This window comes from Pochonia chlamydosporia, chromosome 1 (assembly GCF_001653235.2).
Source record: "Pochonia chlamydosporia 170 chromosome 1, whole genome shotgun sequence".
Lineage (NCBI taxonomy): Eukaryota > Fungi > Ascomycota > Sordariomycetes > Hypocreales > Clavicipitaceae > Pochonia > Pochonia chlamydosporia.
In genome coordinates this window covers 2,477,078-3,552,801 of record NC_035790.1, presented here as the reverse complement: position 1 = coordinate 3,552,801, position 1,075,724 = coordinate 2,477,078, and the positions used below count along the sequence as shown (strand labels likewise).

Sequence of the window (1,075,724 nt, the reverse complement as noted above, 5' to 3'; positions counted from 1 at the left end):
GAGAAGTAAGACTCAGTATCCATCACCCCGGGTGGTAGCGGAGCTTCGTGATGACTACACCAAGCTCAACAAGGACGCCTTGGACGAGCACGACGCCGCCGCCGAGGCACAACAAAGGATCCCCAGTTGGGAGGCTCCATTTATGGCTCGCTACGAGGGTCAGGGTCGGATTCTCCCCGTCCTCCAAGCGTTAGATTACGAAGCAGACCCGTTGATTGACCACACCGGTATCGTACGAGTGCTTGAGCGAGGCCGGCCCGTAGCTCTAACTCGAACATACCCCTATCTCCCTCGAACGAAATCCGACGCCGAACAAACCGGCGAGCAAAAGGCCAGCTCCAAAGGAAGCAGCACAGACTCCAAAAGACCAAAAAGGCAACGCACGGAATCGGTGTCGAAGTTGTCAACCATATTTGCGGGTACGACACGTCCCAAAGGCAACCCCAGCGACAAGACCAACACTACGCCAATATCATCGTCACTCGACGATGAAGATCCTCGACCGCCAACCCCAAAGTACGAGGAGTACGAACAGGCACCTCCTTCTCCATGGTCTCAGTCACCAGCTCCGTCACCCGCTGTACGAGCTGATCCCAAGGAAAACCCTTTCTTCACTGATGCGATGGTGGATGAGGATTCTTTCAATCCTGGCTCACCTCCAGTCAGCTATACAGGAATGCGTCCACCGGAAGCAATCGGTGTCGACAACTCTTGGACAGTCCTACACATACCTCTAACCCATGTGCTCCTCTCCAAGCCATCGCGGACATTTAAACTCGATGCGACTGCCCTCGAACAAAAATCGCAACTGCGAAGCAAGGACGACTCCTCACCCAACCGCCATGGACCATCCGAAGCAGACCGAGTCTCCCCAGAACAAGAAAAGGGAAACCGATCTGCCCCCATTGCTGTTCTCTCCATTCTCAGTCCCATAATACCATATCCGTCCAACTTGAGGCACTCTTTAGAAAATCTGGCACCGCACATGGCTACCTCATTTTCACTTTGCCGTCATTACAGCAACCTGGAAACTGAACTGGCTGGTATTCAGCGTCGACGTCCTCCCACGGCAGGATTTGGTGCCGTTGCTCCGTTTGGAAGCCATGTAGAAGGTGGCCCGTTCCTGGCTGCTGGACAACCACCAGCGCAAAACTCTCTCGGTGGAAGCATTACTAGCCCTAGCGACTACTCGGCCATCTCGAAGAGTACGACAGCATCTCCCATGGCAACTCCTGGATGGGAACATGGCTCCCTTAGCCATCTCATGGACCGGAGACAACCTCTGGGTAGCCCTTCCGCAGGCTCTCAAGCGGTAGAGAGCTACTTCGCGACCAAGCAAAAGTTGGCGCCCAAGGAGACGGCGACGCCTGCGGCTCAACGGTCACGAACGACTTCCAAGGACAACTCCCCTGGCGAGAAGAGGCACTCGTTTCTCTCTGGTGTTCGATTTGGCAATGAGGCATGTAGCCCCGAGCAAATCATGGAAAGAAGCTATTTTGAATCTGAAGACAGCACCGGGACGAAAACCCAGAAGGAAACCACTTTAAATACTGGACATGATGGCGGAGCTTCTGACCCAGCAAGCGACGTCCCTCTCACCAGGCCGGGTGGCAGTGTGGACGACCGAGGCAGAGCGGACCCCAGCCAACCTCAACATGGTCATACTGTACTTCATAGCTATGGGGCTGACTTTGCATCCACTTTCCAGTCCCTGCCTCCGAGCTCTAGTCTGTCATCCAGATTGCCAACAACTCCCGCCGCACCACCGCGGAGCGGTTCATTGACTTCCATGGCGGGGGATATGCCACCGCCATCCGATAGATTGAAGGGGCTTATATTAGACTCGCTACCTGCCCACGTCTTCGTCTCTTTACCTCAGACCGGGGAAACGGTTTGGGTCAATAGTCGCTTCTTGTCGTACCGTGGGCAAACTGTGGCAGACTTGTCCGCTGACCCATGGGGAAGCATTCATCCGGATGACCGAGAGGGCTATCTCAAAGCTTGGGGCCATTCGCTTCGAACGGGCGAGCAATTCTCTAGGTCTGTTCGTATCAAGAGGTTCGATGGTGCATACCGGTGGTTCTATGCTCGCGCCGTGGCTTCAAAGGACAAGCGGGGGGTCATCATGCAGTTTCTAGGGTCGTACATGGATATTCATGATCAGCATATTGCCGAGCTAAAAGCCGCTCGACAAGCGGAAATTGAGGCATCGGAAGCAAAGCATCGGCTACTTGCCAATCTAATTCCACAAATTATCTTCACAGCCACAGAAGATGACGGTATCACTTTCGCCAATGACCAATGGCTATCATATACCGGACAGAGCTTCGAGGATTCGCTGGGCCTTGGATTTATGGACTATGTGCACCCTGATGATTTGGCAAGATGCCGAATTCCAATTGAGCGAGGAGTCAAACTTTCAAATGCGCAATCCCCACCAGATGAAAAGGGCCACAGCGGAGCATCATCGGCAGGAACACAAACCACACCAACTGCGCGAAATGTCAGCCAGACCTTGCAACAGCCGGCTGTTGGAAAGTCGGGGCTACGGAGCGTCCAACCTGCGCTTTCCAGGGCCAGCAGCTCCGGCAGCGAGTCTATCTACTCGCTCCCATCTGCCGAGCTCACAGAGTTGGCGAGGAAGGGCATCATCAAGGTGACTACAGATACAAGCGGTAGACTGTCGTACACCACAGAAGTTCGACTTCGGTCAAAGACTGGCGAGTACAGGTGGCATCTCATTCGTTGTGTCGAAATCGATACACTCGATTTTGGACAGGGTGCTAGCTCTTATTTCGGATCTGCAACCGATATCAATGACCACAAGCTCCTCGAGGCAAAACTCAAGGAAGCCATGGAGTCCAAAGGTCGATTTTTGAGCAACATGTCTCACGAAATTAGGACACCGCTAATTGGCATTTCGGGCATGGTGAGCTTTTTGCAGGATACGACATTGAACGAGGAGCAGCGAGACTACACCAACACAATCCAGACCAGCGCCAACAGCTTGATTATGATCATCAACGATATTTTGGACTTATCAAAGGTCGATGCTGGTATGATGAAGCTGAAATACGAATGGTTCCATACTCGGTCTCTAATCGAGGACGTGAACGAACTTGTCTCTACAATGGCCATCGCTAAACGCCTCGAGTTGAACTATCTCGTCGAGGCGGATGTACCTGCATGGGTGAAGGGTGACAAGGTTCGGATTCGGCAGGTGCTGCTTAATGTCATTGGAAACGCTATCAAGTTCACGGCCGAGGGTGAGGTGTTTAGTCGATGCAGGGTGTACACGGAAGACGACCCTGCGGTTCGCAGTGACAATGAAATTATGCTCCAGTTCGCCATCACGGATACCGGCAGAGGCTTTTCAAAGGAAGAGGCAGAATTGATCTTTAAGCCATTTAGTCAAATCGATGGAAGCAGTACCAGGCAACACGGCGGAAGTGGACTTGGCTTGGTCATTTCGCGACAGCTCGTTGAACTTCATGGAGGCAAAATGGAAGGCACCGCGGTTCCTGGTCATGGGTCAACCTTTACTTTTACTGCACGGTTTACATTGCCTTCACCAGAGGACCATCCGAATATTCCTGTCAGCCCAGGATCCACAGCCTCTACGGGATCAAGACAAGGATCGTCTGAGAACGTCAACCGATCGACCAAGGGACTGTCTGTGGTAGAACAATTGCGCAGTAGTCCCCAAGAAGGAATCAACCCGAAAGGAAAGGAAGCCAATCCGAGCCCCGTCTCGCCCAGTCAGCGTGTCAGCCCGGAAGCATCGTCAAGTCGTGCATCGAGACATCATACGGGCTCTTCCCCAAATACATCTGTCAATGCTGGGCTGGCTCGATTCAGCGAGGCTGCCAAAGCCAGTGGACAGGATCTCTCCCAGATGAAACTGGAGATGCCTTCGGACAGAGCTTCGCCATCACGAACATCGACTCCAGAGGCCAATGCTCCTCGACCAACAAGCGACTTGCGTCCACCTCTGTACTCGATCTTAATTATCTGTGCACAGCACCACAGCCGTGAAGCGACTGCGCAGCACATCGAAATGACGCTGCCCAAGGATGTCCCTCATCAAATCACAGCTATCGCATCCATCGAGGACGCGGAACCATTCCTTGGCGGTGAGGATCCCATCCGATTTACGCACATCGTTCTTAACTTGGCTTCAGCCGAGGCAATCATCAACGTCATGGATGAAATCACAAAGTCGCAGAAAATTGAAGGAACAACCATTGTGATTCTCTGCGACTCTGTGCAACGACAGGCTGTTCAGAAATTGGCCGCCGATACAAAGCACGAGCGTTTCCTGTCGGAAAATCTCGTGACGTTTATATACAAGCCGGTCAAGCCGTCGAGATTTGCTGTCATTTTCGACCCTGATAAAGTGCGAGATCTTAGTACTGATAGAAACCGATCCACTGCGCAGCAAATGGTTGAAAATCAAAAGGCCAGTTACCAAGAGATTGAGAAGCGCATGGGTAACAAGGGGTACAGAGTACTGCTTGTGGAAGACAACCCTGTGAACCAGAAGGTGTTGAACAAGTATCTGAAGAAGATTGGAGTCGAAGTTGAGGTTGCCATCGATGGTGTAGAGTGTACGGAAATTGTTTTGTCCAAGCCGCATAGCTACTACTCCCTGATTCTTGTAAGTTGATTTATCAGGCGGAACAAATGGCACCAGGTAAAGATTGTAGCTAACATATGACTCTAGTGCGACCTACACATGCCGCGAAAAGACGGCTACCAAGCGTGTCGCGAGATACGAGAGTGGGAGAAGGCATCGAATTTGCCTAAGCTGCCAATTATTGCACTGTCAGCTAATGTAATGTCTGACGTGCAAGAAAAGTGTGTGGCAGCGGGATTCAGCGACTACGTGACAAAACCCGTCGACTTTATCGATCTGAGTAGAGCCATGGCCAAATTCTTCTAGGACTGCAGAAGCGGCGTCGTGACGCTCAAGCCTAGTTTATTCTACTTCGTTCACATATATTTTCATCCAGCATTTTTTTCTCTTTGGTCTCTAGAGGAATGATTGGCAAATTACTGGCACGACTGGTGTATCATACAGCGGGGAGCACTCAACAGATGGAGGATGAGTTGCCATTCCTCGGCACGGCGCTTTTACCCAGGGACGAAGCGAAGCGAGCGAAGCCTCAACACCGTGAACTGTACTATGTAAGGGGAGCCTAGTTTTCACCAAATGAAAACATGAACAGGAATGAGTCCTGTTAAAACAGATACCATGGCCCTCATGAAGAGACGAAGTTTTCTTTCCGAGCAAGCATAAAGGTCAATTGTGTTGAACCAGGGTTGTGTGCTATACAGAGGATGTTTGATATCCCCTCATGAATGGGTACTGACTGGGACGGCACGCAACGAAGAACATGGGTGCATTGTAATGAAAAAGATGGGGAATATCTTTGTTTGCATCCCGTTATTGATGGATTTTTTTTCATTTTTTTTTTCTTTTTCATGTGCCTGGTTTCGGGGCTCAATGTGTTTCTTTATATTACGTCTTTAAATCGAGCGCATTGCCTTTGCGAAGGGTATGGAGCGGCGCAATGAGGGCTCTTGTTTGGGATTGAGTAGACAGACGTCGCTGGTAGGCGGCCGGAAGAATTGATTCATGCATGCATCTTGGGACTGGACTTGGTGACAATTGTGTGGCTGTTGCAGGTATTCGTGTATGAACTTTGGCATCTAAATGACGGTTCATGAGTCTCAGCTGGTAATTCAACTTGTGAAGTAAGGGTGACGGTCAACGTCAGGGTAGTCATATTCAATCTAAATGTTCCGTTCGCTTTTACCCAACGCCAAATACATGCAATGCTACATCCATCCACCTAGTAAACGCTCCCCCGGATACTACGATCCTCTTCCTCAGCTTTATCCAAATCCTCGACATCCGAATCACCCCGTGGCGGCACGTCCCCCAAACGATTCACATACGCGCGTTTTGCGCCGTCGCCCGTGTCGCCATTCCGCCCACCATGGCCCTTGGACCGTATAGAAAGATGGTGCCGCCTACGAGCCTCAGCCGACGAGGCGTCAGAGTCGGATTCCGCGAGCGACGCATGCCCCGAGTACGTGCCGCCAAAGTCGCGACCGACGTGTAAATGCGGGGATTTGAGATTGCGCGCACGATCCTCGGCCGTGATGAACGAGGGTGTCCCGTCGGGAGAGGAGATGATGTCGTCTAGGCTTTGGGTCTTTTCGAGCGGCGCCCCGACGACCTGGTCGCTGTGTTCGTGTTCGTCGTCGCCGTCGCCTATGCTGACGTTGGACTTGTGCCGGTGTCGTCGGGCGGAGAGCGTGCCGTTGGAGCAGCTGAGTTCGTTGTCCTTTTGGCGGAGGGCCTCGAGGTCGTGCCGCTTCTTGTAGTGGTTTGTGTGGTTGCAGCCGTTGGGGCAGCCGCCCCAGCGGCGGGTGACGACAAAGGTGCGCGAGCGGTCGAGTTTGTGTTCGTCTTTTTCGGTGGTGGTGGTGGTGATGCTGGTGCTGCTGGGGTTGCTGGCGAGGGCTCGTTCTCGTCGTAGTTCGGACCAGGTGCGGAGTTTGGTTTCGAGGAGGAATTTGCCGTTTTCTTGGTGCCGCATGATGAGGAATTCGCAGTGGTCGACGTTGCGGAGGTCTTCGAAGTATTCGACCGTGAAGTGGTACCATTTCATGAGGAAGACGCGGGACATGAGACCGTGGGTGACTGTCAAGTGTTGGCTTTTCGTCTTTGGAAGGTGGTTTGTATGAGGGGAGACGGAAGGGACATACCTAGGATGCAAACGCTGGCGAAGTCGTCCTCGCCGAATTGCCGCCACAGACTCTCGTTGAAGCCGCTCACTCGGTCGTAGGCGTCGGCTGCGCTCTCGCCATTGGGGATCCGGTAGAAGAAGTGGCCGTAGTCGGCGCGCTCCTGCCACATGCGTTCCATTTCGGCGCTACATGGCTGGAAGTTGCCGAAATCTTGCTCGCGCAGCCGCGGCTCCTCGTAGACTTTGATGTTGGAGCGGCGAAAGGGCGAGGGCTCAGGGTCGTCGGAGGTGAGGGTTGCGAGGAGACCCTCTGTGGTTTCGCGGGTGCGGCGGTAGGGCGACGTGAAGACTTGGAGGGTGTCGTCTGGGCGGAGGAGGTTGCGGAGGCGGCGGCCTGCTTCGTGGGCTTGGGACCATCCTTCTGGTGTGAGTTTTACTCTGTGATCTGGGACGGTTTGGTGTATCTCGCGGTTTTCTGGGCAATTAGTGTCTGATGCATGGTGGGGATGGTGAATGGTGAGGGACGTACTGTTTCCTTCGGATTGGCCGTGCCGAATGAGTATGATTAACCTTGGCTTGGTCATTGTGGTGGTTGTTTTGTCTCTTTTTGTTGGAGTTTTTGTGACGAGAAAGTTGGGCAGAGTGTGAGGTTCCGGGATATCTTCTTACGGTGGCGGGGCAAAGTGAAACAGAGTTGCAAAGTTGGCAAAGCAGAGTGACGGGTATCTTGGACGCTACAAGAGATATACAAAGACGGCAAAAAAGAGACGAGAGTGTGCAAAGAAAGTGTTTTTTGAAGTTCTGCCCAAGACGGGGCAAACTGGTCGATTATAAATGTTGAGTACAGTACTCCGTAAGGCTGCAGGCGTTGTGAATGTCTGAAGCCATGATTCGACATTGGGTGCATGTGGGGCGAATCGGACAAACGGGCCACTCACATGCGGCATCACAGGAACCAGGAATCTGGGGAGACTCTTGAGGCGCTTGGGGTCGCAGTGGCGGCTCTGTGCCGAGGAAATGGAGGAACCAGACACTGAAAAGAGCCAGGACTAGCCGCTGCATTCAGCCAGACTCGGACCTGATTTGATGCCTTGTTCTTGCAGGAGCGACTAGTTGACAGCTTATGTTCAATGTTGTCTCTTCTCGCCATCACCAACACATGGTTGCATTCAATACTCGTACGATGCTCACCAATACGCCACGGCATTCCCATCCCAACTGTTGAACTGGCTCTGGGAGTAGCCAACTGAGAAAGTATTTGATTCTTCCACATCAGATGTTGTGGTTCGGCTTGCAGACATGGAGCATGAAGCTCATGCCATGTCAGCACGAAGAACATTGAAGTCGAGTCAAACTGATACAGGGAGGCGCCTGGTTTGATGCTGACTCCTGACAGCTCGGCTAGCGAACTGGGGAACAAGGCAAGTGTGCCCAGGACTCCAGATGTCCAGATGTCCATATGCATGTCCAGTAGTGACTCGTCAGGGTCCAAAGTCCAGAGTCCAGGGACATCGGACATCAGACATCGGACCAGATGCTGGCTCCTTCTGCTGGTGTGATCTGTGGTCTGCTCTGGTGGGTCCATGTCATGCGGTCAATTGATGTCTTGTCGTCAAGGCGCGGATATCCGTGGGCATTTGGAAGTCAACTTCATGCAAACTTGACTTTATTGCGGGTGTCGACATCTCATGTGAAATTAAAGGCCAATGTGCTCTGCACTCGGTCTGATGCGTCCACAGACACTACTCGACGGTCTGAGCATCCCTTGCCGAGCAGCTCCACGTCTCGACTCTCGAGGCAGGCAACGCCAGCAACTTTTGGAAGGCAGCCGACCAGCCGCTCGTCTGCCCATATCAGGCGTCGCTCTTTCCCATCTCCGTGACAATTCCATGTCTCGCCCGCTGCCTGTCCTTTTGTCAGTCTGGTCGCGATCCTTCAATGTTCTTTCCCTCATAAACCTCGCCAAATACCCCACAAGTAGAAAGTAATAAGCGAGCACGTACTTCCCAGTTGCATAAGTTCTCGTCCTCGTCGTGTTCAACTTGACTGTCTTCTCTTCTCTTTCTCTCTACATGCACATTGTCAGTGCGTCGATTTCAACGGAGCCGCTCATCACTGACGATCAAGAAGGTCAGGTTGGGTGCTGAGATTGTCAGGCTGCAGGCTTTTGCGTGAGGTGACTAACACCTGGCATGATCAGTAGGCTTGGTAAGTGCCCGGCACAATTTTTGATTTCTTGTTTTGTGTCCCTGGTATTACACTACCTCCAGGTGACGCGCCCTTGGTCTTCTTCTTCTTCTCTTTTCATTGCATTCGGGGGCTTGTCCGTCGATGCGAAGAAGAAAACTCACCTCCCTGTCTGATAGCTCGTCGCTTTCCCATCCTCGCACATCATTTTCGGCTGGTGATTCTGGGAATCGCGGCGGATACCATTTCTCTAGAGATCGTAGGGAGCGTCCGGAACGTGTTGAATGAACAGTGTTTTCTTGTCATGAAGCCATCGTGGAGGAGGATTTCACAGCTGCTGTTGGGAAGAGGAGGGGCCTCCATGGAACGGGAAACTCAATCTTGATGGGGGGAACGAGGGGTTTTATAGGACTGAAGCTGTTAAGTTTGTATCTAGGTTTTAATCTACCTAGTAGGTATTGGCATGCCTTGTTATCCACTGCTTTGCGCTTCTTGGGATGTAGATGGGCTCCGATTGAGCTTGGTTCGTAGCTGCTTCATGACCAGGACTCCAGGAGCCTAGTAGATGCAGTCACGCAAATCTTAGATAAGTAAACTTTGCGCGTATAGAGGATAAGCACAAGTTGAAAGTCAACATCCTGTAAAACAAACTTCTGCCAAGGCAAGTCTCAATATAGTTCTACGGCACTGAATTGTCCGTCTAGACTTTATGTCCCATGTGAGCAGCAAAGTCAGTCAGTCTGAAGTGCAATTGTCTTTGTATTTTCTATGTTTGCAAGCAATTAGACCTCATTATCATTTATCTAACGCATTGGTGTCAGTACACTTCCCGTGACGTAGCCATGCTACCGAGTTGCATCTGACACTTGACGTCAATCCACAGCCGAGGCGGCTTACACCATCGTCTGATGTGCTGTTTGTCGGTGGTGCAGCCGCTGTGGAGGCGATACATGCAGAGCAGTCTGCGATATGGGGGCCACCAGCATTTCTGTCACGTTTATGTGCTTCTATTCCTGGCTGGATCTTATCTGGCGGATTACCGCACCATCTGCTTGGCCTTGATGGCATCTACGCCAACATGGTGTGGCTGTTCAACTTGATCTGCTGGTGGGGCCCGCTTTGCCAACATCCAACTTCAATCCAGGCACCACTCACCTCAAAACTTTCCAGCTTCATCAAACAAACACTTGCGACAGCAATCTTGCCATAACGGCCATTATCGACCTGCATCACCATTAATCGAGTCGCTCTCTTCACCCTTCACTTGCACCCAATTCTCCCGACGCACCGTCTATTGCGACACTTTCGCATCCAACCGGTCCCTTATCCCACCAACAGCCATCGCACCGCCGCCTACATCCTCCCAAAACCACACACAGTCGCGTCGCAAACCCTCCCATCACAATGTCCGCCCCGGGCCCCGAATCAATCCCAACATCCGCAGACCCTCGCTCCCACCGTCCCACCAAGAAGCGCGCCCTAACACCCACATCCTCCCAAGCCGCCTCCCTAACCGCGCTCTTCGCCAAACCCGACCAAAACATCCCGCTGGCCTCGTCGTCGGGCCCGAGACACCACCACATCCCCGAGATATACACCAACGTGCAGGGGTCCTCTGCGGGCGCCGGCTCCGGCGAGTTCCACGTGTACAAGGCGTCCCGGCGGCGCGAGTACGAGCGCCTCAAGGAGATGGACGATTCGTTGAGGCGCGAGAAGGAGCAGGATGAGTTTGAGAAGGGGCGCGTGGAGAGGGCGCGCAGGGACGAGGAGAAGACGAGGAGGAATAGGGAGAGGAGGGAGAAGATGAAGGCGAGGAAGGCGAAGAAGGGGAAGGGTACGGGGGTTGCTGAGCGGACGGATGGGGAGGCTGGTAGGGAGGGGAGGGGGGAGGAGAAGGGTTGTGAGGAGAAGGCTGAGGAGGGGCATGCTGGGCTTATAATTCATGATGATGATTGATTTGGGATTGGGCATTGGGGATTGCATAGCGTTGATTTGATACCCATAGACATGATACTAGAAATCTACCTGTGCTTACTGTGTAGCCTATTGATATGGTGAAACGGGCTTAGACACTGCGCAGCAAGATAGAATCAAGACATCACACACACATCTGGATCGTGATTTTGAAAACCGTCTACCAAGCCGAGGGAGTCGTCTCCTCTCAAGCTACCCGTACACCTTGAATTTTTGTAGTCTATGGCTGATTAAACCTCTTGCCTGCCTGCAGTCATTGGTACAGGGGTATGCTCATCGCAACAGCACAACAGGCACTAATCCCCCTCCGATACTTCGTTATCCATTTCCATTTATTCACAAATCTTCCACGTGTATCTTCCTCGTGTCTTAGCTTAGTCGTCACCTCCGCCAACGCCAGGAGCGCCACCACCCATTTGTGCCTTCTTGGCACTGCAAATGTCATCGACCCTCAACAACAAGCAGGCAGCCTAAAGATATAGTTAGCATCTCGTGTGACTTCATCTACCTAAAATACAATCGCAGCATACCTCAATAGCAGTCTTCAGACTTTGCAGCTTGATAGCCTCAGGTTCCCATACGCCGTACTCCTTCATGTCGACAATCGTTCCAGAGTCACCATTGACACCCCATGAGCTCTTGCCCTCGGCCTGCTTGGCGCGCAGGTCGGTCAGGACACGGACTGGACTCTTGCCGGCGTTCTGGACCAAAGTTCGGGGAATAACCTCAAGGGCATCAGCAACAGCCTTGTATGGCCACTGCTGAACACCTTCAATACCCTTGGCGAGTTGTGCTAGTCTGACGGAAACAGCCATTTCTGTGGCACCTCCACCAGGGGACAGCCGAGGGTGGAACATGACATTGCGGGCAACACCCATGGCGTCCTGCAAATTGCGCTCAATCTCGTTGAGAACATCCTTTGAGGGACCGCGCAACAGGACTGTGCAAGCCTTGGGGTCCTTGCACTTGGTAAGGAATGTGAAGTACTCGTCGCCAATCTTCTCAATCTCGAACAGACCGCATCGGGTACCGACGTCGGAATCCTGAAGGTCATCAACTCTGTTGACAATGGTGGCACCTGTAGCACGCGCTATTCTGTTGTTGTCGGTTTTGCGGACTCGTCGCAGAGCTGTGATGTTGGCCTTCATGAAGTAGTGCTGAGCAAGGTCTGATACGCCCTTTTCGGTAATAACAAGATCAGGCTTGACGGCAATGATTGCTTCGCACATGGACTTGACCTGCTCCTCCTCGATCTGCAAAATTCGGTTCCAGTCCTCCTCTTTGGTAATCTCAATGTTGGTCTGCGATTCTCCCTTCTTGTACTCCAGAGGGCAATCCAGCAGCACAATTCGGGGGTTCTCAATACGTCGACGCATCTTGGGGTGTGTGATATCCTTGTTAAGCATCAGGCCGTCGAGGACTCTGCTGTCCTCAATCTCACCACCGGGAACTTTCTCAATACGGGCATATCGCTTGATGTCAACCTCGGTCTTGCCATTACCAGCCTCCCAGGTGACAGTTCGCACAGCCTTGAGAGCAAGATCGCACATCTGGTCCATCCATCGGGATACAAATTTCGTGCCGATGGAAGAGGAGATGAGCTGGTTCATAGCCTTGTCGTCGTCGATGTCGATGGGTGTAGAGATTTCGTCGATGATCTTGATAGCGTCCTCAAGGGCGCGCTTAAAGGCGGAGATAATGACGACGGGGTGGATATTGCGTTCGAGCTGGGGAAGAGCCTGTGCTAGAATTTCTCCGGCTGGGCAACCAATGTTAGGAGCGGTGTGTTTCGATGTGGCAGGCATCCGGGGCGGCCAGCAATGATCATGATGCAGATGAAAACACGCTTCACTGCTTACCTAGAATAATGACGGTGGTAGTGCCATCGCCAACTTCCTCGTCTTGTGTCCGGCTGAGCTCAATCATGCTCTTGGCCGCGGGGTGCGACACCTCAATCTCTCGCAGGATAGCATGTCCATCATTGGTCAGGACAATACCGCCCATAGGATCGAGGAGCATCTTGAGCATAGCCTTGGGACCGAGACACGATCGAATGATGTCGGCAACACTATTAAAATACGAATCAAGCTTTAGCCGGCTGTACAGGGTCGCGGTCGTCGAACCAGGCGGTGATGGGGAGTTCAGGCAACATACGTCTTTGCAGCAGCAATATTGGACAATTGAGCTTTTCTTCCGGTATGTCTCTCACCACTATTGGTGTCTGCAGAGATTCAAGTCAGTACGGCATGTCGACGATTATCAGGTCCCTGCAGCTTCAGGCTTGAAGGACCGGCGCAAGACGGGGGCAAAAATGAAGGACCGCAAACTCACTCATAACCAGCACCGGAGCTTGCATGATGGGCAACGTTTGACTCGAGTGAAGCTGCAAAACAAAAGGACACCAAACCGAGGGATGAGAGAAGAGAAAAAAGAGGACGAGAAGTTTGATGCACCACGACCGAGCAGCTCAGGAAAGAAAACAAGGAGATGCTGGAGGGGATCCTGGAGCGGGTGGGATGGGATGGCAGAGTAAAAGGCAGAAGCAAAGGCGGGAGAGGAGGGGCCAAGCCAAGCGCGCACACAAAAATGTTCCCACGATAACCAGTTGGATGTGCACCAGGTAGGGATTTTGGCGGGGAGCACAAGCACCAGAGGTCTGGTCAGGTCGGGCAAGCACCCTTTGGAAAGCGGTGGACAGCACCTGCCGTGAGTGGAATGGACGGTGTTGATTGGCCCGTCACCTTTCCGGCCAAAGATTCTGCCTTCAAAGCGGCGTGTCTCCAGCTTTTTTTATGGGCTTTTGGAACTGCGCCAGACCGAACCCAGCGAGGTTCCAGGTCGGCTTGGTGTCCGCACAGCACCGGCTCAGCGGCTCAGCGGAAGCTACAGTGCATAACAGCGCCAACTTTAGACTGCCTCAGCTATCAAACCCAATTATCAGGGGCCTGCGCTGGCAATTTGGCATCTCGGCCCTTGCAGAATGTCAAGGCACCAGACTAGATGCCCACCGCGGCTCCGCTTAAAAGCGCCATTTCGGACCAATCACGGCGACTTGGAGCTCAACAAACCTTCAAATCTCTTTGCACAGATCGTAAACTTTGCCATGGACGCAGATGGACGTCAATGGAGCCAGCGCCAATTCTCGCCATTTGATGTCTGGTCTGGTCTGGTCTGGTCTTGTGCCCGCGTGATCTGCTTGAACTTGCTAGTGGGCCCCGTTTACCCCAACCAACTGCACATTGTACAGTAATTGACTCTAATCTAGATGTGTCAAGTCTGGTTCTTGTTGCGTCGCCATGCCCTTCGGAGCTTGTCACGATATTGTTGCTCCTATTGTTACTCCGTCCAGAACTCCGAGGCTGAGCCATACCCGTCCGTCATGAGTCGTGATTGACAATAGTCGTCAACCCCGGACCCGTTTGTGTCCTGGTCTTTCTTTTTTGGCCGCATGATGCTGTACCCCGGATTATGATTCCCATGCTTTACTTTTCGCCTTGTCCTGGTCTATGTGCTGTAAACTGCCGAAGGTTGACTTCGGCACAATACAACAACTCGGCCAACTTGGCATTCGGACATCGGAATCCGAATACTCCAAATATTCCCTCCAGACATTCCCAAAGAGGTTGATGCCCGATCAGCTGGTTACAATATGCACGTCGGACTCTGACATGCAGGAATGTCTTACTGTATCGTAAGAATGCTTGATGTAGCATTGCAATGTCGGTACAATGGCGTGTCGTCAAACCCCCGATTTCCCAGTCCGCAACGGAGGTCAAGTGAGTCAAGAGACGGTCAAACTCATGCACAGAAATCGGTCGCAGATGCAGCATTATGAAAAGAAAAAAAAAAAGTTAAAAAAATTCATTCTGTTGAATCAAATTGCGGCCGCTGCCCTGTCATAAGTTCAATCGAGTAATTATGTAACTACCCCGTAGCCAGCCTGCATGATTCCATACATACATATGTAAGCAACTGACGTCCACCTGCAAATGTTGCATCCATCATCATCACACTTTCAGCCAAGCACACTTACTTCAATCGTAGACTGTCCACAACTCCGCGAGCGACTCTCCTGCTTGCCAACATGGCAGCCCAGCTGGACTTCGTCAGCCGCAGCTTGCACATCATGCACAAAGCTGGTGTGCATCTTCCCCAGCAAAGCATCGAGTAATCTCCCGAGGCGCGAGCTCTAGGAACCCGTGCTGTTTAGGTGCAGATATTCCCCGTGCCACGACGACTTTCGGTGGAATCGGCCAACACCATCAAACAGTGACCGCCAACGACGAACTTTACCTCATTGCCCCCGTTCCTCCATCTAGGCACCATACTTCAAGGGAAACTTGTCATGTCCCCGTTCCCGAGTTGACTCATCAAGCGGGGGAATGTCCTCCCATCCCTCGCCAGGCTCAGACTCAATCTCAACAATACAAGCTGACTCTGCCATTGCGTCCTGCACTTCCTTCCACTTCAAGCATTCCTCCTTGTATCTCTCCCCAACATTTGACCACGAGCCATCTTTGGGGTTGTAGTCAAGATATTCAAAAAACGTCCCCAGCGTGAGGAACTCGTTTGACCCAAGCCAGTGTAGCCCCCTTTTCTTCTCCGACCACTCAAAGCTCGGAACTACGTCTCTGGTACGTGTATACCGTAGCGAAGTGCAGAGGCTCAGTGGCTCATGGCCAGAACCGCCAGCTGGACCTCCAGGTGAAGGTGCCCAAACATCCTTCAACTTCACAACTTGGCTGCGTGGTATGGAAATGACCAGTCCGGACTGCGGGCCAAAAATGAGTTCTCCGGATCTCTTATACATCCAGAGCGGCTTTATGATATGTACCAAGTGCCAGGGCTGTGGGACCGTACTTGAGTGACCGGACCTACATGAAGAGTCAGTCGCTGGGGGAGCCATCATGTCGGTTTCGTAAACAGCGATGAAGCCCTTGCGATCGTCATTCTTCACAGTCATGATGACCTCTGCTTCAGAATCCATACTGTTTGGCTGGTTTGCGGGGTCGATCTTCTTGAAGGTGATTGATTTAACGAGCAGGCGTGTACATCCCCGTTGATGTTTCGCCATTTCCAGACATTCTCCGACGTTACCGGGCTCAAGCAACTCTTGAAGACGCTCAGTGGCACAGTGTCTAGTCATTCCAAGTTAGCCATCATACTCTCAACGACGGTACGAGGGTTGGAATCCATACGCAGATCCTGAATGCCTGGCAAATCGCAATCCCTGAGCCTCGTCCAACTCTTCCATCGAATCGTCAATTTCATTAGTGGGCAAACCACCATCAACCATGTATCGAGCATAAGCAAGCTCATATTCACGATCAAGGTGCATTCCAGCCAGACGGTCACAAACTTTCTGCATGCCAGCCACAGTGGTCATGTTCCCATTTGGAAACTGTTCTGAACCCTCGATGCCGGTTGTTGCTAGGTTCCTAAAAGCAAGAAACTCCTGCTCCTTCTGGAAGCCTGCTTGTATCCCTGCGTGCAGTATCTCTCGAACCCTTCTTGGCCCTCCTACTTGCGAACCCGGTTTTCTGATGAGGCTGCTGGTTTGTGAGCCGGTTGCGCTGCTCCTGGAGCGACTTTCACCGGGCCTGCCTGTGTGGTCGGTCGGGTTTCTTGGAACTGCGCGAGACCCTCGGCCAGGACCAGCTCGAGATTCTCCCCGGGATTCCGGCTCGTCTGTATTAACGTCAGGGTAACGACGATGTGGAACTCCACCGCGCTTTACTGTATAACGATGGCAACCCATGGCGGTTTGTTAGGGCTGAATAGCGAAGTAAGTCTTTGAGCGTTCAACTAGAGTGAGGGTCGTAGGGCACAAAGGCTTCATTCCGTGTGAAAAATAACAATACAAGGAAAAGTTACGCTTCGCGCTTTTTCGAAAGTAGAAAGAAAGAAAAGTGTAACCAGCTCTCGGGTGTGCGGTGGCCTTTGGAGAGGTTAAACACTTGCAGAGTGAACGAACAGTGAACTCACGCTGGTGAGTTTCAATAGTCCCGCAGAACCGGCCACGAAATGACCAGGCGTGAGTAGTTCAACATCGTTACTTTCTTTATTGGCCTGCATCTTGCCTCACTTGCTTGTTCACGAGTTGTTCGGACGCCTATTATTATGCATCGGCATGATTGTATTGACACGTCAAGTATCTACTCTCCATCTGTGTCACACTTCTGTACACACTGTACTCAATGTCAGCTTGATACTGGTAATTGTATTGAGTAGACTTACTTTTCCCGCACCTCCAGGTGGCGAACCCGGACGAGTTCGACAGACGAGGTCCTCGCAACACCCGTATTGAGGAGCAACTCCAGCATTACAATGTTCACCTTCCTTCTTGCAAGAATCTTGTTGGATACGTGGATTCACACACTACAGAAAATATTAGACTTTAAAGTGGGAGCTATGTAGAGAAGACTTACTTTTCCTGCTGCTCCGGGCGGTGAGTTGGGCGGAACTTGGCAGACAAAGCCCTCGCAGCAGCCGTATTGTGGCGCGACTCCGGCATTGCATTGTTCATTTTCCTTCTTGCAGGTGCTTTGAGCAGTGGCCACGGCTGCAATGCTGGCGAGGGCGAGGGCTTGGAAAATCTTCATGGCGATGGTGTCGAGTAGTTGCTGTTGGGGAGGTGTTTGTGCCTGGTTAGGCTGGTATTCTGGAGTTGTTGTTGCCCTCTCGGTGTGTTTGTAATTTCTCCCTTATTTACTTTTATTATGTGAGTTCATTTTCCATGGGAGGAGAAGCAAGCAAGGCGTGTAAGAGACATTACTCCAGTTTGCAATCTTGTGATTGGAGAAGCCTCAGAGTGACGGTATCCGAGACATTATCAAGGGAGTTGGTGTCGGGCAAAATCTGGCAGATATTACTCTGTGTAGTGGGATTCAACTCATAGCTCAAATGGAGATCGCCGAGTCGCAATACAAGATTTGTCGTTGCTACAGACCAACCGGGCGCGTGTTGGATGTTGTAAGAGTTTGTTGTTGCACGAGGAGTCAGGACTCAGGACTATGCCCACAGCACCAGATGTGACGAGGTGCGGCGCTATTCTAGAATCTTAGTATTACGGTTATTATGCAAGAGCCCTTATATTGATGAATTGGCTTTGTAACTTGCCCTCATCTAAGCCATGGTTGCATAATCCTTGAAGAAGCTGTCTAACTAGTAAACGGAGTTGTGCTCAGAGTTGATTCGACTACTGAGCCAGAAACTTTGGTGTTTTAAGTCTAATTCGGCTAACAACAAGGCTCTAATTCAACCTTTTGTTAAATGATAGCTGATTATGCTGCAGCTTGTGGCTAAAAGTACTAAAGTGTTTTTTTTTAACATATTTGGGTGCAGATTAGCACCACACTTCACAATATCTAATAGTGCATTGCATGAGTAGTGAATCCCTAGCTGGTGAAACAAGTTTAACTGCAACTACACATTTATAATAATGAACCAAGTTAGATTCCCAGTAGAAAGTCATAGCTTGTGACAACTTCAAATGTAAGTCCTTCCATCTAGCTTACAAAGTTCCCTAGCTCTCGGTCATCCAAACGTGGCGCATTTGTCATGAAACCAACGCCTTATCAAATCACCACCTCAGCTTTCATTGGTACCTCAACCTCATCCATCTGCCACGAAGCTCTCAAAGCAACGAGCTTATCTCTGCCTGCCGCGTGCGGGGACACTTCAAATGCAACTCTTACCTCCCTTTGATTCGCCATGGCACTCATTCCATGAATGAGCACAAAGCCACATTCAAGTCGCAGCTCAATTCCAGAGCGGGCAGCCCTGTAAGTGGAGAATTGACTTTCCAACGGCGTCGATAGCTCTGCAGCCCCAAGCCGAATCTGATCAAGGCACCATTCTAGATGTCTGTGAAGCCGTGATTATTCCCAGTTTCTGGCGGCATCACTTAAAAATGTCGGAAGCTCCGGAATTTTCTATATCCCGGAAATATGGCTGGCATGGAGGTAGAAATGCCGGGAAGTTGCTCATCACGACGTTCAGCTTCCTATGAACGACGATGAAACTCATCAAGACCCAACCATGGCGCACATATTTCGCGACACGACAATCGGCATCCTCATCCGATGGGCATCGAGGGGTTCCCTCCTCAAGTACCCTGAGGAAAAGGGAGATTTCCAATGTCCCATGTGCTACAACCCCCCTATGACAGAGTCAACACCAGCTCCTAGCCATCACGAAGACACACACGATGAGACAGACACACACCCCGAAAATGAAGCACACATTGACAGACCGGCAACGCCCTCCACCGAGGTCGACTCCTCAGACGATGAACTAGAGACGGGGGAGCTCTCGAAAATCATGTCCCGGCCACAGATGTCGCACGTTGAAACGAGAGCTTCCCTCGCACAAGCATACTCCGACGCAATTCTCCAAGAGAGTGTACGTCAAACACACACCATCATCCAGCCCAAGACGAAGAACGGCGTCATCCTAGTAGACTGGTACCATACCGACGACCAGGAGAACCCGCAAAACTGGTCGTCAGGGCGAAAAACGCTGGTCGTCCTCCAGATATACATGTACACTCTAGCCGTGTACATTGGTTCCGCCATCATCACCCCCTCCCAGCCGTATATCGAGGAGCAATTCCACGTCACGCCGGAAGTCGCATCACTAGGCCTGTCTCTCTACGTGCTTGGCTACGGAGTCGGCGCGCTGGTCTTCTCCCCGTTATCTGAGATTCCGGCCATTGGCAGAAATCCACCGTACATTATCACGTTTGGTATCTTCATCGCGCTTTCGATTGGGGTCGCTGTTGTGAACCACTTTCCGTGGTTGATTGTGCTACGTTTTCTGCAGGGGTTCTTTGGTTCGCCGTGCTTGGCTACTGGTGGTGCGAGTCTTGGGGATGTGTTTAATTTAATGCAGTTGCCGTATGCGCTTACCGGCTGGGCTGCTTTCGCAACAGCAGGTACTGAGTCCGATACAAATGCGTATAGAAAGGTGCTAACATAAATAGGTCCTGCGCTGGGTCCCCTAATATCCGGGTTCTCTGTCCCAGCGACAAACTGGCACTGGTCTTTATGGGAGATAGTCTGGCTCGCTGGCCCCGTGTTCGTCTTCATGGTGATATTCATGCCCGAGACATCTACTCCTACGATTTTGCAAAAACGTGCCCGTCGTCTTCGTCGACTTACAGGAAAAGATGTCCTCCGCTCTCAATCCGAGATAGACCAGGCGAATCTCAAAGTCAGTGAGGTAGTTGTGCAGAGTCTCTGGCGCCCCCTGCAAATCAACCTCCTCGACCCGTCCGTCCTCTTCACCAGCCTCTACATCGGTCTGATGTACGGCATCTTCTACTCCTTCTTCGAAGTCTTTCCCTTCGTGTACGCCACTGGTCTTCCAGGTCGAGCTTCTCCCACTGACGGCTACGGCATGAACGCCGGCGAAATCGGCCTCATCTTCCTCTCCATCAGCGTTGGCGTTTCCATATCTATAGTTCTATACGCCACATATCTTAGGAAAGTGTTTGAGCCTAGTATTCGGACACAAGGGCTGGGCGAGCCGGAGCGCCGCCTGGTTCCCGGACTGCCAGCCAGTTTCCTCGTGCCGATTGGGTTGTTCGTCTTTGGCTGGACGGGGAACTCGAGTCCCGATATTCCGTGGATTGTGCCGACCATTGGTATAACGATTATCGTGATTGGCATATTCATCGAGTTTCAGGTCGTGTTTATCTATCTGGCGCTGAGTTATCCGCAGTATAGCGCGAGCTTGTTTGCGGCGAATGACTTTGTGAGGAGTTCGTTGGGATGTGCGGCTATTCATTTTTCGCGTCCGCTGTTTATCAATTTGGGGGTTGGGAAGGGTGTGAGTTTGTTGGCTGGGCTGAGCTGTGGAGGTGTCATTGGGATATTTGTGCTGTGGTATTTTGGGATGGCGTTGCGGAAGAGGAGTCGGTTTGCGGCCAAGTAACACGTCAATCAGCTTGTTCGAGTACCTAGGGATTTGGATACGATTTTGGGAATCTATTACAAGAGGTAGAGTAAAGCTCGTGCCGGATTGCTGGCTGTTCGAGGTCAACAGTGCCGAAACAGAACCTCATATACGAATGGACTTGGACGGAGGACACCTTTTATTATTGCAGCTGAGTAAGCTTGCGATAAAACAGCACTTCAACTCATTTATCCTCATTCTTGTGCATCATGTCTAATAGTTTATCCTCATCATCGACTTCCTCGCCAATCGCAACCGACGGCCCAGGTCGACGAAAAAACATGCCCTCAAACTCCTGGGGATAATAGCCAGCATACTCCCAGTCAATAATAGCATTGACCTTGAACGTCACAGGATCGACAATGACATTATGCGCCGATAAATCGTTATGACAGAACACAAGGTCCTTTGACTCCCTCACTTTCATCTTCCACTCCGGACGAGGGGAGCGTCTCATAATTCGATACGGCGGAACGACCTAACACATATCAGTATTGAAAAGTAACTCAGAGATCAAGACGTACAAGTCCAGACGGTCCACCCCAAGTATCAGACGTCAAGTTCCTCAAAATCTGGAGATGACCCTCCAATTCCGCCTCAACAGTCTTGCGCTGCTCCTCTTCCAAACTAGCCAAATCCACGCCCTCAATATACTCCATCACCAAATAAACCGCCTCGTCATCCTCAAAGCAGCAGTGCAATTTTGGAACATGAATATCCGTTTTGTCCGCGATAAAGCGCAGCGTAGCAGCTTCGTTCAAGATGCGCTCACGGCTGAAGCGAGGGATAACTAATGTGCCATTGAAGGGACTGTGCTGCCATTCGGAGGGTCGGAGGCTACGCCTGATGAAGGTGTTGTCGACGTGGTAGTATTTACGTTCGGCGGTGATGGCGAAGCAGTCCTTTTCGCGGCGGGCATTGAGCATGTGGTTTGTGACGGGGGGCATGGCTTTGTGCGAGAAATGAAGAGTGTTTGAGTCTTGGGCTAAAATTCACGCCGTGAATACTCCCACCATTTTTCAACTTTTTGATGGCAAGTGGTGATAGACTCGGAGTGTTGAGGCCTCGAATTTGAAGGTGGTGTTATTCACCACTGCGACAAGGATGCCCCTGCACGCCGACACTTATATGCCCATCTTCTTCAAAGTCACTTTACATAATTGATAATATATTATTTCATTTTCTGGTGGCTTGGCCATTTTTGGAGGATATGTACAGTCTATGGCCAAACGTATTTGCCCAAATCCAAATGTTCATCAACACATCTCAATATACCCTGGCACACTTTGCTATATGCGGTATCTCTTATCTGGGCGAAAAGTTGAGAGGCTGTTTGTCTATTATGGGCACGTCTGGTACGTCAAAACTCTTGCCAGTGTGAATGCCATCAATTGAATGCTTTGATGCAGGCATGTTGCATCAGCTATTTGAGTCTAGCCAGCCATAACTCGTAACTCGTAACAACACCAGACTTGACCAATAATTACCAGCTTGATGGCTATATGTACTGCCGCCCCGCAAGACCATGAATGAATCTGAGCTGAGTTGACCCATGTCAACATTTGCAGTCTCTCTCTTATCTTCTGCGCCAGACACATGAAGCAATTAACTTGAGTGCATGAACATGCCGACACCTCAATAATCCATCTTTGGACGAAAAGGTTACTCTCCCTCAACTTTCGCCTCCCTGTCTATCTAGTGAGTCCGACCATGGCGTTTGATCAGGATGTCCCAGCATCCGAAATGTCCTCCCTCTGCTCCGCATGCCATGGACTCCTACTAGACGACGAAACAATCTTTCAAAGCGGAGTTGTCGAAAAAATATGGGAAGACAATACCGCCCTGCTGTTTCGGTGCCTCGATTTGGGTTTGAAAGACGGGTATATCTCCTCAACTTTTCGGCCCAGCGCAGTGTCTCGTATATCCCATGAGAAGGAGCAGTTCTTTAAGCATATACCCCTGAAGTATTCGAGGGTAGACACGTTTCCAGATTTTCCGGAATTGACGAAATCATCGGACGATGGTTGCGCATTTTGCCGTCTGCTGCTTGAGCAGATCAAGCTAACGTTGGGGACTGTAACTATAAATCCACGCTCCTCCAATGCCGTGTTGAGGGATAATGAGAATCCGTTACGTCAATATTGCCAAACGGAGGATACATTAAGCGTCACCACACTTGACAATGAGCATACTCCAAAAGGCACTTCTTCAGCAACAAGCTCGTTAGGGGACTCACACGCCGGGTTGTGGGCAGACTTTGCCGAGAATGAAGCAGTTCAAATCAGTTTTGTCTACTTCTTAAAGCAGTATCAAAGTGAAGATAGTCCATGGGCTACGAACGTGACGCACACACCATGGGACACGGTCGGCCTTGCGAGACTGTCGGCCAAGGTTTCCAAACAGGGTCAACATAACATGCTCTATAAGTCGGGCTGTCTTGACGGGGAAGGCCCTTTGGAGTTAGACGAAGACCCATTTGACTTCTCAGAAACGCATATCAACTTCTCCGTCAAGATTGATAACGAATGTAAGCTACCTTGAATTATACTCGGGGCATGCCACTAACACCTACTAGTCACCAAGGTGGGCAAATACTTGCAAATTTACGAGTTTCCCATTGAATCCTTTGCGTTCAGCGCCACAAATAGAGTCAGGGTCCAAACCTGGCTTCGTCAATGTCAACGATCTGACGATGATGTCTGCGGCTCAAACGCTCCAAGCCGCCATCATAGCAAGCACTCCGCACCCACGAGACTTCTAAACGTCGGTGAGCCGGGAAACTTCGACGGTATTTTTTTACAAGTTCCCGCGGAAGGCCTGGATATCAACGACGACTCCTTCGAGTACATAGCTCTGTCTTACCGCTGGGGCGGAAAGTTACCATTAACTACGACGTCAGAGAATCTAGCTCAATGGAAGGTAAACATTCCTTTCGAGAGGCTCCCTCCTCTGTTCCAAGATGCCGTTCGTGTTACGTGGCTCCTTGGCAAGAAATACCTCTGGATAGACGCCCTTTGCATCATCCAAGGAGACACCGACGACTGGTGTCGTGAATCGGCCAAGATGTCAAACCTATTCACCGATGCGTTCTGCACCATCGCTGCAACCGCATCAAATTCTCCGGAAGAGCCTTTCCTACAGTACAGAACAGTCTCGGCGTCTTCTTCACGTGTAAAGCTTCCATTTCAATCAACTCGGAATCCAGATGTCCAAGGCACATATATCATAGAGCCGCAGCCCAGTCCCCAGAACCACGTTCTACAAGAAATTGAGTCATCCCCCTGGGCAGATCGAGGATGGACCTTTCAGGAGCAGCAGCTCTCGAGGAGACTCCTCGTGTTTGGAAAGGAGAGAATGCATTTCCACTGCGAGTCGTACAGCTTACGTGAAGATTGTCTAGTCTCCTTCCGCCGCCAACTTCCTCAGACGCTTGTTTTTCGTCCACCTCAGGGCGACGAATGTATGAGACCTCGACACCAATACCAGCAATGGTACTGCGCTGTTGAGGAGTACAGTCGGCGGAAGCTGACGTACTTTCATGACCGGTTGCCTTCCGTGCAGGGAATTGCTCAGGCTATGTATCGGGGTCTCCAGCTCCGCAATATAGAGGATACGTATGTAGCTGGTCTTTGGCGCAATGATTTACTCGTTGGTCTGGCCTGGAAAGCTGTACCAGGGCAGGCGAGCGAAGAGCAAGGGGGTTCGCAGAGATACGTCGCTCCAACTTGGTCTTGGGCGTCGTACAACGGGCCGGTGGTTTTTGACAGAGCTTGTTTCGAAGAATACCGTTTCTGTGAGGTTGAGGGCTGCAGTATAATTCGTGACCCTGGTGCAGATGCTTTTGGTCTCGTGTCGGGTGCTTCTCTGGCGCTGAAGGGCCTCGTGTACCGTTGCGAGTCTCCTTCTCAGTTGGACATATCGACCATGTGTAAGGGAACAGGTGAAAGTCGGGGGGACACTACTTTCAGAAGTGTACTTCGATTTAACCCTGGTGTTAACTTGGACGGGGAAAAGCGGTACTCTGGTACCTTGAGCCTCCAGGATAAAAGGTTCTGTTTGCTGGCATTGTTTAGTGACTTGTCGTTCGACAGGAAGACTATGTACTATGGTCTGGTTCTTCAGGTGGCTTCGGTTGAGGGTGAAGACGTGTGGGTGCGGGTAGGTGTGTTTGTGAGCGATGGGATTGATACTAGAAAATGCGATAATCCGGGTATGTATCTCGAGAGTCAGGGCTGGACATCAGAGACGTTGATCCTTGTGTGAGTGACTGGTTTCTATGGGGTGCGGGCTGTATGATGTAGGTTTATGTCACCTTTTTGGAAGTTCGGCTTACGACGAGAATTTAGATGAATATAACTTCCCTTTACACGGTGAGGTGCTTACACTTGTTGGGCAGACTCGAAGGATTATCCCACTAACCAGAGCTAGTTAAGAAGACGATCGCTGACACTCTTATTACCGGCGCAATGCAACCTTTTGTACTCGGATTCCACTCAAAGCTGCTGGTGATGCTGACCAACAAAACTACATATATGCAGCCAACCCCTCACTGTATACTCTGAGCCCTCTCATCTTTCTTCCATCTCTACCTTTAATCTTTATCTATCTTCACCATAATGCCCACAAACACAGCCACAGAAGACACAGAAGGCGCGCAGTATCTGAAGCAGCCCCAATTCCACAAAAGGTTCACGCTTCCCGCAACAGCAGACCATGACGCCCTGGAAGTAGGATACTCAGACCTTGGCTGCCAGCCAACGGCGGAAACTGCGCCACCTGTCGTACTCTTCATGCCGGGCATGTTTGCGTCTCGTTTCTACGGCGCCTTGATGGGCGTCGTGGGCGAAAGAATGGGCGTCCGCGTCTTGACTGTCGATCGGCGAGTCCTGCCCTCTAATGTCTTGAGCCTGTGCTGCGGATTTCTAACGACAACAGGTCACGGAATTTAGACCCGGAATAGGCTACTCAACTGATGTGAAGCTTACGAAGAGAGTCAGTATCTGGGTCGAGCTCGTACCACAGCTGCTGGCACACCTTGGCATCCAGCATGTCTCGTTGATTTCGTACAGCGCGGGAGTTATATACCTACTTAACACACTATATAGTTACCGAGACGTTCTTTCGCCGACTAGGCCGTATGCCGCTATACTAGGTACGTAATCACCGCTCCATAAACAGGGAAGCCTGTATTGACAGGTTTCAGCACCCTGGGTAGACGTCAAACACTCGGGGGTCAAGATGTTGCAAGCCGCACAGCTAGTACCCAACATTGCTTTTGGTTCTTTGAACAGCCTCATCAAGGCCATGGCTACAATCGTGCCAGCCGTCGGCTCCAGCGTTGGGTTTGTCGGGAAATGGCTGTCGGAGAGCACACCAGCATCAGAGTCACGATCCGAAATGTCACAGAACCGCCTCCATTGGCAGAAGACATACGGCGTCTCCAACGACTTTCTCGACACGATCCTGGATGCGTCGCTGGAGGCCATGTACGCCGAGAACACGGCCGGTTCGAACAGCGAGGTGAGGCAGTGTCTCAAGAAGGAAGGGGACGGCACCTGGGGGGTGTGCGAAGATTTTGAAGTCTTTGTGCGTGAGTTGGCGGCACGGGAAAGAAGTCGTGGGCTGGGGCCGAAGATAAGGGTGAAGATGCTTTTTGCAGATGACGACCCTATGATTGGGGCGGTGGGCAGGCGGTACATGGAGTCGTGTTGGGATTGTGAGGGCAAGTTTGGGGATGTCCTGGAGTTTACTTCGGCGGGTGTTGAGGGTGCTGATCATAATAGTATTGTGACGTTGGTGGCAGTGTTGGAGGAGATACTTGGAGATGTGGTGAGTGGCGATGATGCGGCAACGAGTTAACTGCCTTGCTGAAGAGAAGAGGGATAACATGTTGATAACTTTTGGATGTGTGAGGGAGGTGTAAGACCATGACGAAACAGACGAGTCTACTGATTGTATGTTGAGCACGCAAAACATGGTACGATGGCTACATCCACGGACATATACATGTTGGCCAATTTGGATTGCTTGAACAGCAAGTGGTGGTATGGTGTGATGGAAATACGCAGACCAGATCGTTCGACACTTGGACTTTTGCAGAGACGACATATAAACTTGCGGCATCAAGTCAGGGGGAAGCATGTCCAATCTTCCTTGAAAGCCAGTTCGTGATAGACTCAGGAAATTGAAGCCTCAAAATATCGACGAGACAAGATTCTACAACGTAGAGTCAAGCATATATCGAATCTATCCGGCTTCACCGACAACATATTCCCAAAGATGCCCAATTGTCTCATTTGCCGTTACCATGGCTAGTTCGACAAGATTATGTATTAGGTGGTCGTTTGATGGCTGGTGTGCTGCACGAGGATGAGGACGGGTTGTCGATGCGAGGCCAAGGCATCTCTCGCATATTGGCAGGTGTGCTTTACCAATGTCTGATTTTAACTTGCTGACAAAACTGCAATCTCTTTGAGGCCTGGCTACTCATTTTTCTGCCTTTCAAAGTATTTGGTCGAATTCTCGTTGCCTCACATTACGGCTGGCTGTGTGAGCATGTGAATGATGCCAGGGACTCGAGAGACGCAACCTCAAAGGCAAAACGCCCTGCCACTAGCCCACGGTCGTTTACCATGATGATTAGATTGTACTGGTGCAGTTTCCCTATTTTCAATACTTTGTTGGTTTTGAAGTTGAAGGTTATCGGATTCTGACCGTGTCTGCATGTGGGTGGTTGCAAGACGCGTCTGGTCTCCCACTCCAACCGTTGCAACGACCACAACTCGCGTGCTTTGTTTGGTTTAGTGGGGCAACAGCTTGTCTGCACCGGACTTGACTCTTCAACACCAGTTGACCCTTTGCGCCAACTCCAACAACGGCCCATCTGCAAGCTATAAACCATGGCAATGCCCTTTTAATGGTTTCGATATCAAGTCTCTCCCCAACGCAGCGTGTTTCTCCGCCACGCTAACACTTCACCGCCGATGCCGCCATGTCCCGTCTGTCAATAGCAACCAAGTCACGCCTCCCATCCTCTCTTCGCGTCGAATCCTCCAACACAGCCGTCATCAAAACCATCAGTCGGCTCTCCCGCGAAGCCCTGATCTTGCTGGCCCTCGATTGGCTCGACGGGCAATCATTGGCCTACACCGCGCCCTATCTGTCTCCCCCGAGAGCCGACGATGACGACACACCCGACGACTCAGCGGATCTCTATCCGCCATGCAAGTCGGTCGAGGAACTGCACGATCTCTACTCGGACCTGCAACAACAAAAAGGCTCTAAGCGCGACGTGGTCAGCCGCATACTAGAGGGTGACTGGCGCCATGGGTTGACGCTGTATCAGCTCGCCATGATCGACTTTGCCTACCTGGACGAGCATCCGACCTCTCAGAAATGGACCGCCTACAAGATCCAACCCTTACACCTACCTACGAAAGGAGCCGATGATGAAGTTCTCAAGGTGGACGAGAAGAGTCTCAACTTGCCGAGATTTCATCCCTCTACGTTTCTGCAGAGTCTACAGGAACAGGTCCTCCCCGATATTAAAGCACACTACCACTTCTCGAGACCGAAGAAGTTTCCCTTATTACTCCTGCGCATTTTTGTAATTGAGTCACCGTATAACACCGACCTAGCCCTTTCCGGCCCAACGGGAAATGGAAACACCACCAACTTCAGTTCCTCGCGCACCATATACTTGGCTTTCCCGGACGGTTCGCCAGCATTGTACATAACCAGAGCCCAAGCAACCGGTCCCATTAGCCACGGAGAATCAAAAAGCTTACACGGCCTCATAGCAAACGGTGTCCCACAGGCGCTGTCCCGGCCTCGGGAGCGATATACACTCAAACCAACAAGTCTGGTGAGCAGGAATCTGGAAGCTCTCCTAGACAAGAGAGGACCAGGAAGGAGTAACGCCGCAGGAGGTGGATGGAGTATTTATGCAAACGAAAAGGACAAGAAGTCGCCTCTGGACACAGTTCTCCCAACCCCACCGCTGTCCAGGGAATCGTCATCCAACGCAGAGACGGCTCAAAAGCGCTCAAGACCCCTATCACAACATGAACGGGCAGCGAAAAGGGCCAAGACCGTGGCCAAAGCACGGTTTGGCAACTCGGGCATTGTGTCTGACGGCAAGGGTATTGAGCGCTTCGAAATCATCATGCAGGACCCGTATCCCACTATAGACGGGCTGTTTGTCCAAGACTCGGAAGATGAAGATGACAGGATGAATCGGCAGACGGAGAGACGGAAAAGCAAAATCGACACGGCGCTACGGCAAGCCTTGGGCGATAATGAAGAAGATATTGAGGACGATACAGACCCTACGCGATGGACGCCCATAATACGAATAAACTTTCAGGGGCCACATGTTTTCGCGGGAATACGACAACTAGTCGAGGCGGGAATAGTAGATGGAGAGCGTATGCCAGGCTGGATGACGGGTGAAGACGGAGTCACGACTGGCGTTGTAAAAAACGGCTTGATACGGGGTCACAAGGGGTCTGGGTTATGATGCAATGGGCGGAGTTGTTGATATATTTCTGGGTATAGTGGTGTATTTAAGTCTTCTTCTATCGTTGATACCCCCCCATGCGCATGCCATCACGGCACCATGTATATACGTCAAACTTCTAAATCGTCTCTTCTAGTCCAAACACGTGAATGGTATTCCTCCAAGCCGCTTCGCAGACCTCTTCGACACTCACGCCCTTGACCGCAGCGATGACCTGAGCAACGCGCTCTATTGTGCACGGCTCATTTCTGCCCTTGACCATGGCCCCTTCTTCCCACTTTTCCTTCTTGACCACTTTAAATCTATCCGGTACTTCAGGTTCCTTCTTTTGATTCTTTTGCTTCTTGGGCTGTGTCTGCTTTTGTGCCGGCGCAGCATCCGGCGTCGCTCCATTCTGAATAGGTGTCTGTGCCTCTTCCTTCTTCTGTATCAAGTACTTGTACCCCTCGTGGCTGGGGCGGACTTCACACCACGGCCCGTCCGTCTCAATCATCAGTCTGTCCAGGCGAACCGCCTTGACAACCTCACAATTCTCCGACGTCTTGAAACTACACCCATTGATGCCAATGTACAGTCCCAGGTCCATCAGCTCATTCATCTCCTCCATCGTCCCCGTGAAGCTATGCACCACGCCCCCCCTCTCCAGCTTCTCCAACTTATCCCCAAACGCACCCTTCAAAAGGGCTACAAAGTCACCGTGTGCGGCTCTCGAGTGCAGAAACAGCGGTAACTGCGGCTGCAGCGAAGCCGCAACCTTGAGCTGCGCCTCAAACGAATGCCGTTGAATAACACGATTGCAGTAGTTCAAACGGTCGTAGTCGAGGCCGAATTCCCCCATCGCCACCATGTACGGATGACTAGCGGATCTCGCCTCCGCCACAAGAGTAGTAAATCTTGAGATGGCGTCTGCTGATCGTGCTGGATCAGGGAGATGCTGTTCCGACATGGGTGCGTAGGGGTCCTTTTCACACGGGGTAGAGTGTTCGGATTGCTTCTTCTTGAGGTCTGCGGCGCCGAATATAGCGCTGCTGCATGGGTGGATGCCGACTGTTGCGTAGCATGTTCCCGCTAGGGGGTGTTAGATGGGTTGTGAAGACGGAGGGGGGTACGCACGGTATTCTTCTGCTAGTTTTAGGGCGTCGTGGGAGCTTTTGAAGTCTGAGCCTGTGATGATGAGTTTCGTGCATCCTACTTGGTTGGCGCGGTGGATGACGCCTGCGAGGTCGTCGGGGTGTTTTTGGTGGCCGTGGTATCTGCCTCTGAAGATGGGGTCGGATAGATTGGTGCCAATCTTGTTGGAGGTTAGTATACGGTGTATTTGGGGGTGTGAGATGGTGGGTGTTTTATGTAGGTTGTGGTGACTTACATCGACGTATCTGGGCTTGTAGGTGCCGTTGGGGATCGTCCCCGAAACTTGAGCAGCCATTGTGGCAAAACGTATGAAATGACGTGATTGTCTGTTAGGAAAGGGAACTATATTTTGAAGTCGTCTCAAAATCATTGAGAAGGGGTTTTAAGCCCTATTCGGTAGCCTCGTCTGTGGTTGAGTCACAGTGAAGAGTCACGACAATTTCTTGATACACAATGCTCATTGGGTCTTCAAAAGTCGATGAGAGACTCAGTCGGCCACTTCTCACTCTGGCCAAGGCGTGCCTGGCAGCTAACTAGACTCGTTCGGAGCATGGTGGGGGCCCTGAAAAGCTGCAGTCACCTGACTTGGCGGGATTTTGGAGGCCAAAAAATGCCCATTAATAATAGGCAATTCACGTGACTCCGCGCCAACGAGAGCCCGTAAAGAGGCTACATGGGCAGGGGTGCGCGCTCATGCACAGTGCCCCGCGAAAGTGGATTCGTGAACAAACAAAACCATCAAATTTCAAACGTTCTGGTCCGAGCCGAAAGCACCGCAGCTCCGAAATTTGCAACTGGAACTCGGATCAACATCTCGTCAATAATTACTGCGTCCATCTTTTGATCCATCGACGGCGTAACTAGGGAAACGAGGGGGCTCATTCACGCCGTGATTGGCACAGAAATCGCCCTTGTTTCGGGCGACTTGGCTGAAGCTGACATTGAAGGCAGCCGTCAGGTCCAGTGCGTGCAGAGCAGTGCGAAACAGTGGGGCTCGGTTTAATGGGCTCCATGTCCAGGTTCACGGCCGTTGTTGTCGCGCTAGCTGCGTAACGCGTGCTCTGCAAAAACACGCGCCGCACTTAAGAAGGCTTTCCACGTCCTTCTGCTCACTTTACGCATCTCTTTCTCTCGACTTTTCTCTACACAAACCAACCTGTGGGTAGTCGACGACATTTTCTTGTTCCAAATCTTCTCTGCTCTTGTGGATTGTGGCAGCTGCTTGTGCTCTGGTAGACACGTGCAGTTAACTTTGCTTTTATACCCCTTTGCATTCACATTGTTGCCCGCCACCCTTGGGGCCTCGTCAACATGTTCGTCAGAAAGCGCGGTACGTATTATTCTTCCTTTGCGTTGCCAATTGATACCTCCCAAAGAATCACTGGGCTAATTTGTTTGCAGATGGTCGCCAAGAGCGCGTCCAATTCGACAAGATCACTGCTCGTGTCTCCAGGTTGTGTTATGGCCTGGATACCGAGCATGTTGATCCTGTTGCCATCACCCAGAAGGTTATCTCTGGTGTCTATGGTGGTGTGACCACTGTCCAACTAGACGATCTTGTAAGCAACCAGACTTCAACTCTACCTGACGAAAGACTTTGCACTAACGCACATTGCAGGCCGCTGAAACCGCTGCGTACATGACCGTCACCCACCCCGACTACGCCATCTTGGCAGCTCGTATCGCCGTTTCCAACTTGCACAAGCAGACCAAGAAGCAATGGTCTTCTGTTGTCAGCGATCTGTACCACTACGTCAACCCCAAGAACGATCGTGCCTCGCCCATGATCTCCAAAGACACATACGAGTGTGTAATGAAACACAAAGAGGAGCTCGACTCTGCCATTGTCTACGACAGAGACTTCAACTATCAGTACTTTGGCTTCAAGACCTTGGAGCGGTCATATCTCCTCAAGCTCAATGGCAAGATTGTCGAGCGACCCCAGCACATGATTATGCGTGTTGCTGTTGGTATCTGGGGAGACAACATTGAGCGTGTCATCGAAACCTACAATCTCATGTCCAGCAAATTCTTCACCCACGCCTCTCCCACACTCTTCAATGCTGGTACTCCCCAGGCTCAGCTCTCTTCTTGTTTCCTGGTCGACATGAAGGACGACAGCATTGAGGGCATCTACGACACTCTCAAGACCTGTGCCATGATCTCCAAGATGGCTGGTGGTATTGGTCTCAACGTCCACCGCATCCGTGCCACTGGTTCCTATATTGCTGGTACCAACGGTACCTCGAACGGTGTCATCCCCATGCTGCGTGTCTTCAACAACACCGCCAGATATGTTGACCAGGGTGGCAACAAGCGTCCTGGTGCTTTTGCGATCTACCTGGAGCCCTGGCACGCCGATGTCTTTGAGTTCCTTGATTTGAGAAAGAACCACGGCAAGGAGGAAGTCCGTGCTCGTGATCTTTTCCTTGCCCTCTGGATCCCTGATCTGTTCATGAAGCGTGTCGAGAAGAACGGTGACTGGACCCTCATGTGCCCCAATGAATGCCCTGGCCTTGCCGACTGCTACGGCGAGGAATTCGAGGCTTTGTACGAAAAGTATGAACGTGAGGGTAAGGGCCGCAAGACTATCCGCGCCCAGAAGCTCTGGTACTCTATCCTCGAAGCTCAAACTGAGACTGGCAACCCTTTCATGCTATACAAGGATGCCTGCAACAGGAAGAGCAACCAGAAGAACCTGGGTACCATCCGCAGCTCAAACCTTTGCACTGAGATTATCGAGTACTCTGCTCCTGATGAGGTCGCTGTGTGCAACCTGGCATCTCTTGCTCTGCCAGCTTTTGTTGACTACAATGAGGGTCGATATGACTTTAAGAAACTTCACGAAGTCACTCAAGTTGTCGTTCGCAATCTCAACAAGATTATTGATGTCAACCACTACCCTGTCGTGGAAGCTCGCAACAGCAACATGCGCCATCGACCTATTGGTGTAGGTGTCCAGGGTCTTGCCGATGCTTTCCTTGCTCTTCGTATGCCCTTCGAGTCTCCTGAGGCTCGTGAGTTGAACAAGCAGATCTTCGAGACCGTCTATCACGCAGCTTTGACTGCCTCAGTCCAGCTGGCCAAGGAGCAAGGTCCTTACTCTACCTTCAAGGGATCTCCTGCCTCTGAGGGCATTCTTCAGTTCGATATGTGGAACGTCAAGCCCAGCGACCTTTGGGAGTGGGACAGCCTCAAGGAGCAGGTCAAGGAGCACGGTATCCGCAACTCGTTGCTCTTGGCCCCTATGCCCACTGCCAGCACATCTCAGATCCTGGGTAACAACGAGTGCTTCGAGCCTTACACTTCCAACATTTACCAGCGACGTGTCTTGGCCGGTGAGTTCCAGGTCGTCAACCCCTGGTTGTTGAAGGACCTCGTCGACATGGGTCTTTGGTCTGATGCCATGAAGAACCGAATCATTGCTGAGAATGGTTCCATTCAAAACATCCCCAACATCCCCGCCGACATCAAGGCTCTCTATAAGACTGTCTGGGAGATTTCTCAACGCCAGGTTGTCCAGATGGCTGCCGACCGCGGCGCCTTCATTGACCAGTCTCAGTCTCTCAACATTCACATGAAGGACCCTTCCATGGGCAAGATTACCAGCATGCACTTTGCCGGCTGGAAGCTGGGTCTCAAGACTGGCATGTACTACCTGCGTACGCAGGCTGCTGCCGCTCCTATCCAGTTTACCGTTGACCAGGAGGCCCTCAAGATTGCCGATGCCAACGTTGGCAAGGAGAGACTTCCCAAGAAGCGAACTGCTCCTGCAGGCACTAGCTTCATGACTTCCGTGACCGCTGTTCCTCGTTCCGCCCACCTCAAGGCCGAGGAGGGAAACAAGTCTGTCAGCTCCAACGGCATCCCTACTCCTAGCACCACTCCCCCACCAGCGGCTGCCTCTCGGCCCATTGCTTCACCCAGCAAGCCTGCCATCATGAAGGCGGATGTCGATGATGGCGACAGCCCCAAGGTCCTGCCCACAGAGCCTGCAGACGGCGTCCAAGACGAGGAGCTGACTGAACCCGGTACGAAGCGTGCTGGTCAGTCTGAAGATGGTGACGACAGCGGCGATCGTGAGCGGGATATCTACTCTGAGGCTGTTCTGGCTTGTAAGTGTCTAGTCAAAAGACAGTCGAACCGTATAACAACTTTGCTAACTGTATGATAACAGGCAGCATTGAGAACCCCGAAGCCTGCGTCATGTGCAGTGGTTAAATTGATGATTAAAGAAACATGTGTTCCCTCAAGGGATGAGTGTATTACGAATTGTTGACGAGTTGGGAATAACGGGACGGATAGGCTGATATCGGATAATACTTGTTTTGTTGTTTTTCCTGGGCATCACGTCGATTGGTTTATAAAGGAGTGCAAGCGTGCTCTTTACTTTTTGCACACAGTCACGGGGAAAGATATTATGTATAGTTGAAAGTCATGGGTTCTCGTTAGGGTCTGCATTTGATTTTATTTTAACTTGATCATTGTTTGTATCATTTTTAGAGAGACGGCTCGAGGCGCGTTTCTAGATATATCAGTGTTGCGCCAATAATGAATTTTACGAAAATGATGTTGTCGAGAATGGTTATGCTGTGTTACCGCGAGGACATGCGTATCATGTTTACACGTAGAATCGTGTCGTGCAGTGAGCTGATCTGCTAGCTGGTCTGTATTACATCACACCAAGACAAACGCGAGACAAACGTCATGGGATAAAAGTACATGTACCAGGGAGGAAGGAGGTGAGACACGGCGAGCGGAGTAACAGCAAATAAATTGGATACGAGACATGTCCTCCGTACACAAACAGTGTGTACGACCTGACGTTGCGAGGGCTCGCTTACTTGTCATACGTGGTGTGGTAATGGGGGTTTCTGCAGTCTTCGATGGAATAGATGAGCTTGCAATTCAGATGGCTTCATGAAGCTGTCGCGGCAAAAAGCTTCCGAATGGAGATACCCGATATCGTTTGAAAGGCGGTGGGCTTGCATGGTGGCTGGGATGAAGACGATGACGTCGTCGATGTGGCCGTGTTATTAGTGCCTACGGCGTTGCCTGGGTTTTGGCAGGTGAGGCTGGTTGGAAGCTAGATTGACTGCCTGTTTGGCCTGCTAGAGTCGGGAATATTCTTGCTCAAGTTCGAGTTGAGATTGAGGCTTGGGTCGGGTCATGCATGTGCTGCACGACGGGATGGCATTGGGCGGCTGGCGGGCCGCTGGATGCACGGGTGCATGAGGTTGGTTTGGTACTTTGGTCGTTGGTACCGGTTTGAGGCTGGTGATGCTGGTGAAATCGTGTCGATGCTACGTGGCTGTCAATTCACGGCGTTTGTGCTGTGTTGTCGAGTGACATGGAGGTGTTTGCAGGCGTTGCGTGGTGGTGCCGAGAAATTGGTTGCGGCCGCCGGTTTGCCTTGATACACGCACAGGAAACAGGGCATGGATAGGAAGCGACATGGAGCTTCTCGGTGTTGTTGCCGAATAGTGGTTGCTGTCCAGGATAAAGGCGAGGATATGGATGCGGCAGGCACCGTTGATATGTCGACATGAACCTTGAAGTCTTGACGATTCTGGAATACAAGCCCACGACGCAGGTGGTAAGTTGACATTTGAATGCATAGGGCTGGTGTTGAAGACCGCGCAAGACCAGTTGTCATGGCAGCAAGCTCGTGTCCTTTGGTATCAAGGCGCTCGTGGCCATGCTACATGTACGGCCTTGTTGACGACACCCGTCATCGCAATTGAGCTCTTCATCACTTGGCTCCGTTTTGGCCCGGTGCCATGTCAAGGATATTCAGCTCTTTACCAAGGCCAGTAAATGCCCAGGTTACGACTTTGGACTGCGTTCAAAATGCAGATAATGCACCAGAAGCTGATGAAATGGCTAGAGTTGATGGTTCAATGTTGGGTGAATCCCCCAGTCACCAGTCAGTGCCCAACTGTGGAGGAGCTGATTCCCAGAAACACCAGACCTGAATGACTCCTGCAAGAAGGCCTCCACCGGCTGACACTAGCGATGGAAGTGGCCATTGCGTTCCAGCTCGACATGGGGTCAATAGACGGTAGACCCTGGTTCGGTTCATGAGCTACCGACATCTGGGTGAGGCTGGTGCGTCTCCTCCCCTGGCTTGAGCTCCGCGAGCTCAACAGTATCGTTGACGAAAGAGGACCTTCCATGGCTGACGGATTGGTGGCAATTAGTACAGGAGCCTGATAATTGATGACTGGAACAGATGGGCCAATGTCAGTAGTATCATTGATCGTCGTGAGCACCAAGCCGTGAAGTCCAGCATTTGCGCCGGATGTAGCTGTTCGAGACAAGAATTAAACCAAGTGGCCCAGCCCACAATCACAATGAAAAGCTCAAACTTTGTCCATGATCCATTGGCCAATAAGAATTGCTGGTCTTTGCTATAGTTTTGTTTTGCTGCCACAGACGTGGTTCAGAGAGGGCTCCCCCCTGGCCTCTGGGGTTGTTCAGATTGGATGAGATCAATATGCACTGTGTCTGGGTCTGGAGGGTTGTGTCGATCGGCTCGAAGCCCAGGCGCCTGGCGGGGGCCAATTTCGACACCCATCCATTTGCTGTCTGGCTTGGTCATAGAAATGCGAACAGAGTCTCTTGATGAAAATGCACCGGAACCCGACATGGCAAGACCAACGCTCATTTCTTTGTTGATTTTGCCATGAATATGATAAACGTCGGTCAGTCTCGAGAACGGGACGTCGCCAAGGCAGCCACAGAACAGCGGGTACAATGTGTCCTCAAGCAAATCAAGGTGAATAACCAGACGAATTCTCATAAAGCCATGATGGTGAGAGGCGGTTAGCGGTGCTGTCAGTCATCTTGCCAGCCACCTCCCCGCGCCTGCTTCAATATTTACAGTCCAACAGCCCATTGCAGTGGTATTTAGTAGTACGGTCACTCTGCAAATGCAGCGTCGATCATCTGCTGTGGCGTGCAGCAATGGCCGGTCTTCATCGACGGTGGGACCATGATCAAACATTTCGCTTGTCGTACGGTAGTAGCGCTATAGCCAACCCAGCGCATCTACCAGCTTGATCATCATGATCATCGAGTCCTAGACATCCCCTACAGAAGTCATGCTCCTTTGGGTCTGGTTCTGCCCGAATCTCCATTCTCGTTTCCTCAAGCGCGGATTATCATCCAGCGTCTAGCAGCCGTACCTCGCACAGGTGGTCTCTCTGTTATGGTGTGAGGGGACTTTATTTTCATTCTGATCTCGTTCGGCGTGAATCGCTGGTTTTAAACACTGAAAACAGTTCATCATATGTGACAGTCAGTATTTCTTACGGCTCTTGTCAGATGCCAGGCAAACCCTGCTCGGGCACTGTGAGCGTCTTGGCTAAAATGGATGTTGGATTTGATTCAATATTCCCAACGGCACCTGAGCGCTATCAGTCTCTTCGTTTGTGATAATGGCCCAGAAGTTACAACTTTTACAAGTCACCCTCTTCAAGAGCCTGAATCTGAACTTTCTTTTCTGCGAATCAGGGCCTAGATGTGTCTTCAGTATGTCTTCTCTTGTAAGCAAGGTCTAGATGTAGACAGCTTTCGGCCGTGTGGTGCATTGGCGCGTAGGGGCATATACATGCGCGGTAGTTGCGGTCGAGATCTTCTGGGACATAACGGAGGTTAGGTTTAATTCCTATCAGCGCTATTAGGAATATTAACTATGTTCGTTGTAGTTTTTGGTCACTGTGACACCGTGGTAAATGCAGTTGAGCCTCCCAAGGAACGATTCGTGTGTGGCTATTGTGGCGTAGCAAGAAGCTTTCAAATGTTCCCTTTGCGGGGGATAATTACCTAGGTAGTAAGTCTGGTGAGATGAGCCATTTTGATTTGGGTCTGGTTGGTCCCAAAAGATGTCAAACTTGCATCAATAAGGGAGGTCGATGTGTATCACAGCTGAACCAGGCTGCGAAGAGGCGCGCTGGGGAAAACAAGCTAGCTGTGGATGGATGATCCACCAGATTGCCCACAATCGATCGAGGCTTGGCATCATCTTACTGAGTGTGCAATGACTTCACACCTCATTTCCCGTGCGGAACCAGTCTTGCCAGTTTAGTGACCGTCGACACCCAGGTGCTTCCACTTGTGTGCCCTGCGTCTGCCGTGTCTTGCTTCCCTGCGCCAGATGAAATTGCGTCCTCGTGGTCCAACTCCGTCTAGTATCCCATCTGGGCATTGACTCTGCTCGAAATATGAATGACAGAGTTATTGTTGTTGGTTGATGTGGTGGATGGCGACCAGAGCGTGGAGGCAAGTGGCAGTCTTGACAGGAGTCGATAGGACCAGGATTCTCCGTTTGGAGTACGTAGCAAACGACCTGTGTCTGAAACCGCGAATCTCGCGGGCGATGAAATGATGTGCCCATGCTCTTCAAGGGATAACCGCACAGTCGGTACAGGCATCGTGGGGAAGACTTCGCTGCTTTCCCGGCTCCTCGCCCTGCACAATCAACTTGCCCCATGAAAAAATAAAATAGGCAAGACACCGGGCTCTGACGCGCTGGCGGTAGGTAAACAGTGGCTAATTTAGGGATGGGCCGGCCAATTCGTAATTGGGTATCTGCTTGATTTGACTTCGAAATTCAAACGTTGGTTTCGAACGATTCGCCGCAAGTGACGTAAGACAACAATCAAGGGAATAACTTCGTCGGCGGTTCTCGCGGTGTCTCCTCAACCTAGGAGTCGTGAACATACTCCTGGTCACTCGGCGACGCCAAACTTGGGATAAGAGGGGCCCGTTCGCTACTGTGCACGATGCACTTTTCTGATTGCGGGAGTCGTTGGCCCGAACTTTGGAAACTCAAGTGTCAAGTCCGTATCTGGTGGTACGTGCTACCCGATCACCAAACATGCAGCTGGAGGCGAGGATCCGGGTCCAAGCTGTTGAGCTTGCGGTCAATTGCCTGTCCCGTTTGCCACTGATACCCACGGGAGACGTAATTAGCTCTTGTAACCAACTGTATCGTATCATGAACACCTTCGTGATGTGGATTTCCTCCGATCTTGTGGATTGTCAAGGCTCTCGTCCTCATAGGCAGTTGGGATTGTCTCGTTCCCTAAATAATACTTGTTTGATCTTGCGACCAACTCGCCCTGGCATTCTGGATGAAGTCATGGGCGTGGATGTGTGTGACAGTGATTGAGAAGCGTATGTGGCGGTGGGGTCCCGATTGAAGCTAGCTGAGATGGCTCGAGAGAGTTGGGCCTAGGGCCAGGACCAGGGCCAGGCCTGACCAGACCTTGACCCCCAAGCAAGCAAACTCCAACATTTCAACTGACTTCTGGTGGAAAGTTACCGGGATCTAGATCGGTACATACGCCGTCGGTACCTGGCCATTCAATGTGGCCCCACCCACTTTGCGCCAGCCAGCTGCACCAGGTATTGCCTTGAGTTGCCAGCTCCATGTCATGTCGGGTCCATGTTCGTCGAGTCGAGCTGGGCTGGGACGGTGTAAGCGGTCTGGCCTGCCCGGTGGCTCCCTTCTAATACAACCCAGGGAGATGATGATGAAAGAATGGAGGTCGAGGTCGAGCTGTCTGGTGTCTGGTGTCTGGTGTCTGGTTTCTGGTGCCAGCGACAAGGTCGGGTACTCCGTCCCCCAATTGGGAGCTTGCTGGACCTTGGAAAGATGACTAGACTGGAGTTGCTCGGTCAAAGTAGCTCCAGATGTCGAGCAGGTGGCACACAGCTGCCGGCCATCTGTTCCTGCCTGCCGTCTCTCCCGTCAACTGGTGCTTGCTTTTCACAGCTAGAATCATTTAATCACACTTGAGCACCCTCGTCCACATCATAAAGCCGCTTCTCGCCCTCCTCCGTTCCGACCTTGCTTTCTTCTTTTCTTCCTCACTCCTCTCTGATCTCGCTTCGTTCTTCAGCCTCAAGCACTACCTTGTCAACGAGACTCATCTCTCTCCAAGTCTACTATCAACGGGTAAGCCAATACGTTCCAAAACTTCTCTCGTCTTCCTGATCTCTTCTGCCCTACCTTGGGACCCATTCCTCACGTTGCTATTGCCCTCTTGTCGCAATTGGCATGATCCATTTCCTGCTTTTCTCCCTGGCCTCAATCAACGGTCCCCGTGCAAGGAATCACCAGGCCATGAAAGGACGACATCGATCTGAGCCAGCATGATCATGTACTCAGCAAGGACCGAAGGGTTTCTCGCACACCTGGTGCTTCTCGTCAAGATGTCCCCAATGTGTCTGCTCACGGTGCAGAGTCGTCGCTCATGGCCTGCTTCTGAAATGCTTTGCACATGATACATTTGGACCGACATCATCAGCTTAGATGGCGGGACAAGTTTGTCTCTGGGAATTCAGTGGTTTGGCGTCAACATCTCAGTCATTCGCACCCACTATAAACGACCACCCACGACAAGCACGTTGTGGAATGCCAATGACGTTTGCACGTCGGAATCATCATGACACATTGTTTTACCATGGTATAAGTAGCTGATAGCTAATAAAGCGGCCAGTTCTCCAGTCAAAAACCATTCCAACACCGCAAAGATGAAGTCCGCAGTCGTCATTCTCTCTCTTGCCGCAGCTGCTGTTGCTCAAGATGTTGCCGCCCTTGCTCAATGTGGTGTAAGTCTTCGTCCCTACGTTATTATGACTACCAACGGCTAACTCAACCATCACAGCAAACCTGCGCCAATAACATGATGGCCGCTGGTAAGGCTCAGGAGCTCGGCTGCAAGCAGAGCGACTTGAAGTGCCTCTGCGCCAACCCTAACTTCATGTACGGTCTCCGTGACTGTTCACACGCCATCTGCAGCCAACAGGATGCCAACAAGGTCGTCGAGTATGGCATGCAAGTTTGCAAGGGCGCCGGTGTCGAGGTTACTGGTGGAAACGGCGGAAGCGGTGGCGCTAGCCAGACTGGTGGCAACGGTGGTTCGTCTCAGACCGGTGGTAACAGCGGTGCTACTCACACTGGTGATGGTGGCAGCGGCGCTCATGTCACCACCATCTACAGCACGGCCACTGGCACGGATGGCAAGGTCGTTACCACTCCGGTTGCTACCTCTACCATTACCGGAGGCAGCGGTGGTTCTGGCGGCTCGGTTGTTACCTACACCACCAACGGCTCTCAAGTCGTTACGACTCTCTCCACTATGATGAGCAATCCCACTGGCACCGAGAGCTCTGGTGCTACCCAGACCGGCTCTGGCTCTGAGACTTCCACTGGAGGCTCTGGCACTGAAACTGGTGGCTCCGGTTCTACTCAGACTACTGGAGGTTCTGGTTCTCAGACTACTGGAAGCGGCGGTGCTACCACTACCACAAGCAAGGGCCTTGCTGTAAGTTGATGCAATGCGGTTGTCTTGATGCCTACTTAAAGCTAACTGTCGTAACCAGGCCCAGATGACTGCCGCCCCTGGCATCCTTGCCGCCGCCGGTCTTGCTGCTCTCCTCATCTAAGACGGAAATCTGTTCAGTCAACCTTTTTTGATGTTCTACGTTGCACATTTTTGATACATAATACCCGTTTATACTTGATGCTCAAGCCATGTCACAATCTCTGTTAGCGCGGCACATGTTCCCTAATTGATCTTGTCAAAAGGATTGGACTGGCAACGAGTTATCTTAGGGTCGGTTACCAAGGGGTTAATGAGGCATATGGTTTATCTGTCCCTTTTATAATGTTGATGATGAATTGAGCAGGTTGAGGTGAAATCTGGTTTGCAACGTGTTTTATGAAGAAAAGAAAATTCGGTATAAAAGAGGTCTCGTCAGGGCGTGGTTACTTCTGTGACCCCGGAATTGTGGCTAGCCTGTGGCGGTTTTCATGATACCCCGGCAATCTGGCCTAGTTCTCCAGGGGTCTGGCATTCTTGCTCTCCTTAAGATACTACATTAATCAATAATTTTTTGGAATTACAACTTTGGGCTTCGCTTAAATGATGAATCATGTTGTGGTGCAAGTGTAGGGACGTCTCATTTACAAGAAACATGATAGCTATGATTGTGTGAGATTGCTTCCCGAGGGTTCAGCAATGCTGATCACAGTCTAAGTTGGAGAGTTGGGACAAAACACTTGAACTCGTATTCATAACATTGAATGGCTAATCTAGTGTACAGAATTCATTATACATTTTTATGAGCCCATCAGCTCAAACTCATAACGTCAAGGCGGTATGCCCCGTCATTTCTTCCATGGCATGTTCCGATTCAGCGTCAACCCATCATGGGCTTTCCAATCTCGCTTTTCCAATCCTTTGCTCTTTCAAAGCCATTGGAAAAGGTCTGGTAGTCGTACAGTGCCTGGTATACGCCCTCTTTTGAATTGAGGACAAATGGGCCATATTGTACGACTTGTTGGTCAAGAGGGGTACCAGCAATAATGACTATCAAACAAGTTAGTATAAATGCTCTCCCAGTTACGGGTCGAGTTGCAGTGAAATAGGGTACGTACCAAGCCGGGTATCCTTTGTCGCATCAGCATCAGTCTCGACGTGAACCACATCGCCGTCTTGCTCAAATACAACATTGTGGAACTGTTCAATTTTTGTGCGGTCGTCACCTTTACCGTACCAAGCACTTCCCTCGAGGACATACGAGAATGCGTTCCAGCCCTTGGGCAACGGCTGCGTGACCTTGGCTCCTGGACGAAGAATCACGTCCAAGATCCATACGGGCGTGTAAGCCAGATCCTTGACCGAATCGATGCCATGACTTTGGCCGGAAATAACCTTTATCGTCGCCTTGCCGTCATCCACATCCACAGTTGGAATCTCGTTGGCGCGGAGGTCCCGATACCGCGGCTCGCAAGACTTGAGCTTCTCGGGAAGATCGACCCATAATTGCAGCCCGACATTTGGCTTCCCGTCCTCCGTCTTGCGCGGCATCTCTGCGTGTACGATTCCTCGCCCCGCCGTCATGAACTGCAGATCACCGGGGTACAATGTGCCCTTGTTGCCCGCAAAGTCCTCATGGTCGGTGGCCCCCTCGAGCAGGTATGTGATCGTTTCCTGGCCCCTGTGCGGGTGGTCTGGGAATCCTGCGCCGGGAGATACGGAGAAATGGTCCAGCATGAGGAAGGGGGAGAAGTTGCGCAGCTGGGGTGTTCCGATGGATCTGCGGACGCGGGCGCCTGCGCCTTCGGATTGTTCCACGGCAAGGAAGGCCTTGCGGATGGCGCGGGGGACGGACATTTCTGTTGTGAGGAGGTGTGTAGAAGGTGGTGTATAGAACGGTTGCGTTTGTGGTGTTGGTTTGGAGATTTTTATGAGGTTGGTGTATTTGATGAGTGTGGATATGAGGGCGATGATTATTGTGGTGATGATGGTGTCCCGGAAATACTTCATCGGTTTGGAGGTGGGAGTGGCGTGGGTAATTTATAGATGGTTGATTGGGGTTTAGGTCATTGTAGTTGGATCCAGAAGGTGAGAGAATTTGATGTTGACTTTGGATTAATGATGGGATTTATGATGCTTAAGAATGGGCGGATGTAATACGATTACTCCCCTCTTCTTTTTTTGAGCTTCGTTCGCAGGGCAGCTTGGGAAGCTCTGTAATGCTTACCATATTGGCGTAACTGGTGTTGAGGCACGTCATTGGAGCGGGAGGGACAATTGGGTGGTTGTGATTGGTTGGTGTGATTCTGCGGCATTAGTAACTTTTACATCAGCATCTGAGCAGCTTGTCAAGCTGTGTAAGTGGTGACTGAGCTGAGAGAGAATGAGTGAAGAACAGGTGGGAAAGTGGGGCGGGTACGTACCGATGCTGCTGCGACCTGAATAACCAGCAAACTTTCTGATGTTGTCTGGTCGTGACGAATCGAGATGGAGGATACTGGCGATGCGCAATGAACCTGGTTCGTCTACACATATCGATTGCGTGCTATGATTTACTTTGCATACATAATTTTGCCTTGGGGTCATATTGGAGGGCGGCACTGTAGTTGTAGTGGCAGCAAGCTAGCATTTGTTCACAGCTTGTTCGCACAAAGGAGAAATTGATGTGACATCCTAAATTTGCAGGTGGATTAAGCCCGTCGAGGTAACACCCGCGACACAGGCAAACTAGAATGCATTTACTCCTGCATTACATTCTACTATATGGTGAATATATCTCGCGCGGAGGACTCATGGCGAAAGTCTTCGTTTCAATACGGCTACGCAGGTGGTATAGGGTATTCACGAAATGATGGAAATCGAATCAGGCAGAAACAGAAACATGTTGCAGCATCACGATTGTGCATATGTGTTCAAAAATGCGGATGAAGGATTAAGTACTGTAAAAATTAAGAAATACATGTTTCAAAGCTCAAAGTGTCGCAACCTGCGTTTCTTGATTCCAAGGTACCTAATTTGTGTCGACGCACTCTTTGCTAGATGCGATGCGTATGATCAGGCGGCGACATTTCTCCGTATCGCCAAGCAAACTCGACATTCTGCCAGGATGTCCATAATCCATGCGCCTGGTCCATGCAAAATAATACGGAACCCGAATTCCCGGATCGGAGACCGGGTCTGTTGCGGCGCAGGGCCCAAAAAAGAATGATGGATTGCGGCCAGGGAAGTGGATTGCTTTCACATGTGAATTGAGTGAGTGGCATGTGCGGATGATTTTTTTTGGTTGCTCAGACAAGTGAGACATTCCATGGGACGAGTCACAACTCACAAGACGAGTCCATGGTCAAGGGCAAAAGACACATGACAATTTAGTAAAGTAGTCTATTAAAGTGTTTTCCATTTGTTATTCTTTCGCTCTTTTTGTAAAAAATCATTAGCGGCCGTTCCAAAACAAAAAAAAGGATGACATGTCCCTATGCTAAGCAATCCATCCTTTTCTATGCCCCTCGTTTGCTTTGCAAAGAAAGGAATGTATGTTTTTTTGTACCCAGTCGAGTAATACATTTCATCATTGTATAAAAAGCAAGACCGAGTGTACTTTGTAGTTCTGGAAGAAGTGACTGGAACCTTGCACTTGCACAAACTCTCAATGTGTATCGCCACGCAACCTGAGTGGAGCTGCAAATGTAAGATTTCGAAGAAGAAAACAAAGGAGAAATGAGTTGATACAAAAAATGCAAATAGCTATGCCCAGCAATTCCGAGGTATAATGATTCCACCGCCAAATTGTGCATGGCTGCCCCGTCGCAACATCCCCCTGACGGACATTACGACGGTACAGCTAGCAACATTCAAAAAACGCCAACATGAACAAGATACAAATTTTACCCGCCCAAGTAGAAATTAAGGTCAACCCAATACATACAACAGTAGAAGTGGTCGTTTAAGTGCTCCGAATGGTGTAGTTGTTTCGTGTATGTGATTTGTGGAAGAGTCGTTTACTGGTTGACCTTCTCCTTGACAGCGGTGGTAGCCTCAGCCTTCTTGGCGGCCAGAAGGCTGCTCAGCCAGCCCAGAGTCTCATTGCTAACAACGAAGGCAGTAGAGACGACAGCCTTGCCCTGGCCGACCAGGCCCTTCTGCTCAATCTTCTTGGCTTCGCTGGCGTAGACCTCGAAGACATGGTCGCGACCCTCGATGCCCTTGTTGTAAGGCAACAGGATTAGGCTGCGAGTGTCGTTGTACAGGTCGCTGGTGGGCTTCTTGACGATGGGGAAGCGCTCGTCGATGCGGTCGAGAGTCTTGTCGCCCAGGGAATCGGCACGAGCGACATAGGGCGAAACATACTCGTAGGGCTTTGCGAACCAAGGAAGGACGGGAGCAGCGAAGGTCTGATAGGCGGAGTCACCGAGCTTGATGGAGCGCTGAGCGTACTCGTTGGACTTGACGGTGTGGATGCCGTCGCTAATCAGGGGATAGTTGAGGAGGTGCTACATAGACCACATTTGTTAGCATCGCCATGACAAGAGAGGTGGTGGAGTGCGTCACATGGAGTGCGTCACATACCTGGAGGAAAGCAGAGTTGGGACGGGGCGAAACATCGCCGTTGACCTGAGGGACAGTCATCGCGGATGAGTTGGGTGCTGTGATGGCGGCGCTGTAGATGATAGGGGCGAAGGTGAGAAAGTGAGGCTCGTTCAACGAACAGCGGCTTGAATATTCGATTTGAAGGAGATGATGGAAGAAAGAAGGGTTCAACTCTTCTGGTAGGAAGGGGACAGTCGATGGTTAAAAAGGACTGGTTTCGATTGGAAACGCCACCCACTTGAAACTGACGTGGGCCAGGACACTTATCAGAAGCCGGTGCCAGACCTCTACACACACCACAGAGGTCTCATGCACAATCCGTCGTCCGGTGGCCAGAGCGAGGAATTGTCTGCACAAGAAAACCTGGCGTTGGGCTGAGTGAGGTGAGGGTGGTGCGGCGAACATGTGAAAGTGACCCAGACAAGGCAAGCAAGCTGCAGATGCTAGCTCTGGTCTCGAGAACAGCCAAAGAAAAGGAAGGAGCGACCTGGACATGGGGCAGGCGGCAGACAAGGCAGGACCAGGGTGTGGCAGCAAATGTGGGCCCAAGCCAAAGGCGGGTCTCCTCTTTTCCCTCAAGTTGATTCTGTTCTTGTCGACAAAAACACCAAGTTTATCAAGCGGCTCGATGTGTTGCCAACGCCACATATCCACCTCAGCAACCCTTGACTAACAGTTACGGTCCTGTACAGCACTGTAAATCCTGGGCTGCCCACGACTCTCGACTGCAATTGCTCCGGATGAGCTACGCGCTGGTTGCCGCATGCTATCGTCGCCCGCTGGGTGATCCAGACCGGCTTTCAGGTCCACGACACAATTGGCCATTACTTCTTCAGCCACTCTGGCCCCTCCCACCGTGCCATACCAGACTTGGCCAGTTGCACCTCTGATGGCTCACCAGTGTTGGTGATGCTCTGGGCTTGGTTCGTACTACGCAGACGTGGTGGTTGTCTGGTTTGGCATGTGAAAATCCTCCCTGTTGTTGAGATACATCCCTGACCAACCGCCACAGCACGCCGTATCAGCAACGTGCTTGCGTGGAAAAGTTCCCACCGATGCGGTCTAATTACACCATTGGCAAACGCCCCACGGAGTTCTACGGAATGCACTGTTATTAGGATTGCCTGCATGCTAGGTCCACGACCTTTTTTTTATCACCAGCCTGTCGATTCACGCATGCGTGGAGTTTGAGGAAGAGAGCTACCTGCCGCGGCGGGGCAATCAATTGACTTCATTTGGATTTCCATCATTCGGAATCACAAGCAATTGACAGCTTTTTCCCACAAACGAAGCCATGACTGACATGCAATTCCACGCAGAAGCATATGACAACTAGGACAAGACAAAAAAATTAATGTACCAAGTCATCATGACGATATGGATAGAGCCAACATTCAAGCCAACTCTCTGCGTCGGGCGGCTTGCAGCCAGGCCACCATCAAGGTTTGGCCGGTATCAACATGCGGCGGCAGGCTTATCGACGATGTCTCCGTGGGATCCGCCTCAATCAGCCTGCCTTGTCGTTTCGTCTGGGACGATTAAGCTCGCAATCAGTGGTAAGATGAGTTGGCTGGTAGCCACATATTAAGATGTGATCCACGGTCATGATTGTGTGTGTTTTGCCCATGCAATTGGAATACGACCTAGCCATTGGTTAAGTGGGATCTTGATCCGGCCACCCTTTCTGAAGTCATCCTGAGGAGCCCTTGCTGTTGTTTGCCATTGTACGGCTATTCTGTCATGCAATGCAAAGGAATTGAGAACTGCTGTCGAACTTATTGTGGTCTTGGCTACGGAAGCCCATGGTGGTGTGAGCAACAAACATCCTGGAGTCGACAATCCTTCACCGAGGCGCATGCGGGCGTTGGGATTGTTGAGCGCGCATTGTGCTTCAACGGCCAGACATGTTAGAGGTACAATGTGTTGCCGTCTCAAAAGCCGACCATCACAAGTTGTCGGTCCGGGAGTGGATCAGCATTTCCCAAGGCGTCTTATCAGAATCTCCTGCTCTGGCTGCAGATAGGAACAGCAATGCACCCACCCGTGAAACGCTTGCGCCTTTATCTGCGGCTGGTATGGCTTATCGATGGAGGGGACACTGCCACCTATCTCCTTCCCAGTATGAGTATGTTTGTCCACGCGGTGAACCAAAATATTCTCTGCAGTGACATTTGCATGACCGGTTTCAGTATAAGCTATCTGCCTGACACCTCAAGCACAGCACCCAAGCAAATGAGAGAATGAGCGAATGGATTGCGATAAGCCATAAGAAGTTGCGGGAGGAAGGGAAAGAAAGTAACTTTTTTGGCTGGAGTCTGCAACATCTTCTCTGGAGCACAAAGCATGTGTTATTATTCGCAACTAGATGATGCAAATTGGGGCGGTGACTTGAGGCGTGTCGCAATCTGGCGCAATGATGATGCATGATAATTGCTGACCAACACCTCACATCAAACCACACATGAGACGACAACGGCATCACGAAAAGTAGCCGGTTGGCTGTTAAAGCCAAGTTGCATTGATTCGAGCAAGCGAGATTCGCTGGCCACTGGTTTCTTGTTCGTGAAGGTGAATTGATTACTTAGGTAGGTCAGCCACGGCTCCTTCATATTACTTCGGAATAGACACGATAATCTAACCACTTCTTTTTGATTGATTAAAATGGCGTCGGCACCACCAATTGGCCAAGGCAGTAGAATGAAGCGCCAAGTGCCACAATTCAATTTCTATGTGAGCTAGTGAGCCCTGGCGTGTTCGTCCATCGGCTCTACCGCCTCAAGAAACGCGCCTTGTTTAAAAACAAAAAGACCTTGTGTTGACTGCCGCGGCTAGTCAAAGCACTCGGTCATAAGGGGAGAGGAGAAGCCCCCTTCGCTTGGAGAAGCACATAGATGCTCCTATGACATTGCTAACTAAGTACAGTATAAAAAATGCAAAGCAAAGTAGGTGTGCTCAACAAGCCTCGGGTTTCTGTTTACCTACACCTGTATCAAGATCAGATTTTAGAACATTTCTATATATTCTTCCTCGGTCGGCAATGGGTATGCCAAGGATGGGTGGCAAAAAAGAAAAATGCCCCCAAACGAAATCGAACACCTACTTTTGAGCCTGGTCCCTTTTCTTGGCTTGTGCTTTGTCTTCTTGCCAATGGGAATCATGTTCCGCAGGTTCATGATACCCCCTTGACCGGCATCATGAGCCTGCGTTTCCGATGAGAGATGGTGGCGGCCACATGAGGAAGGGAATGGGCAGAGTCTCTCAACACATGTACTCCATGCAGGGCAGCACCTGGGAGCTTTCAGAATGATCAGCAACATACACAACGTCCCTGGTCTTGACTTCCTGGTCAGGTCGGGCCGTCCGATCCACAAGCCAGACCCTGATGATGCCCCCACCAGCCGCTTTCACATGTCAGATCCCAAGTCCTCAACTTGGAAAATTGCTGATTTTTGGAACCTGCCAAGCTGAATGACGCAAGAAGAAAATTGCCACTGATTCAGGAACAGCATCACGAGAAGCAGGAGCCCATTAGCAGCCTACGCTACACCTCGTATGGTAAAGTCATTGGAACACCACGACAGAGAAAAAAGCTTCTGTTCCGAGGCTCACAGGACTGACGAACCGGGAACACAGGCGTCATTTGCCACTGGTCAATGTCCTTGTGTGTGTTACAACCCAGCTCGGAAATTGCTTTGGATTGCAAGACGCAACTGTGGTGTAGCTCGATTGACAGGAAAGACAACGCAAATCTGCAGACAGGATGGCTGCCAATGCTCAAATGATGGAAAGCTGGCATGGGGTTCGTGCTAATGCCTATTTTGTTCGCCATGGCTTAGGAGTGTTGTGATATTGGTTATGGCTGGACTGGACTGGATTGAAGGGTTCCCACCGGAAACTACTGAACCCAAGCCGAAGGCAGAATCCTGCAAGTGCAGTTCCAGATAATTGACGTTTGGCTCCGCCGTCCAGGTAATTGGACTCCTACGTTGCAGAGAGAGCATCGTCCTTTTCATAAAGTTGCCCCCAGCGCGGGTGTCTACCATTTGACAATATTTCGCAGCATTTAATGACGAAACTGTACAAAGGTACAAGCTGTATGGGATGACTTCAATGCGTCCTTGATGCATCCAGGTATGGTCTGGATTAACAGAGTGGCTGATAACACCTCCGGCACTGCCTACACAACAGGGGGCAAACATGTGAACATGGCAGACATCTGTCGTCCACATTTACAACATTCATCTCCCAGCCTAGCAACTCACGCCTGGCTGGCACCTTGCAAGGTATTCTAACCGCTTTGGAACGACGCCGCATCCTGGAAGAGAAGTCACAAAGACGAACACACATGTCGGCTCGACAGAGTCTCGGAGCCGGTGAAAGTGGAACCTCGGATAGCTTCTCGTCATCTTCGCCCTGCAAGGTGCCGTGTCTTGACCTATTTTACAGCATGTCAGGCGAATGGAGGCTGAGGAGTTTGACACCTCGATTCGAAGTTTGCTGCTGATACAAGTCCGGGGTACATCCCTACAGTGACCCTGACAATTTACAAGCGCGGGCTTCACAATGACGATGAAAAAGAGATAGCAGACACGTGTTAACCGAGAGTATCACATTCAAAACCCCAATTGAACGACGTACATAGGCTTTAGCTTTTGGCCACTCCCCTATGCAAACTCTGTTTGATCCGTCTGGGGTATCCGCCATGATCTTTGCGACGATTTACTTGGGAAAACGAGGCGACTGGTTCGCCCTTTGTAAGTCACAACCAACAAAACGTGCCTTTTCCTCCGATATGTATAATGTAGTGCCTCAACCACCCCCTCTCAGAATTGTAGACACGGCACAGCGGCTCTGAGTGGCGGGTTTGGTCCCTGCGTGTTGTAATACGTGAACCGGCTCGCTTGGAAGTGGCTGCATAAAAACCGGCGCCTTCAGCAAACGCACATATCCAGGAGGCGTGTGCAGAAAGTGTAAGCAAGGCACATGAAATTCTGATGGTGTTTCATCTCCGGCTTGGACGATCCCGTTGGGCCGCGGGCGGAGTCGGATGAATTATGGTGGTGAGATGGCATGCCTTGCCGTTTCACTTGGAAGTTCAGATGAACTTGAATGTTGATTTGAGATTGCGCTAGTATACTAGCTGGATCTCAGGGTGGTGGTATGGTTCATCGTGGTTCTCATTGTGGCAAGGTGTTGCCTTGGGACGTTGACCGTGATGGACGATCCTGGATGGAATCAGGATTCTTGGACTAGATGTCCTGCTGTTCCTGTCACTTTCTCTAGTGAATCCTGACAGTTGGAACCCTTCCGCAGTAATACTTGCAAACCGAACCATGGATGCGAAGCGCCACGAGCACTGCGTCTCCTCGGTCAATGATTCACGTACAGCTCTGAACAGCTCATATTACCTTCCGCCATGTACAGAATTGGCTCCCCGATGAATCACCAACCCACTACACCAACTTGAGAGCCGAACCCCTCGATACGTAGGTCATGCACATCCCATCCCATTCGGGACTCTACTACAGGAGCGATACCGATATGCAACCAAAGCGCCAATGAGACGTTCATACACTGTCACGATAGCGCTGCGAACCAAAACAGGCGATGAGATTGTCCTTGGATGCTGCAGGCCTCCGGGGAGGTTTCTGATACCCCGCAAGTCGGCTGGATAGCGGCTATGATGTGATTGAGTGTTTGATTTGTGAGAGTTAGCCCGGGGGTGTTTGTGGTGCAGCTGGAAGGGGTGTAGCATGAGTATCATGAAGGGCTCGTAGCGACGGCAGGACAAGGGCTGTACCTGGTTCTATGTACAAGTGTATTAGATGGGTCGAACTGTGCTTGCTTTGTGGTGTAGTAGTTTCGGGTGCTTCCTGGTACAAGGACAACTCTGGCTTTGATGTTCCCAATATGTGATGCTTGGGAGACCTTGATACTTGGGTATTGGGGCAGCCGTCGTGAATGGCTGCGAACTTGCACGTTTAGACTATAATTGAGAAAGCTACTTATGATTGCCATATATTCACTTGCAATGTGCGGTACGTTGAGTGGTATGGGAGTTTGATGCCATGATAACTCCATCTCCTTCGCTATGCAGTCCAACAGCACGGTTCATGTAATCGAGGATAATTGCGACGACATCACTCTCCATTAATCTGTACCAACTCATGCAGCATAGTCACTATACATTCTAACCGAACTAGTTGATTGGGCTATATTACTAGAGTTCTCTCACCACAATGGTCAGTCCCTTGCAAACATCACAAGGTCAACCACAACACCCAAACCACAGATCAACCTCCCATACCAACAGCCTCAACCACCAACTCCCTCAAACTCCTCCTCTGCACACTCAAACCCCCATCCCCATCAAACTCCATCCCATCTTTCAAATCCCCAGCTCCCCCACCATTAAACGCCCCAATCTGTACCCCCACAAACGCAGCACCGACCAAATCCCCCATCTTAAGAAGCTCATCCCTCCGCTCAACAAGCTCCCCCGAAGACACACCCACCCTCTCAACCTCCTCTCCCATAACATCCTCATACATACGCGCAATCTCCCCCATCGTGGTCCTCACCTCCGCCACACAAACCCTCCTATTCCTCGTCCTCTCCTCATCCATCTTCAAAACCGCCACAATCGCCTCCGCCAGAAACCCCATCGAACAACCCGTGAAGTACTCCTCCCCGCCATCAATCAGCGTCACCCCCCGATTCTTCGGGTCAAACAGCCCAAAGTCCCCGCGTAGCCAGCCGTCGATAAACGCTGAAGGCACAATGGTAGTGTAGCTCGTGGGGCCGTCCTGCGCGAGGGCCGCGAACGTCCGGGCAGTTACAACGGCAGACGCCGGCTGCGGCCAGTGCTTCGGGTCGGAGAGGAGGGATACGGCGTCCGGGTGCAGGACGTCGAGGGTGTATTCGGAGGGGAAGATGCGGCGCACGCGGGCTTCCTGCGCGGCGAGCAGGAGCTTCAGGTCGATGTCTTTGGAGGATGTGCCGGAGAGGAGGGAGATGATGGCGTCGGCGCCGGTGATGGCTTTGACGAGGGAGGAGTGGTCGTTGTAGTTGATGGGGATGACTTTTGCGCCGGGGATGGAGGACGGTGGGTTGGTGGTGTTGGCGCGGGTGAGGATGGTGATGGTGAAGGTTGGGTTGCGGAGGAGGGCGGGGATGAGGTGGTTGGCTATGAGGCCGGATGAGCCGGCGATGATGAGGTTTGTGAAGGGCATGTTGGATTGTGTTTGGAGTGAGGTGCTATGTTGGAGTGATGAGATGGTGTTGGATGTTGACTGGTGGGGGTTTATAACCTTTTGGCTGGGTAGCATGGAGCATCATGAGGGCGACTGCGATTTGTAAACATTATACTAAGAAACTTACTAATTAACTTCTTCTAAACTAGACTTGGGACCTGCAAGAATGCTTCCGTGGACTCATGTAGTTGTGGTCGTGATGCTTACAAGAGTTGTTGCAACTATTTCCGACGCTAACAGACCCACCACCCACCAATCAGCTTACACGATTCAACAACAACTCAACTTCACCACTCCCCTATATATTAAATTATCTGCTCTTCCGTCCTTCCACCTCAAAGCAATCATCTTCATCTCATTCAAACCATGTCCCCCAAAGTCGCCATCATCTTCGGCTACGGCCCCAACGTCGGCACCGCCATCGCCAACACCCTCACCCAAAAAGGCTACACCATCGCCACCGTCTCCCGCACAACCAAAAACCACGACACCACAAAGCCCTACCTCTCCATCCAAGCAGACCTCTCAGACCCAACTTCCATCCAGCCCATCTTCTCCAAGGTCATACACCAACTAGGCCCTCCCAGCGTGGTCATCTACAACGGTAAATCTCCTATCTTCCTCCTCAACAACACTAACAACTGCAGCATCCGCCAACACAACCACCCAATCCCAAACGCTGCAAGACCAAATCTCATCCTTCCAGTCCGACAACAACGTAAACATCATATCGGCCCATATCGCCGCCCACCTCGCCATACAGTCCTTCGCGGCCCTCCCCGGCGCAGCAAACACGTTCATATACACCGGGAATAAGCTGAACTTGATGGTCGCGCGGCCATTGCTAAGTCACGGCGTTGGAAAGGCAGGCGCCGCGCATTTGATGCATTATCTGGCGGAGCAGTATAAGCACAAGGGGTACAGGTACGTTGATTGGGGGGGTTTGTTGGGCGGGTGCTGATTTATGTAGGTTTTACTATGCGGACGAGAGGAGGGATGATGGGAGCCCGGTGTATGGGGATATTGATGGGGGTGCTCATGGGGAGTTTTATCGGGAGTTGGTGGATGGGGAGGGGGGGCCTTGGCTGGCGACGTTTGTGAAGGGGAGGGGGTATGTTAGTTTTGAGGAGGGGATTGTGAATGAGGCGGTTGTTATGAAGTGAGTAGGTGCTGGATGTATGATGTGCGATGGGGGAGTGTAGAGTTTGTTGATAGAGGTGCCTTATGGTTGAGCATGGAGCTTTCTGGTTCAGCTTGGATTATGACGGGTGCTGCTTGGCGGTTGGAATGGAACTGCTGCGGTGAGATGTGTTGCTCATGATATCGGCAGCGTCAAGAGGAGAAGATGCCAGCACCGTTGGTTGTGCTTTTGTTACTTGGAGTGTTTGACTTGAGTATTTGTGGGTTATCTCGTTAACTCAGCTCCAGTAGATGATCTTAATGCTATAGCGGAGCAGTAAATAGAGCAATTGCAGAGAATGAGTTGTTACTGTAGACCAAGTAGTCTCATGTTGGTATTGAGCCATCTTGTCATGTAGTTTACAAAGTAAATGTGAGTTGATATGCCATGAAACGTGTGTCGTCAGTCATACCATTCATAAACTACACAGTGTATACCACAGTACAGCTAATTAACAATACCTCATCCATCAAACTGACCCGTAGCCAGCTATCATATCAATCAAGCCTGCCTTACACAAAACACCAATCTTCCATCTCATACAAAGCCATCACACAGCAGCCCATCATACCCTACACTAGCCCATCAAGGCAGCAACGCACAAATGCCAGTGTCATCCAGCCAACAAACTCATCACCAGCACGGACACAAACACCTACCTCACATCAATCCTCCACCGGGGACAATCTTCAGTCCGACTCACAGTCACAGACACAGTCACAGTCCGATGAATATCAAAAATCACAAACGCCCCAACTGAAACACATCGTCGGCGCAGCCACCAAACGCACCCCACAAAGGCAAAGCCACCGGACATGCCTACAACATACATACATACTTGCTACATAGACCAACATCCAAGCCAAGCCAAAACGCCGTACGCCCAGCGCAGCAACTGGTCTGTCCGCACAAAATGACGCAGTGAAAAAAAAAATTGCAGAAAAACACCGAAATTGTGCTTACGCTGACAAAACGATGGCTCATCACGAGGAGCTGTGCGGCAAAGGGATATTTTCGCCTATTTGCCAGGCTTCACGATACGAAAGGAGTGGCATTGGTTCAGCGAGACAGTCGATTGTGGTCTGGACTTGTCATGGAAGCCCACCATGTCATTATGCAGGTTCTGGGAATTTGAATGCTGCCTAGTGAATTGGCGGGATGGCCAGCTGAAGTACGTGTATGTACGGGCATTTATTAATTCCCGGGGCAATGGGAGAATAAACACAAACGCTTGTGCAGTATGTGCAAGGAGCACTAGTTGTGACTATTGCATTTGTCTCTCCACCAAATGGCTATGGCAATGGCAATGGCAATGGCACCCATATGAGACTGGAGGGACGGGAGGAACGGCTCGATCCTCGCTTGTGGATACAAAACGGACGGGCTTTTTTAGCAGACGGTGGACAGGACTGGACTAGGCTCAGCTCGAGTGTTGTGTGTCTGACATGATTGTCCGGCATTGGATGTTTTGTCAATTGAGTTGAGTCGAGTCGAGTCCAATCCATTGGGAATCTGTTGCTCCGAATTAGCTTTGTCAAAAGAAACCATGGCCGGAGTAGGCTCCGTATTTTGCATCTCGAACGTCGCCTCACAATGCCAACTTGCCGCCATCGCCATCCAACGCCTTGTACGGAGCACACAGGGAGAACAAATTGCATGTACAGGGCAGTTACATGCATAAAATGAATCAAAACACACAAGACATCCCAGACACGCCCGTCAGACGCCCTCCCAGCCCAGGCGTTGCAGCCTCCTGGTTGCTTTCTCCCAGCCATCGTCTCGTGCAGACGGATGGGATGGGGATGGCATGCTGTGAGACGCCAGCGCTATTTTACTCTTACCCCTAGGTCGTGCTCTTGCGCCCGCAACCAGACGACCCCGGGCTTCAAACTGTCTGGTCGAGTCCACCTCCACACTGGGGAATCAATTCTTGCCAGTCATAGAAACAGGGATCGTGTAGGAGAACCTGCAGTGGCATCCCAATTTTGCGAAAATGCGGAGCGGCCACCAAATCAAATCAATCGGCGGCAGAATCAACCAGTGGAGGGTCCGGATGCCAGCAGTTCGTAACACGAGTCCAACCAGACCTCCATGTTTGTTTGATATTATTTCCCCTCTCTCGTCTTGTCTGGTGGAGAGCATGCTGGAGCCCGCCCACGGCATGGCATGGCATGGGCTCTAGCATGGAGGAGGGGGAGAGTGGAAAAAGACATGGAGGGTTAAATGATCCATTGCCACGCTTTCCAGCGTCTAAAAATGCGGGGAACAAGTTCGACTTTATGATCTATCACTTCCCAACATGACATGCTGCAATGTGAGAGTTGACAAGAGTCTGGTGCTTGGCATGGCATACCACGGCATGGCACGGCATGGTATGGTATTGCAATGGTTGAATGGCGCTTGGCGTCATCCTCGAGCTGGCAGAGTCGACATTGACTAACGGCCAAGACTGCCAATCTACCAGCCTTTCCAACTTAAGCTTGGCTTCTCGTGGTGTTGCAGGCTATTTTGGCAAATCGTCCTGGGGCAGATGATGCTGCCTGCGTCTCGTCTCAACCAGCCGAAATGCACTTGTCCTTGTCGACAGGGTCCCTTGCCTCATTGCCGAGTTGCATTCGTCTTCTTTTTTTTTTTTTGGAGATTGCACATGAAGAGAAAAAGTACCATGCTCCGTACAGGCAGAGTACACGGTTGCGCATGTACGTGCGGGCTGCCACCGACCGAGCCATCACCAGGGTTATTCAGGAGACCCGGCTGCCCCAGAAAGATCGTCGTTCGCACAGACAGGGAGGTCAAATCGGCAGCCACCTATGCACTGCTGTGACTTGAATAACTTGGTAGTCTGGACAGGGGGGTGAAATAAAATAAGGAGACTTCATGCAGCGCCGTCCTCTCAGGTTGCTCATGAGCTGGGGTAAAAGAGGCACAATGCCTTTATGACAAGACTTGGGTTGATTGAGCTCGAGACCTTGGCACATCACGGTATCACAACATACTGACGTGCTCCGTGAAGACACCTCCTGATTTTGACATTAGCCAGAGAGCGAGGTTCGACTTGAAATGAGAACTCACTTGCACAGCACAGCACAGCACAGCACAGCAGAGCAGAGCATCCCCATCCAATCCAATCCAATCCAGACCATTGGCTTTGAAATGAGTGCATCGACGGCCGCGTTCATGACCTTGTACGACTCAATCTTTGGCGCAATGCATGGTCATACCACTCGAAAACAAGGCAGAAAGTCAATCTGCTGTTTCTGTTCATCATCTCTCGGACGGCAGAGTCTACCGAACAACAACACTCGCAACCACCAATCAAACCCCGGCATGCCGTAAAGCAGAAAACCATTGACAGATACTCCGTACATAAATAAATAAATAAATAAATAGTGGCCTGACCATCCACGATGTTGGCTAATTGACCAATGTTGAAGACGTTATGCAAGGCACAAGCTAGTTACGCCGGCAAAGGCAGAAAAAAGAAACGTGAACACGCTCGAAACAAGATTGACGCCTCCTGATAATTTGCCTAGTCTGCAATTCTTGCGGCAGAAGGAGGTCGACATACAGTACGGATTGCAGGACAGGCTAAAAAACGTTGTGGCATTTTTCTTCAGGGTGATTACCGTAATTTGTTGTCTTGGACATCTGCGAACCTGGCGAACTGGCTCAGTCGCCAAAGGCAAGACAGGCAAGGCAGCCTTGGAAGCGACCGCTTAACGAGGCAACCACACAGCATCAATTTCGCCTACCAGACCCATGTATGCAGGCTTTTGTGCCTTCTGGTGACGGCGGTAGGTAGTCCGTATTCTGCACGGAGTACGGAGTATCAGAGGCATCGTTTTCTGAGGCTGGTACCGGCGCTGGCTCGCGACTTTGCACCCTGTGTGTGCATGGTGCGTGCCAAGTACAATTATTCACAACTGCACTGTATCGAATGTAGAAATGTGCAATACCTGCCGCCTCGTCCATCTGCCCAGATTATGAAACTGAAAATTTCTCGCCATTGTATGCGGAGCTCATTGTGGTTTGGTCGGTGCCACTGCGCAGAGTGAAACAAAAGAACAACGTAGTACAATATATCCGCTCAACCTACCGAGTACCATGGACCGTTACCTGTGTCTTTGTTGTTGATGGAGCACAAATTCATGGTCATCTCTGGGGACTGCAAGTTACCGAGGAACTTTCCCTCGGTCAGCCCGACTGAATCTGGAGTCGGACAGATCATCGTGATACTCGGGCCAACATTCGCGCCTTTTTTTTTTTTCACGAGAGGCAAACCCCCCCTCGATGCATCTGTTGATCCGAGCCGAAGGGCCACCGTCTTTCATATTCGCTTCCCTTCCGGTGAATCGTCTGCTTTCGATTTTTTGATCCCTTTTTCCTCTGTGCGGCGTTGTCTCGCGCTCGAGCCAAGGTCGGACTTCGGACGGTTGACCTAGCTTGGGCAAGCGCTTGGCTAGGCAAATCGGTGGTTTTGCTCGTACATCTCCCACTACCGTGCAGCCTTGAACCCTGATCCCAGACACATCTTGACATGCCAGTTTGTGACGACCAAGAAGGCTTTAATTTGTGCTCGTTTTGTGCGTCTTCTAACCGCTTCGTCCAGCCGTTGCTCCTGAATGATACCAGGGGGGACTCCCACCCGTCGTTGCACTGGATGGAGTCAGTCCTTTGCTGTGACGTGTGCATGGTGGACGAACTAGCCACGGACGGCTTCTGGGGAAAGCTGCGGAGCTAGTCTGGGGTTTCAATGTTCTTTGTGGGACGAGGTGTCTGGTTAGCTGTCAATTTCAGCCTGTTGCTAATATTACCTTGCGCTATTCCGTACAGTACAGGGGCTTCTCCCTAACTTCGATCCCACGTCTCCATCAGACAGAGTTTGCAGACCCTCTCACCACCAGGGGAAGCAAAGGAGCATCTCTTGGCAATCGGTGTCTGTGATGGTGATCGAGTAAAATTTTGTGTCTCCCTTCAGTGGAGTTCTCGGGGTACGGCAGCACGGTTAGCAAAACGAGACAAACACCACAATGAAAAATTTTCAAAAATTAAAAACATTGAAAAGAAAAATTTTCTCAGCAAGGGTCGTGGGAAAATAATCATAATAATACCATCGTATCTCCGAAAACTGGGACTCTGACATTTCATTGCCAAGACATGATGCCCGGAAACATGGCAAGCCGAAACCAGCCGCAGCTATCCATCAAGGCCATTAGACAGTTTGGTCATTCTGGGAGGTCTCGCCCAAGACACGGCGGACGTGAATGATGTCTTATTAAAGTTTTATGCACCGTTGTGCGTTCCTGCATTCTACTCCATAACGTGTGCAATCCACAATGCGAGAGTGAGTAGAGAGGTTGACTGGCCGATGAGTTCCTCATTGTCAAACGGTTGCAAACCAGGTAGTTCTTGGACCTTGTGTTTTGAAACGGGAGTCTGCATGCACGGTACGGTAGGTCCCGTAAATGGCACAGTCTTTTTGATGAGCAAACAGCTTCCATGGATCCTGATCAAATCGTCATTCTCAATAAACCCACCACATGGAGACATTAAAAGCCATAGATGAGCCGTGAATGCCGTGCATTGTATTCTTTTCTTTTGTCCGCTCACGAATGACGTGATACACGCTGGTCAGCATTAGCGCTGATGTTGAACTTGACACACTCTGGACGCTGATCACATAAATTGATTGCGCTGTAGAGGATTAGCAATCCAGTCTCAGGCTTCGATGCAAGGCTGAAGCTGGACAACCGCGTGTCCACTCTCACCTGATTGGAGTGCCTGTTGAGCAGCACGGAATGCAAAATCTCACACTGGCAACTTCCACCCCTCCCCCCGGTCAGCAACGAGGCTGGCTAGTAACCAGAACCCTAATGGGCGTTGAGTTAACACATGATGCTGCCATATTTAGTACGACACCGGAATGGACAAGGCTCGGCTCACGCTCAGGCTGTACTTTTCAATGTTTTATTTGTATCAGCCTCGGGCTGCCGACACTGCCGTGGAAATCAGAGACTTTGATGATGCTCCGACACCCTAGTGATGGTTGAAGGTTTCAACCACCACCACTTCCCGGAAGTCTCGGTCTGTGGTCCTCACCTGAGCTGTGAGCCTCGCCCCATGACCTAGGTGAGTGAGGCTATGAATTGGAGGAACTGTTGCAGTGGCTCCCTCATTTCGGCTCATGATTTGCTCTATTCTTGGGTGTCGCCAATCATCTGAGCAAGGCCGACGTTGGAGAAAAATTGTTACTGCGCCGTCAAAAGCCATCCGAACACTGCAGGTGAGCATTCCACAAAGCTGGGACTAATATGTGGTCTGTTGGTCCTCAATAAACAAGCTCGTCCAATGAAAGGCATATCGCCAGTCGCTTTTGGAGTCGCAACCAACTAAGAACTTTCAAAGTCCCAGGAGGCGCCTCATCTCGCCGCCCGGCTTGCAACCATCTTGAAAGGCTGGTTGTCTGCTGTCAGCCAATCCGATAGCTGCCTCGGCCATTCCGTTCATCTGGGTACGATGCTTGGTCGCAAAAGCATCGGGCGTCGGCTCGTGGCTTGTGACATGCGGTCCCAAAGGAGACGATTCTTTGACGAGAAAATTCTTCGGTTGGTTCGTTACACAAAGCAAACGAATCCTTTTGTGTGTGATGATGTGGTGCATGTCCGTGGTCCTTGGCAGGGTGTCGCATCTCGTGCTTGGTGCTGCTGCAACACAACATGAACGCCGGGCTTTTTCGAGTCGGCCCATCAGCGGCCCCGAATGAAACCCTATCGCAGTTGTGGCGGTCGTGAGAGTTGTTTTGTTTGACGTGCGATGTTCACGATGAAGACATTTGATTCCATGTGCAAACTATCGATGCAGCATTAGCATCAGTGTCTCGTATCAAGCACGATGCTGGGAGATTGGTTCTCCAGGATAAGCAGAGGAGCGCATGCAGGGGTGTGGCAGCCTCCCGTTCTGGGAAGCTCGGACCAGACCTCCCTCCTCAGCCTTGTCAGATTGATCTTTTCTGGTGCAATAGTGGCAGGCGCCAAGTTTGCAAGCTGAAATCGAAACGATTGCGCAAAAATTAATCAGTGAGTGAGTGTTGTGGAATGGTTTGCTCAAGAGAAACAAGAGCTCCAGCAAAACAAAACAAACAAGACGTTGACCCGTCTGGTTCAGTCTGCTTCAATGTTGAGTCGAGTCGATCTCCGTACGTCCACAAGCCAAATGTCTGCCGGTTGATGATCTGAGCTTTGTCAGCCATGGTCAACCGCCACCCAAGTTGTTTTAGGCACTGCCCTGTCCTGTCAGCAACGATGCCAAAACGTCAATGGTGTCTTGTCTCTTGATTAGTACATAGCAACAAGCGACTGGAGGCGCCAAATGCCCTCCTGAGATAACAAAATGATGTTCAGTGGCTGCTTTCGAACCAGCAGATCTCACTCAAGCCTGTCCAGCACAGGGTATCCCCTGCTTGACCTTGCTTGCGACATCCAACATGGCTGGGACTCGACGATTGATGTCAATCTGGTGTGAAGATGCCATGCCCCACATGCGACATGCCCTTGACCCATCTCGTCTTCTGCTTTTGGGTCCCATGTCAGCTCAATGAAGAAGCCCCCTTTTCTGTCTGGTTGAATTTGATTGATATCAGTGGGAATCGGGTGCTTTCTGGTCAGTAGCCAAACAAGAGATCCCCGAAGAAAAAGTTGAAAAGTAGAGGAAATCGACAAGCTAAAAGTCCACCTGGCTTCGCGCCAGTTCCCTGCAGGTGTCTGGTCTGGCCTGGTCGCAGTTGTGTCGAGTCTGGTGCAATACAGTCAAGTACATGCGTGCAGACTGGCGCTGGATTGAGTGCCGTCTATCCCTTGCAACGGCAGGTGTCCATGTCTGGTGTGGTATGGGTGGCACTGTGGTCAATCCTGTCCCAAATCGATTGCTGGCAACCAGTTGAGTTAGAATGCTCTGGCCATGTCCACCAGATGTCACCACCCAAGATTTTCCAGTCCATGTCTGGTGTTTTGAATTTTCCTAACCGCTCCTGCCTGTCTTGCCTTCCCCTCCGCGCAATCCCATCCAACAGGGGACCCTAACCCAGCATCATGATTGGCCACTTGTTGACCTCAGACAACGATGATGAACACTGGACAACGCATTTGAGTCTTCAAGGTCCATCTCTGAATTTCCATCACTGGCCAGCATGCTCTGGTCCTTGCTAGCTCTCTTCTTTGCCGTTTAGTGGAGTGTGAGGTACCAACCACAATCTCGGTAACAAACAGCCCGACAACACCGATATGGCAATCATGGCTTGCTGAACAGTCTTTTTGGGCGATATATTGGCACACTAATTGGCCCAGGAGCTGAAAATATCCATTGCCACAATGTATGGCTTCCCCCAACGAGACAAAACCGTCGACTTTTCGATACTTCAGGTATAGCTACCAAGGTAGCTGACGGCACTATGCTGCTACCCTGCATGAGGTGCAGGTGTGTGTTCATGTCCTGCTGTGACTTACTTCTTAGCCCCACTGAGGGTTTCCCGCTCAGCCCACGCGTCGCCGTCGATAGTTGGGAATAGCAACTCAGGAATAGCGTGTACTTTAATCTGGCATGTTTTGCTTCCTGTCAAAATTTGAAAGAAGAAAACATGAATCTGAATCAAAAATACATGCCGTCTATCCATGTCAGCAGGGGAAAAAGAAACCATCCCTACAGGTACGTGCAGTATGAGGGCACGCCTCGGTAGTTCAGAGATTCGATATATTGCGTCCATCCTTTCTGCCACACACTCATCGAGGAGATGATTGACATGCGCAATTCCGTGACCAACCAACCAATGGCCAAATCTACCAAGATTTGCAAGATTTGCACCTCCGGCTGCTCCCACGGCCGAAAGAGAGGATGGTGGGAGCAATCATCGTCGGAGGGGATTGCAAGTGTGGTCAGGTGGCGGCTAGTGAACTGGAGGGCGAACTTTGCATTTGCGAGATGGCGTCTTTGATTTGCCTCATCAAACGAAGAGGTGTGGACCAAGGTGGCCTAGTGTATGCAGTGGCAGCCACACCACGGCCTGGACCACCATGGGGTACCCGTTGTGGGTTACGGCAAAGACAAGTTTGGGGAAAGACTGGTGTGGCTGGATATCAACGCAGATACAGGAAAGGGTCAGGACCAAGTCAAATCAAGTAAGATCCCCAAGAGCCAATTCAGGTGGTGACATGCGAACAGTGGCATTCCAAAATGATGGCATGGCAAAAAATCTCGTGTCTAGCTCGAAGTGCTCAGAACACATGATGACATGGAAGAAGCATACCATCCGGTTTGTGCATGGCAGGGGCCAGGCCAAGACGCAAGAGAACCCTTTCTTTTTCCTTCATCTGTTTTGTTTTGTGTTGGCGGCTTTCGTTGGCGCCGTCGCAGCGATCAGAATTCCAGAACGTGCGTGATGCTGGATGGGAAGGTCTCAAATGATACACCTCGAACAGCCCCAAATAGCCCTGGTTGTGCCAGTCCGAAGCCATTGGTCTCAGAATCTGAGCGAGAAATCGGGATAAACCGCGTGTTTGCAAAAGTGAAGCAGCCACGGGTAGATCGCGGAAAAGAGCGATGATGTAAGAGCATGTCACCGAGACTCCCTTGATGGATGTGATGTCTCCCATTTCCTTTTTCTTCCCCGGTATAGTGAGAATAGAGAATGAGGATGAACATATCATCGTGTGTGGGGCCAAGGAAACACGCCGCATCTTGCGATGATGGCGAAGTGGCCATTCGGCTCACTGGATGGATTAGCCCGCGAGGTAGGATTGCAGGACGGCACCCATCAATCAACGACCAATAACGACATGCAGGAAGAAAGCGCCTGCTGCAGGTGCAATAGGACGGTGGTGTCACATTGCATGCGAGTACTGGATGATGAACTTGCCCTCTCTCGGAACTCATCGCCAGCTCCACAGCCAGCCACACAGCCAGCGGTTCCTGATAAAGTCATGGCTCCTGGTTGCTTGGCGGGTCTCATGGATGTACCCGTAACCGAATGTGAGCCTTTGGATGAATGCAGATGGCCAGACGGAGACCTGAGATACTTGCTGCTGGACGGCACGAACAACTGCAAGTCTGAGGGCTTGGTATATGTTTTTTTTTTTTGGTATTTGCATCTCGCCAGGGACCTGGCATCAAACTGGCCTAGAACATGTAGCAACATTGATTAATGTCTAGCTTGAATCGCCTGCATAGCTGCAGTTGGACATCGTGGCATGGCCGGATTCCACGTCTTTTGTTGCATGGCCATTCTGGCGAGGGCTCCTCACATGATCGATCCTACTGAGGGTCTTTGCTGGAGACGCAGTCAGTGTGAATTGGCATAACCAAAAGAGCCAAGCTCTCTGTGCACGTTTGTTTGACTTTGTACTTATTGACGAACTTACCACGCCGGACATGATGGTGATGCCCAAAGCGAGGAGCAAACAGGTGGCATGATATCAAGGTGCCGAGCATTTCTGATAAACGACCTGTGTCTGCAAGACTCTGATTCGGGGCAAATATGGTCTTTGTGATTAGCACAAAGCAGGACTGCCACCCAAGCATCCACCATGAGGCAATCACGCTGTTTCGATAATCGTCCAACCGTCATGCCACGCATCGTCGCTTCAAGCGGGGCGTAGGGTATAAAAAAACAGCCAGCACGAGGCCATTGGTGGTTTCTGGTCAATACTTTTGGTCTTGTCAAGTTGTCATGGTTCTCGTTCCGCACTCATTCAGGAGCCAAGCAGACAAGCGAAAAATTTGTGGAGAGCGGGAGACTAAAAGTTGCCGTTCGCCAGGTTTGCCAGGGTATGAGGGACCAGCAAGCCAGGTCGTAGACAAGGGCAGATGCGCCAAACTAAAATAAGACTAGCGCATCGTGAAGGGATAGACGCCGCTAACCAAAGCGGGGTGAGGATGCACTTGACACTGGACAACAGGCTGCTTTCTTGCGTGGGTGCCTCAGGACGTCCTTTGCTGCCTTGAGCAAGTTGGAAGGAGATGTCTGGTGTCTTGGATTTCGACTCAATGTCGTTGTGCCCATGGACAGTTGTAGGGTCTTGAGCATTCCAAGGGGGCTGATCAACCGTTGTCTCGGGACATGAAAGAAAAAAACATAGTCAAGTCGCAAGGAGAATGCATCTCCGAGGGTTGAGGCGTGAGGCTACGAGACGCCGCACTTGTGCCGCTGGACAACGTTGAATACCTAGGTAGGTACTCCGTAGTTTGCTTTGTAAAACGGCACTCGGACAGTATTCTACGCACCTAGATGTGTCAATAGTTCATGTACCAGCCAGAACCCATGTTTCAAGGCATGGCAGATGCCCTTTTTTTTACCAGGCCAGAGGAAGGCGAAACATGCAGTGGGAAAGAGGTCCACCAGCGATTGACTCCTTCTCCATATCCAAGTTCTTTGCTACCAGACCTCACCCTTTGTGCAGACAAGCTGCATGGCAGACCCGAAGTGTGCATAGCGAGACGACGAGCCATCGACGGCCACTATTGACAGACAAGTTCACAAATAATTGATACTGTACCTGGTGGCCAGATCAAAAATAGTGGACGAGAAACATGCAAGACAATTGGCAGTGGCTTCGGGCCAAACAAGAAAAAAAAGTCGAACTCGAGCTGACCAGTGTTACTCACCTGCCGATGTCGCTATGAGCTCATTGCTAGCTTTGTTCTCGTGACAGCATGGCGACTCGCCAACTGGGGCAGCTTCTGGGACCCGACACCTTTACAGGCACTGCACAACATTGAACGGAAGCACTTTGAGTCACCTCACCCTGGGGCCGGGATGGCATCATACCATCATGACAGTCGTTCGCCATTGCGTTCTCCTCTCTTGCCTCAGGATAAGAGAATACTACCACGGCCCTGGCGAACCATCCAGTTCGGGGCTTGTAGGAACCAGAAAAAAAAAATCTCACAAATCACACGCGCAAGGCAATGGTGCGACTTGGCCACCAATTGTTAACTAGTCCCATGTATCAACCAGGTGCACGAATTCTCGGCAGCGCCTTTCATAGTTCGCCTGTCAGCCATTATGGACTGCCTGACTGGATTGGACGGGTTCGAGCAGAAGGCAAATGGCACTGGAAATACGCACCGTCAAGGTCGACGGTGGATGGTGTCCACGCACGCCTTGACACCCTGTGAGTGACACACGCCAGACATTTGTCCATTTGTTCCACATTTTGTGTGTGGGCATAAAAGCACAAGGACAGAAAAATTGCACAAAAAAAAACCTTGACGGTCGCAACAGAGAGTGTCATCAACGGCTCACACCACTGACTACAGGTCACTAGCCGGTGGCGTCCCCACATCGGGCCCGTCACGCCCGTCCTCAGGCGCAGGCGCAGGCTCAACAAGCCACCACCAGCAGACAGGCAGAGAGAGTGGACTGGAGACCAAGGTTGGACATGGGCCAGTTTGACTGGACATGGAGGCAAAAGGCGAGGATGGCGAGGACGGCGACTACTCTGATGCATCTGCTGCACTGACCACAAGCAGAATTGCTCACACCACCTCGAACACACCCTTGACACCCCAGCAATTGTGCAGCTTGGAGCTTCCAGACAGTACTGTACTATCGCCGCAGGCATGAAGGTGGGACCCCGCTGGCCAAAAATCCTTGCTGATTCTCTCGTTCACCCCGGCCATCACCCATTCCCTCCCAGTCGTTTTTTTTCGCTGGTCCTGTTGTGAGCGAAGCTGGTGGGCTAGGCTGCAGGACCAAGTTGAATTGTGCAGCGTACCAAACGCCAAACTGGATGTACCCTTCTTTACAACGGTCATAGGCAGGTACCCAGATTCAAGAAGGCGCTAAGTCAGTCAGAGGGCTGGCGCTGTCTCGCAACAGGTGGTCATCCTGTGTGGGCCATGATGGGCCTCGCCATTGTTGAATGGTCACCACGGTTCTCGCGGCCATGCCACATACTGTAGGAACGCCAGACCAGACTTGACACCACTGGGCTAACCAGACCTGCACTCTTCGCTTCACCCACTGGCCTGTGCGCCAGTGCGCTCAGGTCTGCTGCTCTGCCTGGTGGTCAATTCCATGAACCGCACACCCCCCTTGGCCCTTTTGGCCCGCCCGGAGCATAACTTTTGACCCACCCCCCTTGGACATGGACTTGGACATGGACTTCGAGCACACCACGTCTGGCACCACGCACGCCAGTCTGCCGCTCAGCGCCCATGTCCATCAAATTGATCCATGTCTCGCCCTCCCACCAGGCTGTGTGTCCCTCTTCCACTCTGGTTCCCAAGCCGCACCTCACGCACCTAAACTCTTCCATACATATACTTACATATCCTGCCCTCATCCTCTTCAACGCTCCTCCTCCCCATCTTGCATCAACTTTTCTTCTTCCCTTCCTCGCCTCACTTTCCACTACTTTTTTTTTCTTCTCCCTTCCTCGTCCCATTCTCTCAACTCCATCCTCACTGCCGTCGACTATCCTGAAACCCTCGGTTTGACAGGCAATCAGCGTAACTGGCACTCCACTCTTGCAACAATACCAAACCCACCACTTCAGCCCGTCCCGCTTTCGCTCGACTTGACTCACGATCTCGCCATACGCTCCCCACAACAGCTAACAAAGCTGACCCCTGGTCTGATACACCTTTGTTGCCTGTAACAGTCATACGTTGAGCTCGCCGACTTTCATAAAAGGACGTTGGGAACCTTTTCGGACAACCAGACCTCTCTCGTGTGCAAACTTCCAACCATCACCAACCCCAAACCACAGGCTCATAACCCATTCGCTGCAATGGCTTTCAACCTCTGGGCACATCAGTTCTGCCTCGCCTGTGACAAACAAGTCCAGGTTGATGGTGCAGCTTACTGCTCTGAATCTTGCAGACTGGCTGATCAGGAGAAGACTTCGACACCCAGCTCGCAAGCAAGCTCACCAGGCTTTGCTCCTGCAGGCTATCCTTGGTCGTCGCCTTCACCCTCTCTGCCACCTCGATCGTCCTCTTCGCGGCCAAAGTTTTATCTTTCTCCGGCGTACGACTTTAGCAACGCCCAGCCGTACGGCACTGCCTCTGGCCGAAGCCTCTCCCTGAGCAGCAACTACACCGCTTCTGCAACCGATCAGTCAACACCTACAATTGCTCGAAACCTTACGCCGTCGAGTTCACACAGCAGCCTCTGCTCCATGCAGAGCACGTCGACAACTGGCGAGTCCAATCACCTGTCAGACAATGCGAAGCAAGAGCTGAAAGCGTACGCCATCTCGTTTGAGCACGTCAGACTGCAACGACGAAGGTCGTACTGAACTTGATACCCCCTACCGACCGAACCTTTCTTCACCACCTCGACTCTCTTGACTCCTTTTGAAAAAACAAAATTATTTAACTTGACGACTCTGATACCACGACACTCAACTCAATCAAACTTACGCCGCACGACTTTGGTTGGCCCACACCGGCCTACCTGGGCGCACACACCTATAAACATGCATACCATCTTTGCTCTCAAATATCATTTCCTTTCGTCAATCATCTGTTGTATCAAGACGGCATTACACGGAGCGATGCATATCGACCACTAAAAACCTGTTTCTGTACTTTTTTTTTTTAACCCCTTTTCTTATTTGTTTTCGTTTTTACTCATCTCGCTTTTGTCAACACTGGGAAGACGGTACAAGGGGGCCGATGCGAGGTGTTCTGTATCACACACATTAGGCTGGAGTTGGTGTCACAAACTGTTTACTACTATTAGCATGGCATGGGAGCAACCGGACTTGGAATTGGGGAATATTATGATGCTCGGGATATGCAAAGTCGGCCGACCAGGGACAAAAATGGTTTGGCACAGGCGGGAATTGGCTTTTTGTTACAAAGAATGCAATGGCGCAACGGAGGGCCCCAGATGGGCGGCAGAGCGTCGAGTTGGGAAACTGGCAGCAACACATGTCCCAGACATGGAGGTTGCAAGCCCAGATAGATTATGGCAAGACTGGATGGATAGCTACAAGCATGAACCAGCCTACGTGAGGCTGCTTGAATCAATACTACCACTGTCCCGTCGCATCCAAAACATCATGGCGCCTTCTCTGCCTCTCGCACAGTGACCTGTTTAAGACTATGACTAGGACAACACCTGGCAACCATGGCGAACGTTGGGTGACACATGGGAGCATGACGGGACGGGACCTATGGGTAGGAAGCTTACACACGGCCTGGAGGGGCAAAACTCCATATTGACTCCATACATACAACTATCATACCAGCCCATACTATACCATACCAATTACCCAGTCACCATGTAATTCCACATCAAAAACCCGCGCACCACTACTCCGTACACCACTACCATCTAAGATCAACCCCAACGCCAAAGTATATCCAATTTGCCACTACAACCAACTCCAACCTCAACCCTCGCAACAACTTCCCGTCCCCAAAGCAAAGCCTCCGCTATCCGAACCAGCCCGCCCTCCCCCCCCACGGACCGAACTCCATACAATTCATGGTGTTGTGGTTCCCGAAATTTGCCCCCCCTCCAGCCACACACACGTTTAAGCGAACGCAGGAACCGGGGAAATCTTGGAGAATTAAGTTGGTGGCTCACGGTCTGGACTTGAGGCAGCAAAATTTTCTTTGACATGATGGGTATGGGGGCGGGCGTGTCCGTTGCGGCTAGTGAGGATTTAAGGTTAGTGGTTTTGTGAGGGTGGCGAATTGGGCGGGTTTGTTCTCTGTTTTGTGGCTCGATTGGGACTGGAGGATACGTGGAGGAAGCGGAGGGTCAATGGGTGGAGATGGTGCTGAGATGGTGCTTGGTGTTTTCGCAGACTACAGTACTGGTAAATTTGAAGGGACGGGACCCTTGAGGGGGAAACTGAACAAAAAACCGGCGTCAATTGAAAAACTTTTTTTTTTCGCAGGGAAACTTTTCTAAAATTAATGCAGGGTTCTGGGCATGTAAGGGCGACGAGGGCCATGTCTCGCAGTGGAATGCGTGGATGAGCTTTTGTTTTAGGCGCGGGACTGGCTGCGGGAAGATTGTCACTGTACGGAGCATGCACGCATGTATCTGAGTGTGAATGTGTACACTTGCGGGTGGGTAATCCTGGGCCAGGCTGTTACTCTTGATGTTTTGTTTAGTTCATGCCTTGGATATAACTGGCTGAACAGGACGGGCAGACGACGCACCACCCAGCGAGTAGAATTCCACGGGACAAGCTTATCAATGGGCTGGGCGCTAGACATGGCATGACAATTTGAGCCCATCTACGCCAGCTACGCAGCATTTCAAAAGCACCTTTTGCATTTTTGCAGAGCTGGGATACTGAGCGCCAGAGTTTGGGATTTTGATAGCAATCTCACGGTTGTTTCTGGTTCCATATTTTTGGGGCATGATCAGCGGCTCTTCCCGCCTGGGCACACGACACGGAAATGCAGCCCAGTCTTCCGATCCTGCAAATCGCGTTGCTATAAAAATTTTTGCACATGCATTGCACGGCTTTTGTTTTTCTGTCGCAATCCCTTGGCTGCCAGGTGTTCCTTATTTATTGGTACGTCCGTATTTTGGCACGTAGGAGTGACGTGCTGCAACGTGAATGAGCACTTGTCAGCCGCATGGAGCAGAAGACACCACCTGCACTCGTGTATTTCACCTTGACTACAGTGAAAAACTGCAAATAACGGAGGACTTGATGTTTAATGTTACTTGCAACTGGTATGACGGGCTGGAATTTGTGCCGTCGAGCAAAAAGTGGAGAGGTGCGTCGAATCCAGAAGGATTGATTTCCTGGCTCAACAAATCTGCGGATCGAATTACCACGAGGGAAGGGGAGAAAAAAAAAAGAAAAGTTTTCTTTGGGCTCATGGCACATGCAAGGATGGAGTAAGAAGCATTCCTTCCGTGCTGGTTAGGAAGCTAGTTGAGGCGTGTTTGGTGTTGTCAATTGGTGACATGGACATGGACGGTCATTTCAGCCACCGGATGACGCCGAGTGGCTGTTGCAACTATTGCTCTGGTGCAAACTGGCCGGTCTTGAACCAAGCAATTGACGTCCTCAGACAAGGCAAAGATAGAGCTAACTTCAATGCTAGCTTACAGCTACGCTGTCTGTGATGAAAAATTTCTCGCCCAATCTCCCTACAATGCCAATGACGTCGCACCAGACATGGACGCTTCCAGCTCATCTACCTGCCACGACCAACTCCAAACAATTGAAGAAAATTTTTTCGCCGTCCATTCTTTTCCAGCAAACATTTCGGGGCTTGCAACATCAGACCATCCGTGATGTGATTTTCCTCGCTTTCCCGTCCTAGAGCTCGGGCTTCCGATTTTCTTTGCTTTTGCTGAACGGTCTCAGACGTTCCAATGTTCAGTCATTTCCATGTACACGCCCCTCCCTGGCATAAAGTCGCCCCATTACTGCGAGTAAAACGTGGTCCATCGAACAACATCGTTCCATGTGTTTCTTTTCTTGCAAACCAGCCTTGTACCTCTTGGGCCGAGAAATCGGGTCAATCATCGTAGGCTGTAACAACATCTCGGCACACGCCCTCGTGCGAGGCACAAAAAAAAAGCAATATTGGTACAGTATCGACGGCTTCGGCACGCCAGGGCAATAAGGCTGGGACCAAGTGTCATCCTCTGTGTACTGGACGCATCTGAGGTACGGCGTAGGTCTACTCGGTACCGACAGCATATTCCCGTCCGTTTCAACCCGACGCATCTCCGTAACAACCGGAACTCTGCAAATCAGGGCACCGTCTGGCTGCAAGGTGACGTTTGTGGTATTGCGTAGGCGCATTTGTTGGAGTGTCAGTCTTGAGAGGCATTAACAGACACTGCCGCCGAGAACCCAAATGCCGTGATGCCTACCGATTCACTGTCCAGCCCGCCGAGCCATGCATTCCATATCAACTTGAGTGCATCAATGTCGACGTTTCGCAGTTCCGCAACCACCACTACCAACCTCTGCGATTCGTCCACGAATAACGGCATAAGCCAGCACGAGCCTTGGGCGGGCAAACAAGCCTTTTGATCCGCTGTCAGACCCGCCCGTTTCAAGTCTCCATGTACCGTTAATGCCGCGTTGCTGATCCATTTGCCATGGCATCGACTGACCCGTTTACTGCGACTGTATTCGTACCGTTTTGAGAAACCCAAAAAAAGTGGACCTTTGTATCGTGATTCGTGTGCCTGTCCTCCTTCGCTTCATCATGTATTCAAACGAAGCCCAACGACATGTGCCTAACCCGCCATCTCCGTAACCTCATCTACCTGTGAACACCTCTTCTCCAATCGTCTTTGAGCGTCACGTAATTTTGACGTTGGTGGTGCCACATGGATGGCGGCCATCTCTCCATTCCAACCGCCTCTACATGGAAGCATCTAGTTCGCCAATCGTTACAGAAAGATTGGCGTCCGTCGCATAACGTGAAACAATGGAAGTGTATCCCATTGGGCGTCTGTTGGTGTATCTTGAGTGCTTTTGAGATGCCGTGTTTGCGGGGTCTGTTTGCTGGAATGCATGTGTCTTCGTTATTTTCGGCTTGCCGTTCGGGCTGTAGAGTAGACTGGACTGGTGACTGAGGTTTTGATGAGCGGGAGATTTGCAAGCGTGCTGGTGGCGTTTGCGAAGCAATTGAGCGTTACATTCTCCGGTCCTTGCTCCGTGACGAAGTTGTTGTGCGTTGATGCTAGTTCATGTGTTATACGTGCACGCCATGATGGTGGTTGGTGCCCAATTGCTTGCTTCGCGGACGAGGTTTCCTATTTGGTAGAACATGATAGTACAGGTGACACAAAGATGCATTCGACTCAAGTATACCTGATAATTCATTGTGTGCAAGCATTCCTGTTTATCGAGGCATTCATAGTGAATGCTTGGAGAGGTAATCCTCTGTGTGTAGCCTACCGACACAATTTTCCCACACTTGTCAACTTGCCGTGATTGGAACGGCGACGCAAATGACGAAAAGACATTCTGCCCAAGTATCAACGAGAGTATGAGCTTTGACTCTTTTCTTTTTAATAGCTGCCGGGTTGACTGTCAGGTAACGTGGTTCATCTTGTTCGTTTCTGGAATGTTGCACGCCCGCTGAAGCACTGTCGAGTCAGATACCGAGGATCAATGTCTAAACCAAAGAGTCGACTTTCGAAACGTTGGCGGTTGGATATGACACATTTGGCCTTCTTACCGTTTTGAGATTCTAGAATGAGAACGGGGGGAGTATAGACTGTTGTCGATTGGAATGTCGGTGACATTGGACCTTCAACCGGCTTGCTACATGTGTAAGTGTGCACTCTCGCAGAAATTCCTGTCTCAGCGGGTTTTTTTATGTCAATTGGCGGCTGTCATCGTTTCATCCTCCTATCAATCAGGTCATTAATCACACATCAGCAGAGTAGTAACAACCTACTCAGGCCAAAGGTAGCTCACCAGACTTCATCTCCCGAGGTCCAACGCCGCCACGACAGTACTCGCGGAGTAGTGCATCATCTATTCTCGGCGTGTTGCTTCAGTGCTGCTCGTCACCATCCCATTTGAGTAGCAGACATGGACATGCTTGGCTGGGACTCGGATTCAGTTGGCTTGTTCAAAGACGGCGGTCTACGATATCAAAGAAGATCAAGCATGTGAAAGTGTAGATATCACCAATCACCGAGACGTAACATGGTCTTCCATTTGCTAATCGATCCCTAGATGAAATCTATCCCGCTTTGGATCATGCATGCCGCTCAGTTCCTTCGCGATATTCTGGCTCGCATACGGCCATTAAGCGACCTTCTTCAACTCGACGTCGCTGATATTGTGTGAGCAAGCAATCGTGCAACAGGGAGGTTCTCCAGGACAGCAATCCGACTTACAAGATGAGGGACGAGTTGGGAGGAATATGGCCAGGGAAGCCGCTGTGACGCAGGCCGTCAGCAGAAAGACAAAAATGTGAGCCAGAGAGATGAGGCGGGCAAGCTTACCGGGCACCGTAGCCGTAGTCAGGAGAAATATCGAGAGTGGCCTTCTCTCCAACCTTCATCTGGGTGACACCCTCATCCCAGCCTTTCCAATGCGTTATAAATTTGCTACCAATAAGGAATCGCAACGTTGACATAACATACCCTTGATAACCTGGCCAACGCCAATCTTGACAACAAAGTCACCACGGCCGACGGAAGAGTCGAACCTTTGACAAGCGTAATTTTGTTAGCTGCCTGGTTGGTTATACATTGACCGAGTTGGTCAAGGACACAGACGTACTTGTTGCCCTTCTTGTTAGGCTTAGACTCATCCTTGAGCCAGCCAGTGTACTCAATGGTGACAGTCTGGCCGTTGGTGGGCTGAGCGCCGGAGCCCTCTTGGAGAGTGGTCTTGGTAACACCCATGATGGCGGATAATTCGATTGACGTGAAAAGAGAAAGGTTTTGGTGGTAAAAGGAGCTTGATGAAGAGAGAAGTAGGAAGAAGGATTGAGTTTAGCTCTTTGACAGCTGGGAGCTCGAGTATGGTGGGGTAGAGGGGCTCAAGCTGAGGGGCACAAGGAACTTTGACTTTGGGCCAATGAAAGCGGCTGTTTGTACAGCCAACGGGGCCATACGTCACCGTTCGTGGATGACATTGGTGGGAGGGCAACAACAGAAGGAAATGGAAGGGAAGGAGCTGGATTGATCCTGGCGCAAACGTCTCAATCAACAAAGGAGAGTTGAGTCGCAATGTTGGATGAACTCTCTCTGTAGCCACGGCGGAATTGAAGTTGGCAGAGTGTCTGGTTTGCGACGAGCCTCCATGTCCCATTGACATGTGTTGACCTGACGCGACCGAGTGGGCTTTGCTCACGATGCAGCTGTGTCCCTGAGGCTAGCCAATTAATTCTTCACCAACAAAGGGCCAGCATAGGACACAAAATCGGGAACAGGCATAGGGATTACGGACCAGCCAATTTCCTCCAAAAGAACTCCAGTGCTACAAGACAACACCCATCCGATTTGCGGCATTTCACCAACAGCGTTGAGCACTGAGAAGACACTGCCTTTCTCACCCTGGATGTTCTCAATGGGTACATGCACTGGCCAATTGCAGCTCGTCGTTTACGATGACCACAGGCAACCAAACCAACACAACATCTTCTGGCACCGTCAGCACTAAAATGACAACGCAAGACGCTGCCTCAATTTAACAGAGCTCTAAACTCACCCAATATAAGAATAAAGAGTCCGTAGCCACCGCCAATTCATTCCTGCCAATGTCTGCGTATACCAATATCAGTAGAAATTCATCCTTGCTATGACAACGAAACCATCCGATGCACCATGGGCCGACGAGCCCTTCCGTCTTATTGCTACGCCGTCCAAACGACTAGAAGTACACGTTTTCCTTATAACCAGAGATACTCCAACAGACAAGCTCGTTCGGCCAATTATCTAACATGAATCTCAGAATTCGCTCGGCCACGTTCACTGCGCCACTGAAATGGCACATGCACACAATGTCATTCTCAGAGGTCTTAATTCCATTCTTCAACAAGCGCCCTATATCCCCGCTGAACACAAAAAAGACGTCAAAGATCTGCTCTTTTACACGCAGTCGTGGGTGAAAATGGTCAATCATCACCACTGGGTAGAGGAAAGGTTCATATTTCCCGAGCTGGAGAAGTCCACTGGTAAGCAGGGCATAATGGACACTCCGAAGCACCAACACGGGCTGTTCCACAGTGGGATAGAGAAACTCCTCGCGTACACGGAACATGCATCAAGTAATCTTGAAACTTACCGCTGGGACGGAGAGGGCGGCATGAAAGAGATCATTGACTCGTTTAGCCAACACCTGGTCGATCATCTCTACGCTGAGATTGACACCTTTCTTGGGCTAGGAGACATGGACATAGACGGAGCTGTGTTGAAGGAGACGTGGGGGGAAGCAGAGAAGATTGCACAGCAAAATGGTAATCTTGCCATGCTGGTAAGTGACTAGGCATCATCTCCTCGGCTGGTGTAACTGACCCGGCCTAGTATGATGTCTTTCCTACGGTGCTGGGCTGCGCCGACAAGACTTACGAAGGTGGCCATGAGTTTCCTCCATTGCCATGGATTCTACCTTATGTAGTCAAGTATTGGTTTGCCGCTGGTAATGGGGCATGGCGATTCAACCCGTGCGACTGGTGGGGGAGGCCGCAGCCGCTGAAGTTTGGTCCTTCTTGATGTCGACGTGGTTGCGAAGTTGACGACACCAATAATTGACACTACAGTAGGACAAAAACAATAAGAGGAAAACAAATTAAAGATATGATTGTGCGTCGTTCTGGTTCACCACAGTTAGAATTGCCGGTGAGATATTATGGATAGTTGGAATCAAAGCCGCTACGTATGCACGACTTGACTTGACATGGACCAACAACAGCCGAGCTTTCCAACATTTCTCAACGTGTTCAACTACTCAAACCGTCCCAAATCATGCTGATACACGCTCCTCATAAGCCTCACCGTATGCTTCGGCATCCACGCCTAAATCGAGGCAAGAGGGACTCTCCTGGACTTATCTTTTGAACAAGCCAGTATGACCTCGGCAACTCCATATTGGCTTCATATCCACCGGTCGCTTGACATTAGCCAAGAAGAATACCTCATCTCTCACAAGTGCCACCTTCCAGTCAACCATGTCTCTCGCCTCGTGTTCTACAGCCGACCCTCAAATTCATTGCAGAAATACTCTCTTGCAGCCGCTTATCGTGATACAACATTGAGTGTGGCCAGGATCGTACAACACGTTGTGTATGTCTGCTATCGTCAGTATGCGTAGAAAGTGAGCTGCTGGAAATGAGCGGCTTACCGAAGTCACCTTGCATCAATGTCTGACATGGCTCTGCTTCGGAGACCTTTTGCTTCGGTTGATCCGCAAAGAGCCACGTAAATAATCAGTCTTGGATGTGCCTCTCCATCCTGAGAAGAGGTGTCCTTCTTGATGGGCTGCAATATTGCCAGATGTTGACACTTGTATGAAGAAGAAACTCCATCTTTTTGAAGCCTCTCCTTGAGGAGTCTTGTTAAGTGGAGTGACATTCTAGAAAAGTACTCATCACGACCAAATCGTCCATTTACACCAAAAAGCAACGATGCCAATGAATCCAGTTATGGAGGACAGACGCACAAGTTACAAAGCATCTGATCTATTGAGTACCCGCAGCTCACCGAAAGCTTTTGGGTGCCATACCAGCCCGAAAATCACGTTGATCACGTCTAATGGATAAAATTCATACCAATTAAAATATCATTAAATATCATTACATCTCCCCACGCGCCGAACCGTAGGCAGTGCTTCGTCAACAGTGCCCCATAGTCACACAGAAACCCGTCAGATCAAACCCCCCTTTCCCGGCCAACGATGGTATTCCGCAAGCGCTATCAACACAAAGATTTGTACACCCTCTTCCACAACGGCCACTTTTGGCGTTTTTCTTGGTAATCCGTATGCATATTATACAACCTTGAGAAGCTTCGTCCCGTATCAAGATCCATGTCCCGGATGCTCACAATCTTGGTCCTAAACCACAACTTGTGGCCAATATAGAAGACAAGAATGATGGGCACAGCCATAATATTTAGCATCACGTTCTTGGCTATACTCGCGGCTGTGTCCGGCGCAGCACCAGGAGTCTGAATAGGCGAAATAGCAATCCAAATCTGCGTGACGACAACCAGGATATTGCCACCTAGTCCAATATAGGAGCCGATAATGCCGGCTTGAGACCGGAAAGGCAGCTGGGTCAGATTATTACCGGCTTTTGCCCACGCACGTCGAAATTGGATATGGCACAGACAAATGCTGCCCCATGTGAACAGGCTCGACAAGCCAGAGATAGCGAGGAGCCAGCCGAAGATTTCGTCGTGAGCATGCAGCTCAGCCAGGTAGGATAAGAGTCCGATGCCGGCCGCCACAAGCACAGAGATTAGTGGTCGACCCTTGAAATCCACGTACGACAGGATCTTTGGCGCATGCGATTGCTCCGCCAGGGCAGCCAGGGTTCGTGAGGATCCAAAAACTGCGGAATTTCCAACACTCAAGACACTTATCAAAACCACGGCGTTCATCACGCTCGGAAGGATCGTAGACCCGGCGCTTTCAACGGCAATAACAAACGGACTGGCAGAGGCGTCAACGGAACTTTGGCCAGCGACCAGGCGAGGCTCGTTGTACGGGACGAGAAGACCGATGAGAAGCAGCGAGACGATGTAGAAGATGGCGATTCTCCAAAAGACCTGCTTGATCGCGCTGGGGAGCGACTTGCGCGGGTTTTCTGTCTCCGCGGCCGCAAGACCTACTAATTCTGTTCCGGCAAATGAAAAGGACGAGATGACGAGAACGCTGCAGAACCCTTTGAACCCGTGGTTAGTTAGGCCGGGATCTTGCCAGTATTGGCCGCCGATGTAGCCGCCATGAGGAGGACCGCCGATGTTGATGACGGCGCCGAGAAGACTGCTCAGATGGGGATGCGTTAGTTGCAGGTGATTGATAGGGTGGTGATTTTGGTCGTTGTAGGACTTACATGAACCCGACGATAGCGGTCACCTTTACTATGGAGAAGAGGAACTCGGCCTCGCCATATCCTTTGATTCCGAATAGATTGATGATGATGATAGCGAGGAGGAAGATGGTGATGAAGATGGATTTGCTGAGGTCGTTGTTCCAGTATTGGACTGTTAATGCGCCAGCGATAATTTCGAGTGGCAGTGTGAATAGCCATTGGAGAGCGTAACTGCAAGGGGTACATTAGCATCTTGATATTTCTCTAATGCCAAGCTGATAGAGTAGCGAAACGTACTTCCATCCTATGGCGAAGCCCCATGACGGATCTAAGAATCGTGTCGATAGCGCAGAGAATGCACCCGCAACAGGAAACGTGACAACCAACTCCCCCAGACTCTGCATCGTGCAATATTGGAGAATTCCCGTGAATATATAAGCAAGCAGTAAAGGCAACGGTCCGCTCTGGTACAGCGCAATTCCAGAAGTGACGAATAAACCGGTCCCTAGTCCACGAGTTAGATCAAAGCGACTCCAAATCACTCCCAAAAGTGCTGAGCAAAGAACACACCAATGGAACCACCTATCGCAATCATTTGCAAATGGCGACCCTTTAAATGCCGATGAAGACCCGTGTTGGCGGTCCTGATATTCGCAGCGTCCAAGTCGTAGAACCGATCCCCAGCCGGCTGAGGAAAGCTATTGTAGCCATGATGCTGGGAGATTGGACCGCCGTCAACGCGACGGAAACTGTCCAGAAAGCGGGACGCCAGCGATTTGTGCGACGACTTTGTCGGTCGGGGAGTCGACGAAATTGTGTAGGATGTGGTGGTGGTGAATTGGTTCTGGTTCTGGTTCTGGTTTCGGGATTTGTTGACGGCCAGCTCGTTCATCTCGTAGACCTCAAAGTCTTGGGTGTAGACGATGCCATTTTTCATGGCTTTTGGCTTCTTTGGCTCGTGGGCGGCCATTATGCCTCCGTTCCACGGGGTTTGGTGTCTTGTTGATTCATGGAGTGGGAGGGAAAAAGGGACAACTTTGTCGAGGTTTTTACACAGTCGCGACTCAGGAGGGTTAGCTAGACTACATGTGATTATTGGCACGAAAAGATTGGCAGCCAGCCATGAAACCACCAGTTTTGGACAAGAGTTTGGTACTGTACGTGACTACGGAGTAGATAACCAACTATTAACTCAACCAGTTGGCCTCATTCTTGGCTTGGCCGAGACAGGCTCTCGTCAGCAGCCACAATCTTCCGCTGCGGCGCAGACGTCTCACACGAGACAGGAGGCAGGAGACAGGAGGCACGACTCCAAACTCTGGATAATTCACACATCGTCGGAGGCACATCTCCCGGCAGAGCAGACAAGGCACACACACACACGCACACAGACACGCCAAGTTTGATTTCCAGAACATTGAACCGTTCTAACCTGCAACCCGCCCGCCGCCACCGCAATCACCGCAATGCCATTTGATGACATGCTTGCTTGGTGCAAGTGGCTTTTCCCTCGCTCAGGGTCTCGGCCACGACAAGACCAGACTTTTGGCTTTCTCAAGATTTGCCGATGGACCTTGAAAGCCAATAGGGCCGCTTAGTTGGGACCCCGTCGCCCAGATAAGTTGGAGGGCAACACTGAAAGTTGAATGCATTGCGACTATACGCAGGGGCACGGGGCACGCATCATTGGCATCCCAAATTCAGCCATATCCGGACACGAGCTAGATAAATGTAGGAAACGCTCCTATTCTCTTCCGTACGAAGCCGTCCTTTGCACCAACTCGTCAGCAACCCTGACAGGGTACATGGACCACGAAGATGCTAAATCACGCCAAGAGGCCAATCATGCTGAGCTTTTATCCCTCAACCTGGTTGTTTGCTCCCAATATTTCAGCAGCCAAGATATGCAAAGTGATGGAGGCTAGCCAGCCATGGGAGGAAGAGCAAGCCACCGGGCCACATGGCAATTATTGGAGATGGCCCGAGAGAAGCCAACCTACTTGGCGATAGTTTGGTCTGGTGGTTGCGCATCAACCCAGTTGACATGATATGAATGCAAATCGCGCACACGATCAACGGGGTCAAACTACAGAGGACACTAATCGAAACCATCAATTCAATTCCCCCTACTATTGGCTACGCTATCGGAGAAAAGACGGCCAAATATAGCACCGTTGCACTCTGTTTCATCATTTCGGAATCTCTCATGCCGGTAGCCAGTTGTCTGACACAGGCAGGAGAAAGATCAAAAGGATTCTTGGATGAAGGGTTAGGGTTAGGGTTAGCGAAGACCTCTTCCATTTTCTCCCCTGTATTTCACACGCCGACTGACAAAACTGATCCGACTTTTATTTCTGCTGCAGAAGGCTGCGCATTTGAGACATGCAAAAAGTCTAGGACATTGAACCTTGTTACGACGGTCAAATATCCGGATGATGGCTTGGGTACCAGGCAGGCATTCACCAAGAAGTTACGAGATGGACCACGGATCCATAGATTATATTGACGCCACTTAAACACCGTCACCGGTTTTGGAAAGCTGTGTCGACAGCAAGCTGAGCGCCCAACTTATTGCCACATGAAACGAACGGTTCATCAATGGCTACACGAATCAGTGAGCCAAAGCCGAGCCAATACGCCAGAGACAGTGAGCCCCAAGTTCAGAACAGGATGCCTCTATGGCGGCTCGTGTCAGTGCTGTCCTTCTCTGCCTGGTGTAGCCCAGCATCAGAGAGCAACGGCAGGGAATGGCGTTTCTGTAGGGAGCGACATGTCAAATGTGATGATACCAAACCAACATGCAGCAGATGTAAAGTCGTCTAGCACGCATGTAGGAGAGACGGATCCATTCTAGGCGAGGCCAGCCTCACCTGTCCGCCAAGTAGAACAAACCCTGAAATCCGGTCCCTGTGTGGAATTGTCCCTCTGTAGAGGAGCAAATGCCAAGAAGGATCTGTTTTCCACCTTCCATACGTGTACCATCCCACAGATCGCCACCGATTTTGACAGCAACTATTACTGGACTATACTCGACTGTACTCACGTTGTGAAGAATATTCCAGACTATGTTACGATGGTATCATGGTAGCGACCTAAGATATTAGAAACACGTAGATGTGTTCCGCTCGTAGCATTTCCTACCCGACTTATACGCTCTCTCAACGCCATATGCCCAATCTTAGTCTTTCTCGCACGCAAAGTATAACAACAGCAATCTCATGGCCTAACACCTGAGAGACGCCATGGAAACAACGATTCTCTCCCGGGCACTGATATCCACCCACTCCTTACCTGAAATAAATCTTTGACAAAAACGGCCGCACCAGCCCCCAAACATACTGCAAACCAAGTCCAGCCTGTTCAGTCCCCAAGGGAATGATGACAGATCCATCGCGCTGGAGGTACCGATCCATCTTGTACCTCGAAGAAGTGAGAGTCCATTCAATGAGGCCCGTAACAAAGTGGCAATGACTGTCAATAACTGCCGTCAAATCCTTGAGCAGCACCTCATCATGTTGTGCTTTTCGCTTCAGTCCTTCGGCAGCCTTCTCAAACGACTTCATCGAGTCGTCCAGCATCTCCAGGAGCCGGTTGACAGCCCCATCAAGGCTTCTAGTCTTGCTCTCATTCAGAAGAACAACCACATAATTCTGGAACGTGTTGCATTTCTGCATCAAAAAATGTTAGCGAACTGCGTTAGGACATAGATCACGGCCAGTGTGCCTACGATTTCCTTGGGAGCAGAGTACAAATCGTTAATAATTAAACACAACAACGTTGACTCCCGGCCGAGGATCTTGAGCTCCGCCGAGTTTCGTACCCAGTCGGGCAGCCTGACGCCGTTCATATACCTACAGAACTTAGTATTGGATACTAAAATCCCACTACGAGAACTTACTCGGCACATCCAGCGACAGGAGCTACACCAGCCGTTCCCATCCTCATGGCATGGTACTCCTTCGGGGTTGGTAGTACCTTGGCTAGCTGCCGGTCGTGCTCTACCCCAACTTGGGTTATGTAGCTTTTCAGACCCTTGTAGGTTCGCAGACGTTCGGCTATGCAGTCGAGGTTAGTCGATGCCGTGCAGGGTACGCAGGGTGGTTACTAACCTTTATCCGTTGTGCGCAGTCCATCGCCAAACTTTTCGAATATCTGCATGTACCGATAGGGGTGGCTCCTGGGCAAGCTGTTGCCTAAGCCCATATTTCCCTTGATGTACTTGAGTGATTTCTCGCAGTATTCCCGTCCGAGGTTCTGGTCCTTGGCTGTGGCTGTCACACCAAGGTCGATTTCGTCGTCCCAGATAAACACCCAAGCGAGGTACGCGGCTGCTACGTTTAGCTTTGTCCACTCTGCGTTGGGATACCACCTGCTGAAAGCATTAGCGAGATACATGGCGAGAGTTCTGAACGAAAAGGGTCTTACAAGGCAGCCAAATGCCCCATGTCGCTTCTTTCCGCATTGTCTAGCATCTCCAAATCATCGGTAACGCTGTCATATTTTAGTAATCCTACAGTTACCATGTGCTCTGTACTCACCCTTGAATCATCCTGTCCACTTCAACCCTGAGGTCTCCCAAGCGAGCATTGACGCCCTGTGGCCATGACTTGAACTTTGAACGGAGGTCTGGCACACGCAGCTTTTGTCCAGCAAGTTCCTTAGCTAAGCTGTCCATGTTGAAGATGATCTGATGAGGTGTATGCTCGGTGATACGAGTTACGACTGAAGGTTGCTGAAATCGACACAACCACACGATGATACTATGTGGAAGTATCAAAGTGCAAGTAGAAAGGAGTTATTTAAATATCGTATACGATCAGAGTACCACGGTTAAGGTGCTCATGTATAGCAACCAACTGGACGTAACTGTAATGCTCCAGTCAACATTCAAAAAGTAGCTGATTCTACTGTACAGCGAAAGCAAAAGAGAGTCTTATATTTCTTAATCCAAAACTGTGAACCAAGTATTACCCGCATCGGAGCCATAGTGATCTGGTATGCAGGCATCTTCACAGGCGACCTTGCCCAGACCGCGCCCCCTGTTCAGAACAGCACTGAACACCCCACGGATACAATCGCCACGGACCTGTGGAACTTTTCAGATCGGCCTGATTAGATTATCTCCATGCCTGAAATTGACTTAAATCAAGATAAAAACATTGATGCTTGTACAATAGTATTGTTGGCGCGGGCCAAGACACGATCACCATTGTTGGTCCGGGGGAGGCTGAACACGTACGGCGACTGATGGTCTCGAATGCGGTCCGGGGTTCAAACTCTTCATACTTGCAGCGGCAACCAGCAAGATACGATGGTGTTAATGTTCACTATCTAATTAATACAACGAAAGAACAACGTGGAGTGTGGCTAAACCGGACAGCGATATTGGGGACTCGACTGAAACACCTGCCGATTGAATTGACGAGATCGAGCACACAATCTTATACGGAAGCATGATATTGTCGTTCCAATTCGACGGCAAATGCGCTTATGCGGCGCCGTAATACTTCTTCCCGAAACATTGGACGACACAGACCACAGTTGGCAACGAGGCCTGTGTGGGATCAAGCCAAATCCGGACGGATATGGATCTGTGAATGGGTTCGGCGCTTGCTGTTGTGATGGATGAAAGAGGCTCAGTGAAGGAGGTTATCTCATTTATAGAATATTCAGGCTTTCATCCTCTTGCAAGGTTTCATCTCCATATCACCCAACAGCATCAAGTACACCAATATCCCTACACAATCCCTCTCGTGCAAGCAGGATGCAACTAATCTCAAGCGGTAGCATCTTGCTGCCTATTTTACTCATTGCAGTAAGAATTTTTCAACCCGTTCCTTAGGTCGTCACTAAATTTCGACCAGATTTGCGTCTATTCTATCAGCAAAATCATCTACAACATCTTCCTTCATCCCCTCCGCGAGTACCCAGGTCCACTCCTATGCAAGGCCATAGAATATTACCGAATCTCTCGGTTCATGAGCGGCAGACTTCCGCACTGGCTCGAAGACCTCCATAAAATTTACGGTCCAGTGGTGCGAATCGCGCCCAACGAGCTCTCATTCATCCATCTCGAAGCCTGGAAAGACATCTACTCACAGATAAAATGTGAAAAAAGCACAGCACCCGAATTCCACAAGTACGACAAGTTCTATGGCTTCATGGGACCCAAGATGGAGGACAATATCCTCAACGCGGGTTACGACGAGCATGTATATCTTCGGCAGCATCTGGCCCCTTGCTTTGCCACCAAGAGGCTAGAAGCTCGAGAGCCCGTCCTGAGGAAATACACCGATCTGCTAATCTACAGACTGAGAGAGGAGTTCAAAAACGGGACGACGAGCTTAAACCTACGTGACTGGTTTACATACTTTACGTTTGACGTCATTGGTCATCTTGGTTTTGGCTCTGACTTTGGATGTCTTCGCACCTCCAGGTACCACCCTTGGGTCGGAGCCCTGACCAAAAACCTGAAAGAGTATCGATGGATCCAGTTCTTGATGTACATGGGACTGGATAAGCTAGTCCACCTCATTACGAATAGCACCTTTTTGAGGGCTAAGATGATGCATGAGAATTTGACAATGGAGATGCTCAAACGCAGCTTGGAGGATCCGGACATGACTAGAGATACGACTGGGCTACTTGATGCGCTTACTAGCTTGAAGTAGCCCGCTTTGGTAAGGAAAAATCACCCAGTGTATCTTCTTTGTTACCTTTCAGAGCAAAGTGGCTAATATGGTTCATGGAGCTTCGAAAGACTTCACAGCAACATGGCCCTGATCATCATCGCCGGTTCTGAGACCAATGCAACTCTCTTGGTCAGCATTGCCTCTATCCTCGCCGAGCACCCTGAAATACAACAAAAAGTAGCCGAAGAAGTACGGTCAACGTTCACCAATGAAGATGAACTCACCGCCTCATCCGTCAACAAGCTGACCTACCTGCGAGCCTGCATCAACGAAGCAATGAGATTGTTCCCGCCCGCTGCAATTGGCGGACCGAGAGTTGTCTCCAAAGGCGGAGCTACAATCGCCGGCCACTTTGTGCCTGAAAATGTATAAAGCCTTCATCCATCCTAACATCAAAATATGAAGCATACTGACATTGACTTAGACAATCGTGGCTGTTGCTCAATGGGCAGCATACCACTCAGCCGAGCGCTTTGCCAAGCCTCATGAGTATCGCCCTGAACGTTGGCTCAAAGAACATCCATTCGAAGGCGATAATCTTGAAGTCTTTCAGCCCTTTGGATTCGGTAACAGAGATTGTATAGCCAGAAAGTAAGTTGTACGCCGTGCTCATTTAAAGAACTCAGCTGACTGAAGGCATAGCTTGGCACACGTTGAGTCGAGACTTGTGCTGGCAAAGATTATCTGGAACTTTAACATTCGTGTCTACGCTAGACATGAGAAGTGGAGAGAGGAGCAGAAGTCGTACGTCCTTTGGGATAAGAAGGACTTCTTTTGCAACACTGGAGCCTGTTCGGTAGAGGGTCAGGTTTTCTATCTTGAGGCCTGGGGCGGGCGGTGGAGCGAAAGTCTGATGTGCAGGAGCAAAACGTTGGCGGAATATAGCACGATATGAAAGTTATGCGACAGAAGAAAAAGATTAGACAGTCAACTTGGCTTACTGATGCTCGTGTACTTGAACGGACCAAACTAATCCTCATTTGGGTCAACTTTTGTTCATACAATCAAGTTCGTTGATGTAACGCCGCTACCACACCATCTACCAACTTTCATCTCATCAGCACCAACGGCTTCAACGTTCTAAATAGACAGAGTTCATAGCTCACAGACAGGCATGTAGCTGAGACATCCTCCGCAGAGGCAATGCAAACATCACTGTCTGGTTCGGGCCTGGCACGCCTATCATATAACCATTGATAGCAAGCTAAAAGACAAACAAACAGCAAACAACATCAAACTACAAACGTCAACGCACGTCCAACTCCCCCAAGCTTACTCCAATACACCCTCACCGCGAAAACCACGCTACTCCAACTCCAAAAGCTGTCTCTGCAACCTCTTCACCGCCCTCTGCGACATCTTAACCTTGGTCTCATAATCCGCAACACGCAAATTCACAAGCTCCTCCAGCTGTATCTTCACGCTCTCCTTGAGCACCACCCCCTCCGACTTCAACAGGTCCACCACCTCCCCATACAAATCCACCTCCTCCTCACTGTCCACCTGACGACCCCGTCCCTTCCTCGGCGTAGGAGACGTCTCCCGATCGAACGAGATGGCAGCAAGCCGGCTCTCCAGCTTGGAGCTACCGGTCTGCGGCGTGGGCAGCTCAGTCCGCCTCACAGACTGTGGTGTCTGTGGGACGGTCGAGCCACGTTCATAGCGCTGCCGCTCCGAAGGCTCGTTTCGCTCCCAGAGGAAGAACTTGCATTGCACGTTGCGGGGGCGAGGACACCGGATGACTGTTTATCGTGAGATGATGTGAGATGTGTAGGGAGGATGACATACACCTGTCTCCGTAGGAGCCTTCCTTCTTGGAGTCGTACCATTTTGCTGGTTCACCGCAGTGGCAGTACCATTGCTTGTCTGTGTATCGGGCCATGTTGTCGATTGAGTATGATGAATGAATGAATGAATGAATGAATGAATAAATGAATGAATGAATAAATGAATGGAAAGAGGGTTTGAAGGGCAAATTCTCTATTTATATTGAATAGTTGCATCTAGCGGCACACACAGGTTGGTCGAATCGTCTCACATTAGGACCAAGGCATATTCGTCAATCACGACACTTGCGTCTGAAAGTAGGTCTATTCAATGCGACCTCTGCATACTTCGCAATCTCCATTTCGTGCGCGGTTAACTCCCTGTTCTGTTTTCTCAGCCTTCTATGCAAATACTATTCAGCTGTCAGGGGCGCCAGGGCATTGCCGTCTTGGCGACATCACTGCCATTGGGCCGTGTAGGCGAGGAACGCAAACTCGGGGGCTGATTGATTAGGCTCTCATGATATGCCTGTGAGATCGGCGGGTAAAATGGTGGTTTTCGGAGAGAGAGAGAGACCGGAATTTTGGGGGTGGCTGGATATCGTTGGATTGGTTGGCTGAGGTGGTGTATTTTTTGCGTTGGGTAAATATACTTACTGGTGAGGCTGTTGATCGCAACTTGTACCTGAAACCAATTGTTGATAATGGCATCGGCGACGAAACGATATGGTACATACTCTCTTAATAGCGGATTCCTTTGCGGTCGCCAAGTGTACATTGTCACAAGGCCGGTTGAAGTCGTTCAGAATGAAGAAATTTGCATTGAAACTATATCGCTCCTTTTCTTTGTAGATTCTATTTAAACAATTTATGCGTATTTTATTTCAGAGTTACCAATTCCTCGGCACTGGTTGGGTGAATGGCAACACAGCTATCAAAGTCTGCCTTTGTGGCACCCATCTTGATGGCAACTCCGAATCCTTGCAACATTTCAGCACTGCCCTGGCCCATGATATGCAGGCCAACAACCTTTTCATCAGGACCAGTGACAATCAGTTTGTAGTTGGTCGGGCCCTTCTCTTCAGGGTCCATCATGGCGTAGTACATGGCAGTGAAGTTGGTCTTGTAGACCTTGATGTTGTCCTTGCCGTATTTCTCAATAGCCTGGGGCTCAGAGAGACCAATGCTGCCTACTTCGGGGTGTGCAAACACAACAGACGGGATATTGCTGTAATCCAGCTTCCGAGTCGAAAATTCGGCGGGCCCAAACAATCGCTGGGCCAGTCTGCGGCCAGCCGCAATGGCGACGGGCGTCAGCTCAACTTCTCCACTGACATCACCCAGGGCATAGATGTTGTCGACGGTGCTGTTTTGGTACTCGTCGACCTGAACGTGGCCATTCTTGGTCAGCTTGACGCCGGCCTCCTCCAGGCCGATATCCTTGGTCATGGGAGTTCGTCCAACGGCCCAGATGAGATGGTCGACACCTGAAACAGAGCTCTCATTGCCTTGACCGTCCTTGTAGGTCACTTTGAGCTTGCCATCCGCACCCTTTTCGATCTTGGTGGCTTGTGACTCCTTGTGCAGATTAACTCCCAGTCTCTCATATTCATTGGTGACGCTCTCTTGAATCATAGGGTCAAAGTGTCGCAAGAACGTCTTGCCGCGGATGAAGAGATGGGTTTCGGTACCAAGGGCGTTGAACATGCCGGCAAACTCAACGGCAATGTAACCGGCGCCAATGATGGCCACCTTCTTCGGCTGCTTGTCGATGTCAAAGAATCCATCGCTATTAATACCCAGTTCGGCACCGGGAATCTGAGGAGGGGAGCTAGGGCGCCCACCGACAGCGACCAAGATCTTTTTGGCGTTGACAAGAACCTTGCTCCCGTCATCTAGTGTGACCTCAACTTGGTTCTTAGACAGCAGACGACCCCAGCCGTGCAAGTATTCGACCTTGTCATTCACGAGGTTTCGCTCATAAATTCCATTCAGGCGCTTGATGTAGGCATCACGTTTCGTCTTGAAGGTGGTCCAGTCGAACGGAGCGGTTTCCTGGACAGAGAAACCATATGACTTTGCTTCGTGCAGAGTCTCGGCGATGGCAGCAGCGTTGTAGGTAACCTTTTTGGGAACACATCTTTGAATCATCAAAGAAGAAAGTCAGAAATCACTTCAAAAGTCAAAAATGGATGTTGACGGGTACATCAGGAGCACCAACTTACCCAACATTCACACAAGTACCTCCGAGGCGTGCGGCTTCAACGACCATGGCCTTTGCGCCAAACTTGGCGCTGGCAAAACGAGCCGAGCCAAGACCACCACTACCTCCACCAAGAACAAGATAATCGGTTTCTTTCGTAATGGGAGCCATTGTTGCAGCAGTTGTTGAAAGATGGCGGGACAAAGAAGCTATACGATGCGGGGCAGCTCTTGAGGTGCGGGACAAGAGGGCGAGTGGTTGCATGGACAACAAGGGTCGGGTGCGTGATTCTGGAACCAAAGTCAGAAAGTCAGAACGAGGACGCCTCCCTTTTATGTCAATGGATGCACGAACCGATTGGAGTAGATTTGAATTTCTAGGGATGGTGGGGGATTAGACGGCAATGACGTCTTTTTACCCGTCGTGCAGCTATTTGAGTTGAACTGTGTACCCAAGTAGCATGAAATCTGCGAGCTTGGCCGGAGAGTCCGATCTAGCGCCGGATTGGGGGATTGGAGGGAAAGAGAGAGTTTCGCGAAGGAAGGAAGCGCTGAGTAATCTGTAGTGAGCAATGCGGTGCAGTCTTGGTGATCGAAATGGGCGTATGGCGATTGAGCAAAGGGCTGAAGAGGGTGCAATGGCGACGGCGGCGTGGGGATGTATTGGGTCTGGTCTTTTTGGGCTAGATGGAATACTTCATGCATGGAGGGTTGATGATTTCAAATGATGTTGCGGCTGGACGATGCCAAATCATTCGCAATTGCGACATGGACATGGATGAACATGGAGAGGTCCAGCCAATGAATGGCCGAGTCTGATCGAGCTTGCCGAGCTTCGGCCCCACCGACGTCGCGGACCTTCGTCTTCTTTTGACTGACGAAGACAAATTCCTCGCGGTTGACTTGAGCACGGAGAATATCAACTTTCCGTTCATGCAAGATTGGCTTGGATGTTTGACAGACTTGCAGATATTCAAATACTCGGCATAATTCGGCATCGGCTATAATTTGCATCTTGCAAATCGTTTGGCCTGCGAACCCATCAGACCGAGTCGGGCCTTGCCGAGTGTTCCGCGGCAAACGGGCCTACCACATTTATGGTGCATTGTGCGGGAAAACGGGAGCAAGTTAGGATTATACATGCTGGTTATATTGGACTCATCGTCCCTTTTCCGGTCTATGCAAAGTGTGTAATCCAAACGCACTCTATAGCATCGATCAAGAATTCTAAACACATCGAGTGTAACAGCCCCCAAGGATGAGACACTCCATGCCGGTATGACGACATCAAAGTACCAATATGAGAGCTAGCAAGCGCGTAGACGAAATTCGCTTGGCCGCTGTAATTACGGATTACTGGTCTTTGAATTATATTCCTACTCGACATAGTCTTCACGCACGAAGATGTCTCATGAGGCGCATCAAGTCACAAAAGTTGGCTACACGGAGTGACATGACCCCAGATGCAAAGAGAACAGCCACGTTCCTGAGCTTGGACACCAGCCACACTTCTTGGTCGACGCCACGCTTCCCCCAACCGCTCGTCTTCATGACAGCCACCGAATCACAGCTCTCCGCCGACCTCCAGCCCCCCAAACCTAGGCCAGGCTGATCACAAACTCCCAATGCCAACCCAATTGCCAGTGTTGGTCTGGTCTGGTCCAACTCCAAGTTTGCCTTTAAACCCATCGTAGCGCTTCGACGCAACGGCCGTTCAACCTTGTTTGGCGCTTGTTATTTGCCGTTATCGCCCTCGACCTCGACAAGTCAGGAGCGCTGAGAGGTTGCCAGTTGTACTGTGACCAATCTCCCCAACTCGGTGACGACGACACCCAACAGCTCCTCCAACTTCTCCTCCTCCACCTCCAACCCCATCTCCGACTCGAAGCTCTCCTGAGCATCTTCTATGCATCACAATGTCTGCTGACGCCGGCGCTGATTCTGGTATGTTTGCACAGCTGCCGTGTGCATCTGATGCCCTAGTCTCTGTCCCAACGACTCACGTTAACGTTTATGCCGGCAGCTGCGCCACCGAACCTCAACCTCTCCCCCGAGGAGAAGAGGGTTTATGGTCAACTCTTCCGCCAAGCAGACACTGAAAGTGTTGGTGTCGTTACTGGTGAAGTGGCCGTCAAGTTTTTTGAGAAGACGAGGCTCGATTCTCGTGTTTTGGGAGAAGTTGGTTGCCTACTTCCCTCGCCTATCCGTCGCATCCGACTAACAGCTGTCTTTCTCAGATATGGCAAATTGCAGACAATGAGAACCGCGGGTTCCTTACGCCAGCAGGCTTTGGCATCGTTCTTCGTTTGATCGGACATGCTCAAGCCGGACGAGAGCCAACCGCCGAAATAGCTCTTCAACAGGGACCGATCCCTCGATTCGATGGCTTGTGGCCGCCGCCCTCCTTGGGTTCTCCCACCTCCTCGAGCCCAGCACCCTTGCAGGCGCAAAGCAGCGGTGGACCTGTACGAATTCCGCCTCTAACACCCGACAAGGTGGCACAATACACTGGACTTTTTGAGCGACAGCCTTTGCAAGCTGGCAAACTGCCTGGTGAACAGGCCAGAAACATCTTCGACAAGTCTGGTTTGCCCAACGAGATACTAGGAAGAATTTGGGCCCTGGCAGATACCGAGCAGCGAGGGTCCCTTGTGCTGCCCGAATTTGTCATTGCCATGCATCTGCTCACATCTATGAAGACTGGCACTCTGCGATCACTGCCCACTGTGCTTCCACCCGCCCTGTACGAAGTTGCCACCAGCCGCGGCGCTGCTCCTCGTCAGTCCCCCAGCAATACCGGCATGGGACCGATACCTAGACAATTGAGTGGTTCCGCTCAGATGCGAACTGGCAGTCCTCTTGGACGACCGCCAGTTGGACCTCAAGCGGGAGGTGACTGGGCGGTATCCGCCTCAGACAAGGCCAAGTTTGACCAAATTTACGCTACTATTGATAAAACAAACAAGGGTTACATCACTGGTGAGGAGGCGGTTCCGTTCTTTAGCCAGTCCAACCTCTCTGAAGAGGCTTTGGCTCAAATCTGGGATCTTGCCGACTTCAACAGTCAGGGCCAGCTGACCCGAGAAGGCTTTGCCGTTGCCATGTACCTCATCCGACAGCAGCGGAGCGGGACTGGCGGTTCGCTCCCCAGTGCGCTGCCTGCTAACTTGATTCCCCCGAGCGTACGCAATCAGCGACAACCTCCCCCTTTCCCGGCTCCCGTGGCACGGGTGGCGCCTCCGCAGCCCAAATCTGCACTGGATGACTTGTTTGGTCTTGAATCAACCCCTAGCCCTGCTCCGGCGCCAACGCAAACCACAATGTCCACAGGGGGCTCGAATTCCAACGATCCATTCGCCGGTGGTTCCGCGATTCTGCCGCCGTCCTCCCCTGTTCGTTCTACCAATACTGGTACCACATTCAAGCCTTTTGTACCTTCTTCAAGCTTTGGCAGGGGCCTTGCCGGGCCATCGCAAGGAGACATGCCCAAACAGACGGAAGATCTTCTGGAAGACAATGACCCAGAAGCCAGCAAGAACATCACCGGTGAGACTACAGAGTTGGCCAATCTCTCCAGCCAGATTGGGACTCTCTCAAAGCAGATGCAGGATGTGCAGAACAAGCGAACCACGACACAAGGCGAGCTTAATCAGACAAATTCCCAGAAGCAAAACTTCGAGCAACGGCTCGCACAATTGCGTGCCTTGTATGAGAAGGAAGCCGAGGACACGCGCTCTCTGGAGGAGCAGCTGAGAAAATCTCGAGCCGAGACACAAAAACTTCAGTCTGATTGCATGACTCTTGAGGGAACATTGAGGGACGTTCAATCTCAGCACCAGCAACTCGGAACAGCTCTGCAAGCAGATCAACAGGAAAATGCAAGTTTGAGGGAACGAATCCGTGTTGTCAATGGCGAAATTGCTAAGCTTAAGCCGCAAATTGAGAAGCTCAAGTCGGACAGTCGCCAGCAGAAGGGTCTAGTTGCCATTAATAAGAAGCAGTTGGTGACAACAGAAGGAGAGCGAGACAAGCTCAAGAATGAAGCTGAGGAACTGACCAAGGGAAATGAGGAAGCTGCTAGAGCGGTCGATAGCAGCTCTCCAACATCGGCCACTGCTCAGATTGCTAGTCCAGCGTTGTCGACCGCCAGTGGTAATAACCCTTTCTTCAAGCGGACTGCAAGCACCGACATCATGGGTGCATTTGCATCGCCTCCCGCAAGATCTTACACCGACAAATCATTCGACGATGTTTTTGGGCCGTCCTTTGGGGCTGGGAGCAACACAAGCACACCTCCTCCACCTGCCTTCCAACAGCAGCAACACACTGGAACATCTGCCGCCAGCGGAGCATCCTTTCACACCGGACGATCAAGTCCAAACACCAGCCGACAGGGTACTCTAAACATGGAGCCTCCTGCGCCGCCTGCATCGAGACAAATCAGCTCCAGCTTCCTGCCCTTCCCGGATACTACTGAGTCCCTCTCTTCGTCTCGTCAGGTCTCGCCACCTGCTTCGCGAGCCGACGGCCCCTCTGCCGGTAGCACCGGAGAATCCACGGCCGAGGAAGGTGAAAAGAGCGAGACGCCCGGAGCAACTCCCGTTGCTGCGGGTGTTCCCGCCGTATCGGTTGATGAGGCTGCATCCAAGGCGAAAGGTGAGGATGCCGCGGCGGCGGGCCCAAAGCCCGACCCCTTTGGTGGCACTGATCAAGCCAAGGCCAAGGCAGATTTCGACAACGCATTTGCTGCGTTCACTGCATCCGGCAAGGGCAAGGCTACTGGTGAATCGGATGCTAATAAGTCCACCGACGCCTTCAACACTGAGTTTCCTCCCATTTCTGAGCTAGAGCGAGACGAGGACGAATCCGAATCAGAGAGCGAACGAGGCGGGTTCGACGATGACTTCACTGCAGCGTCGCCCGCAAACAAGGGTATCAACGCAAAGGAGACACAAGCTGCCGAGACCAAAAAGACGGAGGAAACCTCCCCAAGCGCTGCACCGCAAGTTCCCGCAAAGGAACCTGTCGAAGATGCCAGCAAGAGGTAAGTGTATCAATAGCACATTCTGCACCTTTATGGACTTGTTCTGATTTTTGCCTTCATTTTTTAGCTCTGAGCAGCCGTCATCACCTGCCACAGTCACCGGCACTTCTCAGCCCACGCTGACTGCGGATGACATTTTTGGGGCTGCCGCTCCCGGACCGGTTCCCCCAAAGACGACTGGAAAAGGCGTGTTTGACGACCTGGACGACGATTTCGAGGGTCTAGAAGACGCCAAGGAAGGGTCTGCTGACGATGATTTCGCCAACATATCTCGGGATGATTTCAATCCCGTTTTTGACAGCAGCCCACCAGCCAGCCAGGCCAAGAGTGAGTCAACGGCGTTTGGCAATGAAAGTACGTTCGACTTTGTGTCTCACAGCTCTGCAGCCGGTAGCACTACCCAGCAGAAGACTGCTGACTCTCACGACTGGGACGCCATTTTTGCCGGTCTGGACTCGCCTAATAACATCACTCCTCCTGGCGGCGCTGGGGAAGGGAGTGCGGATAAGCAAGGCGAGCGTCCAGGACCTCCGGGTCGTGCTCTTACCGAGCAAGGAGAGCACGATGATCCAATCTTGAAGAGCCTCACCAGCATGGGCTATTCTCGTTCAGATGCGGTGGCGGCTCTAGAAAAGTATGACTACAATTTGGAAAAGGTATGATTTTGTATGAATCTCATGGTCATTCTACGCGCTAACAGTTCATCAGGCCGCCAATTATCTTGCAAGCAAGTCATAGAAGCCACAAGCTTGTACAGCATTAGCAAGGCTCGGCGGTTTTGTCCCATGAAGAAATGGGTTCTATTGAGTACAGCGTGTGAAGTGGACAGTAAACTGCCTGAGTGGCCGCTCTATGATGTTTTTCTCTCTTCTTTTTTGCTTAAGCGACAAATTGCTTAATACGAGGTGGATCGTAAGTACTTGGAGATGGATGGATACGATGAATATCTTAGTAGTTAGTTATCTGGACTTGGACATGTTCCGTTCCCATGGACATGACGTGTCCGTTGTACGTTAGACAAACGCATTTCCTAGAACCAGCATTCTTGTTATAGTAGTTTCGGTCTCGTCCACTGTCATAAAGTGTATTCATCTTTACTGATCGTACACGGAGCATGTCTCTATGTCTCTGACTACCTAGGCATCTATAACACCTACTTCACCTTACTCATAATTGTCTCCGGCCCCCTCACAACCTCCATCTGCGCGGCCCTCGCCTTCACCGCATTCAACATGCTCCTCTCAAAGTCATCCCTCGACCGCAGCACAGCCTCCACCCAGGAAATCTGCAAGTCCCAATACGCGGCCTTGAAGGAAGCGAACTGATCCGCCACAGCATCCTTATCACAGCTGAGAAGACCCAAAAACGGCTCTGTAACCCTCCACGTCTGCTTGATGGAGTTACCTACATCCGGATTCGGCAAACTACTAAAGTACTCAAAGGCGGTGGAGATATCGTTGAAGAGCTTATCGCGAAAGGGGTCCGCGCGACGAAACTTGGCGCCCTTGTTGCGCACGGACGACAAGTACCGGACGAGGAGCTCGTCTGCAAAGATCTCGATGAAGATGTCGACGAGGGAGTGGTGCAGGACCTGTCGGTAGTCGGCGACGTATTCCTCAAAGGTGACGACCATTTGCTTCATGGCGGTGTTGGCGTACCATTTTGGGGTGAAGAAGTCGGGCATGACGGCCTTGAAGTCGATTGCGAAGATGAGCTGGGCGAACTTGGTGATGCACCAGGTCGAGAAGTCGAGGTACTGGTCGCGCAGGGCGCTGAGCTCCGCGTCCCCGCGCTCGAGGTACTGCGGCGTGACGTGGGGTTCGAAGGCGGCGCGGAAGGAGGACAGGTAGCCGAGGCGGGATTCCTCTTCGTTGTCGTCGATGCAGGCGATTTGGTCGTTGGCTGTGGCGACGAGCCAGTCCTGGAGGGCCTGGAAGCCTTCTAGCTCGGGGACCTTGCCGGTCTCGTAGCGGGATGCCTCGTCGTCGAGCATGCGCTGCCAGTTCTGCTGGCGGGTGCGCAGGCGGAGGAACATGGCGTCGATGACGCCCTCCATCACGTCGGAGCGTTTGGAGTTGGCGCCCGTGTCGATTTGCTCGCGGAGCATGCGCCAGAGCGCGATGAGGTTCTTGGTGCGGAAGTAGCCGTACTCGTCTTGGTCGAGGTTGGAGCCCTCGACGTTGCGCTCGGCAAAGTCTCGCTTTTCTTGCGCAAAGATGCGCTCGATCCATTCGTCGAGCAGCCTGATGATGAGTTGGCGGAAGTCGCGGACCAGTTCGGTCTCGCGGTTGTCAATGACGTGGGGGGTGAGGTCTTCTTGGTTGTAGCCCAGCTTGGCCATCTTTTTGTAGTATTTCTCGGGGAAGCTGATGATTTCCAGTCGGTGGCCGGACGTGCTCTCCGGGTCGTCGACCATGCCGACGAGCCAGTCGTGCATGAGCTGGTGGTAGATGTCGGCGTATGTCTTGCCAATCTTCCATCTCTTGGGCATGAGCGGCGTCATACCAACGCGCACGGCGTTCAGGTCGTTGAAGTACCACTTCATGATCTTGTCAAGCTTCGTGGCGTCCTCGAGAAAGTCGATGCGTGATCCGTCAAATTGTTGTTCGGCACTGATCTTGATGGCCTCGATGAACTTTTCCTTGTAGCCGCGGACTTTCTTGGCGCCATCGGTGATGCTCTGGAATCGCGCTGCCATTTCCTCGTGGTCCTTGAGGGCTTCTTGTAGCGCCAACACTCGCTGGTCGCTCTTCTCCTCGGCTTCTATAACTACAGCAAATCGAACAATGAGGCCATTGTTCTCATTGACAACAAGATTGATCAGGTTCATGGCCAAAAGACCAACATGGGTATCAAACTTGTCAATCATGTCGTCCAGCTTCGCAAAGTAGTCCTCCAACGTGGTTTCCAGCCCCGGGTCTTCCGCCCTCTGAATTTGCTCCATGGCGTCGTCTCGTATGTTTCTCAGCTGCGTCAGCTCAATGTGGGACGGCAGCAAGTTGGGCATATTTTCGTTGTCCTCCTCGTCTGCCTTCAGCATTCTGTCCACGATGGCCAGCCGATCGTCAAAGGTCTCCAGGTCGCGCCTCATGGTTTCGACAGCGACAAAGTTCCTGTGCGCTTGAGACACCAGGTTGATGCTGGCAAAGTCTTTGATCATGGTTTGCGATTCGGAGCACAGGCGGTCAATCTTCATCATCTCTTCCTTGATCAGCTGGACGGTCTTTTGGCCGTCGCTCAACCCCGTCATGCCCGATTGAGTGGTTTCGAGCTGCTCGCGGAGTCCATTTCGTAGCTGGCCGTCCACGGCTCCCTTTTTTCGCGAGAATTCCTGCTTCAGCGCGGGGATCTTGTCGAGGTCATCTGCGTGCCGGAGCAGCTCGGACAGCTTGGGCACAGGGCCGTCATCCATCGTGGGTGGGTTGGACTTGGCTTTATGCAATCATATTACAAGAGGAGCTGCGGCGTAAAGTATATGGCCCAGCAATGTTATTTTGTCGCAGATTGGGTGCGAGCCGTCGGGCTGTCGTCAAAGAGGGGGTTTTCGTTAAGTGGTATGTTGTTGATGCGCTGGCCAGGAGGTTGCTTGTTGTTGCGTCTCTCCTCTAGCCAGCAAGCATCTCGCTCGGAACCTTACCTTGGGTGGGGCACGTGTCTGAGCACCAAGGGCCAAGACTTAAATCTGCGAGCAAGCAAACTTCAAAATGTCAAGAACCATCTTCTCCTACTAAATACGCCAATAAGAGGGCAATATTTTATATATTTTAAGGGCCATTATTTGGTGAGTTATGAAATCCAGTCGCTATTCAATGCACATGCTCCCTATTCTACATCCCACCTATGCTGGGTATCATACATGCCGTCCATCTCTCACTCGTCACCACAACCGGCTACATCAGTCAGACTCACTATCAGATCCAGAGCTACTCGTCTCGTCATCATCATCCTCTTCGTCGTCCTCTTCCCCAAAACTCTGCTCATCAATAACCTCACCAGCCTCCAAACCGACCCCCTTAAGGCCCTGGTCCTCGTCCATCCCCTGCTCTGCATCCTCACCACTTCCAATCTCCCCATCTTCGCGATCATTTCCGCCGTGTTTCCTGCGTTTTGCCGAACCCTGCATCTTCTTATTTGCCGGTCCATCCTTTCGCTTCGTTCCGTGTGTTTGTGTAGGAACCGTGTCCTTGGGTCCCAATACAAAGCCTTCAGGAAGCTCCTCCCCAGCTTTGAGGACATATATCGTAGGAAACTCCAATACTCGAGTATTAGCCAAAATACTGCGAAGACAGTCCCCCGACTCCAAGGCCGTTACTTGCGTAGGCATATCGGACCTAGTCTGAGCTCCGGCCAGAAAGAATTGAAACTGTCGCCGTTGAACTGCTTCCTTTTCCGCAGGCCAATCCTCAATACATCCGCCCGAAAAGAACGCCCATCTCCCATCGCCAACGTCCTGAATACAATCAAATCCGAAATTCCATCTTGAATCAACCGAATTCTGCGCCTCCCCAGGCCGTAGGTTCCTCACTTGTTTCCGTGGTCCCGCGCCTGTGCGTACCTTTTCCGCCAACATCCTAGGATACGCCTCGAAAAGAGGAACGTCATCCATAACCTTGCTCAGCGATCTCGACGTCTTGGTCGTCGCATCCCCATCCCCAAAAACAAGCCACTCAACCTGCCAGTTGACCCTCCCCGTCCTCTTGTTCAGGGTAGTAAGGTTGTCCTTCTGCCGCGCCATTCCCAACGGCGCACAAACAATTTGCACGTTGAGCTTCTTCAGCCTCAGGGCCAGTCCCTTCTCAAAGGTCCTCCCCTTGGCCTCCCTCAGAACCCTAGTGACCAAGACTTTTCTTTTCCGCCCATCGCGCCCCATCTTCCAACGAACTTGTTGCATCGTCAGCGGCCGTAGCTCTTCCTGCTGCAGCAGTCCCTTTTCCTCGATTAGGAGCTTCTCGGAGCGTTCGACAGATACCTCGATGCCATGAAGGAAGTTGTAGTCGTGGTCGACGCCGGCAGCGGTGCGGAGCTTCGATCGTGGGACGTAGGTTGTGGGATCGCGTTGGCCGCTGCATTCGGACCAGGCCTTGTGCTTTGTGGTGCATGGGAGGGAACACGTTTGGATGCGGCATCGGGGACATTTGTATTTAGGTGGTGAAACGTGACATATTGAACAGAGGGATGTGAGGAGAGGGTCGGCCATTGTCGTGGGTGTTGGCGGTGTTGATGTTGGTGGTAGGTAAAGTGAGGAAGCAAATGGTTAAAGACGTCACTCTGTTCATGGAGAGCTTTTTTTTTGGTCTGTTCTCGGCACCACGAGCTCCGCGCCCATCTGTGACAAACAGCACAGCACAGCACAGCACAGTGCGTGCATGCATGGGATGGATCAAATAGATTGAACTTAAAATTTTTGATGGATCCCGTCCCGCCACCCCTGTCAACGGCGACTACCATCAACAGGAGGATGGGGACGATTCCAAACTTTCGTGTGCTTGGCGCCATGTCTCAACTGAATCTTGCATTGGCCACGCCGTCGTACATGACGACGTCTCAGATATATCACAGGGATCAGTTGAATCATAATGAAAATACTATTCGTAATAATTTCTTGACATCTCGCTCAGCAGCCTATCTTCATCATACATGGCATCAACCCAACATTTCGTTCATATTGAGCCTGACATGCATTTGTCGTGGCCAAGCAAGTGCCTCCGGCTATTTAGAAAGTAATTGCGAAAAATTTCAGACTGAAAACAGCTAGGAAAATCAGACATTTGCGGCAGATAACGCCAAAGAAAGACCAAAATTTTGCGACAGCCATCCAGAACCTCCACAAGCAAAAAAAAAAATATATGAAATGATCAATATCCACACGGTCGTGTCGTAGGTATGAGCTGAGAAAAATAAGCGGAAAAGTTATGTGTAGCAGGTAATACACAAGCGGATATCGATGGATCGCCTTATCAACAGTCGTCCAGGCCAAAAAGAAAAAGTAAAATGAAAATAAAAAGGGCGATAATGAACACACGTGTGAACACTATTGGCAGAAGTTTGCCTGTCGTAGGCTTCATTGCTCCCATTATTCCTGAGGAGCTCACTCTTGATTCTCTGGGTTCTACCCACTCTCCTCGTCAAATCATTCCATACAAATCCTGTAACTTTTTTTTATCGAGTGCCAGTGCCACCGAGGGCGCTGATTCTGGCACCAGATGGTCGGTGCAAGAGGGACTCGGCGTGCTTAGCTACAACGCCGTTCTCGTTGGACGCCGCACCGCCTTCGCTGCGGTGCTCCTCAAAGTCCTCTTCGTCATCCTCGACGATCTTGGTGGGGATCTCATCCTTCAGACTGTACTGCTGACTAGATCGCTCGGGTGTGGTTGTGGCCGAAGCAAATGACATGGCAGTACTGCTGCGGTTGGGGATCAGATCCGGGGTAGGGGGAATGCTGGATGTGCGTCCAGGCTGAAGGCGTCTCTCCTCGCCATTGTCTGACGTCGCCACAGAGCGGTCGTCGTTGCCATCTTCACTCTGGGCGTTGGAGAGGCCACTGTGACGTCGACTTGATCGGTACTCAGCGTCGTGAGCCAGCTGCAAGCTCTCCACGGCAGCCTGGCATTGGTCGGCAATATTGCGCACGATGTGGGCAATTGCGTCCGTCTTGTCCTTGAGGTGGCGGTCAGCGACATCAGCAAAGCTGGCGGCCGAGATTCGCTTGCTGCTGCGCTTGGACTTGAGTTGGCTGGCTACATCATCACCAGAGGCGGCGTCAGAGCTTTCCTGCTCATCGCTGTCAAAGCCGGCTTCAATCTCAGCAGCCAGCTCATCAGGCTTGGTGAGGGAGTGAATGAGATGCTCCATGTGATGGCTCTGCCCGCCAATCAAGCTCTGCAGGTGCATCACCACACGACGAGCCTCATCGCGCTGTCGCACGAGGGTGACGTTGGTATGGCTGAGCTGAGCAAGCTCCTTCTTGTTTCTCTTCCTCTCGCGCTCAAGTTCTTCGGCAATCTCCTGCTGAAGAACCAGAGCCTCGAGAGCATCGTCACGCTGCTTCTCGGTGCCCGTGAGGCGAACCGACATACGAGCGTTGTCATCCTTTTGTTGGTCAATGAGACCAGTAAGACGACGATTCTCTCTCTTATGAGTCTCGATCTTGACTTTGAGATCCTGGGTCTCTTTGGTGAGCTGCTCAGCAAAGGCTTGGAATTTGAGGAATTGCTGCTTCCAGCTTTCGAGTTCCTCGACAAGGTAGTTATTTCTCTTGTTGACCTTGCTGAGTTCCGTGTCCATGCGGCCCTTGAGGTTGATGAAGTCCTGCCAGGCCTCAAGAGCGTCACGGGAGTACTGGTTCCGCTCACGAACAATCTCATTCAGGTGTCTCATCGAGACCTTGGTCATAAGAGGCTTCTTGACGGAGCCGCCAAACACGGCCTTAATACCGGTATTGCGACCCATCTTCTCACAAACGTGGTCCATGACCGCCATAACCGGGTCTTGATTCCACCACTCGGGGTCCTGGATAGACTCGACCTCGCCACGCATGACAATAATCTGGCCGGCGGGGACCAGTTTACCACCACCATAGGCAGATCGCAGATGGTGAGGAACGCCAGCAGGAGTAACATCGCCATTGAGAGCTTGTGTGAGGCGAGTGACAAATTTGTTGCGCTGGCCAGGCGTAAGAGCAGTTGGCGGGCTCGAAGTGAGAACAAAGTTTCGGTCAAGGTCAACAACCAGGGCATCGGTAGGCGCTGTGAAGAGAGATCGGCATTCAGCAGTGACACCGAGGATGTAGGGACCGGGTTCCTGGACAAGTTCCTGCGCGTGGCGGGCGTGCACAACGGGTACGTAAAGACCGCTCCACTCATAAACTCGAACACAGTATCGAACGGTTTCGGCAGCAATGGTGAGCATAGCGGCATAGTGGCTCACAAAGATGATTCGTCGTGTAGGAGAAATAGCTGCCTCAATGACGCCAACAATGTTGGGGATGGACAAGCAGTTGAAAAGCGGCCACATGGAAAAGTTCTGGAATCCCGTTGGAGAAGACGGAAACTGGTAGCAGAGAGCATAATCCTTCATATCAATGCGAACCAAGTCGTTCAATCTGGGAGCAGGGAAGCTCAGAATTCGCGAGACCTCCTCAGCATGGAACAGGTTGGTAGCCTTGTTCCAGTGAATCCACATGCCACGTAGATAGTCACCAAGAAGGTTGTACAGGGGATATCGAGAGAGAAAAGACAGGCAATAAGGGATCCAGTAGGTCTCATCCGGGTTGTCATAAAAGTCGGACTCGGTTCTCTTGCGCAGATCGCGAATGGTTTCGGCCCTCTTCTCGTCGGCTCGAGACCAGACGCGAAGACAGATGCCGTACAAGGTGTGAGAAGAGTCTTGTTGAAGCACAAAAGCATGGTGGACGCAATGTGGTTGGCTTCTGCCAGTGCAAATCTCAACATCATGGGGAAAGCAAGCCTGTAGAATTGTGTTAGATAACTTGGCGATGACATTAGAGATTTCCGTGGCCTGTTACAAACTTACCCTCATAGCCGCATGAAGTGCTCGGGCAATTTCATTGTCCTGTTCAAGTCGAGGGCTGCTGCCCAAAATCTCGGGAAGCCAGAACTGCCCAACGGCACCCTTCATGTGGCCAATCTTGCCCTGAGTTGGAGCAGGAGCCTTGACCCATTGCGAAGGCTCGCGACCAACGCCGCAGACCATGTAGGCATGTGTAAGCGTCTTGGGAGTTCGCTGCTGCGGCTTTACATTCAGAGTCGAAGGAATCGGCTGCGTGATGCGAGAGTGCAGCGAGGAAGTACGGCTGGGAATAAGCATATCGGCACCGGCCTGGTCGCGCGTGCTGGGCCGGCCATCACGGTCACCAGTCCGAGGACGGGTAAAGGACGAATGGGTATTCAGCGATGGAGCCATTGTGAGCGATTCAAGCCAATGGCTATCGTAGTCGAGTGTGTTGTCTAATAACGAATTCTGCCTTGAACAAATCGTATATCTCGCTCGACGTGGGGAGGAAACCGGCAGCGCTCAACGAGCCATTCGAGAGCTGGTGATGTCGGGAAGGTTTGTCGTATGTTGAACTTGGCCGAGATCAACCCGCAAGGAAACAAGAGCGCAGAGCAAGAATGATAAACGAACAAAGAACAGTCCGGATCAGCGAGCGGTCTCGATGGACTCTTTCAGAGCCGATGAGGGTGAAGGAAGACAGACACACAGGGCTGGCGAGACACAGAGACAGAACAGAAACTAGAAGAAAGAAACCGGGAGGTGCGTGTCTGAGATTTGGGGGGAACCATCTGGACATGGGAGCTGTGAGCTAAAGCAAAGCGCGGACATCTGAAGTTCGAGTGTGGACGGGACTGGAGCCCACCAGACTCCTGCTCATTGCCCATTGCTCATTACCAACTGCACAATGGTCTTTGCTCTCGCAGACCAGTGGCGAAGAAAGGGTCTGGACATGGTGGACGCAGTAGTTGAGCACAGAGCCTGAGGCTGCAGGACGAGACAAGGATGCACAGAAGCCCACAGCTTGGTGAGCCAGGAGCAGGGTTGAGCGAGCGAGAGTTGAGGTTGGGCATGGGCGTGGGCATGGGGCATGGGAGGGGATCCCGTCAGGGGAAAGTGGGAAGACGAAGCGCCACTTTAGGAGCTGGGGCTTTTTGGCGTCGAAAAGGAGGTGCTGAGTCCTGCACTTGTCTGCACCTGTCTGCACCTGTCCTGCAAGTGCCTGAGAGCTCCATTCGGAACCGTCAACCCAGCTCGCCTCACATCCGCGCAGGTGTACCGGGATACCCGCAATCTGCAGTCCCGCCCACAGCAAAGTGAAGTCTCCAATACTCCGTTTCAGATTCTGAAAACTTGGGCAAGAAGAATCAACTGGACTTGACCCATTTGATCCAGACCACGCCTTTCCCAGCCTGTCCTTCTCCTTGCCCTTTTCAATATTGAAACTTCAATGTTGCCCATCACACCCGCCACCTTCAGCAGCCACACGTCTGGTCTGGTCAAGTCCTCTCGGCCATTTCGTGCCCGACTGTCTTCCTTTTGTTGCAGGATGTTTTGTCTCTCGCGCACGCCGGCGCTGGGTAGACGGATCGCCCTACAACAACCAGCTTGCCAGACAACCAGACAACTTTGGAACCTACAACAAAGAATAGCTTGAGCTGGTGGCACAAGTCTGCACCCACCTGTTGGCAAACGCATGGGCCCCCCGGATGCACCCATTTTCCACGGCCACTTTGACCAATCCATGACCATGTCGACCCATCCAAGACTCCAACCCAGGAAATTGTCTCTGCCGGAACAAGCACTCTGAAGAGCGATAGCGTCTGACAACCAGGGAGGGAAGGGAGAAACAAGCCCGAAGCTCAGTGAAAGAAGAAAATTAAGCCAGGGGACTGGGCGATGCTCACGTTCAGCCTCCGCTGCCCCCGTCTGGCAACCCTTTTTTTGGGTGGCAATGACAAAAGCAAAGTTGGGTCGACATCACTCGCCAGACGCGGTTCAGAAAAAGAAAGCACCATGCTCTGTACGTCAATAAAAGAAAGAAAAAAAAAAAGGACGAAGCCATCTTTTCCAGACTCAGCACTCTGGTGACGCAAGGGAGGAGTTCTGAAGTGTGCGCCTTCAACTCGGACAGGCGAGGATACCCTTCATCTCCGCATCGTAAGTTACTGACTGGCCAAGCTACAGTCAGAGCTCTTGTTGCCAGAAATTGCTGTCCACAGAGGAGTGATCTACCTGACGCACCTGATAGTGCTCATTGGTCAACAACGACGCAATGGCCAACTTCTTCAGTCATCCTGCTGATATGATGGATTGCTATGAATGTCATTGCGCTTCATCTAATACCTTGTATTTCTCTTCCCTCGGTTTATCGCCAGCTCATTTTACAACGTCTCCACCAAGAATAGGTGTTGATCGCATTGTTCTCTCTACTGAGAAGGCACTGCGGCTCAATGAGTTTGTTTGATAGAAATTGATGAGTTACTCATCACGTCGGTACCTTGGCACATTTGAGGAGGACGAAGCACTAGATCTTCTACTTCCGTTTGTTCACAGACAACACAAATTGTGGTGGATATTCAAGCAGTGGTACATCGTGCTAATGATCATCAATAATCAGCCAAAAAAGACCCCCTAGCACATGTCGCAAGGTACCGGTCAACATTCGAGAAGTTTGACGTTTTGACAGTCCATCAAATCAACATGACATTTTCACTGTGCACGGTCGCGGTTTCATGGCTATGTGTCTCGATCGCACTCAACTCGCATTGTGGTGGCTCAGTTGAAGCTTATCAGTCATTTTGGCGTGAGGCGCTCGCTTTCGTCCAACTCATGAGAATGTTCGGCCAGTGAGCCAGTGGTACTCACACCGAGGCGGACATGACGATTCTGCAGAGTTTTGTTCGGAGTACTGCCACCCCTAAGCCATTGCGAGCTCTTCTGATCTGACATTTCGATTTAGGACCGTAGTAACACCCTCTGATAGCCGGTAACTCCATTAAAACTATCAACTCGCGGTAGATGGAAGACGGTGCGGGCAAGGGCTTCCGGTGTTAGGTCTGGATGCACCATGCAGATCACTGGTTCTGGTGATGATGTGCCTGGATGCAAGCCGGATGCAACACGATTGGCCCAACGAGGCCGTTGCATAAGATTTCCAAGGCAAACGAAACCCATCACTTCTTTCTTTGTTCTCTTTCTTTTATCGCCAATTTCGGTAACGTCAACGGACGTCAACACATTCTGTCCACCCCAATTGAAGGTTCTTGAGATGCTGGTCAATAGCATTTCCAGCTCTCCTTACTCAATCCATGGAACGTAAGCTACGACGCAGCCAGGTAGTGAATGAGATTACGACCATATCAACATCGGCTCATGCGAGCATTATGACTCCTCAGGTCTCGTGTTGGCATTCTGGCCGGGTCTTGTTGATTGCTTCTTTGGTTTCGACCTCGTCCTCACTCTTGTCACCATCTCGTCTTTGCCTCTTTCCCCAGACCCTGGCAGAATCAATTGATGGCCCACATGAGACCACATGCAGGGGTGGCCAGGAACGTGGTGGATCTGGGCCGGCCCTCTTTACCCAGCGGTCCATGGATTGTCTCTAACTTACCATTTCCCCCAGCAAAGCCGGTGCTACTCGAACGAAAATCCATCATTAGCTCATAGCTAGTTTCGCCAGACTCCATTGCTGACCTGTTGGTTCGGGCTACTTTCATCAGAGGAACGGCCCAATTCGCTTCCTAGAATGACTATGGATGAGATGTATTTCTGTCATCCATTTCTGGATGGCGCGGCCCCGCGCGTGCTTTCAGCCAGTTTACTGCGTATTGCTTCAACAATCATGGAATCCATGAGCAACCAACCAGCTGAGCATATGAGACGTCATCCACCAGTCATAAGATCCTCACTCACACTTTTTTGACAAATTAGGTCGGATCAGTCTGGTGCAACATGTTTACCACGCCAATCAGTTTGGAAACGGAAGGGGCCAGCGAACGCCACCTTTGTCGGACATTGGTAACTGCAATGACCCTTTCTTGCAGGATGCTCCGAACGCACAGAACACACAGGGCGGGAGCTCCTCGTTCGGGTTTGTTATTGTTTTATTTTTGCATTTTAACCTCCAGTTGCAGATTCTTCACGACAACGGTAGGCACAGACACGAGAACTACTCCGTACCTATTGTTGCTTATTCTTGCTTGAGTGCGTAGCCAGTAAGACTTTCTGGCGCCGTCATGTTCTCCCTTTTCGCAGGACTGGTTAGTAGCACAGGAAGGGTCTTTCTGTCTGTCTTATTTTAGAGACATCAGGCATAGTTGCTGATTCGACAGTTTGGTGCCACTCTCCGGCAATCAAACCGACAGCCAAGGAGAGACAGCATGCTTTTGAAACATGTGTCGATCCCCGCCTCCGCTGCTTAATGTTGGACGCAGCTGGTTCACGGACTTTGCCTTTCTATTTTTTTTGGTAAGCAACCCATTCAACCTAGCTGGGTGACTGTCAGGTTGTTGATGCTGAGCTTCTCGTGAGTGTTCTGCACAGCACTCAGGACCGCATGATCCTGCAAGGGGGCACACACCGGGCTTTTGGCAATATGAGGTAAATCCTGAACATTGTTTGGCCAAAATAAGCCTGTGCGCTTATTACCTGTCATATATCTATCGTCTGTGTCCCCGTAATACGACAGTGAACATCAACCCACTTTAGAAGAACGAGATCAAGAGTGGCTCGGTTGAGAAAGCTGGCTAACCCATGGCCTTGGGCGAGCAGAGGATCGTCCCGGGAATTAGGTCTGGGGCAGACTGGTGGTCCAGGCACAAATCCGACGTTGCACCCAAAGAATCAGGCGTAGCAGGCTTCCTCGCGATTTGGTATTCGCGTTGCACCGAAAAGGTCTGGTGGTCCCGTCAAATGGAAGAAACATGACGGCTCTCTTCTGATAACGAGAGCGTCATCACGGTGCTTTGACCGCGCACTGGTCCGCCATTAGTGTCAATTTCAGGTCTTCTGCGTATTCCGTAGATACTGGCGTTCGCATCGCGCAAACAGAAGATTTTCTACCGGTGTTTATGGATGCCTTGTGCATGAGACAGCATCCTTTCCGTACCGCCGGTGCAGCAAGTACATGGTGCAACGCGCCGTCATATTTGGACTTGCAAGAAGATCTTTGCCGGCGGATTTATAAAATTTATGCAATCCTTTGTAAGTCGTGCTTTGCTCGTACCAATGGCCATTACTAATGACAAAGGCGGCGCGGGCTTTTCAAGCAATCTGACACTTATATTGGGCATTTTGCACTACCCGCGGGTGGAACGCTGTGTGTCGTTGCACCTTGTGTGAGGAGTACATTTGGGGCTCGTTCGGTGCAGAGTGATGTTACATGTGCCTGAATTGAGATACGAGAGGTGGACCAATTAATCAATCTGACATTATGGAGTACGAGGCGCAGATTTGTTGTCTTGATGGCTGCAATCGGAAAACCACGCGTCTTCGTAATGTAGATGTAGGGTAGGATTTGCTTCTTTGCCCAAGTGAATCTCAACGATATTGAGATACAGATACTCTTTCTCGTGATTAAGCTGTCTCATGCATTCTATTTATCGATTGTTGAGAATAAAATATGACATTTAATCCGGTTTACCCCCAAGTTGTCGTGCAGTCTTTGAATACCTTCTTAAAGGTAGGTAGGTTGTCACCCTGAAGAAATCAATCATTCAAATTAGTCAGCGATGCCTAGGAGATTCATACTCAATGCTTCACCATCGGGCTTACCAGATTCTATCTAGCATATTACCAGACAGCCTCGTCCCATCTCACATACCGCATTACCACCTGCTGTCAGCGCCCAAGAGGTCAGGAGGTATTGTGCAAGAATGATGTAGTACCAACCCTGGCGAGTGCTTCACAGCCAGCATCTCTAATCCATCACAATGGGAGTCAAGGGCTGTTGGACATGCAGAGGTCAGAAACCCCTATCATAAATTGAAAATTCGGAAGCTTATTACCTCCGTGCAGCTCGAAAGGTTCGATGTGACATGCATCAACCTATCTGCCACAACTGCATCAAGTCCAGGCAGCTTTGTCGTGGTTATGGCGTCCAATTGTCCTGGCCACGCGAGGGTGACAACAGGCGAGCGATCGTACATCACTTTTCTAAGCCCCTGCCCGTTAAGTCCCGAATATTCCGAGCAAGAAAGGCAGTGTTTTTGAACACGTCCTCGTGGGATGTGTCCCTCTCTCAGGTTCTGCAGGAACAACAGAGTATCGGTAAGGATGATCTGCGCAATCAGCAACGCCTCGCTGACCTAGTAGATGACTATCTGCACGCGATGCGTGTACCGCACCTGCCGTACCTTTCGTCGTCGTTTCTCTCGAGGAGCAATGCTCGGCTGCTAGATTACTGTATGTGACCTGCGACACTCACAATGCATGCATCTGACCTTTTGTAGTCAATGAGTTTAGATGGCGAATCTTGGCGCCGATTATTGACGAGGAATTGGCACAGTTCGTCATGAAAGTTGCATTGTTTGACCCGTCTTCGTCAAATGTAGCACTCCAAGGGGTGCTGACGCTGTCTTCTTTGCAACTTCAGGGGCACTCACAGAGTCTGATGTACCAGTCGCGCCTTGTCTCCATGCTACAGGGGAATATATTGAGACTGGACAGAGAGAGCGTACTGCAGAATCTGATTGCAACAATGTTGCTGTATCAATACGAGGTATGTGTTGCGGCATACCGGTTGGTGAAGACGCTCACAGAACAAAAGGTTACAAATATGCCGTCAACAGGGCAACAGTGGAGTTTCTACCTGTGTGGCGCAAAAAAGATCATTCATGCTGCCGCCGTCACTGCAAAATTGCATCAAAATGACACGGCGATTGTGATGGATTGGATTTACTATCATGAGGTCATGTCCGAGTTCAGCATAAGGCATTGGCTTGAAGCAGATGCTGTGGACAATTTCTGCAAGGGTCCGCTGGCGCATCGGCCTGAGGACATGCCCGTAGCATATCAGGTAAGTTTCTCGCTGGAATCAAAGTATACAACTTGCTCATCTTATAGTCGACTGCCAGTGTTACATGCCCCATTGACGTCCTCGACTTAATCCGGAATGTTTGCAAGCGCCCGTCCCCTGGGGATGCAGCCATAAAGTACACCGACGCCGAGATAAAATGTATCCAAGCTCTCCAAGCAAACATTTACGGTGCCATTGGCGACTACGGCCCCTTTACCGACACGTTGGGTTCCCTGCCCCGCCAAAAGGCGCTGGCACATCTCTATCGCTGCGCGGCGTTGATTTATGTTAATCGCGTCGTGTTTAACTTGTCTCCGTTGTCGTTCTCTCACAAACGATTAATACGAGAAGGTATTTTGCTGCTGCGGAAACTAGGTTCTTGCGAGAGTGCATGGCCATTGTTTATAATAGCCTGTGAAGCAAGCGAGGATGAGCAAAGAATGCAGATATGGGATCTTTTGACAGAAACGGGTAGCGGAACACAGCGCAGGGGGACTCATGTTCCGCTGATTACGGGGATGATCGAAAGGATCTGGAAGCAGAATGATTTAAATGATGGCGAGGTTGGGTATATCAAGACTCTGGATGCAGTGGTCTCCATGGCAGAGTCTTTGCCTCTATTTGCTTAGTGCAAGGGCCCGTTACGGATGTAATTGCAAGATTGCCACCAAGATGCTTGATATTGTATCAAGTCCGACAGTGGACGATGTTAACTTGACCGTGGCCGAGAAAGTTCGAGAGGTGCGCCGTACCCTCAACTTGCTGAAAGTCGCTTTGCTGAGATATTGCAGCCTTGACAACGCCCGGATTGAACGTTGTATCTGCAATCCTTCAAAAACCAATGCAAATGCTTGCCCTTCATTGTCGTTGGTAACGCTGGCCATTTGTCACATGCACAGCTGACCGAGTCGCCCGTCCCAACAAGACGCTATTCAGCCCTATTGAAGACTACAATGTTTGGCCCTTATTGTCAAGACAAACTGCCTTGTAAAAGCGATGTAAACCTTCGGTTGGACCCAGAACATCGAAACTACAGACCTGTCTCGCCGCAAACATGGCCTTGTTTGCTATGCTATTTACATCAAGGCTCCCACGACAGCTACTTTGTGTCTCAGAGGCCGAATCTTCTTTAGCTGTAAAAAGGTATATAACCCGCTCGGAATTACGTACATGATGAGTATCGCCATCGCACATACAGAATATCGAAACACTCGCCTCATACACCTTGATCAACAGAACTTAACCTTCACAGCGAAAAAATGCTTCCCACCTGCCTCATCTCTTTCATCCTCGCAGCCGCCGCCATGGCCGCCCCTTTACTCCACGACAACGACATCATCATACGGGAGTCCATTGCGTCGAAACCATTGACAACTTCTACAACTGGGCCTTGCGCTTCTAAAAGATGGCAGACGCGGGAGGGAGCGCGACAAACCGCTGCGACGCGAAACCCATGACGCCAAAATTGAACTGAACTAGAGACTTGACATCTGTTGATTCATGACTTGGGTCTGATTGGTTATCAGGGATGGGCGTGAGAAGCGCATATGTTGTGGTGAAGGATGGTGTGCATGTGGTGAACATGACCCGATGGTGTTCCACATGCAATGTCTTGGGTGTAAATGATGTACGACTAGACTTTGGCTGGGGAATGAGAGCCAATGCTATGAGGCTATGAATTGCAGATCTAATATATTAGATTGCTATTTATTTATACTTGAGATGTACGGTAGTAGTATGCGAAAGAATTTTGTATGTTCAGCTAGACTTGTGATGGTAATGTATCGAAGAGCCCATGACATAGGAAACAGATCCTAGTTCAAATATTATCAGTTTAAATGAAAACGTCAGCGTTAGTATGGAAGGAACTTTTCGGGTCTGATTAGTGCCTATTTGTGCTGCAGGGCATTGCACATCTTGACTCTTACTAATGAGTGCTCTCAATCAACAGAGAAATGTATGAGACGCAACCTGCTCTGACAGCCAAAATGCGCCGCTTAATGAATGCCTTTTCTTCTGAATCCAAGCCAATGTGAGGTCTTGCCGTACATTCTGATACCACGGCTCTCTCAAAGACTTACCATTGGCTTATTCAACACTCGCGGCGGAAAGCCTTGTCGGAATTTGCATCCGGTTCCGGCTTACATCCCGCTCGGGAGGCGTGTTGTTCTGACTCACGTTTCGTCATCACGGTACATGACTTTAGGTTTCACGAGAATATTAGGAATGTCAAGTTGCGAGAGAAAACATCAAGCCCCATCGTCATAAAAGTGTCTCGCAACCTACTATACTGGCTATGTTGGCCAGAGCCATAGATACTTACTTGTACGCCCAGTGTTGATATTCGTCGCATATCAATGTCTAAATCCCAATACATGCATCCAAATCACGTAGAGCCCAGAATATGCCACTTCACAGTCTTCACAGATGTCCACTCATCCAACGCCTCCTTACCCATATCACGCCCAAAGCCACTCTCCTTGACACCCCCAAACGGCGTATTCGCATGCACAGCACCCCAATTATTCACAGTAACCTGTCCAGCTTCCATCGCCTCCGCAACCCGATACGCTCTGTTCAAGTCATTAGTGAAGACTGCCGCGCTGAGCCCAAAGGCGGTGTCGTTGGCCCTCCTCACAACTTCCTCCTCGGCTATGAATGGCGCAATGCAGGCAAGTGGCCCAAATACTTCTTCTTTCATGATTCGAGCATCATCCGAAACGTCCGCGAAAGCCGTATTGGCAACAAAATGTCCATCGCTGGGGAACGGCTCACCCCCAGCAATGAGCTTCGCCCCGGAGCTCTTACCAAGGTCGATGTAAGAGAGGATCTTGTCCCGCTGCGCGCGGTTGATCACAGGGCCTTTGGTCGTCTCAGCGATGAGAGGGTCGCCATGCACAGCCTCGCTAACCCGCTTGGAGAACTCCTGTATGAATTTGTCGTAGATGGTGTCCTGGACGTATATCCGGCTTCCGGCAATGCAAACCTGGCCGTTGTTGACGGTGATGCCCATGGTTGTCCAGAAGAGGGCGTTCTCCCAGTCCGCATCGTCAAACACAATGGAAGCTCCCTTTCCACCTAGCTCGAGCGTGACTCTTTTCAAATTCGTTCGTGCTGATGTGGCTAGGATTTGTCTGCCAACGCCGGGGCTACCTGTGAAGGAGATCTTTCTTATACTTGTGTGAGCGGAAAGCGCGGCGCCAGCAACACCACCTAGCCCGCATACGATGTTGACGACACCAGGCGGAATCCCGGCTTCGGCTATGAGTTGCCCGAGCTTTTGGCCGTACAAAGGACACATTTCTGGTGTTTTGATGATGATTGTGTTGCCGGCGGCAAGAGCTGGTGCCAGCTTCCAGATGGTTATCATCCTACCATTCGTGTAAGTCACATTGCTTCATGACAGGATGGGTGATGCATACAATGGCGCATTCCACGGTATAATGGCGGCGCATACGCCAATGGGTTCTCGTCTGGTATATGCCATGCCTCCCGGGATGGTTAATGTTAGTCCGTCTACCTTGTCTGCCCATCCTGCAAAGTATTTCAAGTTCTCTAGGGCTTGTGGTATGTTCATGCCCATGGAGTCTCGGTACAAGATGCCAGCGTCAATGGCCTCGAGGGACGCGATGATGGATGCATCTCTCTCAATCAGGTCTGCCAATTTGAGAAGCAGAGCGCGTCGGAAACTAGGACTCTCTCGTTTCCACGATGAAAAGGCTAGTGTTGAGCTTTGAACGGCGCGGTCAATATCTTCGTTCTGTGCTGCCGACACTGTTGCGAGGTTGCTGCATGTGAGGGGGTTCTCTATATTTATGGTGGAGTTGGCGCTGGCTGGAATGAATTTGTTGTCTATGAAGAGACCAGTTGGTACTGCAATTTTGATTAGTATTGTACTGACTTGTTGTTTTGACCAGAAAACGTGCCTGTGATGGAGATGCCACCGACACCAGTGAGAGTGACTTCAGCCATGATGATAGTGGTTCAGGATACGTTATGCTCCGAGACTATTAGAAGAAATACGACGAGTGGCTACATGGTAATTGAAGTAATGCTCACACATCCATTTAAGTTTTATTCTACTTTCTGGGCTCGGAAACTCGGGACATGCAAACATGAGCTTGGAAGGCGAGACTCGGCATCTTGTGTAAGTTCGGAATTGGAGCCGCATTTCCGACATCTGGGCATGATGCTTTTCCTTGCACAACCAATCCCCACTAGTGGTACACTGTTGTTCAAGAAGAATACGGAATATTTCGACTGATTACATCCGCGGCGCCTCATTGCATGGGTTATTTTCGCTTATCGCTGAGATGAAGTTTGATGAAGTGACGGGTAAGTGGGGCGAGCATCTTGCAACCACATTCAATGTTGAACCTCATCAATGCATCCATCCAGGTCAGGACACACAAGACATCAAACGTACGTCCTGGATTCTGCTTGTGCAATTACGTCGAAGACTCGCAATCTTACGACATCGTACTCACCTTTCCTTGCAATTCAGCTGCGTATGGCGTCATTTCTTCGGCGGTTAGCTTTGCCTGGTCGGACATGGCAGCCTCTTAGCTTCTCCAACCCCAACTTCACGCGAATCCCATCAACAGAGAAGATAGAGGAGGAGCTCTTCCCCGACTACATTGCATCGCGTTACTATCCGGCTCGTATTGGAGAAGTCCTCAGAGATCAATATCAGATTGTTGGCAAGCTTGGATTCGGAGCGAGTTCCACGGTTTGGTTGGCACGCGACTTGCTGTAAGATATTCTTCATTCTGTCCACAACTGAAATTGCCATCCAACTGACGGCACACGAAGAGGTCGTCGGCATGTAGCACTGAAGCTATTCATAAATGCAAAGTCTCTAGGCGGGCAGCTGGATCACGAACTCACAATGTACAAGCGAATTTCGGCATCGTCCCCAAAGCATCCCGGTCGCGGTGCTGTTAGAGAACTTCTCGACTCCTTTGACGTTGCTGGCCCAGATGGATGCCATCGGTGCTTGGTTCATCCTCCGCTGTGGGAGAGCGTATTGACTTTTCTTCGCCGCAACCCAGTGATGAGACTGCCTGCACCTGTTCTCGTCTTTGTCCTTCGCCGCCTCTTTCTTGCTTTGGACTTTTTGCATAGCGAATGCCGGATTATCCACACAGGTGCGTATCAAGGTTGGAACGAAGGCTGTGGCCCTTGCAGCCGCTAGGAACGTTGCTAAACTATTGCCGGGTAGATATAAAAGCCGATAATATCATGTTTGGTGTCAATGACGACTCAGTGTTTAGTGCATTCGAGGGGCAGGAGCTGCGCGACCCGTCTCCGCGAAAGGAGGTGGACGGTAGAGTCGTTTATACGTCACGCGAGCTCCAAATGCCCAAGAATTGGGGCGCTCCCGTACTTTGTGATTTTGGCTCGGCCGTTGCCGGAGATGTAGAGCATTTTGAAGATGTACAGCCTGATATATACAGAGCACCTGAAGTCATCTTGGAGGCACCGTGGTCATATGAAGTCGACATATGGAACACCGGTTGCATGGTAAGCCTTCCAACCTAGCGTGGAGTCTTTCAAATTCGAGAGCTGATTTGTCTGCGTGGTGTCTCCTCAGATCTGGGATCTCTTTGAAGGTCAACACTTGTTTACGGGTTTCGACCCAGAGCATCAGACCTACCGGAGCAGGGCGCATCTTGCTGAGATAACTGGCTTGCTTGGACAGCCTTCACAGGCGCTTCTCCGTGCGGGAAGGTCGAGCCATAAGTTCTTCACGGAGAAAGGTAGGTCATCGCGCCTGAAATTGGACCAAGAGCCTCCCTGTCCTTGCTGACAGAGATCCGCCTATTCCACAGGAGATTTGCGTGCAGATATTCCCCTCCCTGATAGCATATCGCTGGAGGAGAAAGAGACTAGTCTGGAAGGTGAGAGTCGAGAGAAGTTTCTCGCCATGATGCGCAAAATACTCCAATGGGAACCTTCGAGGCGTTCCTCAGCAAAGGCGCTCGCTGATGATGAGTGGATAATGGGGAACATGTAAAAAGAGGCGCCCAAACCATAATGTTTCCAAACATCTAGAAACCCTTGTTTATCAGAGCCGTTTCCATTTCAGTATGCTATAGCCCGTTTGTAATTGTCTTTGTATTTTGACTGGCGGTGCTAATAATTTCATAGCGTAAAGGTCTGAACCTGCAACGCTACTCGAGTTACACTAAAATACATCGCCCAGACTCTCTTTTCCGCAGCCAAACGTCAGCTCCAGAGCATTTCCAGCATCCGGAAAGTTTACAGACTACCTGTATTGTCCACCCCTTCTACGACTCGACTTGACCGCGTCGTTTCTCCGTGGGAAGAAAGTCAACTTTCCACTATTCACCTCCGAGACAATTCGGCTTACTGTCTCTCCCCTATACAATCCGACCCTGTCCTTACCATAGAACTTCTCGATTGCAGCATCTACATCAATCTCGTCGTCCCGCGAAATCCGCAAACGCAGCAATCTCCTCTGATCGCCACCACAGCTATAGCCCTTTGCAACGCTCGCACGAACTGTATCACGCAACACTGTCGTAAAGTTCTTCGCGCCAGGGATAGCCGTCAGCCCCATTTCTTGGAGGAAAGTAGGAAACTCGTCAATTTTCTGTAAGCGCCGTACTTCAGATGCCAACTTTGCTGCGGCGCCTGGAGGCGGCCCGCCATGACGAGTGAATAGCTCATTGCGAATTTCGACGAGGGATTTCCCAGAATCGGTGCTCGATGAAGGACGTGCGGTGCGGCGGAATAGTTCCGAAAACATCAACAGCCGGTACGATGTTCGACTCCCCTGAAATGTCTTCTTGAGCCGATAATACGATATGTCGTCGTCTTCCAAGAACCCCAGCTCTGCGAAGCCGGCGCCCTTGCCGTCCAGCAGCCAGACGACGTTCCGGGTGATGGTTTCGGTGATGATTGCCTTCCTGAGCGCAACGGTAACCTCCACGTCGCTGATGTGCAAGGCAGTGAGGAGATGGCCAAGGTTAGGTACGTGGTCCTTGCTTCGCTTGCCGTCCATAAAGGAGGTGATCATCCTGTTCGCCTCTTCTACAACGGCCTTGCCACCAGGTCCTGTTGCGAGACAGAGGAGTAGATGATACAAGTGAAAGTACGATTCGATGGCCTTTTCAGACGCATGCCGAAGGGTACTCTTGCGGGCAAAATATTGACCCTCCTTGTTCCTCTGGCTACTTCTCGGGGCTTGTCCTTCCACATCCAGGTTTAGACGTACAACAATGTCGGTCATAAAGGCGAATACGACCTTCACCTTGGGTATATTGTTGGGGAGATTCATTCTTTCTGCAAGTTGAGTGAGAGACCTCATGATGTGTGGGTGAACCTGCCGCCAGTGTGGATATGAAATGGGCAACGGGAGCCAGTTCTGAAAGGGAATGCCGTGGACTGATTCCCGAATTTTAAGCTGATGGAATGCCCTTCCGGAAATCAAGTCGAATTCGGATTGCAGTGTGCCGCCCCTGACGACGGAAACACCAATACCAAGCAGTAGCCGTCTATACGTTTCCTTCAAAACAAAGCATTGCAGATCGCGGCTGCGCACCAAGTCGTATGTCTGAACAAGAGTTTCAACCCGTGGCCAGGCCTGTGAAAAGGACATGAGGTCTTCGAAATCGAGGTGATCCAAGGTCTCCAGCAGTAGTTCGTCTGGAAGCCCAGCGATATATGCGGCTGATGATGTTCGCGGAGATTGTGTAGGCAAGCTAACCTCCGTTAGAGCTGCAGCCCTTTGCCTCGCCCTTTGTCTTTTTCTACTCCGTCTGCTCTGAGGCTGGTCCTCAGTCGTAGCGGTATCACGAGTGCTGTCGAACTTGCAATCAGGACATTGAAAGCGGCACTCCTGTTCCCCTACATTACCATGCTTGAAGTCTTTAAGGTCGACGGACCAGCCGCCACCAGTTTGTTCTATGCTGTCGCTGCCAAAGAAACTGAGCAGCTGGATACATATCCCTTTGAGTGTATAGGCAGGCGTATAGCCCTCACTGGTGTTGAGAATAGACGCGCAGATATAGTTGCCAAATACATTCGGATGATGAATTCGGGTCTGTATGGTCACCCACGGCGCCGAAAGCGGATAATTATCATTCAGATGAACCGTCAGATGTAAGCGGCGATATCCTTCGGGGCTGAGGATAAGACACGCTTTGGTCAGGTCAACGAGGTGCAGCTTGATATTGGCGTACGGCTTCTCCTGGAGTTCTGCAATGTCGCGCAGGAGTCTCCGCCGTGTGGCCAACGTAAACGGCGGTTCGGAAGCCATTCTACCCGGAAATGAATGTCTGAACTTCAATGTTCTCGCAGCTTGCCAACTGCGTCGTTCTGAATAAGTTGGTGATGGTGGTGGGCCGCTGCTGGGCAATCGGGCACAGAGCGAACCAAAGACATGGTCAAGGTAGCATGAGACTGATGCATTTATACATCTCTTTGAATTATAACGTACGCTGTATTCTGGTGGTTATTACATTTTGTCCTGTTTTTGGCCATCTGACTGTTCGGAGCCAACCGTGGCTGAGTCCACGTATCTCGATGGCTGCCGGTGAGTCACGGCCGTTGCGGGTAGCCACTCCTGTGTGAAATGTATTAATGTTAAATTGATATTGCAGTAATTTTAGGACGCTGCAGGGGCCAATGATGTGATATCGAGGATTTTTGGTATTGAGCGACACTTGTTTGTTTGCCTCCTGATTTGGTCGAGGGTTGTCAAATTGAGGTGGTTGGGTCACAGTTTGTAGGCCATCACACACCATATTTGGAACTTATTTAACAAGAAATGCGTAAGCCACAGTAATGAGCGACAACCTGCGAACCGCATGTGGTCGTGTTAATGTAGCCGAAGGACGCATACGAACATCAATTGGCGCAATCTTACGGTCGCGTACCACGCTTCTCAACAGACTATGGGGTGGGAATATCTCCCCCATAGGCCAGTGGCCACGAGTGCCTCTTTGACTCTTCACATTTAATGAGTTCGTATTAGTAAGCATACACGACATGCATAGCCGACTTATAAAGGCGGATTTAGCTTCAGGGCATGGTCACATCGTCATCATTCAATTCATGTCAACGCAGACACGCTCAATGCCAACTATCACCTATATAGCACTCTGTTTCAACCCCGTAACGTCAACAGACTCACCTGAGAGCCCAGTGCCTTATAGGACACACGCTTCGCCTCACGTCGTAAACTTTCCCACCTACTCCGCAGCCTTCTTGTGCCTACCAAAAATTAGCAACCATTCCAACGTTCTAAACAGGGTACATACTTGGAAACAACTCTCTCAATGCCATCCAACCCCATGCGCAGCACGTCCATTCTTGGGCCGTACGAGAAACGCACAAAGTGGTGGCACGGACTGTCAAACAAGTCTCGACGTCGCGAGGGGTTGAGGTCGAAGAAGATGCCGGGCACGACAATGACCTTTTCTTCCAGACAGGCCTGGAAGAAGTTGAGGCCATCAGCGATACTTGCGGGGAGGCCATCGAGGTTGAGCCACCTATTTCTGTTAGCTGCTTCATGTGGTGGCAAGTGAGTATTACCATGGACATGGACATACAAGTAAAAGGTTGAATCGGGCACGTATTTAATGACGAAGCCCATTTCGCGTAGGCGACGGACAACGTAGTCTCGCTTGTCCTATTGCCAGTTAGTTGGATGTCTACATGAGATGATGGATCACTTACACGAAAGTGGCGCTGCAAGTGGACCATTTCGTTCTGGACAAGAGTTGGCTCCAGCATGGGGATAGCGGCATCTTGGAAGGCGTGGCAGGCACCGCCATCCAAATAACTACCACAGGAGCCGATGCTAAATGATGTCAGTTTTCTGTTAAGGCGATGAAATTCAGCCATATACGTACGCGGCAATGTACTCTGAAGAAATGAGACGTCAGCAACTCCTCACACTCCACGGCAAGCAGTCATATCATACCCTTGGGTCCCAGGATCCATGCAATTCGCCATCCAGGCAATCGGAATCGCTTCGTAAGACCATCGATAATAAGAACATCATCTTCATCAACATCTTCGACGTTTTCGGCGGCAGAAATAGTAGTTCCGTCGCAGTTACTAGTGTAGTTGTAGCCAGAGTAAAACTCATCGCTGATCAAGGTGGCTCGGCCACGGCAAATGTCCTGAATCTCGGCCAACTCAGGGTTGGCAACGACTCGGCCGGTAGGGTTTCGGGGATTTGAGGTGAGGATGACAGAGGTACCACGGGCGATTTCCTCTGCAATCTTGTCCGGGTGGATATGATAGCCATCTTCCTCAGACAGAGGGACGGGAATAGCTGCAAACTAGGTGGCTGTTAGCGAAATTCTTCTGGTATTCTCGTTTACCACACCAGTGTAATGGCGCACGTACATTCTTGAACAAACTTAACATTTCGTTATACGCCGTATAGTCGGGCAAAAAGAAACTCAAGTACGAATTGCCCAATACGGCGGCAATTCGAATCAAACCCGCTCGACCTCCAGGCACAATGGCCACATTCTCCCAGGTATACTGGCTATCCTTTCCCTTGCGATGCATCTCATTGTACAGCTTGGCCACTGCCTCTCTCAGCGGTCGAATGCCAGCGGTAGGACCGTACTCTCTCGCAGCGACGGAAATATCAATCGTCGTAGGACGCTGAAAGCAGCCGGCAATGTCATCCTCCACCTCGGGTGCTCCCTGGCCCAAATTGGCCCAGGAGTCGGGATCCTCGAAGAAGCCAAGCTCGGCAGCCCGCTCAGTACACCAAATTACACCAGTGGAAGCTCTGCTGGCATCGAGACCAGCATGGGGAAGATGGCCCTCGTGGGCGTTGCGAAACTGGCGGTGAACTTTGGATTGAACCTCTGTGTCGGCGGTCAGCAAGCTGCCTCAAACGTAACTTTTAAGTTTTGTTCCGCTTCTTGATCCCCTTGTTCCTGAGCTTGTCGATGCTTTTGGGAGTGAAGATGCGGGGGAGGGGTTCACTTGTGCGAGCCCAGCCGTCGCAAGCTTACACCAAGTCCTTCATTGCCTTGCCAAGACTACAAAAAGCGCCAATGTCGTCAAGCTCATCACGAATGTGTGGCGCTGGAAAAGAAGACAGTTCAAAATCCAAGGGCAAGCTCACCATTTGCGCCAGGCTCAGCGTTGCTGAATCGGCGAGCTCTGGGTTTCGGAGCGCCAGTGTGGCGGTTGAACGAAAACTTACGCCCGCTGAACATGCTGACAGGCGTTGGCGTGTGGTCCTACGTGAGTAGTGTGAAGCGAATCAATAAAGCAAGGCGGCGGCGCCTGCAGAGGAAGTATTCCAAGGAGGTCAAATTTAGGAGAAGTGGACGTGGGCAGAAGAAGACGAGCAAGAAACGTTCAAGGTCAAGGTGAAGAACCAAAAAAAACCTGCCGCAAGAGCTTTCGGAGAGCAAGTGGAGAGCTCAGGCGCGGCTTCGGGCAGTTATAAGTGGACTTGGGGCCATATGGTCACTGGAATGGCCTCAAGTACTCATTAGGGCCCCTCCCATACTTGTATGTCTACAGTCAAGTCAAGTCTCCATATCCTTGCAGGCGGGGGAGGGTGGCCTCTTGCGGCGAGTGGCTGTTGGTAATTTAGTCCAAGATGGACGAAGCTGCTTTCCTGTGCTTGTAGTTGACACGAAGACAACAATGGGGCGCCTAGCTTCACCTTGTTCGTGAATGGGGGCGGGAACAAGGCTGTGGGCGAGGGACTGGAGATGGACATGGAGGATTCGCGATGTGCGATGTGCATGTATGGCTTGGTTCGGTGACGGCCGTGGGCTAGGTCGGTTTGGACAAAATAGTGATGCGGCGTGTCCGATGTTGCCTGGCCAGGATTCCTGATATTAACTGAGACCAGATTGCTTATATCGTGCAGGCAATGACATATCGCGAAGCAAACGGTCAAGTCATATTATTTTGTGACATGGCATGACAGGCGCTGCTTCAACTACCGACGGCGTCAGCGTTGGGACAGTCGTTAAACGAGACAATGGAGTCAATGGCTCTTGCCTCTCTGTGAGACACCGCCCGGAACTCGGCACAAGACGTCACCGTTTGTCGTTTCCAGTCAATTGAGCAGCTGTCTACGGAGTACCAGACAGCTGCAAGCTTTTTGATGAATGACAACTTCAAAACTTCTACTTGGTATCTGCATTCTCGCTTGATCCATCAAACGCAAACAACTTCCACAGACAGAGTCCATAAACAAGCGGTGTCGCAATATCCCTCTCGTTGCATCAATGCCGTTTCTTGAATCAAGTCCCTGTCAGCTTGTCCCCTTTCCCACATCGCCGATCCACCACACCCAACATCGGCAGTATTAGCCTGAAGAGCCCAGTGCCAGTTGGGGTCCATCCAAGCTGCAGGGATCCAAAAACAGACCTGGCCTTCAAATCGCACCCGTCTTTGTCCTGTCGGTGAGCTGGCATTCTTCCACCATGTCCGCCTATTCATTTTCGTGGCCGGTAATAACTCGTTTCGTGTTATACGTCCTGTGAAACAGCGCTGCATCTACTCTTGTGGAGTACAGAATAAAGTACCTCGCTTTCTGTGCATGCCAAGTGCACTTGTCAAGGCAAGTTGACGCATATCATCGGCAGCCATTTCCCGCTGTTTCACAAATTTCTGATGTACATGGTATTTGTGCGACGGTGCACGCGGCGGGCGGCATGGCTTACTTTGTGATATGAATCAATGAGCTGTCATACAAGTTGGACAGGAAGGCTGAGCACTCATGCGATTGTTGTTCTACGAAGTACGCAGTGCAGTCTGAGAGATTTCTGTGCGGCTGCAATTACGCTGGGACTGAACACCACCGTTCTCAGGGTTTGATATCTCCGAACAAGTCAGAATCTCGATCACATTCCCAACGTGAAGCTGGTTTCAATGTCCCAGCTCGTCACCAAGGTGAACAAACAAGGGTCCAGCTCACCAGCGGGAAGAAGTGGATCCATCGAACCTCACCTCATCCCTCACGAAAAACTCCCCCAACACCACAAGCCCTCCGTACAACACATCATCAATCATCATCACACTCAGTCATCCCGCATAGCCGCACTCTCAGCCCAAGCAGTGTAACCCACCCCACAAGGCAACCGAATCACCCTCCAGCCTCAACCCCCAAACAACAGGCATGCTCGTATTCTCACGACTCAGACCACCAATCTCACAACTCCGAGCCATGGCCTCCATCAACACCAACCACACCTCACGAACCTTCTACTCATCTACATCATCGCCCAAAGACGCTGACACACCCGAATCATCGAGCTCTACGTCCACAAACCCCAGTGATAGAGCTCTACCTGCCCCGGGAGAATCAGCTACAACTCTGGATGTTTCTGGCGGCGGCACAACCATCAAGCTAGACCATCTGGGCCCTCTTGTTGTGAATGTAGATGGAACTATGTCCCGCATCACGAATTGGTCTCAGATGGCGGACATTGAGAAGGAGAATACGTTGAGGATTTTGGGGAGGCGGAATAAGCAGCGGTTGGAGGCGGTGAAGAAGGCCAAGGAGAATGAGTGAGGCGACAGGTTATGCTGTGTATGGTTGGGTTTGTTGTTCAATACGGGTTCAGCGGTTTGCATATAGATTTATCGTAGAGGTAGAGCACGGCAGTTATGGGCATGGCCGGGAATATAAGCATTACAGATCCCCAAGTTGACACTATACGGTAATGTAATGCATGCTAAGCACGTTTATCAAAATTGTTTCCACAGCCCAACACGCCAATTGCAAAACATACGAACACCTCATAGGTATCAAACTTTAACGTATTCAATTGATATCTAGCCGCCCACTTCTATATGCATCGTCATATATAGATAGATCATCCCCATACACCAGACACGCTTCCCCATTGTCCTAAATCGTAGCAAACCGGCCACCCAGGTTCTTTTACAAAAGCAACTAACGCCACAAAACCATTGAAGAACGCCTCACCGGCGCGATCGTTTGCGCGCACCCATACATGTCATCATATTATCATCCACCTCGACAGCTAAGGAAAGATCCGGTTTCTACGTCACCGCTCCTCCTTGATAGCTTCTGTGGTAGATGACTCGGCGGTCTTGGACTTTTCGCTGGCATGCTTGGTGAACTCTTTCCACAGAGCAGTGATGTCGTCGCTGCCTTCGTTCTTCTCGACAAGCAGGTTCTTCAGCCACTTGTTCTCGGTTTCCAACTGGGCAACCTTGTTCTCAAGCGATGTGACCTTTTCCGTCATTTCCTTTGCGGACTTCTCCAGAGCCTGCTCTCGCTGCTTCTTCTTGATACGGAAGCGGGCGCTAGCGGCAGTGTTTCGCCGCCGCTTGTCCTCCTCTGCAGCTACTCGAGAAGCACCTTCAAAGTCCATCTGCTGGGGGACTGGGGTAGGGGCGGCAACCATGGCCTCTGGCTTTCGCTTATCACCAGCCCGGGCATTGCCTTGACGGAATTGAGGCTGTTGATGGGGAATCTGAACCTGGTGATTAGGCTGGAGGGGCTGGTATCCCTGCGCAGCATCTGGGAAGGCGTTCATAGGTGGGGCAGCACCATAGGCGTTGTTGAAGTCCGTGAAGTTGAAGTCACCTATTGTGGGATGACGGGTCAGCCGGGTTCTTGAACAAGGGGAGACATGACGTTGAGTGTAGTTTAAATGATAAAAGTAAAGTCCACGGCAGTGCCATTTCTGGCGGGCGCAATTGACATCCTTAACAGGCAGGCAGATCTGCACCAAGACCCGGCCAGTGATGGCGGTCGTGGTGCGCATGTCAGCCCGGTGGCATCTGCGAGCGGACATCACGAGGAATTGCACCATCGATGACAAATGGTCTTCGAGAGGCAACCCCCCATAATGCCCCACATCTGCTACATGAACCACCCCAGAGTCCACGCCAGGTAAACTCGGGGAGGGAAACAGTGCAGGAAAACGAGAAAAGACTGGTTGGAATAGCGGCGGGGATTGACGGAGAAAGACCGCGTGCATATTGTGTGATTTGTACATTGGGAAGTTTGGTGTTCTTTTGTCTTGGTAGCCCCGCCCCGGGGTTCCCAAGGACGACAAGAAGAGCATCATACAGTCCCAATGAAACAAGGATACAGACGTGATGGGCATCAAACGGCACAAAGATAAAATTATGACTTACCAGACATAAAGTCCAGGTTGGGCATATCGCCAATTGTGGTCTGGGCAGGGGTAACGTCGCCAGACGCAGTTGAGCTGTGTCGGGTCGCATTATCGACATCCACCTTGACAGGCTGCGCCTGGAAGTCGGTGTTCTGGCCGGAGTCGAAATCAAAGAACTGAGTGTTGGTGAAGAGGGCAAGATCGTCTTCCATATTGAAAGCGTCCTCGGTAGGACCGGTTGTATCCTGAGGACTGATGGTGTTCAGGTCGCGAAGGTATTGCGACACGTTTGGGCCGTGTCTACCGTTGTATGTCGACATTATGGCGTGATGCTTGCTGAGGGTAGGCTACCAGAATGTGCTTGTTTCGAATTTGGGGAAGCCAGGTATAAAGCAACTCCGTATGCGTGATGCTGGTGATTCCGGATGGATGATTTCGTTGCGCTGATTTAATGACGCTCTTTCGGATTTTCGACAAGTGGCAAAAATGAACGTCGACGTGCGGTGGCCTGTGAAGGAGTGGTGACAGGCGTGCAAGTCAGGACGTCGTGATTTCGCTCGATGGAAGTCGACTCGATAATCTAACCTGATGTCGTGCAAATATCGTAGTTCGCAGCGACAAGAGCAGGTTCGTGGATGATTGCGGTTACAAGTTTGGAGGAGGAGAATACCGGGCCGGTGGATTATGAGTCGTGCGAGAATGTCTGGACAGTGGTGTGGCCGATGCACCAGCCGAGGGGCAGCCGAAGGACTCCACGCAGAGCGTCAATAACGCCTTGAACAATACTTGACCAGCTGCTCCAGTCTCTGCTCCAGTCCACTGCTCCAGTCTTCAAGTCAAGTTCTGTTCCGGTTCAATCAATTGATCAACCCACCCACACCAGAGTCAAGTCACGCAGCCGCAATTCACGCAGAGACAGTACCAGTCCCACCCAGGAAAGTCCATCCGCAGAATTGGCTGGGAGCACAGAGCCTGATTAGCAATCACGAAACCAGGCAGCCCCAGACCCCCACCGAACTACCCACGTGCAGCCAATAAACATGATGCTTTGCATGATCACTGCCATTCAGACCCAAGATGAAGCGCCACTTTACCTTATCTTTGCAAATTTCTATGACACTCTTCCATGAAAGCGCCTTGGTCCAGCCTTTTGGTCCAGCCCTTGAACCGCCGTGCAGGCAAACATGGTTACATTACACCTGGGTGATGCGGCCACCATTTCCGGAGTACCTCTTACGGAGCAGCTCGGGGTTCTGCGGGATTGAAGGCTCTCTGTGCCCATTGTTCATGACGCCTGGATCGGCATTTCCACATTTTCCCAGTCCTTTGCCCTACCTTGCCTACCTAGGTACGTACTCGTACTACCAAGATCCAGCATCTACCGTTAAAATATAGTCAAGCGTCACCAACATCTCTGACATCATGACCGTTGCGTATTAGTCGCACCATAGAGACAACCAGCAGGTAATTCATCCAACTGCTTCAGAGCAACATCATCAATTGCCTCTCTCAAAGTTTACCGGCAATTCACCGGAGCAAATTGTCCCAAAACAGCATCCCGCTCTGAACCTCATTCTGATTGGCCAAATCTGCTCAGATTGGACCCTGCATGGCCGAGCGAGGCACCAGGCATAACGTGTGCTGCCCCGCGAGCTGAAGGATGCCATCACGCAAACACACGTGAAAGTCAGAGTCCAATAACGTCGTACAGAAATCACGCCAGACGAGACATGCACCAAAATTAATCACAGCTGTGACGATAGCCGAATATAATGCATCAATCTCGACATGGGTTCTCCTGAAGCGATCTGCGGCAATCTCTAATTGCAACTTTGGTCACGTTTGGCTTGGCCCATGGGTTAAGCTTCTTTTGGGACGAGCTGCATGCAGGTGTGTCATAAACACATCGAGGCAATCCTTTGTAAGATTGAGACTTACACAAGGTGTGGCTGTTGCTTACCGGGTTTACTGCTGCATGTTGGTTCATGCAGGCAAGAATGCGATCCGGATACCCTCACCTAAGGACTATTGCCTAGTCTGAGATTGTCCTCATGGCTGAGCTATGTTCGCTTTGTCTCGGCGTAATGTTGCTTAGTACATCGCATCATGTTGTCTTGTTGCTATGTCTGCTTAAACCTGCTTGTTTTGGCGATAGGAGTAGTTTTCTTTGCCCAAATGTCTCCTACAAAGTGTCTAGACCTTCCCCTGTTCCAAGAACGCACAAGCCCGTGGCCAGCTGATTCTTAAAAAGCATGCTCGACTTGAATTCATCCAGAAAGCAAGTTAGAGTGATTTGCTCAACCCCTGAAAGTGTGCGGCATCTGGCGGCTGACATGATTGTTTATTCTCGGCAATTAGGGCTACCGACTCTGGCCCTATGGCGTGATTGCTCGTCATTTCAAATTCTCCGCATGGCAGCAGCATGCTCCGTATCTTGAGATTATGCTGCAGAAACAAGCAGATCCACCTGAATTCTTCCAGGTCGTAATTTGATTCTGGATCAGTTTCCTAAATGTTCAAGTCTGCTTATCGAGAAGCTCGATATCCACGCGCCGCCAGGCTAGTTTGATGAAAGCCCCTGAGAGCAAATCCGGTCGACTTACGAGTGATATTGCCGTGGAGCGTTAATTCCCCTATTGATCTTCGGACGAGCTCTGCATTGTACCGCCGTCCTTTGAAACTTGCGAGAAATCGTACGCGAAGCCTCCGTTAGAAGCTCCCTCTCCGATTCCACCAGCGGAACCTTCGATGTAATACACCCGGGCTTACCGTATAAACAGTAAGGTGAAATTTAGACTACCCTAAGCTAGCCGTAGTTTGTCCAAGGAAGCCGAGTAGTTGGCCGCAAACATATTCTCATAACTATACCTGTTGGCCAGCACTGGGGCTGGGGGCCTCGAGTTCTAAAGTCTCTGCCGGTGCGATAGAGAGCTGAAAATTAATTACGTAAACCTAAGTTGTCCTCTTATTATTGTAACTTGACTTTTAATGCTTCCACCTGTACGAATGTTATAACGCCCCCAAGCTGTGCCTCTGCATCAACAAAGCATCTGATCAACTGCGTCGATGTTAAAATCTTGCAGTGCTAGATAGATACGAAAGCCTGTTGTGGGTATATTTAGCACATCTGTCTTGAGACTGACAAGTAACATGTCGATTGAGCCCTGGGTCTCTCTCATAACTGCTGCTAAATCACTATACTCGCTTTACAAGATCCAAGATCCACCGATTGTACGGAGGTGTAGTTGACGACGGTCTTTACAAGGCATATTAGAAAGTCAAGACACGTCAAAGTAGACATAATACCCAAATTTATTTGCTCCAAACACAAAAACAAAACCCTAGGTTTATCAAGTAACATGACAGGCTGCGCCTAGAAAACATTGTTGGCAGACTGTAAGAGCAAGCTATTTCCAACAGAAGGGAAGAGTACTCAGCACATATTGGTCATGTGTGCTCTAGTTATACCGCGGACTAGAGTATCTACATATTCTGCTTGATGAAATCAATGTAGTTGCCCACTCGAGCGTAGACACCAGGGAAGCCGGGTCGAGCACATCCATGTCCCCACGAGACAACACCAGTCAAAGCCCCAGTAGCCGCGTCAATCAACGGGCCACCACTGTCTCCCTGGCAAGAGTCTTTGCCGCCCTGTGGAAGACCGGCGCAGACCATATTGTCAGTCAACCCAGGGTATGAAGTCCGGCAGGTCGGACGGTCCACGATAGGAACCGACACCTTCTGCAGCGTCGCGGAAGCGGGCCCGAATTCCCGCATACTTCCCCTAATTCAATGGTAAGCAAGATGTGATTAGAGGTGATCAATCGTCAATAAACGTTGCTTGGGAAATACTCACCACCCAGCAACGGTTGCTGTAGAGCCCGCTTGCGGATCAGAACCTTGCTGCGAAAGTGTGGCATATTTGATCGCCGAGCTTTCCGGAATTGGAGTTTGCAGCTTCCAAATGGCAATATCATTGTCAGCATTGCTTGGGTTATAGGCAGGGTGGACTATCATAGAGGCAACGTTGACTAAAGTACCGCCAGAGCCCCAGGTCTACATGTTTTTTTCTCTTTTAGCACAAAAAGCACCTTTATTTTTTCGGCCAGTGTTGACCTCTCAAGATAGTGTGTTACATACCAGCGTCCCGGCCCGGACTTGATCAGTGGGATCGCTAGTGCAATGGGCTGCCGTGAGGACAGTGTTGGCGTTCAACAAGGTGCCGCCACAGTTCTGGCGACCGTTTCGTAATATGGAAACGATGTAGGGAAACTCGCCAGCCCTTGCGGCTTCTCCGCCTACGATCCAAAGGTCGTTGCTGTCTTTGGTTGGAAGGGCGACAGCCGTTGGGACTGTGGTCATTGCCAGGGCGGCCACGAGAGCAGTTTTTGGTGCCATTTTGAGTATATGAGCTGGTTTTGTGCGCGGATGGTATTGAAGATGATGTTGAAGATGAGAGTGACGAGCTATTATCTTGGAGGGAAATGGTTGTATTTATATTCCATGATATCTTGTCTGTTGAATTTGAAATCGTGTCAATAGATACAAGTGACCACATCTATTGGCTCCAAGAAGGTGTTGTATTTGTGATAAATTATATGCACTACTACCTGCCTCTTCTATCGGCATAGAACATTCTACCACATCCCGCTCTGAGATAGTTCATTGCGAAGAAACGGCCCTCAGTTTAAAACATGGATAGCTGCAACCAGAATTGCCTTGTTGTGACAAGGGCAGTGTCCTGGGCTTGGAATCAATATACTCTATTCAGATATAATCTCTTTTGGTATCAAAGGTCCTTGGTTCTGTTCAATCTAGCTGGCCCTGAGGATCCTTATTTATACCCAACCTTCCGGTTCTGCCTTAGGCTCTGATTCTGACCTCGTGATGCTGTTGTGTAACCATCTCCTTTGTGGTCATCCTGTGTAACCAATATCAAGAGGGACTCAAAGGCTCTCGGACCATCCCGTCCCGTGTGACACTTGTGGAACCTCTTACTCTCTTTGTGAATGATGACTTTATCCAAGTGGCAATAGACCTTCTCGAACCTGGTACCGGCAACCTATCAGAGTCAAAAGCAAACTATTCTTGGTGAATGTAGCTAAAAATAGGGCAAAAATAAGGAAGAAGAACAAGAGCTAACATGAGGTACAACGACTAGTCAAGAGAGCACTTTAGGAATACAGTGGTAGAGCATGCTGTCAAAGAGTAGTGCAATCTGATCTGTGTAGTTTGATTTTGCAGCCCATGACCACCGATGATGAGTTTCGGGGCTCATCCCCAGTCTTGGCACATCAAAACAGGCAGGTTGAAGAGCTGTGGACAAACAATTGCACGACTCATTCGCACCTCCTTCCAAAATGAACCAATCGAAGTCACTTCCCCAATTTCAGGCTTGTACAAAATAGACGACTATTATGGGGATGAGGCTATTCGGGATCGACTCCTTCTGGACTTGGACGAGAGCCAGCGCGAAGCGGGCTCGGCAGTCACAGAGTGAGAATCTGCGACCAGGGCAACTGTCATCGCTCGGCCTTGTTCATTTAAACCTGGAAAGTTGCCAGACCCTTTTTGGAAAGATTAAGGTTTTGAGAACAGTCTCAATACAAAGGACGTCGTTAAGGCAATTGATTTGCTTACATGGACATTCCCGACTAAGGCAACTGGACGTATGCGGATCTATATTGGTATACAGGGATCGCTGGGGAGAGAATTTCACACGTCCCCGAATTGGGAGTTGGTTACCTCGTTGTAAATTCGCATGGGGCAGTAATATACTATTCCAATACTACGTCACACCTTGCACAATGGAGCAGTGGCAAGGAGTACAATGATCCAAAGGTGGGGGTTTTGTGAGCCAAGAAGTTATCTACAACTATTACATTATCTTTCAGTAATACTACAGGGATTTTGTAGCTTTCTTCTTGTCACGAGCAGCATTACCTATAATCATACAGAACAGTTATCTGTCTCATAAGCCTTTGTGCAAGGACTTCTTATCTCTAAGGCTGCTAGTCCTTTAAGCCTGTCTGTATTGACGTACACTCGTGAGGCGTTAGTAAATCTCGCGATCTCTTAGTACTTTAACCTTACCTATACCCCACCGGAATCCAGTTTCTGGGACACCACAGTTAGTTGGAACAAAATCTATCGTAGCTTACATGGTCTTAGTATCCTCGTTTCGTCGGTATGGTGAGCAAAGCCATTATGCTAAAGACGAAATGACCTTGCTTGAGATGCTATACCATAGAAAATGACCTATATTCAAAATCAAAAGTGCATCCTTATCCACAATCACGCTATTGCGCGTTTGAATTTGGTACCTGCCGATTCCATACCCCGCGTTTGCGGAGTAGAAACTCGGGGTTGTGGCTAGAGTATCGAATCTTGGGTTCTCGTATTTTTTGACCATGATTTCTCCACCACGATGGTGAAGCTTGGGCCTTGGCAGCAAGGCTCCTTCTCTATTCATGACTTTTTGTTGCCAACCGCATCTGAATACCAGCCATACATCGCTGAAGAGCGACGTCACCGGACGGGCGGGAGAATCTCCATGTGTCAACGGAATAAAACCTGTACTATCTCTCTGCATCAGCGGAGCGTTCCCTTTTGCTGAATGACCTAGCGGTCATTTTCTTTGATAGTTATGAGCCCGGTTTGCGAGCCCTACTGCGCATCTTAAGGTTGCAAGTTTGAGCCCTCTGCACGGAGCGTCTATCACAGAGCTTTTCCATCAGCCACAAAGGCACCCACACACATATAAAAACCACAGAGCCACCTACCGCCAGCTTTCCACAAAGGGAAGGTCACTACCAAACACCTAGGATGCAGCTTATCTGAGAGCCATCTAAGCTGGGGGGGGGGGGGTGTGTCAACGGAATATAACCTGTACTATATCTCTGCATCAGCGGAGCGTTCCCTTTTGCTGAATGACCTAGCGGTTATTTTCTTTGATACCATGTCATACCCCAAGGAAGACTTGATATTGAGTTGTACACGTTAATTTCTAGTCCAGTAGCTCCCGCATTGTTCTTTTAAACGACTTTTTCCAAGCTCATATATCTGTCATATATCTGGATTGTCCCCTCATAAAATATATTGTATCTTAGCCTGCACGAAGTGAAGTATCAGCCTTCGGCATCTGTTTGCCCAGTGTCATTGTTTCAGATAGTCGGGTCGGTACGGAGATACGGATTTATTCGACGTCAGTTCTGTGAACCTCGACCAGCCTATTTGTATTGTAAGAGACCATCAGGGTATTCCTTGGCACAGGTACCCCTGCCTCACCAACATTCTCCTCGGTAAAAACCCCTGCAGTGCTTGTGGTTTTGCAATACACAAAGTCCATTTCGGCGCTGGTCGGCATACACTGCTTATGAGCTCCAATCTGTGAAGTGAACACATTGGTATTCGTAACAGGAGATACACTGCAACCAGTAAGGTACAGCGTTGTACTTTTATGTTTATCCTGACACCCTTCTTCGGAACATCCGAATTGTGCAGTCACCGGATCATTGTCGGTCATACATATTGCCACCACCAGTCTTCCCCCCCCCCCCCCCTTCATAGTGACTGCACAGAGGAGCCAATGGACTTCGTATATGTTGTCACTGAGCCGGGAACCGAAAAGACGTAAACTAATTGAGATTTATTTGCGCACTGCGATTTACAGTTAGGCTGGATGACTCTTCGAGAACATACTCGGTTTGTGTCGGCAGTCACAGCGAATTACACAATGGCCCTTTGTATACAAGCAGTGATAGAATAAAGTGTCCGATGTCACAATACTGTGACGTCTGGTCTGTTACTAATACTGAACTTTTCCTTTCTTTTATTCAGGGACTCATTAATAAGCTAGGGTCGCACCCTGTCTTGATTATTGTAAGACTAGATGGAGAGTTTGGCCTTCGCTTGTACACTCAAAGCCCATTATTTCACACAGTGAACACTTTGGACGATGGCAGTTGCACTACTAACCCAACACGAGGGTCACCAAGTAATACCTTCTAGAGTTGTTGCCCATATCTGGGAAACGAACTCGGGACTTGCTTATACGACACATACTACACGCCAGAGCTATCCCATGGCGGTTATTACCGTTACCGCTCTAGCCATTCCCATCCTGATGACCATGATCATGTGCTCTCGAATGGTTTCAATCTAGCTATGTATTCTATTCTAGAAGAAGGGCAATGTGAAGTGGCCAGAGTTATGTTTGGCCGCCGTTAGACTTCATATAAATCGTTCCAGAAAAGGATGTCATTCAAAAGATCTTCAGACAGATCAAGCGCTGCGAAGCTCTCCCGCCGGGGGGTTCGAATCTTGACATGCACCTGAGCAGCTGTCTTCCACCCAAAGTAGCCTGCCATCTCCCAGTCAACAAGCCCAACGATCTTGTCATTGTTCACAATACAATTCGACAGAGTAAAGTCGTTATGCATACATGAGAGATCTGGATCAACATTATCTTCCCCAAAGAGAGTATCGTACTCGAGCTTCTGGATGCCTCGATGTGCTTGAGGATCCACATCTTCAATGATATAGGAGCGTGAAGTGCTTGAGGAAGGAGGTTTGACCTTGCTCAAGCTTCGCAAGATATTGCGTGCTTCATCTTTGAATAGCTGTTTTTGTGCCGCGGAAATATATTGCCATGCGATGTTGAGGCCGACACCAGCAATCCTCTCCTGCACCAAGACCTCCCTGCCATTGATCTTGCTTGCAAAGTAGATGCTTGGAACTTTGACATCTTTTAACACGGTTCTTGCCAGGGCAGTTGCCTGCACTTCATTTGCATCTGCGTAGGAGAAGTCTCGACTTGCGCGTTTGCCTTCAAGCCGAGGGTGGAGATGGCTTGACTTGATGATGACGCTACCGAGGGCAAATACATCTCGAGCCCCCTCTAAGCCCTCATATATTCTATTGGAAGAATTGCAGAGGTCAAGCACAGAGGTCCAGTACTTGAGCGAATCTTCTGAGACCGAGTTGGCGTGCTTGGGGTCCGGCTGGAAGTCGTCTGAAGCAGGAAAGTATCGACCATAAAGTGGAATGTCAGAGTATCGGTCACTGGCTGGTATTTTTGCCGGGTTGGTTTCGTATGGGTTCATGTTGAAGGCTGGTTGACGCACTATGCGGGATTGAAGGCTAAAGTGAGGGGACATGATACATCACGCATAGTCAATCCTGCCGTTGGTGACCGCCTCGTGCCTGAAATATTGTCGACGGAATATAACTTATACCATATCTCTGCATTGGCGGAGCGTTCCCGTTTGCTGGAATGACCGTTGGGTCATTTTCTTTGATACTCTCTCAAGCAGCAACACTCATTCATTCCTTGTGGCTGAATTTTCCAATCCCTCAGTCACTTAACAATTTCTAAATCGCGATGGCAAAGCTATATTAAGGACGCACTTGCGCCAATGTTCAGTTGACTACTAAGCAACCAGGAGTCAACTCAAGCATGAAGATATACTAAACTAGTGACCAAATGCAAGAGGGTGATGCCATAGTGGACACTCGTTAGATCCGGGCCATTCCTCCACGGCATTTTACACTCTGATTTTATTGACCCTGACTTGAGTTAGTTTGGATAAATCGCAGCCAACACTAATATCGAGCTTTGCCCGTGAGAAGATTGTAGTGTCTCAGACAGGAATCAAATTGACCAAGTCTTCCCTTCAAATACCCACAACAAATCCTCGGTTTTCACGTTCCGCTTAACAGCGGCGCAAAGACGTGACCAAGCGAGTTCCATATCTGTCCACTTACTGACATGAAATCTAGATCGCTGGTGTTCTTTCTGCCGAGTTTGTTTGCATGGCGATTGGGCTCACATACATCAGTCACAACTACACGTGGTATGACGCCCAGATAGCGCAGCTCTGTTCCAAGTAACCTTGGTAAGAAATCATCACCCACCAAGATATGTGCAATTATCAGCCCATTCAATCCATCTCACACAATACATCTCAAGCAACCTTTAAATGACATGTGGTCAAGCTCCATAAACAACGCAAAGCTTAAATCGACCTCATTGGCGATTTATCCCGAATCGGCGCCCAGAGGGTGGAGCCTCCATAGAGCCATCTGATCGAACCACGAAAATTTTCCCACAACATTGAACCTCACTCACCTATCAGCCATATAACACCTCAGCTCGCCGCATCAATTGAACCAGAATACACACCCAATCGCACACCCTCACCATGGCAAACCAAACAGCTGCGAGTGGCAAGTCGCCATTCGACAGCTACCAGACGTCTCTCACGACGCGGTACTGCAGCCCCGCCATGTCCAAGCTTTTCAGCCAGCGATCTCGGCACTCGACCTGGCGCAAGCTGTGGCTCGGCCTCGCAGAGAGCGAGAAGGAGCTTGGCATCGATACCGTTACCAATGAGGCCCTGGAGCAGATGAAGGCTCATCTTGAGGTTACGGATGAGGACTTTGAGGTTGCGCGTGTGGAGGAGAAGCGTCGGAGACATGTATGCATCCCCTGCTGCTTGACTTTGCTTTTACTGACGAGCTATTCTAGGATGTCATGGCCGTAAGCCTTACCACTAGTCATATATTTTCTCTAAACAATCTCAACTAAGATTAATAGCATGTCCACGCTTTCGGCAATGTTGCCCCTGCCGCAGCCGGCGTCATCCACTACGGTATGAACTACACATCTCTCATCACCTAATGCCATTCTCACACATACAGGCGCAACGAGTTGCTTCGTAACCGACAACACGGAACTGATCCTCATGCGTGACGCTCTCCAACTCCTAGCCAAGAAGCTCGCCAAAGTCATTTCCAATCTCTCCTCCTTCGCCCTCAAATGGAAATGTACGTAGCCCTTATCCCCATTTCCCTCCCATCCATCTAACCCAGTCAGCCGAGCCCACCCTCGCCTACACTCACCTCCAAGCCGCACAACTCATCACCGTCGGCAAGCGAGCCGCCCAGTGGGCACAGGACCTGATGCTCGACCTCCACAGCATCGAGCAGGTCATCAGCGAGCTCAAGTTCCGCGGCGCCCAGGGAACCACCGGCACGCAGGCGTCCTTCCTCGAGATCTTCCAGGGCGACTCTGCCAAGTGCGACAAGCTGAACGACCTGCTGTGCGGCAAGTTTGGCTTCCCGGGGTGCTATGACGTGTCTACGCAGACGTACACGCGCAAGGTGGACCTGATTATTGCGAATGCCGTCGCGGGGATTGGATCGTCGGCGCAGAAGATTACGGGTGATATTCGCCATCTGGCGCACTGGAAGGAGATTGAGGAGCCGTTTGACAGCTCGCAGATTGGATCGTCTGCCATGGTTCGTACGCCTACTGCCTTGTTTTCCCTATACTAACAAGTTCACAGGCTTATAAGCGAAACCCAGTACGTTACCATCAATCTACATGTATCTTTAGTCTGCCATACTAACCATCTAGATGCGTTCCGAGCGCGTCTACTCACTCTCCCGAGAACTTCTCAGCAAACCCAGCTCTTTCCAGGCCACACACGCCGATCAATGGAGTTTGTCCGCCCATCCCCTCAAAAAACACCATTCTAACCATCACAGTGGAACGCACGCTCGACGACTCTGCCGTCCGCCGCATCGACATCCCAGGTCCGTATTTCTCCCCAAATAACCCCTCCCTTTGACTAACAACCGTAGAAACGATGCTCCTCGCCGACGCCATCCTGATTGGTCTCGACAACATCACCGACGGCCTGGTCGTGTACCCCAAGCGCATCGCAGCACACGTCCAGTCCGAGCTGCCCTTCATGGTCACCGAGACCATCATCATGCGGCTAGTCGCGCACGGAGAGTCGCGACAGGAGGCGCACGAGCAGATCCGCGTTCTGTCCCACGAGGCGGGGAGCGTGGTGAAGAACGAGGGCAAGCCGAATGATTTGGTGGAGCGCATTCGAAACAATGACTTTTTCAAGCCTATCTGGGGGGATCTGGATGGCATGCTCAAGGCTGAGCTGTAAGTGGTCCCGTGTTGAACTCTGAGATACGTGACTAATGCTGGTGTAGGTATACTGGTCGTAGTGCGGAGATTGTGGACAAGTACTGCGGTCCTGGGGGGCCGGTTGAGAAGGCGATGGCGCCGTATGCGGATTACATTAAGGGTGTTGCGACTGCTGAGCTTGATGTTTAGGTATTTGTATTCAAGACGTTGACTGCGGTTTGCCATTCGCGTTGTGACTTGATGTTTAATCTGGTCGCTCTAGTGTCGCTTCTTCCAAGAGTTGATGATCAGTCGTTTAGTCTCAGTTCATCCAGTATCGCATGACGTTCGAGTCGAGGTGCATTTAACCCGGATACACAGCCATACCAGTTCAGCGGTAGCGCCTATATTCAGCTCATAAACCAGCTTCCTCAACACTCAGCCCAGGCCGATTCCAAGGCACCCGCAACCAAGACCCTTTAAACTCGAAATACCGCACACCAAACAATCATACAACTTACATCACAAACCAAGACATCACTGCACATTACACATCACTGACATCAATAACATCGCAGCACCAAAAGTCTCATCAAACCAGCGTTAATATTCAGATGCGCCGCATCAACGATGAATGAGCCTAGCTAAGTCTATAAAGTTTCGTAACGAACGAAGTTATCAACACCACGCCGTTGACCAAGGGAAAAAGAAAATGTATATACGGTGTGAAAGAAAAAGAACACCCCCAACACCGGCCGTTTGTTCGCACAGTACACACAAGCCAGGCTTAGAACTTGCCAGTCATGCAGTAGGGGCTGTTGTTGGCAGGGTTGACCTGGCAAGTAGTTCCGGAACCGCACTCCGTGCCGCGCTACTCCTCGTTAGCAATTGAGTCTAAAGTGAATGGGAGTGAAAAACTTACAATCCAGGCGCCGGCACCGCCGCAGACCTGCCAGGCCTTTCCATCGGAGGTGCAGCCGTAAGAACCGGGCGTGCAGGTGCCGTTGCCGCCGGTGGGAGGAGCACCGGTAGGAGGAGCCTCAGGAGTCTGCGAGGGCACAGAGACGGGGACAGACTGCGTAACTTCGACAGGCACATTCGTAGGCTTGGTCTGGCCGTTGTTCACGCCGCCGGGCTTCTTGGTGGGAGTCGGGTTAGAGGCATCGGGGGACTGGGAAGACGCAGTGGGCTTAGGGCTTCCGTTTCCTCCGTTTCCGCCGTTGCCTCCATTTCCAGACGAGGGCACAGGAGCAGGCGAGTTGCCAGCCTTGCCGCAGTTCTGACCGGTAGGAGGACCCGTCTTCTTAGACGTCATGGAGACATCTGGCCCGGGATCAGGGAACATGACATCCGTTCCCTCAGTAGTGCCACACCCGTTGCCGACATTCGCAACAAACATATCCGGACGGCTCTGGATAGACGCCGTGCTGCCGCGCTTCTTCTTGCCCGCGCCGCCGATAGTAACAACCGCGCAGTTCATGTACATCTCCCGATTACCAACCTGGTTGAACCAGGACCACGCAAAGATGGCATCACCGGCAGGCGTGTCCGACGGCACCGTAAAGTCGAGCTGCGAGGTTCCCGCCGCGGGACAGTTTCCGATCCACGAGTGGACAACCTTCCAGGTCTTGCCGTTGTCGAAGGAGAAGGAGGCCTGGCAGCTACCGCCGTTGTGGTTCGCGCCGCCGGTGATGGTGATCTGCTGCTGCTGGCCGGGGGTCCAGCTGGCGACGGACTTGCCAGCGGGGGTGCCCACGTCCTTGAGGTAGCCTTTGCAGGGGAAGTTGGAGCCGCTGGCTTCGAGGGGGGAAGTGTACGAGTAGTCGATGTTGCTGCCGCTGTTGGGGTTGCTCTTGTGTCGCAGGGGAGGAGGGTTGGTCATGTCCATGTGGGCGGTGGTGAGGCCGGCGGCCGAGAGGACGGAGAGAGCGGTTGCGAATGCCTTCATTTTGAGAAATGATGGATGGTACAGAGAAACTTGTAAATGGTACAGAGAGGGTAAAGTGCAAAAAAAATTGTTCACGATCAACGTGAATTCAAGGTGAAATTGTCAAGGAAGGACTGTAAGTGAGCCGGTAAGGAATGACGACTCTAGAGTCAAGAAAGAAAGAAAGGTCAACGAAGTGAAGGTTGATGAGGATGAGATGGATGGGATGGGAATGGGATGAGTGGCATCGTGGTGTACTTATATCTTCTTGGGTCGTCTGTCCTTTTTCGTTTTAGGTGAGTTGACCGAACTGTCGGCCGCGATTCATGATTTGGCCGACGAGGAGGGAGCAGTCCCGCGGTCTGTGGTCTGTACTCAACTCCAAGGATGGCATGGGATGGCATGGGATGGCATGGGATGGCATGGATGGTATGGATGGTATGGATGGTACTGTATGGATGGGATGATTCATTCTTGGCCCGTAGGACGGCGTCGGCCGGTCGGAGTGAACATTGAAAGCAGAAAAGTTTGGTAGAGCAGATCCCCTTAATTGCCTCATCCAGTGTGTATTATTGGCCTAGCAAGAAGTCATTGTTTCCTTTTTGGAGGGGGGCCGCGGTCGTGAGTGGTTCTGCGGTAGCCGCCAGGAGGGAACAAGTTGGTCGTGTGGATTCTCGACATGGAGTCTTGACATGGAGTTCCGTCCATCTTGACAGTCGGTCTTGACAGTCGGTCTTGACAGTCGACATGGTGGTCAAGGTTGGCGTCTCACCCTGGCGATGGGGGGCGACCAACCAGCCAAGACCAGACATGAATGGATGTCGAAGTTGTTCTGTTCCTGAATAACAGGGTCAATCCACTTTGGGGTTCTTTGGGGGTATTGCAGTTGAACGAGGACCGACTTGGCATTCACCTTTCTCCCTCTCCTTGTCGGGGTACGACCATGCATCGCCATCCACATCCAAGCGATTGGATCCCTCGCCAGCCACTTCGACACCTTCGGTTGGTTTTGCTTGTCGCCGCATCCACCAGTCGTCTTGGTGCCAGGGGTGATGAGCGACAGGGCTGCATCCCCCTCTATGCCCCGTGATAGGACGAGACTGAATAACCATGAAATGCATTGATGCACAAAGATTGCCTGCGATGGGGTGGCGGCGGATCTCTCCCTGCATTTTGGTGTGCATTTTGCTGCGGGGCCAAAAGGACAAGAATTGGTTGGACAAGGAGACGCCACTTTTGTGGCCACTTTCGTGCTTGCTTTGAAACCCACGGGGCCGACTTAGTTTGAATCTGAAACCCAATACTGCCTGCATGTCGATCTAGTCATAGGCATAGGGGCATGGTTGTTGATGCCAGCAATAAGACGTGAACATAAGTTACGTCAATCGAATGCCCACTTGGACTACTTTAGACGAAACGATCCCCCTTGAAGAACTATGCCAACAGCGGGCAGTGTTATTGACGGACGGCCAAGGGCCAGGATAAGGGGTACATTTAAGCTACGTTACATGATATGGCCAAATGGCTGTGCAAGACGAAAACTTGTTGGTAGGCGGTCGTCTTGGGGGCTAGGTATCGTGAGCATGGTCATGGATGTGTATGGCAGCTAGCCGAGTTCCAGATTCAGTTCAACATCTGCTTCTTTTGCCCATCTGGCGTGCATTCCGTGCCCAATTTAGAGCCGTGATGCTACCCATGATGCTTGCTTCCTTGATGCTGCACCGGAGATGAACGACTGGTCCTCATGGCATCAAGTTGGACACACATCTAATACGCTGACATCCAACAGTTCAAACTCATCATTCTATCACTGGAAGTCACTGGGTATGTTTAGAAACCTATCCCTCAGACAAGTCATGCTTCCTGACCTTTGAGCCAAGAATCAACACGTGTATCACATTAAGTTGCCCTCCCACCAACATGTTCATCGGGGATAACTCGTCGTAAACATTACGCGTAGATCAGGCACGCGGCCCGAGGGGCTCTGCTGACGTGCAGGCATCAAGGGTTCAATCGATATGAAGGCTGTCATTCAGCATGAAATGTCATGCGAGCGTATTCCCCCTCAAAGTGGCAGTGTGACAGTAGTCAGATACGCGTGCTTGCCACAGATGAGGAGAGGCAACTATATTCACAGCTTAGCCGAGATTTGCGCAAAAAGAGCCATCTTACATGTTCGAATGGAAATATTTTTGCAGCGGCCAATATTCTCCGTCTGGTGTCTCAGAATGTGGTTGTTTCTTTTGAACGGATGGAAACAAATGGCGTGCAGGGCGATCAGACAGCCACCGTTTGTTTGTGGAGGGCATCTGATTCGAGTGCGGTATGAATAGAAGAGATGGCAGACAATAGTCCAGTATTCATGAGAAGCAAGATTCAGCGCTTCTCGCACACTCAGCTGAGTCAAGACACTGCTTGCCTCGATGTTGTGACGGCTGTACTGTATATGGGTCATCTGGTTTCTCGTAGATATCCACGACTACAACAATAGCAAGGCGCCATTCATGATTCAAGACAAGATATCCCGCCAAAGTTGCCGGCCAGAAAAGTCCCTGCCTGGCTTAGGACAGCACGACCGATTGAGTTTGCCGAAATCTCCTCACAAGCGTGGTGGCTTTACCACCCCGATTCGCGAGACTACCACATGTGTACCAACGCCATTGACCTTCATATTCCATGTTTCCGGATCGTCAGCATGCGATACAAATACCCCTGAGATGCAGTGGCCACTGACGAAAAGGCGCTATGGTAACGCCATGGCCGCCACTTGAGACACAGACGTGAGGCTTGTTGGGTCGTTGGACCTGTGGCGTCCTTTCAATCGGCTTGTGTGAGTCGGTTTCGAAACACGCCCAGCTGGTGGTGTACTGGCTGGATTCGACTTCAAGCCGTGATGGCAGCGAATAGTATTGACGGTATACGGAGACCGAATGCCGTCGCGCCTCCAGATTCCTTCTTATTGTTCACAAGTTTCACTCTCGGTCTGGGCAATGCGAGGCGTGAAATGCTGTGCCTGCAGCGAATGCACGTACCTGCATGTGTTCAAACCGCCACGACGAAATGGAGTACTCCATGGCTTATGGTCGATGTCATCAGAACTGTTTTCACCAACCCTAACCCGCCTGTTCTCCATGTCAGTCTGTACATCAGAAGCCGACCGATATGCGCTGTGGAACTCAAACTCGTGGCCACATGGTTTGCCGCCCAGATGTCCACGTGAGGCCAAGTATATGGTATTATATACCATCATTCTCTAGACTAGCCCGGAAAGGAATAAAAACAAGGGAAAAGAAAGCGGTAAAACGTATTTTCTAAATTCTAGATGCAGAGCACAATCTTTCAGACCGAGTCAATTGTACCTCCCTGGCCTTCCCTTTCCGGCCATCACAGATCTTGGCATCCCGTTTCCACCACAAGAATGTCACTGAATGTCAGCGCATCTAGAACAGACAAATCCCTTAGTATCGGTTAAATCGTTGTATTTCCCGCTTTTCTAAATTCGGGTAGACAATACAATTAATCTATTCTCCGTGAATGACTCATATATAGCTATATGTCGATGGGCCGGAAGCCGAGTCAGTAGCGATAAATGTCCGTAGATGCAGATATTAACTCGAATCGACACTCTACCCACTTACACTGATTCGTGAATATCTTCACAAGCCTTGAGTAGCCGCAAACTCGGGGTGCGGAGAAATAAACTCCACGTCTAGACACCTACATAGCAATTGGATCAGACCACCTAACTGCATCCAGTGAAATGGGCTCAAGTCAAGTAGGAAAACATTGACTATCCTAAGCTAAAAGTTTTCAAGCCGCGAAACTGCAACTCTCACGTCAATTTCTGCCTAGGTTAAGTTACCAGTATAAGATAAGCATAGTAAATGGGCAAGCAGCTGGTCTTCGGAAAACAATCCTGATGATAATACACCTACGAGGAAGGGGTATGGTACACCTCGCCGCAACTTAGCAATATCAATGAATCAATGGACCACCCGTGGAGTACTAGAAATAAGAAAAATTATAAACATTAAAACTGACATGCTGCCAGCAAAAACGGGGTGATAGCACTCCGTCGGACTGATGTGACATTGCATGGTAATTTACCACATGCGCACGCATGTAACACCTGAGATGGAGGTAGGTAAATGAGTCAATAGGTCTTATAACTCAAACCCAAGGCGTATGACAACCGACATATCCCATTCTGATAACCCGTATTTTTAATAGGCAACGCAATGTTGTCACGAGACGTGTGTCCGCTCATTGCCTGTTGGAAATTAATATTAGCCACTCTTCCATAGTCCAATTGAAGAGATGAAGGGCTATTTACACTTTGCCTCGGATGTTGTCGGCTTTGTTCGGGAACTTTCCTTTTAAAAACGCAGTCTTTGGCTATTTTCTGGCGTCTGGAGTCAAGGTTCTCTAGGATTTCTAGAAAGGCGCCGCATGTTTGAGCTCTGCCACCATGCTCCATTTGGGATTGCGACAAATCCTTATATAGTCGATCGCTCTGGTGGCTCAGCTGGCTCCTAAAGTGGGAATCACAGAAAGTCTTAGAAAGGAGACCTACTGCTGAAACATGATTCATCATTTATCATCTACATCACACTTAAACTTGAGGTGTGTTGAATGTAGCCGTTAGAAATTGCACAATCCGTAGGGCTATATTTCTGGGTAGAAAGGTCCCAGGCCGCCTAACATGCCAACAGCGTCTCTAGCGAATGTATGAGGAGGTTTAAAGTATGTTGTGTGAGATGACAGGTTTGGTGAAAGAGCTGAATACCTTGGTGACCTGAGCAGCTCTTGATAAAAGTCTCAAAGTTCCTGATATATTCATAGTCGATTATTGTTTTAAAAGCTGGAGTAACTTCGAGGGCCAAGTTCCGTCTCTGCAAAAAAGGTAAGGATGTATTTCAGGGTGATTTTGCGAGTTGTTTTGACTGAGGTTATTGATCAACACAGATCAGACGAATTGGGCCGCTCCGTTGACCATACATCTGCTTCAGACTGATGATATTAACATACCGTCCGTCATTTCCGTCCAGGAGAACTCTTTCGGTCGACGTCGTGACTAGAAGACTGTTCATATGAGTTTGGAGACACCCGGGCGAGGTTGGCTTACTTCCAACACTAGCAAACTATCTGCAGCGAGGAAGGTAGTCTTTCCCACCTTCACAGGCTAACAGCATTGTAGGATCTGTAGCAAACTCGTGTGACTGAGTTACTCTCGCTCCTGTTTCGAGTTCTGATGTCCGTTTCGTCGCATCATCACCGGGTTCGTGCAAATGCTTTCACACCGTCCTTGATTTGTACTGATGGCTTCTGAGAGTTCCCAATTTGGCGCAAGAGTGGCCGAGTTACCGTTTAGGATCATTTGCAGCGCACTCATTGGTCCACGCTCTCAGAATGTCTGCTAGCTTATCGTGACAAAGTGGGGTGCCAGATCGTCAACGACTCCTCTTCTGGTCAAATATCAATGCTCCCCGTTTCAACAGTCATCACCGCGAGATCGGATTGCATGTAAAGCGGGACACCAGCAGTATTGACTGCAGAATTGGAAGTAGTACAAGAGGAGAACCGTTACTAGTGCTGGGAACAGAGGAGACACCTGGTGTTATTCACCAACTCCCGATCGACTTCATTGCAGAACCCCTCACCAGTGCCGACCTCGTCTCAGTGAACCTATCCCGCTTTCTCAACGAACTTTTGCTCGCCATCTTGGCCGAGAACAGATAGTGATCCGCTGCATCGTACAAGAGTCACATGATGTCAAATAGCGAGAGAACTAAGCCCCCACGGCCACTCAATCGCTTGGAGCAAAGAAAGCTGCAAGATCGAACGAGAGCTCTTTATGGCGATTCACCACCGCCTCAACGACATGCCGCCCCATATCCCGAAGGCGAGATCATCTATCACTGCAACGATAAATATGCCGTGCGACACGGCGATGCTGTCACGAAATATACAATAAACCCTCACGGCATGGGTGCGAACGACCATCCCAACGAAGCGCAAGTGCTGCGCTTCATTAAGGCACATACTACGATTCCCGTACCTGAAGTCATCAGCAGCGATTGGGACCGCATTACCATGACATACGTTGAAGGTCAGACACTGAAACAGGCATGGCCGGAGCTTACACCTGACCAGCGCTCAAATATCATGGCCCAGCTTCGCGACTATATCGCCCAAATGCGTGCCCTTGGTGGCATCCATCTCGGCCGCCTTGATGGGCAGGGTGTTGTGGTTCCCTGCATCATGACGCGCTCTGGCGGACCGTTTGGCACCATGACCGAGCTTCATGAGTGGCTTGTTCGGCCGCCGATGCGGTTACCAACGCAGTCGATGTATTGGCACCAGATTACGACCCAGCTTGGTGCTGATTATCCCATTGTGTTTACGCATGGTGACATTGCCGCACGAAACATTTTAATATCTGAGGGCCGTATCGTTGCTCTTTTGGACTGGGAATATGCAGGATGGTACCCAGAGTATTGGGAATATGTTTTTGCACTGCGAGGGATGGACAATATTGATTGGGAAACACTGGGCCAGCATCTTCCGTCTCTCTTCACTAAACGCTATGATTTCGAATATATCCTTCTGGAATTCATTCTCAGGCTTTCCTGATTTATCACTGGATTTCTACTTGAAACAAGTTTTTAGGTGGCCAACCTGTTGGTCGCCATCGGGTTGTCGGCTTTTGATATACTTTTCATAACTTGCATAGGCGTATAGTGAACACGTCTATGACGCTCACAGTCATTGAATAGTATCAGCCTGAATCACCCCCTTTTGTGCCTGGAATTGAGCACAGAGGTTAGTGGCGCCTAGTCTGGTCTCACTAGCACGATTGGAACTAAATTTGCTGGCACCGTGCCTTGTCATGGTATCCTCTCCTCAGCAGGTTCTCATTCTAGCTGAGACGACGACTGTGTTGCTCGTTATGGCTTCACGGTACACTCCGATTGGTCTGTGGGATTCCACCCACTTGCAATTTTGAGGCTCATGTCGATTGTTCTTGGAGTGCCTGAGCAGTGGTTCTGTGCTTCTTCTCCATAATGTAGCTACTACAAGCGTACAAGAACATTACTGCAAGGTAATTTGGCTAGGAAAAGAGAACTCTTTGCTAATGCAGAGAGATAGTCTAAGCTATATTCCGTCAGCAACAAGGGCTGCGATGGCAGGACTTAAAGCACTAGTTTATACCTACTCCTGAGCTCTTGGGTCATTAAAATTCCTTAGTTTGATCCAAGTCTAACCGTTCTTTGTGCCTAAAGGAATACTTAGTCTAATTTCCTGTCCTGTACTCCATAATCTGCTCTTTGTTCTATTCCTAGCGTTCTATGATGCCAAGTCGTGTAACCCTTGTGACTGGCTTTGTTGACAGAGCCGCACAGCAGCACCAAACACTAGTTGGCGTGACAAGGCAAGTTTACTCAGAATGTAAAAGCATACGAGAAAATGAGAACAAATTTACAACTATATTTGACTGAAAAATGTGATTATCAACCTTGTAGTGTTCAAAAAATGTTTCAAGCGTGAACAGGTATTCTCCCACGGGTCATTGTCCACTACTTTCGTATTTACTGAAGCTGCAATGATTAATACACCGTTTGTTTCAAGGATGTTTTGCGGCTGTGTAACCTGAACCTGCACACACACCATCTGAAGACAAACACAACACATTAAACCTTGGCTGCCAGCAAGGCTAGTTCACAAAATTCGTCGTGTGTTCACTGCATCTCATCGATCACAGCCCCGTTTTCTCAAAACATAAAAAGGTCACAACGCACCACTACGTTTACCGGAGAATTTACCCATCACATCACACACATCTTTCCTGCACAAACTCAGCACAAGTACTTCCCACCCCACGAGAAGGAGAAACAACCATGTCTTTCTTTCAAGACCTGAAAGCTAGGGTTCTCCGAACGCCCTCACCCCAACCAGGGAGCCGAGCACCAAGCCGATCAACTTCCCCTATGCCGTGGAACCGTTCGTCTTCAAATAAGGCGGAGCAGTCTGAAAAAGCTCCAGACTATCCATCTGAGAAAGGTGCCGGTGGTTCTTGTAAGGCCATCCCCGTAACTGAGAGACTTAATTTCATGAAACTTACCTGACGTAATCAGCTGCATTTAACTCTACGCCTGAAGACTCCCCGCCTCCATACACACCAACTGCCACTACTGCACCACCTGCAGTGACTGTCACAGAGCCGCCCAGGGAATTCTCGGACAATGACCGTTATGCGAACCTGTCAAATTTTGATACTGTTTTTCTCATCGATGATTCTACTTCTATGAGTTGGTCAGACAGAGCCGACGGTGTCACGCGTCAAGAAGAAGCACGTGAAGCTCTCGGGGCAATCGCAGAAGTTGTCGTCAAGTACGATGGCACCGGTATTGATATGCACTTTTTGAATCACCGGGCCACTAAGCAGGGGGAAAACGGCGAAATGGTTCTTACATCAGAACCAGGCAAAGCACCCGGCGGCTACTACAACATAAAGAGTGCGAAAGAGGTCGACGAGATCTTTACAAAGGTCATTGCTCGCGGCTTAACTCCGACAGGGAGCCGCCTAGAAGACATCTTCAGACCGTACAGAAAGGAAATGGCGGACGCCGAGGAGAGCAAAAAGAGATCCATACGCGACGTCCAACCTATGAATTTGATTATCATTACTGACGGGGACGCTACTGATTACCCCGGGACAGTGATACTCCAGATCGTGAGACAGCTTGAAGATCTTGACGCTCCATCTTTTCAGTTCGGGATTCAATTTTTCCAGATTGGATCGGACACGAAGGCAACAGAGGCTCTGAATGCACTCGATAATGAGCTGAAACATGGAAAGGAGTGTCCTCGAGACATAGTCGATACGACGCCCTGCCAGTGGGATGAGAGCGGACACGTCAAGCAACTTACCAGTGAGGCGATTCTCAAAGTCGTTCTCGGAGCTGTGGACAAACGAATCGACGAAATGAAGCTTGACAGCAAAAAATGAGACGTCAAGGAATGCAAGTTCGGTGCCGACTTTGGTCGGTGGAAAGAAAGGCAGGGAGTACTTGGAGGATGTCAAACTGTACAATAGCGTATTCATTGCATTTCAATGTTAGGTCGAGTTTTAGCAAGCGACCCCGTTATGCTACCACAGTGTATGTGCTTGTTGTGCCTATAATTGTCAAAATGTTTGTCACTGGATGCTTGTGTCTAGTTTTGTCCGCTTTCGGGGAACCTTTCGTGTCGTAGCTGACGATTAAAAACAATGGCATACACGCTGTTAGAGCGACAAAGTTATTTAAAGCAAAACCTCAGCCATCGATGGTTTTGAACAGATTGATTGTGTACCTTCCAAGATGAAGAATGGCGACTCTCTCAAATTACCCCAAATCTACGCATCGAGCACGGTTCGAAAAGAATGGCTCATCGACGACGGTGAGTTGAGCAAAGAAGACCAGATACGAGAGTATTCGTCTGGAAGCTGGAAAGCATCGCCGCTAGTTAAGAGTCGGATTGTTCACGCTGGATGCTCGTGTTATTAGTGTAATTGCGGTTAGCTGAACAATGCGACATATGGCTCAGACCGTGACCAAGGTTCAAAACAGTACGCGCATCGTGGTGTACGCTAGGCGGTGATCTAGTTCAAACACAAAGCGAAGATTCGACCATGTGGAAGGTTTTCTTTTTGCCGTGGATGTTACCCGGAAGCGAGCAATTTCGCCACATTGTGCCAACAGCAAAGAATACAGGAGACGTTGAGTTTTGCCATTGTCAAATTGTCAAAAGCGCCAGACGTCTAGAGAATATGCCTGTCATGGAGCCTTGACCCACTTTGTGACATCAATCAATGTTAGTTTGCTCCAATTGTGGCGGAGAAGATGGCTGTGTTGCCGCTTAGGGTTAGTTGGTGCATTCTCATTGGTCCGAATCGTGGGCTGACTGCCACTTGGGGCTGGGGTAAATACTCGCCTCAGACTCGGCCCCTTTATGGGAGACACAACATCACAAGGCAAATTACGGTCCGAAAGTGTAAATAAGTGTAGTTGCTGTAAGAGCAGTAGATATAAAAGAATAACAAACAACTAAATCCGTACGTGTATCAAAAACAAGTAATTCTCTCAAGAGACAAGAATAGATTATTCACAACTCTTCACAGAGCTACATCACCAGCATTCAATTTCATTCCATTTGACAAGACCGCAACTCAAGCAAAAGCCATGCCCACATTTTCCAATGTCAGAGACAAACTGTTCCGGAAATCCTCAGGTCGCTCTGAAAAGCAGCCATCTCCTTCTCGGGACATTACTCACACCAACCCATACACCAGCGGTAATCGTAAGTCAACCATGAACACAAAACCCCAGAAACATCACTAACCCAATATCAGCAACATTACTAGTATCATCATATGACGATGCTCCTCCCGAGTACACTCCTTCCCCAACCACCACACCACAACACCCAGCCTCAATCCCCAGAGAAATATCCGACAATGACCGCTACGCAAATCTCGGAAACTTCGACACAATCCTGCTCATCGACGACTCCGGCTCCATGGCCGGCAGTCTCTGGAAAGAAGCAGAAGCAGCTCTAAAGTCTATCGCCGAAATCATCACCAAATACGACGAGGACGGCATCGACATATACTTCCTGAACCACAAGTCCAAAAACGAGTCCGGCAAAAGCCACAAACTCAACGGCGGGTACTACAACGTGACTAGCCAACGAAAAGTTGAGCAAATATTCAGCTCTGTACGCCCTCGCGGCGCTACACCCACAGGAATGAGACTCGAGGATATACTGCGGCCGTACAGAAAACAATTACGGACGGCTAATGACGTGTCTGACGTAAAGCCCATTAACTTGATTGTTATTACGGACGGGGAACCAACCGATAATCCTAGACAGGCAATCGTCCCGGCGGCAAGGGAGTTGGAGCAACTTTACGCGCCGTCGTATCAAATTGGTATTCAGTTCTTTCAGATTGGTTCATCTAAGGATGCGACACGGGCTCTGAGGGAATTAGATGATGGGCTGAAGGAGGAGGGGATAAGGGATATTGTTGATACGACGCCTTGTCAGTGGGCGGATGAGCGGGCGGGAAGGGTGTCGGCTCTTACTGGTGATGCGATTCTTAAGGCTGTACTTGGTGCTGTTGATAAGAGGATTGACAGTATGGAGATTGGACGCAGGAGATAATTTGGTGTGTGAGTGGGTGTGCCAAAGGCAGCTTCGGAAGAAAAGGGCTGTTAAATGAGGCAGTTGATAGAGCGGGGTTTCGTGGTATATATTTCAAGATTCAACAAGATTGTACAAACATCTACTTGCTTTAATTCTTAAAGCCTTTGCTGCCCATTATTTTCGGTCTGTGGTGTTAGTTTAATAGCAAATAAGCACAATACGAAGTCTGCGTTTGTTAATAGTATCATCCTTCGATGATTTCCATATGCTACTTTTGGCTTCATATTTCATATCTAGGTTTTGTGGTGCTGCTATTTCCGAAATACATGTTCATCACTCACCGTGATCCAACTATTTCCACCACTTGTACCGAAATATACGAGCTCGCATCCAAGACATCCAAGACCTAACCTCCACCAACCACTGACGACGAGTCTCAAAGAGCAACCAAACAAGAGCCAAAATAGAAAACAACAACGGAGTCAGATAAAAACAAGCCCACCACTGTTCGGGGCCGATCCTCACGCCCTCCAGGTCAAACACGCCCTCCTCCAACACTTTCGGGCCGTCATCATCTTGTCCCGAACCCCAATACGTGCCGATTCCCATGGCGCTGGCCACCCACAAAGCCATCTCCAAGTCATTGCATTGTCCCTGGCACTCACCCCAATTATATCGTGCCGCGAGGAGTGTTTCCAGGTAGCCGTCTTTGTGACTTCGCTCCTGAAGAAGTTGCAATGACGCGGCAGCGCCAGCAACCAAGGCTGTGGATGTCGATACCGAAGAAACCGTGATGTTCCCTTTGCAGGGCGAGGTTTTTGACTTGTCAGCCGTGACCACGAAGTGGAAGTTGTAGTTCATATTCTTCAGATATTTTCGAGGGTACCGCAGTAGCTTGAGACGCCGAATCGCAATCGATGGCTGGATATTGACAGAGCAGGTAATCGCGAGATGGCCGCTCTTTTCCTTACCTGCTCCAATAACAGTCTTCTCCAGCTCGTCGGCATGACTTCCTGTAGCTCCGATGACAATCGTAGAAGTACCTTCTTGTGGTCCGGCACAGATACCGGCGACTGTCGCACCTGAACTCGATTCCTCTGCGCGGGAGTAGGTTGAAGTTGCTGTGCATCCATTTGAGGACACGATCAAGTTCTTCCCAGACTGGGTGACGTTTCCGGATTGGCGACAAGACACTGGATTGGTAGCAAGTACTGGAAGACAGATTGACACAGACTCTAGCTCTGACCAGAATCCCGTCGGTTGGTTGTAAGTTCGCAGACCAAAGGCTCCTGCGAAGGCCTCATACGGCACCTCGTACGGTACCCCCATGGCGGTGATGTTGACTGGAACACCTCCCATGCTATACACAAGATCTCTATCCTCTCCTATGGAAAAGGCATTGCTTTGGGAAAGAAAGGGGAGGACTTTCTGTAGTTCACATTCGGCCGTGGCGTTCAGTCCAATGGCAGACCCATTGCCCAACTTCCATACCAGCCCTTCGACAGAACCGACACCACCATCTGTGAAACAAGAGCCCTGGCCCTCCGCTGAGTATCTGGTGTGATTTGGAAAGAACCATGTAGAGATATCGTGCTCGAACGGATGCATTGACGGCGTCACAACCAATATGAACGACGCCGATACGATGCTCACAATGAGAAACCCTACAGTAATGTGCAAGTACCTGAACGTATCATATAGTGATGCGATACCGACAACAGCGCTGTTCTTCTCGGGCATGCGACTGATAGTCGGCCCAGCCTGTATCTTCTTCAGGTATACGATTCGCAGCGTCGAGGTTGCAGGCACGGATATGAGCAGTGAAACTAGACCAGCTAACACTGCGAATAGAAACTGGTACCTTGGTTCAAGGGAGCCTTCTCCTGGTTGTCGAATAGCAATAGGAATGCACCTAGATACAACCAAGATGCTGAAAAACGCCAACTGAACAAAAAGAGAGCCAAAGGCTCTAACTGCAAAGGTTTGGGGCAAGCTGATGCAAACAGACTTTGTGGGCGACTCATCGGTGGGACTTTCAGAGCTACCAGGTCCATCATCTCTTCTGGGAAGCACGATAGAGGGCTCTGAACTCGGCATGGTTGGTAAGCTGCTTCAGAAAGGTGTATGTTGCGTATCCAAAGAGCTTGCTGAAGAGCTGATCAGGCACGATCAGGAATGCCCATTAGCACGAGAACTAAGCTAGTCTAGTCAGAGGTTTGTCTCCTTTTTGTGCCTGACGGCAAGGCAAGTTGATGTTCTAATAGCATGGCTGTTTCTCTGTAACGCTGGTAACGGAAAAGATAAATGAGGGCGTATGTAGTACGGCAGAACTGCCGGCTGCTTCCCCGACAGGTTGCCTCACGAACTAGAACGGAGGTGAGTAGTCAGTTGTGCTGCATGGTAATAAACGGGCGCCTAACCAACTAACTTTAGAATACACCAATAGTCACTCCCGTGTAACCGGAGCACAACTAAGTAGACGTTGAGGTTCGAGGTCACGAGGCGAACCACGGCAGCATACATATCGCCTGCATACTGCCGTGCTTACAGCCAATATTAAATGCCTACCTAGGCATTTACTGTATGTTACCACACCTCCCGCTTCACCCGTTCTTTCCCAGCTTGGCTGTTGCTTTAAGGAAGTTACATGCCGTTCAGGTGTCACGACACACCAGCCTGGTTGGCATGAACAGCGTGACACCACGCCGTCCATCCTAAAATAGGGTCTCCAAAAAGCTACGGTGGTAGGTTGTGCTTCGACATTACGCACGCGTTGATTCGTAGACGGATATGATGATCCTACTGTGGCTAACAACAAATTTCATATGTACTCAAACATCGGCCAGGTCTTGTACGTTGTGAGTTATGACTTCCCTTATCGGTTACTGACGGTCTTTGACTCTTTGACTCGGCCGGAACTACTCAAGCCACTTGATTGAGATCCGGAAGTCAACGAGCAGTCATTGTAACAAGGCAAGACCACAGAAGATAGTGCGTCCGAAACTTCGGTTGAGTGCAAAAGGAGCGGTCCCTCTTTAAACAACACAACCATACCCAGAATCTCAGCGTAATAGAGTTGAACTTTACTCAGCCTTGCGGAACCTCACTTACACGGGAATCGAATGTCGTATGCAGAAGCAACCGGATCTTTCTCAATATTTCACTACCAACCGATATAATCCCATCCCAGCCTCCATTACCAACCCACCAAGCACATCACCAATCCTCCCACCCTCACCATCCATAAAATCCATAATCCTCCGCCCATGCATCTTATGTATCCATCCATCCCCATCCCGCCCAAAACACACCTACTGCATACAATAAACATCCGCCAACGCAACCGAATGCGCCGAGATATTACTCCCCGTATCATTCCGACACGTAATAACCGGCGTCGTCACCAGCGCCACCCGCCAATGCTTCGCCTGCAACTCCGTCGGATCCAAGGCCGGCCAAATCGGCAACATGGACTGACTCGAAAACCTGGTCCCCACCTCCGGAAACCGAAAGTCAAAGGTAAGTCGCGACGAGAGAATCTTGGAGGACAAATCCCACGCCAGTTCAGCGACCTGCTCGAGATCGCGATACGCTTCCGCCGGGTTCGTAAGACGGTTGAGAAGAGGCTGGATGGTGCCTAGTAGGGAGGCGGTTATCTCATCGACTTTGTCTTTGTGAAAGGCTGGGGACTCGGTCTTGTTGATCGAGTCGAGGATGTAGGCTTGGCGGTCGAGAAGGGGTTGGCGCTGAGCAGACGGTTGACCTATATTGTTAGAATGGATGAAGTTTGTGGTGTGCGAGAACGTACCTTGGGTTTTTTCGAGGTCTTTTTCTAGATCGAGGAGCGCATAGGTGTAGTCGTTGTCGGAGCCGACCCATGCGTTGGGCACCCAGACTCTGTTGACGACGTAGTCGATTATAACGCGCGTTACGAGACAGCACTTGGGGTTGTTTTCTCGAAGATGAATGTCCAAGTATGAGGAGGCTTCTTTAGCGGAGAGAGGGTGATATGTCGCCAGGAGGACGGGCCATAGGGACGTGGTGCTCATTTTCATGGCCATTGCTGGATCAGGAATATTAGCATGGCGCTCGACGAATGCGCGGATCATGGCGTAAAAGTCCATGATGGATTCATTCCACGCTGCCACACTCTGATCGGTCATATGGATCAGCGGACCAGAGAAGTTGTTCCGATGGACGATTGCGTTTCCCGCAGATGATGGCGCACTCCCGAATTCAGCGTGATTCAAGTCCAGGAACCGTCCGTTTCGAGAGCGTGAAGTCGGCGTCTGGGGATAATATTCATGCTGGTGGTGACCAAATGCCGTTCCAGGACGCACAGGAACATTCTCCGGCATAGAGTAGGACGGCTGGAACTCAGCTGCAGTCGGTCTGTATCGCGAAGGAGCATGGTACGCCTTCCTGGTAGGCGGACGACTAAACGACCCGGCATTAGAATAAAACGGATTACTACCCTGAGCAACTCGCGCCTGTGAAGAAGTCCACGAAGCAGAGCCCTGGTACCGACGTTCATGAGAAAACGCAGACTGCCCGCGAGGCGGTCCAGCTTGAAGGGGCCCAAACTTGGGCGGCGCAACAGAAGAAGGTCTGAAGACGGAGGGCGGACGAGGCGGTGGTGCCATGTCACCATATGGACGGACATCTACTTCTCCGAGCTGTCTCACGTCCATGAAGCTTTCTCGAGCAGCTCGTGGCTTGATAGACATGATGGTTTTGTGAGCAGCATGGTTGTCCTGCACCGAGTCAGCCAACGTCTCAATAGCACGCGCCACGGACTGCGGATCAGGATGCTTCATGACCCAGAGTGAGCGCCGATTATTCACTTGGTCCTCCAGATGGCGAATCGTATCCTCGAGTCCCTTTACTTCATTAGCTTTCATCCATGTATATCGTGAGAAACGCACCTTGATCATTCCATCACGAACAACACCATCTTCTCCATGCTTCAAGGTCGCCTTCTCCTTCACCTTTTTAAAATCCACAGAAAGCTCATGCAAATCACTCATCACCTTCTTGACATCATTCTCCGCCTGTTCGCGCTTTTTCCTCTCCGCATCAACTTCACCGCGCAGATCACGAATCATCTGCGCCTTGTCGTCCGTCTCTGCCTTCATCAAGCTGGACTCAAGGCTCATACGAGACATCGCCTGGTCGGTATCCTCCTGATCGAGAGTGAGGTTCATCAGCGCGTCGACAAGCTGACTGGTCTCTTGGCTGATGATCTGCCCGACCTCCTGAAGCTGTGCGATGATCTCGGCGGATTCATTGGACGAAACGCCAGGCATGCGGCGAAGGGAGTGCTGAATCTTGACGAGGATTTCCTGCGTGAAGCGGGACTTTTCAAATGCTGGCTATCTTTCCCATTACTACTATTCACAGGAGAGGGTGCTTGGGTACTTACATGATTATGCGACAATTGTCGAATTCGTTCTGCGCGAGCCGCTCCCGCGAGGGGCGTGGAAAAGTCCACGGAGAGCATGTTTCCTTGAGGAGCCGAAGGCACAACGTCGAGCTGTCTCTTGAGAAGCGCAACGACGGGGTCTGCAGGGTCGCACACAGACTTTTCCTCTGAATCTGTCATTCTGGGCGCCTGTTCTGGAGACAGGCTAGAAGGATGCTGTGAATCCCGGGGCTAGCGATGTGAAGATAAAGAAGAGTAATGATGGCTTTCGTGGAGTTTATATCAGTCGAAAGGATGAATAGGTGGCCCAGCTATTGTCTCAGCCCAGCACTGTTTGCCCGGTCAGCGCGCCCATCGTAAATAGAAAGAGAATAGCGATGAAAGAAGTACAGAGACATACATGAGTGTTGTCAAAATACCCCAAGTGAATATGTAAACGGCACAATCATCAGTGAAGGTCTCCAAATGCCGCAGAAACGAAACAGCACCACAGACTCGTAAGAGAGCCTAGTAGATACACAAGTCAGCCTCAATCCCTAAAATGTACAGGCGTGTTCCAGAATAAACACAGGTGTAATGCCAAAGAAACTCACCAGAAAGAACAAAGTCGCAACCCAAATTATCCCGGCGACAGCCTCACGAAGGAGCAAAAGTATAGTGGGAGAAGAAGAGAGGGATGCACATATGAGACGAATATGACAAACAGGTGTCGGTACTCCGTGGTTGGCAAATGGCAGCGGCTCATTTTCATCCGGAGTTGACACAAATGTGAGCGGAATGTGAACAGACACGTTCAGGAGTTTGAGGATGCAGCGCGCACAACACACAGACAGATGGGTTCAAATTTCAGCCTGTCAAGACAGATTCCTTGCATTTTTCTAGCGTGTGCCCAGATAATTATGGGTAAGCGAGCGTAGCTGTGAAGATGAGAGTAACGGAGCACAGAGTGGTGTCTCTCGATAGAATGTTCATTGCAATTTGTATACCTACACATACCTAGGTACCTTAGGCTGCAGAGTTTCCACACTTCACACGTCGAATTGAAACAATTTGAGCCCAGAGCACTGGATGTGGTAGTTCCCAGCCACTCTCATACGTCGCATTGCAAAGCATCGCTCCAGTCCTGTGAAATCACCACCGTCAGTCACGTCTTGTCTCGGTCCATTGTCAGATTATAAGGTTATTTATATTTTAATCAAGGCAGAATACCCGAGGCTACAACACCAAAACTACCATAAAACACACAAAACACAGGCAATCCTCCTCGGCAATGTCGTCAACGATCTAGTGCATGTGTGCAAACATTAGAGCAGGGGAAAGCAGGACCACGTCACCAGGAACCGCAAGGGTTGACCGTTGGGTGGCTTCGTATGGGACGCATGGCAAAGTGCCGTCAAAGAGAACCTGCAACATCGTCTAGCTTAGTGTTCTTCATCAAGGCATGGGTGCGGTAAGGTCGAAACTTTTCTGCGAGTCGGGTAAAGAAAAGAGCGCCCTCAACTGTATCCTGGAAAATCTGGAGAGGGGATCGGGTTGAAAATCGTAGCAGGCGGATAACACATATTATGTGCTAGTAGACTCAGTCTCAGTAATAGTTCTGCAGTTGATATTGGTTTTACAATTTTTCACTAACCTGCTGAGTACCTAAATAGTGTGAGGACAGATGGCCAGCCATGTTAGCTTAAATGGCTCTGGTGCGGGAGAAGAGACTGCTATAGACAGCATCGACAACCGGAGATGCATTAATCATCCTTCCGCCGAAATATCTCCCGTTTAGGCCTTTGATTGCATTTTCACCGCCTTGGACTTTGTCGAACTTGAGATAAACGTCACCCTTGGAGTTAGGATCGACAGCAATGTGAACGACATGTCCATACTGCCTCTCGGCTTCTGATCGGATGTCATCTTCGAGTTCTTTGACCCAATCATCACCTTCTTCCCTATACACGAGTCAATAATTAGACATGTTGTCTCAGTCAAAATGGGGGTGTGTGAAGTACTTACTCTTCAGGGTCGAACATGTTGTGCAGAACTACACAGCGACTAGCCATGTTGACGTTGACAGGAAGTGGCTTCGCTTCAGTCTTGGGTTTCACAACGGCCTGGTCTTCTCTTCCATTAGGTATCTCGTCGGTTCTGGCAAGTTTTCTCATCAATGCATCGCGACTGTAATTATTAAAGTTTACTCCTGCGACATCGGTGTCGTCGAGGGCGCTGGCGCCGCCGGCTTTGTCGCTGTCTCGGCCGCCGGCTCTGTCAAACGTGGAAGACTGGCCACCGCGGCCTCCTGCTCCTGAGAACGCAGAGCCCTGGAAGTTGTTCTGTCCTGAAAACCTATGCATCAAGTTGGCCGTGCTCTCAGGGGTAAACTTATCGTTGCCCAGACCGACTCGGATAGGTCGGCCTGCAAGGTCAAAGCCGTTCATCTTTTCCAAAGCCTCGCGAGCCTGGGTTGCATCACGGAATCTGGAGTCCATGGTTAGTTTTCTGCCTTCAGATGACACAATACAACATGCATCAGAACACAACTTACTGAACAAACCCGTATCCACGGCTGCGACCATTGTCGTCCTTCTGAAGCTGGACATATTCGAGTTCACCGAATGGTTCAAAGACGGCTTGCAGGTCCTGTTCCGTGACATTGAAGTGAATATTACCAACGTATAGGCGATGAAACGGAATAGAGTTCGGGTGTCCACTGGACGCTTCGGTGTTGCGAGCTTGTCGATTCTTCTCAGCTTCTGTGAGCTTGACAATAATAGGAATACCTGCCAATGGCTTTCCAGTGAGCTGAAGTGCCTTTTGAACCGTTTCTTCGTCCTTGAATTCAACGTAACCAACTCTGTCGATGGAATGTTAGCCGAATATAACGATTAGCTGCGGGAAAACAGTGCTTACCCCTTGGATCGTCCACTGATTCTGTCCTTGACAATCTGAGCCTCGTTTACTGGACCGGCATTCTCTTCGAAGAATCGTTTTAGCTTGTCACTTCGCAAACGAGCAGCAAGCTGCTGAACGAAAACGGTTCGGCTGTCCCGCTCGTCTTCATTCAACTTGGGTGAACGAGACCGTTTGCCCGGGGATTGATCTCGTCCTCGACCCTGGTCTCGGCGGTCAGAGCGCTCGCGGCGGTCCCTACGATCTCGGTCATCTCGAGGGCGATAACGCCGACGAGGGGATCTTGAGCGGGAGCGGGATCGCCCGCGTCGTCCACGATAGTAATCACCGTCCCTGTGTCGGCGTGAGTTGTACCGGTCTCTATCCCGGCTTTCGCTGCGGCGTCTACTGCGGTGGCTTCCAGTATCACTCCGTGGGGTGGTTTCGCCAGGAGTGCCCTTACGATGTCTTGTAGGAGAATCTCGACGATCACGTCGACGGCGATCATTGTCAGCGTCTCTGCCACGATCGCGGCTATCATCGCGGCTCTTGGAGCCTTCGCGCTCAGATCCGTTCTGAGCGCGACCATTCCGGTCGCTTCTGGAAGAGTCATCGATCTGAGTATTGGAATTTGGCTGTGCTGCACTTTGAGCTGTGGCCTCCAAGAGGGCCTCGACATCCAAGCCCGACATGATGACCTACTCTCCTGTTTCTGCAAACTCCGGGAATGATGCACTATCTGTATAGGTACAACGCTGTCAAATTTCGGTCTCTCTGTTGAAATTCAGGTAAATCTCAGTGCTCCGTACCCTGCGAATAGGCGTGCCAGGCTGCCATGAGTTGTTTCTGTCGAGACACAGAAATTGAAGTCGGGCAGGGAAGTGGAGGCACTGGGAAAAGGTGGAACATGTAGAGGTCACGTGATGCGTGAAACCGGACTGGTCTTGCCGTGGCTTTCGGCACTCTCCACGCGACACTGCCGAAATGAAGGGGTCAGTGCGCCCCTTTGCAGACAAACTGTCAATATTTGGATAGAGAAGTCTGGAGTTTCAAGAGTCAAGGGAAAATTAAGGGGAGAATTGTATTAAGATAGTTTTGTAGTGTCCAAGAGCTGGCTATCAGGCCACCAATTTATAACATCAAATAAATACAGACCGTCTCCACGTTCATCGTCGATTGCACCTACCAAGCGGCGCATTTCTCAACCTTTTTATGTCGTGCGCCACCAGTGGCAATTATTAGTTATTACTATCGTCAACTTATGCATGAACTATCCAAGGCCGTTAACTCCATGCCAATCCAGGCCATGAGGTAAATTATGTGAGCAAATATACAGGGACGCTGTGGTCTCTAGAGGTGTTTTGTTCCTCGCAATCAAATCAAGGCACTTATGTCGTCTTGATGGGAGTTTGAAGCTCCGTGCCAAAGATCTGATCCCAGAACTTGCTGGTGACGCCGAAGCCGAGTTCATAGTCGAGGAAGTGGTGTGCGAGATGATACTTCTTCAGCTGCTTGTACCACAAAGGTAGGTTCTCGTGGTGCAAGAAGTAGTGCGTCAGGTCGTAGCAAATGTACCCGAAGATGCCACCACAGTAGACTGCGGTAGCAGCATACCAATTGTAGCTGAAGATGGTGTGTGCCAGTTTCCAAAATGGCGAGGCCAGCACGACAAACAGCGTAGGAGGCATGACCAATCTGTACTTGTCCATGGGAAGATAGTGGTGGATTCCATGAAGCAAAAAGTGCAGAGTAATGAATACGCGGTTATCAGGGAGGTAACTATATCGGTTGTTAGCAATCAGTCGTAAAGAAGGGGTCTTCATTCGGCAAATCATACCCATCTAGATGGAAGAGGAATCGGTGTAGACAGTATTCCACAAAGGTCCAGAAGAAGACGCCAAAGACCCAATATGCCGCAACAACCATCGGGTTCTGGAGCCCCTGATTGGCAAGATAGACACCGTAGGCAACAAAAGGGAGCCACAGCGTAGGTACCATCCACCATGGAGTCTTGGTGAGCGGTTCTAAGAAGTTACCAAATAAAGGCGCCGATGCACCACCTCTGTAATGTCGAGGTCGATGGACCTGGTCCAAATAGAACTCCTTGCTGAAGCCGCCGTTCCAAACCTGCATGAACAGAGGCTTGCCCAGGTCCAAAAACTTGTGCTTCTTGAAATCTTGAGTATAGTCGGTATCCTTGCTCAGGTCTTCTTCGCAGGACATGCCGGTTCGGGGATGGACGTAGGTAGGATCTTGGGACTTGACAGTTCCATTTCCGTTGGCAGGCTTTGCGGACCCATTTGCGGCAGCTGACTTTTCATTCACGACAAAACCGACAAGAGAATCATCAAGAACTTCGTAGGCAGCCTCCGAGTGGTGATGTGAGGTGGGGTCCTTGAGGATTTCTTCAACATCTTTGCCAGCATACTCGACAATCAAGCTTCCGCCACCAGGGTGGTCATCAACGAAGTCGGTCACGTCGTACACCTTGGATCCAATAGTGACATAGCAAGAAGAGGCCGAGTTGTGCGCCTCTACCTCTGCGCGAGTAAATGTAGGTAGCGTCCTGGCCGGCATGTTGATGTTTGGTGTCTGGTCGGCTGGACCGGTCGGGAGGAACGGAGTCGGAGGTTGTTCAATGCGGCAGGGAGAGTGTTTTGTAGGTGAACGGTTGCGCCGACGACAGCGACAGGTTCCAAGGGGTCGTGGCTCAATCTTTTCTTGGTGATTTCAACAAACTGGCGTGCGCGGGTTATAAGCACAAATGAAGACGGGCCATAGGGTGCAGGGCACAAGAGAATCAAAGCAGGCGAGAGATGAGGATGTTTAGGCACTTGAATGGGAGGAGGCGAGTGGGAAGATTTTATTTGATAAGGCGCGCTGGGACGTCTCGTTTTGTCTTAGTGGTGTCGCGGCCCCTAAAAATGACTGAGTTGACAGGACAGACAGAACCAGACTGACGGACTCTAGGAGCGAGCGGATGCCGAGGGGCCAAAGTGGCGTTACTCTGGGTCGATTCCAGCGCTTTCAATTTGAGTAGGCTATCAGTCATCAATGGAAAGCCGGACAATCTCCACTTTCCGGCTCGTATGTACATGCCATTATGAGAGTGCAACAGCCCACTGGAGCTGGAAGTGTGGCTGGTGATGAATAAGGGGAAATTTGTTGGTGGGAGCTTGCAAAGTCCTTGCATGACTTTGTGGCTAGGGTATCCGAGCCGGCCGAGGAGAGACCAGGTCTGGCATCTGTGCCCGAAATTCATTTGTTCAAATACAATTTTTTTCCTGCAGCTTTATATTTCACGGGGAGCTGCAACCCCTGGAAAAAGCTAAACTAACATCATGCAAATAAATGCAAATTGCCTCAGGCGTTCAACAGCTGAGATGCGGCTTTTGACCCGGGGGCCTCCCACATCCAAGTTGATGAGTTGGTCCGAGTTTCTTTGCCCTCAAATGCACCAGCCTGCACACCAGCCCTACGAACCTGGAATCCCAGAGTCTCATTCTGGCTGGTCGCACCACATATTGATCCCGATCAAATCTGAATCTGCACAATCTTTGGCAGCATATACTAGCACATGCTAAGAACACGGCGACGCCCCTTTATATTGTCGTATATATGGAGTCCATGCAGGGCGAAACGTCGGGCCGTCCCTCTCAACACTTTTGTGTCGCTCCATCTATTATTGGTGCATATCGGAGAATTGAGTGATTGCCCTTGGCGTGGTCTCTGACACGGAAAAGACGCACATGCCTAATTGAATCAAAACCGTCTAGATACTCTCCGAAGGACAAAGCAGTGATCATGTCTACACACCTTGTACGTCATCAATCAACACTGAAGCACATGTATCCATGTTTCAACTCCAGGCGGCCTCACACTTTGCAAACAAAGCTCACAGCCCCAACGCGTAAGGAAGCACTGAGCTGTTGTTGGCGCAGCCACTCGTCAGCTTTGTTCGCCATGGCGGGTCCAACTGTCAGACCAGGAGACAGCACTTGCAAGACCACAAGCTTGTGTCTGGTGGCTTCGAACCAGATTCATGTGTCTCGCTGTTTGATGCGGGGCTGAAAATAGCAATAGCCAGCTTGAGCCGCTACTGTGGTCTGGTAGTTGCTGTGGACATCTGGAGCAAAGCTCATAAGAGACAAGTCCCAGTAACGCCAGTTCGTCCCTCCAGCCATCACTTATCAACATTGATCCCTACCATTTCACGGAAGACTGCAATCTCGACTGCAATCCTTCTGCACCGTCTCGAATCCATCCCGCTTTGCAGTAACCATCCATTGCAACACATATTCTGCTATAGTACCTTTACCGCGAAACTGCCCGAGTCCGGCTCAGCTCAAGTGCTACGTCATGGCATCTCTTCCTCTGCCGCGGGGCACATGGCTCCTAGTTCTCGGCATTTGCTTGGTGATGCTTCCTGGCAAGGCCGCTGCCTTTGGAGCTGGAAACATCCCATCTATAGCGCAGGTATGCGTAACATTGCTCGAGCTTCAATAACCAATCACTAACACACTCGACTAGGTTGAAGGACACAACTGGCGTCATGGAGGTTCGCGTACTCCAAAATCCCCCCACCAAAAAGAGCAGCATCTGATTCTTCATAGATATCGAGGACATGCTCACCAGCCTCACCTTCTTGCACGGCAGCAAATGGACATCCATGTTGATTAAACGGACCTACTTTGGCAATTGGCTGCGCGACTACTCCCAAGCCGTCGACGTCGGCAGTCTCAAGGGCGTCAATGCCGCAACCATTCGCATTCTCGTGAGTGCCAGCCGTCGCACACGACAGGGACGCGCAAGACACAATCAGATATTAACGAGCACAGGTCTGGGTCCTCTCATTCATGGCCTTCGGCTACGCCACCGAGGAATTCGAAGTAACAGAAGAACGCCTCGGCTGCTACCGCCCTGAAGAACATATCGACAACCCCCTAGGATATGCTGATGGCCTCGACGCCCGCAAATTTGACCCCCGCCTCCGCGGGCCAGTCGAACCTGTTGAAACGGAAATCGACATGAAGACGGGCATGAAGAACTACATTGCCAACGAGACAGGGCAATGGGCCACCAGCGCGGGATACATCCGCTTCAGCTTCGCCCGCAGCATACACTTTGGCCGGTTGTACACGAGCGGTCAGCACGGCAAAGGCAAGGACGAGAATCTCTGCGAAGCCCTCCGCTGTCTTGGCCAAGCCCTCCATTGCCTGGAGGACTTTGGTGCTCACAGCAACTACTGCGAGCTGGCGCTCCGCGAACTCGGCTACTCCAACGTGTTTCCTCACTGCGGAACGCAAACTGAGATCAACGTCCACGGCAAGAGAATCTACCCCATCGTCACGGGCACCTTTGGCGCCGTCGACTTTCTGCACTCCGTCATCGGCGAAGCGAACGACCACTTCACCCAATCTGAAGTCGACGAGGTTGATGTCGCGCTGAAGAATGCTGAAGGCGCAAGAAGCGGCTCCGTCGCCACTGGTGATCGCGGACTCTTCGACGGCTCCGGTCCAACGGACTTCATTTCCTTGCTGTCCAAGCTCCCCGACGTAGGAGGCAGCTTCGCATCTGAAGCCCAAGAACTGAAAGCCGCGTCAGAAGCCCAAGAGCGAGAGAACCAGCGCGCCAGAGCCGACAACGTCAACATCGTCCCCGGCATGAGCCCCGATTTCGATCCCGTCAAGACGGCGAAGCGCATCTACCCGATCCTCGTGTTCAGAGACAAGATTGTCAAGGCCATCAGCCGTGGCATTGCCAAAGTCCCCGGCCTAGAGAAGCTTCTCGAGCACATCAGCGAGACCCTAACAGCCTTTGTTCTCGGCCTGCTCGCCCCCTTTATCCGCCCCATCATCAACTCCGTCACCAAAGTCCTCAAGGACGGTTCATCCGGCGTTATTAGCGCCAGCTCCAAGTCCCAGCTCGAGCCGTGGGAAAACGACCGATGCTCAGACCCAACACACTCCATGCTCTCCAAAGACCACTTCACCAATGTCCTCAACTCGTGTGCCGGCCGCGTCGCCACCACTATCCTCCAATATGCCGTTCCGTAAGTTTCCCCTCATAAATTCCTCGCAGGCTGGCTAACTGGACACTCAGCCGCGTCCTCTTCGCCTGGGAAAACCCCAACGTCCCTGTAAACGAAGTGGTCGATGACGTCCTCCGCTCATTCCACCATCCCGCTCTGCGCAACGAAAACATCGAAATCCAAGCCGAGATGTACAATACAGTCAGGAAGTGGGCGGATGAGCACCCCCGTCGCCACGAACTCAACAACATCCTCTCCTCAGCATCAGTCAAGGCAGGCAAGAACCACGTCCTCAAGCAAGGTACCAAGGCCAGCGGTGGTCATTCCCACGGCGCGTTCGACACCCTCAGCCAACTAGGCCATGGTAAAGTGGCAGGTTCACTGTGGTCGCAGGTCCGTACTCGCGATTTGGACTCCCTGTCTGGAAATGACGGTGATCAAGCGTCCAATTATGTATCCAGCTCGCCTGCTCCGCAGACAAGTAAAATGCCCACGCCACCTTCGTACTCATCAACCAGCGGAGAAGCAGCTTCGTATATGAATGAGGCGAATACTTTCCAGGCTGGGTATAATGCTCCGCCTCCGCCGGGACAGTACTACGAGAGTTATGGACAGCAACCACCTCCAGGAGGTCCGCAGGGATATCCAGGACCAGGACCTCAAGGCTATGGGCCGCCGCAGGGACAGTGGCAACAACCTCCCCAGGGGTATGGCGGGCAAGGATACGGTCCTCCTCAGGGAGGATATCCGTATGGTCAGGGACAAGGCCAGGGACAACCACCTTCTTGGAATCAGTATTCCGGCCAGGGACGGTATTAGAAGTATTAGATCTCAAACACAATTTAAAGGTAAGCCAAAGTCAAAATGAGGAATGTGGAATGAGGAATATGGATGAATTTCGTTGTAGGTAGAGCAAACTCGCAAGTATTTACCATCTATGTCAAACGTCGCTACAAAACTCCACGCAATGCAGGTGACCATACGCTCCATTCATGAAATTCACCTCTTCCCCCTCCTCGGATCCTGCGCCTCCGCCTTTCTAATATCCCTAATCTCCTTGGTGCCCATGCTACCTAGTCCGCCCTCAGAGCGTCTCTCCCACCCTCCCAGCCTAACAACCTGACATGTCGCGTTATCGCCGTCCTTAGAAACCTCAGTCGCATACTCGACCACATTTCTTGCGCCTTCTTCCGGTGTTCTTGCCTCCTTGACAACATCCACAATCTCTTGGTCGCTGAGGGTTCCGGAAACGCCATCACTCATGAGGACCAGGAAGGAGTACTGCGCGGGGCCCATTTCAACGCGCGTGATTTCCGGTTCGGCAGATACGCCTATGCGCTTGGACTTGATGTCCCCAAAGGCGCGGGAGTTTGCGAGCCCAGCGATACGTTCTTCGCCGAAGGAGTCGCCTGAGACCATGGATCCAGCGGGGGCATAGCGACGAAGACGACGGCTTTCAGTTGGCGTGGAAGGATGGTGGTCTGATGTTAGGGGGAGGGGGAGGCCGGTGGCCGTTTCGCAGAGCAGGATGCGGGAGTCGCCTACGTGGGCGGCTACGAGGGTGGAATTTGCGGCCGGATGCCAGAAGGGTGCTGTGGTGGGCGTGGATATGAGTGCCACGGAGGCGGTTGAGCCGCCTTTGAAGCGAGTAGAGCCGCCGATGCCGTGGCCAGAGGGCGTTGCGTGAGGCGCGCCGAGGATCTCGTCGTCGTTGAGAGGCATGTCTGAGTCGTCGGGGTCTGCTTTGCGCGCTTGCGCAGACACAAAGTCTAGGTCGGCGCGGAGAAACGCGTACGCAAGACTGGACTCGACGGTGATGGAGGCCGTTTTGCTGGCGTCGCTTGAGATGTCGAAGTGCTCGGGGTTGAAGCGGCGGAAGTAGCCGCCTATGGTGGTGCCGTAGGCTTTGACGAGCTCGCGTTCTAGTTGGATTGCCTTTTCCACGTTTTGCGACTCGGCTGGTGGTGATTCGGCGCTTGCCAGGGCCACTCCGTGATTGGGACGGTCGACAAATCCCCGGTTATCTCGGTTGGGGACCTCCATGTCTTTTTGCACTTCTTTTGCTGACTTCATTTCTATTGAGTCCAGGGCGCGTCGTCGTGATATGGGCTTCTCGCCGGCTGAGGGGTTTTGTTGATCTCGTCCTGGTTTGCTTTTGCGGAGGCTGCTCTGCAGGCCGAATTCAATGGCGGCTTCCTCGACATACCCGTGTAGTTCGTCTCGCAAAAAGTGAGAGCATTGTGTGCCGCCGTGACCGTCAAAGACTCCAAAGTAGAATATCTGAGGATCCCCCAGCACACTGTCTGCCGGAGTTGCTTCGCCCGGCTTCTGCCTCACGCTCATGGGACCCCTCTTGGCGAAGGCGGGTATGTCCACTGTACCAGCTTGGTCTGTGTCCTCATTGTACGGCCTGCTGCCTCTGGCTGTTGCAGAGCCAAAATGGTGTTTTGCCCTCCGCAGCGGTATTCGTACAACGGTCAAGTCTCGACTTTGCATATTGGGGATTGAGACAGCCGGGGAGGATCCCGGGCTTGGTGTATGAGGGGTCGACGCATCGCGGGGCAGCTTGTGGCCTGGGCCGATTGTGCGATGCGAGTCGGGGTGAAGCGACGAGGAGGGTAGATGCGTGACAAAATACGTGTGGAAGTATTGTCGTAGCTGCTGTTCTGGATATCGTGGCACAGGAACGCTGTCGTAGCTCGTCACCAGCGGAGAGACGCCTCGACGTGCAGCGCAAGTCTGTCGGGAGCTGCCACGGCCGCGAGCTCTGGATGCCGACGATAAGGGCCGCCGAGGCTCTGACCAGGTGTGTTTCAATCGCAAGCAAATAGAATCTTCTAGCGACTTGGCCCTCGCGGTAGAAGTAGAACCTGCTGCGAGAAGAGACGCGGATGCCGCGGGTACGGTGAAGCTCTCAGCAGTGGCCAAATGAACTGCGGCTCTGGACGCCGAGCATCGCGCCGCTTGTCCCAACGTCGCCATTGAAGGGGAGAAGTGATGCCGTAGAGCGGAATTGAAGGTGAACAAGCATCAACTCCCCCTAGGTAACCGAACACAAGATAGCCCGCTGCGATCTACAGCCATGGACCTGCGATGGACGAAAGGGGTCCTGTTCGTGGTTGTGCAAAATGCTGCTCTGGGGCCGAAGGAACCTAGCGGGAGTCGGCGGATGTTCAGGTCCCAGAGTCAACGTTCCTGGCTGTCTGAGGGGTGCAAATTTAGGCAGCGTCCAGGTTATGACGTCGTTTCAAAGTGCCACAAATTTCAATTGCCGCTATGGATTTGTCGGTATGCGTCTGAATCAAAAGAGGATTTTTATCGGTTGAGGGCCATGTGTGGGAAGCCGAAACACTGCATGTACTATTCAAGATTGAAAGAGGAGTCAAGTCGCGGTAACAAAATCTCGGGTCGACCTTGATTGAGTTTGTTGGGTGGATTCACATTGGATGTCTGAGCTGACCTGACCTGACCTGGTCTGTGAACAAAACATTGAACCGACCAGAGACCAGACCAGTTGACCCCTGGTTTTTCTGCACTGCAGCTGCCCAACGTGGCAGGTGTCTCACCAGACTGGACCAGACTCATCAGTCAAGTGTCCATCACTTGACCCCACCAGGCACCAATTTGAATTGGACCAAGACCACACCACACCGGACGTCGACTACGACATGATCTCGCTGCTCGGGATGGGCATTCAATACCAAAGTTTGTTCAGCGAGATGGACAATCGAAAACCCCAAGTGCCTCGAAGCCGCATCTTGTCCATCTGGCGGCCCGCTTGCCGTGGCGTCGTGTCCTGAAGAGCCTCACAACCCGGTTCGACCTGGCATTCAATATGCAGGGCGTTATATGGAGTTGGCCAACGTGGCTTGAACACCAGCGCAAAACGGCATGGCTGTATATTATACCCTGGACGATGACGATCAACATGTTCGATGACTCTTTAATTGTTACTCTCCGTTTCAAATCTAGATGCTGCGCAGCCCGGAAAGTACCTCGATATGAAACGTCACCTTCTCTGGCATTATAATGTTGAAGACATATTCCGCAATCTGGCAACAACATGTTGTCTGTCAAGTTTGGACACGTTGAGCATCACAGAAGGCTGTGTAAGTTATACATTGTAGGGCAACTATTTAAGCAGACAAATATCTACAGCAGTATTACCAAACCTTTCCATTCCAGACCATTTGCAGCCTCACGACTTTTGTTCTTGCTTTGCCGTCCACGTTTACTAAAATGGCTATTCTCAACTACATCAACTATGCGTCGGCCACAGCCGCCATTGTTGCTACCATCATCGTCAGAGTTCTTTACCATGGCATATCCTTCAAACCAACTCGAGAGTCTTTCCTCCTCAAGAAACTCGTCAGGCCCGTTTGCCGGGGCCAGCTCCTCCTCCGCCAATACCTATTCTGGCCTACCGTATATCTCGCCAGGGTTCTCTATGCGTTCCAAAGGCAAGATCCGCTCCTTCGCATCTTTAAGCTAGATCCCGTCACCGTTGTCTGCATATCAGACACACACAATACATACCCCGAAGTGCCAGACGGATACGTCCTAGTCCACGCCGGTGATTTAAGCAAATCCGGTACCTTTGAGCAGATCCAGGAAACCCTCACGTGGTTGAATTCCCTGCCGCACGAGCACAAAATTGTCGTTGCGGGTAACCACGACATACTACTCGACCCTACTCTTGACATCCAAAATCCCAACATTGACGCCGAATCACTGCGTGCAAAGCTGAATTGGGGCAATATCATATACCTTCAGGATACGGCAACTGACATTACCTGCTCCAACGGCCGCAAGCTCAAGATTTACGGAAGCCCCAAGTCCAAAGACTTTGGAAGCCCAAACCAGGCCTTTCAGTATCCTGCATCCCAAGATGTGTGGCATAGAAGTATCCCCTCCAGAGCTGACATTTTGGTCACGCACTGTCCACCTCGGGCTCATCTGGACATACTAAGTGTAGGGTGCAATTATCTGCTCAAGGAGCTTTGGAGGGCCCGGCCGAGACTGCACGTGTTCGGCCATTGCCATGACGGCCACGGTACTCAACAGCTCCCGTTTGATGATTTTCAAAATAATTATGAGCAGATCGTTATCAATAATGGCGGAATCAGAAGATTGCTTTGGATGTTCGAGGACCTTGTCCGCTCGTGGCGGAAGCACCAGCCAGGACCACCTCTGCCGTGGACGCACTTGGTGAATGCGGCTTCCGCTGATGGCTTTTTTCATAAACGCAAGCCGGTTATCAAGGTTGTGATATGAAAACACTCGGCTTCGTTACATCTACAAATGCTGCAACCCTGGTGGTCTGTCTCTGTGGCTATCTATCATTCCAGTTGGTCGAGGTGGAGACAAAAGACGACAATTGCCGTTGAGGAAGGGGGATGTGTAATTTTGTCCGGGTTGTTTGGTAGCTTTGGAAGGGGATGCTGGCTTGAAGGGAGGCTATAACTCTGATGCGATATTCTATAGGGTTAACTTAGAATCGTCTACAAATTGAAGCTGGTTTACTTCATCCTCGCATCACACTGTTCCCTACCCTACAAGTTGAGATCTGATGTGCCGATTCTTGCAGCAGTGCCACCAAAGCTTGCTTTTCTTTTTAAAAGTATTTTGTAAAGCGAAAGCTGTGTATTCTTGAAGCGAATTAATTGGAAATTAGGCAACCAATGTCAACACCGTTACCCAGTAGACATGCAATATATGAAAGCTGCCTGCAGTTGATTAAATGCACATGGACCCACTTCCACCACGTTTGTGTCTCTCTGTTCCTCTCAACATCCGCCAATGGCCAACGAGCACGCGACTTGCCACTCAACCAATCTCAACTTCTCATGTCACTCAAAATATAAAACTCATCACATACAACCCCCTACATCACTGATATGCACTCATCTCTCCCCTAACAAACATCGATGCCATCTCCAACCCCAAAATGGGCGAGTCTGCACCCTCCGCAGACGGCGAATCCTCCGATGGCCCCCCAAAACCGAGCAAGCCCCATCCTCACACCGATGTCATCAACATCATCCCAACCGGAGACATCATCCTCTCCGTAACATTCGAAACATCTCCCGAGATACTCAAGAAAACTCGTAAAGCATCTTTACCAGCGTCCCGCAGCACCAGCCTCCCCAATGGCACTTCCACGCCCCCGCAGGTGTTGAAGCCCAAAGTCACCATTGCGTACCGTGTACAGCTAGACATGCTCAAGAAGCACTCCAAGTACTTTTCGAATCTTCTCACGAACCCGCAGTTCAGGGAGGCGAAGCTTATTGCTGCAGCTCACGCGGACTTGGCATCCATGAAGATGAAACCATCTCAGGCTGAGCCCATGCAGTTGCCTCGCATCAAAATCACGGATGACGACGAGGCCACTCAGTCTGCGGGTAGGGAACTTGTCTTTGAGGATATGCTGCGAATTATTCACCACGTGCCCATTAAGACTACACGGGTGATCATGTCGTATGTCACGACGCTGGCTTTACTTGCCGATAGATTCGACTGTGCGGCACCTGTGTCCAAGGCCCTGGTGGACATGAAATTCAAGTGGCCATTGACCAATACACGCCCATACATGGATGAGTTAGGACGGGTTACGGAGACGGAGAAAGTGCTTCGGCAAAAGATTCTCGTGGCGTGGTTGCTCGAACAGCCCATGCGTTTGCACCAAGCGACTAGGGAACTGGTCATTCGGGGCTCACGACTCTGGAGCGCATACGGCCAAGAGGAAGACCTGCAAGGCGCATGGTGGAATCTCCCAGAAGGAATTGAAGGTAATTTTCCCACTCTCTATATTGGTTTCACAACTAACAGTACCGTAGAAGAACTGCAGTACCGCCGGGAATGCATCCTAAACACAGTATCTTCCATCCAGCAGCACTTTCTAAACCTCTATTCCTCACGCGACCGCCAATGTAAACTGGGGTACGACTCCAGCACCGCATGCGACTCCTTCCAATTCGGACAGATGCTCAAATTTCTCATGTCAAAGGATCTTCTCTTCTTAGTAGACTTTGCACCTACTTCCGTGGACAATATACCAGACACTTCAATGATAGATATAGACGAGCTGCTGGGGACGTTGAAGCAGTGCCCTAATTACCAGGTTGATAAGCACCATATGAATTGTGGGTTGAGGATACGCATTGAGCCTATATTGGATTATGTGCGGGCCATGGTTGGGGCGGGCGTGGTGGCGATTCCGCTGGCAGACTGGAAGAGGAGGAGGGGAGATGTGTCGTGGATGGGTGGACTGCGCGATTTGAAGAACGGTACGGCAAGAGAGGAAGATGAGGATAGAAAGGCGTTTGCTTTTACGAGGGCGTTGGCGAATGATCAGAGATTACGGTATGAAGGAGCTATGTATGCGGATAAAATGGCCAGGAAGCTTTTTACTTCAGATACGTGGGACTGGACACCCGAGGCTTGATGGAGAGAGATGTTGAAACTATATCTTGAATTTTGGCAACTTCTGGTATCAAATTTTGCTAGATTTGGATAGAACCACGCTCTATGTCCTCATTATTCGTCTTCCTTTGCAACCTTTTATGACTGGATTTGATTGTGATGGAGGTTGTTTACGCCGTGGTAGTCTTCTCTGTCACATTGGTAGTTTTCTCAGCGGCACCACCCTGCTGGCTGGAACTGCCACTGCGGCTGTCCTCCTGAGCAACTGAATGTTTGGGCTTCATGAACGGCCAGTGACCCTTGGTCTCCTTGAATCGCATGAGGATGAATCCGGCCATGACAAAGATCCAGTAGACGTTGTATGAGATGACGGACCCGTAGGTCGCAGAGTTTTGCCAGCCGAGAATGGCGTTGAAGACTCCCCAGCCGCCGTCGCTGGTGGAAGTTGGTGAGCAGCACTGGAAATAGGTCAGTTCCTGAGTTTTCTGCTACGTGAGGATAGAATCTTACATTCACATGCCAGACACTCTTGTCGATGTCGTAAGATCCTGGGCCGTTGCCAGTTTCTGATGCATCGCCACCAATGGCATTATTCCACTTTTGCGCCTCGAGGTGCCAAACACCACGGGAGAAGAGGCCTGCCGCAACGAGATACAAGAGGCACGTTGAAGCGACGAGGAATATTTGCAACTTGGCAGAAGAGCCACCCCTAGGCACATGTTAGGGCGAGTACCAAAACATTGGTTGTGAGTAAACTTACTTGTAGAGAATCCAGCCAATGATGCCGCCAACAAGAAGTCCTACAACGACAGGCAGGGGCACGGCATATGCGGGTGCTGAAAAGGTCACACCGGCCACAAACACAACGGCCTCAATGCCCTCACGAAGAACTGTGATGAACGGCAACACGAACATGGAGTACTTCTCGAGCCAGTGGGCAATCCAACCCTTGGAGCCAGCCTTGATGGGCGACTCTATGGCCTTGGCGAGCTTGACACGCCACTTTTCTTGCATCTTGCCGATTCTGAGAAGAGCGCCACCCATGACGGTGATGATGACGGCGGCGAAGAGACAAAACGCGCCTTCGTAGTAGTTCTCATTGTTGTCCCAAGAATTGGATCCAACGGTGTAGAACACGCCAATCAGTGCTGCGGCGACAACCATGCAGAGGAAGAAACCGGCAGCAACACCCAGCCATACCTATGAGAGTCAATATTAAGCTTGAATATAAGGTGAGGTGTTAAAACTTACCTGGCGCCGTAAGGTTTTGTAAGTCTTTGCATCCCGCTCTGGTCCATCAAGGGTTTGCTTCAAGAATGCTAGCAAGACGGAGACAATGATGACCGTTTCCAACGTCTCTCGAAAGACGACGAGGAATATCGGCACAGAAAAAACGTCCTTAGCCATGTTGGAGGAAACGCCGAGTTGAGAAGGAAGTCAACTTTGGCCGAAAAGTTGGTTGTGCTTTGGGGAGATCAGATAAAAAGGATGGCCAGGAATATGTCGGCAACCAACAAGTTTACCTGAGCCGAAGCACCAGGGTTGTGAGCTGTGACAGGGTGAGAGCCGATCTTCGCAACTGCACCGGTGCGGAACTTCGCAGGGTACGTTTACTAGCCAAACGCCGAGACTGCCAAGCGGGCCAAGCGATTGCCAAGAGGCTCAAGTTGGGGGAATGGGTCTCGTTTTGTCAGAAAATTCGGATCTGATAACAACCAGACGACCTGAATAAATTATCGGCATATGGAACCACCTGATTGATTAGACAAGCGAAATCAACTCGAACCCTGGCTTCAGACAAACCCCTCCCTACATCAGGTCGTTCCACCTTGGATGAAGGACCGTCGGTTAGGAAAATCTTGTTCAGCTCCTCCGTTCTTGTCGGTTAGCGCGCCAGCCACACGGCAAAAGGATGCCGACGAAATGGGGACCAAAGTTTGGAAATATTGGGAGCGCCAGGGGGCTGAAATATCGCAAGTTGAGTGGGAAGAGTTGAAGAAAATTGTGTTGGACGAAAAAGTTGAGAGCCACCCGTAGACGGTCGAGCAGGGCCGTTGCCAACAGAGGATGACCTGGCGGTCGAATGTCTTGTTCAAGAAGGTGGAGAGACTCAGACACCATCAATGTAACCAAACGGTTGTACTGAAGAAACGAACTGAAGATGCTGCGATGCATGAGATTTGCCGCCATTGACAAGCTTGATTGGAGAAGCACAAGCTGCTTACCGACCATCGTCCCTCGAAGTGGGGATAGAGAGGGATCAGAGACATTCGATTTGCAGGGTATCTCTAAGAATTGACCCGAGTCGGAACAATGATTCCCATTCTTGAGCTCAATGTGACCCAGTCACCTCGACCCGTCTGCAGACCTGTACCGGCGCATCATAAGATATTCCCGTAACTTACCCAGGAAATTTTCATGTCAATCCGCAAGTACGAGGTAAACATCTCGGACCCCGATGTAGACAACGAATTTTTGCTTCACCCTTGTCCTCCATCATCATATCAATTTGGCAAGTCCATGCCCAAACTTCGCTAGATCAGCCACCGCACCATTGATCCGCTTATCAGATGGGTCGTCGAATTTTCAGCTAAAGTTATCAATCAATCAATCACAATCAATCAGCCCAAGGGCCAGGGCTAAAGCGAGTTTTCTCCGTCAGGTGAGGCACCACCCCTCTCTGTTTGGCGTTGCACGTTGCGCCACGCCCAATCAAGAACCCAATTGTGCGCCAACAGCGGGAAGAGCAGACAGTTTGACTGTGTCGTCCTCGAAGAAGGAGGGTTGGGCCGTCGGCTGCAGCGCAAATGCGGCCGTTGGTAGTGTGTAGTTTCGAGAGGTCGCTGCTGTTGGTTGAAAGAAAACATCCAGGAAAACGTCGGTCGTTTCTTGGGAATCCACACATGTTGTGGAGAAGTACAAGTTCTAGCCCTTGTCAGAATCCGTGTACTTGGTGATCCAACAAGAAACGACGGTCCGGCTTCGCTTCTGTGCATCCCGGCTGGTTCCATGCGGTCTGATCTAATCAGTTGAGAAACGGGCCAGGGTCATCTTATCCATCTGAAGAGGGTTGAAGAGTTCCGCACTGACTTGAGGCTGGGCGAGAAGAAACTGGCTAACAACCATATGACTGCAGCCAGGGTCCTCGCTTCATCGAGCCTTTCCTTCCCTTCTTGCCACTTGCACGCTTTTGAGCAAGCTTGTAAACGGATTTCTGCAGGTGCGCTTGTTTCTTAAGTGAGGAAGGTGCGACTCGGGCTCGTCCATTGTCACCCATCCCCTCCAACGCAAAGGCACTCAGTTGCGAGAGTATTTTGAGCAGGTTTTTCGAACTTCACACTTGGTAACTTTCTTCAACTACCAGCTTGGCAAGCCCTGGATCTCGATGGCGGGTCTTGGGCGATTGGCTGCCGTCTTGGCTGCGTCAGCGAGCTTGGCATCCGCAGCGACAATCAATCATGATTTCAACGTCAGTTGGGTCCGAGCCAATCCTGACGGAGCGTTTGAGCGACCAGTTATCGGCATCAATGGAAAATGGCCGATTCCCAGAATTGAGTGCAACGTTGGCGACCGCATTGTTATCAACGTAAACAACCAGCTCGGAAACCAGTCGACTTCACTCCACTTCCACGGCCTGTTCCAAAATGGAACCAACAACATGGACGGCCCATCAGGCGTCACTCAATGCTCAATCCCACCTGGCAATTCATTCACATATAACTTCACTGTACGATTCATAGCCCCGCAAGGTTTTGAAAGTGTAGAGAGAGTGCTGGCTAACATGATGCTCAGGTCAACCAACCTGGCACGTACTGGTATCACTCTCACAACGATGGCCAGTACCCTGACGGACTGCGTGGCCCTGTTATCGTCCATGATCCCGAGTTTCCGTACAAGAAAGAAGTTGATGAGGAAATTGTTCTAACACTATCGGACTGGTACCATGATGAGATTGCAACGCTCATTCCTCAGTTTCTGAGCAAGACCAACCCAACCGGTGCAGAACCAGTCCCAAATGCGGCCCTCATGAACGATACTCAAAACATAACCGTCTCTGTCCAGCCCGGTAAGACGTACATGTTCCGAGTTGTCAATATTGGAGCCTTTGCCGGCCAATACCTATGGATCGAAGGCCACAAGATACGCATCGTCGAGGTAGACGGAGTATACACAAAGGATGCAGAAGCTGAAATGGTATATATCGCCGCCGCTCAGAGAGTGAGCTTTCTTTTGACAACCAAAAACGAAACATCCGCAAATTACCCCATTGTCGCAAGCATGGATACGGTAAGAACTTCTTTCGCCTCCGTTTCTCCTTAGGGAGATGTCTCCATACGAACTGACGCGGAATATTTCAGACTCTCTTCGACACATTACCTCCTGAACTCAACTACAATTCCACTGGCTGGCTCACCTACGACAAGTCCAAAGACTATCCAGCCGCTGCTCTTGTCGATGAGCTAAATGCCTTTGATGACATAACCCTCGAAGCCTACGATGGCATGGAACTCCTCCCAGAGCCCGATCGCACCGTCGAACTCGACGTAATCATGGACAACCTTGGCAACGGCGCAAACTACGCCTTCTTCAACAACATCACCTACACATACCCCAAGGTTCCCACACTATACACCGCCCTCAGTGCCGGCGACAAGGCCACCGATCCCAGAGTATACGGTGAATACACGCACCCCTTCGTCCTAAAGAAGAATGAAATCGTCCAGATCGTCGTCAACAATCTCGACAGCGGTCGCCACCCGTTCCATCTCCACGGCCACAACTTCCAAGCCGTCTACCGCTCCAACGAGTCAGCCGGCACTTTTGAGGACGAGGGTGGCGCGACGGGGAAGACCTTCCCCAAGGTTCCTATGCGCCGCGACACCATGGTCATCTGGCCCAACGGCAACATGGTTTTGCGATTCAAAGCCGACAACCCAGGTATATTCCCTCCTATCTCATGTCCTTGCCAACCATATTAACATGAATAGGAATCTGGTTGTTCCACTGCCATATTGAATGGCACGTCGTATCCGGTCTCATCGCCACATTCGTCGAAGCACCCACCGAGCTGCAAAAGACGCTCTCCATCCCCCCTACTCACCTCCAAGCCTGTAAATCTTCCAACATCCTCCCCGAGGGCAACGCAGCCGGCAACACCGTCGACTTCCTCGACCTCACCGGCGAGAATAAAGCCCCCGCACCTCTACCAGCAGGGTAAGCACCCTTCCCATCACCTCCTAACCCAATTCACTACTAACCATATCAGATTCACCACACGAGGCATCGTAGCCCTGGTGTTCAGCTGCATAACTGGCATTCTGGGCATCTGCGTCGTAGCATGGTACGGCTTCTCCCAGCCCATTGAGGAAGCACCCCGGGCCGTAACAAGCATCATCCGCGACGCAGACATGTCGGAGTCTGATAACGCCCAAAATGTAACTTCTGGTACGAGCACCGCCAGAGAAACTACCTAGTGTGAGCACAAGTGCCATGATTGGAAAAGTTTATGGATAAATGAGGATGATTTTTAGTAATTGTTGGATGGATTGATTTATTGCGTTTGTATAGCAAGATATCCACGAATACATTTTGTTGCACATTCCATGCCATTCCATTCCACTCCATTAATGCTCATGCCGTGCCGTAAGCAATATGATCGAAAGGTCCGTAGAACGGCCCAAATGGCCAAGCCAAATTCGCTTCTTCAGAGGAGAAAAAGAAGAAAAGGTAAAAGTAAAAGTAAAAGCGAAGGACTTTCCCAGTAATTAAGCTAAACAGAATCAATAACCTTTTGAATTTTTCGCACCAAGTCCAATATTAACCTGCCCAAGAAATAGATCCCATGCAAGATACCAGTGCCTCACATGGACCAAAGGGCTATATTGGTTGCCTCGCCTCCTCACCAAACTCATTCATAGCTTTGAATAGCTGTAAATGATGCAAATGGCCAGCCCGCCCGATGCCTATGGCCCGCCAGCCTCCTCGATTCCCTAGACGCCAATCCATGCAGTTAAAATGTTGGTGAGGCACGCTCTATCGTGTCACCGTAGCGAAAGTTGTGTTGTGTGGTGTTGGCACGCTATCCATCCCGTCGAAGGAGATGCACCGCGTCCAAAGTAAAGAAAATATAATGGCTTCAAGTCCCCTCATCATCCTGCAACCCTGACCGGGGCGATACTGGCCGTCAAGACCAGTCAAAGCTTATAGGCCGCCTATCTATACACCGGAGTAATTCGGCCGTCGTCGACGCCTGCGTCAGGTCATATCCATCCCCGCGTAGTCGAAATTTACAACGCCTTAGCCTTGTTTTTGCGCGGAAGGCCGTTCTTCTTGCGCATCTTGACATCAACTTCGGCAAGCCACTGGCCGGCGTTGTACAACTGGACTCCGTTGATGGCTTGCTTGACAACCATAAAAGGGAGGCTGATGCCAGCAATAGCCCAGGGGACGAGGGAGTCCATCTTGTTGGCTCGAGCAATTTCCAATGCAGAGGCACTGAACGGATCGGGGAACATCTGTCGGAGCAGCGACGTATTAACCGGAGCACCTGGATTGATGTAGCCACCACTTGTCTCTTCGACACTCTTGATCAGGTGGGGAGACAGCCAAGGCGAAGAAAAGGCCAGCAGATAGAGACCGATGAAGAAGAGCTCGTTGAGGGCGCACAGGGTGAACAGGACGGTCTAGATACATGGAAAATTAGCTTTTAATCCCCAACATGACATTTCCTTGTGCTGATTCCACCTTACCTTGTTGGTGTAATACAAGTTCAGTAGCCAATTCTGGCTCTTGTCGATGTTCTTGTGGCTCGAGTCGGAGCCGCCAACCACAAGAGTGGCATACATGTGCATATAGTGGCTGGAGAAATCCAAGGCAATCAAGCCCTGGAACAAAATCGACCATCGCGGGAAAGCGGATGACAAGAAGACGAGCAGGCAGGAGGTGGTGCAGCGGTCGGTAACCATGTCGAGCACCGCGCCGAAGCGAGTGGACTGTTCGAAAATTCGAGCGGCATAGCCATCAAATGCGTCAAGCAGGCAGGATACAGCGTACAGGACGGAGCAGGTTCGAGGGTGGACAGGCATATAGTATAACGAGGCAATGGCGAGAATGATACGGATGTAGCCTAGAGATAAGCATGGCTAATTAGCAAAGACGACACAGAGCGCGGGACAGGATGCCCCAAGATGCTCCAGGATGCTGCGCACCGATGATATTGGGCCAGAAGAGGAAGATATTCTCAACTTCCTCAGATTCCGCGACTTCCGGCGTGTGGTGAGCAGAACCATTGCCATTCATGGTGACTTGTTGCTGATCGTCGTCGGACGAAGCTGCAGCTGCGGCAGCTTCGCGCAGCTTGGCGGACTTCCTTCGGGTCTGACGGGTAGACATTTTGTTGGACGTGCAATTGCTGTAAATTGCAGAACGGGACGAATCTCTTTGTTGGACGAGAAATAGGGACGTCCGGAATCCCACACAATTAGGGCTGATGGACGCGACGACAAAGAGTCCGTGCAGCAGGGTTTTTGCAGTCGTTCGATGTCGACAAGGAGCGATGGCGTTGCGCGCGACCGAAGGGGCCGAAGGGGGTCCGGGGGATGACGACGCAAGACAAAAAAAAGTTGCGCTCCCAGGAAAAAGGAGTTGGAGAAAGCTGAGAAACGGTGCAGCTTTGAAGATGGAGATTATAGAGGTGAGGAACAAATTAAAAGCAGTTGGGAAGGAGCGGATGAGAAGGAAGAGAATCGGAGTAGGGCCAGAATGCGATAAGGAGAGGCGTGGCGGAAGGTAATTTACAAGCAAGTAGGTCAAGTGGGTTGATTTGAAGGCAAAGCCAAAAAGCAGAGAGTCAAAGTTGAGCTGATGATGACAGCCGCCGCCTCGTCACTTCTCCTGGGTCCAGTCTAAATGTCCGCTCCGATCCAATCCAGTCTAGTCGCGCCACGAGTCTCTGACCATTTGAGCTCCAGGTCAACAATGGTCTGGTCTGATCTGGTCTGATCTGGTCTCATTGCTTCAATTGTCTGTGACCCGTGGACCAAGGTGGAAGTAGCCAGACATGGACTCGTTTCCCAGTGTTATATCCTCTGACATCCGGATCTCGGACAATTCTCGAGTTGCTTGGCGTCGCTATTTACAGGTTGCACGTCCTCAAGTATGTCACCGAAGTGGCCGGCCCTTCAAACTTCTCACGTCTCTTATTTCCGCGACTCCTTTTTAGGCTGCACATTCACTTTTTGGCACGCGTACCGAGGCTGGTGCTGTTTTAGGGAGAGACCAGTTGATGCATCTCACCATCATGGCCATCTTGATTGGCCATTCGCAAGCTTGGCCGTGGACCCTTCAATTCGCAGCGCAAACTATTCTGGGTTAAACTAGCGATTTTGTGCCTTTCGCCCAAGAGAAAAGACCAACTGAAGTGGATGAGGGGGCGGGCTTACTTCCGATGCGCATATCTCTCTCTACCTTCCGTCTAGTTTGGTGTTTGGACGCTCTGATAATCCCATGCCTCCCAAGGACAAAGCATGATACAGGATAAGGCGCATTCAAGATGCACATGCAGTTCTCCTGAGGGAACCAGTATCATGAATGCTCCATAGAATTTACGCAACACTTTTTTTGTCCCTTGTGAATACCGCACCTCTGGAGCTGGCAGTTGACCCCTGGGAGTGTCTCACCCGACATATGGATATCCGCTTCACCAGAAGTAAAGTGCATGCATGGCGCTCAGTCGCGTCCACATTCAGCATCCATTCCTGTGCGCCAGAGCAAACGAAGAACATGAGAGGCCGCGTCTTCTTCAAGGCAAGTGAGGCACTGCCAACTCAAAGCTGGCACATGCACCAAACGCATAGATTGCGTTCGAGCTACCGAGGTGCTTGAGATGGTTGCGAGGAAGAAAAAGAATCGAGACTCTTGACAAGCAGACCATGAGCATTGATGACAACTGTCATATGCACCATTTGTGATAGCTCTAACCCCATCACCGCATAAGCGGATTCGACATCCTGTGGAGTATTGGCCCGTCTGTATCTGTATCTTTATCTGCCCGCAGACCTTTGTGCAAGTGCCACAGACAGGCAGATGATAACAAGTGGGTTGGCGCAAGTTTGGTCAAGTTGGACCTCACGGACTCTCGTCAAGTTCACGAGTGGCAAGGCCTGCGCCTCCGTTTCAGCCCAGAACCTGAGGGTTGACATTTCGATAACCAACAACAGGAAATAATCTGCAAGACAAGAATTAGATTTGCTGAATCGGGGCAGCTTCAGAGGCACGAGTTGCGTAAGATCGATCATCATCCACTGCAACGAACCAACAACAGAGACATCTCGCTGACTGTACCGTTTCCCGGCTTCCCCCAATAGACTTACCGGTGGTGCAATCGTGTCACGTTGCAAGCTTGCAACAATGCCAGCGTGCTTGTGAAATATAGTACATGTACCCAAATGACAAGTCAGTATACTGTTTTTGCACGAGGTATCCTCCGACAGCTTCTTCATGAGACCCAGATGGCGACGGCCGAGACCGCATATGCAATGCAGACAGGGCAGGAGCGAACCAGTTGACATGAGATCATGCCAGACAAGTAAGGCATCAATGGCCCAACCTAAATTTTGAGACTCCATGTCTTTTTTCCCTTCAACAATCTGCCATCAAGTTCCACGATGGCGAGAATGGCAACTTGACAAAAATGCCGGTATGTAACCCAGCATGCAACAATCCATCGCCACCAAATCGTCCATTTGAAGAATGCCGGTTCTCGCTCCTCTCACCTTGTCCATGTCTACTTAGGACCAGACATACAATGGGCTGGCCCCTGACAATGAGTGGCCCGTGCCGCCTGTCATCTCCACCCCCAAAGTCAGTGCGCAGCGCCTCGTTCTTAGGGCGGCGAGCCTCGCTGTCGGGGGTCAACTGGTCTGTGTGATCGTCGCACCGTGCATTCGGCTTGTGCAGGCAGACATGGACTCTGGAGACTACTGCGCAAGAGGATCGCGACGATAACTTAGCCAGTGCTCATCATGGAGTGGCTCTGAGAGTAAATCCGGGGAAGTGCACTGTAGGTGACGATTGCTTATGTTCGGAGCCGTATAACGGCTCACAATTACTGTATGAGGAGATACAATTTGCACTCAGATACTTGAGCACATTCCCATTTATCCCCTTCGTCCAAGGAAATGCTGGAGAGTGCGCCATTGAGTTTTATAAAACATACCTTTCTTGATGGCATGCCTTGGCTAGCGCTTGCAAAATGGAGACGGAGCTTCAGTCTCCGCGATGGCTGTTCATTCAAGATCAAGTTGACATCTCCGGAGATGGTGGCTCTTCCGTCGCTGTTCTTGGCTAACTGCAACATTGATGTACACATACCCAGGATTTACCTCGACTGCCGCCAATACTTGCGTAGCCATCTCCTCTATTGATTGCCATGGCCGGGCCTTTTGGTACGATTTTCGAACCCGGAGATTGAAGCCTGAAGCCTGCTCTAAGAGCCGTCTCGACGAGTGCGCTACACCATTCAAGATAGCTTTCGTAACACTCACGATGGGCAAACCCGTAAATAATGTAGTCTTGCTTGGTATTTTTTAAACAATTTCCAGAAATCTTTAAGATAAAAGACTACAACACATTACACATTAACTCCAAATATAAGTATAGAGTCATCGAGTCTTCTCATTCCAACGTCCATGACGACACCGCACAGCCTGAACACATCCATCATCACGACAACAAACTCAAAATGCTCAACCTCACCCTCCTATCTACCCTAACAGTCCTCCCGGCATCCGCCACAGCCACCCCCATCGCCGACACAACCCAGACACCACCCCCAGCCATTGCCCAGCTCGCCCAAGAACCCCCTCGGAAGCCGAACGTCAAAGACAGAGAATGCAACTGGCGAGGCGCAATCTCTTTCTTCAACGGCTGCAACAGGAACCTCCACGTCTGGCGCCAAGACTCCTCCGTCGACTAGGCAGCCATCGTATCTGGCAATACCTCATGGAGTGAGCCTCTGCGCAAGGACTGGCGGTCAGGTTTCATCTCGTAGGTTTTCTCAAGATGCGCTCGCGCTGCTGTACTCTGGGAAATGAGTGGGCGTGTTCTCATACTATGTCGACCTCATCCACAGACGCCTTACAGTATCGTTTCACAGCTTTTTTGGCCTTTGGCCTAAGAAAGGGGACGGCTCTCCCATGGCTGTGGACATGAACTTTCCTTGCAAGTAGGCCAGTGTGAAGACGGTCAAGCATTCTGATGGGTCAGTCCAGCATGTTGAGTGCGAGTTGCGCAATGAAGAAATTTCTTTTGGTACCGGCAGTGGTATTGGTGGCTGTGATGCTTAAGAGTGTGCCATTACAAGACAGATCAAAAAAGCTACAGTATTCCGGCAATGATATTGCGTCCCCTTCTCGTTTTTGAGGTTTAGCTTGAGGAGATGCTGCTGGCTACGGCGCGGATGTAACTTTGAAGAGAATTTCTTCCAACCGACTGATCTTAATGAAATTTTGGTTCTGTTATGCCCTTCGTTTTCTTGGATGAAGTATTCGGAAAATATTCACGGGAATGCTTTGGCTACACATGCGACCTATACTGAACAACATTTATGATTCTGTGCACCTTGGTGAAGTATCAGCCCGACTTGCAAGTTAAGGCTCGTTAGTTATAAGTCACCAACGTACAATATATGCCAGGGATGCTGTCTTATTCGACGACAGACTCGCAACTTGTCGCCATGCATTATGAACTGTAGCGTAAGCACTTACATGAGCGGGTATTTCCGTGTACATGATTGTAAGAAACGGAACATTGAGCCGGTTGGTCCGCAGCAAATCTGATTTCAACCGTGGACAGACATTGCATGGCTTGCGTGTCCACGTCTCAGTACACACCCTCGTTATCAATATGTACATGTATGTACATCTCGATCTCCTAGACGCACAGCCGGACAAGGGTGGGAGTGACAACGCACAACGGGTGAAGGCTAACGCTGTAAATGGGGGATTGGTGCAGATGCAGGAAGTGTAGAGGGGAAAACTGCGCAGCAGGTTCGGTCCAGCTTGATCACAAGCTTGATGTCGAGGAGCTCAAGATCGACCGGACACAGTAAGAACGGGGAGCAGACCCCAAAGGGCAATTGGTCCACAAAGAAGATGCCAAAGTTCCCTACAACAATACGGTCATCTCAATGGACAACGTTGGAGGAAGAGAGTTAAATGCCTCGCCAGCATATGGGATGCAGGTACCATTGCTAGTTTCTTTCATTTTGCCAAAGCATTGCAACGTCGGATACTCCGAATTAAACCAACAGCCACATAGCCCCCATCCCGTCGACAGTCTTTGCGACAAAGGGACCCTGCTTACACGGCATTATCCACGAACCCTTTTCGGCGTCGACGAACAGTGCTTCTCTTGTTGCGCAGTGCAAAAGAGGTGCAGTTCGAACCCATCACGTCGTGTGGCTGCAGGTCAGGCACATTAGTGTCTTTATCTCCATTGGTCTGGGAGTTCTGGAGGCTTGGGAATCTTCAACCGGGAGGATGTTGTTGGAAGTGTGCACGGCGACAACTTGTGCTATAAAATGGAGCCTAGAGTATTATACCTCAGACAGGAGAGGGCCTGGCCAGGGGTGGACCGGGGGGAGGGCGACGGCAACGGCACTAAGAGTTGCCCTGCACGGGAAATGTGGACAGAGTGCAAGGTTGGTGACGAGAAGGTCGTAGTCGCTCCTTGACGGTTTCGATGTTGGGTTGGACGGAACTGGCTCGGGACGCCTCACCAGCCATGGTGTCCGCTGGCGGAACTCCCATCAACTTGATCTCCACCCGGGCATTGCTCTATTGCCGTTCGGGCCTAATTGGGACCAACGAGGAGCTGCTCAAGTGGCCAAATGCTGTATTCGACTTGACTGTTTGGAGGCCGGGCAGCGGATCTCTGGAAACCGCAAAACTGCAAACCATTACTGTAAAATCGGCGGCCTGGACAGTACGGAGTCAAGCTCCGTGTGATTGACAGAACGACAGGCAATCTCTCGGTTGAACCGTCGGGGGAGGCGCATCGGAGACATGGCTGGAGCCCTGACCATTTGATGATCCCAACGACGGTCCTGAGACTTTAATGTTGGAACAGCGTTGCTATCATGTTATGATTGGAGGTTGTTGACAACAGTGCCGGTGTCGAGATAGGCAAAGCTAGCCCGTAGACAAGTTTGATTCTTCAACGGTGTCGATTGGGTTGACCGAGTCCAACCTGCCAATTTTGGTGACGTAGCAATTCAATGCAAAACAGCGTCGATTGACTTTGGGACACGCCCTCTGACAGCTAGTTTGTAATTTGCAGGGAAAGAGCTCAAAGAAACTTGGAGCAGAGAAGGTGGATGCCATTGCTGAGCCTGTGGTGGATGAGGGCTTTGCTGTTCGATGCCTGTGGTCCTCTGGCTAACATGCAGTTGATTCTTTCTTGTTGGTCATGTCTGGCTGGTCTAAATTGTCAGGTTGTGCGAATACACTAAGGACATGCTCACCCCTCCTCCTCTACGACAATAACAAAAAACATGGACTCATCTGATGTTTGGTCTCGCTCCTTCCTCAGTCCTTTCCTGGTATTAGTCGCTCCTGCCACTCTTGACAGCAATGAAGCGAACCCCTCGACCAGGTCATCCCACATTTGGTTTTTGGCTTGCAGGTCGAAGTGGCAGGCTTCAATGTTCCTTCACCCAACTCGCAATTTTGGCGCCACATCGTACCGGAAACTCACGTAGCATTCAAAAAGTACTTATTACAGTACCTTGATCAATCATACATGTCCAGTACTTTATGTTTGCACATTTGATGCTTGCAGGGGTTAGTTCTCGCAACAGGACTCCATGGCAGGGTTCAGCGTTGGTCGGTAGTGCCAAGTGTGATTACCAGGCTGTTCTCGGATGTCACTCATCATTCCCGTTCTGCGAACAAATTTGGGTTGACATGACTGGACAAAGCAAGCTGGGAAACAGGAAACTGGAACTGGAATTACTACCCAGTTTGCCAGACTGCCAGATCAAGTCTGGTAGGCTCCAGCTTCCAGTCAATCTACACCCTGCAATGTTCGGCCTCCACACGCCTCCACACAACCTCGACTCCACGCCTCAGATTTCACCAGACGCCTCATGCTTCATGCCTCATGCCTCACGCCGCACACCTCTCCTCTCCTCAATCTCCAACCTGCGTGCCAACCCACAGCACACATTGGCACAACGCCGCCACACCACTCATAGCTTGCGGTTTGCAGGGTCCAAGTTTTTGACCAGGGCCACCCATCGACCTCAAAATTCTTTCTGGCGCCAGGTGCGACCAGTGGCATTTGCAGTTGGCCCATCTGCTTGATCGACTCCATGTCTGCAGTCTGGTGCTTTGTCGTCGTGGCCGCAACTCGGCCCATCTACCACTTTACCATTAGACTATTGTGGCCAGTGCCAGTCTTTTTTTGTTTTTTTTTTTCTCTCTCTTTCGTTGGTCTGGTCTGGTCTGGGGCTTTAAAACCGCAGCCTTGCCCTTGTGCCACACGCTTCGTTCTAGTTCCAACTCAAGTCTCTCGCTATCAGTCTTGGTCTTGACTCTTGAACGCCTCGCGCTCCGTGCATTCGAATCTCGCCTCGGCCGCCGCTTGGACTGAATCGCCTGAACGGGGGCCCGAAAATCGCTTCCCTCCTCCTTACCCGGCGACAATCACACTCAACCCGCCCCCCCGGAGCTGCATACATCCTACCAGACAGCACTTGGCAAACGCAGAGTCGTCTTGTCACAGCTATCCCGTACCTGTTTCTGATCCCTGCCTTGTTGGCGGCAGCATCAGCAGCATCTTGTCCACTTGGCGAGCCCAGTCCCACGGCTCCAACCCGGCTCCAGGGCTCCAACAGAGTACTGCGAGAACCACTTGGGCTCAACCACCCCTGCCATTTCTTTTCAACTTTGCTTTGCCATTTTTTGATCGCTCCTCTTTTTTTCTTCCTGCCTTTTGTGCTTTCACGGAATTCCTCCTTCTTGTCGGAGGCTTATCAGCTCTTTCTTTGCCCGTGGTACGGTACAACCTTGCCAGTTGGTGCTGGATAGTTTTTTTCGCCTTCATCATTCGATTCAGTCCTTGGCACTGCGACTTCGGTGGCCACTCGTCTCAACACCACCGGCGCCCACTCTTAATACTAGAGTAGCCTCATCTCTACCGTACTTGTCGATTCTCTTCCTTCAAATTCTTGATCACGTTGGGCTACCCTGCGAAATAATCAACATCTTCAATTTTTATTTTCGAATTGTTCAGGGCAAAACGACTGGCAATTTGGCCCCCCCGTGTTTTGAGATTGCCACAGCTGTCGATAAGGTTCAGCCTCATCTCACCTCGCGTGCGTACCTACCAACAGCAAATCTTAGCAACAGCCCTTGGAACTCAGATTCACGGTTTGTGACGTCGTCAACATGACACAACATCCAACTCTCAAGGCAACCTATGCCTCTAGAGGCCAGTCGGCTACTCATCCCCTCAACGCCTATCTTTTTAAGCTCATGGATCTGAAAGCCTCCAACCTCTGCCTGAGTGCTGATGTCACGACTGCCCGAGAGTTGCTCTATTTTGCCGAAAAGATTGGCCCGTCCATTGTGGTTCTCAAGACACATTATGACATGGTCTCTGGCTGGGACTTCCACCCTCAGACGGGCACTGGCGCTAAGTTGGCTTCTCTGGCCCGTCGTCACGGATTCTTGATTTTTGAAGACCGCAAGTTTGGCGACATTGGGAATACTGTGGAGATGCAGTACATTGGCGGCTCAGCCCGAATCATTGAGTGGGCGCACATTGTTAATGTCAACATGGTACCTGGCAAGGCCTCGGTAGCATCACTATCGAACGCTGCCACTCGTTGGTTCGAAAGATATCCCTATGAAGTCAGGACATCTGTTTCTGTGGGCACTCCGACTGCAGAGGAGTTTGAAGACAACGACACAGGCTCCAGTGGCCGCGGTGACGGCAACGGCGGGTCGCCCAGGCGGACAGACGATGGTCGAAAGGGAAGCATTGTCTCAGTGACTACGGTTACGCAACAATACGAGCCCGTAAACTCGCCTCGGCTGACAAAATCCATGGCTGGTGGCGACGAGGTGTTGTTTGCCGGAATCGAGGAGGCCCCCATGACTCGCGGCCTACTCATTCTGGCACAAATGTCTTCAGCCGGCAACTTTATGAACAAGGAGTACACACAAGCTTGCGTGGAAGCCGCGAGGGAACATAAAGACTTTGTTATGGGATTTGTTTCTCAGGAGGCGCTCAACACGCAACCCGACGACCAGTTCATCCACATGACGCCAGGATGCCAGCTTCCGCCCGAAGACGAGGACCAGAACGGCACAGTCCAAGGCGACGGCAAGGGCCAGCAGTACAACACACCACAAAAGATAATTGGTATCGCTGGGGCAGATATTGTTATCGTTGGTCGCGGTATTTTGAAGGCAGGCGATCCTGAAGGCGAGGCAGAGCGATATCGCTCGGCAGCCTGGAAAGCATACACGGAAAGAGTTCGTTAAACACTGCAACAGGAGGGATAGGCTTCCCAGAAGCCACACTGGCGTACAAAAGGGAAATGTCTTTTGGTTATCATTCTACATACGTTTACTTCTTGCAGGTCCCTCTCGTCTGCCACTGCGGGACAATTGGGTTTCACATTGGAGACGAGGTGGATTCTGATGCTAGCAGCTTATTACATATTCTTTTTTGTTTCGGTTGGACAAAACCCCTATGACGGGTTTAGAGGGAAAAGGTTGGCAAAACAAGAAATGGGCTGATTGGATATGGACACGGAGAAATCTTGATTGGGGTATTGGGAGGACGCGCTCGGAAATCTTAGCATCATGTTTTACGGAGCTTATCTTTTTTTCGTTTTCTCTCCTTTTTTTTTTTTTTTTTGGAAAACTTTTTAAACAGCATTTCCGGGAGATGAATTCATCTACATCCTATACCTACCTATAACAGAGCCAGCGTCAATTGCATTTCTTCAAAGCTAGTTTGGTCTGCCGATGCAGTCGGAAATTTTACATGGGTCATGTCATGGCACCACCTCGGCGTCTCTCCACATTTTCAGAATAGACTTGTGTCTCGTCGAAAAAAGGTGTGTCGTGTGGTATTCCGTGGCCGCGTTCGTGATAGTCCCCACACCCACTAGAGGTCAACGCTTAGGTAAAGGTTTGAGGGGCAGATTGGGAGACATTTGTTTGGCTCCCGACGATCCAGGGATCGATGGATGATGGCTTGGATGGGTAGGGGTCAGAGGTGTGTGTGGTCCGTGTCCAGTGATGAATAATGACTGTCCGAGGCGAAACGCTGGTCAAGGTCTGGTGCTGTCAAGATTGGTACTGCACTGACCAGACTGCATGCATGTGTGGTCCATGTCTGTCTGTCTACCTGGTCTCAACTTGTCAAGTCAGTCTCTCCGGAGCCGCTCACTAACTCCGGCCCCACAAACCGGAGGTCTCCAGTCAAGCTGGATTGACGATACACGACAGTTGAGCCGTCAAATGTCAGCTTAACTCAATCTTGGCTTCAGATGCCCCGTGAGGAGCTCAAGACATGGGCTATCATCAGAACAGCTTGTCGAAAAGACCATGATTTGGTACCAGCTGTTGAGCGACCTCGGAACTAATTTGAGTCAAATTCGCATGGGCCGTCAGATAGCTGAGCGACTCCTCCTCAAGCAGTATCACTGATCTTCAAACGCTCAGCGTGCCCCAGAGCAAGGAGACAGTCATTCTGCATCATGGGCGATTTAAGAGCTGAGAGAAAAGAGCCCGGGCAGCCGAAGAAGGCGCCTCCCAAGAAGAGGAGAAGGATTGTCGTGTCATGTACGGAATGTCACAGGAGAAAACAAAAAGTGAGTCTGATGCCCCCTACTCACCTCTCACCGGCATCATCTCATCTCACCACCAAACATCGCTCATCTCACCCATCACATCATACGATACTATGACACTGACATGGCTGTAACCAGTGCGACCGCGGACTCCCCTGCGCAAACTGCCGCTCCAGAAACCGCGAATCATTCTGTTCGTATGATCCCAGTGCTCCAGCTCCTACATCCACCACCAACAGCAGCAACAACCACAACTTCACGAAAGTATCCCCGCCCACCCACTCCTCTCCTATCTCATCATCCTCATCACCGCGAAAAATGACAGAACCCCTGTCCACCATGGCCGCAACATGGGGCTACGGCCAAACCGGCGCCTCGACAATCTCTTTTCTCAAAAAGATCGAAATGGCCCCGTCCACCGAAGACCAAGCCTCCCTGTCAAGCCTATCTTCTACACATGGCTCCCGCGCAGACTCCTTCGCCATTCGGGAGAAGTATAAAGGTCTTATTCGACAGCTTCCCGCCAAGGTGTTCTCTGATAAGCTGGTCGACATGTTTATGCGCGAATTCAACTGGCAGTATTATTTTGTCGACCCCGACATTTTCTACGCTCAACTCCAGGAATGGAATAACTTGCCATTTAGCATATTTTCCACCGAAGGTCCACAGGGAATCTCACAAGACCTGAGGGTCTTCCCCGCTGTGCTGTTTCAAATGATTGCTACAGCGTTGCTGATTCTGCCAGATGAGGAAGAGGAGGAATTTGCCATGTTGAAGTATGCGGCTAATATGACGTTTGAGGACTTGGCTTGTGATTATAGTGCCAGCGGGGAAGACATTGTTATGCTATTTGGGAAGAAGGGACTGAGTGTAACGACTGTTCAGGCCGAGTTTCTGAGGGCTTCGTTTTTGAAGTTTACGGCTAATGTGACTGAATCGGTGAGTTTCTTTTCTTTTGGACGGCTCTGCCTCGATCTGAGCGGAAGATTGACCACTTGTTGCAGTGGCACATGGTTGGTATAGCCATTAGAGACGCTCAAGAGTTGGGCATGCACCGCGATAGTCTCGATCCCAAGCCTGCAGATACGAGTGTAGAAAGGGCCCTTGAAAACCAGTGGCTCATCGAGAGACGGCGCAAGCTATACATGGTTCTTGCAATCTGGTATGTCGCCGACTGCCCCTGTATACTAAGAACACAACAGCTCACGGCCCAGGGACATCAACATGTGTCTCATTCTAGGCCGCCCCGGGACAATCGACTGGCGTCACGGCTCTCCTTCCCTCCCAATCGACGCCCCAGAACCGACAGATCGCTCGAAAACTCCCATCGTTCTCCGTAATCCCGAAAAGGATCCTCCTACTCCTCTGACGCGCTCGCTGTGGCTGCACCAGCTTTCTTCTCCGCTACGAGACATCCAAGATCTCGAGCAAGATGGCCCCTATCCGAAAGACTTTTCCAAAATTGACAAATTACACCAAAAGATTATGAGCCTCCACGACTCGACGCCTGGGATATTCCGAGTGGAAAATCCAGATACAAGATGGGACGAGGATCCAAACGTGGCGCCGTGGATCCAAGTGTCACGATATTACTTCAACCTGCTTCATGGTTTCAGTCTCATGGCACTACATAGATCGTATGTATTCCACCGAAAGAAGAGCAGAGTTGAGGCACTGCAAGCGAGTTTGTCGATGCTCGAAATGCAGAGATTGATGTTTGAAGGGCTCTCAGCTACATCTTGGAGGAAGTAAGTCTTTGCAACCCCTGCGGTCAAAAGAATTTTAAATCATGTTGACAACAACAGCTTCATGCTCTTCTTTGGAACATTCGATGCCATCGTCCTCATCGCATCAATATACATCCTCTTTCCGCACGACCACCCTGAGCACAAACAGCTAGCAGTGCAACACATCCACTGGGCCATCGAGCGCTTCGCAACCATGCAGGCGCGCAGCCCGCTCGCCAAATCCGCACAAGGCGTCCTTCGCGCCATTCTGGGCAAGTTCACAAGGGCACTCTCTAATTCCGCGTCCCCAGCCAAAGATTCGGAGACGCCCTCCTCCACGCGGGGCCCGTCAGAAACTACACCGGCCAGTGTGGTCGGGAGGCGGGAAATCAGCCAAGCGAGTAGTCTGACAACGGACGAATATGGAAAGGACAGTGCTTCCAATGGCCATGGGTTTGAGAGCGCAAGTACGGGACTGGCCATGACTGGGGAGACGTGGCTTTCGCCGAGTGAATGGGCGTTTGCTCCGGATGGTCTGTCGAACATCATGCCGACATTTGCAACGTCAGATTTGATATTCAATGACCTCACGGCGGTGCAGGACCGGATGGACATGATGGAGGTGCCGGGGATGGGAGTTGGAGGGTTGGATTGGCAATTCGGAGGGGATATTGGGGAAGGCACACTTTGGCAGGTGTTGAATCAGTTCCAGCCTAGATGAGGGTTGTACATGGGCAGCTAGCGCTTGGTTTGGGTCATGTTGGAGATTTGAAAGGCATGTATGCGGTGTTGAGGGCTCGCAGGCTGGCGGCATCGATAGGACTATGTTGCATCGTCGGTGAGGCAGATTATCGACATCCCTTGAATCGTCTCGCAATACAGATGGAGGCGCCAATCCGTTTATCTGCACGCAATCCAGGCAGTACTACACCTAACCATCATTCCAAATCGGTCGGGTGGCTATGCTGCCTGTGATCGAGGCAGACACATGTTCTGAACTCAAAGACTGGCTGCCCATGTTGCACCGCATCACAAGAGCTATTTAAAAGTCAAGTCCCATCACGTCGATGCATGGTCAAGGTCGCGCCGGGCGGTACTCCGTAGACACGAAGCGGACAGGCAACATTGAACTGTTTGCAATGCACGGCATAAATAGTACTGTTGCATACAGATACAAATACAGATGCATCAACGGCGCCAAAGCGATCGCTACTACGCTCAAATCACCAGACCAGTCCCTTCTGGTTGTCCTGCAAGTGAACAAACATAGAAGCTCAACAGCATTACCACCCACACAAAATCGTCAGAAACAGTTCAACCAAACCCAACAGGCGTCAAAGACCCCGGTCAAGAAACGCATGATTGGACAAGGTACAACAAGGCTCGGATCGCTCGAAACACAAGAAGTCACCTCACATTGCATGCAAAGGCACATACAATATTAATACCTAGGTAAAGGGGGGAAGCACGGAACAAAGGAGTTTGGCCGTTGGTTACGACGAAGGCATTATGTAAATGGGGGTGATTGGTCCGTTGGAGGCGCTGGATATGTGTTCCGTGCCCTGTGGCGCGTAGCGTGGACGGGGGACAAGATGAATATTGGGAGATGCAGATCCGGGCGGTGATGGGGTGGGAGGCACGGGATTTCGATTGGATGGCGTGGGCGGCTGGAGGGGGATGTGGTTGTGCGTTTCAGAGTGTTGGTGATTGTTTGGCAGTGAATGATCTCGAGGGGAATGAGGGAAACATTGAAGGTGAATGAGTTGAAAGTTGCGAGTGAGTATGAAACAGCAGAAAGGCAGTTGACGAAATGCAAGAGTGAAGTCTGGTCTGGTGTAGATTAATCTCCACAAGCACATGGATATTGGTATTGATGCCAAAAAGGGATTGACGGGACTGGAGACATTTGCGACAGACTCTCAGGACAAAGACAAGACAAGGCAAGACAAGACAAGACTGGGGCATCATCGATGGAGATGCTGGCCGCCACACAACATTCAAGCACTTACGGTCTAGTCGAATGCACCCAGCCGCTAGGCCCCCAGAAAACGCAAGGATCTCCCGCCAACCGCTTATCACTTATCACACCCAAAAAAAAACAAAAAAAAAATTGGCCATCAAATTTTCGGCAAAACGCAATTTATTTCCTCAATATTTGACAACCCTTGCTTTTACTGTACAATGCCAATGTTCGTTCCAAAAATAAAACCTTACTCGTCACATTAACCCTTGATTTTTCTCGCGTGTTCAGCAACCCCCATCACCCCCCCTTTCCCCCGTGCTTGAACAAGGCTGCAGAACAAACACTGCTTCTTCAAGGTACCATCTGCAACTCCCGGCCCTTGTTTCTCCCCCGGTTTGACCAAACTCTTTTCAACGGACCAGGCTTCAGGTAGCACGAGTTTTGGATTTCGCTTTCCAAAGGCGGTCTGCGTTTATATATACTTGGCTTCGCCCAAAGACTGGGATACGAATTTCCAGCCCTACAAAAAATTTCGGCATGTCCACTTTGGATAGAAAGCATATGTCTGACAAGATGCCACTGAGCTCTAACCTGTACGACTTTGTGCAGCGGTTTCAGGAGATCCAGCAGCAGAGGGATACCTCAGATCTGTTAATTAGGGTGGGTTTCCTGTGATGTCAGGTTTAAGAGTCAGGGTGCTAATGGTCTTAGGATGTGCTCCTGTACTGCGATCAACTCGAGGCGGCGATGCGATTCCAGAACCAGAAACTGTTAGATGAGCTGCAGGAGTGCAAGCGCGAGAAGAGTCGGTTGGAGGGACAGGTGCAGCGTGGTGAGACGAGTGTGGAGTGGCTTACCATGGAGAATGAAGAGATGAGGGTATGATGGGCACTTTTGACATATATGTGGAAGTGCTAAAGGTTTACAGAGTCGGAATGCGTATATTCTCGTCATGATTGATGGGGACGGCTTGCTGGTATGGTTCACTGACCTGTTGGTGATGATGATTTTGCTAATGCAGAATAGTTTCGCGATCAATGGATTAGACAAGGCGTTGAGGGTGGGAAGAAGGCTGCTCGAGCTTTGAGAGATGCCATCACCGCGCAGTGCGGCGCGCAAGCAGACGTTGAAATTGTTACGAAAATCGTTGCCAACTTTGGTGGCCTTGCTAAGTCCCTGGGTCGTGATGTATCCGACCTAAAGGACTTTGCATTGGGATTCACACAGGGAAAAGCAACGTTTGACTTTATCGACGTCGGACACGGCAAGGACCATATATCATCAAAAATAAAGGGTATGCCCCCCATCATCCCTATCATCCAAAAACATTGACTCACCACCGCAGAAAACATCACCTTCCATCTCAACAACTACAACTGCCGCCACATCCTCCTCGGCATCTCCCACGACGCCTCCTACGCCCCCTTCCTCACGTCCACCACCCAAGACGACTTCTCCCGCCAGCGCATCACCATCATCGAAGGCACGCCCACGGCCCCCGAACTCCTCGCCACGAACATCCCCACCATCGACCTGGCAAACGACCTCTTCCGTAACGAAAAGAGCACGCCCGCGTGGCCGCTCGCCGCCTGGGCAGCAGGCCCCCGTACCTCCAGCCCAGCCACTAGTATCGGATCGGCCAGCACGCCAGGCCGCTCTTCGCTGTCCTACGCAAACGCAGCGAGCGGCAGTCCTCCTCCGCAGATCAGCCTCCCCCTTACTGCGAGAACCGGCGCGAGCGCGGGACGCACCACCAAGATACAGATTCCTCCCCAGCAGCCGGATTGGAACCCCGGGCCGAGGGGGCTGGACGACCCTATTACAGTTAGTGTGTCTGCGATGGAGAGCATCAAGAAGCGCAAGGAGTCGGATAAGTTGTGTAATAATCATTTTCTGAGGGGCCCCTGCACAAAGGGGGATTCGTGCTTTTTCGTGCATGATTATAAGCCCAGCGTGGAGGAGATCAATGCGATTGCTGTGCTGGCGAGGCAGAATCCGTGTACGAGTGGGCAGGACTGCGAGTCGGATGAGTGTATTTACGGGCACCATGTGAGTTTTGGTCCTTGGCTTCTTTCTCGGGGTTGGCTGTTGGGCGTGCTAACTTGTGGTAGTGTCCTAGTATCCGGGATAATGTTTGTGTTCATCCGTTTTGCAAGTTTCCAGAGGAGGCGCATCCGCCGGGGACCAAGTTTAAGAATCCGAGCATAAAGGCGAATTGAATATTATATATGAAATAGGGAATAGGGATAAGGGTATTGGTACATGATGTTATGAGCGATGCTTGGAGATTGTGCTATATCAGCGTTTGGGAACTTGTTAGCTAGTGTGAGGAACACTTTTACGTACTTTTTGTCCGCTGATTGTGACTGCATGTCCACCCAAACCAACAATAGGGACTATCATGTACCCAATATTTACAACTTCACATTCAACTCATACATGTTCAACTCGTTCAGCACACCAACACATCTACACACCCCCCTCGCCCACCCTCCTCACCCGCATCTTCATCCCCCCCCTAGGCTTCGCCTCCAACCCCAACTCCTGAAAAACAGCATCCCCAAACACAAGATCCAGATCCGTATGCGCACACCTCGCCCTCTCATTCGCCTCAACCACACACTCAAACACAAAGTCCCGTACCGTCATGACCAAAATAATCTTGAGCTCATTCACCGCGAGATTCTGGCCCAAACACGCACGCAGTCCCCTCCCAAACGTGCGGAAATACGACTTCGGTATGTCCCCCAGCCAGCGCTCGGGCTTAAACGCCGTAGGATCGGGGAAGTACTCCTCGTTGTAGTGCACGTCGTGGCCGTTGAGCACGATGCCCAGGTCATTGTCGATGGGGAGGTCGCGGCCCTGGAAGGGGAGTGTTGCGCCGGTAGAGGCGCCGCGGACGCCGAAACCGACGGGGAAGAGGCGCAGAGCTTCTTTGATGACGGCTTCGGTGTAGGGGAGGGATTGGAGCTTTTCGGGGGATGTGAGGAGCGTGGAGATGGTGAGGGGGTGGGTTTGCAGGAGGGAGGTGTGTTCTTCGCGGAGGGTTTGGACGACGTTGGGGTGTTTCGAGAGGAGCATGTATATGAACTGGGTTGTTAGTTGGGATTTTATACGATGAGGGTGAGACGTACGCATAGGCTGTCTGTTGTTGTGCCTTGGCCGCCGATGAGAAGCGCCTTGATACTGAAAATAGTTAGTATTCGCATCCTCTGAAAGACGAGGGAAACTCACTTTGTTACTAGCATGGCTTCATCTTCTGCAGACAGCTCACTCTTATGTAGCGCCAGCCCCAGCCCACTGGCCACTTTCTCACGCAGCATCAAATCCAAAATACTATCCGGGTCGTTCTTCCTCGGCACGACGCCCTCGCTCTTCAACAGCGCAAACCGCTCCCTTACCTGCGCCCTTATACTGGGATCCAACCGTCCCAGCACCTGTCTCCTCTTCCACCACAACCGCACCCTCGCCACGGGATTAAACTGCACAGAGATATCTGTAGCCCCATCCGCCAGTCTTATCATCTCACGCAGATCGCGGAGCCACACACTCCCCGTCGTCTGCGCATACAGCCGCACATTAAACACCACACGGGCAATCACATCAAACGTCAGCTTGGAACCTAACTCCTCCATGGAGAAGACCTCCCCCGTGTTTGACAGATTATCGAGCGCTTCCCGAAATAGTTGACATTCTTGGACGACGACGCCCGTCAGGCTCCGGATGTGGGACCACGAAAAGGCCGGGACCATGGCGCGGTGGAGGTCTTTCCATATGGCGCCGTTGGCCGTGGCGATGGTGTTGCGGCCCGTGATGGGGGCGAGGAAGTCGTCGCTGAGTTGGTGCTGCGGGAGGGGTTTCGCCACGGTGACTTGTTCGAGGAGGGAAGGGTCAGAGAGGACGACTTGCGAGGGCGCGATGGGCCACAGGTCCAGGTAGTAGAGGGAGGGGAGGTTGTATCTGCGTGAGAGTTCGGTGAGGTAGGCTTGCGGGTGGTTGTTGGGGGGGAAGAGGGCGGATATGCTGCCCATGATGGGGAGGTGGCCCCATATGAAGGAGTGAGGAGGGCCAGGCTGAAGATATGTTAGTTAAGTATGAATGATGAGGGAGGTTATGAGAGTGATGGGGGGGTGAGGGTTAACCAGGTCTTTGAAGAAGCGGCGCTGTCGATATAGACGGATGGAGAATTGGAAGACGAGGAGGAGAGTCACGGTTAATGCGATTGTCGTTATGGGCCAGTTGGCCATGACGGCGGGGAGGAATTGAGCCTCCATTGGTTATGATGGAGGTGAGAGCTGAGGATGGTGAGATGAAGTGAAGATGAAGCGCGTCATGGCTATATATGTGTATTGTTTATTGAGTGGCTTGATGTAAGTGCTGACGCTGGCTGTCCATGTCAGTAAGCACAGCCGCACGATATCCATTGAGCCAGACATTTTGACCGGAATGTCAGCATGAACTTAGCCTGCGCATTGTGAAGCTTGGCATGAAGAACGTTGTATCTGATTGTTGGCTTTGGCTGTAAATGTGGGAAATTACCGAGGGTCTGGGGTGTTTCGTTACAAAATGAGCTGAGAATCATCCATAACATGCTTCAATCGTATTTCCAGAGCTGTTACGCATATAAGATGAACGAGTATCCTGCAGTAGATTTCTGGTCGTGTCATCTCAATTCCCAAACTAGACTAGCGCCAACGCCCAGCCAGCTCCGTCCACAACCCCACCAAACCCCACCATTCTTCCACCCAAACCTTGAATCAAAATCCAAGCTCGCAAACCTCAACACCAACCTCACCTCATCACCAGCAAACCTCCAAAATGTCTCACCCGCGAGTCGAAGAAGTCTCCGACAGCGACCCCGACGTCGCCTCCGACCCGGAAGAAGGCGACATCGACGACTTTATGGACTCAGACATCCTACGACGCATCCCCGAGCCACAATCCCAACCGCAAGCCAGATCCGCACCCTCAGTCCCCTCCGCCAACATCCTCAATCCCGCCGCCAACCTCCCCAACCAAACGCTCGCCCACGACGCCGACCGCTCCGCCTACTCCTCCTTCCAGTGCCTGTACCCCATCTACTTTGACGCGAGCCGCACCCTCTCCCAGGGCCGGCGCGTGCCGTCCTCCCTCGCCGTGCGCAACCCGCTCGCGCGCGAGATCGCAAACGCCTGCTCCCGCCTGCGTCTCCCCACGCTTCTCGAGCCGGAGAAGACGCACCCCAAGGACTGGGCGAATCCGGGCCGCGTAAAGGTCGGGCTGAAGAAGACGCCCAACAACCCCTCGGGCATCAAGAGCAAGCACCACCTGTACATCCTGATCGCGAAGCACTTGCAGGAGAATCCGACGACGGAGAACTCAGCGGGGCTGAGGGTCCGGATGGGCGGGCAGGTGCAGCCGCCGGAGGGGAAGCCGTATCCTAAACCTGCGGTGCCGAGGGGGTGGAAGATGGGCGAGTATTTGCCGTATTTGAGTCCCGCGATGACGGGGGGCGGCGTGTCGGAGAATTTGTTCAAGGATATGATGAAGGAGATGCAGAGCGGGGGGGATCCCATGTCTGCGTTGATGGCGGGTGCTGCTGGACAAGGGGATGAGGGGAGTGCGGGCGGCAATGGGGGGAAGAAGAAGAAGGATAAGAAGGGGAAGGGGAGGGCATGATTTGGTCTGTCGAGACGGGATGAATGGGTATTTGATGGGTTTGTGGGATATTTCATGAGATGCGGCGTGGGTAACGACATACATTAAGCATGAGGATGATAAGAAATGAAAACGGTTGTGCGTGTTGTGCAGAGATGGCACATGGAGGTCACGCACATGGCCTATTGCACCAGTTTGGGGTGGTTGAGACGGTACGGTTGACAATCGAGGATTTCGATACCATATGTGGTTCACAGAAAGCATGGGTTCCGGCTAGAATCCGAACAGAGGCCATATCAATGGCATCACAATTCAAGTTATTCCAACTACAATATTAGCCTCAATATCTTGACCTCTCGATGCATTCGCAACGCTACTGTTGTTCCAGGGCAAAGATACCAACGTTCCAGGAAGCAACTAAATAGAGGTCATATTTATATTGATGACATTACAATTTAAGACATTCCGGTTATATCACTCCCCTAAATATGTTGTCCTCACCGCGCATTCACAAAGCTACCAACGGCACTCCAACACTCTATCCAACAAGTAAACATCCTCCAATACCTTCACACTTAAACCAACAGTAAGCCACCACTCGTCATAACATACTCCAACCGCAGCCGCATTCAACTCCACCAACCTATTAAACAGCCTCAGTCCTACCATCAGTCTCCCATAAAACCGCCTTATTCCCAGACATCCCAAAACTCAATGCACAGCTCCTATATAACCCCTTACGAGTCATGACCCCTCTCAGCTCTCAAGCTCAAGGCGAAACTTTATACACCCAATTAACTTCAGCCTCGTCCCTCCTCAGCCGGAATGTTCGAGCGGCATCTTCGGATGTTTGTCAGCAAAGTTCAGCCACGTGGTTTGGGTTTCGAGAAGACGCTGAACTCAATCTCTGTTTTCCCCACCGTCTTACTCGGGGACCCGGTAGACCAGCCTTACCGGAGAATTAGCGGGTGTTCTATGGAATTGGGTTTATACCGTTGTATGTTATTTTTATGGGATTTGTTTGTGTTGACTTTGATGGTATCTTGGGCGGTTTTATGCCTGACATGGTAGTGCTTGTTAGAGTGCATTGGCATAGACGTGATCTGAAACAGCTTGTGAGTTTGCCCAGTATGGTTACATCGTGTGGTTAGAGTGCATTGTGCCCGGCGGTAGTTAGATTTATTGCTGTATTTTATCTTGTTAGTGATATTTGTTTGCATAGGTTTGATGGTAACTTGGGCGGTTGATGCATGATGCGGTAGTGTATGTTAGAGTCCATTAGTATACACAAGTAAGACTGCGTGTAAGTTTGTCCATCACGGTTACATTTTCTGATCAGAGTGCATTACACGCGACGGTAATACTAACCAGGTCATGTTTACAAGTTTATACAACGTGTAAGTAGCTTGCACTAATATATTTATATCTCAACCTCAGATAAGCGCCCAGTATGGTTATTCGAATACGAGTCATTAGTTATGGCGGCCCCCGCTTGCGCATATAAAGTAGTTTACAAACAAACTTACTTGCCTCTTTAGTAGCAACTCTGAGTGTTAAGTCTGCAGCAAGTCGAGGTACATCTTACCATTGCAGCTCTGCATATCTGATATCAGGATTAGCCCTTCGCCTGTTGTAACGAACTCTTCATGAACGTATAACTTGGACAATGCACAGTATACATACTCTGCATGCCCAATTGAGTTTTCAGAGCAAGCAGTACCTGACGTCTATATAAAGTTTGCAGATAGTGTTAGAAACGGAAACTATGCGGATAGTTTCGGTCCACGCCGCGCGGAGAGTTCGCGACTAGTCTATGTAGACCGCCGTCGACCGACGACTACGTATGCGCATAGGACTAAGTAACAGCATAACTAATGGTGTTATTCTTCGTTATCTATTCAAATTTAAAACTCCAGTTTATTAACAACAGACTGTTTCTCGGCCAAGCGAGTAGAATCTTTCGTGAACGCCATTTCTTTCACAACAATTCCATCACTACAGATAGCAATACATCTCTCAAGTTGACTACTATTCTTCGCAAGCTACATATTCCGATTCATAGCTCCAATTCGTTGACAATCCTATTCCACAGCTAGGAGAGTAAACACTTCTAGAAACGCCATTCCATGAAAGCACCTCCACCGCATCAACCACCAATACATCTCTCAAGCTGACTACTAACCGTCACAAGCTATGTACTCCAATTCATAGATACAGCATCAAGAACAAATTCTTCAAGCCACGGCAGCAAACCCCTGCATAAACATACTCCGTCACACTTCCATCACAGCACCTACAAACATATCTCAAGATAACCACCAATCTTCTCAACCCCAGCCACCGTCAGAGTAATCCATAGCCACACAACCAACCACCTACCTACCAAATAACCCAATACCCAAACGATGCACTCCCTTCAACCTAATGCCCAGCAACACACCCACCAGCTTCAGCCATAAACCCCGCATCAAATCCATAACCACGCAATATATCTCAACTTAATCATACCGCAAGAAGCACAGATCCCCGAATACCCCGTAGTTCATAACACACCGCTCTCGCCTAACGACCAAAGGATATAAAAAGATTCACGATGCCTCGGCAACAATAGTCCCAGCCACGAAATAGATGGTTCGTGCAAGGACGCCCAGGTGCTCCGGGTTGTGTGGCTGCATATGGGCTTTTGTGGCTTTATGAGCATCACAAAGAGTCCTGAGAGATTTGTTGACCCAACCATGTTATGATCAACCCGACATATTCCTTCACTATATCATGTCACTTCAACGGCATATACAGATGGAGACGATGAATGCATTACTGTATGATAAATGGTGGACTATGTCCTATATACTATATTCAATCCTCCCATCGCCTCGGCCCTTCTAGTCGCCTCGGCTTGAGTGTGGACTCTCAATCTTACAAAATGCACCAGACTTTATTGCGCCCATTGCCTGCCATCCCCATATTAGGCTTGCAGTTTGACAAGCTGGGGGATGCCTTGGCCATTGCGCCCAATCCTGAATCCGTGCCGCCAATGAACGCCATGTCTGAGAAAATGACGAGTACAAAAGCAAAGGCCCGTCCTGCGTCGGGACCTAACCATGGTGGACTAACAAAACGCAAAAATAAAAAAGAAAATGAGCAACACAAAGCTTAACAATGATGACGGTACTAAAAAAAAACAATAACAAACAACCCCTCCCAAGAAACGATGCAAATAAACGGAACTCTTATGCAGACGCCAAAGCAATTGCTCCCGCTATTCTCAATTCCCACAGTCTACTCTTGAACTCCATCCCTTGAGACCAAAAAGAAAGGTTCTCAACCTTGCCATATAAAAGTAGGAAAGAAAGAAAAAAAGTGTATCGCGTATATAGTTTGTCGGCTCCGATTCGGTTTCTTTTTACCTCCTCAGATTCCTAAAGTTTCCAAATTATTAAAGTCGGTAGAGCCCAGGAGTAACTTGATGCTTGATGATAAAGATTTTGTTGTGTCGGGCGTTTAAATTAAATTCTTGTTGGCGCCGATTGGCGCCAGAGTAATCGAACCAGTGTCTTGACCAGGTCGGACCCCTAAGGGCGCTAAAAGCCGCAACATTCTTGGACAAAGACCCTCGCTGCAGGAGTGTTGATAGTGAATCACTGTGTGATTCAGACTTGTCCAGGAGTGTCCACAGTCATGTCCTCGAGTTCGCCGAGATATGCCAGCTGGGCCCACACGCGCCAATGCAAAACACCGAGATGAGCCAGGCGAGTCGCCATGTCTTCCAGTCCTCCCTCGTCTTGTCCATCACGCAAGGATGAATCCGAGTCTCGACATTGAAGCAGACTGCTGCCATTGGGCAGTCGTCCACCAGTAGCAACAGTAAAGAGCGAAACACCAGAGAGGGCCTTGAATTCGCGCACTCGGCCCGCCAGTGCCGTCATTAGCCTGCTGTGGAAGGCCTGCTCGACCTCTCTGTAGATTTGCGAATCGACTCGGCACACATTGTCGGTCAGCTTTTCCTCAAAGGTAGACAGAAGCTCTGACGGAGCATTGGTGAACCGGAAAATTTGAAGAGCCATGGCAGAAGCCATTGTTTGCCAACGGCTAGACTGTCTGGATGAAGCAGGCGCGGACTGTAAGAGTGCAACCAGCGAGTTGTACACATTCTTTGCCTTGGTTCTTGATTCGCAATTCTCGGGCGCTACATACGACGGTATGATAAGAGACGAGCGAGGGGAAGATGATGCCGAGCTAGAATTGCTGAGGACAAGGCTAGATGGCCTTGAGTTCGCCAAAGGCGTGTTAAAGTTAAACTCTGAACTCGGTGTTGTTGAGGCATTAAAGGTATCCTCATCAAGAGGCAGGCTATTGCGACCAAGCATTTTGGAGCTGTAGCGTGCCACCCTCTCAAGGTCCTCGTACATGCGCATGCAAATATCCAAGTTGATAGCGTCAACCATGTCAGATCGCAACTTGACGATCCGTTCCTCGTCAAACAAGAAAGTGCTGGGTACCCTCTTCTCTCCGGATGACGGTAGGACCAATCGGGATAGCGCCTCAAAGAACACGCCCATCTCGCCAAAACTATGCGTCGTGTTGCCGAGGCTGGCAGAGTAGCTTTGATCAGCGTCTCGATACCATTCCCGCGCTCCGCTAATATCCACCTTCCGGGATTGAATCTTCTTGAGGAAGAACTTCTGTTCAAAGTGCGTCGTGTCCTCAATCAGCACTGGCCGCAGGCACCGAATTTGATGGTTGGCCACATCCAGTTTCATGGCCTCCAGCACACTGAGCAAGCTGCGCATTCCCGTGACGAGTTGATCCAGATCGGAGTCTCGGTTGCCAACGCTAAGTTGCGAGTACATCGTATCAACCCAATCGTCTCGCATTGGTGCGCAGTGAGACTTGAGAACCTGCGAAAGCCAGAGAGCCAACTTTTCCAAATCCGCAACGCCTTTGTGGAACTGCTGCATCAGGAGCTCGATATTGAGCCCCTCGTCTAGATATTGACGGTCACGTTGCGGGACCAGTGTCTGAATGATTTCCTTGACCGCCTTGAGTAGCAGGGGGAGTGTCCAGTCGTCAGACTCCCCATGTTTAGCATAGAAGCCAGGCCTGTCGGTGATGAACTGAGTTAATTCCTCTTTCAAGGTTCGCCAAAATTGATTGGCCCTTTCCTGCTTCTTCCGGCCCTTTTCTCCATCCAAGTTTGGTCTGAAATGTAGCTCCGGGTCGAAGTTGATATCATGCCGCAGTTTGGGATTGTGTATTATTTTTGACACATCCAACTCACTCAGAGTGGATTTAGTAACTGGCGGTTCAACTGGGAGGTGCTGTTGGTGAGAGCTCCGCGTTGAATGGCGTGTCACTACTGGCTCTGGTGTTGGTGTTGTCGATGTTGAGTTGCTGGAGGGGTTCCTTGACAGAGCCGTGGCTGCAGGCGTCGAGGAGCGTAAGGCTGGGTCACACCGCCGTGGCGACTCCTGTGATGATGACTGAGTCTTGCTTGGGCTTTGGGCCTCGTCTTGTGGCGCTTGTTGCATCTGAACATCGGTGTCTTGTATTTGCTCAGATTCACTATTTGGCCTAGGGGCTGATGTAGAGAGGTTTCGGCGTGACCTCTCCACAGGACCACCAGTATCTTGTTCCGGTACCATATTGTGAGGTTACGAGGTTGGAGCGACGCCGGCAGTAATAAGGGAAGTTGTAGTGTTTAGTAAAGTGGCGGCAAGCGTTTTGGTTTCTCCGCAGAAGTTGAGCGAGGATTGTCTGTAGTCTTTAAGGCAGGCCTGCTTAGGGGGGGAAATAGTCAAGCGTTCTCGTAGGCAAAGGTTCGGCTTTCTTTCTCTTTCTCCCTTTTCTCGCTTTCTTTCGTTCCTTCTTTGTTTGTCGGGTTTTCTCTCTTGGTACTTTCCTCCTACAACTGCAAGACTATAGTGTTAGCAGAAAGGAACTCCTTATCCGGACAAGCAGGCCAAGTGCGAAGAGCGAGGTGAAACAACAGAGCCAGGTCACGAGCCACGGACAGTTGCAGACTCAGGTCGCCTATTCGAGGGCGAGCTGCAGCAACGCCGAGCTCAAGACTGGTGGTGAAAAAGGCGATCGGCAGAAGGGGGGTTGCGTTTAGCCTGCACACATGAATGCATAACCATGCAGGAGCAGAATAGATGAACTAGGCTATTGTGCTTACATCGAGGTTCAGTACGAGTCGTTTGAGGGTCGGTCGAAAAGCGGTTTGTCGATGTCTTACTTCGGTTGCCGCCGACAATGGGAAAAATAGCTGGGAGGTATTGCGTATCGGATATTCTGTGAGGCTCTATATTTCGGTTCCTTCAAAATTTGTGTTCCGTTTTTTATTTGTCCAAACCACAAACAAAGGCGGCAAACAAGCTATTGTGTCGATGTTGGGTGCCGTTGGAAGGGAGGCTCCGGATGTCGCCCAAAGAGGGAATCAGAGTGGATTAGGCGGTGGTAGAACGGCAAAATTGAATGTCCTCGAGGCCAGGACCAAGCAGATAACTTTATAATGAGAGTCTGAATTGGAAATACCAATGTAAAAGATTAAAACGAGAAAACAAAAATGTCCTGAGCTGTGTACGGCAGTAGGTGGGAAGGAGGGAAGGAGGTAGAAAGGAAAGAAGTCAAAAGAAACCAGACACTCGGGGGAAGGAATGGACCAAAAGTGTTTCTTACGGAAGGAGCGAGAGGACAAGGGACTTGCATGGAGGGAGGCAATGGCGCCGGGGACAAAAAAAAAAGTGACTTCACGAAAAGGAGGGCCGGGACTTTGGCAAGGGGACCAAAGGTGATCAGTGGCCACCAGTGTGCTTCACACAACGGCAAAGGGAGTGGGAGTGGGATGGGAAAGGGAGTGGGAATTGCCAGGCCTAGCATGGCATGGCATGGCATGGCATGGGCATGGACTAGCAGCCATCAGACATGTTCGCGGAAGTACCTCGAGACCGAGCGCATACCCGTACTTTACATGGCATCAAATTGTGTGTGGGAGGATGGAGCAGGTACCAGACCCAAGCGGACATGGACACAGTAAGGGGAGGGAGTGAGTACCTAGGGAGGAGGTAAAGTGAGAACTCATTACGGAGTGCGGAACAGTGCACAAAGACCATGTGTGGGTGGTGGCCTGGGTTCGGACGCTCACTGGAATGACTAGCGCAGGGCAAACCGCCACCGGCCACGGGTGCATTTGGACTTGACCAGACCTGACTTGACTTGACTTGACTTGACTTGACTTTATGGGGACCGGGGACCAGGGCTGGCTGCGACTGGACCAGACTGGAGGGAGGAGAACGGAGCACCTTGGTATGGGTACTTGAGTACTTGAGGCGCCATGAGGGCGACCTCAGTCTCAAGCCAAGTGCTGGTACGAGTAATGTCTGGTGTGTGGTGTCTGGCCTGGCCTGGAGTCAGCAAAGCCAAATTGACCAGACTCAACGGGGGGGCTATGTGTGGGAGTACATGCACAAAGCCTGCACATGCGCCTGCACCAGACCTGCACCATCAGGCTTGCTCCAGGCGTTGCAGCCCAGTTGGTGCCATTCAGAGTGAAGTTATTAGTCGTGCTAGCCTGGTCTGGTGCGGTGTGCCAGCTTGCCTGCGAGTGTGCGACTGGTGCCCTCAAGCCCATGTCTCCAACATCGCATTACTACTAGCTGAACATTGGGAGCGTCATGTATGTCTGGTCTCAACTGGCTCATGCGGGCTCCTTCTTCAGGTCGAGTTTGGTCCCATTTGATTTGATCCGGTTGCTTCTGCTGCACCCAGTGGATGCCCCAGTGGGTTGCCAGTGGGTGCCAGTGGGCACTGGGTGTCGACGCCAGGCGCAGCGCTAGGCGTCTGGTGCGCTTGCATTGCTCCAATGCAACTGCATAGCTGGTGAAAACATCCCAGTGCCAGTCAATCATCATTTTGTTCTTTCCATCGCCACAGGACAGAGTCCCGGACCAGTGGTCGCAGACAGTAGGTTGTGCAGCATTGGCCGTGGTCGTAACATCCGCCATGGCGGGCCTAACGCTGCCTTGGTATCCAAAGGGTGTCTGGTCGTGTCGGGTCTGGTCCAGTTTGGTTTTGAAAATTTGTAATACGTAGCTGCTGCCGGACCGGTGCATCGTTGCCGTACATTGCAGCACCTCGCTATCCGATATTAAAGACCGCTGGATCGGGTAAGTACGTACTATTCACGATAGATCAAGAGTCCATCCGTCAACATCAGACCCCGTCCCAACGGTCTACGTTGAAGCCACGGATTGAAGTCACACCGGGAACAAACCCACCCAAACTTGGTGGCGCGCCGGCGGCGGCAGCGGTGGGCACCAACAACATTGGGTCTTGGCTGCCCTGTGGCTGGGACTCATTACTTTATTCATGACTCTCCTCTGTGTGCAGTCTGGTGCAGTACTCCGTACGTATTGCCGAGTCCGCCATTCAACATTGCCATTCCGCTCAAGAGCCCGTCTGGTTGCCCTCTGCACGTTCTTGGCGCACAAGGTGCATGGGTCGAATTGACGTTTCTCAGGCTTGGTCCAGCCCCTACTCAAGTGCCTACCTAGGTAGGTATGCAATGTTTTGTCCTTTGCCACAACGATTTGCCCAACGACACCTGACGGGCTGCCTCGGCACCAATTGAGCAGCGTATCGCGATTTTGATAGGTTTCATAACTTCATCATTGGGCCGTGACAAGTGTGAACACGGATGAGATTTTGGCCGTGGGAAGAAGGGGGGCAACAACTGCCACCATTTGCTGTGTTCTGCAACGTCAAGTGATCAATTGATGAGAGATCAACCCTGCCATGCCCCCGTCTCCTACATGTATACATATTGTATGTACATACTTGTGTCCATCGCATGGGTCCTAGCCTGCTTCCGATGCGATGGGGACATTTGAATGCGCTCGAACAGGGGGGTGCGAGTTGGCTTGGGTGGACCTTGGGCTTCCCATTGCTTCCACCTCTGGAGTGTCCCAGAATGTGAGCATTATTATTAGTCGAGGGGACGACGGCTTGGTGCCTTGGCCCGTGGCACTGGGACACGGAGAGTGCCATCGGGGGATATTACACAACAAAGCCCAACAACTTTTTTGTGCCTGTGCCTGCGGCCATGCTCAGCATCTTGCTTTCCAAATTGGGTACTGTAACGGAAAGAAGGGTTTCACACAGACAGCCGGTCGTTCCTGAACCTTCATGGCATCACCGACGGAGCTCCGCATACCGCAGTCCAATGTCTTCGCATAGACACTCTCGGCTCCGACATTGATTCAAATATTAACGCCAAAGAAACTTGTGCCGTAGCCCCTGCCACGATCTTTGCACTTTTCACACTCTTGCTTCTCACCAATGTTCGAATCTCTAAAACATCCCCCTGGCCCCAACTAGGCTCGCTGCAATCTCACCATGCAGACAGAGCCGCTAGGCGTATTCATTTCCGGGGCGTGTTGGCCCTTGCCAGGTACCGGCCCCGGTCCCCCGGGCCCCGGAAGCCCGGTACTTCATCAAAAAGTAGAAGATTGTCTTCGTCATGAAGGGTTAGTGACTCCAAAGGCTTTCGCCGTGTGCTGAAACAGACGCTCCGGCGGGTGACTGGCCGCACATCGCCTAGTCTTGTTCCACCTTTTGATCGAATCGCCCGTGGTGATAAAATATCTAATCCACAGATTAGAATCGACGACAGCTGAGCCTGCTTCCCTTGTCAACCAAGCGCCAAACGGGATGTGGTGGCGGTTGTCGTCGTAGGTGGCTAAGGCACGTCAACGCCGACTTGCTTAATAAAGGGCAGTGACGGTTTGAGAGCACCCACTTGAGTACCATGTATCCACAACTTGTGGCGGACTCTCCGATGCCGCCACCAAAAAAAAAAAAACCAAACCGACGGCACTGCCATTCTGGCAACTTACTGCGTGCTGATGCTTGCACGATATCGCGGAGTCGAAGAGAAGGGAACGATGACCCTGGAGCCTTTGCGTCCAAGGCCCCTTCCTGTCTTCAGATACGTCCATGATTAGGCTGCAGCTTTAGGTAGTATTCAACCAGTTTGGTTGGTCGGGGTTTGTTTTGTTTTGCTTGGATTTGCCTACAAATGCTGTACCACGCTTTTGTAGCCTTCCGCGCAGGAGTTGTCGGCGATCATTGACAGGACTTGAACAGTTTGTGCGAGAATGTGGCCGACCATGGAAAGTTAGTGAGGTGAGACTCTGGCATTTGCATCAAGTTGGAAATGTGACCTGTTTGAGAACCATTTTGGCCCTTGCATGTCTCTGGTCCAGGTCAGGGGTGGTGAGGTGGTGACTGTTTGTGTGTGGGCGGCGTGGAGTGTCCAGGATTCAAGTGCCAGTGCCAGTGCCAGTTCCTGTTCCAGTTCCAGTTCCTCTTTGATTGATGTCAAACTCGGTGGTGCAATGTCGTTGGATAACCCGCTGGCTTGGTTGCGATGGTGTGACCTAATTGGCCGTGGCGACTTAATCTCAAAAGAGCTAAACCAAAAAGTCGTCTTCAAACGCAGGGCATGAACTTTCGAAATTTGGGTGGCCACCTCAAAGTCAACTGGATTTGGGGTCTGAGTCCAGCTGTTGATGTTCACCAGTCTTGCTGCGGGTGAGTAATTAGCCCATACCGCACGGAGCAGATTGTCGACACATTGTATGCACGCCATACCACCATCCCGACCGCCCTTGGTTTCGAGGGCTCAGAAAAGAAATATGGTTGCAGAATCACAAGTCAAAGTTGTATTAACGCGGGACTTGTTAATTTGGATTGACGCGGGCAGGCTGCGTCGTGTGTTGTGTCGTGTGCCTCAACAGCACAATGCTGACATGCAGCGTGGTGATTCCTCCTTGTCGGTCCGTTGACCCCCATCTGGTACGTACGTGTTTTTGAACCTGCGGGCTAAATTTGTCGTCGAACAAAAATGACGCCGTCTGAATGTCAGACCTGCTGAGCACTAACTTATGCTCCGTACCTAGGCATGTAACGCACACTACCCTGTCCATACATCTGTCCCAGGCACAAATCGTGTCGGTCTGCTGATGAGGATGATGACCTCTGTTGGGCCAAGCGGCCGATTACAACGGCGTTCGTCCATAACCTGTAGGTACCAAGATAGTTAGGGCCGAGTTTGATCATGAGGTAGCTGCCGCACAGGTTTGTCGTCATCCGGGAATGAGCCCGACCAGTAGACGAACAGCAGATCTAAGTTGTTGAATGTAAATTCGGCATGGGTAGAAAATGTGCCAGCGCTGCCATATTCATGGCGATCGTCAATGTCTATCTACCTCCGTGTTGATGCCTGACACTACTTGCTCCTGCCGTGGTAGGAGTATTCAGTGTCGTAGTGGAGAAGGAGCGGTCGCCCAGAATATCCAGGTTTGGCTTGAGTTGACACAATTATGGAAGGAGGCACGATGAACACTTTCCCGCCAATGATGAACTTGGTCTGGTCAACTGGTGTCTAGTGGCAGTCACCTGGTCTGACTCGCTCCCCGCGTCAGCGTTGTAACGGGCGTGCAGCAGCCTCTCAGCCTGGTATCCTCTTCTCCGTCGCCATAACGTTTGGAAACTGTCTGGTGGGCTGAACCTTCAAACAACTTCCAAGTTGAGAACGCAGCACAACGCTTTTGTCAAATTGCAACAACCCGCCCCCTCATTATCGCGAGACTGTGGTTCCATTATTCTTGGGCCTTGCTCGTACTCGGCCATTCCTTTGTTCGGCCAGGAAGGCCAGCTGCCTCTCGCCCTCGTTGCTGTGCGATATGTCCAGCATGGAAGCTTGGACAGTCCATCCAGACTCCATGATGGCCAGACCTGACCGCATGGCGCGACATCCGACATTGCCCCCAAGGTCTTTGGCCTCGTCAAATGTTCTCAGCTGCTTAGGTCACAACGCAAAGCCCTCAGTGCTCGAAGCAGCCAGTAACCATCCGAATTGGGTATTTCCACGGGCTGGCCACACCAACTTGTCCACACCATCGTCCTCATGCCTGCAGCCAGACTAGTGTGCGGCGCTGAACTCGGGACAGGGGCGCCACACTGGCTGGCCTCACAACATTTATGCTCTTCCCACCCTGGGGCAGATCTGCCATTTCGGTTATATTCATTGGACACATTTGGCCCGGACGTCGGTGGGACCCTGCCGACCATGTTACCTGACTGGGCCTCCCGCACTGCTGGGACTGGGCAGGCCGCGGAACAGGGATGTCTGCGTCAATATGCGTTCAGATGCTGGTTCCCCGACTCAAGGGTCATGCGGTTGGTTGCCAGCCTGCCACAGTGGCACCACGGTCTTGAGATTGGATCGGTTGGCTGGATTAGAATGGTTGGCTTCGCTTCATCCAGCTTTGCTCGTCGCACGAATTGCTCTGTCCAGTTGTTGCTCACGGCAACTACAAGGCAACAGTTTTTGCCGCCGTAGCTTTCGCTTCAGGGTGATGGTTGATTAACTGCAGGGAAATATTGAAGGACATAGACGAAGCCAGGGTCTGCTCGGGATGTAGCTGGTCTCTTTATGGCACCTTCCTTCGCCAACCAACAACCAAGTTTGCAACAATAACAATCCTCATCGGCCTCGTGAGGCAACCATGATGGTCGACGGTATTATTTGAAATCACAGTCAAATCAATAGGCCCAGCTTTGCCGCCAAGCGATGGCTATACGATTGTGCAATATACTACGTAATTGGTTTTCGTTCTCGAGCAAAGACACTGGTTGAATTCGTTCACAACTCGATAGATCTTAGCGAGAGCCGGAGCCTGTTTGCCGAGGCCAAGTTTGGTAACCAAATGTGGCGGACATATGCGTGGGGTCACCATGAGTAATGGGATGTTCGCAAACGACCTCTTGCGTTGGGTCTGCCTCAAGAGAGAGGTACCGTCACCATAAGCCTGGTGGCGTCGAGGAAATGAAATGATGCAAGAGCATTGTCAAATGAGTGAGTGGTCTTTTCCTAAATGCCGCCTAGAGAGAAACGAGTTCACAAGCCTCCAGTTCATATGTCCACATATAATTGTCAATTTGCCATAGATAACCCTTTACGATTTACGGAGTAAGGTGTGCCGCTTTACAACACACACATGGCGCTTACTGGCAGCTGAAAACTCTTGCAAAGGTTTCCGTTCTTGGTCGACTTGTTGCCATCACCGTCAGCTGAGGCGTCTTGCTTCCCCCTTCGCCAAATACGACAGAACCGGGGAGCCGACGGGATGAACAAACCTAGCGCAAAATGTGCGTACTCACACAGGGTCCTCATACATCAACCATACACAGGGTTATTCATGCAGTACATCATCTACTGACCTCGTGTTTTAGGCTCAAGGGGGGTTTTTGTTCCTGAAGTGCTATCCCTGACCGGCCAAGGGTGTTTTGTCGGATGTCCCACTCATGGTCGCGGACGTTTGATCCTAGCCCATACAACGATCATCTTTCCAATTCATTGGGGTTGCTTTGAAAAGTAGAATCATCTTCCAAGACTTATTTAGTCTTACTCCTCCATAAAAACAACATCTCAGAGGTTCATGTCAAAGTCAAAGTCCTTCTTAATCGGTCGATGCACATAGATGAAGTGGCTAGAGCACCCCTTGCAGCATCATAGTGTTCGTATTCAGGAGGCATTTCGCGGCCTAACTGTTGGCCCATGCGATCACACAGCTTGTCCTGATGCAAAGATTGCTGGATACTATGCGGAAGACCAGTGGCGCTGCGTCTTACGCCTGTTTGATTTGAATTTATGGCATTGACTCAAACTTCTGGAACAGCCCAAGAATATTTGGTGTTGTCAATTTGTCAATTGGTGCGGTCACGACTACAAGGGGAACCCGAAATATCCACCCTTCTGCTGATGATCTGCGTCGCATTTGACGATGTTTCATTACATGCGGACTTCAGTTTCTCCAGGGGACTGGCATTGCATCGATTCCAGCTCTGTTGTGAGGCTGAAGTCTGACAAAGTCATCGGATGAGTCTGGTTGTTTGCGAATGGGTTGGCCATCCTATCTTAGCCACTGCCGTGCAACGGGGCATGGCGTGGTACTTTAGAGCAGGGCAGAAGTATTGTTCTGGCGTATGGAATACAAGAGGGGCGCGTCTATGATCCAGGGTGTTCAGGATAAGAAGGATTCCGATATATTGACCGAGTCTAAGAGAAACGCTTGGTGGAATGAAAAGATCTACTATTTTGGGCAGGGTTGTCACACAGCAGCCTATTTTCAGTACACCGCACTAGCAACATGCGGTCATCAATGCGCAGAAAGTTGCCCCGAATGTTGGCAACCCATGCGTTCAACGCCGCCGCCGCCAGTCAGCACGATTACACTTGAACTGATTGTTGAGAAAGAAAGCCGCCTTGGTCGGTGGGGGGAAACGGTGGTCCAATTTTGGCGTGGAACATTGACGGATTGTCTTGAGATCAGTTGGTCCAGGCAACCAGACCAGTGTCAATAAAGACTCAAGTAAACAAGACGTCTGGTACTCCAGCTGCCCGGACGGACGGCTCAAGCAGAAAACAAAAACAAGCATTACATGGGCAAATATTGCGATAGGCTGTTGCCAATACTGGGCACCAGAACCCTCGACCTCACCAACCTCGCTTACCCTTCAATTGAAGTCAGAGAATACTGAAACACGAAGACAACTTGTCATACCATCTGGGTACTTGAACCTGCCCTCCCACTTATCAGGGGCACTGGGTCTTTTTGTCAATCTTCTGGAGTTCCGGAAAAGCGCCCTGGCATTGCAAAACTACCAACCACACTGGTCCCTGCAAGTGTCGCCACTAACAACTGCTTTCTTGAACAAAGAAGCAAAGACCAGGGTTGCAGGGCTGGCCACTCTGAAGCAGATATTACGGCTGATTGCGGCAAGGTCAGCCTGCCTAATAATAAGCCAGCATAGCATAAATCCATCGGCCATATATGTCTATTTGGGACATTAAATTTGTCTTCCCGGCTGAGCATGACCATCGAGGACATGGTCGATGCGTACTCGGTCCAAGAGCAACCCAGACTGTTCGGAATTCTCAGAGTCTTCTTGTGTGACCTCAACCCTAGCCAAAAGAACACTTGGCAGTCAGTCAGTCAGTCAGTCAGTAAATTGATTGCTACATGACATGAGCCTCATCATTTGCACCAGACTCAAATCAAAAGAAGCCAGGGCCACTCTCGCCACGTTTTTTGCGGTCCCCAACTGGGGGCCGGCCCGGACGTCTCACGTGGCGCACAAAATTGATCTATCCTGTGGAAGTCTCAACTCAACTGGTGTATGTCAAGTTATCCAAGTTGGGGTCCAGTCCAGTCCAGTCCGGTTCAATGTTTGGTCTGGTCTCATTGGACTCGCCTAATCGTGGCCCCGGAAGCGTCGATAGATGGAGTTTGCAGTAATCATTATTATTGCACGGAGTAGACCCGACCCAGCCTTTTCTAAACGATATCCCCAAAATTTCCACCATAAGCCAGCCACCCAGTCAGCTTCGGTCACCTCCCGCATTCGTCCAAGTCATCACATGGATGCAACAACCTGCCCAGTTACGGAGCACTCAGATGTGCAATAAACGAGCGGTATGACATGGAGCGGAACTCTTGTGCAATTTAGGCGGATTCTTACGGAGTACATATTGTCCGTACATACGGTATCACTGTTGCCCTTGGCGGTGTTGGGCTTCCGTGCTGGCCGCCCCAGCGTGGTAACATTCCGGAAGAGCAAACCCTAAGTTGTTGTTTTTTTTTCGACCCATAGTTCTCGTGTCGATGCTATGTGGTGTCCCCAGAAGGCCAAAGCACAGATGCGACGGAGCTGCTAATTTGCGTGAGTTTTCCACCATGAGCCTCCTTATTGCGACGTTGCTCCGCAGTCAGGAGCCTCGGTTCCATGCGAAACGAATTCTAGAAGCCAGGTGAACCGTGGCCATGGATCTCTGGATCTCAGTAGTGCCAATCCAGGGGCTGAGGCAAGCGCGTGCTATTTCCATATGATCTTGCCCAAGAATGAAATGCACACGGAGCAGGGTTCGTGTCGGGCATGTCCCATTTTGTCATGACCTTGTTTGCGAATGGCAGAAATTGAAACTCTAGTCATCTGGAAACATATTTTTTCCCGTGCTTCTAATGAAGGGGTCTCTGTATCGGTACTTTGTGCGTTTGCGAGTCGTGTTATGGAGCACAGTCTGCACATGCGTCATTCTTGCGGCTCGACGGCAGCGACAATCTAATCGGTCAAAGACTGGACTTTTGACAATGCTCTTGGCTATCGGACAAGCCGACCGTCTCCGGACCCTTGGGTTTTACGGAGTCGAGGTCCACGGACTAGTCGGCAGAGAGTCAAACATATTACCCACCGAGGTGGTCATCAGATTTACGATTCCGGGGCGTGACTCGATAGGCGCAACTTGTAATTGGATGTGACGACACTTTCGTGCACGTTCAGCTGGACAGGGCGATGCGCTACTGACATCCTCAGAGTGACATTCACGACAACCCAAAAGTTAGTTAGCCATGTCGATTTTTTGTCCTGGGAGCTGATTTCGTTATTATTACTGTTCTGGTCTTGCTGGGGTGGTCCGGAGTGACCTCCGTTACCCTAGACCATCTACGAAAACGGTACGTTGTCGAACAGCCCGCAATCAATGTCCTAAATAAGGTTTGAAATATCAAAAGCAACAAAATACACCCAGAAAGTCAGTATCACGCCGCAATCCTGCCACATTTCAAATGACGAAACATCATCGTCACGACTGCTACCACCCTCAGGTCTGGTAAAGGCAAACGGAACAAGAGGCGTAGTTCTCCCCAACAGTGTTGCATCTTCTTCCATCAAGTCCTGTGCGTTATTCAACCTCCGCCGTAGCCGTAACGAAGCTGCTCGCATTCGGACCGTTCGATTCAGTCCATGGTAGGACTACACTGGCCGGCGATAGTTGTCGTTTATTTGCGTTTTGTTTGCTTTCGTGCGATACGCGCCGACGTAATATATCCCGCATTCGCCAAACTCCTAACCGGTGATACACTTCCGCCGAAATAGACGGCCCGTATGTTATGTCTTAGTGCATGTGTGTATGTATGTGGTAAACAAGTAATCTAGTTCATGAGAATGGAGGCCTAGAAACTGTCAGCTGGAATTCTGACTGTTGAGTTTTGGGGCATCGCCACAAAGCATGAAGCTACACTCACAGCCATGAGGACACAGCATATGCTTATGTACGGACTGAGCCGTTCCCCTATTCTCGCGCATTTCCAAAAGATACCCATAACACTATGTCCGTCAGTTTTGGTTCCCATGACATCGAATTGCGGATCAGTGGTGGAGTTTGGAGGCGCTCGCATACCCGTTCTTGTTGCGGTCCATGATTCCGGGCGTGAAGTGGTGGACATATGCGCTCGTGCAAATCAGGAGGAGGAGGACGAGGAGGAGGGATCGGAAGTTGAAGAGGGCAGACTGGCTGCATGTTAGATTTGTGCACCGGTAGAATGTAGGGTGGATAGATTACCATGATTACTGCGTTTGATGGAGGAAATAAAGAAGTGAGATGGAGTTGATTGTGCGCAGTTGCGCTGGTTGCAAGGCTGCGATGCTATGCGATGCGATATTGAATTTGAATGTTGGCCTCTCAGCCTTGGTCTTGGTGCCGGCAGCACCACGTAGCTCTACTCCGTACCAGGTGCTAGAGTGGGGAGGAGCAAAGATTCGCCGAGCCGCGACGCGGGAAACTGAGGTCCACGTCCAACCTCTACAATCACAAGCTCACGCACTTGCACTTCAACATTTACGTATTTTTCCTTGAAGCTCCATTGCAGTATCACATCGGCAGAAGCAATCACTACTCAAGCGTCCCGACACCTACCTTTCCAATCCCCCTCAACGCATCGATTCGTACATCACCAACCCAGCAAAGCAATCAACCACAACCACCACCTCCATCATGGAACCACGAGCACGCGCCGGCAAAAATGTCGGCAAGATGAACTTTTCCCACAACGAGCGTACGCTTTGCCCCATTTCCCGCCATTCGAGCTCATCCTAACTAACACGCACCCAGTCGCTCAACTCCTCTACGCACACGGCGACGTGAAGAACCCCCTCCCCGAAACGATCCGCGTCCTGGACGAAATCCTCACAGACTTCATGCAATCCATCGCCTTTGAAGCCACCCGCGCGGCGCACTACTCGGGCCGCCAGAAGATCAAGTACGAGGACTTTGAGTTTGCGTTTCGCAAGAACCCTGCATTTTTGGGGAAGGTGCAGGAGGTGTTTGAGAAGCAGAGGGAGATTAAGAAGGCGCGTGAGATTCTGAGGGATGGGGAGGACGAGATCATGAAGGATGCGGCGGATGAGGAGAAGAGGAGGGAGAAGGATGGGAAGGGTGGTGGGAGTGGGAGTAAGGAGGAGGAGTTGGGGGAGGCGGATGATGATGCGGAGGCGGAGATGGATGCTTTGGGGAAGAAGAGGTGATTTTATTTACGTTGGACAGATGAGCATTGATGGTTTGCATGGATGGCGTTTGGTATTTGGTTTTGGGGTATGGGTATGGATATTGCGGTTGGAGTTTGGGCATTGCTGGATGGGTTAGATGGCGTTTATGATACCAGAATTGATGATTCCCAGGGATACAATGCTTTGCGGATGGCTCGATGTGGTTTGTCGCTGCTGGGAGGTTCTGTGATGTTATTTCATGGTATTTTTGTTTTAATCCAGTGCAGTATCAAACACACATCACATCCATCACTTCTCCAGATCCATCGGCAGTCATCCAACATGAAGTGGATTAGCAATCGCAACCCCTGCCTCCAGCCTGCCGGAGCCCCGCCTCCGAAGCCGACCGACTCGACAACCACATTTTCCATGCGATATCGGGCTCCAACCTGCAACCCCCAGCCACTTACAACCTGATTCCATGCAACTAACAACCAACAGGCGTTCCCTACAGCCAATCCGTGGACACATTATCCAAACTGGCAATGACAAACTCGACGGACTATTCCCGCCATCCCCCTCCGACTCTTGCGGAGGCGTTTATACCGAACCAGTTCCCTGCTCGAACATGAAGACTACCACTCGCCTCTACTCCACACCGCAGAGATGATTTGTAGGAGTGCCCTTGTCAATCCCCATGTTGGGCTTTTGTGTTATGGTGACTGTATTCTGACTGTTAGGCCAAGACGGAAGCGGTTGAATTGGAAGCACAAGGTGCATAGAGTTTCCAACTCCCATCCTTCTTGTTTCCTCCCAACCTCATGACACATCCATGGCATCAAAAGAGTTTTCGGTTTGGAAAAGTATATCCGGCAATTCATTCTCTTAGTTTTGTCCCGTTGAAAGTTTACTCGGCCGTGTTTAAAACATTGATTTGTAACCCCGCCCTATAAATGGGGCAAAAACCGAGAACTCCCAATGCCTCCTCCATATGAAGATACAGACGTCCGGACAGGACGAGCCACAGGAACGAAAAGCCCGGAACAAACAGCATTACAGCATGAATTCCAAATGCTATCACCAGGAGCAGGAGCAGGAGCAGGAGCAGGAGCAGGCCGGGGCGATAAATCACAAGCCGCAGAGGCAGAGACCCTTCGCAGTCTATCTCTGAGTCCGGCTCTCCGCGGCCGACTATCACCCATTCCACATGGACCGTATCATCCCCCCGGGGTTGTACATCTCACGACGGGGAAGAAACCATCCGTCCTGAAGAGGTTTTGGATCTCGAATAAACCAGCTATCCTTGTGGCTCTGTCACAGCTGTTCGGTGCGACTATGAATCTCAGCGCCCGGTTCCTCGAGCTGGAAGGCGAGGGCATGCATCCCGTGCAGATGCTCCTCCTGCGACAGGGCGTCACATCTCTCTGCTGTCTGGCGTACATGTGGTGGATGAGCATACCGGACTTCCCGTTCGGCAAGAGAGAAATACGATGGCTTCTCCTTGCGCGCGGGTGCACTGGCTTCTTCGGCATCTTTGGCATGTGGTGGTCCATGATGTATCTCCCCCTCGCGGACGCAACCGTCATCACGTTTCTCGCCCCCGGCGTCGCAGGCTTCGTGTGCTATTTCCTCCTCAAGCAGCCCTTCACACGCCTCGAGCAGCTAGCAACCCTAGTAGCCCTCCTGGGCGTCGTTCTCATCGCCCAGCCCGCCGCTCTATTCGCCAAATCTCAACCTCCCGCCGACAAGAAGAATTCCAGCACCGAGTCCAGATCCCTCCCCGGGGCAGACCACGTAACCACGCCCCAGGAACGCCTTGTCGCCGTTGGCGTAGCCTTCCTGGGTGTTCTCGGCGCAGCAGGCGCATTCACCACCCTTCGCGCCATTGGAAAACGAGCCCATCCCCTTATTTCGGTAAACGTATTCGCCATGATCTGCACCGTCATATGCGTAGCGGCGCTGGGTCTCGGTCCCGCCTTGGACATTGGACAGCCGTCTCTGCGCTGGATCCCACCGACCAGTCTGAAGCAGTGGCTGCTGTTGATGTCCCTGGGCGGACTGGGCTTCATCATGCAGTATCTCCTGACGGCGGGGCTGGCAGCGGATAAGACGAACAAGGCGAACTCCATGATTTACACGCACATGCTGTTTGCTGCGAGCTTTGACCGCTGGATATTCGGGCATCGTATGGGGTTGATGAGTTTTGCGGGCTGTACGCTTATACTTGGGAGTGCGGCGGGCGTGATTTTTATGAAGAAGGCTGCGCCGGTGCAGAAGGTGGAGGATGTGGAAACGCAGATGCAGAGTAATTTGGTGGGTGAGGCGGAGGGGTCGCCTATGTTGGTGGGTGTTGGGGGGTATACGGAGAGTGTGAATCTGGAGAGGATTAGATAGATGGTGGTGGGATAGGTATAGAATGATAGATGTGGGAGTGGTAGTAAAATACATGATGTTGATATGAAGACTGTGTGTGTGAGTTGTGACTGGTGTATTGTGAAGCTTCAACATTTATGTAGTTGACGGTGCTATATCATAATGAGTTGACTCGAGGGATACTCCTTGATAGTGTATTGGCGTTTATGTTTAGGATTCATGTTGGCTATCTGCCCGAGCTTAATGATACGCACACATACACGTGTGATTGCCGTTTCTGGACCAGAGTGTAGTTGCTTCTCGAAAACAAGTGGTAGAGATAGTCCTCTGAGGTTAAGTACGTAAAGACTGGCTCCGACTTGTAGGTGCAACTGAGTCTTGTGCTAAGTGTTGTTGGACTGTACAGGCAGCTTGAGTTACAGTAATGCTTCTTTCTTAAGAAAAAATTGCATAAGTTAGTTAACTCGTATTTAGCTATGGGTTGTCTGGGTTTATGAGAAGTGTATATAATGCCATATTAATTGCAACCGCACGCAAGCATCGGCATTTCTCATTTCTCCCTCATGCCCAGAATATGAAATGGCTTGTGGGACAGCAACAATGAGAGGGATCATGGCAATCGTGTTCTGGACTTGATGCATTGTCAATGTAGATACACAGAGTATCAAGAAGCTAAGATGTTGGGCATAGTGAAAGGACGGGTATGCTTTGTTGTGCTTCAGAAAAACTTGCAGTGCCCGTCGTTTTATATAGTTCAGTCAACTTTCGATTTTCCAAACGCGACGCACTTACACGAAAGTCTTCATACAACGAACAACATTGAAATGGGCCGTGCAAGCGGGCAGGCCAGACTTCTCATAAGTTGGACACTTGCAACGACGCCTACTCTCAAACAACACACTATACCATCACTCCATTGACGACCACTCCCATGACTGAAACTTTTCCTCACTTGAAATTCTTCACTTGACTGTGGCCGCAAATAATCATCATATGTCTAGCGATGCTCATATATGCAGCCAGACCCGCCCGGATATTATCCATAGTTCAGGCCACTGCCAAGAGTCCCAAGACCCAGCTCAAGCCTCATCCAGCATCACCTTTCTTCCCGCATTTCTGTGCTGCAAATGCGGTTTCTCGGTATTTATTTCGTTCTCAAGCCTCCCTGCTTGGATATTCAACAAAAGTACATCCTGCTAACAAACACTGTTGGCTTCCTGACTCAACATGGCAATCAGCATCAACCTGCTCACTGCGACAGCCTCAGAGCTCCAAGCTAAGCTTGCCAGCAACTCCGTCACCAGTCGGCAGCTCGTCAGACTCTACCTGGACCAGATAGTCCAGTACAATGGATACCTGAAAGCTGTTATTGCGGTGGCGCCGGACGAACTTCTTGACGAAGCGGCGGCAAAGTTGGATGAAGAGCGTACTAATGGCCGCGTCCGCGGCCCGCTTCATGGCATTCCAATCCTCGTCAAGGTTCATTTACCGCTCTAGATTATTTAGCTTGTAGATTTTCAATTCTCATGTGTATTTGCAGGATAATATCGCCACGTCTCCGGATATGGGACTGCCAACTACTTGTGGCAGCCTCGCCCTTGTAGGCTCAAATCCAAGGAAGAATGCTTGGATCATTGAACGGGTAAGTTAAGCCACGATTGTAGGCATGACCAGAATGATGCTAAACTCCCTGGAGCTTATAGCCGCCGGCGCCATAATTCTTGGCAAGGCAAACTTATCTGTAAGCCTTTGTGTAGCCCGACTGCCATTTCTCACTCTAACAATTTTTCAGGAGTGGTCTTGGTACCGGTTCGTCCTTCTTTCCAGCAGCAAACCACACCGCTGAACACACAAAGGTCCAATTTTGCCGATTCGGGGTGGTCTGCTGTTGGGGGACAGACACAATCCGCATATGTTCGAGGCGGCTTCCACCATGGCGTCGACAGTACCGGTGGCCACAGCGTAGTCATTCGCCTTCCCATGCACTCGAAGTATTTTGTCTGATCAATCTTGCAGAACCCTGGTGGCTCTTCATCCGGTTCTGCTGTTGCAGTGAGCGCTGGAATGGCGCCATTTTCCATCGGTACTGAAACCATGGGCTCGCTCATTATGCCGAGCGACAGAGCTGCGCTTTATACCATCAAACCCACACTTAAGATCGTCCCACAGGATGGTATTATCCCCGTGACGCTCGAGGCAGATTCGGCTGGCCCTATGACCAAATCTGTGCTCGATCTGGCCAATCTTCTGGATGTGCTTGTGGACTCGAGCCAGTCGACTGTGCCGGATGGTGGTTATAAGAGCGCAGTGACTGGGTCTTGGAGAGATATCCGAATCGGCTACTTGGAACCCAAACAGTGGTTTTTTCCGAGGAAGAACCTGAAGGACCAGAAGGATGCTACGGATCAAATGGTATAAGCCCCTACTACCTAGACATGATTTGACTACAGTGCTTATGACGATTTAGCTGCGGGACTGGAAGTCAGCCTACGGGAAACTCAAGTCTGTTGTAAAAGTGATGAAGCCAGTGAAACTTCTGTCAGTGGATGAGGCTTCAGAGGGCGGAAAGATGGATATCTGGGATGCTTTTCGTGGGCGCCCTTTCTCACAACCCGAGCATTGTGACTGCTACTAACTCTTGCTCAGATACAACTTTCAAGGGTCTCCTGGAGGACTATCTTCAGAACATTGACAACTGCCAGGTCCGAACACTCGAAGACCTAATCGAGTTCAACAAAGAGCATGCGTCAAAGGAACTCCCTCCAAGTGAGTTTACAAGTCCTGGATAGCTCCGAATAAAACTCATTTTCTCCTATCAGGTGCGAACAACCAAGCCGGTCTCATCAGAGCCCTCCACGCAACCATGGAGCCGGAGCAATATCGCAAGCTCATAGCCTCCGCTCGCGATCGTTGTGGCAAGAGAGGCATTGACAAGGTCCTCGAAGAGAATGGCGTTGATATTATTCTTGGGCCTGGCGATGGGCCATTGTACATTATTGCCGGTACAGCAGGTCAGTGGCAGAAATGTTGACTTGACACGGGTCTGTGAAGACAGGCCCTGACACTCCGCATTCTAACAAGCGCTCACTCTAGGATACCCGGTCGCGTCGTTACCTCTCGGTTATTTGGATTTCAATGGAAGGGCATTCGGGATGCAGATCACGACGAGAGCACACCAGGAAGCACTTCTGATTCGGGCCCAAAGCGCATGGGAAGCTACCTTTCCGCAGCGTCAGCCGCCAAGGTTAGATGAGATAATTCAATCTCGTAGCTCGACGATACCGGGCATGGCCTAAATGGCCTACGAAACTTTCATCGTTGCATCGCACCTGGTCTAGATCTTTTATTCGCGCCTCGTGAGAGTGTGACAGAGGACTAGACCTTCAAGTTGCCGTATTGGGGTGGATGAGATAACATGCCTTTCGAGTCGAGAACAAGAGTTGGAGACGTTGAAATTTGTGGAGACATATTCCCATGTCGTCACATTTAAAGACTCAGAACCTGAGGATGCTGTTTACTATTGGTGGACTTTACGAACCTGTATATGGACTGAAATACTGCAATCACACCCACTGACTAATATTGTTAATCGTAACTGTAATTTCTTTCACAAAACCTTAAATCCTACTGGAAAGTGTCGAAAACTGGTATCCCTCGTGAACGACCGAGCCCTACAGGGTAGGTGACAGACACAAAGGAATCACGTGACGCAAAAAGCTGCAATTGTTTGTCGCGACGCCTCAACCAGGGAGCTCCAACTGGCAGAAAAAGAATCGTATCGCGAAATTTGTAAAGATACACGCTGACGAATTGGCGACCACCTAATCTTTTTGCGCGGTCCCGGAGCACGAAATAACGGTTTTACAGCTTACTTGATACGGGATACGAGCACAGGGCCATTTTCTTCACAAAACAAATCCACGACAAAACGACTGCACCTGGCAACGGCATCGCCAAACCGCCAAAATGGTCCAGATCAGCGAGGTCAAAGGCAACAAGCGGGATAACCGCACGGCAGCACACACACACATCAAGGGCCTTGGATTGAAGGCTGATGGACACGCGGAGAAGAATGCAGCTGGGTTTGTGGGCCAAGTTCCTGCCCGCGAGGTACTGATGAGCTCCCGTTTCCCATCACGACTTTTTTTTCTGGCGATATAATGGTTTGCTAACGTTTACTTTTACGCAATCAATAGTCATGCGGTGTTGTCGTCGACTTAATTCGAGCTCACAAAATGGCCGGTCGAGGCGTCCTTTTGGCCGGCGGCCCAGGGACGGGAAAGACGGCACTCGCGCTCGCCATCAGCCAAGAGCTGGGAACCAAGATCCCATTCTGCCCGATTGTCGGCAGCGAAATCTACTCGACGGAGGTGAAGAAGACGGAGGTGCTGATGGAGAACTTCCGAAGAGCCATCGGCCTCAAGGTCCGGGAGACGAAGGAGGTCTACGAGGGCGAGGTGACGGAGCTGACGCCCGAGGAGGCAGAGAACCCGCTGGGGGGCTACGGCAAGACCATCAGCACGCTGCTCATCGGACTCAAGAGCGCCAAGGGCCAGAAGAAGCTGCGCCTCGATCCCAGCATCTACGAGGCGATTCAGAAGGAGAGGGTCACGGTCGGGGACGTCATCTACATTGAGGCCAACACGGGCGCCTGCAAGAGGGTGGGCAGGTCGGACGCGTACGCGACCGAGTTCGACCTCGAGGCCGAGGAGTACGTGCCCATCCCAAAGGGCGAGGTGCACAAGAAGAAGGAAATCGTGCAGGACGTGACGCTGCATGATTTGGATGTTGCCAACGCGAGACCGCAGGGCGGTCAGGACATCATGAGCATGATGGGCCAGCTGATGAAGCCTAAGATGACGGAGATTACGGAGAAGCTGCGCGCTGAGATTAACAAAGTTGTCAGCAAGTACATTGATCAAGGTGTGGCCGAACTCGTCCCGGGCGTCTTGTTCATTGATGAAGTAAGTTATTTCATGTCTCCAGCTGTGCCGCGGTCAAGATTCTTGTTCTTCCTTTCACGGACGGGGGATGGGCTAAGCAATTCTCCTCCATTCTCTTGTTAATTCCCATGTTTCACTATTCTGGAACATGCCCAAGGGCGGGAGGGGGGCCAACCCAGCACCAGGGAAAGAAAGAAGACAGAATTTCACGCAACAATCCTTTCCCCCCTCCACACATTGACAAATGTTGATTAACCATTTTATGCATAGGCACACATGCTTGACGTAGAGTGCTTCACCTATCTCAACCGAGCTCTGGAATCGCCGATTGCCCCCATTGTGGTACTGGCGTCAAATCGCGGAATGTGCACAATAAGAGGCACTGACGACATTGTCGCTGCCCACGGCATTCCAACCGACTTTCTCGCACGCCTGCTCATCATCCCCACTGCCCCTTATCAGGCCGACGAGATCAAGCAGATTGTGCGGATACGAGCCTCCACCGAAGGCGTGGCCATCACGGATGCGGCTATCGACAAGATTTCAGACCATGGCGTGCGAATTAGTCTGCGGTATTGCTTGCAGCTGCTGACACCAGCGAGGTATGTACTTGGACTTGAATTTTTTTCCTTTTTTCTTCTCGCCTTTTCTACCTTTGGTAGCCCAACCCCTGCTTGGGGCCTCATCTTCCTGATTTTTATTGCTTCCCATTCATCCATCCGACCTAGTGACCTTGGTTACGTGGAGACTGGGTAGTTCAGTTCATAGAATTTATTCCTCCTGCCTTGGAGGGCTAAAAGTCTGTCTGAGACACTGTCGCTGACGAACCGACACAACAGCATTCTTGCAAAGGCAAACGGCCGCTCCCAGATTGATGTCCAGGACGTCAGCGAGTGCGAGGACCTTTTCCTCGACGCTCGTCGTAGTGCTTCGCTATTGAGCAGCGAGGCTGGACGTGGCTACATCTCGTAGTGTATCATTTTTTGTGGGATTTCCGTTTTATTTAATTTTTGAGTTGCATCCAATAGCCGCTGCTCATTACCGTGTTGCCTAGTTTTTAGAGGGGAAAGTCAAAACGAACTGGTTTTTTAACGTTTGTGTTTATTACTGGAGATGGAACAGACGGCGCCGGGGGACAAGGCATGTTTTGGCTCTTTTTTTTTTTTGTTGTCACTTTTCCTCCCCTCCTGAGCACTTACTATCGTGCCGGTCTTTGTACAGCTTTTTTTTTACAGGTAGCAAAGAGGAGACTTAGAAGATGTTCTACGTATTCGAGAGAGAGAGAGAGGGAGAGAAGAGGGGATTGTGACATCAAGGCAACAAACGTGGACGTCTTGTTCTGGGTAGACGGCTTTGGCCCAGGTACAAGACACAAGACACAAGACAAGAATCAAATGTTGCGAGACCTCCAAGGGCGCCTCTTTCGTGAATTGTGACGCACGGTCTTCTAGCTTCGTCTTGAGTAATGGCACTGCAGCATCATTCTTCTGCGAGGCATCGTCCACCACGTCGCCTGCGAGCCCGAGACATCCAGGGACTGTGGAAAACTGGTCCGTCCACTGCCGCCGCCGTCTTGGCAGGCCTCCCTCCCCCATAGTACTAGAGCGCCGGAGCACCAGACACACCACATACGCGCCTACGCATCACCATCACACCATCTTTCGCGCAGCCGCAGTCTTCCAATCTTCCACGGGGACACCCGGGGAGGCTACGCACACACTTGCAGAGTTTGATCGTCAAAGATGGGCGCAGATTCAGCGTCACGTGCAGGAGGACGCTGAGCCGTGTTCGGATGACCCGTCGTCTTTTGTCTCAGGCATTGGACATTCCAGACGCCAGCCGACTTACATTCCTGCGGGGGTAGGCTTGGCCATTGTCGTCCTTGGGCGAGGTTGGGGCGGGTACGGATGTGAAGGTGGTCTTCATGTTCAGGAAGCCACACGGAGGCAAATACTAGTGGACTCTTTGCAGTGCTGATGATCGCCTGGCTCGACAGAATGAGAGTCAGATCCTATGGGCAGGCTGGACGGCCGTGCTGAGCCATGAAGGATGCTAGTGCCTGCCCCCAATGGAACCGAAGTGGCCGGAAGAAAGCAAATAAGGGCGTTGGCACTATTGATCATGCTGAGAAGATGTTTGGAAGCCGTTGAAACGTCCCCTGGTGCCTATCCGTTACCGGAAGTTAGGTAGAATCTTAAAGGCAGAGTAAGGACGATGAAGTGCCGAGAGCTCCAAGCGGAGAGAGTTTGTCGTTTCCTGGAGATACATTTCCTCGCCGGACAAAGGAATAAGCTCTGCCTGGAGCCCGATCTGGACAGGCGATCGAAACCTTCTGGCAGAACTGGGGCTGGCTGCCAAACCCACATTGGTGGTCTCCCGAGACATGTACGAGTTCCCACTGGCTTAGAATGCGAAGCAGTCGAGCCAGATAATGGCGGCCACCAGCCAGCCAGCCATGAGCTTATCCAAAGGCGGGTTGTCGGCGAGCCAGTTCTCATTGTCAAACGTGGTAGAGCTGACACTCGTCCAGAGGGTGAGAATACCAGCGAGCATGCTCGCTGGCAACAGCCTTTCCCACCATTCCCAATTTTTTCTTGTACTTGCGCCCGTCCTCATTCTTTATTATCCCTAGCCGTCCGGGCTTTGTTTCTGGTCTGTTTTCTCATGTTTCCTGCTTTCTCCTCCGAGAGTTACATCACGACCCCCAAAAAATCTCACGGGTTGGGGTATGGTATAAGCCTGGGACGTGACTGGGTGAGCATCCTTGCCACCTTCTGTTTCTCACCGTTGTTTGGCCCCCCGACTGCCACACCATGACCCAAGTACTACCCTTGGCCACTCGAGACATGGAAACCGTGAGTGCTTCTTTTCATCCTCACATGAGCCTTGAGAAGCCTTTGAGGAGCAGCGGAGGCTTCAACCTGACAACAGACGGGAGACAGTCCCCTAGCCCCTTCAGATCGGGTTCGGGGAGGAAGAGAGCGTCAACTATCAACATTGCAAATGCCAACCACGGCATGTTTGAGCCGCTCAACATCAGCTCCTCTGGTCAAGATGGCTCTCGCGATATAATATGTCTGTGTACTCCAGCACCCAAGATACCCAGACCAAGAAATGGTGAGTCGGAACGCGCAAGCTGTTAGCTTGCCATGAATGTCCGCCCCCCTCCAGCTCCACCACTCTGGGAGACTTGGTATCCCTATCCAAAAGCATCATCCCACGATACATCTCGTGGAGGAGTCTTGTCTTTGACATCTTTGCATCCCCGCACTGAAGCTTATGATGACCAGCTGACTCGTGTTTTGTCTCAGCGTTCATTTTATATCGCCAGCACCATCAGTCCCAAGTTACTGCCGAGAATCCAAAGCTTTCAAATCCTGAAATATCCAAAATCATCGGAGATAAGTGGAAACACGAAAGCGAGGATGTCAAGGAGAACTGGAAGAAGCTTGCAGAGGAAGAGAAGCAACGTCACCAGCATCAGTATCCGAACTATCGATACCAGCCTCGAAGGGGGGCTAAGAACCAGAGCAACTGGGCAAGCACATCGCCGACAGATGAACATGGCCGATGTCCAAAGTGTCATGGCCGTTCTATTTCGACTCCGAGGACACCCTCAACACCATACTTGACATCACCAGCGGGAAGCTTCACACTGGGGTCTCAACCCCAATCAGGCATGAGGCGGATGGACTCTGGTGCCTTGTCTCGTCGATCGAGCTTTGAGCAATCTCCGACCAGTGGGCTGCCGTTTCATCACCAGCTGCCACCCGTTAGAGATGTGGAAAAGAGCGAACCGAGCTCCCCGGAGATTAAACGGCGACGTGCGAACGGTGCTGGCGGATACCATGCGATTGCTGGAACACATGGAGCGTACACAACCAGACCACCACCACCAGACTTGAGACGCACGCCGCCGGATGGTGCAGCCGGTTTGATGAGGCATTACGCCGCAACGACTCTGCCAGACTTGGCCAGCCTTCCAAGGTCCCAGAGCGGTCCCATGCCACCACCTCTCCGGCCGCCCGGGTCCTCTTCGTGGTCACTGGACAAAGAATCCTTAAACCGCCGACACAGTGGGTTTGACGAGTCTCTTCGCTTGCCGCCTCTCCAAACGTCAATTCCTCCCTCGCCGTCGAAGTCACCAGCTGTGGATAGTAGGCATGTGGGCATCCCGTCAACGAGATTAAATGTCTCACCTGCGACGGAGCCACATTCGACAAGTTTAGAGACAATGGCGACAAAGGAGCCAAGTTTGACTCAAAGATTAAACATTCTGTCGAGTATCACTTCACCGTTGCCTTCTGCAGGTCGGCACGGTCCGCGTGGTGACAAACGAGGAGCGTTTATTGCTGTTGAAGGGAAAGCTAACCAAAGTCTTCTCGCTGAGGTTGGCAGATCTATAGAGAAGGCAATAGTGGCCGGTGGAGATGTTGCTCTCAAAGTTTGGTCAGCCGAATCTGACGAGCATGAAGGTGTTTCAGTAAAGACTCCTGCCAGGGTCGGAAAAGGCGACGATGTTGACGCGGATCATGTGCTCTCATCATACTTCGAGACCATTCTTTCTTGGCGGCAAAAGTCGAAACAGATTTCCCATCACATCTCAGGTGGTTGTAATGAATGGAATGCGCAGGACCAGAACCAGGAAAAGGACGCAAAGGTTGCGCAAGCTTTATCGACCGAAGCATGCACCCCTCCCGAAGATGATAGAGGGCCTGCCGTTGCACCCAAAACGCCAGTTGCCTTGGTAAAGGGTGGCTTTAGTCTGACCATCGCCGACAAATATGCCTCTGCCATGACCAGCTCGGACAAATACACACTTGTGGATCATTGGAAATGGATCGCCAGCCTTTGGCGCGGAATCCCAAATCCTGATTTGGCTGTGTATGTGGAAGAATGTGCGGAAGACGACGGGACCAAACCAGGCATACTGGATAGCTCAAAGGACAACGGATTGATTGTCGTCAGAGTACCAGTAGGGAAAGGCTTGGATGAAGCAACTGAGCGGAGGATGGCATTTGAGGTGATGGAATGGGTGAGAGAGGGAACCTTTCGGCATTAATGAAAGCCAGAGGCGAGGGCTTGGAAACAGGATCCATTTGGATGTATGGAACGTGGTCGCCGAACGAAGTTGTCATTTCAAGGACAGAAAAGACATCCCATGGCAGTTCCATGAGGAAAGACGCGGCGTATTGAAGACTAGAACGACCTGGCTGTGCCAGATCGATGATAAAAATTTAGAAAGAAGATGGCTTTGCTGTGAAAGCACCAAGGTTTTCTCCTCACCTTGGAAAGGCCACACCGGATAAGATTAGTTTTTGTAATTGAGTGCTCAATTTGGGGTAATTCGTGCAACTACTTGTGCCATTTGGCGAACTGCGAATGCAGGCACAAAGTCCATGAGAGTTTGTGTGCTGTATGAGAGTTGTCGAAAGTGTCCATGGCCAGTCGAATCGGAGTTTGTGAGGCGGAATTGCGTGCCAAGTTTACAACACAATGATTGATTGAGAGATCAGATGGATTGTGTGACCCAGACAGGAAAGTTGACTGGTTGTGGTTTCAGATGTTGATAACCAGACGCACCAAGCAGGCACGGCCCCACAGTACCAGGAACCGTGCTGGAGCCTCACATCTGAGGCAGCAGGCATCAACCTGGGGCCCGCTGGCCAATAAGTCCAGCGGGTTGGCTCAAGGTCACATGTAACCAGACAGTGAATGTTGGGGCCACTAAGTTACTGCCGTGTCCAAGTTGGGTCTTGGGGCTTGCAGCCACTAAACAATGCTCTCTGTGGCGCGTCTACAGCTTATAAACGCGTCGAGACTGCTCTGTGCTCGCCTTGGGTTTGGTTTACTTTTGTCTTGGAAACTCGTGTGGGCTTCATCCACCTTCGACCCCTGACGACATTCATCTCGACACTATCAGCTTCAGAGCATCACCGCCACCCCGAATCCCTCTCCGCGACTGCGGCACCACGATGATCCTACGTTCATTGTTTCATTCATAATGCCGGACTTCAAGCCTGGCCAGATAGTTCAGCTCAGCGATGGCCGTAAGGCCACCGTTCGGTTTGCTGGCCAGACCAACTTCCAGGTTGGAGAGTGGGTTGGTGTTGAGCTCGAAGACAAGAGTGGAAAAAATGATGGCAGCGTCCAAGGAGTCAGGTACTTTGATTGTCCTATGGGATATGGTATGTTCGTCAAACCGATGATGGCAACAATCGTTTCACAACCTCCGAGCTCCAAACCTACCTCTCGCAAACCAGCCCGCCCCAGCAGCTTCAATCCGGCAGCAACAAAGGCGGCCCCTAGCGGCGACGTTGCCCTCGCTAAGAGGAGGAGTCTGAATGCTCCAAGCCCCAGCCCGGTGCCAAAATCTCGCCCTACCAGTCTCGTGAGGTCTCCGGCGAAATCCCCAACGAAACAGCTCAGCGCTGCCTCAAGCACTTCTGCTTCTCGAACTGGTACCCCATCAAATGCCAGAGTTCCGTCAGCGTCAGCAGTTGGAGCAGCTAGAAACAGGACGTCTGTCGGCGGACAGAGAACCTCAATGGGGCCGCCAGCTGTTCCTGCCTCACGTACGACACGAGTATCGTCCATCTCATCTGTAGCATCCCGCACCGGTGCAGCTCATACCCGATCTGTGAGCGGAGTTCGGCCTCCAGGATCTATGCGCCCACTTGCACGACCAGACTCGGGACGGACGCCATCTGTGGATTCTCAGGCCGGGCGTGACAGTGGCTCAGCCGATGATACTGGGCCAGCTTCTCCCTTGAAGAGCGATGGGGAGATACTGTCACCACAGCCGACGAGTCCAGCTACGGGAAGAGCAAAAGCACTCGAGAGAATTGCGGCAGAAACGTCCCCAGGGGCGTCATCTAGTCCTCCGCCTACAAAACGCGCAGCCCCAACCACCACGGCCAGCCGATCTACCCCTAATGCCGCCCTGAACCGCGAAAACGAAGACCTGAAAGCGAAACTGAAAGTTCTTGAACGTAAACGACTCCAAGATCGAGATAAGCTACTTCAAATAGATAGGATTCAAGGCGAACGAGACAAGTTTGAGGGTATTATTCAGAAGCTTCAACAAAAGTATCAACCCCAACAGCAAGAGAATTCTGAGCTACGAAATCAACTCAAGGAAGCGGAATCCAGATTTATTTCTATTGAAAAAGAGCAGGCCGACCTCGAGGCCGAGCTTGAATTGTCTGTTGTAAATCGACAAATCGCCGAGTTGGATCTTGAGGAGTCCCAAGCGCAACTGGAGGCACTGAAGCTGAAATCAGAGGAACTGGAGCTCAAAGTAGAACTGCTGGAAGCTGAGAACGCAGATTTCAGCAAGGGAATGACGCCTGAAGAACGCGCCAGCGCTGGCTGGATGCAGATGGAAAGTACGAATGAACGCCTACGTGAGGCCTTGATACGACTGCGTGACATAACGCAGGATCAGGAGAAGGAATTGCGCGATCAGATTGCTGGACTTGAAGACGACGTCAAGGAATTCGCGAGAATCCGAGATGAACATGACTTGACAAAAGAGAAACTGGTCCAGTCAGAAGATGCCGTTTTGGAACTTAAAGAGCGACTTGGAGATGTTTTTGAATTCGAGAACATGATTGAAGAATTGACGAATAAGAACCAAAACCTGTCTAACCACATAGACGAACTTGATGATGAGATTCTCGGGCTCAAGGAGCTGAATCAGGACGGCGATGAGCTGATCGTCATCCACGAGCTGGACAAGAAGGATATGCAAATGGATTTGGATTTCAAGGACAGTGTCATCATGGAGCAAGCACGAAGAGCAGGACAACAACAATCGCAGATCGACGACATGTCTCACACAATTTCACGATTTCGCGAACTTGTGGAAAGCTTGCAAGCCGACTTGGATGATATGCGAGCTTCACAAGCCGTGACCGAAGGCGAATCTGAGAAGTTGAACGACCGGTCACGAGCCATGATGGATTTGAACATGAAGCTCCAGATTTCGGTTGCAAAGGCACAAGTCAAAACTGTTGATTTGGAGCTGCGGCGCCTGGATGCCCAAGAAGCAGAGCAGCACCTCGAAATCGTCAAGCTCTTCCTACCAGACTCATATAGGGAAGATCAGGATTCGGTCCTCGCTCTACTGCGTTTCCGAAGACTGGCTTTCAAGGCGAATCTTGTGAATGGACTGATCAAAGAGCGCATCAATGGGCAGCCTCATCCAGGTCATGAGGACGATGTACTTGCCGGATGCGACGCCGTTGACAAGCTGGTGTGGGTGGCAGCAGTGTGTGATCGATTCGTCAATGATATTAGTCACTGCACCACTGAACAGTTCTCAGCATACCAGAACTCCTTGCTTGAGCTTGAACCTGTTGAACGAGCGCTAAATGGTTGGATCGACGGTCTCCGTCGCGACGATCTCAAGGAAAAGAAGTGCGCCGAAGAACTGCAGCGAACAATCGCTCTCATGTCTCACTTGGCAGAGGTGCATATTTCAAATGGCTTGCCCAGTTTCGCAGACGAAGTATACATGTCATCGCTGGTTGTGCAGAGCCATCTCGACTCGGCCGTTATATCTCTCAGCATAATAAAGGGCATGATTCAGCGCGCAATTCCGGAGGAAGAGGAGGACGAGATGTGCCAGCTCTTTGCAAAGAAGTTGGACACCGTCATTACGCAAACAAGAAGTACAAAGGTCGTGGCTGGAAAGGCTGTGCGCGCCTTGGAAGACTTAAAGACACGGTCGCTCTCATTGCTTCCTGACACGAAGTCAGTGTTTGAAGACTGCGAACAAAGCAGTCGCGAGCTGACGAACTTGGCCCGATCCATTGGCAACCAGGTACACTTGTTGCTCACGCAAGATGAAGGACGAACAGATCCGTTCACATACGGCGAAATTCAAAACGCTATTCACCAAGCTGTTCTGGATGCTACATCAGCCTCAGAAACTGACACCTTTTCTGCGTACCTTACCAAGCTGCGTATTGTTACTGGACAAATCAGTGACGTGGCTGCCTTGGCAACAGATCTCGACCAGACCGAGGAATTTGAAGTCCATGCTGCCCCATGGAAGCTGCGGTCTCAAGAGCTAAAAGCTCTCAAGACCGTGCCTGTTGATGCTGAAGAGGAACTACGACGCCTTAAGGAGGAACACAATGAAGCTCGCAGAACAATTGCCCTCAGGGATGAGCACATTAGCACTGTTGTTCTCAAGATTGAAACCCTGGAGTCGCGCATGCGTGATGCACAGGCCAATATCGAACGCATCGGCAGTCTTCAGAAAGAGCTTGAGGCATCGGGTGAACAAGTCGCCAATCTCAAAGAGGATATTGAGAAGCAGGACCGAGAACTCAAGAGCCTCGAATCCGAGCGAGACAAGTGGAAGAAGATTGCCAGCGACAGCCGGGCCTATGCCGACGGTGCAGATGCGGCTGGAATGAAGGCAGGACAAGAGCGGGCTGTCGCAACTGCACGTGAGATGGACGCACTGAAGAAGGACATTGAGGGCCTGCAATCTGCAGTCCGATACCTGCGAGAAGACAACCGCCGAGCGCGAATGACGGAGCAGCAGAACCACGACTGGTTGGCAGAGCCACTCAAGCAACCCTCAACGGCAGCGGAGCAGCGCAAGGCGCTCGTGGTGGCAGAAGGAAAAGATGTTCTAGGCGAGCTTGTGAGAATGGCCACCACAGCCAAGGTCTTTGACTTTTCTACATTGCCCAAGGACAAGCTCGCGTGGAAGCCAGCGAAATCAACTCCACAATACCATGCTGCCAAGCAGATGGAGGACTTTGCCGCCTGGAACGCCTGGCAAGACTCTGTGCTTAAGAAATCTTCCATGCTGCGTACGACTGACGCCGTCAGGACTCGTCTACAAAATCCAGCAGCACAGCTGCAAATTAGACTTCCTGGCTCGGATGGCAAGATGAAGACTGGGTCGGGAATAGGTCGGGCGGTTCAAATTGTCGGGTCTCGTGAGTGGGAAGCCCTACAGAGCAGGAGGATTGCCATCTGAGCACTGGCCTGCCTGGAACTGGAGCGGGGACGGACTGTCCTGTGAATTTTTGTATCTAGATACCCCGTGGTTCTCTGTCTGAAGGTGGATAGAGTTTCATGTTGTACATGTGTTTGTGTGGTGTAGCTGCGCATGCTTCTTGTATCTATTTGTGCTACATAGCGAGCAATCCTTATGGAGTATAGTGCCATTATTGAAGTGCTGGTATACCTGGTATTACAGCTCTGTCCATTGTATCCAGATGACCAGTACGTTTCAACAATCCCCATACCTTAGCCTATTCCATCTAGAGGAACCCTACATCAATGCTTCGAAATAGTAACACCTCTACAACATACACTCTTCACTAGCTTTAAAGTATAGCATAACACACACAGCACCAAAGTAGCAAGCACACCGTCCCATGTGAAATCGACAAGCAAAACGCAAATGCAAAGCCCAAGGGAGTATATTGTCCTACCCTCTATACCTAAGTACCCAATCCTACATCCAGAATACTCCCCGCCCCTTGCCCGTCCACTGTCCGCCTGTCCCCAAATAAAACACCGGTCCTCCTCCATGCTCAAAAGATGCAATGCTATGTACAAAGTAAAGTCTATGTATCCATAAAGTAACAGCCAATTCTTTTGTATCCAATTAAGAATATGGGTATGCAAAAAAGTAAAAATTGTGAAAGCCCAGAGTTGATGGGATAAGACATCTACCGTGGACTTAGGGGACTTTTGCCGGGTCCCAAACTGCGCTTCAGTTTGCTGAGCTCCTCTTCTAGCTTGCGGCATCTGAGGCGTTCCTCCTGTAAATTGGTTAGTGTTGTCTTTGGATGTATGGTTGTGTGGTGCTTACCTTTAGATCGTCTTGGAACTTCTTGCGCTCTTCTCTCATGGTCGCTCTGAAGCGCTCGCTGAGCATTGACGCACCGGCTCCGGGTCTGGAACCATCGCCGTGAATCTTGAGTCGCTCGCCGTCTAGGTCCTCTTGTAGTTTGGCCATCTTCCCGCGCGTGTTGTGTAGTTCTCCTTCAAGGCTGGCCTTTGCCTTTTCTGCCTCGCTCAAGGATTCTTCCAGCTGGGACTTGTCCTTTTCTGAAGCAATGGATAGGTTGGTGACCTTTTGGAGCTCATCTGTCATACCGGTGAGTTCCGTCCTCAGTCGCTCGATGTCGTTCTTGAGCCTCTTAATCTCGTTTTCAAGCTTCTCTATCTTGGCGCTCTCTTTGACGGCTGCAAGATCGGCCGCGCGTTCTGCACGGGTTCCATAAGCACCGTCCAGTTCCGCCTTGGCCACCGTGAGATCAAGCTTGAGATCAACCATTTCTGATTCCAAGTCGTCCACTTTCTTCTTGGCGTCGTCCAGCTCCCTCACCTTGACCGCCAGCTCCTGCTGCAGGCCCCTACTCGTTTCCTCTGCCTCCTTCTTGCTTTGCGTGATGTCATCAATGCGGGCATTGAGAGCGGCCAGCTGGCCCTCGGTTCCCTTGCTTCCTGACTCTGCGGCAGCCAAGCTGCTTTGAGCAGCCTTGAGGCTCTTCTCCAGTTGGGTAATCTTGGCATTGCGATCTTCAATCTCAAGTTTGGCGGCTCCGCTAGCGTCGGCGGCGTTTCGTGCATCCTCCAAGTCGGCCATGGTGTCTGACAGCATCTTTTGAGCGTCCATGGCGTCCTTTTCGGCACGACTCAAAAGCTGTCGGCTCTTTTCGAGCTCCTCCTGTTTTCTCGACAGTTCTTCGTCCTTTTCGGCGTCGGACTTGTTGTTGAGCTCCCGCTGCTGCTTAATTTGCCGCTTGAGCACATACTTCTGATCTCTCAGAGTAATGGCTTGTGTGTGCATCCACCGTACTCTGTCTGAGAATGAGTCCAGAGAGTAGGGCTCATCCGTGTCGAATCCCTCGTCGTCAGACATTTCCACATCGTTTTCGGGCAGGCCCTTGTCGATTCGGCTTCTCTTCCGGTCGTCCTGGCGCTGTTTGGCTTCCGCGAAACCTCTTTGCATTGTGTCCCAGAGACTAGTCAGAACAGGGCCGGACTCGTCTATTGCTTTGGTGGAGGAATTGGCACGAGCCAGCTGAGAGTCGACAGATCGAATAGAGTCCTCGAGGTATGCCATTTGTCCGTTGACATCAGAGTCTGACGGCAGAGGTGTTGGCGTGTAGTGAGGATCTGACATCATGAGGAGATCTCGCAGCTGAAGGTTCATTGCCTCAAGACGCTCTCCCATCTGGCTGCCACCATTGAAAGACTCCTGCTCGGCCTGCACGGCAACCAAGCCGCTCTCCAGATACTCAACCTGACTTTTGAGCAAATCCGCCAGCTTGATTTCGGGGGTCGCAGACATGCGCGGTGGGTCATCGTACGCTCGATTTACCTCTGGATTAAATCGAACAATGGTGTCACGAAGCGAAACGTTGAGGCCTTGTAGTTTCTTCAAAAGCCCATCCGTTTGTGAACGCAGATGCGTATTCTCCTCTCGCATACGGTCCAATTCCACTCGAAGTTGATTCTGCTCACGGATCGGGGACTTCAGAGGAATCTCAATCGCGTTCTTTCTGGATCGATCCATTCCGTCCAAGTGATAGCCGCCGGCTTCGTCAAAGTATGCGTCGTCGCCAATTTGGTCCAGGCTATTTCTGCTGTGGGAGTAGGTATATAGGCTCTCAGGGCTGCCAGGAATACCGTTGACGGGTTGTCCATTCAGCGGCGCAGTCTTCCTCCTGCTCGCCTTGTGCGTTAATTGGAGGATAGCTGCGGTGTGCTCGACGATTTTCCGATGTGGTACAAGAAGTCGTTTTTCCAGGTCCAGCAGTTCCGAAGCCAGCTCATCGCACTTGCGCTCCAGTTCGATCCTCTCGCGCTCAGCTTCCTGGTCGCGCCGTTGGTCATCTTGGCCAGGGCCTTTGAGCCGGGCCATGGATGCTGCAGCATCTCGATACTTGGACTGGATGGCGAGGTTCGATCTCGTAGATTCTACGCGCTGGGTGAGAAGCGCTGCCTGCTTCTTCAGCTCGTCCACTTCCTCCTGGGACAGAATTTCGTATCCCTTGCTGTCTGAAAGAGCCGTCTCGGTGAGCAAGTGGATTTGAATGGGATCTTTCAGATCGACTCGCGCCGAGCGTGGCGTTGAGTTCGGGTCGGTTGTCTGCAACGTGTTAGGTCCACAATCTCCTGGAAGTCCCCCCCCCGGGCCAGTTCTTGGTCTGGTATTGCGCCGGACGTGGGTTTCCTTACTTGATTTCGACGCGACGCATCTTGCGCGAGCCCATTGATGTTGCCATCTTCTCTATAAGCGTCCGATTTATCATTGATGCTCGAGTCCGGAGGTGTCAAGTTGGAGGCCCCGTAGTCATATGGGGATCTACCCGTCGGGTAGCCGTTCATAGTATTAATCGTATGGTTTTAATCCTCCAGTTCGTCGACAGTCATTAGCACATTAAAGGACAAGAACAAAGAAAAGAGCGGCGGCCAGATTGCAAAACAGAGCAACCAGTCGCTCAGACCGCCATAGAGTCCTTATCCGGTTGGTTTGCAAGGTACAAGTAGGACCGAACAGAAATAAAGTGTATTGAGTCTCGTGCGTTATGTCGGTAGCAAGTCGCGTTATCTGTCTCGGGCGGGAGAGTCAAAAACAGATGGGTGTCGCAGAGCAAATATCGGTAGGCCGAGGAGCGCAGTATGTGTCAGCAAATATGTAGGTTCAAGCAGAGTCGTAAAGCCGAGCCAAAAGTTGCGATCGTGCTAATTTCAGGGACGATAGGTGTGTCGAGGAAAAGCGAAGGATGGCAGGAAAGGACCGTGAGACCATGAACCAGGGCTGGGAGGTTGGACATGGAAATGGACGTGGACTTGGGAACCACGAGCTGGAAAAGGAGGTCCCATGTCCAGCTTCACTCTGTGATCAATATGTGAAAGTGGCACTGGGTCCAAAGTGGTGTCCAGATTTGGGCAGATTGGGGGAATGGGAAGCCACGCGATAGGTGGGGAGCGGTTGGAAGTGGGGCGCAGCCTCCACAATCAAGCTCGGCGTCACTGGGGGCGCTGGGGCGCAGACTGCGGGCTGGCGCAGCCGCTCAGGAACTGCCATCTTAGTGGACGCATCCCCTGTGGCCGGCATCCAGTGCACTGAGAGCTGCAGTGTCCAGCTATCCGGCCCAGTCCGGTGTGGTCATTCTCCAGGTCTCCTGCCAGGCACCAGACATCCAGTCCTGCACACTCTTGCCTCCAGATGTCAAGCCAAGTCTGGTCTCACGTTCCACCACTGCGTGGCTATGAATTCTTGCCGGACACGCCGTTTCACAAATGCAGCAATTTCATTACCAGTTGCATCCTTGACGGCAAAAGCATCGAGCCCAAAAGGAATTCTGAACCTCAGACTACCTCACTCCGTGAATCTGACGACAAAACTTGCCCGAACTTCGGCAGGATGGCCACACCATGCACCACTCGTGTGCCCACCGAAACCTTGACCCGTGCCGCCCGTTTTTAGCTTCAATATCGACATGGAGCCCATAAACCATTGAGCCAGGTGTGCCTAGGAATGCACCATTCTGACAACCTATTTGTGCAATTGCCATCTCGTCCTTTCTCATCAGCACTGCCGTCAAGTCCAGGAACAATCCCGTCGTGGCCAGTTCCGCCTTTGTCATGCCCATTCTAGGGGGTCCATTGCCAAGACCAATCAAGCAAACACGTTTTCGTCTGATAAACACACCGATAGGCATTGCCATATAAAAAGCAATGTTGGCCGGGATCCGTCGTCCGGAATACGCCTTAAGGAGCAGACAATGCCAGCGTCCGATGAGGCATTTGGGCACGAGCTGTTATCCCTTCCGCTGGAACCCAGCAAACCTCTCGTTGCTGACGACCTTCTCCAGCTCAGCGTGCAACGATGAAAATTTTCGTGCTAATTTCCCGGCATTTCGGATCACAGCCTTTTAATTAATTCATCTGATCACCCCGAATGGACAGCCACAGAGGCTGGGATCCATGCCCAACGACAAGGGGAGGCCACTAAACTTGGCCAACAAGAACCCTGTATGGTGCCGATCCTTTGAAACCGTCCCTGCGGCTTTCGTTTGTCTGTTCAAACCAACTGCTGGCAAAGGTTGTCAGGATAACAAAATATCGGCTTGTTGTTGTGTCAAATTGTGATTTCGTCATGGTGAGATCAGCCACCGACTCGTCAAGGCGGTCCTCGGGGGCATTGGAGGGAGTGCAGATGAGTGATCACGCCTCTCGCCAATGGTCGATTGCCGACTGCGGGCAATCTGATGCAGAACATGACCCGCCTCCAGACGAAGCAGCCATGTATCTCCGAATGATGCAAACGCTCGCCAATTAAGTTATGAACCAGCTACGGGTATCTAATTTACATTCACAATGCCTCTCGGAACTGATCAACAATCTGCTGCCCCATCGTTCGTCTTCGTTCAGCCTGCTGACCACCCGCATCCTGAACACCCGACGACACACCTGTAGGTGGACCGTTCTCCCCTTCCAACCGTCTTCGCAAACCTTCAAACTCGGCACTACGTCTGTGAGAGCGGAGTCCCACCATCCAGCCTGGCAGTCGCCACGTCACAAAGGAGGCCGGTATCAAACCCCCTCGCCAAGCATTGCCCACCGCCCAGCCAACAAAGGCGCCTAACACCGAGCCGGGCCACTGTAATAAGGATAGATGCAGAGCAATGGCGTATTGGTATGATTTATCCGACAAGGTCACACCGGACGAGTCGTTTGTTTGGGTGTTTTGTGACGTTGCCACTCGGTATTTGTACACATGAGGCACCATGGCGTGGTATTGGGCGAGAATGGCAAAGACGATGGGAGTCGGGCCCGCGGGCATGTAGTTGAAATATCCCGCTGACAATGGTCGTAACACAACTAGTATCAGGGGAGGGATGACGGCGGTGAAGAGAGACGACACGACGAGGAATGACTGACGAACTGTTAGCCTCTGTGGAAACAAACTTATTTGCGTAGTGGTGGTGAATCTGGTGATGCACTCACGGCGTATTTCCTCGACCCCCACATGCGTTCAACAACTCGTAGGTTGTATAATGACATGGCTGCAAACAGCACTTCGGTCGAGTTTGTATAACATAGTTGATAGGCTAGTAGTCTCCAAAACTGTTTATACTTCCACAGATGGGTGTCGATGGAGATGTAGAAGTAGTGCTTGACATCGAGCATGCTGGCACCTATGGAGGCCGAAACGAGCCCGAGGACCAACAGCCTGGTGACTGGGGCATTTGTAAATGTCATTGTGAGGTGAAATTGTCGCTGCCGGCTGCTGTTTGTTTCTATCGTCGCATTCTATGAGCTTTCCTTGCTCGCGTGAAGCCGTCTCAGGATAGCCAGTCGAACCGGGGCCGGGCGGCCAGGTAGATGGAGGCGGTATCTAGTTGATAGGGTCTGTTTTCAGGGGAACAATAATAACAAACATTTGGATGGCAAGAACAAAAAATATAATGGTACACTGCTTGCTTCTCGTTGCAATGTCGTCTCTCGTGGAGTTGCTGCGTGGCTTGACTATCGACAGCGGGACGGATGGACATGTGGTATGACGAGCGTCACGTGTCACCCGAAAGCGGGTTACTGCTTGCTGGGCTGCTCAAAGTTACTGCAAGCTTCGGGCGGTAATCAAGGTTGGACAATGCAGGAAATAGGAAGCAAATTTAGTACTAATAATCCAGACGACAGAACGTGCATGCTGTCAGAAATTGCGAGTTATTTGCCATACGCAAGTTACCATGGTTCCTACGTGTTGGATGTGTCCGTTTGCCGTGTTCCATTCTGTCAAACGTGTTGTGGCTCAATTGATGGTGCATGTATGCAGTGCTCCTGCCAGTTTAGGTTCAATGTTCTTGCTTTCCTGGGCACTTTGGTCGGGTCAATTTGGTGTCTACGCTGGTGCATTGTAATAGAAGGCCGCACGGCAGCCGTGTGGCCTAGTCTGGTCTGGCCGGTCTGGTCGGCCTGGTCAGGTCATTTTGGTTGAAACTCCAATCGGCAAAGAGCCGTAGCGACTCTCTCCAAAATCAATTGATTGAAACCAAATCTCGCTCGCACAGCTCATCAGCACCTCCACAATCACCTTTCCACCTACACTACGTTTACGACAATCAATACCTTGTATCGCAGTAATCCTTCCTTGCCTGTCGTGGCTCTGTATGGCACGAAATCTATAGCCGGCACACTCCTCAATCGCACGCGTGTGCGGCAAAGAATTTACTTTGCCCATCTCGACCCTGGCATCAAATGCACCAAGCTTGAGGACCTAATCTGGGGTAGAGGAACCAGCTCCAGTGGACCAGCTATTTTTACTACTATCCAGCCAGAACTAGGCTTGACCAGACTCGACTAGACTTAACCACACTTGATGTGAGTCGAAACATTCCGCAACTCCACATCCAAGCCCCAGACATCCACATGCAACCACCATAGGGGCATTTCAACATTGAACCTTACTAAACTCTGCAAACTCAGACAGCCAGAATAACTTTTTCTCTCACGTTTCATCACGGGACCAGCCTAAATTACCTATATCATTGATTTCATATCCGGCCAGACTGTTTCACTACTTGGAACCCAGCCTTTCGTTCAACTTGACGAATTTGATGTCTGCACTCTCCAACGGCCAATCTGCTCCACTGCCAGTTACACAGCTCGAGTATCGCATCACGGTTACCTAAAGGTAACACCAGTTTGCTGGCCCAACCCCAGTGTCATTGAATTGCATTCATCGTTTGTACACGGCTCAACGTTGTGCGAGGCGTTGCGACAGTGGCCCGAAGGAGGTGCCCGCGCAAAGATATTGCTGGGCCACGCATCGAAAGGGGACAACAAGTCTCTTAGAGACCATCCGAACGCCTTCCCGAGGACAATTACTATGCCTTTGGCCAATGTTGGCTCCATTGTCCTGCATCACATCGTCTTTCTTACCCACCTTGTCTATATTAACCTCGCCTTCACCCATGCCGAGCCTAGCCTGCTTGTCGTCCTCTACTTCATCTCGAAGCTTTTAGCTCGAAGACCAGAGGACTTGGATCCGGCAACATGGCCTCCAACCACGCCCAAGTGGTGAGAAGCGGCAGCAGAACCACACACCCAAGCTCTTCTGAATACAGCCGTGAGTCATCTAATGAAGAAGACCAAGCCCGCCCTTTTGCCTCGCTTTCGCCCACACCGACGCATGCTATTCAGCAGACTCAAGGTGCGCCCTCGCCTATGCTGTCGCTTGCTTCAGGCCCTTCCGATGTTGCTGCCACTCCCCCCGGAGTTTCCTTTACTACGGATGTTTCGCCAACAAACCAACTCAGTATAGATGCTGTGGCAAACAAGGCCGAGAAATTGCGTCCCCGAGGCACGGTGACTCTCAAGGATCGTGTCGCATGCTACCAATGGACCTATTTTACAATGGTATGGCGCAAGCAAGCACCGGTTATACGGTCTTGCTGACCAACTACATAGACTATGGCTACCGGTGGTATGGCCAACGTACTCCATTCTGGTGAGAAATGCTTTTTTAAAACTTCACCATGATGTGGAAGCTAAACGAGAAAACAGCGTACTATCAAGCGGGTTGGATCGTCGCAGTCGGCATCTTCTTTTGTCTCTTAAACATCGTTCTCTTCCTCATGAATTGTATTTTGATCTCTGTACGCTTCTATATACGTCCTGGAAGTTTCATAAATTCATTCACCGACCAAGTCGAGTCACTTTTTATACCAGCATTTGTAAGCTAGATGCATCCCCAATTGAACAATTCTTACTCATGCAGTGTAGTTTGTCTCGTGAGCATTCTCATTTCGGAAACATTCACCAGAACTAACAAGAGCAGCATCGCCATAATTTTAATAAACATATGCCAATATGGAGTTCGTACATGTGGTGATTGGCTGCTGCAAGTTCTGGATGTCATGTTTTGGGTCTATATTAGTTTAGGTGCTGTAGCCAGCGCTGGTTTGTACCTCATCCTCTGGACGACTCTGTAAGCCATCCTGGTGCCGGCCCACGCAATACAATTTACTGACACCATGATAGAGAACTTCCCATTCACATGATGACACCAACATGGGTGTTCCCAGCATACCCGCTCCTTTTGTCGGGCCCCTTTGCCGCCAATCTCATTGCCGCTTCCGAGGTATCTGGATACCACCATTCGATCAACAGGACGGCCATCGCCATTTGCGCGGCAACAACACAAGGCACCGGGTGTCTGATTGCGTTTATGATTTCCGCAGCCTTTATATACCGCCTCATGACGCAGAAGCTCCCACGAGACATGCAACGGCCCGGTGTGGTATGTTAGCAATCCATACGATAAGGTCACATGCTAAATCATTCAGTTTATATCTATTGGACCATTTGGATTCACCGCCGCCAGCATTGGTATGATGCTCCCCCGTCAAGGCATGTTTGCTGTTTGCACTAACCTCCCGTAGCACTACTCGGAAGCCACGCAAGGGAAATCATCCCCAGCCAGTTCCTCGATACCCCTATTGCAGCCGACGTGATTCGAGTTGTGTCACTACTCGTGGCACTCTGGCTGTGGGGTCTGTCACTCTGGTTCTTCCTCGTGTCCGTAGGATCTCTCTGGAAGTATACCCGCCGGCAGCACAAGATGCCCTTCCAAATGACGTGGTGGTCGTTTGTGTTTCCAAACACAGGCTTGGTATGAACTGTTGTCACATATCTAGTAACTTGTTCTAATACATCGCAGGTCGTTGCCACGGAGGTCATGGGCGACAATTTCAAGAGCCAAGGCCTCCACATATTCGGGGCCATCATGACAATCATCCTCATCGTAGTTTGGGTGGGTGTCTTTGTCAAGATGCTTTATTGTCTACGGACCAGGAAGTTGCTGTGGCCAGAGGACCAAGTCTAGTCTACAAAGTCTGAGAGTCAGCCGCCTTCCCGTCCAAATACATCATTGTTGCAATCGGGACTGGTCTTTGGCGTTTGATGTGGAAGTACCTCCCACTACAACACACGAATTGCGAACACTTAAAGCATTATCTGTAATTCTTATTTCGTCCCAACTCCACCCGTTACCTAAGATAAAATACAAGACTCGCTCTAGTATCGTTTTTGATTCTCAATATTACACGCTAGCTGTTATGCCAAATGCAACCAACACTACTACTCTAGCAAATCTGAACACGCTCAAATCTACAGCTTAAAGCTTAGGCTTAGGCTCGGCCGTTTCGGCAGTAGCATCCAGATTTATCGTAACTTCGCCAGTCTTGGCGCCATTTCCAAAGAATATAACCTGGACAGTCAAGTCATCCCTACAAAATATTAGAAGCCGAAAATTGAAGCATGAAAAAGAACTGTAAACATACCGGTATCTCCTGGAAAACGGCGAAGGAAGAGTAAGCAACGCCCTCACTTGCTCATCGTTATTTCCACCCAACGCATTCCGAACCAAGTGCGTAGCGACATTCTTATCCTTGACGGTAAAACGGTCCTTTGCATCGGGATTCAGACCCCATTGCTGGACGCGGATGGGCGTGCGTTGACCATCTGTGCCATCTGTCTTGGATTGTTCCACGGGAAGCGGTTTATTCTGGGAGCCAAAGATCTTGGACCATGCGGCTTCGAATTGTGAAGTAGATGAGGTGGATGATGAGGCTTGGCTTTCGATCCACTGCCCTACGAGGCCTACTACTTCTTCGTTTGTGAGCATTTCCCAGAGTCCATCTGTTGCGAGGACGAGAAAGTCGCCCTTTTCGGGGTTGACCTTTGTGGTTGTGACGATGGGCTCAGCGGTAACGTAAGGCGGTGTCTTGAGCAACGGAGAGGGAGAGCGGCCGAAGAATGAGGCGCGGAGTTTGCCTGCCACGTCGCGGGACCATTTGTAGACGGCGTCGCCAAAGGCACGGGTTGGTTCGAGGCCGCCTAGGACACGACCGTTGCGGATGACACCATCTTCGCCAGGGTGTTCTTTGCGCATGCGAGCTGCTTCGTTGGAGTTGCCGCCAGTTTGGTCTTCGGAGAGAGCGGTGGCGGTCCATTTGCCTGATTCTGAGCGGCGGCCGAGGACGGCGCGAGAGTCGCCTGTGCAGGCAATGCGGAGGAGATTGCTGCGGGTGTCGTAGAAGGAGAGGAGGGCGCAGGAACCAGAGAGGGCAGGTTGGAGGAGCTCGGCGGCGACAGCTTTGGAGCTGGCTTTGAATACTTTTTCGACGCTCTTATGGACGATTTCGTGGTCAAGGCGGTTGAAGCCGGTTTTGATGGCGGTGTCAATGGCTTCGTCTGTCGGCGGGCTGCTTTTGGCAGACTTGTAGGTTTCATTAAGCTCGCGAGCGACGTAGCTGATTAGGCTTTCGCGAAGGGTTGCTGATGTTGTCCAGCCGCTGGGACGTGTTAGCAAGTATGGAGTATGTAGGAATGGGAGGAACTCACGAGTGCCCGTCGAATACGCCCCAGAACATCCAGTCGTTGCTTGCTCCGTCTGCTCCGGCAGAACGACTAGGAACTTCGACAATCTTCTCGGCATGGTCGTCCTCGATGGGATCATTACTAGGTAGCTGGACCAAGTCATATCTCGTTACGCCTTGTCCTCTGTTGACGGAAAAGGACTGCTCCAGCGTCCTCAACTTTTCGGTGGCCTGTTCCGAGGTCAACATTTCGACGATTCGGCGGCCGTCGGCCGTTGGCTTTAGAATAGGCCCTTCTCCCACAATGGTGCCCTGCCTCAGCTCGTCTGCGCCGACTACCAGTACGGTCCTGGTGGGCAGGGCATCACTCGTGCCCTGGGAAGATGTGAAGCTGCGGGCGACAGACTGTCCGCCAGGAACACCGTTGGTCGAGTTATACGAGTACCAGGCGCCGTATCCGACGACGATGCTGGAGACGAGCGCGACTGGCAGACGACGAAAGTACATGGAGGACCTTAGAGTTTCATTACCGACGGGATGACGATTGGCGTTGAGACTGGCAGCGGAGAAGAGAGCTCGGCGAGATGTTCGTTGGGCGCGGGACAGGTTACGGACGGCGCTGAAATACGTCGATGTTGTCCGGAACGCTCTGAGGGCTGCGCGGTGCATCTGGGCGGCTTGGGGGCAGGCGAGGATTCGGCGGTTGGGGACCTTTCGCCAAGTCAAAAGGTTGGAAGAGGCGTAGATGCCAAGAACCTTGCGATGTTCTTGGGTGTGTCGAAAGTGTCCGATAGCGTCGAGCGACTTGCGACTGAAACTGCCCAGCCGAATATTGTAGCGACGTTGCCCCTCGAGGAGGATGAGGATGAGGTTGTGAAGGACGGAGGAAGTGGTGTCTGTTGTAGGGCGGAGGTGGAGTTGGTCGGTGGTGTTTGGTGTTTGGTGTTTGGTGGTTGAGGCTCGTGGAGGAGCTTCTAAATCCAGCTAGTTACCTTGAGCTGGCGGATGGGGAGGGTGGTCGTGTGGAGCTTGTCGGGATCGACATGGATGCAAATCAATGCCGATCAATTGATATTTATTGACACCTATGGTGATTTGATACCTAGGTAGTTTGTGGTCACACAGGCGAGTCTGGTATGTTGTAAGCAGTAAGCAGTTGGAGTTGAACAAAGTGTACAGAGTACTCGGTAGGCAGGGGCTCAATCTTGGTTGCTCTTTCCCATTCCCTGTGTTTGGTGGAGATCTCTGGTCTTCTAGTGCCAAGTTTGGCATCCTCTGGCACATGCCCTGTGCCAGACTCTACACGTTCAATCATAACTTCTTCCTCACACAAAAGACGGATATTCTGCACCCCCTTGTCTTATGTTTCAATCATTACGTTCCAACTCGTCTTAATACCCATGCCTCAAACACGATTCAAAGCCAAGAATTCATGGGGTATCAAGATCGTTTTTGTGTGACCAGACCGCATGCGATACAGCGATACATGCATGCCATGCCACAGACGAAAGCCTCGGTATCTACCACCTCTTTCTTTGCATACCAATAGCAATGATACGAGAATAAAGCGGCATGTGCTCTTAGACCGAGCTTCAATCCCACCAGCATCCAACAGCGTGTTGCGCTTTCCACCCCCTTCCTCCGCACTCATGCCTTTTCAAATCATTGACTACCTCAAGCGCAAATGGCGCCGCTGGCGTTGGAAAATGTATTTTCGCGCTACACCCCTAGAGCTACGATATTCGGTCAAGGTCCTCTCTCAAGTCAGCGAACACCCATTTCTAAAACTTCTGGGACTGTTTCTGAGATACCCTCGTCACTTCCCATGCCAGTTACCACCAACACCACAGCACATCATGGCCTACGCACCGGAGGCATGCATGGATGAAAAACACCCTGAGCTTTGGCAACTTCGCCTCCTTCCCATTTTCCGGTGGCGTGATACCATGCAAAGCTCATTCTATCGGCCCTACGAAGCGTTTTGTGCCCACGACGAGCCGCTGATTGGCTACGAGACAGAATATTTTTGGAAGAAACAACCCAAATGGAATCCCACTCTTCTCCGGGACCCTCGCGAGGACGGGTGTACGAATGCCGAGCAGCTTGCTGTCCTTGCGTCGTTGGCTGAAGCACTTATTGAGTCCTTCAACTGGCGACTATCTTGGGGCTTGCGACGGGATAGACCTCCAGTTGAGGATGAGAATCGCGGCCGTTTCGACGAATTCTCTGTGCCGGCCTGGACAGAAGATGTTCCTAGGCTCGAGGAAAGGTTGCTCCTGCACAAACACCGTGACCCAAATGACAGTAGGTCGGATCCAGATTTCCAAAAGCGGAATGTACAGGCTATTACAGGGTCTTTGACAACCGTTTGAACGGGCTCTATCACTCTCTATACCTACCTAGGTACCTACAATGGGGGTCAAAAGTATCTGAACCATTGAAACCTATCTCATATCAGGTTGTATTCCAAAGCATATTCAGGTCAATGATGTGTTAGTGCATCCTTAGATCAGGCAAATACTCTTTACCACAGACTGCATCTATTCCCAACCCCCATTGACCACTCATATGGAAATATCCGCAACTTTCGTAACAGACGTCTCATCCCACGCCATTTCTCCAATTCCTCAGGTATCGTGCTCCTGAATAATCCCAAGGATGTAGCTTGAATTCCAGCGGCGCGAACTCCTTAACAGCTGTCAGGCATTATAATCCGAGCCCAGTTGCTCACCAACCATGTCATACCATCATGTCTTGCAGACTCTTGTCAAGCATCTTTATCCTCACAGGCAATATAAAGCTTGAGATCCGTCAGAGTTGTGCCCCAGTAATCACTCCGCCAGCACCCCCTGGCATGTGCCAAACTTGCAGCTGAAACAAATCCCCTACAGTTTATTTAACGAACGACGGCCGATCCTGGTCATTATGCATATTGAGAGGATCGTGTGGAACGTACTTAAATGCAGGTCTAAGTACAGCATGAGACGCTCAATTGACGCAGATTCATTTGCGCTCACATGCCCAGCCAAATCCAGTAACACGGTACGAATATACTTTCAAGCTATAAACCGACATGGACCAATTGCATCTGGAGCATATAACCAACCTATTCAAACAATAGAAAAGCCCACTAACAGTAAATTATTTACAAAATTGATTCTTAAATCACACATCAAATATGCCGATGGCAATGCTGTCCGCTACCCCAGACTCCAAGCCCATCACATGCAATACCCACAAATCCAACCACAACCCAAACTCCCTCCACCAAACTCACTCAGTCACTCAGTCACTCAGTCACCACCACAGTCACACCTCATCTCATCTCATCACAAATCCCATCCCCCAAACCAACCCTCAAAATGGCGACCCCCTCAACAGACCACATCCGCTCCCTCCAAGACGAAACCTCCATCTACAAAGCCTTCGACACATACCCCTGGAAAAAAGACACAACCTTCCTCGTACGCAACCCCCCTTCCACCCCAAACCCAAACTAACCCATCCAGTCCGGCCTCTCCGCCATCCTCGGCCCTCCCACCAGCACATCCGGCTCCCCATCAGACATGGCCATCCACGCCCGCATATTCTACTACGCTCAGCGCATAGGCGTCCAAATCGACTTTGCCAAATACACAGACTGGCTGGCCAGAAACCCCAGTCACAAACCGCCCCAGGTCCTACCCGAGGAATACCAAACTTCGACTGAAGAGCCCCTCCTCCCCTGGCAACAAGCCGCTCCCAAGGCTGACCTCTACGTTGATCGCAAGGCCGCGGCGGATGAGAATGCATCTGGCGATCAGCCCAGTTATCCGATGGGCTTTGCCGAGATGCTCAAGTTGTTGCAGGAGGGGAAACCTATTCCGGGTATAAGACAGATCCCCAATACCATTGCCCGAGATCCCGTACGCATATACCATTCCTTATTGCAACAGCCGTGAAATATGCTTGCTAACAATCTTCTTCAGTCTGTAAAGCCCGTCGGCTCCAGGGCAGCTCCCAAGAAACCCTGGGAAAAGGACACTCCTCAGGTGGCTCCAGAACTCAGCCTTCCAAAGGCTCTTGACACCGACTTCCCCCCGCTTGACGCCGACCCGGCTGAAGCGTCATCATCAACAGAACCTGTGGCTTCATGAGCCATCGCAAGCTGTCCAATTTTGTTTGTCTTCATTTTTCATCATGCATGGTGATGAGGCGTTTTTGCTCTGGGGCTTGTATTGACCGGGCCGTCACGGCCACAATTGTAGCGACGGACCCGAGTTGGAAACGTTAGGTTTTATTTTGAAGTTGTGGAGTAGTCATGGCGTGAGGGCATTGTGTATTTACGAAGAAGCGTCAACTTGAAAAGGTCATACTATAATATAAAGGCGTCATTCCCAAGTTTATGCCACAACCTCGTCACATCACTTGCGAGTCTCATAAAGCAAAATTCTTATATTATGCAAAGGCGATAATGACTTCAAGATCAGACTACACACACAAGGTATAATTAACGATATGCCCCTGCAAATCGCGGCGCGGGTCCAATGCGACTCCCCATGCTGGGTCCAACACCAGGTCCAGGCCGAGTGGTGACGGCGTGGTTGGTGCAGAGCATGCCAACTCGGGATCCAAACTTGGAGCCTCGAAGGGAAACCATATGCTTTCGGATGTGGGCCGCCACCATTTCACGATGCTGAGGTGAAGCATTGTTGAGAATCCACTGCACCAGATAGTTGCCATATTGGTCACTCGCAATGTCAATCAACGGGATTCTAGTCCTGTCCAGGCGGCCCTCACAAACACGGTCCAGGTAACGACCCAGGAACTCACTAGATCCAATCTTCAAACACTTCTCCACGACCTTGGAAGCAAACTGATCGGTGCTGTACTCAGCGGCGTACCGAATGACGTGGTCGACCGCCCTTCCACGGTCAGGCGGTGCGCCGTGTTCGCAGATGTGCTGGATGCACCAGTTTCCGAACTGGCCATGCGCAACAATATCAATGTTGGCGAGAACTTCCTCGATGCAAGGGCGCTACAAAACAAGTCAGACACACGTCAAGGGGCAACAGCAATTCCACCAACTGCCGAAAAGAGAGAGAACTGACCTTGTCTTCCTCCAAACAATTCTCAAAGATATTCTGAACAACCAAGCTGCCAGTTTCGCCCAAAGCTACTTCGTGCCACATGCCGCGCAAAGCTTCATTAACGTATTTCATAATTTGCGGTGGAGATTCAGTCCATCGAAGCTCAAAGAGCTTCTGCCATACATGGCAAGCATATCGATGTATAACTGTTTCGGGGATGCGGCGCAGAAGCTCGTGGACCATGATTGCCTTGTACTCCTCAGGTACCGAGTCGAATGCCTTTTGGACCACATGGCATCCAAAGGGGTCCATGGACAAATTGAGAGTGTTACCACGGATGGCTTGTGCAATCTTAATCACCTGCTCAGGAGTTCCGTGCTCAAAGCATCTCTGAACTAAAAAGTTGCCAAATCTGTTTACCATCAGAGGGTAAGCCTGGGCAACAATGGCCTCGACGATATCGTATTTCTGGTCTGGAGTGCCAACTTTTAACTTTTGCTGTAAGAATATGGAAGCTTGCTGATCATTATTGCACACAATCTTGTCGACTATGTATTTCCAATTGCATGTCACATTACGGTCGAGAAGACGCCGATAGTTGAGAGGTTCAGTTGGGGGTAAGTAGGTCGGGCCTTCGGTAGGGAGACCCTGAGGCGAGAATTAGCATGTGGTACCACATGAGTTAGATCTGAGATTAGGCGCTCACCTCGTTCTTCCAGTGCGTCTTGGATGTAAATTCAGACGCATGGGGCGACAGTGTCGTTCCTGGTGGCTGCTGTTGCTGATATCCAGGATAAGCCGCGAGGCCAATGGCACCAAGCCCAGGAGGTGGGTGCATATTTCCAGACGGCATTGGTCCGCCCATTGCTTCGAACGGAGTTGTAGGTCCATTTGACTGATTGTATCCAGCGTTGCTGAAGTGGTGAGAGTTAGTGACTCTATGGTCATACCGATTCGGCCGACGACTGGCTGATTGGCGCATGACGAGGTCTGGATCTGGGCTCAGGCGATCCCCACGGTAGCTATCCATCAACTGGTATGAAGAGCTTGAATCAGTGAAACTGTGGTTGAAGCCTCGCCCTCCCAGCCATGTGCCGGGCTGTGGTTCGACGGCTTCTCCCTGAATAACGCCACCAGGAAAAGATGCCTTGGTCGTCCCCCAAATGCCCCGGGCTCGGGTAAAATTTGTGGTTGATAAGGCATCACTAGTATCTGACTGGTCATCATCAGTGTTAACCCAGGCACTATCATGCACAGCTGTGCCGATACCAATACCACGAATGGTGTTGATGCCTTGTAGATCTGCTTCACCCTTCATTCCACGGGTGGCCAACTCCTGGTCCAGTTTGGATATCTTGCTTTGAGCTTGTGCTAGCTGAAGTTTGAGACGGAGGACTTCATCCGAGTCGGGGCGAGTTTCGTCCAGAGTAGCACTAGCTGGGCGAGTGCTTGGTGCTGTTGAGGAGAAGCCATCCGTCGCTGGCGTAATGGGAAGTGAATTGCTAGAAGATGTGTGCCCAGGAAGTCGTTGACACATGTTTCCATCGTCGTCCCCAGATTTGAGAGCCTCATTTTGTTGATTGAGCACGGCTTGCTGCTCTGACAGCCTTGCCAAGAGCTTGTCCATCGGATAAGAGTCGGTCATTTTGGATCCTTCGGTTGTCGGCTGTTATGATCGACTGTGTCAGCATGAATCCAGTATGGATGTTGTTGTTATTTGATTCACTGACCTTGGGTCCTGCTTGATTGACCAGCTTCGAAGTGGCCAGCACGTGAATATTCTTCTGCCCTGAGGGAAAAGATGGGCTGTCCTACAGGCAGTATCAGCAAGCTGTGAAGGTTGGTTGGGTGAGTGGGATGCACAGGACGAAAATTAGCACAACCAAGATTATGAGAGGAGAGAGATAAAAGAGAAACAAAATAAATAGTATTTACACTGGCTTGACTCACCGAGGATGGCCGATCATTTCCCGCCCTCATGGGCTCTTCCTGGGAAGAGAGGCCAGGAATACTGCCAGTTCGTTGAGGGGGTGAGCCTCGAGATTCGGAAGTGACCATGTTTTGGGCGAGCGTGATGCAGTGGCAACGCAGGAAAGTATCGAAAAGAGATAAATAACAAACGACTGTGCCTATTTGCAAGAGACACAGGCAATAAAGATTATGAAGATTTCACTCAAAAAAACAGACCTGTTAGATCGCAGACAGAGAGGACGTGGGAAAACCAAGACAGTGGCACGAAGAAATCAGAAGAGATGGAGAATGGAGGAAGAGAGGAAGAAAAAACAAAAAGATGGTGCGATGAAAAACGGCTGCAGTATATGCTAAATTGACGGCAGGACCGCAATTACGACCTGACAAAGGAAAAGGAAAGTGCCGACGGGTGCAGAGATGGTTTGGCAATGTACGAAATGCAGATTAGACGAAACGGCGAAATATATGGCAGGAAACGAGAACCCAGCGAGTGTCGTCTCCGGAGAGAGTGGGTAAAGTAGAGAGAAGAATGGAGTAGAGAGAAAGTCTGGTCTGGTCTGGTGGAAGGGGAAGATGAAGGACGACAACGAAGCGAGGCGACTTGGCTGGTCTGGGACTGGTTGATTGAGTAGACCCAGCAGAGACGAACCGAGCCAGACCAGATCAGACTTGACGGACGAATCTTAAGCAGCCGCTCACACCTGGCAAGCTGCCAGTCAAGTGGCAGGTGCTTGGGCGACTTCGTCAAGGCTGCATGGATCAACAGGCACATGCCACGCAAGGACACGCTGAAATCATACCAACTTAGAAATCCATCGAGTAAAGTGAATCATGGTGCATTCAACTTGCACCTGAAATGCTGGAACAGGTGAATTGATCCGAGAGGCATACTTCACTCTACCGCGATCCTCACCACACCCACTTAGTATCAAACGTCGATCGTCCCCTTGGAGGCCGTTTGTCACATTTGTTCTTCAGCAGTCACCACTTCGACGCCATCCCTGGTGTCACTTTGCCACCCCGTTTGGTATCCTTGTTTCAATTCCTTTGATTGAAGATGTATGGGTAGTTCGTACAGTATATATACACACTCTGTGCGGGAGGAGTTGCCTAACCGCGATGTTACGGATCCCTCACGCCGTCTAATTGACATGAATATCTCGCCGACTTTATTTGCGGATCGAAATCGGTGTCTGGTTGCTGAAAGTTCAATCTCACACCGTCGCTTTCAACAGCAATATTGCATTGCATTATCGTCTCCTGCCTGGTTTCTCGGCTGGTTACATTGTTAGCACGTCATCTCGTCCTCACTCAATTCCTATACATACTTGGGGGGCCGTTTTTCTTCTTCGGCGCGCTCTTTCCGCGTTGCTTCAACCTAGAGATAGCCAGTCAGTACCTTGGACAATTCCGTTGGGGGGGGGCCGCCTTTTGCGCAACGTACTCTTCAATGTATTCGAATCGATCTTCTTCGGCATCATCCCACGTTGCTAGAACTGGTCCAAACTCCCGTTTCACATCCTTAATCGTAGCGACTTTTCTCGGGTAGTATGCCGCAACGGCCGGGCCTTTTAATCGCTGGCGCAAGACTTTGTTGCCCATGCGCACGCCGTCGGGGTTATATGTCGTGGCGAAGACTTGGCATTGCGCCTGTCGAGAGTTAGCCTGACAATAGCAATTGGGCTGACTATGATCGTACCTTCATCAAGTCCAATAACCTAGCTCGTGGCACACTCATCTTGGCATGCTTGTGGTTGCTGATGTTGGTGTTCAACTTTTTTGAGACCAGGCCGGACTGAAGCGGAATGGATGACAAGCAAGGAGCTTTGCGTGGCTTGCAAGCACGGACCCACTAATTGCTTAATTTGTTCAATATGTTGCTTCCACCACGATAGCCTTCAGATGCCAGACTGCGAGACGTGCAGATTTTTTAGATAAAAAGTAGTTCAATAATTGGATAAAACTATGTCATTAATTACCACATTTATGCTACAATTCAACCTATGCGTCTCGAATAAGCAACCAGTAAGATGAGCAAGCGCAACGCATCAAAATGATACACGTGATTGACAAACCACTGATTGGCTCCTTCATCCGAGGTGGGGCGACCGGAGTGTTGTCTGGCTGGGTAAGCTGTTGAGCATTGAAGTCTTCATTTTCAACTCAATGTATTCATAGATCAAGATATGTCGAAAAGAGCTGCGACCAGCGATCCTTGTCAGGATGTCAAAAGGAAAAGACAATCTCCTCCAGAAAGTAATAATGAAACGCCAAAATTCGACACGTTGGGTCAAATCCCAACGATGTTTACATTAACACCTTGGGTTTCAACCGAGATACCTTCAAGTCTCCCTCCCATCCCCAAAATATTTAACCAAGGGCTTGAAGACACCGTATTCCGGCATCCGGGTATCAGTGGCTCGAACCCTAGCTATGAACGTCTCGAATGGCTAGGCGATGCTTACTTGGAATTAATGGCTTCGAGCCTGATATACCAGACGTTTCCAACCACGCCATCAGGGAGGTGTTCTCAGCTGCGAGAAATATTGGTTCGAAATACAACCCTCGCGCAATATTTTCGCGAATATGGCTTAGAGTCTAAAGCACAGCTACCACCTGACCTGAAGAAGGAAGTCTTACATGGACGAGGGAAGTCAAAGGATAAAGATATCATCAAGGTCCAAGCCGACATGTTTGAAGCATACGTCGCAGCTGCCATTGTTTCTGACCCCAAAAGTGGGCTTGCCAACACAGCATCTTGGCTCAAATCACTCTGGGCGAGAACAATCAAGGATCACATCATGAACAACGAAACACGAACCAAGGCTAGTGGGGAAGCCGGTTTTGAGTCGCAAAATGGTGCGGCGAGCGCCATCTCGAAAACAAACTTCACCTCCAAAGAGGCTTTACGAAACGAAATTGGAGCAAAAGGGATTCTCATCCGCTACGAAGATATGCCAGGGATAGGCAAGGACAAGGACATTGGAATGCCGCTGTATACCGTAGGTGTATACTTGGATGGATGGGGTGAGATGAACAAGCTTCTCGCAACTGGAACAGCTCTGAAGAAGAAAGAGGCTGCCCAAAAAGCTGCACAAAGGGCATTAGAAAACAAGAAACTTCTCAAGCCGTACAAGGCAAAGAAGATTGCTTTTCTAGAAGCCGCCAAGGCCGCCGAAGAATCCAGCCCGACATCTTGACCAGAGGGATAATTTCGCTTTTTTACCATGCTTTTCACTTCACGAGATACCAGTACTTTCATCATAGAGTTTAGATGTACATTGTTATACGATTTTTGACAAATCTCAGTTGCGATGCCCTCAACATGGCCGAAACACTTCTCTATCCCCAATAACGAGCAATGAGGCTAGAGCATTCAAAATTTCCGATCTTAGCCGCACGACTGTGACTTGAGATGTTTGAGGAATTGGCGCAGTCAATACACATCCTTCGGGCGCATAAGGCTGCAGTGTACAGATGCTCTCTGTGGGAAAACGTTATGGTCTTCATGCATTGCCAGGGCCCTCTGGATCAGCTGGGGCTGAAGATCCTGGCAACAACCGCACCCCAGGAACAAGCTAACATGCTCATGGCACATAAGCCCACCTTATTCCCTGAAATACAAAATGTCGAAGTTTGTGAACCTTGACGTTGATGATCTTGGATATTGTGGCTCATGATGGCAGACCTCTCAGTGGGGGAAGTGTCCGGTCTCATTGCAGCGGGCGTCTTTCTTTGTAAGTCTCTCACATTTCGTGAAATCTATACACTCCCTAATTTGTTTTGACAGTACAGGTTCTACTTCCCCTATTAGTTCCACTCATACTCATCGCATTTATAACAAATCGAAACTCAGTAGTTTCTTGGTTGGTCAACATTCGCCTTGCCCGCTCTATGCCACAATCTAACTCTGGGGTCTAGGTCTGTTCTCGGCCGATTTTTACACTCTTCATTATGGCCGGGTATTCTAAATACAGACACTGCTGCTCGCCAAGGAGTCCCACGACGCGTCAATTATCTGATGTGGTTTCAAACATTGGCTCTAGCATTAACCTCCTTGGCCTCCATTATGACACCATTGGGATTGTACGATGTTGTTGAGCCACTAGGATCTGTTAACCTCGAACAATTCCGCTTTATCAATGACACTTCGGCATTTGGCTACGGGACGCCGCCCCGGAGTGCAGCGCCATTTACGAGATCATGCGGAAATGCGGCTTGTCCTGGTTTGACGATGAATCAGACTTGCACACAAAAGGGGCTTGCTCAAGTTTGCAACAACACCATCATCGATCGAAGCATACCTTCTCCACTTGTGAATCTGTTTCGTGACGGAGCAAAGCAGTTTGCGAAGCCAGTCTCCAGCGTTTTTGATATTCAGTGGAGGGCCTACTTGAATGCCACAGACAGTTTTAGCCCAGTAGGATGGTACATTAAATCAGCATACCGTCAAATTTCCATGCTCATCCCAGAGTCGAAAGTCCACGTCGTGGAAGGACTCATTGTCGACACAGAAGCCGGCGGCATAGGCTTTCGCCGCCATTCCGTGCCGGGACCCTTGCACGAATATGGCAGCGAGTGGACCGAAGACATATTATTTATCGAACCGGAGACGAAATGCGTCGATATGAACGTCACGTTTGACTTTACACTTAGACTGGACGATGGTAGTGCACAGCCACAAGTCAAGAGCCTAGCATTGATAGATCACGGTGGATTTTCGAATTTATCGCGAACGATGCCTAGCCCTGGAATTTATCCCAATGGCCAGAGTGAACTGGACATTCGAGAAAAGGCATACTATGCTGCTTGGATGTCGAATTTTCTTACTATGGCATTTTTCAATCTGACCGATCGAAACCCCAAGAACTTTACCAGGAATGATGCAAAACTTGGCTTGATCTCTCAGACAAACTCAACACAAGTAAATCAAACATCTGCCGATGACAGGAGTAATATATTCGCTATTGAGTATCAGTCTTTACGGAGCTCAAGCACCTTTGGCGAGTATCTCGCAGACTTGCCAGCAACCCCGTCCGAACGAAACAAGACAGTCAAAGGCAACCCATTTGCCGTTAGCAAAAGGGACTTTTACTCAGTCGGTACGGTTATCGCCGTGCTATCGCATGAATTCATTTGTAGCTAACATACATAGCCCTTTCCTGCACGGGAGTCACACCCAACGACTTGCCAAACATGAACAGCACTCTTGTCGGATGTGGCCTCCTTTATGGAGCCGCCCGACGTACCGACAATGGCTCGAATCTCATCCCGGATCCAGACTCCAAGTGGACCATTCCGATATACAGCTGTGCAAGTGCATTCCGTGCCGTAGTCAAAACCGTCCGGTTCCGATACAATGGAACCAACTTGGATGGCCTGCAAGTAACCCAGCTCAAGCCCAAGAGCTACGCCAACGCAGCAAGTCTTCCCCAGTGGGCTGTCGAGAACATCGGAGACATGGCCATCAACGATATTCAGCCTCTATGGGGAATAATCGGCACAGGTAATGCAAGTGTACCAGACGACTTGAAATCAAATGTATCGACACTCACACACGAGAGCCTGTTCCTGCCAGGGATGTCAAACGTGTATTCACTGACGGAGAACTCTTTCTCACAAAGTGCAACCAAAATCGGCCAGTACCTGCCAGGAATCAACTTCTACACCCAGGCCGTGTTTAATGCGTATAACATTGCCCGGCCAGGTCGGACGGGGTATTCTGGGTTTGGGGACTACTCTGGTCGGACGGCTCTAGCGTTGTATAGGAAGTGGATGGAGTTGTCTACCTCTGCGTCAAGTGCTGCCAACATCATCAACTTGGTCTGGACAGATGTTGCGGCCAACACTGTTGTGGGCACGAAAGGATGGGTTTCTGATGATGCTCTTCAGAAACGTGGTACGGAATCCGGCGGCGACAGAGTACCCGTTATCGTTTACCACAAACGAGTTCAGTACAAGATTCCTTTTGCCATCCCTGCCTTTATAGTCATTGCGGTGATGGTGGCCCTCTTTGCTTCTACTGTCAGCCTGTCTATCATGGGGAAGACAGGAACTGGTAAGCTACGACGGTTTCTGGACACAATGTCTACAGGCAGGACTATTGGCATATTCCTGTGGCCGGAGTCCACCGACCTCAGGACTGATGCGTGGGTGAAAACAGTAGGGAAGAGGAAAGTTGCGGCTTCTAGGGAGGGTGTGTTTACGCCGGATGATTTCAGCTCTGAACGGGAACAGAATGGCAGTGACGGCAGCCGAGATCAAAGGTCGACTGAGAAGTCAACCATAGCTGTTCAGCAAGGGCTCTTGGACAAAACCGCACGCGACTAAAGCCGTCACTTATCGAGTAAATAAGAACGAAGTTATGAATCCATAGTAAATTGTGGGATATGTCCCGCGTCTATCCCAAAACCATCATCGCCACAACCATCACAACACCCAAGCCCTCCACCGTCACTATATTCCCCTCTCCAGTCTTGGTACTAGTTTGAGCAGACCCCGTCTGCGTCTGCGTCTGCGTCGCCACAAAGCTCGTAGTCGCCCTATCCGTATTCTGCGCCGTCAAAGGATTTGTCGGCGAAGCACTCTACTCCCTATCAGTCCCAAACCCTCACAACGCGACCCGAAATACTCACAAAAAGATCACAGCAATCCTTGCCATAGCACACCGACCCATCAGTACAACAAAATTGCACCCTAGGATTATAGCACTGCTGCTTAGGGTACTCTCCCGAACACCAATGCAGCGCCGCATGACCCTTCTGACAGCACTCTTCGCCCGACTCCGACGGCGAGCACGTCCAGCTTGAGGCCTTTGGCCCAGATCCAGAAGTGGTAGCTGACGGCGGCGGGGACGGAACACCACTCGATCCTATTTTGCCAGGACCGCCCTGAAAAAGTCAGATTAGGTCATGGATGTGGGATGTTCAACGTACAGCGTTTACGCAACAGCTCGTATCTTTGCCAACGCAGACATCTACATTTGTTAGCTGGGTTGCTGAAAAGGGTAGGCGTATGTACTGTATCCTTTGCAGCACTGCTCGTGCTTGGATGGGTTGAAGCACCCGTATGTGTCGCAGATGATGTTTCCTGCGCCGAAGCACTCTGCGCAAGTGCTACCTACGTGGCAGTCGTCGCTTCGTACTTCGAGACCGAGTGTGATGTTGGAGTCCAGTCTTGGTAGGAGCTTTTGGTATGCCGCTGTTAGATGTGCGGAAAGGAGAAACAGTGTTAATCGCATGGTTACTGAGAGAGTAACGGATCAATCTGGGAGCAGGAAGGAGGTGATGATTTACGATTTTGAAGGGCATTTGACTATTCCCGTGTTGTTGTTGTCTGCAGGGCTGCAAGAATGTTAAGTTGGTTTGGCATAACGCTTACACGGGATCCATCTTGCTGTGATTGTTTGGCTTGGGCAGTTCAGCTTCTCAGCCGCTTGCAGGGCTAGCTGTGATGTTGGCTTGGCACTCAAAGTATGCAAGCATTCATATGTGAAGTTTTTGGGCAAGTTATCCGGCGATTGAGCTGTATATCCTCGAGGCGATGCTGGGGTTGAGCAGGGCCGTTGCACTGTTGGTCGCGGTCACGATGTGGTAAATTGGTGAAAATACTTTGCGACGAATCAAATGCATGGCAGAGGTTTACTTTGTTAGGAGTTAGAGTCTTTGTGTTGATAAGAGGTAAGTATTATCGGACTATGAGATTAAAATGTGCGCGTGCTTGTATTTGGTTAATTGGACTTGAGGCCTGCTGGAGCCAGTTGTGTCCCAAAAGGGACGATGTGGCACACGACAGCTGTTGCATCATGCAGCCATCCCGCCCATTCGTCGCTTGAGTACTCAGATGGCAGACTGATATTGAGATTATATATGTCATCGGAACTTTCCAGCTCGCCAGAGAGCAATGTAGCAGCTGCGTTCTGCGACACCGGGGTATCTGGTACCAAGATCACGTAGTTTAGTCCAATGCGAAACATCTGTGGCGACATAAATGTCAGGTGAATTCGCAACTACCGTTGTCCGGCTCCGACGACGGGATAATGGGTACAAGCCGTGTTAAACCCGTCATATTGAGCGGCAATGGTGTTGCTTTGTTACGTCCACTTTCTGCGCCAGGAATGCATTCCAAATTGCCCATTCACATGTCAATGCTCATGTTAAAATTTCCAATTTTGGTGCATTTCCCGCAAACAAACAACCACCAGACCGCCAGTTCCGCATAAGCCGATAACAAGGGTCATCCATATATTAATAAATTTAAGAAGCATTTAGTTCTCATGCGAATACAATGCGTATCCCTTCTTTGTCCCATACAACAGACGGAAGTCCGGGGAACGGACCAATTAGACGTTGGACGTCGCCGAATTAGGACCCATTGACACCATCTCTTGCCTCGGTCGGCAGGAGTGAGTGGGCTGCACCTGCCCGTCTGCTTGTGCTCTTGTGCCCAAGTCTGTGCAGAGTGCCAACATTGAACCCACCTGCTCGTGTGGTGGCGGTCCCAGGGGCCTCGGTTGACTGGTACTGGCTTGGCTCGACTTGGCTTGATGACATGGAGTCAAGTCTGGACTATCACGCTTAGCCTGGCCCAACCTCAATGACCAGCAACAACATCATAACCATCGCGATTGACGTATTTCGGGGGCCTTTTTTCTCTCCGCATTTTATTTTCTCCACTGGCACACGCGACAGTGTTGAATACATACCCGTTGCAGCTTGGAGGAGCTTGCTGCTGCGACAATCTGTCACTGCCAACGTCACGGCTTGCTCGCTTTCCGGTGCCGCCTTATCTGTTATTCACCACTGTCGATATCGGCGCGTTTTCTTGGTGGTTTCACGACACCTCCCATCGTGATATCAGACATTCATCTGCATCTGTCTATTTATAGCTGGACTGCTCGTCTACATACGGAAATTATAGATATCCCGGTGCAGCAGACGCTGCACCAATCTCGTCATCATGGCTGACTCGGTCGGTATGTCGGATTCCTACTTGTCAACTGCTAGGCACGTAGACCTCAGTCCCATTGAAACGCTAATCACGAGGCCTTGCTCCCACTAGATCGAGTATTCGTCCATGCTCTCAACACAGTCAAAAAGATTCCCAAGACCGGCGCATCACGGCCGCCGCCGTCCGATCGACTCCGGCTATATGGCCTCTACAAGCAAGCAATGGAGGGAGATGTCGATGGTGTCATGGAACAGCCCACAGCAGGACCATTCCTCACGTCGGAAGAACTGCACAGAGAAAGAGATAAATGGGACGCTTGGAACTCGCAAAAAGGTCTGAGCCGAACGGAAGCCAAGCGGAGATATGTGGAGGCTCTCATCGAGACCATGTATCGATATGCCAATACAACGTACGTCCAAACATATCACTCTCATCCGCAGAGAAACTAATAACAGCGGCAACAGTGACGCCATTGAGCTCGTTACGGAATTAGAATTCGTATGGAACCAAATAAAGCACAACTCTCCGAGCTCGACCGATTCATCCCCGAAGGCAGCCGGGTCAAGTAAGGCACCTCGCACATTCCAACAACCATTAAGTGGCAGCGAAGGTCCTATGAAGATCTTGAGCCCAATGAGTGAGCAAGACGAAGCCGAGTTGCGGTCCCAACGCCTGATGGATCTTGACGATGCCATGGAAGAGAGCAGAGAACAGAAATCGTCAAGGTGGCAGAAGAAGGTGGAACGAGCCGTGACAAAGCTATCAGCTGAGGTTGCGGCCTTGAGGGAACAGATAACAACTGGCCGAGAGTGGCGATCGAAGAAGGAACGAAGCTTTCCAACGTGGTTTGGTTGGATTCTCTGGGTCTTCTTGAAGCATCTGATAGCGGATTTCGTCATTCTTGCCATCATCTTGATTTGGATGCGGAGACGCAAGGACAGACGACTGGAGGATTTGGTTCGCTCTGCACTCAAACTTGTGCGAGAATACGTGCGAAAGGTCTTGCCGGCGAGGTGATTGCAACTGGTTGTTCGATAAAGACTATCAGCGCCGGCCAGGACATTCATGGTGTTGCAATATCACATACATGAGGCCAGCCTGCGCGACTACCATTTGGCGGTACGCACGCCGGCTATGCACTTCGCCAAAGCACATATCTGGAATAACACGCCGGGAGACTTCACAGGATCTCCAGGTTATGCGCGTCAGGCACCAGTCTGCACATGTCCACCACTCGCTTGGACATTGGCATACAAACGAAGCATTTCACAGACGGTTCAGCGCATACCAGAGTCTTCTCTAGCCTTCTGCGCCAAGCTGCTATATAGTAAGAGGTGGGACATTTCCTCTGTTGATAGACGATTAACGACGCATTTGTACGCTTAAATGGGAGGTATTGTGCTATCAGTCGTTCAAGACACCATATACTTGAGATAGAGCAAAATCCAGCGCCTTGCGCAAATTAATACTAAACTTGAATGTTTTGTATCAGCCAAATACCGCGGATGTGCAAAATTAATGTCAACCCAGTCTCGCACGTGCTGCTGTGACACCTTCGCACATTCACACCTTCCACAACTCCCAACAGCTGCGTAACCTGCAATTTCAACCAATCGACCAAACAAAAATTTCAGTCCCTCTTCCGCATTCTCACCTTCACCCATCAACTTCAACTTAACCACCAAAAATGCCCCCTCCAAACCAAACACCAAAACCAGCAAACCTCCAAAATGAAATCCCACCCCTGACAACCCTCCTCCCCGCGATATTCGTCCCCATCCCCCCCTCCTTCTTCACCTACAAGCCCGCCACCACAACGACCGCCCAAATTCGCGACTCTATAGCCGCGCTGGACACGCACGCCGCGCAAGTACGGGCCAATATCCTCGCCTTATCAAAACAGGAGTGCAGACGGATCGCTCGCGACGCAGAGATCCAGGAGATGAGGATGGATAGTCCGCCACGAGTGCAAGGGGGCATGAGCGACGCGGATAGGGCGCTTCTGCTGGCGAATTTGCAGGCGCCGAGGGAGAGGCCGAGTAGGGAGTTGCCGAGTGCGCCTGATTTCTCGGAGTGGGTGGTTAGGAGTCCCGCGGAGTGGAGGGATAGGGAGATATTGAGGACGGTGGCGAGGACGATGGTCGAGTTGAGGGGGTATGGGGAGCATGTTAAGCGGACGAGGGATGTTTATGAGGAGGCGCTGGAGAGGGAGATGCGGAAGGAGTCGGGGAGTGAAGGTGATGGGAGTCGTAGGTAGAGGTAGAGTTATTGGTTTGGGGATGAGGTTAGAGGATCGAGATCAGTGGCTACATCACGAAGCACGTACGGACGACTACTGTTGATATGGTAATTATTTACCCTGCTACTCTATTCCGCCGTCATATATGTACAACCGACACCTCCCTCCTACGCTGACAAATGGAATCTTTTATTTTGGTACAGCCGACAGAGTCTTCTTACGCTCCATAAGCAACCTGGCCCATGGGCCGATCCTCCTCCATGCCAGGGGCCATAAAGTTTGTTCTGGGGTCTCCGGTAGCTTTGGCAGCAGAGCAGCGTGCCATGGTTGGTGAACTGAGGAGTGGTTAGCAAATTGGAACCGTGATCAAGCTGGTGTGCAGAACCTACCTTCTAGAGATGACGTCTGTGAAATAAAAGTTGTCAATGACCTTCTTCAAAGGCTCGCCTGTAGCCTTTGATCCCTTGTTTTGGTCCACTAGCTGAACCTTGCTAAGCTGTCGAAGAGCAACGGGCTCAACAACGTCGTATGCAGCCAGAGCAGGTGAAATCTCAATCATGCGGTCGCGAACAGCGGCGAGGTCGTCGTAAGGCAGAGGGACGCCCAAGAACTCACTGGCAGCGCGGAGAATCTTCCAGTCCGTGCGGGACGCGCCGGGCAGTGAGGTGGCAGCGCGGGTAGTTTGAACGCGACCCTCAGTGTTGATGTAAGTACCAGCCTTCTCAGTGTAAGCAGCGCCGGGGAGAACAACGTCGGCAATCTGAGCACCTCGGTCACCGTGGTGGCCCTGGTAGACGACAAAGGCGTCCTTGGGGATATCGGCCTCGTTGAACTCGTCGGCACCCAGCAACCAGACGAACTTGGGCTTGCTCTGGGCAACTTCGGCAGAGGGAGTGGTGAAGCCAACCTCGAAAGCGCCGGCTCTTGAGGCCTCTCTCTGCAGAACATTATAACCATCCCACTCCGGGGTGGTGAAGTTCGCAGCGTTCTTCTCGACAAAGGCACCAACAGTCTCGTAGAAAGCCTTGGCATCAGCATGGTCAGTGACGCCAGAGCCGACGATAATCATGGGTCTCTTGGCAGCCTGCAGTTTCTTTCCAAAGGGGCCAGTGAGAGCCTTCTTGAGGGCGGCGTGGTCGGCTCCAAGGTGCTCAAACTCAAAGGTAGAGTCCCAAGTCTCGCCGACAACGCCAATCTCAAGATCAGATCGCAGCCACTGTTTACGGATACGGGCATTCAAGACGGCAGCCTCATGTCGAGGGTTGCTGCCGACAATCAGGATGCAATCAGCCTCCTCAATGCCCCAGATGCGAGAGTTGAACAGATAGTTGGATCGAACGTCGATACCGTGAGCAATGGGCTGGCTACCAGTGGGAGTGTCCAAGGCGAGGTTCTCGGATCCGAGCTTGTTGGCCATATCTTTGGCAACAACAAGAGCCTCAACCTCGGTCAGGGCTCCAGAAATAATCTTGAACTCATTGCCTTGAGGCCTCTTGGCCTCCCAGGCCTTGGCGACCTCGGTGAGAGCTTCCTCCCAATCAGCAGCCTCGAACTTGCCCTCGCGGCGAATCAAGGGCATGGTCAGGCGCTGGGTCTTGAGACCATCACAGGCGAATCGAGACTTGTCGTTGATCCACTCCTCGTTCACGTCATCGTTGAGACGGGGAAGAACACGCATAACTTCAAGGCCACGAGAGTCGACACGGATGTTGGAGCCAAGGCCATCAAGGACGTCGATAGACTCAGTATGCTTCAGTTCCCAAGGACGAGCACGGAAGGCGTAGGGCTTGGAGGTCAGGGCGCCGACAGGGCAAAGATCGATGACATTGCCGGACAATTCGGAATCCAGGTTCTTCTCGAGGTAAGTACCGATCTGCAGGTCGTTGCCGCGGCCGGTGGAACCCAGCTCAGGAGCACCAGCAATATCGTTGGCGAAGCGGACACATCGAGTGCAGTGGATGCATCGGTTCATCGAGGTCTTGATCAAAGGTCCGATATTCTTGTCCTCGACGGCACGCTTGCCGCCAACCTCGTGAAATCGTCCACGGTCGGCTCCGTATCGCATAGACTGGTCCTGAAGATCACACTCGCCTCCCTGGTCGCAAATGGGGCAGTCGAGCGGGTGGTTGGCGAGCAAGAATTCCATGACACCCTCTCGGGCCTTGTGAGTGATGGGTGAGTTGGTCTTGACAACCATACCGGGCTGCACTGGCCAAGCACATGAAGCCACGGGCTTAGGGGCCTTTTCGACCTCTACCAGGCACATTCGGCAGTTTCCGGCAATCATGAGTTTCCTGTCAACAGTTATTAGGGTCTCGAGTTCGTGATCGGATAAGCATAGGGGAGGTCGTACTCATGGTAGCAATATCTGTTCAATTGTTAGCAAGCTTCCGGGCCCAAGCAACCGTCTGCGGGGATACCACATACCTGGGGATTGTAACGCCCGCTTTCTCGCAAGCTTGGATCAGGGCAGAGCCGGCTGGAAACTCAGGGTCAGCAACAATTGGCACCAAAACTGTTCAAACCTCGCTTCGCACCTTCAATTGAAACCTTCTTTCCATCTGGAACGGCGTTAGCACACGTACGGCCCTCAATGGCAGGGAGGACAAAAGCTGCTCACCAACTGTCAATTCAACCTCTGCTTGGCGTCTCGGGGTGGTCGCGAAGGTCCGCGAGGCGTTGGCGGTCCGCCTGCCTGTCCGCCAAGCCGAACGTGCCAGAGACTGTCGGAGCATCGTGTCGCCTTGACGGAATAAAGGGGATGGACGATGCAAGTCGTTGCGGCGAAATAAAGGCTCAGTCGTTGACGTCTGGAAGAGAACTGGCCGAGTGGAAGCATTAGCAATGATCCACCAAACACCGATTAATTTACATGCGCGCTGATTGGCCAGTCGCCCTGCAGAAAAGTGCCTGAGGCCACAACCCGCTAATGCACCCACCATAAACCTCACCCGAATTTTTGCAGAGCTGGAAGCTCCCTCTTTTTCCTTTCACCAATAATTGTACACGAGCACACTTTATTGTAGGTGAGCTTGCGCTTCGTGTCTGCACCAGCGGACGCGTTGCTTTCAGTCGAGTCTTCCTCTATCTTGTGCTCCAGAGAAATTTCTATTACGCCGATTATGGAAGCATGTGAGAGCTTAATCTCAATGAACGATGCCTCTTACCGCCGGTCGTTACATTTCATCATGACTATCAACGTAGCAATTCCAGTACACGTGGATTTAAATGCGGTGCACAAGGCGCCTTGACGCCAATTCGAGTATCATTGGTGTCGTGCGACACGCTCGTCTATGAGCTACAGCTACACTGCATGAGTCTGCCTGTCCGAGGGACATCGCCAACCCATCTTTGTTCCTCCTCAGCGTCGCCTTTATATGTACCATGATCAAATGTCTTACCATCCCACTCATCCTCAAACGGGTTAAGAGCCATGTGCATGATACGGTTCAGCACATCTCGCTCTCCCTCCTTCTCAACTCGTCGGATTACCTCGTCTAGAATCCATCCTCTAGGGACGAAGTTTGGGTTGACAAGCTTCATGGCCTGCATTCTCTCCTGATCTTTTTCATCTGGGACTTGGTCCCCGTCTTTCCAATCCTCGACCAAGCGAGCGTGCCACTTCTCCAACCACTGAGCAATCTGGTCCCGTGCCTCATCCTCGCCCACTGTGCTGGGTGGTCCCTCATGATGGAAGAAGACGCTGGCCTTCTCTCTCCTACCTTCTGGGGTGGAAATTTCTCCCAACTTGATACTGCTCAGGCGGCGGAAAAAGTGGTTAAAGTCGAGCTCCAATGCTTCCAACGTGTCCAGAGCTGGGCTGAACAACCCATCAAAATCAGTAGACTTGAGTTCCCGCAAGCCCAGTCTCAGCGTCATTAGCCTCTTGTATTCGCTCAGGAATACTTCCTTAAACTCGTCCCCGGTCTGCATGATGAGCTTCTCTGCTCGCGATATGATTTCATCCTGCTGGTCTTCCTTGACTCCCTGCGACATAAATACGTCATCGTCAGCAAGCCCTGCTGCCCCCATCAGCTCTCCCACTGCTTCTCCAAATCGTACAAGGTTCCACCAAATAATGGTAGGTTGGTTTCTATAACTATATCGTAGCATATGATCATCATGATTCGGTGTATACGATGGGTCGAAATTATCCATGAACGCAAACGGTCCAAAGTCGATCGAGAGGCCATAAACAGACGTATTATCAGTGTTCTGCAAATTGTCAGCTTTCCACCCAGAAGATATAGCCGGCCAAACCCAACTTACCAGGACACCATTCATAAACCCATATGTCTGCCAAGCAGCCACAGTCTTTGCGCTACGGCGCGCAATCTCACGATAGAGTCTCGTGAATCTATTCTCGGCTGTCTCAGACGGTCCTTGCAATTCCTTCTCCCCTACTCCGCGCTTTGGAGCCGGTGAATTTTCAGGCTTTTCAGGGTCCTCCAATCTTGCGGGTAGATTTTCCCAGCCGCCAAACACATCCTCAGCAATATATGTAGCCAGCTTCCTTATCAAATCGCGATCGCCGCGCGCACGCAGAATATCAAAGTTGCCCAGCCGCAGCCACGACTCGGCGAATCGCAGAACAATTGCCCCTGGTTCTATGCTCTCACGCAAAACCTTTGAATCTGGGAGCAGTGTGAGGGATAGTGCTCTGGTGGACGGTATTTTCAGTGCGTTGAGAGCCTCGGATACGACAAACTCTCGAATACTTGACCGTAGCACCGCCTTGCCGTCTGCAAATCGAGAGTATGGCGTTAACCCAGCCCCCTTTAACTGTAGTTCATACTGCTTCCCAGTGTCCGGGTTCTTCGATTCGAACAAGGATATGGCTCGCCCATCGCCAAGTTGTCCAGCCCACTGACCAAACTGAAAGCCTCCGTAGCACTGAGCCCAGGGATATCCGCCTTCCAGCTTCTCCTCATCCCACCCGTACAACTTATTGCCCGCAACAAACTGTCGAAAATTGTCGGTCTTTTCCTCCCCCGCCTTGATACCAATGTCGCGAAGCGCTGCAGGACTCACGGCCAGCAACTCCGGATCTTTCTGTTCCTCCGGCCGCACCCATGTGTACAGCGCACCGCGAACTTGCCTGGGCAGGATGCGATCCCGTGGTGTTTTATGCGAGTCGGCTGGCGTTGGGAAGAAGGAGTCTGGGGGCAGCGATTCGGTAAAGTGCCATGATTTGGGGAGGTCTTGAAGCGTGGTGCCTGATGCGGCCGTGGAGTGGTTTGCGGTTATGGTCATGATGGGTGCTCGGAGTCGAGGGACAGCTCTGCGGAGAGCTGTGCGGTATAGCATCAACGGCGGTTTGGCTTGGTGTCGTGGGTGTGAGTGAAGCTTGTGACGAGCTTGTTTAGCTTGTGTTTGGGTTATGGGACATTTTCCACGGGTAGTGTGTGTTGTTGGTGAGTTGGTGGTTGACGTCAATTCGACGGAGTTGACTCGGATTGATAACATCATTCGAACCCCACATGGCGGGCATCCGGGTATGGGATGGCTGTTGTCGGCTATTCATGATGTTCGTCATGCGATTTTTGTGTCAACGAAATGTGAAATTGTTTTGTTTGGCTTGTTTGAAATGAGTGTATTGAAAGGTAGTCTTAATTGTAGTTGAGATCATACTTGTCTATATGTGGTTGCCGTTTCAGCGCCATGCGACTAGAATCCCAGCGCTTGAAGCCGTTCCTGAGCTGTCCTTGAAGTGACCCGTGCCACTTCAAATGCTACCCTGATTCTGATTTGTAGTTTCACATTTGCAACAGGGTCGACAGTATATTTGATGTTGGGAGGTAAATTTGGCAGCATTTTCTTCTAATTGTGATGAGTAATGGTCCCCATTAACAGAGCATCAAGTCCGCTTTTCGTCTGGTCACTTGTTGGTTCATACTAGAAACATTTAGAGGCGATAATGACCGACTGCTTACTCTGCATATAATACATGCTAATCCGTCACCCGACTTACATGATATAATGCAGTTCATTCAACTCTTGATTCGGAACAACACCCCGTGGTTCATACCAAGAACGCACTGAATCGTATTTGTAATTCCACACATCCGAAGCTTAATTCCGGTTTCCGATGATCGCACCTTCCCATTAGCGCCGGCCTCCACTGTAGCGGGGAGGGCGTCGGTATCGCAATGCAAACCAATGCTTGGCTCATTCAGCCAAACTTCTCTTCTTCCTTATTTAAAAAGCCTGATTGGTTCTTCAGAGTTCTCCAAATATCTCATTTCATTCACAGCTCTTCAGAAACATGTCCTCGAATTCAGCTTCCAAGGGCTCGTTCCCACCAACCCTAAAGCTCAACGATGGCAATGAGATCCCAGTGGTAAGTTAACTCGTAGTCACCAATGGCCATAAATCACGCAGAATCGAAAGTCGTACTGATGAAATCGTAGTTTGGCTATGGTCTCGGAACGGCCAATTACAAGACCACAGAGGGCTACGACAAGACAGTCGTTGATCTCACAAAGATGGCTATTGACGTTGGATATCGCCACCTCGACGGCGCAGAAGGTTCGCGTCCCAAAGCACAAGACTACGAAAACTCATACTCACCAAAATAGTATACGGAAACGAAGAGGAGCTAGGAGAAGCCATTAAAGCATCCGGCATACCAAGAGACCAACTCTTCGTAACTACCAAAGCCCACGGGGAGAAGCAAAAGCCAACCCTCGAGGCGTTTGACCTGTCCCTCAAGAAGCTGGGCCTCGACTACGTAGACCTCTACCTCATCCACGCTCCGTGGTTTGCCAACTCGGATGAGGACCTGCAGGCAAAGTGGACTGATCTGGAAGCCATCAAGGCTTCTGGCAGGGCTAAGTCCATCGGAGTGTCTAACTTTCTGCAGGAGCATCTGGAGGCTATTCTGAAGACGGCCAAGATTCCACCTGCGATTAATCAGATTGAGTATCATCCGTATCTCCAGCACGGCGATTTGGTGAAATTTCACAAGAAGAATAACATTGCTATTGCGTGCTATGGGCCGTTGGTCCCGTTGACGAGGGCTAAGGGCGGCCCTGTTGATGCGGTGTGGTCGGAGCTGGCGAAGAAGTATGACGTTTCGGAGTCTGAGATTGGGTTGAGGTGGATCTTGGATCAGGGCATGGTTGCGCTTTCGACGAGTTCGAATAGGGGGCGACTGGAGAATTATCTGGCAAGGTTGCCTGGTTTTAAGCTTACGGACGAGGAAGTCGCTCGGATTGCGGAGGTTGGCAAGCAGAAGCATTTCCGGGCGTTTTGGAGGAAAAAGTTTGATGAGGATGACAGGCGATAAAGGGGAATTGCGTATGACGCAGAAGTAGTTGCAGTGGACATGAATAAATGTAAATTACTCTCCGAAAGCCAGATTGAACTCGTGACGCTGCCACCCCGTATATGCAAGTACGTCCCTCCCAAACGTATCATACAACCACCGACTTTACAACTCGTCATCAGAATCTGAATCATTCGTAACAGCAGGTTTCTTCCTCTGAAATGGCAAAGCCCTCGGCGGCGGCGGCGCATCCTGCTTCTTCGGTGGAGGAGCCTCTTTTGTAGATTCACCCTGCGGCCCACCCATATCCTCATCCTCATCGTCCTCATCATCACTTGCCACGGAAGCAGTCACTTCCGTCGTATTCCCCGCATCCGAATCATCACGCTCCTCCTTAATAGCCACGTCTTCATCCTCAACAGGCGACTCATCCACAGCCTTTGCTTTCCTCTTGGGCGGCTTCTTCCTCCCGGTTGTCGCGGGCCTCTCCACCCCATCCATTTCCTCTGCGTCCTTCTCAGGCGGAGCATTGGCGGAAAATTCCGTAATAATCTTTTGCTGTTCCCGAATCTTGACTTTCTTCTCATTCAGAAGATCCCTAAACTTTTGAAGTAACACCACCTCATCTTCCTGCTTGGCAGCAACCAGCTCATCCAACTGAGCTTTTAGCTCCTCTACAGAAGACCGCAACTCGTCTACTTGAGAGGCTGATTCGGATGACGATGCTTTGGCTTTGGTGACGGCGTCGACGGAAGTTGCGCACCAGTCAAACAACTCGATGGCTTCGTCTGCGTCATGGTTTAGGGTAATGGCGCCGAGGCGTTGCTAGGAGTGTTAGGTGAGATGACGGTGGTGGATGGGGAAACATACAGTTATTCCCTGGACTTGTTTTCGGATAGTAAGTGATATTGACGATTCGCTTTGTACGCTTGCTGAAGCTTGAATATCGGGGAGGGGTTGCTGATCGAAGATGGATTGGAGGATAGTTTGCCATTCTTCCTCGGAGACGGAACAGTTTTTGACGCGGAGGGATGCGACACGGTCATGTCTCACTGAATGGGTTAGTTTGAATGTTCGATTGACGTGGGAGTAAGAGAATGGTGAAGGGGAGGAAATTCACGACTCACATGAGCAGACGTAGGGAGCTTCCCCTTCTGTTCCTACTAGCTTTAGGTCGAGTGGTTTTGAGCCCTTTGGCGAAACTTGAACGAGGACGAAAGACGACTCATTGTCATTTACGGGGAATTTAAGAACCCGTTTAGAAGTCATTGTGATGTGTGAGTTCAAGTTGCAACTTCGAGACGATGTCGACGTGAGATGTTGCCTTTGAGTTTCATGGCACGTGGCTTGGTGGGACTGGCGACGGTTGGTATTTGTACCTGCCTGTGCAGTCATGCATGGTGCAGCCTGCCGATTTTAGCGCCTGCAGCCTAAACTTGACTTCCTCCACAAGACGACTAGACTTGACATCAATTGAATCGTTGACAGCCGTGAATCAACGCTGAATAGTTCATTGAAATGACCTTGTATTTAGTCTCTATCCCGACACCACGCATGCTGTGACATTTACAGTCCTCGCTTCTCTCACTCTCATTCACCAACCTACACATCATGACTCCCCGTTCCTGGCATCCGACGCCCTCAACACTCTCTGAGTAACCTGCACATCAGGAGACAGCCTCTTCAACGCAGACCCAAGTTCCTCAGCAGCCCGACCCAAAGACTCATCCGAAAGCGGCTCTAAAGCATCCAGAATAAACAACACCCGCGTAGTCTCATCCGTCAACGCCGTCCGCGGACCCTGCCGCCAATTCCACCGCCGACAAGTAATTCCCGTATCATCACACCAAATAGGTTCCCCAGCCGCCGCACACTCAACCTGTGCCTCACCCCCGGAAAATGTACGAAACTCTTCGGACCCAGTAGCACGTGTCAGAAACGGCGCCCCATCATACTTGTCGAGGTCTTCGCCGCCCAGCGGAACCTGGTGCTTGACCGAGATGGCGTTGTAGATGTCCGTCAGGCGATTCACACGGGGTAAACCACCTGCTGCGCGACGAGTCAACGCCTCTAGACTGTTGCGTGTTTTCTGTGGTTTCGCCCCAAAGGCTTTGTATGCGTCTCGCCATGCGGCGATGTGTGGGACTTCGGTGACGGGGTATTTGGACAGTATGTCTTTGACCGATGCTTCGGCGTCTTGTAAGAGGGTTTCGCTGGTGTTGTCGCTGGGGCCGGGGGGGATGCCTTCGACCACCATTAGGAGGGCGCGGTAGTCGGGGCGTAGTTTGTAGATCTCTGGGGATATGTGTGCTGCTTGGAGCAGGTTTTTGGCGAGGCTGGTGCTGCCCATTTTGGTGATGAGATATGTGAGAATGTTGGCGATGAGATGTTTGAGAATGTTGGTGGTTTGAGGGTGAGATACAAACTCGACTACTGAGTTGAGGAGCCAACTTATTTAAGGATGGAGTCGTGAGAGCAAGTCTTTTTTCACTGACAGAACTAGGTTGGTGCATCGACTCCAAGATATCTATCAGACTCTTTCCTTTTCCATGGCAACAATTTTAACCATTACATTCTGGATCGATGGCAGGTAAACGCCTTGGCGTTGACACAAGGCGTGTTGTACCGCGAAAAGTGGATACACCGGATCGACATCCGATCTTCATGCAAAAAGGAACGGGTTTGGAACACGGCGTATTTTACACACCAGGCGCCACAAGGTACCGTACTTCTTCACGCAGATATGATTTACAGACAGAGAACTTGTTCTATAACCCATAGAACACCTCAAGACCTGCCGTTTCGCATTCGACGGCTTAGATCCGTGTCTCCCTATCAGAGCCTGAATAAGACAACATTAACTGGTCCTATGCTGAGGTTCACGCACTCTCGAAGCACAAAATTCGTCACAACACAATCTGGGCACAGTACTTTGCTTTCACAATATCATAATCATCTTGCAGCAAAGAATAGACTATATTGAGTGGCAGACTACATTACTCTAGAGATATGAGATCCGATCCCCCAAGTCCTTTAACCAACTTTCCGTATCCCCGACCTTCTCGTAAGGCCCGGGCGCCATTTTGATATCGACATCTTTCACTCAGGTGGTTTATTTTCGGCCAAGCGAGCGCGTTCACCCCTCTTACTGCAACTCCACACACTCGACCTAGATATCATCTGTTAACATAGCTCTCATCAACATTAACAACGTAAAGGTTCGCAACGATGACTCACTTCACCTCGCCATCAACGTCGCTTTTCTCTAGAAGCAGCAACAAATGATCTTCCTCCTTCCACCTCCTTCCGCAATCACAGAAATGCTGGCTACGCTTGTAAAACACGTCTGCCTTTGATCTCTTTACGTCCACCCTTATGACCTCAATCTCTTCCCCGAACTCCTCCTTCATCCCATCCTGTAGCACAGGCAAGGCCATGGTGTTTATTTGACGTTTTTTTCAGCCCAAACCAATGCGGATCCAGGTGCTTTTCGACCCTAAGCGAGTAGACGTGCTCCCCTGGTCCTGTATGGTCCCCATAGCAGCCCCCATGGCAAATATAGAGCGGTATGGGGCGAAGTCTAAAGCTGGTTAAAAGGAAGGCAGAAGTGGTTTGCGGCAATGGCGCAGTATGAAGGTGATGTTTGACGGTTGGTAAGAAGAGATGAAAAGTAGTTTTTGGTAAGCAAGGCGAGTCTTGACAATGGTGGCGACGAAACTACCCTTCGAGACTGTAGACGGAGGACGATGGCAGTTTATATAGACGGTTTCTTACCTGGTAGCTTGTTCATGCGGATGGCAAATGACAATGTCAGTAAAGCGAACTCAAATGTAGCACTTGATAAACTACAAAGCAATGTACAGAAGCTATCACTGGCAGGTCGCGGCTACCCTCTGAACTCTACACGTTCTTGGCGTACGACATGTACTTGCGCTGAACCGTACTAGGCACTCTTAAGAAACAACATTATGTCACAACACAGTGTGGGACGAGTTCTGCGGTTTAAAAACATCATATTATCTTCTACCAAGAATAAATCTTTTGAGTGGTGTGCCACACGGCCCAGCAAGATGTAAACCCTATTCCCATTCAGGGTTCAATGGATACTGCATGCCCAAGGTTGTAGTCCAAACATATGGACAAAGGCCCTCGGAATTCGACATTTTTGCCCTAAGAATAGCTTGTTAGCAAGCTCCTCGTCAATAGCATTTTAAAAAGACGTTGCCAGCGAAATGGTCACTCACCCTATGTCTCCATCCTCCTTGGTGTAGATAGAAGCATCCCAATGTGGTACCTGCTGTGAATTGTCCGATAAGACGTGGGCCATGGTAATCACTATCAGGCTAGAGTCCTGGGAACGAGCCCCCTCCCATTTTATGCGCCCACTATGTTGGCGAGGCTCCCCGAGGCTTTCATATCTCTTCCGTACAAAATCCGGAGTGATGATGTCTTCGAGGTCCATGCCCATCTTGATCCGTAACTCGCGGCGTTCACGCTTCCCCTCCTCTATCATCGCTCCGATAAACTCGACCAACAGACTATACAAGGCGTCAGTCACTTTGGTCTTTAAAGAGGACATGTTTGTTTGAGTTAGAGGTGGTGGAGCGCAAGCTGCGGCTATGTTTGAGTGAGGCAACGAAGCGTGAAATGTGATTTGCAACAAGAACGACTTGGCAATGTTGATGGGGACATCCAGATTGCAGAGGAATCGTTGCCTTATATAGACCTTTTTACCTGGTGGCTTGTTCATGCAGATAGCAACTCCCAATGTACGTAAAGTGAACCTGGATGTAACACTTGACGCACTATGTAGCAAGTACAGTTCATAACAATCCTTCGGAAGAACTCAACGGTCTCTACGCCTTAAACGCTAGGCACTTGTGCTAAACTGTAATAGACACCATTCAAGCACAAAATTGTATTGTGATATAACCTGGGATAAGTTTTGCGGTTTAAAATAGTATACTATGCTCTACCAATAATAAATTTTCTACATAGTTTGCTATACAACTTTGCCAGATGAGAAATCCGAGACCGAATAATTCTTCCAACGAATCCTCCGTTCCTCCCGAAGCTCGCATTCCGGAAGAACCGGGGTACTCGTTAAGCGAGTCTTGATGCTCCCGTCTTTAGTCCATTTACTAAGGTAAAGTAAATTCTCATCCTGTACGTATGACCTGAAAAGTCTCTTGTTAGCAACCCTCTCTTTAACAGCATTTGGCAATGATATTGCATGCACAATGATCACTCACACTACTTCTTCATTCTTGATGAATATATTAATCCTCCAAACCTTCTCTACCGGTGGATCGTACTTCGGCTGTGTGGGGTTGTACTCAACGGGGATTTGTATCTCCTCGCCGTCAACAACGGGTGTTCCAAAATTCATGCCTTTTGGTATAAGCCCAGTATCCCTGAGCGTCTGGCAACCCTTTTCAACGAATTCTAGGGAAACAACGTCTTTGGCAGTCTTGTCTGCTGCTAGGATCCTTATGGCGTAAGGCCCCTTCAGTTCCGAATCACTGTGCCAATAGCAAATCGTTTTCAGTTGCAACCAGAGAGCAGTGTGGGAATCCTCTAATAGGACGTGGTCCTCCATGCTTGCTCGAGTCGAATGTGGTAAAAGGCGCGATGTGGCGAGGTTTGAGGAAGATGGCAAGGTGTGAGTGTGCTTTGCACAAGAAGGACTTAAAACTAACAAGGTTAATAGCGAAAATCCATTTGTAAACTGAGAAACGGCCAGTTTATATAGAGCTTTCTACCTGGCGGCTTGTTCATGTAGATAGCAACTCACAGTGTAGGGAAAATGAACTTGGATGTAACACTTAACACACTACGTAGCAAGTGTATAGAGTTTTTCCCTAACAGTTTGCAAATATCCTCTGAAAGAACTGTACGGGTTCCATGTGTTCTACGCATGTATGCTATGTACTTGCGCTGTACTGTACTGGGACTCTTAAGGGCAATACGAGGTTACAGCACAGTCTGGGACAAGTCTAGGGGGTTTAAAATATTATATTATCTTCTGCTCAGACTAGGTCTATTAAATTGTGTACTGTAAAACCTAATAAGACGTGAACTAGACCCGTATAGTGTTCTTTCCACCTTTTAGTTCTTCTTCAAAGCCTGACATTGTGGAAGAACCTAGGTACTCATGCAATCTTAAGTATGCCGTGATGTTTATCCCAACTACTATGGAGATTGCCATAAATATCGTACACGTATGACCTAAAATGTCTCCTATTAGCATCTCGCTCATCAGCAGCATTTGGCAACAACATTGCACGCAAAATGGTCACTCACAGCACGTCTCCAGAGTCCTGGATCAAGAGATCAATCGTCCAAGCCGACGCTGCCACTGGTGTCGGCCTCCCAATCGCGTAGTCAAGAGTAATATTTATCTCGTCGCCGTAATAACCAGGTGTTCCTAGTACCAGGTTCCTCGTTGAGCTGAGCTCATTACCGTGGAGAACCCAGATACACTCTCCCACAAATGCCAGGGAAACAATGGCCACGGCATTCTGATCTGCCATGATCCTAATGGAGTAGGGCATATTTTCTTCCGATTTCTCCTGCCGGTCGCAAAATACGTGCAATTGAGTTACAAGGGCGCAACGCAATTGCTCCCAGGTGCCTTGGTGACCCATGTTTTACTTGAAAACGAACGTGTAAAACAGCGCGTCGTGAAGAAGTTTAAGGGAGGCAACAAAGTGTGAATGTAATCTGCAACAAGAAAGACTTGGATTAACAATGTTGATCAGAAAAATCTAAATTATAGGCTGAGGAACGGCCAGTTTATATAGAGCATCCTACCCAGTGGATTGTTTATGCGGATAATAACAAATAATATAGTTGAAGGTGAACTTGGATGTAGCACTTGATAAACTACAAAGCAGGTGTTTGAAGCTCTCCATGACAGGTCGCAAACATCCTCTGAATGAACTCTACGGGATCTACGCCTTTATACGTTCCGTACTCTCGTTGAACTGGTTAGGCACCCTGAAGCACAATCTGGTACAAGATCTGCGGTTTAAAAATATCATATTGTCTTCTACTGAGGACTAGGTCTACCAAATAGTATGCTATACAACCCAGCAAGATGTAAACCAAATCTAATCAATCTTTCACCGATTCTCCGCTCCCGTGCAGTAGCAGGCATATTGGAAGGACCTGGCTAATTATCCTCTACGCCTAGTTGCTGAATTATTCCAATGATGGCGTGCAAAGAACCCCCTGGAAAGTCACCTGTTAGCAATCCTCTCATCAACCAGACAACATTCGACAATAACGTTGCAGACAAAAGAGTCACTCACCGCACATCTCCAGATTCTAAGACCCGGAGTTCAATATCCCAAGTATTCCAATTGTCCTCGATCGGCCCGGGGGCACCCTGTTGCTTATATTGGATGATCACAACTATCTTCGCGCCATTTTTACTAGGTTCGTGAAACACAACGCCTTCTGGAACGTGGCCAGCACTGCGGAGTTCAGTGTAGCACTCTGATACAAAATCCGCAGTGACTGTGTGTTTGGCGACGTCAGTTGCTGTGATCGTCAAGACATGGCAGCTGTCAGGCCCAGAATCCTGCATGGCGAGGAAGAATCGTTTCAACATCTTCTTGTAGGTAACCCTCAGGTCGCCGGCCGTTCCGTGGACTGAGACCATGGCTGCTCGGGTCAGAGGTGGTGAATTGCAAGTTGAGACGAGGTTTGTCGAAGTCGAAGCAGTGTGAAGCTGTTTAGCGACAAGTAAGGCGTACTTGGATAATGCCGGCAAGGTAACTACCAGGCAAGATTATAGACTGAGGAATAGCCAGTTTATATAGATCTTCTTACCTGGCGGCTTGTTGATGTGGATGGCGAATGACGACGTAGTTGCATTGAATTAAAATCTAGCTCTCAATAAACTACAATATAAGTGTAAAGAAACTATTGCTAACACTCTGAACTATTGCTAACACTCTGAACTATTGCTAACACTCTGCGGATGTATTCTGCAAACCTTCTGCGTTTTCTGGTGCTTACGCCATGTATTTGTGCTGAACCGTGGTTGTCCTTGTCAGTTGGCCAACAGCCATGGTGGCTTGGGGTTACAAAGGTCAGATATGTAGTTCGCCCGCTCTGCTATCACCAAATGAACATCCCTCCCTCCCTCCGTCACTGTCTACGGGCGTACATGACCGTGTTCCCATTGTTCAGTCATCAACCTTGTGAACATGGAGCTGAACTTCGGTACTTCTATTTCAGGACCCGAAAACTAACCAGACTATTTCTGTACACAATAAATGCAACAACACGCAAGTGTAGCACTCGGCACGTACAATTTCCCGCTTCGTCTCGCCATCCTACAAGACGATGCGTTCTTTAACACTTCAAACCGGCAACTTTCCCGGATCCTGAGCAAACCAACTCAAGGATCCAACTATAATGGCTCGTGGAGCAAATCAGTTGTTTTACGCAGTTTGGTATGTGGCGGACTCTAACTTTGTTGTCTCCATACCTATACCACAGTCGTTCGACATTATTTCTTGGCGCGAAATCGTATCAGCTAACCTATGTTCAACATTTTTGGATGACCTGGAATGCCTCCGAATATAACTGTCTCCTATTATTTAACCTTTGTGACGGGCGAAATCGCCGTTTATATGTAAAGGATCATTGTTTTGTTTCGTTTTATAGCCAATACTGGGTGATGGGCCGGTCATCCTCTTCGCGTTCATTGTCGCAAACTATCAACAAACTCGATCATACTGATGCTACCGTCCTTGTGTAGAAAGCTCTCCTTGCTCCTGGACTGGTGGATGGGCTTGCCAGCGGCAGGGAGTTCTGTCGAGGCCCATACCGCTCATACCTCCAAGTTCGTTTGCGTCGGGCTTTATGCTTGCGCTGCCGCTTGGCGAGCCATACGTACAAATAACGTTGCTACAGCGCCTACCACTTACATGTGGGTTGTTGGGGTCCTTGCGCCTCCTTTTGCATATTCGTGCTAAGAAGGGTAGAGAAGCTGTCATGTTCTACAAAGGTCAGAAAAGGGTCTGGTGGATAGTTATGCGTGTGCAGCTTGGAGGAATCGCATACACCAACGTTGAATTCGATGGTGCCCCAGAGGACCAGCATGGTAGAATTGCCATCGCCATATGAGATGCGTCCGAGCTGGACGTACCGCATAATGGAGCAGATGGTAGTGAAAAGTCCCAGCAAGAAGAGGCCAATAATACCAACCTTTTTCCTCGTAGGAATGTTAAGCTTGACAAGGATCGGGATGGGTAGCATAACAACTAAGATATCAGAGACGATGGTGATGATGGAGTAACCGACACCGGCGCTCGAGACGTTTAGGCATGTTGGATGCTCCATGTCGCCCTCAACAGGGAGCGACCACGAAAAGCTAACGGGCTTGCATGCAAATACAAGGGCCAACGAGCTGCCAAGATGGCCGATGAAGATGACGACAATGGTGAACCATGCGGTGATCTCGTAGGTACGTTGGTCAGTGTCTTGGATCAGGCGTAAGTAGCTATGGAGCAGAGAAATCTTGAAGAAGCCGACACCGAGTTGGTAGATGGGTCGACCAGCGAAGTTGGCCTGTTTGAAGGCGAGGGCGTCCGATGGCACTGTTGAGCGCAGCTTAAGCGGCTATCCGAGACCGTACTCTGTCTGCACAACGGCGAGAGTCGAGTAGACGAGGCCGAAGACGACGGCGAGCATGGCCATGTAGTCGTTAGCCCCGAGACCGTGGCCGCGGAAGCTGACCCATATTCGGAGGGAAACGATGATGAGGGACATCATGGAGAGAACGGCCCAGATTGCAACGATTGATCTCCATTGCGATATGGCATCGACAGCTGGTGTGGCATTAGAGACCCAAGTCATGATGACGACTTGGACAGCTAACCTCTGGGAGAGGGAGAGAGAGCTCAGTATTGGCAGCAAAGGTAGAATGAGAGATACATACATGCTGTGATGCCAAATCTCAACCAGAGGGAACATTTGACCGAACCGCAGAGGACCATAAGTCCATAAAAGTCGACTGGTTGCAAGATAAAGTACCTACTTAAGCAGATAGTCAGTGACACCTACAGGCGACTGATATTGACATTGATGAATGTGCGCCTTCCCCCCTTTGGATACCGAGGTTTTTGGGTGAAGGGTGCTGAAATCCGAGATACATTTGATGGCGCTTCTCCTCACATTCGCAGGTGCAGATACTCCGTCGTTCCTTTTGCTGTTGATAGGCATTTGATCCTTTCACAACTTAGTCATGCCCGGGAACCTAGCCTGTTTTCAACCGTCTAGCATGATTTGCTAGCCAGAGCGGCACATGTGCAGGGGGAGCTTCTACCCTGATTCATGTCAGGACTCAGGAGGTATGCTCCACGAGACGGAGATTCCCATGAGGCTTCACAGAAGAGTCGAGAACCACCCCCTCAACCTCTCACAAATGACAGGCCGTGGTGGCGTAGTAACATTGCTATCAAATCTGATGGATTGGCAGGAGAGCTTCCAGTGCAACTGAAACAGCGCTGAACGTTGAGACTTGATTCTTATTACGTTGTGGCCATGTGTTGGATTCACGAATCGCGATGCCTCACTTCGTTCACGGTAGTGATCATTGAATCCTTTCACTCATAAGCCAATGTGTTGGACTTACACTCTTGCCTGGCTCACGTCAGGTGTAATTAGAATCATTGCAGTATTCATTCACAAATTGATGATGCTATTATTCTTCTTCGTTCTTTCATTGATTCCCTGTGAGCTGCAAGTCATTTGCTACCAGACCAGATGCTTCGTGGAATTGTCCGGAAATGCATTGCCGCCACAGGCTGGGAGCCAGAGAAACGGGACCGTGCTGTTTCTTTCCTTATCTCTTGGCTGCCTACAATCACCAGGCAATAGCCGTTGATGCTACTTGGTACGTGACCTACAAGACCTTTTGTTTATGGCTCATTCCATTTGGGCCATCATACTTTGCGTAGCACACGCACCCTTTGGGCAATTGGCTGCTCGAGTTCACGTCTCCCATTCCGACATCATGAATGCAGCCCACGACTGACTCGTCAGGAGTCTTGGGGAAAGTAAATCGCACGCTAGCTGAAGCAAATCATGTCAGGCTACATGGAATAAACTGGTGTTGCTATGCTGAGGCGATGTCTGTTCCCAGAGTTCTAGACCAGACCTTCTGCACATCGCAGCCCTACAGGTGGAGGACTCACTTGCAGCCACAAGGTTAAGTGCTCCTAGATCAGGCATATACAATTTGATGCATCCTTCGCATATGCAACCTTGAAATCAATGGAAAACTCGCTAAGAGGCTGTGTGAATATTGTTCTCGCGAGACTACTCAAGTGACGTCCCTCCCAACTGATTGATCATGTCGCCTAATTTCTTCTTCCGGGGATCGTCTGCCATGCTCGTGATATCCACCGGCCACTCCATCTGAACTTGCTTCAGACCAAAAGTCTGCCTCTCCTCCAAGGTTTCCAGTCTGGCAACCTGTCCGAGCATCTCCAAATCCTCCTGACGCATCTTTGCCTGTACGAGCTGAAAGACGAGCTTGCCCAAGAAGAAATTCTGTCCTTGCTCATAGATGCCTTTGGCGAATAGAATGATACTAGAGCGCAATGCAGAAACGTCTTTAGAAGCGGCATCGTCTTCTAGGCTGTCGATGGAACTCAAGCACATTTCCATGAGCACAGAAACCAGATAGGTGTCTAGCCACTCGAATCCGTGTCGCAGGTAGTAAGCCCGCAAAAGAGTTTCCAAACTTGCCATGGCATTGGCAAGGATCTGCTGCGGCGGCTGACCGAAAAGGTTAGCCATGGCGACTTGATGTTCCGAGCCTGATTCACCAAGTATGCTTGGACTTCGAAGTAGTCTGGTAATGATCTGGAAGTAGTGCATACTAAATAATGATCTTGTCAGAGTACGGTGGTTATTGCATTTGTGGAATGTCCCTTGAAGGTCAAGATTTCACGCATTCGGAGATTAGAGATGTCACTTACTGAACCTTTAGGTGGGCCGGTAATACAGCTCTTCGAGGGCAAAGTGATGCCGGCAAGCTGTCGTACCAGCCCTTAAACCTGAAATAGAAGTTGGCAACAGCTACAGCCGACAACTGCGCCGTTGGGGGTGTGCCAGCAAACAAAGATTTGGCCAATTCGTTCAGGATTAGAGCGAACTCAGCCCTTGCCTTGAAGACATCTCCCGAAGCGCTGGGACAGAGTGTTCTGCTCAGTGGGTATTTGAGCCATATTTCTCCGAACCATCGTGAATCTTGCTCGGGGTCCGGCAACGGCACTTCGGGCGGTTCCATGGCGACTGGCGGCCGGAAGTAGTGAAAACACATAAGACTTATACCTCAATTATTAGTCCAGCCTTCCACGGAAGCCGTCTACGCATGTAGACAGTCAGAGATGTGCAACTTACCTCTGCCAACTGAAGAGAGCCCATGCCGTGTAGTCTCGTGCGTGCTGTAGCCTAAGGTCTTTCACAACAGCCGCCTGCTTAAACAGACCAATTCTATTGGCAAGATCACATGCCTGTGCCATATACGCGATCCCGATCTTATCTGCGCCGGATCCACTGTAGACAATGTTTATGACGAGAGCAGCTTGAAGGGTAGTGAGCTTGTCCAGGCCCTGTTCATACTCCCAAAGTCTCCTGGCTTCTGCGAGAAAGCGGTAGCCGAGAATTTGCGGGTTCCAAAACTCAGTGCGGTCAGAAAGGCCACGATAATAGTTCTAATATGGCAGGGCTCAACGGTCAGCGCATCAGGGACGAAGGCGGGTGCGGTGCAACAACAGTAGATTAACAGTAGATACCCACACAAGACGAGGCCAACACGGCGTTGACGAGGAGAGGGGAGCATAGCTCATGGTTCATTTTGGACATGTCTTCAAGAAAACCATCCTTTTGGAAGGCAGTCCACCAGTCATGGTCTTGCAGGAAGTAGGCACTGAGCAGTCTTGTCATTAGAACATCGTCGGAGCAGACGGTTGTCCACTTTGAGGGCACAACAGCACTAAGCTGTGCGTCGACGATCTCGGCCGCGTGATATGGCTTCAAATACGGTGTATAATATTCGGCTACTTCGGCGCTCGGTTGCCTCCGAGCAAAGGGCACACCAGATATCGCCTCTTGGGGAGGGGGGGCAACGGGGGGAGCCCATTCGTAAATCAGCGAATCCAAGTACATGTTCGAGGACGAGATGAGATAGGGAGGCATATTCGAGGAGAATGGGAATTCGTAGCGATATCTCGTCTCGGGCACGAGAGACGACTGGAGCAGCAGGTCACCATGTTCGATCTGACGGGCGATATCGTCTACATTTTCGCCCCGTCGAATCTTTCGGATGATGGCCGCTACATCACCCTCGGGTCTGGATCGGAGGGCATCGTACACATGCTCATACGGAGTTCTGTGGTTTCGGATCTCTTCAAACTTTCGCTTGACTGCTTTTGCGTGCGTCTCGTCAACGTCCCTGTCGTACTCGCATCTCGTATGTCGCTTGATACAGGTTGAGCATACGGGGCGTTCACCACTACACTGAGACGACAGGGTGCTGTTAGCTGCCAAGGTGAAGCTGCGAACGTGCCTATCCGGCCCAGCAGATCAGAGCCACATCAAAGTCTGGTTCCTCTTACTCGAGCTTTGCGTTTTCGACACGCTCCGCAGGCCGTGGTGACGGAGAGTCGCTTCACTACTTGAATTGCAGAGCGAATAGGTCCTGCTGAGCCTGGCTCCGCATCCGCAGCACTTGGTTCTGGTTCTCTAGCAGGAAGCAACGAGCGGAAGCCTGACGAGGCAGCGTGTGAATCCTGCGCCATGCCTGTGCATGGCCCGCATCCGCATACGATAGTTAAATCGACGATGATCGAACTTTCGATTCACCCGGTTGAAGGAAGGCTCCCTTCAAAGGCGATTTCATCTCTTCGAACAGACTGGTATGACGTTCGGGCTGTTTCCAAGTGGCCAATCAAGACCCAAGGTCACCGGACCGATGGTGATGCAGGCCAATCAGCAACGCGCAAGCTGTGAATCCAATATTGGGTAACGGGGAGTAAAAGAAAGTTTCCGACCTCGAAACAACACGCAAAAGCCCAACTTCTGTCATATTTCACCTAGATCATCAATCCACCATTTCTAATCCCAAGAAACCAAATCATACCACCCCATCCCATCCCACCAGTATCCAGGCAATCCGCAGCCAAAGTCCATCAACACCCACCACCTACCCCTCGTCACCTCAGACATCGTTCTTGCGTATGAAATCCATACGCGGAAAGGGCTGGCCTGATGTTTGTGAGCCTCGACACTTCGTGCTGAACGGTCTTATCCATTCCGATGTGGCCGCGGCCAAATTTGCTTTTCTTTTCCGAAGTTGTCTACAATAGCTGCCCTACAGCGCTTTATTAGCCATTTGATCGATTCCCCATCAAACTTGTGAGTCAAGAGCTTCACAAAAGGTGCCATAATCCTAACTTACCGCGTCAAGCCGTCACGATCGCTCGCTATGATCCTCAAAAGCTCCGAATTACGCAAAGCACTGTAACACTCATCTTCCGTATTGAAGTGTGCAGAAAATGTGCCATCCTCCCTCTCAACAGTCCTAATTACGGGATGCGAAGATAGCAGTGTAAATAACCGCGACGAAGCATTCCCGTCTTGATCTCCATTCCTCCAGTCGGTCACAACCGCCTCTGGCAGCGACAACTTAAGGTAGAACCTTCCCCCTGCCTCATCCATGGCGAGTTAATTCAGATACCGTGGTCAAAGTTCGGTGCGCGTGTTGTAGCTGATGAAATTGGCTGCGTCAGCGGCCTTGGTGGTGTCGCATATTTCACTGTTTGGTTACACAGGAGGCGACGAGGCAGGATATATACGAGACCCTCCTGGAAAAAAGGCGTCCTTCTTGTGCTACTTGAACATGCAGCGATGTGCCCCGCGAAGAGGTTCAAGGCATGTTCACGTGGTATCGAGAAGCTGAAAGCGCTTTGAACACAGAAAGGGGGCGCCGTTCTTTGCACATTGAAGTGTCGAGATGGTACTCTTTCAGGTTCCCGTTCTGGAGTCGCGTCGGTCTGGTGTGGCAAGGCGGCCACCCTCAGTCTCTTCGAAATCGTTTTGAGCCGACATGGCCAATTTCTATGTTCCGGACATGGTGAAAGCGTCGCCCGTGTTTGCAATCCTGCCGTCACGGGAAGTGCCTCGCAGTCGCGACGAGGTCAGCCGCAGTGGCCAATTCGTCGAACAGAGCCCGAAACTTCGACAACTCAAAGACGGTTTGGCAGGGGAGAATGTTCAGGGCCTTCCGCGTCGTTGGTGGACCGAATTCCTCACGTCCACCGCCTGGTGGCGAGGGCTGGTCGAATCGTCATCTCCGTAGCATTTGGTCAATATGCCCGCACAGACACCGCAGCCTGATGGTTCTCCTGAGAAGTTTTGGCCCCAGAAACTTGAGATGCTCTGTTGTCTCGTTTTTCGGGGGCCTACGGAAACGTTTTCAAAAGCTGATGATGTGGCGGTTGTTGAAAACGCCTCGGGCTGCAGCTGAACAGTAACAGTCGGCATGAAGAAGGAGCGTCATTGTCAAAGGAAACAAAAGATGACTTTCGGGCCAAGTTGAAAGATGGCAGGAGATGATGTTTGATTCAAAAAGTGGTGGAGAAGCAGGTTATTACACCTTCTGCACTCACCCTCACTAAACTCATCCGCATGGAGAAGCAGCCAATCATAGCAAATGGAGGGCCCTCCGAACTCAACACAAACAAACACATGTATGAGTATGGATACAAGGCATGGCCGCGAGATCGTGTAGCCAATCAACATTGCGGTTTGCTACTTTTGGCAAAGTCTTCGACAGGGCTCCTCCCATTTCGACACACATTTCGACGACGGAGAGTAATGCCTTTAGCGGTATCAGCTCACTCCTCAAGAGGGCAGAGTCTCTTTGACGTTTTCTCTCAAGGGGAAACTAGGAGTCCTGTTACTGCTATCATTTCCTATCACCAGACTGATGTACACACGCATCGAATCTGACCTGTTGACAAGCCCCTCTTTCAGCTACTGCCACATCACTTACACCGGATTATGACTGCAAATGGAACAGCGATATGTCCCATTGCGTCCATCGGCCCCTACTCCCAGACGAGGGGACGAGTCTTTGGATACAGAATATGTGAAACTCAAAAGACGTCGTGCCAGTGTAACCATTGCTTGCAATGCTTGCCGACGGAAGAAAGTTCGAGTATGCATCACAGAAGACTACACAGAAACAACCTCCCCCCTCCCTTCCCTGGCTCCCCTGTTCAGGGTAACTCTTGGACATGGACTGACAAGACCGGGTAGTGTGATGGCCGACGTCCTGTATGCTCCAACTGTGACGGCCAAGTCACGCAATGTGCGTATCGAGACGATGTGCCTCTGTCCCAGGAGTCGAAGAGCCTTGTGATTGAGATGATTCGTCTTTTCAGCAGCATGCCATCAGCCGAGGTCGTCGCTCAAATCTTGCAAGAGCTGAAGGATGAAATTGACGCCTCAATAATACTGACTACCTTAAGATCCCGAACAGAAATCCCTTCACGGTCGATGGGCAGTTCCGCCACCACCACGGAAACCAGCAGCGACGCCAGCAAAGTGCCACAGGAACTGGAGACGCAACCTTCCGGAGCATCCAACAGCAGCGGTGCCTTTCAAACTGGTGATGACTCGCCTTGCTTCAAGCATCTTCGATCCTGGGGAGCATGTGTACCAAGCCGCAGTGATAAGGATGCGCTCATGGAGACGGCGGAGGTAGTGCCAACCTTGTCAACCATCCTGTCGTTTCCACCGCTGCCACTCGATGCATACACTTCCCAGTCGCAAACGGACGCGTGGACGCGAACGGGTTGGACAAAGGCCCATATTCTATACCTGTTCGACGTCTTGTTCACGTGGGATATTCTCCCCGTCTGCCTGTTGAGCAAGGACTTGTTTCTCCGAGACTACGACAGCGGCGAAGCGGAATACTGCTCTTCGGCCTTGGTGCATGCGACCCTTGCTCTGGCATCTCGAATGATCAATGAACTTGACAATGTCGATGTCCTCCCATCTGAGTGGCTTGGAAGCACCTTCTTCTTCAAAGAATGCCAAGCGGCTATGCAGGACAAGTCGTGGGAGAACAGCCTCCCAAACATCCAGGCCCTAGGCATGCTCGCTCTATACCAAGTACGCTGTGGGAGAGAAAAAGAAGCATGGGACTGTGCCGTGGCATTTGCCTCCGGTATTGCTGATCTTTGTGGGATAGCGTCTCAGTCTGATGGTGAACACGAGGCACAGTACATGAATGCCTGCACTACAACGTACTGTGGTGCAGTGACGCTGGTTCGGTACGTCGTGATTCTGCCTGCCGCCTTTTGCTACATGTAACCAAATACTAATTGTGGTTACAGTGTATTGCAACTGGCAACCGGGCTGCTCTTTGAGTCCCCAGACCTCCCAATAATCCCAGGATCGCTGGACCTTGATCAGTCACTGTGCAGCACCGGTGACACAAACCAAGGAAACAGCAGCCCCAAACTAAGTATGTGAACAACAAAAAGAAAGAACTCGAACCTAAAATTTATCCGTTCATCGCCATCCCCAGCGACGACTGACAAACTCTTGATCGTAGACATGTACGGCTTGCAGCCGAATGACGCCCAGGCCATCGCAACCCGGATATTCCAACTAACTGAATGGGTCTACATACTGATACGTACAACTCAGACAGCCGAACAAGTGGCATCGGCTGACTTGATAGCAACCTATGCCAAGTGCCTTGACTGGTACAACAGCTCGTTTGCCATGATCCATGCAAAGGGGAACAGGAGCCCCTTTGCGATATTCATGCAGTATGTCTACGGATAAACGTATTGGTCAGCGAGACTGTGCAAACTAACTGGGTAAACAGCATGTTCTACCACTTTTGTCTCCTGTGCATGTTTAGGAGCTTCCTAGGCGTGGTTCTAGAGGGCTCCTCCATTCGACCGCGCGATCTGTGCATGCAGTCCGCCCAGTCTATATTGGCGCTGGCTCAATCGTACGATGACATGTTTACTCTCCGGCAGGTTCCTGGGCTGATGCCCTATCTGATTTGCACAGCGGGCCTGTTTAGTCTCGCCATTGAAGATGTTGGCCTGGGTATGGACCTGGTCCATCTGCGCGTAGGCCACAACGCCTCGCAGCTCCAGCGTTCTCAGCCTGGTGAATCTTCATCTAGTGAAGGGCAAAAGGAGGTTCTGGATGTTCCTCCGCACGTCAAGATGTCTGCGGCGTCCCACGCGCGCTTACTACTCGTTAAACTGAGGTCGACCTATCCTGCTGCGGCGGTGGCGGAGAGGATGTTGCAGGAGGTGATGCTTGCTAGGGATGTGCCGAGCGAGTTGTAGTCTGCTTTTTTAGATGAGAGTTGCATAGCATTATTAGCGGTGAAGGCTAGAGTTCAGAGGCATTGGTTGGCAGGGTTAGAAGGCGGGTTTAAGGCATTCTGCATGTCCAGATGTAGGTAGAGGAGTTATAGGATGTCAAAAGTATTCTACGCTTCAAACGTGCCATCTACGACGCATGAAACCTACGTCACAATATGTCACCATACTGGGTGTGGGCAATGATATGTGGCCAGACAAGATATATTGTTGAAAAGTATCTGTCGCTTTAAATTAAACTTGTTACAATCCAGTGTAATAGTCCCTCGTGCGTGTTAACATGCCAATCTCATGCGCCTGCTTTGCCAACGAAGCCGCGTTGCAATAACACAATCTGCTGAAAACCAACATGAAAGGAAACCGAATCACCACCACCACTAGCAATGAGCATCTCACTCATCGCATCGCCATCTGACGGCATCAGGGTCTAAGCAGCCGCTTTCCTGCCCGCGTCACCCCCATCATCGTGAGCAGATCCCTCACTATTCTCAGATGCGTCACCCGATTCGCCACCGCTAGAGTCGTTTGAGTTCTCAGATTCATCGCCTTCCTCGCTACCAATATTACCAGGTACTGGTTCCAAGTGCGCTTGCAACTAGACTTTACTATTCATCTTTTGTTCACTGCGGCAAGTAATTAGAAGAGGCTCATCACGTCGACCACCGGCGGGGATAAACTTACCAAAAATTGTACTTTTCTCTCAGTTCCTTGTAGCGGTCGGTCTGACTGAACTGATCCCAGACGTCGGAGCGCACGTCTACCGCTAGGTCTGGGATACGACGAGCGAAGGTGAGTCTAGCTGAAACGTCCTCTCCACCTACAGTCCTCTTTAACAGGAGGGATTCGTGGATAGCGCCGACGACTTCTCTTTGGAAATTTTCTTGGATTTCTTTTTCTTGTAAACGTTCTTTGGTGTCTTTCTTGCTTGAGGGCAACGTTAAACGCATCATGACTGGCTGCTTCAGAAGGACTGCATCGCCGGTGAGCTGCACACCTTTTGAAGGCAGCTCAGCTTTCGGTGGTTGCTCAGGTACGTCGGCCATGGTGAGTGACGGAGATTTTGAGTGGTCCTGGGAAAATGAAGGGGGTTGAAGAATTCGTGAGAGTGATGAGGACAAAAAAAATGGTAGCAGCTTGGGAGGCATCCCAGACTTATATACCTTTCCAGCACCAGCATGACGAACGAGGCCTCGTAATTTACTCCATGAATAGAAGTTGCTTTCCAAACGATTCTCAACTTGAAGGAATGCAGTTCAATCATAATCATACCGTTGACTCAGTCGCAGATGCACGTTTCCAGCAACAGGTACTGAACAGCTCTCATTTGTCGTCGATCTCACAAGCGGTGTTGAAATGCAGGGGAATTCTGTTCAGCCCATTCATAGAAACCTCGCTGGTTCTACAATTACGTAGTACGCTACACGACGAGTTCATGCATCTTAACGGCCAAGTTTGTAGCAAATTCCATCATTTTTCAAGACGAGGTACGGAAATACATGTCAAACAGCCAAGTTCGCCTGGACAGATGACTCAATTCATAACGAGTGAACCCTATATTGAACAACCACCTACAGATTATCAAGCTCATCTACCTACGCAACTCTACGTAGTTCAAACCACAGAAGCCATCTATGTACCTCCAGGTTTACGCACGTTCACTTACCAACACGCCATAGCAAGGCACTCATGACGAAAAGCTAATCATCACCGAACCACAAAGACGCCAAACTTGACTTCACACGATGCCCAAGATTCGCCAGAAATAACGTGCAAACCTGCATATCCAACTCACGAGTCGCTCGACTGACCACCTGCAAATCACACACCGGGCTGTATCTACTCAGTCCAAGCAGCGCACTCGGGTTAAGTTCCCTATCGAACTTGACGTAGTGTAGCGGAAATTCAGGGTGTGTCACGAGTGGCGTCCTGAACATGAGCCAGAGAGTGACGCATCCGCCCATATACTTTTCGGCAAGAGCTCGCTCCTCAGGCGGTGAAGGACAATTATAGGTGCGGAACTCGTTGTGGTTCCTACGGTGGGCTAGGAGCTCGCGTTCCGGACGGATTCCATACATGGGTGTCGCGTGGTCCGTCTTTTCTATGGTCCAAGACTCTTTGTCTGCTTTGAATACCTTCAGGGAGGGCATCGTGTCCTGCCATCGAGTGAGAATGTCGCACCAGCGGAGGCAGAATGCGTGGTCCGTCTCACCCGGCACCTGGTAGTCGTGGACCTCTGCTTCGGGGCGTGGGTAGCCATGGTTGGATATTATGATCTCCTTGCCATCGGCATCTAATCCTAGGTTTGTTGTCGACGTGTCCATTGGTGGTGGGTATGCTGCGCAGGCTAGGATGGGACAGTTGTCGAGATAGAGCTCCTCTAGCCCGCCGTTCCTATTGTTCTTGCCCAGATTTGCAATCCAGTCGATTTGCCACACGTGACTGAAGACGTATTTCCCCAGAGCCAGGACTTTCAGGTTGGGAATTCCGGAGCCAGATTCGCCGGTGGGATTCACGAGCCGGAAATCCATCTTGGGATGCCAGCCCCAATAGCCAGCACCGTAGAGTGAAAGGACCCTCAGGTGTTGTGCCAGGCCAGGAGACAGCCAGGTTGTCGGCAGGCTTTCATACATATTTTGCCTGTCTCTATAGTGTATAGCGGGATCGGTCACTGTTATGTTCCGTCCCGTGGTAATAAGGAGCTTTAGATCCCTCAGGTTACCAGAATTAATGACATTCTGGAACGCGGCCGACTTTGTCAGCCGAGTGTCATCATAGTCCGCCAGATTCGCTATCGTGAGAGTGTGTATGGGGATTGGGCCGTCGACGAAAGCATCGTCGTCAGACACATGGTAATCACTGGTCAGTATGCCCCCGTGAATTCGCAAATCCGAGTCTATTTTCTGCTGCTCTTTGGCAGACCACGTCCCATCAAGGCACCGAAACACGGTGTCTAAAACGCTGTACCGAAAGACGGTAGATTCTTCCAAGGCGTACGTGGATGTTGAACGCCCAGGCTTTGCGCAGTGTGGGCTGAACCGTAGATGCAGTGTATGCAAGTTGCGAAAGAAGCGCAGACAAGGCAAGTGTTTCGCGAAGCGTGTCAGCAAGAGGTAAGGGTGATAGACATGATCGACGAAGCGGCCACCGACCCAAGTATCGCAGGTAGCTTCTCGGACATGATCTCGCAAGCTTGGTGACAAAGCGATGTTCATGAAGTGGCCATCCATGACACGGATCGCCTCCAAGCGAACATGTCGGAATACGAATGACGTTGCCACGGGAGTCATGTCACGGCAAACCAGCCGACAGGCAAGGAAGTCTTCTTGTTGTAGGATGTCGAAGGAGAGCATGTAATGGAGGACGTCGTCGGGAAGCTGCGGCTTCTGCCTGTCTACAGCTTCTCCCATCTCAACGGTGGAAGCCATGGCGAGGGCTATAAGGTGTGTCTGGATGAAGATGTTTAGAAATTATTGCCACAAAAGAAAGAAGAACATGAACAAAGATAAATATATCCCTAATTATGGCCACGTGGACTCTTACTTTATACCTTATATCTAACCTTGTATCATTCTAAGCGTGGGTGGTTGGGGGATAGTTCTGTAAGTCCGCACCGCCTGTTATTTGAGTTTACGCTGTTTCAAAACAAACTTTGGCAGTGCAGAAGGACCAAGAATCTAAGCATGACAAGGGCAAACGATGATCAGATCAGTCGTGCTTGCCTAGCTGCTTCGGAGCGAGAGCTGCGCCTTTACCATCCAAGACTGGTAAGGAGCACAGCTAATTCGGTGCATCGTCACACTCTGTGATTGCACCATGCACAATAAAGACATCGAAAATCCACAGGCAATTCGTGATACGGCATTCAGGGTCTTTTTGTAGAGGCGCCAAGGCAATACTAGACGGAGTAGTTCCAACATGGCCTGGACGGCTACCAGATTGGACGTGGGAACAATGAGAGAACGAGTCATGGGTGCTGCAAATCTCTAGTCAGCCTGAACAAGACTCTACGATACAAAAGACAAAAGTAAGCACAAGCACATAGAATGTCTCCCTGCAAAAAAAGCGAAAACTCAATGCACATATAAGCAACGCAGAGTGAGAGGGATGTTTCAATCTTCCATCTCTAATAGACGTTCGACCCACGGAGGAGTGAAGAGCAGAACGCATATGCTGAAATGGGGGGTAACAGTTTCAACGTGAACCAACAAAGAGTCAAACCGAAATGGTTCAATGCATCATTATCATCACCTGTTCCGAGTCTGTATACAAATAGCCACCCATCTGCCCGGTGGTATCATAACCCCAACGCCATTGCGCCGAATCATATGCGGTTTGTCAGTGTCATCATTTCAAGTTCATGTTCGCCCTAACCCCTGGCGTTAGGTTCGGTTCTGTCAATGTTTCTGGTTTGGCATAATGCAGAGAGCCTTACTGGTCCAGCCCCAAGTAGTCTGCCGCAGCCAAAAGCTCCAGACACAACTCTACAGGAATGTCCATGTCAGGGACATCATCGCTATTCCGGTAACGGTACCAGTAGTGGAAGTACTCGACCACTTTGTCGAGAACCATGCCACTATGTTCAGGAAGTAAAGAAACGTATTAGCTGCCGGCTCGCGACAAAAGCAGCAGAAACCACAGGGGAGGGCAAGGGCGGCAGCCAGAATGGTTATGCATCCGGTGACAGTCAGTTCAAGTGTAGTGAACAATCAACCAGCCCGGCCAGCTAAGAAGCGGCGTTCTGTCATGGATAGATGAACATGTTGTTGCATCTTGATTGCTCTGTCTTCATCCTACCGGCCACAGTTGGACGTCGAGAATAGCGCATCAACCAACCAACCAGCCAGCATGCCATGAGCTTACCTCATTTCTTGAAAGACACAGCGTGCATCTTTAGCCTCGGCAAACTGGCCTGCGCCTGTTGTGAGTTGAATTGAACTCGGGTGGTGGTTGGGAATTGCATTCACGCACTTCTCACATCCAGCATGCCCTTGATGATCGGGCTCACCATGGCAGCTTCGCGCAAAACGACAAACTCGAATCCATCGCCAGATATGAGAGTGACGTATTTGCTTGGAGACTGCAGCATGGCCATGGTGAATTGGTGGCGCGTTCACAGACTGTTGTGACGCTGGAGGTTGTGCATCTGGAGGATGAGAAGGAGGAAAAAAGAATGAATTTGGTGTCGTGAAGATTTGTTCTGCACAAGCGATAGATAAAAGTGGGTCTCTGTAGGAACCAACCATCGCTCTGCTTTTGGAGCCAACCAACTTACTCTGTGCTTCGATCTGGTGAAATCGCAACCCTCGGACAATCTTGAGTGAAAGAAGATAATAAAATCATGAAGAAATGACATCGTGTAGGGAAATTTGAAACTTGAATGACAACCCAATGTATCTTAGTTTGGAAGCTTGGCTTGGACTACAGACGGATGCAATAGCTTCCTTCTAACTGAAACCAACCATTGCCAGGACATGGTTATGCCTTTGCTGCTTTGATATATCAGAAACCCATGGAAAAATAAATTCGCTTCGAAAGAAAATACCCGTTTCGAAACATGTCATTCTCGCCCTCCCCACATGGTTTTCGTTATTGGGGTCACAAGATTTGCATGCATAAACGGCCTTGGGTGATCAAGCTTATGAAAACTTGGACAGGTCTGGTCCTACTGCTGAAGGCTTATGTACAATGTACTATGTGCAAATACAGAATGTAGACAACTCTGTTCCTCCGAGAGCAATGCTGTTGTGCTGTTTGAGTAACACGTTCATTTGTTATCTGGATCCACCGTGCCAAGTGTTGGAAATCTATGTTTAGCACAAGATCACAATCAGCACGGCTTAGCTCCATTTTCAAAGGCAATCCATCCATTGTCCCTCAGCAAAAGGGAAACAATGTTTGATATGGCAAAGTACCCACATAGCGAGCAATTTACCATGAGCAGGGTGATGTGCTCGTACATACGGAGTACATACTTCGCACTTCCTCCGGTGACGCACCTCGACTGGAGGGTGGTGCCCCACTTTTCTTGCGAACACCATCCAAGCTCCAGACCCTCCCACAGCCCGCTGCGGTCCAATTGGTCACTGGCTCTCGGTTGCCCGGTCAACATGTTTACCAGTCCGGTTTCGACTTGTCCACTTCAACATCCATCAAAGCTCACCCGTCGTCCCGCCCTTTGCCCAGCTTGAGCCAGACAAGACAACGGCGAAGAAGCACGAGACTCCAAGTGCCATCCATCCGTCCACTACACCATTTTGCACCTTTAACTTTCCTCCTCTTCGACATATTCAGCACCACTAGGGAGATATCAACATTGTCATCTTCATCTCCCAATCGAGAAGCAGAAACATATCTTGACCGAAACATCCCTTGACACAGACCACATTCCTTGCGTCTCGGCAGCTGGCAAGCAACGTGCGGACGACTGCCATTGTGCGGAAGCGGGTTCCATCTGAAGAGTCTTCTTCTTTGCGACAAACGACGTTTCCTTTCGTCTCCTCTTTAAGTTGCACACAATTCTTCACACCGGCATGGCTTCGCAATACCGCAATTCATACTACGCACCAGCCAGCCATGAGCAGCCGCGACGTCAACAACGCACGCGCTCCAGCGACGGAACTGTCAGCACAACAGTGAGCTCATCATCTGGTCGGGAGTCTGCAGCAACCCACATGACGGACGTGCCCTCGTACTCGAAAAAGATTGTGGTGGTCGGCGATGGCGGCTGCGGCAAGACCTGTTTGCTCATCAGCTACAGCCAAGGCTATTTCCCAGAGGTAGGACGAACCGCGCATCGACACATTGTGGCTCGACAGGCTAACCACGTTTGCAGAAATATGTCCCGACTGTCTTTGAAAACTACATTACTTACCCCACGCATGGTCCTACCGGAAAGACAGTCGAGTTGGCATTGTGGGATACTGCTGGCCAAGAGGAATACGACCGTCTGCGCCCTCTGTCTTATCCCGAGACTGATTTGATCTTTGTTTGTTTCGCCATTGACTGTCCCAACTCACTGGACAATGTTTTGGACAAGGTACGTTTCCACAACTTTTAGGGGGGGTTGTGCTGTTTCTCATGCTGACAATATGCAGTGGTACCCTGAAGTCCTTCACTTCTGCCCTTACACGCCACTCATCCTCGTTGGCCTCAAGTCAGATCTGCGTTACAAAAAGACCTGCATCGACATGCTCAAGACGCAGGGCCTGACGCCAGTCACCACCGAACAGGGACTCGCAGTGTCCGAGAAGATGGGCGCTCAGTACATGGAGTGCAGCAGCAAGGAGATGCTTGGCGTCGACGAGATCTTTGAACGCGCCATTCTCACAGTTGTTGCCAATGACAGGAGGAACCAAGACGCCATGCCCACCAGTTCTCGCACCGACAAGGCCCTGCCAATTCCGGGGATGAAGCCTCCGAAGAAGAAGAAGAGACGATGCCAGCTCCTCTAACTGCCTCCAAGAACCAACTTTTCGTCTTGGAGAGCCCAGTCAACCAATAAGGACTGGCTTGTCGCATACAGAATTGTAATGACCACGCATGAGATCTCTCCGACCGCTTCTACACGTTTTTTTATTTATTACGATTGCACTTATTACGAACAACCATGGACACACTCTGCCTCAGAGAGGAATGGAATAACACGGTCCATGGAAGGACAGGTATCCTTGGCTTGAACTGTGTTTGCATTCTCTCGAGGATTTGGTACATATTACGTCGGAAGTGGCGTGAAGGTGACCCGAGTGGAATGGAGGAATATGACGGGTGAAATGAGGGAGATTGTGGGAGTCGTGGGAAATACGTATACTCGATAGGGATGGGATGTGAATTTTGTTTCCATGGTATAGTTGCATTTACTGTGTTTGCTTTCATTTGTACGATGGCCTGTTGAGTCTGGGTTGGGTAGGGAATAACAAAAAATTCTTCTATCTTGTGTCGTGATTCGTGACTGTGTAACCGTGACCTTCCTATTCGCCTGTAGTAATATCTCTCTCGTAGCTGTTGCTCGTGTCATTCATTTTGTTCGCCTTGTTCTTCCTGTTCTGCTTTGTCGCCTTGTTGTTTCGACTCATCCTTTGCCATGACATTTTCGAATTGCGACCATAGCGCTTCTACGGAGGAGAATTCATTGCCGACCTGTTTGGTTAGCGTGCTTCTTGTCGGGGACTACATAGGACGTACTTCTATGACGGACTCGAGGGAACGGTTTAGCTTATTGATGTTTGCGAGGACGTGTTCGAAGCTCTGGTCCATTAGCTTTCTCTTCAGCTCCCAAATCATGTTGTGGGATGGCACCAACCATTGCGATATCGCTTATGAGTGCTTCGCGCTGCTGTTCAAAGTAGGTCTTCTCGCGAAGGTCCATCTCGGACGTACGCTGGCGCTTAGCCATTGTGTTTCCGGGTGAGGTTGTTGTCGCGTTGTTGCGCGTGGTGTGTGGGGTTGAGGATTGGAGTTTGGAGGTCTCTGGTGGAGACGAAGCGTCACTGTGGTTCAACATGCATCACAGGCTAGGACATACTTGATGGGAACGGAAAGTAATGCACATCGTCAATGTGTCCATTAAGCAACGAATTAAGTGGTCTCATCCGAGCCAGATGCATTTATATACAGATACATAACCCACTCGTACAGTGAATGATTTTTCTTGTCCAAGTTGCGTATAATCTTCGACTTTCAAAACCCGCCATGCAAATAACATCCCTGAAATACAAGCAAGGGTTTCTCTTTTTTCTACCATTGTGAGAGGAGCATTATACATCTTGACCCAACGCCGGCCCCCAAAGATTCACGTATTTTTTTCGCCATAGTAGTACATGGCATGCGTTTTATCCACAGCCGCATGCCTGGATTTATAATGTGTTTCCCCAGAGGGAGGATTATGAGGAGTGAGGAGTGTAGACATGGTTTAAGCGTTCTTGACGACGCCGACCTTGGCGGCTCGCAGGACACGGCCGTTGAGCTTGAAGCCCTTTTGCTGGACGTGGAAGACGAGGTTGTTCTCCTTGTCGGGTTGGGGGGCCATAAAGGTGGCCTCGTGCTCGTTGGGGTTGAACTTTTCGCCTTCCGGGTTTAGCCGCTCGAGGCCGTGCTTGGCGAGGGTCTGCATGAGGATGCTTTCCGTCATTTTGAGGCCGTCGTAGAGGTTGATGAGGTCCTTGGAGGCTTCGTCCTTGGAGGTGAGCTTCTCTGAGGGGACTGTGATGAGGGCGCGGTCCAGGTTGTCGACGCTCTCGACTAGGTCTTTGGCGAATTTTTGGATGGCGAATTCTCGGGCTGTCTTGACTTCGCGCTGCGTGCGGTCTTGGAGATTGCGGAAATCGGCAACAGTGCGCATGCACTTGTCCTATTTTCATTGTTAATTGGATGTTGAAACGGGATATAAAATATCCAGAGAACCACAAACCTTCCAGTCCCGAGCTTCGGCATCCTTAGCCTCCAAGGACTTCTTCAGCTCAGCGACAGCATCCGTCTCACCCGCACCCTCCTTGGCCTCAGTTTCGGCCTTCTCGCCCTCAGCAGGCGCCTCCTTGGCATCGCTATACCACCGAGCGACGGTCGGCTGAGCAGCTCTTATTGACCACGCAGCAGGGGCGTTGTTCTGGAATTGGGTTCGCAGCAAAGGCTGGTTAGCTCCAAGGCGAGGAGCAGAGCGCAGAGCTCTGGAGGAGGTAGTGAGGGCTTGGCGCAACATTGTGAGAGGTGGTATGGTAGTTGTGCGAAGGGACGGAGAGTTCAATTGTAAATGCGCAGGTAATTGAGGGTATCGCGTGAGCTGGAAATGTCTTCGGGACGAATGGCTCTGAAATTTCAATGCCGGATAACGGAGGCAAAAGGGATGCGGCGTGGCGGATCAACTCCGGACCGTCCGCCAAGGCAGGCACCAGCCGCAGCACTGGAGCTGCTTTGATGCGCTTTGGTGGCTGGTGCTGCATTTGGGCAAGTCAAAGGACTGGCGGCTGTTGGCACTGCGACACGCGCTCTGTGGCAACCTGGCGGCTGTCAGAGCTCCATTCGATTCGATATCCAATCCAGCATTGAACCTCACATCATCCACATCACCGCTTCACATCAATCCACAACCACCACCAACGACGCTCGCTTCTCCGTCTCTAGCGAGCATTACCAACCGCCCTCGCCTTTATCAAGCTCTGTAACCCTCTCAGGCAGACGTCCATACCCACACCGTTCCCAGAATGGCGGCCGCCGACTCGAGCCGGCTCCAAGAAGCCCAGAAGCTTGCCAAAACCGACCCTCGAAAGGCTGAGGCCATCTACAAAGAAATCACCTCCAAGGCGCCCGCTGCCACATCCGATGCTGCCACTCGCGAGTATGAGTCGGCCCTCATCAGCTTGGGAGAGCTGTACCGAGACGAAAAGTCAGTCCCCATCAAACTGTCATGCGCACGCACAGCAGGATAAAACACTATGTGACAATCAGCTTTGGAATTGGCGCTAATGCGTATACTCAGGAAAACACAAGAATTGGTCGACCTTGTTCGCGAGAGCCGTTCAGTATTTTCGTCCTTTGCAAAGGCGAAATCATCAAAGCTTGGTAAGTCGAAGCTCAAGCTGACAAACCGTACGACCAAAGTTCCATTCTAACCTCACATAGTCCGACAATTACTTGACCTCTTCAAAGAAATCCCCAACAGCACCGACATCGAAGTACACATCACAAAGGACTGCATCGAATGGGCCACTGCCGAGCGCCGCGCCTTCCAGCGCCAGGACCTCGAAGTCCGCCTCGTCGCCCTCTACATGATCAAACAGTCCTACTACGATGCCCTCACCCTCATCAACAGCCTCCTCCGAGAGCTGAAGCGCCTCGATGACAAGCTGCGCCTGGTGGAAGTCCAACTCCTCGAATCAAGGGTGTACCACGCGCTCGGCAACATCCCCAAGGCCCGTGCCGCCCTCACCACAGCGCGAACAAGCGCCGCGAGCGTCTACACCCCGCCCTTGCTACAGGCCAATCTCGACATGCAGAGCGGCATGCTGCACGCCGAAGACAAGGACTTCAACACCGCATTCTCCTACTTCATTGAGGCGCTGGATGGGTACCACAGTCTGGACGAGAGCCCCAAGGCCCAAGCCGCCCTGCAGTACATGCTCCTCTGCAAGATCATGCTCAACCTCGCCGACGACGTGAACCAGCTCATGTCCTCCAAGCAAGCGGTCAAGTACGCCGGCAAGAACCTGGAGGCCATGAAGGCTATTGCCCGCGCACACTCCAACCGCTCCTTGGAAGAATACGAGCGCGCTCTGTCGGCGTACCGCTACGAACTCGGCAGCGACGCCTTTATTCGCAACCATCTGCGCCGATTGTACGACGCCATGTTGGAGCAGAATCTCATCAAGGTCATTGAGCCGTTTTCCCGCGTGGAGATTGACCACATTGCCAAGATGGTTGGTCTGGACACCCAGCAAGTGGAGCGAAAGTTGTCGCAGATGATTTTGGACAAGGTCATTATCGGTGTCTTGGATCAGGGTGCGGGCTGTCTCATCATCTACGATGAGACGCAGCGCGATGAATCGTACGATGCGGCGCTGGCAACGATTGAGAAGCTGAGCAACGTGGTGGATGTGCTGTATACAAACCAGGCTTCCATGCTGGAGTAACACGGGTCCCATAGAGTCTTGTATTGTAATATGTCACGGTAGATTAGGCGTTCAAGAAGGCTTGACCCTGTCATTGTCACAGGGGACGGTGATATACTCTCTAAAACGCGCAATGTGATCCAAGTTCCTATTTTGGTATTCTAGGATCTGAAAAAAAAAAGGTATCTTGTAAATCTCAACCATGGTGGTATCATGAATGACGTCCCTTCCGCCAAACGCCGTGCCGTCCCAATCCAAAGGACCTAAAATAAAAACCATCATGCGTCAACCAGAACCAAACAGAAAAGAAAACCAATCATCATCATAATCATCAATGAAACATGACCCTTCGTTCGACCACCTCCCTCGCTTGCGTTCGTCTCTCCTCGCCTAAAATAAGGGCAAACAACCTCTTCACCAAAGCACCTTCATCCCAGCCCCCTACTTCGCCCTTAAATGCATCTACGACGTCTATATGCCATCTTTCGAGCGTCATCGCCTCACCGTGGCTCTTAACCGTTTTGCCGAGATACTGTTCCGCTCTGTGGGCGTAATTTACGGGATATGGTGATGAGCGACGATACTGTAGCAGTTCATCGAGGAGCAGCCAGTGCTGGCGGGACCAGATAGTTTGTGACAGAGGTTCAGGGGGAGGCGGCTTGGTGAGTGGTGGTGCGTCTTCCATGGAGATGTCGTCTATGGAGGCGTTCTCTTTGTCATCTTGCACATTGGGTAGAGTTGTGGAAGGGGCAGCAAAGAAATCCTGTGAGAGGATGGAGTTGGAGTGTGAGGAGCGCTGGTCGTGACGCGCCTTTGCTTGTTCGGCGGGTGAGAGGACCGAGCTTGTGAATTCGACCACGCGGCCAGGCGTATGGGGTTTGAGAGGCGAGCGAAGGCTGGATTTTGTGGGAGATGCGTTCTTGGGCGGTAAGGGCCGGAGAAGAGGACGCTGGAAGTCGGAAGACGCTTCGCTTGCGTTGGAGGTTTGCTGTGTCCACCTGTGGATGTCCGCATGCGAGAGCTGCATCCGGGGAGGTGTGACGGCCGCAGACGGGTTGGAAGAAGGCTGGAAGAAAGAGTTGCTTGCTTGTCTGGGCCGGGGAGTGAAATTCTGCTTCTGGGAGACAGCCGGCATCAGGATTTGCTCGGGCGTAGCTGGCGAAGAGGATCTTTCCGCGGGGGGATCAAGCTGCTTTTGAGGCGTGGGTGCTTCTTCCGGCGATGCTTCCTTCTGTTGCTGAGGAGCAGAAGGCTGTCTACGCCGGACCGGCGAGAATAAGCTGCTCCTGTTGCTGCTGTCAGGTCGAAATTCCTTCTGAGGAATTTGTGGAAACATGGAACTCGTTGGGACCACTGGAGGGGCCTGTGCAGCCATGGCCATAGACGGAACTCCCATTTGAGCTGCGGGCTGTGTTTTTGCTGGCATAAGCTTCTGGGCCAACATGCCTGGAATCGTTGCGGGAGACGAGAAGAATGACGAAAGGTCGAGTTTGCTCGCCTTGGCTGCAGATTCTGGAGCGTTGGAAACATTCTTGGCTGCGGCTTCTTCCTTTTGACTCTGAGCAAGCCGAGAGTATTCGTCAGGCGAGCTTGCTTGAGGCGGTTGGTCGGGCATCACGCTTGGCTCTTCCGTAAGATGAGATAGATCTGGTACTGCCTGAGAAATCATTCGCGAAATCGCAGGCCGATGAACACTCCGCTTGGTCCACGGGCTTGGGATCGCTCCACGGCGGTTATTGCTGGTTGCTACACGCTTGCCAAAGGGTTGTTGCCGAACAGATCTCGGCGTTTCCCGCTGTGCTTCCAGTTCCCAAATGTCGGTATCATCATCTCGAGCATCCTGCTCCGGATCCTGCTCCGGCTCTTTTGATACCACTGGCGAAGGCTCGCGAGGAGGTTCAGGTACCGGCTTCTCAACCGCGGTGTTGGTGTCAGCGGTTGCAACAGTTCCAGGCCGCCCGACACCAACGTCTGGCAACCCTGCCGCCTCTCGGAGAGAGTTGTCACCTCGCAGGCTCGGACTAATCGGTCCCTCTCTCTCAACCCAACTTAATGCCCCATCGCTCGGGGGTGTAATGTGCATAGAGCTGGCCGGAGAGTGTCTTGATGGCGATCTATGTCTTTCCACGGAAGGCTCCTTGCTGCGACGAACCGGACTCAAGAAACTAGGATACCTCACGGCTCCCGAACCAGACCCAGGACCCTCGTGCTGCGCAGGGCTGTCCATTTTCGCGCTAGTCGGAGCAGCACTACGAGCTTGAAGAGGGCTCCTGCTCATTCGACGACTCGTCTGGCTGTCTCGCGAGCCACTCCAAGAATCTTTGCTGCCGGATCTTCTAAACGGACTACCCAACTGCTTCTCTCGCCCTTCGGGGGATGGCGGGTCCGAAGTGATGCTTTGGAGAACCCGCCCCGCCCGAATTATTGTGGAAAGGTGCGGACGTAACGTCTTGTCGAGCAGTGCCTCGTGTTGAAGCGACAGAGGTTCTTGGACCGGTGACGAGATTTGGTGCGGAGGAGTTGCATCCAGTGATGGTCGACTGGCTCCGGCGGTCAGCGCTTCATGCTGAGAATCCTGGACAAAGAGGCTCTCCTCTGGGTCCTCCTCATGTTCCATTTCCTCATCCTCCGGTTCTTCTTGCAGCTGCTCAGCTTCTTGGGGCAGCTCAACTGTGATACGAGGAACATTCTGGGTCTGTTCAGGAGACCTAGGCGACGACCGAAGTCGCGAAGGAGGCCTTGATCCATGAGTTGACTTTTCGGCAGTATCGTCTGCTATTTGGAAATCGACCTGGGGAGGAGTATGATCCGGAGTCGGTAGACGCGTTGGGTCAGATGGAGCAGTTGTGCTGGCAACAGATGCTGCTGCTGCATTATTGTCACCCAAGACTTCCTCCTCCTCTCCCTCCTGGTCCATTTCTTCGTCCAGGTAGTTCTCATCGTCTTCGGGCATCTGGGTTGGGACGACAAGATCCTCTTCCATGTCGTCCTCCTCATCTGCCTCTTGGTCCATGTCTTCTTCGTCCAGATAATTTTCATCTTGTTCGGGCAGCTGGGTTGGGACAATAAGATCATCTTGCATATCGTCCTCTTGCTCCGTTTCAGGTTCCTCTAATTCCTCTTCACTATCATCTCCATCTTGTTGCCGCGCACCAGTCATTTGCTCCGTCTCTGCCACTTCTTGTCCTAGATCCGATTCAGATGGCTCAATGTCATTCATATCCTCGTCGTCTTCTTCGTAGCCATCCTCCTGCTCTTGGTCGTAGTTCACTTCCAAAGGCACAGCTTGTTGTGGCTCTGGATGCTGTACCGGCTCTTGTAGGGACTCTTGCACCGGTTCTAGCTCGGACTCGGACTCGGACTCCTGTTCAAGAAGCGCTTCTTCCTCGTCCTCTTCTTGGACTCCTTCGTCTTCTTGCTCCTCGTCTTGAATCACACGTAGTTTGTGATTCTCATCCTCCCCTGCGGAATCGTCTCCAATCTCCTCCAAGCTACCTTCTGCTTCGAGTCCTTTCGCATCTTCGCCATGGAGCTCATCTGATTCTTCAGCCTCGTCATCTTCAAATTCCATCATCTGCTGAGGAAGCTCGGGGTATCGAATATCTTGCTCTTCATCCGCCGCAGAAGCGTCTACCTGTTCTTCCACTTCTTCAACAAGCTCATTATCTTGATGCAACTCTTCGTCAGTCATCTCATCGCCATTCTCGTCAATCATTTCCACTTGATCTACTTCATCATCCAAGTCATCGTAAGTGATACTGACTTGTGGCCGTCGAGGGGTGGCTGCGGCAAGCACGGCTTCCGGGATCTCAGAAAAGGAGTCTTCATACGAGTTGGAAACATCTTGCTCTGCAATGTCTTCATTTCGAAGATGGCGATCAGCAGCAGGTAATGACTGGGGTTCAGCATCTCGCATTTGTTGCGCAATGGCGGACTCTCCTGTCTGCCACGCATTCTGCTTCAAAACACGATGCCTCAGCGGTGAAGAATTGGTAATCTTTCGAGGACTACGTGACCAACTCGGGCTCGGCCGATGCGGTGATGATGATTGGCGAATTGGTGTTGTCTCTCGTTCGACGGCAGGCTCCTCGGCCACTTCTTCCTCAGCCGGTTCAATGGCATCTACCGCATCATCGTCTTCGTGGGAAACCTCTGCCTCTGCCTCTTGTCGAAGAGACTCCAAGGTATTGTTGATAAGCATACTCGTCTCTTCGCCCAACTCGTCATGCACAATCGGATGCACAGAGCTGTTGAAATCGGCTTGTAGCGAGGGTATTGAGTCCATAAATATCATACTAAAGTCTTCTCCCTGAGCTATCGTATCATAGGCAGCCGGTCCAGTAGTTGTAGTAGGCTCCTCATCCCCAAGCGGTTCATCAATCGAAGATCGGTCACTGGCAGCTGCTCCAAGTTCTCCATAGCCGTAGTCACCGTAATCACCCGCTTGAGAGGTCTCGACGTCGGGATCCGGTTGCTGTTCCGTAAACGTGGTCGGCGGAAACCGAGGTGACGATTCTGGAATGACATCTCTCCGCGCCTGAGTTGCGGCGCGTGGGGTGGCCTCATTCGACATGTTTCCTATCCAAATATCCGAATCAGGCTCTGCAACCGCTCCCGCTGGCGTATAATTAGGTGACGGAGACGACGGCGCGACAGAGGCCACAGCGGGGACAGTATCCGGCGCGTCGCTGGATTCATCATCTGTCGAATCTGAGGGTGCCTTGACAAGATCTACCTCATCTTCACTTGTCACTGGCGGCAACTGTGTTGTGTCTAGATTGATGTCGCCAACTTCGTCTGCGAGTTCGAGCAATTCATCGGGCGCCAATGCCTGTCGCCTACGCCTGCCTCTTCTCACTGTTGATGCTCGGGGAGTGTTGTCGGCTGCAGCTTCGCTCGAAATCACTGGCGTGGGGCCTGCGCTCGGAGTTTTACGTGGTCGCAAATTACGTCGTCGCGGTGTCGGCGTGGCCTGCACGCTTGCCGCCTCACTGGCTTCTGATGAAGGCTCCTCGCCATCTACGCTTGTCGTTGTTCGCGGGCGACGAGGTGTTCTCCTGACAGGAGTTGCTGCACGCCTTTTGGTGCCTGCGCTCGGCATGGGCGTTCCATTCGACTTGCGTTGTCGGCCGCGCGGTTTTGGCGTTGTCGCGTCGCCGCCTTCTTCCTCTATCGATTCTCGTAGTGGTATAGTTGTGGTGGTAGTTTGTCCTCTTAATCGCCGCGCAGGTGTTGACGACGTGGTAACTGGCTGTTGAAATAGCTTGCGCTTGGCGTTACTCCCAACAGGATTTTGTTGTTCCTGTGCTTCCGTCTCGACCGTGACCAGCAGGCGCTGTGGCGAGGTTCGATCGCCAACCTGTAACTCGAACATTTGCTTTCTAGGCGAACTGCCGAGCGCCAGAAATCTTTGCGACGATTGACTCCGCGTGACACGGCGGGTTACTGAGGAGGGGGGCAACGAGGCAAGCTCTGCCCTCGTCGAATCGTTGAGAGGATCCGGCGATGACATGATGAGGCAGGCGCTTGGCCAATGTGATGACTTCTCGACCGTTCCGCCGGGACGGCAAGATTGTTGTTTTGATTCTGACTCAGATTTTGAATTGGACAATTAGCGGCTGAGTCGATCGCGGTGCTGTGAAGGCTGCGCGTGGAATGCATGCCCAACAATTGATGAACGACTGACGTGGAGCGTGGCTCAAGTCGTGAATGGACTGTCTCGCGGCGTGAACGGTGACCTTGCCCAATTTTGTTTACTTCAATCCCTGTCGGGACTAGCGGCAGTCAGGGTCCCGCCAAGTCCTTCAGCGTCCGCAATTATGGTTCTTCCGGGCGAGCTCTGGAACTCTGCGACCAGACGTGCTGTCATACCCACTTGCCCAGTCACATGCGTCGCAACAAAACCTGACGGGCTTGTCACAGGCATCTGCCGGGGCAAGCAGCGACCCACCTGGCACTCTGCACAGCGCCTTCCTCAGTGACTACGGCAGCCCGCGGCCTACACAATTCACCAGACGCCAGACTTCATACGGGAGGCTACGGAACCATGACTTCATTTCGGCCCCCCACAGTGAGAAGGTGGGCCCGGGGTTGCTCTTACCTTGCTCAACGTTCAATGCGCTCCTGCCCTTCGGCATCAACCCACCATACACTACCTCGGCTCGTCATTACCAGGGGGCCGTTGAAAGACATCGATTTCACCTTCAGATCTTTGACTTAAACCTCCCTGCTGGCACTCGGAGACCGTTACTTCTTTTAATTCCATTTTTGTAATATAATTCTCCGGGCTCTTCTTCCTCTGACTGATTCTTCCTTTGCTGCCCCAACCTCAGCTCACCAGACTTCAATTTACAATGGCTGCCAAAGCTCCGATCCCTCAGAATGACAATGTTGCCCACGCGCTCGCCGGCGCTGGCGGTGGCATCTTGTCCATGGTGTTGACGTATGAGAACTACCCATTCATTTACTGATTGATTCCACGCGCCGCTGCTTATATTGACTTCCGCCTCTTTCAGCTATCCTCTCATCACCCTTTCCACCCGCGCTCAGGTTGAGTCCAAGAAGGCCGAGAGCAAATTCATTGATGCCGTCCAGAAGATCATCGCCCGCGAGGGTATTCCCGGCCTGTATTCAGGCATCAACTCGGCGCTTTTTGGCATCAGCGTCACCAACTTCGTCTACTACTACTGGTATGAGTGGACCAAGGCGTTCTTTGAGAAGGCCGCCGCCACGGCTGGCCGAGCCAACAAGAAGCTCACCACGATTGAGTCCATGATTGCCGGTGCTATTGCTGGCTCCGCCACCGTCATCATCACCAACCCCATCTGGGTTGTCAACACTCGCGTCACCACGCGCCAGCAGAACAGCGAGGCTGACCTTGAGGCCGGCAAACCTGCTAAGAAGCCCACCACCATGGGCACCCTGGCGGCCCTTCTCAAGAATGAGGGACCCCAGGCTCTCTTCTCGGGCGTTCTTCCCGCGTTGGTCCTGGTCATCAACCCCATTCTCCAGTACACGCTCTTCGAGCAGATGAAGAACTACGTCGAGAAGAGGAGAAAGGTGACTCCTACCGTCGCCTTTTTCCTCGGCGCTCTCGGCAAGCTCTTTGCCACGTCGGTGACCTACCCTTACATCACCGTCAAGAGCCAGATGCACGTTGCTGGCAGCCACAGCAGCAAGAAGGAGGGTATGACGGAGGCTCTGCGACGAGTCATCCGCGAGGAGGGATACGCCGGTCTCTACAAGGGTATGTGATTATGTTTTGATGTGCATGTCGCGGAAGTAACTAACATGAATAATTAGGCATCGGCCCCAAGGTCACTCAGAGCGTCTTGACAGCCGCTTTGCTGTTTGCCTTCAAGGATGTCCTCTATGAGCAGACTGTGCGTCTCCGCCAAGGTCGCAAGGCATAAATTGCCCGTACTGCCAATGTCTAGCCAATACATGCAAGGCCATGACCTGATAAGAGTGGTCAAGCGTGTATTGCCAGCTAGCTATCGATCACAAACGATGGAAACAAAAGTATGTGAGGCAAAGTGTCGCCATCATTGGTGTATTTATGCATGACGAGGGAATATTGGAAATGTGAGATGATGTGAAAACAAATTGCATCAAATCGGAAAGGAGATGGATGCTCAGGGATTGTGATACCAGGACGGTCTGTACCACCAGAATTATAGACAGATTCATTATCAATTTACTCATTATTAAAAAAGATATCTGGCTTCCCCAAAATGCCTGGTTACCCATTTACGACCGTGATGTTGAAGCTATCGTCGGAACAATCCACCACTCGTGATAGGACTTATCTGGCGTGGGTACCTCGGCCGAAACACCTATGCCGTCAGTATTACTACCCTCCCATGTCTTGCCCTGCATCAACCGCTGTAGCTTTGTAATGGCCAGTCCCGTAGCTATACACGCCTTCAGAGCCCCCTTTGCTGACAGAGTCCACCCCTCATGCGAGCCCACCGAGAAACTCTCCTCCGCCGAGTATCGACTCAGTGCTTCAAATCCTCTCTTTGCACTTGCGGCGGCGCGTTCAGCATACTCGAGCAATTCCTCCGTACTAGTATCCGGCTGTGTTGTGCCCGCCATGAATTCTTCAAAGCTAGGTAGCGCGGGGAGACCAATAGATGCGAATGGGCGCATGCGCAATTCATATCGTAGCTGGTCGTTGCTATATGGTCTTTGGGGCGGCTTGATGATTGCGTGGCGATTCAAAACTGTGTACACACAGCTGAGGGCGTCGGAGAGCTCCCACGTAACAGCTGCATGAAGCATAGATAGCCTCGTAGAGGTGAGGGAGCGTTGCAGCTGCGCTTCATGGCTAGGGTCGATGGTGGGTGCGGATCGAGCGACGGTTGCGCGACGCACGACGAATGTCTTGATTCTCTCGGCGTGCTGGAGGCGTGATTTTGCCAGGTAGTTTAGGTACCAGTACATGCCGGCCAGTTCGTCCTTCTGATAGACCTCCAGTTCGAACCCTAATTGGACGATGGCCTCCATCTGTCGCAGCTTATAGAGATATGTCCATGATGACAAGGGAAGGGAGTACGTCTCCATTGAGCTGAGGCCCAGTGCTGATCGCTGCAGTACTGGTTGCTCTTTGGTTTTGATCTGTATGATCTGGTCAATGTCTTCGGCGTCGGCCTGCAGATTCTCCCAGTCACGGATTAAGTGGCATAGTGTGCGACGGACACGACATCTGTTTTGGCAAGCTGTTCGGAGAATATCGAGGAAAGGTTGGGCAGCTCGCTGACGGAAGAGCTCCATTTGTTGAGACATGACGAAACGGGGATCATGAACGGCTTCGATCTCGTCATTGCCCCGATCGAGGAGGGGGTTTGCGGGCAGGGTGATGATGGAGAAATCGTCGTCGAGGAGTTGGCGGATGGACATGGAGCCGAGGATCTCCATGTCGTTGAATAGGAACGTTTGGAGAAGGGTGCGAACGTAGACCATTGGCTGAGGCTTCTTTGATTGAAAAGTTTGTACAAACGTCTGATGGTGTCAGAGCAGGTTGAGAAGATAGGAGACAGGGCCATTTGTACCTGGAGGCATTGAGAGTCGGTGTATTTCGAAACACCAATGACTTCTAGACCATCTTTAAACAGCCGTAATAGATGGCCAAACGCAACATCAAATTTCATCTGGACAATCGGCCGTGGTGGCATCGTACTAGCCAGTTTCCGTTGTAACTTGGTGCTGAATGCATCCTCGACCGGTTTTCCTAAGGCATGGGTGGAGGCAATTTCGGGTAGCAGATTAATAGCCTCTTCCCAAGATGCCCTCGCCTTTGGAGGATCTTTCATATACTGTGGCGATTCAGTAGCATCCAAGAAGACACGACGCAGCTCCAGGCGGCTGATAAGAGCTTGGGCAATGTCGTCAGATATTGAGCCCTTGAGTGACAAGACAGTCTCTTTTGCTTTAGCCAGGACATCTTGAACGTCCCTAGTAGGGAATTTGGTCAATAATGTACGGTTATATGTATTTGGCACGAAATCTTCCTCCTGGTAGCGCAGTCAGTACAGGGGTCACTACATCCGCAAAGAAGGACACACCTCATAAAAGTGCTCAGACTTGATGCGTTCATTCACATGCCCACATGCTTTGAGCATGCCCAAGCAGTAGGCCCCAAGGATGTCGAGCATAGGCTCTTGATCTGCGCCATTGCTGCCATTTCTCACGAATCTTGCCTGTTGGATACTACCAGGCTCGGGCATCAAGAGGGCTTCCACATATACGCTGGTGAATATGGTTTGCGACAAGGGATAACCCAGGTGCCAGGACATCTGCAATAGTCAGCACACCGCTCGTCCTGGCCGACTGCAAATTACTTGCCTCATGACACATCAGCTGGTCCATGATGCCGAGCACGTCTTCAGGAGCCAACGGCCGCGACACGTCATACAACATCTCAAATTCTTCGCCTGGCTGAACACAACCGCTATCCATTTTCGGATCCATGATCTGCGTCAACGATTAGTCACGGGTAAAGCACGTATGAAACATGATTAGTTCTTACCTCCAGCGCGGCGACAGAGTCAAAGAGCGTAAAGAAGCCATCTTTGACCAGCTCACCAGGTTCCAAGGCTGCAACAGCAACGGATTAGTCACAAGCAGGACATGACTTCCACGACAAAATCACATACTGTTGACGGCTTCTGCAAACTGATTTGTTATGTCAATAGCAATGATACCCGCGCTTTTGACGCTGGGCGGCGGCAGAGGTGGTTCATCGCCATAGCCGCCTAATGATAGCCGGGAGATTTCTGCATGTGCGATTAGATAGGTGAGTCTGATGAGTGTTTTGCAAAGGTGGAAAATATACCATTTTCTGCACCGATTCCAGGATCGGCCATGTCTATTACATTAAGATCAGTTTGACGGCATACGTGGCATTTCGTTACGTTATGCGATATCGGTGTAGACAAAGAAACCGATGTTGGGAACTCGTTGGCCAGTCATTCGCATGAGGTCTTTGGTTCAGAAAGTGGATGGGGCGAGGGGCTCCATTTACGTGACACCAAGCTCGCTCCAGAGCTGTGTCTCAACAACTCACAACCATTTCACCATTGCTTTGTCAAAAGATGTTTAATTTCTGAGAGATCAGATTTTCTCGGGCATGAGATGGGCATGACATTTAGGAGGGCGTTGATTCACTGGTTGTTTGCGCCATTTGATGTCTTGTCGTAAGGTCCCTCACCTGGGCCAACAAAACCGCGCAACGTGCAAACGACAGATACGAAATATTTGCCATGTCGGATTGATGTAGTCTAGCAATCGGTATGATACAGCGGCGCTATGCCTTTCGCGAGGAGCTCTAAACACGCATTCGTGCCCTTCCAACAACCGATGGCCCCTATTAACCGCCCCCATCTGCGTGCTCCCTCCTCACAAGTTCGCTATCCTTCCATCTCGTCGGTATGCAGAAATTTAAGAAGAGGCGGTCTCGGCCATGGCGGCAGCGTTGGCGGCACCAAGGTCCTTGTTTTCGCCCTGCTTGCCGCTCTGTTGCGGTGATTTCCAAGTTAGTATCCTGCTGCAATTCCCTCGGCTTCGATTGAGGTCGCAAATCACACGTACCGACCACTTAGCGAAACGAAGTTCGGACTCGCCGCGTCGCTCAGCAACGATTCTCTTATCCTCCTTGAGGCTGCGGCGGACAGCTCGGGCCGCGATGGCCAGGTAGCGGTTGTAGCTATTGAGGGCTCAATGTTAGCTTCTCTCAATCTCCGGCCAGCGTCTCGAGAGTTTGATGCGGTCGCAATCGGCGCGTTGACGGGTGCATCAGGTATAAAAAGGGTCAATTGACATACGTCAAGCCAGCGGCTTTCCAGGCAGCAGTCATTTTGGCGGTGTTGAGGAGGTGAGGTTGATCGGGTGTGTTGATCGGTGACTGGTGACTGAAGCCGAATCTTTGCCAGAATTCATCACGGCCGGGAGTATCCGGCCTCAGGCATCAGGTGATTCTTGATCACGTGATATTAATCCTCTCTGCAGCTGAGCAGCCTCCAGCCTCAGTGAGCGAGCCACTTTCTCCAGTCCCCACCTGCACACCAAATCCCAACCCGCATATTTCGATGTGCAAGTCCAGCCACTCAGCCAACGGCTCAACCAGTCCATCTTCGGAAAAGCACGACTGACGCTAGGAAACCTTGAAGAGGTGAGCTGCATCGTAGCACGGCTTGCACAGCATCTGGACAAGATGAACACCAATGGCGGCAGTTGGAAGCTGGCCATTGATTGGGCAGCAGATAAGCATTCTCCTCTGCAAGCAGGGACTGAGCTAAATGCAGTCAAATAGTTTCCTTTTCTTCATCAAGACCTCTTCCCAACTTCAAACCAACTCTGTAGCTTCACCCGTGTATTGGCATTATCAGAGAAGCTTTCAAGCCCGTGATAACACGTCCCATGTCCTCCACACCAGGCACGCGGCGTAGGCCACCCCAAGAATTCACCCTCCCCTCGGGCAAAAAGGTTATCGCTGCATCCTCAGAAGCTATACCTTCGCTTCGCCAGCAATACTCCCAAGGCAATGACGATGTCGAGATTGTAATCCAAGGTTCAGCCGAACACACCAACTACCTCAAGCAAAGCCGCCAACACCATGAAAGCCGTCGTGCACAGCTAAAGGAGCGACACGGCGCCGCATTTGATGAATGGGAACATGTCCAGAACCAACTAAACAGTGTGTCTGCCCAATTGTCGCGTATATCAACAAGCTCGTCTGGCCTGCATGGGAACTATAGCAAGTTTGGCTACAATGCAGGTGTGAGAACGTACGATGACGGCGAGCAGGATGAGGGCAATGCACCAGGAGGAGGGGGGAATGCAAATGAGACGCATCATGAGGGATATCGACAGGCGTCAACGATCAAGTTGGCCAAGCGACCTGTTGTGAGGCAGTGGTTTCATGGGAATGTCTTGTGGAGAGGGTCGGAGCAGACTGAGATTATGGCTGTCGAGCTCTTCTTTGATCTTCTCTATGGTAAGCTGCCCGTTACTTGATTGGAGCCAAGACAACTAACACATGACAGTTGGTATTATTCACAGCAATGGCGAGCACATGTCGGAAGAGCCGAATGGCGAGGAACTGCTGCGTTTCGCCGTGACATTCATCATGTCATGGAAAATTTGGACTGACATCACCATGGCACTCAGCTGGTTTGAAACCGACGACGTGATAACCAGACTAGAGATTCTATTTGAAATCGCCTGCCTATTGGCGTATGTTTCTCCCAGCCCCCAACTTGCCCAATCCAAATGATTAACAGAACTAGCTTCACCACCAATATGACGAATTGCTTCGTCGACGATCCAGCACACAACACCTACACCCAACTCGTATCCTTCTACCTCGCCGCACGGCTTCTCTTCGCAGCCCACTACGCCGTAGTCGCCTACCTGGTCCCCATGATCCGCGGCGTCATGCTCACATCCATTATCACCATCCTCGTCCCATCAGCACTCTGGATAGCCAGCATCCACGTCGACATGCCCGGCCGTCTAGGCTTCATCTGGCCCGCCCTCGCGCTTGACATGTACGGATCAGGAATCTTCACCGGACTGTTCCGCTACGCCCGCAGCGCCGGCGCAGATACATCCATGGGCAAAAAGCTAAACAAGCTGTTCGAGTTCTTCCCCGCCATGAACATCGAGCACAAAGTCGAGCGGATGAATGCCTTTGTGTCCCTAGTCCTGGGCTACTCCGTCGTAGGAATCTTATTCCAGTCCAACGGCGGCTACAACGTCAATGCCTTCCTAGGCAAGGCTGTTCTGGGACTCATGCAGGCCTTCTTCTTCAACTGGATCTACTTTGACGTAGACGCCAGCACAATCAACGTTCACGCCATTCGCCATTCCGCCAACGGAGGTACGTAAACCCCCCTTTTACAACCCAGCTCATCACTAACATCCCTCAGCAATCCTCTGGCAGTTCGCTCACCTCCCCTTCATAATGGGCTACATAGTAGCCACGTCCGCCCTCTCCACGCTCGTCCTAGCCCTCGACGTGCCCAACACGGAGCGCGACCAGCTCCTCCCGCCGTACTCGGAACGCGCAGAAGACCATTTGAGCAGCGGCGTCCGTTTCTTCTACTGCCAGGGTCTCGCTGTTGCGCTTCTCTCCATGGCCGCCATCTCCCTGAGCCATTCGCACCGCACGCCGCATGCGATGCGCCTCTCCAAGACAGTCCGCCTGATCAACCGCGTGCTCGTCTGCATCATCATGTTCCTGCTCCCCATGGCGACGCACGTGAATAGCCTGTCGCTCATTTCCATCACGCTCGGCCTGACGTCGTATGTGTTGATTGTTGAACTGTGGGGGAAGTCTTGCAAGGATGAGAGTTTCTTTCCTGGGAGGCGTGATGAGTCCAAGATGCGGGCTATGGCGGATGCGAAGAGGGCGGAGGCAAGGGGCGTGGATAATCCTAATCCGGGGCAGGTTGGTGCTGATAGAATGCCTGTTGATCAGAGTGATAAGACTGCGTTTTGAGCATGACAGGGTGGGTTATAAAAATTGTAGTGTTCAATGTTGGTCTTCAGGTGCAGCATTATTTGACTCTGATGTCATATAGATGGATGGATTTTTCATTTTTTTTTTTTTCTGCTCACCATGCCTCGACTATTTTTCATGTATTGAAAACATCACCGGTATCAGACAAGTAAAGTCATGGTTCAACAGAACGTTCCTATCCATCTCCTCATTATGACGGCGCCTGTAAACCGCCTCAATATCGAATCTCGGCAAAGTCCCAATAAAGAATCAAGTTCAAGCACCATTTAACACCTTCAAGCCTTATCTATTGACAAACATGATCACCAGTCAGTAAAGGCAAGGGGCTACCCTACAACACCATCGCCCCATCGAGTTTATGGACCCCTCGGCGACAAATATAAATAAATGAAAAATCTCACAAACTATTTTGCCACTTGAACAAATTCTCTACTCACACCGTGTAGGTCTATCTGTGCCGGTGGTACCCAGTACAACTCTGGTCGTAGCGAGATATATGTCATAAATCGTACTTAAGTAGACACCCTACCCCTCACAGCATATAAATTGCTTGGCAGGTCCCATCTGCCTCCGTCGGAGCCAACTTTGACCTTTTGCACACAGCTGACACTAAATCGTCCCTATTATATATTAATATTGCCAGCACCACTTTTCTAAGTACAGCAAGTCCTATGCCTGGGTCATTGCGATAGTCTATAGGGTACGCGTACATGGAACACTCGCGCTGAATGTGGAAGGGTATCTACTTGAAGTTGCTGGTGACGAGGAGCCAATGTCGGTAGGGTTTCTAGCCAGTTGCAATCTAGACGGTCGCTAGATGCATCTTTCAGAGATAAAGTACCATCTAGTTCTCGTATAGCAATCGACTCTAATGCCAAATGCCACATGATCCCCACTAATATTCTGGGCAACGGGGTATCCAGGACGGGATATTGCTGATCGAAACAAATCGCAGGTAGGTCAAGTGTTGTCTACCCAGCCAACAAGAGGACTTCACTCAGTTTCCTGTACCTTTTACACGCCGAGGCTGAATTCACCTCTTTTACCTTGTCCGTCTTTGGGCTCTAGGTGCAGCTGCTTTACTATAAATAAAACTTACAGGTCAGAACGGCCCGTATAAGGACAGCTGCAGTTGCACTTGAAGGGTGCTCAGGGCTGAAAGCGGCGTGGGATGAATTGGTCGAGAGCTGCAGTGTGGTTACATTGACCATCGAGATGGGACGTCGCCTTCGATTTCATGGACTTCAGATACCAGGAAAAGAACGGTTGAATGTTAAGTGTGACAGAACGGAAATTGCCGCGCCAAGACATTGAACCAGGACATTACTAAGAAATGGGGTAGAAAAGAAAACTAGTCGAGGTGGCGGCACTTGAAAGGGTTGGCCGATTTGAGAAGCATACCACAACAAAGACTCACCATCGACGAGATTCCCACCAATATACCCTTGCGGAGCAACCCCGATGCCCTCAAAACGGGCAATTTAGCCAGCTTCATCCTGGCAATTTCACCGAGACTATTGACGCGAGATAGGACTGTAACGAAAATAGCCTGGTGTGGTTGAGTGGCAAGCAGTTTTTGGCAAAGTTGGCCGTTCCAAGCTGGTGACAACAAAGAGCAGGCTTTGTATTCCTATTGGCAGGGTGTCATTCGATTCTGCATGAGTCTGATCCCTTTTCCGTGTATGAGCCGCACCCAAATTTAGCTCTGTCATCTGCCGCAGCCGAAGAGTTGCATCGCGAACCAGTTCCGCTCCAGAGGAAGACTATCAATATCAAAGGACTCCTGACCAGCCAAGACTCAACGGCGGAAAGCAAATCGGAGCCAAGCGAAGTTCCACCCAATAGCTGGCAAGGACAGCCGAAGCTCCTGTCTCTATTTTGTATTATGGACATGTCAAAAGACCTGGCCGAGCGAGGGGGTTAGGCTAAAAAGGCTGTAGGGCTGCTCGTATCTCGTCTGGGTTCCGCGTGCAATCAAGCTGCAAGTGGACAAGCCTGCCATATGAGGGGGGCAGAAGCAAAGACCAACAGGGTCAGGTTTGGGTTTGGGACCTTGGCGTGCATGGCAAAAGTCAAGTATGCCTTGTCTGGATAAGACTATGGTGAGACCCCAGCAAGCTCGTGGGCCATCTGCGATGCTGACGGAACCGCGGACAACTGAAACGGTAGCATTTCGGAGATTGTCAGATAGTATTTTGAGGCCAAACTGCCCCCAACAACGGGTCTGAGCAGTCGGATTGGAGTGGCATTTGCCGTGGCTGGAGTTCGGGTGCACGGTCCGGTGATGGGTGTTCAGCTTTTCGGAACCTTTGTTTCGGTCAGGTACTGCATTCTGCGTCGATAGGCTCTTTTTTGCCAATAAGCTGTCGATCCGTTCAACCTTGGCCATTGCTAATGACAAGTCGACACGGGGTTGTTGACGACTGGTCTTGGCAATGGCCAAAAGCAATGAGCACATCCTTTGAGACTCGTCGTCTAGATTCTCTGTTTATGGGTGCGGGAACGTACCAAATTAGAAATCAGGGCCGGAAGATGGCCTAGGACTGGGTCCTAGCCAAGGAGATGAAGATGTACCGAAAGTTGGGGTATCATTGCTCCGTGCTCCGGCTGTTGTCGAAGCAAGGCAGTGGCCAGATTGAGATGGGTCTGGTCTGGTTGGATTGGAGGTTTGTCAGACGGCTTATTACTTTGAACCACAAGGGCGACGGGTTGGGGACGAGAATGTCCGGAATAGAATGAATGCTGTAGATTGCCTAAGATGAAACTCGTTCTTGCTTTTGACTTGCAGGCATTTCGGGATGTCAACACCACCTCTGTTGTCAAGTACTATTTTAAAAGTGACCAACCAGTCAAAGATGCAAGCTTGGTTCTGATGCAGCCACGCGATGGCCTATCACTATTCACGCCTTGCGGTGACATGGGGATGGATGATGCAGTCTGGCGAGGACCGACCGGTTCAGTCCGGCGCGATGACCGTCCGCCCACAACCCGAAAGTTCATTCGATGCCAAGTACTCCGTATAAGAGGAATGTGGTTGCTTGGCGTCGAAGACGAGATGGACAATCAAGACATGTGCGGTCTGTGTGCTGGTCGGAATTTCAAGTGTCTGGGCTGGGACCAGGACTGGGAGGCTGCCGTGAAGCCGGTCAAGTCACAGCCACGCGGGTTCACGTCATGGATCAAATCGAGTTCACACAAAAATGCACTAATCAAGACAAGCTTTCGGTGGGAAGGTGCTAGTACCAGGACTGAGTGCATGGGTCGAGGCAACTGCAAGTCTGTGCTGGTCAACGCTCGTTCAAAAGTGCGGGTGTCCAGATGTCGAGTCAACTGTCAAGTCAACTGATCCAGGCCAACTGCTGGGTGGATGTCAGTGGCTGCTACTTAAAACTAACGCTGGCCGTGAGTCCCCGTTCAGAGGCTCTTTGGGTCTGTCAGTGGGTTTGGTGGCGCTAGGTTGCCACTTGGGGGCAGTTGAGCCTTGCGCCCCTCATCGTTGGGCTGAACCGTCTGGTCTTATCAAGGTCCAGTCTCCACCAGACTACATGTATCCTCTCCAGTCTTCAACTGAGCGCCAAAACGCCAAGCGTGTGGTGCTCCAAAGACACAGAGAATGTTCCAGTCTGGTCCCAGTGGGAGCTCCAAATCTCCAGTCCTTCAAGATTAGCACTGGACCTGGCCCTATTCGACCTGCCGGCGCAAAACAAAGCACCAGAATTTAATGGGGCTCCTGCTGACAGCCAATGGCTACTCACACCCTTGAATGGGCTCCGCGGTGCCACGAGGCCCCGGCCTATCAATCGCCCGGTTCAGCCCTTTTCTTACTGTCAACCATCCCATAGCCGTGATGCATGACCCCAAAGGGTATCGACTGACAGGCTTCATCTTCGCTCAATCTGCCCCTTCTGACTGCCATTTGAAGCTTGAATCCATCTGAACCCACCCATCTTTGCCATCAATTTAAGCCTTGCGCCTCTGGTTACGTCTCTCCACGTGACGTCGCGGCACAATTTATCCCAAAACTGTCTAGCCCTGTGATGTGTGTCTGGTGTGATGCGCCGGCGACGGACTTGATTGTTTCTGTGTTTTCTTTGGCATTTGCCTCCATGTCCAGTCCCCTTGCGCCATCTGAATCCTCTCTGCACCCTGTCTGCATCTTACATGTATTGTGCACTCTGCCACGCCAGAACCTAGACAGTCCTAGACAGGTCCTGGAGCTAAGCCTGGCTTCGTCCGGCAGCCTCCTTTTGATTTGACTCAAATCGGCGTGCCTCATTTCAATGGCGCATACCCCCCCACCTGCCTTACCTGCCCGGCCTTGCCTCGTCTTGCTACATCTATTCTCCTTCTCACCCACGTCACGATTTGACACAACTTGACTTCCTTCAAAGTGACTCTCTCCCCTTCTAATAGTCGTTCCCGAATCCAATCCAGTCAGATTACCACTTTCAATCCTTAGATCGCATCTCAATCTCAACGACTTAGTAGCCATCATGGATCACCTCCAACATTTCTCGCCGGGTATACTCGCCTACCCAGACCCTTCCGAATTCGACTACTCGACCTTCCTCCAGCAAGCCGAAGAGATTCCCTTCCACAACCCGTCGCACAGCGCTTCAGCTGGAACCATTTCAGAATCATCTCCCGGTCAAGCGACGCCACCTAGTTCAGATGGACGAAGCACGTCCGGCGCTACAGACATGTCGCTTGCACGGCGACAATCTACGCAGAAGCAGAGGCTGGAGCGCAGAGGACACACCAAGAGCAGACGCGGATGCTACAACTGCAAGAGGAGGCGCATCAAGGTAAGCATGAGCTACCAAGCCTGAAGCGCGCGACCAAGTATCTTAGAATCAAAATCTTAACCCGTCTTATAGTGCCAGGAGACTCGCCCTGCTTGCGGTCATTGCGTCAAGACTGGCTTGAAGTGCGAATACCCCTCCATGCCTCAGATCACCCACCAGGTACGAACACTGTCGATGGATTACAATCGCAGGATGCCCAAATCCCATATCGCACTTGGCGTAAAAAGCTAATTATTTTTATCGCGACAGCCTCACCATCAGATTCCTCTTTTCAGTTTACAAGACATGCGATTCTTCCAGCACTTCCTCACCCAGTGTTACCCCCACCACCCGCTAAAGCAGGAGGAGATTTGGACCCATGAGATCCCATGCATCGCCCATAATGTACGTGGCAGCCGTTTCACCTGCTCTCTCGCGCCCGCATAATATTAATCTTTTGGATTAGCATGAATTCTTAATGCACGCCATCTTGGGCTTCGCCGCATCGGAGCTTGTCCCCACCGATAGCTCCTTTGTCCAAGCAGCGATGAACCACCGCATCAAAGCTATCAAGGCCATCAAGAAGCGACTTTCCGAATCTGCGCGCGCGCAAACTAGTTACGAAGAAGCCAACGCCCTGGTTGCGACTTGTTTTGCCTTGACCTTTCAGTCTGTTAGTCTGGAGGACGGTCTAGCAGAGTACATGACCTTCATCCGAGGTATTCTCATTGTGGGAATGCAAATGATGTTCAAGGGCATAAAACCAATCTTCGAGCAATTATTTGAAGATCGACAAGATGAAATGATGGAACCGTATCTCCGGGACTTGCCACTGATTCAGCGAGGTTGGGCCGACGCCGCCATTGAAGCCATCTCCAACCTCCGACCATTGTGTGTTGAATCCGTCGAAATTGAGTATTACGAACAGCTTCTTGGCATCGCGGAGAAGCTCAATGTGAATTCATTTGACGGTGAGTAGCTTTGCCCGTATTTAGCACAAATACATGACTCTAACGGACGTCTCAAGCATACAAATCCAACGGCAGACAATACGCTTGGTGGATGATGTTACCACACAGCACTTTCCAGCAACTCATCAATCTCAACCGACAGAGCATGATTCTCCTACACGCGCATTGGATTGCGCTGTCGCAGATCATGGCCTTCATCACGGAGCGCGAGTATGATGTTCGCGACAAGCGGCCGAGTTCAAATACAACCGACCATGGACCCGCACCGGGCTTTGTCAAATGGTTAAAATTTCTCAACGCAAGAGTAGACTATGAGCATCAAATGTATAACCAGTGGCCGCTGTGGGTAGAGGCACAACTGGATAAAGACGTTACGTTTTTTGGGAGGCGACTCTGATTATCACATACAATGGCTGGCAACTAAGAGTATTGGATGACAAACAGCATTTGGAAATTGGCTAACTTTGCGCAAAATTGAACATCTTTGTAATTATATTAGTTCTATGGCCTGTCTATACAATTCGAAACTTATTTCTTCTAAGCCCTCGTCTTTCTATCCTCTACTTGGCGCTGGACGTCCCCATTGCCAGGTCTTCGGTTTGCGCAAAGCAACTCGCCAAAGGCTCGTCCATCTCGTCAACGTCATCATCTGGCAAAACTATTCCGCCCCTAGTCACCACCAGGCAGCAATATTCTGTCCACCATGATCGCTTCGCCCAGCAAATAGCAGCTACAGCTCGACTGACACAATATTGCATGGCCACAGCTCGCCCCCCTCACCAATAGCACGCCTCCCGTTGCCCTCAACGGGCCACAGCCCCAACTTCCTTCCATCGAAGCTTCCAATCTGTCAAAGCTTCCCTTCCCCTCGTGGGCCATGTCACACAGCACAGCCACCCAGCCCTGTGACGCCTTGCGATGCACCTCACACTCATTCCCTCAACGTCGGAACAAACTTGTGGAGCAGCGGTACTCGGTTGGTCTTGTGATTGGGTCATCGGAGCCCACCCCTGTCCTTCGTATTTACCGTATCGAACTGCTTGAAGGTTATGGTGCCCGCTTTTCAGAGGGGGATGGCCAACCAGAGAGGCGGGGCGGATGTGCCGTTGTGGCGGTACCTGATGAATTTGGGAATCGAGGAAAACCGTATTTCGCGTTTTTGGAAATTGTGGGTCGCTTTGATGATGCGTGGGCTTGGGAATGATGCGATGCATGCGAGATTGGGTTTGGGGGAGATATAAGAGGGTGGTTTTGGACGGGAGTGATATCTTGGAAGAAGAAGAGTATCAAGATAAATCAGACAAGAATTACATTGAAGACATCTTTGGATATCATCTTTGTAAGAACTACACTTTACTTGTTACCCATCTGCAACACCATACACTTACACTTACAAGTTACAACCACACATTTGATATCACCGAGCATCACCACTTACACCAACACTCACACTTGATATAAAACCCACCACACAAACACCACAATGGCCACCGCCCAGATTCTCGACAGCAAAACCAACATGCGGCAACCCAGCATCCCCGACATTTTACCCCCAGAGTACGCTCAAGGCGACTACGTCGAGCTCACCACCATCTCCACCAGAACATCACAAGAATCCCTCCCCAGCTACGACAACGCCATCACCCCAGCAGACAGCTCGTCCTCCCAACTCGCAACCTCCGCCGCCCTAGCCACCACAGGACTCCAATCAACACACACGTACCAAATAGAAACCAAGGGCCACCCTCTCATCGCCCTCCCGCTCGCCCCTCGCCCCGAACCCATCGGCATCTTCGCCGTCCTTCCCAACGGCGAACTCGGCGCCCTGACCTACCAATCCCTCCGTCACGCCCGCTGCTCCGGCAACAGCGTCCTCGTCCGCGCCGACGACGACTTCGCCGAAGAGCCCCTCTCCTCAACAGCCTACCGCTTCGGGCCCGGCCGCCCACCCAAGATCCAACTCCAAGGCGAGGTCAGCCACGAGGAGGAGTTCGAAGTCACCGGCAAGGGAATCCATACGCGCGCGCAAAACATCCGCACCCACCTCGGCACCTTTCAGTGGCGGTACGCGAGTCGCCAGGAGAGAAGGGCCATCGGCGCGAGCAGCCTACTCGTGTGCGACCAGGTCACCAGCGTGGCGTTGCTGGGCGGCAAGCAGGGCGAGAAGAGGAGGCGGGTTGCGCAGCTGGTGAGGAGCGAGGAGCTGAGGACGAAGGGGACGTCTGGGTCGACGGCGGGGAATGGCGGGCGGCTGGTGATGGATCTGAGGGAGTGGGAGGGGAGGAAGAGCGATGTGAAGGCGATGGAGGTGCTGGTGCTGACGGGGTGTGTTATGATGTTGAAGAAGGAGGTTGATCGGAGGAGGGCGGCGCAGTTTATGGTCATGGCTGGTGCGGCTGGTGGTGGTCCTTAGATGGGGTGTGTGCTTTGGTGAGGATTGTGTTTCTTTTGTTTTTAGCTTATAGATTTGCTTTATAATGAGATTGACATACTTGACACGTTTGTGTTGGTTTGATGTGAATGCTGGTTGATGTAGTGTGGCGTGTAGACTGGACGAGTTTTTCACTTTAGCTTACAAAGTGATCGGTGACCAAGACGACAGAACGGAGCGGAAAGTGGCACGAATAGACTCAGGAACGTATTCTGTGGACTGATAGTCAACAAGGCAGCCTTTAGATAGATGTGAAAAGTATGGAAGTATGATTTCTTTGCACACCATCTTGCCACGAATCTAGAATCCCACCAGTTCTTGTATCATTAGCTTCTGTGTTTTAACAAGCCAATGAATCTTGATAATATTGCACTTGGGGCTTGTCCCTTTGTAAATTTTGATCCCGTGGTAGTTTGAAAATGGCTCTATCATTGAGAGCTGACTTGTCTGTGTTGTTGATGGCACCCATTGTCGTTTGACAGAAAGACACCCTCCGTTCATCATGCAATGAAGTGCCGGAAACTTCGCACATGAAGAGTCGGGCATTTCGAGTACATAAAGCGTTGATATTGGCGCCGTGTGAGGATAGCTGCGAGAGAAGGGGGTCGGAAATAGTGGCCGGCAGCAGACAGAACCGACTGTAGAAGAGTTTGAGAGACTCCTGCAATACAGGTCGAGCCTACGAAGAATGCCTTGATGTGATTGACAATTTTCGTTTCGTCCTCAGGTGTAAGTAAAGCATTCGATGACTTGACTGCGGTCACGTAGAATAGAAATGATAGAGCACTGCGGAAGCAAGTGCCCGAGACTCTCAGTCTGCATGCTGACGAGTCTTGATTTGCGTCTGGTCTTTGTGGTGAAATTTCGGGACCCTTCGAGCGAAAGACGAAAAGATCTACAAGTTTCTGCTCATGGCAGAACGAGACAAATGGCGACCAAAGTGCTAGGTTTGTGTCTTGGGCTTCAGAGCTCCCTAGACTTGTAGTTCAGAAGTGATCTTTCGGTTGAACGTACGATATCTACCAGTCACATCTTGTGCCAACATGTGCTACGACCCTGGCTCGTTGTATGGCTGAAAGTTTGATCGTTCCCAATCCTCGTTATTGGTTTGCCATTGCTCAATCTCTTTTATGTACCTGACTCCAGATATGTGAAGTTGGGAATTACACGGATTGGAGTCCTTGTCAAGGCGGCAGTTTTCTCTCCAGGTTAGGGTTACCCCGTGTATTAGTCAAGACCGGAAATGGCATGCATCAGAGCAGAAGACACGTTGAGGGCATTACAATGTCATGCTGACTGGCTTTTATGTTCTCAGTGTTCCCTTGAAGCCCAACGATTAGAAACCTTGGTTCACCTGCCATGTCCCCTTCGTGTGAGCTTAGGAATCAGCACACAGTGGCCAGTAATTGGCATAAACTATGCCCAAGGAGCACAGAAAGCCAGCCATAGCCTTCAAACACTCTGCACTCAAGGCATCGGTTGCCATTCGGTCTCTTATCAGCCGGCCGCTCACAACCACAACCTGATGACCCAGCATGAACAGCAACTCTGACCAGATTGGTCACTCTACAGCAAACGACAAGCATATTGACAGCGAGTCGTGAAATCACATAGCTCAGCTGATCAGAAAGGGATCTCAACGAAAAATTGCTGCGAATAGTATGATGGTTTTAGACATTTCCTGCAGGCATGTACATGATGTCACAATCTCGGCACACTCCACTAAATGGACAAGAGGTTTAAAACAGAAAGCACAAAGCGGGGGAAATTGGAAATGCTTTTGTGACTCTGTTGGTTTATGGCGCAGTTTCTGAAATGCTGTGCACGTATCCGGGGGAGGACTTGCTGGATCAGCCATTCTCGCCCCAATACAAGAAGCCTGTATGTGTCACCACTGCCATTTATTACTCTAGCGTTGGATTGTTTTCAACGAGGTTTACGTAGAAGCGGCTTCTATGATCTAGTGATCATGAACACTCTACAAACTTGAATGCAAATGTTGACCTAGCAGGAGGACTGATATCATAAGGCTGGTCGACAAGGCAGATACTAGCTGTTCAATTGGACTCACCCTCATATTACACTTACTCACCTGGTCATGCCATAATATAATCCTAATTTCGTTCATCACTTCTATTCACAAGGAACTCAACACAGCATCACATCTGCTCGTGGAGGATGAGCGAGAAAGCAGAGGAGAAATAAATACAACGATCTCGTCATAATATTCTCGATTAGTGTGACTTTGTGAATAACATTCCAAGTGGAAATCTATCGTTATAAAGGCTTGCGATTGCTGGCTTGTTTGCATCTTATTTGTCACCACATGTGCATACTCAAAAGCGAGATGTGTGAAGTTGAGCAGGTGGATATTTCACTTGTCATCCCGAGTGTCAGAGTACTGATGTTGCGGTGTTCATCGGTATCCAGGCTATTCACAGCCCAACATACTCACCCGTCCGTGATACTTGCAACGGTTGTATCGTAAGGCTGACATATTGCCAAGTAGATTTCGACACCTCGACACCCATCTGGTAATTATGTAGGCTGAGTTTCAGTCAGCATCATACATGTCGCAAACAATGGCGGAGCAAGCAGCCTGAGTGAAGCCGCAAACAATGCAAATCCAACTGAGCCCAATTCACAATCTCACAAATCTCATCGCCAACAACACATTCACCCGAAAAAAATGCATCGCAGCCCAACCTCATAGACTTATTCACTTTGTCTCTGGAGGCGCACCTCAGAAACATCCGCCACGTTTCGCCATTCTGCACACAATATCCCCAATCACCTCATGACCACTCACCACCTCATCCTTCACCCGACCGGCCAAACACCATTCATCAACTATTCCATCGCAAAATACCAAGTATTCAATCAACACCTCACAATCCATCACTATTCACATCCTCCGCAAACACAAAAAGCCCACACGCGCCGTCCCGATCCCAATCCCTACACGTAATTTCCCAAAGCCCCTCATCCCACGAGGACGACGCATCCCCCTCTGCTGCCGTCCATCCGATCGTCTCACTAGCAGGGCATCCCGGTGAAACCACCACGATGGGCAAGCGAAATTACACCCGCCGCCAACGGACATGGGTTGTACCACGGGTTGCGACTCTGCGACAAAAGATATAATTAAAGGTCTGGACCCCATCACCACCGCTCACCAATGGTCGCGACATCTTGGACTGGCAATACACTGCCACGGAAAGAGAGTCCCGCGGGTGAGTGAGGTCAGCGGTTGGTGATACGGCATTGCGACGCCGCTGGTTCTTGGCATTTGGGGCATGTTTTGCTGTAATTTTGGGATGACTGGGATTTTTGTTTAGGGGCGGATGAGATGAGCTTTGGAGTGCCCTGTGCAACGGGTTGGGCAGCATGGACGTTGATGACGACGAGAGGTAGGCGCCGTGGAATATGTGGGCATGTATTTGCCGCCGTGTTTATTATCACGGGGTATGGAATGAAACATGACACGCAAGCACCAATTTGCGCTTTTAGGCAGAATCGTCTGCCAAGATGGTAGAAAATTTGAGGCCATCTTGGCGTTGCTGGCGAGCTGAGAAACAGCAAACAAATGGCTTGGTTGACCGCTGGGCATGGTTTGACACCTTCTCCTCGTAAAATGAGGCGCGATGGGCCAAGTGGCGATAATTCACCTTGCACTGGGGGCTGACACTGACATGACTCCATGTTTGCTTTTCCAAGCAAAGTAAAGAGCGTCAATTGTTTGAGACGCATATTACGCTCGTGTCACTACGGGCTCATAAGCTGCATTGACATTGTCACCTTGTTTCCGTTCATCACCTCACCGGAGACCGGCGAGACATCAGATGGTGCCCGACTTGATGAAACACGGCGCCTGGAAACATATGCATTAAGACATCTTCCTCGGCCGGACGTGATGATGGCGTTTCAGTTTCACCGTGCTGCACTTTTCTGATGATCCTTTATGCTTCCGAACTTCAGATGAACAAGTGGCGTGAACAAACCGAGCCAGTCGCATATTCTCTCGTCACCGAGGTCAAGCAACAAAGTGGTGATAGCAAGTCCACTAGTCGGAAGGCTTTGTTTCCCGCCACAAAGCACCGGCTTGATACTGTACAGTAGTGTTGAAACCAAACCAGACATTTGAACACATTGCCAACAGCACATGCGCACACTGCACAGTACAGTACAGTACAGTATAACCGTGCAACATACCACAGCAAGAGGACAGTGACCGCTTGGGTTCCATTTTAGCCCTCGCTCCCACATGCAACCCCACAAAGCTTCACGCCTCGCTCGTAGCTAATTGAGAAAACAACTTCAGGACCTTCCCAAGTTGTGCGACTCTTCTGTTGCGGTATTTTTAAGTTTTGCACAAGCAATGGAAATGTTCCCACATGCTCAAGTGGAGGGCCAAAGAATAGTCTTTCTTGTGCATCCTTGGGCAAGGCCACACAGTGGACAGGATTTTTCTGACACGATTCGATTCGCACGCAGGTGGGTTCCTGAACTGTCCACGAACAGGGCATGGACTTGGGAAGAATGCTGCCAATGCCTGTCGACAAAGTATAGTCCTTCAAACCCAGTGCCAATTTACTCCGTAGAAACCAAACAATAGTTATCTGAACCTTGTCGAAGACGGAAACGGCGGGACGTTGTGCTGGCCGCGACCGAGAGTATAAACGGGCTGAGCAGGCCACGCAATTCCTCTTTTTTGGCTCCTGCAATTGCCTCGAAAAGTTGGCATGGTTGCATACCACTACTGTAGGTACGGAGCACAGCGGGCCACTATCAGACAGGGGCGGACACGAGCGCGATGGAGCGATGGAGCGATGGCTGGGAGATGGGCCGAGAGATGTTTCTTTGAATGCCAAGGAGGAGAGTGAGATGGGGACACGACAAGATGCCTGCTTGCTTGCTGGATATGGTCACCGGCGGAAACAGCAGCAAATGCGGTCTGGTGGATGAAGGTGGAACGGTGACCGAGCAGCAAAAAGTCGTGCCCGCTTTGCCCACTCGGACTCAGAGGCACATCGTTTCAAGTTGTCTTGGTGGATGGCTGGCTTTGGCGGCGATTGGTCGCCATCAAGGGAATCTTGGGAAGGAGCAGCGGTTGTTGAAGCCGCCTGGGGCTCTCCGTCCCTGAACAGGGGCCCCTGCATCCACTCAATGCGCAGCATGCTGAGTTGTGCCTGCTTAGTGCGCCCGACACCTGGATGGGGTCGATGGATGCAGGTCCAGCCAACCAAACTCCTGTTCCTGGAACCATTGACCAATTGGATCAGGACCATGAGAGGAATTGTCCGCCAAAAGCAGATCCGGGCACGATTGCGACTTCCATGTTTATGCTCCTTGCAGGCGCTCTGGAAGGACCCGGAAACCATCCCTTCCCTGTCCATCCAACTTCTACACACATTTTGCCTAATAGACCTCAAGGATAACCCTTGATGGAGGATCCAGACATGTTGGACAAGGATTTGAAAAGCTTGACGGTGGGCTCTTCTGGATCTCGTCCGGCATGTAACTGGAACAAAGAGATATCTTCGCAAGTCTAGAAGCCCTTTGCGTGGAGCACGATGCGCGGTGCAGTACAAGCGACTCCGTAGTGATTGGGAAAGTTGGAAGCAACCAGACTTTGACATCTTCAGCTTTTCGCCTGGCCCGTTTTGATGCACAAGCGGAAGCAATGCAAGACGTTGCAGGTTTTCTTATCCGTCCAACCGTCCAGGCACGGCGCACAGCTTGGGCTTCAAGCTGGTCCAAGTTCCTTCTCTTTTATGGGGCATTTCCATGGCAGGACCAGCTCTTGGCTGCGCATCCAATGTTTGCGCGCGAGGTCATGACCAGAAGAAGCCTGGGATTTATTTTATTTTTTTGAGTGTTTTTGTTTCTTCTTTCAGCCACCGTCAAGGTTCGACCTCCAAGGAATTCAACCCAAATGTCGGAATACTCCGTACAGAGCCCAGACGCCCAGATACTTGGCGAGGCCCAGCCTGCTCGAGTCACCGTCGTACGTGTCAAAGTACATAATGCACTATTGCTATTCGTGCAGCCGAAGCTCGTGTTACGTTGGTCAAGCCGTCGACGGCATAGAACCCGAGCAAGGTACCATGTTGGGACGATGGCTCTGCGCCAGGCCGGATAAGCCTGCAGACCAACACGCTTCAGGCCACTTGAAGATGCAATCCCTGCCTGGCCTCATTCATCCTTGACCTGGCTTGTCATCACCACTCCCTGGTAGCGAACATCGGCCTTAGCTAACGTGCCGCCCATCCATCGTCCTTGGCCTGCCGAAAAGAAGACTGCACATGGGTGGAAAAAGACAAGAAGGGAACGTCTGTGCTCCTCAAAGACGAATGTGAACACTACCAAATTGACTATGTGTTTTTGTACTCGATTTGTATCAACCACTGAGCCTCGTGTTGTCATACGCAAGCACCTGCGGAGGGCGGGGACAACGACGGTGAGGAGAGACTTGACACTCTCGAGTTCGGAACAGTTCCTTGAGTTGGCATATGTTGCAGAGCAAAGTCACCCGCTCAATGCATCCATTCTTCAGTCTGAAAGAGAGCAATGCCGCCGCCAGGTTCGACAGGTGTCCGGTCTGTTTTGTCAAGCTGTGATTCAAATATTGGGCTTTGCTTTGGCCACAGGATACACAGCAGAGGTCCATTGAACACAGCTGCTCCGTGCCATTACGACATGGTGATGGCAACCTTACATGTGATGTCTGTTTGTGACAACCACCAGTGAGCGCTTGGTCTGTCTTTTCTGAGCATGATATACCGATTACGACGCCATGTGCTTCAAACAAATCCATCTGTTCACGGGCAGATCAGAACTGCTACCACGAGTCTGGTTCATCCCGACTCGTGAATGTGGGCCGCTGGACAGTTCTTTGCCAGACAGATGGTTGCTTCGCCGAGCGGGGCTGGATGAAGAGGACGGAACATACTTGACTGTACCAGGCAGCATGTATTCGACGGGGACGCAAGAGGACCGCATTCCGCTGAATTGGCGTGCTGCTTATCATGTGCTCCCCGTGATTTGTTGCCAAGATGATATTTTGGGTATCTGTGCTTGATGCTTCAAAGGCCTGTTGAATGCTGTGCACCAGACACTACGATGTTTATTATTGACTGCACTGTTGAACTGAATGAATTGGAGGCATTCCATGTCCAACTTTAGAGCAATGTTAGCGCTCGAACCCGTACACTGCTGCCGGTATAGTGGACTCGTCTCCACTGGGCTTGCTGAACCTTGGTGCCTCCCCCACCCGTGCAGGCGCTTGCACAGTGACTGGCCTCCTTCTGGCTCAGTTTCCCCCTGTGGCCCTTTGACTGCGACCCATGCTGAGGCACCTGGGCGCTACTACTGCTTCACCATCTATCGTGCGGTGGATCTAGGTACCAATTCAGGTACCGCCATTCATTGGGAAACGCCCCTTGACTGTTCACCCTCCCAGTCTGACCACTCAGCAGTCACAGTCACTTGCACAGTGTTCCTGTTCCCACTCCCTGTTCACCTCTCTCCTTTGCTTCACACCCCTCTTCAGACATCTGCCAGTTCACAGTGCATCTATTTTCCCTCCCCGAACTCGTTCTATTTCTACCCTCGTTCACCTCACTTTGTTTCGTGTTTCCAACCTTCATTCTCTTCACCTACTTTACGTTCACTTCCCGCAATTCGCAACGCTTCCGTTGTCCTTCCTTTCTACTTCTTCAAGCACACTAACAACAAGGTCGCTAGCCTCGACCACGTTTGGTTCTGCAAATACAGCTCTTCCCTTTTGCTGCCTTTTGCACACCAACTTGCCCTTCCTTCACAGAGAGCGTCTTTGAAAGATTGCCTCACGATTTTACTCTCCTTCAACGGCCGTGCCGAAGAAAAATATCTGTTGCGTTTGTGTTACATCTGCCGATCTTATCAAAAGAAACGAAACACTTGAAAAACTTCAGCTTGACTTCCTAAGAACAAAAGCATCATATCAAACCAAGAACAACAGCATTACCTTGCAAGTACAGCTTTCCGGTATATTCAACAGCCTTCACCATGTACACCAACAAGATTGCTGCCCTGGTTGGCGCCATCGCCGCCATCGAACAGGCTTCCGCCTTGAGCTTGCACCGACACGAGCACAAGCTGCAGAAGAAGGCTGAAGCCGTTGTATGGGAAACCGTTTTCGAGACCATCTACGTTACCGCGGGAGCCCCTGCTCCTGAACCTACCGTCAAGGCTGATGCCGGCACCGTCACTTCTCAGCAAGTCGTTGTCGTCACTCCTCCAGCTCAGGTCAAGCCTCCCGTTGTCCAGGCTGTGAATGTTCCCACCAAGATCGTCACCTCTGTCAAGCCTGCTCCTACATATGGCTCTGGCTCTGGCTCCGGCTCCGGTTCCGGTTCCGGGTCAAAGAACGGCCCCGGCTTCTCTGGAAAGCGTGGCCTCGCTTACAACGACCCTTTGCTCGCCAACCTCTTCGGAGGCTCTTGCAAGAAGGGCGAATGCACCTGGGCTTACAACTGGGCTGACTCTGCCAGCGGCCTAGACTCCAAGTACAGCTTCATCCCTACCCTCTGGGGCAACAAGCAAGATTTCCTCAGCCGCTGGGGCTCCTCGTGCAGCAAGGGCGACGGTGCCAAGGCCGTCTTCGCCTTCAACGAGCCCGACAATGCTGGCCAAGCTGCCATGGCCCCTGGTGACGCCGCGGACCTCTTCGTCAAGTACATGAACCCTTGCTCCGGAAAGACTATTGTCGGTGCCCCCTCGGTCAGCAACAGCAACCTGGACAACGAAGGTCTCAAATGGCTCCAGGACTTTGTCAGCCAGTGCAAGGGCAAGGGCTGCAAATATGACTTCTGCAACGTCCATTGGTACTCTCCCGCTAGTGCCATCGACACCCTCTTCTCGCACCTCGAGGAGGCTCACAAGATCTGCGACGGCAAGCCCATCTGGCTGACTGAGTTTGCCCCCACCGGCTCCCCTAGCGAGATCGACGAGTTCATGAAGAAGGCCATTCCCAAGCTCGACTCCCTCGACTACCTCACTGCCTACTCGTACTTCATGGTCAAGCCCGACAGCTTGCTATCTGGTGCCAACGCCCTGAGCTCCCTGGGCAACATTTACGCCTCCGCCTAAATGGAGTGATGAAACGACTTTTCTTTCCAATTTCTCACCTTCACTTCCTGTACACTCGCTAGGGGATACCCACTTCTTTTGCAGGATCATTTTTTCTTCTTTTTCACTTCACTTCATTTCATTCACTCGGCTAGGGATTCGGACATGGACAGGGACACGGTAACCGTCAAACGGAAGGCATGGGAATCATGGGCAAATAAATGGGGGGCAACCATGGCGCAAAAAAGAAAACGTAACATTCTCTGTATATATTGGACCGACTAGTTGGGCTGTCTTACTGGGTTGTACTCGGTGCTACAGACTCAACGAAATATAGGTCGCGGGACAAAAACATTTTTCCAGTTTTCACCGATTGCTCGTTCGCTCGTTACACATTGGAGCTTGGTAGGGAATTCGGAGTCAGGAGGCATACATAGACTATGAGCCATGACAATTGATGCCCTTTATCTTTACTTTTGTGTGTGTCTATGTCTCATACCTCATACAAGGTGCCGTGCTTGCCGAGCCGTGCTTGTCTTGGCTTGTACGGGAATATCATGTTTCACTACAACCATGGTGTCTTATAGATGACACTAGTTCGCATTCTGGATAGTCACCTTAGTGTCCAATCATACTGGGCTTATATTGAAAATCGGTATTCAAGACAAGAGTATCAAAACCAAAAACTAGGTAGTTGTATCCAAGCCTACTCCTACTCAAGACCAACACGACCCCCCATCACCTGGGATGATATGGGACGAAGCTGCCCCGCCGTGATGCTCACTCTAGAGCCATATGCTTCTTGTCTATCATCGTCAAAGTCTGCACAGCCCTCCTCCGCCGCGTGGTACTCACGGCCCTTGGGTATTCCTATCGCGCGACCCTGAAACTCAGCCACGCCCCCGCGCTTGGTCTCCCGTTCGATTGTGGTCGTGATGATGACGCCCCCGGATGGTGTTCTGTCAGCGTACCGGTCTATTTCGCTTTGTGTGGAGGACCGGGCCGTGGGCACCAACGAGATGTCAAGGGGTGTTGATGTTGAGGATTGGGCGGCACCTGGTGTTAGTGCTCTGGTTGAGTCGTGGCCGTTTCCGGTCCCGGTGCCGTGTCCATTGGCTTCTCTTGCGTTTGCGCCGCCGCTGGTCGAGGAGGCGCTTGATGTGCCTGCGTTGTCTTTGGATGTGACCCATTGGATGACGGCAGCGGAAAAGAGGACTGTTGGGGTTTGGTTATGATAGCCGCCGAGGGGCACTGGGAAAACTTACTGTCACAGTTGCAACTCATCAAGCATACCCATCCTGGTTCTCCATCAAGTGACATTAAAACAGAAAGGTTGCTGTCAGAATTGGCATCAACAAGTAGTTCATGAGAGCGAGAATGTTTTCGTGAGACACATACATCATACTGCTGAGCAGGGTGCAAACTGCACCGCAAAACGTCCTGAAAGCAATAGTTCGAAGTCGCATATTTGCGTGCGTCCGCGGCATATTCTTGTATGAGTAAAGCTCTATTTGCATGTTAGTTAGGTTTGTAACGGCAACCGCAAGCACAACTTACTTCGCAGGGGAATGAGGAAAATGATTGTCAAGTAGACATTGACCACCGTGTCAAAGGAAATCAGTGGGATCATGGCAAAGCTCTTCATGCCAATAATACACTCCCCATCTTGAAGCCTGGCGATACGACTAGAGGACGGCAATGTCAGCCTCAGATAGCCTCTCCCAGTGGTGCAACATACAAGACAAAGTTGAGAATCACCACCACTAAATACACACCAAGCATGCCTACAGAGTTGAACATGTACAGTCTCGAGCTAACTCTCTTCTTTGGCGTGCAGCGAATAATGTGCTGTGTCATGGTCAGTCTTCTGCAAGTGTTCTCTGCAATCTAGTCATATCGCCTACCGCCTTTTCCACCAGAAACAAGTATATAAACTTCCAAATTGTCAGCTCCTATACGACCCCTCGTCCATATATCGGTGGTTCTCACAATCTAACTCGCACTTTAGATGTGTTGACGCAAAAATGAAATCAAATGCACAAACCTTGGTGGTGACATAACAAACGAGACAAATCAATATAGCACTATCGCACGTCCTAAGACTCGAATTCACACCAATAGAATGCTGCAGCATCGCCGACGCGAAAACAAAAACGTAAGAGTCGGTGTATATCGCAAAGACCACTATCCCAGTCAGCGCGAACATCTACTCACCCCGTGTCGTGTCAAACTCACACCACACCACGATGGGCACCCGACTCCAACTCCGGATAACCAAACTTCTCTGCGCTATTGTCCATGTCACAAAGGCTGTCTCTTACAGGCCACCAGGGGTTACATACTCAGGAACAACGTCAGCACGCTCGTTGACAACAGCGAAACCATCATGGCCAAGACCCTTCCTGCAGCAGGAACAACCTCTGAGCTCGGCGGCATCGTGTCCATAGCCATGGTGCAAATGGCACAAAACCTCCTTCATTAATATTTACGACAGAGTATTCGAGCGAGCAAAACGTCCAAGAACAAAAACAAAGGAAAATAGTAGCGGTCGGGAAGGGGACGGCGCAATAATCGTGGCCGTCTCGGTCGGTGATAGTCAACGTATAGGATTGGCAACGGAAGCGGATTGAAGCCGCTAGGGCAGGCACAGCGTGTCCCAGCGATCGTGGCCGATCTATTGCACAGGGATAGTCGATTTGTTCGCGGTGGGAGCATAGAGATGAGGATTAGATTGAATCTGATACCGGATCTGTGGTGCAGTTGTTGGAGGACTGGAAACAAGCTGGGATGGACCTTCTTAATACAGGCGTTCATGGAGCTGGCAAGAGCGCCATGTTGGATCTGCAAGACATTGGCTGTTCGTCACGATAGTCGGAAGCACTTGTGGCGTTGTACAGTGGCTGGATGTCTGATATGTTTATTGTTTATTTATAGGGCGTCTGGGTTGACCATGTACTTGAGCAATCTGACAAATCGTACATGTGAGATGGGCGCAACTCGGTGACGGGACCGAAGGACGACTTGCGGCAAGGGGACTCGACTAAGGCAGCGCAGTCGAGCAATATACGCATTCTGATCAATGTATGCCTTAGCCTAGCACATACTATCTAATACCAGCATCTTTAAACACCGACAAACCACCGATATGCAAAACATCGACGCCACTCGCCAGCCAAGAGCATCCCAATACCCTCAGCTGATCAAGGATTATGCCACGACGAACACGTAACACAGCTCGTAGCTGTTCGTGACACCCAAAGACGCAAAGCATCCAATGCTTATCCCGGACGTAGTCGTCTATTGTCACCATACAGGGCTAGTCTGTCCTCAAAAGACCTCTCTGGACAGCTCTCTTGGCACATATAGAGCCCATGGGTACAGGCATCGCGAAGATCAAGTCTTGGTCAAGACACAACAGCAGCATGTATATTCATCTCAGAAACTAACATGATAAGAGACCCATTCCTAAACTGAAACTGCTCTAAATAAAACGCCTCGCAATGCGTACCTGTTTCTTGTGCATAGTGAACCGAACCAAATAAAATAGTCCTAAACGCCGTGGTAATACCAGTCCGAACCTAGCCAGGTTCTATCCTCATTCATAGTAGCGCGTTCGTTACGCGCTTGGCACCATGTCATTCTTTCCCATGTTCCCGTCATTCATCAAAATGTATACAATGCGATTCGGTCACTGCGAAGTCGCAAGTTATCGTCTGGTTTCGTTGCACCATCAATCACTGGTTTCCGGGTTGTGATCTCGTTCGGATACGGAACTTGTCCTTTAGTTTATCTGTCAGACGAGCATGTGGCCTCTCCACGGCTTCTGCCTCTGGAGCTGCTGGTCCTTGGGTCTCGTGATTCGTGGACTGAGCTCGCATCTGTCGAAGAGCGGCTATCCGCTCTTCAACACCCGCCTGCCGCAGTCTGTTAACATCCAGCAGTCGGCTGAGTCTGTTGCCATGCGTTGCGTGAGAGCTGTCGCCATCTCCTCCATCCAAGACCAAGGGTGGAGCGAGGTTTTCTTCCGGTCTGGTCGAAGAGCCTTCTTTGGAAGCTTGCCGACGGAGGTCCAGTCGACTAGAGATAGTTAGCATCACATTGCGCTTCAGTACCTCATCACAAGAGTCTACTCACCATAAGGGACATGTTCCAGATACATTAACCAGCCAAGGATCGACACAATGTGGATGAAACTGATGATTGCAAGGCAACACTCTCACATCTTCACCAACCGTAAAGTCCTCTGTGCAGATGGAACAACCCAGGTGCTCCTGGCCATCCCCGTTTTCAACATCACCAGAAGCCGCGTCAGGCGCCTGTGAGCTCCGCTTCGAAGGTGGCTGCTCAACGCTATCCCTCCTCTCTGCCAGGGCGGCGGCAGCAGCGGCGGCTGTTTTAGCTTCCGGTGGTTCACTCGGGTTCGTATCCGCCACGGCTCTCTGGGCCGCTGCTTCATGTCCATCCGCCGCAGTGCTGTCAAGCTCGAGTTCGGGGTCAGGCTTTGCGGGCTCCCGATTTCCAAACTTTACAATGGGAATCGTGTCCAACACAGCACGAGCCAGGCCCTTGGCTCTGCTTTGGCGCCCCAGGCCTCCGTGTCGTCCCCGCGGTCCGTATCTCTCGGGATACCGATGCGCTCGAATAGCACCGGTGGCAATGATGATCAAAAAGAGCAGGGTGATTATACCCGTAATACTGTAGAGGATGCTCATGGCAACAGCCGAGTTGTTTCCTCCTCCGTTATCACCCGATCCAGAATTGCCATTATTGTTCTGTCCAGTCTTTCCGGATATCAAGGCGTCGACATTCGCGGCTGGCTGGCTGCCGTTCAAAATGGACAAAACCTGTCCCGCCTCGCCAGAATCAGCCATGGACAAGATGCTCGTATAAGGTAGCGGACCGTCTTCTTGAATCAGACAGATATTCCCATCGAGCGTGTACAGAACAATAGCTTTCAGAGATGCCTTCATAAGTCTGGCAAGCATCTTGTCGGGGTCTAGAAATCCGTCCGAAGCAGGCTTGTCGCAAGATAGGAAGGCAATGGTCCCATTACCAGACACGTTGTTGTACGAAGAAACATTGGCCGCCTGGAGATGACCACCGATGCTGATAGTCTAGGTGGAAGAAGAAAAAAGAAAGTCAGTTAGCAGTGAATTCCGTCCATTTCAAGCAAACGAGGCTTCTTACTCCGCGGACCTCGCCGGTTCCATTCAGTCCCAGACTGGCCGTCAAGGGAATCACAGTGAACTTGACGGGACTCAAACCCCGTGGCTGCGAGGTAAGCTGCAGCTCCAGGGCGTTTGGCCGCGCCCAATCCGGAACTTCCTTGTTGGCGGACGTGAAGACAGCGATGTCATCTTGCGCGGAGACCAGCGATGCCAGAACCACGACGAGCAGTATGGACCAAAGCCTGCCTCCGAGGCTGGCTAGTAAGCCGGCCATGACTGCGTATGCAGTCGGCAGATGGTATGCAGGTCGTAACCAGACTTGGACTGCGATGCTGCAGCAAGTTGAGATGCAAGATGCTAGGTATCTGTCGCAAAGGCAGCGGTCGGCCGGGAGTCTCGGACGACTCGGGATTCGAGGCTGATGACCTAACCTGGAGATGCAGATGGGCGTTGGGGAAATCGGCAGTTACTCAATGGTGGCGGGGTTGACGACCCGGTCATCCGTCATCGGTCATTGGGATCAATTCGAGCGAAGCGACATTGGGGTCGTCAATGTCGAAATGCAAGATGCTGACTGTAAATTGGATGCGGTGATGGGCGGAGATTGGGGTTTATGTTGAGCCATTAGATCGACCCTTTGGCCGATGGATGAGGAACTAAGGAACCGGCGGCGCCGTCGGCAGCCGACATGGAAGCAAACTCACAACGGTGGAGATGGCCGAAGGATGAAGTGACCAGAACCAGATCAGGCAAGACCAGGCAAGACATCCAATGGACCGGACGGACATGGACACAAACAAATACGGGCACCAGCATCAATTAACTTTCTGCAGCAAACCGCTTCAACTGCTACTGAGCTAGTATCAACGGCTTTTGACCGATGGCTGCGTACCAAGAAACGACGGAGTTGGACTGCACTGCATGCCTCAGGCTGGCTCTTTGCTTGTAATAGTCTGCGTCACACCTTCATATCATCTCTTACCTCAGACCTCATCCTCTGTCCAGACCATCAGCATCTTCACCTCGCATGCCCGTGGCGAGAACCGACTCGTGCATGCATGCGCTTGCATGAGTTTCGCATCATGCTGCTCCGGACAAACTCCTGCTGGAGCTGCATTTCGAACCAACAGTTCCTACGAGACAAGTTGAGACATGCTCACCAGCGCCCGCAGCGAAATAAGCCAAACCGCTGGCCATTGTCATTCAATGTTCATACCAGACGCCTTGCAGTTTGACGGCCGCTGTACACTACTTGACAGTATTGTGAAGGGCAACCTGATGCAATCAAGTCATTCACTGCTTGACTGGTCACAAACACTTCAATGTTCCATGCCTTTTCACTGCCGTCGCCGCTGACCCTGCTCATTCACAGCCTCCAGCTTCTAAAGTTCTCAACACCAACAAGGATACTGCATTATTCCCCGGCAACATCTCACATCAACCCATTTACCCCAAGTACAACACAGTCCTAGTCAGTAAAACAGAAACGGGGTAAACCACAGATACTGACTCCTTCTCAAACACAACAACCCCCCACAAACCCTTCATCACACATACATATCCCCATCGCCGCCACACGTAAAACACCCAGATGACAAGTTCATCGCTGAAACCAACGCCAGATCCAAAAGTCTGCATCAACCGACCATGACACGAACCGCATAATAATCCCATCTCTCCTTTAATCGCCGCCATCTTTCCCTCGTCCTCCGGAACGTCCTTCAGCCTCCATCTCCCAGGGGGTCTTCCGTCGCATGCTGTGCCGCAAATCCCACCCGTTGGAAACGCAGTTATTCCTTCGCTGTCAGCTCCATTTTGCCAGGCTGTTCATTTTGGAGGCCGTCCGCCGGGCGTGCCATTGAGCTGACAAGCCACCTCGCAAGTGAAAGTGGGAAGTGCGAAGTGCGAAGTGGGATTTATTTCGTTTTTGTTTTTTGGGGCCGCTGTTTTTCTCACATTCCCACTCCCAACCCCCAGTTCGAGATGGGACGAAGCTGCCACATACTTGATACAACACGCCTCCTGCAGGACTTGGGCTGCGCATGGCGGACAATAGTTCCATAGCGCGGGGGCCGTTTTATATTTCAGCCACGCGTCGTTTGCTGCCCGCCCCTATTGAACGATCGTACGGAGTAAAGTATACTGTAATGTTACCAAGTCATTCAGGACCGGTATTCCCGGCCGAATGGGACGGATGGGACACCTGCGGCTGGAACTGTGCGTTGTAGTTTCAATAGATGGTGTTGAAGCCTCCAAGGCTTGTGAACCGCCACAGCGAAACTAGCAGCCGTGCTCAAGCCTGACGACCCGTCCTCCACACCTCATTGTGTAGAATACCCTACACTCATATATACGTTTCCTTTTCTTTCCTTTTTTCCTCGCCCCAGTCATCCACTCTCAAACACCATCTCGGTTTTTCGTTTTTTTTTTTAATATATTGTCTGATACTTCACGGAGTATTATGGAACTGATGGGGCGGTTTGGCGATGGGAATCTGGAGCCTGGAACCTTCCTCTTGAATCGCTTCCTCGCCACCGTGGACCGTCCTTTGAGTCGTCACATCCAACGCCAAACGCATCCATGTGTTAAAAAGCACACTCTGCCAAAAGGGGTCGTTTCCTTTCAGGTTGCCATAGAGCAACGACCTGCTTGTAGTCACCTCTGCAGGCCATGTCCAACGTGAGCATGCTTACTTGAAATGTGCTCCCGACCTGCGCCACATCACTGTAGACTCCGTTGGACGGTCTGAAACAGCTTCTCTAACCATAAGTGATGACCGGAAGAAGCGCATGCCGAGCAATAGCTCTTGCAAATACCACAAGAGAATGCCCTTCCAACTGTAACAATCTAGCTTCGCGTCTCAAATTCACTCGAGAATCTGCGTTCTCAACTCCGGGACAGGCTTGGCATGGATGATCGGTTACCACACCACACCACTGTCAGTACTCACTTTTGGACTGGATCGACGCCTCGTCCATGGTCCGTGGATGTGTAGAATAGTGACCTGTTCATGTTTGACGCACTGTTTGTAGCGTAGCCTGGATGAGAGGTGAGTTGTGAGTCTGCCAGCCGTAGTGCGTGGCAGTCAAGTTTTCAGCCAGAACAAGCACCGTGCCACGATTTCGCGCCGAGTTGGTTGTGCGGAAACCATATATATCCCTTCCACGTGTGAAAGATAATAAAACGTCTATTTCAAATTCGAATGGCGCATACTAAGACGGGAAACCGTGATTCATTGTGCTTAGAGCTTGTGGTTCCATGCCCAATGCCCTACCGTTTGATGAATTGATGCTAGCATTGTGTACTGACTTGCGAGCCATCGTTTAATTCGAAGACTTGCTGGCCTTTTGCTGTCGGCTAGATTTCCTCCATGTCTTCGAGGTCATCCATAGGCGGATATTCCCCTACCTCCACTCGCTCTGGACGCACAAACACACCATGCTTCATAGTCGATGGCTCTCCCCAGTACCTGGCGCCGTCGATACTGCCGTCGTTTTTTCCAACTGGCTCATCTAAGTGAACACCCACCCACTGTCCAATACCGTTGGGAATCTGCTTTACCTCTCCAACATATTTTACCACCCCTCGCCTCGTGTCCTCACCGCCGATGCGGCACCTCCTACCGACTTGAATGCCACGTTGGCGCACCTCCTGTTCCAGGGCTTCCAGCCTGGCTTGCTCGTGGCTTGGGGCGTTGGGGTCGAAGCGACCAAGCTTCTGGGCCTTTTTCCATGCCAACACCGAGTCGTTCTTCTTTTCGTACTCCTCCTCGGGCATCACATACTTGTCGACCCCAGATGTGTCGGTGTAGTTGGGCCTCGCGCCGGGTGGTCGGGTATCCGCCACCTGTCAAATGAGAACCAGGCATGTCAGCAAGCCATTTTCCATGTTTCGCTTTGTTCCGCTTTGGGTGTCTTTCTCTTTGCCAAGGTGCTTCTCAAACACAGAGCTGGGCAGCAAATGGCTTATATCCTCTGGATGATACCGTAGATTTGCAAGGGGACGCCAACGTCAAGGGAAGAAAACATGTGCCAGATCAAGGAACTCTGAGCAGGGACAAAACAAGTTTTGACATGACAAAGACGAGGACAACCAGATACTGCCACAATAACCCACAATAATCGCCAAACCAGGCAGAATCTGTTGCCATTGTCCCACACACTGATTTTCATCACAGAAAAGAGTGCGGTTGAGACATCCTTGTCACACATTTAAGAAGTAGAAACAATATTGAAATGTAGAATATGGCGAGAGAGAGAGAGAGAGAGAGAGAGAGCAAAGACGAAAGAAGCACAGCAAAACATAAGAAACAAACGAAACGAGGAATTTGAACAAGAATTGAGTGATATGGCTCAGCCAATCTTCTCTTGCCTCTCATCATCCTCAGGAACGCGACTCTTCCGCATACACGCCGGCGCCCTGGTCCTTGAATCCGTTGTCTCACGAACAAATGAAAGTTGTAACCAAACTTACGTGCAGCTCGGCATACGGTGCCAAGGGAAAGCTGGACAACCTGGTGTTGTCCTCATCTGCCGCCTCAAGGAGGACGGCATCTGACCCTCCTGAAGTCTTGAGACTAAGCTTCTGTGCCGACGGGGGCACGCCTGTGATGGGCTCAAGTTTTGCTTTGAGGGTGGCGATTGACCATGAAGGCGTGATGCGCCGCTCAGACGCAGCGTTCTCTGAAATTACCTGCAGCGGTACATCGGCCATCTTTTCTATTGTTTGATCTTTATGTAACAGATCGGCTCTGATCTAGCTTTAGTCTGGTGAGAGCTGATGTTTTGTGTTTTCTTTTGGGGACCAGTTCCGCTCTGCACTGTAGCCCCTCTTCGAGATATTGATTTGCCTGTGTCAGAGACTCGAATGCTGGGAGCTGGAAATGGTCAATACTTGCTTGTTCTCTTTGGAAGACGGCTGGCGGCAAGGCGGCAAGACAGCAGCAACAACAACGGGCGGAGACGCTGTCTGAGGTCAAACTTTTGGACACATCTTGCATGTACGTACGGGTAGAAGCTCAGAGACAAGCACAGAACCCTGACTGTCGTATCTGGAGTGAATGACTTTTAGTGTGTCTCAGAAAACAGGTGGGGCTGGTTGGAGCTGTCTTGTCTTGCTGGTGGAACAAACAGAGCCTTATTACCTGCTTCTTGCTGGCACACGGGGTTGACCAAGCATCCAGTCCACCACCGTTGGAGAGCTGGCTCATGCAAAAAGCTTTCAAACTGGGGTCAAGATCAAGAAATAGTCTGGCGGCCAAAATTGAACATTGAAGCTTGCCCAAGAGAATGCAGTGGCATGTTTTTGTTTCAATGGCAAAACGCCGGTTCTTTACGGATCTAGCCAAGTTGTTGGGAAGGGGAAGGAGCTCTCTGGCACCGTGACGCCACATCTGGTCTGGTTCCTTCCAGTTGACCTTGACATTACATTGAAGCTACCTGCCTAGGTACTGTACCTACCTGCGTACCTAGGGCAGGTGATGGCTTCAAGTACACTATTACCACCTGCCAGTCCAATCTCGCACCAAGTGGAAGGGCAAGAACGAGCCAGACCAGACATTTGAATGCGGCACGGAAGATATCCATCGCAATCACCAGTTTAAGGTTGACCAGACCTTTATTAGTCATATTGGCCGGGCAAGGTCGATGTTTTGCTTCCTTGTGTCCCGTACCATTTCAACACACAACACCACCATCCGCCAAAGCCTCAACGGCTGGCCGCCTCATTTGCAGCGGCAGGCGGGGAATACTGCATGTTTGCCAAACAACAGCGGTTCCTCCAACGACATCTCGTCTTCTACCTCCCACCTGTTTGCCACCAAAAGCCAGGACCACATCTTGTCCTCTGGACCCTGACTGACCAGACCCTGTGAAGACAGCTGTGGGCCAGGGTCTGACCAACATGGCAAACCTGCGGTTCAAAGACAACGACCAAGCGCTCTCCGTAATGAGGCCGTCAGCCACCAGATGATGTTCACATTGAATGCTGGGAGTCCGGGTCCCTTGCGCCTGGCGGGCCGCTTGCCTACTACATGGGTACCTCCAGTACGGAGTACTCCGTATGTAGCTGGCATATTGAATTGTATTTGATGCTGGTATGTTCAGAACTCGGTTCCCGCACTGCATTGCCCCCTGGCTTTCAATGCCAGATCAGCTCACGGCCCTCAAGTTAACCCAACCCCTTCTCCACCCAGCGCGAGAGCACAGAGACGGAGCTTGAAACTGTTATGCCTAAACAAGACAAAAAGTCCTTGCCCTTGGTTCGTTTCGAAGTTTTCTGTCGGCTAATTAATGCCATTTCATCAGCCAGATAGTCCTTGGACATCCATGCCAAGCAGCAACCCACATTCTCGGGTTAGTTGCTGACAGATGGGCGGACAAGGATCTTGACGCAGAACACAGCAAATTCAGCTACCAGAGCAGCCTAGCTTCACACTTGAAGCAGTAACCCCCGATTCAATGCTGCCCTATCTCAATCTTGTCGGCATTTGCCGTATCATTCCCGGCTGCCTTCCGAAGGAGTCCAATAAATGCTCGGCACCCAATCGATCAGCGGCATGGTTGAGCCCAGAGATGCAAAACCTCGACTCTGGATCTTAGAATGTGGATATATTCAACCAAAAAAGCAGTACTCCGTACAAGGGGTTCAAATTAATGAATATCATTACTCTATACTCGTTACAAAAGTACATGTTAGCATGCAAATGCTTGATGAAAATGTTGCAGGTCGACCCTAAAGCGCGAATATCATCCTGCTGCTGGACGAATACCATTAATGGGGCTGGACCGCTTTGTTCAGCAACATGGCCCATCGAATCTGGAGCAGCCACTGGGCCAGCAGATTTTGTGCATTACAATATCCAGCATGGTGATCCACCAACTGGCACCGCACTATCCCAGCAAGGAATCGGTCAAGGTTGAGTTCTTTCTGAGCGGGACTCGCTTCCTTGCCCCGGAGTGGCTTGGTCTGGGCATCCTTCTGTCCAGCAGAAATCGCGGCAGTGACGGACTGGCCTGGTCAAACTACCAATCTTGACGTTTGTTCACGGACGTCCGTGTGCCCAGCAGCGTGACACCAGAACACCGGTTCCCTGGCGACGGGTCTCATTTACACGGATCCCCGGCTCGAAGAAGAAAGTAGGGACCGAGACTTATAATTCGGTCATGGCTGACGGCCACCCAATTATGATGGAAGGGGATGATCCTTCGTCACTGAGCCTTATTAGGACCGTTAAGCTCGTGCTTTTTCTTGGGGGCTGATTCCCCCTTCCTTGCCAACCAAATCTTTCAAATGATCCAGTTGGCTAGCCGTCAAATTACTTATGGGCTGCAATCAGAACGCCTGGGATTGCTTTTTCTTCATATCCGTACAGACTGCTTCAGAACAAAATGGTTTATCAAGCTTTTGTAACGAGGGGGTCCCTGGTCTTACCGCGTACGAAGATCCCAGTCTCGACAAGAAGCAATGATGAAGCGAAACTTCGGAAACAGCCTTGTTGGCCCTGATAGTTTGATGCGGCATGCTGGGGTCCCGCTGGTGCATTTGGCAATGGTTCAAGACACTCACCGCCACACAGATGTCGATGTGGCCCAAGTTTTGTGCGAAGGGATGCCCAATCGATGGTTGCGTGGCATGCGTTGTCTTGGGGCACCATTGAAAATGCAACTGTTTGTGCAGCGGCCTCCACGCCAAGGAACATGAACGACCGCCTGTTTTATGGCCACCATCTCAGCCACGGACGTCAGGCTGTTTGGGCGGTGAGGTGAAGAGAATCCCCAAGCAAATTCACCGGCTTTTTGTGTTCCACGTTCTTCTGCGAGGACGCCGAGTTAATAGTTTGACACCACGACTTCGTCTCAGTCGATACGTCGTCGGAAAATTATGGCATTCTGGAGCCAGAAATGTGTCCAAAGATGGGTGCTCAGCTGTCATGGCCACAAAGCCAAATGGAATTTGTGGCTGATTAACGCTTGCAGCGTTGAAGTTGCTGCGATAGGCAATGTGGCAATCTGAATCGAGGTTTGAAGCCCTGTTCCGAGTACACCTGTGCGGGACGGGTACAAACTTTAGAATTTGTCATGATTACGGATATGAAGCAGTCCATAAGATGCTTCATAATCGTGGGAGTGAGCGTCGGATCACCGTGGTGGCGGTGGTGAGTGCTCAATTGTTGTCTGAAGAACGTTGCAGCTTTCTTCCAGTCCAAGCGTCATGGCTCCTTCCTCTTCTCAGGATGAACCTGGCTCGAGCGTTCCTGCCAACGTGCATGTGTTCCCTTCCCTTTGGGCTCACTTGCTTGATTTTTAAAACGCCACAACCCCTCCTGATGGAGCACCACGACAGGGCATCCCCTTTGTTGTCACCATGCGGCTTGGTGGCTGTGTGGTGGACCGACTTCGTTCATGACAGGGGAGGAAAATGTCTGTACTCCGTACATACGGAGCATTTGAGGTGATGCACATTTTCTCCTGCACGACTCACCAGGCACTTGTGTAGAGGTTGAAGATGAAGAGTTCTGTCGACGGCATAACACACGAGGTGGATGAGACAACAGCGCAGAAGGGAAGTTTTATTTGGAGACGACCATGGGCCAATGCTGCCCTTGATAGAGCTTTCCTGTCCCTTGGTGTGGAGTTCCTCGACAGATATCCATTCAAATGTTCGTCTATCACCCAACCCGAATTTCAAGGGCCAATTCTGCGGGTGCATTTTCATCCTCATATCATCTCACCAGCGGTCAAAGGTAGTGGAGCCCTCAGAAATCACCATGGCTGGAGCTGATCGGAGTGGTGGCTTGTGACAAGAAAAGCTTGCGGTGATGAACGGTTGATCATGGTTCGCAGTCTATCAACGAACGGTTCGAAACAGCCCTGGTCCTGACGTGGACGGCCAGGACACCAACGATGCACCCACCTTCATGACAGCCCAAAGTTTGAGCCAACTCAACATTGACCGCCAATTCAGACACTGGTCTAGTGACAAGTCGGGGATGTTTCCGGGGAGCGCGGCGTAATGCGCGTCAAGAGGTGTGAGCAATCTCGCCCGTTGTTCGGTTCGGGCCTTGGAGGCGCTCGGCCAAGTCACCTGGTATTAGTGTGAGCTGTGTCACCAACTTGCACAGTGACGAAAAGGTTGTGTCGGTGATGGGATGGACACTTGGCTCAATGTTTGCTGAGGTTGCCAGTTGGCTTTCTTGAGATGGGTGGCCTGACGACAAGCGGCCGGGTCAGCCTCATCCGGAAACACAGTTGGTCGAGGCATGGCACAGACACCGGCCAAAATTCTGACGCTCTGACAATATGTGGTATAATCGGATCTTTGGTGAAAACTGGAACAGTGTTGCACCTCGCCTCTTTCCGACACTACAGACACACGCATTTGTTGTTACGCCCCTTCCCCTACTTCTGGGGTTACGAAATTTCATTTCTGGGATGCACTACAGGTGAATGACTTACATATGTATGTCCGCAGAAAGCCCCCGTGCTCCATACAAACCGATGAGCCAAGATGCAGTTAGTGGGTGCTATGCGTCTCGCGTGACTGAGCATGCATTATGTAGGTGACTGCAGCCAGGCGGGTCAGATCTTCAACAGCAACAGTGCTACCTAAACACCACCAACGGAACTTGTTACTGACAATGCTCGTTAGTATGGTAAGTTAGGCGGTCACCTCTCAACCACGTCCCGGATCGCATCGAGCGTCGCATCGCATCGAATCGGAGGCTGCTGCGTCACCACTGTGGTGGGAAGACCTTCAGATGCTGGCAGACTCAGGATCTTGGGAAAACCCCACCTCCATCCAACTGGTGGGTGAAAGTAAACCCGTTGCTCTATCCCACAAACCGATCTTACCGGCTCCTATTTCCTGCAGGACTCTCCGGCAACAATCATAGGGGATGTCAAGCACAAATAGCTTCATCGACATTTTCTGAGGTGGAGAAGCATCAAGAACCTCCCAGCACACCGTATTGGCGAAGTTTAATTGGTTCGCATAATGGAGCGGACCGAAGAAGCGGAAAGCTCTGATCACAGAACCCCCTTCAGCAATCCATGCAGCTTGACGCGATGTCAAATGAACTACAAAGTTTGTGACAATGCAAATCAGGTTCGAAACTCGAGCCCCCTGGCTTGAAAAGGCAATGCGAGCAGCTCCCCCCTGCCTGAGGACATTGAGCACTGAGGCAGGGCTCAACATCGCGCCGACTTCTCTGGTCAATCTAGCTTGCTTGCAGTGCTGCAACCCCCAAGACTCAGCACTGTTTGTCGGCGGCTTTCCAATAAGTGACGTCTATGGGATGCCGGCACGCCCCCTTTTCAGGCAAAAACCCTCAGGCCCCCTGTGTAGTTATAATCAAATGAATGGCAAACGGGATGGGCAAGACACACGCCACACATCCGGCATCTAATAAGCAGTTGTGCTGGCATGCATGACTTCGTGGCCATGCGCTGTCCAACAAGCAACAAGCTAACTCCTGGCCTTGCCCCATGGGTTCAGCGCGAGCCCCAGATGCAAAGAGAAGATTGACGCTAGGAGATGAGGGGCCTGCCTTGCAACAGGATGTGAAGATCAGCTGCCCACAGCCCATGGAATTGCAGTGGGACAGTCTGCAGGCGAGAGAGAGCTGGGAAGGAAGCGACAAACAGGAGAAGAGGCACCAAGGAGTCCAACTGCGAGCAATTTGAAGTGAGCGGACACAAATATCTTCCGATAGCGAGTGCCTACACATGGTCAAACCAGAGAATACAGACAATTGTACTGTTAGGGAAAAGAGGGAAGGGGGTGCCTGTAGATAAACCGGGAGCTTCGCGGAGCTCGTCGGGCGAGGTAGGGTATGAAATGTAGGTACCCAACGGGCTTGCACGAGTGAGCGGGCGAATGAAGCAAACGAACTCATACAGTTTGCACACCGCATCAGAGTTGGCAAGGCACAAGGCTCTGGAAGAGGAAAGAATAGGAGCAGTGGAGCTGTGTGGTATGCATTACTCTGCTCGACATTCATGCAGCGGCAACCACGACGACGATGCGAAACTCGAGCCCTTGGGAAGATATTAGTTAGCCATCGGACCTCGGCCACTAGGCTATCAGACATCACACACCACGGCAGGCATGGGAAGTTGACGAGGCTAGTTCTAATCTCATGCTGCTCGGTCGTGCGTCCAGGTCGCGCCAGGGGGCGGGGGATTTTCAGCAACCAAGTTCGCCAAAAGACGGGTTCGAAGAAGAAATTCCAACTGCAGGTGTGTTGTGTGTGAAGCGCATACGGTGCGGGCGTGGAGATGCAGACGCTGCCGGCTCGTGGATGTTGAGGTTGGGGGTTTGATGGTCGTCTGTTGTCTGGTGTGATGTTTACGGGGGGTGTCAAATTCGAAGCACTCTGATGCCATGGATGACAGGTAAGATAACATCATCTGTTGCACATACGTGGTTCATCGATCCAGGTTGGAAAAAGGTCGGTGGTTGACGGTCTACGCCACGGCCGTGACTGGCGGTGATGCCGCTCAGCCATCCAACCGCCGTGCCGAGAGCCACCGCCATGGCGAAGTCCAGGCTCAACACAACCCAATTTGCTCCAACCTTTTATCATCCTTTGAGGAGAAAAGGGGCTCAGATCACTGCATAGACGTTGGGGACAATGTTCAGAGAGGTTGACAGTAAACCTCGAGGCCGGCGAATTTATCCAATGCGCCACGACGACCCTGGCACTTCATGGCATGTCCTCGGGTTGAGTCCTGCATCCCCGGGGAATTCTGAAGCCTTGGGTTTCCAGAAGATTCACACCAACTCCCGTCGCGTTTCTGTGACGTGTGTGGAATATACCAGCCAGCTTGTCGGTTCCCAGAACACCAACACCTCCTTGGGCAAGGTCCCTGCCAGGCATCAGGGAGATGGACCAAGGCACGGAATGCGTCTACTTTTGGAACGCATGACAGAACCCACATTTGGATGAGATGATTTATGTACGGAGTTATCTGAAGTCGCACTGTCATTGCGGGAACTCGGACCTTGAGGCGTGGAATCGAGTAAGTAAGGCAGTGGCCGAGAGAGACCTGAGAACGAGGCTACAATTGTTGCTTGTTGCTGTACCCAACTTCGGCTGCATGTCACGAGTTTGCGTGTAATGTCTTGGCCGATATGCTTGACATGATGGGAAATGTCATGTCCATGCCCGTTGGGCCCGCAAACATTGTCGAACTGGTGTTGGCAAATTGTGAACGGGTCAAGCGTGTGAACCATCAGCTTAGTTTAGTTCTGACTGTATTGTAATGCAAGTCAAGGCAAATCATGGGAAATCATGGCAAATCATAGCAAGCATAGCCTAGCCTAGCTGTGGGCCGACATTTGCGCTCGCTCACGCCGTGCGCCTAGCACCAGAGATCACTCTTGACTTCATAATACATGGTATAGTTCGGTCGGTCAACACACCGCTAGCTTGTGCTGCCACTTTGGGCCGGCCAGATGCAAATGATTGAGCCAGGCTAGCTTTTGTGTACTGTCTGGTACTTTACTCCAGGAATACTGCCCTCAAAGACGGAGAGAAAAAGAAGATGGGGCATCACGGACCGCCGAATGGATTTGTTCGACCTTGACAAACTCCAGGTCGAAAACGTGTTTGTGCAGTATTGTATTTCACTGCATTCAGCGCATGTCAAGCCGGAGGTGTGAGGACTTGATGGGATATACGCATTGCACATGAGATTTGCACAGAGTGTTACGGGCTCATGCAGAAACTCATGACCCATGTTCTCCGTTGTCGTGGTGCTGGCACTGGCCTCGTTGTTGATGCCGTTGCCGTTGCCGTTGTTGCTGCATCAAGTCTGAACTTGTGAGTGCGTGTAAGAGACAGAGACAGCATGATGAGCGTCAGTTACTTGTCGTCCCCAAAGCTCTGGTCTGGCCGATTCTGTCTGGTGAAAAAGGGCATCTACCATGGCCCAGGTCCTGGCCAGGAGCATGTCCAGGACCACGTCCACGTCCACGACCACACCCACATCCACATCCGCGTCCACAATGCCCCAGACTCAAATGCCTGCATCTTGTGTTTGCTCGAGGCACCCCTCTCTTATTCTGACCTCATTCGATGGCCCACGCCCCCTCCCTTTCTCCAGCCCACGCTCCGGATGTCTGGTATGGCTGATGGCTGATGGCTGATGGGCAGCTTCAGGGAATCCCTGGCTAGCGGGCTTGACACGGCCATGCATGGCTTCCCATTGACGTCCAGATTTCTTTGGTGTCCCGTTGCTCATGCACAGTCGAGCTAGGTAGCCCTATATGTCGTCGTTCGGAAGCCAGTTATAGCCAGGACCTCGGGACATGGTAAATACATGGCTGAGAAGAGCGAGAGCACCTGCACCGTGCTCTTGGTGCACATAACCAGGCACGACTTGCGGGAGCAGCCAGTTACCACCTGAATGCTTGTGGCAGTGAGAGGTGAGGTGTGGTGTGAATGTGGCCCTGGTTGTTGTGGTTTTGTTTGTTTCCGTTTCCGCTTCCCGTTGTTGCGTCGTTACATTGTTGCGAAGCTTCTCCTGCTCCTTCTCCTGCTCCTTCTCCTGCTCCTACTCCTACTCCTGTTCCTGTTCCTGTTGGTGCATCATCGTTGTGGTCGTGTTGGTGTATCATGCTGGTACTGGGTGCTGGCTGGAGCTGGCTGGAGCTGATCCTGATGCTGATGTTGATGATTTTGGCGTTGCCAACAACGGAAGGAGCCGGACCAACGCAGCTGCCACCTCGCGGCTGTTTCGCCTCAGTCTTCGTTTTGCTTGATTTCTGAACAAACTGTGAACCGAATCTGACATTTTGCACTTGAATTTGAAACTTCTCGCCATCTTCCTTTATATGTATGCTTTCTGTTCCTGCGACGTCCGCTGCCTGGCTGGTTACCATACGACACGACACGACACCAAACCAAACCAAACAACACCAGACCATACCAGACCATTGGCCAGACATCCCTACAAGCCGTCTCGAAAATCTTGCACATTCGATGTTGACTCTTGCGCATGCCGCAGAGTGTCAAGTACCATCGTTGTACTCAAGTACTCGCCGACTTTGCGCAGTCTGGTCTGGTACTTTGCAATACAAATCTGGTCTACTGGGCAATTGGAATAATCACATACAAACATCGAAGGACGGCATCCGAGAAATGAATGGCCAATATCGAATCAGGTTCTCGTTCTCATTGACCCCAACAAGCCAAGGCCCATGCCATGCCATGCCATGCCATGCCATCGACACACCCAGTCACCCAGTCTCTTGGACCGCCTTCTTTGCTTTTGCCATTTTTTCCCCCTGGACCCCTGTCCCCGACCCTCTTTGGGGACCATTTCTTCCCATCTCCAAACTGAACCAGCAAGCTCCCGGCCGCAGGCCCGCCTCGTCCCTGCAACCCCCCTTGTCGTGCTTGATGCCTCATCCGACATGACTGACGTCTGTTTTGCTGTTGCTTCTTGTTTCCACTTGGCGACCTTTGCCCAAAACCAGCCAGTCCTCTTTTCCCTGCCTGGGTTCTACTTACATACATATGTACTTGCATCCCTTCACCTACACATTTGACAACACAGGACTTATTAGATGCCGCTATTTGCTCAGTACCTACCTAACCAGACTTTACCTTGCTTGACAGCTCAGCTCAGCTCAACTCAGCCCGGTACAGTACCTTACCAGACGGCACTCCATGTCGGAACCTGAGAAGTATTCTACCTAATCCTGCAACTTTTACTTCTTTCTTCTTTGTTCCATCTCAGCCTGGCGCTTTAATATTGTGGAATCAACTCAGCCGTCCTGCCTTGGCTGCTCCGGACCTGGCTACCGACCCAAGGTATACCTGACCTTACCAACTTCGATCCGTTGACCTCTTGGTCTTTGCTGGCCCGTCTACTGGCGTCTGGTTTGCCTCATCTACGCTCATCTCCGCCCCATTGGTGGATGTCACACCCCAGCATAACCAATCATAGTGGTAAAAGCCATTTATAAACACAATTGACAAGGAGTCGTTGTGTGCTTGACTATCTATCCCGAGACACTTCGTCCGTCTGCGGTTCCTTTCCTTTCTTCCTCTCCTTCTTCCTATACTTCAGCCAGCTTCCCACCCCCAATCATCTTCATACATACATACCTAAATACATACATACATACTCACTCACTCACTCACTCGGCCGGGCCTCAAACCCACATGTTCGAAGCAACAACACCACAACTGCCACCGCCATTTGCTGGGATACCTTCGGTCCAAACCGCTGTCAACGTTTAGCAGCAACCTCAGACTGGCATTCCTCGATAAAGAGTCCGTTCTTGGCCATCTCACTCTTTGCAACATTTCGACGACATTTGGTTCTCCTTCATACAACCTGTTTCATAGCACCATCACAATACACTGTCAACTCCAAGTTTGTCTCGTGTACCGGAGAAGTTAGGGCGCAGCAAGAACTACTTCTCTAACGTCTGAAATCTCACCAAAAATCAGGATCGGATTGGGGACCGGCGACTCTGGCTCTTCAACGACTGCTCTCCTTCTAACCTGATTTCCCGCTACACATTGATGCAGCTTGTTTCCCACTCCCCTGTGTGCTGGTACACTGCATTCGCTTGAGTGACTCGATCCGCCTCAAAGAGACCGTTTTTCTTCAATCCCAAGTCATTGTGAAAGCCCAACGGGTGACGCCTGTCAGGCAGTCAGCAAAGAAAAGCTGGCCCAACTCAAGAGCCAGCCTTTGCTCTGCCTCCCGCGGGCAGAGCCACCGTTCGGCGTCATTAACCACGGCGATATCGGTTTCATACGCGGACACCAAGCCTCTGTAAACGGACATTGTGCCGCTACAAGAGGCAGCACGACCATCAACGTGGATATATCCTCTTTACTAAAGTCTTCCGACTCAAATGAGTCCCAAGGCTACGTTCAACAGCAGCACCTACGCGACCCGGTACCACCACCGCATTCAAATCCGTCGTTAACTGCTCATGGGCAACCACCACCTCCGCCGCCACCAGTAGCAGTACCGGGAGCAGTACCTCCTCCACGACCTGTAGGCTCCCTATCAGTGCCTGGATCTCGACGTAGCATGCCCCCTCAAAGTTCAGATCAGCCCGTCAAGAAGCAGAGCAAGTGGTCACCTGAGGAAGATGCCCTGATCATCGAGCTGAGAGGGAGTGGCATGAAGTGGGAAGATGTGTCGAAGCGTTTACCTGGGAGGAGTGCTATAAGCTGTCGGCTTCACTACCAAAATTACCTCGAGAGACGCAGCGAATGGGACGAAGAGCGCAAAAACAAGCTGGCAAGGTTGTATGAGAGGTAAGCCATTTCCATACTCCCACTTGATTGTCCCTATTTCTTCTCAATATTTGTCTTGATATTGGCCACCACCGCCAGTTGCAACCACACGCCCAAGTCATTGACCAATAACTAAACTGAACTTCTCCATAGATTCAAGTCAGAGATGTGGGCAAAAGTAGCAGAGGAGCTTGCTGTTCCATGGAGGGCAGCAGAAGCAATGCATTGGCAGCTTGGAGAAGCAGATATGGCTCGAAGGGCTGGAGTGGTTCCCTTTTCCCTGGCGGCAGTCAATGTTGAGAGCGGCCATCGTATCGCACCACCGCGAGCCAATATTCACTTCCAACCACCCGACACGGTAAGCCGACACATGACGCCGCCATCCCCGCGAGCGATATACGCACGAAATCCTCCACCACCGCCGCCGCCAGTCTCAGCAATGACTGTTGCTGGCCAAATGCCACGAGGCGAAAATGTCGGTGCGCCACCAGTGCCTCCTCCCCTGGCAGGGACCGGACCCATACATGGATCTGTGACTGAACAGCACGGCGAGTTTTATTACAGCCCCGGACCTGTTGGCCCTGGCCCTGGCCTTGCCCCAATTCAACATCAAGGACAGCCACGGAACCCTGGACCTTTACCCAGCCTTGCCGAACTTACAACTGGTGTCAGTCCCTATGCACCGCAACTCGAGAGACCACATTCTGGCCACATGACTCCAGTTCCAAAGCACGGGATGTCGATCCAGACGCCTCCAGGTTATCAGCAACACATTGATTCGACAAGAGTGAAGCGAAGGGCGAGTCCGGAAATGATGCAGCGAGAGGGAAGCCACCGACGGCGGTTAGGGTGATGATGTCTGGCGTCTTATGCCTCTTTGCTTAAAGTTTTCTTTTGTTCATTGTTAAGACACTTTTTGGGTTTAAATCACGGGACAAAAAGTCTATTCAAATAAATAGAGGGAAAGCGAGGTTTTATGGGATACTTTTCGAAAAATGTTCGAAGCGAGCGACTATGCATCTTGGAGCGGCAAATATCTGTTACGACACCATTCAACCATATAACTTATGTTTTTTCTTTTGGGTCTCGGTCACGATACCACCGAGTTTGCATCGGACTGCCTTGTCTCTGAATCAGAGAGGGGCAGTAAAAGATCGGGAGATGGGGGCTATCATGAATGGGAATTCTACGAGCGTCGGTGACGGTACTGGTACATTTGTTGGTTCAAGGGATAATAATGGGCCGGAAGGGGCCCAGGCTAATAATTGTTGGTTTATGAAGTGTACGTATAGAGTCATGGTTTGGACAAGACAAAAAGGCATTCTATAGAGCCATATGGCAGTAATTCGCATACTTTACAGGATAAGAATCGGATGGTGGGTTTCCCACAGTGGATTTGTGGCTTTGGCACTATTGCACTATTCTGGGCAGTGTCTTTTTTGGAGTCAATTCAATTGAAACATGTTACTTTGAGACACGGGGCAAAGGAGCAACAGGCACGGCATGAATGCCCAATGTCACGTACGAACCGTTGGCGCCATTACATATTGGGCTCTAGCCTTGTCTGACCAGACGGGCGCGGCCGGCGAGTTTCTGCATGTAGCCGCAGAAATCCAGTCACTATAGCGTCATGCTTTTGGCATCGACAAGGGTTTCTGTCTCTCTTTGCCAAAAGTCTTTTTCAATTTTTCTAGTTCTCCTTTTCCGCAATTGATTTGTTTACGTGTCTTTGATTTTTGACTTTGCTGCTTCTGCACCGGCTAGCTATCCGGTGATATTTTCAGCTTAGCGTTCCCGTCGTTTCCGTCGTACTTATGCAAGCCCATTCCGTTGCGTGTTTATATTCGGAGTTGGGAATTGGTAACTCTTGCGTCAACGTTTCGATAGTTGTAGTGGGTATCAACACTTTTATTGTCTTAAACTTGCTGCCCGTCAAGAGGCAACTCCTACCATGTTTTCTTGCTAACTTGCTAATTTATCGACACACCTCGCCTTGGTGTTTCTCCTTTCAGCCAGTTGTCCTCAACTGTCAACCACGCAACGTAACGCAACGTAGTACAACCCTCAACCTCACAACTCTCAACTCGTCATCCAACATCAACAGACTCACCTCCTCCTGAATATCACCCACCAATTATCCCTCTCGTAGCCACCCCTGCAAACCTCGCCACCAGCCTCAACAACATCCTCCTCCAACTCCCCCTCCCTGAACAAGTGATAGTACCGCTGGTACGTCTCATCCGGCGCGCCGCCCTTCTTCCTCATCACCCACGGCACCAGCGTGTCCTGCTCCGAGTTCTCGTCCCACCCCCTCCTGCTGTCTTGCTGCTCCAGCGCCCACACGTACACCAGCGCCTGTCCGTCGTCGGCCAAACACCCCATCATCTCGGCCAGTGCCTCCCGCCGCCGCTGCCTCGTGGAGAGGTGGTGTATCACGGCGATGCAGATGATGAAGTCTACTGATTTGGCGCGGTACGGCAGCGCCAGCCCGTCGGCGACGAGGACCTCCCCGTTGCGTTCGGACCTGGCGAGCTGGACGAGCGACGGGGAGCGGTCGGAGGCGAGCACGTGCAGGGTTGGGTTGACGGGGATGTATTTGCCGTTGCCGCAGCCTATGTCTAGGCCGATGGCGCCGGGGGGCAGGGACGTGAGGAACTGGGTTATGAAGGGCCATGGTTTGTGGCGGGTTGCGCTGAAATGGGGGGCTATTGCTTCGTAGACGGCGTGGACGTGGGTGTCCTCGTAGGATGAGGCGTCTGATGTCATGTTTTGTGATGTTTCTGGGTTTGTGAAGTGGATTGTGGGTGAAGGGCAGGGGGGTTGGTTTGTTGCCTCTTTGGTGCAGAGGGCGAGCGTGTGAGTGTCAGTGAGAGACAGAGTGTGTGCGCGTTAGGCTGGGATTGTTGTCTCGGGGAGTTTTTTTTGGTGGTTATGTCCTGGTGATGTGGTTTTTGGTGACTTTGTTGAGTTTGTGGCGGCGGGTGTGAGTGTGTGAAAGGTGAGGGTTTGTTCCAAGGCTGGGCTTTTGTTGGTTTTGCGAGGTGAAATGAGATGGCGTTGAGCTGAGGGACACGTCTTTGCAGGGCTGGTAGGGGGCTAATTTACACTGTAGGTTTTCTGGTTCAATATATTGGAATTATTTTTATTATTTTGTTTTACGCCTTTCTCGATAGCTTGAACTGCGCTGCCCCGCAAGTATGCGCCCCGTCCTCACAACGTTGACGGATGACGTTGAATTTCCCCGACGCATCACGTGCTGAGCCAAGTGCCTTCCCTATCCACTTCGCCTTGGCCATTTTATCGATACAAGGCCGTACAACACGACGATATGATGAGTTCCCAACGATGGGGCATCAACATGTAAATGCAATTAATTGCCTCGGCATACACGAGCTGTCACAGACTTTCCCCAAGTATTCTGCCAGGGAGCGTGATGTGAAAATCTGCAATGTGATAGCCCTAAAGCAATGGGTCCTGGTTGCCGCTGACACAAGCTTCCATTTCTTCTAGAAGTAGAAGGTCTTGGTTCGCTCACATGTCTGGTGTTTTTCGAAACCACACACCCCCCCCCCCCCCCCCCCCCCCCCCCCTGACATGGTAAGAACCAGGCCATATTTTGCTTCCCCCCAGTCCCCTTTTTTGGTCTGAAAACGCCCACTTGCAACGGAACTTCCAGAACAAAAACAGTCCGTGGAGCTCAGACCACAGCGCCCAAGACATTAATAACAGGTTTCTAGTTCATGAGGTTTGAAGGCTGAATTGGGAACCAGGGGACAGGCACCCTGGTAACGAACCGCCGGTGGGAGAGGGCTTGACACATGGCCTGGAACGGGCATGGCATGGATCAATTTTGGGCATCCTTGTCCGTTGTTTTGTGAGGTCAGAGACGTTCATGCGGCTGGGTTGGTGGTTTTTTGCGCCCTGAAGGGGAAGAAAACATGGGGGTGCGGGTTGACGGCGCAGTGAGACTGTGACGAGGGCTGCATAAATTTTTTCAATACGAGATGCAGCATGTCTCGGAGTAATTGGGTGATGTGACATGGTATTTTTTGATTGTCAGAACTGGTATTACATTTATGGGAGTGGTAGGCAGTTGGACGGATTATCTATAGATTTTTGGAGATGATTTTTGCCGCATGTGGTGTTTATTGTAAGAAACCACCAGATTTGTAGTAACACATGAAAACACTGGCATCACTCCCCCTTACTTACTGGATTCTTCATCATTCGTCAGCGGCGTAACGACCCATGATCTGCGGTACAGATCGTCCGCTAAGCCCTCCGTCCAGGTACCTGCATGAACTGCCAAATTGGCTCGGGCTGGCCGAAATGAGTAGTTTGTGGCATCCAAGACAGGCGCGCGTGTGAAAAGAAGCCTGGCAGGGCCTGAACTAACGGCCGTTATTTTTGTGTTATTTCAAGTTCACATCAAACCCCTTCCGGGATGAACAAGTCCTAACTACACGCCCTCCCCCTGGTGTGCGGTGAATCGGTCCTCTCTTGGCGCCCAACAGGTTTATTGTCCCTGACTCTTATTAACTCTTTTGATCAACACAAGCCTCCTGGTTTTCCATGCGTACATACGTACAGACATACAAATGGATGCAACTACTTGTTCCCCGTGTTCAGCGGGCTCTTCGCGTCAAAGACATCCGTGGTAATCAACTCGGGATACTCGACGCCGCCCTGCCGCAGCGCCTCCTCCATCGTCTCCATAATCACGACGCTCTCGTCCCAGGGCAGCGTGCCGCTCTGCTTCTTGCCGTCGCGCAGGCACCGCGCGCACTCGTCCGCCTCCCAGAACATGCCGTGGCCCCAGTTCCCGCGGGCCGGGTCCGTCGGGATGGGACACTCCACGACCTCGACTTTCCCGTCGCCCTGCTTCCTGATGACGCTGTAGGAGAGCGGGCGGAAGGCCGGGTGCTGCACCTGGATCTCGCCCTTGGAGCCCTGGATGCGGATCGCGGGCGCGGCGGTCGTCGTGCCGTGCGGGCTGGTGCCCACGAGGATGGACGTGGTGGCCACGCCGATGGACTTGTTGTTGGGGAACTGGCAGATGATGCTGGTGTTTTCGTCGGCGCCGGTGCGGTACTTGTTGATGGCGGCGAGGACCCGCGGCGGCTCCTTTGTGGGTGATGGCTGGATGTGGTAGAGCGTTTGGAAGACCCATGTGAGGGCGTAGATGCCGAGATCGAGGAGCGCGCCGCCTGCGAGGTCCTTGTTGACCATACGGTGCGTGTCGGGGAAGTTGACGATGCCGTCTGTCCGGGGGGTGTTTTCGTTGAAGGAGAGATCGGCTGGTGTTGTTAGTTTGTGTCCTGTTTTACATAGTGATGCTTGTCTGCAGTGTCAAGTATGGTGATGTGATAAAACTCACCTAGTGTTCTGTAGACGGTTCCAATCTCCCCGCTGGTAATCAGCTCGCGAATCTTGATACTCAGGGGAAAGTATCTCGTCCACACGGCCTCCATGAAGAACAGATTCTTCTCCTTAGCCTTGGCCACCAGCTTCTTGGCCTGGCTGGCCGTCACGGTGAGCGCCTTCTCGCAGAGCACATTCTTGCCCGCTTCCAGCGCCAGCATGGCATTCTGGAAATGGTGACTGTGGGGGGTAGCCACGTAGATGATGTCGACGTCCGGATCGGCCACGAGCTCCCCGTACGAGCCGTACGTCTTGGCGGTAGACGGGCCGTCAATCTTCTTGATGAATTCGGCGGCGCGGTCGGCAGACGTGGAAGATGAGACGGCTACGATTTGGTGCTTCACATCGTGGACGGAGCGGGTGGCCGGGTCGGTGAGCAGGTCTTTGCAGAATGCTGGTCAAGTTAGCTTTTGTGAATGGTGAGGAGAATGTGTTGCCGTACTCTCTGCGATGCCGCCGGTGGCCATGATGCCCCATTTGATGGTGTATGGAGTGGATGCCATTTTGTGTTTGATGTTTCTGTTGCGTTGGTTTGGCTTGGATGTGTTGACGAGGTTGAGTTTATATGACTGTGAGATTGACCTGACTTGTTTATTTCTAATGAGATGCTCTCTTCCCCGAATGAGTAACAACCTTGAATGCTATAGCCGCCCCAATCACTAGTCTTTAATGGAGTTGCGAGGTCAAGCTACGTTGGAGAGATGGCGGGGCTCGTTTGGCTCAATGGTGACATCAAGAAGTGCTTGCTTGGCTTGGTGTGGGCAATATTGATGCGGAGAGATGCTCATTCGCCGATCTACGCCAAGCTTAGAAATCATCGAGCTTCCTTTATTTTGCCAAAATGACGGCAATTAGTTCCAGTTTTCTGATCGATACACGTTCTTCCGTCTCGGCAATTGAGATTTCCATTCAGGCAGTGGATAAATCTTCAGCTTGGGAATTCTTCAACGAGACGAGTGAAGTGAGGGGTGGTGTGGTGGGGTAACATGCCGAAAAGCGGGAGCTGGAGCCAGCTGGATGGGTCGACGTCATTTTCCACTTCAACGTTACCTCGTAATTCCTCTCAATATTTGCTGAAGACGTCCGTGGGGCGGTGGGAAATATCCAATGGGAATTGTTTCCGTGCCACAGAGTAGAAATGTATTTAATTCCTTTGTTCGGTTCTTGCTATCGTAAAATTTGCTGTGATTGTGGTCGTCGATAAATGGAGCTTGAACTCAGCTTGAGCTTTCAGCAGAACGACGCGTACTGGTATAGTGAAGGGCAAAAGTATTTAAAACCGTCTAAGATATTATATATCTCGTCATTTATTTGGGCAAACTTGGCTATATTTCTATATGCTTAACTATTTCTGTGTACCTATGTATTACCTATGTATCTTCGCTGTATTTAGGTATATATGCACTTGTCTGGGGCAAATACTTCAATGTCTGACCACGGTATGACGTGCAGCTTCGTCCAATCATGTTTGGCTTTGCACCACTTCACCACACCCATATTGCTCCTGCCTGAGCATATCGCAATCCAATCTTCTCACCATCTCAAACCTCCCACTCGTGTTCGCTCTATCTCAGCACCGCATCGCCATGGCCCAGGTTGGCATCGGATCTCAGGCGTCTCGCCTCGCCAAGGACTTAACATTGACCGGCCAGTCTGCCACCACAATCCCCAAGCTGGTCTACGGCACCGCTTGGAAGAAGGAAAGAACAGCAGATCTCGTGTATGGCGCTCTGAAAGCTGGCTTCCGCGGTATAGACACGGCTGCACAGCCCAAGCATTACGATGAACTGGGTGTAGCTACAGGTGTGAAGCGCGCCATCGCTGACGGAATCATCAAGCGCCGCGATCTCTTTGTATGATTCACAGCACTTCCCTGCCAGAGAAAGGTATCATTCCCCAACTGACTAGATAACAATAGATTCAAACCAAGTTCACTGCCCCCGGAGGTCAAAACCACATCACTCCATATGACCTGCAGGCTCCTCTAGAAGACAAGGTTCACCAGTCGATCCGCTCATCGCTCAAAAATTTCGCCATCGAAGGCCAAGATTCATACCTCGATAGTGTGGTTCTTCACTCCCCAATGGACACGATTCAGGATACAATGACAGTTTGGAAAGCCCTCGAGTCCTATCACCCGCACACCATCCGCAACATTGGCATATCCAACACCACCCTCTCGGTACTCGAGGCTCTTTACACCAACATGACTATTAAGCCATCAGTAGTGCAAAACCGTTTTCATGACGGAACAGCGTACGAGATAAAGCTGCGTGCCTATTGTAGGGACAAGAACATCGTCTTTCAGTCGTTTTGGACCTTAAGTGCCAACCCAGCCCTTGTGAAGAGCGAGCCTGTGAAGCGAGTTGCGCAAGAGGCTGGTGTTGGAATTGCAGCAGCCTATTATGCATTAGTTATCGGACTGGAGGGTCTTGTGATTCTAGATGGAACGACAAAAGAAACGCATATGCGCGAAGACCTGGAAGGCTTGGAGAAGGTTGGTGCATGGTCTGAAGGCGCTGGCGCATCCCCCTGGGCGTCTTCACTAGATGCTTTTAAAAGGTTGATTCGTGAGGAATAAGGTTCTTTGTAGGAAGACAAAGAAGAAGGATGGTGCGGACTCTGCAAGGCACCTGCAAGCTGTAAAGTTACTTCTAAGTTGCGTGCCTAGTGGGTGCGTCAGAGTATATTCACGGCAAGTGCGCTTTGCAAGCAGACCAAACTATATAGGTTCAACATTTCGCCGCCTCCACAGGTAGACCGCTGTCATCTACATCACCCAATATTAGGAGATATCCGAATATATTCTTGAAAACACACATTCTGTTGTCGGTCAGAGGCCGGTTTCGTCTATAGTCCTTACCATGGCAGGGCGTCGCGGCGCAAAGATGGAAGACGGCGATACGACCAAAGGCAGAATTTTCGCTGTGGACTCTGATCTGCCGCATAGCAAGTACGAGACCCGATCTAGTATGTTCCCTTATTCTGTCTTATATCTTTACCTACTTGAGCTTTGCTAATACATGTGACAGCGGTTAGGCAAATGCTGGCACGGTTCGATGTCATGGACGCACTGAACGCACAGCAAGCACCACCAGCTGGCCGGCGACCGCAGACGCGCCAGAAGACAGCAGAAGAGTTACAAGAAAAAGAAGAGCCCAAAGTTGACACACAAAGTAGTTCCTCGTCGGGGGAAGACGAAGATACTCTGACGTCGGCGGATATATTGCAAGACATCCGGCGACATTGCTCTCCCTCGACGACAACAGACCCTGCACCGTCAAGTTCCCAGGTGACGACAGCGAGACCTTCAACTCCAGCTCCTTGGCTAAAAGCCTCCCCAAACCACCAAATTTCGACAAGGCAGCCGAACGAGAAAACAGGACTGCCGTCGCCATCATCAGTGTGGGATGAGCTCGATGACCTAAAACGGCGAGGGTCTTCCCCTGATAACCCTTTCGTGCCGCTAACTCCAGCTTTGTCCTCCGACGAGCCTAAGAGCACAACTATGGTAGCCCAAAAGCTGGAGAAGTCTTCTGGGAAGAGAAAGGCGCGCGCCGACGTTTCTGCGGAACATAAGATGCTGCTGGGTCCATTTGAGAAACAGCTCGACCGGCCAACCCGGGAAGAGATGAGGGCTGAGGCGTTGGCTCTTGAGAGAGAACAGGGTGATCTAGGACCATTGGACAAGATGAATATTTGGTTGAAACGAAGCACTCTTATGAAGCGGCCATCCTGGATGCAGCTTGAAGAGGCGAACGCATCGATCCACGCAATGCGTAACGAGTCACTCGACCCGGCGCAAGTAAAACTTCGTCAAGAACAGGAGGACGAGGCAGCGCGACAAAAGGAAAAGCGACGGATGGCCAATAAAGTCCGCTATGGCCTCTTACAGAACACACAAAAGGAGGAGTAAAACGACCAAACTCAGCACGCTTTGGGGTCGTCTGCCCGAACCACGATAGACTTCTGCTTCATCTCATACAATTGTATAATCCTGCATAACGGAGGCCAGAGGTAATTATCCCGCATGCTGTGGACGGTCTGTGTAGCGCTTATATGATGGATCTTTGTAACGCCTTGGAGTTGGAGAAAAACGCGATAGGTCTAATGCTTTATATGTCTTTGGCAAAGGTATTGGCAACAATAAATGGGAAACAAGCAGTAGCCTCCATATACACCTGCAGTATCATTAGCACATTGGAGTACAAGAGTCAATAACAAATTGCATCCGCATACCTTGACGTTGTCTGCGTCCATTTTGATCTTACCCCAGGAAACAGCCTCGTCTGGTCTAGCACCAGCATCGCTCCCGTCAAACTCTTGCGCCGTATTAATGTAAACGGCGCTCTCTGCGCCATTCCTCATCAAACACGCATTGGCAATGTGATGCTTCACAACACCGCCGCCCAAGATGATCATGCCCACCCTCTTAGCGCGCACCGAAATGGTGTTTATTCTGCGTATATCCTCCACAATATCAATCTTCAACTGCAGCGGCGACGCCTTAAACGTATGAAAGTACAGCATATCCCCCAAACTGCCGTCCGTCAAGGCCGGACAAAACACAGGGATGTCATTCTTCCACGCCCAGTAGTACACGGATCGCTCGTCGTTGATCTCCCTGCCCAGCCTGTGAATCACCTTGGACGGCGTCCAGTTGATCTCCTCGTCGGTGCCCTTGCTGGCCTCCTGCTCCTCGAGCATCTTGTCCAGGATGGGCACGACCCAGTCCTCGAAGGCACAGTAGTTGGCGTTGGGGACGACGAGGTTGCCGATGCGGTTGAGGCCCTTTTTGCGGAGGTCCGCGCCGGGCGAGGAGAAGGAGCCCATGTATGTGGTTCCGAGGCATTTAATGAAGTCTTCCTCTATGCCGCCGGCGGTGGTGACGATGGCGGAGACGTGCTTGTGCTCGACGAGCCAGCGGAGGGTGCCGCGGAGGCCGGAGGAGATGAGGTTGGAGGTGTAGCCTAGGAAGATGGTTGTCTTGTCGTTTGTTTCTGGGTCTTGCCATTGTCTCTTGGGGGAAGTTAGTTTGCGAGGTGTGGTATGTTATGTGTTGTTGTGTGTTATGTATTGCTCTGTGGTGTGGTGTTGTTGTGTTGTAAAGGGTCAGTACTTGCCATGTCGTTTATGATGCGGATAGCTTCAGCCATGCTTGATGCTTGAAACCCCATGTGTCGCATGCCGAGGTATAGGTCTTCTGCGGTGATGGGCCGCTTGAGCTTGTTGAAGTCGAGCTCTTCCACTGGCTGGGCGTCTGCGGGCATTTCTTCAGATTTCATGAGCACGGCGTCGGTGGCCCCCGAGGGCGGCGCATCTTGAGCCATGATGGCGCTTGGGCGGGCGGATTGGGTGATGAAAGTGTGAATGATGGCTGTCTATCTCACGGTGTATGAGACTTTGCTTGAATGTTTTATATGAGTGAGTGAGGTTATGATGAAATTTGAAAGTCTCCACAATTACTCAACTTGGATGGGTCTGGTGCATGTGTGGTGTTGAATTTTCTTGCGTGTCCTAGGGGACCTGGGGGGATGGAATTTGCGGGGCTTTGTGATGAATAAACAGTTGGGGTCAAACTTATTCAAACTACCTGCTAGTAAAAGTAGTTGCGTATCGCGTTATATATTGAGATATATTGAAATGTGCCAGTGTATACTTGGATGTTGGCTACTTTTCACCACGGATTGCAGCGGGTAAGTGTGCTGCGGCGGGAACATCAGTGTCAAGGTGAAGGCGACGGTTGGAGACCGCATATGTGACGAAGTATAAATTTTGTTGCCGAACCGTTGTAAGACAGCACGAGGTTAAAACGGTCCATGTACATTGTATACGTGCAGGTTGGACATGAAGCCTCTTTTAAGATTGGCACGCAAATGTGGTGGTGCTAATTGGACCCTTGGAATCAATGCACGCGGATCGAGATGAGGTCGATTGTCGACGGATTGTGCAACCGCACCAGACAGTTGCAACGGTTGTGAACGGTGAGGTATGTGAGTACATGGTGTCTGGTCGCATTGCTTATGGATGCAAGCAACGGTTGATGAAATTTGATGCTCTACAAGTTGCATGTCTGCTCTACTCGTATTTACATGATACAATGATAAAATGCATGAGAGAGATGGAATCGTCAGATTCGGTTCGCTTCAACGGGCATGGTTCACTGTTGTGGCCAAGAATAGACTAGCGTCAGGCGGCAGTTTCGTTCAATTTGCCCAAGCGCCACGCGATCGCTGTAATGCAGCAAGACCAGACGAGACCAGACCAGAATGGACCAGTCAAGTTGACCCAAACAGGCCAGACAAGGACCAGTTGACATGACCACTCAAAATGCTCAACTTTGAAGGGCTGATGGGGATGAGGAACCTGGGCTGGGGCATCTTGAACTCTTCATCACCTTGCCGTCTGCACGCCCGTTTTGACCCTTTGCAACGCCCTCACGCCTCACCAGCAAATTGCAACACACCAGACACACACCAGACGTTCCTTTCCACTACAGCACATTCCATCTTGCGTCCTTTTCTGCTTCCAGTCCCAGACACGCGCTCATTGTCCCTGCTGGTCCGTGTCGCCGGCCCCCAGACACCAGACCAAAACTCAAACCCCAAGCCGACTGGAGGCTCCGAGGTCCAACATTGAAGGGGGTCATCGAAAGGTGCAAGTGGGCAGCAAGTCAAGTGGTTGGCTGAGGTCTCGCCATCTGCGTCTGTGTCTGTGTCTGTGTCTGTGTCTGTGTCTGTGTCTGTGTCTGTGTCTGTGTCTGTGTCTGTGTCTGTGTCTGCCATCCCCGACCAGATCAGACCAGACGATACAGGCCTCGACTGGACCGGCCTCGACTGCATTGCACTGCAGTTGCACCTCACGCAACCACAACCACATCCGCATCCGAGCCCCAGCAATTCATTAGCCACCACCATCAGCCTTTGCACCCGGATGCCATCGTACTCGCCTGCGCGCCGAGAATATCGGGCTGTTTGCCCGTGAACGCGACAAATGTATGTGTGTGTTTGTTTTCTTGATAACACTTCCCGTCCGTGTGCATGTGGCCCGCCCCGGGTTTTTAGTGTGCGATTTTGACTTTGCGCGCGTGCATGTCCCGCCAAAGTCTGCTCCAAGGGCCGACCATCACCCAAAGCTCATGGTGAAATGCTAATCATATTTCGCTCCCCAGGGCGTCCAGGTACTCTAGGTACGATCCGGACCGTCGGTCAAGATCGCCGAGAGACAGATCTCCAGACCGCTTCGACAGGTCCTCTCAGTATGGGGACAATGATCGTCGTCGATCCTCGGCAGAAGGCAGGTCAAATTCGTCTGGATTTCCACCTAACCGCGATGGATTCGGCGACTCATTACGGAGAGAACCCCCCAGGGGCCCCAAGGCTCTTGTCGACGCCCCGAGCGGTCCTAGAGGAGGTGGCTTCGTGGGCGACTTTCGCGGTCGAGGACGAGGCAGGGGCAGACCTTGGCCCTCGCGAGACGAAAGCAGAGATCGTGGGAGGGATCGCGACATAGATTACCGGGACCGCTATCGCGATGAGCGCAGTCGGGAGCGCGACCGTGATCGTGACCGCGAACGAGACCGGGACCGGGACCGGGAGAGAGATCGAGATTGGAGGGAATCGCGAGACTTCAGGGCCCGTCGCTCACCGCCTGGGCGTGGACGAACACCACCACGAGATTTTCGCGATAGAGACAGAGACGGCCCCCCACCAGATGCCGATAGATCTCGTCGGGGGTCTAGGGACGGCGGTCCTCCGTCTGCTGGCTCATCAAATTCAGACCCGCCGTTTGGCATGCCGCCATTCGGACGCGGTGGTGGGTTTATGCGTGGTGGGCGAGGGAGAGGAAGAGGTGACTGGCAACCCGACCGAGGACGTCCGGCACGAACACCTTACGATGATCGCGGCGACCGCTATCCCCGAAGTCGATCTCAGGAGGCTCGATGGGGTCGGGATCGGGATGACCGTGACCGTGGAGATAGATATCCACCAGATGCCGACATCATCAGGCGCGATCCCCGAGATGACCGCGAACGAAACGACCGTGATTTAATTCGCCCGAAGAAGGAAGGCCGACCGTCGATATCTCAAGAGCCGTCCACCCAAGGTCGAGACGTTTCTCCGCCTCCCGTTGCACCTTCAGCACCGGCATTCGGAACCGTTCCCAGTCGCACCGGGGGCGATGGTGCACCGGCGACCACAGCGACGACAACAACAAGTAATAGTGGCAAACTTCCTCCCTCAGCTCCGCGTGTTTTGTCTGATCGACCTGGTTCTGCTGGGAATGCTGCGCCAATGGACTCTTCGGCCACTGCGAGCGGTCCGATAAGGGCGGGAAGCCATGACAGTCCTTCTATTCCTGTGGGACCTCGAGCGCAGCAGCAAAGGCCTTCAAGCAAACAATGGATCAACCCGGATCTGAAGAAAGCTCCAGTGTCCCCCAAGATGATGAGGGCTCAGACATTCACACAATCAAGCTCGAACGCGCGACGGGAGAGTCGGGAAGCTGATCTCCTGCAACCGGACCAAAAGAGGCCTCGTAGTAGTGACTCTGACGCTGGCCCTCGCGAAGCCAGCTTCGACAATAGGGCCAGATCGAATCACAGTGCCGAGCCTGGCGAGATTACGGTCAAGTCTGAATCAGAGATATACTCGCCGCCAGCCGCAACTAGGGAGTCTGAATCTAAACATCCCGCCAAGGAGGACTATCCTACCACTGCTAATGGTACCGCGGCGAAGCACGAACCAGCTATCAAACGAGCTCGAAAACGTCCTGCGGTTGGTGTTGTGCGATTCGCGCTGCCCCCAAAGATTGCCCCGAGAGACCAAGATTCGGAGTCGGATGATGACGAGGATATGGCCGATTACTTTGATATGGAAATTGAAAAAACTGAAGCAGAACTCAGCAAGTTGCCCAAACCAAGTTTACCTACGGAAGTCCTCACACGATTTGCTGCTTTATCACATGGATCTATGGCACGAATATTAAACGAGAGCGAAGGTTTGAGGGACATTCTTGGCCCAGTTCCCGAGACACTTGATGTCGAAATGACCAAAGATCAAGATGTAACTGCACCAGTCAAGGATACAGATGCCGCGGGGGGGTCTAACGAGGGCGCCAAAGAACCTACGAAGGCGAAGTCTGAAGAAGCTCCCAAAACAGATGTCGTCGACTCGATGCCCGGTCCTGCAGCGAAAGTTGAAGAAATGGACATTGACCCTCCTCGAGCAGTATCCATGCCCGCCAGCGATGTTCAGTCAAAGGAAGCCAGCGCCAGCAAGCCATCTTCTCGCCCGGTATCCCGATCTGGTGCCTCAACGTCCGGTGCCTCCATTATTGCTCGCGACGGCGTGAAGCAACCGTCACAGCCGCCCGAATCGATTCCAGAAACCACCGAGATTGGCTCAAAGCCGCCCAGCACGCCATCGCAGATACCTGATGAAGACGACGAAACCGAATCCGAGGACGAGGCCTATTTGGACGTGGAGACAGTCCGTCGGTTCATGACAACGCCGCCTATCGACAGCTTGCCCGATTACAGTTGTGATTCTTGGGTCAAGGACAAGGACTTGCTGGCGACGTTTGACACAGAGCCTGTGATTGATGCATATGTCACGGAACACTTGGACAAGATTCATCTGCAGGAATCCACTGGGCAACAGCAGGCACGCCAAGCTTACGCGGACAATTATCTCCAGTATCTCGATTTCACCCTTTCCAACGACCCAGCTGCGGTGAAGAGCAGAGACAAGTTTTCCGTGGCAATTCCCATGATTGAACCTGTAGGCACAGTCACCCCGGAGCCCAAACCAGAAGGCCGCAGCACCGGCAGGAGGTTTGCCTCGGAGCGAGATTTGGAGCGGGTATTGCAGGCATCTATGCGGGAGGATGAAGAGAGAAAGGAGCGTGAGTTGCGGGCTCAAAAGGAGAAATACCGCAGCGAGAAGGAAGCAGTTATTCCTGAGATGCACTGGGATGCCGAAGAGAGGGCAAAGGCTCAATACACTGATCGATCTGGCTACACGCCTCAGGATCGCTTGGTCGCAGCTTGGCACGTCCTGCCACCCATCAACAACTTCACCGAGGAAGAAAACGAGCTATTTGAGAAGCGCTATCTGGAGAACCCGAAACAGTGGGGCAAGATTGCAGAGGTTATACCGCACCGTGACTTTGGCACTTGCATTCAATACTACTATCTAATGAAGAAGGACCTCAACTTGAAAGAGAAGCTCAAGAAGCAGCCTAAGCGGCGAAAGAAGGGCGGACGAGGCAAACAGAGATCGAGTGCTTTGGTTTCCGAACTTGGAAATGGCGATGAAGGAAACGAGGAGAATCAAGAGACTGGCGAGAACGGAGAGCGACGGAGACCACGCCGAGCTGCTGCCCCTACGTGGGGATTCGAGCAGCCGGCGACAGACAGCGAGAATGCTACACCAGCTGGGACTCCCGGACGACGGGGCGCTTCGGCAGCAGCTCGAGGAGAGCAGGGCGAAAAGGTGGACGGCAGAAGAGGTCGCAGACGTGCCAAGGACAAGGACAAAGACAAGGATAAAGACAAGGACAAGGACGCAAAGGCATCCAGGGCCAACCAATCCCTGTCCGTCACGCCTGGAGGTGGTTCTGGAAAGGGCAGGTCTCGGTCGAGTTCCAGGGTGCCAACTGATATTCCATCAGCGGCGGCGGCAGCAGCAGCAGCAGCAGCAGCAGGAGCAGTATTACCGGTGCCCCCGGAAGCCGGTCGCGTGCTGTCGGCTGGATTCGAGCAGAATGTGCCTCCTGGCATCCATCCGCCGTTCCCTATCCAGCAGCAGCAGCAACAGCAACAGCAACAACAGCAGGCGGCTGTTCCAGGCATGGAACGGGTCAAGGCAATGCCTCCATCTTCCATTTCAGAGGTCATGGCAGCTCCCTCGCTGCGGCCAGAACCACCTCCACCACCTCAGCCTGCCATGACGACGTTCAATGTTGCGCAGCCGCAGAACGAGCGCAAGGCTCCGGCGCAAGCCTCGAGTTACTGGAGTGTTTCTGAATCTAATGACTTCCCGCTCTTGTTAAGATCGTTTGGCTCTGACTGGACTGCAATTGCAGCTCACATGGGGTCCAAGACAGCAGTAATGGTAAGTTTTTGGACGGATGGATGGATGATGGATGGATCCCACACATGCAAGCACGTGTCGGGTGAAATGTTTTGTGTTTTTTTCGTGCGCGCGTTGATATACATTTTATATATTTGGTATGTGGTACAAAGGCTAACAACTCGGGCCCCCTCCGGCCACGCCCGCATACAGGTCAAGAATTACTTTATCCGTCAAAAGGACCAGGGCAAACCCGAATGGGAGACGATTGTGCAAGAATCCGATGGCAAGCGGGCCAGAGGAGAGAAGCGGCCCGATCCACCACAGCCCACAACTGGTGGACGAGGCAGGAGATATGACACCTCGTCTGCAGTTGGCTCGACCAGGCCATTGGCTGTGGCACCGGGCATGGAAATGCACAACGAGCCAGCCCAACCGAAGATGGAACCGGCAAGCCAACCTCCTCGATCCCAACCGTACTCTGGCTACGGTGTACCCATTGCCCAAGCGCCGACGACTCAGCAGCAGCAACAGCAGCAGCAGCAGCAGCAGCATCACCAACAACCTCCTCCTCCTCCGCCTCCACCGCAGCAGCAGCAGCTGGCCCAACCCGGACCCGGTCAACAGCAGCAGCCTCCTCTGGCTATTCAGCAGCACGCCGTGCCTCAGCCTGCTTCACAGGCAATGTCGCCTGGCCCCCGTCCAGCATTGCGTGCGCCCGTCCAAGCCTTTGGCTTCCCCGAGCAACAACAGCAACAACAACAGCAGCAGCAGCAGCAACGAGAGCGTGACGTTGCACAAGGCCACCAGCGGGTGCCGTTGCCACCCAAAGGCGGTGCCAACCAGGTTCCCGAACTTCGAGACCAGCGACCGTTGGCTGCCGCTCAGCCAATGCAACCAGCACATCCTGACTCCATGCTCGAGCGACAACAAAGAGAACGAGAACGCGAGCGCGAGCGTGAACGCGACCGGGACCGAGAAATGGCCGCCAGGCAAGCCGAACAACGACAGTCGATGCGGATGAACCCCGAGGCAGAGCTGGCGCAGCAGCGTCATTACGAACAACAGCAGCAGCAGCAGCAGCAGCAGCAGCACCATCAACAGCACCAACAACAGCAAGCGTATGGCCATCGACACCAGTCCAGCATTGGCCAGGGACCCCGAGGCGAACCATTGTCGCTGTCACGGCCGCCATCGCAGGAACCTTCTCGCTCTGTTGCCGGACAAGCATATCCACCGCCGATGCATCAGCAGCCGCCACCAGGTCACGCCGTTCGAGGCATCATGGATCATCCGTCTGCTGTGCAGTCTCCCCCTCTAGGCCCATCGTCTCGTCCAATGTCCTCCATGCAACAGCGGCCACCTCCAGGCCAGGCTCAGGAGCCGTATGGTCACGCACCGCCAGCGACTGCGGCCCCAAATGCATCGAGACCGCCGCCGCCGCCCGAACCTCGCAAGACTTCCAACATCATGTCTCTGTTAAACGACGATCCGCCACCGGCGTCGAAACGTGTCAGCGAGGTATCCAATGCACCGTCTGGCCCGTCGGCAACGCCTCCGCCCCAAGGAATGGGGAGACCACCACCTCCAGGACCTGCACCTCCTTCGCAGATGCGTCGCGAGCCAGAACCACAGTATTCTCCCTACGGACGAGCATCTGGTGGTGCTTCGGCCATGCCATCTCTAAAGCCCACATACGGAGGCTCGCCAAGTCAACCTCCTCTCATGGATGCTCCACGGTCTGGCATGAGAATGGCCAATGAGCCCATGCCTTCCGAGAGAGATCCTTACTACCGTGGGCACGCGCCGTATCAGCCCGGCCACCAGAGCGGAAACAACTCTCCTCAGACATCACATCGATACCCTCCCGCTCAGCAGCCGCAGCCACAATACCCCCCTCAAGGCGGCTATCCAACCTCGTACGGCCCGGGTTCACAGCCCCCTCCTCACGCCGCGTCTCCTCCCCCATACGGCGGCCACGGAGCCCCGTCTAGATCGCGAGAAGTTCCTCCCTCCGGCCGAGATAATGCCTGGCCACAGCAGGCTGCCGCAGCCAACGCGTGGCCAACTCAGCCGTCGAAATCATCCCAGGGCCCTCCACCCCAACAGCAATGGGCACCACCACACCCTTCATCGACACCGAAACCATCTACTCCTGCTCAGGCATGGGCGTCTGCCCCTCCCCCTCAGCACGTGGGCATGAGGGACGAGCGCGGTGCTCCGGTATACGCTGCCAGTTCGCAGCCACCCCAACACTCCATGCAAAGTCGATACCCACCACCAGGATCCCGTGCCCCGGAACCGGTGCCCTCGCCGGCACAGGGCTACGCTCGATACGCATCGACACCTGGTCCTGGGGTAAGAGATCCCAGAGAACCACCCCGTAGCTACACGCCGGGCTACGATGCTCGCGGTCCACCACCCGGAACGGGGTATCCTGCACCCGATCCAAGGGAGATGCAGATGCGGGATGCCAGGGACCCAAGAGATCCTAGAGACCCGAGAGACGTCATGGGTAGGGGGTTACGGCCGCACGAGTACGAGAGGCATCCCGATCAGTATAGGCGGTGAGATTGATTTGACTTGACTTTGATTTGATTTCATGTTGCGATATGTGTTGATAGTTTTTGTTCTTTCTTTTGTTCATGATGTGGGAAAATGATGTAAATGTAGTGGCGTCGGTAGTTTGGGATTTTGTATAGGTACAGTGAGGTTGAATAGGATGGGATTTGTGCATCTGCTGTGTCATGAAGTGTCTGATTTATGTTGTAGTCTGTAGATTCGTACTATCTACCTTTGCTCGTGGACAGTACGAAAGCATGTTTGATATACATCTACATCTACACCTTTGTCTCCCTCACCTGTCACTGTGAATCTTCGTACCCATCTCCATCTCCATCTCCCCTTCATCAATCAACCTCACCAGTCTCTCCATCTCACCCACATCCCCATTAACCTCCTCCCACCCCACGCCCACCACCTCCCCCACCTTCTCTATCCACCCCTTCAACTCATCCTCCCACACCCTCATCTTCTCAACTTCACCACTCAACCTTTGCTCATACTCGTCCTGACACGCCTCTACATACATGTCTGCAGTGTCTTGTGTCTGCACGCGCCGTCTGAGAATGCGGCCCGCGTGTCTGGTGATACTGTCTAGTGTTGCGTGCAGCATGGATAGTCGTACTTGTAGCCGGGTTTTGGTGCTGATGAGATGCGCGATGGTTGGGGACTGGGAGCGTCAGTCGTATGTAGACGTTTGTGATGGGGGACATACCAGTGGAAGAGGGTCTTTTGAAAGAGATGCACTGCTGGGGTGGTTGGGTAGTTTGTCCTGCCAGTTGAGGATTCGGTGGTGTTTGTCTGGTTTTGTTAGAGATGCGGCGTTGAGGTGGGAGACTTGCCTGTGGAGATGGATGAGGTTGAATCGTCGGTCAAGTCAATCTCATCTGCGGTGTGGAAGGACGTCCGTCTATGGGGGTGAGGCTGTGGAATTTGGGAACAGCCAGTCGTCCAGAGGCGGTACGTATCCGGCGATTTTCGACCATCTTCACCTGCCATCTGCATTCAGTTTATTTCTTCCAAAACTTGTAAATACTCACATGTATGTTTGTCGTAAACATCAGCAAAGATATCTGGTGTGAAATATCTCACACTACAGTCGTTCGTGAGGTCCGATACTCCCCATTTAGGCAAGTCACACCAATTCATAGCTTCATAACTCGGACGACATATCGAGAAGAATGCCGCTTTCTCTTTGTCATCGGAGGTATTTAGATCCCGCGATTCTAATTTTCTGAGCAGTAAGACACAGTCGCTGTCTGGTCTGCATTGGCTGTGATGCCGCTTCAGCCAGGTGTAAAGGGGTGTTTGTTCTGCATTACATCCGCACATGGTATTGTATGCAAAGAGGATGGAGTTTGTGAATTTCCAGTCTCGGAGTTTGCATCTGTGAGTGTCGTTGCAGGTTTGGTGTGCGCTGATTTGGACTTGTGTGGTATGGTGATGAGAGTTGCGATGTTGGAGGCTGCTGGGCTTTCGGGAATTCTCTTCGTCGGCTACCTGTCTTGACGCGTTTGAATGAACGTTTTCTCGCTTAAAAGTGTCTTGTGGCTCAATCTCAAGGTATGATGCCGGCACGACCTGCACATTCTGCACATTTACGGATCGTTGGGGCCCATGCTTGATAATGGCATTATCACCCGGCGACAGTGATACATCTATACTGTCAGTGTTTTGGTGTATTCTTCAGAGTCAGGCATACCTGAAGTGTCGCTCTGCACGGAGCACGATGTGAAGAAGGTGTCATCCGAGGCTATAATGTTAGTCGTCGTCAAACAATGGTAAGAAGACGCACTTTCTTGCTTTGAGGGCTCTTGTTCTTGCGCCATGGTTATATTTCCCCATTCATCGACTGATTGCCGCAGCACCGTTTGCCTCGTCGACGGTAGGAAAGCGAATCGTGTAAGAAGTTGCGAATAGAGACGCGTGCGGCGGCCCAAGATTGGGAGAGCATGGTTGTGTTACTGATTGGAAAGAAATTGAATGGTAGTGAGTTGATATATGACGTTTATCAGATTGGCAAGGTGCAGTGAAGGGAGTTGGTTTGTTTGTTTACTTACAAATGGTAGAACCGGGCGACGAGCAGCTGATGGATTTGTTGGCGGCTGGCGGCTGGCATTGGCGGCTGGCAGGTGATGTTGGAATTTCACACCAGACATAGGTGAATTGAGTTTGTAAATATCACAAATACAATGAGCGTAGTTATGTCCATCTACGTATTGGGGATGCACATCAATGGTGCTGTCATTATGATGGTCACTCAATACAAGTGTATCACGATCATTCGAGTCTCTACGACTGAGGCATTAGTTTCTTATAAAACTCAAACTATCCTCTGCATTTGTCGTAACGCATGACTCGGTGCGTGAGCTGCAGTCGGATGGAACTCGATTGTAAGTCTACCATGGCAAACATCTCAGTATTCAAAAGCAAGGCAACCTGGCTGCATTCGTGCAAAGCCCAATCAACGCCTTTCACCATTTTACCGCAAGGCAAACTGCGACACGAAAATAAGCAAATTTCGTACAAATCAGCCGTGTCAACCTTGTTACCATTTCCTAATTCGGATGTCGTGACAGCCTCACGCATAGCCCCCCGCATACGAGTAATACGAGGCAGTGCCATACTTATACTAACCATCCGCACTCTTAATCTCGTCTCTCCAATTTCCTTTCAAATACCATACTCAAACTATTCCTTCTTTTAAATACAGCGCAAAATGCCCTACGCAGCAGGAGAAGTCATCCTCAAAGCTTACGTCATAGACGGCCACGACGCCCCAAACCGCTGCGAAACATGTGATAAGGCGCTTCCGACGGAGGATGATCGGCGCAAGCACATGAAGAAGACGAACCATCACAAGTGTCCTCTTTGCGATGAGTACGTGCCTATTGGGGGGTATTACGGGCACTGCTGCGCGAAGCATGGGCATGAGAGGTGGAATGATCACCAAGTTAGTTGGCAGGATAAGATGGACCTTGAAGAGGCGCAGCCTTGGGTGACTGAGTCTCGGCTGTGAGGGTATTTGTGAAAGACATGCGGATGGGTTGAAGATCTGGATTGTGCTTGTGGGTGGCGTTGGGAGATGAAAGCTTGAAGAGTGCAGGCAAGAGGTCCTGGGCTTGGGCGTGAAGGTTGGACGCGGAAGATTTTAAGTAGACTGTCTTGAATACGGTTTGGGCTACAAGGTTCATTTACAATAACTGAGTTATAAGTTGTTGACCTCGTTTACATATCCAAAAGAACATCAACCAGAGAACGCGTTCAAAGAATACATCTAAACCAAAGGCGTGAGTCTCTCAACGGTCATTTCACATAGATTGAGAGTTGGCAGAAAAACTCATAAGGCGCCTTTCTGTGACCTGGTGTTCATAAGCAGAGCGTCTTGCACCACTCGCACCAGCACAATCATCACTCATTAACATAAGAGGAGCAAGAGCAACCAATGCAACACAACGCACCTTAAATCTCGAGGGCAAGGTCCCCCCAGCATAAGACAGCTTCCCCTTTTAGGTTGCTCACAGCTCTACGGACATCCCTCACTCAAGCCACTTGCCAGACCTTTTTGCTAGCAAATGTACTACTTGCCACACCTCTGCTTGCCACACCTCTGCTTGCCACACCTTTTTGTGTGTAAATCTACTAGATGCTATGCTCTTACTTGCCACGCTCTTTTGTGTGTAGATTTACTAGATGCCACACCTCTGCTTGCCACGCTCTTTTGGTAGCAAATATACTACTTGCTACGCTCCTAATTGCCACGCTCTTTTATATGTAGATTTACTAGATGCCACGCTTCTAATTGCCACGCTCTTTTATGTGTAGATTTACCAGATGCTATACTTCTGCTTGCCACACTATTTTGCTAGCAAATCTACCACTTGCCACGCTTCTGCTTGCTACGCTCTTTTGTGTGTAAATCTACTACTTGCCACACTCCTGCTTGCCACACCTTTTTGCTTGCGGATTTACCACAAAGCGAACCGCAATCCAACTTACCCACTATGAAGACCGCTTCATAGATATACATAAAGCGTCCCAGCGAAATGTTGATTCCAAGCTTCTTGGCACTCAAAAGGGTAGCTGATCCCAAGGCAACCCCTGAGGAGGGCGCCTCTCCAAGTCTGCTTAGGCGAGGAATGGCTTCCAATTGGCTTGCCTTCGGTACAAACTCTCATCTGTTCTGGATGCCTCGTCTTGTAAGGTGACGTCTTCGATGCTTATAGATACTTCTGTGCCCAGCGCGGCATCGCCTTTGTCGAGGAATTCCGTGGCCGTGAGTCCCTTGACCAACGGTTTGTTCATGTTCATCTGGGGGAGGCTCTGTGGCCTGCCGTGCATCTGCATTCTCTTCGCCGGGGCTGGACCCTTGATCCGGATTGAATGTCTCTTCTTCGTCGAAGGAATCTGGTGAGCGTCTTGTGCCTTGCCTGGCATCTTGAGCAAGGCTACGCAAGTCCTTATACCTCTAGCTCTGGCCCTGGCCCCTTGATCGCTTCGGGCCTGCCATCATGCTCCTGATCCATATCCATGTCCATGGGTGAGTCTCTCCCCATGCGCCTTTGGCTGCGAGAGAACATTCGTAGCTCATGAAGCGTCGAGCGTTCGTGCAAAGCCACTACCTCAGCTTGCTTAGGGAACGATAGCTGTGACAAACTCCACCGTGTGGCTGCCTCTATGAACTCCGTGTTCATAAACCTGGGGAACCCACGGCAGGTGAACGTATCAAGGGCTCCGATGATGTTGTTTAGGTCCCTGAGCTGAACATGGTACATGCCGCCGTCACCCTCGACCTCAGCCATCTCTGGGCGTTTGATCCTCTGCGCAAGCCAGTCAAGAAAGGCTAGAAGGGTCGGCACAACGTCACCCCCACTGATACCTTGCACACACTGAGCCAGTGTCGCGCTGATAGGCTCAGTCTGAGGACAAGCAACGCGCTCTCTTAGAGCTTCTATTTCAGGAATATTCCGGGCGGTTAGGGCCATTACCCATGGTCGCCTGTCGTCGGTACGGCAGATAACAGCACACTGAATAGCAGTGGCTAGAAATGATGGGTTCCCCTGCCAGAGGGGGTGGCATACCAAGGTAGATATGGCATTGCTGGCTCCTTGGGTGGGAGCAACGAGCTGGGCAACAATTTTCTCCACTTGTCCAAGACTATTATCGGGTTCGGGACTGTCATCGTGTTTGGGGCTTATAGAACCCTGAAATATAAGCTTGTATCTTGGTGACACGAGGGCACAAGGCGAACAATGCATTGTGTTGTAGCATGCCGTCCAAAGCTTAGCCATAAACTTGACCCGAGAAGTACTTCGAAGGTCGTCATGTAGCTGTGACATCTCCCATGCGTTACGCAGTGATGCTTCATCTTCTCTCGTCCAAAGCTCATCAAATATTGGCCTTGGAGGGCCAACAAGGCGCTCAACGGTCCCAATGTCGTCGTCGCCTTCATCCATTGGTGCACTGTGTTTCTTGAGAAACTCTCTGCTTGAAGCAATAGCTTCGTCAAAAAATTCACCTGCCTTGTCTTTGGCTTTCTGCAGCCTTTGAGACATCTTTAAAGGTCCGGGCATTTTGAAATCTCGTCGATAAAATGGGTGGTGCTAGGCAACTAGGAATAGAATGAAAGAAATCAAATGGGGAGAATAAGAGGAACATTGAGAAAGGAGGAACGATAAGCAGGCACCAGGCAGTATAAAAATTAAAGCGACGGGCCTGACAGCTGTCACCAGCCGACTGACAATTGGCAGCTGCAACTTGACCAGACAAGAGCAGCTCAGAGCAGCTTGAGACCAGCACGACACTTCATGTTGACGGACAATTCCAACTTGAGGCGGTTTGGCGTGTTCAGTGCTGGCACAAGAGCCTGTGTATCTATAGCAACTTGGTCTTCTACGTTGCCCAAGTTCAAGGGCGTACCTTGCAAGAGTCGTTATGAGGCTGAGGGCAAGGAAAATGCTGTCTCTACCAACGGAGCCGCCATCGTTCATGTGACATGGAGATTACCGCACGACAGTCACTGTACACACAGAAGTTAGGTTTAAACCTCGGGAGATAATTTACATGTAAACAGCTTCCTCTTTCGAGTCCTCACAGCTTGCCACGGACCTCCCTCACGCACCGCGAACCAACACATCAAGACGGTTACACAAGACCAGCCACACAGCGAACCGCAATCTAACTTACCCACCAGGTAAAGACCACTCCGTAGATATACATAAAGCGTCCCCCGCGAAATGTTGGTTCCAGACTTCTTCAGCTTTTCAGCTGGGGCCTGGTTGCTCTCCCGCCCTTGGTGTCCGCAGCGGCACTTTGACGTCGTCGGCCGAAACTCGCCTCCATCACGGTTAGGGGTACGATATGGCGAAACTAGAGGCCTGGGTCCTTTTCCTCGTCGTCCACGGCATAGCTGCCAGGGGTATCGACGACATTGACCCTTGCATTCGCAGCTGCTACCTCGATATAATAAGCAAAACCTTTGGGTGTACGGGCAGCCCTAACCGAGTCGCATCATGTGGTTGTGAGGGCGTGGAGCGGCACTTCTTCAACTCTCCTCTTACGGAATGTACTGAGAAGAACTGCGGCGTTGGGCTTGACAACCTTCCCAAGGCTTTGACTTCTGAGAGTAGTTGTAAGGAGTCTTTTGCGGAGGATCGTTCGTCAATCAGTAGCTCTCCGACGGTGGCGATTATGCCGCAGCCAACTTTGACCAGCTCAACCAGCTTAAGCTCAAGTACGAGCAATATTCCATTGCGTTTTGATCCAGCTTGTGATGAGTTTCCAACGGTATTCTAATCAGTCTTTAGCCCGTGTAGTCGAAACTACAAGTAGTTGGTCGGTCAGTACGTCTCGCGTTACGGTCAGTACTTCAGTTAGCAGCACATCTCGCACCAATGTTGAACGCAGTACGCAGTCTTCCGTTTCGATCAGCACGCAAACCAGTGCTCTGACAAGTACATCGACTAGTACTCCGTCTACAACCGTCTCAACAAGCAATGTACAAACTAGCGAGTCAAACAGTCTATCGAGCAGTCCTTCTGTTAGCACTGTAAATAACATGGATGTTACTCCTACGAGCAACCCATCGCCAGGTAGCTCAGGTGGTCCAACTTTGTCACCGGCTGTGCCCGCGGCTATTGTCGTCGCCATTGCGGTGTTGATCGGCATATTCATACTCGTGATATGGTGGTATCGGCGGCACCGGTGCAAAGTGATATCGCCGGAAAGCAATGATACATCAACGCCAGAGATGAAGGACATCAAGCCAGTTCTTCGGAAATCCCACGAACTACTTGGTGAGTATTTGTCTGTCGATGTACTGAAGGCGAAGGCTGACAAGAGATAGGCTCGACGTTGATGCCTCGAGAAATGGAGTCAAATAGCCGACAGGAGCTTCAGGCTACAGAGCAGAATGGAGGTATTGTTGAGATGGATTCAGAAGCTCCGCGAGCCAACGCAGAAATAGTCCCGGAACCAAGTCAATCGGATTCACCCGGTGCGTCACGAACACCTTCACCCGAGAACGGAGGCAGCTAGGAGTCAATTGGGGTAGTATAACTAGGCCAGGGGGTGGGGAGAGAATAGAAACAACTTCTATGGAGAAAGAACAGTGCGCAACATCGGAAGGTGCCAATTTGCTGGCAGTTGCTCATGTGAACGGCAGGTCGACGTACGTTGACTTCCGAGGCCAAGAGAGAAAGCAAGCATATTGAAAGATGAGATTTGTTCATACTAAGGTATCCTCAGATACTGCACTCCCTGAGATTTGTTCCATTCCTCTTCATACCACACTCATAATGTGTGTCTGGATGAGACTTATAAGCAAAATAGACCGAGAAGCCTTCACATACGACCACAGCCGCATGCAAAATCTGGATCCCGTCCGATCTCCGAGCGATAATCATGCGAGCGCCGGATTAGTAGTTGGGTCGGTGACGACCAGCGAATACCTGGTGTTGTATGTTTTTTAATTTTTGGTCTTTTTGGCGATTTTAGTCCCTTATATCGTCGCTAGTGCGCCGGCTATATTTTGTGTGATCCGACTGTGGACCGTGCCGAGAGACCGCCCCGCTTGGCGGCTGCACCTCAAACCATCCATTAACCATCACGTGATCCCTTTCAACGTCGAAATTTTGGGACGATGGGAACATTGTAACTCAAGCCAGTAACGCATACATATTGTCCAATTTAATATTCCGTTTTTATCGCCACATTCCTCAGTATGGCAGGGACGGATTCGCCATGTCGGATCCTAGTCATGGCCTCTGGCTTCGGCTCCAACTTCCAGGCTCTCATAGACGCAACATCCACAGATGCCCTCAAAAATAGCCGCATCATTTCTCTCATCACCAACCGAAAAAACGCACACGCAACTGCCCGAGCAGACAAAGCAGGTATGTTTTCCCACCATACACATGCATTAAACACAAAACTTATCCAAAACAGGCATCCCCTGGGAATACTTCAACCTAGTCAGCGGCGGGTTCTTGCAAAAGGGAGAAACAGACCAGCAGAAAGTAACAGAGGGCCGGCAAAGATACGACGCGGCATTAGCAGCGAAGATTCTATCACCGGGCAAGGAATTGCCGGAGCTGATTGTCCTCGCTGGCTGGATGCATGTCTTCTCAAAAGCTTTCCTGGAACCTATTGAGAAGGCGGGCGTGCGGATAATCAACCTCCATCCGGCACTACCTGGTAAGTTTTGTCAGAGGATGGCTATAGGTATGGCTACTTACGTTGCATAGGGGAGTTTGATGGAGCTGGGGCGATTGAGCGCGCTTTTGAGGAGTTGAAGGCTGGAAGAATAACGCGCACTGGTATTATGGCGCACTATGTGATTGCGGAGGTGGATAGGGGGACGCCTATTCTGGTGAAGGAGATTGAGTGGAATGGAGAGGAGTTGGAAGAGTTGAAGGAGAGGATACATTCTCATGAGCATAAGTTGATTGTGGATGCGACGGCCAAGGTGGCCAGGGAGATTGTGGAGGGAAGGGGGAAAGGAAGCGAGAGGTCACAAAATCCGTGAGCTAGGTAAATGATGCAAAATAATGGTTATGAGATTCATGTACCTCTACGGCTTGGGGTGGTGGTGGTGTTGGTGTGATATGAGTTTATACCGGGAGGCTTTCTTCCTGGTAGCACCAACGAACAAAGCTTACGTGTCTGAGGTGCACACAAGGCACAAGTCCTTCCGATGGTTGGATAGATCGTCAGCCATACGAGCACTGCTTCACAGTAGCGTTCCATCATCTGACGACGGTGTGGACAGGAGTCAGATTCGTCATAACCTCAGGCATGGAGGCTTCGAATTCGACAACGACTGAACCACTCAATTCGGCTAGCTAACACGCGGCTCTTAGTCTGCTCGATCACGACACTGGGATCCCACGGAATTGGCTTCCCGAGACAACCTTTGCATTCTGAATTTCAAAATATCGACGCTCAATAAAACAAACTTTGTCGCACAAGAGATCCGGCTGGCAAGACGGAACAAGTTCCAAACGGGATGTCGGCCATCTCACATCTAGCACCTGGCCCCATGAAATATCTCCCTAGCACCAACACCAGCACCAGCACCAACACCAGCACACTCAACTCTTTTCAAAATAACAGCACACGTTGATAATGAAACAAGCACGCAATCTGCTAGTCAGCCTCCAAAACTCCACGACTAGTCAACGCACTCCCCACCACGTGAGAAATCCTTGAATCCAGAGACTCTGCAAGCAGTGCCGCTGGGTCGATTATCCGGAGAGTTCTTGTCGCCATCATCGCAGTCCGGGGAGCCAGACTTCCCACTGACCTTGCAGGCCGTCCCGAGCGGCCTGTTGTCCGGCTTCGTTGCCTTGGTAGCCTTATTGCTGTCAAAGCAAGCAAACCCACCAACACCGCCCTTACGACCACCGAATTTGCAGAGAGTTCCGACTTTCCTGTTATCCGGGGAATTTTCATCGCCGTCCTCACATTCCAAGGCGCCTGTAAATCCGACCTTTCCACTGACCTTGCAGTCAGTTCCGGGGGGCCTAACGTCGGTCGTCGGAAGCTTTGTAGTGTGCATTAGCATGCGAAGTTGATTGAGTGCGTGGCTATTATCTTACTTGACGGGGTTCCAGGTTGAAGTTTGGCGAAGGGGCTGCGATGCCGACTCCGGCCACGGCGAAGACAAAGAATGTGGAGTACTTCATTTTGTTTGGTGGTAATGTTGCTGATTTTGGAGCCAGGGTTGGTGCAGAGGCTTCAGGGCTGATATGATGAAATTGGAATGTTGAGTCTTATTCTTCTCCGATGTGGGTAGAGAAGAGAAAAGAGGTTATTCATGTGGTGTAAGCTGAGATATATATAATGAAGTGGAATTGAAACTCTGTTGCTAAAAGTACTTTATTCATAGCCATGCTGCGTAAAGCAAGTTGTTTCGCGTAAAGTCGCTGCGGTCAGTTGCATTGCCAGAGAGGCTAGAGTCATTTTGCCAGGGAAATAAAAGATCGTCTCCTTGAAAGGTGGAAAAGCAAGCTGGTCCTCTTTCAGGCAGCGTACATTCGGGTTAAACGCCAAGGACACCAGTTTCATACTTGGGTGACTGACTCGTGAATTCTGTAATTCATGCCTCATCGCAGGGTTCTTGACTATTGGACGCAACGAGCCGGTTCTCCCGCTAAGCCTTGGGCTTGGCGATGGTAGCAGGGCTGACGAGCAAGAATCGTTTCCGTCATGCTAGATTCGCTTGTTAGTCATGTTATACGCTAGGAATGTGCTGGGTGTACAAGCGTTATGCGCACCCACGATACCACCAAGATCAAATAACTCCGTGGACATATCCTGACTTTCCTGAGCCGTATATATCGTCCGCAAATTGTGAAACAAAGGACGCGCCGCACAGGTTGCCGGGCGGTGTTGACTGAATGGTTGGCTGGTATAGAGACAGGCCGCTCCATCTCCCCAGGATTTATCGCATCTTGGGAAGACGTCGTGGTTATGGACCGTAGTGGACTTGCCTGGTATTGCGTTTCAGTTTCAACCGAAATGTTTATACAGCTTCACAACACCCTCGTACAATGGTGAAAGGCAGCGAGTGGCATCGCCAGTTTAGCCTGTCTCATCAAAGGCATCGGCACTTCAAGATCCCAGACTCTGTGACAGTTGCTGTAACTTCTCGTCGTTTTCCGTCTCGTCTACAACCTTCTGCATCACCGCAGCGCGCTCCTCATCCTTATGCTGTACAATCTCCTCGCGGCTCGGTGGCAAGCTTTCATTATGCAAGTCAGCCTTTCTAGCATCGTCAAAGGAATGAATAGCGGTTTGTATTTCCTCGGCACCGAGCATCAGCGTACCCGCAGGCAGTCGACCGCCAGACGCAGTCTTAAGCTCGCTGACTTTCTCTGCATCTTCGCGTAGAACGCGGAACACGCGAGACATTCGTCCAATGGCCAAAATTTTATTCTTAATGGCCTTGCGTTTGAACTCTATCGAGTCGGGATCGTCGAGGCTAACAGAAACGAGCGGCGACACTGACCTCAGGGAAGCAGGTGAAGGAGTCTCGTCCTTCAGTTCCTCCTCTGAGCAAGTGTTCAGAATGGCCATTAACATATCCGTCATCTTCTCACCCACAAACGGCAGCGACCATGAAAACGCGTCCATAAAGTTAGCCAACCGAAACGGGTGCGGCACGCAGTTAAACTGGCGAATGTTTAAAACATTGTCCCCGTACTTGAGGATAGCAGCCTTATTGTTATAGTAGTCAATATAGTTGGGTGCTGAGAAAATAGTTATAAGACTAGGGAAACCAGTGGCTTGGGTTTTGCGATACATTCTATACCCGGCATCCTGGGCCTCGTGGGCGCGAATAATGCTGAGCAAGTTATTCCTTTTGAGAAAAGCGCAGGCAGCAGGATACGAGAAACTATACGAACAGCCGCGGACACGGTTGTGGAGGAAGTAATCGTTCGTCTTTTCCTGGCCGAAGTCTTGGACGGGGTCAGCCCACAGAACGTCACACATGAGGCCCTGTGTTGGCGGCTCTCTAAACCGATCGATCTTATGTTTGAGTCCACGTTAGCATGGTATATGTGCAGTCAGATGAGACGGGGCAGGACAAGGCACACACGTTTCTCAAGTCATCAAGGGTGTGGAGTTGGGGACTAAGACCACCATGAATACACAAGAATTGCTGGTTCATGACGGCCGCCAAAGGTAAGCTGCAGAATGATTCCATGCATGCTTCGTAGACGGCTTCGGAGTATTTATGTCTGCACTCCAGCTTAAAAGTGAAATAGTCGGTCAATTGACGGCATTCGTGGTTGCCGCGGAGGAGCCAGATCGACTTAGGGTAACAGATCTTGAGCGACCATAGATACAGAACACACTCGATACTAAAATAACCACGATCAACGTAGTCGCCAAGGAATAGGTAGCGAGTCTGGTCTGGATCGCCGCCGACCTCGAAGAGCCTTAGTAGGTCGTAGTATTGGCCGTGGACGTCACCACACACGGTGACAGGGGCTTCTATTTCGAGAAGGGTAGGCTCAGCGTGTAACACCTCGGTACCTTTCCGCAGGATGAAGAGAGCCTGCTCTTCAGTCAAGCGGCCCTCGTGATAAAGGTGCTGCCTGAGGAAATTGATATCTGGCTTGGACTTGGACTTGTCGGAGTAGAATTGCTCCTCCGTGGGAGTGAATATGGCGGGGGCCTGGACGTCTGGGTTGAATTTGGGTTAGGATAGGCAAAACAATTGTTGATTAGTGCTTTTATGTCACTCACCCTTGCAGACTCGCTCCATGGTGCTAACTGTGGTGCCATCCTCCATGGTATAGATTGTCAAGTCGATGTCTGGGGCCTTCTTCTTTCTACGGAGGGCGCGAATGGTGTTGTCCACTGGCTGGTGACGCCGGTCCTCGAAGGCGGAGTCCATGGCCGCGATTGTAAGAGAATAGGATCAAGAGTATTCAAGAATCTATCATAAGAGCCAGAAGTTGGATCAATTACTTTTTGATCACTAAGACGACCTGATGCAGACCAAATCACAAGAGAATGATACATAGGGAGCGGGAGGCCCTGGCTAACTTGAACATTGAACAACAGGCTGTTGTGCCTGAGGCTCCCACATGCGGTTTGGGCATGCATCTGCAGGCTGGGCTGTTGCCTAGTTTTAGCGTTGATGTTCCCATTGTGCGTTTACCAGCCCTGACAAGAATGGGGGTGCTTGTGGTATTTGATGGAAGTCGGGAATGTCTTCTCTAGATGGATTTATGAAATGTTTGAGATACCCAGACGACCCGTGCGCCGTGTTTATGAGGCTATCTGTGGCTGTGCAATGCTGGCTGGGGCTTCAATGTTGGGGCTCTCTACAGAGTACGGAGTACTTGACAGTGTGAGGTAAAAGATACCTAGGTAATTGACACCAAGTCATCTCAACATATTTTGGAATAGGACGCGGTATACGATGCCTTTTACTTGTTGAAAACTTTCGACCCCCGACTGTAGTTGAAGTATCGCACCGAAGAGTTGGCCGGCTGTGGTTGGCAAGGACACCAGACTATCAATAGTTAATCTTGGCGGAACCTGATATATGTAGCTGGTGGCGCTATCCCAAACCCGCAAAGCTCGGGCTGCCAGCGTAAGAAGACTGTGTTGAGCCTCTCACGATGGAAAAGAGAGGTGTCGTGACTCTGTGTTGGCTTTTTATTAAAGTTGGGATTGTACAGTAGTTGAGCAGCTAATAATATTCATGCTGGAATCTGATCAATGTCAAACATTGAACACTAGTTCCGGTGGCCCACTGCGTGCCGAGCCGCCCTAGACCTGAAGTGCTGGCTTTAGCGCCCGGCCGACCTGAATCTGCAGCTAGCAACCTCAACTTTCATGTTCCAACCAGACATTCATGTGAACATAAATGTTTCAACGCTGTCCATCGTCTCCTTAGGCGCCGCTCACGACTTCGCACTGCCATGCCATAAACGGCACGTAACTTGCGTTTGGTTAATGTCTCATCCTACTCTTTTACTTGCTGCCGTCTATGAGTTGATGACAGGCCTAAGATTCTGCGCTGATTATGTCTCACCGGTTAGAATGAGTCGACCTTCCTGAAGCATCCATGTAAATCGGCGTCCTTAATGTGGCAGCTGAGAAACTAGGGCTGTCCGTCGAGAGATCTTGGCGACGCTTACTCTGGGCTTTCTAGTGCACTCTGAACGTCCCCTCCCCTGTCGATTTGACGAATGATGGAGAGTTGAACCGTTCATCACGAAGCACATCTCGACAGTGGACTCGGCAGGGCTCGATAACTTGTGCCTGCTCCAACCAGCGAGGGCACAGCAGCCGCAGGTAATCCCAGGGTTCGCCTAGCTGAATCATAGGTTAGAAAGGCCTTGCTGTGTTTGAAGGATTCTGGTCGTGGTTGAAGTGTAGCTAGCGTACTTTCAAGTCAAGACCTTGTAGAACCGGAAATACCATTCACGTTGATGCAGCCCACCAGAGGCACAGAAGCTTGGACCGTTGTATTTGATACAGCCGAAGGATTTTCAGCACAAAGTGCGTACCCCAGCGGGAAAAGGAGAGCGTCCTCGATAACTTCGAGTGGCTGCATGGCCATGGACTCTCATAGCCTGGGGATGAGGATGTGAGGGAATCCGACCTTGACTGCCCAAGGGCAAACTCGAAAAAATTGGCTGGGTGACTGGCAGCTTTGGCAGGGTCCGAATTATTACATGTATCAAGTTCTTCCTGCAAGACTACTCCGTGCAACAAGGCTATTTCAACCAACAGCAGCTGAGGATTTGGCGCCCGGGTCACTTGGGTGTGTTGCACAACCGGCCATTGGGCCTTGAATTGCCCTGTCAGCCTCAGGAGTCAGGAATAAGGATGATTGCCATCCACCATCCCAAAGAAACAGTGCGACTTGTCCTCCTCTTTCTCTCCTCCTCACCTTGACCTCATTATTCCATCCGCACGTCTACTGCAGTGTATTCCACAGTACACGAGCATGTGAAGCATCCTCCTGGGGTCCTTTACATCAAAGCAAATATTGCAGGCCATGCTTCAAGTACAGACCTGTGTACGCAATCACTGGGTACGCTGATGTTTCACATCTCACAGACATGACGGCGATCAAAGAGGATGTCTTTGGAAGTACTGGATGAATGGCCTCCATATTCTCATCCAACTTCTACTCGAAAGGCCAAGCAAGATGACGAGGAATTCTCAGCCATGAAGAGAGGTGTCGTATGGCTGCCCGCTCTCCCCGAGGCATCGATATTGAGTTGATCTCTTTCCGGACATGACGGCGAAGTTGCGGGCAACAAAGCTCAAGAAGCAACTGTTCTTTCCTATCCGAGCCACGTTGATATCAGAAATCACCCGAGGCACACCGAAAACACAACATCCCTGAGGTTTATGCCCATACGCTCCCATCATGGAACCGCTCCAGACGACCAAGGACACGGGGTGCAGCGCCACGAGCATATTGAAGCGGAAGTTGCCTCTCCACATCTAACGAAGATCAGATACAACATAGTTGCCTCCAGCGACTTACTAGTACATAGGGGCTTTGCCACGCCAGCCCCTTTTAGAATCGTCTGGCTTGGTTGAACAATCTGCCGGTGGTCCGGCTCCCTTGTCTGAGGCCAAATCAAATAGATTATACCCTCCTTTACGGTCTGCCGCTGTAAACTACCAGACGGTAATGTGGCGTTAGAAACTCAGGACACCGGCCCCGGCGCTGCACAAGGAAATTGCCCGGTCGACATAATCAGGTCACCCCCCACCATTACTAGAGGCGTGACTGACGAGGCTGTTGTTCCGCAACCAAGCTCTTCTGCAAAGGGGCATATGAACCGGCCATCCCCAGTCTTGTGAATTGGCGCGACGTTATGGCTGAGTATTGTATGAGAAGACGCCTCTGACTGGCTGCTGAATGTCTCGATACAAGCAAACTTGTTGGCATACGTGCAAGGGAACAACTGCGGGATGAAAGACTAGCACACGGCAAAAGCACGGTGAAGAGTCCCTACCATGATCCCCTGTTCCGGGAAGACTGCGTGTCCTCCAACGTCGATTTTTAGTCGAGTTCTGTCGTACAACGATGACTACTAGCCACTGTCCGGCAGCCCAAGGTTCTTGGCGATGAGAATAGTACGAGGGGCAAGACCACCTAGCTAAAGGGCTAGGGAGATGCCTGTTAATTTGGTAATGTTGGTTGCGTTTTCTCTTGGCAAACGCGTGCACTGTGACGGGCACAATATATGAGCAGGTAGGCTTCGCCGTGGTATAGAGTGTATGTAATAGAACAACTAAAGCTAAGGAGGGAAGAAGAAACGAGGTACAGGCGGGTGCAATCGCCTCCTTTTACACCCATGTGATGCCCATTCACTGATCCCCTGCTTGCAATAGTGAATGTATGTTGCAGTGACCGTTTGTTGTGAATGTTGCCCTTGAATGCATGCAGTGATCGCAGTCGGTGAATGTCGGGGTGGTCACATGAGGCGGAACGTGACATGAATTAGCATTGCTATGATTGGTCGGTGCGGGGCTATAATAAGTCCGCGCCCCACAACGAAATTCGAGGGTACTAATCATCTGAAAGTCAATATTTGATAGTCCATCTTCTCGAGATTTTGAGTCATCCATGACAAAGGACGAGTTGGAATCATTAACACCATCTTCCAACTGCCATGGCTGTGCTTGTATGTTGCTCTACCAACCACCAATTCTCGATTTCATCCTGCTTTCATCGAAAACCTGCAACAACATTTCTAACTGAGTTTCATTAGCGGAGGGCGATCTGGCTCAATGCCTCCGTCCTTGCGACACGACAGGCTCGTGCCTCGATTACTCGCTCGCGATTGTTGCCGGGATCTGTGACTCCGTTCCGTAGCTATGTCTCGACCTGTCCCCGACGGCAACAGGCCCAGCAATCACAATTCGACACCAGCTCCAACACCCCTAGCCTCCAGTCCTCCTTGGACTCTGCCGCTCGAACGAACCCACAGACACTTACCGAGAAGATTGTACAACTTCACGCAGATGGCCTCGGCCAAGGCAGGAGAGTCAGATCTGGGGACTATGTGATACTGCGGTTAGTCTAGCCCTGATCCGCCCACTGGACAATCGAGCTAACATCAGTTTGTTGCCAGACCTCACAAGAGTATGACCCACGACAACTCGTTCCCTGTAATTACTAAGTAAGCAGTTGGCTCGTCGTTGTAATAAGACACGAATTAATCTGTCTAGATTCATGGAAATGGGCGCCATCTCGGTCAGCGATAATCGCCAGGTTGTCATGGCGTAAGCTACCTCTTTCTCGCTTGGACCTTGGTATACATGTTTTTTGTCTAACGATCCCAGACTTGATCACGATGTGCAGAACGAATCTGAACAGAACCTGCGCAAATACCGTCTAATCGAGGAGTTCGCCAACAAGCATAGCATAGATTTCTGTATGCTCCCCGCGCCGAGGCGCAACTTGCCGAAGCAATCAGCTGACTTGGGGCAGATCCTGCTAAGACTGGAATTGGCCACCAAATAATGATCGAAGAAGGTTATGCATGGCCAGGAACACTTACAGGTATGTTGCTTGCATTCTTGCAGAAAAAAAAAGAAAGGAAAAAAAACCGTTTTCTTGCTGGCCACTCACACACTGGATAGTTGCCAGTGACAGCCATTCGACCATCTACGGAGGCATCGGCTGTCTGGGCACCGCCATTGTCCGCTCGGATGCAGCGAGTATTCTTGCGACCTCGACCATATTCTGGCAAGTCCCGCCGATTGCAAAAGTCACATTAACAGGCGTCTTGCCACCCGGCGTCACAGGCAAAGATGTCATCATTGCACTCTGCACCTTCCTCAAGTCCGATGTGCTCAACATGTGCGTCGAGTTCACGGGGTCTGAGCAGACTCTTGCAAGCATATCCGTTTCGGAAAGATTAACTATTGCGAATATGGCTTGCGAATGGGGGGCGCTATCAGGTTTGTGTCCTTTCTGGGCCGCGACTTTGCTGAGTAACTCACGTTGACTAGGACTCTTCCCCGTCGACAACACGCTTGTTTCCTGGTACCGTGCCAGAGCATCAGCCGCAGCAATCACTGATAGCCCTACTAAGTCTCGTCTAAATCATAAACGGATTGATGAGCTTCTAGAAAACTCTCCCGTAGCTGATCCTGGTGCTGTGTACGCGAAAGAATTTTATCTGAATCTGTAAGCAAGAGACGCACTTGTGTCGCTCACGCCCATTATTCTAACATAGCGCAGATCTACTCTTTCACCCTTCGTTGCCGGACCCAACTCGGTCAATGTCGCAAACCCTGTTGCGATGCTCGAGACTAAGAACATTGCTATTGACAAAGCCTATCTCTTGAGTTGCACCAATGGCAGGAGCACGGACTTTGCAGCTGCTGCTCGTGTCTTCCGCGAGGCTGGTACCGATGGCAAACCTGCCAAGATCCACCCCCGGGTCAAGCTCTATCTTGCGCCAGCGTCTATCGCCGAACAACGAATGTCGGAGGAAGCTGGTGACTGGCAGGTTCTTGTTCAATCTGGGGCCGAGCTTCTTCCCGCCGGCTGTGCTACTTGCATTGGCTTGGGCCGTGTGAGTATTCGAGACCCTCTGTTTATAATTAGATCTCAATGTTAATCGTTCGCTCAGGGCTTGCTGGAAGAAGGTGAGGTGGGCATATCGGCAAGCAACAGATCCTACAAAGGACGAATGGGTATTTCCGCTGAGCTTTTACTCCTGTTTGAAGTGGCACTGACTCGTTGGTTTAGGCAGCCCCAAGGCATTGTGTTATCTCGCCAGCCCCGAGGTGGTTGCCGCTAGTGCTATCAAAGGCGAGATCGCTTCCCCTGGGTGGTACTTGAAGCCTGATGGCGTTGAGAAGGTTATTGTTGGCGAGGGCACCGGTGATTTTGTAGCTGATAAGGCTCGTTCTACTGGAGATGCTTTTGAAAAGCTCATTGGCGAGATGGAGAGCATGATCAGCGCCGCTGAAGGCACCGCCGAGGCAACAGCAAGCCCAACGGCTACTGGAGACGAGGTCTTGACGGATGTTCTACCAGGCTTCCCCGAGAAAATCGAGGGCGAGATTGTTTTCTGTAAGCCATTGGTCAGTGCTCGCAAGATGAGTTGTTCGCTAACCGCAACAGGCGACAACGATAGCATCAATACTGATGGTATCTATCCCGGACGCTATACATACCAGGATGGCATGACGACAGAGCAAATGGCCGAGGTGTGCATGGAGAACTACGATACTAATTTCCGCAATATTATTCGACCAAATGATGTACTGGTAGCCGGGTATACTTTCGGCTCTGGGTCGTCTAGGGAACAGGCTGCTACTTCTATCCTGGCTAACAAGATTCCTCTCGTTGTTGCCGGCAGCTTTAGCTCCATCTTTAGCCGCAATAGTAAGCACCCTTGGCAATATGTTATTTCACTATGAGACACTAATTTATGGAATAATACAGGTATTAACAATGCCCTTCTTGGGCTTGAAATGCCAAAACTGGTCGAGCGGCTTCGTGAAGCGTATAAGAATGATGCAGAGAAGCCTCTGACTCGTCGAACGGGCTGGAAGCTGCTGTGGGATGTCCGCCGGTCTCAGGTTACTATTACGGAGCAGGATGGCACCTCCTGGGTGCAAAAGGTGGGCGAGATGCCTCCCAATGTCCAGGAAATCATCGCCAAGGGAGGCATTGTGAAGTGGGTGCAGTCTACTCTCCAGTCTTGAGTGGGAAGTTCGGAGCTTTGGAGTCCATTATATCCGAGACACGGCGCCCGCTTGCCAGCGATGTGGTGTCTACACGGCCGCCCTTTTTTTTTTCTGTGCGGCGGCATCACGAGCCCGGTTCGGTAAAGCTTCAACAGTCTGTTGTCGGTGCTTCTCATCGAGCGTTAGACCAGCCTGAGGTGATCCGGTGGAAGGAGGGTCATATGTGAGGACATTTGGCGACGGCCTGTGCTGTTCATTGTCCTTGGCCGTTAAAACAATGCCAGCCCCCGTCCGCTCTCCCAGAGTCATAAGGGGCAGATTAGTAGTTGGGTCGGTGACGACCAGCGAACATCGGCTGTTGTAAAGTAGAACTATTTCATCGCCAAGAGGAATACTAGACGAGAATAGTTGTGTGCTTTAACTTGTGTATTCTCTTTCTGTAGGAGTGGTGGTTCAAGTTGTTCTGGCGTGCATATGTGGCTTAGAGGAGCTCAGGTACGCTCCATTGTCCTACTCCGTACATCCAACTACATCAAACTCGTTTGATCGCCCACGCATCATCAAATGGAATTGACTGTTCCTTCAGGCCACAACAACTTGAAGTCGAACATCTGCCACCATGAATGAAGCCTCAGCTATTTGTGAGCCAACACAAACCAAGGCTGCTCCGAACCGTCTCAATCTTACACAGTCCCCGCGCCCTCCAGAGCCCTCTGCTCCATCTGGATCTGCTGCAACGAGACGGGACGAATAACCTCTCCCGAAAGCATCAGGCATTGAATTGCATCACCGTGAGACACGATGGCAGCTTCATCCAGCCATTCCTCAGCCACATCAAGTCTCCAACCGTCCTGCTGATGTACGACGGCTTCCCAAGCCCGGAGTACAGATGGCTCCATGGTCAACTTCCACGTGCCTCTCCAAGAAATCACGGCTTTCTGCATCCGTCGAAACGCCTGGTACTTGAAGAGCGCCGCCAACCCCTTTCTCCCGTTCCAAATCTCCATCGTTGCCAGCCGTGGCATCTTCATGGCCGCCTTCGCCGCGGCCCGAAGCAGAACCCCAATATAGGTCGCCTCCTCTTCGTCAGGCACGAGTAATTCTGAAGTGAGCACAAGCGATGTTAGGTTTGGCCACGCCCAAGAGGGTTCCGCGTCGAAAAAATGAGCGGCATCTACCAGGAAGGATGCTGCGAGGTGCTCAAGCTCAAGGCTGGCGAAGGCCATCATCCTGCTGACAGACCGGCTTGGCCTGCGATGAGCATCGCACTGCATCCAGTCAAAGGGCCAACCGTGGGATACCTGCAGGGTGACCGGGTACTGCTGATTAAAGTTTTCAAAGACGACAAGTCTCTTGAGATTCGTGTTGCGTTTTCGGAGAGAGTCGAAGAGAACTCGTAAATCTGTGACGGATGAGAAGTGTCAGACAGCAGACATCAAGCGAAGCACTCCAGGTCTGCGACAATTCAATGCATCAATACAATGTCAACTGGGTACTCACCCAGGTCTGTGTACATCTGCACGGCGCCCCATTCCCTCCAGGGCTCGTAATGGAGCTGCTGTAGTCTGGGGAAACGGGCAATCATGCAGGCAAGCGACTGCGGCTTCCATCTCCTGCGGTTCTGCTGCCGGAGAAGGAGACTGGTTACCGCCGGGACCGATGGCAGCTGATTCCACCATTCGAGCTCCACCTCTTGACTTTCAAACGGTCCCTCGTCCATGATATCGTGGAAAATTTTATAGAAGGCCCTTGGAGGCGGAGCGGAGTGTCGAAAACCAGCAACCCAGCCATGTTGAGGATCATGGTGGACCTGTTTTGCCGTGGTGGTCTGCTCTATCCCACCGGCACGGCAACGTCGTCTATCAGAAGGGGAATAATCAGGCAGAAAGGTCAGGTACTTGAACCAATGTTCCGAGTCACTGGGCGAGTGGATACTAATATCAAGTGTTAGATCGCGGCGGCCGTGTTCCCAGGTGCTGAGAACAGAGAATAAAGTCTCGAAAGAAGCGGTGATGGGACAGTGGTCCGTATCGGTGATGATGAGGGCCTTTATCCTTTCGTCGGTCGTTAAATAGAAAGGCGCGCACGTGGAGCAATCGTAGTTATCAAGTTCCAGGCAGAACCAGATGTAGCCGACAAGAGCCCGGTTGCGATGAATCATGGAGCCGAAATCAACAGTGCGCGATGGTGTCAGCTTGATTCGTGCAAAGTTGTACGGCTCGAGTTCTATTTGCCACTCTCGAGAGACCGTGGCCAGATGACTCAGTGGACAGCCGTCTTGGGCTAGGGCTTCATAGATGAGAAGCCGGATTTCTGCTGGCAGGCTAGCCCATGTTGAGTCCCATTGCTTATTGCTAGATGATTTTGAACACATTGTGTGATGTTATGGGCCGGGAGTGGTGATGATTTCGAGTAATGTGTATGTACTAGTGCCGGGTTGGAATAGGCGTCAGGTTGGAAATTCAACGGGTGAGTGATCTTGTGGCATTATTGCAACAAGAATGAAATTTAGCGACATGGATGGGCCGGATGAAAGAGATGGGCCGGGTTTATATAAAACTGTCTACATGTTCGATTCTAACATGAAGTTTCTACGTATAGTTTCTTAGCTAGTCCGCCGGCGAAATTGTCAAGTAGTGCGGTGATTCTCTTTAAGGTTACATGATAGATATTGTGGTTAACCTGGCTACATGTAGTGCTGAACTTACGTGGCAAGCTTCAATGTCGAGCGAGTTTGAGTCTGGTCAAGGTTTAATGTTGATGCTGTATCTGTATTGACAACCTACAGTGAGACTTTAAAAGTTTGTCAAATCTCCAATTTAACAGAGTTTGAGGGCCCTAAGACAGAAGCATAATTAATGTACCGCTAGTTGTATAGACTAGGAGGCAAAGTATGTGTATGCTTTTTTGTATGCATTGTTCCCGGTGTAAGTGGCGGGTTCAATTTAGTTGAGCTGGTTGTGGCTTAGTGGCTTGGAAGACTGCAGGTACAGAGACATGGGATTACTGAATTAACTCTTTTCGCCATCTAGATGCTATGCATGCATGGATGTGACCCCAGTGTGGTGGCAAGCAACCGGGGCTGAACTATTCAGGCTATGCTGTTGTGTTCATCGCGGAACCAGTCCAGGCGTGACAAGATGCATGTGGCCAATTCCGAAAGATTAGAACAGATGATAGGCACAAGAATATACAGTAGCACTGTTCGCATACCATGGCTTCCATAACCCCAACATTGAAATATTTACAATATTCACCAACCCCATCCCACAAGTCCACCACTCAAACGTGTCCCATTGAAACACCCGCAATACCATTCCAGCTCCCCGCCTCTCAAACTCGCACCTCTCAAACACCCACACCCACAACAAATACCTCCAAAGTCTGCATCCTTTCCACCTCCATAAGCCTCAACTCATGGAAACAGAAATCTCGAGTCCCAAAACCCAACTAGTACGGCCCGTCGATGCACGCATACGCCGCCGCACCAATGTTCCCCCACCCTGCCGAATCGACATGTCGACTCCCATTATCATTGTCATTGCAGTGGAGAGCGCATCCCGCATCCGTAAAAAGACGGAAATTATACGGCCCAGTGGACTTGACCGACACGAGGCTCGTCTGAAAGAAGCTCGGCAGCTGGCAGCATTCTTGGTATGGGCAAGTAAATGATTGGCAGGTGCCTTGAAAGTTGGCCCTCGTGCAGCCATACACGGTCATGCCAGACTGGGCATGAACCATGAGACATAGGGAGAGCAGCAAAAGCGCTGTCTTGAAAATGTTGGAAATCATGGTGGATAATTGATGGAGTATTTGATACTGTAGTGAGTTGTGTCGATCATTTTGCAACGCAAGAGAAGCTCTCTTCTTTATATGTTTCCTGACGTTGCATCTTGTCTTGGAGTCGGACGAAAGATAACCCAGTACGAAATACGTACGGCTACATCTTCTCAGCCAGCGTCAAATTTGTGCCTGTCAGCATTACAGAGCTGTGGCCGTGTGGACGGTGAATCTACGCTCCGATTTGCACCTTGGCACAGGCTACAATGGGTCAGATCGTCGTGTGCTTCACTTGTTCTGCGTGCGATCTGCAGCAAGGCAGACCAGTCCAGCCCAGAGCGACATTCAGCTGCGGCAGTTCAAGGCTGCTCAAGTAGTCTGGTTGCTATTTTTGGCCGGCAGTGACGCAACCTAAATTTCTGGTTGGGCAAGGCTTTAATTTGTCTGGGACCAGTTAAATCGGGCAGATGCGCCTCCATTCCAGCTGACCGGCAATTGAGGGAGTTGCGAAAATAAAGGGTATTTGCTCACAATATTTTTAGGTGCTATACACATTTCAATTCGAGTCTGGAATACTAGTTGGCTCTCATGTACTGAATCCTAGGTAGGTGCTGCTTCTTTCTCGTGGCTAGCTGCATGTGCTGCGAGACTACACACGTACGCAAATGGTCGCATGGAAGCCAGTCTACTTGAGTCCCTAGGTATTATCTCAGCACCGCCAGAGGAGCCCAACTGTGACAACTCGTCTTTGTTCAAACATAAATACACAACCGACGTGCCCCGCGTAGCTGCGTAGGCTGCCAAAAATGCCTCCGCCACAGCACCCCGTACTCCCCGTATTCCAGCATCAAGGTCAACGGGCAGATCAACCCTATTCTTACCATCCAATCGACCCCCAATCAGCCCCCAATATCTTGGCCTAATACATCAAATGCATACAACTAAGCATAAACGGAATCTTCATCGCCCCGCGAGTGAATGGTCATGATTCTTCAACATCTACCAAACCCCAGCGCCAAAATTGCCTTATACTGTATTACGTACATCCCACCTCCATGCCGCCCTCTTCAAGCTACTGCAGTCAGTACTTTGTAGAACAATGCAAATCCCTCCAGCTAATAACACAGCGTAACTTTTACACAGCCCACATTTACTTCTTCGCCTTTCCTCTACCTTTCCCTTTACTCTTAGGTTTGTCGTCGTCGTCATCATCACCTGCCGCTTTGGCTGCCTTCTTGGCAGGCTTCTTCTTGGGCTGTTTAATATACTTGTCCTTCTTGAGATCAATCTCATCATCGTCAACGTCCGGCGCTTCAGCCGCTTGTCCGTCGTCTTCCTCTTCGATTGCCTCCTCCAAGTCAGGCGCATCCTTTGTCTGCTTCTTGGGAGCAACGACACTGCTAGCCTTCATAAACGGAACCGGGTGGTTCATCGAGTTATACCTAGTTAAACATGTCAGATACTACTACTTCCCAACATCATAAAACGTCCAACTTACGTTCTGGTGAAAGCCGCCTTGGTCTTGGTTTCAATGGAAACCTTTTCCTCATTCATCGGTCCAACACCAAGCTCCTGGATGGCGTCGAAATCCTCTCTCGTGAGGAAATAGCTGTCCATGAGCTCAATCACCTCAGGTACCGCATCATTGCCTTCGCTTTCCAGCCGGTTCACAAGTTGCTTCCACAGAACAGGCAAGTACTGCTGCCGCACTTCGTTGTGATCGCCAGAAGACTTGAGACGCATGTGCGAGTGAATTTCGCGGATATATCTCCCCAGTTTGCCCTGCTTGCTATAGTTGCCCAGCCAGGATGTAAAGTTTGAGCCGATGAGCTGCCCAGAGATGAAACTTGCCGGGCGGACTGTGCTGAATATCGCGTGAGTAGGCATCAGGCTCCAGTGCTGTTGCGGTCCGTGAATCATGCGATCAACGAGATCACCGTCGCTGATACTCTCCGCTGCCTGGTCGAAAAGCTCAAGGGCTTTCAGCTTTTCTTCTCGCTTGTTATATCCCTTCCCATTCAACATCATCGGTTTGGTCCGTAAATAGTTCTCTTGGATCATGAGGAAGCTGAATTCGTGATCGTTGAAATACAGCTCAATCTTATCATTCAGAGTAGCCTTGCTCGCTGGTGCAAAGAGGCCGCCTCCAAGCATCTTTTGGCAAATATCCCAAGGCTTCAGCACCACATGCTTCTCCCAGGCTTTCGTCATGGCTTTGCCCTGATCGTAGTTCATCGTCGTTTGGTCGAGTTTCGCCGTCGAAATCATGTTGATAATCTGTCGAATATCCTTGTTGCTGCCCTCAATCAAGGCGTCGACAACTGGTGGAGGCAGCCTGAGGCCCTCGCGATGGCAAATGGTCATAATCCGCGATCGCACTTGATCAACCGTAGGTCGGTTGAATCTTATGTCGAAAGCGACGTGGTCAAATGGCTTCATCTTGGGCAGTCGACGTTCGTTGCAAATGAGAATCAACGGAACTTCTGTCTTCTTGCAAAACTTGGCCAGGGCACCAACACCACCGCGGTCACCAGCAGACATGCCATCCACCTCGTCCATGACGAGAACAATCTTCTTCTTTGCCGCATCAACCGATTTTCCATCGCCTGCAAAGTATCCCAACAGTGACGTGTTGTTCATGACATCGCTCACGCCGTTCTCGACCAACTTCTTGCTCCTCACATCACTTGCGTTGCTCTCCAGTACATCATAGCCTTCCAACTTGGCTGCCAGGTGAGCGGCCGTAGTTTTACCAATTCCAGGTGGCCCAGAAATGATAATGGCTCGCTCTCCGCCTAAACCATCTGCTCCTCGACGCTGAAAGTTGTACTTTTTAGCCTTGGGCCAATTCCGAAGCCAAGCTTGAATCTTTTCCACCTGTGCTTTGTTGCCACAAATGTGACTCAGCTGAGTCGGGGCATACTTTGATGTGAGGAGTTGGGCGGCTTGAGCGGGAAGAGGTTGAGATGATGGTGCAACGCCTCGAGCACTGGCGGCTTTCTGAGCCGTCTTGGCAGCTTCTGCTTTGCGTTTCTTCTCCTCTGCTTCCATTTCCGCAATCTGCTGCTTCACCTTGTCCTCTTCGGCCTTTTTCTTCTCCTGAGCCTTCTGTGCTCCTTTGCCGGTACCACCATAGGCGGGCAGCTTCCGAATCAGATCAAAGAGGCCATTTTCGTCAATCGTCTTGATGCCATGGGACTTAATTTTGGCTAGTTTGCTAGGCCCGGCGTCATCACCGAGAACAACAAAACTAGTCTTGCTGCTGGGCTGGCCAGTCACTTTCCCTCCATAGCGCTTGACGAGTGCTTGGGCTTCGTCTCGCCCTATCGTCTGCAAGACACCCGTGAAGACAAACGACAATCCAGAGAGGCACTCCTCCGCACCATCTGGGATGTCGGCGGTGCCCATGGGTTGGGCTGATGCATTCCCACCTCCAGCAGCCGCCTTTCTCCAATCAAACTTGGCATTGGGGTCCTTCGGGGGAGGTGTCGGGGGTCTGACAGTGGCCACGCTATCCAGGATGTCTTGGATTTGCGCATCTTCAGGTTCGTCTGCCTTTTTCGCTCGGGGTGCACGAGGTTTCGCCGCGGTTGGCTTCTTCCGAGGCAGCTCTTCCTCTTCCTCCTCATCTGACTCTTGCACAGGGGACTTGCGCTTCCTACTAGCTGTGGAAGCGGCGCGATTGCCCCCTTGGGTGACTGTGTCTGGTACAGCTTGGCCGCGAGAGGCGACCCGTTTGGCCCTTGGCAGCACCTCTTCTTCGGACTCTTCGTCAGCGTAGTCGTCATTTTTGCGCTTGCTTCGACCCTTGGCATCGGCGGCGAAAATGTCGTCCCCGTCTTCCTCCGCGTCATCCATATATGCGTCGTCATCGTCATCAAGATGGTGTTTCTTGTAAGAGGTGGTCGGCTTCTTTTTCGGTGGTGAACCATTTTGTACCACTGGCTCTGATTTGGGGACTGGTTGTTTGTTTCGTGGACTGGATCTCACGGGCATTTCATCCTTTACTTGTGCTTTCGAACTTGCCTTTTTTGGTGTCGAATTCTTGGGGTCTGTAGTCTTCTTGGATGAAGCAAAGTAGTCGTCCGCGGATATAGCAACTCCTTGAGGTTCCGAAGTACTGCAACAAGGTCAATTTCATGAGAAAAAAGAAGCACCTCAGCACATAAACGTACGTCTTTTTCTTCTTGGGTGCCGCCTTTACGGCCGGCTTGGTTTCCCTGGGTCCAAGTTAGTGGCATGTCAAGCATGGGCCAACGTTCGGTGACCTACACAGCTTCCTCTTCATCGCTATCCTCGACAACTTTTCGGCTTTCTGTACCCAGTGTTAGATGTAAAACCGTCAAGTGCAATTGGGGGCAGTCTCACTTGATCGCTTCCCTTTCAGTGTATCTTCACTCTTGGGTGGTGCTGGTTTAGGAGCCGCACCACCCTTTGCGGTAAAGAAGGATCGAATATCAGGCATATCGCGGTGCGACGGAATGAGAAAAAATTGCCAATGTCGACCAAAGCTCAACCAAATGGCATAAGCACCCTTCTTATGGTCATTGGGCAGTGCTGCCTTGCGAATGAGCGCCGTGATGTCCAGGCAGTCGATTGAGAAGCAGCATGGAAATTGTCCAGTGACGTGCACAATTGCTCCACTAGCGGACGCGCGAAGCTGACGCGAAGTGCGTGACCTCTGCTTAATTGGCAAAGCTCCTTCCTCGCTCGCAGTGGGGGCCTGAAATTTCTGGCCACAACCAATGGCCGCCTAAACTCAGTCGCACGGCCCAGAAAGATTTTGGAGCTCTGGTGCAGTGAGACCGCGACGGAGAAAGCAGGTGGACAACGTCTGTCCACAACCAATTCCAACAATGGCGGCTGCCAACTCATCATCGTTTCTCAATGCCTTCCAAGGGCTGAGAATTTGCGCCTCGGCGCCCCTGCGGCAGATTCGAGCCCCTATTGCACGGCAATCATGGACCCTCGAAGCTGCCAAACGACTCCAAAACGTTCGACCCTTTTCCACCACACCCGCCGTCTTTGGAACATGGCTGGAACCAAGTTTAAACAGAAAGAAGAAGATGGCCAAGGGCCGGCCGCGAGTGGCTACCGGAGGGTCGACAAAGGGCACCACTGTCATTTGGGGGGATTACGGCCTGCGAATGATTGACCATCACCGAAGAATCAGCGCAAAGCAATTGAAGATGGCAGAGGACACAATCAAGGTTCGACTCCGTGGCGAAAAGTATCGATTATACAAGAGGAAGTGCTGCAATGTTGGTGTGTACGTCAGCGGTAACGAGGTAAGCAGAAAATATTAATGCTCCACGAAGCACTGGTGTTCTAACGGTGTTGCAGATGCGTATGGGTAAGGGTAAAGGTTCCTTTGACCACTGGGCGACCAGAATGGCCGTGAGCCAAGTTCTTTTCGAGATCAAGGGGCGAATTCACGAGCAAATTGTGAGGGATGCGTTCCGTCTGGCTGGAAACAAGCTGCCTGGTAAGTATCCATGCTTGCAATATACTCCGCTGTCCCTAATTACATGCACACGGCTAACAGCATGCAGGCCAGTGGGAATTTGTCAAGAAGGGCGATGCACCGATGGTTGGAATAACAAAACTGGATGGAGTCACTTTAGAGGAATTGAAGCGGCCGAGGAGAGAAATCGCGCCTGCAGAGCTTCTCCAGGCTTCGTCCCCTACACCCGTCACCGAAGCCGGCAGCACATCTGAGGCTGCTCGTTCGCCATGAAGTCTAGCACGATACAACCATAGCATTGTATAACACCGATGAGACATGTAATATAGAATTGTATATAGGTTGAACGATATTGTTCCGACCAAGTGGACTGCAGTCTGTCATGTATCCTGCAATGTGTCACATGTTTCCCAAGTATTTAAGAAATGAACATCCACGAAATACGCATCTAACTACTTACTTGCAGATGGATTACCCGCCTAAGTTTAAAATTAGGTGCAATCTATGAATGTGATACTTGACACAATTCTTTCAGACGGCAATCATGTCCAGGCCACACGGTCACAGTAGACCCCTGTCGGTACGTACCTCCACCACAACCACTTGCATCCCACCAACCTGCACTTAACGCGCCAACGCGTCTTCCACCTCGACAAGCTTCACTCCCAATCCACACATCACCCATTGCCGCACACCAACCGCAACAATGGCCCTCATAGTCGACAAGCATCGACCGCGATCACTCGACGCTCTCACATACCACCCAGAGCTATCAGATCGTCTCCAATCATTGGTAGGAACCCTTTCTGCCTCCTCCGCCAAACCCATCCCGAAAACCATCTACTCACACTCCCCAGGCACAAAGCGGTGACTTCCCCCATCTCCTCGTCTACGGCCCTTCAGGCGCCGGCAAAAAGACCCGAATCGTCGCCACCCTCAAAGAACTATACGGCCCGGGCGTAGAGAAGATCAAAATCGACTCCCGTGTCTTCCAAACCACCAGCAACCGTAAGCTCGAATTCAACATTGTCGCATCAGTATACCACCTCGAAATCACACCCTCCGACGTAGGCAACTATGACAGAGTCGTCGTGCAAGATCTCCTCAAGGAGGTCGCGCAAACACAACAGGTAGACCAGTCGGCGAGGCAGCGGTTCAAAGTCGTCGTTATCAATGAGGCGGACCAACTCACGCGGGATGCGCAGGCGGCGCTCCGTCGAACAATGGAGAAGTACTCCCCCAACTTGCGGCTCATTCTTCTCGCCAACTCGACGGCGAATATCATCGCGCCGATTCGGTCGAGAACCCTGCTCGTGAGGGTGGCGGCGCCTACGCACCAGGAGATTTGCGATGTGTTGGCTGTGTCGGCTAAGAAGGAGGGATGGGAGGTGGTCAAGGGGTTGCATGAGAGGATCGCGGTGGAGAGTGGGAGGAATCTGAGGAGAGCGCTGTTGATGTACGAGGCTGTTCATGCGCAAAAGTAGGTCTTCTTGGATGTACTGCTTTTATCGAGAGTTCTTGCTAACTGGTGGGAACAGTGAGAAAGTGTCGGAAAATACGCCCATTCCTCCAGCAGATTGGGAGGCTTTGATCGGACAGATTGCCAAGGAAATCATGGATGAACACACTCCTGCTCAGATTCTGCAGGTCCGCGCCAAGTTCTACGATTTACTGACGCATTGTATCCCGCCGACGACGATTCTCAAAACCCTCACGTTCAAGCTACTCACGCTGATTGACGATGGTCTCAAGGGCGAAGTGATTCAGTGGTCGGCGTTTTACGAGCATCGCATCAAGACGGGGACAAAGGTGATTTTCCATCTGGAGGCGTTTGTGGCCAAATTTATGCGTATTCTTGAAATGTATCTCATGAGTATGGAGATGTGATGCTATCATGGGGTTTAGCTGGCGTTTGGGGGCATTTAATGAAAATAAAATGTTTGATATTGTTCCAATGCGGGTGGCATGTCTTGTCTTGTTTATGTTATAGCTATGCTGGGGATGCTCATGAATTGGCTGGTATTGTCCTGGCTGAAGGCGGTTTCGGGAAATTCCAAGTGTAACATTGATTACAACAAGGTTAGTAAACTGCTTACAGAGCTCGTTGTGAAGTTCTCGGGGTTCTTCATACCCACCCGAACCATGTTTAGCTCCACGTCAAGTACATCGAGACCAGTTTGTACGATGTGGTTTGCTGTGTTTGTATGCACAAGTCCCCCCCCCCCCCCCCCCCCCCCGCGGGGCTGGAACCGCATAAGCATTAACATTCTGCTCTAACCGTCCTACCAAGAAGACTATTCATGCAAGTATGTTCCTAGGGTTGTCGATTCGAGCTAGACTGGAATACCCGTGTCTAACAACGATTAAATCCGATATCTGGGGAGCGGTCGCTTCGCCCAGGGGTTGTGGGTAAATTGGCAGCGGAGGACTCGGATGCCTGTTAAACAAACCCTTTATCCGGCCCAACGGATGTAAAATATTATTGCATGTGCCAATGCCCTGTCTCGAAATTTCAGTCCACTGCTGTTATCAACAACAATTATTTGATACATATGTTGAAATTGCGGTGCAGGTCTATTACATAAGGTTGAGGTTAAAGGCCAGATTAGGTTGGGCGACTCAATCGGCTGGTCACGGCACTTCCACGACCCATCAGCAAAGACAACTGGTTAGTACCGGCAATCCAGGTGTACTCATCAGGTCGGAAATGTCCAGCATCAGTGGCGTGGAGCAGGTGATGACAAGATCGGCATTTTCAGTGTCATATAGGGCAGAAGTGGCGACAATGGTGATGAAGGTGTGTCAGTTTAGAATGCGGGGGTTCCAGCAAGTGCCATTTTCGATGGTGATAATTGAGGTCTTGGAGAGTCTGAATAAACTCTCTATGGCTACTCTCCGACAATTGGATGCGAAGATGGAGGGGTACTAGTTCGTGACATGGAAGCTCATTACATCAGTCAGACGCATTCCTGCAGTTTACATCTATTCTCCAGGTTACTTGGCGTCTGGGCGTGCGTAATGGCGGATGTCTTCGCGCAAAGCATTGCACCAGGTCCCCCCTTTCGGGTTTAGGTCAATCATGTTTGAAAATCGTAGTCAAAAAAGATCAATGAAAGTTAGCTTCAACTTTCTAGTCCGTGGCTAATTGGCCTGGCTGTACAAGTATTGTAGGAAGTTAGTGATGTTGCAGACAGACGTTAACTGCGACAGCTTGAGGCAAGGTTGACATCAGCAACACCAAACGTCGGTCGAGTATGCTTCACAATAACCTCCAGCTGGACAACAAATCATGTTCTATGGCACTTGGAAAGAACAGCTCGGACAATAAAATACATAGTCGCAAGTGAATTGTTTCGATTCCAACTAGTAGCAAATTGGGGTCTGACCCTTGATGTTTGGTCAAGGACGGCTCAGGCTGGTGCAAAAAGCCGTTTTGGCAAAAGGCCGCATACAGGGCCTGGCGAATGAGGTGGGTAGGGTTGAGAATGCCGATTGTGACCATCTGCCAGGGCCCTAGCTAGCATTTGATGAAGTTTCCCTGGTTACATGCAACAACAGAGTGGAGAGGTGCCAATTGATCCATCCAGCTGCGATTTTGTGGTTGAAGTACTCCGTGCAGAGTAACTGTGGGTTGGAACCTGGAACCCGCATGTTACCACGGCTGGATGCAGGTCAGATATTTTAAAATATGTCGTTCGTCCGCCTGTAAGAGTCGGTTAAAGGCGAGTGTTTGTTTTTGAGATGGTCTGCAACATGCAAAATCGTTTGGATAAAGAACAGTCGGGAAGCTGTTAGTCCCAGCTAGAGAAACAAGCATTAGTACTACGTTTGTCCTTTGATAAATACTCAAGTACTAAGCCCCCGTACGGTCAGGTTTGAAGACAAGATCAGCAGACTGGAGCAAGGTGGTTATGCAGGCAGGGTGAACGGGCATGTTGCGTTGTCTCATCTCATTCTCGTGTAACAAGGCACAAGTAATTATAAACATCAGGTCAGCCACGAAGAAGTTCAATCCGCCCAGCTAACCGACATTGAATGTGAAAGACTCGGAATGAATGAATTGCATGTTGTCATAATTTGTCTAGGCAGGTTTCTTCTTCCGGGAGCGATTTTGCCAATCGGCCGGCTCCTTCCTTTGCTGGGCGAGGCAAGGCAAGGCTGGAGAATATTGAGGCAGGCAGGACCCCGGATCTGAAAGAACCAGACCCCGGCAGGACCAGAGGGACAACCAGGCTCCAGACTTGACTGTTATTACAGGAAAGTCCGCCCAGGTTCCGTCCTCGGTCTCAAAGTCGTGGCCGAATCTGCGCCATATGTTATCAACTCCATTCAATGTTGGACTCGACAGGTTATAACCGACCTCCCGGTTGGCACTGAGGCAAAATCGCGCCATGTCATTTCTTGCATGAAGACAACGGCTCCCAATATGAGCCAAGACGCACCCGCCCATCCGTCCGATCTGGGTCCGACACTGACGATGCAATTTGCTGGATGCAGACAGGCACAGAACATGGAAGGATGCATCCACCTTGGCTCGAAAATAGCCGTGGCAATTTGGCGCATGGATTGGGCTGCAGGAAGCGAGGGCTCGGGGAAAAGGAATGTGTGCCAGAAGGGTTTAGCGGATTCGACCAGAGCAGGTCAAACGTAGCTTGGCGGACGCCCGGTCTGGTTTTTGGGAGGCTCGAAAGCGCAAGTGGCGCTGGGTTGCAACTGCCCTGTGTGATCCATGTCAAGTATTTTGATGTCTCCACACGGACAGGGACATCTCGGTCAGTCAACGGTTTCACTTTTTCCTTGCTCACAAGAGTTGGTCGTGGGAATTATTCTATCACGATGTTATGCAAAATTTCCAGTGATTCTAACATTCAAGCCTCCACCTAGTACGGGGTACACATTCACCACGATGTTCGCAGAAAGCACCACGAACATGAGCATTTGGGAGCAATTTCCACCAAGCTGAGAATCCCATGGTCATCAACCAAGCCACACACCCCATTTCGATCAAAGTCCTGATGTGACCCGCGGCGTGCAACTCTGCGCGACAGCCCTGTTCTCCAGTTCTCCTGTGCTCCGACTCCATGTTCCTATTACAACATCGTCGTGTGCCCGACAAGGTGGATGTTGATTTGCAGCTGGGTGAGACAGGATTGGACGGCAATGGTAGGTTACGGAGCACCTGGTCACGACAGCTCGCAGGCAAGCTCCGGTGCTCACTTCCACTCGCCCACCCGAAGCCAACTGACCCGACTAGATGCCGTCTTGGTCGACATCCTCCGCAACCGCAATGTACCAGACACAGCGAGGAGGCAAGGGACCATGGATTGTGGATCATGAACTACCAAGGGAGTGGTTGTTGAGGAAGATGGCACGTCTGGACAGCATGAGCAAGAAAGGGACATTGAAGCAACCAGACTCAATGTCCGCACCTAGTCGCCGCCCCTCCTTGGGAAACCCAAATACATAAAAGATTCCTTTACCCCAGGAGCAAGATCTACTTCCCCTCCTCTTGTTGGATCTTCCTTCTTGCTCATTTTCCTATTTCCAACAATTCTTCTCCTCTAATTAGCGAACGAGGATATATTCAAATCACTTTTACAAGCGACAGCCACCTGGTTCGACCATTCAAGTTTGCTCTGCTTACTCACGACACATAAAAAACACGGACCCTTTCTCACAGCCGTACCCTTGTCGCAACGTCACGTCAAGTCGCTCCAGTCCCTCTGACATCCATCTGTCCAGTCCCTCAGCGACGGCAAGTGGCCCACACCAGCAAACTCTGGGCACTTGTCCAGCGGCAGTCCTCCCACTACAAAAAGAGCTACCCCGCACCCCTACAACTGGCCGACAAAGGCCATAATAGCACCAGACCAGACTTGACTCTCAATTTGTCTCTTTTGCTTCTGCACCTGTGCACGAGCCGACAAGAGCAAGGCTTTCCATCACCTTTAATTACTCTTATTCCTACGGCAACGGGACTTTTCACAATGGCTGAGGAGCAAAAAATCCCAAAGGTCGCCGAGGCGCACCAAGTCGACACATTCCGTAAGTGAAGCAACCAAACTTGGGAGAAAAGAATCAAGCACAAAATTTCCAAATTGCTTACCCAGAATGTGGCCGCTCACTAACACACCATTTTTCTACAGACCCGCCTGAGAAGATGCTCGCAAGTACGCAATTGCCCCCAGTGCCTCCTTGTTCAACATGAAAGTGCGCAGCATTGAATGCAATGTTGAATCTTGCCCATCCACAACCCCACATTGAGACCCCCCCTCGACCACCACATTGCTCGTCACTCCCCCACGTAGCAGATGACGAGAGCAGGGCGCTGGATGAAACCATGGCTTGATCAATTTTATTGCGCCTCTACGAGTAAAGTGCTCTATTTTTTGCATTGTCCAGCTGCTGACTCGAAGTTTTTTTTTTTTTCGTCTTCTGCAGAACATCCTAGCAAACCCCACCTTTCCAGTAAGTTGAAGTCCTTTTCCCTACCACAGCGGCCGGGCTTTGGTGCACCGCCGGCCATACGGCTCTTCGGCCCTTGGAGCAGCGAACAGGGGCGCTTTACCCGAGTGAACCACATTCCGCTCGCCCGTCCAGCCGGGCTGCCTGATGTCGAGTGCGCGTGCGCTGACCATGAGTTCCATAATGAATTGCAGGCCTCGAAGAATACCAAACTCTCTACAAGGAGTCCATCACCAACCCCGACAAGTTTTGGGGAGAGCGCGCCAGAGAACTACTCTCATGGTACCGCGACTTCGAAACCGTTTCTAGCGGCACCTTGACTGACGGCGATGTCAAGTGGTTCCCTGAGGGTCAACTCAACGCTTCTTACAACTTGATCGATCGACATGCCTTCAAGGACCCGGACCGTGTTGCCATCATCTACGAGGCCGACGAGCCCCAGGATGGCCGCAATGTCACCTACAGCGAGCTGTTGCGCCAGGTCTCCAAGTGCGCCTGGTCATTGAAGCAGATGGGCATCCGCAAGGGTGACACTGTTGCTATTTACCTACCTATGATTCCCGAGGCCATTGTCGCCATCCTGGCCTGTGTGCGTATCGGTGCCGTTCACTCCGTTGTCTTTGCCGGTTTCTCTGCCGACTCTCTGCGAGACCGTGTCATTGACGCTCGCTCACGCGTTGTCATTACCACTGATGAGGGCAAGCGTGGCGGCAAGCTCATTGGCACCAAGAAGATTGTCGACGATGCTCTCAAGCAGTGCCCTGACGTCACCAATGTTCTCGTTTTCAAGCGCACTGGCGCCGATGTGCCCATGCAGGCCGGCCGCGATGTCTGGTGGCACGAGGAGCTCGAGAAGTGGCCCAGCTACATTGCCCCCGAGGTCATGAACTCTGAGGACCCTCTCTTCCTGCTCTACACCTCCGGTTCCACCGGCAAGCCCAAGGGCGTCTTGCACACCACTGCTGGCTACTTGCTGGGAGCCGCCCTCACCGGCAAGTATGTCTTTGACATTCATGATGGTGATCGTTACTTCTGCGGCGGCGACGTTGGTTGGATCACTGGCCACACCTATGTCGTCTACGCCCCTCTCTTGCTCGGTGTCTCTACCGTTGTGTTTGAGGGCACACCCGCATACCCCAACTTCTCACGATACTGGGACATTATCGAGAAGCACAAGGTCACTCAGTTCTACGTCGCCCCCACCGCTCTGCGATTGCTGAAGCGTGCTGGCGATGAGCATGTCAAGGGTGACATGAAGCACCTGCGTGTCTTGGGTTCCGTTGGTGAGCCCATTGCCGCCGAGGTGTGGAAGTGGTACTTCGAGGTTGTTGGCAAGGAGGAAGCTCACGTTGTCGACGTAAGTGGATATACATGGGGTTTTAACTGAATTCCTGAAGACGTACTGACAGCTCTTGTAGACATACTGGCAGACTGAGACTGGCTCCAACGTCATCACTCCTCTCGCCGGAATCAGCCCTACCAAGCCCGGTAGCGCTTCATTCCCCTTCTTCGGCATTGAGCCCGTCATTATCGATCCCGTCTCCGGCGAAGAGATTCACGGTAACGATGTCGAGGGTGTTCTTGCCTTTAAGCAGCCCTGGCCCAGCATGACCCGTACCGTGTACGGAGCCCACAAGCGATACATGGACACTTATCTCAACGTTTACAAGGGCTACTACGTATGTTTTTGAACCTTTGATGGGATCTCTGTGAGATACGTCTTACTGACATTTGCTAGTTCACCGGTGACGGTGCCGGCCGTGACCACGAAGGCTTCTACTGGATTCGCGGCCGAGTCGACGATGTCGTCAACGTCTCAGGCCACCGTCTCTCCACCGCCGAAATCGAAGCCGCCCTCATCGAGCACCACGCCGTTGCTGAAGCCGCTGTCGTCGGCGTTGCCGATGAACTCACTGGCCAGGCTGTTAACGCCTTTGTCGCTGTCAAGGATGGCAACGAGATCAACGATGCTCTTCGCAAGGAATTCGTCATGCAAGTCCGCAAGAGCATTGGCCCCTTTGCCGCCCCCAAGGCTATTTATGTGGTTCCCGATCTGCCCAAGACCCGAAGTGGCAAGATTATGAGAAGAATTTTGAGAAAGATTCTGGCTGGTGAGGAGGATCAGCTTGGCGATATTACTACCGTATGTTTTCTGTGCCCATGCATACGTGACTCTTCGTTTATATTCGAAATCGTATGCTAACCCATGTCTCAGTTGTCCGATCCCTCGATCGTCGATAGAATCATCCAGACCGTCCACGAAGCCAAGGGCAAATAAAGTACAAGAAAAAGAATGGAAAGTCACGCAAGCAATGAAAAATGTTGACGGAGTAATGTTAAAGTTGATACCACCTGTGTGAACGACATGTTGGAATAGGAGATAGCCTAGTAGGATTTTGGTTATGAATACTCGTTTGAATGCCAGTTGGTTGCCTTGTGCGTGATGTGTAGTCTTGACAAAATCAATACCTCGAGGATGATGCATCTACGCTGTAACCCGTGATAACAGACTATCACGCGGCTTCGTGAACCGAATTTAGAAATACGCTTGAATTGTCTCACTTGGCTACCGTTTGGGACAGTTTTACTGGCGACGTAGCAAACATAATGGCACTGCACATGTATCATGTGTTGATGTAGAATACCCTAGACATGGTCAGTCCGGCGAAACTTCTGTTGGTACACGTCAGATGCAAGGTCATCGGGAACTACTGGGGATAAGGAGATGGAATGATGTGGAAGGATGTTGCAGGGAAGCGAATGATACGTGATATTGTCGAGAGGTCAAGGGGAACACTGTGGACTATTGGCCTTCATCCTTGTGGGCTAGAGATCACTTGGAAGACGAAGCTTTGGTGTCTGGAAAATTGAGAATACCCTAGACTCTAGCGGTTGGTGGCAAGGAACACGACACTGACTTCAGCTTGTCGGTCTCCCCATATTGCCAGGTTGACATCAAAATTGTCTCTGCAGGCTGATGGGATCAATAGAGTTAGAGTTTAGCATTGTGGCTAAAACACCGACGGCGAGATCACTCGAATGATGGAACAGGTTTGGCCTTGGCTGCGGTCTTGGCATCTTGGTGGCAATGGCAGGCAAAGTGATGGAAAACACGCAAACACGGGTTCGTGCGCGGAGACAATTGAAGTGCAGGCAGCTTGCTTGTGAGACGTCCCAGATTCAGTCAATACTGGCGCTCGGGCGGGAATCTGGTCGGGAATGTCGACTCCGAGGCAACAGACCTGACAGGTCTGTTTGCACCAGACTGCAAAGTTGGCCCCACCAATAGAAGACGGAGTGCAGAATATTGAGTTCGTGCGGGATGCACTCCGTAGATGGGCATTTGACGGCCCGAGTTTCTGGAGCCATTACCAACGTTTTTTTTATTCTCTCCAAATGACCCGGTACAGCACATGATGAGATGGCAATACATTGTTTGTGGCTGGTAGTTATTGGACCATGATTTGACACATCGGACTGCATTACTGCACTGCACTGTACGGTAGTGCGTATGCAGGAAGCGTCAAGTCTTGAAGGCCAAGAGGAGCATTTGAGGGTGAGCGTCGCCATGTGTGGCCGGTCCGGAGCCGCTGCTATGGTATATGTTGCACTGGACAGAGTATGGGTTGGCGCCATTTTGGTGGGCGGGAGATCGAGATGGCATCTAAAACTGGTTATGGCGCTTGATGAGACGCTGTGGAGTGCAATTGCTTCGCAACGGATTCTAGTAACAGACAGAATGCTAGGATGAAAATTGTTAGTGAGAGCCCGTGACCTGGCGGTCAATGGACCGGAATAACGCTGACGTATGCGTATACACATCTGATATGGGGACCGACTGTTGAAGACGTTTGTGACCTGTGCCATGACAGCGACACCTGAAGCGAACATTGATGAACTTGTCGTTGTTCGTGTCACCCTCCAAGCGTCCAAGATTGCAACCATATATGTACAGTAAAGTTGAACCCTGGTCCCGGACTGAGACTGGCTCGGTATCGATGAGGCGGATTGGTTGCGGGCATGGGCATGGGCATGGGCAAAAAGAGTGGGCGTTGACTGGGCGGCTGCAAGAGTGCATTATATCGAAAAGAATGCGGATTCAAGATGCTGTGCCAGATGCTGTGCCAGAAGACTGGGGCAATTACTGGGCAACATCTGTCATTTTCGTTCGAAGCAGGATTTGTGAGGTATATATTTAGTTGAGGCGCATGACACGACCTGAGAAAAAACATAGGGGGATGTTTGGTAAGATGGAATAGATGGCGAGTTCATACCAGGCACTCATCCGTCGTGCTGTATCACCAGAAAGAGCCTCCGTCAGCCAACGGTTCACGTAAGCTGCAGCCAACAAGAGACAGAGACTCAAGCAGACAAGGGAGAGTCTGGTCTGGTGAAATATGGAAAGACAGGCTGGGGAGCAGGAGCAGGAGCATCATCGTATCGCATTTTGAGGCGCACCTGCCGCGTGGCCATGCCCACCATTGCCCACAGCCCCGCTCTTTTTCCACCAGCCAAGCCTCAATCGGCTCCAAGGGCTCCAATGGCTCGCAGTTTTGCCGTAGTGCACCGAATCAGCAGCGTGCAAAGCAGGAGCGACCGAAGCAGCAACAGCGCCAAAGCGTTGGCGTGCTTGGCCAACTTTAGCACTCTGAGGCAACTGGTCCCTCCGAGCCACTGCCACTGGCACTCAACTGGCATGGATCAATTTGGGCACTGGCTCTGCATCTGACACTCGACATGGACCAGACTAGCACTGCCTCTCCCTGCCTCTCCGTCCAGACCATCACGACAACAAATGATTCCTAATTGTTCCCTCCTCAACCGACATTTCGCTCTCTCAATACCGGAAGCCTCCCAACTGTGTCGCTTGGATTGCCGTTCTCTCTCCGCCGCATAGCTATTGCCTATCTCGCTGTTGCACACCGCCCGCGAACCCGACAGTTTATCCATTCTTTGCGTCGAGCCGAGCCTATTATACAGCCAAACCGTCTTCCGAACAGCGGCAAAATACACCAACACCCACTTCCACGACGACACCGTCTTTGGCTTTTCACTCCCGGGCTTCCAGATTGTTTCCTAATCATATTAAACCCTCAATGAGCTGAATGTAGTACAATCCCGTGCGATCCGCTCCCACATCGAGCGACCTTTCGGTCTCGTCTCCGTCCACTTCCCGACCGAACCAAAATCATGGTTTCGCTACGGTCTCTTGCGGCGGCTGTTGCAGGCGTTGCCTTGCTTGCTCATTCATCGTTGGGTAAGCACAATTGTTGACTCACGTTGCGGCCGGACTCGTTTCGAAAGAGCCTGTCCTAAATTTATAGGAGTTCTCGCTAACACGACTCCAATCTCCCAGCACACTCCGTTAAGCGAAATCCTGTCAGCTACATTTCATTAGTTGAAGAACCTGTCATCAAGACACCATCACACCGCGTTCACGCATTTTCAAAATTCGATCTCATTTTCTCCTTGCATAATGGCCGACAAAAGGTTCGACTGGCTCTCGAACCAAACCACGACGTCCTCCACGAGGACTTTTCCATTACACACTTAAACGAGGACGGCTCAGTACGAGAAGTCAAGAAGATACCCCGTTCAGAAGACAAAGTGTACCGCGGAACCGCGTTTATCGAGCGCAAGGGTATTGAAGGATGGTCTCAAACGGGTTGGGCGCGGGTCTCAATTCACCAGGATGGTGAGAAGCCCATTTTCGATGGCGCATTTCGCATTGACGGAGACAACCACCACATCCTCCCACGATCCGAGTACCAATCCATGAGGGACGCAAAGGACCCGGTTGTTGATTCCACCACCGGAAACGATGTAATGGTTGTGTGGCGCGATTCCGATGTCATGAATGACGACGGCGAGCATTCCGAACTGAAGCGTGATGTCGCCGATTCGTCCAGATGCAATGCCGACACATTGGAGTTTAACAGCAAGTTCCGGCCGCAAGTAGATCAAGAAAGCCTCTCGTTTAGGTCCATGAACTTTGGATCTCTCTTTGGCCGTCAGATTGACGACGGCGGGAGCGGCGGTACGGGCCTCAATCTGCTCAACTCGATTGGGTCGACAGCCGGCTGTCCGACCACGAAAAAGGTTGCTCTTGTTGGCATTGTGACCGACTGCAACTACTTTTCGGCATTCAACAGCACCAGCGCGGTCAAGAAGCAAATCATTAGCAACGTAAACAAGGCGTCCGAAGTTTACGAAAGCACCTTCAAGATCTCACTGGCTATCAAGAACCTAACCGTCATTGACCGCGGATGTACGGGCTCTACGCCTGCCAATACGCCGTGGAACGTTAAATGCAGTGATGACGTTACCATCAACGATCGCCTAAACACATTTTCCAAGTGGCGAGGCGAGTCCAAGGACGAAAACGCATACTGGACGCTGTTCACAACCTGTGCCACGCAGACAGCCGTGGGACTGGCCTGGCGAGGCATGCTGTGCAGAACTGGCGGTACCAACCAGGACGGCAGCGGTCGTAACGAGACAGTGGCCGCCACAAACGTTGTCGTCAAGGCCGATACCGAGTGGCAGATATTTGCCCACGAAACAGGACACACGTTTGGAGCCGTTCATGACTGCGTGCAGCAGACGTGCCCAGCCAGCTCAAGCTCTCAGGCTTGCTGCCCGCTCAGCAGAAGCCAGTGCGATGCCGGCGGCAAATACATCATGAACCCTTCGACAGGCAGCGGCATCACGGGGTTTTCACCCTGCAGCATTGGCAACATCTGCTCCGGCCTCAAGTCCAACCAGGTCAAGGGCAACTGCCTGACGGACAACAAAAACGTGCAAACAGACGTGGACATTGGCAGCCAGTGCGGCAACGGCATCGTGGAGTCGGGCGAAGACTGCGACTGCGGCGGTGAGGCAGGCTGCAAGGGGAACAAGTGCTGCGACCCCAAAACATGCAAGTTCACCAGCGGCTCCGTGTGTGATTCGGCAAACGAGGACTGTTGCACAGATCAATGCAAGTTTGCAGCGAGCGGCACCGTCTGCCGGCCCAGCACCGGCGAATGTGACGTTCAAGAAACGTGCCCTGGCAACAAGGCAGCATGTCCGGATGACAAGCACAAGAACGACGGCGACTCGTGCGGCAACGGCCTGCAATGCGCCTCTGGCCAATGTACATCGCGAGACCTGCAGTGCCAGCACATGGCCAACAGCCTGACGGGTCGCAACAACACCAAGGCCTGCCCCGACACGGAATGCACCCTGGCCTGCACATCGCCAGATCTCCCGTCCAACCAGTGCGTCACATACAACCAGTACTTTGTAGACGGGACAAGCTGCGGCGCCGGCGGACACTGCTCCAGCGGCAGCTGCCAGGGCAGTTCGACCCTCAAGGAGATTGGGCAGTGGATCGACAACCACAAGGCCATCTTCATCCCCATCGTCTCCGTGGTAGGACTCCTCGTCGTCATCGCCATCATAAGCTGTATATCCAGCAGCATCCGTCGCCGCATGTTCAGACGGCGCGCGAAGAAACAAGCCCGTCCAGAAATGAACAACTGGCCTGCCACATCACAGGCGCAGCAGCAATGGCGCGGCGGCAGCAACAACAACCAGCCAAGACCATGGAATCAACAACAGCCTACAGAGTCATCGGGTGCTCTGTTCCCCGATCCTAACAACCATCCGCCTCAACAAAGCGGCTTCTATGACCCGCCGCCGTATCCTCCCCCGCCCGCAAACTGGGGAAACCAAGGCAGAACAATGCGCTACATGTAGGATGTAGTGTAGGGGTGATTTCTTGAATAAGCATTAATGGCGTTGGATAAATCGTACATAGCATACAATACAACTATATATCTTTCTTTCCATCTCAGCTCCTCATCTCCTCCCCTTATCTCGCTCCTTGCCCGCATGTCCATGTCCATGCCCATGACCGTGCTTCTTCTCCTCAAACCCGCACAACATAGCCATGAATCGTAACCTCTGACCCGGCACACTCTAGAATACACAATCAGTACTCATCTCACAAAATATCAAACGTACTACAGGAAACATACATCACCCATGCTCTGCGCATACATCATCAACTGCTCAGGATTATCCAGCACCGACAACGCAAACCCCCGTCTTTCCCGATCCTCAAACGGCTCAGTCTTGACACTACGATCGTCAGTACAGCAGAGTGCCACGTGATGGGCTGACGGACCCTCTTCCAAGGCGGATGTCGTCGGTTTCAAGCTCCTTGTAGGGATTCTTGCCGCGGGCTTGGCGGTCGCGCATTTCGGGTGTGTATTCGGACATTGGGCCAGTTTCATGGGAAAGATGGATGGTGTCAAGTATGTATGTACAAAGTAGAGTTGATGTGGTGCGTGAGGTTGGTGGAACTAACTCTACCCCACATCTCAGTCACATCTCACATTACTCTGTGTTCTGTCCCTGCTGCACGGTACAACTCACTCGTTTCATCGCATGGACATTACACTCATCGACTACTACGCATGTTGACAAATTAAAACATATCCAATTCTCATTCGCCAGTCGCCCATGGTATAATACACTCCTCGGCCCGTTTCCTGCGCCGAAGGCTTACAAAAGAGACCAGCACATACTATATGCGTCCAAGTATAAAACAACAAAAATTCGACAAATGCACACCATCCCCTCCCCCGATCGAATGAATGCTGCCAGGTCCGCCTGCGCCCACCGTCTTGCCAATGTCCAATTGACGTGAAATGACAAAAAATGAATAATAAAAAGGATGCCGACATTCGAATACTCCGTCCTCTAATCCCCTCATTTTCATCGTCCGAGACCCTTGATATATAATTTCCCCGCATCCTTCTTTGACTTCATCGTTTTTCTGTGACTCCAGATGTGTCCCAATGTAAAAGCCAACAGATCATATACAAAAGAAACTTACTCTGCCCATTTTCTTTGACATGTATAGTCGGATGGGAAAGTTTGCTTTGACCCAACAGTCCATGAGAATGGGGGGAGTAAGAAGAAAAACTTCAAGTAGACATTAAAGCCAGGTCGTCCGTTTTGTTTGTTGATCTTGAGGCGTTTCCGCATACGCCTAAGTCTGGTTTTCAAGACACTTTCAACCCATTTGTGCCGCACCATCGGTTGTATCGTGGTCAGTATATAGAATTTTTAATATCGTACACCCCGTCGCGCATACGTCTTTGCTCGGATATGTGGTGGGGGGGGGGCAAGAGCCTGCTGGATGTGTCGTCGCAAGGTCCTAGTCCTGATTTGATGGTTGAGCGTGGGCTATCTGCTAAAGTTTATTACAGCAAGCTATTGCATGGTGTTAGCATGGATGATATTTGAACATGCGACAACAGGCGACGATGGCAATACATACTCTACTATTTGAACCATATGCCAGCTTTTGTCCACTAACATCCCAGCATAGGCAGTGTTCGTCCTCTTCGTCAGACTCCGAGCCTCCCTTTGGGCTGAGCCAGCCTGGGTGTGGCGGTCTGTTCCAGCTTGCTCTGGGCATCGTGTGGTTATCCACCTTCCATATTAACACTTGCCGTGAGGTGGCACCAGCAATAAAGGCTCCGTCCGGTGTGAAGGCAAGTCGTACAATCGGTGAGTCCATGGTCAGAAAACACTTTGCTTTGCTTTCGGGTTTTCTGGCGTTCCATATTAATATGGCGCAGTCGTCGCCGCCAGTAGCAATCAGTCGCTCGTCGTCGGGAGCGGCTTGGTTTGGTGGTAGCGGTTGCCAAGCCATGGTAGTGATGGCTCCTTGGTGGGCCGAAATAGATCGTCTTTGTCCCGACTCGTCCCAGAGCTATTATTGTTTGCATGGTCAGCATTGTTCAACTATACCGTCTCCCGACGTGGAAAATACACTTACATCCAGAGTGCCTTTGTCGCTTGATGTAGCAGCGAGTTTTGACCGCCAATCGAAGAGAACTTGTGTAAAACTATCATCCCCTTTGGTTTCAAATTTCCGTACTTGTACAATGGAAGACTCTGTGCAATGAAGACATAATAGTAGTTCGCCGCCGCTTAATAAAAACTCGGCGTCATTGGTCCAGGCGGCATCAAGCGGCGTAGCTCCTATGTCATGCCCAGGTAAAAGATATGTAAAGGCATTTCCGGTGGCAGAGGAATAAACCGTGATGAGCGCGCCGCCCTTTTCCGGTGAAATGGCAAGGAGAGCAGTGTTGCTGGGGTTCCAGCTGAGTTTGATGACAGGCGGTTCTGATACTTCCATCGTCTGCATGTGGACACCGTCGGCCGACCACACACTCACCGCGGCCGACGACCCTGAATCAGTGGCAACGGCAATGGCCGTGCCATCCGACGTCCACGATAAGGCCGTGACTGTGGTTGTTCGCGGTGTATCAGGGTCGATCAAAGTGTTGGCGAGGGGAGCCACGTGATCTCGTCCATCTTTGCCTGGTGGCTCAGCAGCCGGGGAACGAGAAATGGTCCAAACGCGGGCTAGTGCATCGGTTCCAGCAGCCGCCAACATTGATGGGTCGCGGGGGTTCCACTCGCACTGCAGCAACACAGGCGCATTCTCAGCGCCTACTGGGGAGGGAGATGGCGTAGCTGTGGCTTCCGACGCCTTGCGCGACGAGCGTTCGTCGTCCATGAGTCGGATGAAGGTTGTGTCTGGCGATAACTCCTCCACCTTGTCGACCTGCGTACCTTGCTCGGGGCCATCGGTGCGTGTGATGGGCGGTGGTAATTGTTCGCCTTCCAGCGGTGACGGATAGGCGTGATTGTTGCTGGTGTCGTGCTGGTTGTCGTGAGAATGTGCGTGAGAGTGAGGGTTGTGGGCGTGGTGTTGATGGCTGGGATCGACGTCCATGGGTGTGGTGGCGGAGGTTGTGGTGGTGTTGGTAGTTGTGGACGTGGTGGTGGCCGCCGTGGCCACGGGTGCGGATGCGGATGCATCAGTATAGCCATTGCTGAGGCGCGGTTTCTTTGCCGGCGAGCCATTCGGTAGCTGATGTTGGATGCGCTTCCGTGATGATTCCAGGTCGCCGCCGACTGCAGCGCCTTCCCCTTCTTCCACTTTGGCCGGTTGCTGCGAGTTCAGTGGTCCAAAGACACCGACCTGCAGCGACTGTGCCTCTGCGCTGGCCGTGGTTTGAGGAAGCTGTCGCAAGAGTGTCTAGTCAGTAAAAAAAAAAAATGTTCTTGAGCGAGTCGGTTGATGTGATTTGTTTGCCTCGATGCTTGCTTGATTGTGTACGTGCTTCACTTGTGCGAGGTGGCCAAACGTAGACAAGGCTCAACCATGAGAGAGATAAGGCGCCTGCCTGCCTGCCTGCACATCCACACCAAACCAAATCAAAGACAATCGTTGAAGCCAAGCCCATGCGTTTGGGTGAGATGAGTCGGTATTCCCGGCAAGGACCGACCGCTCAAAAGACTCAAAGCTCGGAAGAGTAGGAAAGGATGCATACCTGATTGATTGCATATTCACGTTCAAGTGCATAGTACAGCAATCCTCTGTTGACGACAGAAACAAGTGCATGGCCCTTGACATGAGGCGCGAAGGGGAAATCTCGGTGTGGCTCCTTTACGTGCCACTCCTTTTGGAACTTGGCGGCAGTTTCGCGATAATCTGCAACGGGGGAAGAAAAAAAAAAGATCAGTTAGACGAGTCTTGCTGTGAGAATGAATTTGGACTGCGGTGCGCGTCGTCATGGGTGACAATTAAAAAATAAAACAGGATGCGATCGAAAAGAAAAGCTGGTACCACGTACTTCCTTCTAACAGATACCTGCACAACGGTTAGCAGAGAAAAAAAAAGGACCTGCAAACGACTGGGGAAGAAGCCGGGGGACGGAGGCTCTCAACGTCAGTGCTGGCACGCATCAGATGGACTCAACAAGGAGAGCTGCGGGAGGATAAAAAAAAAGGGCAAAATAATCTGCAGCTTGTCCCTGAGGCGATTCACATCCAGCAGCTGAGTCAAGAGCACCGAGGCGAAGCGAGGCGCGGTGTGCTTGGGGCATGTCGAAAACGAACCTCCAAATCAGAAAGTTGACCCTATCCGAGTCGAGAAATTCCTTGACCACCATGGTTGCCAGGCGCGCCGCGCAACTGGCGGCAAAGTCGACGGGTGACCGGGTGGTGCTCCCAAACGTAAAAACACAGTCGTGGGTTGCAAATTCCGTGGCAGTCGATGAGGGTGAAGTCGTCGAGCAGTCGCCGGGGCGAGGGCGACACACGGGGAGTCGATGACGGGGGGGAGATGAAGCAAAAAGTGAGAATCAAGGTGAGGGAGTGAGTGAGTGAAGATTCAAGAGCGAGATGAAATCCACATCTCAGTTCTGCTCGGCTCTGGGCTGGCGAGACAGACATGGACAGACTGGACTGGGCTGGGCTGGATTGACTGGACTGGAGTGGCCTGCCTGGCCCGGGGCCTGGCAACCTTGAACTTGAGAACTGGGGCGACATCGAGGGACGGTCTGGTCTCAAGCGTTGGTACCGGCAGACAGGAGGGAGGTGAACAGGTACATTAAAGGGTACTTGCTTGACCAGACCTCCACAGTCCCCCCTTCGAAATAGAGTGACTAGAAGTCGGGAATGGTTGTGCTCATTGCAAGTGCAAGTGCAGGTGCAAGCAGGCGAAGTGGGTAACCCTTCGGACCTTGAATTGGGGCCAAGACTGGCGTCAAACGCCAAAACTGGTCGCAGGTACGTACCTCGGTACCTACATCGAATCTGGTCTGGTTGGTCTGACCTTGCCCAGTCTTCTTCCAGTCTGGTTCTTGTTCCAAACTTCATCAACGTTCCCCAAGCAAATCGAAAAGTGGCACAGGTCCTCAAGTACCAGACTCCGGACCCAAGTTCAAGCCATGTCTGCTCTGCTCTGGCCATTCCATCAGATCAGCCTCCTCGATCATCTGCATCCACGAAACCGTACAATAGATACTCGTCAACCCAGTCCACAAACTGGTGACTTGCCTTGGAAGCATCAAATGCCGTTTCGGCTGCGCCTCTGTCTTTCTCCATCTCCGCCTCCTGCGTGTCTCTACTTTGGTTGACAGGTTCCAGTCCTAGGTGCCTTGGGAACCACAGGATCTCTTGATGGACGCATGGGGACCAGACGGCTCGCCAGCCAGCCCAGCCGGCAAGGCAAAGCAAGGTAAGGCAAGGCAAGGCAAGGCAACCCAGCCATGACCAAGATGGACACACTGTCACGCACTTGACCAACAAAAGATTGAACCAATGTCCGATTGTCACTCCCGCTGGGGTGCGCAAGGGTGTATGTACATTATGTACGGGCATGTGGACGGGCAAGCAGGGACAGGCATTTGATGGACGTGGCCCTGGATATGGAAGTGAACGTTGGCACAAGACGTTGTTGGCATGGGTGTGTGGGGGCGTGTTCTCAAAAGTCTCAAAGGGCACACAATTGTGGGTTTTTTGCATGTCGATTCTGCTTGTTGTCAAGTCAAGTCTGGTTGGAGTCTTGTCTGGCAGTCTGGTCAATAAGCCTGGTCTGGCCGGTACGAAACGACATGGAGACGTGAAAAAGGGTCACTCACTAGCTCCATCGCCAAAAGTATCGTCGACTTCGCCGTCCCTCTGTCGTGCTCGCCTGCAGCGCCGCTGGAACCAAGCCGGCCCAGCTTCCCCTTTCCCCGACAACCTATGGTTTATCACCTAATTGCATCGTCACCCGTCAGCAACACGCTTCTCAGCCGCTGGTCATTGACGATGGACAAATCTGGATATTGGAACAAGAGTCCACCGCCCTGGTCGAACCTGCATGAGCATTACCCTCAGCACGGCGCGTCTCTTCAACCATCACCATCACGGTCCCATCTGCCCTGCTGGTGCATCACGCAATGCACAAGACTGTCCATATTTGGGATTATATGCGCCTTCGATCCTTCCTTCTTTTTCTTCCTCTTCGCAGTGACGAGGCCCAGAGTCAACTGTGCAGTTCGATCCTCTGTCCCTTTTCCCCGGAAATGACCCGTTGAAGATGACCTGGTGCCGGCTCTGCCCTCTCTGCCCTTCCTCTGGGCTCGAACGGGGATTCCGTGTGACATGGGGGGACACAGGTGGGTGGGTCATTCTGGCTCCATTTCGACGGTGGGCTTCCAAATGACGATGGTATGCCACAAGCCTTGACCTCAATGACTTGAGACCATGCGAAACAGCGACGTCGCCACTGCGGGAGCGAAACGTGTGGCTTCTGTTTCTTGAACCTGTTCGACCATCCGCACCAGTATTTCCTGTCTCGCTGCTCAGGGATGGGATGTACAGTATTGGCGGCCTGTTCCTGGGTCGCGCCATCTGCAACAGCATCACACGCGCCAGAGGACCTGAACTGGTAGATGACAGGCAGAGATGGAGTGCCCTGTTCCAAACGGATCAAATCAAGCCTTTCAAGCACCACTTGGGCGGGTGCGCCGTCGTCAGCCATTCACTCGTGGCTTCGCCTTGCAACAAAAGCAGAGACAAAGTGTACATAGGGCCGGGGCTGATGGTTATTTACTGGCCCTTGATTGACTTCAATGTGGGATCCGTGGAAACACAACGGGAGACTAAATGGCCTGAGACCCTGGAACGGGGGTGAGTGGCGCCAGATGCAGCAATCAGCAGCCAGATGCTTGGCCCAGCCCAACATTCTCCGTGCATTCTCTGTGCAATAATAGGAGGGCTAGCCAAGTGGCATACAGGAGTAATAACAGACGCTGGTGAGAGACCGATATACCTGTTACCATCTCTGGACAGGGTGTCAGAACCTAGCTCGGACGCGATCGACGCCAGCCTTTATGCGCTGAGGTTGACAAGAGCCATCGTGGCGCAGCTTTGCCAAGGTGCAGTCTCGTCGTTCCTGTGCTATTCAATTCGCAAACAATCCACCGCCTTTACAACTAACTCACACCATCTCGTCAGAACCATCTTCGGATTGAGTCAAGTCTCTGCCGTTCGTGGTGGTACAGTGGGGGGTCAGAAGTATTTGAACAAGGAAAGGTATCGCATATCGCGTTGTGTGTTGAGGCATATTGAGCTGCGTTTGTGTATACTTGGATATGTTCAAATACCTTTGACCACAGATTGTAAGTCGGTGTCAGATGAGTGTGGAATTAGCGAGACCTGGGATGGACAAGTCTAGCGGGTAACTGCGCGCCGGACCACGGGAGACATGGAGTCAGATTGCCACCGGCATTCGTCCCATCATTGAAACGCAAATCGCATGTACCTGCTTACCTCGGGATACTGCTGTTGAGGGAGCCCAAGCCCAAATATGGCACCACGCTGATGCTTGGCCCTCCAAGATGAGCCAGATCTTCACCCTCACAGCCGAAATTGCCCGCAGACACTTGCCTATCTCACTCGAACCATCGACTCGCTGCAAGTCTATTTGAAACATGCCTATGATGGCGACTGAAGCTCTCTGGTGAGATCGGGGCAGTGGCCGCACCGCACCCTCACGCCCACTCGGCACTCACTCTCTCGTGACTTCTGGGATGTGGTGCTCTGTAGGCCACCCCATGTGCCTCTGGAATCTGAGACTATGCAGATCTGCTGCCACATGAATACATACATGAATGGGGTGCTGATGCCAAGGGACCAGAGGGACTGGAAGCTGCTTGGGCCAATGATGGGACAGGAAACAAGAACGGACCGCTTTACACCAGGCCTGTACAATACAACCAAGTATGGACGATGAAGGTCACTGACAGGCTACAGCCCGACGCAGTCACCAGCCCTTTGGTACGATTCGACGGTCAGCAAGATCTAGTCGTCACCGTGGGAGTTGGTAAGAAATACCTCGATATTTACTCCGTACAGATCGTCTGCAAAATAGATCCGCCACTGCGCTGGGTTTCCTTCTCGGAGGGTTCGCAACATTAATTGGCCGCCCATTCAATTCAGATCTCACTGGCTCAATTGCTGGGCCATCTGACAAACGTTGGGACGTGACTTGCGTCGCGCCGACAGGGGTTGCAGACAGTGACAGACTTGGACAACGACATTGGCACACCGTGAGAGGGTATTGTAATAAATCTTTGTTTACGAAATGGCACCAACCTTGGCCCGCAGCTGGAGCTGAGCGGCGTCACCTGTCAATCAGACACGATGGACCATTCAATCTAAGCGGCATCGTGGCAGGGGTTCGCATTGACTGAAGAGACCTCTAATAATACGGAGGACCAGCTCCACCTCGTCAACCCCTTATCCTCAAAGAAAACGCTGTCAACGAATTCAAAAGACCAGCCCGCAACTGATCACTTCCCGCGGTGATACAAGATTCATCAAGGACAAGGCTATTGAAGGTATCTCTATTCAAACTTCACCTCCAAGGGTCGTGGCGGAGGACTCTCCACCCCCACTCCACGCATTTCTATTTTAAGGCACAAGGTATGTCCTGCTCACCTTGTCGGACGAGTGACAACCCGGTATTACACCAGGGCTGCAGTACACATAATATGGTCGGCTCTCTCGAAAGAAGATAATGCTTCAGTGGAAGCATTTGACTCAGCGTGAACGATATTTGCCTCTCCGATTCTCCAATACACATCAAGACGATCACAACCAAACCGTCATACCGGCCAGGAACATGGCTGCACAGTTGCAGTTCACGGATTTGCATGCATCGCATCTGGCTCCCCAGTTCCGCCATTTTGTCCTCCTGATACCACGGCTCTGGAACGTAGGCCATCAGAAGCTGCTGACACCGTCCGGAAAACCGATGTTGATGATGGCAAGTCCTGCAAGTAGAGGCTCCCGTTTGCCGCATCTACATGATCAAGTTCCCTATTTTCATATGCCTCAGGTGAATCCCGCTTGGCGAGCCACCTTTTCCGAGCCCATGGAAGAAAGTTGTAGTATCCTCCACAGGCGAAGACTCCGAGCCACAAAACTAGCTCTGTACCATAAATAACCATTCCCAAAACGTCCAGCTTGGGCTGGAAAAAGACCGATATCAAAGAGAATAAATCCCCAGCGGCGTCGATCCCCACAAAGAGAAATGATATACCTCGGACAGTTCGATGAACCCAGATATCCCAGTAGTGGCTCAGTACACCGGCAGCCAGCAAACACGCGGAAAGCACAGCCATCAGAGTCATTGGCCAATGTACACTTCGCGACTTGAGAATTCGAAGTCCAATAATGAGAGAGGCTTGGCAGCCTCCCATTATGACTATAATTGGCGCCAAGGTAAGCAATGATCGCGAAATCGTCCAACCCTGGTCATGTTTAGCGTCATTCTCGGTATTGCGGGAGCTTGAGACACACCCTCTGGTAGTAGTAGCATTGGATCCAGGTTACCAAGCTAAGAAAAGTGAGAATTTGGGGCTGTATACGAAGCGCAATGTTGAACTCTTCCACGATATTGTATACACCGAGGGGAACTCCCGCCCAAGCCCACAACATCATCATCGATGACTGGAGCCCCGTGGCATTGTGGCGGCGGTAATTAACCACAATTTGGGGAATAAGCTGCAACACATGTCAGGTTCATGGGGTGTGATCGCGTAGCATATTCAAAACGCACCTGAATAGACCAGCATACCTGTACGTGATGTTAGTATCAGCTTGATAAGACCGCTGGCAGGAACCTACTGCACCAAGAGTACCGAGAACGTTGGCGGCTACAGGCACATCCATCTCTTATCACTCAGTCGTAGAAGTATTCTCCCACATGCAATCCATTGTCACGTTGCAGATTTATTCAAGTTGGCGGCAGCATGTTGGCAAGTTGAAGTTTGGTCAGTTCAAGAGCAACATGATGATGTTTCTGTGGGTATCTCGGAATCCGAACCATTCCGCGATTCAGCCACAACCGAGCCAATACAGAGTCTATGCTATTGAAACCCCAATTGCACATAGAAAGAACACTGGTCATCGCAATACAAACACAATCTCATGGGCAACATATTTCACAGTCATGGATTACTTTCCACCCTGTTTCCACTGAGCCACAGTCACGTTTCAGCCTGAGGCAATAACCTCAACCACCAGCCACATTACCCTTCCAGGCACGTGTCACCACCAAGCTGCCAAGCCATGCGACATAGCTTCAACACCACATAGGAGAAGGCAAGGAAATCAAGGTGATACCAACTCAGGCAGACCACAACCATCAATATCCCCGTCACAGCACGGTACGCACAAAAAGCGAAAAACACCCACGCGGCGACTACAACTCCCGAAGCGCATCCCCGTCTCATGACGATATAAATCCTTTTACAACCCAACCTCATCAGGGACCACACTCCCAACCGCCGGCCATGCCTCCGAGGATAAACATCCCGCCCGTGACGCGCGCCCTCCTCATAGCGCTACTATTCCAGTCGTTCCTGAGCGCGGCTATCCGATACCGCCAATGGACAGAGGACTCGCACGTCGTTATCCCGTACCTGACGCTCGTGCCGCAGCTCTCGCTCGTGTACCCCTGGACGTTTCTGACCACGGCGCTCGTGGAAGGTAATATCTTCACGTTGGCGATTTCCGGATTGACGCTGTACCATGGAGGGCGGTATCTGGAACGGGCGTGGTCGTCGGCCGATTTGGCCAAGTTTTTGGCCCTGGTGACGCTTGTTCCTAACGTGTTGACGTTTTTGGTCATGGTGTTGTTCTTTACGCTTACTCGGAATACAAACTGGACGTGCGTAACTATTTCCCAAATGTCACACGCAGACTGTGATCTATCAAGCTAACATTTTTGACATCTAGTCTCACCACTATTTCTGGCGGCGTCTCCATCCAGGTCGCCTTCCTCGTCGCATTCAGCCAGCTCATCCCCGCCCACACGGTCACCCTCTTCCGCGGCATCATCTCGCTCAAGGTGCCCCGATTCCCGCTCCTGTACATCGGCATCGTGACAGTCCTGTCCCTGACGCCGCTTCTCTCGCGAGCGGCCCTGTGGCAAGCTACCTTTGGCTTGCTCACCAGCTGGACATACCTCCGGTTCTACAAGAAGGTGTTTCCCGACCTAGACTCCTCGCAGCCTGCGTCTCTGCGCGGCGACGCCAGCGAAACGTTTGCCTTTGCCGAATTCTTCCCCGCCCCCGTCAAGCCCCTTGTCGCTGCTGTGTCAGACCAGATTTTCGAGGTCCTCGTCGCTATGCGCCTCTGCACGCCATTCTCTCAGGCAGACGTATCTGCAAGGGGAGACCGCGCCCTGCAAAGAGGTACGCCGGGTACGGCACGCGCTGAGGCAGAGCGCAGGAGAGCCATTGCCCTTAAAGCTCTTGACCAGAGACTCAGTGCTGCTGCGACGCGGGCACCTGGACCTGCTCCTGCGCCGTCTGGCCCGCCTGTTCAAACGCAGCCTCAGCCTAATACACATACGGCCATGGCATCGCAACCGGGTGCTGTGTTGGGGGAGACGAAGTTTGAACCGGATCATGATGATGGACCTGGTAAGAACTAGGCGGTGGGAATCTGAGGCCGGTTTGAAATGGCTGTTTGTTGTAGGATAGGTAGGGGTTGTGAGAGTGGACGTTTATCCTGTTTGGTGGGAATACCCCCCTCTTCGGAGGACGGAGTTGGAATGCTTGTGATGTTTTTTTTTTTTTTTTTGACTCCTTTGTCAGTGATTACAGAGGATTATTATATTTCTACCTCATGACTCGAATGCATAGCAATAAAGCGATAATAATTATAGTTTGCCATGTCCTGGATGTTTTGCCCTTATTAATTTCCGGATATTTACATATATTATGAGTATGATAATCACCTGCCATTTTATTCGTCTGGTAAATTGTCTGCGTTGTCATTGGATTGCATCTCAGACACGTCGACTTACACTGTTGGTCATTTGACGGAATGCAGCACGCACATGCGCTTCGCATGAACCTACAGAACAAAGAAGATCACACTGTTCATGTCCAACTCGGCATGCTGCCTTGCCACTGGACAAATCAGGACAGAAGCACACCGCTTGTCTGTGTGTCACTATTTTCAGCAACCGCCTTTAGGGTAGGTCTTGATGATGTAGCCCAACTGCAGCCTCCACATGTGACATAATCAGGAACAGAGGTGAACCGTTTGTTCGGAATTGGAATTGTGTCATCTCAATGCATCAACATTAGATTACGACTCAGCTTAGATGGGTATCTGCGGAAACGAGGCGGTGTTGCGTGCAGTGCAGGGCGGCTGGTGACCAGACTGCTGTGATAGAGTTATCCGTTAGTTATTCTGTACAAACAGCCGTGGCTTGGCGCTGCACGGGAAAGCCTGATCGTTTGCCGAGACTGCTGGCTGGCCGCCCTGGCTGGGCTCCGTAGTGGAAGAGGCCTGGCTGCCAGTAGGGAGTGTTCCACTTCTTCATACACCGGGCCCTTTGCTAAGCCACGGGTTGGTTGAAAGACGAGATAGAGGTGAGACTTGGTTGGTATGTGAGGTTGCACCGGAGCCATCAATCAAAGTCCAGATTGGCGTAGTATGACTGCCCGAAGCCAACGGGGTATCGTGCAGCCAGACAGGTTGCTTCCCAGTGTGCATGTCCCACGAAACAAGCCAGGTCAGTTACCGGAGAGGAGCATTTAGACATGTGTGAAATCCATGAAACAGCCCAAAGTGTGGAGCAAGCACGGAGTACTGGAAAGCGGAGAGCCGAAATAGGCGGCGTTTTTGACGAAAGAAACAGCTGTGGAAGTGTGCTGTTGTCACCATAGCCCGAGGGTGATGAATCACCGGCATTTTGCCATTGACCTGGCCTGGTGGCATGGGAAAGGGTTCACACATGCAAATGCAGACACATGATCACCAAGGTACAGCATCCGTTGTGTAATGCCATTATCAGAACGAGCACATGAATGTATCTTGGCTCGCTCGCCCACGGTGGTAGAGTAACCCAACCAGAGAAGGGCGGTGCTGCCATCCTCCCACGAAAGACGACGAAGCTGGCCAAAATCTATTGTGATGTCGAGTATTTTGCGAAAGCGGGATGATGGGATATCGCATGTGTGTCACCCTTTGATACGGAGGCGTAGAAACTAATGCATGGTTTTCTTTCGGTATGGATGACATGACCTGGCTGTGACCCCCATCACCATCGCCATCACCATCACCATCAGCCGGGAGCTGGAATCAAATTCTGCATCACCAAGCCAGTGAGATTGGCAGGGCACGGAGGAATAATAGTTGCGTTTGAGGGTAGCACCGGAGACCAGGGGGGTTTCGCCAGGCCAGGGACGGACAGTGGAGGCACCCACGATGACCAAATCACCACCGTCTCCATGAATCCATGATAAACCCGATCCGTTGAGCCTGGACAAAGTTGTGATTGTGGAACCGGGCACGTCAGCCAACGCTAGGCGCTAGGCAGAGGTGCTGCAAAAAGGAGTCTGGTGCAAGGACAGAAAGAAAAAGGGCTTGGCCAGCTCGACTCAGGAGAGGCACCGAATGGGTGGAGCATCCCTGTCCTGTTTGACCGCGGGAGGTTGGAAGGCAAAGGCAAAGGCAAAAGGCAAACCTTGGCCGGGGCTGCAAAAAGTATCAAGTATCATGGGCAGCGGGTGGGGCGGAGTCTTTGTGGAGATGGAGAAGACGATTCTGGAGATGACGGCCGTGGTCCAAGTGTGGTCTGGTGTGAATGGGATGATAGCGATATGCGATATGGGCTGGCAACGGAGACGGCGTTGTGTTGAGCACGGAACGTAGTGAATAACAATGGCGATGGTGACGAACGAATTGTCTGTTGCCGACGATGACAGAACAGACAAAGTTGTGATGTGATGGAAGCCGGGAAGCTAAGCGGAGCCGGAGGGCGTGACAGGGTCCATGACCACGTCCATGACCACCGTCCATGTCCACGTCCATTTTGGTTCAAGTTCCATGTCGAGGTCGAGTTCAAGGAGGGAGTGGGCCGAGCCTCCTTGGGGTTCGGGTTTGGGTTTCCTGGCCCTGTTGGTGTTGCCTTGCCTTGGTGCCTTCAATGTTCGGATTGAACCTGAATGCCTGACTGGAGGCTGGTTGGTTAGGAGGGGTGTGAGGTGAGGGGAGGTGAGTGATGGGGGAACCGGGGGGACGTGGGACGTGGGACGTGGGATGTGGGCCGTGGGACGTGGAACATGACAATTGAAGGTGATGTGAAGTCAAGGCAATCTGGTGCTCTGTGCAGCGGCAGGCATGTCAGCATTCGGCATGTTCAAGGTTCAATTTGGCCATGAATGGGCTGCGGCGTTTTGAGCACACAGACCAGTTGACCAGTTGACCAGTTGACTTGCCAGTTGACCAAACTTGAGCATGCACCAGCCAGCAGTCAAACGGACGTGGAATGGCCCATGGATAATAATTACCAGACCACCAACGCCTCTTCCCACAACAGACACAGACACAGACACAGACTCAGACCAAGCACAAGCTCGACAACAAAGATCCGCAAAAGAACCAGATTGATGCATTTGGTGGCACACAATCGACCCCCACTGCACCTTGACGTCCATGGTGACAGCATCAGCACGGCCGGCATCTAAAATTATATCAAATGAACCAGACGCCAGAATTCTGCATACAGCAGTCGTCGACTGTTATCGATCCAGCATTTCATCCATACCATCACAACGGTCATGGTTTCTGTGTGCGCATAATATCCGCAAATCCACATGGATATCATGTTTCGTTTAGTCCACGGCTCTCAATGCTCTCGCGAAAAGGAGCCTGCTCGCTTCCCGCCTCTGGCTGATGCCATCACCACATCAAACGCACGACGGTATGGGAACCAACAGAAACAGACACTGGGCGATGCAACATGTGACCCCGATCGGAGTACAGAGACCTCCGGACGCTACTCAAGCCTGCACTACACACGCTGAGTGCGTGCGTGCGTGCGTGTGTGTACTGCCAGTCGCTTGTGTCCATGCCCTGCGCAATGACTGCATAATTAGCACATGGGCTCCATGCGGCTGCGGGCTGCCTTTGGCTGAACGCCAATCCTGCCTTGGTGCTTGGGTCTGGGGATTGGCTGCGGGAACGATTTGTTGGCGACCAAGCCACCTTACTGTGCAAGATGGCTTGAGTCTGGATCGGCATCCATTCGCTGTGAAAGGTGATCATCTTTGGCTGACTTGTCTTTTATGTTTTTTTTTTAACAAGGGAAAATGCGGCGCCAAGGTCCGAATGGTGGTCCCATTTCAAAATATCCCGGCTGACATCATGTATATCGGACTAGCCGCCACGTCGATTTTTCTGATCGATAGTTGCACCATCTCAACACCACCGCCGGTTTGCCAGCCAGGTCGGACATGTCGCGACCGGCAGCATTCACCAGTCTTGCGTCTCTAAGCATACCACTCCGTACTCGGTCTGGGACTCCCTAGGTGGTATTAGCACGACTTCATCGGCGTTCAGAGTCTTACCTTTGAATATACTAATCTCTTTATTTAGGCGTGGTTCGGCGGGTGTAACCCGTCTGCGAGATTTCGACCTTGACGCTCGAGCAATCGCCTTGACCTTTCTTTTTCTTCGCCCAAGTACGGAGCGCTGTCCATCACATTCGCATCGAGGTACCACTCTGTTCTGCACACGACGGACTTGTTGTCGGCAATGGTGGCATCACAGCATTCTCCCCGGCACATCGCCGCCATGCTTCCGATTGACCCATCCATAATCCGTGTACCACTGGTCATGCACTAGCTGTTGGTATTCTTGCAGTAGTCAAACCGCTCACTTTCACAAATTGTCGATAAGGAATACCCAGTTTGCTTTGCTGCCCAAAGCAGAAAGCACTCCTACACCATGATGCCCGTCACCGCACGACTGACATATATACCACGATTCAAGATGCTTCCTCTTGCCATTTACATTATTTCCCTTCTGTGGTAGATTTTTGTCTCTTGCAATCCTGTCAAGTTCTGCAAAATGGGTGGAGACTGCGTTAGTTTCCGTCGCTGATTTATCAGGTATGCATGATCTGTCTATGCCCCGCGTTGAAGTTTATTTGTATGTATGTTGAAATATCCATCCGTTTGTGGCTTTCTTCTGTGGTGATGCGAGCCAAGATGACGAGCCATGCCTCTTTTTATTAGGCCGAGATAAAAGGAGACCGGTACAGTGCGATATCGGTGACTCTCGCACACACCGCACGTTATCGAGGCAAGCCATTTTTGCTGCTGTTCTAGAAGTAAAAGCACGTGCCAGACATCTCATGCACCGTGCTGGGACGACGCCACCCCAAGATTTTGCCGTACAGTATGTATGTTTGACACGGTGCATCATTTACAGAAATTTGTTGGCAGTGCAGCTCAATCTCCGTATCTCCCGTCGAGTAAGCATGTCATGTACTCTTGGGCTGGATTGTTGGCCCATTGAGCTGCTGAAATTTGTGCCCAGTCAGATCCGTTGGCTCGATTCAAAAGTACACCTTTTCCTTTCTCGTCTGCTTGTTTCGGTTTGGGCTTGGTCTGTTTCGATTCCATCCTTGCTGCGACAACGGCTCTTCTCCCCTAGGCACACAGTTTGGCGCGGTTTCAGCCCGACGCAGTAGATCAAAGATGTGCTGGAAGTAGCCACCTGGGCAAATAGTGTGGTGGAGTACATTGCCCCAGAGGAGAATAACCTCATGACAAGATCGAACTGAACCTGGGCGAATTTCTTAGATTGTTCTGCTAAGCATGGAGTAACTGACGATTTCGTTTGAAGTTACCGCACCAGTTCATATGTCAGCAGGCACACATTGCGATCAAATGGCAGCCTTGGTGCACTGCTCCTTAGCATACAGGTGCCCAAGCATGCGCCTTGTTCGGTATCGCTCTTTGAGGTAAAAAAGAATGCAATGTGACGATCACACCAGGGAAGTACGGTGCAGACAGAACCATGATGCTCGAACAGTGCTGAAGCTGGCTTGTCGATTGGCAAGGCACAATGTGAGGTCACGTGTGTTCCTGTGCCTGGATGGCTTCAATGTTTGTTTGCCAGGGAGGCGATCTAGCGAGACAGCCGGAGCGAAGCGATGGAAGTTAAATGAAAAACAAGAACGCAAGGACGAAGCCTCAACCTAGATGTATCAGCCCCAGGTGTTGATGCTGCATGACCAAAAAATTATTTCTTCTCTGGACTAAAATTGACAGCACTTAAGTTTGTCTGTACACCATTCTCGGCGAGAATAGTGACGCCCCTGCCCCACTGTGAGCCTCAGGGCGGCCAAGATTTGGTGGGTGTGAGTGTCATAATGCGAGCGAGAGGCTGGTTTTGGCGTGAGTGGCTTGACAACGTCACGGAATGCAGGAAGAAAATAATGGCGGCGATGGCGATGGTGAAGCCTCAGGCTTTGTCAGCGATTCTAGGGCCATTTCTCGCCGCCACCAAAGTCGAACCCCGGAAGCAGATTGACTTGAGAGCTGCCAGGTTAGGATAGCTGGGGGGACAAGTCAGGACGAGACAAGCAAGACAAGCTGCAGGACCCTCACAGCCATCAAGCCCGGCCTAGGCCAGCCAGCCCAGGACAAGGAGCTGAGAGCTCCAGTACAACTGGCCGAAGACTGAAGGGTGTCTGGTTCAATCTGGAAGGGGTCTGGTGGGACACAGCTAACGTGTGAGGTGAGGTCACAGCGAAAGTTACATGTACTTGACTGCTCGAGTGTCTGGTTCATCTAGCATGTGCGTGCTGTCTGGTGCCTTCCGATGATGTAGGGTGTGCTTCAATGTTGAGTGCAGCGAGTCGCGAGGCGAGGTGCGACAGGGTGCATTACATCCGCTGGCGAGGTGAAAGAAAGCTTGAGCATTCTGATATGTTGGTGAAGTGCCACACCAAACCGTCAACTTCCTTCAAGGAGGACAGAGAGACGTGACAATTGGCGGTTGCGGTTGTTGTGTTTGTGACGGTGGTAACGAAGTGCATGTATGGAGTATGTGTGCACTAACAGGTGTACCAGGAGAAATATGGGGTGCCAGCCAGATGCAATCGATGCGCTAGATGCACATGCAGAAGGCAGCCCCCAGGCACTTGCACTTTGTGTTCGACGTTCAATGTTGTCAAGCAGCTGTAAATTGTGGGCCGTGGGATGGGATCAAATGGGATGGGATGGTGGGTCGTCACCCGTAGACCGTGGCCCCGGAGTACCAGCCAGACAAGCAGCGGGTTCATGTCTGGGTTCAGACTCGCCTGGTTCGGCCAGCTTGCTAGTGGCCAGGAGAGCAGAACAGAGAGCGGTTGACGCTGGCACTGGGACCAGACTTCATGGCTACTTTAGTGTGGTCTGGTCTGGTACGTACCGCAGGCACTATGTGCACCCGCCACGCCTGCGAGATGCAGAGTGAACATGGGTGGCCCCGCTCGCTTCGCCACGGCACGCCGGCGTGGGTCTAGCGCGAGTGCGCCCGTTCCCTCCCATTTTCATGGGTAAGGGGAGTTTGACAGCCAGCTGTGCAGGTCCTTCCTCCACCAACCCAACCAGACAGCCTCTCCCCAATTGTCCGTCTTCCTTTCCTCCTCCTTCCCCCAAGTGTCGTCAATCTGGATACGGCCTCGCTGGACCAGGACATCAAGTCCCTCTGCCATCTCGGGCCAGACCGTCTCTGACTCCCCCAATCTCCTTTGTTGGTTCTTGTGCCACCGAGTGCTCTGCCGTCGCCGTCGCCCTTTTTCTTTTTTTTTTTTTGCCTTGCCCTGACGCCTGTGTGGTGATCCGGCCTGTGACAAAAAAACGTGGGCTCAACCCAGTCCATGCGCTAGGTGCACACTGCCTTTGATCACTGCTCATACATTGGAGTGAAGTGAATCTCCTCACCTTCGCTCTGCCATCTCGTCGCGCTTGACAACCTCCCTTTGGCCTGACAAGAGGCGCCACTTCCCTTGTCTTTATCGCTGCCGATACATTTTTAGATCCGCATCCCCGGCTTTGGTTGTCGCCGCGGAGCCAACGCCCAGCCGGTACCGCTTCTACACTCTTTTGTCATCACCATGGCGAACCACCATCCCTCACCCACAATGATGCAGATGCAACAACAACAGCAGCAGCATCAAGCACCCGTGGCGCCCCCCCAGAATGTCCCGCCGCCGCCCTTTGCGCCGTCGCAACAAATTGCCGGTATGAACGAGGCAGTATGGTTGCAGATTGGTATGTTGTCTTTGACGTCCCTTCAATGGAAACCTGCGCTGTGTCATGGCAAGTAAGCAGACTAATGATCCCTATAGGAAGTTTCTCCGAGCTGCTGCGCGTGCCCGACGAGGCAATGCACGCCTACGAACGAGCCCTTCAGGCCAACCAGAACTCCACGGCGGCCATGAATGCCATCGGCATGCTACTCAAGGGACGCGAGGCTTTCGACAAGGCTCTGGAATTCTTCAGAGCCATGGTACAAATAGAACAAAACAATGGCGAGGCCTGGGGCAATCTTGGTATGTCGGCGTTCTGTTGTCAAGAAACATGTCTTTGGATTTGCGCTGACATTGTGCACATAGGCCACTGCTACCTCATGACGGAGAACTTGCAAAAGGCATACGACGCTTATCAACAAGCCCTGGTCAATCTCCGAGACCCAAAGGTCAGTTATGGCACGCGGATACCCAAAAAGCTTCAAGCATTGGTTTTTTTTTTTTTTTAACAATGGTGGCACAGGACCCTATGCTTTGGTATGGCATCGGTATTCTCTATGATCGCTATGGCAGCTACGACTACGCTGAAGAGGCTTTCTCGCAGGTCATGCAGATTCAACCCGATTTTGAGAAGGCCAATGAGATATACTTTCGTCTTGGTATAATATACAAGCAGCAGTCAAAGTTCAACCAAAGCCTTGAGGTATGTGGCATGGGCAACTGGTGTTGAACTGACAAAATCGGATACTAACAGCGTTGGCCAACAGTGCTTCAAGTACATCGTCAATTCTCCTCCCGGCCCTTTGACCCAGGAGGACATCTGGTTCCAGATCGGTCACGTCCACGAACAGCAAAAAGACGTACGTTCGATGTCGCATTAATTGTGTGCGTGATTGTCTAGATACTAACTTGCCCCCTAGTTTGATAGCGCTAAAGCCGCCTACCAACGAGTTCTTGATCACTCCCCCAACCACGCCAAAGTCCTTCAGCAGCTGGGATGGCTCCATCACCAGCAAAGCAGCGCATATGAGACCCAGGATCGGGCCATCCAGTATCTGGAGAAATCCGTCTCAGCTGGTAAGATGAACAATTCACGACATGTTACGTCGCATCATAAGCTAACGTCCTGGGTCTAGATAACCAAGATGCCCAGAGCTGGTATCTCTTGGGTCGTTGCTACATGGCCCAGCAGAAATACCCAAAGGCTTATGAAGCGTACCAGCAAGCGGTGTACCGCGATGGAAAGAACCCAACTTTCTGGTGCTCCATTGGTGTGCTCTATTATCAGATCAACCAGTATCGCGATGCCCTCGACGCCTACTCCCGCGCCATCCGCCTGAACCCTTACATTTCTGAAGTGTGGTATGATCTCGGTACTCTGGTACGTCTTATGTTTTTGTCTACGTTTTTGCCCTGCTTTATCCACACATCTCTAACTTGATGCAGTACGAATCTTGCAACAATCAAATTGCGGATGCCCTGGATGCCTATCAAAGAGCCGCCGAGCTTGACCCTGGCAATCCTCACATCAAGGCCCGTCTACAGCTCCTCCGGTCCGGTGGTAGCAATGGCGGCGGACAGGCTCCGGCACCTCAACCTGCTGATGTACATCCTCAAGCCTACCAGGCCGCCGGTCCTTCTGGCCCAGTTGGACCACAATGGGGTGGTTCTGCACAGCAGCCCCCTGCTGGCGGTCCTCCACCTGCGCCTGCTGGAGCTGGTGATAACTGGGCTGGCAGACTCTCCAACGTCAACCCGCCACCACAACCACCCAATCCGTATGAGAACCGAGGAGAGCCGTTCAGGGGACCTCCCCCGCCTCCTCAGCGCCAGCCCAGCCCTCAACAGGACCAGCAGATGCGGCAAGGAGGATATCATGAACCCCGAGGTGCTCCTCCTGGTCCATCTCGCCGTGGGCCTTCTCCAGCACCTGGCGCCCATCAGTATGGACAACCCCCTCCACCTCCGTCGCAAGGCCCAGCTCCGACTGAACGACGAGTTGCCAATCCTAACTGGGGAGGCCCACCTCCGTCATCCGGGGCTCAGCCAAACAGTGCTAATGGAGCCAACGCGCCTTCCAATGGTGCTGCTCCCTTCAGACCGCAAACCAACAGCCCTCGAGGTGAGGTTAGACCTCATGATAATCGAATGCCGTCCCCAAAGTCGGCTTACCCTCAGCACCCGGCGGCTCCCAGTTACCCCCCTCATCATCCTGAGGGTCCTCCTCCGCCAGGTGCTGCTGAGAATGGCCCTCCGCCACCTCCTGGCGCCGGCCCTGATGCGGCTGCACAGCGCCCTGACGACCGTCCACCGTCTGTTGGGCCAAAACGGATGCGCGAGTGGGAAGAAGAGTCGGCTGCCAAGAAGCAGGCTAATGAGGAAAACCGCGCTCGTCTGGATGATATGAGGCACCGTAGACCATCAACCCCTCCCCGGGATGGCTATCGCCGCAACTCTAATGAAGCACGACGAGCTGATGAACAGCGTCGCCCGGACGAGCCTAAGAAGGAGGAATCTCGCCCTCAAAGTGATAATTACCATCCTTCTGAGGCTGCTCACCACCCACAGAACCACTCCATTGGCCCTAACCAGCTCCCGCCTATGCAAACTGGCAATGCCGCCTCCAGCGGTCCCCAAGACAAAGCACAAACCGGGCCAGGGCACAAGGAGGAGCGGCCAGCTTCGGATCAACCCCCCTCTGCCGGGGCAGCTCCCGCCTCGGAACCTGAGCGAGCCGCAAGAAAGATGGACGTCGACGAAGATTACGATGATAGTCCTGAAGAGGACAAGAAGGCTGGCATTGTTGCCAATGGATCTGGTCCCACGTCGGGGCCCGGTGATGCAAAGTCAACATCGCCAACGATTGGAGGAGTCAATGGTACATCAAGCGCCGCCGCTAAAACGGAGTAAAGTGTGATTGTGCTGAGTTTTATTCTCGGCCCCTTTTTTTATTATTTTTTTATTTGGAGGGGTTAAAGAGTATTTTGATGAGTTCTCTGAAAGTTATGCGGCAAACTCGCTCATGTTTACTTGCTAAGTGTATACCACCGGGGACGACCCGAACTTTTATATTCCCTTTTTATCTTTTCTTTTGTCTCTGGGGATGTTTGGGGTTCGAATGGGAAAGGGTGGTGGATGGGTGCAACGGTATTTCATGTTTTCTTTTTTGGCTACAAAAGTCACAAGCGAACGATATCCGTACTGTAAGTAGTCGCTCATCAAGTAAAGTAGTTTTATTTGGTACGTGAATCAAATTGATGGTTTCAATTGATGGTTTCAATTGATGGTTTCAATTGATGAGTGGTGTGTGTCATGGTGCATCGTCCTCGGTACCTGGTATTGAGATGTGAGATGAATGTGTGTTGACACGATTTGCGCTAGTGGCTCTTTCCGGCCAGTTATGCCGCCCGTGTCTCAAAGAAAGCATCCCGGCCAAGGATCTGAAGGTCAGACGATCACGTGAGCTGTGTCAATCACACCGAGAGAATTCATTCGCCGGGACGGTGTCAAAAGATCTCGGTGAAGGCCAACCCTGGTGGAGACATATTCAAGGTACTGTAATAGGACTAGCGCCAGTAGTAGGAGCCACACACACGCACACAACGCATGGGGTCTGTCGGCCTCACACAGGTCCTCGCTTAAAATTTCGCCCACAAATTTTCTGAAGAAAAACCCTCCTACTCTTTGGTCTTCTTCTCTGTCACGCAGGCTTCGTCAACTCTTTACTAACCCAAACCACCACAGCCCGCCAAAATGAGTGTAAGCCGCCCAAGACGATATGCAACAATGGAATTGATTGCGCATTTCCTTATGAAAACAATGAATACTGATTATTATTTGCGAATAGCACCGCAAGTTCGAGGCTCCCCGACACGGCTCCCTGGCTTTCTTGCCCAGGAAGCGTGCTGCCCGTCACCGTGGCAAGGTCAAGTCGTAAGTTCGAATTTTTTTTTTTTTTGCACACCCTTCACCAGACAAAATGGTGATGGTTCAAGCAACAAAAGAATCTGCTGGGCTAATCAATTGTGCGCTCTCTGTATAGCTTCCCCAAGGATGACCCCAAGAAGCCCGTCCACCTGACCGCCGCCATGGGCTACAAGGCCGGTATGACCACGATCGTTCGTGACCTCGACCGACCTGGCGCCAAGGCCAACAAGAAGGAAGTCGTAGAGGCCGTCACGGTCGTCGATACACCACCTGTACGAACAACTCAGCCCGCTTGGCGTTTGAGCCTATGGCTAACATCCTTTTTAGATGATCGTTGTTGGTCTTGTCGGTTACATCGAAACCCCCCGCGGCTTGCGCTCCCTCACCACCGTGTGGGCTGAGCACTTGTCCGACGAGGTCAAGCGCCGCTTCTACAAGAACTGGTACAAGAGCAAGAAGAAGGCCTTCACCAAGTACGCCAAGAAGCACAGCGAGTCCAGCGGCGCCAGCATCACCCGCGAGCTCGAGCGCATCAAGAAGTACTGCACTGTCGTGCGTGTGCTTGCCCACACTCAGATCCGCAAGACCCCCCTCAAGCAGAAGAAGGCCCATCTCATGGAGATTCAGGTCAACGGTGGAAGCGTCGCCGACAAGGTCGCCTTCGGCCAGGGCCTGTTCGAGAAGCCTGTCGGCATTGACTCCATCTTTGAGCAGGATGAGATGATTGACGTTATTGCCGTCACCAAGGGCCATGGCTTCAACGGTGTTACCGCCCGTTGGGGTACCAAGAAGCTGCCGAGAAAGACGCACAAAGGTCTCCGAAAGGTTGCCTGTATTGGTGCTTGGCATCCTTCCCACGTCCAGTGGACTGTTGCCCGTGCTGGTCAGATGGGTTACCACCACCGTACCTCGGTCAACCACAAGGTTTACCGTATCGGTAAGGCTGATGCTGAGGACAGCGCCTCTACTGAGGTTGACGTCACCAAGAAGAAGATTACTCCGTATGTTTTCCCCTTTGACCCCCTTCTGTCAGATTGACAACCTTGAAGAAATTTTTATATTCTAACAAACGTTTCAGTCTCGGTGGTTTCGTCCGCTATGGTGAGGTCAACAACGACTTCGTCATGCTCAAGGGATCTATTCCTGGTGTCAAGAAGCGTGTCATGACTCTCCGCAAGTCCATGTTCACTCACACCTCTCGCCGTGCCCTCGAGAAGATCAACCTCAAATGGATCGATACCTCCTCCGAGTTTGGTCACGGTGCTTTCCAAACACCCGCGGAGAAGAAACAGTACCAGGGTACTCTCAAGAAGGATTTGGCTACCGCATAAATGTGCGAATAGTCGTGCTTTCTTTGATTATGTGTATGTCTGGGCCATTTCATCGGTGTCGAACGGTTGGTTTTCAAAAAAGCCTTGCTGTTGGCTGGGTTTGGTTTCATAATGGGATGAATCAGTCACAAGGACCTAGCTAGAGGGACGTATGAAAATTCGAAATGAGATTCCCAATGACTTTAAAACGTATTTGCTCCTAAATTCTCCTCTGTGACATGTGAAAATTGGTATCGTTATGTTAGAAGCAGACATGCCGCTTTCTAAATTATCCAGTCTTTTGATGAAAACCCTTCCCAAAACACCAGAGCTAAATGGTTCATTCATAAATCTCACGTTCTCCCCTTTTCTTCCACATGCTGTCATCCATTGTTCATCAAAATCCACCATTGCCCCAATTCCAAGCACTATAGGGGTCATTAGGCACCAAGTTAAATAGCACTGTCAGATTCCATGTTAGTGAACCATTTGTGACGAGTTTGCCCCCTGGAGAGATTGTGAGGCGTCGCGAGTGGTAGCCGTTGTTACAAAAGGTGTGAGCAGAACTACTTACTCTGTCCAAATATACCAAAAACTTCATCCAATTGCGAGTCAACTTGCTGGCGTTGTTCGCCGTAATGATAGTCCATGACTCCTCGGCGAGGGTCGACATTGGGCGCGACAATGTTTCCGTTCTCGTCGTATATGGCGTTCATGGGAGGAACTGTATTGGCTGCCTCCATGTCCCAAGTCTGTTCACCGGGGAACGAAGAAGGGTTGAGCACCCTCACTTGTTCCGTTGAAGAGGGCGTCTGCCGATCTGTTTGAGAATACCTAGGTTCTCCGACAGCCACCTGATTCGTACCGTTAATTTGGATTTCACCATCTTCTTGGCTTGGGAAATGCGCCTCTTGTGGAACTCCTGTGGCCTGATCTGCCGGTGCAACGTTTGGATAATTGCGATTAGAGTCACTTCTTAAACTCAAGTCCGGATGGAGTCCGTTGTCGACTTCCTGTTGTAGGCTGCGCTTCAACAGCCCCGTAAGCAGTTGCTCAGTGTGAGAGGCAATCGGCGTAAGGTGTTTCATTGCTCGACTAGCGCGGATGATGCGTAAAGTGCCGGCCTTGGCTTCATGGGCGATGGAACTCAGCGGCCAAGTAGTGGGCGGGATACAGAGAATGACGCCGGCAGTGAAGAAGTTCATCAGCACAAACGACATTGCGAACTGGTTTTCAAGACGTGAGACTGGGACTCGAGACATGTCGAGTGCTGCATTGACAGACAGATGCAATGATTCGGAGACGACCTGGAGGGTTTCGCTTGGCAGCGCATGAGGTGAGTTTGTTGTTAGTCGATACTCCAAGATGGGGCGATGGATGAATATGACGGCGCTATTATATGTTACGTTCAAGGCATTGATTTGACGGCACAGCTGTCGCCGCGAGAGCTCCTCCACAGGGGACAAGTCTGGTATGCTGTTGATTTCCGCTAGAGTAGCTTCTTGAGCCGCGGGGTTAGTGTTGAACACCGCAGGCAGATCTGCCCTCCAAGCATGCAACAACGACCGAACATGCTGCACGGCCTGGACTAGAGAAACGAGCTCTTCTGGTGTTATGGGGCTTTGCAAACGCAAGAGTCTAAAGCGATTCAGTGCCTCGCGGACAATGTCGTAAAGGTAATACTTCAACATGTGGAAGGTCTGATTGGAAATTGGAAGGGAAGACATGGAGCGCGGTGAATTTGGCTCAAACAGGGGGTGTTGGGCCAATTTGGGCCCAAAAGACAAGTCATCCATGGGGTCCAGAGGCTGGACGTAGGAAAAGGCAGCGTCCAGCGAAACTGGTCGTCCGTATATCATGGCGGCAAACGTATCCGCAACGAGGATGTGATTCCAGTTTCGACGGCGGACTTGAGCGATGACGGGATCATCTTCCTTTCCATTGATATTGTCTTCGTCACCGTCGCAATGAAGCGTGAGAGCGTATGCAGTGCGGACCGACATGCCCAGTATACTCCATGCCAAAGTAGGAGAGGCGTGAAAGATGTAGTATGTTCCCAGCAGGCTGCAGACTTGGACAGTCTCGATGGAGCAGTCGTCTAGAAGATCCAAAAGATGACAACGAATTTCCTTGATGAGAGCCTCGATAAGTGTTATCGGATCTAATGATGCTTCTCTAAGCATGTCATGTCCAGCCCAGGTGGCATCCCGAGCAACAGACTTCAACCCAATGGCGGATACCATCAAACAAGCCAGAACATGGCCCAGTTCGCTTCGATACCAAGAGGTCCTCGAGAGAACATTTTGTGCTGCCCTTCTGAACGTCGGTTCGTGAAAGATGAGAGTGAACCAGTGCATCCGATCAAAGTAGACGTCGACGAGCGCCTCAAGGAGCGGCAAAGGCGGGCATGGCATAGTCGCCAAGGACCAGGGAGTTCCGGCATCACTCATCTTATCTCGGCCAATATGGCCAGGTATGCTCGAGATATCGCCTGAATGTGATCCCGCCGAGACCCCAAATATACGAGCAGCAAAACCCACGGCTGAGCTATTGGCGCCAAACCGTTGCCGTTCTCTTAAGCTGCCATGTAGAGGGTGAGCTGTGCCGGGCGAACGAAACGGCTCTACTGGCGACTGAGACGGAGGGAACTGTGGACTGGTACGAGCCGGATTGTGTGTCAGGCTGAGCTGTTTCTTCTTATAATCGGGAGAGACTGAGCCTGGCAGAGTGACCTCTCTCTTAGCCCTCTTGTTGGCAGTTCTCCTGGTCTTGGCAGGACCATTATCCTCGCGAGCCTCGCAAGTGAAGCCTGAGCGGCAACAGAGCGTGCATGGTCTAACAGCATCGCACTGCAGCAAGGCCCAAGTTTAGCATTAGTCTTTTGTCATAAACTAGAAGTGGTGTATCAACAAGAGAAGGAGCCAAACGTAGGTAGTACATGCCTTGAGTTTTTGCTTTCTGCATCTAACACAGGCCCGTACGACTCGTGCTCGCTGGGCAACGTCTGGCGTTTCCGGCGGAAGCTTCTCATAAGGCTCGACCTTGTTTGGTGGCAGAGAGAGCGGGCTCATGGTTGCATTGCATTGGTATGGAGGACAACCACATCGACAGCCTAGTCTAAAAATAATCAAGATTCAGGGTTGATATTGGAACTTGGAAGATGTGGTTGTTTGCAACAAACGGGGAACCGGGGGATGAATGGGTGAATGGGAGCAGTGTGTGTCGGTTGGTCGCTCCGTGTGTGAAGTTGGCATCCACCGGATGTTTGAAGTTGAGTCGGGAGAGATTTGGTGGGATGGTGGAGGCGATTTTTGCAACGGTCAGCAGGCAGGAAGGAAAGGACGGGGAAACACGCGGGGTCGTGGCTGCCAAAATGGGCAATTTACAGTGGAAATGTATGGGCCGAGTGCCGTCAATGTGCCGGTGGTCAACTGTCAACTGTCGACCGTCGACTGGAGTCAGTCTCCACGTGGGACTGACAAAATCGACCTCGAAGCGACGCTCTTATAAGATATGAACTGCTTGCAACTCCTCTCTTCTTTCTACAAAACATGCCAGGCAAAGTGTCTGGTACAGTATAGTACGCCCTCGAATTTTTTCCCCTTCTTCCCGCCATGCCCATCCTTGACCACCATCATTCAGAGGAGTCGACTACTATTGCATTGTGCAGGGAGAAACATCTGCCATTTCCTTTTTGTTGAGAAGCTTTGACGCTCCATTGCGGTGTCAAATCCAAACCAACAACAATGAACAATAGCATCAATATCCACCGGAAGAGACAGAATGCAGCACAGCCCAACGCAGCCCAAACATGGTCGATACCATCATGACCCTTGCACGCCGGAACCGCGGCCATTGACCGGTTGAGTCCCTCTCAGCCAATATTGCACAATAAGTCCTGACCCTATCTGCTGAATTTCTTTTTAATGCCAATGATTCTGATGTCTTGTCAATTTACACGTATAATAGAGCGGCACAGGACGACCCCTTGAAGTTGCAGACAATATGAAAACGAGGTTGGGTGCAGGATGCAGACAAATGGGAGACTTCCTTAACCACCCCCAGCCACAGCTCCATGGGTTCAACCATTGTCTCCGTTTCGGCTGGCCATCTCATCAAATCCTTTGAACTGTGTCGGGGGCTGGTCAGGGTACTTCGCTGATTGACGTCCATGTAAAGCGTCGGGCTGTGCTTCTACATCGAACTCGCACATCGACATCGACGTACCCTCCTCGTTGGTCTCGTGATTAGCCATTCCTCCGACTCCCCTGACGCGTCGAGTTGCGTTCATTACCCTTGTCGTCATGTTACCCAGCAACCTGAAGACCCAGTCCAATAAAACAAAAGACCAACACGAGCATCTTGGTTGTCGATGTGAGGTTCGTCGAGGTATGTGTGAACAATGGCACTTGTCTATTTGATAAAATGGCCTCACATTGGACTTATGGCTACCATCAAGGGCAATTACTCAAGCTATGGCATCTACCATGAAAAATCTTCGTGTATTCGACTTCAGTACGTGGATGCTTGGGAATCACTGGCAGACAGACAAAGTTTACTCGACAACAACCATTTAACCATGCCATAATCCTCACCCAAAGAAGCTTCCAGCTTCAAACTGGTACAATGTGGGCTTGCAAATGTCGTTGGTAAACACTTCGGTTACGCTTGAATCATCGTATCAAAAACAAACATCCAACCCCCTAGAATTCAGGGTGGTGGCCCAACGTCACCGCCTATGCAAAAAACACGTTTCACATCGGGCACATTGAACATTGAACGCAACGTTTCTTTCTGACGGTGCCAGTATGAGGCCATTACTTTTGAAATTGCGCTGCGTAGCCACACCAAAAGCAAAAAGTTCTTCCGTGGCTTGTGAGCCAGGACCTTATTCCAGAGCACGAACCTTGCGCCGACGATGCAGAAAGTCGTCACCCCATCGCACAGTGGCAAGCACAAGACCAACAGAGAGCACGGCAATGGCAACGGTAAAACCTCGCTGATAAAGTGGTTTGTCGTCTGCCCGGAAAATTTGTGCGCCGTAGATGCCGGCTATGTTGGCGTTCATGATGACTCTATATCGAAGTGTATTGTTAGCTTATGGCTCTGACAAACAAAGCAGAACAAGAATGACGAAGCGACGACAGTCCATGTATGTAGAAAACGTACCCAGCCATAGCCAGTGCGCGCTGCTCCGAATCCTTACAAGTAAGAGACAACCACGCAATGTTCAAGGGATGCGAAAATGTTCCAAAGGTCTGTGTCCAAACCACGCCAAAGTAGCGCACACCACGGAGCTTCACCCGCGTGAAGATGCGGTTGAAGATGTATCCGAGGAGGTGGCAGAACATTCCCAGCATGACGGTTTCTCCTCTGCGGTTGCTATGTACCACCTTCTTTAGCAAGAGATTCCCACCTAGACGGAGTTCAGGGACGACTTACAACCGGTCAGAGACCCAACTAAATGCAAATGACATGGGAACTTGTAAAAAGAGACCAACTGCCGCCAACGCATTGCTAACGAGGCTACCGAACCCGAAACTAGTGACGATGGAGGGGGCATAAGTGTCAAATGCTCGCTGAGGGCCGTTGTTGCACAGCGTAATGAGGAAGTGCACCCAGATACGCCAGTCTGTAAACTACACGACAAAGTTAGCTTAAACACTTGCTAGCCTCACAACAGGAATAGAAACTCACAGCTCTCCTAAAGGCATCAGGCCCAATACTCCTCTTCTTCTTCCCCTTCATAGGATCATCCCGCAACACCCTCGTCTGCAGGATATACAACTCCCGCTCCGTGAACCAAGACACCCTCGGCAAAAATGTACTCCTAGGTTTCTGAAACGAGTCCGGCAAAAAGAATCCATAGATGAATCCGCTGAGAATCGTAAACGCCCCCATCAGCGCAAACAACCAGAACCAACCTGGCTGTCCGCCCACACCCCTCATGTGTAAGATTCCATACGCGAGTAACTTTGCAGACGCTTGACCAATCTGATTGCCAAAGTAGAATACCATGACTCGCTTGGCAGTCTCATCGCGGGTATACCATGTGGACAGCGTCCAGAGACCACCGGGGATGAAGCCGGATTCCGTGATTCCCAAGAGGAACCGTGTTGCGATGAAGGCGCCGTATCCGCGCTGAAAGGCTTGAAATGTGCTGACGGTGCCGAAGAGGAAGAGCTGCAGTGTGAGCCATTTGCCTGGGCCGACGCGGTAGAGGATCATGTTGGAGGGGATTTCGGTGAGGACGATGCCGAGGGAGAGCATTTGTTGGCCAACGTTGAATTGGTCCTGGTTAATGCCGACGTCCCCCATGAAGTTGTCTGTGATGGCGTTGGCCATGTTTCCGCGGTCGAGTTCTGGGGTTTGTTAGAGTGGTGCTTTTGGGAGGTTTGACAGGTTGTCGACTTACGAAGACAGAAGAAGCCGAGGGTGAGAATTGGCATGATGATGAGGTCTAGTCTGTAATTTTTTTGTGTTAACATAAAATAGTTTGAACTTGTAAAGGGACTGGAATCACCTACTTTCTCTTCGCTTTTGCTTCCTCCTCCGCCGTCCAGTTCACCACCAGACTTGCGGTGTCATCCTCCCGCACCTGGACATTCGAATCGATCTCTTTTTCAGTAGACATTCTCTTTCAAATTCAGTATTTCGCAAAGAAAATGAGAATGAAAGGCAGTCAATATGCTGAGTTCAACCGCCAAGCAAGACATCACTGAACCCGGGTCCTTCTCGTCTTTTAACGTCGTCAGCCATTTTCGCCAAGATATTCCCCCAAAGCCATCAGCACCAACATGATAAACACGGCAAACCATCCATATCGTGGTGTAAGTCCTCCCATCCACAGATAAAAAAGACGGGCGCCAATATTAAAAAAAAAATGTGGCTGTTTGATCCGCCAGACCACAAAAGCTTGGCATCCAGCTTAAATGGCACGGTCAGCCGGTCTTGGCAGCGTGAGCGAATTGGGCCAGCGAATGTCGCCATTTCGCCAACCCTTTGCACCATTGGGGCGTATTTGGCATCATCAATAAAGTTGGCGATCTGCATGGCGGGAAAACGGGTAGATGTTGGCTTTGGGGGCGGAAGCCTGGGAAGCCTGGGAAGCCTGGGAAGCGTGGTGGAGGATTGGTGAGTGCTCACATGGGGTTTCCGGCTGGAATGACTTGTTTGGGTGAGAAGCTGAGGGTCTAGAACTGGTTATTCGGATGGTGATGTGCTTTTTGTGATGTGGTGCGATGTTGGTGGCTTGCGGACTATCGCGGATGCTTGTCGATGGGCCGAGCTGGAGTTTCTGACGGATGATTTGAGGCTTGTGGTGTTGAGATTGGTGCCAGTGGAATTGCTTTGTAGGTTTTAGGCGTGAACTAGGGGATGAGCTGTGACTTGGCAATATTTTCCCTGGAGCCCAACTTGAGAGTGTTTTGTCGGTGTATATCAAGCAGCTGAATTTGGCTCCCATGATGGTGTAAGAGTGTTTAGGAGGAAGGTCGTCAGGACGAAAGACGTGTCACACGGGATTACAATACTGTACCGACGGCAACAAGAGGGAACATCCTAATCGTCGAGTAAAATACGTGTTTGACCAACTCTGATATTACGCTACCATAAAATACTGTACCCTAAGATGACTTAACCGAAGAGTAACTCATATGAAGTAGATGACGCAATACCATTTCAAGAACAATACGCATCTTCGTCATCAACAAGGTCAAGCCACACATATCCCTTGAACATAGCTGAATTGTATCACGACATCCGCCTCATATTTCGCTTACGGCACCAGCAAGGGCCGAGATTGTTTATATTTTCACTACAGCCGCCACAGGCGGCACACACTCCATTTGATTCTGACTCCTTCCAGATTAAATAGTGTGCAGTCAAAGACTGTGGCCATTCTTTTAGGTGAGTACTGTAAATAAACTTACCGGCGTGTTCGCAAGTACTTGGATGGCATATACACCATTCTATTTGCCGCCCGGAATATCCTCCAGGGACATGAACATGACCATCCCTTAGGTAACGGCATCAGTGGTATCTCAACCCTAGTCAACGCGCCTATTCATTAGTTTCTCAGCCAAAGACGCACATTAGACATCTATAGCAGACAATACTGTCTTACGAATCATGGGTTTTGTCGTCGGCTGAATTTGTGGCGTAATGTTGGTCTTGGCTCAATGGCGCTGATCACATTCGACGGAGTATTTGCCGCATAGGTCATTCCTGGGAGAAAATCTTTCCCTTCAGCTTGCTCTATGGCAGAGGTTTGCACTGCTACACACGGCACTACGTGAGCAATGCAATATTTTGGCTCCATGGGGCCTGTAAATGTTTCAATTATTTGGCACATGGGGAAACTCTTCTCCTGTATGTAGATAATATAGTATTAGAGAAACTTGTTGACGACTTTCTGTAGGCGACTTTGCGTGAGAAGATTTCTTTGTAGACGATACTAGAGTTGATTGCTTTGCAGAATAAAGAGATATCCTGGAGTTGGCTAGTAGTTACATTTATACTTGAACTTCCGTCTCTCGCGGCCACGAGTTATGGTATAACCTGCCTTTTTGGTCGTTCCCAGTATTGGGTATATTGCGTGGCGCAGCAATTGGGAGTTTCTTCACGAGGCCAGTGCGCTGATAATATAGATAATTATTTATCGGGAAGAGTGTTTCCTAAAAAGACTCTGTATAGGTCGATCGCCTCGGTTTGATCTCCATGCGGGCCAATTACCATGCCCGTTTATATTTGACGTGTTACGCAAGGCGAGAGTGATGCGAGACTTGCGTGTTTGTGTATAGCTGCTACTTTATAAGGAGGCAAGCATTATTTTCTTCAGCCAGTTATATTACTTCTTCATTATCACTTGCCGTTTTCGTTAAATGTTCATCTTCAACTTAGCAACCGAAAAACCACTTATCTAGAGGTTTACGGCCGTCAATGTTGTCAGGCGACATCGTTGACCAAGGCAGGTTGTTTGCACCACGACTGGTACTTTTTAAATATCGCATTCTGATGGGTTGACTTTCTAGTGTTGGATAAAAGTCTGTTTGAAGCTAGATAGATTAGTGTACAGAAAATGAAGTGGTAATATTCTTCGTAGTGTTAATAGTCAGTCCTGGTGGCGATGTCGGCCATGTTGAGCTCTCTGTGATCGCGAAACAAAGACGTGTGGAATCTGCATTGCTGCACATTTGTCAGATTTGAACGAAAATTAGTACCAATATAGCCTGCTGCCTATTGGGCAAGAGTGTAGTTTGCGAGTGCTAAGCTGATCGTCAAGTGCATGTTGATGGTCGCAGAATCACCCGTAGAGGTGGCATCGCCATTGTCAGAAAGTCCAAAGTGCAACGATTCCAACAATATCAAAGGAAGCCAAAGGGCAACTTGGAAAGAATAACTTCAATGCAGTACAGGCAGGCCAATCATATGCCGTGACGCAGGAACAAGGCTGCCCATACATCGCCAACCATGAAACGTAAAGCCGCCTCACTTCACAGCCTCACTAAAGGCTAAAGACTTCCAGCTCTGATGAGGAGGAGTCAGCATCAACTATACCACACCCTTTTGTTTAGTGCAACAACTCTTGATTGAAGGCAAATTACCATTTCCGGCCTTAGATATGCGTCTCCTCCACATTGACACCCTCCAGCTTGAGGAATTCGTTGCTTCACCACCACCCTACATAGCGCTCTCTCACACCTGGGGAAAGCAGGAGATAACTCTTCAAGAGTTAAATAGCCCCAATTTCCGCACAACATGCAGAAAAGAAGGATGGATCAAAATCTTGGACTTCTGTCAAGCCGTAAAGAAGTACCAGGTTGAGCAAAAGGAGAATCCTGTGCAGTACGTGTGGGTAGACACCTGCTGCATCGACAAGACCAGCAGCGCGGAGCTTTCAGAGGCAATAAACTCCATGTTTCGTTGGTATCGCGAGTCGGAAATATGCTTTGCTTTCCTTGACGACGTTCAGTATGACGGAGGACCTGTTCGCTCGCACTTTTCCGGAGCGAGATGGTTCACGAGGGGGTTCACTTTGCAGGAGCTCCTCGCACCAACTGAGGTCCAGTTCTTCGATAAACGCTGGCACTACATTGGGAGCAGGAAGGGGCTATCGAGAAGAATATCCAAGGTGACTAGGATCCCGAGTCGCGCACTTAAAGATGGCGAGTTCCAAATGGCTACCGTTGCTCAAATACTTTCTTGGGCGGCGCATCGACAAACTACGCGCCCAGAGGACATTGCATATTGCCTCCTAGGGTTATTTAACGTCAATATGCCACTTTTGTATGGCGAAGGCGACAAGGCGTTCATTCGACTGCAAGAAGAGATTCTCAAGGAAAGCGAAGATCAATCCATCTTTGCGTGGGATGCGTCTACCATGTCCTGTCTCGAGCAGCACATTGGCGTCTTGGCTCCATCGCCGAAATACTTCTCAGCCTGCGGTCGTGTAGCAGCTTCTAGGAGTCTCGGAATTGGGGAGGTGTCCATTTCCAACAAAGGCATTACCATAAATCTACCTACCTCACAGGACAGTGATTTGGGATCCGCAGCGGTAGGTGACGTTTATATGGTCACCTCCTGCTACGAATTCGTTGATAAGAAGCTTTACAGGCTCGGTATCGATCTGGTAAAGAGTAGATTTGAGGCGGACCGTTACGAACGAGCCAGTACTGCACCACGGCGGATTGCGCCTTTCGAGCCGGAGCCTCCTATAAAACGGCTGACGTTGACAAAGCAGAGCCAGACTCTAAGGCCATGTAGTGTCGTATTGCGGAATGTACAGAGAGATGTGCATGGCAAGCTACAGCCTTGGAAATGGAAGGAAGGGTTTCCGGACAACGCCTGGGAATACGACGAAGTATCTGATATACTGAGACCCACGGTCCCCGAGGATTGGAGGTCAGCCATCGTAAGACACAATGACTTGTACGCTTATGCCGTTTTTGAGTGGACAGCCGGGCAGGACGGCCGGGCGATGCATTTCGCCCTTGAGCTGTGTTTCTCGCAAGCTAGACTCCGTTGCGTACGCCTTCTTGACTTGACTAAGGCGTTTGCTAGTTCGGCGAACAAAGTTCTGGCAGAACTGATAGACGAAGTTGACTTTTACTGCTCCAGCAAAGGTCAAAGATACGCATACAATGTCCGCTGGAAGGACTCTCTCGACGTAGAGGCGGCCCTGGGGGACGTTTGGCTTACTCTGGCGTTCATGTTGCGACTGCCACCCTTACTTGCTGTCGAGTTTGGAGCTGTGCGCTGGGATGGACGCTCACACACATTCAATCTAACACTGGAGCGATATTGACGCAATACCAAGCTTCTCAAAGACGGAAGAAAAGAAGACGGAGGTAGACGAAGCGGTTGAAGATGAACCCAGGGTGTCAAAGCCTGCGTCAGGTTGGATATGGATTGAAGTTCGTGGGGTTGAAAAAAACCTGGGAATTGAAAACGGAAGGTGCGGTCGAGTGGGTATTGCTGTGGTACAACTTAAACTCAGCTAGACATTTCAATAACCTGAACTTGAATTTTGCCCGTTTTCCAATTCTGACGTCACCCCCACTCGCTAGTTCGTCACGGAAACGAAATCAGATGTCGAACTCAATTGAGAATAGCAACATCACTTCCTTACCTCTCTTTATTTCCATGACGCCCGTGAATGTATAGAAGCATTTGGCCGCTGAAGCACTACCATCCATATCCTTTGCAGCCCTCATCATTGGCTCGAACAAGTTACCGAGGTTTCGACAAACTGCGAAGTGACTCGCTCAAGCTATCCGGAAAGCGCACAGCTTCCGTCTTGATTACAGCCCCTCACCATCATCTTTCGCAGGCCATTTCTTTGCCACATCCACGAACCGAGTCGCGCTGTGAAACCGTCCGCGTCGACTGTCACAGTACTAGTATGGCCAGCGACGAAGATTACATGGCGTTTCTCGACAAAGCGAATCAGGATCTCGACGACGGAAACGCTTACGCAGCAAAGCAAAGTGCTCAGAAGAAGACGGCTTTCAAAACCATGGACGAAGGATCGCAAGCTCCCAAAGTCATTCGAGATGCGTGCCAGGATGCGGTGTATGTGACTGATGCGGATGAACCGTTTGAAGAGGTTTCGCTGAAGTGGAGCGGCGATGGGTTACCAGATGAGAGTACGTTTCGATCTCATCGCTTTTGTCTTGTTCTCGCTTAGATGTCAATTATTTCAGTGGCGACGCATTCATGCTAACATCGCTTACAGCCGAGTTCGCCAAGCTCATCAAGCACTGGGACGCTGACAACGCCGACATTAGCATCATGGATCCGGTCGATTGGGACTCACTGGGCCAGTATACCAAATTGATTGAGGCCGTGAGAGAGGCCACCAAGGGTAATGACGTGAGGGTTTACAGCGTCGTAAGAGATAAGACTAGGACCGAGTATTGGGTAGTGTCGAGTGCAGATGGCCGGATCGTGGGCGTCAAGGCTTTGGGGGTGGAGAGCTAACTTTAATGTTGTTTGTTGGCCGGAATCTGCATGCAAGGAACAGATTGGAATTAGAAGACTGCAGACTACAGCGGGTTTATGCGTTTATTTATCAACAATCTGCACGCCCGATATGCAACATGGTTACACGAGCTGAACCAACCGCATATCATCTATCTGGTCCAAGCTCTGCCACCAACGCTGTCAGTTGTGCGCCTTGTTTGACCTCGAGAAACAGAAACTTCTTCAGCTTCATTGCAATTTCCTCCCTGGACAGGTCCCAGACACGCAATACTCTCAGTCTATTCATAAACCACGATCTTTCCACCGACTCACCCAACGCCATGGCCCCCAGTACCAAATACCACAGATGCAGGCCATTGTTCGGCCAGTCCCCAACCAACAGATGAGCATACAAAGTCCTCGCCACTTGCTGAGCACTAACCTGGGGCCCCTTCCCTGTAATCGAGCCAAAAATAAACGTCAATGTCGCAACGCACACGCGCTTATCACCCAACCCCAGCTCAGCATCGTGATACATATGCAGAAAACGGTATAAAAGTGCCTGCAGTCGTCGAAAGAGCCATGCCTCCGTACTGTCATCCATCCCAGGCAAACGCCAACGTTGCTGTGCCGTCTGACAATAATCTACCAAGTCTGCCACAGCCCCCTTCAGAACGAGACTCGCAGTCTCCTCCAAAATACCCTGACCAAGTTCCTCCGACACATCCTCCGTACTTCCCAATCTCTGCCTCTCCAGTGCAGACAAAGGGCCCGGATCAAAAGTCACCGGTATAACAGGGAGTGACATGTCGCTCACGGCGAGATACTTATCCGCCAACAACACACTATCCAAAACATACGGATCAAACGCTCCCCAACCGCCATTATCCAAAACCAGGGCCAGCAACGCCCGTAGATGAACCCTACATGCCGCGAAACCATACTGGCTCATCCGCATGACTGTTCCGTAGCGCTCGTTCCCTATCCACATGGACGGGATGCCATTCCACATTTCCGTCACGGCAAGCGCATACATCGATAACAAGAGCCAGTTGTCAACCTGACAATCCGCAGATAAGCTCTTCCGCACAGACGGCAGAGCCATGGAAAGGAAATACTCTGGGGGGTGGGTTTGAAAGCGCCCCATCATCCAGCCGAGGAGACTGGAGCCGTACGCCAATGTGGCATACATGTGCGTTTGGTCGTGGATGCATTGCCGTAAACGAGCGTGGAAGATGGCCTCGTGGCGGATGGGCCGGCCTTTGGAGCAGATGGCCGAGGGGGCGAATGCTTCGGCGAGGAAGTTGGAGCGGGAGGCGAGACTGAAGGTGTGTTGTAGGAGGATGTGGGTGTTGGGAGTGGTATGGACAGATGTACAGTGGAAGGGGTCCGAGGCGTTGAAAGAGGGATATGAGGATGGGAGACGGAAGTGATGTGTGACAGTGTTTGCTTTGGAGTTGCTCTGTTGCTTTGGGGGTTTGGTACGAGTTGTTGGTATTATGGAGGCGAATGATGTCCAGGGCTCGGCGGACTTGGATTTTGCCTCAGCTTTGCGACGTTTAGACTGGACGTGGCTTAGGATTTTGGCCTTTTCATCTTGCTTGCTTGAGAGGGTTGAGGATGAGGTTTTGTTGATGAAGAGGAGTTGGCTTTCCATTGCTGGGGGTTGGTCACGATGCTAGCTGTCACTGGCTTATTTTATTGCGAATGCCAGCAGGCAATGAAATCGTGGTCATGTTGGTATGAGGTTCATATGAGTGATCCTAAAATCCCGTGAGATCAGGTTTGAAGTCGTCCATTCTTAGCGCTTACATGCATTACGCTTCATGGCCGCCAACCACAAACTCTTCTAGAAGTCCACGAACCTTCTAACGACTCATATGGAAGATTGAGCGTCTAAAAATAAAATCGATAAATCACGGCATGATGTTTAGGTATCAATTCCGCCGATTTAACCTTAGCCACAATAATTCACCCGCCGGGAGTGTGGTGTTCTGCTCATCGGAGCAATACAAATGCCACTTACCATTCTGGGACATACAGTACTCTTTTTGGACTAGTTCGATCGATCCTTCGGAGATAGTTGCGGCTGTGTAAGTGACTAGGATGATGATGCTGATGTGCTTGTCTTTTTATTGAGATACACTACTCTTTTGGGAAATATGATGATTGATTTGCGGGATGAGATATGAATAGTTGGTTCTGGGATGGAGAGTTTGAAAAGTATAAAGATGGGCATGTCTGGCCGGACATTGTCAACAAACGACAAGATCAACCAAGCATCTACTTCACAGACTACATTCTTACTACATACCGACATCCCTAATCCCTAATCGCAAATTAACATGAAAACACTCATGTACGGCTTCTTAGCTCTCTCCCTCACACTCAGTGCATCCGCCGTCCCAACCACAAACCCAACATGCCTCCCAATCGTCGACCTAGGATATGTAAGTCCAACTGCCTCCCATAACCAAACCAAATACTGAACAAGCCAGGAACGCCACCAAGCACTCTCCTACAACGAGACAACCCAAGTCTATAAATTTCAAAATATCCGCTATGCCCAGAATCCAACCGAAGTCCGTCGCTTCCGCGCCCCTCTCCCTCCCAAGCGAAACAGAACCCACGTTCAGACCGGCGCGGAATTCCGAATGTGTCCCCAGGGCATTCCCGTTTGGCAGAGCAAGGCGTTTGTGCCAGCTGCGAAGTTTTCCAACCCGAATAAGCCGTTTGATTTGAAGGAGTGGGAAGAGGCTATTCTAAATGGAACTGTGTTTCCGGGTGATCCAAACGAAGGTGCTTCAGAGGATTGCTTATTCTTAGATGTTCATGTGCCGAAGAAGGCGTTGAGGAGAGGGGGTAAAGGCCATGGGGCTCCCGTTCTGGTCTGGGTACGTTTCACAAGGCCTCTCGGGTAGAGATGTTGCTTGCTAATACAGCGATAGATTCATGGTGGTGGTTATGTATTGGGCTCAAAGCAAGGCACTCCGCAGCCGGGCTTCGACCCAAGCGGCCTACTTATCCACGCTGCCAAAAACAGGGACGACATGATATTTGTGTCACTGAACTACCGTCTGGGCGCTCTTGGCTTCCTTGCCGGCCCAGAGGTCAAGAATGATGGAAATCTCAACGCAGGTCTCCTTGACCAACGAATGGCGCTGGAATGGGTCCAACAAAACATTCATCTCTTTGGCGGCGCAAAGGACAGAGTGACGGTCATGGGAGAATCCGGTGGCGGGGGCTCTATTCTCTTGCATATGGCAGCTCGAGGAGACAAGGGACCTAGTCCTTTTGCTCAGGCAATTCCCCAAAGTCCCGCTTACATGCCGTCTGGCAAGGAGGTTGAATCCAGCTTTGGCGAGTTCTTGACGTATCTCAACGTCAGCACCTTGAAGGAAGCGCGCAAAATGGATGAGAAGGCTGTTATTACAGCCAACGCAGCTCAAATTGGTGCCGCTCCAACCATCAATTACATCTACGGACCCGTTATCGACGGCGACTATGTTACTCAATCGCCAATTAGTATCGTCAAACAGGGCCGTCTTGATCCTTCTGTCAAGGTTTTGACAGGCCACAACATGTTTGAGGGTGCTTTTTTCTTTGATCCGACTGTGAAGACGGAGGAGCAGTTCAAGTCTTGGCTGGCTAGGTCTGTGACGGGAGTTTCTGAAAAGAGTCAGGGGTATCTTGCTGAGACGCTGTATCCTCCCCAATTTGACGGCTCTTTGGGATATGTTGATTATGATACACGGCAGATGAGGCTGTGGAGCGAGGCTGTCATCGATTGCAATTATGACTTGCTCAGCAGAGTTACCAAGGACAAGGGATATGCATGTAAGTTGTCCACAGGTTGGGAAAACTTGGAAAAATGGTGCTGACGAGCGTGGTGATTAGATGAGTTTGGCGTATCTCCTGGCTTCCATGTTCAGGATCTGGGCTATACCTTCAACAACCCGTATGCTCCCGCCGCATGCCCAGAGGCTCAAGATAGTCTGCAAACCGCCATTGTCAGTTTTGTGCAGAATGGAGTACCGGTGATGAAGAGTGGCCAGCGCTTTCCTCACCCCGGTATGCAGAGAGCTTTGGTCAACATCACGTCGACGGCGGAAAAGGTTGTGTCGAGTAGGGTTAATGCGACTAGATGTGCGTGGTGGGGAGATTTGGGTCTTTATCATTAGATGATGATGAGGAGTTTACATTGTGCGTAAGTGTCGTTGCTTGCAGGTGTTATTTCCCGATATAGATGTGCTGGGTTGACACTGTCATGCCCAGGATGAGATGCTCGTGGCGGTCAGAGGGTAAACTTGCTTTTCCATTGGATGTAGATTGGATACATAATATTAATGATGGTGGCTTCGTTAGTAGACGTAGTTAATAGAGCTGTTTTTCTGCAATTGTAGCACTCCCTATGGTAACCGGGTTTTTTGGGGGCCAGCTATGAAAATAACGACGGATGACAGAAGATTGAACATTGAATCGTTGTAGATGTTGTGTTCTAGTTCCGAAGTCGCAGGGCGCAGGCGTGGGTAAGCTCTGACTGTTTCGAGAAGTAGCGTTACTTGATATACGCAGCATCTACCGTATTGTGATATGTATATGTACCTCTTGTCTTGCCCCGCGGTGAGACATCTGGATTGACCAAGTGCCCCTCCACACAATGACAGACAACTTAGCGACGTTGATTGACCAGTGCCGATACATGTAAGAAATATTTCGAGCTCTCGCCTCCCGCCATCTCAGCCCAACCTCGAATTCTCAACACCACATCCCGTAACCCACCACCTCTCAGACGCTTCGTTTTTCAGCACGAAGCAGCAATCGACCATGGCGGGCTCAGTAAGTGCACCCTTCAACCACAAAAGCCCAGACACCTCGTTGCAGGCTCAAAAAATGCCCAATGGAAACCTGGTGCTGACTCAACCTGCCCAACAGCGAGCCATCGTCCCAACCCTCGACACCGTCCGGTCCATCATCGAGAAGCCTCACACCGGCCCCGGAAAGAAGCCGACCCTCATCCCCATATACCGCCAGATATCCTCCGACCTCATCACTCCATCCGCAGCATATCTCAAAATCTCAGCACACTCCTCGTCCGAGTACTCATTCCTGTTCGAGTCCGCCGCCACAGAACAAGTTGGTCGGTATAGCTTCGTTGGCGCCGGCCCGCGCAAGATTCTCGCCACCGGACCAGGCTACGGACCCGAGACAGATCCCCTCCCTGCTCTGGAGAAGGAATTAGCAGAGCATGTCGTCGCTCACGTTCCCGGCCTGCAGCTGCCGCCGTTGACGGGCGGTGCCATTGGCTATGTAGGCTACGACTGTGTCCGGTACTTTGAGCCCAAGACGGCACGGCCAATGAAGGATGTCCTCAAGATCCCGGAGTCGCTCTTCATGCTTTTCGACACCATTGTCGCATTTGACAGATTCTACGGCATCATCAAGGTCATAAGCTACGTTGCGGTACCGGAGGACGGCAAGACAGGCTTACAAGAGGCCTACGACAAGGCCAAGAGCACCATTGACGAACTGGTCGACGTGCTCAACTCGCCGGAGATTGAACTCCCTGAGCAAGGACCCATCGAACTGGGACAAGAAGCCACCTCCAACATTGGCCAAAAGGGCTACGAAGCACACGTCACCAAGCTAAAGGAGCACATTGTCAAAGGCGACATCTTCCAATGCGTGCCGTCACAACGGTTCGCCCGTCCTACCAGCCTTCACCCCTTCAACATCTACAGACACCTTCGAACTGTCAACCCGTCGCCGTACCTATTCTACGTCAACTGCAAGGACTTTCAGATTGTAGGCGCATCACCCGAGCTCCTCGTCAAGAGTGAGGCCGGCAGAATCATCACACACCCCATCGCTGGTACCGTCAAGCGCGGCAAGACACCCGAAGAGGACCAGAAACTAGCAGACGAACTAAGCAGCTCACTCAAGGACCGTGCCGAACACGTCATGCTGGTCGATCTCGCCCGCAACGACATCAACCGCGTGGGAGACCCTTTTACCGTCCGTGTCGACCGCCTCATGGTTGTCGAAAAGTTCAGCCACGTCCAGCACCTCGTTTCACAGGTATCAGGCGTCTTGCGGCCAGAAAAGACACGTTTCGATGCATTCAGGTCCGTCTTCCCGGCTGGCACTGTCTCCGGCGCACCCAAAGTTCGTGCCATGGAACTCATCGCCGAGCTGGAGAAGGAGAAGCGCGGCATTTACGCTGGTGCGGTGGGATACTTTGGCTACGGCAGCCAGGATGAGAGTGGAAACTCGGTAGAGGGTGCAATGGATACCTGTATTGCGTTGAGGACAATGATGGTCAAGGATGGGGTGGCTTATCTTCAAGCTGGTATGTCTCTGTTGCTTTTACTCTCCCTTTGTGTGTTGTGTTCGTGTTTACTAATGATTGGGTTCTTAGGCGGCGGTATCGTCTTTGACTCGGATGAATATGATGAGTGGATGGAGACAATCAACAAACTTGGCGCTAATATGCAGTGCATTAAATCTGCAGAGGAGTTATATTACCAGCAGCAACAGGCTGCTAAAAGTACCAAATAGATGGCGCTATACACTGACGGATATTTATTGCAAATAGATGGTAAAATTGGGATTTCCTTCTAGATATTGCCTGTCTTGTATGTGAATGCTGCCTGTTGACACTCCTGCCTTTGAATGCTCATTTTACTGGCACTGGATATGTGGAACAAGATTGCGTGGGATAATTTTCTTTTAGGACAATAACAGACTACTGGAAACACATAGGTGTTGAACACTGCGGCATGCCCATCACATGCGAGACAATCGTTGAGTTCAAATCTGATTGCTGCTATTTAAGCTATACATGCTATGTAACAACTTCATAACTCGTGAGAAATGCTATGCACCCATCCATTGCCTTCCATGCACATGACGCCTATCCCAAGACCAAGACCAAATGATACTAATTTTCATGTACAGCATGCATAGACGCGTCGCCATTCTCAGCCAACTCCGGAATAGGTGTATCCCTCTTCTGCTGCGCGGATTCAATACCGCCTCTTGGCGCTGTTGGAGTCTTTGCCTCCGCTTCCGTATCAGATGGCACGGAGAGACAACGCCGTGGTTGCTCGTCTGTAGATGCGACACTGGCCGTGTCCAACATTTCCACCTCTGAAGAATCGGCTGCAGAGCTGACGCTTTCAATACTGGGCGTCAATAATTCTTCATATGTAACGTCTTGGCCACCCTCTTCAGACGCTCTAGCCTTCTTGTTTGCTGCTCCAGATCGCAAAGCAGCAATGGCACCGCCGACGTCTTCCTCGTCTTCCTCCTGCCCAATAGTCCATACCCAGTGCCGCTTCTTTTCGGTACGCTTTCGCTTCCGGTTGATTGTTGACGCATCAGGAGACATGGGAGACCCGGCTCCTAGTCCTGCCATCCTGCGTCTCATTTCTTCAAAGGGGCCGGGAGTTTGTCCACCGTCCTGAATCTCATTGGCGGTGAATGCTAAAGCCATGTCGAGGACTGTGTCAGGCTCTCTGGCCACGGCGGAGTGGATGTATGCGGGAGATAAGGGGGAGGCATCTTCGGATAAAAGGTCAATGTGAGACCTGATGTATTTGGATGTGGTGATTTCTTCTTCCAACGGGCTGTCGTATTCTACCTTCTTGGCGGCTTTTTCTTGCAGACGCAGGGACTGCCGCCTTGGGGATGGTGGTGGAATTGCTGTTCTGGGAGGAAGGGGAGAGTTCCTGAGGATGCTGTGCAGGCTTCGAGGATGTGTGTATGGAAGCTGACTATCGTATCTTGAGAATGAATAAAGTGCCCGGCGACGTAGTGGTGTCCGATCATCTATTGGTGACTCAACCGTCCGGCTTGTCCTTGGTGATGAAATGTCCGCTGACGAAAATGTAAAAACTTTTGATGTATTGTCAACTGCTCCCGCCGACAGGGGTGGCGTGGCAGTCATTGTGCTTGGGAACACATAATTCACTTGCTGCGGTGAGACTGGTTGTGCTGTTAATGGCGTCTCAGGATATGTTGGTACGTATGGCGTCACGACCCTTGGTTTTGAGTCACTCTTCTCGATTGGTGATTGAAGACTGAAATTCTGAAGGGTATTTATGGCGGTGATGGGTTCAGATTGCATGGCCGAGGACCTCTCAATAGCCGTAACGTAAATGTTTGACATTGTATTGAACGTAGTCGGATCACTTGGGTTCAAGGGAATGCCCCTTAGGCTTTTCGATGGCGGGTTGCACGCCGTCTTGATCTGAAGAGACAACCGAGGTCTCTTGGACATGCTCGAGGGCTGCTGTGAAGCCATTGTTGACTAGTCTGTGTGTGAGGTAGAAATACTACCTCTGAATTATTAAAGGAAGTTCTCGTGTGACCCCAATATGATTCGGGGCCAATGCAACGTGTAAGATGAAATCTCCTGCTTTTTTTGATACCTGTCGACCAACAAACGTGGCAGTGCAGCATCCCGTCAAGGGGGCACAATATGAAGTGAGATCATATGGTCAAAGCAGACAAATACAAAAGAGGGCCAACATTCTTGGAAGCTGGCGTGAGAAGGCTATATACAATGTCCACAATGAGGGTGGCCATTCTTCGAGGCCAGGATGGGCCATGAAAGAGTTGTCCCAGCAAGCGCCGCACTAGATGTGCATGTGAGGAGAGAAACCCCCAGCTAACGTTTACCCGAACAAACAGCATCGAAGGAAACGGAGGGTTTCTTCATCCAGCTCACCCTCTCTTCTTCGGGCATCCATCCCAAAAGGACAGGATCGTCGTGGTTGGCTGTCAGCTTGACGGAGGCAGTGTGTAAGCGCCGACCCTTGCGGAGGCGTGGGACAACCACGGTGATGCCCCAATCACAACCTGCTCCATGTCGCCTGTTTCCACCTTCTGGCGTCTATCCTGCACAACTCGTCCCAATATCACCTTGGCTTGCAGGCGGGGTAGCAAACAAAATCAATGGCAGAACTTGATGGCGTTGATAAGATGTAGACCGACCTTGGTGTGTTGAAGCGTATGTAGCACACCAGTTGCGGCCCATTCGAATCCTTCGGCGAACCTTGGCGAGGACTCACGGCCATGTCGACATCTAAGAGCCAAGACAGACCCATGCAAGTAAGCTTCGGAAATTAGGAAGGCGTTTGTCTGACAAAAAAACATGCTTCCCAGAAGTCAGACCATTCATAATCATTGTGGCGCTTGTTTCCATCCTTGTTGGTGATCCACCTCTTAGCCTTAGCCGCGTCGTCGTCGCCTCCTGAAATTGCTGTTGATGATGTTGATTTCTGTTCCGCCTGGAATCGACGGGCCATAATGGGTAATCACGGGCAGACTTGGATATGGAGATGCTCCTGTTCTGACGGTTGAAGAACAACCCGGTCCATCGACTCTTGTAGACCCAGTGCCAAAATCTATTTTGATGTCATGGCCAGCCTTTGCCTACGCTGTGCGACACGTCGCAGAATAAACCCTTTCTGAGGAACAGACAGAGCCAGCGGTGGCTTACCAGGGGTTTCAACCATTCTCTAGCGTCAATAATCCAGCTAACCAGGTCTCTCTTCCTTGTGGCGGCCAGCGCGTCTAATAGATCGCCACCCCTTCCACAGACTGTCCTCCGGGATCTGTTGTTATGGCTCTACTCATAAGTATCGCGCTTGGGTGCAGCTGACCGACATTGTGATGTGAAGGATGAACCCTGCACCGAGGTTTTATTGCATTTGGAGCTCGAAAGAAGAAACGTCAGAGAATATGGCAGGCAGTCGAAGTTGGTGTGGCGATCCAGAAAGGGGATTTCGCAAGACGATCACACCTTGCTTTGTGCAGCGAGCCAGAAAAGTATTAACTGGTCATTTTCAAGTGCGTAGCGTAATGTGTCTGTATTTTATTTCTCCTTACAAAGAAAGGAAAAGAAAACATCGGACTCATCAATGTGAAGGATGAATGCTGCAAGTCTGTGAATTTGGCCATTGCAACCCACCAGACCATGTCCACATTGCGCCCCCACAATTGGTCAGTTGTTGGCAGCTGGCGAGCCCGGTTCACGGCTGCCCGTTGCCAATTGACATGACATGCACATCGACACCAACTAGTACATGTCGTGATTATCGGATGACGTCCCTGCCGCCATCGCGGAGAATAAAATACTTCTCTGCCCATGGATCTGCAATCCAAACGCGTGCCAAAGCAGAAGCATGACCGCGTTATACTGCAATTTGTTTGTCTGCCTCCAGTACTCCAGACCTTTGTCTGCCTCCAGTACTCCAGACCTGACTGTGACTGACGACTGGCAGGATTATGACTGCTTCTACGCACAAGTGTTTGAGAACAAGAACCCAGCTTTAAAATACAAGGCTCTTGGTGTGAAGCAGAAAAACATTCTTGCCACTTGCAACTACAATGCGCGTAAGCTGGGCGTCAAAAAGTTGATGCTCATATCTGAGGCAAGGAAAGTATGCCCGGACCTGGTGCTCGTTGATGGAGAGGACCTAACTCCCTTTCGTGATATGAGCAAGATATTGTTTAACTTTCTTCGATCTCATTCTTGGAATAATAAGGCAGAGCGACTGGGTTTCGACGAAGTCTTTATGGGTATGTGGGAGCATCATTCATTCTGCCCAGGTCCCTAACTTGAATAGATGTTACGGACATTGTTGATTACAATATTGAATGCCTCAACATAAATTCCCTGGCAAACTCATTCTTCTATTTGTCCAAGAAAGACCCTGAGGATGGATTCAAGTGTGACCTGGCCAGTATGGCGGGCTGTGTTGAAGGCACCATTCCCGACGAGACGCCGCTGGATAGCAAGGTGTACCTGAGACTCTTACTCGGATCTCACCTCGCGAACTATCTGCGTACTAAAATAGAGGTTGACTTTGGATATACGTCTACCTGTGGCATAGCAACCAATAAGCTTTTGAGTAAACTAGTTGGTGGCCGCAACAAACCTCGCAATCAAACGACATTACTTGCCCTGGACGATAATGACGTTATTTCATTCATTGACAGCCACAAGACGAGACAAATACCGGGTCTAGGGTTCAAAATTTCCATGCAACTAGAGTCACATGTTCTTGGAATGGAAGTCGATGCGGACTCTCATTCGTTTACGTCGGCTGTTTTTGCTCGAGACGTTCGCTTGCATCCATCGATATCCCCGGGGTTTTTAGAATCTCTTTTAGCTGGACCTGGGGCGGAGAGGGGTGTTGGCGTACGAGTTTGGGGTCTATTACACGGGATCGACCCGACTGAAGTCAAAGAGGCTGGTGACATACCCTCGCAAATAAGCATTGAAGACACGTATAAAGGGCTGGAGACAATCTCTCTGATCACAGAGGAACTACACAAGCTTTCGTGCTCTCTTATCCGACGAATGAGGATAGATCTCCTTGCTCCAGACAAGCATGCGGATGAGCCGGGAGCACAACGGTGGATTGCTCGGCCAAAAACTCTGAGGCTTGCAATCAGATCGTGGCCGACAAGACAAGGCAGCCAAGCGACCCCAAACTTCAATCGAATATCCAGATCGGGCCCCCTGCCTACTCTTGTGTTCGATACGTCGGCCGACATAGACGCATTGGCCCAGCAGTTGGTAGCAGAAGCTCTTTTGCCCTTGCTTAGACGGTTGCAACTTGAAAAGGGCCAGAAATGGAACCTACAGCTCATCAACATATGTGTCGCAAACATGGTGGCAGGCGCTGCAGATGACAAGCAAGGTTCGGGGCGAGATATTTCTGCCATGTTCAAGAGACAGGATGAAGTTCTTCGTCCGTTCAGGCTCGAGCCTTTGTCTAATGATGATGAGGACTCGGTAGTTAGCACCAGTAGTACGGAAGATTTTGAGCCCAATATGGGCTGGGAAGATTCTGACAACCTTGCTTGTCCAGCCTGCGGTTGTGATTTGCCACCCTTTGCTATGCCAGCACATTTGAGATACCACAAAATGGAAGAATAGTTTCATGCGACTACAAGATTGATGATTCTCTACTATGATGTCTCGAGCACAAGGCCACCACCATGCTGACGAATCTCTCGGGTATTACACGGCCTGAGCGACGAGCCGCGTGTGGGAGGAAGCAAGCCGGCAGCCTGTCGTGTAGAACAAATTCAAGACAAAGCCACACTGCGCCAACAAACAAGACGTTTCATGCTGTCGTCGGAGAGATCTCTGTGTGTTCAGCAAACACTGGCCGTTGCATCAAGTGATGTTCAAATACAAACGGGATTACCGTGACAACAACACCTGTTCCGTGTGGCGCTTGTGCGACTTCTCGCCAGCGAGCATCGATGTAGCTCAACCTACGGCAACGTAGGAGAGCAGACACGTATCCGGAGCATGTCTTTGGCTTGGTTTGAAGGTGATTCGAGCATGTCGATGAGTCGGTGTTGAAGCAGGGTGTGGAAACTCCCAGAGAAGCATGAATATGCCTAAAAGTCCATACAACTGAGTTTCACGTCAAGGCTGAAATGTCTGTACATACGATAAAAATAAGTAGAGGCGAACAAACCGGGAAATGTGACATTTGACGGTTGTCCGAGAAGAGGAGCGGTCTCGTGTGCCAGATGTGCTTGGGAAGAAATTGACACGCACGGAACGGCTAGAGGCATTCTGTGCATTCCGCATTCATTTCGAGCTATAAGTGTTGCTCCTAGACAAAAGTTCCTCTATCTCTTGTCCTGATATCTCATGATCGCATATGCATTGTTCTGCCGGCTTGCGGTTACAAAGACTTCGGTCCTTCATTTGCAGGACGAACGGGCATCACTTCCAACGCTCATTCCTACGGTATTCTTCATCCTTGACTTCCGACAAGTTGGCGAGACGCTTCATGTGTTTTGTTTGACACTTGGGCGCAGGAGCTGCCAGCTGGTCGCCAGCTGCCGCCCTGCTCCTCGTCCCGAGCATCCTGCCCTGGGTCTTCACGTCGTCGCGGTAGGTGCTTCCTTCCTTCTTGTGCAAATTTTACTTTCTGACTTGAATCTGAACAAAAGGTACGATTTCGTCTTGCAAATGTGACAATTCCTCATCTTTCTCTCGCCTGCTTCCAAAGCCAGACCATTGTGTCTTTGCTTGCTAGACGCCTTTGTCTGGCTTCATGATTTCCTTTATTCACTGTACAGTTCCAACGCCATAGTTCGCTTTGCAACTAAGAAAACATCGACGTTTGTAACATTCACTGCCCTCTCGGGACTGATATCTATAAACTGTTCAGCCCTCGCAATCTTGCAAGTCGTTGCGAATATTTCCGATATCGTGCCTTGGTCGGCTCGACTTACACCATGGGCCGTGGATCTCGGGGAAGCGGACACCAAATAGCCCGTCGACCTGTTGACCTCACCGGAATTCTTTCCCTTGCCGAGAAAAATGACTTTCTTACTCTTGTTTCTGCAATTACCGAGAGAATGCTCAAGGATGTGAGCAACATATTCGATACTCCTCCCGTCCGTCCGGTTTGTGGAGAGTACGAACAGCGGCATTGGCTCTCACTTCCTCTACAGCAAAACGGCGACGACGACAACAGCGACAACAAAGAGAACATGACCACGCCGAATTCCCCGTATAGAAATTCCCAGGAGGAGTCGTCAGTGACGCACGACAAGGCTCAACCGGCCATCGAACAGCAAGAGAAGGCAGAACGGGTTTCGCAACTTCCGGAACTCAAGAAGGAAGCGCTTGCCTTTTTCAAGAAATGGCAGGGCAACGTCTTACAGAGACTCAAAGAGATCAATGTCAACGATGGAGCTGCTGGTGGCCCCGGTTATCGTGGTCGAGGTCGCAGTGCTCGCGGAGGGTACCGTGCTTCTCGAGGTGGTCGTGGCGGAAGAGGAGGGTCGGGTGCTTTGACACTTGCCGCGGGTATGTCGTCTAATTATATCTGCATCAACTGCTCTATGTTCTATTGTTGTATAAACTAACAAGACAAGGTCCACTTCGGACCCCGTCAGATCACGTAGATCCCGAGTTAGTTACAAGACACCCTCCTCTTCCAAACCCGCTATGGGCTCTTTCTGAAGGTAGACGAAAGCTCCTCTTACATATTGCTCTATTGATCCTTTTATCGTTGCAAGATTATAATGCAAATTCTCGACTTCTCCTGGTCAAACTTGCTTCTTCTCTCAATTTACCTTTTGCAATCTACCAAGACGATGAGACTAGGCTGGCTCGAGGGCTGGCAAGAGCAGCTCTAGACGTGCCTCCAGAAGACGATGCCACCAAACCCGATGAAACAAAAGCACCTAGAAAATGGAAATTGGGACTAAGCAGTGGAACTGGCACATCTTGTCCGAACAATCTTGCCGCAGCTTTGAGAAACGTCGGCGTAGGTACCTTACAAGGTGGATTAGGCTTGACGGCCATTGCCGCCGGGGGTCTTTTGGGCATCATGGCCGAGAATGGAATTTTGATGGGGTCTCTTTTCGGAATGAATCCTACCAGACCAATGAGTAAGATGTTGGAGGTGTTTACCAGAGAACTACAAGATTTTGCTTTTGTTCGGCTAGGCAACGGCGCCAAGTACGACTACACCGATGCCAGAGAATCACCTGTTTGGGATCGCAGGCTCCGCGTTCTGGTAGCAATTAGCGGATTCCTTATAGACTCTGAAGATACTGTCAAGCCCTGGCGGTTTCTCAAGAACCAGCCAGAAGTATTTGCCATGCGTTGGGAAGACGTTGCGCTGACCAACCTTGGAAGCTCGCTCGAGACGGTCATCAAGAGTACAGCTTGGGGAAGCACTAAACGAGAAATCGAGTCCAAAACCAGTAAGTCTCCTCCTTACGTTTTGCAATCCTTGCAGCGCATGCTAAAATGGCTCGCAGTTTTCAAAACCCTGATAGAGTCTACCTGGCCAGAGCCACTCCTACGGGTCAGTAAAATCGTGGACAACGCTTGGAGTGTGGGCATGGTTCGAGCAGAGAAGGCAGGCGCTGTACTGGCCGACGCTCTCATACGACACAAGTTTCAAGGCGAGCGGCCGGTGTCCTTGATCGGATACAGCCTTGGTGCTCGAGCATTGTATGCTTGCTTAATGATACTGGCGGAGAGACGCCAGTTTGGCGTGATTGACTCCGTAGTCATGATTGGGGCGCCAGTCCCATCACAGAGCCTGGTCTGGCTAACTCTGAAAAGCGTTGTATCCGGCCGACTGGTAAATGTGTACTCTGAGAAGGATTACATCCTGGGGTTCTTGTATCGTACATGCAACATTCATTGCGGGATTGCTGGTCTGCAGAAAATCCAAGGAGCCGGCAAGGTGGAGAATCATTGCATCAAGGCGCTACCAAAGGGTCATCTAAGCTACTCGTCTCTCATCGGGCAGATCCTCAAAGACATTGGTTGGGAGGACTTTGATACGAAGGCCTTCAGGGCGGAAAATCCACCCGGGTCGACTCGCAACGGCAGGTACAGAAGATAAAGAGGAGATGTGCAGATTTTGGCGTTGGCGTTTGCTTTTACCAGGACATGAACTCTGATCCAGAGATGATGTATTTGCTGTGGGAGTCAGGAACAACATGATTGGCGTCAAGGTGACAGAATTTTGATACAACAACACAACACAATTGGCAGGTGTGGTCTGGTCATGCATAGCTTAGCATAGAAGTGTGAATGAGGTAGTACACTGTAGAGACGGCTAAATTGTACATTTACTTAAACAGGAAGAAAGCAAAAGTGCTAATTTGATCGATACTCCTATAGTGTCTTTTACTCCAGGTCGCATCAATTAGTGAGCCAACGACAAGACACAAACATGAGAAGCGATTGGCCAATGAATAAAAGAGGTAACGATGAATCAAAAGTTCAGAGTCAATGTAGCATGCCAGCTCCGTGCGTGTATATTCCTTTACTAAGTCCCCGCCCCGTTGGCCAATTTTGCCCCCTTTTAAAAATCCTGTCCGTATTGGGGGCAGGATACAAACATCTTTTGCATTCCCTTAGTGTATGCCTTTAGGTAACATTTGAAAATAAGTACAGTACAAGAATGTGATTTAATGTACATGGATGACTGTAGTCGAGTGACATGAGTTGCACAGGTCCGTAGCGACATTTGTACGATTTTGTGAACAGAGCACTTGTGGATAAGTCTATGGTGGAGGAGTAGTACCCAGCATACTGGGGACTTGTTTGCGCATAAAGGCTCTTGTGCCGCGCTGTTCCATCCTTGGAACGCCCTGAATGGCACGTGGTTCACGCATCAATGTGCGGTCGAGGCGTGATGGGATGCGTGTTATTACGGAGCGGTATTCGCCGGGGAAGTTGCCCTTTGGTAGGGGCACGGAGGCGGTGCGCCAGATGTGGTCAGAGTTGTCGGTGAGGTAAGCAGGTGCTTTGGAGGGAGTGCGGGATGGAGGTGCCAGACTGAATGCAGAGGCGGATGCGCCGTGGGATTGGCGGATCGTGGAAAGACGCGAGAGGCCCGAGGAGAGGCCGGGGCGACCGCGTGCCTTTTTGGCCATGAGGATCTCGTCGAAGAGTCGGATGGTTGGGTCAGTTGCTGCGGTAGTTTCCCGGCTGTGGATGAATTCGTTGAAGGCTGGAAGGGGGGGTTTTGTTAGTGGTACTGTTGACTGTGAGAATGAGTATGAGAAGATGGATGTGTGTACCTTGAGTGTCGCGCATCATGGTGGCGTATTCTTGCTGGTCATATGGCAGACTCTTGATGAAGTTGTCCATGTCAAAGGCGTATAATTGCCCGTTGGACTTTTGCTGCTTTGTTGGTCGGCCGAGGTGCTTGCGGTATGTGTATAGCAAACTGGCGAGACATCGTACAAAGGCTGCCCTCACGCGGTCGGCGTGGAAAGCTTCTGGACAGACTAATGAGACTTGACCCAAGCATCGACCGTGAGCCACCGTTTTACATGAGGCACATTCGTAGAAGCCATCGCCCTCTGACTTGTCGTCGCAAATGGTGCAGCAGGAAGAGGATTCGTTGGTGTTGAGACTGAAGCAGTGGCCTTCAACCCATACGGTGGTCTCCGTGTTGTGCACTGGTTGAATTTGCATGTTGGGCATGATGGTCGATGCGGCGAGAGTTGACTGGGCATACGTGGATGGTGCGTACCCTCCCCCAAAGGAAGACTCGGAGACGACGGAGAAGCCTGAAATGGAGGCATTCTGTTGGTGACCATTGAGAAACGGCAAGTTTGGTTTTTGCATGGGCTGGAACTTATCCAGTCCAAAGGAAGAACTTCGACGGCCCTTTTCCTCTCCAAAATGACCAGATCGTTTCTCTCGCAACGTAGCAGTCAAGGCAAAGCCAGAGTCGCTCCGGGAGATGGGCGTCGTAGGCATAGGTGGGAAGTGTGCTGATGCGGGCGATACGGAAGATTGCGGGCTTGTTTTGGAAGATTTGCTCGTTCCTGGTCGATCCGACTTGCCGCTGTCCACAGAAGAGACGGTGAACGCGTTGAACACTGGCGGGTGAACTTGATCAGGAGGATTGCGGTCTGCGAAGCTCGTCGAGCTTTGCGATACCCACTTGCCCAGGGTCGTTTCTTCCGCTGTAGATGTAAAGACTGAGCCATTCTCTGATGAGAAGGAGTCGTAAGGGAAGGATTCAATGGCATATGGCGGAGGGCCGGTGGTGACACCAAATCGAAGTGTGTGGGGGGCGGCAACCTGCAGAAGAGACATCAACTTTCGTCGATGTTGTCTGGGCAGACGATGAGGCTGTGACGTGGCGTCAATCGTATCCTTATCCAGATCAACAAGGACATAGTCGTCATCTGGCAGGTCGATCCGTTCATACCGGCGTTCAACGCCAACAATATAAGGGCAGGGCGCTTCAAGGGCAGAGATGAGTCTAGCTGGAAGCACAGGGATAAAGATGCTAGCCCACTTGAGAGGATAAAGGAGATTTGCTAGAGCATGGCAGGCCAAGTGCAACATGCTCGTGTGAGAGGATAAAAAGATGATTCGAGATTCGGACATGGCGTACTCGAACAGGGCAACGACGTTTTCGAGAGAGAGACTCCGAAACAGGGCGTAGAGGTCAATCGTCCGGGATCCAGGAAGCTCGTTGGCTCCCTCTTTGCGTGCGTAGAGTCGCAGTTCTCTAACACCAAGCTCCACCTGCGTTTTCGATCCCAAGGGACTGAATGCTTCAGTACACATATTCACCACATAACGCTCCAATGGTTGCCATCGTCCGACTTTGGGTGAGCTGGGCGGGACTCGGAGCACACCCCCATCCGTCATGGGAACAATGATCGCCCTGAGCCACTCTTTCCAGAATCCCATACACGCGGCATCTCTGCCCAGAACACCATATGCTCGTGGAATCCATAAACCACTCTCGCCCGCGGTGAGACCCTCGATCTTTGAGGCAGCGCCGTGCCGCAACGGCCGTAGCATATCTGTCATCAAAGCAATCTTCTCTTCCACCGTGCTAATCTCATCTTCGAGTCTATCTCGAGCTGGAGACCCGGATGGTATCGTCGGGAGCTTGGATAGAAGCTGTGACAGGTGTGAACGTTCGCCTGCCAACCGAACCCCCAGGCTTGCAGCCAGTTCTCTCTCTTCGTTGGACATGTGGTCTTGCCGCCACTGCTCGCACCTCATTTCCACTTCCTCTGCTCTGTCTGCCGTCAGAGCTGTCCAGACAATTATGGTGATGCCGTACAGCTTGGCATTATCTTGTCCTGTCATTGTAAAGCCATGCCAGGTCGACCGGGGCCGATCATCGGAGGATACAATTTGAATATCGTTGGGAAAGGCAAACATGGGCACATAATCCGGGAACTTTCCACGTTTGGCAAGCTCGTCTGTTGCACTTTTCGGCGGGTATCGATCTAATAACACGGGCTCGAAACGTCTTTTGAGAGGGTGCATGTGCGGATCCGTATTTAAGGGCTCTGGTGGAGGTATGACGGAGTTGTAATTACTCAATCGTCTTGTGGTGCGAACAGAGGCTGCGATTGATGTGTTAGCTAAGTGGCGCTGATACGGAACCAAAGCACCAGGGTGTGTATGAGAGTGGCGAGAGATGAGAGGAATAGAGACGTCTGGGGATTTGTCTTACAGGCTCTGCTAGAAGCTCCTTGTCTGCCAAGAGTAGGTCCTTTGCGCACGCTATTCATCTCCCTAAAGCTGATCTTGCGTCGAATGCTGCCTTTGAGACTCTTCAACGGGCTCATCCTCCCGCTAGGTACCCCCTCCTCGGCGCGAATTCTTTCGGCTCGAGGGTTCACCATTGGCGGTCTTGATTGAAGTTTAGCTCCGGCAGTAAACGACAAGTCTTCCAGAAAGTTTTCGCGTTCTGCGGCAAATTTCAAAAGCGCCTTGTCAAAGTCGAAATCAGGCATGCCCATGAGGCCGAGACCAGGGGCCGGACCCTGATTTTGAGGTTCAGGAGTAGAGGCTCCATTAGTAGCAGAGGAATTGCCGTTGGGACCAGCAGGCTTTACAGGCTTGATTGTAGCACTGCTCCTATTACTATGAGTGTTTCCATCAAGCTCATCGAAGGTGCTGCTCATAGAAAATCGGCCGTCGATAGAAATCTTGGAAAGTCGATTGGCAGAATTTTGGCGCGAGTGGCGTGCGGTCGTCGGTTTGTAACCATTGGCGGTGCCATCGTCAGGCTCTCCATCTTCGGCAATGGTCGATTCGACGGGGAGGTTATTGTTGCTAAGGCCGTTTGTGGGAAGAGGATCATCGTACGATATCGATTCTACACCTGCGATCCAGAAGTAATCTGCAAGGGGAGTCGAGGAGCTCTCCATGACATATCAGTGCTGCCCGATATTGTCGAGCAGAGTCGTCACGAGGGACACTTGTGGGATCTCTCTGTCTCAGCAACACAACGAACAATCGTCCTGGTAGGCGGACGTGCCGCCAGTGAACTGAAGTGGACTCAGGCTCTTCCCAGAACTCAGGTACAGCTACAGTGCAGCTTCGCAAGATGTCGGTGGCCCTTTTTCGGGAGGAGTTGGAGCATATAACTGATGATTCTGGAACACTGGTTAGAGTGACTTGGTCCTGGATGCAAAAAAGTGGCTGACCCAGTTGCGCCATACAGGAAGGACAAGGGTTCTTGGATGGAGGGTGAGGGTCAGGGACAAGGTCCAGGACAAGTGTGTGTGGTGGTGGTGTCAGTGTCTGCGTCCACGTCTGTATCTGGGTGTGGTTGTGGTGGTGACTGTGGTGATTGTGGTGATTGTGGTTTGGATGTGGTTTGGATGCGGTTGGATGTGGTTTGAACGTGGTCTGGATGTGTCAAAGTGTCAAATGGTCGTGGGATTTTTTTTTTGTGTCCGGGCTTGTTCTCGTCAAGAGTTCAACGGTTCAAGAAGCAAGCAGAATGCCAAGACGCATTTCGAAGACGCCAGGCCAGGCACCAAATGCACGTACCAACTGGAGCCCAAGTTTTCTCCAAAACCTGTCCTTGGACCTTGCTGCTCGTGTTCGCTTGAGATCAGATCACCGTCGTTCGTTTGGAGGTTCAGTCCGTCGGGCCGCGGTGCGCTGCGTGAACAGCAGCACAGCAGTAACGAGTGATAATTAAAAAAAAAAAAAAAAAAAAAACGAACACCGACAATGGACGATGGTCCAGGCAGTAAGATTAGAAGCACCGAAAATAAATGGTAGTAGGTAGATAATGGAGTAGTTTCGTCTTTTGGGGGAGAGGGGGGGGGAGAGATGACCGACCCAAGCAAGTTGGGACCCTCTTTTGCGATCGTCCAGATGTCGGGGCCGAAGTTTGGGACGGCGCAATTCTCAAGTAGGAATAGGAAAAAGACAGACGACAGACCCAGGCTGGCGACGTAATAAACCACACAGGAAATCTGCACCTCACCGTATTGTACTGTTTGGCTCTGTGTGTAAACTCGGGTCAATCAAATGCCTTTTGTTCACGCGTGGGCAAGAGTCAGCTTCCACGTTTGAGAAGTCGCCGGTTTTGGCTGACGGACTGACTGACTGACTTGACATATGTCGAACAAACGCCAAAAAATCAATCCACTCGCAGCAATCGACCAGTTCGCATGGACGCACAGGCACAACACCTGCGATTTGCAAGAAAAAAGGAAAACCGACAAATCACACGGTCGAATTTTAAAAATCCTTTTTGGTCTCTCAGGTACACCCGATCCGACTCAAATGAGCTCTGCTCTGGGCAAAAGAAGGAAATAAAAGGCGACGCGAAGCCGTCCAGCTCATGGGGAAGACAGAATTGGGTTTGAAGGAGAGAGGTCTGGAGACACACACACAAAGCTAATGGGACTGGGCAGATTGGTGCAGGAATTTTGCCGCAACTCTACTCCGTACATTCGGCTCAGCACCCAGAAAAGACACAGATCGGATGGTCAAAGCCTACGGGAACTTACCTTACTCTGGTCTTCTCTGCCAAGCAGCTCCAACTGGGCTGACGGACGGAGCGTTACTCCGTCAGCATTGATGAACGACGAATGCCATTGACCTGTCTGCTGTCACTTCACGACCGCGTCGACTGTCTGGGTCTCCCCCAGAGCCTGGCCACAGACAACGAGACCAACAACGGGACACCCCCAAATGCCTAAAGGGGACCAAGACGGACCCTGGGATCTCTTTGCAAGGTACAGATCGGCATCCATGGTGTCTCGTCTCTGGCCAACCATGTAAGCCTGTGGATTGAGAGACTGGGATGTCTTGCCCGTCTTGCCCATCTTGCACATTGGCTTGGCTTGGTTTGGTTTGGGTGTTCAGCAGCGTCACAAGCTGGCTCAAGGCGTCAATGGTTCCCCGTCAAGCTTACTTTGGTCACATTTATGACAACTCTGAAGACCAGAGACCTCTCTCCCCGGCCAGCACCAGACTCCATCACATCTCCATCGAAACCCCACGTCAGAACCAGAACCCCTGGAGCAAGCGCGAGGGTGCGCTTCGTAGGACCTCATGCAGGCCTACCGCCTCTGTTTAGTCCAGTTCTGACACAGAACTTTTATCCAAAGCCATCAAGAATGCTCCGCCATGGCCAACTTGGAACCCGTCGATCCTGGTGTCCCTCCACCACCGCACCCCCCCACCAGCACCAGGAGCAATTGAGCAGCAAACACGGATCTAAAGTGGCTCCATGGGGGGCTTGCTCTGGCTCAGTAGCTTGTGCCTTGGGTTTTCCTTATCCAGACACAACCAAGCAGTCATGGAAGTTGAGAGAACCAAACGAAAATCAACTAAAAAGCCACCAAATCCACTCACCGCCGCTGACAACCCAAAAGCCATTGAACAACTCATCAGGATGGCCCAAATGTCAGTTGCCACCACTGACAGCCGAGATGCTTGCTGTGAACTAATACTGCCTCTGCCAATGGGGCAGTTGCGGTCCTCCAGCCATTCCACGGCCACCCGTCCGAAGAGGATGGACGCAAATCCTCGGACACCGCTTAAAATCCATCCACCACTTGTGTTATCCTTGTCGAAATGGTCCCTGGTGGCGCCTCCCAGTGGGGTGAGAAAGTTGGGCTGTGGTCTTGGTCTCAAACAGGCATACCCATGTTTTATCCAGCTCTTGGTTGATGTTGAGAACAACACCAGAACCAGCATGTGCTTGCGAGATGCCTTTGACTGGTCTCGTGGACGGCCTCGACGTCATTGATAAGGCTTTTTAAGGCGATATCTACCGGTACTTGCAATGCGCATTGTATAGCGAGTCCTCCAGAGATGAGCACGATATTCAGGCTAATCAGCCCCTCGGTTAGTCAATCAGTAGAGACACTGTTCGTCGACAAGTTTCACAGTCACAGACATCATGCAAGGGGACACCAAACACATTTTTGCCCAAGGCAGCGTGGCATGTGAGACTGTGTACCTACAGTGGGGGGTCAGAAGTATTCGAACAAGGAAAGGTATCGCATATCGCCTTGTGTGTTGAGGCATATTGAGTTGTATTAGTGTATACTTGGCTATGCTTAAATACCTTTGACCGCGCACGGGGTAGTGGGAGTCCATACGCCAGGGTGGCATGCATTTGATGCTCATGGGTTTGCATACACTTCCGCTCGCGTGTTGCTCATGTGTCCGGGATTGTTCTCAGACCGGAGTTGCACGGCGGCATGCAACATCGCATATGGCCATTCCTGATGAAAACCCTTTTGGAGGTGAATCCTCATACTACCCGCCGCCTGCCCACGGGGTATACAATGCAAGATAAATTGCACCGAACCAAAGGGGATGGAAAAACTTTACAGAGCAGTTCAATAATTGTGACATACCCGGACCAACAAACAGCCAACTAATCACTGGCTCATCTCGCCATCATCGCCACCGTCACGATGCCACGTTGATTGAGGGAACGTTAAAACTTGGGAAAGAGTGAATGCACGACCAACTGCAACCCACGCCCACATTATACGGATCACCTGCAGGCTGGCTCAATAGGCACATGCAGTAGAACAAACGACCTTGCTTCCCGCATCGTATCTTGAAATTTACCCCCGCTGTTGGGTACATTTGTTCTCTCGAGACGGAGCAGCGAAGCGGGCTACCCGCTGCACCGATCAGGGGCATGCAGAGAGGAATCGACGGATTCAAACGGACTTTTCCAAAAGGCGGTGGATTCAGGCGGTCCTGGCAAGAAAGTAATACGACGTGGCTCCAAGCTAAACACGGGTCCAGCAGATGCAGGAACAGGAACAGGAACAGGGACGGGCTGGGCTCGCCAAACACTTGAGCTCAGGCATACGACTGGTTCTTCTCAGGTTCCTCTCGTAGCAACTTGGGCATGGGCTTGCCAACAAGACGACGTATGTACGGGGACCAAAAACCCGCAAAACCGGTGCAAGGTCTCCCGGCCTGCATTGCATTCACCAGAAGTCCAAACAACGACGAGGCGCCACCTGCAAGGGGTCGGCCAGGGTATCAAGCAACAAGTCGCCTCCGGCATTGGCATGTCACCCCAGCAGCATCTTGATAGTAGTTCGTCTCAGACGACAAATTTAGTTTACTGGATCGGAAAAAGAGCAGAAGATGAAGAGTGCCATGGTGTATTTCCCTCATCGAGACGGGGGCCATTTGCCGCCAGTCCAGACTCGTTTTGTTGAGAGGGGAACTTCGGGCCGGAAAACCCCCCTCATCCATCCATATATCGAAAGAAATGGATCCTGGATGCTGGATATGTTGGATGGCGTTCGCACTGACGCGGTCTGGTTTTCCCCAGCAAAAGTGTCCAGCGACCGGCCGAGATGCTCTCCATAACTGGACCCAGAGGAGGAGATGCAAAAGCTAAAATACACCATGACGAATGAAAAATGGCACACAACATCAAATCCAGCGTGATTAGTTATGTCCACAGAAAACTATTCCCACCTTGGTTGCTTGGGCCAAGCCACCAAGGTGATGCGGCTACAATGGGGAGAAACTTGGCGTCATAGCGTTTCTTCTGCCAGAGGGGAAAATTGGAAACCCGGACAGGGGCCAAGCTCAACACAAGGCTAGGACTAGTGAGCAATGCTGTGCCATGACGAGTTCCAGTCGTAAGCTGCTGGACATTTCAATGGTGGTGTATCCAAACCATGAAAGGACATCGTCTGCCGGTCCCCTGGATAAGTACCAGATACCACCTGAAAAAGAGACCTTGTCCGTAAGAGGGTGTGAGTTGCAATTTCAGCTTTCCGAGAGGAGTGTAGTGATGCCTCATTGCGACGAATCGACTTATCAAGAGTTGCAAAACAGAGCCAGTTTACACAAGCTTTGTTGATAAGCGGCACATGTGAGACGCACAAACCTTGCCGCTCCCAATATCACATTTTGTTCCCAGCATGGCTTGGAGGGTTGCAACTACAGCTTCAGCTCACAGCTCACTCACGACTTAGACAGAACAGGTAGCACAAGAAGCAATCCTACACCATTCCAGGAAACAGCCCAGCTCAATTCAGCCCCCATGATTTCCTCTTTCGCTCGCTTGCTTTTTGGGTGTCAGGTAAGACACGCCTGGTGCATGATCAGATTGAGCACAGCCAGCTGAACAGAGAAACAATCGACTTACAGTTTATGGTCAAAGGTATTTGGACATATCCAAGTACATACTAACACAGCTCAATATGCCTCAGCACACAAGGCGATATGCGATACCTTTCCTTGTTTGAATTCTTCTGACACCCGAATGTATTTCGGCACTTACACATGTTACAGCACAGGGATTTCCTTTTTGCTGCAGCACAAGCCGGTACTCTTCAGGCATTGAGCTCGAAATCCGTGTTCCTTGTCACTGTTACCATGCGACGGCACTGCATTATCGGAGATGAGTCGTCTCTTTTCTTCTTTCCATCAAGCCGAGTCCCCAATCGGCATCCGGCAATATAAATGCCTGCACATGGCTCCGCTAATATTGAGGCGTACTGTACTCCGTATGGATCCATCTGTCTTTTACATGCTACAGTGCCTTGCTTTGCTTTGTGTCCAGGGTTATGAGTATGGATTGTGCCAGTGGTTTATGCGTGCAGCAGGGCATCGTAAGAAGATTCTCGCGAATCTGAATTCAGGGGTGTTTCGACAAGGCAAGCTTTCTGTATGCAATGCATGTTGAGATGAAGTCGGAAGTTGCCGATATTCGGCACACTTCCATAGTGTTGCCGAGATGCGCTTTGGCAGATTATTCATATTAATATGGATATTAATGGCAAATGGCACAATCCCGTACTCTACGGTGTAATGCGATCCAGGGGCGGCTCTGTAAAGGATCTTGTCATCCCAGTGAGATAGTAGTCTTTGGGGGATCTCAACAGACATTTCTTTATCCTTTAGACTTAAACGACCAAACCGGTTTCCCGTCTGACAGTTCTATAATACTGCATACTCTGACAGTAACTGGGCGATATTTTGCTCCCACGATACTGGTGAACATCGTGAAGAGCAGACCAACTTATACCCATCCCAGGCAAACCATGCTTCATGTCTACAAGTCGCAAGTAAACGCCAATATCAATGTCCTTATTCACGACGAATCGCTCAAAGCCTAGCACCAGCAGCGGTCTGTAAGCTTAAATCCCAGCTCAATGATCCATCTCACAACATGCCCAGCAACCGAATATCATAACGCTACCCTCTACACGCTCAAGATCATAATCATCACCACATATCATCATCACCCAATCCTCGTGCCCAACTTCCCCGTCGACAAAAACCCCCTATTCCCCATCTCCCCCCTCCACCCAATCCCCAAAACACCAAAAACAATCCTCCCCTCCACATCGCCATCTGCACCACCAACCTCCCTCTCCTCCACCACAAAACACACCTGTTCCACCTCCCCCGGGTGCAGGACCGGCTTCTCCCCCCTCCCCCAGTTACACCCTTCGCACGTCAACCCGTCTTCTACGTCCATGCCCACCTTCTCCAGCTGCATCACGTCCTCGCTGCAATTCTCGAGCTGTGCCTCCAACACCCACTTCTTCCTGCCGCCCCGTTCCCCCAATAAGCCTACTTTCGTACGTACAATCAGACTTGCCTTGCATATGAACTGGTACAACTTCCTGAAAGTCCTGGTCCGACCGCTCGTCTCACTCGCCTCGTAGTAGCTCACCGTTACGGCGAGCACATGATTCCCCTCTTCTTTAAGGTCGAATGATACTACGCGCTGGAGAGTCTCGCCTATCGCTAGGTCGGAGGCTTCTTCAGAGAGAGGGAGTTTATGCGCGGCCCCTAGGCCGGGGGTCTTCATTTCGGCTTCGATTCGTACATTGCGAATTTGTTTGGTTTGTGGGGACGGGGACGGGGGGAGGTCGTTGTTCGCGCAGAGGGTGCAGCTGAATGTTTCGCCGACGTAGGCTGAGCCAAAGGACACGGGGAGGTTGAGAATCGGGCTGAGGAGGAAGGGCGCCGGGTTTGTGGAGGGCGGTTTGTAGGCGAGACTGGCTGGGAGGAAGGATTCTTTGCTGGGAGGGGAGGATGGAAGCGGCGATGTTGGATATTGTGGTACGAGGGACGGTCGTGATAAGCTGTGGTGGTGTGAGTGGTTGTGGCTTGGAGGGGTGAGGAGCGTGGTTTACCGGAGGACTTTGACGGATACAGAGTGCGGCTCCTTTATGGGATCGTGGGATGGGTATCGCTGGTGGCTCATTGTGTCTGGTTGAGAAGGATTATGTTCGTGTTTGAGCTTCAATGTTGCGTGGTGTTGATGTTGGGGTGGGACGGGGAGCTGCTTATCGATAGGGTAGTTGGCGACGTCATTTGCATGTGTGATGGTGCTGGCATTCGAGTGACACTAGCTTAATTCATTGACTGGACGTGATGTTTATGTAGATATAATGTCTAACAAATATTGAGAGCAAATTAATTCGACCAGTTGACAGCTGTGTTGTATGAAATGGGAAATAGCACCTGGATTGCCCCATCATTTTGCATTGTCGTCGCCCGCCATCCACTGCGGGTCATACAAGGGAGGCACGGTAACGTCAGGATGGAATGGATATGTGTTGCACTCGCTCTCAATTAACTACGTCTTCCTCTTCTCCGGATACTTCACAATCCCCTCACCGTAACACTATGTCAAACAAACTACCAACTAGCCATATGGGCTACTTATCGACGAGCTTCTCTACGTCAAATATGCGACTTCCTTCCTAGTCAGCATCAAACTATCCACGTATCAGCTTTGCAGCCTTATAATCCCGGTGGAGGGGGAACCTATTCATAATTAGCTAAAGACTTCTCTTCAAGGTACAGAAATAACATACTGCGCCATAACTGCCACCTGGGGGGGATCCCGAAGGAGGCGGAGGAGGAGGTGCAGCACTGGGTGGTGGAGGAGGAGGGGGAGCTGCTTCACTTGGAGGAGGTGGAGGCGGCGATGCAGATGTCGAAGTTGCGGGTTGACCAGGAGCACCGGCTCCTTGGGTTGCTTGAGCTCCATAGTATTGTTGATACAAAGCAACATAACTACATTGATTAGTCGTGGTGTACCTTCAACAACCTCAGGATTGCAAGCTTACTTGGCATAACCACCGTATGCGGCATACGGATCAGCTCCGCCGTAATACTGAGCATATTGAGCAGCATAGTCAGCGGCATTCGTTGCAGGGCTGTTGGTACCATGAGCCGGACTGTTGGTCGAGGCACTCTGGTCCTGGCCATATCGATCTTGACCATATCCGCCGTAAGAGGAATGGCTGCCTCGGTCGTGATGTCGGTCATTGCCTCCACGGTATCGGTCGCCTCCATGGTGGCCACCTCGGTCGTTGTATCGAGGCGGCCGGGACTTGAATTCTTCGTACTGTTCTTTAACGTTGGCAATCAGGTCCTCACAGAGCTCCTTGGCTTTTTCGACCATGCTGGCATCAGGTCCGCTGTTGTATGATTAGCACTGTACTCGTTTGTTCCCTTGTGGGATATGCTTGAGACATACGCAACGTGCAAGTACATGTCCTCATCACTTTCGCGGTTGGTGGCACCCTCCAGATACCCAGATCCGCGACCCTTTATCTGCACTCGACAGCCGGTTTCCCTGAATGTGCTTCACATACGAGCCGCCGTGGCCCACGATTTGTGCTCGCAAGTTGAACCCTGGGATCGGTTCCAAGTCAATGGGGATCCTTTCCTCGGGCCATTTCCGCTGTGGGCGAGTTAGTCAGAATTAAAAGAAACACACGAGATTGCAAGATGGTCATGGAGATGTATATGCTTACTCGTCCTCCGTGTTCACGCTCACGATCCCGATCGGGTTCCTGCTGTTCCTGGTCTCGTCGGCGGAATCGTCGTTCGTCAACCAACTGCGGCAACTCCTGTTTGATGAGTTCGTTGATTTTCTCAACAGCAGCTTCTAGGCCAGATTTGCTAGTGCTAGTAATGTGAAGATAGAGCGGTGGGTTCTAAACGTAGACGAATTAGCGCTTCAAGTTTCGCAAGAGAGTCGTTGGATTGTCACGACTTACAGCAGCGGTGGCCATAGCCTTATTAGGGTAGTAACTGCCGCGAGTAGTTACATCTTGTAAAAGTCAACCTATATCCAAGATAACAAAAGTTTAAAAAGAGAGGCAATGCGTACCAGCTCCGGTTTCGTCGGAAATCTATTATCAAGCGGGAGTCAGTAGGAGCAAAGACGGGGGGTTGCAGGCAAGCTATCGTGCCAGGTGTAAGCAGGATATCTCTAATGCCAATTGGCGACCCAGAACAAAGCGGAATGCGCCAGCAATCGGTGTATCTGGAGAATCAGTGGAATGCAAGTGCATATTTACCATTTTCTGTGTGGAACCCTTGGTGAGCAAGTAGCGGTTTCGCAGATCGTTGACTTCAATGTCCTGGATGTAGTCACCGTCGGCCGTGTACATCTCCTTGCTCACAGAATGCGAATTTGCTTCTCCAGACTGTCCATCTGCAGAATTAGCGGATTGAATCGGCGGCACGTCGACATGTTGAATGCCCTTTCGAGCTTGTAGGGAGGCATTGATTCGAGCGGCGGCGGCAGCTGCAAACAGGCATCAGTACGTTTGAATGGATTCCCACTAAGACTTTAATATCTCCATGGCGCAGGTGCAGTTGAAGCATAGGAAGGTGAAAAACAACGGGGATAGAGCATACCAGCAGCAGCAGCGGCATCAACGGGCGACCCTTTTGAGTCTGATGGGCTATCCTGAGCGAGGGGACTGCGATCTCTGCCTTCAGATCGTCGGGTCGGTGGTGACCGCGAGCGACGGTCGAATCTAGAGGCCCTCTTTGGCTCGGGCTCTGTTTGATCAAAGCGGGATCGCTTAGCGGTTCGTCTTTCGGAGTCCTCCATGGTGAGGGTAAGAGCAGCGCGAGACTTTGGAGGCGAAGAATGCTGTGGGCTTTGCGCTTGGTGCTGCTGGTGTCTGGTGGAGATTGCTGGCTTTTCTCTACCAGCTGGAGTCGCGAAGTTTGTATCGAATCGTGCAGTGTTTGAAGAAAGGCGAGGGGTGTTATGTGCAGCCCGTCGAGTTGGTGTCGGCACGGAATTGCGACAAGAATAATTGAAAGTTCAAGTTTGTCGCAAGCCGACTTGGAGAAAGCTGGTTGCCTTGGTTTGGCTGAAGTTTGAATCAGTCCATCGCTGCTCTCGGCAGAAAATTGTACCAGACATCAGGCAAATGGAGCCAACCATTGGTTCCGAGTCTGGTGGGCACTGGGAGCAAATTGACTTACCTAAGGCGAAGATATGCAGCGGAAACGGGGCATAAAATTGGGGTCAGGTCTCAACTATAAGTACTTGACCACTAGGCAGGCGTGGTCCTGTCAACTGCAGGTGGTTGGCAACAACAGTTCCAAGATGGAACAGCATCTGATTCAAACTTAAGCAACTTTAAAATGAGTACTGACTGGTAATTGAGAAGCGTCTGAAAACAAAGGGCTCCTGCACAGGATGCAGCTGATCTCTTACCAGAACAGAGACAAAATACATTCAACTCTGTACAGCTTGAGATTTGGACACTGCCAAACAATCACAAGGGTCTCGCCCTTAAACCTGGGGTAGCTCCAGCCAACTGTTGCGGTGTCGGAACATTCTTGGCAACGACGGCACTGTGTCAATGTCCAGCCTCCAATGCAGCCAACAAGGAAGCTCGAGATGAATTCATTTGTGGAATTGCTGTATTTACAACGGTGGCATGGGTATAAAACCCGGCAGCAGTTCGTCCGAGCCAGAGGCTTAATTCCCACCTTCCGGCTTATGAACCCCAGCGACGCTTACGAGTCACCACGAAGCTGCGTCGATCACACAAGACGGGGTTTCGCGATGTTTCGCCACGGCATTGAGACAGCCACTGGAGGATGGCTGTTGGAATTTGGAATTCAGACGCCAAGTTACATGTACAATTGTCTGGTAGGATCAAATGTGACCAGTAAAGACGACAGGCAACCCCCGCGTACCTAAATGCATGCAAATCGAAACAAAATTCAGATCTCAATGGTAAACGGAGTAGTTGTATGTGAATATCTGGATCTCTCCACTACATTTTCCTCCGATTGAATTGGCACATAACAGCCAGATGCATACCGTGCTATGTGTTGCTCAAAGCAAAACATTTGAAGGTCTTGGCAGGTCAAGTCATCATGGCTCAACGGCATGCAAAATTGGCGATGCGTCACTTCACATGTCAAACCATGGGCCGCTGCACAATCCCCAGTTACTGAATTGAGTGTCATCAATTCGTCACTTGTTTGCATGGTTCTGTACAATAAACAACGAATTTCTTATCTTCACCAAATTTTCACAAGAATAAATTGCACTGTCAATGCATAACCCAGCGAACAACTGAGTCTTCACCTGCAGCTGTCACGCTTGTCCAGACCTACACACCAAGCTGACCGTGGGGGGTGCGACCAAGTTCTTCACACTGTTCACCCACCAATCAACTGCCCCCAATGCCCCAGTCACCTCCGATCTCTCGGAGCCCTCCAAGTTTTTAGACCTCCATTTGTCTTCCATAGGTAGCCATTGACTCACCAGACAACTCCCGGTCCTCTCTGTCCATCGTTATTCCACCGTCTCCCTCCGACGTGGAAACGATTTCGAGAGCTTCATCTTGTATTTTCAACGTACGGGAGAGCCATTGGCCACCCGCTGCTTGAAGAACACACATCAAGATGGCCGCCCTCCGGTCTTGCACCGCTCCCCTCCGCTGGGCAACGAAATCCTCAACACTCAGCTTCGTCCGGTACAACTCATCCCACAGCAGCTCGACTTCCGCCATTGCCTACAAGGCTCTTCGAAACCGCTCTGCCCCTCTACCCGTGACCAACTCCCCGCCAGCATGGTCTGCCCAAGCCGCCGTCTCCAACATTCTCTATGAGACTCCTACGCCGTCCATGGCGCCCCCGAAGCGCCATATCCTCAATTGCTTGGTCCAGAACGAGCCCGGTGTCTTGTCCCGTCTGTCTGGTATCCTCGCAGCTCGCGGCTTCAACATTGACTCGTTGGTCGTGTGCAACACCGAAGTAGAGGACCTGTCGCGCATGACCATCGTTCTGACTGGTCAGGATGGTGTCGTCGAGCAAGCCCGTCGACAGCTGGAGGATCTTGTTCCCGTCTGGGCTGTGCTGGATTACAGCAATGCCGCCCTTGTCCAGCGTGAGCTGCTCCTAGCCAAGATCAACATTTTGGGTCCTGAGTACTTCGAGGAGCTGCTCGCTCACCATCGTGAGATTACCGCGGGCGAATACGACGGCGAGCACGCTCCCGAGGGTGCTGAGCAAGCTCAGTCTCTGGAGGAGACGTCTGCTGATTTCCATCCTAGCAAGTTGGCCGCCAGTGAGGCGTTGCGCCACAAGCATGAGCACTTGAAGACGATTACCTACTTTACTCACCAGTTTGGCGGTAAGGTGTTGGATATCAGCACCATTAGCTGCATTGTGGAACTGTAAGTTGATTGATTGCTGACGGTATAACAAGACGAATGAGTTGATTGCTAACTTTGATGATCACAGCTCTGCTAAGCCTTCCCGAATCGACTCATTTCTCAAGCTCATCGCCCCCTTTGGTATCCTCGAATCAGCTCGCACTGGTCTGATGGCCCTACCTCGGTCTCCTCTCCGAGGTCCTACTGAGGAACCGCTCATCAAGGAGGCAGAGGAGGTTGTCGATGCTAGCCAGCTGCCCCCTGGCTAAATTATTCTGAGGGCTGAAGTTTTCTATGAGGTCGCTGACCAATTGGCGTCTGAAGGAACAGGAGCTTTGTGTATAGTTGTTATATTTTGTTATCATTTAAATGAAACGGCTAATTACGCTATATAACTTTTCGTGCGCCGAAATCCGTTGATACAAGTGAAATAAACACCAGCTATCCGATCTGTCGTCATTTGTAAACTATTTCTACAACTTGCCTTTGTTGACGACAAAGCCCTCCAGTGCAGCTATGAGACAAGTTAGCTATTTCTTCATGGTGACATCACATTGGAACACGTACCAACAGCAGCCCAAAGTCGGTTTTCGGCCTCAGGGAAAACCAAAGACCTAGGGCTGTAGAAGACCTCATCAGCGACCTCCTCAGGATGTCGAGGCAAGCAGTGCATAAACTTCCAGCCATCCTTGGCTCCGCCCCTCTTGGCCAACTCATTCGTAATCTGGTATCCTTCAAAGGCCTTCAGCCTCTTCTGCTGCTCACTCTCCTGACCCATCGAAATCCAGGTGTCCGTCACCAAGACATCCGCATCCTGGATGGCTTCCTCCGGAATAGTGGTCTCAGTAAGTTTACCCGGTGAGTTAACACCCTCTGCTGAAGAGGTAATAAGCTTCCTCATGTTATCCGGGATACCATAGCCATTGGGCGACGCGACAGCAATATCAACGCCCATCTTTACACATCCGATTGCCAGGTCAAATAACACGTTGTTAGAGTCTCCTACCCACGCTACCTTGAGTCCATTGAGCCCTAATCCAGAGGCAGAGTTCTTGGACGAAGGGAAGGCCTCGTGGATGGTGAGAAAGTCGGCAATGGTTTGAAGAGGGTGAAAGTCTTCGGATAAGGCATTGATTACAGGCACGCTAGAGTGTTTAGCAAGATTGGCGACGTCAGAGTGAGGTCCCACGCGGGCAACCATGCAAGACGTCATGGATGAGATGACGACCGAAGTGTCGTACAGACTCTCATTTACCTGGGGGCGGTCAGCAAAGACACTTGCTTCGGAGCGGACAATGAACATACACCAAGCTGGATATCATCTTTGCCCAAAAACATAGGATGGCCACCGAGCATCGTCACCGCTGCCTCAGTAGATACACGCGTCCTCGTACTCCTCTTACTGAACATCATGGCGATTGTCTGGCCAGACAGCGAGGTACTCAGCGATGTCGGCGTCTGGCCAGCCTTGACGGCTTGTTTGCGCGCGGCGGCATTGCGAACGAGGGATGTGAACTCAGAGGGTGTCAGGTCTGCAATTGACATGAGATGCCTTGGGCCGGAGGCTTGCGAGTATGTTCGTTTTTGTAGGCCATTGAAGGCGAGGCGAGCTGTTCGGATTGCTGATGGTTTCATGGTGAGCTGTGTTTTTGGAAATGGCGGAGGATAGGGAAATATATATGAGAAGAGGGACTGAGGCAATGACAGGTTAGGTGGATGGTGTAATTGCTATGGATAAGGCGGATTGCAGTGGTATCCAATTGATATCTTGGCCAATATGCACCGCGATGTCTTGGGAATTTTGATGGGAATTTTTGAGATGGACAGTGTATTGGCATGGGATAGAGTCATGACATGGATCAATTGGGGCCGTTGACGGAGAGCTCCACTGAGCATGTACAGTGCCGGTACTGTGGCAGGCATGCTTTCTAGCACTGGGCCGGGGTCTAGTTGCCGGTGTCCATCAAACAGAGGCAGACAACCTTGACCAGGGTTCAATTCCAACTCCAAACTCAAAGTTGCAACATTGAAGCCAAGTGGACTGTGAAACCCCAGAATGCAGCATATATTATATTAGGTACCAGATTCAACCGTCTTCGTGACCACTTCGCACTACTAGCTATCTAGCAACAAGGGTTTCTCAAATATGTCAAGCGTTGTCATACCTTCAAGTTCGTCTGTGTCGAAAGCGCAGTGAAGCTGTGCCTGTGTTCAGGAGATGGAAGACATGAAGAGCAAAGTTGGAGAACATCGTTGATGCAATTCTAACTATGATGATTATGGGAGAATACAAGGAACACCGCTAGATTAAAAAAAAAAAAAATACGCTAATCCAGTCGTAAAAATGACAACAACGCCAATACCAAAGTGACCGCCGGTATGCGACAATTGAGTCCACCTCTCACTTTCTATCAGCCCTGCATTTCCCATACCAGGTCCCTTCTTTCCGGCGCATCCAGTTGATATGGTCGGCTCTGTCTGTGGGGTTGAACGGATTTCTCTTGTTCTTCTCTTTGGGCAATGGGGTGGGTGATGACGGCTTCCTTCGCTTTTCGTTTCTTACGATAAAGCAGAAAAGCACCCAAACTCAGCAGCCCAACTACCGCGGCAGAACCCACGGCAATACCTGCTATAGCTCCTGAAGATAAACTGCCCGATACCGAAGGTGGTCCCGTCTGGCTAGGGGTACTGGTTGATTTTGTCGTGGATGCAAGCTGATCAGGTACTGTATTAGTGGACGCAACAGACGAAATTGTTGCGGTAGCTGGGACCTGTTGAACAATGTTAGACGCATTGGCTCTTCGGATAGAGTTAGTTAACTGACGTAGAGCAGCTTAACGCCCCAAGCTTCAAGTCCTTCCTCCGTATAAGGCGTTCGCGTTATTGGTTCCTCGGTAGGCTGGGATAGTCCGATATCTGTGAGGGTTCCTGTCCAGACCACTCCAAGGGTAGCTGTGGCGTGACATCCGTATTCGTTGTCCTTGCACATGAAGGAGAAGACGTTGCTCGTCACACTGCAATGGTGAGTTCCTTGCTTTACTTCCTTAAGGGCCGGGAGAAATCAAACCTTGGACAGCAAGTCACCGTGCTCACTTGTTGACCATTACTCTTGGGTCCACCTGTCGCACAAGCACGAGTAAATCCGGCAGGGCAGCCTCCTGTTGTAGTGTACAGAGCATTTATCGTGTATGATGGTGGGAAGCAAGAACCCTTTGGTGTATTGCCCTTCAACACTGGCGTGGGCGTGCCATACATTACTGAAGTAACCACCTCCGAGCAACACACGATAATAATTTGTGGTAGCAAAGCATGATGTTGGTGCCGTCCATGTTGATGGAATTGTGTATTCCGACATGATAGACTTTAACGGCGGTCAAGCCAGTCGATCTCAGCCGGTTGTTGCTGGGAAGACCAGACTAGAGTCAACTTTTGGAGGCACAAAACGAGCAAATCTTGAGAAATCGCAAAGCAGACGTGGGAACAGACGAGAAAAGGAGTAACATCATCGCCACCCTTTTTTTTTGTTCTTTGCTCGTCATCCTCCTGGGTAATGGCATTTACCCCCGACTTGAGCTGAATCCCGACTGTCTACTCCGTGTTAACCGCTGTATCAAACCCCTGTTGCGGTGTTGGTTGAAGCACTTTTCTAATACATTACCAGCTCATGTTTTTGTTGTCACACATGCACTGGGCACGCATGGTGGGTTTCCATTTGACAAAACCACCAGACCAGAACCCAGCCGACCAGCCCGGGGACCCAGCGTGGTCAGCCAAAATGACATGGAAAGGTGCCTTCTTGTCTCTGAGGAGGCCAACCGCACATGGAACGAGACAACTTCTGTGCTTTATATGAGTCTGAGATTTTGGCTGTTGCAGCTTGAGGTCCTTGGACCATGCAACTGACAACTGACAACCAACAGCATAAAAGACGAGCAATTGATTGGCTGTGGTCCCACAAATGTGCCGTCTGCTGCAGAGTCCCATATTTCTACCGACCACTCAACCCTGTCTGCTGGCCGCCGTGAGCAACAACCTTGACGAAATGGGCCACGGAGCGCCAAACGAGACAAATAAGGACGGTTTTGGGGGCAGTCGCCAAGAGCTGGGAGCTGGGAGCTGGGAGCTGGCCGTGTCATCAAAGAGGCAAAATGAATCCATATCTTTCCCTCCGTGTCTTGTTCCCAGCCCTTCTTGTTCCCTCCAGTCCTGGCTCAGGCAACAGCCCCTGTGTCGCCATGTTGAAAGCAAGAGTGCTCGTTCTTGTGTTGAGCCAGTTCTTCGTGTGACATATATTTCTTTGGCTTATTCGTCTTATTTGATACTTTTGCTGGTTTCTGAGAAATTGGCCGAGTAGCACGACCTCGCGCAAGCCAACCTGGTAGCCCGGTTTATGGCACAGATCCAGCAGTCTCACTATGCACTCACTTGAGCCGAAAGGCGCCTCCTTCCAAGTAAACCTACTACAGCGTATCTGTCTTCGTCGGTACAGAAATTTCATCGTCATCGGTCTGTCTGCACTCGGTATATGCCTTTGGCTCTTCTCTCGATCAGACAGTTTAGGAAGCCTAGGGGTCCAGCTGATTCGGCCGCCTAGTCCTCAACACGGCACCAAAGATTCGCAAAGGCCAACAACAGAGGACCAACGGAATAGCGGAACGGACACAAACCCTTCTGAAGGCATTCAACATTTGATCCCCCAAAAAATCTGGCAGATACAACTGCCAAAGAAGAACCAAGAGGAGGATAAGCCCGTAGACCCTGAGAGTCTGAAAGACACAGCGTCATGGCTTGCCTTGAACAGGGACTACGCCTAGTGAGTTCCCTTTCCATAACTAGAGTACCCTGGATTTTTCAATACACTATTTGCCGCCTTCAAAGCCCTTGTTGCGAATACCAGCGGCCGGTGTATGGTCTTGTGACCCAGTCCGATATGATATCACAATGCTAGCAAAGGTGAATAGTGCTAACCATCTCTTCTCTCAAGCACCTTGGTGGGCAAAGCAGGCGCCGATAAATTCATCCGCGACCATTACTCTCATCAAACTCACTTGGTTGAGTCCTACAACAGTCTCACCAACGTGGGGATGAAGTCAGATCTTTTGCGCTATCTCATTCTGTCCATCGAGGGTGGTGTGTACACCGATACCGATACTCTTGCGATCAAGCCCATAGATCTATGGGTTCCCAAGAATATGCGTGACAAGGTTCGCCTCATTGTTGGCATAGAGTTTGACCGTCGTGATGGAGGCGGATGGGCCGACATCCCGCATTGGCTTCAATTTTGCCAATGGACAATTGCTGCTGCACCCGGCCACCCAGTATTCCCACGCATGGTTTCCCGTGCGCTTCGGTCTATCGACGACCTCGCAAGCACACATAATTCGTCTATCGGTCAGTTGAACCCCAGCAGCTTCGAAGTTATGAACTCGACTGGACCAGCGGCTTGGACTGATGTCGTGTTTGAGCTGCTGCAGGAGCATGATCCCAGCCTAAATGACACCAAAGACCTGTCTTTCATGACGGAGCCTAAACTTTACGGGGATATTCTTGTCTTGACCATCGATGGCTTTGGTATGGGGCAGTCGCATTCGCATAGCACGCATGACGGTAGCATCCCCGATGCAGCATTGATGAAGCATCTCTTTCGCGGATCTTGGAGAGGTGACTGAGCCCTTTCAGAGACCGACAATCCGGCGTTTCAATATATTAAATATATAGATGTCGAGGATGGACTCTCTGGAAATTATGCCTTGGGTGTATGGGACTTGTAACATTATAGGCTTTGGGATTTACGAGTTTTGTTGGCAACCAGACACTCGGTTGCACAGGGCATTAGCGAGTCATTTGAGCAGTTAGAGCGACACCAGGAATATATCAATTTGCCGTTAAGCTACTTGTAACTTTGATAGATGGACTGCTTCCGTAGCATAAACACCAAATTCTCCGAGATGCTGTAGGGTACGGGAGCTGCTGTTTGCCAGGTTGGGGATATCAATGGATCCGCGTGGCCAGCACCCGCCCATGTGCTCATTGTCAATGTCTGATGAATGATCCATCCATCGAATTGGCACTACTGCCAATAGATGGTCCCTGAGGGGCATTCGGCCAATCAACAGCATCCATGCGCAATCAGAGTGGGCCGGCCCTGGTGCCTTGCTTGTTGAGACTAGAGTTTTGAGACCAGTTGACATCCGTCATGCCCAAGACCTGACCACAGCGATGCCGGGAATGACCTTGACCTGACGTGGTGCATCCATGACACTGCCCGTCTCGTCCGGATATCCTGCATCTACATCCTCACCTACACCATCATCACTCTGACCTTCTCCTCGGTCATTTTATCTCATTCATCTTCTTTCTACGTCTTTCAAACGCCCCCCCCTTCATTTCCAATTTCCTTCCAGCCTTTTTCCTTCACCTAGAATTACCCTAGTTTCCCCGCGGCTTCCTTGTCGCAAGGCGATGCCCCTCCGAACGCCTCTGGTCTGAAGCATCGCCACCATGGCCGCCGATTCCGACGAAAGATCCCCACTGCTCGCCGCGGCGGATGAGCACGAAAATGAGATTGAAAGAGACTTGCCCAATGAATCGTCGCCTCTATTAGCGAACCGCAGGAGTTCTGGCGCAGGCTCCGACCACGAAGATCACCATGACACATCACAACCTACACAGAAAGATGAGGCGCCGCCAAGGAAACGACGCTGGCCGTCTCTCATTGCCATGGTCATCTTGGCAACCCTAGTAGTCGTGGTTATGGTCCTCGGCTTTGTTGTGCCACCGGCTGTTCAGCAATATATCGAGAACGCAGTTGTCCTGGAGCCAACAGACTTGTCCATTGAGTCGTTGACAGCAAATGGGGTTCGTGCTCGTATGAAGGCCACATTCCAGCTTGACGGGTCAAGAGTCCAGGATGAAAATGCACGCCGTATTGGACGGCTTGCCACCGGCATTATGAGACAACTTGGCACCGCAGAGACCAAACTGCGTGTGCATTTGCCTCACTACGATGATGCTCTTGTTGGAACTGCGGTTCTGCCACCCATCACTCTCAATCTTGTCGATGGGCAAATCACACATTTGGATTTTGTTACCGACTTCGCTCCTGGCGATACGGACACAATGCGAAAAGTAGTCAACGAGTGGCTCAAGGGAAATCTCGACACACTCAAGGTCACTGGCGCTACTGCCGTCAGCCTGAAATCAGGCATCTTTCCCCTGGGAACTCATGACGTTTCGGAATCTATGGTATTTGAAGGTCAATCTCTCTACCGCACCTTTGCTTCCTTGTATTTTGGACAAAAGACTATTAAATAATGATACCTTGTATACTACTACTAATCTAATGGACTCTGGCTAACGCTTCGCAGCCAATGAGCTTCCCTCTATGCCCGAATACACCATCCAAAACCTCGCTTTCCATGACGTCCCTATTGGCGAGAATGGTCAGATGGGAGTCGGCGCAAACGTCTCCATCACGGCTTACAACGAATTTCCGATCGGGTTGACCATCCCGTCTCTCGGATTCGAAGTACTCGTACCGAACTGTAACTCGTCTCAGTCAAACATCAAGGTTGCCTCAGCCGTGACAAGCGCCATTGAAGTGCACCCTAAATCCAATGTTACCGTAGAGGCCGAAGGAATCGTTCGGGAGTTGCCAGAAACACTTACCAAAGCATGCCCGTCAAGCGAGCTGTCCCCTCTCGATAACTTTATGAAACGTTATCTGCATGGGGAAGACGCTGAAGTCTTTGTCCGCGGAAAGGCGCCAGAGAGCGGCGATCTGCCACGGTGGATTGGGGAGTTCATTGAAAGTATCACTGTTCCCATCCAGTTCCCAGGCCGATCCTTGGATAACTTCCTCCGCAACTTTTCGCTTGAAGACGTGGACTTCAAGCTGCCCAGCCCGTTTGCCGACCCAAACGATCCTGACAGCAAGCCGAGGGTGTCAGGTACCGTGCAGGCTCTTGCAGCTATTCCTGCCGACTTGAATATCAACATTGAAGTCACTAGCCTCCGCGCTAATGGTGACCTCATATACAAGGGCAAGAAGTTTGGAAGGCTGATCATTGAAGAGTGGCAAAAGGCTACCTCAAGCATAATCAACCACCCTGGAGACGAAGAAGATTTGCTTAAGGTGATTTCTCGAATCGTCAATGCCCCCATCGATATTACCGACAGCGACACATTCTCGGACATCATACAACAACTCTTGTTTGGCGACGAAGATATCATCCTCGACGTTAATTCCACCGTGGATGCCAAGGTATCGACCGTCCTTGGCGACCTTATCATTCGAGGAGTTCCTGCAACAGGCAAAGTCCCTGTCAAACGTCCGTCTTCCATGTGGTAGTGTTTGCCATCCTGGCAAAGACACCACGTTTCTCTTTGTCATTCCAACTTTTATGTCAAAGCACATAAATCTCGCGTTCGACTGTCCCCTTGGCTAACACGTTGCAGACGTGCCTGGGGACACGCTCGCAACCTTGAATCCGCAGGTCGGAGAGGTGCATATCCTCAATACTTCTAGCACAGGCGTACATTTACAAGCATCAGTCAACATTAGCAACCCAACACCATACGCGGCATCGGTACCATATGCCAATATTCATATTTTACAAGATGAGCTTTTGATCGGCGAAGCTATTACAAGAAACCTGCATTTTAAACCAGGCAATAACACAAACATTATAGTGGAGGCTACATGGGATCCTTATACATTCGGCGGAGAGAAGGCGCATAAAGCTGCCCGTCACCTACTATCGGACTATTTGTCCGGGAAAAACACAACCATTACGCTGAGAGCGCATAATGACACTATCCCAACGTTGCCCATCATTGGAGAGGCCCTGTCAAAAATCAACCTGACTGTATCAACGCCACGGCTAGACCTACCAGGAGATGGTGACAATGGGGAGAGTGAAGGCTTTATTCGAGATGCCACATTCCACATTTTTTCGTCCACCGCGGCATTCACACTTGCCTCGCCCTTGCGTCACGATACAGTATATATAGAGTACATTAACGCCACAGCGTTCTACAACCACACCGAACCTGTAGGCCAAATTGTCCACGGGAAAGCATTCGAAGTTCCTCCGGGGCTGTCACAAACCCCAAAACTACCAGTTGAATGGTCAGCAGACCATGTGGGGCTTGATAAGATCAAGCAAGCTCTGGGCGGGCGCTTGAAGTTGGATGCAGTGGCAGACGTCACAGTCAGGCTGGGGTATTGGATTGAAACGGTTCATTACGTGGGTAAAGGGATTGGCGCGAGAGTTTCTTTATGAATGATTATGCTGGCGTTTTGGTTGGAACTTGATACACGAGCGGTCCTGGATATTAGCGTTGGTCGTTGTTTGAACAGGCACGGATATTGGGGGGTTTATACTGGTTTGGGCGGATACAAGTTTATATAACTGTTGGTATTGGCGTATTTACTATAAATTAGATGTGTGAATTCTATTTCTGTCTGATATGGAGATTTTTAAGTGGAATCTTGTGGCATTTCCTCGTGTCTTGGCTTGAGAAACATGTGCAACCGTCAGAAGATCTGACCTCTTCATACTCGATAAAATGACTGGCGTTAGTTACGAGGTGGTAGCCAGAGAAATAGCTTGTCCATATACAGGGTTAAGATCGACGTAATCGTACGTGCAATGGAATTGTTTTCCATACCTACCTAGGTACCTAAGTGCTTTAGGGGCAGTACATAGATGAGCAAACACAACAGCTTCATGTATAAAAATTCACAATGTCAAACAAAGGGGTCACAAAATCTACAAAGTGAAGACGCTCACAACTCAGACACAAAACTACGATACATACCTTAGTCATTCTAATTAGCACGTGTCAGCACCATGAAACATAGAAAGATAAAGGGTATCAGCACCTTTGGCATCTATTATCCTTGCAGCCCCGTGCAATCCGCTGTTGTACAATAAGTCCCGAATCATCCAAGTCGTACACCGGCTTCCCGTCTCTTCTTCAACTGCTGCGCCGTAGCGGCGCTCATACCGCTATCCCTGCCGGCGTCAAAGAGACTCTGTGCCTCTCTCCGCTTCTCATCTTCAATCTTTTTAAGGCGCTTCTCTGTCTTGCCCTTCCCGCTGCCCTTCCCGTGGAACTGGTGACTTAGGTGCTTGAATGCTTCCTTTTGGTCGAGCGAACGACCATGGTCGTCGGTGTACCGCAGCTCAACATTGGGCTTGTAGTTTGCAGAGAAGAGCTCCGCCATGCGTCGGGATTGCTGTTGATCTCGCCACATGTTTTGCTGGCGGGCCCAGTCTTCACGCTCGCGGACGGACATGCGGTCTAGGCGGCCTGATGCGCGGTCTCGTTCACGCTGTAGACGGGTCTGGTCGTCGAGTTCTTCTTCGAGGAGGCGTTTGCGGGAGAGGAATTCTTCGCGGGAGCGATAGGCGTCGTAGTCTGTATCGCGGGACCCTTCGATGAGACCACGTTCACGGAGGAGGGAGAGTGCAGCGCCCATGCCGGAGCCGATGGTCTTTTCTTCATCGACGCCGGCTTCTTCTTCTTCTGCTTGGGGCGGTACGGGTTCTTCCTCGATGGCAGGTTGGTCTTCGTCGTTGCTGTTCTCCATGGGGTAGTCTTCGGGAAGACCTGGACTGCGGGTTTGCGTTCTACGACGTCTTGGCTTCTTCTCTTCCTCGTCGTCTCGCTTGCTCAGGCCGGACACAAATTCTGATATTTCTCCAATTACTAACCCGCCATCTTCGCTCGGGCCATTTGCTTCTTCTTCTGCGTCGTCGTCTTCCTCTTTGAGTTGTTTTGCAATGTCCTCGGGTCTAGCCTTCTTTCTTTTCTTAAGTGCACTCTTCCTTTGAAGTGCTAATGACGCTTGGAGATCGTCGTCGTCTACAAATGTATCGGACTCTGCTTTTCGTTTCTTGTGTTTAGTCTCTGTGTCGTCCAAATCCATGCTGTTGCTGTCTCCTGGGGGTTCCAGAGGGAATATATCGTCTTCATCGTGCTGCTTTTGTCTCGTGCCCTTGGACTTTTTCTTTTTGGGCTTCTTCACCTTGATTTCTGACGGAGCAAGGTAGTCGGAAGACACAGGCGCATCACCAATGATGTCGTCGAGACTGACAGTGGCTTTGCCGGCTTTTTGAGCGGGCTCGCCAAGGATATCAGCAAGCTCTGCAATGGTCCCGCTGGCATCGAGTGTGAACTTCTTGCCCTTCTTTCCGTAAATCTCATCATCGTATTGGGCCAGAATTCCGCCTTGGCCTTCTTCGTCATCATTCGGGTTATATCCTCGGTTCTTCTTGAGGTCGAGTCTCTCGCCCAGCCTTTCTTGTTCACGCATTCCCAAATTTTCTAGCTCATCGCCCTCTTCTTCGTTTTCGTCGATTGTAGTGTCTTTTAGGGTGAGAACCTGATCTTCGCCACCCAAGAATTCTGACGTGTCGTGTGCGACTTTAATACCGGCAAGATCCTTGGAAGTGTATTGTACGGCGGCTGCGGCTGCCGCTTCAGCTGCAGCCAACTCTGCTTCGAGTTTTCTCGCTTTATCAATCTTCTTTTGTCTCTTCTTCTGACCCGTAAGCCATGCCTTGGCATCCATATCGCCCTTGTCATCCTCCTCCCCAAGACCCTTACCCTCTAGGACGGCGAGGCGCTGTGCTTCATCTCGAGCCTTTCGAATTGCTGCAGCTCTGTCCTCGCGCTTCTTCTTCGCAGCCTCTGCCTCTTGATGCTTTTTGTAGTTTTCATATGACTCAGCCTGTCGACTCTCGAGGGTACTTGCTGCCTCTTCATCTTTGGACGCTGAGGATGCATCAGCTTGTGAGGCGGCACCGGGGACAGGCAGAGGCTTCATGCCCAGCGACACCCTAATGCGGTTCGTTTCTTCAATCGTTGCGGCATCCATGATGTATTCCTGGGAACAAAAGCTGTGGGAGAACGATTACTGACGCAACCTAGCCGCAAAGATTGCTCTATACCCGCGGCGCAAGGCAATCATTTACAACTTGATCTGGGAAAGGCTGCAACTGCAAAGGTGGATCTGGTCGTGCGACGTCCAGGTTCACTGCTCAGACCCAGCCAACAACGCGGGCACACGTGATTGGACCCACCAAAATTTTCCCAGACACCTTTATCAAGGTCCAAAATTTCTCTGCCTCGCTTTTCCTCTTCTTCTTCCATATCACGGATCTGTGCCCAGCGGTCCCTTGCTTCTACGGAAGTCCAAGGTCGATTGCTGTGCAGCTCGATAACTCCATGGAGCCATCAACTTGCTATGGTGTCAATCATCCTATCGACAGGTCCAAGATCAACTGGTATAGCTGCATGGTTCGTTGTCGCAAGGCAACTCGAGCCATGTGGTCGCCAGAGGCACTATATTCCGCCCCTCTTTTCCAAGACCGTCGGTCGGTGAGGTTGAGGAAAACCATGGTTGCGGCCTACATTCTCTTGTCCATGTTTATGCTTGTTTCAGTGGAAGTAGCGGGGGATTTCATCTCGAGCGGTGGCTGATGTTTGTCTGGTCGATCGACTGAATGCCCAATGGAAGAACCATATCTAGACTTGCCAGATGACGCCCAAAATGAGCTACGACAATTGTAACTTCGACATCGGCCGTTCCACATCCAAATAATGTCAATGAATGCCGTGCTAGTGACAGTGTGTGCTGTTGTCATCCGCTGGTAGCATGGCTTGTGATGATAGCCTTGGACAGCCTACCTCGTCCGCTACAGAGATTTCCGTGTTAGCTCCCCGACGGCACATCTGTCGTGGGTACATGAATGCTCCCTCGCGGTAGATTCATTGCGCTCACGATTTGTTGGTCGGAAGAATTGTGTGTGTGGTGTACCCTACTACTTAGACCGCATTTCCTGGTTACACCGTACAAGGCGTAGTCCTACCACGCCCCCTCCGTTCTTATTACATATAGCCCCTATCGATGGGACCAGGTACAACGTTGGACTTGTACAGCGCATTACTGTCACTTAGGGCCATGAATGAAACAATTGGGTATGCAAAGAAAGTACAGACAGTAACCATGAAGTGCAACAGCACAAGTGCCTAATGGCAAATATATTTTTCATCTATCCTTTTGACCACCCACGTTTCACCGTATTCACCATGTTCACCGTAAGACGTCATCCGCAGTTCCATTTTCTGCCGGTCATCCATTTGCATAGTTTCTGCATGTACCAAACTTTTCAATGAACTCGTGCTTTATTATGTCAAATTAATCAAGGGGTTGCTTTGCTCATGCTAATGAGACGCTTGACACCGACCTATCATCTGTTAGCACAAGTTCACTTCCGACTTATAGTTACCGACACTTACCATCCAATTGCCACACTCTTCTGTCTTGTCTCGCTGAATCTCAACCTGCAACTTCTGAGCAGCAGCATAGTCTTTGCCTTGGATCGCATCTGCCAGCCGCGTAAGCTGGTCGATGGTAGGCGGTTGAACTAGCTCCTCGTTGTTAAGATGATCAAAGAGCAAGTTCAGCCTCTTTTGGGTGTCTTTAACCTGAGGGGCGAAAGTCGCAGGAGCCTTGGCCGCAATACGCTGCATGTCTTGGCTCAGAACGTCAACGAGACGCTGCGCATTGGCTGGGATATGCGACCGGTCGCCAGCAGGGTGCTTCGCTTTTGCAGGAGGAGCGGCAGCCTTTGGAGGCGGTGGTGTAGCCTGTGGGTGGTTGGAAGGCGGCGGTCCTGACGGAGGCGGCCCGGTAGGAGGGGGGCCAGCGGCTTGAGCTTGCTGAGGAGCATATGGTGAGGGAGCATACTGGCCAGGGGGTGGAGTTTGTTGAGGAGGAGCGCCATAAGGGTTTGCTGGAGGCGGCGGTCTGCTGCCAGCGGCGGGAGGAGGGGCCATAGATGACGGAGGTTGGTTGGCTTGTTGAGCAGCGGGAGCTGGAGCATATCGGTTTGACGGAGGTGCTCCCGCTGGAGGCGCGTTGTAAGGAGACGCCGTTCGGGGGACTATTTGGGGGACGGGCGATGGCACGGCACCGGGCTGTGGTGCGGGAGGGGCATATTGGTTGGCGGTTGATGATGGTCTGGGGGGAGGAACGCCATGCGTATGTCCAGTCAGAGGTGACTGCACACGAGGAGGTGCCGGGCCTCTCGGGGGAGGCGGTGCTGGTGAACCTGTTCGTCCGTAACCGCCGGGAGGAGGAGGCCCAGGGGGTGGTGCCGTTGGCCCTCCAGTCGGACTCGCCGATCCGGGGAAGGGAGATGTGATAGGAGCAGCTGGAGTAGATCTCCTAGGCACCGCCTTGGTCACCATAGGAACATCGTTCCAGTTGTCCATGTTCTTAGCTCTGCTGGGAGGGGGGGCAGACGGCGTGGACGAGGAGCTCCGGGGAGGGCCACCGGCCATAGGGGGTGGAGGAACCATACCTCCTCCATAAGCGGGCTGAGTTGGCGGTTGATATCCCATGGAAGGCTGATACCCCTGAGGCTGAAACTGGTTCTGTGGTTGATATTGCTGGGCCTGGGCTAACGGAGCCTGAGGCTGGCCGTAGCCGCCATACAGATTCGTCGTTGTCGATGGGGTGGTTGCCGGCTGAGGAGTACCATAACCGAGCGTAGGCTGTGAAGTTCGGCCTGCTGCACTGGCGGTTACCTGTCTGGTGGAAGGGCGGGCTGCAGGCTGGGCGGCGGGCTTCTTGGTTGCAAGCTTGACGCGGTTTCTAGCGATTTCAGCGGCAGGGTAGCTGGACGGCAGGAGGTCGAGATATTTCTGCGCCACCTCAAGCTGGCCATGGCTGGCTAGAATATCAGCATACTCAGTGTACTTGTCGTACAGGGCGGCCAATTTCCAATCAGAGGTCTGGCTCTGTTCGGCATCCTGGAACTTGGTGACGTGACGGAAGACGGTGACCTTCTCAATAAAGTTTTGGAGCGATTTGACGTGAACAGAGAAAGTTGAGCCTCCAGTGGCGTCCTTCATACCCTCTTTCTCTGCTTCCTCAAGCTCAGCAGCCCAGATGGACACGACCTTTTCAAGCCTGGAGCCAACAAGATAGCAGAATGAGGCATCTTTTCTGGAGCCATTTTCTTGGATACGGTCACCCAGGGCTTCACAAAGGTCTGGAAATTCAGCTGGGTCAGAAAAGGTGCAGAGAATCGCCATGGTTTCTTTCCATCCGTCAAGATCGGCATTATACACAACGTCCCAAAGGTTCTTGGCAATAACGGACCCGAGCAGTCGCATGTAGCTAGGCACACCACTCTTCTTGGCAAGGTAGGCGGATTGAACTTTGTCGACGAGCTCCTGGCCACCGCAATTGGCTATCAAAAAGGCGTCTGCAACTCGATCCTCCTTGAGACAAATGTCGGTAGCTTTGGCAAAATTACCCAACATTAATGCCTTGGTGACATCCTTTTCAACGGAAGTATCTCCATCAGCGAACAGCTGGAAAGGATTGTCTGTCTTAGTTCCCTTGGTCGCGGCAACACTGGAAAGGAAATCATCTCCGTCATCTCCGCCAAAGAAGTCGGAAACTTCCTTCCTCTTCTCCTCGCCATCCTCTTCAGTCTTAGGCCCGGTCTTTTTGTCGTCACTGTCAGCTTCTGCCTTGGATTCGCCATTGACGAGATCTTCTTCCTTGAAACCGAGATATTCGATAATCTGTCCTCGCGGGTTGTTTCCAGCCAGTGTCTCCATGACTTTCCAGTCTGCCTTTTCTTCCTCAGTCTGAGCCTGTTGGACACGCTCATCACAAATGGCGGTCACATCGCCAGTTCCGAGCGCGGTCTGAAACTTCTCACTCGCCTCGGACACATCGGCATCAGCAGAAAACTTGGCAATGGCAATCTTGGAGGAGCGCTTCTGTCCAGGCTGCGATGGATTCGCCTTGAAAATCACAATCTTACCACCGAAAGCAAATGTAGCACCAACAGGACGTTCAAGCCACTTGGGTGCTTTGGTGAGGGACCAAGATGCACCCTGCGGCTGGGTTTGAGCAGCTCGAAAGAATTCCTCTCCATCCAAATTTTTCTCCGCCGGGGTTTGAGAGGTGTCCGGGTTGGTGTTCTGCAAGGTTTGGATGGTGATCTTGCCGTCGAAGCTCGCCGTCGCAGACAGGTTGGGGTTGTGAGGGTTGAACCGGGTCTGGAAAGTCCAGTTGGTCATCTCAGGCAACTCGCCAAACTTCTCTCCAGTCTGAGGGTTCCAAACCAGCGTACGATTATCTTTTCCAGACGACAGGAGAAGATCGCTGTCTTGACTGCACCACGACAAAGACAGGATGCCTTGCTCATGTCCCTGGAGAGTTCTCTCAGGGGCATTAGAGTTGCGCAGGTCCCATAATAGAATGACGGGTGTGTTGTCGTCCGGGGTAGCTGTCAGGAGCTTGGTAGAGTTGTTCGGGTCCCAAGCAATGGCGCTTACAGGCTTTCGATTGTTGTTGAGAGTAAGCGACGCCTTCTTGGTCTTGAGATCCCATACGGTGACAAAGCCTCCGGCTCCGCCAGTGGCTAAGATGTGAGACACCTTTCGATTCCATGCTAAGCATTCGATATCGTCAGATCGAGCGGCGACGTTACCAAGCCTAAACGGGTTCTCAATGTCGTTGATGTCGAAAATGTACAGCTCGCCCTTGGCTCCGGCGGTAGCCAGAATCTGCGGTTTTAACGGATTGAACTGCAACGCCTTGATAGCACCGGTGTGCTTGTTGGTCTGCGAGATAAGGGCATCGGAGGCACCAGCTTCGAGCTTCTCGGCGTCCCAGAGCTCCAGAGAGCCATTCTCCAGAGCACCGGCGATGATACCCTTAGGGTGGTCAGAATCGGCAGGGCCCCAAGCGATGTCGTAGAACCTAGTTTCCAGTCAGTTTGCTTGTTTCATCCGGTAGTTGAAGCTTCTGCGCTATACCTGGACTCAGTCTTGATGCTGGCTAGGGGTTGGAGCTCCAAGCCTTGCTGCTGGTCATCGAGGGACAGATCCCAAAGCTCCAGTTTGCTCTCGTCAGAGAAATCAGCATCCACAGCACCAGCACGAGTGCCAGTGACCAGGAGAGGCTTTTCTGAGCCCGGAGACCAGGCAAAAGTGGCCGTTCGTGGCACTTCTCGAAGGCGCACCATGATGGCGTGGGGTAAACACGACCCAAGTTACCCAAGGTGCGGTCTAGCGATGTGAATCGAATTCAAGTATTGTAGCTTAAATGCCAAGCCTGTAAACTTCGAATTAGAGTTGCATCATCGGAAAAACCGTTGCAGTGGATAAATACCAGAGTGTGGAATTGGAAGGCTGGCGCAATGGCATGTAAGTCATGAATTATGATGCCAGATTGCAGGCTTGATGATAATATATGGAACCCTCCTGAGCTCCCGCCAAGGGACACGTCCATGCTTCCCTGAAGCAAGACGTACTGGTAACAGGGGTAGTGGAGGGGGATCACGTGATTGTTCAAGGACGGGTTTTAGTGGGTGAGACGACCTCTGTTCAGTAGGCCAATGAGAGCTCAAAGTGTGATTCAAGCTTCCTCGCATAGGGCGCAGAAATTCGATACAACTTGAGAAAGAAACCCGGCTGGCCAAGCTTCACTACGTTTCTCTTGACCATGTCTGACGCCGCACGTTGGAAAGCCACTGTATTTGTGGGCGGGTTGTCGCCTGTCGTAACCACCACCCACTTACTTGATGCTTTCATTCCCTTTGGAGAAATCGTTGAAGTGCAACTACCCAAGCCAGACTCGCGGAAATCTACAGATTCTCACCGTGGTTTCGCATATGTCGAGTTTGAAGACCCTGATGATGCCAAGGAGGCTATCGATAATATGGACCAGTCCGAGTTCTTCGGCAAGGTCATGAAGGTATCACAAGCCAAGGCACCGAAGAGCGCGGATGAGGGTCTGGGCAGCAAGAAAGCAGTCTGGGAACAGGTATGTGACATCGCAACTCACTTTACAAATAAATGACTGTGCTAATTCCCCGGGAACAGGAAGGATGGTTGGCAGAGCATGCTGCGGATGAACCAAATGGGACATTGGAAGGACAAGGACCGGCTCCGAATGGTTCTGGGGCTGATCCTATGCAAGGCTTGGAGGGACTGGATGTCGCTGGACCAAAGCAGGCTTGAGTCTCTGCGATTTCTCATTACCATAGTATTTTGATAGGGTTTTGCATAGCGATGGTGTTACGGAAAGGATGAAAAGGTCACAAGAAAATGGGTACTTCTATTCTGGACAACAAGGACACAAAGTGAACAAAATAAAGAGCTCTAAAGCCAAGTCTCAATTAACGACTTGTTGTTTTCCTATGTTGACATGTACAGTGTTTTGCTACCCGCAAACAAAACGAAATCCTCCAAGCCAATTATCCAGTGACGTTTAGTGGTGGTCAGCACGGCCACCAGGTCCCTGCCGGGCCAGTCGAAGGTTCTTGTCAACCATGAATTTTCGGACGCTCGAGTACCCGGCAGCGAAGATGGCAAAGCCGACGACAGCAGCTAAACGAATTGTTAGCTCGACAATTTCTATGATAGGCGGAGGCTGATCGTGGACATGCGTACCGAGGGGAATCTGCTTGAGCTTGCGCAACCGTTGGGAGATGGTGTGGCCTAAAAGTCAATTAGCATGGTGCCGAGTAGCTTGACGAAGCTTTGCTGAAAAGCTTCAAGTCGTCTATGGCGGAGCCTTTCGGCACATACCGGCCTGGTCCTCCTTCTGTAAAATCGTCATGGTTAGCTCCATCTCTGACAATGGCTCATTGTTGCAGGGCTTACGGGAACCGGTCGCATCATGCGAGCCGTAGGGCGGAACATTCTAAGGGCAGTGGTGGGACGCATCTTGAAGAGAGGAGATTGGTCTGCGCGAGAGTAGTCGTTATGTGAAGCAATTGACAAAAATGTCGCCCTTTCCGAAGTGGTGTTTGAAGGTTGCCGAGCATCTCATGTTGCAATTGACTGTCGGCCCACTGCTTAGGATGTGGTTGCCTTAGCCCATTGGCTGGGGAGCCTGAGGCACAAATTGAGCCACCAATACCGGAACATCTGATTCCAAGCTGCGAACGTCGACGCATCAACCTCACCACCCAATTGTTCAAGCTCAATTGGCCACCACTGCGTCAAATTTGCCCGGTTCTCCAGATTATCAATCGAATCAATTCACCATGGCTGAAGAAGATGGTCAGGAGCTTGTCACCAAGCCCTTCAAGTTCGTTACTGGTACGTCGGATAATCCCTCCCTAAAAAATATGGTCTGATCTGGCATCCGAGGCTAACAATTCCGCAGCCGGTAAGCTCCAACCCGACGAAACCCTCGTGCGCGACCTTGCGAATACCTCAATTGCGTCGAATCGTGTCTTCAAATACTAATGCAGCCGTGTTTTTTTCCCGCAGGCACCGACGCTCGGTTTCCTAACGTGAACCAGACCAAGCATTGCTGGCAGAACTACGTCGACTACCACAAGTGCATCATTGCCAAGGGAGAGGACTTTGCTCCTTGCCGTCAGGTACGGAAGCGCGCCTAAAAAAGTATTGCAAGCTCGGACTACACCAAGATGACTAACAATGCGGTAGTTCTGGCTGGCCTACCGATCATTGTGCCCTTCCGGATGGTATCAGCGATGGGATGAGCAGCGAGGTACGAACCAGCACGGATTATGGTGTGAACTCTGACTAACGATCGTATTTATAGAGGCTGGCAACTTCCCTGTTAAGCTGGACGCATAAATTTGATATCAGTGGTGGTGTAGAATTGGATTGGTGTTCATAGAGGATGGAGTAGCAGCCACGCTGCAAGTGTATTACTCGGAAAACTCGGTAAACAATCCTTATAATGGTTGTCAATTGAGAAAAGCCTTTTTAGAACATTTGAAGTGCACTGGGTGAGAGAATAGTGTTTGTATTGAGTCAAATTGTGATATATGCCTCCATATGGAAATGCCAATGCCCACCGATTATGCAAAACGCCCCAAGTTTCCCCTTTGAATAAAAGTACAATCCCAGATATTTTTCCCTAAAACTCCAATCCATAGCCATTGTTTGTGTTCTTATTTCTTGCTTTCAGCCTCCTCATCAGATGAGCTCATAAACTCATCATCTTCGTCGAAGCCAAAGAAAGTCCGTCGCTCCGTCTTAGCTGGCTCATCAACCTCATTAGACGGTGACGACTCTTTTGAGCTTGAATTTGCGTCCTCTTCAGAGTTTGACTGCGTTTCAGGTTGCTCGCTGGAAGCAGAGCCATGCGATGTGCTGATAAGATTATCTCTGTAGACGCCGCCTTTCATTGCGGCGGCGACTGCGTCGCGTGTCTTTTCGCTGCTCTCTTCCTTATCTTCGACCCATTTCCCATCAAGTCTGCCTTGGCCGCCATTTCTGATTTGATGTTGCTTCTCTTCCGACATCTGGACGATTTGTTCCCAGCGCTCTTTGCGCTTCTCCTTCTCTTTGCGGTCCATGTCGGGCTTGATGGCGAGGTATTCTGCGAGAGCCTTTGCTTCATTCACAGTTCGTAGTCTGCGGCCATCAAGGTTGCGGCTTGAGCCGTGGTCTTCTTGGTTCTTCTTCTTGCGAGATGACATGCGCCCACCGGCGGCACGAAGCTGGGAGCCGAAACCACCTTTACCACCGCACAGAGGAACGGCGAGTCGCAAGGACAGAAACTCATCCTGGCTGCTGGATAGATATGTCGAGATGGGCGCTTGCGAAACCTCGGGTAGTTGTCTGTTGGAGATGGTGGTGAGGATGAGTCTGGAGTCTGTCGCTGGAAGGCGCTCATTGATTTCCTCGCGGAGTTCTGTAATGGTTGTAGATGGAGGAACTGGGACTACCAGAGTAGATGGTAGACCAAGACCACCAAACGTGGTGATAAGGACATTGAGATTGCCAGGCGCCATTGCGGATTTTGCGCGTCCAACGGTATTTTCAGTCTGTTGATCTTCCTGAATGACGAAAATCTGGCGAAAAGAGGTAACAAGGTCGAGGCACTTTTGAAACTTTGTCGTTTGTCTTCGGTTCTTGCTCTTGGGATGGGGGACTGCCGCCTAGATATGGACGCAGTGGAGAAGGTTTAGGCTCTCAAGCCACAAAGTGACGGACTGGAAACCATATCTTATCATCACGTGCTCTCCAGCCACAGCGCACAAACTGACGAGCCACCCCACTCGCTAGGTTCGAATTTCTCGTAGGGTTTCCGCCCACAAAAGTAATTGATCCATTTTGAGAGCCCAGGCACCTTCAACTCCGAAAATCTGCCCCCTTCCTTTTCAACATCGACCTCACCACCAAACCGCCACGATGTTGATTCCCAAGGCCGACCGCAAGAAGATCCACGAGGTAAATACACCCTTGACGAACGATTGCTCCAAGCGAATGAGAAACAACAAAACGCAAAAAAGCGCGATGAAGACCCGAAAGAGATTGAATTGTGTTAAACTGACTTGCGATTACTCCAGTACCTCTTCCGTGAGGGTGTCCTCGTGGCCCAGAAGGACTTCAACCTCCCCAAGCACCCGGACATCGACACCAAGAACCTGTTCGTCATCAAGGCCTGCCAGTCCCTCAACTCCCGCGGCTATGTCAAGACTCAGTTCTCGTGGCAATACTACTACTACACCTTGACGCCCGAGGGCCTCGACTACCTCCGCGAGTGGCTGCACCTGCCCGCCGAGATCGTCCCCGCTACCCACATCAAGCAGCAGCGATCGCACGCTCCTCCCCGCGGTATGCTCGGCGAGGAAGAGCGCCAGCGACGACCTTTCGGCCGTGGCCGTGGCGGCGACCGTGGTGACCGCGAGGGTGGCTACCGACGACGTGATGCTGGTGAGGGCAAGGAGGGTGGTGCTCCTGGTGAATTCGCTCCTCAGTTGTGAGTATTCTCAATTTTCTATCGAGATATCTTCTGGGATGGAGATGTATGTGTGTTTGTGGAATGATGCTGACAATGGATATAGCCGCAGCGGTGCTGGCCGTGGCGCTGGCCGCGGTGCTCCCCCCTCTTAAACGAACCGAGATTATTCAAGGATAAAAAAGGTTTACGCTGTTTTCGAGATGCATGGCAATACACACACACAAAAAGGGAAACCAGGGTACCGAAACATGTAACTCTACAGAAATGGAGGACAATATAAAAATTTCTTACCATGAGAGTTTCTATATATTTCGGGGAGGCAAAGGGGGATGGAACATGAACAAACAACCGGCTGAGTAGGGGACACGGTGGGAGTTTTTGGAGGGGTTAGATCCTCGGAAATCATTTGCATCAGGGTCACTTATTTGCAGTCAATGAGACAATTGCTTGCGATATACGGTCATGAATTTGAATGTGATGGTTGGATATGATGTACTTGACGTCGTTTTAAACGGTGGACTGTGCGCACGTCATGACTCTGAAGTAGCTGAAGCTTGCCCGTCCAAGCTGGCCAATTCTAAAGGTCAATTATGACCGATGAGATCTGAGTGAGATGTAAATCATATTGGAGGGCTGTATTAATGTTTTCTCGATGCAAACATGACGCCACAGCGCTTTGGTCCAGGTGCATCGTGTAGTCAACTACGGTGTACTCTTGGATCATCTAGCTCCATCACTGCATGCTCCTCAACATCTTGGCCAGAAGAAAACGGCCAGCTTCCCCGGCCGCGTGGTGAGCAAGATGGTCTCACCAAAAATGCAACAGCTACATGTCACGATATCGCACCACATACCTAGGTACTTCGTCCAATGCTTGACCACTGTGTGTGGCTGAACTTGTAGAGCTTTTGTAGGCAGAAGCATGTCCACCACGGTGCAACCTCAACGCCTGCAACGCGACCGCAGATGTCTTGACAATGCCTGCCCTGGATCGCCTCTAGCTTTCAGGGAACACAAGATACACCATTCAACCGCATCACATGACGCTTCAAATAGCGGTGTCTCCTGCACAAATGCAAGCCACTAGGCTAACTGATAGGCTAGAATCACCACACAGCAGTGTTTGCAACGCCGCAAGCTGTTGAGACTGACTGAGTTTGTCAAGTCTAACCGGGGATGCGAAATGTCAATTCGAGTAAAGAGACCCCCAGCTACGGATGCAGGAGAATTCATCCGCGAGGAAAAAAGAGGGTTAGTGGGACCATTCTGCTTTTGAGGGAGACATAATCATGGCGGCAAGATGGTGTCCCGGACGGAGCTTGGGGGCCTTTCAGACAGATATCATAGGTCAAGGTATTCGTGTTGTCGAAGCTTGGGTCCATGGGAGATGGATGTAGAGATGCGCCTCATTCGAGCTGGCTTCCGTCTTGCTCCGCTATGGAGGAAGGATGCATGAGCTACCCGACATCTGACGGATGTCAACCATTCCAACGGTCAGCATGGAAGGTTTCGTGTCGTATTTTGAAGGAGGCTGTGTATTCAGTAGAAGTATATGATGATGTAGTTTCGAATTGATCAATTCACTGATAGCAATCGTCGAGAAACGGTGAGGACTGTCGTATCAATCTAGCCGACTTTCATATGTGTTGTGATGCAGCGGTAGATGGTGGGGATGAGCTAAAGCATCCTCTCGCATTGCTTTCAAGCAATCTAGCGGGGTCCAAGGTCAATCCCAGGCCGCCCTGTCAGGGGGGATGAGACCGAAACCCAGCTGAGATGGGTTGAGTAAGCCCATCGACTGGCATCATTGGAATTGGTCGTCCAATGTAGAGCATGCTGGCGTTGCAAGTTGCTCCGAGGAGAACACAGTTGAGAAGACGGAGGGGGTGTGTGTTCGGAGAGTCTGGTCTCGACTGGTGTGTTCTTGCTTGTTGCTGTGGAATAAAATGCTGGCAGGATCGCCGCGTCTTGGAGCTGTGCAGTCCCTCTTCTTCTCTTCTGTTTACTTTACTTTGACCTTTGAGATCAAATTCTTGTTCATCAAACGACAAGAATTTCGTATACCTATAAATATATGTCAGTAGCTGCCTCTTTTTGCCTGCTTTTCTTTGCTAATGTTGTCTTGATAGCCACTTTGTATACCTACTAGGTACCTTACCTCGCTTACATCCATCCGAATCACAAGCCGAATCTTGCACGCCGACCGAAGTACACACAAACCTCGAAATATAATTCAAAATGGCGAATCTTCCCAAGGAAATGAAAGCTCTCAGGTACGTCTTATATATCAATGCAATGCATATCCACTTCTTGAGGCTAGTTCGTCCATCAGGGTGCCTGCCGCAGGCTCAACTAGCCTAGGACACCCGACGAGCCGATCTACTTAATCCGTACCTCTTCTTGCTGACTACTCGATCCGATGAAGATATGAGAAGCCCGAAGATTGGTCCATTGTCACGGTCCCGCTCCCAGAGCTGCGCGACAATGATGTTCTTGTGCAAGTCAAGGCTTGTGGTGTTTGCGGAACTGGTGAGCTGTCTCTTTATCCTGAGCAAGTTGGTCTGCCAGCTAACACCACTATTTAGATCTGGTACGCTGCATTGGATCTTTTACCGTACCGGGTTGCCATATTAATTCACATCTAGCATATCCACGAGGGTGAATTCATTGCCAAGTTCCCTCTCATTCCCGGTCACGAAACTGTCGGCCTCATTGCCGCCGTTGGCAAGGTATATGACACCCGTCCACTCACACTTACACGGACAAGAATTGCAAAGTTCCCGACTAACAGCCTCCCAGAACGTCAAGGGCTTCCAAATCGGTGACCGAGTCGCCGCCGACAACAGTGAACTCTGCAATGAGTGCTTCTACTGCCGCCGTGGTCAGCTATTGCTCTGCGAGAACGTATGCAGCCATCGCCTCAGCCTTCTGTCTTGCGATTGTGCTAACATGTCTGGTGCAGTTCAACGCCCATGGTGTTACCATGAACGGCGGCTTTGCCGAGTACTGCGCCTACCCTGCCGCCAAGGTATTCAAGATTCAGAACCTGAACTGGGTCGATGCCACCCTCCTTGAACCTGCTTCTTGTGCTTGCCATGGTTTGGAGAAGATCCGCCCCAAGCTGGGATCTCATGTCCTCATGTTTGGCGCTGGCCCCACCGGTCTTGTAAGTTTCGCATGAGCTTGTACTTGACATGGGGACATTGAAGCTAATTGACGTGAAAGATGCTTGCTCAGCTTCTTAGACAGAACGGAGGCTGCCAGGTTACCATTGCAGCGCCCAAGGGCTTGAAGATGGACCTGGCAAAGAGCCTTGATGCTGCTGATACTTACATTGAGCTGTCGAGAGAAAACCCTGAGCCTCAATTTGAGCAGCTCAAGAAGGACAATCCGTATGGCTTTGACATTGGTATGTGAATTTCCATATGAGACAGGCTGTGATGCGAATTCTGATGTCCTGTAGTTGTCGAGGCTACTGGTTCTGTTAAGATTTTGGGCGACGCCATCCACTACGTTCGTCGTGGTGGCACCCTCGTCGTCTATGGGTAAGTCAAGCAAACTTTACTCGTTTTCAAAAATTGCTCGGGAGATTCTAATTTTCTTTCATCGTGGCAGTGTCTATGCCAATGCCGACCGGGTTACTTGGCCACCCGCCAAGATTTTTGGTGACGAAATCACCATCATCGGGTCTTTCTCCGAAACCTACATGTTCCGTAAGTCGGGTTCCGCTTCCCGTCACTGCCATGTGAATCCATGTGAATTCATCTAACTTTCTGTCAATTACCAGCCGCTACTATTGACTACCTTGACTCGGGCAAGGTCAAGACCAAGGGAATTGTTAACAAGACGTTCAAGCTGGAAGAGTTCGACAAAGCTCTTCAGAGCATTAAGGACAAGTCTGCTATCAAGGCTGCCATTGTTTTTGAATAATATTTGTCAAGCGGAGCGGCAGAGAAGGAAGGGGCCACCAAGATTCGAAAAAGACTAGACTTGAGAGCATAGAAATTCAGTCGACTTGTGGTAAGACGGACCATAACTAGACGGCAGGCTTGTTAACAGTACCAATGAGTAAAAGTCAAGGAAGCAAAAGGCATCCGTGCATTGTGCGATTTTTGGATAGTCCACAGTCGGCGGCAGAATGTCCCATGTTCCATCCCATGTCTGTCCCACGATGTGGCACCTTTGGGCACTGGTGGAATAATGCAAGCAGGCTTACCATTTATTGGCCCAGACAAGGTAGTATGTGTGACGAGACGTGCCTCGGGGCTTGGAATTATGCGAGATGCAAGTTGATGCGAACGACGGGAAGTGACTGTGTGCAGTGACTTTGTTAGGCGAGCTAGAGCACAATAGTCAACGAGGTTTGCGCGTCGGAACGTTTCAGGCGAGGACTCGTGTAACATGATCAGACGTTGAGTATGGTGTACTCGCAGCCCAACAACACACCAGACTGATACGAGGCAGCCTTTGCCCATCAGATGAAATACTGTACTCGTGAGAAGGGACACGGAATGCCATTGAAAGTTTAGGATACGAGTGTCGCGTGCCCGACAGAATTGCCTGCATGGAAATTAAAGCTTTTAAAGGGACGAAAAAGGTCACCAAGTGATGGAAATGGATGTGCTTGAAGCCCGTTCCTGACCTACGTGCAACTGCTTGCACGAATGTGCACATAGTTCAACTATTTGAGCTAAAGTGGCACGGGCCATCGCTTGGACCAGACCAAATTGGCAGCATCGAGCGCCTGAGCCGCCCGCCAGTCAAACGACGTCAGCGCCACTAACATTGAAACAGTGGGAACTGGACACCATACCATCCACCATACACCAGACATTGAGCTGGTCCGGCGCTTCAAAGGCACTCAAGTCCGGTGCTTGGCATTTGATCTGAGCCTCTGGCTTGGCTTGGCGCGGCACAACGGCACTAGACAGTGACATGGACCACACTGAACCGGACCAGACCAGACCAAGACCAGACCAATTTGGACTTCGCCGCACGCATCCAGCAATCCTATTCCCATTCCCATTCCGCATCTGATCCCATTTCCTAACTGCCACCAGAGCAGAGTGACTTCGCCTTTGGTCAAGTACCTTGCAATTTGTATGCTATTTGCAGAAACAAGTTCAACAAACAAAAAAATCACAACGGTCAGCTCAACGGCCCAAGTATCCGACTTCGCATCTCTCTTGTCTCACCGTACAGTGGCCAAGATGCACCGGTTGCTTCTTGGTGTCTCGCCACGATAATTGTCGTACTTGCCTCGCTGTGACCCCCGAATGGACCAGACGCAGAAGACGCTTTCCCTTTTGAACCAAAGCGCCAGATACAAAATTTGCCTGGTTCATGTCTTGCAAAAAATAAAAACCCGGCGGAACCATGACTTCCTCTTCCCGCAGCCGTTCTCGACCGCCTCGCCGCGACCTCGTTACTCGAATTCACACCGACGCTCTGGAGACGCCCACTACTCTCTTTGGAGCTATCGACATATCTAATAGCCGAGTACACGACGACTCGAGCTCCTCTGAGTCTGACTTTCAACGAACCAAACCAACGGCAGCGCCTTCTCGCCATGCACGCTCCATAAGTAATCCATTTCCATCGCTTCTCGGCACTCCCAAGAAGAGACAAGGCTCGACGGGCCACCTGCAGCCTGATTTTGAGGATCGGGGAGTTGGTGATGGCGCCATGTCCGGGCCAAGCGTTAATAAGCACAAGCGTGCAGGGCCGGGTGGCAGTAAGGACTTTGCTACGGGCAATTGTATGACTTGCTCGTCATTGATGAGATGGCCGAAAGAGTTGAAAGTTTTCAAGTGCACTATTTGTACTACCATTAATGATTTGGTGGTTCCGGGGAGTGAGGCTACGAAGTCCGGGTTTCTCGGGAGGCGACGTGATGGAAGTGTTCATGCGCGGTGTGAGAGTCTGACTGGTATGCGTTAGCTCTTAACTCTTATATGGCTATTATAGAATCTCACTAATATCTTCTCTGCAGCTCAACCGATTTCGCTCCAACATTGTCGTCGACTCGTGAGACAGTGTATTCACTCGTACGTTTCCAGGAAGTTGGCCCCGAGACCCAGCCCTGATGCTTCAATATGGCCGTCACATAATGCATCCCAAAGCAGCTCGGTAGCACAGGATGCTTATAGGAACCCTCATGATGCCTGCAATGGACATGTGGCGAGCCCATTGTATGCAAGGGAGCACGATGGCTACACTGCAAAATACGTCTTTGAAGAGCAACCTACTTTGCGCCCGAGTCACCTGCGACCAAACACCGCCGTTAGGTCATATTCGTCTTCATATCCAGAACGGCCGCCCCCACCAGTGAGGCCAACAAATCCAAATAATCTAACGGCACACCGCAGAGGCCCTTCTTTGGGTGACCAATGCGAACCAAAGAGGATATTCAAACCTCTCGAAGAGTACATTGCGAAAGTTTTCAACTCCTTCGAATCTTTAAATTCATCATTTTCGACACAGGATCGCGGTAGAGACGACCAACAGATTGAACAAATACGGCGGAAACCGGTACCATCTCGAGGAAGGTCTGACTCTCAGTCCGGAACTACTCACTCGCGAGTAGAGGAGTCACTGCCGGGCAATGCCATGAATGAGATTGACCCGAAGATACTTTTGATTGGCGATGTTGCGGAGAATGGTTTGTGGTGGACGGGCGGACGTATACCGCATGGAACCCCGAAACATCACACTACCCGGCGACCCGAGAGCCCTCCCCGGAAATCGCCTTCTAGTGTGAAAAGTCCGAATTTAAACTGGGACGAAATTGATGCGTGGTATGCCATGACCGTCAATGCTGCAGCGGACTGGTTTGCTGTGTATGAAGACATTAGCAGGGAATTCGCCATTCAGCCCAAAACACAAAGAGAACTTCAAGCACTGGAGCACGAACTGCTTCAAGGGCAAGAGCATACCCAGCGAATGCTACTGAAGGCTACGGAGTCGTTGCTTAAGAGACCTGGCCGGCCCTTGACTAGTGCTGCGGACCTTCGCTTTCTCCTCATCATCATGGAGAATCCTTTATTGCATTCTAGTATGAAGCCCTTTCGTGGCATTTTACAGCCGGATACTGTAGTTTCGGGGCCATCTTCAGTAACTCCACCCAGGGGAAAGGTACTTCCAAGCTCTGGGCTCTTGTCTGGCCAGCATTCAGGTATCATCAAGCGAGTCATTGGGCTGTTATCAACCACGTCAGCAGAATGCCACACCCACCTCATCGCATGGTTCTCAAAATTTGAGAATTCACGTTTCATTCGAACTAAAGATTTGGTGTCTGGGTTTTTGAGCTACCGCTTGCTCCGACAAATCGACAAGAAGCAACCAACTGAAGTCGATATTACGGCTGGTTTGATACCGGAGATGCGGGCTGACCGGTCCGGCGTCGGCTTTTACTTGCACGACGAAATTAGATCTGGGGGAGCCTCGAAAAAGAACGGACCAGCACAGAAAATAGCATACACTGAAGACTGGCAGATCAAAGCGGCATCCCGCGTGCTTGCACTTTTATTCGCGGCCAACAACACTCCTGGATCAAAGCATGGCCATCCGGCGGGAGCAACGGCGTCAGGCGTAAATGTTGCCACTGGATCAACCCGCGATTACGGACACTCTGGTGGACAGCTTCTACCCACCACAGATTTTTATAACTCAATGATAGACTACGCTGATCTAGTCGGTGATTTTGAGTCTTGGGAATCCAAGCGATCCAAATTTTCTTTCTGTCAGTACCCATTTTTAATGAGCATTTGGGCCAAGACGCATATACTCGAGCATGATGCCCGGCGGCAGATGCAGATGAAGGCACGGGATGCCTTCCTCGACAGCATAATGACCAATCGAAATGTAAAGCAATATTTGTCTCTGACTGTTCGCAGAGACTGTCTCGTAGAAGACAGCCTTACTGCGGTGAGCGAAGTCATTGGAAGCGGAAGTGAGGATATCAAGAAGGGTCTCAGAATTACTTTCAGCGGCGAAGAGGGTATAGATGGTGGCGGGCTGCGGAAGGAATGGTTCTTGCTTCTCATCCGGGAAGTCTTTAATCCCGATCATGGTAAGTGGACTGATGGAACTCATAACACCTGGGACCTGAGCTAATCGGAACTTGCTAGGGATGTTTCTTTACGATGAAGATTCACAGTACTGTTACTTCAACCCCGCGACCTTTGAAACCTCGGATCAATTCTTCTTGGTCGGTGTTGTGATGGGATTGGCTATTTACAATTCCACCATATTGGATGTCGCCCTACCGCCGTTTGCATTCCGAAAGCTGCTGGCAGCTGCTCCAGCACACGGCTTGGGGATGTCCTCTCGGCCACGCCCATCAATGCAGTATACTCTAGACGATTTGGCAGAGTACAGGCCCAGAGTAGCTCGTGGATTGCGCCAGCTTCTGGACTTCGAGGGCGATGTTGAAAACACCTTTTGCCTGGATTTCGTGATCGACACAGAGAAATATGGCACAAAAGTTCAAGTACCGCTTTGCCCTGGTGGCGAACGAAAAGCTGTTACGAACAGCAACCGAAGGGAGTATGTTGACCTCTACGTTCGATATGTGTTGGATACGGCGGTTACACGCCAATTCGAACCGTTCAAAAGAGGTTTCTACACGGTATGTGGAGGGAATGCCTTTTCTCTATTTCGACCTGAAGAAATCGAGCTCCTTATCAGAGGCTCAGATGAAGCTCTTGACATTGCTTCGTTGAGGGCTGTGGCCGAATATGATAACTGGGGAAACCGCCAACCCGAAGGGAGCAGCCCGGTAGTCTCATGGTTTTGGGAAACATTTCAAGAGGCAGCACCGGCCAATCAACGTAAGCTTCTTTCATTCATAACGGGAAGTGATCGCATCCCAGCAACAGGAGCAGCCATGCTTCCAATAAAGATTTCGTGTCTTGGTGAAGACGTTGGGCGGTTTCCGATTGCAAGAACATGCTTCAACATGATATCACTGTGGCAGTATGGATCGAAGCAAAAACTAGAAGCCATGTTGTGGAGAGCTGTGTTTGAAAGTGAAGGATTTGGCCTGAAGTAGGTTTTACATATGTACATTGGCATTGGCCGGGTGTTTATAGGATTTTTGAGCCTTTTTGATGCATGAAATCATTATTCATCCAGGGGTAGCAAAGGAAGGGGCCTTGGGCATAAACGGGCAGACTATAAAGCACATACTTGTCGTCTGGTGGCGGCAACAAGTGGGGGCATTGACAACTCCCATTGAAGAAATAGTCAAATAAAGATACAGGTTATATTTCCAGTTCCAGTAATACAAAGCCTTCTAGCATGGCAATATTATACATGTCCCATCACTCTAATGCACCCCGATCTAAGCCTCCTCCTGCTCAGCCATACCACCTGCTGCCCGCGCTCTCTTCAACATATCCTCTTCCTTCTTCTTCTCTGCCCTCAGAGCCCGTACTCTCTCTCTATCCAGCACCGCCTGCTTATTCATCGCCTCTAGGCTCTGGATCTCTGCGATTTCCGTATTCGTAGGCTGCAACACCTTTGCTCTGGTCTCGGCGAGAAAGTACTCCAGGATATCGGAGGAGTGCTTGTTCTTCATGTCAATTGTGACAATCTTTTCGTCGGCGCTCGGAGGTTGCGCCTTGGAGAGGTTGGTTCGCGAGGATGCTGGCTGTGAGGTTTCTGCGGTGGATGCAGTGGCGGATGTGCGCATGTAGATTGTCATTACTGGTGGGAGGGCGTTGCTGTCGTGGCGGTTGAGGATCATGGGGATGGAAGGGTTGTGGTATTTTAGGCGGGGGAGGTATTGGCGCCAGAATTTTCTGTCGTTTTGTTAGTTATTGTAAAGGAGGATGTAATGCTTTCGGTGGAGGGAATGGAGTTTGTCGTGTGGTAGGATGCGTAGTTGGGATAAGGACGAACCTGGCTCCCATGTGGCCGTCGGACATTCTGGTCGCAAAGTCCATGTGTATCCTCGTTACTTCGGGGGAAAGAATTGCGGCCCCAGGTCCGCATCGGAGGTTAATCAACTGTTGCTGTTAGATTTCATATCGTGATGCGAGAAACGGTGGTATTTACCCTCTAGAGAAGCAAGTTAGCCAATTGGTGAGGATTTTGAGTCATTAGAGTAAGCGTACCTTTCTGAGGAGATTGAATCTCTCTCCTAATGAGCGCATTTTGGAATATGCTGCCTCGCTGCAAGCTTGTGATGGGTTGTATTGGAGGTTTGAATTGGGTGTTTGGAATTTCTGGCACCCCTGCGGAAAGCGGACCGGCTTTCATCCGTGACGATTGGCGGCGGGTCCCAGTGACGGCACGCGACAGGACCCTTGGCTTGGATGGGGAACTTTTTTTTAATGGTCGGGAGCTTAGCTTTGAAATTTTGGAGGTGACAAGCACAATGCATCGTGTTTCAACGGCGCGGTTGCTCAGCAGGGCGCTGCGGATAGGGGAACAGACGGCAATTGGTGTTCCTGTGTTTTTGTGTCCTGCTATTAGCCGCACAGGCTTGCCTGTAATTTCGCCGTTGCGAGCTCGACGATTCAACACTACGGATGTTTCTGCGAAGCCGGTGGAAGATGCGCCTGTGCAGGTTGATCAACCTGTGAGACGGCTGCCGGTTACGTGTAGTGGCTGTGGAGCGTTTGCGCAGACCACCGATCCGCGGGAGTTGGGATACTTTGATTCACAGAGTAAGCGGGTGCGGAATTGGCTGCATCCGAGGAAGAGTGACGGTCGGTCGGATGGCGTGGAGGATAAGATTGTGGGTGATGTGCTGAAGGGTCTTGATGGGGAGAGGTTGGAGGCGTTGGGGTTGAGCGTGGAGAGTATGATTGGGGATGAGAATGCCAAGGTCATGGAGAGTGAGTTTGGATACGATGCTCTCCTTATTTTGAGGAACAGCTGGAGCTAACATTTCTAGGACTTGCTACGGAAAAGCCGCCCATTTGCGACAGATGCCATGATTTGATACACCACAGTACGGCTGCAGACACGGCCAAGCTCATGATGCACCATCCGACGGTGGAATCGCTCCGAGAAACGATTGAAGAATCACCATACAAATACAACCATATTTATCACGTCATTGACGCTGCTGACTTTCCAATGTCGCTCGTCCCGCGGCTGAATGTTCTGCTGGGTGATATTCCCTTGCGCTCGAGGAACCGACGTTCGCGATCGAGCAAATTCCAGAATGACCGCAAGATTGAGATGAGCTTTATCATCACACGAGGCGATTTGCTTGGCCCTACGAAGGAGATTGTGGATTCTATGATGCCTTATCTTCGGGAGGTTCTGAGAGATGCGCTTGGCAGAGTGGGTGGGCGCGTACGACTGGGTAATTTGAAGTGTGTCAGCGCCAAGAGAGGGTGGTGGACGAAGGATGTCAAGGAGGATATTTGGAAGAGAGGAGGGGCTGGGTGGATGGTGGGCAAGGTCAACGTTGGGAAGAGCCAGCTGTTTGAAGCTGTGTATCCCAAGGGTAGACTGAGCGAGGGCAAGAAACCGGACAAGTCGGTGGCTACGGAGCCTCGAGACAACGACGCCCAGGAGAATACTTGGCAGGATTTAGATGTCGGCGAATTGCTCCCCCCTCCACAGCCTGTTCAAAATTACCCTGCCATGCCGGTCGTCTCCTCGCTTCCAGGCACGACAGCGTCACCAATTCGTGTTCCCTTTGGCAACGGCAAAGGCGAGCTCATTGATCTTCCCGGCCTCGCGAGAAGCGATCTCGAGCTTTTCGTCCAGGAATCACACCGCCAGTCTCTCATCATGAAGAAACGCATCGTCCCTGAACAAGTCTCCGTCAAGTATGGCAAGTCGCTCCTCCTCGGCGGTGGCCTTATCCGCATCACACCTCGCACGCCCAACGTCATTTTCCTCATGTACAACTTCACCCCTATCGAGGAACATCTCACCTTGACGGAAAAGGCAATCGCCTTTCAGGACCAGAGCCGTCAGTCCATCGGCGTCGAGAACATCACTGTCCCTGGTGCGGGGGAGAAGATGAAGCACGCGGGCACGTTCAAGCTCTGCCACGATGTCACCAAGAAGCGTGCTGGGCCGCTGACGCGCAAGAATGCAGTGGGACTGCAGGTTGACCGACTGCCATTTCGAGTTATATCAGTGGACATATTGATCGAGGGCGTGGGATATGTGGAGATTGTTGCGCAGGTCAGGGCCAGGGACTTTGAGAGATGGGAACGCATGCAGGCGGATCTTGATGCGGCGGAGAATGTGGAAGAGACGAATGCTGAGGTTTCTGATATGTCGGAGGTGACTGGCGATCCGTTTGAGGACATGATGAGGAACAGGAGGGACGAGCTGGGTGATAGTGCACGGGTGAAGGTGCGGCCGCAATTGCCAGTGCCGGATTGGCCTGCTGTGGATGTGTTTACGCCGGAGGGGAGGTTTGTTGGGTCGAGGAAGCCGATTCACGGGTGGTTGAATAATAAGCCTCGGGTTTTGGCGCAGCATAAGAAGAGTCGGCCGAGAAGGAGTATGAGGGGGGACAAGAAGAGGGCTAAGCTGGAGAGACGGGCTGACTAGCCTCGTGTATTTTGGGGTTTGTGTATATTATTGTAATACTACTCGACTCAGATTGTGTGTGCTCGTGACGGGCTTGGTAGTGTGTTTTGTGTAAGTGGTCCGGTTAAGCTGGGATGATGCTTTGAAAGTCGAGTGCGAGATTGTTGTGGTTGTGTGAATCTTACTTGGCTGTTAATTTGGTATGGCTGAATATTTTACTTGCAGATATCTAGATCTATATGGGTTGATTTCGGTATCCGCCACGGTTCGTTCCATGAGACAAGAATGGGAAGGAAACTACTAGTTCGTGACACTAAGTTGACGCCATTATATAAAACAAGAGACTTATATTTGTGAGAAGAATGGTTGATACCTTACCAATATGCACAATGCTTTTGCCATGGTCTAGTCGACGCACAATTGTTGAGAATGTAATCATTCTGGCAAGTTGTACTTTGCTCACAGATACTTCAACCAGCAAGACGTTGAACGTCACAGACACTAACGCAATCGGGTTGCAAGTGGCGTCAACTCCAGATGTCTGGTGCGCAGCTAACGGAACGCGGCAGCAGACATCTGTGGTGGGGCGGATCATCCCATCCCACTTGCAACATGGCAAACATTTCGTCACCATACATGTCAGTCAGCCAGCTCCCTCACTTTTCAATCTCAAGATTTATCTGTCGCGCATCGCACACAGCTGCAACGCACACGTTGAGCACAGCAAACCGTCGAGAGCAGAGGAACCTTACAGCTCAACACGTAGACTCCCCCGCAGTGCGTCACACGCGACAACTCGAAACCCAACTCAACCACAGCCATGGCAGAGCAACGACAACGCGCCGCACCGGCACCAGCAGCATCACAGACACAAACAGAGTCTTCGCAAAGCGGCTCCAGAACAGAAAGCCCAAGGATACTCCGTCTACGAGGGGGTCATAATGCCACTGGCCGGTCTGTTCAGTGGGCAGAGGACGTCGTAGACAATGAGGGCCTCGGGAGGAAGAGCTCCAAAGGTAAGCAAGCAAACCGTGGATATCTTGCGCTTTCTACATCTCTGCGCTTATCGCGCCTTTCTCTTTATTTTACTTCACAGTGGCAAGCTGAGCTGACCTTGTCCAGTGTGTTGCATATACCACAAGCCCAAAGGGGTCGACGAATCCAGCGACGAATCATCCTCGTCATCATCCGACTCCGACACTGACTCGGAACCAGAGAGCAGACGTGGAGATGGCAAAAAAGCCCCTGCGTGTGGACATTCACATCATGGACGTGGTAGACGGGGCGATAAGGGTCGGAAGCAGAAGAGACCGCCGAGTCCTAACGCGTACGAGAAGGTGCCGAAGACAAAGCCAAAGGACGGGCCAGGAGGTAAGGCACAATGACGAGGGGATGACGCTACGCACTTTGGCGTTTACTGCTCATGAGCGTTTTTATTTTTGTTTGTTTCTCGATTAGGGGTCTGGTGTGGACGTCACCGACTACATTGCGAGGGGTCAGACCTCTGGCGGGTGAATCATGGACGTTGGTGTAAATCCATGCTATCTGGTGGTCTGTATTCCGCCAGGGGGATATCGATATCGAATGGCGCCGAACATATCATCTCACCAACAAATGGAGCAAATCGATAGAACAGCCCGCAAGGCAACGATTTGACAGGCTGAAAACTCGATTGGCTTCTCATCCACCATTAGGACGTTTGGAATGACAACTCGATATGCATACCGCCAACATCAGACACTAACTTGCTGGGTCGCTGTTGTGTGGTTCAAGTCGAGTAACTTTGGGCATGCGTCGGCCGCGTTAATATCAGGGGTACTCAGCTATTGCCAGCCCCATGTCTTGGGACAATCCAAAATCAAAGTCATGTGAGCATTGCTTCATGCATGCTTAATTGGACAACCCGAAAGGGGGCGCAAGAGCATGGAAACTCCAGGCCAACTGTGTCCCTTGGGAAAAGGAATATTTTTCAGGGTCCTCAAGCCCCTAATCTGCTCTGCTACTTGGCAACAGACAGTGAAATCTGGGACTCGACATGGGCAGATGGGAGGGCCTAGTAGGGCGCACCCATCATTCACCTCCACTGCACAGATACAATAGCTTCAAGGTTTAAATACATTAGCTTCGCCGAGTCCAGCTCTCTTCTGTCATCCCGAGTATGCACGCCAAGGAATTTGGCTTCAAACAACCAATATGTGCGGCTCTTGCAAGGTGTGGCGTCACGGGGATCAAGGTTCATCCTCCTGCCTCTCCTCGTGAAAGAGTTACATTCGTAACGGCGTAAGTTTGCTTCCTTTTTTTTTCTCTTTTTTGTTTTGCCATCTCGACGTAATGTTGTGACGTATCTTGCGAGTCAAAATGTACCTGCGTGTAGACTGTTACCCCAACCTCAACGGATGTTTGACATCGTGGGATTTGGCATGTCCAGCCAGATGCTTAGGGTAGTGCGGTGATGGCTGTTATTATCATGTCGAGTCTGGTGTTTTTTGCTTTTTCCAGTCTACTCTTTCCGGTGACGCCCACTCTCCAAACTGCGCTTTCACTATTATCAATCAGACAGAGACACTTGACGTTGAATTCTCACTGGCCCATTTAGTTCCCCCCCACTAGACGGTGCAGGTCGAGACTCTCTGCGGTCTTGGGGTGAGCTGAATGTAAGCGTAATGATGCGCAAGTCGTCTGCTTATTGCCAGCACCTGAGACCAGACCGGGGATTTATTTATGAAGGCTCTGATACCACCTCGTCAGCAACCGGACCGTTTGACAAAACCTAGCGCCCGACGTCACCTGTGGATTCTGCCACGGCTAGTGCATTCCGCGCACCACGTCTCGACAACGGCTGGACGCTACTCGAGGCTACGACCACGACCACGACCAAGGCAAGGACCAGGACCAAGATCAAAGACAAGAAATCTCCTCCGGCCTCCATTGACAGTTCAACCGACAACCCACCTCCCCCATGGGCCGGGATTCGGTTCTTTGGGCAACTGCCTCACATCCCCACGCTTCAATGGATGCGGCACGCTATCAGAGTTGGAGCGGCAGCAACAGCAGCGGCAGGAGCGCCGACGGCTGGCAGGCGCAATCGGAACAGCAGTCGCAGCCGCACCAGCGGCCAATGCTCGATGATGCAGGTGTTGCAGGCGCACACGTGTTGCCCTCCTCATCCGCACCTTCCGTCCCAACCTCGATGACAACGCCTGTGACAAGTCCTGGAGTCCACTTTGATGGGCACATGCACGGGAGACATGAACAATTTGTGCCCGCAGCTACCAATGTACCTGGAAGTAGAGCGCGGTCATCCACTTCGACTGGCACATCGTATGCAAAGCGACAACAGGTGCCGAATGCTTGTGCGGCCTGTCGGAAGCGGAAATCCAAGGTGAGATCTCTTTTATTCACTCTATTTCCTTCTTTTTTCTTCAATCAAAAAGAAAAAAAGAGCAGCATGAAACATTAATGGTTGTGACATTCGTCTCGAGCATTATTGGGTGGCTTCCACTTTTTGCTTCCGTTCATCCATTCATTCTACTTACATCCTCAGTGTGACGCAGTCCGCCCAACATGCAAAGCATGCCACCTGAGAAAAACCACCTGCGAATACCTTAGCGAACCAGGTGAAACGTCTGTCGGCTCATTGAAACGGAAATACACCCAACTTGTTGAGCACAGGTCTGCTGTAGACGAAATCTACGGCGTCCTGTCAAAATGTTCCGACATCGATGCCCAGGCTATTTTCCACAACATCCGCCGAGGAGTTGATCCAAGCATCATATTGCGACAGTCCAGGGAAGCCAATCTCCGAACTCAGGTCAACTTGGTCCCTCAAACAACCATGAGATATGACTTTCCCTTTCTCAAGGAAATGCCCGCAGAACTGTTGCAGCCTGACAATCCTTATTTACATTCCCTGCTGTACGAGTCAACTTTTCACAGTAATTCGTCTCTCGACCAGGCTGTAAAATCTCCTACGATATCGAGGTTGACGAAACCTCAAAGTCCTTATTTGAAACCATACCATGCCGCCAAAGTCGCTGAGCCACTTCTTGACAAGATCAGACCTTCGGACTGGACCGCGGTGACGAAGGATAATTCATTACTGAGGAAGCTTCTCGACGCGTACTTTCTCATGGAGTACCAGTGGTTACCTGTCTTTCACAAAGATTTGTTTCTGGAGGACATGGCTAGCGGTGGGACTGACTTCTGCTCGAAGATGTTGGTGAACGCTCTTTTGGCCAGGGCTTGTGTAAGTGCATTTCTGGCACCCGGAGAGGGAACCATCTCCCCTCCTCATGCATGAGATCCCGCTCGCTCAAATTGCTAATCGTTGTGCTTTCTTCCCTTCTACGGCTACAGCAATCACTCGAAGAAGTACATGGTCGAGCTGAATTTTGGAACCCAGACAGCCTATATTATCGTTTTCTCGCGGAAGCCAAGAGATTTTGGGAGCTAGAAGCAGCTAGTGGGGACGTTGGACTTACAACCATACAAGCCGCGGTCTTGCTGGACATGAGCTACCGCGTAAACTGCTTAGACAAGGTTGGGAAATCGTATTTGGTGCAGGCAGTACGACTTGCCGAGTCTATGCAGTTGTTCAAAGCTTCTTCGCCTGACATGAGCCAAAGAATGCGTGTTGCCAGGGAGTTCACAGCTCGGACCCTGTACTCTTATCAAACGTGTGTTATTCTGACAACCTGCTGGGTTCTCTCACAAGCTTAGCTAATTCTGACATCCTCCTACAGAGTGCAGGCTTATTACTACTTGAAGGCTCCGTTTATGGAGAGCGAATTGGAAACACCACTGCCGGATCCGCTGGAAGATAAATCTTGGTACGGGGAAGTGTGGATAACTTACCCCTTGGATCGATTTCCTATCCCTACGCATTTTGGGATTTTGCACCAGGCAAAACTTACCTTCCACCTCATACTTACCGACCTTGCACGACGCTTGTTCAGTCGAGCTGGGCACATTGCGAAACTGACTGTTAGCGAGGCGCAAGAATACCAGGCCGCGTTGGAGTCGTGGTATAACAGCTTGCATGAAACGTTGACTCCAGCAAATATAGTCTATCCAACGCAGCTGAAGCTTCAGTGAGTAGTTCCACTCTCCGACCAACCATCCCCTTGCAAGTTTTTATCTCTATCACGCCTGTTCCAGACGTCATGGCCTATACTTCGCGCTAACATCTACCACAGCATAGAGTACTACAAAACCGTCTGGCTCCTGTGGGAGACGTTTGTCGATCTAGACACCGCCGACACCCCGGAACTGGCCCAAGATTTGCAAACCCGTTACCTTGAAACATCGAAAATCCGTTTCGAAACCCTCATGCGCCTTTACTTTCTCCGCCACAGCTTCTCCAGCACCGACCAGTACCTCGTCATCCTCCTTCTAACTCTAGCTTGTTCAGCGTTGGACAGGCTTGAAAGCTGCTCCGAAAGCAAGCAGCAAGATTCTCTGATCTCAACGGCACTACTCTGCGCCAAGGGCCTGTTCGACCAGTCCAAAGTCTGTTATGTCGCCGAAGTAGTGCTCCATGTTGTCCGTGACAAGATGACTCCTCGGGTTCGCGCTCTCTTAGCCCCCTACTTGCGGAGCGAAAGTGACTTTGACTCGCGGAAAGGAATGGCTAGTGAGATTACGAGATCAGAGTTACCCATCCCCATTCTCAATATGGGCACGGACTCAAAGCTGATGAAGTTGGAGAATTTGGTAAAGGCATATTCGGAAATGACGCTTGATACGTCGTCGGTTTGATAGAGTGTTTACGCATTACGGTTGCATGCTTTGTAGGGTGGAATATTGTGGCGTTTGGTTATAGAATTTTGTACCATTAGTATTTGTGTATTGGTGGGGTCTGAGAGGTGCATGACAAATGTAGACGGTGTATTGAGTAGTATTTAGGATGGTAACATGAATGACAACTGAGGTTGAGCATTTACAAATTGATTAGGTTCTATCTGAAATCATGGTCTGCTTCTGTATCCATCTCGTGCTGTTGATGTGGTTTAGCATCCTGGCTCAACATCTGGCTTTGCATTCCCCTTTGTCTTTTCTCTTTTCAGACGACGCGAGACCATTGCCCGCCAGTTTTTGATTCATATGGCAGTGAAGTGTGGATTCAAAGAGTATTTCTCGTACGATTACTCTATGTGTCTTGGTTAGCTATGGATGTTGATGTCTAGTGAGTCTGGATGTGCCAAGTTTGCAGCAACCCAAGCTGTGATGTAAAATCTATAATAGAAGTCTCAGATATGTGAAATTATGACTGGACTGCTTCCTGTGCGTGTCAGTGGTATATAGTCCCAATGTAATAGGTATGCTGGTCCATAAACAATGCGCCAGCCCATGATACAACTCCAACGTAGTGGATAGAAGAAGAAATTGCTCCAACTATATAAAACAGGTATGCTCTTCATTAACAGTACGCCGGCCCATGATACAACCCCAATAAAGAGCACGGAGAAAACACCCACTCCAATCTACAAAACAATGATCCCGCTAAACTCCCATTCCAAACACAGAACACTCGACCCCCTATCCTCACGCCTTCTTGCTCTCAACGACAAAATACTTGCCAGCCCTCCTCCCCGCCGTCCCCAAAACATCCCACTTCTCGCTCCCCTCATCGACAATTCGTTCCCGCACCCTCTTGGCACGCTTATAATGCCCCGTGTGCTCCTCCGCATCCAAGACGCCCTGCAAGTCCGCCAGCGATATTGTGTTCTCGCGCCTAGCTTCCTCCGTTTCGTCTCGAATCGCACGGAGGGGCTCCACGCCAGTCGTGTCGACCCGCTGGACGGCCCGCACAAAGTGCAGTTGGTCCTGGAGCGTGGATATCATGGTGCTTTCCTCGGAGGGGGTTTGCGGGAGGGGAAGCGCGGCCAGGCGCAGCAGGTGGTGGAGCTGGGAGCTTGTTATCCTGTCCGTCGGAGAGGCGGACGACTGAGCTGCCGGTGAGGGTTTGCGGAGAGATCTCACGGACCAGGTTGGCCTGGAGAGGATATCGGCAGGTGAGGGCTTCGCGGATGTTGATATGGAGTGTTGGCTGAGGCGTGGGGTGCGCCGCAGGAGGGAGCGGCAGCTGCTGCAGAGGAGCATTGTGTATTTTGGGGGAGAGCGATGGCGGGGCAGGTGATGCGGTGGATTGTGAGGGAGGAGGTGCTTTTGTTGAAGATGCCTATATCGTCTTGGGGGTTTGGCCGTTTTGGAGGAAACTCCGGCTTTGGTTTTCGTCGTTGATGGCTTGAGTCGAGGCAGGTTCCGGCTGCTCCATGGGCTTTCGTCCCACTTTTTGGCAACTTTGGGCAGGAAAGGTACTTGGGTTGACGGGAGCTGCACTATGGTCGCTCTTGTATCCTGATTCTTCGGCAGCTCCGCCAATCTGCAGCTGAGACTGGGTCCGCGTCATAGCTCCTCCGTCTCTTGGCCTCAACGACGTGTCCAACTATTCTTCAACATTCAGCCATCGAAAGCCGTCGCTGCAACATCTTTGTGTGCCAATAAATTGCAAATTACTACAGCTTGCCGCCCAAAAGATATAGTTTGACACCATGGGACCAAGCGGTCATGGTCTGTTGAAGCAGGTTCGATTCCCTCCCACCAGCAGCCGAGAAACGCAACTAATCATTCCGTCCGATCATATAGGCAGAGAACACACTGTCCAGTACCGGCAGTTTCTGGAACCGTCTTACCGGCAGTGAAGAGACGTACCGCTCCGCGGCTGAAGGTTTTATCCAGGCGGCCGAGCGGTTTCTGCAGGAAGGGTTATGTATGGACCCCGTCTTGCAAGAGCAGCCATCACATGCGCCGATCCAGCTTTTTCGGCATCACTGCTAATGGCTGTCTAGACATCGAAGCCGGAAATGCGTTTAAGAAAGGTGCGGATACCTTTCGGAATCATGTGGAAGATTCCTCGCACTCCACCGGCCCCAATTACCAGAGAGCGCACGAAGCCTTTATGCAAGCCTACAAAGGCGGCCAATCCAGCGAAGTGAACGGAAATGTCGTCCTTGACCGTGCTAAGGAATGCGCAACGACCATGGGAGAGGTATTCAAGGAGAGAAAGGACTTTTCGAGGTTGACCAAGGCTTACTCAGCACTTGGAGATCTGTATCGTGAACAACTGAACGACGTGACTGAGGCTGAGAAATGGTACCTCAACGCCTTCAACGTGTATTTTAAACCGAATCATAAGGAACCTGAGAAGCCTTTTGTAGACAGTCGAAGGTACGAATTATCCCTCACCATTCTTGACTAATATTGTCTTGCTGATGATGCGTTTTCAGTATTGCCAGCGGGTACCTTATTCGGATTGCCGAGATGTTAGTCGATCATGGCGTGGAGCTTTCCGCAAAGCAGGTTGGGAAAATGGAAACAGGTAACTACTTCAAGCGAGCTGCCTCGGCCTACCAAATGGCAGCGACGATTATTGAGCCCGAACGCGCGGGGTTGGTTATAGCGAAGCCCCGTTTGTTCAATTCCGGACTTTGCTCTCTTGCCATTGGAGATGCAGCGGAGCTTGGACCTGAGCGTTTTCTATCTTCTTCAGTATTCAATACGACGCTTTTCAACACGGGGCCGCTGGCAACGCTTCTGAGAGATCTGGCTGCGGCGATTAGGCAGGACATCCCCGACTTAGAGCGGTTTGCGGCGTGCGTGGAATCTTCTGCGAAAGTGACGAGTCTGGACCATCGGCAAAGAAATATACTTTCCGCAGCGAGGAGGGTGACCTGGGGCGATCAACTTACCGAGGCTGAGCTACAACAGGAAAGAGAGCGGCGGTCCTCGTCTCAACAGTATGGCCAGTCTCAGCAATATGGCCAATCTCAGCAATATGGCCAATCTCAGCAATACGGCCAGCCTCAGCAACATGGCCAGCCTCAGCAATATGGCCAGCCTCAGCAATATGGCCAGTCTCTACAAGATCAAAGAAACCAGCAAACGCAGCATCACCAGCAGAGGCACATACCGGATGAGCAGGAGGAGGATAATGAGTTTGTCTAAGGAACCACAATAATCAGGCCAAGGAAATGGGAATTGGAGGAATCTCATAGCCGTTACGCATCACATGGGGAGTGAATCATGGTGATGGAAGAAGGGACTGAGGTAAACAAGTGACTTTGTGTTCTCCAGCTCTATAGCTACAGAGGCGGATCATGCTCGAACTGCAGCAGCTTAAACAATACTTACAGACCGTCCTTGAATCCGGGTGTATAGTGTCAGATGAATACGGACACCTGTCCAAGCCATTCTACAAACCTAGCTCCGTCAAGTCTCCTGGTACAATTGCAGCCCAACACGTGATGAAGATGATGCCAGCTAAGACGGAATGACAGCGTGCGGTAATGGACTATGGATGATTGTCTAGATGTCAGGATGCTGCTGTGAGATGGAGCATGTTGGGTCAGCCCTAAATAGCAACCAGCGCCAACCATAGAGCACGACGAACCCGCCTCTCGCAAGGAAGCACAGAGTGTCTAATTGAATGATGCCTCATTGTCTCGATGGTTTGGATGTTATGGCTTTTAACAGAGATTTACATTTCAAGTAGCCTATTAAGATGTAATCATGTGAATGGTGACTAGTCATATCACTCAATCGACCCAACTACTGCACGACACATCGTGCGAGACCAGATAAGGATATTAACGACGTTCTCTCTGTCCTTGCGGATTCTTCCAATTCTGTCCCATCCTCAACCCAGTTCACCGACGGGGGCACAGAGTTCTTTTTTTGAGCTTCTTCGACTTTGGTTTTCAACGATTCAAACGCCAGGGTTCTGGTCCCGGCGGCTGAGTTGAGGTAGGATACTGAGTCACCATCAACGCACCAAGTGAGGTGCCATTGGAAGCTCGACTTTCGCAGCTGGACAAAAAGACTCGTGAATGGCCCTTGATGTAAACTTTCAAATGTAGAAGTGAGTAGTTTGTCATCCAAGAGTGGCATCTCAACGAGTACCCTTGGCACGCCAGTCCTTCCAATCCCGGACAGATAAGATAAGTTTTCCACAACGGTTTGGATCACAGGTATCGACAAATGTTGGCGCTCACACAATAGCAAGGCGGCGCCACGGCGAATTGTGGTGTCTGGGTCGCGCAGTTGTTTTCCGAGAAATTGAAGAATGGTTTCTGGTAGCTCACGGCGACAGAGCGGCCCATGCAACAGCAAACTTCGAGCCGACCCCTTCACATCTTCTCCCGACTTTGATCCCTGTAGCACCCTTATCATAGTCTCCATGTTTTCGTTAGAGATCCAGTTTCCCTCTATTGCACGCCCAATGTTGCTCCGAATCGTTGCATCTGCGGTATCCAGGAGCTTCTGAAATAATGTTGAAATGACGGACTGAACTAGTGGTGGCCGATCGAGGAACGATTCTGCCGCCACAGCCCTGATTTCTCTGTCTGGGCTATCCAGTAATTTCACTAGAGTATGTTGCAAGAATTCTGGACAACGTCTATCATTTCGGTATCCAGCAGCATTGACTAGATGCTTTAACTTGTCAGTTGTAGCAGATTCCTCGCAGAATTTGGCAACTGCATCGGCAACCGATGTCGGCAAAGTAGCCTGATGCAGCACCGCATCCATAGCCTTCTGCCAGATATTTGTGTCTGATGAGTTGAAATGCTTAAGTAATGCAATAAGAAGCCCCTCGGTATAAACCACCGGACCCGTCGTGGGTTCGGATAACACCAGCAACGCCCTTGCTCTTTCTTTGACGTTGTCGCCTTCTACAATTCTTGTCAGCGCTGCCAAGAGATCTACTGAGAAATTGTCAAATCCAAGCAAACTTCGGAGCACAGCCAATCTGGTTTTGCCGTCTGAATTCTCCAGCAGCTTGATGACGGCCCGGCTGACGGGTTCTGGTAATTTGACATTGGCTCTACGGGTGACGAGCGTCCACCAAGCAATCCGTTTTGGCCCATCTCTAGACTTTGCAACTTGTTTGAGCATAGCCTTTGGAAATCCCAAACATGAATTTCGTTTTATAGCAGCCGATAGCCTCACTTTTGCCTTCTTGTCACGTCGGTCAGCATGAACCGTTATGGCTTCCGCGGCCACGCCAACAATCGCGTCCGGAATATCCACGAACTTGCGTAGTGCACTCAGAGAAGGAATCCAAGCCCTCGAATTCGGACCCTCGAGTTTCTGTGACAGATCTTGGATTAGAGGCAGCGGTAGCGCTGTCTGCTCGGACAAAATCTCAGCTGCTTCGTCTCTAGCCGTTGCACTTGAATCTTCCAACTGTTTTGCCAGAATTTGAACAATATCCTCTGGCAAATTCGTCTTTAATTTCAGTTTCTTGGTAGCGGATATTCTGATCTTGGGGTTTGAATCTTCCAACTCTTTAGCAATGATTTGGAGGGCACCCATCGTCCATTCTTGCCCAGACTTTTGAGATTTGAAGGTCACACTCCCACCTTCTTTACCTGCGTGTTCATCTTTCTTTGTAAAAATTTGAATAAGATATTCGAGTAGTCTCGGCGACTTCCGTGGCGTTTCAGCAGCTGGTGGTGTGGCATTGTCATTTGGGTCTTTTGAGTGTTCAGCTACGGCTTGGGCGACGTTATCTGGCAATACTCCTCTGTACCGTTTTAGAGCTTTTGACGCTGCAGTCCTAACCTCTTCGTTCGTGTCTTTTAACTTGGTGTAGAACTCGTTAAGAACAAAAGGTGGTAGGGAGTATTCTCTTTCCAGCGTTTCGATAGCTAATGACCTGATGCTACTGTCTGGGTTATGTAGTTGCCTTGCGATAGCTTCAATGATGGCATCCGATTCCAAACCACGAAGGGCATTGGCGGCCGAGTTCCTCATCTTCAGATCCGGGTTCACTAGGCTTTTTGACACAGCATCGGTGATTTCTTTGGGGAGTGATACTTGTCTGTCTAGTATCGTAGTCGATATAGAGTCGGTCCCCAGTCGGTCGACTGTGAGTCTCAGGAGCTCATAAGTCGGCTGGACCCGGGAAGAGTAGATTGCATCGCAAGCAGACCGGCACAATTGTCTGTCCGTGTTATCCTTGGCCAGTGCCATTAGTAGGCTAACGACCTCCAACGGGATACTTCGTCTTTGCCCCATCGTCTTGACAATTATGGCCTTGCTTTCTGGCGGGGCTTCCCGAAATGCAGACAATACAACAGAGCAGGGGAACTCTGATTCGGCAGCCAACCAGGACTTTCCCAGGACCCTACATTCGTACAAAAGCCACTCTTTCAAATGGTTTTCTAGTGCCATTCGCATCTTATGGAACGACTCGTGGTTCGTCTGTGAGGGATGGACCTCATTGAGGCAATGCATAACTAGACGCTGATGACCAGGACCAAAAAGGTCACGCGGCTCTTTCTCAACCAGCTTGAAAAAGAGGCAGAGCTGCTCTTTGCCGGGACCGTCTTGAAGCAATCCCGCGACAAAGCGCCACATGATATCGTATCGGGCGTTATATTTTTCTTTGCGCAGAAAGTGGGCGGCTGTGATATTTTCTAGTGTTGGGTGGTCTAACTCTGTATTTGACTTCCAATGCTCCACAAAGTATTGCGCCGCGAAGAACTCCTGGAAGGTTGGATGCAAGAAATGGTAAGTCTGGCCATGGCGTGTGTATGCGCTGGAGGATCGCAGAAAAGAAAGACTAGCTGCGTTGAGCGGAGACTGGCCGGCAGGCGTGAAGATGGGTTGCCAGTAATCTCGGCCAAACTCATAAATGTTGTCGCAAAGTCCTTTGAAGGCAAGGTGTTGCAGGGCTCTGAGAGGCCGATTTAACCAGATTTTGCCAACTTTGGGACCTTCGCGTTGCGCAATTTCCTTCGTAATCAGCTCTGGCTCCGATTCCTTGTCATCCCAGCCCCGAATCCCTAGCTTTGGAATGTCTTTGCACCACAGTGCCCATTCTACACCTTTGTAGAGCTCAGTCATTGTTGTTACTCCTGTAGAGATGTCGTTCATCTCTTTGCTAGCCGCGCTCTTTTCTGTAAAGCTGAAGCAAATAGCATCAAGTTTAATAGGGATGCGAGCCAGTCCTTGTATTATCGGATGGCTATCGGTAAATTGCTGAATTTCCTCGGCCATGTCTTTCCCAATAACTTTGATGTATTCTTTCACTTGGTCGGCATAGAACCCCACGGTTTCGACCTCTCGATGAAGATTATAAAGTCTCGCCTGGCTGATGGCATAAGGACGACTTGTGATGATGACCCGAGGCTGATTCAGTAATTTCGTGATCAACGGCGAAGTTGCGCCTGTAGGCACCTCATCGAGACCATCGAGGATAAAGAGCGTCCTAGTGCTTTTCTTTTCGATCTCTCTGCCCAACGTTTCGGAGCGCAGATCAGCCTCGTTGTCTTCGACAAAATGTCTGCGAATGATGAGACTCCCGATAGAGGTATCTTTTTCTTCCTGGAGCTCACGCAATGGGAACCAAATAACGCGGTCGATTTTCTCCGTCCACATATTGTTGTGAATGAACTCATAAATCATTTTCTTGCAGAGAGTACTTTTACCCATGCCGGCCTGACCTCGAATCAGCACCCGCATAATATCTGGCTGGTCTTTCGCTATATTTCAAGTCAGTAAAGGGCGAGGCTAGATCTAAAACATTGTGCTAGAAAATATGGCGGACAATTCCTCGAGTTTGGAGGCGACTTATCATGGAACCAGAATGACTTATGAATGAGATTAATTGAGAACAGTGCATGTGTGGCACATACCTCTATCTGGAGAAGCATTTTCACTCAAGACATCGCCTCTGTTGGGACGGCAATGTTCAAAAAGATCCGACAAGTGGAGAGTTGTTGTTGCGGTTTCTTGGACCTTTAAATGGCTCAAAAGAGTAAATGAAGATGTCGTGTCGGTACTGCTCTTACCGTCGGGTTTCACCTTCATATCAAAATCTGGCAGGACAGCTAGATTAATATAGCACTGGTCCATAGGCAGGATACCACCGTCGAGGCGTTCGATGGTGAGGCAACCAGTGACCGGTTCAGAGTATTTGTTTCGAATCTCTTGGTCGATGCAAAACAACTTCGCCTCAGTACAATTTTCCAGCCCTCTTTCAAAGAGCTCGCGGTTATATGATTCGAACTGAGACAATTTGGAATATTTTATCTCAGTGCCGTACTTGCGGGATTCTCGCCTACCAAGCAATTGAAACCAACCTGACCGGTTCCTTCTTTGCGAACATGGAAATCTAGTCGAATCAACGACTGACTGCACCCATTTTTGGACCCGACGGTGCTTTGTTGTGTTGGCTTGTTGGACCAAAAAGCGGCTCAAAGCCTGGATAATTGCATCATTTGGAGACTGGTCATGTCTGACCTGCTCCAGTTGTGCGCAGACACCACACAGGAACTCTTTGTCGTTCCGGCAAGGGAGGCCAGAACTTTGTAACAGTAACTCAAGGTGTTTGGGAGCGTTGCTTCTGATCAGCATATTTGTGTAGCGGAGAGCGATATACCACATGGCCGGTTTCCTTCGCCGCACACCATCCTGGCTCGCACTTCCCAGCGTTTTAACGAGATCAGTTATTGAATCGACTAGGTCAGTTACGTTTTTCAACACCCTAAGACCTGCGACGGGATTCGGCATAGCGCTAGCTACCTTGGCAGCACTGAGGGTAACGTTGAAAAAATTCTTCCCTAGTTTTTCCCACGGACTCACATCGCTGGGAATACCAATCAGCGATTGGTATGCATATCGGGCGACTTGAGAGAGATGCAAGTCGTTATGGCGGCGAATTCGGTCCAGTGATTGAAGCAAGGGTTGGACCACTCTCTCGTCGCTGATTCCGCTGCGCTTGACGTCGTTCAGTGTATCCAATACTGTGGCTAGACTGCATATCAAACGGTAAATTTCTGGGTCGTTGACAGTGCTTACCGCATCGCCGAGCCGCTCCGCGAAGCAGAGCAATGTGCTGCCAAGGGCATGCTTGAGTTCCTCCCGAACCCGGGGACACAGTAGGAGGGCATGGAACGTATCCAAGACGCCGTCATCAAGGAGTTGTGAGCCATCCTGTAATTTTTTAAGCAGACCTGGACACACCGTGAATGTGGCGAATGGAATCAAGGGGAGGATGTCACGGACAGCCCCAACGCTTTCATAGACATATACCTTGATCAAAGAGTTACATAGGTCTATGAGAGTGCGGACCTCGCGATCCTTCCACGAATTAGGCATCTTCTTCTCATGAGCAACGGTCGATTTCGTATCGACACAATTTTTCGATTTCGGACTCGGGCCCGACTCAGGGGTCGGTTCTGAATCGAGGATGGAGTCGGGGTCTGAGTTATATGCATTGATTCCTAGGTCTTTCAAGCGCTGAACAAGCTCGTCCACCGATTTTGGAAATGGAGGCGCCATTCTGAAATGAAAAAGAGAACACAGTCACAGGCTTGATGATTCCCTCATTTTTACAAGAAAGGAAAGAATACTCATTCACTCCATACAAGCCAACACAGCGTACAAGATGTGTCAACGTCTCAACAGTCTGCAGGCCACGAACGGGGAGCCAGGGCAACCACAGTTCTGCAGCGGGGACAAACCTACATATTGCCAAGTATTCGTTAACACACTGTAGTTGCAAGGCTTTGAACTGGACGGTATGCGATACCTTTTGTTTGCCAAAGCCATTTCGACTCCCACTGTACGAGAAAGCTGAAAACCGTTGGACGTATCCTTGGCTGAGGTGCCAATAGTATCCTGGGAGTAGCCGCTGGTGTGGTAGCACATAACCCTTGCTGCCCAAGGGAGTATCCCAGCCCAGTTCCACCTGCATTGGCCTCAGCGTTGTGATGGACGAGCGTCGGTATCAATAGACAAACCAACATCAAGGTATCCCTGTTGATTTATATACTATCATAATTGACCAAGGAAGAAAAGAGGACTGAATCCGTATAGGATAATGCCGTGCCATGTTGTATGCTAAGTGTATCTAGCTTTCGTTGTTAATGGACACGGAGTACACTGAGATGAAGTTGGACTTTGCGTTCGGTGACCACCCTTGTGCTGATGCAGAGGATATTGTGCAACAAGAAATTTGTCTGGGGTGCCACCGCTTCGGAGTCGTCCCGCACGAGCCGCCCCAAATTTTCCTAAAGTAAGGCTGCTCTTACTGTGCATTAGCCGACGATTACGCCGCCATACACGGGGTATCACCAGCGTGAAGCGGTAGTTCTCCCCTGGGTCTGTCCAACTCAAAGCTGTCCTATGCCGTCGGACGAGGGGAAGACGCCTTTGCGGTCCGGGGCATTCGTACGCCACAGACGAGACTTTTTTTACTCCAAATTGTTGAAATTGCGAGAACGACGGATATTTTTCAACATGCTGCCGAGTACTCCGTGCAGCCTTGTACGCCCCCTGCAGAGAGTTGCACATGCTCAGCATGGCGGTGGTTGGCCCAGGATGTCTCCGAGGGTAATGCTGACACTTTCCGAAAACAAATTGACATGCTTCTCTGCAGGCAATAAAAAACATGCCCTGTGTCGTTTGTGCTCGTCTCACGATACGGCCACTGCCGCTTTGCCCTCTGCGTGGAGCATCTTCTTTGGGCTTACGTGACCCTGTTGCATTTTGTATCGAAAGTGATCCGGGAGTGCTCTGAGGAGTGATTGTTGCCTACGCAAACGCAGCCCTATCTTTTAGTTGATGACTAATACAAAGAGAGTCAATATGTGTAGTATTTGTATCACAGACGAGGCTTGATAGTGCTTTAGTTGATGGTTCTCCGAAGGTTGGTCTGAGTGCTTAAGTAGGGATGTCTGAAGTTGAAATCGAGGTGCACTAGTACATCGTCCCCACATCGACCTCTAGTTCAGAGCTACAGCGGGTTAGGGTCAAAGTTTCCAAACATGTACCCAGTGCCAGGTGTCGCATATCGCCCGGGGTGCTAAGATCAACCGGAATTCGTTAGAGTATACTTGCACCTTCGCAAATACTTCCCAACACAGCCTGTGCTCCGGAGGTGCTTCAAGATATCACTAACAATTTCAACGTCACCCCATCGCAACCCATCCACCACTCCCTCAACTTTGATCCTCCCCCGTCCTCGCGTGGCCAATAACCACAACAACACGATGACGGAAAACGCAGGAGCAACATCCAGCTCAAATGATGCTGCTGACGCCGCCGCTCAGCGTGCATCGGAGCAAGCTCGTCTCCGTCGAGAGCGTCGAGAAGCCAAGATCAAAGCCGGCGGCGCAGCACGACTAAACAAGATCAACGGCATGGGCGGCCGCATCGTAGGAGGTACAAAATCCTGAGCTCCCCATCATCGCAGACTCTTTTTTCCCTTTCGCATCACTCAATCCCAATCTGTACACTAGCTAACCGTGCAGTAACAGACAACGACCAAGCCACACCCGCCGCAGCAGACACAGCTTCACCAGCTCAAGAAACCACATCGCCATCGAAACCCGCAACCCACGGCGACCCAGACGAAGTCGACATCTCCCAGCACTTTTACGAGCCCAAAACCACAACTCGCTCGGCGGCATCACCTTCCCCTGCCGCTGGCGCCGAGCCCACCATCTCGGAAGCCCAGCTCCGCCAAATGATGCTCGGCTTCGACCGCCCGTCCAACCCCAACACCCCCGGGTCCTCCACCCCAAGCGGCATGCCCAACATGGACGACGACCCCCTCATGAAGATGATGACCCAAATGATGGGCCAGGCCGGCGCCGGCGCAGGCCCCGGAGCATCCCCCTTCCCCGGATTCCCCGCGCAAACCCAACCCGCCGTCCAGTCCACCTACCACACCATCTGGCGGCTCGTCCACGCCCTCATCGCCCTCACCCTCGGCCTGTACCTCACCATGTTCACCACCTTCTCCGGCACCAAGATCCAGCGCGAGGCCGCCGCCCTAGCACACGTGCAGCACACGCCTGCCGACGACCAAAACGAAGAGCACAAACGGATGTTCTTCTGGATCTTCGCCACCTCCGAGGCCGTCCTGCTGACGACGAGGGTCTTCCTCGACAGGGGGAGGGCGCCGCCGCCGGGTATGCTCTGGACTGTTGTGGGGTATGTGCCTGAGCCGATTCGGGGCTATTTGAGCGTGGGGTTGAAGTATGGCCAGATTTTTAGCACCGTCAGGACAGATATATTGACGTGTATGTTTGTCTTGGGCGTGTGTTCGTGGCTGAGGACTTGAATTCGGGGTTGGTTATGAATGTGTGTGTTGGGATTGCTGGCTGGGCTGCATATGGCATGGGAGATTGGGACTTTGTAAATTTACGAGACTGGCGGCCTGTGAGGCGTGATAGGGGTGGCTTGACGGTAGGGAACTACCGGCCATTTACAGAATGAGCGTCTTTCCATGAGAGTCCGTAGATATCACCTTGTACTCTTCTACGAGTGCTGAAACTTGAGAATGAAAAGGGTGGCGACATGTTCAATTCGCTGCACTCACCTGACACTCTACCACTTTGCAGACTACCTCATAAATGGATGGTGCGTGATTCTTATAAACGTTGGGAATCATCGCGATCAACAGTAACTAATAGCTCATCACACTTGAGCAGTGGCATTTCAACCGTGAAGCAAGCAGACTACCTGTATTTCCAAGAACTGGTCACTTCATCATGAAAGAGCAGTGGCAACCCAACTATAAGAAAGCAGCATAGGACCATGCACTCATAGCTACAAGACTAGGAGTCAAGACAGCCACGGCTATTTATAGATCCGATAACTGAATGTCACCTGTACTCGTCTTAATATGCACATGCTAGCACCTGGATACTCAATACCTGTCCCCCACCTTAATACGTAGTGCCTACATGTCCTCCATGCCACCTACAATCCGTTCGGAATATCTGCATGAACCCCCTATTCAAAGAACCTGATAACGACTAAAACTGCAGTTGTTAATATACTTGAATTACCAATTTACGAGGACCCGTCAAATTACTTGGAACACGCCTTGCCGTTCACCACACACCCACACAGCATGCACATGCGCAGTAGTGTGCCACCTTTGTATATATTCAGTCAGTCCATACAGTCTTATCCTACTCGCCCGAGTCAACAATCTTGCCAACCCAAAGAGCCCACTACATAGTATTATAAAGGGAAAAAAAGATCATCTTTTTCATGAATCGCTTGGTACACATTAAGGACGTTCGTTTCTTTTCCTTCTCCGCCAGCAAATGTCGTACAGCTCCCGCCCGGCCCGTAGTTTTACAGGCGAGGTAAAATCATTCAAAACGCCGTGGTATCAATCCGGGAGCTCTGCCTGGCATCCCTAACCAAAACTAGAAAAACCAAAATATCCTTTCCATAGGCCGTAGCAAATACAACTGCACCGAGGGGGAGGTAAAAGTGCGAAACAAAGCAACAGGGCCAGCTCAGACTGATTTGCATTACCGCTGTTCCAGCGCAGATACTTGCATTGCCAGTGCCTTGTTCCCTCGAAGCAGCTCGTCTAACCATTCAGCAGCCATGGTCAGCGTGGTACTCTTGCTGAAGCCACCGCCCTTCAGTCCAGGCACCAGCTCGCCGAGATCGTCGAATCCTTCCTTGATCAGGGTCCGTCGTTTTTGTTCACTGCGAATGTGATTTTCGCGCTTCTGCTCCTCAGAGAGGTTCTCACGGGGGGGCTTGGCTCCATTTACTCCAGACTTGCGGCGTCTGCTTCCGCCAGTGGTGTCCGAGGGGGGCTCTGATCCGCTGGCTGACCGCTCAGACTTGGTCTTTCGCTTTCGGCCGGACTTGGATGAGGTGGCATCATCGTCGTCCTCGTCGTCCTCATCGGCGGCGGCGCCGCGGACGTTCTTGCTCTTCCGCCTCTTCCTTGGGGGCGCATTGGGATCTTCTTCCCTCTTCATGTAGGCAGATCCGTCACCGTTGCTGCTGGTGGCTTGTCCGTTAGCAGGACTGCCGGGGCGGGTGTTAGCCGCGCTCTGATTGTCCTCCAAGCACTCGAGGCATTTCATCTGGGTTTGATGCATGGACTCCACGGACTCCTTCCTTGGCTCTGGTACATACCCCTGGACATCGGAGAAGCTTGCGTCTGAACCCCATTGGAAATCGGCCAAGGCAGGTTTTGAGACGGGCGTCTTTTCCTTGGAACCCCACATCCACCGTGTGAATGTGTGGTCTACTTCGGTTCCCTGGCTACTCTTCCGGTTCTCCTCCCTGAACTCCTCCATCGGCTGGTGCCTAAGGTGGCCAACCGGGTATGCCACGGGCCTGTTGGCGGCGTTGGCATTGTGGTTGTTGTTATTGTTATTGCCAGGGCTGCTGTTACTCCTTGGAGGAGTGGCACGGTTGCCATTCTGGAGAAGAGTCGCGGCGGCGTTCAACACGTCGTCGGAATGTTGGTGAGGATGAGAGAAGGACTGTGAGTGAGTGTGTGGGTGTGAGGGAGGGGGCGGGGGTGGCATCATGCTCGACCCGGCCGACAGCATTCGTGAGAGGTCGTTTTGATGGTCATTATGGAAGCTAAAGTCGCCCGAGTTCTCCTGGGGACCGAGAGAAGTGGAAGAACCCATGAACTGGGGAGGCAGATCCAACCAGGCATCGCTAAAGTTAAGGCCCTCGCCAAAGGATGGCATGTTGTACTGATTTGACGTCATGTCCTCAAAGAAGGAGCTGAGAAATTTGCTATCCGTCTCCGTCAAGAGCGGTGCTCCCGGTGCTGGATCGGGGGCGGCATCGAAAATATCTGGTTGAGTCGAGTCTACCGAATCTGTTGCGTCACGCGGGAGAGGTCAGCATATGTTGTAGCCTTTCAACACTCGCAAGCAGTCCGGTTGACGAAAAAGAAGAGGCGGGAGAGGCGGGGACACGACAGAGCGTAGAGGAGGAATTTGGGAGGTTCTACATACACCCAAACATAAGTAAGGGATCGGACTCAGGCTGCGTCGAACCCATCCTGGGAGCTTGCTGCACGGCGAGCATGAGGAGCGTCTTGTCGTCGTGGTCGTGGTCGTGAAGCGAAGCGATCCGATGCGCTTGAGAAGAACTGGTGGCGTGCGCCGTAGCACCGAGAGTGGAAGTGGTCTAGGTTTGAGGCAGTTGAAGCTGTATCGGGGGATGAGGTTAAAAGAGAGAAGACGGAGGAAGAAGAGTAGGTAAAGTTCATGTGCAAGGCGGGAGTTTTGAATCCTAGCACATGATGTGTGGCCGGGGAAATCTGGGGTAGTGGGCAGGGTGAAAACGGGAAACCATGGGATAGATATTGGAGTTAAAGAGATGGCAGATGGCGGACTGCGGATGGCAGATGGTGGTGGTGGTGGGTGTGGATGTGGATGTGGGCATGGGCGTGGGCGTGAGCGTGAGAGGGAGCGTGGGTGAGGGCGTGGACGTGGAAGTGGATGTGGATGTCTGTGGGCTTTGGACTTGGACTTGGACGAGGATGGGGATGACGGAGGCAGACGGCGGGAGTCTGGTGTGAGTGTGTGAGCAAACCAGACCAATCCTGGTGGGCTCTCATCCAGTCTGATCTGGTTGGAACAGACTGGACCAGACACCGCAGCATCAATCCAGTCCAGAGGAAAAGATCAGAGGCATCAGTGCGGCATCTACCTGACATGTTGGCCGTTGCACATTCTCCGTTTCTCCGACGTTATTTTCTTCATTATTTTATTTAATTTACTTTTTTACTGGCCGTTCCTCAAAGGTAAACTCTTATTCCATCGAAATAGTTGACAAGACTTTTTGTCGGAAGTGGGACCGAGCCTCCAGTCCCGTTAGCCCAAAATGCCCTCTTCTGTGTCTGACTCTCACCAGTCAAGTCCTTTTGCTCCAGACCAAGCCCGCCCTCTTTCTTCACTCCCCCCATCCATCGAACCATGCCTTCGACAATGTGGTGCCTGTATTCCCTGGTTTGCGAGTGGTCGAGTGGTGCGGTTGTGGCCACCAACTTTCGCCCAGACGTAACCTCCACAAAAGAGAAGCTCGAGAAAAGTCGCCAAAGCCAAAGCCAAAGCCAAAGCCAACGCGACGCACTACGACTGTGACTACGGAGCATGCTCCACGCATCAAGCCGCCAACGCCGCGCCTTGACGACTGCTGCAGACTTGGGCTCCTGCAGTCTCAATGTAGGCGGTCCCTCATGTCCATTTGCAATAATGTCGAGACTACCAGGGGTTCCTCCGGCAGGATCCCCTCCTCCTCTAGTCCAATTTCAAGTCCTGCTGCCCGTCGTCCCTCAACCCTCGTCCTCACATCTCAGTCCTACATAATCGGCCAGCCCTCACAGGGAAATGGCGGAGGGGAACCAGGGAGTCACCCGAGCCATGATCTACGGATGGCCTTCATTCCCATGTCTTCGGAACTTGGGTGAGAGCGGGGCATTTGCTAGGGTGTGTCCAGTCGCGGTTGATGAATTTTTTGCTTGTCATATTTGCTGAGTCCACCTACATACGGTATTATTAGCAGACAATTGTAGTATAGCATTGGGCTCGACAATGCATTGTGCATTTGCCGGACGGACGGAAAGTCATCATCTTCTCACTCCAATATGCTTGCGCGAGGCCAGCACTGGCAGCGTGGTGAAGGCGATGCTGGCGTACTCCGTACTCCATACGTTATTGACATGTCTCGACACTCCCCTGCGGATGTTCAGCCAAAAATAAAACGGGAAACAAAAAAGCAATGGGAATAAAGGACAGTTCTTCGTAAGGCAGGGCACAAACTTGCGGGCAAACACCGGGGTTGGATGTAGAAAAGTTTCGCATAACATTGCAAAACTCAGCCTCCCCGTAGTCAATCTGACAATCTGCAACTCCCAAAACGATGGACGCGGTCAATATTCCCAAAGCGTTTAATTCCAGTTTGAGCCAACACCCTTTCCGTCTGTCTCAGTCGTTGGATCTACCTATAATTGTCATCAGTGGGCTGATTTTGTTGGTAAACAGTCATACATTCGTGATACCTCCAAGATGATACGGGGTACAACCATGGGTAACACGCATGTTCATCATTCATGCAGCTCCTGTATCTGCAGCATTCTCCGAGATGACAGGGAACGTGCCGAAGTCCCTCGACATGTCATCCCTTTGGAACAAACTATGCGCCCACCTTCAACGGCGTGCAAGCCATTGCAACTCCTCCTGCAGCCCTCTGTTGTTTGCTTCTCCAACGTCTTTCCCAAACTTCACGCTACCACAATTCATGGCTGGCTCATGGTCTATCAACCATCGACCAGGACGTCAGCGTCAAACGCCATGCTGTAGCACTGACCCGCCAGTCCCATCATCCGTTCGCCAATTTTTGACTTCAACCCTTGTAGCGTGCGACGTCGACCAGGCTGAAGGGCTGGCAAAGCCAACAGATGCACTCAGTCAGCTCGCCTGGCATTTGCTGTCCATCCCGCTTGCCACACACGCCACTCGTCTCCAAACGAGCGCCGAGTTCAATTGCAGGCCTCCTGGTAATATCCAGCAACGTCTTATGTCTTGCGGAGTAAGTTTCGCCAAGTCGGCGCCTGTGCCTTGACAAGACGCTACAGTCATCGGCTTCAGAGAATATATGATTCGTGACAGACTGCAAATCAGGCCCACAGAGCACCACTACTCCCCACGTGCGATGGAGACAACCTTTCCGATGCACCTAACTAACTAACCTAACAGGAGGACAAGGGTGGCAGTAGTGAATCCTTAGAATCACATGTCATTCGGCTCTCGTCCTGTTCTGGGGTCCAACGACAGCCTGTCTGGCAATACGTCGGTTCCGCCAAACCATGGCATTAGCGATGGTTCCGATCACTTCCGGGCTTGTTGCGCCTCGAGGCAAGGTTAGTTGAATTTAAAAACATGGGGATTGGCGAAGAATCTGCAGTGGTGATCTTGTTTCACCGATATTCTTGCTGTCTGGCCACCAACGGGACCATTCGGCACTATCAGCCTTGCTCAATAACCCAGCTTGTTCGGGATAACGGCGGACACCGGGATAGACTAAGCCGGTCCACACCTTTCCTTCCGCCCAGAAACCTTTTGCATTTCGTCTTTGGCGTGGCTTTTGATCTCGATCCTCCCATTCGTGAATGCCGGGGAACCGGAGGCAGCTATGTGTGTTGTTGTTGGTTTGCATGACAACGTCATTGATTGTACCTCAGGTCTCGTGCCTGGGTGGTGATGCAGCACATCCGTTTGCTTTCGACCGCACTGCACATACACATCATCTGCTAGTGTTTTATGTTATTTTCGGACAAGTCCCGTTCGAAGACATGTTCTTGGCGAAGACCCAGTTGAGACAACATGGGACAGTGTACACATGATCTGAATTCCTGGGTTTAATCTTACAAAGGATCTAGGGCAGGCACAACCCTTACCTAATCGACAGACAGGTCCAGATGTGCATGTATGGGGCTCCCTATCTGTCTTTGAGAGACACCGAAGAACATTCGATGCACTTTCCATCTCAGTGGCTTGCAACATGGTGGCTGAGCCCCTTTCCGGATTCATCGAACTGCTACTATTACTGCTCGAAGGAATCATAGACAAGCTACCGGACATTTTCCTTTGGAAGTTCGGCAAGTCTTCGTCCCCTAGCGAGATTGATGCTCGTTACACGTTTGTTGAAACCCACCCGTTGGGTACGGAGTCAAGAGCGTCCCTTGTAGATCTTTGCGCTGTCAAGTAGTTCTGCGCCGGGGTTACTTAGGTGCGGCTGCATTTGCAGTTCCACGCCCCTTGATGACAGTTGCTGGTGGTGGTTCGGGGGCGCTTCCGTATTTCGACTGATGACGGTGGTGGTTTCGGGGATGTTGCCTGGGTTGTAAAATACGTTATTCAAGATGCATCGTTGTGCGTGTTGCTCAACAAACTATCTCGCCGGACGCTTCGTCGTTCTTGGGGCACTGAGACACATGGCGTCGAGGCGGCTTAGTTAGAGTGTCTTGAGTCTCTTGACCACATCCATGGCCGACATTGCAGGCGTCAATGTGTGCCTGAAAAGAATTGATGTCCCTTGTCGATTTACAACTCGCATACGGAAATCTCCGGTGAGACAGTCGAGCGTTGGACGTTATGCACTTGCAACACCAACTATTGACTGCATCCCAGATTGCCTTTCAAGTGTTCCCTGGCCCAGAGCGACAGAGGAGCGGAGTGGAGCGGACTCGACATGGAGGCAACCGGTCCACAGAGGTTCCACCAAATGCGGTGCACGAGCAGGTCAATAAGCTTTCAAAGCAAGGAACGACAAGTCCAGCAAGACATTCAAGATATTGCATGGATTTGCATGGAGACGGTGCACCAAAAGCAGAAGCTGGAACCGTCAAGCCGGTTGAGCCGCGTTCCAGGACACCCACCGCAGTCCACAGCAGCCCACAACGCTGGAAGAGGGAGCCTTGCTGGGTAAATTGTCCGGCGGCCCTTGTAATTGAGGGTGTGCTGCACTGTTCCACGGTGTACTACAGAGTAGACGGAGTAAAGGATGCGTGGTCAGGTCGAGTCTGGTGCCCAATGCCAGCCGGAGATGCATGAGCCTGTTGTATTGCAAAGAGTGCTCTGTATGGAGATGTGCAAAAGGGTGTGAAATTGTCACGTTCAATGTTCAAATGTTGCCCCTCCATCTTTCCCGTCTGCGCAATGCACACACGCAGACGTCCATGCCAATCTGCTTCAATGTCTGCTTCTCACCAGTACAGTAGACATCGACCAGACCCCACCAGGCCAGACTTGTCCAGATGCCCACTTCTCCCAATGGCCCCAATGTTAGGGAAGGAGCAGCCAGACCAGATTGCTCTGTTGTCTCCATGTACATGCCAGCCGAGGCTTGTGATAGCTCCTGTGCCGGCAACTGCCCCCTAAGAAGCGACAGCTGTCAACGATGCCACAGAGGAAGGAGAACAACCTTTTCGCCCTGCCTGACACCATCGCCACTGCCATTTGCTCAAATCGCGTCTGGTCAGATTGACTCGGACAGACCAGACCAGACTTGACAACTGGGAGTTTGTGACTGTCACTATTCCCAGCACTGTAACAGTTGCATCACGACGGCTACCAGGCACAGACCTTTTGCACTTGCATGCGACACCCCTCGGCCTCGACGTTGTGTCACCAAACACCAGTCAACGCCTGGATCTGTCTCCTTGTTTGTCCCTCTCGGTGCATGGTACGACGGCGGCTGTCTTCGTGTTGTACTCAAAAGCCGCCGACTCACAGCGAGACACTCTGGGACTTTGGAAACTTGACGCGGCTCAATCGTCAATCCATTTGATTTGATTCGATTTGATCCCGTGATAACGCCTGTCTTGGTGTTCCTCTGCGTTCGACACGCGACACCAAACTGCCGACCCGGACCCGGCCTCGTCAACCGGTACCTGACTTCTCTGACTAGCGCACATCTCTGACAACCAGACCAGACGCTTTCGACAACATTTTGGCATTTGTATTCTATCATCCTTTGGCTTGCACAACCCTCTTTTCCCTGCAGGGGTAGAGGGTGCAGCTGCCAATCGCCATTGTGACTCTGGTCTGACTGCTCTGACGGATCCTGTCCGCGTCGAAAGCAAGACTACAGAGTACTCCGTACCGTTGTGTGGTTAGGCCCTCGGTTTATTTGCACCAAACCGCTCGAGTGCATGGCAAGCTTCTCCATACAGGCCGAAAGAGTACGACGTGCAGAAGACGGGTTGGGGTTAGGCACACTATCATCGACGCTGCACACCATCAAAACCATCAACTGGCACAGATCAACCCGGCTTTCACCGACTATCATCGTCCTTGGTTGCAAATTGGCAATTTCCTCTTATTCGTTTTTCGGTTGTTTGCCATCAGCTGGTTCCAACCCCGGATTGTCAAACTGGCTGCCCCATCTGTCCGCCACCGCCCATTTCCCCATCTCGATATCCATCCATTACCCATTCGCGAGTATTTCCCAACATGGAACTTCGAGGGGCTGGCCCCAAAGGCAGACAGCCTGCCCAAACTATTCTCACATCAACCATGACCAGAATCAGTACGAGGCCTGGATCATCCAACAAGTCTACATTTCTGCAGCTACAGTCGATTCCGCCAGTCTTGCGGCCACTAGTTCGTGCATACCTGCTGGGCTATGCATCTGCAGTTCTGCCACGACTATTGACGCTCGTCTTGCAGCACTTGTCTAACAGGAGACGCAAGGCCCCCAATTACGCACTGCCAGAAAGAGATGAGAACACTTTCTTGGAATCTGCAAAACATGTTCTTAAGACTGGCTTGGATCCCTACCGGTTTCCCACGTTTTGTGCCGCGTTAGTCGGCGGTTCAACTCTCTTACAGGTTGGTCATGGCCTACACGATCACAAATCATTCTCGCTTTGCAACTCTATCAATCGTCATTCCCACATTCTTTTCTCCTTTGACATTTCACACACCACCACTTTCAAGGATGGAGCCGGCACACTATTTCCTTTTCTTTTTACATCCACGTTTTCACCCCACACATTTACCCCAATTACCCTTTTTAGCCTCAACCCGGTATTCCGTCCCTCCATGCCGCACTACAAGCCACCCCAAACATAGCTTGTTCCATTCCCCGGGAATAGGACTCTTCCTACCCAGTTGACCCTCAAACCATTGCCTCTTGAAAATCACAATTTGCTCCGTCCTCACAATTTGCTCCGTCCGCGAACCATGGGTTTTATTTTTAGCTTCAACATTGTTTTGCCTGTTCGCTAAGCCACGCCGCTGCTAACTGTTGTTGAAATTCAAGGGCCCCTTGAACAAGATCATAGCTGGCGCCACCACAAACCTGGGCCATGTCGCCAAGCTGAGGTATGTGGGATCGGATCACCGGTCAAACCATCAACGTCCGTCCTGAACCCAAGCTAACCTCAACCGTCCGCCTTTTTTTGGACCCTCGTCACAGACTTACTAGATTCCTTGCTACATTCATTGCTGCTTGGTTAAGTCTGAAGCTCCTACAGGCTAAAAAGCCTACATTGCGAAGACGTGCCGGCTCTGGTACAATTCGATATATCGATCCCGAGACCGGCAAGAAGCTTGCCGGTAGAACGGTGGACCTGACATTGTTTGCAGCAACCCAGGCTATCGATGTCATTGTTGGTGAAGTGTGGGCGCGGCATAAGGCTCGGCGTCAAACTGCACAGAAATGGACCAAGGTACGAGCTTCGTCCGAGTCTCAACCCGCCACTTTGCTCCCCCAATCTCTACGCAACAAGCTGCATCTGAAGCCTTGCTGCCAGTACAACCGCTGTGGTTCACCGGCCGGCTTGATGCAGATCTAAACTGTCGAATTTTGAGTTAGTTTTGGCTGACTTGCAATGAAACACAGGTCGAGAGTTTCATCTCCCAAATGACTGACCCAGTCTCATTCGTAGCATCTTGCGCCTTCATCATGTGGGCCTGGTTCTACGCTCCAGATAACCTTCCGCGAGCTTACAACAAGTGGATCACATCTGCAGCTCATGTAGATATTCGCCTCATTGAAGCTCTGCGTCGTTGCCGAACCCGTGAGTTGAGCTACCAGAAAGAAACAGGTCAGGCTCCCCTCCTCGGAGCCATGTGCAACGACTATGGCCTCCCGTATGAATGGGGCGATCCATGCAAAACCGTTCCATTTCCGTGTGATATAGTGCATATGGGACGAGGCCCCTCGTGCGAATATCACGCCTGGCGAAGATTCTGGCTGTCGTGGAAATGGTCCATGTATACATACTTGCCTCTCGCTTTAGCTCTTCAGCTGCGTAAACCGAATCGCAACTCTCTCAGGACTGCCCTCTTCTCAGCTGCCCGCTCGTCCGCCTTCCTGGGCACTTACATTACCTTGTTCTACTACGGCGTTTGCTTAGGTCGAACCCGCATTGGACCCCATTTGCTGGGAAAGGATGTAGGTTGTCGACAGAATATAGATGGTGGCTATTGCGTAGGCGTTGGCTGTTTCCTTTGTGGATGGAGCGTGTTGATTGAGACAGCAAACCGAAGGAAAGACATGGCCCTTTTCGTCGCACCTCGGGCGATGGCTACGCTACTACCCAGACAGTACAGCATGAAGGTACAATGGAGAGAAACTCTGGCGTTTGCGCTGAGCACGGCTGTTGTGTTTACTTGTGCGAGGGAGAATCCAAGAAGGGTAAGAGGTATGTTGGGAGGCATATTGGGGCTGACTATGAAGGAATAGACGGAATGTAAGAGTTATGTATAACAGCGCCTGGTTGATGCCAGATGATCCCAAATGGCTGTACAATATTGTTGTCTTTAATACTTAATGCCGCAGAGCGGCTAGATCACTCTGGGCAAGTCAAGAAAATGTTGCGTTCAAGTACAGACAAAGAAAACCTTAACCTCCATCGTTTTTAGCATGCAATTAGCCGTGTATTCCATGACATGCTTTTCTTAGAGGGATTGAAATATTGAGCAAAAGCTGACATCTGGGGTAGAATAGGTGCGGCGGATGACGATCAAGACTAGCCAGACAGAGGATTCCATTCCTGGTTGAGACTGAGTTGGTAGCGCTGTTGCCTAATATCCCATCATGTGACTAGATGCAGGTATTTCAAGCCCATGAGTTGTCATTGCCATTTTTGAATTCAAAAAACCAAATGCAACTTCAGCACAATCATCATCGTACTTTGAGAGCAATCGAAACACCAAACGTAGCCAATTCACTGCACACAACCTTCATCATGAATGTCAACCAGGAAAGCTTTGACCGACGCATGTCCCTTGTCCAGGATATCGTTCGCTCGTTTGGTCTACAGGTTTGTTCAGCTAACTCTCACGACTCCATGCCCACATGGTGCAGAAACAATAAATCGTAATACACAAGGGCGGAGCTTCGACATGTCAAACGTTCCCTTCTGCGAAGGCAAGTGCTCCGCAGAACAGCCAGGCTGATTATTTTGGTCTCAATAGGGCAAATCGATCACTCCAGTAGAGTACATCGAGCATTGCCCCTTTCCGTATAACAACTTCATCTACAAGGTCGCACTCTCTTCGCCCGCTACTGCGGAGCATTTCACGAGAGCAGGACACTACGCGTGTACTGTATCGCCTCCTTCGGAAGGGGTATCTACCGTCATTGTGCGGTTGAGTAATTCGATTGCTATGGGGATGAATAATACGAATCGCGTGGAGAATGAAGTGGCTGCGACGGTGGTTGCGAGACAGGCTCTGAGTGCGGTCGAGTGTGGGAAGTACGCGAGTATTGTGCCTCGTGTTTATGCATGGAAGGGCGCTGAGCTTGAGAAAGCGTGTGTTGAGGACGGCTTTGGGTGGACGGTCATGGAGTTTATGGAAGGCCAGGCATTGGACCAAGTGTTCAAGGAGATGGACACTGTCAAGAAACAGAGGATTGTGGGTGAGGTTGCGTGCGTTTTCGCAGCGTTGCAGAAGGCAAAGCTTCCAGACGGCGTGAAACTCCATGGAGGTCTGACGATCAAGGATGGGGATATTGTTTCTGGGGAGTGTACGATGCAGGCGGGTGAGCCGTCTGGTGAGTATGTGGATTTTTGGAGGGCCAAGATTGCCGCCACTGTGAAAGAAGCGGATGAGAGTGCGTTTATCAATGGTTGGAAGGGTCATCTCCGTGAGAGGATTGAGAAGTTTAAGAATGAAAAGCTGTCTGGTGTCATTCGGGATAGCGGAGTTGATACGTCTCTCCTGGGCATCATTCACAACGACTTCAGTAAGTACGGTCACATCCTTGACAACCAATAGCGTGCTAATTTCGTATTACAGCCATGAACAACATGCTCTATTGTCCCCAGACGAAGCGCATAACAGCGCTACTGGACTTTGACTGGTCATCGGTGACTCACCCTGCTCATGAATTCTTCATGTCCTTTCATGACGTGCATGGTGGGATGGCTGAACGATCCCAAACATTGCGCAAGGCCATTCTTACAGGCAGGTTTACCGAGTCTGCTGATGGAGATGAGGACAAAGAGGCGTGGGAGCTGGCAAAGTGCTGGCATGAAGCTGTGAAGCGGCACGGCGGAATGACTCCCTCTGATTTCAGGGGCATAGACGTGTTGGAGAGTCTGAGAAAGTTTACGGATAGGGTTTCTCCCTTTGAGTTGTGGAGTGAGGTTATGCTAAAGAGAAAGTCGAAGGAGGAAAATGAGGCGGCGAGGGCAAGAGTCGAGGAGGAGCTTGGAGAGATGCTTTCTAGCTGGGGAGTCTAAGGCTTCATATCTCGCTAGACTAGATACGAGGAACTACTCTATAGTGAAGAAATGTTGTGTCCAGTTTATCCAAGGCACTGTATGCAGATTTCACTCTACACTTTAACTAGCCATTTTGCCTCTGCCTCTGGTAAAATACTCTCATAGACCACATCTATCCAGTAATGTGTTATTGTTTCGCGCCATGTATTCAAATATATCGCCATATAGGAAGGGGATTGAGTATGGTTGGATGTATTTCTCTATCTCGTGCCACTTGCACTTACTCCTGCAACTAGGTCAACTTTCTGCAACACCCGTGTCCTCTACTCTGGTGCTTGCACTTTGATGTTTTGCAGTCGAGGATGGCGTCTTGTGTGCCAGATTTAGCTTGTCGTGGTTGAAAGTGGGAAACACTTACATAGATGACAGTCAGGTGTACGTTTTTCTTCGCTCTCTTTAACTCAGATAGTTGTGAGATTGCTATGAAATGCTAGGATTGTCTATTTTCTTGGGCTCCCTCGTTCTTCACCTCACACCCGCACAAGATCTCCCTCCTGCTCACACTCTGTCGCACACAAAACACACACACACACACACACACACACACACACACACACACACACACACACACATACTTTCTCTCTCACTCTCTTTCTTTCTGCCACCTCAAACTAATCTCAGGATAGTACTAAAGCAGACCCTTCACTTGAAGCAGGCAGATAAACACTCTTTCATCTTCTCAATGAATAATCCGGACTTGAGAACCTTTGCTTCAGAAGCTTCCGAGTGCGTACATCTAATCGTGCCTGAGGGAAAACATGCCCGACTAACCATGCCCATCTCCCGCAGACTAGGAACCGAGATCATCACTGTTGTAGTTGGAATAGGTCCTGCAACAGAATTTGGTGTTCATAAGAGATTGCTATACTCTGAATCCGAATACTTCAAGCAGCTGCTGTTCAGCCGCCAGAAGGCATGGAAATCACAGAGTGTAGAACTGAAAGAGGCACACCCTGAAATCTTTCAGATTTATGTGTACTGGTTGTACCGGAGGACGCTTCCCGTACGCCACACCGCGGGCCTGATCGAAGAAACGACGAGCGAGGACAAAGGAGACGGGTACGCATATAGCGCAACACAGGCAGACGTCTCCGATCCCACTGCACACGAAATTGAGTACCTACGACTGGCCAAGGCGTACGCCCTCGGAGTCATCGTACAGGATACTGCATTCAAAGATGCCGTCATCGACGCAATATTCATGAAGGCATACAAACCGGCACCGGGAGAGGAACTTTGGTATCCTTCTGGGAGTGTAATATCTTACATATATGAGCATACGTCGAAGACTTCTGAAATTCGTTGCTTGTTGGCTGACATCTACGTTCGTTATGCAGATGCTGAAGCGCTGGAGGATGATGTCTGTGATGACGCAGACTTGTATCCCAGGGAATTTCTTCTCGACCTTGCCAAGGCGCTCTTGAGATGGAAGGCTGCGCGGTCCGAGTCTGATGATGACGATGGTGATGTCCCGGCAGACACGTGCAAATACCACGGACACGCTTTCGGTCAGGAAAATTGCTACAAAACTCGGTTTGCAATGCCGTATTCTGTCTGAAGGGTTGCAAAGTGTGACATTTGGGCGTACCAGCAATGTGCTTGCGGCATTGTTTTACAACTGGGTTGGTGGAATGAGAGTTGGCTGTGATGCTGAGGTTTACTCTTGCTCTTCAGGAATGTGATGTTGAAAGAAAAGGCGTACTGGATTTTGTGTCAGCGAGGAGCGGTTAGACAGCCGAGAATGTCGCTTGGAGCTATAACAGACTTGCGTTAGTATATGGATGTTGACACTTTGGGGAGAGCAGTTACATTGTAGTTGTAACTGATAAAGTGAACTTGATACTGGTGACGTGCCGTCTATGCCAAAATGTGTAGGTGACTTGAGAGTTGTCTGTTAATGTAGCCATTAATCCCTTGATACTTGATGACTTCCAAGACCTCAAATCATCTCACAACCAAACCACACTCCTCAATTCAACCTCCAACTCTTCCCAAAACACAACACCATCGCCGATTGCCCGATCGTATTCCCATCGTTTAGTCACGCCTCGTTCCCGCCTTAGTCTCACCCCACGTGCATCAAACCACCGCCGATCAACAGACTCTCTGTCCAACTTATTCCATCTCCAACCAACCACGCAGCTCAATTGCCTGCACCTCGTCTGACATACACTCCATATCCAACCAGGATGGCACCCATGCTCCCAAACTACCAAGTAAATTCCCAGGCGGCACGGCGGCATTGGCTGCGCTAAATGCTGACAGCCGCCAAGAGACATTGCGCCCCTTGGGGGTTGAACACAACATGCTACAATCCATGTCTGTGCCTGGGTCGATGAGATTGAGCGAAGTGACGTCGATGGACGTGAGATGCAATCATGTGTCTCTTCTCCTACTTCTCATCGTCTTCTTTTTTCTTTGACGTGCGAATTCTTAAAGTCGTGGGGATTTTTGCGGACGTCTGAATTGAAGTGACCATGGTGAGACTCAACCAACTTATACAAACTGAGTTAAATGCTAACTTACTACAGCGTGACGATGAGCGGTATCCCATCGCCATTGGCTCAGATGGATACCAAAACGGACCGGAAGTATCACACGAAAGCCAAATAGATCCCGAAGGACGCGACAAATACTTCCTCCCTCCTCCAGAGATCAAGCCCGAGGACAAAGACAAAGACAAAGATCTCCCAACGGCATACTCATCGGATAAACAAGTTGTCGAGGGGGCAAAACCACGCAGAATATGCGGTTTCCGCCGCAAAACATTCTTCATCATCCTCATCGTCGCAATTGTAGTCGTCATTGCAGCAGTGGTAGGCGGCGTAGTCGGCGGACTTAAATCCAAATCGTCAGACTCACCACCACCACCTTCATCAGACTCTCCTGAACCGCCTCTATCCGGTCCCATTGAGCCGTCGCAGCGCTCCATATCCGTGTCTGCATCCGCAGCCCCCAAGAGCCAGGAACTCCAGCTCTTCTACCAGGATCTTGCGACAAGAACCGTCCTGTACAGGCGCATACAAAATGATAAATCCAAGGACGAGCAGAAGCTGAATCTGAGCATCACGCCGAATTGGGGCACGGCTTTGGCGGCTGCTGCTGTGAATGGCTCGCTGCCGATATCGACGCAGTTGTTCTACCTTACTACCGATGATAGTAATGTGACCAACATTGCGCAGGTGTCGCTGGATTGTATTCCCAATTTACCGGCATGCGATGTCAAGTCCAATTCTATCATAACGAGAAACATCTCGCAGACAATTTATGCGAAATCGAAGCTCGCGGCGTTGAGGCTCGACAACACTACTGTGAGGGTGTACTACCAGGTTCCAAATGGGGATATCTACGTCCTAAATGGAGATAAGGCAGATTCATCGGGTTGGACAACGAGTCGGATCCGTGTGGGAGGTTACTTGGGCAGCAGTATCGTTGCATATGCGCCTACAAAGACGAACATTAATATCTTTTGGATCACCAAGGATGGCCAACTCCGGTTTATGACGTACTCTGACATCCTTGGTCCGCAAGCAGGTAAATCCACGCCTTGTACAAACTCATATTACAGCAGAATATCAAAGGCTAATCTCCTACAGACGTATTAGTAGATGGCAGTCCGGGGTCAGAATGGGGTCCTCAAGTCTCCATGACAGGCGTCTTCACATCCCGTCTTGACGTGCGGCGCGCATTCTTCGCCAAGCCCGACAATGGAACGCTGGTTTCGTATTTCCAGCGCCAGGGACAGTTCAAGCCCAACCATGACGCGAATTGGACGAGTTCCGTGACTGGTGGCCTGACGGCGACCATGTGGGGAGAGCAGACGAGGTTGTATTACTTCAGTGGGAGGGATTTGGTGGTTACGCCGCAGAGTGGGTTGACGTGGCAGAAGGTGAGGGACCTTTGAGCTGTAGTGTTTTCTGATTTGGGCGTTTGGGGAATTTACGGCGTGATTATAAGCGTGGGTTTATTATGTTGCTAAGGGAAACAAGGACTCAATAGCGTCGTGGATCAGAGTGTAATGAGGACTGATTCATGGGCAAGAAAGATGTAGGACTTATGTGATCAACGTAGACACCCATGGTTGAATATTCAGATTTGATCGGATCTATCTAGACCGTGCCCGGCAAATCGTACAGTACACACAAAATAAGTAAAGGCCAACAAACCTCAGCATCAAGTTTTTGCCCCAAAAACGCCATCCAGCTCTCGATTGCAAAACCAAATTCATCGCGCTGTCCAAACCACCCCCTAGCTAAGATCCATCTTCTCCGTGGCAGCAGCCGAGCCATTCGTCACGGACAAGTCAACCGCACCATCATTTCCAATCAGACGCTTCTCGGACTCGGCCACAAACTTGACGCTGCGGGCGGGGTCGTAGAAGAGCTGGAAGCTGCGCTGGACGTCTTCCACGCTGACTTGCTTGGCTCGTCGCTTTGCAGAGACAAGCTGTGACGTGCTGATGAGATTGCTGGCGTATCGGAGGCCGGCTTCGTGGCCAATCTTTGTGAGGAGGGCCAAGGCGTCAGGTGACACGTCAATCTCTTCCTCTTGTGCTCTAATCGACAGGATCTGCTTGATTTCCTCGGACGAGTAAGGGTGCGTGTTGATAATGACAACCCGATCCAGGAAGTCAATGGGCAGACCGTGTGGACTGCGGTAGTTGGTGCCGCGGATGCGAGAGTTGCCACGGTTGCTGGCCATGATGACAATGGGAGCCAGGTCGTCCTCGAGCGCGCGGTTGATGTATGAGAAGCACTCGATGTCGAGCATGTGTACCTCGTCGATGAACAGGACACCGGGGACGATTTCGGCCTTGCCCTCCTCCTTCCACTCGCCAACCTTGGTGTTGATCTGGTCTCGAATTTCACTGCGAATTTCACCAGTGTCGCCGGAGAAGAGTGCGAGGAAACCTTGCGTTCTTGAGTTGATGACATCGATTTCGTGAAGAGTCACGGTGTGCACGACTTCCTTGCGCTTTTGCAGTTCGCCATCCGGACATTGCAAAAACTTGGTGTCAACTCCCATGGCGTCGTAGTCGCGGGAACGCGCGTAAGACCGACCCAGTTTCGTAATCTTGCCCGAAGACTTGTCGATGGAGATGATGTCGCCAGCCATGACGCGCTCCTTGGTCATGGCGTCGATCATTTTGCTGCCCATGTCGTACACGGCTTCCATGTCGGTCGTCTTGATGGTGAGCTTGCCCTGCTTCGTGCTTCCGGTGACACTGCGGTCAATCTGGATCTCCACCACCTCTCCTTCCATAATTTCGCTCTCTTCCTTGATTCGAACGCCGATGGACTTTCTGAACGCCTGGGTGAGGGCCTCGGTCTTGGACATTTCGAGGGAGAAGATCTCGGACGACGCGAGCGACGTGAAGGGGACATCGGGGCCGAGCGATTGCGCCATGCCCATGGCAATTGCAGTCTTTCCGGTACTGCGAGTCGAAACAATGTCAGCAATCGTATTTTTCACCAGCCTTTTCTTGCCGCTTCCCCATTTCAATGTCGTCTTACCTCGGGGGTCCAGCAATCAGGACCGCGCGACCAGCAATTTTGCCATCCTTGATCATCTGTAGGATGACAGCAGCAGCTTTTCTAGCCTTCTCTTGACCGACGAGCCCTTGCGACGCGGCTCTAGGCTCGAGACTGGTGGCATCGACGCCGAGACCGCGAATGTGCGAGTGTGCTGCGATGAGGTTGAGGCCCCGAAGGTCCTTAGTTTCGGAGACGGTCATCAACGGCTGCAGATAAAATAATTAGCTCAGAATTTACGGAACCAGCTAATGCATCTTTTCGTGACTTACGGCAGCCATGGTTGTGGTGGTTCCTTTCGAATTGGCTGATGTTGACAGGAAGGGAAGGCAAACAAGTTTCGAGACAAAGCCTCCGCGAGCTTCACCCTTCGAAAATTGCCTGCCTTGCTACAACGAGCCTGTCTGCCCGTTTGGCGGCTGCGCTTAGTCCTGAGCTTTTGGACCAGTCACGTAAATGCGACCCACAATTATGTCGCGCCACGCTTGGGTTCCGAACCAAATGGGCTTGGGGCTAAAATCCTATCCCATAAGAAAAAGCCATCGACATGGCATACCACCAGATATCGTAGCAAAGATGATGAATGTATCTGCGGATTACAGAGCACTGGATAATGTTAAGATCTGCGAGTCTTGGTATCGCGGCACGCACGCCATTTTTCGCGTTGCCTGAAATTACCGGCAAGCCCGTCAAGGTGGCTGAATGGGCAAACAGCCAAATTGGGGCAGTTTTCAACTCTAGACCGACCACACTCTCAGCCATGACTTACACGTTCATGTATCCATCTTGTACGGTAACATTGTAGCCGAGTAAAAACGCCCGAGTAATAAATTCGCCCCTCGGAGAATTCTCTTCTTCAACTCGCCCGTGTCTGTTATTGTTTGCTCTCCGCATGCGATATGCATATTTGGGTTGAGCCCAGACCTCAGTGGCGCTGTGCCTTGTACCACTACACACCTATCTCATCAAGTCTCTACTGTCTACGGAGTAAATGTCACGTCTATCCGCAGATTTTATTAAGTCACTCTTCAGAGTACAGCCCTTCACCAGACTTACTTGCCAGATCAAACCAAGCAAAGTCAAATCTACTTCCACAGGATCAGCCGTGTTTGCCCCTTTTCCCTGTCTGGACTCTGGACGACTGCGGTTTGCTCGTGCCTCCTATCTTGCTTGCCAGCTGCCACAGCCACCTGCGCAGGAGTTCACAGCTGTCAAGGCAGGAAGGAAACAAAATGGTGCGCGGTTACCGTGGCCGTGCCGATTTCCATCACTCTAGAAACAGGTATTTTAATCCGCGAAGCCATCAACACTGGTCTCGGGACGATGAGCGCTTCCAACCCAGGAGACCATACTACGACAGTCGCGACACATGCCACGAGGAGAGGCGCACGCCAACAAGAGACGAAATAGATTCAGAATCAGACAATATGTCCCCGGCGCGAAACAGCACGCGACCGAGTGAGCATGGTGTGTTATTGTGTAACTCTTCTCTTCGCTACTGTAATTATTTCTGATTTCTTACTGCTGACTCCATGGTTTTCCTTGATTATAGGCTCATCTACCAACGTGCCTCACCAGCCTCGCTCCACAAACCTCTCTCGGCGTGAAGCCGATATGAAGCACTTGGTTGAGCTTCTGTGCGATCGGATGTATTGGTACATGCAGCGAGATCACCAGGACAAAAAGGTCAAGAAAATGCAAAACGAGCTTGACCGATGCCGTCCTGGATACCCTGAAACGTCAAATCACGCCGATGTCCTCAAGCTTCAGATGGACCAAACGTCAAGAGAGAAGCAAAAGTGCTGCGACCGACTCAATGGTGCTGATGGCAAGCTGCTGGATCATCTTGTCACCTTTGTAGATAAGCAGGGAGAAAGACTCCTGTCTACACAGAACCACGGTGTGAAGAGTGAGGACGTTGATTCTCGACTAGAAACTCTCCGCGGGTCTCTTCTGGAGCAATTTCACACGCGCCTTAAAGAAGAGTCTGGCCATCTCGGTAACTCTGTTCGGTCTCAGCTACAGGAAGAGACGGCAGAGCTGAAACTTAGCCTGGAGCAAGAAAAAGAAAGAAATGATCGACTTCAGACGAAAATGGAGGAAATGGAGAAGGCACTGCTCACCCTAGAACAGAGGCATACCAGCCTGACGGAAGAAACTCTCAAGAATAACAGCGCCAGATTACAACTAGACGGCAAGCTTGTTGCAGTAGACAACAAGTTAACTCAGCTGTCTGGGAGGATTGATGGCATTATGAGAAATACGGTAACCACCGAAGCATTGTCCTCGGCGTTGGAGCAGTTTGATAGCATCCTCTCCGCCTTCGACAAGTCAACCGTTTCCGAACAGTGGGGTTTTAATAAGGAGGCCGGCATGAAAACTAGACGGCTTCTTCAAACCATTGTCGAAGATCTGAATAGCGTCAAGCTCAGCCTGCGAAGCGAGACACCGGCTGCGTCGTCGCAAAAAGTTGCGGACTTGCAGAACGAACTAAACTCGTGCGTCAACATGGTAGAGAGCCACTCAAAACAACACAGTTCGATATCAGAGACGCTTAAATCTATTGAGGACATCCTGAAACAGGTCACCCTGGCGCAAGAAAACGACACTGGTCAGCGTTCTCTACCCGGATCGCCGAGCAAGGCCGCCTTGGAAGTCGACCAGATTCTGGATCAAAAATTCCAGCCATTCTCTGCTTCAATTGCTGACAGAGTGAAGGCCATGATGCAGGAGAAGCTGAACGAAGTGGCGCGAGACCTGGGCACTTTCGTTAACAATGAAAGAGTGGCAAGAGAACACGCAAGCGCTGCCGCTGAGGATTCGCTTACCATTGCGTCAACTTTACGACAAGATGTTGATGTGTTGAGAGATGGAGTCCATGCATCGATGTGGAAACTGGATTGTGAACTTGGTGAGCAGAAAAAACAAATACACTGGTGCAACGAGGGCCTCGCATCCTTTGACCGTCGGCTGCAGCGTACTGCCGCGGAAGGTGGCGATAGTGTAGAGAAGCTTGAGCTACAGTTGCGAGTTGTTAATGCCTGGCAAAGCAATTTCACGACGGCATCCTTGTATCAGGACATTACCAAGCACATCACTGATACACTTCCGCTGACTATGCTGCAAAAAATCAACTCGGTTACTTCTCGGCTGGAGGCAATTGAAGCCTATTTTAAGATGAACAATGACGGGACGCCCAGAAAGCGCAAAACATCTCATAAATGAAATGAAAAGGTTTGGAGAGAGTGGTTCAAGGAAGTGGAAGAGTTGCAGCTGTTGCTGCCAGATGTTGAAATGAATGGCTACAAGCACCAAGTTGGTTTCGCCGAGAATTCTTCTTTGTACGAGAGTGTAGAGCAGAGAAACATAATAACAAGTAATGGAACCAAATAATGCCTACAGCTCTCGAATGGTGAGATTTAGGATTTCGTTTGGGCGGAATCGCGCAATGTGGTGATAATAGACAGTCCAAAAGTAATATCACCAAAAGACGACCTGCTCTGATTCTACTTGAAGCATTGGGTTTTTAGCGAACCAGGCATTTCGGAACTTGCGTCCAGTGTCTCGAGGGCGTTGCTACCAGATTTAGCCGTTGAATTTTCCACAGCAATTGCCTTCTCCCGGCCAATGTCAGTTGACACCAAACATCTGCAAGGATGCATGGCCTTACCCACCAGGCTGGGTCACTAGCGCAGATTTGTGCCGGTGTGCCAGGCAATTTATTTGCCGTGTCTCTGGCGGCATCGTCAATCATCTGAACTGGTGCCCATGAATGATTGGCAAACGGTGACTCTTGGCTCTGGCAGCTGAAGAAGATACGAGACTTGTCTTGTGGGCACAAAACAGCACACCCGAAAGCAGACTGATGAGGCGAATGGCCTCTGTTCTTGACAGATAAGCATCGGCAGCAAATTGCGCCATAGAGATCAAAGCAGCCTTTTGTCTGATTTGTTCATTGTGAGCTGAGTTCCGTTTTTAGACGGGTATGAATGCTTTGCCGAGCAAAGTTTGGGCCCAGTTTCCATTTTTATCACTGTGCTTGCTGTTTGTTTCTGCTGTCGTACGGCTTTCCTCGTCTGAAGAAAATTCTCCGGCGTTCGCTTAAATGACTCAAAGAACGCGTGTCTGCAAGAAAAAACCGAGGCAGGGCAATAGCAACAAAATATGACAAGTAAAGTGATAATACCAGAATAGTTCGAGCCGCAGATCCAGAGTTGGGTCGTGATGCTGATGGAACCAGGACCATTGGAGGTGCAACCAGGTTTCTGCAAGGATGCCTTTGTGGTGTCTGCTTGAGCCGGGAGCCGTCCGGCTTCCATCCCTTCGCTTGTTCATCCGTTGTGGTGCTTTCCCCCGCGCCAGTAGGACGGCGCCAACACTGGCTGCTATCTGGTGGAGTTTCGAATTTGTAGCAGAGTCTGAAGGAAACGGTCGCCATCTTTGGTCTTCACGTCACGTCACAGCACGTCACTTGAGGAGTTTATGTCTGGGCTGGGGGTGACATTTGAGCATCAAATACCGGGGGTATAACTGAGGGCTTAGTGTTGCGCACTTGCCTTGTTAAGCATTAAAACCTGGCATGCACTTGCAACTTGAGGCAGGCAGGTGCGAAGGTCAACTGGTATTGCGTTGGAGGGAAAGTGCTACCATATCACGAAGATAAAGTCATCAAATGGTATTGCCTTCCCAAACATTGAACCTGATCAGACGTTTGCTTGACAACTGGCAGGCACCTGTGACCTGAGCTTCGCAGCTGCACTTGAACCCTGGCTTCCTTCTCCACCTCTTCAACGTTATCTGTTTGAAGCCAAAAGCTTCACAACAGTCTCATCCTGGACTCTGCTGCATACGTCACCTTTGTATATTCCATACAGAAATCATTACTCGGTAGATTCGCTCACAACTGTCCTGATACGATTCCGCACGCGTTGGACAGTAATACTGCAGCGAGGAGTGAGTGTGCAAGAACGATGCACCGACCAGCCTAGAATCACCATCAGCCACACACACTCGCATCACTGACTCCATGTCACCTCTCAAATCGGGCATTTCACATTGATACACACACTTGGCACGCCATCCACATTGAGGCATCTATTAAGGCACCTCCAGCAATCACCGGAGGCTGCACAGCCATTCATAGACGTCGGCCTTGAACGCCCACACACAGTCCTCAATTGAGAGCAAGCCCTCTGTGCCGTCATTGAACATCGAGATCCAACAGCCGCCTCTGATCACGAAACCCCCCAGCCCGGGCCAGCCCAGCCCAGCCCTCCAAGGCAAGACAAGCACGGCCAGACTCTCTGTCCATCAGCCCACAAGACTCCACTTGAGCGAGGCACGGCACCAGACCAGACCAGACCAGACCAGACAGATCAGACTTGACTTTACTTGACTTGGCTCGGCTCGACGTTTGGCAGCCTGCAAGTGACAAGGCCCCAAATTTCCGCCGCATTTCGCCCCGACCCCCATCCCCGTCTTTTTTTTTCTTGTGTTTGGTTTTCTCTGCTTGCAATAGTGGTTCCTGTCCACCATTGTCACGGCCCGCGCTGAATCGCAACCGTCCCCATTGTTGGCCATCAGGGAAGAGAGGGAGCTTCGCGCGTGGCTCTACTCTTCTCTGCTGTCCACAACTTCATTCGTTTCCTTCGTTTGTTCGCTTCATCAAAGGGCGACCCGCCTCCAAAGATTTACTAAGCTCGAAACCCGACGTTGCAGGGACTTGACCGGTGGAACAAGCATCCACGCCGGCTCCGACACCAATCTGCCTGCCCCATCCTTCCAACCTGGGCCCAGATATCCAACGACATACCACCACCACCTCTGCCGCTGCGATCCTGCGCCCATCGAGCACACACGGCATTCGCGCCATCCATTCATCCAAAAATTCTCCCGGTTGGACGCCCTACCACGTTGCCTGCGACGACGTAGCTGCGCGTCTGGCTGCTGCTGTCGTCGCTTCTGCCGCCATTGCTGCCGCTTGCGCTTGATCGCTCGCCGCCGCGTCTTGCCTCCCGGCATGGTCACGACCCGCGAACAATGGAAGCTGCGGCGAAGACGGTTGAGGTGCTCTCCCAGCGCATTTTACCAGAAAAACCACATCACCTGTCCTTTTCTCCAGCTTGGCGATATCGTCCACCGCCCGAGGACGACGCGGCTGAGTCTCGTGGCCCTAAGAGGCGCTTCGAGGAATGGCAAAATACCCGTCTCCAATACTTGACATTGTTATCCGAGGCCGATCGAGGTACACTATTTACGCGACCCTATTACGATATGCGAGAAGAGCCCGTGAAACCCGTCCCTCGCGAGGTTAGCACGCTCTCAAAAGGAGCAGGTACGGGCGAGAAGAAGAGGCTATCGTTGAGCGACTACTACAGGAATAAAAAGACTGGCGCTGCCGCCTCTGCCTCCCCCCCGGAACCCGCTATTGCTAAAAAGAAGGAGAGTGAACGCGCCGCCGCCGCCGCCGCCGCTGCAGGAGGCCCGGCGGCGTCTACTACCCCGGTACCTGCGATTGCCGATAGTAGTAAATCACATCATGAAGTGAAGCGCTCAGAAGGCTCAAAACCACGGGAGCCAGATTCCACCGCGACAAAACCAAAACCCAGCCGAGACCACATCATCGCAGACACGAGGTGCGAAAAGGATACTACTGTACTGCAGTCAAGCTGCAAGCTAACGCGTTGACATAGACTTCCCCCAAAACCACCTTCTCTACCTCCACGCCCACCGTCACCTGCAGGCAAGCGGCGTATGAACGATGGCGACGACGACCGCCCGCAAAAACGATCGCGGCCTGACGATCGGTCGCAATTTAACCGCGACGAGGCATATCGCCGTAAAGAAAAGCTTTCAGCCTCATCGCGGGACCGAGACCGAGATAGAGAGAGGGATCGAGATGCGTCTGCTTCCGCTCCTAGAGAAGACAGAGTCCACCCATCCACTTCGCTGCCTAATGGCAAATCTGTTCTCAAGAGTGCAATGACCTCTGGTCGGAGTACGTCACCGGCTGGCCGGCCCCGCGGCGATTCCATGAATGGAGTGCGTGGAAGCAGCAGTGCCAAACGTACGACACCCACGAAAGCAGACACCTCCGTGAGAGGTCATATACCACCACTGTTGTCGCCCTTGCATATAGGTTTTGAGGAAAAGCGTTCGCGCGGCGATGACGACGATTCCAGCCCCAGAAAGGAGAGAATACGACCTGATAATGCAGGCGATGCCGCCGCACCGTCGAAACCAAAAAAGACGGACACCAAGAAGCCTAAACCCGCAGTCATAATACCTCCCTTATTATCACCTACTTTGCCGCCAGCCATAGAGGCAGAGCTGAGACGGCTAAAGAAGACCTCTTCGGATTCATCAGACGAGCGAACCAAGGATAGTAGGGACGGTCGACAAGGACGGGATGCGCTCGGCATCAAGAGAGAGGAAGACGATGAGCTCAAACCTGTGAATAAACTTGGGCACCGTCGGAGGCTGATCATTGTGCTTAATGTGCCAAAGAAGTTACGAGCAGAGTTTGCCAGCGTTGTTGGCCAAGCATCATCAAGGCGTAAAGATTCTCAAAGTCAGTCTGAGCGTGAGCATGAGCGGATTCGCGCGGGTAGCGAAGAAGCCGGGCAGCAAGCTCCAGCCAGGAAGAGACCTATTGGGGCAACCAGTGGTCCAGCAGATGCGATTGCCATGAAGCGGCCGCGGTCATCCGATCTAACAGCACATTCGAAGCTCGGCACACCGGCAACACCTTCCAAGAAGCCAGCAGCCATGTCACGGGTGAGCTCGACAAACTCGATTGTCCAAACACCAACAGACGCGGTCAATTCGACTCCCTCAGCATCAGCCTCGGCAGATCGGCGTCCCAACGGAAACGAAGCTGCGCCACCCACGGGAGCTACTCCTGAAGCCAAGGCCATGAGTGATAAAGTGGAACGACTCAGGGCAGTTGGACGAAAGTTGAAGCACGAAGCGGATCAAACAATGAAGAAATATCGTGGGGACACCTCGACCAGCATACGAGGCAAACCTGGAGAGTCCAAGGTGAAATCAGGCTTTGCGCTCAGCCTTGAGAGTATAATTGTCTTCATGATGACATTTTACGGCGCAGACATATGCCGTGGCATGGAGCACAAGATTGGAGACCACCGTGCTTGGTTCAGCATGTTTCCGCTCATCGAGTTTCTTAAGAACGAAATGCGACGGGCTGACGTCAGCAACTGCCAACCGCTGTATGCCATGGTCCTGATGCTGCATGCGGTATCGCTAGATGAGTTGGTCAGATGCTACGTCCGCTTTGACACCGTGACGGAATGGGTGACGAAGGAGATCATCTCGAGAACACGCGAAAAGAACAAGATCTGGCCACGAGTGCACGAAGTTTCTGCGAGCATCCACGACCCCCGTCTTCGTGTCGACGTACATCCATGGTCCACGCTGGACGACATTGCCGAGGCATCACTACGCGTGTTGCGGGTATGGTGCGCAGAAGAGAGGGTGGAATGGGCTCCGGCGCAGTCACTCAAGGATATCTGGCCCGTCCAACCCGGTTCTGGCCGCAGATGGAACATGTAACAAGAATTTTTCAGCCCCTTCAGACATATGGGGCGTTTAGTTTGGGCAAACAAAAAGAAACCGATGGCTGGCCTAGGTTCAACCAGAATCACACCAGCCATCCATGTATTATGAGGGAAGCGAGCACAGTGTTATTAAGAACAACAGATGGGCGTCCGGAAAGCGTTACAGAAGGGAACCAAACCAGGACGGGTTATGCATCCGTGGCGTTACGATATAGCTTCTTTTCATCACCCACATACTTCCTCACAAAGCCACATCTGCACAGTGTGGTGTTCGCCTTCAAAGCCATCCACTTGTATTCTTTTTTCCTTTTCTTATCATCAGGCCTCATCTTCTTTCTTGTACCATGATATCCCGGTCCGTTTCGGTTCGCAACGTCATCTGCCAATGGTATGATTTGGTGTGGTGTCGTTGGATCTTTTTGTTATCTTTTCTTTTCCGTTTTGCAATGGGCTGTGAAGCGATGGTGGGGAATATGGTGTGGCGATGATGAAACCATGTAGCTGTAGATGAGATGAATTTAAGATTATGAAAATAATTGTTATGCGGGTGATTGTATGTCGGGTCTTTACTTGACGCTTGACCTGTGGATGGCGTGGATGAACAACCTGACACGCCACAATATATAGGTTGTGTGTCGTGTTTTTGCCATACATGCGTCTTGTACTATCCTCGGTCGGTGATGGGGACACAGTCATTTATAAAGTGGCACTTGTTCACATCGCCTCGAATTGTGTCACGCTACCCGGATCAGATGGAAACAGTCGATCTATTGTCAAGCAGCTATATACACTCCTTGGCTCCACCATACTATACCATACTATCTCCAGGGGATATTTTTGTTCATTTTTTCATTAACAAAACAGTTTTTAGCCCCCCCTGCTGCAGAGTGCAAACTCGAAATTGGTTTTCAGAGACTTTTTGGGTGTTCATTTCCAGGCCATTCTTATCGTTGGGCCGGAGCCAGAAGTGCCAGGGGTTAAACCAGCCAAAAGCTATCCTTCTGACCCAGGGATTCGCAGGACTTGGTCAGCTTCTGTTGAGGATTAAGCGCCGCATTTATTTGCCGGCGTCGACCTTGGCAATGTAGGCAAGGAGGTCGAGGACACGGCGGGAGTAACCCCACTCGTTGTCGTACCAGGAGACCAGCTTGACAAAGTTGTTGTTGAGGGAGATACCAGCCTTGGCATCAAAGATGGAGGAGTTGGTGTTGCCGTTCATGTCGGAGGAGACAACGTCGTCCTCGGTGTAGGCGAGAATGCCCTTGAGGGGACCGTCGGCAGCGTCCTTGATGGCCTGCTTAATCTCCTCGTAGGAAGCACCCTTCTCGATGCGGGCAGTCAGATCGACAACGGAAACGTTGGCGGTAGGGACACGCATGGACATGCCAGTGAGCTTGCCGTTGAGGTCGGGGATGACCTTGCCGACAGCCTTGGCGGCACCGGTGCTGCTGGGGATGATGTTCTGGGCAGCACCACGGCCACCACGCCAGTCCTTGCCGGAGGGACCGTCGACGGTCTTCTGGGTAGCAGTGTAGGAGTGTACGGTGGTCATAAGACCCTCAATAATGGTGAACTTGTCGTGAATGACCTTGGCGAGAGGAGCCAGGCAGTTGGTGGTGCAGGAAGCATTGGAGATGACATCGGCCTTGCCGTCGTAGGTCTTCTCGTTGACACCCATCACGTACATGGGGGCATCAGCAGAGGGAGCAGAGATGACGACCTTCTTGGCGCCACCAGCCAAATGGGCCTTGGCCTTGTCGGTGGTGGTGAAAACACCAGTGGACTCGACGATGTACTCGGCGCCAGCAGACTTCCAGGGGATAGCAGAGGGGTCACGCTCGGTGAAGAACTTGACCTTCTTGCCGTTGACGACGAGACCATCGGCCTCCTTCTTGATGTCGCCCTTGAAGACGCCGTGGGAGGAGTCATACTTGAGCATGTAGGCCTAAGCAGCGAAAAAGAAGGAATCATAGTCAGCAAAAAAGGCCGTATTCAAGGAATTGCATGCGAAACAAGGCTATTTTGAGCGATTGAAAGAAATGCAATGGAGCTGCCAATCATGAGCTTCTCGCAAACCAGTCAGTAACGATTGAGCTGCGATTGCGCAGCACATCATCGACCAACAAGTGCAATTGACCACAAGTCACAGCGCTATATCGAGTCCTAGCTCATCGTGTTTCACAAATTAAAATAAACGACAATGCGAGTCAACAATTGAGCTCCGGCGAACTATGTTTCAAGCTCATCTATCTGCATTGTGTCGAGAGGGGTAGTAAGAAAGCGTAGTAAGAAAGCATGCCACATGCAGCTGTCACAGGCACAGACCAGACTGGCGACCGAAAACAGGCAGTCGTGGGGCAACAAGTCTGTCCGGCCACGGCCGCAATGTTGAGACACAAGTGTGTGTTGGGGCGTGCATAGCGTTGCGTTGTGAAGGAGGGGCAAAAGGCAAATGCGTGGAAAGGAAGGAAGGAGGGGGAGGGGCAACAAAAAAAAAACAGCCCAGCCAAGGTCAAGCCAAGACCAGCCGGGCACTGCGGCACCCATCATGTCATATCAAGGACGACACAAGTGAGGAGTAAATTGGAAAGCTACTCACAGCGTATTCAGTGTCGATGAAAGGGTCGTTGACGGCGACGACCTCGATCTCGGGGTGCTCGACAGCGTTGCGGAAGACGATGCGGCCAATACGACCGAAGCCGTTGATGCCAACCTTGACAGTCATGGTGGTTGTCTGGAGAGAGCTAGAGCTTCGACGTCAGTATGGGAGCTGGGCTGAGCTAAGCTGTGTCGTGCAATGGGTGAAGATGGTGTAGATGTAAAGGAGCAAGCAGCTAGAGTCGATGCTCGAGCTCTCCTCAATCAAATGCATCTGCAAGCAAGTACTTACCGAAGTAAATGTCTTGAAAAGAAAATGGTCAAGTTCTTGAAGAACAATGTATGATGGAGGGAGAAGGAAAAGGAAAGGGAAGAAAGTTTGGAGGGGAAGGGAAGGAAGGAGGGAGAAAAATAGTGCTCAGATCCAATGCGCCTGTCTGGTCTGGTCCAGTCTGGTCAGTCTGCCACTCTGGTCTGCTGGTCTGGTCTGGTCTGGTTTGGTCTGGTCTGTGTGGTCAACCAGCAACGGACCAGACATCGACCACTTGAGCAGGCAGTTGATGTCTGGTCTGGTCGGATCGGAGACGTCAAGGTGCAAAGCCAAGTTGGTCAAGTCCGGTGGGTTCAATGCTGCTGGTTGCTGGTTGATGGTTGCTGCAATCATTGATCCCTGTGCCACATCTTGGAACATGTCTAGTGTCTGGTGGTCTGGTTCACGTCGTCAGACAATTGTCATGCATTTGCCGCCAATATATCGGCTGCTATGATTAATACAGCAAAAGTTAATATATTCAGATCACACCATTACCGGCCACTTCGGTGAGCAATTTGCTGTCGGCGCAGACACCTTTTTCGCCTTTATTCAGAGTCATCACCATTGCCATCTTGCCTCGTCTCCCTTCGCCTCACGCCCATCTATATGCAACCTCGTCCCATCATCCGCTATCGGGATGTTGCCTCCCATTTTCTTCTCCCTTCCCTCCATGTCCGAATGACGCTGTGGTCCGACAGCTGCGCCGCCTACAGACTCAAATAGACATGGACACTCAAATCAAATCCCGCCATCAAATATGCTCCGTCTCGCCTCATGTCATGACCATGGTCTTGTAAGTGGCCCATCCTGGTCAACCGCCACTTCTGCATGCACCTCGACGCTAGACTTCGCCAGCCGTTCTGCTTCAGTTATACAATCGCGTAGCATACAATACTGTATCCACGGAGTAATTTGGTGAGGAATCCATTGAGCTCCAGCCACTGATGTCGCTGCAAACCATGCAAGTGTTGTCTGTTCAAGTCAAGTTGATTGCATGCTCCACACTCAGCCCGATCAAATGCGTCTTTTTTACGGATGCAGCGGGGACGTCACAGCCTCCGGATCCATGCCCAGGTCTAGTACTCCGTACTGGTAGGGTAATTCTTTGTTAGTGCCTGGTCTGGCTAGCATTCTCACTCACTCAGGTCATTCACTCAACAAGCATTTTGTCTTGTCACGCTGGCAGGCAAAAAAAAAATATTAACATTAAAGGTACCCGCATCTCCCGGTTATCGCCGCCCAGCGCCAAGTACCGCCGCGGTAGAACCAGTTGGCCTTATCATACAGATATGGTCGTTGTCCAGTCCATGTATCCAGTAATAGCTATGATAAATCACTCAAAACGTGCCTCCGGTCGCGGTGACGACTTGCTGCTGAGTCAACCAGGCACCAGGTGCGAGAAAAACAGGCACGTCCACAGACAGGTCTCTTCTGGTCCAAAATCGTAGCAAAGCCAAGCGCTCCCAGCAATGGAACGGCTTCACGATGGCCTCAATCTGATTCCGGGGTGGCCCCCTCTGATCGCATGGGTGCGGCTCGGATGCATAGCGGGAAATCGTTCATCTGCATTGGCTATTTGGCCCGTTTTGCCCAATCTTTCCGGAGCTTCACGGCTGCAATAACCCCAGAGCCGCCCACAACCGCGTCCGCCCGGGGCAGTTTCGGGAACACCAGGAACCAACTTCTCGTCGTCCCGAGCTTCGTCTACATGGGATACAAGCTCCTCGGAAGCTTTCAATCGTAAATATCCACTTGTGCCGGGGCACGCACATGCCGATTCAACTTGTGGCATCGGGAAGATGTTCTTGTAGCCCGCTTGGCCAACTGTTGTGCCTCTTGGCCCTTTTTGCTTACTCTTGCTCTTGATCGAATGTCTCCACCATCGTGTGCAACTATCGCAGGTTTACTCCTACATAGTAGACGACGAATCCGCAGAAACTTTCAATGTGGCTCGTGCTCCTGCTGTTTGGCTGGCTGCCAGGTAGGATTTGCAGCCTCATTCTCAACACACAAGACGCGGTCCTGCGCTCTCGGGGGTGAAAGACCAGCGAATGACGCCAGGCACTTTCGGCCCGTATAAAAATCACGACGCAAAAGTCGCCTCCGTTGTCCAAGCGTCATCATCGCCGCCAACGAGCCGGAATTCAATGCCCTTGGCAAAATAGCCAGCGTCCTGCCATGCTTTCATGGTCGCTTTGTCAAATGGTCCTTGCTTCGCTCCTCCATCACGGCCATCTGTCCACCGAAACTCCCATTGCTGCACTGGCTCAACATTTGCATCCTGCTGGATGTCTTGATGCCGTGATGCAGGCTCAACCCAATCCTTTCCGGTCTCGCGCCGGTATGCCCGTATTAACAGCTCGCGATCCTGGTCATAAACCTCTTCGTAGTCACGGCTCAGCAATTTGTCAGCTGCGTCTGTAATGGAATTGATAGATTCCTTGATTCTGGTCTGTTCAGGGTCTTGGGTAGCATCCGTGGTGTCCGTCTCCATGTCTTCGGCGCCCTTGTTCATCTTCTTGAGTTTCCATTTGGGAATCTTTTTAGTCTTTGTCTGACCTTTACCCAATCTGGCCAGAGCCTCGAGCGGCGACTCCGAAGGCTCCAACAGCAGAATCAGCTTCTTCAACAGGTCAGATGCAAGAACTTCAGCTTCTTGGAGTCGTTGCTGACGCGCTTCGGCGGCACGTTTCTCATGCGCAGCAGCAGCCTTCTTCATATCTTTTTTGCTCAGGCCGTCTAGCCAGTTGTCGTGCACAGCATCTGGGTCGCCAGCTTTGCGTACATAGTTTCCAGACTGATCAAACTGGCCTTCTTCCATTTCAGCCTGCAAGTTGAATGCTTCCACTTTAGGCGCGTTTCGCTTCAGACCACCTGCTCCAACCTCCTCGTCCACGTCCTCCTCCTGTGCTGCCAGCTGTGCTTCCACCTCGTCGTCTTCACTTTCTTGGTCGTCGAGCCTTATGCGTCCGCCGCTTTTACTAGTGTGATCCTGACCGGCAATTTGTGTAGCATCGAGAAATCGGACGTCCTTCCTCTTCTTTCCAGACTTGTCAAAATCGCCATCGTCTTCGTCTTTGGGAGCATCCGCTTCAGCGGCGACTGCAAACATGTCGTCGTCGTCATCGTCATCGTCATCGGCTTCTGCGCCATTGGCTGCGGGACCTGACCCTGCGGCGTCGTAGTTGTCAAGCTGTTCGTTGATGTCGACTTTGCCCTTCTTGCGGCCCGCTGCCTTGGCGTTGAAAGTTTCGTTGTCTGAGTCACTGTCGTAGCCGTCCAGGTTGACTGCACCTCGTTTTGTAGCATTTCTGCCACCTATAACATCTGCGTCAAGGATGGCATCCTCCTCCCTTGAGTCTGGAGCTAATATGGATGGATTTCGGACATCGAACTTTGCATTTCCATCGTTGTCGCCTGCTTCATTGTGGTGAGTGCGAGCAAAGTCTTCGCCGGCTCGGTTTGGTCGCGCCGCAGAATGTCTGGACGACATGGTGCAGTAGCTGAAGAGACCTTGGCTTTGTTTGGATACGTTCTCGAGGCAAGCCAGTTATCGGTCGACGGCACAAACCCACGCCGAGAAGTGGCTTAGTTGTAAAAAAGAGTGCAAGTTCGCTCTGGCAATAGAGTAGCTGTTGTCTGCGTAGTTGAGTGTTGTCGATGTGAAATGTTTGGTAACTTTGAAGCTGTGGCTTCGAACTTTGACTGGTCTACTCCCCGTAGTCCCAGCCATGATTGATGTCAGCCAGCTCCAGCTCCAGTCTCGCCTGGCTGGTTTTCCGCCACCTTTACACCCAAAGACTGCTGAAGCTAGAGCCACACCTAGTCCCTTGTTGGCGCCACTTTCTTGTCATGTCAACTTTGACCTGCGTCATTCACAGAGCTGCCTTCATGTTCACATTGACATGAATGTCTTCTGGTCCCATCTTCTACCAGACCACCACCCCACATCATCCCAAGACCCAGACTTCAAGCTTCGACCAGACATCACCTTCACATTTGGACTGCGACGACTGTTGACAACAGCACCAAACTGGGATTTCTCTGCTCCTCTTCCTCAACCTTCTACATTTCCGAGGCGGGCACACCAGACTTAGGGCCACCTTGGGTGTTGATTGATTATCGAAGCTGCACCATTCCCACCGCATTGCAATAAACCTATCAATCGTCCATTTGCCCAGCCCGTCACAATGGTAGGCATTTCTTTTCCACCCTTCTACCCACCTCACTAACTAGAGATCAGTTTCAACCGGGGTTTGGTGGTGGCTTTGATCCGGCCAACCCGGAGCATCTCTACAATATGGCCCGTGGTCGAAGACCGATAATCCAGCGATTCGATGAATACTACAGGTGCTATCCCGTCGTCATGGCCCCCGGTGCGGAGCGACCCGAGCTAAACTATGGTTCAAAAATCATTCTACCCCCATCAGCACTGGACAAAGTTTCAAAGCTGCACGTGCAGTGGCCACTGCTGATGGAGATGATTAACGGGGAGAAAGGAAGGCATTCCCACGCTGGTGTGTTGGAGTTTATTGCCGAGGAAGGACGAGCATACATTCCCCAGTGGGTCAGTTATATATCCAAACACTGGTAACTCGCTGTCCATACGCTGACTGAATCGCACTACAGATGATGGAAACGTTGGGTATGGAAGTTGGGGATATGATTCAAATCAGAACGACGTCACTCGAGCTGGCCAAAATGGTCAAACTACAGCCACAATCAGTCAACTTCTTGGAGATTAGCGATCCAAAAGCAGTTCTTGAGCGGGCATTCCGAAACTTCGCCACCCTGACCAAAGGCGATGTGTTCAACTTTGAGTACAACGACGAGATATACGAGGTTGCCGTATTGGATGTGAAGCCAGAAACAGACAAAATGGGCGTCAGTATGATTGAAACGGACGTATCAGTCGAGTTCGCACCGCCCGTCGGCTACGTCGAGCCAGAAAAGAAGAGCGGCACCAATACACCCGGCAGTACTCGAGGCGGCGTTCCAGTCGGAGGAATCGTTCACGGACAAGGCACCATGGCCCAGGCCATCGGCTACAGCTCTATTGCTCCATCAGTCACAAGTACTCCCACCAACTTTATCGGCGAAGGTCTGCGGCTCGCCAAGAAGGGCAGCAAGACTTCGACGCCCAAACCTGCGACACCCGTTCCTGCGGAACCGGCTGCACCCAAAAGCCGAACAGGGGCACCAGCACCGCTACGTCTAGCACCCAATAAGCTCTTCTTCGGGTATGAGTTTAAGCCGTTAAAAACGACGGAGGAGAAAGAGCAGGAGAAGGAAGACGCGAAGCGACCACACTTTGCTGGCCAGGGACAAAGTCTGCGCGGAACAGTCAAGCGAAAGGGTGAGGGGGACGAAAAGAGCAAAGCGCCGGATAAGAAGGGTCCAAGTGAAGGTTACAGACTGGACGGCCGTCGTCCAAAGTAATATCTTCGATTTCTTTTGGCGTTTAGGATGTGAGGGCAGGATCAGGATCATTGCGTCACTAGATGCCATAAAGACGCATGAATTGATTTCATTAAGTAGCTCATTTTGCCTGTAAAGCCCTGTCACCACCCTTGCTGCTTCCGTTGACCCTGTCTTTCCATTCACCAAGCAGCTATGCCAGTAGCCCGAAATCTCATCCCCATCCCTATACCCTCATGCAGTCCATGCACCATGCCTTCATCCAGCTGACCATATTATCCTGCTCGAGTATTGCCACACCAACATCTACTTCGCCTTCCTCTTGGAAGGAGATTCCTCCTCCCCATCCGCCAGCTTTCGTTTGTCCTTGACTGGTGTCACGGCCTCGAGCTTGCCAGCCGGAAGATCATGCCTCTTCTTGAAGCCGCGAAGTATGACCTTGGTGAAGTGCTGTCTGTGTACTTGTCAGCGGTGACGTCTCAATGAAGGGAATAAGGTAGAGTGGAGAGAACGAACGAGATTGCATCTTTGGTGTAGTTGTGACCAAGGTGGCACATGATTTCGTGGATTTCAGGCCATTTGTAGGAGGTGGTTGAGCCGCCTGTGAGGATTACGGCCATGCAGAGGTCGAGTTCGTGGGAGGTGTCCCATTTTTTGGAGGAGGGCATCGTGTTGGTTGTTGGTTGGATGGGAGGTGAGTGATGTTTTGGTGATAGATGTGTTGTGTGATGGGTTGGATGTTTGGTGAGTTGATATTGTGTGCGATGAGTGGGATTTGTTGGTCAGTGATGTATGAGGGAGAAGTGTAGAGGATGGGGGATGTTGTTGGGTTGAAAGAAGTGGTAGGTTGTAAATACAGAGGCTGGGTTGATATCTGTTGACGTCTGGTGTTTTGACAGCTGTGCGGTTAAACTGTGAGTATAAAGTGAGCTAGATGGCAGCTGGCGGTTGTGAGGGTGGAGGTGGTGCTAACGGGGGTTGTGAATATGTTGGTTGAGTTGTGCTGGGCGTTTACAGTTGGGAGTTAAAAGTATTTGGACAAGAGAAAGGTATTACGTATCATGTTACATGCTAACACATGCCGAGATATATCGGCGTATACTTACTAAAATATCTTAGTGTACTTGGATATGTTAGTGTGTACTTGGATAGAGGCAAATACTTTTACCACAGACTGTACATGACGGCTCTGCTTTCTGGTAGAGGTCCAAATTTTCATTATGCATTTACATGTCAAAGTTGTCACAAATATCTGATGTTCATTCACAGGCATCCGAGGCAGCATTAAAGTAGATCAAATAGTCCATTGTTTGCATCCTAGTCTCAGTATCTCTCCTCCCTTAGCAATTCCATACCAACCATCGCACTTTCAAAACCAACCATCTCACTCTCAAATCCTACCACGGTTTACATCTCACCGTCATCAGTGTTCTCTGCCCTAAACAATTAGCCACTATTCGTATAGAGTAGAAACAGAAGACATACTTAGCTTCCACCTTGGGGCGCTTGACATCAGGCCCATCATCCTCGTCATAGTCCTGCTTGATATAGATCTCGTCATCGTCATCCGAGTCCTCCACAATGGCAGGGGACTTGGCCGGTGTTGCGGTCTTTGGGGCACGAGCCTTGCGCTTCGTGGGAGTGGCCTTGGTAGGCGTAGAAGCGGCGCTCTTGGCCGCCTTCTGGGGAGAGTCCTGGCCGCGACGGAGTTTCTGGATGTGCTGACTGTGAGGGGTGTGTTAGTTTATTGGTATTTTTCAGTGTGTGAATTGGGGTGTGATGTGAGATGAGTGGTTACTTGATGCCGCTGTAGGTGGTGTGGAAGCCCTGCGACTGCATGTGCGTGGCTAGCTGGGTGATGAAGCCTTTGTTTGGCTTGGCTACCTCGATCATGGCGCGGAGGAGGCCACGATGAGACTCTGCGTCCCATTTGTGGGTGGTGGGAGGGCGAGACATGGTATGTAGGTCATGTGGGTTTGGGATGTTGGTAGTGTAGAGTCGAAGTGTAAGAAGTTGTAAAGGTAGAGAGTGTAGGGATGAAATGTAAGATGATGTAAAGGTAGCAAGTGTGAGGATGAGGTGGCGTGAGAGGAGGATGTATAAATAGAAGAACGGTGTAAAGGAAGAAGTGAAAGTGAGGGTGCGGTTGTGTGAGAGGAAGGTATATGAGTGGAAGAAGAAGGTAAAGGAAGAAAGTGTAAGTGAGGGTGAGGCAGTGCGGGAGGAAGACATATGAAAGGAAGAAGGACAATATGTAAAGTGCAAAGTGCAGTGTTTAATCTGAACGTGTGTGACTGTCAGATATCCAAAAGCAAGGGAAACTGTACCGAAGAGCATTCTCCGTAAACGTATACTCGCGACCTCGCAGCTCCTCCATTATGTTGGATATCTGCTCAGACGTGAAAGTGACGTGGTTGAACACAGCCAGGAGGATATTCTCGTGGACTTTCTCATCCCACTTTGTCCTCATTGTCTGACGATCCATGTTGATAACAATGATGGCTCAATGTAGGCGTGCAAAGAAAGGATGTTGTAGATGTTGAGTTGAAGGGAAAAGTCTGAGGCAGAAGAATGGGTGGAGGTAGAAAATCGCAGAAAGTTGAGGTGAGTATGTTGTGAGATGCAGCAAGAGTGTAAAGTGAACGCCTAGCTACTGGCACCTTGGGGACATGTGCAGGATATGTGTACTAAGTACAAGGGAAGGGAGTGAAATGAGAACCAGAGAAATAAGACGCACCGGATGCCTTCCCAGGTGACTTCGTGCTGCATGTTCTTCATACGGGCGGCGATATCTTTGCGCATTTCGCCAGTCATCGCGTTGGCGTCGATGCTGACTTCGTAGAACGCCACGACGAGGTCGTGGAGAAAAGCTGGGTCAGCCCAGTGTCCGTTGGATTTGGCAGGCATGATTGCTGTTGGTGGTTTTGTTTGTGGCAAGTGTTGTGAGGCTGTAGTCGCTAGATTTGCTTTGTAAGAGATTTGCTTTGTAAGAGATTTGCCTTGTGAGTTTTGTGGGAGAGGCTTAGATGAGCGGTTGTAGGTCATTTAAATACGAAGGTCGTGTGTGCTCAGAGAGAAGAAGTTACAGCAAACGGTCCGGCATCAAAACAGAAGAGTGTTACAGGTGGCGGTCAAACGGCAACAAGCTCTGCCAGCTGCCTTGTATTCATGTTGATATTATTCACTGTGCCTGGCGGGCCCCAACTCGCTAACCAAGAAAAACAATAAGAACAGCAAAAAGAACTACTGTACACCTCTTCCAGGACCCTCAATACACTAGCCTATCTTTGTTCGTACACGCCCTGCCTTAATGTAGTATTGAGTATTATCTCCGGCACTTACACTTGACGGTGAGGAATTCCAGGAAGAAATCTATTGATATGCGTCATACCTCGCTTCAACTACCTAGGTAAAGCTGTGATAACGGTCAGCGTAAGGCTTCCTTCTGAGGTGACAACACATACTCTTCTGGATAACTACCGCCTGTCGCACCATTATGTGCTGCCAGCGCCAAGACCGCTTCGTCATCGAGAGGTTGTTCTTGTTCTGCCTCTTGTGTGTCTAGTTTCTGACGCTTGGCAGGATGTTGCTCTGGTTCCTCGGCGTTCGCTGCGTCCTGATCTACATCCTCGTCCATTGGAGTCCCATCCGTAGCGTCAGCCGTTTCCGTTGCAGTGGGAGCGGTGGCCGGCGTTCCCGTGGTCAAGGCAGTAGTTTCTGGTGTTGCGGCTGTGGCAGCGTCTTCTTTTTCCTTGTCATGCGGTGGCAGCTGTTGCTGTATTTGCTTTTGATCTGGTGTTTGTGCCTCCTGCGTCGTGCCCGGCGTGGGAAGTGCACCGGGGACAGGTATAGGGATTGGAGTGATTCCTGCGCCAGGTACTACATGTAGCGACTCGCCTTCTGCATTGCCGACAGATAGCTTCTTAGGTCGGCCTCTACCCGGACCTGGTCGTCGAGTAATGGGGTTCCAGGTTGGGTCAACACGGCGAGTTGTCTCTGGTAGAGCGGCAGCCTTGGACTCGGCCTTGTTTTGAAGCCTGCGAAGACCTTGAAAGTGTTGTCTGTGTTTTGTGTTAGTCTACATCAATGGACGTTTTATTTTGACATTGCATTTTCAATTTGTCATGAGATTGATTATACACAATGATGGATTGATGAAAACAGGGTAGTTGGGGCGACTTCACTCGAAGTTGTGGTTGTGTTCCATGTCGCGATAGGCCAAGAAAGAGGCACAAATGGTTGCCCCTGGATGGCAATTGCAGTCGCATGGCATGACAACGAATTCAACCCAGATAGGAACAACCCATTGACATATAAAGCGTTTAAGATAACCTGCACATAGCATAGCACAGGCATCAGACGCGACGAAGCGACATACCGACATCCTTCATTGGTGAAGCCGTAGCCCATGCTTCGCATATGGTTGCCAATGGTGGTCCACTCTCCTCCGCTGATAACGCCAATGTTTTTTACGGATAAAATAGTAAAAAACAAGTCCTTGTCCGCACGGTCATTCCAATTCTTGTGATTCATGGTGCCTTGCCTCAAAGGAGTGGGTCAGAGTCTGTCTGTCTCGACTTCTTGACAGACGTGTGTAAGTGCAAGTCGCGTGGTGGTCCTACACCCGAGTCGCGGATAGATGGTGTTAGGAGGCCGGCTGGAGCAATGGGAGAAAATGATAGTGTGATAATTATCAACGGAATTTGGGGGAGAACGATTGGGGGATGGATGAGCCTTTGAAGGCCCGTGCGTTGGAAACGGGGAACTTGAGCCGAGGCCGGGGAGTGGACCAACCAATGATCCGGACATGCAGGTGATGCAATGCACGAGATGGGGAGGACACTGTGACGGTTTAGTTGTCGCTGCAGTGATGCGATGGACTGGAGAAGACGGAAATGTTACTACGATGTCTGTTTAGGGGATTATCTCATGCGTTGCTTTTGATCGTTTCAGATATCGTCATGTAGACAATGTCGAATCACATGTAGCAATAGTGCGAAGCTGATGCTTGGGCTTAGCCGGTATTGACCCGGCGTTTAGCCGTACTAGGTTCACGGAGAAACGCTTGAAGCAGCAAAAAGCGGTTGCGCAACGAGACACGCATTGATCAATTACATGACGGGAATGACCGAATCCATAATGCAGCAGAGTGGTAGACAACATTATTAGCCAGTTCGCACTATATGCAAATAGAATGTCTATCGGGCATTATTGCAAGAGAATCTCAGTTGACATGGTCACAAAATATTGCCACCCTATACCATGTAAACCTACAGAATGCGATATGCTCATCCAACCTCCTTGACGTTGCAAACCCAGAGTCGCGACAGTCTCATGCACCAACCATCCGTGCAGTCACTCCGTCATCAACCAATGAATAATTCCATTCGCCTGGATGTGAGTGCCGATGCAGATGACAAATGTGACGCTTGACCACCGACGTCAAGTGGCTCCATGTGGCGGTGTAAGATACGATGCAATACGGAGGAATGATTGTCCAATGCCCAGCGATTAGTCAGTCAAGGGTTGGGCAAGGTGCCAAAGAGTAAACTTTGAAGGGGCTCGGAGGGGAGAGAAGTGCGAGTGCGAGCGACTCTGGCGCCAAACTCCCAAGCTCAGAGTCATCACCTCAACGACATGGAGGGACGAGGTTGTGAGACCCGACGACAACAAGGAACGACGCGAGGAGAGCCGAACGAACTGTGGAGGGTCTGTGGTCAAAGACAGGTACGTACCTTCATTTTAGCTCCTCACGTGAGTTCGCTCCTTGGACGTGGAACTGTGGCCAGCGATGGTGCAAAAGTTCGCGCCCCCCGTCGCGTCTCCCGACCACTTCACCCCATCCCCTCCAAGACGCAAATTGAGAACAGAGCCGCTGCACGACCGTAAAGGCAATTAAAACGGCTTTCAATGGTTTTCGGATGTCTTGTTTATACGTGCGCAAATTTTCCCCGTCTTTCAAGTCTTTCTGGAAGCCAAGATACAATTTTTCGCATCTCTTCCACCATGGTGATGATTTGCTGCGTCAGCCCCTCTTTTGACATGACGCCGTCGCTGCCTCAGCCAGACCACCCAGACCAAGACGCAAACATCGGTGTGATGCGTGATGGGCGTGTGCTGGGGCCCCTTTCCCACTTGTGAGCCGACGTATCCCTTGGCGAATGATGGAAAAATGAGAACAGAGTTTCACAGACGGTCCCCATTGGAATTCCGACACTGTGACGTTGGGAGGTTGCTTGATGAGTTGAACTACCACGGATGACATAGTCTATCGGCCGATTCCCTCGGCTTGGAAACCGAGCAATTGCTACCAGTAGTTTGCGCTGCATCTATTTGATAGAGGCCTGTCTTTATCAAGCGCAAACAAAAGCCTGGTAATGAAAGCTCCTCGTGGCAAGACTGTGGAGGGCGAACAAGTTGGGTGCGCAAGTTTAGCGCAGGTGCATCATGATGGGGTTCTGCCGGGGCTGACGGAATGAAAGCACCTCCAAGGATATCGCAGCTCACACCCCCCTCAGCATTTCTTTTGATTTATTATTTTGGATACTAAACGATGAGTCACACGGGGTTTCACTCCATGCCAAAAAAGTTCATCCCTGTCGTGGGATTTGCAGTCGCTTGATTGCGATTGCGATGGCAGTAATGTTGAGGTGTGTGGTTTTGCGACCATGATTGATGGCTTGGAGCGGGATTGTGCGACGGCGCCATTCAGTTTCGGGGCATGCTGCCTGTTGCTGCGGTAGCAAAGACGACGGGACTGGATTGAAGGTAGAGACTTTGCTGACTTTTCTTCAATTGAAATGCTGCTGCGCGATGGGTATTTTTTGTCTCTTTGAACGACAACCTGATTATTGCAATTTTTGGCCATCGCTTGTCTACGGGTAGGCGGTTTGGCGGTGGCTGATGGGCAAACATGATCAAATATGCGGCCGGCCAGGTGGTTTCGGTGGACCCAGGTTAAGCATCAGCGGAGCGGGGGCGCGCAGACAGGGGCCCCAATAGCGCTGCTGCATGCACTTAACGCGCTGTGACGGCGCTGGCTCTCACTGGTTATCGCTAACTCACTTGACAGTTCCAATGTTGCCACCAGACCATACCAGGCTTGGCCGGCTAAGTTGGTGCAGCCTTCCGCTCTGCTCTCTCCTCTTGCTGTCTGGTTTGCTTTCAATGTTCCCCACCCTCCCTTCCTTCCATGCCACACCAGACCCAAACATCTCCATCGTCTGCGTTTCCTCACCAGACATTTCTAACACTGTATCCAACTCCCATCCCAAACTCGGGTCTCGAGGCCCAGCCCTGTCACCCCCAAATGGCTGTAGCACCAGGCAACCATGCGCTTGGGAAGCACATCTCACACTAATCATTTCAATTTCGAATGCCGATTCGAGCCCAGATGCCCCAGCAGCGTCATGGCATTGGATCATTGCCTGGCGTTTGCGTCGGTTCCTGGATTCTTGCATCCCCATATCCAAGTCCATACCCAAGTCCAAGTCCATGTCGGTCTTCATCATCATTCACACCCCCCTTCACACCCCTGGTCAGCCCTTTTCCTTTGATCAGAATAGATGTGCCCACTCGAGCTGTTTTTGCCTGAGATCGATGCCTTTTTAAATCCAATCTTGTCCCCCAAGGCCAGAACTTTCATCTTCTCCTCTAAACTCATCATCATTCGTAAGACCATTCGTCGTCCTTGAGCCTTTGTCCACGCAAGGTATGACATACTTGTGAAAGCTTCTTCTTCAACTTCATCTCCACCCACACAAGATCTTAGCATCAGATCTACTCAGCACATTGTCTCGGCCGGAATATCAAGCTCTTTGTTGCATTAACCCATCCTACCACACTTGGCCAATCTCTACTCTGCGACAATTCCTCCTCGAACAAGTCCTTTAGCGCCGTCAAACTATCAACTTGACTCATTTCTGTCGCCTTGCCTCCTTGGTCTCCACAGCCTTTGAGTTTGTGTGCCTGCTGCAAACTGCTGAGGCGTCCCAAGTTGCCTGGTGCCAGTTCATGAGTGGTTATATCAACTTCTAGCCCTCTTCAGCCTGGCCTTGCTTCTCCCTCTTTCGTCCCTTGCCATCCTGACCCTCATCGGCGGCTTCTTCTATCACTCAATACAAATCAACCATATTCACATCCTCGCAACCTCTCTTCGATTGCACCTTGTCCAAAATGTCTCCCAACAGTGATAATGCCATGGCACGCTTCCTTTTCGCCATCCTGAAGCAAAAAAACCTCAAAGATGTTAGTCCTTTGTTCCGCTTCCAACGAGACCACTCTCTTCATGTGTGACGCATATGCTGACAGTCAGTCAAGATTGACTGGAATCAAGTCGCTCAAGACCCTGTTCTTCTGCAACCCATCACGAACGGACATGCCGCAAGAATGAGATATTCTCGCTTCAGAGCCACCGTCACCGGCCACGAACCCCAAAAACGTGGACGCCATGGCGAAAAGGACCGAGTGTCCAAGTCGTCCAAGAGAGAATACTCCAAGAAGGATGCCATTATCAAGTCAGAATCTGGTGTGAGCCTTTCATCTCTCGCTCAGGTACGTTTGAGGAATATGTCCAGTTGAGCGAGTCGAAACTAACATGCCCGTCCAAAGTACTCGCCTGCTTCACTTCCATCTCCGTATCTCGGAGACCACGACGACTTCAGCGCTCGATTCCTCACACCTTGCAGCGACGACATGATGTCTGTCCATCCTGCTGCCATAGAAAAGGGACGACACAGAGACTCCAACGCCTTTGCATCCATGATGGATGGCAACTCAGATCTATTCACAGATGCAGGCAGTCTCACAAACTCTCCTGCATTCTCAGCATTTGAAGCTGCCTATGACCTGAGCAGTTATAGCGCTGGATCTGCAGAGTTCCAAAGCCAAGATGCCTCCGACCTCAGCGCTACTCAATCGTTGATAGGCTGTGGCCAGGAATGGGACGAGCGATTTCATGACCCTCAGCTGTTTTGATAACCCCATGGAAACAGCCGATTCCAGGATGGATGACGTGGTTTTGTATACAAAAAATAATGGCGCATGGTAGAACATTTTCTTTTGCTTGTTTGATGACTTAATGACATGAATATATTGAAGACGACATGGAAGATGAACGGATTCACAACCAGTGGCTAATCGCTTCGATATGGGACGGAGGGTTTTACAAATTGTATACTAATAGTTCGCACTGAGCTGATATTCTCGACGAGTATCTTTATACAATAAAAAGCTACGTTAACAAATGTCATTTTGTCACATTGAGTGTGATTTCAATTGATGGGCAGTGGTAGTAGGGAACACATTCGCGTTTGCTGGCCGTCGATATTCTCCCTTCCTATGCCTGCCTTCGCCTTACCACCAGGTCAGAATAGAAACTCAGCCGTCTTAAGAAGATGGCTTTCATTGCAGGGAATAAACGACAGAACAATAGGCTGATCCAATCAAGGCACAGGTTACCCGTTTGGCTGCAAATTGTCTCCTTGCAGCCGGCGTCACCAGGTCCATACATGCACAGCTCACTTTCGATTCACTTCGACTTTCACTCCTTTTTTTTCCGTTGCAGCCCGACAATAAAGGCCCTCACCTATATCTCATACCCATTTAACTCTCATTTTGATCCCTCCCACCCACAACTTGTGAAATTTACCCTTTTCTCAAAAACATCTCACAAAGCCAAGCTATACAGCCACCACTTAAAGGCTTCTACCATCCAAAACATCTTACTAGCACTTCCAAATTCTTACTCCTCTTCATATATTCTCAAACAACCAGACTCCCCAGGAAGGTTGGTAAAGGATCTTTGACCCTGTTTACCTTGCTAACATCGGCAGTCACGATGGCCGACACCCCCAAGAAGAAAGAGCCCACCGCCTCCGAGGCCATGTTCTTCTTCGCCATTGTCAAACATACCCGTAACAAGGCGGACATTGATTGGACCGCCGTGGCCGCAGAGCAGGGCTTCAAGAACGCTAATGTCGCCAAGGTAAGTTTACACGGCCTGTCACTCAGGATGCAAAGTAACTGGTTTCTGCATGTTGCAGCAAATGCTAATGAGCGCAGGTCCGCTTCGGCCAGGTCAAGCGCAAACTGGGCATAACTACCAACACGGACAGTCCGGCTCCTGTTCGTACGCCTACGAAGAGAACATCTGCTGGCACGCCTACCAAGGTTACGAAGAGTGGTGGCCGAGCGGGGACCAAGGGTCGGAGGGCCAAGACTGTCAAGGAGGAGTGTGATGATGCGGAGGACGATGATGAGACGATGGTGGGTGTGAAGGATGAGAATCCTGATGCGGATTTGGATGCTGAGGTTGAGTCGTTTTTGGAAGAGGACCCGGAGGATCCTTTTTAGTTGGGGAGATGGGTTTGTTGCTGGACGTTGGGGATGCTGGTTTGCTGGGATGGTGCTCGAGAGGTTTGGTATTTGAGACTATGGGAGGCTAGATGCTGCATATTGATGATGACTACGCTTTTTTTGAGTGAATATGATTTGAGATATCGTGTTTGATGTGTAAGTGGTGAGTGACGGACGGCTGAACGTATGGTTCCGAGTTGTTGGAGAAATTGCTTGTACATGAATTGCGGTATTGTTGACCTTGGATGTGACAAGGAATAATGAGAATTTGTTTCCAATCAAGAAGACCATACAATAGACCTCATGGTCGACACTTCAGCTCAACTCACATTTCCTCACTTCTCTCTCACCTGAATACCCAACCACTTTACCACCAACATTTAAAACCTCCTCTCGAGAAATAGTAACTACTTTTCAACATCTTCCCAACCACTCGCATACATGCTCTTCATTTGAACAAAAGACAGCTTACATCACGAACTTAGTCCTCATAAATCCAATTTCCAAGCACCGTATGTTCGTCATCCCATCCCTCATCCAACATACTAACAACCACCAGGAAGATGCCTCGCAAAGCCAAAACCACTCCCACCACCGGCGACGGAGAAGCGCCACAGGGCCTCACCGACAACGAACTGCGCTTCATCAAAGCTGTCTTCGACAACATGACGCAGAAGCCCGACGCAAACTGGGACAGCGTGGCAACTGACCTCGGCCTCAAAGATGCCAAGTGTGCCAAAGAGCGTTTCCGCCAGATGTCTGTTCGTCATGGCTGGCGCGACCAGACTGCCCCTGGCGCTGGAAGTCCTCGCAAGGCAGCCAAGAATGGTGCCACGGGGCCATCAGGGGATGGCAAGGTGACTAAACGGGCTCCCAAGACGCCTACTAAGAAGGCGAAGAAGGAGGATGAGGATGCTGTGGACGATGATGATGTTGATCTGATTGGGCATGGGGATGGAGGTTACGATGAGGATGTTAAGGAGGATGAAGACGAGGAGATTTGAGGAATTGGTTTTTTTTACTGATGGGGATGGGGATTGCTTCTGAGAATCGAGGCCGATAATGGCGTATTTGAATTTCCTACGAGTCTTATGGACTGGCCATGGTATACGATTGGGTTGTGGGGGATAGTTACGAATAGTGATCGAGCTGAATACGGCCATTTCGATGACATTGATCCTGTGTCTGATGTGAGATGTTTCACACATTTTGAACAACGGCCATGAGTACTTCTCAGGGACTCCCAAGGAGCGGTACCTTGCCAGCTGTCAACTTTTCATTTCAAAAACAAGTATTGATTTGCCAAATCATTCGTGTATTGCTTGCTTCCACTCGCACCGTATCCACAACCACATGGCATCGCTCACTTTCTCTTCACCCTCTTCGTTGCCCAGCCGTCCACATTAAGGAGAGGAAAACAAACAGTTCCTTATGTTTCTTCGGACAACTGCAATTCTGTGTCACGTCCTCACTATTCTCCATCCTGAGTTCCGTCTCCTCTGCCAAGTCTAATCAACACCATCTGTCAACACCATCCGGCACAACTACCTAATTACCATTCAAACTCTTGCACCCAACAATAATCCAAATCCGCCATCATGCCCGGCAATCAAGATCCCGCAGAGCAGGTCAAATTCCTCGTCTCCTGTATTGGAAACACCAACAACGGCCGTGTAAGCCTCTCATTCTCTACTACACACCACCCAACTAACAACCACAGCCTGACTTTGCCGCTGTTGCTGAAGAGCTCGGCATCGTCAGCAAGGCCGCAGCGTAAGTCGTTCCCCCAACTTCATACACTCGAGCTCACACGCCATAGGCAAAAGCGATATGAGCGCATGCTCAAAGCGAATGGTGTTACTGGCACCAAGTCTCCCGTGAAAGCTTCCGACGCTGGGCCCATCCCTACTCCTCAGGTCACGCCTGTCAAGCGCAAGGCCGCCGCGGCCCGTTCTCTTGCCTCTACCAAGAAGGCTAAGGGTAAAGCTGGCAAGGGGGTGAAGAAGGAGGAGGAGGTGGACGATGATGACGATGGCTCAGCTGAGGATAATAAGAAAGGTGTCAAGAAAGAAGAGGACTCGGCGTCTGATGTTTCTGGTACGTTTTCGTTTGGATTCGTGTTGATATGTGTGTGCTGACTGAGTGTAGATCCCCCCCTTTCTGATGACTATGAGGTTTAAGAAGTGTGGTGGGCTGTCATTATGAGTCAGGGTTTGACGACGGGATGGACAGTGGACTGGGTTATGAAGCCGATAATGTGGCTATAGGTAGTAAGAACAGTGGAATATAGTTTCTCTGAAATAAATGCTCTTGCAGATTGTGATGGTGATGCTCTCTTGTCAATCTCTGAGCTAAGCGGACGAGACGTGAGACATGTTGCAACTAGGTTTGTAAGTAATATAGACAAAGAACTATCGTTGCTATACAAAATGGTGCAAGGATACGTTGACGACGCGGCAGCAGCTTCATCTAGGTTGTCTGGAGCTCCTAAATGCAACATTAGATGAGGCTAGATATCAGACGACATCAGAGCCAAGTGAGAGAGTCCTTCATCTTTTGCGTGGCTGGGGATCAACAGACCAGACAATGAGGTCCATTCATTCGCCTTCAGTTTGCAACTGACTGCCAGCTGCAGCAGCCTGGCAACTCCTGTTTCCCACCAGTTGCTAACAGTTTGGGAACCGTTGCCAGGACCACGCACATGATTGAGCACGCCTCTCATTCTTGTTTCCTCACGACTCGCCCAATTTCGTCTGATGTTTACGCACCCAGCAGGGTAAAGTTCAAAAACCCTCGGCAATTTTGTGTTGTAACCCATCTCTAGGAGCCACCTCTGCAACGCTCGCTTGCTCCGTGCTGGGTCACACAAACCGATATTCACTGCTCATCTACCGACCTTCCTCCAGATTTCTTGCCAACAAGCTTGGTCGTGAATGTTTGTTTCTTCACTTTCTTGTGAGCTGTCCCTCACTTTTTGTTTTATTCCGCGGCCGGTTTACCTTCCATCTCATCTACCCTCGGCCTGCCGTCACCGGACGAAACCTCTTGCTGACAAACAAGCGATTCACAGGATTCTTCGTTTCCAATTCCCTTTGCATATTCACAATGGTTTCCGCGTCCACCAGAAAAATGACTGCTGGAAAGAATCGCTCTCCTGCCAAAGACCGCAGATCAGTCACGCGAACCCAAAATGCAGAAGCATCGCTTGCGCCATCTTCGAATGCTTCGGGTTCTCCTGGTAAGGCTGAGACACCTCGAACCGCTAGATACTCGCACCGCCTACCGACAGATCAACAGCGGAGAGGTAATGGACGCGTTGCTGGACGAAACTTGATCATGTGGAACCGTATGTTCTTCCCCAAGTGCATCCTTCTCCTCCTCTACGTCTTGCTGAGAGCGATTGTAGGCCCACGAATGGCAGAGAAGCTCCTCTTGCATATCCATTATGAATGTAGCCGTCATAAACTCCAGCTTCCCTGGGATGCCATTGCTCATCGTCTTCATCCTGGATCGTCTGGCGCTGCCGTAATCCAGCACCTTAATCGTCTTCGGCGTCAGCTTTTCGCCGAGGGCCATGTTGTACCGCCTGCCACACAGAGATCCTATGCTGCTCAAAATGATGCCAATACCAATGTACGCGGGTACGTCCGTCGCGACACTGACGGCGATGACTTTGAAGCTTCCCGTCCGGTGGAGTTTGATGAGAAGCTCGATGACCCCAAGTTCAACCTCCCGGGAGACTTCAGCATGTTTGACGAAGAGTTCATGGAACCCGATGACTCCCACGGCAGCCAGTCGCCTGGTTCAGAAGAGGGGGACTATCGTCATCAGTCGCCTACTCCAATGAGACGAGCTTCTTCAAAATCGTCTAGTGGCTCGACGGGGTCTCATGATGCCGCCTTCTTGCCTCAATTCGTTGCTCCTGTCGAAGTTGTGAGGGATACGCGAGGACGCAGCCCTAATCTTCTCCAACCGTTTAGCTGCGAAACTCTTGTAAGTAACGATGCTCGTTGTAGGATGGGAAAAGTCCATACTTACGCTGCCTAGGAAACGGAACCCAAGCATGTTCGCCATCTGTCGCAAGAATCAAGCAACGGCACTGGCTTATGCGAGGCGACTGTTCTACCCGAGGACTTTCTTGAGTCCAAAATCCCACTACTAGGCACCACTACCACTCAACAACGATATCCATCCCCCAACACCCAGGGACAGATGAACAGCTACACGCTGCCCGCCTTCCCGGGCTGGCACCATGCATTCATGTGCCCAATAGCCGGGTCACAAAGTATGCATTCTCCTGCTCATAGCTTTGACCATCCCGACTACATGACCGCTCCGTTTCCCATGACCGTTCCCATGCCAGTGGCACATCATCTGTTCAACCCATACATGACACTGGACCCAAGCCTCATCAAGCAGGGCAGAGAGAGATCCGCACCAACTGTTGCCGAACTAGGAACGGGAGCAATGGAATCAGGAACGGCTGCGGATGACGGCGCGCAAATTGGAGATCCATTCGTTGGCTCGTCCAACTCGGATGCCAACAAGGCATGCTTGCCAACTTGATTTACCGTCAATAAAGGGTATGATGGGGAACCAGGGCGAGGCAGGTCGTTAATCGTGTTACTCGACTGCTGGCCATGTATTGCGCATTTTTGTGAATATTTATTTCTGTTCAACCCTACGGGCAAAATCGATACCCTCGGCGGTTACGACGCGATTAAGACTAGCGAAAAGTAGGATCAAAGGGACGACTATTCGTGGCCGTTGGCGTCACCAGTTGCTCTACCGACATACATTTTTGTACCATATTTCTATAGATGAGTGAGGGAGAGATCGATGAGAACCCGGAAGGCAACCAAGGCAGCCGTGTCATTTAGCTTTAAACCAGCACTTGAGTATTAAAAAAGAACTATGCAATTGAAGCCCTGTTTTAGGCGCGACGATTGGAATCGTAAGAATCAAGTTGGCAAAATGTCATGTGGAGCAATGAGGAATCAGTGGTCGAGCAATTTGGGCAATTGGCCAGAACCTTCTCTGGGTCTCTCCTTCCTCACTGAAATGTGCAGCAAAATGGGGCGGACGTTGCCGTGCTCCATTGAAATGACCAGGAAGGAGCCTGGAGCTTGGTTGGCCTTGCCGAGAGTAGCCTGGCAGACAAGACACCCAAAAATTCCGTGGCAACAGGTTTTTCCGAGCCTGGTCCGTGACAATTTTTTTGCGGGTGCGACACCTCCAATTGCCAACCGTTCTCTCTCTCCTTGCTCCCCCATACCTCCGACGAAAGCTGCATCTCGCCAGCTACATCTTGCATTACTTCTCCCTTTCCTCCTTGTACTTTATACCCCTTCCATTTTTAATTTACACAAGATGCAGCGCGCATTGAGCTCACGGGCGAGAGCTACCGCTCTGTCCTCTGTCGCCTCCCGTTATCGCGCCGGTGCTGGTCTCAGCCAGCAGCTCCGATTTGCTCACAAGGTGAGAAAGATGCCGCTCGAATCGTCCAGCTATCGTGCTTTCAATGTGTCTAACAAACGCTGTAGGAGCTCAAGTTTGGCGTCGACGGCCGCGCCGCTCTCCTGGCTGGTGTTGATACCTTGGCCAAAGCCGTCGCTACTACCCTCGGTCCCAAGGGTCGAAATGTCCTCATTGAGTCCAGCTTCGGCTCCCCCAAGATCACCAAGGGTGTGTAAATATCCCTATGAAGCCTTTGCTCCCTGTTCTTTGATTCGGTCGCGAGCTAACAAATGTCCCTTTTGTAGATGGTGTCACTGTCGCCAAGGCCGTCTCCCTGAAGGACAAGTTCGAGAACCTCGGTGCCCGCTTATTACAAGATGTGGCCTCCAAGACCAACGATGTTGCCGGTGACGGCACTACCACCGCAACTGTCCTCGCCCGAGCTATCTTCTCCGAGACTGTCAAGAACGTTGCTGCTGGCTGCAACCCCATGGATCTCCGCCGGGGTATCCAGGCTGCTGTTGACTCCGTTGTTGAGTACCTCCACAAACACAAGCGCGACATCACCACCAGCGCTGAGATTGCTCAGGTCGCCACTATCTCTGCCAACGGTGACCACCACGTTGGCCAGATGATTGCCAATGCCATGGAGAAGGTTGGCAAGGAGGGCGTCATCACTGTCAAGGAGGGCAAGACTATGCTGGATGAGCTCGAGGTTACCGAGGGTATGCGCTTCGACCGCGGTTTCGTCTCTCCTTACTTCATCACCGACACCAAGGCCCAGAAGGTCGAGTTTGAGAATCCATTGATTCTTCTTTCTGAGAAGAAGATTTCCGCCGTCCAAGACATCATCCCCGCCCTGGAGATCTCTACGCAGACCCGCCGCCCTCTTGTCATCATTGCTGAGGATATCGAGGGCGAGGCTCTTGCTGTCTGTATTCTGAACAAGCTTCGTGGCCAGCTCCAGGTTGCTGCTGTCAAGGCTCCCGGTTTCGGTGACAACCGCAAGTCTATCCTTGGTGACATTGGTGTCTTGACCAAGGGTACAGTTTTCACTGATGAGCTGGACATCAAGCTCGAGAAGGCCACCATTGACATGCTCGGCTCCACTGGCTCTATCACCATCACCAAGGAGGACACCATTATCCTCAACGGAGAGGGAACCAAGGATGCCATCTCTCAGCGCTGCGAGCAGATTCGTGGAGTCGCTGCTGACCCCACCACTTCTGAATACGAGAAGGAGAAGCTCCAGGAGCGTTTGGCCAAGCTCTCCGGCGGCGTTGCTGTCATCAAGGTGGGTGGTTCTTCCGAGGTTGAGGTTGGCGAGAAGAAGGACCGCTTCGTCGATGCTTTGAACGCTACACGGGCCGCCGTTGAAGAGGGTATCCTGCCAGGTGGTGGTACCGCCCTGATCAAGGCCTCTGCTCAGGCACTGCATGACGTCAAGGCCGCCAACTTTGACCAGCAGCTTGGCGTCAACATTGTTAAGAACGCCATCACCCGGCCTGCTCGCACTATTATTGAGAACGCCGGCATGGAGGGCTCCGTTGTCATTGGTAAGCTCACGGATGAGCACGCGGCCGATTTCAACAAGGGTTTCGACAGTGCCAAGGGTGAGTACGTTGACATGATCCAGGCCGGTATCCTTGATCCCCTCAAGGTTGTCCGCACTGGTCTCATTGACGCCAGTGGTGTTGCTTCCCTTCTGGGTACTACTGAGGTTGCCATTGTTGAGGCTCCTGAGGAGAAGGGACCCGGTGGCCCTCCCATGGGAGGTATGGGAGGCATGGGAGGAATGGGCGGCATGGGAATGATGTAAGATGAACGTGGACGAACTCGACACTATGAGGTTGCCATTTCAGGCGTTGTACAAAACAAAGTTCCCCATTTGGGTGGACATGGATTTGGTGTTCTAGAAGAGTAAAAAAGGATGGGTCAAGTTGATTTGTATCATCTCCTCTCTACTTGTCGGCATGTCTTTTCATACCCCAGCAGATTTTCAAGCAGCTTGGACTCCTGTATAATAGCAAGTAGCACTCGGCCATGTAAAACAATCGGAAATTAAAAACAAAAAAGAACAAGCCATAAAATGAGGCGGCGCGTCAGCGGGATGAGTCTAGTGAAATGCCAATATAGTTGCCTTGAGGCACCGACATTCTAACCTCGTCTACTGCAGAAGTGAGATTGGCAAGCAATGGAAGCCTTGGGGAAATTCGTCATCACCAGAGGAGATAGGGGCGGACCCATTTCCCTTGCCACTTGGGACGAAACAGGAGAGTACATGTCACCAGACAACGTTGGTCAGGAGTGTGCAAACTATCAACACGACGAGAGTTGGGTAAAGGGGGCCAATTGATTCTTTATCACCGGCTTGGGTTGTCCACACAAATTACCACGTATTAGACATCCAGGCTCCCACGAATGCGAATCCTGACATGAAGCGAACTAGTCACGTGGAGGCATTTCTCGTCTCACGGCCAACCCCACCATTGGAGCATGATGATGTCGTGTTTTTCTCCATCGGGCTCCAGGAGCCCCCCTCCATGGATGGCATGCCACCCAGGAAAGGAGGAGTCCCTCAGCTTTTAAGTACCACTCAACATTTCCGCTCTCCCCTCCCATTCCATCCCATCTCTCTTCCTGCATCAAATTGAGGAGGCACTTTCTGGCACCATCCTCGCCTCTTTTCACCACAACGCCGGACTTGTGTTATTGCACTTTCAATGTAAGAGAAACTATTCTCCCCTACCTAGTATACTCAGCTGGAATTATTCGTCGTCCGATTCCCTTGGTTTATTTGTATCCTGGAGCTGACGTGCTGCCTTAGTCTACGTCTCGAACCCCTCAGTCGCACACTTTCTGCTGATCTACACCGCAATCATGGTAAGTTTCGCCCAATGACCCTGCTCGAGATAATCAGGTCTAACTTGTGACTGCTAGGTCAGTTCAGGGTTCGTAACTACTCTTGATGCATCTCCATTGACTTGACACGCGTTGATTCCTGCTCTCCATGCACCGCTATAGTAGTAGCGTACCCGACGACTTGTAGTGGTTGTCCACATAGGAGAAGGCGATGACGGGTGATGTCTTTTCCTCTTCATCACCACAAACATGAGCAAATGTTGACAAATCTTTCATCATTTCTAGTGCGGCCGTCTCCGAGGAAGCCGTCGCTGCGACTAAGGAAGTAGGCAAGAAGTACAAGTACGCCATCCTCCACTACGTTAACGACCAGTTTGAACTCGAGGAGGCTTCCGACGACAAGAACTATGAGAACTTCGCAAACAAGCTTATAAACTGCAAAAGCAAGTCTAGAAAGAAGGTTGGTATAGGTAAACCACGGTGTCCTTTGCATGGCTATGCGGCTAAATGTCAACTTCAGGAGTTTCCAGGCACCCGATTTGCCTACTATAACTTTATTTACGATACCGAGGACGGGCGTGTCGCGTATGTTCATCCTTTTTGCATTGCAGTTGGTTACAAAGGCTAACTTGCATTAGGAATTCGACGGTTTTTTTCCTCTGGAGCCCTGATGTTCAGGATCCCTTTTATCCCTGGGTAACTTCTATCAAGTATCTTGACACATTTCCGAACAATTGACTAACCGCAATCACTGCTGGCAGGTCAGGGTCCCATACACTTCCGCCGTTGACGTGATAAAACAAAAAACTCTTTCGACTATGAGGGAAATTCACGACCCGGCGCAACTCTTGGATATGAATGAGATGCTCAAGTTGGCCAGCACGCCCAGCGCCCAGGCGGTGCGACTACATGAAGACTAAGCGTTGGTCTTTCCTTTTGTGGTGCAATGGATGAGAGAGCATTGTCTGACAAGGAGAAAATGCCCTGGGCTGGCTGACTTGAATGAACGCACCAATTGAAGATCACCATCCACCAGTAGCCTATTCTCAACAAACTAGTTCGAACCTCTTTTATTTGTGTGTTCTGAATAAAGCCAACCCGAATTGTGACTCGGAGGTAGAGGATCGTGAGGGATTATTTCTTCAGCATGGCGTGATGATGCGAACTATGCTCTGTTGACACCGCTGCTTCGGAATACTTTGACGCCTTTGTAAAGGGCTGGGGGAGGGGGAATTGCTAGGAGGCACTGTCAAATTGTGCAAATTTTGGTGAATTCGCACCGCCACAGAGACAAGAATGTCAATGGCATTGGTTTGGGTCATAAATTTGTACGTTTTGTCTTGCTCAAGCTGTATTAGTCCAGCCATGGCTTTGACGTCTAACGCTCTTCGTCTCGTAAACACCTTGTGTGAGTTGCGCAACCTGGCACATCAAGACATCTTTATTAAGGCCCTGAACGACTAGAATCCCAGCTCGTCTTGAACAACTGTCCTAGTTCGCCAGCCACTACTTTGTCTATCAGGCGCTGTTCCAAAAACCCATTCAAATCCGCCCAGAAGGCGTCTGTGGTCAGTGCATCCAGACCACTTGCCCATGCTACCGCTTCCTCCTTGCGCTCTGGCTGAATTGCTGCCGCACCGCCAATGACCATTACTGAAAATTCTAAACGCAGATCAGATTCGCTCGCCACATCCTTGAGAATCTTGCTATCTGTAAGCGGCCGCTTGTTATGCAGAATCTTCATCTTGTCGATGGGTATTCCAGTCTGTTCTGATACCGTCGTTTTGATGTCGAGAATAGAAGTATTGAGAGGTTGCGAGGTGAGCTTAATGTCTAGAGGAGGATTTCGCAGCGACTTAAGTGTTACGGTAAGACTGCGCTCTTGGCCTGGGAGAAGCGTCTTTGGCTTGCTCATAGAAGTGGGCATTCGGGGGAGGATGTACTGTAACTGTTAGCTTGATGTCGGGGGTTGAGGAAGGGTCCACGTACAGGGGGCCGCGCCGGGAAAGATTTGGCATCTTCGACGTGGTCAGCTGAGAGCTTAATTGGGCGAGAGTCCAGTGTTGAGAGGAAGGTTGTGGCGAATGCTGCTTCAGCCATGATGATGGTCTTGCAGCTGGCGGGGTAGGGGGATGATGGACAGGAGGCTAATGGGCGACAACTTCGCCGATAAGGATAACTAGTGCTGGGAATCGAGAAAACGAGCTTGTATGTGAGGATTTAGCGTAAATTCAGCCCGTAGATCTCAGGTGTCGAACATCTGAAGGGTGTAAAGCGTCATGAAGTTGGTGGTTGTTTGTTTGCCTGTGTTCTGTTGTGTGGGAGCTTCCTGGGATGGGACACTTAGGTAAGCGGCGGGGGTCCAGGTGTGAGTGGGAGAACCCGGCCTGCAACTCAATATCGAATATTCGTTGCCATACTTCTTCTGCATAGCTAGCTACCTAGGTAATATTTAAGTTGACTTTGTCCATTGCAATTTGCTTTACTAGAGACTCTGTATGCTCTCAATTAAGAACGAGGCATCAACCATGACAATACGAAGACAGACCCAAGGTAGGTGGCTGTTGGTGTGGCTGGTGTCAGTCCAACGTGGCTTGACATCTCCGGAGGTGGATCTCTGATACGAAGTTTCGCCGACCGAAGACCCTGTTATCGGGATGCTCGAAGAAAAAAAAGTTGGGCGGGGCGCATCCATTTGAGTGTCGTTCTTCAGAAACCGCGACGATTTCTCATAGTTCTTCTCACTACGGCCTCGTTTCTCCAGGCCCTTTTACAACATAACTTCAAAAAAATGGGTGCCGGAAGACGTATGAAGAGAAAGCAGGGTGCCCCTGAGCCCCTGTCAGAAGAACACTATGCAAAACTGAAGCGCAAGGCCGGCCTGCCTGTCGACATTCCCACAGAGACTTCCGACAATAAGAGAAGACGAATTGGAAAAAATTCACAACCCAAGACAAACGGTGCAACTAGAAAGAAGGCTTCTGTATCCAAACCAGCAGCAGTTGACAAGTCAACGACAGCCAAGGTCAACGGCAAGTCAAAAGCCAAATCTGTCATGCCTGGCCTGGAAGACTCGGACATTGAACTCGACGACGATGAGTTCGACGCAGATGACTTGGATATTGAGAAATTATCAGACTTGGAAGATGGAGGAGGTGCGACACTTGGGGATGATTTCTTGGGCTCAGATTCGTCCGTGTTCGATTCAGACGATGACAATGATGCCGAGAAACCTACCTTTTCTGAGGACGAGGACGAATCCGACGCGGAGGAGAAGCTCACGGCTGCCAACATCGAGGGTCTCTCGAGAAAACTAGATCGTCAATTAGCAGAAGAAGAAGCCGCTAATGCTGCCGAAATGGCCGAAAGTGCTCTGCAGACCAACATTGATGGGGAGAAGCCACACATTATCGACGACGAAGAGGACGAGCTATCCGCCAAGACGAATGCCCTCCTCGCTCCTGATCTGCAGCTTCTCCGTACGAGGATCACAGAAAATATCCGCGTACTCGACGATTTCGCTAATCTTGCCGAGGACGGACGCTCACGATCGGAGTATACCGCTCAATTAATCAAGGATGTGTGCGCATATTACGGCTACTCCGAGTATCTTGCAGAGAAGCTGTACAACCTCTTCACACCTCGTGAAGCATTTGCCTTTTTCGAAGCCAACGAGTCTGCACGCCCTGTTGTAATCCGCACGAACACTCTGCGTACTCACCGCCGTGATCTCGCCCAGGCACTCATCAACCGAGGCGTCACCCTCGAACCGGTCGGTAAATGGTCCAAGGTAGGTTTGCAAGTCTTTGAGAGCACAGTTCCACTCGGTGCTACCCCCGAGTACCTTGCTGGCCACTACATTCTTCAAGCCGCCTCCTCCTTCTTACCTTGCATGGCACTCGATCCACAAGAAAACGAACGCGTGCTCGACATGGCTGCCGCCCCAGGTGGTAAAACAACATACATGGCCGCCATGATGAAGAATACCGGAGTCGTCGTCGCCAACGACCCCAACAAGGCACGTGCGAAGGGTCTCATCGGTAACATTCACCGCCTGGGCGCTCGCAACGTCATAGTATCCAACTATGATGCTCGTGAATTTCCCAAGCCAATGGGAGGTTTCGACCGTGTCCTTCTCGATGCTCCCTGTTCGGGAACCGGCGTCATTGCCAAAGACCCCAGCGTCAAGACCAACAAGACGGAACTCGATTTCATGCAACTACCCCACACGCAGAAGCAGCTCCTCCTCGCCGCTATTGACTCCGTCAACCACTCCAGCAAATCAGGCGGCTACATTGTCTACTCTACGTGTTCCGTCACGATTGAAGAAAACGAGCAAGTGGTTCAATACGCACTCTCCCGCAGACCAAACGTCAAGCTCGTCGAAACGGGACTGGCCTTTGGAAAGGAAGGCTTCACCAGCTTCATGGGCAAGAAGTTTGACCCTAGTCTCCGTCTCACGCGGCGATATTACCCGCATTCATACAACGTGGATGGCTTTTATGTCGCCAAATTCAAGAAGATTGGCCCCACGCCCGCCAAAGCTTCTGCGCCAAGAGATAAGGGTGTTGTCGGCAATTCCGAAGAGCAAATTATTGACAAGACACCCATTTCTGCAGACGAAGAGGAGAGCGGCAAGGATGATTTTGGTGGGTGGGACGAGGACGAGGACAAGGAGTACATGGAAAAGGGGAGGAGAAATGCCATGCGCAGGAGAGGCCTGGATCCTAGGAGTAATATCAAGGCGAAGAAGGGGTCAAAGTGATGCCGATGTTGGGGTATTTAATTGCTAGATTACATTTATGGCATAGGCGTAAAAAATCAATGGTGTTATTGTTCCATTTGTCTGCATGTCTTGTCCACTATTAATCGTCATGCAAATATGTACTCCAAACAACCGCATGACGCTTGATCTATTGAACACACATATAGGTACACATGGAAAAATAAGCATATCACACTCTCGCCCACATTGACAACGAGTAACCGTTGCGGAACACGACTCAGTAAGCACCTACAAACGCACAACACAAAACAATAAATATTATTGACCCAGCACAGCCTGCTACCAATGCAAAAGTTCATCAAGGATCATGATCCGTCATCTCAGTCGTAAAAAGGCCCCTTCCCCAAAGCAGCGACTCTCGCGGCAGAATCTCTCAAAAACCTCCCGCATCTAACCTCAAGAATCCCCATTTTGTCTATTGTGCAGAAAAATCAAAACACCCAGCGGAGAGAAGCCAAAAAAGCACGAACCATCCTCACCCCCTCTGGCAGATGCAGGACCAAAAGCAACCAAGCAAAAAAATGCACCTTTTTGTACAAGAGGCTTTATCCACCGCCAACAGATATGACCCTGTTAGATTAAAGGGGTACAAGAAGAATCAAATCAAATGGTACAACCTTCAGTACTGGCCCATACTCGACGCCTTTGTTCCTGTCCCGTGACGCTTGGTCCCTTGCTCCATACAGCTGAAGCCTTTCGAAATAAAATATATAACAATCGCTTGCAGACATGGTGTGGCAAGCCTACATGGGCAACTCGTCGAATTGAGACACCAGATCTCGAATAGTCCAGCGCCACATCTCGCGATCTCGTGGCCCACGGCCAACCCATTTCTCGCACTTCTTCCGCCACCTTTCTTCTTCCTCACGTTGTCTTCTGACAAACTCGGGGCCAACGTCAAACTCTTCACCGACCAGCCAATCATCCTTAACGTCACTGACGCGGCCGCCGCCTTCTCCGCGCTCCTCTTCTGCGGCATTATCGTCAAGATCGGGAATGTCTTTGAAGACATCATCTTCATCGTCCAGGGCTTCAAATCCATCCAGGGTGTCAGCTGTGTCAGACTTGGTCTTATCTTGTTGTCCAATCTTCAGCCAGCACATGTTTTGAGGGTCAAAGACCATGCCGCTGACAACCTGGACGCCTTTGGTGGCACTGAAATTGGTAATCAAGGCTGGTCTTGGGGTAGAAGTCTCTTTTTCACGAGTGACATGTGTTGAGGCAGTTGTAGTTGACGGGGTGGTCACCGTGGCATCAAATGCGCTCAAGGCATTCTCATTGCCTTCCCAGCGAAGGGTCTCGGCATTGTAGAACATGCCATTCACGAGTTTGGACTCCTTGCCGGCGTTGAGGTTGGCAATAAGATGTGGCTTTAATTGCTGCGGACGCTTCGTCTTCTTCTTGGAACGCACTGTGGACTGTGGTACATGAGGCTGCTGGTTCAAGTTCGTCTTTGGAGTGAGCGCCCCAGCTTCTCGTTGAGCAGTAATAGCTGACAAAGGCCCGTGACTGGGTGCACGGTGAGCCAAAGATGTCTCTCGAGCAATTCGACTGGCGGCAGTGTCGCGTGCGAACCGGGGAGTCGCCACACTCTTTGCTGGGGAAAACGGACTCGGTGGCGCTGGTGTTGCTGTCCTGTCGGGCAGAATATTTTGATAGAGCCTATTTCGGATGGTTGTCTTTGTGCCGCTGGCCAGAGGCTGCTTCATGAATCGCGTCTCTGTCTCCCGTGAGGTTGGTAAATCGTCAAACCCATCTAGCTCATGGCCGTCGCCAAAGTGCTTCTTGTTTTTCGGCTTGCTTAGCCGCTCCCAGGTATCAGCGGCAACCTTATATCGATGTGGACTGGGCGATCTCGCGCCGGTTCTGGAGAAAGATCTGGAGAAGGGTCGAATATCGATTGCATTGTCTGAGTCATGGCGGCGAAACTGGCGCAGGGTCTTGGAGGCGACATGATGCGACTGAGACTGTGAAGCGCCTGCAGGCAGGAAGGGTTGGGGTTTCCGCGTCAACGATGCAGGGCTGTCCGTAAGGCTCGGGCGTTGCCGTTCTACTGGTGTCTTGGGTCTCAACACAGACTGAGGTCGACCCGTCTCGGTTCTCGAGGGCGGTCTATCTGCTGGTCGTTGAGACATTGGTTTCGACTGTGAAGTGAGACCGCGCACTGCTGGGAGAGATCTCTTTTGTTTCAGGAGCTGGGAACTAGTGGTAGGTGCTTCACCTCTGAGAGAGGAAAACGATGACCTGGAACCAACTTCCCTCGCTCGCGGCGTTGATAGGGGAAACTGTCGACCAGGAGAGGTTGTTGTAGGAGTAGGAAGACTGACCACAGAAGACTGGTGTGAGTGTCCGAGGCGAGATTGAGAACGACGACTCCGCGACGGGGCAGTTGAACTACCAGACTCATATACTGGCTCCAAAGAGGTCGAATGGGCGCGTTCATGGCTCAAGCGAGGAATCCTGGTCTGTGTTGCTGGTTTGTTTGTAAAGGTCAAAGACACAGCAGTCTTGGGCCGTGCAGGCGAGGCGGGCTGCTGCTCTTTGACTTTGATGTTGCGATGCAGCGTCAGTTTACCAGGACCAAAGACATTCCCATCCCCAATGTCGAGGTCATCGAAAAAGTCCTCTCGGTCAATTTCGGCATGTGCAGGCTTCTTGGGTGGTGGAATAGGTGACGATGATTCCTCGGGGATGCGCTCTGGTGAGAAGCTCTTTTTGCGTTGTTGCAGACGTTCTTTGAAGTTGAAAGGACCAGACGGCAGGACGAGGCCGTCAAAAGTCTCATCCTCGCTCTCAGCAGTGATGGAACTCGAAATACTAGGGCTGAGAGCGGAGGCAGACGAGCTTCGGTTGGACCGACCATCTCGTCGGGTGCCACCATATCGAGTGCCCAAACTCCCCTCACCCCAATCCAAATCGTCGATGTTTGATGATGGTGTCTTTGGGATATCTCTTCTAGTCGATAGCCTCAGTTTTCCATCAGACGGCAATTCCAAGTCCTTTTCGAAGTCATCATCAGGTTCTCTGGCCGGTTCAGGCTTTTGTGGCGTGGGGGGTGTGATGAAAGAAACAGGTTGAGGTGCAATCCTCCCCTTTGACACTTTAATGGTAGCGCCACCATCCCCAAAGAAGTCTTCGTCGTCCTCTGTGTCTTTGAACTTATCGAGATTGAGAGCGGATGACAGAGCGCTCGTGTTGGACTGCGTTGACAATCTACGGTGATTCTCTGTAAATGACGACGGTTTCATGGATCGAACCGGACTGGTCTGTATTGAGCCTCCGCTAACCTGGCGTAGTGTGTCAGGAAACTCGGTGTCAGTCTTGGGCTTTATGCTAAAGCTCTGCGACGCTTCTGGAAGTTCTAGATCGTTTTCCCAGTCTTCCTGGATAATCTTGCGAATTTTGCGTCCTCCAAGTCGCTTAATAGTGCCTCCCATGAGAGCAGAGGACGGGACATTCTTGGGTAAAGGGATGCCGGCGTGCTCAGCAGCAGCAATGGCATCCATGGTTGAAGATTCATCGTCGCCCGGTAAATGTAGCTGCTTTTCCTCTCCTTGCCATGAATCTATCTCAGACCGAAATGAAACATGAGATGAGGTCGAGTCACGGCGACGAGACGGAGGCCGCGACAGGGCATGAGAATTTGCGGGTCCCGTCGTGGTTGTGAGGGAGCTGCGGAAGGACAACTCATGACCCTCAAGGACCAAGTCATCATCATCGTCCCAATTCTCAATTTCGTCCTCCACCGGTTGCCGTGGTTTTAATCGAAGTGTCTCCATACCCGGCAATCTTGCTGGGTTGGGACGTATCGTTTATGAATTTTCGCTTTCTGTTGTTTTTATTGTCGAATAGTCTAGGTCAACTGTCTGATGAATTGCCGGTTAGATGTTGCGTGAGGTGCGATGTTGAACATAATTTGGTGTCAATTAAGCGAACTCATAGTCGTCAACTCTTTTTGGGGGGGACTGGTTGGCGTGCGGCTATCTCGTCGATTGGGAGCAATCGGTGCGAGATGCCCAGACGTCGAGTTGAACCCCGGGAAGGGCGGGTGACCAGTGTTTCGTGTCGTCGTGATGAGTTTGCTCTCACGGTTTGCGTCTCGAGGAACCTGATGCAGCAAGTGGAGTCGAACGGTCGCAGAATCACGGTCGTTAGAGGTCCAAGCCAGTCTGTTTCGTCGATGTCGGTCGGGCGCAATCGAAAATTCGCAGCAAATGATGAGCGGTGGGCGCTGGTCGAAGCAGCAGCTATCCGCAAAGCTGTGCAGTGAATGTTTTGGGAGTTGTGTGTGCGTGGTGCGTAGTGTATGGGCAAATGTTGAGAGACGAGGTGGTGATGGCAGGATTGGCGATGCGGTCAGCCAACAGAATGTGCGGCGGAGAGACTGCACAACCGAAACTTGGTTGGGGGGAGAGCCAATGTGGGCAGGTGTGAATTGGTCTGACTTGGCTTGCACAGGTTGCACCTGCCTGGGATGGGAATGAAAAAAAGGCTGGGGAGGGGAAGGAGCGACCACTGCCTGACTGAGTGGCAGTTTAGACAAGAGGCAACAGCCCACCACACGAAGAGTCAACTGGGAACAAGCTGGCAACCAAGTCTGGTGTCAAGCCAAGTGCTCAGATGCGCAATGGTCACGGTGGCTGGCAGAGTCAATGCTTTGTTTCCAGGATTCTCGGCGCTGCAGGACGCCCTGGGAGAACATTGAACCTCAACCAAGGCCACTGTTGGCTTACCCAGAAGTCTCTTGCCCTAAAATTCAGGCGGGGGGCTGGGATGGAGTGCCACAAGAAATATCCCAATATGGACTAGCGCCATCGCCGCTTCAGCTCAATAGCCTGCTTCTGCTGTGCTCCCACATCTTGGTCAGAGCAATGAACCTGAGACATGACCATGCACCATTCATCACAGACAATATCCGTGATAATCGCAATCGTGGTTCCGGTGGGGGAAAAAAGTCCTTGATCTTGCAAGGGCCGGTCACCCGAGTTTTGATGAAGTCGGTGACTTTGTACCACACACCTGCAGCATCAGGTTTCTATATTTTCAATATCTCCCAGTCTTGTGCTGCAGATACACATCACAAAGGGCGTGAGTCAAGTTGCAGCTCAGCTCACTATTCTCGATGACCAAAGGAACATCTTGCTGAGGCATTGTCCGTGGGACTCGAGTCAAAATCACCTGCAGCCATGAACGAATGGGCAATATTCCCCCTCCACCACATGATAACTCAACTAACAGATGAACCACAACGGCACAATCACAAGACAATACTCCCCGGCTGGTAGCAGGGTTCTCCAGAATGCAAAGGCAGGTGTAATATAACACAAGCCGAGATTTGACAAACCTTTTCTGTGGCGTTTGGAGCACTTCATAGCTGAAGATGCCCGGCAAGATGTTCCGCAACGGCTGATACCGAACATCACTTCACATCAAACGATACCTGAAGTTGAACACGATCATTGTTGAAACGTGTACTCTGTATAGAGCACGCCAGACGTGTTGTGAGGTATTCGGTTGTCGACGTTGTCAAAAAAAACATCTCATATCTCATACCCTTGTTACCACTCCGCTTGATCTAGGAACACCCTCCAACTTCGTAATAAGGCAGTCATGCATGAAACCATGCAGCCATGATCCCACCAATTGAGATTTCTCTTTCCAACAATTGCCACGGGCATCAACTTTGAAACCGGCGCGAGAAATCCGGCCGAACGCTCCGTCGACCAGCCATATGTCAATCATTCATGCACGCTTTACTAATAAACTAAGTACTTTCGGACAACTCGCTGTCCTTGTTGGTGAGGTAAAGAAACCAGTAGTGCCTCGGTCTTCACAGACATCTATTTAAAAGCGGCGCCGTATGATCCCTCCTTGTACTACCACACCATTTATGGAGAACTGGAGCAAACAATTTCGCTGATTGGGTGTTTGTGTCGCGTGCCTCCCAAACGCGTCAGGTTCGCGATGTGAGCGAAAAAAGTACAACGGAGTCTGCGCTCACGGAGGTATATTTTATTTTCAATTTGCATGTTGAAATGGAAAATAGGAGCTGATAACCTGGGTTTAATGGTTTTGCTGGGCGGGATGTGTATATATACAACGTGGTGTCGGGTCAGATCAACGGTCAAAAACACGTGGCTGGGGTTGCTGGTGTGGACGAGGTTGGCCCTTCCACCTGAGGCAATGATGACATGATTGTCGTCATTTTTGCTTCTGGTTGAGACTGGGTTGGCAAACGGGAGATTCCAGACCAGTTGATGCGCAAACGTTGCAATATAAACATGCCGAACAGCTATATGAAGCGGGAAAATGATCATTGACGAGCCTGCTGACTGGAATCTCTGCCGCATTTCATCTGAAAGGGTTCATTGCCAAGTTCTTTATTGTGCCTCTATGTGAAATGCGTCCGATCATATAGCTGCCCTCGTAGTTCTTGTTTCATACACATATTCATCTTTAAAGACAGCACAGGAATGTAACCATCTACTCTCTGATAACCACCTCCAAAGTCCATTCATCCCTCTCCTGGTTATACAACTCAAAGGTCTTCTCGGCAATATGTAGCGGATTCAGCTTGTCGTTATCTGGTGCCACCATTCCAGCCACAATCACAAGACCAATGTGTACTCCTTGTGGCCCATAAACCTTAGCCAGGGATTCACTCAAGTTTCGCTGGGCAGCTTTGGTTAAGGACAGCACAAAGGCTTCAGGGAGAGGCTCTCGCGGGAGGTGTGAAGAGGTGACAATGAGCGAAGGTTTTGCAGAAGAGTCGGTTTTGGCGAGTTTGGTAAGTTGGGGGACTGCCCACTTGGCTGTTTGGTGAAGAGCGTTTACCGTAATCTGTCCAGGGCAAAACAAGGTAGTGTCAGTGAGAGGGTGAACCATAATCCGCCACCATGCATCTACGTCCAACGAAACAACACATTGCAACGACACATAGTTACGTACCTTGAAGTCGTACACCATCTCATCATCACTAGTTTCCAACAGGGTGCTTGGTAGAACTCGCGCTGCATTAAAAAACACCACTTCGGGTGGTCCCAAGTCAATTTCAACTTGCTCCAGGGTAGCTTTCAGTTTCTCACTGTCTGTAATATCAACAGAATAAGTTTTCACAACGACATTGGCGCCCCGCATCGCTTCCTCTACCGAAATGTGAGCCTTCACCAGTTGTGTCGAGTTTCGAGCTACCAAGGCGATCTTCGAAAAGCCCTGTTTCGCGAACTGGCGGGCAACATGGGAGCCGATTCCAGGGCCGGAACCGATGACAACGAGGGAGTATGGAGACATGATAGCACCAATGTCGAATAAACTGTTATCTTGGATTGGCGCAGTATTTCAATTAAGTTCCTTGTTGTCCTTATTTAAGCGAGGGGAGCAACAACTATGTTGGCTCAACTCTCATTTTTATACCTCCAACTTGCGGCACTTCCAAGTCGCCAGTAAGCACGTATGGCTGGATAGGTCATCGTTTAGAATTAATGCGAATGCGACTGATGATGACACAGCATATGATTGAGTGTATGCTTTACGGGTGCCCAACATGCTGGTGAGAGAGTAGAAAAAATAAATATAATCGAGTCATGAAGCATATTAATAATGGATGACACGAAGTGCCTCCCGGAGATCCGTGACTGCCGCTGGGGCGGAGCTCGGTTCGACCCACTTGCCTGATTAGGAAGCAACTGAACGCTTCCTCCGGCTGACGTCAAAAGACAGCAGTGGAAATTACACGGAGGGATGGGAGGCTTCTAGTTGGGCAGTTGTGTAGATGAACGATGTCCCAATGTGGAAGCATGTAAACGCCATAGGGACAATCCTAGTGATGAACACGCAAGCAAACACGTCGCTGTTGTCAATAGCCTGTTTTGAGTTGTGCATATAAGCTTCGGCTCTGTGCACGTTGAGACTATTCATCAATTCAATCACCTCAGACAACTTTGAAGAACTTAAAGGATCAATGAATTCATAATGCGTATTCCAAACTTCATGATTTTCCTCTCGGCAACTGCCGCAGCAACCACTTGCCCGCCGTTTCCACCATCGGTCATTGAGTACTCGTCTCAATTTCGGCAGCCAAAGCCTCCGATGGTCAAGCCCGAATTCCAAACGCATTTTGTCCAGCATAAGTGGTATGACCGCAGTATATTCCGTATGTGTGGAGCTAGCTCTAAACTTGAATAGGAACCAGAACCTGTCCCACATCCAAATTGGCTACATGTACAACTCGCCCAGCAGAAAACTTGTCCGCGTCGATGAGACTTTTGAAGATGGCCTCGCCTCGTCTACATTTGACTTTGCCAATATCACAAACGATGGTCTCGTTGACAACAAGCTCACATCAGTCTTCAAAGATTTTGGGCACCCCGACGTCTTTCGGGGATACGTCAACACGAACTACCCCTTGATTGCAGCGGATTTTCTCGTCAAAGGCAACGCCGTTTTTGCGGGATTAGTTGAGAGACAGCTTCTTTCAGGACAAGTCGCTTCGGTACGTCTTAACCAATGGGCCACGTTCGCCCCGTGTGTTACATGTCCTAACCATGTGCTAGTGGAGCATCTTATACCAAGGTACCATCCCAGTGACAGTCTTTGTGGATGGGTGTAATGTTGTACAGGGCTATGACTATTTCTATCCTGTGGAGAGAACCAGGGTGACTACTTCATTTTTCAACACCCGTGTTGGAAAGGTTGATATCTAAGGCTATGAAATCGTATGGTGCTTGGCAAATTGCAACTTTTGCGGCATTTGAATGAGGAGAATTTGCCTGGAAAGAAAAGTGGGATGGCTGTAGACGAACTTTTGGGGTAGTTGTTTTGCAAAATTGTGTTTAAAAAGCTGAAAAGTCTCTACAAGAAAGATACATTTACAACAGGCTACTCAACGTAGACAACTGTTCCCTCCCCTTAAGGAACTAGAAGTGATGCAGTTGACTCCTCCCTATCCATAAATATAAGCGTTTTTTCGACTTCATATTGGATTACTAGTCAATATGGCAAGTCCAAGGGATATGCGGGAAGCCAAATCCTACCTTGATACGAGCCATGCGTGCCAAGGACGGAGTGTTCCCTTTTGTTAGATTAAATAGTGCAGGCGATAAAGCAGGTTATAGAAGGGGGTCACAGAAATGCTACAGGGACATATGCGGTCATCTGGGCACGCCCTTCCTGTTATTTGTCGGGCAGTTCTTATCAGCCACCACGCATTTTGGGTTTTCTTCACTTCGGTCTTGAAAATAAAAGATTTTGAAGTCAAATACTGCGTATCAAGGACTCTATTGTTCACTTTGAACACGCATACACTCCCAAAGGTCCTCCAAGTCTATCTTCACTCTATCTGCAACAACATATCCCTTCCAATATATTGCGTCGAGTTGCCTCACAAGCCTCATTCTCGTGTCTAATTGGTTCAACAACGAGCCTACTACCCGGAGTGGAAACAATAACATCACTCCTGGAATAGCAGACGACTCTAGCAGCTCTTGCATCAGGTCGAGGGCGCAGCGCGTATGGTGGACAACATCTGGCTCGTTGAGTAATGGCGTGGGTTTGTTGGCCCAATATGGGTAGTATGTATAATTCCTGGATAGGAATAGAAGAAGTGTATGGTAGTAAAGCAAGGTCAGTTTGAACTCGTGGGTCCATTCATTTGCGGCATGTATCCCGCTATGCTGTGAATACCATGTATTGAGGAGATGCTGGACGTGGATGCCTTCATGGCCTAGGGCGTCAATGCTTGGATGACTGTGGCGTTCCGACTCTGAAATGCGACTAATCTGTTCAAAGAACCTACGCTCGTTGATTAGGATACTAGCCCTCGGCTTCTGATACGCCAGAGACTCACTGTTGACTGAAGGAGGCAGTATATATCATAAGCGTGATGATCTCATCCATTGGTAGGGACCCCGTTCGGCCAGTTGTTAGTAGTTGTGTTCTCCTTACTATAATCCATTGATCGTCGGATAAGAAAGTGTCCACACCATACATGATGGCTCTATTCGCTTCTAATATTTGGAAAGCTTCAAAGAGCATTTGCTTTAGGAGTGACGGGCTGTCGTTCATGTTGACTAGCTGTAGCATTCTTCCTGTTCCGTACAGCATATGCCTGGCCCACCGGTCACCAGTCGGTTCCGACATGAGCTAAGAAATTGAGTTATTGCACGTCGCTTATGACGCAGTGAAACTTACCTCGAACAGCCCTAACAGAAAGGTCGTCCACAGCAAATCGTCTCGCTGAGGTGCGTCACTTAACGTGAGTTTATCTTGAAGCCTGCTCAGGGCTTGCTGGTAGCTTGAGAATGCAACAATTTGGGGCGATTTATGGAGAGACGATTTTCCAACTTGTCCGCGTCGATTTGCATCCAAGGCGCCAATCGCAACGGCGACATTCCAAAGATGCTCATTTCCGTCCATAAGTGGAAGAAGTTCAGTTGCTACCCTTGGGAATCGAGAAGTAAGCTGGCAGCTAGTAATGACTGCGATGAAATGGTTGAGGTATAGGCTGGTTCTATCAGTATCAACGGCTGGTGGGATAAGCGATGTTGGTTTGTCTCTTGTTGACTGGTATGCAACAAATTGGAAAGCATTGTGCGACTCTCCCGGTGCTTGTGGCTCACACAGCTTACCGGTTCGAGTACAATACTCGCAAGGGAAGCCTCCATGGCACTGTGATTGCTTGTCTATCAGCACTGTTGTTCTTTGGTTTATGTTCGGTATCGGCATCATCGGCGACTGACCTTGATCCTTCGTTTGGCGCATGGCTGACATCTTGTGAGCGCCTTTCTTTTGTCCAAGTGCCCGATGACTTGTCTCGAAGGAGCCATTTGTACACTGCAATCTATTTAATTCCTCATGCTGGCCCATCACTGTTTCGCTACCGCAGGGATAGTGGTCACAAGTTCACAACCAGCACGACGAACAGCCTTGGACAGGAACCGAGCCAACCGACGACGCCAAGGTTACTGCAGAAGTAACCAGATTGGACGCAGTCTCCACTGCGTCCTTCTGCCAAGGGAACACTCCGTACTCCATTGTAAATGGTTCATAATTGTCAACTTTCAGACACCGCCACGCGGTCAGCATCCCCACTTTTGCGCCAAAACTCATACCAGACACTTACATCAAAACGGAACGGTTTTAATGCGAAAGCATAAAAAATACCCAGGTTCCAACTATTGGCTAGTTAGCTAAAACCTCATCCTTGTTTTAGCTCAAGAAGGGCCAATTATGGCAAGAGTGCTCATAAGATCGCAAGTGAGTAACTCAACACATTAAACCAACCCAGTAGAGAGTGTGTAGCCTAACATCAGAAAAAAAAGCATCCAGCTACTCGCAGTTATGTAGGCATTGAGGGTTGGATTCATGCATATGATTTGTGCAAGTCACTATATATGGCACTCGCGCCGATCGATGACCGGGTGGTAACGAGTTAACCAAATGCCCAGGCCATGATCAACGACCCTCAGCAACCGGTCAGTAACCCTATCCCTGCCCTGTTGTGTTTAGTGAGGTTGACAGTGGCATGCTGCTTGAAGTGATGGTGACTTTGGCCCGCTGTCGAGACATGGGAGAACACAGCCTTGTCTCTATGTCCTAGCCAGTTTTTTTAGATGACATATCTTATTGTAGCACTTTCCATACTCCTGAAAAACATCGAGCTAAGGGGATTTTTTCCTTTTCTAAATTGCGATGTTTCCAGCAGTATGGAGGACGGAGTGCAGAGTACTCCCCCTCCTCTGAAGTCCATGCCCGCTGCCAAATCCTTGCTCATAGAGAATTCTTGCAGCCAACAGAGGCACATAATTGGTGAGCATTGGCCCGCAAAAGCGAAGTTATTGAGACATGAGCAATTCAACTGGCTTGAGTTGTGCCACATGGACGGGCACGGCAGCCTTGGCTCAGAGGAAAGAGGCGACCACAGTGACAACGAACAACCAACAGTCTGTCATTTTCAGCTTTTGATGCAGAGATGCATGCTTCCGTGCCCGAACGCACGAGCCGACCCGCGTTCAATGGTCAAGCGCCAGAGTTGGTGCGACCCCTGATGCAGACCTGTGTGTAAGCGGTGCCACACATGAGGTTTGTGTTGTCGTAGAGGCGGCAGCCCAAAAGGCCAATCAAGGCAATAGCTGTTATCAAAACTTGTGAGGTGAGGTCAGCTGGTAACAGGATTGCTCCGTGATAATAAGTTTAATTGGCGTTGACGGGATGTTTGGGGTGACACCATGCCCTCTTGCAGGACGCAGGGATGATTCGAGTCCCTTGCTAAGTTACCGCTGCACAACGGGATCTAGGCCATTCCTCAGTGCCCGTATTATTTCTGGGCGCTTTGACGGGAATTTAATGTCCTCAGGAGGCTTGCTAAACCGTAGAGTGGCTTCTGAGTAACACAACCCCTCGAGGCCATGCTGGTTTGTGCGGCCTACCTGTATGCGGTTCCGATCACTGCCGCCCAACCTTGTTGACAAGACCAACAGCACTGTCTTGTTGTCAAGTACTAGTTGTGCGGAGTAATATGCTTGATTTTCTCTTGAATGTGTGGCTATCTACATAGATTGTCTTCTTCTGAAGATACGACTCCTCAATCAGTCTCGTTGCCCACAGCCTGGTGTAATCTGTTCCGACCACAACTGTCACGACAAGCGTGCCTGTTTACTCCGTACGATTACGTATAATCGGAGCTATGGGCAAGACACGCAATAAGCTTAACCAGCTGCGAAAGAAGCTCTGGGGATCTTGTAGAGTGGCCTCGGAGCAGCCCACCAGCCCGCCCGCCAGCCGGTCTACAGGCAAGTTTACTGGGACGCTTAAGCTAGAGACTTCTAACTGAATGCTTTTCAGGATCTGTCACTAGTTTTTTAATCACGGACAAGAGTCAGCCATCAAATACGAAACTTTCGTCCGACATCACCGTACTGCCACCCACTGGAGCCGGTAACACAACAGACCACGCCGAACCTCCATCGAAAAGGCTCTGGCATGCGGCGTTTGACAGTCTTGAGAATGGCGACGAAGAAATAGCAAAGTATGTTGCTCGCTACAAATCTATTCTTCAAGAACAACTCGGAGAGGACGACGGAACTGGCTCCTCGAAATTAAACCAACTTGATGACCCTTGCGCAAGACAAGCCATTTTGAGCAAATTTGTTGAAAAGGGTCAAGAGAAAATACAAAATGCAAAATCGGCGAAACTTGTGAGAGTGGCTGGGAATATTTCAGGCTTCATTCTTGAAGCTGAGAAACTGATCGACACGGCGGTAAGAAGTGTGCTACAGGCAGCGCTTCCTTGGGCTGGAGTTTGCTTGGGGTTGCAGGTGAGGAGCGACATATTTGGTATATGATTGACTTTCGCTAATTTTCGGTGGCTTAAGATTCTTTCAAACCCCATGAATGAGATGCAGAGCAATTTGGAGGGAATTGTGCATGTTGTCTCCAGAATGAAATGGTATTGTGCCTTGACCGATCATGTTTCGGTTTTGCGAGATGACTACACAAGGCATCAAGATGGCGTCTCTGGGTTGCCGGAGGGACTAGAAGACGCCATTCTTACGCTTTATAGGGAAGTCCTCATGTACCAGATAAAGAGTGTGTGCTCTTACTACAACAACCAAGGTATCAATTTTGCTCGCAATCTCCTCAGGATGGACGACTGGCACGGCCTGCTGCGGGCGGTGATGAATGCAGAGCAGACACTGCAGACGAATTTGACAAATTGCCACTACGTCTACATGGAAGATGCAGTGGATAAAATGAGCGATGTAATGGATAAGATCGCCGATGAAGCCAAGAATATGAAGGATTTGCTCGGAGACATTTCGTTGAACCTTGGACAATACGTCACGAAGATGATGTCAGACAACAAAGCCGACGAATGCTTGCAGAGTTTCTATGTAATGAATCCCACTGCTGATAAAGACAATATTGAGAACCGAAAGGGAGGACTATTAGATGGTATATCGGACTGGATTTTTGAAACCAAGGAGCACAAAGAGTTCATAAACTGGGCCACCCCTTTGGTTGACAATCCAGCACCTCGACTGATGTGGATCAGGGGAGAGCCTGGCACTGGAAAAACGATGCTCTTGATGACAATTATCAACAAATTCTCAAGCAACCCGCCCTCTCTTTCACCCGGTGTATGTTACTTCTTCTGCCAAGGCATCGAGAAGGACCTCCGCGACGCGACTACCACCTTGAGATGCTTGGTCTGGCAGCTTCTCATTCAACAACCAGATCTAATCACACATGTACAGGAAATTCACCGTAGGGAGGGATCTGCAGCGTTTCAGGGAAGCAGCGCATTCTTTGCAATTTCCAACGCGTTCAAAAGCATGCTAAAGGATGAAAACCTGCGCCCCATGTATTTTGTCGTTGATGCCCTTGATGAATGCAAGCAAAGCGTGGCAGACCTACGGAATTTCATCTTGGATTCTCTAAAAATCTGCAGCAGGGTAAAATGGCTTGTTTCCAGTCGACCATCTATCCAGCTCCAGACTTCTCATGTGATTCATTTGGACAAGGATCGCCTGACAGTTCCTGTGGCCACTTTCATCAGGCACAAACTTTCGACACTGAAGGAAAGAGAGGGATATAATGACAATATTTTGACTGAAATTAAGAGAGAAGTTTCAGAAAAAGCTGAAAATACCTTCCTTTGGGTAGCTCTTGCACTTGCACAGCTTGATGAACACGACCACTCCGGATACGCGTGGCATGGAGCCAAGGCTCTGGAAATTATTAGAGCTATGCCGTCAGGACTTACAGAATTATACGATCACATTCTGGAGCGTATCGAGAGCGAATATGACGCAGACGAATGCAAACAACTCTTGGCAGCTGCTGCATTCGCCTATCGCCCCCTTACACTCTCAGATCTGGACCTCTTTGATGTGCCCGAGGAAATGCATAAACGAATCATCAAGAAGTGCAGCTCATTTCTTACACTCACGGATAAAACACTTTATCCAGTTCATCAAAGTGCTAAAGAGTACCTAGACAGAACCTTTAAGTCTAAGCTCCAGCCGGATAGAACTGTACCCGAAAAACACTGGGATATTGGCAGGCGTTCCATCGAAAAAATGTCATCAATCCTGAACAAAAGGAATATATATGAGATCGAGTTTGGCACCGAAGCAAAAGATATCAAGCTACAAGATCCCGATCCGCTACAACCCGTGAAATATGCATGCGTATTCTGGGCTGACCACATCTGCCTGGGGAACGACAACAGCGAAGACTTCAAGAAGGCACTCGCCGATGATGGAATGATACACGTATTTTTAAAAGAGCGGCTTCTCTTTTGGCTCGAGAGCTTGGCCCTCATGGGACAGTTGCCAAAAGGATTGTCGTCTATAAGAGAGCTTAACCGTTTTGTCCAGGTACGCTCAGGTTGATTTCCGGTGGTTCTCAGCTGCTGACATTCTCAAGATCTATAACCCTAAGGGTGGTCTGGCTACTTCCTTGGACGATATCGTCAGGTTTGTGAGTAGCCACATAACAATCATTCGACGAGTCCCCTTGCAAGCATATGGGGCGGCACTTGTGTTCAGCCCCAGATCAAGCGAGGTACTAGAGTCACATTGTAGCAAACGTTTGCCGTTTATCGAAAAATCTAAAGGCACTACCGACCACTGGGATGAGCATCTTCAGACACTTGAGATCCGCGCCGGTTGGGTTTGGGACGTACAATTCTTGCAGGACGGTATGACGCTGTGTTCAGTATCTCCGGGAATGATCTCGCTCTGGGATGTAAACACTTGGACACTCAAGAAGACGTTAGAGATCGAGCATGAAAAAGAGGACTTGTTACGTTTATCCTTGTCAAAGGATGGAAGATACCTCCTGGTAGCTTCATGGGTTCGTCCGGTAGAGGTTTGGGACACCCACACCTGGGTGCAAGAGCGACTACTTGACTCTCAATCTGGCGGTGTCCATGTCTTGGCATTCTCGCCTGATGGTTTGACGCTGGCGATAGACGCAGAAAAGGGGATCGAGCTCTGGGATGTAAGGACATGGACACTCAAGCAGGTGCATGAGAACCCCAGGACTGCGAGTCCTGCCATGGCATTCTCTAGTGACAGCAAACTACTGGCGACAGGTTCAAGTACTACATATGGAGTAGTCGTGGTTTGGGATGCGAATACCGGCGAAATTTTGGAAACACTGGTCCACGAGCAGGACCGCCGTAAAGGTAGCATAACGAGCGTGGCATTCTCGCCGGATGGCACGACGCTAGCAGCGGGCACGTTCAAGCAAATTATTATGCTTTGGGATGCCAAGAATTGGTCATATAAGTGGACGCTCGAGGGACATGGAAGGGAGGTAAACTTGTTGCAGTACTTCAAAGATGGATCGATGCTGGCATCAGGCTCACATGACTCAACGATTCGAATCTGGGATGTGAAGACCGGGACTCTTCAGCGGATATTTAGAGGTCATGAAAACTTGGTTCTTGGCCTGACACTTTCGCCTGACAATAAGATGCTGGCATCAGGGTCATTTGACGGAACGGTCAGAATTTGGGATACAAACACAGCCAAGGGTCTGTCGCCTGTTCAAAATGATTGGGGGGAGAACTGGCTCAGTTTCTGGTTTTCCCAAAAGATTGCATTCTCAAATGACGGCACGCTGTTGGCGTCGGCGTCGAATTCTACTATTCTTCGAATATGGGATGCCCAGGAGGCTATCTGTCTGCATAGTCTCGAGGGCCATGACAACATGATCCAGGCAGTCGCATTTTCATCCGACGACACTATCCTAGCATCGGGAGGTGAAGACCGATATATTATGCTCTGGGACACAGATCGATTGTCGCACCGAAAAATCACCGGGCCCCGTATACGTTCTGTTGCTGACCTTGCCTTTTCACCAAATGGCGCCATACTAGCTTCAGCCGACAATGGCGAAGTCCAGCTCTGGGATACGACCACAGGAACTTTGCTGCGGCTTCTTCCAGCTGTTTGGGGTCTCCGCAGTTTAGAATTCTTTTCCAATGATATGTTATTAGGAACGAACGGGTCCCTGAGTTCCGGCAAGTGCTGCGTGCACTTCTGGAATATCGGCACTGAAGCGCACTCGCAGGAAGGAATCGATGTCGAGGAGGAGTTCACCAGTTTCCGGTATCACTTCCCATCCAGGACTCCGTTCCCCAACGCAAATATGCTCATGTCTAGGACTGGGTCAGCACCGCTTTCGGCTTTCGCCACTGAACTTGGCCAAAATGCTGACCAGGCCCCGCCACAATATAACTTGCATTTCCACGATGATGGGTGGATGATTCTGGATAACCAGAAGATTCTCTGGTTGCCTCCAGATTATCGAGTCACAGCAGTGGCTATATATGACAACAGAATTGTTTTGGGTCACGTGTCGGACGAGTTAACATTTTTAACATTGAGACTCCCAACAGCGGATTCAAAGAAAAATAAGGTGTTTTGACTTGTCTGATGGAGGTAACAGCAGTGGCCTGCGAAATTTGTGTATGTGGTTGATGCCATAGAAGATCAGTACAAATACCCTTTTCTCCTGATTCTAATGTATGCGAAGGACATATGACAAGAATTGTGCGCTCCTTTCAGACTTGTCAGCTGCCCACAGCTCTTACGATGGACCTCAATCCAAGCAGACAAGATGAGAATGCTACGTAGTCGTAAAGTCGCGTAGCTAATTGTACTCCCCCATGTCACTTGCATCTCTTGATAACACTGAGCAATCCGATCTGTCTCGGAAAGCATACCCTGTGCGATCCATGTTGTTGGAAAGAGCTCATCAACAGGTGTACTCCGGGCGTCAATGAGTACGTAAAAGGCTTGAGGATGGCTTCTGTGTTTCCTGGCCAGAGCAGATGGATTCTGCACTTTCTGCACAATTGCAGTTTTGAACACATTGAATTGAGCCTGACACATTCGCATTGGCAAGATCCGGCTTACTTTTTATAATTCATTCAGCCATATAGTAAATGTAAGACTATCTACTCGTCCATGATTCACCTCTTCGCTATTGGGAAGTTGACTCATCATCACCTTAGTAGCTACGTCTAAATGCAAGCTCTGGATAGGGTTGTCAGTATTTCGTTGCCCCAAAACGGTAGCCAAGTTATCTGCACCCAATGCCATATTTGCAACCAACTCATCAGTGAGCAGCAATAGGCGTTTGAACAGTAAGCTAGAACACACAGACGAAACAACGTGAATACCAGCAAGTTCGGTGCAGAATTCGAATGGGTACACTTCCCCAAGCATGGCATGCTTACCACTACCGCACACCATCCTATTCCCATACAGACATGTTGTTTGTGAACATTTTGTGCTGATACCACATTGACCGTTGCAATGATGACCTTGTGAGTATCGATTCGACCGCGGCATTGCAAAAAAGAACTACTTCGTTTCCATTTGACGCAACGGTGGCATCCGCAAGTTAACCATGTACCTGGAGACACATCGTGTGTTTGTCCACGTAATGCCCTGAACGGCGCGTGAGGCCCAGGGGTCTGCAAACTTGGTAAATGGTAGAAAACCCTCGACTCAGTCAGTCGAAACAACGTTGCTGATGAACGATGAGCAAATGGGAAGCAGTGGACACGCGATATATTACCGAGCATGAAACTACTAGAATGCTAACTTTTTACCCCGACGAGCTTGAAGGTTTGAGATGGCCTAAGGATTAAGCGAAACCTTGTCAAGTGTAAAGAGGCTTAACTCATAGATGGTTCCTAAAGCTGTCGTGTAGACTTTCTCTAGATTCTAGCTTCATGTTATTTTCCGTACTTTAGGAATTTCTAACTAAAATTTTAGTGAAATAAGTAAACCATGTACGTGGGCATCCTTGGCCTCTATCCAATAGCCTCGGGGTGTTTTTTTTTTTGCGATATATGTTATTTCTAGTTTCACAATGATTTGTTGGGTACATCATCACTTTTACACAGGTCAATGAAACATACAGAGTGTGTGGCTGTTGAGTTTGCAGCTCCATGAAGTAGCACTTGATAGTTTAATCGCGTGCATGATGCTCATTAGTACACCGCAAGTGTGCGTCTACATACCTACACGTGTAAGTTAAGGCTATGTGAGAGTAGGACTAGTCCATGCAAACTCAAAGGTTTTCTTTTGGGTTCTTCAAGGCTTCATATATGTCAAGGGATAAATACTTCTTCTTCCTATATGACCACGTCATAAATTACCCTCCTTCTTACCCTATTGACTATATCTTCAATGATAAACCGGGGACTGAAATGGATCGCCTGAAATCACTGTTGTGTCGCTTATGTCGCACACAACGACAGCATATCAGGCCACAACAAGACGCAGAATTGTTACAGATGCCCATTGAAATCATACTATTAATCGCCAGTCACCTCCCTCGACAGAGTCTATACACTCTTGCTCAATCATGCAATCCCATGCAAGTTATTCTAAGACGTTACTTTCGCCTTGGAGATTCCGATGTCCCACAGCATCGCAGCGAAGCGCTTGATATAACTGGGTGCTTGTCGAAAGAGGTATCACACCGTTTATTTTGCGACAAGTGCATTGATTTCCATGTTGCCGCTCACAAACGTCTTCCTCGCGGCCCTTGGCGCGAATACCAGCTAAACACCATGACCCGAGGCTGCAATCGTCAAAAAATCTGTGGGCAGAGATGCTGCCACCCTCCTCACTTCTGTTCGTGCTACCGGAGCCGCAGCATGACGTACATCCCGAAGCAACACATTGAGCTTATGCTCAGCTACAACGATCCGTCACTAGTCGTGGGCGACTGGCTAGAGCCTGATGACATGTTGATATCTCCGCTGAGATTGTACTACCCTAGTACGTGCAAGCTGCGCTGTTCACCGGTGCCTTTCAGGCCATCCACAACGGTTCACTACAAGATCATGGCACGGATAATACAAGGGCGGTTTCTACTTTATCGCGAAATTCGCTGGACAAACGCCCGGTCGCTTGATTTAGACCTGAGTGTACTGCATACTCATTATTGTCTAGCGGGCGTGTGCCAGGGTATGATGGGCTTGGAACTCTCAATACTCGGGTTGCGAGACCGAATTTTGTTCGACACAGCTCGTGGTAAACCACTCAAATGCTCTCTCTGCCTCTCCGAGTATAATTTTCACGGTACTAAAAGGGATGGGATGGTCTTACTTTGGCAGGATCTCGGAAGTGCAGACGATCCAAGGCATCATTGCCCCATGGATATGGTTGTGGATGTAGATAGAGCTCAAAGGGAGGTAGCGTCAATTGCAAAGCTTTTTGGTCCGTTGTAAACAGCACATGTTCCGTCTTAATTTCCCCTTATATGTATTCTAGTACTGGCTTACGCAGTAATGAAACAAGTCACTCCTCGTGGAGGCTTAGAAGATGTACCGAGACCTTGTGGTATACGTAGTCTTAGTGGTGGCCTAATTATGTCGCTGTCGGTGAGTCGTCTGATCTTTTGCATGAAAGTTGGGCATAATGCGCCGGAATCTGTAATATATCGCGAATAATTATGAAGAAACTTGTGTTGACATCAGTTCGTTGCAATTGCTGTATCTCCGACTTCTTCTATTCCTTAAATACCCCTTTAATTTGTACCATGTCTGTCTTTTAACTTGGTAAATAATATTTGGCCCGTATAGGCTTTACTTTCTGTTTCTTGTAAGAACGCAAGTCTTCCACACGAAATGGCCACTTAACTACGTTGTCAAGACAATGCACCTTTACTTCCTCGGTCTCAGTACTATCTATCCCATCCAGCTACCCATCTCAAAGCTTTGAAAGAGCTATCCACAGACTCATACTTGTCGCCCTAAGATTTTGCACTAGACCTATCTACAAATGCTACTACTGCTGCAAGTCAGACCAGCACAGCACGGAACACCGTTGTTACAGAATGACCCTGCCCCGTTACAACCTCTACAAATACTAGAACTGCTGCAAAAGAGGCCACTGCAGCATGGAACACCATTGTTGCAGAACGCCCCTGAACCATTGCATCCTCTGCAGATACTAGAGCTACTGCAGAAAAGTCCGCTGCAGCACGGCACACCGTTGTTGCAGAACGCGCCGGATCCGTTGCATCCTCGACAGATGCTAGAGCTGCTGCAAAACAGACCACTACAGCAGGGAACTCCGTTATTGCAAAACGATCCAGATCCGTTACAACCGCGGCAGATGCTGGAACTGCTGCAAAACAGACCGCTGCAGCATGGGACGCCGTTGTTGCAAAATGAGCCTGAGCCGTTGCAGCGCTTGTCTAAGTCTGCGGCGGCGGATGTGTCCTTTGTTGGGCTGGCGAGTCCAAACCCGAGAAGAGAGATGGCAAAGATGAGTTGACACTTCATCATGTATAAAGTATTATGCGTGGACTGAGTACTATGCGAAATGAAGAGTGGCACACGAAACGATCTCGTTATGGATCTTGAAAACAGCAGAGGTTTGGAAAAGACTTAGACTCAAACTTTACGATTCAACTCGATATTTATCTTGTATATATAGCTCGTACGATCATTCAGCTGTACTCGGAGCGTCTCTAAACCGCCCAGCCCTGAGTTGCGCCGATGTTACATTGGAGGCTTATACAGTCCAGTCTATGGTCGTTCTGGACTTGTCGAATCTGGAAAAACACCTGTGACATGCCGCGTAGTACATGTACCGTCTCTTACATGCATCAATATTAGGCTGCAGGCTGCGGGGACTTGCAGGGCAAATATGCGGCGGGTAGACGAACTCGGAAACCTTGCGACGACCCGAAAGTACCTTAACGGCGATTTCCTATGAAAGCTGAACAAGCTGTACCTTTCAGCATCAGTAAAAGCTAACAATGCAATGCGGGTGAGTGCTAGGGTATAAAAGGTTATGGATAGAAATAGGGAGGAGAGTTGATAGATGGCTTACACGGGCATATTTGTTCCATCTTCCAATTGGCCCGACTTTCAATTATTTAGCGACTTTGAGCTTTAACTCCGCTTTAGTCTCATGGATGAGCGGCTTGTTGCGTGACTTGTTCTTTACATACCTCCGTGACGCTACAGGGTGATCGAGACATCTTGACCGGTGGGAACATTGGAAGGATGCAGACGTAACGTCGTTTCTACACGCCTCACTTCCCAGCTCGCATTCATTAATCGTCTCCCTCGGACTCTTCAGCATTGTTTGCATCAAATTAAGGAGTGAGGCTCACAAGGCTGTTTTGGGGGCGGTCAAGTGACCATTGGGATGTCGGGTTCTTGGTGAAACAAAGTAACACAACCGCAGATAGCTCCGCAAGCTGAGATATCATCGGGAAAGCAAACAATGGATAAACCTTGCAGCGGTGTAGCTACTAGGGAACTTGTGCAATGGCTGTCGTCGTGTACCGGACCAAATTGGTGCAGTAGTATTGCCAATGATGGGTATTTCTGTAAATTGGATGACTGTTGGAAACAGTCGGTGGCGTCTTAAAACTGCTCATATTATGTATGCACTCATACTAGTTATGAGGGAAAGGATTGTACTTTCTTGGCATTAGTTCTTGCATGCAAGTATGGTCTTCACAACCTGAGATTCAGGCCTGATTGGTCCTGCCAGTGCAATGTCAAGAAGCCATTCACAAGCCCATTGGAATGGCTTCAATGAACTCAAGAATGCGTTACAAGAGAGTCCTGCTTGGTATTTTCGAATGCCTTTGCGGTTTTGATGAGTTTGTCCACTCCACCGATCATCACTGAGCCAGATACGCAATGGGGCATCAAGACAGGTTTCTTGAAGTCTTGGAAGTATCCTCTCGGCGCAAAGGTGTTTGCTAACAAGTTCAACTTTGCTGGAATTGGGACCGTCGCAGTTTCGATTGCTTGGTTTATACTGCCAGAAGTTGCTCATCGCACGCCAACTGAAATCGATGAGTTGTAAGTGGCTCTGAGGATACTCTCCCCTAGTGTCTCATGTTGTTGGAAATAGGTTCAAAAAGCGTGTTAATCTTTGGAGTTTGGCAAGTACGTTACCGACGTACAAGTGTATGCTAGTGCACGGCATGCCGAAGAGGAGATGAATAGTTGAACAGGATACCAGTATGTCATGACTGGCTTTGGATAATCCACCACACATGAGTTTTCAGGCAAACCAGGCTAGGGCTTTATCTTGGCAGGACATGTCTCGTAAACCGGCTGCAATGTTTAACTTATTAAAGGCGGCAAATTGCGATTTAGTCTACGGTGTAAAGTCTGGATTGTGTCGATTAAATTGTTAGTTGCCGAACAGTTAATTTGATGTGGCACAACCCATACTCCATACCTTTCATATGCAAGATCATGTAGTTTCTGACCCAATGCCGTCGGGACTGCTGTCATTAAATAAACTCATTCCACATAAGCACTATCGCGATCGACTTGAGTCAACCATGTGGAACAGAACCCTCATCCAAGCTGACCGACGATCCAATCTGCCGACGCATTATCGTAGCAGCAGCATTTAAACTAGTGCGTCAATCTGATCAGCCACAGACGCTGCCATCTTAACAATCATCTCGCTCCATATATGTCCCGACAACCGATATCACCGGACGGAGAAAACCCCATGGGGACGACAGCTTTGCTTCTTCGGGCATCCAATCGGTATGCGCAAAGAATGACGAAAAACGGGACAAACCCCGTTCATCTCGTCACACGAGCCATATGAAATAGTAATTGAGCAATAGCTTCATTCATTCATGTGCATCCCCGCGTCTCCACCATCTCGCCATCTCACAATTTGATGCCACCTCCATCAGCCCGAAATGCGGCTGGACTCCGATGTCGCCATATTTTAATCTATTTTCTTGGAAACCAGTTCCCAGGCAGCTAGAGTCGACCTGATCCATGCCAAGTTCCCAGCTCTTCGCCTCCACCGGTCAACAACTCTACGCCAAAAGAGGAAATTTAAGCGTTGTGGTTTACAACCATCGACCGGCTTGCTGAAGAAGGTCTCACGAGTTCAAATATAATACAGCGTGTATTTGTTGCTCATTTATGCGCCACGGCGCGATCGGGAACAAAGAGTCGTAGTGTCTGGTCTTCTGTTTACTGCTTCGCATTCCTGAAACCTTCAACATTCCGGTGCAACTCCAACAAAAATCTTCATCATTCGCTGACAATGGCGCTCAACGTTTCTGGAAAAACAGCAATCGTCACCGGAGCCGGTTCAGGGATAAACTTGGCATTTGCTCAATTGCTCCTACGCTCCAACTGCAATGTCGTCTTCGCTGATCTTGCGCTCCGTCCTGAAGCAGAAGAGGTAGTAAAGACGCATATCGACGGCAGCAATGGCCCGCGAGCAATCTTTCAAAGGACCGATGTCACGGATTGGGTTCAATTGGAAGCAATGTTCGATGTCGCCGAGCAAACCTTTGGTGCTGTTGACATTGTATGCCCTGGCGCTGGAGTATATGAACCTCCCTTCTCCAATTTCTGGATTCCACCAGGGACAGGTGTGACAAAGGACGATCCGAGAGGCAGCAGGTATGCCGCCATGGATATCAATGTTACGCATCCGATTCGGTGTACGCAGATTGCCATTGCGCATTTTATCAAGCACAGCCGGCCGGGAGCTGTGGTTCATATTTCCAGCATTGCTGCCCAGCGACCTTTCTTGCAGTGTCCTTTGTACGTGGCTTCCAAGGCTGCGATATCTGGCTTTGTACGGTCACTTGCACTGTTGGAGACGCCTAAAAGCACTGAGCTACCTTCCATCAGGGTTAACTGTGTGGCACCTGGCTTGATTAAAACGCCGCTTTGGACAGAGAATCCTGAGAAGCTAAGATGGATAGATGTCGAGCAGGATGAATGGGTTACGGCAGAGGATGTAGCACAAGTCATGCTGGATCTCGTTCAAAAGGAAGAGTACGTCGGGGGAACCGTGCTGGAGGTTGGACAGAATCAAGTCCGGAGAGTCGAGGTCTTGAATGATCCCGGACCAAAAGGCGCTGGGCACACTGTCAGTGCTGCTGATGTTGGAGAAAAGGAAGTATGGGATAGATTAACTCGGCCTTCTTGGGGCCAGTGGTAGCTGTAAGAAATGAATAAGTGTCCATGCCAATAGGAGACGTGTGCGGCCTCGTGTCATTGAGCGTCTGTGTGCCATCACAGTATGTAGTCAAATGTCGTTCATACAGTTCATCACCCAAAACCGAGAGAACTCATTATTAGATCTACAGGTCCGTAGTTTACACCAAGTACATGGAGGTTACATTCAGCCGAAGAAGGCCATGCGGCATGGGCTTGTCCAAAAGAGGAGATTCAAGCGCATCACCACGCTTCCAGAGGGCGCCACTGGACCAAAAATTCCGAGACAAGGGCAGATAGCCGTCTGCTAAATGAGACACGCTTGTTATCTGGAGATTGCCTATTTCAGTATTCCGTGGCGTTCCCAACATGACACTCTCTGTTCTGTGAAGTAGACCTGGCACAGTCCTAAGCGTAGAATTATTGACTCGGTTCAATTCTTGTGAGAGACCCGAATAGAGGTACCAGCGTGTACAGTCTGACAAATGGGTGATTACTACACCGCAAAATAAGGGGAGGTTGTCGGTTGAGTTGTGAGTTGGTCAATAGTCGGGCGTTGTCTAGAGATCCATCATTACCTTCCGACGCAACTCCAGCTGCCGTGTGATGTCAACAAATTACCACTGCTTAGTTGGAAACTTGATAATAGGCTCAAACGTATTCTGGAATCCAGCTACCACCTTTGATCACAAGACGGTTGCAGTGCAATGCATGTCGTTGTTAATACACAACATGGGGCAAACTTGTTTAGTTGACCCACAGCAACCCGGACAGTTTGCGACTTGTAGAACATAAGTAATGCTCGCTCGCTCATAAAACGTCTTGTTCGACATGTTAAGTGCCTATCCTGAAGCTAGTCGTCTGTCAACCTATTCCGAATTCCCCCAACCATCTCCAGATGCTGCTCGACCTCAACATGACAACAGACACGGACATCATTATAATCGGCGGTGGCATGTCCGGCATAGGACTTGCTGCCCAGCTTAAGCGCAACTACAAGTCCGCAACTTTTGAGATCTATGAGAAGACCGATGACATTGGAGGCACATGGGCCATCAACACTTATCCAGGTTGCGGAGTGGATGTCCCAAGCCATTTCTATTCTTACTCTTTTGCACTGAATCCCAACTGGACGAGAAAATTTCCAATGCAGCAGGAAATCCTAGCCTACTTTCACACTGTGGCAAATATATACGGTCTTGGAAGCCATACCAGGCTCCAGTGTACTGTTCAGAGTGCGGTATGGGACGAGGCACTGAACGTCTGGAATGTAACAATCTTTGACCAGACTTCGAAATCCACCTTTCAACGCACCTGCAAGGCTTTGGTATCCGCAGTCGGTGCCCTGAGCACTCCAAAAGCTTGTGATATTTCTGGTAAGGAGAAGTTTCAGGGATCAATCTTTCACTCAGCTAGATGGAATCACTCGTTTGATCATGCAGACAAGAAAATTCTTGTACTCGGTAAGCAAGACGACAATGCTCCTAGAGGCGAAGTACTAATTACATACAGGGAATGGGTGCAGTGCCACGCAGTTCGTGCCCGTTATTGCAGAAACGGCAAAAGGCGTCATACAAGTTGCTCGCCAACCACACTGGCTTCTCGAGCGGCCAAATCCAACGTATTCTGATACATTCAAATTCTGCATGCGCTTTCCAGGGGTCATGCAAGCTCTCCGGGCCAAAATTTTCGCAGAATTAGAGGCAGAATGGACCATGTTCGAAACGGATACTGGTGGTAACGCAAGGGAGAAACTTGCCAGAGCATCCAAAGCGTACATCCGCCAAAATGCGCCTCCTAGATATGTGGATGCGTTGATTCCAAAGTTCGAAGTGGGCTGCAAGCGACGTGTATTCGATACAGATTATCTTAAATGTCTGCATAGAGAAAACGTAGAGCTTGTCTCGGATGACTCTGTTGAAAGGATTACGAAATCTGGAGTGATCTTCAAGTCAGGGAGAGAAGTTGATGTAGACGCCATTGTGCTGGCAACAGGCTTCAAAACGACGACGCTTCTCTCTCCTCTTGAGGTTGTTGGACGGAACGGCATGAGCATTACCGAACATGTGAGTGAGCGAATACAGTCTTCGAGAGACGTGCTGACAGTTTTCTTAGTGGAAGAAGCATAATGATGGGTTACCACAGGCATATTACGGCACTTGCATTGCTGGATTCCCCAACTTTTTCGTCATGATGGGTCCCAACACCGTCAATGGCCACCTTTCCGTCATTTACTCCAGCGAATGCCAGATTAATTTTACACTACGCTTGTTGGACCCTGTTCTAAGGTCCCTTCACCCGCCGTCGATAAACTTGAGTCTCAATGGACATGTTGACGCCGTCGAGGTGAAGCAAGAGGCAGAGGACAGGGAAAACCGCTGGATTCAGAGCCGGGCAAAGGAACTCGTCTGGTCGAGTGGCTGCACAAACTGGTATGTTGAGCCGACGACGGGCAAAAATGTCATGGTTTATCCTCACTGGCAGTGGCACTATTGGCTTCGGAGCATTTTTATCAAGCGTCAAGACTTTGTTTATACTTCGGACCGAGGGGAGCAAATTGAGGGTCATGTATCGTATTGGTGGATTTGGATATCTGCGCTCATGTACTTTGTATCGCCGATCTTGATATAAGTCGGGGAATTTAGAATTGTTATTTCTTGCTCTTGGGTTGCTGCAGGCACTTTTCCCAATGGCTGGTACAAATTTGTCTCGGAATGAGTGAGCATTTGCCGTCATATGCATCGTAAGGCGGCACGCTAAAATATGAATAGTGAACCAAATTGCAATCAAATTAGCAATATTCCGGGGCAGTAGCACAGAGACCAATTGACGTTTCGTTGCAGGTCCGGGGGTACACAGCCCATTGTCTTTGCGGAACGCAATCGAGCAAATACGCCAGTCAATCATACCATAATGAATAGCACACATCAAAGCTCACCCATAAATCTGATCATACATTCTTAAATTTCCGGTGGTTGTCTCGCTAAAAGCCCGCTGTTCCACGAATTGCTTCCTCACTGGCTTCGCAAGCCGCGCCAGGGTCAATAGTACGAACGCGACAGACTTGATCACATTTCACATTCTACCTATCCCAGGTTTCAATATCAAGACATATCGGCACTGACTCCTTTGGGAACCCAATAGACGAGCAACTCTTGCATCCTGGCTCGGCACAAAGCTATCATTCTGCTAGAGCAGCCACAACGCTTATATTGCCACATTGGGCGGGCTGCTATATTTCCCCATCGGGAACGCCCTCTGATCAGAACTATTCTGGGCTAGCGCACTTGGCATTTCCTGTAAATCTGCGGAGAGGGTCTGGTTTCTGGGGAAGTCTGGGGTGGTGGGTTGTAAGTCGATCCCGGCAAAGAGAACCGTGCAACCCGGCCCATTTCCGAGACATGAGAGGGCTATAATAAGAGAGGATGGATCCTGCGTTGATCCTCCTGCTTTCTTTGATGCATTCTTGAGTTATCTGGAGACTCAAATCTCGATATTTAGTGAAGTGGAGTTTTCAACAAAACTCAGTCACTCACTCACCATGGTGCTCACTGACAAGCGTGGCCGGGCAAAGTACCTGGGCGGTTCTGGTGATGCTCTCACCGTTTGGATTTCCATTGCTGCCAGCACGGTACTGATTTTCTACGGATACGATCAGGTAAGTTCAAATTGTCCCATATGTAACTGATTTTCGCCAACACTCGGTTAGGGCGTGTTTGGAAATGTCCTCGTCAAGCAAGATTTCCTCGACACAATGGGCAACCCCTCAGCAAAGGACCAAGGCACAATGACGTCCGTGTACAACCTTGGATGTTTTGCTGGTGCACTATCTACTTTATATTCGGGCGACAAACTGGGCAGGCCAAAGACTCTCATGCTCGGCAGTCTCGTTGTTGCCATTGGTGCTGTCATTCAAGCTGCATCGTACGGTGCCGCTCAGATGTATGTAGGTCGTGTGGTCGCCGGTCTGGGCACTGGTATGAATACAGCTACCGCTGGCGTGTGGCAGTCTGAGACTTCAAAGATGCGAAGCCGTGGAAAACTCGTCATTATCCAAATGGCAAACTGCATCACCGGTTTCTGTCTGTCAAACTGGCTCACCTTGGGCTTCTCCTTTGCTCCGGGAAGCGTATCGTGGCGATTTCCACTCGCATTCCAAGTTTGTAAGTTACACACAACAATTGCTTCACAATGGGATGGTATGCTAACGTCAACAAGTCTTCTCTGGACTCATTATGTTCATGTGCCCCTTCTTGCCCGACTCCCCTCGTCTGTTGATCCGCAAGGGAATGTACGACGAAGCGTGCGATGTCCTCGCCGCCCTTGAAGGCAACGATGCTACCGCGGATTCGCCCACGGTCAGAACTCAATTCTCGATTATCAAGGACATCTTGGACACGGAATACGCCGTCACCTATTCATGGTGGCAGCTCTTTACCGGCCGGGGACCCGCTGGCGTGGTTCGTCGTATGATTCTCGGTGCATGGATGCAGGCCATGAACCAAATTAGTGGTATCAACGTAACCTCATATTACATGACTGTGAGTTGAAACATGACGACGCTGCTGCTAATTAACCACTGACGAAGAATACAGTACGTCTTTATTCACGCAATTGGGCTGAACGAACTGATGGCCAGAATTCTGGCGGCCGCCGGCTCCGTCGACTACCTCGTCTTTTCCTTCCTGGCATTCTTCGTCGTCGAACGCTACGGACGTCGCAAAGTCATGATGACGTCTGCTGCTGCATGTTCCCTCTGCTGGATAATAATCGCGATAGCTCTTGGACTCTCTGAAACGGGCAGAGGAGACTCGTTCAAACTGGGAGCCGTTGCCGTCAGCTTCTTCTTTGCATTTTTCGCATGTTTCGCCATGGGAGTTCTAGGCGTGCCGTGGTTGTACCCGACTGAAATCAATGCCTTGGCGTTTAGATCTCAAGGGGCAAGTCTTGCCATGGCGACCAACTGGATCATGAACTACATGGTAGCGCAAATCACGCCGCCGGGAATTGAGAACCTGGGGTACAAGTTCTGGATTATATGGGCCGTTATTTGCGCATCATTTGTGCCCACTACGTACTTCTTTTATCCGGAGACGGCAAATCGATCACTCGAGGATATTGACAGATTCTTCGCTGATAACCCGGGCATTTTTGTCTTTAGAAACAAGGTTGCCACTCAGCTTCAAAGACCGGACATATACGAGGAGGCAGACAATGAGATTGCTCATCAGAATGAGAATATAAAGGACGAGAAGTTGGATGCGACTGTTACAATGGGTTCGGAGCGCGGACATGGAGACTAAGATGTTGGCGTAGAGGCAATGCACTGTCCATGATGATCTATTACACTGATTAGAGGGTCAATGTCACAACGGCCTCTGAGCTGAGGCTGGACTTTTATCTATTTGAAAAATTCTGATGGCGTCAGTCCGCCTCGCTTCGTTTTGTCAATTTCTTTAATCATGGAAGCTGTCGAAATATTCGAATCATGAGGGGGACTTGAGCTTGCTGCCATGTCGGCCATCTGAGTCCAACTTCTGACGCCACCAACTTGATGCTTTTGATCAACATTGCTGGAATTGCTCTGTTGATTGCCTCGCCGGTTCTCTCTTAAACTTGGGTCATTTTGATGTAATGGATATATATGTGCATATTCCCGTTTGTATCATCCGGACCAATCGGAGTTGCGAATCAACCCCAGATCGCCGCTACCGGCCGGACGACTCTGGTCCGTCTCGTTACATTTGACGTCCATCCATCCATGAACATCCATGTAATGTCTAGTCATGTCTAGCTAGTCATGTCATATTTCCCCGCTGCCATGCAATACAGCCTAAAGTTTGCCCGTCGGCACTTCGATGGGGGAGTCAAGTCTGTCGAGTCTGCTTCAATCCCCTCTTCTCTTCATCCTTGCTGCATGTGTATTTGACTGATGGGCATTCTGCTACCAAGACATAACTTTGCTAGTGCATGTCTAAAACCCTGCTTTGACGCTGCCTTAGAACAGCAGAGCCACGTGTCTGGCATACTGGTCTGGTCTCATTTACTCAGACTAGCCTGTCATCATGTCGGCTCGGACGACCTGAAACGATAAGATACCCATGATGGATAACCAGTTACTCCATACAGCGCCTGCTCCCACACAACAGCCAAAGACTAAAGTTAAAAGGTCGCGCACAGGATGGTAAGTGCCATATGCTGTCGGTTTCAGTAGCCGAATAGTTGTTAAACAATGTCAGCCTTTATTGTCGTCGAAGGAAGATTAAATGCGATGAGAACTACCCATCCTGCGGTGAATGTGCTAAAGTCGGGCGAAGATGTGACACAACAACTCCTATTTTCAGACAGTATAAATCGTCTGTCGCGGTAACGTCGTCACCAAGATCTCCATCAGGACGCGCCGAAAGTAGTGCGAGATCAGTGACAACTGAGAATTCTTGGGTCCAGATACTATCAGAATGTAAGTTTCACTTACGCCTTCACAATCCAAAGCTATATTCATTCCATCTCTAGCAGTTGTCTTCGTCAGTAACGAAAACCATGGACACAATTCAGACCACCACCGGCAAGCCCACATGGAATCATTGGGCGAAGGTTCCTACATACCTCCTGGGGCGTCTCCTGATTCTACAATGAGCAAAGATGTGGATGCTGTTCAAAATGTGCAGAAACCTGTGAAAGAGCCTACAACTTCTCCGTCAGAGCAGCATGCATCTAGGGAGCGTGTCAAATCACCAGCATCTCTCCACCTATACCAGTCAAGTCCTCAAAATTCTCGAAGCTCCCCTTTGCAAACTCGTCATGAAGGTCCGGCAGCTGAGCATGCCGAGACCTCAACTATTGACGAAACTCGGGAAACCAGTTTCTTTCTTAGGCACTTCTCCGAAACACCTGGAATGTGGATGGACTTGTTCGATCTCGACTATTACTATAGTCGGCAGGTGCCAGTTCTGGCGAGGCACAATCCGCTTGTCAAGTATGCAGCCTGTGCATTTGCTGCGAAACAACTTGGTCGTGTACATGGTCAAAGGGCCGTCCGTGGTGGAGTTGCCAGCAGACTTTCTGCCATGGAGAGATGGCCAGAGAATGACGCAGTGGACTATACGTGGTTCGGCATGAAATATTACGACAGAAGTATTTCTTTGCTGATGGAGTGTATCTCCGAAGGCAATCACGGACACCAAGATGACTATAATCGACGATTAAGTGATGAAACCATTGTGGCAGCAACGATGCTGTGCAATTATGAGTTCTTGAGCGCCACAACCGCCGGCTGGTCAAGACACTTGGACGGAACACAATCTTTGCTTCGACTTACCAACCAAGAAGGTTTATTTCAATTCCAGCCGTCTCCAAGGCCGTCCCCAATGACACCAACACCACCGAAGGCCCTACGAGCGGCATTTTGGAACTTTGCGAGACAAGACTTCTTAGCATCAAGTAAGATAACAAGCATGACACATGTGTCCCGCACCAGCTACTGACTCTGATAGTAATTACACGTAAACACACCCGTCTCAACTGCGGGAATCTCAACATGTGGTGTGCGATGGGCCTGGTATTGGACGAGACTGGCTATGTTTCACCAAACGATCTCGTGGAGACTTCCGAAGTACTGATGCAGGATGACATGGTCTCCAATGCATTGGTATGGTTGTTGTGCAAAATTGCCAATTTCGTGGCTACAAACTCCAGCGAGGATTCTAGTGACACTGTGGACGATGACCAGCAAGCAACGACTTGGAAAGACCTAAATCTCCAACTCAACGCCTGGCATGAAAGATTACCCGCCACCTTTCAACCCTCTGCCCGCATCGAGCTTACTGACTGCATATCGCCAAACTTGCGATGGGAGACTTGGTACAGCAATAGCATGTGTGCGTCTACCATGCAGTCATACCACATGGCTCGGATACTTTTGTTGATCTATCGGCCAGCCAGACTTCTCCTGGAATCGTCATCACATACGCCAGTAGCCACCTCACATCGGCAAGACTTGCTCTCGGGGTATAGATTAATGCAGATTGAGTTGCGCGGCCATGCTGTAGAAATATGTGCCATTGCCCAGGGGCGGCCGGATGACCCTGCACGAATACACATGCTACAGCCGCTGTACTTTGCTGGACGGTGTTTGACCAATTCAAAAGACCAAAATGTTGTTATTGAGCTTATCAGGGATATAGAAAAGGATCTAGGATGGGCTACTGAGTATCGTGTTGAGCAGCTGCTTCGAGAATGGGAGGCGTGATGGCAATATCCTGGGTGTTGCCGTTGCCGTTACGATACTAGGGTGACGTGAGATGACCGTACTTGACAAGATCATATAGTAGGTGCGCAGTCAATGCGGAGCAAATGACTGATACTCATCTTGTCCGAGCGGCTGAAGGAGCATTCACTCCGTATTTGACCGTGTGGTAATGATACACAACAGCTCCGACCATTTGTATCATGGCGAAGAAGGGTGGAATAATTCCAGTATATTAGAGGCAAGAATACATGATACTGCCCTAGGAAACTTGTTTGTAGACTAGAGCTAGCGCGTGTACATATCCAGGCAGCCCTCATGCCGAAGTTGCGCATCACGGGATGTCGCCGGTTTCAGTATGCATTCATTCTCGGGGCTAAAGGACTAAGGTTCAGCGCTTGTGCTTTACGTCCGAAATCATTGTCTTGAAATCTGACAGATAGGGGATGTTGATGCTAGATTGTCTGGTGTTTTATGAATGCCGCCTCATAATGCTGGCCCGACTTACACGGTTGGATGATGTCTTGACTCTTGACAAACCTAACGAGTTGCCAAGTCGCGCTATGCATAATTTCTACTAGCCGATCCAAGGTCTAGACCTCAACAATCGCACATATAATAAACGTCTCACACCAATTATTTATGCGGATCATCGAATAGGATCAGACCGTCTGAAGGTGCAGGTCTGCGCCGAGGATTCTGCAACAACAGTGTCCACAACCGTCCCCCCATGTTGAGTCATGCCTTAATTCAGCAACGGGTCAAACTTTAAACCTGGAGGATCTGCGGTGATCGGGGCCGTACCGCTTACGTTTTGATCGTCCTGTTCGCATCTAGTGTGAGTAGTTCTAATCCGTACGCTGGGATATCCAACGGTCAACTCATGCGGACTGATCCTTGTTCGTAGCAAGCGAGTTGGCTGTTGGCTCTAAGCTTAAACTTAAACCTCAGCCCTTGGATGTTCTTTATTTCAGACATCGTTTCATAAGACGTTTATTTTCTCAGCACCGCGCATGAATAATTCCTCGTCTCCATCCTGACTACCTACAGCCTGTGGTCAAAGGTGTTTGGGCATATCCAAGTATACACTAACAAAGGTCAATATGCCTCAGCACACAACGTGATATGCGACATCTTTCCTTGTTCAAATACTTCTGGCCCCCCACTGTAGGTATTAATTGCTGAAAGGTCACGACGACTGTTTATGCGTCCTGTGCGGAGCCAACGAAAACATGACGCCAGGCGGTTTCAAAACAAATACCTTTATCTAGACTGCATGAATGAACACACTACTCAAACGGCAGATTACTCCGTCAGAATAGTCGAATTGCCGAAACTTACGAGCAGCTAGATCTTAAGAGTCAAGGCCACGTAACGATAGCTATCAGAGCTGCATTGCACGACCAGGCGAAGGTATTCTCAATAAACTCGGAGAGCAGTTGGGCCTATATATATTGCTTCTTTGCCGACCTTATCCTATTAGTAGAATAGGTGTCTGGTGGATGTTCATTCAATCTTTTGACCATTCATCTATCCGACACAGGATGACAAGGGCTCTGACTAAAAGCGGTGAAACACGGGGCAGAGAAATTTTGTTTATGCACGACATCCGTATATCAGTCAAGTCCGGTCTGCATTACTCTGCGTCTTACAACCTGACTTGTGTATGATGGGCCAACGAGATTTCGAGATAAACTGCCGAGCATGAATGACAAAGACCGCAGGTCCGCTACTAAGAAGCTGTTGCGTTGAATCCATCCGATTTCAGGTTCCGGTGTACCAATGTCATTGAATTGAGTTTGCCAAGTTTCATAATAACAGTGCCTTTTTGTGGCAACTATGCAAAACAGATTCAAGATGTCCAGCCAACATGGTTAATGTAGTACTTTAAAAGCCAATCCCCGGGCGTCAAATCGTGAAAAGCACTTCAGTACTCATCTCGAACAATTCTGACATACCTTGTTCTTTGATACCCATTAGGAACCATGCGAGCTGTTATACTTCTTACCACCCTCAACCAGGCCGTTGTAAATGCTATGGTAATTGGCCACATTCTATCCGATGCTCAAGAATACACAACCACCGAGCCTTCTATAGAAGCCCACTTCGAGTTTCGCGACTCCATAGCCCCTCCATCCAATGAGACCTTGACTGGGAAACGCGCAACAATTAAAAGAAATTGTGACAATCGTCCAGGAGCCGTTGAGGAAGCCCTTCGTGGTTGCGCCACTTCAGCCAAAGCAGGCCAAGCAGCCGCCCTAGACACATCGTCGGGACTCTTGCAAACGTTCTTTAAATCGTCGGATGCAGGAACCCGCAAACGAGTGGCCGATATCTTTGGCAGAATTGCCCAGGAGTGCGGAGCGACTGGTGCTGGCACCGTCTCCGTGACTTGTCAGCAAGAGATCAACGCCTGCACCGGCAGCGTTGCTGCGTGGGCATTGGCACCAGGAAACAAAGTTCAGCTATGTGACCTAGCCTTTACGTCTGGTAGAGGAAGTCAGTGTGGTTCCCTGTCCACTTCGGATATAGTTGTGCATGAAATGGCTCATGCTCTAGCTGGTGTTCGCGATCTAGGATACGGCATGGGCAACGTACTTCGGCTTGATGCCTCTCAGAGTTTGAACAATGCTGACAACTTTGCACATTTTGCTCAGGCCGCAGTTTTGGGTTGTAAATATGAAGGAGGTGGTGGACGCGGCAGCGGAAATCAACCAACTAACAACGGAGGACAAGGTGTTGGCAAAACTCAACCACCTGGAACCAGTAAAGGGCGTGTTAATGGTAACCAGCCGACTTGGGGAGGCACCGGGAACCAACAAACCAACAATCAAGGAGGAGGTAACGGAAATTGGCCACCTGGAAACAACCAGGGCATTGGCAATGACAATCAGCCAACTGGAAATGGGGGAGGCGGCAGAAATCAGCCACCTGGGAATATTCAAGGAGCTGGCGATGTCAACCAAGAAACTGGAGGCAACAGTGGGAATCGTCTGGGCACAAACAAGCAAGAGGGTGTTAAGAACGGTAAATGTGCTGATGGTAGGGGGAAAGTCGACAACAACAATGAACCTACAGGAAACAAAGGAGGAATACCTGCTGATGGCGACAACACACCAGCGCCGGACGGTCAAGGAGGAGCTGATCAACCTGCTGGAAACGGAGGAGCAGGGGAAACAAATCCGCCGCCTCCAAATAACGGCGGAAGTACTGGCGACCAGCAGTCAAGCGACGAAGGAGTTGGCGGCGGCGGTTTTCAACCCCCAGGAACCGAGACGGAGCTGGTAAAAGTCGACCGCCGACAAATGGACCAGGGGTGATAGAGTCGAGCAGCAGCCCGGAGGCACAGGGGAATGGGGAGGCTTGATATCGGTCCCCGTACAACTGGATACGGTGCTGAGCAAGATGGTCTGGGTGAGAATCTTGTGCTCTAGGTAGAGCATTTGTGGCACATTTGTCTTTCTCAACTTGTAACATAGCCCCGGTGGCTCATGGTGAACATTTCATGCTTGATTCGCCTTATATAGTAGTGTATGGTATTTAAAAATAACCGCCAACTATCACACTTGGGGGGTTTGTCCCAGAAAAGGGACTGCTTTTTGTATGATATCAAGATACTCATTAAAGTGTTGACCCTGCTGTAGTTGGCATATGGCTCTTGATAGAGGGAACAATGATGGAAGAAGAATAACACATGCGATGTCTTCCTAGCAGGCTTGTGTAAAGGTATGGGCTTAGAGCACTGAAGCATCAGACCTACAGGATCCATGTCAGTATGGCATATTTGTTGAGACATATCAATAGTGATGACATAGTAGCATTGAACAGAGTGTGTAATCATAATTTCTGCAACCTGCGGCTCGAATTGAACTTGGTGCGGTGGAATTCAGCACATTTTGAGAAAACCCTTTCATTCGACGGAATGTTATATCTAGGCGGAGAGATTGATCTTTTGTGTGTAAACTAGACGTGATCATGGTCAATGATGTTAACAAAAAGACTGCGGTTCAAGAGCCGAGTAATTAATGACTTTTATTCATTGATACATGAACCATGCCGTTGAGAGCCGTTGAATTGAGAACTGCGAGTGTCACTTGCCTTCTTTTGAATCATCATTCAGTCAGTAAACGTTCGTCACCGCCTAGCTCCTCACCACGAATCTGCATTGACTATGTCTCAAGTATTTACTTGTCGTCTTTAGGATAGTGGCCAGGGATAGAGACATTGATAGACAATTGGCAAGAACAGGTTTTATGTTGCAATCTAGGTATGCACCAACGGCCAACCTTCAGGTCTGAAACACTCTTAGTTGTTAAACCCTTCATAAAGCTCAAGTGCTTTTTCTATATTCGGATACGGGTTGCTCATTGAGCTTGGTCAGCTCCGTATGTGGCTGATTTTGACTTTGACGACGCGACCAGCTCATTAGCGATTGGCAAATTAGCACCGGAATACAGCACCTTGTGAGACCTGGCATGTGCTTGATGGCTTAAATTAGCAGTGAAACAACGGTAACGTCGGCTACTGCAGTCTTACATCCCTAACGGTCAAGGATGTGGCACGCCTGCTTTTGAGTGCATCTGTGTCGTCATAGACTGCCCTCATCTTTCGAGAGATTGCACATCAGCGCGTCGTTTAAAGAAACATTATTGTATTTCTCGCCCTAATTCATTCTTGGAACGAAAGTTGCTGACATATCTGCAGTCATGATGCTGGGCAGAAATGACGCTGATATGGCCTGATGGCCAACGGGTTTATGTCCTTGCTCGGAAGCATCTTATGACCACACATGCGATGGCCACCAACAAGTGACACTGAGCAACGGCTGAAAAGACTCAAAATGGACGGCTGCAGACATAGAAGAATGACTGGCAATACTAGACCGTAAACGGAATATTATTGGGTGCAATTCAAGTTGAGTGGTAGCTGTCTTCTCATGGAAGCATGGCTGAACAAAGTTCAAGCCAAGACTTTGGGGGCTTCATCTTGCTGCGACTGTTGGGCAGCTTTGAGCCCAGATCAGCTGCATTTATTGTGTGACGAATGTTTTTGGGTCTTTACATTCCCCCAACTTAGCTACATGTCCATTGATACAATTCCTGTTCCTGTTTTGTTTTGCCGTTTCCAAACTCATCCCATACACCATTCTCCGACACCACAGTATCAGTTTACTCACCAGTCATTTGGTAAACTTTCTGAGACCTACCTGAGTGCTCAAATTCGACAACTATATCATACGTCGGCATCACTGTTTCGTGGGCCAGGCGCTTGCAACAGCCAATTGAAGACAGCACAACCGAACTACCCAAAAGGCATTCAAGGCAAACTACAACACCAGCCATGACTCCGCCGCCGCCTAGACGTGCCTCTTCGGCATATATCAGGCGAAGAAGCATAGTCGCACAGGAGCAAGGATCCTTCGATTTGCCGCTCACGGTTAGTTCCCTTTCACGTACTCAACTGACGACTTACACTGACACAACCTTCAAAGACACTATATATCGGTATCTCGGCAGTGCGAAAGGACGAATCCACGGCCGAGATTGCTTTGGCCATTCGAGATGTCGTGTATCTGACGGAATTTTTTGTTCAAGAAGTCACATTAAGTGACGGCGAGGACGCCATTGTCAGCCGCATCATGGACCACCTGCAGTCCTATGAAACAGAAAACATGGCAAAGTTCATTGGCGCTGGACTCCCTGTTACCTTGGCTGAAATCAGTCCAACGCTTTGCTCACGCCTCTGGTTGGGGCTGGATATTGTTCCCATCGTTATGCCGGCAGAAAGCCAGAATGACAAAAGCCTCTGGCAAACAAAGCGAATTGACGAGCAAGCTGACTCAATGGCTCGGAGATGTATCGTGTAAGCCTTAATCTCACTCTCTGGATTTGTTACATTATCAGCTCACATATTCATCAGTCATTTCGGTCCTTCTCTGGCACCACTCCTCCAGGTAGGTTGGCACGGCGCCGTGCAGGTTGCTGCCAATGGCAGGGTTCGCCTCAACTCTCTAGACGATTACAAAAAGACGTGCTCCCAGGTATCTTGGGATACAATGTCTTTTTACGCCGACAAATTGCGTCGCAAGGGGACCAAAGTGGCCTTCTTCAGCGCGACTCCCCAAGGAGGAGGCGTCGCTCTCATGCGGCACGCACTCGTGAGATTCTCTCGACTCCTCGGGCTCGATGTGAGATGGTATGGTACGTATGCTTGCGATATACGCGGAAATTGTGATGAATTTTGAGCCTAATGGGTAAAAAGTCCCTAAACCTCGACAGAGTGTCTTCCGGATCACGAAGAATATGCACAACATTCTTCAGGGAGTAGCTCCTCCGGAACAGCGTATACCGGCCGAGGACAAGGCCGCTATCCTGGACTGGATCACGGACAATGCTACGCGATATTGGTTCTCGGAGGGTGGTCCTCTGTGCCTACCGGAAGAGGGTGGTGCCGACATCATCATTGTATGCAAGATTCTTGTCCCTAGGCTGAATAGGAACTAATTGTTGCAGATTGACGATCCTCAAATGATTGGCCTCATTCCAATGATCAAGGAAGGCTCCAAAAAGAGACCAGTCTTCTTCCGCTCGCATATCCAACTGCGGAGTGATCTCATTGCCGAGAGTGGTACACCACAAGCTGACGTCTGGGACTTTATATGGAGTCACATTAAAGAAGCAGACGTTTTCATCAGCCATCCGATCCCCCAGTTTGTTCCGCATACGGTGCCAAAGGACAAGGTCACGTATCTCCCAGCTACAAGTGACTGGTAAGGACTTCCCTTGGAACTACAGATTCAGCACTCTTGAGGCTAACATCGTTACTTCAGGCTTGATGGGTTGAATAAAAGTCTAAACATGTGGAATACCGGATACTACATACACAATTACAACGTCCAGTGTCATGCACAGCACATGACCGAGCTGGAGTGGCCGGCTCGTAAGTTGCAAACTAATTAGCGGCGAATGAGCGAAACACTGACCAGTACAGGCAAATATATCGTCCAGGTGGCCCGTTTTGATCCTGCCAAGGGAATCCCAACGGTAATCGACTCTTACGCCGAATTCAGGCGCAGGTTTGACGTTTCAGCCGCCTCTCAACCTCCCCAGCTAGTCATGTAAGTTGTCCTGAAAGTCTTTGTGAAGCCTGGCTGACAAACTTCAAGTTGTGGCAACGGTTCCATTGACGATCCTGACGGAACCTTGATCTACGACGAGACCATGGCCCAAATTGAGACCCAATGCCCCCATCTTCAAAGTGATATCAGTGTCATGCGCCTCGACCCCAATGATCAACTACTCAATGTCATCATTGCAAATGCCCATGTGGTGTTGCAGCTTTCCACCAGAGAGGGTTTCGAGATTAAGGTGTCGGAGGCACTGCACGCGGGACGCCCTGTCATCGCCACGGTTGCAGGCGGGATTCCAATACAAGTCAAGCACGAGGTGAATGGATATCTCGTCAAGCCAGGTGACTGGGAGGCTGTGGCAGGTCACTTGGTAGATCTCTTTACGAACGAGCAGCTTCACGCAACCATGTCACTCGCCGCCGAGACAGGTCTAAGTGATGAGGTCGGCACCGTGGGTAATGCGCTGTCTTGGTTCTTTTTGGCGTCTAGATTCGCAGTCGACGATAGCTTCAAGGGTAATTCCAGATGGTTGAACGATGTAGCGAGGGAGGAGGCTGGCAAGGCTTACACACAGGATGAGAATCGCTTGCCGCGGCGGTTTACAGCTGAGAACCGGGCACAATAATGGTCAACACGAGCCAACTGCGGGCTCATAACCTCCAAATGAGGCTATCGTGCCGTGGTGCCCGTGCATTAGCTCGCGGCTTCATGCGTCCCTACATATTGGTAGCATATCAATTACTTTTAAAAACGTGAATTATTTTACTGCAAAAAGGAGGACGTGATGCGGACGCCGGGAGCGGAATAGATACCGGTGCCATTGCAATACTGCCAGTCTCTCCAGTAAACTTGTCCATGGATAGGAGTAATGAGTTGAATCACTTTTGACAGGTGAAGTTGACTGAGAGCAGGTTTGACGCAGTAAACTCCACGTAATTTACTCACAACTATTGTTTGATGCGGCAGTCGTTGTGTGTTTCCTCGCCACATAGCCCGCGTGGATATGTTGAATGGGCATAATGAACTGACTCAGTGTGAATTGTCCTTTGTGGCAACGTCTTTTCATTGAGTGTTTATCTGCCAACCAAGAAAGAGCATAACTGTGTTATTCTTTCCGAAGACCACCATGGACTAGCCAAAGGGCCAACATTGTGAAAAGAAGTTATCAGGCTTAGCGTCTTATTTAAGAGACAGATGTAAGAGAAGAGGTAATCATGTGTTCCAGTTGGAGAAACACAGCAATGACTGTGGCAATGATCTGGATTTTACTACGGCTGTTAGGCAGGTCATCGTTATGTGGGTTTGTGGCTTCAGTATAACTCGCCAGCATAACGGGTTGTTGCCATGTGGCGCAAACGACTCCAGAACCCGCATTACTAGATCAGTCTGCTACTCTACAATTAGCATAATCCTTACTCATCGTGCCGTTGTGGCTCTGACTTACATGGTGTCGGAATGGCATAACCCAGAACCTAGCCTGTCTGGCGAGAGGTGAAAGAAGAGTTGCTTCACAAGGTTATAAAAGAAGACAATGGCGCTCCACGATTTCCTCAGCCTCAGCAAACACATCAAGTAAATAAAACATCCAATTGAGACTACTCCCACAGCGTCTGCAAACAAATACAAGCTCAGCCATGGCATCAACCAACTCAGCCCTGCACTGGACGAGCTCGTCCCCCTTCAACCCCAAGTTTCCCACCGTCATCTTCATCCACGCAGCGTGGATGTCCTCGTCAATGTTTGATGAGACAATCGACCATCTTTCCCCATCTCTTCCCAATACGAACCTGCTGCGCGTTGATCTCAACGGCCATGGAGAAACAAGAAACGGACGCAAGCAATTCACATATTGGGACCAAGCCGAGGATGTCATCAAGTTGATGGTATGACTCCCCATCTAACTATTCAGTCCTGTAAATTCGTGTCACTAATGAACTCTTATTGCAATACACAGGATGAGCTCAAGGTAGAAAAGGCAATCTTCGTGGGCATCTCCATGGGGGCATCAGTCGTTTTGCAAGCTGCGCTCTCACATCCTTCCCGTGTTGCAGCTCTCGTTGTCATCGCAGCTACCGGCAAATCCGCCACCCCAGAGCAGAAAGCGGCCTTTGATCAGCTTGCGCAGATCTGGTCATCCACTCCAACGCCGTCGGAGGAGATCATGGATGCTGCTATTCGAAGCTGGGGTGGTGATCCTGATGTGACCGGTCCTAGGGCAAGGCACATCAAGGACTATTGGGTGGAGAGACATTCTGGCGCCGACAACATCAATGCGGTTCTGGAGAGTAATCAAGAGCGTGAGGATATCATCGCTCGCTTGGAGTCTATTCGTTGCCCAGTGCTGATGATACACGGCGAGAACGATGAGACCTACACGTTGGGAGGGGCAGAGGAAATACGAAACGGGCTTCGCAATGTCAACGTGCAGTTTGAAGTAATCAAGGGCAGTGGACATCTGGTAATCGGGATGAGGGACAGTCATGATGTTTCAATGCTGATTAAAGACTTTGTGAATGAGGTTGCTCTGACTGGTTAAAGAGCTGCTGAGTTCAACATTGAAGACGGCAGTTGGGGTTTGGGATATACTTACCAGACATATAAGTAATTGGCGATTTTCGCATCTGTACAACTAAGTATTTTGTAGCTAGATCTTCTAACGGTGGCCAAATCGGGGTACATATATGCATTCTTCATTTAAGCTGTTGGCGTGTTGGGAAAGGCCACCTGGACTTTTCGCAAGTGACATGGATGTTGACGAACATGTTGTCATCTGGTGGCTTCTGCTCATCAGTCGATCCCAAACATTGAATGTCTCGTGTCCATTGGAGTTGACCTCACAGGCGTCAAGTCTGGTATGCCTGGCGTGATGCCATTTCAATGTTCCATTTCCCACATGTCGTGTGTGATGAATTTACCTAGGTATGTTGATGGTTTTGCGAAATAACCACGGCATTGGCGCCACTATGATATGAGTATGAGGGGTCAACGGGTAACGATTGAAAATTTGACATACAGTCTGTGGTTCAAATGTGTACTTGAGTATTTGAACATATCTCAGTTTACACTAATGCAGCTCAATATGCCTCAGCAGAGTCAACACGCAACGCGATATGCGATACCTTGACCTGGTTGATTACTTCTGACCCCCAGCTGTAAACTTGGAGGAATGAATGTCGTTTAGAGGCATGGGCAAACATGGGAATTGTGATGTCTGGTTGGATAATATTCGTGCATGAACAGCTGGTGACATGGAGCATCAAACCTTGATTCTAATGTCAAGTCATTTGAACATTTGAAGTCCCAAGTGCTGGTTCAATGTTCTTTGGTGGATCTCAGCCCGGCTGGTGCCACGACAGCTGCCGGCCCGCCCTGTAACCGACCAACCAGACTGGACTAGACTGACGTCGGTGGTGCTGCCTTGCCGCGTTCAAATGTCCAGTCAAGTCAATCAAAATTGACAGCGACCGCCGCCTACAGCTGGCACACCTGCCAGGCAGTCAAGCTCGCGCAAGGAGCAGCCTGGACTGGATCAGACCGGAGGGGCAAAACATCCAGAGCCAGCACGAGCATGGAGCCAGACCAGACCTCCAAAGCAAAACGCATCTGATCTGTTCACATTTCAAACTCTCCATCTCGCATCCGTGCATACCCAACGACACCAACTCGACGCAGACCACACACGAAATCTCTGCTACACGTCTCTCTCTCTCTCTCGCAGAGCTTCCTCTAGTCGTCCTGTTGAGCACGGTCTGTTGATGGTGTATCGATCCCCATCATAATTGTCAGCACCCAGACCAGACCATCTCTCCGTCACCGGTGGCTAGCTACTCGCCACATCCTCGACTCGACTCTCACCCCACCTTCACATCAGACCAGACCGTAACTCCCACGACTGCTACAGGGCCTGCCAGCTGTGGTGACATCGGCAGAAATCATGAGCTCATGAGTATGGAGGCCCCAATGTCTACACAGGAGCAGCAGCTCTGTCAGCTTTTGGCAGAGCTGCCTGCCCGGTTCGACAATCGCTACAATGACGAGGCTGCCCGAGAGCTTCTGACAAGCTTGTTCTGGTCTCTGGCCGGCGGCAACCACGACTACATGCGACTCTTGTTCCCCGATGGCAGACCCTCCGAGAGTCTGAAGCTCAGTGATGCCCAAGGAGCCGTCGAAGGCGCAGAATACACAGAAGCAGCTCGTGGCAAGCGGTGCGGACACATATTCAAACCTGGCGAGGCAACCTACATGTGCCGAACTTGCGGAACTGACGATACATGCTGCCTCTGCGTCCGCTGTTACGATTCAACAGATCATACCGGCCACATGGTTCGAATACAAATGTCTGTCGGAAACAGCGGTTGCTGTGACTGCGGGGACGACGAGGCTTGGAAGACGCCTTTATTCTGCACCATCCATTCCGACATGAAACCCGGCCATGGCAAGGGAAAGGGCAAGGAAGCCGCTGGTCTGCCGGACGAACTTGTCAATAGCCTCTCCATGACCATCGGCCGTGTCTTTGACTACATTTGCGATGTTATATCCTGTTCACCGGAGCAGCTGAGACAGACAAAGACAAAAGAATCGATTCTAAAAGATGAGGAAACGTCCCGACTGACTTCTGCCTACTACGGCTCCGAAGCCGCCTCCTGCAACGATTTTGCCCTCATACTGTGGAATGACGAGAAACACACTGTCCAAGAAGTTCAAGATCAGATTGCCAGGGCTTGTCGAAAGACCCGACGGGATGCCGCGAGGGATGCTGGAGAGACTGATATGGTTGGAAGAAGCATCTTGACCTACTTGCCTGACATTGACAGGCTGCTTCAAATGGCCAAAATCATGGAAGCCATTAGAGTTACTGTTACGATTCGGTCAGCACGAGACACCTTCCGTGAGCAAATGTGCGGTACGCTTGTTGAATGGTTGAGCGACATATCTGGCTGCTCCGTCGGACACGATAGCAACATTCTTAGACGAACTGTGTGTGACGAGATGATGAAAACATGGCGACAGGGAAGTCTTGCCTCGCACACAGCTGGCCTGATTGACGATGAGGATGAGGACGATCAAAACATGATGTCCCGAACGAGGATACACGGTGTAAATGTGCGCTTTATTATGGCGTTACAAGCTGCAGCCGGCCCTGGCGGCACTCTCGAACTCGATGTTGACGGAGATGATGACCCTGACGAAGATCAAGACGATGATGCGGACATGGGTGACAATGACGGAGATGATGGTCAGTCCCCGACAAGCTCGGTGGCAGGCGGTGATGAAGACGAGGACGACGATGTCATGATGGTAGATGCTAGAGGAGATGTTGGTGATCTCGGCATGAACTGGTCACAGTCGGATCAGGCTTTGGAAGAAGACGAGGCCACCATGGCCGGCTATCCTCCACCTCCGCCGCCGCCACCCGTTCAAGCAAGAGCAGCACCACGAGACCGTGACGGTACGCCTTCGGATTCGGACACGGCCGACCCTTTGATCGCACCTACAATCTACGCCAAAGCGAATGTCGACATTCCGAAAACTCCTGGCAAAACAGAAAAGGTCACCCCGCGGCCCGGCAGGTACTGGATCGAGACCCCGCAAGTTTACATGCAGCGAGACAATGTACCGCCTGCCGAGGATGTATTCCAACGCGTACGGCTCGATTGGTTGCTTCTCTTTGACTTGCGGATGTGGAAAAAGGTTAGGATTGACCTTCGGTCCCTTTATATTTCGACAGTAGTGTCGGTTCCCGAGTTCAAGCGTGTTCTGGCCCTAAGATTTGCCAGTCTGTACACCATATTGGCGCAGCTGTACCTTGTAGGCGACAGGGAGCCAGATCATTCCATTATCAACTTGTCACTGCAAATGTTGACTACCCCTTCCATTACTGCTGAAGTTGTGGAACGTGGCAACTTTATGAGCAGCTTGCTAGCCATCTTGTACACCTTCTTGACTACCAGGCAGGTTGGTCACCCGTGGGATGTGTCCCCGGATGCCGTCCTTGCATTTGAAAGTGGATCAGTGACCAATCGCCGAATGTATCACTTCTACCAAGATTTGAAATATCTCTTTGGCTCCCCCCACGTTCAGGAAAGAGTGAGGGCGGAGCCTAGATATTTGATGCAGTTCTTGGACCTGGTAAAGCTTCACCAGTGCATCGGACCAAACGTGCGAGCAGTCGTGGAGCATGTCGAGTACGAAGCGGACTCTTGGATAACAGCCTCGCTAGTGACACGACAAATCAACCTCCAAGCACGGAATCTTGCTGAAGCGTTCCGAGATTGCCCCCCTGATGAAATACACTACCTCCAGCGAGCAATACGCTTCACGGCCAAGACTGTAATCTTGAATTCCATAGGTGCCGAACGCCATAGATTTAAGCAGGGGGAGATCAAGGATGAGGTCAAGTTCAAGACCCTGAGCGACTTTGAGTTTGACCCTGAAAATACATCCTATCAAGTGGTCAAGTTTGTTGTTGAAAAGGACTCGATAAGCTTCCACCACGCCTTGCACTATACCTTGTCCTGGCTCATTGAATGCGGTCGTTCGCTCCCGGCATCCAATGTTAAGACTCTGATGAGCTTCACTGGTCAAGAGCTGAGGTCAAAGCCAAGATTAATGGGCCGCCCACAGATTCCGAGGAAGGACTACGACCCAGAAGACTACCTCGTGGCTGCCTTTGATTTCCCTCTACGCGTCTGCGCTTGGCTGGCACAGATCAAGGCCAACATGTGGGTGCGAAATGGAATCAGTCTAAGGCACCAAGCGAGCACCTATCGCGGCGTCGGGCAAAGAGACGTTTCGCACCACCGGGACATCTTCCTTCTTCAGACTGCTATGGTTGTATGCAATCCCGGCCGAGTCCTGGCTTCCATCGTGGACCGATTCGGTATGGACAGCTGGGTAAAGGGACTGTTTGAGCTCAAGTCTGAGGCGCAGGATGATGCACAGCACCTTGACATTGTTGAGGACATGATTCACCTTCTTATTGTCCTCTTGAGCGATCGTACGTCGCTCATTGCACCCGATGAAGAGCCGAATTCCAAAATGCTCGCCATGCGACGAGACATTACGCACGTCTTATGCTTTAAGCCGCTCTCTTTCAACGAGATTTGCGGTAAGCTACCAGAAAAGTACCAGGAGCAAGAAGACTTTCATCGCGTCTTGGACGAAATGGCGACTTTTAAACCCCCCGAGGGCGTTTCCGACGTGGGCACGTTTGAACTGCGCCAAGAATTCATTGAAGAGATTGATCCATACATTGCGCATTACAACAAAAACCAGCGGGAAGAATCAGAGATGGCATACCGAAAGAAGATGGCGAAGACGACTGGCAAGACGGTCGAAGAGATTGTCTACGAACCCAAGCACCGCCCCATCCCGTCAGGCTTGTTTGAGAACCTCGGCCAGTTCACCAGAACCGGCATGTTTGCCCAAATCATTTACTACTCCCTCCTGTATCCCCTTGTCGCGCAAAGATTTACACCGTCGGTGCCATTTACCCGACTAGAAACTTTCTTGCAGGTGGTTTTGCATCTAATCCTCATTGCTATTCTCGAGGACAAGTCCAGCGAAATCGAGTCTCTTGAGCAGCCGCCAAACTCCTTTGTCCAGATTGCTCTCACCACCATGGCTCGCAGCAACTTTATGCCAGACGCGACCAATTCCCGAACCATTGTATCTTTGTTGACGTTAATGTCGAACAAGGAGGAATTCAAGGCAGCTCACCCCAAGATTGCGCTGGTCCTGCGGCGACTGAGGCAAAAGCGACCACAAGCCTTCGAGTTGTCCTTTGTGAATCTTGGCATTTCAGTCGACCGGGTCGATACCGCGTCCCCGGCCAACAATTCCGTGGAAGAGGAGCGGGAGAGGCGCAAAAAGGCTGCCTTGAGCCGTCAGGCCAAGGTAATGGCGCAGTTCCAGCAACAACAAAAGAGTTTTCTTGAAAATCAAGGCACCATTGATTGGGGCTCCGACTTGGATGAGGACGAAGACGAAATGGAGCAGTCAGAAGACCGAAAGCACAACTGGAAGTACCCGACAGGAACTTGTATCTTGTGCCAGGAGGAAGCTGATGATAGGAGACTTTATGGCACATTTGCGCTTCTCAACGAAAGCCGCGTACTTCGACAGACCGATTTCCAAGACCCCGATCTGGTGCGAGAAGCTTCACAGACACCTTGCAACCTAGACCGATCGGCTGAAGACATTCGGCCGTTTGGGATTGCTCGTGAGAATCGAAAAATGGTAGAAAAGCTCAATGCGAGCGGAGAGACTTTTCTAGCTGAGCGACAGACTATTGGCAAGGGTTTCAAACCCAACCTTTGCCGACCTGGCCCTGTTGCCAGCGGATGTGGGCACATGATGCACTACCGGTGTTTCGAAGCATATTACGAAGCGACAAACCGGAGGCATACTCACCAAATTGCACGGCATCACCCAGAAGACACGCGGCGTAATGAATTCGTGTGTCCGCTCTGCAAGGCCCTGGGCAACGCATTCCTCCCCATTATATGGAAAGGCTTGGAAGAGTCGTACCCTAGTTATCTGCAACCTTCAAAATCATTCGGAGATTTCCTTGACATGAAGATGGGCTCCGCGTATTGGCTGCAAGGGGGTAAGGCTCCCGAGGTTGACTCGCCCGGCCTTCCAAACATGTACACCCCCAGCGTGCCCGGCAGCTTGGTGGAAACTCTGACGAACCAACAGCCTGAAGGCGAGATTTCGTGGGGGAGGGATGATCCTGACGCACAGTCGTCTGTACTTGGAACGCCCGCAAGCTCCTCGTTCTCCACGGCTGGCACCCCTGAGCCGGGTAACTCTGTCGCGGCTGCTGCCCCCAACAATCAAATACTGGGAGACTTGAAGTCGGCATACCGACGCCTCAGGGACACTTTACGGGTGAATGGACTGCACACTAGACACCCGAACGACGCTAAGACTACCGGCGGTGATGACCTTTATTCGAGCGATACCCTGGTGCAAGCCGTTGGCTTTACCATTTCGTCTGTGGAAATCCAGCAACGTGGCGTCGAAGTCCAGCCTGGAATGACACTGTTGGACAAAATTCCCGAGCAAGTGCTGATGCACCTGCGCGTTCTCTCGGAAACTGCGTCCTCCTACATTGCTGTGGGAGCCGGCCATACTGACGGGGTGCCGAATCGCATCGAAGAAGAATTCACCCGTGACAGTGAGAGACAGCACTGCCAGTTGTTCATGTGTCGATACGTGGGAGCCCAAGACATCTTGACCCCTGTTGTCCGGCGACCCTTGGACGCTTATCCACCGCTGTTGAGTCTTGATCCATTCACCTTTCTGGTTGAGTGTACGTATGGTCTCGTACCAGCCTACAACGCCGACATTTTTCACCTGCTGCGGCTCTGCTACCTGGCTGAGCTTATCAAGGTAGTCTTCCACATGGGGCGAAATGTGCCGTTTAGCATGTGGATAGAGGGCCTCGCTAGTAGGCACTCGCAGGACCCGGCCATGCACAACTTTGCAAATTTCGCCCTGGCAGTTACCAAGTGTGGGATGGAGCTCGAGGTTGCCAACTTTGGCAAAACCGACGATACCGAAGGCGAGAATAGGGGCTTCCAACAGCCAGGTGTTGACACATTGGAAAGCTGGTACACTTTTGTCAAGAAGTATGCCTTGACCTTTTTGCGGAAAAGCGTCGTGTTCCTATACGTCAAGTATGGTGTCGACTTTAATAGCCACATTTCATCGAGTCAGGATGCAGACGCAGACGAACTCGACCGTCTGACAGAGGCGCTTCGGCTGCCCACCTTTGATGAAATGTGCGCGTCCATGACGGAAAATGCACCGGCTTGTAGCTGGCCAGATTCAACGTATGATCTGGTCTCGGGTTGGATTAAGCATCAGGTGGTGTGGCCCAATGGATATGGAGACATGAGCCCGTCAGCTCTTGTTAGCCATCCAGGCATTTTCGAGCTCATCGGTCTCCCAAAAACGTATGACACCTTGATTGAGGAGTCGATCAGGAGGAAGTGTCCATCCACGGGTAAAGACCTCACGGATCCCGTCATTTGCTTGTTTTGCGGCGAAATATTTTGTAGTCAGAGCAACTGCTGCCAGAAACCCGAAACAATTGGGAGGGAGACCACTAGAATTGGTGGTGCGCAGCAGCATATGCGAAAGTAAGTTTGGAACTGCAGTCGGGGACTGTATGGGCTATTTTGCTAACCCTTGCTGGTATTAGGTGTCAACAAAACATTGGTGTATACTTGAATGTACGAAAGTGTTCAACAGTCTACCTCTTCCGACAGTCTGGGTCATACGCCTCGGCGCCGTACATTGATAAATACGGCGAGACAGATCCCCAACTGCGTCACGGCCGACAACTCTTCTTGAACCAGAAGAGATATGACTCCATGATACGAAATACAGTATTAAATCACGGTGTTCCCAGTCTTATTAGCCGCAAACTGGAGGCCGAGATCAACAACGGGGGGTGGGATACTTTGTAAGCGGGCGGCAGCTGGATACAAAGGCTTCATTGCATATAGATAGACAACAGGTTCTGGAAAGGCCAAGGAGTTTTTAAGCTTTTCACGTCTCGCTTTGCAGCATATTCATTGGACAGGAGGGTAGGGGGGACTTGGGTTTGTTGTTTGCGACCTGTTAGAGCAGAGCATTTTGTCCAGAGTGGTGGTGAGTGCGATACGATGTGATGTTTGGAGTTGCTGTACTGATGGACTGGATGGACATTGAATATGAGTGGTACGAATAGATATCGGCTCAACAAACAATGACTACTGTAAGGTTTTCCCAACGTGATTTGTAGTGCCTACCACCTCGATAGTCAAGTTGCAGTTGGAAATGTTGTCCCAAATGAAGCATCAGTGTGAGCGGAGGGACAGTGCGAGAATACAGTGCGAGTCCTGGTACGCACTCAATGAGGGTGCGGTAACGGACCAATCAACGACGAGATATGCAACAAGGCGCGTCCCAACCGTGTGCCGTGCCATGCATGCGTCAGTCGACTCTTGGACCAAGGGCAAAACGTCGACTTGTTCTTTGTATCGAAATCTGGCTCTCATCATCGCCTCTTGCAGCTGAAGTTGTCGTTGGAGCAATATTCCTTTTGGCGCGCGTAGCATATAGTGGCACTCCCTTACCAACTAGCCGAGACTTGGGAGATACGAGCTGTGAACTGATTGACCAGACCTTGACACTTGCACAATGGGGCGACGGTCTAGTCGCGCTGCTGCTAGGAAGGCATCGGCGGCACTGGGTAAGTCCTTCCAGTTTCCTTCTCCATCTTTTTTTTATGTGCCCATGTTGCGCGCAACAATCCTCCACGACCACGGGATTGTCCTTGCAGCGGCGTTGCGCATCAATCGCATGCTTTTCGTTTTGAAGTGTTTTATTCCTATTTTTCTTCAACCATTTTTGCTGTGAATTCAGCGGCTTTGTTCTGCTCTCCATCTGTGCTCACCCCCTCCGCCCTCACCCAAACACTACCACACCTGCGCAACCATGGCTCCCAGGACAAGAATTCGCCTAAGACTAACGCGCGGTTCAACCTCTGCAGAGAGCACGCCCAAGGGTTTTGCCGATGTCGAAGATGAGCCCATGCCCGATGTGACGGTCGCCGACGAAGGCTCCGAGCATGAGGAGCCTCCCGCGCAAGAAGACGATGACGATGAGCAGGAGGAAACAAAGGTCGAGTCTGAGCACGAAGAAGAGCCGGCAAAGGAGGAAGAGGAACCCAAAGAACCCAGTCCGCCACCTCAGCCTGTCATTAGGAGAAAGCGGCTGGGTCGGCCGCCCAAGAACAAACCTCCCGACTGGGATCCCATGATTACGGTGACGGAGGACACACCCCGACGTCGTGGGCGAGGAGGATGGAGAGGCCGAGGCGGTCGCAAGGGAGGACCGGCAGCGCCAAAGGCTGAACAAGTCATTGATGCTGAGGGCACTGTGGCGGAGATCGTCAACGACGAGTGCGTGCTGCCCGAGGATCCTGAGGGTGAAACCAAGGTCGACAAGCAGGGAAATCTGGAGGGTGGTCGCGACTATCGTTGCCGTACCTTTACGGTGTTGGGACGTGGCAATCGGCTGTACATGTTGTCGACGGAGCCAGCTCGCTGCGTAGGTTTCCGAGACAGTTACCTCTTCTTCACCAAGCACAAGAAACTACACAAAATTATCGTCGACGACGACGAGAAGCGCGACATGATTGAGCGCGATATTATCCCACACTCTTACAAGGGTCGATCAATAGGCGTTGTTACGGCTCGATCTGTGTTTCGGGAGTTTGGCGCGAGAATCATCGTTGGTGGTAAGCGCATCATTGACGATTACAATGTCGCTCAACTGCGAGAAGAGGGTGTTGTTGAGGGCCAACTCGCCGACCCGGACGATCACTTCATCCCTGGCGAATACAACAAGAATCAGTATGTTGCCTGGCACGGCGCCAGTGCTGTATACCACACCAATGTGCCATCAGTGCCTGTGCCGAATGGGAAACCTGAATACAAGAAGCGCAAAGTCAATGTCAATGACCAGAATTGGATGCTGGAACACGCCCGAGAGGCAAGGTACGTAGTCGCACTACACTAACACACACTTCGTATTAATAGCAATCTAGCATATTCAACGCTGGAATCAACGCGATCCGCAGATTCAACAATGTCGGCGTCTACGACATCCACACCAACATGCTGCAATACCCAGCCATGATGCAGCCCACACACGTGCGAATTGAGCAAGTTAGTCCCGACGAAGAGGCAACCACCAAGGGAAACGCCAAGTTCCCACCCGTGCCGCTCAGAATGGCTAGAAACTTCCTCATCATGGACACGTACTGCGAAGGTGCGCCACGGAACAATGCGTCCCTGGCACCTAGCAACGAGACGCCCGCCGATTTCGTAGCGTCGTTCAACGGCTTGGGAGCCGTGTCAGACGAGATCAAGGACCTGCTGCCGCCTGAGTGTCGCAAGGCATTTGACCAGGCGCTAGATGCAGACAACGAGTTCCAGTCCCGCTGGGGTACGGAAAAGGAAAAGATGTCACGACGAGACCCGATTATTGATAAGGCAATAGTACCGTATAGCATGTCGTAGGTTCGCGTGCATCTCAGAGGAGTCTTTTGAGTTTGGGGGGACTGTATTTGCATGTATTATAGGAGTTCGTTGGCTGAAGGCGGCGTTGGGCGCTATAGATGGTAGACTGAATAAGATGGCCTACAATGTATTAATCTACACATGTGAAGTGGCATTTCCATCCACCATCACTACAAGTCACCAGTGCATCCAACTCCCAAATCAACATAGTCATCCTCCATGGCCCACGTCGCCAGTGCCTCATCACCTGCAACATCACAATACGACAGCGTCGGGCTCTGACACACATCTACCTCGGTCGACTTGCCTCCATCCACCGGGCAAACTGACTCCCTCACATCATCCAGCTCAAAGGCATCATCATACAGTATTCCCATCTCATACAACGCCCATGTTGGAATCTCTTCAAATTGCGGCGTCCATTCTGCCCCAGAGAAGATCCTCTCCCCTGGAAGGGGTGTATCAGAGTACGCTAGTGAAATTGACTCTTCATCGATGGACGGTACACGGCGAGGGCATCGCGAGGATTGGACTTTAAGAGGTTTCAATGTAGGAAGGTTTGCTTTCGGCGTTGTTAGGGCCCATTTGCCGTGGGAGCTGGAGAACTGTTTGCGGGTGCGAGTCATTCCGTACACTATCGTGGGTGGTATGAGTGGATGAGTTTATGGGCTGAAAGGCAGGTTGGATTGACGAGTTTGGTGAGAGACTACTTATAGGTTGGGATTGGCTTTTTCGGTATGATTCATCTGGATATGGTGTTTGCGGATGGTCCAAGTGGTTTCAGCTTTGGGTGAGGTTGAGTCATCCGGTGATGGGATGGGTGCCTGGATGGCGGATGGTGGTGGCTCAACGATTTGGATGATTTCTTTGAATGCTTTGATTTGCGAGTATAATAGGCTTCTTCGGGTTTTTAGTTAGAGTACATGTTTCTTAGCTCTACCTAGAACTAGATTGATGAACAGGTTCCTGCTTGTTGTTGTATTGATGTTTCTCGGGCATTCAGGAGCTTCGTGATTCGTTGTGAATGACTTCGGCTTTAAAGAGCCTACTCAAGTGCCCATATCTGATGGTAGGCAGCTGAACACTCGGTCTAGTGTCGAGTTTCTCTCCTGAATGCATCAATGGCCACTTCAATCTGGTGGTTCCTCCCATATGACGAGATTTTGTCCTGCGACAGCCGTCCACAGCCTCAGGAGGGTTGATCAAGAGTAAATGCAGAAGGAAGGCACGGGTCATACAGTCTGTGGTCAAAGGTATTTGAACATGATCAAGTATACACTAACGCAGCTCAATATACCTCAGCACACAACGCGATGTGCGATACCTTTCCTTGTTCAAATACTTCTGATGCCCAAGTGTACTTGGGCCTTAGGCCAGAGGAGTTGACACACGGTGCTGGATCTACCATCACCTTGCACATTTCAAAACATGCACGCCAGGCAAGCTGAACGATCTTCCGCTGTGGAAATCATTCACAATATCAACTATAAAGCAAGACGTAGGTCGCCCTGCTGTTCCCTTCCTCGAGCTAGTCCCCATATCCTCCAAAAGCTCGCGATAAAGCTTACGATGTGACAGGTGGTAGACTATCGTCCCACGGTGACAATCCCAACCCGCATATCAGCAGATCAATAAGACATAATAAAACGTTTCGGGCTTCAAAACGGAGCTTATTGTTTAAGAACAATTGGCAAAACTGGACTCGGGAAAGCGGGTGGCTCCCATGCCATCTGTTCCCACGTCATCGAAGCAGTGGTAAAATCGAGTACTTTCGACCCGTCTATTATATCAACAAGTCCCTGTTTGGGAGATTTAGAAACGTACTAGACCACAGATCCGTTACGCGATGCAATGAAATTTCGAAGCTCCGGCCGTGGTGGCGATCAACATTTCCGGATCTTCGCCCACCCTCGTCTCTACCAAGCACAACAGGTTCAACACTACACATCTCAAGCAGCATCCCCCAACCTCTAGTGGCCATGCTCTTTAAATCATGCAATATTTTCGTGAACTATACTTAGTCCTGTCTTGTATCCGAAACGCCCCTGCGCACTGGCCACTACAGCCAAACCCACCTCTGCACGAAACACACTTATGTTCCAAACTTGGAGTTTGCATCCTTTGCGACATATGCTTCTCACAACTCAATGCCAAAACACCAAATCACTTATCAAGCAGGCGAGAATACCGTTCAAATCCGCCAGACTTTGAACCACCTTCTCTACTCGCAATTGCCCTCAATATCAACCGCAGTCGCTCATGCTTCTTCCAAGTACAAGTGATGCCCCTTCTCACACAATTCGTTTGAGCCCACGCTTATCCGCTGAAACGTTAGCCAACTCCGCCCCCAAAACAAGGGTGTCCTGCCGAACGATCGATCTTCGTTAATACAGGCTCGCGGGAGACACTCCCGATGGTGGCTGTCGGATTATTTAAAACAGTAAAGCATAGATCCTGAGTTTGAGGATAGCCCTTCCGATGAACCCTGTTGGACATGCCCAATCGCGGTGATCATGTTGTTGTTTCAAGGTCTCAACAGGTGGACTCTGTTGAAGGCTGACGAGACCAGACCTCAGGCGTTATGATGACGACGAGAGACGGTCTCGCTCTCCAATGGACGATTTGTCTCAGAGTCAGGCGTAGTTGTGAATGTAGATGGGACCACTGCCCATATTTCAAAGACTCATATAAGAGACGGCGCCTCTGGAAAGGGGTACTACCTAATCCTCCATCAACTTTCTCCTTAGGCTGGCCCTCTGACTTTGTTTACTCATTCTAATCCTTTCTAATTACAACATAACAAAATGAAGTCCTTTTCCATTCTTCTCCTGGCAGTGGCCGTTTCCGCCGCCCCAACCGGCAGCATTCGCCGTGGTTAGTTCAGCAGCATCAAAGAACCCAGAGCCGACAATTAACATGACACAGATGGAGTCACTTCCGGCGACGCTGTCCAGGGAGCAGTTGGCAGTTCTCTCGACGTGGCAAGCAAGCTGCTCGGTGCTCGGGCCACCAAAACCGAAGTCCTTCAGGATTTCGAGAAGCAAGAGGAAGCCGAGGAAGCAAAGGCCAATGCCAAGAGAGCCACCAATGTCCAGCAACTTCAGGACTTCGAAAAAGAAGAAGAGGCGGAGGAGGCTGCCGAGGCTCAAAAGCTGAACACTCGGACCCTCCAGGACTTTGAAAAGGAAGAAGAAGCAGAGGAGGCAGCTGAGGCTAAGAAGCTAAATTCCCGCGCACTTCAGGATTTTGAAAAGGAAGAAGAAGCGGAAGAAGCGGCAGCGACCAATAAGCTAAACCCTCGGGCCCTCCAAGACTTTGAAAAGGAGGAAGAGGCAGAGGAGGCTGCTGTGTCTCAAAAGCTAAACACTCGGGCCCTCCAAGATTTTGAAAAGGAGGAAGAAGCAGAGGAGGCGGCTGAGACAAAGAAGCTCAGCACCCGTGCCCTTCAAGACTTTGAGCAGGAAGAAGAGGCAGAAGAAGCCGCAGCAGCCAAGAAGCTTGGTGGTGATACTACCGCTTAAGAGGAGTGTGCGGTGAAAAGGCCCAAGTATGAGTTGATGCAAGTACGTGTTGACACTTTTGCCACACTAATGGGTAAAGTTCTGGGGTTGAATGTTCTGTTGTACCTGTACTTTGTCGGCCGGTAGGAGTATATTATCTTACAATCACAAATGTCAGGTTGGTTCTTTGTTGACCGTGGGCTGTAATATATATGATGAGCTTTGGCCATATTAGATGACTGAGTTGTGATATCCTGCAGCGTACTCTGTAATTGACGCCATATTAATTCCTTACGTATGTACGTCATTGTAAAACACGACATCACACATGAACAATCTAGCTGCCATCACATTAGCATCTCGTAGAAGTAATACCTGTTCTGGCCAGAAACAATAACATAACCTACACCGTCACCGTCACCACCAGCGTCACAACCGCCAACACTCCACAACCATCAACTTCAACTTCTCCAACCACGTGCAAACGATACACCTTCCAAGGCCTCATTCCCACTTACTAACCCCGAACGCTCTAAGACTTTCCGCAAAGCCCTTTACCTACCTTCCCAACATACCCCAGAAGGCGACCCAACCCTCTCTGCTCATGCAGCTGGTCATGCACAGCCCAACGAGCCATTTTCGACATTACCCCAAGGTACCGATGCAGGCGCACGCCCCCATGCCCGCTTCTGCCTCTGTTCCTCTTCGGGCTCCCGGATCGGAGGCATGATGTGCACGATGCAGTGCTTTCTTTGTGAAGAAAAGTCATGTCAATGTTTCGCCCCCCTCTCTCTTCTCGTTGCTGTCATTGCAGTCACTCGCCCACCCCCGCACCACCGAGAAACATCCGGTATAAAGCAGCAAAAGCTGCATGCAGGGTTTGTCCATTTGATCCATTCTTGGAGGGCTACGGGTTTTGCCGCCTACGACCCTGGAAAAGAGAAGGCGTTGTGTGTTTTTCCCATGGGGTGGCCGAGAACACTTTGCCCCGGTCCGGGGGGGGAAGAATAGCCGTAGAAGACCACGGCGAAGCCTCATCGTCCTCTGGCTGAGGTGGGAGGAGGAGGATGGCGATGACTACAAGTGCTTCGATGTGTGACGGGAGGAAGGAACCAACGCAGGTTTGCTCTTCGTTACACGATGATTAATGAGACAAGCATCGCGGAGGCGATGGCCGACTGTGTGTTACTCCGGACAGAGCTCCTGATAGCTTACTGGGTCCCGAGGACTGTATCGAACTCTGCTTCTTTGTTGTTCGTGCAGGAGACACGGTGGAATTTGACTCATTCAGATGCGGAGAAGAGAACTGTTCTCTGCTGGTCTGGTTGATGCAAGGCCAACCCTACGAAACTTGTGCTGTACTTTGAACATGTAACGACGCATCGTGAACAATGGTCACAAATCTCTAGATGGGAGCGTCGGTTAAAGCCGGTTGGAATGTCCTCTGCATGTACCTGCGTCGATGCACACTAGCCATGGTGCTGCTCTCTTTGGCAAGTTCGGACACCCTCTTTCCACACGATGGGAGGAGATGCCTGGACCAGCGATTTGACCTGTCGCCGGCACAGCAGGCAGTAGCAGCAGGCAAGACAAGTAGACAGGAATGAATGCTTGCCACGGCACATCATGGAGTTGACTAAAGATTGGCGGATGCCTGCCATTGCCACGCCAGATGTGACGACAAAGCACATCGGCGTGTACGTCAGCATCCTTCCGCTTCGAGATTCGCCTCCCATCGAACAATTATCACAAATGGGCAACCACTCGAAGTTCTGGATGCTTGGATGATGCCTGGATGCCTGGATGCCTACCCTGTGCCAAGGGCGTTCATCAATGATTATCGACGCTAGGGTTGGTGTTCGTCCATGAAATGTGCCCACAAACTTCGTCCGGCTTTGGGGACAACATGAACCATCCGCCCTGGTTCTTGTGGTCAATCAATAATTAACCCATCCATCCATCCATCCCCCGCCTTTTTGCCGTCACAGTGCATCCAAATTTTGGCTTGGCTTTGGCTTGGTCACAACCAGAAGGGTCGGGTCTATCACAGACACTGCATATCAGGCTGCATATTCGACAATGACTCCCATCATTCTGACTGGGTGGTTGCCCCCTGTGAGGCAGCATGACGCAGGTGTCGCTGTTGGCGAATGTGATGGGGAGAAAATGCTGCCAATCAGGTGCTGCAAGTGCCCAGTCCATCCATTCCCACCTCGGGCGATATTCATCATCTCAGGCTCCATTTTGAGGAACACATTTATTTGTATGGAGTACTTCATACAGTAAGCCCGGCCCTTTCTGTCAGACACAGGTCAGCTCTCTGTCACTGGGGTGGTTGGACGAGTGTGCGAGTTGTATGGAAGTAAGCTTTGGATCAGCCTCAAATCCATGATATCCAAAAGCGAGAACCGCTCTGTGAGAGGAATGTTGACCAGTGGCAAAGATGTAGCTCGAGATGAAGGCCACACCCTTGGCATCGGGTCATTCTCACAGAGAGGAAACTGCATAGTCGTCTCGTTCCGCGCGGTCATCCATGCCATCGCCACTGGCCGGAAGTCTTGTTGTCAGCGAAACCCAATATTCAGATTTCTATAGGGTAGGAGCCTAGGGATGCATCAAATTTTTTTGTTTTTCTTTCATCTTTCGCCGATGGTCGAGGCACTTCTCGCACAGTTCCCTTACCCTCGGCAACGAGCAACAAGCACATCAAACCATGTTGCGGTGAGCACAAAAAAGCGTGTGAACTTGGTTGATGTTCTCCCGTTTCCCCACAAAAATGGCAACCGAACACATTGTTTGTCCACAGGCAGAAGGGCGCCTGGGTTTTGCTCGCCATGACCATGACTGGCGTCACAAGGCCCCATACAGTCTCCAGTCATGATGGCGCAGGGTTGGCATGTTCTGGCGGTCTGCTAGCTTCTCATCCTTAGCCCGTGGCGTCGACGCAGCTGGAGGCCAAGTCGATGTCAAGGTCAGTAACGGTTGGGCTACTTGTGTGCCACGGCGTGGATGGGTCTGTCAACCCTTGCTCCTGAGTATTTTCGTCCCAGGAGCTGTGCAACCTGCACCCATCTCGGAGAGAAGACCCTGAAATCAAGACACTTGTGCCACACTCTGCACGCCTTGCACAAAAAGGGACCATGATCTCCATCGATGATGGACCACAATCAAGGCCAGAGATTGCAGTCTTTGTGCAATCATGGCCAAGTTTGGTTCTCATATTTTGTTGAGATCGTGGGTACTCATCTTGCTCACGGGCTCTGAAGACTTGAAACGCGTAAAACGAATATTTGTTCAGCATTAGGACGAAGCTGCGGCGTCAACACGAACAATGCAACATTGGTGGATGCAGCTTTGCCAGATGAGCCGGAAGAGAAGCGTGATGATAAAATATTACCTTCACATTTCTCCTTCATCGTTTGCCGACTTTCGTTTGTTTGGTCCCTAAATTTGATATTGAAGACTTGGAAAAAAAAAAAAAACCAAAGAAAAAAACAGTACTGTACTGTACTGTACTTCACTTACTGCACAGAACAAACCTGAGAAATATAGTGATAAATGCGCACCGGGGTTGTTCTATCACCATCTGAGCTCCGGGTTTGCCAATTCCGCATCGCCTATTGGATGACTCCTGAATTGGAAGTGGAGCCTATGACCGGGTTTCGTTTGCTGCTTGTTTCCCACACACCATCGCGTCCGTGTTGATTCGGATCAACCAAGTCAAATTCGCCTTGAAGACGCATGTATCGCCCAAACTTCGATATGTCGAGAATTGTCCAGCCATTGTGAGAGAATGGATGAACCAAGGGGTCGGACTGGCTATTACGGGGCATGCTTCGTTGGAAACTTTCATGGTTCTGCCATGGTCGGCGGCCAGGCGCAGATGGAGCAGGCTCAGTTATGTGTTGACGAACTGCTCTTGTTGACACATGTACGTAGACCAAATCCACAAAGTTACCAGTTGCGCCAAGTGAATGCCCTTGCAAGCCGCAATTACGAACTTATTGCCACCACGAAAGCCAAACATCGATCCGCTCCGGACGCGGAGTGCGAGGATGTAGGAATGTGCCTTCCTCCAAAACTGCAATCCCGCGATCTTTGGTCTCTTGGCAAAGGGTCCACGAAGCGAGTTATGGATATTGTTTTCAATGTTTCGATTGCGAGTTTCGTGTGGCGGTCATTGGTACGCTGCCTGCCACTAAGGTGAGGTCTTCCGCCCTCTTTTAATTGCTTCATCTTACAGTGCCCTGCATCTGGCGTTTTGCTCCATACCGAGTTGCAAGGCTGGTCAATATTCGACGGAATTTCTAGGCTCCTGACCACCGGTCTTCGAAAGCAGGACAAAAGGACAACAACAACAAGTATAACCTGGTGCAGACGCGCCTAATGCGGCTTGGAAAGGGGTAGTCTCGACGGTTGCCAAATTTCCAATCGACATGAAGCTGCTGGGTTTGTCGTCAATGTTGATCAAACCCCGGCCAGATTGAGATTTGGTCCTGCTCCACTGGCATCCCATCTAAACTACTCCATACTCCGTTCTCTGTACCCGAAAGAGAGGAGGGAATCTGTTGTAACTGTTCAAGTGTTTGACCTCGTTGTCGCCACATGGCGGCCAAGAGATGCCATGCCAGTCTTTCCACAAAAAGGTAGGCTACATTCGCCCAGGACTACAGTAAGCAACAAGAGCTCCAACACTATTCCGGTGGCTCGTCACTATGGTCTTACTGAAGGTAGGTCTTTGTGCAGCACTTCAATATTCAGTCATTAGTGAAGCGTCTCTGTGCCCAGTAGCGGCTTTCGTTCTCATGTTTGCGCCGGGCCTGCCAGACATCAATCCTCTCTGGAACCGGCTGCAGTGGATCTGAGGCATTTCTGTGCATCCAGACTGTCAAAGAAGCGACATGCCTCGCAACACTGACCCGGAACCCTGTCTCATGTCCTCCAGGCCACTCTTGGCCACTCTGCCGAGTACGGAATACTGTAAGTTACTGTGCAAAGTACTCCGTACATGCAGATCTTGGTTGGCCAAAGAGAAGGGTGCTTATTTCGTATCAAGGTACTCGAATTGAGAGTCATGTGTACACGGCTCATCTTTGAGATGGGAAACTCCCAAGGTTGAAGAGACGGAGGCAATCAGCAGCTCTCTGGCGCTGCATTACTGACAAGCTTAAATGTCTGTGGCTATCTTCCTTCCTTCCATTTCTTCTTCACAAAAAAAAAAAAAAATTTCACATTGTGCAGTATTCCGGATGTATAGAAGGCGAAGGAATGAAGAGTCGGAGGCGTGTTCCTTCAGCTCTGACACAAATTTGCAGTTGTGGCTTGGGCCGTTGTGCTTTGGGATGGTGGATGCGAAAATGAGATGCGATTCTGCACGCGGCCCAGTGTGATGAACCAGTTCCTCTGTGCTCCGTTCCATATCATGGACAATGGAGACCGTGATTATCCAAATTTATTGCACACCAGGGCAAGTGCCTTTTCCCTCCAGAGAACTTTGGACAGGCCATGTGTTTTGCTCAGCCTGCGTCACCACTGGCTCCATATTTGGGAGTCTCGAGTTGGCTGAGCGTTTGTGCCTGTATGTTTAGAGCTTGCAACATCGGAGTCGGTGTGCGTTCCACCGTCTGGGTTTGACACTGATGCTGCCTTGGGAACTCCAATGGGTGGTTACGGGAACTGGACGACTCAAATGCAGCTCGTCACAAATTTTCCTCCCTAGGTGAAACAACAATACTCATAACTCTTTGGGAGGACGTGGGATTGAACCAAAGAAAAAAAACGTCCGTGAGACCATTGCTGAACTCCGCAGTTCCCACAGTTGGCGATTGACTCGCAGAATTTTCCTTGTTTCCCACCTCACCATGAAGTCGTTCTCGAACAATCAACAACTGGCTAGGCCGAGAGGCAGACGAAAGTAGCCAGCCCATCAGGATGAACGGCGTGGGGAATGCCAGCATCTCCTCCGGTTGGGTTGCCTGTCTCTGTATTAGGTGTGGACTAGGTGTGGACTACTCCGTAGGTGGTCAGTAATAATACGAAATCAATGAGAGAACACACAGCAGGTGGATGGAGCATGAGATTGCTGCATCAGAATCACGCACATGAGACTGCACACCCCCAACCCCAATGGTATTCCCTAGCCACGACCACATCTCCAGTCGACTGCGTCACATCAGCGGACCTGGCTTTTCTGAACGTGGCAGTTGGTCCGCCCAGGAAATACTCCGTCCCCTCCGTCTGCAAAGTGTAATCGGATGGATGCGAAAACAATAAGCTCGGACAGAGTGAAGTCAAATGTGGCCATGTCGTCCTTTTCTGGTGCAACACAAGATCTTACATCAGTGCGAGGCGAGACGCTGGCCATCAGTGCACCTAAGACTTGTCACAAGTATGGCAAAAGATCTTTGTAGCTTGCTGCGGCGAGGCATCTTTCACGTGAAGTAGCTGCACCTTCGCCTTTGTTGGTGTTCAGATGTCTCGTTTCCAGGGCTCTGGCTGGCTGGCTGGGTCTCGAATAAGCCACGGAGGGAGTAAGAAAAAGTACAAGGGTACGGAGTAGTTAACAGGAGAAGTTTTTGGGTTGCCGTGGGCAGCCTTGAGTGTGGACAATAAAAGTAGATCATGTTGTCAGAGGAAACTGTACCGATTGTGCCGCGCTATTTCTATCCATGTGGACTTTTGGAAAGCATGCAAAGGGTTGAGTTGTCAAGTCTGTTGCAAGTGACAGTCAGCCCGAGCTTGGGTGGCTCCTGCTCCTGCACGAGAGAGGATATATAATGTACCAAAGTACCGTTCCGTACCAGACCTCAAGCACTCGGTGCATGATGCGGAGCATCTTAGAATTGAGCATGTATTGTCTAGTCTGGTGCGTTTCGTACGGGAACAGGCGCAGCAAGCGATGGCAAATTGAAAAGTTGCACGGAGTACGGAGTACATCAAGAGCCACTTCGACGTTTTCTGGAGTGCGCATAATGTCGCTGGGGAGGTTGGTTTGGTGAAGAGGCGAAAATAGTCTGGTCAGGCCAAATGGAGGTGGTCGGCGTGAGAATCGTCCGTCTGCCTGTAACATGAAAAGTTATGGCCAAACACTTGAACACCCGAGTCTGAACCGTCAGTGGCAAGTGACTCCACTCATGCCAATGCCCACCCCTGAGCCTTTGAATCACCGTCTGGTAACCTGCCCGCTGACGCACTCACGCATCCACGTCTCCCAGGCATCCCCAGCAACATGCAACACTAGACCCCAACGGTCATGGTCCTCACACTCCAATTTTGTCTGCTCAGGTGTCCAAATTGATGTGTTTGCCAGTCCTAGTCCCAGCTGCCAGCCAACCCGACCAGTGAGCCTGGCAACATCTTTGGAGGGTGCAGCAAGCCAGTACCCTGACTTGCCTCGCCTCCCCAGACAGCCAATCCACTTTTTGCAAGAACCAATCAGCACTTGCAGATGCAAAAGTTTGGTGGAGCATGCGATCCTCCCTGGTCTCCCCATTTGCGCCAAATACGTGCGTTTAGCAGGAGCCAAAGTGGTCCCAGTGGGCTGGCCAAGCAAGACCAGGAAAAAAGCATGCTGGCCAGTAAGAGGCAGAATCAAAGCCGGCGTCGGTGATCGAGAGAGAAAAAAAATTGAGAAAAAAAAAAAACCTTTCAGGTACATGTAACTTCTACGACACCACGCTAGGAGCAATTGTACCCACTGAGTGCCCCTACCCCCATCAAATTCAGACCTGCCCACTGGCTCCCGGCTGTGCCGCCCATAGCCTCCATGTCCATCCACGCACCAGAGCAGGTGGCTCAACTGGTCTTGTGTTGGGCCTGTCATGGTTCATGTCTGGTTCAGTCAAGTCGAGTCTGGTGCTCGACCCTGGCAGGGAGGAGTATTCCGTACGACCAGAAGACCAGATTGTCCTGGGGATGATCAGTGTCCGGAGTACCTCTCTCCCACCACTTCACCCTCCTCGTTCCATGTCTTCTGTACCCGTCTGGTGCCTGCACATCCTTCTTTGGTATCCCAGCCCAGGCAGGGCTCATTACAGAGCGCCCACACCTCACAACATTTGAACACACCACACACACCAGACCACTTCCCACCACCGTAACCAAGACTCGAGCATGGCATGAGCGAGTACCTCTGGTACCTTCCTTGGCTCTGGTGCTCACTCAGGCAGGACGGAGGACGGGTGGACGCACCACCATCCACCGTCCATCCATCCAAGTGCCACACCTCCCGCTTCAACACGCCCCATCCTTTCTTTCTTCTCTTCAACCTTTCTTCTTTCTTCTTATCCTCCTCATCCCCTTCCCTCACTTCCGCTTCGCTCCTCCACGACATACCGAATCCGCCGATTCTTCGACAACCTCGTCACGAACCCCGTCATTGTTCGTCGACCCTCGGATTCAGGTCTTTCGCGCGAGTTCTTCCTGCCGCCTCAGCTTGCTGCGTGGGCTGCTCTCGTGTACCCTACGACGTCTTGTAGTGGCCAGTTTGCTCTCGGCCGCCTCCAACAATTCGACAACGCCTCTGGGGTTCACAGTCGTACCTATTGGAAGCCTGTCTTGATTTGAGGTGAGTTTGGTTTTCCGAGGACCAACTTTTGGTCGCTGTTTGTCTTGTGGCTGCGCCGTATTTTGCCTTGTTGTTTGTCGAGCGGTTCAATGGACGTGGTCACATCTGGGAAAAAGCGACGAGCATGCAACCACCCCAACTCTGTTATTCAAAATGTATGGCATCAGTCAACGGAGTTGCAAGTTGACTCCGAGCCGCGCATCAGCCGCGCCCATGTGGCTGTATTTTGTCGACAATGGTTGCTGGCACATCTCGACGAAAGATCTTGGACTGGCCGCATTTGACACACTTTCCCGCCATTTTTTATACATTGATTGCGAAATGTCACGCTCGTGGGCCTTGAAACTTCCAACAAAGCTCAAACACTAACCCTATTTCAATAGGCTGCTTCTCCCTCTACTCCTCATTCTTCATCACTTTGCGTTCGTGTCTGATACTACTACGGTGGTCGGCACTGTTTGATTCTCTGCACAACTCGACTATTTCGGTTTCCTCGTCGTTTGATCTGAGTAACGTCAGCAAACATCATTTTCAACGCGAGTTTTCTTGACCATCCTTTTCATCATAAGCGTCTGGACTACATTGTCACATAACACGGCAATACAGAATAAGCATTAAATGGCTAGGCGGTCCTGAAAACAGAATTATCCGATTTTCTTCCTCTTTTCACGCAACGATTTTCCTCCGAACTCGTCGATTCAGTGGCGCCGGGACTTTTTTGTTTTCCGCAACGTCCCTGTCTTTACGAGCTCATCCTTCCGACCAAGGTCTCCGTTGATCTTAGTCGGATCCTCACCTCAACACCTTCATCATGCCGGGTGGCGTATGTGCCGTCCTCGATTACGAGGTCGACATGATGGCTGAATATGTTGCCGAAATGGCAGTGCGTGTCGTCAACTCTGAGGGCACAGTCACATCCGCCTTTCGAAAATTTGTTACACAAATTCTCACCTCAACTAGACTTCCGAGCACCACGATTCTTTTGGGCATGAATTACCTCGCCAAGCGCATCAATGCAATGAAGGGGCAGGGTCCCTACAAGGCATCGGAAGGCCAAGTGTGGCGATATTTGACCGTCTCGCTCCTTTTGGGCAGCAAATTTCTCGACGACAACACGTTCCAGAATCGGTCATGGTCTGAGGTCAGCGGTATCGCTGTGTCCGAGTTGAACTCTTTGGAGTTTGACTGGGTCCAAGCCATGGGCTGGCGGCTCTACGTCAACCTGGACCTGAGCAAGGACTACCAGGCTTGGTTGGAAAACTGGCGCGAGTGGCAGCAGATGAAGAAGCGACAGGCAGTCCAGGCAAACCGCGAGAGACTTGCCTCCCTGGTACCTGCAATCGATACGGAGTTGTCAAGATTCAGTAGCAACCGCCAATCACCGCACTCGCGCTATCTGCAAGAGCAGGTTGCTGAATACGAGCGCTACCAGAGCATGAAGTCCCAGCCGCAGACATACCGGTCTCGCGATGCTACCTGGGCTCACAACCCGTGGAATGCTCCCTTGACGCCGCCTGACTCTGGCTATGGCACTCCAGAGTACGTCATGTCTGCCACGTCCAGCAACGCTCGGTATAATGAGTGGTTTGCTCAGGCCACCGCCCAGTACAGCAACCGGTACCCTCAACCACCCGCTCACAACTCCTTCTACCAGCACCGTCAAACACCATACAACCCCCACTATTCCTATAATCATGGCGTATGGGACCACGGTGTCGGTGAATGCACCTGCCCCAACTGTGTCAGTCCCATGAAGCAGACTCCCTACTTCATGTCTCACGGATATGGCCAACAGGTTGTTGGCTAAACACGGAAGGAATTCTATTTTTCAGTTTTGATTTCCTGAGTCTTACCAAGGAGGCAAGACTTTTCATATTTCCCTCAGCACGAAAAGTACTCTTGAAGAGGGTGTTTAGATGTTCAAAGAAGTTGTTTGTAATGGCCACGAATTTTCTATACGTTTCTCAAGAACGACCTTTTTTTTTTCAGATACCCCGGCACGACAAAAAAAGACACAAAAAGGTTTCATGCGATTAGCTTGTGGTATATCATTCTTCGTTTTCATATTTTCATTTTCCCACCTTCAATTTTTTTTTGGATCGGATTGTGGTCGATTGGTCATCGAAACTCGAGCCATTTACGACGCGCCTTGGCAGCAAACAGTGACAGATTGGATGTTCGCTCTGGGGCCTCGACTTGGCATTTACTGGGTTCTTTCACCTTAACCAAAAGTCTATTCTCTGTTGGTACATGTTATTAATCGGCACATCGCGGCGTTTCGGGTTTTTGACAACATTACGGACTGGGGTTTTGATCCCCTATAGAAGTTACATTTTACACGGCCACCATCAGGTGTTTTTGCTGTTATGGTTGCGGTAGGATATGTTAACCTTCGCATGCGACCATGAGCTTGCAGCGACAAGTTGGTGCGACAAGACGATTCGTTGGTCGCTCTGTTCCCAACAATCAACTCACTACTAGTACCCTTTGCCGCGCGTGGACTATACCGAAGACTTTGGAAGTCCTCTCACGCAACAACTGGGGGATATCCGATAGTGATGCTGGTTGAGACAATAGTCGCTGCCAAGATCTTTTTCTCTTGTTCATTTTCATTTGTTTCTTTGACGACACTAAAGGCACACTTGTCTCAACAATTAGCCGACTTCCAACGTCGACAATGTCGAACTTGCGACTGCGCGCTGGTATTAAATTACGTTGCGCCCTCAGCGCCGGTGCTAGGCTCTTGGCCAGCCGATGGACGCTGCCATGATGCAGTATAGGGTCAAATAAAAGTTTGGGAATACTACATATTGCATTGTGCTCTTTCGACTTTCGAGGATTTGGGCTGGCAAGGGGCAAATCTGGGATCTTTTGTTCACGAGAAGGTTTATGCATTGCGTTTAGCGGGTAAAACGGGACTTTGGACAGGTTGTTTAGTCCATGTTATTACGCTTTTCTTGGGACCTTGTTATTGTCTTTTGCTTTTTTCTCTTCTTTACTCGCATTCTGCCTCGAAGCTTTATGAATAGCCGGCCACGGTCTTCTGGCTTGGGCGAATTGGCATAGCGCGGCTTCTGTGGCTGTCTTTGTTGCAAACGATATTAGACGTGTTCATTTTTTTCCTCATGGGATGGCATTTTAGTAGAAACGCACCTGGTTCTTTTTTCTTGCGGCAGACTAGGGGTTTTGTGCGTTCAGGTTTAATGACGACTTTGCTTGCTGTTAGGACATTTGCGAATGTATCCTCATCAGATCGATTTCGATTCATGATTCGAAGAGCGTTTTCCTGTTTTTCATATTGGAGGACGAGGCATTGTTACCCTGGTGCTTGGCTGGCTTGTGAAATACATCTCGTCATTCGCTTTGCGGGACATGAGCTGAGAGCTCATAAGGTTAAGGTTTTCTATCCTTTTTTTTTTTTTCGAGCATTACAAAAATGGTGGTTGGCACACAAACGTTGAGCGACAAGGCCCAGCAAACATCTATGGTATCATGACCATGGACTGGATAACTTGAGGGGGCGTCACGCGAGAGGACTGCACTTATAGGTACCATTAGTTGCCAACCTGATGAACAGCAATAAAAAATATTGAAATCGCTGCAATGATTGATTCCCAAGAGTTGTGCTTGTGCTAGTTGATGGAGTAGTGAGGATTGTGTGCTGGTATGGAGACTGTCGGCAGATTCTCGGAATTGGCAATCTCGCTTCGTGAATGCGTCGTTCAACCATGTTGGCGATGCCTGGTTTGAGAAGCATCCAAACTCACCATTCTCTGATGGAGTAAAGTTCTACTAAAATCTCAGACCAGCGTGGGGACCAACTTGTCAGAACAACTACCAATACATCGCTCAATGTCATTCATCGGTCCCTGAACCTTCTGCATGGTATCGTCCCTCGTGCCAGGCACGGACTTGAGCCCTTCCAGCCTACTCCCACCATCATGTCAAACCGCTTCGTATCAGGCGGAACAATTAACCCCACAGATTCGTCACCGGACGCAAAAGAAGCAGCGCCACGGGAGCAACTGGCCAAGAATGCGGAGTGGGAGGCCGTGCAGGCTGAGTTGGAGAATGATCGAAAGAGGAGAGAGGCGGAGAGGTTGAAGGCCGCGACGGGGGAGGAGAGGAGTTTATATGATGTTTTGCAGGCTAATAAAGGTATTTTTTGGGATCACCGCGTTACTAGCTTTGTTGGGTTTCATACTATTTCACCTCGACTTTGATATTGCCACTTTTTTGTCCGTTTTCTTTATTCTGTTTAGTGTTGTCTACTTTCATGCTGTTTGCTATTCCCTGTCCTCGCCGTCAGGCAATGTCATTTGTTTTCATTTACTATATTTTCCGTATTGCCGCTCTTGTACTGATTTGCCCGTAGCCGCAAAACAAGCTGCCTTTGAAGAGGCCAACAAGATACGCAACCAGTTCCGCGCACTGGACGACGATGAAGTTGAGTTTCTAGACGAAGTAGTCGCTGCGAAGAGAAAGGAGGAGGAGAGGGTGAGGAGAGAGACGGAAGATGGAGTGAAGTCATTTCGGGAAAGGCAAAGACGCACTAGTGGCGAGGGTGTCGTTGAAGAGGACAAAGAGGAAGATTGGGGCGTGGGGAGGAAGAGGAAGAGGAGGGATAGAGACAAGGAGAAGGGGGTGGTGAAGAAGAAGGTTGATGACAGGGTGCACACTGTTGAAATTGAGAAGAGTTCAGAGAAAGAAGAGCCTGCTGTCAAGGTACCAGAGAAGAAGAGCGCCCTGGTAGACTATGGCTCAGACAGCGATGAATAAATGCCATTGAAGCAAGGATAACGGTGGACAAGTGAGAGTATTCCAATTATATTGAGTAGATGATGCGATGTGACGTCTAGATTTGCCCGCCTTTCTACCTGATGGTTGCACAGTATACATATAATAGTACAAATTGCCCGCTGTTGAGCCCTCCCAAGAGCAACACTTAATCATCATCCAAGTTTCCGACATTAGGACCCTTGGGCTTGTTATCCCACGAGCTAGCCCCCCATCTCCACACACTCCTCAGGCTGCCCTTGATCCAACCCTCAACCTCCTCCTCCGGAACGACAATCCTGCGTGCCCGCTCTTCATCCTCGGGTTGAATCTCAAAACGCCTCATGCGCTCCACGATCCGGGAATCCACAACCATGGGGCTCGCCCAGATTCTTTCCTTTTTCGGCTCAGTGGCAGCCTTCTTGTCCTCGTCCTTGGGAGGCTCCTCCTCTTTCCATGTGCTCTTGGGCCAGTCCCGCTCCTCCTGCTCCAGCACGAGCTGCTGCTCGAATTGGCCGTCTGCCTCACGGTAGCCACGGGCGGCGGCGAAACAGACGGCGGCTACCTCGCGGCCAATATCGTCAGCAAGCTTGCGGCGGTTGAGGAAGCGGCCTAGCCGGACAAAGGTCTGGCTGAAGCCTAGGCGGTGGGGGAAAGCGATGGGTGTTGAGGGTGAGAATTCAGCGGGGATGTGTACGGGGAGAGAGGCGGATTCGTAGTCGGCGATGGTGTTGTGAGGGCGAGGCTGAGGCGGTCGAGATGGCTTCTTCTCCTCCTCCTTTGTCTCATTGGGTTTCTCATCGGGTTTCCCATCGGGTTTCTCATCACCAACTTCAGACTCATTCTTGGCGGTAACTGGCTCTGGGACGGGCGTGGGTTCCGGTGCTGGTTCCGGCTCTGGCAACGGCGGTGCATCCAGGGGGCCAAGCCAGCCTTCATGTAGCCCACGCATATATTCCTTCCAGGCATGACGGCCAATGACAATGTCGCCCTTGACGCCTTCATAATCCTGCAATCCCATCTTCTTCCTCATATCCTCGACGATGGAATCATCCGTTTTGGGGACTTCCTCGCCCGGCCGCTCATCCGCCATTCTCGACCGACGAATCTTTTCTGCCACTGCCGCCCGCACATCACCCTGCTGTCTTCCCTGGACAAACTCCCAGTCCAGCCCAGATGCCGACAGCACCGGCTTCACATACTCGATAAAGTGATCCTGAGCGACGCGCAGCCCATCCCCGGGCGGTGCCTCCAGATAGACGGTGAGCTTGCGAGGCAGAGCATTCGGAGAGCCAATGAGCTCACGGGACAAGGGCTCGACGGCGCGGCGCCATTTCGCAGTCGCACGCTTCTTCTCGCGCTTGTCGTAGATGATGGCTGTGGTGAAGGCGCCGGTGATGGCCCAGAAGATCATCCAATTCCGCGAGGGGAGCTTCTTGGGCAGAGCGGGAAGACCGAGCATTTTGAGGGCCGGGTTGCGAGGTTTCGGGGGCGGGCTGGGCGCAGCCGAGGCGGCGGGAGGTGCCTTTTCGGCATTTTGTGCTTTGTCCATTTCGACGGTCGCTATGTGTATTACCTCTTGAATGCCGCTGTAAAGGTAAAAGATTTGTGCCCTTGGCGGTTTTGACGCCGCGGCCGTGGTTGTAGAAAAGAGCTGTTGTCGTTTGGATGTGAGGCTGGAAAAAAATGGGTGCGATAAGGAAATTGGCGTTGCGATAAGGCCGGAATGGAAAAACTCCCAATTTAGCTACGGGAGCGGGTGGGATTTCGGGGTCCAGACCAGACACGACTCTGAATAGCCTAGCCGCACTAACTACACTACATGTTGTGTGCCGTACTTCCGGGCCACGATGGGAGTGAGCATGAACACGAGGTTAAATAGGCTAATACTGTAGTATAATAATACTACCAGACTTCCCAAGTTTGATGGATTCTGGCGACTTTTGCACGGTACCTGGTGACTGAGCTTGTGGATCTCCGATGCTTACAATGGCACGCCTCGCCATCCTCGCCTTGGTTCTATGCCTACTCACAATAGCCAGCACAACAGACATCCAAGCTGGCTCAATCGAATTCTTCTCCGACGATGACTGTACCAAGAGTCTTCTAACAAAGCCAAACAACATCCCTCGGGATCAATGCCTCCTCGCATCCCCTGATCAGCCAGGCAGGGCCTTTCTCGTCAAGGAGAAGCCCTACTGCGCTGATGGAACCCGGCCATCGCTTCTGCTCTACCAAGACTGTGGTTGCACGGATGGAGTTGCAAATTACATCCCGAATGCGCGGTACGGAGATTACGGAAACGGTTCTTGTACGCCTCTTCTCGGCGGGGACTTTGTCATGTTTGTCTTGGACTGTGGAGAGTTTAAACGCCCTATACGGTCGAGAATCGAGTTTTCAGCAACGTTTCCTTCGGACAGTACATCGACGAGGCAAGCTTGCAGCATGGGAAGTACTTCGGCTACAGCTACGGGGGGGAATACCGCTGCAGAGACGACCTCGGCCTCAGGATCCGGTGTTGGTGGTATGATTACGGGTATGACGGGGAATGTAGGGTCTTCTGGGGCGCAACAAACGACTGCGTCGACGACTACGTCTGGGGGCTCAAGTGGGAGCGGTTTTGAGGTGGGAGTTGCGGTTAGTTTGGTGTTTGCTGCTTTGGGATTGATTGTACTGTAGTAGACGGGACGAAGAGTTGTAAAACTAGGGTTTGTTGTAGTAAAGGACGGACTGCTGAACTGCTGTGTAGAATGTATTAGGAATTGGGAGACCAAAGCGTCACATCACACCGGGTATCTCCTATCATGGAGCATTACTGCAACATGGGTGTAAACCCGGCCGGGACAAAATATCTTGCCGTAGATTGTATGCTGAGCTGCCTCAATGGTGACTCGGGTACGGGGTACGTGGAGGAGTCCTTTTGTCCAATTTCTCGAACGCCTGCATCACGAACTGGTCCCTATGTGCATGCGTTCCCTGCAGCTAACCATGCAGTCCGCACGTGCGAGCCACGGTAGAATGCCCTACATTGGATGACAGCGGTAAGATGTCACCGTTGAGAAATATTGGAGTTCATCTCGGCCCATGGTCAGGTCAAAGCAGAAGCGGTTGCACCAGGGACGTGTTATCCCTGTCGGCTGTGTAAACTGGCAGGGAGAGTGTCGAAATGCCGACTTTATTACGGAGTATTTCATCACCAGGACCATCCCCCCGTATGGAGTACGACCCAATGGATTGTGAGAGTCTAAGACTGAAACCGTTGGACAAGGGTGGACTCTAGTCGGGTCTTTGAGGAGATATCGCAGCAGACGTGGTTGGAGCGGAATGGACCTGAGTTTAAATTGGCTGTCATGATAGACTGTGAAATGTCTTTTCGGCAAATGAAGGCGTTTGGAGCACTCCGTCTCCCATGGCCATTCGTATTGTGGAGGAAGTCGGTGTAGCAAAGCAAAGGCGGACAACACTATCATGCATGGATGGGCTGGGTTGATGCCCACTTTGGCAAACCGCGGCCCGCTTCCGTTGATACATGGCTACCTCTTGTGGTCTTCTGGGGTAATAAGAGAAACAGACGAGGCAGAAGAGGGCTGAGTTGGAATAGGGGGTCTGTCCATTTCAACTCATGACTTGACTCTTGGCGTAACCGGGTATTTGTCTGACTCTGATGTAGAATGGCCATGTCCGCCTGGTGCCGCCGGTCCCAGTTGAATGTGAGACAAAAACCACCAACGGCTGCTCCCCTGGATGACTGGCTCCAGCAGGCCAACCCTTGATGAATTGACCGACTCACTTGTAGGGGGAGCAGTCACCGGCGTGTCTGTCTGGTATGGCGAGAATGGCAGAATGGTTCAGTGTCGGGTGTTGATGGTCCAGTCCCTTCAATGTTTCTTTGATGTTCATGTCCCCACCAGAGACGACCCCTGGCCGTAGATGGGGGATGGGAGTGGCGTCGTTTGGCTCGTGCGATGCAAAGTTGCGGGTTCCGCTCCAAAGAGAGGCCTGGCTTCGCAGACCGCCCAATGTCGAAGGCGAGGAGGGTCAAGGACCAAGGCAAAGGCGAGGCCGGCCGCAAGATCGGTTCGAGTTTTCCGTATAGTAGCTTGTCATTGGCATGCAGATGAGATGGGGACCATGCAGAGCATGGAGCAGCGATAAGTCACCGACGGGTTCGGAAGATGGCATTCGGCGGACTGATGGATGGAGTTGATTCATTGGCATCTGCGTTTCCGCTCCATGGGTGGATGTAGGACTTGGAGGTTATGGTTCACGTGAGGCCACGAGTGGACATGATACGGAGGTTGTAAGGTGCAGATTATAGTTGAGGCATGAAATAAAAACGAGAGAATCCAAGATACGGTATTATACGAATATGTCGTATTACTGCCCGTGATGTCTGATGCAAGCTCTCGATGCGCAAACTCAATTCGAGTTGTCGTTGTGTTCCCACCAATTGATGGCCCCCATCCCCAAGTCCTATTCCAGTGCAGCCAGTGGCTGTCTGATACTTGATTCAACTTTCTGGCGCATCAGACCGCTGCAATTTGGTTCAGTGTGTCCATGTCCCAGTGCCACCGTCCACTGTCCGCTGTCCGGAACCCCTCAGTGCCCCCTTTGAGCCCACAAATCCAACCGCCATCCGCCATCCACATTCATCCACACCCAAGTCCACGTCCACCATCACACCAGACATCGCACCGTCTCAGATGCGCCCCTTCGTCCCCTTTACCCCTCGACAGCCAGGCTCGGTTCCAACTTTAACATTTGGTCCATCATCACCCACCAACACTGCGCTGCCGTGCTGCCATCAAGTCCACGTCGACTCCAATCCCGTCTAGACAGCTTGGTATCGTCGTGGCCATTGATTCCCCTCCTCCTCCCCTCCTCTTCTCTTCCAGCTCCCAGCTTCAACCATGGACCCCAACGGCAATCGCTTGCATCTCAACTTTGGCAACAATGACCGCCTCCCAGTAAACGACCGAGCATACCCCACGACACCATCGACATTCCCCCAGCCCGTCTTCCCACCGCCCAACGCACAGCAACCCCAAGGCGGCCTTCAGCCGCAACAACAGCAGTATGCTGGCGGATACGCTCCTCAGGGATACTTTGCCCAGCCTGGTGCCGCCTATCCTGCCGGTTATCCTGCCCAGGCCGTGAACAACGACTATGCTCATGCTCAGAATGGCTACTACCAGGCAAGGTCAAATACTCCCGGCACCAATGATCCCAATGTCGGCCTAGCCAACCAGTTCTCCCACCAGAATCTCGGTGGTGCCGCACGAGTTGCTCCTCGCGGTCCCTCTCCGTCGCAACGCCCACGAACTGCTGGTAGCCAACCCGGCGGCTACACCAACTATTCCAATGTCAATGCGCCGCCTATGCCTACGCAAAGTTCGTCTGCCGTGAACGAGTTTCAAGCTGCTCCCGAGAGGAACCCAGACCGCTATGGGACCAACGCCAACAGCAACCAGAAGAAGTGCTCACAGTTGGCTACCGACTTCTTCAAGGACAGCGTCAAGCGGGCTCGTGAGCGCAATCAAAGGTAGGTTGATATATACACCGTCCCCATGCTATGCTATCCGCGAGCACACCTCCTTGAAACTCTGCTGACAACCCTCTAACAGGCAAAGCGAGCTGGAGCAAAAGCTTCAAGACCCCTCACAGAGTGCCACTAGGAAAGAGCAGCTGTGGTCGACTGCTGGCCGCAAGGAGGGACAGTATCTGCGATTCCTGCGAACCAAGGATAAGCCTGAAAATTACAATACCGTCAAGATCATTGGCAAGGGTGCCTTTGGTGAAGTCAAGCTGGTGCAGAAGAAGGGAGACGGCAAGGTGTATGCCATGAAGTCCTTGATCAAGACGGAAATGTTCAAAAAGGACCAGCTCGCTCACGTGCGATCCGAGCGTGACATCCTGGCTGAGTCTGATAGCCCCTGGGTTGTCAAGCTCTACACCACATTCCAGGACGCGTACTTTTTGTACATGCTCATGGAGTTCTTGCCTGGTGGTGATCTGATGACTATGCTTATCAAGTATGAGATTTTCTCAGAAGACATCACTCGATTCTATATAGCCGAAATTGTTCTTGCTATCGAGGCAGTTCACAAACTTGGCTTCATTCATCGGTTAGTATTTACGTGACGTGCTTGCCTCGGTGTTTGTACCTGCTGCTAACCTTCTGATAGTGATATCAAGCCTGACAACATTCTGCTCGATCGGGGTGGTCACGTCAAGCTGACTGACTTTGGTCTTTCCACGGGCTTCCACCGATTACATGACAACAACTATTACCAGCAGCTTTTGCAAGGACGATCCAATCGTCCCCGTGACAGAAACTCTGTAGCCATTGACCAGATCAACCTTACCGTCAGCAATCGATCGCAAATCAACGACTGGAGACGGTCGCGAAGGCTCATGGCTTACTCGACTGTTGGCACACCCGATTACATCGCCCCCGAGATTTTCACAGGCCATGGATACTCATTCGACTGCGATTGGTGGTCATTGGGTACCATCATGTTCGAGTGTCTGGTTGGCTGGCCGCCGTTCTGCGCTGAAGATAGCCATGACACCTACCGTAAGATTGTCAACTGGAGGCAGACTCTGTACTTCCCAGATGACATCACACTGGGCGTGGAAGCCGAAAACTTGATCCGAAGGTTCGTCTGCTTCACTCTGATTGTTTCAAATCCCTTACTAATCTGTCCTGCAGCATGGTTTGCAACACTGAAAACCGTCTCGGACGCGGGGGTGCCCATGAAATCAAGAACCACGCCTTCTTCCGTGGTGTCGAATTCGACAGTCTTCGTCGTATCCGAGCGCCGTTTGAGCCTCGTCTGACATCCAACATTGACACCACATACTTCCCCACCGACGAGATTGACCAGACGGACAACGCTACCGTCCTCAAGGCGCAGGCATTGCAACAGGGCCGCCAGATTGAAGAATCGCCGGAAATGAGCCTGCCTTTCATCGGATACACCTTTAAGCGATTCGATAACAACTTTCGATAGGTGACGGAGGCTACTTGCATCTAAGCGCGCATTTTTAGGTTCTATACATACATGACAAAAGAACAGAAGGCCGAAAAGAGTGAGGTGACGGGACGGGACGGAACGGAACAGGAGAGCACATGGTTGTGGGACATACATGGCCTGGCTTTGAGAGTCGGCTTGTCTTGTTCAGTGGTCAGATATGCATGCATCATACAGAATCAATGAAGGGCATTTTATCATGTAATGGGGTGTTTTGTCAGGGACAAGACGTGCAGGAGCGATTTACATGGGGATCGAGGATGCGTGTTGTTGTGGCAGAGTCTGTGCATGAAGCTAGTTCAGCGTTGGACGGTTGAGATTTGAACGGCCTTGAAACACGGTTCTGAAGAGCATGAAGTCTATTTCACTGGGTATATATGTGCCCGTCTCGTCCGTTGTGTCCTTGATCCCATAAAATTACAATGTTTCCGAACTCCGACAGCCCGGTTTCTCTTTGACAGTCTACAGCTGCCACACACCATCTCGCAAAGTATCCGTGTTTGAACACTGTCCCCTTGCAATAACGCAACCAAATATAACTACCCTCACATCACAGTCATCTCCTCCCACCCAACCCCGGCGCAGCATTAAACCTCTCCTCCCGCTCCGTCATAAACATAACCTGTATCCAAAACTCCTTGGCATCCGGGTCCCAGAAGCAGAACCCCCTATCCTCCCGCTTATCCAGCTCCCTCGCGGGAATCTTGAACCCCACTGTCTCATACGGCTCCGCCGCCACGAGCAAATACTGAAAATTCTTATCCGGCTCCTCGACGCGCTGCGCAAACGCATTCATCACCTGCCACTTGGGCTTCATGTCGGGCGCCGCCTCCGGATACTGCAGCTGAAACAGCAGGCCCTGCTGCCTGGTGACGGGGTCGCGGATCTTTGTGATCTTGTAGCCCGGTCGCCCGATCTTCACGGCGTTGCGCTTCGCGCCGGCGAACGAGGCGGCCACGTTGGTGGGCAGGCCGGTCGCCGGGTCGATGTTTGCCTTGCCTTCCTTTTGTTCGCGGGCCGCGCGGCGGGCGAGATTTGTCTGGTGCTTTTTGCCCTGGGTGTGGGCGAGGTAGGAGCCGTCGTTTTGGTGGACCGTCAGGCAGAGGCGGCATTCGAAGGAGCCGACGTGGTTTTTGAAGAAGTAGGGGTCTTTGTCGAGGTCGATTGTTTCGAGGGCGAGCTTGCGCAGACGCTCGCGACGGTCGGCGTTGGTGGCGGAGTGGGAGGCTACGCCGCCGCCGCCGAATTTGGAGCCCGCGCGGTTTTGGTAGTCCATTTTGGGGGTTTGGGTTCGAAAGTTTCCAAGGCCAAAAGGTGAACTGCCCGGCTGGGGATCAGTGTCGTGATGTGTGATGTGGTGGTGGTCTTGGACGGATGTGGTGATGCAGTTGATGTTGATGGAGGTTTGAAAAATGAAGTGGATTACCTCCCCCGGCTTGGAAGTGGGGCCGATATGGGTTGGACCAATTGGATGTTACGCCCTCTGGCAGCCGCTCCGGTATAAGTCTCCTCCTCCTCGGTGGTATCTGAGGGGTATCTACTCCGTCTTTTACAAATCGATGGGCTTTAAATTCTTGTAGTTTATGTCGTACCTCATTGAAATCTGCGTCTGTTGTATTTAGGTGCTAATCGAATCGAACCGTCGCGTTGGCCATGTCTCCTGAGCAGGGACTTCAGGTGGCACTGGAACAAGCCAGAGCCAAATATATCCAGCAGAACCCCGAATCAAAGAAGCTGCATACCCAGGCATTGGAATTTCTCCCAGGAGGTAATACAAGAGCAGTATTGCATGCGGACCCATTCCCATTGTACATGAAGGCTGGGCACGGATACCAAGTCACCTCTGAAGATGACAAGATGTGAGTGTGCGACTATGGCCTTCAACCAGAGAGGCTCTTAACCAGCACCTCTCACAAACTCATACAAGGACGAATCGCATTCTGACAAGAAACAAGATATACCGACTTTACTGGGGAGTTCACCGCTGCCCTCTACGGCCACTCGTCCCCCCTCATCAAAGACACTATCATCAGTGTCGTTCACAACGTCGGTCTCAACCTCAGCGGCACCATATCCGCCGAGCAAGCTCTCGCCAGCGCCATATGTGCACGCTTCAACATTTCGAAATTGCGCTTCACAAACTCTGGCACCGAGGCTAATCTGCAAGCCCTCGCTGCTGCGAGGCACTTTACCAAGAAGCGCAAGGTTGTAGTCTTTGGCGGTGCATACCACGGCGGCGTCCTGGGTTTCGCCGGTGGCAAACCAGCCGCTAATAATGTTGACGTTGACGATTGGGTTGTTGCCAAGTACAACGACATTGAAAGTGCGACGAGGGCTATTCAGAGTGATGGCGTGGCAGCGGTTCTGATGGAAGGCATGCAAGGGGCTGGAGGTTGTATTGTCGGGACTCCCGACTTCTTGAAGGGTGTTGAAGAGGCTGCCAAGAAGGTATTTGATTCCATATATGCATGAATGGGTCGCTTTTGTTCATGAATACTCACCGCTACCCCTAGGCCGGCGTTCTCTTCATCCTAGATGAAGTCATGACATCCCGAATGTCTGCCCATGGTCTGTCGTCCATTCGAAGTATCACCCCGGACCTCAAGACGTTTGGCAAGTGGCTTGGCGGCGGCATCACGTTTGGCGCTTTTGGTGGCCGAGCAGATATCATGGCTGCGTACGACCCTTCCAGACCCGATGCTCTCCCTCATTCTGGCACTTTTAACAACAACACTCTTGCCATGCACACTGGATATACTGGTCTTACACAGATCTATACGCCATCTGTTGCCAATGAGTTTACTCAGCTAGGGAGTGAGTTTATAAGGCGCCTGAATGATGTGAGCAAGGGCACCATACTTTGCTTCACGGGACTGGGAACCGTCATGACGGCTCATTTTCCAGTGTATGGAGAAAAAGATATTCACGATGCGGCTGATGTCGAAGAGAGTGCCGAGTTGAAGGAGTTGTTCTGGTTGGAAATGCTGGAGAGTGGTTTTTGGTTAGCGAGGCGAGGGTTGATTGCTTTGATTTTGGATACACCAGAGAGTGAGTTGGATAGGTTTGTGGGTGTTGTCAGTGAGTTTGTCTCAAGGAATGCAGCCTTTCTGAAGCCGAGGGCAAGGTAGGTGTTTGCAATATCTGTTGGATTCGCGCAAGATATGAACTGAGTTGGCTCTTGAGCGGCGAACAAAGGCAAAAGATAATCAACAAACGCACAAGTACAACGTCAGTATGATGAGAATGGTACAGAGTGAGCGCTCAACACTTTACTTGCGAGCTTGTCAGCCACATGGTGAGAGTCTTTGCTGTTATACGCCGTGTATTATACTTGTATGAGCCCAGCCTTCATTTACTCACTCACTCCTTAATCGAGTCGATATGTAGCTCCTCACCGTGAGTGAATCGAAACGGAAAGTCCTAGATCATGCATCTTCCCCTGGATGAGTGGTAACCGAGATGGATGAGCTCATCCCTGGTGAGCAACGCTGCCACTACTTCATCACCGCGCACAAACGACTCCTCACCTTGATGATCAATGCGGCATCAACTCACCTACCCTGCTGGTATTACACGAAAGGGATGAAAAGTCATGCGGATATCTGGCTCCGCTCATCTCGGCGTCCCAATATCCCGACCAACCACTACTCACTTTGACAGTCGTGGCCAACGGCACACCCTGACCCTATATGTACAACGCTGGTATACTTTGTAATAGCAAGTTAATCTTGTTTCCCCCACGTATGCTAAATTTACCACCAAAGAAGGTCCTGGAATATGAGTAGTCCTGCGGATGAAAAAGAAAGACCTGGCCACATACCTTAATACAAATTCGACCTTGTCCGTGACAACCAACTGTCTGTTCGCCATTTGTGTCAAATTGAAGACACAGCCGTCGCTCAATGCGCCCAATTCGAGTAATTCCCGGTTGCAATAAAAGATATTTACCCCTGGGCAACTTTGACGCTCTTGAAAGACCGCTACGTTGACACCCGTTACATGGATCTCCCTCCCCCTGTGTAACCCCTTGGGGATTAAACATCATCGCAATTATTCAAATGTCTTGTATTTGTAGCAACAGGACCGATTTGAGGGCGCAGGTGGCGTTAAACACTTGGTGAAGCCTTCAATGGAACCTGAGCCAACTGCCTGGCTTGGCATTGTCTGCTGGTCCGCTTTTGGCCAGCAAACAGCACAACCGGAGCTAGGTCATAACACTAGCAAACTTCGAGAGGCACTCGCAGCCCCAAATCAAGAGCTATGGGTGTGCTGGTGCGAGATGGACGAACCAACAAGATCCTCAGCCTTGTGCCCAGGTTCTCATCGTGCCGACGCACTTCTGCGCTCATCGTGGATACCTGTACGCGGTAGTTGATGAAGCGTGTACGAAACTCCACCCCATGTGGTCCGGCTGGGCCCAAACTAACACGATGATGACTGGTGCTTGAATGAAAGACCGAAAGTAGTAGATGTAGATGGGCTGTAATAGCCCAAAGTAGCCCCCAAAATGAATCTGAATGTGTGCCTAATGGCCGGCGCGATGCGACCGCACGGAATCTTGTATTTTGGCCAGCCTTTCCGACACAAGGCTTGCTGACATGGCTGACCACCATGATTCGCCGGAACACAATGTCATCCTGACCAACCACCAACGAAAGACGACATCAAACTCCTGTGAAGCAAACAGTTGGTGGGCAGACCTCGATTGGTAACGCTTTTTGTTCCTTTCTTGAATCAAACGGCATGCTTCCCCTTTCTTCCGGCCTGTTAGCGCTGATGCCGCACTCGTCGTCCATGAGGGTTGACCTGGATACGAAGTACCAGAATGTTGGTGCACTTCATGGTACGTGCCGGCGTTTGGCCGTAAGAGTACTTCGTCCATTGCACTCACGTCAAATTTGAACCATTCCACTGGGTACTCGGCGGCCACGTCACACTTACTGCTCTGTGATTGTAAATTACTCTGCAGCCGTAAACCTTCGGATACGTGCCTTGCTCATGCATGAGTTCAGCAACTGCGTGGTTGATATCAATCACAGTATCAGGGACGCGACCCAACACTCAATAAACTCCAATCCAACCAGCCGAAATCCCGGCTGCGAGGTGCAAGGCCACACGCTCTGCCAAGGTCAGAACTCTTCACCGACCCAAAGTCCAGATGAATATGCTTGCATTCTGCCCCATATCTCAGTCATGCTATAGGGACCGCCCGGGATGAAACATTCATGCAGCGAATCAATCTCGGATCAGGATTTGGGTGTCGGAGACTCTAGCCTGTTGTAGACAGAATACAGATTCGAGAGTGAAAGTATGAAGCACACAGACCTTTGGCCCAACCACAGTTCTGGCGGGTGCGGCGGCGGCGGCGGCGGCGGTCGATTGTGGTGAGAGGATCGTGGACATCACCACCTCGACTTACATATCGCATGCCGTATTTCTTATCGTATCCGTCGCCGCCACATGTGGTACTTGTTTCTCATTTTATTCGCATAGTCCGAATACCATGGCGTTGTCGGACCCGGAGATTACCTTAACAGCGTCTCGCCCGTCGTGGCATGTTGCAGCCCACTGGGCACAAGGCGAGAACCTTCAAGACGACCTTGAAGAACCAGAACCGGACAAGCAGGTCAATTCTTAACCAAGGTCCAGAGGGCTCATAAGTTGCGATGATATGAATTCCAACAGGCTTCTGGGCATGTCTCTGCCTGATTGTCTTATCATGTTTCGTTGACGGTGTAAATATGATGTTCACTGCCCCAGCGGTGGGAAAATGCACATTTAAACCGAGCAGCCTGAACATTCAACAGCTTGAATGTTTTCTTCTTCATTTTCTTTCTCCCCTTTTCTCCCTCAGCGAATGGATGGCTTGTAAATGCAATAGGCTGTGGGGGAGGAGAGAATTGCACACACATTGGGATGTTCTGTTTTCTTGAGTGTTATTCGCTGGTCAAAACCGGTTCACCATGGCTCAACCCAGGTAAGGAGTATATTCCGACGTTGCATTTTCATCCAAGTGGTGCAACTTTCCTTCCAAAGTCGTGTTTGCAGGGCAAAAACAGACACTGCTCTCTCCCACCACATTCCAGCCAGTCCCGCCACCAACTTAGGTGCTAGCAACTATAGTAGCCTGTTGCGGTGAGGTTCAACCAGTCCCAACCACCGCTGTCGCTTCTCACAAAAGGCACCCTTGTCGTAAAATTCGGTTACTAAACTTGGCGAACGCGAGTTGGCCCAGCTAGTCGATCTTGGTCAACCGTCACGGCTGGACGATGGTAGCACGGACATTTTGGCGGTGGCAAATGAGAGCAATGTTGGGAGCTGAATTGACGATATCCGTGCGGAACAGACCATCATTGGTCCATGTACGGAGTACGCACCGCACAATTGACAACTGCGGTGTAGTCTTTGAATTAGTGACAATGGTTCTTCAAACTCACCAGACATTTTTCCTGAACGGGGCAACTCTATGATGCTACTTGCAACCTTTGATAAGACCAGTATCATCTCGGCATCAACTCGAAGTCGGGCTCCACCATTTTTGAAGCGTCACGAGGATAGCACACCCCTGACCACATTGCTCATAGCCTTGCAGGTAGCGCAGCCACTGGACCCCAAGCTGGCACCAGAGATGGGACGAGCAGCCAACATTATGTCTTGCAAGTTTCGCGTCAGAGGTGGAATGCTTGGTTCGATTTGCACGTTTCTGAAAGGCCACCGAGATTGTGTTGGCTAAAACCACCTGAGTTCGCACAAAATGAGCAATTTGTCATGATATGCCTTTCTGAAATAAGATGACCCGGAGCGACCTGGCTAACAACCACATCTGACAGGCATTGTCTGGATTTCTCAAAGTCTGTTTCAAGTAGTATTGGATGAATGGCCGGAATATTGCCAAGCCGTTCTTTTGCTTCGTCGAACGCGTGGCACAGTTTATATCTCTCAGCGTTCAATTTCTTTGAATGGCGAAGACGGGCCGTACGGGAAGTTGGCACGGATAGCTTGCTGGCAAGTGTACCGCGCACCCGAACCTCGAGCCTCGAGTCTGCCGTAGTCCTCGACGAAATCTAATATTCGGCCATTTGGGTCAACTGTGTATATGCGACCTTTTGCGCAGGGCGATAAGAACTTCTTCTCACGCAAAGCCTTGTTTTCTTGTGCAAGTTTGCCCCCCCCCTGGTTGTTGTCTCGGAAAGCCTTGCATTGATTGCCTGTAATCACTATAATTGGACTCGCAACACGCGACAATGTCTTTGCTGGCCGGGACCGCGTTTCCGGCGGATATCCGAGTTAGCGACATCTGAATGAAGCTCTCCAATGTCTCACATTCCAATACCACTAGAGTTTCTATTTATTCACATCCACCACTTGGACCCAGCTGAAACCCGAGACCTAAAGTGAAAGACTTGTTGAAAATATCGCAATGTTGAATGAAATGAGACTTGCCAACCTCCCTCTCTAGCTGAGGCGGTACTTTCCCCCTGACTGCAAAGTCAATAAGGTCGATGGCATAGGTCTAAACGCTAACCGAAACGAAAGCGGGGAAGTAGTGCTGATCCAGCGAAAATCGTTGTCGACCCTACCCTCTGCTCCCCGACACTAGGAGCTTTGCTGATATGAAAGATCTGCAAAACTCCGGATTTGCGAGATGTTGATTGTCAGAGGGAGTGGTCTCAAACCTGCTTTTTAAATCCCGAAAATATAATCTGCTATCCATGTCACAGTGCAATACCACTAGCAAGCAGGGTCGAAGCTGTTTGCTGTGAAACAATCACAGCCACGTCTGTTATGCCGCGTTCTTCGTCAATGACAAGCCCAACATGTCACAAAGGTGTCGTAGCACAGCAGTCCAGCAACACAACAGCAAAGTTGCCGCCCTCGGGAACGAATGTCTGTCGCCTCCACTGGTTGAAACGCTTGTCCCATCACCCAGGCGGCTGGTTACGCAAAGCATTACAATGCAACAGTTCACAACTCGACCGACCGAACTGTTGATCTATGAGGCTCAATACTCAGAGTCCACAATATTGGCAAAGGCAGGTCATCAACACGTGTCCGTGCCTGGTTCCTTGCAGATGCCGGAATGGTGCAAAAACGGAATCTTCACCTGCGTGCTTTTTGGCCCAAGAAGCGGTGAAAGTCGCAAAACAATGTTTCTGCAGCTCCGTTTCAAACCGCCACGACTCAGCAGCCCACAGCAATGGACCCCTCCATCTTCCCTCGTCTCCTCCACACCACCGCCCAGTCTCCATGGCTGTGTCGCAGAGAAGTCCAGTTTGCCATGTTTTGTTGGCGGCGCCACTTGTAACGGGTTTGGGCGGTTAAAGCCGTCTCTCGCCCCTGCTTGGCCCCGCAAGATTTCACTCGTTCAGTGACCTTGGACGGCGCTGCTGATGGCGTACGGAGTACGGAGTGCCTGGACAAGAGTTGCTCTGCATTGACGTGGTGTGCGTAAGTCAAATTGATGGGCAAGTAAAATGATGGTACAGCGCATTATAGCCACCCCCAAAGAAGCAGCTGAAACAAATTATGCCTTCTTGTGGAAAACGACCAGACAATGCAGCTTTCTTCGTTCTTGGTCTTCTTGATCTGAGAGTGGACTCTTGTTTGATGAGCAGAGCTTGGTAGTGCGACGTCGTCCAGGCTAGGGTTGGCATCCAAGGGAATCCTGGTCCTTGGAGTCCCATGACGTCGAAAAATAACCTTTTACTATTCTAAAGGTGTTCGCGATTTCTGTTCTCATAGCTGCATCCATGTACATAAACGTGGGTGGGCTGCAAAACTGCCTGTCGCTTCTGGGTTGGCGAGCAAGTCCGTGCGCCGAGGCTGCATATTGCAATGGAAGCCCGCTTTCGGTCGGACCTCTCATCATGCTGTGAACTTCCTGAGAATTATCAGGTGTTCGTTTCATTTGAAAGTGTTTGCCATTTGACAGAGGATATGCTGCCGCCACCACCCTATGGTCAGCCATCAGTTGAAACGGGAATTTAACCACTGAAGGACTTCATCTGCAACTTCGCCATTGGGACTAGTGCCCACTTCTAGTCCATAGAAGCTACCCTTCTCCACGCAAGGCTGATGGGGCGGGGGTTCCAAGATTATGTGGTGTAGTTCATGGCAACCTGTCGCAAGCCAGGAAACAGTTCTCTGGGTTGTTTCGGTAGCTTGGTTCATTGGATGTCGAGCTCGTGTTGCACGACCTTGGTGTGGTGGGAACTCATCATGTGCAAGGAGGCAGCCATAGGAATGTCACGAACTGTCTTGGTTAAGACAATGTTGATCAGGCACTGGCACCAAAATGCCTGTAATTTAACCTGTCTGGAATTGACAAAAGAGGTGAGCATCGGTGGGAAATAGCCAGACGAAGCTGTACCCCAGCCATTCACCATTGCGAAACAGCCACATCGCTGCAAGTAAACGAGGTCAAATGCACCAGTGACAGACTCGACGTCTTGCGGGAGTTGAGAAAGATGTTGTCTGATGCATCTGGATTCGAAGTTGCTGGGCAAAACGTCAGCAACCATGTCGGATTCTCCGGCAGACATGTTAGCTGTACCGCAAAGCGGCGACAACCTGCACTGCGGCTTCGAGTTATCCGCTTTCAGGCCCGTTGTCGTGTTGCTTGGCTCTTCTAATCACTACAGCCACATCTGGAAAGCCACTCAAGGAGCTTCTGCCAACCACGGCGCAGGTGGTAGAGGTACGTGATTTGGCACGCATACACCGCCTGCAGCCTCTCCTAAGCTCTTTGAAATAAGTTGCCATAAAAATGTGCTTGATGGCAATTAAGTCTGTGAGCAAGGTCTTTCGATAATGATCGATGACCGATTCCTCCAATTCTGTTGGGTTTCCATTGTAAGGGGCTGAACGATAGCGTGATCATTGCTTTTTGTCCACCTGCATCTTGGCATGTGAGGAATCCGTTGCTCTTGGCCCAAATGGTTCCCCATGTCATCAGCTAACTGAACGTGGACTGACCATGCAACAGCATTGGGTTTAGTAGCTCGCGTATCATTGCTTTTTATTTGCCGCTGTCTTTCTTTTTCGGTAGCGGAGCTTGTGGGCAGCTTGCTCGTTTGTAAATCTCATCTGTCGAATGCGGCAAATGCATAGCCGAAGGGAAAAAAAGGAATTCTCGGATGCAAGGGAAAATCAGCTCAGACCCAGTCCGTGACATTCGATAACGCGAACTTATATAATTGTAGATGTAGGCGTTGAGTAGGGGATTGATGTTGCCTGAATGCTCTGTTTGTCGCACACGCAGCGGCCCTCGGGTTATTCAAGGCCGTCATGTTAGACAACAACGGTCATACTAATGTAACCCAACCCGGTGATACCCTGAGAGGAATTGCTGGCTGAATCGCATCGACACAATTGGCTTTGGACAAGTCAGCTCGAGATACCAAGGCAAGCCCAGAATCTGAACTGAGGGCGAAACCACGAAAGCAACTTTGCACTAACGCCAAAGCATACACTCTAAGCATTAGTCCTGATAGCATGTGGCTAGCCAGGGCAATGGTGACGCATGCCGGGGACTGATATTGGGCTAAGAATAGGTCAGCAAGAGACAAGTTCAGTGAAAGACACCTGAGCTAGCCTGGAAACGGGCGCCAACTTTGCCAATAAATGACATTATGGTTGAAGCTGGCTCCACGTCCTTCAGATGGTCCGGCCTTTCCTGATCAAGCTGGACTGGGCTCGCCGTGGCGTTTCTGCCAATGTGCCTGGTTCCTGGCGAAGCTCAGACGGGAATGGCGGTGCTTTAGCCCGTCAATGGGGATGGTGGTCTCCCCAGAGCAGGTGGATTTTTTGGTAAGGTCAGAGAAAACTAGCAAAAAAGAGGGTGTCAATGGGGTGGGCGTGTGGTTCAGGTAGGTGTCCAACAACTCACAGGGTGGTGGTGGGACACATCAGACCAGACGCTTTGCGGGCGGGAAGAGTTCAGCCAGTGTGACATCTCTGGTTCTTGATTGCGTGCCAATACTGTAAGGGCACAATTGCACATGCGGCGAATGCAGGCACACGCAGCATCAGAATGTGACATGCTGTGGCAGCCATTGCGGATGAGGTGCAAGATGCGAGATAGTGACTGAGTGAGTGAGTGAGGGGAGACGTTTGATAATCTCGCTGTGTTTGCACCAGTCGGTTTTGTCCGTGGTTCGCTCCTGCACATTGATCATCATGCAGCCTGGCTCCTTCCTCGCTTTCGTGCAGCTGTCCGACTGCAGTCTCCGCATTGTTCTCCAACCTCATGCATTTCTTCGAAACATGGACTGATTGATGAGTCCTCCACCCGGAATATTCGGAAGCAAAGAGCGACGCTCTGTCGAGCTTGATTGCAAATACGTATGCTGACGACGAAAGCCGTGCACGCCTTCAATACCGTTTGCCTGCAGGCCCCGTTGAATAACGGCGAGACAGTCAGGTCCGGTCAGGTCAGGTCAGGTACGAAGCACTGCGGCCCAATTCCACGCGGCAGCCACTTGACTGACTTACATGGGACTGTCAGCATGATGTGTTGTCACGCTCTACGCCAATGCCTTGGATGCCGAGGACAACTCTGCGACTCTTGTCAAACTGGAAACAAACTACACTTACCCAGCTCACAACTCGACAAGGTTGCCAGCCGACATCCTGTCCCCGACACCCTGGGCCAAGCATCACATCAAGGCCATGTGAGCGAGGTGTTTGGCAGTGATTTGGTTCGACAAAGTGACGGCTGGGCCATTGAATTCCCCTGTTGCAACGCCACGTTTTTCACTCTTGGACCTTACTTGGGTTGTTCAATGGCTTGAGCAGGGGACCGACTTCTGCCGTTAACGATCCACGTCCACTGCGCTCGTTGCCGCCACTCCTGTTTCCTACATGAAAAGGGCCATCATTACTCCGTGCAAATGCAGGTCGTGGAAATGGTGTAGGACAATACTTCAGCCCAAATATCGACTCTGGTTAGCCACGACCAACACTCCGGCTCCATCGCCGCAACAAGTGCTCCTCCGGTCGATATTGGTTTGCAATCCCAATAGCTTTAACTGCAGGGTCCGTCTGTTGCGCCCGAGGTGAGGAGTTGACTTCCTTCAAACAAAAAGCAATCATGATGAACAAGCGAGACAAAGAAACAATAGCAGCTTTGGTAGCATTGAGAACTAATGTTTTAGGATTCAGACAGTGGGCTGACGCAACGCTGGCACAGGCCAACGCCGTCACCGCCGCTGTTCTTTGTGTCCAACAACAGAGAGGAGTGAGTACTCCGTGCTGTCCCAGACAGACTTGACTGTACAGTAATCTTGACAGTGCCTATTATAGTATGTTCCCCGGTGTGCGGACGCTTGAGGCACAAGGCGCCACCCATCCGGCGCGGAGCCTCCTCTCCTTGCATTTCGATCGCTCATTACTAACGTACCTACAGAACTGGACTGCCTGTGCTCCGTACTCCATAGTTTTCTACTTGTTTTGGCTGTGGAGGACCATGAGGAGGAGTGTCCGGTGATGCTTCCAGCCCCCCCCTTGTTCAGACTGCCGACTCCATCATCCTCGCACACGCCCCTGTCTTGGAACAACCACCAGTCCACTCTCCCCCACTCTTTGCACCCTGGTTCCCGCAGCCCACTCGCACATCAACCGTGGGACTCTCTCCATCGAGTTCGAGTCGTGTTGGCTGGTTGAGGACGGAGTACAAGCCTATGTATATAGCATCTCGATCTCCCATCCCGCTTGTTTCGGCTTCTTATCCCATCCTGCCGCTGCAGGGCATCTCTGCCTGGTCATATTGCTCAACACTCTCCTGTCAGTTTCTGCTGGATTGTCTCGAGCGAGCCGCACCAAACCTGTTACACCCTTCGTCCATCACGAGTTGTAAGTGTTCTTAATCCAACGAAACGTTGACGAAATATTGTCATATCGGTTGCACTACTTGGCAACTGATGTATAACTTATACGTGCACTGCTGTGGATGTCTAACAATTTTTGCGATTAGGTCTCGATATATATGAATGACGACACCGTGATATCTAACTTCAAGTTTGTTTCGTTGCGGCACACTTAGTATCGTACAGACAAGAAGATTTATTCACTCTGTGGATACCACTCGTTACGACGTTGTCAGCTTGAGCTCGCCAGCTCCCCTCTTCTTCGTCATACCGGACATTGTTGCTCTTTCCAAGTCCCGGGAAAGGTGATTTTCTTGGCCGTGCGGTTGGAAAGGTCGTAGCTGGTGCCAGATAAGTTCAACCAGTTGGGGACGACTCCGTGCCGAATGCATTGTTTCTACCGACAAAACCGACGAGGGAAGTAAGTAGCAAGGGACAAGATGGAGGGCAAACTGCCAACCCAGAGCCTCATTATCATCTTGGCCACAACAATTCCGTCCATTGCACTTATTGCCATCGCCGTCACTCTGTGCTACCGAGCACGCAGACGCAGAGCTAGGTTATTCAACCGAGGTATCACACCAATCGACGATGAGGAGATAGAGTCATGGAAGGTGGACAGAAGAGCCAGCGAGAAGGCATCTGTCCCTGAAGCAACCCAGGACAACCAACCTAGCCCCAAGAGCGAACGTGCTCACCGACCAAGTACCTCTGTTGGATCCATCCAAAAGCCACCCAGTGTCATTGTGTATCAGAGTTCTTCGCAGCACTTTTCCCGCATGCCGGAAGATCAACAGAGGATGCTACCTTCACCAGGCACAGACACCATTGAATTGCCTCAAATCCCTGTTCTCGCTCGGGCACCGAATTCAAGACCTGGTCTCACAGACGACACGGTGCAAGGCGAAGACGCTTTCATTTCACAACCAAAACGTCACCCATCAAGACTAGCAAAACAACCGCCGCTTTCATCTCCCCGACACAGCCGATCCAAGAGCACAAGAGCTCCTCCTACTTCTTCACGCGACACCTGGTACAGCCAGAACGCAGATAATCAACTACCTCCTCGTCGATCAGCCGATACATTCCTTCCGACATCATTCTCTGGCTACCAAAGGACTGACGGTATCTACTCGTCTCGGTCTACTCCTCCACAATCTTCAGTTGAGGATGACATACATCTCGGCGGCCTCTCGCCTCGTCCTGTTATCCATAAGTCGGAAATTGGACGAGCCATTGGCTGAACGGAATCCCACAGACTACCACGGCCCACAAACTTTTATTCAAATCTTCAAAACTTGACGGTTTTCTTCTTTTTTTGCCCACTCTGATTTTGTCAGAAAACAAGTGGGAAACAAGCATGGCATGACTCTTGATCCAAATTTCAAACCCCTGACCCACGTTCCAACTGCCTGCTGGACCAGGATTTGGGTTAGGTTGGTGGAGATCAACAGCCGTTTCACAACTGACAGGGATACAATGACAGGAAATGACATGAACGTGTTTAAATGCTGCTTGTCAGCAATGCTTTATTATCCTATGTCACTGTCAAGGAAAAAGCCGAATTTCAGTTCGGAGTTTGGCACGGCCCATTTGGGCGAACGCCAAAGGACTGTTCGAAATTGCTACCGACTAATTTCGATGGACACTTCACTCCTTGGTTCTATGAACCCATGGCCAGCAGCCCAAGATACGGCGCTGGCTTGGTACATGTTCATTTTCTTTTTGTACATATTTAAGGATTACGATGGATATACCCAGATGAGCTCTTATGTGATAGCGACCATGGGAACACGTATGTCAGATAGACGGGCTGTGATTCGACAAGCCCCGGTACGGCGTTCCTGGAGCCCAGGAGGCTTAGCCACAAGTTGGTTTATTAGCAACAGGTGAATACGAAACAATTGAACAAGTTGCGTTTATATTCCAGGTTTCCCGTCGTTGGTACAGTGAAGCTAGTACGAGGCCAAATTAGAAAATGCTATGAAGGGGTCCTCCACCTTGGTACCGAGCATGGATGCCTCGTCAGATAGATATGAGCGGAGGGTTAAAGCACCCTGGTATATGACTTGGCAGAGAGCTTGTGGTGTACGAGTAGTAGTTATACTGATATCTGTTCGTGAGCACAAGTGCGGCTGGTCATGGAGGGCCTGTATTTCAGTCAGCGCGGGAATGCATGTCCCTGACAAATACATGAGGTCGAAAGCCCGATTCTCGGCGTACTTTCCAACTGTTTCAGCAAAATTGACCCAAAAAATATTGCTACTAGGTATTATGACATGGTGAATGATCATAGTCACCGGCTCAGCGAGAATGCCGTTCGGATCCTTGTTCCCTTGCTGAAGAACCTTCAACAAGATGCGTATCCTTACTTTTGAACTGTTACCAATATTAACAACTTCATTATGTGCCTGGTAAGAATATTATTTTATAGTATTCAATTTAAACAAGTTGAGTGCACAACACTTCGTAGATGTCTCTCAAACATGACAGCACCTCCCAACTCCCTCACAAGGAAGCCACTCTACGCGCCTCTAGTGGGGCACGCGTCAAGTCGCGGCTCGTCACAACCTCATCCATCTCATCTCAATCCACTTCATCAAACCCATTGCGACACAACGCCTAACCTGATTCCCTCTCGGACACAGAAAATCAGCCATACACTCATCAGCATCAACATACATACATACGCGCCTCTCATAAGCCTCATTACCAACGGAGCAGCGCTCCATCCCACACGCGCTTCCATTCAAGCCCACTCATCATTCAGACGACATGCCGCCTCGAAAATCAGACCAACCTCGCAAAAGCGACGCCCCCCTCGATGAAGACAGCATCCTTGCCGTACCAAATGAGTCAAAAGCATCGCACCCAGAAAAGAAGGACAGAGACAAAGACAAGGACAAGGAGAAGGACAAGGACTCAACAACCATCGAAGTACGGCACCCCATCTCACCAACCCATCCATCCAGCATCTAACATCTCCAGGACCTCACGCTCCCCAAATCAATAATCACCCGCCTAGCAAAGGGGGTCCTCCCGCCCAACACGCAAATACAAGCAAACGCCATCCTAGCCATGAGCAAAAGCGCCACCGTATTCATCAACTATCTCGCCTCGCAGTACGTGCCTCACCCACCCTTCAAACATCACAAACTGACAAGATAGTGCCAATGAAAACACCATGAGTGCGGGTAAAAAGACTATTTCTCCGGCAGACGTGTTCAAGGCGCTAGATGACGTTGAGTTTTCATTTCTAAAAGAACCACTGGAAGCAGAATTCGCCAGTTCGTGAAAGCCCAACAGACCTACAAGTGGGACGAAGGCTAACAGGGATAGAATTCAACCAAATCCAAACGGAGAAACGGACCAACTATCGGCAGAAAGTACGGGCTAAGCAAGACGCTGGGGACGACACGGACATGGCGGATGTTTCGGCTGTGGACTCGACGATAGTATCCGAAGGTGGCGCACCGAGGGCAAAGAAGGCGCGTGTGGAGGCTGACGCGGAGGGAGAGGGGGAGGAGGAGGATGATGCAGAGACGGAAGAGGAGGGGGATGTGAGGGATGAGGATGATGAAGACGACGCGGCGGGTGAGGAGGAAGAGGAGGGGGAGGAGGGGGAGGAGGAGGAGGGCAATGCGAGTGGTGATGAGACGCAGGATGCGTTGGAGGAGAAAGTTGTTAGAGAGTATGGGGATGAGGCGTTGGATGGGGATGAAAGTGATTAGATTGATCTCGAAATTGGTACATATTAAAAACATCTTTCCAAGTTGCATGGTCTACCATGGTGGCCCCTCTTGATATGTGCACCGTCTTTAACTGCGGTTCTACACTCGATAATCATGTTATCACGTTGAGGAGAGTTGCACAGCTAAATTAAAACTTGTGAGCGTAAATTTTGAAGCAGAATTCCCTACAATTCCATGTACAGAGCACAGCAAATACAGCAACAATAACAAACGATACCCATTCGCCTAGCCAGGCAATCCCACGCTCCATCTGATGCACATAATAGTACCGACAAGACGAAGGACACAAAGCCATACAAGAAAAGTAGAAAGACACCATCCACCACAGTAAAAAGCAGCAAGTAACCCAAAGCCAGTCATCCTCGGGTATTACAGTTCCTAACCTGACCAAAAACCAGACCAAAGAAGAAAAAAACCGGCTGCACTAATCCGCAAAGCAACCACCAGAAAGAGAAGAAGGGAAAGGGAAAAAGAAAAGGGGGTCAAGTCGAAGTAGAAAACAAAAATCAGTCAACCAAAACGTAACAAACTTGCAACTTGTGTGGTCATATCGTTGACGCAAACTGTCATCCAGTCATCCATAAATAAAACCAAGTCGTTCCTCCTACCGACATATATCCCCTACACGTCGGTAGGGAAATGGCATCACTCGCTCGCAACACAACTGGTCCGGGTGATGATATAGCGGGAATATCAACAAGCAAATGAGGACCAAAGTTTGCCGGTGCTGAAAGCCGCGCTGCAACTTAACGGGTTGTAAAATTCGGTGCAAATACGTCGAGAAAATTCCAATCAGTTTGCTCCCAGGACGGGATGTCCAAAGACATGCCGTCGACGGTAAAATTGCCTTGACCACACAGCGCAACGGTATATCGTTTGGGAAACCGCAACCAGATTGTGCACGAAACACACAGGCATAGTCCCAGGGAGAGTCGACTTGTACCGTCCAGGCAACAATTAGACAACACTGGCAACTGATCAAGCCTTGTCCCATGGAAAAGAAGGCAAAAAGAGTTAAAATGCGAAAGGTGACCATAAATGAGGGTCACGCTGAGATATTCTCGTAAGACATCAAAGCTTGGTCGAACCACTAGTACCGTGAAAAGAAACCGTGAAAAGAAAAAATAGAATGATGAGGGCAAAAAGAGCAAATGAGCTAAACGAGGAGAAGTAAGTGTTCCAGCCGCCCGACTCCTCTATCCAGTCCCGGCCAAATGCTATACACAATTTCGAAGGGCTAAGAGCCCAAAAGCACATAGCCTCCCTACACTGGTCTGTATGCTTGGGTATCCAGGAATGCTGTGGGAGCACAGTCCAAAAAGAAAAGAAAAAAAAAGAAGAAGAAAAGAAAAAGCCAAGCACCAAAAAACCAGAAAACCAATTGAGGCAACACAAGTACGTCTTTCGTTGGCACAGACGGATAACAGATCATGGGCGCGTGGCATAGCCGTCAACATCCAACCAGCTGCCAGCAATCGTAATATTTCAACAGCAATTCACGCCAAACAACATCAATCAACTCTACTGAGGCTGCTGTTGTGGTGCCCACCACTGAGGAGGTGGTGAGTGCTGGCCAGACCAAGACTGGGATACTTGTGGTGCTCCGCCTGGAGTTCCTTGGGCCATGTATTGCCGAGGCGTTTGGTCTGCAGGATACATGCCTTGGCTCGCACCATATTGCTGCATGCTACCCATGCCGGGGAATGGCATATTTGGCTGCAGCTGTCCTGCACTAGGCTGTCGGAGGTGAGAAGCAGGAGACTGGGACGGATGAGGCGCCTGGGATTGCGTGGTATAACTGCCATAGTTGTGGTGGGGAGCTTGCGTGTTTTGCGACCACATGGCCTGGTTAGGTTGATAGTTGTAGCCGCCAGCGGTGCCTTGGCTCATGCTTCCGCTGCCTGTAGATCCTGAAAGAAGTGTCGTGTTAGCTTCAGAACTTTCTCAGTTAGGTATTGACTCTGCTAAGCAGTCAATATCAGCATAATAACGGCGGGGTATCTGACCTAGAGGATTCTGCGCATGAATTGACTGAGAGTAGGGTGCCGCAGTCATAAGCATCTGGGGGCTTTGCGACGAAACAACAGGTTGAGTCACGCCAGCCGCGGCAGTGTGCGGAGAGCTCGAGGGTCGGGAGGTTGCAGCAGCTGCGTCGGTAGCTCCCACTGTTGGATTCAATGCAGATGTGACTGGCTGTTCGTGGGTGCGACGCCAGATGCCTTGCAAATAATCGCCGCGCATGTCTCGCTGCTGGTTGACAGACCGATTGAACTCGGCAGCGTGGTGGGCCTGGGAATGAAGCTCCGTCAATGGTGATGGTCTGGTTTGGTCCTGGTAGGCTGGGCCGGTGATTTCCTGGCGAGGGCCTCCTTTAATAATATTGCTGAAATCCCTAGGGCGATTGTCGCCTATCTCTGCCCCGACTGTTAATCCAGGCATTCTTGCAACGTTTCCAGGTGGCGCTCCCATCATACCTGCTTGGACCAGATGTGTTGGCGGAGCACCAGGATAGGGTCCGGGGGTGTTGTTATATACAATTTCCGTGTGAGGTCCGCTCATGAGGAGGTTGCTTTGTGCTTCGGCCGCCTCTCGGGCCTTGGCAGCTCCGGGTCTCTTCTCTCCAGCTAAGTCTGCCTCGGTGAATCCTTGTTTGCGGGCCTTGGTTTCCCAGTAGTCATCGCGAACACGGCGGCCATTCTCGATAACGCGGCTTCCAAACTGTCTAAACATTGACCGGGCGGTGACAATGGCAATTTGCCTCGAGCGGTATGAAAATGGCAAAATCTCCTGCTGGACAAGGTCGTCCTTTTCAGCCTGGCTGGCAATGATTTTGAAGAGAGACCTGTTCTTGTTAAACAGCAAATACGAGTCACGGTACCCAAGGACTCTGGCACATTCGGTAGCGAGCATGAAGAGCTTTTCACCTCTGTTGGGGACCAGGAACGTCCGGCATCTGTAGGTGCGGTTGCCAAGCAGCTGCCCGTTGGGCATGACCTTCTTCTCCCCAAACTCATCAATCTCTCTTGGCAAATACTCGTCGCCAGCTTGGTTCAACTGGTCAGTCGTATGATCCCTCACGGTTGGCAGCGCCTTGACCGTCGACTTGGTCGGCGTAGTCTTGGGAGGTGCGCCTCCAGGAGTCGCGCCATAGGCTGGGGTCGTCTGGCTGGGCAATGTCGAGCTTTGGGATTGGGGAGTCTGCGGCGGCGCGCCAGTCTGTGGTGCCCCAGGGGGCGGGAGCTGCCCAGCAGCGTCGGACGGCTTCATTTGTTTGATTCGTTTCGGCTGAGTCGGGGGACTGGCTGTGAAGATATAAAACGGGACATGGTTAGCAGGTGATCAGATCAAGTCGTAGCGTGTGCTGTGCAAAAACATATTCTGCAAGAAGACAACATAAAAACACGTTCAAGCTTCTCGTCATCGCTCCGGTACACGATCACTTCTGGGTCTTTGCGTATCGTAACACCGCCGGGTAAACGTGGGAGCATCATGGATTGAGCTTCGGAAAGGCGAATGGTGGCGCACAGCGGCACCGCGGCGCTGCGCATCGTAGCGCAAGCTGGACAAGGCAAATGTCAATTTGGGTGAAACCTGCCACGACATACCGTCATCGCCGGGCTGCAGGATGTTGTGAGAATCCGAGGACCGGCTCCGCTTGACGCCGCGAAGCGGCGGGTTAGATAAGGCTGTTTAGCGACAACTATCAGCATTGCGACACGAAAAGAGAGACGTCAGGACACGCGCGCCAGCATCAAACGAGTGATTCTCGTCGCGTCAAGCCAAAAAGTCTCCCGAGAGACACGCGGCCGCGACCCGGAGCCGTCGCAAACTGAACACAGCCAGTTTGTGAGCTCCAGCGAAGCTCAACATGACGTCCCGGCGCATTGTTGACGCTGTGGTATAAATCAAAGGAATAAATCAAAGGAAGAGAAAGGCATACCTGGGGAACTGAGGGCGGCAGGATTGATCGTCGCACTATCCGCGCTGTTTGGCTGTACAGAGTACATGACAAAATGGACCAAACCAATAATCGCGGCAACGGCAATGACAACGGCGGCGACGATGACGGCGACGTGTCGTGAAATAGTTGGACTGAGAAGAGCTCAAAAACGTGGAGGAGGGTGCAGCAGAACAGCATTAACCGTGCAGGTATGTTGGTGGTCGGTCCGTGGGGCGCGCGGGCGCTGGCGCAGGCGTGGTGAAGCACGGCCAGAAGTTCAAATGTATCCATCCGGGAGCTCCAACGGTGACAACGGGTCTGGTACCAACCAAGTGATGCAAGGCCCGCCCTCCATGCGTGAGTTGAGAGCTCGGGCAGGAAGCAATCGGCAGCCTGTTTGAGATTGGCGGAGGGATCCGGATATACCGTGCAGTGCAATACGGCCTGGCACGAGGCGCGCGACTGGCTCCAGACCAGGCGACACGCAAGAGCGTAGCAGCACGAGCAGGGCCAGCAACAGCACCAGCCAGACACGAGCCCTTTTGCCGGGCAAGGCAACGGAGAGGGCCCCCCGCAAACACGAACAGGAGAGAAGACGAGAAGAAACAAGAGCAAGAACAGGTAGAGTTGAAAGGCTGCACAGGTCAACTGGGTAATTTACCTTTGAGTAAAGAGCACAGGCGCGCAAGAGAGCGTGTGTGCGACGACTGGTGGCGATCGCAACGGGGTGCGCAGCAAAACACGAGCTGGAAGCGTCAACTCAACTCGTCCGTCTCCTTCTGCCTGCAACTGCAACTGCGACAACTGGCTTGCGACGACGTCAAATCTTGCAATCGCAAAATGAAGAGCGACAAACGCGACTCAACCAAGAACGTGTGGACCAGAAACGCAGGCAGTTTCCAGATGCGCGCGCGGCGGACGGACTGACTGACTGACTGACTGATTGATTGATGGAATACTCGACAGAAGTGAGTAGGCACGAGAAACAAGTGATCGCTGGAGCCTTGGCCGGGAGTGGGCGCGACTGTGAAGTGGTGGTGGTGTTGCAAGTGGGTGGTGGAGGTGGAGGAGGAGGGATGCGAACGAGGGTACAGAGTAGCGGCGGCGGGCTGGAGTGGTGTCGTATTAAGCAAGTCGACGGGTAGCAGTGGAGGCGACAGATGGGGAGTTGCAGGAGGAGGGGGAACAGCTGCAAGGCCGACAAGAAATATGATGAAACTAGTCAGTCAGAGCCCGAGGATGGGAGAAGCAAGCTAGCTGAACCGGTTGAACTTGGTAGGGAGGAGGGGAATCGAGAAAACGACGACAAATAGTATGGGCTTTTTTCCTTGGTCCTGCTCTTGGCGGCGGCGCCTTGTTTGTGCTAGAGTCTTGTACGAAGCACTTGCGATTTTGGCACTGTCAGTTAGCTTCTTGGTACCCAGGTACGTTTCTGACAACCAGACGTCTCCCGTCCAGTGCAGTATTGTACAAAGAGTCACAACAGCTCGAGAAGGATGGACGGATATGCTCCAAACGTGCAAGGGAGACGGATGACGACGGATGGTTGGCTGAGATGGCGCGGTCTGGGGGAGCTAAAAGAAGACTTCTTGGCGGGGCCAACGACGACGGCGCCGATGGCGCCAGGGAGCAAGAGAAGAGGAGCCAGGCCGAGCCAGGGAGGCGAAAGTTGAAAGGTCCAGTCTGTTGCATGTGTGTGTGCTTGGATGTCTGTGAGCAGATGTCTGGTATGAGTCCAGAAGGCTGCTGGTGCTGCTGTGCAAGCAACCAAGATCACGCCCCCCCGGGCGAGGGCGTGTGTTCGAACAGAAAAAGTGGGCACAGCGTTGAGCGGCTGCTAGTGAGAGTGGGCTCTGGCTAACACCGTATCAGGGATGGTAGCCGAAATGTAAGTCAGGCCGTCAGCCGCTATGTTTGGCTGTGCTGGGGATGCTCCGTACTTTGCTTGCAGTTCAACGTCCGGCATGTATGTACGGGGTATGTGTGTGTTCGTCGTGGGTGGGCGATCGGGCGACCGCAGCAGGGAGCATATACGTGGGGGAGAAGACCAAGACAAGAGATTGTGCCCCCCTCAGTCAATATGCATGTAATCCCGATGCCGTCTTGCTTTGGATGGCTGTTCAGGTTTATCATTCACAACGAGACAAGTCTTCCGTTCTAATCGTGGATCGCAGCAAGAGGCCCCATGTTAGTGTCTGGTTCAGGTCCAGGAAGAAGCAAAAATGCAACTCGGGGGTGGGGCAGCGCCATCAAATCAACGTCTCAGTCGAGAAGATCGGAAAGAGCATGTAAAAGGAACAAGAGTACGACAATCTTCTGTCACTCTCGTGCAATCAGTAGCTGCAGCTAGGCTGCATGTCGGACTTGCACCATGGGGGGAAGGAAAACCCCTGGACGTTTTAGAGGGGGAGCATTATGATACAAACGTACATACCTCGTCGTCTCGTGGTCGACTTTGGAACTTCAAGGGGAAGACAACAAAAGCGTGAAGGAATTGACTGGTGTTGATCCAGCGGCTTGTGGCTCGGCTGATGGCTGGATAAACGTCGTGCAGTCTCAAATACCTGACGAGACGAGGAGGCGAAGCAAGTTTGTTTGGCTGAACAAAGGGAGAGAAAAAGAAAGAGAGCCAAGCCGGGGCTGAAAGCAAGGTCAGCTTGATATGATGCCGTCAATCCGACATCCCTTGAATCTAGCTGTAACTGGGCAGGTCGCCATTTTCAAACTCACACAATCCATACTTTCTCGAGACGACATGATGATGAGCTCAATGGTTTCCTGCTTTTACTGTGTGTCTCCTGACTGGTTGGCTTTGTAAGTATGCCGAATAAAATCCTGCTTCTTGGAAGCTCTTGTTTCCGTTATTCGTCCAGCTTCGGGGCTGAGAGCCTTTCGTCGGGCATGTGGCGGGGGGAGACCATGGATGTGTGTGGAGCCAGGATACCTTAAATGCCAGGCTATCCACTGATTGACAGACATGAACAGCTGCTCATGGTACTTCCTGGTTGGTACGTAGCATCAGACCAATCCGTTGCAGGGCATGTTTTGCCGGCTGGCCTAGGAACAGGCAAAATACAATGACTCCACTGGCAAAAAGACAGCCAACATGTTGCTTGGTCCAGAGGCACAGTAAGGAATGTCCCCTCGTCAATAAACGAGTGCTAATAATAACGCGGAAAGTCGACAAGTACCTAGGTAGGCAAGTAGGTTTCGCCCAGCTGTACGTGCAAGACTTGCATTCAAATCAGCATCAGAGCTAGATCGGGGCGGGGATGTGACGCTGGTCTGATGAAAGGCGTGTTTAAGATGCATGTCTGCACTCTGCTGACCATGCAAGTATTCCCGGTCCTCGGTGCATCAGTCTTCCGACTCCCAACGGTGCCAGTTTTCAAGTACCTAGGTGTAGAATTCAATGGTTTGCGGTAACGAGGGACATGCTGGTGACATCAGTCAGCACATACAAATGATGGGCTATTCATGGAAACTCCCTGGTTTGCGTTCCGTCTGAGTTTCTGGATACAGACTGCTCCCGGGACGGGCAAAAACTCGAGCGCAAAGCAAGCCTAACACACAAGCATCAGGAAGCAGTGTGCGTAACACAAGGGAGTTTTAGATGAGTTCGTGCCTCACGGACAAACTGGTGCCCCAATGCAACGAGTCTGGAATAGATGGTCTTTGGTGTAGGGATTGATTAGGAGCAAGTCGTAATCATGGTTTAGAATCCTGGTCTAGGACAGTGTCCTTCAGGGCTCAAATTGAATGAGAACCGGCAGAGGCAAGAACGCGTCGCCGCTCTTGCCGAAAAAACCGACCGTAGTTACAAAGGAGGAAAGACCGACCAGCATATATTGATTGGAGGAACTTAAAGGGTGCAGAAGGTGGCCCTGGCAAACATTTAGGAGCTTGGCGAGGAAGAGACCAGTCATAATCTAACACCACAAATTGAATCCAATAACTGTCCTTGTTATCAAGTCTACGGATATGTATTCCAAGTCTCCCAACAAGAAGACCTCGCCATTTGTCTCCTGCTGAGTCCGAATCGCCAACACATAATTAGTGGCGTGCGTTTCACGATTGCCATAATGCAGAGAAGCCTAAGTCCTGCGTGCCTTGTGGGAGCAAAAAGTGCGAGGCATGTGGCTCATCACCATTCCACCACCGCAAACTACACACGGAGTACGTGCCATTAATTTTGCAAAGAGGACAACGATGGTCGAAGCCCTTGTCGGAATCGTGGGCAAGGGCAAACACGGAGGCATGTACACTGAACGGAGCATGTGCTCCCGCCATTGCTCTATCGCTTGCAGCAAATGATACAAGCGCGTGTCGTGTCCTCGGGCCAGACGCATTTATATACGCCCTTTAGTGTCCTGCTAAATGAACTAATCTCCGTTTATTCAAGTGCAGTTTACCACTGCTTCGCGTGATGAACCGAGCACATCTAGACCTTCACGCGGCTTCGATGTTGCCGCTACATGGAAGGAGCGGGATCCGTACGTCACAAATCTTGAATTGGTATCACCCGGCAGAGACCTCTGCATTTCAGAGGTACGTGCTGGTAGGAATGTTCAACCTTTCTATGGGGTCTGGTACTTTTTACACTAAGCTGCTTACATCCGTCAGTCAATAGAGAATCGACCTACCGAAAGGACCAGACATACCGCGTAATCATCAATCACGGTGATATATTTGAGTGTACTTAGCTGTGGTCAAATGAGGTCAAATGGATTTGACCACAGAGTACACAGACTAAGAGACTTTGCAAAACCATCTCAATCCTCCTCTTGGTAGCTCAATGTCTGCTATTACGTATCGCCTTCTCCGCTCTCACGCTGTTGCCAAAGCTGTGACGCAGTCCACTAGCTCGCCAGAGTGGTCAGTGTTTCAAATGCATCCTGGACAAATGTCTCGCATTCAGCACTTAACACCTAACCGAGAGTCTCTCTGCCATGCTGATAGAAACGCGTTGCATGTTTGGGACGACTAGTTGCCTGCGGCTTAGCCAGACTCCCTCCAAAAGCTCATGCCGCCAATGATCTCACAACAAAGAACCAGAGTTACTGAACCAACTGCTCAACTCTCCAATCTGGACTGATCAACATGGACATGCGCAGATGCACAAGAACTCGACGCCATGACGCTAGCTTGTACTAAAGGGCCAGCCGTGGCTTGAAAGTGTGGCCTTAACGACTCCAGCCGTGTGAAGTGGAGCAAGACGAGATCCATGTCAAACGCTCATGGGCTTTTGCTCACCACTCTCCTTCCTTCGTTTGTTGCTCCCTCGCCGCGCGGGACTTTGACAGCAAGGAGGGATGGGATGCACAAGAACGCAGAAGAAAATGAGGAGGGAGGTGCGGGAGCGATGCGATCGCTCAACCCCAGACCGCACCAAAAAGCCACGCCGACCAGGTTCTTGTCCAGCCACCATGCACTTCACAGCATGAGATACATTTCGAACCCAGGTCAGGAAGCAAAACGCACAGCATGCAGAGAAACACCCCGCACCACGAGGCTCGTGTCCTAGTGTTGGCTCAGAACCATCCTTTGCGGACACACACCAGGCATTATTTGCAACCGAGCGATCTGAGAACAAACACACGCTGGGGGGTGTGAGACACACCAACAGCGACTCCAGACAACGTCACAGAAAAGACTGAGAGCAAAGAAGCTCGTTGCCTATTGTGAACTAGGGAAAAGCCCATCCAGAACCGGATATCGCCACAGTACCAATAATTGCCACCGTTGCGGTTGTCAACAAGGCTCGACTATGAACTTGGTCGACCCTGTGTTCTCTCCTTGGGTTGTCATTTCAGCTACTGGTTGGATTATCATTGTCCTTGACGCCTCTCTTCTTCCCTTCCCCAGTTACGGCCGATAGGAAACGCTGCCATCCCCCACTAGCTCAAAGATGGCCCACAGATGTCAAATGGCCCACCGACAATAGCGCCGTGGCTCCTTGCTTGCTCTTCTCTTGTGCGAACTTTCCATCAGTCAAGTTCGTTTGCCTTCAGCTCCAGGTTGTTTGTCTAATGGGTTGTTCCTAATAATGTCCGACGAGCTTTCGGTACAGTAACCAAGGTTTTGCCATGTACAACACGACAGCAGATCTACGAATATTGGTTCAGCTGAGAAGGCTCTGACGGATTACATTGCTGTAAATCAAGAAATGAATCAAGTAAACCCAGCAGTTGAAGAGGGGGTCCAACCAACAGGCTCAAGAGGACCAGTCCCAAGCCAACGCTCCCTGGGTTAAATTTAGCCGCTCGGTGCCTTAATAACTGATGAAACTTCAATCAGGCTCGTGGATACGAAACTGCTTCAATCAGTAGATATTGGTCTGGATAGCTGTGGGCTTTGGTGTTTCATGTCTGGGATGCTATTCCATGTGATTCACTCTCTCAACTCATCCTTTGGGCTGGAGACCAGGCGATCTCCTTTGTCTGGCTGATGAAAGATTTTGGACTGCATCAAATGGTGACAGTCTTGGGCATGGCGTAAGACTATGACCTCCAGGCTGCCTTGTTCTGGCTGTGGAACACACTACCATCAAGAGGGGCATTTAATATCCTGCAGCTCGTTCAAGCTCTCATCATGCAGTGTCCTCGTGATGCCGAGATATCAAAGCCAATCAGAAACCTCTCTGACCAGCCACTTTCTCGTGAGAATAGTCAGGCAAGGACGCATTCTTGGGTTTTCGCGCCGGTCGCGTCCAAAATTCGTTCAAATCCCGTACTCGAAGAGGGATCCTGTGCCTACCCCTTGGCCTCCGCAAAGTCCGGTACAGGAATCATTGCCTGGATGGGGTGTTGGATTCCAGAATCCAAGTAACTGCAGTTGTTGCCATGGTGGTATTTTACTATCTCACCACCTGTCAAGTACCTCGCTTTGCCTTTACGACCAGTTGTTTTATCCATCCATCATCGTCAAAATAGGTACAGAAGGACACATTCATCAGTGCAACATGTGAAATGATAGATTCCACCCATCAGATGCACAAACTCGTCGGACAAGGTATCGCAATTCGGTGGAGTCCACTTGTGGCAGACAGGCCTGATTCTCATCAGGAACGACAACCACAAACCACCCTGGTCATTCTTTGGAAAGCTTCACATGGACATCTAGCCTGACGCACGGCGTATATACCAAAAGTTGACTTGCGCACTTTGTGGTACAGATCGTCGCGCTTGGTGTTCAACTAAGCAAACCCGACAGAGGTAATCTCCAAACTACGGGCAATTCCCATTCGCAAGTCGGAGCTTTCTCCATACATACCTCTCTGGCAGACCGCCCCCCTCCCAAGGATCTCCCCAGGATACCCAACCTCCTCTTGGACCAACGTTGCATTAGTTTGACCAGCCTTGGGCTGGGCAGTTGGGGTGGACAATCTGACAGGGTAGCCTTGGCCTGCCTTATGCACCCGTAGCCATACGGAGCACAAAGTCGTACTCCCAACTTTGCAAAGGAATCTCTCTGGACGACTGCCGAAGTTTGGGCGGGAGATTTTCTTTCAGAGTCTTAACATGGACCAACAGACACTTCTTTTTAGGTGCCGGCTAGAAGCTAATCCCGACTGATCTGAGTGGTGGAAGCTGCCGTACGCTAATCAGCCCAACGTCACACACTCTCTCACTACGTGATATTCCAACTGTCGAGTTTAAGCGTGTTGGCAATAACAATTATAGAGCAGTCGAGACTCCAACGCCCTTGGCTTGAACTGTTTCCAATGTTTGCACAGTCAAATTTCAGCTTTCTTGCCACAACTGGCAAGTTCTAAGATTAATTGTTGCATTCAGCCCCTACGAGGCGTTCTGGATGCGCTTCTGTTGCCACATGAACAGTCTGCAGTGTAACAGTCTTACATGATGCTCCCCAGACACTCTGAGATCAGGCAAAGTTAATTGGGTCTTGCAACAAGGCCATTTTTGGCAACTTGCTGTCCGGGTTCACCGTTTTGATTACCTGCTACAAGCTGAACCCAACGTGCAGTGACTGTGGATATACAAAAGACTGTGACAAAGGAAGGTAGCTCGACATCTCTGGTGATCATCCAGTTTTCCTAAATGTACCCTTTCTTCTCTTGTCCCTAGCTGTTTTGTTCTACAAGCAAGGGTAGCATGTAGGGCATATAAGACAGTCACTCAGTCCAATGTTTTGGTCGGAGAGACGTCTTGTCTTGTCGTCCTGCCAGTCAAGATCAATCGCCACACATTAGTCAATTTGGTTTCTGTTATAATGTCGAGGTCCATCTGACTAGGAAGTATAGTGTAGTCCAACATGGCTGATTTAGATCATCTGCCATGTTGTTCACCACAACCAGTTTTAAAGGGGAGTGAGCCAAAACAGTCTTCACAAACATCAAAGATATAACCGGCAATACTGTCGTCTCAGCTGATGATTCAAACGCACAGTGAGCGTTTCAGATACTGTGTAATCTCTCCGCCAGCTGTGTACTCTGATCCGCAACTACGTTGTTAGGAGAGCAACGAGTCCTTGACGCAGATACAAACTTCGTTAGGGGTTCGGAAGACACCAAATGGGTATGTAGCAACATGCTCTTCGCCACCCTAAACAAAACGTCGAGCCTTGTGATGCTTCTATTCGGCTTACGTTCGGCGGAAATCTATCCCTTGCAATGAACTCGGCGCCTGTGTACTTATGTGGCCACGAACATGCCCAGTGTTATCAGCACTACTTGAAGGATAGTGTCGTCATTGGAATGTTGCCAGCTAAATATGTCCTTATTGTCTTGAACCCTTTTACCTCAACTTGCATTGATTCACATGGCAGCTGATAAATGTCAAGGCAGCTTAAACTTCTGGACCGAAAAGCATAAAAGTCAGACAAAGTGGCGATGTCATTGTTGTATTCGGTGGTGTAAAAATAGGTCTCGCCGGATGGAGTTCGAGACAAGAGCAGACAGGACAGTCAGACAACGTAGCGCAATATCGTGAGACATTCAGCAGCGGCCTCGATCCAGCAGGCATTCCCTTCAATCTTCCATATACTCGCACAAAGGAATAGAAAGCTGCGCGCGGCAACTTGCATTTTTCTTGTTACCTCCACCGCCAGATCGGGTGGCGTCATCATGACGGTTACAGCTGAATATCGAGTGCTAGCCTTGAAAATGGATATCGTCTCATGATCAGACGACATCTGGTACTGTATTTGGCCCAGTACTCGTATCTAACGAGGCTGCCTCTCAGAATCAGAGATGACTTACGTATGCACTTTGTCTCAGGCATGATTATCCTTTATCAGGTATTCCCGAGTGTTATCGGGTTGTAGATGATAGCTTTGTCGGCCCGTCTGTCATCAGCTCTGGTAGTTTGTGAGACATTCTGCTAGAAGGCCGAGAAACTTGCACGGAAAGCACAATGCGGTTCACGACCAAAGGTACGGCGCCGGCGAGAGCCAAGTACAAGGTTGCCGCATTGCATTTACGAGACACTTTTGCAGTTCCGATATGGATGGCATCTGTTTGCCAAGGATGATCTCCAGGGCTTGTCTTTTGGTGGATTTGGAAATACATTCTCACCAATGTAGAGTTGACGGAGTGTCGGTCAGATAGACCCGTGAGAAGCAGCTACAAGTTGCACTGCCAAAACAAAACCCTGGATTCCTTGATCTTCACAGAAAACGATCATCCTTTTGACGCAACTATTGGCTGCGGACTGTTGCATCCCTCGACGACACCGTGACCTCGCGGCCCACAGAACGGCAAATCATGGGTCGAGTTGCGTACCCCACCACCATCACCGTCACCAGCATGCCTGGCCGCAGATGTGAAGACCGTATCTTGCCTCACCGTTCGAAGGAGCGGCGTGGTGGAGGGCTATGTCACCGAGACAGCCGACTTACACTGATCTGAGAAGGATGGGACCCTTTTGGCTCATGATCCAAATCCAAACGTCTTTGGAGCTGATTCGTTGAACTCTTGGTCCATCCTACGGCCCATGCCGTGCACAGACAAGAGGCTGTCATTTGCCAACTGACTTGTCGTCGCAGTTGAGCTGTTGTTCTCTTTCTTTGTCCACCTTATCCTCATCGTGATAGTGCGACCTTTGTCCGATGGCCATGTATTTGCCCCTTGTGCTTGTCATGGAGTGGGGTAGTGCCATCATGGAATCAATGGTTTGCTGCACCATCATCATACATGAGCCGCTTTCATCGAATGAAGCCTGGACATGGAGTATCAAGCAGGCCGCGACCATCTGATCCGCGTATCTGGAGTATAACTGGGAGAGAGAACTAACCAGCAGGGAAAAGTGCGGTGCACCCCAAGAGCCAATAAAACTCGCGGTTTCAACAAGAAGAAAACTAGAGGTGGTTCCGTCAAAGTGGTCATATGGCCACCAACATCTCCGAATGGCCAGCCTCCTGCTAACCCCAAGCCCCGGTTTTGATGAGTACGAGGACCATCTGTGGCGCAATCAGTCATTATTTGGATTTTCTTGACTTTCTTGAACCCCTAACCCTGGTCTTGCAGCTAAGACATGCACTCGAGGTTACGTGGGAGGTAGGTTAGTTGCGTAAACTTGGCTCTTGATGTGGCAGACAAACTCTGTGTCCCGGGCTGCCCGGACTTTCGGGCTGCGATAATGGCAGACGTAACCGGTTTATCACGAGGTCGTGAGGGTATGCAGCAAATGGTGTTGGAGTACGGAGTAGATGCAGTCCAGATGCAGTCGTGATGCCTCTCCGTCTGATGTCGAACATAGCTTGCATGGTCTGGGATTGTAAGTGGTGGAATTGACAGTGACATCGAATCTGATGAAAGGGCGGGTCTGGTTGACCTTGTGAAAGTGATTTTTGTTGCCATCTTTCAAGTGGTTAGGGTAAGTGAGCTGCCGGCGTTTGGCTTCAGAAATGACAACATTACTCCATACATTACGGTTCGTTGGTTCCGGTCGAAGATGAGTTCGCATATATTTTAGGGTTTGGTTATGAGAATGGCGAGTTTTCGGTAAGTTGGAACACTGTATACAGCCAATTTATTGTGCGAATATCGATGTTTTCGACAATCCATGTCGTTGATAATCCCAGAAGCTTCACGTACTTTGCATCATCACGTGATCTCACATCACGTGGCACGACATTCATCTGTTTGGCATCACAATCACAGTCTCGGATTGGATGCTGTGTTCGATTTTGCATTCGTCTGTAAATTTGAACAAAGTAGAAGTCGGTAGATATTAAATGAAAACAGCGGCAGTCTTATCCTCTAGCTCATGAACTGGCATTGAGGCAGTAGAGTCAGCTCGCCACATGCTATCGATAAGCAAGCGCAATGTCACGTTTGATTCGCCTGCTAAACGCTCCATATCTTCCCTGCATCGACAATTTTCAAGGACATCAACCGGAACAAAACAACGTCGCCATGACGAGCTTGAAACGATCTCACGAGGGAGATCCCCTTGCCTCCAACATTTCAAGTAAAGTCTATGTACGCTCCACGCGCAGCGGCAAGGTCCAAAAAATCGTGAGAGAAGTTTATCTCAGAACCGACATTCCGTGCTCTTCCAAAATTTGCAAGGCCTGCCTAGTGGGAGCTCCTAGAAATGCATCTCAACAAAGTATGACGAACTTTTCGTGTACTTTCGAATTATTATACTAACAACACAACAGTTCAGCCGTTTGTGCTGTCGGAGAAGCCCGCAGGAACCAAGGCTTTCCCTCAAGGGCACTACCTAGTGCCAGATACAAACGCCCTTCTCAACGCAATGGATCTTTTTGAGCAAAGTTCTGCATTCTACGATGTCATCGTTTTGCAGACGGTCTTGGAGGAACTTAGAAACCGGTCTCTTCCATTGTATAACCGGCTGATTGGACTCACCAAAAGCGAAGACAAGCGATTTTATGTGTTTTTCAACGACTTTCGGCTGGAGACGTATGTAAACCGTGAGCCAAATGAGAGTGTTAATGACAGAAACGACCGTGCCGTCCGCTTAGCTGTCAAGTGGTATGGCGAGCATCTGGCGCAGATGAAAGCGGGCAAGATTCCCGCCATTGTGATGCTGAGCGATGACCAGGAGAACCTCAAAAAAGCACGCAGCCAGGGGCTCAACGCACTCTCCCTGAGAGACTATGTCGGCAGCTTGGAAGATGGGGACAAGTTGCTTGACATGGTGGCCGAGGCACAGAGCCAGGGTGGTTTCCACCGACCATCGCAGATGCTGTATCCCGAGTACTATAGCCTCTCGAAGATGATGACCGGTGTGAAGGCTGGTTTGATGCACCAGGGAATTTTCAACGTCTCACCATACAACTACCTCGAAGGCTCCATCAAAGTGCCCGCCTTCTCCAAACCCCTTCTTATTCTCGGCCGCGAGAGCATCAACCGGTCCGTTGATGGCGATGTTGTCGTTGTCGAGCTTCTCCCCCAAGACAAGTGGAAGGAACCGTCTACCAAGATTATCGAAGAAGACAACATCACCAAGAATGAAAATGCCGATACCGAAGAACGAGATGACTTTGTGTCGGACAAGGAACGAAAAGCACTGCAGGAGGAAGCCAAGCGTACACACAAGTCCTCGTCAGAAAGCCAATTGCAACCGACGGCCAGGGTGGTGGGAGTGATCAAGCGAAACTGGCGTCAATACGTCGGACATATTGACCCGTCCTCAGCCAGCAAATCTTCTTCGTCGCAGGGTCGTAAGCAAGACAGCGTTTTTCTCATTCCCATGGACAAGAAGATTCCCAAGATTCGACTACGAACCCGACAAGTATCAGAACTCCTTGGGAAGCGGCTGCTGGTCACCATTGACGCCTGGGACCGAGACTCGAGACACCCAGTCGGTCACTTTGTCCGCTCACTGGGCGAACTTGAGACCAAGGCGGCCGAAACAGAAGCCCTGCTCTTGGAATGGGATGTCCAGTACCGACCGTTCCCCAAGACCGTCTTGGATTGCCTGCCCAAGGAGGGCCACGATTGGAAAGTACCTGCGAGTACGGACGACCCCGGCTGGAAAGACAGAGAAGATCTCCGAGGCCTTCTCATCTGCAGTATCGACCCCGTGGGCTGTCAGGACATTGACGATGCGCTGCACGCGCGCAAGCTTCCCAACGGAAACACTGAAGTCGGCGTGCACATTGCCGACGTGTCACACTTTGTCAAGCCCGCCAACGCCATGGACACCGAAGCTAGCATCCGCGGCACAACGGTATACCTCGTCGACAAGCGTATCGACATGCTTCCGCCCCTCCTGGGCACCGACCTTTGCTCGCTGAAGCCCTACGTCGAGCGCTACGCCTTCTCCGTCCTCTGGGAACTGGACGATAACGCCGAAATTGTCAATGTCCGCTTCACCAAGTCCGTCATCAAGTCGCGCGAAGCGTTCAGCTACGAACAAGCCCAGCTGCGCATCGACGACTCCTCCCAGCAAGACGACCTCACCAACGGGATGCGCATGCTTCTCGCGCTCTCCAAGAAGCTCAAGAAGAAGCGCATGGATGCCGGCGCCCTCAGTCTCTCCTCGCCCGAAGTCAAGGTCCAGATGGAGTCGGAAACCTCTGACCCTATCGACGTCACCACCAAGCAGCTTCTCGACACAAACTCGCTCGTCGAAGAATTCATGCTCTTCGCCAACATTAGCGTCGCCGCCAAAATCTACGACGCATTCCCACAGACCGCCATCCTGCGTCGCCACGCCGCACCCCCCAAGACCAACTTTGACGAGCTTGCCGACCAGCTACGCGTCAAGCGAGGCCTCGAACTCCGCACAGATTCTTCCAAGGCCCTTGCCGACTCCCTCGACGCCTGTGTCGACAAGTCGGACCCCTTTTTCAACACTCTGGTCCGTATCATGGCCACCCGCTGCATGATGTCCGCCGAGTACTTCTGCTCTGGGACCCAAGCCTACCCCGAATTCCGGCACTACGGTCTCGCCTCAGAAATCTACACGCACTTCACGTCACCCATCCGTAGATACGCAGATCTCCTCGCCCACAGACAACTCGCCGCCGCCATTGGCTACGAGGCCGTCCACCCTTCTGTCCGCAGCAGGGGCCGTCTCGAAGCCGTTTGCAAGAATATCAATGTCCGCCATAGAAACGCCCAGATGGCCGGCCGCGCAAGTACAGCATACTATGTGGGGCAGGCACTGAAGGGTAACGTGGCAGAGGAAGAGGCGTTTGTCATGAAGATTTTCAGCAACGGGTTCGTCGTGCTAGTGCCGAGATTTGGAATCGAAGGACTCATCAGGTTGAGGGACTTGGCGGAACCTGAGCCCGAGAGTGAGTTTGACGCCGAGACTTACACGCTTGTTACCAGGGGGAGCAAGGACTTGAAGGTCGAGTTGTTCCAAAAGGTCAAGGTTAGAGTTATGGATGAAAAGGATGAGAGGACCGGCAAGAGGGGTGTTAAAATGGAATTGATTAGTGCATAGATGGAAGTGAAGTAGATGAATGACAGAAAAGGCTCAAGGCGTATGGCGTAGCATTGAATACACAAGAAGAATGGTCACATAGAGAGTTTGAGTCACTGGTCTGAATTTGAGCACTTTTAAATGATAGAATGTATCTAATCCTTTATCCCCAAACGCCATACATGTTTAAAAAGAGAAACCCAATTCATTTCATGCCACTTACTCCTCCATAGCATCCTCCCCGGCAGCACCATCCCCCCACAGCCCATCAAGCTTAAACTCAGCAGCCCACTCCGTAACAATCTCCTTCTGATCAGGCATGACCTCATCCTCACCCGCATTCTTGAGCTTCTTATTACCCGTAGCAGCCACCTCGCCAGTCAACGCAGGCGGCTCAACCCATCCCTGGATACGCCCATCCCGCCAGTCCGTCACGACAGCCATTGCCGCCGCATTGATATTCGGAACACCGCCGCGACCCAATCTACCTCTCTTGCGAGCGACCTGCACCAAAAAATCGGTCGTAACATCGCCGTCCAGTCGGTTGGGCAAAAGGGCAGGAATGTCATATACATCCGTGAGCTTCTGCATCAGATCTGGCGATGAGGACAGTCGACGGATCAGCAAGCTGACTGCGGGGACGGGGTCGTCAATCTGCTTAGGGGGAACGGCATTAAGTAGAATAAGATGGGCATGCGCTTCAGTTGCGTTCTTGAGGTTGACGAGCCCGCCGGACTGGATGGACGAGGAGGATGGGAAGACAACACCAGGAGAGTCGAGGAGTGTCAGCTTGCTGTCGATCTTGACGCTGCGAATACTTGTGGTGACGCCAGCCTCGGCACCAGCAGGACACGCCTTGGAGGAGCTGCCGCCCTTGCCGCTCATTCTGCTCAACAAGGCGTTTATTACGGAGGATTTGCCGACGTTGGGGTACCCAATGACGCCAACGGACACGGCGCGCTTTAGTTGACGGCTGGCAGCGAAGCTCTTGAGCGCTTTGAACAGGGTTGCCGATGTGCTTTGGACAGTCAAGTCGCGGTGGTTGAAGACGTGGGCGTTTGGCGCAGCACCAGACGCACGCAGAGGCAGCGTGGGGAAATACCGTCGCAGGTAGACGAGCCAGTCTCGCAGGACCTTGGGCGGGATCAGATCGACCTTGTTGAGAACCAGGATGAGACGCTTGCCACCAGAAGCAGCGGCCATGATGCTTCGCTCAACCTCTCGTGACCGAGTACCCTCTGGATCTCGTGCGTCCAACACATACAAAACCACATCCGCCTGCTCAACAACCTGCTTAAAGACCTTGTCGTACGTCTTGCGAGAGGAAGCCTGGCCGACAGACATGTCGTTCAAACCGCCGTGCCCTGCATCATCGCTGTCGTCGTCCTCCTCATCGTCGTCGTCCATGCCATCGCTGTCCGCCAAATCCTTATCGTACTGCACCGCTGCAGCCCTCGCGCTAGCCAGCAGTGCAGCCATGGGATTCGACTCGTCCACATCCTCGTCCATGAATTCATCGTCCATGGCCCCAGCGTCGCCCACGGCGTTCTCAGCATCTTCCATTTCTTCCTCGGCTTTCCCCTGGACAGTGCCAGTTCTGGCCGCCTTTGCCATTTCCCTCTTCTTCTCTGCCTCGGCCGCCTTTCTCATTCGCTTCTCTTCAATTTCTTGCAACAGCTTCTCCTTGTACGGGAACAAGTTTGGGATACCGGGATCCTTTTTTAACTTGGATCGCCATTCTGGGTTATTTTTGGCGAGCTTGCGCTGCTTCTTCTGTTTGGCTGCCGACGCTTTTTCAATCTTGTTTCGGAGACGAGTCGTGCCCCTCTTGGACTTGGGTTCTGCAAGTGACAGTTAGATTGCGGCGCAGTCACATTGAATTGGGTGATATGAAGGAACGGGAACTCACTCTTTGGTTTGTTAATTGTTCCCGCCATGGTGTGCAGCACAACCCAAGACTATGATGAAAGAAAATTGGTCTTGACCGACAAAAGGCTGGATGGAGGCTCTCACAATGTGTGTGGCTAGGCTATGTAAAAAAAATTAAGTGGGATGGAGATTCTGCCGACAAAATCTGCTTGACCGCCTTTTTTCTCCACAATGTAGTCCAGCTAGGTTCCAGGGACCAAACCACCAAGTTTCGCCCGTTTTAGCGCTGGCCCGTCATCAAATCGCCCCAGTGCCATTATTAAAACGAGGCTCAACCTTGCCAGCCACGGTCCATCAGTGCGCTTGAAACGTGCAGCCGTTGACAACAGTTGGCGACTGTTGAAGATTAGCTTGCAATTGTCGATTCGACCAGACGTTAGTTTTCATCAATCTACACCGTATCAGCCTTCCGCCCAAAACTTGGGCTCCCCGCGATCAGTCACTACAATCACAATTCACATGCGGGACCAATTGGGAGACGACAGTGGTATTATTGTCCTTGTCTCAAAAAAATAATCTTTTCCTACTACTCCAGTTCGCCTCTTGCTATGATGTATCTCGAATTAAAACCAAACACCAAAACAGTGTCTCTCTGTGCGTCCCCTCCCAGTCTTGCCATCAACGTTCTCCATCCTCCAGTCGACTCGACACCAGCACACCCAGCAGTGCCCGTGAGGTCACAGATGGCAGCTGACTCAGCTTCTTCCTCCATCGGCCGTTGCCAAATAAATAGCATAAGAACCCTTCAATCATTCCGTCGTTTGTGGGTCGTAAGTGAGCGTATTGAAAAAATCACACAAAAAGGTACTACTGGGTAACAAAGTGGGTACAGAGAATCGAAGGCAGCGTTTGGCTCTTGGGCAAGGCGAGTCGCGAGACCAGACCTTGAAACAGGGCGCCAAATACCATTGCAGACAGCGCTCAGATTGCCCTCAGCCCATCTAGAGCATGTAAGCCATCAGGCCCATGGCAGCAACAAAGACGCCGTTGCCCACGGGGGCCATGGTAGGACCAGCAAGACCTTTGGAGCTGGTGGTCGTCACCTGAGTGTTACTGCCACCGGTCTGAGTGGGCTTGGAGGCATCAGTGGTCGAGGAGCTGCCGCCGCTGCTGTCGCCAATAGGGCTCTTAGGGGGATCGTTTTTGGCGCAGAGAGGCTTAATGTTGTTGTTGCAAACGTCCTGACCCTGGGCATTGCCGGCGTTGGTGGTGATGCATTGCGAGAAGAGTGCCTGGCAAATGTAGAAGGGCATGGTCTGCTTGTAGTACTGAATGCCGGGGGTCGAGCTGTTGGAGGAGCAAGTGCAGTTCCACTTGAGGGTTGACTGTGGCAAGGATCAGCACAATGTTGCTTCAGAGTCTCCCAAAGACGGAAAGCGACCCATTATTGTGAATTGCTTGCGCAAACGGGCAAGAGAGAGCCACAGAGAGAGAGAGAGAGAGAGAGAGAGAGAGAGGGAGAGAGAGAGTGTGTGTGTGTGTCAATAACACAAGCTACGTACCTCGGAACAGCTGTTGACAGCAGCATCAGCATTGCAGAGAAGTCGACAAGTGTTAGTCTGACCCTGGCACCAAGTGGCTGTAGAAAAGGCATTGTTAGCAAAAATCCGTAGTGATTCAGACTTGACAGTTTTGAGTCGAGTTGAGGCAGTACAGTCATGGAAGACAATCATGGAATGGACGGCCCAACACAACGCAGCCCAACGGGGATGTCGGTCGCGAGACAGCTACCTACCTCGTTCAGTCTGGGGAACAGTGTTGGGATCAATAGTCATGTCCAACTCGCTGGTGTAGTTGTATTTGGTTTGGGCCTGAGCCGAGGCAGCAGCCAAGGCGACGAGAGCTGCAGAGAAACGCATTGCGATCGAATGTGTGAGAGACTTGTTTGGTTGGGGGTATCTAAGCTGTTGCGAGGTGTGGTGTGTAAGAGAGAAAAAAAAACTAGGCGTGCTGTCAAAGACGAGCAGCGCTACAGATGCGAGTAGAGCTTCAGAAGCTGCAAATCAGTGTCACTTGGGTAGCGGATAGCTTGACGATGCTTGGATGTGATGATTGAGTGGTGGTGAGAAGAGAGTGAAAAAAAGAGGAAGCCAAAAGAAAAGCAATCGGAGAGTCGATGGGGGCAACCAGTCGTAAAAAAAGAGGCCGGCAGGTGCTCGACGGACTTTGCTTCACTCCAGAGCAGAACAGACCAGGCCAGACCAGACCAGGCCAGACCAGACCAGACTTCACACCTTCGAAGGCCAAGACCAACCAACGAGACATGGCCCACGGAGCAAGGGCAACGCAACACACTGACAGACTGCAACCGGGGGTCGGGCCAGAAATGGAACCTGACTTCATTTGATCATTCTGTTGCTAGTCTGTGGCCATTGTCTAGCCAGGCTCCATGCGCGGCTTGGCGGCGACAGAAAAAGCGAGTCCACAGCATTGAGGCAGGTATTACGGAGCTCCTTGTCACCATGTCTAGTACCAGTTGACCTCTGGTCACATCGGAACTTTGCCAAAAGACCGGGGTCAGAGCTCGTACCAGCATCAAGCCAGCTTCTCCATGCAGACAACCAGACCTCAACATGGGCGTTCGCTGACATCGTGTCGACCTCAACCACCTGTATTTTCCTCTTCTTCCTGCCCTCTTCTTTTCAATTGCTTCCTTTCTTTCGCCAATTTGCCGCCGTCTCGCACCCAGCTACCTAGTATATTACCTGGAGCCAACAGCCCAAATTTCGGAGTACCAGCCAGCTGACAACAATCTGCTCCATATTGCCGCACCCATCAATTGATCCGTCTCCATGCCGAAATTTTCACTCATCGCTTTTCTGATTACCACTCGCAGTGGACATCCTTTGGCCCCAACGACTAAAACCAACTAACCTGGGTCGGTGGCAAGTGAGTCTCGGCGTGGCGCTAAGTGTCTCTGAAGAGCCACACCCATGTCCAAATACGCAACAAGATAACATGGATGGCCAGATGGGAGACAAGGGACAGGCGGCCGCCAGAGTCCGATATTCTCCACTACAGCGATGAAATCGTCCCTCGGTCATTCCACTATTCACGAGGTATTACGTAGTTGGCAAGCTGTTTCGCAGCCTTGCCGTCCGCGGCAGATTCTGCGTCGCAGTACGGAGTAGTCCGCAGAGAATTGTACCTCAACAAGTGATGGCGAGTCGTCTTCAACAGCCAGGATATCCTTCACCGAGAACAAGGGCACAGAGCATAGCATGGAGAGATATTTGGTTGCCAGGGTGTCCATGACGCTCGTCTATCGCGGACAGCCTTCAGCATACTCTGTGGTGGGCTTGTGGCAGGCATTGTCTGGCTGGAACGGCCCATGTTTGGCCCTCATCTCTGAAGCACACAATCAATTCATCGCCTCCTCCGTTCAAGCAGACCTTCTGATTCAGATTCTGTTTTTTGAAGCACCATGACACTATGCCTGCCAGGGTGATGGGCACCTGGCCACTGTAGCGCAACTGTTATCGCGAGGGACAAGTGCCTTCAATCACATGGACAAGGTGTGGTGGCCCTGGGTTGACTTGCGAGGGTTTTGAGACAGCACGCATCCATCACGTTGATTGATGGGACAAGGCTCAGTTTCACCATGTAAGCCTTGGTTAGGCGCATCATTGGATTGTCGAATGGGCTCAATTGGACCTTCATTGTCGACATCAGTGAGTGCTGGGCTTTGCACCAGCTTCGTATTACACTTTTCGCCTGTGGTCAATTGAAAAGCTGTCAACAAAGCTATTTCTCTCCAATTGATGCGGAGTTGCACGGCTACCAGCAGAATCTTGTTGACCTGCATGCGCCTCATGCACAGGGGCCAGTTCTTCAAACAGCAACCTTCCCCATCCCAGCCGTCATGCCCCAAAAAGCCATCTTTCTGTCATTGAGGGGTTACATGGGGAAGCCGGTGGAAGTCGAGTGTCCAGCCAAACAAGCCTGTGGCCTTGGAGCATGTGGTGGGCATGTAGCAAACTCCAAATTACATGCCCCAAACAACGACACGCAAGCGGCTAATATCGCCGATTTTCTGAGGCTGGACGACGTGACGCAAGGGCGGAGGCAGCACATCAATGTCACACGCAATCAGATAGCGTTCTTCTTCAGCTTGGTTGCTCACAGTGGACAGGCACCAGAAAACCTTGTTGCCCCTCTGTGTGCGTACTAGGTATGATGCTTCCTTTTGTCGTTCTCTACTCCGTATGTCATCGTGGTTATTTGGGCTCCCAATATTAGCAATTTCGTTGGGGCGGCCGTCGCACGAACAGTGAGTCACAGCATTGTTCATTACAAGAACATTCTCTTCAGAGAATAGCACCTGTTGGCAACAGTCCGCCAACTCTAGCTTTCATCAATACAGTTCTCGCCCTGAGCCGGCTTTGCCGATGAACATCGACTTGGGGCTTGGCGGCTTCACCATGCCTGCGTCCAGCGCTCCAAACTGGGTCACATTGTTGGAAACCTTTTAGCGGCCCGGTGCATTTGGTCCTCGACATCTGGAGGCTCCATGCAGCCAGTAACCATTCATGGAGCTCCACTGCATTCGTGAAAAGTCGATTGTCCGGTTAGACCCGCCAATAATGGCCGCTAATTGAAAGCCCAACCAGCCACCAGGAACCTCACGCTGGCCCTGCGTACTGGAATGGTGGTGAGAAGAGTTCCTGAGTTGCCATGGCATCCGTCGACGTCTGTGCGTTAGTCGCTGAGGAGCCCATAGCTTGAGCGAAGGGGAGCACATGAGCAACCGCATCAACTGCACTCCGTACAAAGACAAACGACAAAGTTGGGCCTAACAGTTGGGAAATGGGAAGGCAAACTGGCTTACCGATTTGCCGTAACCCGAGAGCAACACCAGGCAGGTTTGAATTCCGATTTCCCGGGCCCTTGAAGTTGATATACTGACCCTACGTCCGACTGTTAGCTGGTCAGACAAGTCCAATGCAACGAAAAAGATGAAAGGTTGGTCGTGCCGAGCACCCTTCACGAGCAACCAGGTTGGCCGCCACATGGCTTGATGGAGGAGGAATGAAACTTTGGGATGCCAAGTTGGCTCAACGGTAGCGGCATCCAGCCTCGTATCTGACGAGCTAGACAACCCCCCACACCTCTTGATGCTACAATGACAACGGAGCCAGCACCACCCTGCAGCATCCTTGGTCGATCTGATCGCTCCCGTCCTTAGCACTCAGCGTCTGCAGCTGTTCTATGGCTCTCCACACCAAAATACAGGGGTATTGCCCGTCATGATGGGTGGCATGGACCACCAGTTCCTGTGGCGCAGGCAGCCAGACTGATTGCAGCAATGGAGTAAGTAGACTAGCCATTGCCTGGCGGTGCTTGCTCCAGGGTGACCGAGGTGAACTACGAATTCACATACCGAGTTATATTTGGCAAGGCTGCAGATTGTAGTCTCATTGTGCATCACATTTGGAAGCAGGTGTTGCCTCTTCCATCTTTGACGAAGCAATGCGCTCGGTGGTGACTTGCCTTGAAAGTTGGATCTCAGTCCCCGGCATACCGTCCAACAGAATTACTTGTCAATTATGGTCCAATCGTTGTCCGGATCGTTGTCCGGATCGTTGTCCGGATCGTTCCAACTTCACTTGCATGTCTCTTCTTCATCTCGTACCAATGGCAACCTCTTGGAAGTTTGAAATATATCAACGAGACACGTCTAATTGACTAACTGGCAACCTGTGCCCATTCAGTAGTATACACCTCCCTGACTAGATTCCTCCCCAATTCCCCCAACGTACCAACCTGTTTGACTACAGCATACTCGTAAAACAGTTTGGACTCCTCAAGATCCCCATCAACGCCCCAGCTATTTATCAGAGACAACTCCTTCCCTCGGCCAGGCAGTCTCGCAATATCAGCCAACATCTCCCTCGCCGACACGCATAGTTCCCATTCTGCTAGCTCCCCTGGACACATTTTGACAACCATGAGGAGAAGCATTTGGCACAGGGATACCTGATCAATATCTGCCAGCGCTTCTTGAAGTTTCTGGTTCAGCACACCCTTGGTTGTTGTTATAGCACTCCCCATGTTCTCAGCGGTATTAGCCAATAGCTTCGCTATCATCAAGAGATTCTTTACGCGAACGGGGTGAAAAGGCGTCACGTAGCGGTATGGATCGCACGATACTGCAACCACGGATGCCACTGCCAGCGCATAGGCAAAGTTATTCTGTTCGGCAAAGTAGATTGAAGTTTCCGTGAGGAGTTGCGGGACTGGTGATACAGCCCATAGGTCGTCATCGATGAGGGTCTTGTTAGACTTGTATTCTGCTACTAAGGCTCTGTGACGTTCAGAGAGTGTTTCTGGTAACTGGTTTGGTTCCGTAGTGTGTTTCGCCGCAATGCCTTGTATGCGTTTATCCGTGACTGCTGGGTGGTTATCGACATTGGATACGTCTGCAACACTGAGCGTATCTGCGTTTGCATGCCGCACTAATTTTGAACAGACTTGGTACACATTCAAGTCATTTATGCACCTATCGCAAGTGCACTCAAAGCTATACTGCAATAGTGCTTCTCTCCGTGTCGACAATGGCATTGTACAATCTACCCTAAGTTAGCAGATTCACTCACTCACGAAATAACATCTACACGTACCCGTGTATGAGATTTCAATCTCATCACCAGTCTGAATGGCCGTCTCGGCCCTCAAAATCGCCTTTCTTCCCACAAACTGGACCACAGCGTTTGGAATACACGAATGGTTCGCCATGGCCAGTGTCGTTTCCAAAAACACACCCACCTGTCCTAGATCAACATCCCATCTATGAAAGGCATTCGTCTGGATCTACTAATCGTCAGTAACCACATCAAACCCTCAGAGCCGAGAATACCAGCATACCTTGCAAAGCAGCTCAACTGCCCTTCGTACATCTGCCTCCCCGCCATCTCTCCCAGCAAACGCACACGCCGCCATCCCCATCATCTCCAAGTCCGGCCAACTCTTGTTATTTCTCCTCTTGTCCACGTGCCCATCCAGCAAGGACACACCATCCTCAATCTCCTGTTTTAGCAGAGTTTGCACCAGCGCTCTCACAGGTGTTGGTAGATCAGCGCCTGTGCGCGACCCCAGCTTCCGCTGCCGGAGGGGCTTGCATTCTTTGGAGTGGACGGCTGTCCAGGCTGCTTTCTGGCATGCAGCGTCACAGTAGTATGCAGCGTGGCAGCGGGAACAGGCGCGTGGTGAGCCTGGACGAAGGCAGTGTGTGCAGACGGACGTGAGATGCGAGAGGGATGGGTGTAAGATGAGCGGATGGAAGGTGTGGATTATTTGCGAGGGCTTGAAGGCGCTGGTGGCGTGGAGGGCGCGGTGCTTGATAGGATGATGACGGGTTTCTATGGATGGCATGGTTGTGTTTGGATGTTGACGTTGATGTTGATGGATCTGGTGATGGTTGAAGCTGGGCTGTGGTGGGTTGAGGTTGAAATTTTGTGGGCTTGACGTTGGTGGCCGGCAGTTGGGCCACCTGCGGCATGAGATGATACATTGCGACTGGCAATAATACGGTACGCCAAATACTCCAATAATCACAATGTTTTACGGATACTGATATGAACAGTGGTTTGCACAAATTGTTGGTTGTTATTGCTCGTCGTCAATGGGTATATTACAAGTCTATCATCATGTACAGGTCTAACACGCACAACTCTACAATTCTTCATGCGCCCTCCTCTTGCTCTGCTCCTTTCTCACGCTCGCAAGTCTATTATTCAACTCTCGACTCCAATCTCCCTTACCCGCCTTACTCGCCTTCATGATCCTACCGACATGATAGTCCCAGCACCCCTCAGCCGTCTCCGACTCTCTAGTCCGGCACTGCTCATCGCTCAACCTAGGAATGGTCGGCCACTGTCCCAAAACAGCGCCCATGTCCTCGTCCATAAAGTTATCCAGAACAAGTTGGCCCGCCTTTCGTTGTGCCCCGGCCCACGCCTTCCCCTCGGGCATCAATACCCTCAGCAGCGACGCCATGCCGCCATCCTTCAAGAATTCTGCCCGAATTATGCTATCCTTGATGAGGCCATTGATGACGGCGACTTTGGACTTGACCCGCGCAGCAGCCTGCTGGTCATCGGTGCCGTGTCCATTTCGAGCTGGAATGACGCTCGAGTAAATACTTTGACGCAACGACTCCCCGGTGTTGGGACACTTGGAGTCCACAAGCTGCGGCCACACCTTGACGACTTCCTTGAGGGCGGTAGGGTTATTTTGCATGGCGCCCGCCAAGATGGCAGCGGCTTGTTGATCGCGAGGAATGGCTCCATCCGTCGCCGCCCTCTGGTCAGACATGAGGCACAAAAGAGCTTTGATGGCGTCCGAATCCTCGGCGACTTTGAGACCGTAGTACAAGTCGTGAGAGAGGTCTTCCAGTCCTTCTAGCGCATCATCGAATGCTTTGTCGTTTTTAGTGACGCCGCTCTTGAGCATCTTGAGTCCCTCGTAAAAGTGGACTGATTCGTGCTCCGGGCCTTTCACCTTTCCCACGGGTTCGTACTCTGGTGCGCCTCTGGGAATTTTAGGCGCATCTGGTTGTTGCTCGGGGTCAACCACGACCACGGCTTGATCAATCGGTAGCCCCTCTAGAGAAGGGTCCGTCTCACCGGGGACATTGATCTTGGCTTCTTTTTGGCCGGTCCAGATGTTTAGCCGGACATGAAGCCCGTTGGGTAGTTCTTGGTCATTGTGTACTGTTTGGAATTCATCTGTTGGTTGGAAGACCCGTGGGTAACACTCATCGGGGTTGCTGGTGTGGCAGATGAGGTCTGGTTTTGCAGCCTTGTCTGAACTTGAGTCTTGGGCTATTGAGGGAGTTGCAAAGATGCAGACTATGAGGGCAAAGACGATGGCTAGCATCATAGGTAGATGTGTTGTTGAGCGTGGCCGAGTCATTGTGAGCGATGTGAGGTTTGGTGTTGTCAATGCTGGTTTGGGCACAGACTCTTAGGCCGATCGAGGTGAGCTGCTGAGGTTTGGTTTGGTGAAGACGGATCAGCCAACCGCCTGCTCAATGTTTCAAGGAAAATAAATATACATTAATGGCGACAAATTACTTTTATACAGGCTAAAATGAGTCAACGAAGAAGAGGACACATACAGCGAAGCGTGTATAATTGTGGATATCGAAGTCGGTGGAAGCGCCATCGCGACTCAGCAAAGTGGCCACTACGATTGCCGAGCTGTCAATTCCTGATTGGTTGGCTCGCTTAGTCACGCCATGGCCACTTACATGCACCCAGGAAAGAGTCCGCACTGATGTTGAAAATGATGATGCGTCCCAAACTTGTATGAATATCATAGCAAACAAGTCAGATGGAGCAACTCTGACCACTTGAATTGCAGTGATTTGAAATGCCAATTCCTTCAGTACGCAGACTGATGAGCCTTGTGCTTCTTTTCCCTCCCTTGTCCATTCCACGGTGGCGGGGCAGGGCGATTGCATACCAATGGGCGGCACCTTGAACGATGAAGCTCTTTACGCGGGATCATTGAAGCTTTGCAAATCTGGAAGCTGGCTTTACATTCCTGACGAAGAAGCTCGGGCATCGAATTGGAAGACGTCAAGTTAGACATGAATTGTCATCCTGGTGTCGTCACTCCATTAGGAGGCGAGGTTGGTTGGCACTGCGAAACGCATATAACTGACCTTGGCCGTGAAGCGAGAAGTCTCAAGCAAACAAACTTTATCATCTTCCCCGAGCAGTATATTTTTCATACTACAATTTCCTTGATGGAGTAAGCGGAATTTCGCTCGTATGATACAACGTCCCTCAATATTTCAATACAACTGGGGAGGCGGAAACGATGCTATCCTACATCATTCTCATCGCCCTCGCACTCGGCATCAATGCTGCACCAGCCAATCACGAGCGACATGCGCATCAAGATATTCATCTGAAGAGACTGGACAGACATAGGGCTCACGGACACGCGGAGCCGGCATCGGCATCAACATCTGCATCTGCACATATAAATCCACCGAAAACAATACACAAAAGGGGGGGCGAGGTCCGCAGGGTTGTATATTCGACTTCGATGCGCTTGCATAGCGAATCTCGACCAGAGTGGGTTAGAAAGCGGTTTTGAGGTAGTGCTCGGCTGGACCGATGGGGATTTCTCTATGTAGTAGGTCTCAAGTATGTTTTCTGGGAGTTATAACAACGGAATTGAGGAGGTTTGGGTCAACAGTTGAAAGATAGGGGAATTTGCTCTCACAGTCGTTTGGTAGACTGCTGGATTGAGATGCGGGGGGCCGATAACTAGAGTCTGGTCGACACTGGTTTGTGGCCTCTTTCGACTCCAACGTTCGTTTAAAGTTGTTGGTCTTTGTACAATAGTTGTATTGGGATCTGCGATCCCCCCTTTTTAATTCGCTCATTATAAATACCAGCAGGCTGATGAATCACATGCTGGACCCAAGTTGCGGTGGCGATCTGCGAATTCTGCAAAATATCCTTGATCCTGAACGGCCGCTGAAAGCCACGGCAAAGATGCCTAAAGCTGTGGTGACACAGCAGCAGCATGGCTGGTGGCCTCTCCACATCCAGCGACGGCAGCCCAATCACACAGCTCGGAGCTACATATATCTACGGTCCACATGGGCAGCCACAATTGCCAGCAAGCTGGAGACATGTCTCCTGAAATCGACATCAAAGTCCAGTTCACCACACGACACTTTGACGTCGACGCACTTCAACGCAAGTCGTTCATTCATATCCACCCGTTCTTGTCATCGAATCCAAGAAATACTGTGAAAAACGACGTGACGGAGCTGCGACGCATCAAAGCCAGCATCCGACGACCCTCAAACGGAAGCTGTGCCAGCACCACCGGCTACCTTGCCTAGGTACTTCGCCAAGTTCGAAATCTGATTAACCGCATCCCGAACATCTCATCTCAATATGCCTTCCCCACGACGAATGCGACTGCTCGTCCTGGCGGCCGTTGTGACGGTCGTATTCTTCTTCTTCTATTCATCCGGCGTCGATCCGAGTCAAGACTCGCACAAGATACAAGACTTTTACCACAAGACCATGGACGGGATGAAGAAAGGCACACCGCCCGGTCAGGCTATTATCAACACCAAAACGGGCCAAAGGGCTGGCCATATCCCCGCTGACAAGGACGCCGACGGCGACGTTGATGAGGATGACAGAAAGGTCGCTGCCGAGATGCAGATGCGGTTGAAAAAGGCTGAGCAGGACGCCAAGGACAAGGCCAATACAAAGGGTGGCCTGAAGCCTGACGTCCCGAGTAAGATTGTAGGCCAGGGCAATTCAGCGGGTGGTCAGCCGAAAAAGGACAAGACTACGGGTGATCATGCTCTGTCAAAGGACTCAGACAAGACAACAGATAAGACCAAGGGCAAGGCCAAGGAAACCAAGGAGGAGAGCGAGGCGGAAGCCGAGTTAAGTAGTATTTTGAAAAAGGCACCAGGTATGTTTAGCGATTCTCTATCATGGCTGCCCATGGCATCTAACGTGTCACTAGTCGTCATCTTTTCCAAGACGTACTGCCCCTTCTCCAAGACAGCCAAAGGCATCCTTCTCGACAAGTATCACATCGCCCCCGTGCCACATGTTGTCGAACTCGACGAGCATCCACAGGGGCCTGCTTTACAAGCCGTCTTGGGGGAAAAGACTGGTCGTAGGACCGTACCCAACATTCTCGTCAATGGAGTCAGCATAGGCGGAGGTGACGACATTGTCGAGCTAGACAGAGAGAACAAGCTGGCAGGAAAGATTAAGATGCTGGGCAACAAGCGCATCCAGGTCTCAGAACGGTTTGCGCCTGGCGATAGCAATTCCTGATCTGTGACACAGACTGTGCTAACCTTACTTTATGCTTCTTTCGGTATTAGTATTGGGTTTTTATTTTGCCGGGATATGATATGGAGCACGGGTTGTGTGACATTTCACCGGCTGATGACTGCATTGGGTACACGGAGTTTTGGCGCTTGTACAGATATCAAAACGGAGGTTATCTGGGGTTTTGAGAAGGGTTGGGAAAGGCTGTTTATCGTGGACATGTGTCGTAGATACCTCGTGGAAGATGAATGAATGGGTGAGTCAAGTGTTGAGACGAGTGGTAATGGTTTCGTCTCCAGAAAGTACCGAATATACAGGCACGTCATACTTATGAAAAGTTTATTTAAAGCAACAGCTTTTCATGCGATTAAACGCCATTGATTTGGGTTGGTCTGGCGCCTTCTGCAGAGCTGCATCTCGCTAACAGCCTGCCTGATATGGACGTGCTGATGGCAGCACTCCTAGCGGTGAAGTGGGCCACAGACAAGTCAAGTTCGCTTGGGTGGGTGACAGGGGCCTGGCTCATGTCTCAGTCGTGGGAAGATGTGAAGCCTTGGGCGGATGGGCTGAGAACTTTGAAGTCCTGGGCTGAACTGTCATGGTCGTTTCAGCGATGAAGGCGTGATGCAGGAAAACGTAACAAATTCGCAATTTGCACCAACACTGCCATTCAGCTTGTGCCTGCAAAGACTGACACTGGATTATTAACACGGTAGGTACAGTGCCTGTTGCAATGACGTTAGAAATGGACGGGGCAGTAACATGATCGTCCAGCAATTCCGTCATATCCCCACGACAAGATCTACGACTCACGACAATCTCCCAAACGCAGAAAAACGCCGCAACACTACAATCACACAACTGACTTCATCATCATCACCTTCCTCCCGTCAAAGCGTCTCGCCAACTTCCAAAAGCAAGTCATCTCACGCAGGGACCCCCTGCCCCATTACTCCCTACACCACACATCTATCAATACTTTGCACATCTGTGGCGTCCCAAGCCTCCTCTCATTGGGAAAGGCGCAGGAGGTGCGCTGCAAAGCCCTTTGGTTGGATCACGAGTGAGCCAAGACGGCTAATAAGAAAGCCGCTCACTCTGCGAAAGCCCATGAGCGCCTCTTTTTCTCCCTCACTCACTTTCCTACACTTTTTCATCATCCATCGCCCATTTTTGATCGAGAGACGAAATTAAAAGCGATTGCCAAGGACGAGCGCCGCTGCAACGACTTGAACCCTTATAATTTTGGTAGCGACATCCCCCGGAACCATGCGGCGTCAATCCACCAGCTCCGCCAACTCGGACGCCTCGTCCACGTACTCCGTCTCAACTACGGCGTCGTACTCCAAGGAACCTCTTTTGGATAACGGGGTCGAGCCGCGCCGTGGTCTCCGCCAGAAGGCGAGGGATGTGGTGTCTGACTTGGGCAAGCCGCCTACTTCGCGGCAGGATGCGAAAGAGGGGAAGCATACGTCTAATTTTGGGGATCCAGGCTTTCTGACGGAGGTTATGAGGCCGCCGAAGTTCTGAGTACACAAGTTTTGAGTGAGAAAGGATGTTTTGGGGGAGGGGCGTAAATGGATGGGAAAAGGACTATAATGGTGGCGATTTTGTTATGGGTTATGAAAGCGTTGATTTTTGAGTTTTTGATTCTTTGAATGAGGCCAGAATTTTACGACTTCGCTTGGCTTGCGGTTATGCCGTATGCCGTATGATTTGTTATGCTGCGCCTGTTGGTCGTGGCGGTTACTGTGGCTTACTTGCGACATGGAGGATGTTGAAGGGCTGGATTGAGGGAGATGCTGATTTGATGAACTGGATGATAGCATGGGTAGATGAGCCTGAATAGCCTGCGATCATGAAATGCTTTGCGTCGTTGGTTATTGGCGCAGGTGTTTGGGTTAATGAGTTGAAATGATATCGAGCAGTCTATGTTTCTGCGATATGTGCGTCTTGGTCGTCGCGCGTTGTGTCTGTTTGATTGCTGACGGTGGATGCAAACGTTTCAGCTACAGCTACGGAAGTGGATCTGGTGCGGCATGGAGCACTTTATAGTCCTTACTGTTGCTTCCATCGTATTCTGGACTAGTTGCGGCCCAATAGTAGTTGATAGGTTCATCCCATCAGTTGAATACTTTCAATGTTTCCAATCAGAAAACGATTAGCCTGTCCGTTGTTCAACTGGCTGCGCATTAGTGGGAACGCAGTTCTTCGAGCTACTTTGGTGCTTAAACTTCTGGAAGTAACCTGACGCCAAGTCTATCCTTAGCGTGAGCCTCGAAAGATGCAATTCAAGGCGTAGGAAGAAGTGTTTCTGCAAGCGACTCGAGTTCATGTCTTGTGTTATGCGTCAACACTCGGTGATATCTACCTCCCCATTATAGTGTTGGCAGTAAACGGCCGGTCTTGTTCAAAGTGCGATGAATAAAGCGCTGAAGGTTCTTAAAGATATGACCCAACAATATTGATTCTGTACATCGTTGACTGGATGACTGGTCGCCGTGACATGACCTTGTGAGACACGGGATCCAGGATGTCGGTTCATCCTCTCACAAGAGTCCAAATCGGGACGGTCTCAGATTGCGACAAGTGCCCAGAGGCCGACAGTTGATCATGGGACGTCCACATTGAGTACGAATGTAGCGCAACGGTGCAAGATCAACTGGGGTATGGCTTTGAGGCTGGATTGGCATCGAAGTCCGGTATTTGGCCAATATTGAAACGTTCACAGCACCATGCAGAGCCCAAGGCAGCACAACATTGAACCTGACATTGAATGCTGCCGCCTCGGTAGCACCTGCCTCGGTTACCATACTGCAACTGAAGCAACAACGCGGGGTTCGGATGAGGAGAAGGATCAGAGCCAAGGAAGACGGAAGCCAGGTGCAACTCGCCTACTCCACTCCACTCCGTCTTCCAACATGAACATGGACTCGACTCCTCCACTGCTCCTGAGTCCTGATCAAGCCACTGTTCCACAACCCTTCCCCCACAAAGTCTCCGGCTATCATGGAACCAATCTTGCCTCTTTGGGCCTTGTTTTGCCCAGCCTATGCGTCTTACACACGAGCTCAACCAAAAATTTGGCCGAGCCCCCGCAAATCACAAGCATGGACAGCGACAATTTGGGACGAGAATACCGGGCGGAGTGTGTCTTTGACGGAAGACCTCAACGGCTGCTGGGTAAGGCAAGATAATATACAAAGCCGGCTTGCTCCACCAATATGGAGATTGAATCGTCTGATTCAGAGACTTTACTGAAATTCGTTGTGCTAGGCTAATACTCTGTACATGCCAGTCTTTTTCAAAATCACTCCTCTTTTGGCGAGGTTATTCTTGATTTATACGGCCCTTGGGTATATTGGCTTGGCGCAGACGGAAGCGTACTGAGCCACCCCCTTCTCGGGCGACTTACAGCAAGCAAGAGACGCGGGATTCGTATTCCATGACAACGCGGGGTGTGTTGTCTTCCTTCTCTCTTTTAAAATCAAGAAAGCGTACAACAGAAACATATAGACTCCTTTGATAAGCAAAATGGTCGTTTCTACTGCTGGTCTTTTGGGTCAGAGGCTGGCTCAGCCGCCACCTCCAGGAGAACCTCATGGAGTCGCAATCCCTGGTACCGAGAAACCCGGGCGAAGTCCTGTTTACAGGCACTGGCAAGTCAAGGACAAGCCGCTGGTTAGCACGCTTGATCCTAAAATCAGAACCATGCATCAACTCTTTGACGAGTCTGCTCAACGAGTGCCTCAGAACAACTGCATGGGTATTCGCAAATGGCTCCCAGAGACGAAAACCTGGGATAATAAGTATACGTGGATTTCATACGGCGAAGTTGCTGAGCGCCGCAAGAACTTTGGAGCTGGTCTCGTGGAACTTCATCAGCGAATCAATCATCCCCAGGACAAGTATGGTATTGGGCTTTGGTGCCAAAATAGACCAGAATGGCAAATCACTGGTAAGTCAACGCAAGCCGTACCAAAAAGTAAACTGCACCCTTGGCTAATAATCCGTATCCAAAGATCTCGCTTGCATGTCTCAGGGCCTTTACTCAGTCTCCCTGTACGAAACACTTGGCCCAGAAACGACCGAATACATTGTCAACCATGCCGAGCTAGCCTGCGTAGTCTGCTCTCTCCCACACGTACCAACACTTCTCAAGCTTGCACCTCGCATTCCTCGCCTCAAGCTAATTATATCCATTGATGAACTTGATCATGGCGAAAGGGAGGGATACTCGAAGAAAGATGCCCTCAACGCCATTGCGTCGGACCTTGGTATCCAAGTCTTGTCAATGAGCGAGGTGGAAAGGATTGGCTTGGAGTCTGGCCGTCCTATGCGCCCTGCCGGACCCGAGGACCTCTACACCATCAACTATACTTCTGGCACGACGGGCCCTCCCAAGGGAGTCCTGCTTACCCACGCGGCCACCCTTGCGGGTAACACTGCGTCCCGCATTGGAGGAAAGTTGGAGAGCACCGATGTTGGGATTTCATATCTCCCCTTGGCTCATCTTATGGAGAGATTGGTTGAACATGCTGGCTTCGCCGAGGGTGCTAGCTGTGGCTTTTTCAGGGGAGATATTCTGGGCTTGGTCGACGACATGCTCATCCTGCAGCCCACAGGTTTCGTCTCTGTGCCTCGTCTGTTTAACCGATTCAACAGTGCCATCAAGTCCGGTACCATTGAGGCTGAGGGCTTCAGAGGGACGTTATCCAAACGTATTCTTGACACTAAAATGCAGTCCATGAAGTTACCAATAGGTCAGGCTACCGTCCATCATTGGCTGTGGGATCGAATCTTCACACCAAAGGTCAGGGGAAAAGTTGGTCTTGGCCGGGCGAGCCAACTTGTCTCCGGAAGCGCGCCTCTCGACCCAAAGGTTCAAGAATTCCTGTCCGCCATGTTTGGAGTGAGACTCTACCAGGCCTACGGAATGACAGAGACTTCTGGAGCAATCACGGCGCCTCTGGATGGAGATTTTGACACTGGACACGTCGGTCCTCCTAGCCCCGTCGCTGAAATCTGCTTAGAGTCTATTCCCGAGCTGCAGTACAGCGTTGACGATAAGCCTTATCCACGTGGTGAGATCTTGGTTCGTGGGCCAATCCTGCTAAAAGGATACTATAAAAATGAAGAAGAGAACAAGAAGACGATGGAGGCAGATGGGTGGTTTCACACTGGCGACGTCGCCATGGTTGACGAACTCGGCCGCTTTACCATTATTGACCGCAAGAAGAATGTATTGAAACTTGCACAGGGAGAATACGTGGCCCCTGAACGTCTTGAAAACGTATACGCCGCAAATTGCGGTCTTATAGCCAATGCTTTTGTGCATGGCGACAGCCAAGAGTCTACCTTGGTTGGCATTTTTGGCATCAACCCAGAAACGTTTGCACCCTTTGCGTCCAAAATTCTCGGTCAGCCGGTTAGTCAAGAGGATGTTGCCGCGCTGAAGCGGGTAGCCAGAAATCCAAAGGTCCAGCGAGAATTCTTGAACATTCTACAGACGATTGGAAGGAAGAACAAGTTTAACAAGTTTGAAAATGTTGCCAACATTTTGCTCGATATTGAGCCGTTTACGGTCGACAACGAGCTGCTGACACCGACGTAAGTAACACGCCAACCTATTCGGGCTATTTTCAATGCTGACTGTAGATGCTTCTGTAACACAGACTGAAATTGAAGAGAGCGCAAGCCGCCAAGGCATTTCGAGGGGAGATTGACCGCATGTATGCCGAGATTAACAGCAGACAGCCGACAATGGGTAAACTGTAGGAAGGACTGTCGCAGTTGTTGATTGTAATGTAGAATGGCACCAAAGCAGGAACGTGATAGCAGTTTCCGTTGGATATGACAGGGCCACTCCTACTCCTTCCGCTTGTAGATTTTGTATGTAAAATGTTATTCTTCGCGGCGTGAACTCGTTGCCCTCTTTTCACCTCTTCATCACCATTCGCCAACCCCTACACTTCACCATCTCTTACTACACAACAACAGCGTTAGCTTCTTTTCCATCACTACCTCGAGATGCAGTCCTGGCGCTACCATCTATTCTACTGGGGTGCTTCGGTGCTCTCGGTGGCAGGATACAATGCCACGAGGGTGGCAGAAAATTGGAACATGGAAATCTTCCAAGGCTACTCTGCCGGACTTTTTGCTATCTCCTTCTTCCTTTACTTTGTTCTCTTACTCTACGGCTCTCTCCAACGCACTCACCACGTGGTGTTTGCGGTGACGTACGTGCTGGGACTTGCGATATTTCCGCATCATTACATCGTCAGGATGTCCAAGATTTTCCTTGCAGTCCTCCTTGTCTGTGCATTCTACCGCATCGCCGCTGGCCCTATGGCTCATCGAAAATACTCAGAGGTGCGGCACTAGATGGCCATTGCAACGTTGATGGTTTCATTTGGGGCATTACCGCATCCCCTTTTTGCACCGTTGGCGAACCCGTGGCTCATCGACAGCGGCGTTCATGCTCTCCTTTCGTTTGCAGCTGTTGGAGCTATTGAGAGTACAAGGCAAAACGTATGGATCTCCGTCTCACGTCCAACGGCTCGTGAATTGATGTACTGACGTGGTGTTTAGCGACAAGATATTGAGCGCTGTCACTACTTTGGGTTCCTTTTTGGCCTTCGTGTCTATATTCAACAGCCCGTGTAGAGCCGTGGCTAGGGGCTCCTTCGGTTGTACTGCTTGATTCAAGGATATGGTAGCCTGGTGACGACTATCAAGTGGATCGACTGCTGTCTGCTCAACGTTTACGAGCGACGTGTGACTTGTTTGTCAATTTGGAAGTCCCCACTGAAGAACCCAAAGGCGCAATGCTTTGGAATGGCCATGATGTCGATTGCTGGTGGGAGAGTGTTTGACATGGCCGAAACGGTACGTCCTGTTCTTGAGTTCAGCAAGAACCAACTAACAAGAGGTGACAGATATTCTATGTCATCTACGTTCAACAGTCTCAGAAATGGTGTCATTGAAACCACATATGACGGATCCGCGATACTGCCGGTGGCCGATGCGAAGCGAGTTTATAAGCGCACTTGTGAGTGGAGTGGTTGTGAGTTGGTTTGTGACCATGGAGGCTGAGTATCAAGTAACATTGAATTATGGGGGAGTAGCGTGGCGGTGAATTCAAGCGTTGGGCATGTCAGTATTGGGTCAACTGTTCTTGAATGAATCATGTATTTCCCACAGCGTACTTGTATGGACTATTTGATTGTCGTTGCACATTTATAATCAGGCGTGATGATGTGTTGCCCTTTGGTCGGCTTATCCGACGATGCTGACGGGATGATCGGCAGGATCCGCTCCACGGAGGGCTACAACTCCATAGGGCTGGGGCTTACAAATATCACGATGGATCACGGTTGCGTATGACGTTGTAAGTGGGTATATAAATATATTATTTGTACGGTTTACTCTCTATGTATCTTGTTCAAGCTCGTTCCAGCTGGTATCTAGGTTCACCTGACTGAGAACGTTGGACATAACCACCTCACATGTCATCTCAAACTCACTTCAATCACACTTACACCATCTCACTTGACCCCTCAGCTCAGTCAAGTCAAACATCATAGCTTGAAATTCAAACTCTCACATCAACATGGCCCTCCCCCAAACCCAAACAGCCGTCGCCATCGCCGCCCCCCGACAACCACTCACCCGAATCACCGTCCCCGTCCACCCTCCATCCACGGGCGAAATCACCCTCAAAGTAAGCTACACGGCCTCAACGCCCCTCGACCTCCACCGCGCAGACGGCGGGCTTCTCATCCCCCAGTACCCAAGCCAGTCTGGTTCGGGCGGCGCATCCGGCACAGTCGTCGCCCTCGGGCCCGGCGACACCAAGGGCCTCCAAATCGGGGACAAGGTATCTGTGTTTGCCTTCCACGGCGGCAAAGAAGCCAATCACCAGAACTACATTACTTGTCCTGCGTACCTGGCGTCCAAGATTCCCGACGGCATCTCCGAACAGGCTGCTGCGACGGTGAATGTCAATCTGTGCACGGTGTTCCACACTGCCACTACGGATTTGGGACTGGAGCTTCCCTGGCCGATACCAGAGGGTTGGGAGGCGCGGAACAAGAATGACGGGGTTTTGATATGGGGTGCGAGTAGTAGTGTGGGCATATACGCCGTGCAGGTCCTTCGGCATTGGGGGTATAGCAACATCCTTGCGGTGAGCAGTGCCGCGCATCACGGGTATTTGCGCAGTCTAGGTGCGCGGAGGTGCTTCGATTATCGCGCCGAGGGGGTGGTGGGTGAGATTCTGGAGGAAGACGGGATTCGTTTCGTGCTGGATTGTATTGGCAGTCTGGGGGGCTCGTTGGCGCCGTTGAAGAAGATTGCTAAGAAGGGGGATAGAGTGGCGGTTATGTTGCCTGTGATTGTGAGGGATGCGACGATGGATGAGGAGCCGGTTTATGAGATGGATATTGGGAAGGTGGATGGATGGGCGGAGGGCGTTGATGTGAGGGGGGCGAGGACGCATTTCTACCTGGATGTAAGTTGATTCTTTGTTTTCGTGATGACGATGTGCTAACGGGTATGGTGTAGAATGAACTGTTCAAGGAGAAACTGCAGCCGGAGATTGTGCCGACGCTTCTGGCGCAGGGGGTCGTGCAGCCGAATAAGTATAGGGAGATTGAGGGACGGGATATGGTGGAGAGGGCGCAGAATGCGTTGGATGAGTTGCGGAATAGAAGTGTTAGTGGAGAGAGGTTGGTCTGGAGGGTATCGGAGTGATGGACGTGATGATGGCGTGATGGTGGGAGTGACAATGAGGAGCAATTGGTATTGATAGTGTACATCTGTGGCCAACTCATGTTGCCGCTTCTCATACCCAAAATAAAACAAACACCGGTGCCTTTACCAAAACGCCAGAACCATTCGTTTGCTTCCGCGTCCGAAACGAAATAGCCATCCTGCGCCGGCATATGTTGCCAAATCCCCTCCAGATGGCGAATATCCCTTCTACAATCCGGCACAGCTGCATCGTGAACCATCACCTTCCATCTGGTCCGTGTGAGTTCCGTCGTTGAACCATTTCGCACATTATCATTACTCAAAGCTTCTCGTCCACTCAGGGTGCCCGCCCTGGATTCACTGGTATCGCGATATCTCCGTTCATAAAATGCTGCATTGCATCAACACCGACTTGCCTACAAACGTGTCAGCCAGCCTGCTCCAATCCATTTCACGGAGGAAGCACTCACGATGTAAGCATAAGTTTCGTAAAATCATCGCAGTCGTCCGGCCGGGCGTACATCCAAAAGTCCTTAAACACCATATTCTGGATGACAAATTGTGGCTTCTCACGCCACGAGCGGTAGAATTCAACCGAGTTGGTTGCGTCCCAGAGGTGGCGTGAGGCGGTGAATACGTTCTCATCACACCACATTTCATCATCAGCTGCCACCTTGTGTTAGAGATTGAATAACAGAGGACGGTCTTGGCATGGGATCAACGTACGAGTTTCCGACTTGAGCATGCAGCTGAGGCATGTGATGGCGTACGACGTCAATATCGTGCGGCGAGCGCTCTCCAAGAATACCCAACTCTGTAAACCATTGTTAGTGGACATGACACTCAGAGAGAGACAGAGAGAGACAGAGAGAGAGAGAAGTCAGCAGCAACGTACCTCCCACGTCTTTGGTATCTTGTCCCGAACAAATCCATTCGGTCCGCGCAAACCCTCTTCCATTTCCAAGTTGTCCCTCATGCTAGAGAGCTCCCTCAGCCACGACATCATGACTGGCACCTCTCTTTCTGCGGCGGCCCTCAACCCCAAATCACCATCGAATATTCTCATGGAGTTGAGAATTAACAGAGCTTGGACGCGAGACAACTTATCCTCATTGGTAATGGCACGCTCACCCTCACGGTGAATCTCTCGACCCGCATCAACCAGCAGACGAACAGTCCATCCCTTGTTAGACGGGCTGCGCGCCGCGTAGGCAGATGATGCTGAAAACGCCGCAAGGATAGCCTTGGGTAATTGGCCAGCCCAGAGACGAGGGTGCATAAAGGGCAGCGCTCTCGTTTGTGAAAAGGTGCTGTGCATGCTGGTCAAAAAGCCCACGGTATGGCCAATTCGAGAGCTCGGGTCATGGACAGACAAAGGGTCAATCTCCATGCAGGCGGCGTCGAGGTCCTTGATGAGTGATACGTCACGAACAGGCTGCAGTTGCTGTTGCTGCTGCTGATTGTGCAGAGACGACGGTGCCATGGCAGAAAGACCAGCAGGCACGGGCGGAATATGCAACTTATCCGTTGTCGTCGCCGCGTCGGCAAACGGATGCAGATTCCAAATATCGTGTTCGGTGCCGGCAGTCTGAGCCATCAAGTCGACAATGGAAAAGTCTAGTCCGCCAGAGCCATCGCCATTGCCAGAACTTCCCAGCGGCACACCAACGTCAGCTTGAAGGCTCTCGGGGCTAGTATCTGTACCCAAGGTGTCAATGTCAAAGCCCATGTCAAAATCGGGCACGTCAGAGACACAGGACGCAGTGCTCGCGGCAGAAGAAGAGACGGTGTGAACCCCTCCAGCTCCAGCAGCGCTCCCTGCGGCCGCGGAGGCAGGGCACGAGCCGTTTATCGAGCCCAGCGGTCTTGCGGACTCTGTGGCGGAGGAAGACGAGGAGGTGAGGTTGGCCGCGGAGGCTCCGGTGGACGATGATGACTGCTCATTATTGCAGGCCGCGGATGCGCCTGGAGGCAATTTCTGGTAGACGCAGCCCAAACCCTTGGCCAAGCACCGGCTACACTGAGGCGTGCGCTTGTCACAGCGTCTCTTGCCCCTCACACAAGCGTTGCAGCTCTTTTGGCGCGAAGCGGCCGACGCCTTGTCATCGAGTCTGGTGCCATCTGTGGTGATGGTGACGCTGCCGTGGTCGTGGTCATGTTCCCGGTTGTGGTTGTGGTTATGATTGTGATTATGATTTCCAAACGTTGCTGCAAAGGAGTCCATGACAGCGGCGGTGTCCATGTCCTCCCATGATCGTTTCATGCCGTTCATGATGGGCGACGAGGTTTGTTTAAAGTTGAGTGAGTGAATGTGAATGAGTGAGTGAGTAGACGTTGAAAGCGGCGGTCCCACCTGCCAAAGTATGTCGAGTGTCCCAACTGGGCAGGCGCGGTCTAGCTTGTACTTGGCAAAACCAAAGGGAACAACAAAATCCTGTCAACTTGTTGCAGCTCGTAAAGCAGCATTGGACATCAAAGCGTCAAAGAGTTATGAAGAAGCGAAGAAACCGCTCTCTTTTCTCAATTCCGTTGGTCTTCAGGACACTTTGTTCCCAGTAAAAGCAAAACGGTCGAGTCAATCCGTTTGCCCAGACCTTGTTAGTGGCTCTGGCCGCCTCATCAGCGTCGCCGCCTACTCCAAACACTGAATTTCAACAAGACACATGCTCGAATTGTCAGCAAAAAAGCCATCCTGGTGCCAAAAGTCCACAAATTCCCCCTACCCGCGTGCATGGGACCCCTTCCACAGCTGACATGACTCTCGTTAGCGGCCACTCAGCGCCGTCTCCGGGTGCCAAAGTCCGCAATCTCGAACGACAAAGTCCGCACGGAGGAATACGGGGTCCTCAACGGCTCCGAAACTCCGCAACCCAAGTCCGCTTTGCCAGGACAGCATGAGATGGCTTAACATGAACGGGTTTGAGAGCTGTTGATCGTTAATTTTGGAGATTGCCGAGAGAAGGGTTCGTTGATATTACTGGGCGAAACGATCCGGGGCGGTGGTACAAGGACGATCGGCTTCCATCCGGGAAGAATTTAGATGCACGGACTGGACGTATCTTATCTCCGCGCCAATGATTCGATCTGAGCTGATCAACAAGTAGTCTTGGACCAAACTGCCGCTGGTTGTCGGCATTAAAGCATTGATCGAACCAGGCTGGGCGTCGCAGCAAGCTCGGGATTTCAAGATTAAGTTCTTGCCCTCTGCCTAAGCCCTTTGAAATTCAGCATTCACACAGCAAACAGAGCTGAGGGGACCAAGGTCCGTCATGGTATATGGTTTTGGCGATCTAGATTACCACCAGATTCAGCACAGTCCTTACATGACGTTGCCTTTCTCATATACTTATCCGCCCTTGTTGCTGGGGCCGCTGCACTAACCCTTGGAGTGCGCGAAGGTGCAGGCAAAGTATCTGCCCTGCTAAGCATCTTCTAACTAAATCTTGCATTATCTAACGGCATCGAAGATGTACCAGGCAAAATTTAGCAGCACCTCTCTCTTACTGGTGAGATGGACAGGTAGTATATACTGCTAAATTCGGGATATGTTATTGGCTAACATCCTAGTTTGCGACTTCGCCTGTACCTTGCGCACTCAAAGGGATGGATACCCAGACAAGCAACATTGCCTCCAAGTCCGTTCATCGATGTCCAGGTGAGAACCCTTATCAACAAAGTGTAGATCCAAGCCTTGCTCAATATCAGTCACACAGTACAACGTTCAACCATAACATGTAAAGTCTGTCAATTAATTCTTGATATAGCCCCGACTATTCACAGCCAGAGGACCCTAAACTAACTCTCACAACCTGCTGACGCCAGCTCCGCAAAAATTTTTCGCATCGCATCCGAAAACCTTATTTCCCTGACCAAATCCAAGCAAAAAGCAACAGAACGAACGGAAATAACAGAAAAACATTTAACAAAGTAGGCTTTCTGAAACAAGCGCTTTTTCACACCTTCTGCTCATCCACTTCCGAATCTAGTTCTCTCTAACAGTTGGGTATATACAGCCACACGCGAATCTGCATACTCGAGACTCCTCTCCCCCTTCACCACCTCACTCCACGTGGTCCTTGCTCGTCACCCCTTGGCAAGACGCCCGAAGAACGAAAATGCCAATTCCAAATCTTTCTGCGGGGATGGTGGTGCCGAGGGCATTACGTAACCTGGTCATGCAACCCCGGATGCAGCTCGGGATGCAGGCGTCTGTTTTCGCAAGCGATAAAACGGCTTGGTTCCACCCGTCGTCTAAGGCGGCAAGCCATGATGCTGCGATGTTGACTGCGACCGTGTCCAATGGAATCGGAATACGCAGGTCACTTCGTATCGAGTGAAACAGCGGCAACGGCAGGCCCGAAATCAAAAACAAACAAAGACTGATACAAAAGTGATGGCCGCGGGAAATGCCAATATAAAACAAAATAGCAGTTGCCAAAAACAACACCCAAGTTGGCCACCCGCCAGCAGTAGTTGTACAATCAGCCCACGAGGCTGAGGGGCCAAAAGATGAAAAGAATTCCCCTAGAAAAGAAACCAGCGAAATCAAGTAGTGCAAAAGGATGCATCTAGTAACACAAAATGAAGCCTTCTAGGCCCCAGATAGAGGTTCGATGATGAAAACAGTGCGTCCGCCGGAATTGTTTCTTTCCGGCATTAGCGAAGCGGTGGATTCTGTATAGGACGTGCGTGCCCTTACCACCTGTCGTGAAATCGTGCATTTGCTCCGTGGCAAATGTAACAGTAAAGCAGAAACGAAAAATGTGATCAACATAGGGAAATTACTCGAGCAAGTCGTTGTGTGTCGAATTTGTCGTAAAATGAATAGATGAGACATCGTGCCAATGGTACAACAGGTCCTGACCATGCTAGTATCGTTCCTGTCGATAGCCATTGACCCGAGGGGCATCGTATTGGACTCCAGTCATGGACTCTGGTCCGTTGTGAAGGGATCGCAGTGGTGGCAATTCGGTTCTGTTGGCATTGGAATACGGGTCGGCGCCATATGATGCCGGAGGCGGCTGTGAGCTCTGTGAAGGTGGTGGGGGAGGAGGTCCTTGTTGTTGGGCAGCACCACCGGTTGGGCCAAGTTCCATGCGAAGGGTCTGTAATTCACGCCGCAGCAGTTCATTCTCTGACGCGGCCGTGTTGTAGTGGGACTGAAGGGCGCGAATGTGGTCATTTTGCCGCTGGTGTTCAGCAATGGCTAGTAGTTACAGTTAGTCGGGCCGCATAATGGCAGACAGGAAAACCAGAGGCAACAAAATACGTACCCTTTGTCAAAATTTCCCATTTTGATGCCTTTGATCCACGTTCTTGCGGCATCAAGTCTCTTAATTGATCAAACAGCTCCTTCATTTCTGTACGGCGCTTGCGTTCGGCGAGCTTGTGACTTACTCTCAGCTCAGGGGTGCGGCTATATGGCTGAGACCCGGGGGGGCCAGAGCCTTCTTCGGCCTGAAGATCGCTCAACTGCTTGTGTTGCATGGTATGGTGGTGGACAGGGGGGAAGTCGTTGGAGGCGGTCGACATGCGAGCATACTCGGCGCCATCCTCGAGTCTCCGTTGGCCAGGAGGTAATCTTGATTCGGTGGTGAATTGGCTGCTCGCAATGGACTCGGTGATGCTGCTACGGCGAGAGTCATCGTAGTGAACAGGCGGTCCAACCCGCTGGATCTCTTCTTCGGGAAACGCCCATGCTTGACCCTTGGTCGGCTCGGCAGCTCTGGCAATGTGTCCAGTTGCAGGGCCAGTAATCGCAGGGGCAGTCTTGATGACCTTGGGCTCAACAGGGTTGCGTTCCGCGCTGGGTTGATAGCCATTGGAAATTCTGTGTACGGATAGGGCTTCCAGACCAGGTCGAGGGTTCCGTTGTGAATGCAGAGTATTTTGGATGGAGCTGGTGGACTGATTGTTGCTAGCGTAGGGCGACGACCCCAGGCGCATATCGCTGATGCCCTGGTTAATTCTGCTATCGACACTCTCGCGCCTTGGACCGCCGCCAGCAGCGAGATTCTCCCCGAGAGTTGCGCCATTCTGTCCCTGGGATTCAATTGATGTCGGTCGATCGAATCTTCGGTCGCTGGTTGGCGATGTGGGCGAAACCATGGAGGCAACGCTCATGTTGCTCGCTGAGGGCGAAACAAGGGCTTGAGGGACCAAGTTTGTGGCGACTGGAGAGGGGGTTTTATCTGCGAGCGACGATTGGTAGCCAGAACCTGCCGGACTGAGTCCATTCACATTGAAGGAGGCAGCGGATGTATCTACGGTGCCCAAGGCGGTGTTAGTCTATGCCAGCAAAAGTAGTGATAGCACTGGTGACGCATAGACTTGGACAAAACAAGCGCAAGACAGACCAAAGTCTACACGTGTGGCCACCACTCGCACTTGCGACAAAACACAAAACACAACAACTTACGTTTGCTGGATGCCTCAGCTGTCGAGTAGAAGCCAGAGTCCCGGAGCTGCAGAGGCGGTCCGTTGTGTGAAGGTTGGTCATCATTGTTGAGAATATTGTTCAGCCCTGCTGCTTTGGGAGGCGCAACGGGCTGCTGACTTTGCGTCTCCATGGCTGACATGATTGATATCTGGTGTTTTGCTTCCTTAGGAGGCTCGACTGGCAAATTTGCTGTCCACTTCTGGACGATTCTTCCTGGGCGGTTTCACGGGCGTTTTATTCGGATCAGTAAAGGATGCTGAGGAACAAAGACGTCGCTAGCTTTTTCGTGTGGAGTATAAGCACTATCTGACAGCAAAGTTGGATTCTCGCAACCGCTCGAGCGATCTGGTCGGAGGTGAGCCGAGGTGCGAGATGGAGGACAATGACGATGCTGAATATAAAAAAGGCCGAGGGCTATTGTTTGACGCTTCGGACAATCCACATAACTCGTCGACGGACAGAGGGGCGTGTGCGACGGGTTTGCTCGAGTCGTTGAATAAAGTTGGCGCTGTTGGAAAGGGCACTTGGGCCACGGAGAACTGGTGCACCTGGAACGAGGAGTGGCGGATGAAAAAAGACCTCAACGCTTGAGACGTCGACGAGGCAAAATTGCTTATCGAGAATACAGACCCGAGAAGGGGGATTCCTACTTCGAATACGGTACAATTGACTGAGCGATCACAGGTGTTGTTGTGTTTGCGCCGTTGGGAGGTGGTACGCGCAAAGGAGCTTGGAAGCAACTTTGGAAGTCGAGTTGCCGCTTAAAGTGTTAAGAGAGTGCACCACCCTCGTGGGTGGGTTTTTCGGTGGGATATTTCGAAGCAGCGAAACGGCCAAACCGAATGTACGAGAGGGTTCGGGGCTAGATTTCGTTCGAGGCCGAATAGAAAAGGTAGAAAAAAGAGAGGTAGTAGACGGAGAGGGAGAGAGAGGGAGAGAAAGGTTGGGACCAAGCGAAGAAGTGGAAGTCGAAGCGAGTGCAGTGTCGAGGTGAACTTGAGTATGAGTATGAGTATGAGCGTTGGCGTGGGCGTGGGCGTGGGCGTGGGCATGGGTATGGGTATGGGTATGTGTACAAAAGATGGGTAGGTGTACCGGTGCAAGTTGGCGTGAAATGTGTACAACCGCTGCACCGAGTATGGCCATGGGCACTATGCTGTGGGTACCTGTACTTTCCGGCCAGCTTCTGAGGGTAACGTATGGAGTACCATCCAGACCAGACCAGACCAGACATGATCAAATGGCCAAGGGTGTCTGGGCTGGTGGGTGCATGTGTGAGCCCGAGTGTGAGTGGACTCAACTGCCAGACCAGACCAGACCAGACCAGACCAGACCAGACAAGGCCAGACCAGACAAGGCCAGACAGAGCCAGACAGAGCCAGACAAAACCAGGCCAGACACTGCAAATACTCCCACAACTACTCTGTAAGGAATACCATTGACCAGACAGACTCTCAGTGTTGCTGTGCTGTGCTGTGCTGTGCAGCCCAGCCTGGCCAAGCCCTGGTTGTGAGGACAAGAACCAAGACCAGCCAGAAACTGGAGGGGATGGCCCGGCTGCAGAACAGACAGACCTGACCCCAAGACGATAAAGGCGAATGGCGAACGAACGCGAGCACTTGGGGAACATGAACATGAACATGATCATCATTGTACGCCCAGCTCCCTCCGAAAGCACCGTCAGGTTGCACAGAGATGCTGCCATGTGCATTCAATTCAATCCAGTACTCAACAAGTCCCCCCCACCTCCAATGTTCATTCTAAGTTGCATAAAGAATATGGCCATGGCCCATGGCCGCATGCTCAAGTTGAGAAGCGCTCCCTGCGCCTTGTCGCCTGCTGCTGTACTGTGCCGTACTCTCTGTACAACAAAACTACAATAATGCAATATTTATTGCTTGCTTTTACACTACCGTAAGTACAATATCAACGTAACGCAAAAGAACCTGGCAGGAACCCTGAAAGCCAGACTAAACCGGGCTGGGCCACAAAAGATCAAATGCTCCAGTACCAGTCGTGTCCCCGAGTGGTGCACAGGATTCCCTCCCGTCCATTGGAATTGCGAATGGAACCGGGCCAGACAAGACTGCAGCGGAAGTCATGAACGAGTGCAATCTGGTACATGTCGCCGTCTGGTAATACCATGTGGCATTTCTGTGTGCGCACACCCACGCACTCACCAGACACACACACAGTGAGAGAGAGAGAGAAAAGGACAGAGGCATGTGCAGTCAAGCACTGAGCACCCTCGCCCTTCCATGCCCCTTTGCGCCGCCTGTTCTGTCTTTGTAGTACTCTCTACTCACACTTGGCTGATGCCGTGCCACGCCACCGCTGGGCGTTACCACATGGTCCAGGTACCGGGGACATGAAGGATGGTCCAGTTGAGAGAAGCAAAACGAATGTACAGAAACCAGGAGAGAGCCGGGGGGCGGAAGAGACGGGGAACGGGGATCCGTTGATGGGTCTGTTGTGGATTAGCGGGAGCGCCACGCCACGAGTGCCAGACCCAGCGCCGGGCTGCGCTAGAGCCATTGCTAGCTGCAGTTGAGGATGCCCCAAATGGATCAAATGGCTTGCGACCCAAAGTACAGGCCTTGTCAGCCGGTCCCTCGTGGCTCGCGCTGGCGGGCTGGGCAATGCCGGGGCAGGCAGTTTATTACGCTTCAATGTTGTAATGTCAATACAACCAGGTTGGGCCAGGCTGGGACGGGACACTGGTCCGTTGTTACTCACCATTTCCATTTTCCATTCTCCTCCACAGTCAAACACTCCTCCTATTCCTGGCATCCTCACAAGGCCTTCCGTACGGTCTCTGGGTGCCACCACGAAGCCCAAGCCCGCGCGGCAATGACTATCAGCGGTCAATCTCGCGCAAAAGAAAGGGGGGACATACGGAGTAAACAAGGTTCAGTCCAGTTATACTTCCCAGCATCCTAGACGTCGGCGCCGGCCGGACCCCCCGTGCCCTCGTTCATCAACCATGATCAACAAGTAAGCAGGACGTCGAATATCTCCGACACTTTCCAACATTGCTGAATGCAAAATCATTTGTACTGTGCAGCCACCCATGTTATGCCAGCCGTAAGCATAAGTCAGCCCGATGCTGAAATAATGCAAACATTGTTCCTCGCTCAGATGTCCCTCGCGGGTCACCCAATCGATCCTTCTCAGTGGGCGCTACTGCTGTGCCTGCATGGAGCATGGAACATGAGCAACGAGTGAACATGGATGTGCCCGCCAGATGCTGACCATGCCTGAGAGCCACGACTTGAGTACGGAGACGCCCCCCTTCCTCTGGTGATGGACACCCCACGAGTGGTTGATTGTGGCCGGTTCATGCCATTTGCACCATGTTGAACGAATGTCCCGTTCGCTACCGAAAGACTTCGGGGGTGTTCATCCCAGGCATCTCCAGGGAGAGCCATGTACCAGGGGGGTGCCAGCAGGATGTGTCGTGGCGTGGCCTTCTGTCCTCATGGTGGCGTGGCATTTCAGTCCCGGCGTGGCACTGGCACAACCAGCTCGACATGGCGGCAAACGTGGGCACCGAAACGCCGCAGACAAAAGGTTGATGACAACCCAGCGATGAGAACCATAAACAGAATCGGAAACGGAGCCAGCGCCGACCACAAGCGCAACGACATGCCCAACCTGGCAGAACTCATCTCTGAGGGCTCAGAAGATTGCAACGGCCACTTGGCGGACATGGCCGGCGTAAATAAAGAGACTACATAAAAAAAATAAAAAAAACACTTCCTCCACCATCACGACAAGTTACGGTCCAGGCGACGGTGACGGCGACGGCGATGGCGACAAGCCACAGAGTACCAGACTCTTCAAACCCGTGCTCAAACGCGACATGGTGCCTTGCACATAGCAAGCTGGAAGTGTATGCTCCGAATCGGTATTGCACGTAGCGTCCGAGTCCATTTGCAATAGAATACGTAACCATCCTGGAGGGTTGTCCGTCGAGCCAAGGAGCCAAAATCCACCCGAAGGAGGCCATGAAATTGGAAAGGAAAAAGAAAACAAAAAGTATAGCCACATGGGGACCGCGAGGGCAGCCCACTACGACAAAGCTAAATACCCGCAAAAATGCTTGGCTTACGGGGCCATTGCTAGAGACCTGTGGGATGGTTGTCTAATCCTCCGTAGCTGACCCCTGATCACAGAGCCCAGGGAGGGCACCCATTCCCAGCGACTGGGCGCCTCGCCACGACTAGCCTTTCCAGTTGTCTCGTACGAAAGAACAGGCAGCCGCGATTCGGATGGGAGAGATCTGGCGGTTGCTACTCGTCAAGCAATATGGAGCCGGTGACCGTGGCCCAAAGCTTTGCGAATGGGGGTTCCAACGTGGGGCCTGAGGCATGGCAACGACCAGGACCAGCCGACAAGGATGCGTGACAAGCTTCTGGCTGGCTGGGCCGCAGTCCTCCCGAGATGGCGCTGGTTCCGGCAACCGTCAGGCATGAGAGCCAAGAGAGGTCCCCGAGTGTGGTACTCGTTACGGGGCAAGATGGGCCAAATGGCTGGCTGATGCTCCAGTCGGCGTTCGCTGGTTTGGGCCTGATGTGTGCTCGTGGCTGACGGCTGAAGGGGCAATCAATACCTGAAAAAGCAGACGGCGGCTGTGGGTGAGGTGCTTGGCCTGCGAGATGGTCAAATCGAGGTCCTTATATGGCGGCTTTGTGTTGCTGGCCTTTGATTGTCTGGGCACTACTGTGCCCCGTACTCTTTACAGGAGGTCACAGGATTATGACATGTTCGCTCATTGTTACGCGTTGCCAGCAGAGAACATGGAAATGCCTCTCCAGATTGACAACCCCTGGATCTAGCAAGTGATATGAACATATCACTGGACCCAAGGATGAAATAGTTTGGTGGGGTTGTGAACGCCTTGAGAGCAAGTTCCTGCATTATCCCACCATGACCGCAAGGATGAGTGAGCAGGGTCAGTTGGTCAGGTCAATATTCGGCGTGATGATGGACCAAGGAGATGTTTTGGCCACAGCGGTTTTCTCTTCTGTCATTTGCCGCTACGAGTAGTATGACACTGAGGTCGTACCCAGCTTGTTTTGCTGCTTCCGTGAAGCACAAACTCTTTGTATCCTTGCGCCAACTGTTAGGAGAAATGAGAGTCCCAGTGGTGCTCTTCTGTAAACAGGCGGCTGCCTATGAATTCAAATTGCCGGCGTTTCGATCAATAAGAGGTCACTCCAAACAATGTCAGGCTCCTTGCGGCGGCGTCTCTGTCCTTGTTTGCATCAATGTTACTGGCAATTCCCCCGGATGCCTGATTCTCGAAAAGCAACTGATTCAGTGACCTGTCAATCAACTGTCCCATATCGGGTCGCCCTGTGGTTTGCGGCATTGATATCTTGCTCCACACGCCCAGGAAAGTGGAAACGTCCCATCTGGGAAATGGACATGGAAGATTGTCCTGTCAGCTCTTGTTGGTCACCACGCATCTTCGGGTCCTTGACCATGTGTTCAATGCAGACAATGGTTGGATGGTGCGGGGGGGAGGCCCATCCTGTTCCACGGCCCAAAGTGTGCCGCATTTTGCAGGCAAATGGAACCGGTAATTGGACGGGTTGAGTGTCGACTAGAGAGTCTCTTTAGCCACTGCTTGTTCTATCAATCTCATCACTCTCAACGTCTCGGAGCCTTTCCGAGAGAGTTATGATTTGTCAAAGCCTCTTTCCGTCCAGTAAAGAGGGTGACACAAGGGCAATGCGCGCCCAGGGAAAAAAAAAAAAAGAGAGAGAAATGCCCTGTCAATCTCGAACCAGATCGCAATTGGAAGCTTTCGTGCTTTTTCTTTGTGACTCAAATCTTGGGAACTGCTTTGGGTTCCTCCAACCAGACGTTCGCTTAGCAAAAAACTTGCAGTGGATTGAGTATTACCCAGCTTCGGTTGGATTATGTGTCTGACAAAATCCGAGACCGTTTATCTCATTCCGACACTGCACTGTGACACCCGAATCTGTACTCCGTAGGGACGAGAGGGGTTGTGGCAAGCTGCTCGTGCAAACGATGATGTTGGGTGGGAGGACTGCAGCTGTGTGGCACGTTGTGCCCAGGACCAGCCAGACGGACGGGCTTGCTGGGGTAAGTGGCTGGGGGCCCTGGAGAAAAGACACGCTGTGGTTGCACTTCTGTTGTGTTGGGTCTGAGCAACAACCTCATGCTCATGTCAGTCATCCATCCATCCCTCAACCCTTGTCATCATTGCCACCCCTCAAGTCACCAACTATACAGTAATTCCGTCTTGTTCGGCTCCGGGAATAGGACCAAGAGACAAGGCCACATGGGTCGTAGCGTGGTCGACTCCCAGAGACTCCGGATACAAATTCTGTAAAAAGGTATGGTCGCGAGCTGGTGGGTCCTTCAGAAGCAATCCTTCACTAATCAACGCCATATTTGGCTGTTTGATCTTACTGGACGGGATATTTCAACCGTTGGTATCCATGTCGGCTAAAGATCCACGAACCTGGCGGCAAAACGTCTCGTAGGCGTTGGGAGAAACTGTCTTCCCTGGCATCACCGTTCGCGCTGAGAGGCAGTTTTAATCCGTTAGAAATGATACCAAATTTTGATGGTGCGGCGCTTGAGAGGTCGTCAGCTGTCAAGGGGTATGGAGGGATCCCTGCTTTCATGAAGGCACTTACAATGCTGGACATCAGAAGGCTTCAAAAAGCACGAATCATTCGTAAAATACGGCACGTTGACCTCGATCAGCGGATAAGACAAGAGAGGCGCCGACAATGCCGATGCCGACAAGTGCTTCTGGAAACGTTTCAGCTCACCACAAACCAAACAAGCAATTGACTCAGCGTGTTGCTCGGGTCGTCCACAGCCAATTCCATTTGACTTTGTGCGGCAAAAGACCTTTGGCCAAGCGCAAGAAATGACAAATGACTGGACGTACATACAGGGAAAGACCAGAGTTGATGCTGGAGAGGACAACATGTTTTTCGAGATGACTCCAAGCCCATTCTCAAGAGTCAAAGAACAAATTATCAGACAGTTCATCATGGATAATAAGGGCAACAAGGTGATGCTGGTCAGAATCGGCGGTACAACATGACAGGGGCTCCATCTGCTCTGGAAACCTACCGCCAGCATGGAGAGCACCAGATGCTTTCATCTGAACACCTTGCCACAGGGTAATGATTGTCGCGTTCAAAGAGGTCATTGTCATTGCTGGTGGGGGACATGGAGAACTCCTACACGGAGCCGTAATTCTCGTGAGAGTGAAGGGCCATGGTGCTCGCGGGTCCGAGATTCATGTCGGCCGTAAGACTGCATGAAGTGGGTGTTCGAGCGCCCAGGGTGTGACCCTCGCTTCGTCAAGCAGCTTCCTTCCCTCCCAAGAACGGTCGATCGCCGCCAGCCACGTGAAGCTCGACTCCGCCTTCCACTTCGACATTGGCTTGGATGTCTTGTGCACATGCATCCATGCAGTTTTGCAGTTTGTGCCGCACCAAACGTGCTCCCGCCACACCACAAACACCGTAAACAGGCGAGTCAAAGCCCTTCTCTGACGGTGACGGAGTGAATGATTTGAGAAACCTGCGAGGCAAAGCCAGGGCCATTCGCCTTATTCACAACTCGTGCAACAATCGGCACTTGTTTCTGTTGCCCCGCTTGATTGGGTATCATTATCATCGTCACCCTCACTTTCTCCTCAACAACAACGCCGCCAGCGCCATGTCGCTGGCTCGAAGGCCTGGTCCGCTAACGCTGAGGTGTTAGTGCCTAGGTCCATGCCGAGGACGAATTGGGATACTCGGGGGGTTGGTGCATGGTCACGGTTGGATCCGAGGTCAGGCCTTTTCCCAACGTCCACGAACTGTTTTGACGCCTGCTCACAGCACATTAGCAGCACAAGAGAGTGTTTCAAAGGCGACAATCCCACCACGCCTTTTGGTTTTGGTGAGCACGGCCATCCGTAACTCAACCCTGCAAAGCAGATCGATGTGACCGAGCATCAACGTATGTATGGAGTACATGTATGTCTCACCTGTCTTGGCTAGCGCTCGTTTTTTTTCATCCCCACTCTCCCACGATCCTTTCCCGTCGCTGAATCGCTTGTGGCTCTTTTAGCTTGTCCAGTCAGTAACAATCACCCCAATTTCGATGCAACCATGGAGAGTTTAATCGTCCTTACCGACTTGATCTATCAAATTGTCCGTCACATCGTGGAGCCAGCCAAGGTATCCCTTTTGCGGTGTTTCGTCATGGACTCACACGCATGGTTTGCTTCAAGACAGACTACGGGCCGAATAAGCCTTACATCCTGCTGAGAGCGGCTTGGTGTATTCGCCTTGTTGAAGTTGAGCTTTCCTGATCATTTAGGCGGCCGCCGTATCTCATGAATTAGGTGCCAAACCGATGGGTGGCGACCAAGGGAGGTTTTTGTGTTGTACGTATTCTTTTGCAATTCTAGCAGCCAAGGGTGGCAGCAAAGTTTTTGAGGAGTGCAGGAGGCTAACGCAAGCCAGTCGGAGAAACTCTCATCACCTCAGCGCTTTCAGTATGTATGTCTGCGTGTGTGAAATGAGATGTATTTGGGATTGTTCAAGCCACAGCAAAAGGTCCTGGGGTTGACTCGCTTGCCAGGTTCTTAAACTGCTGCCTAGGTCCAAAGAATCTAACTGCAATGAGCTTTCAGGGACAGAGCCCCGGCCTCCACACATAACATTGTGTGCCGAAACAGCAACTCTGGGTACCGACTCTTCCACCAAGCCCAGTGGTCTTGGCATCACTGTCGGCCTTGTGATTGGCGAGATGTTCTTGTATCATGCTGCCCTGCACTGGGCAAGCAGTACAGGTGCCAGCAAGAACAGATAGCCCTAGGTGGCAGGGGTGAATTGTCATTCCTCCTCCCAGAGAATCACCAATGGTGGCCGATGCAAGGCATTGTTGCTTGTGGTGCTATTGACGGCGCTCAGGGATCTTCGCCTGTTTGGCGAATTGTCAAAATTTTCTCAAATTTACTCAAATTTAACTCCCGTTGACCATCTATTGATAAGGCAGTGTTAGGTAGACAGAGCTAAGCACTACGCCACCACATACCATATAGGACACAACACTACCGGCCCCGCCCACCGGCTGCAAATAACAAGCAGCAACTCCCATACCCCTGGGGACGGAGTTCGCATGGGGAGACTCAAGAACTAAATTTCAAGGGTCGGCCGACAAGAAATGGACAATTCTGCATTTGGAACAATTCGTCTTGCCTTCATAGGGGCGTATCCCTGTCACCAACGATGCGCGCGCTTTGTTGTTAGCCATGTTGATGACATCTCAACCCGCCCCAATATAGTGTCAATATTGATGAGTGATGGGTTCCATAAACATTACAATCGGTGCATTTTCTGCTCCGAATGGGGCAGCTAGACAAAGTGCCCATGAACAGCTTGGCCAAGGCGGATGTTTTCTTCATTCCCCCTACCTCAGGAGTTGCTTTTACATACTTTGGTCTACACTCGTCGAGGTTGGCGAAGGAACAAGCGTTCAAAATCAAAGTCACGCTCCTCTTTGCTAAGCCGCTCGCCAATTGTCGATGCATGAACGGCTCTGCGCCTAGATTTAGACAAGAGCCAGTTCCCTCAATGCCGCCAAGTGTAAGTAGTTTTGTATCGAGCCGCCAGTCTATGCGAGGGCCACAGCCATCGTCAACTGACAGCAGATATTTGTGGCCAGTGTCGCCGCCATGAGCATGCAAATTTGGTGCCTATATTGCATGTATGTCGAATAGTTAGGCAACATTCATCAAGAGGCAGTATTGACCATGCAGCGGGAACCACTTGCTGCTCAATTTTCGCAGAAGGGAAGCCCTTTACCATGAGTTTGACAATCTTCCGAGTCATATCGGTGAATCAACGGTCACTGGGTTCAACATGGACTCAAAAGGCCGGCGGACTTACACTCGGCCGATTGCAACATTCCGCCGGGACATCATCAAAAGATTGCAACGTCGTTTGAGTTCGATTTGGACATTGATCAGCCTCATGCAGTTCAAAGGAACTCTGCATATTGTAAACTAAAGACGGCAGTCGCATCAGAATAAGCACAAGCCTCGGACAGTTTATACAGAACGGGCAGCCTTATCCAATTTTAGCTTGCATTGGGAGGATTTGGAACATGGCTGCAAACGCACGGCTGCTCTGCTCATGACCCGGCCCCCAAAAATCGGCCCTGTTTGACTGGATGGAAAGATTTACCCAGCCCCTGGAGGAACCAGGTCCCAGCTGCTCTGTTGTATAACGAGTGTAACGGCACCATGGCCACCCGTTGGAGCAACCTCTGGTTTTGCGTGGGCTCCAGCAAAGTATTATGACGGCGATCAATATTTCTGCAACCTTGCAGATGCGGGTGACTGGTGACTGAATTTTTTCTACCTTGGGATCTCCAGGCTCGTTTGCTGACGACAAATGTGGTCAATTGGTCAGGCGTTCACTCCTACTGCGGATTTGCGGCCAACCTGCTGATTCACTATCAACCACACAGGCTGCACGGTGCATACGGAGCATTCTCCATCGAATCTGCATCAAGAGACAACTCAATTCCCACGAGAAAACGTTGCCTCACCCGCCCGTTTCAGACAGAATTCTAGGTCTTGGTCTCAGACTAACCACTATTTGTCACGGGCTATCACTCGACTGTGCAAGGGACGGTCGTCGTAATTCGACGTATCAGGTTGGGTTGTTGTCAAGGCGAATGAGACTTGGGGGAGGGGGGGGGCAGCCAGAGACATTTTGCCAGGAATGCAAACATAGGCATTTGCCATGTTGGGTTGCTTGATCAAGTGCCTTTTATTTTATTTTTTAAGCGAAAATCATCATTTCAGTCTGATTAGACTTGAAATTACCGAGCACTGACTGCACACACTCACATACTCTCACACTCAATCTCTCTCTCTCAACCTCTGCTACAGTTGGCTTCGTCGACCGATACAGTATGGAGTATCTGTATTCGTTTCTGCCAAAGCTGCGGGTTCAACATGGATCGTCCTGGAATCAAATTACAGTGAATGCCCAGATACGTCGCGCACGTCCCCAAAGAGCTGGTTGTTGTTTTGCTCATGCTGGCTCTTGCAGATACGGCTCAAAGCTGCCTGCCTGCATGGGGACGATGCGGAACACTTTTGTGTCAAAGACTTGCTATTTGTGGCCATCAGCCGTGAAACCCTCATTCAGGTTGTTTAACCGACGTGCAATGCAGTTGACGGCATGGGACACTTCCATATTGACCTCACAGATCGCTTCCCTGGTGACAGCATTCGTACAAGGGCTGCGTCGAAGACATTTCCACCACGAGAGACGATCTGGATCGTGGGTGATCGAATGTCTTGCACATTCATGGCGCCAAGTTCACTAATCAGTACAGTGCCTCCACCACAAACTCTACATGCAAAATACCAGCAGCCTCTGTCCACGTCAGCGGTGCTCAAGTTATCACTGCCTCCATACCCATGGTCAGCACTCCGAGTGCACTTCAAAGGCTCTGCCAGGGGGAATTCCAGGTGCATAGCATGTGTCTGACAATCTCTGCTTTTGCGGACTCGTTGCCCGATGCTTCTGTACTGCCAAGGAGGATGAGCATACATATGTTCCCCCGAAAAGGGAACTGCTACTTGTGTTACTGTGTGATACAGACCTACTTCTGTATCGAACTCGAATATTCCGAGAGACATGGCTTCTCTAAGCGAGTCCCTTGGTGCACTACGTACTTATAATCAGTTTGTCAGCAATCTCCGAGACACATCATGAAATGAGGCTGAGAAGCTCTGAATATACTCCCTGACGTGCTGCAAAAGTCATGCCCAGAATGTCTGGTCCTCCCATCCGGCATGCTTACCGAGCACACGGCGCTGTTGTTCCACTGGTGCCACGGCGACCCATCCGATAGTTCGGATCGCAAGTCGGCGCGCCTACATGGTTGATCTGTTGAGAAACTTGCCATTGTCTTGCGATGTGCGCACATGAACGACGCTGCCACCACACCACGTACACAATGCAGAAGAGTGATGAGGGCTACATCTCGGAAACACGAGATAGCTTGAAACGGCCAACATTGAACGTGATTATGCGTTGTTTGAATGCCTTACGCCGGCCCACCCGCCCTCTAGAATGGTTTGGCTGACGTTCTGTGTCTCAGGAACTCTGGAACATGTGAGGCAGAACAAACTACAGTGCAGACCTGGAAACAAAGAACGAAATGAGCTACGAACAAACACGGATGGTCGGTATACCACCACACTTCCTCGTACAAAGGTTCAACAGTGAGAAATGGGCACAAGAATGCGCATGGACGGGACGGACAGGGAGACAGAAAGCACCAGATACTTCATCTGTCCTCGCCCGAAATCGACATCTTTCCGTATCTCGCGTGTGTGCCATGGCTTGTGAAGGACGGAACTGGACGAAAGCCACCGGAACGCCGCCACGAGGATGTCTGAATATGCCCCAATGGGAGGCAAGAGTGCCAAGCAGAAAACACATTCACTATACATACGTATTTCACCAAATACAGTAACAGGGTCTGGTAAATATTACAGTACTGTAATACTTGCCTAATCTGTGTAGAGAATATGGAGCCAGCCGGAACACTCCTTCGCACCTTGCGCAAACTCCGCACTGCTCACGACTACCAAAGGCGCGCACATTCTTTTCAACATCATTATGTTGCTTCTTATCCGTGGATGGTCACGAGGAGGGTGGCAATATCAAGTTAGATAACCAGGTTTGCGTCAATGTTTCCATGAACGATAGTTACACACGTCGCCGGCCGACTCATTCACTGACGCATGCCAACTTCCAGTGGCCAGTTTTCCGTGTCATGCAGTGGCTATGTGGCCTATAATCTCAAGGCGCGAGCTAGTTGATCATTTCGCATTTCACGTCAGATGACGGTGAAAACAAAAGCCTGTGCCGATAATGTCAAATTTCGCAATCACACACCACACCGTCTTCTATAACCAACACCCCGGTAACTCAAACTGATCAACGGGCTGTGGCGGCACGGGCCAATTGCAGATCCATCAATATAATTCTAAACTCCGGGCTTGACAAGGCAGCCGGACAGATGCTCAACCCAAAAAAGGTTGATGATGCTATTGTTCCTTTGCGGCCATACTATTCAGGCGTCGCTCATTATTTAACTTTTCATTTCCACCCCAGTGACAGGCGTTATCAGTCGCCGCGAAAGAAAAGAGAGCCAGGTAGTCAGGTGCCTTCTTTTGCAGCACTTGAGCCAAGTTGCGGAGCTCACTTTATGAAACGTGTGCGGTACGGCAAAAAGCAACGTACTTTTGATGCATTCCTTCTGAATGGGGCACTCGTTAGGCGACTTTTGCGCCGTCGCTTTCAGACCAGTTGAGAAGGATAACTGATGGCATATCATTCTTCATCTTCAATGTTGGGAAGCGACACAGAGCAGAGCAAGATATGCCATGCCAACTGACACATCAACCTCACGCCCCCCTTCCACTCAGCGCTGGGTAAAGACTGGTCATAAAACTCGACTTTTGCAGAAAACGCAAAAACGACAGCCGAGCCACTGCAAAAAAAGAAGCAATTTATGTCCAGACTCAAGCAATGTTCCCATTGTCACCCCCGCCATGCATGAAACCCGGCTCAACGGTCCACCACCACAATATCCAATAGAAGGTGAGCGGTCCGTCAAGTCACCCAACCCCAGCACATGGCAAAGCCTTCCGTTGCTTTTTTTTGCGCGCCTTGCCCAGACTATTGCATTTGATGCGCATACCATTAATGGATAAGGATGCGAATGTTTGTCTTGGCGAATGTTTGAGCATTTCGTTTCCGGTCTGTTTTTAGCCGCCTGCGAAGCCGGCTGGGGCGTATTGCCCTGGGAAAAAACAAAACCAAAAAAAAAAAAAAGATACAAGACCGGCACGAGGCGAGATTCGCGTCTGGATGAGCCTCTACATGAAACTAGTGGTTGCTCGTTGACGCCTTCTTTTTGGTTGAGGTGGTGATATTGCATCTTTTGTACTCCGTACATGCGAAGCTAATGCTCGATAGGCGCGCGAACCTGCGATTGATGCGTATGTCTTGCAGCGAGCCATGAGTCAGGCACAAGAGTTGAAACAGGAATCATACAATATATTGCATGTGAATGGTGGGAGGTTTGTCTTGCCCGCCTTTTGCTTTAACCTTAGGGTAGGTGACAATGCCTTGCACATGTTGGTTGGGAACAAGTCAACTGTTAGAGCCAAGTGGTTACAATTATTCCTCCTCGGTGCATATTAGTCCAACTGATCAAGAAACTGAGCTCACGCCGGTGAACAAACACTGCTCCAACGAGCATCGCCTTGTCGTATCGTTTTCTGCGTCAAACGACCTCCTCATCAAGAACTATCACGACCTAAGACTACGATACTAAGCACCATTCTCACCAGCACATTCCACGGCCATGATGTTTATTTCGTTCATCATCGATTGCAACTTCTACCTTACCTAGGACGTTGCGTCATAATTTTGTTGATTATACACATGATACTATGATGTCAATGCATCCCAATGTTCCCGTATATACCCCTTCAAAAAGTCTACCCACCTCATCAACATCACGTTCAATGAATTTCCAAATTGGTCCCCCCCACTGTGCATTCATGGCATCTAAAAGTCAAACTCTGGTCGGAAAATATCAGGGTCAACGCCAGCAACCGTCTTTTCCGCCAAATCTCTGCGTCCCATCTGAGTAAACACGCGCCGCAGAGTATCGTATAATGTGCTGCTGCGGTTCTGTGCAGACATTCTGTCAATAACCTCATCAACATTGCTACCGGCATTGTCGCCGAGAATTTCGTGCGCTTTGCTTCGTCCAGACTTTTCAATGGACTTGTGCATTTCCAACGCAGCTAGGAAGTGCGAGGCGGCCTCTTGGTGGCAGTTTATATTGATGCAGCTGACACCAAGGTTGTAGCGGGCTCGAACAAAGTTGGGAGACAGAGAAAGGGCGTGTTCGTATGCCGCGATGGCTTCCTCTGACCGGCCGCTGTTGGCAAGCGTCGCACCAAGTCGGTTCCAGAGTAGATGGACTTGCTCTTGTTGGTTTGATGTGCCGAGCTCGGATGAGTGCAGCGCCGACTGAAAGCAGTCCACGGCCTTGTCGTATTCCTCTGCACCGTAAAACAACACGCCGAGACCAACCTGGACGTCAGGGTCCATGTGCTCGCCGTCGGGACTGAGCCGAGCTGCCTCGATAAACAGCTTCGTCACCTTCTCGTGAAGAATCTGACGGTCTGTGAAGCCCATCTCGGCCGCCGGGTGCAGGTCTTTGGGATCCAAGATGTTGGGGTACTTGACGGAAAGCCAGCGCTCCAGCGTCCTGTAGGCGGTGCTGTCGTAGCCCTCGTTGGTGTATGACACGGCCAAGCCCATCAATGCCTCCAGGTTGTTCGGGTCCAACTTCAACGCCTGCTCCATGGCACGAATGGCTGCTGTTTCCTTTTCATTTTGAGCCTGTGCCTTGCCCAGGTACACCCACGCCTCGGTGTGGTTGGGGTTCTGCTGCACCGCGGCCTCGAATGCCAAGGCGGCAAGCGACAGGTTTCCGCCCTCCTTCATCACCCGGACACCCTCGTCGAATGCGTTCTTTTCGTCGCGGAAGAAGTTTTCTTGTTCAAACAGGTAGCTCTCGACCACAGGGTCGCCGAATCGGCCCCAGTCTCCCATGGAGAAGTCGGCGGGTATGTTCTCGTTGCTCCATTCGGTATCGAACTGATCGAAAAAGGTCTCGTCGTTGACCAGGGATCTAGCAGCAGCCGTCTCAGCTTGGATTCCTTTCCAAAGGGATTCGAAGTCACCAAACTCATTAGTTTCAGATTGCATTGCTCTGTCAATCTCATCAAGCTCCCGCTCGGCGGCATTGGCCTCGTCGTGCTCATTTTCCTTGAGCTTCGCGGCCTCTTGGTCCTGCAGCTCGAGCTGCGCAAACTGCTCCTCCCATTTGCTGTCATCCAGCTCGACCAACTTGCCTTTGCCTTTGCCCTCGGGCTGTTGCTGCTGCTGCGGCTGTTGATGTTGGAGCGGTTGGTTCTGATACATGGGCTGGAACATGGTCTGGCCGTATCCCATCCCCATATTCATCATGCCAACGCCCATCATTGGCCGCTGCGGCATCTGGCTCGACATGTTTGTGCTTTGCATTGGACTGGACCTGGCCGACGATGCTTGACCGTTCAACTGCTGGAATCGGGCAAATTCATCGGACGAGAAGTGAGCTCCGGGAGGAGGCTTGAAAGCCGACTCCATGCCGGGCTGACCGTTGAAGTCTTGTGCCCATGACGGCGACGCTGAGCTGGCACGCATCGGAGCCTGTTGTGCCGGGTTCAGTGCAGGGCCTGCCTGCATGGGGAACTCTTGCTGAAGATTTGGAGCTCCATTGAGGAAACCATTCATCATCTGTGTATAGAAATGTCACCAGCAGGTCAATATATGGATCACTCGCTTCCCAATACAATCGCCGTGAGAAAAACTACATACCTCGTCCTGGGGTGCATTGGCAGCCTGGCTTCGAAAGCCGCCCATCTGGGCTCCAGGTCCTCTGCCAACGAGTCGGTCTCGCTGTAGAGTCTTGTCATCTTGAACGTGTTTTTGGAACTGGCTCAAGGGATTCCCCGCCGTGGAGCACTCGGCTCCCCCCATGAACGACATGATGCTCGGAATTCGCTGCTGCTCGCGGCTGTGCGGATGAAGCGGCAGTGTCTAGAGGAGGGACAATGAGTACGTCGACCTTGTCAGGATACGTAAATGAATCAAAGAAGCAGAACACAAAGAATATAGGAGATGAAAAGATGGGGAGGCAAATGTTCACAAGCTGGAGAGAAGGGCCAAGGACCAGACGGGTTTGGGCTCGGTCAAAGTTGGTTTGTCAGGACGTCACCTGCAGCTCGGCCTGTGGGGAAAAAGTACCGAGGCAGTCCGGCCCCGGCCTTGAGAGCCTTGGAAGGTTACAGAACAGAGTCCTGTGGTCTGGTGGGCTACAGTTTCTCCGCCGGCCGCCACCAGACCAGACATGATGGACCCTTGGGCTGGTTCGTTCATCCCAAACTCAGAACATTGAACACAAGACTGTCCACGTGACGGCGGGGTGGGTGTCGGCGGCCACCGTGCTGATTTTCCATATTGAGGTGAAGACCAGGTGAGCTTATCGATAAGTCTGGTGGCCGGTTTTTTTTTTTTGACAGGCATTTTTTTACAGGGCCGCCATCACCAAGCAAACCGACGTCTTCACAAAATCGGAGACGACACATTCAAAATGCTTCGTCAAGTGTATGCTACTGCACCAATTCTAACTCACCAACCAGACTAGAGCAACATCAAGCTAACACATCGCAGAAAACCTCGCAACGCCCGCTCAAAGCGAGCCCTCGAGAAGCGCGAGCCCAAAGCCGTCGAAAACCCCAAGCAATGCCTCTTCCTCCGCGGCACATCCTGCTCCCAAGTCGTCCAAGATGCCCTCAACGACCTCTACTCTCTCCACCTGCCTCTTGCCAAAAAATTCACCAAGAAGAACCCCATCCACCCGTTTGAGGATGCCACATCGCTCGAGTTCTTCTCGGAGAAGAACGACGCCTCGCTGCTCGTCTTTGGAAGCAGCCAGAAGAAGCGCCCCCACGCAATGACCTTTATCCGCACATTCGGCTACAAAGTCCTCGACATGCTAGAGCTGTACCTTGACCCGGAGACGTTCCGCACCATGGCCCAGTTCAAGAACAAGAAGTTTGCGATTGGCCTGCGGCCCATGCTCGTGTTTGCGGGGACGGCATTTGAAAGCCCCGTCACCAACGAGTTTACGCTGGCAAAGAGCCTCCTCCTCGACTTTTTCAAGGGCGAGCCCGCTGACAAGATTGACGTGGAGGGGCTGCAGTACATTATTTCGGTCACGGCAGAGGACACGACCGGCGATGGGGATGCCAAGCCGGCGATTCACCTGCGCGCGTACATGATCCAGACGAAACGTAGTGGGCAGAAGCTGCCGCGCGTGGAGGTGGAGGAGATTGGACCCAGGATGGACTTTAGGGTCGGCCGTGTCAAGGAGGCGGATGAGTCTATGCTCAAGGAGGCCATGAAGAAGGCTCGCGGCCTGGAGGAGCGTCCCAAGAAGAACATCACTACGGATTCGATGGGTGATAAGATTGGCAGGGTGCACTTGGGTAGGCAGGATCTGAGTGAGTTGCAGTTGAGGAAGATGAAGGCGTTGAAGAGGTCGAGAAACGATGACGGGGAAGTTGCAGATGTGATTGATGATGATGCCACCAAGAGGATAAAGCGTTAGGTGAAAGTTGGTAAGGGAAAGGAACAAAAAAGACAGAATTTTTGCTTTTGATCATTGGTGGTTTGGAGTTTTGGGCGTCTGTTCACGCATTGGCGGTCCTGGCTGCCTCCGGGCCGCGTAGCTATACATCTTGTGTGGTTGCTAGTGTATTTAATACAGTCATATCACAGTCACGTTTATTTTCACCGTTGTAACTGGATGTTGATGTGATTTGAATTCAGTACGCTCATACAAAAAGGGACCCAAACCACCGTCTGTGCCGTGCTAACGGCACTCCCCGTTTAGATGAGGGACTGCGTCGGATGCCTACCAATGTGAATCCCACAGAAACCATACGCCGGGCTGTTAAACATTGAAAGAATAAAAGTCACTTAAACCTTGAGGCTTGCTCGCATAATGCCTCAATCCAGAGGAGCAGCCATGAGCTCTAGCTCAGCCTGCGCCGACATGGAAGAAGCAGAAGCTTGTTGTGGATTGCGCGTAAGCCTGGAGAACAGTTCAATGTGGCTCACCATGGTGTCGCCGTATCCCTTGCTCGATTCAGCTTCCTTTTCGTAATCCACGCCCCAGACATCTGGTGGTATCGCCCCCCCGTCCCAGAGAGCAATGCGTATCGGCCATTCCAGATGCCTCCACCACGTCGAACCGGATTCAAACAGGCCAACCAAGCCCATAACTTCGCGGCGGGTCACATCTTCGAGCCACCATACATTATCCATGCGTTTGAGGAGCGCAAAGAAGCAAGCTAATATTGCAAGAGACCTGGGACGCTTCTCATCGACGACTTCGACAAATCTCCGGGAGACGGTGGCAGGGAATGCCAGTGCGGCTGGTGGATAAGGATTCTTGTGAGCCCAATTCAAGACACTAACGGCGTGAAAGTAGCCTTGACTCGTGGCAGTGATCTTGTCCTGGCTCTCATTTGCGAGTTCGTCGTCGAGACCGTCCAACAGGTGGCCGAAGAAGGAATTGGGTCCTAGTGGGTTTAGATCTAGTTGGAAACTGGGCTGTGAATCAATGACGGCTTGAACGATATTGCTGTTACGTATCCATTGCCACGATGTTGCAACAACGGTCTTGACTCCCTGGAACGCATGAAACCAGGCCATGGGCGTCGTGTATCGACTGGAACCGTCGTTGCCACTCGTTTCCGCGTCGTCCTTGATGAAAATCCGCTGGGCCGTCGCCTGGAAAGCAATGAGAGACGCCGTGAGAAAGAGAGCCTCCGCATTGTCTGCTGTGATTCCCTTGTCCAAGGTGTCGACATATGCTGCCAGAGTCGAAGCGGAATATGCATGCGACGCCTGGACAAGAGCCTTCTCGGTGGGCTTCTGTGATCGCAGATGGAGCGCTGCCACGGAGAGCATGGCATCTGCCAGATATGTCTTGCCTTTGAACGCCATCTCGGGCACGGCCTTTTGCCAGATGTCGTCTGTGGCGGGCGAGTTGGTGAGCAGAGTTTTGCATGTGCTGGTAGTGTACTGATGGAGAAGTCGTAGCTCCAGCAGTCGATCCACGGGTCTCGACGTGTCTGGTTCAGGAGACACTCCGTTAGGATGGGCCTGTGCGAGAATTGGTATTGCTCGCGGCTGAGTAGGTGAGGCTACTGACGGCGATGGCCGGGCAATACTGGCGCTGACGGCAGGAGTAGATGCTGGAGGGCTCAAACTGGTGGCCGCCGGCGTTGATGTTGCGGCAAGCTCGTCAAGCACGCGGCGGCTCTCGAAATCGCACATGACGCCGTGCTTGGAACAGTTGCCACATCTTGGATGGACTTCATCACACTAAGTATTGCAAAAAAATCACAAGTAGTCAGCACTCGTCCGCAACTTGTTCAATGAGTCCACCATCAACATTCAGCATTCAAATCACCGAGCCACAGGTAGCGGTGAAGCTGCGGGAGAGAGGGAGAACAAACTCACCTTGATTTTCCGATTTTTACATCTTCGACACCCTGCGCGTGACTTTTTGTGAGACCGCCGTGGAGGCATCTTTAAATTGATATCCCAACAGCTGAATGACTGAGAGTTCCGAGCCGCAAACTTGAAAACGGACCGCGCCGGGCCGCATGGCCGTGAGAGCAACGATGGGGGCTGATGAGGCTATCCTGGTGACGCTGTCGTTGTCAGCCTGGTCGCACTTTTGCTGTCTGAACGGGCATGCGAGAGTGAGAGGTCAAAACCATACGGTGATATGGTGATTCTTCGAATGCGTTTCCAGCGAGTATTTTGTAAGCGACTCTATTGTCAAGCAGGTCCTGGCTCAGAAACCAAACAGGGCTAGAGAAACATGGACTGCTGTGCTGAAACTGGAGATCGTGTTGGTGAGGTCAACTGGTCCAGTAACATGTGCTTGTGGAGCACAGCCACCCCGAGCTAGGCTCTCAATTGCAAGAGGCTACCAGACGACGAATTTTCCGGCTCTTGGGGTTCTTGACACTTGACACCTTGTCCGGGGGGCACACGGAATCCACGGTTGGTGTCCAGTGTGTCTCGTCACCGCTGTGCCCGGAATATTGAACGGCTGTGCGTATTTGGAGCAAGCATTTGGAAGGGCTTGGGCGGATTTTGGTCGATATTCGGCGCGCCGGAGATGGATTGACCCCGAGGCCGCCGAGGTCTCGATCTGTCACAGAGTGAATGTCTGGTTCAGAGGCGATGCAGACAACTCCGGGAGAAGGAATTCACGTTTGGTGGCACAAAGTTGGCAAATTCTGGAAACAATTGTTTATTAGATGCATGTGCTTTATGTTCTCATTCATGCCTCTCGTCCATTCAACTGTACTTAAAAGTAGTGGCACTTTGTGGGGGCTGCGTTCCTTCCTCACCATCAAGCCTTTGTTGCTCCTGCCCGATCGCGTATGGCAGCTGACCAACTTGATGCATGTGGCCAGAGTATTCCAGAGAGGGGCACAATCCTCTCTTTTTCAACATTATTCAAATCCTACTTCAAAGGCCTGAACGTGCCATCAACAAACAATTACCACCTGTCAAGTCCTCATGGCTGCTGGATTCAACCAACGACGCCTGTGCCCAATGTGGGAGTCAACTGGTCCCACTAAATAAATTGGGACCATCCGAGCCAGCACTGACAGCTTCCAGAAGCCCCCGACATCTGTTCGGTCAGGGATGCTTCAACGATGGACCCTTCAATTCTTCATCAACCGCGAATGGGCGTGAAAAAGCCTTGCTCTCTCGTACTGCAGTGGGCTGCGGTAGCCTACACTAGATCCACCTCTCTAAGCCCATACCAACGTAGCATACAGCATACAACAGTTGGTTTACCGGAGTTGTTCAGCAATGTCGAGCCTGGTACGTTTTGCTTCCCATTGCACCTTCCGAATACCTGACATTCATGGTCAGACTCGTGAGGAGGCGTCCCATTGACGCCCCCGTGATCCAAATCATCAAGGCATTGGTAACGGTATCCTGTCATTTATTAGCATGTCTTGAATGGCGGCAGCCACGTGATGCATATGCCTGCAGACAAGTCACAGTCAAATCACCAAAGCCGGTCTGCAATTTTTCAAAATATGGATCTGCATCCGGCCATGAGCCGCCGCTGCCCGTGCTCCATCACATCCGGGCGGTGATTGTCAAAGCCCGCCGTGAAGCAGCATCAACGGGGAAGCATTTGATCAGACCCAGATAAGGAAGGAGAAGAAGTCCCAACCTAGGCAAGGATGTTCTCCGCCATATCGTGAGTGAATCCAGAAAGGACATGGGCGTTTCAGACAGCTTGGCGTTGCGTCACACAATGCCCCCAAGATTCCATGCAGCACCCCCTCCCACTATTACAGTCGGTCGTCTTTCAGCCCCAGGGAAGGGCGTCGGCTGCGAGCTCTGATTGCTCATCAGTGTTGCGCAATACGCATTGTGAGAAGGCGTGGCGGAACAAAGTCGAACCTTATGACCTAATCGTTAACCAAGCTTCGCGTGGAGGCGGAGGGCGAGCCCGCCATCAAGGGTTGCACACGGATCACTCTGCAGAATGCGGTGTATCGGTGATGGGGTTTTCTGACTGCTTTGTCATTTAGTGATGCAAGATCGGGATTAAGAAGGACGATTCCACAGGCTGACGTCGTTTAAGCTCGGTACGGAAACCGGCCACAGGAATAACCAAAAAAAGAGCTCGACAGGTCGATCTACAGATCTTGTTCAATCCACAGGACCCCGACCAAAATGGGGTGGCATAGATCTAGTAATCAGACAATTACCAATCAAGCCGGAACGCGCCATGGTTGGCCTCGGTGTTCGACCAGACACTTTTTTCTCTACAGGTTGGCTTAAGGGCTTTTCTGATGACACAATTTTAAACACGGTGACGGCAGCGCAAGGCTTGACTCAGTGGATCAGAGCAAGCCCGAAGTGGGAACTGCAGGTCCGGAATCCAATTTTTCTCCCAGCATTGTTTGCATGAATGAGTCTGGCATCTTCTTTTCGCCCTCCCGATGGTTTCGTTAGGCCTGCCCTTGCCGAATATCTCTATTACTCAATCGCATATATACCGGCGACAGTACTCCACCACGAGACCCTCGTTGCCCCCTCTTGTTCCAGCTTGGAAAATTCTATCTGTGCTTATTGACGGTATATATATCCTGCAATCCTCTCACGACTTTTGAGTCCTGAGATTGCGAGTTTGTTTCCTTTGAATTCACAAGAACAACTCGGTTGACGCATTCGGCCACTTCCAACCACATTTCAATTGAGCCCGGAAAGCGGCCCCTCTCCCACTCGCTGATTCCTTGCCCCTCCGTGCTTATCATATCAGCGCCGACACAAGCACCATCCCATCAAGCCCAAAAAAAAAAAGGTAACAGCTCCATCACCGGGCGACTCCTGGACTCCTTCAGCTTTTCTTCCTCTCCTCACCTTTCATCGAGTTTCAATTGACGAGGATCAGACCCGGATCACCGTATCTTCAGTCCGAAATGTCTCCTCCCGTCACCTCTGATCCCGTCTCGACGCCCCCGCGTCCCCCGACTCCCGTCCACGCCTTCGGTACACTCGCCGTGCATGCCGGCTCGCCCCACGATCCTTCTACTGGCGCAGTCATTGAGCCCATTTCACTGTCCACGACATTTGCCCAAACGGCTGTCGGTAAGCCTGTCGGCGAGTACGAATATTCACGGTCTTCAAACCCCAATCGGACCAACTTTGAGACGGCTGTCGCTGCTCTCGAGCACGCTCGTTACGCACTGGCCTTTTCTTCGGGCAGCGCAACCACTGCCACTATCCTCCAGAGCCTGGCTGCCGGCAGTCATGTCATCTCAGTCTCTGACGTTTACGGTGGCACCCACCGCTACTTTACTCAGGTGGCCAAAGCACACGGTGTAAAGGTAACCTTTACGCCCGAGATTGAAGTTGACATCAGTGAGCACATCAACGATCAGACTCGTCTTGTGTGGATCGAGAGCCCTTCCAACCCTACCCTCCGTCTGGTGGACATTCGCGCCGTCGTCACCGAGGCGCACAAGCACGGCATCCTCGTCGTTGTTGACAACACCTTCTTGTCTCCCTATGTTCAGAACCCCCTTGACCTCGGTGCCGATATCGTTGTCCACAGTGTTACCAAGTACATCAATGGCCACAGCGATGTAGTCATGGGCGTTGCCGCTTTCAACAGCGACGAACTCAAGCAGCGACTGTCTTTTCTCCAAAACGCCATTGGCGCCGTCCCCTCAGCATTCGACTCATGGCTCGCTCACCGTGGTCTCAAGACCCTTCACTTGCGTGCTCGTGAAGCCACCCGCAATGCCACTGCCGTCGGCCACGCCCTCGAAGCCTCTCCCCACGTCATCTCCGTCAACTACCCCGGCTTGGACTCTCACCCTCACCGGGCCATTGCTGTTAAGCAGCACCGTGACGGCATGGGCGGCGGTATGCTGTCGTTCCGCATCCGTGGCGGCCACGCTGCCGCCGAACGCTTCTGCCAGGTCACCAAGATATTCACCCTCGCCGAGTCGTTGGGAGGCGTCGAGTCCCTCGTTGAGCTACCCAGCAGCATGACGCACGCCGGTATCCCCCGTGATCAGCGAGAGGCCGTGGGTGTCTTTGATGATCTTGTCCGTTTGAGCTGCGGCGTCGAAGATGCCGAGGATCTCAAAAACGATGTTCTCCAAGCCCTTGAGCGAGCCGTCAAGGACTCTGCCAAGAATGGCATCTCCAATGGTGTCAATGGGCAATAATACAAAGGCATGATAAAACTCAAAAATAAGAAGAAAGCAACATGATGGACCTGAATAGAGAGCTAAAGGCAGACAAAACGCCCGGAGGATCTAATCCACGAATTGCAGAGACAATACTCAAGTGGCATACTTTGACGTTGTTTATGCACAACGAGTTGTCAACGAAACGAGAGCGTAGTTGGTTTAATTTTTCTTTGTTCATGGAATTAGTTACGACTTGGTATACATATAAACATGGCGTCGCAAAGACGCTCGGGTATTTTCCTATGCAGCGCGCGAAAATACGGATGACCCGTCAATTAGCAAAACCCAATACACAAAAGATACAACAAGGTTTTTTTTTTTAAAAAAAAATAAAAATTGCCGCGTTGGCGCAGTTCCAGTTTCATATCAAGAGTTGCCGCCGTGTGCTGAATTGTTACGCAGGATCTTGCTGCGTGTCGTCCATTGACGGAATATTAAACAGGTTGTCCGCGTACTCGTTGGCCATGCTATTGCCGGCCGTCCACTCACTTCTTCTCCTGTGAATCTCGTTCATTCCCTGACAGGCCCTTTCGGCAATATAGTGCAGTTCGTCGAGAGTGCCTGAATTGCAGTTGAGAAAGATGCCATCAATGCTCTTTTGCCATTCCGACGTGGTATTGTCTATCGCAGTTTGGTGAGCATTGGTGTCGTATTCGTCAACACGTAGGGGCCGCGTCCGAGGCTTCAATTGGTGTACAAGCATGTCGTGCTTGGCATCCTGTGGGAGGAACTCGACGGGCTCTCCCGACGGCATGTTGGGCTGATGAATGCCCATGACGACCTCGACAAATCGTTGCGAGACGCTGCGGCCCAGACCGCACGGATCAATGAGGTCAAAATCGGGCTGTGGCTGGGTGGACATGTCTTCCCGGAGGTAGTGATCGTAGGCAAGAAACGATGCCCGGCAAATTCGCAACCTCGGAGTCGTGGCCCGCAGCGTCATGGCCATCCACTTGCAGTCCTCGGCCGGCCGTTGGTTGGGCACGCCGATCCAGAGCACCTTTCGCGAGTCCTGGTTCCAGTCCCGTGACTGTTCCGTCTTTAGGTACACTTCGTTTAGGTAGAGCTCTTCCAGGGTCTCGCCAAAGATTTCCATGGACTTGAGGAAGCACTCTGGCAGAACTTCGATTCGCTTCAGCTCGAGGCTGGTCAAGTTGGACAAGTAGACCCGCGGCGCAGGCAGGGAGCGTGCGCGCCAGTCTTCGACTTGCAGTTGCCAAAACTTGGTTTGCTTCAGCCCCCGCGGCGGCCTGTCGTCGTGGTCCATCCCCACGAGGCAGAGCGACTTGAGAAAGTCGGCGTGCTCAATCAGATCCCAGAGGCAAGACCCAAAGAGACCCGCGCGATGAGGTTCAACATCGTGTCTGCGTAGAGTCAGGACGAGGTGTTCCAAGACGGCGAGCACGGCCATAATATTCATGACATCACTTGGATTCATCCAGAGATGACAGATGGCGACATCGGTGACGTTTTCCAGCACCAGCGTCTTGAGGTTGGCAGAGTCCTCCTCCGGCCGAGACGCAAAGGCCTTAAGGGTATTGGCGAGAATCATGGTGGCTGCGTTGCAATGTCGTCCCACGAGCTGGAATGGAAGATTGAGGCGGAGACTATCAACGTCACGACAGTAAAAGAGCATTGTCTCGACCATGTTGAAGTATTCAATTTCGGTAAAGGAACTTTCGTTCATGCAGTACTTTTTGTGCATGGTTTGGCAGAATTCTGTCATGGATGGTATGCGGGCAAAGACGGTATCAAGGAATTCCACCTCCACTATGACGGGCGGGGTTGGGTTAGCTCGTTATATAGACAAGTTATTCTTCTTTGGTCGCGGCAAAGGACTAAAAACGTGGACGCACTCACTTTCATCTCGGAGGACCATGAGATCAATGAAGAGGCTCTTGCAGTGATAGCCTATGGTCTGAAGGGCATCTGGATCAGGTCGACGCAGGTGGCTTGATCTGCTCATACGGGAGAAGTCAAGCCCAAGAGTACAGCAGACGGATGGCTTCAAGATTCTGTCAAACAAACGACATACTAGGCGTAAGTTGATGACGGTGTTCTTCTGTCCTTGGGCGATGCATTGCTGCAGGATGGCATCAATCAGCTCCCGCGGGAGGCGGTCCATGTCGGAGAGAGGAGCAAGCGACGAGGCCTGCCTGCAAGCTTCATTTGGGGGGGTGATGAAGACGAGAGGGTCAATTATATATCGGCAATATGCGAGGGTGTGAATGCTGTAGAGTCGATAGGAGCTAAACTTGGAGCTTGGATGTTGGTGGTGATGTCGAAGGAAACATTGAAGCTCTGGATTCTGGTGTGCCGTGACGGCTTGACCTGATGTGACGTTCAATGATGCGACAGGAAGGCGCAGGGGTTCTGGCAGTCGACAGGGGCTGGCCAATGTCAGTGGTCAGTGCCGAACCTCGCTGGGCAGGTAGTCCACCGGCCCCACCAGGTAGCAGAGGCTGGTCAACTGGTGGGTACCTTAGGTACATAGGTACCTACCAGATTACCAGACGACAATACTTTCAGATCTCAAATGATCCACGTCGAGAATTCTATTTTTCAAAATCAGCATTTTCAAAATCGCAAACCCGCGAGCGCCAGCAGGAGACCTCCACGGCAACACTGGTTCTCCAGCGCGCACGACTCTATTTCCGCATCCATTCTACATTCAGTAGGCACATTCGGTAGGCTGGCAGGTTCCCGTTGAGCTTCTCTGCCCACACTCCAGAGCATGGTTGTAGGCTTCAAGGCCACCATCCACCGCGCAAAGCATTTTGCAAAATCATTATTATCCCTTGGCAACAGCAGTTCAACTCCAGACCGAGACGGCGACACAGCCGACAGTGGCGCGAATGTCAACGCTTCAGCCGCAGAAACAACAAAAATCATGACCGACTCTGCCAAGGATGCAGCAGAGACATCTTCTCAGAAGAGCCTGAAGCGCACCAGTCTGCACGACGAAAAGGACGATGGTGGCGAGTGGCAGGTCGTCGCGCGGCCAAACAAAAAGGCCAAGAAGATTCCGCGGCCGGGGAAAAGTTATCCAGCGCTCAGCTTTTCCAACAATGCCCGCCTGCAGTCCAAGATCAACCTGAATAACCTCCGCGACTTGGTCACCTACATTTTTGCAGACGGCACCGGCCCGCAATGGATTGGCGTCTCCCACAGGCCGCATTTCCGAAAGATTGTTGCCATCATGGTTCCAGGATTGGAAGAAGCCATGTTCAAGCGCAATGTCGACTTTGCAACATACAACGATGCGAGAGACGACGCTGATGACACTCCAAGCACGGCCACGACACCAGACGACTACTACCCGCGCGCGTTGAAACGGGACAGATTACCCGAGGTGCTGGCTCCCTTTGCAGACATGTTTCCTCATCTGTGGCCGGTCAAGACGCCCGGTGACGACAAGCACGGGAAAATGCACTCGCCCATGGCTGCCTTTCTCACTGCCCCGGCTCCCAAGGAGAAGACGTCGAAGCAAGGCGGCGTGAAACCAGCAACAGAGCCACAGGGATGGAGAAACGACAGAACACCCATCACACAGTTGTTGGCCACTGCCGAGGAGCTGGCGGACAATGGATATCTCGTTCACCCGACCCTCTTGCCAGAGGGCGAGCGGCGGGACAACTTTGTTGTGCCCGATGGCTGGGTCATTACCAAGGTCGACAAGCTGGAAGATGGACAAGTTCCCGATGCTGAAATACAAAAGGGCAGCATCACAGCGGGTAGAGAAGTGCTCGCCCTAGATTGCGAAATGTGTCTGACGGGCGAGAATGAATTCTCTCTCACCCGCATCAGCATCGTCGATTGGGATGGCGAAGTCGTCCTCGACGAGTTGGTCAAACCCGACAAGCCCATCATTGACTATGTCACGCGATTTTCGGGCATTACCGAGGAAATGCTGGCACCCGTAACCACCACTCTCGGTGACATCCAAGCCAAGCTTGTCGAGATTCTTCACCCTCGTACCATCCTCCTGGGCCACTCTCTCGAGTCCGACACCAAAGCCATCCGGATCGCTCATCCTTTCATTGTTGACACGTCCATGCTGTACCCGCACCCGCGCGGTCCTCCACTCAAGTCCTCTCTCAAGTACCTTGCTCAAAAATACCTCTCACGGGAGATTCAAAAGGGCGGCGCCCATGGGCACAACAGCATCGAGGATGCCAAGACGTGTCTCGACCTCGTCAAGCAAAAGTGCGAAAAGGGCAAGCTCTGGGGCACATCCGAAGCCCAGGGTGAGAACCTATTCCGACGACTTGCCCGTGCAGGGACCTCGTACAAGGCTCAGGGAGGCGACGCAGCCGTCGGGGGCATCGAAGTCGGCAAGACGAGCGCGGCAGTGGACTGGGGCGATCCATCCAAGGGACTCGGCGCCGGAGCAACCTACCAGCTGGGTTGCAAGTCTGACGAAGACGTGACGCTAAACGTTATCCGTGCCGTGAATGGCGATCCGGATGGGCTGGAAATCAAGGGAGGCGGCGTAGACTTTGTTTGGGCCCGGATGCGAGAGCTCGAAGCCCTTCAGGGGTGGTGGAACAAGAACAGAGTCGACAATACAAACAGTGACGGTGGACCGCCATCCCAAAATGCGAATTCCAAATTATCCGCTGACAATGACGACGACGCCGCCGCATCGTCACCCTTGGAACGGGCTCTGACGAGTCTTACGGAGCGCCTTGCCCGAATACATTCTGCCCTGCCTCCTTGCACAGGCATCATTGTATACAGCGGATCGGGAGATCCTCGCAAAATGGCGCGCCTGCAGCAGATGCATGCCCAGTGGCGAAAGGAGTACAATACTCCGGGTAAGAAGTGGGATGAGTTGAGTATCAAGTGGACTGATGCCGAGGACCAGGCTCTTAAGAGGGCTGCTCAAAAGGCAAGGTCAGGAATCGGATTTGTATCAGTCAAGTAGAAACGTACCGGAAACAGTAGATGCGGAGGCTTCAACCGATAAGAGTCCGGCCAAATAGGAACGATACCAGGTCAAGTTAGTAACTGCTTATGGGGTTCACCCCAAAAAAGAACCCCAGTCAGATATGTAGATGCATAGACGTCACTCCTCCAAGAATCGCGTCAGTATATATCAGGTATATGATGGGGTCAAAAAAGGAGTAAAAAGTAAAGCCAGTTTCATAATTATGAGCCGCCAGGCAAACGAAATGAAGGACGCTGCCATTCGTTTCCCGCGTGTTTTATCCTATCCTAGCCGTACCAATGTCCCATGCCGTCCATTTTATGTTAACAAAACTCGACAACCACTGCACTTTTCGCCAAGAATCCTCCACCATTAAATGACGCTTCTGAATAATGAAAATTGCGCAGCAAACCAAACCAAAACGGGAACACAAGACGCCAACCATCGCCATGAAGAGTCGCCAAAAAGAAACAGCCAAAAAAAATAAAAAAAAATATCAAAATCGAAAAATCCATGCCATGCTTCGCGTATACTCCGACGGCGGCACGAACGCGGCATAGTCAAATTGTTGAGCCATGTAAAAGAGGTCCCCTCCCAATCTCACCTTTTAAGATAGAGGGGTGAGAGAGATTCGCATCTCGTGTGCGGTTAAATGAAAAATCTATACATATCGTATTTGACAAGGACCCTTGTGTAATGACAAGAATAATAAAAAAGGCGGCCGTCAATCGTCATTTGGTACATTATTATGCGTGTTCAAAAGGAAAAGGGATGCATGCTGCTAGGTATGTCCAGGCTGACGCTTGGATCACGACTGCCGTGATCTTTTACGTCCAAACTCGCCAAAGTCGTCCACCAGCTCGGCAGAGCTACCCAGCAGGTCCAGCGGCGGCAACTGAGGGGGGTCGACGCGGTTTATTTCATGTTGATGGACCCGGCCATAGCTTGCTGGTCGTTCGTCTTGCCGGCGGCCCCTCAGATCGACATCAGTCAGGTCGCCTGGAAAGTCCAATGATGACTTTGAAGAGGGACGCTTCTGAGACGACGTCCGTTCAAACGGCAGGGCAGACGATACCGACGGATTTTGTCTGTGGCCCTTACTGGAGCCGCCAAGTCCGTCATCGTGAGATGCGCGGTCGGATGGCGCCGGAGATCTTGAACTAATCGCAGACAGGGCTGCTGCGTGCCGGCCATCGACTGACCCAGAGTTTCTCTTGGAGCTCTTGCGTGGAATCTCTGGCAGGTCCAAACCCAAGAGTTCCCCATGCTTGGAACCTCTCGGCAGTTTTGAGCGGTCAACATCCTCGTCGTCGTCCTCGTCGTCTTCCGAGTCACGAGGGTCGCCACTGTCTGTGAGCAGGTCGTCAGGCCGTCGCTGAGGAGATCGAGGAGGACGCTTCACCGGAGGGTCGTCGTCATCGTCCGAGTCAATAGGGCCGTTTCTCAGTACGCCCATGGCTACGGGGATGCCTTCGGGGGGCGTTTCGTCACCAAAACCGCCGTTCCGCACCATGTCGGGTGGCATTCTTGAACTTCTGACAACCTCAAATCCCTTGCCCTTTTCCTTGCTCTTGCCCCCAAATAGGGTCCTGAACCAGCCGGTTGCAGTGGCCACGGGTCCCGTTGGGTCGGCCGGCCCCGTTCCCAGTCGCCGGCCAGGGTTGTCCGAGTTCAACGCCGGGCCACGGACGCCGTAGTAAAAGTCGACTTCACGGGTGGCATAGTCGGGACGATTCGCCGGTAGGTTCATTGTGCCGCCGCCGGGGCCGCCTGGGCCACCTGGAGGAGCAGGCGTTCCCCCCCGAGCAATATCTTCGCCAGAGGCCTCTCCGCTGTCCACCGCGGTTGCCGGAGTCAGTGCGGCGGGTTTGGCATCGATTCCCAAAGCATTGGCCGGCGGCGTGTCAGAGTATGTCGAGTCGCGCAGGTTGGAAGTGTTTGTTGCTCTCCGAGGTGGTCGATAATAGGGGTCGGTTGGCTCCGCGTGGGTGCCGGCCAGTACGGGACGACCGACGGTGGGCGAGGCGATAAAGGAAAAGGTGCTTGCCTCGCCCGGCGTCCCAGGAATGTAGGAGCTGTTGGTATCTACATGGCGATGCCCGGCCGACCACACATCGACACTGTCAAAGCCCGAGCTGCTTCGGTGCTGGTTGTGTGCGGCTATGCCACCGTAGCTGGCACCAGAGGCACTACGAAGGCGCCCGCTCGGCATAGAGTAGCCGGTCCTGCTGGTTCCTTCTTCGGCGTGCAGCATGGCCATGGAAGACAACTGGCTGGCCCTAGACGGTGCGGTCCGGTGCGTCTGGCGTCGTGACAGCTGACGCATGCCCAGAATCTTGGACAGTCCTCCTCTGACATCGTCACCCCCAGCCCCCAACAAGCGTGCTACGACCTCAACAATGGTTTGCAGCGCGCCCAGGAAGAAGCCCAAGGCAAGGACTCCGCCGTGGATGAGTAGGATGGCGTATCCGATCCAGCCTTTGGGACCTTCTGTGACGCCGAGACTTGGAGCAAAGGCAACCATCAATAGGACACAGGCAAGGCGCAGAATCGAAAAGAGCGTGTGATAGGCATTCATTGACGTGGGCGACTGAAAAGGCCGAAACGCGTGCAGGGTGAATATCTGAATGACCTCGCAAATGGCCAGCAACACAACCTGGGAGATGCCACTGGGCTGCACCGCCCCAATGGCCACGCCTCGAACAAAGTTGAGCAGAACGGGAATGAGGGCAAACGCGGCGGCTTCGTCGGAATACGTATTGTACAGTGGTCCGTAGCGCAAGACTGTGGGCAAGTCATCAAACAGGACCGACTTTGGCTTTGTTCGCATTATGAGGACAAGGATGTAGCTGGCAAAGCCCAAAAGCACCGCAATGGTGATGGCGGCCAGGGCAATGGTGTATGCCGGCGACTCGCTCGCCACGACGAGCTGAAAGCATGACAGGGCAACAATGGGGATGAGCAAAAAGTTGAAGACGATTCGAATGACGTTGCCGATACTAAACGGGATATTCTTGGCGCGCAGGTCCTCCTCGGGAATATTTTGAATCTTTCGGTAGAGCCACTGGGCCAGGAATCCAGCTTGCGTCAGGACAAAGACGGCGAGGATAATGACACACAGCCAGACCATCATGCCAGCCCAAATGTCGGCACTCTCAGACATGCCAACCAGCTGGCCAAGCGCATGCAGGCCGTAGCCGTCCGGGGTATCTGTGATATATAGGCCATCCCGAACACTTTGCCAGCCAGGTGCGTGCGTGACAAAACTCTCGTTGAACATGAGCGCAGACCAGCCGACTTGGCTCACAACGGGTTGGAAGAAACCGGGATAGCTAAGCGACAAGCCGCCAGAAAGGGCAATAAATTGAATGTATTGCAAGCAGTCGCCGAAACCAGGTGTGACGAGTCGGAGCAGGTCGTTGTCGCGCCCATAGTTTGACGTCCAGTGGAAGATGTTGGAGCTCCCCCACGGGCTGAAGATGGCAGCAAACACGACAGCGAAGCCGCAAAAGATGAGGACCACTAAAGGCACAATCTTGAGCACCCACGTCAGGTTTCCAAGGTCAGGAGTGATGGTGGAGGAAACACATCCGATATTGGTGCCATTTCCATTGCCAAAGATGATCAACATGGTGGCCGCAAAGGAAGCAAACTGATATGACGAGTGCATGTCGTTTGTAATGTTCATGGATGGCAAATCGGAAATGGCCCTATATAAAACGTAATTAGACTTCTTCTTTTACACTTGCCTGCGTTTGTTGCCCTGGAAGACATCACTTACACTTTGCCGGTCGTGTTAAAGACTGGTGCCAACGGACAGTGCCCTCCGACCAAAGCGTCGTTACAGAAAAAGTTTCGATGACTCCACGGTACATACGTGAGCATGCTGATGGAGCTCTTGACCGTAGTACCATTCACGTTGTTGGACGAGTCTGTAATCTTGCCATCAGTGACACTGTCGTCGGTCCACTTGGGACTATCTGGAGGCGGCAAGGTCTGTTCATTCAATGAGCCCGTGACATTCCCCCAGACAATGAATTGAAAGTTATGCTTGTCGTCTTTGGTGTCGAATTTGGCATCAGCTTCCACCGGTACCCATTGTAAATATTTTGGTTGATGGGTTAGCATACTATCGGGGAGACAGTTGGTGTACTTGATTCGAACGGCCGAGGCGGGAGTCGAGGCGAATAGAACGAGGAAGAGGAGGATAAAGAAGCCAGACGGAGTAGTAAGACTTGTTTGTGTTAGAGATGCTGATCGCAGTCGTTTCCTTCGTTTCGGTCGAATTGCGCAACTGGGAGTCTGTCCTGCACAGGCGCAGGCAGAGGCTGGACTGGCCGGCAACGAGTCCATATTGGCGAGAGGTTTTCGTCGTGACCGGGCGCCTCGATACACGCACTCGGCACGCAGTGATGCTGAAGCAGCAAGCCCAGTGGAAAACCTGCTGCTGGCGAGGCGGTCCTTGTTCTCGATCTCGCCAGCCATGCTGGGACGCATGTGTTTCGATCTTGATCGCATTCAGAGGCTGCACATCTTGTGAGGCTTTCGTAGTTGACGATGTTGTAAACAATAAAAGAGCGTTTCAAAAAAAGAAAAAGAGAGACGCAAAGCAAAAGTCGAAACAGAGCGAGTAGAGTGGTCGTCGAGGTGGGATGGGCTGCAGGCAAAAACGAACCAGACACCAGCCTCGAAAAAAAAGTGAAACACGCAGTTGGGCAGTTGACAGCCAAATTGTCTTCTTTTGCCGCCAGGGATCGAAAGAGGTAGCACTGCCCGATTAGCCCAAAGGACGATTCACCTTGCAAATACCAGTGTCCGCGCTGGTGTTGGATAGAAGATCGAGCAATGGAAGACACGGGGGACGAAGGTGAGGAGAAGACAGAAACCAGACAGACACTGTGGTTGTGGTTGACCACAATGGTCAGAGCAGGGGGGGAAGGGTCAATCAAGCCTGCCCAGGATACACGGTGTTGGCAGCCTTTGGTCGCAATCGACAGATGCGTGCCATGCCATGCAGCTAGACAATGCCCAGGATGGTAGGACCCGGTCTGCCAGTGGTGCGTATGTACCTTGACTTTTTTTTTTCTGTTCTGGTCCCTCTGGACTGGTGTCAACCAGACTGGAGTGACGAGGACTTGGCCCAAGCCGTCAAGAACCTAGGCTGAACCAGGCGGAACCTTGAACAGGTACAGGCACCATACATGTACAGCTTTCTGCACAGACCAGAAGCAGAACGCCCACAGGAGCTGCTGGGATTGATCTACCTTTAGCAGCCCGAGTGGAGTTGAAGGTGGAGTTTGAAGGTGGCAGAGGTCAACTGGTGACAATGCGTGGCAGAGCAGGGCACTGGTATACGGAGTACACTGGGCCTGATTACATGTACACGGAAAATGCGCCATCCATGTCACAGCCAGTTGCTGCGGCTCCTCCTCCTCGGACAATCATTTTGAACGCCCAGCACTGGAGCTAGTATGCCTAAAAAAAAAAAAAAAAAAAAAACTGGGAAAGTTAATTTGGGAACCGAGTTCCCAATGTTGCGTTCAGGTCCAATTCGTCAACGCCGCTTTGGTCACTCACCTCGAGTTGTTTCTCGTCGGCGAGGCTTGACAATATTGGTTGTTTCATCCGACATGTGGCCATCTGTGGACAGAGGCCATGATTCTCGTCGGGAATAGTCATCGTCACTGTTTGCGCAGAGTGTGGAAAGTTTATCGGCAGGCCTACGAAACATTCCCTGATAGAGCTCTCTCACTTGTCACCCAAGTATCTCTTTACATGATACTGTTGAGGATGACCTTGCCCAGGTTCTGGCGGGCCGGGTGTAGTAGGATTGGTGACGCGGTTCGCAATGTTACGCTTGAGACAGTAGGACGCTCATTAGGCGTACGAAAGGTTGATGCTGTGAGAATCTCTCTCCTTGCTCAGTACAGAGTACGGAGTACCTGCCTGCCAATACGCTGGCAGTCAAACCCGTAAAAAGACAAATTCTGTGATTTGTATACTTGCTTGCTGTTTGCTGAGGACGTTGGCCAGGATTCAGATGAGATGAGACGAGATGAAATGACGGCCCGCTCGTTATCACAGTCTCGCCCTGGTTGTTCTCTGTTAATCCCCATGTTTGGCTTCTTCGTCACTAAACACGGACATGGAGTTTGGAGGATTTCCATCGCCAGACGCCAAAATGCTGGTCACACACGCCGTGCACGCTGTTCAACAAAACCGGCTCCTGACAAAAGAGCGCCAGCATCTCTCGCGTCACTCAGCGTGTCTTCAGGCTCTGCAGTGACAATCAACCAACAGCAACAGCACCGTAGCTCCGGTATCGTGGAGAGTGAGACAATAAGACGACGTGGCGCGGCAGAGAACAACGACGTGGGGCCAATCATATTGACCTGCACTGAGACTGGTCGAATCGTTCGATGAGGCACCAAGAGATATTCGCACCAAAGAGCCGGCCGAAGAGGCGGAGCACACACTAGTGCAGCCAGCCTGAAACCTCTTGCGCTCTTGTGTAAGCCCCCCTGGCCTGCACCAGCAAGATATCGTCGTCATCTCTCACTCCCAGAAGTGTCTGTCAGTCTCTGACCTTGGGGTTGAATAATCAGCAACTCTAGCCTTTCCTGTACAGTAAGAAGTGTCTGTTTCTGTTTTCTGTTTCCGTCCCTGCAGAAGCGGGCTAGATCGGTGCGGTACTGGCAGACTTTTTCATAAAACGGCGCCTGAGATCGTTTTCACTCACTCTGGTGAGAGAGTAATGATAAATGACCATGGTAATTGTCAGTGTGTCTCTAGACGGTGGCATTCGCTTGGAGATACAAATCACTCGACTGTAAAAGTACACCGACAACTCACAAAACACCATTGGGTTGAGCAACTCTGTGCGCTGGTATAGCTGAAATGTCGACGCGTTGCCGCACACGAATGCCAGTTTCGAATGCCGTGTGACATTTTTGTACCTGGAAACACTTGTCGTCCTGGTAGTTGCCCGTGGTGGTTCGTTTCTTCTCTTCACAGCGGCACGTCATTAGCCGCCATGACAGCACAACATGAAGAGTCCAACTGCCATGGTCAAATCCTGAAGCTCGAGTCAGTACCTACAGTGTATTGACTGTACCTTGACAGCTAAACGTTGGTGGAACTCACCAATTTCAACAAAGTTTCCCATTCTGTCGCCAACGCCTCGATGCCATGGCCCACCCAGCGGTGGTGTCCTTGGCACATCGCCACGACCCTGGTTGCATCTTTTTTTGGCCTTGCCCGGCTGAGCTGAGCCGCACCCCGAACCAAACGGGTCGACCCAATTAAATTACTTGACTTCTGAGAAACATGGCCAGCGTTCTTCGTCTACCAACTTCTGTTCAGCATCGCTCTGCATTGCTAAGCTATCAACAGCAGGTGAGTACATGTATGCCCCGTGACTCCATCGGCCAATGCAGCGCTCTCGTGTATAACTTGCTCGTGTCAATGGTCAAAACCACGATGCATCATGTACCTATGTCCATTGGCCAGTCGCCAACCGGCCCAATGGCAGACCATCCCCCCACAAGCTCATACAAGCCACATATAAATCAGCCCAGCAGATACGAGTTGACTACCAGACTTGGCGTTGTCCAACCAAGTTTTTTGTTCTTACTTGTCAACTGGTTGCTCCCTCGGCGATGGCCCTGCGCAAGCCGCCGGTTGAATCGGGGGCATCCTTTCAACACGAGGAATAGTCCACACCACTCATTTTGGAACGACACAATTTGCTTTGGTAATAATGTACGGAGTACCCCCAATCAGGAAGGCCCGACAGTTCAAAAAACCGCGAGGCTGGTATTTGTGAGCTACTCAGCCCTACCTTGGCCCTTGGCCTCTGACAGCAAGGTGAAATTAACAATACCGTGGAGGCTGTTTCTCTTCATCCATGAGCATACAGTGACCTCCAATGCTCTCTGAACAGAATGGATATCTGCCAGGTTTCGGGGCGGGAGGGACGTGGTTAGGTTTCCATGGTTGATGTAAGATTCCAGTGCTGCAAACTGATTCATCTGGCGTTGGATTTCTTGATGTTGTTTGCCACTGACTGTGGTCAAGGTCAAGGTCTGTCTATTCATATCAATGCTTTCAAGTGGAAGGCGTTGTGTGGAAGTCCATCTGACTTGTCCGGAAAGGGTTCGGGGGCGCTTCCTCTGCGTGAGGCATTCCTGCAAGTCTCCTTCTTTCCTTGACAGTTTGCCGATGCTGGTTTGAGAGTGGCTGCTGGTTCGCAAGGCTTGTGGGTTGCCCCCTATATTGTTCTTACCGTCCGACTGCCCTCGTACGTCGTGCTCACCATACCTCTCAAAAACGGCTGGCGTCCGTCCAAGCCGATTTGGCAGTTCACGCAAGCAGTCTAGAGAGAATGACGGGTGTGCCATTTCCCTATGTGCTGGTACAGGGCCATCGGCACGTATTGGACCTGATAACGGGCGCATTTCCATCCCATCGCCAAACAGGTTGGCAGTGTACAATGGAAATGGCTTCCCCCTCTGAGGACGAGCCTGGGCATCTCGCTGTGGCCGACCCTGCGAGGATGGGTTGCACGCAACCACCACACCTGCCATTCTCCCATAGCCTACATTGTTGATATCAGTGGACGAGCTTTGCTGCCGTGACCCTCTTGTAAACGAGGCGTCGTGCTCTCGACTCCCGTCTATCATTTGGAGAGCAGTCCTTGCCCTCGGGGAAGGCACCGCATTGGGCGGATCTTGTCTTCTCGCCCGTAGGCCCAACTGCTCATACCTGTCCCTAGGATCCGAGGGTGGAGGTGTAAGCGTTGGGGGTGAGATTCCTTGATCGTCCATCACGTCTTGATGCTCATGGCCAGCACGGCGGGATGCGGAGGCTGTTCCTTGAGACCCCTGAGCTGCGAGGTGACGAGTTGCATTTGCAATTTGTTGCAATGACGGCATTGCAGCCTCTCTAGTAATATTCCTAACCATCCTTGGCAGCATTGGGTTTGATCCTGGCGGTTCTGGACTTGACTCCGCTTCTTCTCGTATTCTGTTCAAGGCATTGCTGCTCAATGGTTGCAAAGGACGGCGACTTGAAGCAATTAACTCGCTTAACTGGCAACCTCTCGGGCTACTTTCAACGGGACCGGTAGTTGCAGTGCTGTCATCAATTATTTGAAAGTCCGGTTTGGACATGGGTTGAAAGTATTTACGGATGCTCTCTCTTCGATTAGGTTCCTGTGGCCCTTCACTTCCAGGGGGTTTGCTCTCTTGAATGTGGACTGTCCTTGGTGGAATTTCAACTTCAACACCGGTCCCCAAGTGCTCCTCGTCTGAAACATTGCCCTTTTTGCGCGACATGTCGACTTTGAACGTGGTTTGCATGGTGGCCTTGACTTTTTGTCGGGCAGACGCTTCAGCGATTGTAAAGTCTTGATTCGCGCCAGTGACATCACCCTGATCATCAGCCTCGTCAACTGTGACCAAAGACGCACCGTCGGCTTTTGTTGTGATTGCACAATGCTCCTTTTTGTGTTTCGTAGAAGGAGCACTCGGCGAGTTGGCCGATATCAAGCCTGGTGCCGTTGAACATGCTTGACTGTGCTTTTCATATGCCGTCTTGCACACCTTCGCGAAGCTGTCAAGGAGTTTTGCCTCTGCAAATAACAACACCTCATCTTTTCGCGCTGAGATGTTGGGATCATAGCTACCTGCTGGACACTTAATGTTGAGCTGCAGAAAAACACCGCAGCCTCGCTCTCCGACGCTCAATGCTGCGTCCCGCTGCTGGAGTGACTTCAAGATATTGACCATTCTTTTGACAACATGCCACCTACTAGACATGGGTTGACTATTGATGGATAGATAGGTTCCGCCAAACTTGATGTCGTTGAAACTGTGACGAGGCTTCGAAATAAAGCCACTAAACTCCCATAGAACTCGCTCTTGCGTTCGCCTGTTAGTAGGTGAATCTTCTCCATCCAAATATACCTCTTCATAAATCTCTATACAATTTGTCCATGCATTTGTGCCAAACATTTGTAAAATTGCCTCTCGCTCCACATCGCGGCCACTCGGCGAATACATCCACAACGGTTTGCTATCTCCGATAATTTTCAACGAAACCTTAATGCTGGGCCGAGCAAGAATATATGCCCTCAGTAGTTGCTGAATATGAGATAAGCACTTTTTGGACTCCTTGACAGCATACTGCTTTCTTGGGGGAACATTCTCAAAGAGCTTGGTGGCTGCAACTGTTGTTCCCGTAGTAGCGGAAACGGGCCGCTTATCCTTGACTCCGCCAGTGTTGGGAATCAGCTCGATTCTCCAGGCTATAGGGTCACCGGGTCTCTTTGTAGTGATTGTCAGATTGGCAAGTGAGTTGGCACTTGCCAAAGCTTCGCCTCGAAATCCCAACGTCGTACCACCGATGCTGAGCAATTCGTCAAAGTCCCTGAGCTTACTCGTATAGGCCCTTTTGCCCAGGGTGTTGAAGTCATCCATGTCGATGCCGCTCCCATTGTCTTTGAGGGAAATCCTGTCCACAGTGTTGGAGGAAATGGTAATTTCAACGACAGTTGCTCCAGCATCGAGTGCATTGTCTAAAAGCTCCTTGACTAAATCACACGGCGTGGTGATGTTCATGGCTGACGCCAGGAGGCGAACCGTGGATTCCGGCAGTGGACGAATTGACATCATAAGCGTGGGATAACGACTTTTTCATATCAAGGAGAATGTTAGGTATCAGTGATTGACGACGAAATTTTATGAGTAATGCAGAAATTCATCACTCGACGAGCAAAGGGAAATGGAAATATTGCACAACGAGACCTTTCGAGAAGCAGCATCATCTGCTCCTTCTGCATTTGCAACCTTGCGAGGAAGGACATGCATTTTTGGAAGGCACGATGAGCCTGCCCCTCACGGCGGTCAATTCACCACGCCTACACACGATACGCTCCCCAACGCAACAAAACAAAGGAGTTCGCGGCGTCAAAGTGCCTTTGTCATTTTCACCTTTTTAATACAAACACGATGCCGTCTAGCACGAAGCTCCTGATTGTTTGGCCCAGTACATCTGATTGGTCAGCTTTAGCAAGTCCCCCAGGAAACCCCACCATGCCACATGCGACCAAAAGCCGCGCGACGAAAGCAACCAAACCTTATGAAGGAAGCTCTTCCTCCAGGACCGCTCAGCCATCCTTTTCTGCTCCAAAAAACTACTCGCATCAATCATCCTTCACGAGCTCCAATCCAGCTTCCGCCATGTCTTCTCTCAAAGGTCCTACTCCCCAGCAGCACGACGGCTCCGGCCTCCGCATCGGCATCGTCCATGCCCGTTGGAACGACTCCGTCATTGCTCCCCTCGTCGCCGGAGCCAAGGAGAAGTTGCTTGCCTGTGGTGTCAAGGAGTCGAATATCGTGATCCAGTCGTGCCCAGGATCGTTTGAGCTTCCCTTTGCTGTTCAAAGGTAAGAATTGACTCGGGTTGAACGTTTCTGGCGGAGCAAGTCTCTCATCTCATCCGCTCGGCCACATGCTCACGAAACCCGGTCCAGACTCTTCTCTGCCTCCCAGATCCAGTCCACTGCTGCCGGAGGCCCGTCAGCAACTGATTTGCTCGCTTCATCAACGACCGATTTGACGTCTTTGCCCAGCGGTGCTGCCTCTGGCGCCTTTGACGCCATAATTGCTATTGGTGTTCTCATCAAGGGCGAAACCATGCACTTCGAATACATTGCCGACGCGGTGTCCCATGGGCTCATGCGAGTACAACTTGATACTGGTGTCCCCGTCATTTTCGGTGTCTTGACCGTTCTTACTGACGAGCAGGCCCAGGCTCGCGCCGGTATTGACGGCAAGGGCCACAACCATGGCGAAGACTGGGGACTGGCTGCAGTTGAAATGGGTGTCAAACGGAAAGAGTGGACTCAGGGAAAGATTGAGGGATAGATTGATGTCAGATGTCACACAGCGGGTGGCACATTTATTACAAAGGAGTAAAAATTTTAGAAAACAATAAAGCCAAATCCCTATACAATATGTTGCACCGCATAATTGACCGTTTTAAGGACTCACTTTTAGGCAAGCAATAAATGCATATCGTATTAGATTAAGATGCACCGAGGCTAGCTGAGCCAACAAAAGAGAAAAGGAATAGTAAAGCCCAAGCTTTTGTTCATCTTGAAGAAAAGCCCAACACGAAATGCTCCCCATGAAACAAACTTCCCAAAGAATTTCACCCACTAGAAATTACTCGAATAAACACATGAAAACCCATAATCTATCATACGTGATGCGACGCGTAACCGCCTAGTGAGAGTGTGAATAGTGGCCCAAACTACTCAAAATGAGGAAACAACAAATAAATAGCCAAATGCCTTTTGACGCCAGACTGGCGAAACGAGACTGGAAACATATAAAGTGTCAATATCTAACTTTAACAATAGATTGGGAGCCGTGGCCGCTTTCGGGGATATCCGATAAAACATGATGCTCTCTCTTGGGTCTGCTAGTCCAACAAAAAAAAGAGGAAAGGAAAAACGAAAAATGAGCCGAGGGGTCCGCATTTGCAGATCTGGCAGACTGCTGGAAACATCGCACATCCGATTTCCAGTCCCGCAAATGGTTGCAGCAATCTCAAAAGGCAATGTTTAGCTCATTGGCGGTGTTCCGCTTGGTCCTCCAAATGGATCGCTTCTTCTCTCTCTTGGTCTTCATGGCTTCCCAGCCTTGCTCGTCGTCGTCGTCTGAGCCATCGCGAGAGTTGGCCATGAGCTTCACAGTCGACTTGCTCTTGTCGTCGCTCCAATTGGAGAGGGATAGCCCGCCAGACATTGTGTTTGACCGCACGTGCTGCCCCGGAAGAGGAGCCGCTGCAGCCGGTGCCTGAGATACCGGTCTATATCGTCCGGGCAGGCCAACATTGCTTCTTTCTGAAGGGGCGATAGAGGGTGAGTAGGTGCCATGGCCGCCGGATCCACGAATAGATGGCGGCCCCTGTCGACCACCAGGCGCCATAAAGGAAGCCGAGCTCGGCTGCACCATACTCATGGTACGCATACCGTGATCCATTCGGCGAGGTTCCATCATGGGGTCAATCATCAATGAGTGGCGTGAGAGATCTCCCATGGACTGATTTCCCGGCATATGGCCACCATAAGAGGGCTGCATCGGAGGCTGCTGCTGCTGCATTTGGGGAGCTCCGCCGCCGTTTGGATTTCCCGCCATCATTTGCATAAACTGCATCTGCATCTGCATAAACTGCTGCATTTGATGCGTCATTTGAATTTGCGCCTGGTCACCTGGAGTCAACATAGGCGGCTGTGGCATCTGGTGCATTTGCGGCATGCCGTGCATGCCTGGCATCCCGCCACCCTGCTGGTACATCATGTGAGGAGGCATGGCGGCAAACGGGTCGTATCCAACATTGCCATTGCCGGCGTTCATTGCACCGCCAATCAACTTGTTATGGTCAATGCTAGGGCTACCGCGACGCATTGCTCGTGACCGCTCCTCGTTGGCGATCACACCAACGAGGCCGCCCGGTGGAAGGGGACCAGCCTGCGGCGGCTGCGGCGAGGGTTGTCTGGCGTCCCCACCAAAAGTCAGTGACTCTCTAATGGCAGGTCGAGCGATGCTGGCCCCGACAAATGGATCTTGAGGCAGATTTCGCGCAAACGCCGGGAGGGTAGAATGACGCCGGCCGCTCATGGACGCTGAATCGCCACCCATGGCGGACGGTGCACGCACACCAGGCATGCCCACGACTGAGGCTCGCAGGTTCGGGTTCGATCCAGACGTGCTGAGGCGAGTTGGCGGCCTGTTCTTGGTCGGGAACCCGTGAGCTTGAAGGATGGCCAGCGGAACGTCCTCGTCGTCCTCTTCAGATGAGGTGCCCGTTGTCGCTGCGGGATCTGGCGATGGCGCCTTCAGGTGGCTCAGGGTCGGTGCGCTAGAGGACGGGACCATGCCAGGCCGGACTGGCTGCCTCGTGGGTAGCGGTGCTGCATTGGTTTCTCCCGTAACCTTCATCATTTGCTGCCTATAAACCGCCATGTGAGCCTCTTGCTTTCGCCTTTGCCGAGTCTGCTGCTTAGACTTTTCCTGCTCATCTTCGTCGTCGTCGTAGTTGATTTCGTCGTCCTCATCATCCTCGACTTTTGCCGTCGGCTTGATGTTGTTGTTGAGCTGCTGGGCAGTTCCCAGACCTTCCTTGTCCTGTCGGTACTTTTCAAACTGTGCAGGAGTCATGACTTTATTGCGCGGAGGATTCGACGACCGTGGAGCATATCGGTGGGACACTCGATTGACTCTGGACAGACTACCTTCAAACATGTTTTCCTCCTTTTCAAAGTTCGAGGCAATTGGTTTCGACGGTACCGCAGTAAATGAGTCCTCCCCATAACGAGGGCGTGAGGAATGACCTTGTGGTTTGTCTTTGGGATCAGACAAGAATTTCATGGCCTTAAAAGAATCACGCAGCAGCTTTGCATCTTCGTCCTCTACGACATCAGAGGGCCGGCTAGAGTACTTGAACGAATTGAGGTGTTCATGTCGAGGCACGGGTGGCGGCACATCGTCTTGGACAGATGCAGGCGATGTCGGAGTGTCGTCGCTGTATGTTGGGCTGTGTCGCTGGTTCAAGAGCGGCTCGGTTGGCGTCATGGTGTCTGGACTGATGGGACCAGGTGGTCCGTAACGATTACCAGTCAACGATCTGGGAGCGGCCAAGTCTTGGTTAGCCAGCGTCAGCGTTGCCGTGCTTGCTCTCTTATCGAAGCTCTTGAACATGGAGCCAAAGTCACCGCCTAAATCCAGCGCTCCTCCTCCTCCTCCCCCTGGGGCCGTGTCGCTGCTCCCAGTAGTGGTGTTGGTTGGAGTGGCTGTGCTTGCTGTGGACGCCGTCATGCCCCTAGAAATTCCAGCACCAGGATTCTCACCACCAAGGCTCAAGACAGGAGGCAGATCAGGAATGGGGTCCTGCTTGGGTGGAGGGATGGAGTGCTTTTTTTGTCCTCCAAATGAAAAGGTCCGGGTTGCTCGGTCCAGCAAGCCAGAGCCAATGGATTTGGATCCATTGCGGCTCGGACCTTCCTGTGGTGCCGATTTAGGCGGTGGTCGGTTGTCATCATAGCCATTGGAGCCTCCCATGTCGGCGGATGACGGGGCGGTAGATGCATTGCTATGCCTTGAAGAGGTGTCGGTCGACGTTCCTTTGGTAGTGTTGGATATGTTACTGCCTCTGGAGGAGTAGTCATTAGCACTCGGGGCGAGATCCGCAAAGGCTTGACAATGGACACTCTTGTGGCAAGGAAAAGCGCTCAAAAGGTGTGTTCCGCCAGGAATATGTTCAACTGGCAAAGGGTGGGAAATGGGGGGAGAAAATAGGATGAGAAAGAAGACATACCGATTGACCTTGAGATCAGCAAACATGTTATCCTCTTGCTCGAAGTCGACCAGGTGATTCGTCTTGATGGGAAACGACTTTGACGCCCTAGCCAATCGAGCACCGCCATCGAATGACCGTCCGTTTTGAATCTCCGATCGTTCAATCACCCTGAACGATGGGGCTTCTGAGTTTGTCACCGGTACATTCTCGACGACATCAGCAGCGGGTTTCCGCTTGCTAAAAGCAACGGAGAATCTAGGCATGAAGACAGCCTGCCCAACGCTATGCTTGATGTCCTTTTCACGCCTCCAGCATACACTGAGACAGTCTGTTGTTGACAGAAGACCCAGAAGACCTAGGTCGTTGGCTAGTGTTCTGTTTCCAGGTTCGACGACAGCGGGCTCGGGAAGTTTTGTTTGATGGGAACTTGAAGCGACCGGTGTTCCCTGGCGCTACTAGGTGTCACGGTCGCGCAAAGAGTACGGGGTTGGACGTTCCGACAGAAGGTTGTTTGTATGATGCGTAGGAATGCGGGTTGTGTTGGCGGACGACTGCATGAAGCCAAAAGGAGTACCAAAAGAGTCAGTCATGAGTTCAACGTGTCTGTCTGTCTGTGTGTGTGTGTGAATGTTGGGCAAAGAATTGCTTTTTTTGCCTCGTCCAAAAGAGGTATCAAGGCTGCCTTTTTGCCAAAGTAGCACGTCGCCTGTCCACCGCCTCCTTCACCACGATAAGCCTGTTCGGGGACCTGAAACTCTCAAATTGAGAATACCTTGGCATGACCTCGAGGACGGGCGGCGGACGATGAGAGACGACAATGAGAGGGGGCTTAAGACTGGTGTAAGACTCACATTAATCTCCAAGAGCAAGGACCAAAGATCGGTGTAGCGATAGACGAATGAAGCCACGAGACAATATTGCAGAAGACCGAAGACAAAGAGGCTACAAACAAGGAACAGGAAAACAACGACGGAGAACTAGATGCTTCAAGGAATGGTGCCCTAAAAAAAGATATCGTCGGCGACAAAGAGGTGCGAGGGAGAAGAAGGGGACGAGAGGCACCAGACGGGATAAGGACCCAACGCAACGGCGAAACCAAGCCCAAATTCGTAGGCGGGTGGGCGGCGGACGTTTCAATGTTCGACGGGGGCCTCGCCTGAGGAGCGACAGGTCGAGCGGCCGGGGGGCAAAGGAAACCGACCAGACCAGAACAGACCCAAAGGGCAAAAAATGGAGACGCCTGATGTCGTTCTCGTCGTTGGTTGCACAGGTACTCGAATGATGCTCAACGAGAGAAAAAAAAAACCGCCAAGCCCCGGGCCGTGAGTCGAGGATATGTTTTGGACAAAACGAGCGTCGAGAGGAGAGGTTGGATTTTGGAAAGAAGAGGTTTCTGTGAGCGTTACGGGAAAGGGGAGGGTTTGGTTTCCCCTAGACGACCAAACGGCCACCAGCGACCAAAGTCCAGGAACGTGGCGGATTGAGATGACCACCAATCGACTTTCGGGTCACCACAAGAATCAGCACGCGGCCAAAATGGCCCAGCTCAGGACTGCCAGCAGCGCCAGCTACCAAGCCTCACAGGTTCAGGCCAGGCATGAACACGGGCGCGGCGTCCGAGAACAAGGCCAGCCCGCCCCAGTTCCGGCTAGTCCGGCCCTCTCTCATGAGTTCAGTCGTTGCTGGTCCCTGTTGTGATTTTTCTTCCTGGGCCGATCTGGATGGGACCAGGTTGCATCCACACCTCGCCGGGATTATCCTTTAGCTCCCCCTGTTCCCGAATGGAGACGACGACTCTGTCAATCTGCGAAGAAAGGTCAAAAATGATCAAACAAGTGGAGAGAAAATATGAAGAACGCAGTCCCGTTTGTCCAAAGTGCCAAGTTGAAGACCAAATAGCTGCTAGTATTTTCATTCAATTGGGTACGGCATATTTTGCATAGACTGTATCATGTGTTGAAATTGCCCAAAAACCACAAGTTCTCGGAATCAATGTCTGGTAATTCATGCGTTACAGCAAAAACAAGCAAGTATGCGCCTATGCAAGTCAGGCACATTGTGGATAGGTCCCAGTCCAAGACCACGGTGTTTTGATTTTTTTTTGTGACCTGCTAGCTCACCTGCGGCTAGTCGAGCAAGAAAAAAAATGAGAATACCTCAGCCAAAACATCGAGGACTAGGCCTTGGCCCGTCAACCTGGGTGAGCCACGTTGGCTCATCTTGGTCGAGTCGAGGTCTTGGCCACTGGCAATGAAGACCGTTACTCGATCCTGATGAGCTAGCTCCCTGATGGAGGCGCCTAGTGAGTTAGCAAATGCTTGTCATCCAGCGTACACACCACTCCCAGCCAGCTGAGAAATAGTGGGCACAAGAGTCACCAAACCCCGTGCTCATCCGTCCGGCCATGTAATCCAGGGACGCCATCCAGGGATGTTGATGGGGAGACATGGCTCATGCCTCACAATATCGACCAAGTGATTGGCATGGCTCTCCACGGCGATTAACCTTCCCTTGGCGTCTCAAGATTATGATGGGAGATGCAAAAATCGCCCAGTGCTACCGGGAATCGGGCACAAACTGCTGCATGCTTCGTAGTTGCTCAGTAGATCTGTGCTCCAAATCGTAGAGCATGACGATCATCATGTGGCGGCGCAACCATTGACGATATCTAGGGGGCGACGTGGAGGCAGCTTGTCCCGTATTCTGTGAGCAATACTCCGTCCTGCTTGCATGCCTGCGTCTGCCCAGTTGCTTCGTCCAGAGTGTCCACAATAAATATGCAAGGCGCCAGTGCCTCGAGCCTGGATGGCGCACTGACCAAGAAACCGAGGCTTTTTTGTCCGGAGTACGGAGTCCTCTGCACCCCATTCAAAGAAGACGCACAAAATTGTGTGTGTTTCCCATGGAAGTAATTATTGCAGCAGAGTCAAGATTGCATGGCCAAGCGGCAAGCTTGGCGCAGTGGTGTCAAGTATCATTGTGGACGCGGCCCTACCCTTGCAGTGTCTTTGTTGGACAAACAGGTTCTGCGTGCTCAGGCTCCGTCCCATAATCGAGTAGCAACTTTTTTCCCTTTGGACTGATCTCCCTTATTACGAACCTACCGATCTCCCTTACGCATTCGGTATTTCAGGTGTTAATGCACACCCTGGCCAGTTCCTGGTGTGCCTGTTAATAGCAGCGCTGTCGTCATAAAGTTTTGTGGCTACCCTCTCAATACGATGATGGGTGGCAGTGCCCCGTCTCTGGCTCCAGTATGTAGGGAACATGTACAGGAGTGAACCAGTTCCTGGAGCTTTGCATTGCCCAGTGGACTTTGTGTGGTTGCAACTATTTCCGTCTTGCAGTGGTCCTATGATGGGTACAGTCAGCATGGCTTTTAGTCCATTGCGCACCATCACATCTGCCCTCCTCAGACGTACTCCTCTTTGGGCCTTTCGAGAGGTGATATCTTTTTTCTTTCTCGCATATCTGTGCTTGCGGTCGACTGATACACATAGTTATCCTCACCAAGGCACCGGCACTTGGTCCGCGCGATTATGCGTGAATAAACGACGTTGCCGGTGGGTTGTCGTACAAGTGGCAAGTTTCTGTCATGTAAAGATAATGTCTCTCCCCTATTGCGGACAGGCACTCGACGTGCAGTTGCGGATTCTTGTTTTCATCGTGGTGTGCTGCTTGCATTTAGCCAATGTGATCGACAGCAACAAGCTTTTCTCAACGCGGCCCAACTTTTTGTGGTTTCCCCACCGGCTGAGATCCATAGGGCCGCAAGTTAACGAAAGCACTCCTTCCAGACTGTTGACACAAATTGCCTTTTTATTGGCGCTGGCCAGCATTGTCGTGGCCAGCGGACGTGTACCACGTCTTGGCTCCATCCTTCTGGCCAGCTTCTCCGCACATATGCTCCTGAAGCTCTCTTGTCCCACTCAAGCCGACCAACAGTTCTTGACGAGCAGACGTTTTCTGGCCCATACCGGGAGAAGTTGTATCCAAAGTCTGCACAAGCCAGTATCGAAGTTTGTGGCTGCAGCAATGTCAGCGGAATGATCCTGTCTTGACGCCTCCATAGTCCATCGGCTAGCCAACTTGCATGAACAAGGAACTGTTTGAGGATCAACTGGTATGTCACCACTTTGTAAGTTGATGCCGTTTGAGGATTTTAATCTGCCACAATTGGCAGGGCATGGAGGCATCGGAATGAAACCCACGAGTTGAGACCCAGCGTCAACAGAATCTGGAACGGTTGCCACAGACCACCAGGCGAGCATTCCATTCTCGTCATGACCAAGTCGCACATACACAATGAAACTATCGTGAAAGGGGGGAAAGAAGATTAAAGAAGAGAGGGGGAATGAGAGAGAGAGAGAGAGACAGAGGCATGCCATGTCTTCAGGCTCGTGCCAGAATCTAGAGAGCAATTGTGGGCAGAGGTCTGGTGCATTTCGGGAGAATTTTGGTTGCCAAGGTTTCTCAGAAGCGGCAAGTGCAACCCAGCAGCTTTGTCTTGGCACGAACCAGAACCAAACCAAAGCATTGGTTGAATGGTCTGGTCTCGCTCACCATTCTTTGTCATGGGATGAACAACTTTTTTTTTTTTGGCCAAATATTGATCGGTCCTTATTCCATGAGTTTCAAAGACAGCTTCTATTCTAGTCAGGGACGATTTGGAGGCGACACTCTGCCCCAGGCGCAGAGCTCGTCCTCTGTCAATTTGAGAAAGGCAGCGCTTTCCTCCGACATACGTTATCATGGCCGACACGGAATCAGGTATCGTTCAGTCCAACAATCTGAATCACACTCGGAGCCATCCTCGAACAATGCTTAAGATATGGTTGTTTGAACGGAAAATTTAAGTGTGAGATCGCCGTGGTTGCCACCAACAGGGGAATCGGATATCGGAACAATACATGACGAAACGTGCCCCCCTGCTCCGTCCAACCCCTTCCACACACTCACGACCCTCTGAGTTTCTTGCATAGTTCCAGAAAGAAAATGTTGGATCGCTAAAACTCGAGGTGTATTGGCGGTGCTCTCATGTATGGTGTCTCATCCCCTCCTCACGGGCAGATTTGGCCGAAAGCCACTCCAAGTTGCAGCTTGGATCGGAAAGAGGCACGACAAGCCAACAGTCCAGCAGAGCAGCTCTGAGCTGCTGGTAAGTGACCTCTGTTGACGAAATAATACTTTTGAGTTTCTCACTGCATATGCCAGAGGCGCAGACGGAGCAAGTTGCCTTTTTTGCAACTCAATTGGTGGCAGATCAACTTGATGGATGGCGTTTGTGCTTATGCCGGCCGCAATGCTGAAGCACGTCGTTCCCCCTCTCAGAAGGTTCGCATGAGCCCGCACATGTGATCCGAAGCTCATCGTGGTCTTATGTGCCCTGCCAAAGAAAATTGCATAATGTCCGTCATAATCAGATCAGATCAGATTGGATCGGTCAAATGGGATCAGTCAGATTCGAGAAGGCTTGAGTCTTCCCCGCATCATGGCGATTTACCCCATGTCCGTAGCGAGAAGCTTGGACTGGCGGACATTACTTTCTACGTGTGACGGGTAACCAACACTATCAATGTCCAGACCCGCGTTGGAACAATCATGACGAAGCGATGATGTCCCGGAGGACACGGTCGAGCCGGCACCGTAACCAAGACGGTTTCACCAGAAAAGACGTGACTACAAGACTATTGGGGGGTATTACAAGACGATCCTACCGTTGGAGGGGCAGTTCCAAGCGCGTGGATGATGCTTTGCTGCCTCATGCAGTTATCATTTGTTGATGCAGCCGGTTGGAATGTTCAGCTCATGTATGGCAATCAATGGTCGGAGCAATTGGCGAGGTTGTTAAGACGAGTCAGCTGACAAAGGGGAGGCGCATCATATTAATTTGAGTGTTACCACACAGTCGTCGTGGCAGAGAACGTGTCCACAGATTGCTGGCAAGATGCATGACTCTTGTAGTTACCAGACTCCATAGCTTCGAACAAGATGTGCTACCTCGACGACTTGGCAGACTTGACACCAAACCAGCAGTTCAACATCATGCGTTGAACATGGGCAACTCAGATCAATTGATGTCTTCTGGACAACATTTGAGCCCACGGCAATTTAGGGCGGCCCCCATTCGCACCACCCACGCCCAGTTCGACATGGATGCGGATTGCCCTGTTGAGGCTCCCGCGCGGACGAACCAGCCAACCAGAAACAGAAGCGCCGCTGAAGAAGATGGAACACATGCACTGAAGCTCACATTGACGGCGAGTATTCTCTCCGGCTGCCTTTGCAGTGGAGCCCAGGTGCAGCAGCTTTGACCTCCAGCGGGTCCTTTACTGCATGTGTGGCCCCAGTGCCTATCAACGATCCCAGTGCCTCTCCAGCCAGGGTCCGGCTGTTCGGAGCACCACGACTTGGCCCTGCAGGAAGTGCCAGCAGCACCACCAGCCTGCACGATCCATTGATCAATGACATCGAAGCACATGCAGCCAATCGCAGGGTTGCTGCCTCGATATTTGATGTTTCACCAACTCTCAAGCCTTTTCCTCTGGATGTTGGCCGTGGCATCGCGCATTCCTTAAGAACCATGCTTTGTTTCTCTTTTCCTCTGACTCTTTGAACACTGGGCCTCTGATTCGACACAGTCTCATCCATTGGTCCTGTCTTGTCTGGGTGACACAAACAGCTGCTGGCGTGCGCCGTTAGAGCTTTTTGGTTTTGGTCCGCAAATTCTCTTCACGTTGTCCCGTCACCACCATCAGCAACAATTCCAGCATTTCACTTACTTGGACCTTGCGCCTGAGCCGCTTCGAGTCCACCGTGGGTGTCTCGAGTCTCAACGGCGTCTTTGAATCGCAGCCCCCCAATGAGCTCGCCAAATTACCGTCCCAGTCCGGTCCGCCGGCCCTCCCTCCTCTCTCTCGATGACAACCATCACCACTATCCGCTGGCTACTCGAACCGGTACTCTAGCCTCACTCATCCGCAGCCGGTCCCAGCAGAGCTTGGTGGGCTCTTGGCCTCCTCCTCCTCCGTCCCATCGCCATGGCAGTGACGATGAAGAAGCCGGTCTGTGGATGCGTCACGACGAAGACGATGCCATTGAACGCCTGCTCAAGGATGAAAATCGTCTAAGTCAGATTCTCAAGGGTCCGTTGGCCAGGAGCATGAACCTTATTGGTAAAAGCAATCCACGATATCGGTGGGAGCGTTACTGGAAACATGAGGATGAGTTGAAGACCATGAAGAAACCCATGTGAGACATGCCTGCAATGAGACACCCGCCTCTTTGTATAGCCTTACTCCGTTATTTCATTGTATTACATGTACGACTAACACCGCGGATAGACGAGAATACTATGAGCGAACAAATGAACTCATTGAGCAATACATGTACATTGACTGTCTGTTAGACTCGTCAATCCCCCACGACTTACTCAACGAGTACAATGCCGAGCTTGAAGCATCTGCCTTTAAGCCCATAGACGTTCCAGCCACCATCACCGAAGAACCCAATACTTCTCAATTCTTCTCCGCTTCCGCGTCATTATCAGCCTCTCTCTCGGCATCCTTGGACCACCACCAGCAGATTTCCGGTTCTTACGGCACCATCAACGGACACGGAAATGGCAATGTAAGCAGTTCCCCCATCGACGACAACACTAAGCAAGTGGCGTTGCCGCAAAAGCGAACACCAAAGGACATCTTTCGGTCTTCTGAAAATCTGCCCTTATTGAGACATCACCACGATGACAGCGAGGACGAGGAGCAGTCTACTCATGCTCCCGTCACATCCAACTCGAGCGATTCTGGTCCGCGACCGAATCTCCCCTGGCTTGAAGACGCCGACATTGACAGCGACGATCCCATTGTCACCCTCGCCATCTGGGTGAACATGGTTGCCAACATTATCCTTCTGGTTGGAAAAGTCGTCGTCATTATATCCGTACCTTCCATGTCCGTTCTCGCCAGTTTGGTCGACGCCGTTCTCGACTTTCTCAGCACGGCCATTGTGTGGACAACAACACGGCTCATCTCGGCAGGGCAACAAGACCAGCATCATTATCCCGTAGGACGTCGTCGGTAAGGCACCTGTCCCCTCCGTCTTCTGCCTCGGCATGGCATATATACTGACTGGCGCACAGTTTGGAACCCGTCGGAGTGCTAGTCTTCTCCGTCATCATGGTCACATCCTTTGTTCAAGTCGGTCTCGAATGTATTCAACGCTTAGCCAATCCCGAACACGAGATTCTTCAGCTCGGCACTCCCGCTATCATCATCATGATCGTCACCATTGTCATCAAAGGCGGATGCTGGATCTGGTGTAGATTGGTTAAAAACTCTAGCGTCCGAGCCCTGTACGTTGCCCCAACCACGTCGCAAGAACCCTCATTCACACTAACACGCTCCCTCCAGAGCCGAAGACGCAAAGACCGACGTCATTTTCAACATTGGCTCCATCTTCTTCCCCATTGGTATGTCTCGCCTTTTATTAGGGTTCTCATTGTAATCGTGATACTTACAGTTCCAGTCGGCTTCTACGGACGAGTTTGGTGGCTCGACGCCGCAGGAGGTCTCCTCCTCTCCCTGGTCGTGATTCTCACATGGAGCCAAACATCCGCCCATCATGTGCGCAACCTCACCGGTTTCTCGGCGCAGCCTGATGAGCGCAATCTCCTTCTCTACCTTACCATGCGCTTCGCAACTGCAATCCGACAGATCCAGAATCTGCGCGCCTACCACGCTGGCGATAAGCTGTTTGTTGAAGTGGATATTGTCTTGTCGGCAGTTACGCCGCTCAAGGATAGCCACGACTTGAGTGAAGTGTTGACTTATTTCCTGGAGTCGGTGCCTATTGTGGATAGGGCCTTTGTGCACGTGGACTATACGAGCTACAATGCTCCAACACATATGCTTAAACAGAGCCCTGCGTAGTGCTCGTCACGGTGGGAGGAGTATATAATGGGAGGACACAGCATCTCTTGGATATGATACATGACAAAAAACATATAGACTTGTATATTAGTGGCGGTTGTACGTTACTGCTTGTACAAATATGAAACAGGCTAGGCAATCTGTCCTTAAAACAGTGATGGTGACCAAAAAACAATTGAAGCACAAATTCCTCCCCTAATAAGGGATACCATTGGTCAGCAGCTGGAACTGGTCGTAGACGCCGGTGCTGTAGCTCGAGTAGCTCGTCTTGATCAAGCCCTTCATAAAGTTTGCTGCCTCCCTCTCCGTCTTGTCCAGCACAAATCGCTCCTTGAAATGCTTGACGCTCTCTGGCTTGAAGCACGGCAGACCACTGTCCATCATGAGCAGCACAATCTGGCTGAGTTTCTCGCAGTACTGTCTGCTAGCGAGGAACGACTTGACACAGAGTTCTTCGAACCACTTGAAACTCTGGTGGTCGGTCGAGCCACCCATGACGGCCACCATTTCGCTGGTCAGTTTGAACGGGGCGCGCTCGAACTTGATACCTCCGGGTGCAATGTCAAAGCAGAAACCAAAGTCAATGTGCAGGATGTGGCCGGCATCGTCAATCATGATGTTACCGTTGTGTCGGTCCTTGAACTGCAGCAAAAATGAAATGACGGAATACGCAGCCATGGATTTCACAAAGTTGTTGCGGGCCCGTTGGAAGCGGAGCGAGTCCTCGTTGCCGTACTTTGAGATGAAGTAGTCATAGAGGCCATTGACTGCTTCTCGGCCGAGCATATCACGGGAGATGGAATTGGGCAGTACATCAATAACACCACATCCAGGAGCAGTGGCGGTGACGCGGTACGGGAAGACGTAGACATCCAACCCCACGCTGTGAAAGATGCCACGGAATGCAGAAATCATTTGAAGAGCCAAAACGTCTTGTCGGCAATCATCACCAACCTTGAAAATAGCAGACTGCCACACCTCGATGATGTTGTCCTGGTATTGTTGCTGTTGCTGCTGCAGTTGCTGCTGCTGGCCCTGCTCGTCTTGTCCCTTTTTGGGCGCTTGTTCGGGAGCATCCGCATTAAGAACGTCGTTCCCGCCACTCTTGTTCTTTCGAATACGGAATGTGGCCAGGTAGGGAGCCTTGGCGTGACTCTGAAGAGGCTTACCAGACTTGCGGTCAATGCCAATAACGACACCGTCAGGATTACTCGGAAGATAGACGCCGACTTCAACCTTGATCTTCCGAAGCTCCTCTTCAATCTTTTGCTTCTTTTCAGGCTTGGGTCGCTTGATGAGCGGCTTGAGCTTGCCGGAAATGCCCGTCACCTCGTCGAAAAAGGCAAATTCTCGCTCGTAAAAGTCTCGGTCCAGAGCAGCAAAGCTATCCACCATCTTGGTCATGACACCGTCAAGCGTTGGCTTGATCTCATCAGGCACCTGAGCATCGTCATCCTTGTACGAGTTTGCCTTCATGTTCCAAATGATTTGATGTGCAAACAGCTGAGAGAACTGCGCCGTTTCCAAAATGTACCGCTCCACGTAGCCAAGGGCATCGTATCGAAGGGTCTGCACAATCTGAGGGACGTAGAAAAAGGTCACGTCCACAGAGTGGCTCTCTAGTGCCCTCATGGCATACTGGATAATGAATGGGTGATGCTTGTAGGCGGGCATAAACAGGGTTACGGCCGTAAGGGGGTTGAGCGGTTCCCACACGAGAAGGTACTTTGGACAATGTCAGCTACGGATGCCACGCAAGGAGTTGACACCCAGTCTGGGGAGAAGGCGGGGGAGCAGGTTCTTACCTTGAGTTGAATGTTGACGTCGTCAGGTAAATGTCCACCGAATATCAAGGGCAGGGCCTCAGGATCAGAGACGGCCTTATCGGGGGCTGACAAGACCAGCTGCCTAACGTCCCTGTGAAGGCGCGGAAAGTTGAATCTCGTTGTTAGCTCAATAGCAATTGAAGGATCCTGCTGCCAGGCCGTCTTGACCAGCGGGATCAGGGCGTTCTCAATAGACGACTTTGACGTGTTTTGGGCCGACAATTGCAGTCCCTGCTGACTGAGGGGGCTGATCCAGACAGCAAGTCGTGACTGCTCATTCTCCAGCAGCAGTTGAAGCAGCTGCTCCTTGGCCTGTAGCGATTTGACATTGCCGACGGTATGGGCCCCTATAAAGGACACCACCTTCATGGCGACCAATACGTCGGCAATCAAGCGGACCTCGGTCTTCAATTGCAGAATGTTGCTGCCAAAGGACCACTTGGGGGCATTCCTGAACCAGCCTAGGCCGGCCGATAAAATCTTGTCCTTGAGCCTCCACTGGGCCGTTGCCCCAATCGTGGTGCTCGAACGAAGCACTTTGAGGCCAAACAATACTAGCTGGAACCGCAACTCGCGAGACATGGGGTGCGAAGACGTCCCCTTGAGGGCAGTCAGGGTGAGGTCCAGCATGCGCAAAAACACCCGTTGGGTATCCCGGCTACCGAGGCGAGTGGCATTGAAATGGCTGGTAAAAAAGTGCAACAGACGGGCGTGCGGCGACAGCACATCGTGAATTGCCTGCCGCTTCTTGGCCATGAGCTCCAAGTCGCTTGGCGCAAACTCCTCCTTGAGGAAGAATGGGTCAGGGTGAGCCAATGCCGAGCTAAAGAGCCCAACTTTGCGTGAAATGGTAAACTCCCACTGCTGGGCAATGCTATTCAAGAGTTTTGGTTCCAGTCGCGGATTCTCATTCATCACGCCGAGCCATAACGAGACACCCGTCTTGATGGACTGCTTGGTGAACAATGCAAATGGGATGCTCACTAGATAGCGGGCGACTGCCGACTCGTCGCGATGGGTGCGGCAGAGTAACGCCGCCGCCCGCCTCAAAATGTCACGGACTTCGTTCAAGGACGTCGCCTTTTTGCTTAGGATGCGAGCCTCAACGTGGGCCAGGGCCGTGGCGGCATTGGCGCTCTCCGTCACATTGGACTGGGAAAACGACGTTCGCCGATTCACATTCATGAAGCTAATGAGCTCCGTCCCGCGGTCTGGCAACGTCTCCCCATATCGATATTCTTGTCTCGTGGTGTACTGGGCAATAAGATCGGAGGCCGTGTTAATCTCACAAGAGCCGACCCTTTCCAGCGACTGTAGCCGGTTGTCGGTAGATGGGATGATAGACCCAAGTTCCAGCGCAAACGATCTGCCCAGAGAAATATGTCCATAGGCACCCTCGTCATCGAATTCAGACAGGTACGTCTGCAGCAAGCCCTTGACGTCCATCGGAGCCAGACTGATGGCGGCATTGACCCAAACTTTGGCCTTGCGGTTGAGATGATCTAGGGTCCATCGGCGGAAATCGTAGTCGTCGGACAATTCCACCATGACCTTTCCAATTTCAGACTTGAACATGGACCGAGGTGCGTAAAGATCGGTTTCGGCCTCGAGACAACTTGACCACATGAGAGATAACAGCTCAAGAAGGGCAAAAAGCGACTTTCTCTGGCACAGGGCTGACGGGACGTCCCGAATGATGCGGTCTGCGCATGTGAATGCTGCTTGTTGCACACGTTCAATGCGATGGCAGCAGATGCAAAAGATGGTTGCGAGCTGTTCTGCCGCATACTGTGCCGAAAAGGTTGGCTCCGAACCACCCAACGTCTTCTTGAGATACTTTTCGACAACAGCCGCTGCGATGCCTTCCATTGTGCTGCTGACCTCTCCCTTGCGCATGCTGGGCTCCAAGAAGTAGGACAAGACTTTTGTGCAGTCGCCGGAGTCGGCACGGAGACTTTCGACGAGGTAGGCAGCCTGGAGGAATATGACTTTACGGTAACTGAGGCCTTTAATGTCGGACGCCTTGGACGGGATCAGCTCAGTCAGAAGCTTCTTTTGCGCCGCTTCTCGTTCGCCGCTGTTTGCGCGTCTCAGCACCGTGTTGAGCTCAATGTCACTCTCCACTACTTCCGTTCGCTCTCCAGCAACCAACGGAGGTGAGTGAACGGCAATGGTTCGGAGCTCGTTGATGTACTTTTTACCTCGATCAGTTGTCGTGGTGAATCCGTGCACAACAATATTGAACCACGCATCCTTGAGCAGAGAGTACGTCTCGTCAACGTCAATGGGGTTTGATGCCACGTCATTACTGGCCATGAAGACTGCCAGGGGGTGCAAAAGCTCTGCAATCTCCTGGGCGGCTAGCTGAACGTCTGACTCCTTGGTATGGTGTGGAGATTCGGCATCACCCAGCGAAATGACGGCGTCAAGCAAATGCTCCCAGTAAATATTAAAGAGGGATGAGTCGCGACGCAAGTTGGCCGAGATGTACGTGCGAGCCTTCATGACGGCGGTCAGGAGGAAATCCTTGTGGTCAACGACGCCGATATGGCAAATCCTGCTGTACATTTTGAGCAACGACCGGAACTCTAGCTGCCCACCGTGAAGCGAAAGCTTGGCCGCGCCAGAGATGACCTTGGTATCAACACTGGCATTGACCTTGTCGAGCTTTTGCAACAACATGGACTGCGCCAGGGCGATAATCTTTTCGTCACCAGAGGTTGTGGCAATGGTGCAAATGGCTTGCACCACGTTGCCGTAGACAATGGCAGTTTCTTGCTCGCCATTCATCAAGAGTGAAATGGAGCTACCCGTAGAGTGACGGCGATTGTACCCTCCAGCCGCGACTTCTTCGTTGCTGGTGGTGCCATTGGTGAGACCATGGGCAATTTCATCCGAGTCAGGGCTCAACACATTTCCCAATGTGTAAAGGGTACTAATGATGGCATCCTTGGACAACATCTTCAAAACAAAGGCCAGACTTGTCGAGGCGACCTTGGTCGAGTCACCGTGCGGCGCCGTCTGAACCAGGAAGCGAGGAAGAGCACGGCTGACAGCAGACGAGTAGGACGGTGATATTCGGCAAATCAGAGCCATGCACCGCAAAACAACCGAAGCAAGGCTCGGATCAGACATTTGCAATGGGTCTTCCAAGGTCTCCTGGAGCCAACCCATGAGAACGTCAGAATCAGCCCCATTCTCGTGGAGAAGTGAGCAGTTCAAGAAGGCAACCATGGCGGCAGACTTGACATCATATGCCAACTTTTGCTGGTCCGGTGAGCCCAGGCGAACGAAATCGGCTCCGGCCTCGAGGTAGTCCATTTGGTCGGTGGTGATGCTGGCATATACTTCAACTGATCTGACGTCCCCGTCCAGTAAATGTCGCTGTTCCATCACGGCTGCCCCGTCTCCCGACATGAGCAAGTCAAGCACATGCTGCTTCCGAAGGGCCGGGCCATCAGCAACCATCAACGAGGTGCTGGAGAGTACAAGCCACATGAAGCTGCGTTGGATAATCATGGCGCCTAGTGGCCGGCCGTGAGACGCATAATGGCGCAGCAATCGCTTCCACTCCCGAACTTCATTGGTCTGACTGTGAGTGTTTCGAATGGTGGACAGAGACGTCTCAACTGCCACGAGAAATGGCTCAGACAAGAGCTGGTTGAATTTTTGGATGAGTCCCAACCTGCCTCCGGCATTCCAAAAGTCGGCCTGGGCAGACGCGGCGTCCAAAAAACCCAGGAGAGCCAGGGCAATAGTCACAGTTCGAATTGCATCGTCGACGGGAAGGCTCTCGGGGTCTCCTGACTGTGGCGAGAGCACGCTCTCGGTCGCCCTCCCACAAGCATTGGTAAACGCCCAAATTCCATCAGCCACAGTCTCCTTGAGGTCGATGTAGTTGGTGCCGAGAGACAGCAGGGCGGCAGTAAGATGAAAGGCCAGGGACTCGGTGGGGGAAGGCTCGACTTTACGAAAAAATGGGGAAGGCGCAAATACTTGAGCGTGTGCTTCGAGGATGTAAGGAATGAGACGGTACGAAAGTTTTTGTGCGCTTTGGCTTGATTTGATATTTGGTGCGGTCTTGCAAAGGGCCAGGAGAACCTCGAATTCGCGGATGGACTAGGTTCTTTGTTAGTTTCGCTGGTAATGATAAAGATGACTGCTCTATATCATGATCGAACCATTGGAATTCGGCCCAGGGAACCGGCCTGCTTCGTACTGTAACCACCATGGTTATATTCTCGGCCTCGCGCCGAGTGACAGGCTCGACACAGCTTGTCAAGGTCGGACTTGTCAAAGGACGTCGTGGAGCTCTCCGCAGAGAGCGCAGCTATGCGCTCCAGCGCTCTAGAGCGAATGTCTCGCGTCATGATTGTCTCTGAACAATGCAATTACAGCATAAAAGACGAATTCAAGAAGCAACACAGGTCGAAAAGAAAGAAAAAAGCAAACCAGCGGCAGATGTCAACTGGTACACAACATTGCTTGCCTCGGCAGCGAGTGTGAAAGTCGTTGGGGGGAACGCCTCTCCTTCCTGGCCCCTGGCAAGTGCCTCGACTGCACTGATCGGGCCAACGTAGCTGCCCGTTCCAAATTGGCTTAGTCATCTGAGCTCCGCCCAAAGCTCTGACTACCACAGCTCAGCTTGCAAGGCTACAGCTAGCCTGACGACGCGTGCATATTGGCAACCTCAAACGACAGTTCGTCTCCAGCATCTCAAAGCCATCAACTTTGACATAACCACCTCTCCCCATCAAACCTCCGCATCTAAACCGATCACAAAACCACCCCTCGCATCGTCGCACTCTTGATTGCCGCCAGTATGGCCGCCATGTTCAGCCAAAACCCGGTCATGAATGGCCCAAATTACTCCTTCTCGGATGCCCCCAAGACGCATGGGGAGCCTCGTGAGCACCGCTTCAATCCGTGAGTAGCCTTGAAGCTGCGGACGGGTGCCCGTCTCCATATTCTTCATTTTCTAACCCAACAATGTAGCTACACCGACAATGGCGGTTCTACGCTGGGCATCGCCGGTGCCGACTTCACCATCATGGCTGGAGACACCCGCCACACCAGCGGTTACAGCATCAACTCCCGAATGGCTCCCAAGGTTTTCAGAATTGGCGGCTCAAACGCATCGCAAGATGACGCCACGATTGTGCTCTCCGTCTGCGGCTTTGCTGCCGATGGCGCCGCCCTGCGAGACCAACTCGATACCATTTGCAAGATCTACCGCTACCGGCACGGCAAGCCAATGACGTTGAACGCCTGCGCCAAGCGGTTGTCGACGATTCTATACCAGAAGCGATTCTTCCCCTATTACGTAACAGCCATGTTGGGCGGCCTTGATGAAGAAGGCAAGGGCGCTGTGTATTCGTACGATCCCGTTGGCAGCTACGAGCGAGAACAGTGTCGGGCCGGCGGTGCAGCAGGAAGCTTGATTATGCCCTTCCTTGATAACCAAGTCAACTTCAAGAATCAGTACATCCCCGGAAGCGGTGAAGGCCACGATCTCAAGGAGAGGGAGCGCCATCCTCTGTCCAGATCTCAAGTCGAGACCATTATCAAAGATGCCTTCGACGGTGCTGTGGAACGCCACATTGAGGTTGGTGATGCCCTGCAGATGCTTGTCATTACCAAGGATGGCATTGAGGAGACCGTATTGCCAATGAAGAAGGATTGATCGGGATGGTGGGTTATCTTGTACAACAGCCTTGCTTAGACATAGTTGGAATGGAACTAGGATTTTAAAGTTATATATGATTACACTCACAGGATGTGAATATGACGTACCCTGTGTTACGCCAGGTATCGAAGCGACCGGTATTGTGTTGGTTCGATTTTGGCGAGCACAATATCACCTTCTGCCAGGGCCCATCTAATGGTTTCTATGGAGAGTATCACAACGAAAAAGCTGGTGCTGCGACTCCGAAGGGCGCTTTGAAGAGAGCCATTACTTCGATCCAACCCTTGGACACACGGCCATGATGTTTGAGCATTTCCGCAACATTACAATTATAAACATAGAGAAATATGCACCGGTGCGTCGCTGCAAGTTTCAGAGTCAATCTACCACCATTTGCGTGGTTGTGTTTGGGAAATTGCAGCCACGACGTTGGACCATGACTCCTATAGGGTAGGTTGTGATGGCTTCATTCTATCGTGGTATTCCAAGCCGCCAGCCTACCCGGTAACACTTTGTGGTCGACATTGCATTTTGAGCATTTCCCTTCAATCAACGCACTTGCCTAGATATTTGGCTGTCCATGACGTATTTTTGGGACTCAAAGAATTTCCCGGTGCGACGCTTTGCGCCCTGCAGTGAATATCACATTTGGTTGTTGGGGTCGGCGTTGCGGATTTGGACAGCCATCAATGTCATAGCAAGTCAGCACGACTCTTCTGATGTCATTCTTGATGTTTAGCCAAGCAGAGGCCAAAGAAAGGTTCTCGCAAATTCTTTAGATGGAACCACAGAAAGCCAACGTTCACCGGGGACTTTCCGATGATGACGACGAATTTAGAGAGAGGCAGCACCATGGCGTCTCCTCCACTGCTCCAAGACCCTACCCAAACCCCACAAGACACCCCAACAAGAAGAGCGCGTACGGAGTACATGGGCTGATGTCTGCCTGTGTGTCTTGTATGTAAGTTGTCGATGTAGCCACAAGAGAGGAGGAACCCATACAAGCCACGACAGAGCGATAAAACACCTACCCCTGCGAACTGGTGTCATGGCATTTGACTTTTGGACCTATGTTGCTGGGATAATGACGACAGAAATCAGGGACGGGATCACACTTTGGCGGCAGCGAGACAGCGGCAGGCATGGCTACGTCATTCCGACAGTGTCGCGAAACCTGAATGGTGCACCAGATTGGGGACATACGCAGGCCCGCCAAAACTTGAAGCCACAGTCCATTGCCAAGTGGTGCAACGAGCTGGCATCCTGTCCTTGTGGTGGTGGCAAAAAGCATCACCCAGATTCCCAATTTGGCATTCATGGGTACCCATTGACAACAAACTGGCGTGCTCTGTGTTCGATGTTTGTATTCGTCCTCCGTACTCCGTACACTCGGACGAGATGGGACCCCTCTTTTGTGGGCGAACTCACATGGGGTCCGTTGAATGAATGACCTCATTGCAATCCGGCGGCTTTGGTAACGTCCAACTATCGACGTGTCCTTTTTGCTTCTGCCTGAACAGCGTTCTTGCTCTTTTATTGTCGGCGCTGTGCTCACAGTTGAAGTTTAGTAATCGTCTCGTCGAGAATGTGAAGACCATACCCGCGCTCGCCGGAGCAATTCATCCGTGCTGGCTCTGGTGGCAGCCAACTTTGGGAGCAAGCGCCGTGGAGGACCCTGCGTCTCAAATCGACTACAGCGCCTCCTCAACGACAATGTCGTTATGTACCTGGGTACCGGACCAGACTCAATTGGGGTGCTGGAGCATTGGGCTGACATGGGTGGCGGCGCGCGGTCCAGTCTTTTGTTCAAATAATTTGGGCTCCTCGCTGCACCAAAGAGGCCAGACGTGAGGAAGCAAAACAGCTTTAGCGAGTTCTGCGGTGTGATGATGTCTAGTCCTCAAACAACAACACATGCCTTCCGTGGGTCCGTTCAATACGTCATTTCTCCTGGCATTTCCCATGCAAGATGATAATCGTGAAGTTGAAATCCCATTGAGAGGCTCCACAAACTAAAAGATCCCGTATCCAATTGGAAACTTGACCCATCCCCGTTTCATTTAGTCGTCCAATTAAGGCATGTTCTTCAGGGCTCTCGCGGGACGGCGGTAAACCCTGCCCGTGGTGAGTCTTGGCTTCCCAGTGGCTTTGTGGGCCACGGCAAAACGAAAACATGATCAGCGAGTCACCTCACCCTCAGTTTGGCAGAAGAAAGCTTGTCTTGTGAGCGTTGATATTTTGGTCAGCGGCCGCATATTCTTAGGTTTAGCACCAGTATAGCGCAGGACAAATGTTGGGGTGTATCGTGTATACCTAAAATACCGGAGCTCAGCTCTATGCCAGAAAGGGGATTGTCCAATCACTCTACCTGAAGCCCTCTCCAGTAAGGCGCTGACAAGAACATTGTTGGATGGCTGACAACTTTGATCCGTGGCTTGGCCTATTTCTCAGGGTCCTCCCCACGCCATGGGCCCGTGAAACGTCGGTGCTTTGTGCGTGTATGATATAAACACACCATGCCAGCACTCCGTCGCTGCGTATCGCCCCGGACCGTCAGCCCGATTCAGGAGGTATGGAGCCTTGATTGGAGATTGATGATGCTAAGAACGGTGGTTCGGGACCGGACCACGCAACGTACAAGGCCGATTTTCGTAGTCAAACGCAGGTCCTGACAAATTTGTCTTTATTGCCGCCTTGGGGGGTAAAGGCCATTTTGCTCTCAGCAATGAGTCCCGTTTACTCTCACAAGGGATTGACGTCGAATGGAGGAGAAGCAAGTACTGTATTTACGCCAGGTTCCAAGGTTGTCAGTAGGTACAAGTGAGGTGGAGTGGAGAGAACGTTGACTGACCTGATTGCCACCGCAATGTCTCTTTCTGAACTACAACCGGGTGTCGTTGCCCCAATTGTATACCTAGGTATGTCTAGTATGATTGGGGGTGGGCTGACCGTTGGTGGCCGATGCATCACTGCAACTCTTGCTGCTCCCAATGATGTCTCGACTGGGCTGGTCTGCAAAGCCACCACCGAACGTATTATGGACCAGGGGTCCATTTCGCCCTGTGAGAAACGCCTCTGCAGCGACAAGGTGTGTCCGTACATACTCACTGGATTACCCACCTCGTAGGTACCTAGGTACTGTAGGTCCTCGGCTGGTACTTGATCAAGGAAAGACGAATTGACAAGCCAAGTCGCCCACTTCAGGCGCCACAACCCTGTTCAACCCTGTTCGTCCCCAGTCTGGATGTAAGTGCAAGTGTCTGGTTCGTGCAGTGCAGCTCATGGCCAAGGATACGGTCTCTGTAACTACAGCGGGGGGTCAGAAGTATTTGAACGACGAAAGGTATCGCATATCGCGGTGCGTGCTGAGGCATATTGAGCTCTGTTAGTGTATACTTGGATTTGTTCAAATACCTTTGACCACAGACTGTAGACCTAGAGCCCATGAACTGGTGACTGCCCACCTCTGTTGTGCGTACAGGCCAAAGGGGGCAAGGGGTGCTGGTACCTGTGGCTGGGTTGGCAAGCTGGGTACGGAGTAGAAGGAATAAGAATAAATTGGAGATCAATTGATGAGTTGAATCATCCACCGAGCAGGTCAAAAATTGTTCGCCAGTTTTCGTTACAGTTCTTCTTTGGAGCCGTTGGTCCACATGGTACCTTTCCTGCCCAATTATTTACGGCATCTTTCACACTTTGGGAAAGTAACTACGTCCCGCTCCTGCCTTCTTACACCAATTTGATGCTACCAGACTCTACCCGAAGGCCAAACAAGCGTCATTGGAGTCTGGTCTGGTCTGGTCTGGTTTGGTCCAACCTTGACTTGATTTCGGTCCAATGTCTGTTTCGTTATCCACACCCTTCCACCATATTATCCCAGTGCCACATGTCTCGTACGAGTGGTATTTTTTCTACCTCGTCTTAAACTTATTTCTGAATGTCGAGTTGCTGGGTGGCAAAACGATTACCGAAGCGAAAAAAAAAAACACTCCGTCCCTGAGCCATTGATTAACTACATGCTAGCGTCCGCTCTTGATCGACCTTGGTGATCATCACGGGCATTTCTTACTCTGCTGTTCTAGTTCTCTTTGCTCATGAGGCTACTATCATAGCTTCGCTATCAATCTCTATAAACCTAGACCCGACGAAAAACCGAAAAACGCTCGCAAAAAGGAAGAATACAGCGCTCAGTTACTTGCACTTATTCAAACTTTTGACGAATTACCCCAAGATAGACACAGAAAGCGCACGAACGATCCACCTTCAATCCACGCTGCGAATTGCCTTCTTCACTGGGGCTTGTACTTGTGTCCTCTGGTCGATCTATGGTCGCAGCAACGCCTCGCTCGGAAGATATTCGAGCGGCAGATGCTTTGGCTGGGCTGGGCTGCATTGAACTGGTAGCCCAGTTGTGTTGCTTCGCCTGTCGTGGGGCTGCGAGGGTTAAAAAAAGAACCCCAGGTGTTGTGACGAGGGCTCCCGGGTTAATTCTTGCAGTCAACAGGTCAGTCTTGTTGTAGCTGGAGGCTGGCCAGAACGGAGGGTGCTCCTCTCAAGCCGCAGCATCATTTCTGCTACCGCTGCCACAACCACTACCACTACTCTCACACCTCCCCCGTCCCTCCCAGCGCATCCCTACCTAGGTATTTGGCAGATCTACCTCTGAAGTACTTGTTTACTCAGCCCTGTCGTCAGTTTTACCAGTCCCTGTCCCCAGAAAGTCACGAGGGAGTGACTCTGTCGACACAATTTCCAATCGGGATCGAAAGCTGGAATTACCTTGTCAACTAAATTGCTCTACAGAACAAAAGCTTCAAACCCACATCAGGTCGAAACTATATTTGCCACTCAGTCAAATATACTGAACCAACGACACTTGGAGTTGACACATTGAAGACCGACTGCCACGTTTTCAGGGTTCCCAATTCAAACTATCGTCTAGCCCACAAATTCCCGCTACGTCCCTGATTCTATCACAAAAACTTGGCCATTCCTCGAACCGGTTTTGCCACCATTGGGTCTCGTCTCATTGACTCTACACTCTACTATACTTCGTCCTGATTCCTGGATCGCACCGTTGATTAACATCTGTCTCTTCATCCACGAACCATTCTTCGACGGATAGCCTTCACTGACACACAAGGCGCTGGGCACATATTCACTACCTACCTGCTCCTCAGCACTTCACATACCTCGGACCATTCTCTCCGGAAAATCCACTCTGCGCCTGCATTTGGGTATTTGACTCCAATAGCATCCATGATATCAAAAGCAGCTGGGAATCATATCACGAGGACATAACTGATCTGGTTACTTTTCCAATTCTCGAGTTTACACACCGTTCAAGTCCCTTGATCGCATCGAAACAAATCGCTCAAGTACCTTGGAAATTAATAAAAGGAACGACATCTTTATCCAAACGCACGATTCAACAAATACGAATAACAGCAGGATATACAATTCACCTGGCCAACTGTTAGTATTATTATTGAGCCTTCGGCTTTCTTCGACATTAAACTGGAAATTACTTCGAGTCGCGGCTTATTTAATCGTAAAGCCTCATCGCCTACGATACCCGCGGCCATTCTCGAATCCATCCAGAGAACTGGGTTTGGCCCCAGCGAGTTGTTGAACAAGGCTAAAGGGTTCAAAAACTTTTCTGTTTAGTTCATAATTTGGTAGGCAATATCAAATGCAAGACGGCTCGGATAACCAGGTACACGATGCTGGTCAGCTCGACTCCGCTCTCCAAACACCGACGACGTCAATCACCGTCTCAAAGGAAAGCAATATAACATCGTCTCCTGTTACAAAAGAGCATCATCAGCAATACTCATACCAGTCTGGCCCTTCTTTGCAACAGGTGCCATCGCAGGCGACAATGGCATACCAACAACAACCACAAGGCCAGCAAGGAGTATCCTTTGATCTGGCATCGATGAACAACACATTACCAGCTATTAACCACCGACCACAGCACCCGTCGCAGTACATTCACAATCACGCCCAATCGTATAGTCCAACCACGTCGCCACCCATGGCTCACCAAATGGCCCCAATCCCTCCATATGGTGGCCCAGCAATGCCAATGCCGAACCACTCATACTATGTCCAGTCACAGCAGATGCCACACTATTATCCCACGGGCAACCCGCCTCATGGCCAAAGCCAGGGGCGCCAAGGCGTGGTTTATTACCCCAATCAAATCATGATGAACCCGTCACAACAGAACTTTTACTACTCACATGATGCTCAGTTTTCAGGTCATTTACCAGCGATACCTGCAAATGTTGTGACGGGAGCATACATGACTGGCATTTCGAAACCTGATGCTCGCAACTCGGCTCGATTTGCCGGTGGACAGTACGATCAGGGCCCGTGGCTCCAGAACCACGAGACTATGAACAGCAACGGAGAATACGGCAACCGATCAGATACCTCCTCTGCGAAGCAAAACACAGTACGTGGCCCGCCTCGAAAGCCACGGCAGAGCGGACACGCTCTTTGGATTGGCAACCTACCACCACAAACCGACCTCATGGCGCTGGTTCACCACGTTTGCAAGGAAACATCTGGATTGGAGTCTTTGTTTTTGATTTCAAAGAGCAATTGCGCCTTTGCCAACTATAAAGATGAAGCTGCATGCTCCATAGCACAGCAAAGCCTACACGATTCCAAGTTTCAGTCTGTCCGACTTGTTAGCCGTTTACGAAAGAGCACAGTGGAAGGGACCACAGGAAACATGGCACCTACTGGCCCTGCGGCCACCATTTTAACACAATCTCCAGACCATGAAGACACTGATGATGACGGAAGTCCAGTTGACGATTCGGAAACAAAGGCCATGGTCGTTCCGGACGAACCAAGCACCAAATCCGCTTCGCCAACGTCGAGGCGGGACAGCCAGGCCCGTCAGCACGTGGACAAGTTTTTCATTTTAAAGAGCTTAACGACTGAAGATTTGGATTTGAGCGTGCAGACGGGCATATGGGCTACCCAGTCTCACAACGAGAACAATCTCAATACGGCGTTTCAGGTAAGCAGTAACTACGAAGCCAACCAGCAATCTCAATCTATCGGTGTGGAAACACAAGGCTAACTTCAGTGACAAAGGCTGCGGATAATGTTTATTTGATATTCTCTGCTAATAAGTCTGGCGAATACTTTGGTTACGCACGCATGGTCTCAGAAATTAACGAAGACCCTGCGGCGGCAATCGAATTTGCTCCCAAAGTTGTTGCTACCGCCGATGTCGATTTACCGAAAGCGATCCCTACCGATGCCACCGAGTTTGCCCCCAAGGGTAAAATTATAGACGATTCCGCTCGCGGTACAATCTTTTGGGAGGCGGAAAGGGACGACTCCGAAACTGGATCTGATTTTGACAGTGAAAATACAAGCGATGACAAGGTCGATGGGTCAGACGAAGACACAAAGGTATGGGGGAAGCCATTCAAGCTGGAATGGCTCTCCACCAACCGGCTGCCTTTCTTTCGGACCCGGGGCTTGCGCAATCCTTGGAATTCAAACAGAGAGGTCAAAATAGCGAGAGATGGCACCGAGCTCGAGCCATCAGTCGGCCGCAGGCTAATTGGCCTTTTCAACCGCGTACAGAGTCCAACCATGGTTGCGGTTCCGGTGCGAGGGCCAATGAATTTCGTGCCCGGGTATCCGCCAGTACGCCCATATGGACAATGATGGAACCATCGTTGCAGGGTTGTCGCGGTACCAACCGCCGTTGATCTCAAGAGAAATCATGGAGAGACATTCGATGTGGTTTTTCATTTGGAATGGAGTGTGGTGGTCATGTTTGGGTACAGGGCAGCATCATGGACGGTCGGGCTAGACTAGACGGATGACGGATTGTTATTGTTATGTATTGGGTCAACACTAGTGATTATGTTGGGGTCTCACGTTACAATGGATGGACGAATGCATATTCGGCAGCTTGGTATGGAATTGGGCTTTTTGCGTGGCTCTAAAGGCTGGAGATAGGCGGTTGTCGAAGCCCAAGTAATGGTCAAAAATTGCACATTACGGCCGCCCGGATCGGTGCCCATTACCCCGAGCACACCCCAGCAGGTGGAATTTGCATCTTAAGAGGATTCTAAACTTTTATCAATAGGATACACGTCTATATTTATATAAAATGCGGATGAATGGTGAGAACTGTTGCAAGAGATGAAGTTGGATTTGGCCGTGGCTTGTGAGTGGCGATGCCCAACATGGAGAGGATGAGATGTGGCTGGACATATTGGCACTCGGAGTTGACTCCGTAAACGACTCTGATTGACGAACACTGATTGTACAGCAAAATAGTATGGTTCATGACGATGCAGTGACTACGAGTTCATGTGTGGTTCGGGAAGTTTGTCAAGGTCCTGACTTGGCATGAGTTGCGATTGAACGATTCTACTTTCGATTCGGCGCTCTTTGTTCTCCTGTCAGTCTCGACCAGCTGCGTCAAGTCGTTGTCATTGTAGATCTTTGTTAAAAGCAAAGGATGCTATTCTGATGCAGCATATGACGTCATTTGAAAGAAGCCTCCAGACGAGACGGTGTGGGGCAGTCGCAAGGGGTGGTGTGTATGTTAGTCAGCTGCTCGGACGAACCTGTCGCAGGGTTCAGTGCTCCACAGTGTGTGTCCAGTGTCCAGTGTCCACAAACCTCACCAGGCTGATTCATCACAAAGCAGTCTTTGAATGGATACCAGCAGATCCGAATAGCATGCCACTGCTATGCGATGGATAAACCGGCAGAGTCTTGTCGTTAGTGCTGCAAGTCCCATGTTACAACGGGTTTCAGACTGAGTCTGCCTCCGCGGCGTGGGAATCAATCCAACCGAATGCACGGCTGGTGCGGGAAGCTTCCACCGGCTTCTAGAAGCTTCGAGGTGTCGCCATCGCCATCTGAACTCGTCGGAGTGAACAACTCACGCACTACCGCTGAACACGCAATGCAATTGCTTCCTAATTCATTCTGGATACGTCTAGCATCTTCAATAATGCCCTGTCGTTGTGTATTACCCATTTGTGGCATTTGTCATGGCGGGCGAGGCACCTCTCCCCAGGAGTATAAAGCAACACTCCTGGTCCCTTAGAGGTTGATTTCCGTTCTCATCAGAAGCACACAATATTCTCTTACAGTCAATCTTGCAAAGACCAATCCGTCGCAGAGTCTCGCCAACGTTGAAGCTATCTTCTTCTTTCAGGCCCCTTTCCACCACGTCAACACACAAAATGGCCTTCTTCCACAACAACTTTTTCCATCAAGGCCCCTCCTTCACTCCCCTTATCCGCTTCGTCCACGAGTTGGACCAATACTCTCGCCAGTCCTACCCCCAGGCGGACCGCCGCTGCTCATTACCGCGATGGGAGCCGAGGTTTGATGCCCTTGAGATGTCAGATGCTTACAAGCTCCACGGCGAGCTCCCGGGAGTGAGCAAAGAGAATGTCACTATCGAATTCTCCAAGCCTCAGACCTTGGTCGTTCGAGGTAGGAGGGAGAAGAGCTACACCGCTGGCACACCCCCCACTGGGCAGGCCGAAGACACTGTCATGAGTGGTGCCATCCCCGATGCCGAGCAGCAGCAGCCCAAGAGCACAAGACAAGCCACTGTCGAAGATGAGGTCGACGAAGGGTGGACCGACGCATCACACTCTCGTCCCGGGACCCCGGACACTACGACGGCTGAAGTCGCCAAGGAGCCTGAGCCAGAGACGGAGAAGCCTGCTGAGACAGCGAAGTACTGGTTGGCGGAGCGCAGTTTCGGAGTGTTCTCCCGCAGCTTCAACTTCGGAGACCGTATCGATCCGGATGGTGTGAAGGCCAGCTTCAATGACGGCGTTCTTACGATTGTCGTGCCTAAGGCTAAGACTCACGAATCTCGCCGCATCGCCATCAACTAAGGCATGGTTGCATTTCTCGGCATTTGCATTATAGCTCTGCATCATGGTGTTTGGGTGAATTTTGGTTCTCATATGAACTCTGGGGAATCAAGGATACCTGTACTCTAGTCCTACGAATTAATAAAGTCTCGACGATAATTTGTCTCCAATGGATGTGAATGTAATCTGAATGTAGGATGTGAGGGAAGGGTGTTGAAGCGTGCATAAACAGTCGCTGACAACGCTACTTTAGCAGATACATGAGGTGTAATCATCAGAATTCTACTTGCACTGTTGCATTTGATGACTAAATCTCCTGTTTTGTGATAATTCTGTAACAAACGTGAACGTGAATTGACTTCATCTCATTGCGATTGGTCACGTGGCTTGGCGTCCAACGAGTGGCGTTGGTGCCTGCCCCAGACGCGTGCCAACGCGCTTTCCACATCAACACCATTACAAATCCTCACGACTTCTCAGCAGCCCCCATCATCTCCCTGGTGTTCCCATTGCTCCTCTTTATCCATCGTATCTGACCTGTTTGAATCTGTACTATATCTCAAAATGGCCGAAGAGTACGATGAAGCCCAAATGGGCGAGGACGGCGGCATGACTGGGCCAGGAGCTCCCACACCGCTCACAGCCTTGGAGGTAATTGGCCATGTATCGTGCGTCAGTGAAATACCGCTGACTTTTCAACCCAGGGCATCGCCGGACTGACAAAACGAGACATTCAACTTGTCATGGACGGCGGGTTCAACACTGTCGAGTCGGTGGCATATACCCCTCGCCGAATGCTGGAACAAATAAAGGGCATTTCGGAGCAAAAGGCACAAAAGATATTAGGAGAAGGTTTGTCATTGCCCTCCGCCAGATGGCCACTAGACTAATGCTATGTGTAGCTTCTAAACTCGTTCCCATGGGATTCACAACCGCAACTGAAATGCATCAAAGGCGAAGCGAGCTCATTTCCATCACCACCGGATCCAAGAATTTGGACACACTTCTCGCAGGCGGCATCGAAACGGGCTCAGTCACTGAATTATTTGGAGAGTTTCGAACAGGCAAAAGTCAGATTTGCCATACATTGGCTGTGACCTGCCAACTACCTTTTGACATGGGCGGCGGTGAAGGCAAATGCTTGTACATTGACACGGAGGGCACCTTTCGGCCGGTTCGACTTCTCGCGGTAGCCAATCGTTTTGGCTTGTCTGGAGAAGAAGTCCTCGACAATGTGGCCTACGCTCGCGCTTACAACTCTGACCACCAGCTCCAGCTGCTTAACCAAGCAGCCGCCATGATGTGCGAGACTCGCTTCTCGTTGCTGGTCGTCGACAGTGCCACTGCCCTGTATCGAACCGACTTCTGTGGCCGCGGCGAGTTATCCAACCGGCAAACTCACCTGGCAAAGTTTATGCGAACGTTGCAGAGATTGGCCGATGAGTTTGGCATTGCCGTAGTGATTACCAACCAGGTTGTCGCGCAAGTCGACGGAGGGCCAAGTGCCATGTTCAACCCAGATCCCAAAAAGCCCATTGGCGGCAACATTATTGCCCATGCCAGCACAACGCGCATCAGCTTGAAGAAGGGACGTGGTGAGACTCGAATTGCCAAAATTTATGACAGCCCCTGTCTGCCAGAGAGTGATACATTGTTTGCCATTAATGAAGACGGCATCGGCGACCCTGCTCCAAAGGATACAGATAAGGACTAATGCGGGTTGGTTCGCGGTATTGGCGTTGCATTGGACGGGCGTTACTTTGGGTGCTACTTTTGTAATTATTTGTTTCTACGTAGACCAATGTGAGACTGATGATATGAACCAAGTGTTTGTAGCACGAGTAAGAGTGTTGGGCCGATACACTGAAAACCCAGCATCGCAAAAATCCATAAGGTAGTGATTGCAATCAATGCGCAGTACCAGTTGTGAACAGTATATTTGATATCCAGGAGATGCCTCTCCTCTGCAAAGATGCATTGCGAGTGTCGTCCGTGTTGTAGGGTAAGATCGAGCTCACTTCCATTTCGGGTTAGCGCCATCGTGAATGGTGGCTGCCATCTGAAATTCTGCCAGCTGCGCGACCACTCAAGACTCTCACCACCCACGGCATCAACATTGACAACAGCTCCCTTCTTCCATCTCTCCATACCAATCTGGGACTGGAACTAGGAGGCGAGATGGATTCAAGCGAGATACAATACCTCTTCAAAGAGACCCGCTTGAACCTCGAGCCTCCTGCGCCCGCGTCGGTCGTGAGCGTACGGGTGCCTTCAAAAAGCAGCAACGGCCGCAACTCACGACGCATCACCCACGACGCATCCACCGAGGATGAGACGACGTTTCGACTGAAAAACCTTGCCGTCGCTTCATCAATCTATCACCGAAAGTGGCACGACACACCCCGCAGCTTCCTCTGGCGAGTTCTGGAGGACGGAACAGTACTCAGCATCCGCGCCGTCGACGTTTGCAAAAAGGAAAAGACCCCCGATGCGCCTCTAGTGCTAAACTTCAACTTTGGTGTGCCGATTCAAAACGGGTGCGTGGCGTTTTCCGACCCCGAGGAGCATGATGCGCTGTGTGTATACGTGCTGGACCAGTCTTCGCAACTGTACACATTTACGCTGCGGCCCGAATTCTTCAGAAAGAGGACCGCTATTGATGCTGTCTTGTCCGAACTCTGCAAGGTTCAGTCGCCAGCTGGACTGAGCTTCAAGAGCCCGCATCGATTGGTGGCTGTGACGGCGAATACCCTGCTGGCGACTGTGAGCGACGGCGGCTTGATCCGCTTCGACAAGACGCGGCATGATGATTGTGAGTTTGTCCTTGTTGATGTGTTGACGGTGGTGTCACCATTCTAACTGCCGCAGCATCATCTGGCGTATGGAAAGAGTCCTTCTTCAACGTGCAGGGCTGGGCACAAAACCTCCGCAGCTTGTTGCCGTTCCAGGGCAAGCACACAATCAAGTATGGAAAAGTCAACATGGAATACAGCGCCGCTACGTCTGTCGAGGTGACAAACTTTGGTCTCGAAGACTGTCTGTTTGCCATTACAGTATGCCTGGACCATCGACTTCGAATCTGGAATGTCAATGACGGCCAGATTCTCTTCACCGGCGACTTGTTGGATGTGGAACGAAGCCCCCAGGACGTTGGAAAGTGGTCCATCGATCCATCGCAGTCAAATCTGGTCCAACTTGTTGGCAAAAGCCGCGGTCACCGCATTTGCGCCACGTATTCCCCCATTGGCTTAGGTGAGTTCAAGTTTTGGAAGGTGATTGCCAAGGATGCACACAATGTCATTGTCGAGGATCTGTTTCCAAAGGCCACCCTGATACCATCCACACCGTCGTCGTCTGACATTTGGACATTGGCCGACTTTGTCCTTGCGTCTCCCACCGAGGGATCCATCAGCCTGTGGACGCTATGGAAGAACAACATGACGTACAGGGTCAAGCGACTAGAGCTGGACAGAAAGAACATGGTGCAGTCGTGGGAGGAAAATTGGGATGGCGTGCATCCCGACTCGGCTACTATACCAGTGCAAACGTCTGGTCCTTGCGATGCCACCGACGTGACCGAGAAGTGGCTTCAGTGCATTCTGCAGCCAGGGCGATTCACAAAGGCGACACTCGAAACGGCCCTGTCAATCTATGAGCGCGGCCTGGGAGCGTCAAAGGATGGCGGTAGCGGCGGCAGCAACAGCATCACCAAGGGTCGCGGCCTTGCCGAGTCCATATGCTCGGTGTTGGGTGCGACGGCTTCGCTCGAACGTGGACCCTCGGGAGCCATGGATTACGAGCAATTCAGAGCGTCCAGTGAAACCCAATGGCGAAGATTTTACAGATTGCTCGCTGAGCTTGACCGACAACGTGGAGAGGCCATCGGCTTGGCCCACGAGCCCGAGACGGACGTGGCGTGGGTAGTATGCACCGATCTCGTCTCGGCCATCCGCCAGTGCGGCGACTTGGAGCGACTCTATCACAACCTGGGCTCCCCCGACGAAGAAAGCGGTCCCAAGGCAGCCCTGGTCAACGCTGCGCTGTCCTTTGTCGACTGCTTCTCAGATAATTACGTCCAGCTGGCACAAGCTGCATTGAGACAAGAAATCTTTGACGAATCCTCCAAAACCGACTTGGAGCGCATTCAATACTTTTCAGACAAGGCGGGGTTCTGGAGAGGCATCACAGATGAGGACTGTGCACAGGTTGTCGATGTGCTTGGTGCCAACTTCGCCCTAGTCACCGACGACTTGTACGCTCACGTTTTGGATCTGATGGCGGCTCCCGTGGAAGCTAGACGGCGGCATCTGCGGCATCCCCTGACAGAATTTGGACAGAAGCTCGTCACAAAGGGCGTCCAGGACGATATTGCGCTCCAATGGAGTGTCTGCTTTAGCCAGCTCATCCTCCTGGTCCACATGGAGTTTGAATTCGACAGCGAGGAGGAGGCCCTGCACCACCGCGTCGACATTGGGCCAGTCTATCGGAAACTCGTTGCGGCGCTCAAGAGGCTGGAACTCTTGAAGTGGCTGGCGCACACCGAATTGTCAATCCCCCTGGCACATGTCGACCGGGCGTTACAATCCAGGAAGAACAGTGACGACCACACCCAAACAGTGACAGCGTTGGAGGCCAACCTCGGACACCTCCTCGGCTTTGATAACCTCGCAAAGGAGCCGCTTTCCAGCAGCCTGACGGACCTCATAACCAACCTCTGTGCACCAGACAGCGACATCGAAGTCTCCCCTGCCCTGATTCAGTGCGCCCTCGTCAAGCAGGACCGGGCCGACTTGGCGCTGGAGCTTGTTCCTTTTAGTGATCAAAACCCCTTTTCCGTCTACGTGCTCGGTCGAGTTCAATTAGCGCTCAACGATTTTGAATCGGCAGCAATTAGTTTCAAAAGGGCAGCCATTGGGATGGGTACGTTTGTCGCCCGTAATCGATGAGACTGATGCCGAGGGTAAAGCTTGCTAATCATTCCACTTGTAGGCACCGAAACCGTCCCCGTCGATAGACACAGCTGCGGACTCTTGGGAGAGACGGAGTGGAATCTGCTCAACAGCGGCCAAGCCATGTATTATTCTCACATTGTTGCGTTGTACGAATCACAAAAGGCGTACTCGTACGTGGTCGACTTTGCCCGACTCGCCATGCAGTTTCTGGGCATCGTTAAGGACAGCGCGTCCATCAAGGTTGAAATGCTCAGTCGTCTGTTCAACGCTGCCCTGGCCACATCGCAATTTGAACTCGCCCACACAAGCCTCCTCTCCATCAAAGATGACGCGTTGAAGCATTCTTGCCTGCGGAAGCTGGTGGACAAGATGTGCGAGACTTACCACAACATTGAACTAGTGTCGCTACCGTTCCCCGGCATGCAGCAAGACGTCGACGATATGCTGGACTTCCGATGCAGGAACGCAACCGATGTTGTACAGGGATTCCCCTATCATCAAGTGCTGTACTCGTGGCGGATCAAACGCAACAATTACCGTGGCGCCGCATCGGTTCTGCTCGACCGTATTCAAAAGCTGAAGCTTGCCGGCGAGGGGGACAAGATTACCGGAGACGATGTCTTGGACACGCCAGTAACGCGCCAGTACCTGCTTCTCATCAATGCTCTTAGCTGCGTGGACGCCAAACAGGCTTGGATCTTCGACGAAGGAGCGCCGGCTCTGCACCAGAATGGAGACGGCGGCAGTAAGCGAAAGGTGGTTTCTTTGGCGGACATTCGCAAACAATACCAAGACGAATTAGACAGGATTGCGGCGATTCAGAATAACCAATTTGGTTTCGAGGCGGGCGATGTAATGGAATTGTGAGTGTTGTGAGGAGGGAAGGGCATTATTGTCGGTGATAACGCAAAGGTTCACGGATTTAGATACCTCGGGACAATAAATGGCACGTTAGGGACTGTTTTTCACAAGGGATGAAATACGGAAAAAAATATATATCATGTTCAAAAAAATTGCCTGTCTTGATGTGCTTTGGGGTCGGTGGCACCTAGTGACTTTTTGTTGGTCGACAAAGCGTGAAAGAATATCGCCTCCTTCAATAAACCAGTAACGCCGAGCCCTATGCTAGAAAATGAAACACTAGAAGTTAATATAAAACACGTGTATAAGGGAGGCCGTGCCTATCCCTGGGCGGCGGCAGCTTGAGCGGCGGCTAGTTTGGCCTCGTTTGGAGCGGGAAGTGGCTGAAGACCGCCGGCATTGTTTTCGGGTAAGCCGTCAGGAGCCTGGCGGAACAGGATGATTTCGGATTGTTTAAAGTAACGGCGGGCATCTAGAAAGTATGTGAGCAAACCGAATTGCACCATGGCTATGTAGTGTAAAGTGCTCCCCAAAACTCACCCTCGTCAATCAGCACCAAGCTGAGGTAATATCTCGTCGAGAACTTCTTGTTGACATCGCGAAACGTTGGCGTCAGATCAAACCCTCCCAGGAACAACCGGATGGGAATCGTCTCTCCTCTCGACGGCGAGCCGTCCATAATCTCAAATCTCACCAGCGTCTCGCTCTCGTTGTACTGATTGGGCGCGGCACCCGTCGTCTCTCGCCGGATAATGGACAGCTCCATGTGCTTAATCTTGAGCCGTACCAGCAAAAAGTAGATGCGGCCGACAATAACGTCCTTGAGGTGGTATTTGCTCTTGCTGTACTCAAATTCAATGTGCAGACAGTCCTCGATACCAACGTCCATTTTGATGCTGCTGTTCATCTCGGGGGGGATGCGATAGCTGTAGACCCAAATGTCCTTTTCGCGAATGACGTCGGCCATGCGGCGGGAGACGGTGACGCGCACAAAGTAACGCAGCTTGACATTGATGCCATTATACGACTCGTACTGCTTCTCAACGTTCTTGAAGTTGAAGTCGAATGTTTGCGGGTGTTGCAGCTCGCCGGGCGCAGCGAGCTCTTGGTTCAGGGATAAGAATTCGTAGTGGTTGCCGCGGTCAAAGAACATTTCAATGGTGCCGATGAATTGCACCTTGATGCCCGTGTGCTCAAGGCGTTTGCCATCCTTGGGGCGGACGGTCACGGCACCCTTTACGGATTCGCCGTCCATGTATAGGGGTGCCTTTTCGCGGCGGTTCTTGTCGAGCTTGACGTCGACCATGGACCGGTCGTCAGCATCCTCGAGGACGACGTCAATGTCGACGGGCGTGGAGAAAAAGTAGGACATGGTGGGTGGTGGAGGACGCACACGGGCGCCTTAAAGTGCGGCTGGAGAGCCGGAGGGTGAGTATGACGAGGGTGAGCCTTGTCTGTGAGGTGGTGGACAGAGCAGGCGAGCCGCGGTGATGCTCCTGGTGATGGTGTTGTGTCGAGGCGCTGACGTACTGCAGCTGGGGGACCCGAAGCTCCCCACCAGAGTGCGCTGTCCACTGTGTTGTCCACTACTCAGAACTTATAAGTCCCTGCCTTATGGCTAAAAAAGGCATTCAATTTCATTCAATCTGATAATGGTTGGATGTGTGAATTGGGTTTGTAATGAATCCGCATGAACAATCTACGAAACTACCTAGGTACTTCTATCACTTTACACGATGGCAAGAGGTACTTACCCCAATCAAACATTGAACACTGGCAAGTGCGGACGACCTGCGAGTGGGTCAGGAGCAAGTTACCTTTCTGCATCACGTGCAACATCACACGTCGCTTCCCACCCCACCTGGCCACCACAATTTTTTGTCAAGGCGGCTCAACTTCGGCACTCACAATTTGCCCTCACGTGCAGGCGAGCGAGCCCTAGAACTTTTCCGCCCACACGATTTCGCCAACAATTCGTCGTGACCGCAGCCGACGTCCTACGACAACCTCCTCACCTCCCGACATCCCCAACTCACAACCGGCAGGATGAAGTACATTCATTCTCAGGAGCTCCTTGAAATCCCCGAGGGGGGTACGTAAAGCCCAATTCCGTTTCGTCGATTCAGAAATCCAATTTGTCGCCGCCCATTCGAGTCTTGGGAAATTTCAGTCCGCCAGTTTTGACGACAATGCATGCGACAACGATAGCAAGATGCAAAAGAAGGACAAACGACGACCTTATCGGAATCGACGACAATGAAACAACTGGCAGTGGCATTGAAATTTTCCTCGAAAGCGGCGCGAATTGGGTTTCTTGGATTTTGTTTTTACACATCTATATACGCATCAGGCACTAACAGCTCTTCAGTCAAGGTTGCCATCAAGACGAGAATCGTCACCGTCGAGGGTCCCCGAGGTACGACAGCACACGAAATTCTCCGCGTCGTTCAACAAACTCTAACATGAATACAGGCAAGCTCGTCAAGGACCTCGGTCACTTGGCCGTCAACTTTGGTCACCCCAAGAAGAACACCATCTCGATCGAGATCCACCATGGCAACCGTAAGAACGTCGCCACGCTGCGTACCGTCCGATCAATCATCAAGAACATGGTCATCGGTGTGACCAAGGGCTTCAAATACAAGATGCGATACGTATACGCACATTTCCCCATCAACGTCAACCTCGACAAGAGCAACGAGACTGGCCTGTGGGAGGTCGAAATCCGAAACTTTATCGGCGAGAAGATTGTCCGCCGGGTCGTCATGCAGGAGGGTGTTGATGTCGAGCTGTCCAAGAACCAAAAGGATGAGCTTGTCTTGACCGGAAACTCTCTGGAGCATGTGTCGCAGAGCGCTGCCGATATCCAGCAGATCTGCAAGGTCCGCAACAAGGATATCCGAAAGGTGGGTTTACGAAGCACTCGTCACAAGGGTTGAGTGAAGTTCTCGGCTAACAAATATTGTAGTTCTTGGACGGTCTGTACGTCTCTGAAAAGGGCAACGTTGTGGAGGAGTAAAATGGGTGTGCGGACACGGAAGTCTTGTTTCTTTTGCGTTTCTGGGTCTCAGGAGTGGCGACGGTATAACCATTTGCATGTCACGTAGCAAAAGGGCTACAAAAGAAACTGATTAAAAAGTAACCAACATTCTTGTTCCTGTGCTCCAAGTGAAGTCGTCGAGGCGGTCGTGTATCGATGGGCGGGCGGGCAAAGCGTCAGATGAGATTTGGGAGGTTCTGCGACTCGAATGCCCTGCGCGGTTGGGACGTACATAACGGTTTTTTTCAGACCCAAAGAGGTTGATAAAACCTTTCACTTCGCGGTCCGGCGGTGAGAGTCAGTCATCAAAGTCACAGACGTTTCAATTTTAGCTACGGTGCGTCGGTGAGGTATTCATATGTTCGTTATTACGCGCGTATGTACGGCCAACTATCTCGTATCCATCATCTATCATTTGAAAACCAAGTCTTGCCCATATTCAGCAACCATCATCTTTGTTCTTCATGTCTTCATTCCAATCGAAATTCTTTATACTCGTCAAGGCTGACACATCCGGCATTGAGCCAGCAGCCTGTAAACAAAAAAATGCAATATTGTAATACCAAAACGCCAGAGCTCATTATATGCAGACAACTAATACGTAACAGCGAGCCTCAAAATGCAGGGACGGGGTTCACCGTCAAATGTGAAATGTACGGGGATATGTGCACGGAATGCGGCTGAGTCGAGCAGCCACTCTATGGCATGCGCGAAGGTGCACGGGAATAATACGAAGCCCCGCCACGACTATCTCGTGAGTGGTGAGTGCGGTGACTCCGGTGACTGCGTTGAGTTCTACCAGTCCGATGGGTTCGTCCTCCTGAACTTGAACTGTCTGGATGCATGGTTAGTTTTGGATAATGAAAGGGTATGGTACGAACGTTGGCGGCACTTACTAGGACTCATGTAGGTTGCGTCAGAATATGTATAGGACGAATCCGTATACCGTGAGGATTGCGGCCGTCGAGCTGGCTTATCCTTTTTCCTAAAGTTGAGCAGAGCCAGCATCGTAGCAGCCGCACCGGCAAGGCCCAACCACCATTTTCCACCGGACTTCTTCTCGCGGCGGTCACTGACAGACGTGGGCCGACCACCCACCCATCCAGAATGTCGGTCTCGGCGGGAATAAGCGGAGGGTGCGCGGCTGCCATGGCGAGAGACTTTGACTTCTTCATCAATGTACACCTTTTCAGTCCTCTCCTTTTTCCTGCCAAAGATGGCGTTCCAGATGCCACGGGCGATGCAGCAGAAACAGAGGAGCATGAGTAGAGCAACACCAGCCAGCGTGCCAATAACAATACCGGCAATGGCACCGCCGCTCAAGCCGCCTCCAGTTCCGCCCTTGTTGCTTCCATCCGCTCCAATGTTTTCTCCGTCACTAGTAGAGGTTGAACTCGCAGAGCTGGTGGTGGTTGTGGCAGTATTGGAGGGCTGATCGGTTCGGGCACCGCTGCCCACGACGGTTGTGGTGCCAGTGACGCGGTATGGAGCAGAGTATCGAGTGGTGACCACGCCATTGGACGTGATGACGACGGTGCTTGGTTCTTGGTAGCCGGGTCGTGATGAGCACTGGCCCTTGAAGGCGCAAGTTTGCCATCCGGCACAGCAAATCGATCCACAAGCTTCCTGGTCGGGACTCTGAGGTTTGCAGTCAACGCCCGGTGTTGGAGCGGGCGCGGGATTCCAATGTGTCATGACTGTGCTCGTGAAAGTCCTCGTCTCAGTCCACGTTGTGGTGTATCCGCCGTACGAGCCACCAGCGGCTGTACATGTAGCTACATTGCCAGCGAGTGTGGTGCAGACCTCGTTGGAGCTGCAGCAAAACTGTTTATCAGATCCGCAAGAAATTGCGCAGTCCCGTTGGAAGAGATAGGAAAATCCCAACTCGTTGACGGCATTTCGGGGAACAGGTGACGCAGACACAATGGCTGCTGTGGCTCCTAGTAAGAGGAACAATCGTCCCGTCGTCGGTAACGACGAGACTGGAATGGGACTTTGCATAGCTGTCTCCCACAAGGTAGGCCAAGACGTCTTGCAGCCAGAGGTAAAATGGATTTGAGACGGTGGTTTTTGTCGACTGGAATGCGGAGCGGGAGCGGGAGCGGAAGCGGAAGCGGCTGGGTGAGGCTGATGAATGAGATTCAGAAAAGTCGTTGAAGCCTCGTTGCCAAGTCGTGAGCTAGGAAAGCTGGTGGTCACCAACAGACAAAAGTCAATCAACGACGAAACGTAAATAGACGAGGTTGCTCCAAAGTCAATCAATCCCTTTGTCCTACAATGCATAAGAGAAGAGAGAACTTCTCGGCGCGCCACGCTGGATAGCTGTTTAAGAGGGCTGCAGGTTTGGTTGTGACTTTTTGGACGTGCATCCCCAACCTCCCACTTAGACGCAGCCCAGCCCCTCCAAATTTGGACTCACACCAAACGTCACCTCTGAAGACCCAGCCCAAAGGGTAAAAAGCCAGGGTCCCAGGAACCAATTTTTTTTTTGTTACCCATGCTTGACTCCGTGCTGTCAGGGGTGCAGCACGGAGGAAGCTGGTTCCTGGCTTTTGCTCCGGTATGTGGTATTTCGCTCCGCCGTCTTTTTGTTGCGATTGTTCGAAGACTAAGAGATGGTATGAGATGGGTAAGAGGGCGACCAGGGGTGCCAACCACACCACAGCACCACCACCATCTTTCCAAGCGGGCTCCGTCAAAAGTCCGTATTCCAAGAAATATGCTGACGCATGAAGTTGGGCGGCGAGTTGGACTTGACGGCCCGCTGTGCCAACTCATCAGCACCCATCAACGCCCATCAACGCCCATCAACACCCATCAACACCTAACTAGGCCCCGCCAGGCGATAGTTTGATGTCCAATGTGGTGCTCGGTGGGCACAGCATCCATTATTACTGGACGATCTGGTATCGATGGCCAAGCAGTTCGTGTGCTGCGCTGCGCTGTGCTGTGCTTAGACCTGCATGTTGCTCGTACCTGATCTCATGGCGGTGACACCAACAAAGTGCAGGACCAAGTTTCTTGTGTGCATACGTAGAGAGTAGGGGTTTTGGCTTTTCGAGAAGACGCCCACTGAGTTCGAGTATCCTAGCCTCGGGAGGGAGAGTTCACGAGCCGCATTCAGCCACAGAACATTTGCTCTTGTTTGATCGATAAGCGCTGATCCATGGCTTGTTTGCTTAGACTTGCAGACGATCCAACTCTGGTGGCTGGGTTGAGGAGGCTTGTTCCGGCGCATCCTCGGGTAACAAATACCAGGTGAGTGCTCGCCTGGCTGCTCCTTCTTTGACGGTTTCTTTGCGGAGGTGCTCAAGTGGGGCAACAGTTGAGCAGTTGACCTTTGGTCAGAGCTTCCTTGGTGACGCTGTGCTGGTTGGCAGTATCAGCGACCTCACCCACCTCATCAAGAGCTTCACGCCATCCATCTCGACCTCGTCCTCGACCTTACCGACGACGCTCGTCTGCTCACAGCCTTGCATTTGTGTTGTTCTTTTCTTTTTTGCTTCTGTTCCTCCTGTCCCATATCCAGCCACCGACGGCTGTCGCACAGGCGACGCTCCGACGACGACAACTCCTGCGCCGCCATCATGTCGCTCGATCCGCCCACCTACCTAGCCTCGCTCCAGAGCAACATTCGACAACGGCCAATCCCCTGGGATGGGGCTGTTAGAGCTGGAACGCTCACCGAAGAGCAATATGCAAAGATTCGCGCCGTAGACAAGGCCAAGAAGCCTGAGCAGAGAAAAGAGGTTGTGGAAAACGACCTCGATGGCTACAGACTGCTCTTCGTTGGCGGCTCAGGCAAGTCCAGCGTCTTGGAGACTGCAGGCAAGCATGCCAATGTGATTCAATACATTCTGGTTCTGTTAGCCGATCTTGTTGATGGTACGATATTCCTCGTCTGATGACGGTCTGCAAACCACCACTCTACTGTATCCTGACACAACTGTAGCTGTTCCGTCCCTGGCGAAAGAGCTGTTCAAACACACGGACCCTTACACGCATTTCCTACCGTTGCTGCACTCCAACACCACGGAAGATCCCATCCCGTTGCTTACGTCGCATGCACTGACGAGCCTCATGTCACTGGCCCGGGACGAATCACGAGCTACGGAGCAGGCCTTGCCGGTGGTGTTTACGTACCTCTCAGGTCTGGCAAAGAGCACGGACGCTGGCCTGCAAGATATCGCTGTCCAAGAATATTCAGCGCTCCTGTTTGGCCGGTCGTCGCGCGAAAAGTTTTGGAATCAGAGAAGCGAAACCGTCCAGCCTCTTGTCAAGATTCTCCAGACGGCTGCTGGCATTGGCAACGGAGGAAACTCTGCCGCCAGCTTGTGGAGTGGCAACGTCAACGTTCGCAACACTGGCTTTGAGGGGTCTCTGGGCGGTGGCGTGGGCCTTCAATTGCTGTACCACGTTTTGCTCGTTATCTGGCAGCTGAGCTTTGAGGCTGACGAGGTTGGTGACGACCTCAACGAGTAAGTTCATGTTTCCAAGCGGTGCTGCGTTTACGACCTAACGATTTATAGCGAGTACGACGTCATCTTGCTCTACACTCATCTTCTACGACTGTCACAAAAGGAAAAGACGACGAGGCTCATCTTGTCTACGCTGTACAACCTTCTCCACAAGAACCAAACGTCTCTTCTCCCTACCGCAGTGCTCGCTCGGCTGCCGGCTTTGTTGGACAACCTCGGCAGTCGCCACATGTCGGACCCGGACTTGTTGGAAGATTTGCAAAGCCTAAAGGAGCTGCTGGATGAGTACACCAAGACCAAGACGACGTTTGACGAGTACGTTGCCGAAGTCAACTCGGGCCATCTCCGCTGGTCACCGCCACACCGAAGCCAAGTGTTTTGGGCCGAGAACGCCAGAAAGATTCTCGAATTTGAGAATGGCGAAATCCCCCGCAAGCTGGCCGAAATCATGCAGAAGCCGTGGGACAACGACAAGCAAGTCCTCGCCATTGCCTGCAACGACATTGGCTGTTTGGTCAAGGAAGTTCCCGAAAAGCGATATCAGTTGGAAAAGGTTGGCCTCAAAACGCGGGTCATGGAGCTGATGCAGAGCGAGGATGAAAACGTGCGATGGGAGAGCCTGCGGGCGCTAGGCGGGTGGCTCAAATACAGTTTTGAGCAGAGGCAGTAGTGCGAAACTGAAGACTGGTGTTTGTGTGAGAGAGAGGGAAAGTTTCAAAGGGGACAGTTTACCTGCATTGTAGAACTCTTCGTCTTGTTTCCATTATGTGTTTTGCAGCAGACATGATGATGTTGTTGTTTATTATCTGTTAGAGAGCCCTCTTCATGTACAGAGTACGACGCAATCCTAGATCAAACGGGCGGCGCGTGTAATTGGTATAGCAAATTGGAGTGCTGAAGACCGTGGAGTCGCCGGCAGTGAATTGACTGTACTTCCAACATTTCCAAGCTTGCAAAAAGTCGTCACGCCATGAAAATGGCCCATGTGGTTCAGATCAGGTAATGGAAACGCATTTGTAGTCGGATGAACATGGCGCTAGATGGCTAAAGGTTGGTCTTGTACCCCAGATGCAAGCGCGCTTCGATATCGGAGAGTCCGTCGTTACCCGAGCCCCACCACAGCTCCTACTCAATTGAGCATTTCATCAGTCATCAATTGAACCTGCGTCCACACCATCTCGGACGCTTTCTTGAATATTTCCATTCCATCCTCCCCTTCCGTTTTCCTTCTCGCCAACCTCTTTTTCATTTCCCTCGATTGCACTCTCATCTTTACAAACGAACCCCCAATTGATCGAAATGAAGGGATTTGGAAACGCCGTGCGGGCTGCGCCCCGGGTTCAAGCCTCTCTCACCAAGAGCCGGCTCAGCAACTCATTCGCGGCGATGCCCGCACTCAACATGAAGCAGCAGCGCGGCGACGTCCGATATGCCTCCGACGCTGCCAACGCGGATCTCAAGAAGACGCCTCTATACGACTTGCACATTGCCAAGGGAGGCAAGATGGTGCCCTTTGCCGGCCACAGCATGCCCGTCCAGTACTCCAATGCCTCGCTCGCCGACTCCCACCACTTTACGCGCAACCATGCGTCGCTCTTTGACGTCAGCCACATGGTCCAGCACATCTTCAAGGGCCCCAATGCTGCTGCTTTCCTCGAGAAGCTTACCCCCTCTGGATGGAGCAACCAGGGTGTGATGCAGAGCAAGTTGACTACCTTCCTGTGGCCCGGGACCGGTGGCATCGTCGACGACTCTGTCATTACCCGTATTGGCGAGGACGAGTTCTACGTCGTCACTAATGGTGCCTGCTTCGAAAAGGACTGCAAGTATCTCGACGAGGAGCTGGGCAAGTTTGGCGCCGGTGTAGAGTGGACGAGACTGGACGGTTCCGGCCTCGTTGCGCTGCAGGGCCCGCAGGCCGCCGAGATTCTCAAGGAGGCTCTGGCCAGCCAGGTCAACTTGGACAAGCTGTACTTTGGCAATGCTGTCTATGCGGACCTCAAGCTCGCGGATGGCAACAAGACGCACCCCGTCTTGATTAGCCGCGGCGGCTACACCGGCGAGGACGGATTCGAAATCTCCTTCAACGGCAAGCTGTATCCTGCGCTGGAGACGACGACCCCCGCAGTCGAGTCGCTGCTGCAGATTGCTGGGCCCGGGCGTCTGCAGCTCGCCGGTCTTGGTGCCCGTGACTCTCTTCGTCTCGAGGCCGGCATGTGCCTGTACGGCAACGACCTCGACGACACAACCACGCCCGTCGAGGCTGGTCTCGCTTGGGTCATTCCCAAGGACCGTCGTGCCACGGGCGGTTTCCACGGTGCCGAAGTCATCATCCCCCAGCTGACTCCCAAGAGCAAGGGCGGTGCTGGTGTTGACCGTCGCCGCGTCGGCTTCGTTGTCGAAGGAGCTCCTGCTCGTGACGGCGCAGAGGTCCAAAAGGACGGCGAGTCGGTGGGCAAGATTACCAGTGGTGTCCCCAGCCCTACTCTGGGCAAGAACATTGCCATGGGCTATGTCAAGGATGGGTTGCAAAAGGCTGGTACTGAGCTGGATGTCGTGGTTCGCGGACGCAAGAGAAAGGGTATCGTCACTAAGATGCCATTTGTGCCTTCGCGCTACCACAAGGCCGAGTAGGCCGGGATGTTGATGATGTGTGCTATGTATTAGGGACAAAGTTGCATTTTTGATTTAAGGCGGGTTTCATATTTTATCATTAGCAGATAGGGATACTTCAACGTGTTTCAATAGGCGTATTACGTTGCGGGGAATCTTTGGGTCCAAAATGCGGCAAGGGTGTTTATTCCAAAAGAAGCAAAATTTAGAGTCAATTATACCACAATATAAAGTCACCCGCATATACCAAGTGCTTCCAAAAGGGACTGCAAACATATGTGTGACGTACCTACTTTTTAGCCAGGACAACCCACGCCTCAAATCTCATTCCTCCATACCCATCAACCTCTTCCTTGAATGCAGCGTCCACTGCCCCCGGCCACTTCTGCTTCTCCTGGTCACTCCAGCCCTCTGTGGCAATGCCTGCCAGGTCAGTAAGCAAAAACTCCTTCAAGCCGTCTAGAGCATCTCCCGTTGCCACAAACACCTTTTCCAGGACATTCATCTTGGCTGGGTCAAAACCTGCCTGTTCCATTGTCTTTGCCGCAACGCCCTCTTCCATAAACTCGATTCCTTGCGTCGGCATGACCGGTAGATCTGGGCGAATCGCCCTCTGAGCTTTGTGAGTAGCTAGTCTGAATGCGAGTCGTTTTCATGTCAGGGTTGCCGCAAGTCCATCGGATTGTAGGGTGCGAAAGACATGCTTCATGGCCAATACGGGGTCGGGAAAGAGAAAGATGCTGAAATTGGTAATCAAGTGGGTGTAGTGGTTGTTCGGAAGAGTGAGCCCTACCGAGTCCATCTGCTGGGCTGTAATACTGGGGTGCGCTGCGAATGCGTCGGAGGCAACGGCAACCATTATGCCATTGTTATCTGTAATCAATATCTCAGGGATGTTGGGCTCAAACTTTTCGACAATGACAGAGGTCGCTGTTCCTCGCCCGCCAGCATTGTCGTGGATGACCGATGTAGACGTGATGGGCTTGAGGGCGTTGATGTCGTCCCAGCTGGAGAGGAAGAGAACCGCGGTGCTATTGCCGGTTTGGCGCGCATAGTTGACCGCCATGCGGTTGAAGAATTCAGCTTGGGGGAATGATGATGCCATTTTGGTGGTTAGGTGACTTTGGGTATGTGGTGATGCTGGTTTGGTGTTGAGGCACCTGCGGACTCCAACAAGGCAAGTGGCATAAATTAATTAGGTATGAAGCTTTGAAGCAACTGAAACAGTTGGAGAGATGTAGTTTTCAACGGGTAGGGTACAAGGGAACCAATGTGCGACTGTCATGGTACTGACTCTGATAGAACACTATTTTCGTTGGCAGCAGCAGCCTCAGATGGACAATATCCAGATGTCTAGTGCTCGTCATGCAAGTTATGTGCTCACTAGGTGACTTACTCGAATGAACCGCGTCTATCACCAAAAGAATATCAAGAGCCGGCTTGGAGTCCCCAAAAGGTCGAGTGCCCACACACACTGGTGTTGCGGTGGTGTTGCGGTTTGCTGGGCTGTCAGCCTTATTGTAATTTGACTATTGCTAATTCATCTGTTAAAGCAGCCATGCTTGTCCGGAGAGTCAGTCCCTTGCAACACACTGCCAAGCACAGATATGCCGACAGGAGTCACAAGACACTACGAAAGTATAAACTTTCTCAGTCATATACTGGTACACACCTCGGAACGGACTCTTACCCATGCCCACATATACCCTGCTTACACAAATATCTGGGTCGTATTGGGTCGCATCTCGGTTCCTTGATGCCGAATTCCAACAATATCCCTATGCTATGCAGAGTACGGCGTCAGCAATGCAAGCCATAAACCGACAACGACAAGATGTGACGTCTTGTCATTGGTGTAAGCAGGCACCGGTGGCTCATGCGAGACAAGTATTCGGCCCATCGGATGAATATGTCACATCATGGTTGCCTGAAGCCGTGGATAAAATAGAGTTTCAGCTCTCTGCATTTGCCCCAAACTCTGGTGTTTAATGGAAACTTGGACGAGGGTGAAGCCGTTGCTGATGCTACTTTCCGCCAACAAAAGCAAAGAACCGGAAGATGAAAGTTTCAAACCCACGCACAACTCGAAGGGCGGTGGCTCATGTAGGACTTGTACTTTGCCCATGCGTGGGAACTCCGGCAAGGTTTGCGCCAAGCGGATTATTCAATGAGGACGGGGGTATAAATATCCTAAGGTCTCATCATGCCAACATCTCACATCCAGCCCTATCACCCTCTTCAATCTTCACCAGTATGAAGGCCTTCAACGTAATTTTCGCTGCTCTCGTTGGATTCGGATTGGCAGTCGAGTTCCCCCCTTGTAAAACGGTAAGTTGCCGAACATTCCTTACCTATAGATTCTGACACTGTGGCAAGCCGTCCTTGCAGTGCATTATCGAGTGCCCTCAAAATGAATGCTCTCCGGGCTATGCTTGCTGCACAACGGAGTGTGGTGGTCGCGTCTGTGTAAGTTTACCTGAGCAGCTGTTGACTACGTGCTGACATTTTGCTATAGGAACCCGTGAGTGTTTTGTAAGAGCAGGAACATCGAGGGACGGGCTAACGTGTCCGATACGGGCAGATCGGGCTTTAGACTGGGTTAAAGTCAAGTCCAAAGGCGGAATGGTGGGCTTTGGGTTCATTGCCGGAGAAAGCTTGGTCCTTGTATGGAGTTTCTACATGAGTGCGAGCTCGTTCCAACATCTGGGAGTTGTTTTCGAGCCCTGGTCCGGAATATGAACATGCTGTCCACCTCGCAAGACCCAGGTCGCCTTTTAAAGAGATGAACGATGAACTTTTTGTCCTGTCAAGTCGGCCTCGATCAAAGTGATGTCAAATGCCCCACGCGAGAGCCAGCCGAGCCGTTTGGGCATAGACTTCCAGTAAACGCCTGTGTTCCTCGTGACGCTGAAGCGCGGACGGCTAGGTAGCTGCTAGTTTTGCACAGCACAAATGAAAGTGAAAAAACGACTCAATTGATGGCATGGGATGATAAGATGGTAATTGATTGTATTTTGATACAACGTGTCAGAGGTTTGCAAGTTGACGCATGGAACTGCTTCATGTCATGAAAAAATGTTGCCACGATAACCATGGGAAGCCGTCACAGGATTTGCGTACGACGACCCTCAAACGAGCGGCTGTGTTTGTCTAGCAACGTGAACTCCTCGATTGGTGACGATTCTACTCGGAAGAAGGGCCTGACGTCGTTGGAAATGACGCCGAGAGGATGCTGTTGCGATGAAGGAGGAAACAAGAAATATTTTGAGCTCCCCACTGGAGATTTGTTGGTGGTCGGCGACCCACTTTTTGTGCGGCCCCAGGCACCTGATCTAGGTGCCAAAATCGAATCACCCACTCTCAGAGCCCAGGGACTTTATGATTCCAAGGGTCATGCTTTCAAGTCTTGCTTTATCTGATGATGGAGGCAAAACTGGTGATGAGATCACACACATATGCTAGTGCTGCTTGTCGTGTAATCTGATGGCTGATGTGTCCGCCTCCTAGCATCTGCAGCGGTGAGCTGTGGCCTGCTTTCAGAAACAGCTCTCGTGGCCATGATCAAGGCATGGACCATGACATTCCGATGTTTAACTTCGTGGACAACGCCACCAACTCCGAGCACCGCAACGGGCCAAGCCATAGGATACCCCATCGTATGACGTTGACACAATGACTGTATATCACAAGCGACTTGCCCATGGTACCAAGGGAACTGATGCTTAAAGTTGTACTCATCTATGTGAAAAGTGAACCATCGCCTGCCCTAAGCAAGCAAGACAACATTCGCTGCCCAATCTCTCAAACTCTCAACGTCAACTCACTCGTCATGAAGGCACTCGTCTACAGCGCTGCCAACTCCGTGTCCGTCCAGCAAAAGCCTGAACCGGTCATCTCGTCGCCCGGGGATGCCATTGTCAAGCTTACCAAAACCACTATTTGCGGCACAGATCTTCACATCCTCAAGGGCGATGTGGCGACGTGTCAGCCCGGACGAATTCTGGGACATGAAGGCATTGGAGTAGTGTACGCTACGGGCCCGTCGGTATCACGGTTCTCCCGAGGTGATCGCGTCCTCATCTCATGCATATCAAGCTGCGCCGTCTGCGAGTACTGTCGTCGGGGCATGTATAGCCATTGCACGTCTGGCGGCTGGATTCTTGGGAACTCCATTGACGGCACTCAGGCGGAATATGTGCGAATCCCCCACGCGGACTCTAGCCTTTACAAGATTCCCGTTGGCGTGGACGATGCGGCCATGGTGATGCTCAGTGATATATTCCCCACAGCCCTTGAGTGCGGTGTACAGAATGGCAAGGTCCAACCGGGCGCCACGGTTGTCATTGTCGGAGCAGGACCCGTGGGTTTGGCTGGAGTGATGACGGCCCAGTTGTACTCGCCGTCCAAGATTATCGTGATTGACACGGATGATAAGAGGCTGGAGAAGGCGAGGGAGCTAGGTGCTAGTGCTGGCATTAACAACCAGGCCGAAGACGCCATTGCCAAAGTAAAGGAGTTAACAGACGGCAAGGGATGTGATGCTGTGATCGAGGCGGTCGGCGTGCCGGCGACGTTTGCATTGTGTCAGGAACTCCTCGCTCCCGGTGGTGTGCTCGCCAACGTTGGTGTCCACGGGTGCAAAGTCGATCTCGCTTTGGACCGACTCTGGGATAAAAATATCTGTGAGTATCGTTGAGTGGCAAGCATAGCCGTCAGCTAATCTGTGCAAGCAATCACGACGAGGCTGGTCGACACGGTGTCGACACCGATGCTACTGAAAATGATGAAATCTGGCAAGCTACGAGCCGGCCGCCTGGTGACACATCGTGCGTGTTTAAGAGCCTGTGATTGCTGGTGCATATCTTGCTAACTCTTACATCAGGCTTCAAGTTTGACCAGATGGAGGAGGCGTACAAGACTTTTGGCCAGGCAAGCCAAACTGGTGCTCTCAAGGTATTGATTGATGTGGAAGATGCTGCTTCGGATGATTTTTGGTAGAGCGCGGCGGGACGTTTGCTCGCCCAGCCTATTCAACTTGACCACGCAACAGTTTCAGTGTATCCGGTTTGTCTGACAGGCTATTGTCGAGAACAAGATGCTGGAGTCTTCAATAGTGGGAGTCGCCCTTGATGCCTGAAATCTGAAAGAAATAAGACTCGCAAAACAATCTCACTCTTTGTGGTTGATGATGTTCATGCATTGTTGTGTAACCAATTACAAATTCTCATTTCCCGTCTTGACCAGGTGCATCAAGATGTAAAGGATGTTCAGATGGGCTGAATGGATCCATCATGCAGCGGGGTTTGGCCCGTTCGCGGTGATATGGCGCACGTTTTGTTTCAAATGCTGGGATGAACAAGTGCATTTGCAATAGCCATCTCCATCTTCAAGGAAGTTCCTGAGCCATAACAATGACCAACCTAGTAAACGCATCTCATCCCATCATCGAATCGAACAATCACCGTGGCTTCATGGAGTATGCTCTGGAGCTGGCACAGCAATCTCCACCAGCGAGCACCAAGTTTTGTGTTGGTGCTGTACTGGTGGACACACAAAGCGGTCGAATTCTCTCGGTGGGATACTCCATGGAACTTGCTGGCCAAATGAATGGCGACAAGGGCAAAACGCATGCCGAGCAATGCTGCTTTATCAAAGTTGCTCTGGCACACGGACTATCCCCAGTTCATGCTGAAGATCAAATTGGAGAAATCTTGCGACCCGGTACCGTACTTTACACGACCATGGAGCCATGTAACGAAAGGCTTAGCGGCAATACGACCTGTGTTGAGAGAATTTTGAAGCTCAAAAATGTGATTGGTGCTGTTTATGTTGGTATTCGCGAGCCAAGTACGTTTATTGGGCGCAACGACGGGATTCAGAGATTGAGGGGAGGCAGGGATTGCGGTGGAGATGTTGGAGGACATCGAGGGATAGAATTTTGAAGGTGTCCACGGCAGGGCATTGATGCTGCTGGCCAGAAGAGAGAAATTCTTGTACAAAGGTTGGCCATTTGTGCTCATTGCGGATGGCGAGCCGCATATTGTGAGAGTTTATATGGACAGTCTCAGCTTCTCATCAGATCTATCCGGGAGAAGGTTGGCTGTCAAGTCCATGTTTATGATCTGCCATCAGGGTGTTTGTCCATTGCTTCCTTAGATAGGCGGACCGTACTGACAGGTGAGTCATGAATATGTGCATGGAGGGCCGCAACCAGACCGTGGTTATTGTCTCCGAAAGCCTGTCGCTATGTTGGATGCCGTCGATATCCCCACACTCAGTTCTGCATGACCCCATGGAGCCTGGACCACTTCATAGGTGAGTGTCGGTTAATGTCCTGTTGAAACCTCAGGACCTACAACTATCGTCTTGAGTAATATACGAAAGCAACGTGCAATTTCTGGTTCACCCACGAGTCAGCCAGACAATGGCGAAAGAGTGCAAACCCAGCCTCGACAAGGTGCTCCAAAACGATGGAACTCTTGACGCGGCAATAGCAGAAAGTAAGAAGCGTATTTGAACAGCGTGCTTGATGATAGTGCCGAGTCATGTTGACAAAGATCCCTGTTCAGAGATTCCAGACACTTGGCAATTGATTTCTGTACAACCTCATGGCGAGAGCTTCTGGGCGACGACTGGTCACATCATCGTAGAGGCAGACGGGTCTGAAAAGTCCTTCTTTGTCAAGCTTCTTTCTTCCGACATCGGCAGACGCATGGTCGAGAGTGAGTACGAATCTGCAAAGGCGATTAGCACCGTCTGTCCAACCTTTGTTCCCGCCGCTATTGGTTTCGGATCACTTCGTGGGACGCCAGACGTACACTTCTTCATTGCCACTTTCTTTGAGATGGGAGACCAAATGCCCGCGATCGAACTGTTCGCAAAAAGGCTCGCACTTCTTCACCAGAGCGATTCACCAAACGGGAAATTTAGCTTCCATCTCGAAACATACAACGGCAACCTCTCACAAGCAACACAGTGGGAGGACTCGTGGGAAATCTTCTTTGCCAAGAGCTTGCGGCGGGCACTGGACCACGAGATTGCAGCCAAAGGGCATGATGACGAGTTTGCAACTCTGATTCCGCAAATCTTCGACGTCGTTATTCCCCGTCTGCTGCGGCCGCTAGAGTCTGAGGGACGTCGAGTGCGGCCAGTGTTGGTGCACGGAGACTTGTGGTATGCCAATTCCGGCGTCGATGCCAATGGACAACCAGTTGTCTTTGATGCTTGCTGTTTCTATGCACACAATGAATGTAGGCTGTGCGAGACCCCATGTCATACCTCAGTTCTAACAGAGTTGTCTGGCAGACGAGATTGGCCAGTGGATGCCGGCCTGCAACAAATTTGGGCAGGACTATCTCGACTCCTATCACTCAATGATTCCAAAATCGACCCCGGAAGAGGACTACGAAGGTCGTTTGGAGCTCTACAAGCTGTAAGTCGAACAAGGTTCCTGTAAATGAACGACCCTGACCCGAGCAGACGTTTCAACACACACGTTTCAGCCCTGTTTGTAAACGACGTTGGCCTTCGATCACAGTAGGTTTTGTCCCAAAGAACAAAGAGCTACTCTTCAATACTGACAGGGTGCAGAATGCTGGGAGATATGCGGAGCTTGGTTTCCAAGCATGGCTCCAGAGCCTGAGGGCAAGCGACGTCATAGCGAAGCTGTGCAACAGGCGCTTTGTCCACTGTAGATTGCCGAGATAGCCCTCAAAGGTGGCAGACAGAGCTTGGGTAGAGAGATCTGGTGATGAAAAATGACACCGCATGGCCGGAATGATAGTACGGAGTAGTAGCAGACCAACAGCATTGCAATTCGAGCTTCGAGCATTGGAGGGCCCTGCAGATCGCACAGCATCAATAAATCGACACTACCCAGTTGCCCTGTAATGTTGGCAAATCAATCCCCTACCACAGTCGTTTAAACTCTTGCCGAGCCCGTCTTGCCATGTCATCCGCCACTCGTCAAACGTGCATGGTCAGGCGAGCTGCACACCGCATTGGCGTCTCACCCACTGGCCCCAGAGGTAGCTGAATATCACGCACTTTGTCCATCAAGGTGTGGAATGCCATTCGTGTGGTGAGGTGGAAACTTTTGGTGAGTCAAGAGCCAAATAAATGTAGTCGCGTGCCCCCTCCTATTCGCCATGGCACGGTGGCAGCCAGCAGCCACCCGCCAGAGTGTGGGAAGAGTACTCCATGTCCGTACTTGAGAATGACTGGGAGAGCCAGAGCGTGAGGTCGTGTCGATGCTGCACGTGTTGGGGGTAGTGCGCAAAGATTGGCTCATCTGTGATCGACTGGCGGGCCGTAGTTGGGACTGGCTAAGCAGATATTGCCATTTTAGCTGCCAATCAATGCGTGGATTGGATAATGAAGCGACAGTGCTAAAGGCAAAGGAACACAATCTGCATGTCGCGCCCAGCCAAGTTGAACTCTTCGAGGTTGAAGTAGTCCAAGTTTGTCTCGGTAACAGGGTTCTTTCTCAACGGGTTAGGAATGGTCTGGTGGGCGCCGAACAGTCCATGTCTGGTCTGGTGGGAAGTTCATTTCGGATGCACTTGCCCCAGATTGCTCTCTGACAAAGATTCACCAAGTCTTTGTTGCTGCGAGTACATTTTCTCACGATCTTCTTCACACTTTCAGCCTTCATCTTCCAGACCCATTTCGCATCGTCAGCAGCATCATCAACCTATTCGCGCCTGTTCAACGTTCTTGCTGCATTCGCACTCATTCACGGGCCACCGGCACCGACCTTGCGGCCACTGACCCAGTTTTTAGGGTCACAGGAATAAGGCGTAGGACTGGTCACTACGTCAGACGTGCCAGACACGCCAAACTCTCCACGACTCGCCCGACTCGCCCGACTGGACCAAAACTTTTGATTTTGTTCAACGACCAACTGTCTCCTTGTCGAACCACAGCAATTGCAACATCACCTGCCAACTTGGGGCCTCAGCTTGGAGGGCCGAAACGACACACATTTGGGGTATTGCTACCGGGATTCCCCAAGGTCATTCGGCTGCGTGACCTCATTGTGCGACCCTACAATTTGGCGCTGCCTGGCTATTGCACATCCACATTGCGACGCTGAAACACAAAAATACTATAACTTGGGCGCCATCAGTACTCTTCAGTCGACTACATTTGTGCTGATGGGCGGTGCTGGGTTTTAGCAAAATTTTGTCGTCTCTTCTCCTTTTTTTCTCTCCTTTTTCTCTTTCTTATTTGGCAGCGGCGTGTGCCCTAGACGCCATGCCTCGTCCAGCCTTTTGGCTGAAAGCCCAGGCTTTTCTGGCTCTGAGCTGTGGCGTCATTGCATCACCAATCTTGGCGGATTCTGCCCAAAAGGTCATACAGCATGAAGCAGAGTCGCATCAACAGCTGCAACCGCGCAGAGTGCAGGGCCGGTTCCTGCATATCACAGGTTGGTTGGCCCGTCGTCAAAGTTTCTTTACAGCCAGCTTCGTTACTCACAGAATGTCGCAGACTTTCACCCCGATGAATTTTATAAACCTCACACGTCCACCGACGACGGAATCGCGTGCCACCGCGGCAAAGGTATGGCTGGAACATACGGCGCCGAACGGACAGATTGCGACTCGCCATTCTCACTGGTGGACGCCACGTTGCAATGGATAGAGGAGAACATCAAGGACGACATTGATTTTGTCGTGTGGACGGGCGACTCGGCGCGACACGACAGTGACGAAGCGCACCCTCGAACCGACAAGACAGTCCTCGACAGCAACAAGGCCGTTGCGGATAAAATCATCAAGACTTTTAGCTCGGACAAGGGCAAGCTCGAGATCCCCATAATACCAACCTTTGGAAACAATGATTTCCTCCCTCACAACATCATGTACCCCGGTCCCAACCGCTGGTTTGCCGCGTACGGCGAGATTTGGAGCCGCTTCATCCCAGAAGAACAGCGCCATTCATTTCAATTTGGCGGCTGGTTCCACGTCGATGTCATTCCCGGGAAGCTTGCGGTATTCAGTCTCAACACCATGTACTTTTTCGACCGCAATGCTGCCGTAGATGGCTGCGCGCTGCCTTCGGAGCCTGGTTACAAGCACATGGAATGGCTTCGTGTGCAGCTGGACCTTATGCGACAGACGGGTACAAAGGCGATCCTCATTGGACATGTCCCACCAGCGAGAACCGACAGCAAACAGAATTGGGATGAGACCTGCTGGCAGCGGTATACCCTGTGGCTTCAAAAGTACCGTGACGTGGTTGTTGCGTCACTTTTTGGCCATATGAATATTGATCATTTCCTTCTCGGCGACACCAAGCACATTGATTTGAATGTGGCTGCAGGACACACTGCGGCAGGTCGGAATGCTCAGCGGCAGTCAATTAATGAAACCGAGTTTTCCGCTCAAGGCAAAGAGGATTATCTCCAAGAGCTGCGGGACCTTTGGGGCGATCTTCCTGGGTCTGCCATCAAGGTGTTTGACGAAGTAGAGCAAGAGGATGTCGACTTTGATGCCACCAAGAAGAACAAAAAGAAGAAGAAGAAGAAGGGCAAATTTAGAAAAATTGGAGGAAAGTATGCCGAACGGTATCAGCTTGCCTTGGTCAGCCCGAGCGTTGTGCCAAATTACTTTCCGACTATGCGAGTGTATGAATACAACATGACGGGACTGGAACATGCTGCCGTTTGGCAGGAGAAGCCTCACCAGATACAGCCGACCGAGGATGAAAACCTAGAGCTGCGATCCATTACTGTTGAAAAGAAGAAGAAGAAAGGCAAAAAGGGTAAAAAAGGCAAGGACAAGGACAAACCCAAGGACCCCAACTTGGTCATCCCTGAAGACCCTCCTAAGGGATCACTACCCGGACCAGCCTACTATCCACAGCAATTCACCTTGACAGGGTATACACAATACTTTGCCAACCTAACTCACATCAACAATGACCACCCTGATCTAGACGTTGTCGATGGTACCAAATGGCGTGACGGAAACCATGGCAACAAGAAGCCAAAACATAAACCAGCACAGCCACGCAAGTTCCAGTTCGAGGTTGAATACAGTACGTTTGACGACAAGCGATTCAAACTAAAAGACTTGACGGTGCGAAGCTACCTGCATCTAGCCTATCGGATGGGCCAGCGCAGTACAAAGAACAGCATCGCCGGCGATGTAGACGCGGATAAGAAGAAGAACGACAAGAAGAAGAAAGAGAAGAACAAGACTTGGTTGCACTGGCTCAAGTTTGCTTTTGTCTCGACCATTCCAAAGGACGATTTGGAAAAGATGTAACTGGAGGATATCTGATTTCATGATTCATGGCATGCATGGCGTCGGGAGTAATGATTGGGTAAACGTTGGATACATTGCATAAATTGTAGATGACTGATGAATATGACTTGATCATTTTGAGCTTGTGGCCATAAAAGGTGAAGCAATTCGTGGTGTCGTGACCGTTGTAATCAATCCGTGCACCGTTCATGCAGCCATTTGGGAATGCTGCCCTCAGCTTGCCGATGAATAATAATTCAACCAGTATCGAGACGTCTCGCACTTGATTTGTTTAAACGATACGGGGTGCAACACATCATGGTGAATGCCCAACATCTCCATGGCCACCGCGTGTGAGCCAATGTATCTGCACTGCGCAATGCGAGGTTCCAGCACAAGCAGCTCCTTTCTTGTCCATCTGTCTGCCACACGCCTCCAGGCGTTGACAACACCAGGAACAAGATGTAAGAGCCAGTTGCCACGCCACTGGATGGTAGTTGATTCATCTGTAGCTTCGTAGCGAAACCCGCCAACGTTGCCCTTCACTCCGTTCCAGATATGCATGGTCCGCAAAGCAGGCATGTGCAACGCCGCCGTTCCAGCCTTTTCCAACATGGTGCTGAGCCTTGTGCCATGTGTACTTCTTTTCAAGTGTCGAGACGTCAAGTACAGCGATGTCAAGTGCATCCAAGAGTACATGCACACGTTGGTGGCATCCAGAGTGGCAGAGAAGAAGTCTTCAGCGTCGACTACATAGGATGCGGCGAGCTTCTTGAACTGTTGGCTCCGTCTGGCCATGGCCCTGCCGACGTTTGGACTCGGCCTCCTGGCCAGCTCTGTGGGTAGAAGCCATGCGTTGCTGCCGTGGTTGAACATGACAGTGTTGTAGTCTTCGTTAAAGTCTTCAAACACGGTGAAGCTTTCCACGGTGTCAGGTAGTGAATGCGACATCATCTTGAAGAGTTCTATTCGGCGGGTAAGTTTGGGTGTTTACAAGCTGTTTGGTCCGGGATAATGTATGGAAACGTACTTGTATCAGCAAGCCCTCGTCCTGGGTAGTCGAAATACCGCCACGGCTCAATGTGAAGAGTGCGCAACCGAGGAAAACTCCGTATCATCTCCTCCAGCAAATCTGGGTCAATGTGCCAGCGGGTCTGTCTACGCAGAACAAAGCTAGTAACGACGTCGGCCACAGGCAATCTGGAGTATCCGGCCACCGTATACCTCGAAGAGCCTTGGATTCGCAATATGGACGACACGCTTGGAGGCCCGTCTCTCCGTCCATTAAGCCATCCATGCTTTAGGTCGGTGAAACTTGGCCGGTTCTGCTCAATAGGGCGGTCGTCGTCAAAAAGGCCCATGTCAAAGTGCAAGTCATTTGTGGAACACATGTTTTGTATCGCTGTGAGAATATGCGCTGATTTCTAGCGTAAGTCCGGAGCTGTTCATTTCCTTCGTGTCCCATGAGCTGAGAATTCGGAGTAGCGCCCACATAGCGTTTGAGATAATGACCGCGTTGATCCATGGTACGAAGACTGCCAAATCATAACGAACACACGACGGGCAGTCGTAGGGCTGCAGATCTATTTTGAGCCATATATGGTGCACCAGCTTCCGCTGTCGAGGATTTAGGCGACGTATGCTGGAGAGTGAATCTTGTGTAAGGAAGAGATGACGGTATGTTCTAGCTTCGAAAAACTTGAGCCAGCCTCTGCATACCAGCGCGTGAGAACAGAGGTGGCCATGTGTTCTCTTTATTTTGCTATCAACAGCAGCCTTGTGTTTATCAGGTGCTGTCAGGTCGCCGAAGACCATCTCGAGGATGACTCTGCGGACATGGTCAGGGAGGGCGAACCATTCCGCCATACTGGAGCTGAGTCGTCAAAGAGGAACGACTGCGGTGAGGGAATATCGCTGGCGATTCCATTTTTATATAATACGATGGTGACTAGGCGTAAAGTTTGCACTTATGTTTGGCTTTGGACGGATTTGCCTGGGGCGAGGTCGTTGTTGATGCGGAGGCTTGCTAGCTTCCAGCCCGTGAGGTATCTTGCTTAGTAGATGTAGGTCAGGGCTTTAATGACACTAGAAATGAACTACATACAGTAATGGTACGCGCATGATTTACAATATATTGTGATATATTGGGATACGTTGCGGCATGTGCAATACTTTCCTGAATACTCTGTGTATGAGCACGTTGCCATCTGGTCAGCTGCAAAGAGATGCGTGTGTTTATCGCCGCAACGACGATTCCGTGAAGAAGAGTAGCAAGCCATGGCGGAACGTAGATCTCACAACCCAGAATATATTATATCGGACTTCTTGATCACGGACAATGCGGTGTTGCAGCAATGTAGACAATTGGTGTTGATAGCCAAAGAACTTTGTGGATCCTGCGGCTGACGAACCCCTCCTTGGCGCATCTGGTTCCAGGTCATCTCATCTGGCGCATCCCCGGCTTGCGTCCGTCTGCTTGCACTAGACGCACCTCGAATGCACTTCCTCTTTCACTCCGCCCCACGATCATCCAGCACGACAGGCCATCTTCAGCAAACAGAAATACCAGGCCAAGTCGGCCAGCCGAGGTTCCTTTCCGCCTACTCCCGTACACAGAGAAGATTCGAATCTGGTCATGCCCAATACCGGGCGTCCGAGCCAGGATTGTCACCTCTGCCGTAAGAGACGGGTCAAGGTTGGTGACATCAACCCTGTGCCTGTGGGCACGATCCCCGCGAAACACTGTGCCACTAACCATTCTTCCGTCTCGTAGTGCGACCTGGGACGACCTGGTTGCCAGCGATGCGTCAAATATGGCGTTGAGTGCCCGGGATATAGGGAACAGCACGAGCTAGTCTTTCGAAATGCCAATCCGTCGACAGTAAAGAAGCGAAAGAAGCGCGCGGCGGCCCACGAAGATGAGCAGGATGACTCGAAAAGCCCATCGTCCACCGGCACCAGATCGAGCACCCCCGCCTCGTTTGTTAGCAATGGGGGAACTACCATTGTCTTCGATTCGAAAGCAGAACCACTACCGCTACCGGGCGAGAACTTCACCTCGTCGGCTCTAACGACAATCTCACGACCCTTGACCGAACACTGGACAAACCATTCCGTTCCAATTATTCTCAATGTATACTCAACACTCGACTTCCTGCATAATATATACCGAATTCATTCTAAAAATGGGCCCCTCGTCTGGGCTGCTCATCTCTTTACCCGAACCTACGTGACGAATATTCGCTATCCGATATCTATATACAAAGAGTCAGAGGCAGAAAATCAACGAGAGCTGGGCACGTACCTGGGAAAGACCTTAAGCGCAGTCAACACCGCACTAAAGGACCCCGACGGAGCGTTTCGAGATGATGTCCTCGCCACTGTTTGGATCCTAGCAAACTATGAGGTAGGTACCTATAACTAGGCAGTCAAGTCCGCTCGGGAGAGGAGATTATGCTGACATGTTGCCAGCTGCTGGTCGGCTCACTGGGTCGCATGGAACCCCTTAGCCCCTGGCATCTACACACCAGGGGGCTCTACAGCATATTAAAAACTAGAGGCACCGAATATCTTTTAACGGCACAGGGTCGGACTGCGTTCTGGCCGTGTTACAACATGGTGGTTAGTGTACTTTGGCGCAGAGTGTTGAGACCTGCAAAACTGACTGGCACAGCAAATCCAAGCACTCGTCAGCAACACGGAATGCCCACCCGAATCGGATGAATGGCTGGGCCTCATAAGGGATAATCTCTACGACGGAGAAGGCTTTACGTTGCATGTGTCAGTCTTCATCACGAAGTGTACACACGTGCAGGCCATGATTCTTAATTTGCTCCGCCGGCGGGACTTTGCGGCCGCGGAGGAGCAATACGAGATGCTGATACAGACGCTGGCCGCTGCTGAAAAGGAGGTCAACGAATACGTCCAAACGGCAGCCGATTGCACGCACGACATGGATGTCTATATGCGGAACCTGTATTATTCGGCCATTATCAAGGGCTACAGCTATATTTTGCTTTTAGCCAACTTTCTCACCCACTATGCGCCATGCAGAATCACAATGGACCAGCTTCGCGCACAGCGCACCACATGTCTGCGAATGGTCCGAGAAGCAGGGCAATACATTGTTGACAGCGTGCCGGCTGCGCTTGGCCCTCTGGCAGCTGGCAAGGACAAGTCACCGAGGGTCTTGTTTGATGCCCTCAAGATGGTTTGGCCACTTACGGCCGTCTACATTGTCGGTGCGACTCTGCCGGAACAAAAGAGCGAAGCTGAAGTTGCCTTGATATTCATTGGAAAGGAAGTTGGTGTTAGACAGGCTCTCAACACATACCCAGGGAGGCTACCTCTTCCGCTTGAGGCACGCCAGCCACTTGGATTGGAACCTGACGATGACTTGACACCACCCTTTACGTCATCTTGATTCTGGTGTCAGGTGGACGTGTGCAATTTTCGTTCATGTGCCATGACTGGTGTTTTCCTTACAGATGAAACAGATAATCAATCAATGGGCCGATGGGGGTAGTTGCTGGAAGTGAATATCAGAACTGATGCATCATTTCGCACAGATTTTGTGCTCAACGATGGCGTGCCTGCGGCTGGTGTAACGCTGTATATATATTAAGCGACAGACATAATTCTACTCTTGAGAGCACAAGGATGTATTTGACGACGAGGGGATCTCGTATGAGTATTAATAGCTTTTGCGTCTCCTGCAGGCAACAGCCTTGGTGGTTTATGGCTTGCAGATGGCGCACATGCGCGAGCAAGGAATACGGGGTCACGCATGCAAAATTATCATCTACATCTTGTCCTTTATGCGCGGTGTAGCCTCAATCCCGAGACGCCACTTGAGAAGTGATGTGAGCTGTGAGCTGTAGTTTCCTTATTCAAAGGTTGACGGTCGCGGTCGTCTCAGGAAGGAGCGCATGTCGAGAGAGTCTTATCACTAGGTACCCAGTATGCGGCTCACAGACAGCCTCACAGCCTTTCTCCTAACAAACTTTCTGTTATCGGATTTTACTCCGTATCTTGATTCCCACCCATTGACCCGACATCTTGCGCGCCTGGAGTCCGATACAAGCGCACTTAAACTCCACAGAACCACTTCCGCCCACATCATGCGGGTGACGATGCTGTGTTGCCCGGATAGTGTCACGCCAAGGCCCAACATCTTGGCCCGTAGCGGGTCTTGAAGGGTCCGGTGGGTATACGGAGTACAGATTTTAGAATGGTAAACTACACTTTGCCATCGGCCGGGGAGGGTGATTCAGACTAAGCGAGCGAAAGTTGCAAGTGCTACGGAGTACAGTAGGAATCCTTTGTGGCGAGGTGAGGGACGCAATGGCCTCGAAACTAACTGTGACAGTCACATTTTCCTTTTCTTTCAAGCTTGTTTGTCCATCGTAGCTTGACAAATGGTTATGCGTCTTGGACGATTTCGGCATCGGATTTTCGAAAAGGATGCGAGGATCTTCTCCATGTTCCTACAACCACAAAGGTAAAAGGACGAAGAATCAGACAAAAGACCATCACGGAAAGGCAAAAAGGTGGACAGAGGCTCAACAATGGTGCTGCGGGAAGGATAAGGACCGATTGGCGTACCCTGCGAGGCCCGGCCCTTCGAACCAAACACACTGTGATGCGCTGTGAGACATTGGTGATCCGAGACAGTGTCGCAATCCCGGTAATAGCAACGGTGCACCAACGATAGCATCCTTGAACCAGGACTAGTCTTGGCGTGGCTGACGTCAAGAGTGGAAGGCTGGAATGCCCAAACTCCCACAGGCGACGCTACCGAACACGAGCTTTTCCGGCAAATGCTGACCAGACCTACCAAACCAGACCCTTTTCACAGCCCCCACAAATTTGAAAGAGATGGCAAATCCTCACTTGAAAATCTGCTGCCCCATTTCCTACCTGGTGAGGTCTCGAAGTCTTTATCCTACCTAGGTAGGTGAAGGTTGTCGATCGCGTCCTGTCCGACTCTGGTCTCGTGGGTTTCGAGCTCCCAAGCACGGGACCCTTCTTTCGCCAAGCCTCGCAAAAAGTCCGCTCTCGTATCGTGTTTCGAAACATGGGGATCGCTGTCTGCCCAGGGTCCCTGGACATCAAGTGAGGTCATCCTCCATCAGCTTGGACCTACCTGGAAGGCAGGCGCAGCTGCCTCAATTGAGACAATCCAACAGTCTGAAGAGGATGTGATGGAACTGCCAACAAGTCTGTCAGCTCTTAGTCCTCTTGGTTACTGTTACACATTAATTGGACGTTGCAATCGGTTGATTTGCAAAAATTCTGCATGGCAAAGCTGTCCTAGTCGGGTAACGATTTGCAAATCTTGGCAAGTGGATACGCCACAGAGTTTCTTGGTTGCCATTACACCCCCTTTGGGAAATCGAAAACAATCATTTTGAGCAAAGGAGGGCTGGAAGGGATCAGCGAGCCATGATGGCTGAGGGACAAATGATTTCCGCCCGTCTTCTACCTGCTGCCAGGCGAGCAGACTGGGGCAGCCAGAACTAGATCCGCCCACAAGTTTCTTGGCCATCGCGCCGGCCCATCACTAGCAAATCCTTGGAGCAATGGGAGGGGGTATCCGATGGCACCAGCGGTAGAGGAAGAGAGTCGATGTTGACACTAAAAAGGGGTGCGACTCGAGCCGAAATGGATTACCTCTTTGTGACGCCAAACCTGCTGATATTTATACAGAACATTGCCAGTGCTCCCTGGTGGAGTGTGACCTCTCTGTCAACATTTGGTTTCGTCCCCTACTTATTATTATCCCACCCCGGGCCATCTTCACTTCCTTCGTACTCGTTGGTCATTAATTTGTCTCAACTACACAAGGGCTTCTTTTCTGATATTTGGCGTCCTGTTCTTCGATCCCTTCAACACAAACACCGTACTTGTGCCGAATCATCTTTCGTTGGACGAGCGTTTTAAAACCTAAATCATCCAAGTACCAATGGCGTCTCTCGCTCCTTCGACCGTCACTGGTACTCACCTTCAAGTACCCGGTGTCACTTCTCCCGTTCCCGTACGACCTAAATTCAACTCTCATCTCACTTCAGACCGACTTCGTGAAGGCGCAGGCCTCTATCTGCCGCCTCTCTTCAAAGCACCCAGCACCAATATCCGCAAAGGCAGGGTCTCTGTTTTCAAGGAGATGGGCCTTGATGACTTTTCGGCTACGCCAGTGTCCATCGATGATAAATTTCTGAGCGTGGGCAGCGCGGCTCGGTCGAGCTCATAATGACGTCCAACTTCTCTCACTTACAATGGTGTCACGGCGTCAAATGATCAAACTTGAAGAAACGAAACGATTATCGACAGACAGTCTGTCACATTAGCTGCTGGGCAGCTTGTATACCGGTCGCACGTTTTATTTCATCAACTGTCTTATTCATTCGCTCTTACATACGTCTACATTTCAGCAATCATACGGCGTTCATTCGTTCTACATACGGGCATCGGCAACATCATGCGGCGCTGGCTGCACATTACATATACCACTACTCGCTTAATATCTAATACCAGACTAAAATCGGAGTTGATACGGGGTTAGGAAACTCGCAGGATCGTGGCAATTTGGTCATGTATATACCCTTGCTTGCGGCGCTATCGTCACTCGCTATGACATTTGTATTTTAGGAATCACAATAGACCCAAGTCAAATAAGTTGATTGTATTGTCTTGCAGGTGCTTAGGGCTTCAAGTCGACGATGGCTAACTCCATGGTGATGGCGATATGCCAACATGCTTAGTATAGCACTCTTTTAATCAACATAGCATGACTCATAGTCAAGCTCGTGTCTGGTTTGTCGAAAGAAGAGCCGTCAGTGAATTACCATCATTTGTCTGTTTAAGATGTTTCACACCCGGCCTCATCTGTCAAATCAATTTCATCTCACCCCGCCGGACAGCCCCTTGGACTGTTTCGCTTTGGTACAAAGACATGTTTACAGAGGGATGTATCAGCCCATTAGAGCCGTTTCGGATATGAGAACTTGAAGATAATCCACCGCATATTGCCGGCTCTTCTGCCTTATCTACAATCTGTGGCCAAAAGTGTTTGCCCACACCCAAGACCCATAGGTATACACCAATACGTCTCGATATACCCTAGCATACAACACGATGTGCGACACCTGTACCTATTTGAATGCTATTTACCTCCTACCGTAGATAGAATGATACAGATTAGTCTACCATTTGCTGGTCGTTCCTTTGGCTGTGGGAGTACGTTCGCAGCTCATGGAGTGTCGAGAGTTCGTCCAACACCACGGCTTCAGTTTGAAGAGAAAAGGACGACTGCAAAACTCCTCAGAGTGTCGAATCCTCTGTCAAGCCGGATTTCATGAAGCTGGGGAACCCACGGCAGGTAAACGTATCCAGGGCTCGAATGATATTGTTCAGATCTCCCACCTGGACATGATACATGCTGTCCTCGGCCACGACCTCGGCGGCCTTTGGAGCGCGTTTGGTGTTCTTCGCAAGCCATTGCAAAAAGGCCAGATAAGTCGACACAATGTCACACTAGCTGAAACCTCGTACACTCCGAGTCAGTATCACCCTGAGGGGCTCAGTCCGAGGGCCCGACGCAACTCGCGAACGCTGCATTGTGCTGCAGCATGCTGTCCAAAGCTTGGCAATGTCTTTGAATCGAGAAGCATTTTTGAGGTCAATGTGTAGCAGTGATATCTTTCATGTGAAGCGGCTTTTCATCTTCTCTCGTCCAGAGTTCATCAAATATTAGTTGTGGGATCAACGACGCACTCGACAGCCTCGGAGTCGCCTCTATCGACTGGTAGATCGTTTTCTTGGAAGAAACTTTCATTAGAAGCAATAGCTTCGTCAAAAAAATGCTGCTCCATCTTTGGATTTTTGCGGCCTTTGAGTGATTTTTGGAGATCCGGACATTTTGGAGGGTTTCTTGATGAAATAGCTGCTGTGACATAACAAACTGGAACGAGGATGAAAGAAGAAGAAGACATGGAGTCATGCTATTAAAATTTAAAGCGACAAGTCCAACAGCTGCCAGCCAGCTGATAATTGGCAGGTGCCAGACGACCAGACCAGATTGACAATTTCCAGTCTGGTGTTCTCATATTTTGGACGGTCTACCAGTTGGCCCTTTGCAATGTTCCACATGCTTGTTGGCCCAAGAGCCTGGCGGTCGAGAAAATTATCCTGCTAGCAATGTCTTTTCCCGTCCCTTTAGTCGAACATTAGAGAATACATGTGGCTTGCGTCAAATACGCCACCGTGTGGTCGTGTAGAGGTGATCCGCTAGCACCAGGTGGCTCTCTGGGCTCCTCATGGTATCGAATATGGTGCCTCTCGACACTCAGTGACTGCAGCCGTCTGGCAACCAAATGGAAAAGCCTCCAATGCTGCTTGTGAGTTCAATGTTAGTTTCAATGTCCGGTCTGGTTGTTTACGTTTGATGTTGCCAGCTTATGGCCTTAGGCACTAGCGCTCGCCAGCTTTTACAGCCGGCAAAGGACCAAAAAAGTATAACCTTCCGAATTACTACACGTGCAGCCAAACAATGAGAGAACCTTTCCTCTTTTGGTATTAGTTTTTTCGTTCTCTTTTTTTCTTTCCTTTAATCTGGTGAAAGATCAAAATAAAACCACATCGCCGCTCGCACACTCTCACCCACTTACGCACGCAAACAGAATGGCGCCTTCAAAAAACGACAAAACGGCCGCCGGACGACAAGACCTCCGATTCGATCTTTGCGCATCTGCCATCATTCGTGGACGAGGCTGCGGTCGCGGCATATACCAATTCAACTGGGTTAAACAACCCAGCGACCACAGTCAAATCAAGGGCAAAGAGACCAGCCAAGAAGAAGAACCTTTGCGCCGTGCTGAAAACGACCAGGTCCAACAGACTCGTCTTTGTGCGACCCAGAAAGAGGCTATGCTGGATAGCAGTGGGAATGCCGGAATTTCGTGTCCAGGTAAACGTATGGCAGATGGCCCAGGCAGAGTGGTGATGGAAGCCATTTCTACGGCGATGCTTCACGAGGCTGATGCCCCTTCCGCGGTAGTTGAGCCCGTTGATACCAGTCCGTATGTCAGGGAGTCACGCCAAGCAAGCGCATGCGCGAGGAAATTTTACGTTGCGTGGAACGACGCCTCGACGGAGTCAAGGGATCCCTTTCCCAAACACCCTCGTGTTGAGGAGTTGGAGGCGGATGCTGCCGTGGACTTTCCACTCATCGCGGACGACCTCAACGATACGGAAACGCCATAAGCCGAGGTTGAACTCCTTAGATGCAATGCATGTAGCAGCTTGGGAAATATTGTTTACCGAGGATTTGACTGGGGACAATAAAGAAGGTTAGAGCATGAGATAAATCTACAATGCAAAGATGGCCCCGCAACATGTATGTCGACCGATACAGATTAGTCTGAAGAACTTAAAATGATAAGGAAAACATGGCATGGCATTCAGATCACGCACGGTCAGGTTCATTCTTGACAGGCAATTTATGTGCACATTACATCTATGATACGTATTCTATCCCACCCATTGGCACAATTCTGAATTTTCATTCAATTTGGGATTTCAGCACACCACCTTGGCCCCAACCACACAAGCGTTTCACACGCTCATTATGACCGCGAACTTGCCCTTCCCCTGGCTCGATAATCCCTCACAAGCCATATCTATATAGAGACAAGTGCATGCCAACTCATCACATCGTAGTCCTACGCTGCGCAAGTCTCCTCCCTCCTTGTCTGTCAGACCTCACCTCCTGCTGCCCCACCTCCCACCAAGCAAAACTTCCCAATTAGGCGTCGTCGCCGCTTCTCAATGGCTGGACAGAACAGCGTCCCACAGCAGCCGACCAGTCATCCATCGCCAACCCCGCTCCATCATCAGCCAGGACAAAAGCTGACTCCTGACAGATCAGTCCCTCGTCAGGTGGCGGAGTGACCAGACACCCTTGCACGCCCTCTTCAGTACACGGTGTTTGAAAACCTTGATCCTTTTACATCCTGTGAACTTTTATCCCTGGATGCCCAAGTACAATTCACACGGACTGATACGCCTTTCTTGATACACCAATTTCCCAGCATAACGTGCCCAACACCAACTTCATCTATAAGACGTCTCTCCGCTGACACACGCGGCCTTTTTTCATACATCCCACATCACCACCATGCCTCACTACTCTGAAAAAGACATCTTCCCCATGCAAGGCGGGTGCCCCTGCGGCCATATCCGCTACCAAATCAACCAGCCGCCCCTTCTCGTCCACTGCTGCCACTGCACCTCGTGCCAGCGCGAGCTGGGCAGCGCCTTTGCCATCAACGCCATCATTGAAAGAGACGAGCTCAAGCTTCTCCCGTCTGCGAAGCCCACCATCCCAGGCTCAAAGGGAGCTCCAGGAGGCGCCTTTGCCAGTTTCAACGAGACCTTTGCGCGGCTGACGCTCTCGGACACCAGGTGCGGTCCCGTCACGGCGAAATCCGATGCTGTGACTGAGCCTACTGAGTCCAAACCCGAGGACACCAAGGACAAGCCGGACCCCAAGGTCGAGCTCATCACCTTCCCGACCGAGTCCACCATTGGCATCACCATTGCCCAGTGTCCTGTCTGCCATACCGGCCTGTGGACGCACTATGCCGACGCGGGACCGCACACCATCTACCTCAGAGGGGGAACGCTGGACGCAGCGCACGAGATTGATCCAGATGTTCACATCTTTACGCGCTCCAAGAGGGACTTTGTGACGCTGGGAGACGACAAACCCCAGTTTGAGTGGTACTACAAGGACAGGAATGAGTTTATCCGCGAGGACTGCAAGGCGCGGTATGCCAAGTTGAAGGAGAAGAGCGGGGACTACATGGTTGAGCTGAGGGCCGCGTTGGGAAAGTAAGTTGACGGACCGTGAAGGTGGTTGTCGACGTTGTATGAGTGGACTCTAGGTTTGACAACGTGATTGACAGTCCTTCCTGTTCCTGTTGAAGCCAGGGAAGGTGACACATAGGCCAGCTCAGACCTACTGTCTCTTTACTCAAGTCAAGTCATTCTGCATTCATTCTGGGTATCTAGTCCAAGACCACTGGTACTATGTGCGCTGTGCTGTGTACTGCTGTGCAAAACAGCCAACCAAATAAACAAACTCAACCATCCGTCGCCTCTGCAGACCCAAGTACATGAAATTTTAAAATGGCAAACCAATCAGACCAAAATGTCCAAATGCAACCAAGATCCCAGGTCGTGGCCGGCATCAAATCCTAACCGTGTCCGGAACGCCGATATGTGACTGTAAATCAAACAAATAAAAATATGAAGCCCGTACATTGACAAATCGTGTCCTTGTCAATAACAATGTTTCGACTTTTTGGCGTCAAATCGCAGCAGGGGTATATGTGACTCGCGATGCCCTATTAATAAGAAGTGTACTCTTCTTTACTATCCCCCAAATCGACTAGCAGTGTATCCCCGGCGTCTCAACGTCAAGACAAAACTACCGACGGAATCCCTCCACACCGAGAAACGGGACTTCGATATCGGCGAGCCGCTCAATACCGTCGTCCTGACGTCTCTCGGCAAAAATGTTGCACTCGGAAACGACCTGTGCCCATTCCGCAAGTGCCCGACCGCAGTACACGGCGTTCTTTGCATATATACCGGCGGGTTTGACCGGTCTTGTAAACTTCTCTGCGATGCTGTCGCCAGCACAAGGCGAGGCGTGGCGTGTCGATTCGCCTGGCGTTGGAGCCGACGCTCCACCTGACGTTGCACCACAGCTTTCGGCCACGCTGTCTCGCCGACGACCATGAGACTCAAATCCAGAGCTGCCCGTGGGTGTGTTGCGAAGCCACTCCTCGACAGAGGCGGTCAGAGACGCAACATCGTCTTCTTGGGGGCAGAGAACCGGCTTGGGTGTCTCGGGCGGCGACTGTACCGAGGCATCAGCAGGGCATGCCGTGGTGGGTGACGACGGCGGTAGAGAAGTCGCGGCCGCTCGGACGGGGCGGCTCTTTGTGCTAATGTGCGCCTGTGTTGAGAGGGGCAAACGTGGTCGAGTGAGGACGCGATCACGAGCAGGGCCGGGGTTCTGCTGCCAGCTCAGGACGAACTTGAATATATACTTTTGCTCATCATAGATTGGCGACGATCCCAGAGAGCCGTCCTCCGAAGCGGCGGCCTTACGGGTGGCGCCCTTGTTCAGTCGACCAGCCGAGTTGGATGCCGTGATGAGCGGCGCCGGATCGGCCAGATGTTGACGCAGGCCGGCCGTGTCGCTTTCCACCGAGCTTGCCGGTCTCGCGTATTCATCCACGGCTGCGGGCTGAATGGTGCCTCCTGATGTCATGGCAAGCACTTTTCCAAGCAGAGACCAGCGCTTCTTGGTGTCGCCGCGAACCAGTCCGCTGGTCTCCGGGGTTTCGCTGCCAGGGAGCGCCTGGTTAGCCGACGAGGGCCTCGCAAACGTGTCGAAGCCCATAAACAGTCCCGGATTGGGCTTGGTGGCCTCCTGGCGAATAATCATAAACTTCTTACCCATGGCCGGGGACATTGGCGCCGTCGAGGGACCAATCTTGCCGAGCTCTTCTGCGGTCTGCTTCAAGTACAGGTAATGCGCCCAGTTGGTCTTGAGTCGTGCCGCTGCCGTGAGGTAGATGTTCATGTCCATTTCGTTGGATCCACCGGTATATCGACACATTCTCCAGCAAATGAGGCGCTGGTAGTAGGCTCGGACCATGGGACACCAATTATTGAAGAAGGCGTTGAACGTCTGTTCCGTCAGCAGCCATTCCAGGCATACATTAGCCTTTCTGCGAGAATCCTTGGCTACGGCGTCCCAGACGGTAAAGACAAAGGAGAGCATGCGCACTTCCGACATGGTGTTCATGGAGCTCGACATGCGTTTGCAGACCTCAATCCAAAAGGGCCAATCGACATAGCTGGCGGACGGCGTCTCAAAATCGTGGTAGACCATCAACACCTCTTCCAAAAAGTCGCACAGCGTAAAGCACGCCGAGTTGTCGTAGAGCGACGTCTTGCTGGCAGCTGCCTTGATCAGGGCAGCAAACGCTGCGGCAAACGTGTGCTTGGCGCCCGCCAGCTCAGGGGCATCGTCCGTCAAGAAATCCTTGAGCAGAATGACGAGTCTATTCTCGCTCATTCCCTTAGCGGCATTACCCGACGGCAGGGCCATGGGCAGAGCCGAGTCAGCTCCGTTCACCGAGTCAATCAAGGGAGCGTATGCCGCAGGCTCCATTCCGGTGTGACGATGAATCGTAGAGTCCACAATTGACAAGAGCTGGGCATGAACCAGGGCAAAGGCCGGCGATCGAGCCTTTTCGGTAAGAGGCAGTCCAGGAGGCATGAATTGATCCGCCAAGACGTGGAAATACTTGCAAAAGATGAAGAAGAGGTCAGTGTCCCTGCCCTTCCACCGAGTCACCCAGGGACCGGTCCAAGGAATCCTGGCCACAAGCAGCGGCATCTTGGGGATCTTCTTGAGGGAGTCCCATATGGTTCTCGGCGAGGACCAGCCAAAGGTTCCCAGCTTGGGCGGGAACAGGGCGATAATGTCGTCGCTCTCACCAGCGTCACGTCGGGGGAGCCCAAACTCGGCACCCGCTCGCCGGATGAGCTCGGGCGTGAGTCCCCACAGCCGCAGTAAAACGTCTGCCACGCCCGGTGCAAAGAAGAAGGCATACGCGCACGTCTTTCCGGAAAAGTTGACCAGGCTCAGCGGCGCGTGACGCATCGACATCTTGTCCACGACGTAGGCCATTTGCTTGACGAGGTTGGTCACAAACATGGTTCGAACGTTGTGCTCTGCTGACTCGGCCAGCATTTCCGAGTGAATGGAGCTATCTGTCGTCGACCTAGACGCATTCGTCCATGATCGTGAGCGCACACGTTCCGTGGGTGACCGTTCGGCCAGCGGCTGCATGTAAGTCGTTGCCTGTCGCCACTCGGGTCTCATCATGAGCATTGTCGCTGCTTCCAGTAACACAGGGCGGTCCATGCCAGGAATGGGTTGTTGCAGCTGTCCATGGAGCATATCAAGGAGAGATACCCACCACTTGTTGAGTATAATGGCTCGTCGTTCCACGTCTTCGAGGGCAATCGTCTTGGCTGAGGGGTGATGTTGCGTGCTTCGCAAAAATGGCAGCAGTGTCGAGTGAATTTGGGCCACTCGGTGAGCGGTTTGCTTGGAGCCAAGGGCCTTGGTTTCGACATCGAGCGTCTTAAAGGCTGACCACAGCGGGTCACGCAGCTTTGGCGTCATCTCAGTGCACGACTCATCGGTAATGGGCGTATTCGTGTTCCCATCACTGCAGATGGACTGGGAAGCGCTCGTACGGATACTGTTTGAAGTGCGGTTGAGGCTGGTGGCTGAGGAAGCACAGCTGTTGTCAGATTCGGCACCGTCCCGACTGAGGTAGGTGTTTTGCTGTCTGCCCTTGATCTTGGACAAGTACGACGTGGCTCTTGTGAACGGCTTTGCGGGAGTCTGTGGTTTGAGCAATGGGTCTGTTGATGGCTTGGGCTTTTGTGCCGCCGCCTCGTCGCCGGTTGTGATGATTTGCAGCCGCTGTGGTGGCGACTTGGATATCTTGGTGGCAGCAGTAGCAGTGGTTGTGCGAGCTACTGACGGCTCACCGTCTCGTGGCTGTGGCTGATCGACAGGAGGTGGTTCAGGTGCATTCTTTGGTGAGGGCGACCGAGATGAGCGTGAAATCCACGAGCGTCTTGCAAAGTTGGCAAAGCTTTCCGAGCCTCCTCCCCCCGATTGGCTTCGTTCAATTCGCCGGGTAGTCGTGGTTGTTGGTGGTGGTGGTGGTGTTGACACAGTTGACCTTGGTCTTGGCCTCTCGTCACCTACATTCGACAATTCCTTGGCAGACTTGCTTGAAGGCATCAACCACGACCGGGGTCTATCAATCAGTGAAGTCCTTTTGCTTCGAGATAGGGAAGCTTGTCTTGGCAGCTTAGCTTCAGACGTTGTGCCTGTGGTAGCTTCGACTACCTCGGGATGTAGAGACGCCGATGAGTTGGGTTCGCTGTCGGGCCGTTGCTGTTCTCTTTGACCATTGACAAAGACTGACGTGTCGAGTTTGAAATCGGTATTGAATGATGGCAATTCGAACTCCACTACGCCCAAAGACGAGGATTTGAGGTCGCTTGTCCCATTGTTTCGAGCTGCTGAGGCGGAGGAACCGGAATCATATCTGTGCTGAAAAGTCGAACCTGAGAGGGAGCCCGTTGGGCTCAATAGCTCAGATGTAGAAAGTGGGCGCTGTGAATGCTGCAGAGTCGGGGCCATGACAACAGTCGAGCCCATGGTACACACCGGCCAATCTTCTCGCCCTCTTGCTTTGAAAAATGCAAAAGAGCAGCCAGAAAAGAATGTACCTCACAAACCCGTTTTGCACAAAGACGTGGCCGCCGTGGGTGGGAAATGGGAGGAGAGGCAACGGGGCAAAGTAAAAAGAGGAAGTGACCGGTTTAGCAGACCATTGCTTCCCTCGATCCTCTCTCTTCTTGTTTTATTCCGTCTCTGGCCCGCAGAGAAGAATAGTCGTCGTCGATGCTTGCAGAGGGTTGGGGGAAAAAAAGAGTCTGTAGAACAAGAACTAAAATGCACAAAGCATCAAACGGGCGGCCCAACAAGTCAATTGTGTTCCTTTCCAAGGCCCGTTCTTTTTCGAGACAACTAACCTAATTAACAACCCAATTAATCAGGGGCGCCAATGGAGCGAGATTGATGAGTGAGAAGGGACGGAGGAATGAGGGAGAAGATGACTTCTCGGGGAAGTGAAGAGAGGGGGAAATGGCAAGTGTTTGTTGCACCCTCCACCTTTTGCGCAAGAGTTCAGATCGACAACCGGGGGGGAAGCGAACAAGGGCAAAATACTGGGCGGAGCAAGGGAAAAAGGGAATTGTCAATTGATCCTTTTTTTGGGTGGTGGTCTGGTGGTATTTCTCAGTCACGAGTGAAGCAAACGCCAGCCAAAAAAAGGCTCACGGTTCGAGCTTGGGTTTCGATTCAATGTTCGGGATCCGGAGATGAGCTGTGCTCCCCCAAGTTGATCAGACTGCAGAGAGTGACGTCTTTTTGGGGTTGTCCCCTGGTGGTCAGGGAGTCGAGTCAGACAAGGAGATTTGACGATGGACCTTTTATTAGGCTATGCAGGGGCTTCTGGAGATTTTTCAGCACCGCCAGGGCTGACAAGGAGCTGAGAGAACGCCACGGTGGTTTGGTCTATGGGGAGGGGGTTCAAGGTATTCAAAGCTCAAGTGCTCAAGCCTGGTGCTCTCCAGAAAGGACCTTTGCCAAGTCTTGCTATGCCCTTCTTGGTTGCCGTACCTTATACGCCCGTAGCTTCCCAATGCTAGTGTATATTCGATGGCGTTTTTTTCGCGTTTTTATTTCCTGAAGCTGGGGGCAAGCAGCCTCGTCTGGTGAAAGCTCAATTGTTATTTGGCCGTGACGCTGCGTTGACGGCGTGGCTGACAATGGGCTGAACGGATGGGCGGAATCTCCGGAGGAAGGACCCCAGCTCGTTCGACAAGGCAGGGAAGGGACCGGACCAGACCAGACCAGACTGGACCCTTTTCTGAGGCAATGCCGGGGCTGAACAGTTCGAGAATAAAAAGGGTCTGGCACGAAAGCTTGGGTTGGGATGGACGGGACGATGGCTATTAATGGGGCTCTGGTCTGTTGCCTGTTGGAGAAGTGATGAGTTGAGGAGGTAAAAGCGGCCGTCAGCGAAGATTGTGGGAGAAGGAGAGAAAGAGGGAAAGAAACTCAGAAGGAAACGCCAAGAAGGTCTGGTGGCAAGTTGAGTGAACAAAGGACAGCCAGACTGACCGACCGCCAGACACTTCAGACAGACAAGACAGACAGACAGACAAGACAGACAGACAGACGGACGAACGAGGTGGTATTGATCGCAACCCATTTGCATATTCCATGTGCCGCACCCCATGATTAATAAAGTATTTTGGCTTCAGTTGCTCACCTCCCCGTTCGCATCTCCCATCCAAGACCAGCGCGAGGTCTGGATGGGCAATTTAGTCTGGCTCATGCAATTTAGCCTTGGTTTCTTTTTCGCCCCTCTTCGCTCGCGTCTTGGCCGCGTCCATCGTCTTTTTTCCGTTTGATTATCTATGCGCATTTGGCCGAGCGTCTGGTCGCTGACAACAACAATCGCTCTGGTCATGGTGCATACAGTCCAAGTGCACACCAAGCAAGCACAGACAAAAGGCGAGATGATCTCTGCCTCTCTACAGAGGACCCATGGCAATGGCTGCATCGCGGCATGGCTCAATCGGCCAGCCTTGGCCTTGCCCATACCCAATCACACAGACACGACACATCCCTCCACCAGCCGGGCATGTTTTGCATCATTGTCTCTGGTTGGCCTTGCATATACTACCTACGTACTCCGTACTCGTGGAACGGACATTGGACTTGCATTTCCCGCCGCCCGTCGATGGCCCCCGATGGCGTTGCCATTTGTCTCTGGTGTTGGCATTCCAAAACCATTCAAAGCTGCTAGTGACACTACGAAGCATCGCAGAACTCTCCCGTCAGCCCCAGCCGGCCTCACAATGCTTCCACGCTACTGCAGGGTTCCCAATCTGTCCAGAATCGTGAGGGTCAAAGGGCTGGCCGCCCCTGTTGGAAAGTTGTTCTTTTTCTTTCAGGCACACTCCAATCGGCCCCTGTTCCTGGCAGAGGCTGGCACCAGCGAGGTCTTGTGGAGGACGTGGCGCTGGGACCTGTGGAGTTTTCTCCTGCGATGGGCAAAGACTGGGTCGGAGGCGATCATCAAGAGCCTGTCGACTGTCCTCGTTTGGGGTTCGCAGCATCCGCTTAGGGCGATTAGGCGTTTCCGCTCAGCTCATGTTACCAGTCTGGTCAAGTTACGGAGTTGGGAGTCTACTAAGTCAACCCTGGTTCCGGCATTCTCGGACTGCTCTCTTGTGCTCTGGGAGGCTTATTTTGATCGTCGCGACCAAATATGTAGGGCATCGGACTTGGCCCTGGTGACGTGCATCAAAACTTCGAAAGCTTACATATTAGCATCAGCAGATCAAACGAGATGGCTTCTTGATGCCGCAGGGCGTACGAGAGTACTCTGGACAAACTCATCCATGGTCGCGGCGCCGTGACCCTGTCGGCGAGGTGTACTCCGCAGCTCTCTACTTCATGCAAGTGTCATCCAGTTGGTGTTTTAAGCTCACTACCGGGGCGAGACTCGCCTCTTTGCCTCCGTACGGAGTGGTCGGCAATCAATCGACAATGAACAAGCGCACCAAGTCCACCAAGTCTGCTAACATGGACTGCTGTTGTCATATCAGCTTCATTGGGCAGCACCGCCCAGGGATGACCATCACACACCCGTTTAATAACCCTCAACTGGCTAAGCGGTGACAACACCACATTTCAAATGGCAATGTCCACAATCACTCACCTCTCCTCACTCCGTCGTGAACCGGTTGCATTCTTACCAATTTCAGCTCTGCCAAGAGGAAATCCCGAGTGGGCAAAATGCAAGCCCGATGCCGCCACGGCCGTTGTGGTTCCCCATATATTCCAATACGTGGCGGCCCGCTTCGCAGTGACAACACAGCTCTACCCGCGTGCCATATCAATTGTGGCTGAATATTTCATTATCGCCCTGACGGCTTTTGGTCTTGTTCCTGACTGCTGAGCTTGTGTTGGTTGCTGACCGCCATGTCTGGAGCAATTGTGAGTTTTGTGCTGCAGCTTACTGTCAACCACAACGCCTGGGCGGCGCCAATCTTTGGCCATCTCTCTCTGATCTTGTTATGGCCATGTCTCATCACAAAGTCGGCCACAGCTCTCACGTCACTTTCTGCCAGTACCTTTGAGCAGTTGAGCAGAAAAAATTGAGAGAATCTTTGACCAGTTCTCCACCAAAACGTTAACCAAAGGCCAAGCGGTTTCTTCTTGATTAGTCTGACACTGACTCGGCCGTCATGGTCCCAAGGCTAACCCGCCTAGGCGGTGACCATGGTGTCATTCTGGGACTAGGCTTGTCGTTATGTTGGCAAGATTGTTGCGTGAATGGAAAACGCCCTCTGCAACCACCAACCTTGCCCTGCTCAACACCAATATCCCAGTCCCAGTCGACTCAGCCTGTTCCATCGTGGTGGAGGAACATCCACTGGGTGGACTCGCAGGCTGAAACTATGGTCAAAAGGAGCCTCATGGGCATGGTTCTTGTCTTCGATTGCCTGATTTCCGAAGAATTGGATGTGGCTACTCCGAACTCCGTACCGGCTGGTAGGTTCTGTCACGTCCATGTCTGCACAGAACAGAACGGCTCCGACTATCTAGATGAGGTCCGTGGCCTCAAGTGTTGGAGGTGAGCAGCGGTGTCTCTGTATGCCACCACACTTTTGGCGGGTCATCCGGCTTTCACAAGTTGTATTGAAGTCATCTCAACCCATTTTAGAAAGGTCCCTTGTTATCGAGCTGAGCAACCATTCGAGTTGCCGAATTGTGATGCAGCACGTTGCACAACCTCCGCCTTTGCCTTCAGCCGTGACTGGCTCAGTTGCATTAGCTCCTCAATAATAAAACCCGATGCGGACGGCGAATTGCCCATCTCTGGAATAGCCCACAGGACACATCTTGTTTGGGTTTCCATCAATTCGCGTCCAATTAACATGGCATAATTCGACACTTGGCGCGATTGTGGCTAGAATGCGGCGAACCGAATTGTGGCTCCGTCAGAGACGATCAATGGGAATGTTTCGAGTTGAAAAGCGCCGATTTTGTGGCGCTGAAGCTGAAGAATCAAAAGCGCATCGAATGTCACTGAAGGTTTCGACACAAAACATGATCAATAATGAGCAAAATGTACCCCCATCTTCATGCACCAGAGTCCGTAGAGAATCAAGAGCAGCGGTGTTTGGTAATGATGGGGATGTTTTAGTCTTGGCACGTTGAAATTCATCCTTCAGCAGTTGGAGCACAGAGAGAGCCCACCGCTGTACACACATATGCCGTTGCAAAACAAAAAGAAAGAATAATCGCACATCACTCCAGCCATGTCGTCGATGGCATGCATAGAACCTACCTGATTCGGCTTCACTCTGAACCCGGCAACTTCCCAGCAAAACGGGATGATTGCCCAGAGCTCGCCCCAAATCAATCAATGGCGAGATGTGCCGCTTGACACCCGATATCCATGGTGGTTCATCGTTTGATTAGACATGGCAACCCGGAGCAAAGAAGCCGGTATATCTGGAAGCACGTCCATCGATGACATCGCTTGATTGGGCGATTGCTACGTGTTGGAGCGAAATTCCAGGAGATGCGAAGGGAGAAAGATGGAAACTAGTCTGGTGAAAATTTTGGCCTTGAAACTGGTTCAGCCTGCTTATGTAATGGCTCTCGCCCCACATTCAACCTCGAGCATCTCGTGCTCTATCAACACTTCATTCTTTTCCAACGACTCTGAAAGACGCATTGAAATCAATACTTTTGAAGGCGACCCAGATATTCTCTTATTGTTGACCTAAATTATTTCTCACCCATGGTCAACCTGATGAATTCTTCACCCCGTCATCCATGTTCAACTTTGGCAAACATCAAGCAACCATGAGACATGGACTCTGACTTGGATTGCTAGTTCAACGCCTGTCTCGCTTTACTTCTGTTGGCCACACCGCATTCCTGACGTTCAGAGATGAAAGTTCCCTGATCAAGATCTAACCAACTAACAATTTGTTGTCTTTGTTTTTGCCAAGGGAAGACCAACTATCCCAGATGGTGTTCGTCCAATCAAAGAAGAAACATGAGGTTTGCCCAAAACCAGCCATGTGCTCACCATTGAGATGCGCCCATTGCGCCATATCGGATCGCGACAGGCCCGGAGTTTAATCCGGCTTGACTGCGTAGAGGCTTCACCGAATCAGGGCGTTTCCTTGCTCAAGTTGGAACCTAGGCGGTAATTTCACCGGTGCGCTTCTACCAACAACGGAGCATATGGTCCCGATATAGCAACGCATATACGAGCTGTCACGGGCGCTGGCGCATGTCTCAATCCTTAAAATCAACACACGGCATCTACACCGCACCTAGTGCATCATACATTGTCTAATACTAGACAAGCAAGGGAATGGCGGTGCGATACCATGATATCCCGGTTTACGGGCCATTGGGCGGATGTGGTGACAATTCTTCGGGCATGGATGCCAGGCACAAGAGCACTACCCTTGTTTATGCTCAAGACACAGGCAGAGCGCCGTTTCTGAAGACATGCAGCTTGGTGCCGTTGCGAATGAGCGGATCCGTGCTACGTTCTTGCTGGTATCGGTGTAGGAGTTCCTTGGGTCCTACAGATCTTGATATTGCGGGTGGAGAATTCGACTTCCCACAAGAAGCCTGTAGGGTATTCATTTTACCCGGATTGTGTCCAAGGCATACAGCACCAACGTACTTGGGCACCATAAGCCGACTGTGGTCAGCTTACGAAGATATTGCGCGTCAATCCTTAGCGACCACCTCCATCGGGTTTGCCCCACATCCATCCGGAGCACCTCCGTGTCAAACCGGATTCGAGGAACCGATATGCAATCAATGCGATACCAACATAATAGGTAGGATTATTCGTACGAAATGAAAGACAATCCCCAGACGTAGTTCTTAAAGTCTCTTCAATCTCATTAAACATAAACCTTGATGGGCGAATCACATCAGCGACTTCACTCCGCCTAAACATGTCAACCGTCACGACATCATGGACGACCAAATACACCTAGAGACGGATGACTTTGCCGACGAACTACACCCTTTTCTCCCTGCGCCAGACGGCAAACCGAAATCGAGACTCATTGGCACTAAATACCACCTTTACCTGCTCTTTTTTATCCTGGCAGGCCTCGATTCGACCGTCTTTGTGCTCAACCTACCACTGACTCGAGTGTACGAGAGCATAGCATGCTATCAGTATTATTCGACACATGAGCGAGGTCGGTTCTTGGACCCTGGGTCCATACCAGAAGAGGTATGCAAGATTGCACCGGTCCAGGAAGAGTTGGCGCGGGTCAAGGGCATCGAATTTTTGTTCATGATGGCACCGGGTACGTAGCGTGTGTTGACTCCTGCGTGGGCTTCGCTAATACAACGATAGGGCTTTTCCTTGCAATTCCATACGGCATATTGGCTGACAGATGGGGCCGGCGACCTGTTTTGATTATTTGCCTATTGGGGTTGGCATTGACTATTCTGGGGGTGTTGATGGTCTGCTGGTTCTGGTGGTTGGTACCATTGAGGGCTGTATGGCTGTGCTGGCTACTTACCAGTATTGGAGGCGGCCCGGCGGTTCTAAACTCGACCATCTTTACAATGCTTGCTGATGTGGTTAGTCCGGGCAAGAGGTGAGTATATCGAACAAACTGCAGGGAGACAAGTGCTGACAAGATCAGGGCCACCACGTTCCTGGAGCTCACCGTGGCCGTGTTGATATCGCAGGCCATATCCACCCCTCTGGCGTCTGTACTCATGGCAAAGTACGGAACGACGCTGCCGATTGCGTTTGGGTACGGACTCGGACTCAGCGTGTGCTTCATGTGTCCGTTTGTCCCCGAGACTCTTCATCGGAGCACCAAGATTGCGACTGACGAGCTGCCATTCGGCGACGTTGAGGCGGCATCGCCACACACGTCGTCGAAGCAGACTTGGAGGAACAAAGTCGGCCAGCTCTTTGGGTCCAAGAATGGCGGCGTGAGCCTTGCGCTGCTTCCACCGACCATGCTCGCCCTGTTCGTCATCTTATTCCTGGACAGCCTCAACGCGTCGACAATCAACATTTTGGTCCAATACACATCCAAGAAACTGTCGATACCAATCTCTAGCGTCGGCTCACTCGTCACCATACGAGCAGTCATGACCATTGTTGTCATTCTCTTCTTCGTGCCATTTATTGGAAACCGGTTGCAAAAGAAATGGGGGTTGGACAGCCACTCTCGTGATCTATGGCTTGCAAGAATCACCATGTCTATTTGTCCCTTTGGCTTTGTGCTTCTGGCCATGGGTAGATCCGTATCCGTGATTGCCGTTGGAATGGTTCTAGTTGCTATTAGTTGGGCGTGCTGCAGCAGCTTGGTGAGAAGTCTTGCGACGGCCCTGGCTTCACCAGAAAGAATATCCGGGCTTTACGGTGTCATCAATGTCTTTCAGGCTGTGGGTGCTTTGGTGGGCAATCCGCTGCTTGCAGAGTTGCTGGCGGTAGATGTGCGATCGGGCAACGACTGGATTTCGCTGCCGTTTGGCGTGGCGGGTCTGTTGAGCATCGTGTCATGTGGCATCATTTGGATAGTGAGGTTGCCTCCGTCAACAGCCAACTAGTTGCGTATGCGTCGAAGCATGGCGTTTTAAGCAAAGTTCTTTTTTCCGCTGGATGGCTGTGTTTTGGCGCAGGAGCAATATTGCGGTCGGGATAATATTCCATCGGCCCCATGATGGGCTAGTCAGGTGTCCCTGGCGCAGCAACAGGGGCATCGTGAGCGACGACGACACAACCAGACATGTTGGGAGGCCGCCATCCAATAGACGATGTTACACCACGGGGTGGCTTGCAGGTTTTAATATTAGTAAACATGGGAACAAGCTGCGACAGAAATAATGGGCAGATGTTGATGGGAACTGTCAGTAATGAGATGAGTAAACCGAGGACGTACCTGATCATCCGTCAATCGGTTTGCCGATTATCATAAACTTTGGTCATTTTGGTAGAAAACTAAGATTAGCGCAACCCCACAACTAAGGCGACTTAATTTTTCGCCCTCTTTTTTTGGGGAGCACAACAGTTGATGAAACCGATTCTTCCGTTGCTGTCCCGAGGTGCCATTTGCAATACAGAGGGTTGCCATTGGCTGTAATTCGCAGGCTTTTCCGGAGCGGTTCTAGCTTCAGCTCGGCACGCACCACCACCACATTAGACCAGACCCATGCAATCCATGCCGCCAGCGCTAGCCAAGAGCTGTTGGAAGCCGATAGCGTGGCCATGTGTCGTCACTGGCTGTGAGGTGGCCGTTTCCTTCCCAGTCTGGTTCCAGTCTGGTCCCAGCTCGAGCCCGGCAAGGCAAGGTGTGGTAAGGCCTGGTAAGGCCAGGTAAGGCATGGCATGGCAGGCAAGCAGGATAAGGCGTTCTCCAATGCTGGAGCTGAGGGGAGCTCCCACGTTCTTGTTCCCATGGCAAAATCGCATGACGCTGGGACTCTGGAACTCTGACGCTCTGGCACTCTGACGAACACGTCCGGACGTTCCTTGGTTCTCTTTTTTCCTGTACAGTTTCGAGCATCATCATTATTGAAAAAACTATTCGAATTCTTTCGCTTCCCTTGCGCTCGTTCCCCCCTTTGCTGACGTCAAGGATAAGCCTGAATCCTTGGCCAAGCTGCAAGCTACCTGTTTGGGCTGAAACATTGGCGGGCTTGCTGACCCTGTCCACTGATCGTCCCGAGTAAACATACAAATTGTTCCGGGGCCAGACGTTCAACTCATCTGTTTTCGAGGGCCGCGCCAAGACATCATCAACCTCCAATCTCGAGTCTACACGATCGCGAACCCATTGCGCAGTCATGGCGTCGCAACACAGCGCTGACGGTCAGTACGATGATCCAGAGCGCAATCCCCATGCCTCTGCGAGCAGGTGGCGCCATCAAGAGTCGTCGGCCTTTCGCCGCCATGCCGGACAAGCACATCCTCAAGCTCGCGATCCCGTTTCCACCGAGGGGACGACTGGCGACCTTGCCAATTTCCTGAATTCGTCAAGAGTAGAACCGACGGGTGAGACCAACGGCGGCGGAAACTTTCAGCCCATTACCGTTGCCGCCGCCGTGTCCAACGGAGAGCAACAGCAGCAGCAGGACGGCGCCGATGCTGATGAAGGTGGTCGCGGCGAGCTCCCGGCGGATGGCAAGGAGGTTGTTTGCGGGCCGCTGCTCAACTACCGCCGCATGGAGCAGAATCGATGGTATGGCAGCGTTCTGGTCGTCACCAAGGGCGGAGGACAGGATGTTTTATACCAGCCCAGCTTGGTTTTGCGCCGCGTCGGCGAAGCTGCCAGTGTCGCGTCGCAAAATGGAGTCAACGGCGCGGTTGGCCAAGATGCCAATGCTGTCGCCGCCGCCCAGGGAACCCAATTCGAAGGCCAGCGCCTTTACTCTGACCCAAGAAACACATTCTGGGTCTTTACCATTGACGTCCCCATCGAAGCCCGCGAGGTCAAGTACGAGTACGAAATTCCCGATGTGCGCTACTCTCGTGAACACAAGCCCCGAGTCAATAGCTTCTTCATACCGGCAGCCGACGAGTCCATGCGCGTCATGTTCCACTCGTGCAACGGATTCAGCGTCGGCACTGACGAGGAGGCCTTTAGCGGTGCACCCCTGTGGAAGGACGTCTTGCGAAAGCATGAGCGAATACCATTCCACGTCATGTTGGGTGGCGGCGATCAAATCTACAATGATGGCATCAGGGTCAACGGCCCTCTCCGTCAGTGGACCGACATTCGCAACCCCAAGAAGCGGGCAGAATTTCCATTCCCAGAGAGTCTGCGAGCAGAGTGCGACGACTACTACCTGAAGAACTACATTCGATGGTACAACTCGGCGCCTTTTGCTCTGGCTAATGGCCAGATTCCGCAGGTGAACATTTGGGATGACCATGATGTAGGTGATTTATCGATGAGACTTCGGGAGAGGTCATTGCAGCTGACATTTTGCCTGGATAGATTATTGACGGCTTCGGCTCATATGTCGACAACTTTATGCGCTGTGACGTGTTTCGCGGCATCGGCGGCACGGCTCACAAATATTATTTGCTCTTTCAACACCATCTGCCACCACCGCCGTCGACGTACACCTCTGACCATGTCGATGCCAATGGAGATAGTCCAGGTCCGGATCCCAACCAATTGATCAATACCTTTGTCGCGGAGCCAACGCTGGGACATCAATACATTCGCGGCTTGAAGCCTGGGCCGTATGTGGCTGAGCATTCGCTCAACATGTTTACTCGGCTTGGAGCCCGCATGGCCATGTTGGGAATTGATGCTCGAACTGAAGTGAGTGAGAAGGAGTCGACATGTTCGTTTAATTGCTAACGCCCGCTGCGTAGCGTACACGCCACCAAGTTAACTATCCGGAGACGTACAAACTCATTTTCGAGAGGCTTCGAAAGGAATTGGCCGACGCTGTCAGTTCTGGGCGTCCCATCAAGCATTTGATTTTACTGCTCGGTATTCCCATTGCGTATCCGGTATGTTGTTCCACATGTTGCTCAAGACCACCACTGACTTATGAATTAGCGTCTGACATGGCTGGAAAACATTCTTCGAAGCCCCATCATTGGGCCCATCAAGTTCCTTCATCGTCGGTTTGGTGTCGGTGGCGGTCTTTTCAACCAGTTTGACGGCAGTGTCGATCTTCTTGACGACTTGGACGACCACTACACCGCAAAGACGCACAAAACCGAGCGCCGAAACCTCGTCGAGGGCCTACAAAAGATTGCCGCGGAATTCTCCGTCAGAATCACGATTCTCGGCGGCGACGTGCACCTGGCGGCTCTAGGACGTTTCTACTCCAACCCCAAGCTCAAGCTGCCGGTCGAAAAGGACAATCGCTACATGGCCAATGTCGTCTCATCAGCCATTGTGAATAAGCCTCCTCCACAGGCGGTTGCCAACCTCCTCGCTCGACGAAACAAGATTCATCATCTCAACGGACAGACGGACGAGACCCTCCTGGACTTTTTCAACAAGGACCCTGGCGAATCGACCAAGACGGCTGACCACAACCACTGCACCATGCCCAGCCGAAATTTCGCCATGCTGACCGAAAACTCGCCCAACAATGCTGCAACGAGCACGAACGGCGAAGCGTCAGTAGATGGGTTAGCCCACGAGGCGACAACATCATTCATTGGCAGGGATGGCCACTCGGAGATGCATCGTGGCGAGGTTCATGCCGGAACCAAGCACAAGTCGGCGTCTGATGGACATGGTCGAGGCAACGATGGCAGTCTAGATATTCGCATCAACGTCGAGATTGACCAACACAGCGCCGAGGGTGAAACGGAGGCGTACGGATTGACTGTTCCCTTGCTGCAGTATGAAAAACCCGCGACACCAGGCTCAAGGCCTGTCACTGGACGGTCAACACAGGCGAATTCTGAGGTTGCGACATCACAATAGAGTGGCGACTGATCGGCGCCCGACGCCGGTCATGGAATTGCATCGCTGAGTGGCCGACGTGCCATAGTTTGGATATGGTTGGAATATGGCGGAAAGATACCATGCGAGCTGAGGAATGAAGTGGATATATGAGAAGCCGATTGGGTCGATAATGACATAATAGCTGGATAATGGTTATTTACTGAGAAATTTCATTTGTATGGTTGCCTTCAGGCTTGATGAATTGTTGGGAAGATTTGGATGGCTGTGCAGCAAACGTCAGAGTGAAGTCAGTGAATCCTGGATCTGACCATCTTGAAGAGACTTTACTGTACTGTATATGAAACGGAATGCAAGCCTCCATGGCTGTGTATCACAGTACTGGGACGATGCGTGAATGGCATTATGTAAAGTCGCACGAGCCCTGTCCAAACTACACCCGTTTCCATCAACTATTACCCCATCAATTCAACCCCAGAGTCAGGTCACACGAACTGGTTGTCCCGCCGACCTGCATCCTCACCAAGGGGCTCCGACACCCGGAATGCCTGTTGTACGGCACATATTGAGTTACAAGTGGCGAAATTTTGGTACAGTACTGTGCATTACTCGAAAATCTATTGTGGTTCCTATTGTCGTGATGAGGCTTGGAAAATTTAACACAGCAGACTGTCCCCAAGTTGTTTCTAGCTTGTTCAGTTGATGGTCATCCGGGGTTGAGTGGAGTGGCGGCTCTGTACGGAACATCGAACTCACCAGCCAACGACGTCCGAAGTCGGGACTCGAGCTCGCGATTGTCCAATCGACTCGTGCAGTGGATTAGCTCAGGCGGCTATCTGGGGGAACAGATCTGGTGCCGGGGTGCGACAATGGAGCTCCAGGAGGTTTTTGGCCCTGTAGGAAACGCCCCCAGGTGCCTAAACGGCACTGATGCCAGCCATCGCCATGGGTAAGGGCTCCACAAAGGCCCCTCTCCAGTGCACAAGTCGCATGTTAAACCGCAATAAGCCGAGTCCTGCTATTGGTCTGCGAGGTGAAGCTGGAGACTCCGAATTACGTACCGGTTGAAACAAAAAGTGGCAGATCAGAACTTCTGGTGGTCCAAGCTGGCCTCTTCCTCTGTTCCCTGGACATTCTGAGGTTTTCGCCAACACTCATCATCCTTCATCGTTGGTGTTTTTTGTTACCGCATCATTTCGACTAGGCAAGGTTGTTTACACGCACAACGAAGCATCATGAAGTCGGCTGTTTTTGGCAGGGCTGGAGCTCAGAGCCTCCGCTCGGTGAGCAAGACGTCCCAACGGATGAGTATGGGCACTCTCGCCACCTTCAAGACACCCAAGGTGGCCAACGAGCCAAATGTGAGTTTTGCCTTGATACCGTTGATGATGGATGATGGATGCTGGTGAGTTGACACTAATGTTCGTTTTAGCATCACTACGCCAAAGGCAGTGCTCAGCGCCAGGGCTTGACTGCGGCGATTGAGAGCTTCCAGAAAAAGGTCCCCATTGAGGTTCCCGTCGTTGTTGGTGGCAAAGAGGTACGCTTCAATTAATTCTGAATTTATGTCGTGTTGAATGACCCCAATGCTAATCGTCTGGCTTCAGATCAAGACTTCTGCCGTCTCCCACCAGCTCAACCCGTCCGACCACGCCAGCAAGGTCGCCAACTATCACACTGCCACGACGGCCGACGTCAACAAGGCCATTGAAGCTGCTCTGGCTGCCAAGCCCGCGTGGGAGGCTCTCCCCTTCTCCGACCGTGCCGCCGTCTTCCTCAAGGCCGCCGACCTCATTGCCAACAAGTATCGCTATGAGATCATGGCCGCCACCGTGCTCGGCCAGGGCAAGAATGCGTGGCAGGCCGAGATTGACGCTGCCGCCGAGCTGGCAGACTTTTTCCGCTTCAACGTCCACTATGCCCAGGAGCTCCTCACTCAGCAACCGGAGCACAACTCTCCCGGCCTGTGGAACCGCCTCGAGTACCGTCCTCTCGAGGGTTTCGTCTACGCCGTGAGCCCCTTCAACTTTACAGCTATTGCAGGCAACCTGCCCGGTGCCCCGGCCTTGATGGGCAACGTCGTCGTCTGGAAGCCCAGTGACTTTGCCATTGCCTCCAACTGGCTGGTCTACCAGATCCTCCTCGAGGCTGGCCTGCCCAAGGACGTCATCCAGTTCGTCCCCGGTAACCCGGTCGAGATTACCAAGACGGTCCTTGCCCACAAGGAGTTCACCGGTCTTCACTACACTGGCAGCACAGCCGTCTTCCGCCAGCTGTACGGCGCCATTGGTCAGGGCGTTGCCGAGGGCCGCTACCGATCGTACCCCCGAATTGTTGGCGAGACGGGCGGCAAGAACTTCCACTTGATTCACCCTTCGGCCGACATTGACAATGCCGTCATGCACACCATCCGCGGTGCCTTTGAGTTCCAGGGCCAAAAGTGCAGCGCCACGTCTCGCCTCTACGTCCCCAAGTCCATCTGGCCCGAGTTCAAGCAGAAGCTCGCCGCCGAGGTTGACAAGCTCAACGTTGGCGAGCCCTGGAACCACACCAACTTTTGCGGCCCTGTCATCCACGCGGCTTCCTTCAAGAAGCTGTCTGGTGCCATTGACGAGGCCAAGACCGACAAGGAGATCCAACTCGTCGCCGGCGGCAAGTATGACTCGTCCAAGGGCTACTTTGTCCACCCAACCGTTTTCCAGACCACCAACCCTGCGCACAAGTTCCTGTCTACCGAGTTCTTTGGCCCCATCCTGACCACCTACGTGTATGACGATGCCGCTCCCGACGCCTTTGGCAAGGCCTGTGAGCTTGTCGACTCGACCTCCGAGTACGGTCTTACGGGTGCTGTCTTTGCAAGCGACCGCGAGGCCATCCGCTTCGCCGAGGACAAGCTGCGCAACGCCGCCGGCAACTTTTACATCAACTGCAAGAGCACTGGTGCCGTTGTTGGCCAGCAGGCCTTTGGTGGTGCCCGCGCATCCGGTACCGACGACAAGGCCGGCAGCTCCAACTTGCTCACCCGATTTGTCAACATTCGCGCTCTCAAGGAAGAGTTTAACGCAACCACAAAGGTTCCCTATCCCAGCAATGAGGCGTAATGCGGTTGATTTGAGGTGAAATTGGAGACAATCGAGGTCAAATGAATGGTCATAGGGTGGAAAATGGGTGGCTGCGCCGTCCAAATGGAATGTACAATTCAGATATAGGGCTCCCAAGCGTCGAAATTAGGATGTAGGTGGACGCTTGATGATGTAATGAAGATGAATTAATTTATTGGACAATTTGAATATGTCAAGTCTCCCTCAGGAGTCAATGAAAGGATATTGGTGATGACAATTGACGATTGTAAACTCAGTGTAAACTCAGACCGAGTGGCGCTTGGACTCTTCAGCCCTATTCCAAGTTGACTGCCCCCAAATCATGGCAACGGTCAAATGTAGTTACACGACATAAGACTGCAAACGTAAATGATCATGGGTCAGCCTTCATTCAATCGTCCCGAGTTCCAGACTGTGGTTCCTTCCCGTTCTATTGCCGCCCCAAGCATCCGATTGGGAAGTTGGTCAATGTCGGCACTTTCCCTGACCGGAGGTGGCGATTCCAGGGGCTACCCGGGAGCTCGACCGCTCAACTTATCCAACGTCTACTCTCCAGCATTGTTAATTTCGAGCTTGCCATGATGATTGTGGACTGCGTACTGCTCTTTGCCTGCAAGCCATACTATAATACGCCTTGGCGGTTCATCTGCTTCTTCCAGCCGTCTTCGTGGAAGACATCAGCAAATTGAACCCGTTCCGTTTACAGAAGACCCTAAGTTACACAAGCGACAGAATGTAACCCATCAGACGAGACAGTAAAGCTGACGGGACTCCGTACAGTACAATAAGTAAGGACTGTCCAACAGACGTCCCCAGCCAACAACTCGGCTTGCAGTTGGCTCTCAGAATGCACGTCTTGGACACAACGCCACAAATGCCGAGTCATGATAAGCTACGACACCGAAGCAGGGGTCTCGGATCGCGAGCTTCGTGGTTAAACTCCATGTCTGAACGGTGGAGCACGAAGCCTGCAGTACTCAGAGCAAATGACAAGATAAAGTCGGCCCATCATGATCCATTCCTGCATTGCTGACGGGATCCTCAAGCGTAGCAGAGCCTTGGCAGTGGGAACTGGAGACACTTGATGACCCTCCAACAAGATGCTGTGCAACACAATCTTGGCAATTGACAATGAGATGCATGGACCACAAAGCTTACAGCACGAGCCACCAGTCAGCATGGCTTCAGTGGTTCAAATCATGCAAAATGAGGTCTCAGCTGCACGGTACAGATGCCCTCGCTCTTGGTCGGGTTTCCCTCACATGCAACAAGACATGGTGAACGCCTTGAAGTCTGGTCGTTTTCATCTGATCCAAAACGACCATAATTCAGGTCGTTCCCAGCGTCTTTGAATGAGCACGTGCTCGCTGAACAGGACCTCACACGACATGCACGGAGCCAAGACGCCCAAGACGCCTTTCAACCTCGACATGGCTATTTGCCGTGGCACGACGTGGGCTGTAGCGTCTTGCGAATGGCGCCCAGGTGCTTCACTGGGCCAATGGACGACATTCAGCATGTGGAGTTTTACGATATCCAAGACGGCCTTGACCCAACTGGGAAAAAATTGAGTTGACGACGCTGTGCGACAATCTGCACCCGTGCTAGGACCCTGACAAGCTCGTTGATCAAGGCCTCGCCCATCCCGATGCTTTTGGAGGACACATGGCGCAATGCGCCACTCTGATTCGTCAGTGCTCATTTACAAGCTCGGAGAGCACGCGACCAGTTTCTCGATGATGCTTGGTCAATGGCCGTCTTGGATGCTCCCCCGTGGCCTGCCGCTGCCTGGCCTCGTGGGACGTCTACGAACATTTTGAGGGGCTTTCTCATCGTGGAAAGTGGTCCAGAGGCAAGCATTTGGTTTTTAGTTGCGATTTTCTCCAGCCCGCTCGTCGTCCGGCCCTGCCCACGGGGTGGCGGGTCTGATCCATCCCGGGTATCAGCAGAAAGGATGGGGAGGAGTTTATGGCTCTTGGCCACTCACCCAGTTCGCTCAATACAAGTGCCCTTTCCAGGAAGGGACCAGAGGATGTAACTTAGTGGTATTTGAGGCGGTCGTGCGTTTATACTTGCGTGCGTGCATGTGTTTACCAGGTTAGACTGTTGGATTGGATTGCCTTCTTCCCCTTCCTTTTCTCGTCCTTGCACAGAGTCCATCTTCCCTCATCCTTAAACCTCCTTCTTCTCCCCTCATCTCGTCGTCGTTTCTCACATTCTTGTTTCGAAATCGTGACACGCTTTGTGTCATTTTCAATCGTTTCGTTGGGTCGTGGTCGCGGTCGTTTACGAATACGGTCCGCGTAACCACCTCTAATCGAGTCACCACTTACACGATTGTTATTACTTGACTCTTTCTTGGTTTTGCTACCCATCACTCGGCCACCATCGTCGAGTCAAATCTTGATTCATTTCTGAAAAGTCGACAATTACAGAGAGCTGTACGATTAAGGAGAAGCACCAAGGTCCAAAGACTGCGATCTGTCGGGCACTTGTGACATTTTATCAAACATACCAAAAACGACACTGGCCAACATCCACCGGGTTACAATACGTATATCGGAAAGGTGGTTTTACACGGGCCCTGCATCTCACGGACGACGTTGGCACACACCCACAATCCGAGTCTGACCAGTTGACTCCTTCGGCGAGAAAGACAAAACGACCAGACACACCAGACGATTGCGCAGCATTCTCGGTAGTTGTCCGACTTGCGTGTGCCCCCTCGATCTACTCCGTACCCAGTCCCAAAGTGACGGGTGGCCGGCATCGAATTTAGGTTGGAGCCTCAACAGGCCACATCATCAGTCCAATACTTGCTTGACTCTAGTAATTACCTGGAAAAGGCGCACGCGACTCCGACTCCGCCAATGCCTCGACCAGCCCTTCCGCCAACCCCTGGCTCTTCCACAGATATTAAGGGCCAGGACGGCGTGCAGAATCTCTCTTCCATTCATCTCTCCTTTGAACTACCACCGCCTGCCATCCATGATGCGTCGCGCATCTCACCTATCGATACCAAGCACGCCTCTTCTGCTCGGACAGCGTCGTATCCAGCCACACTAACTTCATCATCGCCTCGAGCCGTTTATCCGTTGCAGGCGGCTGAGACAGTCAAATCACGACGTCGGTCATCTGCTGCCGCCAAGGATACCAAGGACAATTCTTCATTTGCACTTCCCCCTCCTCCCACCAGGTCGCGAAAGATTATCCAAATGAAGCCTCGAGCACAAGAAGAATCGGCCGCTGAGGCTTCATCCGCCAAGGACAAGGACTCTGGCAGGGCCGGAGGCAAGGGGGCAGCCGGAACGGCAAAGACGGCAGCTAACAAGAACAATCAAGCCTCTGCCGATGCCATTGGTGGTGGAGCCCAGGGAAAGAAGAAGCAACCAAGTGCCACGAGCGCTGCCGGGCGCAAGATTGCCAGAAAGACCGCCCACAGCTTGATTGAGAGGCGACGACGAAGCAAGATGAATGAAGAGTTTGCCGTTCTCAAGAGTATGATTCCTGCATGCACGGGCGAAATGCACAAGCTTGCCATTCTCCAGGTGAGTAAACTTGATAAATTTGACTTCCCCCGACTTACACGGGAGCCACGGGCTCCACACGGCGGCGTAACAACCCGGTGCAGATGCTTTCAATGTTGCTCTTTCGCTTCGTCTTCTGACACTACCCCCCCCGCAGGCATCGATTGACTATGTGCGATATCTTGAAGACTGTGTTGCCAAACTAAAGGCGCAGCACGGAGAAAAGAGCCGGGAAGAGGCTGCGCACAACTCGCTGCCCTCCATCCGCGATTTTCATCCCACATTTCACGCAGACCCATCCGGCGATGTGGACATGTCCGATTCTGACACGGCGTCGCCTCTCTTCACCGCACAGCCAGATCACGCACACCCGTCCATCTCGCCGGGCCTACAGGCGGATGGTGCCCGTCACCGTCACCGGCAGCAGTCGTACTCGTCCGTATCCACGGACCAGCGACACTACAGCTTCAGCACGTCGGCTGGAGCATCCCCGGCGTTTGGACCCCAACCGCACGGCGCCTATGCACAAAGCAGTGCGTCCGGATCGACATTGACAAGCCCGGCGCTGAACCCGCAGTCCGACCTTGACCAGGAAGCCACGGCGGCGCTGTTGATGCTGAATAATGATCGACGCGGCACCAACGCCGGCCTCAACGCTCGCGGCTTGTCAGTTCGGGATTTGCTTAGCACCTGAATGTCTTTGCAACTATCGTCTTCCATGTGCAGATATTGAACGAACACCAGAAGCGAATAGACTGATGCACAAATGCTATTAAAAATGAACGTGAATGAATGAAAATGAAGACTGACACCGGCTGCATTTTCGCCAGTGGTGCACATGATACCCCTTCTCTTATTTTTCTACAACGAGGCGACGATTTCTAGAGGGGGTTTTTAGATGCGGACTGAGTGTTTTGTTATTTGGACGGCTAGTATTGACACTGGGTGCGGACTGTTCATATTTGTTATCGAGTTACAGACTGGAGTTTTGGTGATTCTCTTGATGCTTCGCTGCCTATGCGGCGTGAACGGAACCGGTCCGGAGCAAAATGTGCTATTAGTATCCACAATGATATACGTTGGGCTAATTAATCTTGATGTGTGATGTCTAGTATTAATTTTTGTACTGGGTATCCTAACGTGACTACAGCCAAACCTCTATTCCGTGTGAATGTCTAGCCCACGGCCAATTACGCCTTGTATCGTTCAGCACCCGCGATATCAGCCTGCGCATCCTTGAGCAAGAAACTATCAACCATTAGCCTTCGTCCTAGCCATCGAAAGACACAAAAACTCACTTGTACCATAAAATGGTGGGCCCAATTGTCAGCAGATGCCACAGGCTATGAGCATCAATGCACCCCAGCCAGGGCGGGAAATCAAACAGCTCCATGCTCATAGCAAACATGACCCAAGCGACAACAACACCAGGCACAATGGACCACAGACTGCCCGACTTCTTGAAGCTAGTGATACTGAACCAGCTCCACAGGATATTCTGCACGATTCCAGCGGCGATGTTGGCAGCCATGTTGTACGTGTAGTCCCACCGCACACCCTTCAAGTACGCGACATGGCAGACGTACAGCAGCACACACAGCAACGTCCACGCGCGGAGAACCGACCGTCTCCTCGGCGAAGGTCGATCGATTCGAAAGATGCGAATGGGCGTGTAGTACATCCCGTAGAGGACATTGGCTCCCGCGGCAAAGTAGTCCAGTTCCTCGGTGAGCTGAAAGTCGCGCGTGTGGAAGATGGCGCTGAAGATCCAGCTGGCGATTCCGACGTGCGCGAGCACCACGTAGAACGGACGCAGGCTGTACGAGGCGGGGATGCGGGCGCGCACTTTCGCCAGCCCGTCCCAGTGGGCGTAGAGGTTACCCAGGGAGAAGAGCACCGAGAAGGGCTCCTGCATCCCGAGGAAGCGGTAGAAGGGCCATTTGCCGTGGAATTGGACAATGGGCTCGCGGGCGGCGACTCGTTGTGCCGTGACGATGTGCTGGCATGTGTAGTCGCATTCGGAGGCGCAGTTCCAGAGGAGGAGGCGACGGAGGGCGGCTTTGAATGATTTCGTTAGCTTTGAGAGTTGAGGATGTTAGGGGGGCGGAATCGTACGGATGGGAGTGTGGTCCTTTCCGGGGCCGCAGTTTTCAGTTTTGCAGACCTGATGGTTTGTTAGTGAGTGGTAGATTTGGGGGAGTTGAGATTGAGCTTGCCTCGAGACATTGTTTGAATGCTGGTGATTTGTCGCCGATGGAGGCGTGCGCCGCGCCGGAGAATAGGATCAAGAGGAGGCAGAGGGATAGGGTGTTCCCCCAGGGCCGCCTCCGATCAGCTGCCATTATAATAGCATCGACAGTGATGTGAAGAAGCGAGAAGCGAGGAAGTGATTCGCTCCAAGGGAGGATGGGTACACGGAGGTTGATGATGCAGGTGTCGAGGTGAGGACGTGAATGGAGGGCAGTGGCTCGGGAGTTCGGGGGGTCGAGGGGCCCGACGTGGCATGCAGGGGTGTGGCAGCGAATGTCATGTACGGGAATTGGTGATTGGGAAATGGAAAATGGGATATTCTATTTTTTTTTAACGCTGTCGATTTACAAATGATCATTTACAGAGAATGAAGGCTGATTCACTGCCGGCTCTTCAATTGCTCGCCATGTCCGGACAGAACCACTGGCCTACGTCTAACACCCGCACCTGAAGCCATCATGACTCTTCCTGTTTGGAACTTTGCACCAAGACGACTTCGCCAACACCAGGCAACATCAGACTAAATACGACCCATGAATCCATCTCATCAAACTAGCATAATTGTCAATGCAAATGTTGCCGCCAGACCACTCACGCCTTGTCCCTGGCCAGGATGTAGTCCGGCCGCCCCACCCAGAAGCCGTTGCCCACAGCAACCCGCTACACTGTGATTGGCCACTGGCTATTTCTCCCAAAATATCCCATCCCCAAGCAATCCTTCCCCCCGTCCTCTCTTGAAGATACAAGTATACCGACGCGACAACATCAACTTTTTGAAAATTCTCGCGAAAGGTGTGCACTTTAGGATCATGGGAACTCCTGACACGTAGAGCAGCCCGAATCCTTCACCACCACCGCAAATTCGACAATCGCAATTCTAACAACTACACCACGAACATATACACTAGCATCCACACGCGTTCCTCCAATGGCGACAGCATCGCCAACACCAATGGCCGCTGCTGGCGTCCGAAGAGCCTCACAACGCCAGGCTCTGAGACGCCCAGCATCTCGACAGATGGTCAGCAGGAGCGAGAGCCAGGCTGCAGCTGCTGCCGCCGCCGTGGCCGTGGCAAGCCAATCGCCACATCAGCAACAATATCACGACGACAGCTCAGAGGATGAGATCCCCGTGCCTATGAAGCTCAGTGCTCTCACCAAGGCACTGCTCAACGATGATGCCCCAGATGCCGGGGACAAGGCCCCCTCCTCACCGCCACGTACAAGACGAAGAACCAGTGCATTGAACAATAACAATGCAGCTTCAAATGTCTCCGCAGCCTCCTCGCAAGATCGACGGCATCTGCGGTCTGGCAGTGCACAGCCTGTTGATGACAAGGCTGCTGCAAAGGCTGCCAATACAAGTCAAAGTCAAGAGACTAGCCCCGTTAGGAAGAGGGTTGTACGTCTGGGGAGCAACCCTCACAGCTTGAATCAGATGGGGCCTGGCAAGAGACGTTCTACATCCACGTCCCGCACCACCGGCCCAAAGGCCTCTGCATCACTACCCAGCCGGACGGGGAACTACGAACGGCCTGCAGAGGAAGAGCCAGAGTCCCAACCGGAACCGCAGCAAGAGGTCAACACTCCCTCGCATCCCGACAGGGTAGTGCGCATTGCCGCCGGGTCTTCTGCCAACCGAAGTCGAATTGGCTCTTCAGGACCTTCGTCTGGACGAACCAACCTTGACCGTTCCGTGGCCGCAGACAGATCACACCTGGAAGCCGAGTATGATCAGTCAGAAGCACCCGAGAGTGCGGTGCGAAACAACCCTGGCAGCCATGGCAGTGCGTCACGATACCCGTCCACGCGGAGTCGCCCAGACGACCTAAACTTGCAGAGCTCCATGCGAGTGAAGCGAGTTGGTAAGTTGTCAGGGAGCTTCCTTAGTGGCCCTGCGAGAAGAGGCAGACGGCGTCAAAGCGATGAGGACGGTGGTGAAGGCAATGCAGAAGGCGAGAATGGTGCTCCCAACCATGAACCGGATCACGGCCACCCGCCGGCAGAGGAGGTGCCCGAGTCGTCCATCTACCACGAGGCGAACCAGGAGTTTAACTCGGGAAGCCCTGTTAGCGGCAGTGCTGCTCGAGCTAGTCATAGGAGACAGGCATCTGGTATCGAAGTGCCCGACCTTGGTTCGTCCCGGCGCTCATCTCGAGGCGTTCAGTTCGAGGCCCGGCGCGACGACCACATCACCGTGCCAGAGGCCATGCTCCCCAAACGCATCGAGATTCCCTCGGCAAACGACCAGGAGAATGAGTACCCCATTACCTTTAAGCGGCCGATCAAGGTTGCCGCAGACCAAGGACCGCAGAAGCCGGTTGTCCGACAGGTGCACGTTGATCTTGGCAACGCAAAGCCAGCCTCGCCAGAGAGGAAACCATTGGCATCTATTGTCAACAACACACCACACCGATCTGCCGCCGCCCCTCCTCCACCGCCCAAGATGTCCGTCTTGGAGGCGGCGACGTCGACGGCCGGTGCTGCTGCCACTACTACACAGGCCAAGCAGCGCCGCAACGTTCTCCGGGTCAATGGAAAATGCTACACCAGGCTGGAGTGTCTGGGCCGCGGCGGCAGCGCCAAGGTGTACCGAGTGACCGCTGAAAACGGCAAGATGTTTGCGCTGAAACGAGTCGCCCTCGAGAACGCCGACGAGAGCGCCCTCAAGGGCTACAGGGGAGAGATTGACCTCTTGGGCAAGCTCAAGGACGTGGATCGTGTCATTGACTTGTACGACCACGAGCTGAACTCTGAGAAACAAGTTCTTACTTTGGTATGTGGAATGTTTTCCTTGCGAGCCTAGAAACCTGCTAACCAACTGCTGCGCAGCTTATGGAGATGGGTGAGCTGGACTTGAACAAGCTCATCACGTCTCGACAAAACCCTGAGTCCGCGAGGTTTGACCCCGTCTTTACGCGCTTCTACTGGAAAGAAATGCTCGAGTGTCTGCAATCGGTGCACCAGTACGAGATTGTCCACTCGGACCTCAAGCCAGCCAACTTTGTCGTCGTGCAGGGCCGTCTCAAGCTCATTGACTTTGGCATCGCCAACGCCATCCAAACCGACGAGACGGTCAATGTCCACCGCGAGACCCTCAACGGCACGCCAAACTACATGTCGCCCGAGTCGCTGATGGACTCCAACAACCCCCGCGGAGGACGCATGCCAGGCCGTCCCAGGCTAGTGAAGCTCGGCAAACCCAGCGACATTTGGTCCCTCGGCTGCATCCTGTACCAAATGGTCTACGGCGTCCTTCCCTTTGGCCACATTGCCAACCCAATGGCCCGGTGCCAAGCCATCATCAACTGGGACCACACCATAGAGTTCCCATCCCGCGCTGTCGGAGGCGTGCCCGTTCCGCCGTCCCTGCTTCGCACAATGAAGCGCTGTCTCAACAGGGATCACCACATGCGTCCTACGTGCGAGGAACTCCTCCACCCATCCGACCCGTTCCTCTACCCCGCCGAGTTTAATGAAAAGGCTCTGCCCATTGACGAGGACCTGCTTGGTAGAATCATCCAGAGCGTCGTCACTCGATGTCGCGAACGAATGCCCACCGAGTCGGAGAGCGCAAGCGTCTGGCCCCAAGCGTATTGGACGAGTATACGCAAGGCAATGGCCGGGAGGATGTAGTTCTCTCTTTTTTCTTTTTTCTTTTACGCTTCACAATTCTTATTCATGTCCAGGACGGGGGCTGTATATTCTTTTTGAAAACAAAAAAGACTTGGATCAGGCGGGCATAGCTTGGTGTTTGGGAGTCTTTTCTTCTCGTCTTTCGTTGAGCCGTGGGGCTTTGAAACACTTCTTGGGAATAGCGTTTGTGGATTTGTATATGTAGCCAACACGACGTGTTCCAACTCCTTCATTGTTGACGTGCATTGTGGTGTAGCATGTTAGTGACGTGACTGATGCAGGAAGCAGAAATGTTGACGTGAAGCTCATGGACGCTTAATGTGATTTATTATACAGCCAGCTGAGCCGGTATTGATACATGCATCCCCTGTACACATCCAACCTCTACTCGACGTCTTCCAAATTCTTAATGTTGAGCTCAGAAATGCGCAAAATCGTGTACCGGTGCTTGCTCTTGGCCTGTCTCTTTCTCCTCTGTCTTCGCTTCTTCTTAATCTTTATACGCATCGGCTCTGATTCCACCCCCAAAACGGTTGCTCGACACTCGAATACCCGCTCGTCAATGTGCGGCGCCCCCTTCATTGTGTAGTCGCGACTGCCAATGATGCTGGCTCTGTTAAGACGCAGTACGTCGCCGGGCAGCACGCCGGGCATGCGAAAGGGAAGACGGATCTGGTCGCCCTCTTGGACGAGATAGGGGAAGCCGTGGATGTGGACGGTGATGTAGTGGCCAGGTTGGGCGACGAGAAACGGCAGCAGATTCTTCACTGAATCTTGGATAGGGGCCGGCGGAGCTGAAGGATGGCTCTTCTTGAAGGCCAGAGGCCGGACTTGATCGTCTGTCGGGTTGGGAGCATTGTTGACGTGTTGTTGGTTCTTGGGCTCGATGATCGGTGGTGTGCTGTTGAAGGCCCGGCTGCGGATGGGTAGGGCGAATGTTGGTGCAAATCGAGACGCCGATGTTGGCGCTCGAAGCTCCAGAACGGAGCGAAAAAGTGCTCTGCTCATGACGACGGCGCAATTGGCGTCGCTTCGTCGTGAGAGAGAGCTTTGTGCTGGTAGGTTTGCCAATCAATCCACAAAGCTGCACAGGAATCGTACCATGCATTGGTGTGCCAAAAAGTTCAGGTGTGGTCTGGTCTGGTACTCAGAGGTGTCGGAGAAGCGTTGGGCCGGGTTCCGCCCATGCAGCCATTCTGCCTGCCTGCCACTTTTTTTTGAAGGCGGTCGGCCAAAATTTCAAACTCAGCTCCACACGCATATCGACAACGACAAGGACAAGTCCCATCGACGGACAACGCAGTCAATATGGTATGTTTTTTTTTCCCTTCGCAGTTTGAGAAGAAAGGAATATGCAGCCTAACAAGTTTTCCCCTGTAGCCTCAGAATGAGTACATGGAGAGGTGGCGCAAGCTGCACGGCCGCCGCCTCGACCACGAAGAACGAACTCGCAAGAGGGTTGCCCGTGAGGGCCACAAGGCGTCCCAGGATGCGCAGAATCTGCGTGGTCTTCGGGCCAAACTGTACCAACAGAAGCGTCACAAGGAGAAGATTCAGTTGAAAAAGACCATCAAGGCGCACGAGGAGAGAAATGTAAAGACCGCCGACGAAAAGGAACCGTCCACGCCTATGCCCTCGTACCTGCTTGACCGAACGAACCCGTCGACGGCCAAGGCGCTCAGCAGTGCCATTAAGAACAAGCGAGCCGAAAAGGCGGCCAAATTCAACGTCCCCTTGCCCAAGGTCCGTGGTATCAGCGAGGAGGAAATGTTCAAGGTGGTCAAGACGGGCAAGAAGATTCAAAAGAAGGGCTGGAAGCGCATGGTTACCAAGCCCACGTTTGTCGGACAGGACTTTACGCGAAGAAACCCCAAGTACGAGCGTTTCATTCGGCCCATGGGTCTCCGTTACAAAAAGGCCAACGTCACCCACCCAGAGCTTGGCGTGACGGTCCAGCTGCCCATTATTAGCGTCAAGAAGAACCCTCAAAACCCCATCTACACCCAGCTGGGCGTTTTGACCAAGGGTACCGTCATCGAAGTCAATGTGAGCGAGCTGGGGTTGGTGACTGCTGGTGGAAAGGTTGTTTGGGGTCGATATGCGCAGGTCACCAACAATCCAGAGAATGAGGGGTGCATTAACAGCGTGCTGCTGGTGTAAGGTGCGTGGTGATGCAGGGGGGCAGAACCAGGGTTGCCTTTTTATCTGTTGTCACATTTGCTGCATGTAACGGCGTTGGAGGCGTTTTCAGGACCAAAAAGAGATGACATACACGATGCGCGTGGCATGTCGATCCCTGCTGGGTATACATTTTAGAGGAAAAAGTAGAAGTTATAGTCAAATATCATTTCACGCAAAGATGAAGACATGATTCTGTTGCACTCGGGAAGCTGCAGTCCTGTTGGTGAGCAGGAGCAGGCACGTCCGCCACAATTGCCGTACGGGATGGAGTCGTACCTGCCATTTGTATCGTGTATAGACGACGTCTCTCGACCAGACATTTGTTTCTGATGGTCTTTTAACCTCCGTTCTTTTCCGCACATGTGGACAATTCACGGCCTCGTCTGAGTCGTCTCACGCCCATACATGCAGACCCGCTGGAATGATTTGCCTGCTAGCGCATGATTCAGGTGGCGCTGGTTGGGTTGGGCGGCCCGTTCAGTGTTTTGCAGGGTCCCTGCCAAGGCGGTGACTGATAAATTATTTTCTGCCCGACAAAACCTGCAATCTGCTGCTTTCTGTACTCTGTGGTGCTACTCTCCCTTGCGGTCAGCGATCCAACGGCTTTCCTTTCACCTGTACCGCATTCTACGTCTGGCAATCTTTGCATATACCTCCTTATTCTTTTACTTTCTGTCCAACGTATCCCGAGACAAAATGGCTGGCGACAAGATGGATGTCGAGGTTGCCGAGCAGCGCATGAAGGCTCTCGAGCACAGCGAGCAGCACTACTTTAAGAGGTTGGTTCCCCCCATTGTTGGCGTGCCATTTGCGACAAAAATGACAAGATGCATGATGCTAACTTGATGCCAATAGCTACGACCACCATGGTACGAACCAACGTCTATTTGCCCTGCAATTGCCGCACCGTTAATACTGACATTGCCTCTTTGTAAAAGGCATTCACGAGGAAATGCTGGTGAGCCTTGCTACCCCTCCCCCGCCGTCTCTTTGACCCCACGATGATGGGCTTGGATGCCGTGCGCGCGCAACCCAAACAATGCCCAGATTTTTCACCAGAAACTGACAACCATACAGAAAGATGAGGTCCGCACTCGATCCTACATGAATGCCATTATGCAGAACAAGCACATCTTCAAGGACAAGGTTGTGCTCGATGTCGGCTGCGGTACTGCCATTCTGTCCATGTATGTTCTGGCCCTAACCTTGACCTTGCTCTTGCTACACAGCAAACTATATTCCAGTCCCACGCGCCCCTCGCCCGTACCACACCAGCTACCAGCTTCATCTAGAATGACAAACTCATACTACTCTTTAGGTTTGCTGCCAAGGCCGGCGCCAAGCACGTCATTGGTGTCGACATGTCCTCCATCATCTTCAAGGCCCGCGAGATTGTCAAGGCCAATGGCCTCTCCGACAAGATCACCCTGATCCAGGGCAAGATGGAGGAGATTGAGATGCCTTTCCCCAAGGTCGACATCATCATCTCCGAGTGGATGGGCTACTTTTTGTTGTACGAGAGCATGTTGGACACTGTCTTGTATGCTCGTGACACCTACCTTGAGAAGGACGGTCTCATCTTCCCCGACAAGGCCACCATTTTCTTTGCCGGTATTGAAGATGGCGACTACAAGGAGGAAAAGATCGGATGTACGCGCGATACTTTGGCTCTATTGGCATATGACTCGAAAAAATGCTGACCGTCTTTTTTAGTCTGGGACAATGTCTATGGCTTTGACTACACTCCTCTCAAGGAGACTGCCCTGTCCGAGCCTCTCGTCGACACCGTCGAGCTCAAGACCGTCGTCACCGATCCCACACCTGTCCTCACCCTCGATCTCTACACCTGCACCGTTGCCGACCTCGCCTTCGCCTCCCCCTTCAAGCTCTCCGTCAAGCGCGACGACTTTATCCACGCCCTCGTGTCGTGGTTCGACATTGACTTTACGGCATGCCACAAGCCCATCCGCTTCTCTACAGGTCCCCACACCAAATACACACACTGGAAGCAAACAGTCTTTTACTTCAAGGACGTCTTGACGGTGCAAAATGGAGAGGAGATTTCGTGCAACTTGCAGGTCAAGCCCAATGCCAAGAACCGCCGCGACTTGGATATTGACATTCAGTACGACTTCCAGACCGAGGACTCTACCCGATCCGCCTCTGGCCAGTGCTCATACCACATGTGCTAAGCAATTATGACGCCGGGGTAAATGGATACGGGGTAGACAGTCTCCGTGAGTGCAAGTCGAGCATGCCGGAGCAAAACGAAGCGGAATGACCAAGAGACATCATGATTGTTGTACAGCTGTGAGACCAACAGCTTGAAGGGCAGGGCATCGTTTGAAAACAAAATGATAAAGACACGTAGACAGGGACGTTGGTTGGAGCTGGATGGCGTAAATTTGTTTCTATACTTGGGGCTTGGTTCGCCAGATAGACGTGACAATGATTGCAATACTACAACCAAGGGGCAGGATACTGCAGAAGGCGGCCACGTACACATAAATTGCATCTCTTGATTCATCACATGCTACCGCCCAGCCAATATTGCGCATCTTTCGTTTACTACACACCGATTTTTGAGGAATTCGCTCTTCAGTCGTCCGCCGTTTTCCATCCCGTCTGCCTCTTGTCGCAGCTTCATGTCCATCTGATGTCGTCTACACACCCCTTTTCATTTCATCATCATGCATTCGTCGCCATTGCCATACCTAGACGTACTAAGATCCAAACTGCTTGACAATCTGGGCAACCTTGTTTGCCAGCTCATCCGCCTCGGAGCGAGTGGCGGCCTCTGCGTACACTCGGCATGCGTTTTCGGTGCCGCTGGCACGAGCAAACGAACGGGCCGACGTGTATTTTTGCACAACCTGGTCAATCTCGTCTTGGGCGCCAGGCGGGTGGCTCAGACGTCGCTCGGCATCCGTCGCCTGGAATAGATCCTTGTTGCCAACCTCTACGCGCACCAGGCGGTTGGGCAGGTCAGTATACGTCATGGCCCAGTCCTTGAGGGTCCAGCCCTTGTGTGCCAGGACAACTTCGACAATGAGCATGTCGGAGATGGCGTCTCCCACGGTTTGGTTGATCAAGTCGCCGACGGCAGCGAGGGTATCCAGGGCATCCTTTTGGGCGGGAGACTGGGGCTCCTTCTCTTTGAAGGTGCGCATGGCCTCTTGTGAGAAGACGACGGTTCCGTGGCCATTGGCTTCAAAGTAGACGCCCACGTCAAACTGGCATGCAGCGTGGTGTAAGTGCTTGACCCCGGTGGGCGTGAAGACGACGGGCAGCTGGAGGTGCTTCTCAATGTAGTTGGTGCTGGCTCCGTTGGCATAGGCAGTCTGGACGACGCCGATTCGCAGCTCGTCCTCGAGGCCAGCGGACCGGATGAGGTCGCCGATGAAGGAGGCGCAGAGGGAAGAGATGCGGTCGCCGTCGAGCATGAAGAAACCCGTGTCCGGGTCGACCCAGTAGTAAATCAGACGATCGGCATCGCCATCAAAGGAGCAGCAGCGGGCTCCGGGGACTGGCTTGGGGTTTTGGGGAGCCCTCTGCTTGGTCTTGACGTAGTCGGCGCCGCACTGCAGGGGCTAGTTAGCGGATTGATAAACCAGATGGGATATTTGGCGGCGGCAGCTTACGTCGAGATTGAGAACCTCGGGCCGGAGGACGTCGTCATTGACAACCTTGACATCAAAGCCCGTCACGTCCTTGGGAATGACCTTGAGCATCTCGGAAAATTTGGGCCCGCCAACGCCATTGGCACAATCGACGGTGAGTTGGCCCTGGACCTTTTTGCCCCGCAGGGCACGAACAAAGGCATCGGAAAACTTCTTGTAGTATCCAGCCTCGCTGGTTTCGCCATAGGCCTTGGGGGTGCCTTCGGTGTTGACGCAGCGGGTCAAGTAGTGCAGCTGGGGCGTGGTCAAGATCTTGTAGTCGGTGTATTCGGTTCCTGTGGCCTCCAGAGCCGCAGCCAGGGCAGATACCAGGCTGTGGCCCGAAGGGCGAGTATCCCGGCCGTAGACGACCCTGCCGGGGGTGTTGATGTCGATCTTGAGCTGGGCGGCGAGGGCCTTGTAAGTGTCCAGCAGCTCCTGGTCGGTAGGGCAGTTGACCAGGCGGGTAGCGTACGCCTCCCACTCCTGCTCGAGCATTTCGCCCATGGGGTCGACAATCTTGACGCCATTGTCGGGCGCTGGGTTATGACTGGCGGTGATCATGACACCGATGGCTTGACCGTTGAGTTTGCGGCTTCGCAGGCCGGCGAGCAGACCAACACGGAATGAAACGCCGGTCAGCAAGTCAGCCTTCATTCGGAAGCCGGCCGTGCCATACTTGTAGGCGTGACCGGCAACAATGGGATATTTTGCCGACGCTTGGAGTATCTTGTCATCCATGATGGCGGGGGTGGGAATGTGATGGTGGAGGGAGGTGATGGAGGGGTATCTGTAGCTTTGTTAGAGATGGGAAGGAGACGAGGAAAGAGCAGTTTGACGAGCGGAACAGTTGCAGTTTGTGACGGAGACCGGCGAGAAGAAGCTGATGCAACTGCTTGCCTGTCAATTGATGGGACAAACGTACCTCAAAGGGGGGATGATGGCTGTGGGAGCAGCTTGAGAAGCTGGAAGAGGATGTCGGAAGGTAGCGATTCAGGATGCAGCGTCTTTTATGGGGACAGCGGATTGTAACTGTCTGGCCTGTGTCTGTCTGTGTGGTGTCAAGTCTTGGTGGTGTCTTGGTGGGGTCAAGTCTGATCTGGCTGGCCTGGGTCCATGTCTGGTCAATGCAAGTCAACAACGGCCTCTGAGATCTGACGAGGGGTTTGATGACTGCTCTGCCCTGCTCGCTCTGCTTAACCTAGCCCACAGGTACTGTAAGACGCCAGCTTAGTTTAATTTATTAATAGACGACAAGAGTCCTCATTTCTTTTGAAGGAGCTGGTCTGGTGAAAACAAGCGGAACTGGTGTGAACAGCTTGAGTTTTGACAGAAGAGGTTTTGGCCAACAACAACCCAGTGTCCCAGTTGAGCGTGCCATGTCTTGACTCTCGACACAACATTTGAACGCATCCCGTCTGAGTCCTTACCTCCCGCCGATCTCATGTCTCTGCCTGAGTCCCTGAGTCGCTTCGTTATTTCCACCCGCCACTACTCCGTAGTCAGCAAAACATGGGCAACACGAGGACACTTAGATGGACGACCCCGCCAGACACAAGGTGGAGAAGGTAACATTTGAGGAAGCAAACGGTCAACTTGACAAGGTCTCGGGTCCTTGGAGGTGCGGGACCCTGGTTGCATGGCCTTGGCCGTTCTGCATTCTGCGGCGGCAATTGAACAAATGGACCTATTTTGGCGACTTGTCAGCTTTCTTCCATGGGGCATTCAAGCTGTTGAAAACGCCATGCAGGAAGCTGTTGCGTGTGTCGTCATAGTGGGCTTGCACCAAGCATCCAATCGTGGACGTGTCTTGATCTGGTACAATGTGCGTGCTATTGTCGGCAGCACGAGATGCGTCCAACTCCAAAAACGTCCACTAATCGTCGTGTTCAGCCAAGAACTCCATGAGTTTCTGCGCGATACGAGTCGCCATTGTAGTCGATCGCCTCTCCTGTATCCGCATTGTGCACAGTGGAGCACACAAGTGCACGTGCTTTCGTGTTGGGTAACGCTGCCCCTCTCCACCAACCTCTGGATCCTCTTACCTCCATTTGACGCGGTTCAAACTTGGAGACGCGACGATCCATCCACGATCCATCCACGATCCGTCCAATATTCCGTTTTTGGCCCATTTTGACTTTTTTTGTTGCTTTGATTTTGGCCGCAATTTTTGGACTTGTGTCTCATGACTTCTCCCATCCATGGCTGGCTCCCGATGACATCACGCCGACGCCCACAATGGAAGAGTGTTCCAATCCCCAACTCCTCTCCTGGGTAAAGGAGTGGCTCGACACGGCTCGTGAGCGCAACTCCAAAGGCTTCACCACCTATCGAAACGCCTATGAATCCCTCAGAGCGTGTCCTCTTGTCTTTCAGCACCCTGCCGAGCTGCAACAACTCAAGGGTTTTGGCCCGAAGCTGTGCGAGAGACTTACCGACAAGCTCAAGAAGCATTGCCAGGACAATAACCTTCCCATGCCCGAGCACCCTCAAGCGAGGAAAGCAGCCGAGAGAGCGCAACGAGAGGAGGAAGCGGCTGTAGAAGGAGGTCCAGCCCCTAAGAAACGCAAGACTCGACAGCCCAAAGCCTACGTCCCAGCTTTTCGCTCTGGTGGCTATGCGCTCCTGATTGCTCTCTCAACTCAGCCGGACGACGTCTTCTCGGGCATGACGAAAGCCGACCTGATTGAAACTGCACAGCCGCATTGCGACGCTTCCTTTACGGCACCCACAGACCCGACCAAGTTTTACACGGCGTGGAACTCGATGAAGACGTTGGTGCAAAAGGAACTCGTCTATGAGAGGGGACGGCCCCTGCGGCGATATGCACTGACCGATGAAGGATGGGAGGTGATCAGGCGGATCAAGGAGACTCGAGAATGGCGGGCGGACAATGAAAGTGCGATTGTAGGGGACCATACCACCTCTGCGCAACCAGCTATTCGCCCTCCGTCTCCCGAGGTTGAAATCATTCAAGAGGACAATGACAACAGTACTAACCCGGTAGACAACAAGTTGCCATCGTTTAGCCGCATCAAACTACACCCGGGGTCGTTCTCGGTGAAGCTCCTCTTGGACGTGCGCGAGGTTCGAGCCAAAACCGACCGCGATTACATGCAAGACGAGCTTGCCAAGCTCGACGCTGCCCCATTGATGCGAAGCCTGGAAGTGGGCGACGCTCAGTGGGTTGCCAAGTGCCATGATCCCACACTCTTGCAGAGACTCGGCGCGGAGGGCGACGAGATTGTGCTAGACTGGATCGTGGAGCGGAAGCGCCTCGACGACTTGATTGGGAGCATCAAGGACGGCCGCTTCCACGAGCAAAAATTTCGTCTCAAGCGCTCCGGTGTTCAGAATGTCATTTACATCATTGAGGACATCACAATGGACTCGCAGACGTATCAGAGATACGAGGAGGCCGTTCACTCTGCCATTGCGTCCACCCAGGTCGTCAATGGATACTTTGTGAAGCGGACCGCCATGATGGACGAGACGGTCAAGTACCTGGCACGCCTAACCGCCATGCTGAAGCGCAGGTATGAGAAGCAGACGTTGCATGTCATTCCATCGAGGGTGATTACTGCACAAAACTATGCACCTTTGATGCAACACCTGCGGGAGACGCAGCCTTCCGTCGGACATTACATCACATACCAGACGTTTTCCTCCTTGGCGTCCAAGTCGGAAATGATGACGTTACGGGATGTATTTTTGAAAATGTTAATGACAACCAGAGGCTTGACTGGCGAGCGAGCCCTGGAAATTCAAAAGCGCTGGCGCACACCGTACGACTTGGTAAAGGCATTTGAGGCCTGTGGTCCTGGAGAGGTGGGGAAGAAACGGAAGCACGAGCTCGTGTCGAGCCAGCTGAATCATTTGGTGGGCAGAAAGAAGATTAGTAAGGCACTGAGTCAAAAGATTGCTGAGGTTTGGGGCGATGCCTAGAACAGGTGGTTTTGTTCAGATCATGTATTATGGTTGAGATGAGACGAGGTGTTGCATGATACCCTTGATGAATGCTACATGCAATTGCTGATACGCCGTGTCTTTGGCGTAAAAACAAAAAAAAAAGAAGACGAAAGAGGCTCGTCGGCTTACTGCTTCTGAACAATTCGCTGTACCATCTTCTCCAGCAAGGGGATTGGGGCGTCGCCGCTGCTCGCTCCGAGGATACCGGCCAGCGACTTTTCCGCATATTTGGCCATCATGTCCACCTCAATGTTAACAGTGTCCCCCTGCTTCTTTTGCGCCAGAACTACCCGTTCTTGCGAGTAGGAAATCAGCATAATCTCCCACCATGCCTCGGTATCATTCACGCTCGTCACTGTCAAGCTCGTGCCATCAATGGCGATGAAACCCTTGAAAATGATGTATCTCAACATTTCGCGATTTTTGGGTTGGAATCGAAACGTCAGGGCATTGCCGTCCGGGGTTACAGACAAAATCTCTGCCGTGGTGTCAACGTGGCCCTGGACAAAGTGGCCGCCCATTCGTGTGTCAGCTCGGACGGCTCGCTCCAAGTTGACGCGGCTATTTTCAACCAGTGTTCCGAGATTCGTGATTCTGAGGGTTTCTGGGGCCACACCGACTTTGAAGGAGTCATCTGTAAAAGATGTGACGGTCAGACAACACCCATTGACGGCGATGGAGTCACCTTCATGGCAGTCTTTGAGGAGGGGGGATGAGGGAGGGATGGTGAATGTCATGGTGGTTCCGCCGGTTGAGTCATTGTTGTCGAGGTGGGAGACGACTTGAGATGTGTTAGTGACGGTTGATGAGAGGATGAGCTTTTACATACCTCCAATCTCCTCGACGATTCCGGTAAACATGGTGAGCGGGGTTGAAGTGAGTGAGACCTTGGTGCGTGAGTAGTGAGTTGTGATGAGTGAGTTGGGAGCTTGGGAGGTAGGAGGAAGCAGTGAAACGCTTTGTTATATCTGTGAGTCGTTCGACGTGACGCACCACTGTTCGGATCGGATGTCCAGAGCCTGATTGATTATCCGTCAACGTTATGTTCCATTCCTTTCATCTCGGCGCCATGAGCTTGCCGACGGCCGAGTGATGGAACTGCCCCGCCAACAGCATAGGACCAGGGGACCTTCAACGTGTTATCGATAAGAGATATCCACCCAAAATTTTCAGTATCTGCACCCCAATAACCGTGCGATCGGTGGCGGGGGCTGGTTGCGACACCAGGAGTTTGGCATCATCACATTCCATCTTGGTTTTCAATTTTTTTTCTTCGGCGTTTTCATTTAGCGACCACTTCACACATAGACGCTTGTAGAAGAGCGCAGCGCTGACACCAATGGCTCCCAGTCGGCCAGAGAACAAAAAGGAGTCCAGTCCTGGCTCACTCCTCAGCGACGCAGACACCCAGTTCGAAGTCGGCAACCTCGACGAAGCCATTGCGCTCGCTTCCAAGGCGTTGGAGTCGACTGGCCCCGGAGGTGATTTCGAGCTCCGGGCGGTAAATTTGCTGGGTACCCTGTTCGTGGAGTCGGGCGACGTTGAAGAAGGACGCGGCTACTTTGAGCGAGCCATCAAACTGGACCAAGATGGCATGGTGGACGAAAAAGTCGGCGGTGGACCGGACAAGTTTCTCTTCCTGGCACAGCTGAGCGAAGACGGTGGACAGGACAGCGTGCAATGGTTTGAAAAGGGAGCTTCGGTGCTGCGAAATCAGATCCAGAACCTGACTGACCTGGCGAGCAAAACACCCGAGCAGCAGGCCACCCTCGACGAAAAGCAACAAAAGCTGGGCGGCGTGCTGTGCGCCGTAGCAGAGGTATACATGACGGATCTGTCTTGGGAGGAGGACGCCGAGCAGCGGTGCGAGGCCCTGGTGACGGAGGCCATGATGATTGCGCCTAACTCTGCAGAGACGTGGCAGACGGTGGCCAATGTGCGCATCTCACAAGAGCGCGTGGGTGAGGCGAAGCAGTCACTCAAGAGGAGTCTCGAGTTATGGCAAGACTTGCCCCCCGCTCATCCTGATATCCCCGCGTTCCCAACGAGAATTGGTCTCGCTCGTCTGCTGCTGGAGACCTCAATGGAAGAGGAGGCACTCAAGGTGTTGGAGCGCCTGGTTACCGATGATGATCAGAGTGTGGAGGCGTGGTACCTGGGCGGGTGGTGTCTGTACATCTCGGGCGAGAAGCAGCGAGACGCAAAGGGTCAACAGAATGGCGACGCAAGCGAGGAGTGGAAGTCTACGTGGTCAACAGCGAGAAAGTGGCTGGCACAGTGCCTGAAGCTGTATGCCATGCTGGACTATGAGGATGACAGGCTAGGCGAGCATGCAGTCGAGTTGTTTCAGGGGATTAACAAGGAACTGGGTGAGATGCCCGAGGGTGAGGAGGATGACTGGGATGATTCAGGGGATGAGGGTGATGACAATGACGATGATGAGGAGATGCAGGGGTGATCATGGGATGCGAATTGCGAATTTTGAGGGACGAGGGCTACGGCATTAGACGGCGTTTGGGCAGTTGCGGTGCAACTTAAAAGTGAAGGAACGACCCGGGGTTTCTCTTTCAAAAATGTCCTGTCATCCTATCAAATAAAATTTGACGTGTTTATTACCCGGTCCGTGGGTAGATGTCTGATTCTATCCGCCCTCTTGTTGTAACCTGCACCAAAATTCCCAAACAAGTATGCCAAACTCCAAACAATGCACCCGATGGACAAGGCCCCAGGAAGGCATCGTAGCCGTGTTGAATGTCAGAGGTCCGACATCCGGTGACAGCGAGGCGTCATATGCTACCATGCTCTCGAGAACCTACCGTCAAAAAATTGAGATGAGCTGGGCTGATAATGCTGTCAAGCACAAGTTCAGTCAATGGGAAACCCGCCGCCTATCCTGACAGCAGAGTAAAAGCACAACCTCGCGGTATCATCAAGCGGCCTCCACTGACAACTTTTCCACACCCTCTGTCGGCACCCCGTCGTCCTCCTCGCCCTCCTCCTCGCCATTTCCAGCCAGACCCCTCTGCCACAGCTGCTTGCCGGTGAGCTTGACCGGTTCCTTGACCTTGGCCCTTTTCAATTCAGCCAATCGCTCCTCCTCTTCTTGTCTTTCCTTCTCTTCCATCTCTTTTAGGAAGCCCTCACGCCACTTGAGGAACGTCTCCGGTGTGACTTGTGTGCCGTGGAATTTCTTGTTCTCTTCGCGCTCTGCGGCAAGCAGGGCTTCCTCATGAACCTTGGCGGCCGAGTCCTTGCGATCTTGGATGAGCTGCTCCGCGGCTTCCTTTAGGGCAGAGACGATGGTGAATACCATGGCCATGCCGAGGTTTTCCTGTATCGTCTCCTGGATGCCGGCGAGTAGTTGGTCGCGGTCATCGCTAATGCTAAAGTGTTCATGGGATGGAGTATTCTGCGCTCCGAGGAGATCAAGATGCGGCGCGACATCGGGGTACTCGTCTGGATAGCGAACTTGGAGGAGGAATGACGGCGCTTCTTGATCTTCTTCGTCGAGAATGTCGAGCGTAATTGTTACTTGAAATTCCGTCTCAGAGAGTTCTGCAAAGTGTTAGGTCAATGTCCTATTGGTGGTCATAGACGGAGGACATGCCTGTGATTTCCTCGGGGAAAATAGACTCGAGCACTTCGCGCTCCTCGACTTGTTCTTCACGACCCATGGCGACACGATTGTGATGGCACACAACCTTTTCTACAGTCGATTCCGCTTGTTCAAGACATGTCCAAGGTTTCGATCTCCAAGCCACTTGAGATCAAACCCCGGTGGGGCAGGACGCTCCATAGCGGGGTTGGCTGTTCCCTTTTAGGCCTGACGCATCACTCACCGCTCGGCAGATTTTCAAAAAATTTGGGAAACCGACCGCCGACCAAAAGTTCAGCGCAGAGGCTGCTGCGTAGAGGCGGACAGAGACACTGCACACTTCTCACACAGCCAATTCTGTCCACGTTGCCATAATGGCTGCCAAACCTGTTGCCGCAGGAAACAAAAGAAAGGCCACGCCCAGTAGCAAAGGCAGGTCTGATTCCAAAAAGGCTCGAGTGGAAGACGCCAAGGCTCAAGCGAAAGCTCAAGCGTCTAGCGACGATTCGTCCGATTCCGACTCTGAAGATGGAGGCGTCGAGTTGAACGCTGGGGATGAGCAAAAGCCGTTTAAAAAGACTGATGCAGGTGCCAATGGCAACGCATTTGATCGCAGTAAGTCGAATTGCACGGCGTTATCGTGATTCTATTGGAATGGGTTGCTGACGGTCGTAGCCGGCCTCACGTCACGAGAGTCCCACGCAAAGCAAAAGCAATTGGCGCAGGAACGAAAAGCGGCAAAGCCCCTTGCCGACGAAGTGCAGCGCACCAAGAAGATTTGGGAACGGCTGAGGAGAAAGTCCCACGTCCCCAAGGAGGAGCGACAAACGCTGGTGGAGGAGCTGTTTGGCATCATTACCGGCCGCTGCAGAGACTTTGTCCTCAAGCACGACGCCGTTCGTGCCGTGCAGACCGCTATCAAGTATGCCACACCGGACCAGAGAAAACAAATTGCGAGAGAACTCGAGGGAAGCTATGCTCAGCTTGCCGAAAGCAAGTATGCCAAGTTTTTAATTGGCAAGTTGCTGGTTCACAACGACGACGAAATCCGTGATCTCGTCATTCCCAACTTTTACGGCAAGGTTCGAAAACTCATCAATCATCCCGAAGCCGCGTGGATTCTCGACGATATCTACCGCACCGTTGCCACAAAGGAGCACAAGGCCATTTTGCTGCGGGAATGGTACGGGCCACAATTCAGCATCAAGGAACTGACCAAGGATACCAAGCCCACCGCGGATCTGAAGGAGATTCTCGCGGCGGAGCCCAGCAAGCGCGGGCCCATCAGAAAGACTCTGTTGGATATGGTCAACTCGCTTGTCCAGAAGCGCATGACTGGCTTCACCATGCTCCACGACGCCATGCTGCAGTACTTTCTCACGACGCAGCCGGGAAGTGAAGAGTTTAGCGAGTTTGCCGAAATGGTCAAGGGAGATGAGTCTGGAGATTTGCTCAAAAACATGGCCTTTACCAAGTCTGGCGCGCGGCTCTCGTGTATGCTGCTAGCCTACGGCTCCGCCAAGGACAGGAAGCAATATCTCAAGGTGTACAAGGACACGCTGGTTCTCATGTCTGGCGACCAATATGCCCACCTGGTCATCTTGACAGCTTACGACGTCATTGACGACACCAAACTCACAGCCAAGTCAATATTCCCAGAGTTGATTGGCGAAAACGAGGACGAGCAAGCGCAAAATATTGTCGGAACCGCCAACAACCCCAACGCCAGAACAACTTTTCTCTACTTGTTTGAAGGCCTTTCAAAATCTTTGTTCCCTGCCAGCCACTCATTTGACATTGAAGTCTTGAAAGAGGTGCACGAGATTCGCAAGACAACTAGCAAAAAGGACGAGGATATCCGACAGCAAGAGCTCATTGCCGCTCTCTCACCACAGCTACTCTCCGTCATGGAAAAAGTCGCCTCCGATTTGACATCCACCGCCTTTGGATGCCAGTTCATCACCGACGCTCTTCTGTCGGGTACTGGTGACAAGACCAAAGTCCTCGAAGCCATTGCCCAGTCGGCGGCGGGCGATCCCAAGGAAGCGTCTAGTGAAGAAGACGGCATCAATGCTGTTCCTCACATTTCAGCCACGCCTTTTGGTGGCCGCATGCTCAAGTCTCTGATCCAAGGGGGTAGATTCGACAAGGCAGCTGGCAAGATCATCCCCGCCGACCCTCCACTCAACTTTGCCGATACTCTGTACCCAGTTATCAAGGACTACGTTATCGACTGGGCCACAGGACCGAGCTCCTTTGTTGTAGTTGGTCTCATGGAGTCGAGTGATTTTGGCAATACTGATGAATTGAAGAAGACGCTCAAGAAGAACAAAAAGGTGTTGGAAAAGGCTGCTTCGGAGATGACACCGGAGCAAAAGGCCGCCAGGGAGGCTCAAGAGGAGAAGGCGGACAAGGGTAGTAAGAAGGGTAAGAAGAGATCGGACGGGCCAGTTGGTAATGCTGGCAGCAAACTATTGTTGGAGAAGCTGTGACATGGTGCTTGTACCTTATAGACGGCGTTAAATTGGATCATAGTGCTGAGACTACATTTTCCATGCGATTTGTGTAAGAGAGTGTACTAGCTGCCTTGCCCACCAATTACCTATAGTTGACACTGTAGGCAACCAGAGCGCCACCATACCACCACGCTCTGCTGTGCATTTTCTGTCCAGCTGCAGCCGCATGTGCTGTCTGGCCTTCGCTGTAGTTTCATTGAATGTCAAGTTCCATGCTGGTCCCGGCAAACCCCCGGCAGTGCGAAGCTCGAGTGTGTTGCAATGTCAAAAGCGGAGAGATCTCCTGCTAGAGATACTTTGATCGCGTGACATGGACCTACTGCATCGAGTGGCGCCTATGAGCCTGGTCCAGCAACGAGGAGCTGATTACTGATACTTGAAATCTACCCTATGAGTGGCCACTGGAACAAAAACGCACTGAGACATTCATGTTTGCCCCCGGTCAATGCATGCTGGTTTTCGGCAGAGAGAACAGCCCTCGTGTGGCGGCCAGCCGAGCATGTAAGTCCTCCCATACCAGGCGGAGTGAGGGTTTTGGTAACGACGCCGGAAATAATTTGCCCGAATATGTGACCCGAGTTATACTCTACTCATAGAGAGCAAACCACACGTCGATGAGTATACCCGTTGTAGACATCTAGGTCGATTGTTGCAGGGATGTCTAGTGAAAACGGGGTTCGTGGTCTCGTTGACTTTGAGCTGTGCCGAATACCAGACCATCATTATGCAGTGAATCACGCAGAGAAAGGTTGAACTGTGCCATCAACCTCGTCTGTTCCCGGAAACAAAATCCTGAGTCTAGTACGTACGAACAAGGCGTCCCCTGGTTGACTTGTCGACCTTACACGTCTCGATACCAGGGTTAGTAGTTCAAGTATAAATATGTGCCACCTGCTTGCTACCCATCATGTAGTTTGCTTCATACTACCAAGTCATATCATTCTTCGCGCCTCGGGTTTCGTAACAAGTCTTTCTATCTTCTCCCCCTCTTTTCCGCAAATCCTTGACTATTGCCCACAACATGGATCAGCACACTGCAACCTCGACGAGTGTTAATGGCGGTACTGAACACAGGTGATGCATTCTGCTGCTTGTTACTATGGCGCCTCTTGCTGATTGTCTGAAGATCCGGTACACCCAGCAAACCATCCAAACAAGAGTCTCAACGCCTGTTCGGGACTCTCATTGGATTGTGGCTGAACGATATCGAGGCCCGAACCGTTGTTATGGGTGCTCAGCAATCCAGTATGCCGTCTCAATGGCCAGTGCATACGAAATAGTAATAGTTTTACTATTTCTTTGTATTGTGGTCATAAAAAACTGGGAATCACCGTGGTAACTGCAGTCGATTCGCGGCAAACACTGACACGACTACGCTTAGTTGATTAGCAATGTTCGTGTAGAGGGTCTTACACAGGGCACTTAAGCATAGACTTTGTAAAATATTTCCACGGTCAAAGTGACTTTGTATTAATCATCGATATGCCATTCAAGCCGTGTAAGGCGTTTGTGCCGGGCTCGTACTACCGGAGAGCAAACCATGTAAGATGAGGCGTAAATGTCAATGTCAATGTCATCATGTTAAAGATGAGACTTAACCTAGCCAAGCCTCTATCAATCAGTACTAGTTGCTCCAACTGAACTGAGCCTCCGCATCATGCAGGACTAAGGCCGAGTCTGCACTGGAGCTTTACTCCTAGGGTTATGTGACGCTGAGATACGAACTTAAGAAGCAATGACGCCAAAAAAAAATGCTAGTGAGCATATGTTTACAAAACGAATTGCAGTCGAGGAGCATGGCCGTTCCACCAAGTCCCTCTTGCAGATACAACAGTTTTGCCCATGGTGGCGGCGTTCTTCAGCTGACCATTGTCTGATATGTTGGGAGGTGATCTGCCCAACACTGCAACGTAAGCATATTCAAGCAGCTTTGCTTGTACATTTCCAAGAAGGGGTACCCCTTGCAGGCGTGAATCTTTTCATAGGGGCGTGAACCTATTCGCAATGCTGCAGCACCGTCTGACGTATGTGCTGCGTACTCCAACGGCATCTCAATCCCCAAGCCGATGTCAACGAGACTATCCATGTCAAGTCCCGCAGTTGCATTGTCTCCAAGATATCAAAGGTTTGCGATCTTACAGCGCTTGGAAGAATTGTGTGGCCAAAAGGTCAGCGGTCGTGGTGTTGAGTGACAAAGTTGCCTAAAAGACTCTTCTTCGTTCAATCCGACCATTCGTATTAGAGCAGTCACATACTCGTCATGTTGCTGAATCCGCTCGTATATTGAGTCCCCTGAGTCCGCTGTCTCCCAGAAAGTGTAATTATTTGACAGGTGAAAGAGCTGAGCCATGATGAGGGCGGGTACATTGAGAAACACTCCCTGCCGGCACAAGTTTCCGACGCTCTCGTTGTATAATCACGGCCATTTTGGTACTGCTCTCCCGAGGCCTGTCGACGGGCTTTTATTGTCGTAGATATCTATATTTAGTGAATCAATCCATTCCAATTCGTTGTCCTGCCGACCGGAAGTGCCTTCATTCCCCCGGGAGTCGATCATGGAACCTTTGTTGGGGGCAGACAAACATATGTGTCGGAGGGCTGCTCCAAAACTAAGTTCTGCGGTTCGAAACAATTAGAATCAAACCGTTTCATAACCGAATTGATTTAGGCTGAAATACTTTGAATACTGGGTATTTGAAATACCTTCAAAAACTGTGCCCAGGGAGAGTCTGTATTGCGTTGGACGTCCCTTGCGGGGGAAGAGGAGAGCACATGGCAATGCCGCAGGGCATCTCTGGCGATGGTGCATCTGTATCAGGATCAGGATTTTGAACATCCAATGTCTTATAAGTGTGCAAAGCATATAATATACCTGTCGTTTGCAAGATTTTGTCCGTGGTAGAAATAAAAGTGTGGCGTGCTGTTTCCTTTCTCACTTTAGGGGAGGGGCAGAGGACTCCGTCGATGTAAACAGAAGAGCTCTTTCCTAGTTGCCGTCCCTTTCCAATTTTGAAAGCGACGATTTTCCATTCTCTATCTTTGCGATGCTTACGCATCCCCCAAACCCTCAACTTGCGTTCATATTGTGCTTTGCTATGTCCTCATCAGCCGCTTGGCATGACTGAATGTCTGGCCAACAGGAAACAATTATGGTCACGACCGAGTACAATTGGGCCATCACTATCTCATGGATCTCCTGGGCGTCTTATGTGATATGTGATAGCTAGGCGGCGTCCAAACTCTTCTTCGCGACGAACAAATACCAGCTATCTGAAAACCTGCTACTTTGTGCATCAGCATGACGTACATAACGGAGCCAGCAACGTGGCACATGAATCAAGGCGAATATTTTCGGTCGTAGCTCAATCACGGCCTAGAGAAATACTCAACCCGGTCATTTCAAAGAAGTCGGACAGGTCTACCAATGCCATCCAGCAAACCTCACTAATGCAGGGTGCTGTGTGGCAAGGTTAGAACAACCAGTCAAGACTGCAACTTGACATCCTACCGTCACATCGCAAATGGCACTCCGAACTTGTATGAAAGAGTAACACAGACGGTCTGTTCAGAGTTTGCTCGCCAAATGCAGACGTCGCGCAACACTCACGACCAGGTATTGGACCAAATGCGGCATGAGCGACACTGCATTCATAAAAAATGTACAACTCACGGATGAGTTCGGCTAGCAAGATTGAGGTCAACAGATTCGGAACTGAAGCATCTCGGTACTGCCCTAATGCTGCCGTTGTCGTGTGCGTGGAGTATTGCAGCCTGGGAGAATGTCACCATGACCAGCATTGGGCGTAGAGTCGAGGATAGCAAACTCAACAGTCTGTATGAATGCAATATTGAGCAATGGCACCTAACAAGGGACAGCTCTGTAAAATCTCTTGGGGCAAAGACCAGGCAGATGGCACCAGTTGACCTTGTACAACTGTCAACTTGGCTGTTCACCTGTGGCCAGCCGACAGCCAGTTCCACTTCTTAGACAAGTTTCTCGAAAGCCGCCGATTCGAAATTCATTCATCGGTAGACCAAACTTCAGAGCTGCTGGCATCGTCACAGGTGATTCACCGCATCAACATCTCAAGTCACATCCGGCCGTTTGCCCTCTTACTCTTTTCTTCTTGCACCTGCATCTATGTTTAGCAAAGTCTGGACTTAGTTCTCAAGACTGGCCTCGAACCTCAACTGGGATCAGCCAGTCGCCATGGCGGCCAGAGATCCATGTCCAAAGGGATCGCAGTTTTACGCCTGTGACAGCAACAAATTTAGGGGCTGTTGCTCATCAGATCCGTGCTCGCTGCCCAACTGTCCCCGTGGAGTGCCAGAACGAGATGAGAACGACTTACCGCAGGCTGGAGCATCTACAAATGTTTCCTCCAAAGCAGATGCTGCAAAGACTGACGTCCTCGACCCCGATGACTCCAAATCGACCACCAAGACCACCTCAGCACCGACCGAGACGAAGACTGATTCTGGCATCACACACACCATTCCAAACTCGTCTATTGTTACCATAACAAAGCACACCGTCATCTTTTCAGAGGCCCCTTCGCCATCCACAGCCTCCCTCTCGGAGTCCAACACAGTGCCAGCTCCGGCAACGACCTGCTCAGGATGCGACACGTCAACTCAAACGGTGGATCCCGAAGACACAGAGGGTGGCGCAAGAATTGCACCTGGTGCTATTGCTGGATTTGCGACTGGCGGTGTCGTGATTCTGGCTCTCGTAGCGTATGTCTGGATAATGGTTCGGCGACGGAAGAGAGCGGGCGCAAATTCAGACATGACTGGTGATGAGGACGCAGCCGAAGGCTCTCGAGTCAATGGGTATGAAAAGGTGACGCCTCATACTACAGGCACGGAAGAAAGTGCAGACCTGTTTGCGCCGTTTGGAGGTAAGTTTGTCTACTTTCTAGAGGCAGCATCCACCTTGCTAACCATGACAGGGCGGGCTGATCAACTTTACGAGCCATATCCGCCACAGAGCGGGACGTTTGAAATGGACGGCTCAAGCCTGGCACCCGTGGAATTGCCAGCTATAAGCATCTCTGAAGCTCCTGATAACACGATACCACCAACAAGGCATACAAGCCCAACTTCATCGGCTGTGATTGATCCCAGGGCCACACTTGCATCGGGCCCTGGACAGCAGAAGCCACAATATGTGAATCAGTGGAATCAATACAAAGCCATGGCAGAGGATAAGGAACAGACCAAGGAATGAGAATTGAAGCAGGACATGAGTCTAGCGACGACTGCTGCGTGTGATTATGGCACCTGTTGATGGCGGGACCAATATACAGTGTGGGAGGTGAAGGGAAGATGCCCTTATACTACTAGAAATGATGAACATTATCAGACACTCTGAATATTTTTCAGTATGATCCCATCTTGCCCTTGCAGCACCCCTGTTGAATGCGACTTACACCGGGAATAACGCCGGTCAAGACGCAGCCAAGCTAAGCCAATCCAGTGATGGTGTCTTTCAACCGCCGCCCCCCATGTCAGTGGCACCAACTATCTCGGCTCCACGACAATTTGTCAGCCGGCAGGATGCCATGCCGACGTCAATCTTGGACAACTTCATGGCCGCCGGAACCTTTAGGCTTTGGCAGAAGTTAAGCTGGTCCTCAATCATAGAACCCCAATCGCCAAAATGTCCATCCGGCGACAATCGTGCGACACCTGCTTTGCCTCACGCCGAAAATGCGACCTCACCTATCCAATCTGCACACGATGTGAGCGCAACAGCAAACCCTGTCACTACAAGTATCCGCCTCAAATACCCAAGGACTCCATCACCACCGACATTACGACCATTGTGACCGTGTCCAAATCCACCGGACAACTGAAGCGAAAATTCAGCCACCTGGACCCGTCATCGCCATCACAATTATCTTACGACTCCTCCCTCATCCTTACGCCAAGATGGCTCGGCCACCTAGGCAAACTCGCACCCATCACGGCCTCAAAAACATGGAACTGGGTATTCGACCAGATTCGCCACTGTCCACAAGTATTCGCAGAACGCGCCGAAACAATCTTCATCCACAAGAGCCTTCACACCAACTACCAGCTCCCGCAGCCTCTCCGCGCAGCATTCGGCATCTGCACGGGCACCCTATCCCCCAAGGAATCCAACCGCCAGCTCGTCTTCCACGTGCTCGACTCTGAAGTCGTCTCCCTGCTCACATCATCCTTGACACTCTCCCTCCAGGAAGAGCTCTACAAACTACAAGCCATTGTGCTCTACCAAATTATCCGACTGTTCTACGGCCAAATCAAAGAGCGCATGCTTGCCGAACGCCAGGAATACCTTGTGCGCTCATACGCCCTCAAGTTACTACAGCTGTCGAATACAGAATTGCGCGACGCGCCTCGCACGTGGGAGAAGTGGATTCTCGCAGAGAGCATCCGCCGCACAGTCTACATTGCGTTTAAGCTGTATACCTCGTACTCCATGTCGAGGTATGGGCTGTGCTCGGAGATTCAGGCCATGAACATGCTGCCCATATCGACAAACTCGGGGCTGTGGTACTCGAATGAGCGGGAGGGGCGTCAGGTTCCCGTGCGAGATGATGTGATGACGTACAAGGACTTTGCGGAGTTTTATGGCAGGACGCCGAGGAGGATAGTTGAGCCGTTTGAGAGACTTATTATTGTGGGGTGTAAGAGGCGGATAGAGCAGGTTGATGGGATTGTCTGTCCGAGGAGTAGGGTGGAAGAGATTGTTTAACAGACTAGATGGATAGAGGATGTTTCGGGAACGAGTGGAACAGGCGTTGGAGCGTGTATTTCGGCGATACATGGGAAACGGAGTTTAGATGGACAGAGTTGCTCTGTAATCAACATGGCATTTATGCAAAACGTCATTAGCAAAGAATCCCTACGTATTTGGAGAATTTTAAGCCCTACGTGCCTTAAACGGAAACATGCCCTGGCCATGATTAGTGATAGTGAAAAACGTGGCGCCTCAATAATATATGCGTTGAGGTCCACGCCGAGGCATAAAATGTGCGGGCTAAAGTGGAGTCTGCGGTCTGAAGTGGATCCTGCGGTCAAGTGTGGATCCCGTTTCGAACATTCTGAGGATCGTCAGTTCAAAGACACAGACAAAAGACATCAAGTTCAGTTTTGAATAAGCAGCTGGCCAGATGACGGGTTGAAAATGGGCCGTGGATTAGAAATGTAGATGATTTTGGAATCAGTTTTGCAAGAATTAAAACTATTTAATGATGCAGCAGTCTCTGCTTGGACATTCATCTCATCCACAAACAAACACTCTTATACATCTTCACCAATTCATTTTCAATACATCCTCACCACAATCAGTATACATTCTCACCACAACCACTGTAGCACATACACCAACTCAAAATGGGCGTCGATTTCACCGTATTCAAGGGCTCCAAGACCGGCGACATTGTCGAAGCCACCGGCCACAGAGACCCTCGTCCCACCGAAGTCATTGTCAAGATCTCCCACTGCGGTGTCTGCGGAACAGACGAGCACTTCCTCCACCAGGAGCAAGGACTCGGGCACGAAGGCGTCGGCATCATCACCGAGCTTGGATCCGCTGTAAATGAGGTTTCCAACTTCAAAGTCGGCGATCGTGTTGGCATGGGGTGGTTTTACAAGTTCTGCGGTACCTGCAAGAACTGCCTGACTGGTAAATAGTATATCGTGCGTTATTGCCAGCAATGTATTAACATACGACAGGCCACCAGAATAGCTGCGTCGCTCCCCAGTTCTTTGGAACCGCCAACCACGACCAAGGCTGCTTCGGCACCTCTGTTGCATGGGACGTCTCCGCCCTGTTCAAGATTCCCGACGAAATCGCCTCTGAAGATGCCGGCCCGCTGATGTGCGGCGGCGCAACTGTATTCAGTCCTCTTCACACGTCTGGCGTTCGCCCCGGCGACCGAGTTGGCATCATTGGTGTTGGCGGTCTTGGCCACTTGGCTATTCAGTTTGCATCCAAGATGGGCATGGAGGCCGTTGTCTTTTCTAGCTCAGAGTCCAAAAAGGAAGAGGCCTTGCGATTTGGCGCTTCCGAGTTTTACACGCCGGCCGACTTGGCTCATCCAGAGAAGATTGACAAGGTGGACATTTTGCTCATCACGTCGAGTGTTTTGCCAGACTTGAGCACGTAAGTTTCGCCCCTGGTCCTGGCCCCTGTGCAGCATGTCGGGCTAATAAGTGTAGATACTATCCTGTCCTCGCTCGACGATCCCAGATCTATCCCCTGACGGTTAGCATGGAGCCCATGAATGTCACGCCCATGGCAATGATCATGTATGGCATCACAATTGTCGGATCCGGAGTGGCTAGCGCTGGTACACAGCAGGCCATGTTGGCATTTGCTGCCAAGCACGGAATCAAGCCGCAGATTGAAAAGTTTCCTCTGACAAAGGACGGTGTTGTTGATGCGATGGCGCGGCTGCGAGATGGCAAGATGCGGTATCGTGGTGTCCTGGTTGCGCCGCAGTGATTGTGACGCAAGGGAATTTAATCTCAGCTTAATTATAGAAATGTTACTCTTTAGACCTTTAGCAAATATCGAAAGAATGCCTGGAAGACTTACTCACCTGTCATTTCCTTTCACAATCGCTCTCAACGACCAAATCCAGCACGACGAGCAATGTATTCAAGTCCTCAATTCACAGGGTATTCTACCTTGCACAACTACCCTCATATCCCATCTCATTGTATCTGTTACAAGAAAAAAACAATCTTGACCGTGCGCCAGAAATGCCAAAAACACCCGAGTCCTCTGTAAAAAACCAGACCCAAACACACAATCCTTTTCTAAATTGACCCTACCAATCGTCCTGCATCCTTCGTCATCGGTTTTGTAGCTTAGCAATCTCCTCCAGCAAATCTTGCAAATCCTCATCCTTAATCTTGTCTGCAAGAGAGGGAATCAGAGTCTTGGCCTCGTCGGCATCCCCACAGCACAACGACCCTACCAGAAGTCAGTAACCACTCTACCGTATAGACAAGAACACCAGGCGTACCTAATTGCGCTCTCTCAAACTTGGCCAGGTCCTTGTGCGCGCTCAACAGACGTTCAACGGCCTCCACGTTTTCTTTTTGGGTAAAGCGGGCAAAGTGGTCAAGGTAGTTGAGCGTCTGGTTCAGCATCCTGATGACCCCGTTAGCAAATGCAGACTTCTCCCTTGGTCCTCCTGCCCGTACTCAGTCTCGTTGACATTCTTGCGATCATTCCGCCGCCGAGCAACCAGCGCGTTCAAAACCAGCGCGGCTTCCGACAGAGTCAGGGTATCGACGTTTTGGAATTCGCCCAGGTTCAGCGTCGCTGATGCTTCCTCGTTGCCTGGAGGAGGGGGCTTGGGCCGTGACGTTCGCTGGTTCGACATTGTTCACCGGTGAAAGCTCCCGTGAATGCGTGCGGTGACGTTAGCAGCGATTGAATCGTCGTAATGCGCCGGCAGGGGCAGAGACGCCGTCTCGATGTGTCGACGCGAGGGGAGGGGAGGGTATGTGACGAGCGGGTTGCGGTCGGAGCTCGTTGGGATGCTGCGCGACAGAGGGGAAACAAAGAAGGATTTGAGATTGGCAGCCTTGGACGCTCAATGTTGGGTCAATGAGGCTGCATTGGCTGGTGGCCGGCGATTGGATGAGTCGACTGGTCAACGGTGCCACCTTGACCAGACTGGTGCTGGGGAGAGCACTGAATTTTAGTGGGGCAGTCTTGGACTTTAGGGGTGCTCGCGTGGCTGTTGGCGGCCATGGAAGACCAGTTGACTGGTCGGGTCAATCATTCAGGTCAGGCCAGGTCCCTGTTCGTCTCGATATCAACGGAGCTGGTCTCACTCATCATCATTGACGGCCAGTATCACACTTGAAGTACTGCGCGTCAGAGACTGCCGACCATTACTCTCATTAGTCTTATAAATCTGGGTGAAACCTCTGCGACCACACTCATCAGCAGCCGAAACACTCACTCGATCGGGGATTCATGGTAGCTCCTCGGTGACCTGATGAGCCTCAAGTAGGCCCAAGAACCCGAAATCGACAGTTGATGGCACCGTGGCCGTCGCGACAACATGTACGTCTTGCCCATTCCACATACCAGGCCCATCTAACCAAAGCCAGGACTGTCCTTGCCCTCATCATCATCAACAAGGCCGGTGGCTTAGTCTACAACAAGACATTCCACGAAGCTGGTCTCAACAAGATTAGCACAAACGACTACCTAGTCCTGGCGGGAACATTCCACGGGTACGTTCTTCGACTCTGCTCACTCTCAAACTCAAGAAGTGTCTGCTCACATCACCAGCGTCCACGCCATCACCGCCAGACTCAATCCCATCAAGCCCATAGCCCCCCACCCAGGTACCAATGGCGTAGCCAACCGGCCAGAGCCCTCATCGGGGTTGGAAGTCTTGGAAACTGAGAATTTCCGGCTTCAATGCTTCACTACCATGACGGGAACCAAGTTTCTCTTGTTTACGGATTCTACGCAGGCGAATGTGGATGTTACGATTAGGAGGATATACGACCTGTATTCGGACTATGTTATGAAGAATCCCTTTTATTCGTTGGAGATGCCTATCCGGTGTGATATATTTGACAGGAAATTACTGTCGTACATTAGAGAGATTAACAATCGATAATAGTGTCTACAGTGGCACACCTTTTGATGCCGGGAGGAATGTGTCGCCTAAAGCCAAGTCTTGATTGAACTAAACTCTAGTAATGTCTATTGTACAGCTTCCAGAGAAAGCTACTCTCCCACTGTTGCCATGCCACTGCGGCCATTGCACTGTCGCCCCATCCTCACCCATGGTACCTTACGATGTGTCCATCTTATCACCACCGTCCTTCTTGTCCCCGCTCCCGGATGGACCAGACTCATCTTCCTCCTTGACGCCCTCGAGTGATGCCTTTTTGGCCGCCTCTTCTTCTTCACGGGCTCTCTTTTCTTGCCTGGCCTTTTCCTCCTCCATACTCATACGCAGAGCGAGGGCCAGCTCAGGTTCCATGGCAGGATCGAAGCCAAACTCAAACTCATCGTTGCTTCCGCTCATGCCGCCGCCGCCGCCGCCAGACGCCGAGGCTCCCTCGCCAAGTAATATAGGCGTGGCCACGAGCTGGTCGCTAAGCAGCTTGCTACTGGGGGGGATGACGACCAAGTGCGAACCCTCACTGCCTTTGACGGCATCGTTGAACGCCTGCAGCTTCTTCTGTGTGTCGTCGTCATCGAGGTTGCCAAACAGGATAAAGTCTACGGAAATATTACCCTTCTTCATCTTCTTTGCCAGTTGTGTTAGCTCCTTTTCATTCTCTTCGATTGGCGAGCAGATGAAGACTATTATTCGCTGTCGCTGGGATCGGTTCTGTCGGTGCTTCAAGGCGAGCTGCCAGCAATCATTAGTCATTGTCTACATGCGACCACAGTGAGCCTACAGTACCGTAGCAACTTGGATGCCCGTCTTGAGGTGAGACGAGCCGCCAATCTTCTTCTTTGTCCGATGCAGACCCTCCAAGATCTTGCCTTGCTCCGTGGTCAGCGTGACGAGCACCTCAGGACCCTTGCCTCCCATGCTCATCAATCCGACTGACGATTCGGGGTTGCCTTGAGTGATGCTCTGGAAGAGGACATTGACGGCGTCAACTTGTGAGTCGAATCTCGTGGGTTGGTAGTCTCCGTTTCTGCTGCTCTCGCTGTTGTCCACGACAACCATTACCGCCTCGAGAACCATGTTGGCGGTTTATGGGTGATTCAAGTTGAGTTCGTAGTTATATGCGGCCAGTAATTCTCTACAGTAAAGACGGGTGATGATCAGGTGTTTGGTTGTTTGATGGCGAGAAGTAAGTCACTGGCAATAGGAATTGATGAAGACAGGAACCAGGGCTATCAGCTCCACGAGCTATGGTCATCACTGGAGGCGTAAGTGTGTTCAGCCTGGTGGCTAGCGCAAGTATAGGTACATGGTCTTGGCGTGAGTGGAGTACCAGTTACTGGTACCTCGACTTGTCATCGGTCTCCACCCTGGCCCAAGGATTGAATGCTGACATAATCGGCCTCGAAACCGTTTGTTTACTTCCAAACCACCGACCAGTCACAGCGCGCCAAAGCTCAAGCTGCATACACCACACCATCGACGACCTCGCTATCTACGCAGACACAACAAAACAACACAAACTCGCGGGAGTGAGCGGCATCGACGATCATAATGGCTCCCGTAAGAAATAAGAAGAGGGTCTCGGACCAATCCACCACCTCAAAGAGGCAGGGTACAACCACAGACACGAAAGTACCAGTCAAGAGCCCATCAACACCTCATGATAGAAGCCCAATCAAGAAGCGCAAGATGGGACTCAGCGCCTTGCAAAAGCAGGCGCTGATAGATAACCTCCAGCTTGAAGGTGAATGGTTTTGCGACATGTAATGTCACGGATTGCACATGAATACTGACCCCATCCAGTCACTGAACGGGCGAGACGGCTTCGTGCGCAATACCAGCTTCAAGCGCAAGGTCTACGGTCACGAATCGAGATCCGAATCAACAGAATCCCCATGTCCCTGCGAAAGCTAAAAATGGGTGACCTCATCCTAAAGTATTCAGAACAGGAGCAGGCCAGACTTGTTACCCGGCCTCCCCCAGTGCCTGCCAAGGACACACCGCGCTCTAGCCCACAGCGAACGCTACCAGCTCGTACACAGGCTGCCAGCCGCGGATACAAGCGCATGAGGTAAAACTTGTTGGCTATTCACTATGATTTTACGTCACACTAACAGTCCTTCAGCAGTGAAATTGCCGGAGACAAGGAAAATGATCTGGAACACATGGACGGAGCCAAGAAGAGACCCAGAGCAGACGCTGGACGTGTCAGACCTAACCAAGTTCTGTCACCAACTTCATCAAACTCTCGCCTTGCAAATCGTGAAAGACCCGCGTCACCTACGAAGCCACAAATCCCTCGGCCGGGCTCTCCCTTGAAATCTACGACGGCTTCACGCGCCGCCGCCTCAAGTGTACTCACCAGCATGGTCGAAAAGGCCAAGGCTACGCGCAGCAGAGGGACCAGAAAGGTGACCACAACCTCGGAAACGAGTTCCACGTCTCATGGAACGACAACATCAAAGGCACGACGACCCGCGGCCGCAGCAACCGGTGGTAGAGTACCCGCGTCTCGACCAGCAACCCGAACTGGCCGACGTCCTAGTGAGACGAGCGAGACCAGCGAGGGGAGTGCCGGCACCGTAGTCAGAAAACCAAGTGCCGCCAAAAAGACGGCGCCAGCAGCTTCGCGTACTACGGTGATGGGGACTATCCGAAAAGGTGTCACTGGTGCCACGGCCAAGAGGACAGCAGCAAAGGCAGCGGCGGCGACGGCAGCACCTCCGTCCACAACAACTGCGAGTGGTAGGGTATTGCGAAAGCGAGGATAGACTCTGCAGTGATGAACCTTGTCATGACGGACTATTTTTGAAATTGGAATTGGAATTCAAATTGCAACGGCGTTAGTTTCGGTTTGGGTTTTGGGTTTAAAATTGGCATCGTGTATGGATACTGGCGTAATTTGGGGGCATATGAATGAATGCAAAGACTCAGAGTTGTAGTCAATCAGACCATGTGGATTCAGTTTATTTTTACGTTGCCTTCTTCTTCTTCTTGTCGTCGACAAGCTCAATGTTGTCTGCGGGTATCTCCTTGTACTTTTCCAAAATAAACTCTTCCAGCTCGTCGCTAACGTCACCCTGGACCACAATTTCTTCTCCTCCGCTGGGCAGCTTGGTGACGGATGAGCCGGTAGCAAACTTTTTGCCGAGATCCTTGGCAACCTTGTAGATGATATTATTAGTACCGGGAGAGCACGTAAATAGAAGCTTTGATGGGGGAAGATGAACCTTTTTCAGCTCGAGTCCAAAAGCCTCCAGTCCAATAACAGCCGTGACAAACTTCTTCTTATTCCGCTCGATACGCTTAATCGTTACGACGCTGTTGGCCATCTTGTCTGCCTGCTTCGCCTCCGCAGCCTCCGCCTTTGCAGCCTTCTTCTGGGCATCTTTGGCAGCTCTCTTTTGTGCCTCGATGGATAGGGATGCAGTTGCAGCTTCCAGGGCCTCTGTTTGATGCAATGACACATTAGACAAAACCATGGTAACTTGGGGTCGGAAACGAGGCATTACTCACCGGCAGACCAGATCCGGTCATACATTTCCTTGTTGTTCTTTTCTAGCCATTCCTGGCACTTTTTTACGGTTCCTCCATATTCGCAGTACTATATCGGTATATTATTAGAACAAAGTTTGTTGGTTGAGCCGTCTGCTTTTGGGGGCGATTTGTCGAGGGTATGATGATGCATGTCCGATGGTCACCCACCTCTGGTGGCAGTGTGCAAACTGTTGGCACGCGGTGTTAGCAGGGGACGTTCATGCACCGAATGCAGCCCTCCGCCACGAGTTTGTCAGGACTTACCACCGCAGTATGTTACATGTCTGGCTTGAGGCTCAGCCGAGACTTCTGGTTGTTGTTCTACGTCTGCCATTACTGCAGACTGTTGTTGGAGTTGAAGGCGCTTGAGCTCTTGCAAAGTCTCGAGCTCACGTAGCGCATATGGCGGGGTAAAATTGGTACGAGGTTGGTTGATGGAGGGGCATGGGTTCAATGTTCCGCCGGGCAGCTGTCGCCAGCTGGTGAGCCCCGACCAAACCTCAGGCAGCAATTGACACCAACCGCCTTGGGCCTCACCAACATCGAATTTCACATACATTGCAGCAGTCACTTACACCACAATATGATGGGAATTTCCACATATGGTGCCATGCGCGTAGGGCTGCGCCATTATTGCGCCGTCAGCGGTTCCATTTTCAGCCGTGTTTTGGGTCATTTTACTATTAACAGGTTTTTTCCCCCATCGATAACGGTGATGAAACTCTGCGCTGGAGGCCGTCTGTTTCCACATTGACTGCCATCTTGACGTCAACTCATACAAGCGGCCGCCATTCCGGCCAAATCTGGTGCATTCTTTGTATCACGTACCTCCCTCCGTTGCAGTCTTTCTGGACGCCCGGGTATGCAAAAGATCAAAGTTTGGTCGCGAACCATGCAACCGAGCCCGTCATCACCACCATGTTCATCGATGTGCGTCACACACCAATGATTGGGGGCCAAGAAGCGTGTTAGCCGCCGACGGCCACACACGACCACCATCTTCACCGTTCCACAGCAGCCGCGAGGCCAATCAGATCCCGCAACCATCACCACTTCGCGCGCGCCTGCATATCGTTTCGCTGGCAAGCCATCTGATGTGCCCCTGTCACCACCCAAAATTAGAAAAGCATCCTGGCATCGTTTATTGGATGTTTCCGTCTGCTAGTGCCTCAATAGCACTCCTCTGTTGGGATAGCATCCAACAACCACCATGCAAGGCTATCACGCATCAGGCCGCTTGCTGCTCTTGGCCCCTCCCCGTTTCGACCGTTCGACCGTACTGGATGCTGTCATGGTCACCTCTCTCTTCTTCTGCAACCGAGTGTTACTCCAGCACCGTGCTGCATTGCCCCATCTGGTGTGTCATTGCTAGCCACTAATGTCTGCCTCCACGCCTCGTAGCCGCTCTGTCCACTCGATGGACGAGTTCCTTTAAGGATCCGCATGCCCCGGGCCGGCTGGGTTGGTCGGATCTCTTTCCTCCACATTCTCTTCGTTTTTGCCCCATTTCCCCTTTGTATTCGTGTTGTTATTGCCGTGTTGTAGATTTCAATAGAGGCTTTGTTGATCGAAGCAGCCTATCGTTACTGTCACCACCTTGCTTCCAACTTTCGACGCCGGTCGTTGATATTTACACATTACGATAACTAATCAAGCTTTTCCTTGTCACAGCTCTTTTTATTTTAGGCGCGGTGGTGGTGATTTTGTCGGGCTGGTCTCAACTCGGGAACAACGGCCGTTATCAAGATAGATCGGACGATACCCCCGGGCAAAAGGGACATGGCCGACACTCTCCGCCTGCCGCCGAGCAGCTTTCAGTCTCGTGAGCCTTCGCTGGGTCGAAGACCAAAGAGACTGCTTAATCCTATAATAGAAGAAGATAGTGATGATGGCCGTGTTCAGAATGCAGGAATGAGCCAACAAAGGAGACGCGGCGACACTTCCCAGTTGAAGATTGAGGCTTGGCTTTCGCCAATGAGTGATCATTTCCCGACTCCGAGGGGAATTCACTACCTCGCCGCCCCCGTCCTTCCGTCATCACCGTCCACAGTATCGGGAGATGGTAGCTCTCCCACAACGTCGTCGAACCCGTGGAATCGAGCCAGCGTCGCCACAGAGAATACCGAGTTTGAGGATCTTTACGACGTGTCCGAAGAGGAGGATGAGGATGACATGGCACGGCGCTATCAGCAACACTCGACGGGCAGATTTGCTCGTGGCCCAGGGGTAGCCGGTCAGCCATCATCAAAGCAGCCAACCCGTCTCATCATTCCAGCAAATCGACATGATCGTGACGAAGCTTGGTCTGCGGTAGACGAGCTCAAGAAAATCACTTCGCCAGTCCCCCTTACCCCCTCGGCCCAGCTACCCATGTCACCGGCGCAAATGGACTTTATCGGAAAACAGCAAGCGCTTGAAGTGCCGACTATTTCGGCGCCGCCTTCTCTTGACGGAAGTCTGTCGTCTGAGCAGCTTGCTGCCATGAGCGCACCGCCAACGCCAGTAATTGGCAACGATGAGGACACAACAGAGGAGACGGCCTGGACAGGCGTTCACCTTCAGCCTGATGCGCTCGCAACGCTACACGCCTTGTCTGGAGGAGACGGCTCCGAGGCAGACGACGAACACCTACACCAACGTCCTGTACAGGTAATCGATGTTTCCATGGCCCCGGTGGCCGTCGAGATGCGACAGCAACCCTTGCGCTTGGTGACGAGCTTTGTGCCTCGGACAACTTCAGGCACGATACATTCGCCCAATCCCATCCGACAGTCTCTTGCAGGCTTGACAAGACTGGATATTCCCTCTCCTAGTGGCTTCTTTTCGGGGCTGTCTCCGCGAACCAGGACCACCTGGCATCCGCCCAGCAAGTCTCCTGTAGAGATGCCTCCCCCAACCTCGACCACGGCTGAGCAGTTTTATCGATGCCCGTGGAACATTGACCTCTCTGTGCCGCCACTCCCAAAACGCCCCGACTCTGCCGAGGGCTTCTACAGAAGCGTCAACATATCGTCCGCGCCTGTTGAGCAGGTTATTGAAGTACAAGATGACGACGACGATGTGACTGACGGTATGCCCACCGCACGACCCGTGATTCAACATCAGGATTCCAACGATTCCGGTGAGACCATCAAAGCGCCAGCCCCATCATCGCCAACCAAGGTTGCCGAGGAGGCGCCGGTCGAGATTGTTGTCGACTACGATCCCGACTATGCCAGGAAGCAGCAAAAGGAGGCTCTGTCTCATCTGGATCGCACTGAGCTGTGGCTCATGGCACAGAGGGCGTACCTCAAGGGGGTCGACGACGATGCCGATGGCGACAATGCGGCTCTCAAGACCATTGAAGAAGCACCAGAAGAGGAGGAGGAAGAAGTGCGGCCCGAGCCTGAGCCCCCGTCCGAGTCTCTGCCAAAGAAGAAGGTTGTTCGGTTTTCCAATGTCATCACAACCACCCTGCAGCCAAAGCGCCTCCCCTCCAAGCTTCTTCGGCAAGAGTCAGCCTACTACAGAGCCTTTCAAGACTACATTGTCCGGACACACCTTCAAGACGTATTTGTCCAGCAGCTTTCTCGCTTCGAGGCCCTCCAAGCTCAGCGAACAGCCCTGCGCGAGACCCATCGCAACCAGCTTCTGGGCAAGTATCAGCTGAGTGTTGTTCCCCAGTCGGCAAAGAAGCGTCTCAGCGCCAATGTGGCCAGAGGCGACCACATCTTGACGGATGATCCTGAAAAGCTGCGCAAGGAGAAGGAATACGAGGCCATGAACCAGATGACCATGGCGACCTGGCACGTGGCTGCCCTCAAGTTTCTAAACGGCGGGCGCCTGATTATGGCACCGGTTACCAAACGACTGGCTCGACTCTCCCATTTGGCTCTCCCCAGCAAGGATGGCGGTGTTGCTCGCGATAGGGCTCGAATTCTCGATCTTGGAGGTCAGTCGACGTGCGATTGGGCATGGCACTGCGCCCTTCAGTACCCAAACACCAAGATTTACACGGTGACGACCAAGGCCATTCGCCAGCTTTCAAATTCCAACGTCCGAGGCCCTCCAAATCACCGCCAAGTTGCCGTAGAGCGCCTTTCCAAGCTGCCTTTTGCGAATGACCAATTTGATTTGATCTCGGCTCGCGAGCTTCATGGAATACTCAAATTTGTCGGCGAGAATGGCGAAGACGAGTGGGAGAGCTGCCTGCAAGAGTGCATGCGAGTTCTCAAGCCCGGTGGCTACTTGGAGTTCTCCATCATGGACTCCGACATCATCAATGCCGGGCCGCTTGGTCTTGCCAAGAGCGTAGAGTTTGGCTTTGCACTCAAAACCTTGGGTTACGATCCAAGTCCGTCAAAAATGTGGCTCGGCCGACTGGCTCGCGCGGGATTTGACAATGTCCGTCGTGCCTGGGTGTGTCTTCCGGTAGGTGCCAAGCGCAAGATGAGCATCCCGCCAACACCACCCTTAAAGGATGACGTCTCGATCAAGAGCGGCGGCAAGGTGTGTCAAATGGATGCCATGGTCATGGGTAGCAGTGACAATATTGCCAATGTCTGCAGCATCGTGGGCGGCTGGAGCTGGGAACGGTGGCTCCTCCGGTGTGAGATGGAAAAGGTGGCGGGCGAGATGCGCCTGGTAGATACTGTGACGACTGGGGCGGCGATGAAGGAGGCGGGTAAGTGCCTCGAGGGAGTACATGCGGTGATGGAGGAGGGAAGAAGTTGCAAGGCTGGCCTCCGGATGCTCAATGGCTATGCGAGGAAGCCCAAGCGGTGCAGTGATGTGATTCAAATTGCACTGGCGCAGTGAGGGCTTCGTTGCATCCTGTGAGTGTCGGCCGGGCGTTTCCTTGTTGTTTGGTCTCTGCGTGAACAAGCTTATGATGTAATGTACATTGGGTAGGGGGCATTTGAAGAGTTGTAATGAGAGGTTCAAGGCAAAAAGAGGCGTGTGTTGTCCTCGACGGTGCAAGTTGGATTCGTTGCCTGCGTTATCGTCTGTACATAGAAGTCTAATTGAGTCCATACAACATGAAGGTCGAAATCTGACGCTGACTGTGAATGACTGAACCCCACAGATTGTAGATGAACAGAGGGCCGTTTGATGAGATTTATGCAATCGAATGTCGAATCGAACGATCAAAATAAAGCCATGTACAAGTTTACATCAGGAGCTCCAGGGTGGAAGCTGTGTTGGCATCCCAATTTGTACTAGCGCCGACTCGCAGATACCGCCAAAATTTCGGATCAGTCAGCACCAGCTTTCCACAGCTCCGAACGACCCAGGCAGACCTGGTGTGACGACCTCCAACCTCGCTGCTTGTTGGCCAATTTCTCGCCGACGCAACAACACCGGTTCATCAACTCCATCGAAATCATGTCTGGACAGAACAACTGGCAAGAAGAGGCGATGCGCCGTCTGCGTCAGATGCAATCGCGCGGCGGATACGGCGGCCGGCCGGGTGGTGGCCCTCCCCAGGTTCCTCGAGGAGCAGGTGGTGCATTGATTGGAGGTGTCTTGCTTGCCGGTGGTGCGTGGGTGCTGTCGAATTCGCTCTTCAACGTGGACGGTGGCCATCGTGCGATCAAATACAGAAGGATAAATGGTGTGAGCAAGGAGATTTACAGCGAAGGTAGGACCACGTGGGACGGCATCTCAACACAACGGCTGACAGTATCATCACAGGCACTCACATCAACATCCCCTGGTTTGAAACCCCCATCGTCTACGATGTGCGAGCAAAGCCCAGAAACGTCGCCTCCTTGACGGGTACCAAGGATTTGCAAATGGTCAACATTACCTGCCGTGTGCTGTCGAGACCACAGGTGGAGGCTCTGCCGCAGATTTACAGAACCCTCGGCGCTGACTATGACGAGCGTGTGCTGCCCTCGATTGTGAACGAGGTGCTCAAGAGCGTGGTGGCCCAGTTCAATGCTAGTCAGCTCATTACCCAGCGAGAGATGGTTGCCAAGCTTGTGAGAGAGAACTTGTCCAAGCGAGCGGCCCGATTCAACATTCTCCTTGATGACGTTTCCCTCACGGTATGTTTTTACTTGTTTTGAAAATGTGACTAGTATCATGCTAACCTGCCACACCAGCATCTCGCCTTCTCACCGGAATTCACCGCCGCCGTCGAAGCCAAGCAAGTCGCCCAGCAAGAAGCACAGCGAGCCGCCTTCGTGGTCGACAAGGCCAGACAGGAGAAGCAGGCCATGGTTGTCAAGGCACAGGGTGAAGCACGATCCGCCGAGCTCATTGGCGAGGCTATCAAGAAGAGCAAGGCTTACGTTGAGCTCAAGAAGATTGAGAATGCCCGTCTGATTGCGCAGCAGCTGCAGGAATCTGGTTCCAAGAACAGGCTGATGCTCGATGCGGATGGTTTGGGGCTGAACGTGTTTGAGGGAGAGGAGAAGAAATAATTCGCCCGGCCGCTCATGTCTGGTGACGGGGACAGTAAAATGTCAGATGGACAATCTCTCCACTGAATAGTCTTGACAGACGGAATTGTACTATAGTCATATATTTGTAGAAGCAACATACATCTTCTACCAGTGTCTGTCTCTGATCCATGTCCTCGTTTACTACCTTAACCACTCCCAATACAGCCAGCCCTCCGCAATTCCCTCTCCTTCTCTGCGTTTAAAATCCCCGAGATCCTACTCATCATAATGGGCTTATCCAAAAAGTAATCAAACACATCTGCTCTCGGCCCATCCTCCACCGGTCCGTAATGCATCCTTACCAAGACACACGGCTCCAACCCCCGTTCCTTTTCAAACTCCCTTATCCAGCGCGAGGACGTATACCCGTCCACAACCGGCATGCTCAGATCCATAAACACGCACCAATACCGCTCCGGATCGCGCGTGTACTCATCAAATGCCTCTTGGCCGTTTTCTGCAATCTTGAAATTCACACCCAGCTTGAACAACATCTTGCATAAAACTATACAGTTAATCTGGTTGTCCTCTGCGATGAGGATAGCCCGCGGGTCGGGGTTGGGAGAGACCCATGGCTCTTCATCTCTGACACTGGATGGATTTACCCATAGCTCGGGGTGTTTTCTGGGATTACACGTCCTCTGGAGGCGGGCAGGGTCGGCGGCGCGTTCAAGGGATGTGACGGGGCCACTGGCCGTGATGGATGGTTCTGCGGATATGAGGGCTGAGTGGATGCAGGAGGAGTGCTGCCAGGAGCGCCAGCGGGAGATCCATTTTGTGAGGCTGGCGACGAGTTGGCCGGCCGTTATGCTGGATTATGTGAGTTGTGCTGTGTGATAGATTGGGTAGTTTACCTTACGGGTCAGTTAAGGTCTCCGTGGTGCCAGATGGCATGGAAATATGGTTGTTGGGTGCTTCGTCGAGCGGGCTTATACACAGCTGGATGGGGCCTTTGACGAACCGCAAGTCATCCGTGTATGCAGAAATGAGACTATCTGCGAGTTGTTGGATACTGGCTTCATCTGAGGCAGACGTGCTTTGATCGTCCACGGGGATCCATGGTGTTGCTATGTCTTGGAGGCCGGCATCGCCGTTGGCTTGGTAGCTGATGAGGCGGGCGTAGAGGGTTGAGTTTGCGGGTTGTGGTGTGGTGATTGTGATGGTAGGAGTTGCATTTGACAGACTCATGTTGCTTTTTGACGAAATTTCGACGATATCTGGATATAGAGTGAATTGAAATTGAAGTGATAAATGGAGTTTTTGATGAGTTAGTTCGCTTGGACGCTGCCTGAAGCTTGGGTGGTCGCCTTGAGCTGCATGCACAGCCCGGGTGTGGTGTCAGCTGGTGGCGGTATTGGTTGGAGCGAAGCAACGGGCAGCTGAGGGGTCAAATGACGTCGGTTGGCTTTCGGTACAGAGAAATGAAATGTGAAATGAAATAAGTTTTTGGGATAATTGATGCACAGAGTCTGTTGACCTCAGATGATGGGTGAAGTTGGCGTGTCAGTGGTGTTGACTACATGGCACAGCAACATTGTGCACCAGACTTGCTACGCCGTAATACTTGTCGTGTACTATTTCTAATTGCATCTAGTATCATTGATCTACCTAGGTAGATATCTAGGTAGATATCTAGGTAGTTGACATTTCGCGGTCAACAAACATAGATATTTCAGCATCACTACCCATATTGGACAGAATGGATATACTTAAGTACTCATACACTTCAGCAAATGCACTGAATGAGCTAGTAATTCCACACAAATATACAGTCTATCTTTGCTCTACAAACTCCCGTTGACTCAATTCCCAGGCTTCCCGATTCCATCCGTCTCCCAAAACGGCGCCTCCTTCTTACCCCTATCCATACATCCCAATGGATCAATCATTGTCATCAAAAACCCTCTTTCATCCTCCCAGCCCGGACCCTGGAGCTCCGTCTTGCCATCCTTTGCCAAATACACGTGATAATCCCTAGGAAGAAACCTCCTCGGATGCATCACGTTCCAAAGTCCCTCATTCACTAGCATGAGCGACGCCTCAAACACATAGAAGAACCACTCGTAGCGGATAATCGGGCTCAAGGCATTCAGCTCATCCACCGACTTGGCGCCATACATGGACTCGGAGCTAAAGTACTCGACGGTGCGGTACACGCATCGCACAAAAACCAGCAGCGAAGAGGTGTACATAGTGACGAGGGGGAACCTGGTAGCCCTTGTGAGGACGCCGCCCCGGGCGCAACGGTAGTGAAAGGTGCCTGCCGTGCCGAGAAACAAGACGATGACGAATAGCTGCAGAAGCAATGACGCCTTGAGGAGGCCGTGTCCGACATTGTGCAGGTTCTCCTTGACAGTGGGCTGGGCAACCCACGCAATGCCGAGGCCGTTGAGGACCTCGACGACAAAGGAGAGCGAGCCAAAGGTGGTGAGTGTCCGGCCGGGGTGGAGCGGAGCATGGTAGGGCACGTAGTAGAGAATACGGCCCAGGACGTGAAAGTTGGCGAGCTCGAGAATGGGCGGCGCCGAGTAGATGAGGATGGTGCTGACGATGTAAGGCACCGTCTGCTTGTAGTGGTGGGCGCCTACTTCTCGCAGGGCGAAGCCGACGGTGAAGAGGACGCAGGCAAAGGGGTGGAGGGCGGTGATTTTGAAGCTGCTGTATTTACTGCGTGTTGTTAGAGGTGGTTGATGAATGGGTGGAGGATGATGATGAACGTACATGCATTGCCAGAAGTGAAGAATGGTTGAGATGCCAAAGGCAACGGTGAAGACGATGGGGGCTATCTTGTTGGGTTCGTAGAACCAGGCACTTCCGTCCACTGACTTCTATGTTAGATTGGCAGAGATTTCAAGGTATGATTGGCGTCTTACCATATTTGCCGTCCATGATACTGAATTGGTGTTTGATTTGTCTCTTGAATCTTGATTGACTTTAGCCCCCATTATCAAGGGACATCTTGGCTCTTTATACATGTCTTGGCATCTTGTTGTGGTCGATTTTGATCAGTTTCAGGGTCCAGTCCGAATCAGGAAACATGGACCGCCGTGACGACACGGGCAAGCCATTCTGTAAGGCTGAAGTTGAAGTAAGAGCAGATGATGGTGTGGCGTTGTCAGATTGATGCGGCTACGATGAACGAGGCCAGCATTCAAGGTGACTGACTTGGTGTTGGTAATGGTGAAGTGGGATTCTGTACCCTGTCAGATTGTGTCCGAAAGAGATCAGATCTTCGGCCAGGGTCCACTGCCTCAGCCACCGAGGATCCTCTGGAGAAGCTTGAAGCTGTGCAACCTGGTGCAAGCGTGGTGATGAAGGTCCACAGGGCGACACATTGTGCCATTTCGGGAATCGGTGGCGCGCTGGGCCATGATGTCAGGCTGTGTTTAATTAGAGACGGGCTCCGCTGAGCGGTAGACGTTTGCCGTCTTGGTGTTTAATTCATTGTTGGTGGTGAAGTTGTGATGGGGCTTAGATGGAGGAGTGAGGTGTACTATGAACCAGACTGTCCCGGCGTTTCAATGTTGGTCTTTGGATTCAATGTTTCAATGTTGGCAGTTTAGTTTTGCACATGTGCAGCTGGCATACAGCTGGCGGAAGAGCCAGGTTGACCGCACTGCCTGTAGGTGCCTGCCCTAGGTACCTACCTAGGTAGGTACATACTTCTGCATGTGTACCCTTCATATCACACTTCGTTCAATGTCAAGTATAATACGCAAATCATCACATATGCCTTGGCTGGCCCGTCAATTAAAAGAAATAAAATAAAAGTAAGTCACCAACAAGCAGTACACCTACGTCAACCTCGCTGGCATCGGAGCCCGGCGACACTTACGGCGGAGTGATGCCGATGGCGATGGTGCCGCCCATCATACTCTACGCCACTCAGCAGATCTGCAATGCCATGCCATGTCCAATTCACCACTTCCACAACAGACACAATAAACTTGTCAAGTCTACAGAAAATAAGGCAATAGAGCCTTCAATGACATCACACTCTTTTGTTTTATAGTAAATTCACTTTCAATGCTCATGTACCACCAACAACTGCCAGTTGAGTAACATGTACGTGCCCAGGTAGCGAGCATGATAGAGTCAGGTCCAGTGTGAGCTTCACTCAGCACGAAGCAATTTATTGACTGATTTCTTGTACACAAACTACCAGACAGTTTACTACCTACTTCCACGATATGGAACAATATCAGTCCTCATTTCCAGTTCACTGCCCTAACAAATGCAATACTTCCAGATGTCTGGTCACATCCACCCATCTGCCCAATACGGTAGTCCATGCCGCCCTGTGGATCTCATGCTTAAACTTCCAGATGTCCAACCCTGACATCATGCCGAGACCCCTACCTTGGGGCCTTGGGACGTCGAGGCTGAGTGTAAGCTGCCGACCGTCGATCTGACGAATCCCAAAATAAACAAACTCAAAGATGAAAGTGGAATGGAATTTATATAAAGTAGCTGTTGACACTCATCACATTCACTTTTATTGAGTCGTCCATCTCACAACATACACATCTCCAACATGCATCTACTACTACCCTCATTACTCTTGGCTGCCACAGCTCATGCTACTCCCCTCGCCCAACGCTCACAAAACTCCATAAAATGGACTCCCTGCAAAATTGCCAACGCTTCTGTTCCATTAGAATGTGGTACCTTGACAGTGCCGCTTGACTATACGGACAAGACTGGCAATGCTACTCTGCAGATACAAATGCAGCGAGCACCTGCAAAGCAAAAGACCAAGAATTCAAAGAGCATCCTGCTCAACTTTGGCGGACCCGGAGCTGATGGCGTTGAAGACATGGCTTACTTTGCTAAGCGGATGCAGGCGTATGTTGCGTCGCACAGTATTACCTCGTGCTTCTGCTGACCTTGACAGTGCAACGGGCGGTGGTCATCATCTCATCAATGTAGTTCCAAGGTAAGGATGCCCATGATACCTGAGTTCAACAAGACTAACTCTCGACCAGAGGAACGGGCAAAACCCTTCCATTCTCTTGCTACCCCAACGATATCCTCCGCGCTGCATCATCACAAGCCATTGCCGGTAATTCGTCCAACGTGGCCCTCGGCTTCGCTTGGGAAAAATCCGGCTTCTTCGCCGCCGACTGCCATGCTGCACAGAACGAGACGGGCAACCTCATCGGAACGGCGTTTGTGGTTCGCGACATGATGCAGATTGTAGACGCTCTTGGCGAAGACGGCATGCTCCGATTCTGGGGTGTCTCGTACGGCACACTGCTTGGCTCGACTGCCGTGGCCATGTTCCCCGACAAGGTTGACAAGGTCATCCTCGATGGTGTCGTCAACCCATTCGAGTATTACGAGAACAAGTATGATGGTCCGCGGAAATGTCATCGTCCAATGGTAACTAACACTCTGCACTTAGGGAGACGGAACTTCTCTCCGATACGGACAATGTCATGAAGGGCTTCGTCAAGGGCTGCATCTCCAACCCCAAGGCATGCCCCATGGGAAAGAATCAGACGGCCGCCCAGCTGGAAGAGTCCATCTACCAACTCTTCCAAAAGCTCAAGTCCGATCCCATTGGCATTCCCGCACCTGGCACGCCTGGAGGCGGAATTCTCGTCGACTACAGTCTCATCTCTGCCGCCATTTTCCGTCAGCTCTACACGCCCTTTACGTGGCAAAACACTGCAAAGTGTATTGCTGCTCTAATGACCGGTAGTAATACGAATCCCAATCTCCAGTTTTGCATTCCCGGCATGGGAGGTGATAGCAGCAGCTCCGGCAGCAACGCCAAACGCAGCGAGGCAGCAGCCAGACAGGACCAGGAATCACAGTACGGTATCAAGTGCAGCGATGTCCGCGTCCACATAAACAACCTGACTGAAATGATGCCCGTATTCGAGGGCCGTCACAAGAAGAGTCGCTTCTTCGGAGACTATGCCGATACCGTCGTCGCCCGATGCGCGCAGTGGACACTACCGGCCAAGGAGCGGTACATGGGCGACTTTAACGTCACGTCCAAGAACCCAGTGTTGGTGATTGGAAATACGCATGATCCAGTTACACCGCTGGTTTCCGCAAAGAATGTCACCGAGACGTTCAAGGGCAGTGTGCTGCTGCAGCACGACTCGTATGGGGTGAGTTTGCCGTTTTCTAAGTGACGAGGTGTCCTGGGCTAACAATGTGCAGCATGATAGTTTGATGCAGGCCTCTCTGTGCACGGCAAAGGCTATCCGGTCGTATTTTGTCAATGGAACAATGCCACAAAAGGGAACAAAGTGCGATGTCAAGGTTCCTTTGCTTTCTGGCGAGGATGGCTGGGATGAGGTGCTTAAGGAACTGGGGTCGAGCTAGGAAATGGCCGTTTGCTTGCGTAATTCATGAATAGACTGTTGATAGATTTGCGTTATGTTGATAGATTATAAATTGTACAAAGAATTCTTTGATGAAGTCGATCAATTGATAAGAGCTGTCCTGTGAGCGGGAGTTGAAAGGTCTAAATCCACACTGACAGTTTGCCATCTGACGCCGCCTTGTGCCCCGCATGAGCAACCAGACCACCACACATCCAAACGCAGCTCATCAACCCACCAGGACCTCGTACTTTTCCTCCAACATCATCAGCCTTGCAGCTTCCACGAAATTAAACGCCCGTCTCACACACGACAAGTCTCGTACTCTTTCTTCACCCATAGTTTACCTCCCATCCGTTTCGCCTCTCACGTAGAGCCATACAACCGCCACCATGTTGATCAAGTACGTCAACCCCGCCATCCGCAAGCTCCAGCCAAGCTAACGACTGCAGAGTGCGAACCCTGACCGGCAAGGAGATTGAGTTGGATATTGAAAGCGACTACAAGGTGTGAAACCAACCCGCCCTCAAACGATAATAGTACAAACGCGACGGCAAGATTCGAAACGAGCTTACAAAGGATAGGTCTCGCAAATCAAGGAAAAGGTCGAAGAGAAGGAGGGTATCCCCCCCGTTCAACAGCGTCTGATTCACGGAGGAAAGCAAATGTACGACCCTCCGACTCCTACGAAAAACCGGAACTGGAACAGTGAAATGGCTAACCAGGTGTAGGACCGATGACAAGTCGGCTGCCGACTACAACCTCGTTGCTGGAGATACGTTGCACTTGGTGCTTGCTCTGAGAGGAGGATGCTAAAAGGCGCGAGGGGAAAATTTGATTACCATAGACGAGGGGCGGATTAACCCTGCGGAGTTGACATCCGGAGGATGCTATTCATTACAATAACGTAGACGATTGTCTATTGATGAAGCCAAGAACATGATAAACTAAACAGTGTGCACCACTAACAAGTGATTTATTATGCCGCATGATCTCTCTAGGCAAAATCGCTGGTTCCCAAGACTCTACCATTCTAAAACACTTGTCCTCCCAACTTCCAGATGTAATGATGCATGTTTCAGTCCCTTCATATGCATTTCATATGCGGCTTTCTAGCCTCCAATATTGTGCCTCCAACGCCGATGTAATGTCCATAAAACTCCAAATTTAAAAACAAGCATTGTTATACAAGATGCAAAGCGCAGCCAATGCCATCAACTTCTGTGGTTGATTATCGCTTTTTAGGCCTCATGAAAATATCCACAGCCTTGCGCTTTCGTGATACGATCTGTGGAGGAGCAGGCAGAGACTCCGCAGATGGTGGTGACGATGATCCTGCTGTGGCAGGTAGTGGTGGTGACGGTACTTCTGCGCGTTGAGCAGAGTTGCTTTGGTGAATTGCGGACGACTTTGCTTGAGATCTCGGTGGTGATGGTGGTGATTGTGGCGGAGACTTGACCACCGGGCGCTTAAACTTGTTTGCTAGGCTTGAGGAGCGCTTGACTGGGCTGGATGCTGCCGCGGGAGCAGACACGCGCTTCACGGTGGTCGAAGATGACGAAGGCGCCTGCGGCTTTCTCTTCAGCAGCGACGTAGCCGCAGACTGCGCAACTGGCTTCTTGACTGGCTTTGCCGGTCTGGTTGGCAGCTTGGACATCTCATCATCATCAAAGACGTCATCATCCTCTTCCTCGTCCGATATGAAGGTGGCACGCTCCTCATGCTCGGCCATGGCAGATGGCGGCTCAGGAGACACAGCAGTTGGACGATACTGTGGTTGAGATGATCGGCGGTAATCGTTGACCATGGATTCCGGGGCCTTCTTCATCTGCGAAACACGGGTGGGTGTATTCATGGGGCGGGAGAGTGCGCCATGAATGGTGGCAATTTCCTTGACCTCGCGACGAACTTTGCGCATGACACTTGCGCCATTCACAGTCTTGGTCCGGCTGCCCGAGTTAAAGGACAGGTGGTTGGAGTAAGCCTCGCGCGGTCCGCTAAAAAGCTTCTTTCCGCCTCCCAGCTTGACGGACTTGGGAAGAAGTTTGTTCTCGATGATTCGGCTAGTGTTCTTCTCCTTGTCCTGCTTGAGGCCAGCCAGGGCATTCTTGAGCTTATCCTCGCTCTCCTGGAGAGCCGTATCGTGTTCCGCCTTGTACTTTGCCCACACCCGATACCATTTGTCGGGGTTCTGGGGCTTGTACGCCTTGGCCTTGTATTCGAGGGGAAAGTCCTTCTCAATGAGCTTCAGCCATATCTCGCCTGTGAGTCCCTGAATCTGCGGCGAGTTGAGCTCAATCTGTCGGAGCTGATGTGCGCTGTCAATCTTGAGGAGGATGTGGCGGACTGCGTCGTAAGGTAGGTAGTCTCCTATACTGCCTAGTTCCTTGAGGTTCTTCAGGCAGGCCGCCGTCGCAAGGTCAACCAGGGACTTGACCGGCATATTGTTGGTTGTCCGTGTTGTTTATTTGGTTTGTTTGGTTTAGTTGACTTCTTTGGTGTCGTGGAGTATGTGATGTAATGAATCGAGACTGAATCGAGACTGAATCGAGACAGCTATGAGACTGTTATGATTGCCTGAGGGCTCGTCAAGATGTGTAAGAGGTTGGATGGTCGAGGGGAGGAGGACGGTTTCCGTTGGGAATTGCCAGTTTATGTACCTGGCAATGATCGAACTCAAGAACCAGGAACGTGACCGTGGCCGTGACCGCTGGGTACGTTGAAACTTTGTAGCAGCTGAGCGTCTACCATGACGAACGGGCGGCTACTGGCGGCGTGGTTAATTCTAAGTAGGGAACTGAAATGGTGATGCCTCAACGACGATGGTTTTGGCCAGCAGAAAGTCAGCCAAGCCACCAAGCTGCGTGGTGTCACTGTCTTGGCCAATGGCGGGACGGACAAAGACCCCAGCCATTCAGTCCAAGGTTGGCCCGTGCTTTAACTTCAAGTCGATTTATGTCAAATGTCAAAGTGAGCTTTCAGTGACCAGACTGATTGAGTTCTGTGCCCCATATTTCTGCTTCGCCCCAGCCAATAGTCTGCAAAGCGCCAGCTGCTTGCTCCAATGCTGTATTTCGTCACACACAAGGTTCCAACCTTTGCTACATATTTAGTCTCCAACCATCAACCACCTCGCCTCGCGCATCTCCAACACCAACGTTTCCGAATCCTGCGCCCGGCACACACGCTCCCCATGGCAGAATCAGGATATATAAAACCAGATCCAGAGGATGAAAAGGTGATGCCGCCGCCAATGGCCATGGAGGAGGATGAGTTGTTTGAGGACGCAGGCGACCTCGAGTTCTACGACAAGAGCCCAGGCAGCAGCTTCGAAACACTGTACCTCGCGCGCGTGCCCAAGTACATGTGGGATGCGTGGACGAAGCTCGTAGAAGGGCTGGGCGACGACGACGAGATACAGATTGGCACCCTGCGGACGTGGAACGAACCTGTACCCGACGCGTCCATAGAAGGCGGCACGCGCAACGAAACCAAGCTTCGCATGCTGCTGCAGGCCAACTGCCCTGAACACCAGGCACTTCCTCGCGAATACGACCTGGAGATTCTGGACCGAGACGTCAAGAACCACTTCATTTTCAGCGAGGAGGATCTGCCGGGGTACAAGGAGAAGAACAAGGCTCGCGCGGACGCTGCCGCTGCGGGGATCCCTCAATCGATCCTGCGGCAAAGGCAGAACCAAGGCGTCGAACGAACGGAGAGGACATATGATCGGAGGAACAGATACCAGCCATACTACCGCAAGGCTATTCCCAGTAGGCCGACTCCCGCGACTTGCGGTCTCAGTTGACCAAACATGACAATGCTGACACTGCCCAGAACGGACAAAGGTCTTCGGCAAGATACATTATGATGTTCGCGTCGAACCCCGAAATATCCAGGAAGAGGAACGGCTACTCGCCAGGAGACTCCTCGACGCCGAGACGTCCAAGACGAAACTCCAAATTATCAGCAGGAACAGCGCATCCTCCATCATCAACCCAGGTACAGCTGGATCTGCTACCTGGGGCGGAGGCTTCATCGTACGGTTTTTGCTCTTTAACCTTTGGCACAGAGTTTCCAAAGCTAACTAGTGGCAGAAAAATGCACCACCCACCGTCAAAGCCAAAAAGGGCGAAGTTTTCAAGGCTGCTCGTATTCCCAAGAACCAGCTTTTGGATCTCATCTTCGATTGTTTCCGTCAGTATCAGTATTGGTCTATGAAGGCCTTGCGTCAAAAACTGCAACAGCCCGACTCCTACCTCCGCCAGGTGCTCGAAGAGGTTGCGGTGCTGCACAAGAGCGGCCGCTTTGCCAACCACTATGGCTTGAATGATGCGTACAAGGATAAAGCTGGAAACGACGCTAAGGAAGAGGCTGCAGAGGCTGTGGATGATGGGGACGACGACGAAAATGAGGAAATGGAAGACGTGTTGCCAGCATAATGTGCTGAGAGGGTTTGTAATCTGGGGGCCAATACTGGCGAAATCTTTACTAGCTGAAGGCTATTGTGCTATTGTCATCTAAGGAGTTGGGGTGTTTTTGTTTCACATTTTGCTTTCTACATAAAAACTTCACCGGTTGGAAGTACATCTGCGTCATACATACCCGGCATAGATTGGACCGCAAAGGTCTAGAATATCAACAAGATTCATTCTATGGGATTCTGTGATGGTTGCTATTGACTTTGGCGGTGCATTAGTCCCGACTTTACCAGCAGATCATGCGCTCACAGGGTAAAAGTTAGAGGGACAAGGTTAGAGCGGACAAACTTGATGTTGGTTGTTGCATCCTCGTTACTCCGTGTTGAGTTTGGGCCGATACAACTGGGTGGTACTATACGCCAGTAAACGCCAATTCATCGTTCAAGCTCAAAGTTTCAAGACGGGATTAAACATTCGTATGAGCCGGTTAACTGCTCAGGTCATGCGCACTACTTTGGTAGTGTTTGTAAAGTAGAAAACATGAGCAACAGCCTCTTCCCTGTGGGGGAGTGGAGTGGATTCCTTCCAACATTCCCGCCAAATCTTGGACACACAAAGCTCTCTTCTCACGACCATCCCACAGCCATGTTTATGCGCCAGGTGACGCAAACCGCCAAACGACGCAAATTCATGTCCACAATGCGCCTGGTTTTTGACTTTGATGGCACAATCACCCAGAGGGACACCATTGGTGAACTGGCCCAGGCGGCCGTCAACATCCAACGCCGTCGTACTGCTCGTGACCTACAACCAGCCTGGGACCACGCCGTGAAAGCCTATCTCCAAGATTTTGAGTCGTACAAGACTAGCTTCAACCCGCCTGAATCCAAAAGGCGAGATGTCGCATCAGAGAAGCGATTCCTGTCCGGGATGAAGGGTGCTGAAGAGGCCTCGCTGTCTAGAGTATCGGAGAGTGGCATCTTTGCTGGACTTGGACCAGACGACTTGTTTCAAATGGGCGTGGATGCCGTCTCATCGGGACGCGTGGCAGTCGCAGAGGGATTTGAAGAATTATTGAACTGGGCCAAATCTCGGGGCCTAGACGTCGACATCATCTCAGTCAACTGGTCCACATCGTTTATCAAGGGTGTTCTTCACCCGCATCGCCTTCGTGTCGTTGCAAATGACATTGCTGAAAGTGGACAGATTCACGGCCCACAGTCGACGGGTTCCAGAATCACAACGGCGCCCGATAAGTTGAAGGCTCTACAGCAAATAGTACCCACTGGACAGCAACTTTTGTACTTTGGCGACTCTACTACCGACCTGGAGTGTCTCCTCTACTCTCATGGCGTCGTCATGGCCAAGGACGGGACGTCCTCGCTGCTCAGTACACTATCTCGTATAGGCATCGACGTTCCACACATCGGAAGCCTGCAGGAGAACACAAATGCCAAACTCTTCTGGGCTTGCGACTTCCGACAAGTTCAAAGCGGAATCCTGCGACAGTGACATAGCCTGGCGCTTCGTAACTAGCGAGTGAATAGGTTTCCCGTTGGATGAACAGCGCCATGTGCTCACTTCGGTTGATTGTGCCGACTGGTTGTACAACTGCTGTAAAGGCGCACGACAAACAGTTGTACAAAGACGGCACGTTTTAACATTTGGGTCTTGCTTAAAGGCTGGACCGGCGTTGGCATCCTGTTTCAACGAAATGCTCTTTTTGGTCATATACACCTCACCAGCAAGCCAACTAGACACACAATAAGTCAATCATACCATTTAGGGACCAACAACAATGTGTTTTCACAAAACAGCCATTTTCGCCTGCAGTCACCGAACCTGGGGCTGTTGCATCAAACGATGCTCCAAAGCCACTGCCGAGTCCGCAGCTCCACATCCCGGCGTTCGGCTTTCTTGCCCACACCGAAGACATCACGGCTTGTATTCGATCCGAGTCGAACATGTATGCAGGATTTGCGCAGTCGTCGGCCAGTTGAAAAATGGAATTCAAGAATGCAAGGAAACGTTGGTTGCGATGCGCCCGGGTCATCCGATCTTGAGTGCGGAGGCTGAGAAGCGGCATGTTCCGCCATCGAGAGAATGACAAGCTGCCGCGCGGTGATGGTGGATAACGGAACAAAAGAATTCAATAGTTGGCGTTTTGCGTATCCCGCGCATCCAGGCGGCAAGTTTGCGACCAATCGAGAATGCAAGACTCCCTCTTGACAGGCAACTTTGGTTCTCAAAACTCATATTCATAAAGTCCGTTTCTCATGTCAGGGATCGTTGCCACGTCAGCCTTCCTCGGATAATCGACCAAAGAGCGGCTTTCGTGTTGGGAGATGAACATTTCCGGGCCGGGGATTAAGTCATGGTGTTTAGCATAGTGCCGATCCTGCTTACTTGAGAACGTCAGAACTAGTGCCAAGCGTTGAACATCACTGGCATAGTCCACTTCTGGACATGCTAGGCGCTAGTATTCCACGGAGCAAGGCACTTGGTAATGCGGTGGCCAGGAACAAAGATGACTCTTGTTGATATCCACACGTACTGGGTTATTCCACAGTGGAGAGTCAATGTACTATACATGATGAATATAAAAGTTAGCATTGGCCCTCGACAATCTTTCTGTTTGCATGAACAGCAAGGTCTACATCTCACCTTATACACACCATGAAGATGCTACCTCTCCTACTGGGAGCTTCTCCCATTACTGCCCTCACAGCAACGCAACTCTTTCAATTTCCCAACACTAGCCAGTTTGTTGAAAACATTGCCGTTCGCTCTAATGGTCATCTCCTCCTCGACACGTTTGACCACGGGCGTTTGTACACTCTGGATCCCACTGCAAAGAAGCCCATACCTCGGGTCGTTGCCCAAGTCCCGGAAAGCACCGGTCTGACTGGAATTGCAGAGGTTGCGCACGACCTGTACGCCGTATCTGCTGGCATTCTCAACCTGACTGATGACTCCTTTGAAGCCGGAACTTCAAAGGTTGCTCTTGTGGATCTGCGCGATTGCCATGACGGCAAGCTTGCGTCGGTGAGAGTCATTGCCGAGGTCGCTGATGCGGGCATTTTGAACGGCATGGCTAGCCTTCAAAAGCACAAACATATTATTCTCAGTGTGGATTCCAAGACGGGACGTGTATATCGTGTTAATACACGGAACGGAAAGGTGGATATCGCTTTCCAAGACGACAGACTGAAGCCCGGTCCGGGTCCCGTCCTTGTGCCTTTAGGCATCAACGGCGTCAAGATCTTCAAGGGCTATCTGTACCTGACAAATTCGCAACAGCGATTTGTTGGGCGAATCAAGATTGACGATTTTGGCGACAAAACGGGCGACTTGGAGATCATCACCACCCTGCCGTTGAACCCGCCCAAAGTCCCGGATGACTTCTCCATTGCCAAAGACGGAACCATTTATTTGGGAGCGCACGTGGACACTTTAGTTAAGATTACGCCAAACGGCCAGTGGACTGCATTGGTAGAAGGCAGCAGTGCTGGATTTTATTTGGACGGACCTACTTCGACAGCGCTAAGCAAGGATGAAAAGACTGTCTATGTCACGACGAGCGGTGGTGGCCAGACTGGCAAAGGCGGGCAGATTGTGGCTGTTCACTTGTAACATGGCGGCACACGGTATTTTGGACTAGAGCAGCATATATTAGCTAGACATGCAAACAATGGTGCGAGTAACAGAAGCCCCCAACCGCCCTTTCATCGTGAACCAGTCCACCCTTCTGTAGCGCGATCCAAGTTGAACGCAGCACTAATCAGGGCAAGGTGACTGAACGCTTGCGGCGTATTACCCAACTGCTCTCCGCTTCGAGCAATTTCCTCTGAAAACATGGACAAATGATTGGAAAACGAAAGCATATTTTCAAACATGTTGACGGCGCGAACGAGATATTTGGGTTCATATACCCCGGCACGTGTCATGGCTTCGACCAACCAAAATGTACACATGCTAAAGGCGCCGTCTCGTCCACCCACACCTATCACATTACGTTAGAGTCGTATAGTGTCCGGAGGAGTAGTGCTGGTTCATACCGTCGTCTGACAAGTCTGTATCATAACGAAACACCAAGCCAGCGCTGGTGAGGCCCCCTCTCTCCGGAGGAAGTAGGATTCTGTCGAGAGTATTGACAAAGCGAGGATCACAAGGAGAGATAAAGAAAACAAGGGGGGCAATAAGAATAGACGAATCGACAATGGTATTGTTTTCGTAGCTCTGGACAAACGACTTCATTTGGGTGTTATAGCCTATTCATCATTAGCCCATATTCACATCGCCAGACAGAACGTTGAACCAACCCTTTTCCATGACTTCTTCACAAAGCCTGTCCCGGGCAGCCAACCAATTGGCCCGGTTAGGGCATGGCAAACATCGCTTCTCGGCTAATCGTATGCCGCGGTCGAACGCGACCCAAAGCATAATCTTGGAATACGTAAAATGCTGCTTGTTACCACGGACTTCCCAAATGGACATGTCGGGGTCTGTGTTGTTAGCACCTTTCTCTGTACGCATGGATGGAGCCACGTACCGTCCACAATGGTCAATACGTAATCTGCAAAGGGTTAGCACCGCCTCGAGAACAGCACGGGGAGTGACGGCAGCAAAACGTACCCAACAATTCTCGTACTGCACACCAGACATCCCAAGGGACGGGTTTGCCGTACTTGTTGTACAAGTAAATAGCATCCATGAGCTCGCCGTAAATGTCAAACTGCTGATGGAACGCCGCGCCATTGCCGATACGGACCGGCTTGCTGCCTCGATACCCGTCGAGGTGATCCAATGTGGCTTCTGGGATGTCTGTCTCACCGCGGATGGTAAACATGATAGGCAATCCTCCGTCAGGGCCGCGGGACTTGACAAAACGTTCCATGATGAACTCCATGTAGGCATCAGCTTCGGCCCTGAACCCAAGCCGGAGCAGAATGTAAATAGTAAAGCTGGAATCTCGGACCCAAGAGTATCGGTAATCCCAGTTTCTCACCCCGCCGATATCTTCAGGGATAGAAAACGTGGGCGCTGCCACAATGGCACCGGTAGGCTCTGGAAGCATTCAGCGACTCTAGTCCCGGCAATCCTCTCTTATCAGAAAAGGGCAGAGAACTTACCATATGTCATCATTTTCAGAATCATGAGGCTCCTGGCAACAACCTCTCTCCAACGGCCCTTGTACTTGGACTGTTTGATGAAATTGTGCCAAAACGACTGGGTATCGTGCTGTTGGTTATCCAATACTGGAGTGGTAATCTTTTCTGTAATGTGATTGGGAATGTCGTTTCTCAGCACAAAAGAGATGGCCTCGCCTTCATGGAGCCGGATCTGGCCGACTAAGCCTTCACCAGCCATTCCCTCCTTCTTGACCTTTTTGAAGCCTATATTGGGACACCCCTTGCTGTCATCTCCTCGCTGAAGTACTACATCTAGCTGAAGCCGCACGTCTTTGCTATGAAATGTGGCAGCTTTGCTCTGCGAGTCGACTGGTTGAGTCAACGTAGTAACGTGAGGCTCAAGGCCGTATCCAAAAGCAGGAAATATTTCCACGTCTGTCATCCTGGAGTGTTAGTTTTCTAATAGCAGGCCGTTGCCGACGACATAACTCACCGAATGTCAAGGAACCTCTGATGCACTCGACGCGTCTAACTAGCCACTTTTTGAGCTCTTCTTGTACCCGTGTAGACTCGCGGTAGGAGCTTTGCTTATACTCCTTGGTCATGACCTGTGCGGCCTTGGGCCGTGGGAAAAAGTCAACCAAATCCACGACGCCATCTTCGTGGATGTATCGGGTCTGCAGAATACAAGAGCCTGGCAAATATTGCTGCTTGGTAGTACATTCAAACTCTGCGGGCGGTGCAATGCTGAAGTATCCGCCCTTGTCCTTGTCCAACAAGCGGCAGAACAGAGATGGCGAGTCAAAGTCAGGCCTACACACACGTTTCAGTCACGTTTTCTTGCGACAAGCAAACATTGCCATCATCTCACCAGCACATAAAGTCTACGCTTCCATCTATGCCCACCAGCGCACAAGTGTGCATGTTGCCGATCATTCCGTAGTCCTCGATCGGCAGGTAACCGCCCGTCTGAGCCCGACGAGACTGGCCTCGATGTGATGCTGAGCCTTCTGCCATTGAGCAAACGATTCAGCCCTGTGATTGGGAGTGTATATTTGATTTCGGGAGTATTTCAAGTGAATGAGAAGAAGTTTTCCAGTTGCAAATTCGAGTGAATGCGAGGAAAAGCATTGGGAGTCTATTTGACGAGTATACGAGGAAGGTGCGAGGAGCTGTCGGTCAATACGGCTGGTCCTGGTGGGGCAAGGGTAGCTCGAGCTACCGGTTTCCGGGGAAAGTGGGACCCATCTCAAGATCTTTGTTTTGAGCCCATCAAAATTGCAATTTTGGCAGAGAACAAGGAACCGCTCAGGAATCGTATGATACTTGAATGTATTAGTAGAGACGAACTACTCAGTTTTTTCATTCTACCGTCTTTCGGCATCTTGAGAGGTCACCACGAGCAACCGTTACTGAGCAAATATGGCATTGGGCAGCAAGCTACATTTGAGCACTGACCCGGTTTTCAAGAACCTGCGACTAAGAAATGAGCCGACCAGGTGTCAAGGCTACCTCGGAATCAAAGGGTTCAAACCGACGGTGGGCATGAAGCTAGCTGCTCGCTGCTACACTGGCATCTCATCGGTGCCAGCTGCTGATGGGCTTCACATACTACTCGCTCCCCTGTAATGATGTGATTGTATGTGCACAAAAGTCTTACAGATCTTCTTGTAGCAAGACGTCATGAACTGGTTCTGCGGGCCTTGACGTCGACGAAACGTGTTGCATCAATGCGGCTCTGACTGTCGATGCTGGTTGCGCATATCAAGGTCGTCATTGTCCTTGACAAGTAAGGCATCCTCGCAGTGGGTTCGTTTTCACCATCCAAGGCTCAATGACTGTTGAGGCGAGGAGTGGCCATCTCTGGCCAAACAGCGTATTGATATCCATTTGTACTAGGCAGTCCTTGGCAGTTCGCACAATGTGAAGGTCCCGAGACATTCGCTGCTTGTCTGACCCAGAGGCATAGTTTGAGATATCCGGACCTGTGACAAGCTTTGCAACAAGCTCTCTATTGAGAACAAATGCCGCAGCGTCAAAGGGTTTCTCTGGGCGGCATCTCCAACTTGCTTCGTTTCTCACTGTCTTACCATGGCTGAAACAGTGCTGCAGACGCAGTCGATCGGGAAGGACCCAACATTGGTGCGGACCAAATTGTTTGGTTGAGGTCAGTTTCTATCCACATTCTGCTGGAGCTGGAGCTCCAGAGACTTGCCCCAAAACTTGAGCCCCGACAGCATGAGCAGCTGACTGTCGCTGCAGTTCAAAACAGGCATCGGCCAAGCTTAAGCATTGCGCTCACAAGGCTGACAAACCGGTTGTTGGTGCACATCATAATCACGGGAGAGCAAATGAGGAAACGATGTGAGGGATGGCTGGCAAGAAAGTTGGAGTCGACAACCAAGGGCTTGTTGAAGGCTGGACCATCCCCTCTTTTTTACTGGTTTGTGTCCACCACATCCCTCGTGGCAGTCAGATTCGGGCACCTGGGCCTGATCGATCTCGCGGCGGTGAAGAGGAACGCGCCAGAGCGATGAACATGACACCGACTCATTGGAGGCTTGGGTTTGGCTCTTGGTTGACAGAAGCTTGAGCTAACAGGAATGGCGAGAGGATACTGCCAGCAACTTTGTGCGGTAGCAGTCGTTCCGAGTCCAGGTGCTGCAGTGTCTGTCCCTTGGAGCGTATCTTGATGTCCGTCTGTCTCTGAATCGAATGGTGGATGGTCAACTGTGGCACGCGACACCAACCTCAAAAATCTGCATGTCCAAGCAATGGGTGTTGAGGACCCTTTTCAACCTTTCCCATTCCATCTCTGTCTTGGGCGAAGACACTAGCACCGGGTGTCTCGGTTGGTCAGGTCTGGTCCGCGCATTAAGCATGCAGGGCTTGCACCAGGAGGGTATCGATTATGTGAAGATGTTGTGCCGCCGGTGGGTCACGTTGACAGGCAATTTATCACTGCCGACCCTGAGCATGGCAAGCTTGAATTCACAGCGGAAATTGTGCGGACGAGGAAACGAACTGCTTGTGCGCTTTGGTGACGCGGGAAAGCACCGAGTATGAATGAAGAGGGCAGTAAAGATAATGAGTGAAGTTTGCAGTATCCTACCGCGAAAGGAGTCTCGTTTGAGAGAGCAGATGCTTGAGGGGAAGCCTGGACTCTGGACTGGGCTTTTGACGGTGAGCGGCAAGTAGAGGTTGAAGCTTGTCTCCGCGCTTGAATTCAAGCTCTGCAAGACATCATGCCTCCACCCTCCCTTTGGTTACCCACTCGAGTGCTCCGTCGATGTACCGCGGACACGGCGACACCGCAAGGTCCGACTGCTCGCTGTATTCATGCCCCATGTGGTGATGCATTCTCGGCGTTTGATGAATGGCAGCCACAGGTTTGTATTGAGATGGGTTGCTGTGGTGTCTCGTCAGGTATTGATGATTGTAGAGACTGTGGGTTTTGATAGTGGCAATTGTCGAGGGAGGACTTCCTGTTGACTTCTGGACATGCCCAGCCTCCAGTGTTGGCGCTCGGGTCAAGTCTGGTCTGCTGGTGGCCCCGAGACCCCCTAAAGGCGCCGTCTAGCCCTGTGACCAGGCAGTGACCAGGCCCAGAGAGCCCTAGCGGCCGCCAACCAGGGGCTAAAGTAATCGAAGCAGCGCCACCATCAACATCCAGATGTCCCCAAACCGCCTGGGTCTGGTCTGTGAGCCGACCAGCATGAGCCAAGTCTCCACAATTCATCTTGATTGCCAACGATGAACGGTTGGAAATGGACTGGCTTGTCACTTTGAGTCCACATGCCCACCGCCGCAACACCAACGGAACCTGATGGACCTGACATCCGGACCTGAGAACCTCCTGTGTTCACTGTTGACCATCCTCCTCTTTCTTGTGCTTGCATGGGGGGCCATGGGCATCTCGTCCGACACATCTCCTCTTTGGTCATTGACCCATTTACACATCCAATAACCTTCTTTGCTGGCTTGCCGTTTGCCCACTTGACCACCCGCAGCAAACGGGACAAGTGCTCCTGTGCGGGTTTGTGGTTGCTCAGAGTCAAAGATCTTGACGTGGTGGACCACGCTTTGGGTACCCGAAACCCCAGACATTTTCATCTGTGTGGTCAATGACTGGACCCTCGCGTGCCGCCCCGGTTACTCAAGCGCAAGTGGCCATGCCATGCCATGCTCTGATGAATTGCATGTATTACGGAGCACCTAGCAAGCTTCGACCCTTTGAATTCTCTCCATCATGCCCCCAGACCCGTCCTCTACCTCCTCCTCCTCTTCCCATATCATCTCCACGTCCTCTCCCGTAGCCGTCGACGACGTCCTGTCATCACCCATCGTCCCCAGTGGTGATTCTCGATTCGAACTCTCTGGCACCACGGCCGTCGCCCCCGTCGCCTCGGCCGCGGCGAATTCTGCTACTCACCCCCGAGACGAGGCCGGCTTGGGCTCTGCCGGCAACGACATCGAGATGGAGCCAATTCCGGGCCATCGGCGGCGGAAGAGCAGTCTCATGAATCCTGTTGGCGGCCACAGTCACCCCAGTGTACCTCTCCCTGGGAGACCAAGCTATTCTCAAAACTCACGTGCCCAAGGCACAGCTGCTTCGTCGAGCTTGGTGGAAGACGCAAAGGAACATCTTGATATTCCTGGCCGAAGTGCTGGAGACTCGGGTGGATCTAGCAGCAGAGACGACTCGAGCAGAGACAGCTTCAGTGATGAGGACCTACACGACGACGAAGAGATGGGGTTGACGAGGAAGGACAAATCACGGAAGCAAAAGAAGCGCAGGAGAAACACGTTGCTGGACAACCGAATCGCCCGCGAAAAGAACCTTTCAGACGACGAGCGCAAGGAAGCAGATCGCAATGTTGTCAAAAGTCTATTTGTCAATGGCGTTTTGATTCTGCTGTGGTACTTTTTCTCCCTATCCATTTCTTTGGTGAGTGCTCCCGCCTATATTTCGAAAAGTGGTGATTTTGTCATTATTTTTTTCTTGATGTTCTAACACAATTGGAATCCTAGTATAACAAATGGATGTTCGACAAGGACCGCCTGAATTTTGCGTTTCCTCTCTTTACTACGTCAACGCACATGCTTGTGCAGTTTGGCTTGTCAGCCCTAGTTTTAACATTTGTACCATCATTACGACCAAAAGCAGCACACAACTCTGACGGCGGCCGATCGAGACACGAGACTGAACCTCAGGGCTCCATCATGTCCAAAATGTTTTATTTTACTCGCATCGGCCCTTGTGGTGCTGCGACGAGTCTCGACATTGGATTGGGCAATACGTCACTAAAGTTTATCAGCTTGACATTTTACAGTAGGTGGATCAAAGCTCGAAAGACACTGTGCAAGCAAATGAAGGCTAACTCTCGCGGTCAGCAATGTGTAAATCGTCCTCCCTGGCCTTTGTACTCCTCTTCGCCTTCGTCTTTCGTCTCGAAACCCCGACTTGGCGCCTCGTTGCCATCATTGCGGCCATGACGTCCGGTGTCATCCTCATGGTATTTGGAGAGGTCGAATTCAAGCTTGGCGGCTTTGTTCTCGTCATCTCGGCTGCCTTCTTTTCCGGCCTGCGCTGGGCTCTTACGCAAATTCTTCTCCTACGAAACCCCGCCACATCGAATCCGTTTTCCAGCATTTTCTTTCTCTCTCCCGTCATGTTTGTTGTCCTGTTCTCCCTGGCCATCCCTGTCGAAGGCTTTGGGCCACTGTGGGAAGGACTCAAGGCTCTCAGCTCCGAATGGGGATTCTGGACGCCTCTCTTCCTACTGTTCCCAGGCTGCATTGCATTCTTCATGATTGCGTCGGAATTCGCCCTGCTGCAGCGAACGTCCGTCGTCACCTTGTCCATTGCGGGCATCTTCAAGGAAGTGGTGACCATCTCGGCCGCCTCCATTGTCTTTGACGACAAGCTCACACCTATTAATTTTGTCGGTCTTCTCGTGACCATGGTTGCTATCGGCGCCTACAACTACGTCAAGATTACCAAGATGCGGCAAGATGCACAAATCGAGGTCCACGAGCGGCACGCCGGTGCCCACCCTATAACTCCAGTCAGCCACAGCGCCAGCGCCAGCGACATGGACAATGATGACTCGGCGGGCGAGACGGCGGGTCTGTTGCAACAGAATGACGACCAGGAGCAGGGAATCGTCACAGTGGACGGGGATATACAGACAAACCTGCCCAAACCATCAACCTCGCAGTAGCGCCAGGTAACGAGTAACTATTTGCAAGAGGAGGAATTATATTACTACTAGCATGCTTCAAACGGGGATATTTTTGTTTGAGCGTTGAATTTCTCTTTGTTTTTATCGTTTTGGTATAACGACGTCTATTTGGGCCTCAGTGAAGGGAAAGCATTTCATTGTTCTGTAAGCTTGAAGAAGGGGGAAATCTACATCATCTTCAGCATCAAGGATTGGAAGTTGAGACAACTTGTAATGGCAAGGAAATACCATTGATCTAGAGGGAGATAATCACGGCACACCCAGATGTAGGTGGGCTTAGAAGTTAGAGATGCGTGGCCAGTCACATAGTAATGGACATGCACGTACATAGTACGTTGCCGACAAATTACATTGCTGGACATTATTCGTTCGTGACACGCAGGTGAATGTAGCTTTATATTATATTCTACTTAACCATTGCCGGGTATGCAAGTCCCCCAACGCCAAACTGCCTAAATATGTGTACAAGTACCAAAATGATGCCAACGTTCTGGTTGGACTATCCCAGCAGTCGTAAACCGTTCTTGGTCTTTTGTCCAGGCTTGGTTACGCCTGTTGGCGCGACAGGACCAAGGGCTGGCTCATACCCACCACTGCCACCAGCATTGCCGCCACCGCCTTGCTGGTTGCCCGACTTTTTCCAGTTGTTCTTGTTCTTCCCGCCGCCCTTTTTATCCTTGACGTTCGAGGTCTTGATTTCCGTATTGGCCTTCTTGACAATGACGGGGTGGCTCTGGATGTACTGTCCATTCATGGTCTTGGCGGCATTGAAGAAGTCATCTGCGTCACTGAAGCTGACGAATCCATAGCCCTTAGACTTGTTCGTTCTCTTGTCGCGGATGACACGGGCTTTTTGTACTGACTTCCATGGCGCAAAGGCCTTGAGGAGAGAGTCGTCTGTTGTTTCACCGGCAAGGTTGCCCACAAAGAGACGCAGGTGGGCAGGGTCCCATTCGAGGAGCGAGTCGTCCGTCCATTTCTTGCCGCCGCCTTGACGGACCACCGTCTTCTTCTTGTCGGGTTGACCAGGGACAGTGGTGGCAGGGATATCTGGCTTTGGCACGTCGGGGGCAATGGGTTTGCCGTTTTTGTCAACAGCTTGCGGAGCGTCGCGAGAGTATGCGCTCTGCCACTGGGCTATTTGCGCAGCCATGTCGGGGTCATAGTCGCTCGGGTTGGATGCTGCAGCTGGCTGGGCCTGGCCAGGCATTGGGAACGGATTTCTGATTTGCGGTGCTGCAGAATATGACGTGGGACCCTGGGAGTAGCTCTGAGGACCGTAGCTCTGCTGTGGTGCTGATTGGTATCCATATCCTCGCCCTGCGCTGCTCACGTTGGCAGCAGGCGCGCCGGAATAGTTCGAGTACGAAGATGGGCCATATTGGGTCGCAGCTGAGCCGCCAGAATATCCTGGGGCGACAGTATTGTAAGACGGACCGCTCGCGTACGTGTGGCCTTGGGAATTCGAACTTGACGAGAACGCGGGCTTGAAGCCCGATCGGCCGATGTTGGTACTGTTGCCACCGCTGGCTGGAGGTCGCGGCGGGAGAGAATTGGTGCCTGGAGGAGGCGGGTATGCCATGATGAACAGAGCGAACCCAAGTTACAAGCGCTTTGCCTTGTTTTGACGTACCTTTGAGCTACTCTACACTCAAAGTCGATATATGCACAAGCCCAGTGAGGTTTGGCAGTCAAAGAGTTTATCTCGTGTCGCGTCGATGGTGTGAGGTTGTGACACAGGAGGATGAAGCCTTTTTGCGATGCGTTGATGTCAACCCAACTTGCTGGGTGATGCGCCACTCAAATCTGATGGTTGCCACATCACGTGATACGTAATGACAGTGGCACATCCGATTCCTTCATTCACATTTGATCGTGGTATAGACTTGCAAGTCACATGCAAATGCTAGTAAGAATCGCAAAATGAGGTCTTGAATAAGTAAGTCATGCCATGGATTATCACCACGCTTAATGGAATCAGCAAAATGAAAAAAGGTCTTTCTACATTAAGCCGCCGGTGGTGGTGGGCCTGTATCGGCAGCCGGTCCGTGGGGGTTCACGCCGGTCCATCGTCCGAATAAATGTGTTGCGGGTGGGATCAGCAAATGCCGCACAGTTCAGATGTATGGCCGATCCTGTCCGTGCTGGGACGGGAGGGAAAGAGGAAAAGACGTTAGAGTTGTTTTGGGGACATGTTCTAAGAAAGACATGGCTCGTTCCGGGTCATCGGCTGTGACAATCAGCTATCAGAATTTGTACTCGGGGCTAACAGATGCTTACAACTCCCAGAAGGGAACAACAAAGATGCAAAACATTGCTGTGTTACTGGACCGTATGACATACATATTGTTCAATTGTCCCCTGGATTGGTCAACGTTGCCTCGATGTCATTACCCGGAGAAATGCATTAACCGATCGCGTATCCAGCGCCTATCGGAGCCCTTGCATGGGTATGGCATTGGACGGACTGATGTGGCCCGGTCAACTATCGTGGTCAGAACCATGCACCAACAACCACACACTTCTCTTGGTTGAGCATTTGCGCGAGAAACAAATTTGAATGGGGCGTTGCGCTTGCACTGAGGCACTTATAACAAAGGGATAGACTCCACTTGATGGACTCAGAACTCCGCCGAAATGGGAACGACCAAAGCTATCGAAATGCCGGCTGGCGAATGTGATTCGTGGGGACATTCATAAACCAGGATTCCGCCAGACTTCGGCGAGTATGACCAGAAATAAAAACCGCTCGTCAGCCGTTGCAGACCAGCCAAGCTAACAAACCAGGCATAGCAGCCGTCTGTATGATGGGTTCATGACAACGCTGTGGCGTCGGGATGCATGGTGTGCAGCAGTGTTGCAGTATTTGAATTTTGGCCGTATCCTGATACGGAGGGGCGATCCGGGCGTCCCGTAGCAGGGACTCGGGGCGTTGTTTGGAAAAAGATTGTGAAGCACTTCCATGACACAATTGGGACCCCTTGGCGGCAGGCTATTGCTTAATGCCTGGCAGCCTTCGAGTTGAAAGCTCCGCTCAACAATGGTAGCTTGCGGCTGATTAGTTGACAATGGCAAACGAACTGTGAGTCGCAGCTGGAGGCTGGGCTTATAAAGCTGGGAACGGTAATGTCAAGATGCAGATTGCAGATGCAGACGGAGAATGGGGCGTGGACTGGAAAGCTAAAGGTCGACGTTGGAGCTTGATTGGAGTCAAAAGTGTGAGGTGACTGATGTGACTGATGTGACTGCCCCGCGCACGTAATGGTTTGTAAGGAATGACAGACAGCAAACTGGAAGGAGCGATTGTACCACCGTTTTGCCCCGAAACAACGTCCCTTGTCGGCACTATGCAGCTTGAAGATCGGATGCTAATGCTTCAATGCTTCAAAGAATGATACTGCGCGCCGCGGTGGAATATGCAGTATCATTGCAATGACCTCCAAGCTAGCCTTGCGCAGCTCTTTTGAGCGGCCGTGCCGGGTCCACGATGACGATGAGCTCTCGTCGGGACAAAGCCAAGTACAAGTGGGGTGCCCAAATTTACATCTCCGTGTCTGTCTCTCTTCATTTGAGCCGGGATTTATGCACATAGGACGACGGAGTAATTGCTGTTGAATTGTTTTGGGAATATACCGATACAAACCAACACATCTGCAAACCGTCAAAAATCAAAACCTCCAGAAAAAAGACAGGAGTCAACAAGCGCAATTGTTCAAATCGTCTTCAATGTTGACTTTTGTCACCCCACTGTACCCGCTTTTCCGGGCCACGCCAAAACTTCTTGAGCGTCAGTTAGTTGTGTGCCAGTAACAACAAGCTTCGCCATCCAAATCTCTTGCCCCCCATTATAATCCTCTCATCTGCCACACTGCTCTCTTATTTCTCTTGCTCTGATCTTCTTCTCCTTTTCTTTCTCTCCATCGTCCACCACCCTCTCGACAGAGATTCCATCATCCAAACACACAGCCTAATACCCAAAACGCCATCATGTCTGGCCCCGTGTAAGTGCTTCCTCTTCGTCCACCCCTCCATTGATCGCATCGTTTTGCCTTCAGTGCTATTACCCCACCACCCCGCCCCAAAGTCTGCTGTGCTCTGTGACCTCTCATTTCGCGCATGTTCTGTGCACCTCGATGGCTTCTTATCGCGAGAAGGATCTTGGTGTTTTTGGCTTTGCATTGCTTTGAGAGGGCAGGTGGGCGAAGCAGCGTGGATATGGGCAAGCTTGAGGCAGCTGTTTCAAGCTAATCCCCTCTCTCCTTTCTGGTCCTCTATCTGTTTCTTCACACCCCAAAACACCCTGCATGAGCTCATGGTCTTGAGACAGCGCTCGGCTGGCGAATCTCAAGCTTGGTGGCGCCCAGCAACCTCGACAATCTCCCCTACCCGCTTCAAATGTTGCTTCCGGCCAAGCTTCAAGAAATGCTGACAATGTTCCAAGCGCGGATTTGGGCCTTATCGGCCTCGCTGTCATGTAAGTTTATAAAACCTCCCAGCTTTTGTGGCATGAGCTTCTGAGCTGCCTCAACGCAGAAGCCGAACTGACAGGTCATGACAGGGGACAGAACCTCATCATGAACATGGCTGACCATGGTTTCACAATTTGCGCATTCAACCGAACTGTATCAAAAGTCGACCGATTCCTGGAGAACGAGGCCAAGGGCAAGTCCATTGTTGGTGCTCACACCGTCGAGGAGTTTGTTAGCAAGCTCAAGTCCCCTCGCCGTGTCATGCTCCTCGTCCAGGCTGGTCAGGCCGTCGATGACTGGATCGAGAAGCTTCTGCCCCTTCTGGAGAAGGGCGACATCATCATTGATGGTGGTAACTCTCACTTCCCCGACTCCAACCGCCGCACCAAGTACCTGGTCAGCAAGGGTATCCGATTTGTCGGATCCGGTGTCTCCGGTGGTGAGGAGGGTGCCCGCTACGGCCCTTCTCTGATGCCCGGTGGTAACGAGGAAGCCTGGCCTCACATCAAGGACATTTTCCAGAGCATCGCTGCCAAGAGCGATGGCGAGCCCTGCTGTGAATGGGTCGGTGACGAAGGTGCTGGCCACTACGTCAAGATGGTTCACAACGGCATCGAGTATGGTGACATGCAGCTCATTTGCGAGGTACGTTTGTGGCTTTCCCGGGCGAATTGGGTACTAGTTTCTGACAGAGTTATCGACTAGGCCTACGACATCATGAAGCGTGGTCTTGGTCTCTCCAACAAGGAGATTGGTGACGTCTTCACAAAGTGGAACAAGGGTGTTTTGGACTCTTTCCTGATTGAGATTACCCGCGACATCATGTACTACAATGACGAGGATGGCAAGCCCCTGGTTGAGAAGATTCTTGACCAGGCCGGCCAGAAGGGTACCGGCAAGTGGACTGCCGTCAACGCCTTGGACTTGGGTATGCCGGTTACCCTGATTGCCGAGGCTGTCTTGGCCCGCTGCCTGTCTGCCATCAAGCCTGAGCGAGTTGAGGCTTCCACCAAGCTTCAGTACGTCTCTCGCGGCAGCGGCAAGTTTGAGGGCAACAAGGAGCAGTTCCTCGAGGACCTTGAGCAGGCTCTGTATGCCTCCAAGATTATTTCTTATGCCCAGGGCTTCATGCTGATGCAGGAGGTATGAATCTGTCTCTCTTATCCGTGTATCCCGAATACGGCCCGAGCTAACGTGAATTCTTACCCTTAGGCGGCCAGAGAGTTCGGCTGGAAGCTGAACAAGCCTTCGATTGCCCTCATGTGGCGTGGTGGCTGCATCATCCGCTCCGTCTTCTTGAAGGACATTACCGCCGCCTACCGCAACAACCCCGACCTGAAGAACCTGCTCTTCGACGACTTCTTCAACAAGGCTATTCACAAGGCCCAGCCCGGCTGGAGAGACGTTGTCTCCAAGGCCGCCGAGCTCGGTATCCCTACTCCCGCCTTCTCTACTGCTCTGTCCTGGTTTGATGGCTACCGCACCAAGGACTTGCCCGCCAACCTCCTCCAAGCCCAGCGTGACTACTTTGGTGCCCACACTTTCCGCGTCAAGCCTGAATTCGCCAGCAGCAAGTACCCCGAGGGCAAAGATGTCCACGAAAACTGGACTGGCCGTGGTGGCAACGTCTCTGCCTCCACTTACCAGGCATAAAAGGTGCATGATTTGGGGCTCGAGAACATATACCTAAGTGGTAGCAGAGTAGTCGCTAGGATACTAAAAAATTATTAATAGATTGTACGGTTAGGCATCAGGACCTAATCATCTTTGGCTCCAAATCTTGTCTCTGGTTATTGTCATGTCGACTGGCCGTGCGCCATGCACACGCGGCCTCTGTTGGGGAACCGCATCGCGAGCTGTCCACTTTAAAAGGGCATACTTGCAAGTTCATATGATGTGTGCAAATGGTTGTTCTGGGTTGTAGATGGATGTGCCCTAGCAGGAGACGAGTACACTTCAAAGTGTACACTGATAGATGGAGTCTGGTGTTTAATGCTTGATCTATGTACCATCCCATGGCATGACTGGGCATGATCTGTCTTGTCTTTTGCGGCTTGAGCCCACACTGGTCCCAGTCAGGCTATCAGTCAGGAGTGAGGCCCACATTTTCCTCCAAGTCAACCCACCCATGATTGGTCAATACCATCCAGCCTCGTCGCGAGGAAATTTGGGCCTGGTACGCGCAGGGACAACGGCAAGCAAGCAGCATCTTTGAACAACTCCATCCATCAAAGTCCATCACGAGCGTTTGCGCCGCCCAATCAGGCCCATCACCAATCATCAACTTGGGTTACAGTGCGCCCTAGATTGGTTGGACGCGATACTCTGGGACACGCCCAACCCACGATTTCGATTAATTGACTCCTGGAGTGCAGCACGCGGAGGATACTGAGTTGATTGCCGACACGCGGGAGACCTGCGCTTTTGATTCAAAGATGGCGCAACCAGATCCTAGCCACAGCGTCCCCCAGGACCTGGTGAGCCATTCACCGTGTATTGAGATGCTGATTCCTCAGCACCGTGGCTAACCTTTACCTAGATGCCTCATGTCCACCTGGTGTCCTCGTATCGATATCCGACAATGCCTCGAATGGACATGAACGAGGTCGCAAAGTGGCTCATGACTGCCCCTCAGATTGCCAGAGACCGCGCTCCATTCTTCTGGACATATCTCGATAAACCCGCCGACGGCACAATTCTATTGACATGGCAGCCTCTGCAGCGACTAGGCACAAACTTTGCGACAGACGGTTTCGTCTGGGCACCTCCGGAGCAAGTCTATAAGCATGATTTGGGGAATGGTTTGGTGCGTACCGACACAAAGTATAACCGACAACGTGTCAGCAGGAAAACTAACTATGTTGTAACGATAGATGCTGGAAATTTACTACCTCAAAGCTGGGTACATTCCCGGCGAGCAGTATGCCCTCCACGCCCGACGACGATTCCGACTGGTACCTGCTCCAGGTCATCCCAACCCGCCTCACGTTGACATGAGCCTCTTTATTGTTCATTACGGCCCCTCGGAACAGAATGATCGCGTCCCTGCCAACATGGTTCCTTATGACGAGCGCGTCAACGCCATCATGCAACAGCGACATTTCCTCCTGCGAGGCGGGCAAATCCGACGAAAGGAGTTTATGCTCTCCGATCGTGTCAATTGGCCTTCTCTTCCCGAATTGACTCGTCAGCAGATGGGCCCCCAGATGGCGCCGAGAGGAGTACCTCAGCAAATGGCCTACCCTCCACAGCCCGCCCCTGGACCGCCTGCGAAGCGGGCGAGACATTCGCAAAGCCAGAGCCAGCAGCAACAACAGCAACAGCAGCAACAACAACAACAGCAGCAGCAGCAGCAGCAGCAGCCTGGTATGCCTCCCTTGGACGCTGCCTTTGACGACGACGAGGATATTTCAAGGGGCGATATGTTTGATCACTTGACTCCTAGAGAGATTTCCCTTGGCCGGTACCAGCAAAACCACGAGTGGATGGAGGAGATTCTTTCGTCTGCCTACAGAATAGGCCAGATCCAACCGTCAGACCTTAACCTTGGACTCAGAGGCGAGCTGGCCTCTCTAACCGAAGGCATATTTACCGCCCAGGGAGGGGATGCGTTCACACAGTCCCCCGAGAAGCCCTACGTTGGCCGGCTAGATGCTGGGTTGGCGGAAGAGTTCCGAACACGAGTGGGAAAACACGTCAAGTCTACAGAGGCAGAGATCAAGAAGCTGGAAGAAGAACATGCGGAGCTCATGGCAAGTTTTAAGAAAAGCTCGGCCCTTAAGGTCAAAGAGAAGGAGATTCGCTCCATCCCGGACCCTCCTGCGCCGGAAGTATTTAAGGCGGAGGAGCGGCTGGACAATGGGGAAGAGGAACGGAAATCGGCAGTACAGTCAGCCAAGACGCCCTTTGACGATATCCTGAAAGATGTGGAGGCGGCTACCAAGCGCAAGATTGACGTTCATCCCGCCATAAAGAGAGTCCAAGACGGCGGATACCAGGCTCCCGCACCCAAGCCGCCCACCCCGCCGCCCGCGACGCAAATGTCCCGACAGCCATCGCACTCTGGCTCACAGAACAGCGGGTTGATGATGGGGGATTCAGACATGGACATGGGAGGCACGGCAGCAGGATTGCTGGATCAAATGCACACTGGATTCTCGTCCATGTCGACGCCGGTCAACAACTTCCCGACGCCGCAGCCCCAGGCCTCGACGGCAGTGTCGAATGCTCCAACGCCATCAAACGCCAACAATGCACCGTCTCCGGTGCCGGCAGCGGCACCAACTGGAGCAGCAACCGCGGTGGGCACAGACACCGCATCAGCACAGCAGGCGAGCACTCAACCCACGGGCGACGTTGACATGTCGGGAACAGACGGACAGACCAAGCAGCAGGCCGACTCGGCACCAGACCACGGAACCGACAGTGGAGACTGGGTTGTTGTGCCAAAGGGCGGTGCGTCTCCAGATGGCAATGCTCCATCGTCTACGACAGCCGCACCGGCTACAACTGGTGCTGCTACTGCTGAAGCGACTGGCGCAGAGGGTGACCAACAAAAACAGGCTGCCACGGCTACAAAGCCTACATCAGCAGCGGCCACTCCCGCAGTAACAGACGGCGGTTCCGCCTCATTTGATCAAAACGACTTCAGCTCTCTGGGGGATCTGGACACCGCGGGGGATGCGTTGGCCGGCTACGACGCCCCGGACCTTGACGGCGAGGCTGGTGGTCTTGGTGAGGATCTAGACTTGCAGATGGACATGGAGGACTCTGCGTTTGGCGACGCATTCCACGGAGTAGACGCGTCAGGGACGCCGGGTGACACGCAACACCAAGACATGTAGAGTTCTGGCTTGGCAAGATTTTAAACGGCTCAATGATGGGAGATTCTGGTTGGATCACAAAACGGAGAATGGCGTGATGTATGCTGTCTGCGAATCGGGTAATTGGAGGGAGTATGTACTTTTTCTTTTCTATTTTGTCTTTATGCTTTGGTCAATTTTTTTTGTATGAGTCTCATCTTCATCTTGTACTCTATGTAGACCGGGCTAGGTGTAAATGGGATTACTGTATTGCAACTGTGATGCTCAGTCGTAAATGTGACATGGAGGAGGATGACGATTTTCCGTGTGGAATGTAAGGACCGCCAAGTAATGCGCCAGACTTGAGTGTCACCCAAGGAACTTGGCTTCACAGCCTGCGGCCATGTGAGTCCTAAAAATTCACATCGTGGCCGCATAAAAGGCTGCGCGGAGTCTGAGTGAAGCGGTTTGATCGTCTCATGGCCGTTACGGATCCTCAGCCACGATAAACGTCTGGTGCCTCACCTCCTGTGCCAATTCCAGCTTGCGGTCATTCTCAATGAAGGCGCATTTCACTAAATCCCTGTTTAAAAAGAAGGTGCAAATAATAAAGATAAAAAAAACAGCTAGATGCAATATTGTAATTGGCCTCAATAGGCCCAAACTTCATATGTGCGTTCATCGCATTCATGTCACCATATCCTGTCACCCGTCCCTGCCGTTTCAGCCCAACCCGATAGGCAAAACCCCTGTATCAGCCATCCGTCCTCACAACCTCCCATCTTCCTCGTCCCTGTTTCACCATCATCCTCACGGCGTCGACAGCCGCCGCAGCTACTCCCACGCATAACCTTCAAATGGATCTTCTTGGCAACGCTCCAGACTGAGAGTGTCGCGGATCACGCTTCGGATATGTTCGTTTCCAGAGCGTCTTGGCCCAAGGGGCGCTGCTCACGAGAAAACGGGGACTCCTGGCAAGGATGCATTGTTATGAACAAAAACGTCTGATGTTGCAGTTGGTTTTTGTCGCCTACCCAGTTGGAGCTTTAGTCTTTCTGTCGTTGATGATTTTCTTTTTTTTTTTTTTCCCCCCCGCAAGATAATGTTCACGATGCGGCTTCTACAGATACTTGGCCTGGCAGGCTGTGCGACGGCACAATTCTCATTCCCTGGAAAGGCGGCGTCGTTGGAGCTCAATAAGCAGATTGAAATCAAGTGGAATTCGGCTGGTCTGGAGGGTCCGATTGCCATTACTTTGGTGCCGGCAGGACTGGTAGGACAATCTGTTGTTGCGCAGCAGATTGCAGGTTTGTCTCTCTTGGGCGCCGTCTCCTACGGGACTCATATCTAACAAAGTGTACAGTTGGCATTCAGAATAGCGGATTGATAACATGGACGCCTGACGTTAGCATTACCGCCTTCCCAGGCTTCAACATGGTGATTATCGACGCCAAAGCAAAGGCAGTCGTGTCCGAAGAGTTCATCATACCGGGTCTGGTGCAGAAGCCAGGGACGGTGACACGCGTGGTTCCCGTGGTCACGAGCAAAGTAGTCACCGATAGCAGCGGCGTGGTGGCAACGAACTTGGTGACCAGTGTGGGCAGTACTTTGTTACCGCTGCCTACTGGGCCGATCAAACTGCACATGTCCGGGACGCAGGTTCTTGATAAGCTCGTGACGGGTGTGAATGGGGCAGCTCCCACGCCTTCGGAGGAGATAAACAAGGATGGCCAGAAGGAAGGGCTGTTGCCTCTGCCTGGAGTGGATGGGAATGCTCAGCAGCCGCTGGGGGGGTTGAAGCCGCTGCCGAATGTAGTCTTGAGCTCGACGACTTCGGCAGCTGTATCGACGCAGACACAGGAGAACAACAACAATAACAACGGCAATAACAATAACAACAACAAGAATGGAAACGACATGAACGGTGGCAATCGGGGAAACAACAAGAAGCAAGGGAACAGGAACAAGAACAAGAATTCAAACAAAGGCAACAACAACAACAACAACAACAACAACGGCAACAACAACGGCAACAACAGCGGCAACAACAGGAACCAACAAGACGGAAATTCCAAGGGTGCTAAATCCGAGAGCAACAATGGCAAAAACTCCAACAAGAACAAGTCCAACTCGATGATGGCCAAGCTCAAACGATCCCCAGACATGTCAGCCATGCAGCTCCCCGCTCTTAAGGCCAAGGTACGCGCACACCGTTGCGCCAATAATTTCGAAAGTGAATGCGAGCTGACAATGGCAGAACGTCGTTCCGTCGCCAACCCAGGCACAGGTCAAAGCCAGGGGTGAACCGGAGGCAACGCAGGCAGACATCAGAATCACCCTGACGCCGGCTTCCCCCTCAGACCCTGTACGAGTAATTGACGTACCTGGCGCCAAAGGCAACAACAACAACAACCTTCAAACGTCGCGCAGTCCAAGGGTCTCGTTCACGCTTCCGACGGCTGCTACGAGGACCATTACCACTGCGATTGTGCCTTCGGGGGCAAAAAATCGTGCTAGTACGGACAACACGCAAGGCGGAGGTCGTCAAGGGGCTAGTGGGGACGGCAGTTCCGAGTCAACAGAGATGGGATTGGCTGTCAAGGTTGGTCCAGGGAATATCTTGGGCGTTGTTGCTTTGGTTGTGGGCGTTTTGATGCTGTGATGTTGGGTGATATAAATTGGCGCTTTGCTTTTGGAATCACTGCTGGCGGTGCACATAATGAGATACCAAGTTTTTTATGTTGATGAGATTGTATATCATTTCTATGCTAGATTTTGTAGAAAAGAGGGTATCCTAGGTCTTGTAAAGGAGGCAAAACTGCCGCGTCTGTGTAAATGCAAACCATGTATGTCCCCAACGCCGGGCTGAATGCTGTAGGGGACCGACTCGACCAGCAAGTCGGTCCCACGAATTGAAACAAAAACGTCCACTGTCTAGTGATGAGCATCCAATGTCTAGAATCCAGTCCAGTGTCTGCCTCCACGGGCTATCACGATCCTTTGCCGTTCTTAATATTATCATATCGGCTCTCTGGATAGACCAACATATTCTCCGAGGTGTCGAGCTGGCCCAGAGACTTTGCCATGGAACCAATGAGACTCTCCGTCCCGTTCTTATCCCCAGACGCTTCCCAAAAGAAGGCACCGCCAAGGCCCTTGGTCTTGATATACGTCGCCTTTAAGGCAGCCGTCTGCGGATTGTCATAAGACACAAACTCACGAGCTTTAGGATCATACGACCACGTCGCGCCAACCTTATCATCCGTCTTGACTTCGGCACCAGGACGCGGAAGATCCTTGTACAGCCAAGTTCCATCCTCCACGGATCCTTTACCAACGCCCTTGTACGGCTTTCCCAGGCCGTCAGTGTTTCCAAACGAGCGCCCGTAGATGGGCAGACCTAGCAGAATCTTGTGGGGGGCCACGCCGGCGGCAATGTATGCGTTGATGGCCTGCTCGGTGTCGACTTTTGTGTTCTCCTTGTTGGTGGCGTCGGGATACAGGTTTGCCTGGTGGCCGGTCGTGTTGTCCCAGCTGCCGGCGTAGTCGTACGCCATCAGGTTCCACAGGTCGACGTACTGGTCCATGCCCTTGATGTCGATGTTTTTGTAGTTGGTTGGTCCGGACGAGACGGCCACGGTGATGAGGTAGTGGTACTTTTGCTGGACTCTGGCAATGTACTTGTCGAAGGTGTCGCGGCACTCTTTCAAGAGGGCGACGAATTCCTTGGCTTCGGTCTCGTTCTTGGGGAACTCCCAGTCAATGTCGATGCCGTCCATGCCCCAGTCCAGAGCTAGTTTGACGGCGCTGGATGCAAACGTCTTGCGGCCCTGTTCGGTGGATGCTGATTTGAAGGCTCCGTTCTCGGTGTATGTCCAGCCGCCGATGGAGAGGAGCGTCTTGAGCTTGCGGTTCTTCTTCTTGATGTTGAATAGCTGTCCTATTGCGCCTTGCATGGTTGTTCCGTTGCCGTCTCTGCGATATTGCTTCTGCGTATCGGCAAAGTCGTCTGAGGATACACTGAGTACAGGGGGACTATGTCAGCGGGACTTTTGTCATTTGTTGTATGGTGATTGCTCAATGGGAGTCTGCAGTTTGACTTGACTTACACGGTGCCGTTTGTTGTTACATTGCCAAACGAGTACAAGACATGGGTAATGTCGGAGGCAGGCAGGTTGTGAGGTTGATAGTTGGGCTTGTATGTTCCCCTAACGATGTGTCAGTTTCATAACCTCTTCTCTTTTACAGGTTTCCTTGACTGCAGCCTACCAGTTTGTGAAATACACCATATTAATCAACCCTTTCGCCGGGGAGGATGGTTTCGGGACGCCACCGCCGGTTCCTGTGCCTGTGGGACCCGGAGCGCCGCCGTTGGTGAGGGATAGTGTTCCGTTTCCCCATTTCTGACCATTCGTTGCCCCTTGGCTGGGCTGTGGAGGTAATTTCCCTGAAAGAGATCCAGATGCAGATCCTGGAGCGGCAGATGCAGGTAGAGATGCCAAGCCGGTGGGCACAACAGGGAGCCCTGCTCCGGTAGTCGGCTTTGAAGTAACAAAGACGGCACCCGTAGTGGTTGTCACGTACACTGTTGTCGTGAAGAATGCCATGGAAGGGTTGATGTCGAAGCAGATGCGCTCCTTTTTGCCGGCATCTGGTGCTGGTGCCGGTGCCGGTACCGACGCCGGTGCTGATGTTGGTCCTGATGATGGCGTAGATGCTGGTGCTGAAGTCGGCACAGCAGTAGCAACTCTGGCCAGCAAAAGGAGGATCGAGACGAGTAGTCTCAACATGTTGTGGTAGTCAAGGGCGTCTTTTTGCTCAGGGACAAATATTGGATAGTATTGTACTGTCTATGCTTGAAAGATGAGGTGGTGACCAAGGGGTAGAGGCAGATTATCCAATATATCGACGGGGGCAAGGGCTGAATTTAATCTTCAGAGTCCTTGCCACGAAATAGTAATATCTGCCAGATGTGGTGTAAAAGTATTGCAGTCAAATTCCAGCACAAAATTTTACAAGTCTTGGCAGTTTAAGTGTGTACAAGTACAAAGGGAATCCAATCCAACACACGAGTTTGACAAGTGATTGTTGTGAAGCACTGCGACCTGAGACGTGCTTTGTGATTCACTCAGGGTCACACGGCGCTGCAACCTAGATGAACAGAGTTGATGGGGAGACAATGAAGGTTTGCCTTGTTGGATTGAAAACGTATAGAAATTTCATTTCTTGCACGATTCACAATAGTTGTGTTCAAGGTAGGCGAAAACGCAATGAAACAGTATCGCAAGCCAGTGTGTTGAAGGCGGAGATTGAAGATTGACTTACACGCGTAGGATGCCGTGGCGGGCCTGACCAGCGGCGAATTGACCGGAATTAAATCCAGAGTTATTACTACTACCGGAATTTCATTCAATAAATTATGAGCTTAGGGCAATATTTGGAGGCAGTGTTGTAGATATTGCTTGAAGGGAGACGTGGTCCCTCCCTTTGACACCGATTTCCTTTGTGGTGGACGCAAGGGCGGGTGTTGCAGCCGTGGCGACATATTCAATGTCTGGTATGTTGTCCTGTGAAGATATACTATAGCCTCCTCTTTCATAGCAATCTTTCACAAAATAAGAAGAAGCAGATCTATTGCGCCTCTCGACCGAGCGCTGCCCACACGCGATCCGGCAAGCCGCTTAACGGAGAGCTCAGTACTTTTGCCCTTGACGCCTCTGCTTCTCTCAGGATCTACGTCCAAACAAGACGTGACTACCACATAACCATCGACTATATTCACCTAAACTAATAGATAAAGCAATACAACCAGTAAAGGTAGAGTAACATTAGAGCACACATGATCCAAATGAAAAAAAGTGCCTGGGAAATGTTAACTGAGGTGCTAACTGGGAGACTCGAGTCAAGATATTGCCTCAGCCCTTATCGACCATTTCGAGCAAAGTTCTAGAAGCAACCTAGACAACACGCTGTGGTCCAATTTGATCCAGACTCAGCAAGGCGAAACGACTAGATTCCGTGTTCATCAACCCAGCCCGAGCAAACCCCCTTTCCTCCCGCCCGACCCCCCAAGCAGACCACCCAAACCGGGCAATGGTCCGTCGTCAGAAGGCGGTGGTGGTAACGCTCCTACTATGCCTCCTGGCTTTTTTTCTGCTCCTATCACCGCCTTATCGTCGGCATCTCCGTCTTTGCAAACCGGAAAGGTCGGTTTAAGAGGCCTGTCCATTGTAACTGTTGTCACAGGGGCTTGCTAAACGTAAAGGTTTATCAGCATACGAGTGAATACCACACCATTGGTCTCGACAAAGGGCAGCAAGACATGATGCAAGAAAAACGTCGAGACTCACACTTTTTCCGACAACCGTGGTCTTAAAGGTTACTTCACAGCCTTTGCAGTCGACTGTTGTAATAACTGGCTCTACTGTTTTGTATACTCTTCGAGTAGCTGGGTAACTTGTCGTAACCGTAAAAGTGGTATAGCATTTTGCGTCGGCAGCATGCACCCCACTGGATCACACGATGCATTAGTATCCGACTCCTCACTCACCTCCTTGATTTTGATTCCTTGGATGTGGCAGCAAGATGTATTGTATGTTGCTCACCTATATAAGCTCCAGAGGGCAATCAGATTCATAGAGAGCTGCATCTTGTATATCTGGCTTGATGGAGACAAAGTGGACTGAACCGTAAATTGAAGGGGTATTTTGGGTATAATGGTGTCTTATATATTCCCAAAATTTGTTAGAAAACCCTGAGATGTCGAGTACCGGTAGCCGGGGTTGACTATACCACGGTAACTACCTCTATTGCAAAGACACGGCTCGCCCAAGTGTGGCCTGTTGACGCAAAAATGCGAGCAGTTGAATTCCTTTTGCATGGAGGCAGTTCTATGTTGTCGCACTCACGAGCCCAAACCAGTCGGTGAAGCATCTCTCAGCAATGTGGTTAGGACGCCACGTCTCTGAGGCCGTGCCCGAATTAGAGTATCCAATCTCGACGCTTCATATGAACTGTTTGTGATGAGACAAAAAGTGTTGATTGGGCCAGTCCAAAAATTGCCGACTTGAAACGAGAGAGGCTCAGCTCCGGTGAGAAAAGAAATGCCAAACCAGAGTTGAACTCGCCGATGTAAGCATCAATGCCGGTGATATTCTTCGACTGTTGTAAACTCATCACAATGTTTCCCATATAAGACCACATTGCTTATCAACTGGCGCCCAATCGCACCACCTGCGTCTAAGTACGAGTGAGACAGATGACATAGAAATCTCAAAGTGACTGGCTGTGCTGTCATTTCTGAACTGCAGGTCTCAGCTGGAACCCCCATCGGTGGACGGCAGAAAAGCAGAATTTTTTTGCAGGTCTGAAACGGCTTCTTGTATCCAGGCTCCAAGGTTGAGACTTCTCATTAGAGATCGTACGGCGAGGCTCTGAGAGTCGCTGTCATCTTCATTTGGCCAGTTGCCATCCTGGTTCAGTTGTTGATGCAATGCAAGACTCTTCATTGCGTCTTCTGAGTTGAAAGGCAGTGCACTAAATAGTTGTAAGTTCAATATTGTGTAAGTCAATTTTGCCTACAGCAACTAAAGCAAGCTTCAAATTCACTGGCGGCGGTTCATAGATGTCGTCAACTCTCCCGTCTTGTGAAGTGCGGGATGTAACTGTGACATTGAGAGCTATTCCTCCAACAAGACCTCTATTGGACCAAATATGGCGTTCACCCTGGTACAACTATCAACACAGTCTCCATATGCCTCTGTTGCAATCGAATGGCAAAGTCAACCACCGATTAGGAAAGTCGATAGCCGTGGTCACGGAGTAACGTAGTATGATGCATCAGTTACAAGGGTGCTCAACGCTTGACCAGATTCCGAACTTGGTACAGGCGGCAGATGTATGCGTATTTCTTAGGTCAAACGGCGAAGAGTGGCCTGCCCCTGTCTTCAAGTTCAACACGATCCATTGCGATGCAATAACAATGCCGTGCTATCTCCGCAGAGAGATGGCTGCAAGAACAGCACGGACAGAACACCCAATATCATCTATTCGGGTTTGACAGTGAGTTTAACTTGAATACTTTGACGAAGATTTTCAGAAACATAGAAATCTAGTAACCTGTCAGCTTGTTATATCGTCATGTTCCATGTAGGTGCTTATAAATCCCCCTCAGTGGAAGTATTATCTTGATTTCGTGTTTCCTCCAATATGAGCCTGCCATCCATTTCAGCACCGTCGATCCCTATCGTGATGCATCCAGCCTAACCTCCCCCCACGCCAAGGCCGGCTTACACTGCTTTACAAGCCATTCGCAATCTCGTGTAGCCAATAGGCCATGGTGACTCTTGCATTATCAGCGTCATTGACAGCAACAGCGGCGCGTTGTCTCGAGCCTCGCGAATATGTCGTTCAGTCTGTTCGCGGCAGTGTATAGGAGGTGCCATTAGTTTGGCCACCACCATGTATAAATTATTTGCTGTTTGGTTCCTGATCCTCCGGAAAGCAGAAGCTAGTTTTTGTCGAAGACAAGCTCGAGATTCAATTCCCTATAGGGGTTTACCAAGGTAGATAGTGGGCAGATGGCTGTAGAACTTCAATCTGGAGGGCCAATGTCAGAAGTGGCAGGTGCTCTTCTATTCTCGTAGGCAGGTGCTACCCCGTCAGCATTTACAAAGTCGCACCAGTTGACATCCTCGCAAACTTCGACGCTTCACGAATGCATCACAACATAATTTTCGTTACCTTCAACAAAAATATAGTCTAAACTGGTTTCCCTGTTTCGCTAGTTTTCTCGACTGTTTCACATATGGCACAAACTTGCTCAACGTGGCCGGCTTCTATGGAGCAGCTCTTCATCACCAGTCAAAGCTCCATGTCCTCACATCATCTGTACTCTTGCAACAATCCTTGTCGCACAAATGAGCCCAATACCATCGTGTCCTCTGCCCGAGCGAGCAAAGTGGTGTTAGAGCCTGACCCCCAACGTCCCCAGTCTGTTTCCACTGCCGCTAGTCTTTTCCAGTTATGGAAATGAAGATGCTCAAACGTGCTCACATTTTCGGGTCACCAGGAATCCATGGCCCATCTACATTCATGAGTGGCCATCGTGAGGTTGAGTGCGTTAGGAGGGAGTTTCCATGCTGGAATCAGTATCAAGCCGTCAGAATGGCCAAGAAAAAGTGGGAGCTGGCCATGGTTTGTCAAGGATACATGTTCCATATGGCACTCTGGCAAAAGCGACTACATACTCGAGTTCAATCCTTGGGGGTAGGCTTTGGGTAGATGAAGGTAACGCAACGTCACTTTGCATTCTTCTTTTGACTTAATCACAACTCCGGTCATTCGGACCACTATCGTGTTCGCACATGCCGATTTACTCTCTGCTCTATACATCTACAGCATCACTTCCACTGGGAATCGACACTTGTCCTCAAAAGAGGTCGGTTTACTTGCCAAGTGAGAAACAGAATAACTATGCAAATGCACGTCAATACGGCTTCAACGCCGTTTCTCCCTATACTAAACCAGCCGGTACAACTACACTCATCTCGCGACCCTGGAACCTGCACTCTAACCCCAGAGCAATGTGCTTTCAAAAACAGGTACTGGGTGTTCTGGTAAGTCAACTTTAATACATCTTGAACTGCAACCGAACGAGGATATCCACTGAGTTGCATACAGGTATGAAGCAGATTTGGTTTACTGCCTCCCTGTAGTATACTTTTTCGTATCTGCCATTGCCCTATTCGCCATTGGTAGATTTGCCTCTGATTTTGCTCCGAGTACCATCAACAAGAGTAAGCCTTGGCGCCGTTGCATGGCAGCGCTCCGCTACCAGTCTTACAAAACTTGGCGAGTTGGAAGCTGGAACACTCAGTCCCTTGGAGTTCTTCTCCTTGCCGCAGTCGGCGTCCTCTTCTTCTCAGTGTTGACCTTTGGCCCCAAGCCGTATTACTGGCCAACAGACGCGCGATATGGAAACTCGCCTCCCATCGCGACGAGAACTGGGTGGATGGCCCTGGCCTGTTTGCCGTTTATACTCGCCTTTGGGTCCAAAGCCAACTTGGTATCCGCCTTAACCGGAATTCCACCAGAGAAACTGAATATATGGCATAATTGGGTTAGCTGGGCCATGTTCGTTTTAGCCCTCATCCACACGTTTCCCTTCGTCGTCTACCGCACCTACAGAGGCGATGTTGCCGAAGCTTTCACAACTGGAGGGGTGTGGTTAACCGGTGTAATTGCCATTATAGCGCAAGCCTGGCTTACCTTCATGTCCATCTCATGGATTCGGTATGTGGCATGCCGCCACCCATACAAGTAAATAACTAACAACGTAAATACAGCCACAAGTGGTACGAGTTCTTCAAGTCGACACACTACTTCTTCGCCGCCATCTTCATGGTCTTCTTTTTCCTTCACTGTAGCTTCCGCATGACATCTTGGGACTATTTTATTGCCGCTGGAGCCATCTACTTTACTTGTCTCTTCTACGCCCTTGCCAAGACTTATATCAGACATGGCATCAAGCATACCGCTCGTCTCCGGCTTGAAACTCCCCAGTCTCTACGGGTTGCAGTTGCTACAAAATCGAGCTGGAAACCAGGACAGCATGTTTATCTGCGATTCCTGACAGGCGGGTTTCACTCCATCACGTCGCATCCATTCACCATGTGCTCGGTTCCTTCCAAGAGCGGCAGCCAACATGAGATGGTCTTTTACCTTCAACCGCGCGGTGGTCTCACTCGACGACTTGCAAGAATGGCCCAGAAACAAGCAGAGGTCGACGTCCGAATCCTTCTAGAGGGCCCATATGGTGGAATGCCTGCAAGATGGTTCAAGGGGTTCGATCACACTCTTTTGATTGCAGGCGGATCTGGCTCGGCATTCACTCTCTCCCTCATCGAAGATTGGCTCAGTCGGCATGATTTAAACTCGACAGGCCAACTAAAAGTCCTCCTGGCAACCAGGGATGCGGAGATGCGAATCTGGTACACTGAAGAGCTCCAGCGGATCGCTGAACGACGATGCGGCACTGGACTAGGCGAGGTTGCCGATTTGAGCATACATTTTTACGAAACTCACAACATTCCCGTGGTTGCTCCAGCGTCAAATTCCCTTTCTTTAGGAGATGATGAAGAAAAGAGAAAGCAAGGACCGCAAATACGCTCGAGTGCCCATTCAGCCACGTCTCTGTTTAGCATCAAGTTCTTTCACGGTCGTCCAGACACCGGTTCTGCGGTCAGGGAGATGTCATTGCAAGCGTCAGATTGCACAGTTGGCGTGACAGTTTGCGGACCATCTGGAATGGTGTATGATGTTGCTCATGCGGCGGCAGCGCAACAGCAACGAATCCTTAGCGAACACGCTGGCGCGTCCGAAGTTTGGTTTCACCGGGAATCTTTTTCGTAAGTTTGAGCGTTGCGTTGACACTCATTAACTAACGATGTTCAAGATACTAAACCCAGGCACGCAATGACGAGCGATATCAATTCCAATGCCTTCAACGGATCGGCACATGTGCTATATTATTACAAATCCTATAGGTCATTACATCTCATATCCGGTATTGTACATAATTCGTCTCGCGACATCTTGTAAATCATGATATCCACCCTTGCACCGTAACAGCCTCTCCGACCTGAATCGTAGGTGCCTGGCTCGCCAAGCTCGCATCGCCCGGTCTCGGCTCATGTGTCATATGCGCCCCGAAATATACCTTTCCATCAAACCTCCTCGTCTTTGCCAGCGTCGAAAAGGGCTCTTGTCGTCTGTTGCCGGATGCTTGGTCAACGCAGACCATTTGACATCGTCGACATGCGCCAAGGAGCTTGAACTCTTGATTTCCAATGCGAATTTTGCTCCACGTATCTTCAGAGTAGGCGTTGTGTTTTGCTTTTTCATCCGATTCAATCACAATGTTGGCTCGAAAAGAGTCATCTGGTACCACCTCGCCGCCTCTATTGGTTATGTCGTCGTTTAGCGCATCCACGCTACAGCTGTTCACGAGCAGAATTGGGCTCTCATTGGAGAGTAATATCTTGCTTTCGCTGGGCTGTTCGGAGTCTGAGTCTGGAGGCGAGGGGATATCAGGAAACGAGCCGGGAAGTGGACGTAATCTGGTATGTTGGTGTTTCTGAATGCGTGCCTTGGCAGTGCGGCTGGTGAGGCCACGGCCGCCAGCGGGAAACCTTGCCAGCACACACGGAACCCCAAGCGAGTCGGAAAAGAAGTTGTTGATGTCGGGAGAACTGTAGACCTGGGCGGAGATTTCTTCTCCGCAGACTCGGGAAGACATTCGTTTGGATTCTTGGTCGAATAGCGACGGATTTGCGGACAAGGGGATCTGGATCTCCGATGGGTGGTCTGCGTCGCTGCCTGGACCGTGATATGTCACCCGCAAAAGGCCATTTTCAAAATCTAATGCCGGGCGTAAGAGTGTCATCTTGGGGTAGCGTTTCTGGCTGAGCGCTTGGCCAGAACCTGGATGAACTAGACACCACTCACGATCCCATGCCAAACCTTCAGGCTTCACATCCCATCGGAGTCCTGGCGGTACGACATGGCCGCCGCAGCTTTTGATCGGAAAGACGGTGACGGATTTGACGCGAAATGTCGATGCTGCATGACTTGTCTCATCAAGTTGTTGAGATAGCGGAGGCGTGGGATAGTCCTCGACAAAGAATTCCTGTATAAACTCTAGAAATCGGTTGACATCGGATTCCGTGCTCATGGCTCCGACGCTCGCTCGAATCACGCCGGTTGGTTTCCCGCCCATAATTTCGCTATCGGCGCCGCATCGAATCCCAGCGGAAAGGTTTCTCTTCATCTCCCATGGTTCCAGAGCCAAGGCGGCAGCAACATTTCCAGGGCTGCACAGCCCTCCCGTACGGATATGAATCTTTTGAAGAATGGCCAGCTTGTCCACTTCTCCCAGGCTTACCCAACCACCGGCGCTATTCTTGAGATTGAATGAAACCACCGGGCCGACTCCCAGCGATGTTGTTGAAGCATCTGGCCGCTGGGTGTACATGACACACACTGGTAGCGTGTTGCCATGTCGCAAGCTGTCTAGGCCATCAAACAGCCGCTGAGCCAGGTAAGACGTATGGGCACTGACTTTGTCCATGGAGCCGAATAATTTTGAGTGTACCGTCATTGCTGAGTCGAGGGCCATGATGTTGTGAAAGGGTAGCGTGCCATCTTCCAGGCGTTCGTGAAGAAATTGAGTCTTTCTGGCGTGCCACTGTTCCTTCTTGCACGTTACCAAATCAACCGTGCCACCTCCAAAATAGTGTCGTCGGTCAAAAATGTACTCTGCCGGGCGTCGAACGATAAGTGCTCCTAGATCGGGAAAGCCAAATATTTTATACAGGCTAAGGACGACAAAGTCCGCGGCGAAATCTGAAGAGCTGAGGTCCAGCTGAGATGTGGCACTAAACGACGCGGCGTCGAGAAGGGCAAATAATGGAGCGGATTTCCCGTTTGAATGTTCCTTGAGCTCCCTCGGCCATGACAAGGGATATCGTCGTCCGTCCATGTGAGACTGGGCGGAATAGGCAAAGAGGGTTGCCGAGGACGGACCTGCAGAAGCAAATGGATCTGAGCCGCCGAGCCACGAGGCCATGTCGACGTCGTCAACGCACGCGCTCTGTCTTGCGTCCTCCCTCGCTCCTACAATGCTAGTATGGCACGCTTGATGATAGGCATATGAGTAGCCTTCCGGCAGTGACCTCATGGCTTCCACGACGAGCTTGACACCTGCTGTGGCATTGGGGACAAACACCAAGTCATATTCAGACGGGTCAGCATGAAAGAAACTTAACAATCGCAGTCGAATATCGTCTATTCGTAGTGTGGATAGCTGTGAGGACCACGAGCCAGAGTGAGGATTGCCGTAGAGAGTGGACGTCATTTCCCGTGCGAACGAATCCATCAGGGACTTTGCAGGGAGTGTAGAGCCCGCGTGGTCTAGATAGACGGAGTCTGGGGCGGATGATGAGTACGACTTGAATTAAGCAATGAATATGAAGTTGGGTGATTACCTTCGAGCATGGGATACTCCCGCTGACGAAGTTCCTCCACCGCCTCATTGTAAGCAGCAGCTGTGCTGTCCGTGGAAGCCATTATTGCGGAATTCAAGTGCCTTTGTGAAATGAGAAGCAATTGCTGAATCGTATGAAAATAAGTCGAGATGCCCGTAGGCTATGATGGTAATGTATGCAATGAAAATAGATGGTGGAAAATGCTAGTATTCGCCAGATGAATGCTCAATTGTTGTGTCGTGTGAGATGAAGACAGTATAAGATCGTGGTCTCATAACCCCAAGGCCGGATGTCTACCCGAGGCAGATTTGTTCATGCACCTCCAAGGCATGACGGGACCGAGCAGTATTATAAACATCCCGGATGTTCTGGGGGAAAGACAGAATCTGGGGAAGTTGATGGGCTTCGCTTTATCTTGGTGGTTTGTTCCCCACAGACAAGAGACTGCATGTATCGGTTGTGGCCGTCGTGACGGAGATCGCCACCTCCCTCAGCCAGGCAAGAACTGGAATGCTCTCATTGGCTGGAGGGAGAGGTTTAGAGGTGAACACTGTCAGGTGACTGTGAGCCCCCGCTTATATTGTGCCAGTGCGTACAGTGCCAATGACAACTGTCTCGCACGTACGTCCAGCTGTCGTGGCGCCGCAGCTGGCCAAGGCGTCTGTCTGGACCCATCCGAGTCGGCAACCGACAGGGGCCAGACCACGCACGACCGCTTCTGCACTCCGTACGACAGGCCAGACTGCATTGAAGCAAACAACTGTCAAGTCAAGTCAAGTTGGCTTCAATGTTCAAGCTGGCAGCTCCACCCACGCTCCTCCGATTGAGCAGGTCTGGTCTGGTCTGGTCTCCTCCAACCTCCTTCACGGTGCAAGCTGCTTGTTCGTCCTTTGGAACAATTCCAGCAAGCAAGCATCTGCGCGGCATCGTTAGCCTCATATTTGCGCGCTCATTGAATTCAGTTCGTTATCCCCCCCATCTTCGTTGCGTTTATTGATCCTTCATTCGTCCTCGCTTCAATTGTCATGCCAATCCGTTCCCAGAAATCGCTGCCGGCAACCACCTCACCAAAATCCAGTTTCATCCTCCTTGTTTTCTAGACTCCATTGGTCTCTTTCTCATCAGATTTCTTGTCCTCTGCCATTCTGTGCTTCGAGGGCTCTTCGCTACTATCTTTTCCTTGAGCCCTCTTTGGCGTTTTACCATCATCTCTTGCCCTCTTACTTTTGTTCATTGGAAACCCCCCCTTGTTTAAGATGTATTCTCTAACCGACGACGTGTCGCCACAACTGCAGGCATCCTCAACCTTTCTACCCGTGTCCTCGTCGACATCTTTCGATACCGGCTGATGAACAAGGGTCGGTGCTTGATTGCCCATCGTCAAAAGCCGACGGCCGGCTTTGCGTGACAGTTACCCGTCCTCAAGGCGCTTCTTCCTCACAATGGACTCTTACAGCTCCTCTTACCGGGACTCCTCGGCAAGATCGCCATCAGATCGCACCTGGGGCCGCGACGAATCGAGAACTAGGGATGAGCGCTCCGATACCTTTTATCGTGGACGGTCTCCAGGTACGATTGTCTTCGCATACATTGATTGACAAGCAGAGTGTGCTTTCTGCTGTTTTCATAGGACACCAACTCACATCACCACAGGCAACGACCGAAGAGATCGCAGACGTTCACGTTCACCTGGTGTCGACCGATACGAACCTAGGTCTCGCCGAGACGACAGAGATAGAGATGATCGCCGACGAATAAGTTCACCACCTGCAAACATTGACCGTTATGTTCCTGGACAAGAGGGCGCATCCCCCGGGATCACGGTGAACCCTCTAGCCGATCCAGCACGCCTGCCTTACCAGGTGGGATTCTCCTACTTTGGAGAATGGTGGAGAATGAACGAGAAGATCAAGGACGACAAAGAACGAGCCCGGACTGGTCGGAGACGTGAGCCAGAGCGGCCACGCGGGCCGGAGGAGCGTGAAAAGGAAAAGGCCAAGATTCAAGCCGCGTACGACGCGTACAAGGAAGAGCTACAAGCAAAGATGGCGCGTTCTTTTGTGTCCGAACACAAAAAAGAGCAGTGGTTCAGGGAGAGATATGTGCCAGAGATCCGCGACGAGCTTCGTAGCAAGCTAAACGAAATCCGTCGTGGCGCCTACAGCCAGTGGGAGCAAGATTTGGAGACGGGCACGTTTGATGAGTTTTCGCTCGAGGGCCTTCCCAAAGCTGAGAGCAATGGCGCGGGCGGTGTCGTTGAAAAGGAGGAGGGCGAGGCCACGGCAAGTAACGAGGTTTTGGGCGTCGGCGATCTCCTCCCCGCCAACGGTGCCGACATCCGCGACGAGAACCAGTTCCAGCCTACTCTGCTCATCAAGACCATCGCGCCACACGTCAGCCGCCAAAACCTCGAGTCGTTTTGCAAGGAGAATTTGGGCGAGGAAGAAGGCGGATTTAAGTGGCTGTCTCTGTCCGACCCCAATCCGAGCAAAAGATACCACCGCATAGGGTGGGTGATGCTACACCCGTCTTCCGAGACAGCACTCCCGGCTGATCGATCAGACCCCAAGGACGACGACGGGGATTTGGACGTTGCCACGCCACAACCAGTATCAACGGCGGAAAAGGCGCTCGAGGCGGTCAATGGCAAGACGGTAAAGGATGAAGTGCGAGGCGACTTCGTATGCCATGTTGGCGTCCACAATCCTCCCAACAACCCCAGAAAGAAGGCGCTGTGGGATCTCTTCTCCGCTCCCGAGCGTGTTGAACGAGACTTGCTGCTCGTTCAGCGTCTGGTCAACAAGTTTGAGGAGGATTTTGGTTCAGATTTCCAGGCCATCCTCAAGGTGGAGGAAAAGGTGGACGACATGCGCAGCGCCGGCCGTCTGCAGCCTGCCGTGTCACAGACACCAGCGAAAAAGGTCAAGAAGCAACGTCAAGTGGCTTTGGATGAAGCCATGGATGATGACGATGACGATGGCATGGTTCATGAAGACGAGGAGGACGAGGAAGAAGATGGTGCTATTGACGAAGAGGCTGATGACGAGGACATGCTCGTCAAGAAGAAGCAACTAGATCTTTTGATTGAGTATTTGCGTCGCGTCTTCAACTTTTGTTTCTTTTGCGTCTTTGAGAGTGACTCTGTTCATGAGCTGACGCGCAAGTGCCCCGGTGGCCACCTGCGTCGTCCCAGAAGCACATTGTCGTCGTCGGCGAGATCGGTCGCCCGCGCAAGTGCCAATGGCGAGCCATTCCCCGAGAAGAAGAAGGCAGCCGACGCTGAAGAAATAGACGCCGAACCCGCAGACGGGGACAAGAAGTTCCGCAACACGTCAAACAAGACGGAGCAGCAATTGCTCCGGGCCTACAACTGGGTCAAGACTTTTGAGGACAAGATTATGCAAATCTTGGAACCCCAAACAGTCGACATTCGCAAGCTTGGTGGGCGGCCAGTTGAAGACGCGGTTGAAGACGAGTTGGCCAAGTTTGTAAAGCAGGAAGATGAGCACAAGTGGCGCTGCAAAGCACCAGAATGCTCCAAGCTCTTCAAGGAGGAACACTTTTGGAAGAAGCACGTGGAAAAGAGACATGGAGACTTTCTCGATAGCATGAAGCAAGAGGTTTGTCCGAATCCCACTCCGGCTTCTTGGCATGATACATCGCCATGATACGATATAGAAGCTAACGCAAGTTACTTTTACAGTTTGAGCTCATCAATGCATACGTGATGGATCCTGCGCACATTGCGCCATCCAGGACGGATGCCAACTCTAACGGACACTTCCCTCCTGCCAATGGGCAGAATGCCACGGGAACGCCGCGTGGGTTCAACCTGCAGAACTTTTCAATGAATGGCATGATGGGCATGCCAGGGTTCCCCATGGCTGGAGGCAACTTCCCACCCATGTTCGCCGGTATGCAGGCCGGCGGCTGGAACCCAATGGGCGAAGAACGCTCAGGAGGCGGCCCAATTCGCCGCGGCGGCATGGGCAATCGGGGACAGTATCGCACAGGGCCGTATGACCGCCGGGGCAACAGGTTTGATGGAGGCCGAAACCGCACCGGAGGATCTCGCTGGGGCGATGGAGCTGGTGGTGCAACGGGTGGCCCTCGCGAAGCCGTGCAAGGTCGTAGCCTGAAGAGCTACGAAGACCTCGACCACGTCTCTGGCGGTGGCGGTGGCGAACTCAACTACTAAGTTGCTTTATGTTTGATTACAATTTCTATCGACGACTCCGAAACGATGACAAGATCGGTTGGCCACAAGAAGGACAAGTTGCCAGGCTAGGGAATGTTTTTGAGACCAAAATAGCGATAAAGGCGCCCTTTGTATTGATTTCATAGGTGGAACGAAGCTGTGGCACAGAAAGATTGACACTATGGGCGACTGTGTTTGATTGCTTATAATAGGCGCTAGCTAGGTTAGGGATTGTAAGATTTATGCGAAAAGAAGCCTGTTACCGTTGCCCAGTGATTTCGTGATTGTAATCATGTTGGGGAGCTATTGGACGTGTGCACGGCTACGCAATCCGACCACGCGTATTGATCCAGAGAAACTTGATGGTTTGTAAGAACCTCGTTTGCAGTAGCAGCATGACATTGCCTGGAGATGGAGGATGAAGGTATTCGCAGACATCACAAGGATGGGAAGTGCCTAGGGAAGTGACTTCCCACCTACCTGGTACGTTGGTAAGTAGACGAATGTCTCAATGGAGGCTCATTGACTGTATAGTTGGATGACTACCGATGAAACATGTACTCCTTGTGTAAAAATAATATATACGATTCATGTTTCAAGGCAGATGCATTTGTTTTCTATGAAAATGGGGACTAGAAGAGCAACAACTGAGTTCTTGGGCACGATTGCTCTGGGGCTTGACCGCCAAGCGGAAGGAACACTCATACAGCCACTGCATGTTGTGGGGAAGTGAGTCCTGTGGCAGGCTGGATGCCACCGGGCCAATCAACTACCGCGATAAGCCCCGATCTCGACTACCCCACCGCTAAGATATTTTTTTCTAACCATCCAACTCTTCATCCAAATCAATCTACAGGTTCGGCTTGTCGCAGCCAGGAACCGTCAAGATGGGTCTTCTCGCCGAAAAGCAGAGGTAGGTAGGCTGCCATATGCCACATGAACTAAACTGACTTTTCAATGCGCATTAGCCGGTCACGAATCAGCAGAGATCCCAACAACACAAAATGGACTCGCGACACCAAAACTTTCGGTCAAAAGATCCTACGTTCCCAGGGATGGGAGCCCGGTCAATTCCTCGGAGCGCAAGACGCCGCTCACTCCGAATTGCACACTGCCGCCAATGCATCCTATATCCGGGTGGCCCTCAAGGACGACATGAAGGGCTTGGGGTACAATAAGGCCAAGGAGGATGAAGTGACGGGCCTTGACGTCTTTTCGGACCTGCTGAGTCGGCTGAATGGCAAGTCAGAGGAGTCAGTCGAGGGCGATAGGCAAGCACGGCTAGTGGTCAAGACGAACCGATACGTCGAGGCGAAATGGGGACCTATGCGGTTCATTCGCGGAGGGCTGCTCGTTGGCGATGAGATGCAGGCAGAAACGGAGTCGGACGAATCTACGCCTGCGTCTGACGCTGAAGAAGAGAAGCCTAAAAAGTCGAAAAAGGACAAGAAGAGCAAGAAGCGAAAGGCGGAGGAGTTGGAAGCGGCCGAGTCAGAATCGTCGAGCGTAGATACGGAGAAGAAGGAGAAGAGGCGGAGAAAAGAGGAGCGAAGGGCGAAGAAGTTGGCGGCCGCTATGGAAACGGAGAACAATACACCCGATGAAGAGGAGCGATTGAAGAAGAAGTCTAAAAAGGAAAAGTCCAGGTCAAAGACGAGCTCCGAGGGTGACGACGAGTCGGTGGAAGTGAAAAAGTCGAAAAAGGATAAAAAGGAGAAGAAGGAGAAGAAGGACAAGAAGAAGCGCAACAAGGACGAGGCAGAGACTGCGGATTCAGATTCGGCCACGGCCACGGCGCCTGCATCTGTTGCAACGTCTGCTCCAGCTACAGGCACTTCGACGCCTACGGGCACCGGGACTTCCACACCAAGAGGGAGTCGCAACTTTGTTCGATCACGGTTTATTGCACAGAAGAAGCAGGCGGTGCTGGACACCAAGGCTTTGGCTCAGGTAGGTCACAAGGTGTTAGGTGAAGTCGACATGTTGAGACAGATGGGCTAACAAGATGTGCAGATTTTCATGGTCAAGACATGACGGCATTTACAAGGCGTTCTCATAGGATTTGTTACGATATACAGGCGTTTCTGATTCAAAAAGTGTTGTTGGCCTTGATTTAGCGCAGTCTAGCCTGTTGCGTAGACATGTTTGGCATAGACAGATGCAGCCGCAATAGATGTCCTTTGATGGATTAATCTCGGGCGTGACACGAGACAGCACCCGTATGTGTGAATGGAGCTGCGGCCAGACCACAGCTTCATTGCGGAAGGGCATTGTGATAACAAACACCAATTCATAGGTCAAGATAATAAGAACATAGACTACAAAAACTCCAGTCCCCCCCAGATCCATGCTTACCCCCCAGCCGCACTAATATACAACAAGGAACAAAAGACTCATACTAAGCTCATAGTGGTACGAAATCAAATTTCATTTCACTTGGTGTTTCGGCCAAAGTTACTGCGAAAACCTTGTCAATGAGTGACGATCACGAGCGTTTGCGAGATGGAATGATGAGGATGAGATGACGAGACGACATACTTGTGGAAGAACTGGCTGAAAATGCCCCCCTTGGCCTGCTGGTCAGACATGCTCTGACGACGCACGGCATCCTGATTATTCTTTTGCTGCTGCAGCGATTCGAAGGCAGGCATCCAGCCGGAGCTCTGTAACATGTTAGCATCGATTCATTTCTCGACTGGGAACCTGCTTACTCGTCTGCGAGGGGCAGCGCCTTCGGTAGAAGTAGGAGGTGTCTGAGTTGGTTCGCTCATGATGAAAGTTGTTTGGTTTTGGATAATGGACGATGATTTAGGTGGACGGGGGAGCACGAGACAAGACGGCAGAGTCGGATGAGGGGTCGTGTCGCCTTTTTAAATGGGATGAAAAGCTTTGGAGCTTCCGAGAGAAAGGGTAGGTCACTCGAAGGGGAGGGGGAAGGACATGGACAGACCAGACCAGAGAGCTTTGGGGGATGAGGAGCGAATGGCGATTGAGGAATTAGAGAGCTTTGGGGAGGGACGACGGGAATTGTGGGTTTTGGTCCAATGACGTGGTGTTGATGGTGAAGCCACGGCAGGAAAAGCATCGAATGTGATTTGTATTTTGTCTTTTTAGCCCCTCCTTTTGGGGATGTGGTGTTCCGATCGGCACTAGTGGGTGTTGCGATGGATTGGATTGTGAGGGAAAAGGAAAGGGTTTTTGTTTGTCAGCGTCATTGGATGAAGAATGGATGAGGGAGTTGGGAGTGTTTGGGAGTGGCTTCCTTGGAGTGGTGATGGATTGAGGATTGCATTGTCACTATGGGGCGTGTAATGAAGAAAGAGTGCTAAAGGTTTGGTCTGTACGAGCACAGCCAGCGATTGACCTTGATGTTTGACTACGTAATCTGGGGACACGGATCGAGGTGGATGGTTGAACTGTGCTTTGGCATGCATGTTGCCTGATGATCGGGGCTGATGGGCGTCATGGCATGACGTTTGGCGGGTTTGAGTTGATCGAATGTCGATGGAGTCGGATGGAGCACTTGCAGACCCGTTCGCCGGAGTGGGCACTTTGTGGGGTTGAGGAGCCTTTGATCGTGTGAGAGAGGATAGATGGCAACATTGAATGGATAGAAAGATGGATGGACCCTGGCAGACTTTGGAACTACTTATTAGTAAAGGAGCCTTGCCTTGGTGAGAGCAACGGCAGTTGCTTGACGGTGACCCACTGGCTTGGTCCATTCATGCTGGTGTTTTCTTAATGGGGGGTTGTTGTCTGTTGTTCTTCTCAACAACGGTACAGGTATAGCTTCATTCTGTTGGTCCGAGAATTAAATTGTTAGCTTAGCTGACAATTAAAGCAGTTGATAGTGTGTGTCACTGCGACTTTATCGCACATTGCAGCAACAGCTTCAACATGACAACTCCGTATCGCCATGTCCATCTAATTGAACCCACCAGACAGCTTTGAAGGTTTGACGGTTCAACAATCACCCAACGTCCGTCTCGCCGTGATCCGAAAGCCCAATCTCTTACAACACACGGCACTTCACCCCATGTCTCATCCGCAACTTCCTGGGACGCATCGCCTCGCCGCCCTGTCTAGCTGACGTGACATTGAATGGCTGCCCACCCTCCTCTCCACCCATCACATTCCCAGGGCAGCCAGAAGTACGAAAGCCTCCAAAGCCTCCTCATCAATTTGGACCGCCGTGCTGAAAATAGCCAACTAAGACATCCCGAATTTGCTCTGATGCCCCTCGCCCTGGAATGCCCCATGTCTCAGTCGACAACTTCGCTTGTTGTGGGCGCCAGGGATATAAGGATAGCCAGCCCATGGCCCAAATTAGAATGATTTTCCCTCCCATCTCCCACTGCTGGCTGCCCTTTTCCTCCTGACATATTACAAACTCAACAAACCCCACGATATACGAAATCCTGTCATATTGCCCAACATGAAGGTTGCTATCATCATTGCTGCGCTGACCGTCGCCGTCATGGCCTTTGATGGCCCTGCACCCATTGACCATGGTCAACGAATCGACAGTCGGGATGCAGACGAGTTTGGACGACGCGATGGCGCGAGTATTCCTGGCTTGAACTTTATGGAGCAGCGCGAGGAATAGGTCGAGGATCTTTGTGAGGGTAATACGGCGAGATTGGGCGAGGTTGGTAGGATTTCACGCCATGGAATTTTGCTCTAATCATCCATAGGTTGTTTCCGACGTCGAAAGTCTGCGCAACGGTTCAAATCAGTGGTTGTGAGAACTCTGGGTGCCAGATTTGCCTTCCGGGGATGGTATATTTTCAATCATGTCTTGCGTCAGCGGACGTTCCGCCATGTAGTCTATTCAATGGATAAGATTGAGCTGAAGTAGTCTCGTCGTTTTGCGTGAGAGAACTGTCGCGTGATGAGATGTAGACATCACCCAACGTGGTACCCGAAGCCCATTCTCCATCAACTCGGCTGCGAACGACGAATTGTCATCCAGAATGCAATATATGGGTGTGATTGAGCCGCTCAAGGTAAAAAGGTCAATGGCCCGGCTTGTCAGTATCATCCACTATGGCTGTACCAAATCGCCATATACAGCCAACCACATGTGAAGAGTTGAAATTTCCGGGCCATGGTCTTCCTGTACCCTGGAGACAGGCAAGTGATCTTGCCGACGTCGATGACGATTCCTGTCGTATTGACTTCCATTATGCAAATAGAAAGGCACGCACTTGAAGCAAGGTGGCGATAATATCCAGGTAAACAACAGCCCAGTCCTAACAGAACTGCGTATAAGAGACTTGAGTGGTCAAAGATTCCATGTTGGCCCGTCGTGACTGGCCGAGGCCATCTTTGTTCGTCTGCCAACCCAGAGCTGGGCAACACAATGCAATAGCATCAAAGAAAATCATTCAGACCAAGGTATGCCCCTTCTCAACCAGCCCAATGCCGTAGGTTGCCGTCTTCCTTGGCACGGCATTATGGGCATGGAATCTTGCTATTTATTGGTGGGCCCTAAATCACCGTAGAGGCTGACATTCGCCGTCTAAATGTAACCCGAAACAAGTTGCCAACAAACTCATAATCATGGTTCCCTTAGTTCGTTTAATTATTGGGTTCCCAAACAGGCATGAGGAAGTTAGCAGCTGGGGTGTTGCCGAGATCCATCTCAGCATCTCAAGGTCTAGATCTCTGCACGACGGAAACTAGCCCCCATTTCCATTCCGCGCCGCACGTGTAATTGGCCGTTGAGGTTGTATTGGCTCTGAGACGCAAGTTGGTTGACTAAATAAGCATCAAGTATAAAGCTTCCCGCTAGACTGAACTATTTATGCAGTTCGCGAGGGTAGCCGAGTTGTACAAGAGAACGGCACAGCTTTGTGGCAAAAGTGTTGATTTTCGCCTGTCAGCAGTCGATGTAAGTTCAATGAAAATGAGAATCGCCAGAGAGCGAATGCAGATAGTGCCACTTAGAGGTGCCTTGTCTTAATATAGCCACTAATGGTGGATGAATGACGAATGAGTTCTAGTTCCCGCCAGCATTGAAATCAAGCTGCTGATGCAAAGGATGTAGTGATTTCCATCGCTACTCCTTCCAACCGAAGCTTAGTGCAATTGGCGACGTAGAGCCTGTGTCCTTTGGACTATCACAGCTAGTTTGCACGTCTGCTCCATGCACATTTACCCGCCACGGGTAATACATGGGCACTATTACGCATGAAGCATCTCCCTATGCTTCATCATCGAATAGGGAACAAGATCGACGGTCCGAGGGGACCTGCATAACGCGCACTTCAAAACATAAGCCCGTGAGAACGTCGAAACATAAGCCGGCGAAGAACTACTCCAAGGCAGGGGGTTATGGAACGTCCTCCAGGTCCGAATTAGCATACACACAAGCATATGCTACTGTTGCCAAGCTTCCTGACGAACCAACTGGATGTAACCTAACAACAATGTTGGAGCAGTGACGGTTGCTTCCACACGTGGTTTTTGAGCCGTTCTTGACTGCTCCTAATCGAGGCCAAGAAAATATAAATAAGCCAGCTCCGTGGCCTTGGGTGAATAGGAATACTGGCATCCATCTTGAGCCATTCACATTCACACTGCTTCACTTGAAGATAACTTGTACGAATCTCTGAGAACCTTTGCGTCCTGTTACTGACAGCAACATCAACATGGTCTCTCTCACAAAGGTCGCCGCTGCCGCCTTCATGGTGTTCGCCACGGTGGAGGCCACAAAGTGCGCTTGCACTGGCGGATCTTCCAAGAGCCAAGAAGCTTGTGCCCGTTCCAAGCACAGATATAGCTACTCCTGTGGATTTGGAGGCTGCTGCGTCAATGACAGCGAGGTTGGAGGATTCATTCGGGCATGCCAGGCTATTGGCCAAAAGTTCCTGCAATGCAACGACTGCGCGACTTGTTGAGGAGGCTGGAGGGGGGTGGATGAGACGGCACCATATTGATGTAGGGAATTAAATCAAATTGATGTCTGATGGGTAAACTTGCTTCTTTTCTGAATAAGTTGTCTGGTGTGTTGTGCAACAATGTCTGGACTAATTCGACGGATGGATGTCGACGTCAACTAGTGCCTGGCCCCCGTAGCCAAAACTGAGCACGTGTTGCTCAACTGCCACAGTGCCGGATTTAGTATTGATCCTCCGACTCTGGTGCTTGCACAACCTCTCTGGACCCTGTAATAAGCCCAGTGCCGTTTGGTGTAAGCTCATGTCTGGTCTGGTCTGTTGGTACCGGACTGCCCAATCCACTTGCAGTCTTCAGCAACTCGACTCAACACAGGCAGCAATTCCAGACATCTCGGACCTCAAGCGCTCTATGCGCACACGAAGACGATTCGCCAGCCAGGACACTTTCAATCACCAACCTGCATTTGCGCCCTCATGACCGGCTCCATTTGAAATTGAGCTGCCTCCATGTAGAGCCTGCTCAGTCTCTACAGATGACGTACACGAGGCGACTATGAACCATGATTTTACGCCAAGCTCGCCAGCCCCAACCAACGCCAATGCATCATCGCGACAAGTAGACGACGAAACGATACCGATACCCACGACGGCTGATGCCGATACGGAACCAGGGGTCGCGGATGCGGAAGCCGATGTGGAAGCAGACGCAGACGCAGACGCAGACGCAGACGCAGACGATAATAATGACGGATCTCAATCCCGCTCACGATCTCGTTCGCGGCGCCGTCGTCGGAAAAAGAGCAAGAAGGATCGCAACCCGGGGCTCGTCAAGAAGCTGTCCTTTGTCACGCATCTTCTCAAGACGCTCGACTTGCTAGTCTTTGCCGAGCTGAGCGGCCTGTACTATATGGAGTCAGTCCATGGCCTTCCTATAGCCAAAAGACCAGTGACGTGCTAACATTAGATTCTTTAGGTGCTCCATGTTTCGATTTCTGCTTCGTGCCATCGGCCAATACATGTACCTTACCCCGAAAGACGAAGCGTTTCCCTTTCTCATGCCCGCCGGTAGGGTCCACGTCCTCCTAGTTGTCATCCCCAACTTCATCTGCGTCCTCCTTCATCTCTTCACCTCTCTGCCACAGGGACCCGACTTCCACCGTGGCTACCAACATGGCGGGCTTATAATTGATTTTGTCGGACAACGGCCCCCAACGTCTAGACTGTACTATTTGCTAGCCGATTTCGCCATTCTGGCTATTCAGTGCCTCATGTTGACGGTACATACACAGCGAGAGCAACTTCGCGTCACGTTGAAGACGTTTCGGCCCATATTACCGGACATTGCTGAGGAACTAGAGATTGCGTCGCGGAGAATGCAAGATTTGGACGCCGAGGAGCGGGGGGTGTCGATACATGGCACAGATCCGACGCTTGCTAATGCGACACAAACCGCCACTATAGACGAAGCTGGCGGCACGGAGATGCGCGAGCTGAATACGTCCACCGAGACGAGGGAGGCAAGTGAGCAAAGCGGCGAAGCGGATACATTGCTGCGGGAGAGCACGAGCGAGGACTCGTCGAGGGCGCAACTGGCGGATATAATGAATTCTGGTAATGCTGTGGTCGGCGATTATTACATTGTGCAATCAGTCTTGTCTGCTGCCGGTGATTTGGAGCGCTCGGCGGCACATTCGCTTCGTTCAATAAGCTACGGGGCGACCTTGGCTACGCTACAGGCTAGGAGGAGGGCGGTTATTGCTCAGTCTGCTGCCATACGACCAAATAGATAGACGTGTAACTTGATGTTGAAATATAGCAATTGTATTTTTCCCCTTGATGCATTCCCGCCGCTAACTCCCAAATTTCAGTGAACTTTTTGCGTTGTACATTGTTCAGGCAATCTTTCTTCCCACATTACCAACACCTGTACCTTTGACCGAAATAATGATATCACCAGATTCGTCATCATCCACATCTCTCAGACCCCAACTGCTCGCTCCAAATGTTTTCAAGTCTCTGGCCAGTGAGACTGTGTCTTCCGTTGCCAGGACCTCCTTTCCTATTCGTAAACGGCCAACATCTTCTGATCCCATTGCCATGAGTATGAGCATAGCGCTCGCTGATATTTGGCTGACGCAACCGCCTTGCGCAATCGTCTCCAACAATTGGTATGCACATCTCTTGCCAATGTCCTCTGGAACCATGCCTCCAGATGAGGGAACCACCACATCCGCCGAGTACAAGACGCCCACTGCGCTGGATTCAGCAACAAGACTCAAGCCGAAGCCAATTCCGAGCCGTCGTTTGCTCCCCGTCTTGTCGCCAATGGGCACCAGTGGCGCTTGATCGTATTGGGCCGCAATATGTATATCCGATACTAGAGGGTTGAGAATCTCTCGGGCGGAATGAATCATGCGTCCGTTATTCGAGGCGGACACACCTGTGCTGTATGCCACTCCGCGAATCCTCTTTATCCGTCCCGGGCTGCGATTCAGGTGCAGTGTCTTGGGTAGCCGTACTTGGCTTGCAAAGCGAAGCTCAACACACCCGCCGCCTCCCTTGCCGCCTGGCCCTGCGCATGACCGTTGCAGCACTCGCAGTTCGATTCGCACTGGTGGGATGCCAAAGAGCGCAAACAGTGGCAGGATGGCTGTTCGGAAGGTGTCGACAGAGACGTCACCAGTGTCGGTGGCAGATGTAATGACGCCGGATCCGGAGAAGCGCACATTCATGTGTGCTTTTGAGAAGGGGGCCAACAGGCATAGAGGGAGGAGGAAATATGTGATGCCGCGGGTGCACGTATCGGGTATCTTGTGCTCAATGACATCGCCGTCGGTGGCGCCTTGGCCGGCTATCACGCCAGTGATTAAGCCAGGGTGGTAGGTGATTGTTGTACCGGTGTATGATATTTGCATAGAGCTGCCATTGGTGATGGCTTCGAGGAGTCGGAGGAAGGAAATCTCGTGAGGTGCAAGACCTGGGTTCGTGGGCGATGTGCTTCGGATCTTGGATATGTGTACTGGGCGACCGGTCAAAGTGGAAAGGGTAAGGCGTTTGGTGAATGAGCGGTGGCCGGTGAACCGCAAGAATTCTGGTGAATTCGACATGGTGTGGTTCTTTCGTCCTTTTGCCTCTCCGACGCGGAATGTCTGTCTCTTTACCAAGACTTTCTCCAACGTTGTCGCATGTGGTGATGGTGGTGGTCAAAAATTAATTTTCTGCCATGGCGGGTACCCGCTGTAGGACCTTAGATGGCAGGCGGTGGGTCGCGTTTGACTGTGTCTGGCACTGATTTTGGCCTTATCGATAGCATCTCCAGCCAGTACAACTGCTTGAAGCTTTGACTCGCATCTGAATCTAGGGGCCTCGACAACTCCAGCTGTATCCTATCACCGGGCACTCGATCCTCCAAAGGATGCCCTGCAGGCCACTTCTATTCGACTTGCCGAGCCGGAATGGCCCGATATGTCGAACATGCCTGCTTGCCATCCGGCAAAAGGTGGTGCCTCCAAGGATAGCTGCGTACAGCTCACAGGCGACCTCAAAATCGAGGACAAATGAACGTTCTCGGAATACTGGCTCGATTTCCAGGCGGCCCAACAAGACGGAATTGAACCAATACCTCCAGGGCATCAAAGACTTGCAAGCAAATGCGAAAGGGGACCAAGACAATGGGGTTTTCTCCGTACGATTCTTCGAACAAGACGAGCACAGGCGAAACGAGCTGCCAGACAATGAGGCATTCAGTCATTCCGTTGGGAAACTGGACGGGTCTGAATTAAAGGAAGCTCTTCGAGATATTCAAGCCAGTTTGGGGTCAAGGGAAGAAATAGATGCATTTCAGGCTGTGCTACGCGAAGTCGGAGGCGACGTGGGGAATGTGGGATCTGCGAAGGATCTGGAAAAGATGATGGAAAGGATGGAAGCATATACCAAGTCAATCGACGCCGAAATCGAACATGCCGGCTCCAACTTGCCGAGGGAGATGTTGGACGAGCTGCAAAGAGACCTGGCAGATCTGCCGCTCTCAGATGAGGGTCTGCAACCCCGAATCGCACTGCCTCAGATTCCCGAAAAACAGTGGACGCCGAATCAGCGAAAGAAGATTAATAGGCTAAACGTGGTGCTGTCACGAGCCTTTCGAGAGTCTCGTCGCAGCTCTGGGCTCACCAAGAATAGCGTTTCCGCAGTGTACAAGGCCTACCACGCTGCGCGGCTCACCTTGGCTAGAGGCTGGGGTCACGTTCCCATCGAAGTTTGGGATTTGCTGTGGACTGTGCTTTCAGCAGACGAATCCATCAACATTCACCGCCTGGCGCATGTCTCCCTGCTGGCCAGAGACATGAGCGAAGCCAGAGTGACACTGAGCCCCTCCCAGCAGCTCGTCACAATTGAGGCCGTCTTCGTGGATGGCTGGGAGGCAAAGGCGATTGATAACTGGAAACGCTGCGTCAGTACTCTTGGCGACGAGAAGGCCGAAACCTTTAAGGACTACTGGGAGCTTGGAGTGCGCATATTTTGTCGGGTGGGCGACCTTGATCAAGCCGAGCGAGCGGCCAACAAACTGCTGCAACGACACATGGATCCACGCATCTTGATGCCCCTGGTTCGAACGCTGTCCGAACAGGCGACGACAGAGAGCCAGGAGCGGGCGTGGACTACATATCGAAAGATGCGAGACTTGCTGGGCAAGACCATGAAGCTGTCAGACTACGACCAAGTCATTTCTTACTTTTTGGCCACGAACCAGACAGAAAATGCCCTGTACGCATTTGTCGACATGATGAGTGACGGAGAGATTGACCTCAAGAAGCAAAAATACATGCCCTCAGTGGTGGCTAACAAATTCTTCTTGGGCAAATGGCTAAAGCGACTCATCGGTGCCGGTGATTTACACGGAGCCTTCAACGTCGTAGAGTTTATGCGCGAAAGGGGCGTGGCCGCGTCTCCCATTCACCTCAATGGCCTCATTGGCGCGTGGCAGAGATCAGGAGGTACGGAGGATTTGGAACGGGCAGACAAATTGGCCTGGGACATGATTGAGTCCCGAATCCGCTTTGTCAAGTCGAGGGCTGTCGGGTCGTCAGCAGAACCAGAATCCACAGTCTCCTGGCCACGAGCCACACTTGAAACCTTTTCCCTCATGGCAGAAAACTACCGTCTCCGAGAACTGCATACCCGCATGGAATCCCTGTGGGACGCCTTTCACGAGTCGGAAATCAGTCCAGATGCCTTCATGATGAACCAGCTGCTCGAATCTCACCTCCAAGCCGGTCAGCCCAAGGACGCACTCGACCTGTACCGTTCCCTCGTCACAGAACGCGGCATCTCTCCCGATCCATATACCTTTAGCGCCCTGTGGAAGACTCTGCCCGTCAACAGACTGCACACCATTGCCCCATCCTCTCTGCCTGCAGAAATCACAACCACGCGGCAACTCTTTTGCGAAACGGCCAGCTTTAGAGCCGTGTTTGAACCAGACGGCATAGATGGCCAGCTTGCGCGGAAAATTCTCCACACCTTTCGCCGTCTCAAAGATGATGCGGGATTCCTTGTGGCCCTGACAGCGTTGAAACAGGTTTTCAAGTTCTTGCCCCCAGAGACACTAGTCATGGAACTTTTGCTCGGAACGACAAAGATATCGTGGGAGAGCCCGTCGCAGCGAAAGCGTCTCATTTTCGCCAAGAGAACATTGGACAATGAGTTGTCGGCATGGGCAGATGGTGACATGGACAAGCTACAGGGGGATAGGCGGGGAGATGCTCTGTACAAGTATTTGCAGAGAAAATTTTGGTTGCAGGGTGCGGATGAGCAGCGGAGAGAAGGTTTAATGAATGCCGCGCGGGAAATGGGCGTGTACGATGTGCTGGCTAACAAGATGTGAGATGCAAGATGTAGAGTATAATGTATAGTAGACAGCGTGTATAACAGACTCTCTTCTGACCATGGACATCACAGCGAGTGAAAATCAAAGCGTAGAACGCAACTGTATAGTATATCGAAGCCATTTGACAACATCTCCACAAAGTAAAAAAGCGGTATTCTATGTCCCACCCCCATTCCAAACTCCGCGCTATGCATGAATAAAGTCCATCCACTAGAGACTGAGAACCAGCAGTTACAACTCACTAGCACGCTGGCTTGCGGTTCCCCCTTAGGTATCCAAGTCCCCGAACGGCAACACACTCCCCTTTCGGTCTCTTTGGCCGACGTCATTACGCCCATAAATCCCTAAGATAGATCCATATCATCATCGAGTCTACTCCCCACGGAACTCAACCCTGAACTCGGCGTCGGTGACCCTCGATCATGATTCGAATCACCATTTGTGTTGGCCGTGTCCGTAGAAAACGAGCTTCGTTGCAAGATCCATTCGTTTATACTGGTAACTGGCCCGCCTTCGACTTGGACTTCGGCCACCGTATCGAGGGGTTTGCCAATAACTGTCCCCGTGAATTTGCTGTCCTCGGCCGTTTTGGCGTGCTTCTTTTTCAGAGCTACAGACGTCAGTATCCGAAGAGTCATCATGGGCGGTAAACCATACCGTTCAAGTAATCAGTTGCGTCAATCTCCCCATCTCCAATGCCCATCTCCATCAACTCCGTCATCCGCTGGCCGGAGAACCACTCTATGAATTCATCCACGCCAGTCGTGTCCTCTGTGCCTAGCCACTCTTGCTCTGTGGCCGTCTTTTCTGGTAGTAATGCGCCCACTTCTTGGAGGGCAAGCCGCACGTCGACGATCGTGTAGTCACCCGCGTCGCCTTGGTTGTGTATGGCGTGTGCGGCTGTCTTTTCACACAGCGCGGCGAGGTACCGAGCTGCAATGTCTGTGAGGGAGTCGACGACGGAGGGTTTCGCAGAGTGATAGCCCGTCGATCGTAGAATCTGGAGAATAGCTGGCCGGAGCAGCGCGTGGAAGAAGGCTGCTTGTGTCGTCATTGTGAAAATGTGCAAACGAGAGCAAGCAGATGGTGAAGGTCGGGGTTGGTTTGGGCTTGTGAGCTTTGCGGTGCTGCTGCTCGTACCGACGGTGTCGCAATCGAGGACCTCATCGGCTATTTCGCAGTTTTGGAGCACAGCGCATGTTCGGTGGTTTCGCTACTGGGGATTTGAGTGCTGCTGCGGTTCGTGTGCTGTTGTGTGCTGTTGTGGGATTGGTGTCGCATGGACTTTGGAGGTGTGATTTGGCAGAAGAGTTCAAGCAGCTCAGGTTTCCAGTCTATACAGTGCTAACAGTGTGATATGCGTTGTTCGCACTTTGCCTTCCTAGCACACGAGGAACAAGTCACGCACTCAAACTTAATGTATTTATTTCATATTCATATATTCAATCTTTCCTAATGTCTCATGATTATGTTTCTTCACGTACACATGAGTCCTACGCAGAGCCCTTGCCAGCAATTCCACTATACTTGTTGATAAAGCCCAACACTTCCCTATGCCACACCAACGAGTTCTCAGGCTTGATTGTCCACTGAGGTCGGGTTAGTAAATCACACAAATCATATCAAGTACCAGATTCAACTCACGTGGTTCTCATCGGGGAACGATACAAGCTTGCTAGGAATATTTCGGGCCTGCAAAACGTTAAACATGGCCAGCCCTTCGGAAATCGGCAGCCTATAATCCAACTCGTTGTGCAACACCTATTACAGTCGGTCAGCCTGCGGTACACAATTTTGTCAGCAGCTTCACTTACCAGCATTGGAGTCTCCCAGTTCTGGCAATGCAGTGATGGGTCCCATTTGGCATAGGTCTCACGGTGCTCCCACAACGTGCCACCAAAATCGTGCTCGGGGAAGAAGAGCTCCTCGGTGGACCACTGGTTTTGGGTGGAAAAGACACCGTCGTGGCACACGAGAGCCTTGAACTTGCGCCCCAAGGGCTGGCCTTGGATCCAGTCTAGAGCGGCGGTTAGTTGGCATTCTCCTGCTCTATATGTCGGGACTTACTGATCATGTAGCCTCCATATGAAGCTCCAAGGGCCACGGATCGCGACGTATCAATGTACTCTACATTCTTCTCCAAGTGCTCAAAGCACAGCACAAGATCTTCGTAGGGGTTGCCGCCCCAGTTGCACTTAATGGCATCGGTGTGCTTCTGCCCATACCCAGTGCTGCCAGTTGGGTTGGGGGAGACGACAACGTAACCCTGCTCGGCAAAAATGGCTGGGTTCCACCGCGTGCTCCAATCATCCATCCAAGCACCTTGAGGGCCACCATGGATTAGGAAAGCCAAAGGATACTTCTTTGACGGGTCAAAGTCGGATGGTTTCGTCACAAGAGCGTGTACATCATACCCCAGGGAGCCACGATACCAAAGATCGTCGCGCATCGAGTTGTTGAGGCCAAAGGACTTGCCATTCTTGGAGCTCGAGGACAGCTCGGTAACTGAACCAGAGGTGGGGTCCAACACGGTGTAAAGGGAGCTCTCGATGCGAGACTTGGAGCTGATGAGCAACGAAGGGCCGTCTCCCAATAACTTGGCATCACTGACGCTACCGTCGTGGTGAAGTGGCGTGGGCAGATCTTTGGCATCGGCGGGAGACGACGGGAGCTTCCAGAGCACGACTCGTCCATGCTTTTCTGCGCCAACAAACAACTCCTTTTCGTCGTGGCTCCAGGTAATCCAGTCGGGCTTCAAGTCCCAACCACCCTCACCGTCGCTGGTCTTGTAAAACTCTTGAACATTGCTGAGGTCCGTCACGTCGGGAATGACCAGGAGCCTAGTCTTGTCAGCTTCGTACTGGATATTCTTCATGCGAGCAAAGGCAATCTTTTTGCCATCCTTGTTGAAGGTGGGTGTTATGCTGTAGCCGACCAGGTTGCCAGTCTTGACAATTTGCGGCGCAGACGGCTTCTCGATATACGACTTGATGGGCACATAGTAGAGATCAGTCTTGGTGTACCTCGCCGGGTTGATCTCTGGGTCCTTGGCGACAAAGCAGATGCCGTTTGCAGAAATGTCAAAATCGCCAGAGCCGCCAAAGGGAGGGACAGGAGACTTGAGGTCGGTGCCGGCCAAGAGGTTGGTCAAGCCAGGGCTTTCCAGGGCCCATTTGCCGTCCATCTTGGCCAATTGGCCGTACCATAGCGAATTTTCATTGGCGGTATTCCAGTTATCCCAGTGGCGAACGAAAAGCGAGGTGTAAATCTTGGCCGAGTCGTGTGACTTGTGGTCGGCAGGCGGCCAGTACAACTCTCCCTTGGGGGTGGTTAGTCCGGCGAAGCAAACAGCGACTTTCTCGCTTGACAGGACTTTGGTTTTGGGACTTGATATATTTCCCGCAAGATAGTGGACCATTTGGGGTCTGTACAAGACGAACGTTAGTTCACTCTGCCTAGAGATGGCCATTGGGCGACCTACTCGGAATCTTCTTGCACTCGCTGGGTCATAATCATGGTACAGCCATTGTCACCACCCTTGAGGTACAAAATCTCCTTTTCGCCAATCCATACGGGATCGCTGGCGCCAGAATCCTCAGACACGAGGTGAGAAGTGCCTTCTTTGATGTTGAGGACTCGAATCTGCGAAGACTTGGAGTGCGTCTCGAAGGAGTAGACGGAAACCTAGATTTGACCAATTCAGTCAGCCAAGCTGAGGACAGAGTCCAGCGATTCCATGAGGCCTCAAACACACTTGGAGGACGACAATTGCAAGAAAAAGAAGCACAGATGACAACATACGGTGTATAGCACGAGCTCACCGGTCGAGTTGGGAACACCAGTTGATCGGCGCGGGGCCGAGAGAAGCACCTCTGGGGTGAAGCGAGCAGCGTGGACGGTCATTCTGGGCAGCTGGTTCCTCGTCGATGGAGCATACCATGACACATGAAGGAGAGAGAGAAAAATAAAAAGGGCAAATCCTGGGTGTCACGACATTGAAATGTAGACTGTCTTGTCCATGGGGGATTCTCTTTACGTATGCGGCATCCACATGAGCAACCTCTATGGCCCAGTCTGGCTAAGCATTTGACAGCCCAAGGTGAGCAAAGTGAGCATTGGCCCCACGACTCCAAAGAGACCTTCCAAATTGATCAATTGATTGATACATGGACGTACCAAGCTCGTACTCTAGTCGCACTGCGTGGTACTCCAGACCTCCATGTCGAAAGTTTGGGCAGACCCCGCGTCTGGGATTCCCTGGAACCCCGCATCGACAAGCCATGTTTATGTTTGGTGAGGAGAAGAGACAGCATGTCCGAGATTGTAATATGGGCTTGGAGTGTAGATTGGTCAGTGGACAGTGGTCATTTGCCATTTGCCATTGCGTAGTGTCCGAGTTGAATTGTTCCTTGTTCAATGCCCACCGTTGCTTGCCGCCATCAGCCATCCAAATATGGAAGCTGATGCAGGTCCTCGGTCGGCCCTTGCAAGCGCCATCTCCACTGGCTACTGTACCCTGTTGACCTTCAACCAACATTGAAAGTACTTTACGTATTGAACGCCAATAGTCCGGAATTTATATCGCACACTCTTCTCCTCTGTTGTCAATACCACTGCCCATTATGTCGTCAATTGTCCATTTCCTAAATTGTGGTATCCTCCAATGTACACCATCTATTCTAGATAGCTTACCAACTCCAACGCCAATATCTCCCAAACCAAACCCAATACATGCTAACACTTCCCAAACTCCATAAACAAAAACATCTCCCAAATCCTTCACTTTCTCGAGGCCCCAAAATTCGTCCTCTTCTTATTCCCCCCATCGCCCTCACTATCCTCGACCTCCTTATCCGCCACCACAGCTGCCGCCTTCTTCTTCTTATTATTCTTCGTCCCTGTCGCCGACGACGGCGTCCCGTTATCCCTAAACGTAGCAGATATAGGTGTCGGAGCGTGCGACGCCGGCGTCGACCCGGGCGTCGAATCCTAACACACCCCCATCATTAGCAACAGTGTCCCCACTGACAAGGCCTGCCGTAAACCTACCCCGTTGTTCGGTCTGTACGAAATAGACGATTTGGAAAAGACGCGGTTTTGATCCGCTGGTCCAGCTTTACGTCTTTGTGCGGCCGCTCCGCTCGTCCCCTTCATGTAGTTGTCGAAGCCGGTGATGATGTTTCCGCTCGGTGTGCTTTCGAGATAGGCTGCCTCTTTGGAGACGATGTTGTCTTCGACTTGGTTCTGCGGTTTCCGTCAGTGATTTTCATGCCTGGTGCTTTGTAGAGGCGTTAGGAGGACATACCAGACGCTTGTCGAGGATTCTTCGCTTCTCGATGAGCTCGCGCACTCGGGCTTGGGACTTTTTGTATTCGGCCAGGGTGGGCAGAGGCCCTTGGCCGGCCTGTTTGTTGTCCGCCATATGTGGCGCGTTGGGTTGTGTGGGTGTGAAATCGTACGAATAGATCGATTGAGTGGTGTAGATGCAATGCGAGTGGTGTTTTTGATGCGAAAATTGCACGGAGAGGATTGTTGCGATGGGCTTGTAGTTGAGGTGTATGGTATGAGGTAGCCCACCTTGAATCTTGAAAACGCGACATTGGTGGAGACTACGATAGCCTGGTCAGGCTGACCCGCCGGCTCTTGCTGTGGCCTGTGAAAGTGCAATCAGCGATCACTTTAAACATAACACGACAGATGTATTCCATAGACGATGAAAGTGTCAATTGAATAGTTTTTTTATGTTCTATTACTTCTATCGTAGCCCGTATCGCTTAATTTCTGATGTAAGAAATGGCATGGTCGCCTGCATCTTCCAACATCGAAGGCCGCCACCGAATATACCAAGTCATCTGGTTCTGGCTGAGAAACTATTTTGGCATCAAATATGGCTGAGCGTATTCAAGGTCAGCGTAAGCAAAATGCCCTAAAAATTCTGGCTCCAATTAGATACCAGACGTCGTCCACCCGCTTCATTCGGTTCGCTGTGCCGCGCTTCGTTGACAGAAGCCTTCAGGCAACATGTGAGCCTACCTTACCGGCCAACAGACGAATGATGTCTTTCCCGCATGCCTCGCTCGAGTCTGATCATGACGAGCGCCGCTCATTTTCCGAATCGTCTGCTGGTTTCCCACGTCTTGAGGTTGAAGAAGCAGATGAGCTATTTCGTCGTCGACCCGTATCCCGTTCTTTGCCGCGGCCACTTCTTCCCCGGTCCCTGTCTGCATCCCTCCGGTGACCGTCTGACTCTTCGCTGTCATTGCTGTGCCTACGCCTATGGCGCCTTCTTGCCGGAGAGCTTCTGTCACGACTGCGAGACCGGGACCGACTGCTTGATCCAGATGATGGTGATTTGCGCCTCCGCCTTGGTGGTGATCTGCTTCGTGATTCTGATTCCCCCCTCCTTCGCTTTGGTGCGGGCGAGCTTCGACCCGATGACACGGAGCGGGATTCACGGGTAGAACTGGAACGACGTCGGCCGTGTTTGGGGCGGTATGCATCTCCTCTTGGCGACCTTGATCGCTTCCGACCTCCGCGATGTCTTGGCGGCGAGGTTCTCCGGCGTGGAGGCGTTCTCGACCCATTGCTACTGGCTGATGCACTCCTATCACGCGATCTCGAACGTGACGATTCATCTGGCGAGGGTGAATGTGGTCGACGGCGTCGACTGTCTTGCTCCCTCCCGCGTCCCTGCCGCTCATTCGGGATATACCTGTCGCGGTCACGACCATATTGATCTCGTGAGCCGCGGCTTTGGGGCTCCGATCTTCTGTTGCGATTATCAAAGTTTTGGTTTCCGCGTCGGCCCTGCCACGTATCACTTCGATTGTTCTGCCTGTCCCGTCGGTCTCTCTCCTTCATGTCTGAAACTTGGCGGTCCCTGCGATCGAAATCATCGCGACGTCTGCGAGCGTCATCCGCTGCTTTATCGGCGTCTCTCTAAAAGCAAAGTCGGTTAGCAGCTGACAGCCTCTGGAAAAGTTTGACTGTCGTAGTCTCTGTCCGCACCTTCTCCTGCATCAGTTCCAGCTTTTTCGCCTCGAGAAGCTCCTTGGGCACACCCTGAGGGCTACTTTGAGCGCTCAGCAGTAGCTTCCATAAGTCTTTGCAAAAAGGTGCCGTATCTTTGTCCAGAAAACCGGTAAGTTGAATCTGGAGAGACTTGATGTCGGGCTGCAAAATGGAAAGTCAGACAAGATTACTTGTAGCACCGGCCATCCATTGTCCACACTCACATAGCGTGTTCCCTCGATGAGACCAAAGCAGAGCTCAATGACAACATCGTCTTCGTTTCCCAGGATATCGGAAATTTTGTTCGCAATCCACCTTGTCAAACATGGGGGGTTAGCCGTGTCGCGACTTACGATCTGGAGCTTTGAGGGCTTGGGAGCTTACTTCTTCATGACTTGCAGGTTGACCTTTTGCATGTCGACCTTTTGATTGAACTCAGCGGGGAATTTGGTCGACTTTAAAAGTCGCGCGTCCACCTTTGACGCCATGGTGCAAGGTATCGCGCTGCCAATTGCGCGATGATGGGAGGACCTGACGATCGAAAAAAGAATCCAACCTCTGAAAAGTGACGTCTGTCTGTCTGGCTGTTGTCGGTAGTGGAAGTTCTAGTGATTGTGCACGGACCAGGGTGGGCCTGGTCAACAGCCACCGGACCGGACCAGACCTCACTTCCAAGTTCCAAGGTCACATGCAACTGGTTTTCAGCAGTGTACTCTCTCCCAAACCACATATACAGCAGGACAAAGGATTTCACTTGTACCAAATTAATTAAATCAGCACAATAATGTGACAGATCAAATTAGTCAGTGAATCAAATATTTCACATTCCATGGATATGCATTGATATGTGGTGCATACAGGGCTGTGCAAATGGACTTGCTCCTGACGGTATAGTTGGAAGCATGAAGCTATAGACCAGTCAGGTCATTGTTGCAGGCAGTTCGGGCTATGGCAGCTTCTGTGCAACCAACTCCAGGCACCAACAATACGTCAAGGTCTGGTGGACCTCAACTGACAGTGGCCGTCAGAGTCCCACCAGACCAGACAGCTGCCCTCGAACTTCAAATTCTCCCGCCTTGAAGCTACTGACGCGGTACTGGAGTAACTGGCAGCTAAAGACCCCGCAACATCAACCCTATTGTCCAACAATCTTGCAACATTTGAACGTTGAACGTTTGAAGCGTCGCAGCTCTCTAAGCGAGGCATCGCAAACTGCATTACAGCTGCATCATCGGCATTTGCTTCATCAACTTTGGCATTCCCAATCATGGACACCCTGCACGCACCCACCGTTCCCTCTGGGCCGACCAGTAACGGGCTCATCAATGGCAACGCGGCCCATCTAAGCTTTGGTGAGCTCCAACGCAAAAAGCAAGACTTGGAAGAAGAACTCAAGGCTCTTGGTGGTGTTCTCGATTCAGTAAAACTGTCCCCAATTATACACCTTGGCGAAACATTGCCGAATACTAACGGACCAAAAGCACGGCGTAAACATGGACACACCACTGCTCACACGAGATGGCTTTCCTCGTTCTGATATCGACGTTGCACAGAGTGAGCTAGCAGCCCTCGGCTTCATCTTGTTCTTCCAGGAGCACGGCTGACGATGAGCAGTTCGCACTACCAGAGCGCGGATTATCCGGCTCAAAAACGACTACAAGGATCTCATGAAGCATATTGAAAAGCACCTGCACGAGCATTTCGCAAGTCTAGATGAAGGCGCAGAAAACGTTGTGCCGGCCGCCGGCAGTGCTGTTCCTCCTGTTCTTCCGGACTCGCAAGCCGATGCCCTGGATGAGCCATTTGCAAGGGTCAACACCGTTGCCGCTGGCAGTCCTGCAGATCGTGCCGGCTTGAAGGAGGGTGACGAGATTCGCAACTTTGGCTACGTAAACAAGTCCAACCACGATAATCTTAAGCGAGTAGGGGAGTGTGTTCAGGGAAACGAAGGGGTACGTTGTTCCACACTCGTCACTCCTTGCACTGCACAGCAACTCTAACATGTTGTAGCAAAATGTTTTCATCAAGGTGTCTAGGGCCTCTGGAGTGGCTCAACGGCAGGAATTGCGCCTGACTCTGACGCCTACCCGAAACTGGGGCGGCCGTGGCATGCTCGGGTGTCACATTCTCCCGTTATAATGACTAACATGATACGGTGTACAGTCTACTGCACGCGATTACAAATATTGGCTGTTGTTTGCCAAAAAAAGCACAGACACGCGAGCGTCGATGGATGGACGCACATCAAATGATGATAATGGGCATGGCATCTCAGGATTGGTGAGTTAGGCACCCATCACACCTCGACACTGGCGCAGGCAACATCAGGTCGCTTTGTCATCAATCGTCAAACAGAGGTCGTGTTGGGCATTGAACAGCAGCGCCTGAAGGGCGGTTGTTTGTCATGTACGGGGCATTTGGAACGCTTCGGTGCAAGGCCAAGGATGAGATATGCCAGCACGCTTCGTACTGGGTGGATTTAGGCATCGCGTGAGGTGGCGGGGGGTTGGTGCCTTGTGCAGAAAGAGCTTGCAGCTGGGCAGCAAAGCAAGGTGGCCCTTATCTAAGCAAGGCTACTCCGTACATATATGCCTGAAAGGTGCCAGGCATTCCTCTGTTGAGATATGCCCAGCTACTTGAGTGCCTATAAATGCATTGCCAGCGACACCACTCGCTAGCAGGAGTATTGACCCAGCGTCCATAGTTTTCCCAGCCACAATACCGTACGTAGTAAAGTAGTGCCAAGCAGATCAAGACCAAAACTTGCTGCGAGCCAGACCTTCTGCACCGTGTGTGGTGGTGGGTGTTGCCAGTCTCAATTGCGTCCAGATATTTCGAGCGGTGACCTCATCCCAAGTTGTGGGAAATCGCGGCACCTGATTGGAAGACGCATGCACTGATATCACGTGCATGAACCCGCCCGCCCGCGAGATTGAATTTTTCGCTCTGGTCTGCCCTGGTCCAACAGATTACCCGCCGCCTTTCAAAACATCTTAGCTGACCGACCTTGTGCAAGTTTGTCTCCCAGCACAACCCACGTCAGTGAGACCTCACCAAAAAAAAGGTATTGCCAGACTCTCTCCGCCTCCCTCACACTGCGCAGCTGTCCGTCTTGAAAACTTCGAATTGCACTCTTGCCGACTCGATTTCAACCTTTATTCCCCCTTTTTTTTTTCGCCCGTCCAAATATCGCTCCCGCTATCGTTCCAACAGTAGGCTAACGCCACCCCTTGTAGCACCCCGCTTGTTTACATCAGTTTTTCATCGGGACGAACTTCACATCGCAAAGATGGCTGAGCAGCAGACTCCCACTTTCAAGCTCGTGCTTGTCGGTGACGGTGGTACCGGAAAGGTTCGTCGAAGAGATTGATTGTTTGGCAATGGTCGCCTTTGGAATCGCTTTGGGTTCTGGGACGGACTGGTGGATATCCAATGGGTTATCTACCCCGCCTAGCCGCGATGCAAAAAAAACCACGACCGCCATTTCGATCACGGTTACGTTTACGTCTTTGTACTAACTTGTGGCTTTTCTCATAGACCACCTTTGTCAAGCGTCACTTGACTGGTGAATTCGAGAAGAAGTATATTGCTACCCTCGGTGTCGACGTTCACCCTCTTGGCTTCACCACCGTGAGTGACGATATTCCCCGCCCTTTCGCCCAGGGCACTGGGAGCAACCCATCCATCACCCGAGCTTGACGAACAGCCGCGCTAATTATCATTGTTAGAACTTTGGTCCCATCCAGTTCGATGTCTGGGATACCGCCGGTCAGGAGAAGTTCGGTGGTCTCCGTGATGGATACTACATTAACGGACAGTGCGGTATCATCATGTTCGATGTCACCTCTCGTATCACCTACAAGAACGTTCCCAACTGGCACCGTATGCTTTGCCCCGAAACAAGCTCTCTGCTCAAGACCCAGCCATTTCTAACAGCCCACTAGGTGACCTCGTCCGTGTCTGCGAGAACATCCCCATCGTCCTCTGCGGTAACAAGGTCGACGTGAAGGAGCGCAAGGTCAAGGCCAAGACCATCACCTTCCACCGCAAGAAGAACCTCCAGTACTACGATATCTCTGCCAAGTCCAACTACAACTTCGAGAAGCCCTTCCTCTGGTTGGCCCGCAAGCTCGTTGGCAACCCCCAGCTGGTGCGACAAAACTCCCCCTTCTTTGACTATAGACTATCACTATATCATGGTAGCATCGAGTGACTAACCACATTTTTGTCGCACAGGAGTTTGTTGCCGCTCCCGCTCTGGCTCCCCCCACTGCCCAGGTCGACGAGGCTCTCATGGAGGAATACCGCAAGGAGATGGAGACTGCCGCCGCTCAGCCCCTGCCCGGTGAGCTTTCTGACGATGACTTGTAAATGCATTGGCCGTCTACAGGGTAATTACCAATGTCGGAGGGGAAATTACGATATGGCCCAGCTTGGAATCGGCCGTCTTCGTCTATTGAGGGTGGTCCATGTGCGGTGCGGCCGGGATGACCATTTATGATACAGGGACAGGAATTATTAAGTTTTAAAGAGCGTGATTGGAGAGGGCGAACCCATGCCCATTATACCTCGGTTGGGGTAACATCGCGGCATCGCTGCAAAAAATAGCAGCAAACACTTTAGTTAGACTACATTAAAATAACTCTTGCCAAGTTGAGATGCTGAGGCAGTTTGAATTTTGCACGCATGGAACGGTGATGCCACGGAGTTGGGCTCGTCGTTGGCCGTGACGCACAGTGACGTAGACACCTCCTCCGTGTGAGAACAGACTGTGCTATTGGATATCCGGTCAACAGTGGCAATGGTTCGTCCACATAGGTATTGGTCGTTAATTGAACTTCCTGACTCCAACAACCTGCGTCGCCATGGGCAGGCAGGTTGGCAGCATCAAAACCGGCCTACCCTTACCCCGTACGGGAGTCCCCGACAACAAATTTAACTGTTTGGTACATCTATTGCTTTCAGTCCATCTCTTTTATCTTGCCTGGACTTTTAATTTACGCTTGTCTCGGTGATATGTTCCGACAACTACGCCTTGCATTTGTTGTTCCTGTAGTGGCGGTGAACTGGAGATGCTGTGATGTTCGAATTGATGGAAGTCTGCAGCCCAAAGACAAAACAAACCACCCATACAGAGACTAACATGGTCAGCCTCAATCACTGGTCCAAAACATGACGCAAATAAGCACCGCAGTTTTAATTGCAAGACAAAGATGTGAGACAGAAGATTAAAGTAATTAATTTCGGCGCCATTCGTGAGCCGTGGAAGCATGATGTCGCTAGATGGTCTTACTGGCTCCATCAGCGAAAGCATTCCATGTTTTTGATTTCGTCGCTGAACAGCAAGAGGCATGGTCAATCTAGAAGAGAGGACTGGCTTGCAGTTAAATCACACGAGCGTTAAAGCCAATGGCCAGACATGGAGACAAATTGTGCCTGATGCCCGAGTTCGGCTGCGGACGTTGGACATGCCCTCGTGACCTCGCTGCATACTGTTTGTGCTCACGCCAAATGATACATGGATAATGGGATCGTGACAAGAAAGCCAGCCCGAAAAAAAAAATAGTCAATTACGATGCTCGATAAATCAAGAGGTCGGTTGAGGTCCCTGCACATGCAGCAGACAGGGGCATGGATGGGCGTGCGAATAACGTCTTTGGTTCAATGTTCCCGCGTCTGTTCGCGTTCGGCGGGGTCCAAAGATCGGTGAAGGGGATTGAGATTGAACACATTGGGGTTAGAAGGCGGATGGTTCATTCTCACGATGCAGGGTTGGGTGGGAATCAAAACATTGAGGCGTGGCAATTGAGTGAGAGTCTAGGAGGGAAGATGACGACGGATTCAGAATTTGTTTGAATCAAAACAGCCCTACGGCAAGGGAAGTCAAAGTATTTTACGATTAAAGCACGTAGCGAAATGATAGAGCCGGAATAGACGAGGTATTTTGGTAGTTAGAGACGAACCGTACACGGTGAATGCATTGACATGATAGTAGCAAAGCAACAGAACGACGCACAGATTCAAAAGCACCAGGGATCTAAAGTTGTTTTGTTATTTGATGTGTCTGGTGCCCAAAAAACGCGTGGACAAAGAAGCGGGTAAATAAGAGTTGCAAAAAGAGCGCATCCTTGTCACCACGCCCCCTTGCCGAGAACAAGAAAAAAAAATAGTGGACGAACCCAGCCATAAGTACGGAGTAAATTGATTTGGGTTCTCTTCGCGGGGGGCGTGGCAACGAACAGCCACTTTATTTATTTCTTGCTTTCCAATTCAATGGGTCGCTTTTAAAAGAGAGGTATTTGTGTGACTTGACTGTTGTGTTTTTGGATGGGTGCCATTTGGGTGGTGAAATCAGTTGCTGCACGTGCAACGCGTGTTGACATGTTTCCTGTTTGGGACGGAGGTACGCCAGGCGCGCGACGTGATTTGCCGTTTCATGGGGCAGACATATTTTGTGTGCGTATGAGAAGTGGGAGAATGGTCTGGTACCAGATGTACGGAGTACGTGCACAGGTACTTGCAGGTGGGAGAGACAGCAGGCGCCGTGGGAACACAGGGCGACTGGGAATAGATGTGAGATTTAATTGCATGCACAGATGCTGCATGTTGTACAATAATGGGCTGCTGGTTTATGCAGGTTAAAGGTAGGAGGTCAAAGGCAGCAACCAAAAGGTTGGAGTCGATGTCTAAAGTATCGTATTCATGTTGTAACTTGAATGTACACCCCCTGGTTCCGGTTGAGTGTGCGCAAGTGGGTTTCGTCTCGGGCAGCACAGCACGAGACATGGACTGGATAGAGGAACCTTGGGCGGTGCGGCAGGAGCAGTGCACCAGACTGCATCATTCCTTGTCCATTCCCATGTCAATTCAACTTGACCAGACTGGTCCATCCATTTACTCCACGTCCACGTCCCACGTACATACATACACGCTTACACGCTTCCAGTGCCTCTGCCTCTGCCTCTGCCTCTCATAAACCTTACCTTGGCCCTTCTACCCCCATTCCCTTTGCTTTTCAATTCTCTTGGGCTTTTTGTATTTCTTCTTCTTCCCCTGTCCCTTTCGAGCTGGATATAGTTATACCCCCGACAAAACAGGAGCCCAGCCCAGTAATGCATTACGACATTTGAAACGCCATCGTCAACGAGCCACCACCACCATCCGTACATACCGCCTCTCCCCGCCGCCGTCGTCAAAACAACTCGCACCCAAATGTCGACAAAGCCTTCTGCCTCGCCCGAGCAGCAAACAGCCAGCTCATCACCCAGTCGACATGATTCTACAATGTCAAGTGTGTTGAGCGCGGGGGACGAATCGTACGCTCAAGGCGTCGAGGTGGAGAAACATCCCAAAGGCAAGAGGAAGAGGACCGCGTATGTTTTGATTTTTCCCATACAATTCTCAACGCCGTCTATGACGGGGCTAACAAGGCCAATTGAACTTGCAGTGCCAAGGACAAAATGGTTTTGGAAGAAGCCTACAGAAATAACCCCAAACCAGATAAGCAGGCGCGTCAAGACATTGTAGACCGCGTCTCGCTAAATGAGAAGGAAGTCCAGGTATGTTCTAGCCACAAAGTAATATGGCAATCCTTATTATTATTATCTTTGCAACAACGCGTAAACAACCACCCTTCAAACATGACAAACTGACCTCGTAGATTTGGTTCCAAAACCGCCGGCAAAACGACCGAAGGAAATCGCGTCCCCTCTCCCCGGAGGAACTCGCGGCCCTCCGCTTCGGAGGCATGCATCACGTACCATCTTCGGACCCCATGGCCGCTCGTATCGACTCCGAGAGAAGCTTCCCGTCTTCGGATCCGGCTTCTTCACGGTCTGCCGACCACCGGCCCGTGTCACCGGCATTTACAACACAGACCAGACCCGAGCTCACGAGGTCGTACTCCGAAGCAGCCATTGCCACGCCCCGGCCTGGTGGTACAGGCCATGATGATGATGCTTCACCACCGCAGAGCCAAGAGGTCCCGTCTTCACAGAGGAGCCAGGACTCGGAGCCTATGAACCATTCGTTTTCAAGCTCGGTTGGGTATCTTGCTAACCGCTGGAACTTGGGGAGCTCATTTTCCACGCCTTCGACCTTGGGGCGTGGTGCGGACGATTCTCCAAGGTATGTGCATGCCCTCTGACTTTGACGCCGTGTTGAACCGTATAGACTAACACTGACATTACCAGGTTGGAATCATTCCCGTCCGCCTCGTCAGACAAGACGCACAGCCAAAACAAATCCCAGTCCCATGTGCGACTGTCTCTCTCACTAGAAGGCAAGGCTGAGCTCATTTCCAACCAAGCATCCTCTCCCACACGACCTACACCACCCACGACGCCGTCGTCAGGACCCCAGCCACGCCAAAGAACTGGTCTATCAAGAAGTCAATCCGCCCTACCGAGCATCACCCTGCCGCCCATCTCGGCTCTAACAAACTCCCTACCTCCCCGTCTCGCCCGCGGACGCTCCCGGGACGTCCAAGCGTGGGAATCGTGCGCCGACTCTGAGAGGAGAGACGAATTGACCGCCCAGGCGGAAAACGAGTCCAACGGCTCTGCCATTGCCGCCATCAGCCTCCTCCGCTCATCCAGCGCCATCTTACAACCCAGCTCGACTAAGCGCAACGCGTCTGTATCCCGCGCCCCGCAGCGTCAAGCGAAAAAGGCAAAGCTCACCCGGACAGGCTCTACCTTTGCGCGCCTTGAGTCCAATGACCAGGACGCTGAGAAGCGAGACGCTGGCAAGGTCAAGGTTTCGATGCTGGTGTCCCCCACCGACTCCGACAAGGAAAACTGGTCTCCCGATGAAGATCACCACCGCCGTCGTCCTCTTCCCGCGTCGGCAGTCAAGACACAGAACCCCCGCCGTCTAGGCCGCGTCTTACAAGACCACCGCGGTCCAGCCATGCTGTCTAATCGTTCTCAAACTGCACCATCCCCACTGGGATCCAAGTCCATTGAAATTTACGAGGACGGGCGACGATCTCGAGAGGACGATGTTGAAAAGTTTATGCGCGGGGATGTAAGTCCTAGTAAAAAACCGGACATGGACTGCGTGGCCGGTCTCTTGTCTTTGAGCCAAGGCGCCTGGAGATGAAATTTCCACTCATGGTAATGACAAAATGTGCAACTACTGTATATCAGACCGGGGTTACATGAGCACAGGTGTTGATGAATCATTTACTTTCTGATTTTGACTCTTTCTTTGCTCGGTATGGATGGTGGAGTTATATTTGTTTTTTTTCTACCTCTTCCTCTTCGTTTTCATGTTGAATGAGCTGCTTGGGTTTACGTTTTCGCTGGAGGGATCTTTCTCTTTGGACATGTTGGGTCATACTGCGTTTTGATGTATGGACTAGGACTAGGGGGCTAGTATGGCGGGATGGCGAACTTTATCTTTCGGCGCAAGGGAGGTGGGGGTGTGTGGCATGGCATGGCATGGCATGGTAGGCATGGACTGGACGGTACAAATGTCAATCACATTTGCTTGTTGCTGCGCCCTGACTGTACTGTACTCGGTCTTGTTGATGTGTGAATTTGTCTGGTGCGCCTTGTAAATGACAGTGTTTGAGTGCCTGCCGTGTTACGGCTGATTGTATTATTGTGCTCGCTTGTTATGCTTGGGTATAACGAACGCTTCGTCTCTAAATGCATGAGATTCTATAACCAAAGATCCGGCCAAATGCTTGCCACTTGACTCCACCGCTCCATCCATTCAAAAGCGTCATATCTAGATTCATAATATTCTGTATTCTCTTTGATAAACAAGAGACATCGTCCTGGTTTCATCACTCTTATAATCCCAGCATGCTCATCTGTCGCCTAATCGGACTGGCGCTGACGCTCCCTTCTTCACTGGGAAAGTATGCGCTGTCCGTGTCTATATCCCAACATGAACCATCATCCTCGTCGAAAGAAAGCATGCCATCAGAAGCAGCGCTGGGGTCAAAGGGCTTCTGTGCCGCCGCCCGGACGTTCCAGCGCAGCGTTCTGCTGACACTATCGAACCACTCTGTATCGGTGCGGGTGACCGTGGGGAACGGGTACTGTGAGGCGGTAATGGTAACGTGATCGCCTTGTCTCAATTCGATTCGACCTTTGCCGTCAAAAGCGCAATACGCAGTAGCCCGAGAGTTGCGGGGTACGGCGACCCTCAGGGCCATGGTATCTGATAGTACCATGGGCCGGAACGACAGGGTGTGCGGGCAGATGGGTGTCAAGAGAATAGCTGGTATGTCGGGGTGGACGAGAGATCCTCCGGCTGACAATGAATACGCCGTGGATCCTGTCGGAGTAGAAAAGATGCAGCCGTCTGCTTGGACGACTGTGAGAAGCTCGTCATCGCCATAGAGTTCCAAGTTGGAAACATAGGGCGACGGGCCACGATCAATAACGAGCTCATTGAGAACTTCGAATTGCTCCCCCTCGTCAACGTGGCCACCCTCGGCATCGTGCCTCCACACAGTGCACGTAAACCGCATCCGCAGGTTGATTTTCATACCATCATCCCCCATGACTCGATTCAGATGTGACTTGTACTTTTCGAACTCAAATGTCGTCATGAAACCCAAAGAGCCAAGGCTAAACGACAATACTGGCGGAACAATCCGTTGAAAGAGCCATGACGTGAACAGAACGGTCCCGTCACCTCCGAGAGTGAGAACTAGGTCAAACTTTTCCGGTTGACTCCAGCACAGGTCCGGGGTCCAGTATTTGAGCATGTGTTCGAATCGAGGGTTCTCTGCCAGGATGCCCGATGCATCAAACCTCTTTGAGCTGCGCAATTTTGCGTCGACATAGACATTGACTCCTAAATCTGAACCGTATCGTGGGGTTCGTAGTAGCCAAGTGGTAAGTTCACGGGTCAGGTACACGAGCTGGTGGTCTCGGGCCTTGGTGACAATCATGACATTGCGCACGGCTCGCTTGATGGGGCGACGTTGCAACTGCTTGGAGACTTCTCGAACGCCGGTGGCCGTCTGAACTAGTCGTGAATGCGACATCCACTCGTCATTCTTGATTTCTTCCAACACCTTTTGAATGTCAACTGCATCGTCAAATCTCTGGTGGTAAAAGCATGGTGATTTCATGGCTGTCAAGGCCGTTGTAGGCGTAGACTGTTTTCGGGCTAAATCCTGGAGGGCATCCGCGAGTCTCTGCGACGACGCTGCAGAGCCAGGGGCGGCGTCGGCGGCAATCTTTGTCGCAAGCATGTTGTCGAGCGAGAGGGCTTCGGGTTTGCTTTTCCGGCTAACGGTTGCCAATGCCTTTATAATCGTCTGACGGGGAATGGAGTCGCAAGACGGTGCGCTCCGTCGGTGACTGAATTGGGACTCCTGGGTTGGTGCTGCCACCCAAGGCCAAGTATTATCAGAGTGATCAGAGGTGAGTGAAGTTGAGGATTCACCACCCAAGGCCGGAACAGCAGTGGATGGAGTACGCCGGTCGTCCACAGAGGGCGATGCGTTGGCCGTGTTCAAGGAGAGTTGTTGCACAGCGCTGGATGGTTTGCGGCGGTCAAGGATGCCGGCCTTATTAGTATCTTGGGAAGCCTGGGATTCGCAATCTTGAGGGCCACCAATCGCGGGGTGGAGTGCCGTAGGTGACAAGACCCCTTCGGAGGTCATGGCGAAAGGCATCTGTGGCTTACCCTCCCAAAAGAAAAACGATTGACAAATGCAACAAAAACAGCTAGTAATCCGGCCTAATCTTCACAAACTCCGGAGGGTGGGATGCTGTGTGGTTGGCCTGGAACAACACTCGGGCTTGGGGTGTGGGATCACCAAACTCCGAAACCAATCGCCGAGTTGAACAGAGCACCAAGGAAGGAATGTGCGTGGTGCCGACAATGGGGTTCACAGTTCAGACACACACAGACACGCCTGACAGAAAGCAACAGGCTGCAGGCTGCAAGTGGGGAACGCAAATGACGTCGAAACTTCGCTGCTTGTTCTTTTTGGAGTTCTTCCGAGGCTCTGCGGACGCCCGCCCTTTGTTGCTGTTGCACCGTTCCGGGAGTTAATGCCGGGTAACGAGAGCCTGTCGGAAGGTTTAACGTCAGCAATCGCCCGCGTCCACTGTGACACATGCATGCTCAGTATGGCTTTGTCGGATGCTGCGGGACAAAGCGGCACATTTGGTCCAGCTGCTCTGCCTCCCCTCATTGACAGGATGGCAACTCCGCATTTTTGTGATGGCCGGATTTGGTTCCGTTGCGGGTTTTGTATCATGACTTACCAGATTTCAACGTGTCTCTCTCACACCACCTCGTGCCAAAATAACCCAAGGTGATATCAAGCTGGGGTCGTGAGAGAATGTTGGGCAGCCCAGCTGCAAGGAAACACGTGTTGATGCTGTTGATGATGGCTGCTGCGGGGGACCTCGCACGACTGGGGTAGCCGAGGGTTTGGATATCGCGGTTATTGGGTGTCGGTTGTGATGAGTATTCAGGGCCGCAGACACGGTTGCACTGTGGCGTAGATGAGCAAATCAGTTTCGTCTCGGATGAATCCAATCCGTGACAGCTGATGACCAAGCACGGCAGCTATAGGGCTATATCAGTCTGTCCTGCAGCTTTGTGATTCCAGTGTTGGTTAGAGGTGACCATATGCACCTCGCCGCCACTAAATGACTGGTGGGATCAATAGTATCCAGTCTGGTGCTCGTGGAAATGCACGAGCATTACAGCGGCAATGTCAAGGTGTTAATCAGGCCGGCGAATCAATAAATGAAGGTGCCCACAGCTGGATGAGAAAGCCAGCGAGGAGGTACTGACAATAAAGAAGGAAGATGGTGCAGACGCCAGAAAGAAGAGGGTAAAAATATCAAATGCAACAAAAACAAAAAAAATAAGAAATAAAAAAGACAAAAAAAAAAAAAAGCGCCTGGTGCCAGATGCTAAAATTTGTGTGAGGAGAACACAAAAAGGTACAAGGAAAAGTGTCTCAAGGTGAACAAGAAGGGCAGGAACGCAGGACTTAGCAAGGAAGGATCAGTCAAGCTTGCAAGAACTACCAGAGCTCTTCCACGTCCTGTGAATGTGTAAATGTAATGGCCACACACAAATTGACAAAGAACAAACAATAATAGGGAAACAAACCAGCGACAATCAGGGACGATAAAGCTTCTTCCCGTTCTAGGAAATGAGCAGACAATAAAGCTTTGAGCGTGTTAAATACTCGCACCAAATTGCGCCGATATCCCCTAAGGAGAGATCGTGGAACTAGGGCACTCCCTTTGCACGAGATGCGGGCCGCTGTATCAGCTTGCCGCTAATAAACCATGCTACAACTCACCCCCCCGCCGTTTTCAAACCAATATGCTTGACAGTTCGATGTCACCTTGTTTTCCTCACCATGGTGGAAACTCCAAACGACCAAGCCCGAAGCTTGGCCTGAGACGTTATAGCCGAGGGTCTTGAGCTCCATCCACGAATACATAACAGACGACTAGCTGGAAGCCTGTCAGTTTCTCCGACCGTGCCTGTTTTCAAACGAGACAATCGAGAGTCATTCAAGGGACGCCAATTGTGAAGGTGTTGTGCGAAATATGACAGACGACGGTGCAAATGGGCATGGGCATGGAAATTGATCGAAGCTCCTTTGCGATGTCTTGTGGAATCAGCTGGCAGAGTCAGATACCAAGACCACATCTTCATTCGCCCCAAATTGAACGGACTTTTCATTCCCATGCTTCGTGGTGGATCATTGTAGGGGTTTAGTGAGACGACTTGATGCCCCCTCACCCTCGCCCGTCTCAGCTTCTGACGCCAAAGTGCCAACTTTTGGGGACATCGAGTTGTACGCCACTACGCCACTATAATACGGTCACAAAAGTTGGAACCTTCAGGCATAGGCCAAGTCTGGTGTGCCTCAACCGCTGCTACCGCCGCCTTAGTTTTTTCTATCACAAGTTGAGAGATGTATTGCTTGTGGATGTTAAGCTGTGAATCTCAGCCGGGCTGAAGTATGTTTGTCGCGAGAGTCAAATGATAGCAAGTTGGCCAAAAGGTATTGTAATGTGCTGATTGATAGTGATTTATTCAATTGTGGGAGTAAGTTTGTTGAGGATTCACCAGTGGGCGATAGCCCCTATAGCAAGCACCTGGGACTTGGTACCTACACGATAAAAAAAAATGCAAACCAAACTTGAGGCATCTGTTTGCCACATATACCCCATTTGGCAGAACTTTTTTCAACTGGTCTGATAGCTCCGCTTGCCAAATTGCTTGGCGACGAGAATGCGAGAGGGCTATGTTGTAAGTTGCCTCATGTTTGCCAAGGTCTAGCTTCGAACAGACCCCTTGAGCATTTTTGACGTGATGCTGAAACGAGCGGGCTGGTGCTTCGGCCACTGCAAACAGGTATGCTAACGTGTATTGGGGAAGCTGCCCGGGAATGAAAGCCTCCTGTTATGGCAGCATATGCAATATAGCCAGCAATCCGACGACGCCCCGCCCTAGGCGCTCAACAGGCTAATCCATAGGTGCTTCAGTTTCGCATCTTCATCCTGTCTCCTTTCCTCTGCCCGACGCTTCGTGGAAGGAGTGTTCCAGGAACTGCTGGTTATTATGCCCCAATCCCTGGCGTGTGCTAATGTATCGGGGGGATTCTCGGTAAAGCTATTGGTCTTCCACACTTCACTTCCAGTGCAGATCTGCAGCGGCTTTCGTTTCCGTGACAGACCGGATGAATGACCTTACGCTCTGCGACTCGAGTCCATCTCCTGACATTACTGTGTCGAGCTTGGATCCTTGTTCGCGGCAGCACACATTCTGTCCCGTCTCCAGGATCTTGTTCCAATCCTCAACCGAGAATGATCCAGAACTTTCGACAAGCAGCAGCTCGTCACGAGACGTAAATGCCAAGGCGTGAAGAGACTTGGCCTTGGCGGCCGATTCTGTGCTCGGTTCGACAATCAGACTGTTGGAGTCGGCTGAAATTGCAATTGTTGTAGCAGTGGCAATAGTCTTGAGAGGAACTGCAGCAGTCAATAATCCAAGAATGGCCGCGTGGAAAAGGGCAGGGATGATGGCAAGATTCTGACGAGAGCAAGAGTTAGAACAACAGAAACGACTCCGGGAAAAAGGTTGATTTCAGAGTTTTCGGGATAATGCGTCTCACCAATTGAGGCTGAAGGAGTTTGGTATTTCGGTATGCGTTTTCTGGCGTTTCCATAACCTGAAGCGTGACTTGAATCATGCATCTGGGAAAATTTCGAATGGGTATGAGTTGTCGAATCGCCGCCTGCAAGATTGACTCGAGCTGCCTCTCTGCAGTGCCTTTTCTCGAACAGTTAGCATCAAGACGTGGAAACTGACTTCTCAAAGAGTATGAAACGTTTTGACCCTTACCTCCCACTCCCGCTGCTGGTCTGACAATCACATCCACAAGCGCTTCGAAGGGATTTTCATCACGGCGGGGCGCCTCAATTGGACCGTTGACGGCGGCGGTGACTGCATATCCGTGATAGGAGAATGAAGCAGAGCCATCTGCTTTGGGTAACTGAGATAACTGGGCGAGCGGCTCGGAGGATGCAGCCATTTCGAGGGCGGTTTGAGGGTGGTGCGTGATGGCGTCTGGTTTGCTTTTGGATGAATTTTATGTTGATAAAGTCTGGTCTGATAGCCAGTGACGCTTGAGGCAAGCTGTTGTGGGGTCTGGTCAAGTGCTATCTGACTGAGTTGGGGTCTAGTAGTGGACCGGACTGTAATTATGCACACTGCGTATTTCCTGCAGCTATTGATGAAGCCAGAATATTTGCCATCACAGGTATACTGCAATAAATCATTTTGCGTTTCCATAGAATGCGGCTATATTGGGCGAGATAACAAGCGGTAACAACATACCACGCTGGTGCATGGAGGTCTGGGATATCAAGGTGGAAGCTCGTCACAGCCAATGGCTGTCGATGGCGGGGCTGCCACTAATCCATCCCACCAGACCAGACCTCGCCACCTTTTGACATTCAATGTTATTTGATATCCACAGCTTCAACTCTCCAAGCTGTGTAGCTCCAACCCACCGTGAAAAACTATCATATCTACCCACTGTCACAACTCAGCATGGCTTCATCACAGTCGGCTTCGCTACGCGATGCTGCATCCGCGATCCCAAACCTAAAAGATAGGATTCCAAAGCTCGGGCCTCGACGCCGTCGACAGGAACCTGCAAACCAGACTCCAGTTCCCGAGACTCCCGCACTTCCCTCGCCACCAGACATCTCTAGCTGGACCTTTATGGTACCCAAGAGGAGGATTCTATCGAGAAAGGACCACGAGACATTTTTGCAGTCTCCCACGCAGAGCCTGATCAAGGCATGGATATTTGGACTCGCCGAAAGCGTGGTTGACACCCCATGCTCAGCCATCAAGAACGACGACCTCAGCGACACCGTAAAGGCCATTCTGAACATCCTAGGCGAAGCAGAAGACCTGGTTGCAAAATCCCCTCCAAACGAACAAGGAGGCTCGAGATTTGGAAACAAGGCATTTAGAGGATTCCTCGACCTCGTGTCGGAGAATTCCGCAAAATGGCACAAGAGCCTGGGCATAGAAATCGAACAGGCTGTTACAGAAGTGTCAACATATCTTGACCAGTCCTTTGGAAACCGTAATCGCATCGACTATGGCTCTGGCCACGAGCTCAACTTTATGATCTGGCTCCTGTGTCTCTACCAGCTGGGGCTTTTGCAGAAACGCGACTTCAAGGCCGTCACGCTTACCGTTTTCTCAAAATACCTGTCCCTGATGCGAACGGTTCAAATGACTTACTACCTCGAACCGGCGGGCTCTCACGGCGTATGGGGATTGGACGACTACCAGTTTCTCCCGTTTCTCTTTGGGGCATCCCAACTATTACACCACCCGTACATCACACCGCGGTCTATCCACCAACAACTGACCATTGAGGAATTTAGCAGAGATTACCTGTACCTCGGGCAGGTCGCCTTTGTCAACGACACAAAGACAGTCAAGGGATTGAGATGGCACAGCCCCATGCTGGACGACATCTCGTCAGCCAAGTCGTGGTCCAAGATTGACGGCGGAATGCGTCGAATGTTTGTGGCCGAGGTGCTAGGTAAATTGCCCGTGATGCAGCACTTTTTGTTTGGATCGCTGGTGCTGGCAGTGGAAGGAATGAGTGAGGATGACGGAGTTGACGGTCACGATGATGAAGACGACGGCCGCGTCACCTCAGACTCGACCGACCACTCAGATCACGCTCACAACGGCACAGGCTGGGGCGATTGCTGTGGGATCAAGGTACCTAGCAGCATTGCAGCTGCGCAGGAGATGAAGAAGGGGGCCAGAGGCGATACCTTGCGGCGGATCCCATTTGACTGAGAGGTGGGAGTCATTTTCGAGACGACAGTGCTCGGAGGCTGTTACCCCCGACCTGTGCAGGCTCGTCTGCTGCAACGGGGACGTGCCTGGTGCTCGACGACACAACCGTGTCAGGATGTTTGAGAGGGTTTCATAACAAATACATATATAATGCGAACGACCAACAACGCCGTTGACCAATGGGCAGTTTGCGATCTGTTCGAGGCAGGCCTATTTTGACGCCGTCGGCAGCTGGTGGAGGAGGATTACGCACGCAAGTGCTGCTTTGGGCATCCCCAGCGAAAGAATGGAGCAGCTAAGCCCTGTAGAAATGAGCCCTACCAACGACATGGAGAGACGGCCTGGGACCTTGTATGTATGGTTTTGCGGGGATACTATTAGAGGCTGATGTGTGTAAGTGTCGTCGAGAGAGAGTCTGGATGCTATGGAGTTGCTTATGATTGTCTTGGTGAATGACGGGATGTCGATGCACTCCGATAGAGGAAATAGATTACGCATGAATACACCTTGCAACAACGTTGATGGTTTCGAATCCGAATCTAATTTACACCATCTGGGCATTGGAAACACTCATGCACACAATTGAGGCAGCAGGTATTCAACTAAGCTACAGGGTTGGGTATGGCGCAGCATTCACTGCACGCTTTGACATCCAGTATCCCTACTCTGTACCTGACTGATGGTAAACACATTCTGCCATTGAGCTCAGCCTCCGCTCGGTTCAAGCCGTAGAGGCCAGAGATGATCCCTGGATGGGATAGCTTCATCTGGCTCGGCGGTGTCCAAGTTGGGACGGCAAACGGCACTTGTTATGCTTATGCTTATTGCAAATGGAGATAGAAGCGAGCCCGGAACTGAGAATGGTTGCGTTCTGTTGGCAAGATTTTCCTTGGCAGCGCGTTGGAACCTGTTGGAGATGAGGCTTGTTCCCCAGGCAGAGGACAGTTTGATGTACAATGATTGCGATGCTCGCTACTGAGGATCAGGCAGACATATAGGTGTGCCAAACTCATCCTGATGAACGTTCCTGAGCGCCTTCCATCAAATCACGGCCCAAACTGCAGAGGAAGCACAACACTGGCACAACTTAATCAAAGATGTGAATGCCGATGAACAGACTGCGCAGACAGGGCTGTAGAGGCAGTGCTCTGATTGCCAGCCGATCAACAGCCCTGCCCACACCGTTGATGCGAAGAGAATGGCACTCATCCATCAATCACCTCAATGTTGTCTTTCGAGATTGATGGGCAAGGCTTCAATGTTGACATGGACCAGTTGACCAGATATGCAGGTGGACAGACCGACCCCCTGCAATGATGCTGGGGACGCGCGTTCTTGCATCATTTTACAGGGCTCTACAGGGATCTCCGTGGGCAACAGTGGGCTTTTTGACAGCCGAGCAGCGCTGAGCCCTCAAATGGCCCGCTACATGTACACTGTGCTCGGAAATGGCCCGGGGGCTTTTCTCGGATTGTTCCCCCACGCTCAGCCCAAGAGCCAATGGCGTGTAAGCTTGTGTTTAGAGACTCCAATACGAGCAACCGAGAGGCAGTCTTGGTTGGTGGGAATTATCCTGAACCACAAGCTGCACGATACCCGTCGTGTAGGTCAACTAGACGGATGGCCCTGGGTAGCTAGCTGAGCCCTTTAGGCAGTGACCCTGGAAACTGATGCTCTCTTGGCAAGACCACGAGTCCTTTGTTGTGCAATACATCCCGTGCTAGTTGGCTCTTGGCATCGCCGCTTGGTTGTTTTGGGATGCTGGCCGAGTGGGAATTGGGAATATCTTTGCATGGGCTGATGCCACGGTAGCACGAACTCATGATGATCCATTTTACATTTTTTTTTTTTGGTCTGTAAGTGTGTAGAAGCGAAGTGTAGCTCTTTATTAATATGCACGGTCAGGAGTTTCCGATACCAGATGTGACTGGTCTAACAGCTTGTTGGTTGATGTCTTCTGTTGTGTGACATGTGTCCCTGAGCTATCAACTTCATCACCACCCCTTTATCTATTACAATTTTCAGTCTTTTTCTACTTTTGTGGTATTTCATTCGTTTGATTAATATAACAACCTCGAGACGAGGTAGCACAGCGTTTCACTGCGGCCGCAGAGCCTGCAAACACCTTCCCCCCTTTCAGTCCCTCAACGACTCCAAGTTGTCAAAGACGTTGCCAACATGGCCGTCTTCAACTTGAGACAGTTTATCCGTCAGACAGCCGCCCTATGCTACAAGAACTTCCTGGCAACCGTCGTTCGACAACCCATCAGTTTCCTCCTCTTCACATACGGCCTGCCCCTCGCCATTCTCGCCGTCCTCCTGTCCATCCCGTCGTTTATAACCCCCTCGAGCCGCTTCGGCGTGGGATCTCCAGCTCCGATTCGAGACTTTTCCATCACCGACGGCAAGAAGCTCGTCATTGTCAAGAAACCATCCCTCGGACCAGACGTGGACCGCGTGATAACCACCTTTACCAAAAACATTGACAAGAGTCTGATTCACCACCTTGACGATGAGAGCCAGCTTTCCACCCTGTGTCTCGCCAGCCTCCGCGGGGTCAGCGACTGTCACGCCGCTGTCACCTTTTGGGACTCTCCCTTGACCGAGGGCGCTGTCGACTTTACGTCTTCGCCGGGAAAACATACCTGGCAGTACACGATTCGTGCTGATCCGGTCCGCGACGACACGCACTTCAGTGTCAGTGAACACAACAGCGACCAGGAGACTCTTTACATGCCGCTGCAGCTGGCTATCAACAACGCCATTACAAACGCCACCACCGTTCCTGAGGCGTTCATGTATACGTACCAGACGGAAGAGAGCAGATCCCAGGGCCAACGGAGCGTGTTTGTAGCACAGGTCGGCACCATGTACGGCTTCGCATTGTTCAGCTGCTTCTGGCTGATTATATACCGGTTGACCAGCCAGATTACTTCGGAGCGAGAGTCCGGCATGGCACAACTCGTGGACGCCATGGGTGGAGGGAGTGCCACGGCTGCCCGTGTTCTGAGCTGGCTGATTGTGTATAACCTCGCCTGTCTGCCTGCGTTTATCGGCTTCGGCGGCCTCTACTGGCGCATCTTGTTCCCTACCTCGGACATTGGCACCCTCATCGGGTGGCAGGTTCTGCTGGGAATGGCAGTCAACAGCTCAACCGTGTTTGCGTCGTCCTTCTTCACAAAGTCCCGCGTGTCGGCCGTATATGTCGTTGGCGTCTTCCTCCTCATGTCTGTCGCCGCCCAAGTGTATAGTTTCCAGTATATACCGACGAAACCCTTGGCCGAGGGCGTGTACCCCCTGACATTGATCTTCTCGAGCTCCAACCACCTGTTCTTCCTGCAGCAAATGTGTCTCTGGGAGCTGGCGGAGATGAAGGCCGACATCACCAAGCTTCCCAGGCCCGACTACGGCATCAATTCAACCTCGTACAATGTCACGCAGTCGACTATGCTTGCATTTCTGGCCATCCACATTGTCGTCTATCCCATACTGGCCATCATTGTGGAGAAGTTTATGCACGGCATCGACTTTCGCAATAGATCCTTCTCTGGCGGCAAGAATCCTAATGGCAACGTCGTGGCCGAGGCGGTGAGTCTGAAGAAGCGCTTCACGCCTAACTTTTTGGAAAAGATGTTTTGCTGTGGCAAACGACGGGCTGTGACGGCGGTAGATGGCGTGAGTCTGCAGGGCCACAAGGGCCAGATATTGTGTCTTGTTGGTCCGAATGGATCGGGCAAGACGACCACTCTGCACATGATGGCCGGATTTATTAGTCCCACGGCTGGAACTGTGAATTTGGATGCCACGCCCTCGCAGATTGGTATTTGTCCTCAGAGAAACACGCTGTGGGATAACCTCACCGTCAGCGAGCACATGTCTATCTGGCGAAGTATCAAGTCTGGTAACGAGACGGACGGCGACCTCGGCAGGTTGATTGCCGATTGCGACTTAACCAAGAAGCGAAAGAGTTATGCAAGGACGCTTAGTGGTGGTCAGAAGCGCAAGCTTCAACTCGCGTGCATGTTTGTGGGTGACTCGTCCGTTTGTCTTATCGATGAGTGTACATCTGGCTTGGATCCGCTGTCTCGTCGTGTTATTTGGGATATTCTGCTGGACCAACGCTCCAAGAGAAGCATCCTCTTTACGACGCACTTTCTCGATGAAGTGGACGTCCTCGCAGATCATATTGTTATTTTATCCAAGGGAACGGTTCGCTGCCACGGCACGCCGGCCGAATTGAAGAACTTGTACGGCGGTGGTTATCGGCTTCACGTCCCTCACGATGCGCCTAGGTTGGATGTATCGTATAATGCGGTGCTGCATCAAGACAGCTTGGTGTACTCGACGCCTGATTCTCGATCCGCGGCACAACTCTTGTCTGAATTCGCGGCAGCAGGCGTCACGGACGTGTCCATGGCGGGGCCTCAAGTCGAGGATGTCTTTCTCAACGTTGCGGATGAACCTGAACTCCAGGAAGCTCAAAAGATGATTGCTCAGGAGGCGTCGTCTGGTTTCGAAATGACACCCGGCACCATTGTTTCCTTTGCGGGCCAAGTTGGCATACTCTTCCGGAAGAGGCTGACCATCCTCAAGAGATTCTGGTGGCCGTACTTTTACGTACTCGCCCTGCCGCTCATTATCAACCCCTTCTTCGATCGTCTGCTCAAGGGGTATGCACCGCCGTCCTGTGAGTTTCTTGAGCCGTCGTTTAGTCAGCCAAGTCCCGAACCGTTTTACTACTATGGCGATTGTACGGGTTCATATTGCCCCAAGTTTCCTGTCGCTCCTCTCTCGGCACAAGACCAGATTGACGCCTTGGTCAAGAAACACATCTTTTCTCTCAGCCGGGTTCAGGCAAACCAGTCTCGCGCGTTTGCTCCCAACCTGGAAACCAAGGACAAGTTTTTGAGCTACTGGCAAGACCAGAGGAGTAGAGTCTCTTCGTCAGGCGGTATCTACGGCGGATCAGCCAGTGATGCTCCCATTCTTGCTTGTCAGATCAACTCGTATGGGCGGCCGGAAGCGCCAAAGATTCTGTCCCTGTGGTCGCAGATGATTAGTGGTGTTGAGATCATTTCGTCACAGGGAGGGTTCGCACAAACTCGAAAGGTACGTTTGAAGAGCCCGACAGCCTTGAATCATGGAATACTAACCAAGTACTTGTAGAGTGCTGATAATAACGGTCTCCTGTACGCCATCTTCTTCACACTAGTCCAGGCCATCTACCCAGCTGCCTTTGTCTTGTACCCTGCGATTGAAAAGGATCGCAAGGTCAGACCGCTCGAGTATGCAAATGGTGTTCGCAGAGGTCCCCTCTGGGTAGCATACTCGCTATTTGATTTCATGTTTGTCGTCATGATTGCTGTGGGCGTTACGGCCATCATGTTCACCCAGCTGCCCTTCTTCCACGACATATGGATAATGCTACCGATTTTGATTCTGTACGGATTCGCAGCCATTCTCCTGGGTTATGTCATTTCCCACTTTGTTGCCGGTCCCCTCAAGTCGTTTATTGCCACTGCAGGAATCAGCTTGCTCATGTATGCGATTGCGGCCATTGGCTTTGGTGTAAGTCAAGATTTGTTCCCAAGACTGCTCCTACTGACAAACACCACAGGTCGGGTCTGGCTACGCAGATGCAGCTCAAATGGACACCATCACGCTTGGCATCACGTTTGGTCTAAACATTGTCCTGCCCATTGGCAATGTGTTCCGAGCGGCCATGTTGGTACTCAACGTGGCTCAAGTCGGATGCAAAGATGGGCTTCATACAGCCACCAGCAGCATATACTCGTTTGGCTCGCCAATTTTGTACTTGGTCATCCAAATCATTATCCTCTTGCTCATAATTGTCTGGATCGAGGGTGACTTGGCCCTCTTTCGCAGGCACAAAACAACCAACCTCAACAAAGACTCGGAAAAACGCATCGGCAACGTCACCGACGACGTCGAAGCCGAAACGATGCGCGTGGAAAACACCAACGACGACTTCCTCCGCGCCCTCCATCTCAGCAAGTCATTTGGTTCAAACAAGGCCGTCGACGACGTCACGCTCGGTCTGCCAGAGAGCGACGTGCTCGCTCTCATCGGACCCAACGGCGCTGGAAAGTCAACCCTCGTCAACCTCATTCAGTCAGAACTATCCCCTGACAACGGTAAAGTGCTTCTCCGCGGTGAGGACTCACGGACTCGTTCGGCCCAACGACATCTTGGCGGTAAGTCATTTATTGATCTCAAAGTCTCCTTGGCACTCTCCCCAAGGGCCAGCTGACAAGAGCATTCCTTGGCTAATCATCCCTTTAAAGTGTGCCCACAGCATGACGCCCTCGACTTCATGAGCACCCGCGAACACCTAGCCTTCTTCGCACGAATCAAAGGCATCAAGGATGTCAAAGGCAACGTCGACCATCTCATGAACAGCCTCAACCTCACGCCGCATGGGTCCACGCTCGCCTCCAAATTATCAGGAGGCAACAAGCGAAAGCTAAGCCTGGCCATTGCTCTCATGGGCACACCCCCGGTTCTCGTCCTCGACGAACCTACGTCCGCCATGGACGCCGTGGCTAAACGTTCATTCTGGAAAGTCATTGAAAAGATAGCTCACAACCGCTCGGTTCTCCTAACGGTACGTGTTTTGCCTACCATGTGAACCTCGTCAGCCCTATGCCCCCTTCAAATTATGTGCAGCGCCGCCCCCCTCCCCTCGCTCCCTCCATCCCCCTCCCCGTCATTTTAATATCCGAAACGAGGCATTATCGAAAAGAAGCAAAAAGGAAAACTAGCCGAAAAGATGATGTGTAGCAAAAACATGACAAAAACGTGGTCGTAAAGATAATCAAAAAAGAGCAAAACTTACTAGCCGAACTGACACGTCTTACTTTCCCAAATATAGACTCACTCCATGGAGGAAGCCGACGCACTAGCCACCCGCGCGGCCATTATATCCAAGTCAATTCTCGCCGTCGGTACTACCAAGGCCCTCCGCGACAAATATAGCAATCACTACTACGTGACACTAGTTCTTGGCTCAGCGCCGAACTCAACCCCTGAGGAGATGGAAGCCGTGCGGGCGTGGGTCCACGATGTGCTGCCGTCGTCACAGTTGGAGCGTGACATGCTCGGTGGTCAGATTCGTTTCACAATCCCTGGCGTAGACGCCGATGGCAGACGCCCGGTGAGTCGGGTCATTGATCTTATTGAGAGGCACAAGGACTCGTTGGGCGTCGAGTATTATTCGGTGAGTGGGCCGACGCTGGAGCGTGTGTTTTTGAGCGTTGTCAAGGAGAATAATGTGCAGGAAGAGGATGGACGGGATACCAGGGGTCAGCGGTTGCGACGATTGTTGAGGATTGGATGAATGGACATGTACTAGGTACCTATGTAGGTCAGCTGGTGGGTTATGACATTTACGTACGAGATACTTAAGCAGAGTGGGGATCCAAAAGTATTTAAACAAGCACAAGGTATCGCATACCGCGTTGTGTGCCAAGATATATTGAGATGTGTTGGTGTATACTTGGACAAGGGCAAATACTTTCACCACAGACTCCCTACCTAGGTAAGTAGGCTGGAGATCCTCGTCGTTTTTGCGCTTGTTACAGACAATATGTTTCAGTTCGAGGGGGTCCAAACGCCTGCACGTAGAGAAATATTTGGCTTGAGTAGAAAAAGAAACAACGAAAAGAAAAGCCACAGTCAATATACCTACCTAGGTACTCCCAGCCTTGGCGGCTGACACTATCATCATCCAATCCTGTTGCTGCCGCATGCGGGTGATTTGGTCACTGTGGCTGCTGCGGCTCGTACAAGATTTCTATCACAGAGGCACAGCATCGGGAATCAACAAGGGCCTCTCATATCAAATGTTTACATTTTCAGCCTCATTACTTAACGAGGTTTTGTGTTTGTGCTACCTATGCATTGTGCGGCTTGATCCGCTGTTACACACATCAGGTCCTTCCTGCGCGCGATGCATCCTGTTTTACCTGCATCCATAAATAACAAAGAAGCCTCCCAAACACCCTGCTCCACGTTGGTTGGCCCTGGGCCATTGATCCTTCAATAATCTTGTGCGAACAAAGGCTCCTCCCCCATGCGCCAGGCAATGAGCAAATGCCAAGGCTCTCAAAGAGTGCTAATTAGCTCAGATGGAGTAATAGACAAGAAGAAGAAAAACACTCAAGGGCAAAAAAACGACGACAAACGTCCAACGCCGGGTCATAATCATGTGGTGTCGTGCACAATATGGAACAAAACAAAATAAAAATCAAAACGACTATCGCCACCCTGAGGTATCTCGCAAGAAAATATTCACAAAAGAGCCTCGATACTATGCGGTGCAGACTAGAAAACAAAGAAAAATGAGGTGTGTAGCTGTTGTGCACATGTAGTGTGTATGCGTACAGTATGTGAGTGTGCGTAGATTCGGTGGGCAAATATATTGCCAAGTAGGAAAGAAGGGATGAAGCAAGTGGATTAGACTTAGACCACTTCGACTTGCTGGAGAGGCATAGGCCCAGTTTCATCAGTAAATGAGGTTCGGGTTGGTGGCTGGCGACTTCTGTTGGCAACGTGAATGTCAATGACCATCTCTACTAGAACCTCAGCTTCGCGGTGCAAGTCCCCGAGCTCTTCGTCACTGAAGGTTCGGCCGAGCTTTTCTTCACCTTCTCGTGGTTTGCGATAAGCGGCGAACACAATACCCCGGTCAATTCTCTCAGACAGGCGGACACCTGAAACTGGACTAGCAGAGCGAGATGAGGTGCTTCGTGCGTACTGGCCCGTGTAAAAGGCACACGTAAACCCACGAGCAATTCCGTGTGGCTGAGCGTCTTGATTTCGGTACTCAATCCAGCCATCAGACCTGAGGACTTGAGTGTGAATCAACTCGCAGATTTGCAGTGGGGACGAAACGTGGTGAAGGCCATGTGCCGCGAGAAGACGACCAATCATTGGCTTTTGAGGGCCGTTGAGGTTGTGGCCAGGGATCGGCGCGGCTGACGTATCTGGCCAGAGATTGACGACGTACACCAAATCAAAATCGTAGCGCCTCGCAATTCTGGCAGCCTCAAATGCGGCGGCCGCGGCGGGCCGGCTAGCGCGAGGAGGCGTCAAGGTTAAAAGCGCGGAAGCTGGTGGCCGACATGATGATGGTGCTGATAGATTCAGGGGTGGTGGTGCTGCATGGTCGTTATCGTTGTCGAGAGGATCAAGGGCTGGGCTTTCTGGGGTAGATTCAGCAATGTCGTCGTCGCTGAGATTGAGGAACTCGTTGAAGTCTGGCTCCCTCAAAGTAGAACTGCAGAATGATCGAGAGGATGGTGCGAGGCTGGATTGGCTGTACGACCTGTTGAGCGGGAAGTGATCAAACGGTTCACCCAGCTGAGCCTCGACATCCCTGAATAGCGACTTGCCGAGCACGTCTGCTGACTTGACACTGCGCAACTTGACATCGGCAATAGGTCCTAAGTTTGGAGACTGACCCGGAGTTGGTGGGAGTGGAATCTGAGGGCCTTTACCAGTCGGACTCGGTAACCGTGATCCATTATCTGAAGTGGGAGGCGTGTCCAGTCTGTTGGGAGGCGGAATAGAGATCTCGAGAGGGGAACGACATCGAGGACTCGGCATCTGGAGCACCTCGCCAGGTTTGGAAGCGTCAAATGTGAGTGATTCTGACGATGTCTTGTCGCTGCCGCCTGGCGCTTTGGGGAACTGAAACTCGCGGAGACCAGTGACCAACTGTTCAGCATTGCGTTGACTAAACGAAGGGGACCGGCACATTCTTTGCTTCGGAGGGTGGCTGCAGTCGTTTGTTGCCGAGTTGTACGCCTGGCGATGAGCAGCTCGGTGAGAGGCCATGATATCTGGTACTGACGGTGATCGTCCTGTAGCTTGTCGCAAACGTACCTCCTCGCGTGCCGTCATTCGGCTGGCTCTGGGGCGAATAAATGATGGCGAAGGGAACTGCTGTTCTCCGGTTTGAGAAACAGGGCTTGCTCTTCCACTCGGTACAGGAGAGGCTTTTCGCTTGTAGGCAAAGAGCCTCTCGAGGCGATCTAAACCGTTGGCCATTGTATTGTTTGAAGATGTGTTGGCGAAGGTGATAATGGTGTGAGCTTGACTAACGGTTGCAAGTTGTGTTAATCAGGGAATCAGGGAATCAGGGAAAGGAAGCAAAGGAGAATGAAAAAAAAAAAAAAAAACGAAGAGTGTGATTTTGTGCGTCCTGTCAATGAAGTAAAATGGTGCGTTGCGTCTAGTTGGAGCGAAGCAGTGAATGCCTCGTGTAAGCTGGGTGACGCCAAAGTGAACCCAAGGTGACCAAGGCCCAAACTAGATGGCCAGCTGGCGAACCGCTCCACGATTATCAACTTCAAACTCGGGTGACCAAGGACCACTACTCCAGACGAAATCGGTGTATCAGAACTCTCGGGCACATAATCCTCAGTTGTCGGCGTACTGCTGCGTAGTGCTTGTGCACAAGTGGTACAATACGTGGTGGTCCCTGTTGTCCTTCTTGCCAAGTTCCGAGACAGAAAGCTGGGTGTTGAAAGATCAAACAAGAGCGGAAACACGGCCGTTATAGAGACGGTCTTCACCCCTCCCCAAGTTAAGACTTCGTGTCTGGTATAGTGTGGTGACCTAATTCCCACTGGAAGGAATCGATATCCCGGGGCGAAGATGCGTGAGAGTGGAGTTGAAAGTTCTGTGTGCTCTTCTCCTTGCACTGAGAGCGACGGTGGTGTAAGCACTCAAGTACTTCGTACTTGACTTTGGTTCGTCGAGCGGGCAGGTAATAATAGGCGAGGTCAGGATGTCTGGTGGTTTGGGAAGGAGCAACCCAGGTACTTTAAGTCAAGTCCAGGCAAGAGGGGATGATGAGCCGATCTTTTCCAACCTCTCAACTGGCAACAGTAATAAGACAATTGAGCAAACGACGGAGAGTCAAGACGATGGGTGGTGCATCCTCAGAACCGGGCCTTTTCCATCGTCTGCATCTGGGGGCTACGACAGTCTTTAAACGAGCATTGCCGTCTCTACAAGAACATGCCCTTGCGCCGCACCTACGCCTACGCCTACACCCACGCACACGCAAACGCACTTGCACACGAGACCTAGATGAAAAAGCAAGGGCTACCACGTTGCCCGAGGGTCGTCGGCAAGGGTTCCAAGGTGCCATAGCCACGACGAGCTCAAGCCATACGTCCAGAATCATCGATGTATGTATGGGGTCCCAAGCAGAAGCATGTAAACTATTTGCCCCGTCCACAGTTCCGAGTACAGGGCCTGACATGGGGCCATGTACCACTGTCAGGAAAAAATAAAAACAAGAAAACGACAGCCCACACATCCCACACATCCCACAGCCAGCTGGGCGACAGGGATGTCAGGCTCTCGGACTCTCTCAACCTTCAAAAAGCCAAAAAAACAACGGGGATTTTTACTGGGACTCTAGCCGGGGAGAACGGAGACGCCACCCTCGCCGCACTCCCTTACCCTAGCTCCATCCTAGGTCCACACGACGTCTGGTGTCTCTGTTCACTGCCTTGCCGTTGGACCAGGTCAACTGCTCCATACCTACGGGGACACTTTGCACAGGAAGCCTGGAGACCCCGAGAGCCACTGAGCCTCTTGGTAGTTATGGGCTGGGAGTCAAGAGTCGAACCAAGACAGAGCGAGATGCTGTCAGACGGCTTAGAGACAAGGCCACCCCTTGTGTCTCCATATCTAACACACCAGGCTCTCTCCGAGGTCTCTCTCGTTTTCGTCTCGGCTCAGGCAAGATCTGGTCCATGCCAGCTGGGCCATGGTAGAGGGCTCTCAGGACGGTGTGAGGTCAACGGTGTGCGCTGTTGGCATGGTGGGTTGCGTTGATTCGTTGGACAAGTTCAACAAGACATGTCCACATACATGTTATGTTTGCACTTCTTGACCTGGATGGATTTCTGTAAGTTCAAATTTGTTTGTGCACTCCACTGCTGCATTGTTTGAATTCCATTTTCCGGCTCACCTTCATCCCATCATTTGCATTGGGAACTCGCCACCAACACGCGAACGGACACTGTCACTGCTCGGATGAATGTACCCTGTGCCCTATGCCTGGTGGTACTAAATTGCTTCCAGGCCAATACCCCCCGCACATAGCTCCGGTCGCCTGATAAATTGTCCTCCGGAGGAAGCGAATCGCTCGCTCCGTTCACAATGCCCAGCGAACTCACCGGTGAAGCTGTGCTCCGAACAGCGCGCGTGTCTAATTTTGTGACGGCGTCATCCACTGCCCTGGTATTCGTGGTGACCCGTCAGTCGCGCTTCGTCGCGCTCAGGTGCATGTCAACTGAAAATATGACACCTGTGTCATACATTGAAGTTTTTGTTTGCTTTTGGCACTAAAAAAGAATGGGTGGTTACCGGCTGCGAATCAGAGAAAGTCTCAAGAGGCTCTGAACCACCAGCATGCCAGCCCGGCGATCTGGTCTGTCAGCCATCTCATCTCTCACTTTTTGTTCCGGCAGCCTAATCCTGTACAAGCCTAATTCGCCCAGCTTGACTGCCGTCTATCAAATACTTCGCCCTACTTATGTTAGTGTCCATTAGCTGAGCTAACAGTCTGCAGGTTATACTGGGGCTTGTGAGCAGTCATTGACACCTGATGTCATCCTGGTGCAATTCCATTTGGCTGCTTTTTTTCAGCCAACCACGAAGTGCTCCGTATCTGCTTGGTCAGAAGGAAAAGGAAGCTTTAGTGTCTGTAGGCTTTCGGACTCCAGCATTGGGATGGAGTCCAGGCTCAATGCTGACATATGTACCCACGAGTTTATCCTTTTGAGAGATTGCTGTCTCTTCCGGAATGAACGACAATAAGATGTGGCTATGAAGAGATCAACACCTCTCCAACGAGCCAAGCATTACCCTCCGTTTGAACACTTGGCGATGGGTGATTTGAGGCTACGAGAGAGTCTCATATCAAAGGAGTGATACAAGAGATAAGACATTGTGGCAAACCAAACACCAATTCTGGCGCAGCCTGAGGGGTCAACCAAGCTGACAAGGGTCAGGAAGCCGAAGAGAGCTTCGCAAGGGTATGGAAAGACACTAACCAGTGGTCCTTGTTTAGTGCCAACAGGCGAAAACCCTCCCTTTTGCCAACCAGACTCCAGTCCGCTTGGGCTTCCTGTGCAAGCTATGCCTGTAGCCCCAAAGTCTTGCGTGGCTTGGCACTGCTTTGGCATACTGGGAACCAAGGGTACGAACCAGGCATGGAGAGCAGTGTGGAACCAACAACGACGCCAAAAAAGCAAGTTCTCTCTGCGAGCGAGCTGTCACTTTGACCCAATGGAGACCAAAAAGACTGTCGTCGGTAAAGCCCCAGCCTGCCCTGGATGACCAGCCAGCCGCCCATGCCGGACAGTAATGATCGACTGAGCGGGAAAACCGACCCGTTTCCAAATGCTCGAGAGGTGATTATATGGCGCATAATGCGAGATCTTTCTACTCGCTCATCTCTACAGGTGACCCTTACCCGGACCCAGAACCATGGCTCGGATGCAGCCTTTGTAGGGGCTCTTACCAGAAACCCGGCTTCAGGAGACCACCAGACTACTCTACAGGGGAGGGCATCTTCCGACAAGCCGGAGGTCTTCTCCACAGCCTCTGACCGGAATATTGGACTTACCGTAATGGTATGATAGAAATATCCCCAGCCAGCCAAGTTGATGCCCGGTATTGTCTAACTTACACCCGAAAGCCTCGTTTCGGTGTCTACCTATATCGTTGTGTTATTATATCGGAACACACTCCGTATTCGAGACCCCGATAATTGAGCGGGCAAAAAAGGGTCAACTGGTTCGGATGATTTTCAAGAACTCCACTCTTTGCCGTTGTTGTGGCTCAAAAGCAGAAGACGGGCTCAACGGGCGGCGCACGGCCCTCTCCATTCTCTTGTGGGTTGCACCACTCGACTGACGGGGAATGTCATGACGAGAAGAAGCTAGCTTGAGTCCAGGCTAGCCATTATCAGAGTCTGTTTATGGCTCACAAACCCCCGCCAGAATGGGTTTCGACGAGAGCACTGAACGGGTCAGGTCCAGGAAACGAACCTGTTAGTTTTGCGGAACGGGCCTCGTCTGTTTGGGCATTGACGCCAAACTTGGGGGAGGATTCGTGTTTTGACATTTTATCCTCTCCCTGCCCGCAGGACGCTGTTTTGTGTTTACAACATGCAAACACACAAACACACACACATACGTACAGACACGGACGCACTCACACACATATACGTACACACAACTTGCAACACGTCAATCTCAAAATGTTTTAATTCTCATCAAGACGGCGCAATTTCTCTTTGATCTGTCTCAGCTGCCCTGACATACATGTGTGCGAACCAGTCCGGTGGTTCTCGGGCGAGGAGTGTTACTTGCATAAATGATGGTGTTTGGTCCCATTTAGGACCAAGTCTGGGAGGGTGGCTTTCTTTCTTCTTTCGTTCCAACCAAAGTTTGCTATTGGCCTCACACTGCCTGCCGTGCATACGCCCCACTCAACCATTGGAGCAAAGGTTGCTTTTTTGTCGATTCCCAATTGAGGGGTCAACTGTTGTCTCCAGCCGGCTGTGTTTGCGTATGTGTGTGTGTGTGTGTGGTGTGTCACGGTGTGGTTGTTGGGCGGCCAGACCTACCAGATGGATGGCGAGAGATGGCCAGGGAATTCTACAATCGATGATGGAATAATTGGTCCGGGGTTGACTCCCACCAGTGCAGTTTCTGAAAATGTGACAGACCGCAGAGAGAACATCTTCAGAAAGGACCAATTTCCACCTCGATGAATGGGTTGCGGATTGTAAAGTTGGGACCCTCATGACGTGATGCAAGGAGCTGGTGATGCGCCATTCAGCTTATGGGAGTCGTGGAGCTACAGCACAACTACCGAAGGACCAGAATGACAAACCCAATTTCGGACCTTAACTCATAGATCCGATTCAGTTGCTGATCACCAAGCTTGTTACATTGTTGATCTTGTACTGCCGAGACGTTGGGGATCTGGAAACAGAGATCCTGCCTCGTGCCGGGCCAGGGATGAAAACAACACGGCTCTCCATGTGGATTCGAGAGCATTCTCTATTAACAGATTTCCTTGTCGATTATCGCCACGTACGCCATGAATTTCTAGATTTTGTTACAAGTCAACTACGAGGGAACTACTGCGGCACCGGCCAGAGGAAAGCTGAAATACTAAAAAAGTATTGCCTCCAATGACTCAACGCATCGTGGTCCCCCGCATGTCGCAGCAGTTTTGCTTTTGTGCTCGCCACAGGGTCCTCGAATGTTGGAAGAGTCAGTCAAAGGTGTTGAGGCGTGCACGCTAAGTAGAAGTTGGCGAAGGAGGCGACTGCGACCCTTTGGAGGCAGCAAAAGCATCGTTTCAGACATGAATGGCCATGGCACGAATCTTGTTCCTGTCCTTTCCCTTGGGTTCGCATGAATCGGGCGTGGCTGAGCTTGGCTTGACTACTGTCTCGTCTTGAAAGATTTGGGACATTTTGCTTCTGCTGCTATACTCACATCATTTTGGGTCGCTCTTTTTTTCGTTTTTTCCATTGAGCCAACTGATATTTGCATATGACTTTCAGGGTTTGACCCCGGAGTCAGCAAAGGGGGCAATTGTTAGCTGGACAGCCATCTAATTTTGAATCATCAAGTCGAAACTGAACAGGTCGCTTCTCCTATTCAGTACGTATGATGCCAATATTACTCGTCATCCAATAAAGAAACAAGTCTGCTATACGGCCGTCGCGAATTCGCCTTGGGAAATTATCTCTGGTTCCACGGGGGCGGAGTGTGTAAGTCAGGAGGAAGCTGATGAGGCCGCCGCTGCACAACAAGGACAAGTCATACCACCATGCCGGGATAACGACATGACACAAATGACTGCAGCTTATTAGTTCTCTCTGGGCTGTTTGGGAATTGAACTCTTGCGGCAGCAGCAATCTATCGACGACGATGTATTTCCCGGCTGGCTGGCTGCATGCCTTGTTGTCACAACCCTAGACAAGGTTTGGCAGAGATGTTTGCGTCGCTGTGATGATTTGAGCTTCTGCCGGACAACGACACCTCGAATGTAGGGCAAGTTCTACAGTACATCGGACCACAGAAGAAGCGAAGACTCAATGTTCAGTGTGTCCAGTTTAAAGCTCGCATTAGCCGTGGTGGATCTTGCCTGCGTTGCATTTGCTGATACATTGCCGGTGGAATCGCACATCGATCGCCCTACATGCATCTGTCAATCCATTGACGATTTTCACGGTTTGAACGGCCACTCACTCTCCTGTGCCGCCAACAGATCTTTACCTCCAACAGTTTGGTCTCAAACAGCCAAGCCCTTGTCTGCAATGCTACAGCGGCCGAGAGGATGGCTCACAAGTTCGGGTCATTGCAGTTGATGGTCCGACGCAGGTTCGCACAGTGTTTTAGCAAGGGCGAGATGAACGATGGAGTCATGTCAGGTCAATCAAGGGAGGACAAGCCAAGGGCAAATTGACGAAACCACCTCAGCAATGGCATCCTGCCCCTCGCAACCAACCATCACTCCAGTTCCAAAATGAATCGAAAAGTACCACACCAGACCACACCCTAGCCAGACACAGATTAGCGATATCGACTGGTCAATCGCAAGCAAGCAAACAAACAAACAAACACACCAGTGCAGTGTCCATCCAACAAACCTTGTGCCCCACGGGGTGGATGGACCTTACGATTCTCATTCCCAACTCCAGCTCCGCCTTGCCCCAGCTGCCCAACCTCGTCTCTGTTCTGCTCTTCTTTACTCACCTCACCTCACCTCACCTCATCTCATCTCATCTCATCTCATCTCACCACCTCCAGCGGCAACGTGCAGAAGCAGGGTCGCTAGTTCATCGCCCTTCCACCGGAACCTAACCAATCCAGACGTCGTCTTTCCGATGTATCTCCAGTCCACCACAGTTGCTAAAATATGATAGTTCGCGGCCCAGACTCAGACATGCCCTTGAACTTAGGGCTGGTTTCCTCACCCGACGCGCCAGATCGACGACCTTGGTCGATCTCGGGGTCTGCGGATAAGAATGGGTACGCATCATGGTGTAGTGTTGACCTGTTCGGCGTCTTGTATGGAGTAACGGGACATACCGTGTCGCTTTTGGCGTCTGGCTTTCTTGCTCCCTTTGTTGAGTTGTAGCCCTTGCAGATGCGACTATTTGATTCTGCATGTACGTTTTTGCCCACAGCCAAGTGCATGCCACCATTTCGCAGGCAATACAAGTATACGTTACGTGATGGCGATACCCTTTGTTGGCCAAACACTTCCTCCGAGATGGCGTTGAAACAAAACGCAGGGACCAGTTGCATTGCAGCGTAGAAGCAACAGACCGGTGAAACGCATTCATTCGAACCATGGGTCTATCGCCCAGTCGCGCCTGTGCTCGTCTATCAGAGATATCAGATCTCGTCTGCATGACGCATAATACATCAGAATGCTCCTAACGACAAAGACAAATAAATGAAGTCTGCAATTTACGCAAGGAGTGTCTTTGTTGGGAGAGATCTCACTTCATTTTACTTGACGTGTAATGCTGGACAAAACCAACACCCACCGTTGTTGGACTCGATACGTCATTTCCGGTCTTTGTTCGGCCGAGAGTTGACAACTTCTCTTCATATGTGACATCAGCGTAGCATTTCAATTATCCACGACAGTTTGCTTTCCTGTTTCTATCTCCATCCTCGATGCCTTCACAACTCGTCATCTACAGCTTTGGCCCAGCATCTCCATCCACCTCGCCAAACAACCCCATGAGCGCTCCGTGAACCTCGTCAGTAAGATCGCTTGCCTGAAGACTTCGGCCCTGTTTCAGAAAAGCGAGACGTGAGCTCTCCTGTGACATGTTAGCACTTGACGTATCCGAATCATCCTCCCCATGCGACAATACACATCCAACATCCAACAGCAAAATTAGGCACAAAATGTAAACTTACTCTCGTGATAGCACTACCCCCAAACGCCGCCAACCCCAGTAACTCATCTTCGGCCAGCTCATCTCCTCGATCCCATATTCCGTCCAGATACGCCTTTCTCCATGCCAGGAACGTAGCCACTGACCCTGTCAGCGTATCTCCCTGCCCCCCGCTACGCTTCTTGCCTCCCTCGAGGTCATTCACCAGCGTGACGGTCCCATTCGATATGAAGTCCTTTTGTCCCTTTTGTATAATCGTCACTCCATCCAGAGCCTTGGCCAACGCTTCAACTTTATCCGTTTCCTTGGCAGCACCCGGGTCCTTGAGACCTAAAGAATCCCACAATCTCTTAAACTCCACTACATTGGGTGTAAGAACTACCTCACTATACCCCTTGACGAGACCCGGGTCCTTCTGGATGATTTGTAGGGCATCAGCGTCCATGACTACCGGCATTTTCCTCTCCTTAGCTGCCCGAATGACACGGGATACTGTATCGTGCATCAGGGGGTCACGGCCCAGCCCTGGTCCTACGACAAGGACATGTAGACGGGGTAGCATTTCGATGATGCTGGCCGACACTTTGTCCGCGTCTGGTTTGGAAGTCTCATCATCTGCGGGTGTCTGGCGCATGAGTGGATGAACCATGAGGTTTGGGGAATATGTCTTGATGACGGCTGCTGCTTCTGGAGTGCAAATTACATGAGACTGAGCGACGTGTTAACCACCTAAATGCAATTATCACCATGATGTCGCGAAACTGCTAAAACTTACCATGTCGCACCCAAGCCGTGCACTTGCCATGGCAGAAAAGTACGGGGCACCTGTGTAGTCCTGACTTCCACCGATGACTGCGACTCTACCGAGCTGTCCTGCTTATCATTAGCGTCTCGATCATGATGATGAAGCTGACGTTGGTGGCCATTCGGGTGATTCGGTGAGGGCAATACCTTTGTGAAATTTGTCGAGCATTGGCGGAATCATCTGCCGTACTTTGCTCAGAATTCCTCTCGTCTGTACAGACATGTTGGGCTCATTATCCGCCGTAACCATGACCGAGGAGATGGACTCAAATTCTCCGCTCTACACGAGTATTTGAGGTACAGCCTGTGGTCAAATTTGTGTGCTCAAAGTAGATTGATACCTTAAAAAGCGACATGCAATGCCTCTGAATACTTTTTCCCTCACACTGCAAGTCGATTGATGAGGGCTGATGATGCGGAGAAGAAACGTCGACTCCCACCTTCCCAGTGAGCTTGGACAACCTGGACGGACGGCTTTGTTAGTCAGCCGTCCCTCGTTGGGGAAGCTTCGGAAACCATACCTTTATCTTTTTCAGAGGTCGGGCTCAACAATTCTCAGATGAATAGCTTGAGGATGATGGATGGCAGAAGAAAAAGGGCTGGAAATGGGCAAGGCAAATTGACCCATGATGTCACAACAACGTCGACTTTACCAGCATTTGAGCTTGAACCCGAAAAGTGGGCAAGCAATTCAAGATGCGCAACCAGCCAAACCAGCCGAATACACCACAAAAATTGCATGTCTCTTTTTATGGGCGCGAAATAAGCTCCATAAGAGTCCTTGGTTACTAAGAAACATAAGTTTACCAAAATTTTGCGTAAGATGTAAAACGCAGCAAGCAAGCTGTAGGGTGGGTTAATGATGGCAACAGAATATAACTTGAACTATCTCTCCACATCACGGGAGCGTTCCCCTTTGCCTGCTCAAGTGACCTAGCGGTCATTTTCTTTGACGAGCAGCGTCCGGTCGTTCGTCTTAGAATGACAAATAAGCTGTCTTTGAGACGCTAATTCGTTTGCGCTGGCCATTCTTTAGCGTCTACGTTGCTACCATGTGGAATACGTTATAAGTGACGTTGATGATAAAGGTATGCCGCAGATGGCTTACGAGAAATTCGCAGAAAAGGGGAAGCTCCAAAGCCAAATTCAACAGCATCAAAGGGATCAAGTTTATCAGAAAAACAATAGCAAAGAAGGGATGGAGAAAGAGAAGGAGGTTCGTCGCCAGTAGCAGTGGAGGAGGACGCAGATGGAAGAATTCGGCAACAAAAGAAACTTTGCCCGCTTTCTCTACTCCTAGGCCAACGACGAATTCGTTGATCCCACTGGTCTTGTTAAGGGAATATGTCTTAGGGGACGACGATGCAACTAGCAAGAAGAAGCTGCAGAGGACGAAGAAGCAACAGAAGAAGGCACCATGTGCGGCATCTGAAACAGAAAGAAAGGAGGTGCTTAGAACAAGAACAGCACAGAGCTATATGCAATTGACGAGAAATCTAATGAATTGACTGACAAGAAGATGGAAGACCAGGAGCGACAACCGATGTGTAGACCGGCAGGAGAGCAGGAGTCACGTGGTGAGCTCCAACAACAGTAGGGGAAGGAGAAGATGATATGGAAGGAGCTGCTGTGGTGTATATTTGTGATGACAGACTCTCTTGCGGACAGTGACTCAGAGGTATATGGAAATTACCAGCGCAACACGTGTCATTCATCAACACCCTAGGGATTGCCGGCAGTAGTAGCTTCATAAGTATGGAGAATTGTACATGGAGAATAGAATGATTTTCTGCCTTGATATATCCAGGTAGTTTGCCATTTGGGATGTTCGCCAACTGATGGTATTCTATCGCATATGTCGTCGCATCGACTGTCAAGGGTAACTGCGTGTCCCGGCTTTGGGGCAGCCTGGGTCAGTGACACAAGGCTGGGAATTACAAGGGGTTCGAGTGTTATGGAAACGTAATGTAATTAAAAACAAAAGGAATTGAGGGCGTTCATTGAGTAATGAGCTCTATTTTTACATGTGGTTACGATTGGCGAATCTCCCAGCGTCACCCATCGCTCCATCAAATACACCCCTCGGCTTTATCCCTCCACTCTAGAGAGAAATATCAACTACAAAATTCGGTATAGACAGCAGCATCATCCCCTAACAGCCCTTTCTCTATGTCGCTCAAGGAGATTGTTGATTAAAATATTTAGCCGAGGAAGCTCTTGATGAAGGACACGGTAACATCCTTCAGCTTGGCCTCGGTCTCCTTGCTGAGGGCGCCCTCCTTCTCGATGGTGTTGAGGAGATCGGCCTCGTTGGCCTTGAGGTGAGCAAGGTAGTCAGACTCCCACTGCAGAATCTTGTCGACGGGGACGTTGTCGAGATGACCGTTAACACCAGCGAAGATGAGAGGAACCATCTCGTTGACGGCCATGGGAGAGTACTGCTTCTGCTTCAGGAGCTCGGTCAACTGTAAAGAGAAAGGAAATGTAAATTAGCGATCTGATAAACTTTCACAGCTGGGAGTTTCTGATTAATCAACTTACACGCTCACCACGGGCCAGAGTCTGCTTGGTGGCGGCATCCAGATCGGAACCGAACTGGGCGAAAGCGGCGACCTCACGGTACTGGGCCAAGAAAAGCTTCAGGGAACCAGCGACCTGCTTCATGGCCTTGAGCTGGGCAGAAGAACCGACACGAGAGACGGAAAGACCGACGTTAATGGCGGGACGGATACCCTTGTAGAAAAGTTCGGACTCCAAGAAGATCTGGCCGTCGGTAATGGAAATGACGTTGGTGGGAATATAGGCGGACACATCACCACCCTGAGTCTCAATGATGGGCAGGGCAGTCATGGAACCGCCACCGTGGTCATTGTTGAGCTTGGCGGCACGCTCAAGCAAACGAGAGTGCAGGTAGAAAACGTCACCAGGGTAGGCCTCACGACCAGGGGGACGACGGAGCAGCAGAGACATTTGTCGGTAAGCGACGGCCTGCTTGGACAAATCGTCGTAAATCACCAGAGCGTGTTTGCCTGTGTCTCTGAAGTGTTCGGCAACCGAAGCACCTAGTAAAGAAAAGATGGTAAGCATTTGTTGTACAAAGCCAAGGTGATTGAGATTGTCGTGATATATTCTTGTCGTCTTGGTGTATACAGCCTGTGGAGGAAGGTATCCACCCACAGCCAAGTATACACAAAACATCGCAATATACAGCAGTATACCACGCGATATAGAGCACAAGGAACGCAAGTCATTAAAAAAAGTCATAGGGGGTCATACCAGTGAAAGGAGCAAGGTACTGCAGAGGAGCAGCCTCGGAGGCAGTGGCAGCAACAACAATAGAGTACTTCATAGCATCGTTCTCCTCAAGAGTCTTGACGAGCTGGGCGACGGTGGATCGCTTCTGGCCAATGGCTACGTAGACGCAGTACAGCTTCTTGGACTCGTCGGTGCCATTGTTCCATCGCTTCTGGTTGAGGATGGTGTCAAGACCAACGGCAGTCTTGCCGGTCTGACGATCACCAATGATCAACTCACGCTGACCACGGCCAATGGGAACCATGGCATCGACGGACTTGAATCCAGTCTGGACGGGCTCGTTGACAGACTTGCGAGGCAAAATGCCGGGAGCCTTGAGCTGAGCACGGCGACGCTCCTTGGTGTTGAGGGGGCCCTTGCCGTCAATGGGGTTACCAAGAGCATCAATAACACGGCCAAGCAGCTCAGTACCGACGGGAACGTCGACCTAGGGGACATTTGTTAGCAAGGGTTTGAATCAATGGGAAAAGTTGCATTGTGCAAGGCTTACAATGGCACCAGTACGCTTGACAGCCTCGCCTTCCTTGACGAGACGATCGGAACCGAACAACACAACACCGACTTGGCCGGCTTCGAGGTTCATGCACATACCCTTGACACCGGAGGCGAACCTAGAGTAGTCGTGTTAGACCTGATTCGGACTCAGAAATCCAATGGCCCATAGGAGAGATCCATTAGGGGCAGTAAGGGAAAATGATACGTACTCAACCAGCTCCTCAGCCTGCACATTGGCAAGACCGTGGACACGAGCGATACCGTCACTAAAAATTTTCTGTCAGCAAATCCCGTGCACCCATTGACTTGCGCCTGTCGATTGTCGCCATGGCGAATACTGTCATGTCGAGAATTGTTGTCCTCCATCCGATGACCCGGAGTTGGCCGTTTTTGATGCATTGGAAGCTCCACATACCCGACAGAAAGGACACGGCCAGTCTCAGCAAGGCCAGACTCCTCCTGGACACCACGGATGCGCTGCTCGAGGATTGAGGAGACCTCAGTTGGTGAGGCCTTGTCGGCGTAGGATCGAGCCTGCAGACCGGTGACGACGGCGGGTGCGGCATTTCGGACCTAGATTGAAAAAAATAACAAGTTAGCCGAAGCCCGAACAAAGAGCTCAAAACGAGCCAACACCACCGCCCGCGCCTTGAGGACGATGAAATCCAGTAAAAAGCTTGTCCATATGCCCAATTGAGCTCCTGGCAAGGTTTTCCCGATGGATGCAGGCGGCTTTCGATGGCATTGGCGGTCGGTTTCGGGTCTGAGGAGAAGGACTCACCGCGGCGACTCTGCCGGCAGCAGAGACGGCGCCCACGGCACGCGTGGACTGTCGGAGGGCGTTCCGGAACATATTAAGGGAGATATGTGAGGATCTAGATGGAAGAGGAGCAATTGCAGCAACGTGCAATTGGGGAGAGGGGAGATTGGAGTTGCGGTGCTGCCTTTTGCAGGAGAGCAAATGGAGATTTTCGGGAGGACAGTGATGGGAGCAGAGTCTGTGAGGGAGATGGTGGAGCAAAGCTGGCCCAGTCACCCAATCAGGGCCTGATGCGCGGTTTTGCCTGCAAATTCCGAGGTTGGCCTTAACAATTTCCCCCTTCTGCGTTTGAGCCTCAGGAATCAGCCACTGATGGAAGACGGGAAAAGGTGCGTGCCGGAACGTGTGCCTGGCTTGTGTCGTGCAAAGCGCCACGGCAACCAGAATTGCGAGCAAGGAGAAGCCCGGCATCTAACTTGCGTCGTTCCAACGGGCAGAGGCAGGTCAAGTCATGTGAGATGGAGACTTTATCCATCGGTCGCGGAGTTCCCTCTGTAAGTCCACAACGCACTTCATCATTAACCATCACAACTATTTACCAATTTACTTACCATTAGACTCTGCTTCTTACCTATTGTCTAACATCTTAGAAAAGCCTCACATACCGTACATCCTAGGTCACACGCAGCCGCCAAAGGCAGTCTCACCAGCAACACTCAGACGGCCCAAGCATGGTGCATCATTTATTTGATCGAAAACAAACTTGAATATCTATGAGGGTATCTATCTAATGTCATTTCACCATCCTTCGCATGTTCCAAAACCAGCACTATGCCGCCGCAGCCGAGACGCTCGCTTGAATCTCCTTTTGATACTGCCTGATGAAAGATGTCACGGCCATAATCGCAAATACATTGCCCAGCTCGCCTGTGGCACCGCTATTCGTGAACTGAAATGCCGCTCCCTTGTTCATACTCCATCTAAGTTTTGTCCAACTCCAGACTGCGACGACTTCATCGCCATGGTTGAGCCGGACTAGCTTCCAACCGCGCGACATCTCACCTAACTCTTTAACCTCGTCAGTCTTGCTGCTTCGCCATTCAAACTTCTCAGGGTACCCGCTCTCGCCAACGGGGATGGCAAACGTGTACGCAATATTCATCTTATTTAGGTGACAGCGTATTTCCTCCCGTATCAACCCCTGACCAGGTTCCTTGGGCGGTAGTCGAACTTGATCATACGTCCCCCATTTGTTTCCGTATGTGACCGCGGCTAGCGGGTCTGAGTTTGCGTCCGGGCCGCTGTACAGAATTAAGTCGCCGTACCATCCTTGCGGTAGGGATATGATGTTGGATGGTTGATTCTTGTGTTCGCCAATGACGAATTTGAGTCCATGGCGCATGGATTCGTAGTATAGGTTGAAAGACTTGCTGAAGTTGGTCTTGTTTAGGGAGGAGTTGAGTAACCGGCCCTCAATTTGCTTGGATTCGGCGGATCCCATTGTGAGGTGTAATTTATAACGGTGATGACTTTGTTGTACTACAAATACGTAGAGCGTGTGATGTGTGTAAGATCTTCGATTGACAAGGAAGAGATTGTTGCGTGTAACCTTCAAATTTGAAACGACTACAGTTGGTTTACTGATTTTGACCTTACTACAAATTAGGACGACGGGATGCCCTATTTATGTCCGCAGGCAGCTCGACCTCAATACGTCGTTGACAATGATGACATCTCACCATGCTTGAAACTGACATGTCCCTGCGCCACTGGTGTTTGGCCCTGATGCAAGAGCTTTGCTCAGCCCCTTCTCCACCCAGCGCTATGCACTTCCGTTTTGGGCGCTGCCAGCAAAAATCCCCAATTGTTGTGCACTGGGAATCATACAGTACTGGATGCCCTGCAGGCTTGCGATATAACAAAAAAATGTCACCGAATGGCCATGTTACAATTTACGGTCACTCCGTGCGACGTCGAGATTAGTCGCGGTAAGCCAATTCTTCTACAACAACAACATGGGCATTATCAGATGAACAAGATACTTGCATTATCTCTGGAGATAAAGACGTCACATTTCGAAGACAGTCATTATGGAAGCCGGCATAGGCGCCGGTCGGTCTCTGAGGCCGTAGCTCGACTCTATTCATAGTCGAGCAGATGCAGCAAAGGCAAGTGCAAATACATTGACCGCGTGATCCCTTTTTGTTTCCCTAAAATGTTCGCCATGACATCCATAAAGACAAATACCCCCATGCTCCATCGTCCTTGCATTTATCGGACAATACCATCGAATCTCTGCTTGAACCACTTGACGGTCTCATCGCGCTTGATGCGGTGGCTGGCACCAATGGTGCTCTTCATGCGGCGGCGGCGAGTGACACGCTCACCGGGGCGGGTCATGCAGCAGTAGAAGTCCATACCATAGATACCGATGGAAGGGTCGTACTTGATGCCGAGATCGATGTGTTCGCTGATACCGAAGCCGAAGTTACCGGTCTCAGAGAAGTTGCGCTTGCGGAGCTCGTACTCCTTGACCTTGAGGCCACGCTCGAGAATTTCCTCAGCCTGTATTGCTGTTAGATTACGGCTGCAATTGATGTGGGAGTTGCTTTTATTTTCCCCACAGGTCTCGAAGAAGTATTTACCTTGGGGCCACGGACGGTGACGTGGACAGCAATCTTTTCGTTACGTCGGATACCGAAAGTACGGACGGTGTAACGGGCCTTGCCTGTGGTGAATATTTTGTTAGTCGTTGCTCCAATTCATTTCGAGGATATTTCGGTGGTTTGCGCATACTGTAGACAGGAGTCTGACCAGACAGCTGCTCAAGCACCTTGGCGGCACGGGTCAGTCTGTCACCAGACTCGCCGACGGAGATGTTCAGAACGAGCTTCTGAATCTTGAGCTCCCGCATGGGGTTGTTAGCCTTCTCGGATGCCATTGTTGCGGTTGTTGTCGACGTGGAATGGTTGCTTCGTGCAAGTTCGCAGGATGGCGGATGGGCGGGTCAAGAATTTTGTGACCTTCGAACAATTCGAGGGCATGAAAACCCTCGACTGAGAAAAGAAAAGAGTGGGGTAGCGAATCCAAATATGGTTTAGCGTAAGATGGTACTTTGTGGTCGTACCAGCCTTCAGCCTTCTGCTCGAGGCTCCGCAAAATTTGGCGGACCGAAGCCAGTTCCTCACCTCACTTTGCTGCACCGCGTGCTCGATAGTGAGTTGCTGTCATTGCGGTCGCGTAAGAGCTCCGCGGACGGCTCCTAATTTTTTGAAACACTGAGAAACTGCATTTGCAAGCTCTCAATCAACCGTCAAGATGTCGAACAAACAAGGAAAGATGGTATATGCTCCCCGTCCTCTCCCTCCCTTCTGCCTAGCTGTGTGGTCAAGATGCTAACGATTTTCATTTCAAATTAGGCCGGTTATGTACGTGCTCCTCCCTCGATCCTCGTTGCCGAGATGCTGTCAGAATCTCCTCCATGACCAAACCTGACTGACTTTCATGTCTAGATCAACTGGCGTATGCGCGTCACCCTGAACGACGGACGTGCCATGACCGGCCAGATGCTTGCATTTGATAAGGTATACGGAGCTCAACCGACCCTGTTCAGTAAAGACACAAAGGCTAACAGTGTGGCAGCACATGAATCTTGTTCTCGCCGATACCGAAGAATTCAGACGCGTAAAGAGAAAGGCCAAGTCAACCGCGCCGGGCGCATCATCCCAGGTTGTCGAGACGGAAGAAAAGAGAACTCTCGGTCTGACCATTGTTCGCGGCGCTCACATCATCTCCCTCTCCGTCGAATCGCCTCCTCCCGCCGACCCCAGTGCTAGACTTGGAAAGAGTGCTCCCAGTGGTATTCCATCCTCTCTCACCGCCGGACCCGGAGTCGCCAAACCTGCTGGCCGTGGTGCCCCTGCTCCATCTTTGGCTGTACGATATCCCCAATCATTCATCGCTTGTGAATGTTTTTCTAATATTTCTTTGTCGATAGGGTCCCGCTGCTGGAGTTGGCGGTGGCGTGCCTCCCCCGGGCTTCCCCGGTTTCCCAGGAGCTCCTGGCTTTCCTGGTGCCGGACGAGGTGGTAGGTTCACTCATGCCCATAGAAGATATCAACGACCATCTAACTGGTTTCAAGCTCCTCCCCCCGGTTTCCCCGGAGGCTTCCCTCCTCCACCTGGAGGATTCCCTGGAAGCGCGCAATTCCCTCCCCCCGGCTTTAACCCGCCTGGTGGCGGCCCCCCTGGATTCAACCCTCCCCCACGAAGATAGAAGGACGTACTTGGCGCTTGACGGTTTGGGATTTCATCAATTATTGAAACATGTTACGACGATTTCGGTTCTGGCGAAGATATGGTTATACAGTAGATCAGGATGGCCTGCGTTTGCAGGAGTATGAGAGTTTATCCAAATGAGGATCCGTATAATATCAAAATGTATGTGACATCTCATGACATCATTTGGTTTCTTGACGTCTCTGTTGACACTGTGAATCAAGATTGCCTACCTAGGTAGTTATGCAGGGTGGCTACAATGTCACTTTGATGTGTGCCCATGATGGGCACCAGTGAAATATACCAGTTGTTGACCAAACGGCATATGTTGCCGAATCTGCAGTCGATTACCATTCCTTGACTCAAATGCACTTGTGAGAGCACTTGACCATCCAAAGTCGCCATTATTGATGAATACTATCATCATTCAACTACCTAGGTACTTGTACGCTATGAAGCAGGTATATCCAAACAAACACATTGCCATAACCTCCCAATCCCATCACACATCCCACATCATATCATCTTACACTCCAGCAACATGGCTAAACACCCGTGTAGCAAGCTGGCTAAGAAGTCTAGCCCTATCATCCTGTGGAAGAGCCTAGAGAAATCACCCATCAGTCAATCACACTCATCAAGCATCACAGAGAGAGCACTCTTACCGAATAGACCTCATACACACTCTTCCCCTTCGCATCCCTCACCGCACCAAGCCTATTCCCCGCCACCGCACCCGCCAGCATACCCGGAAAATTGGCAACAATGAAGCCCAACGCACCGCCGCTCAAGCCCCCAACCAAACTCCAAAACTTGCCCGTCGGCGAATTGCTGCCCTCCTCCGCCATGCCCTCCTCGCGCATCATCTCCTCAAATACATCGCTGAACTGCGCGTTTTCCGTACGCTCGCGCTCGGCATTGTTCGCATCCCCCGTGGCGTGGCTGTTGAAGAAGTTCCACGCCCATGAGTATGCGTTTTGGCCGGTGGTGTTGGGCTGCGGCGGGATCTCTTCGTCGGCTTCTTCGAAGGGGTCAGCTGCCGGGGTGGACGGGGTGAAGAGCCTGCGCTGGGCGTCGTAGTCTCTGCGGCGGGTGGCGTCCGAGAGGGTGTAGTATGCGTCGTTGACGAGCTGGAACTTGCGTGTGCGGGCGGTGCGTTCTGGGGAGTCGGAGGGGACGCGGTCGGGGTGGGTTTTTAAGGCGGCGCTGGGGAGAATCGTTAGTTGATGACTTTGGGTAAGGGGATTGTGTTGATGGTGGGAGAATTTGGGAGAACTTGCCGCTTGTAGGCAGCTCGGATTTGCTGCGTCGTCGCTGTCTCGGGGATGTCGAGAATCGCATCTGGGTGAGGTTGTTAGTGTGGATGTGTGGGAGGTGTGGCGGGTTGCGACGTACAGTAATTTGGTGGGGGATCTCTCGACATGGCTGCCTAAGTATCAGTGTATAATACTTTGAGTAGTTTGCAGTGTAGTGTTTGAAATGAGTCGAGTTCAAGCGACAGGTTATCGCACGAGATGTTGCCAGCGTGGTTCACACGTGTCTGGAGGTCACCAACGTCATTGTGGCGGATCGGAGGCACTCCACGCTAGGCACTCAACTGATGTTGGTTTCAGCCAGCCCACCAAGAACCATGTTTAACCAGGTAAAATTTACAGTTCGTTTGTCTTTCCAATCCAATCAAGTCTAAATATCTCCGTGCTTCCTAGGTACACTCAATTGCTCCCCTGCCAAGATACAGCTCTGCTCTACATATCGCATCACACACAATCTGGTCAGCCACTTGACCTTTTCCAGCCCTCTGATAATGCCCAGCAAGCACCCACATGTCCCGTATCACTCGCAAATCGGTGCCCGTGCCATGGGCAGTCTCCCTCTTCTCAACCGCATATCGAAGATTTTCCTCTGCCTGTGCCCAATCTTGCCGGTGTTCCTGCAGTCTGGCCAGCATCTTGCGGGCATATGCGTGAAACCTTGCATTCGAGCGACTCCCTTGTTCACCCTCTGAGGTGTGATTTAGCAAGTCTATTGCCAATTTTTCCGCCTTTTGTCTATCGCCAATATCCATTTGTGTGTATTCTAACATGAGCGCCATAATGCGCAGTCTGTCCAATTTGCCCACTGGAGAATCCGCGTCCGTATGTCGATGTAAGTCAGTCAATGCCGTCATCATTGTGCCCTGTATCCTTGCCAGTTCGCATTCCTTGCGAAGTCTTGTTCTGCCATCCCAAATGAGTTGTTCGTAGAGCCAAAGGTGCTTGGATGCCAGGGAGCCAATGTGGTCGCTTAGTATATCTACATTGCGTAGCCAGGCTGTGCGCAAGAGGTAACACACTTGCTCTCGTCCCTCCTGGGATTGATAGTCGCATTTTATGAGCTGCTCGAGAATCTTGACCAGGGGATGTTCCCTAGGGAGGCATCTTCTTGAGAGTTGACTCGCATGTGCGAGAAACATTCCCAGAAGCTGAATGTGGCCCCTGTCAACCATATCGTAGATTGTATCCAGCATGTGCCAAATCAGGTCTGGATGATCTTCCGTGAGGACAAACTCGAGAATGTAAAATGCCTTTCTTGCCGCCATGCCAGCGAGTTGGCCCTTGCCATGACACCACAGGTCGAAAACTAGTTCAAAGGTGCGATACATGGTCCGGCTATCCTGAATGGGAGGCTGGTTCGGATTCGCCAGATATCTCACCATGGGGTCCGGTGCAGCATCACTGGACTCCAGTTTGCACAAGCTCCAGGATCGAACAGTATCAAGAATCAGTTCAAGGCCAGCATAGGATCCGAATCTCGTGGTTCGTGCAATGGTGGTACAAACCGGCTGCGATCCATAATTTGGTGTTTGATGTTGCAAGTCCACTTCCATCGGGCTTGCACTTGTGTGATCTGAGACTGGCGCTGGAGTGGATGCCACAGGGCTATCTGGAACTTTGCGGTACGCTCTCTTGCGTACATTCCATTTCTTCAGCCGCTTTTTATACATTTGCTCTCTTTATAAAAGTTAGTGGTGAGTTCTCTCGAGTCTTTACGCTTGGCCACGTACGTCGCTGCAAACCCATGTTTCGATACCATGATGGTCATGGTGTCGGCCAGTTTTCGATTTTCATCGATATATAAACGTTCAATGATCTCACGGTGAGCCTCCCATTCTCTTTCTGTGTGTTCTTTGGAATTTTGTCTGTCTGTTAGGGATGGCGTCTCCCCTGGTGGCCGGGGAGCCAACGCCGGTAGCTGCGACATGTCGGCTGGCAGGTAGTGTGCGAAGCCTTGGTTGAAACCTGTCCAGGATCAGGAGGGACTGCGCCACTGAAGATGCAAAGCTCGAACCAGCTGTGGACACTTGGTATCCATGGTGGCCTTCTTGGTATGAGCCAACAAGTCGATTTGTGATTTGATAAAGTGATGGCGTCTTGGTGTTGAATTGGTGACCAACGGGCCTAGAGTCAGTTGGGTTGACCGTCACGAGCTGGCGTCTCTGATTGGGTGTAAAAGTAGCGAGCAGCTGCTCCAGCCAATAGTGAGTCCATGTCGTCGCCTTGTGGGCCGGGCTCAGCTCCGTTGAGCCTCCAGGAAGAATTGCTGGAGAAAGTATTCAGCATATATGCAAAATTGTGAATTCACATTAGTGGTAGATATGGTGGTATGTGTCGTACTCTATTAGATGCAATGTATTGTCTGCTGCCATGTGGTCGAGGTTCAAACGAACATCTAATCAAATGGTTTCAGTGCACCGAGTGGGAATAACAAGGAAGTTCTCCAAGCGAACAATTGCACCACAGCAACACACCATGGCAAAATAATTATCACAAAGACACATACAACAGGGAAGAAAACGGTCGGAACCAGAGAAATAACCACATAATATCAAATATGTCATACTTACTTGTCGAGACCATTCCGTCCAAAGATACAGTACGCACCAACTACCCTGTACAAGTGGACACTGCTGACTCAGCCACATCCCACGCAGGATCCAGCCCATAAAAATTTCGTCGCCGCGCAAAAGCTTCGCTTCTCTTTTCTCTTTTCCCTCCTCGTGCGGCTGGCATGATATGAAAATTTTATCCCGTGTTGCTCGAGTCCCAAAACCATGGATATAAATCGCAGCGTCAATCATGCCCCAGATAAATCATAATTGCAGGCCGGCGTCTTTGTTATTGGTGCAGGCTTCTTAACAACCTGGATCGCAACATGAGATGCTGGACATATTTTCGCATTGAGATTTGATGGGTGATCACTCCGACCTTTGGGTTTTCTTTCTCGAAAGTCGACTACGTAAACAATCACCAAGATGGAATTCTAGCTGTGGATCAGTCAGGGAGGATGCCAATTGCCCGTGTCCTATTTTCTACCCATGATCATAAACTCCGGCTGTGTTCTAATGCTTTCCTGGGCTGCCCAAGACGGTCCCGCCTAGCCAGGACTCATCTTGTGTCATGTAATGATGAGATCGTGATATGTATGCCCCCCCTTCTATTCATCCTCTCCCACCTTTTGAAGCTTGCCCATCTCGCGCTTGGTGCCAGCCTCACCGATGAGCTTGATCCGATCAATTCGGACCGCCTCTGCATCATCCTCACCCTTTTGCACGTAGAGGATCAGCGTCGTCGTCTTCTGGAACTTGACGAAGCGCAGGCTGATGTTGGCGGTGCCTTGGGCGTTCCAGTCCTCGGGCTTTAGGGTGATAGCCTGGGTGGGCTCCGTATCGTCTGCTTCGCTAAAGTCCATGTTCTGGGGTCTGTTGATATACAGGTGAATAACCTCGGGTCTTGAGACGTCATCTTGTCCCTTGGGTGGAAGAGAGGTAATCTTGTGATAACATTAGTTTTGGCGCCTAGTATCATGGGGTGCAATTTTGCACTGTAGTGTTGTCACCTACCTGCAACGTGTGAAGCTTGACTGTGCCCTGAAACGGGATAAACAAAAGAAGCTGGTCGTCCGCTCCGCTCTGGACATAGTCCTTGGTGGTGTTATCGTCGTTATTCAAGGCGGCTGGCTTGGCAATATCGAATAGCACCTTGACGGGCCCGGCATCGTCGTCCGCATTCAGTAGCTCAGAGTTTCGTGTCTCTACCTGATCGGAAATATCGCTGTAACCGCGGGGAATCTCTGCGCCAGTCCACGGGCCGTTGCTGCTGCTGCTGCTGCTGCCGCCGCCGCCGCCGGAGCCAGAGGCCTCATCAGCAGACTCAAGCTCTGAGGACAGCTTCTGGATGATGCGTCTAAGCTCGGTAGGATTGGCGCCCTGGACTGTTTGTATGACTTTGCCTTTCTGGAACAGCAGGAAGGTCGGCAGCGCGCTGATTTGATATTCTTCGGAAAGCGCCTGGTTCTTTTCGGTGTCGACCTTGACAAATGTGAGGAGGTCTGGGCGGGTGAGGGACTGCGACAAGGCCTCGTAAACGGGCGCAATTTGTTGACAAGGACCGCACCAGTCAGCAAAGACTATATGTGAGGGACAAGGCGCGTAAGCATGGGACATGAGCTGAAGGAGGAGTGCGAGGGACGGAAGGGGGAGGAGGTGGTGACGCTTCGTGTAATAATTGTAGTCGGTAGGTTCTACTTGACAAATGATGATGGCGGGGTTCACTCACAGTCAGCGACGACGAGTTTGGACTTTTTGAGGATGCCGTCAAAGTGCTCCTTGGAGGTTATTTGTACTGGTGGTTGCGGCATTGTGCTACGCTCGACGGAACGGTCTGGTGCGTGCCGCGAAGCTGTGTCAGTATTGTGTCTGTGTCTGGTGTTTTGCTGGTATCGCGACGGGCTTTGATGTCTGGTTCAATGTTGAGTTTCGCAGTCAAGGTCCAAGTCTGAGGTCGTAAGCCAGCGTGGTCCAGTGTGGTGGGTTGCTGAATGCTAGGCAGCCAGGAACACGCTGCTGCAGGTCCAGGCTGCTCAGCTTAAGTACTAGACCAGACATACATACTTTGTGTAGACTGGGTGCCTGGGTGGACCAGACGGCTGGTGCTGGGACAGGTCAACTGGTGCTGTTGCCCCACGTGCATGCGACAGACATTGACTGGACAGTGCGTGCTTGAGTACCAGACACCAGATACCAGATACCAGACATCAGATGCAGGTGTGCAACATTGAACTGGCAGCAGACTTCCAAAGTTCAATGTTAAGACTCACATGCAGACTGGGACACAATCAAGACTGGAGGCAAAATCCATCAAGCGCCACCCGTTTATGTCCTTTGATGTGAATGAAGTGCGCAATAGACTCATCACTTTACCGTACTTACTTGAAATTGAACATTGAAACCTGCATGTAGTGGTTCGGTGGCGCCAGGTGGCTCTTTGATTAAATCAGACCAGACCAGACGCTATCCAGTTGCTGAGGTCAAGTGGTTCATCTCCGAACACTATTGCACTGATACACGGCAGCAAAAACTACTTGATTCTCGATACTTAAGTACCAGACCTATGTGTCTATTCTCAGCTCTTACCGGAAGCATTTTGGGCTACTGTCCTAGTCCAGTCTGGTAGCCTAAGCATATGAGGATCTGGATAAACCCTTTTATTTCTCTTTCATTTTCTTTTTTTCCCTTCGAATGATGTACACCTTTTTGACAGACCAGAAGTAGCTGTGAATTTGGAAATTGTTCTTGATTTGCCTGTTCTGGGCTGTGAATCGAGTAGTCGCATGGCAAGAGTTGACTTTGAGAAGTTGGTCTACGTTGTGACTTGCAACCGCTACACAAACTGCTTGCATCAATATTCATCATCTACTGTATTTGTCTAAAGATGATCAGCATGTTTACTCACTGCATGTTCTATGCGACGGCCAACCTAAATACTCATACTATCATACCTCCCGTGTTGGACAAAAGGTGTTCCTTTGTGGCAAATAGGCTAGCGAACAAATGGCTTGCAGTCCAGCTCACTTTTCTCTCACCTCTGTTCAATACAACATCACAAAACAAAAAAAAGTTATACTGTATTTCTCCTATAAAAAGTTTGTTCAGAGCCTGCGGACCACCATTTTCGCTTGTCTACTAAATGTTCAATCACAACATTTGCTATTCAGTCTCCTGGTTCCAGACTCAAACATACAAAGAACAAAAGGCAAGGTTTCGAGAAAATTACAGAGATTCAACTTCTTTAAATTCGACCACGTAGAGCTCTAGCTTTATCGATGTGCCGCTAATGCTGATTCGATACCTTCCCTTCCAACTTCACCATCAACAGGCCATGGTTGGCCTGTCTCTGGATGGCAGGCTCAGACCTTCCGATATGGCCTCCTTAAATGGAAAACACTGCAAGTCCAAAGATACCAAGACTCCAAGCGCGAAAACTCAAGCTCTTCGACCTGCATCACCACCCAAAATAAATCCGTGGACGAAAAAGCGACCAGCGACCTCACTGGCGCCAGACTGGCCGAGCATCACGCCGGACTTCGAGAATATCAACGAAACGACCAAAACAAACAAACCCAAAGAGGCCAAGGCCCAAAATCAAAAGCGTCCAGACACGAAAAGTAGCTGCACTGTCGATAGTAAAAATGACAATCAAGCTTCGCCGTCAAGGAAGATCTTCCAGGCGGCTGCGCCGCGAGCCGGTGATAGGTTTGGCAAATCCCTGAGCATTCGATCGGCAACAATTCGACTGACCTAAACCACTACAGCTTATGGTTACGACCTTTTGGAGCGGACGTTTTCGTCTGCGCATGTCCTGACTCGAAAGACTGTCAAAACCTGCACTACCAATTTGCAATACATCGTCGCATCGTGGAACCTCAATCAGGTTGGTTTAGAGAGTATTTTCGACATGTAGACCCGGTAAGCTCCAACATGGACAGCAACTGATAGTAGTTGATAGGACTCAAGGACTAAAATCCGGCACAGGAAAACCCTGAGACCGATGTGCATATCGTGCACCTCCCATTCTGCCACATCGGCGTCCCATTCCCTCTGCGATTCATGTATACTCACAGTAAGTGCATTATGCGACTGCTTCATGAACAGTGCTAACATGATGCTCCGTAGCTCTTGAAATATTAGACGGTGATCGAAAGAGTCTCCTCGATTTGGCCCTCCATATCGCACGCGGTGCATTGTTGTATATGGGTGCCATGGATCTCAAAGTTGATGCGATGCAGGACCACATCATCCGAGTTCTTCAACAAACGGCACAGGACTTGACGTGCAACCTTGTTAAAACACTCAGCAGCCAAACGATGGATCATACAGACGTTGTTGATACAGTCCGTTACCTCCAAAACGCATTGGAAGTTGCTTATGAGAATAAATATTATGGGGAAACTCTATTGCTGCGGTTGAGTCTGGCCAAGTTCCTAGACACGCTACTTCCCTGTCTCATTAGACATGCGGTGTTTGTCGATTTGCTTTCTACAGATGTATGGAAGAGGCATTCGGCAGCGATATCCGCTGACCTTCTTGCTGTTCGACAGGCAAAAGAGGGTACTGGTGAGACTTATGTAGCCTTATGAAAGGACTCGAATTAACGATAGAGCTTTTGAGTTTTACCCAGCAAAAGAGTCTTTGGGTGGCCGAGTCTCGATGTACGGCTGGGTTCTAGTCACCGATCCTTTCTTACAACTATGGACTCGGAGCCGCACTGGAGCGCATTGGAAGAGCTAGACGAGAGAAGGTGACAGTAGCAGAAACTGTGTGTCACAATCATAGATCATGACAGCAACTGGTGAGCGAGGTTGAAGAAAGACACAAATTGGCTTAACTGAAGTAGAGAGTGGGCTTTTGGATGTTATTTACTTCGCGGCTCATCCTCACAATCAGCGACATACCTTGTCGAGGCCGCGTGAATGTATTCCCTCGACGAATGCTGCAACTGGTAAAGGATGTTCCTCTAATTAATAAGGTTGAGATACTTCTTTGGTTAGTAGCAAAGTACGTTTATTTAAATTACCGAATATTACCGTAGCACTCCGGTCCTCCTATGAGCTGTAATGGGCAGCTTAACACACAGTGATTCCTGGCATTTGCTATTCCCAATCACGATGCCATGAATGTGAAAGTGACGGGGTCTGTATCAACCTGCACAAGTGTCTCATTAACTCCAATCCTTGATAACAACATCTGCATCTACTAGGTATCAAAGCCAAGGCGGGATTGACCAGGAAGTGGACGCGCCTTCCCCACGTCTGGAGCTGAGGTTCTTGCCAACTTGAGTGCATGAGATGGGATTGGCAGCTGAACGAGCTAGCCACCAGCCGGCTCCTTCCCCATGCAACGGCAGCTCACTAACCCCTGACGATGCATGGTCAGATGAGGTGATATCCTCGCCCGTGAGATCATGTTAATTACGAAATTTCTATTTTTTCAGTGTAGGCACATGCATGTTTTTTCTTCTTGCATTTAACACCAATTCACCTCTTTTTTTTAAGTTCTCAACATCAAAATTAGTTGTTCCGCGCGGGGGTCAGAGCAATGGCCTACCACCCGCCTGGTGATCGTTCCTCGCGTCGGCCACGGGTCCGCTTCTATAATGATGAAGAAGAATATTATCCCGTAAGTTTGCTCTGCAATGGGGTCACCACAGAAACCCTCGTCTAAATTTCTCGTTTCCAGTCCAGTCGGCCTCAAAGAATTGTGTACAATGCGCCCACGCCGTCACGGCGGCGTCGACAGTTTTCTGGTGATGACCATGGCCTTGAGAGAGCACCTGGCGCTCCTGTTCCCCAATGGACACGTCTGGAGCGTGCCATGCCATCGTATTACGAGGAATATACCCTGCCAACAGCGGTTACTCCTCTGGCTCCGTCATCGAGACGGGCTAGACACCGTGAAGCGGAGGTTATAACGGCGCCGAAAGTTTTTGAAGAAGAAGTTGTGCCAATAGCTGCCGAGGTAGCACCACAGCAGAGGACGTCTCGTTACTCGCAGTCTCCGCCGCGGATGGACAGCAGGGAGGAAGACGACATTTATTCAGGGCAGCAACCTACCAGGAGAGATGAAGATCAGGGTTCTGATCGAAGTCGTTCCCGATCTCGAATGCCCTATTATGGTGGCTCCGGCGGTGACTGGCCCAGATTTCATGCATACAAGTCTGGAGATGCAGAAGTCTATGTTATGGACGATGGGCAAAATGACCGAGGCATTCGGCCACCAAGTCCCATGGGCGAAGACTTGGATGCATATGATGAGTTCAACTTTTTGTTTCCCACGGCGGATTCCAAGGGCGAAGAGCTCTCAGATTTAGAGTCACCAGTTGTAGACTCTGATTCTGCGCATAGAGAAGAGAGGGATGTTTTGGGAACATCAAGCGCCAAGAGAGTCTATTCTTCTCGCTACACTGGTAGTGCGGAACTCGGGGGAACTCATACCGCCAAATTGACTGAGATTTTTGACGTCAAGGCGAAGAAAAGGCCGTTATTCAAGTGGCTGTGAGTGAAGATTGCTGTAGTATCGGGGGTCTGGAATCGCTACTGACGAAAGGATTAGCCATATTCACCAAGATGTGATGAACTTTGATACTTTCTGGGTAAATATCACGGACCTCCCCTACAAACGACATATATCTGACATTTTCTTTAGACGGAGATATCACAGCAAGTTCACTTCTCAGAGCTGGAAATAAGTGCCATCGCAAAGCTGAGGGCAGATGTTAAGAAGCATTGCGTCAAGACCAGACAAAACCCCAAGGGGGCGAGGGTTGGGTACATGGAACCTCGCTGCTTCGAAGTGCCGCTTAAATCCTTTGCGAAGCAGCTTTCGGGTCAAGAGAAGCCAACAGGCTCCGCAAGATGGATTTGCCTCCCGTACTTTTCGCGGCAGAAATACTCGGGCTTGCTCGCAGGATCAACACCATCTGTTTTCCCTCCCCAGACGTTGCTACAGGCACAGTACTCGCGAACCACGCAACAGAGAGATATGTTACAAGCTGTTTGCCAAATTTCTACCACCAAAAAGGATGAATGCTTTCATATTGCGCAGCTGTGGTGTTTGGTACTCGACAACTGTACGGTCCGCCCCCCTCATACGAGCAGCCGGATGCTAACCAGACAATAGCACTCCTTGTTACTTGCGGTGCCATGTCTCCGGACCTCGATCTCTGTGGGGAACTGGTCAAAGTTGACTCTCAGCCGTCACCAGAAATGGCCGGCCCACGGCCTGGAAGAATCCATGTCAAGTATGGAAACGCGGTGACTTGGACTCTTCCTGCTATGGCGTGCTCAACTTGGTTTGTAAGTTCTCCCTGAATGGCCACTGTTGTACAGACATGTTATTTACCTAAATTAGACGTTCTTGTCACACTTTCATGCTTTCTGGCCGAGAAATTTGCAGTTCACGTATAACAGCCAAGTAGTCTCGGCGGCAAACTGGTCCAAAGTTTTGCATCTAGCAGCTCGTCCCCAGGGAAGTGTCTTATTGAAGATGGAGATAATGTAAGTCGCGATAACAGGATACTGTAGTACCATTTGGAAGATGTACACGCTAAAATTGTATACAGACAACGGCCCCCTCCACTGCGCACAGTTTTGGAGCCTTTGGTATCTGATGCTATGCGAGACGAGTCCTCAAAACCATGCAAGAAGCCCCAAGAATATTTGCATGTCCTCACCCTTCGTCCCGCAGAAGCGAGACATAGTGCGAAAGATGTTGCTGAAAAGGCAACGGAATTTTTGAAAGAGCAGTTGACTTCTGCAGAGAAGTTTTTGACCGGCCAAACATCGTATGCAGATCAACGGGCCTACAAGAGCTGTGTAAACGCTGCGAGAGAGGATGTCTATAATTTTCTCGTCAAGCAAGCGTCTCAAGTGGAAGAAAAGGCAAACGATAACATCAGAATCATGCATGAGGAAAGGATTGATATTTTCAATGCAGCTGATGACATATTCAAGCTGTTCTTCCCAACAACGTTTGATGGACCGACAACAACCAAGTATTGGGGGGCTGTGAAATCTCTTATCAAGGTGAGAATGTGTACCAGTGCTCCTCCTTCGGTATGATTCCGCGTGCTGACACGGCTATCCCAACTAGATACCCCAGCTTGAAGGAGAGTTCACAATCACCTCCATATCTACAAGCCAGAGTATTGCGACAGAGATTCGAGCAGCTTTGAGAGACTTGTCTCAAGATGTTCAGCTCTTTCAGAATGTCATGTCTTATGCTGACGAGAAAGAAAGAGCCAATATTGATCTTCCTCGGCAATTTGTTACGGCCTGGCTGCACATTGTCTCTGGCTTGATTAGTACGTATGACCGGGGAAATGCCTGGCTTGCGCACATGTCCAAGGCCAAAGTGCTGGTGCTGGATGGCATGAACCGCATCATGCAGGGCATCTCAAATCAAAACATCCTCGACAACTCTGCTGTGCTACCGCTCGAGATATTTTCGCTGTTTTCACTAAACTTGTTGCACGACCAAGTGGGCAAGGCCGAAGATATCATGGACACATATGCGCAGTATTTAACCTTGTTGGCAAGTTTACGTCTCTTCTCAGCGAATAAAGAGTAACTTCTAATAACCGATATCTGCAGGATGCCGAAATAACAAGTCAACCGTCTGACCGCTCTTACCAGCATCGCATTGACTTGGTCCAACAAGAGATGACAGTCATCAAAAGAACTGTAGCCAAGCAAAGGTCCATCCTGACAAGCATAAAGGCAAATCTTTCCGTGAAAGACAGTGGTGCTTTTCTCACTGGAGCAATTGACGACGGTCCCTGGCGCAGGAGACGAGCAAGGGATATGTACGACGATGCACCGTATTACCCCGGTCCACCGCCGTACGATCCCGCAGTACGAAGACATGACGCCGAATACCTGGGGGTGGATGATCAGGATCCAGCGGACCTTGAAGCGGCGTCCAAACTCTCGCCTATAGATGAGCTCGGGTTCCGTGGATTGTTCCTGAATGAATGCATTCAACTCGTCGACCAGCGCGACTTTGACCTTCGCCGCCACACCGACTACGCGGATGACTTGGAGCGGGCCGTGGTGTACGGCTTAGATTGGACAAAGGACAGACAAGAAAACGCCATTTACGCATTCACCATTGTTACCGTGGTGTTTCTCCCTCTCAGTGCCATCTCCAGCATCTTTGGCATGAACACAAACGATATCCGTGACATGGATGTTGGCCAGTGGCTCTACTGGGTTGTTGCAATACCAGTAACGCTGCTCATTGTTGTCATTGGCCTCTGGTGGATGGGCGAGCTGGGCAATGTCCTCAAGTGGATGTCTGGCAGAAAGACGGGCAGCATATCAAATGGAGGATACGGCCTCGGCGTGGCACCGCAAATGACGGACAGCACAGCATATGTCGTCGAGAGATCTACAGCCAAGACCGATATGGATTATCCAGAGACACGGATCGTCGACGAGCGGTTGCCCCGTCCTGCTGCCTACTTGGCCGAACAAAGTGCGCCGATTGTGAGACGGGCGAGAAGGCGTCCTCAGTCGGTGATTCGCTATTGAGGCACCGACAAGCTTAACAGGAGGTACTTGTGAAACAGATAATTTGACATTAAGAAACGTAGATACAAGTAGATAGTTGTCTTGTCCATATCAAGGTTAGATTCCTGCAGTAGCCGCCAATTTCCAAAAAGTCCCGACTGAACCAAGGCCGTTAATACATCAATCATCATTAATAAAACACCGAAAGACCAAAGCAATCCGATCAACTCCCATCCAAGCATCCTTCAGCGCCGATAATACTCCCTCTCATAGTACCCTCTATCATAATAGTCTCTATCATGGTAGTCTCTCCGTTCCCTACTGGTCTCCCTGTCCTCAGTATGAACATGGATATGCGTCGTCCTCTCTCTATTGTCTTCAATCATCTTCCTCTCTCTCGGAGGCTCGACATATCTCCTCGGCGCGTCAACGTAGCGATATGTATCATACTTGGGCTCCATAGGCACCGGCACCGGCACAGGGATAAAGCGATCACGCTCAATGTACACCTCCTTCTCACGGGTGTGACTATGGCTCCTGGAGCGGCTGCGGCTAGACTTGGACGATTTAACAGACGGCTCGACGTCCACGGCTATGACTTCGATCTGAGGCTCTGGCTCGGGAAGAGGGAGTGGACATGGAGCCGGCTCTGGCTCACATGGTTCTGGCTCCTCAATGATGGGGATGGGTTCTTCGACTGGTGGGGGAGTCGGTGGGATGTATCGCGTGACGCGACTGCGAGTGGTGAGTAGGTCTGGCGCTGGGCGGGAGAGGTAAAGCCGCTTCTTGGTGCCGTAGTCACGTCCTGGGCGGATTTGTTAGCTTCTGAAGGTGATGTTGCTTTGCTGGGGCAGGTGGTGACGTACCCATCTTGATGGCGGACGACGGCTGGGGATGCTGGAGTTGCAAGGGAATGTGAATCTGTTGGCGCTTTTCAAAATTCTTGATGATGTGAGATGCAGATCGATGAAAGAACTTGTCAAGATGGGCTAGCACGAGAAATTATATGCACGGAATCCGAAAACCACGAGGCACCAAGTAGGAGCATGGCGCAGCAGCCCAGATCGCATCATGTGGGCGAGGGCGCTATCCACGGCTTATCACCCCGAATACTCAACGGTACTGTACAACAGGCACGATTCGTATTGTACGTGCACAGCATCGGCCGGGCCGCCAACAAAAATGCTTGGCTTTGAGCCTGATGGTCGTATGACGTTGTTCCTTCAGCCCAGAATGCGGCACTGAAAAGGCAAAATCAGGATTCGGTGCAGAATGGTGGGGACTTCTTAGGCAGACGGGCCACTCGCAGCTCACGGCTTCCAGATTGTCGAGGTCGTCGAGGGGTAGACCCTGGATATCATGGTCCTTTGGTCCACGGTTGAGCTCTCGAAGAGCATAAAATTTATTCAGTTTGTTTTGTATGCTTCTGTACTGCAGATATAAAACTCGTACTATAGATTTGAGCCCAAGAGGATGGGAGTGTGATGGGCGAATGAGATGTGCCTTGGTAACGATTGTGTGAATCACCAGCGGTTGGCCATGGAGATCTAGCGCCTAGGGTTACGGTCATCTTTCATAATCGTCGATGGTCAAGAACATAGAGCCATCATCGAAAGAAAGATCTTCGCGTGAATTGCATACACCATAGACACCATAGTACCACTACCCTCTTTGTGGAGGATTCATATGGTGGGAAACACGGTGAACTCACCAATTCAGCCAGCAAACCCACGAGCTAAATTCGACACATGCTGATCGTGTCGGTAAGGGCTCTTGCACAACAATGGTCAGCTGCAGTATCCAGTGTCCAAGTCAAGACGTCAATATTATCAAAAACAACGATAACGAGACAAATAGCTCTGAAGCAGGACGTTTGCGTTGCTAATTTGGTCAAGCCTCGCCGACCAAGTCAGCAAAATTACCAAACTTGATTGACCGGAGCCATCTTGGAAACATGCGGAAGGAGTCCATGCTACGAAATTCTGGTGTTTGCTCCCCCTGGACAATCCTTGTCGTGACAGCCAGTTGGCGTGGTTGATGCAACTTTGGTGCCACACCCGTTGAAGACATACCAGATGACGGGAATCTGGGGGGCCACCGTGTCCAGCGTAAATCTAACCAACGGAGTACTCCTTTTTGTATGCCAAGAGTTTTTCAATGAATATGGAGTGAGCATCCACCCCCACGATTTGAAAGATTTCAATGTATAAAATACATACGCGGAGCCTTGATGGTATGCCCAGAAAGCACTTGGCAGTGTTGGTCACTCTCATTTTCATGGAGACCACCGCAGGTGACACACTCCCTCCCACAACGATGTGGAATGATATGCTTCATTATCCAAGCGAAAACCAGCTTAAAGAGTAATATTTGGCTGGAGGCGCAAATCTTCTTCGTCGCAAGACGTATTTACGTGTTGGCAGACGAGGTCCATGACCAGGGAAGTGGTCATTGGTGTCGTATTATGGCATTATTTGTCGTGCTCCTATTCACTGCTCCTGACAGTTGTTGCAGAATTGGTCACTTGACATCGTACCCTATAGCAACCTGGACTTCAACTGATGGCTGAAATTTCGCCACTGGTTGAGTGAACCGTGCTCTTGAATCTCCAAACGAAGCTAGCGACTCTGATATACAGGTGGCGTTCGATCAAAAGTATCATGTCGATTCGTGAAACAACGGGGTTGCCGATTTATGATTTGTAGTCGAGATTGGTGCCCACTCTGCTACTATTAGCATACTGGACACGTCCTAGACTGCTTTTGGCCACGAGTTTACTCTGTAAATCAAAACCGATGATGCGACGTTTCAGCGGTGCAACACCATGATATTGGGGTCCTGGTTAAACCTCATTGCGGGGGAACAGGACGGGCTGCTGAGGCCCTGGTTCATGCCAAATACTGAAGCTTAAACGAGCACATCTGGGGGACTTTCATCGCTTTCATCCCAAAGACGAAAAGAATCTCATCTCTCAACTGGTCAGTCTGCCTGACCTGTGCCACACAAGTTTCGTTTGCTGATGTCAGACCGGCTAAACGACAACATCGTAAGATTTTGAGGTCTGAAACGCTCAACAGTCCCAACCACTGGGTCTCATGATCCCATCTTTCCCCTATGTGGCGAAGAGTTGAAAACATCCATAGGCAATGGAGTTGCCGTTTCTGAGAGCAATTTAGCATTGTTTGCAATGCAACGCGATTCGAACAACAATATTGCGAAACGGCGGGTTGAGCTCAAGGGACCAACTGGGGGTTTTTGACATAAATTACCCCTGGTACTTTCGGATGCAAGGCGATACCCCCATAGTCATCGACAGCCCGAGGATATTCAACCTCACAGCATCGAATCACGGCCAAGCTACGGTAACCTAGTTGAGTTCAGAACCCGGATAGTACATTTATGGCGTTGCAGAAACGCCAATGACGTATCTTCGCCAACTTCTCAGGGGCAATGTCCTGTTGGCGTAGCGTTCGTATTATCAACGATGAAAAAAGCTGCTTGAGATAGGAGCCTGTTAGATTTCAACATATCAGTCGTGTTTGTCACACCGCCAAACAAAATGAGGTGAGAATGCTAGAGACCCAGCGTGGCGTCGGAGCTATTGCACCACATACGGCAATGGTGGGAAGCAGTTAGTTGGCTTGATTGGCGAGGGGGGACAAGGCTCGCAACATCCACGCAGCAAGCGCGCTAATAGATAGGATTTTCATTGGATCTATCCGTAGGAATGGAACCAGCAGTCTTTGGTACGGCTGAAATAGTGCTCCGGAGGCGAGGCCTAGCTAGGAGGAGACACAATTTGCCTACTGCGACTCCAATGTAGCACTCTGTCGGGTGGAGAAAGGAACAATGACCCAAGACTGCACTGTAGCGTCACAAAGACCGACATGAAAGGGGTTACTCCCCCAAACAGCACGTTTCGTCCCAAGCGTTGAAATAAGTTGCATGTATATGAGCTATTACTGTTTGAGCTGGGGTATGTCCTGCGGCGGCTAGAGTGTATGTTGGAGCACCAGGAAAGCGCAGCTGGACATTGTCAATGTTTCTTGGCGCGAAGACGGAGCTTTTGTTTTCTTGTATGGAGTTTGTTGAGAACATAGAACATTAGGATTACCTGTCTCTTGGGATGATGTGAGGGGGAGTCTCGTTAGCAAGCGAGTTGTCCCAGGGTGCGATACGATCAAGTAAAAGCTCACCTTGTTGAGTAGGCTTGTTTCATGGAGATGAAGGTCTACTGCACAGCGTCATATATCTGTCAGAACATACATAATTCTGCACTGCATGTGCAGGACAAGTTGGAGCTGGTGTCAAGGAGACAGCAATTGTAGTCTCCAAAACCTTCCACACAAAATTACCAGGTGGCGTATGCGCATGTTTGGGTCGCTGCGTGCTCCGTACTTCTTACAGATTGAAAACCAAGGCAATCTCAGGAATTTAATTTGCCATTGACACAGTCCAGTTGAGACATGTCCTCTTATGAGTAGCACATTTTTGTTTCTTCCTCCCACACAGCGTTATGGTGTAACTTGAAGTAGTCTGTCTCTGAAAACCAACCTGTAGCTTCTTCTGGCGGTGTTTGTCCAATAATGGGCGTCAATCGATTGATTCTCGAACCACCCTGGTCGCGTTAATCGCAAGGCAAAGTTGGATACAACCTGCTAACTTGCAAATCCAGCCGTAACTGCAAGTTAGGGTACTCTGTACGGAGTAATGCGCGATCGGGTTGGCGACCTCGAATAAATGTCCCGTTGTGCCCATGTCGTTGCCATCACGCTGTTTTGACAGCTGGGTAGTGACAGCCGGCTGGGGCTTCAGTCACAGGAGATGCCTGACCGGCATTCTCATCTCCGGCATAATGCAGAGAGTACCATCCATTTTGGACAGGTGGCCAAGGAACAACCAGCTGAGTGTCTCTAGGCTGGCCAAGAGAGGCTAGGCCTAGCATCGAAGATGCGGTACCTGCAGAAGCTCAGCACGGTGCCTGACTTGTGCAACCGCCACCAGCTCATATCGGATGCAGCAAAGCCTCGGTGCGAAAGTCCATTGATGCCATCGTCCTCCTGGGGCCCGATTTCCCAGAAAGCCGAGTTTCCTCTTTGCCATTAGGACGATGGCCATAGTATTATGAACCACCTCGCTGAGAATGAGAAGATGCGTCCTTTGATTGGATATCTGGAAGCGTATCGACGAGCTGATGAGCGCCGATCGAACCCCTCTGAGAAAAACAGCTAACCCACAGACAAGATTGCCGTCATCATAACAGGAAGGCCCATGGTTTCCAAGTCTCTGAATAGGGCAAAAACAAAGCCGAGTCAATGGGGAGTTTTTGCATTGTGATTGGAGAGGATAAGAACCGCGATCCACGACTCCTGCAAGTCGAACTTGGCTTGACCCCGTGCACACCTGTCCCTTGTTATCCAAGCTCCGGCTTCCTCGCCTGGGACTCCCCTAGCCGTTGCTAATTTAATTTTATGGCCAGCTGCAGCCTTTGGGAGCATGACCCCGGTCGGCTTTGTCGGCCCTGGATGGCCAGGAGGGTAATTCAGGGACCTTGGAGACATGTTTGACAGGGGGCTTAACATGAAGGAGGGGGCGGCGACCTGGTGACAGTGCCGCCTCTCAGTCATAGTGTTGCGCACAGACTGGGAGCACATGAATGCCTGCAGTAGTGCAATGGTAAACCCAGACGGATGGCTAGGCGGCTGCAGCAGGCTGCGTGTTGATGATGATTGATGATATTGGATTCTCTGTACGGAGTAAGAGGCATTGTTTTTTATGTCGTTGCGAAATTACTGTACACGCCCTTTCTTGTTCAGAAAGGAATCTGGCGAAGCCAGCAGGTGCGATGCTGTTTGTGATAGGCCGACGGCAAGTGCTCCGAGCCAAGCCACAAGGGGCAGGAACGCACCTGGCATGCTCATATTTCGCACGGAGTACCTGAGTACGGAGTGAATCTTGACATGGCCAAATACCTACATATGTAGGTAATTACTGGCCATCTCACATTACGACCCAAGAGTACAGTCCAAGACAATAGACAGCCAGGGACAAGTCGAATCTGATGGGCGCGTGACGCAAGAACCAGAGAGAGAGGTGAACAGTCGAGCACATACCGGACTACGGAGTATAACAACGAATACAATACATTCACGACTCTTGCTGTTCTCCCATGTTATTTTTGGGGATCGAATTCGCCAGGGTTAGTTGAGACCCTTCCCGAGCCAGACACCAAACCGGGCCATTTTTGCCAGCAGCCTCCCTGCCGACATGGAACACGTCCGGTGTACGGAGTATGGAGTATGGCGACATGGAGTCAAATTGAAGAGCCTCGATCAAGTGGAGCAACAGCCATTCCAACAAGCTCCATCTGAAAGCGTGGGCGACCCACCGAACATCACGTTTTGGCGCCGGGCTTTTGGACGATTTGGTGCTGGTTTCTGGTTTCTGTGTTGCCGGCAAGACACGATTGCGGTCTGAAGTCGGGTTGATGGGATGGTGGCACGGAAGTACGTCAGAGTCAAAATTGGTTGCAACGTCCTCTTTTGTTGCCAGACTCGATGGTCCGTTCCGTCGCTGTGTACGGAGTACGGAGTACCTATATATGACAAAACCTTGCTGCTTAAAATGCCAATCGGATGTGGCACAGTTCTATTACCTACTGAACATAGTCCGTACTCCGCAGGGCGTGATCAAATATGATAACAGCAGACCATGTCACTTCTGTCACACATGGAGCAACTAGAAGAAAATAGAAACCATGCAGTGTGCCTGCAATTCCTTCCTGTGTTCTTTCAGGGTGAGGTGAGGCTATAACCGGAACAAAAAGGCAACCAGCAAAAGGCAAAGAAGACGTTGACAACTAATGTTGTCTCAACCTTGTCGTCGACGGAGGACAAAGTTCATACTTATGGACAAATGTCCTGTGCTTGCTCGGCTCGCCACACAACGAGAGGCAACATGGAGAAAACTGTGGTCAAGAATGAACATCAATTCAGGGGATCCTGACAAACGTCTCCAACTTTAGAAGTTCAGCCCGGTCAAAGTGTCCACCATTCATCATTCATCAGTCAGAGGATGCTGGTGCAAGGCGAGTCTTTGGAATCCACAAATACCCACCAGACCCGAGAGAGACCAGACCCGTTTTGCCTTTGATTCTCTTGTTTGAATCGTCTGGTTTGGTTTGGTTTTGGGCTCATGACCAATCCATGGCCAGCCAGCCCATGACCGACAAGGCCGGACCCATGGCAGAAATGAACGATCAACTTGCCCGCGCAGTCTGCCCCCGGCTTCCAACCAAGTCGACGTCGTCTTGGTCGTCTATTCCCTAACCCCCCTTCCATCCCTGCCTTGTCCGTGATGAAATGCTTGCCTTGGCCGACTTGGTATTGTCATGTATGGGCAAGCCATACTCCGTACTCCATAGTCGGTACTCGCACCACACCACACGTCAACTGGTCTGTAACAAATTGTCTGGTATCATTGTACAGCGCACTGCACCGCACCGCGCCGGAATTACATGCCTGGCTGTATGTGCATACGCTCAACTGTACTTGCGACGTGGATCAGATCAGGACCAAGGCTGGCGTCTCGAAACCTCGTCAATGTCGCCGCCTCGCACGCCTCCCCAAGCCCAGGCAAGCCCCCCCCAAGAGTCTGTCTGGTCCCGTCTGGTGTGCCACAATTTTTTGCGTCTTCAGGTTCCGATTGAGGACGACTAGGTCAGACTATCAGGCCAAACACCCACACACCCGCTTGATCATCATTGACGCCCTCGACATCCCATCCTCTCCCCTCCCCCCCGGCTGAGGTCAGCCTCTCGTCAGGTCTGGTCAGGTCTGGTCAGGTTGTTCTGCCCTGCCAGAACGTGAGCTCAGACGCCCTCTCCACTCAAGATTTGCGGAGAGGCTCTCGCTATTGCTGCACGCTCTGCACCAAGACATTCTGTGCTGTGCTGCATAAACGGGACCATGTCGCAGCATGCGCCGCGGCGTGGCCAGCCTTCATCTTCGGACGCATTCTCGAACCCAGACATTGATGCTGAAGTTGGAGCCCGTCATCGCTGGGACTCGCGCCGTTCTCATGCCTCTCAACTCCCATCGTCTCCTCCATCACATTCACAATCTTCCGTCGACGACAATTCCACGAGTCCAACCACCGGTCGCCTGATCAACGTGCCGTCTTTGTCCTCTCTTGGTTCACTTCCACATCCAGGTCAAAGGTGAGTGAGTTCGCTCTGCCAGAGTCATGTCTGGAACAATCGATCGTCTGGAGTCATTCCCCCCTTGTGCCGTTGTCTTCTCTTCGTCCCGAGTCGCCGCTGGTCGCAGCATGGTTGTTATGTCTCGCAAAAAAATCACATTTCAAAATATACGACAAGATACTCTCCGCTTCATTCAGGAACTTGGGGGTTGTTCCAATCGTCTTCCTACACGCAATGCCTCTCACAGGTATCACCCTTAAAAGAATTGGCATCAACTCCTTTGTACCTGCAGCCCCGGCAAGGTTTCAACTCTACATGCTTTGCCTGTTTCTTTATGTTGGCATTTTTTATCATTTTTTTGGCCTTGCAAAGTCTTCCGGCGCATGAGTTGTCTATTCGTCTGCTTAGTCTTTTGTCCAACCAGTACCAAGGACTCTATTTCCTTCGGATAAACTTGTCACAACCAGCCAGGGAAATAAAATAGCTAACGGCGATTTTTTTTCTGCCATCTTTCTAGATCACCTCGACCACCCGTACCTAGCCCGTTGTCTACATCCAGCAACGTGGCGACCTCTCCGTCAAGCACGAGTCCTCCAGAGCCCGCTGTTTCTGCGACACGGCAAGGATTTCAGCCTATTGGCGGCAAGTTGGCTGAGAAGACGATATCTAGGGCACCTGTTGGGCAGACGACGTTTTATAGCGACTCGTCCAGTCCATCTAGCCCAGACGACGAAATCCCAAGGTCTGTGCTCTCCGATCCTATACCACCCTGGCATAAATTGCGCGAATGCCGTCGCTCGTGCCGTTTGGCTCTTATATTCCCCCCCCTCATGATACTCAGATTTTGTCTGCTTTCTTCCCTCTTTTACTGACCCCTAATGCCCCGCAGGCTCAACTTTCCAAACCATCCGAATGACAACCGAAGCGTCTCCGACACCGTGAGATCGACGCCTGCCCCACGGCCCTCAAAGGCTGGCAAACCGGTCATGGCTGCGACGATGGCCGCCAACTCTACCGAAGGAACGAAAGGGCTACCCCGAAATTCCTCTATTGATACGGCTATCTCCACCATTTCATCGAAACAAGGCCAAGGCTCCTCAGGTAGCAAAAGTGGACCTCAAGATGCACCCGGCTCGCCAGATATCGCAAGCCTCATCAAGACGGCCGGTAGCCCAGAAGCTGTAATACAGCACCTACTCAAAGAGAAGCACTCGCAGTCACAACAAAATACTCAATTATGGAGACTGGTGGACAAGCAGAGAGCCATGATCTTGGGCTTGAACAAGGACCTGGAAGCAGCACTCAAGGAGAAGGAGAAGTACAGACGGAAGCTGAAGGAAATAATGGCGAATCCGGCAGTAAAGGAAGCGGCATCTGGTCACAAAGTTGAATCGTCGTCTGGCGATCGTGTAGAACGTGGTGCCATTTCGCCTCGCGAACAGCGGCCTCAACCCAGAGTACAGACAAGCGGACCACCGGATTCTCCCTCGCTCGACTCAGATAGTCAGAAAGACTCACCTATCGACATTCCTTCCATGGCACCGTATCCGATTACACCACCGGCTGATAAACCTCATGTTTCACCGAATCCAGTTCGCGAAATGTTGGACCCCAAGCATGCCATGCCAAAAGCACAGGAGCATGCACTGGGCAAGTTTGACCACGAGGCGGAAGACAAGGCTGCCGATGTCGCTTGGAAAGACAAGGGCGAGCAACAATTGAGAGAGATCCCGTATAACGTTTCGCTGCCTCCGTCCAGAAGCTTCCCCAGTGAACCACCCAAGGTTCCACCACCAAAGATTCCAACAGCTGCTCCATCTGTGGCAGCAGGCGAACCATCGCCACAGACAGACAAAGGTCTCAGCCAGTTCCCTTCGCCTCCTCGGAAAGCACCTCCGGCACCACTTCAATTGAAGAAGCAAGTCCGACAGAACCTGGCAGCGACTGCGGACGACGACACTGAATCTGACTATGACGATATTCTCGAAGTCGACGAGATTGTTGGCGAAACGCGGGGGCGACGAAAAACGAGAGAGGACGATGATAAGGAGCGCGAAGCCGTTGCTTTCAGACAGGCGCAAGAGCGAAGTGCGTCTCAAACAGGCCCGCAAAGCCCAACCAAAGTACCCAAAGCGCATTATCCGACGTCAACCCCTTCATCTCAGGCCCAAGAACCAGAACAATCTGCGTCCATAAATGCGCTGCTGCTTCCAGTGAAGAAGACCGAGATACCGGCACCGCTGTTAAGTCCCGGTTTGCCGGCGACTCCCCGACCACTTGGTAACATTCAGCACTCAGCTTCTGCGCCTCTGTCTGCAAGACTTGTTGGTGCATCGGCTCCGCTCTCTCCTCGTCCACCACGGCAACCAATTGTGCTGCCTCCAAACACACCGTTAATGTCTCCTCCGCCACCAGGCTCCGCGAGTTCCTCGTCTGTTGCACTACTGAACGTGGCCAAGTATAGTGGTGACGGGAGCCAATCATCACCCACGGAGCGTACAAAGATATATCGAGGTCTTGTTACAGACGAATATCCGAATCTTTTGCTACCCCCCAACGCGTTGCCATCTATCAAGGTGAAGGTGGCATCTTCGCGCATGAAACCATCAAGAGCTAGTCTTCTGTCCTTGACGCAATTGGAAGAAGACCCCGTCTTTACGCTTGCAATTATATCTCGGGCTGATGATGGCGAGCTTTGGCGAGTTGAGAAAGATATTGCTTCATTGAGCAAGTTGGACTCGAGGCTGAAGCAGTGTCCAGACTGCGCTGCCAAAACCCCCGACCGCACACTTTTTACTGGCCATTCACCTGCAAAGCTGGATTCCCGACGAGAGGCTTTGGAAGAATACATGGCCGAGGTTCTCGACACCCCTTTTGACATCGCTACAGCCATAGAACTGTGCAAGTATCTCTCGACACACACGCTGCCGCCAAATGCTGATGAAACTGGATCGTCGTTCCGTCCAACTCCTGAGAACAGCGGGCTCAAGATTGGCGCTGACGGCCGACCGCTTCGTAGTGGCTATCTGACAAAGAAGGGCAAGAACTTTGGTGGCTGGAAAGTCAGGTTCTTTGTCCTGGAAGGACCGGAACCAGAGTTCAAGTACTACGAGACACCCGGAGGGGCTCATCTCGGCACCATTAGGCTTCGGAATGCGCAAATAGGCAAACAGTCTCACACACAAAGCAACGAAAACCAGTCGCCGGCACGACCAACCACTGGGGAGGAGCTTGATAATCAATTCAGACATGCTTTCCTGATCATGGAGCCCAAAAAGAGGGACTCCAGTGCATATGTGAAGCACATATTGTGTGCGGAGAGCGACAAGGAGCGAGATGTTTGGGTCGACGTTCTTTTGCAGTGGATAGACTACCAGGATCCTGACGATTCCCGGCCACCACAAGGCACAAAGCCGGCGCACGACCAACAGGTTTCTGGACCTGATCACCCCAGCGGTGGCAGATCAAAGAAGAACCCCCCGGGCAGCGGCAAGTCTCATCACCAACATGGAGATTCCGACACCCTGATTGGCGTTAGGTACGACTCAACACATGCCGGAGACGCGCCCCAAAAAGGAACCACTGCCCTCTCCGAACAGCAAGGCTCACAAAACTTTGCCAGCGAGACCATGAGCTCTCAAGCCAACAAAACGATATCTGCACCTAAAGATCCACAGCTAATCTCCGATTCGGCGGCCTGGGGTAACCGGATAGGTGGTCTTAGCGCCCCGACGCACGACGAAAAGAAGCAGCGAAAGCGAAGCTTTTTCGGATTCGGCCCCAAGACCCGAACCTCTTCTGATGGGCAGGACTCCTTATTCGGAGGCAGCGATGCTGGTTCGGGTTCAGCGGTACCTGCATCTTACGGTCAGCAAGGACCTACTCGCCAGGTATTCGGAGCGCCGCTGGCGGAAGCGGTTCGTTACAACCCCCCAGTTGACGTCGACGTACCACTCCCGTCGGTTGTCTATCGATGTATACAGTATCTTGATCATCACGATGCCATTTATGAAGAAGGAATCTTCCGACTTAGTGGATCAAGCGTGGTCATCAAGCAGCTGCGCGAGCGATTCAATGTGGAGAGTGATGTCAATCTTGTAGCTGATGAGGTGTACCATGACATCCATGCCGTGGCATCTCTGCTGAAGGGCTATCTGCGAGAGCTTCCAACCACCATTCTCACGAGAGACCTTCACCTCGACTTCATGCAGACGACCGAGGTTCTAGATCGGCATGAAAAGGTGGCACGATTGAATGAGCTGACGCAAAGGCTACCTCGAGCGAACGCAACTCTGCTGAAGTACCTGATTGCCTTTTTGATCAGAATTATAAACAACTCGGACAAGAATAAGATGAATGTCCGTAATGTGGGCATTGTGTTCTCGCCCACGCTCAACATTCCCGCGCAGGTTTTCGCCATGTTCCTGCAAAACTACGAGGGCATTTTTGGAATTGCCCCAGAAGAGTATGAACTGCCGTCTCCAAGCACAGAGAGCTCAGAAGTACAAGGACAACCAGACGCGCCACTTCAACGATTCGTTGAGCCACCACCGCCGCGACCCTCGACTTCATCTGGCGGGAGCGCCTCGCCGCATCGCCAGCCGCGAATGGAGGCCAGGAGGGACCATTCCAGGTCAACACCAACACCACCTCTGATGGCCAATATCCAGGGCGCTCGAAGTACCCCCACGCCTCCCCTGGGGTTGCATGGCGGCGCTTCGCGACCAGCATATGAGAGCGGCTACTCCATGCCGAACGGTTTCGACGGCCACGGGTATCATCCGGTGCACAGAGTGGCACCTGGCTATGACCGACCGACATACCAGTCACCAGGCGAAGACTACGGTGTAGTCGAACAGCAACGGGCTTCAAATGCAAAGAGACGGGAGAGCTCAATTTATATGGGAGGAGTTGTGGGTTTACAGCAGCAAGGCTCAAGGAGTCGACTTCGTGAGGAAGCTCAGATCTAACTTGGATGCTTCTTGGAAGAAGTACCTACACGATAATGGTTTTGTTTTATATATTATTCACATGATTCACATGCGTGGGAGGAAAGGACGCCATGATACCACCACATGCATGCTCTTTTTATCATTTTATACCCTCCTTAAACCGGCAAGAATTCATTCATCACCAGACACAGAGAGAGTTTGTCGTTGGGGCGCAATAATCGAGGACTAGACGCAAGACGACTTAATACTTCATTATTATATCATTATTCATTGGCAAAAACGCCATGATGATCGGTGGCCGGGCCCCCTTTTCTGACAGAGTGACACTGGCCAGTGTCACAGTATGAGCTGGGTCGAGGGGTCGATTGAATGAGTCGAGACCCTGGCATAGACACACATGTAATATATACCGGGCAGGTTCTTTGTTGGCGTTTCGCTGTGGTGTTTTTATTTTCGATCAACCGAGACGCTGGGAGCGCAAAGACATTTGATGTTTTTATACAGCTAAAGATTCCAGATCTTTGTTTATGGCGCGGTGAGCGCAGGTTTGCAGTTGATTCTTACAAGGAACTCTTCTTCATGTATCATCTACATAGGTGAATATTTTGGGCTTGGCAGATGATGTGATTTCTGCAGCTTGATATGATGAGCGGGATTGGGTTAATGGATATTGCGATTGAATGAGAATGATACCATTTTAACGTTGCGTACTCTGAGAAATACACATATTATCTATTTCATCTAACGTATGAATCCATTGTCTTTTCGCTTTCTGTTTGTAAAATCTTGATGGGAAATCTTGATGAGAAACACACTTGCCATCATGAGCTTGAGAGGTGACAAGTTTCGTCGGATTCTCGCGGATGTGCGGCACTTTCATGGCTTGCAATATGTCTTGCGCCTTTCAGTCGTGCACTATACCTAGTGTAGCAACTTGGCTAGAAATAGTCATATGCGCAGTTCGAACTTTGCAAGGAATGGAAAGTTGCTCTACATGACGCCGAAGAAAACATATTCATATATTCGAAGCTGATGCTATCTACAGAGTGTCTACTCCGTATGGAGTACTGAATTGAACTGCCTGCCATCTGACTTGACTCTCGCAGGAACCCCCACTCTCGGCAGGAAATAGCGAAGTGGCTGTCTTGGCGCAGTCCTTCCGTAACTGCCGTCACTGCCTGTGTCTCCTTCCTCCACCATTCTGGTCTTGTTCTTTCCTCTGTCATCCTTTTATCCACTTGTCGGTGCATCGGCGACAACAATCGCCGTTCTTCGCTGGTCTAAACCTCCGACCGAACAAACAAGCTCAATTTCAACAGCGACACAAGGGCCAACACATATGAAACTTTGAAAAGGCGCCCGCCGTTCTACATGGACTTGGATCCTCGCTTACAATCAGACCATGGCGGGCGGGGCTCACCTTTTGGCTCTGGCGCTGGCGCCCGTTTGAATTCCTCAACGCCATCACCATCGAGCCAACTCGAGGCGACAGCACAGTCGCATCATCGTTCTGCTCCCCGCCACGGGACTGACACCTCCGACAGCCCGTCAACTGGACTAGGCACACCGGGCCAGCCTCAGCAACAGCAGCAGCATAAGGATGGACCGGACCACGACGAAGAAGGTGCTGCGGGTGCGGCTGGTGTCGATGCGAAAAAGTCGAGAGCCTGCGAAGCGTGTCGTGGGCTCAAGGTGCGATGCGAGCCCGATCCGGACGATGAAAATGCGCCGTGCAAGAGATGTAAGAAGGCGGGGAGGAATTGCGTTGTGACGATGCCGACGAGGAAGAGGCAAAAGAAGACGGATAGCAGGGTTTCGGAGCTCGAGAAGAAGATTGATGCGTTGACGGCAAGCCTACAAGCTCGGGCGGCAGTGCCGGGGATGGGAAGCGGCTCGACTGGTGTTGGGCCGAGTGGCCATTCTGTCTCGGGGATTTCAGCATCATCTACGGCGCCGCAGAGACAAGCTTCTGAGGGTATGTCTGGACTTTGGATCAATAATGATCCTGCTAGGACTTGGGCTGGTTCCGAGGCTGGTGCGGGTCAGGGAATCGTCGCCAGTCCTGTGCAACAGACTCAAACTCCGAGGACATATCGGCCGTCTGTGTTTGATCCACCAGATATTGCTGCTGGTCATAAGAGGAAAGCCACCGAGTATCGCGATGGCTCCGGCGAAGGGTCTCCTGCGACGGGCGCATCACAATGGCCGACAACTGGGAGGGGGAACAGAACCGACATTATCGACCGAGGACTTGTCAGCATGGAGAGGGCTGCCGAGTTGTTTCAGCGGTACAAGGAGCACATGTTGAGGCATTTACCTTCTGTGGTGTTTCCTCCGGGCATGTCTATCATGGAGCTGCGCAGGTCGAAGCCCTATTTGTTCCTTGCCGTCATGGCGGCTGCTTCGTCGGAAACACATGGACTCCAGCGCGTCCTGCAGCGAGAGCTGATGGAGCTCTTTGCCGAGAAGATTGTCATCGTGGGTGAGAAGAACCTGGAGCTTATACAAGCCCTCCATGTTGCGGTTATTTGGTACTGGCCGCCAGAGCACTTTGAGGAGCTGAAATTCTACCAGCTCGTCCACATGTCAGCCGTTATGGCCCTTGATATTGGCTTGGGAAAGAAATCGGCTCCCAAGCGTGGTATGCCGGGTTTCAGCTGGCGAGAGCATCCGTTCAGACGACATCCCCAGCCTGATCCGACTAGCCTAGAGTGTAGACGAACCTGGCTGACGTGCCACTTCCTCGCTGCCAACACGGCAATGTCTCTGCATCGACCAAATCTCATTCGGTGGTCGCCGTTCATGACGGAGAGCCTCGAGTTGCTGAGAACATCAGCGGATGCTTACCCAACAGACAAGTACTTCTGCCATTTGGTTTGGACGCACCGCATGGCCGAAGACATTGGAGTTCAATTGTCCATGGATGATCCTGACACTGCTGTCAATATCATGGATGCGAGGACACAGTACACACTCAGAGGACTCGAGAGAGACTTGGACAAGTATATTGCGGCAGTGCCAACGGAGATGATGCAACGTGAGTTATTTGCTCCCCCACCCAGTTCAGTGAAATATGGCACAAAACTGACACCCATCATCAAGCGACTCTCAAAATGGGCTTCAGCATTTTGAATCTCTACATGCACGAACTGGCCCTCCACTCCGATAATACCACGGATGCAGTCCGCCCCCCTTTCAGTACTGATATCCTCCAAGACGGCATGGTGAGCAGCGAACCTCTGAGTGCGGCACACATCAACGCTCTGTCAGCCTGCCTCTCCGCCATCGACAACATCTTCCAAACCTTTCTCTCCATGGACGTCTTCGCCATCCGATGCCTACCAGTCTTCACCTTTGTGCGGGTCGCCTACGCCGTCGTCATTCTCATGAAGATGTACTTTTCCGCATCAAGCCCGTCATCAGAACTCGGAAAAGTCATCAACAAGGACAACATGCGTGTAGCATACTATCTCGAAGCGCTACTCGAGAAATTCAGTGCCACCGCAGCCGACGACAAATGCCGACCTGCATCCAAGTTCCTCCTCGTCCTAGTCATGCTACGCACCTGGTTCCTAAAGCACGGCAAGGTGGACGCCAAACAGGATGCCCAAAATCCATCCACCACCACCGGAGGCTCCTCGTCAAACACACCCGACGCAGGAACACCCTCCATGCAGCAGCAACAACAACAACAACAACAACAACCCCAGTCCCATCCCCAACCACCAGACCGCTCAGCCAATACTCCCCTCCAAGTCCTCTCCGAAGTCGCCATGGGCCGCGAGTCCAACACCCCCCGACCCTTTTACAACTCCATCTCCGGCGGCCAGGCGCCTCCTCCGAATACATACTACACAGATACCAATACGCCGCCTCAGGCACGCGACCCATCCGCCTTTACGCAACCGTGGATGAACCAGCCTCAGCAACCTGTTGATATGGACATGACGATAGGCCTGCCCGCAAACTTTGACTTTGAGAGCCTTGGCGTGCCGTTGGATCAATCAGGGGAGATGTATGGCGGCGGAGCAAAGATGGTACTTAATGATCCGCTATTTAGTGACATGTTCCAGGGGTTGCCAGACCCAAACTTCTTTTCATTTTGATCAAATACAGCATTTCGTCGGCTTGTAGCAACGGGAAATGAGCTAGTCGGACATGTTCTCCCCTCATAGATGTGGCTTGGCGCAGTTGGTGCTTTTGTTTTGTACGGATAAAAGATGGGCTACCCTTGTATATTTCATCAAATGTTAATGATACCATGGACTGCATTTTACACGAGCGATTCTGTCCCGCTTATGCGTGACGTGTCACATGCGTTGAACATGGTGCGAGAGTGCAGGATATTCGTTCAATCTGACTACTTAATAAGGTAAAGTTCAAATCTCAAGACAAACTATTCCTAGTTGTCCTGGACGGCAGCTAATACAATATATAAACGAACGTCATGCAATCAGGGCATAAAAGGCGCCTGTCGCCAAGTTTCATTTCAATAAATCGTCGTTGCGCTCACATGAAGAAAAACAAAAATAAGCAACTCGTCAACGCCATTTGCCTAGCAAATTTGTGTCTGTCCCGCCGCAATTGTCAAATCCGATGTCTCATCCTGGTTGTCATTTCCATCCATGTGTTACCAATGTCTCCGTGTCGCGACTCTGTAATAGTCCTACATCACACACACTAGATAGTACATGAACATCAAGCCATGTGCGCCGTTTCGTTCCCTAAACGGGGTAGTGTATCACCCCTCCTTTCGCTTTGTCGTTTTCATCGCTCTCAACAGTAGACTGCTTTGAAAGAGAAAAAAGAAGAAAATGTTTTGCCGGTTGTTGAGTTTTTGTTTAACCGCGGGGCCAAGAAGAAAAGAAGTAGTTGCAATGCTTCCCCAATGTTTTGACGGACCGGGGGTTTCGCGGTCACCGAAACCATGTATGACTTAAACGCTACACGTCGGTGAAAGCGTTTTGACAGCCCATCTCTCGCAAAAAATCAACGATTAAGAATATTCCCATGCCTTCCAATAATGCTTGTATAAATGACACACATATTTGTCATTATGCGATCCTAACAAAATGCAATGCTCGCACGGGTAACAAGAGCCAAAACCAGTTCACAATCGATAGCTGGCAAGTATTTGCATCGAACATAAAACCTCATTCAAAAAGCTTGGGTCATCCCCTGGTGTGGCCCGGAACGACGTCATAGCAATGCGTCAACCCCGGACACGAACAGATGAGGATGGCCGACTGCCGATCAAAGGATTAGAAAGGTGCCGCATGAGGGCAGTGGAGAAAGGCCATTCAATCCATGTAGAAATCGCCTTTGAGAATTCTCTCTTGAAAGGCGTCTGGTTTCCGCGGCTCTTGCCTGGGCGGTTGTGCAGGTGCTGGAGCCTGGACAGGCGGCTGCATCATGTCGGAGACGGATTTGGCCCGATCGTGGTGGGATGTTCCTCTTGGTGGCGAGGAAGCTAGCGAAAATGAAGGGCGTGGACCGCCGGAGACGGAGCTCTCAGCTCGAGACCTAAGTTGCTCGGACCAGTTGAAGCCCTGCTGGTCTGCACGAGAATTGGCATTGTCAGAAGGGGCTCTTGAAGGCATGGTGTTGCTTGCCTGTGCAGCTGCGGCAGAAGACGTCGCAGTACTGGCTCGACGGCCGGCCGCAGAAAGAGCAGCACCGATCGCAGAGCCTTGATTTTGCGAGGTTCTTCGCCCGAGAGATGATGGGGGAGAAGAAGCTGGGTTATTACCATTGCCAGGGCTATTGCCACCAGGGCGGTATCCTCTCATGGCTGAAGCACCGAAGCTCATCCTACGGACAAAGGGCGTATTCGGGGCGGTTCTAGCGGCGCCGGGCATGTCCTCATCTTCGATTGCACTTTCGTCGATGGAGTCGGAGTTGTTGGTGGACATGCTACCGCGGCGCATGTTGAAACTCGGCGGGTTGGTGGGGGATGTTCCTGAAAGGCCGATTGTAGTAACAGATAACCGCCGTCTCTGAGGATCAAAACTGTTCATTTGACTGTTGCCACCATTCGAAGCATTGGACGGGCCTCGTTGGAAGAGGTTGGAGAGAGCCGCCTGTGTGATGGAGCTGCGGCGGTGGCCCATGCCATTTGGAGATCCCTCAGAGGACATGGTGGGCTTCAACAGCAGGTGTACACCGTCTCTCTAAGTTTTTCGGTCTTGTTGAACTCGCCTTGGCCAAGGCAAGGGCCAGGAGCAAGAGGTGAGTGTGTGCTGGCTTTGCGTTGAGCTTAAGACAGAGCAAAAGATGGGAGTAGAGGAGTGGTGATGTAGAAATTCCCGAGCTTGGATGGCGTTGTCGGAGTAAAGGACAGGCGGAGGCGAGGCGTAAGGGGAGACCGAGACCGAGAGCGGAACGGCTGTGAGCGGTCGGGGAAAGCGCCAGCGGGCGACAAGCGTTGTGGTATCAGGTTGGAAGGAACGACCAAAGGACAACAGTTGGCTAGCGAAGAAGGAGAGAAAGAGGTAATGGGTAATGGGAAAGAGCAAGGAAGAAATAGTGCAAGACACGGTGGGGGAAGAGTCGAGTTGCAAGCTTGGGGGTGTGGTGTGAGTGCAAGCTGCTACGGTCTGGTCTGACCAGGCCCTTGGTTGTGTTGTCTCACTCGGGTGAATTGGCCAGGACTGTGCTTGGCTTCTGATTCAGTGTGCTGGCTGAGATGAAGAGCACCCGCCAGTTTGGTGCGGAGTATACACACAGCACAGCACGGCGTTGGTGAATGGACTTGATAAAGAGAAGGAAGGGGAAAGGAGTTTGATTGAAACGAACACGATTGGGCTGCAATGTTGCGAGTCAACAAACTTGGGATGTGGAAAGGTAAAGATCAGGAGAGAAGGTTGGACAAAATGGGATGTGAATGAAGAGGGCGTGGTCTGATGGGTGTAGGTGACGGCGTCTATCATGTCCGTGAAGACCGAGAGCGGAGGGGAGGGTCTAGAATGGGTGACGGACGTAGCGGAGTGTCTGGTGTGGAGGATGGGATGGGATGGGCGACGGGTGATGGGTGATGGGTGATGGGCAACCACCACACGGGACAATGGAGCTCGCTCCCAAGCAGTCAAAACCAAGGTGCTCCGTTCTCCGTACTCAAGCCAGAGATGGATTGCCCAGAAATACTACATACTCATCAAGAACCTTGACCATGGCATGCCATGACATACATGCCCATGCTGGGGCATCCAAAAACGTCCCTGGCCAAACCAGATACGCGTTGCAGAGCCTGCCTACGTCACACAATGACGACCTTGCTAACCACGGATACAGCATTCCACACAGTTCAAACGTACTCACACTGGAACAGTGTACTCTCTGTCAGATCGCGATGAACAGTACCAACTCTAAAAACAGGGGGGCTCACGACGACCAAATCAATACCACCAACGTACACTCAGTCTTCAACTCGCCGAGGAGGGGACAATGTGCTCCCAAAGTCAAGAGTCAAGAGTGCTGTTTGCTTGCTCTCTCTGGGGCAAGGAATTGTGATGAGGAGATCGGCCAAGCTTCCAGGGGACCTTGTTCCACAAGGGACGGGATTGGGCATTCGCGAGCACTGCTTCACATGTGGAACCATTGAAATACAAGCTTCACCCTGGTATGCTTCGACCTCGCCATTGATTGCCAAAGGTGACGTCGATAGGTCGCCAGCTACGATCGGTGGACCCGGAGGAGCCCTAAGCCCTTCGACCCAGATCTGCTGGGCCCGCTCCCATCTCTGTCCAGCTCTTCCAAAGAGTCAACTGGTTGAATTTGGAGGTGTGGCGTCTGTGGAGGATGGGGTTTGATGTTGTGGAGATAAAAGCTTCTGGTTTGTGCTGGGCAGTGGGAGCGACTGCGTGCATCTACTGTTTAGCCTGGCGGATAAGAGCAACTGCCGATTAGCGTTAGTTTACGTGTGAATGTGGTGAAATAAGTCTGGTCTGACTTGAGCCAGGAACGCCGGTATTTCAACCCGTGTCTCAGTCCCCGTCCTCGCAACTCCCCAGAGTCACCAGTACCTAGGTATGGCAGTATGGGGGGCACAATCACTACCACCAAGTCCCCGGGAGGGTGCATGTGTCGTCTGGTGCGAAAAATAAAGGAAGCACTGGCCAAGACTGGCGTCTGGTCGTCGAGCGGGGGTATACCGAAACCCTATGTCTGCCGCGTCGCTAAGAGGCTTTATGGCTTGAAGTTGTCAAACTGTCCAGTCAGACTGCCGGGGTCTGGTTTGGTCGCAATTTGCACTATGAAGATGAAGACAGCAGCGGCTGCGTCAGTTGATTTCCCCATTTGCTGATTCTGTCTTTTCGGAACTACCAGACCAGAACGTATCGAACGATGGCTTGGAGCGGAGGGTGGGCCTGATAAGGAGAGTCTGGTCAAGTTGCTTGAAAGCGAACATTCAGCCAGGCAGAATCGACGGCCACGCCTATTTACCGAACAGCAACAGTAATAACAGCTTGGGGTGTGTGCAGGTCCAAGTGGAGTTGCATCTGGAAGCACGTCGTTTCACGGCAGCAACCCTACTTGCCAGTAAGTGGGTGGCGTTCGCTCACCTTAGCTCGCAACCTAGACCATCCATTTGGACTCTAAAAGTAATCCAACTGGCGAACGGAGCAACATCCAGAGTCATCCAGAGCCATCAGCGCCATGGCTAGTCATGGCTCGAGTTCCAGCGCAGCGGTAGTACACTTTTGGTCCTTTGGTGTCACCAACTAGCAGGCCGTGCCAGCAACGCAGTGTCCCAATGTCACGGCTGCTGCCTCTTCTTCGGGCCTTGTGCGAGGCTCCCGTGTCGTACACATCGTCTTTTGGCACTGCAAGTCGGAGCTAGAAATGCCCCAAATGCAGTGCGGATGATTGCGTGCCTACTAGGCCAGGGTCAGGTTTCAAATGTTTGCTGGCTCGGTGGTACAGTGCATTCATCTCGATGAGGGAACCAGGTTGGGGCTCATCGACACAACGCTGTGATGCAATTGAGAGGGGGCGAGGGGGGAAATCCATCGCCATCGAAGTTGCCCAAAGAAATTTCGCAGCTTTGCTTGGTTCTCCATAATCTGGCAAGCGCTAGCCTTGGGCGGCTTGGGACCACACCAACATCACCCAATGGCAGCAATTTGCGGGGTAAGATCCCTGCCAGCTTGCTCTCAAGGCAGGAGGTACGTACCCCGCAGCAAGGGTCTCAACTGCCAGCCCTTGAGCGCCTTCCTATCATTCCAATTAGACAGATCTGCATTTATGCACAGTATTGTACCAGTATGTAGTGTTTGCAGTACAGTACAGCACCGTACCATCTGGATGTTTGCACATTGATTGTTTGTGCACTACTTAGGTAACTAATGCTATTATTCATACTAGTAGACACACGTGTGCATCTTTATGGCACCAGGCAATCATGTTCATGCCCCAGTCATCATTCCTGAGAATGATGCACAACTTTTGGCAGCAAGCACCAAAAGTTTCGTGCAAAGGCGCAAGATTATTGTCAAGATCGTCGACATACCTTAGGTACTTGACCGGACTGAATCTCCCCAACCGAAACAATAGGCGATCACCGGGTCCCTGACAGGTCAATGCCAGGCAGGACAAAGATGTTGGCGACAGGGAACAAAACCGTCAGCTGTCTGGTCTGGTCTGGTCTGGTCTGGTCTGGTGTCCCTGAGCCACGCATTTTGCACCGGATGGTTCCCCGGGCTGATCCAAACTTTTGGGACCCATGACAATGACCTTCTTTCAAAAAGGCTGACATCGATGGCACCACCTTGTCGACCGTGCAGAATCAGACCCTTTTCCTCCGAAAATCTGGTTGCCTTCCAATTTGATGGACCAGACACTTCCAAGTGGCAGACAGTCATTGCCCTGACACCGCGTCTCTCCCCGCATTCGGCAGTCCATCGTCCAATATCTTGACGCAGTTATGATGACAATCAAATGGAGGAAATATCGCGACCATTGCAGAGCGACCGGGGATGTTGAAGATTCACCGTTTCAGCCTCCTCCAAGGTACAAAAGTTTTTTTTTGCTGGGCACACACAGGAAAGGCATTGGAGATGCGAGAACGTGGGCGCTTCACTGGCGAACTCGGTTGAAGACTTGCAAAGATGCCGGAGTGGATTCTCATCAAGTCAAGTTTGTCTTGCCCAGATTCTCCTACACGCCTCCCCCCATCCACACACACACTTCTCTCTCAGACACACACTCGGCATGGGCACCCGAATTGCGAACCGACCAAGCCAACTTACCACACTGTCCGCTCATGGCCCACCCTTTACCATCAGTCGGATGGATCAAGACAGGACAAGACAAGACAAGACTCGACTGCCCGCATCTCGGCTTGCAGATTGCATGAGTTGACCACGAGTCTGGGCTCTCGAAAGCAACCAGGAAGAATGCACTCGTCAGTCATGACAGGCCACAGACACGTGCGTCCCCAGCACAAGCTTATTCCCGTACACGGCGGCTTCTGAGGCCGAGCGTCACGCATAGTCAAATTTATACAGAGTTTTATTATGTACTAGAGAAGTCGCTTTTGTTCCATGGCACCAGTTGCTTATGGCTTGGTCAACGTAAATGCCACATTCCCACCACTCGATGCTCCCCCAGCACAAACCGCTGACAAGCTCCCAGTAGGACAAGCCGACCTCGCGGCGTGGACACACCGAAGCCAAAGTTGCTTAGTGATGACAATGGAGTCTCCCGAGCCGACGGATAGGCTGAACAATGCTGTACGGGCTCGTCCCTCTGTCTTAGATGGCGCGCCTTGACACGCTTGTATTGATCCGGGCATGCCGCCGCAGATGCTTAGTTGGGCTTCGGCTTCATCATGTGCGTCGATGACCCTGATTACAAAAGTCGTTAGCAACGTCATTGTCTGGTACGATGATGTGATTTTGGTTTTGTATTTGTACGAACTGGTTTGTGTCAAGGCATGTCGTGGATACAATTGCGCTGGCATCCGGCTTGGACAGAGCGGAACGAGCCTGTAAGACTTCATTGTGCTTCGCTTGGCTGGGAATTCGAGGCATGATCGGTACGCTGAGGACAATTCCGGCGGGATGTTTCTTGGCGCCTGCGAGGGCGACCAGGCCGATAAGGAGGAATGATTGTATTAATCTCATTATGGCCGGTGTAATTATCGCTCTCGACGTTCGTATCGTAAATGTAAGTGGCTGGCGGGTATTATAGAGTACATACACAATGGTGGAAAACCCGAGGTAACAAACCCAAACAGAACAGAACCAATCCGTATTGTATACACAAGAGGCGTTTGGAAAAAGGAAAATTCAATGATCGACCGACAGGATAAATATATCACCCTCAACTGCTCCTTGGCCAGGTATACTTGAGCCTCCTTAAAACAACTCTCATATCGACTTGTCCCAAAAGATCCGCCTAGCCCGTCCGCGGCACCGACCAATCCACCATTCAAATTACACGATTCGTATCCAGCCTCATCGACAAGGAGAATTTACATCGTGTTTATGCGCCCATTCGGCGTTGCATTGTGTACATGAAACGAGCTAGGATTGCTTTCTGAAACGTGCATGCACGACGGAACCAATCGTACAACCTGGATGGATGGGCGGATTTTGGGAGACTCGTGGGACTCGGTTTGTGAACAAAGGCGAGTCAATTGCGGGAAAATTGCCCATTACTGCGATTGAAATTAAGGAGGTGACTGTGTTTCTAACTTATTGTTGGAACATACTGTACAATACAGTACTACGACTCTGGGCAGACTCAATCGATCCGCAGATGGCATGTCAGATTCATGGTGGAGACCAATTCTCAAGTCTCAAACAGTCTAGTTGAGTTTCAAAAGTTCACGGAGCAGCTTGCGCCTCTTCAATATCTCTCGTCACAGGAGGACGCAGTGAGATCAAAAGAATCCAGTTTCAACCATACTATAAAGTATTGTGCCCATCCTCGAGCGCGAGACAGTCCAGTAGGTATTCGCTGCTTACTTTGCAGTACGACACGCATTACGGCCTGACCTCCATTGCCTTTGAGGTAACATCAGCTGGAAAAGAGAACACACAATTCGATAAAATTATCAAACTCGCGCAAACCAGATTTTAAAACTGTCGCAAACCATCTCCCAGGTTACGAACGCGGCATTCCAGTGCCGATTCATTTCACCTGGGGGAATAAGAAGATCACAAACCATACGATAGACATATCTCGGAATACATGTTCTGTGATTTTTACTAGGAGGAATTACATCGTAGAATGTATAAGTTCGAAATAGCTGCCCAGGGGACAGCATTCTAGCGCTGACACTTGAGAAAACTTGACCTTTATTGAGTCAATGTGACAAAGCTAGACGTCGCGATGGGGACCTATCCGTTTATTTGAACCATCCATGATGTACTACGCTGGGAATCAGTCTTCCTCTATTACAATCCGACTTCCGGTGGCTGACGATGTGTCCTTCGCCACGACATCCAGCCTTGGGTCTTCGGCTAGGCAGGTGTTTGAGCAAAATGGCCATGTCAACAAATCTGGAAGTACTCAATAAATAGCAAAAGTGCCAATATTCATTCAGCCGTATTGCTAAAAGCGCAACTTTATATGCCAAGGCCACTGCAACGCTGCAGGAATTCTTGATAGACGCGAATGATGTTGAACCTAAAGAGCGGTGAGGCCCAGGCATCATAAGCCAGATACCGAAACCACATGCAGTCACCTTTCAGGTATCAGTGGGCATTTCGCCAATGGCCCTAAATTGTTGAGACCGGACATAACCTCCATCTACATGAGCGACATCTCGTAGCGTCTCACCGTCACCGTCCCATCTCGTCACCAGCGGCCTGTGAGTGGCGAACACGATTTCCAACGAGTAATCTATTCTAACATTACGGCTACACATTGCATAAAGTCCTGTCAGGTGCCCCCTCGCGCTTTCAAACGCGAAACCAGAATCTACCGCGAAAGGGAAGTGTCCTCATACAGACGCGGGTGCCACAGAAGTAATGGATCGCATCAAAGAGGTAATGTCATCCCGCCTGCACAATTTTTAGTACTCGAACATCACGGATTGTTAACAGTGGCAGAAAATAAACTCTCTCACCGTAAAATTAGACACAGCTACCACCGAAAATGAGGAACTAAAAGAGACGGTCAAGAAACTCCAAGCAGAGCAGTTGGAAAACGAGAACGAAATTGCCGCCCTCAAGACGAGGCTTGAAAAAGCAGAACCTGCTCTTGACGCTGAGACTACAGAGCAGGAGAAGAGGATACAGGAACTTACGGAGAAACTGAGCGTTTCTTCTAATGAGAGAGACTGGTATGTGCCTTATGTGTTGATGATGAACATCCTGGTGGGAAAGGAGAAAAGAGAGTTTGCTGCCGTGATAATCGTTAACACTGGCTAGCTTTGAGCGAAAAGTACGAGCTTTGGAAGAGGACCGGGATAACTGGGAAAAGAAGTATGATGAGATGGTGATGAAGTACAAGGAGGTGAAGACGGAGTTGGATGAGTTCTCTCGGGGTTTGGAGCACATATAACGGCTACGGTTGAGTGCGGAGTAGATGCACTGCTGGTATTTGGGGAGTATAAAACGTTGGGATATAGTTACAAGCTGTTGCGTCAAAAACTTAAAGAAAGTGTCAATGAGACAAAAGCAGGGCAACTTCAGGACCACCCGCCGTTGGGCGAGTGTAGGATACACTAACTGGGCTAAGGGATTCCCACTTGTGCCACATCGAAAGAAGATAGTATCAACATAATGTCTGTTCTAACTTGGAAGTATATCTGATTACTTCCATTAAGCACAGTATAATCTCCATTAGCCCTTCTCTTAGACTACTATATAGTACAGCATAGTATACACACATGATCATTTATCGTCACTCATTATTCTTCGGTTCGACGCCAGACTCGTCACACTCGTCTCTGTCCGCAGAGGCCACACACTCCACAGTCACCAGCGTTGACGTACTGGCTCTCCGCACACGTTGTGCTTGAGCAGCGCCAGGAATTTGGTGTGTTCGTTGGATCGAGAACGTTTGCGCACATGGCACACGTTACTGCTGATGAGGTATTTGCAAAGGAGCACATTGAGCAGGGGGTTGTGCTCTGTGAACGCTCGATTGCTGACTTGGATCTGCTAGATGCTTCGACGGGTTGTGCAGCTGGTATGTCATCGAGTGGTGTATCCAGGGGCTCTCTTTTCGCTGTGACCGATGATAATGACGTTTCTTGAGTGCCCGGCTCTGCTTTGACCCGAACTGTTTGTGTGCTCGGCGCAGGATCTTCCCTCTTTACCCGTCTAAACATGTCTTCCAACTGCGAAAGTTCGTTCCTCGCTTCAAGATCGTTCGTGTCCTCATCCTCACATACTCGAACCATTCCTCTCCCCTTGCTGTCCCTCATAGTTGAGCCATCGACATCAACAGCAGCAGCCTCCTCCGCAACATCCTCATACTCGCTCTCGCTCCCAGACTGCGTCTCGTCCTCATCCTTAACTACATCTTCTTCCTCCACCTTTTGTTTCTCAAACCTCGCCAGCGCAGCCGCAGCTCGCAGCTCTCGCCCACGCGCGCTACCCGCCACCCTCGGCTTAGCCTGCACCCTCTTCCCCTTCTCCAACTTGACCTTTTCCTCATCATCCGCCCCGAGCGCCACACCATTCTTCCCGAATTTCTTCAAAATCCGCCTCTCCTTGCGCTCCTGATAGGTCAAGGCCGGCTTTGCCTTTCTCTTCCTCCGTCTGGAGCGATACGTCCCGCCGCATAGATGCTCCGGAAGAACCTCATCTGCCGTTACTTGGTTCCGCTCCCACTCGCCTGTAACTAGACTCGCACCGCGGCCCCAGATTCCTTCACCCGTGTATCCCTGCCTAAACAGTTCGTACATTTGCGTGGCGTACTGGTTTCGCACTGCCCAGAAGGCCCGAGAGTGGTTCATTTGCTTGCAGTGCGCTAGTTCGTGCATCATGACCATTTGGACGTATTCGAATGGGAGCCAGCGACCTGTTGAGGGGGACCGAAGTACAAGTTGGATCACTTCGCCGGCGTTGAAGTTGCGGCCCACGAACTCACGGTTTGGTTCGTATTCTTCTAGTGTCATGATGGATAGGTGGTGCTTGCGCATGACAGGCACTAGGACTGTTAGTTGAGGGCGGTGGAGTACATGAGTAGATGAAACTTACGGCATTGTGCGGCAATTCTTTCGAGGAACCCTTGTGCTGTTTTCTCATTGGGGCCGGGTAATGGTTTGATAAAGACGATGTTGGGATTTGGTTGCGACTTTTTGGCATTGAGTCGCTGGATGCCAATGGGCATTGTGTGAGTGGACTGATGGGGAACCGGTCTACTTCCGCCACGGTATTGTGCCTTGATTCAAAGTGATTTTAAAAGTGTAATCCTCCTGTAGAATTTGTAAACTTCTGGCTTGGGCTCCAAACGGACTTCACGGTGAAGTTGAAAGTCGCAAAGTTGGCGGGGCCCGTGAAGGGCGTGGCGAAATGGACGCGAAATCAGGTGACCGTATGCTTTCACTTTGACGATTCCATCAGAACACTTCGCCATTTTACGGATTTTTGACCAATTTTCTTCTGCTTTTTACTCTCGCAGAGGGCAAAACCTTCATGTGTGTTTAAATTGAGAAAGTGTTCGAAATATTCACTTTGAATGACCCTCAGCATAGCGCCTTGCCACCCAGGACCAATGCTGTCCTGCAGCTTCTTCCTATCAATGAACATGAACAGAAAGTCCACTCTACGACAAGAACGAAATCGGTTTAACAAAATCTTGTAGACAAAGAAGTACCAAATGTATCCAATGCTCGCTAATTCCATCGCTAAATGCAACATACATATGTAAACTCCAATCACAACCCATGTCAGCATGTCCCCCATGATGGCATCAAGTTGACTGTCCTGCTGCAGCTCTAAACTCCTCTCTAGCTTCAACATTCGCGATGGCACTTTGCACCGCGCTCGTCAGGTCAACATGAAACAGAGGCCTATTAAGATCATGAACCACCGCCCCTCGTCGAACTTTCTTCGCCGATTCCTCCACCTTCTCATCGCCTGGCTTAGTCGAAGCCTCGTCCGAATCAGAGCTTTGGCCCATCTCAACGTCCAGTTTAGACATATGGGAGTGGCTCGATTGAAGGCCTCTCTCGTTGGCAGCGACCTCTGCCACAGCGGCAGCAGAGTTCTTGCCACCCATCTCAGCAACGCTAAATATGGACTTCCACCTGTGGTGTAGGCCGTCCTGAGGCTTGGTGGGGATTCCAAACCCTCCAGCAATGAGGGCACGCTTTGTCCAGCGGTTGTTAATGCATGCGATGTGCCAGTCTACCACGTCGGGGGCGGTGTATTTATCAAGCTGGTTTCGAACATCGATGAGTTGCTGGACTGAAGTAACATCAACGTTGTTGACGGAACTTAAGTCCAAGATGATGGCCTTGAGCGTTGGTTTTGCGTCGAGTTCGCCATCCTGAGGAGATTTTGCCGATTTTCGCGGACCAGGGTTGTTCCAGGGCCTGTCGCCAGGACGCTCAAAGAACTCAGGGCTGGAACGCCTGGTTTGTGAGAAGATAAAATCGGTGAGACAATCCAAGGTATAATTGGCATTGGGATAGTTGAATCCCTCAGAGAAACGGTAGATGAAAACGCCGGGATAAGGGTTCTCCAGCTCAACTTCAGGGTTGGAGCCGTCTCCATGATCCAGAGGAAGGAAGACGTTTCGAGAAGGGCCTTGGGATGCTCCGTCGAAAGTACCGTACTCTCCGTACACCTTCTTGTGATCCTCGCCAATAACGTTGTCATCAAGGACAGAGTGAACTCGCACCCTGCCGAGGAACCGTCCGCGTGCCTTTAAGATGCGGTATATGAGAATGGCGGCTGAAATAGCGACGGTGGCGTATAAACCATCTTCGATCTGAGCGAAGATACTAACAAAGACGCCGACGAAGAAGACGAACATTTCGAGGGGGGACACACGCCAAAACCGGTAAACGGTATCCGGCGGTGTAATGAGGTCGCCAACAGCGTGGATAATGACGGCTGCAAGTGCTGCACTAGGAATGTAGAAAAAGACCGCGGTCAAGAGGTACGTGGCCAGCAGTACAACAATACCAGATACGACCCCGGCGGCCGGAGTTCGGACACCCGCTTTGGATTTGATTGCTGTTCGACTAAATGAGCCTGTGGATGGATAAGCGCCTAGGAACGGGCCAAAAACGTTAGTCATGCCAATGGCAACCATTTCTTGTGAAGGGTCAATGGCATAGTTGTTGATTCGGGCAAAGGATTTGGAAATAGCAATGTGCTCAACAAGCATGACGATGACTATGGCCGGCAGATGAGAGCCGAAACGCGAAATGATATTCTTTGGAAACTGGGGGACAGCAGCATTGCGGAAACCTATCCATGATTGTCAGTCAAGATTCATCAGGAGACTCATCTGTGGCAATTTCCTTACCACTTGGCACGTTTCCAATAACCCTAAACATCGGTTGGTCCCTCCGATGCATATTCACTAGCCAGCTAATCATGGTATACAGCAGGATGACAAGAACGGTCCGCATAGTAGTCATGAAGAAAATGATCCGTTTATGGGCAGGGAACCGTGCGGCGGCCGATGTAAGGGCCCATCGAATAAGATACAATAAGAACAGGGCAGTCAATCCCAATGATGCGTCAATTTTTGACTCAGGAAGATGCTTCAGGGTGTTGATAATGATCTTGTATGCCGGATCTCTTGTTGACAAGTCATGCAGACCCATGAGAGCAGGCAGCTGACTAGACGCAATGGTAATGGCAGAACCCGTCATGAACGCCGCCAGTGCCGTAGTGGAAATCAGGTCAACGATCCAACCAATTCTCAAAAGGCCCATGGCCAAAACAATGCACCCAGCAATGACGGACAGGGCCGAAGCAATGACATGAGGCGGAATGTCTTTGGTTTCTGGAGCGGAGGTGATATCTTCAACAACAGTTCCAACAATTGTCGACAACACAGCCACAGGTCCAATGGAGATGTCCTTGGACGTTCCAAATAACCAATAGATTACAACGCCCATAAAGGAGGAGTAGAGACCAAATTGAGGCTCGAGCTTGGCCAGCAAAGCATAGGCCATGCCCTGGGGCACAATAATCGCGCCAATAGTAATACCTGCGACAAGGTCACCAGCAAACCATTGAAGATTGTAGTGCCCTATCCAGGAGAGGAAGGGGAACAGGGACCGGACATATGACACGGCTTCTTGTGGCGGCGGTACCAGGTCATGAAGCCATTCAGATGTGGTAGGATGTCCTTCGACAAAAGTGTTACCGGTCTGTGAGGATAGAATTGACTCTCCACGAGTGACATCGTCCTCTTTTGGGTTCTCAAGTTTGATACCAAGAACTTTGGCCAAGCCATGGCCAACCTTGGTTGAAAAGGAGGAAGACGACGACATGGTTGGCCACCGGTAACACAGTCGACCCTGATATGCCTGCAAGTTGGTAGGACGAGAGAGAGGTGAGAGGGCAGGCGGATGTTGTGATGTAAGCTCTCTCTCTCTCTCTTTTATACAGTCATGGCGTTGCGATGACGTGCGTTGTGAGCAGATAGGGNGAAAGATTGAATACCCAAGGCCAAGGGTCTTGTTGATACAGGAGGAAGCCGGTCGAGACAGCCCTGGTCGGCAGAAGGGGCAGACCAAGGGTAATATAGTCAACAAGGGGATTCGGTCTACTTTAAGAGGCTACTTTAAGAGGAGAGGGGAGAAGAAGGAGATGGATATAACAAAAGTGGAAGAATTGTGGAGGAATGTCGTAACAGGTGGAACACGGATGAGGCGGGAGTAGGTCAAATAGTAAGACTCTTGATCCAGAAGGATCTCACTTTCTTAGATCCAAAGGAGAAAATGCCGCCCACTCGGCCATTGAACGGAAGTCGATACAGGGCACCGAGCAACCGTGCGTGAAAGTACAAAACCATAGCGTTGGGAACACCGCGATGAGCCGTTGGTGCCCTTTTGTCTGTGTATATGTATGTGTTATGGTATCAGGCAGTCCAGTGTGCGGGAGGGAACAAGAGTGAAAATATGCAGATGAAAGCCACACAATAGCACGCAAGAGCAGGGGTTCAGTCGTTCAAGATGAGAATAAATGACGGCAATGGGAAGAGGTTGGTTGTTTGGACATGATCACTTGATGTCGAATGCTCGGGCTGCCAGCCGCAACCATCATCGCAACCACAGATTTGCTGGTGCACGATATGGTGGAATGCATAAAAAAAAAGACACCACACTGTACTGTATTCTCAAGAAGGCAAAGTCAAAGGCAAAGGCGCTTATGCAAAAAAGAAGCATTAATATTGGTTGATTCTTCAGCAAGAAAATTCTCTTCTTGCCTTGGGATAGTTGCAAATGGTCAACGGTTCACACCGAAAGCGATGAGGTGCTCAACTCGCCCCACAACGTCACAGATGTCGCCATCGCCTTGATTCCATGAAGAGCATAGCGCAGCGGAGATGGCTGCTTCAAACTGGGAATTCCAATTGCTCAAATGATGGTGTGCCCGGAAGTAGCCCCAGATTATTACCCATTCAATACGTGTAATAATGGTCAGTGAGTGCCGTGCCTCATTGAATGGAAACGGGAGGTGTATCGTTTGGCGTCTCTCGGATCGTCGGCAAGTGTGGTAGGTACCGTTGCACCTGACTTGGTCATGGTCAGTCATTCAGAATATCACAATTGGTATGCAGTCTACCGTGTTTGCCCCAATGCAATACAATTCTCGGCCTCCATTCAAGACAATGTCAATGTCAGAGCTCCCTCCTACAGAGTCTGTCGTGGTGCCTCAGGTAAGTCAGTTCAATACTTAGGTATTTAAGTATGTCGTGTCTGGTGCATGCATAATTCACCTTGACCCTGTAGTGCTATACAAGGCACCTTACTCCAACCAAGCTCAAATCACAGATTAGCCTTTTTTATCGCGTCTGGTATGTCCATAGTAGTGGTCAATTACCTAGGTGTCACCATCTCAGGCCATTTTCCTCCAGCTCTCTGTTGCCTCAGTCCGCCCATCACTTGGTACACCGCCAGTAAAGATGCCACGACCGATGAGGGTTTGTCTCACCGGGTGAGTCGCGGGTTCAGATATTCTTGTATAGAATGTGAAACAATTTCTACGATCAGATCAGCCCTATACCAAATCTCATGTTATCAGACAGTTTTGGAATGTAAATGGGACT

At 51.2% G+C, this 1,075,724-nt stretch overlaps 374 protein-coding genes across 374 annotated transcripts in view; 201 read left to right on the top strand and 173 right to left on the bottom strand.

The window, feature by feature from the left end:
- The window catches only part of VFPPC_00906 (autoinducer 2 sensor kinase/phosphatase luxQ), a gene marked incomplete at both ends in the record, with an annotated part of 6,351 nt that extends 1,409 nt beyond the window's left edge, over positions 1–4,942 (top strand). Inside the window, 2 exons of the mRNA XM_018280836.1 lie at positions 1–4,657; positions 4,724–4,942. The exon at positions 1–4,657 is cut by the window's left edge and continues 1,409 nt beyond it. Coding sequence (XP_018149198.1) covers positions 1–4,657; positions 4,724–4,942 — 4,876 coding nt within the window. The remainder of the gene's footprint in view (positions 4,658–4,723) is intronic.
- A 5,407-nt stretch (positions 4,943–10,349) lies between these two features.
- VFPPC_15255 (hypothetical protein) lies at positions 10,350–10,901 on the top strand (the record flags this gene model as incomplete). The annotated part of the gene is made up of 1 exon (XM_018293008.1): positions 10,350–10,901. One exon carries the CDS (start codon positions 10,350–10,352, stop codon positions 10,899–10,901), a length of 552 nt encoding a protein of 183 aa, XP_018149197.1.
- A 392-nt stretch (positions 10,902–11,293) lies between these two features.
- On the bottom strand, positions 11,294–13,275 carry VFPPC_00905 (T-complex protein 1 subunit gamma; the record flags this gene model as incomplete). Its single annotated transcript, XM_022428193.1, has 5 exons — positions 11,294–11,389; positions 11,450–12,678; positions 12,779–12,987; positions 13,074–13,140; positions 13,251–13,275. The coding sequence occupies 5 exons, from the start codon at positions 13,273–13,275 to the stop codon at positions 11,294–11,296; spliced, it is 1,626 nt and encodes a 541-aa protein (XP_022284704.1).
- Positions 13,276–14,908: 1,633 nt separating this feature from the next.
- Positions 14,909–15,112, top strand: VFPPC_15254 (hypothetical protein; the record flags this gene model as incomplete). The annotated part of the gene is made up of 1 exon (XM_018293007.1): positions 14,909–15,112. One exon carries the CDS (start codon positions 14,909–14,911, stop codon positions 15,110–15,112), a length of 204 nt encoding a protein of 67 aa, XP_018149195.1.
- Positions 15,113–15,234: 122 nt separating this feature from the next.
- VFPPC_12927 (hypothetical protein) lies at positions 15,235–17,521 on the bottom strand (the record flags this gene model as incomplete). The annotated part of the gene is made up of 5 exons (XM_022428856.1): positions 15,235–16,057; positions 16,118–16,607; positions 17,079–17,107; positions 17,157–17,272; positions 17,348–17,521. 5 exons carry the CDS (start codon positions 17,519–17,521, stop codon positions 15,235–15,237), a joined length of 1,632 nt encoding a protein of 543 aa, XP_022284703.1.
- Positions 17,522–18,959: 1,438 nt separating this feature from the next.
- On the top strand, positions 18,960–20,855 carry VFPPC_00903 (cycloheximide resistance protein; the record flags this gene model as incomplete). Its single annotated transcript, XM_018280833.1, has 2 exons — positions 18,960–19,854; positions 19,903–20,855. The coding sequence occupies 2 exons, from the start codon at positions 18,960–18,962 to the stop codon at positions 20,853–20,855; spliced, it is 1,848 nt and encodes a 615-aa protein (XP_018149192.1).
- A 205-nt stretch (positions 20,856–21,060) lies between these two features.
- Positions 21,061–21,823, bottom strand: VFPPC_15253 (transcription factor; the record flags this gene model as incomplete). The annotated part of the gene is made up of 2 exons (XM_018293006.1): positions 21,061–21,354; positions 21,401–21,823. The coding sequence occupies 2 exons, from the start codon at positions 21,821–21,823 to the stop codon at positions 21,061–21,063; spliced, it is 717 nt and encodes a 238-aa protein (XP_018149191.1).
- A 763-nt stretch (positions 21,824–22,586) lies between these two features.
- Positions 22,587–25,139, top strand: VFPPC_00902 (heterokaryon incompatibility protein (HET) domain-containing protein; the record flags this gene model as incomplete). The annotated part of the gene is made up of 2 exons (XM_018280832.1): positions 22,587–23,403; positions 23,452–25,139. 2 exons carry the CDS (start codon positions 22,587–22,589, stop codon positions 25,137–25,139), a joined length of 2,505 nt encoding a protein of 834 aa, XP_018149190.1.
- A 353-nt stretch (positions 25,140–25,492) lies between these two features.
- On the top strand, positions 25,493–26,735 carry VFPPC_17358 (alpha/beta fold family hydrolase; the record flags this gene model as incomplete). Its single annotated transcript, XM_022429072.1, has 3 exons — positions 25,493–25,759; positions 25,812–26,028; positions 26,080–26,735. 3 exons carry the CDS (start codon positions 25,493–25,495, stop codon positions 26,733–26,735), a joined length of 1,140 nt encoding a protein of 379 aa, XP_022285911.1.
- A 1,132-nt stretch (positions 26,736–27,867) lies between these two features.
- Positions 27,868–29,394, top strand: VFPPC_12926 (CHL4-like protein; the record flags this gene model as incomplete). Its single annotated transcript, XM_018290703.1, has 1 exon — positions 27,868–29,394. The coding sequence occupies one exon, from the start codon at positions 27,868–27,870 to the stop codon at positions 29,392–29,394; it is 1,527 nt and encodes a 508-aa protein (XP_018149187.1).
- Positions 29,395–29,512: 118 nt separating this feature from the next.
- VFPPC_00900 (TatD family hydrolase) lies at positions 29,513–30,820 on the bottom strand (the record flags this gene model as incomplete). The annotated part of the gene is made up of 3 exons (XM_018280830.1): positions 29,513–30,462; positions 30,508–30,685; positions 30,761–30,820. The coding sequence occupies 3 exons, from the start codon at positions 30,818–30,820 to the stop codon at positions 29,513–29,515; spliced, it is 1,188 nt and encodes a 395-aa protein (XP_018149186.1).
- Positions 30,821–31,836: 1,016 nt separating this feature from the next.
- VFPPC_15251 (ribonucleoside-diphosphate reductase large chain) lies at positions 31,837–34,746 on the top strand (the record flags this gene model as incomplete). Its single annotated transcript, XM_018293004.1, has 4 exons — positions 31,837–31,855; positions 31,927–32,084; positions 32,144–34,640; positions 34,703–34,746. 4 exons carry the CDS (start codon positions 31,837–31,839, stop codon positions 34,744–34,746), a joined length of 2,718 nt encoding a protein of 905 aa, XP_018149185.1.
- A 2,745-nt stretch (positions 34,747–37,491) lies between these two features.
- VFPPC_17359 (hypothetical protein) lies at positions 37,492–37,962 on the top strand (the record flags this gene model as incomplete). The annotated part of the gene is made up of 2 exons (XM_022429073.1): positions 37,492–37,581; positions 37,624–37,962. The coding sequence occupies 2 exons, from the start codon at positions 37,492–37,494 to the stop codon at positions 37,960–37,962; spliced, it is 429 nt and encodes a 142-aa protein (XP_022285910.1).
- Positions 37,963–41,067: 3,105 nt separating this feature from the next.
- On the top strand, positions 41,068–41,982 carry VFPPC_12925 (CFEM domain-containing protein; the record flags this gene model as incomplete). The annotated part of the gene is made up of 3 exons (XM_018290702.1): positions 41,068–41,145; positions 41,202–41,861; positions 41,920–41,982. The coding sequence occupies 3 exons, from the start codon at positions 41,068–41,070 to the stop codon at positions 41,980–41,982; spliced, it is 801 nt and encodes a 266-aa protein (XP_018149184.1).
- Positions 41,983–42,738: 756 nt separating this feature from the next.
- Positions 42,739–43,868, bottom strand: VFPPC_00898 (pirin; the record flags this gene model as incomplete). Its single annotated transcript, XM_018280829.1, has 2 exons — positions 42,739–42,908; positions 42,977–43,868. 2 exons carry the CDS (start codon positions 43,866–43,868, stop codon positions 42,739–42,741), a joined length of 1,062 nt encoding a protein of 353 aa, XP_018149183.1.
- A 1,988-nt stretch (positions 43,869–45,856) lies between these two features.
- Positions 45,857–46,484, bottom strand: VFPPC_12924 (perilipin-like protein, Mpl1; the record flags this gene model as incomplete). Its single annotated transcript, XM_018290701.1, has 2 exons — positions 45,857–46,348; positions 46,425–46,484. The coding sequence occupies 2 exons, from the start codon at positions 46,482–46,484 to the stop codon at positions 45,857–45,859; spliced, it is 552 nt and encodes a 183-aa protein (XP_018149182.1).
- A 3,767-nt stretch (positions 46,485–50,251) lies between these two features.
- On the bottom strand, positions 50,252–50,644 carry VFPPC_17360 (hypothetical protein; the record flags this gene model as incomplete). The annotated part of the gene is made up of 1 exon (XM_022429074.1): positions 50,252–50,644. The coding sequence occupies one exon, from the start codon at positions 50,642–50,644 to the stop codon at positions 50,252–50,254; it is 393 nt and encodes a 130-aa protein (XP_022285909.1).
- Positions 50,645–52,738: 2,094 nt separating this feature from the next.
- On the bottom strand, positions 52,739–53,677 carry VFPPC_00897 (nmrA-like family domain-containing protein; the record flags this gene model as incomplete). The annotated part of the gene is made up of 1 exon (XM_018280828.1): positions 52,739–53,677. The coding sequence occupies one exon, from the start codon at positions 53,675–53,677 to the stop codon at positions 52,739–52,741; it is 939 nt and encodes a 312-aa protein (XP_018149181.1).
- A 387-nt stretch (positions 53,678–54,064) lies between these two features.
- On the top strand, positions 54,065–54,659 carry VFPPC_00896 (NAD dependent epimerase/dehydratase family domain-containing protein; the record flags this gene model as incomplete). Its single annotated transcript, XM_018280827.1, has 2 exons — positions 54,065–54,480; positions 54,548–54,659. 2 exons carry the CDS (start codon positions 54,065–54,067, stop codon positions 54,657–54,659), a joined length of 528 nt encoding a protein of 175 aa, XP_018149180.1.
- Positions 54,660–64,144: 9,485 nt separating this feature from the next.
- VFPPC_17361 (hypothetical protein) lies at positions 64,145–64,522 on the bottom strand (the record flags this gene model as incomplete). Its single annotated transcript, XM_022429075.1, has 1 exon — positions 64,145–64,522. One exon carries the CDS (start codon positions 64,520–64,522, stop codon positions 64,145–64,147), a length of 378 nt encoding a protein of 125 aa, XP_022285908.1.
- Positions 64,523–64,612: 90 nt separating this feature from the next.
- On the top strand, positions 64,613–65,071 carry VFPPC_17362 (hypothetical protein; the record flags this gene model as incomplete). The annotated part of the gene is made up of 1 exon (XM_022429076.1): positions 64,613–65,071. The coding sequence occupies one exon, from the start codon at positions 64,613–64,615 to the stop codon at positions 65,069–65,071; it is 459 nt and encodes a 152-aa protein (XP_022285907.1).
- A 2,865-nt stretch (positions 65,072–67,936) lies between these two features.
- On the bottom strand, positions 67,937–68,314 carry VFPPC_17363 (hypothetical protein; the record flags this gene model as incomplete). Its single annotated transcript, XM_022429077.1, has 1 exon — positions 67,937–68,314. The coding sequence occupies one exon, from the start codon at positions 68,312–68,314 to the stop codon at positions 67,937–67,939; it is 378 nt and encodes a 125-aa protein (XP_022285906.1).
- Positions 68,315–68,659: 345 nt separating this feature from the next.
- VFPPC_12923 (life-span regulatory factor domain-containing protein) lies at positions 68,660–69,169 on the top strand (the record flags this gene model as incomplete). The annotated part of the gene is made up of 1 exon (XM_018290700.1): positions 68,660–69,169. One exon carries the CDS (start codon positions 68,660–68,662, stop codon positions 69,167–69,169), a length of 510 nt encoding a protein of 169 aa, XP_018149179.1.
- A 4,942-nt stretch (positions 69,170–74,111) lies between these two features.
- Positions 74,112–74,508, top strand: VFPPC_15250 (hypothetical protein; the record flags this gene model as incomplete). The annotated part of the gene is made up of 2 exons (XM_018293003.1): positions 74,112–74,138; positions 74,284–74,508. The coding sequence occupies 2 exons, from the start codon at positions 74,112–74,114 to the stop codon at positions 74,506–74,508; spliced, it is 252 nt and encodes an 83-aa protein (XP_018149178.1).
- A 127-nt stretch (positions 74,509–74,635) lies between these two features.
- On the bottom strand, positions 74,636–75,240 carry VFPPC_12922 (Peptidyl-prolyl cis-trans isomerase, FKBP-type, domain-containing protein; the record flags this gene model as incomplete). The annotated part of the gene is made up of 5 exons (XM_018290699.1): positions 74,636–74,663; positions 74,728–74,769; positions 74,836–74,917; positions 74,977–75,041; positions 75,116–75,240. 5 exons carry the CDS (start codon positions 75,238–75,240, stop codon positions 74,636–74,638), a joined length of 342 nt encoding a protein of 113 aa, XP_018149177.1.
- An 898-nt stretch (positions 75,241–76,138) lies between these two features.
- VFPPC_00895 (hemerythrin HHE cation binding domain-containing protein) lies at positions 76,139–77,052 on the top strand (the record flags this gene model as incomplete). The annotated part of the gene is made up of 3 exons (XM_018280826.1): positions 76,139–76,216; positions 76,292–76,813; positions 76,864–77,052. The coding sequence occupies 3 exons, from the start codon at positions 76,139–76,141 to the stop codon at positions 77,050–77,052; spliced, it is 789 nt and encodes a 262-aa protein (XP_018149176.1).
- Positions 77,053–78,252: 1,200 nt separating this feature from the next.
- VFPPC_00894 (general amino-acid permease GAP1) lies at positions 78,253–80,343 on the bottom strand (the record flags this gene model as incomplete). Its single annotated transcript, XM_018280825.1, has 4 exons — positions 78,253–79,324; positions 79,395–79,604; positions 79,671–79,878; positions 79,944–80,343. 4 exons carry the CDS (start codon positions 80,341–80,343, stop codon positions 78,253–78,255), a joined length of 1,890 nt encoding a protein of 629 aa, XP_018149175.1.
- Positions 80,344–82,660: 2,317 nt separating this feature from the next.
- VFPPC_15249 (terpene synthase family, metal binding domain-containing protein) lies at positions 82,661–84,048 on the bottom strand (the record flags this gene model as incomplete). Its single annotated transcript, XM_018293002.1, has 6 exons — positions 82,661–83,041; positions 83,101–83,224; positions 83,272–83,428; positions 83,483–83,742; positions 83,799–83,864; positions 83,912–84,048. 6 exons carry the CDS (start codon positions 84,046–84,048, stop codon positions 82,661–82,663), a joined length of 1,125 nt encoding a protein of 374 aa, XP_018149174.1.
- Positions 84,049–85,137: 1,089 nt separating this feature from the next.
- VFPPC_00891 (cytochrome p450 protein) lies at positions 85,138–86,044 on the top strand (the record flags this gene model as incomplete). The annotated part of the gene is made up of 2 exons (XM_018280824.1): positions 85,138–85,188; positions 85,238–86,044. 2 exons carry the CDS (start codon positions 85,138–85,140, stop codon positions 86,042–86,044), a joined length of 858 nt encoding a protein of 285 aa, XP_018149173.1.
- A 102-nt stretch (positions 86,045–86,146) lies between these two features.
- Positions 86,147–86,960, top strand: VFPPC_15248 (cytochrome P450; the record flags this gene model as incomplete). Its single annotated transcript, XM_018293001.1, has 3 exons — positions 86,147–86,431; positions 86,490–86,656; positions 86,708–86,960. 3 exons carry the CDS (start codon positions 86,147–86,149, stop codon positions 86,958–86,960), a joined length of 705 nt encoding a protein of 234 aa, XP_018149172.1.
- A 410-nt stretch (positions 86,961–87,370) lies between these two features.
- On the bottom strand, positions 87,371–87,947 carry VFPPC_00890 (GRF zinc finger domain-containing protein; the record flags this gene model as incomplete). The annotated part of the gene is made up of 2 exons (XM_018280823.1): positions 87,371–87,807; positions 87,854–87,947. 2 exons carry the CDS (start codon positions 87,945–87,947, stop codon positions 87,371–87,373), a joined length of 531 nt encoding a protein of 176 aa, XP_018149171.1.
- Positions 87,948–88,710: 763 nt separating this feature from the next.
- Positions 88,711–90,205, bottom strand: VFPPC_00889 (glutathione reductase; the record flags this gene model as incomplete). Its single annotated transcript, XM_018280822.1, has 2 exons — positions 88,711–89,971; positions 90,057–90,205. The coding sequence occupies 2 exons, from the start codon at positions 90,203–90,205 to the stop codon at positions 88,711–88,713; spliced, it is 1,410 nt and encodes a 469-aa protein (XP_018149170.1).
- A 1,744-nt stretch (positions 90,206–91,949) lies between these two features.
- On the top strand, positions 91,950–95,815 carry VFPPC_00888 (UBA/TS-N domain-containing protein; the record flags this gene model as incomplete). Its single annotated transcript, XM_022428192.1, has 6 exons — positions 91,950–91,977; positions 92,057–92,211; positions 92,271–95,077; positions 95,145–95,404; positions 95,465–95,733; positions 95,786–95,815. The coding sequence occupies 6 exons, from the start codon at positions 91,950–91,952 to the stop codon at positions 95,813–95,815; spliced, it is 3,549 nt and encodes a 1,182-aa protein (XP_022284702.1).
- A 415-nt stretch (positions 95,816–96,230) lies between these two features.
- VFPPC_12921 (exocyst complex component Sec6) lies at positions 96,231–98,489 on the bottom strand (the record flags this gene model as incomplete). The annotated part of the gene is made up of 1 exon (XM_018290698.1): positions 96,231–98,489. The coding sequence occupies one exon, from the start codon at positions 98,487–98,489 to the stop codon at positions 96,231–96,233; it is 2,259 nt and encodes a 752-aa protein (XP_018149168.1).
- Positions 98,490–98,972: 483 nt separating this feature from the next.
- Positions 98,973–100,274, bottom strand: VFPPC_00887 (zinc finger domain-containing protein; the record flags this gene model as incomplete). The annotated part of the gene is made up of 1 exon (XM_018280820.1): positions 98,973–100,274. One exon carries the CDS (start codon positions 100,272–100,274, stop codon positions 98,973–98,975), a length of 1,302 nt encoding a protein of 433 aa, XP_018149167.1.
- Positions 100,275–101,236: 962 nt separating this feature from the next.
- VFPPC_00886 (DENN (AEX-3) domain-containing protein) lies at positions 101,237–103,999 on the bottom strand (the record flags this gene model as incomplete). The annotated part of the gene is made up of 2 exons (XM_018280819.1): positions 101,237–103,543; positions 103,610–103,999. 2 exons carry the CDS (start codon positions 103,997–103,999, stop codon positions 101,237–101,239), a joined length of 2,697 nt encoding a protein of 898 aa, XP_018149166.1.
- Positions 104,000–109,626: 5,627 nt separating this feature from the next.
- On the top strand, positions 109,627–111,235 carry VFPPC_00884 (fungal specific transcription factor domain-containing protein; the record flags this gene model as incomplete). The annotated part of the gene is made up of 4 exons (XM_018280817.1): positions 109,627–109,993; positions 110,041–110,309; positions 110,358–110,606; positions 110,654–111,235. The coding sequence occupies 4 exons, from the start codon at positions 109,627–109,629 to the stop codon at positions 111,233–111,235; spliced, it is 1,467 nt and encodes a 488-aa protein (XP_018149164.1).
- Positions 111,236–111,554: 319 nt separating this feature from the next.
- Positions 111,555–111,800, bottom strand: VFPPC_00883 (hypothetical protein; the record flags this gene model as incomplete). The annotated part of the gene is made up of 1 exon (XM_018280816.1): positions 111,555–111,800. The coding sequence occupies one exon, from the start codon at positions 111,798–111,800 to the stop codon at positions 111,555–111,557; it is 246 nt and encodes an 81-aa protein (XP_018149163.1).
- Positions 111,801–112,992: 1,192 nt separating this feature from the next.
- Positions 112,993–114,578, bottom strand: VFPPC_00882 (aldehyde dehydrogenase; the record flags this gene model as incomplete). Its single annotated transcript, XM_018280815.1, has 3 exons — positions 112,993–113,977; positions 114,029–114,479; positions 114,551–114,578. 3 exons carry the CDS (start codon positions 114,576–114,578, stop codon positions 112,993–112,995), a joined length of 1,464 nt encoding a protein of 487 aa, XP_018149162.1.
- A 538-nt stretch (positions 114,579–115,116) lies between these two features.
- On the top strand, positions 115,117–116,622 carry VFPPC_00881 (CMGC/SRPK protein kinase; the record flags this gene model as incomplete). The annotated part of the gene is made up of 5 exons (XM_018280814.1): positions 115,117–115,358; positions 115,419–115,753; positions 115,828–116,129; positions 116,200–116,365; positions 116,438–116,622. 5 exons carry the CDS (start codon positions 115,117–115,119, stop codon positions 116,620–116,622), a joined length of 1,230 nt encoding a protein of 409 aa, XP_018149161.1.
- A 328-nt stretch (positions 116,623–116,950) lies between these two features.
- VFPPC_15247 (ubiquitin-conjugating enzyme family protein) lies at positions 116,951–118,890 on the bottom strand (the record flags this gene model as incomplete). The annotated part of the gene is made up of 2 exons (XM_022428961.1): positions 116,951–116,958; positions 117,015–118,890. 2 exons carry the CDS (start codon positions 118,888–118,890, stop codon positions 116,951–116,953), a joined length of 1,884 nt encoding a protein of 627 aa, XP_022284701.1.
- A 169-nt stretch (positions 118,891–119,059) lies between these two features.
- Positions 119,060–119,377, bottom strand: VFPPC_15246 (hypothetical protein; the record flags this gene model as incomplete). Its single annotated transcript, XM_018292999.1, has 1 exon — positions 119,060–119,377. One exon carries the CDS (start codon positions 119,375–119,377, stop codon positions 119,060–119,062), a length of 318 nt encoding a protein of 105 aa, XP_018149159.1.
- Positions 119,378–119,824: 447 nt separating this feature from the next.
- On the bottom strand, positions 119,825–121,822 carry VFPPC_00880 (aminotransferase, classes I and II; the record flags this gene model as incomplete). Its single annotated transcript, XM_018280813.1, has 8 exons — positions 119,825–119,846; positions 119,894–120,124; positions 120,185–120,264; positions 120,312–120,435; positions 120,488–120,500; positions 120,559–120,922; positions 120,990–121,465; positions 121,729–121,822. 8 exons carry the CDS (start codon positions 121,820–121,822, stop codon positions 119,825–119,827), a joined length of 1,404 nt encoding a protein of 467 aa, XP_018149158.1.
- A 1,973-nt stretch (positions 121,823–123,795) lies between these two features.
- On the top strand, positions 123,796–124,143 carry VFPPC_00878 (hypothetical protein; the record flags this gene model as incomplete). The annotated part of the gene is made up of 1 exon (XM_018280812.1): positions 123,796–124,143. One exon carries the CDS (start codon positions 123,796–123,798, stop codon positions 124,141–124,143), a length of 348 nt encoding a protein of 115 aa, XP_018149157.1.
- Positions 124,144–124,642: 499 nt separating this feature from the next.
- On the bottom strand, positions 124,643–126,045 carry VFPPC_00877 (Regulatory protein cys-3; the record flags this gene model as incomplete). The annotated part of the gene is made up of 2 exons (XM_018280811.1): positions 124,643–125,187; positions 125,745–126,045. 2 exons carry the CDS (start codon positions 126,043–126,045, stop codon positions 124,643–124,645), a joined length of 846 nt encoding a protein of 281 aa, XP_018149156.1.
- A 3,163-nt stretch (positions 126,046–129,208) lies between these two features.
- On the bottom strand, positions 129,209–130,123 carry VFPPC_15245 (trypsin-related protease; the record flags this gene model as incomplete). The annotated part of the gene is made up of 3 exons (XM_018292998.1): positions 129,209–129,509; positions 129,582–129,781; positions 129,866–130,123. 3 exons carry the CDS (start codon positions 130,121–130,123, stop codon positions 129,209–129,211), a joined length of 759 nt encoding a protein of 252 aa, XP_018149155.1.
- Positions 130,124–133,950: 3,827 nt separating this feature from the next.
- Positions 133,951–134,829, bottom strand: VFPPC_00874 (PHD transcription factor protein; the record flags this gene model as incomplete). The annotated part of the gene is made up of 1 exon (XM_018280809.1): positions 133,951–134,829. One exon carries the CDS (start codon positions 134,827–134,829, stop codon positions 133,951–133,953), a length of 879 nt encoding a protein of 292 aa, XP_018149153.1.
- A 1,098-nt stretch (positions 134,830–135,927) lies between these two features.
- VFPPC_12920 (adenylosuccinate lyase) lies at positions 135,928–137,861 on the top strand (the record flags this gene model as incomplete). Its single annotated transcript, XM_018290697.1, has 10 exons — positions 135,928–136,203; positions 136,254–136,265; positions 136,323–136,377; positions 136,427–136,552; positions 136,602–137,026; positions 137,074–137,091; positions 137,145–137,229; positions 137,276–137,323; positions 137,372–137,687; positions 137,738–137,861. The coding sequence occupies 10 exons, from the start codon at positions 135,928–135,930 to the stop codon at positions 137,859–137,861; spliced, it is 1,485 nt and encodes a 494-aa protein (XP_018149152.1).
- Positions 137,862–138,438: 577 nt separating this feature from the next.
- On the bottom strand, positions 138,439–139,599 carry VFPPC_12919 (extracellular protein; the record flags this gene model as incomplete). The annotated part of the gene is made up of 2 exons (XM_018290696.1): positions 138,439–138,522; positions 138,574–139,599. 2 exons carry the CDS (start codon positions 139,597–139,599, stop codon positions 138,439–138,441), a joined length of 1,110 nt encoding a protein of 369 aa, XP_018149151.1.
- A 5,748-nt stretch (positions 139,600–145,347) lies between these two features.
- VFPPC_00872 (protein kinase-like protein) lies at positions 145,348–146,211 on the top strand (the record flags this gene model as incomplete). Its single annotated transcript, XM_018280808.1, has 1 exon — positions 145,348–146,211. One exon carries the CDS (start codon positions 145,348–145,350, stop codon positions 146,209–146,211), a length of 864 nt encoding a protein of 287 aa, XP_018149150.1.
- A 1,265-nt stretch (positions 146,212–147,476) lies between these two features.
- On the top strand, positions 147,477–148,588 carry VFPPC_00871 (von Willebrand factor; the record flags this gene model as incomplete). Its single annotated transcript, XM_018280807.1, has 2 exons — positions 147,477–147,654; positions 147,714–148,588. 2 exons carry the CDS (start codon positions 147,477–147,479, stop codon positions 148,586–148,588), a joined length of 1,053 nt encoding a protein of 350 aa, XP_018149149.1.
- Positions 148,589–149,801: 1,213 nt separating this feature from the next.
- Positions 149,802–150,783, top strand: VFPPC_15244 (von Willebrand factor; the record flags this gene model as incomplete). The annotated part of the gene is made up of 2 exons (XM_018292997.1): positions 149,802–149,919; positions 149,972–150,783. 2 exons carry the CDS (start codon positions 149,802–149,804, stop codon positions 150,781–150,783), a joined length of 930 nt encoding a protein of 309 aa, XP_018149148.1.
- A 333-nt stretch (positions 150,784–151,116) lies between these two features.
- Positions 151,117–152,862, bottom strand: VFPPC_12918 (hypothetical protein; the record flags this gene model as incomplete). The annotated part of the gene is made up of 1 exon (XM_018290695.1): positions 151,117–152,862. One exon carries the CDS (start codon positions 152,860–152,862, stop codon positions 151,117–151,119), a length of 1,746 nt encoding a protein of 581 aa, XP_018149147.1.
- Positions 152,863–154,076: 1,214 nt separating this feature from the next.
- On the bottom strand, positions 154,077–156,367 carry VFPPC_00870 (hypothetical protein; the record flags this gene model as incomplete). The annotated part of the gene is made up of 4 exons (XM_018280806.1): positions 154,077–154,528; positions 154,574–155,645; positions 155,691–156,137; positions 156,188–156,367. 4 exons carry the CDS (start codon positions 156,365–156,367, stop codon positions 154,077–154,079), a joined length of 2,151 nt encoding a protein of 716 aa, XP_018149146.1.
- A 1,501-nt stretch (positions 156,368–157,868) lies between these two features.
- On the bottom strand, positions 157,869–159,756 carry VFPPC_00869 (CC1-like family splicing factor; the record flags this gene model as incomplete). Its single annotated transcript, XM_018280805.1, has 4 exons — positions 157,869–158,127; positions 158,192–158,653; positions 158,721–159,029; positions 159,086–159,756. The coding sequence occupies 4 exons, from the start codon at positions 159,754–159,756 to the stop codon at positions 157,869–157,871; spliced, it is 1,701 nt and encodes a 566-aa protein (XP_018149145.1).
- A 696-nt stretch (positions 159,757–160,452) lies between these two features.
- On the bottom strand, positions 160,453–161,641 carry VFPPC_00868 (inositolphosphorylceramide-B C-26 hydroxylase; the record flags this gene model as incomplete). The annotated part of the gene is made up of 2 exons (XM_018280804.1): positions 160,453–160,843; positions 160,902–161,641. 2 exons carry the CDS (start codon positions 161,639–161,641, stop codon positions 160,453–160,455), a joined length of 1,131 nt encoding a protein of 376 aa, XP_018149144.1.
- A 1,782-nt stretch (positions 161,642–163,423) lies between these two features.
- VFPPC_00867 (HET-C domain-containing protein HetC) lies at positions 163,424–165,914 on the top strand (the record flags this gene model as incomplete). The annotated part of the gene is made up of 5 exons (XM_018280803.1): positions 163,424–163,540; positions 163,595–163,622; positions 163,678–163,838; positions 163,903–165,116; positions 165,167–165,914. The coding sequence occupies 5 exons, from the start codon at positions 163,424–163,426 to the stop codon at positions 165,912–165,914; spliced, it is 2,268 nt and encodes a 755-aa protein (XP_018149143.1).
- Positions 165,915–166,094: 180 nt separating this feature from the next.
- VFPPC_00866 (protein phosphatase 2c) lies at positions 166,095–168,077 on the bottom strand (the record flags this gene model as incomplete). The annotated part of the gene is made up of 1 exon (XM_018280802.1): positions 166,095–168,077. One exon carries the CDS (start codon positions 168,075–168,077, stop codon positions 166,095–166,097), a length of 1,983 nt encoding a protein of 660 aa, XP_018149142.1.
- Positions 168,078–169,334: 1,257 nt separating this feature from the next.
- Positions 169,335–170,369, top strand: VFPPC_00865 (metallophosphoesterase domain-containing protein; the record flags this gene model as incomplete). The annotated part of the gene is made up of 1 exon (XM_018280801.1): positions 169,335–170,369. The coding sequence occupies one exon, from the start codon at positions 169,335–169,337 to the stop codon at positions 170,367–170,369; it is 1,035 nt and encodes a 344-aa protein (XP_018149141.1).
- Positions 170,370–171,042: 673 nt separating this feature from the next.
- VFPPC_00864 (hydroxyproline-rich glycoprotein-like protein) lies at positions 171,043–172,539 on the top strand (the record flags this gene model as incomplete). The annotated part of the gene is made up of 2 exons (XM_018280800.1): positions 171,043–171,883; positions 171,932–172,539. 2 exons carry the CDS (start codon positions 171,043–171,045, stop codon positions 172,537–172,539), a joined length of 1,449 nt encoding a protein of 482 aa, XP_018149140.1.
- A 148-nt stretch (positions 172,540–172,687) lies between these two features.
- On the bottom strand, positions 172,688–173,924 carry VFPPC_12917 (plasma membrane iron permease; the record flags this gene model as incomplete). Its single annotated transcript, XM_018290694.1, has 4 exons — positions 172,688–172,975; positions 173,028–173,226; positions 173,278–173,717; positions 173,769–173,924. 4 exons carry the CDS (start codon positions 173,922–173,924, stop codon positions 172,688–172,690), a joined length of 1,083 nt encoding a protein of 360 aa, XP_018149139.1.
- Positions 173,925–175,902: 1,978 nt separating this feature from the next.
- On the top strand, positions 175,903–177,991 carry VFPPC_00862 (iron transport multicopper oxidase FET3 precursor; the record flags this gene model as incomplete). The annotated part of the gene is made up of 5 exons (XM_018280798.2): positions 175,903–176,244; positions 176,310–176,804; positions 176,876–177,455; positions 177,506–177,731; positions 177,784–177,991. The coding sequence occupies 5 exons, from the start codon at positions 175,903–175,905 to the stop codon at positions 177,989–177,991; spliced, it is 1,851 nt and encodes a 616-aa protein (XP_018149137.2).
- An 813-nt stretch (positions 177,992–178,804) lies between these two features.
- VFPPC_00861 (CDP-diacylglycerol--inositol 3-phosphatidyltransferase) lies at positions 178,805–179,909 on the bottom strand (the record flags this gene model as incomplete). Its single annotated transcript, XM_018280797.1, has 3 exons — positions 178,805–179,200; positions 179,267–179,643; positions 179,726–179,909. 3 exons carry the CDS (start codon positions 179,907–179,909, stop codon positions 178,805–178,807), a joined length of 957 nt encoding a protein of 318 aa, XP_018149136.1.
- A 1,649-nt stretch (positions 179,910–181,558) lies between these two features.
- Positions 181,559–182,143, bottom strand: VFPPC_00860 (hypothetical protein; the record flags this gene model as incomplete). Its single annotated transcript, XM_018280796.1, has 1 exon — positions 181,559–182,143. The coding sequence occupies one exon, from the start codon at positions 182,141–182,143 to the stop codon at positions 181,559–181,561; it is 585 nt and encodes a 194-aa protein (XP_018149135.1).
- A 5,823-nt stretch (positions 182,144–187,966) lies between these two features.
- On the top strand, positions 187,967–189,067 carry VFPPC_12916 (orotidine 5'-phosphate decarboxylase; the record flags this gene model as incomplete). The annotated part of the gene is made up of 1 exon (XM_018290693.1): positions 187,967–189,067. One exon carries the CDS (start codon positions 187,967–187,969, stop codon positions 189,065–189,067), a length of 1,101 nt encoding a protein of 366 aa, XP_018149134.1.
- A 1,658-nt stretch (positions 189,068–190,725) lies between these two features.
- Positions 190,726–192,834, top strand: VFPPC_00859 (fungal transcriptional regulatory protein; the record flags this gene model as incomplete). The annotated part of the gene is made up of 4 exons (XM_022428191.1): positions 190,726–191,325; positions 191,391–191,548; positions 191,601–192,134; positions 192,192–192,834. 4 exons carry the CDS (start codon positions 190,726–190,728, stop codon positions 192,832–192,834), a joined length of 1,935 nt encoding a protein of 644 aa, XP_022284700.1.
- Positions 192,835–194,649: 1,815 nt separating this feature from the next.
- VFPPC_15243 (zinc finger protein) lies at positions 194,650–196,295 on the top strand (the record flags this gene model as incomplete). The annotated part of the gene is made up of 6 exons (XM_018292996.1): positions 194,650–194,736; positions 194,788–194,955; positions 195,005–195,052; positions 195,103–195,370; positions 195,422–196,125; positions 196,188–196,295. 6 exons carry the CDS (start codon positions 194,650–194,652, stop codon positions 196,293–196,295), a joined length of 1,383 nt encoding a protein of 460 aa, XP_018149132.1.
- Positions 196,296–196,545: 250 nt separating this feature from the next.
- VFPPC_00857 (cytochrome P450) lies at positions 196,546–198,323 on the bottom strand (the record flags this gene model as incomplete). The annotated part of the gene is made up of 4 exons (XM_018280794.1): positions 196,546–197,166; positions 197,211–197,262; positions 197,311–198,149; positions 198,219–198,323. The coding sequence occupies 4 exons, from the start codon at positions 198,321–198,323 to the stop codon at positions 196,546–196,548; spliced, it is 1,617 nt and encodes a 538-aa protein (XP_018149131.1).
- Positions 198,324–198,894: 571 nt separating this feature from the next.
- VFPPC_00856 (signal recognition particle protein Sec65) lies at positions 198,895–199,734 on the top strand (the record flags this gene model as incomplete). Its single annotated transcript, XM_018280793.1, has 1 exon — positions 198,895–199,734. The coding sequence occupies one exon, from the start codon at positions 198,895–198,897 to the stop codon at positions 199,732–199,734; it is 840 nt and encodes a 279-aa protein (XP_018149130.1).
- A 2,788-nt stretch (positions 199,735–202,522) lies between these two features.
- On the top strand, positions 202,523–202,870 carry VFPPC_15242 (hypothetical protein; the record flags this gene model as incomplete). Its single annotated transcript, XM_018292995.1, has 1 exon — positions 202,523–202,870. One exon carries the CDS (start codon positions 202,523–202,525, stop codon positions 202,868–202,870), a length of 348 nt encoding a protein of 115 aa, XP_018149129.1.
- Positions 202,871–203,363: 493 nt separating this feature from the next.
- On the bottom strand, positions 203,364–205,355 carry VFPPC_00855 (T-complex 11; the record flags this gene model as incomplete). Its single annotated transcript, XM_018280792.1, has 1 exon — positions 203,364–205,355. The coding sequence occupies one exon, from the start codon at positions 205,353–205,355 to the stop codon at positions 203,364–203,366; it is 1,992 nt and encodes a 663-aa protein (XP_018149128.1).
- Positions 205,356–207,278: 1,923 nt separating this feature from the next.
- VFPPC_12915 (hypothetical protein) lies at positions 207,279–207,716 on the bottom strand (the record flags this gene model as incomplete). The annotated part of the gene is made up of 1 exon (XM_018290692.1): positions 207,279–207,716. One exon carries the CDS (start codon positions 207,714–207,716, stop codon positions 207,279–207,281), a length of 438 nt encoding a protein of 145 aa, XP_018149127.1.
- A 9,051-nt stretch (positions 207,717–216,767) lies between these two features.
- Positions 216,768–217,135, bottom strand: VFPPC_15241 (hypothetical protein; the record flags this gene model as incomplete). Its single annotated transcript, XM_018292994.1, has 3 exons — positions 216,768–216,788; positions 216,864–216,942; positions 217,008–217,135. The coding sequence occupies 3 exons, from the start codon at positions 217,133–217,135 to the stop codon at positions 216,768–216,770; spliced, it is 228 nt and encodes a 75-aa protein (XP_018149126.1).
- A 474-nt stretch (positions 217,136–217,609) lies between these two features.
- Positions 217,610–218,139, top strand: VFPPC_00853 (transcription initiation factor TFIID subunit 13; the record flags this gene model as incomplete). Its single annotated transcript, XM_018280791.1, has 2 exons — positions 217,610–217,670; positions 217,727–218,139. The coding sequence occupies 2 exons, from the start codon at positions 217,610–217,612 to the stop codon at positions 218,137–218,139; spliced, it is 474 nt and encodes a 157-aa protein (XP_018149125.1).
- Positions 218,140–219,078: 939 nt separating this feature from the next.
- VFPPC_00851 (hypothetical protein) lies at positions 219,079–220,494 on the top strand (the record flags this gene model as incomplete). The annotated part of the gene is made up of 1 exon (XM_018280790.1): positions 219,079–220,494. One exon carries the CDS (start codon positions 219,079–219,081, stop codon positions 220,492–220,494), a length of 1,416 nt encoding a protein of 471 aa, XP_018149123.1.
- Positions 220,495–221,700: 1,206 nt separating this feature from the next.
- Positions 221,701–223,769, top strand: VFPPC_00850 (amidase family protein; the record flags this gene model as incomplete). Its single annotated transcript, XM_018280789.1, has 10 exons — positions 221,701–221,952; positions 222,014–222,115; positions 222,170–222,214; positions 222,266–222,282; positions 222,330–222,435; positions 222,490–222,885; positions 222,941–223,064; positions 223,120–223,239; positions 223,293–223,484; positions 223,567–223,769. The coding sequence occupies 10 exons, from the start codon at positions 221,701–221,703 to the stop codon at positions 223,767–223,769; spliced, it is 1,557 nt and encodes a 518-aa protein (XP_018149122.1).
- A 670-nt stretch (positions 223,770–224,439) lies between these two features.
- Positions 224,440–226,388, top strand: VFPPC_12914 (RuvB-like helicase 1; the record flags this gene model as incomplete). The annotated part of the gene is made up of 4 exons (XM_022428855.1): positions 224,440–224,583; positions 224,670–225,437; positions 225,687–226,018; positions 226,256–226,388. The coding sequence occupies 4 exons, from the start codon at positions 224,440–224,442 to the stop codon at positions 226,386–226,388; spliced, it is 1,377 nt and encodes a 458-aa protein (XP_022284699.1).
- A 1,841-nt stretch (positions 226,389–228,229) lies between these two features.
- Positions 228,230–230,478, top strand: VFPPC_12913 (SNF2 family helicase; the record flags this gene model as incomplete). Its single annotated transcript, XM_018290690.1, has 2 exons — positions 228,230–228,533; positions 228,728–230,478. 2 exons carry the CDS (start codon positions 228,230–228,232, stop codon positions 230,476–230,478), a joined length of 2,055 nt encoding a protein of 684 aa, XP_018149120.1.
- A 942-nt stretch (positions 230,479–231,420) lies between these two features.
- Positions 231,421–235,419, top strand: VFPPC_00849 (dynactin; the record flags this gene model as incomplete). Its single annotated transcript, XM_018280788.1, has 1 exon — positions 231,421–235,419. One exon carries the CDS (start codon positions 231,421–231,423, stop codon positions 235,417–235,419), a length of 3,999 nt encoding a protein of 1,332 aa, XP_018149119.1.
- A 700-nt stretch (positions 235,420–236,119) lies between these two features.
- Positions 236,120–238,790, bottom strand: VFPPC_00848 (involucrin repeat protein; the record flags this gene model as incomplete). Its single annotated transcript, XM_018280787.1, has 3 exons — positions 236,120–236,212; positions 236,263–238,551; positions 238,641–238,790. 3 exons carry the CDS (start codon positions 238,788–238,790, stop codon positions 236,120–236,122), a joined length of 2,532 nt encoding a protein of 843 aa, XP_018149118.1.
- Positions 238,791–239,782: 992 nt separating this feature from the next.
- On the bottom strand, positions 239,783–240,136 carry VFPPC_15239 (hypothetical protein; the record flags this gene model as incomplete). The annotated part of the gene is made up of 1 exon (XM_018292992.1): positions 239,783–240,136. The coding sequence occupies one exon, from the start codon at positions 240,134–240,136 to the stop codon at positions 239,783–239,785; it is 354 nt and encodes a 117-aa protein (XP_018149117.1).
- A 647-nt stretch (positions 240,137–240,783) lies between these two features.
- On the bottom strand, positions 240,784–241,673 carry VFPPC_00847 (UBA domain-containing protein Ucp14; the record flags this gene model as incomplete). Its single annotated transcript, XM_018280786.1, has 2 exons — positions 240,784–241,347; positions 241,419–241,673. The coding sequence occupies 2 exons, from the start codon at positions 241,671–241,673 to the stop codon at positions 240,784–240,786; spliced, it is 819 nt and encodes a 272-aa protein (XP_018149116.1).
- A 1,794-nt stretch (positions 241,674–243,467) lies between these two features.
- Positions 243,468–245,298, top strand: VFPPC_12912 (c4-dicarboxylate transporter; the record flags this gene model as incomplete). Its single annotated transcript, XM_018290689.1, has 9 exons — positions 243,468–243,830; positions 243,882–243,921; positions 243,978–244,147; positions 244,197–244,204; positions 244,252–244,401; positions 244,455–244,713; positions 244,760–244,802; positions 244,856–245,085; positions 245,134–245,298. The coding sequence occupies 9 exons, from the start codon at positions 243,468–243,470 to the stop codon at positions 245,296–245,298; spliced, it is 1,428 nt and encodes a 475-aa protein (XP_018149115.1).
- Positions 245,299–245,589: 291 nt separating this feature from the next.
- VFPPC_00846 (protein phophatase 2C family protein) lies at positions 245,590–248,444 on the bottom strand (the record flags this gene model as incomplete). Its single annotated transcript, XM_018280785.1, has 4 exons — positions 245,590–245,701; positions 245,756–246,769; positions 246,819–247,777; positions 248,337–248,444. 4 exons carry the CDS (start codon positions 248,442–248,444, stop codon positions 245,590–245,592), a joined length of 2,193 nt encoding a protein of 730 aa, XP_018149114.1.
- A 205-nt stretch (positions 248,445–248,649) lies between these two features.
- VFPPC_00845 (hypothetical protein) lies at positions 248,650–249,165 on the top strand (the record flags this gene model as incomplete). Its single annotated transcript, XM_018280784.1, has 1 exon — positions 248,650–249,165. One exon carries the CDS (start codon positions 248,650–248,652, stop codon positions 249,163–249,165), a length of 516 nt encoding a protein of 171 aa, XP_018149113.1.
- Positions 249,166–250,155: 990 nt separating this feature from the next.
- On the top strand, positions 250,156–250,929 carry VFPPC_00844 (hypothetical protein; the record flags this gene model as incomplete). The annotated part of the gene is made up of 3 exons (XM_018280783.1): positions 250,156–250,257; positions 250,303–250,698; positions 250,762–250,929. 3 exons carry the CDS (start codon positions 250,156–250,158, stop codon positions 250,927–250,929), a joined length of 666 nt encoding a protein of 221 aa, XP_018149112.1.
- Positions 250,930–251,282: 353 nt separating this feature from the next.
- VFPPC_00843 (pumilio-family RNA binding repeat protein) lies at positions 251,283–253,920 on the bottom strand (the record flags this gene model as incomplete). The annotated part of the gene is made up of 5 exons (XM_018280782.1): positions 251,283–251,810; positions 251,884–252,510; positions 252,569–253,528; positions 253,593–253,673; positions 253,813–253,920. The coding sequence occupies 5 exons, from the start codon at positions 253,918–253,920 to the stop codon at positions 251,283–251,285; spliced, it is 2,304 nt and encodes a 767-aa protein (XP_018149111.1).
- Positions 253,921–255,083: 1,163 nt separating this feature from the next.
- VFPPC_12911 (ribosomal protein S27/S33, mitochondrial) lies at positions 255,084–255,571 on the bottom strand (the record flags this gene model as incomplete). Its single annotated transcript, XM_018290688.1, has 4 exons — positions 255,084–255,109; positions 255,162–255,211; positions 255,278–255,483; positions 255,533–255,571. The coding sequence occupies 4 exons, from the start codon at positions 255,569–255,571 to the stop codon at positions 255,084–255,086; spliced, it is 321 nt and encodes a 106-aa protein (XP_018149110.1).
- Positions 255,572–256,136: 565 nt separating this feature from the next.
- VFPPC_00842 (abhydrolase domain-containing protein) lies at positions 256,137–257,033 on the top strand (the record flags this gene model as incomplete). Its single annotated transcript, XM_018280781.1, has 1 exon — positions 256,137–257,033. One exon carries the CDS (start codon positions 256,137–256,139, stop codon positions 257,031–257,033), a length of 897 nt encoding a protein of 298 aa, XP_018149109.1.
- Positions 257,034–257,902: 869 nt separating this feature from the next.
- On the top strand, positions 257,903–260,163 carry VFPPC_00841 (hypothetical protein; the record flags this gene model as incomplete). Its single annotated transcript, XM_018280780.1, has 2 exons — positions 257,903–258,935; positions 258,989–260,163. 2 exons carry the CDS (start codon positions 257,903–257,905, stop codon positions 260,161–260,163), a joined length of 2,208 nt encoding a protein of 735 aa, XP_018149108.1.
- Positions 260,164–262,428: 2,265 nt separating this feature from the next.
- VFPPC_15238 (hypothetical protein) lies at positions 262,429–262,686 on the top strand (the record flags this gene model as incomplete). Its single annotated transcript, XM_018292991.1, has 1 exon — positions 262,429–262,686. One exon carries the CDS (start codon positions 262,429–262,431, stop codon positions 262,684–262,686), a length of 258 nt encoding a protein of 85 aa, XP_018149107.1.
- A 105-nt stretch (positions 262,687–262,791) lies between these two features.
- VFPPC_15237 (Acyl CoA binding family protein) lies at positions 262,792–263,799 on the top strand (the record flags this gene model as incomplete). The annotated part of the gene is made up of 3 exons (XM_018292990.1): positions 262,792–262,807; positions 262,894–263,191; positions 263,247–263,799. The coding sequence occupies 3 exons, from the start codon at positions 262,792–262,794 to the stop codon at positions 263,797–263,799; spliced, it is 867 nt and encodes a 288-aa protein (XP_018149106.1).
- A 670-nt stretch (positions 263,800–264,469) lies between these two features.
- On the top strand, positions 264,470–265,039 carry VFPPC_12910 (hypothetical protein; the record flags this gene model as incomplete). The annotated part of the gene is made up of 1 exon (XM_018290687.1): positions 264,470–265,039. One exon carries the CDS (start codon positions 264,470–264,472, stop codon positions 265,037–265,039), a length of 570 nt encoding a protein of 189 aa, XP_018149105.1.
- A 199-nt stretch (positions 265,040–265,238) lies between these two features.
- Positions 265,239–267,756, bottom strand: VFPPC_00839 (NADH-ubiquinone oxidoreductase, mitochondrial precursor; the record flags this gene model as incomplete). Its single annotated transcript, XM_022428190.1, has 6 exons — positions 265,239–265,356; positions 265,411–267,315; positions 267,375–267,389; positions 267,449–267,500; positions 267,559–267,582; positions 267,642–267,756. The coding sequence occupies 6 exons, from the start codon at positions 267,754–267,756 to the stop codon at positions 265,239–265,241; spliced, it is 2,229 nt and encodes a 742-aa protein (XP_022284698.1).
- Positions 267,757–271,286: 3,530 nt separating this feature from the next.
- Positions 271,287–272,309, top strand: VFPPC_00837 (NADPH-dependent alpha-keto amide reductase; the record flags this gene model as incomplete). The annotated part of the gene is made up of 3 exons (XM_018280778.1): positions 271,287–271,361; positions 271,432–271,549; positions 271,600–272,309. 3 exons carry the CDS (start codon positions 271,287–271,289, stop codon positions 272,307–272,309), a joined length of 903 nt encoding a protein of 300 aa, XP_018149103.1.
- Positions 272,310–272,453: 144 nt separating this feature from the next.
- On the bottom strand, positions 272,454–273,557 carry VFPPC_00836 (DNA double-strand break repair and VJ recombination XRCC4; the record flags this gene model as incomplete). Its single annotated transcript, XM_018280777.1, has 3 exons — positions 272,454–273,113; positions 273,159–273,340; positions 273,416–273,557. 3 exons carry the CDS (start codon positions 273,555–273,557, stop codon positions 272,454–272,456), a joined length of 984 nt encoding a protein of 327 aa, XP_018149102.1.
- A 340-nt stretch (positions 273,558–273,897) lies between these two features.
- VFPPC_00835 (B3/4 domain-containing protein) lies at positions 273,898–274,638 on the bottom strand (the record flags this gene model as incomplete). The annotated part of the gene is made up of 1 exon (XM_018280776.1): positions 273,898–274,638. The coding sequence occupies one exon, from the start codon at positions 274,636–274,638 to the stop codon at positions 273,898–273,900; it is 741 nt and encodes a 246-aa protein (XP_018149101.1).
- Positions 274,639–283,625: 8,987 nt separating this feature from the next.
- VFPPC_00832 (N-terminal fungal transcription regulatory domain-containing protein) lies at positions 283,626–286,114 on the bottom strand (the record flags this gene model as incomplete). The annotated part of the gene is made up of 5 exons (XM_018280773.1): positions 283,626–284,190; positions 284,291–284,638; positions 284,715–285,028; positions 285,114–285,833; positions 285,932–286,114. 5 exons carry the CDS (start codon positions 286,112–286,114, stop codon positions 283,626–283,628), a joined length of 2,130 nt encoding a protein of 709 aa, XP_018149098.1.
- Positions 286,115–288,764: 2,650 nt separating this feature from the next.
- Positions 288,765–290,695, top strand: VFPPC_00831 (nitrate assimilation regulatory protein nirA; the record flags this gene model as incomplete). Its single annotated transcript, XM_018280772.1, has 4 exons — positions 288,765–289,654; positions 289,718–289,848; positions 289,939–290,158; positions 290,218–290,695. 4 exons carry the CDS (start codon positions 288,765–288,767, stop codon positions 290,693–290,695), a joined length of 1,719 nt encoding a protein of 572 aa, XP_018149097.1.
- A 463-nt stretch (positions 290,696–291,158) lies between these two features.
- On the bottom strand, positions 291,159–291,774 carry VFPPC_00830 (hypothetical protein; the record flags this gene model as incomplete). Its single annotated transcript, XM_018280771.1, has 2 exons — positions 291,159–291,285; positions 291,413–291,774. The coding sequence occupies 2 exons, from the start codon at positions 291,772–291,774 to the stop codon at positions 291,159–291,161; spliced, it is 489 nt and encodes a 162-aa protein (XP_018149096.1).
- A 654-nt stretch (positions 291,775–292,428) lies between these two features.
- On the bottom strand, positions 292,429–294,156 carry VFPPC_00829 (F-box domain-containing protein; the record flags this gene model as incomplete). The annotated part of the gene is made up of 1 exon (XM_018280770.1): positions 292,429–294,156. One exon carries the CDS (start codon positions 294,154–294,156, stop codon positions 292,429–292,431), a length of 1,728 nt encoding a protein of 575 aa, XP_018149095.1.
- A 941-nt stretch (positions 294,157–295,097) lies between these two features.
- Positions 295,098–295,823, bottom strand: VFPPC_15236 (Skp1 family protein; the record flags this gene model as incomplete). Its single annotated transcript, XM_022428960.1, has 4 exons — positions 295,098–295,104; positions 295,164–295,304; positions 295,592–295,640; positions 295,700–295,823. The coding sequence occupies 4 exons, from the start codon at positions 295,821–295,823 to the stop codon at positions 295,098–295,100; spliced, it is 321 nt and encodes a 106-aa protein (XP_022284697.1).
- A 1,438-nt stretch (positions 295,824–297,261) lies between these two features.
- Positions 297,262–298,182, top strand: VFPPC_00827 (ras family domain-containing protein; the record flags this gene model as incomplete). The annotated part of the gene is made up of 3 exons (XM_018280769.1): positions 297,262–297,507; positions 297,564–297,767; positions 297,826–298,182. The coding sequence occupies 3 exons, from the start codon at positions 297,262–297,264 to the stop codon at positions 298,180–298,182; spliced, it is 807 nt and encodes a 268-aa protein (XP_018149093.1).
- Positions 298,183–298,741: 559 nt separating this feature from the next.
- Positions 298,742–299,123, bottom strand: VFPPC_12909 (DASH complex subunit dad1 domain-containing protein; the record flags this gene model as incomplete). The annotated part of the gene is made up of 3 exons (XM_018290686.1): positions 298,742–298,867; positions 298,913–298,975; positions 299,031–299,123. 3 exons carry the CDS (start codon positions 299,121–299,123, stop codon positions 298,742–298,744), a joined length of 282 nt encoding a protein of 93 aa, XP_018149092.1.
- Positions 299,124–299,639: 516 nt separating this feature from the next.
- On the bottom strand, positions 299,640–300,425 carry VFPPC_00826 (GrpE nucleotide exchange factor; the record flags this gene model as incomplete). The annotated part of the gene is made up of 2 exons (XM_018280768.1): positions 299,640–300,077; positions 300,138–300,425. The coding sequence occupies 2 exons, from the start codon at positions 300,423–300,425 to the stop codon at positions 299,640–299,642; spliced, it is 726 nt and encodes a 241-aa protein (XP_018149091.1).
- Positions 300,426–300,927: 502 nt separating this feature from the next.
- On the top strand, positions 300,928–302,352 carry VFPPC_00825 (26S proteasome non-ATPase regulatory subunit 11; the record flags this gene model as incomplete). Its single annotated transcript, XM_018280767.1, has 3 exons — positions 300,928–301,109; positions 301,203–301,285; positions 301,346–302,352. The coding sequence occupies 3 exons, from the start codon at positions 300,928–300,930 to the stop codon at positions 302,350–302,352; spliced, it is 1,272 nt and encodes a 423-aa protein (XP_018149090.1).
- A 310-nt stretch (positions 302,353–302,662) lies between these two features.
- Positions 302,663–307,843, bottom strand: VFPPC_00824 (hypothetical protein; the record flags this gene model as incomplete). Its single annotated transcript, XM_018280766.1, has 1 exon — positions 302,663–307,843. One exon carries the CDS (start codon positions 307,841–307,843, stop codon positions 302,663–302,665), a length of 5,181 nt encoding a protein of 1,726 aa, XP_018149089.1.
- Positions 307,844–308,684: 841 nt separating this feature from the next.
- Positions 308,685–309,743, top strand: VFPPC_15235 (peroxisomal membrane protein PMP47B; the record flags this gene model as incomplete). The annotated part of the gene is made up of 3 exons (XM_018292988.1): positions 308,685–308,773; positions 308,847–309,577; positions 309,634–309,743. 3 exons carry the CDS (start codon positions 308,685–308,687, stop codon positions 309,741–309,743), a joined length of 930 nt encoding a protein of 309 aa, XP_018149088.1.
- A 337-nt stretch (positions 309,744–310,080) lies between these two features.
- VFPPC_00823 (amino-acid N-acetyltransferase subunit Mak10) lies at positions 310,081–312,698 on the bottom strand (the record flags this gene model as incomplete). The annotated part of the gene is made up of 7 exons (XM_018280765.1): positions 310,081–311,334; positions 311,385–311,846; positions 311,898–312,128; positions 312,214–312,306; positions 312,362–312,429; positions 312,489–312,608; positions 312,668–312,698. 7 exons carry the CDS (start codon positions 312,696–312,698, stop codon positions 310,081–310,083), a joined length of 2,259 nt encoding a protein of 752 aa, XP_018149087.1.
- A 574-nt stretch (positions 312,699–313,272) lies between these two features.
- Positions 313,273–313,687, bottom strand: VFPPC_15234 (mitochondrial ATP synthase epsilon chain domain-containing protein; the record flags this gene model as incomplete). The annotated part of the gene is made up of 3 exons (XM_018292987.1): positions 313,273–313,347; positions 313,423–313,537; positions 313,656–313,687. 3 exons carry the CDS (start codon positions 313,685–313,687, stop codon positions 313,273–313,275), a joined length of 222 nt encoding a protein of 73 aa, XP_018149086.1.
- A 563-nt stretch (positions 313,688–314,250) lies between these two features.
- On the top strand, positions 314,251–316,333 carry VFPPC_00821 (low temperature requirement A protein(LtrA); the record flags this gene model as incomplete). Its single annotated transcript, XM_018280764.1, has 4 exons — positions 314,251–314,827; positions 314,877–315,066; positions 315,120–315,712; positions 315,762–316,333. The coding sequence occupies 4 exons, from the start codon at positions 314,251–314,253 to the stop codon at positions 316,331–316,333; spliced, it is 1,932 nt and encodes a 643-aa protein (XP_018149085.1).
- A 1,915-nt stretch (positions 316,334–318,248) lies between these two features.
- Positions 318,249–318,812, bottom strand: VFPPC_00820 (hypothetical protein; the record flags this gene model as incomplete). Its single annotated transcript, XM_018280763.2, has 1 exon — positions 318,249–318,812. One exon carries the CDS (start codon positions 318,810–318,812, stop codon positions 318,249–318,251), a length of 564 nt encoding a protein of 187 aa, XP_018149084.2.
- A 2,035-nt stretch (positions 318,813–320,847) lies between these two features.
- On the top strand, positions 320,848–322,506 carry VFPPC_12908 (C6 transcription factor; the record flags this gene model as incomplete). Its single annotated transcript, XM_018290685.1, has 5 exons — positions 320,848–321,159; positions 321,232–321,318; positions 321,409–321,543; positions 321,605–322,109; positions 322,166–322,506. The coding sequence occupies 5 exons, from the start codon at positions 320,848–320,850 to the stop codon at positions 322,504–322,506; spliced, it is 1,380 nt and encodes a 459-aa protein (XP_018149082.1).
- A 1,086-nt stretch (positions 322,507–323,592) lies between these two features.
- VFPPC_00818 (hypothetical protein) lies at positions 323,593–324,522 on the top strand (the record flags this gene model as incomplete). The annotated part of the gene is made up of 1 exon (XM_018280761.1): positions 323,593–324,522. One exon carries the CDS (start codon positions 323,593–323,595, stop codon positions 324,520–324,522), a length of 930 nt encoding a protein of 309 aa, XP_018149081.1.
- A 2,923-nt stretch (positions 324,523–327,445) lies between these two features.
- Positions 327,446–328,242, bottom strand: VFPPC_00817 (hypothetical protein; the record flags this gene model as incomplete). Its single annotated transcript, XM_018280760.1, has 2 exons — positions 327,446–327,711; positions 327,789–328,242. 2 exons carry the CDS (start codon positions 328,240–328,242, stop codon positions 327,446–327,448), a joined length of 720 nt encoding a protein of 239 aa, XP_018149080.1.
- A 4,347-nt stretch (positions 328,243–332,589) lies between these two features.
- VFPPC_12907 (glycoside hydrolase, superfamily) lies at positions 332,590–333,672 on the top strand (the record flags this gene model as incomplete). Its single annotated transcript, XM_018290684.1, has 1 exon — positions 332,590–333,672. One exon carries the CDS (start codon positions 332,590–332,592, stop codon positions 333,670–333,672), a length of 1,083 nt encoding a protein of 360 aa, XP_018149079.1.
- Positions 333,673–334,363: 691 nt separating this feature from the next.
- On the bottom strand, positions 334,364–336,102 carry VFPPC_12906 (hypothetical protein; the record flags this gene model as incomplete). Its single annotated transcript, XM_022428854.1, has 8 exons — positions 334,364–334,866; positions 334,917–334,987; positions 335,050–335,158; positions 335,209–335,336; positions 335,390–335,499; positions 335,556–335,585; positions 335,696–335,835; positions 335,994–336,102. The coding sequence occupies 8 exons, from the start codon at positions 336,100–336,102 to the stop codon at positions 334,364–334,366; spliced, it is 1,200 nt and encodes a 399-aa protein (XP_022284696.1).
- Positions 336,103–337,385: 1,283 nt separating this feature from the next.
- VFPPC_00816 (ring finger domain-containing protein) lies at positions 337,386–339,093 on the bottom strand (the record flags this gene model as incomplete). Its single annotated transcript, XM_018280759.1, has 3 exons — positions 337,386–337,728; positions 337,786–338,765; positions 338,839–339,093. The coding sequence occupies 3 exons, from the start codon at positions 339,091–339,093 to the stop codon at positions 337,386–337,388; spliced, it is 1,578 nt and encodes a 525-aa protein (XP_018149077.1).
- A 3,083-nt stretch (positions 339,094–342,176) lies between these two features.
- Positions 342,177–343,532, bottom strand: VFPPC_12905 (tubulin specific chaperone cofactor B; the record flags this gene model as incomplete). Its single annotated transcript, XM_018290682.1, has 2 exons — positions 342,177–342,665; positions 343,293–343,532. The coding sequence occupies 2 exons, from the start codon at positions 343,530–343,532 to the stop codon at positions 342,177–342,179; spliced, it is 729 nt and encodes a 242-aa protein (XP_018149076.1).
- A 3,792-nt stretch (positions 343,533–347,324) lies between these two features.
- VFPPC_15233 (DRPLA protein) lies at positions 347,325–355,939 on the top strand (the record flags this gene model as incomplete). The annotated part of the gene is made up of 3 exons (XM_022428959.1): positions 347,325–347,478; positions 354,492–355,107; positions 355,240–355,939. The coding sequence occupies 3 exons, from the start codon at positions 347,325–347,327 to the stop codon at positions 355,937–355,939; spliced, it is 1,470 nt and encodes a 489-aa protein (XP_022284695.1).
- A 1,253-nt stretch (positions 355,940–357,192) lies between these two features.
- VFPPC_12904 (tRNA (uracil-5-)-methyltransferase TRM9) lies at positions 357,193–357,852 on the bottom strand (the record flags this gene model as incomplete). Its single annotated transcript, XM_018290681.1, has 1 exon — positions 357,193–357,852. The coding sequence occupies one exon, from the start codon at positions 357,850–357,852 to the stop codon at positions 357,193–357,195; it is 660 nt and encodes a 219-aa protein (XP_018149072.1).
- A 972-nt stretch (positions 357,853–358,824) lies between these two features.
- On the bottom strand, positions 358,825–359,127 carry VFPPC_15232 (hypothetical protein; the record flags this gene model as incomplete). Its single annotated transcript, XM_018292985.1, has 1 exon — positions 358,825–359,127. One exon carries the CDS (start codon positions 359,125–359,127, stop codon positions 358,825–358,827), a length of 303 nt encoding a protein of 100 aa, XP_018149071.1.
- Positions 359,128–359,694: 567 nt separating this feature from the next.
- Positions 359,695–361,010, bottom strand: VFPPC_17364 (NADP:D-xylose dehydrogenase; the record flags this gene model as incomplete). The annotated part of the gene is made up of 3 exons (XM_022429078.1): positions 359,695–360,383; positions 360,464–360,901; positions 360,950–361,010. 3 exons carry the CDS (start codon positions 361,008–361,010, stop codon positions 359,695–359,697), a joined length of 1,188 nt encoding a protein of 395 aa, XP_022285905.1.
- A 1,083-nt stretch (positions 361,011–362,093) lies between these two features.
- Positions 362,094–363,088, top strand: VFPPC_00811 (aldo-keto reductase (AKR); the record flags this gene model as incomplete). The annotated part of the gene is made up of 2 exons (XM_018280756.1): positions 362,094–362,360; positions 362,426–363,088. 2 exons carry the CDS (start codon positions 362,094–362,096, stop codon positions 363,086–363,088), a joined length of 930 nt encoding a protein of 309 aa, XP_018149070.1.
- Positions 363,089–363,371: 283 nt separating this feature from the next.
- VFPPC_12903 (hypothetical protein) lies at positions 363,372–364,423 on the top strand (the record flags this gene model as incomplete). The annotated part of the gene is made up of 2 exons (XM_018290680.1): positions 363,372–363,477; positions 363,540–364,423. The coding sequence occupies 2 exons, from the start codon at positions 363,372–363,374 to the stop codon at positions 364,421–364,423; spliced, it is 990 nt and encodes a 329-aa protein (XP_018149069.1).
- A 199-nt stretch (positions 364,424–364,622) lies between these two features.
- VFPPC_00810 (deoxyhypusine synthase) lies at positions 364,623–365,837 on the bottom strand (the record flags this gene model as incomplete). Its single annotated transcript, XM_018280755.1, has 3 exons — positions 364,623–364,688; positions 364,747–365,513; positions 365,627–365,837. 3 exons carry the CDS (start codon positions 365,835–365,837, stop codon positions 364,623–364,625), a joined length of 1,044 nt encoding a protein of 347 aa, XP_018149068.1.
- A 1,603-nt stretch (positions 365,838–367,440) lies between these two features.
- Positions 367,441–374,153, top strand: VFPPC_17365 (Myb-like DNA-binding protein; the record flags this gene model as incomplete). Its single annotated transcript, XM_022429079.1, has 3 exons — positions 367,441–367,448; positions 367,679–371,624; positions 371,796–374,153. 3 exons carry the CDS (start codon positions 367,441–367,443, stop codon positions 374,151–374,153), a joined length of 6,312 nt encoding a protein of 2,103 aa, XP_022285904.1.
- A 518-nt stretch (positions 374,154–374,671) lies between these two features.
- Positions 374,672–375,653, top strand: VFPPC_17366 (hypothetical protein; the record flags this gene model as incomplete). Its single annotated transcript, XM_018292983.2, has 3 exons — positions 374,672–375,138; positions 375,209–375,330; positions 375,391–375,653. 3 exons carry the CDS (start codon positions 374,672–374,674, stop codon positions 375,651–375,653), a joined length of 852 nt encoding a protein of 283 aa, XP_018149065.2.
- A 2,619-nt stretch (positions 375,654–378,272) lies between these two features.
- Positions 378,273–378,581, bottom strand: VFPPC_12901 (hypothetical protein; the record flags this gene model as incomplete). The annotated part of the gene is made up of 1 exon (XM_018290678.1): positions 378,273–378,581. The coding sequence occupies one exon, from the start codon at positions 378,579–378,581 to the stop codon at positions 378,273–378,275; it is 309 nt and encodes a 102-aa protein (XP_018149064.1).
- Positions 378,582–378,604: 23 nt separating this feature from the next.
- Positions 378,605–379,717, bottom strand: VFPPC_12900 (hypothetical protein; the record flags this gene model as incomplete). Its single annotated transcript, XM_018290677.1, has 1 exon — positions 378,605–379,717. One exon carries the CDS (start codon positions 379,715–379,717, stop codon positions 378,605–378,607), a length of 1,113 nt encoding a protein of 370 aa, XP_018149063.1.
- A 2,684-nt stretch (positions 379,718–382,401) lies between these two features.
- VFPPC_00807 (phosphoribosylglycinamide formyltransferase) lies at positions 382,402–383,169 on the top strand (the record flags this gene model as incomplete). The annotated part of the gene is made up of 3 exons (XM_018280754.2): positions 382,402–382,537; positions 382,590–382,838; positions 382,889–383,169. 3 exons carry the CDS (start codon positions 382,402–382,404, stop codon positions 383,167–383,169), a joined length of 666 nt encoding a protein of 221 aa, XP_018149062.2.
- A 645-nt stretch (positions 383,170–383,814) lies between these two features.
- VFPPC_15229 (hypothetical protein) lies at positions 383,815–384,328 on the bottom strand (the record flags this gene model as incomplete). The annotated part of the gene is made up of 2 exons (XM_018292982.1): positions 383,815–384,186; positions 384,242–384,328. The coding sequence occupies 2 exons, from the start codon at positions 384,326–384,328 to the stop codon at positions 383,815–383,817; spliced, it is 459 nt and encodes a 152-aa protein (XP_018149061.1).
- Positions 384,329–385,256: 928 nt separating this feature from the next.
- On the bottom strand, positions 385,257–387,048 carry VFPPC_00806 (serine/threonine-protein phosphatase 2B catalytic subunit; the record flags this gene model as incomplete). Its single annotated transcript, XM_018280753.1, has 3 exons — positions 385,257–386,174; positions 386,245–386,834; positions 386,898–387,048. 3 exons carry the CDS (start codon positions 387,046–387,048, stop codon positions 385,257–385,259), a joined length of 1,659 nt encoding a protein of 552 aa, XP_018149060.1.
- A 3,757-nt stretch (positions 387,049–390,805) lies between these two features.
- Positions 390,806–393,860, top strand: VFPPC_00805 (homoaconitase, mitochondrial precursor; the record flags this gene model as incomplete). The annotated part of the gene is made up of 13 exons (XM_018280752.1): positions 390,806–390,817; positions 390,905–391,209; positions 391,268–391,315; positions 391,365–391,418; positions 391,479–391,570; positions 391,627–391,698; positions 391,779–392,099; positions 392,151–392,328; positions 392,383–392,719; positions 392,777–392,840; positions 392,896–393,222; positions 393,274–393,537; positions 393,598–393,860. 13 exons carry the CDS (start codon positions 390,806–390,808, stop codon positions 393,858–393,860), a joined length of 2,337 nt encoding a protein of 778 aa, XP_018149059.1.
- A 665-nt stretch (positions 393,861–394,525) lies between these two features.
- Positions 394,526–396,216, bottom strand: VFPPC_15228 (hypothetical protein; the record flags this gene model as incomplete). The annotated part of the gene is made up of 2 exons (XM_018292981.2): positions 394,526–395,244; positions 395,343–396,216. The coding sequence occupies 2 exons, from the start codon at positions 396,214–396,216 to the stop codon at positions 394,526–394,528; spliced, it is 1,593 nt and encodes a 530-aa protein (XP_018149058.2).
- Positions 396,217–397,292: 1,076 nt separating this feature from the next.
- On the bottom strand, positions 397,293–397,634 carry VFPPC_17367 (hypothetical protein; the record flags this gene model as incomplete). Its single annotated transcript, XM_022429080.1, has 1 exon — positions 397,293–397,634. The coding sequence occupies one exon, from the start codon at positions 397,632–397,634 to the stop codon at positions 397,293–397,295; it is 342 nt and encodes a 113-aa protein (XP_022285903.1).
- A 1,138-nt stretch (positions 397,635–398,772) lies between these two features.
- Positions 398,773–402,087, bottom strand: VFPPC_00802 (chromosome transmission fidelity factor; the record flags this gene model as incomplete). Its single annotated transcript, XM_018280751.1, has 5 exons — positions 398,773–399,064; positions 399,121–401,742; positions 401,798–401,842; positions 401,895–401,937; positions 401,991–402,087. The coding sequence occupies 5 exons, from the start codon at positions 402,085–402,087 to the stop codon at positions 398,773–398,775; spliced, it is 3,099 nt and encodes a 1,032-aa protein (XP_018149057.1).
- Positions 402,088–402,478: 391 nt separating this feature from the next.
- On the top strand, positions 402,479–403,359 carry VFPPC_12899 (60S ribosomal protein L16 precursor; the record flags this gene model as incomplete). The annotated part of the gene is made up of 3 exons (XM_018290676.1): positions 402,479–402,910; positions 402,966–403,107; positions 403,175–403,359. The coding sequence occupies 3 exons, from the start codon at positions 402,479–402,481 to the stop codon at positions 403,357–403,359; spliced, it is 759 nt and encodes a 252-aa protein (XP_018149056.1).
- A 433-nt stretch (positions 403,360–403,792) lies between these two features.
- Positions 403,793–404,973, top strand: VFPPC_00801 (DNA polymerase III, delta subunit domain-containing protein; the record flags this gene model as incomplete). The annotated part of the gene is made up of 3 exons (XM_018280750.1): positions 403,793–403,879; positions 403,944–404,566; positions 404,625–404,973. The coding sequence occupies 3 exons, from the start codon at positions 403,793–403,795 to the stop codon at positions 404,971–404,973; spliced, it is 1,059 nt and encodes a 352-aa protein (XP_018149055.1).
- Positions 404,974–405,580: 607 nt separating this feature from the next.
- Positions 405,581–406,015, top strand: VFPPC_17368 (hypothetical protein; the record flags this gene model as incomplete). Its single annotated transcript, XM_022429081.1, has 1 exon — positions 405,581–406,015. One exon carries the CDS (start codon positions 405,581–405,583, stop codon positions 406,013–406,015), a length of 435 nt encoding a protein of 144 aa, XP_022285902.1.
- A 1,152-nt stretch (positions 406,016–407,167) lies between these two features.
- On the bottom strand, positions 407,168–407,479 carry VFPPC_00800 (hypothetical protein; the record flags this gene model as incomplete). Its single annotated transcript, XM_018280749.1, has 1 exon — positions 407,168–407,479. The coding sequence occupies one exon, from the start codon at positions 407,477–407,479 to the stop codon at positions 407,168–407,170; it is 312 nt and encodes a 103-aa protein (XP_018149054.1).
- Positions 407,480–409,073: 1,594 nt separating this feature from the next.
- VFPPC_00799 (acetate--CoA ligase) lies at positions 409,074–411,829 on the top strand (the record flags this gene model as incomplete). The annotated part of the gene is made up of 6 exons (XM_018280748.1): positions 409,074–409,131; positions 409,233–409,256; positions 409,746–410,908; positions 410,970–411,230; positions 411,290–411,694; positions 411,767–411,829. The coding sequence occupies 6 exons, from the start codon at positions 409,074–409,076 to the stop codon at positions 411,827–411,829; spliced, it is 1,974 nt and encodes a 657-aa protein (XP_018149053.1).
- Positions 411,830–414,741: 2,912 nt separating this feature from the next.
- VFPPC_00798 (disintegrin-like metalloprotease) lies at positions 414,742–417,291 on the top strand (the record flags this gene model as incomplete). The annotated part of the gene is made up of 2 exons (XM_018280747.1): positions 414,742–414,808; positions 414,908–417,291. The coding sequence occupies 2 exons, from the start codon at positions 414,742–414,744 to the stop codon at positions 417,289–417,291; spliced, it is 2,451 nt and encodes an 816-aa protein (XP_018149052.1).
- A 102-nt stretch (positions 417,292–417,393) lies between these two features.
- On the bottom strand, positions 417,394–417,795 carry VFPPC_15227 (hypothetical protein; the record flags this gene model as incomplete). Its single annotated transcript, XM_018292980.1, has 3 exons — positions 417,394–417,513; positions 417,573–417,675; positions 417,722–417,795. 3 exons carry the CDS (start codon positions 417,793–417,795, stop codon positions 417,394–417,396), a joined length of 297 nt encoding a protein of 98 aa, XP_018149051.1.
- Positions 417,796–418,759: 964 nt separating this feature from the next.
- On the bottom strand, positions 418,760–421,574 carry VFPPC_12898 (WD repeat protein; the record flags this gene model as incomplete). Its single annotated transcript, XM_018290675.1, has 6 exons — positions 418,760–418,792; positions 418,883–419,320; positions 419,387–420,643; positions 420,954–421,114; positions 421,257–421,273; positions 421,522–421,574. The coding sequence occupies 6 exons, from the start codon at positions 421,572–421,574 to the stop codon at positions 418,760–418,762; spliced, it is 1,959 nt and encodes a 652-aa protein (XP_018149050.1).
- A 1,741-nt stretch (positions 421,575–423,315) lies between these two features.
- Positions 423,316–423,582, bottom strand: VFPPC_00797 (hypothetical protein; the record flags this gene model as incomplete). Its single annotated transcript, XM_018280746.1, has 1 exon — positions 423,316–423,582. One exon carries the CDS (start codon positions 423,580–423,582, stop codon positions 423,316–423,318), a length of 267 nt encoding a protein of 88 aa, XP_018149049.1.
- Positions 423,583–426,098: 2,516 nt separating this feature from the next.
- On the bottom strand, positions 426,099–427,131 carry VFPPC_00794 (PQ loop repeat protein; the record flags this gene model as incomplete). Its single annotated transcript, XM_018280744.1, has 4 exons — positions 426,099–426,710; positions 426,760–426,963; positions 427,019–427,036; positions 427,087–427,131. 4 exons carry the CDS (start codon positions 427,129–427,131, stop codon positions 426,099–426,101), a joined length of 879 nt encoding a protein of 292 aa, XP_018149047.1.
- A 623-nt stretch (positions 427,132–427,754) lies between these two features.
- VFPPC_00793 (hypothetical protein) lies at positions 427,755–428,899 on the top strand (the record flags this gene model as incomplete). The annotated part of the gene is made up of 2 exons (XM_018280743.1): positions 427,755–428,131; positions 428,200–428,899. The coding sequence occupies 2 exons, from the start codon at positions 427,755–427,757 to the stop codon at positions 428,897–428,899; spliced, it is 1,077 nt and encodes a 358-aa protein (XP_018149046.1).
- A 1,644-nt stretch (positions 428,900–430,543) lies between these two features.
- VFPPC_17369 (hypothetical protein) lies at positions 430,544–430,711 on the bottom strand (the record flags this gene model as incomplete). Its single annotated transcript, XM_022429082.1, has 1 exon — positions 430,544–430,711. One exon carries the CDS (start codon positions 430,709–430,711, stop codon positions 430,544–430,546), a length of 168 nt encoding a protein of 55 aa, XP_022285901.1.
- Positions 430,712–432,156: 1,445 nt separating this feature from the next.
- VFPPC_15226 (hypothetical protein) lies at positions 432,157–432,756 on the top strand (the record flags this gene model as incomplete). Its single annotated transcript, XM_018292979.1, has 1 exon — positions 432,157–432,756. The coding sequence occupies one exon, from the start codon at positions 432,157–432,159 to the stop codon at positions 432,754–432,756; it is 600 nt and encodes a 199-aa protein (XP_018149044.1).
- A 3,616-nt stretch (positions 432,757–436,372) lies between these two features.
- VFPPC_00790 (transcriptional corepressor Cyc8) lies at positions 436,373–439,417 on the top strand (the record flags this gene model as incomplete). Its single annotated transcript, XM_018280741.1, has 8 exons — positions 436,373–436,529; positions 436,607–436,810; positions 436,874–436,956; positions 437,031–437,210; positions 437,275–437,367; positions 437,428–437,584; positions 437,644–437,888; positions 437,954–439,417. The coding sequence occupies 8 exons, from the start codon at positions 436,373–436,375 to the stop codon at positions 439,415–439,417; spliced, it is 2,583 nt and encodes an 860-aa protein (XP_018149043.1).
- Positions 439,418–440,260: 843 nt separating this feature from the next.
- Positions 440,261–441,765, top strand: VFPPC_12897 (60S ribosomal protein L3; the record flags this gene model as incomplete). Its single annotated transcript, XM_018290674.1, has 5 exons — positions 440,261–440,266; positions 440,355–440,440; positions 440,550–440,706; positions 440,762–441,435; positions 441,513–441,765. The coding sequence occupies 5 exons, from the start codon at positions 440,261–440,263 to the stop codon at positions 441,763–441,765; spliced, it is 1,176 nt and encodes a 391-aa protein (XP_018149042.1).
- A 376-nt stretch (positions 441,766–442,141) lies between these two features.
- VFPPC_00789 (C6 transcription factor) lies at positions 442,142–444,815 on the bottom strand (the record flags this gene model as incomplete). Its single annotated transcript, XM_018280740.1, has 3 exons — positions 442,142–442,206; positions 442,319–444,593; positions 444,726–444,815. 3 exons carry the CDS (start codon positions 444,813–444,815, stop codon positions 442,142–442,144), a joined length of 2,430 nt encoding a protein of 809 aa, XP_018149041.1.
- A 563-nt stretch (positions 444,816–445,378) lies between these two features.
- On the bottom strand, positions 445,379–445,600 carry VFPPC_15225 (hypothetical protein; the record flags this gene model as incomplete). Its single annotated transcript, XM_018292978.1, has 1 exon — positions 445,379–445,600. One exon carries the CDS (start codon positions 445,598–445,600, stop codon positions 445,379–445,381), a length of 222 nt encoding a protein of 73 aa, XP_018149040.1.
- Positions 445,601–446,632: 1,032 nt separating this feature from the next.
- On the bottom strand, positions 446,633–448,378 carry VFPPC_00787 (MFS transporter; the record flags this gene model as incomplete). Its single annotated transcript, XM_018280739.1, has 6 exons — positions 446,633–446,819; positions 446,914–447,126; positions 447,187–447,383; positions 447,442–448,106; positions 448,160–448,209; positions 448,272–448,378. The coding sequence occupies 6 exons, from the start codon at positions 448,376–448,378 to the stop codon at positions 446,633–446,635; spliced, it is 1,419 nt and encodes a 472-aa protein (XP_018149039.1).
- A 2,988-nt stretch (positions 448,379–451,366) lies between these two features.
- Positions 451,367–453,049, top strand: VFPPC_00784 (ankyrin repeat-containing protein; the record flags this gene model as incomplete). Its single annotated transcript, XM_018280738.1, has 1 exon — positions 451,367–453,049. One exon carries the CDS (start codon positions 451,367–451,369, stop codon positions 453,047–453,049), a length of 1,683 nt encoding a protein of 560 aa, XP_018149038.1.
- Positions 453,050–453,400: 351 nt separating this feature from the next.
- VFPPC_17370 (hypothetical protein) lies at positions 453,401–453,931 on the top strand (the record flags this gene model as incomplete). Its single annotated transcript, XM_022429083.1, has 1 exon — positions 453,401–453,931. The coding sequence occupies one exon, from the start codon at positions 453,401–453,403 to the stop codon at positions 453,929–453,931; it is 531 nt and encodes a 176-aa protein (XP_022285900.1).
- Positions 453,932–454,372: 441 nt separating this feature from the next.
- VFPPC_12896 (hypothetical protein) lies at positions 454,373–455,863 on the bottom strand (the record flags this gene model as incomplete). The annotated part of the gene is made up of 1 exon (XM_018290673.1): positions 454,373–455,863. One exon carries the CDS (start codon positions 455,861–455,863, stop codon positions 454,373–454,375), a length of 1,491 nt encoding a protein of 496 aa, XP_018149037.1.
- Positions 455,864–459,033: 3,170 nt separating this feature from the next.
- VFPPC_00783 (anthranilate synthase component I) lies at positions 459,034–460,801 on the top strand (the record flags this gene model as incomplete). The annotated part of the gene is made up of 3 exons (XM_018280737.1): positions 459,034–459,051; positions 459,142–460,551; positions 460,625–460,801. 3 exons carry the CDS (start codon positions 459,034–459,036, stop codon positions 460,799–460,801), a joined length of 1,605 nt encoding a protein of 534 aa, XP_018149036.1.
- Positions 460,802–461,146: 345 nt separating this feature from the next.
- Positions 461,147–462,511, bottom strand: VFPPC_12895 (hypothetical protein; the record flags this gene model as incomplete). Its single annotated transcript, XM_018290672.1, has 1 exon — positions 461,147–462,511. The coding sequence occupies one exon, from the start codon at positions 462,509–462,511 to the stop codon at positions 461,147–461,149; it is 1,365 nt and encodes a 454-aa protein (XP_018149035.1).
- Positions 462,512–464,290: 1,779 nt separating this feature from the next.
- On the bottom strand, positions 464,291–464,581 carry VFPPC_15224 (hypothetical protein; the record flags this gene model as incomplete). The annotated part of the gene is made up of 2 exons (XM_018292977.1): positions 464,291–464,425; positions 464,516–464,581. 2 exons carry the CDS (start codon positions 464,579–464,581, stop codon positions 464,291–464,293), a joined length of 201 nt encoding a protein of 66 aa, XP_018149034.1.
- Positions 464,582–464,959: 378 nt separating this feature from the next.
- Positions 464,960–466,159, top strand: VFPPC_00782 (hypothetical protein; the record flags this gene model as incomplete). Its single annotated transcript, XM_018280736.1, has 1 exon — positions 464,960–466,159. One exon carries the CDS (start codon positions 464,960–464,962, stop codon positions 466,157–466,159), a length of 1,200 nt encoding a protein of 399 aa, XP_018149033.1.
- A 1,325-nt stretch (positions 466,160–467,484) lies between these two features.
- Positions 467,485–469,619, top strand: VFPPC_00781 (hypothetical protein; the record flags this gene model as incomplete). Its single annotated transcript, XM_018280735.1, has 3 exons — positions 467,485–468,061; positions 468,130–468,966; positions 469,024–469,619. The coding sequence occupies 3 exons, from the start codon at positions 467,485–467,487 to the stop codon at positions 469,617–469,619; spliced, it is 2,010 nt and encodes a 669-aa protein (XP_018149032.1).
- A 667-nt stretch (positions 469,620–470,286) lies between these two features.
- Positions 470,287–473,922, bottom strand: VFPPC_00779 (dDENN domain-containing protein; the record flags this gene model as incomplete). Its single annotated transcript, XM_018280734.1, has 3 exons — positions 470,287–470,735; positions 470,806–473,112; positions 473,223–473,922. The coding sequence occupies 3 exons, from the start codon at positions 473,920–473,922 to the stop codon at positions 470,287–470,289; spliced, it is 3,456 nt and encodes a 1,151-aa protein (XP_018149031.1).
- Positions 473,923–480,257: 6,335 nt separating this feature from the next.
- Positions 480,258–480,833, bottom strand: VFPPC_00777 (hypothetical protein; the record flags this gene model as incomplete). The annotated part of the gene is made up of 1 exon (XM_018280733.2): positions 480,258–480,833. One exon carries the CDS (start codon positions 480,831–480,833, stop codon positions 480,258–480,260), a length of 576 nt encoding a protein of 191 aa, XP_018149030.2.
- A 941-nt stretch (positions 480,834–481,774) lies between these two features.
- VFPPC_00776 (KH domain-containing protein) lies at positions 481,775–483,887 on the bottom strand (the record flags this gene model as incomplete). Its single annotated transcript, XM_018280732.1, has 10 exons — positions 481,775–481,798; positions 481,849–482,050; positions 482,104–482,457; positions 482,517–482,543; positions 482,635–482,723; positions 482,797–482,979; positions 483,043–483,095; positions 483,156–483,177; positions 483,346–483,575; positions 483,689–483,887. 10 exons carry the CDS (start codon positions 483,885–483,887, stop codon positions 481,775–481,777), a joined length of 1,383 nt encoding a protein of 460 aa, XP_018149029.1.
- Positions 483,888–485,710: 1,823 nt separating this feature from the next.
- VFPPC_12894 (acetolactate synthase small subunit) lies at positions 485,711–486,731 on the top strand (the record flags this gene model as incomplete). The annotated part of the gene is made up of 2 exons (XM_018290671.1): positions 485,711–486,483; positions 486,551–486,731. The coding sequence occupies 2 exons, from the start codon at positions 485,711–485,713 to the stop codon at positions 486,729–486,731; spliced, it is 954 nt and encodes a 317-aa protein (XP_018149028.1).
- A 204-nt stretch (positions 486,732–486,935) lies between these two features.
- VFPPC_12893 (ornithine carbamoyltransferase, mitochondrial precursor) lies at positions 486,936–488,097 on the bottom strand (the record flags this gene model as incomplete). The annotated part of the gene is made up of 3 exons (XM_018290670.1): positions 486,936–486,976; positions 487,030–487,717; positions 487,768–488,097. 3 exons carry the CDS (start codon positions 488,095–488,097, stop codon positions 486,936–486,938), a joined length of 1,059 nt encoding a protein of 352 aa, XP_018149027.1.
- Positions 488,098–488,873: 776 nt separating this feature from the next.
- On the bottom strand, positions 488,874–489,817 carry VFPPC_12892 (hypothetical protein; the record flags this gene model as incomplete). The annotated part of the gene is made up of 4 exons (XM_018290669.1): positions 488,874–489,233; positions 489,287–489,476; positions 489,556–489,620; positions 489,716–489,817. The coding sequence occupies 4 exons, from the start codon at positions 489,815–489,817 to the stop codon at positions 488,874–488,876; spliced, it is 717 nt and encodes a 238-aa protein (XP_018149026.1).
- A 1,060-nt stretch (positions 489,818–490,877) lies between these two features.
- Positions 490,878–492,131, top strand: VFPPC_00774 (glycosyltransferase family 32; the record flags this gene model as incomplete). The annotated part of the gene is made up of 2 exons (XM_018280731.1): positions 490,878–491,275; positions 491,447–492,131. 2 exons carry the CDS (start codon positions 490,878–490,880, stop codon positions 492,129–492,131), a joined length of 1,083 nt encoding a protein of 360 aa, XP_018149025.1.
- Positions 492,132–492,963: 832 nt separating this feature from the next.
- VFPPC_12891 (pre-rRNA processing protein) lies at positions 492,964–495,746 on the top strand (the record flags this gene model as incomplete). The annotated part of the gene is made up of 3 exons (XM_018290668.1): positions 492,964–493,717; positions 493,830–494,792; positions 494,920–495,746. 3 exons carry the CDS (start codon positions 492,964–492,966, stop codon positions 495,744–495,746), a joined length of 2,544 nt encoding a protein of 847 aa, XP_018149024.1.
- Positions 495,747–496,408: 662 nt separating this feature from the next.
- Positions 496,409–498,349, bottom strand: VFPPC_12890 (DNA binding protein SART-1; the record flags this gene model as incomplete). The annotated part of the gene is made up of 1 exon (XM_018290667.1): positions 496,409–498,349. The coding sequence occupies one exon, from the start codon at positions 498,347–498,349 to the stop codon at positions 496,409–496,411; it is 1,941 nt and encodes a 646-aa protein (XP_018149023.1).
- A 1,327-nt stretch (positions 498,350–499,676) lies between these two features.
- Positions 499,677–503,528, bottom strand: VFPPC_00773 (protein transport protein (SEC31); the record flags this gene model as incomplete). The annotated part of the gene is made up of 3 exons (XM_018280730.1): positions 499,677–499,721; positions 499,774–503,263; positions 503,320–503,528. 3 exons carry the CDS (start codon positions 503,526–503,528, stop codon positions 499,677–499,679), a joined length of 3,744 nt encoding a protein of 1,247 aa, XP_018149022.1.
- A 479-nt stretch (positions 503,529–504,007) lies between these two features.
- On the top strand, positions 504,008–504,525 carry VFPPC_00772 (peptidyl prolyl cis-trans isomerase Cyclophilin; the record flags this gene model as incomplete). The annotated part of the gene is made up of 2 exons (XM_018280729.1): positions 504,008–504,328; positions 504,388–504,525. 2 exons carry the CDS (start codon positions 504,008–504,010, stop codon positions 504,523–504,525), a joined length of 459 nt encoding a protein of 152 aa, XP_018149021.1.
- A 250-nt stretch (positions 504,526–504,775) lies between these two features.
- On the bottom strand, positions 504,776–505,233 carry VFPPC_12889 (NADH-ubiquinone reductase complex 1 MLRQ subunit domain-containing protein; the record flags this gene model as incomplete). The annotated part of the gene is made up of 4 exons (XM_018290666.1): positions 504,776–504,894; positions 504,958–505,005; positions 505,096–505,111; positions 505,171–505,233. 4 exons carry the CDS (start codon positions 505,231–505,233, stop codon positions 504,776–504,778), a joined length of 246 nt encoding a protein of 81 aa, XP_018149020.1.
- Positions 505,234–505,556: 323 nt separating this feature from the next.
- Positions 505,557–506,118, top strand: VFPPC_12888 (cytochrome c oxidase polypeptide VIb; the record flags this gene model as incomplete). The annotated part of the gene is made up of 5 exons (XM_022428853.1): positions 505,557–505,611; positions 505,679–505,707; positions 505,818–505,898; positions 505,966–506,029; positions 506,084–506,118. 5 exons carry the CDS (start codon positions 505,557–505,559, stop codon positions 506,116–506,118), a joined length of 264 nt encoding a protein of 87 aa, XP_022284694.1.
- A 320-nt stretch (positions 506,119–506,438) lies between these two features.
- VFPPC_12887 (ubiquitin family protein) lies at positions 506,439–507,284 on the bottom strand (the record flags this gene model as incomplete). The annotated part of the gene is made up of 1 exon (XM_018290664.1): positions 506,439–507,284. The coding sequence occupies one exon, from the start codon at positions 507,282–507,284 to the stop codon at positions 506,439–506,441; it is 846 nt and encodes a 281-aa protein (XP_018149018.1).
- A 400-nt stretch (positions 507,285–507,684) lies between these two features.
- Positions 507,685–508,389, top strand: VFPPC_00771 (plectin/S10 domain-containing protein; the record flags this gene model as incomplete). Its single annotated transcript, XM_018280728.1, has 3 exons — positions 507,685–507,723; positions 507,843–508,255; positions 508,341–508,389. 3 exons carry the CDS (start codon positions 507,685–507,687, stop codon positions 508,387–508,389), a joined length of 501 nt encoding a protein of 166 aa, XP_018149017.1.
- Positions 508,390–510,475: 2,086 nt separating this feature from the next.
- Positions 510,476–512,167, top strand: VFPPC_00770 (chlorophyll synthesis pathway protein BchC; the record flags this gene model as incomplete). The annotated part of the gene is made up of 9 exons (XM_018280727.1): positions 510,476–510,510; positions 510,663–510,792; positions 510,883–510,966; positions 511,037–511,141; positions 511,200–511,403; positions 511,463–511,646; positions 511,701–511,782; positions 511,853–511,950; positions 512,025–512,167. 9 exons carry the CDS (start codon positions 510,476–510,478, stop codon positions 512,165–512,167), a joined length of 1,065 nt encoding a protein of 354 aa, XP_018149015.1.
- A 1,446-nt stretch (positions 512,168–513,613) lies between these two features.
- On the top strand, positions 513,614–517,289 carry VFPPC_00769 (ubiquitin-protein ligase (Hul4); the record flags this gene model as incomplete). Its single annotated transcript, XM_018280726.1, has 3 exons — positions 513,614–514,166; positions 514,230–516,308; positions 516,367–517,289. The coding sequence occupies 3 exons, from the start codon at positions 513,614–513,616 to the stop codon at positions 517,287–517,289; spliced, it is 3,555 nt and encodes a 1,184-aa protein (XP_018149014.1).
- Positions 517,290–517,580: 291 nt separating this feature from the next.
- On the bottom strand, positions 517,581–518,394 carry VFPPC_15222 (50S ribosomal protein Mrp49; the record flags this gene model as incomplete). The annotated part of the gene is made up of 3 exons (XM_018292975.1): positions 517,581–518,040; positions 518,141–518,247; positions 518,356–518,394. The coding sequence occupies 3 exons, from the start codon at positions 518,392–518,394 to the stop codon at positions 517,581–517,583; spliced, it is 606 nt and encodes a 201-aa protein (XP_018149013.1).
- A 224-nt stretch (positions 518,395–518,618) lies between these two features.
- On the top strand, positions 518,619–520,768 carry VFPPC_00768 (protein phosphatase inhibitor; the record flags this gene model as incomplete). The annotated part of the gene is made up of 2 exons (XM_018280725.1): positions 518,619–519,081; positions 519,141–520,768. 2 exons carry the CDS (start codon positions 518,619–518,621, stop codon positions 520,766–520,768), a joined length of 2,091 nt encoding a protein of 696 aa, XP_018149012.1.
- A 799-nt stretch (positions 520,769–521,567) lies between these two features.
- Positions 521,568–522,132, top strand: VFPPC_15221 (protein phosphatase inhibitor domain-containing protein; the record flags this gene model as incomplete). Its single annotated transcript, XM_018292974.1, has 2 exons — positions 521,568–521,754; positions 521,870–522,132. The coding sequence occupies 2 exons, from the start codon at positions 521,568–521,570 to the stop codon at positions 522,130–522,132; spliced, it is 450 nt and encodes a 149-aa protein (XP_018149011.1).
- A 1,625-nt stretch (positions 522,133–523,757) lies between these two features.
- On the top strand, positions 523,758–526,504 carry VFPPC_00767 (C6 transcription factor; the record flags this gene model as incomplete). The annotated part of the gene is made up of 5 exons (XM_018280724.1): positions 523,758–524,129; positions 524,292–524,993; positions 525,104–525,423; positions 525,490–525,837; positions 525,943–526,504. 5 exons carry the CDS (start codon positions 523,758–523,760, stop codon positions 526,502–526,504), a joined length of 2,304 nt encoding a protein of 767 aa, XP_018149010.1.
- Positions 526,505–527,290: 786 nt separating this feature from the next.
- VFPPC_12886 (hypothetical protein) lies at positions 527,291–527,848 on the bottom strand (the record flags this gene model as incomplete). Its single annotated transcript, XM_018290663.1, has 1 exon — positions 527,291–527,848. The coding sequence occupies one exon, from the start codon at positions 527,846–527,848 to the stop codon at positions 527,291–527,293; it is 558 nt and encodes a 185-aa protein (XP_018149009.1).
- A 452-nt stretch (positions 527,849–528,300) lies between these two features.
- VFPPC_00766 (soluble NSF attachment protein, SNAP domain-containing protein) lies at positions 528,301–529,753 on the top strand (the record flags this gene model as incomplete). Its single annotated transcript, XM_018280723.1, has 4 exons — positions 528,301–528,333; positions 528,395–528,518; positions 528,598–528,976; positions 529,036–529,753. 4 exons carry the CDS (start codon positions 528,301–528,303, stop codon positions 529,751–529,753), a joined length of 1,254 nt encoding a protein of 417 aa, XP_018149008.1.
- A 603-nt stretch (positions 529,754–530,356) lies between these two features.
- VFPPC_00765 (peptidase C14) lies at positions 530,357–536,095 on the bottom strand (the record flags this gene model as incomplete). Its single annotated transcript, XM_018280722.1, has 2 exons — positions 530,357–534,294; positions 534,448–536,095. The coding sequence occupies 2 exons, from the start codon at positions 536,093–536,095 to the stop codon at positions 530,357–530,359; spliced, it is 5,586 nt and encodes a 1,861-aa protein (XP_018149007.1).
- A 1,712-nt stretch (positions 536,096–537,807) lies between these two features.
- VFPPC_00764 (GET complex, subunit GET2) lies at positions 537,808–538,883 on the top strand (the record flags this gene model as incomplete). The annotated part of the gene is made up of 2 exons (XM_022428189.1): positions 537,808–537,979; positions 538,075–538,883. 2 exons carry the CDS (start codon positions 537,808–537,810, stop codon positions 538,881–538,883), a joined length of 981 nt encoding a protein of 326 aa, XP_022284693.1.
- Positions 538,884–540,090: 1,207 nt separating this feature from the next.
- Positions 540,091–541,630, bottom strand: VFPPC_00763 (bHLH family transcription factor; the record flags this gene model as incomplete). The annotated part of the gene is made up of 2 exons (XM_018280720.1): positions 540,091–541,418; positions 541,558–541,630. The coding sequence occupies 2 exons, from the start codon at positions 541,628–541,630 to the stop codon at positions 540,091–540,093; spliced, it is 1,401 nt and encodes a 466-aa protein (XP_018149005.1).
- A 2,016-nt stretch (positions 541,631–543,646) lies between these two features.
- On the top strand, positions 543,647–544,171 carry VFPPC_00761 (hypothetical protein; the record flags this gene model as incomplete). Its single annotated transcript, XM_018280719.1, has 1 exon — positions 543,647–544,171. One exon carries the CDS (start codon positions 543,647–543,649, stop codon positions 544,169–544,171), a length of 525 nt encoding a protein of 174 aa, XP_018149003.1.
- A 2,472-nt stretch (positions 544,172–546,643) lies between these two features.
- On the bottom strand, positions 546,644–547,081 carry VFPPC_15219 (hypothetical protein; the record flags this gene model as incomplete). The annotated part of the gene is made up of 1 exon (XM_018292972.1): positions 546,644–547,081. One exon carries the CDS (start codon positions 547,079–547,081, stop codon positions 546,644–546,646), a length of 438 nt encoding a protein of 145 aa, XP_018149002.1.
- A 482-nt stretch (positions 547,082–547,563) lies between these two features.
- On the top strand, positions 547,564–551,807 carry VFPPC_17371 (phosphotransferase enzyme family domain-containing protein; the record flags this gene model as incomplete). The annotated part of the gene is made up of 6 exons (XM_022429084.1): positions 547,564–547,941; positions 548,375–548,436; positions 548,531–548,783; positions 548,957–549,511; positions 550,537–551,308; positions 551,362–551,807. The coding sequence occupies 6 exons, from the start codon at positions 547,564–547,566 to the stop codon at positions 551,805–551,807; spliced, it is 2,466 nt and encodes an 821-aa protein (XP_022285899.1).
- Positions 551,808–552,621: 814 nt separating this feature from the next.
- Positions 552,622–553,407, top strand: VFPPC_00759 (BTB/POZ domain-containing protein; the record flags this gene model as incomplete). The annotated part of the gene is made up of 1 exon (XM_018280717.1): positions 552,622–553,407. The coding sequence occupies one exon, from the start codon at positions 552,622–552,624 to the stop codon at positions 553,405–553,407; it is 786 nt and encodes a 261-aa protein (XP_018148998.1).
- A 919-nt stretch (positions 553,408–554,326) lies between these two features.
- On the top strand, positions 554,327–555,753 carry VFPPC_12885 (hypothetical protein; the record flags this gene model as incomplete). Its single annotated transcript, XM_018290662.1, has 3 exons — positions 554,327–554,329; positions 554,381–555,383; positions 555,446–555,753. 3 exons carry the CDS (start codon positions 554,327–554,329, stop codon positions 555,751–555,753), a joined length of 1,314 nt encoding a protein of 437 aa, XP_018148997.1.
- A 344-nt stretch (positions 555,754–556,097) lies between these two features.
- VFPPC_00758 (RuvB-like helicase 2) lies at positions 556,098–557,661 on the bottom strand (the record flags this gene model as incomplete). The annotated part of the gene is made up of 3 exons (XM_018280716.1): positions 556,098–557,283; positions 557,363–557,589; positions 557,653–557,661. The coding sequence occupies 3 exons, from the start codon at positions 557,659–557,661 to the stop codon at positions 556,098–556,100; spliced, it is 1,422 nt and encodes a 473-aa protein (XP_018148996.1).
- A 951-nt stretch (positions 557,662–558,612) lies between these two features.
- On the top strand, positions 558,613–560,605 carry VFPPC_00757 (hypothetical protein; the record flags this gene model as incomplete). Its single annotated transcript, XM_018280715.1, has 2 exons — positions 558,613–558,847; positions 558,933–560,605. The coding sequence occupies 2 exons, from the start codon at positions 558,613–558,615 to the stop codon at positions 560,603–560,605; spliced, it is 1,908 nt and encodes a 635-aa protein (XP_018148995.1).
- A 2,814-nt stretch (positions 560,606–563,419) lies between these two features.
- Positions 563,420–565,951, top strand: VFPPC_00756 (hypothetical protein; the record flags this gene model as incomplete). Its single annotated transcript, XM_018280714.1, has 2 exons — positions 563,420–564,015; positions 564,073–565,951. 2 exons carry the CDS (start codon positions 563,420–563,422, stop codon positions 565,949–565,951), a joined length of 2,475 nt encoding a protein of 824 aa, XP_018148994.1.
- A 1,062-nt stretch (positions 565,952–567,013) lies between these two features.
- Positions 567,014–568,681, bottom strand: VFPPC_00755 (glyceraldehyde-3-phosphate dehydrogenase; the record flags this gene model as incomplete). Its single annotated transcript, XM_018280713.1, has 2 exons — positions 567,014–567,901; positions 568,556–568,681. 2 exons carry the CDS (start codon positions 568,679–568,681, stop codon positions 567,014–567,016), a joined length of 1,014 nt encoding a protein of 337 aa, XP_018148993.1.
- Positions 568,682–568,892: 211 nt separating this feature from the next.
- Positions 568,893–569,321, top strand: VFPPC_15216 (hypothetical protein; the record flags this gene model as incomplete). Its single annotated transcript, XM_018292969.1, has 1 exon — positions 568,893–569,321. One exon carries the CDS (start codon positions 568,893–568,895, stop codon positions 569,319–569,321), a length of 429 nt encoding a protein of 142 aa, XP_018148992.1.
- A 1,629-nt stretch (positions 569,322–570,950) lies between these two features.
- VFPPC_00754 (GYF domain-containing protein) lies at positions 570,951–572,360 on the bottom strand (the record flags this gene model as incomplete). The annotated part of the gene is made up of 1 exon (XM_018280712.1): positions 570,951–572,360. One exon carries the CDS (start codon positions 572,358–572,360, stop codon positions 570,951–570,953), a length of 1,410 nt encoding a protein of 469 aa, XP_018148991.1.
- Positions 572,361–573,057: 697 nt separating this feature from the next.
- Positions 573,058–574,306, top strand: VFPPC_00753 (ubiquitin fusion degradation protein; the record flags this gene model as incomplete). Its single annotated transcript, XM_018280711.1, has 3 exons — positions 573,058–573,060; positions 573,111–573,434; positions 573,497–574,306. The coding sequence occupies 3 exons, from the start codon at positions 573,058–573,060 to the stop codon at positions 574,304–574,306; spliced, it is 1,137 nt and encodes a 378-aa protein (XP_018148990.1).
- Positions 574,307–574,591: 285 nt separating this feature from the next.
- Positions 574,592–574,953, bottom strand: VFPPC_15215 (hypothetical protein; the record flags this gene model as incomplete). Its single annotated transcript, XM_018292968.1, has 2 exons — positions 574,592–574,739; positions 574,802–574,953. The coding sequence occupies 2 exons, from the start codon at positions 574,951–574,953 to the stop codon at positions 574,592–574,594; spliced, it is 300 nt and encodes a 99-aa protein (XP_018148989.1).
- Positions 574,954–575,692: 739 nt separating this feature from the next.
- VFPPC_17372 (hypothetical protein) lies at positions 575,693–576,241 on the bottom strand (the record flags this gene model as incomplete). The annotated part of the gene is made up of 3 exons (XM_022429085.1): positions 575,693–575,723; positions 575,771–576,010; positions 576,084–576,241. 3 exons carry the CDS (start codon positions 576,239–576,241, stop codon positions 575,693–575,695), a joined length of 429 nt encoding a protein of 142 aa, XP_022285898.1.
- A 1,445-nt stretch (positions 576,242–577,686) lies between these two features.
- Positions 577,687–578,818, bottom strand: VFPPC_00750 (hypothetical protein; the record flags this gene model as incomplete). The annotated part of the gene is made up of 3 exons (XM_022428188.1): positions 577,687–577,690; positions 577,750–578,346; positions 578,664–578,818. 3 exons carry the CDS (start codon positions 578,816–578,818, stop codon positions 577,687–577,689), a joined length of 756 nt encoding a protein of 251 aa, XP_022284692.1.
- Positions 578,819–582,460: 3,642 nt separating this feature from the next.
- On the top strand, positions 582,461–583,261 carry VFPPC_00749 (hypothetical protein; the record flags this gene model as incomplete). The annotated part of the gene is made up of 3 exons (XM_018280708.1): positions 582,461–582,532; positions 582,605–582,838; positions 582,896–583,261. The coding sequence occupies 3 exons, from the start codon at positions 582,461–582,463 to the stop codon at positions 583,259–583,261; spliced, it is 672 nt and encodes a 223-aa protein (XP_018148986.1).
- Positions 583,262–584,123: 862 nt separating this feature from the next.
- Positions 584,124–584,638, top strand: VFPPC_17373 (hypothetical protein; the record flags this gene model as incomplete). Its single annotated transcript, XM_022429086.1, has 2 exons — positions 584,124–584,270; positions 584,348–584,638. The coding sequence occupies 2 exons, from the start codon at positions 584,124–584,126 to the stop codon at positions 584,636–584,638; spliced, it is 438 nt and encodes a 145-aa protein (XP_022285897.1).
- A 566-nt stretch (positions 584,639–585,204) lies between these two features.
- Positions 585,205–585,645, top strand: VFPPC_17374 (hypothetical protein; the record flags this gene model as incomplete). The annotated part of the gene is made up of 1 exon (XM_022429087.1): positions 585,205–585,645. The coding sequence occupies one exon, from the start codon at positions 585,205–585,207 to the stop codon at positions 585,643–585,645; it is 441 nt and encodes a 146-aa protein (XP_022285896.1).
- Positions 585,646–586,239: 594 nt separating this feature from the next.
- Positions 586,240–586,821, top strand: VFPPC_15214 (hypothetical protein; the record flags this gene model as incomplete). Its single annotated transcript, XM_018292967.1, has 4 exons — positions 586,240–586,314; positions 586,362–586,414; positions 586,461–586,738; positions 586,790–586,821. The coding sequence occupies 4 exons, from the start codon at positions 586,240–586,242 to the stop codon at positions 586,819–586,821; spliced, it is 438 nt and encodes a 145-aa protein (XP_018148985.1).
- Positions 586,822–587,746: 925 nt separating this feature from the next.
- VFPPC_00748 (protein related to RNA-binding protein cabeza) lies at positions 587,747–589,207 on the top strand (the record flags this gene model as incomplete). The annotated part of the gene is made up of 2 exons (XM_018280707.1): positions 587,747–588,634; positions 588,689–589,207. 2 exons carry the CDS (start codon positions 587,747–587,749, stop codon positions 589,205–589,207), a joined length of 1,407 nt encoding a protein of 468 aa, XP_018148984.1.
- Positions 589,208–590,011: 804 nt separating this feature from the next.
- Positions 590,012–593,880, top strand: VFPPC_00747 (heat shock protein 60, mitochondrial precursor; the record flags this gene model as incomplete). Its single annotated transcript, XM_018280706.1, has 9 exons — positions 590,012–590,119; positions 590,185–590,326; positions 590,404–591,873; positions 592,926–592,981; positions 593,039–593,049; positions 593,246–593,420; positions 593,481–593,545; positions 593,599–593,656; positions 593,722–593,880. The coding sequence occupies 9 exons, from the start codon at positions 590,012–590,014 to the stop codon at positions 593,878–593,880; spliced, it is 2,244 nt and encodes a 747-aa protein (XP_018148983.1).
- Positions 593,881–594,404: 524 nt separating this feature from the next.
- On the bottom strand, positions 594,405–595,060 carry VFPPC_12884 (ubiquitin supergroup; the record flags this gene model as incomplete). The annotated part of the gene is made up of 2 exons (XM_018290661.1): positions 594,405–594,902; positions 594,950–595,060. 2 exons carry the CDS (start codon positions 595,058–595,060, stop codon positions 594,405–594,407), a joined length of 609 nt encoding a protein of 202 aa, XP_018148982.1.
- Positions 595,061–595,751: 691 nt separating this feature from the next.
- VFPPC_00745 (S-adenosylmethionine-dependent methyltransferase superfamily domain-containing protein) lies at positions 595,752–597,725 on the top strand (the record flags this gene model as incomplete). Its single annotated transcript, XM_018280705.1, has 1 exon — positions 595,752–597,725. The coding sequence occupies one exon, from the start codon at positions 595,752–595,754 to the stop codon at positions 597,723–597,725; it is 1,974 nt and encodes a 657-aa protein (XP_018148981.1).
- A 764-nt stretch (positions 597,726–598,489) lies between these two features.
- Positions 598,490–601,525, bottom strand: VFPPC_00744 (cytokinesis regulator; the record flags this gene model as incomplete). Its single annotated transcript, XM_018280704.1, has 1 exon — positions 598,490–601,525. One exon carries the CDS (start codon positions 601,523–601,525, stop codon positions 598,490–598,492), a length of 3,036 nt encoding a protein of 1,011 aa, XP_018148980.1.
- A 2,109-nt stretch (positions 601,526–603,634) lies between these two features.
- Positions 603,635–604,096, bottom strand: VFPPC_00743 (hypothetical protein; the record flags this gene model as incomplete). The annotated part of the gene is made up of 1 exon (XM_018280703.2): positions 603,635–604,096. One exon carries the CDS (start codon positions 604,094–604,096, stop codon positions 603,635–603,637), a length of 462 nt encoding a protein of 153 aa, XP_018148979.2.
- Positions 604,097–604,229: 133 nt separating this feature from the next.
- On the bottom strand, positions 604,230–605,036 carry VFPPC_00742 (dehydrogenase; the record flags this gene model as incomplete). Its single annotated transcript, XM_018280702.1, has 2 exons — positions 604,230–604,586; positions 604,695–605,036. The coding sequence occupies 2 exons, from the start codon at positions 605,034–605,036 to the stop codon at positions 604,230–604,232; spliced, it is 699 nt and encodes a 232-aa protein (XP_018148978.1).
- Positions 605,037–605,717: 681 nt separating this feature from the next.
- Positions 605,718–606,448, top strand: VFPPC_12883 (hypothetical protein; the record flags this gene model as incomplete). The annotated part of the gene is made up of 3 exons (XM_018290660.1): positions 605,718–605,878; positions 605,931–606,237; positions 606,299–606,448. 3 exons carry the CDS (start codon positions 605,718–605,720, stop codon positions 606,446–606,448), a joined length of 618 nt encoding a protein of 205 aa, XP_018148977.1.
- A 4,734-nt stretch (positions 606,449–611,182) lies between these two features.
- On the top strand, positions 611,183–615,182 carry VFPPC_00740 (WD-repeat protein; the record flags this gene model as incomplete). The annotated part of the gene is made up of 2 exons (XM_018280700.1): positions 611,183–613,123; positions 613,173–615,182. The coding sequence occupies 2 exons, from the start codon at positions 611,183–611,185 to the stop codon at positions 615,180–615,182; spliced, it is 3,951 nt and encodes a 1,316-aa protein (XP_018148975.1).
- Positions 615,183–615,247: 65 nt separating this feature from the next.
- VFPPC_15213 (hypothetical protein) lies at positions 615,248–616,347 on the bottom strand (the record flags this gene model as incomplete). Its single annotated transcript, XM_022428958.1, has 2 exons — positions 615,248–615,672; positions 615,789–616,347. 2 exons carry the CDS (start codon positions 616,345–616,347, stop codon positions 615,248–615,250), a joined length of 984 nt encoding a protein of 327 aa, XP_022284691.1.
- Positions 616,348–618,559: 2,212 nt separating this feature from the next.
- On the top strand, positions 618,560–619,057 carry VFPPC_15212 (conotoxin domain-containing protein; the record flags this gene model as incomplete). Its single annotated transcript, XM_022428957.1, has 1 exon — positions 618,560–619,057. The coding sequence occupies one exon, from the start codon at positions 618,560–618,562 to the stop codon at positions 619,055–619,057; it is 498 nt and encodes a 165-aa protein (XP_022284690.1).
- Positions 619,058–621,829: 2,772 nt separating this feature from the next.
- Positions 621,830–622,741, top strand: VFPPC_00737 (NAD(P)-binding Rossmann-fold containing protein; the record flags this gene model as incomplete). The annotated part of the gene is made up of 1 exon (XM_018280699.1): positions 621,830–622,741. One exon carries the CDS (start codon positions 621,830–621,832, stop codon positions 622,739–622,741), a length of 912 nt encoding a protein of 303 aa, XP_018148972.1.
- A 912-nt stretch (positions 622,742–623,653) lies between these two features.
- Positions 623,654–625,368, top strand: VFPPC_12882 (cyclohexanone 1,2-monooxygenase; the record flags this gene model as incomplete). Its single annotated transcript, XM_018290659.1, has 3 exons — positions 623,654–624,200; positions 624,250–624,803; positions 624,853–625,368. 3 exons carry the CDS (start codon positions 623,654–623,656, stop codon positions 625,366–625,368), a joined length of 1,617 nt encoding a protein of 538 aa, XP_018148971.1.
- A 910-nt stretch (positions 625,369–626,278) lies between these two features.
- VFPPC_12881 (sugar transporter STL1) lies at positions 626,279–628,040 on the top strand (the record flags this gene model as incomplete). Its single annotated transcript, XM_018290658.1, has 4 exons — positions 626,279–626,395; positions 626,447–626,900; positions 626,956–627,278; positions 627,333–628,040. 4 exons carry the CDS (start codon positions 626,279–626,281, stop codon positions 628,038–628,040), a joined length of 1,602 nt encoding a protein of 533 aa, XP_018148970.1.
- Positions 628,041–632,967: 4,927 nt separating this feature from the next.
- On the top strand, positions 632,968–634,302 carry VFPPC_00735 (deuterolysin metalloprotease (M35) family domain-containing protein; the record flags this gene model as incomplete). The annotated part of the gene is made up of 1 exon (XM_018280697.1): positions 632,968–634,302. The coding sequence occupies one exon, from the start codon at positions 632,968–632,970 to the stop codon at positions 634,300–634,302; it is 1,335 nt and encodes a 444-aa protein (XP_018148968.1).
- Positions 634,303–636,322: 2,020 nt separating this feature from the next.
- Positions 636,323–638,736, top strand: VFPPC_12880 (trehalose synthase (Ccg-9); the record flags this gene model as incomplete). The annotated part of the gene is made up of 8 exons (XM_018290657.1): positions 636,323–636,418; positions 636,474–636,844; positions 636,902–637,182; positions 637,244–637,446; positions 637,495–637,751; positions 637,812–637,921; positions 637,973–638,099; positions 638,148–638,736. 8 exons carry the CDS (start codon positions 636,323–636,325, stop codon positions 638,734–638,736), a joined length of 2,034 nt encoding a protein of 677 aa, XP_018148967.1.
- Positions 638,737–640,041: 1,305 nt separating this feature from the next.
- Positions 640,042–640,647, top strand: VFPPC_15211 (alpha/beta hydrolase; the record flags this gene model as incomplete). The annotated part of the gene is made up of 1 exon (XM_018292964.1): positions 640,042–640,647. The coding sequence occupies one exon, from the start codon at positions 640,042–640,044 to the stop codon at positions 640,645–640,647; it is 606 nt and encodes a 201-aa protein (XP_018148966.1).
- A 1,424-nt stretch (positions 640,648–642,071) lies between these two features.
- On the top strand, positions 642,072–648,589 carry VFPPC_00733 (ubiquitin-protein ligase E3 component (UBR1); the record flags this gene model as incomplete). The annotated part of the gene is made up of 2 exons (XM_018280696.1): positions 642,072–648,259; positions 648,322–648,589. The coding sequence occupies 2 exons, from the start codon at positions 642,072–642,074 to the stop codon at positions 648,587–648,589; spliced, it is 6,456 nt and encodes a 2,151-aa protein (XP_018148965.1).
- Positions 648,590–649,601: 1,012 nt separating this feature from the next.
- On the top strand, positions 649,602–651,190 carry VFPPC_00732 (chromatin structure-remodeling complex protein RSC7; the record flags this gene model as incomplete). Its single annotated transcript, XM_018280695.1, has 2 exons — positions 649,602–650,665; positions 650,716–651,190. 2 exons carry the CDS (start codon positions 649,602–649,604, stop codon positions 651,188–651,190), a joined length of 1,539 nt encoding a protein of 512 aa, XP_018148964.1.
- Positions 651,191–651,360: 170 nt separating this feature from the next.
- On the bottom strand, positions 651,361–651,816 carry VFPPC_12879 (hypothetical protein; the record flags this gene model as incomplete). Its single annotated transcript, XM_018290656.1, has 1 exon — positions 651,361–651,816. One exon carries the CDS (start codon positions 651,814–651,816, stop codon positions 651,361–651,363), a length of 456 nt encoding a protein of 151 aa, XP_018148963.1.
- Positions 651,817–653,994: 2,178 nt separating this feature from the next.
- On the top strand, positions 653,995–654,711 carry VFPPC_12878 (hypothetical protein; the record flags this gene model as incomplete). Its single annotated transcript, XM_018290655.1, has 2 exons — positions 653,995–654,064; positions 654,116–654,711. 2 exons carry the CDS (start codon positions 653,995–653,997, stop codon positions 654,709–654,711), a joined length of 666 nt encoding a protein of 221 aa, XP_018148961.1.
- A 3,772-nt stretch (positions 654,712–658,483) lies between these two features.
- VFPPC_15209 (hypothetical protein) lies at positions 658,484–659,787 on the top strand (the record flags this gene model as incomplete). Its single annotated transcript, XM_018292962.1, has 3 exons — positions 658,484–658,863; positions 659,092–659,395; positions 659,482–659,787. 3 exons carry the CDS (start codon positions 658,484–658,486, stop codon positions 659,785–659,787), a joined length of 990 nt encoding a protein of 329 aa, XP_018148959.1.
- A 1,630-nt stretch (positions 659,788–661,417) lies between these two features.
- VFPPC_15208 (hypothetical protein) lies at positions 661,418–661,759 on the bottom strand (the record flags this gene model as incomplete). Its single annotated transcript, XM_018292961.1, has 1 exon — positions 661,418–661,759. The coding sequence occupies one exon, from the start codon at positions 661,757–661,759 to the stop codon at positions 661,418–661,420; it is 342 nt and encodes a 113-aa protein (XP_018148958.1).
- A 2,308-nt stretch (positions 661,760–664,067) lies between these two features.
- Positions 664,068–665,063, top strand: VFPPC_00728 (cyclin-like protein (Clg1); the record flags this gene model as incomplete). Its single annotated transcript, XM_018280693.1, has 1 exon — positions 664,068–665,063. The coding sequence occupies one exon, from the start codon at positions 664,068–664,070 to the stop codon at positions 665,061–665,063; it is 996 nt and encodes a 331-aa protein (XP_018148956.1).
- A 2,134-nt stretch (positions 665,064–667,197) lies between these two features.
- VFPPC_00727 (NEFA-interacting nuclear protein NIP30) lies at positions 667,198–668,035 on the top strand (the record flags this gene model as incomplete). Its single annotated transcript, XM_018280692.1, has 2 exons — positions 667,198–667,414; positions 667,632–668,035. The coding sequence occupies 2 exons, from the start codon at positions 667,198–667,200 to the stop codon at positions 668,033–668,035; spliced, it is 621 nt and encodes a 206-aa protein (XP_018148955.1).
- Positions 668,036–668,201: 166 nt separating this feature from the next.
- On the bottom strand, positions 668,202–669,584 carry VFPPC_00726 (mitochondrial import inner membrane translocase subunit tim-54; the record flags this gene model as incomplete). Its single annotated transcript, XM_018280691.1, has 1 exon — positions 668,202–669,584. The coding sequence occupies one exon, from the start codon at positions 669,582–669,584 to the stop codon at positions 668,202–668,204; it is 1,383 nt and encodes a 460-aa protein (XP_018148954.1).
- Positions 669,585–670,021: 437 nt separating this feature from the next.
- VFPPC_00725 (hypothetical protein) lies at positions 670,022–670,711 on the top strand (the record flags this gene model as incomplete). Its single annotated transcript, XM_018280690.2, has 1 exon — positions 670,022–670,711. The coding sequence occupies one exon, from the start codon at positions 670,022–670,024 to the stop codon at positions 670,709–670,711; it is 690 nt and encodes a 229-aa protein (XP_018148953.2).
- Positions 670,712–671,055: 344 nt separating this feature from the next.
- Positions 671,056–671,502, bottom strand: VFPPC_15206 (hypothetical protein; the record flags this gene model as incomplete). The annotated part of the gene is made up of 1 exon (XM_018292959.1): positions 671,056–671,502. One exon carries the CDS (start codon positions 671,500–671,502, stop codon positions 671,056–671,058), a length of 447 nt encoding a protein of 148 aa, XP_018148952.1.
- A 1,440-nt stretch (positions 671,503–672,942) lies between these two features.
- On the top strand, positions 672,943–675,045 carry VFPPC_12877 (serine/threonine-protein kinase cot-1; the record flags this gene model as incomplete). Its single annotated transcript, XM_018290654.1, has 4 exons — positions 672,943–673,574; positions 673,657–674,157; positions 674,218–674,691; positions 674,745–675,045. 4 exons carry the CDS (start codon positions 672,943–672,945, stop codon positions 675,043–675,045), a joined length of 1,908 nt encoding a protein of 635 aa, XP_018148951.1.
- Positions 675,046–675,622: 577 nt separating this feature from the next.
- VFPPC_12876 (hypothetical protein) lies at positions 675,623–676,342 on the bottom strand (the record flags this gene model as incomplete). The annotated part of the gene is made up of 1 exon (XM_018290653.1): positions 675,623–676,342. The coding sequence occupies one exon, from the start codon at positions 676,340–676,342 to the stop codon at positions 675,623–675,625; it is 720 nt and encodes a 239-aa protein (XP_018148950.1).
- Positions 676,343–676,719: 377 nt separating this feature from the next.
- VFPPC_00724 (glutamate-1-semialdehyde 2,1-aminomutase) lies at positions 676,720–678,194 on the top strand (the record flags this gene model as incomplete). The annotated part of the gene is made up of 3 exons (XM_018280689.1): positions 676,720–676,925; positions 677,022–677,514; positions 677,580–678,194. The coding sequence occupies 3 exons, from the start codon at positions 676,720–676,722 to the stop codon at positions 678,192–678,194; spliced, it is 1,314 nt and encodes a 437-aa protein (XP_018148949.1).
- A 10,178-nt stretch (positions 678,195–688,372) lies between these two features.
- On the top strand, positions 688,373–689,176 carry VFPPC_12875 (hypothetical protein; the record flags this gene model as incomplete). The annotated part of the gene is made up of 1 exon (XM_018290652.1): positions 688,373–689,176. One exon carries the CDS (start codon positions 688,373–688,375, stop codon positions 689,174–689,176), a length of 804 nt encoding a protein of 267 aa, XP_018148947.1.
- Positions 689,177–689,887: 711 nt separating this feature from the next.
- On the bottom strand, positions 689,888–690,226 carry VFPPC_15205 (hypothetical protein; the record flags this gene model as incomplete). The annotated part of the gene is made up of 1 exon (XM_018292958.1): positions 689,888–690,226. The coding sequence occupies one exon, from the start codon at positions 690,224–690,226 to the stop codon at positions 689,888–689,890; it is 339 nt and encodes a 112-aa protein (XP_018148946.1).
- A 481-nt stretch (positions 690,227–690,707) lies between these two features.
- On the top strand, positions 690,708–691,663 carry VFPPC_12874 (CBF/NF-Y family transcription factor; the record flags this gene model as incomplete). Its single annotated transcript, XM_018290651.1, has 4 exons — positions 690,708–690,869; positions 690,921–691,054; positions 691,101–691,219; positions 691,272–691,663. The coding sequence occupies 4 exons, from the start codon at positions 690,708–690,710 to the stop codon at positions 691,661–691,663; spliced, it is 807 nt and encodes a 268-aa protein (XP_018148945.1).
- Positions 691,664–693,205: 1,542 nt separating this feature from the next.
- VFPPC_12873 (chromatin remodelling complex subunit-like protein) lies at positions 693,206–698,381 on the bottom strand (the record flags this gene model as incomplete). Its single annotated transcript, XM_018290650.1, has 5 exons — positions 693,206–693,594; positions 693,691–694,986; positions 695,058–695,243; positions 695,290–695,370; positions 698,366–698,381. 5 exons carry the CDS (start codon positions 698,379–698,381, stop codon positions 693,206–693,208), a joined length of 1,968 nt encoding a protein of 655 aa, XP_018148944.1.
- Positions 698,382–706,110: 7,729 nt separating this feature from the next.
- Positions 706,111–706,443, bottom strand: VFPPC_15204 (hypothetical protein; the record flags this gene model as incomplete). The annotated part of the gene is made up of 1 exon (XM_018292957.1): positions 706,111–706,443. The coding sequence occupies one exon, from the start codon at positions 706,441–706,443 to the stop codon at positions 706,111–706,113; it is 333 nt and encodes a 110-aa protein (XP_018148942.1).
- A 558-nt stretch (positions 706,444–707,001) lies between these two features.
- VFPPC_00718 (mitotic control protein dis3) lies at positions 707,002–710,008 on the top strand (the record flags this gene model as incomplete). The annotated part of the gene is made up of 2 exons (XM_018280686.1): positions 707,002–707,197; positions 707,250–710,008. 2 exons carry the CDS (start codon positions 707,002–707,004, stop codon positions 710,006–710,008), a joined length of 2,955 nt encoding a protein of 984 aa, XP_018148941.1.
- A 198-nt stretch (positions 710,009–710,206) lies between these two features.
- On the bottom strand, positions 710,207–711,924 carry VFPPC_00717 (GTP-binding protein; the record flags this gene model as incomplete). The annotated part of the gene is made up of 2 exons (XM_018280685.1): positions 710,207–711,828; positions 711,897–711,924. The coding sequence occupies 2 exons, from the start codon at positions 711,922–711,924 to the stop codon at positions 710,207–710,209; spliced, it is 1,650 nt and encodes a 549-aa protein (XP_018148940.1).
- A 933-nt stretch (positions 711,925–712,857) lies between these two features.
- On the bottom strand, positions 712,858–713,775 carry VFPPC_12872 (PCI domain-containing protein; the record flags this gene model as incomplete). Its single annotated transcript, XM_018290649.1, has 3 exons — positions 712,858–713,241; positions 713,419–713,495; positions 713,652–713,775. 3 exons carry the CDS (start codon positions 713,773–713,775, stop codon positions 712,858–712,860), a joined length of 585 nt encoding a protein of 194 aa, XP_018148939.1.
- A 3,818-nt stretch (positions 713,776–717,593) lies between these two features.
- VFPPC_00716 (MYND finger family protein) lies at positions 717,594–719,287 on the bottom strand (the record flags this gene model as incomplete). Its single annotated transcript, XM_022428187.1, has 4 exons — positions 717,594–717,601; positions 717,676–718,485; positions 718,537–718,726; positions 718,781–719,287. 4 exons carry the CDS (start codon positions 719,285–719,287, stop codon positions 717,594–717,596), a joined length of 1,515 nt encoding a protein of 504 aa, XP_022284689.1.
- A 300-nt stretch (positions 719,288–719,587) lies between these two features.
- On the bottom strand, positions 719,588–720,829 carry VFPPC_00715 (nucleotide exchange factor SIL1; the record flags this gene model as incomplete). The annotated part of the gene is made up of 1 exon (XM_018280683.1): positions 719,588–720,829. One exon carries the CDS (start codon positions 720,827–720,829, stop codon positions 719,588–719,590), a length of 1,242 nt encoding a protein of 413 aa, XP_018148937.1.
- Positions 720,830–722,838: 2,009 nt separating this feature from the next.
- VFPPC_00714 (glutaredoxin domain-containing protein) lies at positions 722,839–723,747 on the top strand (the record flags this gene model as incomplete). The annotated part of the gene is made up of 2 exons (XM_018280682.1): positions 722,839–723,373; positions 723,428–723,747. 2 exons carry the CDS (start codon positions 722,839–722,841, stop codon positions 723,745–723,747), a joined length of 855 nt encoding a protein of 284 aa, XP_018148936.1.
- Positions 723,748–727,278: 3,531 nt separating this feature from the next.
- On the top strand, positions 727,279–729,522 carry VFPPC_00712 (AMP-binding enzyme; the record flags this gene model as incomplete). The annotated part of the gene is made up of 3 exons (XM_018280680.1): positions 727,279–727,702; positions 727,767–729,354; positions 729,420–729,522. The coding sequence occupies 3 exons, from the start codon at positions 727,279–727,281 to the stop codon at positions 729,520–729,522; spliced, it is 2,115 nt and encodes a 704-aa protein (XP_018148933.1).
- A 252-nt stretch (positions 729,523–729,774) lies between these two features.
- VFPPC_12871 (hypothetical protein) lies at positions 729,775–730,128 on the top strand (the record flags this gene model as incomplete). Its single annotated transcript, XM_018290648.1, has 1 exon — positions 729,775–730,128. The coding sequence occupies one exon, from the start codon at positions 729,775–729,777 to the stop codon at positions 730,126–730,128; it is 354 nt and encodes a 117-aa protein (XP_018148932.1).
- A 1,228-nt stretch (positions 730,129–731,356) lies between these two features.
- VFPPC_00711 (alcohol dehydrogenase) lies at positions 731,357–732,498 on the top strand (the record flags this gene model as incomplete). The annotated part of the gene is made up of 2 exons (XM_018280679.1): positions 731,357–732,256; positions 732,310–732,498. The coding sequence occupies 2 exons, from the start codon at positions 731,357–731,359 to the stop codon at positions 732,496–732,498; spliced, it is 1,089 nt and encodes a 362-aa protein (XP_018148931.1).
- A 337-nt stretch (positions 732,499–732,835) lies between these two features.
- VFPPC_12870 (C6 zinc finger domain-containing protein) lies at positions 732,836–734,770 on the bottom strand (the record flags this gene model as incomplete). The annotated part of the gene is made up of 4 exons (XM_018290647.1): positions 732,836–732,914; positions 732,969–733,164; positions 733,225–733,312; positions 733,394–734,770. 4 exons carry the CDS (start codon positions 734,768–734,770, stop codon positions 732,836–732,838), a joined length of 1,740 nt encoding a protein of 579 aa, XP_018148930.1.
- A 2,596-nt stretch (positions 734,771–737,366) lies between these two features.
- On the bottom strand, positions 737,367–739,076 carry VFPPC_12869 (HLH transcription factor (Hpa3); the record flags this gene model as incomplete). Its single annotated transcript, XM_018290646.1, has 3 exons — positions 737,367–737,704; positions 737,772–738,761; positions 738,917–739,076. The coding sequence occupies 3 exons, from the start codon at positions 739,074–739,076 to the stop codon at positions 737,367–737,369; spliced, it is 1,488 nt and encodes a 495-aa protein (XP_018148929.1).
- Positions 739,077–744,895: 5,819 nt separating this feature from the next.
- Positions 744,896–745,144, bottom strand: VFPPC_17375 (hypothetical protein; the record flags this gene model as incomplete). The annotated part of the gene is made up of 1 exon (XM_022429088.1): positions 744,896–745,144. One exon carries the CDS (start codon positions 745,142–745,144, stop codon positions 744,896–744,898), a length of 249 nt encoding a protein of 82 aa, XP_022285895.1.
- Positions 745,145–748,332: 3,188 nt separating this feature from the next.
- Positions 748,333–748,933, top strand: VFPPC_17376 (hypothetical protein; the record flags this gene model as incomplete). Its single annotated transcript, XM_022429089.1, has 2 exons — positions 748,333–748,547; positions 748,600–748,933. The coding sequence occupies 2 exons, from the start codon at positions 748,333–748,335 to the stop codon at positions 748,931–748,933; spliced, it is 549 nt and encodes a 182-aa protein (XP_022285894.1).
- A 975-nt stretch (positions 748,934–749,908) lies between these two features.
- On the top strand, positions 749,909–750,328 carry VFPPC_17377 (hypothetical protein; the record flags this gene model as incomplete). The annotated part of the gene is made up of 1 exon (XM_022429090.1): positions 749,909–750,328. One exon carries the CDS (start codon positions 749,909–749,911, stop codon positions 750,326–750,328), a length of 420 nt encoding a protein of 139 aa, XP_022285893.1.
- Positions 750,329–752,402: 2,074 nt separating this feature from the next.
- Positions 752,403–752,732, top strand: VFPPC_17378 (hypothetical protein; the record flags this gene model as incomplete). The annotated part of the gene is made up of 1 exon (XM_022429091.1): positions 752,403–752,732. One exon carries the CDS (start codon positions 752,403–752,405, stop codon positions 752,730–752,732), a length of 330 nt encoding a protein of 109 aa, XP_022285892.1.
- Positions 752,733–753,594: 862 nt separating this feature from the next.
- Positions 753,595–755,634, bottom strand: VFPPC_00707 (peroxisomal targeting signal receptor; the record flags this gene model as incomplete). The annotated part of the gene is made up of 2 exons (XM_018280677.1): positions 753,595–755,382; positions 755,464–755,634. The coding sequence occupies 2 exons, from the start codon at positions 755,632–755,634 to the stop codon at positions 753,595–753,597; spliced, it is 1,959 nt and encodes a 652-aa protein (XP_018148927.1).
- Positions 755,635–756,238: 604 nt separating this feature from the next.
- Positions 756,239–757,258, top strand: VFPPC_00706 (Brix domain-containing protein-like protein; the record flags this gene model as incomplete). The annotated part of the gene is made up of 2 exons (XM_018280676.1): positions 756,239–756,252; positions 756,319–757,258. The coding sequence occupies 2 exons, from the start codon at positions 756,239–756,241 to the stop codon at positions 757,256–757,258; spliced, it is 954 nt and encodes a 317-aa protein (XP_018148926.1).
- A 401-nt stretch (positions 757,259–757,659) lies between these two features.
- Positions 757,660–758,994, bottom strand: VFPPC_00705 (C6 zinc finger protein; the record flags this gene model as incomplete). The annotated part of the gene is made up of 1 exon (XM_018280675.1): positions 757,660–758,994. The coding sequence occupies one exon, from the start codon at positions 758,992–758,994 to the stop codon at positions 757,660–757,662; it is 1,335 nt and encodes a 444-aa protein (XP_018148925.1).
- A 3,194-nt stretch (positions 758,995–762,188) lies between these two features.
- Positions 762,189–763,445, top strand: VFPPC_00704 (cystathionine gamma-lyase; the record flags this gene model as incomplete). Its single annotated transcript, XM_018280674.1, has 1 exon — positions 762,189–763,445. The coding sequence occupies one exon, from the start codon at positions 762,189–762,191 to the stop codon at positions 763,443–763,445; it is 1,257 nt and encodes a 418-aa protein (XP_018148924.1).
- A 418-nt stretch (positions 763,446–763,863) lies between these two features.
- On the bottom strand, positions 763,864–765,594 carry VFPPC_00703 (hypothetical protein; the record flags this gene model as incomplete). Its single annotated transcript, XM_018280673.1, has 2 exons — positions 763,864–765,239; positions 765,330–765,594. 2 exons carry the CDS (start codon positions 765,592–765,594, stop codon positions 763,864–763,866), a joined length of 1,641 nt encoding a protein of 546 aa, XP_018148923.1.
- Positions 765,595–766,203: 609 nt separating this feature from the next.
- On the top strand, positions 766,204–768,396 carry VFPPC_00702 (exonuclease; the record flags this gene model as incomplete). Its single annotated transcript, XM_018280672.1, has 1 exon — positions 766,204–768,396. One exon carries the CDS (start codon positions 766,204–766,206, stop codon positions 768,394–768,396), a length of 2,193 nt encoding a protein of 730 aa, XP_018148922.1.
- An 811-nt stretch (positions 768,397–769,207) lies between these two features.
- VFPPC_12868 (hypothetical protein) lies at positions 769,208–772,884 on the bottom strand (the record flags this gene model as incomplete). Its single annotated transcript, XM_018290645.1, has 2 exons — positions 769,208–772,109; positions 772,181–772,884. 2 exons carry the CDS (start codon positions 772,882–772,884, stop codon positions 769,208–769,210), a joined length of 3,606 nt encoding a protein of 1,201 aa, XP_018148921.1.
- A 1,170-nt stretch (positions 772,885–774,054) lies between these two features.
- On the top strand, positions 774,055–774,375 carry VFPPC_00701 (hypothetical protein; the record flags this gene model as incomplete). The annotated part of the gene is made up of 1 exon (XM_018280671.1): positions 774,055–774,375. One exon carries the CDS (start codon positions 774,055–774,057, stop codon positions 774,373–774,375), a length of 321 nt encoding a protein of 106 aa, XP_018148920.1.
- Positions 774,376–776,225: 1,850 nt separating this feature from the next.
- VFPPC_00700 (DNA mismatch repair protein) lies at positions 776,226–779,018 on the bottom strand (the record flags this gene model as incomplete). Its single annotated transcript, XM_018280670.1, has 1 exon — positions 776,226–779,018. One exon carries the CDS (start codon positions 779,016–779,018, stop codon positions 776,226–776,228), a length of 2,793 nt encoding a protein of 930 aa, XP_018148919.1.
- A 621-nt stretch (positions 779,019–779,639) lies between these two features.
- VFPPC_12867 (6,7-dimethyl-8-ribityllumazine synthase) lies at positions 779,640–780,326 on the top strand (the record flags this gene model as incomplete). Its single annotated transcript, XM_018290644.1, has 2 exons — positions 779,640–779,845; positions 779,933–780,326. 2 exons carry the CDS (start codon positions 779,640–779,642, stop codon positions 780,324–780,326), a joined length of 600 nt encoding a protein of 199 aa, XP_018148918.1.
- Positions 780,327–781,013: 687 nt separating this feature from the next.
- On the bottom strand, positions 781,014–784,028 carry VFPPC_00699 (hypothetical protein; the record flags this gene model as incomplete). The annotated part of the gene is made up of 1 exon (XM_018280669.1): positions 781,014–784,028. The coding sequence occupies one exon, from the start codon at positions 784,026–784,028 to the stop codon at positions 781,014–781,016; it is 3,015 nt and encodes a 1,004-aa protein (XP_018148917.1).
- Positions 784,029–785,100: 1,072 nt separating this feature from the next.
- Positions 785,101–785,463, top strand: VFPPC_17379 (hypothetical protein; the record flags this gene model as incomplete). The annotated part of the gene is made up of 1 exon (XM_022429092.1): positions 785,101–785,463. The coding sequence occupies one exon, from the start codon at positions 785,101–785,103 to the stop codon at positions 785,461–785,463; it is 363 nt and encodes a 120-aa protein (XP_022285891.1).
- Positions 785,464–790,627: 5,164 nt separating this feature from the next.
- Positions 790,628–792,695, top strand: VFPPC_00698 (cation diffusion facilitator 10; the record flags this gene model as incomplete). The annotated part of the gene is made up of 5 exons (XM_018280668.1): positions 790,628–791,016; positions 791,109–791,843; positions 791,906–792,118; positions 792,177–792,235; positions 792,292–792,695. The coding sequence occupies 5 exons, from the start codon at positions 790,628–790,630 to the stop codon at positions 792,693–792,695; spliced, it is 1,800 nt and encodes a 599-aa protein (XP_018148916.1).
- Positions 792,696–792,890: 195 nt separating this feature from the next.
- VFPPC_00697 (phosphatidylinositol 4-kinase) lies at positions 792,891–798,891 on the bottom strand (the record flags this gene model as incomplete). The annotated part of the gene is made up of 3 exons (XM_018280667.1): positions 792,891–794,420; positions 794,501–798,640; positions 798,703–798,891. 3 exons carry the CDS (start codon positions 798,889–798,891, stop codon positions 792,891–792,893), a joined length of 5,859 nt encoding a protein of 1,952 aa, XP_018148915.1.
- Positions 798,892–799,343: 452 nt separating this feature from the next.
- VFPPC_00696 (proteosome beta subunit protease) lies at positions 799,344–800,204 on the top strand (the record flags this gene model as incomplete). Its single annotated transcript, XM_018280666.1, has 2 exons — positions 799,344–799,447; positions 799,517–800,204. 2 exons carry the CDS (start codon positions 799,344–799,346, stop codon positions 800,202–800,204), a joined length of 792 nt encoding a protein of 263 aa, XP_018148914.1.
- A 5,884-nt stretch (positions 800,205–806,088) lies between these two features.
- On the top strand, positions 806,089–807,905 carry VFPPC_00694 (hypothetical protein; the record flags this gene model as incomplete). The annotated part of the gene is made up of 2 exons (XM_018280665.1): positions 806,089–807,243; positions 807,321–807,905. 2 exons carry the CDS (start codon positions 806,089–806,091, stop codon positions 807,903–807,905), a joined length of 1,740 nt encoding a protein of 579 aa, XP_018148913.1.
- Positions 807,906–809,446: 1,541 nt separating this feature from the next.
- On the top strand, positions 809,447–810,115 carry VFPPC_00693 (heat shock protein 30; the record flags this gene model as incomplete). Its single annotated transcript, XM_018280664.1, has 1 exon — positions 809,447–810,115. One exon carries the CDS (start codon positions 809,447–809,449, stop codon positions 810,113–810,115), a length of 669 nt encoding a protein of 222 aa, XP_018148911.1.
- A 2,157-nt stretch (positions 810,116–812,272) lies between these two features.
- On the top strand, positions 812,273–815,913 carry VFPPC_15201 (DNA repair protein rad51; the record flags this gene model as incomplete). The annotated part of the gene is made up of 3 exons (XM_018292954.1): positions 812,273–812,906; positions 812,963–815,014; positions 815,084–815,913. 3 exons carry the CDS (start codon positions 812,273–812,275, stop codon positions 815,911–815,913), a joined length of 3,516 nt encoding a protein of 1,171 aa, XP_018148909.1.
- A 314-nt stretch (positions 815,914–816,227) lies between these two features.
- On the bottom strand, positions 816,228–817,279 carry VFPPC_00691 (vacuolar protein sorting 26; the record flags this gene model as incomplete). The annotated part of the gene is made up of 2 exons (XM_018280662.1): positions 816,228–816,379; positions 816,448–817,279. 2 exons carry the CDS (start codon positions 817,277–817,279, stop codon positions 816,228–816,230), a joined length of 984 nt encoding a protein of 327 aa, XP_018148908.1.
- Positions 817,280–817,953: 674 nt separating this feature from the next.
- On the top strand, positions 817,954–818,926 carry VFPPC_00690 (ribosomal protein L6; the record flags this gene model as incomplete). Its single annotated transcript, XM_018280661.1, has 4 exons — positions 817,954–817,999; positions 818,276–818,323; positions 818,380–818,813; positions 818,876–818,926. The coding sequence occupies 4 exons, from the start codon at positions 817,954–817,956 to the stop codon at positions 818,924–818,926; spliced, it is 579 nt and encodes a 192-aa protein (XP_018148907.1).
- Positions 818,927–819,587: 661 nt separating this feature from the next.
- On the bottom strand, positions 819,588–820,948 carry VFPPC_00689 (hypothetical protein; the record flags this gene model as incomplete). The annotated part of the gene is made up of 2 exons (XM_018280660.1): positions 819,588–819,778; positions 819,844–820,948. 2 exons carry the CDS (start codon positions 820,946–820,948, stop codon positions 819,588–819,590), a joined length of 1,296 nt encoding a protein of 431 aa, XP_018148906.1.
- Positions 820,949–821,444: 496 nt separating this feature from the next.
- On the top strand, positions 821,445–821,801 carry VFPPC_15200 (hypothetical protein; the record flags this gene model as incomplete). The annotated part of the gene is made up of 1 exon (XM_018292953.1): positions 821,445–821,801. One exon carries the CDS (start codon positions 821,445–821,447, stop codon positions 821,799–821,801), a length of 357 nt encoding a protein of 118 aa, XP_018148905.1.
- Positions 821,802–822,534: 733 nt separating this feature from the next.
- VFPPC_12866 (vacuolar ATP synthase subunit H) lies at positions 822,535–824,095 on the top strand (the record flags this gene model as incomplete). The annotated part of the gene is made up of 3 exons (XM_018290643.1): positions 822,535–822,832; positions 822,900–823,425; positions 823,477–824,095. The coding sequence occupies 3 exons, from the start codon at positions 822,535–822,537 to the stop codon at positions 824,093–824,095; spliced, it is 1,443 nt and encodes a 480-aa protein (XP_018148904.1).
- A 629-nt stretch (positions 824,096–824,724) lies between these two features.
- Positions 824,725–826,059, top strand: VFPPC_00688 (aminomethyltransferase; the record flags this gene model as incomplete). The annotated part of the gene is made up of 1 exon (XM_018280659.1): positions 824,725–826,059. The coding sequence occupies one exon, from the start codon at positions 824,725–824,727 to the stop codon at positions 826,057–826,059; it is 1,335 nt and encodes a 444-aa protein (XP_018148903.1).
- A 268-nt stretch (positions 826,060–826,327) lies between these two features.
- Positions 826,328–827,143, bottom strand: VFPPC_00687 (hypothetical protein; the record flags this gene model as incomplete). The annotated part of the gene is made up of 2 exons (XM_018280658.1): positions 826,328–826,651; positions 826,757–827,143. The coding sequence occupies 2 exons, from the start codon at positions 827,141–827,143 to the stop codon at positions 826,328–826,330; spliced, it is 711 nt and encodes a 236-aa protein (XP_018148902.1).
- A 2,724-nt stretch (positions 827,144–829,867) lies between these two features.
- Positions 829,868–830,734, top strand: VFPPC_00685 (alcohol dehydrogenase; the record flags this gene model as incomplete). The annotated part of the gene is made up of 1 exon (XM_018280657.1): positions 829,868–830,734. The coding sequence occupies one exon, from the start codon at positions 829,868–829,870 to the stop codon at positions 830,732–830,734; it is 867 nt and encodes a 288-aa protein (XP_018148901.1).
- Positions 830,735–832,567: 1,833 nt separating this feature from the next.
- VFPPC_00683 (fructosamine kinase) lies at positions 832,568–833,745 on the top strand (the record flags this gene model as incomplete). The annotated part of the gene is made up of 2 exons (XM_018280656.1): positions 832,568–833,467; positions 833,515–833,745. 2 exons carry the CDS (start codon positions 832,568–832,570, stop codon positions 833,743–833,745), a joined length of 1,131 nt encoding a protein of 376 aa, XP_018148900.1.
- Positions 833,746–835,293: 1,548 nt separating this feature from the next.
- On the top strand, positions 835,294–837,308 carry VFPPC_12865 (vacuolar endopolyphosphatase; the record flags this gene model as incomplete). Its single annotated transcript, XM_018290642.1, has 2 exons — positions 835,294–835,465; positions 835,528–837,308. 2 exons carry the CDS (start codon positions 835,294–835,296, stop codon positions 837,306–837,308), a joined length of 1,953 nt encoding a protein of 650 aa, XP_018148899.1.
- A 213-nt stretch (positions 837,309–837,521) lies between these two features.
- Positions 837,522–838,678, bottom strand: VFPPC_00682 (F-box domain-containing protein; the record flags this gene model as incomplete). The annotated part of the gene is made up of 2 exons (XM_018280655.2): positions 837,522–838,252; positions 838,318–838,678. The coding sequence occupies 2 exons, from the start codon at positions 838,676–838,678 to the stop codon at positions 837,522–837,524; spliced, it is 1,092 nt and encodes a 363-aa protein (XP_018148898.2).
- Positions 838,679–839,922: 1,244 nt separating this feature from the next.
- VFPPC_12864 (N-terminal fungal transcription regulatory domain-containing protein) lies at positions 839,923–841,710 on the top strand (the record flags this gene model as incomplete). Its single annotated transcript, XM_018290641.1, has 4 exons — positions 839,923–839,982; positions 840,061–840,693; positions 840,759–840,908; positions 840,961–841,710. 4 exons carry the CDS (start codon positions 839,923–839,925, stop codon positions 841,708–841,710), a joined length of 1,593 nt encoding a protein of 530 aa, XP_018148897.1.
- Positions 841,711–846,968: 5,258 nt separating this feature from the next.
- On the top strand, positions 846,969–847,550 carry VFPPC_12863 (hypothetical protein; the record flags this gene model as incomplete). The annotated part of the gene is made up of 1 exon (XM_018290640.1): positions 846,969–847,550. The coding sequence occupies one exon, from the start codon at positions 846,969–846,971 to the stop codon at positions 847,548–847,550; it is 582 nt and encodes a 193-aa protein (XP_018148895.1).
- A 913-nt stretch (positions 847,551–848,463) lies between these two features.
- Positions 848,464–849,183, top strand: VFPPC_00680 (glutathione-dependent formaldehyde-activating; the record flags this gene model as incomplete). Its single annotated transcript, XM_018280653.1, has 1 exon — positions 848,464–849,183. The coding sequence occupies one exon, from the start codon at positions 848,464–848,466 to the stop codon at positions 849,181–849,183; it is 720 nt and encodes a 239-aa protein (XP_018148894.1).
- A 594-nt stretch (positions 849,184–849,777) lies between these two features.
- VFPPC_00679 (hypothetical protein) lies at positions 849,778–853,617 on the bottom strand (the record flags this gene model as incomplete). Its single annotated transcript, XM_018280652.1, has 1 exon — positions 849,778–853,617. The coding sequence occupies one exon, from the start codon at positions 853,615–853,617 to the stop codon at positions 849,778–849,780; it is 3,840 nt and encodes a 1,279-aa protein (XP_018148893.1).
- Positions 853,618–856,732: 3,115 nt separating this feature from the next.
- Positions 856,733–856,996, top strand: VFPPC_17380 (hypothetical protein; the record flags this gene model as incomplete). The annotated part of the gene is made up of 1 exon (XM_022429093.1): positions 856,733–856,996. One exon carries the CDS (start codon positions 856,733–856,735, stop codon positions 856,994–856,996), a length of 264 nt encoding a protein of 87 aa, XP_022285890.1.
- A 289-nt stretch (positions 856,997–857,285) lies between these two features.
- Positions 857,286–857,678, top strand: VFPPC_17381 (hypothetical protein; the record flags this gene model as incomplete). Its single annotated transcript, XM_022429094.1, has 1 exon — positions 857,286–857,678. The coding sequence occupies one exon, from the start codon at positions 857,286–857,288 to the stop codon at positions 857,676–857,678; it is 393 nt and encodes a 130-aa protein (XP_022285889.1).
- Positions 857,679–860,056: 2,378 nt separating this feature from the next.
- On the top strand, positions 860,057–861,666 carry VFPPC_12862 (MFS transporter; the record flags this gene model as incomplete). Its single annotated transcript, XM_018290639.1, has 3 exons — positions 860,057–860,399; positions 860,450–860,696; positions 860,745–861,666. The coding sequence occupies 3 exons, from the start codon at positions 860,057–860,059 to the stop codon at positions 861,664–861,666; spliced, it is 1,512 nt and encodes a 503-aa protein (XP_018148892.1).
- A 1,236-nt stretch (positions 861,667–862,902) lies between these two features.
- VFPPC_12861 (transcription factor btf3) lies at positions 862,903–865,517 on the top strand (the record flags this gene model as incomplete). The annotated part of the gene is made up of 4 exons (XM_018290638.1): positions 862,903–863,994; positions 864,057–864,389; positions 864,443–864,583; positions 864,633–865,517. 4 exons carry the CDS (start codon positions 862,903–862,905, stop codon positions 865,515–865,517), a joined length of 2,451 nt encoding a protein of 816 aa, XP_018148891.1.
- Positions 865,518–866,731: 1,214 nt separating this feature from the next.
- On the top strand, positions 866,732–868,597 carry VFPPC_00676 (delta-1-pyrroline-5-carboxylate dehydrogenase, mitochondrial precursor; the record flags this gene model as incomplete). Its single annotated transcript, XM_018280650.1, has 3 exons — positions 866,732–866,857; positions 866,929–867,036; positions 867,104–868,597. 3 exons carry the CDS (start codon positions 866,732–866,734, stop codon positions 868,595–868,597), a joined length of 1,728 nt encoding a protein of 575 aa, XP_018148889.1.
- Positions 868,598–871,467: 2,870 nt separating this feature from the next.
- On the top strand, positions 871,468–872,818 carry VFPPC_12860 (HLH transcription factor; the record flags this gene model as incomplete). Its single annotated transcript, XM_018290637.1, has 2 exons — positions 871,468–872,145; positions 872,282–872,818. 2 exons carry the CDS (start codon positions 871,468–871,470, stop codon positions 872,816–872,818), a joined length of 1,215 nt encoding a protein of 404 aa, XP_018148888.1.
- A 496-nt stretch (positions 872,819–873,314) lies between these two features.
- Positions 873,315–874,831, bottom strand: VFPPC_15199 (Mn2+ homeostasis protein Per1; the record flags this gene model as incomplete). Its single annotated transcript, XM_018292952.1, has 4 exons — positions 873,315–873,372; positions 873,423–874,182; positions 874,240–874,288; positions 874,814–874,831. The coding sequence occupies 4 exons, from the start codon at positions 874,829–874,831 to the stop codon at positions 873,315–873,317; spliced, it is 885 nt and encodes a 294-aa protein (XP_018148887.1).
- Positions 874,832–875,302: 471 nt separating this feature from the next.
- VFPPC_00674 (TTK protein kinase) lies at positions 875,303–878,010 on the top strand (the record flags this gene model as incomplete). The annotated part of the gene is made up of 2 exons (XM_018280649.1): positions 875,303–877,150; positions 877,207–878,010. 2 exons carry the CDS (start codon positions 875,303–875,305, stop codon positions 878,008–878,010), a joined length of 2,652 nt encoding a protein of 883 aa, XP_018148886.1.
- A 384-nt stretch (positions 878,011–878,394) lies between these two features.
- VFPPC_12859 (hypothetical protein) lies at positions 878,395–879,018 on the bottom strand (the record flags this gene model as incomplete). The annotated part of the gene is made up of 1 exon (XM_018290636.1): positions 878,395–879,018. One exon carries the CDS (start codon positions 879,016–879,018, stop codon positions 878,395–878,397), a length of 624 nt encoding a protein of 207 aa, XP_018148885.1.
- A 300-nt stretch (positions 879,019–879,318) lies between these two features.
- On the top strand, positions 879,319–880,170 carry VFPPC_15198 (ribosome biogenesis protein NSA2; the record flags this gene model as incomplete). The annotated part of the gene is made up of 2 exons (XM_018292951.1): positions 879,319–879,321; positions 879,391–880,170. 2 exons carry the CDS (start codon positions 879,319–879,321, stop codon positions 880,168–880,170), a joined length of 783 nt encoding a protein of 260 aa, XP_018148884.1.
- A 717-nt stretch (positions 880,171–880,887) lies between these two features.
- Positions 880,888–882,383, top strand: VFPPC_15197 (HNRNP arginine N-methyltransferase; the record flags this gene model as incomplete). The annotated part of the gene is made up of 6 exons (XM_018292950.1): positions 880,888–880,970; positions 881,047–881,060; positions 881,130–881,149; positions 881,269–881,378; positions 881,510–881,841; positions 881,905–882,383. 6 exons carry the CDS (start codon positions 880,888–880,890, stop codon positions 882,381–882,383), a joined length of 1,038 nt encoding a protein of 345 aa, XP_018148883.1.
- Positions 882,384–882,914: 531 nt separating this feature from the next.
- Positions 882,915–884,591, bottom strand: VFPPC_00672 (N-acetylglucosamine-phosphate mutase; the record flags this gene model as incomplete). The annotated part of the gene is made up of 2 exons (XM_018280648.1): positions 882,915–883,772; positions 883,833–884,591. The coding sequence occupies 2 exons, from the start codon at positions 884,589–884,591 to the stop codon at positions 882,915–882,917; spliced, it is 1,617 nt and encodes a 538-aa protein (XP_018148882.1).
- Positions 884,592–886,088: 1,497 nt separating this feature from the next.
- Positions 886,089–887,795, top strand: VFPPC_00671 (DNA repair protein Mus81; the record flags this gene model as incomplete). Its single annotated transcript, XM_018280647.1, has 1 exon — positions 886,089–887,795. One exon carries the CDS (start codon positions 886,089–886,091, stop codon positions 887,793–887,795), a length of 1,707 nt encoding a protein of 568 aa, XP_018148881.1.
- Positions 887,796–887,944: 149 nt separating this feature from the next.
- VFPPC_15196 (riboflavin synthase alpha chain) lies at positions 887,945–888,679 on the bottom strand (the record flags this gene model as incomplete). The annotated part of the gene is made up of 2 exons (XM_018292949.1): positions 887,945–888,600; positions 888,649–888,679. 2 exons carry the CDS (start codon positions 888,677–888,679, stop codon positions 887,945–887,947), a joined length of 687 nt encoding a protein of 228 aa, XP_018148880.1.
- Positions 888,680–889,158: 479 nt separating this feature from the next.
- Positions 889,159–890,277, top strand: VFPPC_12858 (tetratricopeptide repeat protein; the record flags this gene model as incomplete). Its single annotated transcript, XM_018290635.1, has 1 exon — positions 889,159–890,277. The coding sequence occupies one exon, from the start codon at positions 889,159–889,161 to the stop codon at positions 890,275–890,277; it is 1,119 nt and encodes a 372-aa protein (XP_018148879.1).
- A 471-nt stretch (positions 890,278–890,748) lies between these two features.
- VFPPC_12857 (RWD domain-containing protein (Gir2)) lies at positions 890,749–891,493 on the bottom strand (the record flags this gene model as incomplete). The annotated part of the gene is made up of 2 exons (XM_018290634.1): positions 890,749–891,374; positions 891,487–891,493. 2 exons carry the CDS (start codon positions 891,491–891,493, stop codon positions 890,749–890,751), a joined length of 633 nt encoding a protein of 210 aa, XP_018148878.1.
- Positions 891,494–891,788: 295 nt separating this feature from the next.
- VFPPC_00670 (CPL (NUC119) domain-containing protein) lies at positions 891,789–893,906 on the top strand (the record flags this gene model as incomplete). The annotated part of the gene is made up of 2 exons (XM_022428186.1): positions 891,789–892,029; positions 892,090–893,906. 2 exons carry the CDS (start codon positions 891,789–891,791, stop codon positions 893,904–893,906), a joined length of 2,058 nt encoding a protein of 685 aa, XP_022284688.1.
- A 4,234-nt stretch (positions 893,907–898,140) lies between these two features.
- VFPPC_12856 (amidase) lies at positions 898,141–899,160 on the top strand (the record flags this gene model as incomplete). Its single annotated transcript, XM_018290633.1, has 2 exons — positions 898,141–898,831; positions 898,883–899,160. 2 exons carry the CDS (start codon positions 898,141–898,143, stop codon positions 899,158–899,160), a joined length of 969 nt encoding a protein of 322 aa, XP_018148876.1.
- A 432-nt stretch (positions 899,161–899,592) lies between these two features.
- On the top strand, positions 899,593–900,672 carry VFPPC_00669 (Zn(2)-C6 fungal-type DNA-binding domain-containing protein; the record flags this gene model as incomplete). Its single annotated transcript, XM_018280645.1, has 1 exon — positions 899,593–900,672. One exon carries the CDS (start codon positions 899,593–899,595, stop codon positions 900,670–900,672), a length of 1,080 nt encoding a protein of 359 aa, XP_018148875.1.
- A 641-nt stretch (positions 900,673–901,313) lies between these two features.
- Positions 901,314–902,427, top strand: VFPPC_00668 (NADP-dependent alcohol dehydrogenase; the record flags this gene model as incomplete). The annotated part of the gene is made up of 3 exons (XM_018280644.1): positions 901,314–901,605; positions 901,656–902,085; positions 902,142–902,427. The coding sequence occupies 3 exons, from the start codon at positions 901,314–901,316 to the stop codon at positions 902,425–902,427; spliced, it is 1,008 nt and encodes a 335-aa protein (XP_018148874.1).
- A 352-nt stretch (positions 902,428–902,779) lies between these two features.
- VFPPC_00667 (polymerase (RNA) II (DNA directed) polypeptide D) lies at positions 902,780–903,316 on the bottom strand (the record flags this gene model as incomplete). Its single annotated transcript, XM_018280643.1, has 3 exons — positions 902,780–902,901; positions 902,954–903,081; positions 903,135–903,316. 3 exons carry the CDS (start codon positions 903,314–903,316, stop codon positions 902,780–902,782), a joined length of 432 nt encoding a protein of 143 aa, XP_018148873.1.
- A 624-nt stretch (positions 903,317–903,940) lies between these two features.
- VFPPC_12855 (cis-golgi transport protein particle complex subunit) lies at positions 903,941–904,576 on the top strand (the record flags this gene model as incomplete). Its single annotated transcript, XM_018290632.1, has 3 exons — positions 903,941–903,951; positions 904,056–904,181; positions 904,240–904,576. The coding sequence occupies 3 exons, from the start codon at positions 903,941–903,943 to the stop codon at positions 904,574–904,576; spliced, it is 474 nt and encodes a 157-aa protein (XP_018148872.1).
- A 177-nt stretch (positions 904,577–904,753) lies between these two features.
- VFPPC_12854 (von Willebrand factor, type A) lies at positions 904,754–905,665 on the bottom strand (the record flags this gene model as incomplete). Its single annotated transcript, XM_018290631.1, has 2 exons — positions 904,754–905,320; positions 905,375–905,665. The coding sequence occupies 2 exons, from the start codon at positions 905,663–905,665 to the stop codon at positions 904,754–904,756; spliced, it is 858 nt and encodes a 285-aa protein (XP_018148871.1).
- Positions 905,666–906,139: 474 nt separating this feature from the next.
- VFPPC_00666 (Borealin-lik) lies at positions 906,140–907,359 on the top strand (the record flags this gene model as incomplete). The annotated part of the gene is made up of 3 exons (XM_018280642.1): positions 906,140–906,332; positions 906,392–906,659; positions 906,714–907,359. 3 exons carry the CDS (start codon positions 906,140–906,142, stop codon positions 907,357–907,359), a joined length of 1,107 nt encoding a protein of 368 aa, XP_018148870.1.
- Positions 907,360–907,560: 201 nt separating this feature from the next.
- On the bottom strand, positions 907,561–908,684 carry VFPPC_15195 (density-regulated protein DRP1; the record flags this gene model as incomplete). The annotated part of the gene is made up of 4 exons (XM_018292948.1): positions 907,561–908,036; positions 908,105–908,192; positions 908,294–908,313; positions 908,390–908,684. The coding sequence occupies 4 exons, from the start codon at positions 908,682–908,684 to the stop codon at positions 907,561–907,563; spliced, it is 879 nt and encodes a 292-aa protein (XP_018148869.1).
- A 1,220-nt stretch (positions 908,685–909,904) lies between these two features.
- On the top strand, positions 909,905–912,922 carry VFPPC_12853 (verprolin; the record flags this gene model as incomplete). The annotated part of the gene is made up of 1 exon (XM_018290630.1): positions 909,905–912,922. One exon carries the CDS (start codon positions 909,905–909,907, stop codon positions 912,920–912,922), a length of 3,018 nt encoding a protein of 1,005 aa, XP_018148868.1.
- A 1,777-nt stretch (positions 912,923–914,699) lies between these two features.
- VFPPC_12852 (signal transduction response regulator, receiver domain-containing protein) lies at positions 914,700–915,741 on the bottom strand (the record flags this gene model as incomplete). The annotated part of the gene is made up of 2 exons (XM_018290629.1): positions 914,700–915,363; positions 915,413–915,741. The coding sequence occupies 2 exons, from the start codon at positions 915,739–915,741 to the stop codon at positions 914,700–914,702; spliced, it is 993 nt and encodes a 330-aa protein (XP_018148866.1).
- Positions 915,742–916,355: 614 nt separating this feature from the next.
- Positions 916,356–917,442, bottom strand: VFPPC_00663 (RTA1 domain-containing protein; the record flags this gene model as incomplete). The annotated part of the gene is made up of 3 exons (XM_018280640.1): positions 916,356–917,220; positions 917,275–917,374; positions 917,427–917,442. 3 exons carry the CDS (start codon positions 917,440–917,442, stop codon positions 916,356–916,358), a joined length of 981 nt encoding a protein of 326 aa, XP_018148865.1.
- Positions 917,443–919,087: 1,645 nt separating this feature from the next.
- VFPPC_00662 (NEDD8-like protein (RubA)) lies at positions 919,088–920,892 on the top strand (the record flags this gene model as incomplete). The annotated part of the gene is made up of 5 exons (XM_018280639.1): positions 919,088–919,398; positions 919,448–919,489; positions 919,539–919,901; positions 919,958–920,675; positions 920,728–920,892. The coding sequence occupies 5 exons, from the start codon at positions 919,088–919,090 to the stop codon at positions 920,890–920,892; spliced, it is 1,599 nt and encodes a 532-aa protein (XP_018148864.1).
- Positions 920,893–921,283: 391 nt separating this feature from the next.
- Positions 921,284–921,707, top strand: VFPPC_15194 (ubiquitin family domain-containing protein; the record flags this gene model as incomplete). The annotated part of the gene is made up of 4 exons (XM_018292947.1): positions 921,284–921,294; positions 921,344–921,398; positions 921,476–921,558; positions 921,623–921,707. The coding sequence occupies 4 exons, from the start codon at positions 921,284–921,286 to the stop codon at positions 921,705–921,707; spliced, it is 234 nt and encodes a 77-aa protein (XP_018148863.1).
- A 415-nt stretch (positions 921,708–922,122) lies between these two features.
- Positions 922,123–923,334, bottom strand: VFPPC_12851 (RNA polymerase II transcription factor SIII (Elongin) subunit A; the record flags this gene model as incomplete). Its single annotated transcript, XM_018290628.1, has 1 exon — positions 922,123–923,334. The coding sequence occupies one exon, from the start codon at positions 923,332–923,334 to the stop codon at positions 922,123–922,125; it is 1,212 nt and encodes a 403-aa protein (XP_018148862.1).
- A 750-nt stretch (positions 923,335–924,084) lies between these two features.
- VFPPC_00661 (transcription initiation factor iif) lies at positions 924,085–925,333 on the top strand (the record flags this gene model as incomplete). The annotated part of the gene is made up of 3 exons (XM_022428185.1): positions 924,085–924,664; positions 924,729–924,931; positions 924,989–925,333. The coding sequence occupies 3 exons, from the start codon at positions 924,085–924,087 to the stop codon at positions 925,331–925,333; spliced, it is 1,128 nt and encodes a 375-aa protein (XP_022284687.1).
- Positions 925,334–925,852: 519 nt separating this feature from the next.
- Positions 925,853–926,824, top strand: VFPPC_00660 (haloacid dehalogenase-like hydrolase; the record flags this gene model as incomplete). Its single annotated transcript, XM_018280637.1, has 1 exon — positions 925,853–926,824. The coding sequence occupies one exon, from the start codon at positions 925,853–925,855 to the stop codon at positions 926,822–926,824; it is 972 nt and encodes a 323-aa protein (XP_018148860.1).
- Positions 926,825–927,988: 1,164 nt separating this feature from the next.
- Positions 927,989–928,945, top strand: VFPPC_12850 (six-bladed beta-propeller, TolB-like protein; the record flags this gene model as incomplete). Its single annotated transcript, XM_018290627.1, has 1 exon — positions 927,989–928,945. One exon carries the CDS (start codon positions 927,989–927,991, stop codon positions 928,943–928,945), a length of 957 nt encoding a protein of 318 aa, XP_018148859.1.
- A 92-nt stretch (positions 928,946–929,037) lies between these two features.
- On the bottom strand, positions 929,038–931,461 carry VFPPC_12849 (glycosyl hydrolase; the record flags this gene model as incomplete). Its single annotated transcript, XM_018290626.1, has 8 exons — positions 929,038–929,315; positions 929,371–929,583; positions 929,635–929,817; positions 929,865–929,888; positions 929,948–930,379; positions 930,445–930,879; positions 930,938–931,257; positions 931,316–931,461. 8 exons carry the CDS (start codon positions 931,459–931,461, stop codon positions 929,038–929,040), a joined length of 2,031 nt encoding a protein of 676 aa, XP_018148858.1.
- Positions 931,462–934,693: 3,232 nt separating this feature from the next.
- Positions 934,694–936,668, top strand: VFPPC_00658 (solute carrier family 35 member C2; the record flags this gene model as incomplete). Its single annotated transcript, XM_018280635.1, has 3 exons — positions 934,694–935,392; positions 935,476–935,776; positions 935,839–936,668. The coding sequence occupies 3 exons, from the start codon at positions 934,694–934,696 to the stop codon at positions 936,666–936,668; spliced, it is 1,830 nt and encodes a 609-aa protein (XP_018148855.1).
- A 520-nt stretch (positions 936,669–937,188) lies between these two features.
- Positions 937,189–938,271, bottom strand: VFPPC_12848 (RNP domain-containing protein; the record flags this gene model as incomplete). Its single annotated transcript, XM_018290625.1, has 1 exon — positions 937,189–938,271. The coding sequence occupies one exon, from the start codon at positions 938,269–938,271 to the stop codon at positions 937,189–937,191; it is 1,083 nt and encodes a 360-aa protein (XP_018148854.1).
- A 2,405-nt stretch (positions 938,272–940,676) lies between these two features.
- VFPPC_00656 (6-phosphogluconate dehydrogenase) lies at positions 940,677–942,811 on the top strand (the record flags this gene model as incomplete). The annotated part of the gene is made up of 5 exons (XM_022428184.1): positions 940,677–940,690; positions 941,017–941,163; positions 941,248–941,803; positions 941,864–942,301; positions 942,371–942,811. The coding sequence occupies 5 exons, from the start codon at positions 940,677–940,679 to the stop codon at positions 942,809–942,811; spliced, it is 1,596 nt and encodes a 531-aa protein (XP_022284686.1).
- A 782-nt stretch (positions 942,812–943,593) lies between these two features.
- On the top strand, positions 943,594–946,002 carry VFPPC_12847 (SWI/SNF and RSC complex subunit Ssr4; the record flags this gene model as incomplete). Its single annotated transcript, XM_018290624.1, has 3 exons — positions 943,594–943,635; positions 943,698–943,964; positions 944,032–946,002. The coding sequence occupies 3 exons, from the start codon at positions 943,594–943,596 to the stop codon at positions 946,000–946,002; spliced, it is 2,280 nt and encodes a 759-aa protein (XP_018148852.1).
- A 1,069-nt stretch (positions 946,003–947,071) lies between these two features.
- VFPPC_00655 (hypothetical protein) lies at positions 947,072–948,622 on the top strand (the record flags this gene model as incomplete). Its single annotated transcript, XM_018280633.1, has 3 exons — positions 947,072–947,267; positions 947,324–948,159; positions 948,218–948,622. The coding sequence occupies 3 exons, from the start codon at positions 947,072–947,074 to the stop codon at positions 948,620–948,622; spliced, it is 1,437 nt and encodes a 478-aa protein (XP_018148851.1).
- A 328-nt stretch (positions 948,623–948,950) lies between these two features.
- Positions 948,951–950,750, bottom strand: VFPPC_00654 (chitinase 1; the record flags this gene model as incomplete). The annotated part of the gene is made up of 3 exons (XM_018280632.1): positions 948,951–949,980; positions 950,070–950,168; positions 950,230–950,750. The coding sequence occupies 3 exons, from the start codon at positions 950,748–950,750 to the stop codon at positions 948,951–948,953; spliced, it is 1,650 nt and encodes a 549-aa protein (XP_018148850.1).
- Positions 950,751–955,434: 4,684 nt separating this feature from the next.
- Positions 955,435–957,422, top strand: VFPPC_00652 (ferric reductase transmembrane component; the record flags this gene model as incomplete). The annotated part of the gene is made up of 4 exons (XM_022428183.1): positions 955,435–955,577; positions 955,642–956,253; positions 956,307–957,368; positions 957,416–957,422. 4 exons carry the CDS (start codon positions 955,435–955,437, stop codon positions 957,420–957,422), a joined length of 1,824 nt encoding a protein of 607 aa, XP_022284685.1.
- Positions 957,423–957,562: 140 nt separating this feature from the next.
- On the bottom strand, positions 957,563–960,087 carry VFPPC_00651 (molybdenum cofactor sulfurase; the record flags this gene model as incomplete). Its single annotated transcript, XM_018280629.1, has 2 exons — positions 957,563–959,946; positions 960,006–960,087. 2 exons carry the CDS (start codon positions 960,085–960,087, stop codon positions 957,563–957,565), a joined length of 2,466 nt encoding a protein of 821 aa, XP_018148847.1.
- Positions 960,088–961,101: 1,014 nt separating this feature from the next.
- Positions 961,102–961,383, bottom strand: VFPPC_17382 (hypothetical protein; the record flags this gene model as incomplete). Its single annotated transcript, XM_022429095.1, has 1 exon — positions 961,102–961,383. One exon carries the CDS (start codon positions 961,381–961,383, stop codon positions 961,102–961,104), a length of 282 nt encoding a protein of 93 aa, XP_022285888.1.
- Positions 961,384–961,447: 64 nt separating this feature from the next.
- Positions 961,448–964,203, top strand: VFPPC_00650 (arsenite resistance protein Ars2; the record flags this gene model as incomplete). Its single annotated transcript, XM_018280628.1, has 3 exons — positions 961,448–961,574; positions 961,659–963,625; positions 963,709–964,203. The coding sequence occupies 3 exons, from the start codon at positions 961,448–961,450 to the stop codon at positions 964,201–964,203; spliced, it is 2,589 nt and encodes an 862-aa protein (XP_018148846.1).
- Positions 964,204–965,090: 887 nt separating this feature from the next.
- Positions 965,091–966,237, top strand: VFPPC_00649 (G-patch RNA maturation protein; the record flags this gene model as incomplete). The annotated part of the gene is made up of 3 exons (XM_018280627.1): positions 965,091–965,116; positions 965,172–966,153; positions 966,217–966,237. 3 exons carry the CDS (start codon positions 965,091–965,093, stop codon positions 966,235–966,237), a joined length of 1,029 nt encoding a protein of 342 aa, XP_018148845.1.
- Positions 966,238–966,635: 398 nt separating this feature from the next.
- VFPPC_00648 (hypothetical protein) lies at positions 966,636–966,974 on the bottom strand (the record flags this gene model as incomplete). The annotated part of the gene is made up of 3 exons (XM_018280626.1): positions 966,636–966,660; positions 966,742–966,866; positions 966,915–966,974. The coding sequence occupies 3 exons, from the start codon at positions 966,972–966,974 to the stop codon at positions 966,636–966,638; spliced, it is 210 nt and encodes a 69-aa protein (XP_018148844.1).
- Positions 966,975–967,352: 378 nt separating this feature from the next.
- On the bottom strand, positions 967,353–967,925 carry VFPPC_17383 (hypothetical protein; the record flags this gene model as incomplete). The annotated part of the gene is made up of 1 exon (XM_022429096.1): positions 967,353–967,925. One exon carries the CDS (start codon positions 967,923–967,925, stop codon positions 967,353–967,355), a length of 573 nt encoding a protein of 190 aa, XP_022285887.1.
- Positions 967,926–971,658: 3,733 nt separating this feature from the next.
- VFPPC_12846 (hypothetical protein) lies at positions 971,659–972,895 on the top strand (the record flags this gene model as incomplete). The annotated part of the gene is made up of 2 exons (XM_018290623.1): positions 971,659–972,017; positions 972,079–972,895. 2 exons carry the CDS (start codon positions 971,659–971,661, stop codon positions 972,893–972,895), a joined length of 1,176 nt encoding a protein of 391 aa, XP_018148843.1.
- Positions 972,896–972,997: 102 nt separating this feature from the next.
- VFPPC_00647 (RNA-3'-phosphate cyclase family protein) lies at positions 972,998–974,212 on the bottom strand (the record flags this gene model as incomplete). Its single annotated transcript, XM_018280625.1, has 1 exon — positions 972,998–974,212. One exon carries the CDS (start codon positions 974,210–974,212, stop codon positions 972,998–973,000), a length of 1,215 nt encoding a protein of 404 aa, XP_018148842.1.
- A 308-nt stretch (positions 974,213–974,520) lies between these two features.
- Positions 974,521–976,989, top strand: VFPPC_12845 (pentatricopeptide repeat protein; the record flags this gene model as incomplete). Its single annotated transcript, XM_018290622.1, has 1 exon — positions 974,521–976,989. The coding sequence occupies one exon, from the start codon at positions 974,521–974,523 to the stop codon at positions 976,987–976,989; it is 2,469 nt and encodes an 822-aa protein (XP_018148841.1).
- A 1,496-nt stretch (positions 976,990–978,485) lies between these two features.
- VFPPC_00645 (secreted dipeptidyl peptidase) lies at positions 978,486–980,895 on the bottom strand (the record flags this gene model as incomplete). The annotated part of the gene is made up of 6 exons (XM_018280623.1): positions 978,486–978,581; positions 978,637–978,753; positions 978,807–979,009; positions 979,060–980,417; positions 980,474–980,676; positions 980,794–980,895. The coding sequence occupies 6 exons, from the start codon at positions 980,893–980,895 to the stop codon at positions 978,486–978,488; spliced, it is 2,079 nt and encodes a 692-aa protein (XP_018148839.1).
- Positions 980,896–982,216: 1,321 nt separating this feature from the next.
- On the top strand, positions 982,217–982,564 carry VFPPC_17384 (hypothetical protein; the record flags this gene model as incomplete). The annotated part of the gene is made up of 2 exons (XM_022429097.1): positions 982,217–982,238; positions 982,281–982,564. 2 exons carry the CDS (start codon positions 982,217–982,219, stop codon positions 982,562–982,564), a joined length of 306 nt encoding a protein of 101 aa, XP_022285886.1.
- A 457-nt stretch (positions 982,565–983,021) lies between these two features.
- Positions 983,022–984,491, bottom strand: VFPPC_00643 (PWI domain mRNA processing protein; the record flags this gene model as incomplete). Its single annotated transcript, XM_018280621.1, has 5 exons — positions 983,022–983,761; positions 983,814–983,931; positions 984,001–984,165; positions 984,228–984,318; positions 984,388–984,491. The coding sequence occupies 5 exons, from the start codon at positions 984,489–984,491 to the stop codon at positions 983,022–983,024; spliced, it is 1,218 nt and encodes a 405-aa protein (XP_018148837.1).
- A 779-nt stretch (positions 984,492–985,270) lies between these two features.
- On the top strand, positions 985,271–986,142 carry VFPPC_12844 (pdz/dhr/glgf; the record flags this gene model as incomplete). Its single annotated transcript, XM_018290621.1, has 4 exons — positions 985,271–985,423; positions 985,485–985,557; positions 985,618–985,955; positions 986,014–986,142. The coding sequence occupies 4 exons, from the start codon at positions 985,271–985,273 to the stop codon at positions 986,140–986,142; spliced, it is 693 nt and encodes a 230-aa protein (XP_018148836.1).
- Positions 986,143–987,292: 1,150 nt separating this feature from the next.
- Positions 987,293–988,374, top strand: VFPPC_12843 (GTP-binding nuclear protein RAN/TC4; the record flags this gene model as incomplete). Its single annotated transcript, XM_018290620.1, has 5 exons — positions 987,293–987,355; positions 987,541–987,633; positions 987,732–987,885; positions 987,948–988,153; positions 988,240–988,374. The coding sequence occupies 5 exons, from the start codon at positions 987,293–987,295 to the stop codon at positions 988,372–988,374; spliced, it is 651 nt and encodes a 216-aa protein (XP_018148835.1).
- A 2,841-nt stretch (positions 988,375–991,215) lies between these two features.
- Positions 991,216–993,105, top strand: VFPPC_00642 (homeobox transcription factor; the record flags this gene model as incomplete). The annotated part of the gene is made up of 4 exons (XM_018280620.1): positions 991,216–991,376; positions 991,451–991,562; positions 991,664–992,130; positions 992,196–993,105. 4 exons carry the CDS (start codon positions 991,216–991,218, stop codon positions 993,103–993,105), a joined length of 1,650 nt encoding a protein of 549 aa, XP_018148834.1.
- A 697-nt stretch (positions 993,106–993,802) lies between these two features.
- Positions 993,803–995,635, bottom strand: VFPPC_00641 (NAD+ kinase Utr1; the record flags this gene model as incomplete). Its single annotated transcript, XM_018280619.1, has 1 exon — positions 993,803–995,635. The coding sequence occupies one exon, from the start codon at positions 995,633–995,635 to the stop codon at positions 993,803–993,805; it is 1,833 nt and encodes a 610-aa protein (XP_018148833.1).
- Positions 995,636–997,344: 1,709 nt separating this feature from the next.
- Positions 997,345–997,698, bottom strand: VFPPC_15192 (hypothetical protein; the record flags this gene model as incomplete). The annotated part of the gene is made up of 1 exon (XM_018292945.2): positions 997,345–997,698. One exon carries the CDS (start codon positions 997,696–997,698, stop codon positions 997,345–997,347), a length of 354 nt encoding a protein of 117 aa, XP_018148832.2.
- A 948-nt stretch (positions 997,699–998,646) lies between these two features.
- On the bottom strand, positions 998,647–999,550 carry VFPPC_12842 (ribosomal protein S5 domain 2-type fold domain-containing protein; the record flags this gene model as incomplete). The annotated part of the gene is made up of 3 exons (XM_022428852.1): positions 998,647–999,048; positions 999,131–999,288; positions 999,361–999,550. 3 exons carry the CDS (start codon positions 999,548–999,550, stop codon positions 998,647–998,649), a joined length of 750 nt encoding a protein of 249 aa, XP_022284684.1.
- A 521-nt stretch (positions 999,551–1,000,071) lies between these two features.
- On the top strand, positions 1,000,072–1,001,352 carry VFPPC_00640 (serine/threonine-protein phosphatase 2A activator 2; the record flags this gene model as incomplete). The annotated part of the gene is made up of 1 exon (XM_018280618.1): positions 1,000,072–1,001,352. The coding sequence occupies one exon, from the start codon at positions 1,000,072–1,000,074 to the stop codon at positions 1,001,350–1,001,352; it is 1,281 nt and encodes a 426-aa protein (XP_018148830.1).
- Positions 1,001,353–1,003,530: 2,178 nt separating this feature from the next.
- On the top strand, positions 1,003,531–1,008,709 carry VFPPC_00639 (ABC transporter; the record flags this gene model as incomplete). Its single annotated transcript, XM_018280617.1, has 5 exons — positions 1,003,531–1,006,461; positions 1,006,519–1,006,920; positions 1,006,970–1,007,567; positions 1,007,658–1,007,977; positions 1,008,245–1,008,709. 5 exons carry the CDS (start codon positions 1,003,531–1,003,533, stop codon positions 1,008,707–1,008,709), a joined length of 4,716 nt encoding a protein of 1,571 aa, XP_018148829.1.
- A 1,124-nt stretch (positions 1,008,710–1,009,833) lies between these two features.
- On the bottom strand, positions 1,009,834–1,011,423 carry VFPPC_00638 (hypothetical protein; the record flags this gene model as incomplete). The annotated part of the gene is made up of 1 exon (XM_018280616.1): positions 1,009,834–1,011,423. The coding sequence occupies one exon, from the start codon at positions 1,011,421–1,011,423 to the stop codon at positions 1,009,834–1,009,836; it is 1,590 nt and encodes a 529-aa protein (XP_018148828.1).
- Positions 1,011,424–1,019,131: 7,708 nt separating this feature from the next.
- On the bottom strand, positions 1,019,132–1,020,392 carry VFPPC_12841 (YjeF domain-containing protein; the record flags this gene model as incomplete). Its single annotated transcript, XM_018290618.1, has 4 exons — positions 1,019,132–1,019,260; positions 1,019,361–1,020,047; positions 1,020,114–1,020,211; positions 1,020,290–1,020,392. The coding sequence occupies 4 exons, from the start codon at positions 1,020,390–1,020,392 to the stop codon at positions 1,019,132–1,019,134; spliced, it is 1,017 nt and encodes a 338-aa protein (XP_018148826.1).
- A 1,951-nt stretch (positions 1,020,393–1,022,343) lies between these two features.
- Positions 1,022,344–1,024,805, bottom strand: VFPPC_15191 (ATP synthase alpha chain, mitochondrial precursor; the record flags this gene model as incomplete). The annotated part of the gene is made up of 7 exons (XM_018292944.1): positions 1,022,344–1,022,607; positions 1,022,684–1,023,204; positions 1,023,419–1,023,884; positions 1,023,948–1,024,068; positions 1,024,162–1,024,218; positions 1,024,368–1,024,525; positions 1,024,587–1,024,805. The coding sequence occupies 7 exons, from the start codon at positions 1,024,803–1,024,805 to the stop codon at positions 1,022,344–1,022,346; spliced, it is 1,806 nt and encodes a 601-aa protein (XP_018148825.1).
- Positions 1,024,806–1,025,541: 736 nt separating this feature from the next.
- Positions 1,025,542–1,026,213, bottom strand: VFPPC_12840 (ATP synthase alpha chain precursor; the record flags this gene model as incomplete). Its single annotated transcript, XM_018290617.1, has 1 exon — positions 1,025,542–1,026,213. One exon carries the CDS (start codon positions 1,026,211–1,026,213, stop codon positions 1,025,542–1,025,544), a length of 672 nt encoding a protein of 223 aa, XP_018148824.1.
- A 770-nt stretch (positions 1,026,214–1,026,983) lies between these two features.
- Positions 1,026,984–1,027,653, bottom strand: VFPPC_00634 (60S ribosomal protein L11; the record flags this gene model as incomplete). Its single annotated transcript, XM_018280614.1, has 3 exons — positions 1,026,984–1,027,277; positions 1,027,358–1,027,440; positions 1,027,509–1,027,653. The coding sequence occupies 3 exons, from the start codon at positions 1,027,651–1,027,653 to the stop codon at positions 1,026,984–1,026,986; spliced, it is 522 nt and encodes a 173-aa protein (XP_018148823.1).
- A 377-nt stretch (positions 1,027,654–1,028,030) lies between these two features.
- On the top strand, positions 1,028,031–1,028,988 carry VFPPC_00633 (LSM domain-containing protein; the record flags this gene model as incomplete). The annotated part of the gene is made up of 6 exons (XM_018280613.1): positions 1,028,031–1,028,054; positions 1,028,132–1,028,140; positions 1,028,225–1,028,296; positions 1,028,355–1,028,648; positions 1,028,710–1,028,800; positions 1,028,855–1,028,988. 6 exons carry the CDS (start codon positions 1,028,031–1,028,033, stop codon positions 1,028,986–1,028,988), a joined length of 624 nt encoding a protein of 207 aa, XP_018148822.1.
- A 528-nt stretch (positions 1,028,989–1,029,516) lies between these two features.
- VFPPC_12839 (DNAJ domain-containing protein) lies at positions 1,029,517–1,032,230 on the bottom strand (the record flags this gene model as incomplete). The annotated part of the gene is made up of 4 exons (XM_022428851.1): positions 1,029,517–1,029,594; positions 1,029,656–1,030,196; positions 1,030,814–1,031,980; positions 1,032,034–1,032,230. 4 exons carry the CDS (start codon positions 1,032,228–1,032,230, stop codon positions 1,029,517–1,029,519), a joined length of 1,983 nt encoding a protein of 660 aa, XP_022284683.1.
- Positions 1,032,231–1,033,463: 1,233 nt separating this feature from the next.
- VFPPC_00632 (thioredoxin) lies at positions 1,033,464–1,034,666 on the bottom strand (the record flags this gene model as incomplete). The annotated part of the gene is made up of 3 exons (XM_018280612.1): positions 1,033,464–1,033,799; positions 1,033,870–1,034,435; positions 1,034,585–1,034,666. 3 exons carry the CDS (start codon positions 1,034,664–1,034,666, stop codon positions 1,033,464–1,033,466), a joined length of 984 nt encoding a protein of 327 aa, XP_018148820.1.
- A 1,562-nt stretch (positions 1,034,667–1,036,228) lies between these two features.
- Positions 1,036,229–1,037,444, top strand: VFPPC_15190 (hypothetical protein; the record flags this gene model as incomplete). Its single annotated transcript, XM_018292943.1, has 4 exons — positions 1,036,229–1,036,553; positions 1,036,620–1,036,738; positions 1,036,840–1,036,927; positions 1,036,981–1,037,444. The coding sequence occupies 4 exons, from the start codon at positions 1,036,229–1,036,231 to the stop codon at positions 1,037,442–1,037,444; spliced, it is 996 nt and encodes a 331-aa protein (XP_018148819.1).
- A 958-nt stretch (positions 1,037,445–1,038,402) lies between these two features.
- On the top strand, positions 1,038,403–1,042,394 carry VFPPC_00630 (Mg2+ transporter protein, CorA-like protein; the record flags this gene model as incomplete). The annotated part of the gene is made up of 9 exons (XM_018280611.1): positions 1,038,403–1,038,483; positions 1,038,544–1,039,358; positions 1,039,417–1,039,456; positions 1,039,510–1,039,933; positions 1,039,984–1,040,159; positions 1,040,215–1,040,360; positions 1,040,426–1,040,888; positions 1,040,956–1,041,380; positions 1,041,428–1,042,394. The coding sequence occupies 9 exons, from the start codon at positions 1,038,403–1,038,405 to the stop codon at positions 1,042,392–1,042,394; spliced, it is 3,537 nt and encodes a 1,178-aa protein (XP_018148818.1).
- A 224-nt stretch (positions 1,042,395–1,042,618) lies between these two features.
- On the bottom strand, positions 1,042,619–1,043,243 carry VFPPC_12838 (hypothetical protein; the record flags this gene model as incomplete). Its single annotated transcript, XM_018290615.1, has 2 exons — positions 1,042,619–1,043,178; positions 1,043,240–1,043,243. The coding sequence occupies 2 exons, from the start codon at positions 1,043,241–1,043,243 to the stop codon at positions 1,042,619–1,042,621; spliced, it is 564 nt and encodes a 187-aa protein (XP_018148817.1).
- A 5,617-nt stretch (positions 1,043,244–1,048,860) lies between these two features.
- Positions 1,048,861–1,049,115, top strand: VFPPC_15188 (hypothetical protein; the record flags this gene model as incomplete). Its single annotated transcript, XM_018292941.1, has 1 exon — positions 1,048,861–1,049,115. The coding sequence occupies one exon, from the start codon at positions 1,048,861–1,048,863 to the stop codon at positions 1,049,113–1,049,115; it is 255 nt and encodes an 84-aa protein (XP_018148815.1).
- A 1,225-nt stretch (positions 1,049,116–1,050,340) lies between these two features.
- On the top strand, positions 1,050,341–1,055,543 carry VFPPC_00627 (RhoGAP domain-containing protein; the record flags this gene model as incomplete). Its single annotated transcript, XM_018280610.1, has 3 exons — positions 1,050,341–1,050,591; positions 1,051,091–1,051,315; positions 1,051,463–1,055,543. The coding sequence occupies 3 exons, from the start codon at positions 1,050,341–1,050,343 to the stop codon at positions 1,055,541–1,055,543; spliced, it is 4,557 nt and encodes a 1,518-aa protein (XP_018148814.1).
- Positions 1,055,544–1,056,896: 1,353 nt separating this feature from the next.
- Positions 1,056,897–1,059,631, top strand: VFPPC_00626 (C6 transcription factor (War1); the record flags this gene model as incomplete). Its single annotated transcript, XM_018280609.1, has 2 exons — positions 1,056,897–1,058,562; positions 1,058,628–1,059,631. The coding sequence occupies 2 exons, from the start codon at positions 1,056,897–1,056,899 to the stop codon at positions 1,059,629–1,059,631; spliced, it is 2,670 nt and encodes an 889-aa protein (XP_018148813.1).
- Positions 1,059,632–1,060,825: 1,194 nt separating this feature from the next.
- VFPPC_00625 (hypothetical protein) lies at positions 1,060,826–1,061,662 on the bottom strand (the record flags this gene model as incomplete). Its single annotated transcript, XM_018280608.1, has 1 exon — positions 1,060,826–1,061,662. One exon carries the CDS (start codon positions 1,061,660–1,061,662, stop codon positions 1,060,826–1,060,828), a length of 837 nt encoding a protein of 278 aa, XP_018148812.1.
- A 1,371-nt stretch (positions 1,061,663–1,063,033) lies between these two features.
- Positions 1,063,034–1,063,333, top strand: VFPPC_15186 (hypothetical protein; the record flags this gene model as incomplete). Its single annotated transcript, XM_018292939.1, has 1 exon — positions 1,063,034–1,063,333. The coding sequence occupies one exon, from the start codon at positions 1,063,034–1,063,036 to the stop codon at positions 1,063,331–1,063,333; it is 300 nt and encodes a 99-aa protein (XP_018148810.1).
- A 2,747-nt stretch (positions 1,063,334–1,066,080) lies between these two features.
- Positions 1,066,081–1,066,648, bottom strand: VFPPC_12837 (hypothetical protein; the record flags this gene model as incomplete). Its single annotated transcript, XM_018290614.1, has 2 exons — positions 1,066,081–1,066,369; positions 1,066,443–1,066,648. 2 exons carry the CDS (start codon positions 1,066,646–1,066,648, stop codon positions 1,066,081–1,066,083), a joined length of 495 nt encoding a protein of 164 aa, XP_018148809.1.
- Positions 1,066,649–1,068,502: 1,854 nt separating this feature from the next.
- VFPPC_15185 (tropomyosin like domain-containing protein) lies at positions 1,068,503–1,069,037 on the top strand (the record flags this gene model as incomplete). Its single annotated transcript, XM_018292938.1, has 3 exons — positions 1,068,503–1,068,520; positions 1,068,584–1,068,816; positions 1,068,905–1,069,037. The coding sequence occupies 3 exons, from the start codon at positions 1,068,503–1,068,505 to the stop codon at positions 1,069,035–1,069,037; spliced, it is 384 nt and encodes a 127-aa protein (XP_018148808.1).
- Positions 1,069,038–1,069,413: 376 nt separating this feature from the next.
- VFPPC_00623 (wlm domain-containing protein) lies at positions 1,069,414–1,070,816 on the bottom strand (the record flags this gene model as incomplete). The annotated part of the gene is made up of 2 exons (XM_018280607.1): positions 1,069,414–1,070,633; positions 1,070,684–1,070,816. 2 exons carry the CDS (start codon positions 1,070,814–1,070,816, stop codon positions 1,069,414–1,069,416), a joined length of 1,353 nt encoding a protein of 450 aa, XP_018148807.1.
- A 582-nt stretch (positions 1,070,817–1,071,398) lies between these two features.
- VFPPC_00622 (sulfate permease) lies at positions 1,071,399–1,073,943 on the bottom strand (the record flags this gene model as incomplete). Its single annotated transcript, XM_018280606.1, has 2 exons — positions 1,071,399–1,072,906; positions 1,072,965–1,073,943. The coding sequence occupies 2 exons, from the start codon at positions 1,073,941–1,073,943 to the stop codon at positions 1,071,399–1,071,401; spliced, it is 2,487 nt and encodes an 828-aa protein (XP_018148806.1).
- Between the last annotated feature and the right edge of the window lie 1,781 nt (positions 1,073,944–1,075,724).